This window comes from Mesoplodon densirostris, chromosome 1, assembly GCF_025265405.1.
Source record: "Mesoplodon densirostris isolate mMesDen1 chromosome 1, mMesDen1 primary haplotype, whole genome shotgun sequence".
NCBI lineage: Eukaryota > Metazoa > Chordata > Mammalia > Artiodactyla > Ziphiidae > Mesoplodon > Mesoplodon densirostris.
In genome coordinates, this window is record NC_082661.1 from 230361682 (window position 1) to 231515114 (window position 1153433).

The window sequence follows — 1153433 nt, forward strand, 5'->3', positions numbered from 1 at the left end:
ATTTACCAATTGTATTAGTCAGGATTCTTCAGAGAAACCAAACCAATAGAACATACATACATAGCTACATATAAAAGATATATCACAGGAATTTGCTTGCATGATTATGGAGGCCGAGAAGTTCCACAATCTACCAACTTCAAGCTGGAGAAACCAAGAAAGTCAGTCATATAATTCAGTCCAAGTGAAAAGCCCCTAGAATCGAAGGGGATTGCATAAGTCCTGGCCTGAGTCTGAAAGCCCGAGTACCAGGGCCTCCAATGTTCAAGAACAGGAGAAGATATATCACTCAGCTCAAGCAGAGAGAACAAATTCACCCTTCCTCCAACTTTTTGTTCTATTCAAGCCCTCAGCAGATTGGGTGATGTCCTCCCTCGTTGCTGACAGCAATCTTCTTCACTCAGTCTACCAAATGTTTATCCTTCCAGGGACACCCTCACAGACACACTCAGAAACAACATTTTACCAACTATCTAAGCATCCCTTAGTCCAATCAAGTAAAAATAAAATTAACACATAAAATTAATCATCACAGTTATGCAATAAATATTTAAGATAAATCAAAATCATTTTATTACATGCTTTCTCAGAGACTCTGTCAGGGAAAATAAATTTTCATTAAGCTGGATAATAATACTATCCACATACCTATGCCTTAAAGCCTTTATTTTACAAACATTTCCTAATCTCATAGCTGTTCCACATTAAAGAGTCTTTCTCAGCCTTCCAAATCCATCAGTCAGGATGGCTGGTGGAGTTTAAACCCTGAAGTGGTCTAACACATTTTCCTCCCCTTCGTCTGTGTATCCATGGAGAATCTATAAAATGCTAGACTTTTTCTAAGTCCTCCCACTCCACTGAATGCTCCGTTTCCACAATTCATCAATTCAACCTGGAGTTCAGCACTTCTTCCACATTGACCCTCTGTTTCTCAGATTCCGCGTCATCTGCAGGTATTCAGCAATTGCTCTATACTGTAAATTGCACAATACCTTGGGCTTAGTTAGTTGGTACAGCCACACGCTTTTGTCATCAGCCCAGCATCCCATGGTCTCATTCAATCAAAAAGTTGAAGGGTCATGGGAACTTACTATTCTACCGAACAATGAATTAGTTCAGGCAAAATAATGGCACAACTTCTGACCACACTTGGGATTAGTCATCATTCCACCAGGTTGTCCCAGTACTCCTGGGAACACTGTGTGGTAACACTCGAGTACTCTCATCTGAAATTTATGCTGCATGACGTACGATCTTACAAGCTCTTGCCACTGCTGATTACACAGAATGCAACAAGAAAAAGGTTGTCATTCTGATTTCAGCTGAAAGGTCACTTCCTCAGAGAGAATTTTCCTGACCGCACAATGTAAATTAGTCACCCACGCACTCTATCGTTCAGTCTGTTTTAATTCTCTGCACAGCACATATCGCTGAATGATATTTTTCCTGCTCATTTAAGGCTGTCTACTGTCTAGTCCCTTCTATTACAAAAAGGATCTGGTCTATCTTGTTTATTGTAATATACCCAGTGCCTGGAATAATTCTGGATGGCACAGAGGAAGCCCCCAGTATGTATATGTTAAATGAATTAAATCAAGGTGAAACAATAAAAAAAATGGCTAGGAGGCCACCTCAAGGCTACTTTTAATATAGGATGGTCAGAGAAGGTCTTTCTGGGGAGACGATTTTTGAGTTAAAAGCTATATAATGACAATTTGATAAGAGTACAGGAATTCCCTGGTGATCCAGTGGTTAGGACTCAGCATTCTCACTGCCGTGGGCCTGGGTTCAATCCCTAGTTGGGGAACTAAGATTCCGCAAGCCGTACAGTGTGGCCAAAAAAAAGAAAAAGGTTTTGATTATTACACTGGCCTGTTCATTTTTACTTTGATATGAGACTGTTCTTGTTAACAAAGGGCTTTTTAACTGTTGAAGAGTGACCCAAAACATTATGGTCTTGACCCAAGATTTCAACAGAACAGGTATAGGACTGAACTTACAGAGTGGGTTTAAAAAGAGGTAATGAGAGAAATCATTTTCAATGCCTCCCAGAACATTTTCCTTTGTAGTATTCCAGATTTTTTTTTTCCTTTGTCCCTGAAGCTCCTTCCACCATTAAGGCTTAACCACCTGAAGGGAAGTGATGGCAGATACCATCTAGAACAAAAGTCCACGTGGAAGACATGATGGGGGAAGTATCCACCAGAGTGGGGAGAATACATGCTCTTCTGATGAGCAGTGGGAAAGTCTGGGGGGAACTATGTGCACATCCCACCTGGGTTCTTCAGGGTTTCAATGCTCCTACCCTACACTCCCAAGACTTAGCCTGTTGAGGGGTTTGTTGATTATGGAGACAGAAACCAGGCCAAGAGAGACAAGCTAGAAGCCTCAGGATGGTGAATCATGCCCTAGGTAGAAAAAAGGTCCAGTGCATTACAGCTCCTATTTGGAACACATAAACAGACCACCTCACAGAGTGTCTGCTGACCTAAATCAACATGGGTGTCTGCAGCAAAGGAGGAATAAGCATGAGTTATTAGAGAGAGAGGATTGTCCTAACTATCCTCAAGTCTCCCATACTTCCCTATGCAGTGCAGAAAGGATACAGAAGTTCCACTTGCTCCCAGAGAATGTCATGAAAGCTAGCCAAGGGTCAAGATGAGGGAGCTTGCCCTTGGGCCACTAGAGAGAGAGTTGCAAGGACACTGAAGACCCCAGGTGAGACAGAGTCTGCCAGAGAGCCAGGAGGACAAGGCTGGACATGTCAGCAGTGGATGCAGCGAAGACAGAAGTCACTCCCTGCAGAGGTGAGGCCGTGGCTCAAGTGATGAGCAATAGGACAACAGAGAGAGAATGGTAACACTTGGGCAAGGAGGTCGTCCCCAAAGCTATGAAGATAAACAAGCTCCCTTTTGCACCCAGACACTATCTCGGGTATCAGGGGAAGGAAGGGAAACTCTCCAGAAGAGAAACAACTCTGGGAGGGAGTTTGGATTTTAAATTGCTTGAACATGAGTATAAATTACCTTCTGATTGTAAGCTTTAAAAAAATGATTTTCTACCATCACCAGCAATTTAAGTTGGTGCAGAGGAAGATGAAGTCAGGTATAGAAACAGAGAAGCTAAACTTGTCACACAGTGACTTTAGATTGATTCCAGTTTAACCATACTCTGTATGTACAGTGCAAGTGTCCCCTCCTAACGTTCCAGCTTGAGAAGCTCAAGCATGCTTAGTTCAACTCACAAACCTCCTCACTGGGTGCCCGAGGATTCCTTTGATCTTTACTTGTCCTGGAGGCAGAGGTATGGTGCAAATAAGAGAGTTGCTTCTTCTATGTGCTGTAGAGTCAAGGAGAGGAGACTCAGCTGGGCATTGCTTCCACACCCACAGTGGCTGTGTGATTTATGGGTAGGATACTTGAGGCCGGCAATATGAAATTCCCCAATGGCCAGGACCATGGATGGCATGACCTTGAACTTCTCAGGCAGTGATCAGGGCTCTCCAAGCCCTGTGTTCACCTCCACACCCCCCATATACTTCTCCTCTCTTCCTTAGCCTCTCCCAGTTAAACCTATTTCCCACTTTTCCTGTTGCCACTACAAAAAAGTTCTCTCTTCTCTTTTTCTAACACAGTATTAATGGCTAATAGGTAGAGTCATGATCATCCATTGAACCTAGGTCCCATAGCACCAGTTCTTTTTTTTCAGGAGCAGGAACAGTTTTTCCAGATCTCCCATTCCTGGAAGGGAAGAGAGAGCTTTGCTTCCCATGCTGGAGAAGGTCAGGCAAACATTCCCATCCCCAGAAAGACAAATGACTTCTACCAATGCCAAAAAGAAAAGATAAACCTAAGAGAGTTTGGTGAACAAGAGAGATTGACACTAGTAAAACAAGCTGGTTAACCAAGATAAAATGTGGGATCCAGAAAAACAGAGGCTCCAACACAGTAGAGAGACAAAGAGACGTCCCAGAATAAGATGAAGAGAAGTCCCAGGATGACAGCTGAGCAGCAGCTGGCCTAGAGCAACCAGTCCAGATGAGAGCAGGAGGACAGAAAGTTCTGGGAAGGGGGTCTTATCTCCAGAGGAAAAAGACAGAATTAGTAGATGATCTAATATTGTCCAAATTATGACCTTGCTCCATTGTAGTAATCAGAGAAAGGAAAAATATAGCGGTGTGTGTGTGTGTGTGTGTGTGTGTGTGTGTGTGTGTGTAAGATGGGGGCGGGGTGGGGGTGGGGAGATTGATTGAGGTAAGATCTCATTTACCCTGAAAAGAAGCCAAAAAATAATGTATAAATTTGACAAATCTAGGGAATGCAGTGTAACCACATTGTTCAAAAATATGGAGTTAAGTACTAGTAAAAACAGTTAAAAAGTTGAAAGTGGTTGCCTCTGGGGAGCAGGTCTCAGGAGAGGTAAAGGATGGGGCAGGGAGCTTCTTTTCTTCATTATTAGCTATGGTGGATTAAAGATGGTCACAAATTCTTTGACACTCTTCCCATGGAGAGGTGGAGTCTATTTCACATCCCCATGAATGAATTTGGGCTGGCCTATAACTGATTAGAAGCTTCCACTGTGGCTCATGAATCCCTGAACCAACATGTAAGAAGACCAACCACTCCCTTGAGAGGCCACATACAGCAGCCCTGAGACGGCATTAAGAGAGAAATAACCAGCTCAGCCCAGCCTTCTACCCACCCCACCAAGACACCAGATACGTGAATGAAGCTTGTCTTCAAACCGCCAGACCAGACCAGAACAGAGGACCACAACCAGTTAACACCATGTGGAACAGAAAACTCACCCAGCCAAGCTCTGCTTGAATTTCTGATGAGCAAAATCATGAGACATAATAAAATTGCAGTTGATTTAACTTATTACATATTGGAGTAGTTTGTTATACAGTGATAGATAACTAGAACTTAAGTCTTGTAGTACTAGAGTAGCTAGTCTTTAGTGCCAATTTTTTAAATGTACATGCACAATTTTCATTAAAATAGAAATTAATTTTAAATAGTTTGATCTGAATAAGGTCAATGGATTGTATTGATGTCAATGTCATGGTTTCAATACTGTGCTGTAGTTATACAAGATTTTACCACTGGGGAAGATGGAGGGAAGTGCATGTGGGGTCCCTCTCTATTATTTCTTACAACTGCATAAGACTCTACAGTAACCTAAAAATGAAAATTTTTTAAAAATAACTTGAAGAGTTGAATGTATCTTGTCACATTTATATATTTTTAACAAAAATTGTGTCATACTTTACATATTATCTACATTTTCCATTTAATACATTTTGTATTAATACCTATTTCTAAGTCAGCACTTAAAGATATAGCTTATTAATTTAAATGACCCCATAATATTGCACTATATGGATTTACTATAATTTATTTAGCTAGCACATTACTGATGGATATTTAGGTTGTTGTTCTTTCTAGAGACTATGTACTCTATCAGGTCAGAATTTTAATTTCCCTGAGTCATAAAATCAGAGGCTAGGCAACGTGGCAATATTCCCCCTACTCTAAACTGAAGGTAGTTATTTCTACCCTTCTTATGATAATTCCTTTCCTATCTTTACAACTTCCATAGGCAGTTATAGAATCATTAAGCCTTCTTCTTTTAAATCCAGGAAGTGTCCACATATATATACATAGCTAACTCAGCTTCTGGGTAGCATATTGCAACTCAAACTGCTAGATGTCAGGAAAAAACATAACAATTAAAACTCAAAATCCCATGGGCCTCCCTGGTGGCGCAAGTGGTTGAGAGTCCGCCTGCCGATGCAGGGGATACGGGTTCGTGCCCCGGTCTGGGAGGATCCCATATGCCGCGGAGCGGCTGGGCCCGTGAGCCATGGCCGCTGAGCCTGCGCGTCCGGAGCCTGCGCGTCCGGAGCCTGTGCTCCGCAACGGGGGAGGCCACAACAGTGAGAGGCCCGCATACCACAAAAAAAAAAAAAAAAAACAACTCAAAATCCCAGCCCTAAGTCACCCTGTTTGAAGGGGTTCTAGAAAAAGTGAAACCAGGGAATTCCCTGGCGGTCCAATGGTTAGGACTCTGCACTTCCACTGCAGGGGGCCCGGGTTCCATCCCTGTTCAGGGAACTAAGATCCTGCATGCCCCGAAGCGTGGCCAAAAAAAAAGAAAAAGTGAAACCAGAAAAGAACACAAATATATGAAAGAAAGAACTGATCTTGAAAACTAGGTCTCAAATCTCAATGCTTCCAATACCCATCCTCCCAAAATAATCATTTAATCTGAGTAGCATGTTTTACACTAATGATGTCATTAAGATCAAAAGAAAAAGTAAAAACGATGTTCTAGGTGGGTACAGCCATAGATTTCTGGACAAGAATAAGTCACACTGCCTTCTAAAGACTCTTGTGCTTTTAAGAAAGTGCATCTGAAGTATATTACTCATTCATTCATTCAACAAATATTTAAGTGTCTAATAGTGTGTCAGGAGCAGACAAAGTCAGCTGTGGCCCTGGAGGAGCTCATACTCTAGTGTAGGGACAAAGAATCAAATAGACAAGTATAAACTATGTGGCAGACAATAATATAAATAAATAAATAAATAAGCACATTGTAGCATGGAGGACGGCACTCAAAGCTTTTATGAAGGAAATTAACAAAATCTTAAAGTAGGAAAAGGCATCATAGGTGGGGAGAGAGAGGTCATTCCAAGAGAAGGGCAGGATGGGCAAAGTCCCAAAGCAAGGATCAAGTTGAGTGTAGCTTGCAGGCAGGGATAGTCCATGGTCAGAGATGGCTCTACAAGCAGTTATATGATGCCCAAGTAGGCACTGGAAGCACAGAGTGACATGAGAGATAGCCTATGGCCAAATCATACAGGGCTGTGTGCCTTTCTGCAGAGTTTGAAGTTTCTTCCTCCACTCAGGGCGATCCAATGAAGAAGAGCTTTGCTTAGGGTGAACATATGTTCCAGTCTGACCAAGACTATTCCAGTTGATGCTGGATGCCCCAGGGTAATTCTTAATTAATAGTGCTCCTTTTCACATTCCAATGTGTCCTGGTTAAGAATGATAACCCTAGTTATCACTCTAGGTATGATAGATCTACTTCCAATGGTACTCAGGTCACTGGAAATCTGCTTACGTGAAAAATAGCAGAAAAGGTAGGAAGGAAGGAAGGGAGGGAGGAAGGGAGGGAGGAAGGGAGGAAGGAAGGGAGGAAGGAAGGGAGGGGAAGGGAGGGAGGGAGGGAGGGAGGAGAGGAAGGAGGGAGGGAGGGAGGAAGGGAGGGAGGGAGGAAGGGAGGGAGGAAGGGAGGAAGGAAGGGAGGGGAAGGGAGGGGAAGGGAGGGAGGGAGGGAGGAGAGGAAGGAGGGAGGGAGGGAGGAAGGGAGGAAGGGGAAGGGAGGGAGGGAGGGAGGGGAAGGGAGGGACGGAGGGAGGGAGGGGAAGGGAGGAAGGGAGGGAGGAAGGGAGGGAGGGAAGGAGAGAGGGAGGGAGGGAGGAAGGGAGGGGAAGGGAGGGAGGGAGGGAGGGAGGAAGGGAGGGAGGAAGGGAGGGAGGAAGGGAGGGAGGGAAGAAGAGAGGGAGGGAGGGAGGGAGGAAGGGAGGGGAAGGGAGGGAGGGAGGGAGGAAGGGAGGGAGGAAGGGAGGAAGGAAGGGAGGGGAAGGGAGGGGAAGGGAGGGAGGGAGGGAGGAGAGGAAGGAGGGAGGGAGGGAGGAAGGGAGGAAGGGGAAGGGAGGGAGGGAGGGAGGGGAAGGGAGGGACGGAGGGAGGGAGGGGAAGGGAGGAAGGGAGGGAGGAAGGGAGGGAGGGAAGGAGAGAGGGAGGGAGGGAGGAAGGGAGGGGAAGGGAGGGAGGGAGGGAGGGAGGAAGGGAGGGAGGAAGGGAGGGAGGGAGGAAGAGAGAGAGAGAGCAAAAGAAATGAACTAGTTTCCATCCTGCAGAGAGTTTGATAAATGCTAAATTAGATAGCGGTGAAAGATCAGACGCAAAGTTTTCATCCAAGACACACAGTCGCAATTTTTATGAAGTCTTTTGCATTGGGAAACCCAAAAATATGGATTCTACAACCTTTTTCTTCACTTTCTTATTCTTTCTTTTGCAAGATTATCTTTTTTCTTGAAATGATACTTGTTGGTTTATAAAAGGAATACAGGAACATGATAACAATTATGAAAGTATAAAAGGAAAAATTAAAGTCTATCTTTCCTCCCCAACCCAGGCCCACGACTCAAACAGCACCATAGGAATTCATCAGTTTACTAAACAGGATGAACCTAATTGGGTAAAATAAAAGGAGAGGTTTTTTATTCTCCTCCTACTGCCCCTCTTAGAGTTAGCTAATTGCTAAAACAGCAAACAACTGGCCTGCAAAGCACACCTTTCATATGCAAGCCAACTAATTCCAAGCCCACACTCCACCACCACCTTTATATGGCTCTGGCACTCAGGGGCACTAACTTCTTGCCCTAATTACCCCAGAGTCAAGTGCCAAACCACTTGGGACAGCCCCTAAGCCCCAGAGCTCTCCAAAATCATTCAAACTAGGAATGACATCAGCAAGATGGCCAAACAACTCATCCCCCACTCTTAGTGCCTACTCCAACAACAATGTAGCACTCATCCTCAGACAAAAGTGCCTTTGTGGGAGCTGTGGGATTCAGTATCATAGGCCAAGGGACCCAGGAACACTCTTGCCCCACCTCCCACCACTTTGCATTGGGTAATAGGCATGTAGATCTTGGTCCCAGCTGTGGACCCTGAAGTGGCCCATGAACCAGCTCCAGCTACTCTCAGCCACAGTCTGGGAGCCCCTGGAGAACACTGCCTTAGACAGCCACCCACAGATGGGAGTCTTTGTGGAAGTCCAACTTTTCAGCAGAGAAGTGCCAGCACACCACTGAAGAAGAAAACAAACAAACAAACAAAAAACCAAGTTTGGACATATTGGAGAGGGTAAGAGGAACAGCCTGACTTTATCTGCACCACCCCTCCTGGAAAATAGCACAGCCTAAGGCCCTGAGAGCCCTCGGCTGTGACTCCTCCCACAAGGGGGTGGGGTGGGAGGGGACGGTGCAGGGAGAGGGAATGTGTGAGTGAGCACCTGGCTTCTCCAACTGTGCAGGATGCTGCCAAAGAGGCCCATTTCCTGCTCACACCAAAAGAGTACTGAATCGTGAGATGCACGACTGGGGGCAGTGGGGAGTGACAGAAAGAGAGGCAGATAAGACTCTCAGAGGGCGTGAAAGGGAAGCAGATCCTACCACCCATGTCACAGATTCCTTCAGGAAGCCCGCCCACAAGCACCTGGGGACACCTTGCCTCAGATGTCCCCAAGTGGCCCTCAGACACCCCCAGCATGCCTCACGCCACACACCTCACCCACACACGTACCTTCCACCCCATGGCCAGCTCCCTGTGCATGCTCACAACAGCAGTGAGAGTGAGCTTTGACAGATTCAAGTAGATAACATCAGAAATAAAAGAGGAGAGACTTCACTGGCGGTCCAGTGGTTAAGAATCCATGCTTCCACTGCAGGGGGCACAGGTTCGATCCCCAGTCAGGGAACTAAGATCCTGAATGCCTTGCAGTGTGGCCAAAAAACAAAAAGAAATGAAAGAGGAGACATTACAACTGATACAACAGAAATGTGAAGGATCATTACAGATGACTATGAATAATTATCTACCAACAAACTGGATAACCTAGGAGACATGAATAAATTCCTAGAAACATACAACCTACCAAGAACGAATCATGAAGAAATAGAAAATCTGAACAGATCACTACTAAGTAAGGAGCTTGAATCAATAATCAAAACCCTGCTAACAAAAGAAAGCTCAGGATCAGCTGGTTTCACTGGTGAAATTCTATCAAACATTTAAAGAATCAACACCAATTCTTCTCAAACTCTTCTAAAAAATTGAAGAGAAGGGAACACTTCCAAACTCATTTTCTGAGGCCAGCAAAACCTGATATCAAAGCCAGACAAGGACATTACAAGAAAAGAAAGCTACAGGCCAATATTCCTGATGAACATAGATGCAAAAATTTTCAACAAAATATTAGCAAAATGAATTCACTCAGGCCATGAACCAAGGAGCATTCACCATTCATCATCAGTGAGTATCCAGTTGCAATAATGCTCATCAACCTTTGGAGACTTTAATACTTTGTGGGATGACAGTAACATAATGAGAAAGCCTCATCTTCCAGCTAAGATGGGACCAGGCAGAACTATCTAGAAATTGCCCTACAAACCAAAAGAGGAGTAAGATTTGCTTCGGTGTATATTTGGACTATGAATGGGATAAAGCATTTTACCTTCTAATTGTCTTTTATTATTTTGACAGCTAAAGAGCAATATGCTTTCATGATATTAAGATGCTCTGTGTTTTTAATCACACCAGTTGTGGTTAGAAATCGTTTTCTTCTTAAAGAGGTTCTTTCCAGAGCCTCTGTCTTCCTGTTCTGTTATGGATTATTGCTTTCTAAGCCTCTATACAAGTGCCATCCTGCAATCACTTATCATTGAACTCCTGGCTTCTACTGCTTCTGGATTCTGTATCTTCCTCTTGTTTTTTTTTTTTTTTCTCCTAGTGAATATCCTTAGGTAATTTTTTCAGATGGGAGAAAAATGTCTTTCTTTTGAAAGTATTGGAAATGTCTTTATTTTTCCTTCATATTGGAATGATAATTCTGCTGTGTAATGAATTCTAGGTACAAACTCTTTTTCCCTCAAAATTTTGAAGGTATCGCTTGTGTCATCAGTATCCATAGATGTTGAAGAGACATTTGCTAACAATCAAATGTTTATTCTTTTGAAGTAAGATGTTCTTTTATTCTCTCTGGTCACAGTCGAGATTCTTCTCTTTTCCCTTGGAATTTTGAGGATTTATGGGGATATTTTCATCTGTTCGTTCATTCATTCGACAAGTTTTTACCAAACAAGTGATATAGGAGTGCAAGCAATATAGCTGGGAACAAAACAGATTAATGTTCTCTTCTGTTCTGTTTTGGTTGTTGTTGTTGTTCTTTGCTTGGAGCTCTGTGAGCCCTTGCCATCTGAAAACTAGAGTCTTAAGATTCAGGGAAATGTATTAATTATAATTTACTTGTATTTTTATTTTACTCAAGAAAGCAGGGCATAAGAGTTAAAGGAAAAGATTTCTCATTTTTTCCATCTCTTTTTCTTTTCAGTTCTAAATTCTAAGAGCTTATCTCATTTTATCCTTAAACTATCAACGTGATCTTTTTCCCCATTAATTTTATAACTCAGCTAGTCCATACATTTTGTGGGGGGCATTCTTTCTCTAATTTACGTGTATTCTTTCTTAAACTCTGCTTTCTCCTTTTATATAGCAGCCTGGTTTTGATAGACACAATATTTTCTTAAATATCTCTGAGGATAGTCTTTAGAATTTTAAAAATTATCTTCTGTCCCCTGAATTATCTGTTTTCTCCAGGACTGGTTATTGTTTCAACTTTAGTCTTCCACTGCCCATTGTTTGCTTTCCTCCTGTGTCTGGTGAGCTGTTACCTATTCATAGTTATTAATGGTGGATGCTATTAGTTAACATAGGGAACTGAGACAGTTTTTCTCTCTAGTTGTGTGGGTCCCTTTCTGCAGTGGGCTCTCCCTTGGAATCTGACAGTAGTTAAGTGGACAGTGGGGTGTTTCCAGGCAGCCAATATGGGTGAGCAGCCAAGAACACTTTCCAATATCAAATTATGAAGGACTTTTTAGTGTATTTTACTCCTAGATAACTTCTTCCTCCACCTCCTCCTCCTCATTCTTCTTCTTGTTTTGTTTCACAAGTCGACAGTTATCTTAAATTCTGTGCTACTTTTTGCTCAGAATGATCTCTCTAGGAGCCTCATGCAAGCCCATTGTTAACTAAAAGCCGTGGTTAACTTGGGCCTAAGAGTAAAGCAACTGCTCCTCACAGCCCCAATTTAGGGGGTGTAAGAATCGTACTAACAGAACCCAGTATATAATTTGCAGGTCTTGATGCAAAACAAAAATGCAAGGTCCCTTGTTTAAAAATTATTAAGAATTCCAAGACAATGTCAGAGCACTAAACCAAGCAGAGGTCTCTTCCAAGCATAGGCACTTTGCCACTGTACAGGTCACGTGCCCACTGAGACAACCCTGACTCCCCACTGGGCATTTCACCAAGTTTTTCTACCAATAAATATCCTTAAACTCTTGGCCATTGCATTTTTCTGTTTTTCCTCTGTTGTGCCTTTTCCATCAATAAAACACCTTCTGCTTTCAATCAGGAATTCTCCAGATCGTCTGGTTTGCTGCTCATGGTACTTTTCCTCACTTTCAAGTGATTTTTTTTTGGTCTTATTCTTTTGCAAAGTATATTTTCTATTATTTTGGAACTTTGAGAAGAAGAGGAATTAGTGTCCATTTGAACCAAAATCTGGTTTCTTTTAATGACAAATGTTTAAGTAATCAGAAATACGTGCGTGGTATACTGGTTTTAAAACAATCTGGTCCCCTATAATTTGTTAACCTTAGTCATAGCCACCAGAGCTTAAGTTACACACTAACATAATACATTTCTGGGGCACTTGTGAACTTCCCCTTAAAAATTTTCACATTATTTCTTACGTGAACTCATATTAAAAACAACTTTGATATCAATTAAGTTCTCAATCTTCAAAGTTAGTGGTGTTTTCCATTGCACAAACAAACATCACTTACCAGGAAAGTCAACTATTTTTAAGGTCCATTTTTCTTGAGCCAAAGGATGTGGTTTATATATAGAGAGATAAATGAACACTATAAATCTGAGGGGGGAAAGGAATTTTCTGATTTAGCTTATTATTTTTTGCTTTCTATCTTCATAAACTCTACCCCCATCAAAAGACGAAAGGTTTAAGTGATACTTTATTACCTGGTAAAGACTTTAAGTGAGAAGAGACTTTCATTTGTTTCCCTAACACCTACAGCAATTTTATTGAAATGATTTATCAGAAAGTGTTCAGAGTCCCAGAATTTCCTTTCACATGAACATATTTTTTTCTGAGAATTTTCTTTTGTGAAGGACAACTGTATTTAGCTGTTTCTAGCTGTACTTTGTCAATTAGTGAGAAATGGACTTGACTAATGAAACATGGCATGAGAACCATTATTTCAAGTCACTCCTATTTCATGACTTTTGAAACAAGCCAGTGATTTCCCAAGCTTTTTCCTTGCAACTCCAGAAATGAAAATTGACAAGGAAAACGAGACAGAACAGATCAAATTTGTTCTAGAAATAACACTATTTTCAATGGACATAGCAAGAGCCTTAAGTGCAATCTACACATCTTGATCCAACAATTGCAATTCTGGGAATCTACCCAAAAAGTTATCTGAAAAGCAAATTGTATACTAACAATGTCAATTTCCATTTTTTTCATGCTAGCAAAAAGTAATACATCTTAAGAAGGGTCTGAATATGGCTTCCCTCTAAAACAGAGACTGAGACACAGACTTGGACAGGTGGCTTATTTGAAAGGTGACTCTAGGAAACATAATATAGGAGATGGAAAATTAAGAGAGAGAAGAAAGAAAAGTCAACAAATGGTTTATTTTAAGCTCATGACATCTGTAGGTAACTAGGATCTGGTCCTGCTGGAGACCCTCTGAAGAACCTGGTATTATGCAGCTCAGAATTGGGAGACAGTGCCCCAAGCCCACAGGGTGTTGTCTCCAAGCTCTCATCTTATCTGATCCTTTAATAGATTTTCCCAACATTTTATCAGGCCGTTGCTTCCCAGTGATGTGGTCTATTGTAGTACTCATGGATCTTATGGTCATAAGCCCATGGACACACGTCCTTTACCCCCAAATTAGGTCACTTGTTCCAAGGCAATGTTATGGAGAATCCATGTCAGTAAATCAGGTACTGTAGGTCATAAGACACTACTAGTGGCAGGGAATGTAATCCCATCTTCTGCTAAACAAAACTTGATCTAGGTGAATGAATGATGAGCCTGAACTAAAATAGAGACCACAGAGAAGCACCAAAGCACTGGGGTGCCAGACAAGTAGTAAGACTTCTTGGACCACAAAACCAGACCAGCTTCTCACTGAATGCAGCAAGGTGCATGGCTGACACCACAGGGAGCAGAAGAACCATTACAGCTGGGCCCAAATTCCTCACCCACAGGATGATAAAAAACAATAAATCACTTTTAGTTTGAGCCACTAAGTTTTGGGATGACTTACTAGCAGCAAGAAGCCAGTAGCTTCTATTTTCATGCTCTTGGGAATCCTTTCTCTTAGAAGCCAGCCACCATGTAAAAAGCCAGAAGATACTCTGAGACCATCATCCTATGAGGAAGCCCACGCTGGCTAAGTCAAGGGGCTTTGTGGAAGAGCTCCGAAGCTCCCTAGACAATAGGTCTAGCTCAACCAGAATCAATCATGAAGAAGAACGAGCTATGCAATCCACAGAATCAGGAGAAATTAAAAAATAAAACAATCATTGTTGTTTTAAGCCCTTACATTTTGGTGTGGTTTGTTACATCTCAAAGGATCATTGGAACACATGGCCACTGCACTCATGGTGCACAAGCACCAACAGCGTCTGGCTGACATCCGCCAGATGCATCATTTTGTCCACCTTACTGCCTGGTGCCTTCTCTGCCATAAATGCTTCCTAGTAGACACTGTTATAAGTCCAAAGATTTTTGTGCCCACACTCATAGGTCCACCTTCTTCTTTCCCCAAATCTTTACTTCTCATGGTGTTCTCCCTCTGTATGTCTATGTGTCTGTGTCCAAACTTCCGTCTTCTTATCAGGATGCCAGTTGTTGGATTAGGGCCTAATCTAATCCAATATGGGCTCATCTTAACTCGATAACATCTGTAAAAATCTATTTCCAAATAAGGTAACACTCTGAGGTTCCTGGTGGACATGGATTTTGGAGGGACACTATTCAGCCCAGTACAGTCCCCAAAGACGAATAACTAACCAGATAGCTCTGGCCGTTTGTCCACATAGACATGCGGCTTCAGGGGCCAACATAGTAGGTATTACTACACACTTATCATGGTGTACATCATTGGATAACTGGACAATTAAAGTTTTCCCCTAGCCTGTGCCAGAGCCAAAGTGTAGTGGTAAACTTTGCTAAGAATGCTCTCTAGTTCAATGGTTTCTAAGCTCCTTTACCCACAGAATCCTCTGTTCAAATGAAGTTTTACTAGGAGTGTTCAGACAAATATAATGGATAAAAGTTTCTCTGGTAGAAGTGGAGCTAGAAGGACCAGGGTCTCCTCATCCTGGATCAGATTATGATGAAAGGAGCTTCACAGAATATTACTGGAAATCCACTTATCTACTTTTTTTAACATATGTTAACTATTTATTATTATTATTATGGGTAAGCTGGCACTTATCTACTTTTCTGTTTAGTTCAGGAAGCAATTGATAAATACCCTGAATATAGAGCAAAATAGCTACATAAGGACTAAGAGAAGAGGTAAAGGGAAGAATAAAATGAATTTATGAAGGGCTGGAGAGGAGATGGTTATGGGCACCATAAGTATCTGGGAGAGGGAAAGTCACAAAATACCAATTTGTGGCCTCCTGGTAACACCAGGGGAGAGGGTTAAAGGATGACAGGAAAAGGAAGGGCCTCCTTATACAATGATTTAGAGTGGTAGCTAGTGTTTTTATGGCCCTATGATAGACTCATAGATGAAGCTCTAGAGTTTCCTGGGTCGAGTTTGAGGCAATTAGCTACATAGTGCAGGCAAGTTTACACTAAATGTCTTAGAGATCTTCTGTTTCCCAAATACGTAGATAAACAGAAGACTTTAGTCTCCAGACTCATTAATCTAATAACTTCTGTGAGCACTCAGCATGCATACAAGGCCAAATAAAAGCATTCAATGTAAATAAATCAATATAATTTATATCTTTTGATCTCTCCAAAGAGAAATGTTTATGTGTGGAGAAAGAAATAAATAAAATGACATTTAAAGGAAGAAACATCCCTCCCCACAAACCCACAGGACATAAAAAAAGTGAGACGTAAGCCATTCTCTGTGGCTTTAGAGTCTTTACCAAAGGGGGGAATTATCTGTCAAGACGCCAAGGCCTATGAGGCAATGGGTCTCGGTTAAGTTTTTCTAGAGTCCTGCTCCCAAGAAAACACTTTAATTTGTTGTGTTAAATAGTTTAATAGTTTAACCTATTAATTCTCATATTTTAGAACTAGCTGAGTCTGATATGGGGCTAATAGCTAGTTGGGAACAATTCTGATATCAAAATGTTGCTAAGTAGTATTACAAGAATTTTGTGAGACCTGAATACAGGATATTTCGTCCAATGAACGCTGTGCCACCAACTCCACCTGTGTGACTAATTCTTTTTGGTTCAAGGGGCTGTCTTGCTCTGAGCTCCTATAATAAGATACCATAGGCTCAGTGGCTAAAAAAAAAAAAAAACACACACAATTATTTCTCGCAGTTCTGGAGCTGTGAAGTCCAAGATCAAGGCGTCCACAGACTCAGTGTCTGGTAAGAGTTGCTTCCTGGCTTGCTGACGGCCACCTTCTTGCTGTTGCCTCACATGGTGGAAAGAGAAAGGGCCATCTTCCTCTTCTTGTAAAGGCGATAATTCCATCACGGGGGCTCCACCCTCTAGGCCTCATCTAACCCTAGTTACCTCCCAAAGGCTACACCTCCAAATACCATCATATTGGGGTTAGGGCTTCAAACATAGGAATTTGGAGGGTCACACAAACATTTAGACCACAGCAGGGGCTCTTAACCTTTTGGGGATCATGCACGCCTTTGGGAGGCCAGTGAAGAATATTCTTAAATGCAGTTTTGCAATACATGGAATGTATTCCTAGGGAGACTAGAAAAGCTACAACATACATGCCTGTGTATGTGAATGCACACACACATCCTCACCCACATATATGACAGTAAACATTACTTGGAGGTAGAATTCTGGTTTAGGGGTCAACTCTGCACCCCCTAAAAAGAAAGAAACAATACAAGAATACCATTTACATTAAAATACAGAATCTTTTTTGAAAACAAATTTGTGATAAGGCAACATACGTCTTCTGTATTGACACATTAAATAATAAGATCTAGTGGCAGGACAAATAACAATCATCACTTCAAGGTAGTGATGAGTATAGGTGATATATTGAAAGATCTACCAATAACTGTAATATGACGTGAAAATATCCGTGATTTCTATTGATCACAAAATCATAGGTTTGGCTAACTACTGAGGTGTGTTGCCTATGTTCATCATTGAAGGAAATGTTTATTATCCAGTTTGAAGTGAGTGAATATAAAATTGTAGTTTTTTCCCATTCACATACTCAGCCCCCCCCCCCCAGATTCAGAACTCCTCCACAAGGTTCTCTATGATTTCAAAAGTTCTATCACTTTTCTTTAGTTTTACTTTGGGCAGAAAGACAAGGAATGGTGGCCATCTCAAAACAACACAGATAATGCATCATGAGTACTATATACTACACGAGACAGCATGATGAGTAATCCTGGTTCTAGGAGCAAAATACCTCAACTCAAATTTAAGCTCTACTACAAAACAGTGGAATGAGCTTGGGTAATAATCCAACTTCTCTGAAGTTCAGATTGTTCACCTACGATGTGAAGATTTTGTAACACTTGCTTTACCTAACACATAAGGCTGCTGTGAAAACATAAGCAAGATAATGTGTATGAAAGTACACTATAAGTTATAATGTGCTATAGAAATCTGTTATTATGATAGATATTTAAATACAGAAGCCTGAAAAGTGGTTCCAAAAGTCTTAATACATTTTTTTTAAATAGAGAGGCAAGATTTAAGACATCGACAGAAGGATCTCGAAACAAGTTGTATAAAGCTTGTCCTCTTTAGTGGTCTCTCTCTTGGGTTGTCCCTGTCAAGACTTCATCAGTATTTGTGCCAACTCCTTTTGCCCTGTGCTGAAAGCAGATGTAATTCAATTAGAGGTCTCAAAACTGATAAAATGGTCCTGAAGTGGAAAACGGGAGGAGATTACTGGCAAATGAAGAAAGATTTGCATTGAACTAACACCAAAAACGTTCTCATTTCCTCAGTGCTCACAAGGGGCAACAGGCCTGGATAAAGAAACATACCCTCAGAAACCCCTACTCTTACAGCTCCTGCTCATGGCTGTTCTAATGGAGGACATTCATATCTATCCCACCTCTGCCACCATGTCAGGGGCAACCATCCCTGGGGCATGGGCAAGAGGGCCATTGTCACCAGTATCAGAGATTCAAATTAATGGAGACAGAATGGAGAGTAGAAATTATCTGACCTCTACTGGAAAGGCAGAAAGCAGGCAGAAAGGGGGGTGGGGTTGCTTCACAGGCTACCGTGCAACTAACCAGCCAGAGCAAACTCCTAAGTGGGTCAGGCACCCTAGCGTGTCCCAAGTGCTGTTTCCAGGAGTTAAACATGCATTGGCTCAATAGCTCAATAATTCACCCAACAAATGTGTATCAAGGACTTATGTGCTAGGTACTGTGCAAGGTGCCAAGAGTAGGCACCTGGTTCTCCTAGGGTCCTGGTCTACCAGAGCATAAAGGTGCCCAAGAGTCCCTCAGTATAATTAACAAGAAAGAACAGAGAGGCCAGACACTCCATGACCAAGAGGTCCATTTCCCAAACGATGCTCTGAACTCCGGATGCAGTTGGTAAAACAAAAGAGGCAGGAGAACTAAGATTTATCGAGAACCCACTCTGCCTGGAAGTCTACTGTAGGCACTTAACGTTGATTATCTCAAGACGTCCTTAGGAAAAAGGAAGAAAACGGGTCTTTAAGTGGAGAAATGGTTTGTTTGCCAGTGAATCCTTGCCTGGCCTTGGTTTTGAATCCAAGTGTGTCTAATTCTAAAGTGCATGATCTTTTTTCAGCCCACCATGCATTGCTGACACTGGGCCGACCTTTTGACCATTCAGAATCAGTTTCCTTATCGGGACATAACAATATTGTGGATCATCTGAGAATATGTATACAAGTGCTCCGTAAACTGTAAAACACTAAGCACATGTTACTGCTGTTGTAATCACGTCCTTGTTGTTATTACCATCTTCAGAAATTTGGTACACAGTAAAACTGAACTCATCGGAAATCCTGGGCACCTAGACAATTCTACAATAAATGAGCCAAAGCAAGGAAGATAACTATGTCACAGTAATGTGGGAAATAATATATTCTTCTTTTTCCTGATAATTGCTTTATTATTTCAAGGAGATTGGGTTTCTCCTAATAAGGAAAACAATTTGCAAACTAAGTCCCACTTAATACAACATTTAGTTTCTAAGGAGTTACATAAAGCAAAAAAAAAAAGTAATAAAATTAATAATATTCCAAATGTGATAAGGAAATATCTTATTCAGCACTGAGGTGAGATGTAAGCTTTACTCAAGGGGGCAAAATTTTTCACAATTCTTGGGCAGCAGATCTGTGAAAATGGACATGCAACGTCTTCTCAACTGCAAAATTATTCTTGATTTTTTTCCCAAAAGGTTTCATTGTGCTGGTGTTCACGGAAGTGCATTTGCTTAAAATAAAATGGTTTGTTCTGTAAATGTTTTAATGCTGTTTTTTCCTGTTTACAAAAATAACACCTGCTCATACTGCGGGGGGGGGGGGGAAGATAAATGCAAATGAAAATTAAAATACCAGAGACAACCACTGTTAATTCGCTGTGTAAACTTTTCGGCCAATTTTTAAACTTTTCAATAAATTCACTACTCTATTTTGAACTCTGACTCCTCTTAGCAATCAGGCTTCTTTAGCGGATTTAGCAGCACTGACTTTCTATATATGGCAAAAACATCTTTCCTGATAAAGGGAATATGTTCCAATGACCCAACTATGCAGCAATGGATTAATAATATAAGAGATCCATGGATGTATTTTTTAAAACAGTTAAGTTACCATCCAAAACTCAGACTAAAGGAATTTTGTTGTATTAGAAAACACAGAACATATCCGAGGACCCTGGGGAGAGGCAGGGGAGGATAGAGTCAGTTAAAAGAGGTGGTTTGGGCTTCCCTGGTGGCGCAGTGGTTGGGAGTCCGCCTGCTGATTCAGGGGACACGGGTTCGTGCCCCGGTCCAGGAAGATCCCACATGCCGCGGAGCAGCTGGGCCCATGAGCCATGGCCGCTGAGCCTGTGCGTCCGGAGCCTGTGCTCCGCAATGGGAGAGGCCACAACAGTGAGAGGCCCGCATACCGGGAAAAAAAAAAAAAAAGAGGTGGTTCAATTGCCCCAGGGTGTGGTTTCCCAGGGCCTGCAGGTGGCGCTCCTGAGCTCCCACCAGCAATCTGGACCTGACTCCTCACCCCCATCCTCACTGTGGGGTTGGAGAAAGCAGTGTGGGAAAGCTATGCTCCATCCCTTCTGACCTTCCTTCTTCTCATTCTGCAAAGTAAAACTGGTATTCAAGTCTTCCTGATCCATTGATTTAAATAAAATGTGAATTCTGGGGACTGCAGAGTTCCACATTTTCTTAAAGGCCAGGGCTAAGTCTTTCACTTCAAAAAAGGAAATGACAAGATTAAATTTCCAAAGTCTGGCTGAGGTAATATTGCGGCATAAATACATTTTAATCAAAGTTAATCAGGTGAGGTGGGAAGCCATTTCGGATTCCGTGTGAGGACAGGGTAACTGGGGCAGGAAGAGACTCGGGGTGAGGACATTCATAAAGAAGACATGATATTTCCTAGGATGAACTGTTTACTTTCCACTGACTGGGAACAAATAAAGGCCAGGCTGAATTATTTTTATCATTCGGTTGCAAATACAGGTAACACCAGGCACACAACTTCAAGGATGTGTCACTGTGTGTGACACTGCTGGTCAATACACAGGACTCCCCCTTTTATTCATTCATCAAGAACCCAAGATCTGGGCTTCCCTGGTGGCGCAGTGGTTGAGAGTCCGCCTGCCGATGCAGGGGACACGGGTTCGTGCCCCGGTCCGGGAGGATCCCACATGCCGCGGAGCGGCTGGGCCCGTGAGCCATGGCTGCTGAGCCTGCACGTCCGGAGTCTGTGCTCCGCAACGGGAGAGGACACAGCAGTGAGAGGCCCGCGTACCGCAAAAAAAAAAAAAAAGAACCCAAGATCTTGGGGTTGCTGGGGATCTTTAAAAATCACCTGGGGGGGGTGGGAGGGAGGGATAAATTAGGAGGCTGGGATTAATATATACTCACTACTATGTATAAAATAGATAACCAACAAGGACCTACTGTATAGCACAGGGAACTCTACTCAATGTTATGTAATAACCTATAAGGGATAAAGAATATATAAATACACATGTATATATGTATGACTGAATCACTGTGCTGCACTCCTGAAACTTACACAATATTGTAAATCAACTAATACTTCAATAAAAAATTTTTTAAAAAACAAAAAAATTTTTAAATAAAAATGAAATAAATTAATAAAGTGGGGATTTTTAGAAAGTAAATAAAAATTTTTTTAAAGTAAAAATCACCTAGTTTTCAAAAGAAGAGAGCAAATTCCCAAAAGGTGAAATGAATTGCTAAAGACCAAATCTCTAGTTAGTAACTAGAATGAAGTTGCTGCAGTCTTGATTTTATTTTGCTTGTAGTCTCTCTGTGCTAATTTCAACGTTAAGAGCCTTTACATAGGGCCTCCCTGGTGGCGCAAGTGGTTGAGAGTCCACCTGCCGATGCAGGGGATACGGGTTCGTGCTCCGGTCTGGGAGGATCCCATATGCCGCGGAGCAGCTGGGCCCGTGAGCCATGGCCGCTGAGCCTGCGCGTCCGGAGCCTGTGCTCCGCAACGGGGGAGGCCACAGCAGTGAGAGGCCCGCATACCGCAAAAAAAAAAAAAAAAAAAAAAAAAAAAGAGCCTTTACACATACACTAAATAGGGTTTACCTACATAAGGTAGCTGACCTATATCTCTTTTTACTTGGGATATTGTTGTCATCACAGTTTCTTTAAAACAGCTGTACCATGACACTAAAGAATTAATGGTGGGGCTTCCCTGGTGGTGCAGTGGTTGAGAGTCCGCCTGCCGATGCAGGGGACACGGGTTCATGCCCCGGTCCGGGAAGATCCCACATGCCACGGAGCGGCTGGGCCCGTGAGCCATGGCCGCTGAGCCTGCGCATCTGGAGCCTGTGCTCCGCAACGGGAGAGGCTACAACAGTGAGAGCCCCACGAACTGCAAAAAAAAAAAAAAAAGAATTAATGGTGGATAGAAAAGAGTGACTTAGATGGTTAATTTTATATGTCAACTTGACTGGACTATAGGGTGCCCAGATATTTGGTCAAACATTATTCTGGGGGTTTCTGTGGGAGTTTTTTGGATAAGATTAACATTTAACTCAGTAGACTGAATGAAGTACATTGTCCTCCCTCATGTGGGTGTCCCTAGTGTGGGTGGGTCTCATTCAATCAGTTGAAGGCTTGAAAAGAACAAAAAGGCTGACCATCTCCCAATTAAGAAAAGAATTCCTGCCCGACAGCCTTTGAACTGGGACAACAGCTTTTTCCTGCCTTTAGGCTTTAATTGAAACATCAGCTCTTCCTGGGTCTCCAGCCTGCCAGCCTTCAGGCTAGAACTACACCAATGGTTCTCCTGGTTCTCACACCTTCAGACTCAGACTGGAACCTACACCATCAGCTCTCCTGGGCCTCCACCTTGTCAACGCACCCTGTAGATCTTGGGACTGTCAGCTTCCATAAACATGCGAGCCAATTCTTTATAATAAATAGAGAGAGAGAGAGAGAGAGAGAGAGAGAGAGAGAGAGAAAGGGAGGGAGGAAGGGAGGCAAGGAAGAAAGATTCTGTTTCTCTGGAGAATCCTGACTAATAAGTGAGCTTTCCTAATGTTCAGATGTTGTGTCTCTCAGGTGCCTCAAAATACACTTTCAAGGTGATTTTACAAGCTTTTGCACAGCTTCCATATAAACCATTTGGTACCACCACCATAGTTCAGATACATTAATGCACCAAGAGGCAGAATGAAAATGAACTCCCAAACATCACTGCTAAAAGGAGTACTGTACTTTTCTGGCTGTCTTACGTTGATTAGCTGGGAAATTTGGAGGTTAAGGTCCTGGACTGGTAAAATTCTATTACTAGATCAGAAGCCCTCTGGGAAAGCAGGTCAGCTTGTGGGTAGCTGGCCAAGGAAAGGGAAAAGAAAGAAAAGCCTGATTAAAAAAATAGCCTATTGGTGCCTATTGCATGCCATGCACTTTGCAATCATTCATTCATCCAGCAGATATTACTGAGCACTTTTTTATGTGCCAGACATTGTTCAAGGTGCTGGGGATAGAGCCGTGTAAACACAGACTTGTTTTCCTGCTCTCGTGGATCTTACAGTTTAGAGAAGGGAGATAGACAAGTAACAAATGTTACAGAGAAAAAGAAAGCAAAAAGAAGGGATAGGTAGTACTAGGTAGAAGGAATTATAATTTTTGAAAGTTTCAATAGGGTTGTCAGAGAAAGCATTCCTGTAGCCAAGATGATATTTGAGAACAGAGCTGAATGAAGAGGTGAGGAAACAAGTCATGTGGGGAGATATATGGAATCAGCCTGCACAAAGGGCCTGAGGCAGGTGGGTGTTTGTATGCTCAAAAAACATCAAGGAAGCCAGTAGGGCTGGAGCAGAACTAGCAAGGGAAGAGCAGTAGTAGATAAGGTCACTGAAACAGCAATTAACCAGATCACGTAGAGTCTTAGGTATCTGTGAGACAGATAGTACTAGTGGTGCAAATGAGATAACTGGAATTCAGAGTGGTTTGTAAATTGCCTGCAATAACTTAGCTAGTAAATGGTGGAGCCCAGCATAGACCCAACGTACATCTGGGTCTAACACCCTTGCTCTTTCCACTTCATTGTATTATCTCTCTCCAGACAAAGCTTACAGCCTCTCCAATTGTTTTGTGTATCCCTAGTATACTAATTGCAATAATTATTTGCCTTTTTTTTTTTACTATCCAACATATCACATATCCTTCCTATTTGGAGAGAAGTCCCCACTTGTGAGCCTCGGCTTGCCAGAGTGAAACCAAATGACCAGATATTCCTTCTCCCTAGCCCGTGGCAGTTGGGGTGAGAGCGTGGGGCCTGGCCCAACTTGATGCCCCTGCCCTAGCCTTTAAATCCTGAGGGGTAGTCCAATATGGGTCGTCTAGCAACGCTGGTGGCAAGTGTCCGTCAGTGGCAGTGGCGGCGGCAGCACCCTGACCCAAAGCGCCCACAGCAGGACCTTGGCTGGAGCGCTGACTCCTCCCATTTTACCAGCTTGGTTTCATCACTGCTAACAATTTTGCGAGCCGAAAGAGATGAAAAGGAGCATCTTTTTCAGCTCCCATTATACACTTCTTTTTTTTTTTTTTTTTTTTTTTTTTTTTTTTTTTTTTTGCGGTACGCAGGCCTCTCACTGTTGTGGCCTCTCCTGTTGCGGAGCACAGGCTCCGGACGCGCAGGCTCAGTGGCCATGGCTCACAGGCCCAGCCGCTCCACGGCATGTGGGATCTTCCCGGACCGGGGCACGAACCCGTGTCCCCTGCATCGGCAGGCGGACTCTCAACCACTGTGCCACCAGGGAAGCCCCCATTATACACTTCTGTTGGGAGAAATTATGCAAGACTTTGGACTGGAAAAAATAAGTAAGATTATTGTGTGTCCTGTTCATTGTACCTTTCCTGATTATATCTGCCCTTTACTGTTTCTGAGCTATACAACTCTATAATTTGTAGAAAGCTGAAAACAATACAAACGATTCTTGTCCACACAAATGCAAATTAGTTGTGTCAGATAGAAGCAATTGATTATTGCCTGTGGATAGATCCATATTACACGTGTTTGTTAATGTTAAAATTCATTTCAGCATTCCTTATGTTGCTGTATAAGTGTGTGGTACTTTGAATTCTCCTTTCAACAAGTTGTAACTTCTTATCAAGTTCCCCCAATAATTAATGAGTTCAATAAAATCTATGCCATGCTGCATTTATTTGTTAATTCATTTCAGCATTCCTTATCTGCCTGTGTATATGTGTGTTACTTTGAATTCTTTCAGCCTATAACATCCTACTGGTTCCCTCAACAACTGATGAGTTAAAATCTATAATGCATGTTCATCTTATATTTGTATCAGAGGCATGATTTTGCCACTTAAAAATACTATTCTCTAACAATAGTGAACAGGAAAATCACATCACTGTCCTGTCTTTAGCTCAGAGCTCTCCCCCACCCCTGACCTCCACCAACTGCACACAGCCATGTACTTCATGGGGCAGGAGACCCAGGTGCTGGTTTTAGCTCAGACCTTAACCAATTCATTAATTCATATAGCCTCCCTGGACTTCAGTTCCCTCATCTTTGAAATAAAGAGAATGGATTCAATATTTCTGAAGAGCCAACTCAGCTTTAATTCCTTCTGACTGTGTTACATACCTTTGTGTTTTCTCCCCACTATCCTTTGTGAGTTTCTCATCCCTTTACACAGGTTCTGCTGTATTTATTTCACTTTCCACCACAGCATTCCCTGTTTTCCTTCTCTTACTTTCTCAAGGCGCAATTCCCCTGCATTCAGCTTCATGCCTCCCCACATCCCTACACACACACACACACACACACACACACACACACACACACACGGATGCAGACCCCTTTATGGGAACCAAAAGACTATAACAAGCCTGTACTTATTACAGGATTACATGGTAGAAACAAGTCATTTCCACTCTGCTCTGCCCTTAAGCCCCCCCAAAGAAACTACCTCAAAACAAAAAAAAACCAAGTACTTCACTAAAAAACAAACCAGTTGAACAAACAAACCACTTTGATCTCACTGTTCAGTTTAACCCAGAGGTAGATGAATACTAGCACAAGTAATGAGCTTTTTTTTTTTTTTCTTCTCTACAGTTTCCCTTGCTTAGCTGGGTCAGGAGAATGCACATTCTAAGGATCCCTTTGTAGCAGACGACTGACTGCTCAGGCCTGAAATGGCAAAGACTCAGGAGTTCCTGATTCTTTTCCTGCATTTCACAGAACAGAACAAGAGTCCTCAAGGTCAACCACCCTCAGGGAATCTGCTCTTACAAAATGCTTTCCTGTATATTTTTCTACCAAGTTCAGTTAAGAACTCAGATGGTATCTTTTCTATCTAAAGAAAAGACCCGGGGGGGAAACCAAATTCGATTCTCCCTAGAGTCATTTCTAACATTTAATTGCAGGCCAGTGTGATGTGATGTCTAAGGTTTCTCACAGCTCATAAAATATCGGGGTGTTTGAAGGTTGGAGAAATTGTGCCAAACAAAGAAGGCGAGAGGGACTTCCAGGCCAAGGAAATGCATATGCAAAGCACAGACTCTTCAAAGACCCCAGCTTTCTTGGCAGGGGGAGTAAGTAGTTCAATGTGCCTGCAGCAAGGGGCTGTGTAGGGTGGAGGAGGGAGAAAGGAAGGAGATTATGAGGAGGTAGGTCTGCAGAGCTAAGTGAGAGCCAGACTGCAAGGGCCAAATAATCCAACAAAACATGGAGATGTGACTTAGGAAACTTCCCCTTCGAGGTACTCATTCAAACTCAGAGCGTTTCCCCACACACAACACCAAGAAGTCATTGGACCCTCATGTTTGCTGAAAAGTACAACTACGAAAAACGGAGGCCTATTTGGGAGTTGTTGCTCTTCTCCAGGCAAACATATGGGGGTGATGATCTTCCTGTCCCCACGCCCCACCCTCTCTCCAGTATTAAGAAGTCATTGAGCAACCATCAATAGAAGTAAACAAGCATAGTTGCAATTACTCCAAATACTTTATGGTACATTCATGACTCAGGAATGTGGGTCAAAGAACATGATGGTTCTTCGTCAGAGAAGTTCAAATACATATTCACTTTGATTTTGGTCTCTTGAGGGACATAGGGACAGGTGATGCTTCAGTCGCCTTGTTTCCTGGCTAGCACTGAAACAGAGCAGGACTCTGTGGGGCTCCTGGGCATGGAAGCCTTTCTGTGTCTCCCATTCCTTGTTTCCAGGGAACAGACCCCACCCCCCGCCCACTTCATGACCTTCCTTGAGTTCCAAACGGGCAGATTACAACAATTGCTAATCAGGGAAGTGAGGAGAGCAGAGACAAGGGAGGAGCAGCCAAGAAACAATAGTGCAAGGGATACACATAACACTATCTTTAAGCTCTTTACAGAACTAAAACCCCCAACAAATGGAAGATGTCAGCATTCTTCATTCCAGAGGAGACCCCCTGAGGCCAGATGAAAGGAAACAGAGCAGCTCATCAAGCGATTACCTGAGACCAGATTAAAGGAGTGCAGGCCCTGTGCACACCCTGATCTTATCAGCAACCCCGCCCTTGAACTCTTGCTATAAAACTCCTCACCAACTCCTGCCGGGTTGGGACACACAATTTTGAGAGGCACAAGCCCACTGTGTCTGGCAAAGCAATAAAGCCATTCTTTTCTACTTTACCCAAAACTCTGTCTCTGAGATTCAATTTGGCACCGGTGCACAGAGGCCACGTTTTCAGCATCAGCACTGGGCTCTCTGCTGGGGCGTGCCTCTCTGTGCCTGGTGAACTTATGAGGAGAGGATTGGTGAGAAGGACTGCCATTTTGATAAACTCACACAGTTGCCTGAATCTATGATCTCCTGCTCCAAGGTACAAGCAGCCTGGAACAAAACAAGAGAGCAGATCTGCCTTCAGTATACTCCCACCTCATTCTTGTCCTGTGTCTTCCCCACTGAGACTCACCATGTGTCTTAAGCAGCTCAGGCTGCCATAACTAAACACCATAGACTGGATGGCTTAACCTTCTCACAGTTCTGGAGGCTGGAAAGCCAAGATGAAGGTGCCAGCAGGGTCAGTGTTTGGTGAGAGTTCTCTCTCCTTGGGTTGCAGACAGCTGCCTCTGCTGCATCCTCATATGGCCTTTCTGCTGTGCTTGCCCAGAGAGAGAAATATTCTCTGTCTCTGTCTGTCTTTCTCTCTCTCTCTCTCTCCCCTCCCCCTTCTCCTTCTTATAATGGCACTAATCCCATAATGAAGGCCCCACCCTCCTGACTTTATCGAACTTTAACTGCCTCCCAGTGGCCCCATCTCCAAATACCATCACATTGGAGGTTACGGCTTTAACATATGAATGCGGGGGACAAACATGTCATCCATAACATTCTGCCCCTGGCCCCCACCCCCAAGTTCATGTCCTTCTCACATGCAAAATACCTTCATTCCATCCCAATAGGCTTGTAAGTCCTAACTCATTCCAGCATCAACTCTAAATTCCAAAGGCTCATTTAAACACCATCTAAATCAGATACAGGTGAAACTTGAGAGATGATTCGTCCTGATGCAAAATTCCTCTTCAGCTGTGAACCTATGAAAACAGACAAGTTGTGTGCTTCCAATATATAATGGTAGGACAAGCATAGGACAGAATTCCCATTCTAGGAGGGAGAAATAGGAAAAAAGGAAAGGGTGGCAGGTCCTAAGCAAGTCCAAAACCTAGCAAGGCAAACTCCATCAGATATGAAGGCTTGAGAAAAATCCTCTTTGGTTTGGTGGTCTGCCTTCAGAACCTGGGAGTGGGAGCAGCAGTCCTCATGAACTCGGAATCTAATTTGGTGTTCTTCCCTCTCCTTTAGGAAGAGCACAAGCTCACAGCCAGACAGGTCTATGTCCCTGTCTTGTAGAATCCAAGGCCAAGAGCCTTCCTTCACTCTCTCCCCTTCAGTTCAAACTGACAGTGTTTCTGCTCCTACAATCCCATAAACGTCTATCGATTGAGTGATAGTGCAGCCACACCCTTAGTGTTCTCTTCAGAACATGCTTTCTCACTTTTTTTAATATGGACAGAATGATAATTTTCCAAATCTTCAAGTGCCGGTTCCTTTTTGCTGAACCATTTCCTCTTCAGTTCCTCTCTCTCTTCTCTCATTCCTCAGTCAGAAGGAATCAAGACACTCTTTCAACCCTTTGCTTAGAAATCTCCTCAGCTAAAGTCCCAGTTTTATCGTTCATAAATTCTACCTTCCACAAAGCACTAGAACACAGTTCAGCCAAGTTCTTTGCCGCTTTATAGCAGAGATCACCTTTGCTCCAATTTCTAATCATGTGTTCTTCACTTCCGTCTGAGACGTCACCAGACCTGCCCTTAATGTCCATATTTCTAGTGTGCACTTCAAAGCTCTTCCAGCCTCTTGCCCATCACCCAGTTCCAAAGCTGCTTCCACATTTTCAGGTATTTCTTACAGCAACACCCCTTCTCAGTATCCAAATCTCTCTTAGTCTGGGTTCTCCAGAGAAGCAGAACAAATATATAAAGAGATTTATTATAAGGCACTGGCTTACACAATTATGGAGGCTGACAAGTCTCAAGATCTATGGTCAGCAAACTGGAGACCCAGGAAAGCCAATAGAGTCCAAGTCCAAAGGCAGGAGAAGACTCATGTTCCAGCTCAAAGGCAGTCATGCAGAGAGAAAGAATTCCTTCTTACTCAGCCTTTTTATTCTATTCAGGCCTTCAGTGGATCAGATGAGGCCATTCACACTGGGGAGGGCAATCTGCTTTACTCAGCCTACTGATGCAAATGTTAAGCTCATTCAGAAACATCCTCACAGACATGCTCCCAAATTATGTTTAACCAAATATCTGAGCACCCCATGGTCTGGTCACATTGACACATAAAATTAACCATTACACCAGGTCAATCTGCCTTGACCTGCTTTCCTGTTTTTTCCTCACATGTCTAACCCTAACCTCACCTGTTCACCACAATTTTCTGATTTTGTCCAATAATCAGAATCTTTCTATGAGACTGCTTGATTGCTCTAAAAATTACTACTAAGATATTGGTAAGTGCAAATGACTTAACAATTATTCTCACTACTGCATTTAACCTGTACTTTACTTAAGAAAGAAAAAAATTTTATTTTGGTAAGATACATATAGCATAAAATTTACCATTTTAACCATTTAAAAATGTACATTTCAGTAGGATTAAGTACCTCCACAATGTTGCACAACCATTACCACTATCTAGCGCCAGAATTTTTTCAACACCTCAAAAGGAAACCCCATACCCGTTAAGCAGTCACTCCCCACTCCCCCTCCCCCAGCCTCTGGCAACTGTCTCCATGGATTTGCCAATTCTCTTATTTCCTATAAATGGAATCATACACTATGTGGCATTTTGTATCCGGCTTCCTTCACCTAACTAAGGAAGAATGTTAGCCTCTTTAGCTAAGGGAAGGTGAAAAATGGAAAGCAGAATATATTTTGTGAAGTAAACATTTTGAGGTATCTTTAAAATCACACCAACTACCTATTTCGTTGTTTTACCAAGATTTGGAGAACTCATCTGTGATTCCTCTGCCCCAGACATTGTGCTTTATGTTATTAATTCCTGCTTTCCATGGAGGTTTGAGGTAGCCAGACAAAGCTGGCATCAGGACAGGGTGGCAAATGTGAGGTCACTTCAGGGGACCCTCTTCCCCCACCCATCAGGGAGGCCTTCCTTCCCTGAAAGTGACCTGGCAGGACCATGGGGTCATAAGGTCAGGCAGCCCTGAGGGGCACAAAGATGTTTGTCTCCCAACACGTTAGGTCTTGAGGAAAATAAAAAGCAAGCATGTCTCTGGCAGAAAAGTAAATTATTCATGGGCTTTATTTTAAAAGAGAGACCATATTTGTAGGGAAAGAAATGGACACCATTTCAATTCCAAAAATCACTTCCAGAAGAATAAGATTTTGAATCAAATGTGAGTCAAGGATACTCCCTTCCTAGTTCACACGACACAGCTCCAGAGATATGGAAGGACCCCAGGTTTGCTAGATGCTGGTTTCTACAGTGAGGGTAATCTGAAAGAAGGCATAGCTTTATAGGGACTGTCCTGCACAGATGGCCATCCCAGACTGCAAGCCTGCTGAAGTTTTGTGGGAAAGGAGCAGCTTGGCAGCCCTCAGTCTAAAGGGTCTGAGAATGGCAGCCAGAAGGGCAGAGGGGCCGCTTCAAAACACCCAAACCCTGGAGGCCCACTCAGGGCTTCAGCCTGGGGCACAGATTTCATATGCTGCCAACTCCTCAGCTTTATGCGATCTGACATACGTACCTGTGCTGAGGCTTTCCTTTTCCTTTTCAGCCCTTCCTTGTTGTTTTTTTTTTTTTTTTTTTTAACCAATCTCACATTTTTATTAATAACCAAACACAAAAAGTTGTAAATATTTTTAGTCTTTGTTTCTATCCTGTTACTATTAATATTTTTGCTAAGATTAAAGTCTGGATTCATCCTCAAATGCGTTCATGTTGTTTTCCTGCTTCTGTTTCAAAATATGGACCACATAGTCCTTATTTTTTTTATTCCCTGGTGACCAGTTTAGATTTAATCATATACACAGAGCTTCAGCAACTCACTAAACAAATCCATGTGTGGGTAAAAGGAATATGGCAGATTGGTCTGGGCACAAAGGCCTTTATATTTTTCTCCTTTTCAGAAGTTTCTAAAGTGTATAACTGAACACAGGACTCAGGTTAAAAATTCACAATGATTCCTTTTAAAATAAAGGCATTTGTCTTTAAACGAAGTCGTTAACCCAAAAGGATCCCTGTTTGACCCCATAGATATTTACATTCAAAAGACCTGACTACAAGGCAAGGCCAATGGCTTTTAACAAACATTCCTGAATTTATCCATGCAGTTGAACGCTCTCCCCCTCAAATAGGTAGCAATATTCCAAGGACTTTGCTATTGTTTGAAACAGCTTTGGGACTCCAGTTGGTAACTGCCTTCCTCCTCACACTGAGGGAATTACTTTGAATTTCCTGAACGATTAAAAGAAAATCTTTTTCTCATCTGTGTAAGTTTCATTTTCAGAAACAATCAAGTCATTCAATAAGGCAGATGGTAATTGACTGAATAGAACTGCTTTAGCCTAAGTAAGAAGAGACTACAATGTAATAAGACTAACTTTTTCTTTAATATGATTCCTTAATTAGTCCCAAAGGTAATTCCAAAAGAAGTTCCTAAAAGGTTTAGAATATATATTTTTATAGATTTTTTCTTTATATATATTTTATATATATAAATAAATTAATAAAGTTATTTACATTTATATCTAAATAAATATGTTTAGAATATATATTATATATATATATATACATATATATATATATATATTTTTTTTTTTTTTTTTAAGAAAAATAGGCTATCCTCACTTTGATTTTCCACAGCCATTCCATGCTATTGGTGACCAGATAAAGGGAGCTGGCTGTTCTTTAGTTTGCTACACGATACATTTTTATTTAACAATCCCATTTTTGAAGCAATCTGAAATTACTTCCTAGAACTATGCTTTACTGATCTCTCCCAAAACAAACTTAAAACATTCACATGGATATACAATCTGGAAGTCAGTGTATATGAAACAGAGCAGGACCCTGTGGGACCCTCCCATGTATAAATCCTTTCTCTGTCTCCCATTTCTTGTTTAGGAAATAGGCTTCATTCAGCCTCCTTGATCTTCCCTGAGTTCCAAAGGGCAGATTCAAACAGCTGCTAATCAGGGAAGGGAGGGGATGCAGAAACAAAGGAGGAGCAGCCAAGAAAAAATAGTGCAGCCCTGGGGCAGGGTCCTGGTTCCTCCTCAAGGGATATACACAAAATACCTTTGAGTTCTTCTGCAGGAACTAAAGTCCCTACCCAGGTGGAGGATGGTAACTTCAGGCTGAGCACAGTATGCCTGAGACACCATCCTGTTACTTTACCACGAGCCAATCAGAAGAAAGTATGCACAGAATGGAAGATAATGAAGACTTTGACACCCCCCCCCCCAAATGATTCTCCCCTTAAAAACTTACATGGTCAAACAGATTCTTCAGAGTTGGCTTTTGGACACAAGTCCACCTTCTCCCCAGTTTGCCAGCCTCCTGAATAAAGCTATGGGCTTCAAGTATGGGCTTTCAAGCCACAAGCAGCAAAACCTAAGCTTGGTAACATATATGCTATGCACAACAGATAAACATATGTTAAACATACACATGAATATTAACAAAATATTAAAATACGAAGTCTACCTACAGGAATTTATAATGTTGGTTTCAAAGTCTTGTTTCCAAAGCTAATTTCATTAGGCATGTCTATGATGGGGTTGCAAGAATGGCATGTCCTGGAATGTTAGGTGCCATACAAATTAGTTTAAACAAGTTTTCTATTTGGCCCCCATAGAGGTGTTTAATATGTGGATAAACTTGCATTTGGTTTTTTGTGTTCCTGTTGATGATGAAAGGCAGAAGGAAAACATCAAACACTGGGCACCTACTGTTCATGAAAAACTGAACACGGTACTAATTTAATTCTCTCAGCGTCTCTGAGCTAAATAGTTTATCCCCATTTATAGATAGAGAAACTGAGGTGTGGGGAATTCAAACAGCAGAACACTGGCACACCACTGGCAAGTGGGAGAAATACATTCAGAACTAGCTGACCAATGAGAAAAAAGCCAATGGCTTTTGGAAACTGAAATGCAAGTATCTTCCCACAGAGAGCCATTTTTCCCCCAAAAAAACTGATGTTAACATACCCCCCTAATCACTCTTTTCATTAATCTCAATAATTATTTTGCCATACTTTTCCCCAAAATGAAAGTGTAATTATCTCCCAATCTGGGAAAATAAAATGTTCTATGAATTTTTATCTTGTTATTTTTACAAGGAGCCTTTGGAAACCAGTTAAGCACTTGAACCAGTTAAGTGTTTGGGTGGGACATATAAAAATAAAGCAAGCTAAATAAAGAATTGTTGAAATAAATAGAATAAAGAAAAAAAATGAACCTTAGTTAAAAGATACTTGGAGACTTAACCACCTATGGAGGTAATAAGTTAAAGATTTAAATTAGGAAAAAATTAAAGAGAAGAGCCTTCAAATAAAACAAAAAGGAAGCTGAGAATCAATGTCAGGGCATTTCAATTGACCTTAGAAACATATTTTACTGGTGACTTTTTTGTTTTTAAAACTGTTTTTGATTTTTTTTTCATTTGTTAATGCTCCCAATTTTCCAGTTTATCTCCCAGTGTATTCTGCCTAGTAAAGCTTGTTCATTTTCAGCTTTTATTTTCTTGTTCAGCCCCCAATGACTGACAATTTGAAAGGAAACAAACTAAAAGAAGGCATTGGACTAAATAATGAATTGTTTTCATTATCTTGATGGATAGCAACTCAACTATAAGATAAATATAAGCTCCACAGTTTCCTAATATTTTCTGAGATTCTTATGTTATTTCTGTGAGTGTTTCATTGTCATTGCCTTCTGTCTTTACCACTGTTAAAACTAACACCACCCAAATCCTAAAAGGGGTTAAACCTAAAGTGACTGATGTTTTGATAGTGATATGGCAAAAAAAAAAAAAAGGTCTTATCCAGAATTTTTTTAACTGAATAAATTTGACAGGTAATATCCAGAAATTTAGACTTGTGAATATGTTATCTGAGGAGTTCTCAAAATCTCAAAATTACTTTCATAATTCTGGCTGTTTTGCTTTCTTTAAGTCTGCATCTGCATTTGTTTTTATGCCAGAGGGATATACAGAAACCTCTATGCATTGCTCATCTTGAGTTGACATCTTACAAAGCAGAGCTGAGTACAGAATTTTCCTTCACTTCAAAGGGCATACTACAGGGTGCAAAGAAAGAAGGGGTTGGGTCCTTCCAGCCAAATGTTGCCCTCTGGCACTCATACTCAACTCCCCGGGGATAGAAGAGGGCAAACTCTGGCCCCTTGTGGCTCTAGGTAACATTTCCCACAACCCCTGACTCATAAATATTGACATTTGGGAAAAACAAGAGCAGAGAAGAAAAAGGGGCGGGGCGGGGGGGAGCTTTACTTTTTTTTGAAGTTGTTTCAAGTTGGAATGTACATATATTTTCCGAAGCCTGATTTATATCAAAGATATCATTATGATTTTTAAATAAAATACACCTTATCTTGGTATGTTAAAAAATAGTCTTATCCATCAACTAGAGAAAATAGGAAACAAAACTTTCTACAGAGTTTTGTTTTGCTTTGTCTTGTTTTGTTTTGTTTGCCATCAGGAAAATAGTTTTAACTAACCGTACTGAGCAATTTTTTTCTAAAAAGACCCTTAACAATGTTCTCAGAGAAAATCTTTTCTGCTGAATATCACATTTTTTAATCATAGTGAATTTGGAATTCTTTATTTTCAGCATAGTCTTTTCTTTTTCCTTTTAAGTATCTGTCTCCACCCGTCTTCGCTTCAAAAAACAGAAACAATATGGTTAACTAAGACCTCCGAGAATTCTTCACAGACCCTAGTCTGTTTCCATTGTGGAACTACAGCGCAACCTGGTGGGGATTACTGCAATTAACACGGTTTACACCTGTGAAGGGCGGAAATTACAATACAAATGGAAATAAAAGAATGCCTTGTATTTAGGCTTTTAGAAAATAAACTATCAAGAAAAAGAACAGTGGAGTGGCTCTCTTAAATCATAATTGCGAGTAGAGCTTTTTATATTTTTTAATATAATATACCTTTTAAGAAAAGTTTAGTTAGGTTGCTGATGAGGGATACAAATTTTAGCCTCCATATATGTTCACAATAATCCCTATCATGACATGAAATTATATGAACAATGTTTCAAAAGCATTTAAGAGGTTAAATATCTTCAATAAGTGATAAAGGAAAGTAAACTAAATAGTTTATCAGTCTTTTGAGGATTTTTTTTCTCTTTGTGTCTCGGGTAAAATAAGCACCATCAAAATAAAAAAAGATGCATTTGTCATAAGACTTTTCCCCCTAACCTTGAAATTTTAGCTAACAAGAACTCAGTTAAGTTCATTTCCATTCTTTGAAAGGACATGTATTTTTTTTTTCCCTAAAAGAGAAGACAGTTTTATCTGCTTTTCTTTCACATCTAGCAACACCACTGATGCAGGACTTGGACAAAATGGTGATTCATAGTAACTTGTAATCTTTTATGTGTTTATGGTACTTTACACCCATTCGCTTATCTAATCCTGTCAACAACCCTATAAATTAAGGATCAGTGTCTCCATTTTACAGATTAGAAAACTGAGGTTAAGGGATATGAAATAACTTATTCAAAGTCACTCAGCTGGTGAGTGACAGAGGGACTGAACCCTTCTCCAAAGCCCATGCTCAGGGTCTGGTGGATGATCAGCCCTCAGTAAATCACTGTTGACAGTGAACAAATGCACCTGATGCAAGGATGGTAAAGTTAAGCCTGGACTGGATCCAAAGTCCTTTTACTCCACACCCAGTAATTTTTCCAGTAAAGTTTAGACATACTTTGACTTTCTCTTGCTTCTGCATGCAATTCTTCCGAGTCCGCTAAGTGCCTCCTTTGTTCCAGAAAAGAACAAAGAAGGAAAGCCAGGCAGGAGTCAACTGAGCTTCACACCTAGGCTTTTTCACCCATGAAGCACTAGCAGGGGCTCTTTACAACTTTTGTGCCATATATCCCTTTGGAAGTCTGGAACCCATTGCAAAAAAAAAATCCTTTTAAATATATTACAAGGAAAATCAACTATTTTCAAATAAAATTTTCAAAATATTTTTAAAAACTAATTTGTAACTTATGTGTTCATTTATGAATGAATTAAATGATGAGATGTAGCAGTAGATTTAATAACTACTATATTTTTAAAGTAACAATAAATATAAATGATATTTTGAGATATCTGTAACCCCTGTAATGTGATTTTAATATATCTGTGACTTCTTTTGATGAGAGAGATACTGCTAATGTTAATATGTAGCTTATATTCATAATTAAAGAAAATGCCAAATTTCAGTTTCAAGTTAATGAAAATAAGAATTTCTTTTCATCCAAGTTCATGGGCCCCTCATCCTCTTAAATTGAAAAATCAATCTGAAGTGAATTACTCATAGACAAATCTTTTCAAAAACTAAATTATAAATCATAATTTATAAAAAATTATAAAATTAATTCAAAAATGCCTACAGCAAATATATATATCATATATACATAAAATCCCTTGATTCACACACGAGATATTCACTTCAATATGAATGATGTGATATGAGGAAAGCCTCTAAAAATAAGCATGTCTAAGACCTAGGAAGATATTAAAAAATAGTCTTACCTGAGTCTTAGGACATTCATCAACAAATAAATAATTAGTTATTGATGACCTATAATAATAATTCCTTTTGACTTACCAAATACTTGCTGAGCAGTTACTATGTACCAGACAGTATTCTGGGAGTTTTAGGAAATAGGTGAAAAATGAATAATTTTACTTCATTTGTTTGTGTAGTATTTTATAATTTTCAAGACAGTTCTAAACACCTCCTTCATTCACTCAAGCCTAATTACAACACTGAGAGGTAAGCAAACAGGGTCTGGAGACATTCATTAATTCCATATTCCCACAATAAACCCCACTCCAGACACATGGTAGATACTCAATAAATGAAGACACTGCTCTGTTCTTATCCCTTAAACAAGCCCCTGAATTGGGGTTGTCAGATAAAATATAGAAAGCTCAATTAAATTTGAATTTCAGATAAACAAGAAGTAGTTTTTTAGTATAACTGCATCCCTTGCAATATTGTAACACACACCGTATGTGTTTGCTAGGACTACAATAACAAAGTAACCCAGACTAGGGGGTATAAAAACAACAGAAATGTATTTATTCACCATTCTGACGGCTAGAAGTTGGTAGAGTTGGCTCCTCCTGAGGCCTCTCTCCTTGGCTTGTAGATAGATGTCCGTCTTTTCAGTGTCCTCACGTGGTCTTCCCACTGTGTGCAGCAGTGTCCTAATCTCTTCCTATAAGGGCACCAAACATATTGGATGAGGGCCCACACTAGTGATCTCATTTTATCGTAATTGCCTTGGTAAATATCCTATCTCCAAATACTGTCACATTCTGAGAGACTGAGGACTTGAACATATGAATTTGGGAGGGGACCGAATGCAGCCCATAACACACACTAAAACATTATTTGTCTTTTATCGAAAATTCAAATTTAACTGGCCATCCTGTAGTCTTATTCACTAAATCTGGCAACCCCACCCTGGGTTTCCCCGCATGAGAACTCTCTCCACTGCAGCAACTCAGCCACGGGCAGGAATCGACCGGAAGTGTGGGGAAGTTAGGGCCCCTGTTAGCAGCCAGCAGTCAATGATGGATGTACTCTGGTGGACAAAGGTACCAGCTTCCTCTCTCTCTGGCAGACGACCCTAAACATGTTCTACAAAGCATCCCAGAGGTTCCCAGTGGGTTGGAGCCCAGCTGCCCTCCGTGGTAACCCGTCTGTGAACGTGTCCCCGCTTGGCTTCCTCTCCTTCCGTATCTCCCCTTCTCACTCCCTTTCTGCTATTCTGGGGTCGCCTCCCAAATAAACCTTCACATGTACATCCTTGTCTCAGGATCTGCGTCTGAGGGAACTCAACCTAAAACAAAATGCTCATTGAATTAAATCCTCATTTTCAGATACGAGGTTCAGGGGACACACCAGATGCTGAAGGGTGTGGAGGTGCATCGGGATGGGACTTCTTTCTCTTGCTCAGCAATGCCTCCAGTTAACAATCATGACACTCGATTCATGTACCAGGCATGGGGAGAGCCCCCTTACAGGTATCCTGGCTAATCCTTTCAACCATTCTGCATGGTAGCTATATCTCTCACATTGCAAAGGGGGGGAAATGGATGCTCAGAGAGGTCTTCTGAAGTCACACAGCTATGGCAAATGCCTTTGCCTTGAGGTGAGCTGAGACACAATATTTATCATGAAAAGATAACTAACAACTCAAGAGAGTAGGTTGAAGTGTATACTAGGTAGCTCAGAAAAGAAGTCCCATGATTCTTCTCTGAAAGAATCTGAAGAAATAAAAGCGAACTGGAAAAATTAGGGAAGTCTTCACTGGAGAGGTTGGACTTGGGGTGAGTCTTAGTGGATGTGGTGGATTCAGCGGTGGGAAGGAGGGCAGGGAACAGTTCTGGGTGAGAAGGGGGGGTGAGCACAGTGCAGAAGCAGGGCTGGGCATGTGTACGGATGACACACAGACAGGTGGCCTGAGGACAGGATATAGGAGACAAAGCCATATCACAGAGGACTAGGGATGCCAAGTAAGAAATACGGAGTGCATCTAAATACTTATCTGAAGCAAATGAAGGTTGTGAAAAGAAGAAAATTGACATGATCAAAATAAGATTTAATCAGATTCATCTGATGGTGGCTCGAAGCAGAGTTGGGTGAGTAGACACCTGAAAGTCCCTACCCATGACAATAAAGACCCAACCAGGAGTAGCAAACAGGAAGGTGTAGACAATGGTACCAAGAAGGGGTTTTCAAACCCGAGTCACTGAAGAGTCAGAGAGAAGGAAGAATGAAGAAAGCTCATTCATTGCCCCAGAGTAATGAGGGAAATGGCACCATGAACAATATACCGAAAAGCAGGATATAGGAAGATGAAGAGAATAACTCTCCCAGGGTGTTAGACTGCTCCTCTAAAAATTATACTCAAGATATTCTGAACAATCTGGAACCGTGGATCTGTTCCCACTTGCCAGAAGCAAGTAACTCAAACCTGTGGATGAGTCAGTATCTCTTCTCCACCCTCCTGATGCCACCCTGTGACCTTGCCTGTACCTAAGCCCAGAGGGATGCTATAGAGGACATTGGTTGTTTCTGCCTGCCCGACACCAGCCACCCCCTTCACCTGGTAACAGCACTCTTTCCTGTAGTGATCTCATTCCATGCAGGACAGGTGGGGCTGGCCCTGTGCCACTCCACCCCCACCAACCCCCCCACCACTCGCCCAGCTACAAAAATGGGCATATAACCCCACCTGCCAATTAGGTCACCCCAGCCCCCTTGCAGTGATTCAGGAAGAGGCATGTGGCTGAAGCCAAGACAATCCTTATCCATGAAATCCTTCTTGAGAAATAACAGGAAACCCTTCTTTCTGCTACAATGAGTCCATAGGAGGAGTTAGGTGTTGTATAATCAATTAAGGGTTAAAAATCAAAGGATGGGACTTCCCTGGTGACACAGTGGTTAAGAATCCGCCTGCCAATGCAGGGTACACGGGTTCAAGTCCTGGTCCGGGAAGATCCCACATGCCGCGGAACAACTAAGCCTGTGCACCACAGCTACTGAGCCTGTGCTCTAGAGCCCGCGAGCCACAACTACTGAAGCTCACGCCCCTAGAGCCCGTGCTCCGCAACAAGAGAAGCCACCACAATGAGAAGCCCACGCACTGCAACGAAGAGTAGCCCCCACTCGCCGCAACTAGAGAAAGCCGCGCACAGCAACAAAGACCCAACGCAGCCAAAAATTAAAAATATAAATAAAGCAATAAATTTAGTAAAAAAAAAAAAAAAATCAAAGGGTGGCACGAGGGCTAGGAAAGAGCTGGGCTAAGAAGAGAGAACCAGAGTCCTGGCAAAATCATTTGAACCCCTGGATCCAGCCATATCTGAAGTTCCCTGAACTTCTGAACTTTCCAACTACGTCATCAACAAATTTTCTTCATGTTGTTTTCTTTAAAAAAATAGAATTAGATTTCCAATCACTTGCTACCCCCCAAAAAAGTTTTTGTACAGATAATTTTATTAGCTTTTTTATTAAAATCTGTCCTGCCTGTGCCGACAGCCCCCACAATCTTAAAAATCATTTTACTAAAGTTCCTCCTTCCTTGGTCACCCGTTCCTCCCTCTCTCTGCCTCCCACACCCAGCGTATCTGATGTACTTTAAAAACATTTAAAAGTTGGCTCTAGCAGCACACCCTCCCTTATGTGGTCACTAACAAAGGAGATCTCCAAAAAGAGGAGAGCAGCAAATGACCAGGTCCAGAGGACAACTGCAGTCCTAGCCAACACCTTGATTTCAGCCCAGGGAAATCCAAGCAGAGAATCCACCATCTGACCTACTGAAATCATGAAACCGGGCAGGACTCTGTGGGGTTCCTGGGCATGGAAGCCTTTCTGTGTCCCCCATTTCTTGTTTGTAGGGAATAGGCTTCAGCCTCCATGACCTTTTCCCTGAGTTCCAAAGAGCAGGTTCAAACAGTTGCTAATCAGGGAAGGGAGAGGATGTGGAGACAAGGGAGGAGCAGTCAAGGAACAATAGTGCAGGGAACTCCCTGGCTGTCCATTGGTCAGGGCTCCACACTTCCACTGCAGGGGGCATGGGTTTGGTCCCTGGTGAAGGAACTAAAATCCCACAGGAAGGTAGGTGTGGCCAAAAAAAAAAAAAAAAAGGAACGATAGTGCAGCCTTGGGGCAGGGTCCTGGTTCCACCTCAAGGGATACATAATATTTTTCAGCTCATCTGCAGAACTAAAACCCCCAACAAATGTAAGATGTTAACTACTGGATGAAGCATTTTTCTTTCCAGAGAGAAGGTCACAGTTTGATAACCTCGAGAATCACAGAAACTCATCAGGAGACCATGTGAGGCCAGATCAAAGGAATGCAGGCCCTGCACATACCCTGATCCTTATCAGCAACCTTACCCTTGAACCAGTGCTATAAAACTCCTCACCAAATCCCCGCAGTGCTGGAACACACATTTTTGAGGGCATTAGCCCACTGTGTCCCCTGCCTTTGCCTGGCAAAGCAATAAAGCTTTTCTTTTCTAATTCACCCAAAACTCTGTCGCCGAGATTCAATTCAGCACCTGTGCAAAGAGGCCGTGTTTCAGCATCACTTATGAGATAATCAATTCAGATTGTTGTAAGCCAGTAAGTTTCTGGTAATTTGTTACCTGGCAATGGAAAACTGATACAGATTAGATGCAACAATTTGCCCTTCACCTTAGGAGGAATGTCTTGGCATGCCCTAAATGACTAGGACCTTAGAAAATACACAAAATGACGATGCAGTCTATACATCTGGAGAAAAGTCCACCCTGACTCCTGGTACAGAGCTCTTCTCCCTATGCAACACTGGCCCTGCACACTTGATCATCCACTGCAGTAAATATGATCAAAGCTCCTTCTAATTTCTTACTTGTGGCAAAAGAAAAATCTGTGTTCACTCTCAAGTACATTTAGTTTAACAGAATCAAAACAAAAACCCACACTTGGTAGAATCGTGTAAATTGCTATTGACACTATTTCAGACTTAAGAACCTTCAACCAGAAAGAAAGGTCAAAGCAAAATGGAACAGTAGCTTGGAAGATCATTGTTTCTTTTCCTTTCAGAATTTCATTATCAACAAAAACTAATATATATTGAGCATGCTATTATAAGGCGCTGTACCAGGCATAATAGAAAAAAATGAGTGTATAAAACATAGTCCTACTCTTTTTTTGGCTTCACCTCGTAGCATGTGGGATCCTAGCTCCCCAACCAGGGATCGAATCCATGCTCCCTGAAGTAGAAGTGCAGAGTCTTAACCACTGGACAACCAGGGAAGTCTCAGTCTTACCCTTTTAAAATATTGTTGATGGCTTCCCTGGTGGCGCAGTGGTTGAGAGTCTGCCTGCAGATGCAGGGGACGCGGGTTCGTGCCCCGGTCCGGGAAGATCCCACATGCCGCGGAGTGGCTGGGCCCACCTGTGAGCCATGGCCACTGAGCCTGCGCATCCGGAGCCTATGCTCCGCAACGGGAGAGGCCACAACAGTGAGAGGCCCGCGTACCGCAAACAACAACAACAACAACAACAAAAATATGGTTGAGTGTATAGAACACAATCATAGCATATATAACCAACTCTTCTTGATAGCCTATTCTAACCACTACATGAATGATACAGAATAGGGAATAATCACTGAGGACTGGAACAATCAGAAAACGTTTTTTACATAGATATAGATATAGATATCTATATACATATACATCTGAATCACTTTGCTGTACACCTGAAACTGACACATTGTAAATCAACTATATTTCAATAAAAATTTTTAAAAGAGAAAAAAAGAGTAAATGGGCAATGGCGTACAGGCTGGATAAGAGGTATCAGAGAATCATAAAAGATACTATTCCACTTGTCAACAAAAAAATTAATCAGTTGATCAAAGAAAGAAATGGAAGATTTTTCGAACCAATTTGAGGATTATAACCTGGGAATAGCCTCTCAGAAAGCTCTGAGAACTGTTCCGTCCATCAGAGGTCAAACCACAGTTATATAAGTTTTTGAGACAGAGGGCTGTACATTAAATGACATATTTTTGACAGTTTATACAATCTAGTAACTAGTGGGTCATGGGTCATCGTGGCGGTTACAAGATTAAGAAGGAAGTTTTAAGCTGAGGGTACAGGCATATTCATGAGGGGGCATGGGTGGTGTATGCATATTATGAAGGAGCTTGATCAGAGGAGAATTCAGTATAGAACTGGGGCAAAGGTTGACAGAGTCCAGGCTTGGGTCGACTGGAGTCATAAGGGTCAGAAAGGTCAGCAGCATCATTCCTTAGGTTCCAGTTAATCTGATGGTTGAGTGCTCCGGGGGTTTGAATTCTGTAAAACAGCCCAAGAATGAGCTTCAGGCTAATCTTTACTTTTGAAACAGAACTGGGAGTCTTTACAACTGTTACATTGTCTCCTGATAGGGTTATCTCCCTGGCCTGGTAATAGCTCTTTGTTTTTTACCTTCTTTTGTTCCTTAAAATCTTTAACTCCAGAGACCTATTCTTCTGCAAGGGCAAGCATTGTGGCCAGGCTTAGATCACAAACTTATGTTAAGAAAGTTCTGTCTGGTTCTCTTCCCTTGGGGACCCCCTGCCCTATTTGCTTACAGGTTCCTATTGAGCAAAAGTTAAAAAAAAAAAAAAAAGGAAAAATAAAAGTGATGAAAAAAGCTGCTAAGAGATAAATCGTAAGATCCCTAACTCTTTCTTGAAGAAAGTGTTGCCAGTTAAGACTAAAGAAATCTTTTTCTTTAAATCAGCAGTAAACTGGATTATGTGGCCTCCACAATAGATATTTTTATATATTACATATATGTAATACATAACATATAAATAAATAATATGAATGTTAGAAATATGAGTTCATATCAATAGGCTTCCATAACAAGAACATGTCTAGCTTTATAAACCATCTTTGGGGATAAACAAAAACAAAATCCTGCTAGATCTAAGAATTTGTAACTGTACATACACATACACACACACACACACACACACACATCTCCCAAGATTAAATAATCTGATTAAGAAACTATAGTCCCCCCTTAAAGCTGAAATTCTTTAAGACTGTGAGTAAAGATGACAGTGATATAGCTGATGCAATATATGATGATAGCTCTTTATTAGAGATTTTAAGGATTAACTATAATTGGAAAGAAAACTAGACCACCAAGTCTCATTTTGGTATTATATATTTTTGCATAAAATTTTAACTAGTCTTCGGTTACAAATTTTGCTCTCACTCTGCTTGGCTTCACCTCTTTTCAGAAAATATATGTCGTGTAGTTTTGGGCTCCCTGAGGATAGCTAGTATGGTCAGTTCGGTGTTGCTGTAGACTTCAGATGTGGATATTGTCACCCATTTGCTCTTTCCAAAGACAGGGCACTTATTTCAGGACACCTGTCCTATTGTATCAGCTTTAAAAAAAAAATGCTGGTGACAGTGTAGCTGAAAATTCAAATGGAAAAGGATTGGAAAGGGTCAGCATCTTTCCTTCTGCTGATTTTTTAAAACTGATTCTTGAGAAGAAGGTTTCTGTGCAGCATGACCAAGCTATGGCACCGCTGATCCCATCATTTGCAAGCCCCTTCGTTATCAGTATAGATGGTCACACAGTTCATTCAACCCATCGTGATGGGAATCAAACCTGAAGATGGCTGAAATAATTGGGTCAAATATGCAGCAGGCCAATTCACTGGTCACATAAAAATGAGGGCATATTCAAAACTCATAATGGATCATTCTCTGAAGGTAAAAAAGGAGTGATGCTAGTGAAGTATCAGCTAATTTCAGAGGGGCACTAGCAAGTAAAATGATGTAAATGATGCATTTATATAGGCGTGGAGTAAAAATAAACAATACTGTTGTTCATAGAAATGCAGGCAGATTTATGTCCCAAACATCAAATTTCCAGCTCATTTCCTCTCATAATAAAAAAGTTAGTAATGGAAGCATTGGGGAGTCAGAATATCTTAAGCTATTATTTTGAATACGTTCTGCTATGTTATGCTGGGTTGGCTTTCTTTTTCACTCTGAATCCATCCTCTGACCTTTTTTGCTGTATTCTGTGCCCTGGGAAGCTGATGTGCTTGGACTACAGCAAAAGGCTCCTTTGTCCTCTGGCTTCCAGTTGGGTTTGGCCAATAGGGGACATGAACTCAAGATCAGGGAAGGGAAGAGAACAAGGTCCAGCACTAATGGCTTCCCCTTGGTGGGGTCATCCCTCCACAGACAGTCATAGCTCTTTTTAATTTTTTTTAATTTTTAGCAATATTCCAATATTTTTACTTGAATAAACACTCCCAGGGTTGTTGCAAGTCTTTAGTTAATATCCAGAATTCTGAAAAGGTAATTTTGACAAGTTTTGCCAGTGTTTTCATTGCTTTTATGGGGTGGCCATTACTCTACCATTCAGAAGTTCACCTCCTTCTAAGACAGCGTTTTCGAAATTCATTTAAGTTGTTTTAGTACTTTGTTCATTTTTTATTTCTACCTAGTATTCCATTATATGGATATATCACAATTTGTTTATGTATCTGCCAACATATGTTTGAGTTTCTTTGTGAATATGTGTCTTCTTTGTTCTTGGATAAAATCCTAATACTTGCTGGGTCATAGTTTTATAAGGAACTAAAACACTGTTAAGTAATTTTAGAAGGAACAACTAGTTTTTCAAAGTAGTTGAATTCTTCTACACTCCATCAAATGATGTATTATGAGAGTTACGGTTGATTCACATCATCACTGTCATATCTTTGTCAATCTTTTTTTTTAATTGAAGTCTAGTTGATTTACAATGTTGTGTTAGTTTCAGGTGTCCAGCAAAGTGATTCAGTTAGATATATATATCATGTGTGTATATATATATATATATATATATATATATATATATATATATATATATATGATATGTATATATGATATATATATATACGATACATATATATACCATATATATCTCATAGCTCTTTTTAGATGACTCATTCCTTCCACACAGCCTCTCCATCTTCGTGTTCCTCTGCTGTTACTGCACCATCCCAAGTGGTTGACATGCTCCTTGACCAAACCTTTGTAAACAGTCCCTCTATTGAACACTCTTTTTTTCCCCCTTGGCCGTGCTGCAGCATTCAGGATCTTAGTTCCCCGACCAAGGATAGAATCCATGCCCCCTGCAGCGGAGGCAAGGAGTTTTAACCACTGGACCACCAGGGAAGTCCCCTACTGAACACTCTTCAAATCGCCCAACTTGACCAACCGTGAGTGACCTTGACTGAATCATATGATGGTAATCATTATTTAGAATTATTTGACAGTGTTAATTCAAAACAATTGTGTGATGATAACAAAAGGTGCGGCTGTTTCCCTTTACCTTGTGCATAGTTCCTTTGATACACCTGAGACAAGATTCGTGGAATGTACCTTCAATATTATCTCAGACCTTCCTCAAGGGTATGTGGCCTTGCTTTTATTAAAATGTCTCTGGGTCTAAGAGCAGTCTTAGGGAGGGAAAGCAAGTAACTCTGTCAGGTTGACTCAAGTCAGGCTTCCATTCACCAAATGTGTAATTTTTGGTGATACAAATCACCTGGTTCTCCAGTTTGATCTTTATTGGGAGCCAATCCCCATGGTACTTCTGTATACTTTCTTTCTATCTTTTGTTCTGGAATATCTTTTCAAGGATATTCATATAGCAAGCAGCCTTGAGAGGGAGAGATAGCCTCTCCTTCTAGGGCAAAGAGCACATTTGTTTCCCGACTAGGATGATAAAGACAATGTCTCTCTCCAGGGCAAAGGTTGACAGGTTTACTCTCAGGTCATTATAAAAGACAGGGTTTTCTAAGCTCAGAGTTGCTCGGCTGCGGTGCAAACCTCCTTCCTACACAGCATACACCTGGGTCCCTCCACCTCACCCCATAGGACTTGGGAGGCAAGAGGAACCAATGCAAACACGAAGCTCTTACTGCCTGCTGTGCTGTTAGTAGAAAAGTCTTTTGCCTCTGACCCAGATGTCTCATGTCTTGTCAGCATCCATGAAACTGTGGCAGGCTAACCTGTTAGATTGCATATAGATTGCAAATCTCAGACCCTTCACAGATATTAGCAGTCCAAGAACTCCCAGCTCAGTGACCCACCATCCTGAAGCCATGTGTTTCTATGTCAGCCACTAACTTTCTGGTCATTTGTTACGGTAGCAACAGAAAATACATCAGGCGGGAATTCCCTGGCAGTCCAGTGGTTAGGACTCCACGTACACTGCCAACGGCCCGGGTTCAATCCCTGGTTGGGGAACTTAGATCCCACAAGTCACAAGGCACAGCCAAAAAAGAAAAAGAAAAAAGAAAATACATTAGGCAAAGTATTTTTCTACTTAAGTCTTCCTTCCTGGGGTCACTGATCACAAACCCAGGGTTCCTGAGAATAAGGAGAGTTAAAAAACTTAGTTCTGGGGCACTTGCCTGATTCTTATATCCTGACTTAAGAGACCCTCCTAGGGAGGGTGTCAAGGAGGAAGGGGAAAAACAAAGACACTGCTCACCTGTTTTCCCCTCCTTTCCCAAATGAGGAAATTGGAAAAGCACAAATCATAGGATTCACACTCAAGGAGTTAAAAAAAAAAAAAGTCTAGGTCTACATCTACTAAGTAAAGCCTGGTGGGCTCCAATCAGATCTTTGCATGCACAGAATATCGCTCTATGGGGCGAGAGAGGAATCAATTCTCACTCCACCCCCAGATCTGACCCACATAAAGCCAAGTAGGACATGTGCTCATGAGTTTACACAGGGCAACTGACAGCCTAAAATACATGAGAAAAGTAAGAGGTAAAACTCAAGCTCCATAGAGAGCTCTGCTCACGTGTGAAAGAGAAAACTTCCTCCACACTGGGGCGAAATCCTCCCATGAATTCTCCTTACTTCATGTAAGTCAAGCCTTCTTTCTGTGGGGATCACCACAGTCTAGCATCTAAAGTACAATAAAGGACACAGTGATTTTTGTTTAAATCCTAAAAGAATTTGTCTCAGTATAAAAATAGTTTCCTTTCTCAGTGCACAGATCATCCTAACAGATAATGCACAGAGTCTTCTTCCTAAACAGAAATACCTTCTCTCCCAAATCTCCTGAATTATCTAGTTTTGAATCTGTTACAATTATTATGGTTTTTCACATTCCTTTTAGCCTGTAACTTGATATGCCAGAAGTATCTTAAATCAGTCTGAAAATAAAACATCAATTAAAAAAAAACTTCCTCATCAGAGTTACTGGAAAGTTCATCTACCGAGTAATAATTTATAGAAAAGGTAATTTATTATTTACTATGCGAGTTGCTTGCACCTTTCACGGGATCCTCTTCACTCCAGTGACAAAGGATAACATACACTACTAAGAATTACAGGTGGCTTAAGATACTTTATTACCTTTCTTGTGAGGTAATTGGAGATCCTGATAGTCATTAATCCAGTAATGCCAATAACACACTTTTGAAGAGGAGGGCAAATGTTCTATTTATTTAACTATTTCAGTAGTTTAAATAAAGAGCCTTTATAAAGAAAATCCAATATAAAAGTTAATGTACTGGGACTTCCCTGGTGGCACAGTGGTTGGGAATCCGCCTGCCAATGCAGGGGACACGGGTTCGGTCCCTGGTCCAGGAGGATCCCACATTCCACAGAGCGGCTAAGCCCGTGCGCCACAACTACTGAGCCTGCGCTCTAGAGCCTGCAAGCCATAACTACTGAAGCCTGCGTGCTCTAGGGCCGGCGAGCAGCAACTACTGAAGCCCGGGCACCTAGAGCCCGTGCTCCACAACAAGAGAAGCCACCGCAATGAGAAGCCCACGCACCGCAGCGAGGAGTGGCCCCCAGTTGCTGCAACTGGAGAGGGCCTGCGCACAGCAACGAAGATGCAGTGCAGCCAAAAAATAAATAAAATTTAAAAAAAAAGTTAATGTACTGAGGGAATAGACCCGAATCAAGAATGTGAAAATTAAATCTGTTAAGCAAAGAAAGCCATCAGAAGTTGTTAGGCAAAATAAATAAATAAATAATAAATTGTTAGGCAAGCCCTGGAATTGTGGGGAGCAGGATCTGAAAACAAGAAGCAAAGCCAAGGACAAAGGCTAGTGCAAGTCAGAAACGCAGGCATGAGACCCTAGGACTGCAATTTCCAAATTGTGTGCTGAGGGTCCACAGAGCACTGGAGTGGATTCAGAGGCCCCATGGATTGGATGGTTTAAATTTTTCAGAGAAACACAGAAACATCTGTCAGACATTATATGAATGTCTACAATTAGGTTGTTTGGACTTAATTACTTACTAAATGGAACTATTAGAAATTTCTTTGGCCTAAGGACACCATGAAAAAATTACTGAGATTCTAAGGGTGCCGTGAAACAATGTTGGGGAATCTCTGCCTTAGAGACAAGCTAAGGTTCAAAGGACATTGAGAGACTGCTCAGAGGAGAATCAGAAAAGCACATTAAAAGTGGAAATGACAGGGCTTCCCTGGTGGCGCAGTGGTTGAGAGTCCGCCTGCCGACGCAGGGGACACGGGTTCGTGCCCCGGTCTGGGAGGATCCCACATGCCGCGGAGCAGCTGGGCCCGTGAGCCATGGCCGCTGGGCCTGCGCGTCTGGAGCCTGTGCTCCACAACGGGAGAGGCCGCAGCAGTGAGAGGCCCGTGTACCGCAAAAAAAAAAAAAAAAAAAAAAGTGGAAACGACAGCATCTCCAGTTTCTACATAGTTAATATACATGGTGGGGCCTTTTCTTTCATGTGATCCTGGCTCTAAAGAAAAGAACTCTTGTGCCCTGTTATTCTGAATTTACTACAGGATCCCTGTAGTAAAAAATCAGTGAATCTTGCTTTTAAATCAGTAAATCTTAATAACAAAAACAAAACCGAGATTTTCAATGTTGATTTTGGGTTGGAACAACTAGAGTTCCCCAAATACTTAGTGTGGGAAAGTCTGCTGAAATTTAAATACATTCCTAGTGAAGAAATGAGGGAACTTGGGAATTCCCTGGTGGTCCAGTGGTTAGGACTCCACGCTTTCACTGCCGAGGGAATGGGTTCCATCCCTAGTCAGGGAACTAAGATCCCGCAAGCCACTTGGTGCGGCCAAAAATTAAAAAAAAAAAAAGAAAGAAAGAAAGAAAAAGAAATGAGGGAACTGTATACTGAGATTCATTTAGCAACTTTATAATAGCCCATTATAAAATTTTAAACATTTACTCTAAATTAGGGGTTGGCAGACTTTTTCTATAAAAGGCCTGATAGTAAATATTTTAAAATACTCTTTTAATTTTTCTTACAACTCTAAAAATGTAAAAGCCAAAAAGAAGTGAGTACATTTACATTGTCACCAACCAGTCTCCAGATCTCTCCACGTCTTGCAAAGCTGAAACCCTATCCCCACTGAATTAACAATTCCCCATTTCCCCTGTACACCAGTGTATATAGCAGCATTAGATACCATTAGGGGACAGGAAGGAGAGTGCTCTGGTCAAGGTCAACAGCAATGGAGGAGGATCACATCCATACCTCCTCCTCCAGGTACATACAGCTATGTTCATAGAAGCATTATTCACAATAAGAAAAAGGTGGAAACCAATGTTCACAGCAGCATTATTTGAAATAGGCAAAAGATGGAAACAATCCAACTGTCTATCGACAGATGAATGGAAAAACAAAATGTGGTTTACACATTCAATGGAATACAATTCAGCCTTAAACAAGAAGGAAATCCTGATACATGCTACAACACGGATGAACCCTGAAAATATTATGCTAAGTGAAATAAGCCAGAAAAATAAAGGACAAATATTCTATGCCTCCACTTATATAGAGTACCTAGAATAGGCAAATTCATAGAGCCGGAAAGCAGAATAGTGGTTACCAGGGACTGGGGGGAAAGGGTAATGGAGAGTTAGTGTTTAATGAGTACAGAGTTTTCAGCTGGATGATGAAAAAGTTCCAGAGATGGAAAGTGGTGATCGTTGCACAACTATGTTAATGTACTTAATGCCATTGAATTTTAACCACTTAAAATAGTCAAAATGGTAAATTTTCTGTTATGTGTATTTTACCACGATAAAAAAAGAAATGTAAAAACCATTCTTAGCTCATGGGCCATACAGAAACAGACTGTGGACCACACCTGGGTTGCAGGCCATAGCTTGCACTGAATCATCAGACCCAATAAACAAAATGAACAAAATGACATAAAATAATTTTTTAAATTACAATTTATTTTTATTTTAACATGAACATGTTAGAGTTTCACATTTAATATACTTATACATTTACCAAAACTTATAAATGCAACTACAGTATTTAACTACGAAAACATACTTGAGTCTCTTTAAGACAAGGTAGATTGTATATAAAGACATCTAGACACATAGAGATACGGTGATACACCCAGGAATCTACAGGAGAGGGAGAGATCAATAAACCATGGCATCTTCAACAAAGCTTAAAATGTAGCCTGAAGATGTGGTAGATAAAGCTGAAACTTAATGGGTGAAAATACTCAAAGTTCAAATTTGAAAGTCTGATATTATAGCTTGTACCACTTTTATCTTCTTTCCCACTCATCTGGTGCACAGTAAACAATTCTTCTTCCATTTGGGTGTAGGAGAAAAAATTACACTTTACAAAGTTAGGCATAGTGTTTAAGATCTGCTAGGACCTCTCCCCCTGCATTCTTGCAACATTTAAATCTAAAACTCACTTAACTCTTTGACTGGTTGACACAACCTCAGACTCTGAAGGCAATATATTCCTAAAGGAGAAAAGCTTGAGGCAATTTATCTAGACTTAAAGTCAGCTCTAAACAAAAAAACAAAAACAAAAAAATCACTCTAAGCAGGAAGCTTCTTTCAGATTAGGTGGAGTATATACACACATAGACACAAGACACTGTTTCAGTTATCCATTCACTGGAACAAATGCATAACAAACAACCCTAAACTCAGTGAGGTTAAAAAAAAACATTTTCATTATGCTCATGGATATTTTTAACTTTATATTTTTGGGGCAGTTTTATGCTCACAACAAAATCGACAGGAATGTACAAAGAATTCCCATATCCCCCCCACCCCCGAGAGCCCCCCCCCCACGGCCTCCCCCATTATCAGCATTATTTACCTTAATGGTACATTTTTCATCAAGGATGAATCTACACCTACACAGCATAATCACCCAAAGATCATAGCTAATCACCCAAAGTCCACAGTTTACCTTAGGGTTCACTCTTTGCTGTTGTACATTCTTGGGTTGGGACAAAATTATAATGACATACATTCATCCTTATAATATCATATAGAATATTTTCACTGCCCTAAAAATCCTCTGTGTTCTGCCTGTTCACCTTACCCCTCCCCCCATCTGGCAACCACTGATCTCTTTATTGTCTCCATAGTTTTGCCTTTTCCAGAACGTCATAGAGTTGGAATCATACAGTATGTAGTCTTTCCAGATTGGCTTCTTTCACTTAGTAATATGAATTTAAGATTCCTCCATGTCCTTTCATTGCTTGATAGCTCAATTTTTTTTAGCGCTGAATAATACTCCATTGTTTGAATGTACCACTGTTTATTAAACTGTTAACAATCTAATCTTGGTTGTTTCCAAGTTTGGGAAATTATGAACAAAGGTGCTATAAACATCCATGTGCAGAAGATTTTTTGTGTGGACATAAGGTTTCAACTATTTTTGAGTAAACAATAAGAAGTGTGATTGTTGGATCATATGGTAAGAGTGTGTTTCATTTTGTAAGAAACCATCAAACTGTCTTCCAAAGTAGCTATACCATTTCACATTCCCACCAGCAGTGTATGAGAGTTCAATCACTGGTGAAATCCTCAGCAGCATTTGGTGTTGTCAGTTTTGGATTTTGGCCATTCTAACAGGTGTGTAGCAGTATGTAATTGTTATTTTAATTTGCATTTCCCTGATGACATATGATGTGGAGGATCTTTTCATATGCTTATCTGACATCTGGATATCTTCTTAGGTGAGTTCTGTTACGGTCTTTGGCCCCTTTTTTAATCAGGTTTTTGCTTCCTTGTTGTTGAGTTCTAAGAGTTCTTTGTATATTTTGGATAGCAGTCCTTTAACAGATGTGTCTTTTCCAAATTTTTTCCCCAGTTTGTGTCTTTCTTCTAGTTCTCTTGAGCTCATGGATTCTTCAGGTCAGGAATTAGGAGAAGGCAGAGCTGGAATGGCTTCCTCTGGTCCATAAGTCTAGCACCTCATCTTGGAAGATTCAAAATGCTGATGGGTGACTCAAATGGCTGGAAGCTAGAATTGGCTTCTCCACTCACATGACAGGCACCTGGGCTGGGCTAACTGGAGGGCTGGGCTCAGCTGTGACTGTCACTCAGCATACCTTCAAGGGCCCTCCTGATGTGTCTTGGGCTTTTCACAGCTCACCAGCCTCAGACAATTAGACTTCTTACACAATGACTGAGAGTTCCAAAAGCAATTGTTCCAACAGATAAGGTGGAGTTGCATGGCCTTTTATGACCTAGCCGCTAAGGTCATATGGTGATGATGATCACTTTCACTGTACTCTATTGGTCAAATCAGTCACACCCTTCCCAGATTTAAGGGGAAGGGGTACAGAGTATATACTTTTATGGGAAGAGTAAAGAAGTTGCAGCCACATTTTAAAACCATCACAGACATATTTCCATAGAGAGATAGGGTAATACATGCCAAGGGGTTAACAGTGCCCACCTCCCAGAATCCCTCAAAGCAAATTTTGTTAACCTATTATTTTAAGTCAGACTAATCCAAACATATCCTCCATGGATGGCAAAATTTCACCTACCTATTTTCATGTGATACAGTAATAAACAGAAACTTCATTTTATCTATGTAAATTGCATCAAGAATGACTAACAGCTTGCTTTTGACCCCAGTACCATCTGCTAGTTATTTCTTATTTTTCAAACACGATCAAGCTCAGATCCACCCTCAGACTTAGGCTAAGTCATATCCTAAGAAAGAATACAGAGAACACCTAGAGCAAGTAAAGCAAGTAGATCAGGATCATGCCAACATTATGGCTACTGAAATCAGTGGCCAATCCTTCTATCAGTGATTACTAGACTTTAGGATTTCACGGACCAAGAACAATTTCAGAAATAAAACAAATGGGAGCAAATAAACTTACCAACTTTTTATTTTCCAAAATAACAACATCTAGAAAATAACTACTCTGTAACTATCATCACATTAAAAAAATAGAATGGACAATTTCAAAATAAAGCATAATCCTTTAGAATGAATAAGTTTGACCAAATAAAAACTCACTATGTATTTTTTTTCTCATTTCTCTGCTGACGTGTAGAACCTTCATCATGAATGAACCCCAGTTCACACACTGGTGTGGGAAACCACCTGTGCATCTGACATTCTGGTCCCTTCCCTCCCTTGCTTTATTCTAATAGTTCTAGAACTTTAGCTTGCTCCTAGAAACTCAATCTAAAAGACAGACAGGGACTTCCCTGGCATCCCAGTGGTTAAGAATCAGCCTGCCAATGCAGGGGACATAGGTTCGAGCCCTGGTCTGGGAAGAACCCACGTGCCGCGGAGCAACTAAGGCTGTGTGCCACAACTACCGAGCCCGCGCACCACAACTACTGAAGCCTGCGCACCTAGAGCCGGTGCTCCTCAACAAGAGAAGCCACTGCAGTGAGAAGCCCGAGCACCACAATGAAGAGAAGCCCCCGCTCACCGCAACTAGAGAAAGGTAACGTGCAGCAACGAAGACCCAACGCAGCCAAAAATAAATAAATAAATAATTAAAAAAATAAATAAAGACAAATAAGTAAATGATTATAACATATGAGTGCCATAAGGTTACGGGTCGGGGGGGCAGGGGATCAAGGAACTTTTCACAAATTATGTGAAAAAAATTTGCCCACTAGAAAGAATGGGGAAGATTATTATAGATGGCAATGACTGTGGCTGAAAGCACAGAGACAATCTATGTATGTAGTATACCCAAGGAAGACTATATTGTGTACCAAAAAAGTAAGTAGTGGATATACTTAGTTGTGGAGTAAGGGTTACTTTTCTCTTCTTTATTCTTCTATTTTTTGAAATTCAACAATGGAGTATGTGTTAATTTAATGATCAGGAAATTTTTTAAAATAACGACTTCAATTTTGTAGGTTAGCTTAGAAAGAACAAACAAAAGGCCTATTTTCCTTTAAGAAAGCAGTTTGTATTAAAAGAGGCCAAGTTTTAAAAAGGAGATGTTATCAAGCTCCAGACTTTGGCCAGGACCCTGGGGAAGACAACATTCCCTCAGTGCTTCTGTGAGAATCTTAGGCTGGGTGTATTCAATACTGCAAGCCTTCTTGTCCATATATGGTCATTAGTCAGAAATTCTCAGGTGGCAGATACTGACAGGTCCAATGCTGGAGTCAGACACCAAGGTTAGAATCCCAGCTCTACCACTAACTAGCTCAATGAGCTTTGCAAACTACTTAACCACTTGAATACGTTTTCTCACCTGTAACATGGAAAACTGCCTACCTTTGGGGATTTTTGTGTACATCAACTAATATACTGTAAAAAAAGCGTGTAGAAAATGACAGATATAGGACATATTTGTGTATCTAATTGAGAGGTACATATTTGTTTGTTCTATTGGTTTAGGAAGGCTTTAAGATACCATTTGCCATTTGTTTGTTCCGTAGGTTCAGCTAAAAGCTTTAAGCACATAAAATTTCTTTGTCAGTTGTAATGTCAACTCTCTGAAACTTAAAGTATGCGAGTTTTTAACAAGTTCCAAATGCAGTACTGCTTCTAAAATTAAGCTATCCCTAGAATGATCCTTCCGCAGAATCCCGAAATGACTAAGTGGCTCTACCCCTAGATTCTGGCAACTGACACAAAAGTAGGTGGACGTTTCCCTCTTTTTTTTTTTCCTGTCTTCTTAGTCCAGCTGACTCCCCTATCCACTCCCAGGGAGAATCGGAGATGTTTGTGCAGATAAAGGTTCAGCTCTAAGGTAATGGCCTCTTACCCAGGCTTTCTTAAAGCTGGAATATAGTCAGCAGAACAATGTAGCAGGAGTTCCTCATGTGTTCTCAAACGACCTATACAGCTTGCAGAATCCTCCTTGGCCACTGGGCCACCCGGCAGCGACTGCACAACTTACACACACCTCGGCTTCATACAACCTTGTACCCTTGGTACCCATCCCAACAGCCCCGCCCCGGAAAATGACCAATCAGAGAGTGGGAAGTGAGCCGGATGGGGCGGGCCTATCTTGGCGTTGTCCACGAATCACCAACCTCAGACAGCGGGGGCGGAAGCGGAAGCCCTGGTTTGGCCTTGGTTCCGCCTTGGGGGACTGGCCAGTGGGAACCAGTGAAGAAATCCTGCGGCTGGTGGGTTTAAGTTTTCATCTTTTATCTATCAGCGGAATCGGCCTGCGAGCGCGGGAGGGAGGGAACTTCACCGCCCAAGAAAAGAGCGAGCGGGAAGGCAGCCGCGGGGCAGAACCGAACTGAGTGCAGGGTCTCTACAGGCCGGTCCGGCTCGGCGCCGCTCCCTTCGAGGCCATGCTGCAGGCAGAGCTCCGGGCGATTCCTAGGTGAGGGCAGCGGCTCTGCCGGGGATTCCACCGCGGAAGAACTGGGTAGATGCAAGGTGAGGAAGAAAGAATGCTGCCCGCACTGCTCCCCGGTAGCACCCTGAGCCGCCGCGTTTGTGGCAGCAGCAGCAGTAGCAGCAACAGAAAGCACAGCGTGGGCCGAGGAGGCGGTTCCAGCTGGTGAAGTCGCCCCACGGCTGTTTTTCCGTAGTATGCGAGTCGACAGAACAGCCAAAGAACAGGGCTCCCCATTACCATCTCGTTCGAGCTCTTTTCCCGTGCTACTCGGAGCTGATTTATGCGGAAACATGCCTTGCACTTGTACCTGGAGGAACTGGAGACAGTGGATTCGACCTTTAGCGGTGGTCATTTATCTGGTGTCCATAGTGGTTGCGGTTCCCCTAGGCGTGTGGGAATTACAGAAACTGGAGGTAAGAGGGTCCCGCACCATCCGCCTCTACCCTTTCTTCTACCGTCCTGCCCAGCTAAGGTAGCCTGTTTTTATCCCGGATGCTCCAGACTTGATATCCTGAAAACCATGTCCTGTAATGAAGCCGTGACATAACCTGTCTGGTTTCTGGTTGTTCACGGTTTTTCAAACCATGCTACTCGTGAAGGTAGGACAGAGAAAATAAAATATATTAAGATAGCTGCTTCGGAAAGCACTGTTTTGCAAACATTCATCAATATCCTGAAAGTAAGGTAACTTTACTTCTGAAATCTGATCTGTTTAAATATTAAGACTTAACTAGATCTGCTTTCAAGACCAGGTGTTGAATTTTATTAGCATTTAACTAGCTTCCTGAATTAAAGGATTCGAGTTGGTTTAACTTTGTTTTTACTTAAGAAATTAACTCTTAACAAAGGTTTTGAAAAAAGTCCCTTGTATATTTTTTGATGTCATATTTTTATTATGACATCAGTAAAGTACTATAAGCTGAAAGACGTCAAGGTAAATATTTAACTAAGTACTTTATAAAAATTGTAATGAACTTTTAAGTTTAAAGTTCATAAAATCCAGGGAACTATTTTTACTTAGAAACAACTATTTCACAAGAGTTATGACAAGACCATGGCTATTTTAGGCCTTCTGTGTGGAAACAATCTTTATGTAATTAAATGAAATGCATTTAATATATGTTTGTTTTCTGTATGTTCACTCAGTTTTTTTTTGGTTGACTTTTCTAAACTAGCATAGTCCATATAGTTATTCTTAAGATTACTATAATATTACACCACATTAAGTATTTCTAGTTTGTTAGATATTTAGGTTACTTCCATAATTTGTCTACCAGAATTCATATATAGACATCTTAATACAAATAGGGATTTCTTACTTTGGAGTATTTCTTACTTTGAAATATAGGAACGATTTTAAAGATTAATACTATGTATAATATCAACCTAATTTAAGACTTCTCTTAGTTGTGGGTGTCAATGACAAAAAATTAAGAAAGAGATGGAAAATTTTATTCAAGTCAAACTGAGGATTATAGCCCGGGAGACAGTCTCTCAGAGAGCTCTGAGGACTGTTCTGAAGAAATAAAGGGGGAAGCCAGTATATACGTGATTTTGGCAAAGGGTGTATGTGCAATCAAGCGCACATCTCGGTAGAAGGTCACACAGGTCACGAGGAACAGACATCTAAGTTAATGGTTTTAGCGCTTTTCTAAGTATGGGAAGATGCAAGAATCCAGGTTCATAAAAAATTTCTCCTGAAAATATCTATCTGAAGACAGGTTTTCCCAGAGCACAGAGTGCCTCATCCTGATCTTGCCCCAACACACACCCCGAATTCCTTTCAGGGTGTATTATTCCTTCCAGGGTGTATAGCCTCAGTGGCTAGTGATTTGATTCTTGTAGAACTGGATGGTGGGCAACAGTCTTTATTTTACAATCCCTTCCTTTTCGGTCTTAATTTCAGCCAAAGTTTGGGAGGCATTTTGACGAGTTTGTCCCATGTGGCTAGGAATGCTCATTCCCAGGTCAGGTGAGGATTTTGTTGATAGGCCACTCAATGTGCTATTACTGGACGAGGCTCTGTTAACAATAACCAAAAGCCTCTGGGCCACCTGTCTTACTAGTCTGTTACTGTCCAGGAAACGGTTCCCTCCTCTTGTTCCCTCTTCCCATATAGAAGAAGTTACATGATTACGGTTATGGATCTTATAGAACTATATATTTGGTCAGTTGTTTCAAGTGGCCTAATCATCATTAATTTTATCTGAGTCTCAGTCACACATTTGGTAATGCAAGAAACAATAATCTTGTAAAACAGGCAGAATACAAGTAATTTAGCTAGTAACATTAATAACGTCATAAGTATTAAGCTACGAACTTCGTTAGATGTGGCCCAGTATCTTCCCCAGGTCGTCTGACCAGTCTGTTCTGCACCAATCGCTGTCTTTAAGGGGAATGATATATTGTCATTGCACATAATGCTCACCAGAGATGTCTGCACTGACAAGGCTAGTGGTGGGTCACCGTGACACCTTTCAGAATTGAAAAAGGAATGTTATCTTCTAAGGAATTATGTGGCTGGTACCAGAAGGAGAAAAAGTGATCACTATGGTTGAGCAGGTATTTCTGCCATTGAGGAGGTCTGGTTAATGCATAATGCAGATGCGTGATGCATCTAGAGGGGAGGGAGGAGGCCAAAGGGCAGAGAAAAAGTTCTATGTGTAAATATTTCTTGTCTTGCCTTAAAATGTAAATTTTTATTTCATCAGTGATGTCAATTGTACTTTTTCAGTATGGGCTTTTAAGGACAATTTTAATCTGCAATCTCGACTGCTAACATCCTGAGCCAAATTCTCATCGTGAGGGCCTCCCTGGTGGCGCAGTGGTTAAGAGTCCGCCTGCCGATGCAGGGGATACGGGTTCGTGCCCCGGTCTGGGAGGATCCCACGTGCCGCGGAGCGGCTGGGCCCGTGAGCCATGGCCGTTGGGCCTGCGCGTCCGGAGCCTGTGCTCCGCAGCGGGAGAGGCCACAACAGTGAGAGGCCCGCATACCGCAAAAAGAAAAAAAAAAAAACAAAACAAAACAAATTCTCATCGTGTATTCCCTGGACTATTCTGAACATACCAGCCAGAGTATCCAGTTAAAACATAAGTCACATTATGTGTGTCCTCTGAAAGTTTTCCAGTCACTCCTAGTCCTGGATTAAAAGCCACTATTCCTGACTATGGCACTGGAGCCCAACATGATCTGACACCACCCCCACCTCACCGCCCTCCGACTCTCTCTCCTCAGTTCCTGGGCCTCCTCCACACTTGCTTTGCTCAAATGCAGGGCGGGCTCCCTCCTTAGGGCCTTTGCATGTCATAATTTGCCTTTCTCCAGACGGTATTCTCATTCCTTTGTGTCCTTCAGGTTTTTACCTCAGTGTCACCCAGCTGCTACCCAGTTTAAAAATCGCAAGCTTCACTTCCTCAACTCTTCATATCCTCTTCCCTTCTTTATATTTTTTTAGGACTCACCACCATCTAACAGGATACATTTTTTATCTTGGGTTTTCTCCTTCTTCCCAAATATCGGATACTTAATAAATGATTATTTGAGTCCCAGTGATACGTCAGGTTGGTATTCTGTATGGTTAGAGAGAGAAACATGGCACCTACTTTCATGGAACTTGGTGGTGGAGACAAACACAACCAGTAAAAACAAATCAATAATATAAAATTATGTAAAATGCTTTGAGGAAACTAAAAAAGATCTAAAAAGCGAACAAGCAGGGCAACGTTATTACACATCTTCAAAAGACAACTCCACCAGCCTATGGAAAACTAAGTGGAAGTGGAAGAAGCTAGAAAGTTCTTCAAGGTAGTTCAGAGGTAGTGGGTGCCTGGGCTACGATGACTTATGGCCCAAGTCAGAATAGCAGAAACAGACATGGAAAAGTGAATTTTAAGTGTCGTTGGAATTGAAGAAACAGGGCTTGACACTGGATTGGATTGGGGAAGAGAGGCAGTGAGAGAAAGGGGGAAATCAAGAACCACCCTGAGTTTTATGTCTTGAACAACAAGGTAAATGGTGATGCCCATTACCAAGATGGAAACTCAATAGATAAGGACAGGTTTGAAAGCATTTGAGTTCTGTTTGGGACACTTAGTTCAGGGTATATGAGAGACATTCCGTTCACATGGGCACGTCAAATATGCTGTTGGAAATGTAAGTCTAGAGCTCAGAAATGTTTGAGCTGCAGATATAAAAATGAGTTGTCAGAACAGGGATGGTGTTGAAAGCCATAAAAATGGATGAGATTATAAAGGGGAAGAAGAAGAAGAAAAAGCAGAGGATGTGGCACCAACATCTATAGGTCACAGGGAAGAATAGGAACTTTAAAAAGCAGCAGCAGCCAGTGGGGAAGTAGGATGCCAGGAGAGGGGTGTCGTGGAAGCCAGAACAGAAGGACAAAGTAGTGAACAGTCTGCTGCTGAGCCATCCATTGCAGGGTCATTTGTGATCCTCGTCATGGTTTCTATGGAGGTATCAGGGCCAAAACTAAAGGCAGTTGTTTGAAGAATAAATGTGGAGTGAAGAAGTGGTATCAGAATATGAAGACAGGGGCTTCCCTGGTGGCGCAGTGGTTAAGAATCCACCTGCCAATGCAGGGGACACGGGTTCCAGCCCTGGTCGGGGAAGATCCCACATACCGCAGAGCAGCTAAGCCCGTGCCCCACAGCTCCTGAACCCACCTGCCACAACTCCTGAAGCCCACGCACCTAGAGCCCGTGCTCCGCAACAAGAGAAGCCACCGCAATGAGAAGCCCGCGCGCTGCAACAAAGAGTAGCCCCCGCTCACCACAACTAGAGAAAGCCTGTGCGCAGCAGCGGAGACCCAGTGCAGGCAAAAATTAATTAATTAATTAATTAATTAATTTTAAAAATATGAAGACAAGTTTTTGTTCATTTTGTTTGTTTTGAGTATTTTTTGACTCAGGAGAATGAATGGCACAGTAGATAGGAGTGTGGGTTAAGGGAGGGTCCCCCACTCCCACCCCACCCAACCATTGTGTTTTGTTTGTAAGGTGTTAGAGACACTAACCACAGCATGCCCCTAAGATAAGGTGTAATTTTCTTTAATCTTCTTAAAAGTCCTGAAGCATAGGAATTAGCCCCGTTTTACAGATATGAAAACTGAGACGGGTAAGTGGCTAAAGTGACACTATGCTAAGTACTTAATATACAGTCATTCTTGTTATTCACTGGATGAGTTTATGTCTCTAAAATGCGTAACACTGGGCCCGGCACATAATAGGTGCTCAGTAAGCCTGAATTATCACTATTGTTTTTAAAATATCATCACTATTTGTTGCAGTGGGGCAACAGTTCTGTTCTCGTGGGATAGCATTTTCGGATAGCATTTTCATTGGGATTAGCTTCACAGCTGAACACCTAAAGCAAAGTTATAATGCATCTGATCGAGCACTAGAAAAAGTAATTGACATGTTTAGGGACAGTTTCGTATGAAAAATACTTGTCTTTTAAACATCAGAATCACAATGCTCACCCTGTGAGAAGTCAGTGGGAACTAAGGTAGAAAACTAGAGGTTCGGCTAGCCCATCCCATGCCCATCGGGCATATACTTATGACTGGAGTGGCCAGGTGACCATCTGCACTACTTACACACTCTCTCTCATTTTCTTACTTGGTTGAGCATGTATAAGTGAGGTCATGTAAGTTAAATGCACACGTAAGGGACTTCCCTGGTGGTCCAGTGGTTAAGACTTTACCTTCCAATGCAGGGGGTGCAGGTTTGATCCCTGGTCGGGGAGCTAAGATCCCACGTGCCTCGGGGCCAAGAAAACAAAACATAAAACAGAAGCAGTATTGTAACAAACTCAATAAAGACTTTAAAAATGGTCCACATCAAAAAAATCTTTAAAAAAATAAAATAAAAAATAAATGCACACATGATGTCACGCTGCTCTGCATTCGTTTCACCCTGCCCTGCTGGTCCTATGTTCCAAGTAGCTACTCTGTGGAAGTGCTCCCTTCTTGCCCTCAGGACAAGTGGGCCCAGAAAGCACTCTCCTGTTTCTCTTTAACTCTCTGCTCTGAAAGCCTTTGGCTGAGTGAGTTAACTCACTCCTGGAGGCTGGTCTTTAATGGTCTTTTTCTTTCCTCTCTGCTTTCTTCAAGTTACCTTAGGAAAAAAAAATCTACACTACTTATCTCTTTCTTGTTTTGTGAGCCCAAAAAACCTTACTAATGGCTGATAAGTTTAACATTAATCATATCATTCTATCAGTGTGTCTCAAATGTGAATAATTTAGAGATAAATGTAAATTAAAATAAATGTAATAATCATATAAATAATTTGTATAGATACCTAGAGTTGACTTATTATATATAATGTCACCTAAATATGTACACACATAAAATAGGTTCAGTTCTTACGCACACAGCTTTTTAAATAGCTTAAAAATCAAAACAGTTATAAGACCAGTGATTCAAATTAGTGGCATTAATGTGGATAGGTGATGTTTTTCTGAAACTGATTCATCACTTGCAATGTAAAACTGGTACTAACTCTATGATGCAAGATTTTTAAAATTTGGAATCACTATAGTGAAATGACCCAATTCTCCAGTCACTTTTTTTGTTTGTTTGTTTTGTTTTGTTTTCTTTAACATCTTTATTGGAGTATAATTGCTTCACAATGGTGTGTTAGTTTCTGCTTTATAACAAAGTGAATCAGTTATACATATACATATATCCCCATATCTCTTCCCTCTTGCGTCTGCCTCCCTCCTACCCCTCTAGGTGGTCACAAAGCACCGAGCTGATCTCCCTGTGCTATGCGGCTGCTTCCCACTAGCTAGCTATTTTACATTTGGTAGTGTATATATGTCCATGCCACTCTCTCACTTTGTCCCAGCTTCCCCTTCCCCCTCCCCGTGTCCTCAAGTCCATTCTCTAGTAGGTCTGCATCTTTATTCCTGTCTTGCCCCTAGGTTCTTCATGACCATTTTTATTTATTTATTTTTTTAGATTCCATATATATGTGTTAGCATACGGTATTTGTTTTTCTCTTGCTGACTTTCTTCACTGTGTATGACAAGACTCTAGGTCCAACCACCTCACTACAAATAACTCAATTTCGTTTCTTTTTATGGCTGAGTAATATTCCATTGTGTATATGTGCCACATCTTCTTTATCCAGTCACTTGTTTTATGATCATTTGAAAAAGAACTTTCTTCCTTATAGCACACGGAGGACACTTGACCATCATTAGTCACAAGCACATAATTTTTCTCTCAACTCTACCACCAAGTTCTACCTTTTGGCACTAAGGCAATCATAAAAACAAATGTGGGCATTAAAAGTACTTGGCACTACTGTCCTTAATGATCACCTTATGATGAAGATCTAGAGTATATTATTATTAAGTCATCATTAAAATGAGTACTGAATTTTAAATGAAACTGAGCCAAGGAAAAATCTCTGGAAAATTATTGTTCAGACGTTCTTTTCAGAATCTTCACCTCTGCGTATTTGCTTTTGACTTGCTGCTTTGATTAATCTCCAGCATTCAGCAAGACTTTTATTTGCTTTTCAAGTTTTCCATACAGTTGAATATAGAAATTCATTGTTGTAAAAATACGTTTGTTCTCTATACTTTTGTTTTCTACTTCTTTAATCTTTGACCCTTTATGAAAAAAAATCTTGTTTAAAACAGCAAAAACTACAAGTTGTGGACTTAAGTTCCTTTTCCATTAACTGTTCAAACTCCTCAAGTACTAAAAATAAATGCCCACCTTTTTTGCTTTAAAAAGTTAGCATTTGCATTTTTTTTTAATTAAAAGGATTCACGTTCTTCAAGGCAGGAGTACAAGTTAGCATAAAATTCATTCCCGAGGGCCCCTCAGAACAGAGTTTCAGCTAAATTTGTTTTTGCCAGAAAGTGAGTGGATTACTTCAGCTCTACGTTAGGATGAGGTAATTCAAAGTATATTTTTAGAAATTGAGATTTTAGAGGTTAAAATGTTGATCAGATATTGACCTAAGAAAGAAATTAGGGACTTCCCTGGTGACCCAGTGGTTAAGAATCCGCCTGCCAATGCAGGAGACACGGGTTCGAGCCCTGGTCCGGGAAGATCCCACATGCTACAAAGCAACTAAGCCCATGTGCCACAACTACTGAGCCTGCGCTCTAGAGCCCATGAGCCGCAACTACCGAGCCAGCGCGTCACATCTGAAGCCCACGTGCCTGGAGCATCCACAACGAGAGAAGCCACTGCAATGAGAAGCCCATGCACCACAAGGAAGAGTAGCCCTTGCTCTCCGCAACTAGAGAAAGCCTGCACGCAGCAATGAAGACCCAACTCAGCCAAAAAAAAAAAAAAAAAAAAAAAAGAAATTAGATCTTTTGAAAATATAATGTCCTGAGTTGATAATGTTGTATATAAGAGGGGCAGCCTATATTAGCACAGGTTCCTTGGACAGGAGTTGTGGCAGTGCTTAGCAAATGGGAGGGTCAAAAGACATGATGCATGTAAAGAACTCAGCAAAGTTATCAGGCAAATAGTCAGCAATCAGTAAGTGTTTTACTAACTTGTTGGGTAACAGTAAAATTTGCAGAAAACATTGACTTGCAGATTTTTATCCAGACATAAAAGCAGAGGAATAAACCAGAAGAAGATTTTTAGATTTGACTTGCAGAAATTTTAAAAACTTTTGTACACCCTCAATCACAATAATCAAATATAAAAGGCAAATAACAAGTTAGGGGGAAATGACATGATGTTAACATTCTTAATGCATACAGCACTGTTACAAAAGGCCATGTGAGGAAAAATCCACCCCCTCCTTCCACAAAAGCATAAATGGGCTGTTTATTGAAGAAGTAATAAAAATAGCCACTAGTTATTTGGAAAATATTGAGCCTCGATAATAATCAAATAAAAAGTTTTAAATATAAATATTTTATTTAGCTCTTTAGTTTTAATATCAGAGAATTTATACTAACATATTCTTTGCTGATTAAGGTTGGAATACACACCAAGGCTTGGTTTATTGCTGGAATCTTTTTGCTGTTGACTATACCTATCTCGCTTTGGGTGATATTGCAGCATTTAGTGCATTATACACAACCTGAACTACAGAAACCAATAATAAGGTAAATCTTTATATGTTTTGATTCTACTAGTGTTGTGTTGGCTTATCTCCTAAGTATGATGTAAACTGTTTTAAATTTATGTTTTGCTTTCCAAATAGGATTCTTTGGATGGTACCCATATACAGTTTAGATAGTGTAAGTATGCTTCATTTTATCTCATTAACGAAGAACTTGTTTGATGATGCGAACTGTAATTAAGGTAATAAAAGTAATATTATTTGGCAGTAAGGAGTTAGGTTAATAAGTGAAAAGCTTCACTTGTTTTTAATAGTAATAGAGAAGATAAAGTATCATCATAGAAAAGGCAGATGTTTTAACATTTCAGATTAGTAGCTCTTAGTTCTTTAAAGAATGTAATACTTAAATTACATTATCATCTTTTTAATTTATTATAATACTTATTTGGACCAAGACAGAAATCTTCCCCGGTGGATTCTAATACGTGCAGTTCTTACAGATAACTGCTTTAATTTGATTAAATATAAAGAAAATATCTTTAACATCATTTTCTGTGATCGTGTCAAGAAGTTTCAGATTATATTTAAGAACTCAAGTACATAATTTAACTTCTCTCTTCATAGTCATTATTTACCCCCAACACAGATGTTTTTGTTTACCAATATCCAAGATGTTTATTGCTTTTAAAAATTCACTTCACAGATTGGTAGCCCTCGTAATGATAAAATTTAGAAAGTTTGATCTAATTATGTGAGTACCATGAATTGGAGTGGTAATTCATTTTAGCATAGTTGCAACTGTTTTTAACATCTGTGCTTCTTCATAGTGGATAGCATTGAAATATCCCAGCATTGCAATATATGTGGATACCTGCAGAGAATGTTATGAAGCTTATGTCATTTACAACTTTATGGGATTCCTTACCAATTACCTAACTAACCGGTATCCAAATCTGGTATTAATCCTTGAAGCCAAAGATCAGCAGAAACATTTCCCTCCTTTGTGTTGCTGTCCACCATGGACTATGGGAGAGTAAGTATGTTTGGTTTTAATTCGTTTATGTTTGGTTTTATTTAAGTGGGTTTAACTATCATTTCTCTGCAAAACAGTGTAAGTACTATATGCAGGACGAAAAGTATAAGACAGAGTCCGTACCCTCATGTAATTCATAGTCAAGTGTGAAGACTAAGAAAACACATTTTTATAACCCACACATATAAGGTAGTTTCTTTTACATTATTCACCCTAACTAGAAAATTTTAAGTGTTGTGGGGAAAAAACCTTAGAAATCATTTAATCAACATCCTCTTACAGTTGGGAACCAGGGTCTGCAGAGATTAACTTACTCAAGTCACGCGGTGAATTAATGGCAAAATCAGGTCTAAAACTCAAGGAGAAGGTAGTCTAGGTGGGGAAACAGCATTTGATACGAAATTAGAGCAACAAATAGCAATGTTTATTCTAGTAATCTGTAAGTTGGCCTTATTATACATTCATGTAGGACAGTAAAGGAAAATAAAGCCTAAAAGGTTAAGTTGAAACTAAGATTGCATTTACTCTATGAATTTATTTTTTGGCAGGAAACGTTTGAAGCCAGCATTTTAGAAAGATTAATTTTACAGTACTATACAAGATGCATTAGGGGTAGAAGAGTCCAGAAGGGGAAATAAATTAGGAGGTTATTACAGTAGTTCATTTGTGATATAAGCTGAAGAGGAGTGTGAAACTGGAATAGAAAGGGGAAACAATAAGAGAATGCAACTGGAGAATCAACAGGACTTGATCACTGATAGAAGGGGATGTAGGTGGAAGTTGTAAGCCAGTGTAACTGGAGTGACTTCGAGGAATCAGTGTAGATACATGGCCTAGGGTTAGCTCCATTGCCTTCCTTGCAGTACAGAATCATTTCTACAACATCACTAAATGGAGCACCTAGTATGTGCTAGTATATAGATATAATACATATAACAGATGTGGAACTTAATGGAACTTAACAGCTTGGTTAGGAATTAAATGAAGACACAAATATATAGTTACTTGTTTCAGGAAATGCTATGAAGGAAAAAGAACAGGAGTCTATGAAAGAGGGTAGTAAGGAAAAAGTAACGTAGGTTGGGGATCAGGGGAGAGATATTGTGCTCAACTCCAAGTAAAACAAGAACAAATAGGGATTTATAGCCAAAGAAATTGGGGTGGTCACTGGATGGAAAATTACTAAGGAGACATCAAGGGTAGGGGGATTCTCTCTAAACTGGCCTGACAAGAATCTTACTAAAGGCAGGCCAAGTAAACATCAAGAGTGAGGGATGAGGAGCTTGATCGCATTTCCAGGGTAATCAGATACTGGGGGTGGGGTGTGCTGGTGATGGGTGTCTTAGTAGGATTTTTTGCTCAGACTGACTTCACAGGCCAAGGACAGGGCCTAAGGATGATGCCTAGTTGAAAAGAAGGCTCAGAGGAGCCCTGTCTAAAGTTTGATCAAGGAGAGAGATTGTCAAGTGAGAAGCCATTATAGGATGTTAAGCAGAGGTCTGGTATCCAAGATTACTTGTACTCTTTGTAGACTGAACCGGACGTGGGCATAAATGCAAGCGATTGCAGTGGTCCAGTAAATATGATGATGATGATGGTTGTGGTGGTGGTAGCGGCAGCGGCAGCTTGGCTTTGAGCAGGACTCTTCTATTAATACAGAACCTGAGATGAGGCTCTAGCTGCCTCTTCAGGCTGGCTCATGACAGTTAGCAGGTGGTCAACCCCAAAGCTTTTTCAAATGATGCTATAGGTCAAAATTTCCCTTTTCTGTGCTTGTGCAATTGATTTATTCCTAACTACACAAGCAATTACATTTTTTCTTGTTAAGACTCGGTGTTGGTTTCATTTTTTTCCCTGAGACTCAGGTTCTGACAGCTGCTACCTGAATAATATCAGCAGTGCATCCATAACTGTAACCCAGGTTTTCTTTCCTTTGAAGACATTAAGCATTTACCAAATCCATGCCATTTGGGGGTATGGTTTTAGTAATATAAAACTTCTCATTCTCTTGTATATAAGTACACTTTAGGTTACCAGTCTCCTTCTGTTAGATAACTGGTGTTATATATATGATCATTACTCAGAATATTGCTGTTGAGGATAATTCAGTATAATGCTTTGGTTTTTAGATGCAAATGCCACGGCAAGTTTCTAGTCCTTAGATGTTAGAATTAAGTCTGCTTTTTGTACTCTGATTTCTGTGACATAAGCAGTGAGCACAATGAGGTTTTTTTTTTTTTTTTTTTTTTTTTTTTTTTTTTTTTTTGCGGTACGCGGACCTCTCACTGTTGTGGCCTCTCCTGCTGCGGAGCACAGACTCCGGACACGCAGGCCCAGCGGCCCCGGCTCATGGGCCCAGCCGCTCCACGGCATGTGGGATCTTCCCGGACCGGGGCACAAACCCATGTCCCCTGCATCGGCAGGCGGACTCTCAACCACTGCGCCACCAGGGAAGCCCACAATGAGTTTTCTTTTAATGAATGTTAGATTTTATGTAGGTGAGTTTGTGAGAGGAGGGGAACATTTTACCTAGTGATTTAATACTGTTATGAAACAAATGTGTTCGTGAAACAGTACTAACTCTTACTATGTATTCCCTTCCTCCCTCTTGTTTCTAAAATTTGGGTCACAGCCTACTAAATTACATTTGACACAGTTTGAAAAAATTTGCCCTCGGGTATGTACCTTGGAGTGGATATGCTAGGTCTTTAGGTTTTGTGCAACTTGGTGATAAATTGATGGCTGAAGTGGCAGTACCAAATTACTCTCCCATTAACAGTAGAAAAGATTTCTAATTGAACCACAGCCTCCCCTATATTTAGAATTACCAGGAGTTCTTTATGTTTGCCTGTCAAGAGGGTGTAAAGGATTTCCCTGGTTAGTCGTGAGGTTGAGCAACTTTTCATATGTTTATTAACCATTTGTGTTTCCTTTCTGAGGAATGATTGCTTCTGTTTCTCATTTTTTAATGGGTTGTCTGTACAGGATCTTGATATGTTTAGATACTAATTCTTTATTTAATGCATGTTAAAAATATCTTTTTCTAGTTTTTGGCCTGCTTTGGCACTTTTACTATATCTTTTGATAAATGAAAGTTGTGAATTTTTATACTGTTGAATTTATCAATCTTATTTTATAGTAAGTACTCTGCGTCTTGTTCAAAAAATTCTTCCTGACCCCAGGATTATAAAAACATTCTCCTGTGCTTTTCTTCTAAGCATTTCATATTTTTTCCATTAAAGCTTATAACAGGGACTTCCCTGATGGTCCGGTGGCTAAGACTCCGCGCTTCCACTGCAGGGGGTGCGGGTTCGATCCCTGGTTGGGGAACTAAGATCCCGCGTGCCATGCAACACGGCCAGAGGAAAAAAAACAAGACTTATAAACATATATTGATTTTTTTTTCATATGTTGTGTGAGGTAGGAATGCAGTTTCATTTTATTCCATTGGCTTCCTGACCTAGCACCATTCTCTCTCCTACCTCACTTGTCTATGTAGCCATCTCTACCGTATATAAAGGTTCCATATGTATGGGTCTATTTGTGATCTTCGTTTTTTCTGTTTTATTGGTTAACTTCTCTATCCCCGGACCAATTCCATACATAAACTACTATAGTTTATTAATAAGCCTTAAAATAGAAGGGCAGGTGCCCCACCCCTATTATCTTGGCTATTCTTGGGTTGATGCTCTTACATATACATTTTAGATTCAGCTCGTCAGGTTGTTTGAAAAGCCCTATTGGAGTTTTTTGATTGGAAGTGAATTCAATCTTCAGTTTATTGACATTTTTATGGTTTTGAGTATTCTTATCTATGAATATTGTCTACTCTACTTATTTAGCTCTGCATTTATCTTTTAATTAAGTATAGTTTTCTCATAAAAGTCTTGTAAATCTTTTGTTGACCTTATAAACATCTTATATTTTATTGCTATTATAAATGGCATCTTTTTAAAAGATTAGTTTAATTGCTGCCAGTGTGTAGAAAGGCAGTTGATTTTTGCCTATTGAGCCTATATCCAAAAATCTTGTTAAATCTGCTTATTCTGTAGATCTTAATAAGTTCTCTGTAGCCAGTCATCTTCAAAAGAAGGATTTGTTTGCTTTCTAGTCTTTATACCACACATTTCTCTTTCTTATCACTGTGTTGATGAGTACCTCTAGACTTTCTTGTATCATTCCTGGTTTTAAAGGGAGTTTTTTTTTTGCGGTACGTGGGCCTCTCACTGTTGTGGCCTCTCCCATTGCGGAGCACAGGCTCCGGACGCACAGGCTCAGTGGCCACAGCTCACGGGCCCAGCTGCTCCGCGGCATGTGGGATCTTCCCAGACCGGGTCACGAACCCGCGTCCCCTGCATCGGCAGGCGGACTCTCAACCACTGCGCCACCAGGGAAGCCCCTAAAGGGAATTCTTATAAAATTTCACATTTGGATTTAATGTTTCTAAAGGTGTTTTGTAGGCATCCTTTATTAGGTTAAAAAGCTCCTTTTTACCCCTAGTTTGTTAAGAGTTCTTAATCATGAATAAGTATTGAATTTCATCAAATGCTTTTTCTATACCTATTGAGACAATCATAATTTTTTGCTTTTAGCCTGTTAATATAGTGAATTAGATTAATGGCTTTTCCAATGTTAAAATCCCCTTGCTTTTAGAAGATAAATTTTAAGTGGTTATGATGTATCATCAGCTTTTCTACATCATAAGCTTTATAGAATTTTTACACCTTTGTTCATGAGAAAGATTGGGTTATGATTTTCCTTTCTTATACTGGCCCTGTCTGGTTTTCACATCCAAGTTTTGCTGCCTGAATAGGAGTTACTGCCTTTTATTTAGATATCACAGAAAGAGATTATATACTATACCTTGAAAGATTAGTTCTGGACTGTTCTTTGTGGGAGGACAATTATAGAACTGTTTAGGCTTCCCGTTGTTTCTGGAATAATTTTTTTTTTTAACTATAGCATTTAGGAATTAAGCAGAATAGACAAAGTTTAAAAATATATAGGTAGGGGATTTCCCTGGTGGCACAGTGGTTAAGAATCCGCCTGCCAATGCAGGGGACATGGGTTCGATCCCTAGTCCGGGAAGATCCCACATGCTGCAGAGCAACTAAGCTCATGCGCCGCAAATACTGAGCCTGTGCTCTAGAGCCCATGCGCCACAACTGTTGAGCCCACGCACCACAACTACTGAAGCCCACGCGCTCTAAGGCCCACATGCCGTAACTACTGAGATTGTGTGCTGCAACTACTGAAGACTGTGCGCCTAGAACCCATGCTCCACAACAAGAGAAGCCACCACAATGAGAAGCCCGCCTACTACAATGAAGAGTAGCCCCTGCTCACTGCAACTAGAGAAAGCCCGTGCACAGCAACAAAGACCCAACACAGCCAAAAAAATGTATAGGTAGGGATTCCCTGGTGGTCCATTGGTTATGACTCCATGCTTCCACTGCGGGACGCAGGTTCGATCCCTGGTTGGGGAACTAAGATCCCACGTGCCACATGGCACGGCCAAAAAAATAAAAATAAAATAAAATGTATAAGCATATATTAGTTTATATCTTAATCTCTTTTGAATCTGTCATTATGACTGCTTTTCCCTTTCTAATGTTACTAGTATCTCTATTTTTTCCTTGAACAATCTTGCTGGAAGTTTGCCAATTTTTAACTAGTCTTTTTAAGAACTGACTCCTGGGCTTCCCTGGTGGTGCAGTGGTTGGGAGTCCACCTGCCGATGCAGGGGATGTGGGTTCGTGCCCCGGTCCGGGAGGATCCCACATGCCGCGGAGCGGCTGGGCCCGTGAGCCATGGCCGCTGAGCCTGCGCGTCCGGAGCCTGTGCTCCGCAATGGGAGAGGCCGCAACAGTGAGAGGCCCAAGTACCACAAAAAAAAGAAAAAAAAAAGAACTGACTCCTGGTTTTGTTAATTCTCTGTATGTTTGTTTTCTATTTCATTCATTTATACTCTATTTTTACTTCATTTCTCCCATTTCCTTTAGTTTACTCTGTTCTTTTTCTGAGTCTTAGCTCATTAATTTCTAGCCTTTCTTCTTTTTCAATACTGCATTTAAAACTATACAATTCCGTTCATGTTCTGCATTCACTGAATCCCTGTTTTTGTTGGGGTATAATTGACATGCAACATTATATTAGTTTTAGTTGTCCAACATAACTTCAATATTTGTATATACAATAAATGAAATGACCACCACAATAAGTCTGTTTAACATCTATCGCCCCATGAATCCGTTTTCATATTTAACATTTTCATCATCATCCAGTTTATGGCTTTTAAATTTCTGTTTGGAGTTTTTCTTTACCCAAGTTATTTTGAAGTATTTTAAAATTTCCAAATATGAGGATTTTTTTTTTCATTTTATTTATTTGCATTGTAGTCAGAGAATGTATGAGACAGTCTCTGAACTTGGTTAAGATTTATTTCATGCCCTCTGGTACATGATCATTTTTTATAATGGTTCTCTGTGTGCTTGAAGAGAATGTGTATGCTGTATTAGTGAGTGGCTGTGTAGTGTTTATCTCCATGAGGTCAATCTTATTTTATTATGTTATTCACTTTGTCTACATTTCTGTTGATTTTGGCTACTTGTTCTATCAGTCAGTGAAAGAGACGTTGAAATTCTGCCACTGATAATTTGTCCATTTCTTTGTATACTTCTGTCAGTTTTTGCTTTATGTTTAGGTACTGTTTCTATCCAAAAGATCTTTTTTGTCTTGAAGTTACTTTGTCTGATGTTAACAGGTATCCTATCTTTCCTTTGTTTAGTATTTTCCTGGCTTACCTTTCACTATCTTTCACTTCCATCTTTTCTGTGTCCTTATGAGGTGTATAACTTTTTATTTTTAAGTTTAATGTTTTTTTAAATTCTAACCTGATACATCACTTATACAAGGTATGCTATTTATATTTTTGTGATTATTGTTATATTCATTTATACTTTTTGTGACTTTTTGATCTGTCTCACTTCTTCTAGTTTCCTTTTTTCATTGATTACACTTTTAAAATAAACTTATTTTGGAATAATTTTAAATTTACAGAAAAGTTGCAAAGACAAGACAGAGATTTCCTATTACCCTTCATCCAGCTTCCACTAATATTAACATCTTTTGTAATCCTGGTACATTTGTCAAAAGTAAGAAATAACATTGGTACAATACTATTAACTGCAGACTATTCAGATGTCCTCAGTTTTTCCACTAATGTCCTTTATCTGTTCCAGGATCCAATCCAGGCATCCAGATTGCATTTAGCCTCTTTTTAAAAATATAAACTTTCATTTAATACTTTGAAAAAGGTATAAGGAGTTTGAGAAGCTCCTTCTAATTATTTAATAAAGATTTTAATAAATAATTTTAAAGTTTTTCAATCATTTCTGGGATACAAACAAATTTAATAAATGTAATAGACAAATCTATTTATACCACCCACATTGAACAAAAGTTAATACATTACAGGTCCGTGATTCCATATTTGCAATTGTTAAAAAATGTATATATATGCACAGAAAGCCTTGAAAACCAAAAGTTTTTTCATAGCTTATCTAGTGATAAAACTTTATTTATAATCTTTGAGTATTTGTAGTTTTAATGTGACTATCTTACTGTTTATGGAGTACACTGCAGCTGTATCAATGTTGGGTTACAGGTGCTACTCCAAATCTCACTGATAGTTGATTACATTATTTTGTTGCTGTTTTTCTTATTCCATTTTCTTCCCTCACTACTAGTTTGGAAGTTATAGTTTCTATTTCTAGTCTTATTATGACTGTTGAAGCCCTATTTTAATCTTAAAAATTAGATACCAATTTTTGGATAGAATTTAAAAAAATTTTTGTGTTAATTCTTTTATAGATTTAACTGTAGTGCATCGATTTATTTGTTCCTTACTCCTCTTGCATCTCAGATCTTCTGACTTGGATCAGTTCCTTCTTTCTAAAGTATGGCCCTTGAAAGTTCATTTAGTGTCAGTGTATCAGTGGCAAATTTTCTCGGATATACTTAACCAAAAATATCCTTATTTTGCCCTCATTCTTGAACGATAGTTTTACTGGATATAATCCTTTGTTGACAGGAATTTTCTCCAAACATTGTGAAGATTTTGTTCCACCTAATTCTGGCTTCAGTTGTTACTGTTAAGCCTCTACTGTTAATCCAGTTGTCATTCCATTATAGTGACCTATCTCCAACTGCATTTTTTTTTATGAAGTTTTAAATTTTATTTATTTTTTATACAGCAGGTTCTTATTAGTTATCCATTTTATACATATTAGTGTATATATGTCAATCCCAATATCCCAATTCATCATACCACCACCGCCCACCGGCCACTTCCCCCTCTTGGTGTCCATACGTTGTCCTCTGTCTCTGTCTCTATTTCTGCTCTGCAAACTGGTTCATCTGTACCATTTTTCTAGGTTCCACATATATGCATTAATATATGATATTTGTTTTTCTCTTTCTGACTTACTTCACTCTGTATGACAGTCCCTACATCCATCCACGTCTCTACAAATGACCCAGTTTCGTTCCTTTTTATGGCTGAGTAATATTCCACTGTATATATGTATCACATCTTCTTTATCCATTCATCTGTCGATGGGCATTTAGGTTACTTCCATGTCCTGGCTATTGTTAATAGTGCTGCAGTGAACATTGGGGTGCATGTGTCTTTTTGAATTATGATTTTCTCAGGATATATGCCCAGTAATGGGATTGCTGGGTCATATGGTAATTCTATTTTTAGTTTTTTAAGGAACCTCCGCACTGTTCTCCATAGTGGCTTTATCAATTTACATTCCCATCAACAGTGCAAGAGGGTTCCCTTTTCTCCGCACCCTCTCCAGCATTTGTTGTTTGTAGATTTTCTGATGATGCCCATTCTAACTGGTGTGAGGTGATACCTCATTGTAGTTTTGATTTGCATTTCTCTAATAATTAGTGATGTTGAGCAGCTTTTCATGTGCCTCTTGGCCATCTGTATGTCTACTTCGGAGAAATGTCTACTTAGGTCTTCTGCCCATTTTTTTATTGGGTTGTTTGATTTTTTAATATTAAGCTACATGAGCTGTTTATATATTTTGGAGATTAATCTTTGGTCCATTGATTCATTTGCAAATATTTTCTCCCATTCTGAGGGTTGTCTTTTCGTCTTGTTTATGGTTTCCTTTGCTGTGCAAAAGCTTTGAAGTTTCATTAGATCCCATTTGTTTATTTTTGTTTTTATTTCCATTACTCTAGGAGGTGGGAACAGAGGAGATCTTGCTGTGATTTATGTCAAAGAGTGTTCTTCCTATGTTTTCCTCTAAGAGTTTTATACTGTCCAGTCTTACATTTAGGTCTTTAATCCATTTTGAGTTTATTATTGTGTATGGTGTTAAGGAGTGTTCTAATTTCATTCTTTTACATGTAGCTGTCCAGTTTTCCCAGCATCACTTATTGAAGAGACTGTCTTTTCTCCATTGTATATCCTTGCTTCCTTTGTCATAGATTAGTTGACCATAGATGCATGGGTTTATCTCTGGGCTTTCTGTCCTGTTCCATTGATCTATATTTCTGTTTTTGTGCCAGTACCATACTGTCTTGATTACTGTAGCTTTGTAGTATAGTCTGAAGTTAGGGAGCCTGATTCTTCCAGCTCCATTTTTTTCCCTCAAGACTGCTTTGGCTGTTCGGGATGTTTTGTGTCTCCATACAAACTTTAAGATTTGTTTTTTTTCTAGTTCTGTAAAACTGCCATTGGGAATTTGATAGGAATTGCATTGAATCCATAGATTACTTTGGGTAGTACAGTCATTTTCACAATATTGATTCTTCCAATCCAAGAACATGGTATATCTCTCCATCTGTTTGTATCACCTTTAATTTCTTTCATCAGTGTCTTATATCTGCATACAGGTCTTTTGTCTCCCTAAGTAGGTTTATTCCTAGGTATTTTATTCTTTTTGTTGCAGTGGTGAATGGGAGTGTCTCCTTAATTTCTCTTTCAGATTTTTCATCGTTAGTGTATAGGGATGCAAGAGATTTCTGTGCATTAATTCTGTATCCTGCACCTTTACCAAATTCATTGATTAGCTCTAGTAGTTTTCTGGTGGCATCTTTAGGATTCTCTATGTATAGTATCATGTCATCTGCAAACAGTGACCGTTTTACTTCTTCTTTACCAATTTGTATTCCTTTTATTTCTTTTTCTTCTCTGATTGCCATGGCTAGGACTTCCAAAGCTATGTTGAATAATAGTGGCGAGAGTGGACATCCTTGTCTTGTTCCTGATCTTAGAGGAAATGCTTTCAGTTTCTCACCATTGAGAATGATGTTTGCTGTGGGTTTGTTGTATATGGCCTTTATTATGTTGAGGTAGGCTCACTCTATGCCCACTTTCTGGAGAGTTTTTTATCATAAATGGGTGTTGAATTTTGTCAGAAGCTTTTTCTGCATCTATTGAGATGATCGTATGGTTTCTATTCTTCAATTTGTTAATATGGTGTATCACATTGATTAGTTTGCATATATTAAAGAATCCTTGCATCCCTGGGATAAATTCCACTTGATCATGGTGTATGATCCTTTTAATATATTGTTGGATTCTGTTTGCTAGTATTTTGTTGAGGATTTTTACATCTAAATTCACCAGAGATATTGGTCTGTAATTTTCTTTTTTTGTAGTATCTTTGTCTGGTTTTGGTATCAGGGTGATGGTGGCCTCATAGAATGAGTTTGGGAGTGTTCCTTCCTCTGCAATTTTTTGGAAGAGTTTGAGAAGGATGGGTGTTATCTCTTCTTTAAATGTTTGATAGAATTCACCTGTGAAGCCATCTGGTCCTGGACTTTTGTCTGTTGGAAGATTTTTAATCACAGTTTCAATTTCATTACTTGTGATTGGTCTGTTCATATTTTCTATTTCTTCCTGATTCAGTCTTGGCAGGTTATACCTTTCTAAGAATTTGTCCATTTCTTCCAGGTTTTCCATTTTATTGGCCTAGAGTTGCTTTCAGTAGTCTCTTAGGATGCGTTGTATTTCTGCAGTGTCTGTTGTGACTTCTCTTTTTGCATTTCTAATTTTAGTGATTTGAGGCCTCTCCCTCTTTTTCTTTTCTTTTTTTTTTTTTTTTTTGCTGTACGCGGGCCTCTCACTGCTGTGGCCTCTCCCGTTGCGGAGCACAGGCTCCGGACGCGCAGGCTCCGCGGCCACGGCTCGCGGGCCCAGCCGCTCCGCGGCATGTGGGATCCTCCGGGATCGGGGCACGAACCCGTGTCCCCTGCACCGGCAGGCGGACTCTCAACCACTGCGCCACCAGGGAAGCCCTCCCTCTTTTTCTTGATGAGTCTGGCTAATGGTTTATCAATTTTGTTTATCAAAGAACCAGCTTTTAGTTTTATTGATCCTTGCTATTGTTTTCTTTGTTTCTATTTCATTTATTTCTGCTCTGATCTTTATGATTTCTCTCCTTCTACTGACTTTGGGTTTTGTTTGTTCTTCTTTCTCTAGTTTCTTTAGATGTAAGTTTACATTGTTTATTTGAAATTTTTCTTCTTTCTTGAGGTAGGCTTGTATTGCTATAAACTTCCCTCTTAGAACTGCTTTTGCTGCATCCCATAGGTTTTGGATCGATGTATTTTCATTGTCATTTGTCTCTAGGTATTTTTTGATTTCCTCTTTGATTTCTTCAGTGATATCTTGGTCATTTAGTAGTATGTTGTTTAGCCTCCATGTGTTTGCATTTTTTACAGATTATTTCCTGTAATTGATATCTAGTCTCATAGTGTTGTGGTCGGAAAAGATATTTGATATGATTTCAATTTTCTTAAATTTACCAGTGCTTGATTTGTGACTGAGGATATGATCTAACCTTTGAAATGTTCCATGAGGACTTGAGAAGAAAGTGTAATCTGCTGTTTTTGGATGGAATGTCAAATATCAATTAAATCTGTCTGGTCTATTGTGTCATTTAAAGCTTGTGTTTCGTTATGATTTTTCTGTTTGGATGATCTGTACATTGGTGTAAGTGAGGTGTTAGAGTCCCCCACTATTATTGTGTTACTGTCGATATCCTCTTTTAGAGCTGTTAGCAGTTGCCTTATGTATCAAGGTGCTCCTATGTTGGGTGCATATATATTTATACTTGTTATATCTTCTTGGATTGATCCCTTGATCATTATGTAGTGTTCTTCCTTGTCTCTTGTAACATTCTTTATTTTAAAGTCTATTTTATCTGATATGAGTATTGCTACTCCAGCTTTCTTTTGATTTCCATTAGCATGGAATATCTTTTTCCATTCCCTCACTCTCAGTCTGTATGTGTCCCTAGGTCTGAAGTAGGTCTCTTATAGACAGCATATATATGGGTCTTGCTTTTGTTTCCATTCAGCAAGCCTGTGTCTTTTGGTTGGAGCATTTAATCCATTCATGTTTAAGGTAATTATCGATATGTATGTTCCTATTACCATGTTCTTAATTGTTATGGGTTTGTTTTTGTAGGTCCTTTTCTTCTCTTGTGTTTCCCACTTAGAGAAGTTCCTTTAGCATTTGTTGTAGAGCTCGTTTGGTGGTGCTGAATTCTCTTAGCTTTTGCTTGTCTGTAAAGCTTTTGATTTTTCTGTTGAATCTGAATGATATCCTTGCCGGTAGAGTAATCTTGGTTGTAGCTTCTTCCCTTTCATCACTTTAAATGTATCATGCTACTCCCTTCTGGCTTGTAGAGTTTCTGCTGAGAAATCAGCTGTTAACCTTATGGGAATTCCCTTGTATGTTATTTGTCATTTTTCCCTTGTTGCTTTCAGTAATTTTTCTCTGACTTTAATTTTTGTCAGTTTGATTAATATGTGTCTTGGCGTGTTTCTCCTTGGGTTTATCCTGCCTGGGACTCTCTGTTCTTCCTGGACTTGGGTGGCTATTTCCTTTCCCATGTTAGGGAAGTTTTCGACTATAATCTCTGCAAATATTTTCTTGGGTCCTTTCTCTCTCTCTTCTCCTTCTGGGCCCCCTATAATATGAATGTTGTTACATTTAATGTTGTCCCAGAGGTCTCTTAGGCTGTCTTCATTTTTTTCATTCTTTTTTCTTTATTCTGTTCTGTGGCAGTGAATTCCACCATTCTGTCTTCCAGGTCACTTATCTATTCTTCTGCCTCAGTTATTCTGCTATTGATTCCCTCTAGTGTATTTTTCATTTCAGTTATTGTATTGTTCATCTCTGTTTATTCTTTAATTCTTCTAGGTGTTTGTTCTTTAATTCTTCTAGGCCTTTGTGAAACATTTCTTGCATCTTCTTGATCTTTGCCTCCATTCTATTTATGAGGTCCTGTATCATCTTCACTATCATTATTCTGAATTCTTTTTCTGGAAGATTGCCTATATCTACTTCATTTAGTTGTTTTTCTGGGGTTTTATTTTGTTCCTCATCTGGTACAAAGCCCTATGCCTTTTCATCTTGAGTGTCTTTCTGTGATAGTGGTTTTTGTTCCACAGACGGCAGGATTGTAGTTCTTCTTGCTTCTGTGTCTGCCCTCTGGTGGATGAGGCTATCTAAGAGGCTTGTGCAAATTTCCTGATGGGGGGTACTGGTGGTGGGTAGAGCTGGGTGTTGCTCTGGTCGGCAGAGCTCATTAAAACTTTAATCCGCTTGGCTGTTGATGGGTTGGGCTGGGTCCCCTCCCTGAGGCGACCCAACACTGGAGCCTACCTGGCTCTTTGTTGGGGCTGATGGAGGGCTCTCGGAGGGCTCACACCAAGGAGTACATCCCAGAACTTCTGCTGCCAGTGTCCTTGTTCTCATCGTGAGCCATCCGCCCCCTGCCTCTTCAGGAGACCCTCCAACACTAGCAGGTAGGTCTGGTTCAGTCTCCTATGGAGTCACTGCTCCTTCCCCCTGGGTCCTCATGCACACAGTACTTTGTGTGTGCCCTCCCAAGAGTGGAGTCTCCGTTTCCCTAAGCCCTGTCGAAGTCCTGCAGTCAAATCCCACTAGCCTTCAAAGATTGATTCTCTAGGAATTCCTCCTCCCATTGCCAGACCCCCAGGTTGGGAAGCCTGATGTGAAGCTCAGAACCTTCACTCCATTGGGTCGACTTCTGTGGTATAAGTGTTCTCAGGTTTGTGAGTCACCCACCCATCAGTTATGGGATTTGATTTTATTGTGATTGTGCCCCTCCTACCATCTCATTGTGGTTTCTCCTTTGTCTTTGAAATGGGATAACTTTTTTGGTGAGTTCCAGTGTCTTCCTGTCGGTGATTGTTCAGCAGTTAGTTGTGATTCCAGTGCTCTTGCAAGAGAGAGTCCAACTGCATATTTTAAGACCCTCCCTGTCTTTGATGTTTTGTAGTTTCCCTACCAAGTTGTTTTTTGTTTTTAGTCCAGCTTCATTTATAGCGTACCTCAATCTGTTGATTTGTGTCTTTGATCAGTTCTGAAAAGTTCTCAGCCATAATCTTCCGATTTTGCCCTTCCTCTACTCTCCTGTAACTTTTAAGTATGTTAGACCTTCTGATTCTGTTCTATTGTTTGTAACTCTCTTTCATGTTTGTCTCTTTGTCTCAGCCTTTATTACATTATGGCCAATTTCTTCAGATACATCTTCCAGTTCATTAGTTCTCCACAGCTTTCAAAGGTATCTAATTGACTACTTAATACATTTGCATAGTCACCCTACTGGTCTCAGGTTTGATTTGACAAAATCAGCTCATAGAACACTACAGGTTTAACCCAACTTCTACTTAATTTAGCTTTGTAAAGAGTATGGGACCGGAAGCACAGTGTAGCCCAGGCATGTTCATGAAGAGGTCTTGCAACAAGCCCAAGTGCAGCTGCCACGCCCACCTCCACAGGGGCACACTTAGTTGTCAGTGGGCGTGAGCCGCTTCAGCACAGAGAAGGCTCTCAGCACATAGAACCTGATCAAGGCTCTCAGCACATAGAACCTGATCAGTTTTTTATTCAGTCCTAGTAACCCAGTGCCTCAGGGTCTGTATGTCAGGCTCATTCTTCTCAGTCTAGATGTAGTTCTTAAATTAGGGGATTTATAATACATAAACTTGATGGAGGAGTGCTAAATAAACATTTGCCCTCAGAGCATCGTTGTCTCCTAAGGAGGCTTACGCAAGGTGGTCAAATAGCCTTTTTTTTTTTTTTTTGCGGTATGTGGGCTTCTCACTGTTGTGGCCTCTCCCGCTGCGGAGCACAGGCTCCGGACGCACAGGCCCAGCGGCCATGGCTCACGGGCCCAGCCGCTCCGCGGCATGTGGGATCTTCCCAGACCAGGGCATGAACCCATTTCCCCTGCATTGGCAGGCGGACTCTCAACCACTGCGCCACCAGGGAAGCCCCCCAAATAGCCTTTTTTTGATAGTTGTTGTTTTGGGACTTTTTTGCTTTGTTTCTGTTTGTTACTCCTTGTGAATTTTCCCCTACATTAAGTGACCTCAGTGATAAAAACTGTTTTATGTAGGATCTCTGTTTTGTTCTTTCAGAGTATCTAGTCAGTGACACTCTCTGGAATTATATATATATATATATATATATATATATATATATATATATATATATATATATATAAATCCAAACTTGAAACTGAATCCTAAATGTAAATAATATTTTCTAAATATGGTTTCATATATGCAACCCTACACGTAATTTACTTGTTACTTGGTTTTTCTTCCAGAAATACACAGGGACCCACTTCCATTCTTTTTGTTCCTGTTCTGTGCTGCACTATTCAGGAATTTGAGACTGGACATAGGAAGGGAGATCTTTCCGAAGATGTAGTTGTTACACAATTTAAAAAACAGTATTTAGATAATTTGTATGCTACCATCCACATTCTTCTCCAGTAGCCATTTAGATTGACTAAATTAAAAGAATTAAATATAAATGTGGCATCATTTGTGAAAGTGATTTAATTTGGGGGCTTCGGAGAAAACTTGATACTAGTGAAATGAGTTGGTGAAATGCTAAGTTCTTTTTCTTTGGCAGAGTCTTGCTGTTCAGATGCAAACTGGGTGTATTACAATATACAGTTGTCAGACCATTCACCACCATCGTTGCTTTGTAAGTGCACAGAACTTCTATTATTATTTATTTTTCAAAAATTCTCATGCTTTTACTTAGGTGGGACAACTGAGTAGAAAAGCATGTAAAGAGCGTTACTTGTTTATAACACATCTAGTCTGGTATAAAAACACAGTATATAGAAATCCTACTATATTATAATAAATAAGGTGACCATGTATAGACAAGGAATCACCACAGGATTATTCTAAGTAATACTCTCTGGAGATTTCTGGCAAGCATTATCAAATATTCTTTTTCAAGTTATTAATGTTCACACAGCTTTATAGAAACATCTAATACGTGAAGTTAAAGTATACCACTATAGATTCATTACATGCTTTTATTTTCTAAATGAGTACTGTATTCTAAAGAAGAAAACATATTTTTCTTTTTAAAAAATTGTCAAGTCTTAGCACTTCAGGTAAAATGGGGTATCATTAAGCTACCTGGTAAAACTATTCCCTAAAAATTTAAGTACATCAAATAGTTTAAAGCAGGTAGAGTGTGTATTTTATCTGCTAGCTATACTAGCATTTTGTCTGTTAACAGAGGAAGAATGGAAAGAAAGGTGAAAGAAGCATTCAATTCTTGCTTTTTTTTTTGCATTCAATTCTTTATTCTGCTTCTGTGCTAGCAATTCTTTAGTGAGATTTGCCTTGGAATTAAAACTAATTCACTTATTTATGAAGGCATGCTTTATTTCTCTGCTGTTTAGAAATGGGATAATCAAGACAAGTTAATACTTAGATCTGGGTCATCATAAAATTTGCCTCCAAGACAAATTGGGAGAAAAAATTATAGTTGTAGTTATAGAGTTGCATTATATGTTTTTTTTTTTTTTTTTTTCTTTTTGCGGTATGCGGGCCTCTCACTGTTGTGGCCTCTCCCGTTGCGGAGCACAGGCTCCGGATGCGCAGGCCCAGCGGCCATGGCTCACGGGCCCAGCCGCTCCGCGGCATATGGGATCCTCCCAGACCGGGGCACGAACCCGTATCCCCTGCATCGGCAGGCGGACTCCCAACCACTGCGCCACCAGGGAGGCCCGCATTATATGTTTTTAACAATCTTTTTAAAATTAGGCAGCATCATTTTTTTGAATCTAATAATTACCCTTTCTAGTTCAATGTATGTGTCTTCTGGATTTCCTTCAAATTGGAGGAACAGTAATATGGTAACATTTCTAGAAAAATGTTTTTCTTTTAATTTTTGAACCACCTCTATGGCCAAAATCAAGTGACTATCTACAGGATCTTTGAAATAAACTGACTTCTAAATTTAAGCATTGCTGTCATTGCTGTATTTTAAAATGTATTTTTGATTTAGTTATTCATAAAGTTGTCTCATTTTTACCATTTTTTAGAATCTGTGAGCTGCTTGGTATATATGATGAAGGGAACTTTAGCTTTTCAAATGCTTGGACTTACTTGGTTATAATAAATAATATGTCACAGTTGGTAAGTAAATATTCATCTTAACTGTATTAAATTTAGATCTATAACTCTAAATTTTTTTAGGGAAAGTCTCTTCTGGAATAAAGCTTAATTGTAACTTTAATATTGAACTTTATCTGTAGGAAGAACTTGAAACTTTAACATATATAAAGATATAATATCTTTGTTGATTATCTGGTGACTTATACACTGACTCGTTGATTATGTTTTTTCATTTGGTCCTGGTATTCATTGCATAGTTATATGGGTATGTCATAAATAAAAGCACAGTGCTCTCCTTTAAAAAAAAGCACATATCCTAGGCATATTCAGTAAGAAGAATGTTTTATTGGTATATGACAGTACAGTGTTTGAATAAAAATGGGAGAATAAAATTCTCTCATATATTTGGAATTGAAAATTGAGAATGCCAAGTTTTTAAAAATGATGTTACAGAATCTGAAATGCTCCAAAGATATAACTATTGGATCCTTTCAACTTAAGAATGTGCACTTTATTGAAAATCTTTCATTAATGCTTTCAGCAGAATAATAGTTTAGGTGCAGTGGCATGCATCTGTGGTATTAGAAATTTATAATAAAAATCAAACGCTTGTGTATTCAAAGCTTTTCCATATGTTCATATTCCCTGGAACCGGTAATTCCACTTCTGGGAATGCCTCAAGAAATGGCCAGAAGTACTTTTACTTTCAGTTTGTATATAAAGCCTATTGTTTGTTAATTGCAAAAGCCTGGAAACGGTCCAACTAGTTAAATATACTATGTTCCTTCCATTGGCCAAAACATTAGGCAGCTATTTAATGAAATATATGGAAAAGAGCACTTTAAGTGGGAAAAATATCAGGCAACAAAATTTTATATTTAATTTATTATACCCACCTTATGTGTAGAAAGAAATGGATGATGGGACTATGAACAACTTTATACTTTACTGCTTTCATATTCTATAATAATTTAAATGAGCATTTTATAATAGGGAAAAGTAAACTTTTAGGGAAGTGTTCATTGTTATGCAACACTACGCTCATTACAACTGATTTCTAAAAATAGTTAATGTCTTGAGCATTTATCTTTAATAAGTAAATTCAGCTGGATTAACATACTGCCCTCAAGAAAAATGGTTTCCCTGATTCCTTACTTTCCAATTTCATGGTGACAGTTTTATTGAAGTGTAGTACTTATTTAATGTGTTCACTTATAAATAATATGCATACAATTAGTAGTTAGTAAGCTCAGCCCTTATACAATGAACCGTAATTTGTGTATAAAAGCCATTAACAAGCAGATAGATGTTTTTATTTTGGTTGAATGAGAGCCTTTTCTACCATTCATGGCAGTCACTTGTTCATTGTGTTCTTTGTGGGCTCCAGTAAGTGAACACTTAAAACCATTTTCAGGGAAGATGTTATACATCTCTTCTGAGAAATTTCATACTGTATACATTCATCCACAGTAAACTATAAAAGCTTGTTGTCAATCTAAAAATAGCAAAATAAAGCGTAGCAAATTTTGCCTGAAATATTACTCTGTACCAGGTCTCTGGTCTATAACTTTAATATCAATATCTCTAATACCATATTTAGTTATTCTTATTTAAGAACTTTGTTTGTTTCTAGTTTGCCATGTATTGTCTCCTCCTGTTTTATAAAGTACTGAAGGAAGAACTGAGTCCAATCCAACCTGTTGGCAAATTTCTTTGTGTAAAGCTGGTGGTTTTTGTTTCTTTTTGGTAAGTGTTGCTTTCTCTTAAATGTTCTCATTTTCTAAAGGGCAATAAAACTGTTGATTCGGAAGGATTTTTAAAAGTCTTAATATGGAAGATGAATTAAAATGTCTACTTAGCTTTCAAAAAGTTCATTCTTTTAGCCCTTCTTGGTTTCTCATAAAGAAATAATTAGATGGTCACTGTAACATTTTTAAAAAGAAAACAGTTTGAGACACTAAATGTCTCCACACTAAGGGAATCATTAAAAAAAATCATGGTCTCTTTATATAAGAGAATACAGTTTGGAAGATAAACATCATGTAGAATATTTAATGTGAGGAAATGTTCATTAGTAAAAATACTGTTTAAAACAGAGGGCAAAACTATACATGGTCCCAGTTTAGTAAAGGCGTGGGTGATAGGGGCCTAGAAACAAATACACCAAATTTAACAATATACAAATAATACAAAAAGGGGGGAAAGAAAAATCCCTGAAATCCTACCACCCAGCATGAATGATTGGCATTGTGGTCCCCGTCATTTTATATAACTCCACAGAAATACATACTATAAAAACTTGTAGAACTCAATGATATGTTTAGTATATTGCAGTCATAGTTCTTTGTAAGTACAGTGAGGATGTAATTTTGTTGTTTGGGTTTTTTGTTTTCTCCTCATATAGTATTCTGATATGTGGATAGAACTTTTTAACCAATCTCCTATTGACATTTAGGTTGTTCCTAATTTTTTTTTTACCATTACAAGCAATATTGAAGTGAATATTCTTGTATATAGATCTATGAAAGCTTATCTAACTATCTCATTTTAGCTGTTTAAATTTAACCTAGGGGCAGATCCCTATATTTGCTTGAAATGCTCAGTTTGACTCCCCATCTTGGAGTCAGACCCCTTCTGAGTTTGTCTCTAGTTCCAGGACTTGAAACAAGACTGGTTTCAAAATGTTCTTTAAAATAATCTGAGTAATCAATTGATACATGCATAAATAACATTTAAATATCTGTTCTTTATTTCATTTTAAATTCCAATTGTACAAGGTGTTAGGCATTGTCTATGTGTAGGAAGAACTTAAAAGCTAATTACTGTACACACTTTCAAAACAAAAAAAGAGTATAAACCACGTACTGAAGTTCTAAGAATACACAATCAAAATTCATGTGATGAAACTGTACTAGAATTTGTAAAACAAGTATATTTAATACAGATACACAGTGTCTTCAGGAATATGCTGTAAAGGCGGGGTGGTGGTGGTCCACAGGTTGTGCTGGGGTTTAACTTTTTAAATGGCATATTTTTAAAGCAACTGCTCATTTTATGCTTGATATAGATTTGGCGTTTACCTTTTCCTAACATATAGGCAAGCAGTAGTTATTGCTTTGTTGGTAAAAGTTGGCGTTATTTCTGAAAAGCATACATGGGAATGGCAAACAGTAGAAGCTGTGGCCACAGGACTCCAGGTAAGTAATGCTCTCTCTGAATTCAATAGAACTTTACTATTTGTTAAGCATTTTTACATGTTATCTCCTCAGCCTGACCACATGCAGGCTATGGAGCTACTGCTGTCCTCACTTCACATGTGAGGAAATGGGGGAACCCTAGAAAAATTGGTCACAGTTACTAATTTGTAGTAGAACCAGGAACAGAACCTAGATTTTGTTATTCCTACTCTATTTCACTTTCTGCATTTCTCCTCTAAGTCCTTGGACAGTGCAAGAGAATGCATTGTACTTGGCAAAGAAGTACTTGATTGAGGTAGTGCAAAATAGAGTTAAACGTTTGGCATTTTGTGGGGTTTTTTTTGAAGAGGTCAAAAATCATTATTTTGGAAAATGAAAAAAATGAATACAGTCTTGTGGGAAAAAAACAGCTGTTGGGACTTAAGTACTTTTGAAAAGAGAGAAAGATAGTGCTTTTCCTTTTTACCTGCAAAACTAGATTTAAACTCCAACATGGCTGATATTGTTGATATTGTTGTTGTAGGACTTTATTATCTGTATTGAGATGCTCCTTGCTGCTATTGCTCATCACTACACTTTCTCATATAAACCGTATGTCCAAGAAGCAGAAGAGGGCTCATGCTTTGATTCCTTTCTTGCCATGTGGGATGTTTCAGATATTAGGGATGATATTTCTGAACAAGTAAGGCATGTTGGTAAGTACCAGCCATTTAATTCATTCGAATAGGCTATTGTAGTTCTCCTATCAGGTCTGTTTAAGAGGTGAAAAGACTCTGTGTAAAGCAGTACCACAGTAAGGCTCTCCAAATTGGGAGGAGGGAGGCGGGGAGCTTATTTTTAGCATGGCAAGTTTATAGTGGTAAAAATAACCAAACTTTCGGTGAACTCAGAAACCTTTATGTTACTTTAAAGGAAGGACAGTCATGGGACATCCTAGGAAAAAGTTTTTTCCTGAGGATCAAGATCAAAATGAACACACAAGCTTGTTATCATCATCATCACAAGATGCAATTTCCGTTGCCTCTTCTGTGCCACCTTCACCCATGGGTCACTATCAAGGGTTTGGACACACTGTGACTCCCCAGACTACACCTACTACAGCTAATGTATCTGATGACATATGTAATGATACTACAGGAGAGAAAAAAGAACCTTCAGATACGTCCGTGGCCTTCTGAACAGTGTGCAGAAGCTGTGCTACTCCCATATTATTTCATTACCTGGTATCCCATTGCTCAGGATTTTGGGCTTGGGACAGGCCGTTAATGACGGAAAATTTCAACAAAACAGCGAAAACCAGGTACAACTACTGGATTCATACAACTAGGTTTTGTATATCACAAATAATCAGTCTAAAAATCCTAGACTTAGACTTGACTTCTTAACACTATAGAGTATCACATACTCAAATGGAGGAAATGACTTCTTAACACTACAGAGTATCACATACTCAAATGGAGGAAATGGCTACTAAACGTTCTTGACCTTACAGTGCTCTTTCAAGAGGAGGACGTTAAAAAAAAAAGTGCTTTCTACCACTGCTGCATGAATATAATGCTCTGGAATTAGCAGAAAGTGTAATTCAGAAATATGAATTAGTGGAACTTAATCATAATCATGTGCCATATATGCTTACCTAACAATTATTTCTCTATTTCTCAACTGGATGTCTTTCAATAAATAAGAATTTATCATTTATTTTCTGCAACTTTTTTTATCTCTCATTCTTTCAACATGGACCCTTAATGTTATAACAAAAGTTCGTGATTAGAGGCACAGCAGAAAAAAATTAAGTCCAAAAAATTAAAGGGTGGAAAATCATATACCTACAATGAAAGAGGCCTATATCTTACATTCCTACTGGGAGAAATATCTGACCTAATCTATTAATCTTAAAACAACTACTGTCTAAAAATCATATTTGCACCAATGTGAACAGATTAATAGGTTATCCAGGACTTAGAGATGAAAGGAATAAAGTGGATGGAAGAGTGGAAGAATAAATAAGAACCTTGTGATAGAAACAGAGTCTGCTTTTCCTCAGTGCTACTAAAGGTGTCAGCAAATGTAAATCACAGCTGAGTAGTCTTAATTATTTATATCAAACCACAGTCAGAAGACTTATAGATGCTCTTTGGGAGAAATTTATTACTTAGGATGGAGTTCCTCTAACTGTTAATCACAGCCCATTGGGTCTAACATTTTACACTGGAAATAAATACAGAAAGGGCCAGAGCGGTATGTTGCAAATAGCAAGGATAAGTATCATTTCTCAAAACCTACGCTTTATATATTTAAGCGCATATACATACACACACACACATACACAAACATACCTACTGGTTCACAGTAATTAGATACAAAGTTTTTATTCTGTCCGTTATTATAAACTAAACATTTCTATTGGACATAAAGTTGGGCGGTATAAGAGGCAAGGGGAATAGGCAGTGTGAAGAGAAGGTGCATCTTATTTTCTGTGTGGCTTACCTGCAGAGAGCACACAGGACATACAAGGCAGGATAATCTTCCTAATTCATCTCCCTATTTCAAGTCTTTAAAATCTGGACTAATTATTTTTTTCTTTCTGTGTATCTAAATCAAAACTTTGAAAAATACTGGTTTAGGTTTAACTCTTCCTTGAACTTAATTTATCAGCTTTAAATTTTTTCTTCGCCAAAGGCAGACCACGAAAAATGCTGCCTCCTAAGATTTTATTTTGTCCCTCTTTTACTCTTTAAATTACATTTAGTCTAGAGCTTAAATTCTTACTCAGGTTTGCATACCCAAAACACAAAAACTGAGAAGGAGGTTCAGAAGTATTTCACTATTTACAAGAAACAAGCTTGGAATTTACAGGTAACCATAAACCCTCAGTCTAAAGTGGAAGCCAACTTTTTGAAGTATCCCCACTGTAAGTTTGGATTTGAGAAAAATAGCCAAGATGCCTAAAAACTGAATATGAGACTCAACATTCCTTGTATTTATAGCTTTAGAGTACAAACTAACAGGTTTGGCAAAATTTAATCTATAGTAAGTAAAACCAAGCAATAAAAACAGTTTCCTAATTTGAAAAATGAATGACAGCCTTTTCCAGTAAGGAAGTCTGCAGCAATATTTTTCTAATAATGCTACTCTTTAATTTAGAATCTTTTAAAGACACTTTATTAGTGTCAGTTTTTAAAAAACATTTGGCCATTACAAGGACCTAAATCTTTGTACTGCATTTTATGATGACAGTCCCGCTACTCATTCAGACTAGAACTGTGTACTTCTGCTCGACTTCCACCTTTTTTCATGAGAAAACTGCTCTTCATTGCTTTACTGTGATGCTGACGTTGCTTTTGTGGTGCTGGACGTTGAGTACAAGTTCGTCTCCCATTTCCACCTGGATGGGGTTATCCAAAACAACGGCAGCTTGTTTCCAGTGGGAAGCTTCACTGGAAGTATCCAACCTAATCTCATCGTCAAGGTACATATGATACCAAAAGGGAATGGCAGTCACTTGTCCAGATTTACAGATGCATACCTATGGAAATTAAGAAATCATGAAAATTTCATCAGAGTACACAGAGCAGACTTGGATAAGTCTTTGTCTTTTTAGCTTTAGATCTAAATTTTATAAAGGAATATATTTAATCACCCAATTCAAATTAATACCAACCTGTTTTATTCACTAATATTTACCCAAGCCCATGTTTGGATATTGTTCAGAAAATTTAAGCCTGCAAAGGAAGTGGCTAAAAGTATTTTATGTATGTAAAGTAGTATATAGTTTAAGATAATTCTGAATACAACAAGAGTAATCATTTTATATTACCTTTACTTCTCTGTTAGAGGTGTTCAAATATGGCGTCATTAAGTCTAGTCTTAAGAGTTCCACTGGTTTGCTTAAAGGTATACAGGGCAGTGAGGATAGGTCCAGAAATACACGTATAGGTACCTAAAGAAAGTAGAAAATTTTCACGTTTACTCAATTCTTTTTTTGACCAAGTCTCGTTAAGTTTCCTGCTTTGTACTTCGCTCAGTATGATATAGTGCTTTTGACATCTATTACCTCATTTAATTCCCATACATCAACCTTAAGGCATAAGGACTTCCATGATTCCGTTTTACAGGAGGAATGAACAAACCAAGGTTTTAGGCTGGTTAAATAATTTTCTGTGATTTCAGTTATCTATAGATTCTTCACTTGGATGAAAGCAAAGTTTTACTTAACCAGGCAGCTCCAAAAAGTTTAAGCCAAGGATGTGCTTACGTGTGAAAGATGAACTAATAAGCAGATAGTAAAGTAAGCCCCCTACGTATGATCAAGTTCCGTTCCAAGAGCACATTTGTAAGTCCAACCAAGTTAGCCTAGGTACCCCACTAACACAATCAGCTATATAACATTGTACTGTAATAGGTTTATAATACTTCTCACACAGATAATGCATAAAAAACAAGCACAAAAAATAGAGAACATTTTTAATAGTACAGTACAGTACCTTGAAAAAATGATCCAGTAATGTCTGGGTAGCAGCTCTTTTTTTCACATCACAGATGAAACAGTAGCACTGGATTGCATTCTGAACGGCAGCTGCAACCTTCGTGGTACTGTTCTACATTCAAGTCCTGTGCCTCAAAAACTAACAGTGCCCCCCCCCCCCAAACAAAGAAGATCCCCTTGCCACTTCCTGCACTGTGAATCTCTTCGGTTCTTCAGTCTCTTCTTTCTCTTGTCTCTCTGTCCTTTCTCTGGGTCGAAGAGAATTCAGGAAATTCCCGGGCAGCTACCGTATCTCTCTCTACTCACTGCCTTGCCACTTTTACACTGTGAAGGTTGGCTCCAGCCTTGAACCGATGAAACCAGCCACGGCTGGCATTAAAAAGATGCGCCCTCTGATTCTTCGCCATGTTTCTTCTTCAAGTCTTCATAAAGGCTTCTAACTTTCTCTTGCATTAGCATTAAGCTGAGCAGGACTCGACGCTGATGCTGATCCTGCCTCCACACACTGAGAAGTTTCTTCATCTCCTCCATCACTTTTCCATGCTTCTCCTTCGATATTATTGACATACATCATCGGCACAGCAGACTTCACATGTTCCATGATCTTGTCCTTGTTCTTTAGAATCATGCTGATGGTTGAACGATTCACGTTATAAGAATGAGTGATGTCTTTTCGCCTCACTCCATTTTCAATTGTTTTCTCTTTTGTTTCCATCGTTATCGCTTGGTGCCTTCTTAACAGTACCAGTTACATCACTGCTGCTTTTACGCTTGCTTTCAGACATCTGGGCTTGAAATAAAGGTACTGTACCACTGTACTCTATACAGTACTGTAAAGTACACAAAAGCACAACCACTTGTAGAGGATGCACGCACATGACAACATACGCCAGACAAACTTGCGTGATTGGACATGCGAACGCATGTTTGCATCTTTGAAAGTTCGCAACTTGAAGGTTCTTATGTAGGGGACTTACTGTACAACATTAATTATTGAACTGTTTGAGCAAATATGCCAAATTCAACCAAACAGCTAATAGTGGATTTCATTTTAAAAATAGGTTATTTATCTAGAAGGCAGTGGTTCTCAACTCTGACTGCAAATTAAAATCACCTAAGGAGCTTTGAAAAAGTCCAACTGCTCAGGCCACACCTCAGATCCATCTGGAGTTGGGATCCACATACCAGTAGTTCTGAGAGTACAGTCAAGGTTGAGAACCACTGCTATAAACTGTTCCATCAATTTTAGTAGCAATGGAAACTTCCTACTAATAACTTTTAGTATATTCTCATTTGAAATAGAAAGGAAACTGTTTAAAAAGTGTTCTCTGTCTGCCTGCCGATGCAGGGGACACGGGTTCATGCCCCGGTCCGGGAAGATCCCACATGCCGCGGAGCGGCTGGGCCTGTGAGCCATGGCCGCTGAGCCTGCGCGTCCGGAGCCTGTGCTCCTCAACGGGAGAGGCCGCAACAGTGAGAGGCCCGCATACCGCAAAAAGAAAAAAAAAAAAAGTGTTCTCTTTCCTTTGAATAAAATATTAGAGAGCAACTGTTCATGGTGAGAAAGGACACAGATATGTCAACCTCTCCCTGGGCATCCTTGAAGGCATCCAACCTTTCCTCCACATAAAAACAGCAATTCCATGCCATTTCCAGGACTCTTGCCCTATATCCCTATTTGTATCAGTCACCAGAAGAACAGCCCTAGATTCCTGTGTCACCTCTCATCACCTGCACTCTAATCCCCACACAGCTGTACCCATCCCTCGTCATCTGTCCTCACTTGTTTCTTAACCTAGCCTACTGGCCACTCCTGTCATCTTTGCTAATTCCTTCTTAGATTTCCAATGTCGAGCTCATAACTTGGTGAGTTCTCTAGAATTTAGTTCTCAGCCCTCTTCTCTTTCTACACATCCCCAAGGTGATTGCATCCCATTATTCTGGCTTTAAATATCATCTACCAAATCTGACTGCCAAATTTACATCTCCAGGCTAGCTATTTCTCTGCATTCTTATCCAACTGCTTAATGACCCCATAAAAACGTAAGCACAACCTGATCCTCCTGTTATTTTTCCCCATATCAGTAAATGGCAACTATCCTTCCAGGCGCTTTCTCATACCCCATGTCCCATCTATCACAAAACCTACCTTTAAAATACATCAACAGTCTGACCACTTTGCACCACAATCATTGCTACCACTCTAGTCTAAGTCACTACCACCTCTCTCCTGGATTACTGCAATGACCTTATGCCTCTGCCGGCTCTCCATCGTGGTCTACTCCCAATACAGCAGCCATAGCAAGCCTTTCAAAACAAGTCACACCTTATCACTCCTCTGGTCAGTACCCTCCAGTTGTTTTCCACCCCTTTCAGAGTAAAAAGCCAAAACCTTCACCACAACCTCTACAGGAGGCTCTACAGGATCTGGCCCCCCAATACTTTTCTCACTGCATCCTTCATCCGACTCTCCCTCATGGTTTCCTGCTGTTTCTGAATACTTGTTGATCCTTTGACTTGTATATGGTTTGCTTCCTTATTTCTCTCTGGTCTCTGGTTAAATATCACTTATCCTTGAGTCCTTTCCTTAGGCAGTACCTAAATAAAATAGAATATCCCATCCCTCCAACTCCCATTCTCCTCTAGCCTTCTCACTTCTCACCATCTATCATACTAATCTTTCTACTCCTTTGTTTACTGCCCATCTCTTGTCTTTGTCGTCAATTTGAATGTTAGCTCCAGATAGGTGAAAAATATATCAACCATGAAACATAAGCTGTGAAAGAAAGGAGGATATGAGATGGGAAGCAGGGTGAAAAGATGGCAGGATTAAAATATCATAGATTCTGATGGAATCGAAGAATTGCTGATGTCAGGATCAGGAGAGAATAAGCTAGAAAGATAGGAGATGGTAGTATTTTGGGACCACACAAAGAAATAATTTAAACTTCTCTGTCTTCTGGTAAGTGTATTTTGTTTATTAAACGCTCCAGAAAAACTAAAAGTAAATAAACTCTAAAACCTTAGTCTGCTCTGAAAAAATCAGTTACTCAACAAATTTATATTTGTTTAGCAAGTATTGTTCATGGAAGATCTAACAATGCATATTCAAGAGCTTACCATCTATAGCCTTTTGATAAAAGGTTTAGATACCACTCCTTTAATTCGGTACTCAACATCCCACTTCCCAGGATGCCGCTTTGGCCTACACAGCAGATTCCACCTATTTCCAACCCCACGCCTCTTCCCTAGACATTCCATCCACTCCCACAGTTATAACTCACACATTTTATTTTGCTGCCAGCAGCTCTGCCAGCACTAAATCCTTGTTTTTCAAAGAGCAACTAACCCCTTTCCTAGGCTCCTCCATTCTGGCTCCCTGCAGCCTGACCGCCCAGATGTGAACTGCTCACACCTCTCACCTGCCAGCCCGAAGTCTCAATGTGATTAAGGGTTCATGTTTAGAACAGATGTCTCCTGGAGGCTGCTTTTTTAGACAAGGAGCACACTTTTTCATAAGACTAAACCCAGTACCCTATTTTCCATTTACAACACTGGTTCCGAGCAAAATCTATAGACTTTTGTCAGTAGGAACAAGAGAATTGCTTGGCTATACTAACCCCTAGGTTGATTTTTACCAGTAGTAAGTTCCTTGGCTACAGAAAACTGATTACCATCCCAATCCACCTAAACATAGTGACTATAGAACTACAGAAAGAGATAAGGCAGACTGTGGGCGACAGCCAAGTGGTTGAACTTCTCTTCAAAACACTTACCTGAAACTGGTTAATAAAAGGTGCTATATTAAATCCAAGAGTTCGTTCTGTTCCCTGCACAGCGCTCTCCTCCACCAGTGTCTGCGATTCCACGAGCAACCCAAACATCAGCATGTACTGGGGAAAGATCTTACCTCCAGACTGTAGCAAACACCTGGAGGAAGGAAAAATGCTTTAAAAAGCATCCTGATTCTCCACATTCTATAAGTATCAATAACTAAATCATGACTAATTGGGGAGGTACAGATTGTATATAATCTAACACACTTTAGACTGGTAGCTGGCTGGTAGCTCAGAATGGCTACCAGCCGTTACTTGAAAAGTAACCAGTCAGCTGGATGGATACAAGTTTTTACATTAAGGAAGAATCATCAATGGCTATTAAAACTAGTGGGTAAGGGGGACTTCCCTGATGGCACAGTGGATAGGACTCTGCGCTCCCAATGCAGGGGGCCAGGGTTCCATCCCTGATCAGGGAACTAGATCCCACATGCATGCCGCAACTAAGAGTTCGCATGCCACAACTAAGGAGCCTACATGCTGCAACTAAGGAGCCCTGGAGCCACAACTAAGGAGCCTGCCTGCCACAACTAAGGAGCCCACGTGCTACAACTAAGGAGCTGGCGAGCTGCAACTAAGGAGCCCACCTGCTAAAACCAAGACCCAGTGCAACCAAATAAATAAATGAATAAATTTAAAAAAATACTAGTGGGTGAGGGACTTCCCTGGTGGTCCAGTGGTTAGGACTCTGCACTTCCACTGCAGAGGGCACAGGTTCGATCCCTGATTGGCGAATTAAGATCCCGCATGCCAAGCAGTGCAGCCAAAAAAAAAAACTAGTGGGTGAAAGTTTGATTAGGAAAAGGATATTTACATAGTCTCAAAGTATCACCCCCATAAATGACTTACTTATTACAAAGGGAAAATAGCAACTTAGGGTGGAAAAACTTAATGGATACAACTTAAACTAACTGATCTAAATTCACATCAACAATATGGGATAAAGCAACACCATGTGCCTTTGTGACAAAACTTCTGTGGTATTCCTCTGTAAAATGGGTAATCTGACTCTAGTAAGAAACATGAGAAACATTCCACAAAATAAAAGGCCTGCACTTTTCAAAACTGCGAATGTCATGAAAGACTGAGGAACTCTGCGCATATACCCAGAGAAAACCATTAATTCAAAAAGACACATGCACCCCAATGTTCACTGCATCACTATTTACAACAGCCAGGTCATGGAAACAACCTAAGTGTCCATGAACAGACGAAATGAATGGATAAAGAAGATGTGGTACATATGTACAATGGAATATTACTCAGCTATAAAAAGGAACGAAATTGGGTCATTTGTAGAGACATGGATGGACCTAGAGGCTGTCATACAGAGTGAAGCAAGTCAGAATGAGAAAACAAATACCATATATTAACGCATATATGTGGAATCTAGAAAAATGGTACAGATGAACCGGTTTGCAAGGGAGAAACAGAGACACAGATGTAGAGAACAAACATATGGACACCAAGGGGGGAAAGCGGACGGGGGGGATGAATTGGGATATTGGGATTGACGTATATACACTAATATATATAATAGATAACTAATAAGAACCTGCTGTATTTAAAAAAAAAAAAAAAGACTGAGGAACTGTTCCAGAATAAAGGAGACTAAAGAAACTAAATGCAATGTGCGATCCTAGATTGAATTCTGGACCAGGAACAAAAAGGCTATAAAGGATATTACTCCAACAAATGGTGAAATCTGAGTAAGATTTTTCCCTTAGATATCAGTACTGTGTCCATGTAGATTTCCTAATTTTGTTAAGTGTGTGATGAATGTATAAATGAGTGTCCTTTTTCTTACAAAATACACACCAAGGTGTTTAGGGGTAAAAGGATACGGTATCTGGAACTTACTCTAAAGTGTTCAGAGAGAATACTAAAGCACATGTGGCAAACAGTAACAATTTGTGAATCTGGGTGTAAGGTACATGTTTGGTTCTTTGTACTATTCTCTAACTTCTCTGTAAGCTTGAAATTTTTTCAAAATAAAAAGTTAAACACTCTGAAAGGGAAAAAAAAGTGATTAAAAATCCAAACACTCTATTAAAAGTGCGAATAAAGGGCTAACAAAACCCTTTCTCCTCCTACAGTTGATCCTGGATTCACTTTGTTTCCCTGGAAATCCCAAAAAGGTGGAATGTCAGCTTGTTACCAGCAACACTGCTTATGATTTAAAAAAATTTTAAATGCCTCTTAATAGGTAGATGCATCTGGATTGAGAGAACTGTAAACTATAAATGCCTGATGGGAAGCCACACCACCTCTGGGCTTCCCTGAGTGTGGGATGACTTGTAACCACGTGTTCCTATTGCTGGGACTTGGAAGCCATGCCCCGGGGAGAAGTTCCTATGTGAGATGTAAGGCTCTTAAGCCAAGGCAGCTCCCACGCCCACATGCACAGGGCTGTTTCCACACACCTGAGCTGTGTGGGAGGCATGAGAGCGGTGGGTGGGTCACCTACTGCCATCAAGTTCGCCCCATTTACAATCAAACGTTAAATCCCTCATTTTTACTGAACATTCCAAGTCGGTTTCCACTTGAACTTCTAGGACAGGCTACTACAGACAGCTGGACTTTGTATTATCTATCGTATGTATCTTTTGTAGTAAGCTTTCAGTCTTAAAAATATTTCTAGTCAGTAAGGATCTATTTATAAAAATACAGGACTAAATGTTTGACCAATGCATATCTAAAAAAATAGTTCCTGCAAGTTTCTAAAATTGTACGCCACACAGTTTCCCTGAATAAATCACTGAAATCTTGACAAACTATAAAAACACCCCATTCCTCAAAACCACTTTGGCCCTTCTGCTCTTAAGTTAGTTTCAAATTCTTCATTCTGCTTTTACTAAACTGATTATCTCAACCATTTAAAAATGTCTAAAACCAGAACCACCACTGAATTATAACAAGACATGGTAACAAAATGTAATACAGGTCCCTTGATTAGAACCTAGACTGGGGAGAAAAAAAAAAGCAATAAAGAATATTACTAGGATAGCAGAGAAAATTTTAATACAGATTATCTACTAAATAATAGTATTTTATCAATGTTAAGTTTCCTGAGTGTGATAGTATTGTGATATGCAGAGGAAACCCTTTGTTCTCAGGAGATACATGCTAAATGTTAAAATAAGGGGGGAGGTTATGAAGCCAACAACTGTCAAATGGTTCAACAAATAAAACAGTAGCCTCGTGTTCACTGTTACTTTTCTTTCATTTTTTCTTTAAGTTTGCAATCTTTCAAAATAAAAAGCTGACAGAAAAGTTTACAATAAGTACACAGGCTGCTCTTCCTAAAGACTAGCTAATGGGGAGCCAAATGATAACCAGGTCATTTCACGAGCACAGAAGCAGCAAAGAAAGTTAGAGATGATTCCTGAGTATAATGGCATCAGTCTGACTTATAAACAAGTCATGATCCGAAACCAGGATAATCTCTCCTCACTAAATATAAGCACGTGATCATTTAAGTTGTAGTAAGTCCTTATATATATATATAGGTTAGCCCAAAAGTGGACTCCACTCTGACTCCAATGCTTTATTCATTTTCATTATTCCTTTCCTACCAACTTTTTAGCATTTTAGGTGAAGTCTGGTAGAAACTGAATCTCCACAATTAGTAAAATTACATACCTCAACAAAAACCACACAGCTGTTATCAAACTCCAAATCTATACCTTTACCACACCAGATAAAATTTTAACATCTTCCTAAATAAGTGGAGAAACTTACCCATTTTCCTCAAATGGATGAAGTTAATCCTGACAGCCCATGTTATTAAATTTTCTGAACTGAAGTTATCTGCTAATTGTGATCCATTTAAATGAAAACATCTAATTTTTCTTAAGATCACAAAGTCTCAAATGAGAGACTAGCCACAGAGCTTTACGTTGCTTGACTAATTCCCTCCACCCCCAAATAGCCACAAGAAGGTAGCGTTCTCTTAAATCAGCAAACAAAAAGCACATAGGTTAATAAAAGCCAAACTTCTAGCCATAAAGGGAGGGAGGGAGGGCAATACCATTAGGTCATTTAGGGGGTAACCAGAAATCAGGCTAAACAAGATGTCAAAAATACATCTGCTGGGCTTCCCTGGTGGCACAGTGGTTGAGAGTCTGCCTGCCGATGCAGGGGACACGGGTTCGTGCCCCGGTCTGGGAGGATCCCATATGCCACGGAGCGGCTGGGCCCGTGAGCCATGGCCGCTGAGCCTGCGCGTCCGGAGCCTGTGCTCCGCAACGGGAGAGGCCACAACAGTGAGAGGCCCGTGTACCACAAAAAATAAATAAATAAATAAAATACATCTGCTGAACCCTGGAAAGTCAGAAAAGGCTGAATCAAGTACTAACAACCATGCCAGAGATAAATACTACACAAAAGCAAGTATGCAAATTATTTTAAAAGGCCGTGTTCACACTATTTTAATCTAAAATCTTAACTCAGATCCTTCTTAACTCAATGTTACCGTTACTAACAAGAATGCTTCTTAGTCATGTGTAGATAAAACAGTAATCTCCTTGCAACTCCACTTAGCTTCACAGACACTGAGTGGTTGGTTTGTTGTCACACCACGGCAGCTGCCAGACTCCTCAGTGGACCCCTCTGCAAAGCCAAGTAATATATCTGAACCATCTGTACCCTCAGGAAAAAAAAAATATATATGTTCCAACTCAAAACTCTAACCATAAATGGCAAAAATTCTGAAGAAACTCTTCACCGTTTCCTTGGGATCCAACACAAAGTGTTTTAAAATGGGTTTAAATTAAAAAAAAAAAAAAAGCTCACCAGGCTTTTAAACTTTCTCCTGTATTTTAATCTAGTATGACTGAATAAAAGTTAATAATGAACATTTTAAAACAACGTTAGCAAAGGTAGCTGAATACTTAAGTTTGTGTAGTGGCTTCTTTTTTTCCTTGCCTTTCTTTTGGGAGGGTTGGTATCCAGTGAGACAGATGCCCTTTAGCCTTATCCTAAATACAATCTAGCCTCCCAACCCCTGAGTGCATCCTCTTTGACCCATCATGAGGCCTCCCCACTGTCAGCGGCTAAAGATAATCATAAAAGGCTTGGGTGGGAGTCGCTGCCCACCCCTGGCCCCGGAAGCCAGGGAAGCTGACACCTCCAGGAGCACCTGGTACGGGGCCTGGGCAGGAGCTCTGGCTGAAGGGCAGGAGCACTGGCTTCCACTGTGACTCAGGAGCTGTTCTGCGGGACGGGGCGAACACTCGCTAAAACAGCGATCGCGGGTGCTACCAGCATTGAGTTCCAGAGGTGCCAAACATCCTGCAACACATAGAGCAGAGTCCTACCTGAGAACTGACCCCGCCCCACCCCCTAAAAAACCGTCCCACCCAAACTGCCAACCGGACCCCTCCCTCTGCTGAGAAACACTGGAGGGGAACTGTAGGCAGCTTTACATAAGTTGTTTCCCACTAACATAACCCATCAGCCCATCAATGGATGGATAAGCAAAATGGGACATATACATACAATGGAAGATTATTCCACCTGAAAAAGGAAGGGAATTCTGACATATACTACAACAGGGATGAACCTGAAGGACATTATGCTAAGTGAAGTAAGAGTCTCACACACATACACGCACACACAAAACCAACAAATACTGCATGATTCCAGTCATATGAGGTACAGGAGTCAAACTCATAGAAGCAGAGAGTAGAATGGTGGTTGCCCGGCCCTGGTGGGGGAGGGTGGGATGAAGAGTTATTGTTTAATGGGTATAAAGTTTCAATTTTACAAGATGAAAAGAGTTCCGAGGATGGTTGGGGAAACGACTGCCCCACACTACGAAAGTATTTAATACCACTGAACTATCCACTTCAAGACGGTTAAGATGAAAAATTTTATGTGCATTTTACCACAATAAAAAAAATTAGAAAAAGAATTAAATCAAAACTAAAAATAAATAAACCATTAGGTAAACTATATACCTTTCCAAGGTGATTCTACCAAATAAGTCAAACCCCATCTGTGTCAGAAATTCGTAGGGCTGAAATGCCTTCAAAGGCATCTATCTAATCCAGTATCCCCCATTTTATAGATGAGGGAAGCTGAGGACGAGAGATATTAAATGACTTAAAAAAAATTTTACTATGTCAGGAATTCACAGACAAATCTGAGACTAGATTCAAACCCACCCTTCCAGCTCCTTGTTCTATACTCTACCTAAAGTACACCTGTTTAAAATTTTAAGAGAGTGTGTGTATGTTTCTATTTATATATGTCAGACCTCTATATCCCCATAATTTGTGATATGTACAAGATTGTTTTAAAGACTAGAAAATGGCAGTGATTTTTACTAGTTACCTCATAAGAAAAGATAAGCGTGGTTAACAAAAGAAAATGCATATAAAAGCTAAAATATAATTAACTATATAAGCAAATGTTTTTTTCCTGAACAATTTGCCTTTTGCTATTACAGTTTGGTCTGCAGTTCCACCACTGCTCCTGTACTACAAAACAACCCCTGTTCATCTACCACAAAATTTAAAGCCTATAGATTCATTTTACTTAAACTTGGGCCCCCAAATGTTAAATATTGCCATCTTTTCAGATCTGAGCAGCACAACTGAAGAACTTGGAAGCTTAGCCAGATTTGCTTTTGATTTTAAATACTAGGGTCAAGTTTGTCGCCAGTAACCTAAACTGAAGGACAAATTCCTTAGGGAGAGAACTGTACTATAAACTAGAGATTTTAGGACCTAAAAGGACGAGGACTTGTTCCCAAGCAGCACTCTGCTCTCCCAATACACCACCAGATGCATACTATACGTTTCTCATCAGTGTTTCTTATAAAGATGAAATTTGATTTTTCCTTATTTACCCTTGAATGTCCTATCTGTTCTTATAGAGCTCTAATTAATTCCCTATATTATACATAGGCAGTCCAATCCCAAAGCAGGCTCTCTTCACACCTGCAGGGCAGAGGATCCTTAAAAAAAAAAATTCAGTAATGACATGCACAGAAAGAGAAAGACAAGAAGTTACAGGTCCTGAAAAGCAATGCTTGAGGAACACACAATGACTCATTTGTGCAGTTACACCATCAAAGAACTAAAAGAACTTACATGAAGCTGAGCTCAAATAAACCAAAGGTTGTATTTTGTGTTTTACCTGGAGATTGCTGCTTTTTCCATTATTTCCTGCTGAATGAGCCCAGATGGCTCAATGACATCCAGGATAATTATACTCCACAACTTGTCTGATTTTGGCCTTTGCAACACAGCAGATTCATCTTCCACGTGTCTCAGCCAAAACTCAAGTGTTTCTTTAGGAAAGTGATTGGCTTCAGATATGAGGTCCAGAGTCATACGATGCTGGTCTTTCTCCACAGAACTGTAAGGTTTAACCTGCCCGAGCATCCCAGCAATTATAGGCAGAATAGAGAAGCCCTCAGACACATCTAACACATACAAAGGCTCAGGGATGCTCTGTTCAGAATTATTCTGTCCACTTGCACAGCTCATCTCGTTATTCTGACACTGAGTATCCATGGCCTGACCCCGTTTCTCCAGAGTCAGTGAAGACAACACTTTCTTCATTGCCATTTTAAAGCCTTCATGGTATGGGATGTTATTAAGCAAAGCAATTTCTGTAGATTCCAATACACAAGTCTGCTCCACAGCATCTGGTTTACTGGTCTGAAGATTGGCCAGGGCACTACAGAGTTCAGCCTCATTTCCTAAAGGCAGCAAGTCTTTATTCTTGGTAAAACTTTTCCCAACATCCACTTCATGTTCCGAATTGAAGACACTGATACTCTGGATTCTTAAGTAACAATCTTGACAAGACACTTCCATCATCACCTGGTCCCCAGGCTTTATCCAGTAGTCTTCATAAAACAGGAAGAAAGAAAAAAGATTGTAATTGATGAATATGAGTGTGTATAAGTCTGAGGATCACACAAACACCTCTGTCCTCCTGTCATTTTTTAAACCACGACAGGAAGGATTGCAACTATTGACTTAAAAGAATTAAGTGAATTAATCTATTCATTTCAAAAAAAAACCCAAAAAAACAAAACTAGGAAAATCCCTCCAGCTTTACATAGTGAAAAACTGAGGTTAGAAGATCCAATTGACTTACAGCATAATAGAGAGATTCAAGAGATCATTATTGGACCTTAACTATCAGTATTATAGTGCTTTTACTGTAATCACTAGGTACCATCAATGTCCCCAAATTGGAGGGTGGGGGAAGGACTACAGGGGACTTTCAATCTTTGGTAATGAAGCCAACAATAACAAAGATAGATGCAATTCAGGGATCAGCACCAAACCTCACTTTAGCTTAAAGGGACATTCTTTTCTCTAAGAGAAATTTCCAAAAGAACAAGGCAGCATTCAGTAGCACCTTGTCAGTAATATCTCCTAACTGTAAGTACTTAGATATTCTTGCATGTTTAGGAATTTGAAAATATAAGGAAGGACTAAGTCCTACAATAAAGACTGTATCAGGCTCTTATCCATGAGCTTTCACACGTCGTAAAACTTTAAAGTGTAAATGTATAATTGCAATTCCTTATTAGCCATAGAGCCAGTTGGAAATACAGTTGCTATTCTTGTGTTTACACATTTAAAATATCCTTTCCCAAAGAAGGACTTTTTTAAAAAAAAATACCATCTAAGTTACTGAAAGAGAGTTAGAATAAGCAAAATTTTAAAGTAAGTGCTATTTATTGAGTGCCAGTCACTATGGTAGGCATTTTATACCTAGTATGTCTAATAATTCCTACAACAATCCTGCAACATAGGCAGCATCCTCCCTTTTTTTTTTTTTTTTGGCCACGCCGCACAGCTTGCAGGATCTTAGTTCCCCAACCAGGGACTGAACCCAGGCCCTAGGCAGTGAAAGCGCAGAGTCCTAACCACTGGACCAACAAAGAATTCCCAGCATCATCCCACCTTTATACATCACATAACAAAAGCTCTACGAAATAACCAGCAAGGCCTGCCAGGAAGTCAGTAAGTAGCCAAGACCCAATTTCAAATCTACCTGACTCCAAAACCCACACTGGCCACAATACTATATTGATTCCATGACTTAATGACCTTGCCAAATTAGATCCTTAATTAAGAGACTTATATAGAAGTATTTATTACCTTCCAGTTTTAAAAAGGTAGAATTTTTCTATGTAATACAACTGCTGTAAACTATATTGAAACCCATAAAATTGCTAGTGAAAAATTTCTAAACAAAAAATATCTTTGATATAAGACATCCGTAAGTATGTCCATGGATTCATGAACTCTAAACTGCAAAATTCTGTACTTCTATGAGTATGCATATTTCTAGGACCTGGGGCTCCACAGATGCTATCAGATTCTGTAAGTGGTAAGAATTCCTGCACTAAAAGCAGGACTTTTCCGCTATGTTCCATAAAAAATGGACTAGCTTTTCTCTTATTTACTGATAACTAGAGTAATCAGAGCTGAAGAAATGATTTAATGATAGATATTTTTGAGTGGTATGCAGCAGAGTTGTGTTTTAGTCTTTTTTTTTTTAATATTGGAATATAGTTGATTAACAATGCTGTTAGTTTCAGGTGTACAGAAGAGAGATTCATTTATACATATACATGTATCTAGTTCTTTTTCAAATTCTTTTCCCATTTAGGTTATTACAGAGTATTGAGCAGAGTTCCCTGTGCTATACAGTAGGTCCTGTTGGTCATCTATTTTAAATACAGCAGTGTGTACATGTCAATTTTAGTCTCTCTTCTTAACCACATATATTAATTATTTAAAACTACTTTTAAAAAAGAAAAAGAAAATTCTGAAAGATTTAACCAGTCTCCCTTGACTGCAAACTTCATATTCATAGTGAATTTTCTGACACTGACTCAAATGCTTAGAGGATTAAAACAAAAAGTTTTAAAAAACAACAACAAAAATTAGACAAGATATACCTGCAAGGTCATGTACGGGGTAGACAGCCTGTTCCCAGCATGTTTCCTCACTAGGACTTGTGGATAAACTGTGTTCATCATCAAGCTGGAGCACAAACCAAACCACAATAGCATCGAGTATGCCTTCTTTAGTAACAGGGATACCAATTTTATCAGGTTTTTTAGTTGCAAGACTTTTTAATTCCTGACAAAAATGTTAAAGGAATAAGAGGATTTTAGACATTCATTATATACTTGCCCCAATATCGTATCCATTCCCATTTCTGTAAGTTCTCAGTCCTGCCCAGTGCCCTTAGGGGATCGGTATCTTGGCACACCTACAACCATTTAAGGCATGCTGGATGGGAAGCTCTGATATATGGTATATGGTAGTGAGTACCATACAGTTATTACAGACAATGAGGCAGACACATATTACTGATGTAGAAAGAAGTCCATGACATAGTGTTGAATGAGGGTAGCGAGTGGCAAAGCAATAGAGATTATTTTGTTTTAAAAAAGTGTGTGGGGCTTCCCTGGTGGCACAGTGGTTGAGAGTCCGCCTGCCGATGCAGGGGACACGGGTTCATGCCCCGGTCCGGGAAGATCCCACATGCCACGGAGTGGCTGGGCCCGTGAGCCATGGCCGCTGAGCCTGCGCGTCCAGAGCCTGTGCTCCCCAATGGGCAAGGCCACAACAGTGAGAGGCCCGCGTACCGCAAAAAAAAAGTGTGTGTGTGTGTGTGTGTGTGTGTGTGTGTGTGTGTGTGTAGGATTAGAAAAGCAAGTCTGAAAAGATGTATTTCAACTGGTGACCTGGAGAAAGAAGGGCCTAGATTTTAAAAAGGAAAAAATATACTTTTTCTTCTTCCTTTCTACTGTATTACTTGGAAATGTTAAACAGGCAGATATTATTTTCAAAATTAAAGTCTTAATAAGGTGTTTTCATGTGTGCGTGGCAAAGAAAAATTAAAATAAGAAAAGGATAGCTCTGGAATACTCAGCAGCTATGATTGTACTGTTCCCCAGCGGAAGGTTGTTACATCAGAAAAGAAATGCTTGTGAAGCTCAGCCACAGTAATCAATGCCAAAGTGTTAATTTAGTTCCACACCACCTCAAAAAACAAACAAAAAAAACTAGTAACAATTAATAGGAGAAAGCTTTCATTAAATTACAAAGATCTTAGGCTAAAATGACCCTCACAAAGTCTTCTGTATGCAGGCAAGTTTCATCTCAAAAGCTTAATGTACTTAAACATTTAGCCTTACAGGAAGATCTCCGGAGAAGGACTCGATGTAACCTTTCTCAGTTTCCTTGGGCTCTTTCTTTGTGCAGTGCACCCCTCCACCACCCACACAGACACACCAGGGTGACGGCAACTTGTCCTGGTTTGCCCAAGACTGTCTCTGGGGAACCCCTCAGTCCTGGCAAGCCAAGATGGCTGGTCACATACAGTCTAGAGAGCTGAATTACGTTTCATTTCAAGGAATACTGTTAATTTGAAATGGCAGGATGACACAGAGAAGAGTCAGAAGACCTAGGTTATAACTCCTGCCCCTACGTTCATATTTGGGGGGAATTAACGTAAGCTATAGTTTCTTCATCTGTATAGCACAGGATAATTATAACTGTATTGCAACACTGTTTTAAGAGCCACCTAAGAATACCCATGAAAGCACCAGGCACACTGTACATTCCCAAAAACCTTTGCGATTTTTTTCTCTGTATTTACAGTAAGTAAATAACTTCAGGAGGGAATTCTGGTTACCGTTTAATCATTTTCTTTACATATAGTCAGTGGAATCCCACACAAACTCATAAAATAAGACTGTCTTATGTATTAACTATTTAAAATAATGCATGAAATTTAATGCTTAAAAACAGTAACTGGGGCTTCCCTGGTGGCGCAGTGGTTAAGAATCCGCCTGCCAATGCAGGGGACACAGGTTCAAGCCCTGGTCTGGGAAGATCCCACATGTTGCGGAGCAACTAAGCCTGTGCACAACTACTAAGCCTGCGCTCTAGAGCCTGCGAGTCACAACTACTGAAGCCCGTGCACCTGGAGCCCGTGCTCCGCAACAAGAGAAGCCACCACAATGAGAAGCCCTCACACGGCAAGGAAGAGTAGCCCCCGCTCGCCACAACTAGAGAAAGCCCGCGCAGCTACGAAAACCCAACGCAGCCAAAAATAAAACCAAATAAATAAATAAATGTATATATATTAGAAAAAAAACAGTAATTGAACTTTTACTTTTACCTGAAGATTGTTGAAATCTACTGTCATAATTTCAAAGCATTCTGTCAAAGCCAAATATCCCCCAGGAACTCGACTCATCTTTTCGGTTGTATAAGGTTCAATTGTTTCTTCAGCATCTACGGAAGAATAAGCTGGACTCTGAAATTTCACACTGGTTGGCAAACAGATCCCGACAATGTCCTTAATACCCACCCTGGTAAGAGGGGGAATAAGAGAGGAAAAGGAGAAAGACGGGTTTGGTTTTTTGTGTTTTGTTTTTTTTAAGAATCAAGTAACACCATCAAATATTGAATCCAGCAAAAATAAATATAAAAATGCAATAAAGCTTCATAGAAAAAGGTTTCTTAAACACAGTTATAAACACAATCACTAACTATAAAGGAAAACAAATGATAAATAAGTGTACATTAAAATTAAGAACTCTGCTCATCAAAAGATACCCAGGAAGAAAGTAAAAAGGCAAGCCACTGAGTAGGAGAAGAGATGTGTAATACATTTTACTCAACAAAGGGCAAATATCCAAAATATAGTTTTAAATTCCCACAATAAAAGAAACACAAAAATAGGCAAAAGACTTAGACACTGTACAAAAGATCATATCCAAACGACCAATAAGCATATGAAAAGTTAGTCACCAGGGAAATGAAGTTAAAGCCATACTACACAACCACCAGAATGGGGAAAGTAAGTGTTGTAAGAATAGTTTCATGCACTATTGGTAGGAACAGAAAATTAACAAGACCACTCTGGAAGACCTTCGTAGTTCCTGCTCAGGCTGAACGTGAGTATTCTAGATTCATTCTTAATATGGGAACCTCAGAGTGTCTGACATTTGCACTTTTAGGAACACAACCAACAGAAATTCATACAGACCACCACCAAAAGAATGTTCAAGAATGTTTACAGGGGGCTTCCCTGGTGGCGCAGTGGTTGAGAATCTGCCTGCTAAAGCAGGGGACACGGGTTCGAGCCCTGGTCTGGGAGGATTCCACATGCCACGGAGCAGCTAGGCCCGTGAGCCACAACTACTGAGCCTGCGTGTCTGGAGCCTGTGCTCCGCAATGAGAGGCCCGCACACCGCGATGAAGAGTGGCCCCCACTTGCCACAGCTGGCGAAAGCCCTCGCACAGAAACGAAGACCCAACACAGCAAAAGTAAGTAAATAAATAAAACCACATTAGAGAATGGCTGAAAACACTTTAAAAAAAAGAAAGAATGTTTATAGCTGTGCTATTTCCAATACTCCCCAAACTGGATATAACCTAAATGTCCATCACCAGCAAAATGGAGGAATGCACTGTGGTGTATTCATACAACAAGGATGAACAGTAGAGTTGCCTACAAGTGAGCCTTTGGGATGATTTTTATGTTCTTCTTTTACTCATCAGTATTTCTTAAAATGTAAATATGTTACATTTAACACTATCAAGTTATCAGATGGAGGGCCTCCTTAAAAAGTCCCCAAAAACTATGGATCAATATTTTAGCAAAATAAAAAAATTCATTAATGTTCAAGAAAAAATGTAACCAAGAAACTTCTATAACTAAAAAAATTTTTCACCTGTATCACACGTGATAAATCTCAGAATCTCAAGGGTAGAAAGATCCTAAAATTTCATCCCACCCAACCAGAAAACATTATAATATCAATAGTTATTAAGAAGAGAAAAATGGGAGAAATAAAATTATTTTCACATTGGAAATTTTTACTTCACTTTCTCTAAAATCAGTCTTAACTTAGTATTTTTCTCATGAATCTATCACACATCAAAAGGATAATAAGTTGTATCAAAATTAATTTTCCACTAGAAAACTGAAAGCTGATTTTAATCCTAGAGTTGTTTTCGAAGAAAGTTTAAAAAAAGCAAAAAGAAAATTAAGACTGGAATAAACATCATGAATTTAAAGGTCAGAAAACTACACATTCTCATCTGAATAAATGTCCACTAAATAACCTCTGAAATACAGTCTACGCCTTAAAATTACTATTTTTTAATATTTACTATTTAAATAATCACTTACCTATGATGTCTTCTTATCTCTGCACATTCTACTGCCATCCCAAATATAACAGCACTTGCCGGTATAACTTTCCCATATTTTTCACAATTACCATTTTCACCTTTGGTCTAAAAATATAACAATAAAAATTATATTGTTATATTTATGTCAAAATATGTGTGTATGATGGCAAGCTATGAAAATTTATCAGAAAAAAACTCAAAAAAACAATAATTAAGATAAGCAGGACTTCCCTGGTGGCACAGTGGTTAAGAATCCGCCTGCCAATGCAGAGAACACGGGTTCGAGCCCTGGTCCAGGAAGATCCCACATGCCACAGAGCAACTAAGCCTGTGCGCCACAACTACTGAGCCTGCACTCTAGAGCCCGCAAGCCACAACTACTGAGCCTATGTGCCACAACTACTGAAGCCCGTGTGCCTAGAGCCTGTGCTCCACAACAAGAGAAGCCACCACGATGAGAAGACTGTGCACCGCAACAAAGAGTAGTCCCCACTTGCTGCCACTAGAGAAAGCCTGTGCGCAGCAATGAAGACCCAATGCAGCCGAAAATAAATAAATTAAAATAAATAACTTAAAAAAAAATAAAGTACTCATCATGGGAAAGGCAGAAGTTTATTAAAAAAAAAAAAAAGATAAGCAGGTTAAGGGTTTTTTTCCCTTTAAAAAGTTTTTTATTTTCATTGCTATATGTGTGTGTGTGTGTGTGTGTGTACATATATATATATATATATATATTTTTTTTTTTTCCAGTACAAATAGGAAGGAAGGGAGGGAGGGAGGTGGGGAGCTAGAAGTCTCTAAGTCTGCATACAACAAAAGACTATTCAGTATGACTTTAACTGAGAGGCCAAAATCACCATTACCTACTTGAAAAACAAACTGCTCTTCTTGCAACCTTTCATTAGCTATTTTAAATCCAAATCATTTTCTGTAAGTATTAAATTCTTATTAAATGTTAAAATCCTTTCATTCATAATACATATATATAAACCAAATCTACAATTTACTGGGCCACAGTAGAGGATTTCAATGCAAAATATAACTTGGCAATTATAAAAATCAGTCCTGTCCAAGCAGTAGCCTGGGTTCAACTCGTACCTTAAAACCATACCACGCCAGTTATCACTATATTCCCTTTTGATAACCTGCCAAAAAATACAAGCAGTGAAGGCTGTGAGACTGAAAGTAGCTCCCTTTCTCAACCCTTCTCAACAATTCCAGAGTCAATCCCTTCATAACGTAATCTCAATTCCTAAGAATTCTGTCCTGGAGTGTTTTTTGCCTATATACACCATTTGGGCACACAAGGATACACTGCACTATGTTATTAAATGTTTTTTCACACTGATTTCTTTCCAACAGGGCAGTATGCACCTCAAGAGTGGGAGTATCTCACACTGATTTGCAATTATGCTAGGGGCTCAATAAATTATCTACTGAATAATGAATTCTTAATCAAATGTAAGTGTTTTCATGCTGCTTACCTTTGGCTGCAAAAGTAAATGCTCCCATGCATGAATCAAACTCTCCACAATTCCTTCTCCAAATAAACCTGCATCGACAGTTTCTGTTACAACAAGGGACACTCTATAGAATGATTTTTTAAAAATATATGTAAGTAAAATATCATGCTATTTATATAAAAGATGTCAAAGCTGAGAGGAGAAAGGAAGAGTATATTATAGCAACAGTTCCTATGTAAAATTTTCTAATACATTTTGTGTTGAATATCTACCCTTGAATCTTGAGGAAGGTTCAGGCTCCTCTGTTCTCCACCGGCAGCTTCCTGGCGGGGACAGTAGTGGGAGTACACAACCTTCATTTGACCCCCTGCCTCTTGGATTATCCTTTCATTGCCTAAGTCTTAAGGAGTGGTTCATACCCATTACCTTTACCAGTCCCCCTCCTTCACCCTGAGTAACTGGACTTCTATCCCCAACACTCTATAAAGATACTCTCTATCGCCAGTGACTCCCCGACTTACCGAAATGAATACTCTTTCTCGGTTCTAATTTTCCTTGATCTGTAAATAACATTTAGTGCGGGTGAGGAGGCCTGCCCCTCAGAATCCTGCCTCTACCTCTGCTGTGCTTACCTCTACACACTGCGTGTCCCTCTCCCGGTACTTCTCTTGCTTTACCCACACCTGTCAGTTTCCACGAAAGCCTAATCCACAGAGCTCTGATCTCCTGTCCATTCTTTCTTTCTAGAATATTTCACTCAAAGACACACCAAAAACATGTCTCCCTTCTCTGAACCTCTTCACTACTTACTGCCAGTATCGTTCATTTGTGTAATTAGAAGATAAAGATATTTTCATGAATATCCCTTATCTTCCTATCTAGACTGTAGGTGCCTTGAGGACAGACACAACTTTGGTGCTTTGAAGGGCCCAAGCCAAACTACATTGACAGCTGACGCTTCCAAAGCCAAAGCTAGGATAGCCAGGGATATTAACACCAAATGTGATTAAGCCCATCAAGCTTCATCTACTCACGCATTATTTTTAAGTACAAATTTTAAATAGTTATTGACCACACAGAAGGACTAGAACACTGAAATTAACAAAGGTAAAGTAACTTGCTAAAGCGGAAGCTTCTGTATTAAATCCCTTGCCACAAATTTTTCTCAAGATCTTTACATCTCTTTTATCAAGAATATGACCTTACTATGAAAATCAATCTTATGCTAAACTATCCTATATCTGCATCTTTACAATATAAGGGTTTTAGCATTTTTGTTGGGACTAGAAATGTGAATATCTTAATTTTTTAAAAAAAATAGTGGATTATAAACACTAAAATTAGTTCATATTATAATACCTTTCAGGAATGTGTTTTGGAATTTCTATGTCAAGCGACTTCATATGTAAGAGTTTGATCCCTGCTTCCATCTCGTTTGCTGCCACTACATCACAGGCAAGTTCATACATGGTCTTGGATAACTCACAGGCATACACCAAGTGCGCTCCAGCTTTTTTAGCAAACATGCTACAAGAGGAAAAAGTGTTCCATCAAGAAAAAATAATCTACTGTAATTTTTCAAATTTTAGTGGAATTATAATGCTTAAACATGAGGTTTTCCTTTTATTTTTTAACACAACCATTATTCTGCATTTTAAAAAATGAGCTAATATTCTTGTCAAGCAATAAATCATACAATAAATCATGACATTCACCTTATTAAAACACAACTGGCATGCAGAATGCCAATAGACTTTAAACAACTAGATTCAACCAGAATGTTAATGTAAAAAATACTCTTAAAATTCATTATTTAAAATTTCAATGATAACCCCCAATTTTTCTTGGTGGTTATGTCGAGTTCTTAATTAAGTAAAAGTTATAGTGAAAAATACAATAATAATAGTTCCATGAATAATCATAACAAGATTATGAGAAATAAACTCTACTTTTAAATTCTGCTGTTAAAGTTTCCATATTTGGTACAATCCTTAATTTACATTAGTATATATGTATACATAATTAAAACACAATTCCAACAAACCTTAGTATTCCAGTTCCTGCTCCAATGTCCAACACACTTTTGGAGCCCAAACAAACCGCCTTTTGGATTGCTGCATTATAAATCGTATTCCTTCTCGTGTCATTAAGCATGATAAAGTGCCAGCGTTCCACCAACCAGTTTGCAACACGATAAAAATTCTCCTTTGCGTCACTGAAATCCGGGTTTAGCTTTACTGCTTTACGAAAATACCCGGCTGCTTCATCTCTAAAGCCCATTCTACAGTAAAAAATAACAGACAGAATATCCAACTATATACTATCAATTACAGTGCTTTGTTCGTGCCACTCATCTGGCCTGAGAACCCCTCACCAGCACCCCAAATCCTACGCAACTCAAGTGCCATCTCCTTGGGAAGCCTTCTGTGAGGACTGCAATTCTCACTCACTTCTTTCCTTTCTGAATCCCTTTTATATTTATGCATTCCAGGACACTAACAACTGACTGACTATGAATTACTACTTTACTATGGTATAGTAGAGGCTCTCCTAGCCATCCTCCATTTAAACAACTTTCTAGAACACCAGTGGTTTCTAAAAACCACTCCCTCTGTATAAGATATTAATGCCTATGGCTAAGAGGTGCCTCTTTGCTGTGCCTGCATACCTTTTCCCTCAGCAATTGAGTTGAATGGTCGGTCATCAAGAGTCAGTTGTAGGGCAGGAATAAAGATGCAGACGTAGAGAACGGACTTGAGGACACGGGGAGGGGGAAGGGTAAGCTGGGACGAAGTGAGAGAGTGGCATGGACATATATACACTACCAAACGTAAAACAGATAGCTAGTGGGAAGCAGCCGCATAGCACAGGGAGATCAGCTCAGTGCTTTGTGACCACCTAGAGGGGTGGGATAGGGAGGGTGGGAGGGAGACGCAAGAGGGAAGGGATATGGGGACATCTGTATGCATATGGCTGATTCACTTTGATGTACAACAGAAACTAACACAGTACTGTGAAGCAATTATACTCCAATAAAGATCTATTAAAAAAATAATAAAATAAATGAGACACAACAATGTAATGCACAGCACAGGGAATATAGTTAATTAATATTTTATATTAACTTTATATTGAGTATAATCTATAAAAATGCAGACTCACTATGTTGTATACCCGAAAGTAATATAATATTGTAAGTCAACTATATTTCAGTAAAAAATAAGTAAATAAGTATAAATTAAAAAAAAAAAGAGTCCATTGTATTTGCTGCCAGACCAGTTTACACCAGTTGCACTTGTTATTATTATATATTTTAATTAAATACAAAAGAAACCAAATAAATATGACTGCAAAAAGAGAGGCATTGTGTCTAAGGAAAAAAGTTAAAGGTGAGTCACCCAAAAAACTACTACTAAATTAGATGTGAGCAAATCAATAATAAAAGACAGGGGGAGAAAACTATCAAACTATCCAGAACAGTGTTAAACTATCTATGATAAAGAACTCCCTTTCCTTTTAAAATATCTAAGTATCTGTAGACCAACACATTTGTACTGCACATGATTACTTAGTGTGCAACTCCCACACCAGATTTCAGCAGCAGAGTGGTCCATGCTCTCCTCAGCAAGGGAGTTCCCTGACCACATGCTTGGATTTACAGCAATGTCAAATTGCTACATACATTTCTAACTGTTTACTCACAATTTTTACACTTCTTTGTCATTGACTGGTAATCTGTGGACCACACCAGTGTGTGGTCCACACACTGAAGGGAACTAAGCTAGTAGAACCCTTTTACACTCATACTTCTTCACAAGCACCTCTAAGCATTCTGCCCATTTTAAAGATTGAATCAGACTATTCATTTTGGGTATGGTTTAAGCAGAAAAGACATTCTGGAACCCAAACAGGGAACGGCACTCTTACAAAAGGAAACAGCAAATTTCCAGGAAGTTCCAGAGAACAGATTTACAACAAATTCCCTGGCAAGGGACCACAGTGGCTTCTCTGCCATCCTGTGAATGAGGGCTATGTCCTCTCCAACAAAGTCTGGATCTCAGCCCAGTGAGAGGAACTCTTCCATGGATGCTCCATCTCAGCCCCAGGGGCAGTGGCTATTATGTAGTATAAGATATAATATTATTACATATTATATCTGCTATTCCTATATTCTTTTCAGTTCTCTTCTTACTAGCCAATGCTTCATTACTCTGATCCCCTGTTATCATTAATAATTGTCTATATTAAACTTCCCGTGTTCGAATTAGTGTACAATTTATCCAATCTGGACTGATGCAGAATAATCCTTAACTAGTAATACTGAAACCACTACATACCTGAAGAGATGCTCCCCCATACTATTGCAAATCACTTCATCATCAGGAAACAGTTCCAAGGCTTGCTCATAGCAACCAAGTAGGTCTTGTGTTCGACTGAGTGCATCAAGTTCTTCAGCCCATCTGAAGAGCGTATACTGAAAAGTTTCCTTTACAAAAGAGAAAACAGTAAATTAGTCAGCAACATAAATGATGAAAGAGGGAATTCCCTGGCAGTCTAGTGGTTAGGACTCCGAGCTTTCACTGCTGAGGGCACGGTTCAATCCCTGGTAGGAGAACTAAGATTCCGCAAGCCGCATTGCACAGCCATTAAAAAAGAAAAAAAAGATGAAAGAATATTCAACATTGGTTGAAGATTCCACAGAAAATAAAACTTAGTTATAACTGAAAATCACCTTAAATTTAATTTAGCTTTAATAGGCCCTGTTGCTAAATAAACAAATGCGTAAACGCATAAATTTTACCACCTACATGGCAGTAACATGCAGAATTAAGACAGTTTGACCACTCTGCAAAATCTCTCCGTACTTGGCTGCCATATCATATTCTCCACCAACCTCTTTTTTGTGGGCTCCTATGTTTCAGCAGTACTTCCTTGACCATCTTCTCTTTTCTCACGCATCCCCAATGCATTAACTATCACCTATGTGTTGATGGATGCTACATCTACATCTCCAATTGAGACCCTCTCTCCTGAACCTCAGACCCATAGTTACCACTCCCTATTGGTCATCTCAACCAGGGACCCCCAGCCATCTCAAATTCAGCTCAACCCAAATATTTCCTGATCGGTGTGCAAAGAATACCAATGAACAACATAACATAAATCCTGTTCCTATCCTCAGAGAGGCCTCATAGAGAGAAATATAATATACAATTTTGAAAAAATTCAAAATGTTCTAAACTGAACCCATCGTATTCCTCTCACACAGGATATAACGTTAAGGTACCACCCAACCTCAGACTAAGAAGTCACCTTAGAATGTTACCTTAACTCCAGTACAATTAATTTGAAATCCAGCCAATTCTCTCTCATTATAGTTAAATCTGTCACCTCCTCTTCCCCACACTGTTACAACGTGGTCCTTGTAACCACTTGCTGGACTACAGGAAGAGTCTTCCCACTGTCACCCTAGCTCCAATTACACCTCCACCAAACGTTCTCCACACTGCAACCCAGTGCAAAGAGAGAAGGCTGTAGTCAGGAACACATTTTATATCATCTTCACATATTTTATACAGAAGAGTTTATACCTGAAACTGAATTTTGATAGATTTTACTAGAAAGTCAAGGAAAGGAAGAAGACTCTAGGATGTGAGGGGAAAAAACACAGATGGATCAGGGAATTTACAGCTAAGCAACTTGGTGTGGCTGAGGTGTGAGGATGGGGAGTAGAAGGAAATAAAGACTAAAGAGATAGGTCTTTCACAGAGGACCCTGCAAAGAAATAGGGGACTCTGTTCTGCAGGAAACAGAGCTAGTTACTTAACCCTACTGAACACCAGGCAAAGAAATACAAACTTTAGATAATACTTTTAATACATACTCAATATAAAAAAAGATATTTTCCCTGTTTTACGAAAGAGGAAACTAACGAACAAAGAATTGAGGAAAAAGCACTTGGACTGATCCATTATTCTACTTCTGCCTACCTAAAAGAGCAAACTGTATCTCAGCATAACACGTTTTCCTCCCTGAAGCCAGCTGATCCTGAAATTTAAATGTCTATATGCTACTGACATCTACTGGGTAGAAGTCAGGGATGCTGCTAAACATTCTACAATGCACAAGACAGTTTTCCACAACAAAGATTCCATCCAAAATATGAGTAGTACTGAGGCTGAGAAACCCTGGGTGAAATAAAGCAAAGCAGCTTCAGGCTGAAAGTTGAATGCAAAATTAAGTTAAATCACTTTTTGAAATTTAGATTCTGAAATAACGTGGAAAAAAAATGTACAGCATTTCAACAGAATAACTCACAAATAATCCAATAACTGAAATTTAAAGAATGCATCATCAAATGATTACTTTAGGCTAATTCCAAACTTAATTCAACATTCGTTCCACGTAACAGTAGCGACACGTGCAAAGGTCCTGGGGCAGGGACTTGCTACAATTAGATATAGGAGGTGGCAGAAGATCACCTGAGGCCTCATGCAATATAACCTTCGGAATTTTTAATGAAATGGAAGTTTTGAAATAGAGAAATGACATCATCTGGCTTTTATTATGAAAAGCTCGTACTGGCTGTGTTGCGGTAGGCTGCAGGAGAAAGCCTAGTTTCGAGCCTGAGCCTATTGCAAAAGTCAGAAGATGACTGAAGCTTTAATCAGTGTAGTAAAAAAGAAGGTGGTAGGAAGGGATACGATTCTGGATATATATTTCGATGGTGCAGCAGACAATATTTTCTGATACGCTGGCTGTGGTTACGAACAAAAGAAGAGTCAAGGGTGAACAGTAAACATTAATAACCACCACCAAGCACTCACAGTACCCCCCTCCAATTTATTTATGTATTCATTTATTTATACGAGAAGAACACAGGATCTGCCTGCAAGCGAGAGAAACAAGGGCACTCCTCACCTTCACATCGTCTTTCAGCTCCGGCGCCAGGCTGAGCACGAGGAGGTAGTGGGCATAGGCGGTGCCGAAGTCCTGGGAGCCCAGGCAGTGTTCTGCGCTCTGCAAGGACCGCGACACCAGCTCGTCCCGCCCGGCTGCCCTGGCGCCCCGTCCGGCGCCCCGGCGGGGCCTGCGCCGCAAGTTCGGCATGGCAGAGTCACCGGCCGAAATCTGCGCCTCTATCACTAAAGGGAAGATTCTTTGGTGAACGGAAGGCGCAAATTGTCTAGGTGATCGCACTTCCACGTGACTAACCAGAGCCCGAGAACCGGAACAGGAAGCCTATTCCCCTACGACTGCAAGAGCTCCCACCTCTGCCAGGCAGAAACCCCGCCCCCTCCCCAAGGGGCGGGTCCCACGCCGCCGGCGCACGCTTCGCGAACGGCAGTGCGCCCGACGTGGGCACGTCGCGGCCCGCCCCCTCCCGTGGGAGGGGAGGCGCGGGGCAGCCATTGCTCTTTCGCGTAGAGGATCTTTCCGAACTCTTTCTTCCCTGCTCGCGTCTCTCCCATCTCTCCGGCTGGAATCGGAGCTTTGTGTCCCTTTCTCCTGGCTTTTAGGAGTGTGTGACTTCAGCTACGAGACCTCCGTCGGCAGACTCAGTTAGCGCGAGGGACGTGGGTGTGTATGAGGAGAGACGGTCAGGCAATTGTGACGCTTAAGGCCTTTGGGTCGTGATGCACCAAATCTCAAAGTGGCGAGAGTGGAAGGAGCCCGGAGATAGCAAAAGCACCCTAAATGGAGTAGTGGAAATGCTTTCACTGGCATTTAAAAAATCATCCTCACAAGACTCGGTGAGGTGGACCTTTGGGTCATACTTATCTTACAGACCGAGAGGGACGTCCTGAGAAGTTACTTGCCCAAGATCACAGAACAGTTCGTAGCATAGGCACGGCTCAAACCCGAGTCACTGGCTCCCTGTTGAGTTTTCTTCAAACGAGCTTAGGGTTTATCTCACTGTTCGGTATATCACCACTGTATAGTGGTTACATTTTAAAAGTTTTTTTACATTCAAGTGTGGACCCTAAGGGGTAGATTGAGAACTTTTAAATGGAGGGGGTGGTGCATAGGAATTACGGCTGAAAAAAGTCTCTTTTGCCCCTGGTTTCATACATGCTGATGGTGAGTATTTTACTTAAGAAACAAAATAATAGAGCAATTTTCCGTATCAAACTGACAAACTTTGGGGGCTCCTTCACTCAAAAGTTAATCATTTATATGCCTTTTTGCCTTCTCTCTCTCTCTCTCTCTCTCTCTTTTTTTTTTTTTTTTTTTTGCAGTACGCGGGCCTCTCACTGTTGTGGCCTCTCCCGCTGCAGAGCACAGACTCTGGACGCGCAGGCTCAGCGGCCATGGCTCACGGGCCCAGTCGCTCTGCGGCATGTGGGATCTTCCCGGACCGGGGCACGAACCCGTGTCCCCTGCATGGGCAGGAGGACTCTCAACCACTGCGCCACCAGGGAAGCCCTTGCCTTCTCTTTTGACCTGATTATCTGAACCACCACCCTTCCTCTGAGCACACATGTAAATCCTAATCAGTTCTTCAAAGTCCAGATCACTAGATTGTGACTTGCTGCCATAGTCAGAAAGTTCCTCAAAGGCAGGATCGGTTCTTAACCATTTTTTAACTTTGCACCTAGCAGAGTCTGGCTCAAAGTAAGTACTCATATTTTTTAATTTTAGTGGAAACTACATCCCCCGACTCCTAGGTTTTGCACTTAGACTTTCCCAACCATTTAAGGTCCTTATTTCTTTCTCAGCCTCAATTGCTGCTTTACTAAATTTAAGATTGAGTTGTATTTATTTCACTATGTAGAGGGAAGTCATCAATAACTGATCTATAATAAGAATAGAAGAGAGTTTTAAGCCAAACTGAGAAGTATAGCCTGACAAACAGCCTCTTGGGTAGCTCTGAGGAACTGTTCCAAGGAAACATGGTTTCAGCACAGTTTTATATCTTGTCGGAACACAGAATATCAAACACGAGAGGGGTACATTCAAGGTTTCAAAAAAGACAGCATCACATACACAGTGAGTCAGTATGGCCTTGTGCCTGGGAAGGGAGCCTTGTCATCTAAGGAGTACTAGCGTTGACCATTGACGTCCCAGGAAGAGGGAGACATTTATCTCTATCTTAAAGATGGACGTGTTACTTCTGGACAAGGCACCCTTTTCTTTAATGGTTAAAGCAAATGTACAATGTATGTTTAATAGGCCACAAAACAGGCTGTTCTGGTTAGCATAAAGTTTAAGTTAAATCATGTGTAAGCAAGAATGTCTTCCCCATACCTCAGTATATGAAAACTTCCTTCATCACCTCACACAACTGAAATGCTAAGGACTTAGAGAGTCCCAGTGTGATGTGGTAGAACGTGAAAAGACTTAAAAAAAAAATACATGCATTCTAGTCCAAGCTGGGTCCTTTGTGGCCCATTTAAGAACATTTCCTTAAGAGTCATTATTTGTAAGAAGGCCTAACAAAGCTACCTTTCCTACTTTGGACACAAGATTGATATGACCATCAAATGAGATATTATATACAAAAGCATTTTATATGTAATATATACATATTTAATGCTATGTGTTGTTACTATTATCTAGAGTCATTTAAAACTTAGCTGGATTATTAAAAATTAATTAAGTCACTAACACGTTTAAGCATTTGATCAGCATCAAATGCAACTCATATCCTTTAATAGTCAAATGTAATTGGCTGGAATCTCTTTCCAGAAAGCAGAGGGAGACCTCCCAATCATTCTCTCCAGAGATTTTTGTTTGGAGAAATCACTTTAGACTTCATCATTCTGGTCACCTCTTTGAGTCCCAGCTCTGAGTTATGTGATACTTCACTTTACAGATTATCTTGTACTCCAGGGTCTGCTTTCCCATTCCACAGGGCAAGGTTTCTTTTGTCTTGTTTTGCCTTGTTTTGTTTTTTGGTCTGTTTGGTTTGTGAGATAACCAAACTACCTAAAACATTTAGACTGCATGAAACTGAAAGTGGACATATTATTACCAAGTCAACATAGGCTGAGATGGAGGGAAAACTTGACAGGAAGTGGAGAAAGGGCAGAGAAGAAATAAAAGAAGCCAACTTGGGTTGTTCATCATCTACAGTATCAACCTGTGGGCAGTGACTACTGCTAAAAAAAGTGCAAGGGATGCTTCATGTCCCTTCTGAAATACTTCAGATAACTTTGTGAGCTACTAGGCCTCACTAAGTTACATTGCAGTTATCCTAGATAGAGAAATCACAGGTTCTCTGCATTCCTGTGTAGTTTATCTATAACTCAAGACACTCTACATAGGGAAAGTCACTTGGAAAAATGGAACTGACACAAATAACATGGAACATTTGCTCACCGTAAGAAACTGAGATAGAAAACATTTTAAAAACTATTTTCTTATTACCTCATTCCTAAGACTTGGAATTACTCAGGATCATGTATATTTATTGAAAGTAACTATTTATTGCAATTACCTTTCACTTTTTTTTTTTTTTTTTGCGGTATGCGGGCCTCTCACTGCTGTGGCCTCCCCCGTTGCGGAGCACAGGCTCCGGACGCGCAGGCTCCGGACGCGCAGGCTCAGCGGCCATGGCTCACGGGCCCAGCCGCTCCGCGGCCTACGGGATCCTCCCAGACCGGGGCACGAACCCTTATCCCCTGCATCGGCAGGCGGACTCTCAACCACTTGCGCCACCAGGGAGGCCCTACCTTTCACTTTTGAAGGAACCCCGTATTTGATCACGAAGAACCCTGAAGCATGATGCAAAACAAATGCAGAATACACATTTTACTTCTTGATCCTTAGTCAAAGCTTTCTTTGAAAATATTGAAAGCATCGTTCTTTTGTTCACAATAGCCTTCCCGCTCCCCAACCAAAACTGTTATCTTTAACGGCTCTTGAGAGTCTGTTTGATTCCTTCATTTATATGCTCTTTTTTCACCCTCTTTTAGGGTCCTAAGAAAAACCTCACTGATGGAGAAAACCACTGCTGACTCAGAGGTAGGTGGTTTAATTGTGGTTGTCTTTCACCATGTTCTGGGCAGCTTGTCAACAAACCACACACATCAAACGAGGAAGCAAAACCAACTGAAGGGCTCTCAGTCAGCTTTCCAGTGTGCAAAAACTGAAGGTTAATGGGGGGAAAAGGCTCACAGGAAGTTCATTAACAAGGGATAAACAGATACAAGGTATCTTGGGTGTATACATTCTGTAGAGAGTCATATCTTTTTGTGTGATCTTGGTGGTTTTATTTTATGGTTTGGAGTCTTGTTCTCAACTTTGTTCATTTTAGGGGAGTTTTATTTATTTATTTATTTTTTTGCGGTATGCGGTCCTCTCACTGTTGTGGCCTCTCCCGTTGCGGAGCACAGGCTCTGGACGCGCAGGCTCAGCGGCCATGGCTCACGGGCCCAGCCGCTCCACGGCATGTGGGATCTTCCTGGACCAGAGCACAAACCCGCCTGCCCTGCATCGGCAGGCGGACTCTCAACTACTGCGCCACCAGGGAAGTCCTGGGGAGCTTTTAAACAATATCCACACCTAGGCCTCATTTCCAAATTGCTGATTTAATTGGCATGGGGTGGAGTCTGGGAATGAGTAATTTTAAAGAGCTCCCTGGTGAGTCTAATGTGCATGCGAGGGGTGCAGGGTATGGGGGCAGTCTTCTATAGGGGTTGTTAGGGTATTTGAAGTATTTAGGGTAGGCAGTGTAGGCATAAAGGCAATATAGGGAGTAGAGATATAATTAATGACTTAACAAGAATTATGAAGAGTCTCTCAACTAAATTCTTGTGAGTTGAAGTGATTGTTACATGATGAAGAATAGAATGTTCATCATACTGAATTACTTGTTGGAGAGAAAATTTTATAATTTAATCAACAAAACACTACAGCCATAGGCCAACTGCTTGGGTATTAAAATTTGCATTAATGCATTCTCACTGCTAAATAATCCGAGTTTCTTCAGTGTTTTCAAAGCTTTTACTATAATTGGGAATTCTGTTGTTGTTTTACATAGCCCTTTCTAACTGTCCCATGTACATTTCAAAATCTAGAACTCAAAGTTAGATATAAAACTAACAATGGCCAGACCAATGCTGAGTTCAAAATCCGAGTGTATGGGGGCCTATAATAATGTGACAGTAAAGTTCAGAGACACTGAGAGAGAAAATCCATGTATTGAGTGCTGCTCTACACCAGGCACCATGCTTGGTTCTGGAGAACCTGCCTGAATCTCCTGCTGGAAATGCCAACCAAAGTGGTGGTGCCAGGGATGGGTTCCAAGTAATCTGAATAGAGCATGTCCTAACACAACACTCAGGAAAATGCTAAAAATCAATTTGAGAGGAAAGAATCTAAACCTGGGAGTCACCTCAACCCTTTGTACTCCTCTCCCCATTCCCCATCAATCACTGCGAGTCCAGGTCCCAGCAGGAAAAAGACTCAGAGGGCTTATTAATTAAAGAGAGTTTAACCAAAGGACTCTTTACAGAGGTCAGGGAAGTTAAGGGAGTCAGCAAGGTTTGTGAGGTACCCACAGACCTGAAGAAGCAGAAGGAGAGGACTGTATTAGCAGAACCAGAAAGAGTTGTAGTTATGGAAGAGGGACCACCTAGATGGAACTACAGCCGTAAGCAGAGGAGAGAATTCCCTGACCTTTTTCTCCCCCTACCCGCCAATCTCTTACTAATGCCTCCTACTAGCAGAACCCAATCGAAAGCCGGCCAGTAAGGGATTTTGGATGATACAGTCCAGAGAGTCAGCCACCCTCCAGGGCACAGAGCTGGGCAAAGAAAGGTAGAAAATGGTGCTGTAGGGATAATAAACAGCATAATTACCAAGTTTCACCTCTTTACTTACTAAATTTTTAAAAATCTGCCTTCTCCTCTCCATGCTTATTACCACGGCCTGTGTTCATCTTTTAATCTTTCACCTTGTCTGTTATAATGGCCTTTTCATCATCCAGCCTTCAGTCATGCACCCCTTAAATTTATCTTCCTTGCTGAAGCTAGAACAATCTAAAAAGCAAATTTCCCATTCAGTGGCTCCCCAACACCTACAGCTGTGTGTTATAAACTTTCAAAAAATTATTTGTGTGGAGAATAATTCTAAATCCTAATTAAAGATTTCCCTTAGAAAAGGGGAAGCAAGAGTCATGTTGAATGTGTAAGTTTACACACTGAGGTTGTTTGGTTTAGAATGTACATTTGAAAAAAAGGCATTAAAGATCTGGGGTTCCTTAGTGGTTAAAAGCCCCAAGAATTTCTACTTATAGTGTCCTCCCTGAGCAAAATAAAATAGGTGACCCAATTAGAATTGACCTGTGTTAGTAAACAAGTTGATAAGGACACAGCCTCCACTTCTTTTGTAGCAACCTTTGGGGAACTGGACCATCAAAGTACAGTAAGTTCCCTAAACACGAACGAGTTCCATTCCAAGAGTGCGTTCGTAAGTCCAATTTGTTCGTAAGTCCAACAGAGTTAGCCTAGGGGCCCAACTAACACAATCGGCTATATAGTACTGTAATAGGTTTATAATACTTTTTTATAATACACAAATAATACATAAAAAACAAAAAGTAAAGAAAACATTTTTTCATCTTACAGTACAGTACCTTGAAAGGTACAGTAGTACAGTACAACAGCTGGAATATAGGGGCTGGCTTCGAGTGAACAGGCAAGAAGAGTCACTGACCGGAGGAGGGAGAGGAGGTGGGAGAGGGTAGAGCTGAAGGATCGTCAGCAACAGGAGACAGAGGGCAAGCTGCAATTTCACTCACGCCTGACATTGACGGCACAGTTTCTGGTTCCTTGCTGGATTCAATTCTATTTACCCTCTTGAAAAAATGATCCAGTGATGTCTGGGTAGTAGCTCTTTTTTTCTCATCATAGATAACACGGTAGCCCTGGGTTGCATTTTGAACGGCTGCTGCAAACTTCGTGTACCGTGCTATGTTTGAGTCCTGTGTCTCAAAAACTAACCGTGCCTCCTCAGATAAAGAAAATATCCGTGCCATTTCCTGCGTCCTGAATCTCTTTGGTTCTTCAGTTACTTCTTCCTCTTGTCTCTCTTCGTCCTTTCTCTGGGCCTCCAATTCCTGGCGCTTCTTAGTACCAGCTACATCACCACGGCTTTTACACTTGCTTCCGGACATCCTGGGCTTGAAATAAAGATCCTGCACTACTGTATACAGTACGGTACAGTAAAGTACACAAAAACACAACTACTTGCAGAGGACACACGTGCGTGACAATGTATGCCAGGCATGTGAACTAACTTACGTGATTGGACATGCAAATGCACGTTTGCATCTTTGAAAGTTTGCAACTCGAAAGTTCGTATGTAGGGGACTTACTGTACGGGCTTTCTTTTCAAATGGTAGAGATGAGATAAATTGACTTTAAAAAGACTAAGCCCTAGTCCCAGGCTAGGCTTGCTGGGGTTGGCCTTTTACACCCTTTGCATTGAAGGACTCTCTGTAAGACCCACTTTTAAGGAGACGCTTTAGCTCAGTGACTGTGAGATCAAATACGGGAGCCAGACTGTCTGAATTTGAATTCTGGCCCTGCCATTTAACACCTAGGTATCTGGAACAAGTTACTTAGCTTCTGTACCTGAATTTCCTTATACTTGAAATGAGGATCACACAGTACCTATCTCTTAGCTTCGTTGTAATGGTTAAGTAAGTTAATGCAGTTATGGTACCCAGAACATATTAAGCCCTCGGTGAGTTGCTGTTCTTACTCCAGCTCCCCCTGGAGCAGAACTCTGATGGCTCTCAGAGGAGCCAGGCTTCCACCCAAGAGGAGCCGTATCTCCTGCCAGTTACAGAAGCCTTACACAATGCTTGGACTTTGAGACCTCTAACTGGGGGGAAAGAAGACAAGAAGTCTTTCCTCCTCTGCTTGCTGCCTCCCAAATAAACTGACATCTGCCTTGAGAGCTGAACAATAAGTGCTTACTTCTTTTCTCCCACAGCTGAGTTAAGGAAAGGGAGCAAATACAGTGTTTTTCTTGGTACAATAGATCTTAAATTGTGGTAACAAGACCACAGAAGGTTTTTTGAACTTGGTGGAAAGCAAGTGATCACAGAAGATTCCTGTCACCTCATTTTTGTGCAAGGTACTGATTGGATGTGAAAGATCATAGAAAGCTATGTGGAAATAATAACTGAATGTCTCATCTTGTGACTCGTTTTCAGAGCAGTTGGCTTAAACTGTTCAGCACTCATGCTTTCCAAGCTAATGATACCCTCCCCAACCCCGTTACGTGTGTGATTTTGATAAACACCCAACACCTTTAGGTCAGGGAACTGTTATGCAAATGATGGGATAAAGGTTAGCTGAGCTGTTCCCCTTGAAGTAGGTGTCAGAACCAAAGCTGTGAAGCCCAGCTGGCCTTCCATGCCCTCGCCCACTCAGTGAACCCTGAGGAGCTTTGTTTAGCCCAGTTTGAAACTACTGCCCTGTAAGGTTAAGTCTAAGCTCCTTAAGTCAGTCCACGTTACATGATTTAGCTCCCACTTAACCCCTCCCTCTAGCCTCAGTCTTCAGTATTGCCTACCCGCTATCCTCATTCACATGTTTGCTAAGGCAGTTCTCCCTCCGTGTATGTAATGTGGTCCATTTTAGTTTGCTCTGCTCACTCCATATCATCGTTTCTCAGTTCAAAATTCTCCACTTCTCCAAACTGCTAGTGTAGGTAAAGCATTCTTTCTCTGACTTCCCATAGTCCCCTATCCATAACTCTGTTTTAGCATTTACCCTGTTGTATAAATGGAATGATCTGTTTATCCTCTTGACTAGAAAGTGAGTTCCTGGGCCTCAGGGAGTATGCCTTATTCATTCTTTATCTGCAGCGTTCAGAATAGCAATTAGAATTAAAGAAGTCATTAAATGTCTGATGGAACTGAGCTGCAGGCCATAGAAGGAGAACCAGAGGAAAAGGACGATGTGGGACACGTGTAGAGAACAGACTCTACAGGAGTTGAAACAATTATATGATTGGAATAGCAAGGACACGAGGAAAGGGGAGAAAATGAAGGTGATGCCAAAATGTTTAGCGTGAGCAACTAGGTACATGGTGGTGCCATTAACCAGGATAGGTAGTACAGGCCAAAAGAAAGAGGAGAAGAAAACAGATTTGAAAAGAAAGATGATGAGTAAAGTGGCTGTGTCTGAGGTGTCAATGGGACATGAAGTGAAGATATCCAGTGGGCAGATGAGTAGGTGTGTCTAGAGCTCGGGAACAAGATCTGGCCTAGAAATACATTTGGAGGTTTTAATTACGTTGGCAGGTTGAAGTTGTATGAATGATTATAATTCTCCAGGGAAAGTATACAGAAGGAGGAAATACGCAAACCAAAATGTAGACTGGGGAAAAAAAAAATGTAGACGAGAGAGAAAGCAGCAAAGCCTCTGATTGGGAGAATCTTCTGAATATTGAGAGTGGAAGAAAGCAAGATAACTGCCGAAGGTGGATCATCATCCTAAGGAATGGTTAAAACCTGAGTTGCCAGTAGGGCCAGGGTGTCTCCTAAGTGCAATCAGCATATAGAATAAATAAATATAAGACATAGGAATAAATTATGGTTTCTCCATATATTATAATTCACCTTTATGACGAGGATTTTTTTAGGACTCACTAAAAATGGGAGTTGGAAAGTTAGGATTTATTGATGCTCCTCAGGGGAGTCTATATTGAATGCATTCTGTATTGTAGGCACTGTTTTAAGTAATTTAATGTTTCACCAGCCAGCATCTCCCCTCTCTTTTTCTGGGAACTGCTTGTATTAGCTTTCACCAGGTTATGCGATATAACAAACAACTCTGAAAATTCAGTGACTTCGAAAACAAAGGACTAACGTTTGCGTATGTTACATGTAGACTACAAGTTGCTTACGGTGCTGCTTCAGGCTTTGGGAAGACTGTGGCTGTGCACCACGTGCTGTCTCATCCTGGATTCCAGGGTGAAGAAACCACTCCTACATGAGACTTGCCCAATCTCCTGGCAGAGTGGGGCAGCCAGGGAGCTGCCAGGAGATCATGGTGCCTCTTAAAGCTTCTGCACAAGTATCACATCGTATGGCTAAGCTCCCTCAGGGGAGAGGGGATATATACTCTTCCCACAAGGAAAGGAAGCTTCAGGTCACATATACGTGGAAAGTGAGGCGCCAATAATTGGGGGCAATAATACAGTTTACCACACTGTTCCTCTGTCAGCTTAAACCCTGTAGCACCTGTGGGAGACTTGCATGTTCTTTCATGTTCCCAGTCCTTTGGCCACAATTGGTTTCTTCAGGGTTAAGGACATAACCCAAACATCTTCTAACAGGAATTGAGAATGAAAGGAAAAAAAAAAGTCGAATCTCGGTAGCCAAATTGTAAGATGTAAAACATGGGAGTTATCAGTGACCGTGTTCCTCACCATATCGCAGGAAACTAAGCTGCAGTTGCAGGGAACAGAGGCAACACACAGAGTAAAGTCAAACAGGGACAGAGAGGAAGGTATTATTCTTGCTCTTCCTATGGTTTGGTTGTTCAGTCATTCCTTGGATTCTGTGAATTATGAAGTTTTCCTTTTTGTCTAAGCTAAAGTTGAATTGGTTTCTGTCATAGTGAAATCATGATTCATGCACATGTGTAACTTCATTTAATCCTAACACCAATACTTTTAAGTAGTTACTGTAATTGACATTTTATAAATGAGGCTCAGAATTAGAGATGGAAGTTCTCCCTGGTACCCTGCCTAGAAGAAATATTTTACAATAACACCCAACTGCATTATTCTACCCTGTGCTCACAAAGCAATTTTTTTTTTTTTTTTTTTTTTTTTTTTTGCGGTACGCGGGCCTCTCACTGTTGTGGCCTCTCCCGTTGCAGAGCACAGGCTCCGGAGGCACAGGCTCAGCGGCCATGGCTCACGGGCCCAGCCGCTCCGCGGCATGTGGGATCCTCCCGGACCGGGGCACGAACCCGTGTCTCCTGCATCAGCAGGCGGACTCTCAACCACTGTGCCACCAGGGAAGCCCCCAAGCAATTTTTTGACCTGGTCTCTTCCACGGGTACTAACATACTGGGAGACAGAGACCAAAAAATGGTCTGATATTGGTTATCTTGACAGAAGTAGTTTGCATTATGAAATAATTTATTGACATTATGATTTATAAATTAGTTTCTTATGTGGTTAGCATGAATCATTTCTGAGAATTAGAGGTAACTCTTTAGAGTTTAAGGATCTGAAAAGTTGAGGGTCATATTAGAGCTAAACCTTCTCAGGATCTGACCTTGCCTAGACTTGTACAACCTCTTTTGGACATCTTCTTAGCTGCACAGCTGCCATAAACTAAGATTCCTCAAGATGTCAAAGATAGAGGTTCCACCAACAATTGAATCCTGGCCACAAAACTGAACTTTCTAATGAGTTGTATCTCAGCAAACATTTAAAAAAATTATTTGGCAAAATTCCCAATGAAAAATGGGCAAACAACTGTCAGAATCAACTTTTTTTTTTTTTTTTTTTTTTTTTTTTTGCGGTACGCGGGCCTCTCACTGTTGTGGCCTCTCCCGTTGCGGAGCACAGGCTCTGGACGCGCAGGCTCAGCGGCCATGGCTCACGGGCCCAGACACTCCACAGCATGTGGGATCTTCCCAGACCGGGGCACGAACCCGTGTCCCCTGCATCGGCAGGCGGACTCTCAACCACTGCGCCACCAGGGAAGCCCAGAATCAACTTTTTTTGAACTCTGGAAATTAGCCAAAGACCTGCAGCAACCTGGCAAAAATACTTATTTAAGGAAAATAGCTGATTCTTAGTAAGTACTAATGGGATTCCAGTCCCATCCCCCTCTCCTTAGATCAGTGGTAGCTGTGAGAATAACAGCCTGCATTCCTGGTACCAGAGTGAACAATGAATTGTGATTAGTTATTTGTTCTAATCTGCCTGGTGGCTTCCTAGAATAGTGGCTTAAAGGCGTGTCTTTATTTTGCCTAACTACAAACTAGCCTAGTGCGAAATCTCCTTCCCAGGAGTATTTGTTGAAAATATTTACAGTCTAATATCTTAGGTTACTACTGCCTGTGGTGATCACTAACAGCAGGGGCAAACAGCAGACTAAACAAAAAGCTTGTGAGGAAAGGCTGGGGAATGAGTGTCCAGTAAGGGCTTACAAAGCTCTGACAAAGTCCTGAGAATGTAGAAGGCCAAATGCATGCATCGGGCTGTGTGCATGCTCAGTAGAAACCAAAAAAAACTCTGAAATTTTCACCTCCCACTGACCTTAAGGCTCTAAGAAAGCAGGAAATAAAGGCTAAGGTAGAATTGTAAGGATCCTGGCAAGTGTTGAAAGCGGGCCACTACAAACACGTATGAGCCCTCTGCAAAGACTGGAAGATTTTTTGGTTCCAGGTACAGGCATACCTCATGATATTAATTTCACTTTATTGTGCTTTGCAGATACTGCATTCTTTACAAATTGAAGGTTTGTGGGAACCCCACATCAAGCAAGTCTATCGGCACCATTTTTCCAACAGCATTTGCTTACTTCATGTCTCTGTCACATTTTAGTATTCTCACCATATTTCAAACTTTTTCATTATTATTATACTTATGGTGATCCATGACCAGTGATCTTTGACGTTACTATTGTAATTGTTTTGGGGCACCATGAACCATGCCCATATAAGACAGAGAACATAGTCAATAAATGCTGTGTGTGTTCTGACTGCTCCATCAACCAGCTGTTCCCCATCTTTCTCCTTCTCGTGCCTCCCTGTTCTCTAAGAAAAAACAATATTGAAATTAGGCCAATTAATAACCCTTTAGTAGCATCTAAGTGTTCAAGTGAAAGGAAGAGTCACATGTCTCTCACTTTAAATCAAAAACTAGAAATGATTAAGCTTAGTGAGGAAATCATGCCGGGCTGAAAGCTAGACCTCTTGCACCAACAGTTAGCCAAGTTGTGAATGCAAAGGAAAAGTTCTTGAAGGAAATTAAAAGTGCTGCTCCAGTGAGCACACGAATGATAAGAAAGCAAAACAGCCTTATTGCTAATATGGAGAAAGTTTTAGTGGATCAAACCAGCCACAGCATTCCCTTAAGCCAAAGCCTAATCCAGAGCAAAGCCATAACTCTCTTCAACTCTGTGAAGGTTGAGAGAGGTGAGGAAGCTGCAGAAGAAAAGTTTGAAGTGAGCAGAGGTTGGTTCATGAGGTTTAAAAGAGGAAGCCATCTCCATAACATAAAAGTGCAAGCTGAAGCAGCAAGTGCTGTTGTAGAAGCTATAGCAAGTTATCCTGATCTAGCTAAGATCATTAATGAAGGTGATTACACTAGACAACAGATCTTCAGTGTAGATGAAACAACCTTATATTGGAAGAAGATGCCATCTAGGACTTTCATAGCTAGATTGGAGAAGTCAATGCCTGGCTTCAAAGCTTCAAAGGACAGGCTGACTCTTGCTGGTGCCAACACAGCTGGTGACTTTAAGTTGAAGCCAATGCTCATTTACTATTCCAAAAATCCTAGGACCCTTAAGAATTATGCTAAATCTACTCTGCTTGTGCTCTATAAATGGAACAACAAAGCGTAGATGACAGCCTATCTGTTTATGACACAGGTTACTGAATAGTTTAAGCCCAACGTTGAGACCTACTGCTCAGAAAAAAAGTTTCCTTTCAAAATATTACTGTTCATCAACAATGAACCTGGTCATCCAAGAGCTCTGATGGAGATGTACAGTGAGATTAATGTTGTGCCTGCTAACACATTTATTCTGCTGTCCGTGAATCAAGGAGTAATTTCGACTTTCAAGTCTTATTATTTAAGAAATACATTTTGTAGGGTGTAGCTGCCATAGTGATTCCTCTGATGGATCTGGGCAAAGTAAATTGGAAACCTTCTGGAAGGATTCACAGTTCTAGATGCCATTAAGAACCTTTGTGATTCACAGGAAGAGGTCAAAATATCAACATTAACAGGAGTATGGAAGAACTTTATTCCAACCCTCACGGATGACTTTGAGGGGTTCAAGACTTCAGTGGAGGAAGTAACTGCAGATGGGGTGGAAATAGCAGGAGAACCAGAATCAGAAGTGGAACCTGAAGGTGTGACTGAATTGCTGCCATCTCATGATAAAACTTTAATGAATGAGGAGTTGCTCCCTAAGGACGTGCAAAGAAAGTGTTTTCTTGAAATGAAATCTACTCCAAGTGAAGATGCTCTGAACTTTGTTGAACAAAAACATAGGATTTAGAATATTACATAAACTTCGTTGACAAAGCAATAGCAGGGTTTGAGAAGATTGACTGCAATTTTGTAAGTTCTGCTGTGGGTAAAATGCTATCAAAGAGCACTGCATGCTGCAGAGAAATTGTTAGTGAAAGGAAGAGTCAGTGCGGCAAACTTCATTGTTGTCTTATTTTAAGAAATCGCGGGACTTACCTGGTGGTCCAGTGGTAAAGAATCTGCCTTCCAATGCAGGGGACACGGGTTCGATCCCTGGTCAGGGAATTTAGATCCCACATGCCGCGGGGCAACTAAGCCTGCGAGCCATAACTACAGACCCATGCACTCTGGAGCCTGCATGCCACAACTAGAGAGAGAAAACCCGCAGGCCGCAACTAGAGAGAAGCCCGCGCCACAACAAAAGATCCCGCGTGCCGCAAAAAAGATCCCACGTGCCGCAACTAAAACCTGATGCAGCAAAAAACAAATATGAAAAAAAAGAAAGAAATTGCCACAGCCACCCCAACCTTCAGCTGACCACCCTGCTGACCACTCTGATCTGTCAGCAGCCGTCAACATCAAGGCAGGACCCTCTACCAGCAAAAAGATTACAACTTGCTGAAGGCTCAGATTAAGCATTAAAGCATTAGTAATATAGTTAGCAATATAGGTTTAGCAATAAAGTTTTAAAATAAAGGTATGTACTTTGTTTTTTTAGACATAATGCTATTGCATACATAATAGACTACAGTACAGTGTAAACATGACTTTTGTATGTACTGAGAAGCCAAAAAATTTATGTGACTCACTCTATTGAGATATCTGCTTTATTGCAGTGATCTGGAACCAAACCTGCAATCTCTCCCAGGTACTCCTGTGTTTAAGGACTCTTCCCAATCATTTGCTGACCACTAAGATAATATAACAGAGACTTCAGGAGCCACATAAAACAAAGAATAGACTACAGAATTTGTCCGTTTAGAAAAGTCATTGAACAATAACAACTACAATAAGCAGCAACAACAAATCCTCGGAAATGGAGAGTTGATACAATTATTATCACCCGAAGTCCATAATTTACATTAAGATTCATTCCTGGTGTTGTACATTCTATGAGTTTTGACAAATGTATAATGACATGTAACTGCAATTACAGTATTGTACATAGTAGCCCTAAAACTCCTCTGTGCTCTGCCTATCCATCCTTTTCTCCCTCTAACCCCAGGCAACCATTCATCTTTTTACTGTCTCCATAGTTTTGCCTTTTCCAGAATGCCATATAGTTGCAATCATATAAGATATACCCTTCCCAGATTAGCTTTTTTCACTTTGTAATATGTGATAAATGTTCCTCTGTGTCTTATCATGGCTTGATAACTTCTTTTCAGTGATAATATTCCTTTTTCTGGATGTACCACAGTTTATTTATCCATTCACCTACTAAAGGGCATATTGGTTCCTCCCATGTTTTGGTAATTATGAATAAAGCTGATATAAACATCCATGTGCAGGTTTTGTGTTAACATGAGTTTTCAACTCCTTTGGCTAAATACCAAAATCGTAATTGCTAGATTGGGTGGTAAAATTATGTTTTGTTTTTCAGAAGCCACCAAATGCCTTCCAGAGTGGCTGTACTATTTTGCATCCCTGCAAGCAATGTATGAGTGTTCCTGTTGCTGCATATCCTCAACATTTGATGTAACCAAATGGTTTGAATTTTAGCTATTCTAATAGATGTATGGTGATACCTTGTTTTAATTTGCAAGTCCCTGATGAAATGTGTTATTGAGCATCTTTTCATATGACTATTTGATAACTGTATCTTCTTTAATAAGGTGTTTATTCATATTTTTAGCCCATCATTTAGTCAGGTTGTGTTATTGTTGGGTTGTAAGAGTTCTTTGTATATTTTGGATAACAGACCTTTATCAGATGTGTCTTTTACAAATACTTTCTCCCACTCTGGCTTGTCTTCTCCTTCTCTTGACAGTGTCTTTTTGCAGAGGAGAAGTTTTTAATTTTAATGAAGCCCAGGTTATCCGTTCTTTCATAGATTTTGCCTTTGGTGTTATACCTAAAAAGTCATCACCATGCCCAAGGTCATATAGATTTTTTCCAATGTTATCTTCTAGGAGTTTTATAGTTTTGCATTTTACTCTTAGGTCTGTGATATATTTTTAGTTAATTTTTGTAAAAGGTATAAGGTCTGTGTCTAGAGTCACATTTTTGCATATGAATGTGCAGTTGTTCCAACACCATTTGTGGAAAAGTCTACCTTTGCTCCATTGTGTCGCCTTTGCTTCATTGTCAGAGATCAGTTGATTATATTTATATGGGTATAATTCTGGGCCCTCTAGTCTATTCCATTGATCTACATGTCTATTCTTTTGCCAGTACCACACTGTCTTGATTACTGTAGTTTATAGTAAGTCTTAAGGTCAGCTTGTGTCAGCCTTCTGACTTTGTTCTTTTCCTTCAATATTGTGTTGGCTATTCTGGGTTTTTATCTCTCCATGTACATTTAGAAACAGTTGTGGATATCCAAAAAATAATTTCTTAAGATTATTAGGATTGCATTGAATCTATATATCAAGTTGGGAAGAACTGACATCTTGACAATATTGAGTCTTCTTATCCATGAATATGGAATATCTATTTATTTAGGTCTTTGATTTCTTTCATCAGAGATTTGTAGTTTTCTTCAACTAGATCTTGCACATATTTTGTTAGATTTATACCTAAGTATTTCATTTTGTGGGCAGGGGTGCTAATATATGTGCTATTTTTTAAAATCTCAAATTCTACTTGTTCATTGTTGGTACACAGGAAAGCCATATACTTTTGTATATTAACCTTGTATGCTGCAACTTTGCTATAATTGCTTATTAGTCCCAGAAAGGTGTTTTTGGCAGTTATTTCACACCTTTTGTATAAACAGCCATGTCATCTGTGAACAAAGACAGTTCTATTTCTTCTTGAAACTCTATACCCATTGAACAATAACACCTAATTCCACCTTCCCCCCAGCTGCTGGCAACCACCATTCTACCCTCTGCTTCTCTGAGTTTGACTACTCTAAGTACCACATGGAAGTAGAATTATATAGAATTTGATTTTTGTGACTGTCTTATTTCATTTAGCATAATATCCTCCAGGTTCATTCATGTTGTAGCATATGTCAGAATTTTCTTCCTTTTTAAGGCTGAATAATATTCTATTGTGTGTATATATTACATACAGTGTATGCATCCATTACTGGACACTTGGGTTTCTTCCATGTTTTAGCTACTGTGAATAATGCTGCTATGAACATGGTTGTACAAAACATCTCTTTGAAACGCAGCTTGCAATTCTTTTGGGTACATACCCAGAAGTGGAATTGCTGGATCTTATGGTAAATCTATTTTTAATTTTTTGAGGAACTACCATACTGTTTTCCACTGTACCATTTTACTTTCCCACCAACAGTACACAAGGGTTCCACTTTCTCCAAATCCTTGCCAATACTTTTTATTTTCTAGTTTTTTGATATTAACTATTCTACTGGATGGGAGGTGGTATCTCATTTTACTTTTAATTTGTATTTCCCTAATGATTAATGTTGTTGATCTTTTTCTCATGTGCTTATTGGCCATTTATATATCTTCTTTGGAGAAATGTCTATTCAAGTCCTTTGCTGATTTTTGAATCGAGCTGTTTTTTTTTGTTTGTTTGTTTTGTTTTTTTTTTTTTTTTTTGCAGTATGTGGGCCTCTCATTGTTGTGGTCTCTCCCGTTGCGAAGCACAGGCTCCGGACGCGCAGGCTCAGCAGCCATGGCTCACGGGCCCAGCCGCTCCGCGGCATGTGGGATCTTCCCGGACTGGGGCACGAACCCGTGTCCCCTGCATCGGCAGGCGGACTCTCAACCACTGCGCCACCAGGGAAGCCCTGTTTGGTTTTTTTGTTGATGAGTTTTAGGAGTTCTCTATACATTCTGGATATTAATCCCTTATCTGATAAATGACTTACACATATTTCTTCCATTGTGTGGGTTGCCTTTTTTACTCTGTTGATATTGTGATTATTATTACTACTTGCAGTAACATAAGTTATCCATAAGGTACATGGTGTAATGGAAAGAGCACAGTATCAGGGGACTTGATTTCAAGTCCTGTTCACATTTATTATCTCTGACTGAGGTATATAGAGTCCTGGGTTTGAATTCCAGGTCTACCACTTATTAGCAATCTGAACTCAAGAAGAATTTTGAAACTTAGTTTCCTCATATGAAAAATGGATAATATAATAAATCGTACCTTGTGTGTTCTTGTGAGATTAACAATACTATATATAAAGCACCTGGCACATAGAAAATGATTATTATTTGATATTATTTTAGTGTTTTTTTCCCCTTTGAGTTGTTTTAGTTGTATACTTTAGGAATTTAGGGAGATATTATTGTAGAGTGGTTTTTAATCCCAGTAAAAAAGAGTAAGACCACTTAGTACTGACCCAAGGAATAGAGATAAAGAATAGAAGATAGAGGCTTCCCTGGTGGTGCAGTGATTGAGAGTCTGCCTGCTAATGCAGGGGACATGGGTTCGAGCCCTGGTCTGGGAGGATCCCACATGCCGCGGAGCAACTAGGCCCGTGAGCCACAACTACCCGAGCCTGCACGTCTGGAGCCTGTGCTCCGCAACAAGAGAGGCCACGATAGTGAGAGGCCTGTGCACCGCGATGAAGAGTGGCCCCCGCTTGCCACCACTAGAGAAAGCCCTCACACAGAAACGAAGACCCAACACAGCAAAAATAAATAAATTAATTAATAAACTCCTACCCTCAACATCTTCTTAAAAAAAAAAAAAAGAATAGTGGATGGGATACAGCTTCATGGGATACCTTATCTAGTTCTTTGATAAAGGAAAAAGAGGTGGAAAAGACAGAGAAATCAATTATGTCTAATTTCAATTTCAAAAATTGCCTCCTTAGTCCAAGATGTTCAGTATCAAGCCATATGTTTGATGACATTGGCAGAAGGCAGGAGGAGAAATTCCAGAATGTTCTTTGCAGCAAATGGAAATATAAGGAGAATCATTTGATAGCAAACTCTCTATGGCATATAATAAATATATATGAACCCGAAACTTTTATTGGATATTCAAATTTGTAAATAGGCAAATTACCTTCAAGTGTAAATGTGGTATTCAAATAGTAATTTAGAAAAAATTTTAAATCAATATAAGTGGGACTTCCCTGGTCGTCTAAGGCCTCATGCCGAAACTAAGGGCCTGCATGTCACAACGAAGATCCTGCATGCCACAACTAAGATCCGGCACAGCCAAAATAAATATAAATAAATAATAAAAAAGAAAGAAAACAATATAAGTATATAAGCAGAGCTATACAATTGTCTCTCTGATAAAGATAATTAAAAGAAAGGGTAAAGCTTTGTTTGATAACACATCATGTCCATTTCTCTCCTGAAAATAATAAATACCATAAAGAATAGTATATCCCATAATAAAATTTTTAATAATATGGTTGAAACAAAGGAAATCAGGTTACATATATATATGTCAGGATTAAATCCTGTTATTTATTAATGCACTTAAAATAACAATGATAAATTCATTAAATATTACCATGCATAACATATTTTTATGAGGAATAATTACATTTTCCAAAACAAAAAAATAGTAGTGAGGACAGTGGCATTGTTTTACATTTTTAAATCTGATTAATATCTAACTTAAACAGAGATCCTCATATCTTCTCATTCTATGAGTGCAATATGTTGTTTTAGTAGAATTTTATAAAGAAAACCCAGCCTGATATAGATATGTAGCTGTAAAAGTGAGGAATATTCTAATAACATTTTTGCATAATCGAGGATATTTTTCTTTGATACAATACTCAACAGTGAATAGTTTCTTAAAGGCTAGTTACAATATGAAATCTGAAAATATTTCAATGGACTTAAAAAAAATCATCTGGCTGGAACCATTATTATTTCAGAAATAAGCATCCTGTGTAATTTGAGGTGGATAGAATAGTTATATCTGTAATATAATATTTGTCAGATTACTGTAATAAATATTTGCAGGAACAACAGTCATCTCAGTAATCATACACATCTATTTTATTCATAAAGTACTTACAAAAATAATTCTTCTGTATCAAAAAACTTACAAATGTCACAAGAGAGTTAGCTAATGGTCTACATAGTAGAGAAGGAAAAGTGTGCTAGGGAAAGCTCTAAAGAAACATTTTCCCCATTACATTTTTGATTGGTATAGTTCATGAAGAAAGCCTAGTTTTGCCTTCCGTTTTGGTGCTTTGTCTGAGAAGGAACACAAGAAACCAAGTCTTAGGAGAAAACTGCTTTCAAAATCTCAAGTGTAAGCCACAAATAGGCTCTTTTGGTAAAAGCTTCAAAGTTAAAGGGATGAGAAATACAAGAATATATTCTATAAGGTATTTCAAAAAATTCAGCAACTATAAATATATCATTTGTATACTTGAAAGTACAATTTTCATGCTTTGAATATTTTATCCTGAGAAAAGGTTTGACTATTTTGTTCCAGAAGATTCGGAAATGAAATTTACACACACATATAATATATATTATGTTTCAGGGATTATGGATATATTATGTACAACAGGAATTCTCCATATGATTAACATTCTGGACTGTCCAAACAATGTCAAACAATGAGAAACCAAACATGATCACATCTGTGTTGTAAAAAGAGCACGGAGGGCAGAGTCAAGATGGCGGACTAGGAGGACATGGAATTCACGTCTCCGCACAACTAGGGCACCTACCAGGCACCGGTGGGGGACCACGGACACCTAAGGGGATGGGAGGAACCTGCAACAACCGGGTAGGACATGGGGCATGGGGGAAGTGAAGGGGGACAAGAAGTGGAGGCGGGACGGGACTGGTGCCCCTGAGAGGTGGCTGGGGGAGGGGAAGGGATCCTGCACCCGAAGCAGGAAATTGGGGGACCACTGGGAAGGAAGAGGATCAAAAGGGAGCATGTCCAGGATTCCTCTGCCCCCTTGGGCCCCCTTCAGCCCTCACCGAAGGCCTTATCTCCAAACTCCAGAACTCCACACTCCAGAGGCCCTCCTTTGGACATGCTGCCTCTCCCCTTCCACACAGGTCCTAAACAGAGGCCCCCACCCCACGCTTGAACATTGCCCTGCCTAGGCCGAGCCCCCACGGCCTTTTCTGGCTGCCTGTGTCCTGAGCCAAGGCCCCACTCCAGGCTCAAACGTCACTCCACCACCCGCTTAGGTCCCACCCCACCCTAAACGCCACCCCTGCCCAAGTTCCACCCCTGCCTAAACTCCATCCCCATAGCTAAGGCTTTTTTTTTTTCCTTTTTTCGTCTTTCAGATTGGGGTTCTGTTTTACCCTGTTGATTCATTATTGATTCATTTATATTTTTATTTCTCCTAATAAATCTTTTATTCTAATTTTATTTTGTTTTTTATTCTTTGACGTTGTACTGCTCTTTTTTTTTTTTTTTTTTTTGGCACACCACACAGCTTCCAGGACCTTGCTTCCCAGGCCAGAGGTCAGGGCCGAGCTCCTGTGGTGGGAGCTCCAAGTCCAAACTACTGGATTAACAGGGAACCTCAGACCCCAGGGAATATTAATTGGAGTGAGGCCTCCCAGAGGTCCTCATCTCAGCACCAAGACCCAGCTCTATCCAACTGCCTGCAAACTCCAGTGCTGGATGCCTCAGGCCAAACAAGCAGTAAGACAGGAATACAGCCCCACCCATCAAAAAAAAAACATAAAATGACAAAAAAAAATGTTACAGATGAAGGAGCAAGGTAAAAACCTACAAGAACAAATAAATGAAGATGAAATAGGCAACCTATCTGAAAACTCATCGAGTAATGATAGTAAAGATGATACAAAATCTCAGACACAGAATGGAGAAAATACAAGAAACATTTAACAAGGATCTAAAAGAACTAAAGAGCAAACAAACAGTGATGAACAACACAATAAATGAAATTAAAAATACTCTAGAAGGAATCAATAGCAGAATAACTGAGGCAGAAGAGCGGATAAGTGAGCTGGAAGATAAAATGGTGGAAATAGCTGCCAGGGAGCAGAATAATGAAAAAAGAATGAAAAGAATTGAGGACAGTCTCAAAGACCTCTGGGACAACATTAAATGCACCAACATTCGAATTATAGGGCTCCCAGAAGAAGAGAAAAAGAAAGGGTCTGAGAAAATATTTGAAGAGTTTATAGTCGAAAACTTCCCTAACATGGGAAAGGAAATAGTCAATCAAGTCCAGGAAGTGCAGAGTGTCCCACAAAGGATAAACCCAAAGAGAAACATGCCGAGACACATATTAATCAAACTATCAAAAATTAAATACAAAGAAAAAATATTAAAAGCAGCAAGGGAAAAGCAACAAATAACATACAAGGGAATCCCCATAAGGTTCAGTAGAAACTCTGCAAGCCAGAAGGGATTGGCAGGACATATTTAAAGTGATGAAAAGGAAAAACCTACAATCAAGATTACTCTCCCCAGCAAGGGTCTCAATTCAGATTCGACAGAGAAATTAAAACCTTTACAGACAAGCAAAAGTTAAGAGAATTCAGTACCACCAAACCAGCCTTACAACAAATGCTAAAGGAACTTCTCTAGGCAGGAAACACAAGAGAAGGAAAAGACCTACAAAAACAACCCCAAAACAATTAAGAAATTAGTAATAGGAACATACATATTGATAATTACCTTAAATGTAAATGGATTAAATGCTCCAACCAAAAGACATAGACTGACTGAATGGATCCAAAAACAAGACCTGTATATATTGCTGTCTACAAGAGACCCACTTCAGACCTAGGGACACATACAGACTGAAAGTGAGGGAATGGAAAAAGATATTCCATGCGAACGGAAATCACAAGAAAGCTGGTGTAGCAATTCTCATATCAGACAAAATAGACTTTATTTTTTACTTATTTATTTTTTAATTCAAGACCCATTTATTCTCTAGCTCTGCCCACATGGAGATACCCTCATTGAAAAGGCATTAAATCCTTCCATTCACTTTAACACCTTGTGCTGAAAACACATGTTCCAAGGTTTCAGCTATGAGATCCACATTCTCAAAGCACTAATTCTTAAACCTCATCTAGATTTCTCCCCTTGGAGGGGGGAGATGACCCAAACACAGTGAAGAACAGCTCAGGACTCTGGGCTCTGCTATCCCAGAAGACCTTGCAGCTCCCCCGACCACCTGGCTGGAGTCAGGATTAGGACCCTGAGACGAGGGGCGCCTTCTGGGCTGCTGCCACCACAGATGGGATGCCGCTGCCTTCGGGCACCTTCCTGCTGCCACCACCACTGGCCCCCAGCTCCTGTCCTCTTCACTAGACTTGCTGTCACCTTTAGTTTCCCTGGAGTTTGGGGATTCCAAATGCTCTCTGCTCACACTTCTGTATCACTCCTGCTGCCTCAGCACTGCTGATCCACACCAAGAGGTGAAAAGCACACAGAAAGAACTGCTTTTCAGCACACCAACATTCCACACAAAAATTATAAGCCTGCAGGTTCTTTTTCATCAGAGGATATTCCCAAGGCCATGACTTCCCCCGGCTCTCCACTGCCCTTTTAAGCAGACTGGATGTGCGTGGCCACTGTGCTGTGAGTTGGGCACACCACACTCACTCCACTACTGTGCACTCTCCTGGAGCACTGAGGACGGTACCCTGGGCTCATCAGCAGGATCTGTCCTGAATCCAGTCCTAGAGTGACAGGAGCCACACCTGTAGGTCTATTCCACTGACCAGCCGCACAGGACCGAGCTGGGCCCACGGACCCTGGTCTGGATTCTGTTGGCTGATCATTCTTGCCTAGGTTCACAGGCCAACAGCCACCATCCTTCCTTTCCTGCTCATCACTGCACCAGTGGCTGACTCCTACCTGCTGCTTTCACATGCCTGGCAACCTCATGTTCCGGGGCAAGCCAAGAACTGAGACCCCAGCAGGCCCTAGTTCCCAGCAGGCAAACTCCCCATTAAGCTACTGCTGCCTAGACGTGTTCTTGAGGCTTCAGAGCCAGGAAAGTGCAGAGAGATAGCAAGCTGTGGCACCCCCAGCCCCAGACTCACGATACTCTGCGGAGGCATCAGAACCTCGCCACACACACACCCCCCCGCAGCACAAGCAACTTCTGCACCCGCCTGTCTCACAGACCTGGGTGCACCGCCAGCTACCGGAACCCAGGATGGAGGTGCAGGATGCGGGGCTCGGCTGGTGGTAGGTGCTGGGGTGGGCGGGGACCTGGGCTCCGGCCCTGAGGCCTTGCAGACCACTCCAGGCCCACCTCCATCCCCACCACCCGGAAAGTGACAAAACAGACTTTAAAATAAAGACTATTACAAGAGACAAAGAAGAACACTACATAATGATCAAGGGATCAATCCAAGAAGAAGATATAACAATAGTAAATATTTATGCACCCAACATAGGAGCACTTCAATACATAAGGCAAATACTAACAGCCATAAAAGGGGAAATCGACAGTAACACAATCATAGTAGGGGATGTTAACACCCCACTTTCACCAATGGACAGATCATCCAAACTGAAAATAAATAAGGAAACACAAGCTTTAAATGACACATTAAGCAAGATGGACTTAATTGATATTTATAGGACATTCCATCCAAAAACAACAGAAAACACTTTCTTCCCAAGTGCTCATGGAACATTTTACCGGATAGACCATATCTTGGGTCACAAATCAAGCCTTCGTACATTTAAGAAAATTGAAATCGTATCAAGTATCTTTTCCAACCACACCACTAAAAGACTAGATATCAATTACAGGAAAAAAAACTAAAAAAAAAAAAAACACATGGAGGCTAAACAATACTCTATTAAATAACAAAGAGATCACTGAAGAAATCAAAGAGGAAATTAAAAAATATCTAGAAACAAATGACAATGAAAACACGATGACCCAAAACCTATGGGATGCAGCAAAAGCAGTTCTAAGAGGGATGTTTGTAGCAATACGATCGTACCTTGAGAAACAAGAAACATCTCAAATAAACAACCTAAGCTTACACCTAAAGCAATTAGAGTAAGAAGAACAAAAAAAACCCAGAATTAGCAGAAAGAAAGAAATCATAAAGATCAGATGAGAAATAAATGAAAAAGAAATGAAGGAAACAATAGCAAAGATCAATAAAACTAAAAGCTGGTTCTTTGGGAAGATAAACAAAATTGATAAACCATTAGCCAGACTCATCAAGAAAAAAAGCGAGAAGACTCAAATCAATAAAATTAGAAATGGAAAAGGAGAAGTAACAACTGACAGTGCAGAAATACAAAGGATCATGAGAGATTACTACAAGCAGCTATATGCCAATAAAATGGACAACCTGGAAGAAAAGGACAAATTCTCAGAAAAGCACAACCTTCTGAGACTGAACCAGGAAGAAATAGAAAATATAAACAGATCAATCACAAGCACTGAAATTGAAACTTTTGATTAAAAATCTTCAAAACAAACAAAAGCCCAGGACCCGGTGGCTTCACAGGTGAATTCTATCAAACATTTAGAGAAAAGTTAACACCTATCCTTCTCAAACTCTTCCAAAATATAGCAGAGGGAGGTACACTCCCAAACTCATTCTATGAGGCCACCATCACCCTGATACCAACACCAGACAAAGATGTCACAAAAAAAGAAAACTACAGGCCAATATCACTGATGAACATAGATGCAAAAATCCTCACCAAAATACTAGCAAACAGAATCCAGCAGCACATTAAAAGGATCATACACGATGATCAAGTGGGGTTTATCCTAGGAATGCAAGGATTCTTCAGTATATGCAAATCAATCAATGTGATACACCATATTAAAAATTGAAGGCTAAAAACCATATGATCATCTCAATAGATGCAGAAAAAGCTTTCTACAAAATCAACACCCATTTATGGTAAAAACTCTCCAGAAAGTGGGCATAGAGGGAACTTACCTCAACATAATAAAGGCCATATATGACAAACCCACAGCCAACATCGTTCTCAATGGTGAGAAACTGAAACCATTGCCTCTAAGATCAGGAACAAGACAAGGTTGCCCACTCTCACCACTGTTATTCAACATAGTTGTGGAAGTTTAGCCACAGCAATCAGAGAAGAAAAAGAAATAAAAGGAATCCAAATTGGAAAAGATGTAAAGCATTCACTGTTTGCAGATGGCATGATACTATACATAGAAAACCCTAAAGATGCTACCAGAAAACTACTAGAGCTAATCAATGAATTTGGTAGGGTAGCAGGATGCAAAATTAATGCACAGAAATCTCTTGCATTCCTATACACTAATGATGAAAAATCTGAAAGGGAAATTAAGGAAACAATCCCGTTTACCACTGCAACAAAAAGAATAACATACCTAGAATAAACCTACCTAAGGAAACAAAAGACCTGTATGAATAAAACTATAAGACACTGAAGAAAGAAATTAAAGATGATACAAACAGATGGAGAGATATACCATATTCTTGGATTGGAAGAATCAAGATTGTGGAAATGACTATATTACCCAAAGCAATGTACAGATTCAATACAATCCCTATCAAACTGCCAATGGCATTTTTCACAGAACTAGAACAAAAAAGTTCACAATTTGTATCAAAATACAAAAGACCTTGAATAGCCAAAGCAATCTTGAGAAAGGAAAACAGAGCTGGAGGAATCAGGCTCCCAGACTTCAGACTATACTACAAAGCTACAGTAATCAAGGCAGTATGATACTGGCACAAAAGCAGAAACATAGATCAATGGGACAGGATAGAAAGCCCAGAGGTAAACCCACACACATATGGTCATCTCATCTTTGATAAAGGAGACAAGAGTATACAATGGAGAAAAGACACCCTCTTCAGTAAGTGGTGCTGGGAAAATTGGACAGCTACATGTAAAAGAATGAAATTAGAACACTTGCTAACACCATACACTAAAATAAACTCAAAATGGACTAAGGACCTAAATGTATGGCCAGACACTATAAAACTCTTAGAGGAAAACAGGCAGAACACTCTGACATAAATCACAGCAAGATCCTTTTTGACCCACCTCCTAGAGAAATGGAAATAAAAACAAAAATAAACAAATAGGACCTAATGAAACTTTAAAACTTTTGCACAGCAAAGGAAACCATAAGATGAAAAGAGAACCCTCAGAATGGGAGGAAATATTTGCAAATGAAGCAACTGACAAAGGATTAATCTCCAAAATATACAAATAGTTCATGAAGCTCAATAAAAAAACAAACAAGCTCATGAATCTCAATATCAATAAAACAACCCAGTCCAAAAATGGGCAGAAGACCTAAATAGACATTTCTCCAAAGAAGATATACAGATTGCCAACAAACACATGAAAGGATGCTCAACATCGCTAATCATTAGAGAAATGCAAATCAAAACTACAATGAGATGTCATCTCACACCAGTCAGAATGGCCATCATCAAAAAATCTACAAACAATAAATGCTGGAGAGGGTGTGGAGAAAAGGGGACCCTCTTGCACTGTTGGTGGGAATATAAATTGGTACAGCCACTATGGAGAACAGTAAGGAGGTTCCTTAAAAAACCAAAAATAGAACTACCATATGACCCAGCAATCCCACTACTGGGCATATACCCTGAGAAAGCCATAATTCAAAAAGAGTCATGTACCACAATGTTCATTGCAACACCATTTACAATAGCCCGGAGATGGAAGCAACCTAAGTGTCCAGATGAATGGGTAAAGAAGATGTGGCACATATATACAATGGAATATTACTCAGCCATAAAAAGAAACGAAACTGAGCTATTTGTAGTGAGGTAGATCGACCTAGAGTCTGTTATACAGAATGAAGTAAGTCAGAAAGAAAATCAAATACTATATTCTAACATATATGGAATCTGTAAAAAAATGGTTCTGATGACAGGAATAAAGACACAGATGTATAGAATGGACTTGAGGACATGGGAAGAGGGAAGGTTAAGCTGGGATGAAGTGTGAGAGTAGCACTGACATATATACACTACCAGATGTAAAATAGATAGCTAGTGGGAAGCAGCTGCATAGCACAGGGAGATTAGCTCGGTGCTTTGTGAGCACCTAGAGGGGTGGGATAGGGAGGGTGGGAGGGAGATGCAAGAGAGAGGGGTTAGGGGGGTATATGTATGCATATACCTGATTCACTTTGTTATACAGCAGAAACTAACACAATATTTTAAAACAATTATACTCCAATAAAGATGTTAAAAAAAAAAAGTGCCTGCGCTCACAGGGGCCTTCTCTCCAGTTCATAAATTTAGCCAACAGCAGAGTATCTGCAAGTGTACAAAGTAGAAATAAGGCTCCCTCCAGACAGAAAAGCCATAGTAAAAATGAAACACCATTTCTCTTGGGCCTTTTATGAGGAGGGAGACAGAGGACCCGCTGTCATCTATTCCAAATCATAGCCCTGCTCCTAAATCACTGTTGTGGGCTAGACCTATGTGAGCGGTATTATTCCAATGTGCTTCTCAACGAAATGCAACATATGCCACCATCATTACTCTAGTGTCACTTGCGGCCTCTTGGTCAAGTGAAGGTACTTCAGATGCTGCATTTCCAAGTCAGAACTGGCTTCACAGGGCCTTCCCTGGTGGCGCAGTGGTTGAGAGTCCGCCTGCCGATGCAGGAGATGCGGGTTCGTGCCTCGGTCCGGGAAGATCCCACATGCCGCAGAACGGCTGGGCCCGTGAGCCATGGCCGCTGGGCCTGCGCGTCCGGAGCCTGTGCTCCACAAGCGGAGAGGCCACAACAGTGAGAGGCCCGCGTACCACAAAAAAACCCCAAAACAAACAAACAAACAAAAACTGGCTACACAGTGTTTAGGGGACTACACAAAGGAACCGCCAAGCCCTTAATCAGAGGCGTGGCCCCCGAGGGCTTTTTACACCCAGACAGGCCTGAAAAGGGATAAATTTCATTCTTCTCACTCCATCATCCTCTCCATCTTGAGCGCTGTGCTTGACTCTCCCCAGCGCTGTCCCCAGGCCAGGTTTCTGCCACGAGCCTTGTCCCTGTGCCATTAATAATCCCCAAGGTTGCCCACACGGCAAGGGCACATTCACTGCCTTCCCTGGCTCCCTGGGGCCCACATCCCAGCTACTCTTTATTTTCTGTTTGGAGAACTGGAGGGACAGGACCTCATTTCTCGTTCTCCCTGGATGAGCCCCAAGGTCTCCAGGGCAGAGATCATCAGACTCTGGCCTGCCTCTGCCTGTTTGTGTGAATAATGGTTTATTGGCACGCAAAAAAAATTAAAAAGCACTGAGAAGGAACAGTGAGAGAATGAATCACCGAAGTCTGTGTTTTTATTTATTTATTTATTTATTTATTTATATTTTGGCTGCACCGGGTCTTAGTTGCAGAACATGGGATCTTTGTTGCAGCATGCAGGATCTTTAGTTGTGGCATGTGGACGTCTTAGTTGTGGCATGTGAATTCTTAGTTGTGGCGTGTGCACTCTTAGTTGTGGCATGCATTCATGATCTAATTCCCCAACCAGGGATCAAACCCAGGCCCCCTGTATTGGGAGAGTGGAGTCTTACCCAGTGGACCAACGGGGAAGTCACCCTATCTGATCAGTTTTAAGTATTTCTTCCATTGATGGTTCCGATGAGGCCTCCTTGAGTTCTTGGCCAGTATTTCTATAATGGTTCTCAATTCTTTTCTTGGTGGTGTATTCCCTCCTGGGCGTTAAGAGCCACTGATTCTTTGTAATTAAATTCTTCACAGCATGGGAGGCCTTGATAAAAGCTGGCTTGGAAAACCCCAGAAGGATCTGAAAAGCTCAGTCCCGTCACCTCAACTGCGCAGTTCCCCTTCTCGATGAATGTTTCATACTGTTACATTAAAGTTTAATGTCTTTCTCACACCTTTCACGGACCTTTAACACATGGATGATTTTGTAACCTCATGCATTGGTCATTTGGAAAATAGTTCGCTGAGCTCTGTGGATCTTCCAAATGTTGGCACACTTAATTACACAATATCAAAAAATGACATTTGCTGATATTGCCACCAATCTCATCAGAATTCTTTGTGTTTTGGGAAGCTGTGAAACTAACAGTGGTGGATACAGATTTTCCAAAATTCTGCTTTTTACGTGAAAGGTTGAATTTTTTTTTTTTTTTTTTTTTTTGCTGTACGCGGGCCTCTCACTGCTGTGGCCTCTCCCGTTGCGGAGCACAGGCTCCGGACACACAGGCTCTGTGGCCATGGCTCGCGGGCCCAGCCGCTCCGCGGCATGTGGGATCTTCCGGGATCGGGGCACGAACCCGTGTCCCCTGCATCGGCAGGCGGACTCTCAACCACTGCGCCACCAGGGAAGCCCTGAAAGGTTGAATTTTACTGCCAGTTATTTTCCTGGAAGTTGCAGAATTACTTAGCTTATTTTCAAAAAAAGAAAAAGAATGTCTGACAAATTTTCAAGTCAATTTTCAAGAAAACCATAGTTTATCTTCCAGTTATTCTTTCAAGGAACGATGAGGTTTCATTTTTTTAAAAAGTGGCTAGTTCAGCATGCAATTCAAAGCATCACATGTGCTTTTCCTCAAGACAACCATTGTTATTTCTGGATGCAGCAGAGGTACTTAATGTGTATTTCCCTTTTTGTCACACAGAATATTAAAAAAAAGTGTACTCAAAGGGTGAAATTTAACATAAAAGTTGATCAGTTTTATTGCTCCATTAAAGACTGCTTAAATGAAACTGGCTTTTTTTTTTTTCCTGAAGGTGTGTGGTGGTGGAGAATGCAGTAACTACTATACAGTTGGTACCACTCCCTTGATTCATGCTAAGGCACTTGCAGTTTAACCCACCATTGTTTTTGTACCATCAGTGCACATATGAGCACACTGAAAAAGTCAAATAATATCTTAGTATTATGAATACAATGTTTTTGACCTCTTGGACCCTCTGAGATATTTTTCAGGGACCACAGTTTGAGAACTGATGATCTAGAATGTGAGCTCTGTGAAAGCATTGAGTTTATTTTGTTCACTGTTATATTTTCTTTCCTTTTTAAAAAATTTATTTATTTATTTATTTTTGGCTGCGTTGGGTCTTTGTTGCTGTGCGCAGGCTTTCTCTAGTTGAGGTGAGCAGGGGCTACTCTCCTCGTGTGCGCGGGCTTCTCATTGCGGTGGTTTCTCTTGTTGCAGAGCACAGGTTCTAGGTGCATGGGCTTCAGCAGTTGTGGCTCATGGGCTCTAGAGTGCAGGCTCAGTAGTTGTGGCGCATGGGCTTAGCTGCTCTGTGACGTGGGATCTTCCTGGACCAGGGCTCGAACCCATGTCCTCTGAATTGGCAAGCGGATTGTTAACCACTGTGCCACCAGGGAAGTCCCACTATTATATTTTCAACACTGCTGTATCTAGAACAGTGCCTGACACACAGTAGATGATTAGTAAATATTTCCTAAATGTATTAATGAAGAAAGGACAGATGGGAGATTAATCCTCTGTGGAGAACAGAATAACTTAAAATGTATATATATTTTTTACTACATATAGCTCAATAATCAACCAACACTTGCCACAAAATGGTATGAAAATCTAGTTTCATTATTGCCATTTCCTCTGCTGAAGACTCTACTGACTTCTAAATTATGAGCAAAAAAGACTAAAGGACCTTTGTGAAGGAAGAAATGTAAAGTGTGCCCAAACCACAGAACAAATGCATTTTTTTTTCGTTGAAGCACAGAACTGAAATGTCGTTAGATCATCTAGCCCAATACCTTCATGTTTACAAATGAGAAAACCAAGCTGCCTGTGGGGTTAAATGATGGACCCTAAGTCATAGCTAGTGACAGGGCTAAAATATAGGCTCTTTCACATTTTCTCTTGCACATAGCAATGATGGGAATGGGAATGAGAAGCAAGAGATGAACTTTGGTGTATTTTTTATGTAGGAGGCTGGCCAAGCAAGCTCAGAGGCAAAAACTCAAACCACGCCATGGATGGAAGAGGAAAGTGAAGTTAAAAGATGGAACACCTAGGGCTTCCCTGGTGGCACAGTGGTTGAGAGTCTGCCTGCCAATGCAGGGGACACGGGTTCGAGCCCTGGTCTGGGAAGATCCCACGTGCCGCGGAGCAGCTGGCCCCGTGAGCCACGATTGCTGAGCCTGTGCGTCTGGAGCCTGTGCTCCGCAGCAGGAGAGGCCGCGATAGTGGGGGGCCCGCACACCGCGATGAGGAGTGGCCCCCGCTTGCCGCAACTAGAGAAAGCCCTCACACAGAAACGAAGACCCAACACAGCCATAAAATAAAAATAAAAAAAAAAGATGGAACACCTAAATGTACCTCTTGGTCCAGCACCTTGCTCCTCCCCCAAACAGCTCAGGCTGGAGAGATGCAAAGACTGCATGGGGAGACAAGCTAGTCCCATGGAACTGTGGAGAGGAAAAGAGTCAGCTTCTCAGAGGTAAGCAAGGAGGACCCTGGAGCTGTACCGTTTAGTAACACAGATGGGGCCAAAGATTGGAAAAGCCCCCAAAGAGAAGAACATCTATGGTATTTTTCAGCAGGGAGCTATTGGCATTTTGGATGGCATTGTCCTGCAATTGCATGATATTTACCATCCTTACCCTCGCCCACCAAACGCCAGTAAATCCCTAAGTCACTGTGACCACTAAAAATGTCCTGCACGTTTCTAAATGCCCACTTAGGGGGCTCGTATCACCCCTGAATACCATTTCCCCCTTCACCCACTGAATCAATAGCAGTCATCGCTCTAGGATGAGGGTGAACATAGCCAAGAACGCAGAGGACAACTAAGTTTCTGAATGGAATTTTAAAATCAAAGCTGAAACAGTGGACTTCCCTGGTGGCGCAGTGGTTAAGAATCCGCCTGCCAATGCAGGGGACACGCGTTCCAGCCCTGGTCTTGGAAGATCCCACATGCCGCGGAGCAACTAAGCCTGTGCACCACAACTTCTGAACCTACGCTCTAGAGCCGGTGAGCCACAACTACTGAGCCCACGTTCCACAACTACTGAAGCCCACGCACCTCGAGCCCGTGCTCCACAACAAGAGAAGCCACCACAGTGAAGCCCAAGCACTGCAATGAAGAGTAGCCCCGCGGGCTTCCCTGGTGGTGCAGTGGTTGAGAGTCCGCCTGCCGATGCAGGGGACACGGGTTCGTGCCCCGGTCTGGGAAGATCCCACATGCCGCAGAGCAGCTGGGCCCGTGAGCCATGGCCGCTGAGCCTGCGCGTCTGGAGCCTGTGCTCTGCAACGGGAGAGGCCACAACAGTGAGAGGCCCGCGTACCGCAAAAAAAAAAAGAGTAGCCCCGCTTCGCTGCAACTAGAGAAAGCCCGCACGCAGCAACAAGGACCCAACACAGCCAAATATAAATAAATATAAATTAATTAATTTATTTATTTTAAAAAAAGGCTGAAACAGTAGGCTTTTTATTATAGGGCTGGTTTCTTAAAAGTGGAAACCTTTTTTGAGTTCTAAATGAATAAGTGCTTGGAGGACTCAGGACATTTACATCATAAACCAAAGAGTAGGAGGTATGAAGTTGTCTATGGAAAGGAAACAAGAGGAAGAAAATCTAAGGGCACATGACAGGATTTAGATGCGTAAGAAAGGATCCTACCCTCTGTCCACGCTCCTCAGTCAGCTGAGAGGACAAGAAATTCCCTGTGGGAAGACAGGAAGGACTTGAGGGCAGAGAGGATCCTCACCTCGCTTCCAGCAGGCCTCACTAGGCGACTGAGACGTTGCTCCCCACCCTCCAGGATAGTGAGCATCCAGCACTTTCCTGAGCACCCCCAGCCCCCAAAGCACACAGGAGTGGATGAGAGAGGGATGGCAGAACAGGAGGGGACTTGTGTTCAGGACAAAGCTGGCAGAGGTGGGTGCCGACATGGGGCAGCAAGGGAAAGAAGCTGACAACCAGACCAGGGAATTGCCCAGCTCAGCGGACCCTGGGCCAGGGGCCTTTGAGGTCAGTACAACATGCAAATCCCCGGAAAAGAGAAGGAAAATGGAGAGGGGGAAAACCCCTGTACTGACTGAGTTTAAATCTGTAAATTGCAAGGTTTACATAAAAGGTTAAGTCTTAGGCTCTTAAGTGGAAAGGGGACTCAGCAACTAAGTATAGTAATAAGGACATAAAGAGCCCAAGAAATTCATGTTTAATACATTAATGAATATTTACCCTTCTTTAGTGAAGCCCTTTTAATTTGCAGGATGTATCTAGGTGCCAAAAAATAGCTATTCAGCTTGTTTGGAGTTAATTATTTGTGTGGCTCTGATGACTGTGTATTGGCAAACAAGTGCTCCTTTTACCTCTCTGTGATTGTAGATATCACTGAAGTAGCCCCTACCTATATAGAGGCTGCAGATTTGTTAATTTTGCCATTATCAAAGGATGAGATACTTGAACTGGAATATGTCCATTTTTTAATCAATGAAGTATTTACTCCCTATTTTGTGCAAAGTGTAATTTTAAAATTGTCACTAAGAAAACAAGCACCTAGACCTTAGGATGGTTTTCTTGAAACATCCTCCAAAGAATTACAATCCTTAAACTGAGAACCATAGTGTAAATAGAGAGAGAGAAATTCTACTTTAGGTTTGACTAAATATCTAGGAGCAAATGATTTTCTCTTTGTTCACACTCTTTTTTTTTTAAAATGCTATAGTGTCTGAGTTTCACCCCATCAGCACCACATTTTGTTTTTGTTTTTAATTAATTAATTTATTTGGCCATGTCGGGTCTTAGTGTGGCAGGCAGGATCTTCATGGTGGCGCACAGGCTTCTCTCCAGTTGTGACGTGCAGGCTCTAGAGCACGCAGGCTTAGTTGCCCCGTGGCATGTGGGATCTGATTTTCCAGACCAGGTGTCGAACCCACATCCCCTGCATTGGAGGGCAGATTCTTTTTTTTTTTTTTTTTTTTATTAGTTTCTGCTTTATAACAAAGTGAATCAGTCATACATATACATCTGTTCCCACATCCCCTCCCTCATGCATCTCCCTCCCTCCCACCCTCCCTATCCCTCCCCTCCAGGCAGTCACAAAGCACCGAGCTGATCTCCCTGTGCTCTGTGGCTGCTTCCCACTGTCTATCTAGCCTACGTTTGGTAGTGTATATATGTCCATGCCTCTCTTTCGCTTTGTCACAGCTTACCCTTCCCCCTCCCCATATCCTCAAGTCCATTCTCAAGTAGGTCTGTGTCTTTATTCCCGTTTTACCCCTAGGTTCTTCATGACATTTTTTTTTCTTATATTCCATATATATGTGTTAGCATACGGTATTTGTCTTTCTCTTTCTGACTTACTTCACTCTGTATGACAGACTCTAGGTCTATCCACCTCATTACAAATAGCTCAGTTTCGTTTCTTTTTATGGCTGAGTAATATTCCATTGTATATATGTGCCACATCTTCTTTATCCATTCATCTGATGATGGACACTTAGGTTGTTTCCAGCTCCGGGCTATTGTGAATAGAGCTGCAATGAACATTTTGGTACATGTCTCTTTTTGAATTATGGTTTTCTCAGGGTATATGCCTAGTAGTGGGATTGCTGGATCATATGGTAGTTCTATTTTTAGTTTTTTAAGGAACCTCCATACTGTTCTCCATAGTGGCTGTACCAATTCACCTTCCCACCAGCAGTGCAAGAGTGTTCCCTTTTCTCCACACCCTCTCCAGCATTTATTGTTTCTAGATTTCTTGATGATGGCCATTCTGACTGGTGTGAGATGATATCTCATTGTAGTTTTGATTTGCATTTCTCTAATGATTAATGATGTTGAGCATTCTTTCATGTGTTTGTTGGCAGTCTGTATATCTTCTTTGGAGAAATGCCTATTTAAGTCTTCTGCCCATTTTTGGATTGGGTTGTTTGTTTTTTTGCTATTGAGCTGCATGAGCTGTTTATAAATTTTGGAGATTAATCCTTTGTCAGTTGCTTCATTTGCAAATATTTTCTCCCATTCTGAGGGTTGTCTTTTTACTGAAAAGCTTTTGCACAGCAAAGGAAACCATAAACAAGACCAAAAGGAGGGCAGATTCTTAACCACTGGACTGCCAGGGAAGTCCCGAGGTTTTTTGTTGATGTCATTAACATTCAGATTTTTTAATTTGCTAGACGTATGCGGTGTACAGACTCAGCTCACCTATGGAGATGACCAAAATGGGCACTCCTAACCTACTTACACTCAATCCAAGTAATCCTAGAGCTGATTTCCTTGTTTTGATACTGGTAAGAAGCTCATGTTTTACATTAGTAATTTCTACCTGTCTCTCTCTCTCCCTAGAAAACAAAAGAATTTTAGTTTGTTCACAAAGAATGCCAAAATAGTCTGAAAAAAACGAAACCCTTAAGCTCATAAGCACATAATCAGATCTTCCTGCCTTTCATGGGGACTGTTGTTTGGTAAATTTTGCTTTATGTTCTAGAAGAACTAAGTGGTGGTGTTCTCACACAATTCTAGTTTTGCAACAAAGTCCGATAAAATGTCATGTTCTCAGCATTCAATATGTGGGTTTTTAAGGGCAGTCTCCTTGCCTTATGTCAAAACCAACTGATAAAACAAAGGAATGTGCTGAAGCCAGCCTGTTTTATTGCATACCTGACACCTTTTGTGGTTGACTTTATTGATGCATGAAAAAAATCTGCAAGCTTGGCTTTCAGGTCACTTCTGATAGTCTTGTGGTCTCTTCTGTTACTTACAAGCTTCGTATTTTGCTTTTCAGTAGTTTGTTTTACTTTTCAGTGAAAATGAGTTGGTAGCTTGAGTGGCACCTATGCTTCAGTTATGCAAAGAATAAAGAGAGATGACTTCTTAGACTTCTTAATCGTATTAATGTGTTCTCGGGGAAGATGGCTGAGGCTGAATGGAACAGAAAGGCAGTTGTGAATGTAGAATTTCTTTTTTTCTTTTGATCACTTCATTCCATAAGAAACAAGAAACCCATGAAACATAAAATTCTAAAAATTAACTTTTAAGCTCAATGTTTAAAAACCAGCTTGTAAATTAGAAACTGGATATTAGTCACCAAGCATGCCAAGCAACTTATTTCTTGCACTCGTAACTCCTTTTTTCAAACTGGTTAAAAACTGATAAGCTTGGGAAACTCTTATCAGTCATTGCAAAAAATAGCTTAACCCATCCTAATCTGGCAAGATTTAAAAGGCCTAAATTCCTTAACGTATTAGGGGATTTATTTATTTTTTCTATTCACTGTGTGCAGAATAAGAATCATTAGTGTTACGATAAATTCAGACTTAAATATCTTCCTATTCATGTGATATACTCTATGAGGGCATTTCCAGCCTATAAAATAGATCGTTGCTTAAACTGATGCTGTAAAACATTGCAGGAAGTACAGGTTAGAATTTGCACATTTGCTCTGAGTGTGTGAATTCCAAGCATGTTTGCTAATGGGAAGGAGGGGCTCTTCCATGGCTGTGTAGCTCTAGATCATGGCCACCTGGGTCTGTTTCCTAGGGACGACTGCCACTGATATTTTGGTGCATAACCTTCCTGCCTTTTCCTCTCTTCATATACATTTTTTAATTTGCAAAATTAATCCCATAGTGTACTTGCTAGTTTGTAATCTTTTTTCATTAACAGTGTCTTATTAATTTTTAAAAAAATGGTCAACCATGTCAGATAATCCACCATTTGCTATAATGTAATTTATTAAGCTACAGTTGACCCTTGAAAACACAGGTTTGAACAGTGCAGGTCCACTTATATGCAGAATGTTTTCAAACAGGAAATACTACAGTACTACCTGATCTGCTGTTTGTTGAATCCAAGGATGCAGAACCGAGGCTGTGGAGGAAATAACGGATGTGGAGGAACCACTCCTGAGGAGAGTTGACAATATATTATACTCCAATCTTCTACTGTGAGGAGGGTCAGCGACCCTAACCCCCTTAGTTATTCAAGGTCAACTCTTCTCTCCTATTGTTATACACTTAGATTATTTCCAATTTTTACCTATTGTAAATATTGTTGTGACTAGCATCCTTGAACTTAAATCTTTGGGCATATCCTAATTATTTACTATAGATAAATTCCTAAAAGTAATATTATTGGGTCAAAAGACAAATATTTTTAAATAATCACATATGGTATTACCACCCTAAGATAACCACTGCCAACAATTTGATGCATATCTTTAGTCTTTTTAAAAATGAATATGTATGTGCATGAATATACGTTTTTTTTGGGGGGGGAGTTGTTACTGTGTTATGTATAGGAGGGGATGTACTGAAGAATTTTAAGCAGAGGAATGATATGATCTGTTTTGTTTGTTTGTTTGTTTTGCCGCGCCACTCAGCTTGCAGGATCTTAGTTTCCCAACAATGGATCGAACCTGGGTCCCGGCAGTGAAAGTGCCAAGTCCTAATCACTGGACCACCAGGGAATTCCTGATTTTCATTTTAGAAGGATCACCCTGGCTGCCCCGTTAAAGATAGACTGTCAGTGAGCCAGAGCAGAGGCGGAGCCCAGGGCGGAGTCTGTTGCAGTGATCCAGGAGACAGGTCCGAGTGGCTTGCAGCAGAGGGCAGCACTGGAGGGAGTGAATGGAGGTCAGATTCTGGATATCTTTTTTGCAGGAAGGCAGACTGGATGTGCAGTACAAGAGAAAGAAAGCAGTGCAGATTAACTCCAAGTTCTGGAGGCCTGAGCAATTGGAAGGATGGCATTGACACCAAGTGACAGGGGAAAGGCTGTAGGTGGAGCAGGCTTGGCGAGAGGGAAGAACAGGAATTTCATCTGGAGAGAGTGAGTTTGAGGTGTCTAGTGGGTATCCAAGTGGAGAGGTCCAGTAGGCTGCTGAATACGACTTTGGAGTTCTGGGGTGAGTAGCTGTTGGAAATACACACTTGGGAATCATTGGCCTATAGATGATATTAAAAGCCAGGAGACTGGGTGAGATTACCAAGGGAGTGAGTACAGACCAAGAGAAGAGGAACTAGACTAGAGAGGGGGAGTAGGACAACGTGAAAGCACTTACTCTGCACTGGGCACTGTTCTGTGTGCTTTGCATAGATTACAGGGTGACTCGTTTACTCTCCAAAAAACTCAGCGAGAGGGTACCATTATTATCCCCATTTTACAGAGGAGGAATCTGAGGCATAGAAAGATTGTCAGTAAAACAATAACTGTTTCCTATTATGAACTGATGAAATAAGTTTTAACTCCCTTTTTCAATAACGCAAACTTATTTTGAAATAAATCGTGAACTTTTTCTGCACAGGCTTTACCCATCATATCTCAAAAATCTTCGCAATTATACATTTTAGTTATACTTTAAAGAATCAGCATGACTACTCTGTTCAAAGGTGCTTTTCTTTTCAGCTGACCACACATTCTAGGGTAGAGTATTGAGGAGAGACCAATAAAAAGAAAAGCTTATGTTCAAAAAGGAGAGAAGCAGAGCCATATTTAGTGGTCGATATTTCTTAAGGATATGTTTCTTGCTTGCATGTGTCTCTTCCTCAAGACTCATGCATTTTCTAATTATATTTGAAGATGGGAGAGGCAAGTTAATAAAGGGAAATGGGCATCATTCCTACCACCTCACCCTATAACATAATCAGAATATCTCAACGGGACAGTTTCCAAGGCCATCGTTACTCTTAACAGAAATGTACAAAAGACGGGGAAAGACAAAAAGCACTATGGTGGGTTAATCATTACAGAAGGCTACGAGAAAAAAAATCTTTGAAATTGTCCCCTTGGTACTCTGGAGATTCTTACATCTTGGGACAAGGATGCAGATGAATGAACTTGCAATATGCTTTTCCACCTTCTCCTCTTCTTTGGGAAAAGGGTTATTGTGAAAGGGGAGGTGGGTAGGAGAACTTGCAAAATAGATTTTCAGACAGATCAATTTTAGGAAGAAGAACAAATGGAAATTGAGGATCTGGAAATAAAATTTTCCCTGCCAACAGTGCTTCTTGGAAAATTTCTACATACTTTTGGGGGTTCCTGTAAGTCAAATTGAAGATGGTTGTCTTAATTCCAATGGGGAAGAAATAAAGAGCGAAATCTTAAAAAACCAGAAGCAGCTGCAGAGGCATTCCTCTACCGAGCCCAACATATGAGATAATGGATAAATGTGTATATTTACCTAACTACCAGAGAGCAGCACATTATTTACGCATGACCCTTAAGTAACAATATCAGGAAAAGCAGATCCAGAATGAGCTTAGAGATGTGAAAAATAGTAGAAAACCAAAAAGGGTCCTTTTAAGGTCATGTTCATAGCAAGAACAAAAACACAAAGACTCTGGGGAAAGATGATGTAATGTTAAAAAGATAACAGAGAAAGCAGAACTAACCAAAGTCCCTTTTTCTCCATTCTTATCTCAATAATTACCTTCAGATGGAAAGGGGAAACGAGTTATGGTAGGACAGAACCTAAATTCAAGAAAGGTAAGAAATAGGAGATATTTTTTAAAGTTAGTTATTTTACTGAGCTTATTTTTATGCCCAGATACATTGTATCCTGAGATATTTAGAGAACTTGTAATTGTAATCATGCAACCATGGTTAACAATCTTAGAAAATAATTTTATGAACAGAAAGTCAACTGCATTCATTAAGAATCAGAACTGTCAAACTAACCTTACATCTAGGAACTTACTACTCAACTTACAAACAAAGGTTTGTATTTTTTTTCATTTAATGTTATATTGGAGCAGTTCACCAGTATTCCTCGTTAAACATTCTACTGTACTATAATTCTAAATAGCTAAATAATGCTCAATTATATGAATATACCCTAAATTACATAACCAATCCCCCATGGTCCACTGTTTCACATTTTTAGCTTTTAAAAACCATGCTGGGGTTATGATAATTTTATGTAAAATTTTGTAAATTATTTTTTAAATTTTAGGTCAAATACCCAGAAAAGGAATAAATGAATCAAAGGGCTTCATATTTCAAAGGCCTTTTTTAGTACCAAAATTGCCTCCAGAAAGAAGTACCTATTTATATTCTCAATAACAATATATGAATGCCTATTTTTCCAACCCTTATCATTATTGGATTTTGATTGAAAAAAGTTTTCGGTGTTTTTTAAAGATTTTTTTGATGTGGACCGATTTAAAGTCTTTGTTGAATTTGTTACAGTATTGCTTCTGTATCATGTTTTGGTTTTTTTGGCCACGAGCCATGTGGGATCTTAGCTCCCTGACCCAGGACTGAACCCTCACCCCCTGCATTGGAAGGTGAAGTCTTAACCACTGGGCCACCAGGGAAGTCCCTGGGGATTTTTTAATTGTGGCAAAATATACGTAATATATAAAAATTACCACTTTCCCCATTTTTAAGTGTACCGTTCAAGTAGCACTGAGTACATTCACAATGTTGTATAACCATCATAACTATTTATTTCCAGAATTTTGTCATCATACCAAACAGAATCTTTGTACCCATTAAACAAAGAAAAACTTTAAAATAATTTTTAAAAATTTCGCCCTTCTTTTGCTATATGTTATCCAATCCCATTAGCGATACTCTTCCCCCTTCCTAAGATCTTGAAATTCTTCTGTATTAGTCAGAATAGGACAGGCTATACTGTGGTAACAATCAACTCCCAAATCTTGTGGCTTACCCAACAAGGCTTTATTTCTCACTCACGTTACATAATCTATGCCAGTCAGTGAGTATATCTGCTTCTCAGTCTCTCAGAAGTTCAGGCTAATAGAGGCCCAATCATTTCATTGCTTCGCCTTTTGGAGCAAGAGGACTTCACGGTTACTAAGGCAGGGCAAGAAAGTGCAGTAGAGCCTTGTACCAGCAATTAAATGCCTCAGGCTGGAAACAACACGTCTTGACTTGTTTCTCCAGTGTGTGCCATGGGCTACTAGGTTCCCCTCTCAGAATATAAAAGGGTATGTAACTGTTTTCTCTTCTAGCTCAGCCACATAACCAATTCCAAGTGCCCTACAATTTCCCTGAAGGTCCATTGCCTTCTAGTACCAATCTAGGTATCTACTGCTTCTTGGGTTGCAAAGAAAAAAAAAAAGATTCTGGCAACTTAAGCAAAAAGGCATTTCATTTGAAGAATGTGGGGTGCTAAAGGAAGCCTGAAGAACCAGCCTGGGAACTAGAAGCTGGGTAGCCTGCCAGGCAGCAGGTCTCTTTTGACACTCTTGGCTGGACAGATGAACTGTTTCTCCTGTCAGTGCTTTACTGGGCTCAGGAGTCAAAGTCCTGGGAAGGAGAGTCCAGTTGGCTGAGGGTAGGTCACGTGCTCAGCCTTTGGCAGCGGCAGGCCTGAGAGGCGGGGTTAACAGAAGGAGGCTCCAGGGATCTCTGGATTCCCTAGTGTGAGGCAGGCACACGCATTTTACCGAGACTCCATGCTTTGTGGGAAAATGATTACTCAGGTGGAAATCAGTGTGCTCTGGGGAAGTGGGAGTGAAGGGAAAATGCCAGTGTCCACCACTGAGAGCTAAAGCACGATCAGATTAATGGCATCAAAGCCCGTGAACCCGAGTCTGCTGAGTTGATATGTGCTGATTTGTTTTGCTATTTTCAATTATTAGATTGATTCTTTTTTTCCCCCTCTGTAACGAATAGCCCGAGGCATATACATCTAAAAAAATTATTTTCTTAGGACAAATTGCCAGATCTGGAACTGTTGCATCAAAAGATATGAGTATCTACACATGTTCATTTTTTATTTTACTGAAGTGACCATGGACTCTGAGAATATGTCCCTAGTCATGGCAGATGGGCTTTCTAGTGACAGGATAATTGCCTGCTTGAAGGTCATCCTATGGAAACCTCTCTCTGGGTCATGCCAGGGGCATCTGGGCTGCTGGGAAAAACATACTCTTTAGAGCTCTTCTCTTTCCTTCAACATTTGTTTTATATCCATTGCTATCTGGATAAAATAAACTGCAGCGTCACTGCTTAGGTCAGTTGATCCACGTTATAGGAAAGTGGGTAACATTTGCCTGAGGGACCCATAGGCACTGGAAGTGCCTGCTGATATACATCAGCAAATATAAGATGGGGCACCCAGCTCCCTTTTCTCCACGCCAGGTCTCTCCAAAAGCTGAGGGCAGGGGAAGCAGTGATTGCATGAGGACAGGGCACACCACCTGGGGAGGGTACCGCTTGTGTGCCTTGACCTACATCTTAAGCCAGGTTCTTCTAACTCCAAACTTGAAAAGATAAGAGTCCCAGATTTTTCAGAGGATTTTAACTTAAATGAGAGAGAATTGGAAAATCCCTCCCGCTTCCCTGCCCACACACTCATTCCCAATTCCCCCACCCCAGCTTCACTGGAAACACCCCTTTCTCAGCCAGACTACCAGGGTGGCTGGACCAAGCAGCAGTGAACTTTGTTTTGTAATTATCCATGTGTCAGCTTATTCCCCATGGCTCGAGCATATTAGATTGTAAACACCTTGAGATTAGGGACTGTCTGACCTTAGTATTCCCTGCAGGACTCTCCACAGTAGCTTGCCCAATCCAGGTATGCAATCAGTATTTGCTGACTGAATATCCTTAGGTAAGTGGAGTAGTTCTAGAACTTCCTTGGGGTTCCAAACTCTTCCAAGTTATGATGTCTAGGAGTGTTGGGAAAGGGAGCTCTCCCTAGAAGCAATCAGGGAACCCTGGAGGGGTTCTGAAACCCACGCTTAGTGTTTTTTTTTTCTTTCTTTGTTTTTTTTAGTTTTGGCCACACAGTATGGCTTGCAGGATCTTAGTTCCCCAACCAGGGATGGAACCCATGCCCCCTGCATTGGAAGCGTAGAGTCTTAACCACTGGACCATCAGGGAAGTCCCTCACACTTAGTGTTCTTCAGCAAAGAAGTGAGTCTGGTGCAGAAGCAGGTGGGATGGGCCCTCACTCCGTCTTCAAGGGCTGTATCTCAGCCCATGGTGCTCCAGCCACAGAGCCTTTTTCAGTTTCCTGTTCTAGTTCTTTGACAACACTTTCCCTGGGAACACTTCTTCCCTCTCCGCGTCACATCCATTTCACCTCTACCCATTAACTCCTCATCCCACAGATATCAGCTCCATTGTCAGTTCCTTAGTGACATCTCAGAATAGGCCAAATTCCCATTTAACACCTGCGCGGCTCTTCCCCAGCACTTATCAGGATTTTCAATTAATATTTACATTTGTGTTTGTAATTATCTGATACATGCTTTCTCTCTGACTGGAGACTCTTGCTCCGTGAGGGCATGGATTGTGCTGGTTTTGTTTGCTGTTTTCTTCCAGGTTCTAGCACACTGCCGGGCATATATATAATGGGAGAACAGTTACTGTTAGAGGCACAGGTAACCATTTCTCTACACCACATGGGTTTACGCTCTGCAATCCTGGGAGACACAGAGTGTATTAGGGTTCTCTAGAGAAACGTCATCAACTAACAGGAGATAATATATATTTATATCTATATATCAATAGATATCTAGATATCAACATATTGATATTGATATAGATATATATGGAGAGAAAGAGAGAGAGAGAGATTGAGATTTACTATAGGAATTGGCTCACGCAATAATTATGGAGGTTAAGAAGTCTCACAATCTGTCATTTGCAGGCTGAAGAACCAGGAAAGCTTTGGTGTAAATCCCAATCCAAGTCTGAAGCCAGAGAACAAGGAGCAGCAATGTCCAAGGGCAGAGGAAGATGGATGTCCCCGCTTAAGAAGAGAGAGGGAATTTACCCTTCCTCTGCATTTTCTATTCAGGCCCTCAGTGGATAGGATGATGCCCACCTGCACTGGTGAGGGTGATCTTTTTCACTCAGTCTACTGATTCAAATGCTCATCTCTTCTGGAAACATGCTCCTAGACACACCCAGAAATAAAGTTTACCAGCTCTCTGGGCATCCCTTAGCCCAATCAAATTGACACACAAGAGTAACCATCACACAGAGATTCTGGCTTGACCCTCAGTAGAGCTTATGCAATGTGGTGCTCTCAGAATAGAATTTCTCAAATTGCATTACCCAGATTACTAGTTCATGAACTCTTAATAGGGTTCTGTGAAGGAAAAATTTTCTTTTAAAAATATAGATGTAATGAAAATGTCAGACACACTTGGACAGCTATTTATTCTGTGATAATTTATCTTTAAGAAAACATACACTTCAAACTGCTAACATTGGTTATGTATGGGGAGGAGGTTTTTCTGCTCTCCCCTCGTTATATGTTTCTGTTATAATGTATCTGAACCTAATTCTAACTGACTCACAGCCTGAAACATATCCAAAGATAATGTTCAGTGGAATCCATATTTGACTTTATAGGTAGCAACTTTGTGACTCATCAGGGAAAGACAATATTGTATGTAGTGGAACCTACATAAAGGGAAGGTTTCATCTGAGTTAACCTCTTTTATCTAGACTGGAACCTGACCAACTTTTATTGATTCAAATCCTTAACTCATCCAGGCACTGATGAGTGCCCACCTGACAAAATGACGTGCATACTTGAATATCTCCCAGGCACCTTAAGCCTAATGAGTCTGAAACTGAAACTGATCTTGCCCATCCCAGTCACCAACACCACATGGACTCCTTATCCCATGTTTTCTTTGCAGTCAGTGTTCAGTAGAGTTCATAGCTGTCTACCTAACTTATCATGCCAGGAGCCTGGGGCCATCTTTGGCACCTTCTTCCTCATTTCTATATCCAGGTCTTTGTCAAGTCCCAGAATCTCCCTCTAAAATACATTTGGATCTATTACTCTCTGTCTCCACTGTCACTTGGAGGGTGAAGCTGTACCATTTTTTGCCCAGACAACTCCAAAAGCCTTCCCTCTGGATTCCCATTCCCTATGCAGCACCTGGAGAGAAAAGACAAACCAGATCACGATACCACCATGCTGAAACCTCTTCAAAGGCTCCCGATAGCATTAGGATACAATCCCAAATCCTATTGTTGACAAAAATAATCAATAAACAATCTATAATAGGGATAGAAAAGAGTTTCATTTGAGCCAAACTGAGGACTATAGCCCAGAAGACAGTCTCTCAGATAACTCTGAGGAACTGCTCCAGAGAAGCATGGTTTTCAGTGCAGTTTTATGCCTTGTCAGAACAAAGAACATCAAATAAATCATGGATACATTCCTTCAAGTTTTCAAGAAAAAAAAAAAAAAAAAAGACCCAAACAAACCAGATCAGCAGGAACACAGTGAGTTAGTGTGGCCTTGGCCCCTGGGAAAGGAGTCTTATCATCAAATGAGTTCCAACCTTGGTGTCCCAGAAAGGGAGGCATTGAATCTTTATTTTTAACATGGACATTCTTATCTTCTGGTCAATGCACCCTTTTCTTTAAAAATTAAAGCAGATGTACAATGTATGTCTGATAAGCCACAAACAGGCTATTTTAGCATAAAATTTGAGTTAACTCATGTATAACCCAGTAAGACTTCCCCATACCTCCCATACGTGGAAGTTTCTTTCATCACTATATATGGCCTGTGAGGCTCCACCAGATCTGACCCCTGCTGATCCACCACCACCCGCATTGTCTTGAGCTAGTTTCTCTCACTCACTGGGCTTGAGCCTCCTGACCTCCTCTTTTAGTCTCTGGAATGTACCAGACTCTTTCCCATCCCAGGAGCTCCCCTGCCTGGATTCCTCTGCTCCCACCCCCTATTTAAGGGTCACCCCCTACTGATTCTTCTGGTCACTGTTTAATGACACCTTCAATGAGGCCTTCTTAACCCCACTCCCAATTTATATGCGGACACTTCCTACTGAATATTATATGTGGTGTTTTGTGGCCGGCTTCTTTCACGTAGCATATGTTTTTAAGGTTCATCACGTTGTAGCATGCATCAGTACTCCATTCCTTTCTATTGTAGATGAATTATTCTGTTGTATGGATACACACATTTTGTTTACCCACTCATCAGCTGGTGGACATTTGGGTTGAGCCCACTTTTTGGCTATTATGAACAATGCTACCAAGAACAAGCATTTGTGTGGACATATGTTTTCATTTCTCTTGGGTATATGCCTAGGGAGTGGAGTTGCCAGCTCATATTGCTAAGTCCATGTTTAACACGTTGGGGAAGTGACAGCGGCCCCCTCTTTATGAGGAAAGGTCTAGGATTTTGCCCAGAGGGTTGCATGCCTGTCAGTGTTTGGTTGTTTTGCAAGGCCCTCACTGTTTACACCCCTCCTATTCCTGAGTGTCTTTCCCCCTTTTATTTGCCTCTTTTATTTTCTGCTCTGTAGACTCCAGCCCCCCAGCTGATTGTAGCCGGAACCAGGCTTTTCAACGGGTGAAAGTTATTTGTAAAACGTTTTGAACTCTCTGGAGGACGGCCATTAAAGTAATAATGTTTATCTGTGGGCTAGCCACTCACAGCGCTGTTTTGTAACGAAAATCTTATTGAGTAGGAGGCTTATTTAACTTGTTTCTGAGGGTTACAATCCTACAACATGCCATCCAGAGCCTCAATTACCCTACTCCGAGTTTGAACGTTTTAAAGAATCACTTTGAAGTCGCTTGGTGACATTATTAGTGAACCTATATATGTAAACATATGTTGTGAGCCTGTAAAAATGTATGTAGAGTTCCTGGTGGTGCCTGGCACATAATAATTGCTTAATAAACTGTTAGCTGCTAATTACTAAAAGTTACTCTAATGAACAATCGGTTTCTTTGAGGTAAGGATTTCAAACATTTAAAATGTCTTAACATTTTGGGGACACATTTGAGTTGTTTCAGGACACATGGAATAGTACCCTTGTTCCATCTGCCCTGACAAATTCTCCTTTGATCATCACCCCCGCCTCGCGAAAACCACAGAGAACCTGGCATTCGTTGTCAGGTGGTTATATTTAGCATAATAAAGATCGACTCTACCTACCCAGGCAAATTTAATCTGCTGAATAAAACAGAACCCTTCTGTGGTTTAGACACCTTCTCCCCTCCCCCCAAGTCGTTCAGTGTGGATACACAGAAGAGTGTAAGAGTAGCTGTCTGGCCCATAAGAAAATGCTCCCTGCCCTTAAAAAGCTTTCAGTCTAAAGCGGAGATTTACACGCATTTTACTTTAGATGGGGATCGAGAGTGGGGAAGAAACAGCCATGAGTGTGAGTCCATTCACAGCTCAGGGTCCGTCCCGGTTCCATGAGATAGTTGTCCATCGTTTTCCCCTAGCAAGCCAGACCTGAGTTAAATCGCCCGGCTGCGGGGATTTACAGATGCTCTGAAGACGCCCCTTCCTGGCCCGGGTCAAGTTCCCCGCTTCGGGGAGCCGACAGTGAGTCACCCCGAAGAAGGGCGTTAAGAAAAGGGAGGCGCCCGCGCCCGGAGGAGAGCCGCGGGGCGAAATTCTAGACCAAGGAAGCCTCGGAAGGAAGAGGAGGGGCCACTGCGCGTGGGAAGAGAAGGAAGAGGCATCTGGGGAGGAGGAAGGGAGGGAAGGGAGGGAAAGGAGAGAAGGAAGGAGAAAGGGGCGAGCGGCTAGCGCGGGAGGGGAGTGGGCGGGAGTCGCCGGGGCGGGGCGGGCTTGAGCCTCGGGGAGGGCGTGCGGCGCCGGGGCCGGGCGGGGCCGCGGCGCCCGAGTTTCGGCAGGGGCTGGCGGGATCGGAGCTCCGCCGGGATCGGAGCTCCGCCGGGATCGGAGCGCCGCATTCTCGCTCGCCCGGCGGCGCTGCTCCGCACGGCCGGGCTCACCCTCGCGGGGCATGTCCGCGCTGCTCTCGCCGCGCGCCTGGGACTGCTAGCTTCTCGGGCGCTTTCTGCGCGCGGGGCCCCGCTCCTGGCCCTGAATCCCGGCTCGCGCTGTGCTCACGGACCGCCGCCGTCATGGGGCTGCAGCCCCTGGAGTTCAGCGACTGCTACCTCGATAGCCCGTGGTTCCGGGAGAGGATCCGCGCCCACGAAGCGGAGCTGGAGAGGACCAACAAGTTCATCAAAGAGCTCATCAAGGACGGCAAGAACCTCATCGCGGCGACCAAAAGTAAGTGGGGACCCGGGCGCGGGCGGGCTGAGGCGCGGCGAGGCCGGGAAGAGCCTCTCCCGGAGGGAGACCGACCGTCCGGTGCCCGGGGCCGGCAGCCGGAGGATCAGGAGATTGATCCGGGACCCGGAGGCCCCGGGGTCGTTCCTCCGCGGCTCCCCGAGCAGCCAGGGGCGAGTCCCCTTTCCCGTCCCTGCCCTGCGCGGCGGCCGGAGCCGGGAGCCGTGCGTGCGAGCGCGCCGCCCGCCAGCCCCGCTGCCCCGTCCCGGCTCCTTGCGTTCCCCGCTGGACCCGCCCGGGGGCAGGTTCTGTTACCCCCTAGAGCTTATCACTGTCTCTCCCGAAACAGACACATAAGTTTCACGGGTCTTGTCAAGTTCTTTTGAGAGATCACGAGACTGGGGATTCTTTGAAAACCTGCTGGGTGTTGAATTGTTCAGAAGGCCCTTAAGCCGTACGCTTTCCGTGTCATTTTCGGATCGCCTGCGACAGTCTCGTCCCGGGTCCCTTACTGTGCTCAACCCGAAAGTCCACCTGGCGCTGTGCTGCCTTCCGCACATTCCTTCCCTCCTCCTGCGCCGAGGACGGTTCAAAGATTGGGGCTTGTGAGGCTGTGCAGACAGCCTGCCCTCTGGCCCCAGCGAGCACTGCCTGCAAAGAGGGAATTTCACCCCGGTTAAGCTTAATGTTTTCCTCCCCTCTCCTCCTCCATCTTTTAACTCGGAAGTGGCCACACAGGAGAACACAATTAATTAGTTGATTATCTGAAAAGAGTCTTCTTAGGAGGGAGGGGGCCTGAAATTCGTGCTGAAACACTGAGTTGGCTGGAAATGGGGAGACATTAGCTTGAGTGAGGAGGTGTGCAGCCTGACCACACGTGTAACCCATAGCCGGTTCTGAGGAAGCCTGTGAGTGCGCCCTTTTCCCTCTTAAAAAGACCTACCCATATAGCAGACTGGGAAAAAGGCCCCGTGTCATCCCCCCCCACCTTTTGCATTAAGGAAGATGAAAACATACTGAACAGACTGTCTCAGGTGCCCAGCCCAGTGCCTATTCGTTGAATGAATGAGTTGAAAGAAGTACGTCTTCATGGGTAGAATTCAGTGAGCCACGTCCCTCGACTTCTCTGGATGTTGTCCGTGGTTTCTTTTGCCTCTGTGACCTCTTTGGTGTTGCAAAACGAGGACTGGGCATCACTTTGTTTGGGACATGTGATTGGTGGGCATATTTGGTTGGTGGCTCTCCAGTGCCTTGGCATTGGGTATGTGTGTTGGGATGGAGGTGGGGGGGGGCTGTAAATAGGTAGGAGTGAGTGGAGAAAGGGGGAGGAGAGAAGAGTATGCGGTGCCTGTGTGTGTGTGTGTGTGTGTGTGTGTGTGTGCGCGCGCGCGCGCGTGTGGGTATGTGTGTGTAGTGAACAGGAGAGGGAGGACTCTCCCTCTGTAGTTTGGTCTTAACTAGCGTCACTGGGTAGGGGAGTGCCCCTTCTCTCTTACCGGCTGTAGCAGCTCCCTCTGGGACCAGGGGCATGAGGAGGGAGGCTTTGGTATGGAGAGAGGTAGATGGCAAAGCCAGTTTGGCCACTGGTAGAAAGCTATTTATGTGACTGCATATTCGCTCTTCTGCCAACAGGACACATGCCCGGTGTTCCAGCAGCAGCTAGTGCATCTGGGGGGCCAGCTGTCAGCCTTCCCCTCCAGAATGTAGACTTTCTTGAGTTTGCGAATTGGCTCCTTACTCCTTTTGATTCTTGTCCTTTACCATAGGAAACATGATTTACGCTCATCCTCTAGAGATCAACCAGAAAGTATCTCTTTTCTCGTTGTGTGTAATTAACTTAAATTCTTTTCCAGAGGAGGACAGAGATACAGCTTTAGCTCACACGCTTGTGGCAAGTTAGGGGCACCTGGCCTTTGCCCCACTTGCACCGTAAAGTTGACGTCGAGCTCCTATCAAGACTAAGAGCCCTGGACATAAGTCAGGACACCTGGGTGTAATTCGCCTTCACTGTTAGAGCCTGGCTACAGGACAGTTGGGCAGGTCATTTTTGTGTTCAGTTTTTCTTGTCCTACTTCTTGGAGGCATCAGTAAGATTCTGCAGTGTTTGGAAATGGCTTGATTAGGTCATTTGAAATTGCAGTCTAGGTCAATCGTTGGCCTAACCAGTTGAGCTTTTCTATAACATCTGAGAAAAGCTCAAGAGGTCGAGGCAGGACCTGAGACAAAGGGGGAGCTACAGAAAGGAACAATCAGCTAGGTCAGACTGATTATATTTTCAGATGTTTTGCGCGTTGTTTTGCAAGAACGGCGTTTTGTGCATTTTCAGAATTGCATGTTTAAGTGATTTCTGCTTTTAATTACCCTGTAAGATGCCTCCTCCACGCGCTAAATACATGTTGGATTTATGTAACTTTGATGTCTTGATGCTTTGGGGTTTTTTAAAAATTTCTTAGTCGTTTGGGAATGCGTAATCTCTGAAAATTATGAAAACATCCCTGCTACCAATACATTTCTAAATACAAAACTGATGACCATATTGTTACCTCCGTGTAGAATGTCTTGATGCTTTGCATAATCCACAGATATTTAAAGAAGTTGGAGGTGACTTCTGTGGGACCTGAAAGTTTATTGCTGAGTTCAATTATGTAGCGATCAGCAAATATTTAACATCTACAGTTTGTTAAATATTGGGCTTGAGACACAGAGGAAAGAAGGTAGAGGCCCTTGTCCTTGAGGTTATTGTCCTGTAGTTGAATTCAGTTCAATCTAGGGAACATGTTTGAACTGCTGCATGCCTTGTGCTAAGTTCTTGAAGAAGTGAAGGATACACAGACACACATATTAAAGGATTCAGAAGATTCAGTGGCAAGTTTTCTAACTTTGACAGAAACAAGAGTATGTTGTAGGTTAGAGTGGAAGTTTGGGAACTCATTGGTGTTTTAAGGAAGGGATAGAACCTTGTAGAACCTTGTCAGATTGGAAACAGCTGAGAAGAAACCAGGCGCCCCCCCACCCCACCGCCGTTGCCGCCACCGTGTCTGAGGAGGATGAGAAGACCAGTTTGGCTGGAATGGCGATGATTTCATTTGGGGGAGTAGAATGAGCTTCATGGAAAGGTCAGTTTCAGATTGTGGAAGCCGTAAAAGTGGGCTTGGAATGTGGGCTTTATCCTGTGGAGAATCACTGACATAATGGGAAAGAGATGGTTTAGAGGCTGTGTATGGTATCTGTCTGTGTGTAAGGTGGTTTTTGGAGATAGCAGTGGGGCTGGGGAGGGGCTGCGGGGCAGAGAGTCTGGGACCACTGATTTATGTGGTGGATTTGGAGATCATTCACTCAGCTCAGTGGAGTCTTTGTTTAAATGGTTTTATTAGCCCTTTTTCTTTTTTCACTCCTTTCCTAGAATAATCAGCGTCTTCTTTCAATACAATTTAAACTTTTGTGAGCCTTTCGTAGGATGTCTATGTAGTTGCAGATGCTTATGATTCGTAGAAATGCATAGTGTGTTTACCAGAAACAACAATAAGCTACATGTACTTTTCTCATAAATTTTACAATTAGGTGTTCTTTTTCTTTTTTAATTTATTTAATTTATTTTAATTTTTGGCTGCGTTCGGTCTTTGTTGCTGCGTGCGGGCTTTCTCTGGCTGCAGCGAGCGGGGGCTACTCTTCATTGCAGTGCTTGGGCTTCATTGCGGTGGATTCTCTTGTTGTGGAGCACGGGCTCTAGGCACATGAGCTTCAGTAGTTGTGGCTCTTGGGCTCTAGAGCTGGAGGCTCAGTAGTTGTGGTGCACAGGCTTAGTTGCTCTGCGGCATGTGGGATCTTCCCGGACCAGGGCTTGAACCCGTGTCCCCTGCATTGGCAGGCAGATTCTTAACCACTGTGCCACCAGGGAAGCCCCAATAAGGCATTCTTGAAAGAATATGTTTTGTTCTAGAGAAGGAAATATACTTTTTAAACAAATAGTCCTCACAGTTCTTAAGCACTTACATAGCTAAGTAGAAGGCTATTTAGTAAACTTATATTGCGTGTGTGTGTGTGTGTGTGTGTGTTTGTGTGTGTGTAAGCTGGAGGGGTCCTCATAAGTGAGGCTGCTCTCATCACAGACATGGAGAAGGATGTTAGTGGTGGCCAGGACTAGAACTTGAGTCTTTCAAGTCTTGGTTTTGGTACTTCTTTAGGCCTTGATGTTTTAATGATTTTTGCCTTGTTTTTCTCAGGACAACATGAAAGTTCCCTTTTGCTGTCTTTGTATTTATTGTTCCAGAAACATGGTTCACGTGGTAATTCCTTTTGGGGAAATTTCCCAGGTTGCTCTTGCATGGAAACATAGGGAGATTCAGAAGACTTAAAAGAATTTCACTTTGTAAACTTCAGCCTTGGTCTCCTTATTTGTAAAATGGGACTGTTGCATATAGCCTTGAGGATTGAACCGCATGTGCCAAAGTGTTTTTAAAACACAAGTGTGAAGCGGTTGTGTAGGCTCTATTGTTTGCCCAGCTATTATTTTTTTTCTGACAATCCAAATTTTGTTCAGGTGTCTACACTCTTTCCCAAGTGACTCACAGAAAGGTGATTAGGGATAATTCTGATTAGTCTGACCCAGAGGTTCTCAATCCTGAGCATGGCTGACCATTAGAATCATCTGGGGAGCTGTAAAAAACGTGCAGTTGGGATTGAGAAACACTGAACTCTAACAACTCAGCACAGTAAACCTATTTTCTGGGCTGGTAATTGGATAAATGAGGATGTGTCTCAGTTCTGACCAGTGAGACATGATAGGAAGTCTGCTGGAGACTTTGGGAAAGGTTTTCTTTTGTGTGAGAGGAGACTCGTAAAAAGGGTTCTTGACTCTTCTGTGATGTCTGGTTGTGTTGCCTGGAGCTGCTCCTGCCATCTTGGGACGGTGAGTGGAGCCAAGGTAAGGACCGTTGGAGCAGAGAGGTAACTGAATCTGGGTTTTTGATGCGGTCATGGAAGCCACAGATGGTTCTGTGCCTGAAGCCTACCTCTGGGTAGCTTGTTAAATGACATAAGCCAGTTTGAGTTGGGTTTTCTGCTACTTTACACCCCCTAATTTTTTTTTTTGGCTGCACCACGCAGCTTGTGGGGTCTTAGTTCCCCCACCAGGGATTGAACCCGGGTCCTCGGCAGTGAAAGTGCAGAGTCTTAACCACTGGACTTACAGGGAATTTCCAACACCCTAATTTTTTTTTTTTTTTTGCGGTCCGCGGGCCTCTCACTGTTGTGGCGTCTCCCGTTGCGGAGCACAGGCTCCGGACGCGCAGGCTCAGCGGCCATGGCTCACGGGCCCAGCTGCTCCGCAGCATGTGGGATCTTCCCGGACCGGGGCACGAACCCGTGTCCCCTGCATCGGCAGGCGGACTCTCAACCACTGCGCCACCAGGGAAGCCCCCAACACCCTAATTTTGATGGAGAGATATAATTGTAAATTTTGGGCTGATGCTTCAGTTAAGTGGAATTTAGAGAGGCATGGAAGTGAAATACTATTTAAATTACAAATATATTTTTACCCCAAACGGACAAGAAGACTTATCTATATTCTTTGCCCCAAAGAAATGACTGTGGACCCCCTACAACTCAGGGCATCACTTGGGGGTAAGTCTTCAACTCTCACTTGGGGTCTTACGAATGGGCTGGTCTCTAAAGCTAATGTAGATTTGCTGTGAAAAGATTTCCTATCTGGCTGGAACTGGGATGTGGACACAGAAGGGCTCTAAAAGCTTTCATTGCTTTACTCTCTGCAGGTGGTCCTTGTCTGCATTTAGAGTAGTTCCAATTTACGGCCCTCCACCAGCTGACCCTGTTTGTATGGAATGTTTGCTGGGTCTGTGAGTCTTCTGCTTTTCTGAGTTTTCCCGCCACGTTGCCTTTTCCCTGCCTTCCCACCTACTGGGGTTCCTTTGACCACCTCCTCTTCAGTCTGTTTTTGAGGTGGGGGGGACCAGGAGCATTGTTGACTTCTGGAAGAGGGAGAGGGCACAGGAGGAGGGCATTTTTGTGTTTTAATGTTGAACATGGCTGATGAGACAGTGTAGTAGAGAAGATAAGAGCATGCTAAGGCGCTGCCTTTCAGGCTGGAAATCTCAGTCACGTTGCTTAGCTTTTCTGTATCTATGTTGTCCAACAGAAAATGGAGATAATTCTACTGTCTACCATGTAGCAGTTGGGTTGAATGAGTGCGTACATGTAAAGCGTTTCAAATAAGCACTCAAACGTGAACAATCATGATGTTCTAAATTGCAGGTATATGTTTTAATATGCAGGCCCTTTTCTTGCCTGAAAGACGGATGCTCTGGCCCAGAGACTAGCATCTAACTTTTTAGCACTCATTACCCCTAAGAATGTATTTGTCCAAATCATCATGACCAGTGACCAAGAAGAAAGACAAAGTGGTCAAAGTCTGGTAAGGCTTTGAAAGTTTAAACGTAGCTCAGTATGCTGGAAAATCTGGCAGGTAAGTGGATGAATCAAAGCTAAATGGTATCTTGGGAAAATATGTCCCAGAATTTGTTTCTGAGTCACAAAGATCTGAGGGTGATGTGGAAGGTGTCACTAAGCATGTTGGAAATCTAGCCCAGCCGTCTGCAGCTGAGACCTGAACAGGCCTCTCCTTCAGGGGATTGCTAAGAAAGCCAGAGAGGGCGGGGAGAGCTCTGATCAAGGAATTGGGATGAGGCTGGAACCTGCAGATGCTTAAAAATTACAATGATGCCCTTAGAAGATATTCACTTTAGTGTTTAACTTGCAGGAGACCCTAACAACCTACTGGACAGTGCTTGTATTTGCTGTGGGAAATCTACAGGAGGAACACAAGGCAGCCAGAGACAGCCCAAAAGAGTTGTTACGTAATCCTATTTTCTGCAAAACGATACTCAGAGTCTCCTGGACAGATTCCCAAAGGAGCTGTTTTGAATTCTGACTCCAATAGCTATCTATCACCTTATGATTTTGTGTTTTTTGGGGAGGCAAGAATTATGAAGGAGGTAAAAATATTGGGTAGTTAGCTGGGTTGCCGTAAGTCATGCTTAAGGTGATTGCTGACTGTATGTGGCAGTGAATAGGTCAAGTGTTTACATCTGACCATAGTTAGTAACATCTGGTGTCTTTTCTCACTTTTTAAAAGTTTGATGTTAGAAACGTAGTATGAACACATTGCTTTATGGGATTCAGTATGGTCTTGCATTGCCTTTGATTCTACATCTTGTTTAGAGAACTCATTTAGTCAGGTTGGCTTTCCTTCAGGATTTGTAGGAGAGTGTTTAGAAATTTGTAGATAATAATTCTGATTAAGGGTGTCTTGGATGCTTTACTAGGTTATTTTTTTAAAAAGATTTTTTTTCCTTCGTGGCACAAATCAGTATTTTATTTTATTTTAAAATTTTATTTGTTTTGGCTGCATTGGGTCTTTGTTGCTGCGCAGGAGCTTTCTTTACTTGCAGCGAGCGGGGGCTACTCTTTGTTGTGGTGCACGGGCTTCTCATTGCAGTGGCTTCTCTTGTGGGCTCTAGGTGTGCAGGCTTCAATAGTTGTGGTGCGCAGGCTAAGTAGTTGTGGCATGTGGGCTCAGTAGTTGTGGCACGTGGACTCAGTAGTTGTGGCTCGCAGGCTCTAGAGTGCAGGCTCAGTAGTTGTGGCACAGGAGCTTATTTGCTCTGCAGCATGTGGGATCTTCCTGGACCGGGAATCAAACCCATGTCCCCTGTATTGGCAGGCGGATTCTTAACCACTGTGCCACCAAGGAAGTCCCTACTAGTTTACTTTTAATGGAATTACATTTCAGAGACAAATAGGCAATCACAAACTACAATTGAAAAATGTTATTTAAAATGTATATGTTAATGATTTTAATAATAGTAGCTAACTTTTATTTATTTTAAAATAAATTTATTTATTTATTTACTTTTGGCTGTGTTGGTTCTTCGTTGCTGTGCTCAGGCTTCCTCTATTTGTGGAGAGTGGGGGCTAGTCTTCGTTGCTGTGGGCAGCCTTCTCATTGTGGTGGCTTCTCTTATTGCGGAGCACGGGCTCTAGGCGCGCGGGCTCAGTAGTTGTGGCTCACGGGCTCTAGGCGCGCGGGCTCAGTAGTTGTGGCGCACGGACTTAGTTGCTCTGTGGCATGTGGGATCTTCCCGGACCAGGGCTCGAACCTGTGTCCCCTGCATTGGCATGTGGATTCTTAACCACTGCGCCACCAAGGAAGTTCCTGCTAACTTTTATTAAGCATTTACCGTTTGCTTTACTTTGTGGTAAATTCTATTATTTAATGTGAAGACTTCCTTATTGAGGTATGTTGTTATTTACCCCATGTTACAGATTTGGAAACTGAATTTAGAGAGGTTAGCAGCTTGTTCCAGTCACACAGTTTGTCAGTGGTGGAGCTGGAATGTAAACCCACATTTGTCTGACTCCAAAACCCTTAACCACAACAGTAAGCTGTCCCTGTAAAGAGATGTAAGTGCGTTCTTCTGTTAGGGGAAGTTATTACAATAAATCCTGGTTATCTGGCAAGTGTGTACATTTCACAGTCTGGTTAGGAGACTATTCTTGTTAGCTCAGCCCAAGGACCATGATTTAAAATTTAAGGCCACCTGGGGTGGTTACTGTAAATAAAACTGATTGTTAATTTGTGCAATAAGTGTAGATTCAGAGATTGGGTTGATTTAGGATGAATTACTAGATGCAGACGTCCACTCAAAAAAAGTATGATTTCCTTCCTTCAGTCTCTCTCCCTGTCTCTCTCTCTTTTTTTCTTTTTTAGTTCCCCAACCACAGATCAAACCCACGCCCCCTGCAGTGGAAGCATGGAGTCTTAACTGCTGAACTGCCAGGGAAGTCCCCTCTCTTCCTGTCTCTTAATCTTCATCTCTCCCCCTCTCTTAGTGTCTCTTTTACTCTCCATCCCTCATCCCACCCTTCAGAAGAGTAAATTTTAATTTTGTTTTCATATTTTAGTATTAGGCTTTTTCCTCTACAGAAAATTTGAGTTGTCTTAGAACTATAAACCAATACAAAGAATCTCATAATCATCTCTGTATTTGCCTCTCAGCTTAGAAATAACAGCTTCCTGTCTGCCTCTTCCCAATGGCACCCTTTCTAATAGAGGACCTGTCCAAGAGGTGCAACTGTGTCAGATCTGGTGTGTATTATTCCCAGACATTTTAATCCATCTGTACACATTCCGGAATCATAGATAGTATGTTTTGCATGGGTTTAGACGCTAATGGATTCATACACTATTTGTTTTTCTGCAGTTTCTTTTCTTCCCTCAAGATACTTGTGAGATTGATCCATGTGGACACAGGTAGCTCTATTTCATTGAGTTCAACCTCTTTTTCCTACAAATGGCATTTGAAAAGACTTGGTTAATTGATGGTATGTAGATGTTATATAAAGAACTTAAGATGTTTTATGATGTACCTGATTTCCATGCATTTTTGGATTGTGAAACAATATATTTAGAGGATTTATTCAATATAAAAGCCTTATAATTAATTTTATAAACTTTAAAACACTAGCTTTGACAACAGTCTATAGATAAGGAATCCATAAATTTTAAAGACATTTAATAAAAGTTCTGTTTGATATTTAATGTTATCAGCTTGGCATGGGTAATCAGAGCAAACCAGCTTAACTTTCAGGATTGGAAGAAATAAGTGGTCTGAGTCACAAAAAATTTTCAAGGGCCTTTTTGCCTCATTGTAATTAGATTTCCAGTATTAGCATATAGAGAAGAAAATGATATCTTCGTAAACACAGTGCTTGTTAAGCACTCTAGAAGCCGTCAGTCTAGTTAGGTCAGATGAACATGATTTTTAAGCAGGGATTGGTTGGTATTTTGTGATAGACTTCTATGCAAACAGCCTGTTGATTTAATTACCCTAATGTAGGAAATGTAGGAACATAATTTAAAGACTTGCCAAGGGGATGCTTTTGTAATGAGAAAGAAAGCCTTGACACCCTTCTCTTTAAACAAATAAGCAGGCACACTGAAAAAACCCCTGACACTTTACATTCTAAGGGCAGGCATCTCTCTAAGGCCCAAGATCTGCTGGGATCACTGCTGGATGCTGCTGATAGGCCTGCCTCCCTGGTCAGACCAGAATTTCCTCCCTGTGTTTCCTGAGGAAGCTGTTAATCCTGTGCCACTAGATACTTCAACGGGGAGTATGAGTTCTCCTTCTTCGATGCCCGGTTCACCGCAGGCACTGTCTGCCCTTGGGTCCCGAGGTCCCATCATCGTCTGCTAAGTGAGTCATGATGGGGTGTGTGGCTGGAGGAAAAATCAGTTTGGCTGGGAGATGTCACCTCTGGTCTGAATACTGGATATATTTAAGACTCTCTTTAAAAATTTTTTTTTTTAATCTCTGACTATAAAGTTAGTTGCTCCACTTATTAGATGACCTTGGGCAAGTTACTGAAACCCTCAGTGGCTAATTTTCTGTTTCTTTGTTAGTAGAATGGAGATACTAAGAACTCTCTCTCAAGGGGCAGTGGTATTTAATCCTCATGTTACTTACTAAAAGATCTTAGAACTCTCCCTGGCCCATGGTAGGTGCTGTAATTATCATCATTATCACCACCATCATCATCATTGTTGGAAGAGCACTATTCTGACTTCCTTTGGTTGAATTTGAGTACAGTTGTGGCTTTACCCGTAGTGACGGTAGAGATAATCTGTGAACGTGTTCTTGCCTCTCTTTGAAGCTAACAGTATTTTGAAGGTCAGGGATGGTGCAGGCCTCTCATTTATTAAACAGGAGAAACCATCTGTAGAAATCCAGCATATTACTGAAGATCTTTGCTTGAAAGTTTTGGAAACAAAGCCAAAAAAAGTACAAGGGAGCAGTGTCGTTGACGTGTTGTTACCTGTATTTGAGAATCTGGCAGATAGTACTTCTGTCCCTGTGACAGATAGTTTTGTTTTTCTTTTGTGAAATGCAGGTCAAAGGCAGCACAGCCAAAATAGTAAAGATCATGGTCTTTGAAGTTACATCTACTTACTGTGTGACCTTGGGCAACTTGATTAACTTCTTTGTGCCTGAATTTCCCTGTCTATAAAATGTGGGTGGTAATTTTATCTCCCTGAATGTTGCTAAGATTAATTTAGTTATTTGTAAAGCACTTAAAAAACCAGCCTGATCCATAGTGAGCCCTATATGTGTTTGTTAAGTCTTGGAAAAAAATTTATAAAAATCTGTTTACTATATAGTCTTCACTGTGATAATCTCATGTACAACAGTGGGGGAGACGTGTCATCCCAAGTCATTGAACTCAACCTATTGTTGAGTTGCTAGAGGATTAGCAGTGAAAAGAGACCTTTTATATATCCGTGCAGAAGTTAGAGTTCTAATGGGGAGAGACATTAATTAAGCACTGTCATTCACACCACTGAGTGAGCATGGAGAATTGGATGCTATGGCCGTAGTTAACAGGACTAACTAGTTGAGGGGGTCAAGGAAGACTTCAAGAAATTGGTAACTTCTATGGGACTTCCCTGGAGGTCCAGTGGTTAAGACTCCGGGTTTCCAGTACAGGGGGCGCGAGTTCGATCCCTGATCAGGGAACTAAGATCCTGCGTACCGCGCGGTGTGGCCAAAAAAAAAAAAAAAAAAAAAATCTGAGACCAGAAGGAAGGCTAGGAGCTTTCCACGCTGAGGGTAAGGATGCTCCAAGCACGGTGAAATGCACATGGGAGGCCGTGAAGGCCATAGCCAAAACGTGTGGATGCAGGAGCCGCACAGATGGGTCTGGGCGGGAAGAGGGGGCTACGGAGGGAGCAGGCGCAGTGTTGGGAAGGCCTGGTGAGGCCCGCCTCAGGGTCAGGGACTTCAGAATTTATTCAAAGCACAGTGGGAAGCCATGGCGACATTTTGAGCAGGGGATTGGCATCATGTGAGTCACATTTTAGAAAGGCTTCCCAGACTAAGGTTGGGAGAATGGATTTGAGGACAGCGGGCCTGGAGGGTGGGTCCTCACTCACCCAGGCCACAGACTTTGGTGGAAGAGGCAGGTTCTCCAGGAGTCAGGAGTCAGAGGCTGCGGGCTTTGGTGGGTGCTTGGGTGTAGGGGCCGAGGAAGGAGGTGCCCAAGACGGTTTCTGGGTTCCTAGCCTGGGCAGAGAGTGCTGGGCGCTGATGTAGTCCCGCCAGAGGAACGGGTTTTGTGGGAGTGCAGATGTGTTTTTGGTTTGGCCTGTGTGGAGGCGGAGGTGCTTCTGGGCTACCCAGTGGATGTGTGCGGGAGTTTGTTTCTTTTACGAGTGTGTACCGCAGAACAGGGAACAGAGCTGAAGATTCTGGAGACACAGCATAGAGATAGGAAATGATACCAGGCAACTGGATAGCAAACCAGCTGGAGAGAAAATGTAGAGGAAGAGGCAGGGTGGCTCAGGGAAGATCCTGGAGAACAGAACTTTTTTGTTTTTGGTGTGTTAGTTTCTGCTTTATAACAAAGTGAATCAGCTATACATATACATCTGTTCCCATATCCCTTCCCTCTTGCGTCTCCCTCCCTCCCATCCTCCCTATCCCACCCCTCTAGGGGGTCACAAAGCACCGAGCTGATCTCCCTGTGCAATGCGGCTGCTTCCCACTAGCTAGCTATTTCATATTTGGTAGTGTATATATGTCCATGCCGTTCTCTCACTTTGTCACAGCTTACCCTTCCCCCTCCCCATATCCTCAAGTCCATTCTCTAGTAGGTCTGTGTCTTTATTCCTGTTTTCCCCCTAGGTTCTTCATGACATTTATTTTTTTCTTAAATTCCATATATATGTGTCAGCATACGGTATTTGTCTTTCTCTTTCTGACTGACTTCACTCTGTATGACAGACTCTAGGTCCATCCACCTCATTACAAATAACTCAATTTCGTTTCTTTTTATGGCTGAGTAATATTCCATTGTATATATGTGCCACATCTTCTTTATCCATTCATCCGATGATGGACACTTAGGTTGTTTCCATGTCCTGGCTATTGTAAATAGAGCTGCAATGAACATTTTGGTACATGACTCTTTTTGAATTATGGTTTTCTCAGGGTATTTGCCCAGTAGAGAGAACAGAACTTTTAAGGGATGCGTAGAAGACGAGGTTGATAAAGAAATTTGACAGCAGTAGCCATTGAGTGGGAGGGAGGGAGGGGGTGGGAAAGCCCGGAGAGGGTTTCACAAGTTAAGGAGAAAGATTGTTTCAGAAAGTAGGAGGGAGCAGACAAGGTCATGCTACAGAGAAGTCAGGTCCCAGGAGTCCAGATGACCCTGCGTTAGCAAGACAGTGTCATTGGCACTCCTAAATATAAAATAGGTTACTAATAAGGACCTACTGTATAGCACAGGGAACTCGACTCAATACTCTGTTATGGCCTATATGGGAAAAGAATCTTAGAAAAAGAAAGACTGGATATACGTATGTATAACTGATTCACTTTGCTGTACAGCAGAAACTAACACAACATTGTAAGTCAACTGTATGCCACTGAAAATGAAAACAAAACAAAGCAACAACAAAAAGACAGTGTCATGGGCAATGAGTGGGAGATTCGTTTGTGGCTCGGCAGGGATGGGAGCCTGATGGCACAGGGTGGAGAAGGGGGTGCCGGGGAGATAAATGAGCCTGTGGTGCAGGCAGTTCTCCCAAGCTGTTGGCTCATTGGTGAGATTTGAATATGCCGATTTGTGTCCAACGGAGAGGAGGAGATGGAAGATTCAGGGAGTATTCTAGCATACACAGGGCTTCTGAATAGCATAGAAGGTGGGATTCAGATTCCAGGTGGAGGGGGGTACACATCTACTTCAGTAACAGAAGGGGTGGAAAGGATGGGTGCACACCCAGGTCCATTTGTAGCTCTGTGTCAGGACATTGAGGAAATGAGGAACCGATGGATTTATTGCGTCTGTGAGGTAGACAGCCAGGTGGTTTTCAGTAATGAATCCTGTTTTAGTTTCTCCCTTACCACATTCTTTTTCCACTTAATAAGTAATACATGACTTGTAAAAGTTTTGTCTGTTTGAATCGGGTGGGATGGAATATAGATGTTAAAAGAGAAGAAGTGGTGAGAGGTGAGTGGGGACAAAAAGTAGGAATAAAATGTCTGGAAAAACAGTCTTGGGACTTCCGTGGTGGTCCAGCGGTTAAGCCTCCACGCTTCCACTGCAGGGGGCGCAGGTTCGATCCCTGGTCAGGGAACTAGGATCCCGCATGCTGCATGGCATGCCCCCCCGCCCAAAAAACCCAACAAACAAAAAGCAGTCCTCAAGACACCAAGACATGCGTCTATTTCAGAGTTTGTTCTGCTGGCACTTCAGGTCGAATACTTTATTCAAACAGTCTTTAATCTTGGTTTTTTAAAAAAGTATTCAATGAAGATGGCTTTTTTCTTTTTCACTGAGGGACACTGCTGATGTTTCGGTTTGCTCTCAGGGGAATTGGGCTGGTTCTCTTTGGAGGTTTTCAGAGAAGAAGCTTCTCTTGGCAACATCGGAGAAGAGATTCCAGGACTTCAGGTTCAGAAGGGAAGCTATAAGAGTTACAGGTGTAGCCGTTATCAGTGATCGAAACCAGCGGTCCCCAGCCTTTTTGGCACCAGGGACCGGTTTTGTGGAAGATAATTTTTCCACGATGGGGGTGGGGATGGTTTTGGGATGACTGAAGCACATTACACTTATTGTGCACTTTATTTCTCTGATTACGTTGTAATATATAATGAAATAATTATACAACTCACCATGATGCTGACAGGAGGTGGAGCTCAGGCGGTAATGTGCGCGACGGGGAGTGGCTGTAAATACAGATGAAGCTTCACTCGCTTGCCCACTGCTCACTTCTTGCTGTGTGGCCCACTTCCTAACAGGCCACAGATCGGTACTGGTCTGCGGCCCAGGGGTTGGGGACCCCTGCACTAAACATATAATATCTTTTCTTCCTCTTCTCTACCTAACTACTTAGTTAGGTTCCAACTAGTTTAAGAAACAATTCATGGCCGTCCTCTTCCCTATAGCTCTGGATGCAGTGGCTGTGAGCACCCGGCACCTTCCAGGACGGGAAGCATGCAGACTTTCAAGTTCTTCACTGGGAGAGAGTCTAGGACTTAGCAGAGGAGTTCATAGCCTGTGTCGCTCCAGCTAGGGTTGGTGGCCTGTTCTTGTGGAAAGCAATAGGATAGGGTTCAGATTAATTCTGTTTTTTTTTTTTGATCAGATGTTGGCATAAGACATCCTGCATATCCTCATGCATTGCCTTCAGTTGCAAGTGAGAGAAACCCAACTAAAACTAGTTGAAGCAAAAAAGAGACTTTCTGGCTTGCATGAGTAAAGTCTCGGGAGTGGGGCTGCTTTGGATACACTGGCATCCAAGGGTTCAAGCGATGTCACCAGGTCTCTCTTTTTGCATTGCTAGCGTTTCCTCCAATTGGCTTGACCCCGATGGGCACTTTTTCCACAGTGGTTACTTACATCTTGCTCATTGCTCTGGGGATTCCAGAGAACAGTGACTCCTTTTCCTTAGAGCAGTTGTTCTCCATCAGATGGTTCTGTGATGTCCTGGAGACACTTTGGGTTGTCATAATTGGGAGGTGCTGCTGGCATCTAGTGGGTAGAGGCCAACGTTGCCATGTGGCTGAACACCCTACGATGCACAGGACCAGACACCGCACCCCCCCAACCCCGCAACCTCCCAAGAACGATCTAGCTCAGAGCGAATTGCACCAAGGCTGAGAAACCCTGCCTTAGACATAGAAACACCACATAGTTTATATCAGAATACTTTTGGGGGTAAAATTACGCTGGGACCACAGGCATAAACTGGTCTTGTCCTGGGTGAACCGGAACAGGTGGTTGCCCTCCCTGAAGGCCCATCAGTCCTGGGTCACTTGTTCAGCCTGGACCCATCACTGAGTGTGGCAGGTGGGATGCCTTGGCCAGCCTGAATTGCGTGCCTACCACGGGGGAGAAGCAGGTGACAAGTGATGTCTGCCTCACCGGAATGCCAAGGGGCCCAACAAGGGATGTGCAGAACATACAAAGAAGCTGTCTAGTGTGCAAGAGAAGGTGCATTTTTTTTGAAGCTTCCTCTAAGTTCTTTTTAAAAAAATTTAGTTACTATTTATTTATTTTTATTGTAGTTTTACAATGTTGTGTTTGTTTCAGGTGTACAGCAAAGTGTTTCAGTTATACATATATATCTTTTTTCTTTTTATTGGAGTACAGTTGCTTTACAATGTTGTATTTGTTTTTTTCGATTCTTTTCCCTTATAGGTTATTACAAAATATTGAGTATAGTTCCCTGTGCTATACAGTAGGTCCTTGTTGGGAACATGCATTTTAGAAAGCAGCTTTACTAGACCTGATTTTGTCCGGGCCTAGGGGCCACGTGTGGCAAAGGACTCTGAGATTAGCGAGTCAAGATAAGGAAGGCTTCTCTTTTTTCCTATTGTTTGGTTGATTCTTTTTTTTTTTTTTTTTCCGCGGTACGTGGGCCTCTCACTGTTGTGGCCTCTCCCGCTGCAGAGCACAGGCTCCGGACGCGCAGGCTCAGCGGCCATGGCTCACGGGCCAGCCGCTCTGCAGCATGTGGGATCTTCCCAGACCGGGGCACGAACCTGTGTCCCCTGCATCGGCAGGCGGACTCTCAACCACTGCGCCACCAGGGAAGCCCTGGTTGATTCATTTTAACCAAAATAGAGAAGGAGGGGAGAGATGAGAGGGTGGAAAGGAAGACTCTGGTCTGTGCAGCTCGCCTGGATACAAAATCGAGGTTGTTGATTCACTACAGTGCTTAGTGTCTGTGCCGTACAGTATTTAACCTCTGAGCTATGGAGTAGCTCAGATGCTTGTGATCATTGTGGAAAAAGCTGGAAGTAGTTAACGTTTATAACATCTTAACTTGTTAAAGTTCAAGAAAATATTTAAAAAACTAAATAGTGATTTTATGGCTTAATTTAGATTTCTGACACAGGAATGTTCCTGTTTAATTTCAGAGAAATATTGTTAAGAAAATATTAATCCTGTGAGTGTAATTCATCTGGCAGAATGGATTGAGTAATTTTATGTTCTTTTTCCTTTTAAACAAACAAAATACTTGACCAGAAATGAGAGCAGATTTAAAAAATTTCTAATTTTCTATATTCCTGGCTTCATTTTAAGTTTGAAATCAATTGAGAAATCCTATAAGCACCTAGAAGCATTGTCCAAATAAGTTTATTTTCTTCTGAAATTGTATGATAGTCCCTGGAAATGCTTTCCTTGTCTCTGTTTTATTGTGTATGCTGGATAGTATCAAAAGCAAGGATTCAAAAGTAGGTAAGTGACCTGTTTGGACTATTTCCTTTTCATTCATAGTGTAGGGGAATTGAGATGGTTAAATTAAATACTTATGATGTGAGCTCTGAAATCTTTTAGAATTGACTGCTGTGTCTTAATTGATATTGTCTAAAAGGCTTGCGAATTGACCTGGTAATGAGCAGTCCTATGTCCAGAAACCGGATGTATCACTTAACCACAGTTAAGTTTTTTGTTGTTGTTGCTATACGATGGTTCAGTGCCTTTTGGCAGCGTCTACAGGGTGTCTGTAGGACTGATTTATCTTGACAGTCATCGAACCAAAAAGGTTTTAAAAAGTGCTTCTTTGTCCAGAGAACAAAGAGGCAACTTTAGTAAAGACCTTCACATTTTGTGACTTCGAAGCTTTCATTTCCAAAGGCTTTAAAGCTGAAAGTAGAGCTTTGAGTAAACACACTTCCTCAGTTTAATGTCTGCAGGAGAGCACAGTAGAAGAGTGGAGAGGGAGTTGGGTCCATGGTGGCAGCTAGTGCATCAGTGAGCGTTTGACCTTTGGAGGGCACCTTGGAGTGAAGCCTGCTAGCATGTGTCATGGTTAATGCATGTGAACCCAAACCCAGAGTTTATATTAGGAAGAAAATTTGGAATGGAGTGGAATGCACATTCAGCTCTGTGGGCTTACGTGTGTGTGTGTGTGTGTGTGTATGTATGTGTGTATATAATCTAATCACACTTTAGATGTAACTAAACCATGTTTATTATTTAAGAAGCATCACTGGTCATTGATCACTTCTCACTTCAGAGTTGAATTGCTATTCACCACAGAGAATTACACATAGGAAGAAACGATGAAGAATTCCTAAAGGTTATGAAATCTTATGCAAAGTTCTTATAGATTGTGATCTCACATGAACTTCTGAGATAGTAAGGAGGAGACCTGGTGCATTTTCTTGGGAGTTATTTTTTATTGAATTTTAATTTACGTAAAATTAAATGCTCATTTTTTAAGTGTAAAAAAAAAAAGAAGCATCAGTGATGATTCCTTTAAACTGTAAAGTCATCTCCCAACCTATTTTTTTGTGTATGTGAATATCCATTTAATTTTTTCCCTTTTATTATTGAAATATAGTTGATTTATAATGTTTCAGGTATACAGCAATGTGATTGTTATATCACATTCTTTTCCATTATCGGTTATTACAAGATACTGAATATAGTTCCCTGTGCTATACAGTAAATCCTTGTTGTCTACCTATTTTATATATAGTAGTGTGTATCTGTTAATCTCATACTCCCAATTTATCCCACCCCCTTCCCCTTTGGTAACCATAAGCATGTTTTTGATGTCTGTGAGTCTATTTCTGTTTTGTATATAAGTTCATTTGTAACCTTTTTTTAGATTCCACATATAAGTGATATCATATGAGTATCTTTCTCTGTCTGACTTAATTCACTTAACATGATAATCTCTAGGTCCATCCTTGTTGCTGCAAATGGCATTATTTCATTCTTTCTTTATGGTTGAGTAGTATTCCATTGTATATATATACCACATCTTCTTTATCCATTCGTCTGTTGATGGACATTTAGCTTGGCTATTGTAAACAATGTGTGAATATCCATTTTTCTGTCTTGGATTTGGTTAAATGAAGGTGCATATAAAATATCTTCAATTTAAAACAGCAATGAGTAGATTACTACAATCTCAAATTAGAAGTGTTAGATTTTATTTTCATTTGCCTCATAATTTACTTATAAGTTTAGCTATTGGCAAACATTATCTGAGATGTACTAACACAAAGTTTAAGTTTCCTAGAAGTCATGATAATAGAAGTGGTTGTCGTAGAAGTAGCAGTTAATAGGGTTTTTTTTTTTTTTTAGTTAATAGGATTTAAAAATTTTTTATTATTATTTTTTTAAACCATGTAAGGGGACAAACCTTTACATTAATTAGCATTGACTTCTCACAACAGTCCTATTTGGTAATTATGCTGACAGGACACACCATTTTGCAGTTTAGGAACCTGGGTTTAGGTCGGTTAAGTTACTTGCCCAAGAGGCACTTGCCTGGAAAGCTGTGTGGCCCCCGCTTGTTTCACACTCTCTCTGAAGCCTTTAGTTTTCTAGAAGAGCATATATTATTGCCATTGATACAGTATGTATTTCACAAGCTTTGTTTGTGGTAGTATCTTGTGTAAAGCCATGGGGGAGGGTGTTATGTCTGTAGAGCGTACCTTAGGAAATTTAAAAATTTTCCATGCAGGTGATAGAAACTTCCTTTAAGCTATTAAAAGTCACAGGAAAGGAAGTCATTTTCAGATGATCTGGAATAGTGGCTGTATGATTCTACTTGTATTGCACAAAATGAAAAAGATTGCTGTTGCTTGCTTTTTAGCCAAAGCAGAATTTAAAGAGTAACGTCATTGTTAACGATCCAAAGGGCTCATTGGGTTTGAATGGTGCTGACAGCTTGTTATGCCATTTTCAGCTTCCATGTCTTGTCACTGATAGGCAAAGGCCTGTAGGATTTCTCTCTTTAAAGGAAAACACTTTCCTTTGTTTTGCGGAATGGATGCTTTGCTGTCAATACCAGTTTGGACCCTTGCTTAAATTTGCTGCTTATTTTATGTCCCCAAACTGTACTGCCGTTTAATTTTCTTCACAAATACCCATTCCCTATCTTTCTAGATGTATTTTCGTACTTTTTGCTGATGATATTCTGAATCTATTTACCGTGAAATGAATTTTCTCCTGGTTTACCCATGAGCAACTTGCCATCCAGAAGGTTAAGAATTTTGCCCCAAGTCATATGGCGAAGGCAGAGACAGTATTAATGAAGACGTTGTAGTTAGGTTTAAAATATTTCACAGTCTGTCTGATCTTGAATTTAGTAAACCTCAGTTTCCATGTAGAAGCTGGAATTTAAGTCCTGCAGTGCTGACTCCTGTGGAGCAGGAACGAATGCCCAGTCCTCCTACTCTACAGATGAGGAAGCATGCCCCACGTGTCCAGCTAGATACCTGCTTTGTCCCGTCTGTTGGTTTCATGAAGCTCATTTGGTAGTGTAGAGTCTACATTGAAGTCCTTTTTCTTATCTGTATGTTTGCAGCATTAATGAACAAGTAATGAGGAAATCCTATTTAAAGGGTGACATTTTTTTTCCCCTTTGGAAACCAACTGTTTTCATGATGCTTACATCATATTCATGTTCATTAGATCTGGAGGAGAGAAAATATGAGGTCGAAGATTGTTACAACATGCCAACAAGTGCTTCAAAGTAGGGGGCTTGGAATAAATCCAATTTTGGTCTCTCTAATAGAGTCCTTATAAAAGCTCCTGGCTTGACTTTCACTATCAAGTATTTTGCACATATTAATTATGCTTATGTGTCCTTCCATTGAGATAAGTGGTACTGTTCCCAATTCTCTGATTCATAGGTGTGCATAAACTACCTTAGTCCCAAAGGAAGCTATGATTCCACGCTAAGCTTACCCCAATAATATATGCTGTTTTTTTAACATCTTTATTGGAGTATAATTGCTTTACAATGTTGTGTTAATTTCTGCTGTATAACAAAGTGAACCAGCTATACGTATACATATACCCCCATATCCCCTCCCTCTTGCGTCTCCCTCCCACCCTCCCTATCCCACACCTCTAGGTGGTCACAAAGCACCGAGCTGATCTCCCTCTGCAATGCAGCTGCTTCCCACTAGCTATCTATTTTACATTTGGTAGTGTATTATGTCAGTGCTACTCTCTCTCTTCGTCCCAGCTTACCCTTCCCCCTCCCTGTGTCCTCAAGTCCATTCTCTATGTCTGCGTCTTTATTCCTGTCCTGCCCCTAGGTTCATCAGAACCATTTTTTTTTTTTTTAGATTCCATATATATGTGTTAGCATACTGTATTTGCAGCACTATTTACAATAGTCAGGACATGGAAGCAACCTAAGTGTCCATCAACAGATGAATGGGTAAAGAAGATGTGGCACATATATACAATGGAATATTACTCAACCATAAAAAGAAACGAAATTGAGTTATTTGTAGTGAGGTGGATGGACCTAGAGTCTGTCATACAGAGAGAAGTAAGTCAGAAAGAGAAAAACAAATACATGCTGTTTTTAATCTGAGATTCATAAGGCCGTTTGAAGCAAATCCTCAGCCCTCAACCATTTAATCATTCCCATGAGTAAGAGCACTTCCTCCTGACACCTCCTTTGAAGGTGAACTGGAGAAATTAATGAGTTGGACAGAGATGATGTGACATTGTTTTGTGGTTGGGACATCCATTTGTCTACTACGACTGGTTCTAATGAAGCCTGAACATTCCTGAAAATGTCCTGCCCCTCACCTTGCTCCTGTTCCACATTTCAGTAGATGCTCAGCCCCTTGAGGGCGGTATCTGATTTGGGTCCCCGACTAGTGCCAAGGACTGTGCCCGGCTCTCAGGTTTTGGATTCATACTTGCTGTGTAGATTCCTGTCCGGCTCCTGGCATGTTGGAAGCCCTTGAAGTGCAGAGGTTGGATGATACCAGTAAAGAAGCAGATGAGATTGTGAGAATCCAGGGCCTCTGATGGCTGCCCTGTCTCCGAGCTGCTAATGGAAGGCGGGAAGGGCCTTTTGTAAATTTGTTCTACCATCTCCCATCTCAGCTCCTCCGCAGATTCCCGCCAGGATCCTTTACATCTGATGAACACAGTCAAAATCAGACCTCTCGGGAGGTGAAAGTGGCTGGAGTCTGGTTAGAAGGTTGTTTTGGCCTGAGTTGAGTTGATAAAATTTTTAAAGCATGAAGAGAGGCCTAGGAGGAGTTTGGATGCATTTCGGACAGCATTCAAATTCTGCTCAGGGTCCCAGACTGCCTCCACATGGAAGGAAAAGCTCAAGAGTGGTTAGTAGTTTCTTTCTTTTGGCTGACTTTCTATTGTCATTCCTTAATGACTGTTTATATTTAATATGCTGCAAGTTGTATATAAGTTTTTGTTTAGCCTGTCTCTGTATAGAGATAAATAGCGTGGGTGAATTTTCGCTGTTGTACATGAGTAAAGTAGGGTGTTAATGTTTCATTTGTTTCACATCAAGCAGAATAACAGGACAAAGACAAATAAAAATAGTGATTTTGCTACACAGTCAAGTTGTACTTCTTTTATTAGATTTAATCGAACGAGGTCCCTGAAGGAATGTTAAAATCCGTTCAGAATGATAACTTCAAAACATTCCCAAGCAGTAACGATAAAACACAAGGAATCGTATTATTGATGCAAAACCAAAGCTGTGACATTAGAAGTCCTTGTTATTTTAAGAAGAACAAAATGTCATGTTTTTCCTTATTAAAATTTTTTTCTTACATAACCAGCTCTGTGATAAACTCAGTCTGGATGTTCTGTGTTCATGGCATCACTTCTCATTTTATTTCTCCTAGAAAACTGTGAGGCATTCCATCCATTGGATGCTTTGTACACGGGAAGGGACCTCGGCCATAGGAAGGGACCCCAGTACCATGTTATCGAAAAGAGAGAGGGCTCTTTTTGAAAACAGTGACATCACTGACCTTTTCTTTGGCAAGCTGCTGATAAAATATTGTAGGGAGTAACTAGCTCTGTTTTTGCTCTTGTAGACACAGTAAACAGAGACTGCCCTCTTTGGCTTCTCTTACCCTTATTATAGTGCAGGTGATAACTTTTCTCTGTCTCCTTTAGAAGATAGACTATCACTGATGAAGGTAGGTGTGTGGGTGTGTATGTAGTATGTGGTGAGTCAGCCTCTGTGGCTGTTGGCTGTGTATTTTGTCCTTGGTTTATATTATGTTTTTTTTTAGCTTAATCTAGATTTTTAATTTTCTTTTTTTTTTACATTGAAGTATAATTAACTTACAATATTGTGTTAGTTTCAGGTGTACAGCAAAGTGATTCAGTTATACATACATATCTATTTTTTTCAGATACTTTTCCCTTATAGGTTATTACAAGATACCAAGTATAGTTCCCTGTGTCATACAATAGGCCCTTTATCCCATTATGTCTTGAGGAGCAGTGTGTCAGTAACAACTGGCTGCATGTTACAGAAAAGCCAGTTGACAGATCTTGACCGTGTTGGTTGGTTGATTTTTTTTTTTTTCCCTCCCATAAGAAGTCAATAGTTGGTGGTTGCTGGCTGGTTTTCAAGGCTGAGGAGTCTATAGGTTTTGCAGCCTTTTACTCATGGTTTGCAAGATGGCCTAGCCATGACACCCCCCTTTCTAGGGGACAAGAAAGAGGAAAAAGAACAAAGGGGGGAAGGTCTGTATCAAAGGCTTTCCCAGGAATCTCCTATCAGCTCCCGCTCATAGATCATCGGCTGCAGCATTCATGTGGTTTCCCCTCGCTGCAAGGAAGTCTGGGAAGGAGTTGTTTGTAGTCCAGCCTTTGTTGCAGAGGAAGGCAAAGGAAGAGAAGATTGGAATGGCTGTTGAATGAGACAGTTTCTGCATCTGCCAGAAGGAGGTCCAAACTCTCGTGCTGAGGATCTTCATAGTGTTTCTTCATTTAACAGCACTTAATCAACAGGTCTTCACAGAGCACTGTTAATGTGAGCTGTATAGTTATTGGTCTTAGTGAGCAAGAGAGAGATGCTAATGGATAATGTGTCGTCTTATTAGGATTTACAGTTTAGTTATAGAAATATAAAGCACATGAAAGAAATGGTTCTGGGAAATTAAGCGCTGTGTTTTCTCACCAGATGATAAGAAGGAGGGACCTTGATGGATACCTGGTGTAGTTAAAAGGGCTCCATGGAGAAGGTAGAATTGACTGGGGATGGGTTGATGGGATGGATAGAGGTGTCTGGGAAAGGGGAGTAGCTTGAATACCCAGGGTTACTTAGGATGTAGTGCAGAATATTAGGGCCTATAGGAATGCTGAATGGGGCTATAAGTTCTGCCCTAAAGCAGAACCAGAGTGTTGTGGTTTTGGAGCAGGAAATAAGGAGGCAGGCTGCTTAAGGAAAAACAATCAGATCCTCCTCTGTGGGAGCAGGTAGAGCCTGGGGCCAGGGAAGCCCATGAAGTCCTGTTCCACTCACCTTGAGGACAAGGGCCATGGTCTAGGTTGGTGGCAGTGCCTTTGGGGAGGGAGCCCAAGGGAGATGAATGAATGAGGCCAAAGGAAAGTTAGCAGGACTCACTGGCTTCTTAGATTTGCTGAAAAATCTAAATTAAAGATAATATTTTCAGTTTGGCATGCTAGGAGAAAATTAGAAACCAGAACAAGAAAGTCACTGGGAGCACAGGGCAGTTTAGTTTTGAGCCAAAGGCTTTGTGCCCCAACTGGTCTTCCCAGTCTCTGCTGCTCTGTGTTCATCATCTTGATTTCCCTTTACCAGCTTCCATCCCTGTAGCACCGATAGTTTCTGTTTATTCACGGTTTCTGCTTCCTCCAAATTTTGGCTAACTCATGGGCCGCTGCTTTGAGTGTTCCCTCAGCCTCACTGTTCCTATACTGCACGTCTGAGTACTTCCATATTCATAAGTCAGCTTCCTAAGAGAATGTGGTTGGCCCAGCTAATTACCATGGTCCTTGTTTGGGGGAGAAGTTGTCTGGCTCTTGGGAGGTCACTGGCCAGCCTCTTTTTTTTTTATTTTATTATTATTGAAGTATAGTTGATTTACAATGTTGTGTTAATTTCTGCTGTACAGCAAGGTGATTCAGTTTACATACATATATATATACAGACACACACACTTCTTTTTTTTTTTTTTTTTTTTTTTTTCAGTACACGGGCCTCTCACTGTTGTGGCCTCTCCCATTGCGGAGCACAGGCTCCGGACGCGCAGGCTCAGCGGCCATGGCTCACGGGCCCAGCCACTCCACGGCATGTGGGATCTTCCCGGACCGGGGCACGAACCCGTGTCCCCTGCATCGGCAGGAGGACTCTCAACCACTGCGCCCCCTGGGAAGCCCCAACACACTTCTTTTCTTAAATATTCTTTTCCATTATGGTTTATCCTAGGATATTGATATAGTTCTCTGTGCTATACGGTAGGACCGTGTTGATCCATTCTGTATATAACAGTTTGCATCTACTAACCCCAACCTCCCACTCCATTCCTCCCCCAACCCCTTCCCCTTTGGCAATTTTTTGTTTTCTGTGTCTGTGAGTCTGTTTTGTAGATAGGTTCATTTGTGTCATAGTTTAGATTCCACATATAAGTGATATCATATGGTATTTGTCTTTCTCTTTCTGACTTACTTCACTTAGCATGATAATCTCTAGTTGCATCTATGTTGCTGCAAATGGTATTATTTTGTTCTTTTCTATGGCTGAGTAGTATTACATTGTGTATGTGTGTGTATATAAATATACGCACACACCACATCATCTTTATCCGTTCCTCTGTTGATGGACATTTAGGTTGTTTTCATGTCTTGGCTATTGTGAATAGTGCTGCTCTGAAATAGGGGTGCATGTATCTTTTTGAATTGTAGTTTTGTCCAGGTATATGCCCAGGAGTGGGATTGCTGGATCATACGGTAATTCATTTTTAGCTTTCTGAGGAACCTCCATACTGTTCTCCATAGTGGCTGCGCCAATTTACATTCCCACCAACAGTGTAGGAGTGTTCTCTCTTTTTCCACACCCTTTCCAGCATTTGTTGTTTGTAGACTTTTTAATGATGGCCCTTCTGACTAGTGTGAGGTGATACCTCATTGAAGTTTTGATTTGCATTTCTCTAATGATTAGTGATGTTGCCTATTTGGCCAGCCTTTCGATTGGCTGCTCTTGGATCTGGTGCCCCTCCCTGCCTGGCCAGTTGTAAGCTATCATATAGAACAGGTTTTCCCAAGATTGTCGCCTCACCAGGGCCTGGGAGAGGAGGAGAGGGCTGTCTGGGGGCAGGCAACGTGCAAGTATGAACCTGGTCCATGTGCCAGAGCTTGCTTGGTGTTTTACAATCATTTCTTTATCAGAGGGAGCTGTTTTCCATCTCACTCTATGCAGAATGTGGTGCAGTTACATATGAATAAACCTTTGATTAATACTTCTTTCGGTATTTATTTTTTAACAGCTTTATTGTGACATAATTCACACACCATATGATTCACCCATTTAAAATGTACAATTCAGTGGCTTTTTGTACGTTCACAGATTTGTGTAGCCATCACCCCAGCCGATTTTAGAATATTTTCATCACCCCCCAAAGAAGCCCTGTATCCCTTGGGCTAATTAAAGAAAAAAATTTTTTTTTGCTGCGCCGCATGGCATGCAGGGTCTTAGTTCCCTGACCAGGGATCGAACCTACAGTGGAAGCACAGAGTCTTAACCACCCTGATAATGGGTAACATACTTCCCACCCCGGTGCTGTTCCAAGTGAGGCCTTTCTGACCACAGTGTTTCCATTTGCATTGCTTCTCCATTCTTCCTCCCCCTTGGCCACATATCACTTATCACCTACTGTGTGTTTTTATGTATCTACTTTAATGTTTGTTTTTCTCAGAATATGAACTTTATAGAGGAAGGGGTTTTTATCCTACTGAAACTGTCTAGTACCAGATATTTGCTGAATGAATGAATTATAATCAATTTGTTATGCTTCCAGCTACCAGTTGTGCTAAGAACTCTGTACCTTATACTATCTTTATTTTATTCCTATAGAAATTGAAGCTCAGAGGTGGAATAATTTGCCTCAAGTAGGTAACTGGCAGAGAGGATTTGTGAATCAGTGTAGCTCTTTGCTGTCTGCTGAAGATGTAATGTAAGCCACATATATACTTTACATTTTGTTAGTAACTTCATTAAAAAAGTAAAAAGAAACAGGTGAAATTAATTCAAATCATAGATTTCATTAATCCAGCATAACCAAAGTATTACCATTTCAACCTAAAAATTGTAACTGGTATAAAAATTGTCTTGTGCATTTTTTTCAAACCAAATCTTTGGAAGCCTGTGTGCGTTTTGTACCAAAATGGTAAATATTCATGGAGCCCAGTCACATTTCCGGAGACCATGAGCCCCACGTGGCTAATGACTGTTGTGTTGGGAGCCCGGCTCTAAATAACATCAAATCTCATGGTCCTGCATCTGTACCTTGCTGCTTCCCAGTATTCAAGCTGCCACCCCTTTCCAGCTTGGGAAGCTAATAGCAGAATCTCCATCTGACATGTGTAGAGGCTAACCATGTATAGAAGCCTTAGTTTACATGCTCAGCTCCTTTGGTTTTCAGAAGAACTCGAGGAAGTAACTTTGTCAGGTCCCAGTTCCCGTCTAATCAGCAGAGAAATTTTACAGACGATGGTATGGAGATCTAGAGAGCTTAATAGCTTGTCTGAATTTACAAGGTTTCTATTGATACTTGGCAGGGTCAGGTATAGAATCCAGCTCACGTGAGGCTTGGGATAGTCCTTCGACATAAAGTCTGCCCCCAAGTCCATAGTTGGCCCGAGGAACTCACTGTGTCCGAGATTCCCAGAAGTTCTGTGTTGCTGGTTTCAGTCTCTGCACATTTGGACTCCTCCCATTTTTCCCCTCTTATTTTGAACACTGTACTTCCCTCCCTACCCTCATTCACTTGTTGGGTCTCTTCTTTCAGACCAGGCTCCTTCTGAGACTTTCTTATTTCTCCAAATTCTCCCCTGGACGTTCCCCGTCCTGTCCCTTTCATGATAGATAACTTCAAACAAACACATATGAATCTTTTGAGAAAAAGATTTGTTAATTTGCCGACTTGACAGTCTGAGGGCTGGTTCGGTAGTTGGCAGTATGGAACTAGGGGAAGGAAAGATTTCTCATTTGTGGCTAGTTCCCTGCCCTCCCAGTTCGAGGGGGCTCTGTGGGTGTCTTCTGGGCAGGAGGGGAGAGCCTGCAGCTGTGTGGGTGCTGGGTGGGGCTTTCAGCGGCTGAGAGCTGGCAGTTCTTGCCAGGCTTGCGGAAACTATGTGGATTGGAACAAAAGGCTGGGTGTATGAAGTTAAGAACCCTCGACTGAGAGCTGGAAAAGAGCTGCTTATGGGCAATTGTTTCTGAGAGGCAGTGTATTTGATACGTTAGGGTATCCTCTTTCTAGTATCCCGGAGTTAAATGTGTTGAAAACGGTTTATGTCTTCTCTCGGGTTTTCCCTTGTAGTAGTTTCTTCACTGACCTCAAGTGCGTTCTGTGTGTGTTTTGTGTTTGTATTGGGCTGGGGTGGGTGTGGCAGTGGCATTTAATTCAGACCACATAGTCTGCAGCATGACCTAGCAGTTCCTCTCTGATTGAAAACTTGGTATTTGGATTTATTCCGCCTTCATAGGAGAAGCAGCAGTCTTTCATGAATGGAAGGAACACTTTTGTTGGGGGGTTAGTCATTACATCACACTTTTAAGTTTATCCACTATAAAAAGGAATTGCATGGACTTCTGGAATCATATAAAAGCGAAGAGTATGAATTGGGAAATCTGTCCATTGAGAATGTGTGGGCTAGTTTGCCTTGCATAGTATTGGACTTTTCTTAAGATTTTGTGCTGATTGGTGCTAAGCAGCTTTTAAGGTGATTTTAAGAAGGCTTTTCTAGGACAAAAGAAGGAAAAAAGCTAAATGAGTTGAATTAAGTGAGTCGCCACTTGCTTCAGCCATTTGAGCAGCAGCAGTAGCAGTAGCAGCAGCATCTTTTCTTGGGTCCATTCTCTTGACTCTGGTTTTCATGCTCATGCCTAGATCAGAAGCTGCCAGATTCTCCACTATTAGAAATTCATTCCTTTTGAAATATAAACATGATACCAATTCATGTTATTGTCTTCTAACAGATTACACTCTTTAGCATTGGTATTTTTTCTTTCAACTTCATTGAGGTATACAACTGACCCTTGAGCAACACCAGTTTGAACTGCATGAGTCTACTTATACACGGATTTTTTTCCAATAAATATTTACTACAGTACTGAATGGTCTGTGGTTGGTTCTGCATCTGGAGATGCAGAATCGCCTGTGTAGAGAGCTGACTAAAGTTATATGCAGATTTTTGACTGCACGGGGGTCGGCACCCCAAACCCCTCATGCTGTTCAAGGGTCTACTGTAATGGACAAGTAAAATTGTAAGATATTTAAAGGGTGCAACGCAATGATCTGTTATATGTGTACATTATGAAAGGACCCCCCCCCCACGGCACTGATATATTTTATAAGGCTAGTTGAAGCAGATACAGAATGGTAACCCGGTAGGGGTATAGGAAAAGAAAAATGAATGTTGATGTGGTTGATGAGACAGCCCCGAAGAGGAATGATTTGTTTATTTCTTCACTAAGAGGGCTGGGGTGGGGAGCAGAGTGTATTGTTACTAATCAAAGAACAGATATCTGCTGCTCACCTATTCTCTGTTGCATTCGCCAGGAATTCTGAAGGATAACAGCAGCTTTTAACAATTGAGACAAGACATAAACTTTGACAGGACATAAGCACAAGGAAAGTAAAATCAGAGTTAACCAATTAATGATATTATAAAAAAGCAGAAGACCCATAATAAGGGTGTATAAGATTTATTGCAAGATGGATATTAAAGAACAGTGGCTCTCAACCCTCACTATGCATTACAATCAAATGTGAAACTTTTTTTTAAAAAAAAGATGCTGATGCCTTAAAAAAATAAAAGGTTGAGTGATTATATTCTACTTGCTTTGTGGTGAAGGATGGGCATTTTTGAAGAGTTGAGAATATCTGAGATGGGTCATGAATTAAGCCTTACATAGAGAGTGATTCATGACCTTTAGGGAATCTGAATCACCTAGGGTAACTCACTGAAAATGCAGTTTCCTGGTCTTCCCTCAAATTCTGTCCTGGGTCTTGGGCTACCGTTTGAGAAACCCTCTGGTAGGAGTAGAATATTGGGTCATGAGATCACTGGGTACTGAATGGGGTTGGACAGGTTTCATGGAAAGTGGAGCATGAGCAAGTGTCTGAGTAATGCATAGAATCCAGAAGAAGAGTGGCTGGGAAAGCAGAAGGTGTGTTTGGGGCATTGAGAGAGTTGGTTTCAGTGGGAGAGACATGCAAGATGAGGTTGGGAAGGTAGAGGGCCTTCAGTGCCACTTCGAGGAGCCTCGTTTTTGCATTGTTAGGCTTGGAGAGACCTGAGTTTGGAGAGCCTGGCCTGAGCCAGCCAGGTCGGTGAACACGTCCAGCGGGTAGGTGTCCTTGACACTAGGAAGTGGTGGTTATGTGGGTGGTGACTTGGGAAGTACTGTTTCATTTCATATCAGCTCCCAGGGAGTAATAAACTGGTGACACTTGAACTAAAACCCTCTAAATCTGGAATAACTTAATTCAGCAAACTTTTATTAAGTGCCTTTTATATAGCAGATATGCTGAAGGAATCTAGGTTATTTTTTAATTTTTATTTTTTTAAAGAAGATGTTGGGGGTAGGAGTTTATTAATTAATTTATTTATTTTTGCTGTGTTGGGTCTTCATTTCTGTGTGAGGGCTTTCTCTAGTTGTGGCAAGCGGGGACCACTCTTCATCGCGGTGCGCGGGCCTCTCACTATTGCGGCCTCTCGTTGCGGAGCACAGGCTCCAGACGCGCAGGCTCAGTAGTTGTGGCTTACGGGCCTAGTTGCTCTGCGGCATGTGGGATCCTCCCAGACCAGGGCTCGAACCCGTGTCCCCTGCATTAGCAGGCAGATTCTCAACCACTGCGCCACCAGGGAAGCCCCTTGGTTATTTTTTAAACGCGTTAGAGTGCTGTGTTGGTAACACGTTTATATAATTCCTGCAGACTCACCAGACCCCAGTCCATCAGACCAAGGAGAAAAATAGCAACTGTGACTTTTATTTGTGTGCCGATTCTAATGTCACGGTCAGGGCTCATTGGGAACGTCTTACTCAGGACAATTTGCAGTGTTTTTGAGGATCTTGACTTGACACATACAATTGTTTTGTGTTGGAAATATTACCAGAGGAAAGCTGGAAGACTGCTTGTTCATTGGGAGTGTTTTAAAAATATGTGCTGGGCTGTGGAACCCTTTGAGTAGCTAATAAAAGCAAGAGCTGCCTTTCTACAAAAATGCACGGAGACATGTAATCTTGCTTATAATTTTAGGGCTTTTAAATGCTCTGAAATCAGTTCATAACCCCTGTAGGTCTCATAGACTACAAGTTAATGCTTAGAGTAGAGTATGGAATAACTGTGATGTCACTTACATCTTAGGGGAGTGGGGCAGTACAGCCGTCCCAGACATTTTCTTTTCTTTCAGTTATGAGCCATAATTCATCAAGACCTATGAGTAATTCAACATCTATTTAGCAAATCGTTTTTGAATGAAGCCGGCATAAGCCACAACCCAGTGTTTCCATATCATAGTACTATAACTAAGTACACATCAGAATAGGTGTGTGTGTGGGACTTATGCCACATCCATTTTCACTCCTGACAGGCTGCACAGCAATGAGAATGTTTTGTTTTAGGTCTTCTGAAGTAACACACGAGATATGATCTAATCCAGCGATTCCCAGGATGTTTTGGGGGGTGGGGTGGGGGAATGCTAGTGCCAATCGAAAGAAGCTCCTTGAAAACAGCATCTGACGTAAACATTGTTCTGTAACTCGTGACATGTTCTCTCCTGTCTTGAAGATATATCGTACACCTGATTATATTAAAGGAAGTCTGGCAGTAAAGAAGCCTGTTTAGTGTGGTTTAAACCCATTGATTCCTAAGTTTATTTAACTAGGACCTCCCTTCTCAAACCACTCTTTAACTTCTCAAAAATAAATATTGTGAGATTTTTTTTAAAATTAATTTATTTGGCTGCGTTGAGTCTTTGTTGCTGTGCGCGGGCTTTCTCTAGTCGCGGCGAGCGGGGGCTACTCTTCGTTGCGGTGCACGGGCTTCTCACTGCGGTGGCTTCTCATGTTGAGGAGCATGGGCTCTAGGTGTGTGGGCTTCAGTAGTTGTGGCACACGGGCTCAGCACTTGTGGCTCGCAGGCTCTAAAGCGCAGGCTCAGTAGTATGGGATCTTCCCCCACGAGGGCTCGAACCCATGTCCCCTTCATTGGCAGGCGGATTCTTAACCACTGCGCCACCAGGGATGTCCAGTATTGTGAGATATTAATTAAACTTATGGTAATCAAAGTTGGCTGCGTGAAATATAAATGAAGCCTTAATGTGTGTGAGCTGCAGAATTTACTTTTTTTGTTGTTTTAACCCACATGGAAGGAATTATGTAGACACTTTGGGTGTGAACTTCATCTCCCCGCAAATCTAGTGTCAGAATTTTGAATAATATTGTGAGATGACTGAGATCTGCCTAGTGGTACCTTAAAAAAAAAACCCGTATTTGCTCCTATAAAAGAAGACAGAACATACCAAGAGGTTATCAAGAATCGTGTTGAAAATCAAATGAAAGACTTGACAGTTTTCTTCTGCTAACCTTTGGCTTTTGTTCAGCTGGAATCTTTTCTTTCCCCAGCATAAATTGCAAATTTGAGAATAATCACAATGGGGGTGGAGGACCGGGGAATAACACATTTGAATGCTCAAGGGAATGGGTCTTAAATAATAGGACCGATAAATTAGAGTGCTTTATGTATTGAAGGAGCACTGATAAACGATTATAGGATCATGAAGTGTGTTATATATGAATATACTGGGCAGTAAATTCCCCCCGAAAATGGTATAAGTCTTAAGGCATGAAAATTATAGTGTGATTAATGGATTAGTCCTTCTTAATAGTTTATTATCTATTTTAGGATGATTTTCAAACATTTAATTGATTAGATCACCTACCAAACACTGGATAAACATCTGTAATTGACTGGCCAGTACCCTAGCTGCTGAATATTCAGGAAAGGATAGGGTATGGCTCCTGCCCCTGAGAGGCTCATAATTTTGGTGGATGTAGCTTTCCCCATGCAGTTTTCCTCTGGGTTGCATATTTTTCCTCTCTGGGCCCTCTCTCCTGCAAACCCCTCCCGCCCCCTGACCCCTACTCACTATTGCTGTCTACTGTTGCTAGCCTAATTTCAGGCTGAGTGAGTCATGGAAAGGAGCATGGCAATACTTTTTTTGCCTTCTTGTGTTGTCAAACACTTCTTGATGGTTTTCAGTGTCTGGAAACATTGTAAACCTGTGGCCAAATAATCCAAAGGATTCCCTATTAACACCCGTGTAAAGACTTATCAGTGACTTACCGATTCCTTATTCCCATCACAGCAGTCTCCCTAGTTAAGAGAAGTCATTAAAGTTTTTGGATTTAATGAATTTTACTTATTAAGTTTTCTCAGGAACAAGAAACTTGAGCATATTCTCATTATGAAATTGTTCATTCCAAGAATCTCCTCTGCCAAGTTTTCCATTTTTTCCAAAACATTTTTAAGTTGAAATGGGTGATGGAAACTATAGAAACTGAAAGAATTAGATGTCACCTTGTATGGTTTTGAACTTTTATTTTTGTTCCACATTTTATAATCTTAAACTACATAGGGCTATATTCATGGAATATCAAATATGATAGGAAGACAAAGCTGAGAGAACCATTTACAGTACAGTAGCATAACTTGCTAAATTCTTCACCAGCATTCTCTGAAAAAAACTTCTCAAGCCTTTCTCCTCTTTATTTTAGGAATGGATTGTGAAAAATGTGCCATTTTCTCTTGACTTGATTTTTTTTTAGACAAATAAAGGAATGTAATATTGGAAAGAAACATCAGCCAAAAATCTAAATGCTTTTGCAATATGAGGAGAGATGATTTAACACAAGCAAGTTAAACTCAAGTACATTGCTTAGCACTCATGTCAGTGAATACTACACTGATGATTCACCCAGGTTCATCTTGGGCACTGTGTCTCATCTACATATCCTGACTGATACCCTGACATCATCCTTATTTTATCATCAGTCTTTCAGAACTTATAATTTTAATGTTTGGATGGTCCAGCTATTAATCACACTTCATATATATATTAATATATATATGTATATATACATACATATATTGTAGTGTTCTGATTGCTGGAATAGTTTTTCTTAAATCGACATGGAAATATTTCAATGCATGGTGATCTTGCCTGACGGGTTTAGTACTTTCTGCAGAACTGATACAGGAACTCCTGAAGGAATCTCTTCCATCCTGTTGTGAAGGTCAGAAAAACGCAGCAGACTGGGAGGGGAATAGCTTATCTCCAGGGTAGTAATGTCTGAAGGCTTTCAAAGTATGTTGGTTTTTCCCTCCTTCCAACTGTTTGTCTCTATTTTCTTTTTACAGCTCACAAAATATAGGGATTTTGTTGTTGTTAATGGTTGTTCTTTGTAGGTTTTTTTTTCTTTCTTTCTCCAAGTTAAAGTCCTATCTCTCCTTAGTTTGTTTCTTTATGTGGTATTTGACTTGTTCAGTTCCTGCCTGATTGCATGGTTTTGAAAGTTTTGATTTAAATACTTAAGTATTTAAAAATAAATTATGCAGTGGTGATAGCATTAGAACCCTTAAGGTACCACTAGTCTGTTTCAGTGATGAGGGAGTTTCTCACCAGTGTAGTAGTTCTGGTCTTCAGGGAAATTATTCAGTAAATGTGCTTGAAGAAGAAAGGAAAAATGAAAAAAAAAAGAAAAATGAAAAAATCATGGCCCATAATTTTAAAGTTAAGGTAAACCCCTATTTAGAAATTAAGTATACATTTTATATGTATCTAGGTTCTTATAAGTCTTTGTTCTATATTGCTTTAATCATATTACAAACATTAAAAACAAACCATGCATCAAGTCTCTTCTTTCAAATGCAAGCCACGGAGCTTCTCTTTACACAGTAAATTCCCTATTAGCTGGCATTCTGTTACGCTGGAATTTCCCTCAGTTGAGGTTCTTTCTACAGCGATGATTGATACTTGTCATGATTACCCCGAGGATCCACAAAAACCTCTCGAGTAAATTAGATTCAGTCTCGCTGTCATGTCACAAATGTATTGTCCTCTCATGGTCTGAAACTTGCTGTGTGTGATATTTTTTTCTCTTGGTTAAATGCGCCATTTGCTCACATAAGAAACCGTAGGATGCTCCTGTGGAACCTGTTTTCTTTTGTTACCCTGGTTAAAAAAAAGCAGTGGCTGGAATTAAGAACTGTGCTGAGGGAGGAAAAGACAAGGAAAAGAGGAGCCGGAAGTGCCTTCCACCTTTCCCTAACCGTGGACTGTGGAGTACAGCTTTGAGCTAAGGATGATTAAAATGGGGGGGCCTTGAAAAGTCATCCTGTGCTTTGTGCACATATACCAGATAACAAAGTCCTGACGAAAGCAGGGAAGAAAAATTATTGTGCAGCTGTCACCATGGAGATGGAGGCATACAACATCCTATTCTAACTTTATCCCAGCTCTCTGTCCACGTCGTCTTGGGGTCTCACCTGTGCCCTCTCATCAGGCATGTAATTGGGGCATTTCTCTCAGTTTTGAACTTAACTCCAAACCATAGAATCGCTGTTGCAGTAGTATTTGTCTATCACAGCCCTGAGGAATTAAGCCTGAATCACACTGTGTCATGGCTATATCTCTGTATCCTGCATTCAGTTGGTAGTCATTGGGTATCCTTAGAGTAGCCAGTGTTCTAGATGTATGTGTATAACTGAGTCATTGTGCGGTACACCTGAAACTAACACAACATTGTAAATCAACTATACTTCAATTAAAAAAAAAAGTAGCCAGTATTTATTGAGCACTTGCTTTGTAACCAGGCAATGTGCTCAACCTGGAAAGAGTAGTTTGGAGTTGGACCTGGATTCAGATTCCAACTTTGCCACATATTAGCTGTGTGACCTCGATCAAGTTGCTCAGCGTCTCTGAGCTCTGCTGTATTTTTCTGGATAGCACTTGTATTACTTTGCTGGGGCTGCCACAGCAAAGCACCATGGACTGCGTGGCTGAAGCAACATATGTTACCCTTCTCACAGTTCTGGAGGCTAGAAGTCCAGGATCAAGGTGTCTGCATGGTTTTCTCGGTGACCTCTCTCCTTGGCTTGTGGAGGCTGCCTTCTCCCTGTGTCTTCACGTCTCCTCCTCTCTGTGTGTCTGAGGACCCCAGTCGTACTGGATTAGGGCCCACCCTGAAGACCCTATGTTAACTTAATGACATTTTTAAAGACCCTATCTCCAAATAGACAGTAGTCACATTCTGGGCTACTGGGAGTTAAGACATCAATGTATGAATTTTGGGGGACACAAGTCAGCAGCCCGTAACAGCAATGAAAGTATGTGCTCAGGTATTGTATTGTTGTGAGGATTAAATGAAATAATACAGGCAAAGGCCTGGCCCAGGAGCTTAGTACCCACTCAGTGTTAACCTTCTTGCTAGAGGTGGGGTGAAATCTTGGTTTCTTTATATTCCATCCAAGTATGAACCGTAAACGTTGGTGGGGTTGTGTTTTGAATACCTAAGTGTCTCTTTTCATCTGATTCTCATCTTCTTTTTCCTCCATTCATGCAGCCAAACGGGTGATTTGCTTCATGGCTACTTGTGATCTTTCCTAGGCAGTTAGTTCTCTCTGCTTCTCCTCCCTGCCCACCTGGGCATCATTGTTTCTGCTTTTAAACCATGCTGGGCTCTTCTTTCCTTGCGTTGGCAGGTGCGCCTGAGACTTTTCCAAGGCACAGTGCTGGACTTCAGCTCCTCTCTCTCTGGATTCTTTCACTGTTTCCCCCTGGCAATAGTGTGTATTTGCCAGTGGGCACTTTTCAGATGTCATGGTGTGTGTTTTTTGGACCCTCCTCTGTTTTTCTCCCCCTCAACTTGGCTGTATTTTTTTTTTCTCACCTTATTTCTACACACTGATTGGAAGTTGAAGGCAGGGTAGGGTAGAAAGCAAAATGAGCCCAGGCTTTGGATGACTTACTGTTTTAGTTCAGACCTGCACCCCCCTGGCCTGGGCCTCATGGTGGGTGAGCTGTAATTCCTCTGAGAATGTCCTCTTGAAAGATAATTTTTTTATGTTGTTTTTTATTTTCTGAGGTTTTTATTGTGATAAAATTGGTATATAAATTTATATGTTTCAGGTGTACAGCATTATGAGTTGACGAGTGTATTCATTATAGTGATCATCACCAAAAGTCTAGTTACTACCTGTTGCCGTATAATTCACCCACTTCACCTATTTCACCCACCCCCAAATGCCTTCCCCTCCAGCAACCACCAATTTGCTCTCTATGTCTATACATTTTTGTTTGTTTGTTTAGGTTTCATGTATAAATGAAATCATGTGTTTTTGTCTTTCATCTTCTGACATTTTATTTTACTTAATACCCTCGAGATCCATCCATGGTGTCCAAAATAGCAAGATTTCATTCTTTTTTTATGGCTGAGTAGTATTCCATTGTATATATAAATCACATCTTATTTTTCCATTCATCCATTGATGGACACTTTCATCCATACACCCAGGTTGTTTCCATATCTTGGTTATCATAACTGATGCTGCTAAGAATATCAGGGTGCGTATAACTTTTTGAATTAGTGTTTTTGTATTCTTCAAATAAATACCTAGAAGCTGACTTGCTGATCATACAGTAGTTCTATTTTTGTTTTTTTGAGGAACCTCCTTACTGTTTTCCAAAGTGGCTGCAGCAATTGACAGTTGCACAACAGTGCTTGGGGGTTCCCTTTTGTCTAATCCTTGCCAACACTTGTAGTTTCTTGTCTTTTTGATAATAGCTATTCTAACAGGTGTGAGCTGGTATCTCACTGTAGTTTTTTTTGTTTTTTGTTTTATTTTGTTTTGTTTTGTTTTTTGTGGTATGCAGGCCTCTCACTGTTGTGGCCTCTTCCGTTGCGGAGCACAGGCTCCGGACGTGCAGGCTCAGCGGCCATGGCTTACGAGCCCAGCCGCTCCGTAGCATGTGGGATCCTCCCGGACCGGGGCATGAACCCGTGTCCCCTGCATCGGCAGGCAGACTCTCAACCACTGCGCCACCAGGGAAGCCCCTCACTGTAGTTTTGATTTATATTTCCCTGATGATTAGAGATGTTGAGCACCTTTTCATGTGCCTGTTGGTCATATGTATGTCTTCTTCACATGTTTGACAAGGCATTAGCAAGTGTTCATCATCCCGAGAATTCCAGATAAACACACACGAGTTTAAAATCCTAGGGTATAAATGGTCCCCAGATCATTTTACTTATTTACTTCTAGGAGAGAATACATATTTTATAAATGTCATTTAAAAAGCTTTTACAGGCGTCTTCACTATTAACTCAGAGGAGTTTCCCATAGTGTGTTCTCTCAATTTGAGAAGGGTTAGTACTAAATGCAGTTTTCCAACTGGAGCTTGGTTTCCTGAAAGCTATTCTTGGTGTAGTGGCTGAGTGCAGCTGTTCATATCTCTTAATATTTCAGTTTGAGGCATTGGGTGGGCGGAACTGATTAGAATTCCAAAAGCAATACATGCAGGTGGTTAGGGGGAACTCTTTGGGAATATACTAGGAGAGATTTTTGACAGAACCCCTACAGTCTAAAGTTAAGTGGTAATAAGAACACTTTATGTGCAAAGTACCTGAAAAAATGTCTTTTGCATTTTGCCTTAGTTTTCTTTTTTGGTTGGTGAAAGGGACACTTTTCTTTATATATTAAGAAATTCTTAAAATATGTTGTCAAGCATCTCTGGGAGTGGAAGGGAGTTGGGAGTGGCAGCCAGGGCAATGAGGGGGTCCCTGAAGTGCTCGGATTCTCATGGCTGAGCGGGGATTTAACCGTCACCGTGTCGAGCAAAAGAGCAAAGACCAAGACCACCAAGAAGGGCCCCCGGTGCACAACAACCAGTGTGTCTGCTATGTTTGACCAGTCACAGATTCATGAGTTCAAGGAGGCCTTCAGCATGATCTGTCAGAACAGAGATGGTTTCAGCGACGCGGAAGACTGCGTGGACGAATGTGAAGAACCTGACCTGGGTTTGTGTCTGTAGTGTTTAAAGTGTGTCTTTATTAGGATGAGGGTTATACATAAGGGAGATTTTGAGATCAAAGGTGTGTTTTTTCTTTTCTTTTTTTTTTTTAACTCTTTTTCCTTCTGGTTTTCTCCATGCTATAACATACTTATTATTATTATTTTATTATTATTATTATTATTATTATTATTATTATTATTGTTTTTAACTTTAAGGCTCAGCCTCTTTATTTTCTGTGACTTTATTTTGTGGGCTAGTGACCACCTGGGAGTTCGAGAGCTTGGGGTTTGTGTGTTGTGGCAGATTGCATAGCATTTGAATAATGCTTTTAGCCAGCCACTTGTGTGTGTTTTACTTCTTTCCTTGGGCTTGCGTGAAGAGGCAAAGATAAGATAGACATTTTGGCGTGGACTGAGCCACAGCAGGACTCAGCTGATGTCAGCTGCAGCCCCTGGGTCTTCTCCGTGCTCATCCTTTGCCACGGTTCCTTCCTCCTTGACGGTCCTTAACTGCCCTCCGAGTCCTAGCTTCATGGAGGCTCGGTGCAAAGCTTTCATCCCTCCTGCTGGGCAGTCCTGAGCCCTGTAGAAATAAACGGGCTCGCTTTTGGCTGCTCCACCCCCATCTGGGCCTCACGGAGGTGGCCTCTCTGCAGGGGCTGGGCTGGGCAGGTGGGAGATTTCTGGAAGAACGCAGTGCCCATTGTCTTGTGTTGCCTAAAGGCCAGTGATGGTTAAGACCATCTCAAAACTGTGATGAGGTCCTGGTCTAAACCTTGCTCTCACGTGTGCTGAGCCAGTGTATTGTAACGTGGCCTGGTCACTTGGAGAAGGATGATGATTCTCGTCAGTGCCCTTGGCTTCTCTCTCCTTTTTGTTCGCCCAGCAGGCAGGGCAGGAATATGGGAAGATCACAGGAGGACCTGGGTTTGAATTCTGGCTGTGTCACTCACTCTGTTACTACAAATAAATAACTCACATTCAGCCTTAGTTTCCTCTCCTGGAGCAGGAGGCAGGCTTCTCATTTCTCTTGCACGCATTTATGGTGTAGAAACGCCTGTGAGATGCAGCGTACCTGGATAGTGGCAGACAGTGATGACGATGGTATCTGTTAACATTGGTGGAGCCCTTGCTTTGTACCAGGTGTTGTCCTAAGATGTCACATAGCTTGTTACTTGAGCCCCACCAGAACTGCACGCCTGTTTTGCACACTAGGGCACTGAGGCCCAGAAAGGTGAATACAACACGTTGGCACTGAAGGTCAGATTTGATTCCAGGCCCTCAAAAGTTTGCTTCCGGGCTTCCCTGGTGGCGCAGTGGTTGAGAGTCCGCCTGCCGATGCAGGGGACACGGGTTTGTGCCCTGGTCCGGGAAGATCCCACATGCCGCGGGGCGGCTGGGCCTGTGAGCCATGGCCACTGAGCCTGCGCATCCGGAGCCTGTGCTCCTCAACGGGAGAGGTCACAACAGTGAGAGGCCCGCGTACCGCAAAAAAAAAAAAAAAAAAAAAAAAAGTTTGCTTCCGCTGTTGTCCAGATGTATAACCTTTTGATCACTTGGAAGACTTTTGATATTAGAAACTATAGCTACTTCTCAATTCTCGGATAACACTTCCTTGGCTGGTACATTCACCTCCTGGTAGACCCACCCGTGGGCGACAGAGACAACCCACTGATGAGAAAATCATCCTCTTGCAGCGGTGACAGATGGAGTTGAGAGGGTCGTCCCGGTTCAGTGGGAAGCATCCTTCTCCCCTCAGAGACCACGGGCAGTGCCCCCATGGGCGGCACGCAGGCTGGGAGTCATTGTTCTAGAGCTTCTGATGAGTCTCCAGACCCTTTTGCTTCCCTGGGCATTTGTCTTTAATCCGGGGTGTTCTGGGGCTCTGCCCTGCTGTGGAGGGTGTGGCTTGACAGGGAGCAGCTGCCCCTGGTCACGGGATGCGCGTTGGAGCCTGGACAGTTGCTTATCTGCTGTGAGGCTCAGATGACATGTGATTCATTCTGGTCCTGCTAAGCGTTTGGGGGACTTTTGCCAGGGCCTGGTGAAAGCTCTAGGGTAGCTCCTCTGTATGGGAGAGCAAGTCAACTCTATCCCCTAGTGGCCTCCTGAGGCTTTGGGGGAAGGTGTTTGGCTGTATTCATCACCGGCCAGTCTAGAAAAACACTGGCTGGGCTTGAACCTGGCAGCGGAAAGCCCTGTGATGCTCTCATAAGCTGTCATCATCAGTTTTCTTCTTTTGGACCTAAGTGTATATTTATGGTAAACCATTTTAAGTTGGATGTGCCAGATTGGAGTCTCAACTACATATCCGTGTCTGTTTACACACCATTAGGAAGTTGGGTTTTCTGGACTTTTGCCAGTTGAATGCAGGTTTGTGTGGCTGGATTGAATTGTCTGGCTAGGGTGTGCTGCTCCAACTTGGCCTCACGTTGAACCTATGGCTTGGAGAAGGAACCTTCCTGATCTGTGAATCACACTGGCTGGGCTTTGGGTGTCATTCGTGATTCCCAACTGTGTCTTTACTATACGCCTGGTAGGGACATTCTGCTTTTCTAAATAGTGATATGAATTGGGGGCGGTGTACTCGGCTTTTATTACTCTAACACACGTGAAGTTATACATTGGAACCCTTATTGTACCATAAATGGTACAACAATAGTACATAATGGCCTGAGTTTCTAAAAATGAGATTCTGCTTCCTATAAGTGGGGAGATATTTTGAGAAATTGGAACCCTAAAACCAGAAAGGGAGTTGCAGGTGTTTTGCCAGTGTGTGGTTACCTTTCAGCACCGTCTGCTCAGGGCACTAAACTAGATAACTTGAGAGTCAAAATAAGTCCTGCTTCCTGTCTTCAAGTTGCCTATGGCTGAGGAGGAGTTGTAAGTGAGCTTAAAAACGACATAAGTTTGTAAGAGGGAAGATCTTGTTAGAAATGTCTGTTAACATTGGCACCAAGAGGCACAAAATGCGTTGAAATAGACGGACCCATAGCCTCTGAGCCTGGCTTAGACACGATATTTTTGTGTGGATTTCTTTTTTTTTTTGCGGTACACAGGCCTCTCACTGTTGTGGCCTCTCCCGTTGTGGAGCACAGGCTCCGGACGTGCAGGCCCAGTGGCCATGGCTCACGGGGCCCAGCCGCTCCGCGGCACGTGGGATCTTCCCGGACCGGGGCACGAACCCGCGTCCCCTGCATTGGCAGGCGGACTCCCAACCACTGCGCCACCAGGGAAGCCCCTGTGTGGATTTCTTAAACACAGCGAGAGGGAAGTTGGTGTCATCTGCCCATGACAGATGTTACTGTTCTTGATGGGAAATGTTTTTCTTTTTTTTTTTTTGTCCCTCACATCACCCAGGATAGTGTAACTGTGGAATTCTGGAGAAAATTAGATATGCGTGGTGTTTACAATGTGTTACAACTCTTTGCTCTGGGCCATCACGTGCTGAGGTCTGCTGGGACCTGGGCTGCTTTCTCGAGGTTGTGTTAAAGTCAGACCTGCCTGCCAAGTGCACAAGCAGTTAACTGTACCCCCAAAACTATGCCTACTGCAGTCTCTATTGTCTCTGGGTCTGTGACAGCCCTTTTCCCCCATCTCAGTTTGGGTTCAAACCCTAGAGCAGGAAAGAGATATAGTAAGTATGCTGTTGTTCTCCTCCAGCCCTCCCAAACAGAGTGGGATGTTGCTCACCGAAATAGCATTTTCCTACCTGGGTAGAGCCTCAGGGTCTTCCTGAACATGTGGCTCCTGATCGCAATTGCCATTGGCTTAAACTTGGCACATCTTATGACCTCTGTGATCCATACCCTAGAGGCTGGAGGTGTTGTCATCTTTTGGTTGTGCTGTCATTTTAGTAAGGGTGAGCGGGGGTGGGGGTTCAGAAGATGACCAAGAACGTGTTAGCGTGATCAGGAAAGATTCGATGGTGGAAGAAGGCGGGGAGAGGATTCAGCTGGGTGGTGGGGAGGAAGCTGTCTTGTGAACAGAGGGACAGGAGAGGAGAGGAAGTACACCCCCTAACCTGGGGATGGTGAATGAATCAGTTTGGTAGATTGGGAGGGTTTCTATGGGGCAGTGGTTCTCAGTTGTAGCGTGTCAGTCACCTCTGGGCCCCACCCCCCGAGTTTCTGTTTTAGTAGGTGTGAGTCAGGGCTCGTGAATTTGCATGTCTTACTGGTTCCCAGGTGATGCTGCTGGTCCTGCTTTAGGCGGAGGTCAGGTGCTGCTGGAGGAGTCACATTCAAGTGGTGGTGGGGTGACCGGGGCAGCCGTGCTCCCCAATTCCGGGGATCACCTTTCCCACGTGTGCTCCCTTCCGGGCTGGCCCTGGGCAGAGCTCTGCCGAGGTCTGGAGCTCCAGTCTAAGGAGCTGGCCCTTGACTGTAGGTTATGAGAAGCCAGGGGAGAATTTTATCTGGATCGTGTGATTGGCATTAACTTTTTGTTAATTTGGTAACAGAGGGGGAAGCAGCCAGAGATGGTTAGACAATATGAAGGGTAGGGCTGTGTCCAGGGGGTGGGTTATTTCAGGAGTGGATTTGGGAGGAAGATCTGGAAAGAAAGAAAGAGGAAGAATACAAAGGTGACCCAACGTTTCCTTCAGCTCGGGAGCCTGGAGAACGGTGCTCACATTGACGTAAAGGGGTAATCAGAGCCCTGGCTCCTTTGGAGGGAACCTCTCAGTTATTTAGAAACTGAGTTGAAATTGCTTATCTTCTCTTCTAAGGAGATTATTATCTATCCTGTTTTCAAACTCAAGGGTCTACGTCATGTTCCATGCTTTCCAATTGTTTTTATCTTCAATATCTAAGTTTTTCATGAGCCTAAACATGTAGTCACTTGCCTCTTGGAATAATTTCCTCTTATCCTGAGGTTTAAATGGAAGACTATTGTTTAAAAAATGTCTTAGCCCTTCCAGTATAATTTTCTCTAGATATTGATACCCTTATAGTCTTGCCTTAAGTATAAGTGAAATGGTATCTTTGAAAGTCACTTGTTGGGGGGACTTCCTGGTGGCACAGTAGTGAAGACTCCGAGCTCCCAATGCAGGGGCCCCGGATTCGATCCTTGGCCAGGGAACTAGATCCCACATGCATGCTGCAACTAAGAGTTCGCATGCCACAACTAAGGAGCTGGCGAGCTGCAGGTAAGGAGCGCAGCTGCTGCAACCAAATAAATAAATAAATAAATAAATAAATAAATAAATAAAAATTCTAAAATAAAAGTCACTTACAGTTTTAGCAGTAGAGCCCTAATTACATTGGGTTGCTGTGTAGCTCTTTAACTTTTCTATGAGTTATCCATTTCTAGTTATTTGATCCTTGTGAACACACACACGTTGGTTTACATTTGGGTTTTTCCTTTTTTTTTTTTGAAAGTAATACATGTTCCAAGTTGGAGAAAATTTGGAATATAATTAATAAGAGTTTAAGAAGAAGGGAAAATCAGCTGTGAACTACCCATAAATTACGGCTTTACCGTTTTCCTTCATCTCACTCAGTCTCCCGAGGGCTGCGTGTGGATTGCGGCCGTTGTGCCAGGGTGTGGCGTTCGGTGACCCGTGTTCTCTCGCCTCTCCTCTGCCCCAGGATCTGGCTTCCCCTGTATTTTGCCTGGGGCTGCATGACTGGGGGCGACAGTAGGAAACCAGATGCCGACCTGGACAAGGAAGGGGTCTGGCAAGCAGGGGCTGGGAGTGAAGACGGCTACGCTCGGGGCTCTGAGGAATTGCTGTTCTCATCTCTGCCTCGTTCGGGTCTGTCCTCCTGGGGCTTTAGGGCCTGGGGAGGAGGAGGCTGGGGAAATCAGGCTGAAGAAACTGTGTCACAGCAGAATTCCTCTCGCCTTGTCCTCTTAGAGGGACCTGAGAAGGGGAAGTTCCTCGCCGATCACGCAGAGAGAGAAGGAAACGTTTGAGGTCGGTGACAGGCCAGCCTCAGCCCGAGGTGGCCTGAGCAGGACAGCAGCCATGGGTGGAACAGTACAGGTGTCAGTAAAGGCAGGTAGTGACAGAGCTTAAGGTGCAGCTGGGTGAGCAGATGCCCAAAGGGATGTTGCTTGAGTGGCTCCAAGAGGGGGTCCGGTGACGGGGGAGTGGACTAAGTGAGCAGCCTGGCTTTGTGCGGGGCTAAGCCCTGTCCCCTCCACCTCTCGCCTTTGGGAACTCCAGAGAAAAAGAAAGAGGAAGGGCTCAAGTCTTTATTTGGCTGTAGGAGCCATTGATCCTGCATACTTAGGGAATAACTGTGAGTGACCTTATTTAGGACCCAGAAACTATTGGGGCTTAGGTGTGGCGGCCATTTAATCTGTTGACCAAACTGGGACACTGTTAATATTTGCATTGGCTCTGGACCTGGCAAGCACAGATCACCCTAGATATCAGGGATATTCAGGTCACATATACACATAAAAAGACCTTTAGGAACTGCTTCTTATAGCTTGAGTAGCTCCTTCCCAAGGCTCTAAACTGTTTTCATACGTTGGCTTTTTTGTTCTGCCTTAAAAACAAATTAAGGATAATAGCTCTTTGTTATATTAGGACTATTTTGCTATACTAAATATTTTACCAAAAATATTGTTAATGGCTAGTTGTTTCATCTTATAAATGTACCACAGTTTTATTAATTGCATCATGTTAATCATCTAGATTCCATTCCAGCTGTTTGCCTCTATGAATGATAAGAAAAGCAGTAAGTCTTTGTGTTATGTCTCAGTATTTTCTCAGAAGTCAGATTCTTAGAAATAGAGTGACTGGATCGGATTGTATAGTTCTTGATATGTATGGCCAATTCTAGGCATTTATGGTAAATTTGAATTTCTCAGTTGAAAAAGTCTGACAGTTCAGCTGCTTGGTTTTGGAACTACTATGAAATACATGATTTTTTGAAAGTCACTAGATAATTTTTACCACTTATGACCTTGGACTACAAAGGGTAATGCAATGAAGCAACAACTTGAATAAAGAAAAGACGTTTGGGGAAGAAGGGGCTAGATAAATTAGGAGTTTGGGATTAACAGATACACGTCACTATATATAAAATAGATCAACAACAAGGATTTACTGTATGGCACAGGGAACTATGTTCAATATCTTGTAATAACCTATAATGGGAAAGAATCTGAAAAAGAATATATATATATACACACATATATACACACACACACACACACATATATATATAATAAATCACTTTGCTGTACACCTGAAACTAACACATTGTAAATGTAAATTTACATTGTAAATGAACTATATTTCAATAAAAAGTTGTTTTGGGAAAAAATTTCTATCGACAAAAATAAACATTTTTTCACATTGTAAAATAAAATAAACAATAACACTTTTATTGCTAATGCAACCTCTTTTCACATTGCCGTGGGGTGAACGTCTTAGAAAGACTGGACTATACTGAATGGAACTGCGGTGCACGTGCGGGGTGTGGGCAAAGAAACATTTGCTTGTGAAACATTTTTCCTGACTTTATTGACCGCTGGCACACCACAGTTGAAAGATCAAGTACTGGGCGTGTTGAGCTATGTGTAGTTTTCAGGAGGAACATGATTCTTTCTGTCTGTGATGACAGTTGCACAACATCATGGGGGCACCGGTGGCATTTCTCGCATGGCACGTGCATGGAAGTAGCACGTTTTCAGCAGTGGGTTCTTCCAGTGTGAGTCAGCCGTGCAGCTGACCAGTCAGCTACTAGTTATAGAATACTACTTTGTGGGAATGGTTGTCAGCAAGAAAAAAAAAACGTCTGCCTGACCTCAGGGAGAACTCAAGCTGGGAAGTCAGCTTTGAGAGAACTGTGTGTGTAGATCACGGGGTCAGATGAAGTGAAGGTGCTTTGTGGAGGTCGTGTGGTAACGGGTTCGGTCACTGCTAAAGTCTCTGAGCAGCATGCCAGCCCTGGGCCTGGGATGCACATTACTGACAGTGTTACAACTTGCTCAGAGGGGTCAGACCAGTTTGCAAACAGGAAAGAAGAAACTTCTGGAAAGTTCATGTGTCAAAACTTCCTGGTTAGTTTGAAAGCATTCCTCAGTTGTTCCTAGCTCAACCAGTCTGTAAAGATTCAAAAGACCCAGGAAGGATTTCCTTCTATTTTAAATATGAGAGACTGCAGTCCATTCCAAAATGATGAAGTGTGTGGGTGATTATGTTCTAACAGTCAGGAAAATAAAGTGTTATTGTAAGTACGACACTCAGATAATAATACATAAGCTAAAGGGGTAGAATAACTTTGAATAGTGACTTGTTTCGCTCCGAGGGCCTCTATGCATCTTGAAGCATCACTAATCTTAAAAAAAAAAAAAAAAAAATCACAGGGCTGGAGCTCTGCTTTTTTAGATTTCCCAGTTTTCTGATGATGACTTGTGTCTCATTCCTTCTGCTGAGTCTGTAATCCAGTGTTCCACTTTGCTTCTCTCTGTTCTCTGGTCCTGGATTTAACATTTATTGTTATGGCTTCCCAGTTGTTTTTGAAAGGCGACTTGACAATGTTAGGCATAAGTGGAAGCTGTATTACACCCTTCAGATTGATAGCATGTAACTTCTAGAACATGAGTATGGCCAAGGTAGTGTTTTTGATATCTTAAGCAGCTCCTTGAATTCCTTGGACATCCCTGAAATGGATGCACATGCATGGTATCCAGGACATAAATGACATGTGGTTTATGCCTTTAAAAAAAGGCATCCTGGGACTTCCCTTGTGGTGCAGTGGTTAAGAATTTGCCTGCCAACACAGGGAACATGGGTTCGATTCCTGGTCTGGGAAGATCCCACACGCCGCGGAGCAACTAAGCCCCTGCGCCACAACTACTGAAACCCACATGCGTAGAGCCTGTGCTCCTCAGCAAGAGAAGCCACCGCAATGAGAAGCCGGTGCACCACGACGAAGAGTAGCCCCCGCTTGCTGCTACTAGAGAAAAGCCTGCGTGCAGCAACGAAGACCCAACACAGCCAAAAACAAATTAAATTTAAAAAAAAGTCATCAGGGCTTCCCTGGTGGCGCATTGGTTGAGAGTCCGCCTGCTGATGCAGGGGAAACGGGTTCGTGCCCCGGTCTGGGAAGATCCCACGTGCCGCGGAGCGGCTGGGCCCGTGAGCCATGGCCGCTGAGCCTGCGCTTCCGGAGCCTGCGCTTCCGGAGCCTGTGCTCCGCAACGGGGGAGGCCACAACAGTGAGAGGCCCGCGTACCACAAAAAAAAAAAAAAAAAAAGTCATCAGGCAAGCTGCCCCCCCACCCCCATTGTCATATCTGAGCTCTTTGCTCTTAAAATGGGTACTAAGCCTGTTTGAAGGTATTTACGGAAGATGTGAATTTGGCTTTCCCTCTCATTGTCAGCGGTGACTTTGGTCAGTTATTGTGGATTTTTAGCAATCACTTCAAGTAAAGAAGATTGGACTCTGTGATTTTAATATTACAGTAGGCTTTAAAATACTTATAAAGGCTTGGCTCGTAGATGACTGTTAGCTCATATCCTTAATCCTTTAACTATGCAAACCACTCCCTATTTTCATAATTTAATCACCGAACACATTTTTTTAAGTCCCAAGTTAGTAGTGAGAAACCGAACCTTTTTTTTTTTTTTTTTTTTGCTTTACGCGGGCCTCTCACTGTTATGGCCTCTCCCGTTGCGGAGCACAGGCTCTGGACGCACAGGCTCAGCAGCCATGGCTCACGGGCCCAGCCGCTCCGCGGCATGTGGGATCTTCCCAGACCGGGACACGAACCTGTGTCGCCTTCATCGGCAGGCGGACTCTCAACCACTGCGCCACCAGGGAAGCCCGAAACCGAACATTTGAATTCCTTTTACAGGATAAACTTGTTTCTGATCTTAGGAGAATTGTGGTTTGTGTGTTCATGTTTATTGGTAAGAATTTTTCTGGGCTGGGTCCTTTAAAAACTGTCGGTTTCCAAATTTTCCATGTGCAAGGTTGTTGGTTGTTTTTTTTTTTTTTTTTTTTTGGTTAAAGATAAGGCAGAGGGAGACCCTAGGCGAAGGCACTGTGACAATTCTAAACTGCCTGAGAGTTGTCAAGTGGAACTAGCCTTAAGGCAGCTGGAGAGCCTGTAAGCCTTTTGTAAGCAGCTGCATCATATCAAATAACTGATGTGCATTAATGTTAGTACAAAAAGCAGACCGAGTAGTGTCTTTAAGTGTATTTGTTTTATGAATCTGGTAATACCAACCTTCAAGTTGTGTGACCCCTGGAGTAATTGCCCTGTGGGCATGGGAAGCGTAGCACCCTACTCAGGGATCCATAAAAAGAAACTCTGTTCCTACCCTTGGCAGGGAAAAGAAGCATCTCAAAACGTTATAGGAAGAATTTTTTCCCCTACTTTCCCATTAGCTTATTCTCCTAACCTAGATGCTGTCCCATCTGCAGGAACAGGAGGGGGAAAACATTCCATGAAACGTTTTGATTGGCGGGTTAGTAGGAAAAACACTGTAATATTTTAAAGGACAGCTGAAGATAAATGGAAACTTAAAAAAAATTCATTGGTAGATACGCTGCAGGTCATATGTACTGGACGGCACAAATTAGTTTTTGTGTTTGAGTTAATTTATAACAAGAATTACTATCTCTTTACACATAAGACCTGTTAAAGTTATTTGGGGATATGGGTGGAGGAAAGGTGGGTGCAAAAATGCATCTATATTCAGTCTCCATTTCCTTGCCCCCTACTCTGCTTTGTGTTTTGCTCTTGCTTCTCTAGTGATGTTTTCCCTCCCCACGGTCATGCTTCCGATCTCCTTGGACTCGGCGTAGTGGATGCATTTTACTTCTTACCTTCACCCCTTGGCAGCATTTGCTGTGTTAAGTCACCCCTTTGTTCTTGAAGCACTCCCTGCCCAATTCTGCAGGGCTGCTCAGTCCTTCTGCAAAAAACTTAGTCTCTTGTTCACTAGTCTTATCTCCCCAGCAAATAATGGAGGTGGAAGCTAGGAGATCGGGGTGTAACACATACATATAAGGTGCTGTAGGCCTTTAGAAGACAGGAGGGAAACTGGAGGACCGGGTGTGAATTCCTGGTAGAAGCAGCATTGAATTTTTTTTCTCTTGTTTAAGTGGCTTTTGAGATGCACTTGGCACCATGGGAACTCAATACTTGAATGAATGAAGGCAGGGTTTAAACAAACAGATTGGATCCGGAAAGAGGAGTTTCAGTGTAGGAAACAGCACGAGCAAAACAGTCAGCTGAGGGGGATGATGGAGCTTTGAAGGTGAACATGAATCATTCTCTTGGCCGGGGTAGGGGTGTGGGGGGGTGGGGCAGGAGGAGGGCAAGGCTGTGAATGCCAGCCAAGGAATTTCGGGTTGTGTTTGTAGGCGGTGGGTGGAGTGGAGGAACGGCTGGAAGCATTGGGAAGGTTAGTTCCGCAGCAGTGTGTTGCATGGGGTTAGAATGAGGACAGCCTCGTTTTGGTCTCACCTCTGGACTCTTCTCAGGCATTTTGTCCCTGGAAGGGTCCAGTCCCAGCCACTGCCTTCCTGCTGCCCCAGCTCAGTCCTCTTGTCCTTTGGTCACTTCATCTGAACCACCTGGTCCCATGACCATTGACTGTTGAACTCCTACCACCTTGCGTGCACAGCATATCAAGTAATAACAGCCTTAACTCCGCTCTCCTGATAACAGGAATACTAATGCAGTAACCTTGGGAGAAATCTTGGTACCTGATGGGAAATACAACAGCGTGTGGGTGGCGTTAACGCGAAGCCCCTGATCCCTGAGCAGGAGCAGGTCTGTGATGTAGGAAACTGCGTGAGGAGGGTGTGGGCCCTGTGAGCTGGGTGCCTTGGATGGGATTAGGAATAAGGGGCTTAGGGTGAAATCAGGGCCCAGTGTTTGCTTAAAACCCTAATTAATAGTTCCCAGGAATGAAAAACATGAGAATTGACTTTCCTCGCTTCCTCTGCAGGGCTCCTTTCCCCCATATACACAAACTAAACACACCTTCCCCCAAAACGCCATATTGACATCATAGTAGCTTTTTTTTTTTTTTCTCTAAAAGAATAAGTACTTCTAAGGTCAAGTGAAAGTATGAAGGACGCATTTTGAAAGCACTTCTTTCTGTCCAAACCTTGGTGAGCTTGGGGCAAGGATCAAGCGTGGGGTGACAAGTGCATTGGGCTGGGATCCCCTCTCTTCACCTCTGCTGGCCTCTCTCTTCCTTTGTGCACATTTGGGAATGTTCTGTGCACGTGACTTGAGCCGTGGGTAATCAGCAGGCTGCCTGCCTTATCTCAATAAGTGTTATCTATGTTAGATCTTTCTGGTGGGTGAAAATGAAAAAAAAAAGTGTCATTCTGAGATATTAGAGAATAGAGAACTGTGATTATAAGTGTTTTGGTAGATTCCTGTGACATCAGGAAACAGAGGTACTTTCTTATGCTTAAGAAAATATTCATGCTTCATTGTTATTTATAAGCTATGGAACAAGTGGAATGTCCAGAAAGTCACTCAGATGGAATAAAACTAGGACTAGGTTAGACCGTCAGTTAATATTGTGATCATAAATATGTTGCTGATGCCATAAATCCATTCAGTTCTTGTAGCAGCAGCAGCAACTTTCCTCAGCTACTGGAATTTTCACTGGCCTGCCGACCTGAGTGCAAACTGCAAGGGGGTGGTTGCTTTGGTGAGAGCATCCTTCCCTCTTAGCAGCTCCTACTGTCTTTGCGGGTGAGCCCTGGAAAAAGAGGCTCCTGGTATAAACATTATCTGCGTTCAATTTGTGGAAGTCAGTTTAACGATAATCTTAAATTCAGCTTGCTAAATTACAATCTAAGCAATATTTTGTATAGGTGTATTTCTGTGTGTGTGCTGAGTGCCACCTGGCTATGGCCTCCGCATATTTTAAGCGACAGTTTCAGAAATTCTGCTTAGCACAATATCCTAATTCTGATCTCATGCTTTAGGTAAGTGTGTCAGGTATGTGGAGGTGAACTGGGCTGCCTGGTGTCACACAGCTAGGTGGTATCAGAACTCACACCTTTTGTATTTTCACTTCCTATTCAGGGCTTTCCCCAATAAACTACATTTTTTCTCTTTAAAACAGTGATGGAAGTTGTTTAGAGTCAGAGCATTCCTGTTGGTCCAGGGAGGCAGGATCCACATGAAATGTGGGCATCTCATCAGCTCTCCTTGGTAGGGATTTATGAGGGCTCACATTTGGTGCTTTTCTATTAGCAATTAAAAAGGTGTGTTCTTAATGAACAGAGGGTTTGTTTTCTTAATCCTAGTGTCTTAGCTTGGGTTGTTATAACAGAATATCATAGGCTGAGTGGCTTAAACAACAGATATTTATTTCTCATTTCTGGAGGCTGGGAAATCCAAGATGAAGGTGCCGCCAGATTTGTTCCTGGCGACAACCCTCTTCCTGGCTTGTCCACCTTCTTGCTGTGTCCTGATACGGTGGAGAGAGAGCACACAAGCTTTGGTCTCTTCCTCTTATAAGGACACTAATCCTATCAAGGGGGCCCCACCCTCATGACCTCATCTAAACCTAATGACCTCATCTAAATCTAAATCTAATTACCTCCCCAAGGCCCTTCCTCCACATACCATCACTTTGGAGGTTAGGGCTTCGCCATATGAATTTGGGGTGCACGCAAACATTGGGTCCATAACACACAGTGATACTGTTTTTTAAATGGGCTGTCTGGTAGAAAATATGTGTTCTAGAAGAGATCCAGTGTATCAGTAATTATTATTCATACAAATATTCAGAGATTTCATGCACTGTATTTGAAAAGACTCAGAGATGACTAATAATTTGACTTTTTCTATGTGCTTGTCCAGTTATTGAGCAAATATTTACTTGAGCACATCTATGATTCAGGCCCTGTGCTGGGTTCTAGGCTGAAGGGATAAGAAAGCTGTAGCACACATTTGGTAGCCAGTATTAAAGTTGTATACAAAGAGTTATTTTCTTCCAATCTTCTTTCAAATAAATTTTATCAAGTTGCAATCTTGTCCTGTTTTTTTTTCATATGCAATATTATGAACACACATAATATATAGATAATATAATGAATACCCAAGTACTCACACCTGGCTCTGTCAGATCTTAATATTTGAAGGAAACATGTCAAAATGTTTTTTTATTGTGAGAAATAAACATTGCTGGGAATTGAAGACCCTTGTGTGTCACACCTTGTCCTCTGTGTCTCTGTCCTCTTTTAGAAGTAACCACTATTCAGGATTTGGGGTATATCATAACCGTGCATGATTTTATGCTTTTATTATACATGTATGAGTTTATGAGCAATATAAAATAATCATTTTTAAAACTATGAAAAAGATAGCAAACTGTATAAGTTTTTCTGTACCTTGAGAGAAAAAACAGCCATAAAAAATTACTTTTGAGATTCATTCATTTTGATACCTAGCTCTAGTTCTTTTTTAAAAACTGATGTATATAGTATTCCTTTGTATGATTAGTCTATGTTATATTAGCCTGTTCTCCTGTTGTCAGATATGTTTGGCATGTTTCTGAATTTTCAGTATTGTAAACAGCGCTGCTTGGACATTATTGTTTATGTCTCCTGATGTGTGTGTGTAAAATTCTCTGGGGACACATGTGAGTGTGGAGTTGCTGGGTGAAGCTTATCTCCAGCTTTACCAGATAGTGTCACATTGCTGTACACAGGAGCCAGTTTACATTCTCCTCAGAATATCTGTGATCTTGTTGAACTGCATCTTCCGCAACACTTGGTATCATCAAGCTTTGGAAGTTTTGCTCATCTGTGTAGTGTAAAGTGATACCTTACTGTTTCTAGCTTTAATGCTGCAGTTTCCTGATTGCGGTGAGGTCGACTATCCTATTACATGTCTGTTGGCCTTTCAGGCTGCTGCTTCTGTGTGCCTGTTCATAAGGTACCCCCACTTCTTTATTGATGGTGGGACTCGGGTGCAGAAAAGTGGATCGACTGTAAACTTTGATTCATGACACGTGATCATCATCGGGTTTTGTATGACCCTCTCGTTTATTCATATTTTTAATGTAATGAATCCCTGTGAACTCATCAGGGTCTGAAACATTACCAACAATTTCCATCTGCCTGTGCTTCTCCCTGCTCCATTCCTCTGCCTCCCCCCACACCCCCCATTTTTAAAAACAATATCTTGAACTTTAATCATTGCTTCTCATCTAGTCCCCCCACACCCCCCATTTTTAAAAATACTATCTTGAACTTTAATCATTGCTTCTCATCTAGTCCTGCATGTGCTCTTCACTCAGGGCCTTGTTTTTCTCATTCCCTGTTATTAGTGTGATTTATCTGGGCTGTTGCCTGGGCTTTGTCCATTCATTTTCACTGCCCTATAACATTCCCAGTGTTACTATGTTTCTATCATTTCACCTGTGACTGGGTTATTTCTAGTTTTGTTGTTATGCACCATTCTTCTATCAATGTTCATTTATATGAATCTTGCTGGCTGTGATCAGGATGGTCTCTTGAATACTATCTGGGACAGGAAATGCTGGATTAGATATTCTGATATTAACTTGGTTAGCTAATTCCAATTTTCTCCCTACAAGGTGTACCATTCATGTTCCCACAAGCAGTGAATCAGGTTGCTCTAGAGCTTCTTCTCAATTTGTAGTTCTTTTTGTGTATATAATTCTCATTGGTACACAGCTGTTGGTTTGGTGGAATTGGTAATAAGGTTTGATTTCCTTGTAACACGCCAGCTGGTCTGGAGGGAGTTGGGGAGAAACCCATAAACCTGCCTGGCTCACTGCTGGAGGCTCCCATTGTTTGTGAAAAGAACCTGATATTTGTGGGTGGCCATGTGGGCTTAGGTCATTTGCAGCATCTCTCTTCATGTGTATTTGATTCCTGCTTTTATGTTGATAATTATTTAAGATTTATTGGTTTTATAATATATCTCATAAATCTATTTAAAGTTAAAGCAGGTAGAATTGCTGCTGTTTTATAGTGTCTGCTCTGTTTTGTTCATGGTGGCTTTTTTCCTTGTGTGTTTTTTAGTTTTGGATTGTGAGCTCCTTTTCAGTTGAATTTTATCTGTGGGAGTCCTGGGAGACCTGGGTCGAAGGTGTATTAAAAATATAGAGTAGGGGTCTTCCCTGGTGGTGCAGTGGTTGAGAGTCCGCCTGCTGATGCAGGGGACATGGGTTTGTGCCCTGGTCCGGGAAGATCCCACATGCTGCGGAGCGGCTAGGCCCGTGAGCCATGGCCGCTGAGCCTGTGCGTCCAGAGCCTGTGCTCCGCAACGGGAGAGGCCACAACAGTGAGAGGCCTGTGTACCGCAAAAAAAATAAAAAATAAAAAGAATAAAGTAGGAGTTTGATTGACAAAATACTTAGCAATGTTGGGTAAACTAAAATAAACATCCTTTAATGCGTAGCTGTGATTGTGTAAAAAGTATGGAAAAATCCCTAGAATCTGACAATGAGGAAAAGACATAATTCCAGACAGTATACTAGGTATATACTGAACTTTCAGCAGAGTCAGAATCAAGATGCTTGGTGTCTTCACACCAACATGGGGAGAGAGAAGGAAGTTGTGGGCAAGGAGTTGGAGCTGGGATCTTCCTCCATATCTAGTTTGCCAGGACCATTCTATGGCTGCACCCTCAGTGAAGGGATGGACCAGAAAACGCCTGCCCGCCAACACAGTAATCTGAAGAAGTTTGTCCATCTCAGCCTGGGCTCTGGGTAGGGGATACAAGTGCTCTGGTCTCTTCCTAAAATTAGAAAGCACAGGTGTTCCCTTACCTCTTAGGGTTCACATGTATGCTACCGAAGCTTTCCAGGAATCACCAAGTCAGGGAATTAGCATAAAATCCAATACGGAGTCAGTGATGGCCCTCTGCTGAGGTGCCTCCCAAAAACAAATCTGTGGCTGTTTACACGTCTTCTCCCTTAGCAGTAAGCTTCTTGGAATGTGGACACATTCCAAGAAGCACCTGTGCACCTGTGTACATCAGTGTGCTTGTGGAATGAATGAATAAGTGAACAAGTGGAAACACGTGGGCATTTTTTTTTTTTTTTTTTTTTTTGTGGTACGCAAGCCTCTCCCTGTTGTGGCCTCTCCCGTTGTGGAGCACAGGCTCCGGATGCGCAGGCTCAGTGGCCATGGCTCACAGGCCTAGCTAGCTGCTCCGCGGCATGTGGGATCTTCCCGGACCGGGGCACGAACCCGTGTCCCCTGCATTGGCAGGCGGAAACTCAACCACTGCGCCACCAGGGAAGCCCGGCATTTTTAAACATACATAACTTTTACCCACTATGTAGATTTTCAACATGTTAAAAAAAATAAAGCTTAGAAGGAATGCTATTTTGCAGTTAATTTTTTTTTTTACAGTTTTCAAATCATTCTTCCATTCTTAGAATCATCTTCAGATCCCAGAATCAGCAGACATTTATTGAGCATCTTTGCTGTTCTGTGTGTTGTGAAGGATACAAAGACGACCGTGTGCTCTGCCCGTTAGGGAGTGACAAGCTTGAACATAAATCATTATGTGCAAAGTGCAAAATAAGTGCTATAGTAAAATTTTAACATAGTTTTGGGATAGCAGAGGTTGGCAGTGATTCATTTCACCTCAGGGATTTGTTCATTCAGTGAACATTTACTAGAGCTTCCATGTGGTCGGCACTGGGAGGATTACAAAAGTACCTAAGATTTATTGTACACTCACCCATGTATTAGGCTGCAAATATTTTATATACAGTTAATGTCTACAATGTAATTTAATTCCCACAACATCCCCTTGAAGAGGATCCTATAATTATCCTCATTTTAAAAACTTTTTATTGAAATTTAGCATATATTCAGAGAAGTCCACTTTCACACATGTACACCTGGATGGATGTTCATGAATTTTATACACCTGTGTAACCAGCACCCAGAGTAAGAACAAACTAAACATTACAGACACTCCGGAGCACCCCCTTATGCCTCCTTGACTTCCAACAGCAATTTTTTTTTTCTTTTTCTGTATTTTTCTTTTTTTAATTTATTTTTATTTATTTTTTTTGCAGTAGGCGGGCCTCTCACTGTTGTGGCCTCTCCCCTTGCGGAGCGCAGGCTCCGGACGCGCAGGCTCAGCGGCCATGGCTCACGGGCCCAGCCGCTCCGCGGCATGTGGGATCTTCCCGGACCGGGGCACGAACCCGTGTCCCCTGCATCGGCAGGCGGACTCTCAACCACTGCGCCACCAGGGAAGCCCTTTTTCTGTATTTTTAGAAATGGAATCCTGTAGTATGTATTCTTTTGGTATGTTGCTCTATTGTATGTAGTTTTGGATTGCTCATTCCCATTGTTGCCTAGTATTCCATTAGCCCGATTTTACAGATGAGGAAACAGGCTGAGATCATGCAACTAGTAACGAATGTATTACAGTGCCACTAAGCGTTTTTTTCGAAACGTGATTTTTCACGTTCTTACGGTGTTGGTGTTCTGTCCTGTAGGTATAGCATGATTCATTTAACCCCAATGAATTTATCCTTCTGATGGATATCTGGGTTGTTTCTAACATGTCATCACTGATACTTTACCATAAAAGAAAAACATCCATTTCAATATTTAAAGTACGTTTTTAAGTTTCCAGCTGCTTTGCTGTTGACGATAATCAGGTCCATATGAATGTGGCCGGTAACAAAGTATTGCTTTCCCCCGTGGCTTCTTTGCGAGGTCGCAGCTGCCAGTCAAGGGTGGCTTTTGTAGTTTCTGTACATGGTCTACTTGCCTTTTTTTTTTTTGCATTATGTGGGCCTCTCACTGTTGTGGCCTCTCCCATTGCGGAGCACAGGCTCCGGACGCACAGGCTCAGCGGCCGTGGCTCACGGACCCAGCCGCTCCGCGGCATGTGGGATCCTCCCGGACCGGGGCATGAACCCGTGTCCCCTGCATCGGCAGGCAGACTCTCAACCACTGCGCCACCCGGGAAGCCCAGTCTACTTGCCTTTTGAAAGTACCTTGTAAGTGTATGTAGTGTCCTTGCTTTTTTCCTTTTGCCCTATTTATGTTGTCTTCTTCTGACTCCCCGTTTTTCCTTGAAAATTTATTAGATCATCTCAGTTCTGCTGTAGCCCCAAATTATATTCTTTTGCCTGAGGGGTAGCTCTCCCTTTGGTCTACTGATGAGTCCTTCAGGAGGCTCTCCAGGGGTCATGAGTCTTCAGAGGACATAGAATTTTCTTTTTCTTTAATTGAAATATAGTTAATTTATAATGTTGTTAGTTTCTGGTGTACAGCAAAGTTATTCAGAGATATATATATATATATACACACACACACATATATATATACTTCTTCATATTCTTTTCTGTTATACTTTATTACAAGGTATTGAATATAATTCCCTGTGCTATATAGTTGGACCTTGTTTATCTATTTTATTTATTTATTTTAAAATTTATTTTTATATTATTTATTTATATATTTTTTTACTTATGGCTGTGTTGGGTCTTTGTGGCTCCCCGCGTGCTTTCTCTAGTTGTGGTGAGCAGGGGCTGCTCTTGTCTGTGGTGCACAGGCTTCTCATTGCAGTGGCTTTTCTTGTTGCGGAGCACGGGCTCTAGGCATGTGGGCTTCAGTAGTTGTGGCACATGGGCTCAGTAGTTGTGACTTGTGGGCTCTAGAGTGCAGGCTCAGTAGTTGTGGCGCACAGGCTTCGTTGCTCTGCGGCATGTGAGATCTTCCCGGACTAGGGCTCGAGCCCGTGTCCCCTGCATTGGCAGATGGATTCTTAACCACTGAGCCACCACGAAAATCCTCTATTTATATATAGTAGTTTGTATCTGCTAATCCCAAAGTTCTAATTTATCTCCCCCAACCCTTTCCCCTTTGGTAACTATAAGGTTGTTTTCTCTGTCTGTGAGTCTGTTTCTATTTTGTAAATAAGTTCTTTTATATCATATTTTAGGTTCCATATATAATGATATTATATGATACTTGTCTGTGTCTGATGTACTTAGTATGATAATCTCTAGGTCCATCCATGTTGCTACAAATGGCATTAGTTCATTCTTTTTTTATGGCAGAGTAACATTCCACTGTATATATATACCACATCTTCTTTATCCATTCATCTGTCAGTGGACATTTAGGTTGCTTCCAGGTCCTGGCTACTGTAAATAGTGCTGCAGTGAACATTGGGGTACATGTGTCTTGTCGAATTAGAGTTTTGTCCAGATATATGCCCAGGAGTGGAATTGTTGGATCATATGGTAACTCTATTTTTAGTTTTTTAAGACACCTCCTTACTGTTTTCCATAGTGGCTACACCAATTTACATTCCTACAAACAGTGTAGGAGGGCTCCCTTTTCTCCACATCCTCTCCAGCATTTATTATTTGTAGGTTTTTGGTGATGGCCATTCTGACCTGTGTGAGGTGATACCTCATTGGAGCTCTGATTTGCATTTCTCTACTAATTAGCAGCGTTGAACATCTTTTCATGTGCTTATTGCGTAGACATTTCTTTGTGAAACATTGTTTAGTGCTGTGATTCACAAAGGGAACTTCTGCAGTGTGAGCTCCTGGAAGGTAGGAGCTGTGTGGTAGTCACCATGGCGCCTTGCATGTAGTTGGTGCTCAATAAATGACTCATTGAGGATCTGCTGGAGCCTCAGGCTTGTATTCTTTTGATTGAACTCTATAATGTCATGATTTATGCTTTGTGGGAACACGATTAATTTTCTTAGACTCTTCAAACACAAATAGAATACCTGGAGCCGTTTATTTAAATTTTTTTCTCTGTTCTGATAGTAAAAATGAGCAATTTAGGAGTGCACTAGAAAATAAATTTATAATGGTTTTACTATAATATGAAGTTTCTTATATTTTCTCCATTCTTTGAATATTTATTGAAGCCCAACCTACTGAATGTCATGCAGTAGACATAGAAAGATGCATATAAATAATTCCCTGCCCTTGGGGAACCTAGTGGGAGAGACAGACACATATATGAATATAATACAGTGTGGTAAATAGATCAATATAGCTGTGAGTAGGTTTTGGTTTTTGAACACCGTGGAAGGGGAGACCTCAGCATAGCGGATGGAGAGCATGTCCATCCTGGGTCCTCCTGGAATAGATGACACCGGAACAGAATCTTGGGGAAAGTGCATAAATTCCTACACAGCCTTCCACCCAGGCGCTACTCCACCTCTTTTCCCCTTTATTTCTAGAGTGGGAGTACTGCCCATAGTTACAATATTCTACCCTTTCTAATGTAAAAATCTAATTTTTGTCTTTCTCCCTCACATCACCTGGCTCTTCTCTTGTGGGGTCATGCTGATTCGAGCTCTGAAATGGCTTTAGAATGTGGTTTCTGCTATTTTGTCCTCTCTTTCCTCCCATGGATGCTTTCCTGGGTTTGGAAGAAAAGGGGTGGAAATCAGTTTTGGTTGTGTTTTAAGCACCTGACCTGGAGCCTGGCACATCGTGGGTTCAAACTTCTGTTGAACGAGAATGACCCGAGTGATCTCTAACTGGTCTTCCTTCCTCTTGTCTCTTTTCCTTCCCTTTGACTCTATACAGGGTCCTCAAAATTAGTAGAACTCCCCCCTCCCCCAGCATCATTCCTCTGCTTAAAATTCTTCTGTGACTCCTTCTCATCCTCAAGATGAAAATCCAGAGTTTTAGTCCAGGTCCTTACCATTGACCCAGGCTGCATGAAGTGCACCCCTGCATACTGCACGTCAGAGCCTGCCCTGAGATCTTTGTGATTTCCTAGCCCCATGTACTCTCCTTTTTTCTGATGTGTCATTTCTGTGTCAGGTGTTAAGATCCAGCTCAGCTGTCACCACCCCTGTGAAACCTTCCCTACCTTTCCCGGAAAGAATTAGTACCCTCTGCTGTGTTCCCTGACATCTATCCAGTCAGTCCTCTTGTAGGGTTTCTGTATTACGCTACAACCCTCTGTTTCCCTCTGCATTTCCCCCATTACACTGAGGGCCAGGAATTGTGCCTGATTCTTCTTTGTCCCCTGGTCACGCCCATGTTACATGTCAGACAAATAGATCGTCCCTATAAACACACTTCCTGCTTTCCCATCTCTTTTGTTTTGCTTGCATGATTTTTAAATGATGGACACGCCCTACCATCAGCTCTGTTTAAAGGTAGTGCATTATTCAAGGGCCAGTTTCTCATGCCTTGTCTGTGAAATTTTCTGTGATTATGGCACCCCAGAATATTGGCAGCTATCTCTGAACCATCTATGTTTGTTCGCCCTTGGTTGTGGCACTTATACAACATCCTGCTATTATTTTTTTTAAACCTATACCCTTAAAAAAATGTACTTGTATATTTATTTTTGGCTGTGTGGGGTCTTCATTGCTGCGCGTGGGCTTTCTCTAGTTGTGGTGAGCGCGGGTTACTCTTCCTTGCGGTGTACAGGCTTCTCATTGTGGTGGCTTCTCTTGTTGCAGAGCACGGGCTCTAGGTGTGTGGGCTTCAGTAGTTGTGGCTTGCGGGCTCTAGAGTGTAGGCTCAGTAGTTGTGGTGCACGGGCTTAGTTGCTCCGTGGCATGTGGGATCTTCCCGGACCAGGGCTTGAACCTGCGTCCCCTGTGTAGGCAGGCAGATTCTTAACCATTGCGCCACCAGGGGAGCCCAACACCTGCTATTATTATTTGTACTTTTGTTGTGTATGGGTTATCTCTCCCTAGTTAGATTATAAACTCTGAAGTTAGAGGTCTTCTCATAGATAATTTTGAATTGTCTCTGTTGAAAAATAGAATTCCTTATTTAATATTCATTTGTTCTTTAAAAGTAGGTCTGTTAGTGACACATTCTTTTAGTTCCCTTTGAGAATGTCTATTTGCCATTCATCCCTGAAGGATACTTTTGCTGGATGTAAAATTTTCAGTTGACAGTTCTTCTGTTTCAGCACTTTAAAAATGTGCTACTTCCTTTAATCCCCATGGTTTCAGATGGGAAATTCACTGTCATTTGAATTGGTGTTCCCCTCCTGATAGTGTGTCATTTCTATCTGGCTGCATTCAAGAATTTTTGTCTTTAGTTTTCAGAAGTTTAGTTAGGATGTTATGATACTTTACCATTGACCCCAGCCTTGGCATGGATTTTTTTGGGTTTATCCTGATTCAGCAGTTTGCTCAGCTTCTTAAATCTGTATGTTTGTGACTTTTACTAAATTTGGGAAGTTTTCAGTCATCATTTCTTTGAATACTCTTCCAGCCTCACCCCATTTCTCCTCTCCTTCTGGTACTCTGATGATACAGATGTTGGATCTTTGTTTTTTTCACAGGTTCCTGAGGCTCTATTCATTTTTTTAAGCCTGTTTTCTCTCTGTTCTTCAGATTGAGTGAATTCTATTTGTTTTTTTCCTCAAGTCCATGGATTCTGTTCTCTTTCATCTCCACTCTACTATTGAGCCCATCCTGTGAATTTTTAGTTCTGTTACTCTATTTCCCAGTTATATAATATTTGGTTCTTTTTTATATCTCCTATTAATTTGCTGAGAATTTCTACTTTTTAATTTGTTTTAACAGAATTTATAATGGATTGTTGAAGCACTTTTATGACTTTTATGCTTTAAAGTCCTTATCAGGTACTTCTAACATCTCATTTTTCTCTGGGTTGGCATCAGTTGATTGGCTTTTGTCATTCAAGTTGTGGTTTTCCTGGTTCTTGGTCTGATGGGTGACTTTCCATTGTATCCATTTTGCCTGGACATACGAGGATATTCTGGGTCTCATTTAAATCTTGTATTTCAGCAGGCAGTTACCCTGTTCAGTTTTAGTACATTTGTAGGCTGTGGTTTCAATGACAGATTAATTTTCAGTGCCTTTGCAGTGTTATTTTAATCTGCTTGGTTGACCAGGTGTTGCTGGAACTCCCATTGCTCCCTGCTGGTACCGGTTGTGGGGGTGGAAGGGGTTTCTCTGGGTGGGGGCACTGGGCATCTCTTGGTGGAAGACGGTAGACTCAGGCCTCTGGGGAATAGGAGCTTCCCTGAGTGCAGTGGATCTCCCCTGCCTGTGGGGGACAGAGACCTTTTCTTGATCTGGTCACTTGTTGAAGTGAGATGTGTCTAGTGGTGCCCCATGGCTTCTCTGAGGTTTCTGGGCAGGGGAAGTGGGGAGTCTCAGGCTCAAAGAGGCTTCCTGGGCTGGGCCATGTGTCGCTGGGTTCCTTGTGTGTGGCTTCCTGTCTTAGTGCGTATGTCCTGGCTCTCCTAGTTGCTTATTACTGGTGGGGCTTCAGATAGACCCCTTTTTGTATGGTGTAGGGCTTGCCTGATGTTGCCGGAGGGACTCCTTCCGTCTGGGGTAGGAGTGAGCCTCCACGTGCTGCCTGCTGTTGTAAGGTTGGGGTTGGGACATGGTGGGCCTGGGTGGCTGCCTTCTTTGGTTGGTGGGGAGGGGGGAAATGCAGATACCCTTTGCTGTGCGATTCCTTGAGTCCTGAAGCCACAAGCTGGTTTGCTTTTTTCTTACCACCGTTTAGAGTTCTCTTTTGTTATTTCCAGCATTTTTACTAGTTAGCGGGGAGGAGCAGGGGAAATACGTCTATGCTATTTTGTCCCTAATCATTCATCTCTAAATGTGAGATTTTTAAAAGCCATTAAAAATGTCAGGAAAGTTTAGCATTGATTTTTCTGTGTTGGCCAAATCATGTCATTGAGCTGTCTTACTTTACTAGGTTAGGAAATTTGAGACCCAGTCAGGTTACTTGACTGGCTCAGGGGTCCTATTGCTAGTTCATTGCAGAATCCAGCCTTGACCTAGGTTCTTGGTGAGGAACCCAGTATGTGTTTCATTGTAGCAAATTAGGTCAGAGAGTTATCTGGAGGAGAAGAGAAGCTTGCAGTGCTGTAGTGTGGTTAGAACATTAACACACCAAAGAATTTATTCCCCAAGTGAAAAACCTATCAGAATACAAGAAGAAAAGAATCCAGTCTTATATTTTATTGACTGAGATTGAATGACAAGCTTGCTGTATATTTGTACCCATTTTAATACTAATCATTTTTGATAAAGTCTAAGATAATATTCTTCTGTTTTTACTATAAAAACATCTGAATGACCTTATAAAATGTTCCTCTTGCAAAAGAAAGTTCTGTCTATTGTTGGTAATCATTACCATTCATAGTCTACTTCAAAGAGAGTAAAGAATGTAACAAAGATTGGTGACACTGTCTAAACCAATTACTGTCATCTCTGTGGCTTTTTAACAGATAATCTCTGTGTCCTCCACAGACATTAGATACTTCTCCTAGTGTTTTCCCAGGAAGCTTTTTCCTGTATGGGAGAAATGGAGAAATCCAGATGTGCACTCTTTGGTTGTTTGTAAATTATTTTCTTTTTCTTTTTTTTTTTTGAAGTCTCCAGGGTTTTACAGAACATAGGGTCAGAGCTGAACTGATGCCCAAACTCTGTAGATCTGAGAGGGGAAGCATTTACTTCTTCCCCTAAGACTTTCCATGAGGCCCCACAAGAATGAGGTACGAAAAATAGGACTAAATACTGGCTCTGTTTAATGTCATTTGGGTAATGATGACCATAGGGGCCCATGGAATGGGTGGCACTGCCTCTCTGTCCCCTTATGTACTTGTTCTTCTCGTCCTGCTTTTGTTTTTTCTTCCTCTTCCATACTCATGGAGTCTTGCTGAAAAGATAAAATCTGATCCCTACTGAAGAAGGGAATTAAACATATTGGGCTTTGGAGAACTTTTCCCATCATTCATGATAAAACACTTGCATAGGGGCTTCCCTGGTGGTGCAGTGGTTAAGAATCTGCCTGCCAATGCAGGGGACACAGGTTTCAGCCCTGGTCTAGGAAGATCCCACATGCCGCAGAGCCACGAAGTCCGTGCGCCACAACTACTGAGCCTGTGCTCTGGTGCCCTCAAGCTGCAACTACTGAGCCCATGAGCCACAACTACTGAGCCTGCATGTCACAACTACTGAAGCCTGTGTGCCTAGAGCCCGTGCTCCACAACAAGAGAAGCCACCACAATGAGAAACCCATGCCATGCAACAAAGAGTAGCTCCTGCTCACCACAACTAGAGAAAGCCCACGTGCTGCAACAAAGACCCAATACAGCCAAAAATAAATAAATAAATTTATATTTAAAAAAACCCCACTTGCATAGGTAATCCATATGTGAAAATCAGTTGTTTAGAACTTGGAGTAAAGTTTCATGAAAAATCCTATATACTGTAATCATAAAAAAGCCATACAGTATAATGGTTAGGTTTTCAAACCTGCCTTCTCTAATCCATGATGCATGTGGTTGAGCTATGATGCTACAGGTAAGATGAGTATGAGTGTTAATAATTTACCAACTGTTGATTGGCTTAGAATCAGAAAATGTTAACATCAGACAGGACCCTTTTGGACCAGTGTTCTGACCTCCCACTCTCAGCAGTGTCTCCACGATACAAACAGTGATGATGCTTCATAATTGCCTGCAAGGAGGCAGCCCACTCTATTATAGTTGGCAAGTCCTGCTTTACCCTAAACCAAACCTGCTCCCTTTAACTTCTTCCTGTATTGGCTTTTTAGACCATGCAGGGTGAATCTAAGAATTGTTCTGATTAACGTTCCCCACAATTCAGAAACAGAAGTTACAATTCTACCTTCCTAACATCCTGTCTTAATTGATGGGGTTTTTGGAGTCATCCTGATAACATATTTTTTAGATGTTCGGTTTTGCCAATGTCCCTTTAAAATGTGGTCCAAACGAAACACAGTGCCCCAAAGTTTTCTTACTCATGCAGGGAATATTATTTCTTAAGATCTCCCACTCCTGGGCATATATCCAGAGAATACTCTAATTCAGAAAGATATATGCACCCCAGTGTTCATAGCAGCACTATTTACAATAGCCAAGACATGGAAGCAAACCAAGTGTCCATCCACAGATGAATGGATAAAGATGTGGTACATATATACAATGGAATATTGCTCAGCCATAAAAAAGAATGAAATCATACCATTTGCAGCAACATGGATGGGCCTAGAGATTATCATACTAAATGAAGTAAGTCAGACAGAGAAAGACAAATACCATATGATATTGCTTATATGTAGAATCTGAAAAAATGATACAAATGGACTTATTTACAAAACAGAGACAGACTCACAGACATAGAAAACAAACTTATAGTTACCAAAGGGGAAAGGGGGTGGGTGAGGGATAAATTAGGAGTTTGGGATTAGCAGATACAAACTGCTATATATAAAATAGATAAATAACGAGGTCCCACTATATAGCACAGGAAACTATATTCAATATCTTGTAATAAACCATAATGGAAAAGAATATGAAAAAGAATACATATATATACATGTATATGTATGTATAACTGAATCACTTTGCTGTACACCAGAAACTAATACAACATAGTAAATCAACTGTACTTCAATTTTAAAAAAATATAACTCTTCCTCTCTTAACTCCCCTTTTTCTTTTTGGTGGTTCTGCTGTTCTCTGTCACCCAGACAGGATAATTTAGTAATCTTTGATTCATTAATTTCCTTTGCTACAGTTTGTTGTAGGAAATCCAATATTATTCCCAAGTGTTCCCTGAAGAAACTGAAGCTTGCAGTGGTTACTTGCCCAGGGTCACCCAACTGGTCACCACTGACACTAGTGTGCGAGCCCCAGTCTGTCTGACACCAGAACCCATACTCCCAATCACTGTGCTATCCTATCAACAAGGAGCTTTGTGATAAGGCTTTTCCAAAGGACAACTAACCTTATTACTTTGTAAACTGTGTCAAATGTTCAGTGGTTGGGATTTCTGCTGTTTACAGTACTTATACTAGGGCCTTCCCTGATGGCGCAGTGGTTAAGAATTCGCCTGCCAATGCAGGGGACACGGATTCGAGCCCTGGTCCGCGAAGATCCCATGTGCCTCAGAGCAACTAAGCCTGTGCGCCACAACTACTGAGCCTGTGCTCTAGAGCCCACAAGCCACATCTACTGAGCCCGCGAGCCACAACTACATAAGCCCGCAAGCCTAGAGCCCGTGCTCCGCAATAAGAGAAGCCACTGCAATGAGAAGCCCTCGCACCGCAACGAAGAGTAGCCCCCCCGTCCCCAACTAGAGAAAGCCTGCGTGCAGCACCAAAGACCCAACCCAGCCAAAAATAAATAAATAAATAGATAAAATATTTAAAAAACAAACGGTACTTATACTAGCTGTCTGTTTTCTCTGGAAATGCTGCACATATGTTATCTCTTTTATGGACACAAAAGAAATTTGTCAGATTGCTATGCCAGGTTATTTGCATTTTCCCCTTTTTAGGGGGATAAGGAGTGGCAGTGGTGGGGTGCAGGTTCTTCATTTCTTTCCTCCCTACCAATATATGAAAGGGCTCATTTACCCACATACTTGCAAAGATTGAATGTCATGATTGAAAATAGTGTTGGCAATCAGGCATAAAAGGTATTATTTAAAATTTCTTTTCATTACTGGTGACATTGAATTTTGTGTGTGTGTGTTTATTCGTGGATGGATGATGCTCACCCACACTGGAGAAAGCCCTCTGCTTTGCTCAGGCTACCAACTGGAATGTAATCTCTTCTGGAAGCACTTCACAGCTCTACCTAGAAATGAGTCTTAATGCAATATCTAGGTGTCCCATGACCCAGTCAAGTTCATATGTAAAAGTAACCATTACAGGCACATTGTCTCACATCCCTGCCCATCCCAATGGTCAGCTATCGTCCACTCTTTGGTTTTGTCTTGGCTTTGACTGATTTTTTTCTGATCATAAAAGTAAGGTATGCTAAATGAAGATGATTTTGAAAATAGTGAAAATCATTGGTTACTCTTCTGGCAGGGGGCTTACCTTCCAAACTGTTCTGTGGGCACGTGCATACCTTCCTCATGCTTTCAGTGAGTTCATGAGTTGACCACGTGTCTTGTTTCTTCACACCGTGCCTCCTCCCTCTGTGAACAGGGCTAGTTTGCGGGAGGTCCCAACTTGTCTCAGGATATGCCCCGAGAGGCCTGGATTGTGTGGGTTCTGCTGTCTGGGATCTTGGTGTATATGTCGACCTTGCCCTTGAGGAAGCGTGAAGCCAAGAGACAGACCTCCCTGCCCAGCCTGACAGCTTTGCCACATTGGCTTCGTGTCCTCCTTCCTGTTGGCTGTGGGTCCTCCTTGTAGCTCCTTCAGGATGCTTTCCTTTCTTTCCCAGGGGCTTCCCACAAAACCTTTGTGGAAAATTCCTGACCTCTCCTTTACATTTCAACACCATCAAGAAAGACACTTTGATTATTTGCATGTATTTTGTAAGGGCATCGCGAGGAAGGGGTGTTGTGGCCCAGTCGTGGTGGCCTCTGTAGTTTGCATTCCCTGTGGTGAAGCAGCAGATTGTGATGGCTTAGACCTAAAGCTGGCTGCAGGCTTCAAATCCTGGCTCCACGGTTTAACACCCTGGACCCCTTTATGTCTTCTTGTGCTTGACCGTAATAGGCAGTGAGAAATGTGTGCCTCCCGGGGTGTGGTGAGGATTGAAGGAACTCATGCATGCCAAGTACCTCCTTGGAGCAGCGACCAGCATGTCGGAGGTGCTGAATAAATATTCCGTGGCTGTTGCACATACCTCAACCATGTGGGAGCCCTGGACTGGAAACGATTTTCTAGTCAGTGATGAGTGTTAACATTTCTTTATGTTGAACTTAGTTCCTTACATTAAAATGGCCTATCTCATGAACTCAGGCCCTGCTTGCTGCAGTTTTTTTCAGTGGACTGGTTTCTGCCTTTAGGGACTTTTTTGTGGAATTTTGTATGTTAACATAGAAGAATCTTTAGAAGTAATTTTGGCATTTAAAGATGTGGTTTTTTTTTAGAAAATTTATTTTTAAAAAATTGATGTATAGTCGATTTACGATGTGTTAGTTTCTGGTGTACAGCAAAGTGATTCAGTTATACATACTCTTTTTCATATTCTTTTCCATTATGGTTTATTACAAGATATTGAATATAGTTCCCTGTGCTCTACAGTAGGACCTTGTTGTTTATCTGTTTTATATATAGCAGTCTGTATCTGCTAATCTCAAACTGCTAATTAATCTCTCCTCCACCCCCTTTCCCCTTTGGTAACCATAAGTTTGTTTTCGAAGTATGTGAGTCTGTTTCTGTTTCATAAGTAAGTTCATTTGTGTCATTTTTTTTTCCAGATTTATGTAAGTGATATCATATATTTGTCTTTCTCTGTCTGACTTATTTCACTTAGTATGATAATTGGTAGGTCCATCCCATGTTGTTATAAATGGCATTATTTCATTCTTTTTTATGGCTGAGTAATATTCCATCGTATATATACACCACATCTTCTTTATCTATTCATCTGTCGATGGACATATAGGTTGCTTCCATGTCTTGGCTATTGTAAATAGTGCTGCTGTGAACATTGGGGTGCATGTATCTTTCCAACTTAGAGTTTTCTCTGGGTATATGCCCAGGAGTGAGATTGCTGGATCATATATTGCAACTCTAGTTTTAGTTTTTAGTTTTTGTTTTTGGCTGTGCTGCGTGGCTTGTGGGATTCTAGTTCCCTGACCAGGGATCAAACCCAGGCCCTCGGCAGTGGGAGTGCAGAGTCCTGACCACTGGTCTGCCAGGGAATTCCCTCATTTTTAGTTTTTTTTTTAATTTTTTTTTTTTTTTTTTTTTTTTTTGCGGTATGCGGGCCTCTCACTGTTGTGGCCTCCCCCGTTGCGGAGCACAGGCTCCGGACGCGCAGGCTCCGGACGCGCAGGCTCAGCGGCCATGGCTCACGGGCCCAGCCGCTCCGCGGCATATGGGATCCTCCCAGACCGGGGCACGAACCCGTATCCCCTGCATCGGCAGGCGGACTCTCAACCACTTGCGCCACCAGGGAGGCCCCATTTTTAGTTTTTTTAAGGAACCTCCATAGCGTTCTCCATCAGGGCTGCACCACTTTACATTCTCCCCAGCAGTGTAGGAGGGTTCCTAAGGGATGTGTTTTGTACTTGCTGGCCTTGCACTCTAGTTGTGACACATGGTGTCTGCTAACTACTTCACAGCGCTTCTCAGGGAGAATGGCTCTGCTCACAGCCTCTCTGAGGACCGTGAGACGTCCCCTCTCCTCTCCCTGAACTGGCTGATGTGACTAGGGAGGGACACTAGACAGCTCCCTCTGTCACATCCTTCTGTGGGAAAGCAATGAGCGAGGCCATTTGGAGTCTCTTGAGAATTTTACTTTGGGAACGTAGTCGGGACAAACAGTGGGAGCTGACGTTGAAAGAATGCATCTCAGCTGATGTGAAGACAATGAAAGGGCCCTCCAGGCGATGGCAAGGCTGCAGACCTTCTGAGGAAGTAGCAGTTCCGACAACAAGGACTGATATGAAATAGAAGGAACCACACAATTAGAGAAGTGAGAGAGAAGTAAACACTCAGAGAGAAGCCACGCGGCAGAGAGGGCATCCCAGGGCAGGCTGTAGTGCATGTTCTCAGGACAAGTTGTTTACTTTTTTTTTTTTTCCTGGCTCTTTGCAATTGTATTCTCGTGACTTGAGTATCCCCTGCATTCAAAGGCCCTAACTTACATAGGTCCCCGAGTACTTGTAGTCCTGTTTCCCATCTCAAGGATACTCCTCATTTTGTTCCTGATGCCTCAGTGTCTCCCCTGTGGTTTACAGTGATAAAAATTTAACTCACTTTTTGGAACCGTGTTCAACCCCCATTCTGTGTTGTGTTTTTCTGATGATGTTAATGTTTTTTTGAGTTTGTCTTCCACTGAACTCCTATGAAGTTTGGTGTCTGGACCCCATGTGCAGGATGTGACGGTGATCTCTCTCCGATGGGAGTTGTGGACTTGTGGCAGTTCTTGTGATCCTGGTTTAACTCAGGGCACAAACAGGGAGGTTTTAGCCCCTCCTAAGGGTGAGTCTTATTTGATTTAAAAATTTAAAGGAAATTAATATTGAAGTGTTTGAGAGAAATGGGAGAGTTATACAGTAACCCTTGGCTTTGGTCAGCAACCAAGTTATCTAGTCTGGGCCATGAAATGGTGTTACAGTGGCCAAAGGGTGGGAAAGCTTATATTCAGTAAACCAGATGAACACCTGACATCTAAATCCCTGCTAATATTTACTTTGGGCCTTAAGCATATGCTGTGGTTAACAAGGTGGCTTTTCTTGACATTATCCCCTGTATGTGGTTTTATTTGTTTTTCTGTCTCCCCTTTCTTCAGACATTTTGGAAAGCACTTTGTTTGCCAGGTTACTATATTCAGTACCAAAATGTTTGAGTAATATTATGTTTTGTCATTGAGCTTAAATACCTGATCCGGAAGAGGAATACTTACAAGTAGTGTTCTTCTACCGTATATTGCCTTGAACCGCAAAGTTACCCTATTTTCCTTAAAAAAAAAAAATGGTGTATTTGTTTCCTAGGGTTGACATAACAAACTACTACAGACCGGGTGGCTGAAGCAACAGAAATGTATTGTCCCATAGTTCTGGAGGTTAGAAGTCCAAGATCAAGGTGTTGGTAGAATTGGTTCGTTCTGAGGGCTGGGAGGGTAGGATCTGTCCCAGGCCTCGCTCCTTGATTGTAGATGGACATCTTCTCCCTGTGTCTCTACACCTTGTCTTCCCTGTATGCATGTTTCTGTGTCCAAATTTCCCCTTCTTTAAGGACACCAGTCATTGGATTAGCGCCCACCCTAATGACCTCACTTTAATTTGATAACCTCTGTAAAGCCCCTATCTCCAAACAAGGTCACATTCTGAGATACTGTGGGTTAGGACTCCAACACAGGAATTTTGGGGGGGCACAGTTGAACCCATACAAGAACACTACTAATTACCACTGCGCCTGTAAACCAGACTTTCTTGGTACCAAAGGCATGAAGCTTCAAAGGTGATTGCCATCCTTGGGGAAGTTTTTGTGTGTAGACCCCTCAAATCATTAGGTGGAGACCCCCTGAGTCTCATTAGTTGTTGGCATGGTTTCCAGAAATTCTTGAAAGAAGTGCCGTCATCTCTCACCTGGATCAGGGCAGGGACCTCCTCACTTGTCCTCCTGCCACTGCTCTGGTCCATCTTTAGCCTTTGCTCTCAGCACAGCAGCCAGAGCAATGCTGCCGAGGGTCAGGTCACGTCCCAGCTCCCCAGAAGCCCCCCGTCTTGCTCATAATAAAAGCTCGAGTCCTTCCGGAACTGGCCCCCGTCATCCCTGACCTTGTTTCCAATCCCAGTCTTGCTGTCCCGCCCGCACTCAGGGTCAGCCGTACCATCCTGTCCCTGTCCTGCCTCCCGGTGGCCCCCTGTGTCCGGAAAGGCTTCTCCACAGTTCCCTGGGTGGCTTGCTCCTTGCGTCCTTCAGCTTTTCCACAAATGCCAGCTTTTCTGTGAGGTCTACTCAGACCCGCACAACCTCCCCACGCATTCCCATCCCCCTAACCTTTCTTCATTTTCCTCCCTGACACTTAACAACTCCCAGCATACTGTGTCATTTGTTTATGTTTTATTATCTGTCTTATCTCAGATTACTGCCGCCCCCCGCCCCGACCTGGTATGTTACCCTCTCTCATCCATTTGTGTGATTTGTTTGTTGCTGTATCCCCTGTGCCTAGAACACTGCCTGGCCAGTAACGATAAATAAACAACACAAGTGGGTGTCAGTGTATAGAATAAGGAAGAGAATACTGAGGAGGGAACCCTGGAATTCTGGCCACTTGGGTCTCTGTAAGTATAGGAATGAGATGAAGGTGGGTGGGATGCAGGAGGGGAACACAGTGGTTTATTGATGCAGGTGTGTGTGTGTGTGTGTGTGTGTGTGTGTGTGCGCGCTTGTGTCTTTCATTTTAATAAATAAAATTGTGATGGCTTTGTTCTTTTGTGCTACTTTACTTTTCAGAAGTTACCATAAAAATTGCACGGACAGGATCGTGACCATCCCTATACCCTTCCTTGGACCCACCCGTTGTTTAACATCCTGTGGCATTTGCTCATCTCTTGCCTTCTGTATATACATGTTCCACGTGTCTTGCCTCTCGCTGGCCTGTGCGGCCTGTTCAGTCCCTATTCATTTAGCCCTAATGAAGTTTGCGTAGGGTCCTGTGCTATAAAACCTGCCCGTGTAGGAAGTAGGGGCTCTGGGTCCAGCACTTTGCGTGAGAAGGGACAGTGAGAGGTCACATCTTAGTTAGATGTGACATTCTGGTTATTTTCAGTGGCGATGGGATATCTGACACATGCTAGGCTTCTTGCCCAAAGCCACGCACCTGGAATATGGCAGAGATGGTATTTGTACCCAGGTCTGTAAGGTTATAGAGATTTTCTCCTTTTTATAAACCACAGTGTCTTTGGTTTCTCATCTGCGAAGTAGGATCAGAGACTAGATTGGCTCTAAGATTACGTTCCCTGCTAGGTCCTTTGATTTAGGCCAGGACTTGAAATCCAAATGCCTTGTGAGGCCGGGCAGATAGTTTAGATATGTGAGCCTGATGAGTGGACTACAGCAGGGAGTAGTAGGACCAGTAGTAACCAGAGGGTTTGAGAGATTCAAGTTAAAATTCTAATGAAAGGAATGATCAGAAAAGTAAGTCTCTAGGACCACCATTTTATTTTATTTTATTTTATTTATTAATTTATTTTTTTTTGCAGTACGCGGGCCTCTCACTGTTGTGGCCTCTCCTGTTGCGGAGCACAGGCTCCGGACGTGCAGGCTCAGCAGCCATGGCTCATGGGCCCAGCCGCTCCACGGCATGTGGGATCCTCCCGGACTGGGGCACGAACCCGTGTCCCCTGCATCAGCAGGCAGACTCTCAACCGCTGTGCCACCAGGGAAGCCCTAGGACCACCATTTAAAAATTAATTAATTAATTTTTATTGATATGGTTGATGTATAATATTATATAAGTTATAGGTGTACAACATAGTGATTCACAATTTTTGAAGGTTATACTCCATTTATAGTTATTATAAAATATTGGCTATATTCCCTGTTCTGTATGATAAATCTTTGTAGCTTATTTAGTTGTTTGCTTGTTTATTTATTTATAGCTTATTTTGTATATAGTAGTTTGTACCTCCTAATCCCTTATCTCTGTCTTGCCCCTCCTCCTTCCCTCTCCCCACTGGTACCCATTAATTTGATCTCTATATATGTGAGTCTGCTTCTTTTGTGTTATATTTTGTTGTATTATTTTAGATTCCATATATAAGTGATATCATACAGTATTTGTCTTTCTCTCTCAGACTTATTTCACTTAGCATAATAATATACTCCCAAGTCCATCCATGTTGTTGCAAATGGCAAAAATTTCATTCTTTTTTATGGCTGAGTAGTATTCCATTGTATATTTATTATCACATCTTCTTTATCTATTCATCTGCTGATGGACACTTAGGTTGCTTCCCTATTCTGGCAATTGTAAATAGTGCTGCTATTAACACTGAGGTGCAGGGTTTTTTTTTTTTTTTTGTAGTACGCGGGCCTGTCAGTGTTGTGGCCTTTCCCGTTGCGGAGCACAGGCTCCTGATGCGCAGACCCAGCAGCCATGGCTCATGGGCCTAGCTGCTCTGTGGCATGTGGGATCCTCCCGGACTGGGACACGAACCCATGTCCCCTGCATCAGCAGGCAGACTCTCAACCACTGCGCCACCAGGGAAGCCCCCAGGTATCTTTTTGAATTAGTGTTTTCATTTTTTTCAGATATATTACCCAGGAGCGGAATTTCTGGGTCATACGGTAGTTCTATTTTTAGCTTTTTGAGAAACCTGCATATTGTTTTCCACAGTGGATGCACCAGTTTACATTCCCACCAACAGTGTGGGAGGGTTCCCTTTTCCCCACATACGTGCCAACATTTGTTATTTGTGGTCTTTTTGATGATAGCCATTCTGACAGGTGTGAGGTGATATCTCATTGTTGTTTTAATTTGCATTTCTCTGATGATTAATGATGTTGAGCATATTTTCACATGTCCGGCCATCTGTATGTCTTCTTTGGAAGGATGTCTATTCAGTTCTTATGCCCATTTTTTAATTGGGTTGTTTGTTTTTTTTGATGTTGAGCTGCATGAGCTGCTTGTATATTTTGGAGATTAATCCTTTGTCAATTGCTTTGTTTGCAAATATTTTCTCCCATTCAGTAGGTTGTCTTTTTGTTTTGTCGATGGTTTCCTTGGTTGTGCAAAAGCTTTCAGGACTACCAGTTTTTGTTGCTCAGGTTTAGGTGTTTCTCCGGACATGTCAGCCATCCTAGTTTTCAACATGCAGTCTTGTCATTACATTGTGTGTCAGTTCTTCTTGTTTTCTCGTGTGATTAGAGAAGGTGGAGGCTGAGAGTGTGTTGTCCTGGATATTCTTTTTCATACTTCAACACTTCCCCTTACTGCACAACATGCGTGTACACACACACACACGTGTGTGTGTCCTTTGCAGCCTCTCTCTGGGCCATGCTGTCCAACTGGTAGACCATGTATACCTCACTAACCTGTACGCCTGTTACTATCATTCTGTGCCTCACCAAGTTGTCCTAAAACTGGGTTCTGTGCTAAAACCTGGATTCTAGTTAGTGCTCTCCTTGAACTAGGTGTGTGAAACTGAGCTAGTTCAAAGTTGTACTTTTATTTCCCGATGGTTCAGTGAGGGTGAGACTGTCAGTGATTTTCAGGTTGGGTCCTGCAGGGTGTGGTCTCACTGGGGAGCACTCAGTGGGAGGTGGGGACCACTTGGGCAGGGTTCTTCATCCTACCTCCACCTGAGCAGCTTTGATTATCTAGTTGTGAAATCTTGGACAAGTTGCTTGACCTGTGTATGTCAGTTTTCTCCTCTGTAAAATGGGCATAATGACAGAACCTGCCTCATAGAGTTGCGGTGATACTCAAATGAGTCAATAAATGTAAAGTGGTTAGGAGAGTACCTGACATTATCAGGTTTGGTAGGCAGCATAATGGCCCTCCAAAAGATGTCCCTTCCTTCCTAATTCCCTGGAACCTGTGAATGTTATTTTAGGTGGCAAAAGAGACTTAGCAGGTGCAATTAAAGATCTTGAGGCGGTGAGATTATCCTGGGTTATCATGGTGGACCTATTGTAATCATGGTGATCCTTAAAAGAGTACGAGAAGGAGATGTGATGACAGAAGCAGAGGTCGGAGTGATGTGAGTGGTGGCCGGGCGCCAAGAGCTGGGAACGTGGGCATCCTCCAGGAGCTGGAAAAGGCAAGGAAATGGATTCTCCCCTACATCCTCCAGAAGGAGTACAGCCCCGAGAGACCCATTTTGGACTTCTGACCTCCAGAAATATAAAATAATAAATTTGCATTGTTTTAGGCCACTCAGTTGGTGGTAGTTCCTTACAGCAGCAATAGGAAACTAATACAGATGTGTTAGCTGTTTTTTTCTGTTCTCACTGTAAATAAGATTTTTCTCTGAACAAAGGGATGTGTGGCCAAAGACAGCTTGAAAACCAGGAGGCTGGGTGATCGCCAGCCTGCACTTCTCATCTGACAGCCTGCTGTGGCAGGTCCTCTCTCTGTACACAGACCCTTGGCCAAGAAGACTGTCCGTGTTTGCTGAGTGCATGCAGTGCAGCTGAAGTCTGCAATAAGGGGTGGGGGGTGAAGGTTGAGTGGTGGTGTCTAGTGTGGACCTGCCTGTGGATTCTCTGCAGTGCCCAGGGCACCCCCTTCTTAAGTGTTCTTCATCATGAGTTGTTCACTTTGATCAACAGTTATCTGGTTGTCTGTGATGTATCATACTGGGTCTTGAGTCCAGGTTTATGCATTTGTTTTGAGGCATCTGCATCTTTGGGGACTCAGCTTGTGTTCCTTTACCCCATACATTTGTCACTTCAGGTCAATCTAGTGACTTTAGATGATGTTTATTCTCTGATTCAGAAGAACTCACTACACAGCCGCTCCGGTTGGGCTGGAATCGGAGAGTTAGGGCCAGGAGGACCTTGACCTAGCCGTCACAGAGACCGTGCCGGCCCTTGAGCTGCTCCTAGAACAGCTTGTGATGTGGCCTTCAGGCGTCCACTAGCCCAGTAATGCATTTGGGGCTTGGGAGACGTTCGCACCACTCCAAACATCTATCTAGTGAGTTATTTTCTTGCTTTTTGACTGGTACAGAGAGGCCGGAATGCTACTCTTGTACATAGCACTGCTGTCCGTTCTGTAACTCTGGAAACCACGAAGGAAAATGAGAAGCCAGTCCACAGTGCTGGAGGAATTTTGTTTCACTTCCAAGTTCCTTGGATTAACATTAGCATTATTTCCTTGGTATGAATCTGACGTGAAAGATATTAAGTTCTTAAGAGTCTGTACCCTGTTCTTCTCTAAATAACACACGGAAGAATTTGGGGACTTGTCTTGATGGGCAGGATGGGTAGCAGAGCTTCCCCTGGCAGAGTCTTTGCATGTTTGACAATCTAGTGATTTGGGTCTCACCATGCCGAGGAATGTGAGCTTCTAAGTGCAATTTTGCCTGTTTGGAAAAAGAGTTTAGAATCCAATAGGGTTGGTGAAGAATCCTGAGCTTCACATTTAGTGAGTGAGAAAGGTGCATTTCTTTGCTGTTTCATTTTTCTTTCCAAGCCCGGAATTAGCCTGCCACGTTTCCTCAGGTATACCACTTAGTGCTTTGGTGGGGCCCAAAGTTCCAGGAGAGAGTCACAACCTTATTCGCAGGGCGGGGCTTGTCACTTCAGGGGCTCTCATGTACCCAGAAGGCTGTTTAGCAGTGAAGTAGACCAACCCGATTAGAGAGGTTTCCCACCTTGCTGGTGCCTGTATGCGTCTAACAGTTCATGATCCTCACTGAAAACTGTTCATAGGCGGCTGTGCTGTAAGAAAGAATTTTCTCATTTGTCAAACCATCAAGGGTGACCAGGGGCAATTCCTGCCAGTGTCTGGAAGTTCTCTGAACCTGGATTTAAACTGTGGTTGGATCTCTCCACGTGGTGTGCTGCTTCTCAAACTCAGCAGGTCTCAAACACAACTGCTCATCTCTCAAACTACTCCTAACCCTGGGAAGAATTTTAGCGCCTGTGTTTTTCTTTCCCATTGGTCTGCAGATCAAAGACCTAAAAGTCTTACTCTGGGAGACTCTGAAGTGGCAAGTTTATCTGAAAGTGTGCAGGTCACTTCAATTCTTTTAAGTTAGCTGTGGCATTTTGTGCACACGCAGGCTTGGCGTTATCCATCAATATATGCCAGCCTTGTGTGCAGAAAGTGGAATGCTCCTGCACTGTTGGTGGGAAGGTAAGTTGATACAGCCACTATGGAGAACAGTATGGAGGTTCCTTAAAAAACTAAAACTAGAACTACCATATGACCCAGCAATCCCACTACGGGGCATATACCCTGAGAAAACCATAATTCAAAGAGACTCATGTACCACATTGTTCACTGCAGCACTATTTACAATAGCCAGGACATGGAAGCAACCTAAGTGTCCATCGACTGATGAATGGATAAAGAAGATGTGGCACATATATACAATGGAATATTACTCAGCCATAAAAAGGCACGAAAATGAGCTCTTTGTAATGAGGTGGATGAACCTAGAGTCTGTCGTACAGTGAAGTAAGAAAGAGAAAAGCGAATACTGTATGCTTAACGCACATATGTGGAATCTAAAAAAATGGTACTGATGAACCTAGTGGCAGGGCAGGAATAAAGACACAGACGTAGAGAATGGACTTGAGGACACAGTGGGGGAAGGGTAAGCTGGGACAAAGTGAGAGAGTGGCATGGACATGTATACACTACCAAATTTAAAATGGATGGTTAGTGGGAAGCTGATGCATAGCACAGGGAGATCAGCTCGGTGCTTTGTGACCACCTAGAGGGGTGGGATAGGGAGGGTGGGAAGGAGGGAGATGCAAGAGGGAGGGGATATGGGGATATATGTATACTTATAGCTGATTCACTTTGTTGTACAGCAGAAACTAACACAACGTTGTAAAGCAATTATACTGCCATAAAGATATTAAAAATAGGGCTTCCCTGGTGGCACAGTGGTTGAGGGTCCGCCCGCTGATGCAGGGGACACGGGTTCGTGCCCCAGTCCGGGAAGATCCCACATGGCGCGGAGCGGCTGGGCCCGTGAGCCATGGCCGCTGAGCCTGAGCGTCTGGAGCCTGTGCTCCGCAACGGGAGAGGCCACAATGGTGAGAGGCCCGCGTACCGCAAAAAAAAAAAAAAAGATATTAAAAAAAAAAAAATATATATATATGCCAGCCTTGAAGGTGTTTCAGGAGAGCATGTTAATTTACAGTCTTCAGGAATTAGCATGCAGGAGAGGACTGGGGGCATGGAGGCACACATATGTTAATTTTTCATTTAGAGTTCTGCATTAGAGCCATTAAGATAATAGTTGAGATCTGTGCAAGGGCCCTGGGAATAATGTTAAATCTCCTGAAAGTCAGAATGATGTGATGCAAAGGATGTTGGTAGAAGCTTGAGAAACCAAGGAGTTGATCCTTTGCCTCCAGGACATGATACCAACCGTCTAAAGAGGTCCGTGACCTTGATCAAGTCACTAATCTATCGCTGAATCTACTTAACCCATTTGTAAAATAAGGTAACATCAACACCTACCCTGCAGGCTGGTTATAAGGAATAAATGAAATAATATCTGTGAGTCCATTAGCATAGAGTAGGCACTGAATAAAGGCAGTCCTATCTAGTGGGCCCTTCACCATCTTCCCCTGGTAGAGGAGTGCTGCCAGCCTTTGTGATTTAGACTGTTTGAGTTTCATGTGTGATGATAAACCATTATCTTTTGCACAAAGCATCTTTGTGCTTTTTTTTTTTTTTTTTTTTTTTTTTTTTTTTGTGGTACACGGGCCTCTCACCGTTGTGGCCTCTCCCATCGTGGAGCACAGGCTCCAGACGCGCAGGCTCAGCGGCCATGGCTCAAGGGCCTAGCCGCTCCGCGGCATGTGGGATCTTCCCGAAACGGGGCACGAACCCGCGTCCCCTCCATCGGCAGGCGGACTGTCAACCACTGCGCCACCAGGGAAGCCCATCTTTGTGCTTTTTTAATGGACTGTACTAAATGTAGTAAACTGTCTTATGATTTTATGTTATGTTTGGAAAGGGAGAAGATATCTATAAAAGTATAAACTACATGAGAATAAATTTAAAATATACTGCATAACGGACAGGTGATAAATTTATGATTTTTAAATGGAGCTGGAGTTTGGTGTGGTCCAATTTTTAAACAATAACAATTTTGCATAAGAATTCTAATAACACCAGAAAAGTCAACAGAGAGAAAAGATTATATGCTAAAATAAAGCATGATGTAACTACAGTACCTAGCACAGAGGTAAGAGAGAAAAGCATGCTATTTACATAGGGAGAAATATATTGTATTAGCTGTGCAAACGAACCCAAATTCAGTCTACTGTTATAAACATTTTCAACTAATGAGATTAGGAATTATGAAATACGTGTTGAAAAACAGATGCATTTAAATTTTAGCTTTCTGGAGAGTATCCTGCCCTCACCATAAGAAAGCATGGGGGCTTCCCTGGTGGCGCAGTGGTTGAGAGTCCGCCTGCCGATGCAGGGGACATGGGTTCGTGCCCTGGTCTGGGAAGATCCCACATGCCGCGGAGCGGCTGGGCCCTTGAGCCATGGCTGCTGAGCCTGTGCGTCCGGAGCCTGTGCTTCTCAACGGGAGAGGCCACAACAATGAGAGGCCCACATACTGCAAAAAAAAAAAAAGAAAGCATGGTCTTTAAGATATCCTTTGACCTGGTAATTAAAAAAAAAGTAAATTTATTTATTTTTTATGTATCTGTTTTTGGCTGCATTGGGTCTTCGTTGCTGTGCTCAGGCTTTCTCTAGTTGCGGTGAGCGGGGGCTACTCTTCATTGTGGTGCACAGGCCTCTCATTGCGGTGGCTTCTCTTGTTGCGGAGCACGGGCTCTAGCCACATGGGCTTCAGTAGTTGTGACACGCGGTCTCAGTACTTGTGGCTCGTGGGCTCTAGAGCGCAGGCTCAGTAGTTGTGGCTCCGCGGCATGTGGGATCTTCCCAGACCAGGGCTCGAACCCATGTCCCCTGCATTGGCAGGTGGATTCTTAACCACTGCACCACCAGGGAAGTCCCTGATCTGGTAATTTTGGATAAAATACTCAAAGGAAACAGCTCCAGAGGGGAAAAATAGAATTTATACCAGTATTTATAGTTATATGCATATAATAAACACATTTGTATATTATTTATATATACTATATAATATTTATAAATAAATACCTATAGACATACACATATAAACACACATACACACATATATACACGTATACACACACACACACAACCAATTACATGCCCCTTTTGAGAACTGGCAGAGCAAACATTAGCAAAATGGAATAAAGTTATTAGAAATGATACTAAGCCCACACGCTTAATATTTGGAAAGAGCTGCATGAAATAAATTCAAAAAGAAAACCCCTGTGTGGTCTTTGTTTCAGAGATGCAGGGAAGCCCAAGGCTGTCGGCTGCTGTTTCAGGGACTGGATATTCTGCAGCAGAATAGATAACCTGGGGGAAATACTGACTAACTAAGGCAGTGTCAGGTGATCGGTGCTATGAAGACGATTAAGCGCTGTGGAATCGAGAAGAATTTAGGGCAGAGGGATGATGCTCTTTGGGGGATGATGGTGCGAGGGGGAGGGTTCTGTGATGGAACCAGCCAGGTGAAGGTGGGGCTGGGGACGGAGCCCTTCCAGGGGTGGGACAGCACTTTGAAGCCTGTCAGTGCCCTTCTGGAATGAGTTGGGCATGTGTGAGCCAAGAGCAAGCTATTGTGGCCAGATCGTAGGGGATAATGGTAGGTTTCCTGGATTACAACAGAATAGTTAACTTGGGAGTGACCCCGATAGCCAGGCTTTACTTTTTTTTTTTTTTTTTTTTTGCGGTACGCGGGCCTCTCACTGTTGTGGTGTCTCCCGTTGCGGAGCACAGGCTCCGGACGCGCAGGCTCAGCGGCCATGGCTCACGGGTCCAGCCGCTCCGCGGCATGTGGGATCTTCCCGGACCGGGGCACGAACCCGTGTCCCCTGCATTGGCAGGCGGACTCTCAACCACTGCGCCACCAGGGAAGCCCAAGGCTTTACTTTTTTATGGTTAAAACATTTTTATTGTTTAGTCGTGAAATTATGGTGAAAGTACAGAAGTATATGAACCAAGCGTATGTTTTAAAGAAGAAAGATAAAGCAGATATCCATAGACACACCACTAGGTTATGAACTAAAATACCTTTAATCCCCTTGTAGCTGTCTGACTGTCCCCCTTCCTTGCTTCCAGTGGTAAACATCGTGTGACTTTTGAGATAATGACTTACTTGCTGTTGTGTAAGTTTGTGACCTATATGTGCAATCCAAACACAGGGTTTAGTGTAGCTTGCTTTGAACTTTATATGAAAGAGCCATACCGTGTGTATTCTTTCATGACTTGCTTCTTTCTCTCCAAATTGTGAGGTTAACCTGAGTTGATACATAGATATATTGTTATTTTTACTTTATAACGTATGAATATAGTATAATTGAGTCATTTGTTGGTTATTGATTGGTATTTGCTTTTCCAGTGTTTGGCTATTGCTGTGGTCAGTTCTGCTCTAGAAAGTACATGTCTGTAAGTACATGTGTGCAAAAGTTTATCTTGGGAATTTACCTAGAAGGTCAATTTGGAGTTGTAGGATATCATCAAACTTACTAGAAAATGCCCAAGTACTTAAAAGGGAATTATACCAGTTTTTACCCTCGCTGGCAGTATATGAGAATTTTTGTTGCTCGACATACACCAGCTCTTGAGGTTGCCAGACTTAATTTTTGCCAATCTCGTGAATGTATTGAGGTATGTTGAGGTTTTCTTTTCCCTTTTTAATCACTAATGGGTTTTGAGCACCTTTTCATGTGGTTTTGGGCCATTTGGATTTCCTTTACTTCCTTCTGTGAAGGGCCTTTTCAGGTGTTTTGCCCCATTTTTTATTGGCCTTTCTGCCTTACCTCAGTGATTCATAGCTGTTATTTGTACCTTTGGGGTGTGTGCTTTTCTTCACTTTTTATGTCTTTAAAATTTTAATGCAGTCAAATTGTTTAAATCTTTCTATATTAGTCTATTTATTGCTTTGTAACAAATCACCCCCACCTCTAGTGGCCTAAACAGCAGCCATTTATTTATTTCAGTTTGGACTCAGCTCACTGGGCAGTATGGTTTCATCTGGACTGCTTCCTGCATGGCGGGAAGCTCTGCTTCTGAGGGTGGGATGTCTGACCGATGGGGCAATAGGTAGGGGGCCTGGGCGACATGTCTTTCATCACCCAGCAGGCTAGTGTGGGCTTGATCACGTGGACGCCAGAGGCTTCCAAGGGAGTGGAGCGTGGGCGTGCCAAGGTTCTAGAGCTAGAGGCTCTGAATTAGCACCGTGTCACTTCTACCACATTCTTTGGCCACAAGACCAGCCCAGATTCAAGGGGTGGGAAAATAGACGCTACCTTTTACCTGAGGAGCTGCAGAGTCCCATTGAAAAGAGAAGCTCTTACAAAGGAGGGGTGGAGAATTCAGACCATGCTTGCAATCCATCACATTTTACATTATGGTTTTGCTTTTCTACTCTACTCCAAGGGTAAGAAATTACAATCCTGTATCATCTTCTAAAAGGTTTCTGGTTTAGCTTTGGAAGAATGAAGTTTCAAAAACTGTGACAGTGGGGGATGTTCATAATGGGGGAAGATATGCGTGTGTCCGGGCAGGGAGTCTAGGGGAAATCTCTGTACCTTGTGCCCAGCTTTGCTGTGAACCTAAAACTACTCCAAAATAGAGTCTGTTAAGAAAAAGTAAAACATGAAACCAGACCACGACAGCAGCTGAAAGAGCTGGTGAGCATGATTAGAAAGTTTAAGAAGCTTGTCGAGGAGGGCATTGGGGAACCATTGTACTTAATGATTGGAGGTCAAGAGTTGGTTAAAGAGCTTCCCTGGTGGTGCAGTGGTTGAGAGTCCGCCTGCCGATTCAGGGGACACGGGTTTGTGCCCCGGTCCGGGAAGATCCCACATGCTGCGGAGCGGCTGGGCCCGGGAGCCATGCCTCTGGGCCTGCGTGTCCGGAGCCTGTGCTCCGCAATGGGCGAGGCCACAACAGTGAGAGGCTCGCGTACCGCAAAAAAAAAAAAAAAAAAAAAAAAGAGTTGGTTAAAAAAAAAAAGAGCATTTTCCAATGTAAAAATAATTTTTTGCTTTCATTCCTTGTCAGCTATAATACAACGACTAAAAAAGAGAAGATTGCTGCTCCTACTATCTTACCAACTTATTCAAAACAGCCCTCAGCATTCATACTGTGTGCTTCTCTTTTGTTCATATTTATTTTTTTGCGTGAATACTCTTATCAGCAATTATGGATTGTGTTTTGTTTTTTTCAACTTTTCAGTTTGCTTGACGTGAAGTTTTACTTTAACACAATCTGTCAGTATTCACTGTAGTGAGACAGGATCCATACAGGGTGCAGGAGTCGGGAAGCAGCTTCTTTGAAAGTGCTTTAGACCAGAGGCAGAATTGTACCCTGGTGAGGGCATGGGTTTTGGACAAATGGCTCTGGAATACATCAGACCTTTGCTGATGTAGTACCTGTGTGACTTTGTGCCAGTTATTTAATATCTCGGAGCTTTGGCACTCCATGGTAAAATAGAGATAATCTTTATTTTATATATCTCTCAAGAGTATTGAGTAAAGTTAAAAATACACCTATTCTCTAGCATGGTGCATGGCCCATAAAATAACTGTTAGCCTGTTGTAGAAGTAGGGTTTTCCACTATTTTCTATGACTTGACAATAAAAAGGAAAAAAAATGAGGACCTGTAGGTCTTTTGCAGAATGAGTTCTTTCTGCTACTTAAGCGTGGCCTTTGGTTTCCCTTCCCGCTGCTGTTTACTATGAACACTCTTTGAATCCTCTGGCTTTCTCTGGCCGGAGTTGGACCATCAGTTAAGGGCATCTGGCTGGCTGACTTTGAGCTTTGAGACCCTTAATATTTGAAACGCTGGCAGCCAGCTGGATCTCATCCAGCCCTGGGAGTTACTATCAGGTGTGTGTGCCCCTAATAATAGCCAGAACTTTTGCATCCGGGAAGTTCTGACCTGAGTGAGTAGAAAAAGGGAAAGTGCTTCTGGGAACAATATATATATTTCTCCCGCACCTGCTTCATCCCAGAGCATTAGCATAGAAGACAAGCTACCAGAGAGTGCCCGGGTGAGATGATGGGCCCCTTGGCTGAGGAGTTGGGTTGTGTCTCCTCACAGCTCACGTGGAGGAGAGCTCTACAGCTCTGCCATCTGAGGAGGAATCAATTCCTGCGAAGCCTTGACCTGAAACAGGGACCCAAGTAATCACTCCGTCTTTCTTTCCAGGTCTTTCGGCAGCCCAGCGGAAGTTTGCTCATTCACTCAGAGACTTCAAATTTGAGTTTATCGGCGATGCAGAGACTGATGATGAACGCTGCATAGGTGCGTAAAGACCGGGCTTTGGTTGGCTTTCCTTTGCTTTGGCCATGAAATAATCATTCCTTTCTTTTTACAGATGCTTCGTTACGTGAATTTTCTAACTTTCTGAAGAATCTGGAAGAGCAGAGAGAAATTATGGTGAGTGGTGAGGTGTAAAATAACAAGTCCATCTTTAAGTGGGGTGGAAGTCTGGGTTTAGGAGGTGGTTCTGGTAGAAGTTTTGGTGCATTTGTCCGTGGATGAATAGTGCACAGTAATGGAAAGATCCCCAGATGAGGTTTGGGGAGCCTGGATTTCTAGTTCCCCGGGGGTGCCGACCATGGTGACGATCTTGGATAAGTTGCTGGACCTCTAGACCAAGGCCCTGTGTCTTCATCTGTAAAATACTGTGTTGAAGTATATCAGTGCTTTCTAGATTTTTGTTAGCCCTGGAGCAGTTGCATTTAAATCGAGTCTCATGCAGAATCTTAATATGTTAAGAAGACAAAAGCAGAAAATCTCATGGAGAGGACAGCAGGGCACAGTTGGAGCTTGCCTCAGTCTTCTGTGGATTTCTAGGCTGTGTGGAGAGGAAGAGAGCTCGAACCTGGAAGTCTTTAAAATCCCACTTTGCCTTGAGATACATGATCACAGTAGTAGTGAACAATAGCTACCCTCTGTTGAGTGCTTTCCATGTGCCGGATGCTATGCTGAGTGCATTGAGTAGATCTTATTTAACATGAGTTTTGAGGGTATTGAATAATATTTACCCACCTTTCTTAAAACTTTGTATTTCTCTCCTGATATTCATTCAACAAAGATTTACAGCAGACTCGCCATTGGATTATGACACGCTATCTATTTTCACCAGTTTTTTCAGGTTTTAAAAAAAATGACCATCTATTTTTTCTATGTTCTCGAGAATGAGTACTACCTAGAATTATGTTGAAGTGTACCTGTATGAGGGGGTTCAGATGTGGTGGTAATAATATTGAACATGGCAGCTAAGATAATTAACCTTTACTCTGTGCCTGGTACTGGTCTAAGCTGTTTACCTACGTTTAAGTCATTTAATTCTCACATCAGCCTTATGAAATAGACTCTGTGATTGACCCCTAATTGACAAATGAGGAAATGGAGGTGCAACACCTTGCCCGAGATCGCATGGCAGCTGAGGGGTAGAGCCCGGTCAGGCCACAACCAGACACCCTGGGCCACCTGCCAGCGTGGCCAGCTTCCTAGATGTTGCTGCAATCTGGCTGGTGGCTGGTGGCTGGTGGGGATTTCTAGCTGGTAGAATTGGAGTAGGAGGAAAGCACTGATTTTTGACTTAAGCATGACAGAGACCTATGGCCTCTAAAAGCTCTAGTGTAATTCACACTGCACCCTAAATTTTGAGATGATTTGTGCCTATGGTAAATACCGAAGCGTGCACGTGAAGGTACTGTGCTCCCACTAGTTTTTTTCTGGCACAAACTGACACACGTAACCCTTATTCATGTGTTCCTATAGTCACAGATTTTTCAGCTGTTTAGAGCAGTCTAAATGTGAGAGCGGATAACGGCAGTGCCATGAAGTCACCCTTCTATTGCATGAAGTGGGTGTGGACGTGTGGGTGGTAGAAGTGTGTGTTCTTAGTTTATGTTAATCGTATCAACTTTCTGTTCTCAGTCCTCCTTGATATTTAGTTGTATTTTCCTGGGATCCTGAGCATTCAGCAAATATGTATTTGATCTCCTTTTACGTTTCAGTTACCGTTTAGAATCTGAGCACACAGCCGCAAACAAAGCGAAGTCCCTGCCCTCACGGAGGTTACATTTTGGAAAGGGGAGGTGATAAATGAACAAATATATAACACATTGTCAAGTAGCAGTAAGTGCTACAAAATGAAACTGAGGGAATTCCATGGTGGTCCAGTGGTTAGGACTCTGGGCTCTCACTGCCGAGGGCCCAAGTTCAATCCCTGATCCGGGAGCTAAGAGCCCACAAGCCGTGTGGCATGGCCAAAAAAAAGAAAAAAAATAGAAATTGAGAAGAGCAGGGAGCCAGGGCACCATTACATCTAGAGTGGCGAGGGAAGGAAGGCCTTTCCAGTGGAGAACTGTGAAGGCATCCTGGTGTCTGGGGGAAGAGAGTTTCAGGCAGTGTGGTGCTGGGGTTTAGCTCTGCAGAAACGCAGAGTGATATTCTGTAGTTGGGCCTCTGTGTCCACGGATTCTGCATCTGCAGGTCAAAACTATTTGAAAAAAATTCCAGAAAGTTCCAAAAAGCAAAACTTGAATTTACCATGTGCTGACAACTGTTTACCTAGCATTTACAATGTGTTCACAACTATTTACATAGTATTTTCATTGTACAGGCATACCTTGTTTTGTTTTTTTTAGTTTTTTAAAAATTATTTTTGGCTGTGTTGGGTCTTCATTGCTGCACGCGGGCTTTCTCTAGTTGCAGCAAGGGGGGGCTACTCTTCGTCGTGGTGCGCGGACTTCTCATTGTGGTGGCTTCTCTTGTTGTGGAGCACGGGCTCTAGGCGCATGGGCTTCAGTAGTTGTGGCTTGCGGACTCTAGAGCACAGGCTCAGTAGTTGTGGTGCATGCGCTTAGTTGCTCCGTGACATGTGGGATCTTCCCAGACCAGGGCTCGAACCCGTGTCCTCTGCATTGGCAGGCGGATTCTTAACCACTGCACCACCAGAGGACTCCCCAGCCTGAAACTTTTGCATAAGAAAAGATAGCTCCCTCAAGAAGTGTCCAGTGTGGCCCTGGAGAGTAAGTGGTAAAAAGTGAATTAAAAAATGTTATACTAAGTGCTAAACAGAAGTATAGGGTGTGGTTGCTTGGAGAGGGGAGCAGCTAAGCCTGTGCTGGTTGGGAAAGGCTTTGTGAAAGAAGGAGTATTTGAACTGGAGTTTGTGGGGCAGAGACGTGGCTTGTGGGGGGTCTTTGTATAGTTTAACAAGCTCATACCCACCAACACAGGGACAAGGAGATAAGGAAGACCTTTCAGGAGCTAAAGTGGGATGCCAGTGCTTTCTGAGCACTTTTAAAAACTCGTGTTTTCCTTAAAATTGTCACAGAGTAGCAGCATGTTAAAAGCCCACATATTGGGCTTCCCTGGTGGTGCAGTGGTTGGGAGGCCGCCTGCCGATGCAGGGGACACGGGTTTGTGCCCCGGTCCGGGAAGATCCCACATGCCGCGGAGCGGCTGGGCCTGTGAGCCACGGCTGCTGAGCCTGCGCGTCCGGAGCCTGTGCTCCGCAATGGGAGAGGCCACAACAGTGAGAAGCCCGCATACCGCAAAAAAAAAAAAAAAAAAAGCCACATGTTAAAAAAGGCATGCAGAATGATAGCTGTAAAACAGAGGTAGAAATCTTCTAAGATTGGCTCTAAGAGTTTAACAGTCTTTGTGGTCACTTAATCTTTAAAAGTGATTAGTCAGTGGCCACATGAAAATATGCTCAACGTCACTAATCATTAGAGAAATGCAAATCAAAACTACAGTGAGGTACCACCTCACACTCATCAGAATGGCCATCTTTCAGAAGTTTACAAATAACAAATGCTGGAGAGGGTGTGGAGAAAAGGAACCCTCTTGCACTGTTGGTGGGAGTGTAAGTTGGTGCTGCCACTATGGAGAACAGTCTGGAGATTCCTCAGAAAAGTAGAGTGACCATATGATCCAGCAGTCCCCCTCCTGAGCATATATCCAGGCCAAACTATAATTCAAAAAGATGCATGCACCCCTATATTCATAGCAACACTATTTACAATAGCTAAGGCATGGAAGCAACCTATCCAGATGAATGGATAAAGAAGATGTGGTATATGTATGTGTGTACACACACACACACACACACACACACACAGTGGAATATTACTCAGCCATAAAAAAGAATGAAATCATGCCATTTGCAGCAACATGGATGGAATGAGAGATTAGCATACTAAGTGAAGTAAGTCAGAAAGAGAAAGACAAATACCATATGATATCACTTATATATGGAATCTAAAATATGACATGGGAATTCCCTGGTGGTCCAGGGGTTAGTACTCTGCACTTGCACTGCAAGGGGCACAGGTTCGATCCCTTATTGGGGAACTAAGATCCTGAAAGCCATGCAAACAGAAACAGACTCATGGACAGAGAGAACAGAATTGTGGTTGCTGGGGTGGGTTGGGGTGATGGGGGAGGAATGGACTGGGAGTTTGAGATTAGCAGATGCAAACTATTATATATAGAATGGATAAACAACAAGGTCCTGCTGTAGAGCACAGGGGTCTATATTCAGTTATCCTGAGATAAACCAGTATGGAAAAGAATATAAAAAAGAATGTATATGTATGTATAACTGAATCACTTTTCTGTACAGCAGAAATCAACAAAACATTGTAAATCAACTCTACTTCAATTAAAAAAAGGTGATTAGTACTTCCCAAAGTCCTAAATTAAATGATGGTGCAGCATAATAATTAGACATTTATAATTAAGGCTGTCATTAAAATGTTAAAAAATTTCTATAATCTGTGTTTTAGAAGGCAAAGATCAATGCCCGATATTTTTTAAAAAGCTTTCCATGTCCTGAATAAATGTTAAAATGTAGGACTTAGGGCTTTAAGGTATAAAGACATGAGTCTGGAAGCTCCACATTTCGGAAGATGTGCTTGTTTGTTGGTCTTGAGCCACTGGCTGTATATGGTCACGTGCCTCCTCTCTACCTCAATAGGCTAGATACATATGCATAGTTCAGCAAACACTGTGCCAAGCACTGTGCCAAGTGCCATCGAGACAAAGGCATCGTTCCTCCCCTTGAGTGGCGGGCTGTCTGTTGGGGAGATTGCTGAAAGCGTGCATTGTGATAACAGTTATGGGGGAATTCGGGGAAGGCGCTTTGGAGACATCATTTCTGGTCTGAGGTGACACATCAGAGTTAACCAGGGAAGGAAAGATGGAGGTGAAGCCCCAGTTTCTTCCTTAAGGGAAAATGGATTGAATTTGAGAACGAAGGAGGAGGACTCTGTTTGCATGTCACTGCCCTGCCGTCCCCCACTAGTGTCCAGCTCTGTAGCTGTTAAAATGAAGTGTTGGAAAGCAGAGAGAAGGCCAGTCTAGGAAATCAGTGGTTCCCTCCATGCATGAAAGTCAAATTTCTATGAATGGATGTGCTGTGTCCTTGAAAAGGCCAATATTGCCTTTTTCAGGACAGTGTTTTCAGGCGAGTCGTTTTTCCTGATAATATTGCCAACCTAGAGGTGGGGAGCCGGGCACCGTTAGTGACCAGGATGGCTGTGTCGCTTCCATGCGTGTCCTCCAAGGAAAGTCCTGTGCGGTGTTTCCCTGCCAGAATTCCGGACATGTTCTCCCTGGCGTGGCAGGACATGCTGTACTTATCTGAGGTGGGCAGCTGTCCAGGAATTTAAGGACTTTTAAAATAGTGCTGTCGTGTTCCTGGTGTTCTTTTGAAAGCCCTTCATGTTGCATTTACTTCTCTTCATGCATCCTGTCATCCTGTCTTTCAGTTTTTGTCTGTTGCTGAAACGTGACTCTCAGTGTCTGAAGGTTCTGGCACATCAGGGCATTTGCGTGAGACCCCGCGGTGGAGGGAAGCTTAGGGGAGGAGGGGACGCCGGGAGAGAGAAGGGAGAGCTCGCTGCCTGATGGTGCACAAAAGGTGCTTCCTCCTCATCCAGAAGGGGCCGGGGGGGACTGAGCTGGCCAGCAGACATGGGGGGTGTCTTGTCCCCCAGCTGCATGCTTCTCCCCCTTGAGCAGGAAGACCCTGTGTGTACACAGACTTTTGTTTTTGATGTGGACCATTAAAAAATATCTATATATTTATTTATTATTTACTTTTGGCTGTGTTGGGTCTTTGTTGCTGCACGCCGGCTTTCCCTAGCTGTGGTGGGCTACTCTTCGTTGGGGTGTGCGGGCCACTCATTTCGGTGGCTTCCCCTGTTGCGGAGCACGGGCTCAGGCATGTGGGCCTCAGTAGTTACAGCATGCGGACTCAGTAGTTGTGGCACTTGGGCTTAGTTGCTCCGTGGCATGTGGGATCCTCCCGGACCAGGGATCGAACCCATGTCCCCTGCATTGGCAGACGGATTCCCAACCAGTGCGCCACCAGGGAAGCCCTATGTATACAGACTCTTTGGGCTTTTGAGACCTCTTTCTTTTTTTTTTTCTTCCCCATGTTTTTCCCCACAATGGATTTCTCTCTTGTGAAAACACTGGGCCAGGGAACACTTGCTGGGTGATTGGCCTTGAGCTTCTGTCCGGATAAAGAAAGCACTAGGCTTCTGAATCCTGAAGGCTTTTGTTAATACAGTAAGTCCCCTACATATGAACCGAGTTCCGTTCTGAGAGTGCATTCGTAAGTCTAACAAAGTTAGCCTAGGTACCCAGCTAATATCATTGGCTATATAGTACTGTACTGTAGTAGTAATTACAGTATTACTGTAATACTTTTCACACAAATATTGCATAAAAAACAAACACAAAAAATAAAACATTTTTAAAAATTTATTTATTTATTTATTTATGGCTGTGTTGGGTCTTCATTTCTGTGCGAGGGCTTTCTCTAGTTGCGGCAAGTGGGGGCCACTCCTCATCGCGGTGCACGGGCCTGTCACTATCGAGTCCTCTCTTGTTGCGGAGCACAGGCTCCACACGCGCAGGCTCAGTAATTGTGGCTCACGGGGCCAGCTGCTCCGCGGCATGTGGGATCTTCCCAGACCAGGGCTCGAACCCGTGTCCCCTGCATTGGCAGGCAGATTCTCAACCACCGTGCCACCAGGGAAGCCCAATAAAACATTTTTAATCTTACAGTACAGTACCTTGGAAAGTACAGTAGTACAGTACAACAGCTGGCATCCAGGGGTTAGCGTGGAGTGAACAGGCAGGAAGAGTTACTGACTGGAGGAGGGAGAGGGTAGAGCTGAAGGGTCGTCAGCAACAGGAGACGGAGGGCAAGCTGCCATTTCATTCACGCCTGACGTGGATGGAACGCACGTTCGCATCTTTGAAAGTTCGAAACTTGAAGGTTCGTATGTAGGGGACTTAACTGTAGTTTAGATGCTTCCAGACAAGACACAATGGGTGTTTCTTCAGTGCTTCTCTGATTTGCTTCACTCCTTTCTCATCATTCTTTCATTTTCTCAAGGATCTTACAGAAGCATTTGGTTAAGTGATTTCTATATCTTTTGGGGGTCTTGACACTGATTTTTGTTTCAAACTTTCTCTGACTCTTTTAAAATTTCAAAAGTCCTTCATGGTGTTATTAAAATAATATTTGTTGGTTACAGTGAACTAAATATCTTTTATCTCTGGGGAGGAATTTTTATGATATTCTTTCTTTAGTACACCCTAGGGCAGTGGTTCTCAGAGCTGCGTCCCTGGACTAGCAGCAGCAGCATCACCTGGGAACTTGCTAGAAATGCAACTTCTTGGGCGCCACCCGAGACCTACTGAATCAGGAACTCTGGGGTGGGGCCCATCAGGCTGTGTTTTAATAAGCCCTCCAGGTTATTGTGCAACCTGCTGAAAGCAGAACCACTGGCCTAGGGTGCAAGTGAAATCTCCACTGGCTTTCATCGTAGTCTTGTAGCTAGATCTGTCTGAAAGTTGGAAACACTATAAATGGCTTTTTGATGACTTTATGCTTTCCAGGATGTTAAAGTAGTCTTCAAGACCCTAAGCTTTTACTTGTCATTTCCAAAGGGTTTTGGACTATATTAGTTTATTATAAAGGAACAGGTTTCTGCTGTTCGGAATTTTAACGTGCCTTAATTTGTGTTTAACATTGCTTACGAGTTCCTATAGTGTGATGAGTATCTAAGGTATTACCTGCCATTGGAAGGATTGTGCCTTTAGTGTTATCTAATTATATGGTATATCAAACCTACTTTAATCAGTTCTTTTACAGATAAAGTGACACATTTTTTATGCAGAATTCTCTTGGCAGGCACATTCAGCTGGGAAAGAATATCCCTTGAACTTACAAAAACATTTCTCAGTTTAGTTTAAAAACTGTCAGTGTTCTAAATTTTTTTTAAACCTTTTTTTTTTTTTTGGCTGCGTGCAGCTTGTGGGATCTTAGTTCCCTGACCAGAGATCAAACCTGGGCCCACAGCAGTGAAAGCATGGAGTCCTAACTACTGGACCACCAGGGAATTTCCCCCTGTCAGTGATGGAAATTCATGAAGAACTTTTCTCCTTGGAACTGACCTTTACAACTTGACAGCACTATTTTTCTTGTAAATTCATTATAATTCAGTCAGATGCAGATGTTATTGTGAAACCTGTTCTTCAGGAATGCACCTTTTGAGAGTTGGATCTTTTTCTGACCTAGAATCCTCTGGAGGTTACAATCAAGGCTAACTCAAATCAGACTTCTGTCATGAGTGCACGTGTCACAGGCAGGAGGCCTGGGCTCCTTGCTGACCCTTTCGCTTGAGGCCTTGCCTCCTGACTCAGTGTCCTCGCCATGGGTGACTCACTGTCATCTGTGGCCTCGCAGCCTTGTCATCGTCAGATGCTCCTTCCCTACTGAAACTCACGTTTCCTGTGTTTCAGCCTCTTGGGCTTCTTCTCTGCTTCTGGGGAATCAGCTAGCTCTTGCCAGAAACTAGTCAATACTGACATGAAAGAGTGAGAGCAGGCGTGGGCTCCTGCTGTTTACCCCCCCACCTCCAACAGGGGGCACCAGAATGTAACCAGTCCGCTCAGTCAGCTCTCATCCAGAGGCCTGGTTCCCTTAGTGGGAATTAGTTCAGCTGAATCCACAGTTTCATGAGGAAAATATTTTCATTCAGATCCTGTCGTGAAATACTCAAAGGTGTGGCCTAGGCTCCTAAAACAAAATGCTGAGGGGGAACTTAGGGAAACTTAGCTTTAACCCCTTCAATGAAAAAAAAGGGGGGGCGGGAACAGGAACAGTGAGGTGGAGGGATTTGATTTACATCACAAAATAAGTTAGTGACAGAGATGAGAAGAGAATCTTTCTCCTATCTCCTGGTCCTTACCCTTAGCTCCTTGAGATTTAATACCCTCCCCTCCACCTTCGAATATGGGTGAGGTGAATGTGTATCCCCCAGGCAGCAGTCAGGAGGAAACGTGAATTTGGTGGTTAATTCTCCTGGCCTGTTTGGACAGCTGTAGCCCCTCACTACTTCAATCAACAAACCACTTAAGGACCGCTGAAGGAAGAAATTATGAACCCCGATGGTGGATGGAAGACCTGCCCTTGAGACCTTCTGGATGGGTCAAGGGAGTGCCAGTATTAGTACCTAAAGAGTGGGTGCCAGTATCTTGGAAGAAAATCCCAGATACCGTAGTGGAGCACCCCTGAAAGAAACGATGCAGCTCCAAGATTCTTGATGGCACAGAGGAAGAAATGTGTGGGGAAAACCAGATATTGGTGACTGAGCTGAAAAGTGATTTGGAAGAGTTGGACTCTGAAAAAGCTTTAGAAATATCTGAAATATACTTTGCTTATTGTCTTTTTAAAAATGTGTACACAAGAGGGATATGTGATGAAAATATATCTAACTTCCAAAAGAGCTTTTTCGGTAAATATAAAAGCTCTTAGAGTTAAGATAGTAAATGAAGATGTCATCATCAGCATTTTTTTAATAGTATGTAAAAACATAGAGTGTCTTAGTATTAGTGGCATGTTAGATTTAATGAATCACAGTACTGCAGTGGTGATGGGAATTGTCAGAGGTCCAGGGGAGGACTAGTGGCCATGATAGTGTAGTGGAAAGAATATGGATCTTGGAAGCAGCGGCAGCCATGAGGCACCCCCGAGATCTCGCACTTCAGGGAGTGGAATCGACCATTGGGCCCAGCTGCTGTAAGGTTCCATCGCTGCTTTAGTGTGAAGGCCATGGGTCCCAAGTCTGCCCCCAGCCAGTGAGTGAGCACAGCAGGGGTACTAAAGCAGGCTCATTCCTGGGGACTCTGGAGTCCTCTGACAGGCAGCCTTGGCTCGAGGAGTCCCTGATGGTCTGGTCAGACTTTTGCTAGAACCGCACTGCCGTCTAACATGCATCCACCCCACCTTCCTTCTCCCACCTTGTCTCCTTCCCCTGGGGCCAGACCTGCATTGCTTGGCTCTTCCAGCCTCCCCTGGCTCCCTCTCCCTTTTCTCTCATAGACGTTTCCCCTAATAAATTTCTTGTATTTCGAACCCTGTCTTGGTGTCTGCTTTTTAGAGGACCTGGTCTAATCCAGACATAGACTGTTCTGAAGGAGAGAGAACGTGTCCATACAGGAGACTCAACGTGGGCCTTCACGGTGACTACGGTGACTTATCACCAGCAGCAGGAAATGTTGCATTGATCCATAAATGCTGTTCTTTATACTATCTAAATTCGTGAGAGAATCCCACTTCGTTCATAAAACAAATATGTTTGAATGCCCATTATGAGCTGGGCAGGGTTCTAGCCCCTGAGGATACAGTGAGGACTTAGGCCCTCTTCCAGGATGAGGTGCTTAGCGCGTGGCTGCATAGCAGAACGAGCTATCGAGGGCCTTTCTGCCACAGGCCCTCCCTCTTCCCTCTTGGCCACTCAAGGAGCCCAGGCCTCACAGAAGCACTGGAGGGCTCGTCTCTTTGTTGTTGGTCAGAAGTGTAGGTGTTCTCTTCTGAATAGCTCTCCTTTCTACTTCTGTCTCTGTCTGTCTTGTATTTTCTTTCTTTTTAATTTTTATCGGAGTATAGTTGATTTACAATGTTGTGTTAGTTTCAGGTGTACAGCAGAGTGAATCGGTTATACATATACATATATCCACTTTTTAAAAATTCTTTTCCCATGTAGGCCATTATAGAGTATTGAATAGAGTTTGTCTCATATTTTCTTGATTCAGTAGTTTATTGCCTTCTTATTCATGAGGTTCCATTTCTACCTGTGCCCCTGAGTTAATACCATTCACCTCAGAAATTAACATTTTCTTATTTAAAGCTACAAAACCACCAAATTTCCAGTTCTCTCATGTTGCTTTTACAGCTTTCTGACAGGCTTATCTTTTACTCCGGTGGGGTTTTATTCCTTCTTATGATGTTCTGCCCAAGTATTTATTTTGTCTAAAAAATACAAGCCAGGTCTTTATGTCCCTCAGGCACAGAGGAAATGAGGCTCAAGGTTAAATATCCGCACATCCTTATTAGGTTAACTCACTCCTAATAAACCCAATAGCTTTTGCTTGAAGATTCTCGATTTTTCCTAAGTATGTTTTAAAACAACGCCAAAAACCTTTACTGGTGGGGTCTTTTTGATTTAAATAATCTGAGTAAAATTGGTACTTTTTTTCGATTAATGTCCTTCAAAACGGATGCTCCCCTCTCCCCCCGCGAACGCCAAGATATTTGTAGAAGATAGGCATTAAGCGAATCTTAAAATTTTGTGATACAATGACCTAACATCTTTTTTGAGAGCTAGGTCATGGCCAAACCTTGAGGGAATTAACTCAGAGCAGAAGTTGTCAGACCTTGAGCTCAAATCCTCTTGTTTTGTTAGGTGTCAAGCTATTCAGAGTTTAGGATTGAAAGTTGATAAAAATTCGGGAGTTTTTATTCTTGGAGTGTCTGAATGAAAGCATAAGTGTGGTAAGTGAAGTCATGAATCTGGACTATATGTCAATATTTTACAAATTATGGTTCCTAGGCTTTTCAGTGAAATTGCCTTGGTCTGAAAGAATCAGACATTCAAGGAGCCATTTCATATTAATTGGCTCCTAATTTTCAGGTGTAAACTCTGCAGAATTAATGTGCAGTCCCTCTGCACCTGTGTCCTATTTAGAGCTTTGTGTACAGGTTCATTAAGACGCTCTCCAGTTCTTGTGAGTTTGAGCTCTTAGCACTATAAAATTTAATTTCAGGGCTTCCCTGGTGGCGCAGTGGTTGAGAGTCCGCCTGCCGATGCAGGGGACACGGGTTCGTGCCCCGATCCCGGAAGATCCCACATGCCGCGGAGCGGCTGGGCCCGCGAGCCATGGCCGCGGAGCCTGTGTGTCCGGAGCCTGTGCTCCGCAACGGGAGAGGCCACAGCGGTGAGAGGCCCGCGTACAGCAAAAAAAAAAAAAAAAAAAAAAAAAAAAAAAAAAAATTTAATTTCATTTGTACATTAATTTTTTTTCTACCAGGAGGGATCAGCGTAGCCTGTGCTGTGCTTAAAAATAAAATATCATCCATCCAAAAATAAATATCATTATTTATTTTGAAGTTAAAATTGCTTCTAGCATGATATCCTCTTCTTTGTTTTACTTAGTTGTGTTAAGTAGACAGAGAGCAGGTATTATCCTTCTTTATAGTTGAGAATATGCAGGCAACAAAAGAGAATTATTTTTCCGATGGTCTAAAAATAGAACTAGTTAGGACAAAGGCCAAGTGAGAAAATGTTGGCCTTCTATTTGTCCCTGCAGCAGGGTTCTTTTAGAAAAAAACAATTGTGAAACTTTTTCATTTTTTACCAACATTAGAGCCTTTTAAAAAAAAAAGTGAGAGGACACTATTCTTCATTTAAATTTCCCTTTAAGATTTGAGCCTAGATTGATGGGGGAAGGTATAGCACAGGGAGAGACTGGTTAGATGGAGAAAAAGGTAGCAAAGGATGCATGTGGATGGGGAGTAATCTCATTAATTAAAGTGAATTGCTTTAATCAGGAGAAAAATCTTGTTTAGGAATACTGAGAAGGATAGTACTGAAATCAGTGTGACAAGATTGTTTAAGGTTCTGAAATTTAAAAATATTAATCTGGATTCTCAGTTGCATGGTCTGAACAGAAAGGGAGTTTATTAAAGAATATTAGGTAGCTTACAGTATCTTTATCAGTTTTTGGGAACCGGGAATGATGCTGAGAGTCGCACTGCAGAGCTGGTCTTGGAGAAGACAGTCACCACTGTTGCCACCAGGTGTGTAGAACAATACAGTGTGCACCAGGCAACACCACTGCCCCTGGTGGTTGTTGGTGGAACTGCTGCATCTGGAAGGAATAGTTGCTACCACCCACCAGAATCTCTGTTCACTGTTTTTTTTAAGCACTAGCTTCCAAATCAAATTCTTGAGTGGGAGCATCTGATTAGTGGAACTCTGGCCAGGTGCCAGGACCTCATGCAAGATGTCAGGGAAAGCAAGTGTCTGTGATTTTCAGCTTTTATAGTAGAAGGTGGCTTTTGCCCTATTTGGGAGGAGAATTCCTCAAACATAGGAAGGGGTTTCAACTACCAGGTAGCCAAAAGGGCAGATATACACGACCTATAATGTCTATGCCTGATTGTAAGGCAACACTATTTTCCCATGAAAAGATTAAACAAAAAGTTTTTGGATAGCTTGAACTTACACACTTCTAGGTATGCATTTATGTGTCTGCTAGATAATCAGATGTGTATTTTCATTATTTAGTTGATTAAATGTGTGTCAGTATTTAAAAATTAAATTATCAATGTATACTTCAGGAATATTTTCCCCATTTATTTCATGAAAAAGTTATTCCAACTCTTGACGACTTTGACATTAGTGTGTTTATCATGGACACATTCAGAATTTTTCAGCACAGCTTTCCTTGTGGCCACATCCGTCTGAGTTCTTTGAGATTCAGCCCCTTTTAAAATATTTTTCTGATGCTTTCATTGGCAATTTTATCTCAAGTCACAGGTACCCCCTTAGAGCACATTTGGACAGTCTTACTTAAAAAAAATTATCCCTGAGATGTATTTTTATGACTTTCTTTTTTAAAAAATTTACTTTACTGAAGTCTAGTTGATTTACAACGTTGTGTTAATTTCTGCTGTACAGCAAAGTGATTCAGTTATACATATATGTACATTCATGACTTTCTTAATGCAACTACTTAGCTTGTTTTTTTAGAGCATTTTTTATGATATTACTGACCATTTAAAAGTGTTCAGTAATATTACTGACTTATTTGAGGTCATCTCCTGAATGATAAATAAATCTCTTAAATTTATTAGCTTCCCCTTGTGTTTGTAACCCAGACCTGTTTGTGAGCTCTAAGCAGCTGAAACTAGATGTGATTGGGGCCATTTTAGGCTAAGATTCCTCAAACAATTCTTTGTTCTTCAAAATAATGGGGAGTGCACTCCTTCAGGAGAGTGTAAGAATTATTATATAGGGCTAAGTCCCTTTTTTCCTAAGGGACAAGTTTGGGAAAAATATTCCTTACGTTCAGATATGTATGAGGGTTCCTTGACATCCTTTCTCAAGGTTCTGCTTCAAGGAAAAATAAGAAATATGTCTTTGCTGAATGGTTTCTTTGCTGCTGTTCTTGACGTTGGAATTGGAAAGTCAAGTTTTCGCTTCAGTCTAATGAAATGGGAAGTCTCTGGATGGTCATGGGAGAAAATTGTGGAAATTCTCCTTTGCTCTCAGATTATGCATTCCTTTGGGGTCAAGAACACATGGAATCCAGGCTTAAAATAACGAGGGCCGTGGGGAATGGACATAATTCCTTCTGTTTCATTAGACTCGGCCTGTCCTTGTTAGTGCTGAGTGATTAGGAAGGCAGGATGTTGTGCTTCTGCTGGTTTATTCATTGTCTGACCTGGACTGAGACTTGAAAAAAATGACTAAAGATGTCCTAGGATGCAGTTCTGCCTTTGTTGCCTTTTAACTGAATATGGGTTTCTGGTCCTAAGCCCCATTCTCTTTAGAATGTATCAATATATCAGAACTTAACCTTTGATCTCAAACGTGAGGGAAATTTAAAGTACCGGCAGTGGTTTTGCGTCCCCCCCCACCCCGCCCTGGTAGAGTCTGATTCTCTTCCGGTCAGCTAGTATTGTCAAGAGATTCTCAGCTTTGGCTTAAACTGTAGGGGCAGGTAAAGATATTACCCTATCTTTTCTTTCCTTTTTAGACATTTAAGCTCTCATATCCAAATGTCTTACAAAAAGAGGTTTCAGACTCTACCAGTGGGAAAAATCTAATCCTTCAGACTGTTATATAATAAGCTTGTTCTTTTACTTTGGATTGTGAAGTTTTGATGGATTCTGTGGTTTGCCATCATACGGCAACATTGAAATGTCGTTTGCGTTTCTGCCTCTCCCAACCCATGTGGAATCCCAGAACCAGAGAGATGGGTAGGACCTCAGAGGTTTCCTTGGCCAACTTCCTCTCCGTGCAGGAATCTGTGACTCTGTCTCTGGACGCCCTGTCACTTGCTTCTACTTGTTGATATGGAAGGAGCGGTGGGTGGGGAGGTGTCACATTACCTTGCTGGGTCCATTGTAATTTGTACTGAATTCCTCTTGATGGCGAACCCAAACCTGCTCTGTAGCTTCTCCTCCTTAGACCTGGTTTTGTCCTTTTCAAGCAAATCAAAATGATTTTTCCTTCTCTCATGTGGTACCCTTTTAAATATTTGAAGACAGCTTTCATCATTTTCCCTCTAAATGTTCTCTTCCTCCCCGATCTCATTAAACACCTCTGATTTTTTTTTTTTTTTTTTTTTTGCGGTACACGGGCCTCTCACTGTTGTGGCCTCTCCCGTTGCGGAGCACAGGCTCTGGACGCGCAGGCTCAGCGGCCATGGCTCACGGGCCCAGCCGCTCTGCGGCACGTGGGATCTTCCTGGACCGGGGCACGAACCCGTGTCCCCTGCACCGGCAGGCGGACTCTCAACCACTGCACCAACAGGGAAGCCCTGATTTTTTTTTTTTTAAACCTGTTCCTTCTAAACTTTTTTAGCGTTCTCATCTCACATTCCTGCTTTGCCTCAGTTAGAGAATGTCTCTCTTAAAATATGGTGACCATACTGTCAAGATAGGTTCTAATTTTACAGGACACAGTTGTATGGTTACCTTGTTTGGATTTGAACAATATATGTAACCTATATATGTGTTCATTATCTTCTAGGACAATTTAACTACTTTAGTTCATGCTGAACTTTCAGTTAACTCAAATTTTTAGGGGCTACGGCCCCTGTTAAAGTCCACTATTAAATTCCCATGAGCTGTTGTTAAGATACCTTTTACACTTGAGCATTTGCCTTTCAAGACTGAAACCTAGTTGATGGCTTATCTCAGGGAAATTCTGTGGCACCACTTTTGAATTCTTTTTAGGTCGAGAGCTACTTGAGCTGTGATTCTCTCATGCAGCATTCAACCTTCCCTCCCAACTTTTGGTGCCTTGCAAATGTACATTTATAAAAATATACAAACGTATAAGAGTAAGAAGAACATCTTATGCTGAGATTCTCAAGATAATTCTCTCAGGCAGGGTTGAGTCAACCATGGCCCATGGGCCAAACCCACCTCACCTATTTTATAAATGAAATTTTGATGGACCACAGCTATACTCATTGATACACTATGTATGACTGCTTTTGTGTTGAAATAGCAGAGTTGAGTAGTTGGAACCTGAGGCTGTATGACTCAAAGCCTAAATTATTTACTACCTGGCCTTCTGTAGAAAAAGTTGGCTGACCCCTGTTCTAAGGTGAGACCAACTGATTCATTAACATGTTTTATGTTCATGTAGATACAAGACTATCCAAAACTCTTTCCAAGGCGCATTAGCAAGGCTTCTTATGACTTTTTTTGTGTGTGGCTGGTTCAAGTATTTTATGGGAAAAATATAGTTACATAGTCTTATATGTGTGGTGATAAAAAAATTACATTCTAAATTTGCTTTCTCTCTAAATTATTTGATTGCTTTTTAATGTGTTAGTATTTGAAAGCTCTTCTCCATACTATTACCGTAGCTGTGTCTCTTTCAAATTTGGAAACTTTCCCCACCAGAAATTGTCTTAGAGTTTTAGGTGCAGTCCCTAAAGTTGGTATGCATTTATCTCTGGGAAAGAAGAGTCATGTTTTGGCATTAGAAAACTTCCATACACTTATTACTAGCAAATATTATATAGCACTTCTGTGAACTTATAAAAGGAACTGAGATTTCATGGAGTCTCTATTTTGAGAAAAAGAAGAAAACCATCTTTGTTGTTCAATCTACATTGCCTTGCTCTGAAGCATTTACCAGCTCCTTCATGATTTTGTCCTTGAATAGAAGCCTAGGGTTCAATTGAGAAATTACATAATCAGACTTTCTTAAAGAAGGAAAAGGATAATTTTAAATAAACAATTTAAAAAAATGAAAACATTTTTTATTAAAGAATTGCATTATAATGGTGCCTGTCACAACTACTGTTTTCTTTGTTTTGGAAATAGGCTTATTGACCTGCCAGTGGTAAGGTGGAAACTCCTTATATTTTTTGTCTACACTAGAGCTAGCCCTTGGAAGTCAGACAACTATTGCATCAAACTCTCCAAGTGAAGGACAAATATAAAACTGCTCATGTGGAATCTTTGTGTCCTGGTCCTTTTGTGAAGGACAGTGTTTACTCCAGAGTATGGCGTTTCAGGGTTTGAATTTTAAAAGGTCTTCGTGTACCCATGTTGTTGATGCCCACATCTAGCCCTGACTGAGCATCTCTGGGTCCTGTTCTGATGGCCACTGGAGCCCATCGGATCTCGTCCACCTCCTCCCCTGCCTCCTGACTACTTCAGGGGCTTTAGTGATGCTGAATTGTTGGTACTTCTGTGCACTGGAAATGCTGTTTTCCCCTCTCTCATGGAGGGCCTTTCTTTTACTCTTATCTTTGGCCTGGAGAACTCCTGTACCCTGTTTCAGGCTCAGGTCTGCATTATCCCCTCAGGAAGTCTTCCCTCACCCAGGCAGCTTCCTGTTCTGACCCACACTGTGCACACCACATCATGTTACGCTGATGGGCTCTTTTTTTTTTTTTTTTTTTTTTTGCGGTATGCGGGCCTCTCACTGTTGTGGCCTCTCCCGTTGCGGAGCACAGGCTCCGGACGCTCAGGCTCACCGGCCCAGCCACTCTGCGGCATGTGGGATCTTCCCGGACTGGGGCACGACCCCGTGTCCCCTGCGTCGGCAGGCGGACTCTCAACCACTGCGCCACCAGGGAAGCCCCATTGTCTTCTTTTGATTCTGTCCTTTGTGGCCGTCCTTCTGAAGAAGGGTCATTCCCACAAATGTCCTCACCTTTTATTTATAAACCAACTCCAGTCTGGCCCTTTCTCCCTCCCCTCCATGGATATTGCTGAGATCTCTTTCATTCTTTAATTTCTCTGCAGCTCACACAGTTAAACCCCTGTCTTGCTTCATCCAGCCTCCATGGACGATCATATGTGGTTTTATTCAGGACCACTAGTAGGCTAGGTCCAGATGTGGATGCCTAGGAGATGATGCTGGTCTAAGGGAAGTGAGCTTTAAATTATTTTGAGATGTTGTGTGTCAGTTGGATCACCTTGAAAATGTACGGCAGAGCCTCTCATCTGCTTTCCCAGGTGGACCCTGGGGCATTCCATATTGTTTCGAGCCGTCAGGATTCCTGGCATGTGCTGCTGTGTCCCTGCTCTGCTCTTTGGTTTGCCCTTGTTGCAGGTCGCATGGCCTACAATAGGAAGAGGATAAAATTATCGTATTTTGAAGATGATCCCTTGCCATTGACTAGTGATGGCTCTTAATTCTGTCTGTTGCCTCAACCCTTTGACACCTAAGTAACAAATTGTCAGGGCTGGAGTGAATGAAGTCCAGTGGCCGGCCTGGGGAAGAGAGTGTAAGCAAGCTCTGGGCATCTCAAGTGTGGACAGGATCATTTTTTTGAGGATTCTGCATCTCACTGGATGAATGGTCTCTTTGGGAGAAACCCTTCCATAATGAAATACTGCAAAGGAGCCTAGGGTTAAATGAAGAATCCTTTCCTGTTGTAAGTCACTTATTTTTTTTCTGTAATTTTAAGCTTGGATTTTTGGGGGCCTTTTTTGTAACAAGAGGAATGGCACGTTGTTGTCAAGTGTTTTGAGGTTTGCTTTTCTATTCTGAATCCTTCTGGAGATGGTGAGAACACTACTACTCACCAGCATATTGTGGTTAAATGCATTCTCCTTAGGTAAATATTCCCTTCTATGTGCATTTTCAGCATGGTTTGTTGTAGATTCTTTTTTTATTTTTATTAAAAAATTTTAAATCGAAGTATAGTTGATGTACAGTATTATGTAAGTTACAGGTGTGCAATATAGTGATTCACAATTTTTTTAACGTCTTTATTGGAGTATAATTGCCTTACAATGGAGTGTTAGATTCTGTTTATAACAAAGTGCATCAGCTATACATAAACATATATCCCCATATCTCCTCCCTCTTGTGTCTCCCTCCCACCTTCCCTCTCCCACCCCTCTAGGTGGTCACAAAGCACCGAGCTGATCTCCCTGTGCTATGTGGCTGCTTCCCACTAGCTATCTATTTTACGTTTGGTAGTGTATATATGTCCATGCCACTCTCTCACTTCATCCCAGCTTATGCTTCCCCCTACCCGTGTCCTCATGTCCATTCTCTACGTCTGTGTCTTTATTCCTGTCCTGCCCCTAGGTTCTTCAGAGCCTTTTTTTTTAAAATTCCATATATGTGTGTTAGCATATGGTATTTGTTTTTCTCTTTCTGACTTACTTCACTCTGTATGACAGACTCTAGGTTCATCCACCTCACTACAAATAACTCAATTTCATTTCTTTTGATGGCTGAGTAATATTCCATTGTATATATGGACCACATCTTCTTTATCTGTTCATCTGTTGATGGACACTTAGGTTGCTTCCATTTCCTGGCTATTGTAAATAGAGCTGCAATGAACATTGTGGTACGTGACTCTTTTTGAATTATGGTTTTCTCAGGGTATATGCCCAGTAGTGGGATTGCTGGGTCATATGGTAGTTTTATTTTTAGTTTTTTAAGAAACGTCCGTACTGTTCTCCATAGTGGCTGTATCAATTCACATTCCCACCAACAGTGCAAGAGGGTTCCGTTTTCTCCACACCCTCTCTGGCATTTATTATTTATAGATTTTTTGATGATGGTCATTCTGACTGGTATGAGTTGATACCTCATTGTAGTTTTGATTTGCATTTCTCTGATGATTAGTGATGTTGAGCATCCTTTCATGTGTTTGTTGGCAATCTGTATATCTTCTTTGGAGAAATGTCTATTTAGGTCTTCTGCCCATTTTTGGATTGGGTTGTTTGTTTTTTTGATATTGAGTTGCATGAGTTACTTGTATGTTTTGGAGATTAATTCTTTGTCAGTTGCTTCATTTGAAAATATTTTCTCCCGTTCTCAGGGTTGTCTTTTTGTCTTGTTTATGCTTTCATTTGCTGTACAAAAGCTTTGAAGTTTCATTAGGTCCCATGTGTTTATTTTTGTTTTTATTTCCATTTCTCTAGGAGGTGGGTCAAAAAGGATCTTGCCGTGATTTATGTCATAGAGTGTTCTGCCTATGTTTTCCTCTAAGAGTTTGATAGTGTCTGGCCTTACATTTAGGTCTTTAATCCATTTTGAGTCTATTGAATGACTGACTGATTGATTGATTGTTTGATTGCGGTACACGGGCCTTTCACTGTAGTGGCCTCTCCTGTTGTGGAGCACAGGCTCTGGATGCGCAGGCTCAGCTGCCATGGCTCACGGGCCCAGCCGCTCCGCGGCACGCGGGATCCTCCCGGACTGGGTCACAAACCTGTGTCCTCTGCATTGGCAGGCGGACTCCCAACCACTGCGCCACAAGGGAAGCCCCATTTTGAATTTATTTTTCTGTATGGTGTTAGGGAGTGTTCTAATTTCATTCTTTTACCTGTAGCTGTCCAGTTTTCCCAGCACCACTTATTGAAGAGGCTGTCTTTTCTTCATTGTATATTCTTGCTTCCTTTATGAAAAATAAGGTGACCATATGTGCGTGGGTTTATCTCTGGCTTTCTCTCCTGTTCCATTGATCTATATTTCTGTTTTTCTGCCAGTACCATACTGTCTTGATTACTGCAGCTTTGTGTAATATAGTCTGAAGTCTGGGAGCCTGATTCCTCCAGCTCCATTTTTCTTTCTCAAGATTGCTTTGGCTATTCGGGGTCTTTTGTGTTTTCATACAAATTGTGAACATTTTTATTCTAGTTCTGTGAAAAATGCCATTGGTTGTTTGAGAGGGATTGCATTGAATCTGTAGATCGCTTTGGGTAGTATAGTCATTTTAACAATGTTGATTCTTCCAATCCAAGAACATAGTGTATCTCTCCATCTGTTTGTATCATCTTTAATTTCTTTCATCCGTGTCTTATAGTTTTCTGCATACAGGTCTTTTGTCTCCTTAGGTAGGTTTATTCCTAGATATTTTATTCTTTTTGTTGCAGTGGTAAATGGGATTGTTTCCTTAATTTCTATTTCAGATGTTTCATCTTAGTGTATAGGAATGCAAGTGATTTCTGTGCATTAATTTTGTATCCTGCTACCCTACCAAATTCATTGTTTAGCTCTAGTAGTTTTCTGGTAGCATCTTTAGGATTCTCTGTATATATTATCATGTCATCTGCAAACAGTGACAGCTTTACTTCTTCTTTTCCAATTTGGATTCCTTTTATTTCTTTTTCTTCTCTGATTGCTGTGGCTAAAACTTCGAAAATTATGTTGAATACTAAGTGGCGAGAATGGGCAACCTTGTCTTGTTCCTGATCTTAGAGGAAATGGTTTCAGTTTTTCACCATCGAGAACGATGTTGGTTGTGGGTTTGTCATATATGGCCTTTATTATGTTGAGGTAAGTTTCCTCTATACCCACTTTCTGGAGAGTTTTTATCATAAATGGATGTTGAGTTTTGTCGAAAGCTTTTTCTACATCTATTGAGGTGATCGTATGGTTTTTAGCCTTCAGTTTTTAATATGGTGTATCACATTGATTGGTTTGCATATATTGAAGAATCCTTGCATTCCTGGGATAAACCCCACTTGGTCCTGGTGTATGATCCTTTTATCGTGCTGTTGGATTCTGTTTGCCAGTATTTTGTTGAGGATTTTTGCATCTATGTTCATCAGTGCTATTGGCCTGTAGTTTTCTTTCTTTGTGACATCTTTGTTTGGAATTGGTGTCAGGGTAATGGTGGCCTTGTACAGTGAGTTAGGGAGTGTTCCTCCCTCTGCTATATTTTGGAAGAGTTTGAGAGGCATAGATGTTAGCTCTTCTCTAAATGTTTGAAAGAATTCGCCTGTGAAGCCATCTGGTCCTGGGCTTTCGTTTGTTGGAAGATTTTTATTCACAGCCTCATTTTCAGTGCTTGTGATTGATCTGTTTATATTTTCTATTTCTTCCTGGTTCAGTGTCGGAAAGTTGTGCTTTTTAAGAATTTGTCCATTTCTTCCAGGTTGTCCATTTTATTGGCAGATAGCTGCTTGTAGTAATCTCTCATGATCCTTTGTATTTCTGAAGTGTCAGTTGCTATTTCTCCTTTTTCATTTCTAAATCTATTGATTTGGGTCTTCTCCCTTTTTTTCTTGATGAGTCTGGCTAATGGATTATCAGTTTTGTTTATCTTCTCAGCTTTTAGTTTTATTGATATTTGCTATTGTTTCCTTCATTTGTTTTTCATTTATTTCTGATCTGATCTTTATGATTTCTTTCCTTCTGCTAACCTTGGGGGTTTTTTGTTCTTCTTTCTCTAATTGCTTTAGGTGTAAGGTTAGGTTGTTTATTTAAGATGTTTCTCGTTTCTTGAGGTAGGATTGTATTGCTACAGACTTCCCTCTTAGAACTGCTTTTGCTACATCCCATAGGTTTTGGGTCGTGTTTTCATTGTCATTTGTTTCTAGGTGTTTTGTCATTTCCTCTTTGATTTCTTCAGTAATCTCTTGGTTATTTAGTACTGTGTTGTTTAGCCTCCATGTGTTTGTATTTTTTGCAGATTTTTTTCCTCTAATTGATATCTAGTCTCATAGTGTTGTGGTCAGAAAAGATACTTGATATGATTTCAGTTTTCTTAAATTTACCAAGGCTTGATTTGTGCCCCAAGATATGATCTATCCTGGCGAATGTCCCATGAGCACTTGAGAAGAAAGTGTATTCTTTTGTTTTTGGATGGAATGTCCTATAAATATCAATTAAGTCCATCTTGTTTAATGTGTCATTTAAAGCTTGTGTTTCCTTATTTATTTTCATTTTGGATGATCTATCCATTGGTGAAAGTGAGGTGTTAACGTCCCCTACTATGATTGTGTTACTGTTGATTTTCCGTTTTATGGCTGTTAGCATTTGCCTTATGCGTTGAGGTGCTGCTATGTTGGGTGCATAAATATTTACACTTGTTATATCTTCTTCTTGGATTGATCCCTTCATCATTATGTAATGTCCTTCTTTGTCTCTTGTAATAGATTCACAAGTTTTAAAGGTTATACTCCATTTATAGTTATTAAAAAATATTGGCTGGGGCTTCCCTGGTGGCGCAGTGGTTGAGAGTCCGCTTGCCGATGCGGGGGATGCAGGTTCGTGCCCCAGTCTGGGAGGATCCCACATACTGTGGAGCGGCTGGGCCCGTGAGCCATGGCCACTGAACCTGCGCGTCCGGAGCCTGTGCTCCGCAACGGGACAGGCCACAACAGTGAGAGGCCTGTGTACGGCAAAAAAAAAAAAAAAAAAAAAAAAAAAAAATTGGCTGTATTCCTCATATTGTACTTTATATCCTTATACCTTATTTTGTTTTTTAATATTTATTTAAGTTATTCATTTTGGCTCATCTGGGTCTTAGTTGTGGCATGTGGATTCTTAGTTGCGGCATGTGGAATCTAGTTCCCCAGCCAAGGACTGAACCCGGGCCCCCCTGCTTTGGGAGCATAGAGCCTTAGCCACTGGACCACCAGGGAAGTCCCTGTTGTCTTTTTTTAGATTCCACATGTAAGTGATATGTAGATTCTGTCTTAAAATGAGAAGTCCCAAATGAGCCAGTATAAAAATGAGTGAGGTTGTGGGTCGAGTCTGTGTGTGGTTCCTGTCATGGTGACCTTGCCTGCTCTACGAATATTTGGATGACTGACTGTCCTGAGCTCCAGTAACTCTGCTTTGCTAGCATAGCCTAAATCCTCATGAGGAATTTTCAGTGATGAAGGGCTGTCCTGGTGCATTTAAACTTGTAGCCACAAACCTAGCCCTCTACATTATGTAGTCTGATCACTAATAATGGAATGTCATCGACTTTTAAATTTCTGAGCAGTGGGAGAAAAAAAAAACATTCAAACAGAAGTGTTCTGTTAATGAATGTGATAGACCCCTTTGTTATTTGAAGCCAACCCTCTTGCTATTTCTCTGAAGAAAGGGCTGTGTTGGGGCTAGGTTGCACATTTTCCTGGCACTTTGCCACACCTCCTCTTCCCTAAAAATATTTATGGAGATCTGGTGTGTTAATAAATTTAGAAGTGATTTAATGGTCGCATTGGCAGGGTGAGATAAAGCAGTTCAGTGTGTTGTTCATTTTGTTTCTGGGTGGGGTGGAAGAGGGAAATGAAAGACTCACTTTTTCCTTTTTGGAAACCTAATACTCTGCTCTTCTGTTATCACTCTTGTTCTCTAGGCATTAAGTGTCACCGAAACCCTGATTAAACCCTTGGAAAAATTCAGAAAAGAGCAACTTGGAGCCGTCAAGGTTTGTGTCTAATTTGAGCACACTTGTAAACAGCAAATGTAGACCCCTCTGCTGCTTGAGCGTACACTCGGTTCACATTTAGCAGCTTTGAAGGAGATGTTGGAGTCCACCATCTGTTGTTTTATGTTTCAAATGTGCTTTGTCCCCTTTGGGGGAATATGAGATTGAAAACAAAACAAAAACACCTGGACTGGATGGTAAAACCTCTCGTAATCATCTTTGACTGCACCTTTCCATGTAGAGTTTTAAAAATATCTTTAAGCAAACAACACGTTTACTCTGTGTAGAAACATCTTATCTCTGTAGGAGGGGCAATGATTTCCATTCCCGCCTCAGCTTGATGGCAGACTGCAGCATCATACTAGGGTTTAAGATTAGAAATGCTGCTACACCAGTGTGTCATTGACACTAGAAAGAGAATATTCAGTTACAGTAGGTCCTCTACATACTAACCTTCAAGTTGCAAACTTTCAAAGATGCGAACGTGTGTTCGTATGTCCAATCATGTTAAGTTAGTTGACGTGTCTGTAAGATTAGTGTACTGTAAGATTCAAAATGTTTTCTTTATTTTCTGTGTTTGTTTTTTATGTATTATTTGTGTGAAAAGTGTTACAGACCTATTACAGTACAGTACTATATAGCCAATTGTGTTAGTTGGGTACCTAGGCTAACTTTGTTGGACGTACGAACAAATTGGACTTACGAACGCACTCTTGGAATGCAACTCGTTCGTATGTATTGGGATGTATTTCCTTCAATTTAACACAAATTTACTGAGCGTCTGTTATGTGCCAACATTGTGATAGGTGCTGGGGATTCAAAGGTGAGTGAACCACAGACTCTGTTCTCAAAGCTCTGGGATGTAGCCAGGATTTCTGGGAATAGTGCAGCAACTTTGCCACTGGGAGCCTAGGATGTATTTAGCAACTTCTAACGTCTGCTAACTAATAAGCTTTGAAATTAACTCAGAGGAGCAATTTCCACCAGTCTCTCTTGAATGTTGTGCATGTACTTGAGGGAGAAAAAACAGCATTTCTGTGTTGTTGACCATTTTTGGCTTGGCCTAAGGAGAAGGGAATAACATCAGTTTTAGGTAGGGAAGAGAGGTTTTATATTTGTATTTTTTTCCCCCATGCATTGGTGATGTGAGGGTTTTTTTTTTATCTTTGTAAACAAACTATTAAAATTCTTTTCTACGAATAAACATTGTGGTCTCCATGGCCATAGCTATACAAATGGGTCCAGAGAGGGCCAGCTTTTTAGCTGCTATTTATAGACTCAGTTCTCCTTTAAGTGACCTGTTATCATATTAGACACTTCTTTTTGGCATGATATTTTACAGTTTTTAATGAAGGGCTGTGTTTTGAGGGGAGGTCAGTGGGGGTACCCCCAAGTCCTCTTCCTGGAATTGTTTGATGAGCTACAAGGAAGCTGGTTTGTGTCTGCTGGCTTTGTAGCAGGACATTGGGGTTCTGGCTTCACATCTGTGACCTTGGGCCAGTAATTGGCTTTAGTTTCTTACCTGTAAGATGACAGACTGGGGATCTGACTGCTCTGTTTTGCAGTTTTATGATTCTGTTTTCTCTGATCTTCATCGGCTGTCTTAAAGCTTGAATAATCTTGGTTCTTTCTCTTTGAACATTTCATGGCAAGTACTGTAAACATTTCTTATTTTTCTTATTTTACTTGGATGATGGTCGGGAAGAATAAGGGTTATATTATGTAAATGAAAAATGAATGTGACTTAATTAATAGATACATTTCCTTTTTATTTACCTACTGGGTTTTTAGAAATTTCTGGCCTTGAGTTTTCTACTGACTCTTTCTCCTCCCCAGATTTGCCCAGCTTCTCATGTTGTGCCTGTTCAAAGTGTGGTTGACCCTTGAACAACTCAGGCTTGAACTGTGTGGGTCCACTTATACGTGGATATTTTTCACTAGTAAATACTACAGTACTACAAGATCCATGGTTGGTTGAATCCACGGATGTGGAACCGCCTATATTGAGGACTGACTGTAAACCATACTCGGATTTTCAACTGCTCCTAGATTGGTGTCCCTAACCTCTGCATTGTTCAAGGCTTAACTAACTGTAGAGCCTAGCGTGCAAAGCAGCTTGCAAAATAAATTGCCATATTAAAAGCTTAAATTATTTTAATACTTTGTCTGTTGAGCTGTTTAATGGCCAAATTCTATCCTGAAGTCCCATTTCTTTCTTTCATTTTATTATTATTATTTTAAAACATTTACTCTCTTCCCCTCCCCTCCGCCGCACCTCATGGCATGCAGGATCTCAGTTCTCTGACCAGGGGTCGAACCGTGCCCCCTGCAGTAGAAGCACAGAGTCTTAACCACTGGACTGCCAGGGAAGTCCCCCATTTCTTTCTTCATTGTTTTTCTGGCTTCTGGTTTATGAAGGGTGTATCCTACACTCTTGTTCAGTACAGTGTGTGTGTTGGCTGTCACACCTATTGATGTTACCTGGGAGAAGCGTTTTTTTACTGGTAGTTTTGTATATTAAACAGTAGAGAAAGGTAGTTTTCTAGGTTATATAGTGACATATAAGCATCTGTCTTTTTCATTAGATTTTTAAATCTTTAAGAGAAAAACCTATGCTTATTTCTTTATTTTCTACCAGCCTCCACTCTGTCTTACTATAACATATTTAATAAATAAACCAATTCTACTGTTCTTCTATTCTATTCTAGAAGAACCAGGAAAGGGTTTATAACCTAGATATTTGATGATTTTCTCCATTTGTGCTTTCTAAACACCAAACCTATTTTGAAAAGCACACGCTCTTGTTCCAGTGGTTTATTTACTTATGTGGGATACTTAAAAATAACTTAATTCTCTTAGGTTAAAGATCTTTTTTAAAATACCATGAAGCAGTTTTCATGTGGGGAGAAAAAGACAAAAGTCTTTAAAAGTTGACCGCAGCAGAATGTTTTAGATACCCTTATCAGAATGTTTTATTTTGTCTTTCCCTTCGCCTTTTCCCCATCTGGGACGGTCCTGTCTTTCGCTTTTATATGCAAGCTCTTTCAGTTCCGTTTACTTCTTCAGTTTCCAGCATCCCAGTGACATGTTTAATTTGTGTTTTTTTTTTTTTTGCGGTATGCGGGCCTCTCACTGTTGTGGCCTCTCCCATTGCAGAGCACAGGCTCCGGACACGCAGGCTCAGCAGCCATGGCTCACGGGCCCAGCCGCTCCGCGGCATGTGGGATCTTCCCGGACCGGGGCACGAACTTGTGTCCCCTGCAGCAGCAGGCAGACTCTCAACCACTGCGCCACCAGGGAAGCCCTGTGTTTTTAACATAATCGAAACTGCTAGGTGGCTTTTGTAAACTGGATTTTTTAGGAGCCCCCAGGTCTTCTTTTCTGCTGTTTCACTTCTATTTGGATATGTTCCCTGTCAGTCATGTCTGTTTGGTTTGGACTTCAACCTCCGTCCTATAGGTTCTGCCGCATTTTCTCATGTGCCTGCCCGGTTCTTGTCTCTGTTTAAAGAGCCCCATTTCCCACTGTAGGACACAGTCGTTCTGTGCTGTGTCCCATCAGTTCAGAGTTTTCTTCACGGCCTCTCTTAGCTTTACTTCCATGGAAGCTCTTTTCCCTTCCCCAGAAGCTTGTCACTTATTCCTAAGTATCTGCATAACATTTTGTCGATAACCATTGCTCATTAAATGTCAGTTTAGCCACAGGAAACTAATACAGGCACCAGACAACATCAGAGCCAAGTGCATTGTGTACAAACTCCAAGAAATACTAGAACTTGCTAAGAGTTACAGTGGGAGAATTTAAAATTGCTTTCTCTGAAAGGGGCAGCATGCAAATATCAAACGGATACAACGAAATGATACTGATAATTTATAGAGCCTATTCAAATGCTGTTTTGCAAAGAGCTAATTACTATTTTATTGAATAGAATAAAAGGTTTAACCAGAAGGCTTAAAAAATGTTTATTTCATAAATTATACCTTAGTAGCTCAGCCATTACCAGACTCACCCCATATTTCCTTTGTATTTCTTTTCAAGACTATGCCTAACGACTAAATGTTTAATAAAAATCAACTTCCTGAGATTCTGTAAGTGACTGCAAAATGTGGGTTAAGAAGCAAATTTATTTGAATAATTTCTCAAATTATGTTTGATAGAGCAGAAAAAATGTGATTTAATCACACTTCTTTCATTTTTAGTAATAACAACCTTATCAGGCCTATCATACGGCACAGTGCGAGAGGCCTTGGGATATACAACTATGAATTAAAACACTGGTCGGCCTTTAAGAAATTGGCAAGTCTGTGTGGGTGATGTCAAAAAAAAAAAAAGGGCAATAAAAATGCACCGTGAAAAGTGCTCTAATACGAGTAAGCATCGGTGCTCTGTAGGTGTCCTATCATCTTGGCGTTGGAGCGCCAGGAAAGTCTTTCAGGAAGACCTGATTCTCCCTTGTTTGGAATCCTACTTCTGGCCCTTAAGTAGCTCTGTGATTTGGGGCAAGTTACTTAAGGCCTCTGAGCCTGTTTCCTGATCTTTAAAACGAGACTTAGGACACCGGTCTTGAAGGTTTTTGCGAGGCTTCAGTGCATTTGCTAACATATTTCTGGGGTCTAGTGCAGGGCCTGGAATATATACAGTTGCAGTTCTTTTAGGATCCCCTTTGTGACATGCTCCATATCAGCTTGCCAGAAAGAACTGCGCAGGTTTTTGTCCACTCTGTGCATGCCGGGTTCAAGCGCTGTGGCTTCTGACCCCCCCAGCCGGATGGTGCTAAGGTGATGGATGGGTGGCTTGAGAGCAGCGGCACCGGAACCAGCGGTGGCACTTTGTCAGGGTCGGTGTCGCTGCGCTATAGGCTGCTCCCTTCCCTTGTCCTCTGACCGATATCTCCTGGGGGCCTACTGGGTGTGCAGGTTGAGGCTGAATTCTTGTTGCCTTGGAGAGGCTGAAGGAGCTTAAAGGCAAAAGGGGGTGGGGGGTTGGGTAGGGCAAATGAAGTGTCAAGGAGGACTGGTGACATTGGTGCAGGAGTTGAGGGAGACGGCTGTCCCCCCACTGTAGGAGACAAGGAGTGCTTCATGGAGGAGGTGGCATTTCCACCACCTGGTTTGGGGGTAAAGGCTGAATTTCCAACACCCTGGGCTGTAGGGTGTTGGTGGACCAGGGGAGCAGAACAGGGATTGCAAAGCTCTGGTTGGCCTGGATATACAGGAAAAAGTGCTCCTTCCGAGTGTGTTGTATGTGCTGTGAATCTTGTTTCTTGTATGTGCAGCGTTACCCCCACCTTTTTATTTAAATAAAGAGGGAGAAGGAGTTGGAATCTCTAAGAAAGTATTTAAGCTCCTGTCTAGAGTAGTCAGGCCTTATTATTTACTGTTTGTAGTTTGAAAATAGGTCTTTTCATTTCCTCATCGTAGAAAATTTGTAAAATACCAAAAATATTTTAAAAAGAAAGTTACCTGGTAACTTAAAAATTTCCCCTTCTTCTAAAACAAAGCAAAACATTCTAATACCTTGCAGAAACGTGGACAGTTCACAGGTGTGTTCAGACTTTGAATTCTTTTTATGTTCTTTACTCATTTTTCCATGGAAGTGTAATGTGTGATTTGAGCAAAAACTTGCTCAGTGAAGAGTGTTTTATATGTTAGGAACGTTTACTTCTTTTCTTCCATATTAATTGTATCTTCTCCCTGCCTGTTGTTTGCCTTTTACCTTATTTATTGTGTATTTTTGATATCTAGAAGTTCTTATGGCTTCTTCCATTTCTCTTTTCCTCAGAAGTTCCTTCTCTGTTCTGAGATCTGATTGAAAATATTCTTCTTTGTCTTCATTTTTTACTTGTGACTCTTTCAGTCCATCTGGAATTAATTTTGATTTGAGACATGGTTCTCTTTTTATTTCCAGCTAGTTAACCAGTTATACCCACACCATTGGTTGAGTAATATTTTTTTATCCAGTGATTTGTGATGAAACCTTTATATATATATATATATATATATATATATATATATATATATATATATATTCTAATGTATTCAAAAACCTGATTATTTATGTTTTGTTTCTTAGGTTTATTAAGTCCCTCTACCATTTACACCATGTACATCTTATTTGACTAATTATGCTGTTTTAAGTAATAGCTCTCCTTCACTGTTATTTTTGTTTTTGTTTTTGCATGTGTGATTTTATAACATTACAAGCTGACTTCCCATGAGTCACCTTTTTTTTTTTTTTTTCTTTTTGCTGTATGCGGGCCTCTCACTGTTGTGGCCTCTCCCGTTGCGGAGCACAGGCTCCGGATGCGCAGGCCCAGCGGCCATGGCTCACGGGCCCAGCCGCTCCACGGCATATGGGATCCTCCCAGACCGGGGCACGAACCCGTATCCCCTGCATCGGCAGGCGGACTCTCAACCACTGCGCCACCAGGGAGGCCCCCCATGAGTCACCTTTAACTTGTAAATGTTTTGTTTGGCTTACTCATGTTAAAACTGAAAAAAAAATTTTTTTTTTGCCACCATTTAAAAATCACTGGGTTTTACAGCTGTTCCAGAAAAATCAGAAGACAAGGCCTGTATACTGGGCTTATGTTTCCACATGGCAGAAATCTGCAGGAGCTCTGTTATGGCTGCCTGCCTCTCTACAGTAGATGTGGGCTACGTGATTTGCCCTTGCCTCCACCTTTCCTTACTGAGTTTTCCTTCCAGCTTGACTCAGACTCACTTGAGTAATGCTGTTTCATAAAAAAGTTTTCATTGTATTAATTTGATCCTTGATAGAGCCTTTTGTCTCATACTGCTCAATTTATTATATATATATATGTATATATATACACACACACACATACATATATATGTATCCTATATTGCAGTGTTGAAGAAAAAAGGCTCCATTCTTTATTGAATGCTGCTTGAACACAATCTCTTTTAAAATTCATATTATTTAAGTGCCAAAAGTCATTTGAGTACAAAGAAACAGAATATTCTATAGTGACCTTGAGAAGAAATGCAAGGAGAAATATCTGAGTCTTAAGATTCAAAAACAAAACACAGTAGCGTTTGTATAATACCATACCAAGTACGAACAATTGTATTTCCACTCTAATTGGTGGGCGTGATGTTGTTTCTTGGCTAAATTCTTTCTTCACAGAGCCTTGATAGAACCATTTTCTTTCATTCCCAACCTAACCCACATGCTAATTTACATACCCCACTATTGCTGCGTGTGCTGGGGTGTTTTGACTGCTGACTTTAGCATCATTGCCTCCTTTGTCCCCTTCTGTGATTCAGATGAAATCAAAGGAGTAAAAATGTTTTCAGTATTCTTTGTGAAGTACTAATCTGCAAAGATAGTGAGCACGTTTAACCACATGATCTCGCTTTGCCGCGTACTTGCGGTAAATGCAGCTGCGTCACCTCCATTTCTATCTCATTTAAACCTGAGAAACTGATGCTCAGAGAATGCTGTGACCCTGGGGCAGTGTCACAGGACAATGCATGGCTGCTAGAACCTGCATCTCTGACACCTAATCCAGTGCATGCTCTGCGGGCCTCTCACTGTTGTGGCCTCTCCCTCCCATTGCGGAGCACAGGCTCCAGACGGCGCAGGCTCAGCGGCCATGGCTCACGGGCCCAGCCGCTCCGCAGCATGTGGGATCTTCCTGGACCGGGGCACGAACCCGTGTCCCCTGCATGGGCAGGCGGACTCTCAACCACTGTGCCACCAGGGAAGCCCTGAACTTTTAAAAATAGTGGAGTTTTTGAAGTAGTGGCCATATGTTGTTTTTAGTTTATTTTCTGTTAGTCATTAAAATCATTCAGGAAGTGCGTCATAATGAAAAGCAGAAAAGAGAGTAACCATGTAGTATTAATACCTTAAGCTTTTTAAAAAACAGTTGTAAATTAGATCTAGGGCATAAAGAAAAAAAGTGCTTCTGTTTCAACAGAAGTTTGACTATTCTCATACATAGGCGAACTGTAGGATCACAGAATTTTAGGATTGGATCTAAGAATGAAGTAGTAGAAAACCAAATCCCTGATCTTTTCAGTAGGAAAACTAAGGTTCTGTATTGTTAGGTGTTCCCCTCCCCCCACCCCCAAAAGATGTGCAGCTAGTTGGTAATTCTACTTGGAGTAGAAATGAAAAGAAATATCAGTTCCCGTGTCTGTCTCTTCCATCAGTATGGGGATTAATTTAGGGTCTTTAGGTGGGCTGGCAGAGCTCCCTTCCTGGCTTCTCACAACAGTTTGTAGTTCCGTGGAGTGAGAAAATGATAATAAATGTGAAGAAACATAATTTTTGTGCTTTATTTACTCCTTTTGCTTAATAGAGAAAAGATCATGCCAGAAAAGGCTGGGAGAATCCATTATTTTTGACCTAGAAAACAGAAGTTGGAAAATAGGGAAGGGAATGTTCCTTTTCAGGAGGCCTTGGAGAGTTGGTGAGAGTTTGAAGTTAATGGAAACATTTTGACAGCATGAGGACATCGCGTGTGCTCATTGGTGCTCCGAAATGTTTATGAGAAATCTACTTACTTTTGGCAAGCAGTGTTGGGGAGATACTCTGTCTTCACTGCCTTAAAAAAATTTGGTTCCTTGTGAGATAGGGAGGGTGGGAGGGAGGCTCAGGAGGGAGGGAATATGGGGATTTATGTATGCATATGGCTGATTTACTTTGTTGTACAACAGAAACTAACACAGCATTGTGAAGCAATTATACTCCAATAAAGATGTATTTAAAAAAATAAAAATGCACAGGGAACTCTATTCAGAACTCTATAATGACCTATATGGGAAAAGAATCTAAAAAAAAGAGTGGATATATGTATATGTATAACTGATTCACTTTGCTGTACACCTGAAAATAACACAGCATCGTAAATCAAGTATACTCCAATAAAAATTAGAAAAAAAAATTTTTTTAATTAAAAAAAGCTACTCTAGCAAAAGGAAAGCAAATGCTGTTTCTAGGCAGTGCCTGAGAAATGTTTGTAATGTTAACCAAAGGATCTTGGTACAAATATGTCAGTATTATTTTAGGCCTTGTTGACCTATTGCTACGTATTCTAGACAGTGTTAAAGAAATCACCCCTAAGGTTTGGGTGAGTAGATGACATTCCTGGTCAGAGGATTTTATTGTGATATTCATACTGGACAATTGGGGAAGATCTTTTAAGATATTTCCTACTGCTCCAGTGGTGATGATGATGATGATTTTTTTTAATGTAGATCAAAACTTACTCAGTTTTAAGTGAATTCCATTTCTATGCCAAAATCTGTACTGTAGCAAGTTTGCTTTTTTAAGCTTTATGTTCTTATTATGTGTTCATCTTAAAAATATATATTTTTTGAATGGAAGGACAAGTGAATGGCATTAATTCCAAACACTGATAAGTATGAAGAGTTGAAAAATAACAGGCTTGGAAAAAAGCCCATTAAAGGAAAAAAAGAAAAAATAAGTGACTCTTCAATCCTAACGCTGTCTTGATGAGTAATAAGCAGTATGGCCTGGGTGCAGATAGATTTTCCAGATAACTCCTTCACACTTCGTGGTACTTTTATTTTCGGATATTTTTCATATTTTGAGTTTCCCAATGGATTAACTATGTGTATGCCTTTTTTTCCCTTTTTAAATCACAGTTGTCTATGTTTTTCTGATTTGTAGGAAGAAAAAAAGAAGTTTGACAAAGAGACAGAAAAGAACTATAGCCTAATTGATAAACATTTGAATTTATCAGCAAAAAAGAAAGACTCACATTTACAAGAGGTATTGTTTTTATTTTTCTGTTAACTTGTTTCTAAAATTCAGTAATCAGTGCATGTCTTTTTTTAAAAAACTGTGCTTTTCTTTTGAAAACATTTCATCTAGGGTTATTAGAGGTGGAAAAAATGACCAGGTATCACCATGAAAAAAAGAGCTCTTTTGGAACAAGACGTAAAATAAGACCTCTTAGAGCGATTAATGCAGTGTGGATTCATAGTATTAAAAGTTTTGGTTCTGAGTATATTTTCACAGGAACAATCATTTTAACTAGCATAACTGAGAACAGATATATTATTTTCAGGAATAGATTCATTAATTGGCTTTCATGATTTCTTGAAGAAGTGAATTGAATAAGCTCCTACACCATTTGGCTTTTATGTGAAGGCAGCATTAATCTTAACACTGAAGATTCAGGAGTTTTCACCTTCATTGGAAAGAGAGCATCTGTTTTACTTGTGTTAATAGACTCATTTTTTTGTTTTTGGAGGGAGCTGTATGTAAGAAGAAAGGAATTTATATCTTGTCTCTCATTTTCTCTTTCTGTTTCTTAAATCCCCTGCCACTTGTTTTTCCTCACTCACACACTTGAATGGAAACTCAGTTGTTTACAGTTTGGAACATATGCTATCCTTAAACATAATGCTGTTTGCAGATGTAAGGATCTTGACTCATCCCACAAAAGTGTGATCTTTTTTCTTCCATTTGTGTATTTTTAAACACATAAGGAATCTGGCATGATGTGCCACTATAATATACACTTAGTGAAATATCAAAATGACAACATTGTAGAATAAACCTGGGTTATGTTTAAATGTCACAGATTTAGTTGCAAACTCTGTGTGTGTGTGTGTGTGTGTGTGTGTGTGTGTGTGTGTGAGTGTGTGACGGGGTTATTTTGACATTACCTACACGTCACGTTTTCTTCTGTCTCGCTAGTATTTTTTTTTTTTTTTTTTTTTTTTTTGCGGTACGCGGGCCTCTCACTGTTGTGGCCTCTCCTGTTGCGGAGCACAGGCTCCAGACGCGCAGGCTCAGCGGCCATGGCTCACGGGTCCAGCTGCTCCGCGGCATGTGGGATCTTCCCAGACCGGGGCACAAACCCGTGTCCCCTGCATCGGCAGGCGGACTCTCAACCACTGCGCCACCAGGGAAGGCCTCGCTAGTACTTTTTTTTTTTTTTTTTTTTCTTTTTGCGGTATGTGGGCCTCTCACTGTTGTGGCCTCTCCCGTTGCGGAGCACAGGCTCCGGACGCGCAGGCCCAGCGGCCATGGCTCACGGGCCCAGCCGCTCCGCGGCATATGGGATCCTCCCAGCCCGGGGCACGAACCCGTATCCCCTGCATCGGCAGGCGGACTCTTAACCACTGCGCCACCAGGGAGGCCCTCGCTAGTACTTTTGACGGACGTTTAGATGGCATTTGACGTTCTATAACAGAGAGAGGCCCTTTTGTACCATTTATTTGGTCCTCACTCCAATACTGTGGGTAGGGCTCCATTCTCTCCTCTTCCATATTATGTAGGAAACCATGCACTTGTCACATGTGCTCCCTCATCTCCTACCCTCTGTCACTTTTGAAACGACAGCTGTTGCTCTTTGAGGCTCCCTTTACGCTAGCAGTTTTCTACCTCTCTTCTCCCCTGATCTCTGTTTTCAGGTATCCTGAAGGGATTTTCATGCGCCGGGTCAGTTTCCATCTCCACCTCACTATCTAATGAGTATCACTCTACCTGTTGTTTAGGCAAAGTCTGTAAAGTCAGTCTTGGCCCTTTCGCTCTCACCCCACATCTAGACCATCAGCCTATGTCTTCTTTAGCTTCAGAATATTCTCGGAATATGGCCAGTTCTCCTGACTCCCCACCCCTGTCACCCGGGCATCTCTCGCACAGATTACTGCAAAGGCCACCCTGCTTTCACCAGGGTATCCCTACAGTTTATTCTCTATACAACAGCGGAGTGAGCCTTCGTGTTGGTCTTCTTCTCTAAATACTCCTAACAGCTCCCTCTAGAGGCCCTGGGCCCATCCCGCCTGCCCTCACACCCACATGGCTGCCTTGCTCTGGCTTGGTTCCATGCTGAGGGCCTGTGCTTTGTTCATCCTCCTACCAGCTCTGCATGCGTCACTCCTTCAAATAGTCTTCCAAAGACTCTCCACTCAGACTTCTCCTTACTAGAGACGTTTTCCAGCCACCTTCTTTAGTGTCCCCCTTACTCTCCTTTATTTTTTTTCATACTCTGACAGCCTTTTGACTCACTACACATTCCGTTGTTACATGGCTTCTTCCCATAGGCTGTAAGCTCCTTGCAGGCAGCAGCTGTGTTCTGTTCAGCACTCGGTCCTCAAGGCCTACAATAAGACTCGTCAGGCAATAGGCACTTAATAAATATTTACCCAGTGAACAAGTGTGAAGATTGTGAGCTAGGGCTTCGACAGTTTCATCATTCCCAAAGATAACTAAACTCCAGGTGGGAAATTTGAAGAGACCCTCAAGGAGAACCATTTTAGTTTCACTCAAATTACGTATTCTTGGCTGTCCTGCTCTGTTTGCTCTTTACAAACATGCAGACTCCCACCTGACCTAGCTTTCTGTTGCAAGCGTGAAGGCCATAGAAGGGGGCTGCTCTTTAATGGGAAAAAGGTTAGATTTGGGTTTTAGTTCCTTTTGGCAGTGGCTAATGCATTGCTAATCTTCAGTAAATTGAGGTGCTCAAGAGATTAATAAAGGTTGCTGAGGCTGGTACTGAACAAAGGCATAGAAACTTGTTATCTATTCTTTCTTCTTGTTTCCAATGAAAATAACATGAGGAAATGATGGCGGACACCAGGCTGGCAATTTTAGTAATTCTGTTAGTACCTTTACCTGTAACTCTGTTTATTGGGCACAGTGGCTTCTGCCTCCATCACAACCCGAAATTCTAATTAATATTTGTACTAGAACAAGAATTGGATATTCGAGAACATTCCATGACTGCTGATTTTTGAAGTATATTTTTGTTTCCTGATGCGAATTAAAAATTGGCACTTGCCATCTGTCTCTATAAGGATTAAGTCACTAGCCTAGCTCTGAGGAACTAACTGCTCCAGGGCTATAGTCCTTGTTTTGCCCCAAATCAAACTGAACTCACAGCTCGCACGTTGTGCATTTTTTTTAAGTCGACACTGAGTCATCAAATAATTATGTTTTAGTAAATATGACCAGAGAAATAGATCCTTTGAATCTCTTTGTGTGAGTGATTGACTTCCTTTATGCATATTAACAGCAGGAATGGTCAGAAATGAGATGATAATCAAATTGAAATTGTATGTTTGTTTAAAAAAAATGACTTTTGCTTGTCCAAATGTGTGTTTTCCAACACCACCAAGCAACTGACTCAACTCTGACACTACCGAGAGACGCATCAGATCCAACAGGTTAAGGGCTCAGTTGGACAAGATTGCCTCACTTCTGACTAGCAGATGCAAGCTATTATCTATAGAATGGATAAACAACAAGGTCCTACTGCATAGCACAAGGAATTATATTCAATAGCCAGTAATAAACCATAATGGAAAAGAATATGAAAAAGAATGTGTATGTATGTATAACTGAATCACATTGCTGTACACCAGAAACTAACACCTTGTAAATCAACCATAATTCAGTTTAAAAAAAAAAAAAAAAAGACTACCCCACTTCCGACGTCAGTCCCAAGTCCTGGTTGTTACCTGTGCTTCTGACTGGCTACAAATAAGAGGTTCCTGTGTCCCCTTCCTTGCTAGAGTGGCTCACAGAACTCAGAAACATTTAGTTAAGTTTAGCAGTTGATTATAACAGATAATATAGAGGATACGGATGAACAGCCAGATGAAGAGGTGCACAGGGCGGGGTCTGCAAGGGTCCCAAGTGCAGAAACCTCTGTCCTCATGGGACTGCGGTACGTCACTCTCTAGGCAAGTGGATGTGTTTCCTGTTAACCTGAAATAAATAGTCTGCTGGGTATTTCTCCAGCAAAGATGGGTTTATTCGTGATCAGCGGAGAATTGCAGTTTGAGGTCTGCAACCACGGGGAACCAAGGGCAAGTTTCTGCACGGTAGGGGAAGGAGAACACTTTCGTTGAGAGGGAAAGAGACTTGAGAGGGCTGCAGTAAAGAGTCCCTGGCTTTTCTTGGGCTGCGTCCTAGCCAGGAAAGAAGAGCCGTCTTTCTTCTTGTTGGGCTCTGCGATGGTCTGAAGCCATGTGAGCTCCCCCTGCTGGTGAGTTTTCCGTTTGTTAATTCTTTACATTACCAACCTGGAAGCTCATGAGCTCTTGTTCGAGGGTTGTTATAGAGCTTCCTCTGTAGTGCTCCCCCTTCCCGGAAATGGGTGGGTAGAGCCTAAAGTTCCAGCCCTCTAATTAATGCTCTCTTGTGGCCCTACCCTAAGTCACCTCATTAGCATAAACTCAAGTGTTCTCCAAAGGGGCTCCTTACAAATGACTAGAGACGCTTCTCTCGCTCAGGAAATTCCAAGGGTTTTAGGAGTTTTGTGCCAGGAACCTGGGACAAAGACCACATACACTTTTTCTTTTTTTTTTGTTAAGCACTGCCTCTATAAACTATTTTCTTCACTTAGTTGTTTTTTTTTTAACATCTTTATTGGAGTATAATTTCTTAACAATGGTGTGTTAGTTTCTGCTTTATAACAAATTTAATCAGTTATACATATACATATGTTCCCATATCCCCTTCCTTTTGAGTCTCCCTCCCACCCTCCCTATCCCACCCCTCCAGGCGGTCACAAAGCACCGAGCTGATCTCCCTGTGCTATGCGGCACATACTTTTTCTTACATCACATCTATAGCGATTGCCTTTTAGACTGAGTCAGGCTAAAGGACGGTGCTGCTAGGTATAATTTGGATGTCTGTGGCATTGTTGTAAATTATGGGTTAACGGCAGTCCCAGGGATTCTTGTGATTGATCACGCTGCATCTGGCACAGTGGTTCTGAACACCCAGAACATTAGGAAGCTGTGGATAGAAGCTGACCTGCCATGCCGGGGTAATTGCAGTAGCACAACCAGGCGAGAGAATCCACTAAAATTAAATTAAAAAACCACCTTGGTAAATCTGACCCTGGTGTCATTTTCTTGAAGGACGTTTCCCAGTAACAATAACATGGAAAAATCCACCCTTAACCTCCCCTATCTCCATTTTATTAAATACTCAACACACTCACATTGTTTTTCCTGGGAGTTGTGTCTGGTAACTGCTAGTGGCTGAACTCTCCATTTCTGGATATTAGAGGCATAAAAAAATCATGATTTTTATGAGTGTTAGGTAGAGATTTTCATTTTGGCTTAGTAACAAACACTCTTATTATAGTTAAACATTACTTTAATTCAAAAAGGATATGATGCCCCCCAAATTATTACCTGTTAGATAAATACTTTTTCCCCCCAAATTAAAAACTTTTTGTGGTGGTAAAATATACACAACAAAGCATGATTTTACCAAGTTCAGGCATGCAGTTCATTCAGTGTCATTAAGTACAGTCACACTGTTGTCAATAACCACCACATTCCAGCTCCAGAGCCCTTTCAACTTGAGATACTGAAACTCTGTGCCCAATAAACACTAACTCCCCAGCCCCCTTGTGCTCCCAGCTCCATGACGACCACCATCCTACTTCCTATCTCTCTGAATTTCACTGTTCCGGGTACCTTATATAAGATAAATCATACAGCATCTGTCCTTTTGTGACTGGCTCATTTCACTTAGCATAATGTCCTCAGGGTTCATGCATGTTGTAGCAGGTGCCAGAATTTCCTTGCATTCTGTGGCTGAATAATATTCCATTATCTCTGTAGACCACATTTTGTTTATGCCTTCATCTGTCGGTGGACGCTTTGGTTGCTTCTACCTTTTAGCTGTTGTGAATAATGCTGCTGTGAATGTGTGTGTGTACAAGAATCTCTTTGAGCCCCTGCTTGCAGTTCTTGTGAGTATATACCCAGAAATGGAATTGCAGGATCATATGGTCATTCTATTTTTAATTTTTTTTTTTTTTTAGAGAACTGCCATACTGTTTTCCATAGCAGCTGCATCATTTTACATTCCCACCAGCAGTGCACAAAGTTCCAGTTTCTCCACATCTTCACCAATACTTGTTATTTTTCTGTTATTTTTTTAATTTTGGTGGGGGGAGATAGGGTTTTTTGGATTATTTTCTGATATTTTTTGTTTTTTGTTTTTGATAAGTGTGAGGTGGTACCTTGTGGTTCTGATTTCTATTTCCCTAATGACAAGTGATGTTGAGCATCTTTCTCTGTGCTTAGATATGGCCTGTTTGGAGAAATGTCCAGATAAATACTTCTGGACATAAAATTAGCCGAGTTAGGAAATACAAGATGCCTTGTAAGAACAGTTGTAAGGACCAGAGGTTTCTCTGCTGTTCCTCTGTGGAGCCATCCCCTCTCTCAATTCCCTTTTCCCTAGTTAGACAAGAGAGGCTGGAACCTTTCTTTGGAATAGTCTCCTGACCATCTGGTGCCTGTTCCCTCCCAGGGGACAGGACATGATAAGGACTTAGGAGAGTGACTGCCTGCAGATGGGCTTCCAGCCCAGGCCTGTCTGCAAGAACCGAGCTCTTGAGGTGGGGTCGCCACTTCCTCACCTGCTTCCCTCACTCCTGAGAGCTGTGGCGACTGGAATTTGCTCAGCCCTCCTTCCCAGGCCACTTCATTCTTAGGCGATTTGTTAATGGAAATAATGTTTATGTAATTTGGATTCTACACGTGCGGTTCCACCTTGGGTGTCAGTTGTGGTTGGGTAGGTTTTTCATGAAGTGCCTTTTACTCTTTGATCTTCTGTCCTTCGGAGTCAGTCTCATCGCAGAGAGCAGGGGTTTGCAAACTATTTCTGCAGAGAGTCACTTAGTAAATATTTTAGACTTTTGAAGATCACGAGGTAGGTCCCTGTTGCAACTACTCAAGTCAGCCGTTGTAGCCGCAAGTCTACACAGAAGATGCATAAAGGAGTAGTCCTGGCGCTGGTCCAGTACAACTTCATTTGGAATAACAGGCAGCAGGCTATATTTGGCCCATGGACTGTAGTTTTGCAGACCTCGGGCAAAGAGTTTCGCTCCGAACCACCTCTAATTTGACTGGCCTCCATTATTTTAACATAGGCAGATATCCAAGTGGAACAGAACCGGCAACACTTTTACGAACTGTCTCTTGAATATGTGTGTAAGCTTCAGGAAATCCAAGAAAGGAAGAAGTTTGAGTTTGTGGAACCCGTAAGTATAAATAGCAAGTTGCTCTGCTAGTTGAATTTCGTGATATAATAGGAATGTGTTTCTTTGAAGATTTAATTTATGGTTGCCAGAGGCTGTGGTGCATAAACACGAAGCAAGATGTCGTAAATTGTACACAGTACACCCAGAGCCATGAAGTCAAAGAATCACTTCTAAATAGTGGTTCTCGGCCTTATTTGCACAGCAGTGTGTAATGAGTATTATTCCTTTTGCTATATGGTCTCAAGGACTCTGCAATCAGGTACAATTTGTGCCATCCTAGCTGTAACTCCACCCTTTTAAAAAGAGTCCCCATGAAAGAAATTATATTGGAATGTGAGTGAGCGTGAGATATTTATGGGATAATCTTTATTCAAGTTTGTTCTAAAGCAAGTGCATCCATCCAAGCCTTGGTGCTTTCAGCAATTATTGGTAACCAACTATTTCTAATACAATTCACAATGCTTATGCAACCTAACTTAAGAACCAGTGTATGGAACATTTGAAACTATTTTGTAAGTTACTCTGACATTTCTTTATACTTATTTTAGAAACACATGATTTTTTTGTGCTTATATAGATGCACTCTGAGAGCTTCAGTTACTTATATGTTAACATATCTACGAATATATGTATCTTCTGAATCAAAATATAAAGGTTATTTTGTACTGTGGGTTTTAGCAAAAAAACCAGAGGTACACTGAGAGTCATGATTGTCAAGATTCACTTTAATTTTAACATAGACTATATTGCATGTGATTTTAAAAAACAGCTTTATTGAGATATAATTCACATGCCATACAATTTACCCACTGTGTGTATGATGTTGAGCAACAAACCAAAAAAACCCAAGTAATGATTCATTAAAAATTAGCATTCGTGGAAGCTATGGTCCAGTGGAGTAATTGAATTGCCCTAAATTAAACAATTAGAGAAAACCTCCTTAAAGCTTTCTTTTTATGTGAAATCATAATAATGGCCTACATTTTATTTACTGAGCATTTACAGTGCTCAGTCATTGTTCAGGTTGTTGTTCTAAGTACTTTTCTGTGATCATGCATGTATTCCACACAGTACCCTACTGAGGAGATATTTTAATGATCCCGCTTAGCAAATGTAGAAATTGAAGTCGAGAAACTTCAGTAATTGGCCCCAGTTGGGAATTGACCCTTGCTGGCCACTTGACGTCAGAGTCCCAAATTCCTTACCATTACGCGGTGTGACATTCTGAAGACAGTGAATCTCAGGATTTCCTTAACCCTCACCCCAAATCACTCTTACTCTAGATTTTCTCACATGTGGGGGAGAAGCAGTGCCCTCTGATCAAGAGGGGCAGGTGGAGAGCTGGTAGGAAACTCAGGGCTTAATTACTGTCCTGCCTCTGCCCCTCTCTGCTCCAGTCACTGAGCATCCTTGTCAACAAAACAGAGAGGTTCCTCTGCACTGGATGCCCTTCGAAAGAGCATTTAGCTCTTTGATCTATATTTCATTTTCCTTATAGGTTCTATCAACCTATAGTGATAAGGTTTGAATTATAAATGAATATAGGGATTCTCTTGACTAAAAAGGACAAATGGGTGATGTAGAATTCCATTTCTCCTAAAAGCTGTCTAATGGCTCTGATATTTAAGGAGAAAATCACAAATCCTTTTATTTTTTATAGGGACCAATTAATGAATAATAGGCAGTTCGATTTAGTTGAATTCTAGTGACTTCCTTTTAATTATTGTACTTCGATGGAATCATAATGAGATGAGGCCAAATACGTGGCTTTTTCATTTATTTTTTTCACTGAGATTTTTTGGGTGCTAATGTCACCTTTTCTCCTTTGTTTTAGATGCTGTCATTTTTTCAGGGAATGTTTACTTTCTATCATCAAGGCCATGAACTTGCCAAAGACTTCAATCACTACAAAATGGAACTACAGATCAACATTCAGAATGTAAGAAAACGGAAGCTTTCTCCTAAAAAAGATGTTTGATAGGTGTAGGTTTGATTTCTTTGGTGTATGAAAAGCCTTAAACGAAGACCAGGCTGATCTGTTGGTACCGAGAAACTGAGGCTACGCTGCCACCTTCTGGTCAATTCTTGGTGTAACAAACTGTTCTCCAGCTAAGGGAGGCTCCGAATTCTGCTGCAGGCGGCTCTGTTTTTTTTTAAGAATTCATTTCCTATAATTTATTTTTCTTCCCTTATTTTCAGAAAAGTCATGAGGTATGTTTTTACAATCAGAATTTCACATAATTTGCCTTATTTTTTATTTTTCCAGTTATATAATTGACACACAACACTGTGTAAGTTTAAGGGTTACAGCTTAATGACTTCACTTATTATATTGCAAGATGATTTCCGCATAAGTTTAGTTAACATCTATCACTTCGTGTAGTTAAAAATTTTTTTTCCTTGTTGTGATAACTTTGACTATCTACTCTCTTAGCAACTTTGAAACAAGTCATGTGGCAGTGTGAATAGTTATTCTGCACTTTGTGAGGCAGTTCTAAGGATAACCTCTGTTGTGTAAGTCTTAGTCCGCTCTGTATGAAACAGACAAAACAGTCCTCCACTTTAAATTTAAGGCATTTCAATTCTAATTTAAATTTCTTCTGTTACTTGTATGTCTTATTTGATATTTATTCCCAGAGAGGCTAACAGTTCCAGTGGAATTTCTTTCCTGTGTTTTGTGCCTGCCTATTCACTAAGGTATTGGTGTTCACAGTTGCTGTTGGCCCTTTATTGTTTTCCTGGAAAATGTATGGTTTCTGTTAGGTCTTGGATAAAGAGTTTATTTGAGAACTATTAAACAGTATAATGTATGTGGTTTTGATCAGAAGGTGGTAGATGTTTTTCCTTTCAACACTTTTGTTGATTTTGGAAGTGTCCTCATTGAAAAGCTATTCAAGTTATGTTTAGTGTAATTTCAAACCTTGTTAAAAACACAGTGAGTGAGTCTTGGGACAGACTCTCAACTCATCCTGAAAGACATACAAGGAGAAGGATGGGGATCTCTGTGCTGTTTGCTACCTGACCTTCAACTTCTTATAATCTTAGAAATTGAGGACTAATGGTTTTTGTGTAGATTTTGTTTCTAAGTTATTTTGGTATAGTTCCCTACATTTGAGAATGTAGGTAATGAAATCTCTTGTGTTTTGTAATTTATGCGTCAATTCGTATTTGAAGATTCTACATTCTGTTCAGTTAAATGACTAAAAGAGTAGATTCCTCCCTACACCCTCCAAGATCAGTGATATAAGGTAACATACTTTAAAAATATGTCAAAGTGTATATGTGTAGATTAGTCCTAACTGCAACAGTGTCTCTGTAGGTAGTAGAACATTTAGTCTAATGATGCTGTGATGTATCAGAATATTTCTGAAGACAGAAGAACACAGCATTTGTAAAAAGAACATTACATAGTTTGGAAGATTAGGTTATAATCCTGATTTCCACCCCCCTCCACTAACTGTATAACTTGTGTCTGTACCTTATCTGTCAAGGGCAGGGCTGGCCTGGATGAGAACCTTCAGGCCTAACTGATCCATAATTTGTGTAAAATGAGGAGGCAGGGTCCCTTATTCAAAAATGAAGAATTTCAAGGCAGTGATGGCAGAGCATTAGATCAAGTGCGTGACCTTCTGAGCTCAGGGCTGTGGGTGACGGCATGGGCTACCTGCCTGTGAAGCCAGCCGGGCCTCAGAGTCTGGGGTGAGGTATGGGGACACATCAGCGTCTCCTGGGGGCTCCAGAGAAACTGTCCATGTACAGCTTGCTTATGTGGAAGTTCAGACCCAACCTGGCATCAGGAGCCTATAGTTACCTTAAATACACCAAAATAATTTCAGCGAGATTCAAGATTTAAATGGGAGTGAGCAATAATACTCAGGCATGAACTATTGTAAGCAACACTTGAAGACAGCCTATCATTTGAAATGGGTCAGATGGTTAATGGAATCTAACTTAGTCTATTAAGAACCTAACACACGTACTTGGTAACTTTCATTTCTCATAAAGAACTGGGCGAAGAACAAGCTACTGGTAAAAATCTTTTCCTGTGTCCTCTGGAACTTCAGGATTGTCATCAGGAAGTTGCCTGGGGTCGTCCACCTCTCTGCCTTTTGTTCTGGCTCTTTCTGAGGCTGCTCCTGCAGCTCTGCAGGTAGAGGCTCTGCCTTCCGCCTCACCTTCAGTGTTGAGGACACCTGATCCGGAAGTTGCCTGTGCTCTTTACTTTTGCTTCTAGCTCATTCTTTGCCCTTCAGAAATACCAGCACCTTTGAAACACATGCCACTCATTCTACCTCACCTGCTATATCTCAGTATTGCTGTAATTTACTACTTTCTTGGCCATTTCTCTCATTCCCTGAGGATGTCAGCTTTTAGCATATCGAAGGGAAAGTGTTGGCTGTATAAAACTACATATTACAAAAATCCCAGCTGTGTGTTACCTTTTTTTTTTTAACTGAAGTATAGTTGATTTAATGTTGTTAGTTTCAAGTGTACAGCAAAGTGATTCAGTTATACATACATATGTATATATCTATTCTTTTTCAGATTCTTTTCCATTATAGGTTATTATAAGATTATGAGTAGAGTTCCCTGTGCTACACAGTAGGTCCTTGTAGTTTATCTATTTTATATATAGTAGTGTATATATGTTAATCCCAAACTCCTAATTTATCCCTCCCCACCCCTCTCCCCTTTGGTAACCATAAGTCCATCTTCTACATCTGTGAGTCTATTTCTACTTTGTAAATAAGTTCATTTGTATTATTTTTTTAGATTCCACGTATAAGCAATATCATATGGTATTTGTCTTTCTCTGTCTGACTTCTGTGTTACTTTTTATGCTATGCGTATTTATGTATTGAAAGAAATATACCGAAATGTTGAAACCAAATCTTAGAGTTAACTATCTGTGCACTATAATGGTAGAGATAATTTTGGTCAACTTTTAGGTATTTTACTCTAGCAAAAAATGACAAAAACCATTTTATAATCAGAGAAAAGGTAAAAGTTATTTAAAAGTGAAAATAACCTATTTTTGCCCAACTGGTTTCACCTTTTCTGTTGTAAAAATGGTTAGACCTTTTTTTGAGAGAGATTCAGTCTTTTTCCATTTTCTATAATCTAGAGTAATTAATGGACAGCAAAAAAGAGCAAGATGGTTTTTTAAAAAATAGACTTTCCAGAAGAATGTAAATTACATCAAAATTAAAGGATATTAAAAAACTAATTTAAAATTTTTGTGATCTCTATCCCCAAAGGAGACTAGAATAGAATTCTTCTCAGGAAGAAGTAGAATCCTAAGAAATTTTAGGGATTCCGAAGGAGTACCCAGAAGATACTAAGAATGGTGAAGAATAAATTAAGGATATGCACAGATATTTTTGTTACAGTTTTGTGAGCAAAGTAGAACACTAAAGTGATAAACTATGTTACCAAACAACAACAACAACAACAGCAAAACGATTGGAAGTGACTGTGTAAAGTATGAACATGATTGTTTCTGAGAGATGAGTTTCTGGTCGCTTTTCATCTTGTTTATACCTCCTCTTTTTGCCTCCAGGCAGGGCTGTTTGTGCTGTCCCCCTCTCTGTTGTATAATGTTGTGAATTAGCTTTTATAATCCAAAAAAAAAAAAATTAAAAATGTACTTTCTCTTTCATTCAGATAAAATTTTAGTTTGATATTGAAGATTCTCTTTTTTCCTTTGTTAGGGAATAATTGTCACGTTTCAGTGACTTAATTGCAATTAAAATAATAATAATAATGCCACTTATATTTATTTTGTTACCATGTGCCAGGTGTTACCTATGTGCTTTTCTTTGGATTGTACACATTTAGTCTTCAAGGGTGCCCTATGATGTAGATTTTTTAATTCCTACTTCACAGATGAGGACCATGAGGAAAAAGAACTTGCTGAAGTCATACTGCTTTAAGGCCAGGGCACCGTTGGAACTTGGGCAGGCTCATTCCAGGGCCCAAGGCAGTTGCTTTCAGATTTAGTGTTGGTGTAGAAATGGGTTCACTCATGGTGTATCTGGGGTCAGTAAATATAGGAGCCGGGGAACATCCCGGCATGGCCATTTGGCATCCCTGGACCTTAACAATTTCTGGGTAACATGGGAGTCCCTTTCATGGTAGGATCTCAGATTTAGGTACCGATGGTAAACCTCAGCTCGCGTCTACCTCTCAACAGTTCTAACCGGCGTTCCCCTCACTCCCATGGAAGGTGTCCTTCGGGGGTTTAGACTTGATCACCTGTTGACCTGGCATCCGCTGCACTCCATTCCTTACTCTGTCACCTCCCCATTCATAGGGCACTTGAGGAGATGTTTGAGGACTGCCCTGAGGGGTGTGTGTTAGCACCCTACCCCTTCTTTTCTGTTTCGTGATTTTGGGAGGTTACTAAAGCAGGCTGCAGGGGGCCCACCCTGATGTTTTACAGCTGCTTCGGGAAACCCTCTTTATATTGTTAATTATCCTTTTGCTCCCTGAATGAGGTCATGGGGCCAGGATGGGAACACTTAAATGAAAAATGGCAATCTGTACTTGGAATTAGCCTTTCCATCTGCCTGTAAAGCTTTATTTCTGGGTAAAACTTAGTGTGAACAGTGCCTCCTCTCCCCGCTCTTTCTTTCCTCCTTAAATATGGGTGTGAACCTGTGCTAAGCCTGACCTGCCAGTTTTGTAAAGTACTCAGATGTGTCTGAATTCCAGCTTAGTCTCCACATTGAATCCTCCTCCCCCAGGTAGGTGATGTAATGAAATATTTAATTTATAAGACTTAAGGTTCATTGGTTTGGAAATTTGTTTATTTATCAAAGCATGCAAGGAAAGGAAATACAGCAATGTTGTTTTATAAGCATGGGAGAACGCTAGGCTATCTCGTAGGTTATTGGGAGGATTCAAGCACCGTAAACTGCTCTGTCAGGACATTCACAGTGTAAACACTCTCATGTGACCTAGGGTAACACTTAAGGTCTAACATTATTATTATGTGATGATATCTTCCTGTTCAGCCAGAAATTAGAATTGGAAATTGCTAGGTTCCAGCCGCTCTATTATTTGTGCTCAGATTTTGAGAAATGTAATTTTCACCCTCATTTGTAATTTGCCTAAAATGATACATTACAAAATGTAGCTGAACCTTCCTTTCCCTTCCCAGTGCAGAGTCACATCTGAGGAAGGAGGGTGGTGAGGGCAGGGTGTACCGCATGGAGGAGTCTGTGGCCGTGGAAGTGGGCGTGGGAAGCTGCACAGGCAGCACGTACAGAGGAGGTGGCTGGCATGTTTCGGAGATTGGTTACCTTGAGCAGATACGTTAATTGAGCAAATAAGTAAATCTGTTGAGAATAATGGGAGCCAGGTTTTTTACTGTCTGAAAAGCAATGCGCAGAATTGGAAAGGGGTGGGCTAGAAAGAAACCTGGAGTACTGGATCGGAATTAAGGGTAATGGTATGAACTCATGGGTTTTAAGATAGATAGATACAGAAGTGGTGACAGTTATATGTACATACAAATGTGTATATATATAAATGTATCCACACACATACACACATACCTACATGCATTTTCTCAGTCGGTCTTCCAGGAAGACCTAGAAGCAATAGCACCGCCTTAGCTGTGAGCACACTGTCCCTAGATCTTGGTTTCTAAATACGACCAGAGTGAAGTAAGTCAGAAAGAGAAAAACAAATGTCGTATATTAACGCATATATGTGGAATCTAGAAAAATGGTACAGATGAACCTATTTGCAGGGTAGGAATAGAAACACAGACGTAGAGAACAGGTGGGATGAATTGGGAGATTGGGATTGACATAAATACACTACCAGGTATAAAATAGATAGCTAGTGGGCACCTGCTGTATAGCACAGGGAGCTCAGCTCGGTGCCCTATGATGACCTAGATGGGTGGGCTGGGGTGGGGGAGGGAGGTCCAAGAGGGAGGGGATATGGGGATATATGTATATGTACAGCTGATTCACTTCGTTGTACAGCAGAAACTAACACACCATTGTAAAGCAATTATACTACAGTAAAAAAAAAAAATACTACCCTCCCCTATAAGGAACAATGACTCCTTTGGAGAAATGGCTGGTTCTAGGACTGGGACAGAGAAAGTAAGGTAAACCTGGGATACCTTTTTGGACCAGAGGGTAAGGGGTTACTCAGAGAATTAAGGGGGTATGTCAAGAGAAACAGGAGCCAGCTAGAAGGGGCCTCTGCTGGTCAAATCTAGGACAATTTGAGCATTAACTTAAATAATGAGAATTTGGGATACAACTCATTAAGTTAATTGTGTGTGTGTGTGTGTGTTTGTGCATGCACGCACATGTGTGCACTAGCATCTATACATATATGACATGCACATATGTGTGTATATGTGTGTGTATGTATGCATAAATATTAGATACACAGAGATAGAAAGAAGTGAGGGTTGCGGAGAATCTCAGTAAAGTGACAAAGCAGGTGAATAAAATTAGGGTATAATCAGTATTAAGATGGGGACGAGAAATCCCAGAGACATGAGAAACAGGAAGGCAGGAGAGGGAACAAGCCATTAATAAATGAGTCCCACCCTCTTTGCAGCCCTGTACATTCTTATAGTACATAAATTTAAAAAAAAGCTCTCAGCTTGTGTTTGAAATAAGCCTCTGCAGTTAAGTTTCCCCTTTACAGTGTACATTTATCAGACTCTCCATCCCCCTAAAAAATGTACTATTCTATCATTTTTCTGCGTTTAGAACTCTTGGTAATCCCTTTCATTGTAGGGAGGAGAGAGGAGGAATTTCAATAATAATTTTTCATCTTAGCTCTTCCACAATTTCACATCAGCAGTTTTTCGGTATTAATACAATTATTTTTGAGTGTAGATGGAAGAAATGTCCAGAAACTTGGTGGTGCTGACTCGTCAGGTTTGCCTGGGTATTTTCATCACTTCACCTTGCATGTCCATTTTCAATCTAGCCATTTGACAGAGATATTGACATCCCAAGTCTCCTGGGCTTCAGAAATGTGATTTGTCTTTTTAGATATCAAAGACATTATTTGTAAGTGAGATTCCCCCCTACTTCCTTCTTCTATGAAGAAACATCATTTTCAAGTGCAATTGCCATGACCTGGAAAAAATGACACCGATATTTATTAGTTTGCAAAGAAGAATTAAGTTTTTCAGATTCTGAATTCTTAGACATATTGCTGATATAATAGTAATGAGTCAGATTGATTGTTGCAAAGGAAAGACTTCCCAGATAGATGTTTTATGGCCTATTTTTTAAAAATGTATGATTTAGTAATATTGTGAGACCTGCAGGCAGGAATTCTTATGTTGAATAATAGAATTATTCTTGGTGTTAGAAAGCTTCAAAAGTAAATAACCTCTAGTAACCTTGGTTTCTATATCTCTGTTAACTACTTAACCACTAATTTTTTTTCTTTGCACAATGATCTCAACAAAGAGATACATGGGAAAGGATGGGTATATTTTGAGAAATTTATACAAAAACACTACAAATTTAATTATAGTTATCCAGAGACTTAAAAATGTACATGAAAAAGCTCCTGTGGGAACTTAAAACTTGTATGTGTTTTTTAAATCCTTTTCAGACACGGAATCGTTTTGAAGGAACAAGGTCAGAAGTGGAAGAGCTTATGAACAAGATTAGACAGAATCCCAAGGACCACAAACGAGCAAGTCAGTTCACAGCGGAAGGCTACCTGTATGTACAGGAAAAAAGTAAGAGGCTCTCCAACCGTGATGAATAACTAATTAAAAATTATTTTAAAACTCTCACTGTAATTTCATACTTTTGGAGTAATTATTCCTACCACTTTCTTGCTCTCTCCTATCCTGGAAGGCATACGTTGGGTTCTTTGGGGGAAAACACATTCCTGCTCTAGGGAGGGGACGGTGAGATTAGGAGCTCTGTGAACACCCTGCTTTCCAGCCACACACCCCCGAATTCTGTGCCACACTTTGTTAAAACTTGCTTGCAAGGGAGCGGGGATTTGGTGACAGACTGAAAGCGAGGTGGGATAGTACCTTTTTCCTCATTTCCTCTCATCCCCATCTTTATCTCACTCTCTCACACACACACACACACACACACACACACACACACTCATATACGTATGCACCCCTCTCCCCATAACCCTGTTCCTCCATGTTAAAGTCAAGAAGGACATATTTCTCTTCTTCTTTCACGTTATTTCTTTGCACATTTATTTGAGATCCTTTTTTGTTCTTGTTGAAATTATCAGGGCAATTGCATATGGCTACAAAAATATACTCCTAGATGACATGCTAACTTGTCTCACTGAATTTTCAGCATTGTTGCCATCTTAGTTGTTCTGCAGTGTGTAGAGTATCCTTATTTTGAAATTAAGTCACCCCAAGACGATTTCAGACTTCTGACAGTTTGGTATTATTTTAACAAAGCTCTTAAAGTTTACCTCTTCAACTGCAGAGCTTGATTGCTAGTCAGTAGGGGGAGGAGTATGTGAAAATGTTTCCGTATTTCCTGTTTCTCTCCCTTCCCGCCTTTGACTGTAGTTGGGGTGCTTTAGCGTTTTTGTTTGTTAAGTGGCTGATTTACAGGATTTTCAAACTGACCAATTTCATAGCAGAGAGGCTCATGGAACAGCCATGTGATACGGGTGTTCATGTTATATGCAGTCACAGAATAAGCGTTCTTTTTCCATTTGCCCTTATTTAATGTGGGCTTAGTCTTCACGGCTCATGATGAGCAGTTACTGGCATGGCAGAACTCTAAATTTTTCTAATTTTTTAATCTTTTTTTTTTCAAAAAAACTGAGAGGTAATTTATTTTTACATATTTTGGTTGAACAGTAAAAGCATGCCGTTTCTAAAGGTGCCATTAGTAACAATAGCACAGCAGCTATTGAAGTGTGTATAGAGTGAATGTTTTATTTTTAAAAGATTAAAGTATAGTTGATTTACAGTGTTGTGTTAATTTCTGCTGTATAGCAAAGTGAGTCAGTTATACATATATATATTCTTTTTCATATTCTTTTCCATTGTGGTTTATCACAGGATATTGAATATAGTTGCCTGTGCTGTACTGTAGGACCTTGTTGTTTATCCGTGCTATCTTTACTAGTTTGCATCTGTTAATCCCAAGCTCCCAATCCTTCCCTCCACCTTTACTTTTTTTTATCCTCTTAATCTCAGTTTGTTTATTTAACTTGAAAGAACTAAAAATACAGGGTAGAGACATGAGAAGGATAGACATTTTGTATTATATGTCCAAAGCGAAAAATAACAGGAAATTTTGATTTTTAGATTCATAACTGTTGCTTAACTTACTGGCTTTGAGAGAAATGGGGCTGGAATTGGACTGAAAAAAAAAACAATAGTGACAATTCTTCACTTGTTAGCAGTATGCCAGGCACTGTGCTAAACTCTTTATCCAACTTGTTTCATTTAATCCATTAAAAACCCCTATGAAGTGTACAGTGCTGTTATCACCCCATTTACCAATGAGAACATGGAAACACTGAGGAGTAAACAGTGTTTCCTGGATCATACACCTCCTCAATGCTGGAATTGTCCTAGGCTGGAGTCCGTGTTGTACCTTCTCCTGCAGTATTGCCTGAAGCTTGGATGGTGTGAAAAACCATCACTCATCTCTATGCTCAGAGCTGGCTGGGTAGGGTTGGGTGGTGTCAGGAGGGGATGGCAGCTTCATCAGTGAAGGACCTTGATATTTGGGGCCAAAGACTCTGAGGTTTGGCTTTGCCATTTCTCAGGCATTTGGTCTAAGCCTAAGACTTTTTAGATTAAAAAGACAGTAGGGCTTCCCTGGTGGTCCAGTGGTTAAGACTCTGTGCTTCCAATGCAAGGGACACGGGTTCAATCTCTGGTCGGGGAACTAAGATCCCACATGCTGCAAAAAAGCTTAGCTTTACCATTGTTAGTAAGGGCATCTACTTACAAGGTGCTTTAGTGGATTTAAAGCACTAGATGGATTTATAGACTAAATGCTTTTCTGCACTGTGATTCGACAGTTGTGTCATTTTTTAGAGGCCAGAATTGAATCCAAAACCATCACATATATTCAGTGGAATTCTGGAAACCCTCATGAGCTCTTCATACATAGAAACAAACAAGAAGCATAGTTTACAATTAAGAGATTTTCAGGTATGAGATAAGTCTAGCAAATTATTTGAAAAGTATGTCTTTAAATTACTTCCATGTTGCTGAAAACTCTTAGGACTGTCTCTACGAGCCTTCTTTCTTCCCCTTGTTTTTCCCTTGTCTGAGACCAGCTGTGTTGCTGATTTGTTTCCTTGAGCTGTGTTAGTTGCTGCTTCTTGGGTTTTTCCTCTTCAGGATTGTGTTTGGAACTCTGCATATCTGCTTCTTTATGAGGAAAAAATGTAAAGTCCTATTTCTTTTCTTTTTTTCTTTTTTAATTTAATTTTTATTTTGTTTCTTAAATTTTTATTGGAGTACAGTTGATTAACAATGTTGTGGTAGTTTCAGGTGTACAGCAAAGTGATTCAGTTATACATATATATGTATCTATTCTTTTTCAAATTATTTTCCCATTTAAGTTATTACAGAATATTGAATAGAGTTCCCTGTGCAATACAGTAGGTTCTTGTTGATTTAAAGTGATGTCTCTTGTTGAAGGGCCTCCTCCGTTTGGTTCCAGCTGGGTCAAACACTACTGCATGTATCGGAAAGCGGCCAAGAAGTTCAACATCATTCCATTCGAGCACAGATCTGGGGGAAAACTAGTAAGTCTTTGCTTTTATTTATTTATTTTTTAAAAAAATATTTATTTATTTATTTATTTATTTATTTATTATTTTTGGCTGCAACAGGTCTTAGTTGCAGCATGCAGGATCTTCAGTTGCGGCATGTGGGCTTCTTAGTTGTGGCATGCATGTGAGATCTAGTTCCCTGACCAGGGATCGAACCTGGGCCTCCTGCATTGGGAGCACAGAGTCCTACCTACTGGACCACCAGGAAAGTCCCAGGGCTTTGCTTTTATACTTCATATTCTCTGTGAGGTGGTCTTTGAGGGTATCTTTTTAATGTTGTCTATATTCACTCATGATAAATACTTTCATTTTGCTTTTAGAATGAAAATCTTTTTTTTTTTTTTAATAAAATAGGCCAGAAAATAATTCCTGTGTTTTCTGAATTGTTGGCTTGGGTTTTTACTGTCAGATTTTTTTTTTTTTTAAGGAGAAGAGTAGAATCATTTTGTGTCCCTGTTACTGGAAGATCCTACCTACAACAGACTTTCATGACTCAGTGGTTTGTCTGCTCAGGATTTACACGGGAGGCCTGCTGTGCACACATAGATTCATATAAATGAAAAGATTATATAGAGTAGATGATCTGTAACGAAGTTTACTGTTTTTCACTTAAACTTTAATGTTCTCGCTTAGACACTCCCCATTTAGCTTACTCCTCCCACAGAAGTAAAAAGCAAAGGAACTCGTGATAGCTGGAAAAGAGCAAGAAGCCCTTAGGAGCTAGCTGGGTAGGAAAGGTGATCTTTGTTTTAAAACAGAAGCTGCAGCTCCTGGCAACAATAGCAGTCAAAACAAAGCTCCTCCCACTAGTATTGAACATACCTGGTAATGCGTTTTAAGGTTAATTCATTGCTTGCTGGGTGGATGAGCATAATTTTTCTTATGTGAATACAGAATTAACCCAAGTTCACTTGTATTTACACATACTTTGCATCTTCCTGAAAAATATTTAAAGCCGCTTATAATACAAATGCATTTTTGTGATATTGAAATAGACATGGACCTAGCTGATCTCCCTGTGCTATGCGGCTGCATCCCACTAGCTATCTATTTTACGTTTGGTAGTGATAGGGAGGGTGGGAGGGAGGGAGACGCAAGAGGGAAGAGATATGGGAACATATGTATATGTATAACTGATTCACTTTGTTATAAAGCAGAAACTAACACACCATTGTAAAGCAATTATACTCCAATAAAGATGTAAAAAATAAAAATTAAAAATTTAAAAAAAAAAGAAATAGACATGGAAAATCAAGTCCATGGCAAAGAGGAGGAAGTGAGGATGTCACCCTTGGAGGGTGATGGGTTAAGGCTGAGCCTGAGGGTTTTTGTTGTTGTTGTTGTGTGGTGGTAGTGTTGTTTTAAAGATTGCAGTAATTTATGTTTGTCAAATGTAATGTGTCAGACGCATAGAAAGCAAAATTTGTTGTTAAGTGAAGCATCAAATATAATAAAAGAGCAAATTCCATGAATGAACAGCAGCAGTGCACTATTCATTCACCAAATGCCCGCAATTATTTCACATTTCAGAGGGCCACTGATACGATCAAAAGTTGTAGTAAAAAGATAAATATGGGTTAACTTCAGCATCTCTATACATTTCAGTTATAAACTGAGCATGAGGTTGGAGTGTGAGTTTCCTGTCAAGTCCCAAGACATGTCTGCTTAGTGGTGTCTTTCTGTTTTAGCTACCAAATAATAAAATATATATTTAAAAACATGGCTCTGATATTTTGAATAATTTTATGTTAGAATGCTTGTTTAATATTAGAGGTCCCCATGTTCCAGAAAATATTAAAATATTCTAGAAGTGTTTACTCAGACTCCTTACAGTTTCTTACTGGGAACCTGCTTCTGCGTTGCTTCTGCTTCCTGTTTTCCACCTCTTTTTAGTGCTCTTAAAGAGCATGATGAGGATGGTTTAGGGAGGTAAATGGTACCATATTTAAACGAAAACTCAGGAAAGATAAATTCAGAGTGATTCACTTTAGGAAACAGCAAAACCATATAGTTGGAGTGGTTCCAGCTTTAGATGCTCACAGTGGCTGATCCAGGGTCCTTAGTGTACTTTTAGGTAGATTCCTATGGAACGGAAGTTTTTATAGGTCAGAAATGGTTACATGTGGACTGGTTTATATGGTATAATGTAATGTGACATACAAACACATTATCCTTCTTTTAACAAGGGGACAGTAAGAGAATAACAAATATAGGCATGTGGAAACTGTATTGTTAATCCACCTTTTAAAATTAGCACTCATAAGGTCTGGTTTAATTTTACTGTAATCAAAGCAGGATCTTGAAAACCTTAAGAAAAGGACAGTGACAAAAAAGAATTTGAAAAAGAATAGATACATGTATATGGATAACTGAATCACTTTGCTGTACACCTGAAAGTAACACAATGTTGTTAATCAGCTATACTTCGATATAAAATAAAAAGTTAAAAAAAATGGCTACGACTCTAAATAAACTGGTTTGAAAGAGAATAAGATAGAGGAACCTAAAATCTGAACCTTGCCTCCTCCATCAAATATAGGGTGTTTAATTCTGTATATGTTTATATGGTAGTCTTTGAGAATGTTTAAAATGATTCTTTGCAGGGGGATGGAGAGGTGTTCTTTTTGAGAGAATGTACCAGAAGACATACTGACTCCATCGACAGAAGGTTTTGTTTTGATGTAGAAGCTGCTGACCGGTAAGTTATTGGCATTATTGGACTTTATGAAAAGAGTCATTTAAAAAAATGATTAAAAAAAATAGAAGTTAATTGCAACTGAGATGTCTATGGCCTGGAAGAGTGGTATCTTGTTATCTTCCCAGGCTCTGTATTCACTGTGGGCTGTTTTGTCTTGGTCACTGTGTTTAGCTGTTTAGTCTTGGCTGAAGTTTGGCATCATTTTAACTAGTGTTGTCACTGAAAAAATGACCCTGGAGCATTTCACTGTTGATCTCAGCCTTCCATGTATATACTCTGTATGTGGTGAAGGGTCATAGGCAAACTCTGTTTATTCAAAGACTAGTTCTCATTTTTTCTTGTGGTATGACTTTTAGTTATTTAGTTAGAAAAGAATCTTTGCTAGAGAGAAGGAAGTAAAAAAAAAGAAAAAGAAAAACAAAGCTTGTTTGTCAATAGTACTACCTGTCTGGCATTTATTTGTGTGTCCTGTAGCACTAAGGAAAATCATGGTACTCGTAGAATACTTCCTTTTTTAATAGCTGACACTCTGGAGGTTCCTTGCCAGCCCTGGTTTTGGTAACAAGGGTCTTTAGATAACACTGTTTCATACTTGTATAATAAAAGTTTACAATATGAGATTTTTTAAACACAAGTTCATTTTAGGTCAGGACCCAGGAATACACAAATAATTAATTCTTCTCTTCCCTCAGATGATATAACTGAGTCTATGGTGTTAGTGCAGAGGGGGAAGATCTGTGCTTTACTTTCCAATAAATGAATTGAAGACCAGGTACATAAAAATGTGCTCTTATGCACCATGATAAATATGGCCCTACAAAGAAAAGGACAGATGGCTTAATATGCATTTAGCCAAGACTGGAAAAAAATGAAAGGGAACGTCATGGTGAAAGAGGTTAAATTTCAAGCCAGTTAGGACTGGTTCAAAAACTTTAAGAAGAGATTCGGGCTGTGTAATACAACTTGAGCATAAATATGTGTGCATACACCCATTGTAAGCATTTACTGAGTTTTCTCTAAGTGCCAGTGTTCTGAATTCTTCTGTGCTTTATCTCAGTTCATCCTCAGCCCAGCTCCATCAGGTAGACATTAACCTTCTCATTTCATGGTGAGAAACTGGGGCCTAGAGAGCTGAAGTGATTCTCCTAAGGTCATGTAGCTAGTAAGTGGAAGAGCGGAGATTTGAACTCTTGCATCTGACTCTAGAACCCAAGCTCTTAACCACTGTGCTGCAGGCGTCAGAGTATAACCATGTAAGTGTGTTGTTTCCTAAATAATTGACAGAGGCGAGTCAGCAATGCTGTCTACTAGAAAATGTGTTAAATGAGATTCATCTGCTTTGTCTTGAAAGGATAATTCTAGTACTTCCACATATTAACACAATTCGTGTTATTTTTGTCCAGCCCTATATTTTCTCTAAGACCTTGATCATGCCACGTACTCTCCTTCAATCGGGATCTTTATTACGATTATAACTACTTTCCATCCCTCGTAAAGGTTGATGAGGGGTTACTACGGAGTTATTTTCCTCATGATGTCATCTTGTAAGGAGACTCTCAGAACTGGGGGAGACCTTAGAGCTGATCTAGTGTAGTGGTTTTCAAACTACTTTATAGGGATGCCTTCTTTTCAAATAAAACCTTTACATTTATGCATATGTGAAACAGAAAAAAAAAAGAGAGTTCCCTTACTAAAGTGGGGTGGGGGCCTGGATCCTTACCCTCTCAGCTTCATTCTTCTTGCAGAAATCTCTAATTTATTTCCATTGACGCTCAGAGCTGCTCTCTGGGAACTGGGTGTGGAGGGACCACTAATCTAGTCTAAGTGATTCAAGAAAGGCATCCAGAGGATCTGACGTCTAAACTGATAACTGAAGGTTTATTTGGAGTCAGCTGGGATTGAGACACATTCCAGGCAGAGTGATTAGTATAATATATGTAAAGTTCTGGAGACAAGAGAGAGCGTGGTCCACTTGAGGTCCCCCCCCCCCCCGGGGGACACTCAGCATCACTGGAGCAGAGAGCCAGGGAGGATGGGAGAGGAGGCTTGAGAAAGGGGGCAAAGGCCTGACCTTGAGGTTTTTGAGCTTAACCTATTAAATGGTTTTAAGCAGGGCACTGAGTGATAGAGTTATATTTTTCAAAACTCACTCTGGCAGAGTAGAGAAAGTTGAGAAATGGCAGGAGTGGTTGGAAGGGTTATGGATTGGTGTGGTGGAGCAGGAATGGAGCCCAGTGCATCTGTTTGAGGGAGACTTTTTTTTTTTTTCGGTACTAGGGCCTCTCACTGTTGTGGCCTCTCCCGTTGTGGAGCACAGGCTCTGGATGCACAGGCTCAGCGGCCATGGCTCACGGGCCCAGCCTCTCCGCAACATGTGGGATCTTCCTGGACCGGGCACGAACCCGCGTCCCCTGCATCGGCAGGTGGGCTCTCAACCACTGCGCCACCAGGGAAGCCCTGGAACTACTTTTAGAGTCTTCCTTATATGGTGTGTCTCCAGTTCTCTTCCGTTCATGCTTTTCTTAGTCATTTCAGTATCATTTCAGACGATTCATGTAGGACTTTGCGTCTTTCTCCTTCAGCTCCTCTCCTTCGGTCACCTGTTCTCCACCTTCCCTCAGCCATTCCCTCTGTGCTCTCTCCTTAGATCATGTCATTACAAGGACAGGCACCCCCTCTGTCATCTCAGTTGCAGGGCTTTCTCCTTCTGACACCCCCTTCTGTTCTTCACTGCTTACTCTTTTCTAGTAAGTATCCTTAGCTTACAATCGACTGGTCCTACTGTTCTCAGCCCCTCACACCCTCACTTCTTTCCTTGCCGAGTGTGAATTTCAGTCATTCGTTAAAGTCACTCTGTTCAGTACACTCAGCTCCATTGCCCTTCCCTCCCTTTACTGTACTTGTCTGCACAGCTCCACCTTAAGTAAGATTCACCTCTGCCTTCTCTCTTTCTAGAGAAATGTATTCTACCGTGTTCACTGGGATCACTTCCGATTCCTGACCGCTGGCTTCAAATCCCATTAATCCCAACCACAAACCCTTTTCCATGGTCTTAGTTCCTTCATGCTCCTAGTTGACGGATATTTCAAGTTTCCTCCTTGTCTAAGCCTCTGGCACTGCCTCCTGGTCCTGATGAAATAGAGGTAATTCGAAGAGCTCATCCACTGCCATGGATACCCACTCCATCATCAGTGCCCAGTGTCCTGTCCGTACCCACCCTGCTGTCCCTGTCACCATGGGAACTATCTGTGTTCCTGACTGAGGCCAGCCTCTCTGTCTAGCTGTTTCCGTTCCCTCTTCACCTCCCCTCTCTCCTGGTTTAGGATGTCACTCAAGCACTTCTGCCTTTCTTTCTTTTGGACACCAGCTTTGCCTTTCTACTAGATGAATCCCATCAGTGTACAAAACTGATTCTTAATTTCATCCATCTTTTAAAAAAAATACCACCACCATCACCAGTGAAAATACCCTGCCTTGACCAGTCTTCTCTTTTGTCTGCTGCCCATTTCTCTTTTCCCGTAAACAGTAGAAATTCTTCTTCTTCTTCTTTTTTTTTCCTCACAGCATTGGGTCTTTGTTGCTGTGCACGGGCTTTCTCTAGTTGTAGCGAGCGGGGGCTACTCTTCATTGTGGTGTGCAGGCTTCTCATTGCAGTGGCTTCTCTTGTTGTGGAGCACGGGCTCTAGGACCCGTGGGCTCAGTAGTTGGGGCTCATGGGCTCTAGAGTGCAGGCTCCGTAGTTGTGGTGCACGGGCTTAATGGCTCCGTGGCACCTGGGATCTTCCTGGACCAGGGATTGAACCCGTGTCCCCTGCATTGGCAGGTGGATTCTTAACCAGTGCGCCACCAAAGAAGTCCCAAAAGTTCTTCAAAAAGCTCTTATATTCAGGTCTCCCATTTCCTTCCTCTTGTGCTCCTTTGCATCCTCTTCAATCAGGCCCTTGCCGCCACCTCTCCACTGGGTTTTTCTGTTTTTGTTGTTAAGGCCATCATGATCTTGTTGTGCTACAGCCAGTGGTCAGTTCTCAGTCCTCTTGTTCTTTCCTGGCAGTAGCATCGGACATGGCCAGTCACCCTCTGCTCTGTGATACACTTGCTGCACGTGGCTCAATAATGTCACACCTGCCTGTTTTTCCTCCCACCCCATTGGCTTTTCATCTTTTTTGGACTCCTTTGCCAGTTCCTTGTTTCCCAGACCTCTTGATGTTGGAATTATCTGGAGCTCAGTCTTCAGATCTCCTCTCTGCAGCCCTAACGATCTTGTCCGGCCTCAGGACTTTCCATGCTATCCATGTGTTGGTAACTCCCCAGATTTATTATCTGTATCTGAATCTCTTCCCCGAACTCCAGGTTTGTTTTTTTTTTTTTTTTTTTTTTTTGCGGTACGCGGGCCTCTCACTGTTGTGGCCTCTCCCGTTGCGGAGCACAGGCTCCGGACGCGCAGGCTCAGCGGCCATGGCTCACGGGCCCAGCCACTCCGCGGCATGTGGGATCTTCCCAGACCGGGGCACGAACCCGTGTCCCCTGCATGGGCAGGCAGACTCTGAACCACTGCACCACCAGGGAAGCCCTGAACTCCAGGTTTTTATATCCAGCAGCCGACTCAGTTGCTTCTGGGATGTATGATAGGCATTTTGAATAGTGCAGAGGTTGGAGAGACTGAATGCTTTTTGTAAAATTTCCAGGAATTCTTGGGGGAAAGAAGATATATTCTCTTTATGGACCCAACATTTTCTATGGGTATATTAATTCAAACTTATCATATAAATACTACCATGTAAATCTTTTTTAAAATGTAATACATGCTCATTGTAAGTCTTGTTGTAAAGCTCTTTGGTTAACTTGGAAAATATCTTTATGTGTGTATCTCCTTGAGCCTTTGGGCTCATGTGACTGTAATTAAGTTGAATTACAGACTTCTGTTGTCTTTGCTTTATTTCCTGATTTCTAAACAGGGGAACATCTATTCAGGTTTGATGTTACCATCAGCCCCCCAGGTTTGATGTTTCTGGGGGCTCTTAGTTCTCTGCCACCCCCCACTGTCAATATGTTGCTGTTGGTCTCCCACTTTTGGAGCAAATTCTGGAGAGAGGGGAGTGTACTCTCTCAGCAGTCTCCACCCTGATTCTGGGGTTTTGAAGGCATTTATTCAGTGAAAAGTTGAAATGAGATAGGCTCTTCTTTTGTCTGTTTCCCTGATTCCTGGCCAAGCCGACTATTGGGGATTACAAGCAATTTATTCCTTGTTTATGAGATATGAATTCCGTGAGGGTAGGAGCCTCGTGTTAGTTCCTACAGTGCTTTATATGTGGTGGGCATTCACCAAATTTGTACTGGATTAAATGAAATTGAATTGTTGCTTAGCAGTGACAGGACTGGGATTAGATTCAATCAGGCGATGGTTAGTGAACTGTCCTTTTCTTCCGCACACACTGCAGCACTGTGAGCTCCAGTATTTGTATTCTGCTGAAAGAAAATAAACTTAACACGTTTTAGAGCATGTGGGTATTGCAGATGGGTTTCTGATGGGGTTTGTACAGAATGCCTACTGCGGACCTTCATAGATAGCAGTTTCACCATTGATTGCATATGTTCCATGTAAAGTTTTTTGTCTTCTTTCCTGGTATCAGTCTTTGCTATTTTTTATTCCTTTTGTTGGAAGAGCAGTCAGGTAACATTGTGACAATAGGCAGTACTTCCATAAACTGCAAAATGGAGCCTGGCCTTGCGTTTGATCTGTGTACATGTAAATCAAGAGCTTTCACTTAATTGTTACATGAATTCAGATCAGGTTTGATTGCATGTAACAGAAAAACTCAAAATAAGATGACTTAAACAGTGTAGAAGTTTAATTTCTTCTCTTTGTTAGGAAGTCTACAGGGGATCCAGTCATCGTTGGTATGCTGCTTGGTGTCAGACACTGCCCCCTCTTGTGCCTGGTTTACCTTCCTGGTCACCTTAGGTCCAAGATGCCAGCTCCCATTTATTATGTAGCATTGTCTGTTGTGGTAAGAATGCTTTCCAGAGGAAGTGCACACTACTTTTGCTCATATACCATTGGCCTGAGTGGAGTTGTATGGTTATACCTAGCTGCAAGGAAGCTGGGAAGTGCTGAGGCAAGGAAATGTCTGGAAACAGAAGAGAGCAATCTGTGTGCTGTTCTAATACTTGGGGAATCTCTTAGGAAGAATGCATGGGAGAAGAGCTGGGTGGGTTGATTTCCAACTAGCCGTTACTGCTTTGATTCTCAATGGTTAGGAGGGTGTGTGGTTCATTTTCCTTCCCTCAGTTCACTGAAAGTTTACTTTGACTATCTTAGTTGAGAGGCAGCATTTAGGAACACATGTGCCAAGAACACAAAATGGAAAGATAATCCAGAGAATGGGAGAAAATACTTGCAAATGATATATCCGATAAGGGACTTGTATCCAGAATATATAAAGAACTCAGAACTCAATAATAAAAAGACAAATAATCCAATTAAAATGGGCAAAAGTTCTGAATTAGGCACTTCCTCAAGAAAATATACAGGTGGTTCTAAGCACATCAAAAGACACCTAACATCATTAGCTATTAGGGAAATACAAATCTAAACCACAATGAGATATTACCCACGAGGATGACTATAATTGAAAAGCCAGATAAAAACAAGTATTGGTGAGGATGTGGAGAAATTGGAACTCTTACATACTGATGGTGGAAATTTGAAATGGTGTAGCTGTTTTGAAACACACTTGTCAGTTCTTCAAAAAGTTAAATATAAAGTTACATGACCTAGAAAATTCTGCTCCTAGCGATGTGAACAAGAGAAATGAAAACCCATGTCTGCCTAAAGACTTGCACAGGACTGTTCATAGAAGTATTATTCATAATAGCCAAAAACACAAATATCCATCAACTGATGAATAGATAGATAAATGTGCATGGCCATATGATGAAGTATGATTTGACAGTAAACATAAATGAAGAGCTCATGCATGCTGTGTTTCATTTTGAGGCAAATTACTCTCAGAGCCTGAGATTGTCTTTGCCAGTATTTTATTTAACACAGGTTCACTGTGGGAATTATAATAATTTCACAAGCCAGTAGCATATAGGATGAATAATGTCTCAATGTATACTGTCTCTAGTAGAACACGTAACATCTCTTAATAAGCTAATAAAGAAATAGCATGCTCTAAACCAATAATAGATTAATTACACTGTTGTTCCAGGCAAGGGAAGATGAAGGGAATACATTTAGTTGAGGTGTACCTTTCTACCAGTTGGCTCTTGGGAGGAGACAGCATGACCCATTGAGAGCAAAAGTGCAAAGTCCCCAGTTGCTAGGGAACGAAGGGGCCAGTGTGGATGGGCAAGATCTTCTTTGTGGGGCTGCTGCATGGCTTTTGCCACTGCTGGTAAGAGTCATCTTCACCTCAGCAGGAGCTAACGCCCCACGGTCTTCAGAGAGCTATTTAGATCAACAGAGGGTAGCCTTGCCCAGACCGGACACACTCGAGTAGACCTTACAAACTGTGTATTCAGAGTCCAAATCCCCCCTCTCCATGGTTGCTTCTTCACGTGTTCTTATTGATAAGGCTCCAGCAGCACCCTTCACTAGCTGAGTTATGGAGTGCTCTCGGCAACCTCAGATGTGGATGATGACCTCCTGACTCACAATTTCACGTTTATACCGAAACAGTAACTTTGCTCTTGAAAACAACGTCACTTTTTATTTTTATAAAATGATTTTTTCTTACAAAAACTGAAATTTATCAAAATCTTTTCAAAAAAGTTTTACAGCAAGACATAGTTATTTCATGTTCAATGTGGATGCATTTTAAAGCATAGGATATGATTGTCAGTGGCTAAGCCCTGGAAACATCCAGTCTGGTAAAAAGTGAATAAAGCAAAAAAAAAAGCAGGAAATGATGAGGAGGGCTTGGTGGAATTCAGAGAAGATTCCAAGGCAGCTGGGTGCAGAGTCCTTCTGGTACCCCAAAACTGTGTTCACCTGTCGGTGGGTGTCAAGCCAATAGATAAAACTAAGCCAAAGATCAGGAGAAGGAAGGACTTATTACCTGCAGCAAGTAAGGAGAACACCAGGGATCTTTCCCAAAGCAGTGTCTCTCCCAACTTCACTTTTAAAAACAACTTTATTTTTGTCATAAACAAGAAGATTTGAAATTACATCAAACCGCTACAACATGCTACAACGTGGATGAACCTTGAAAGCAGTTTGCTGAGTGAAACCAGCCAGTCACAAAAGACTACATATTGTATGATTCCATTTATATGAAACATCCAGAATGTTCTACACAGGCAAATCTGTGTAGACAGAAAGTAGATTAGTGGTTCCCCAGGGCTGAGGGTTTGGAGGAAAATAAAGATAACGGCTAATGGGTATGTTTTTTTTTTTTTTTTTTTTTTTTTAGGGTGTGATGAAAATGTTCTAAAATTGATTTTGGAGATGGTTGTACAGCTCTGTGACTATATTAAAAGCCGTTGAACTGTACACTCTAGGTAAATTTTATGGTGAATTGTATCTCAATAAAGCCTAAAAAAAGGAACACTGCTGCAGGTAAAGGAATGCTTACCATAACTAAAATCAGGCTTTTAAATGACTATAAACATTCACTACTTCACGCCAGTCACACTTCAAATACCATGGGCTGTGAAATGGTCACGTCACTGGTTTTAGGTTGGAGAAGAGCATTTTGTGTAGTTACTTTCCCCATGGCAAGCTGTAGTTTGTCAGGAGATGCAGCGTTCCTCCCTGAAGGGTGAAATATCCCCTGCTCCAAAAATTTTGTTATATAACTTGCTTTTCCATTTCACTGGCATGCCTGCCACATGCTACATTGTGCTGTGACCCTCACTCACTTGCTTGGTAAATAATTACCATTCTGTGAAGTTCTCCCACACATCACAGCCAGGCACCACTTAAAGAAAATGCTTCCCATTTTGCTTTCATTAATTTGACATTTCAAATATTATATTTGGTTTGATGTTGCCTAGGTCCTAGTATATTGCACTTGAAAGGATGTTGGCAAGATACTTCTTATTTTTATAATTCACCCATTTGTATTTTCATCATGATGATGGGAAGATGAAATCACCTATGTATCTGAAGCAGTATGCATTTTAGCCTGCATTTATACCAGAGACTTTATTTAGCAACATGGTAATGTATTCTTTATCACTTTAAAAGAGTGAATTAAGAACATACTGCTTCCAGAAGCTCATGCAGTTGGACTGAATAATAATGAGAATGTTTCTGTAGCACATTAGCTGGAGTAATATTTGTGAGTATTTTATAGTGCATGCCATTCAGGCAACTAAACGGCCACTGACTCTGTTTGACGCTGAGGACGGGAGAGTCAACCAGAGACTAAACGGCCTGACCTTAGGGGAACTCACAGACTGGGAGTGTTTGCAAACAAATAACAGTTTAGAGGTCTGTCTAAGGTGCTTAGGGAGCCGAGAAGCTACAGGGAATAAGGCTGGCTGGAAAAGGTTATACTAGAAAAATTTATTGTTAAAATTTAATCTTGAAGATTTGGTCACAGTTTGGAAACTCGGAGGAAAAAAGGCCCAAAGCAAAGGAATCATAGAAATCTTGGGAAAACATGTTAAGGTCATCCTTGAAGTCTGAGGTTCTCAACAGCGAGTGATTTTATGTCTGGGGACATTTTGATTGTCACAATTGGGATGGGGAGAGCAGCAGGGGTGCAGTGCAGGCTGTTGCTACTACTGTCTAGTGGGTGGAGGCCAGCAGCGCTGTTAAATGTCCAGCCCAGGACCGCCCTCCCCAGTAAAGCACCGTCTGATCCAACCTGTCAGTAGGGTTGCTGTTGAGAAGCCCTGTTTTAAAGCATTTGAAAAGACAACTCCAAGAGTTTGTGGAATTGAATAGAATTGTACTGTTTTCTTTTACGTGTTTACAGAAATGTATTTATGGGTGTACATTTCTTTTAAAAAAGTGTAATAGCATAATTTGTTGTAGTGCAGGGGATGCATAAAGCCACAATGCAAAGGGCTCTCTGTCTGGCGTTATCCTTTCGGGCGTGGTACATTATTCAGGATTTCTGCGAAGATTCCAGGGTAGAGAGAAGAGGAAAGGAAGTCATTTTAAAAGAATTTAGGTGGAATTGGTAGAAAACGGAGTGGGCAGAATTAGAAATAGCATTTCTTGTATATAGCCTTCTGTGTTTTCATAGAATGTAAGATTTTTACCCTAAGGATGGTATTGTTGATAGTGGCGTACTGAAAGCCACATTTTATTATTGGTTCCGATATTTAAATGGAAATCTGAATTGACATTCATATGAATTTATTCATGAAAATGCATGCTGAAGGACACTGGAGTGTGGATCATCAAAAAGTCTTTAGCTTTTGTAAATAAAGTCATAGGGCTTCCCTGGTGGCGCAGTGGTTGAGAGTCGGCCTGCCGATGCAAGGGACGCGGGTTCGTGCCCCGGTCCGGGAGGATCCCGCATGCCGCGGAGCGGCTGGGCCCGTGAGCCATGGCCGCTGAGCCTGCACACCCGGAGCCTGTGCTCCGCAACAGGAGAGGCTGCAACAGTGAGAGGCCCACATACCGCAAAAAAAAAAAAAAACAAAAAACAAAAACTCATAATGAACAATTGTATACAAGGGTTTGTGTGGACACACATTTTCATTTCTCTTGGATAAATACCTCTGAGTGGGATTGCTGGGTGTTTGTGTGTGTGTGTGTGACCTTTAAGAAAATTGACAATTGTCCAAAGTAGTTTAATCCTCTTACTACCAGCAGTGTATGAGAGTTCCAGCTGCTCCACCCTGTAACCAGCCTTCGATGATGTGTTTTTCATTTAAGCTAATCATGACTAGTGATGTTGATTGAGTGCTGTTCCAAATGCTTTCTGGCCAATTATATTTCTAACATTGTGAACTGTCTATTAAAGTCTTTTGCTCATTTAAAATATGTTGTTGGTCTTTTTGTTATTGAATTGTAGGAATTAAGTTCTCTGGATACTAATCCTTCATCAGCTGTATTAATTATGCATATGTTAATTTTGAGTATTTTCTCTGATCTATGTTGTGCCTATTCATTTTCTTAACAGTGCTTTGATGAGAAGAACATTCTAATTTTGATGAAGTTGAATTTATCAGTTTAAAAAAGTTTTATTGGTAGAACTCTTTGTTCTGAGAAATCTTTACCTATCCCAAGGTTGCAAAAAACATTTTCCCATGTTTCCTCCCTCCCTCCCTCCTGGGGGGCTCCTTGGTTGTGGCATGCATGTGGGATCTAGTTCCCTGGCCAGGGATCGAACCCTTGGCCCCCTGCATTGGGAGCACAGAGTCTTAACCACTGTGCCACCAGGGAAGTCCCTGAATGTTTTCTCTTTAAAAGCTTTATAATGGGTCTATGACTTGTGAAGATTTTTGGGTAGTGTGTGGTGTGATTTGTGGAGATTGTGTGTTATTTATCTTTTCCTATACAGATATCCAGTATTTCTAGCACTATTTGTTGAAAAGTTCTTTCCTGTCATTGGATTGTTTTGGCACCTTTGTCATAAAACACTTGTCTGTGTATTTGCAGGTCTAATTCTAGCTTATTCTGTTCCATTGGTTTATTTGTCCTTTTGCCAATTCCACACTATCATTAATACTGTAGCTTTATAGTAGATCTTGAAGCCAGGTGGTATGATTTCTCTGGTTTTTTTCAAAATTGTTTTGGCCATTCTAGATCCTTTGCATTTCCATATAAATTTTACAGTCAGTTTATCTGTATTATTTTAAGTATTCTGGATATGAATCCTTCATCAGCATCCTTCATCAAAAAACCTGCAGGCCAATATTTTCAATATGGAGTTTTAATAATTCATGAGTCTGAGCTTCTATTTATTTAGTCTTGAATTTCAGCATTGTTTTATAGTTTTCAATGTAGGGTCATAGATAACTTTTGTTAAATTTCCCTAAGTATTATGTTTCTGGGTGCTATTTTAAAGTGTATTATGTTTTTCATTTCATTCTCCAATATACTGTTAGTATATAAAAACGCAGTTCGTTTTTTGTCCTACACTGTTGCTGAGTTGATTTATTGCTTGTAGTTTAAGATTTTTTATTTTTTATTGTGCACAATGGTATCATGTGTGAATAAAGACAGCTTGCTTGCTTTCTTTCCAATCTGAATGCCTTTTATTTCTTTTACTTGTCTTTTTGTACTGCCAAGACCTCCAGTAATAATATGTTGAATGGAAGTGGTGATATTGGGCATCTTGCCTTATTCTCCATCTTAAGGGGAAAAGCATTGATTATTGACTGTAAAATATGATGTTAGCTGAAGATTGTAGGTGCCTTTTATATTGAGGAAGTTTTTGTCTCTTCCTAGTTTTAATCATAAGTAGATGTTGACTTTTGAAAAAAAAAAGACTTGTCAGCATCTATTGAAATGATCATTAAATATTGTTCTCAAATCTGTTAATGGGTGAATTGCAGTGAATTTTCTAAGTAAACTAACCTTGCTTTTCTGAGATAAACTCTACTTGGTAGTGATGTATTAACTTCATTGGGTATTGCTGTATTTTTTTGCTAGTATTTGGTTGAGGGTATTTGTATTTGTGTTTGTGACAGATATGGTATGTTATGCTCTTTTTTGGTAATGTCTTTGTCTGATTTTGATATCAGGGTTATGGTGGCTTCAGAGAGTTGAGAAGTTTTCCATCTGGCTCTGTTATTTCAAAGTGTCTGTGTGGTTTCTTCCTTAAGTGTTTGGGAGAATTTACCTGTGAAGCCATCTTGGTCTAGTGGGTTTTTCTGTGGGAAGTTTAAAAATTACAGATTCAATTTATTTAGTATGTAAAGTGATATCCAGATTTTCTAGTTTTGTGTGTTAGTTTTGATAAATTGGTTTTCAAGGAATTTGTTTATTTCCTCTAAGCTTTTGACTTTATTGGAATAAATTTCTTCATAATACCTCTTATTTTCAAAGAGGATCTGTAGTGGTACCTCTTTTTTAATACTTGGTACTGAAGTTTTTCATGTTTTCCTCAATAAGTCTTGCCTAGAACTTCATCAGTTTTACTATTTTTTTTTCAGATGACCCATATTGTCCATATTATATTTCACTGTTTTTTGCTTTTATTTTTATTTCCTTTGGATTTTGGTTTTCTTTTAAACATTTCTTAAGATGGAAGCATTGATTTTCCATTTTATTTGGAATGTAGACATATAAATCTATAGATTTCCTTCTAAAACAGCTTTAGCTTGCATCCCACAAATTTTGATGTATAGTGTTTTCATTGTAATTCAGCTCCAGAAAATTAAAAAAAAATATGTGATTAGGTCATAGGTGTTGAATTTTTACTCAGGTGTTATCTAGAAAGAGGATTTATTTATTGATTTATTGATTGATTGATTGATTGGCCGCATTGGGTTTTCGTTGCTGCGCTTTGGTTTTTCTCTAGTTGCGGCAAGCGGGGGCTACTCTTCATTGCCATGCACGGGCCTCTCATTGTGGTGGCTTCTCTTGTTGTGGAGCGCAGGCTATAGGCGCGCAGGCTTCAGTAGTTGTGGCTCGCGGGCTCTAGAGCGCAGGCTCAGTAGTTGTGGCGCACGGGCCCAGACCAGGGATCGAACCCGAGCCGCCTGCATTGGGAACACAGAGTCTTACCCACTGGACCACCAGGGAAGTCCCTCATGTCTTTTAATATCAAATATTTATCCATTCTGATTTTCTTCATTCTTTTCTGCAGAACTTAGTTTCTATCTTATGCTCTTTCCCTTAAGTTCCTTAGGCTAATTTAATTTGAGTATTTCTGCTGGAGAATTCTTTCATGTTTTGTCTACCTGAAAATGTATTTATTTTACCTTCATTTTTGATGGATGTAGGACTCTGGATTGATAGTTTTCTTTTTCCCCCAGCACTTCTAAGAAGTCATTTCTGTTTTCTTAAGGTTCCATTTTATTTTTTTTTCTCATGACAGGTCATCTATATTTCTTACTGTTCTCTTGTATGTCATCTCTTTCTTTTGCTGCTCTCAAGATTTTCTTTTTATGAGGTGCCTAAATGGGATTTTCTTTGTTTTACCTTGCTTGGGGTTCATTGAAGTTCTTGGATATAGGAGTTGATAATTTTTCCAGTTTCAGAAAATCTTAGCCATTATCTCCTCATATGCTTCGTTTGCCCCCTTTTCTCTTTCTTCACATTCTGGAACTCTAAATGCATTATGTTAGATCATTTGATACTGGTTTCAGTTACACCTGCAGGATTTTAAATTACAGAGGTGGCTGAGTGATGACATGTAGAGGCTAATGCCACTGGAAGAAAATTTTATTCCTTACACTTTCCAAGAGAAGAGGGCACACCATGCCACATAGGGCCATGTGGGGATACACCAGGTTTTGGTCAGGAGTCAGGAAGGAGTGAGGGGAAATCCTAGGCTAGAGCTTTTACTGGGGTTTCTGGAAGGCAGAGAAGGGCAGAAAGCATAGGATTAGCTACTCTGAGTAATATTGGTGAGCTCTAGGCTGTAGGCGTGGTTTTCAGTTGTCTGGTATCTGGCCTGGGGGTGATTTGAGGGCAGGGGAAATATTGGCTGGACATGTGAGTTAGATAAAGGGGGCAGTTGGGGATATAGACTTGGGTTTGGTTGCTTTGCATGTGGAAGGTGTGTTCCTGAACTCTTCATCACTGTTAGGTTTTTTTTCGTTTCTTGCATATCCATTTGTGTCTTTTTAATAGTTTCCATCTCTTTGCTGAAATTCTCATCAGTTTATGTGTGTCGGCCGCCTTTTGCCATGGATCCTGTAACATATTTACTGTCGTTTTTAGGTTTCAGTTCCCCTCCCCCAGCCATACCTGGGCTATTTCTGGGTCTGGTTCTCTTGACTACTTCCTCTCTTGATGTTGGCTTACATTTCTTTGCTTCTTTGCATGCCTTGTAATTTTCTGGTTGAATACCAGGGATGGTAAGAGAGCAGTAGAGACTAAGGTAAGTAATAGTCGTATCTGGTGAAGGGCATGCCCATTTTTCCATCAGGCTGCTCATGCATAGGGCTGTCAGGTCAGTTGGCGGTTGAGCTGAGATTGGGCGTTGTTGTTACTTTAGTTAGATTCTGTTAGTCACGGGCTTCCTGTGATTTGAGGATGCTGTCTGAACCCTCTCCGGAAGCTCTCCCGCCCTGCCCCTCAGTCTTAGTGGACACACCTCTTTCAGCTCTGCTCTCAGACTGCCCCTGAGCACCTGGGGAAACACTGCGGGAAGGAGTGAGAGGGTGGGTTCACATTCTCTTCGTGTCTGTGTCTTCTAAGGATTTAAACCATCACACCAGCTCATACTCTACCTTTAAAACTTTGTGAAAATCCTGTTTTCCTCATCTCTGATGGCTTCCTCTTTGTCCTGCTGCTTCACAAAGGATAAAAACAGCTGTATGTGGGCACGTGCCTTCTCTCCAAGAAAGGACTTGTTGCTTTCTGCATTTTAGTTAACTAGGGATTTTTTGCATTTTCAGTTCTCATATGGTTCTTCACTTTACTTTACTTGACCTACTTGTTGTGCCGTGCGGCATGTAGGATCTTAGTTCCCCGACCAGGGATTGCAACCCACGTCCCTGCATTGGAAGCATGGAGTCTTAACCACTGGACCACCAGGGAAGTCCCATCAGATGGTTATTTAAAATAAAACAAAACAAAACTGTGATTTTATACGTTCTCCATCTTGTTCATGTTCTTAAGGTGAGAATGATGTTGTCTTAACAACTTCTACGCAGCTGTTCTCTAATGATTAATGGGTTGAATTCACTTTTACTGGAGAAAACAGTCCTCCATGTGACTAGATCAGTGCTTACTTGCTCTATTTGAAACACCTTTTTAGTGGACAGAAGAAAGAAGTTGTTATAAAGTCTTCCCCCTTAGTAAAATCAGGTAACATGCTTTAATTATCTCAGGAAAAAATGTATGTATTTAAAAAATTTTCCAGCCACCCTTATGAGAAGCTAATTATGACTGCTACATTCCTAAAACTTTTAAAAGTGTTTTGCTTGGCTTTGGCACTTTCCCCTTAGAGTATAATTTAGTGCAGGACTTGTCATGTGCTGGGTTTTTTTTTCCCCTCTTCCTTTTCAACATTCCTCTTAGAAAAGCATTAGAATATTCCCGATTTGTTACCATCATACATTTTGGTAGCTGCTTCTTAGTTTTTTCTCTTAATTTCTCCATTTACAGTAATATCAATTGCCATCTCATAAATGTCTTGTGAATGTTTCTCTCTGCTCTTGTTGTATATTTTCTTAATATACAGGCTCATTGATCTGCCATGTAGAATCTAAGGAAAATGCATGTCTTCCACATGCTTCGAGAGCACTATAAAAAATCAAGTTGAAAGGGAATTAATAGATATGGGGTCAAACATAGAATACAGATAGATAGTAGTTTCCTAAAACTGTTTCTCACGCATCTGCCTTGGGTAGTGTCTGCTGCGTAATAGTCCATACTGTTTTGAATGAATGAATGAAACGAGATTGAGGTGCTGATTTAAGAATAAGAACCTGCTTAACCTGTTTCTTCAGATTTCAGTTCTCAACCTTGTGTTCTACAGATAATAATTTTGGTTTTTTTTTTATTAATTAATGATTTTATTTTTGCTGTGTTGGGTCTTCGTTTCTGTGCGAGGGCTTCCTCCAGTTGTGGCAAGCGGGGGCCACTCTTCATCGCAGTGCGCAGGCCTCTCACTATCGTGGCCTCTCCCGCTGCGGAGCACAGGCTCCAGACGCACAGGCTCAGTAGTTGTGGCTCATGGGCCTAGTTGCTCCGTGGCATGTGGGATCTTCCCAGCCCAGGGCTCGAACCCGTGTCCCCTGCATTAGCAGGCAGATTCTCAACCACTGTGCCACCAGGGAAGCCCCAATAATTTTGGTTTTAAGTAAGGACAGATTATCCCGGCCAGGTACTCTCTTTTGTCTGGTCCACTTTTCCTTCGTGAAGTTTATCCCATTGCCTTTGTATGCCAGGAATCCACTTTGCCTTGCTATGCATGCAGGATTATCCAGAGCTTAGCACAGTGTGTGATACACAGCCCGTATCCGATGTTAGTTTGGTCGAGATGATTATTTATTTATTTATTTTTATTTTTTTTTGCGGTATGCGGGCCTCTCACTGCTGTGGCCTCTCCCGTTGTGGAGCACAGGCTCCGGACGCACAGGCTCAGCGGCCATGGCTCACGGGCCCAGCCGCTCTGCGGCATGTGGGATCTTCCCGGACCGAGGCACGAACCCGTGTCCCCTGCAAAGGCAGGCGAACTCTCAACCACTGCGCCACCAGGGAAGCCCCTAGATGATTATTTGATGAAGGAGGAAGAGGAGGCACTGTCCTCAGCTGGACCCGTGTAACGCATTGCAGCAATATCTGCTCCAAGAACCCCAGATTAGAAGGTTCTCAATCCTGGTTCTAGCTTCTGGGGAGTTGCTAATGTTTTTCCCTTAGCTACTCCGTGAAACGAAAAAGAGATAATTGCTATTTCTTTCTTTATGTAACTGTGAATAATCCAGCACATTGTTGTAAAATTTTCTGTTCTTCACTAGCCTCGTGGTCACCATGTTGTTCTATACGTCCATTAAATCTTATTAATAAAACATGTCTTTGTTTCAAAAACTAGAGACTTTTTATGGTTTAAGGATGAGATGCTATTAACACTGTAGTTTAAAATGTATCCTTAAGTCTCAGTTTGGCTTAATGATTTCCTAGCAATTGATTATTAAAAAAGGGGAAGAAACTTGAGAAATTTAAAATGGTTGAAACGTGTTTTAGTGTGCGATGTTTTATTTAGAGGTAAGGGCTTATAGTGTGGTAGGATGGGGCCCAGCTTTCTGTAATACTGGTGACTGATCCCTTTAAGTAACATATGGCAAGTGTGAAGTGTTCCAAGGGCTCACTACAGTGTGATGAATTAATTCTCCAAACTGGAATTGTTGTGAGTTACTGTGTTATTATTTGTCAAAATGGGAACAGAAATAGAATTCTTTCATTGTAGGTGATAGATTTCTACTGAATTTCTTATCTTGCAACAGGTTGGTTTGTTTGTTCCCTGCCATATCCCTCAAAGGGCTGGGGGGCTCAAGTCTGAGGCATCACGCCTCGGAGGCAAGGAGTAGAATAATGCTTTAGTTTTTATGCCACATTGGATTTCTATCCAGTTGTAATATGGCAGTTTCATCTGAAGCCTGACAGTTGCTTTTGTCCTTACTTTACTATCTGTAATTCTAGTTCATGACTCTTCATCATTCAACACTTTTGTCTTGTCTTCCAAGTTATCAGAACCGGTCATTATTTCTCTTATCTGCTGCTCTATGTACAACTTAGTTAAGAGTATCCAACCAGGGACTTCCCTGGTGGTCCAGTGGTAAAGAATCCACCTTCCAATGCAGGGGATGTGGGTTCAATCCCTGGTTGGAGAACTAAGATCTCATATACTGCGGGGCAGCTAAGCCAGCATGCCGCAACTATTGAGCTCACGTGCCTCAATTAGGGAGAGAAAACCCACATGCCACAACTAGAGAGAGAAAACCCGCATGCCACAACTAGAGAGAAACCTGTGTGCCTCAATGATGATTCCGCGTGCCACAACTAAGACCTGATGCAGCCAAAAAAAAAAAAAAGGAAAATAAATAAATGAATACTGAAAAAAAAATCCAACCATATACTGGTAGTAAATATTATCTTCCCTCGAGTATGAATGGAAAACCTTAGGGGAAAAACAAAAAGAAACTAGAAGGCACAGGAAATTTCATCAGGTTCGGTGTCTGATTTTGAGTATCATAAGTATAGTAAGTCCTTATTTGCTACAGTTGTTTTTGGCTCTCACCGAATCCCTTAACTAGTTATTAACGTTATATTGTAAATGATCTGTCTTTTATTCTTTATTCTTGGAGTGACAGCTTTCTTCCTCATTATTTTGTTGCCCATAGTATGTAGTAGCACCTCATGACTATTTATCAGGTCCATTCATTTGTTTTTCCTTCATCTTCGTCACTCTGTCTTATCCTCTGAGTCTTCTAACAAATCTTTGCACCCACCCCTCTTCAGTCTGTTTTCCGCCCAGCAGCAGCCAGTGTTCATGGACACCTTTAATCTGATCATGTTAACCCCCTACTAAAAACTTTCAGTGACATTTAGGATAAGCAAACCCTTAGCATGGCCAAGGAGGCCCTTTGTGGTGGGACCCCGGGCTGCATCTCCAGCTTTCCATCGTGTTGCTGGTCCAGCTGGCTTGTAGGACCCGTGATGAGGCTGATCCCAGCTCCACGAAAGTGCTCTCTTTCCTCCTAGGTTCCTCTTTGGTCTAGGGGACGACTCTGGCCCTATTGCTCCTGTGTGGCTCATTTATCCTTAAAGCCTCAGATTAAATGTCGCTTCCCCAGGGATGCCTAACTTCCAGGGTTAGGCCAGGCTTTCCTTTTCTAACTCCATAGCACCTTGAAATCCTGAAGTTGCCCAGAGACTGGCAGCGGAAGTAGCTCACCAACAAGTCTAGACCACAATGATTTAGCATATTTGAAACTGAAAGCTTTTCTATGTGGACATGCATCTCCTGCTGTCCTGCTCATTTCCTCTTTTCCTTCTAGGTAGCTGGTTTCACTCATTTACACTTACCTGACTCCCTGGCAGCGCTCTGTGTACTTGTAACTGATTGATTATTTGCACTTGTTTACCTTTTGCTTTCTCTGCTAGATCGTCAGCCCTTTGTGGGCTGTATGCTGAGCCCAGTGCCCAGCAGATAGTGAGATATTTAATAATTCCTGACCCTCTGGTACAAGACCTAAAGCACAACAGATAATATTTCAATGGTTGTTGAACTGTGTTTGTAAACCCTGTGTTTGTATTCACATGACAGACGTTGCCATTTTTAACCTGGGGTCCCGTTTTTCTCTGCTGGTTTTGCCATTCCTGGATTAGAAAAGCTGTTAACTTTCTGTTATATATTTGCTGTAGCCTCTTACTGTCCATTTTATACTTTAGTTCACTTAGTTACATATCAAGTGTTTGAATCCATTCTGTACACTTTTGGGAGAGGTCTTTAGCTATTTTTTCTCCTTTACAAGAATGGAGCAGTCATGCAGACCTGAGACCCCTGTGTGTAAATATTGTTTTATCACTTAACCGATGTAAAGAAAAACATGCCTGCCATCTGAAGTTTTCCCTCACAATTTTAATTAACTCTCCTGAGCCCAGTGTGGGTTACTAAGAATAAGGGCCAAAATCTTCACGTCCCATTCGAGGCACTTCTTAAAACAGCCTGGTTTTCTGGGCATCTTGCCTCGATTCTTGCTCCAGAAGGATGCTGTGCATAGAAGAGCAAGAGGAGGTGGAATCTTGGTTGTGAGCTCTGTAGTGCCAAGGTGATGGCAAAGCCGGGCCAATGCTGAAATGTTTAGGGTAGACAGTAAAGAGCCATTTTGCTGTTCAGGAGTGGGGTTGGGGGATTACAAGTGATTTTTTTTCCCCCACAAAATTCATAGTCCGGAGAAAATGGTTGAAGACAAGAGACTATCCATTGCAGCTATAGTTACTTGGTAGTGAACTTGAAGCACATAACTTCTCAGGCTTTATAACCATCACGTGGGGAGAAAGCCTAACGCCTGTGGGTGTGAACACTGGGGGCATCGCATATTTGTATTTGGCATGATGCTTTTGGAGTACTGCACGCTTTATAGTACTTTATAAAAATTGTAGCGATTATTGAATTGCACTTGATTCTTGCTGCTTGCTTTACTAGTAAGAGATTACCCAATACTTGAAAATGAGGTGAAGTACAGTTACAGGAGTGTTAACTTTAAAAAGCATATTCAGTATCAAAGGAGACTGGATGTTTACGTTCCATTTCAACCATCTATTCTCATTTCCAGTTGTCTATGGTTTGGAGTATTCTACCTTTTCATCCCTTGCTAGAAAGGTTCATTTTTAATACTTTTGATCAAATATACAAAATCTGTTTCATTGGAGAAACCACCACAGTTTAAGAGGAATTATTCATGGCTTTTCTACCTAGGACTCCTTCCCAATATGAAGAGTTTTCTGGAAGACTCTCTAAATGTCCACATAAACTGAACTGAGAAAGATTGGCATTTGGCCCTGAGGACCAACCCAGAGCTCTAAGAAAATACAGAGGAAACACCCTAAACAGCTAACAGTGCTGTCTTCTGGGAAGTGGAATTGGGACGGGGTGAAAGATGAGTTTCTGCTTTCACTGTGCCTATGCCTGGGCAACAATAAACATGTATCTCTTTTATAAATAAAATTTAATCATTACTAGCACCCCACACCTATTAGAATGGCTACTTTCAAAAAAAAAAAAGAGAAAATTACAAGTGTTGGTGAAGATATGGAGAAATTGGAACCCTGTGCATTGTTAGTGGGAATGAGCAACATTAAAAAAAAATTACATTTGACCCCTCTTGTGAGACAAAACTATTTCTCCCTACTCACAGAACACTTCTGTACTCAGAATGGTGTGGGTTTCTCTGCACTAAGCAATTCTCCAATTCTCTGTGGAGACCAAGTGTCCTATGATTGAACTCTGTTTTGACACTAACTAGAGTTCATGAAGACCCAACAGATCAAGGGCTCAAGACTGCCCCCTACCGCTTCAGAGGCCAGTCACAAGTCCAGGTTGTCAACTGTACTTTTGGTTATAAATCAGGCATTCCCATGACCCTGTCCTTGAGTTTGATAATTTGCTAGAATGCCTCACAGAACTCTGGAAAACAGTTTACCTACTGTTGCTGATTTATTACAAAGGATATGTTAATGGCAACAGACGAAGAGATTCATGAAGAGATGTATAGGGCAAAGTATGGAGGAAGGGGCTTGGAGCTCCCATGTCTTCTCTAGGTGCTCTCCCTCCAGCATCTTCATGGGCTCACCAGCCTGCAAGCTCTCTGAACCCCAGGGATTTTTATGGAGGCTTCATTGTGCAGGAATGATTGACTAAATCGTTGGCCATTGGTGTTTGAAGTCAATTTCCAGTCCTACCCCACTCCTGGGAGGTGTATGGGTGGGGTGGACCTGAAAGTTCTAATCCTCTAATCACATGGTTTGTTCCCTTGGCAACCGGCCCTCATCCTGAGACTTTCCAGGAGCCCCCCCAGTCCCATCAGCTCATTAGTATACAAAATGACACATCATGGCGGAGATTCTAACGGTTTTAGGAGCTGTGTGCCGGGAAGTAGGGTCAGAGACCAGACATATATTTATTATGTCATGCTGGACAACTCCACTTGTGGGTATATACCCAAAAGAATTGGAAGCAGGGTTTCAAGGAGATATTTGTACACCTATGTTGATAGCAGCATTGTTTACAGTAGCCATGTGGAAACAAGCCACATGTCCATTGATGGATGAATGGATAAGCAAAATGTGGTCTCTACATACAATGGAATTCTGTTCAGCCTTAAAAAGGAAGGAAATTCGGACACACGCTATAGCATGGATGAAAATGGAGGATACTTTACTAAGTGAAATAAGCAAGTCACAAAAAAGGCAAATACTGTATGAGTCCACTTCTAAGAGTTACCTAGAGTAATCAAATTCACAGAGACGGAAGGTAGAGGGGTGGTTGTCAGGGGCTGTGAGGAGGGGAAATGGGGACTTTTTCATGGGTACAGAGTTTTAGTTTTACAAGATGAAGAGTTCTGGAGACTGGACTCAACACTGCTCAACTGTTCAGTGAAAAATGGTGAAGATGGTATATTTTATGTTCTGTGTATTTTATCAGAATTGAAAATGTAAAAGAAACAATTACCACAATGAAAAATTAGAGAGTAGAAAAAGAGGTTTGTTTTTAGCAGCCAAGGGGTAACCTGATCTCTTCCTGGTGTCTTGCAGGCCTGGAGTTTCTTTGACCATGCAGGCGTTTTCGGAAGAGGAGAGGAAGCAGTGGTTGGAAGCTCTGGGTGGAAAAGAAGCTGTAAGAATAACCAATGGTTGAGTTTTATTTCACATCCTGTAGAGTTGGCTTGTGTTCGTTTTCATGTTGTTTTTGCTTTATAATATTTGAAAAAAGTTCCCTGCTGAAACTGGTGTCTGAATTCCTCTTGGAAGTATTCGGTATTCTAGAAATTTGGCTTGATGTAGCAGGGGCACACACGAGACTGATATATCATTAGTTTTTATTTTTCTTGACTTTGCCGCTAGGATTTGCTTTGCTTGAGGAAGTCATCTGAATCCTCAATTTCTTTTTTCCTACCTGTGACAGTACTTTGGGTGATGATCACAATAAATGCTTGCAATTTGATCTCAGTGGAGATGGAACAGTAAATATGAGGCTGTGCAGGCAATATTAGAAGTGACTGCTGTACTTATTTTGCATCATTTGACAATTTATGGTTCAGCCTAATGATTCACAGTGTGCAATATTATGTAGCCGTAGTGAATGGGCCTCTGTATTCAGATTGGTTTGAGGAATAAATTAAAGGCAGTGATAGAGATCCAGAGGCACAGGAATTCAGTCAGTTTGCCACTTTATTCAAGCATTACCTTCCTCTCAGTGGACTGGTGGCATTTGGGAGCTGAGAATTGGATAGCTCATCTATTGAATGGGGGAGTTAGTGAGGATAATTGTAGAAAACACCATAGAACCAATTTCAGTCAATGCTGCTTACAGTCTTATGCCTCTGAACAAACTGCCAGTGCAGGCACCAGGTGGGCTTACCTGGAGAGCATTTGCCATTTCAGCAGGATTTAAAATAAAAAGAGGAAAGAGCATGATTTGCAAAGTGGTAGAGGGGTCATAGATACAGCTTATGAAACGGGCAAAATATATTGTTTTCTGATGGTAGTGGGGAGCACCCTGAGAGTGCAGGAAATAAGGCAAAGAGGCTGGGCAGCACCACGTGTGGCAGTCTTGATGTGGTGTTTGAGAAATGGAAGCCCAAATTACATCTTTTAAAAATAAATCCTATATAGGAGAATGTATCATTCTTGGAGGAAAAAGGCAGTGGTTGGAATTGTGTATCATTTTCTTATACTTGATCTACATTTAGCCTCCTTGGTTTTATTTCTATTTACTCTTAATTTGTCCTTGAAAATTTTAGCTGGGAGTCAGGAGTACTTCCAGCATTGACCCTTGCTGAGATCCAAAACAGGTTATCCTAATCCTCTCTAGTAAAGGCAAGGCAGTGACTGGGACTTGCGCCCCCCAGATATTCAAGAAATTCTTTGGAAAGTGAGTTTGCTTATTTGCATAGCAAAATGATCCCATGACTAAGTCATGAAGAAATAAGTCTACTGCCAAAGGCAGTGTAACCTTGAAGACGTATAAGCTCTCCTTTAGAGTAAAAAAGCCAAGTAATTAATTCGAGATATACAGACAAAGGGAAGTATGTAGAAAGAAAATAAATATTCAGCTCTGTGTTTACAAGGGGACACTTAAGGCACTGTGTATTTTTTCCAGGTGACGTATGTGCCTTGCAAATAACGGGACAGCACTAGAATTCTCAGAGGCAGCCTGGGATCATCACCTTGATATTTCAGATGTGGTTATTAAAATTATGGGCAAGAGTCATGTGTTTCTTAAGTAAACAGCAGACTTTAGAAATAGTGATGAAAAAAATGAGCTTACTGATTAGAATGCAGCCGTTCATCTGAGCATTTCAAATTTCCATGAACTTTCAGTCCTGGCCCCTTCATCTTATTTTTGCTACTTTGGCAATATCTCAGGGAGAGACAGAAGAGACCCAGAGTGCTCCTTTTTGTTACCTATCTTTGCATGATAGATGATTAACCAATGTCAGTGTATTTTTTGTACAGTCCCTAGGTGTGCCTACTAGAATCTCTTCTATTGATTTGCTAAAAATATTGTTTCCCCCTTTTGTCTTTTATTAGCTGTTCCCTAGTTTTAATAGAGCCATCATCCCAAGACCAGAAGGAAGTAAGTGCTAATTTATAAAAATGTTGTCTCCCTTTCTCATGAGTTATTTTGTTTTTATTACTGATGTCAAACTGTTGCTGGGTGCTTACTCTCTTTACCCTGTCTGTGTTAGTCCTCTAAATAGTAGATGTCTTATTCATTGAGGACCTCCTCACATTTTCCTGGACAGCTGTAACCCTCCTTGATCTTTCCCATCTCTGAGCGTTTTTCTTCCCAGTCTTTCTATACAAAACCGAAAAAATCTTTCCCTGTAATTCACTTTGGTATTTGTTTTTATAGCCACAAATGAATACATAAGAGTTTCAGTTATGCATCTGTCAGCTTCCTAAGTTGTAAACTCCTGTGGTCCCCTGTTCTCAACCCTTCTCACCTCCACCCTTAATATCCTTTATCCTTAAAGTCTCTTGAGTATGGGCTGTACAAATAGTATAGCATTGCACCTTAGAAAATAAAGCAAACAACAACCAAACACGTTCAGGTATTCTAGGACAATAATTTTCACTTGCATTGTATGCACTAGAGGAAAAGGAAGTACTCCCTAGCTGTGTACTCTTGATTTGTACTGAGATAAAGTGAAAATGTGATCAAATTTGCTGGGTTCTTTATGAATCTACTTTTAATATCTTTGGAGGAATGAAGCTACCTTTGTCAGATGTCCACAGTTTGGGAACATTGTTAAATACCCATGATTTTGAAATGATCATGATGTGCATTTCACTTAGCCTGCCACTGGGAACTGACCTGGTGCCGGGGAAGGTTGTCAGTCCCCGAAGTACCTCCTCTTCCCCTCCTTTCTTTTGCTTTTCTTTCTCTTCCCTCTTTCTCTTTTCCCCTCTTTCCTTCTCTCTTTCCTTTCTTTTCTTGTTTTAGTAGAAAAATGAAAGCATGCCTCATTTTGGAAAAGTAGTTTTGCTAGGCAGAAAGAAACACTTGCATTTTATATAAATGTTGTGAATAGTGGATCCTGAAAAAAGTAAACCACTGCCCAATTTTCCTCCTTAAAATGCTGTCCGAGCTTAGTTTTAAACCTGCAAAGTTTATGTTCATGACTTGTTCATGCTATCCCCTCTGAGAACAAAGAGTTATTTAGTATTCCTGCTCCTGAGTTCTAAATACAGAATAAAGCATTCACTTTCCCTGATTGCATTTTTGAAACAAGAATTGCCTTTTAGTAGGGTATTCCAATAGGTCAGCCTAATCATGGTTAAGTTTCCATATTAGAAAACAATATCAAATTATATTTTCAAAATCTTTGTTTGCTACATGAATCAGCTATTTTAAATTCATTATGAAAATAATAAAATATTAAACGTTTAGGGCATGGTATAAAATATGAAAAAAAATTTCAAGCTCATGGCTCAAATACCATTTTTTAAAAGTATTTAAAAATATTTTCCCCCTAGGTTAAAAAAAAAAAAAGTTTTGTGTTCTCCAGCTTGTCAAGACATTTAAGAACTTTCACTCATATATATAATTAAAAAACAAACCTGAGCTGTTGTTGGAATTTGGGCAAAATGCTAACTATTTCTAAATAGCTTCCCCTAAAGATTTGTGTCACTTTCTTTCCCACTATTTAAAATACTATATTTATTAACTTAAAACCTAGTTTAAATTACAAGTTTATTTATATATGTTGGTAATAAATGTCTTGAAATTCCAGTAAATGCTCCTCTTAGTATATGAAATTCTCATTTACATTATTTAAACAGGGAATGCGTGGCCTTTAGCTTTCTTTTTTTAAAGAGTGAAATAAACATTATATTAGATTTAAATAATTTTCTGCTCTTTTTGTAAGGAAGAAATTGTGAGTAACTAATTGTGCCTTTAATATTTTATAACTGTTTCTTTTAGGTGCACAGTTGGATAAGATGGGATTCACAATTCTTAGAAAGTGCATCAGTGCAGTTGAAACACGAGGTAACATGATTGAATCATTTTATTCATGAGAGGCTATAGGTATGTAAAATCTAAGGATCATTTCAAATGCTTACTGCATGGTTAAGTGTTGTAGAAAGAAATATATTAATGCAAAATGCACATTCTAGGCATCAGAGATTCAGTTGTTCATTTACTCTGGCAGGGTGGGGTTTTCCTTTTCATTTACATGTTTCCCCCTTGCATTGAAACAAAGTCAGGGCTAAAATGAGAATCAGTAGAAGAATCAGCAGTGTCTGGACAACCAGTCTTAATCACTTCTTGTTCATGCACTAGTAAGATATTTCCATCTTCCATTGTCTTGTTGGCTTCCAGTTTAAAAACTGGCATCATGAAGGTACCATTTACTTAGAGTAAAATTCATTGATTTTAACTGTACAAATTGATGAGTTTTGACAAATGTGTATAGTTATGTAACTACCACCACAATCATAGAATGTTTCTATGTCCCCCCCAAATTCCTTTCTGCCCCTTTGCCGTCAGTCTCCACTCCTTCCTTGACCCTTGGCAGTTCCTGAGCTGCTTTTCATCACTTTAGTTCTTTTTTTTTCTTTTTTTTGTGAGCATTTTATATGAATGGAATTATGCAGTATATTGTCTTTTGAGTCTGATGTCTTTGTTTAGCTTTTGAGATTCATCCTGTTGGGTGTAGCCTTAGCTCATTTCTTTTTATCGCTAGGTGGTATTTCATTATATGGATATACTGCACTTTGCTTATTCATCCACCTGTTGGTCATATTTAGGTTGTTTCCATTTTAAACTTCAAGAAAGATAATCCCTCCCCATTTTAGTCCCCTGACTAAAAGCTCAAAGGTTTCTTGTTTAGAGTTCCTAAGGAAAAGCAAGGCCCTGGCACTATGCAGCCATTCCAGCAGACTTTGGAGACACTAAATATTGAACTTTGCAAAACAGGCTCTTTCTGGAGGGTGGATTTCTCTTTGTTTAGAGTCTAGTGAAGTATGGATCAATTGAATATTTAATTCACTCTCATACATTGTAGATCCCAGTCCTACTTTGGATGACTTAGCGGGATGAAGCATTGCACTCACGTTTTCTGTCAAAACAAGGTCTTTGTTATAAAGCCAAGACTGCCACCTGTGAAATGAGAGTGCTGGCTAACAGATGAATACGAGCTGTTGTATGATTTGGGTATTTGCCCATGGATAATAAAAACCCAAGCCACAGAAAGCTTTTTTCCCATTCTAACAGTGGCAATTCAGGCTATGACAGAATTTCATTCATCTCAACCTGCACTGAGGTTGAGCTGACAAATTTCCTCTTTTTCCTGGTGCTTCAGAAATTTCCAAAATTGGGATGCTGTGACTGTCATATCTCTCACGTCATCATTCACGTTTCTCCTTTTCCTGAGCTTCTTAGGAGCCTTCATTGTATCACTTGCCTGCTTATTATTTTGGTAAATAAAATTCTTTTCCCAAAGGATATAATTTATACATACTTGTTTCTGCCTGACCAGATCAAAAAATCTATCTAGAATGCTTTCGGATTGGTCTGTGTAGTTGTATGGAGTGTTATGTACATTGAATGGACTATGTATAGTAGAATCTGCATGTATTGAATGCATTTTTATTATAAATATGTAAATTGTTGGATTTTCTTTACAGAAGAATGAGTCTACAGATTCTAAGTTAGATTTTCCCCATCTAAAATAGAAGACAAAACAGCATATGTTTTTCTTTTCAAATTATTTTGTTCCTAAAAGTCTTCCATTACTAAAGCCTTTTGTTTTTAATGGAGTAATAGACAAAAAATTACAGTTAAAAGACTCAACTGTCAGTTCATGTTATTCAACGTGATGAGGAACAGTGTGGAATCGCTGAGCCTTTTATCCTAAATTTAAAAGTGCTCTCAGGGACTATTGCTCTTAATGATTTTCCCCACATCACCTATCATGGCTGTTGATTTTTTTTTTTAAATGCTACAGATGTTGTTGCGTCACTTCTTTTTTTTTTTTAACATCTTTATTGTAGTATTATTGCTTTACAATGCTGTGTTAGTTTCTGCTGTATAACAAAGTGAGTCAGCTGTAAGTATACATATAACTCCATATCCCCTCCCTCTTGCGTCTCCCTCCCACCCTCCCTATCCCACCCCTCCAGGTGGTCAGAAAGCACCGAGCTGATCTGCCTGTGCTATGCGGCTGCTTCCCACTAGCTAGCTATTTTATGTTTGGTAGTGTATATATGTCCATGCCACTCTCTCACTTTGTCCCAGCCCACCCTTCCTCCTCCCCATGTCCCCAAGTCCATTTTCTACATCTGCATCCCCATTCCTGTCCTGCCCCTAGGCCCTTCACCATCCTTTCCTGTTTTTTTTTTTTTTTTTTTAGATTTCATATACATGTGTTAGCATACGGAATTTGTTTTTCTCTTTCTGACTTACTTCACTGTGTATGACAGTCTCTAGGTCCATCCACATCACTACAAATAACTCAATTTCATTTCTTTTTATGGCTGAGTAATATTCCATTGTATATATGTGCCACATCTTCTTTATCCATTCATCTGTTGATGGACACTTAGGTTGCTTACATGTCCTGGCTATTATAAATAGAGTTGCAATGAACATTTTGGTACATGACTCTTTTTGAATTATGGTTTTCTCAGGGTATACACCCAGCAGTGGGATTGCTGGGTCATATGGTAGTTCTATTTGTAGTTTTTTAAGGAACCTCCATACTGTTCTCCATAGTGGCTGTATCAATTTACATTCTCAGCAACAGTGCAGGAGGGTTGCCTTTTCTCCACACCCTCTCCAGCATTAACTGTTTGTAGATTTTTTGATGGTGGCCATTCTGACCAGTGTGAGGTGATAGCTCATTGTAGTTTGATTTACTTTCTCTAATGATTAGTGATGTTGAGGATCCTTTCATGTGTTTGTTGGCAATTTGTATATCTTCTTTAGAGAAATGTCTATTTAGGTCTTCTGCCCATTTTTGAATTGGGTTATTTGGTTTTTTGATATTGAGCTTCATGAGCTGCTTGTATATTTTAGAGATAAATCCTTTGTCAGTTGCTTCATTTGCAAATATTTCTCCCATTCTAAGGGTTGTCTTTCAGTCTTGTTTATGGTTTCCTTTGCTGTGCAAAAGCTTTTAAGTTTCATTAGGTCCCATTTGTTTATTTTTGTTTTTATTTGCATTTCTCTGGGGGGTGGGTCAGAAAGAATCTTGCTGTGATTTATGTCATAGAGTGTTCTTCCTATGTTTTCCTCTAGGAGTTTTATAGTGTCTGGCCTTACATTTAGGTCTTTAATCCACTTTGAGTTTATTTTTGGATATGGTGTTAGGAAGTGTTCTAATTACATTCTTTTACATGTAGCTGTCCAGATTTCGGAGCACCACTTATTGAAGAGGCTGTTTTTTCTCCACTGTATATTCTTGCCTCCTTTATCAAAGATAATGTTACCATATGTGCATGGGTTTATCTCTGGGCTTTCTATCCTGTTCCATTGATCCATATTTCTGTTTTTGTGCCAGTACCATAGTGTATTGATTACTGTAGCTTTGTAGTATAGTCAGAAGTCAGGGAGCCTGATTCCTTCAGCTCCTTTCTTCTTTCTCAAGATTGCTTTGGCTATTCGGGGTCTTTTGTGTTTCGATAAAAATTGTGAACTTTTTGTTCTAGTTCTGTGAAAAATGCCATTGGTAGTTTGAGAGGGATTGCATTGAATCTGTAGATTGCTTTGGGTAGTATAGTCATTTCCTCAATGTTGATTCTTCTAATCCAAAAACATGGTATATCTCTCCATCTGTTTGTATCATCTTTAATTTCTTTCATCAGTGTCTTATTGTTTTCTGCATACAGGTCTTTTGTCTCCTTAGGTAGGTTTATTCCTAGGTATTTTACTCTTTTTGTTGCAATGTAAATGGGAGTGTTTCATTAATTTCTCTTTCAGATTTTGCATCATTAGTGTATAGGATTGCAAGAGATTTCTGTGCATTAGTTTTGTATCCTACTTGACCAAATTCATTGATTAGCTCTAGTAGTTTTCTGGTAGTATATTTAGGATTCTCTATGTATAGTATCATGTCATCTGCAAACAATGAATGCTTTACATCTTTTCCAATTTGGATTCCTTTTATTTCTTTTTCTTCTCTGACTGATGTGGCTAAAATTTCTAAAACTATGTTGAATAAGAGTGGTGAGAGTGGGCAGCCTTGTCTTCTTCCTGATCTTAGAGGAAATGGTTTCAGTTTTTCACCACTGAGAAGGATGTTGGATCTGTGTTTGTCATAGATGGCCTTTATTATGTTGAGGTAGGTTCCCTCTATGCCTACTACCTGGAGAGTTTTTTTTTTTTTATCATAAATGGGTGTTGAATTTTGTCAAAAGCTTTTTCTGCATCTATTGAAATTATCATATGGTTTTTATCCTTCAATTTGTTAATATGGTGTATCACATTGATTGATATGCATATATTGAAAAATGTTTGCATTCCTGAGATAAACCCCACTTGATCCTGGTGTATGATCCTTTCAATGTGCTGTTGGATTCTGTTTGCTAGTATTTTGTTGAGGATTTTTGCATCTATATTCATCAGTGATATTGGCCTATAGTTTTCTTTCTTTGTGACATCTTTGTCTGGTGTTGTTATCAGGGTGATAGTGGCCTCGTAGAATGAGTTTGGGAGTGTTCCTCCCTCTGCTATATTTTGGAAGAGTTTGAGAAGGATAGGTGTTAGCTCTTCTGTAAATGTTTGATAGAATTGTCCTGTGAAGCCATCTGGTCCTGGGCTTTTGTTTGTAGGATGATTTTTAATCACAGTTTCAGTTTCAGTGCTTGTGATTGGTCTGTTCATATTTTCTATTTCTTCCTGGTTCAGTATCAGAAGGTTGTACTTATCTAAGAATTTGTCCATTTCTTCCAGGTTGTCCATTTTATTGGCATAGAGTTGCTTGTAATAATCTCTCATGATCCTTTGTATTTCTGCAGTGTCCGTTGTTACTTCTCCTTTTTCATTTCTAATTCTGTTAGTTTGAGTCTTTTCCCTTTTTTTCTTGATGAGTCTGGCTAATGGTTTATCCGTTTTGTTTATCTTCTCAAAGAACCAGCTTTTAGTTTTATTGATCTTTGCTATTGTTTCCTTCCTTTCTTTTTCATTTGTTTCTGATCTGATCTTTATGATTTCTTTCCTCCTGCTAACTTTGGGTTTTTTTCTCTTCTTTTTCTAATTGCTTTAGGTATAAGGTTAGATTATTTGAGATTTTTCTTGTTTCTTGAGGTAGGATTGTATTGCTATAAACTTCCTTCTTAAAACTGCTTTTGCTGCATTCCATAGGTTTTGGATCATCATGTTTTCATTGTCATTTTTTTCTAGGTATTTTTTGATTTCCTCTTTGATTTCTTCAGTGTTCTCTTGGTTATTTAGTAGTGTATTGTTTAGCCTCCAGGTATTTGTATTTTTTGCAGATTTTTTTCCTGTAATATCTAGTCTCATAGTGTTGTGGTCAGAAAAGATACTTGATACAATTTCAGTTTTCTTAAATTTCCCAAGACTTGATTTGTGACCCAAGATATGATCTGTCCTGGAGAAAGTTCCATGAGCATTTGAGAAGAAGGTGTATTCTGTTGTTTTTGGATGGAATGTCCGATAAGTATCAATTAAGTCCATCTTGTTTAATGTGTCATTTAAAGCTTGTGTTTCCTTATTTATTTTCATTTTGGATGATCTGTCCATTGGTGAAAGTGGGGTGTTAAAGTCTCCTACTATTGTTGTGTTACTGTCAGTTTCTCTTTTTATGGCTATTAGCATTTGCCTTATGTATTGAGGTGCTCCTGTGTTAGATGCATAAATATTTACAATTGTTATATCTTCTACTTAGGTTGATCCTTTGATCATTGTGTAGTGTCCTTCTTTGTCTCTTCTAATAGTCTTTATTTTAAAGTCTATTTTGTCTGATATTTGAATTGCTACCTCAGCTTTCTTTTGATTTCCATTTGCATGGAATATCTTTTTCCATCCCCTCATTTTCAGTCTGTATGTATCCCTAGGTCTGAGGTGGGTCTCTTGTAGACAGCATGTATATGGGTCTTGTTTTTGTATCCATTCAGCCAGTCTGTGTCTTTTGGTTGGAGCATTTAATCCATTTACATTTAACGTAATTATCAATATGTATGTTCCTATTACCATTTTCTTAATTGTTTTTGGTTTGTTTTGTATGTGTTTTCCTTCTCTTGTATTTCCTGCCTAGTGAAGTTCCTTTAGCATTGTTGTAAAGTTGGTTTGGTGTTGCTGAATTTTCTTAACTTTTGCTTGTCTGTAAAGGTTTTAATTTCTCTGTCAAGTCTGAATGATATCCTTGCTGTGTAGAGTAATCTTGGTTGTTGGTTTTTCCCTTTCATCACTTTAAATATGTCCTGCCACTCCCTTTTGGCTTGCAGAGATTCTGCTGAAAGATCAGCTGTTAACTTTATGAGGATTCCCTTGTATGTTATTTGTTGTTTTTCCCTTGCTGCTTTTAATATTTTTTCTTTGTATTTAATTTTTGATGGTTTGATTAATATGTGTCTTGCTGTGTTTCTCCTTGGATTTATCCTGTGTGGGCCTCTCTGTGTTTCTTGCACTTGATTGACTATTTCCTTTCCCATGTTAGGGAAGTTTTTGACTATAATCTCTTCAAATATTTTCTCAGACCCTTTCTTTTCCTCTTCTTCTTCTGGGACCCCTATCATTTGAATGTTGGTGCATTTAATGTTGTCCCAGAGGTCTCTGAGACTGTCATCAATTCTTTTCATTCTTTTTTCTTTATTGTGCTCTGCAGTAGTTATTTCCACTATTTTATCTTCCAGGTCACTTATCCATTCTTCTGCCTCAGATATTCTGCTATTGATTCCTTCTAGAGAATTTTAAATTTCATTTATAGTGCTGTTCATCATTGTTTGTTTGCTCTTTATTTCTTCTAGGTCCTTGTTAAACATTTCTTGTATTTTCTCTATTCTATTTCCAAGATTTTGGATATCTTTACTGTCATTAGTCTGAATTATATTTCAGGTAGACTGTCTATTTCCTCTTCATTTGTTTGGTTTGGTGGCTTTTTTTTTTTTTTTTTTTTTTTTTTTTTTTGCGGTATGTGGGCCTCTCACTGTTGTGGCCTCTCCCGTTGCAGAGCGCAGGCTCCGGACGCGCAGGCCCAGTGGCCATGGCCCACGGGCCCAGCCGCTCCACGGCACGTGGGATCCTCCCAGACCAGGGCACGAACCCGTGTCCCCTGCATCGGCAGGCGGACTCTCAACCACTGCGCCACCAGGGAAGCCCGGTTTGGTGGCTTTTTACCTTGCTTCTTCATCTGCATATTTCTCTGTCTTCTCATTTTGTTTAACTTACTGTGTTTGAGGTCTCCTTTCGGTAGGCTGCAGGTTCATAGTTCCCGTTGTTTTTGGTGTCTGCCCCCAGTGGGTAAGGTTGGTTCAGTGAGTTGTGTAGGCTTCCTGGTAGAGGGGACTGGTGCCTGTGTTCTGGTGGGTGGGGCTTGATCTTGTCTTTCTGGTGGGCAAGGCTGTGTTCGGTGGTGTGTTTTAGGGTGTCTGTGAACTTACTATGCTTTTAGGCAGCCTCTCTGCTAATGGGTGGGGTTGTCCTCGTGTCTTGCTAGTTGTTTTGCATGGGGTGTCCAGCACTGGAGTTTGCTGTCCATTGGGTGGAGCTGGGTCTCAGCTTTGAGACGGAGATCTCTGGGAGAGCCTTCGCCAATTGATATTATGTGTGGCCAGGAGGTCTCTGGTGGTCCAGTGTCCTGAATTCTTCTCTCCCACCTCAGAGGCTCAGGCCTGACTTCAGGCTGGAGCACCAAGACCCTGTCAGCCACACAGCTCAGAAGAAAAGGGAGAAAAAAAATAAAAATAAATATTTTTAAAAAGTAAAATTATTAAAATAAAAAAATAAAAAAGTAATAATAATAATAAAAAAGAAGAGAGCAACCAAACCAGTAAACAAATCCACCAATGATAACAAGTGCTAAAAACTATACTAAAAGAAACATAAAAATCAGAAACAAGTCAGTTGCAGACAGTTGCCCACAAAGTCTACCGCCTCAATTTTGGTATGATTCATTGTCTCTTCAGGTATTCCACAGAAGCAGGGTACGTCAAATTGATTGTGGAGATTTAATCCGCTGCTTCTGTGGCTCCTGGGAGAGATTTTCCTTTCTCTTCTTTGTTCACACAGCTCCTGGGGTTCAGGTTTGGTTTTGGCTCCACCTGTGCATGTAGGTCTCCCTCAGGCATCTGTTCCATGCCCATACAGGATGGGGTTAAAGCAGTGGCTGATTAGGGGGCTCTTGCTCACTCAGGCCAGGGGGAGGGAAGGGTATGATAGCTATAATTGGAATGCTGGCGATCTTGTGGTGGCATAGGCGGGTGTGATTTTGCAACAGCCTCAGGTGTACTGTGTGTTCTCCCAGGGAAGTTGTCCCTGGATCATGGGACCCTGGCAGTGGCGGGCTGCACAGGCTCCGGGTGCTGGGGAGTGTGGATAGAGACCTGCGCTTGCACACAGGATTCTTGGTGGCGGCAGTAGCAGCATTAGTGTTTCATGCCCGTCTGTGGTGTCTGAGCTGATAGCTGCGGCTCGCGCCTGTCTCTGGAGCTTGTTTAGGCGGTGCTCTGCCTTCTGTGGGCAAGCGGGGAAGTAGCCCCTCTCCTCGTGCACCCTGAAACAATGGTCTCTTGCCTCTTAAGCAGGTCCAGACTTTTCCCTGGACTCCCTCCCGGCCAGCCATGGTGCACTAACCCCTGCAGGCTGTGTTCACGCAGCCAACCCCAGTCCTCTCCCTGGGATCCGACCGAAGCCCGAGCCTCAGCTCCCAGCCCCGCCCGCCCCAGCGGGTGAGCAGACAAGCCTCTCGGGCTGGTGAGTGCCGGTCGGCACCGATCCTCTGTGCGGGAATCTCTCCGCTTTGCCCTCCGCACCCCTGTGGCTGCGCTCTCCTCCGCGGCTCCGAAGCTTTCCCCCTCCGCCACATGCAGTCTCCGCCTGTGAAGGGGCTTCCTAGTGTGTGGAAACCTTTCCTCCTTCACGGCTCCCTCCCAGAGGTGCAGGTCCCATCCCTATCCTTTTGTCTCTGTTTTTTCTTGTTTCTTTTGCCCTACCCAGGTACGTGGGGAGGTTCTTGCCTTTTGGGGGGTCTGAGGTCTTCTGTCAGCATTCAGTAGGCGTTCTGTAGGAGTTGTTCCACGTATAGATGTATTTTTGATGTATTTGTGGGGAGGAAGGTGATCTCTTTGTGTTCCTCCTCCGCCATCTTGAAGATGCCCCTGCATCACTTCTTTTCATCAGTCAGGATAAAGCTAGTTTATGTTCCTGTAACAGGAAACCTGAAATTCTCTGTGGCTTAAGACAACAAGACTTATTTCTCAGTCAGACGTTGGTAGGAGGGCTTTGCCCTTCACTGATATCTGGGCTTCCAGGTTCCTGGTTGCCTTGCCTGGAGAGCTTTGGACCAACAAGTGAGTACTCTGGCTTTGAAGTGAGTCATTTGCTCACAGCTGAATGGTCAGAAATGGCCACATGGCCCCACTCAACCCCAGTGAGTCTGCATAGCACGACCCTACCAGGAGCCTGGAAAGTACACAGCCAGGAATATTTGGTGGATAACATTAATGACCACTGTGTGTACTTTGTGGGTCTACATGCCTATGTCCAAAGGCATTTAATGATACCTGATTGAAGAATTATTTCTAATCACTTTTTTCAGTGTTTTAAACATGACTCTCATTGTCTGAAAACTACCATTTCGTATGTTTTGGTTAAAGCAGTTAGTGTACCTTTTACCTACCATGTTCTTTTATTTTATTTATTTATTTTTTTATAAATAAATTAAATAATTTATTTTTGGCTGAGCTGGGTCTTTGTTACTGCACACGGGCTTTCTCTAGTTGCTGCGAGCGGGGGCCTCTCTTTGTTGCGGTGCATAGGCTTCTAACTGCAGTGGCTTCTCTTGATGTGGAGCATGGGCTCTAGGTGCGCGGGCTTCAGTACTTGTGGCTTACGGGCTCTAGAGCGCAGGCTCAGTAGTTGTGGTGCACAGGCTTAGTTGCTCCGCAGCATGTGGGATCTTCCCGGACCAGGGCTTGAACCCGTGTCTCCTGCACTGGAAGGCAGATTCTTAACCACTGCGCCACCAGGGAAGCCCTTCCATGTTCTTTTAAAAATAGCATTTGGTGTTCTTATCTACTTTGTTTGTGCCATCAGTTAACTATTTGCAAAGCATCAGACAAATGTCTAAAATTTACTATAGTCTTCAGTACCCTAAGAAAAGGTAACATTTTTAGAGTACTCACATACTAATATAGATAACATATATAATATATGACACATATATAATATAATCTGTATTGACCAAATGGGACTGTTAGCATTTACTGTACTTTTGGCATCAAAGCAAACCCCATTTCACTACAGTATCAGTGTCAGTTAACAGATCATACTCTTCTTTTCCTTAGAGTTGTTTGTTCATGAAGGTAAGGCACCTTTGGGAGTCAGATCACCTGATCTTTCATCCATTTACCGAGTATTTGTCAATGATGTGAACCAGCTCTTAATGGATCCAGGCAATCTGACTACCACTGGGAAAGTATTGCTTATGTTTTCCAAGCTGAAGGACTTGCTAAAGCAGCTGTTCTCAAACATTGTTGTGCAGTGGAATCACCTGGGATCTTTAAACAACACTGCTGCCTGGCTCTCACACCCAGTCAGTCTGATTTCATCACTGTCAGGTGTGAACTAGGAAGTTGGCATTTTCAACGCTCCTGAGGTGATGCTAATACTTAGTAAAGTTTAGTCACCACTGTCTTAATGGCAGTTTCTTGTGTGTTGGAGCAATGGAATACACAGTTGTTATCTTTGAAGTGTCCTGTTACATGGGGAACTTTCAACTTCTTTTTAAAAATAACCCAACCTAAACCCAGACAAACAAAACAGAAAACTTCCCAAGAAAGTAGCACAGTGTTCTTTTCCTTCCCTCAGTAACAGGTGACGTATCATAGTTAAACCCTAGTTCTCATCTGAAGCCAGGCAACCAGTGTTTATTGAGCAATCACGTGGTGTATTGATAAATAGCCTTGCTCTAGGCCGTTGAGATACATATTAAAGGCTGGTTACATATAATGCTTGATCCATGAATGGTAGACAAAATACAGATATTTGTAATTTAAGTATACCGGGTACTAAAATTAAAGTGTTACAATTTTGCATGGATCAAGGGAATTTGAATGCATGTCAATGGATTGCTGAGTACTTGATCTTAATTGAGGGGACTGTGTTTAGGAACAGCCTTCTTTGGATTTAAAGGAGTAGAACGGTATATTTTAGCATTTAGAGAGATGTCAGCAAAGTTGTGGAAACAGAACAAGCCAGATGGAAAGGAAGCATGAAGAAACAGAGGTAAAGAAGTACTCAGGTATTTGCATTTAATTGACAATGACCTGGGTAAGTACTAGAGGGTAGCGGGTAGCAGAGTAGCAGGCTTATTAGAAAGGTAAATATAAAAACCAGTATTAGTAGCCGTATGTGGAATGACCCAGAATTCTGCCTAGGTTGGAGTATTCCATAGGGGAGGTAACTGATTGAGGATGATCGATTTGGCGCTGGGGTCGGTCAGCACGGATGTGTCCAAGTGATTGAGCAGAGGAAGATGTAGTCATCTGGAGCAGTTGGTTGTACACAGAGAATCAGAGTTCTGCAAGGAATTTCACCTTCAAGTTTTAGTTTGGGAAACAAAGGATATTGGAAACTCACGGGTCCCTGGCAGACCTGATGAAATATATTAGGATCACCAGGGTGCTTCTTGAAAATGCAGATGCCTGGGCTCAGTCATCTTTGTTGAATCAGAATCCTTGGTGGCCGGGCCTCTGCGGGGGACAGTGAGAGGTCCGATAAGAACAGACAAGTGGAGATGGGAGTTTTCTCACCTTCTACTTTTTAGGGGATAGAAGAAGCTTTCCTGAGAAAGTAGAGTTTATGAGGGCTCCAGGTCCTGGTTCCATGTAACTTTTGGGATTACAAGAGAGAGCATAGTTGATGTAGGGTGCAGCCTCCACCCTAAAAAGTGAGGTTAAGAGAAGAAATCACAAAATGTCTCAAAGTGGCCAAGTTTCAGTGCATCGGAAGTCAAGGACGGTTTGAATCTAGATGCTTGTAGGTTAATCCAAGGCAAATTCGGAAGTGTTCACTCATCTCACTGCTTCGCTTCTAGCCCCTGCTACCTACCATCTCTGCATGATGCCTAGTTTCTGATGCCCTGTGGTAGTTTCTCCCTCTGTGGGAAAAGACGCCAGTGTTCTCAAGCAGTTTATACACGCTCTCGGGCATCGTTTGTGCAGCCACTCTGATCCATGGCGCTGTCACGATGGGGTCTGCTGTTCCAGGCGCCTGCACCCCTGGAAGATGATGATGGGTCCAGTCTTTTCCTTTGCCCCTCCTGGGCCTCTGAAATACCACTGACTCCAGGCTTCCTCGAGGACCCAGCAGTCGGGCTGCCTTCTAACGTACGAGGGGGAACTGTTCTAGGTGCACATTTGCAGGGTGTCAGGAGCAAGGAGTCTTGGCAGGGAAAAGAGTGGGTGTTGAAGTGGAGGTGTTTGAAAGGATGTGCTGCATCTGGGACCTGAGAGTCATTGGGTGAGACTGGAGGAGGGGCTGGAGAGGCATGTGGGAGAGAGGGGGCACTCAAGTTCCTCTGTGGAAAGTTTACCTTTCTGTGGGTGACAAGGATTTGTAGATTTACATTCCAAAGTGGTGCAATAAGGGAGGCATTTTGGACAGTTGTAGTTTGGTAAAACTTTGTTAACCTTTCAGACCCTTAGTTTCTAAAAGACTGGAACTAGGAAGTTCATTCTCACTATCTACTCCCACCCACGTTTGTGAAGGTCAAAAGAGCTAATTTTGGTAATAGTAGATTTTACTACTCATAAATGTATCTCTTTATTTCCTCTTTCCATCCTTCCCCTGGATTGTTTTTTTTTTTTTTACAACTTTATTGGAGTAAAGTTGCTTTACAATGGTGTGTTAGTTTCTGCTGTATAACAAAGTGAATCAGTTATACATATACAGATGTCCCCATATCCCCTCCCTCTTGCGTCTCCCTCCCACCCCTCTAGGTGGTCACAAAGCACCGAGCTGATCTCCCTGTGCTGTGCGGCTGCTTCCCACTAGCTATCTACCTTACGTTTGGTAGTGTACATATGTCCATGCCTCTGTCTCGCTTTGTCCCTGGATTGTTTTCATCCCGAGATGTGCCCGTTCTTCTTTTGGCACTTCTATTGCCTGGTGTCGTTAACTGTGTCTCACATATTTATATTGTTTCTGGAACTTTGCTTTTCCCTTGGAGTAGAGAAAATGTCTTATTTATCCTTTGCTTGCCTCTTCTCATTTCTAAGTACAATGTCTTGCACACATAGTAAACACTCAATAAGCAATTGCTTTTTGCTTGAGTATCCAGAGATCTGCTGAAAATGCCACATTGGCAATATTATGTGTTCCAACAATTTGTAAAATTATTGGAAGATTAGTGAAAGAATTTATTCTTCTGTATGTGATTGGAATTAGTACTTTCAAATAACTTGCAGGATTGGTTTTCACTCCATGAATTTGTCAACATCTTTCTGAATTATGGGTAATATTTTAGACATAGATAGAAAGATACATCATGTTACATATGAAAAAAATCTCAAGGTTTCAGAGCTTGGAGAATAATTTCCTTAAGTAAAGAACTTAAGGAACTGCCTCCCATGCCCAATACCTGGTCTTTTTTTGGGAACTGGGTGACACAGCATTTTTCAGGTGCATATGTTGTAAAATGTGCAAAAACAAAGTAAGCCTCTTTTGCTTAAAAACTTCTTTAAATAGTTGTCATGATTTAAAACCATATTTGTGTGCCACTTCTGTTTATGAATTTCTCTTAAAAAATTCTTCCATATGTGGATAATTTGAATATTCACTTTAATTTCTAGAGCATGGCAATAAATTGTCGGTCTAGGCAAGCTGTCAGTTATCAAATTCAGCTTTGTAACAAGCTGTGAATTCATGGGATAGAAGTAGGAAGCCACATCTAAGATGTGACAGTCTGAATTGTCACAATTAAAAGTGAATTTCTCTTTCTTTGGAAAGCAAAGTTTTAGGTCTTTGGAAAATCGTTCTGAAGTTGGCTTGAGGATTTTTCTGATTCCAGAGCACTTCTGGAATTGTATGGGGCCTCAAGACGGTAGAAGATGATAATGTATAGTTTCAGTATTCATCTTTGTGGGAGGGAAAATGCCCAAAGTGGACTTCAACATATTTTACTATGTTTGCACATTAATCTTCAACTGCCAAGGGCCAATTATGTGCAAAATGAAGAAAATAAAGAACAGCTGTCCCCAGAAAATTTACAGCAAGTAAACTGGACCTTCTCCCTTGCTGTCTTTTTGAATCAGAATGGGTGTGAGATGTGTGTGGGTGGATACAGAGGACAGTCTTCCATGGGAGGGAGCTGAAGAGTTGTGGTGTCTGCAGAAATGCAAATGCGGAGCTGAAATACTACCTCCAGGCGTTCGGGACTGATTTTTAATTTTCTCAATTAGTAATCTTATTTGTGTTAAGAGCAAAGAAGCGTCTAAAGCTATTAGCTTCCAAATGAATGGTTGAGTGAAATTAATACGGACAGATGGTTAAATCTTCTTGCTCCTGAGTAGGTGTGTGAGGTTTTGTGTGTTTGGCTCCCATTTGGATGAGGTCTGTGGGCATTTTATTGTAAGGCTCTCTCGGCACTCTTAGCATCAGCTGGAGAACAGGGACTCAGAAGTCAGCCTTGATCAGAATCTCTTTCTCCACCTCTTAGCTCTGCAGCCATGCAAGTGAGCTGGTTAACCTCTCTGTCTTGATTTTATCATGTGTAATTCGGGATAATGGTAGCAACTTTTTCGTAGGGTGGTTGTGAGAATTAAACAGGGAGGCTTGGGCCATTGGCGTATATTGAGTGCTCAGTAAATGTGAGTTGCTTCTTTAGAAATAAATCTGTGAATTGAGGCCAGTCACAATTCAGTGGTCCCATTATTGATGCAAGGCTCTGGAAACACTAAGGGACTTTGTTTTTTAAATAGTAATTTATATAGGGAAAGAAATCACCTGAGTTCACTTTAGTCACCTAATTTTAAGTGGCTATTGTAACAAGCAGTGAAATTAACTGGCTTGCCTTTCAGCCTCCTGTCTCTCTGCCTTATGGATACTTGAGCAGTTAAATGAAGGAAGAAAAGAGACTCAGGAGGAAGAGGATGGCTTTAGATTATCTCAAGCTTTCAGAAAAAAGAGGAAAAGAAAAGAAAAAAAAAAGGGGGGGGGGGAAAGAGAGGGATTGTCCAGGGTTGCCTTTGCCTAACATCGATTTGTCCCTAATACCACAGCTGCTCTGAGGTGGAGGAGAGGCAGGTGGCAGTAGCGAGACACCAGTCGACCTTTTCTAATATTCTGATCTCTGTAGAGGAGGGATAAACAGGAGCCTTGCAAATAGCAACAGGCAACTTTTGCCTTGAGTCTGAGTCTCTTTTCTAATTTGTAAGTAAGTAAAAATTTGTAGCTACTTAAACTTGAGCTACACGAATGATGAGTTTGAAAATAAAATGTACTCTTCCCTAGCTGCCCATTTATTCCAGCTTACTGTACTACTTAATACTTCTGGGTGTGTACATGATAGGTGGACTTTACTCAGAACTTTCTGGCTGTTTCTTGAAGGAAAGATACAGGGGAGAAATGGTCAAGGTATGGTTCCTGTTCTTAAATCTAACCTTTAGTTTCAAGACAGTGAAGGTGCTGAGATTTTACTTTACTTTCATGTGAACAAGTTAGCCTGTACAGTTTCATGGATGCTGGTAGGAGACACAAGACTCCTGGATCAGAGGTGAAGGACAGTTCATTACTCTCAGTAGCCAGTGTTGTACGTTTTGTGTGGGTGCCCTGAGCCCCAGTTCCCAAGGGCACTGCAAAGAGGCTCAAATATATCTGCACACATTGGGTCGTGTTTTAGGAGAAGAATAACTCTGAACATAGGAAACGCGACTCTTTTGAAATGACTAGGAAGCATGCCTGCCGTTTGCTCTAGATGGACATTGTATTCTCCAAGGCTGCAAGCAAACCTGTTCTTTGCTTCAGAGGGAGATGCTAGCACAGATGGTGTTCACCCACCCTGGGGTGTTGCTGGCAGAGATGAGTGGGTGGAGATGACGTGAGAAGATGCTCTGTGAGCAGTTGAGGCCAGAGCGTGGCAGATCCCAGGTGCTGGGCTGCGTATTTGCCTCAGTTCTGTAGGCACTGGTGAGACAATGACAGATCTGAGCAGGGGTGTGTTCAGATCTTTGACAGGAAGTAGAGTCGATGGGGGAGGGGCATAGAAGGAAAGGTGACTGGTTGGGTTTTAGAAATAATCCAGGCGAGAGATCACGGAGGTTTAAACTTGCCATTGGCAATGCAAAGAAAGGATGCATAGGAAGAGACACTGGGCAGAAAAATAGAATCTGGTGGCCTGTTGGATGTAGGAGGTAAACGAAAGGGAAAAGGAAAAACTGACTGTTAAGGCTTCCAGCCCTGGTAGCTGAAGACATCTTTAGCCAAGACAGAGAATGCAAGAGGAACAGTAGGTTCAGGGGGTATACGGACTGGTTTTGGATATCCCAGATTCCAGGTACCTGTGACATTTCTGTCAGAAATGCAGTGAAGGCTGCCAGAGAGGTATGGGCATTATTTTTAGTAAGGCCAAGTTTGGATAGTTGGAAAACCCTTCAGGTGGATGGTGAGGTAAGAAGATAGTGGGGCAAAGGTCAGAATCTTTGGGGATCTTTGCATTTAGAGAATGAGAGGAAGAAGAAGAGTGAAGGAGACATACAACAGTCAAAGGGGTAGGAGGACAATCAAGAGAGTGTGGTGTAAGGGAATCCACAAGGGGAGATTTTTTTTTTTTTTTTTTTCTTTTTTGCGGTATGCGGGCCTCTCACTGTTGTGGCCTCCCCCGTTGCGGAGCACAGGCTCCGGATGCGCAGGCTCAGCGGCCATGGCTCACGGGCCCAGCCGCTCCACGGCATGTGGGATCCTCCCAGACCGGGGCACGAACCCGTATCCCCTGCATCGGCAGGCGGACTCTTAACCACTGCGCCACCAGGGAGGCCCCACAAGGGGAGATTTGATGGAGGATCAACAGTGTCAATGCTCTAGATAATTCAGGTATGAGGAGGACCAAGAAACAGCCAATAGAAGTCAAGAAGTCATGAAACTAGAGAATAACGAGGTTGTACTTACATGTCATTTTTACAAGAACCCTGTAAGACAGTGGTATTTCTCCGTTTTACGCAATCAGCTGAAGTGAAGAGTCATCATTTGACTTGTGTGAGTCTCAGGGCTAGGAAATGGCAGACTACAACTCAAATCCAAGACCGAGTTTTTTTTAGAGCTGGTGCTCTTAACCACAATGAACATGAGGACATGGAGATTCTCTAGGCTGATCTTCTGAAGGCGTTGGAGATGAATGAAAAAATAGAAGACACATTTTTTTTAGTGTTTTAATTTTATTGGAGTCTAGTTGATTTATAATGTTGTGTTAGTTTCAGGTATACAGCAAAGTAATTCAGTTATAAATATACATATATTCATTCTTTTTTTAGATTTTTTTCTCATATAGGTTATTACAGAATATTGAGTAGGGTTCCCTGTGCTATACAGTAGGTCCTTGTTAGTTATCTGTCATAGATAAAGTAGTGTGTGTGTTCATCCCAAGCTCCTGATTTATCCCCCTCCCCGACCCCGTTTCCCCTTTGGCAGCCATGACTTTGTTTTCAATAAATGTAAGTCTGTTTCTGTTTTGTAAATAAGTTCATTTGTATCTTTTTAAAAAAATTAGATTCCACATATGAGTAATATCATATGATATTTGCCTTTCTCTGTGTGACTTACTTCACTTAGTATAATAATCTTTAGGTCCATCCATGTTGCTGCAAATGGCATTATTTCATTCTTTTTTATGGCTGAGTAATATTCTATTGTATATATGTACCACTTCTTCTTCTTCTTTTTTTTTTTTTTTCACTTTTTTGGCCACACTGCATGGCATGTGGGATCCTTAGTTCCCCGACCAGGGATAGAACCTGTGCCCCCTGCATTGGGAGTTCAGAGTCTTAACCACTGGACTGCTAGGGAAGTCCCCGTACCACATCTTCTTTATCCATTCATCTGTTGATGGACATTTACATTGCTTCCATGTCTTGGCTATGTAAACAGTGGTGCAGTGAACAGTGGGGTGCATGTATCCTTTTGGATTATGGTTTTCTCTGGATATATGCCCAAGAATAGGATTGCTGGATCATTTGGTAGCTCCATTTTTAGTTTTTTAAGACACCTCTATAGTGTTTTCCATAGTGGCTGCACCAATTTACATTCCCACCAACAGTGCAGGAGGGTTCCCTTTTCTCCACACCCTCTCCAGCATTTATTGTTTGTAGACTTTTTGTTGATGGCCATTCTGACTGGTGTGAGGTGATATCTTATTGTAGTTTTGACTTGCATTTCTCGAATAATTAGTGACGTCGAGCATCTTTTCAGAAGACAAATGTTTAAGGAACAGAGGCGGTTTGAAACTGTAGACAATAGGAAAGGGAAGTGGGGAGGGAAGATTTGAGTATCACTCTCTGAAGTGGTCATCTCGATCTGGGATGAAGCCATTCTGAAGTTACACCTGCCCTCTTTCCAGACCAGCTCCATCATGGACCCCTGAGGGTGTACCATCAACCCAAGGAAGATGTGTCCCCTTTGCTGAGAATCTCCGCAACGCCCTGGAAAGTCTCTCAGTGGCAGACCTCATGTCAGTGTGGGACCTGCATCTGACAATGTTTAAAATTCAAATAAACAGCAGTTTACATTTTCCGAATATTTTGTGTACTCTAGTTCACCCAATCTCTACAAAACTCAGTAGGTAGTTGAGCAGATATATCTTCTTTATTAGGCTTAGGTGCATATATTAGGCTCAAGAGACAAGTTGAAAGTGGCAGAGCTGGGATTTGAATGCTGGTCTTCGATTCTTAGAATTACTCTGTGGCGATAGAAGTAAAATGAGATGAAGCGTTGGGTGACCGAGCAACTTTGTGGTGATAGGGATGCTGAATTCTGCCAGAAAGTCCAGAGGCTGTGAGATGCTTCCTTCCCCAAGCTTCACACTGTGAGGAAAGATGGAAGGGCACATTGAATGAGTCAGAGCTAGGTCTCTTAGACCTGGGACAGCTAGACATCCGACACCTGGGGAGAGTTTGGGACCCCGAGTGTTTCTAGTGAGAGAGGAAACTCCTTGTTATTTTGCAGCTTCCTCCTGCCCTTCTCTAGGCATCCTGCCTGCTGGCTTGGTGGTTGTACAAGGAATAACAGCAAGTCTAGGGGTTGTCTGGTCTGAAGCAAAAATGCTTTCCCTTGTGCTGGCTAGAAACTGGATATGAGGCCAGCCACACGGAGTACTGGGAATATACTATAGTCCATTTGGACCCTAATACAAAGGTAGCCCTTAATAAACCACACACTCTTTATATCTGAGACTTGGATTTGAGAGGACGAGACTTAGAGTCAGGCCTAGATGTGTCTGAAGAGTCCAGAAATTATCAGTACTTCCAAAGAAATTGGCTTGGACCTGGAATTGGATATTTGCCTTGTCCTTTTTTTTGGGTATTTCTCACTCCTGCTGGAATGGACATGCATGTGACGGCCAGCCGCGGGAGTGCCAAGCTGGCAGGTGTCTGAGCTCAGCCTTGGGTTGGTCTGGGTGTGAAAAGAACACGTGAATGAAATCATGAGACCCCTCCTCTAGGTGCCTGCTGCTAGGGAGGCTCTTGATCCTAGCCCAGAAATGGATTTTTATGAAAAGAGTAGGGGAAAGCCAACGTGAAAGTGGAAGCAAGACTTCACAGGAAAGGAAAATGCAGATCAGTTCCTGGCAGATAGTAGCCGTCTGTAATGCTTTTCTATCTGCCGCCCAAATAATTATCATCCAGGGGAGAAATTCCAAATGTTATTGGTGAACAGGAATTTTATACTTTCCATGAGTCATTCATATTAAATAAACTTTGACTGTCTTCCCAACATATGCTTTATTTTATGACAGTGGGCTGTAGACTACATGCCTTGGTTAGGGTGACTTTTATATGTATTTTGCGAAGGTGTTTTGATATTAATCTTGATTTTATGCTACAGTTAAAAAGATTTTCATGAGTGCTTGTTATGTAAGGCTCATGCAAATGCTTTATAAACATTATCTCCTTTAATTTTCACAACAAACCCATTCCATCATTAACCTCATGTTTCAGATAAAGAAGTTGAGACCGATTGAGTAACTTCCCAGTAACAACTGGGAGAGGGGAGAGCTGGAAGCTTCCAGAATCTCCTTAAGCTTAATTTGTAATAGTTTGTATCTTATAACCTTAACAAATTTCTATTTCCAGGATATGTTTTGGTTTTGTTGTTGTCTGTTGTTTTTTTTTTAAATGAGGGAACCAAGATCTAGAAAGGTTAAAATGTTACTCAGTATCATTTTGAGCTACTCCTCTTTGTAAAGCTATAGGTAACCTTCTAACTGTCCCAGTGCTTAGAAATGGTCTCTTACACTGCTTTTTGCAGGATTTAATACATTGTAAGTGTTAAAAATAATGCATTCTTCTTCTAAAGCGTTAGAATCCTGCAGTTTTATATAGAGAGCATCTTAAATTTATGATGTTGAATGGTAGGTCCCTTTGATGGAAGAGTGAATCATTCTTGGTTCTATGTGCTTATATTTAAAACTAATTTCATATAAACATGTGTTTTTGACAGAACCTTAAAACATTATGGATCACCCTGTATCTGGGAAGGGTATCTTTGTGTATGAACCTGTTTATTTTTATGTAACTCAGTGTAGTGGGTGGACTGGAAAGTGTTTACTATGCTTACACAGACATATGAGCATAGTGCTTATGAGGGTTAGTTATAAATGTAGGTAAGGAACGCATTACCAGGTTTTTGTAATTCACCTATGACCTGAAACAATATTCATGAGTCTCTTCATTGCTTTTCTTTGAATGGCTTTTATAGTATCTCTTTCTTTTTTTAAAAAATTGAAGTATAGTTGATTTACAATGTTGTGTTAGTTGCAGGTGTACAGCAAAGTGAGTCAGTTATATATATATGTATATATATCTTTTTCAGTTTCTTTTCCATTATAGGTTATTACAAGATATTAAATATAGTTCCCTGTGCTATACAGTAGGTCCTTGTTGATTATCTATTTTATATATTGTAGTGTGTATATGTTAATCTCAAACTCCTAATTTATCCTTTCTCCCCTCACTTTCTCATTCGGTAACCTAAAGTTTATTTTCCATGTTTCTGAGTCTATTTCTGTTTTGTAAATAAGTTAATTTGCATCATTTTTAAAGGTTCCACATATAAGCAATATCATATGATATTTGTCTTTCTCTGACTTCACTTAGTATGATAATCTCTAGGTCCATCCATGTTGCTGCAAATGGCATTATTTCATTCCTTTTTATGTCTGAGTAATATTCCATTGTGTGTGTATATGTGTGTATAACACATCTTCTTTGTCCAGTCATCTGTTGATGGACATTTAGGCTGCTTCCATGTCTTGGCTGTTGTAAATAGTGCTGCCGTGAACATTGGGATGCACGTATCTTTTCGAATTAGAGTTTTCTCCAATATATACCCAGGAGTGGGATTGCTGGATCATATGACAACTCTAGTTTTTTGAGAAACCTCCATACTGTTCTCCATAGTGGGTGCACCAATTTACATTCCCACCGATAGTGTTGGAGGGTTCCTTCTTCTCTACACCCTCTTCAGCATTTCTTATTTGTAGACTTGTGGATGATGGCCATTCTGACCGGTGTGAGGTGATGCCTCATTGTGTGTTGATTTGCATTTCTCTAATAATTAGCGATATAGCATAGCATTCTTAAGCCTTGTTGCTAGGTATTTCCTCACCAATTTTTCCTAATCATTTTACATATGATACTGTTTCCCTTTTATTTTCAAGAATCTTTCAAGATATATAAGATATAATTATCAAACATATTCAAAATTATTATACACACACATACATGCATGAATATTTGTATTTGTTCATTACATAGCCAACAGGGGAGTTTGTCTTTGCAGTGCCGGTGAGATGTGTAAACCTTTATTTGTACTAATGCATGTCCATGTTTGTATATGCACAGGTGCCTCATTAATAATGACACATTGCAGACTTTTGATGTGAATGTGAACATGAACATTAATGACCTTTCACCCCTGTTGTCAACATGCACAAATGCAAATAAACATTTCACTTCCTCTGCAAATATTGATCAAATATCTCAGTTCACACCAAGCACTTTGCTGGTTTCTAGATGAGAAGTGAATGAATGTTAGTTTATAGACCCCTGGAATCTGATCATTTATTCTGTAGAATCACACACCTGGAAAGTTTTTTGCAATCATCTTGTGCCTGTTACCATCAAAAGTGTTGATGTTCCAGTTTGAGCCTTTTTTTATACTGTTATATCTATTTTTTTTCTTTTTAAAACATTTTTAAAAAATTTCATATTGGAGTATAGTTGATTTACAATGTTGTATTATTTTTTGTAGTTATAAATAATCTTTTTTGTCTCTTCATTTTCTTTCCACATCTCTTTACTAACCAATCATCAACTTATCAATTACTGATTTAGTTTATTCAGTTTCTTTGTTAAATGTATACCATGTGCTCTCAGGCACAGAATCTGCTCCTGAAGCCAAAAATGTTCTTTCCTAAGCAAAAGACTTTCTGGCTGGGTTAGTCCCAAGTTGTTCTCTGTTTTCATTTTAATTCTCTTTTTAATTTTACCCTATGTGTTCACTTTATTCCACCTCAGTGCCTAAAATATAGTAAATCCTCAATACTTTTAATGAAATTAACAGGAAATTAAGTGTGATGTAATTTCTAGCCTGTTATCTTCTCACTTCTTTCCAACTTCTCCTTGCTTTTCTTTTATATTCTTCTTCTCCCTGTTTGCCTTTCCTGTGTGTGAGTTTTAATTACCTGTCTTCTCTATTCTGCTTCCTTAACTCCAAATGGCACTGTTTTCTTCTTACTCACCTCATTGACTTGTCAGTTGAGTCCCTCCAGCCTTTACCTCCACCTCTGTTGTTTAATGGAATTTATCAACCCTCTAAAACTTTTTTTTCCTTTTGCTTGTAATTTTTTTTTTATTGTCTCAAAGTATCTTCTTTTCTCTTTTGATTCTCCAGCCCACCTACAAGGACCTCTGGTTGCCCACTGGGGTTCCCGAGTTCCAGGCAGCTGTTTTCTGGAGCTGAATGGACCCTCTGGGTCTGGTAGCATCATTTGGGTTTGGAGAAGGAAACAGTGAGGTAGAGATGATGATGAAACCTGACTCATTCCTACTTCTCGCCCCTCTCCTCAAGGAAGATGTGGGCAGTGCTTAGTGACAGTACTGTGTGAGATTGGAGGAGGCAGGTGGTGGGAAGGAAGGCACGTTTGATTTCACCTTGGCCACTTTGCCCAGGGACAGCTGTCATCAGCTGCTTGTCAGTGAACTTGAGAGCACTTACCTTGCCTTTACTACCGATCAGAACCAATCTTATAAATTAAAGAAAAAAAAATCCTTGGGCCTATAAACACTTTGACCCGATTATAGATTTTTGTTAAAAGTTAGAAAGTATTGTGGTAATGATACCTGTCAGTAAGCTTTGATATGCCGAAAAAGTTTTAATACCTTGGATTAAAAAAAATATTTTATGGGAGTACAGTTGATTTATAATGCTGTGTTAGTTTCAGGTGTACAGCAAAGTGATTCAGTTATAAATTTAGCCACTCTTTTTTAGATTCTTTTCCCATATAGGCCATTACAGAGTATTGAGTAGAGCTCCCTGTGCTCTACAGTAGGTCCTTATTAGTTATCTATTTTATATGTGATAGTGTGTATATGTCAATCCCAATTTTCCAATTTATCCCCCTCCCCCCCACCTTACCCACTGTTAACCATAGTTTGTTTTCTACATCTGTAACTCTATTTCTGTTTTGTAGATAAGTTCATTTGTATCCTTTTTTTAGATTCCACATATAAGTGATATCATATGGTAGTTATCTTTCTCTGTTTGACTTACTTCACTCATTATGACAGTTATTAGGTCCATCCATGTTGCTGCAAATGGCATTATTTCATTCTTTTTTATGGCTGAGTAATATTCCATTGTACTTATTACTACATCTTTATCCATTTGTCTGTCAATGGACATTTAGGTTGCTTCCATGTCCTGGCTATTGTAAATAGTGCTTCATTGAACATTGGGGTGCATGTATCTTTTCAAATTATGGTTTTCTCTGGATATATGCCCAGGAGTGGGATTGCTGGATCATATGGTAGCTCTATTTTTAGTTTTTTAAGGAACCTCCATACTGTTCTCCATAATGGCTGTACCAGTTTATATTGCCACCAACAGTGTAAGAGGGTTCCCTCTTCTCCGCACCCTCTCCAGAATTTATTGTTTGTAGATTTTTTTGATGTTGGCCATTCAGATTGGTGTCAGGTGGTACCTCACTGTAGTTTTGATTTGCATTTTTCTAATAATTAGTGATGTTGAGCATCTTTTCATCTGTACGTCTTCTTTGGAGAAATGTTTATTTAGATCTGCCCATTTTTTGATTGGGTTGTTTGTTTTTCTGATATTCAGCTTCATGAGCTACTTGTATATTTTGGAGATTAATCCCTTGTCACTTGCTTCATTTGTGAATATTTTCTCCCATTCTGAGGGTTGTCTTTTCGTTTTGTTTATTAATACCTTGGATATTTAAGTTTTTAGTTCTTAAGTGTAATGTCTGGTTTGGGCCAAGTTCAATCTGTATCTGCAGTTCTAAAATAATTTCAAGTCAAATCAACCTAGCTATACCTATTCTATACTCAAGTATTCTATGCAAGGCACCATGAAAACTATTAAAAATAAACAAATGAAAAAAGCCCAAATCAAAGTTAACCTAATATCTTTCCAGGTAATATCGCTATGTATTTGGGGAGAAAAGGAAGAACACAGGTCCACAATTCTTTTTTTTCTTTAATAATTTATTTATTTTTATTTTTAATTTTTTGGCTTTGTCGGGTCTTGCTTATGTCATGCGGGCTCTCTTGTTGAGGCACGCAAGCTCAGTAGTTGTGGCGCATGAGCTTAGTTAGCTGTCGCACGGCATGTGGGATCTTAGTTCCCTGACCAGGGATCGAACCCACATCTCCTGCACTGGAAGGTGGATTCTTTACCACTGGACCACCAGGGAAGTCCCGGAGTCCACAATTCTTAATCTGAAAATTCTGAGGTGGACGTGTTTGAGCAAAGGCAATATGGGACATATACTATCCCATATTTAACGTCTTCAGATAGGTTTGGTGTGGAAACTATTTTTAACATAGTGACATATGAATATTCATGCTGAGTGGGGAAAAATACAGACCTAAATAACCGGATGTCAGGTCAGGCATTCAGATTTTTGACTTTGGCAACTGTGAATAGCAGAATGTGGGCTTGTTTTAAAATGTGATCAGGTGATAAAAGAAAATAATTATGAGTCACGTTCAGAAAAAGGGAATATCAGAGGGTGTGGAGAAAAAGGAACCCTCCTACATTGTTGGTGGGAATGTAAATTGGTACACCCACTATGGAGAACAGGATGGAGTTTCCTTAAAAAAACTAAAAATAGAGCTACCATATGATCCTGCAATCCCAGTCCCAGGCATATATCTGGAAAAGACAAAGACTCTGATTGAAAAAGATGCCTGCACCCCAAGGTTCATAGCAGCACTGTTTATAGTAACCAAGACATGGAAGCAATCTAAATGTCATCGACAGATGAATGGATAAAGAAGATGTGGTGTGTGTATATATATACACACATATATATACAATGGACTATTGCTCAGACATAAAAAAGAATGAAATAATGCCATTTACAGCAACATGGATTGACCTAGAGATTATCATACTAAATGAAGCAAGTCAGACGAAGACAAGTATCATACAATATCACTTATATGTGGAATCTAAAATATGATACAAATGAAGTTATTTACAAAAACAGAAACAGACCCATAGACATAGAAACAAACTTACGGTTACCAAAGGGGATAGTGGCGGTGGTGGGGGAGATACATTAGGAGTCTGGGATTAACAGATACACACTGCTGTATGTAAATTAGGTAAACAACAAGGACCTACTGTGGAGCATAGCGAACTATAGTCAATATCTTGTAATAACCTATAACGGAAAAGAATCTGAAAAAGAATATATATAGAGACACATATATACTCACACAGATACGTATAGCTGAATCACTTTGCCGTACAGTTGAAACTAACACAACATTGTAAATTAACTATACTTCAATAGAAAAAATGGTGAAAAAAGAATATATAAGTTCAAAACAGATAAAAATTTTAATAAAAGGGAATATCACTGTGGGTGGTGACAGAAAAGGTGGGATTTTCTTCTGATTTGAAGGTCTGGATGTGATTTCATCTTGCTCAGTGTCGACTCTTGGGCAACTAGAATCACACCCGCCATGTATTTATTTGATGAATAAGTATTTGGCAGATGAATTATTAATGAAGAGAAGGGGAAGAACTTCCCCATCAGAGGAGACTTGTGCCTGAGGAGGGGATGAATTTGATCGTCAGGGGTCTGCTCTGATTGAAGACGAATACTCTGTAATAAATGTGGGTAGGTGAGGTGGGACCCCTTATGGGGAGTTATGTGTCTGTGCCTTACATGCTTCTTCAGCTGAGGAATTGGATTGGATCTGATGACTTAATTTTTAAACGGGGATGGGAGAGACCTAAGGTAGTCAAAGTGGCTTGAAAAATAGAAAGTAGAAAAAATGATGGTGTTGAGAATGGATTATGGTTGTGTGTATGTCCCTGTAGGGATGCTCAACATGCAGGCATCAAATTTGAGGCCGTGCTGAAGAAGCAGAGATTAGCCCAAAGTGTGAAGAAAATGCAGAGATGGTGATCTGTTGCATTTGGAAAGTGACAGGAAGTCAAAGAAAATTTTCAAAATTCTATTACTTGGTGATGAGAAATGCTGATCCCTTTGGCTGAAAGGAGAAATTTGGAAGAGAAGTTGGAGACGATATATGAATCATATGGCTTGGCATATTGATTGGTTTATATTCTTCAAATCTATTTATATGATGTCTTTTGTATGTCGTGTGTGTGTTCATAGATGTAAAATTTGTCCCAAGTCCTTAGTCCAGGGCTGTTAAGGACAGTGTAACAAGAAACAGTAAATCCTACATGACTTGAGGGTATGTGGTCTAGGTGCCGTTTCCAAGCTGCTTTTATAGGAGGTTTATTTAAATTTCATGTTAAAAAAGGAAAAACTGTGTTGAGTAGCATTAGTTCCCCCTTGTACCTTTCATTATGCATTAGCAATTAACTCTCCTCTCAGGTTGATGAATTTGAACTTGATCTATTATCTGATAGTAATTACCAGCACAGAGTGATGATTATTGCTGAAGTAACATTCTTATTTCATTTCTCTTTGTATGTCAGGCACTTCTCATAGGGCACATTTGTTTGCAGAATATGACTTGCTCTTTTGGCTTCTGGCTTTGAGGCTACTATTTTAGGTTTTAAATAGAGTAGTATTGAAAAAAATCCTCTGGTATTTAAAATTCGCTGGACGTGGTCTTCTAGCCTGTAGGAGACAGAAGGAGTGGGCTCTGGCTGGTCTTTTCTCCTCCAGCAGGCTCAAGCTCTGATTTTTGTGTTTCTTGACAGTGTCTTTTTTTCTCAACTCCTGGCAGGGCGGACCTGCATTTTTCTCTGCTCTTGGAGTCAGTGTTTCCCATCATGAAGGTGCCTCTCTGCTACTTTGATTCTTGAGCCTTCTGAATAGTCTTCTGTAGGCTGAAGGGCCAGCCTTTGCTCTTGTGGTCCTTTGAGCTCTCTAGAGACAATCGAGAGAGAAGGTGTGTCTGTTTTGCTGGGGCTGCCATAATCAAGTACCACAGACTGGGTGGCTTAAGCAACAGAAGTTTATTTTCGCAGAGTTCTCAGGGCTAGAGATCCGAGGCAGGGTGTCAGCAGGGCTGGTTTCTTCTGAGGGCCCCTCTCCATGGCTTGTGGATGGCCGTCTTCTCCCTGTGTTTTCACACTGTCTTCCTTCTGTTTGCATCTGTGGCCGGATCTCTGCTTATAAGTATACCAGTCATATTGGATTAGGGCCCACCCTCATGACCTTGTTTTAACTTAACCCCTTCTTTTAAAGACCTTAGTTCCAGAAACAGTCACATTCTGAGGTACTGGGGGTTAGGACTTCAACATATGAATTTTGGGGGACACAATTCAGCAAATAACAGACAAATAGGACATTTCAGAAGCTTGAAACTGAGTAAGGAGAAAGAAATAAAAGGCAGCACAGTGAAACAGCCTCTGATCCTCATTTGGAGGCTTAGTGCTTCTCACTGGACAGTGCATGTAATGGCTCTTAAAAAAAACCCAAACAAAACAAGTTTTGCTTTACTTTTTTTTTTTTTTTTTTTTTTTTGCGGTACGCGGGCCTCTCACTGCTCTGGCCTCTCCCGTTGCGGAGCACAGGCTCCGGACGCACAGGCTCAGCAGCCATGGCTCATGGGCCCAGCCGCTCCGCGGCATGTGGGATCTTCCCAGACTGGGGCACGAACCCGTGTCCCCTGCATCGGCAGGCGGACTCTCAACCACTGCACCACCAGGGAAGCCCTGCTTTACTTTTGAGTGAGTGATTTCCATGGTCTTCAAGAATCATCCAAACAACGGTTTCTTCCTGTGTACTAATCAGCACCATATTATTTTTAAAAGGCTAAAACTTTGCAAGACAAATCTCAAGAATAAGTAAACATAAGAAACGTGAAAGGTGCCATGCATCTTTACAAATTGCATTGATATGTGCGAGTACTACTTAATCAACTTTTTTTCATAACCACTGGCTCCTTACATTTTGGCCACCTGGAACAGTGTTTTATGAGATCATCTTCCAACCGTAACTCATGAATACCAAGCTGCTAAGGCAAGTTGGTAAACACTCACTTTTGTCAAACATTGTTTTTATAGGCAACAGGAATGCTGCTAATGTGAGTTAGCAAGGACTGTGAGTGCCACTGTTTGTTGACAGCTTTTCAGATTTGACTGTCTCGTATTTGCTAACATTTCATCTCTTCCAAATAGGTATAAACGACCAAGGATTGTACAGAGTTGTGGGGGTGAGTTCAAAGGTCCAGAGACTTCTGAGTATGTTGATGGGTATGCCTCTTTTCTAATCATTTTCCATGCATTGTTTGTTTATGTCCGTTGTCTTTGCAACTCAGTGTTTCATATAATGTAACTTGGGAATCCATTCTTTTCTTCTGCTGTCTTGGAGTCCTTTTCTCCTGCGCAGAGACAGTTGGCTCAGAGAAGTCGGTTAGTGTTTGCTCAGGTCCCCCTTACTAAGGAATGGAGGAAGAAAAGAAGGCAGCTCATGGGTGAACGTCTTCTCCTGCTTGCTTCTCCCAGGGGAGTAGCAGCCAGGCCTCTGTGATTTGCGTGGCTTCCAAATTGCCCGTCCAAAGTCTTGACAGTACATTTGGTTGCACAAGACCACTGGGACTCGCTCATTTTTCTGGAGCTTCCACAACTGTCACTCAACAGCAAGGGTCTGATTCTCAGGGGTTCATTGGTATGCACAGTGGCTTGTTTGTAGTTTGCACCAGGCTGTTCTCCAGAACCATGCCTGCTCCATCTGTGCTGATAACACAGTGTTCTTTGGCATCGCAGACAAGAGGAAGCCAGAAAGTGAATTCATTTCATTACCCCAGACGTTATGTGAATGACAAAGCTCTTTTACATTACACTCTGCTGTCAGTTCGGTGCCACCTGTAAGAGGCCCTGCTCCTCCGCCCCCCATGACCCCAAAGCAGGCTGCCTCCTGCGGGGGTGAAGATAACTCATCAGGCTTGAGGACCTGTGTGTCAAACCGATCTGTCATTACGACCTTGCTAAATATTAATTTATTTGATATCTCACTTTAATTAATCAATATTAACAGTGCCCTCAGGTATTCTGTCAATGCATTTAAACCCGTCTGCATCTTAAGGCATTGTCGCAAAGACTTACTTTGAGCAAGCATACACCGAGCTGAATAAAATCAGCTGGGATGTTACGGATAGCGTTGCTTGTTTGGCTGCGTTTGAATTCAGGATTTAATAAGCAACAACTCTTTTCTTAACTTATTAACCACAGGAAAAATGCCTCGTCATGGCTTGGAGAACCTTATTAGAATACATTCGCTTTCATGAGTTGTTTTCATTTTCTGCCTCTCTGGTTTAACTTGGGTATGCAATTTTGGCAGTCAGATTTTCCTTTTTACCATTAGTGGGCTCCAGATTAAATAGACTCAGGTTGCCAGTGGTTCAGTAGCAGCTGGCAGAATTTAATGGGACGACAGCATCTGCTTTTAGTTAATTTTAAAATTAGAAACACTTCTCTCATTTCCAAGATGGTGTTATAGTGATTAGAACTGAAAGACTCTGTTGGTATCAGAAAGGGAGATTTGGCTGAAAGGCACACTTGGCAGTGAATTGGTTATAAGGACCCTAGCTTTATTTTATTATCTTCTCATTCATGTTCGAGGGCAGCTCAAACAAGCAGGTGTCCCTGTGGTCACCCTGAGGTGTTAAGCTGTCTCCAGATTTGTTCTTAAACTCATAAAAACCATATGATCATCAGCATCCCTGGACTCGGGTGGTACTTTCCTCTGCTCATGGGAAATGTCCCAGGACAGTTCTGAACTTGCAAGGTGCTTAAAATATCTAAACCCTCAAAAATTCATGACCTGGAAAACTGTTTTCACTTTCCGTGAGGCTCAGCGTAGAGAGGTCCAGGACACAAGAATGACACAACCTCATTTAAGCTGCTGGCAAAAAGAAATGCTGTGTTTTCAGTAATATCATTCTGCAATCAGAGGAAATTAGAAAATTGACACAAGGGAAAGATACTGACTTACTGTTTTCTTATAAAGTAATGCATTTAAGGGAACGGCACAGGATAAATTAATTTTACTTCATCTCTAAATAATTCCTAGTATGAATTTAAGATGGTCAATCACAAACTTCGGATTTTTATTAGCATTAATATCATTTTCTTGTTACTTTATGTTACCAACTCAAACTTCAGCTCTTAACGAAAGAGATTTATTCACTATTTCTTAATGAATTTAAGATTACCTTAAGATGTTTCTTTCCTTTCTTCCTGATTCAGCAAGTGTTCAAATTGAACTCATTTATACCTCTTCCAAAAAAAGAATTTGAGTTTCTGAATAGTTGTGTACACACTGTCCTGTAGATATTCATTTTCTACATTTCCCAACCTCTCTACATTGTTTCAAAGTTATATATGTTTAAGAGAAAAAAATTGGGTGAGTCTGCCAGATTTTTTATTTTGCTCTTTTGTACCAATCTGTTTTTTTCCCTCCAGTAGATAATTAATTCTGATAATTTTGTCCATTTGTGGTACTAGGAGTTATTTTTTAAAATTATTTATTTACTTCTAAAAACCATTTTTTTTATTTTGAAATAATCTCTAGCCTGCAGAAAAATTGCAAGTAAATAGTACAATAGACTCCCATAATACTCCTTCCCCAGATTTACCAACTTTTAACATTTTTAGGCAGTTATTTTTTTAAATTTCGATTCCTCCAGATAACGTTTATTTCAAATTTGAATTTTTTCAAAGTACTTTTTGTTTGGAATGCATTTTTCTTTGCAGAAATGAAAAGTAACCTACCTTTTTAACAATCTGAGATAAAGTTCCAAGTCGTTTTATATTTTTTGACAGGAACTTCTGTTTACTTTGGTTCTCTTTAGTGCTTGAGAGCTAATCATTTACTTTGCTATTATTTTTCCTTTATTGCCATTTTTACCTAAAATATTTTTGTATTTAAAATATTTTCAGCATTCTTTAAATACTCCTGTGTAAAAGTTTGTGGTGATTTCTAAAAGAAGGATGCATGCTTAATATCTTGCATGTTTTCTTCACTTGTGTCTCTATTGGGTGTGTTTTCACGACCTTCACGTTTAAAATTACAATAGAGAAAAATATGTCTCCCTGTTCTTCTCCTCCTTCCCCTTCCTAGTCTTCTCCTTCCCCTCCTCCATTCCTTTTTCTCCCTCCCCCTTCCTCTGCTGCCCCTTTCTTCTCTCCTCTCCGCCACACATGAAGAACTAATGGCAGCTGACCACCATTTGTACTCCTGCAGGTCAGGTAGAGGAGTGGGCAGCTGCCGTCCTCCCCTGGTGATGAGAGTTGTTTGCCTTCTTGGTCATCTTCCATCCCGGGGGCAGAAAGTGGCGGTCTGCTGGATTTTCCAGCAGCCTCCTAGCTTTCCCTTGGACCAAGTTTCTTAAGGTTCGACAAGAACATGCCTCAGTGAGCAATTCCATTCCTTCCCTTTACAGGTGTTTTTCTTTTCTTTCTTTCTTTCTTTTTTTTTTTTTTTTTTTTTTTTTTGCTCTAACAGAGGGCACACATAGTCTGGTAGAAGTTTTTTTTTTTTTTTAGAAACTTGAAGCAGTGGGGGAAGGCAGGGAGAAATAGCAGATGAGGTGTCTTTGGGTGAGTCACAGTTTTTTAGTAAGTGGGGTGAAAATGTAACAGATGAATTATCGCGATTGGTAGGTTGGAACTCAGCTGAGTTAGAATTGTCCTGTGTTCTTTTTTCTTCTGCTTCTTTGGAATGAAAGCATCAGAGCAGGGAAGGGAAGGTGCTGGGAAAATGTGGTGGTAGCTTGTGTGCGCTGGTGAATTTTCTGTTTGTTTCTAACTTTAATTTGTAAAAACAGCTGGATGATTTTATTTATTTTAAGACAGAGAACCATAGAAAACCAGAAATAAGACTAATTTAGGGGAGTTTTACTATAAACATATTACCATGTTTACTTTGTTTGTAGGACTTTTCACAAAGAGTGAGGGAAAAAGGAAACTAATGTAGCTGAAAAAGATTCTGATTTTGGATTATAAAGAATATTCTCCAAACTCATTAAATCACTGGGCGTCTTCAAGTACTTTAGACTGGGACCCAAGTCAGTGTCGAGTAGGGTGCCAGCACTTTGAGCTGGGCTGAAAGTTTCCTGTTTCAAAAAAATGACCACTGGTTATAGAATTATGAAGCATTTACCCAAATAAAAAGTCAACTATTTGTATCTCTGTTCATTAGTTTAGGTTTTAAACTAATCCACAAGGTGTAGTGTTCCTTGGCCAGAAAGGAAACAGAATTTCTACCTTATTTATAGTAGAACATATATTCTGATTGAACACTCTAAATGCATTTTTAAGTTTGAATCCCAAATAAGTTATTAACAAATTTACCTAGTCCCAGTGCATCCACAGATTGTTAAGAGCTGCTAGGGATGATTGAGTTATTTGAAAACAGTGAAAATTTAATAGAGGATTAATACCATAGACATTATGTAGTCATTGGCTTCTCGTGTGACAGCTCCTTTTTATTCCATGAATTCAAAGGATGGCTTATTTTTTCATAGAAAGACTATGGTTCTCAAAATATAGAATGATCATTTGGTCAAAAGCTGAAAATAAAATATTTCCTTTAGAAGCCTCCTGGATTTTAAAATGGTGATTTGCTGGTAGCAAGTTGATTGAAAATGTTATCTGACTTGTATGAGATTTAAATAATTGACTTAATGAGAGAGAGAATATTCAGTTACTGCAGTAATTGGTTGGCAAAGCCTTTAGAACAGAATTATTTAGTCCTAGTTATAAAGGATTGCACCTTTAATCAGGGTGCTTAATTTGATTTCTTGAATGTATCTGTGGCTTGTCTGACAAACTCAGTAACAAATGAGTTCTGAATTGTAGGAACCGATCAAAATGTAATCAGTGTCAATTGCCATTGTTGTAGTTTATTGCATATTGCTGTCAGTTGCTGTAATCAAGAGCTGTTGAAGTGCTTTGAAAAGTTTCCAGACTTTTGAGTAATCGACTTCATGTGTCTGATGTTATGGCTGTGAAATAACCATCACTTCCTGTTTTACTTTATTTTCAAAAAGTTTGAGAAATAACATTGCATTGTCACCCATCCTTTCCCATGCGGAAGCCTCAAACTTTTTAAGTGGCACGCATGACTTAACGTGGTGGTCCCATTTGGACAGGATTTTCTTTTTGAACTTTAGTTTGAAAAGGGTATACTAACAAGAAGTTTCCTTCCGTATATAGACATATACAGTGTAAGGGAGGAAAAAATACTGAAACGAGTAGTTTTTTTGGGGGGTCTTAGTTGAAACATCATTCTGGAGTGAGGGAGGAATAAGTGTTTTCCATAAATCTCTTATTTTCTCCTTTGTGTGGTTGGAGCGTAGAAACTCACTCCAGTTTCTGTTGATTGTTTGATGTCTTTCATCATAAGCCATTTACTGCTCCCTCCCATCGGTAGGTACCACTAGATATTTGAAAGGGCATTTGTAAGAAATGCATCATTAATGTACTTCTAGGACAAAGAAAACTAATTTAGAATGAATGTCAGAAGTGTTATATAGAGGCTTCTAGTAAATATTTCTTGGATGAATGTATAGATTGTAATGTTAATGTGAAAGATTACCCATGAAAGACTTTTTAAGTTTATGTGTCATTTCTGTTTTGGTTGATCATGTATTAGTCTTCAGAAACATAATATGATGAGTATAAACCTTAGAAGTGTGGGACCAGACTTACCATCCTTTTCCCCCACTGACTTCTTGTTCTTCTAATAGGAATTTTGCCATTAAGAGTACTGCCTGTTTCCCCTGTCATAGCAGTGTGATAGCAATCATGCCACCTGAAACAAGTTCAAATATATAGACACTACAAAATGCCACATGCTGTAAGCCATGGCTACTGAGTAGTACCTTATAATAATAGTAGTAGTAGTAATAATAATAGCTGTACCTGCTTTGCAGTTGTGAATATTTAAATGCTCTGTCCAGTTCTCCCCTACTCCCAGCCCAACCCTTATCCTTTTACTTCGATCTTCACTACAGATTTTCTGAAGTGCTAGAAATGTCTGATAAAAGAATATGGCTTATAATATGATAAGAAATTATATGTAATGTTTTTATACCACAGAATTCAATATTTGTGGTTTGGCTGTTTAAAAATGAGCCATTTGGTCAAGGTTTGAATTATTTTTTTCTTCCTTGCTTGCTCACCAGATGTGAAAACCTGCAATGAGGTGGACCTGGAGAATTCTATAGATTGGGAAGTGAAGACAATAACGAGTGCCCTGAAACAGTATTTGAGGTGAGCTCTTCTCGGTAGTGGGGCGGGGGAAGAGCGGACTGTTTGGATGTTTAACACACAGCAAATGCAGACTCCGAACATGCATCTCAGAAGTCAAAGCTTATGAGAAAGGAGAACGTTTATGAGGTACCTAATGATGTCCCAGGAAGTGTGGGACATATTCAGTGAACATCAGTTGATAGATAAATTGCAACAGAACAGAACTCGAATAGACTTGGGTTTTGAAATAGAGTCTCTTGTGGATGTGAGTTTTTGGAATTAAATGTTCTGAAACAGTAAGGAAAAAGGCTGTTTATTACATTCATTGAATCTTTTCTTTATGTTGTGGGCTAAAATGAAGATGTTTTAGTTTAAGTGTAAACCATGTGAACTTAAAGGCTTATAATGATGACATACAGATACAGAGTGATTTGAAAAGAAGTTTACTTGATGAGGTTTTTTTTTTTTTTAAGATCAACTTTGAGTTACATTTACTATAGGAAGTATCTAGGATGAGAGTTTGAAAAGCTTCATTTCTTTGAGCATTCACCTTTCTTGAGAAAAGAAAGGAAATGAATGATCACAAGGCTTGAGGTTAGATGAAGGACAAGTGCACTGAGTAAAGGAATGGAAAACAGTCACGACTGTAATTCTTAGGCTGTGGGTCCGCTGGGGACTTTGCTTTTTGTCTGGCAGACAAATGGCACTGCTCCCCCATCAACAGTTCTTTTTAACCTACACACAGGATTGATTTTCAGGTAAATATTATTTGGGTTCCAACAAACACATTAGAATCAACTTATATTACATATTTTGTGTTTTAAAAAATTTGTATATTTAAAAAATTTTAAATTTATACAAGCGGAGAGATGAGTATAGTGACTCCTCATGGCCCCATTATCCTGCTCTTCGGTTTTCAACATTCAACACTTCTTGTTTCATTAGTCTCTCTACTGCCACTTTTTGGAATAATACTTTAAAGATTTTCTTAAACGTATTGCTGCACTCATAAATGCTTGAGCGGGTATCTCAAAAAAGGTAAGGACTTACAAAAAAGGACGTTATAGAAAAGACAAAAAAAATATAATTATCATATCTAACAAAATGCGTATGATGCGGTACTCAATCTGTGTTCTATTTTTACAGATTTTTTTCAAAAACGTATTTTAATGTTTGTGTTAATTCCTTCAGGATTTCAACAGTGTCAGTGCATTTCATCTGGTTGATATGTTTTAAGTCGTTTTTCATTTGTGCAGTCCCCTCCCTCTACCCCGCCCCCCGGCATTTAATTTGTTGATGAACCTGAGTCATTTTTTAAAGTAGAATTTTCCACATTTTAGATATGGCTGGTGATATCCTCAGGTTTCTCTGTTATCTGTCATGTTTCCTATGAGCAAATAGTTAAATCTATAGGCTTCGTTAGATTCAGATTTTGTTTATTTATTGCAAGAATATATCATAGCAGTGCTATATTCTTCCTCTTGTGTTATTACATCAGGAGGCCTGTGTTGTCCAGTTGGCCCACTTTTTAATGAAATTAACATTTATCAGTGGGTTCAGGTGTGTGTTACCTATTTTCAAGTATTTTATTTAAAGAAGATATATTTTTTATTTTTATTATTATTATTTTTTTATATCTTTATTGGAGTATAATTGCTTTACAATGGTGTGTTACTTTCTGCTTTATAATAAAGTGAATCAGTTATACATATACACATGTTCCCATATCTCTTCCCTCTTGCATCTCCCTCCCTCCCACCCTCCCTATCGCAACCCTCTAGGTGGTCACAAAGCACCGAGCTGATCTCCCTGTGCTATGCACCTGCTTCCCACTAGCTATCTATTTTATGTTTGGTAGTGTGTATATGTCCATGCCACTCTCTCACTTTGTCACAGCTTACCCTTCCCCCTCCCCATATCCTCAAGTCCATGCTATAGTACGTCTGTGTCTTTATTCCCGTCTTACCCCTAGGTTCGTCATGACATTTTTTTTTCCTGGATTCCATATATATGTGTTAGCATACGGTATTTGTCTCTCTCTTTCTGACTTACTTCACTCTGTATGACAGACTCTAGGTCCATCCACCTCACTACAAATAACTCAATTTCGTTTCTTTTTATGGCTGAGTAATATTCCATTGTATATATGTGCCACATCTTTATCCATTCATCTGTCAATGGACAGTTAGGTTGCTTCCATGTCCTGGCTATTGTAAATAGAGCTGCAATTGAAGACAGTGGTACATGACTCTTTTTGAATTATGGTTTTCTCAGGGTATATGCCCAGTAGTGGGATTGCTGTGTCATATGGTAGTTCTATTTGTAGTTTTTTAAGGACCCTCCATACTGTTCTCCATAGTGGCTGTACCAATTCATATTCCCACCAGCAGTGCAAGAGGGTTCCCTTTTCTCCACACCCTCTCCAGCATTTATTGTTTCTAGATTTTTTTTTTTTTTTTTTTTTTTTTTTTGTGGTACGCGGGCCTCTCACTGCTGTGGCCTCTCCCGTTGTGGAGCACAGGCTCTGGACGTGCAGGCTCAGTGGCCATGGCTTACGGGCCCAGCCACTCCGCGGCATGTGGGATCTTCCCAGACCGGGGCACGAACCTGTGTCCCCTGCATCGGCAGGCGGACTCTCAACCACTGCGCCACCAGGGAAGCCCTGTTTCTAGATTTTTTGATGATGGCCATTCTGACCAGTGTGAGATGTTATCTCATTGTAGTTTTGATTTGCATTTCTCTAATGATAAATGATGTTGAGAATTCTTTCATGTGTTTGTTGGCAGTCTGTATATCTTCTTTGGAGAAATGTCTATTTAGGTCTTCTGCCCATTTTTGGATTGGGTTGTTTGTTTTTTTTTGATATTGAGCTGAATGAGCTGCTTGTAAATTTTGGAGATTAATCCTTTGTCAGTTGCTTCATTTGCAAATATTTTCTCCCATTCTGAGGGTTGTCTTTCAGTCTTGTCTATGGTTTCCTTTGTGGTGCAAAAGCTTTGAAGTTTCATTAGGTCCCATTTGTTTATTTTTGTTTTTATTTCCATTTCTCTAGGAGGTGGGTCAAAAAGGATCTTGCTGTGATTTATGTCATAGAGTGTTCTGCCTATGTTTTCCTCTAAGAGTTTGATAGTGTCTGGCCTTACATTTAAATCTTTAATCCATTTTGAGCTTATTTTTGTGTATGGTGTTAGGGAGTGTTCTAATCTCATACTTTTACATGTACCTGTCAGATTCTCCCAGCACCAGTTATTTAAGAGGCTTATTGAAGAGGCTGTCCTTTCTCCACTGTACATTCCTGCATCCTTTATCAAAGATAAGGTGACCATATGTGCGTGGGTTTATCTCTGGGCTTTCTATCCTGATCCACTGATCTATATTTCTGTTTTTGTGCCAGTACCATACTTCCTTGCTTACTGTAGCTTTGCAATATAGTCTGAAGTCAGGGAGCCTGATTCCTCCAGCTCCGTTTTTCGTTCTCCAGATTGCTTTGGCTATTCGGGGTCTTTTGTGTTTCCATACAAATTGTGAAATTTTTTGTTCTAGTTCTGTGAGAAATGCTGGTGGTAGTTTGATAGGGATTGCATTGAATCTGTAGATTGCTTTGGGTAATAGAGTCATTTTCATAGTGTTGATTCTTCCAATCCAAGAACATGGTATATCTCTCCATCTATTTGTTTCATCTTTAATTTCTTTCATCAGTGTCTTATAATTTTCTACATACAGGTCTTTTGTCTCCTTAGGTAGGTTTATTCCTAGATATTTTATTCTTTTTGTTGCAGTGGTATATGGGAGTGTTTTCTTAATTTCACTTTCAGATTTTTCATCATTAGTGTATAAGAATGCCAGAGATTTCTGTGCATTAATTTTGTATACTGCTACTTGACCAAATTCATTGATTAGCTCTAGTAGTTTTCTGGTAGCATCTTTAGAATTCTCTATGTATAGTATCATGTCATCTGCAAACAGTGACAGCTTTACTTCTTCTTTTCCGATTTGGATTCCTTTTATTTCCTTTTCTTCTCTGATTGCTGTGGCTAAAACTTCCAAAACTATGTTGAATAAGAGTGGTGAGAGTGGGCAACCTTGTCTTGTTCCTGATCTTAGTGGAAATGGTTTCAGTTTTTCACCATTGAGGACAGTGTTGGCTGTGGGTTTGTCATATATGGCCTTTATTATGTTGAGGAAAGTTCCCTATCTGCCTACTTTCTGCAAGGTTTTTATCATAAATGGGTGTTGAATTTTGTCAAAAGCTTTCTCTGCATCTATTGAGATGATCATATGGTTTTTTATCCTTAAATTTGTTAATATGGTGTATAATGTTGATTTATTTGCATATATTGAGGAATCCTTGCATTCCTAGGATGAACCCCACGTGATCATGGTGTGTGATCCTTTTAATGTGCTGTTGGATTCTGTTTGCTAGTATTTTGTTGAGGATTTTTGCATCTATGTTCATCAGTGATATTGGCCTGTAGTTTTCTTTCTTTTTGACATCTTTGTCTGGTTTTGGTATCAGGGTGTTGGTGGCTTTGTAGAATGCATTTGGGAGTGCTCCTCCCTCTGCTATATTTTGGAAGAGTTTGAGAAGGATAGGTGTTAGTTCTTATCTAAATGTTTGATAGAATTCGCCTGTGAAGCCATCTGGTCCTGGACTTTTGTTTGTTGGAAGATTTTTAATCACAGTTTCAATTTCAGTGCTTTGTGATTGGTCTGTTCATATTTTCTATTTCTTCCTGGTTCAGTCTCGGCAGGTTGTGCATTTGTAAGAATTTGTTCATTTCTTCCAGGTTGTCCATTTTATTGGCATAGAGTTGCTTGTAGTAATCTCTCATGATCCTTTGTATTTCTGCAGTGTCAGTTGTTCTCCTTTTTCATTTCTAATTCTATTGATTTGAGTCTTCTCCCTTTTTTTCTTGATGAGTCTGCCTAATGGTTTATCAAATTTTTTTTTAACTTCTCAAAGAACCAACTTTTAGTTTTACTGATCTTTGCTATTGTTTCCTTCATTTCTTTTTCATTTATTTGTGATCTTATCTTTATGATTTCTTTCCTTCTGCTAACCTTGGGTTTTTTTTGTTCTTTTTTCTCTAATAGCTTTAGGTGCAAGGTTATGTTGTTTATTTGAGATGTTTCCTATTTCTTAAGGTAGGATTGTATTGCTATAAACTTCTCTCTTATAACTGCTTTTGCTGAATGCCATAGGTTTTGGGTCATCGTGTCTCCATTGTCATTTGTTTCTAGGTATTTTTTGATTTCTTCAGTGACCACTTCATTATTAAGTAGTGTATTGTTTACCCTCCATGTTTTTGTATTTTTTACAGACCTTTTCCTGTAATTGATATCTAGTCTCATAGCATTGTGGTCAGAAAAGATAGTTGATATGATTTCAATTTTCTTAAATTTACCAAGCCTTGATTTGTGACCCAAGATATGATCTATCCTGAAGAATGTTCTATGAGCACTTGAGAAAAATGTGTATTCTGTTGTTTTTGGATGGAATGTCCTATAAATATCAATTAAGTCCATCTTGTTTAATGTATCATTTAAAGCTTGTGTTTCCTTATTTATTTGCATTTTGGATGATCTGTCCAATGGTGAAAGTTGGGTGTTAAAGTCCCCTACTATGATTGTTTTACTGTCAATTTCCCCTTTTATGGCTGTTAGTATTTGCCTTATGTATTGAGGTGCTCCTATGTTGGATGCATATATATTTACAATTGTTATATATTCTTCTTGGATTGATCCCTTGATCATTATGTAATGTCCTCTTTGTCTCTTGTAATAGTCTTTATTTTAAAGTCTGTTTTGTCTGATATTTGAATTGCTACCTCAGCTTTCTTTTCATTTCCATTTGCATGGAATATCTTTTTCCATCCCCTCACTTTCAGTCTGTTATGTGTCCCTAGGTCTGAAGTGGGTCTCTTGTAGACAGCATATATATGGGTCTTGTTTTTGTATCCCTTCAGTCAGTCTGTGTCTTTTGGTGGGAGCATTTAATCCATTTACATTTAAGGTAATTATCAATATGTATGTTCCTATTCCCATTTTCTTAATTGTTTTGGGTTTGTTATTGTAGGTCTTTTCCTTCTGTTGTGTTTCTTGCCTAGAGAAGTTCCTTTAGCATTTGTTGTAAAGCTGGTTTGGTGGTGCTGAACTCTCTCAGCTTTTGCTTGTCTGTAAAGATTTTAATTTTTCCATCAAATCTGAATGAGATCTTTGCTGGGTAGAGTAATCTTGGTTGTAGGTTTTTCTCCTTCATCACTTTAAATATGTCCTGCCACTCCCTTTTGGCTTGGAGAGTTTCTGCTGAAAAATCAGCTGTTAACCTTATGCGGATTCCCTTGTGTGTTATTTTTTGTTTTTCCTTGCTGTTTTTAATATGTTTTCTTTGTATTTAATTTTTGACAGTTTGATTAATATGTGTCTTGGTGTGTTTCTCTTCCGATTTATCCTTTGTGGGACTCTCTGTGCTTCCTGGACTTGATTAACTGTTTCCTTTCCCATATACTTTTCAACTATAATCTCTTCAAATATTTTCTCAGTCCCTTTCTTCTTCTCTTCTTCTTATGGGGCCCCTATAATTCGAAGATTGGTGCGTTTAATGTTGTCACAGAGGTCTCTGAGACTGTCCTCTGTTCTTTTCATTCTTTTTTCTTTATTCTGCTCTGCGGTAGTTATTTCCACTATTTTATCTTCCGGGTCACTTACCCATTCTTCTGCCTCAGTTATTCTGCTATTGATTCCTTCTAGAGTATTTTTTTTTTTTTTTTGTGGTATGCGGGCCTCTCACTGTTGCGGTCTCTCCCCTTGCAGAGAGAGATGCAGGCTCCGGACACGCAGGCTCAGCCACCACGGCTCACGGGCCTAGCCGCTCCGCAGCATGTGGGATCCTCCCGTACCGGGGCACGAACCCGTGTCCCCTGCATTGGCAGGCGGACTCTCAACCACTGTGCCACCAGGGAAGCCCTCTAGAGTATTTTTAATTTCATTTATTGTGTTGTTCATCATTGCTTGTTTCCTCTTTAGTTCTTCTAGGTCCTTGTTAAATGTTTCTTGCATTTTCTCTATTCTATTTCCAAGATTTTGGATCATCTTTATTATCATTATTCTGAATTCTTTTTCAGGTAGACTGCCTATTTCCTCTTAATTTGTTAGGTCTGGGGGGTTTTTATCTTGCTCCTTCATATGCTGTGTGTTTTTCTGTCTTCTCATTTTGCTTATGTTACTGTGTTTGGGGTCTCCTTTTTGCAGGCTGCAGGTTCGTAGTTCCCGTTGTTTTTGGTGTCTGTCCCCAGTGGCTAAGGTTGGTTCAGTGTTTTGTGTAGGCTTCCTGGTGTAGGGGACTAGTGCCTGTGTTCTGGTGGATGAGGCTGGATCTTGTCTTTCTGGTGGGCAGGTCCACAGCTGGTGGTGTGTTTTGGGGTTTCTGTGGCTTTATTATGATTTTAGGCAGCCTCTCTGCTAATGGGTGGGGTTGTGTTCCTGTCTTGCTAGTTGTTTGGCATAGGGTGTCCAACACTGTAGCTTGCTGGTCGTTGAGTGAAACTGGGTGCTGGTGTTGAGATGGAGATTTCTGGGAGATTTTCGCTGTTTGATATTACATGGAGCTGGGAGGTCTCTTATGGACCAGTGTCCTGAATTCTGCTCTCCCGCCTCAGAGGCACAGCACTGATGCCTGGCTGGAGAGCACCAAAATCCTTTCATCCACATGGCTCAGAATAAAAGGGAGAAAAAGTAGGTAGGTAGGTGGAAAGAACGCAAGAAAGAAAGAGAGAGAGAGAGAGGGAGGGAGGGAGGGAGGAAGGGAGGGAGGAAGGAAAAGAAAGGAAGGAAGGAAGGGAGGAAGGAAGGAAAAGATAAAATGAAATAAAGTAAGATAAAATAAAATAAACTTATTAAAATAAAAAAATAATTAGTAAAAAAATTTTTTTAATAAAAAAACAAAAACGGATGGACAGAATCCTAGGACAAATGGTGAAAGCAACGCTATACAGACAAAATAACACACAGAAGCATACACATACACACTCACAAACAGAGAAAAAGGGAAAAAATATATATATCATTGCTCCCAAAGTCCACCTCCTCAGTTTGGGATGATTCATTGACTATTCAGGTATTCCACCAATTCAGGGTACATCAAGTTGATTGTGGAGATTTAATCTGCTGCTCCTGAGGCTGCTGGGAGAGATTTCCTTTTCTCTTCTTTGTTCGCACAGCTCCTGAGGTTCAGCTTTGGATTTGGCCCTGCCTCTGTGTGTAGGTCGCATGAGGGCATATGTTCTTCGCTTAGACAGGACGGGGTTAAAGGAGCAGCTGGTTCGGGGGCTCTGGCTCCCTCAGGTTGGGGGGAGGGGGTGGTATGGTTGCGGGGCGAGCATGCGGGGTCAGAGGCCAGCGTGATGTTGCACCAGCCTGAGGCGCGCCGTGCGTTCTCCTGGGGAAGTTGTCCCGGGATCTCGGAACCCTGACAGTGGTGGTCTGCACAGGCTCTCGCGAGGGGAGTTGTGGACCTCACAGGGAGGTGTGGTCGCACACAGGCTTCTTGGTGGCTGCAGTAGCAGCCTTAGCGTCTCATGCCCGTCTCTGGGGTCCGCGTTTTTAGCCGCGGCTCACGCCTGTCTCTGGAGCTCCTTTAAGCAGCGCTCTTAATCCCCTCTCCTCGCGCACCAGGAAACAAAGAGGGAAGAAAAAGTCTCTTGCCTCTTCACAGGTCCAGACTTTTCCCCAGACTCCCTCCCGGCCAGCCGTGGTGCACTAACCCCTTCAGGCTGTGTTCACGCAGCCAACCCCAGTCCTTTCCCTGGGATCCGACCTCCGAAGTCAGAGCCTCAGCTCCCAGCCCCGCCCGCCCCAGCGGGTGAGCAGACAAGCCTCTCGGGCTGGTGAGTGCCGGTCGGCACCGATCCTCCGTGCGGGAATCTCTCCGCTTTGCCCTCCGCACCCCTGTGGCTGCGCTCTCCTCCGCGGCTCCGAAGCACCCCCACCCCCGCAGTCTCTGCCCGCGAAGGGGCTCCTAGTGTGTGGAAACCTTTCCTCCTTCACAGCTCCCTCCCACTGGTGCAGGTACCGTCCCTATCCTTTTGTCTCTGTTTATTCTTTTTTCTTTTGTCCTACCCAGGTATGTGGGGAGTTTCTTGCCTTTTGGGGGGTCTGAGGTCTTCTGTCAGCGTTCAGTAGCTGTTCTGTAGGAGTTGTTCCACGTGTAGATGAATTTCTGATGTGTCTGTGGGGAGGAAGGTGATCTCTATGTCTTACTCTTCCGCCATCTTCCTCAGCTCCCAAAGAAGATGTTTTTAGCCACTGTTTGAGATTTTTTTTCTTAACCTGTTAAGTACAGTCAGTCCTCTGTATCCACAGGTTGATCCCACCTTCACGGATTCAATCAACCGTGGGTGGTGTAGGATGTTTACGGTCCACAGTTGGTTGAATCTGTGGAAACTCAGGCCAGACTGTAGAACTTGAGCATCTGCAGATTTTGATGTCCAAAGTGGGTCGTGGAACCAATCCGGTGCTTATACTGAGGGGCGACCTTATTATTATCCCTGTCCTAGAAAGGGGTAAAATGAAGGCTAAATCAATGTGCTTGTGTTTAGTTTGCCACTGGTAGTGAGTAACTGGTTTAGATGTGGATTATGGTAATATCTTATGAGCCCCAACCCTGGGATTGGAGTGCCCACTTCCTGATGATATTGACATCTTATGTGGTTTGTTCATTGCAGTATCTCAGCATCTAAAGCTAACTCTGTCACTCAAATACGAGAGCAGAGGTTCTAAACTGGGGATGATTTTGGTACCCTCCAGCCCTACTCCAGGGCTCTTTGGCAATATTTGGAGACATTTTTGATTGGCAGGATTGCTGAAGAGGGATGCTGCTGGCATCTAATGCGTGGAGACCAGGGATGGACTGCTGAAGATCTGCAGTGTGACAGACGGCCCTCCCCTGTCCCCAGATGTGCACAATGTCAGTAGTGTTGAGGTTGAGAAAGCCTGTTTTAGACGGATGAGGGACAGAATGTGTGAAGGCTATAAAAATAAAATAAATTTCCTGTGTTAATCTGACCAGCAGAGGATGGTGCCTTGCCAGGAGGTAGCTTTAAACCCAGTTTGCTCTTTGGTAAACTTATGCCTAGTACAGTTCAAAATGATTTGGTTATTGGTTGGAAGCTAAGGGCATCCAGTTCTTTTGTAGTAAATTGCATGTGTTTTTTTTCCTGCTTCACATGATTCTTTCTTCCCTTGTTGGGGGAATTAGTTTAATAAACTAGAGGATCTTTTTCTGCAATATATACAATTTCTTTCTGGTTCTTGATACTCTCTGAAGTTAGTTCCTTCTTGTCCCTGGTCTTGTGTTACTTTTTCTGTCTTTTTTTTTTCTCTTTACATTGCTTCATCCTGTTGAATTTCACTTTTAAGCAAACATTGCCTACAGAAGAACATTAGGAGATGCTATTATTTTATAACTTCACTTCTAACAATATACACAGGCTGCCTGCAGGTGATAAAGTGATTATCATAAAATGGCAGATGCCTTGGGAGATTTGAAAGTTAGGTTGCTCCTTTTCCCCTATGTTATTTTTAGCAACCGAAGATGCAGTAATTAGGATTTAATTAATAAGTTTTCTGGTGATGCACCAAATAGGAGAAAACTGAAGTTTTTATTTACCTTCATTTTGGCTACCTGGTTACTGTCAAACAAGGGTGTTTCTTTTACCACAAGAGGTAATACAGTGTGATGGTTTGGAGCATGGGCTCTGGAGCCAGCCTGCCTGGGTCACTTAGGGCACAGTGACACGAAGCTGAATATAGCTTTTCTCACCAAAGAAGCTGTTGCCCTTGAATTCTTTTCACTGCAAATATTGGATCGGAGGTTGGAAATAGAAGAAGGGAAATAGCTAAACATTCCCATCCCCACTCCATCCCCCAACAAACACTAAACTAAAATGAGGAGCAAAGCCTCCAGGGTCTGCAAGATAGAAAAAGATGTGCAGTAGACACATGTATGACATCTCTCATTTTCTTCTTCTGACTTGAGGCAAAGTTTTTTTTTTTTTTTTTTTTTTTTAAACTAAAACGAGGGTTGGATTCCAGCCCTCTGGTTGATTTCCCATCTATTCCGACCATAATTTTGATTTCCGATATTGTGTTCATTTCAGCATTTTCCCATTGTCAGGGGAGAGATGAGCTATTTTGTGAGGTTTGTAGTAAAATGATTTTACCTGGAAGAAACTTCTAAGCCTGGAAATGAGAATGGGACTTTTGGGGAAGAAAATGCCATCTTAGTAAATATTATGCTTTATACCCCTAGACAGATCCCAGTGAGAGGTAGCTCATGTTGGGTGAGAAGCCGACAGGTATGATGACTCAATATAATGAATTTTGTATGGGGAACTTGTCATTTTTATTACTGCTTCCCCAACATTAACAATACTTAATACTTATTTTTTTATGCTGCATTGCCTGGCTAGACATACAGCATGATATAAGCAGCATGTAGAAGATACCTAGATACAAATTCATTTTTATTGGAAAAGAAATGCTCTCTGTGGGGTTTCTGAGTGTTCTCATTTTTCCCCCTTTCTTTTCGAAACCCTTTAACTTTCATTCTCTGACACATTAGCATTTTCCTTCATCGCTACTTCCTGCTTGTTCGAGTTTTGAAACAAAACCAAAGGTTTCCTTCTGATTGCCTCTTCTTTTTCTTTAGTCTGTGGTGTAATTCATTTTATTTTTCTTTTCTAAATGAGAGTGTAGGGGATGAAGGGGAGGGAGAGAGGAAATAAAAGAACAGTTTTTTCTTCACTAGTGCTTTTAAGTTTTAGTTTCGGCCTCTACAGCTGTCATTTCATGCGCATGCGCTTGCATATGTGTGTCCGTGTGTGTCCTGCAGCATCAAACACTGTATGTAAGATAAAATGGTGGCTACTAGGGGATGGTGGAGGGATAAGATTGATGGTGTATAAGGGTACAAACTTGTAAGGAGTAGTAAATAGACCCTGGAGATCTAAGGTACAGTATAATGAATGTAGACAATAATAGTACACTATAATTATGTAATGTGATAAATATTGATACATCGGTGATACCACAATATATAAATGTATCAAAATAATAGGCTGTACACCTTAAACTTATCCAATGTTCCAAGTGAAATTTATTCAATAAAAATTGTATGTAGGGAACATAATCTGTAAATATGTTTTTCCATTTTGTTAAAGTTTTATTGATGTGTAACTGATGTACAATAAACTGCATATATTTATAGTATACATTTTGATAAGTTTGATGTGTGTGTACATCTGTGAAGCCATCACCAAAATCAAGTGGCTGAACCCTCCCATCACCCCCAGAGTTTCCTCAAGCCCCTTTGAACTCCCTATCTCTCACTTTTCTCTTCTCATTCCCTCATCCCTGGGCAAACCACTGGTCTGCTTTCTGTCACTATACATTAATTTGCACTTCCTATAATTTCATATAAATGGAGTCACATAGCATGTACTTTTTAAAACCTGGGTTCTTTCACTCAGCATAATTACAGATTCACCTGTGTTGTAGCAAGGACCAATAGTTCATTCCTTCTCAATGCTAACTAGTGTTCCATTTTATGGATACACCACAAATTTCTGTTTTATCCATTTACCTGTTAATAAATATTTGGGTTGTTTGTAGCTTTTGGCTATTATAAATAAAGCTACTAAAAACCTTTGTGTACAAGTCTTTGAGTGAACATAGGCCTTCATTCCTCTTGGGTAAATCCTAAGAGTATAACGCCTGGATTGTACGATAGGCGTATGTTTAACTTTTGGGGAAACGGACAAACTTTTTTCCAGAGTGCTTGTATTTCATTACATTTCCACTGACGATGTATGAGAGTTCCATTTCCTTTACATCCTTGCCAGATCTTGATATTTCGGGTACAAGTCTTTAGATAATGTGCTTTGCAGATGTTTTCTTCCTGGCTTCCTGGCTTGTATTTTCATTCCCTTAAAAGTGCCTTGCAAAAAGCATTTAAAAATTTTGATGAAGTTGAATTTACTAGCTTTTATGGACTGTACTTTATGGATTGTGCTTTTGCCTAATCCAAAGTCACAAAGATTTTATGTTTTCTTCTAGAAGTTTTATAGTTTTAGGTTTTACACTTAGATCTATGATCTATTTTAAGTTAGTCGTTGTGTAAGATATAGAATATGGATCCAAGTTCACTTTTGAATATGGATGTCCAGTTGTTTCAGTACCATTTGTGGGAAAAACTATCTTTTCTCCACTGAATTGTCTATTGAGATGATCTTACAGTTTTTCTTTTTTAGTTTGCTGGTATGGTGAGTTGCATTGATTTTATTTTAATATTAAGGCAGTTACATTTCTGTGATAAACCCAGCTTGGTCATGATGTATTATCCTTTTATTTATCTTGTTGAGTTCCAGTTGCTAATGTTTTATTTAGAATAGTTGCATCTACATTCATGAGTAATATCGGTCTGTAGTTTTCTTATAATGTATTTAATTTTGGTACTAAGGTAAATGCTGACACCAAAGAATGAGTTAGAAAATATTCCCTCTTCTATTTAATGGAAGGATTTGCATAGAATTGGTATTATTTCTTTTTTAACTGTTTGATAGAATTTATCAGTGAGCCATTTGGGCCTAGAGCTTTCTTATTGGCAGGATTTTTAACTACAAATTCATTTTCTCTAATTGATATGGGTTACCTATTTCTCAGGTTACCTATTTCTTTTGGAGTGAGACTTAGTAGTTTGTGTCTTTTGAGACATTTGTCTATTTCATCTAAGCTGTTGAATTTGTGGGCATGAATATTTTCATAATATTTTATTTTCTTTTTAATACTTTAGAACCTGCAGTGATTCTTCAGTCACCTCTGTTATTTCTGATTGGTGATTTGTGTTTTCTGTCTTTTATTTCCTAATTATTATGGCTAGACTTACCAACTTTATTGATTATTTCAAAGAACCAGTTTTTGGATTTATTTATTTTCTGTTTTTTTTGTTTTCTGTTAAATTGATTTCTGCTCTGATCTTTGTTTCTGTTTTTCTGCTTATTTTGGGTTTAATTTACTCTTTTAGGCTGTTTAAGGTAGAAAGTTTAAGACCTTTCTTTTTTCTAATAGGTACTTAGTGGTATAAATTTACTGCCAAATACTGCTTTACCAACATCCCTTAAATTCTGATATGTTGTATTTTCATTTTTGTTTCAATTCAGAATGCTTCCTGATATTCATTTCCTTGAGGTTTTCTAGATATCTCTGTTATTGATTTCTAATTTAATTTTTACTGTAATCAGAGAAATACCCTGTATAAATTGAACCCTTTTAAATTTATGGAGATTTGTTTCATGGTCCAGAATATCTTTATCTTGATAAATGCTTCATATGCACCGGGAAAGAATGTGTCTTCTGTTGCTTTTGGATGGCATTTCATTTAGGTGATGGACATACCAGTCAGGTGAAGTTGGTTGACAGCTTTGGTCAAATCTTCTCTGTCCTAACTGATTTTGTCTACTCGTTCTATCTGTTATCGAGACAGAGAGGTATTTAAGTCTCTGGCCATATTTGTGGATTTGTCTATTTCTCCTTGCAGTTCCATCCATTTTTGCTTCCTGGATTTTGAAGATCCTGTTATTTGACCCACTAACATTTAGGATTGTTAAAAAAACAAACAACCATTTAGGATTATTGTCTTCTTGATGAATTGACCTTTTTATCAATATGAAATGACCTTCTTTATCCCTGGCATTTTTTTGGCTTTTGCATATGTTTAAAATTTTTTGTGTGTGTATCTTTGATGTCTTTTTTTTTTAAGCATTTGAAGAGGAATTTCTGGGCTACATGATTTAAACCTTTTAAAAGTTTTTATCTTTTATCTTGCCAGATTGCCCTCCAGAAGGGCTGTACAGATTGATAACTTGTCTTAGTATTCTTTAGGTGTTTATAGAGTCTGGAGATCTGGTCTTTTAAAATTTAAGATATGTATAAATGTTGATTGAACTGTAACATTCTGTTGACCACAGGATAAAAATCTACCATTTATGTAATCTGTAGAAAATTAAAATGATATGGGTGTTTTTTAAGTTGTCATCAATTTTATTTCATTTCTCTGTTGTTTCATAGGCATACATCAATATTGGATATCATATTTTTATAATAGAGATGTAAGAGAAAGGGACTGGAGGGACTTCCCTGGTGGTCCAGTGGTTAAGAGTTCACCTTCCAGTGCAGGGGGTGTGGGTTCAATACCTGGTCGGGGATCTAAGATCCCACATGCCTCATGGCCAAAACAAAAACAAAAACAAAACAAAACATAGAACAGAAACAGTATTATAACAAATTCAATAAAGACTTTAAAAATGGTCCACATCAAAAAAATCTTAAAAAAAAAGAGGACTTGATTTCTTTAAATTTGTTTAATCTTTTCCATATTTTTTTGTGGTATCTTCAGTTAATATCCTAGAGGTGATTTTCAAAATTATATGTTTATATTTGGTTGGATAGAATATTTGACTTTAAATAAATTAGTATGTGGAAGGGAGTTTTATACATGAAATTAGATGTTTATAAAGGTACTTTCCAAGATTAAATATGAAATACTATGTGCTTAAATCTGATAGAGATTTGTGGCTGCTTAAGCTTGGACAGTGCATGGTGCAGATAACACTTAATAAAGGAATCCATTTGAATGATGTATCTTTTTTGATCTGTAAAAGTATTTCCTAGGGAAGTTTTGCACATTAAGAAATGTATGACATATTTAATATCCTTTTATAAAAAATGAATGCAAAAAGAGGTGACCTATTTGTATTTGTTTGGTAATTCTAAGCTGTCCTTTTAATACAGGAGTCTTCCAGAGCCGCTGATGACCTATGAATTACACGGAGACTTCATTGTTCCAGCCAGTACGTATTACATCGAGGTGATAGAAACAGTTTTGTGATGGACAGTGTGTACAAACTTAAATTTCCACATGAAAAATTTATCTTTATGTTATTGTAATCTGTGTTAAAAATGGAAATCACTTGAGGAGGTGTTTGGTTCCCCCCCCTTTAGAAGATGAAAAAAGGGACAATTAATATATTTATTCATTCATTCATTCATTCACTCACAGACACTTATTTATCTCCTACTGTGCACTAGTCACTGGTATATAATGAATATATAGGGCCATGAAAGGATTTCTACCCCCAGGAGCCAATTCTTTAGCAAGTATTGGGGCACACACACCTCTGCCTGTACCATTATGTATGTATATAATAATGACATGAGCACAGTAGGATGGGAACACAGGAGTATTTAACTTGCAGAAGGTTGGGGAGATTAGCAGATTCGGAGAGATTCGCATGTTGGAAATGACTTCATGTAGAAAGATATTGAGATGGAAATTGCAGGCAGAAGGAATATTGTGAGCTCATGCCGGAAGCCCACACAATATTTGGTAGAGAGTGAATTCTATGTGATAAAATGTTAAATGAAAAAGGCTTATAGTTGGTAGCATTTTAATTTGTGATTAAATTTTTTGTGAGTCATACTCATTTCAAGCTTTCTTGTTTTCTGTCTCTGATACACTCTCTTACACTCTGTTATACACACTCACTTTTTCTATTTGCATTTGGTGTTAAATCATCACAGTCTTCCAAAATATTCTGGTGTTAGGTATTTAACAGTTAAGGAAAGGAAGGTGGAGACATGTTAAGTAACTTGCCAGATTTTGGAGATCTTTATTTAAAATTCAAAACCCCAGTTCCACTGGCTAAAACCTACAGTATTGGTTTTCACAGGTGCACTGACAGTAGTTGTAACTGTATTTCCATTTCCTTTTATTTTCTTCCCTTGGATGTATGCCATCGTTTAATCTGCTGAAAACTTTAGAGCGATCCCTTTGGGTCCTATGTTACTGCTGCCTGAACATTGCTTTAAATGTATCTTCTTGGGAGGTCCCTGCTCCAGCCAGCATGAAAGTTCCTAGGAGGTTGCAGAAAGAAGGAATAGTTAGACCCAGTTAGACTCTACATATACAACAGGCATTTGGAAAAGGCAAAAATATGGTTCTGTTCATTTTTGTTTTCACATGGAAGAGGATTTCTTTTTTCTTTTTAAAGGGAGTTTGTATGATCAAGGAAGTGGGGGAAAGATTTCTTGGCAAAAACTCAAGCAAATGCTTAGTTGTTTTGATTCTTCCCCGTGGCATTTTTGGCAAACCAGGGGGAAGAGAAATTAAACTCTCATTGGAGGACAGTTGTTTCATGTTTGCCTCAGAGACTGGAAAAAGCAGAAGAGTGCCAATTTTAATCTAGAATCCTTTGAGAATTGGAGAAAGATAAAGGGATTGTGGAATAGTTTTCAGTTACCACAAGTTAGTAGCATTATCTCGCCTTGTAACCGAATCCAGTGTGTTTGAAATTCTAACATCGATGTATTGTACCAGACGAAGAGGTAGGAACTTACAAGTGTTTACTAAGTCAGTGGTGGTAGGAGGTGAGTTTCAAGAGTTGTTGAGGCTACCTTTCAACACTGTGGGAGAAGACATTGTGCCAGTACGAAGCGTAGCGTCACCTCCTAGATGAGTACCTTGTGTTCTGCTTCCTGACTCTGTTGGGATCTGACGTAGAGTCTTCACAATGATTTGAATAACAAGCCTGTTCCAGAGAAACACTGTAGCTACTGTAATTATTGGCAGAAATTTGCACCCAAGTGGAGTTACGGTTGGCATGGGACCCATAGTTACCTTATTTACCGGGGAAAAGTACGTATATTAAATAGGTATAGTTTCATGGCCCACATTTCCAGTGCAGACTTTCATTTTTTATTCAGCTCTCTTGTGAGCACCCTTCTCTCAGGAAAGGGTGTAGGAGCAGGTCCTCTGATCTTTGCCTGTGTCCTTTCCAGTGTTGACTAAAAGGGTCACAGAAATCAGGTGGCCAGGATTAGTCTCTTGAATAATGTTGGAAACTTGGAATTGCAGTTAAACTATCATTTTCCATTAACGACGGCAGAGATTCCCTTGTTTTGCTGCAGTGTCTTAGCTGAGCTAACTTCTAAAATGATCAAGCATCACCCATCTCTGTTACTGCCTCTCACACCAGCATGGAAACTAAATTTTGATTCTTTTCAGTCATGTGCAGTAGTTTCAGTCTGTTCCGTGGTGTTGAGATGGTCTTTTCTCCCGTCCCTGCTGAGGGTTCTGAAGGTTTCTCCTGGGTCCCTTCATTTCTTCTCATCTGTTTCTTTCCAGTAGAGTTCCCTTGAGAACCTGTGAGTTAATTTCTGGAGTGTGTGATACAAATGTGAATTTTCTTTCTTTGTCGTCACCACAGAAGGCAAACGTCTTTTGTTTTTCATTCTTAAAAGAAATACTACTGGTCAATGGTGAATGCATTGAGAAATTAAAAAAACACTTTTTTTTTGAAAGCGTCCAAATAACCCTTTCAGCTGAGGGAACTAACTTAAAATTGCTAAAAGGAACTGGAGACCCTCTGTCTAGGAAAATCACTCCTGTGTGTCTTCTGTACACACATAATACTGCACTTCTGATCACCAAATGTGTGGGTTTTCCCCACACCATCCAATTCTGTGATGCCAGCTGCATGTCCTGCAGTTGGATTCAGGTCTGATTCTGTTTATCTGGAGTTAGCCTCTGATCCCACAAGTTAAGGACTCGTCCTACAAAACTGCCCCCCCCCCATGAAAGACACCAGTTCCAAGTCCCAGGTTATCCCTGGTACTTTTGACTAACCGGCTAGAAATCAGCTTTCTTGTAACCCCTACCTTGGACATGAGAATTTGCTAGAGTGGTCACAGAACTCAGGGAAATGCAAATGTCCATTTACCAGCTTGTGGTATAATAAAGGATATGATAAAGGATACAGATGAACAGTCAGGTACACAGGGCAAGGTCCAGAAGTGTCCTGAGTGCAGGAGTTTTTGTCCCGTGAAGTTGGGGGGTGTCACCCTCCCGGCATATAGATACGTTCACCCACTTGGAAGCTGTCCATCCCCTGTGGTAGGGGGATTTTTATGAAGGCTTCATCCTGTAGCCATGATGGATTGTTAGCTCCATTTCTTGCCCTCTCCCCTCTCCAGAGGATGGTGGGTAGATCTGAAAATTCCAAGCTTCTAACCTCTCTTGACCAGCCCCCATCTAGAAGCCCACCAAAATCACCTCATTAAAACAGAAGATGTTCTTATCAGCCCCCAAATTCCAGGGGACTTAGGAGCTTGGTGTCAGACATTCCAATCACTCAGGAAATGACAGAGCCCCTAGGAGCTCTGTATCAGAAACTAGAAATACTAGAACAAAAGACTCTCTGAGCACCCCCAAATATAAGGGTTTTAGGAGCTCAGCATCAGGAACTGGGTGCAGAGACCAGTATACGTATATTTATTATTATTTCACACCATCCATCTTGCAAGAGAATATAATGGGCTTTTAGTATAGAAATTTGTAAGATGAAAATACAGTTTGCTTGGTTTACGCAGGATTCGGAAGGTCGTGCCCAGCTGGGGAATGCTGGCAGGCATTTACCTGGATCTCTTACTGCATGATGTTTATTACCTTTGAGAATGTTGTGGTCCTTGGCGTGTGTCTCAGCCTTTCAGGCTCAGAGTCTGTGACAGATCATATTGGTAAGAATTGGATCCATGCTTCAGGGCTGGACTCATGTTAAACTTGGTTTGAGAATGACAGCTGAAGCCTGGACGCCTAATATGGCATCACACGAAGAATTTCTGTCCCCCAAACCAGAATACTTGTCTTGCTGTGTTCAGTGTGTTTTTTTCCTGTAGTCAAGGTACCTGGGAAGCAAAATCATAATCACAAAGTTCTTTAGTCACTTATGATGAAAAAGAAAACTATTACAGGATCCAAGGCACTGGCATTTGCTTAGCCAGAATGTTATATCCTTATTGGTAAACCTGCAGGGGAGACAAGACAAAATCATGTTGTCTTGGTGGGGAGGGACTCAGAAATCTGGAAATTAAAGGAATTGGATGCTTAATGACATCAAGCTATCTTAGCCTACTGTGGTCAATTTCTGGTATTAGATAGTGTCTCCCACAGAAGAACTGGGATGCTTGATGTCTGGTAATTGAAGCCCCTTGTGCTGTGGGAAGTGCTTGAATGGTTACTGCTAATGCGTTCCTGAAATTACAGTATTACTGACTGATGACGTTTAAATATCAAATTTAAGTTTCCCTGTCTGTGTGTCTTTGATAAGGTCAAGTAAGCTACACTCCTATCTTTTTCAGTCTCCATTAGCTGGCACAGCAACGTAAGCAGATAGACATTCAGTCTTGTAGATGCTGATTTGTAGTTTCACAATTAAAAATGCTTTTGCTATTACAGTAAACTCCAGTCCCTGGCATTCATCAGGAATTTAGCGTTATGATTAATTCAGCATCTCAGATTTTTAAAAAGTTACACTGTGCATTCTTTGTAATTTATATCAATTAAATTATAATGAAATGCACATAGCATAAGCAACTAAGGGTAATTTATCTTAGAAAACTTTTTGAGTACCTTAAAGTTATTATTGTAGCCACATGAAAATGCCCATTAACACAAAGCTTTAATTAATATCAAAATGAAACAAGATGGAGAAAAAGGTTTACTGTACACAAATTCTTCTTTTTGGAAGAAGAGGGAAAAAGCAGACTTGAAAAAGAATGTGTGTATGATTTCAAATGAGATGGGAGTGAGCTGGTGGGAGAGGGACTCAAAAAAGCAAGTGGAAGGTTTTGATTTCATTTTTAAAACTGATTCCAGTATTTTCCACTTAGAAATGAAGGCCCTTATCCTTAGAAGGTGGGAAGCTATTTTCCTATCTTGTGTTTCTCGATAAGTAATAAATAAAAAAATATTAAAGTTGGGTTTTCTTTGGAGGAAGATGATTATTAATGACAAGACACACACGAGTTAGAAAGTGTTTCAGTGAATTTTTCAAAAATGTTCAGTCTTTGAATGTACAAAATTCTTACTATAGGCAGTTATCCTTTTCTTCCTTTGGAATTTTTGACTGTTTTTCAGAGTCCCTGCTTTAATTTCATTTTAAAAATCAAAGCTGTGAGTTGAAAATGCTATTATATTTTCATTGCTTTCATTTTCCTCCAGCTTTGATTTAGTAAGGCATTATGTTGGTTTTAACTCCAGATTAAAAACTTGATTGTAATTTATCACCTACCTCTTTAGATAGCTGTACTTTTATTTTCGAAGACAAATGTAGTCTGTATCAAAGAGTCTTTTACATGATTTGATTGTTTGCGTTCTGCTTTATCATGTGCCTGTTCATTTCCTAGCCTTTTCCCTCCCCTCCCTTTAGCAACAATGTGTTCTGTGTTGTAAAATGTCATTCCTCCCGCTCAGACACTACTCCTGGAAGTGTAAAGTGGAGCAAACTTAACTTTACAGACATTGGGAGCAATCTAAATATTCATAAAATTGATGGTGTGCACTCCATTTAAAGACATGGAGAGATGTCCATTATATGTATATATATTTAAATTAATTAATTAATTTTATTTATTTATTTTTGGCCACGTTGGGTCTTTGTTGCTGCGCGCGGGCTTCCTCTAGTGTGGCAAGCGGGGGCTACTCTTCGTTGTGGTGCGCGGGCTTCTCGTTGCGGTGGCTTCTCTTGTGGCAGAGCACAGGCTCTAGGCATGTGGGCTCAGTAGTTGTGGTGCATGAACTAAGCTGCTCTGTGGCATGTGGGATCTTCCCGGAGAAGAGCTCGAACCCATGTCCCCTGCATTGGCAGGTGGATTCTTAACCACTGCGCCACCAGGGAAGTCCCTCCATTATATATTAAATGAAATAGGCTGTTTGAACATCTCATTACAAAAAAGGAAGGAAAACTCTGAAATGATTAAATTTAAAAGTTACTAGGGTAGCCGCTATAGAGAGCAATATGGAGTGTACTTAAGAATCTAAAAATAGAGATACCATAGGATCCAGCAATCCCACTCCTGGGCAAATATCTGGGAAAGATGAAAACTCTAATTCGAAAAGATATACGCACCCCAGTGTTCATAGCAGCACTATTTACAATAGCCAAGACATGGAAGCAGCCTAAATGTCCATCAACAGATGAATGAGTAAAGAAGATGTGTGTGTATACACACATACACACACACAATGGAATATTAGCCATAAAAAAGAATGAAATAATGCCATTTGTAGCAATGTGGATGGACCTAGAGATGATCATACTAAGTGAAGTAAGTCAGAAAGAGAAAGACAAATACAATATATCACTTATATGTGGAATCTAAAAAAATGATACAAATGAACTTATTTACAAGACAAATAGACTCACAGACATTGAACATAAACTTATGGTTACCAAAAGGGAAAGGGGAGGGGGAGATAAATTAGGCATTTGGGAGTAACAGATACACACGACTATACATAAAATAGATAAACAACAAGGACCTACTGTATAGCACAGAGAATTATATTCAATATCTTGTAATAGCATAATGAAAAAGGATCTGAAATAATTTAAAAAATTAGTAGCTTATCTTAGGTTGAGATTTACTGTGAGTAACTTTAAGGAACTTTTTGTTGAAACATAACAGAAATGTGCACAAATAATAAGTGTAAATAATAAGTGTGCAGCTTAATGAATTTGCAGAGTCAAGATAGCCATGTAATCGGCCCCCAGATCAAGAAATAGAACATTGAGGGCCTCCCTGCTGGCGCAGTGGTTGAGAGTCCGCCTGCCGATGCAGGGGATACGGGTTCGTGCCCCGGTCTGGGAGGATCCCATATGCTGCGGAGCGGCTGGGCCCGTGAGCCATGGCCGCTGAGCCTGCGCATCCGGAGCCTGTGCTCCGCAACGGGAGAGGCCACAACAGTGAGAGGCCCGCGTACGGCACAAAAAAAAAAAAAAAAAAAAAGAAATAGAACATTGAGGAATTCCCTGGTGGTCCAGTGTTTAGGACACTGTGCTTTCACAGCCGAGGGCCCGGGTTCGATCCCTGGTTGGGGAACTAAAACATAATGTACCAATGTGTCTGGCTTCTTTTGCTTATCTTGTGAGAGTCATTCCTGTTGAGTGAATCAGTGGATCGTTCGCTCTCATTGCAGTACGGTATTCCACGGTATGAATATACCACCACCCTCCTGTTCTGCTCTTGATGGGTACTTGAGTTGCTTCGGTTTTGGACTGTTACCAAGGGTGCTGCTGCCAAGAACATTCTGCTATGTGTCCTTTAGTGAATGGTCCTATGACTGACATTTTGGGGTCGTTGGGAATGTGTGTGTTCAACATTAGTAGATACTGCCTAACTGACAGCTCTCCAGAGTGGTTGTACCATTTAATTATTCCCACCTGGTTACTCTGTGACAGTTCCAGTTTCTTCGTGTCCTTGCCCAAGCTTAATATTCACTTAAAGCCCTCCTGGTGGGTGTATAGGAATCCTTTATTGTGGTTTTAATTTCTGTTTTTCTGATAACTAATGAGGTTTAGTGCTTTTTTCATACACTTATTGGTGGTATGGCTGTCCCCTTTCATGAAGTTTCTGCTCCATGCTTTTCCGTGTTTTTCTTTGGGTTCTCTCTCTCTTTTCTGATTTGTAGGAGTTCTGTGTAGTCTGATTGCTTGGTCTTTCTCAACTATATATGTTTCAGATTTTCAGTGTTTTTTTAACTGAATTTTTATTTTATCTATGTTTCCTAAAATTTTAGCAGAAGAGATATTTAATTTTTATAATGATAAGAAGGTGAAACTATTATCATTTTGAAAAAAAAATTCCCTAAGTCAAGCAGAGAAAGATAAATACTGTATCATCTCACTTATTTGTGGACTCATAAAAAAAAAATCCAAACAAAACAAAAAACCCAAGTTCATAGGTACAGAGAACAGATGGGTGGTTGACAGAGGTGGGAGGCTGGGGGTGGGCAAAGTGGGAGAAGGGGGTCACAAGGTACAGACTTCCAATTATAAGATAAATGAGAAAAAGAAAAAAAAAAGATAAATGAGTCATGAGGATGTAATGTACAGCATGATGACTATAGTTGCTAATACTGTATTGTGTATTTGAAAGTTGTTAAGAGAGTAGATCTTTTTTTATATAAATTTATTTTATTTATTTATTTTTGGCTGCATTGGGTCTTTGTTGCTACACGTGGGCTTCTCATTGCAGTGGCCTCTCCTGCTGCGGAGCACAGGCTCCAGGCGCGTGGGCTTCAGTAGTTGTGGCTCACGGGCTCTAGAGCGCAGGGTCAGCAGTTGTGGCGCACGGGCTTAGCTACTCTGTGACACGTGGGATCCTCCCGGACCAGGGTTTGAACCCGTGTCCCCTGCATTGGCAGGCGGACCCCTAACCACTGTGCCACCAGGGAAGTCCCAAGAGAGTAGACCTTAAAAATTCTCATCACAAGAAAAAAAATTTGGTAACTTATTGCGGTGATCATTTTGCAGTGTATCCAAATATTGAATCACTATGTTGTACACCTGAAACTAATATAATGTTACATGTCAATTGCACCTCAGTTATAAAAACCAAACAGAAAAGCCCCACCAAATTCCCTGTTCTTGATCTGCTTTACCTTTCTTTCCCCTTCCCTTCCCTTCCTCCTGTTTTGAACCATTGGTCTGAAATCCCACCCTCCCCGTCCTCTTCAGCACTTCACTCTTTAACCTCCTTTTTTGTAAAAATTGGTAAACTTAGCCACAGCCCCCTTCTCTGTCTTTCGATTCCCCAGTCTCCCCTAACTCTGGATAGCACTAGCTCCCCAGTCTTTGCAGGTTTCTTCTCACTTGACTTTCTGATGACACTGAAGCTCCCTGGTCCTCTTGTCTCGTCCTCCTCCTGTGCTTTGCTTAGCTCCCTGCTGGCATCTCCCCTGTACGTCTTTGGAGCTCTTTTCCCCACCGCATCCTCTGTCAGCCTCTGAAGTACTCGGGCAGCCTTGGCCACGTGCTGGAGGTCACGCCCTTTGGAGAGCGTGGCTGGCCTTCAGCTCTAAAGCGTCTTCCCCTTCCCAGATACCTGCTAGAATACCAGCCCCTGAATGTCACTTTCTCCATCACTTCACCATCATCTTCCTCCTCAAACCCGCTTCGCCTCCTGGGTTCCTGTCTGTCAGCAGAACTGACTGTACTGCCCGGTAACCAGGACGTGAAACGTCGGTCATCTTTGCCTCTTTCCTTTGACCCGTAGCTGGTCTGAGGCTAAATCCTGTCAGTTCCACCTCTTCCATAGTAGCTCTGACATAAGAGGAACACAAACATCAACAGTGACATGAACAGCATCAGCAATGACTGCTAACAGTGGTCCAGTGCCTCTGAATGCCAGGTACTGGGGCTAAGTGCTTTACAGATGCCACCTCACAGAATCTCAAGGGGCCTTCTGAGATAGTGCTATTCACTTCATTTTGCAGGTGAGGACCCTGAGGCCCAGCGAGGTTAGGTAACTTATTCAAGGCCACTTAGCTGTCACTTGGAAGCGGTGATTCCACCATCTGACTGCAAACTATACTTCTTCTTTTTTTTTTTTTTTTTTGTGGTACTCGGGCCTCTCACTGTTGTGGCCTCTCCTGTTGGGGACCACAGTCTCCGGACGCACAGGCTCAGCGGCCATGGCTCTCGGGCCCAGCCACTCCGCGGCACATGGGATCTTCCTGGACCGGGCACGAACCCGTGTCCCCTGCATCAGCAGGCGGACTCTCAACCACTGCGCCACCAGGGAAGCCCCAAACTATACTTCTTTGCTCTATTTCCTTATTTGTAGTTTGATCCCTTTCCCCACCCCAATCCCCGCCCCTTCCTGCCTCAATACTTCTTGACCACATAGCGGTTCCCTCTTAGTTTGCTCTTTTCCCCCAGTCTAATTCATCCTCTAAAAATGTCAGGTATGTCTCCCCCCCCAATTTAACTCTCCTCATTTCCCTTCCTTGCTTTACTTTCAGTGGCTAATTTATAAGCAACCAGTAAAGACAAGTTCTCTTTGTTTTTTAAACTAATTTTTATTGGAGTATAGTTGATGTACAGTGTTGTGTTAGTTTCTGCTGTACAGCAAAGTGAATCATTTATACATATATCTACTCTTTTTTAGATTCTTTTCCCATGTAGGTCATTACAGAGTATTGAGTAGAGTTCCCTGTGCTATACAGCAGGTCCTTATTAGTGATCTATTTTATATACAGTAGTGTGTATATGTCAATCCTGATCTCCCAATTTATCCCTCCCCTGCTTCCCCCTTGGTAACCATAAGTTTGTTTTCTACATCTGTGACTCTATTTCTGTTTTGTAAATAAGTTCATTTGTACCATTTTTTTTTAGATTCCACCTATAAGCGACATCCTATATTTGTCTTTCTCTGTCTGACTTACTTCACTCAGTATGACAATCTCTAGGTCCATCCATGTTGCTGCACATGGTATTATTTTGTTCTTTTTTATGGCTGAGTAATATTGGTCTTTATGGACCAAAGTTTGGCTCTGGCCACCTTTATGTACGCTTAAGGAGCTGTTCTCTGAATAGGCTGTGTATTTTCTCACACTGTTTGCTGAATCCAGAATGTACCCCACACCCCTCAGTTCCACCTTCCGTGAAACCTCTCCTGTTCTTCAAGCCCTAACTCAAACGTTCTCCCTTAGGCGAAAACTTCCTGAGCATCCCTGCCAGCTCTCTGTGCACTTCCATAGCGATTTGTAACCTTCCTTCCTGCTGTGGTAAACCGAGCACCTAGTTCTTATCGGTCACTTCTTTGACACCCCTGACAACTCTAGCATAATTCTCAATAATAAGCATTTTATCAATTTGTCCCATAATATTCTATCGACACAGTAAAGGGAATTTGGGCACATTGTTAGTAAGAGCCATGGATGATCACTGATACCAAAGTCTAAGGGACAAAGGTAATATATTCAATATTTGTTTGCTAGAGCTGCTGTGACAAAGTACCACAAACCAGATGGCTTAAAACAGCAGAAATTTATTCTCTCACAGTTCTAGAGGTGAGGTCCCAAATCAGGGTGTCAGCAGAGACATGCTTCCTTGGAAGGCTCTAGGGAAGGAGCCTTGCCCCATCCACCTTCTGGTGTTTCCTGGCAATCCTTGGCATTCCTTGGCTTGTAGGTGCATCTCTTCAATCTCTGTCTCCATTGATACATGATACTCTCCCGTATGTCTGCCTTCACGTGGCCATCTTCCCTCTATGTCTTTGTTTTCTTATAAGGATACCAGTCATTGGATTAAAGGACCACCCTACCCCACTGTGGTCTCATTTTAACTAATGATATCTATGGTGACCTTATTCCAAATAAGCGCCGTCAAGTATGTCTCATTATTCTAATGTTTTGACATCTGGGGCTTGACTGACCCTGGGGAGACTTGCCCTTCCTGGGGCTAACCAATTCCTAGAGATATTTAACCTGAGCACACTTTCCCTGTGCAAACTAACCCATCCAGAGCCCATTTTCCTTCCCTGACCCCATTTTTCAGGTTCTAACACTCCAGACCAATATTCTTCTGCCTTAACTGCCTCAGAGCCAGGTACCAGGTAACCAGGAACAGTCTCTATACCCCTGAGCCTGCTGAAAAAATTCACACCAACCCATCTTAAGCCTGCTTACCCTGCCTTGCCTGTTCCTTCATGTGGATGCTGCAATAAACCCTCTTGCCCACATTTTCCTTTTGCTCATTGCCTCCTGACCTCCCCGGTGCTTCCCCATGTGGCCCTGCATGGCATGCCATGCCTCCTGTTTCTAGGGATCTGTGAGGATAAGCGTCTTCGTTCCTGAGAGTTGTTTCCATGTCTGCATGTCTTACCACACCTGATAAAAACAAATCCCTGGTACATTTAAAAATAGTCACATCCTGAGATACCGGGGTGGAGGAGGGTTTGCAGTTTCAGCATATCATTTTGGGGGATAAAGTTTAACCCATAAAAGGGAGGAACCTAATCCTGATATTTTATTTGCATTCCAATGTGGGGCAGTGACCCAGTGACTAGCCTCATCAGGTAAGCGAGGAGCAGATTTGAGGTGCAGCATGCCAGGGAGAGAATCCATAGTCACCCTCTGTTCTTAAATATCAGCATAGGGAAAGGCACTAATTGCAGCCCCGCTGAAATTACATCATAGGGGAGGCATAGAAGATTCATAATAGGGAGAAAGATAGATAGATGGATTTTCTTTTCCTTTGAAAAGTGGCAAAATACATGTAAATTATCTGCTTGAAGATTTAATGGATGAGCTATTGTGATTGTTTTTAGGAATATATTTGATTCTGAGTTCTCTGCTAACCATTTTTTTCTTTTTCTTTTCTTTCTTCTTCTTTTTTTTTTTTCTTAAAAGAAAGCGGCAGCCCAGAATCTCGTGTTAACGCTATCCATTTCTTGGTACACAAACTGCCGGAGAAAAATAAAGAAATGTTGGATATTTTGGTGAAACACTTAACTAAGTAAGCCTCTTTTTCTTCCTAACTTGCTTTATTTTGCTCTGGGCACCGTGCGGTGGTGTCGGATATGTAACACTTGGAGCTGGGGCTGTTTACACAATACCAGGGACCACACCTGTGAGGGCAGGCTGGACACTTGCCTTATTGTGTGTGTTTTGGACAAGAGTGATGAAATATGATGCTTTCATGAAGTCCTATAATTATTTGCTTAACGTCACTGCCAGCAACTCAGGGTTTGATTTGAAGTAAGAAAAGAGAATCTTATACATTTCCCTGCATACAGATTCTGGAAATGTGATTATAAGCCTGTTAGCAAATTTAGCTTGATTTCACACCTACCTAACTCTGAATCTGAACATGTCCTTCAAGTTTGTTTAATCCAATAATACGTAGTTATTTCATAGGATCCAGTTTACTCCTTTCACTCCCCCTTTACAAAGCAAGCAAAATCTAATAATTCAGTGGAAAAATTAGCTCTTTCTTCGTATATAAAGGACTCCTAGATCACTGTAATTGTAAAATTTTAGAGGTGAGAGGAAGCTGAGGAATGCTATGTTTTACAACCCATATCTCACATGAAAAAGAAACTGAAGGCCAGAGGATATTATGAGTTTCCAAGGGTCCTACTGCTAGTAAAGCTGTTCATTCATTTGGTCAGCAAATATTGGTTGAATGCCTTCTTAAGGTGCTAGCTGGTACAAAGATACATAGTTGAACAAGATAGACAGAGTCCCTACTTTCATGAAGTCCCTTCTTTCTGATATGGAAAAGATAATAAACATTAAAAATAAAAATATAAAATAATTTCAGGTGATAAATGATAAAAAGACGAAGTAGAGTGAGGGGTAAAGAATATATGTTGGGTATTGGACTATAAAGTGGGTTGTTATGGAACTTCGTTTCTGAGGATGAGACCTTTTGAAATGAGACCCGAATTAGGTTGCAGGGCTGCTGAGAACAGTTGTCCAGGTTGTTCACTGCACAATGGTACTGGGCCAGAGGGATGAGTGTGGGTGTTCTGATCAAGCTCTGTGTGCTTGTGAAGGTGATTCTTACAAAGGTGCCATGTAGTCTAGTAGTGCCTGGAAACGAGGGTATAATGACCTGGGGAAAGAAGCAGTGTTCTCAGTAGACAGGAGCAGTCAATGAAGGCATTCAGAGACACAAGCTTAGCATATACATAGAATTATTAAGAAAGATGCTGTGGTTAAGCAGAGCATCAAAGAAAGGGAAGTAGGAAGGTAGGCAGGGACCCCATCACATGGGGCCTTGCCAGATGCGGTGATCTCAGTGGCAGACACTGAGGACAGTTGAGTCTGGCTCCTTGTTTTTAGGGAAATACAGAGTTGCAAAATACTCTACATGCCACAGTTATTGCCCCTTCTTTTAACCAGAGACCTTTCTTCCCCTCCTCATGTTATTAGTGTTTCAAATCACTCCAAGCAGAACCTCATGACCGTGGCAAATTTAGGAGTGGTGTTTGGACCAACTCTGATGAGGCCACAGGAAGAAACTGTTGCTGCCATCATGGATTTGAAGTTTCAGAATATTGTCGTGGAAATTTTAATTGAAAACCATGAAAAGGTAAAAGTGCTTTTTTTTTTTTTTTTTTCCAGAAGGGAATTCCTGTTTTGGGCTCGTCCCTGTGTGAGGTACAACTGTCCTCTTAGATTTTCCTTCTCTCTCTTTTTATTTAATGATTTTATTATCATGATGGTGAGCCTGGTTCTGAGAAGTCCTCATGGAGCTTCTGTCTTTGGATGGAGTTCCACAAATCTGAAGCTTACCTGGTCTTCTGTTATCTCACTGGTTTAAGGAAGCAACGTTTAATCCAGATGCAAACGAATGTCCGCTCTGTTATTGTGGACTGTTTATGTTTTTTGTTGCCTTTGTTTCTATCCTTGGATGTCTCACTGAAATTCTGTTTACTGTAACACAGGGAAAACATTTTTTGTCAATCTGTATCACACTCTCCCCAGAAAAACACACACAACTATCCCTCTCCCTGCAATTGTGCTAACAATTTCAGGGGATTCACAGCATCCTCAAACCCGGGGCCTCCAGGTTGAGAACCTCTGGTTTAAAATGAATACTCTCTTAGGTAACATATCCTGTTGTTTGTTTCTCTGTATTCAAGGGAATACATGATTTTTCAAAATACAATAGACTCTTTCAAGAACTTTTAGATTTCCCCCCCCCCTTTATTCTGTTCATATAGATCAGGACCTTGCTAATAACTTTCCTCACTTTTAAGATAGGGAATTGGAAAACTGTTAAAATGCTTGGTCAACCACTTTAATTGTTCATAAATTTTCTAAAATATTGAGATTGCGTTATATGCCAAGCATGTATTAGGTTCCGGGAGGTGAAGATGAACATTACAGTCCCTGATGGAAAGCGGGTCACGATCTAGGGGATTGAGCCCTGTTTCGGGATTTGTGGCCCACAGCACACATCCCTGTCTGACATTATGCAACTGACTTATTTTTCTAGTTGTTATCTATTTCTTTCTTCTAGATCTTTGAGGACAAAGATCTTTTTGCACATTTAGAATAATACCTGGTATTCCTTAGGCGCTTGGTTAGTATTTATTTGGTGAATTAATGGATTCAGTGAAATTTCTGGGGGTCAGGGGAGTGGGAAAGAGACAGATGAAGAGAGGTGTAGTCCTTTTGCACAAGTATTGCGAGAACATTTCTTGGATTCTTGTTGCATTTGCTGTTGGCTAGAGCAATTCTAGCTGGTGCAAATATCGGTTCCCACTGAAAAGCTAGGCTTGAAACCTGGTTAGAGATTTGCTTTATCAATATGGTAAAAGTAGCTTGTTTTGTGGGTGTCAGACCAATGTGGGGTTTTTGGTTTTGTTTTTTGGTAGCTAGTGGTGCATTTATGCCTCCTTTTATGGCCCCGTCAAACTGTCATTAATGTGTACGGTGAACTATCCAGACAGCTTCAGGGCACGATGGCTACTATTCATTCTGAGAAAAAGAAATAATTAGACTATAAGCTTCGAGACAATGCTTAGGAGCGCTACTATCATTAGATTAAACCCCAATTAAGAGAACTTTTATCCAATTTATTTGTGAAAATACTGGTTCTGGGTCTTGCTCTTGGATAAAAGGCTCTCCATCTAATGCTGTAGCTTCCTATTTTCTTCTCTTATTTGAAGCTGGGAAGATAAGTACACGATTTTTTTCTGCTGGGAAATAGAGAGGGCTGCTTTCACCTCGTTAACCAATCTTACAGGAATTCCAAGTGGCATTGGCGAGCCAATTATAATAAACAGCAGATGGAACTGGACCCACTCTCGGAGATGGAGCTTTATAGAATGAAGTAGAGGGTTTTCAGTTCTCCTTCTCTCCCTTTCGGTGGCCAGGCTAGATAGTGCTGTGAATGCACAACCAATACTGATTGCAGTCCTGAGGTTTCCTACCAAGAGGAGGTGAGATATTGACTTCCAGATTCTTCATTGAGTGTGTGAGTTTAGCTTTGGAAGCAGAGGGTTGCTTGGGGCTGGGTAGGGGCAGTTAGCTTGGATTAGTGAACATTTTTGAGAACTTAATATCCCTATTACCTCTTTGCTCCCCCCTTCGATTTCATCCTTGTCCACTTTCACTCCCACTCCCAGCTCATTGCTCCTGCTCAAGGGGTCTTCACTTCGGAGTCCAGGCTCTGCTATGAGGAAGAGTATTTCTGCTAACGAGGGTGATTGCGTAGAAACACTTTGTAGGGATGTCTGGCCCCAGCTGAGCCATACGTTTCCTTGACAACTGATCCACATACACCACCCAAAGGAGCTGATGTTTGACTTGAATGTAGTGAGGGAGAGATACGGCTCCTCTTAATGTTTGAGAACAAAGAGAAAAAGAGAGAGGGAGGAAGGAGAGCAAACGTTAAAAAGAATACTTTTGTGAGGAAGGAAAAAAAATTATAATTAAAAAAAAGGAGGCCTTCCCTGGTGGTGCAGTGGTTGGGAGTCTGCCTGCCGCTGCAGGGGACACGGGTTCGTGCCCCGGTCTGAGAAGATCCCACATGCCGCGGAGCAGCTGGGCCCGGGAGCCATGGCCGCAGAGCCTGCGCGTCCGGAGCCTGTGCTCCGCAACGGGAGAGGCCACAACAGTGAGGGGTCCGCATACCGCAAAAATAAATAAATAAATAAAATAAAAATTAAAAAAGGAGGGGAAACTAGCAATGAAATGAAATGGCCTAGGTGGTGTCGATGAAGGAGAAGGAATTGGGGGGTTGGTAATGACAGTAGAAGGAAAATGTTTTCTTTTCCTCAGTTACTTATTTTTCTTCCCTAGGAATGTGAAGAATGTTAACTCTGACTAGGAAAGTCACTAAGTCAGAAAAGGAAACTTTCAACATATAATTAAAGCAAGAAAGCTCCAGATTAATTTTGGAGTTAGAAAAAGACCCTTGGTTAATCTGCTTTGGAGATCACATTTTATCCAAGCCTCTTTGTTGTTTTCATAAAATCCATATGTACTTTATAGGAAACTTAATCCATATGTTTTGGCTTCATTTCCACTCAGTACATTAAGATGTTGTTTTAAAAGAAGTGTTCGCGGGCCAAAAAAATTATCAAGGTCTTTCTTCCCTTGCAAACCAGAAAATTGCATTTCCCAGGTGGAAAGGGTACTGTGAAATTCCCAAGGATTTTCACATTGGAGTTGTGCCTCAGAATGTGTGAGTTCTGCATATGTTTTGTTCTTAAAGTATACAGTTGTCCCTTGGTATCTGGGGGGGATTGGTTCCAGGACCCCCTACGGGTACCAAAATCCATGGATGCTCAAGTCCTTTATATAAAATGGCAGAGTATTTACATATAACCTATGCACATTCTCCCATATACTTTGTCATCTCTAGATTACTTATAATACCTGATACAATGTAAATGCTATGTAAGTAGTTGCCAGCGTGCAGCAAATGCAAGTTCTGCTTTTTGGAACTTTCTGGAACCTTTTTTTCCAAATATTTTCGATCTGCTATTGATTACATCCGCTAATGGGGAACCCACGGAGGACAGACTGTACTTGTTATGGATTAATTCAGTACATCTGTCATGAGTGCCTGTTCTGAATCAGACATGGTGTGAGATTTGGGAGAAGTGAAGACAGTCCTTTAGGGAAAAGAAGAAATGGTGGAGAGTAAGCGCTCTCAGACAGATAGAGAGAAAGCTGCCGAGACTTCCAAGGAGAGATTATGTCCAACTGTGGGGAATCTGGAAAGTTTCCTGAAGAGGTGATTTGAGTAGGTTTTAGAATGGAGTCTGAACAGGTGGAGGTGTTTTTAAGGGGACACTTCAGGTGTGGGGCATCATGTCATCAGAGAAACAGAGCAGGTGTGTGTTCTGGGAACACGAGGCTCCTGTTGGCACAGGGGCGAGTGGTACGAGATGAGATTGGAAGGAGATCTGGGCCAGGTGTGGGGAGTTTCAGACGGCCACCTTAGGGCTTTGGATCTAATTTTAGAGGTATCAGGGCCTCTCGTGGTTTTTAAGATTAAGCCTCTCGTGCTTAATCTGGCAGCAGGGTTGGCAGTAGAAAGGAGAGGAATAAAAGACCAGGTGAGAGGTCCCATGGCATGGTCGTGAGAATGGTGAGTTACAGGTGGAGGGCATCAGTTTGTGAGGCGGGATAGACACAATCCAGGTACTGGATTTGTATCTCAGAAGAAGGTGTTATAAATGATGCTGACTATTTCATCCTGGGAGAATATTGGTGTTATTAATGGAAGGAGGGAAAAAATGGGTTTGGGGCAGAAGATGAGTTCCGTTGATAACATGCAGCATTTTAGTTGTTGTCTGGCTATCCGGCAAGATAAGCCCAGCAGACCGTTGGAGATGTGGGGCTCAACCTGGGGAGAGAATTTAGTGGGAGCGAGTGTACCATATGGCGTAAAGACATGAGATAGACGTGAGAAAGAATGCCTTGGTGCGTCCGTGATATACGGTGTTTATCTCATATGACCTGTGTGTGTGTAATGCCCATTGCGTATATATATGTAATGGTATCCTTATATGTGTACAGAATTCATATGACATATCTTATCCCTTTATGCATATGAGAAAAACCGAAGGGTAAAAGATCCCGTGCTCCCGGCCACACAGCTAGTGAGTGGCGACGCCTGGGTTTACACTAAGGATTGTTCGACCCCAAAGCCTTTGCTTTTCATTACTCAGGGAAGAGAAGAACAATGTCTTGGAGAAGTAATGAGATTTTACTCTTAGTGATAAAAGAGGAGCCCGAAGAAGCCCAGACGGGTTCAGGGTCAGGGTGGTCAACGGGCGTTGTCAGCGATGCCCGTTGCTGTTAGGAGATGGACAAGTATGAAGACTGGTGGAAGGCGTGTTCTCTCCAAGAGTGAGATGGTCTGTTGAGAGCAACCTGTAAGGCCTTAAACGTGTGAGTGTTCAGGAATGGATGATAAGAAGTCTGGACCTACTTCCAGTTTTTCCCATGTGACAGAAGAACAGATGGGAGGAAGAGTCAGAGCAGACGTGACAGGGAAAGGAAGGATGATGGAGGACCCGCACACCTGCCTTGTCCACGGCTTGCTCATTATTCTCATATTCTGATCACCTGTTAGCTGACAGCTGGGGTGGGGGGGCTGTCTTCAGAGGAACTTTGTTAAACAGGCATGTAAAGAACCCTGTCGAGTTACAGGATCTGTTTAAATTGAGCCTCTTCTGCTATTTTATACATTTTTAATGTCATAAAAGAAATAGATATTTATAATGTGACTCAGCCTTTTCTCTGCCCTGTCCCTCAGGGCCCTTGAAGATTCAGAAGAGGCTCTGAGAATCATCAAAACAAACAAACAAACAAAAACGTAGCAGGGTGGTTCTCGTTTCATATCTGCCTTGTTTTATGTTAATGTTTAAACTGGCAGTTTATATAAAGTAGGGTACATAATGTCACTCTCAACCAAATCACTTTACAAAATACATACCATAATATAGTTATAATCCAGGTTATATTTATCTTGTTAAGGATTTTCGTTGGATTTTCAGTGTGATGGGTTGCTCTCATGGTCACTGATTCTCTGAGGGTCAGTAGGTTATGAAGTTTTTTTTTTTTTCCTAGTATTAGCCTTTATGTAGTACAGTTTCTGTGGACCACAAGGTGCTAAGAGTTTGTTTACAATAAAACTTTTCCGGGCTTCCCTGGTGGCGCAGTGGTTGAGAGTCCGCCTGCCGATGCAGGGGACGTGGGTTCGTGCCCCGGTCCGGGAGGATCCCACATGCCGCGGAGCGGCTGGGCCCGTGAGCCATGGCCGCTGAGCCTGCGCGTCCGGAGCCTGTACTCCGCAATGGGAGAGGCCACAACAGTGACAGGCCTGTGTACCGCAAAAACAAACAAAACTTTTCCTTGGTGAGGCTTCCTATAAGTTTGCTAAAAGAAGCATGTTCACCTTTGAAGTGAGCTCTGTGTCAGTCTGTCTCGTTTTTCCTGGTGAGAAAACAGAGGCCGTTCGGGATGGTCATGCTTTGTTGGAAAAGGCTGACCACGTTCTTGTTCACGAGTTTCTTCAGTAGATTGTGCTTTATCCATCTTTGTCACATAGGTTGCAGAGTTCTTGAATAGGCTGTGTCCTCCAGTCATAGAGGAACCTAGAAACAGTAAAGGTGAGAAGGACATATACATTTCCCCTCAGGTGTCCAGTGTAATCCCCAGAATATTAAATGACATGCACATGGGCAAGGGTATCCAGTGGTGCAGTGCATCACTTTTGTTAACCTTGGGACTGACTTTCTGACCTGCATCCTCCTGTCTTTGCCAAAAGTTAGAAGAATGTGTCTCTGCTCCCAGGTTCATGGTGGGATGGATTCCCTGTTTAGGCCCCACCTGCCCTCCACGTGTGGTCTGTTTCTGGGTACAGGGCAGCCCGTTCCTCCATTCCTGAAGCTTCAGGAACCACACCCAACCTGGCTGTCTCCTGCGGGTTGATCTCTGCCATCCTTTAACGCCAGCGAGGCCCAAGTGAGTAGCACGCAAACCATTTTTCACTGAACGTGAGGAACCTTCCAGTCTTAGGGCATGCTTGTCATTTAATGGGGAAAAGAATTCTTTTTAAAAAGAATCCAGCGTGAACTGCATCTTGATTGAGCTTTGCTGGCCCTGGGTTGCTAGGCAGCAGCAGTTTTCATGCGCCAGGAAAAGAAATGTCTTAAGCACCAGCAACAACAATAAAACTCCAAAGTTTCTAAAAGTTGGTGTCTGCCTGAGTCATGACCACTCAGCCTAGAGGTCAAATCCTGCAGCAAGAATATCTGACAAATTTTCAAAGTTTTTTTTTTTTTCTTTTCCCCTTGCAATTTTCATAAATGTCCTCCTTGGCACAGCCATGAAAATGTACTTTACTGTTACATTTTTTTTTTTCTCTTCTCAGCAGGGTTGTGCGTTTTCTGGTGTGTTTAGAAAGAAGCTTGAAAAGCACAGAAAACTTTGTCTTTCTCCTTCCTTTAAGGAGAGTTGGAAAATAATAATGACATTGTCTTCTGCCCTTTTCGTTTAGCTCCGGCATGGGATGTCTCTGCTGTGTGCTGTGCTGTAGCTCTGGAGATGGTAGATAATATTCTACCATGGGACTAGAGTGGTTTGATACAAGCAAATTCTGTAACATTTTCATGTCCAGTAGAGACAAGGCACTGAGACTGTCTCAGGAAGATCGAAGAGCTACGGTATAGAAAGCGGGGTGGGGAGGTTTATTCTCTGTTGCCTAAGAAAGCATACTCGGTCCAAGTGAGCAGAACTTGCTGGAGGTGAGTTTTTGATTCAGCAGAAGGCAGAACTCCATAATATTTGTAATAATGAGACTGTGTTCATAGTAGAGATGGGTCTGAGGAGTTGGAGGAAAGCTGGCAGATGGCTGAGGTTTGGCCTACTCTGAAAGCCTCGGCCAGAGACCTTGGAGACGCAGAGCTGCAAAGACAGGTCCTCCGAGCTTGTCTCAGCGCTTGGCACTTGACACTGAATCAGTGTTGGTACAATTCAGAATGGTGAGGAGGAATCAATTTTATGTTGTTTATATTCCCAGCAATACCCAGAGTCCTTGGAAGGGAAAATAAGGATGTAAGCGTGAGGGGTGGGCGTGGTGTGGTGTGTGTGGGTGGGCCCTAGAGAAGCAATCTTGACTTTCCTTAGAGGACATCAGGGTGTGGGGTGCTTATGGGCTTGGTTTTTGCATGGACAAAGTGCCCCACCCCTTTTTTTTTTTTTTTTTTTGCGGTACGCGGGCCTCTCACTGTTGTGGCCTCTCCCGTTGCGGAGCACAGCTCTGGACGCGCAGGCTCAGCGGCCATGGCTCACGGGCCCAGCCGCTCCGCGGCATGTGGGATCTTCCCGGACCAGGGCACGAACCCGTGTCCCCTGCATCGGCAGGTGGACTCTCAACCACTGCACCTCCAGGGAAGCCCCAAAGCGCCCCCTTTTAACTCGTCTTTGTCAAATAAAGAAACCGGCTTTCAGAGCTGTCTCTTCCATATCTCTCAAGACAAAGTTGAGAACAGTAATCATTTCAGTAGCCAGCAGAGGGATGATTATGTGCTGGTACCTGGGCTCCGCTCCTCATATGACATTTTATTGAAATAATCTGCAGACAGTATCACAGAATGTAGCAGAGCCAGCTCGAAAGTAGAATTCCTTGGGTTGGAATCTCAGCTCCACCAAGGTGTGTGACTTTGGTGACCCGGGCCCCCCACTTAACCTCATCACCAGATTCCTCATCTGTGAAAGAGGAAAAGCTAAAGTACCCATCCAGCAGAGACCTGTGGTGAGGATGAGGTGAGCTGTTTTACAGACGAGGCAAACGAGGCTCAGTGAATTGCTCAAGTGGCCAGGCTGGGGTTTGAACTCCGTCTGTCTGCCTCCAAAGCCTACTCCTGACATCTACACTGTAGCTGTCCAATAATGTGTGTGTAAATATGCACATTTCATATGAAACAACTGTAATGACTTATTTGTGTTTTTCAAAAGACTTTGTATTATTTAGAACAGTTTTAGATTTATAACAGAATTGAGAGGAAGGTACAAAGATTTCCAGTGCCACCCCCTTCACCCCCGTGCGTGCAGAGCCTCCTCCATGTGTTACAGCTGAGGGACCCACCCTGGCACGTCATCACCAGAGTTTATTTAGGGTTCGCTCTTGGTGTTGTACCTCCTTGGGTTAGGCCAAATGCGTTATGACACGTATTCATCATGATCTTCAGCGTGTTTTCAGGGTTCTGAGAATCCTGTGCTCAGTCTGTTCATCTCCTCCCACCCATGCCCTCTCTACCCGCCAGCCTGGCCATCACTGATCTTTTTACTGTCTTTACAGTGTTGCCTTTTCCAGCTGTCATATAGTTGGACTCATACAGTGTGAGCGTTTTCAGATTGGCTTCTTTCACTGAGTACTGTGCATCTAAGGTTCCCCCACGTCTTTTCATGCCTTGGTAGCTCATTTCTTTTCAACGCTGACTTTTTTGTATTTTGAGAGAACCAGGATGACTGTTATGTACATGACTGTTACACCCAGTGGGTGAGGACGGGAAAGCAAACTCCTCCCACCTGGCCTTCTTCCCGCCGCCCAGGTGGCTTCCCTATGACATACAGCCCACTTCTGAGATGCGTTCTTTCTAGGCTCGGCAGGCAGGGTCAAGGCCTCTCAGCCTCACCATTGATGAAAGCTCTAGCTAAGCCCTAGTGATCCTCCTCATCTTCATCACCATCAGCATCATTAATATAGGATGACAGTCTGTCTGATACTTATCAAGTGCTCACACTGTATTCTACATCATGATCTCGTCTAGTACCTGCTCAACGACTCTGTGTGTCTAACGTCTCAGGTAGACGTTATCATCCCTATTTTACAATTTGGGAAATGGGGCTTAGGGTGAAATTCGCCCACGGTCACACAGCTGGGAAATGGCGACGCTGGCATTGGAACCCAGGACTGTCTGGCTCAGGGGTTGGAGCTGTCAAGCCTTCCACTCTACTGCTGCTCCTTCCATTCTAAATGGCTTTCAGTGTAAGGCTTTGTGTTCGGGGTCACTGTCTAATGGGCAGGGCTGCAATATTCTGATGCTCAGGAACAGCAGATCTGGAATATATGTAGATTGAACTGCATCACTAAAAACAATATTTTGATGTCTCACATATATTTTCAGATATCTAAAATTACACCAAATAGTATAAGTGGGAAAACATAAATATGGAATATCAGTTCAATAATATGTAAAGAACTGATTTTTCAAAACTATAAACCAGAGTATTGAGAATAAGCTACACGTTTTTAGCAAAACCTTTAGAATTAAAAATGATAAGTTTGTATTATATAGTATGTGTATTGTTGAAGCCTATACCATGGTAATAGAGCCATTTGCATCAGACTAGGATACTTGCAGAGAAAAGGTTTTTTTTCTCCTTCTTTCTCCTGGAAAAATCTCCTGCTGCTTTGTAGACAGGGCTGGGAAAAGGGTATTTTTCTAGACTGTCCCCCTCATCTGCAGTGTCCTGTAAGTCATTTAGTACAGATATGTCCTAGCGGACAGCCCAGCCCCCAGCTGCTTGCTGTGGAGGTAGACCCCTCCAGCACGTTTGTGTGACTTGGTGCCGCTCTGCTGATGTAGGCCAGCTGGATGCAGAAGAGCAGACACGCTGGAATCTGGGCTGAGTGAGATTCTGTCTTCTAGAGATTTGGAGTTGGGATGTGGGGAAACGCAGCCCATTACTGTGAGGTGGCTTTTGGGCTTGGGGCTGAAGAACCCTGGGGATGGGTCCAGTACCAAGTGGAGGAAGGCAGTGCTCTGGGAAGGATCGGGAAGCTGATCACAAGACGGATGCAGAGGCGAGAAGTGGAGACTTTTTGGTTGACTCTTGATGGCCTCAAGCTCCTCATTCAGGCAAGTGTTGAGTTCCAGCTCTTTCTGCTTTCTGCTACTCCTTTTGATAAATCCCTGTTTAATTATGTCAGCTTGGTAACGTTTTGGTTGCAACCAAGTCGTCTTTGGATAGTGTGAGAAAATACACAGGGGAGGGTTCCTGCCAGTTTGATAAATTCATAGATAGTTTATTCATTAGCTTTGATTTTGGCTCAGTTTATGTTTCAGTGACTTCAGGTAGCCCCTGTATGTCCTTGAGGTCAGCTGCTCCTTGCATCCAGTCCTTATGAAAACAGAGCAAGTGGGTCTGGTCGATGCAGTTTTAGGTAGAAACTGGTACTTTGAGGTCACCCAAATCTTAACTTGTCGGTCGGTTCCCATAATTATATGATTAGACCTTCTTTAACTTTCTTCTTCAGTTTTCTCCTCTTGGACCAAGGTTGAAACTGGAAATGGCTTTCTTCTCAATTCTTATATCATTTCTTTTTTTGCCAGGTAATTGTTTTCCTAATGCTTGGTCTCCAGTATTGTACCCCCCACTGTGTTCTTATACATCTCCTGGCAGGATGGTCCTCTGGTCTGCTGTTCAGTCAGTCAGTTGACATTTTAAAGTCCACTCATGCATCCAACATCCTTTTCCTCTATCAAGAGCAGTAGTTTTGGAGCCTTACTACATTAAGACCCACTTTGAAAATTTAAAGAAAGCTTTGGGTCCTATTCCCAGAAAGCAGTATAGTATATATACACAAAAAATATATATATATAATTTTAGGAATTTTGGGGACTCCCAGGTCAAGAACCTAGAACCATAGGGAAACCAAGAGCTACAGGATGATCCATGAGGAGTTAGGGTCCAGAGCATTTCTGCAGGCTCGACTTTTCTTGTCTTTTGCTGGTGACTTATTTTCCACACTTCTGCTCAGGAACTGGGCGGGGGTCAGGTAAGGATTCATACATTATTTTTTTTAATATCTTTATTGGAGTGTGATTGCTTTACAATGTTGCGTTAGTTTCTGCTCTATAACAAAGTGAATCAGCTATATGTATCCATATATCCCCACATCCACATCCTATCCCACCCCTCTAGGTGGTCACAAAGCACCGAGCTGCTCTCCCTGTGCTTTGCAGCAGGTTCCCACTAGCCATCCATTTTACATTTGGTCGTGTATATATGTCAGTGCTACTCTCACTTCACCCCAGAGGATGCATACTTTATTTCGTATGTTCCCCACTTGGGGCCAGCCACCAAGGAAGCCTTTCATGGAAGTATTGATTGCTTGGCTGGGCCATAGACAGTAGGAGTCCCCACTGAAAGGGCATTGTGCTTAAATAGCAAAGGGCAGCCCCTTTGTGTTATTTTGAGATGTGCTGGTGTTCAGACTTCTGCCACAGCGGGCAGAGGGTGGAAATCAGCTTGGGGGCAGATTGAAGAAGGCCCCTCTGTCCAGCTCAGGTCTTCCTACAGCAGCCTCGTTAGCCCATTTGAATGCTTTTGCATTTCCCTGAAGTTAAACCCGTTTTGAAGCCCCACTGCTGCCTTTAGTCAGTGATAATTGACCATGTGGTAGTGTCTCAGCTCCTGCGTCTTTAGTATAGCAAACACTGAGGTCCTATGCAACTGGTTAATGAATATTCAACTGCTAATGAATATTAGGGAGACGTCCTACCCAACTGCCTTTAGAATGGCAAACACTGACGTCCTACCCAACTGCCAAATGGCTACACGAAGGGTTGACGGTCTTAGCTCATGGACCCTGGGGTGTAATTGTCCTCTTTCTCCTAGACTTCCATTCATCCTCTGATTTCCACTGGAGCTAAAAGTCAGAGTGGGTACAGGGACTGCTTGATGAAGCAGGCTGCCACTGAGGGTCCTCCAAATCGAGGTCTTCCCGTTAAGTCTAGTGCCTGCCTCCTTGGGCATGTCCGGGGTCCTCAAGATCACCCCTGTGTCCCGGGATTTGCTGGAAGGACTCATGGGACTCAGCGTGTGGTTGTACTCACAGCTTAGGTTTATCACCGTGGTGTAGTGAGGACATGCCAAGGAGAAGATGACGACACAGCTGGGGTCTGGAGGAATCACTGGAATTTTCCTTATGCTCTCACCTCCTCAGAGGGGTCACACACAGCGGACTCTTCCCCCAGCACCGAAAATGCAGCCACAAGCGTATAACGTGTCTGTTCAGGGAAGCGCCTTAGAGACTCGGTGCCTGTCGGGAGATAGTCATATCGGCATCCTTTGCTGAGCGGGTACTGAATTCCAGACTCCCAGAAGGAAAGCCGGTTTTCCGCATCACACCAGCGCATGCATTTAGGTGGATACGGTTGAGGCACAGTGGGCCCTCCTAAGCATTTTGGGAATGTTTTATATCCGTTTAGAGAACTGTTGATCAGCCAAGTTCCCAGACGTCAACCCAGGGACCAGCTTTGCAAGCAGGGTTTTCTAAGGATGGCCTTCCTAGGCCTGCCTGTTTCCTCTTTTCTGTACACCGGGCATCTTTTACCTGCCACGGTGAGGAGCTTGAGGGGCAGCGGTGAGGGTGAGTTCCTATTTCTCCTGCAAGGATGTTCTCTGTCATTGGGATTCAGAGCCCTTCCTCTTTTGCTTTGGAAGCACCTTCCTTATTCTAGCAGGGAAGTGCCCATTGTCAGCACTGTTGAAAAGTGCGGGGTGAGTTTTGCCGAGGAGCATGGGAATCGAGAAGGATGCGGTCCGTCCAGGTTAAGTGCATTTCAAGCCATGCCGCCTTACGTCACTGGATTAATTTGGCACAGGATGAAACATCCCTCAAAAGCCTTCCTTGTTTTAACTGTCCACTTGGTTGATTTCTCCTTAAGGGTGACTCCAAAGGGCAGGAATCAGTTTATTTATTTTTTATTTATTTTTATTTTTTTTATTAGTTTCTGCTTTATAACAAAGTGAATCAGTTATACATATACATATGTTCCCACATCCCTTCCCTCATGCATCTCCCTCCCTCCCACCCTCCCCATCCCACCCCTCCAGGCGGTCACAAAGCACCGAGCTGATCTCCCTGTACTCTGCGGCTGCTTCCCACTAGCTATCTACCTTACGTTTGGTAGGGTATATATGTCCATGCCTCTCTTTTGCTTTGTCACAGCTTACCCTTCCCCCTCCCCATATCCTCAAGTCCATTCTCAAGTAGGTCTGTGTCTTTATTCCCGTTTTACCCCTAGGTTCTTCATGACATTTTTTTTAATTCCATATATATGTGTTAGCATATGGTATTTGTCTTTCTCTTTCTGACTTACTTCACTCTGTATGACAGACTCGAGGTCTATCCACCTCATTACAAATAGCTCAGGAATATTACTCAGCCATAAAAAGGAACAAAACTGAGCTATTTGTAATGAGGTGGATAGACCTCGAGTCTGTCATACAGAGTGAAGTAAGGAATCAGTTTTGTCAGCTTTGTTTCTGTTTTCACCCTTAAGCTCTGTTGAGTGTGTCTTTGGGGCCCCACGTTCTCCCAAGGATCAAGGTGCTATCATGTCTGTCCTGCCCCCTCCCTCTTGCATCTGGTCAAAACCCACCTCCTTGTCTCAGCCTGGGCATCGTGGTATCTGGGTGACACCGACCCTCCTCAGATCCGCTCCTTCTTCTATTTAATCTTCTGGAATTTTCTCCAAAAAAACCTTTTTGTTACAAAATTTGAAGAAGTCCCTGCAGCCTTTAGTCCGTATTCCTTAGGTGAGCTTTCCATACAGTATTAACACCGTCTTCCTCCTCCCACGAGCTTTCTCAAGGTCATTATTTCTTTTCATGCAGATATTTGAAAAATTATTACCTAACTCGCCTTTTTTTTTTGGGGGGGCGGATATCTTAATGATATCCATACTAAAAGTACCCCCTAATCCAGAGTGATTTAGGGGGAGGGTTGGTTTTTTTACTTCAGTCCTCACCTGACCAAGTAGTGGTGAATTCTGTTGATCTTGATGCAGAAGTGTGTGTTTGTTGTTACACTAACATACAAGTATCTGGAATTCTAGAGTAGAGTAAAACCTAATCACGTGAAGCTTCCTAAAGATACGTATATACAGTACATAGCCTGGAATCTGCTTCAAAATAATCTGGGTGATGTGGATGAACTAAAATTGGTCATTGGTTAGTGACTGATGTAGGTAGGTGATGTGGACATAGGAGTTCGTTATAGTATTATTTTTACTTGTATATATATGTCTGAAATGATTGATGATAAAAGTTAAATGATCTGATATTTGGTGCTGGCATCATTTCTTTTACACAGTTCATTATTCGTTCAACAAACATTTTAAAAGCTGCTCCTTGCCTTGTAGTATATGGACAGGGACAAAAGATTTAAAAAAAAAAAAAAAAAAAAAAAAAAAAAAAAAGCTCTTGCTTTCCAGAAGTCCAGCATTTAGCGAGAAAGACAACAGTGAAACTAACTCTGACACAGCCGAAGTCTAGTTCCCTGGCCTCAAGATAATGTGTTTGAGTTTGGACCTCTGAGAAGCTAGTCGCTTTCTTTGTCCAAAGCCAGGTTAAGACCATTTCTACACTGGAAAGACTTCATGTACTAGGCATCCCTTGGTGAATCACCTTAGTTGTTTCTTCAGAACATGTTTACCCCTTCCATTCGCAGCAGTGAGCAAGGCCTGCAGGGGATAGAGTGGGTGTAATTATGAAATGCAAGGTTCCTTTTCCTTAGCAGACTAGAATGTTCGGAAGAGGCTTGGCTCTAAGGGCTTCCTGAGCCCTGGTGCCCCAGACTGGCTAGCTCTAGTTCAGACCAGGAGTCAACCAGCTAATGCCAAGAGGGTAGGAAGCATGGGTTTGTCTGCAGTTTACAGATTCAGGCAAGAAACTGAAGCTTGGGGAGTTGATATTAACCAACCCAAGGTTACACAGCTTGCTTTATTCATTTACAGCCTGCCTCGTGCCAAAAAGGATTTCAGGCCATGAAGCCACACAGTTAAAAAATTCCTTGTGGTCCCTCTAACCATCCCAAGAAAAACAAGGCCGTATTTTTTTTTTCTTTTTGAGCTTAAATGATGCATAGTGTTTCAGTCAATATTACTGCATGGATAGCTCCAAATTTAAATTGCACAAAAGTGCTTATGTATGTCTCTGTTGGAATGTGTGGGAGTCATAAAGGAAATCTCTGTATTTGATTTCATAAAGTCATGAGCGTTCTATAGTCACTTGAGCCACACATGCCAGCGCCTGGTTGTGTGCATGAGAAAGTTCTTATTCATCACTGCACAGCTGGTGTGTTGTTTGTCATCATTATTCCTTATTCTTAATTACCAAAAGTGCACATGGGCTACAGACTGGAGATGGTGCCAAACCAGACCTCTAAAGTGGTTGAATTAATAGGTTTGGAGGAAGATTTATAATCCTTTGTAAATGATAGTAATTCTGTGTTATGTTCATAGAAAGAAACAGTGCACATCAGAAACTCACTCAAAATCTGGATCGTAATCTCAAGTATATTATTATTCTCTATATCTACCTCCTGTTCCCTTTTGTTTGTTGCTGAATCAACTTTGCTCTTTTTGTGTGTATTGAAAATGGAATTTATTTATAGGCTGTGCTTTTTTTTTTTTTTGTGGTACGTGGGCCTCTCACTGTTGTGGCCTCTCCCGTTGCGGAGCACAGGCTCCGGGCGCGCAGGCTCAGCGGCCATGGCTCATGGGCCCAGCTGCTCCGTGGCATGTGGGATCTTCCCGGACCGGGGCATGACCCCGTGTCCCCTGCATCAGCAGGCGGACTCTCAACCACTGCACCACCAGGGAAGCCCTTTTTTTTTTAAGGTAATTTTTTTCCCCCCTACATCAGCAGAAAGTAAAAGTGGAGACATTCTTTTCCAGGGAAGGCTTCAAACGCTTGGTTTCTCTGGAATGTCATTTCTCTTTAGGTGGAAATGAGGGAAATGACCACTAAGAGGATTAGTCATCATTTTCAAAATTTAATGAAGGAATTAAGTCATTTGTGATTAATGTGCTAATAAGCTCAGAGTCCTCTGTACTTATGGATAGATTGATGTAGAAAGGTCCTTGGAGTGATAATTGTTTCATGTGTATAATCATTTTATTCCATGGTTCCTGCAGGATTGTTTCCTACAATGCCCAGGGCCACAAACACATCCACAGTTGAACTTTTTTGGAAGTCTGCTGTGGCTTTAGCCCAATTCCACGTAACTTAAAATTCTTTTGATTTTATTATTCAGATGAATCCAACTTATTGTAAATTGTTTATAGTTCTCCATTCTTGGCAGCTTTCCTGTTCATTACTCTAGGTGAGCAATTCTGAACCAGTTTTTATGCTTTGTACCCCTTTGAATTTGAGAATTTGAAAGGTAACAATCCCACTTTCTGAAAAAATCCAAATGCATATATGCCATTTGCATATGACTTTAGGGCATATACTAACACTGAAGAGACCTCAGTTTAGGAACCCCTGCTCTAGGTGAAATTAACTTGGGTGATATTGAAATAATGTAATAAAAACATGTGGCCCATTAATACAATGTGCAGAGTGGGGGAAGTGAAGTTTATCAAGTTATAGGTTTCCACATGTGATGGTTTATTACTTTTTACTTATGGTTTATTACTTTTTACTTATTTACTTTTTACTGGTAAATACTTATATATTTACCAGTATTATTTATCGTCCATTTATTATCTCAGACACATGCTTTCTGATGGCATAAAGGTAAAGACAGATCTTTAAGAATAAAGACAGATCTCAAAATGTTGCAATATAAACCAAAAATAGGTTTAAAAAGGGAGAAAACCCTTTGGTATCAGCCAAATGGAGGAAAAGGCCTAGAGACCACCAAATGGAGTTTTCCAAAAATTGGGCTGGGCCAACTCTGTTTTACTCCTAACTTGACCTTCCACAGACGCGGTATGGGGCAGCCACACATGCAATCCTCAGACACGTCCTCGTGGAGGGAGGTGGAGGGAGACGGTCTGGGCAGCTTCGGGTAAAGATGTGCAATTTCCACAGAGGTTGAAGCTCCTCCTGGCCACCCAGCAATTCTACTAGAGTAAGTGGGGCGTGACAGATCACACTCTGTCTCCGAGACACTCCAGGGTCAGTGATCTACAGCAGTAAACAGAAGGTCAGAAAGAAGACGAAAAGAGCTTCTGCAAGAGAGGAAGACAGGGAACATGAATGCTGAGAGTAGGAGAGGAGTGCCATTTGCCACCTTGAAAACTTTCAGCATGAGCAGCTAGAAGTCATCCTCTCTTATGTGGTCCATCTTCTGCTGGGAGATCGATGAGGAAGTGTTTGATAACCTGGCCACCTAAGACTGATGCTCCTGGTGGGGGCTGAAGGGCCAGGCCCTCTGGAGGAATCGTGTGTAGCCCAGGCAGGGGGAGTGAACACAGATATGGGCATTTTGGCAAAACCGTAGAGATGAGGTCAGAGACTATACTGCATACAGGCCCTGGCTGAGTCCTTGTTCTCCCCATAACCATTGGTTAGGGATGGAATTGTATCATCTCAAAATTCATATGTCGAAGTGCTAGCCTCCAGTGTGACTCTATTTGGAGATGAGGTCTTTAAGGAGGTAATTTACATTAAAGGATGTCAAAAGGATGGGGCCCTAATCTAATAGGGCTGCTGTCCTCATAAGAAGAGGAAGACACACCCAGGATGTGCATGTGCCGAGGAAAGGCTATGTGAGGACATAGTGAGAAGGAGCCACATACAGGCAAGCCAAGGAGACAGGTCTTGGAAGAAACCAGCCCTGCTGGCACCTTGATCTTGGGCTTCCAGCCTCCAGAACTGTGAGAAATAGATTTCTGTTGTTCAAGCCACCTAGCTGTGGTGTTCTGCTGTGGCAACCCTAGCAGATGAATCCGCTATTCTCTCAGGCTGCAGAACCCTGGGCAGGCAAAACTGTAGTGCATGGAAGAAGGAAACAGACCTCCAAAACATGGGAAGAGATTCAAGGAGATGTCACCCGGAGTGTAGTGGTGTGAATAGAAAGTGTTCACAAAGCTACCCATTTAAAACATTAGTATAATTGAAATCAACCCAAAATATCCAGTGTGGAGTCTATGTGAATATATTGCAGCAGAAGGGGAAACAATGTAAACTGTAGATGAAGAATCTATTTCGGAAGAAATACTGATCTAAGGAAGAGGAGAAGTGAACTTACTAAAATTTATCTCTCTGGGAGAACTAAATATTCAGTAAAATGGGAGTTCAGAAATAAAGTGATGAGAATTTTTTTAAAGGTGCATGCTGAGCTAAGAAAACAGACTGATAACTCCAGTGACATTTCAAAACAAATGAACAAATTAAAAATGGAAATGAATAGAATCAAAAATTAAAGAAACAAGTGATCATCATCGATGAAACAGTCCCATTCAATGAAAGGAGAGAGACAGATGGAAGAAGTCAGAGAAAACAGGAGACACGGAGGGTGAAGATGACCCAGTGCAAGAAGGATGTGGTCCCGGGGATACAGAACCAAGTACATAGACACAAATAATTTTAATGGTAAAAATAAGAGGTTTTTTTTCTGAATCAAAGTGAGACCTTAATCTGATCAAAGTATTCACTGAATTGCAGGAAACATCAATTCTGAATTTTAAGTTATTCAGAATTATTCATATAGAGACAGAGTGTGGTTTAGTTATTGGATTTTTGAGGAAAAGTCAAAATTCCACTGGGAGGACACATCTGGTTGCCTCATATTTTTCTACAGCAACTTGAAAAATAATAAAGCAGTGTTTATAAGTCTTGAGTATCTCTTTTTGGCCACAATGAAAAATCGGACATTTCAGAAGGCAGAAAAAAAATGCAGACCACTTTTTCTGATCCATATCACTCTAAATCCAGAAAAATTTTAACAGTAATAATTATAGAAGCAAAAAAAGTCTCTGTTCATTTGGAAATTTAAAAACTTTCATGATTTGTGGATCAAAATAGAAATTTAAAAAAATTGTCCAATACCTAGAAATATATTATGAAAACAGCACATTAAAACTTGGAGGATAGGGCAAAAATTATGTTCTGAGGGAAATTTATAACCTTAAATAACTAAGACAGAAAGAATGAAATAAGTTAAACTTCCACTCACCCACTTCCCCTAAATTTGAAGAAAATAATAAATATAAAAAATGAAATGAATTAGAAAAGAAAAATGGTGGCTTTTATAAATACCTCCTACATTTTTGAGGGATTATGGAGTATAAAATAGATAAACCATGGGCTAGGTTAGTCAAGAAAAAAAGGGTGGGAGAGATGGCTTGGGAGAAACAAGAAAAAAAGGGTGGGAGAAACAAATGTGGAAATGATCACAGATGCACAGTGTATAGAATTTTGAAACTCTGAATGAAATTAGTGAACTAATAATGAAAGAAACGGAGACATTTTTCAAAGAGTTACCATCTATTCCCTAAGAAGCACCAGGCTTAGATATTGTCACAGGTGAATGCATTTAAACTTGGAAGAAACAGTTAAATCTGTTGGTATTTGAACTGGTCCACAGCATAGTGAAGGAAAACTTCAAATTATTTTTGTGATGCCAGTAGGGCACTAACAAAGCCTGTCAAAGATAAAGTTGTAGATCAATTTTACTTATGAATATTTATGCAGAGATCTTAAATAATACACTAGCAAATAACAGCAGCACTTTAAAGAGTATAATATTTCAATCTAAGTTGAGTTCATCCCTGAAATACAAGGGCAGCTCAGTGTTAGGAGATACGTTAATATAATACTGTCAAAGGAGAAAATCTTTCAGCAGATGCCTAAATCACTTGACAAAATGTACATAATTCCTAATAAAATAACAAAGTAGAAATTGTGGATACTTCCTTAAAATGATTTAAAATGTGTATTTTAACCCTTAAGATAGTATTTTTGTTTAATTATTGAAATGCTTTAGATGTTGAAGTTCTGACTTGATTCATTGTTACTGATTAACTATTGTCCTAGGATTACTAAACAAGAAAAGAGGGGGGAAAAAAAGGGGCGGTGTGAAAACTGGAAGGGGAAAATGTTGCATTATTTACAGATTGGATTGTGTACATGGATAACCCAAGAGAACAGATTGAAGCACTCTTAGGTATACTAAAATGATTCATCGCGATGAAGGACTAAAAGTAGTTACCCAAATCGATAGCTTCCTTATATACAAGAATCAGAAAATACAGTGGGAGAATAGGCCGTATTATTGGTGTCATTTGAAAAGATACATTACCCAAGTGTAAGCCTAAATCAAGAAAAGATAAATCCCCCAAGTGTAAGCCTAAATCAAGAGGTGATAGAACACCTACTTGATGAAAATTGTAAAGTTCCACTAAGAAACGTGAGAGGAAATAAGTTGACTTATATGTGGCTGATGAGAGTGTGAGTTCATTCAGCCTTTCTGAGATGGTTTGGCAGCATCCAGCAAAGATTAAAATGCACTCCTGCTGTGAAGGTAACCTCTCTGCTACAAAATACTCTACAGGAACTTCCCTGGCGGTCCAGGGGTTAAGACTCTGCACTTCTACTACAGGGGGCGTGGGTTCGATCCCTGGTCGGGGAATTAGGATCCCGCATGCTGTGTGCTGCAGCCAACAAAACAAAGCACACACACACACACACACATTTTTTTTTTAAATACAGATATTCTCAAAATTTTGCAAAAATGTAGAACATTTTCACTGCCACGTGTATCTCTCAGTAAAAAAATAGAAACAGATAGCCTTCAATGGTGGGGAAGGTTAAATAAATTATGTGATGACCATAAGAAGAAACATATGGTAGCCCATTCAAAGAACGAGGTAGATTTGTAAATGCTGATACTGGTTGTGGTGGACACTCTAAGGTGACTCAATCATCCAGGCCCTTGAGCACTGGTGGGACCTGCTTGATTCTAACCAGTAGGACCCAAGGTGATGGGATTCTTTCCCAAGATTGTTTGGTTATGTAAGACTCCATTGGAGCAGACTGGGGATAGATCCCCCCGCTGGCCTGAAAGAAGCAAATAGCCATGCTGTGAATTACTTTCAGAGAGGACCACATGGCAGGAAACTGCAGGTGACCTCCAGCCCGTTGTCAGCAAGAAGTCAGGACTTCAGTCCTCCAACTGCAAGGAAATGAATTCTGCCAGTGACCCAAATGAGCTTGGAAGCAGATTCATCCCTAGTGGAGCCTCTCTAATGCAGGCTCGCGGACACCTTGATAACAGCCTTGTGAGCTGAGGACCTGAGCAGAGGCCCCAGTTAAGATGTGTCTGGGCTCTTGACACCTGGAAACTTTGAGATAATTGATAGCTTTGTTATACATAACAAGAATTAGAAAACACAATAATAGTAAATATATTGTTTTCAGCCTGTGAGTTTGTGGTCATTTGTTACACAGCAATAGTAAATGAATACACTGAAATTGAATGATCTCCAAGACACTGGCATCCTTTCTCACTGTGAATTAAATTAAAAAATCACTTGCTATTTACTGATCCAGTTTCCCTTTCATACCCTCATGCACTGCACTCCAGTCATCCTGGCCTCTTTGGTATTCTGGAACATGCAAGGTACATTTCTACCCTAGGGCCTTTGCATTTGTTCATTTATTTCCAATGTCTAGAATGTTGCATGTCACATAGCAGGCATTCAGTTAATATTTGAATGGATAATTCAAAATTGGCGATCTGGTGGTTAAGACTCCATACTTCCAATGCAGGGGACGTGAGTTCGATCCCTGGTTGGGGAACTAAGGTACCACACGCCACATGGCATGGCTAAAAATATTAAAAAATAATTGAAGTGACGCGCCGTATCTCTGTTGTGGTCCTTTGTGTGTTAAAATACATAAATAGAAATTATACATGCATGCAGGCATATGCATAGGTAACTTTTAAAGTTTTCTTAGCAAAAAAATCTAAAAAAAATAGAAAAACTACTGACACAACGATTACCTTGGTGGGGAGGAGGGGACTTAGTATATTTCCAGTATTCTTTGTGTGTCAGTATCATCATCAACAGTGTTAGCAGGGTGGGGAGATTATGGCTTATTTGTAGTTTTCCTTTTAGACTTAAAAAATAATAAGCCATCTACCAGACACTTAAATTTATATTACAAAATAAACACACTAGTTCTGTATCTCAATGTAAAAATATCTGTCAGTTTGACTGATCTATTGGATAAAACTGGAAATTGCTGGAGAGATCAGGTTTCAGTTCGAAGAAACTTTAAAAATGCATCTGAATCTTTTTTGAGTTCCTTCCATTCTTCCATGTCCTTCCTTTGTAATAAATGAAGCCCCTGTGTGGCCATCTTGTCCTCAGATGACAAAGACTTGAAGCAGTCCTGGGAGAAATAGTGGTATTTCTGATCTATTTAGCACGTTATATTTATTGTGAAGTGATTATATCTTGAAGTTACTTTGGGATGGTTATATTGCTCATATCATAGCTGGTTCTGCACATGATACCACATGAAACAGGAAATAAATGTGTCTCTTGGTGGCCTGTCAAAGAGGGCCACAAATTCTTTCTCACTTCTCCCATCGAGACTGGAGAATCAGTGTCTCCTTCTCTTAAATCTTGACGGACCCTGAGATTGCTTTGGTCATTAGACTACGGCAGAAGTGGCTCAGAGCTATGGCTTGAAGAGACTGACCCCTTCCTTGCTCTTGGATACTGCTTCTGGGGGAAGCCAGCCACCATGGAGGAAGTCCAACCATCCTGAGAATGGCAAGCCATGAGGAGGCCCTGGCTCACCATGGGCAGAGGCTGCGTAGCAGAGAGGGAGAAATGCCCAGCCAGCCCCAGCTGCTCCAACCTGCCCATCCCAGGCATCATCCCAGACTCCAGTGGACCAAACTGAGGAACCCCACTGACAACCAAAACTGAGGTTTCAGACTTAGGGCCTATTCATGTCCCAGCCGTGTCCAGCCATTAGCCAGACCCCATGAGGCTGATCGGGCCTGCTGGGCCATGTCCAGATTCCTGGGCCTGAGAATGAGGAGTGTAATTCAACAGAGGTGGTTGGAAACCATTCAGCTCTGGAGAGGTCTGTTTTGTGGTGTTATGTGGTATCCCACTATTTTGGTGAAAATAAATTTTGGTTTAATGAGTCCCTTTCCCTGTTGCCTTCCAGAGGAGTGTGCTTTTAGGTGAAAAAGGGAATATTAAAAATCTTTTTAATTAATTTTTACTGCAGTATAGTTGCTTTACAGTGTTGTGTTAGATTCTGCTGTACAGCAAAGAGAATCAGTTATACGTATAAATATATCCCCTCTTTTTTAGATTTCCTTCCCATTTAGGTCACCACAGAACACTGAGTAGAGTTCCTTGTGCTATATAGCAGGTTCTCATTAGTTATCTATTTGATACATATTAGTGTGTATATGTCAGTCCCACTCTCCCAATTCATCCCATCCCCCATCCCCCTTCCCCCTTGGTATTCATAAGTTTGTTCTCTACATCTGTGTCTCTCTTTCTGCTTTGCAAGAAAGTTCATCTGTACCATTTTTTTTAGATTCCACATACAAGCGATATTATATGATATTGGTTTTTCTCTTTCTGACTTACTTCACTCTGCACGACAGTCGCTAGTTCTATCCATGACTCTGCAAATGGCACTATTTCGTTCCTCCTTATGGCTGAGTAATATTCCATTGTATACATGTACCACATCTTCTTTATCTATTCATCTGTCGATGGGAATTTAGGTTGCTTCCATGACCAGGCTATTGTAAATAGTGCTGCAATAAACGCTGGGATGCATGTGTCCTTTTTTTCTTTTTAACATCTTTATTGGAGTATAATTGCTTTACAATGGTATGTTAGTTTCTGCTTTATAACAAAGTGAATCAGCTATATGTATACATATATCCCCATATCCCCTCCCTCTTGTGTCTCCCTCCCACCCTCCCTATCCCACCCCTCTAGGTGAACACAAAGCACCGAGCTGATCTTCCTGTGCTCTGCGGCTGCTTCCCACTAGCTATCTGTTTTACATCTGGTAGTGTATATATGTCCATGCCACTCTCTGACTTCGTCCCAGCTTACCCGTCCCCCTCCCCGTGTCCTGAAGTCCATTCTCTGCGCCTGCGTCTTTATTCCTGTCCTGCCCTTAGGTTCTTCAGAACCATTTTTTTTTTTTAGATTCTATATATATGTGTTAGCATATGGTATTTGTTTTTCTCTTTGTTGCTTTCTTCACTCTGTATGACAGACTCTAGGTCCATCCACCTCACTACAAATAACTCAGTTTCATTTCTTTTTATGGCTGAGTAGTATTCCATTGTATATATGTGCCACATCTTCTTTATCCATTCATCCGTCGATGGACAGTTAGGTTGCTTCCATGTCCTGGCTATTGTAAATAGAGCTGCAATGAACATTGTGGTATGTGACTCTTTTTGAATTATGGTTTTCTCAGGGTATATGCCCAGTAGTGGGATTGCTGGGTCATACAGTAGTTCTATTTTTAGTTTTTTAAGGAACCTCCATACTGTTCTCCATAGTGGCTATATCAATTTACATTCCCACCAACAGTGCAAGAGGGTTCCCTTTTCTCCACACCCTCTCCAGCATTTATTCTTTGTAGATTTTTTGATGATGGCCATTCTGACTGGTATGAGATGATATCTCATTGTAGTTTTGATTTGCATTTCTCTCATGATTAGTGATGTTGAGCATCCTTTCATGTGTTTGTTGGCAATCTGTATATCTTCTTTGGAGAAATGTCTATTTAGGTCTTCTGCCCATTTTTGGATTGTGTTGTTTGTTTTTTTGATATTGAGATTCATGAGCTTGTTTGTTTTTTTGATATTGAGCTTCATGAGCTATTTGTATATTTTGGAGATTAATCCTTTGTCAGTTGCTTCGTTTGCAAATATTTTCTCCCATCTGAGGGTTGTCTTTCAGTCTTGTTTATGGTTTACTTTGTGGTGCAAAAGCTTTGAAGTTTCATTAGATCCCATTTGTTTATTTTTGTTCTTATTACCATTTCTCTAGGAGGTGAGTCAAAAAGGATCTTGCTGTGATTTATGTCATAGAGTGTTCTGCCTATGTTTTCCTCTAAGAGTTTGATAGTTTCTGGCCTTACATTTAGGTCTTTAATCCATTTTGAGTTCATTTTTGTGTATGGTGTTAGGGAGTGTTCTAATTTTATTCTTTTATATGTAGCTCTCCAGTTTTCCCAGCACCACTTATTGAACAGGCTGTCTTTTCTCCAATGTATATTCTTGTCTTCTTTTTTTTTTTTTTTTTTTGTGGTACGCGGGCCTCTCACTGTTGTGGCCTCTCCCATTGTGGAGCACAGGCTCCGGACACGCAGGCTCAGCAGCCATGGCTCACAGGCCCAGCCGCTCTGCGGCATGTGGGATCTTCCCGGACCGGGGCACGAACCCGTGTCCCCTGCATTGGCAGGCGGACTCTCAACCGCTGCGCCACCAGGGAAGCCCTCTTGTCTTCTTTATCAAAGATAAGGTGACCATATGTGTGTGGGTTTATCTTTGGGCTTTCTGTTCTGTTCCACTGATCTATATTTCTGTTTTTGTGCCAGTACCATACTGTCTTGATTACTGTAGCTTTGTAGTATAGTCTGAAGTCAGGGAGCCTGATTCTTCCATCTCCATTTTTCTTTCTCAAGATTGCTTTGGCTATTTGGGATCTTTTGTGTTTCCATACAAATTGTGAAGTTTTTTGTTCCAGTTCTGTGAAAATTGCCATTGGTAGTTTGATAGGGATTGCATTAAATCTGTAGATTTCTTTGGATAGTATAGTAATTTTCACAATGTTGATTCTTCCAATCCAAGAACATGGTATATCTCTCCATCTCTTTGTATCATCTTTAATTTCTTTCATCAGTGTCTTATAGTTTTCTGCATACAGGTCTTTTGTCTCCTTAGGTAGGTTTATTCCTAGGTATTTTATTCTTTTTGTTGCAATGGTAAATGGGAGTGTTTCGTTAATTTCTCTTTCAGATTTGTCATCATTCATGTATAGGAATGCCAGAGATTTCTGTGCATTAATTTTGTATCCTGCTACTTGACCAAATTCATTGATTGCCTCTAGTAATTTTCTGGTAACATCTTTAGGATTCTTTGTATATACTATCATGTCATCTGCAAACAGTGACAGTTTTACGTCTTCTTTTCTGATCTGGATTCCTTTAATTTCTTAATCTTCTCTGATTGCTGTGGCTAAAACTTCCAAAACTGTGGTTGAATTATAGTGGTGAGAGTGAGCAACCTTATCTTGTTCCTGATCTTAGAGGAAATGGTTTCAGTTTTTCAGCATTGAGAATGATGTTGGCTGTGGGTTTGTCATCTATGGCATTTGTTATGTTGAAGTAAGTTCTCTCTATGCCTACTTTCTGGAGTTATTATCATAAATGGGTATTGAATTTTGTCAAAAGCTTTTTCTGCATCTATTGAGATGATCATATGGTTTTTCTCCTTCAATTTGTTAATATGGTGTATCACATTGATTGATTTGCATATATTGAAGAATCCTTGCATTCCTGGGATAAACCCCACTTGATCATGGTGTATGATCCTTTTAATGTGCTGTTGGATTCTGTTTGCTAGTATTTTGTTGAGGATTTTTGCATCTATGTTCATCAGTGATATTGGCCTGTAGTTTTCTTTCTTTGTGACACCTTTGTCTGGTTTTGGTGTCAGGGTGATGGTGGCCTTGTAGAATGCATTTGGGAGTGTTCCTCCCTCTGCTATACTTTGGAAGAGTTTGAGAAGGATAGGTGTTAGCTCTTCTCTAAATGTTTCATAGAATTCTCCTGTGAAGCCATCTGGTCCTGGGCTTTTGTTTTTTGGAAGATTTTTATTCACAGTCTCAATTTTAGTGCTTGTGATTGGCCTGTTTATATTGTCTGTTTCTTCCTGGTTCAGTCTCAGAAGGTTGTGCTTTTCTAGTAATTTGTCTTTTCTTCCAGGTTGTCCATTTTATTGGCATAAAGTTGCTTGTAGTAATCTCTCATGATCCTTTGCATTTCTGCACTGTCAGTTGTTATTTCTCCTTGTTTATTTCTAATTCTGTTGCTTTGAGTCTTCTCCCTTTTTTTTTTTGATGAGTCTCACTAATGGTGTATCAGTTTTATCTTCTCAAAGAACCAGCTTTTAGTTTTATTGATATTTGCTATTGTTTTCTTCATTTCTTTTTCCCTTATTTCTGATCTGATCTTTATGATTTCTTTCCTCATGCTAACTTTGGGAATTTTTTTTTGTTGTTATTCTTCTTTCTCTAATTGCTTTAGGTGTAAGGTTAGGTTGTTTATTTGAGTTGTTTCTTGTTTCTTGAGGTAGGATTGTATTGCTATAAACTTCCCTCTTAGAACTGCTTTTGCTGAATCCCATAGGTTTTGGGCCATCGTGTTTTAATTGTCAGTTGTTTCTAGGTATTTTTTATATCCTCTTTGATTTTGTCAGTAATCTCTTGGTTATTTAGTAGTGTATTGTTTAGCCTCCATATGTTTGTATTTTATAGAGATGTTTTCCTGTAATTGATATATAGTCTCATAGCATTCTGGTTGGAAAAGATACTTGATACGGTTTTAATTTTCTTAAATTTACCAAGGCTTGATTTATGACCCAAGATATGATCTATCCTGGAGGATGTTCCATGAGCACTTGAGAAGAAAGTGTATTCTGTTGTTTTTGGATGGAATGTCCTATAAATATCAATTAAGTCCGTCTTGTGTAATGTATCATTTAAAGCTTGTGTTTCCTTATTTATTTTTATTTGGAATGATCTGCCCATTGGTGAAAGTGGGGTGTTAAAGTTCCCTACTATGATTGTGTTACTGTCGATTATCCCTTTTATGACTGTTAGCATTTGCCTTATGTACTGAGGTGCTCCTATTTTGTTTTTATTTTTTTATTTTTATTTTTTTGCTTTATAACAAATTTAATCAGTTATACATATACATATGTTTCCATATCCCCTCCCTTTTGCATCTCCCTCCCACCCTCCCTATCCCACCCGGTGCTCCTATTTTGGGTGCATAAATATTTACAATTGTTATATCTTCTTGGATTGATCCCTTGATCATTAAATAGTGTCCTTTTTTGTCTCTTTTAATAGTCTTTATTTTAAATTCTGTTTTGCTCAATATGAGTATTGCTATTCCAGCATTCTTTTGCTTTCCATGTGCATGAAATATCTTTTTCCATCCCCTCACTTTCAGTTTGTATGTGTCCCTAGGTCTGAAGTGGGTCTCTTGTAGACAGCATATACATGGGTTTTGTTTTTGGATCCATTCAGCCAGTCTATGTCTTTTGGTTGGAGCATTTAATTCATTTACATTTAAGGTAATTATTGATATGTATGTTCCTATTACTATTTTCTTTATTGTTTTGGGGTTGTTTTTGTAGGTCTTTTCCATCTCTTGTGTTTCCTGCCTAGAGAAGTTCCTTTAGCATTTGTTGTAAAACTGGTTTGGTGGTACTGAATTCTCTTAACTTTTGCTTGTCTGTAAAGGTTTTAATTTCTCTGTCTAATCTGAATGAGAACCTTGCTGGGTAGAGTAATCTGGATTGTAGGTTTTTCCTTTCATCACTTTAAATATGTCCTGCCACTCCCTTCTGGCTTGCGGAGTGTCTGCTGAAAGATCAGCTGTTAACCTTATGGGGATTCCCTTGTGTGTTATTTGTTGTTTTCCCTTGCTGCTGTTAATATTTCTTCGTTGTATTTAATTTTTGATAGTTTGATTAATATGTGTCTTGGCGTGTTTCTCCTTGGATTTATCCTGTATCAGACTCTTTGCGCTTCCTCGACTTGATTGACTATTTACTTTGCCATATTAGGGAAGTTTTCAAGTATAATCTGTTCAAATATTTTCTCAGTCCCTTTCTTTTTCTCTTCTTCTTCTGGGATCCCTATCATTCAAATGTCGGTGAGTTTAATGTTGTCCCAGAGGTCTCTAAGACTGTCCTCAATTCTTTTCATTCTTTTTTCTTTATTCTGCTCTGCAGTAGTTATTTCCACTATTTTATTTTCCTGGTCACTTATCCATTCTTCTGCCTCAGTTATTCTGCTATTGAATCCTTCTAGAGAATTTTTAATTTCATTTATTATCTTGTTCATCATTGTTTGTTCTTTAGTTCTTCTCGGTCCTTGTTAAACTTTTCTTGTATTTTCTCCATTCTTTTCCACGATTTTGGATCATCTTTACTATCATTACTCTGAATTCTTTTCCAGGTAGACTGCGTATTTCCTCTTCATTTGTTTGGTCTGCTGGGTTTTTACCTTGCTTCTTCATCTGTTGTGTGTTTCTCTGTCTTCCCATTTTGCTTAACATACTGTGTTTGGGATCTCCTTTTTGCAGCCTACAGGTTCCTGTTGTTTTTGGTGTCTGCCCCCAGTGGGTGAGGTTGGTTCAGTGGGTTGTGTACGGTTCCTGATGGAGCAGACTAGTGCTTGTGTTCTCATGGATGAGGCTGGATGTTGTCTTTCTGGTGGGCAGGACTGTGTCCGGTGGCTTGTTTTGGGGTGTCTGTCACCGTATTATGATTTTAAGCAGCCTCTCTGCTAACGTGTGGGGTTGTGTTCCTGTCTTGCTAGTTGTTTGGCATAGGGTATCCAGCACTGTAGCTTGCTGGTTGTTGAGTGGAGCTGGTTCTTAGCATTGAGATGGAGATCTCTGGGAGAGCTTTCGCCGTTTGATATTACATGGAGCTGGGAGGTCTCTTGTGGACCAGTGTCCTGAACTTGGCTCTCTCACCTCAGAGGCACAGGCCTGACACCCAGCCAGAGCAACAAGACCCTGTCAGCCACACGACTCAGAAGAAACGGGAGAAAAAAGAAAGAAAGAATAAAATAAAATTTAAAAAGTTGTTAAAATAAAACATACACACACACACCCACAAAAGGAGAAAAAGGAAAAAAATATATAAAAATAGGAAGAGAGCAACCAAACCAATAAACAGCTCTACCAATGATAATAAACTCTAACTACTAAGCTAAGATAAAAATAAAACCAGAAACAAATTAGATGCAGAAAGCAAAGCCCAAGTCTACAGTTGCTCCCAAAGTCCACCACCTCAATTTTGGGATGATTCGTTGTCTATTCAGGCATTCCAGAGATGCAGCCTACATCAAGTTGACTGTGGAGAGTTAATATGCTGCTCCTGAGGCTGCTGTGAGAAATTTCCCTTTCTGTTCTTTGTTTGCACAGCTCCTGGGATTCAGCTTTGGATTGGCCCTACCTTTGTGTGTAGTTTGCCTGAGGGTGTCTGTTCCTCCCACAGACAGGACGGGGCTAAAGGAGCAGCTGATTAGGGGCCTCTGGCTCACTTAGGCCGGGGGAGGGAGGCGTAGGGAATGCAGGTGAGCTTGGGCAGCAGAGGCCGGCATGATGTTGCACCAGCCTGAGGCGTGCAGTGTGTTCTCCCGGGGAAGTTGTCCCTGTCTCATGGGACCCTGGCAGGGGCGGGCTGCACAGGCTCCTGGGAGGGGAGGTGTGGATAGTGACCTGTGCTTGCACACAGGCTTCTTGGTGGTTGCAGTAGCAGCCTTAGCATCTCACGCCCGTCTCTGGTGTCTGGGCTGATAGCCAGGCTCACGCCCGTCTCTAGAGCTCGTTTAGGTGGTGCTCTGAATCCCCTCTCCTCGTGCACTGCAGAACAATGGTCTCTTGCCTCTTCGGCAGGTCCAGACTCTTTCCCGGGCTCCCTCCTGGCTAGCTGTGGCACACTAGCCCCTTCAGGCTGTGGTCACGCAGCCAACCCCAGTCCTCTCCCTGGGGTCTGACCTCTGAAGCCCGAGCCTCAGCTCCCAGCCCCTGTCCGCCCCGGTGAGTGAGCAGACAAGCCTCAAGCCTCTCGGGCTGGTGAGTGCTGGTCGGCACCGATCCTCTGTGCGGGAATCTCTCCGCATTGCCCTCCGCACCCCTGTGGCTGCACTCTCCTCCATGGCTCCAAAGCTTCCCCCCTCTGCCACCCGCAGTCTCCACCCGCGAAGGGGCTTCTTAGTGTGTGGAAACTTTTCCTCCTTCACAGCTCCCTCCCACTGGTGCGGGTCCCATCCCTATTCTTTTGTCTCTGTTTTTTCTTTTTTCTTTTGCCCTATCCAGGTACGTGGGGAGTTTCTTGTCTTTTGGGAGGTCTGAGGTCTTCTGCCAGTGTTCAGTAGGTGTTCTGTAGGAGTTGTTCCACGTGTAGAAGTATTTCTGATGTATTTGTGGGGAGGAAGGTGATCTCCACGTCTTACATGCGCCATCTTGGAGGTCTCCACATGCATCTTTTTAAATTATAGTTTTCTCTGGGTATATGTCCAGGAGCAGAATTGCTGGATCATACAGTAGCTCTATTTTTAGTTTTTTGAGAAACCTCCATGCTTTTCTCCTTAGTGGCTGTACCAATTTACATTCCCACCAGCAGTGTAGGAGGGCTCTGAAAAGGGAATATTTTTAAAGGTTATGTATTTACAGAACAAATGTTATATGCATCTTTCATACAATAAAAGTTGTAAAGATGAAAATACAGTGCAGGTTCTGCAGGTCATCAATTATCTTCTCATAGTATTCTCCCCATATTGACAGCAATTTTAGAGCTCTCACTACCTGGTTAAGATTTCCACCTTCCCTGCCCTCCTCTCTCTCCCATCCTTTCCCCACACACTGACTTGACTTCTCAGTGGAACTCTCAGGTCTTCTTGGGAATAGTACTCAGTAGGACTATAGCACCTGTATAGTCTTTTTGTGTGTGTCTGCATATTTTTGCATACTGTGATATAGGAAAATCAGGTTAAAATGCCAATAGGTGCTGTGGCCCTTAGGAAACTTCTAGGAGGCTATTATGCTCTTGGACATGTCTGTGGAAGAATTATAAAGTTAGTATTTCTGGGGGCCAAATAAGGATGACTTTATGATGAACACATTTATGAAATTATAACAGTTTACAAAGCCTTTTCATGTACTTGTTAATATATGGTATGTTCTTTTTTGGGAAAGAGAAAACCAGGTTAAGAGGAATATTAAGATGAGATTACTCCCTGAACAGTCCAGGTCCCTGCTTTGACATGTTAATAACTGTGCACTGCCAATGAAATCAGAACCCTGAATGTGGCTGACTTGGAGTCGGGAATGAAGGGAGTTCAAGTTCCGGCATGGCACAGGCTGTGTTTATCAGGGATTCGGAAAGGTTGCTCTGTCAGCAGAAAAGGGTGACAGGGCACCTTGACATGCTGGCTTCTGTATTGAGAAGAGTGAGTCAGTTGTCTCACATAGCTTGGTGAGTGAGAATGTCTTTGGGGCATGGGCCTGTATTTTGTCACCCGTAGATGCACGGGTCAGCTATTCAAGCCCTGCGTGTAGTATTTGAACCTCTTTTGGAATGCCCCTATTCTTACCTTTAAAATTTTGGTGACACGGAACTCAGTATCTCCCAAGTTGACCTGCCCAGCAATTGTGCAAGTTCACCAGTCCAGAAAGTTGTTTCCCCTCATATTCAGCTGACATGTGCCTTTTTATAATCTCAACCCATTAGCCCCAGTTTAACCTCTGGGCCAAGTACAAGGTGAATCCCTCTTCCACATGAGAGTGTTTTTAGAATCTGAGGATTGGTACAGCACCCGTTGGATTTCTTTCGGGGTCCTTCACTTGTACGACTTTGTTTTGAGTTTCCTACCTTCCTGGGTGCATTCTTTGATGTGGTTTATAATAAGAAATATATATTTGGTCTTTGTCCATGGTGCCTGGCTCCCAGCTCCCAGAACCCTTGGAGTTTCCTGAGCGATAAGGGCACTAGGCACATCTTTGTTATATTTCGCTTCTCATTTCTCGCCCTCAGTTCCTGAAGTCCCTTCAGGGCCATAAAGATGAAATGGGTGTCTTCCTATTTATGACAAGCCCCTTTGCACCACGACTGGGCTTATGTTAATTAGATGACTTTTGGAAAGCACCTAAGGGTGGGGGCAGATTGCCAGAGAATCAACCATGAATAAAGGATTGGAATGTTCATTCCCACCCCCGGATTTGGGGGGAGCAAAGAGGGGCTGGGGGTTGAATCAATCATCAGTGGCCAGTGTTTTTTTTTTTTTTTTTTCTTTTTTGCGGTACGCGGGCCTCTCACTGCTGTGGCCTCTCCCATTGCAGAGCACAGGCTCCGGATGCACAGGCTCAGCGGCCATGGCTCACGGGCCCAGCCGCTCCATGGCATGTGGGATCTTCCCGGACCGGGGCACGAACCCATGTCCCCTGCATTGGTAGGCGGGCTCTCAACCACTGCGCCACCAGGGAAGCCCCATCAGTTTAATCAATCATGCCTTTATATTGAAGCCCCCATAAAAACTTGAGAGGAGGGGATTCAGAGAGCTTCCAGGTTGGGGAACCAGAAGGCTTCTGCATGCTACCTTGCAGGCCCGAAACTCCACCAGGACAGAAGCTCCTTTGGGACCTCGCCCTGTGCATCTCTCTGTATCTCTCTATCTGGCTGTTGATTCGTGCTCTTTAATATCCTTTGTCATAAATTGCTGATCTAGTGAGTATGTGGATTTTCTGAGTTCTCTGAGCCACTCTAGCAAATTAATTGAACCCAAGGAGAGGGGGTCGTGGGAACCTCTGATTTATAGCCCGTCTATCAGAAGCACAGTTAACAACCTGGACTTGTGAATGGCATCTGAAGTAGGAGTTAGTTTTGTTGGACTCAGCTTTTAACCTGTGGCATCTGATCCTGGCTGCAGGTAGATAGGGTCAGAATTGTGTTGAATTGTAGGACACCTGGTAGGTGTCAGAGAATTGCTTGTTGGTGTGGGGAAACCCTCACTGCACGTTGGAATTGGTAACTAGAATCTTTTTTTTTTTTTTTTCCGATATGCGGGCCTCTCACTGTTGTGGCCTCTCCCATTGTGGAGCACAGGCTCCGGACACGCAGGCTCAGCGGCCATGGCTCACGGACCCAGCCACTCCGTGGCATGTAGGATCCTCCCGGACCGGGGCACGAACCCATGTCCCCTGCATCGGCAGGCGGACCCCCAACCACTGCGCCACCAGGGAAGCCTGGTGACTAGAATCTTTACACCCCACTGGGGACAATTCTGTTTCTCAGTGACTTACTGCAGAACGGGATATAATGCCTTCGCCTGGTCCAGTCAGTAAGGAGTGCGGATGGGATGAGCATCCTCCTTGTTCTAGGTGTACTCTGTGTCATTTAATCCTGTCTGTGACATTGTAAGCTTGCCAGCCATGACCTGTGGTGGCCTCAGCCTGGTGTTACTGTCCATGCTGGTCTTTTCCTGGTGGCTGCTGAAGTAGATGGTCCCCTTAACTGTACCTGTGTGACTGCTTTTTAGACATGTAGGTACTGCTCGATAGTTTTTCCCTTTAGATCCTGTCTTGCTGGTTGGTTTGTTTTCAAACTGCTGAAGGCTGCTTGGGCACACTTCTTGCTCAGGAAATTATTTGGTATCTCTCCTGACTTTGTGTCTTCTGTCGATGAAGACCAAACCACGGGTGACAAATATTGAACTAGAGCTCTGAGGCATACCACTAGAAATGTTGCTGTACACCTGAAGCTAATACAACTTTGTGAATCAACTATACTCCAATATAACATTAAAAAATCATTTAAAAAGTGAATTCAAAAAAAACAGGGGAAAAAAAAGAATGCAGATGTACAGAAAGTTGATCTGTTTCCCAGCCCGAAAGCCCTGGACTGAAGGAAATTAATTGGCAGGTTCCTAGTTCACCTGTGTAGTTCTGGTTATCCTTTCTGATTTTCCAGTTGGTCACCATTCTTTTATCAATAGAAATCAATCCAGAGCCTAATTTGGAATCTCTGTTTGTCAGAAGATTTCCCTCAGCTGAGGGAAATCCCTGGCCCCATTCACATGTACCATTTTTTGGTTGCAGAATTAAGATTAAATTTTTGAAAATATCTTTGGCCCTTTGAGCGGGCTTTCCTTTCAGGCCCTAAAGTGGTGAAAGCATCCTTAACCTTATGCAGAATATTTTGAAGTCTGCTTTCATGAAACCTAAGTCTGGTATCTGAATAAGGGATAATGCTGTTTCTCAGAGCAAATGTGTGGCTTAATTCCTGAACTTTTTTTAGTTTTTGACATTATGTCTATTGTGGTTATTAATAAAACTTCACAGAGGTCTGTGATTTGGTCTTGGTCGGATGGATATGGTTTCTAACGATGTTTACCCTTTTATTCTGCCATGAAGATGGAGGGAGGATGCTGTAATGAAGTGTGGGAAGAATCTAGTGATTGAAAGGTACGTTGGCTTGTGTCGATAACATGGTGTTTGAGTTGCTAGAAGTCATCTGGTCTGGTACAGCTTGATCAGGACACTGAAGCCTGCGAAGGTTGTTATTCTCCAAAGTCACAGTGCAGTGGTGACAATCAAATAGCAAGTACTTAACAATATTTGTCAAATAAATAAGCAAGGGCATTACTTAACTTTATGGCCTTGGGGCTATTAGTAATATGATTATGCATAGGTTATTTAATCTCTCCAAGCATCTGTTTCCTCATCTTTGTCATTGAAATCAAAATAGCAACCGTGTAGGATTGTTGATACCAATTTATATACTACCCTTTCTTTTTCAGAATTTTCCTTTGAAAAAGTTCAGGCCCATAGGAAGGTTGCAACAACAATACAATAAACATTTGTATACTCTATACGATATAATTATTATTGCTACTGTTGTTGAACCATTTGAGACTAAGTTCCCTTACATCATGACCTTTCATTTCTAAATTCTTCAGCACGTGTCTTCTAAAAACGAGGACAAGTTCAGGACATTTGGCACGTATACTGTGTGGCAGAGGTCCCCAACCTTTTTACTAGGCACCGGTTTCGTGGAAGACAGTGTTTCCACGGACGGGGGGGGGTGCGGCGGTGGGTGGTGGTGATGATTCAGGCATAATGCGAGTGATGGGGAGCGACGGGGCAGATGAAGCCTCCCGCCCGCTGCTAACCTCCTGCCGTGCGGCCCCCTTCCTAACAGGCCGCGGCCTGGTGGTTGGTGACCCCTGCTATGTTGAATATATTGCAACTCTAAGTGTGACTGTAGTCCAACATGTTGACACAAATTGGGAATTTGTTGGAAATGAGAAGTTGAGGCCCCAACCCCTGGCCTGCTAAATCAGAATCTGTGCTTGGGACTTCCCTGGCAGGCCAGTGGCTAAGACCCTGCACTTTCACTGCAGGGGGGTGGTGGTGGAGTCGATCCCTGGTCCAGGAACTAAGATCCCACATGCTGTGTAGCGTGGCCAAAAAGAAAAAAAAAAAAAAGTGGAATCTGCACTTTCACAGGACCTCCAAGTGACTTATGTATGCCTCAATGTTTGAGAAACAGTAGTGTAACAGGTAATCCATATTCGTGCTTAACCAGTCGTCAGATGATACCTATTATAGAAGAATGCCCCCAATGCAGGATCCAATCCAATATCATGCATTGTATTTAATAATTGTCATGTCTTTCTAGTCTCCATTCATTTGGAACTAGTTTCTTAGTCTTTTTGTTATTCGCGATACTGGTACTTTTTTAAAGAGTAGGGGCCAGTGGTTTTGCAAAATCTTCTGTAATTTGACGCTTTTCTTCAGGATTAGATTCTGCTTATGTATTTCAAGGTGGTAGATAAATGATGTTGATTCTTCAAAGTCTATCACCTGCAAAGTCTTGAATGGCTGGGGGCTGGAATCATCTGGAGGCTCTGTACTCACATCCAGTGACGGGGCTGGGGTGACCAGAGGCGGGGCTCCTCTGGGACTCTTAAGCAGAGTCAGGCACACCAGCCTCTTCCGGTAGTTTGGGCTTCCTCGAAGAGTGTGGCAGCCTCAGGGCTCTGAGTGAGGGTGACAGCCAACAAGGCAGAGACTGGAGGGCCTTTTGTGATTTAGCATCAGAAGCCATGGAGCATCACTGATGCATATGCTATTGATTGATTCAGGCGGGAGCATGCCCAGATTCAAGGGGAGGAGACAAAGACAGTGCTTCTTGCTGGGAAGAATGTCAAGGAATTTGTAGCCGTGTTTTAAAACTGCTACGGGTGGTGGCTGCCAGATTTCTCAATTGTAAATGCACTGATCTCTTTGTAATTGCTGGTAATTGGTCCATTAGGAGATTCCCGGAGATTTAAGAATCCATCCCCCAGCAGATTTTTACCCTTTAATCTTAGCATTCGTTGATGGCTCCTCCACATTTATATGTTTAAGTTTCATAAAAATCTTAAACATGCTCATCTCCCAGTAAATAAACATACACGTAATGATAACAGTGTTGGAATCTTTTTTTTTTTTTTTTTTTTTTGTGGTACGCGGGCCTCTCACTGCCGTGGCCTCTCCCGTTGCGGAGCACAGGCTCTGGATGCGCAGGCTCAGTGGCCATGGCTCACAGGCCCAGCTGCTCCGCGGCATGTGGGATCTTCCTGGACCGGGGCACAAACCCATGTCCCCTGCATCGGCAGGCGGACTCTAAACCACTGCGCCACCAGGGAAGCCCCAGTGTTGGAATCTTGACAACTTTTGTGGCAAGGATAAGCGTGCATGACCCAATTTGACAGGTGCTAAACATTTCATGCTGATGTTAAGTGCCAAACACTTGATAATTAGAATATCAACAGCAAAACATGAAGGGATGCTGCTCTCCTCCGTGTGTGTGGTTCTCTGGCTGGTTTATCCTGACTGTTCTCTGTCCTTCCAATTAAAGGAATACACTTAACACATCATTGCACTTTTCCTCATGATTGGAAGCCTTTGTGTCAAAGCTGGTCCTAGGCGAAGTGTGATCAGTTGAGGGAAATCTTCCTTTTTTGGCACTTCAAACACAGCTGCAAATGACGGAGGGTGAGTGAGTTCCAAACTGAGGTGGAATCCAAGAATCTAAGCATTCACCTTTTGAGATGTTCCTTGTAAGGTGCAGGAACGCGGTACAGTTGATGCTTTCATCATATTTAAGACTTATGAAAATAAATCGTACACACTGAAGGAAAGGCTGGTGTCGGCCTTCAGTACGTGTGACCTTCACATAACCTTGAGCTGGCAGGCATGAGGGTCTGTCTAAACATTGGGCTGTTTGGAATGTTCTTAAAATTATGCACGACTATCTTCTAAACCCCTAATTAGAAACGTTTCAATTTGGGGGTAAAATCTAGCTGAGTCCTAATGCGTTTAGAAATCGAATCATGCCCAAAGCTTATTCCTAACAGATGCATATAGCAGAGGTCACCTCTCACGTGTAACTAGGGACTGCATACTGGTAAATTCTAGGAACCTGGACTCCAGATACAGTTGTCCTGATGGACTGACTTCTTTAAAATGAGACAGATGTTGCACGGGAAGAAAAAACTCTGAAAAATAGTAATCAACATTTTAACTGAAATGTCTCTGCGTGTGGGATGATGGGTAGTTTTCTTTTTTTTTTTTTTTTTTTTTGGCGGTACGCGGGCCTCTCACTGTTGTGGCCTCTCCCGTTGCGGAGCACAGGCTCCGGACGCGCAGGCTCAGTGGCCATGGCTCACGGGCCCCGCCGCTCTGCGGCATGTGGGATCTTCCCGGACCGGGGCACGAACCTGTGTCCCCTGCATCGGCAGGCGGACTCTCAACCACTGCACCACCAGGGAAGCCCCAGTTTTCATTTTTAAAGAGGTTTTTTTTTTTGGTGTTTATCAGGATTTCTGCAAGGAATGTAATATGTATTAGTTATCACTTTTGTAACATGGATAAATTATAATTTGAAAGACATTTATTATTAAAAAGTGAAAACCAGACTAGACCCATAAATTTTAGGAGCAGTGATTAAATATGAAGGCTGAAACCACACCCCACCCCTCCCCATGCAGCTTCTCATAAAATCCCAGCATTGACCACCTTCAAAACATGGTTTTGCTTTAGGCATTTTATTGTTCTGATCGCTAAAATGGGAAAAAAAAAAGAAACAAAAAACGTGTTGCATTCTCTCTTAAATATGTAGGCCATGCCTGGGGGCGTACATACTTGGAAAAAGATTTCAGATGATTCTGATAAATATAATCATATACATGTCTTCAGGAGATGTTTTCTTCACTGATCAAAATTCACACATTTCCTTTTGTAGAATTAATAGGTCCAGGGCTTATTTTTCTTTCCAGGGAAATGGTCATTCCTGCCTACCCAAATAACTAGGGGTCATGGCTTATATGCCAAAGGAAAAAAAACGTCATTTACCTTGAAAATTTCATAAGATGATGAGTCAGTTTTAAATGTGTTTACTCATATTCAGTTTAAAGATTCACAAGGAACATTGAGGGAGAGTCCTGCTTTTGTCATGGCCAGAGCTAGCCCTGGCTGGGGGAGGCCTCTTTTTGCGGACCTCCAGGCCTTTGGGGACTGCAGATGCTAGGCTTCCTGTGTTCTGACCCTCTGTGCCGCCGTTAGGACCACACGTTTCTAAGGCAGGCTTGAGTCCTGGAAAGACGAAGGGTGGCAAAGAGAGAAAAAAAAAAAGAACTTTGGAAGAAGTTGTACACCTAAACTGAAAGAGGAGGAAAAGAAAAACAAAGGAATATCATGGATGGAGTGTGCCTCGTCGTTGACATGGAGTATGTTTCTTTAATGTTATTCTAGATTTCTATCGCAGAAGTGTAAACTTTTTGTTTGCGTGTGAGTGAGGACACATTGATCGGGGGAAAACATTCTAGCTGAGCACTGGCTCTTCATTCAGTTAAGAATATTTGTAGATGTTTGTGTGACGAAAATCAGGTTCCAGCTGTGTTTGAGAAAGTGTTTTCTTCTGACTTCAGAAAGTGTATGCTTGCGTTTCCCAAATGTTTGCAGGTACAAATTGATAAAAACCGCACCTGGAGTGTTTTTAAAGGTTTGTAAACCAAAAAACAACAATTTATAACTGGGAAAATATGTGTTTGCACCATGAATGTAAGAGTGATGCAACTGACTTAATTAGGAGAGGTTCATCTCATGAACTGATTGGGGAGAAAGTTACTCCGGGAGCATACGCGAATTTCTTTAATACCACTTGGTTCCAGTATGTTATCAAAGTTATTATTATTATTACTGTTATTATTACCGCTTTTGGTCTTTGTTGAACATTAGGAAGACCAGGACACTGATGTTGTATCCACAGTTTATGTCACTGAAAATGCCCATGGTTTGGGGTGGGTAGTTCGGAGCTACATTCCACTTTATAAAGTCTTGTTGATCAAGGTTATCATTTACTGAAAGCTTGAAGTCAAGACCCAAAGTCAGTTATGTATTCCTCTATTTAGTGCACAGAGAACTGCAGAAATCACTATGCATATCCCATTAGGACTTGGGAAGGGGTCGGAAAATGTCTCCAGAAATTAAAGTTGGAAACTTAGAAAGAAAGAGAAAAACAGGAATTCTACCAATTGATAAATTGGTTGTAAACCAAATTTGGTTTCTTTTTTTTTTTTTTTTTTTTTTTTACTTTTGTTTGTAAACCAAAATTGAAGTTCTTCAAAAAGCTCATGGCGGGCTTCCCTGATGGTGCAGTGGTTAAGAATCCACCTGCCGATGCAGGGGATCCAGGTCCGATCCCTGGTCTGGGAAGATCCCACATGCCACGGAGCAACTAAGCCCCTGCGCCACAACTACTGAGCCTGTGCTCTAGAGCCCGTGATCCACAACAAGAGAAGCCACCGCAATGAGAAGCCCTCACACCGCAACGAAGAATAGCGCCCCCTCGCCGCAACTACAGAAAGCCCGCGCGCAGCGACGAAGACCCAACGCAGCCAAAAATAAATTAAAAAAAAAAAAAAAAAAAAGAAGCTCATGGTAAGTCAGGGCCGCTGTCAAGCCGGAGCCTGTGGGATGGATGCCCATTGGGCTGGCTGTCTCTCCTGCCCGCTTCCTCCCTCTCATTCTTCCTGGCTGCCTTTCTCCCTCTCCCCTGTGATATAATGGAAATGGTTTCATGCTGACAGGTGTCAGCAGGGCTCCGAACAAGACCCTGTAACATGCTCCTATGTCAGCCTCCCAGCTCTGTGTTGAGGCTTGTGTCCGATAATGCATGTGAGAGCACTTAGAGGAATTTCAGCTACTGAGCAAAAACCTCCCCCAATGAGGAAGTACATGCATAGAGGACAGTCTGTTGCAGAGAAAGGGCTGGTGCCAACAAGATGGGAGATAGCAGTGGACGTTGAGGCCTTGGTCTGGGAGCAAAGCCTGGGTCTGCCGCTAGTGGTGGTGTGAATATGAGCGAATCTTTAGCCACAGGGCCTCCGTTTGTTCCCCTGTGAAATACAGGGGCGGCTGAAGTTATAACTTAGGAGCCTTTTCAGCGCTGAGATTCTGAGCTTGGATGAACCAGAACAAACATGAAGCCTTAGACTATTTCCAGCGTCTAGCCTGCACCCAACTGTTATCTCACTGTCAGTCGCTATTGTTACTTCTAGTTAAAGGTTTCTATAAAAGACCCACATTTAGTCATGGGGTAGTGCTGGTTCAAGGACAGACAGCTGGAAAGGTGTCAGAGCTTTCAGTGGACTGTTCCCACCAGAGCTAAACTCTGAGGTTATGCTGTAGATGGATGGTTCAGGCTACCTTGGAGGCAACTTAAGAGTCCTACAGCCCCAACGTAACGAGTATTTGTCTAAACACACTAGAGACTCCAAAGCTGAAAGAAATATGTGGCCATTTCGTATTTATGTATTTTATTTTATTTTTTATGGTCATGTAATTTTATTTAAAACATTATTTTTAGTTTTATTCAATTTGTAAAGGTGACCCTCCATGTACAGTTATTACAAAATACTGGCTATATTCCCCGTGTAGTACAACATATCTCTATAGCTCATTTGATACCCAGTAGTTTGTACCTCTTAATCCTCTACCCCTGGATTGTCCTTCCCCTCTTCCCTCTCCCCACTGGAAACCACTAGTTTGTTCTCTGTGTCTGTGAGTCTGTGTCCTTTTTGTTCTATTCCTTAGTTTGTTGTATTTTTAATTTTTTTAATTTTTTAACTTTATTGGAATATAGTTGATTTACAATGTTGAGTTAGTTTCAGGTGTACAGCAACATCGTTATGTATTTTAGAAAGAGATTGGATATTTTATTTTTCCCTCCTTACCATGTTAAAGGTTTACTAAGGGGAGTATGCGTTAATTTCCAACTGTCTTCTGGCTGTACCTCTGTTATGGGTCACATAGTTATGAGAGATATGACATCACCAAAGAGGACATAATATAAATGGGGCTTAATACGAGTGGGTAACATTGGAGGCAGGCGGGCATGGTGACCAAGACATGCACGCTGGAATCAGGAAATCTGGATTCAATCTTTGTAAGTCAAGTACTTGGCATAATGTCCGCCATACTGCAAGTACCCAATACTTGCAACTGTCATTGTTCAAGATGACAGGAATATACAAACATATTAGTAATCTTCTTATCACAAGAAACACCACTGAACTCTTCTGGAGAAACAGCTTTTTAGAAAAGAATGACCTCATTCCCCTTAATTTCCTTTACCCATAGTATTTATTAATTCAGCTGAACCAAATGCTGTAGGTTTGAGTTGGTTACTAAAGTGAAATTTGCAGAGCCCATTCTTGTTCCCTATTCTCTGCAAAGTATTTCCAGCAGAGGTGGACCGGTCATTTCCACACGTGGCCCCTGGTAGCAGAGCGTGATGAAAGGACTTGGGGAGGTGTTTATATGTATGGCTGTGTCCCGTGGGCATAAACATCCAGTTGTTGTGTGTAAGGAATCTGTGACTCTGAGCAATAGTGCCAGACTTTGTTTGTGCTAGCACTCTTCAGAGACCTGAATAAGCGCTTCCTTACCTGACACACCTACGTGTGGAGTTTTGTTTTTGTCATTGGATTGTCTGGTTTGAGTTTTTCTTATGTTGTAAATACGTAGTTGGAGTGAAGAAATTTTCTACCCTGAAAAAAATAAGTTTTGAGTAGACTTGATCTATCCCTTAAGATAATTTCATCTTTTGCCCTAGAACAAAGGTGACATGATGTACGGAAGTTAAGAGAGTCACACGATTTTGGAAAGAGACCTGGGCGGTAGGGGAATTTGCATCCATGCCATAGTTCTAGAATTGGAAAATCAGTGTTATATTTAAAGAAGACACACATTGGCTATGCAGAACAAGATCAGCTAACTTTTAACTTCTAGAGTCAGATTGCCAAGAAAGAAGACAAAATTTTAAAGTAAATAATTCACTGTTTCCTCCTCTTCTGAATTTAAAGAGTATCTTTTAAAATCATTTCTGATGTTTCAGAGACAACCATGAGAGCATAGCTTTGTATCAATAGCTTTAAAAAAAAAAGAATTGAGAACTGAGGTTGATGCATTGGCAGACAAGGTAATGCATTCTTGAATCATCTAGAACATAGCACAATGATGGTGAGTCTATAATCTCCAGATTTACTCTTTCTAAACAGATATGGAACAGTATAATTGGTGATTTTTCCCCTAAGAATTAAATTTTGTTTGTTTTTTAAACTGGCAGCGGGGGCTTTGGAATCAGAGTTGTGAGTTAAGATACCAACTGTGCCATATTCAAACTGTGGAGACTTGGGCTGATTGTTTAATCTTTGAGCTTTTATCATTTTAAACTGTGAAGAGCAATACGTACCTCAAAGGTTCTTGAGGATATTGAAGTGCTTCAGAGAAAGCCTACCACCTAGTAGGTGTTTATTAAGTAATGAATGATAGAGAAAGTAATTTAAATCTCAAATTTCAGTGCTGAAATGTGGAAGTAAATACACAAAACAACTGTGTGATTCTAGGTGACTTTGGAATTTTGAAAAGAGGCTCTGTTTATTGCTTCCCTTTAGTCCATTTCTTGATGAGTTTTTCCGGAAACACTTTTGATTAACTAAACACTGAATTTGAGGAATTCAAGACCTCAAGAAATTAATGACCTCTCAAAACAGTGGTTTAGTAGAGTAATAAGGGTCTGCATCCATTTTTATTATCACTATTTACTGGATGTGATCATATTTACAAATAGAATATCTACCATTTACTTCTGGTTACTATGTACCAAGTGCTGTACCAAATACTTTATGAATGTCTCATTTAATCCCAGTAATAATTTGAGACAGAAGTATTATGCTCTCACTATATAAATGAGAAGATGAGATACACTCTTTTAATAATATGTCTAAGCCTCCATTGCTGGGAAGACTTAAAAGCCAGGATAGTACCTTTTCAAGTTAGCATCTGTGCTTTGGAACCACCTAATTTGATGATAGGTAAGCTCTTCGAAATGCTAATACACATAGAATTTTTTGAGGGAATGGTTGGTCTTTAGAAGCTTTGAAACATTTCATGCCTGATTAGGACTTGGGAAGATCCAAGGAATTGATTGCATATGTCCAGTGCCACTTTTTTTGAAATAATTTTTCTGGTGTTTCAATTTAGATTTTGGTCCATCCAAGACAAGTACAGAATGCTGTGGAATGTCTGTCTAAATGGGTATTTCTCAGCCTTGACTATACAAAAGAATCATCTGGGGAGCTTTAAAATACAAACCACAGAAAAACAAAACAACCCTCCCACAAAGCCCAGTCCCCATTCCTAGATATTCTCCCCCCTCCAGTTTTATTGAGATATAATTGACATATAACATTGTATTAGTTGAAGGTGTACAACATAACGATTTGATATGGGTATATATTGTGAAAAATTACCCCAATAAATTTAGTTACCATCCATCATCACCTCACATAGTTACAATTTTTTTTCTTGTGATGAGAAGTTTTAAGATGTATTATCTTAACAACTTTCAAGTATATAATATAGTGCTGGTAACTGTGTTCACCATGCTGGATGTTACATCCCCAGAACCTATTTATCATATAACTGGAAGAAGTTTGTACTTTTTGGCCACCTTCATCCATCCCCAGAGCTGCCTCTGGTAACCACCAGTCTTCAGTCTGTTCTTTGTTTCTATGAGTTTTTTTTTCTTTTTTAAGATTCCACATATAAGTGAGATCATAAAGTGTTGTCCTTCTCTGTCTGACTTATTTCACTGAGGTTCAAGGTTCATGCATGCTGTTGCATGTAGCAGGACTTTCTTCTTTTTGATGGCTCAGTAATAGTCCTAGATACTCTGATGTAAACTGAATGATGTCATAACTCTTCTGGAGACTTCTGGAGGCCCAGCTCTGGGATGTCTCAGATCAGCCCCCCAGGAACATTGGAGTCACACTCTTGGGTCCCGGTTTGCTTGGTATTCTGGCTCTGCAGACTGGGGCTGCTCTCACAACCTTACTACCCTCACCCTCACCCTGTGTGGTGGTGGAGGAGAGTGGGGCAGGGAGGGGAAACCATTGTCAGCATTCGCATCATTCCGGTCAGTGCGATCTTCCAGGAAGGGCTGCTCGGAAGGTTGTCAGCTATCCAGTGCCGGTTCTTGGGATATAACCTTTCCACTGTTTTGTTTATACTTTGGGATATTGGCTCTGTGTTGTTTGGTTTCCAGTTCGAGTAACATTCCAGAGCCATGTGCCATGTTTATAAGGATAGAACATAAGTCAATGAGCTACTCCCAGTGTTGGTCACACACAGGTGCTAGTTTCTTTGGATGGGATCAAGTTTTCCCACCTTTTCTTCTCTCCTTCACCATGGTCATCCTCTTCACAACCTAACTTCTCTCCTGTTCTCTCTACTTCACAACCTTCCTTAATTTGAACAATGAGAGAGGGTAGTAAGTCCAGATGTGGATGATAGTCTAGACAGCAGAGGATTTTTTTTTAACATCTTTATTGGAGTGTAACTGCTTTACAATGGTGTGTTAGTTTCTGCTGTATAACAAAGTGAATCAACTATACATAGACATATATCCCCATATCTCCTCCCTCTTGCGTCTCCCTCCCACCCTCCCTATCCCACCCCTCTAGGTGGTCACAAAGCACCGAGCTGATCTCCCTGTGCTATGTGGCTGCTTCCCACTAGCTATCTATTTTACATTTGGTAGTGTATATATGTCCATGCCACTCTCTCACTTTGTCACAGCTTACCCTTCCCCCTCCCTGTGTCCTCAGGTCCATTCTCTAGTAGGGACAGCAGAGGATTTTGGGCAGATGAGTAGTTTGCTGTTTGCCAGACTGCCCTATTGGAGCACAAAGTCTGTGGAAATACGGTATTAGCAGGTTACCAGTTGGAGCACAAAATTAACTTTTCACTAGCAAATATTTGTCCACAGTAATTTAAACCATTTTTTATTCAGTTTACACATGAGGGGGCAGTATGGTACTTATAAAGCAAATGCTCTGTTGAAATTGTTTATTTCTGTTGGTATATAATAGTTTTTAGGTGAGAACTTTTAGACTGAATATAATTCTGACACGTTTGTTAGCTATTAAATGTGATACATATATGCGATACGCTCACTCATATACACAGGTCATGTGCCTGTTTTTATTCAAATATATAAATAATAATCTTGTAATAGTGGGGCTTTCACACAGTGCCTTTTATTGTGAGTTTTATATTTACGGTTTGTTTAATGCTAGCTGGCTTTCTTCGAGCATCTACCTTTAGAACATCAGCCCTCTGGAGATACAGTGTCAGGGTGATGTCTAAATATTTTATGTTATGACTTCATTGAGGGCTGAAGGGACTCCAGTGTTGTTGGGGACAGGAAGCTTCTGAACTCAGGTCTTGGCAGCTGTGAAAATTTTATTATAAATCACCTCTGTATGATATGCTTCCCTTTATGGCACAGTTTGCTTTTCTCAAGAGAAAAAAAAATTGCTAAGCAAAGAAGCAGCACATTTTAATTAATGTTGTTATTGCTGATAGATGAATGACACTGTAGATAATCAAGGTTCTGATACTCTAGATTTCATAAATGGAAGGTAAATATTTAAGAGAAGTTGGAAGGTATTAAACAAATTGGTGAAATCTACAAAGCATTTTCTGAAAAATGCTCATGGGAATCCGAAAGGTAATTTCGTAAAGCACAGGCTATTTTTAAATGTGTAAAAAATATTTGCGGTCATATGTTTCTGTTTATGTAGTTTGAAAAAAAAAATGAGACTAGCATTTTGGCATAAATATAACTCTGTGTGAAATTGAATGGGATATTTGTTTTTAATGTTTTATCCCGATTACTTCCTTTGTGGATGAAGAGCTGTGGTATTGTCTACATCTGGTGAAAATAGTTATACTTGTTTAGTTTGGGCATGAATCTATTTTGAAATATAATGATTTGATGCTGCTTTTACTTAATTTTAATGAGAAATTTTATTTTGAAATCTCTGTTAAAAAATAAAGACTTATGACTGAATACCCAAAATTTGAAGGCATGGATTTTTGGCTCCAGCAGTCCCTTTTGGATGAACTCCAAATGTTTGGTACTGGTATACTGTTGCAAAACCCAGGTTTCTGTTCATGGAAAACAATTAATGTCCTTCATGTTTTGATGGCAGATTTTTAGGACCCTGCCTGATGCCACACTGCCTGAGCCAGTCACCCTGTCAGCATCACCCCCAAATGCTCCACCAAGGCAATCGAAGAGACAAGGCCAGAGGACTAAGAGACCCGTGGCTGTATATAATCTTTGTCTTGAACTGGAAGATGGTAAGATGTTAATTACATGTTTCTTCTTGATAGTCTGTTGAGAATATGGCAAAGCCTATGTCCCCAGGGCGGGCCATGGTTTTCCATCCTTTGGATTTTAACTTCTTTTCCCCTTAAGATTATGATTTTTGAGATTAACAGGGAGGGTAAATCTTTCCTTGTCAGGGAGAGAATGCACGTTTCAGTTTTGTGTTTGTCTTTGTTATTCACGGTTCTTTTTTTACTTTGAAAAGACAGCTAAAATTTCTTTTTGGGGAAACTTATGTGACCTCCTGTGAGGTTACATAACCCTGAGACAAATGGAAGAGGAACTAAAATGAAAGTAGATCTTTCATGAGAGGAGGAGATTGGAGTCTGATGTTAAATGCATTGAGATCAAAGGCACGGGTCCCTGTGGCGCTGGGGTCTGTGCTTCTGCACCGTCCGGTTTTCTGACTGTCTTGTAAGGCAGGTGTCTCATCCTGTGGTGGGGTGGCAAATTGACCACGGTCGAGGGCTAGGCTGAGTGGACCGAGCTGCAGTGGGACTCTGACCAGTGGAAGTCCTTACTTTCCGTTCAAGCCACCCTGTTCCAACTCTCTGTGGTCATGTGGCCACCTTGTCTCAGTATTGCCAGATTGTCTCATTTTTACCAGAGCCTAGAAATTGGAATTTTAACCACTGATCCCTACAAAACAAGGCTGTGAGCCATGGTGAGACCCCAGTTGCTGATTTGTAATCACGTAGTTATTGGCGTGGAGAATAAGATCGAAACTACCAAGGTTCTATTGGTTTGGAGGTGTGAGGTGATTGTCAGAGGGAAGGAGGAAATGAAGATAGAAACATACAATACCTCCATCATAAGCAGCTGTATAATGAAATGTCACATAGCTAATATCCAAAGACCCATGCAAGCAGGTGACACCTGTCTTTAATAACTCTCAGGGGATCTGTACACAAGGATTCAGAATGCCTCCTGTAGTGTGTGTGTGTGTGTGTGTGTGTGAATAAACACTTATATATTACACACACACACACACACACACACACACACACACGTTAGTTTTACAATCAGATCCTCATTTTCCAGAGAAAGGGCATGATTTATTAAAGTCAACCTGTACTTTCAGAGCTTCCTTTTAGACCTTAGTTTCAGCTTCTGAGCCCAGCCAACTTCTTATTCTCTCTCTCCTTTCTCATGTTCACTCTCTCGAGTTGCTAATAAGGAGTAAAGCTGACTGGTTTGAATTGAGCCTTGTCTTATATCTCACTTGTCCTCTGGTGGAAGTGTTAAAAAATTAGTGAACAAGGCAAATGTTGGAAAGTAGGAGGGGAACAAAATCAGGGCGATGTAAAACAATACCTACTTGGGCTCATCGGCCCTTGAGCAAAACTGAATTGATTCTATTTCATAAAGGAAATGACCAAAGAGGGAATCACATCTACTTTGGCGGGTATTTTTAGGAATTGAATCAGAATATCCAGTCATGTGTACATAGTTTACTAACCTTTTGATCATTGGGTTGCTGAATGATTATTATTAATGGGTAAGAAGCTGCTGAAGTGGTATTTAGCACATCTTTTATGGAAATACTCAAAATGGTGTACAATCATAGCTTTCCTAATTTTTAGGCCATATAAAAATTATTTAAAACTCTTTAATTATAAGGGAAAAAAGAAGATGGACAAATATTTAATTCCTATAGTCTGTTTTTACGTTCACCATCTATATGATGTCTTATTCTACATTTTGTCTTTTTATAACTTTACACTGATCCTTCTGGATTGCAGCCTTTGATTTTTCTGGAAGTTGTTAAAATCAGAAAAGCCCATGATTTTGGTCATGGAGTGATTTTGTTTTATCTTACAGGTCATAAGATAAAGCAATTAAAACCTGTTATTTATCCTCTCCCCTCCCCCACCTATTATTTGTAGCTAAGCTTTAGTGAAACTCAAGTTGTGTGAAAAAGAATTGTTTCAGGGAGAACAAAGTGGGATCCATATTTTGCATATTCTAAAAAAAGAAATAAATGAAGAGGTTGTGAAAATGCTTTTGAAAGGAAGCATACAGGGGAAGGATATTAAAAGGCTATGTTATTATTACTTAGCACATTGAAAACTCTACCCTTTCAAAAAAAAAAAAAAAAAAACTCTTCTTATCACCAAGACTTAAATGTTTTTCAGTAGCCCGAGTCATCTAATTGTCAACTCTATTAGAAATTTTCAAAAGTTTAATCTTTTTATGTATTTTTTTCTTATTGATGGTAGTTGAGTCACTTCCCATGTTTATCTAGTTTTGGTTAAGGTATGCATTATTAGCCAACTTTGGTTGATGATTTTTCCAAATTTTTTAGTTTCTTATGAGTCCGATAGAAGGTTTAAATGTAAGTATGTTTCCACCTTTACCCTACCCCCATTTATTCACTGTAGTACAAGTTAAATTTGACTTAATAAAATCCAGGACAAATTATTTTTGTTTAAAGTTAGGTAGATTATTTGCCAAGATTCAAGGAACTAGTTTGGATGACTGGAGATTTTCCTCAGCTGTATGATTTGGTCACAGATTTGGTATTTGAGTGAAGTGGTTTTGTGGTATGTTATTTCTTCTTCTGCATTGAGTAAGGTATGAAACCATGCGATGGACCCAACAGGCAACCCTGGAAAACACTCAGAATTGGTTTCAGTTCAGCATTAGGCAGATCAGAAAGTCGTTATTAGCAGTCAGCAAACCTGTTAGCATTAGCTGAAGTAGGATAGACCTAGAAGTGGAGAATCCTAGCTTAGCTGGTGTGAAATGGGAGAGACACCCTCTGCTGTTAGACATCTTTTTTATTATGTTTTTTTAACCCCGCCCCCCAAGTTTAATTAAAGACACTTAGTATCTTTACTTTAACAAAGGCTTTAATTGGCATTGGCACATTTAGCCATACTGCATACACAATGCTCATTTATTTTCCTTTTTAACATGTGATTTAATGGTATTAAACTTGTTATTTGCAGAAGACTTTAAAATTCTAGTTACTTGCTTAAAGATCTCTGTTGATGATTAAGATGAACTGAAATGGATATATTATCTAGCTAGATTTCTTTAAATAGAGCAGCTGTTAATTTTTTTCCGCAATTCTTTTTATTATTTTGTAGAAGCCCTATCGTTCATTTTCATATAGGATTTAATAGTCTCACAAACCTCAAAGCTGAGTAGATTTGGCTACATCAATTGTTGGGAAATAGCAAAATATGAGGTAGGCTGCTAAGTGCTAAAAAGAAGATGAAAAAATCAAAGGCTTCCTTTTATTTCGTTCTCAGGTTATCTTTGTGTTATTTCCTTAGACGTGGTAGTAAAGTAACTCTAAAAAAGTTTAGTGTGTGTTGTGTTTTTGTTTATACCTGCCCACTCCAAATTTATGTCCTTCCTACCTCTTTTTTTTAATTATATAAATTTCAGGTGTACAGCATTATAATTTGACATCTGTATACACTACACACTGATCACCACCACAGGTCTAGTTATCATCCATCACCATACACTTGACCCTGTTTAGCCCTTTCATCCACTCCCCAACTCTCTTCCTCTCTGGTAACCACTAATCTATTCTCTGTATCTATGTGTTTGTTTTATTTTGTTCATTTGTTTTTTAAGATTTCAGATGTGAGTGAAATCATATGGTTTTTGTCTTTCTCTCTCTGACTTACTTCATATAGCAAAATACCTCCAATGTCCATCTATGCTGTCACAAATATCAAGATTTCATTCTTTGTCATGGCTGAGTTGCATACATACATATGCAATATGTATGGTACACATATATATAATTCATCTATTGATGGACACTTACGTTGTTTCCATATCTTGACTATTGTAAATAATGCTGCAATGAAAATTGGGGTTCATGTGTCTCTTCGAATTAATATTTTTGTGTTCTTTGGATAAATACCCAGAAGAGGAATAGCTGGGTCATATGATAGTTCTCCTCTTAACTCTTTGAGGAACCTCCACACTGTTTTCCCTAGTGGCTGCACCAAGTTACATTTCCAGAAATGGTGTACTAGGGTTCCCTTTTCTCCACATCCTCTCCAGCATTTGTTATTTATTGTCTTTGTTAATAGCCATTCCAACAGGTATGAGGTGATAGCTCATTGTGGTTTTGATTTGCATTTTCCTAACAATGGATGATATTGAACACCTTTTCATGAGTCTTTTGGCCATCTCTGTGTGTTCTTTTGGAAAACGTCTGTTCACATCCTCTGACCATTTTTCAGTTGGGTTGTTTTATTTATTTATTTTTGCTTTTGTTGTTAAGTTGTATGAGTTCTTTATATATTTTGATATTTTTAGATATTAATGCCTTATTGGATATGTGATTTGCTAATATCATCTCCCATTCAGTAGGTTGCCTTTTCATTTGGTTGATGGTTTCCTTCACTGTGCAGAAGCTTTTTAGTTTGATGTAGTCTCATTTGTTTATTTTTCCTTTTGTTTCCCTTGCCTTTGAAGTCAGATCCACAAAAACATAGCCAAGACCGATGTCAATTATGTTACCACCTCTGTTTTCTTCTAGAAATTTTATGGTTTCAGCTCTTACATTCAAGTGTTTAATCCATTTTGAGTTGATTTTTGTGTGTGGTGTAAGTTAGTGGTCTAGTTTCATTCTTTTGCATGTTGCTGTCCAGTTTTCCCAATGCTGTTTATTGAAGAGACTGTCATTTCTCGATTGTATGTTATTTGCTCCTTTGTCATAATTTAATTGTCCATGTATGTGAAGGTTTATTTCTGGACTCTCATTCTGTTCTATTGATCTGTGTGTCTGTTTTTGTTCCAGTACCACACTGTTTAGATTACTATAGCTTTGTAGTATAGTTGGAAGACAAGGAGTATAATACCTCCAGCTTTGTTGTTCTTTCTCAAGATTGTTTGGGCCATTTGGGGTCTTTTGTGGTTCCATACAATTTTTAGAGTTATTTGTTCTGCTTCTGTGAAATATGCCATTGGCATTTTGATAGGGATTTCATTGAATCTGTAAAGAGCATGGATATTTTAGCAATATAAATTCTTCTAATCCATGAGCATGGAATATCTTTCCATATATTTGTGTTTTCTTCAGTTTCTTTCCAGTGCCTTATAATTTTCAGTTTACAGGTCTTTCACCTCCTTGGTTAAATTGACTTCCAGGTATCTTGTTCTTTTTGTTGCAATTATAAATGTGATTGTTTTCTTAGTTTCTGTTTATGGTAGTTTGCTATTAGTGTATATAAATGCCACATATTTCTGTATATTGATTTTGTATCCTGCAACTTTAATGAATTCATTTATTCTAACTGTTTTTTTGATGGAGGCTTTAGGGTTTTCTCTATAAGGTATCATGTCATCTGTGGATAGTGACAGTTTTACTTCTTCCTTTCTGGTTTGGATGTCTTTTATTTCTTTTTCTTACCTAATTGTTGTGGCTAGGACTTTCAGTACTATGTTGAATAAAAGTAAGGTGAGAGTGGGCATCCTTGTCTTTTTCCTGATCTTACAGGACAAGCTTTTAGCTTTTCACTGTTAGGATATGATGTTAGCTGTGGGTTTGTCATATATGGCCTCAATTATGTAAAGGTACATGCCCTCTATACCGACTTTGTTGAGAGTTTTGCATTTTTGAAATGCTTTTTTGGCATCTGTTGAGATGATCATATGGTTTTTATCCTTAATTTTGTTGATGTGCTGTATCATGTTGATTGATTTATGGATGTTGAACCAATCTTACATCCCTGGAATAAATCCCACTTGATCATGATGTAAGATCCTCTTAATGTATTTAATGTATCATTGGATTTCATTTACTAATATTTTGTTGAGAATTTTTTTCATCTATGTTCATCAAGGATATTGGCTTGTAATTTTCTTTTTTTGTGGTGTTCTTGTTTGGTTTTGGCATCAGGGTAATGTTGGCTTCATAAAATGTGTTTGGAAGATTTCTCTCCTCTTCAGTTTTTTTGGAAGAGTTTGAGAAGGATAGGTATTAAATCTTTGAGTGTTTTGTAGAATTCACCAGTGAAGCCATCTGCCTGGGCTTTTGTTTGTTGGGAGATTTTTGGATTTCTGTTTCAACCTCCTTACTAGTAATTGGTCTATTCAGATTTTCTATTTCTTCATGATTCAGTTGAAGATTCTGTGTTTCTAGAAGTTGATGCACTTCTTCTAGGTTGTCCAATTTGTTAGCTTGTAATTGTCTGTAGTAGTTTCTTATGATTCTTTGTATTTCTCTGGTTGTTACTTCCCGTCTTTGATCTCTGATTTTATTTAGGTGAGCCCTCCTTTTTCCCTTGGCAGTCTAGCTAATGGCTTGTCAATTTTGTGTTTTCAAAGAACCAGATCGTACTTTCATTGATCTTTTCTATTGTTTTTATAATCTCTTTCATTTATTTCCACTCTTGATTATTTCCTTCCTTCTACTAATTTTGGACTACTTTGTTCTTCTTTTTTCAGTTCCTTTAGGTATGAAGTTACTTGGAGTTTTTCTTGTTTCTTGAGGTAGGCCTGTATTGCTATGAACTTTCTTTGCTCCATCTTGTTGATTTTGGCATGTTGTATTTCTGTTTTTATTTATCTCTTGGTATTTTCTTATTTCTCCTTTGGTTTCTTCAGTGAGCCATTGGTTGCTCAGTAGCATGTTGGCTTATCTCCATGTTTTTGTGGTTTTTCCTTTTGTTTCCTGTGATTGATTTCTACTTTCATACCATTGTGGTTGGAGAAAATGCTTGATTTGATTTGAGTCTTCCTGAGACTTGTCTAGTGACCTAACATGTAATCTGTCTTGGAGAATGTTCCATATGCACTTGAAAAGAGTGTGCATTCTGCTTTTGGATGGAATATTCTGTATTTGTATATATCTATTAAGTCCATTTGGTCTGATGTGTTGTTTAAATTCAGTGTTTCCATATTGATTTTCTGCCTGGATGATCTATCCATTGATATAAGTGAGGTGTTAAAGTCCCGCACTGTTATTGTATTGCCTTTAATATCTCTTTATGTCCATTAATATTTGCTTTCCTATATCTTTGTGCTCCTCTGCTGGGTACATATACATTTATAAATCTTATATCTTCTTTCTGGATTGACCCCTTTATCATTGTGTAATGCCCTTCTTTGTCTTTTATTACAGTCTTTCTTTTAAAATCCATTTTGTCTGATATGAGTGTAGTTTCTCCAGCTTTCTTTCATTTCCATTTGCATGGAATGTCTTTTTAAGTCCCTTTACTTTGAGTCTCTGTGTACCCTTTCTTCTGAAGTGAGTATCTCTCCATTCAGCCGTTCTGCCTTTGATGGGCAAATTTAGTCTATTTACATTTAAAGTAATTATTAACAGGTATGTACTTATTGCCATTATGTTAATTGTTTCCTGGCTGTTTTTGTAGTTCTTCTCTGTTCCTTTCTTCTCTTTCTTGCTTCCTTTGTGTCTTGGCGGGTTTTTGCGTGCATGTGCGCACATGTGTGTGTGTTATGCTTACATTCCTTCATCATTTTCTTTTGTGTGTTTAATATAGGTTTTATTCCTTGTGGTTTCATTGAGGTTTACATATAACATCTTATGTAAATAGTAGCCCATTTTAAATTGGTAACCTCTTAAAGCTTTGGCATGTGTCCAAATTTATCTTTTTACTCCCCCATCACATTTTATACCTTTGATGACACATTTTACATCTCATTTTGTGCATCTTTTAACTAATTATTTTAATTTTAGTTATGTTTACTACTTTTGTCTTTTAACCTTCATGTTTGTATTTTAAGTGGTTTCACTACCTGTATTATATATTTACCTTTTCCAGTGATGTTTTTACTTTTATGTGTTTTCTCATTATTAATTAGTGCCATTTCTTTTCAGCTTAAAGAAGTCACTTTAGCATTTCTTGTAGGGCTGGTTTAGTGGTGATAAACTCCTTTAGCTTTAGCTTATCTGGGAAACTCTTAATCTCTCCTTCAATTCTGAATGATAACTTTGTGGGTACAGAATTCTTGGTTGGAAGTTTTTTCTTTCAGCACTTTGAATATGTTGTGTCACTCCCTTCTGGACTGTAAAGTTTCTGCTAAAAAATTTGCTGACAGCCTTATGGGGTTTTTCTTGTATGTAACAAGTTGTTTTTCTTTTGCTACTTTTAGGATTGTCTCTTTATCCTTAACTTTTACCATTTTAATTATAATATGTCTTGGTGTGTGTCTTTTTGGTTTCATCTTGCTTGGAACTCTTTGGGATTCCTGGACCTGGATGTCTCTTTCCTTCCACAGATTAGGGAAGTTTACAGCCACTATTTCTTCAAATAAGTTTTCTGGCCCTTTCTCTCCCTCTTCTCCTTCTGGGACCCCTGTAATATAAATATTATTCTTCTTGATGTTGTCTCAAAGGTCCCTTAAGGTATCTTCACTTAATTTTTGTTTTCTTTTTGCTGCTCTGTCTGGGTGAGTCCTATTGTTTTCTCTTCCAGCTTGCTCATTCATCCTCCTGCCTCATTTAGTCTGCTGGTGAGCCCCTGTAGTGTATTTTTCAGTTCAGTTACAACTTCTGTTCAGTACTTGCTTATATTTTCTGTCTCTTTGTTGAAGTTCTCACTGTGTTCATCTATTCTTCTCCCAAGTTCAATGAGTACCTTTATGACTATTAATTTGAACTCTGTGACAGGTAGATAGCTTATCTTTGTTTCATTTTGTTCCTTTTCTTAGGCTTTGTCTTTTTGTTTTGTTGGAACATATTCCCTTGTCTCCTCATTTTGCCTCATTTTGTGTTTGTTTCTATGTATTAGGTAAATCAGCTATCTCTCCCAGAATTGAAGGAATGGCCTTATTTAGGAGATGCCTTGTGGGGCTCAGAAGTGCATTCCTGACTGGCCACCAGAGCCAGGCATTCAGGGAGTATCCCCTATGTGGGCTGCATGTGCCCTCTTGTGGTGGGAACGTGGCTGCTGGTGCAGTGTCTGGAGGACGGGGCTGGGTCCCGGACCCTTAGTACCTTTTTATATAAAGAGAGACTGTTGTGTTTGTCCCCATATACAAGGAAAGATCATGAGGCTGTATGAGGTATATTCTTTGCTATTTTCTCTTCAAGGCAGAAGAAACATTTTAAAAGAAGGTTTGGTGAGTGAGAAGAAGATTATCATCTGAATTTTGACTAAGCTCTCCCATTCTTCCTTTATGCTGGCTCTAATTTTAAACACAACTAGACATTCACAGGACTAGTTTTATTTGTATCTTCTTTGGTAATTAGGTATTCTTTGCCTGTCTTCTTTTGTACTTGGTATAGCAGTTTGTTTATTTAGACAACAGAAAAGATATGACTTATAAAGAGTTGAAAACAATCATCTTGCAAGCCAATTGGCAGGATTTAATATTATTTTAGGGTAGTTCTTACTTGGGTATCGTTAGGTTGGCACTTTCCCACTTGGATCCCGGATGTGCTAACTGGAGCACATTTTGTTGAACATGTATTATTGTAGTCCTACAGTGTGGTAGAGAACATGACGAGGATGCAGAGCTTTATAAGCAAAAAAGTGAAAATACAACTGTCGAAGGGGAGATGGATTAACAATAAAGCAGGACCATTTTCCTCCTTTCTTAAAGGAAGAACCTATCCTGATATGCATCCATCTGTAAAATCAGGGTGGGACAAATCTGTCTTGTAGGAGTCAAGAAGGCCATGGTAAAAGTCTGGTTAAGTAATTTAAGCTTAGGTTGATGTGGGCTTGAGTCAGCACTAGGAATTGAAAATAAAATGGATATCTGGTAGAAATGTTAAAGCAAGTTGTTGGGACTTCTCCACTGACCAGGTGTGGAGGATGAAGGCAGCTAATTAACACAGATGTCATCAGCCACATTGTAGGCTCATAGGTAAATCTTTTCCTTGTGTTTATGTCTTAGTTTTGTCCTGAGGCTTTTTTAAAATATATATCTTTAGACCATCTTTCCATCAAAAGGAAGAAATCATCTCATCTTGTTAGGGTCTTCAATACATATTGTTATATGTAACTTGTTTAGAAAATAGGTTTGGTATAAATACTGTATGTGGAAAGCCAGTGGACAGAGAAATGTTAAGTAATGACTGAAATGTTATGTCTTCTTAGAGAAAGATTAGTCTCATGATTATGAACAATGTAGAGCTCAGTTTTCTCCTACTTTACCTTACAGACTTATATCCATTCAGTCACAGGCTTATGTAAAGAATGGGCGGCCCCCACCATACTCAAAGATGTTTATTTCTGTAGAAGTCAAGGAGGGAGAGCTGAGAGTCACGGCAACTATGCACTCTCTAATCTCAGTTCCCAAGAGAGTATCTTTAGAGGGGTAGATTGGGCATTTGGGATTGACATGTACACACGGCTATATTTAAAATAGATAACCAAGAAGGACCTACTGTATATCACAGACAACTCTGCTCAACATTCTGTAATAACCTAAATGGGGAAAGAATTTGAAAAAGAATAGATACATGTATCACTTTGCTGTATACCTGAAACTAACATAACATTGTTAATCAACTGTGCTCCAATAAAAAAAAATTAAAAAAGAAGAAATGACCTTCATGAAAGCATGTTTTCGTAAGTGAATTGTTACTACCCTGTCCTCCCTCAAATTATATCAGGACACTTATGTGAGAGAGTAACCACTGGAAAACCATTGTTGATGTGGATTTTCAGAGACCTTCTGCAGCTATTGACATTTCCTTGTAGACATATCTGATTAGCTTGCAGAGGTTAATAATCAACCCAAGTAACTGGCTGCAAACAGATCTTTGTCTTATGCTTGGTAATCTTCTCTCGAATCTTACCATTTTTTTGCATGAGGCTTCATGGGTAGATTCTGGATAATAACTTTCCAAAGGCCGAGCCATCTTACCACCTCCTCTGAGCAAAGTCATGATTCCTTGGCATGGAATTACTGTGTTGTGAAGTTAAATCTAAGACCGGGCTTGAATCCAGTGACAGGCTCTGTTGACAGATTATTTCTCACTTTTACCGTGATGAGATCAATGGGTTGGAAAAGGCAGCCAGAAATGTCAGGGCTGTGATTGAGTTGTGACCTGCCCATAGATCATGCCCACTGCTTCCCCTGCACCGGCATCTCCCCAGACGCTTCCTCGAAGCTCAGCCCCCCTAATGTTAGTGACAAAGCACGAGGCACCTTCTTATATGACTTCCTCTATAATCTTAACTATGCTTCTGTGTGGGATGAACATTACCCCCTCTCTCTGGAGGGGGAAGAAAAAGAAGTCTTATTTAACGCCTTAAAAAAGTTCATGGCAGGTAACTAGAATAGAAGAGAGAAAAATTCTTTAAAGCTTGTCTCCCTGTGGTGTGGGTTTTTTCTTCTCTTCTAATAGCTTTTATTTTAATTTCTAGTTCTGAATTCAAGCAGCTGTCACTCTCTTTATAGCCCTCTTTGAAACACTTACAATGTAGGAGGTAGCCGGGCTGTCTAAGAAACATCTCTTCAAACCAACTGAAGTATTGTTTATCCTGAATGAAATAGAATTTTTAAGGCTGTCAGGAGTGACTGATTTGAAACGTTTCCTTTGGTAGCTAGGAAGATGAGGAGAAATCTTGAAGGGGAAGGTATTATCTCAGTGTGGCCAATTCCAAGCAATTGTTATTACTCAGAAAACTCTTATGGACCATAATAAAAAATTACCAGGAGATAAGAGTGCTGTCTACAATTAATATAACCAAACAGACCTGTGGCCAGTTTATTTGTACTTAATCCTTCCCAGCTGTTGAGGAAAAAGAAATGATGTGAGATTGAGTCAACTGTGGAGGCTACTCCTGTAACTAGTTGTCTCTCCTTGCCTTTTATGAACTCTGGGTCACAACTTTGCAGCCTGGTTCCTTCTAAATGCTCATTCTGCTTGGCATGGCATTCTTATGTGTCTTCTAGGCAGTATTTAGAAGGAGTCCAATGTCAACCTTGGGTGGAAAAAAAATCTTCAAGCCTATTACAGTGAATCATACGGCTGACATTTTGCACGTACTAATATTTGTTCTCTGAACTCAGCAACATGAGTCTTTGAGCTTGAATTGTGATGATGGCTGTGGTTTTCTTTTTCTCTTTGGGTCAGAATAGAAATGGTCACTCTTTAAGTCTCTGGTTATTATCTTAGTTATTTTAGAGGTGGGCTCTTTTTCTTAAAAATTTTAACAATTAATGTGAGAACAGGATACAAAATTTGGAGGGTAATAATAGTGCACAGTTACAGATACCATACTATATGCCAGCTACTGTTGTTAGCAGTATTTGTTAAACTTAGGTAATCCTCATAACAATCCTATCGGTAGTATTATTATCTGTATTTTATAATTGGGGAAACTGAGGCTCAGAGAAGGTCAGTAGCTCACCTGAGTCTCCCGGCTAGTGAGTGACAAAGCCAGGATTAACCAGTCCCATTCCAGAGAATGGGCTCCTTACCACTCTGCTCAAGTGCAAACCCAAGTGCCTCAGCAAATGGTCTTCTCTTCTCTGGAGTTTTCCATGGCCAGTCTTTTTTTTTTTTTTTTTTTTTTTTTTTTTTGCAGTATGCGGGCCTCTCACTGTTGTGGCCTCTCCCATTGCGGAGCACAGGCTCCGGACACGCAGGCTCAGCGGCCATGGCTCATGGGCCCAGCCGCTCCACGGCATGTGGGATCTTCCTGGACCGGGGCACGATCCCATGTCCCCTGCATCGGCAGGTGGACTCTCAACCACTGCGCCACCAGGGAAGCCCTCCATGCCAGTCTTTTCAGAGATGTCATGTGCCTTTCAAACAATGCATTGATTTATTCTTTTTTAACTTTAAGAGTGATTCTTAGTTTTTCCATTAAAAGCAGTGGCTAGTTTTGTTGTAAAGGAATCAGAGTGATGGTTTTGATGAAGGAGATGAAGGAGAAGAAAGGGCCAGAGATGAGGATGGATTTAAACCTGGGACACAACACACTGTAACAAAAATGGGTCCTCTAAGAGAAAGGGGTCGCTCATTTTTATGGGCCAGGAGAAGGAAAAGCAATCATTTTATTTCAGTATTATATTTATTTTATCGTGATGTATATACCCATTTACCTAAATGAACAAATATCTGGTCTTACGTTAGTTGCGGTAAGGTAAAAGTCTCCATTCAATCCCATCAGCTCAGTCCCTACAAACCAAATCTGTAACCACTGCTATTAATAGGTTGAGCCATGTCAGAGGGCCAGCTCTCAGTTCCAAAGTTATCTAATATTGGCAATTTCAAATGTTTTTTCATTTACATGTCATTTCAACCTATAGTTTCTTAAATCCTTTCAAAGTTAAAATTCCAAATCGGATTGCTGGCCATTGTTATTAGGAGGGTCGTCGTATCACATGAAACTGCTCTGCTGTTTGTCTATGTCAAAACTGATTGAATAGCAGCAGTTTGACTTGGTTCAATCTATAGTTTCTTATTTTTCCTTCTAGAATCCTTCATGTACATATAAGCAGAGATGAATATAGATTTTTATATATCCCCTGTGTGCTCAAAAGCTAGTTGTGCACCATATTTTTAAAAACTTTATATCTTTTATTGTTTTCATATCAATACAAAGAGAGTGCCCTCTCCTTTTTCACTGCTGTATAGTATTCTGTATGTTCTGTTCTGTGGGTGTGCTCCTAAAGGCCTTGTTCTACAGCCAAACACAAGCAGATGGTACAGGTCCTCAGTAATCACACACAGGCTTCTAGCCTTCCAAGGATCACAGAAATGTGTCCACAGAAATAATACACATGGTGTGATTTTGAATGACTCAAGTAAGTTATAAAACAGAATTTCAGAATAGCCTCACTTCTAAAGGGAAAACTATGTGCATAAATGTATAAGCATAGAAATAAATCTGGAAGAATATTAATCAGTTATGACAGTGGTTTTCCTTAGGAAGTGAATGATGATTTTCTTCTTTAAATGTATCTGTATTTCTTTTTCCTTGTTATATACGTGTACATATATACACATATAAATACACATACACACACATGCATCCTGCATACAAGTATGTGTATTTAAGTTACAACTGTTTCAGCCTAAAACTGATGCAAGTTGTGCTTGTTATTGGGCATGTTGGGTATAAGTTGAAGATTTTGAAGTACAAAGAATGAAGCAGAGCCCAAGAAAAGAAGCATATGGAGTCCCGCTAGCATGAGTTGACCTAGAGAAATTTCACTGGCAGTACAATGAGAATGGGAGCTGTCGCTGCTTAGTGTTTTCCTGTTGGATTTAATGCATCTTTCACCTTCTACCTGGGCTGCTCTCAAAGTCACATTGTCCTAGCATTTTGGGGATCACTATCACTGGAAATACTTAGGCCACAAAGAGTTTTATTGAATGGTAGAATTATTTGTGGTTACATTTGGATTTAACCTAACCTGGATTTGAATCCCTATTCTCTTCTTACTGTCTTATATGACCTAGGCAAATTCCCCTTTGAAGCCTCATGAGTTTGGGTCAGTAAACTTCCACATGGCTTTTGCCAAGAACAAATGAGTTAATGGCTATAAACCACCCAATATTTAGTGAATACTCAATTTTAGCTTAGATTTTCCTGAGGGCCTGATGTGTAAGATAGAGGGCTTCAAATATATTTTCCTATGTGGTATACTTTCCAAGAAAATGTACTTCATCTTTTGTTTTTGGTTATTTTTGTCCAGCTGAATAAGTTTATTGGTTGCTACCTTAAACTGGCAATGGATAATAATTTACATTGTTCAGGTGAAAAGAATGATGTGATGGGGGAGGGGGATAGGTAAGTAGGTAGGAGTCCAACAACCCTCCTTTCTCAGCTGGACTGCAGTGTGTTCTGAGCACACTGCTCTAAATTTCCTGAGCTGTCAAAATGTCAGCCTTCCTCAGAAGTTTATGCAAGACAGCTTGATTCAGTATCTGATTACTTTTTGGTTCCTAAGGATAATCGTAGATGGTGGTTATATTTTTTGTTTATATAGGCAGAAATCTCAGTCTGTAAATAGTGCCTCTGGACTGTGATTATGATATAAAAATGCTCTCTGCTTTACAGAGTAAAGCAATTTGCTTTGACTTCTATTGACATTGCAGCTGAACTGGCCTTATTCACTTGGTAATTGAATTGCTACAGCCTTCCATTGACCTTGTAAGAAAGTAGCAGAGGTGGTTCCTGGAGTTGTAACCTAATGCCTGTTAGCTGCTGCTGTAATGTTATAATGGGGTCTGTGTTTTATGTCATGTGATTAGAATACAGGTGATTTCCTCATCAGCGTTTCCTAGCATACACTTTTGGCACGTCTTAGCCATTCGGTAGCTTTTCAGGCAGGCGTTATGCTTAATTTTTAATATCTTCAGACAGTAGAAATAAAATCTGCTTTATAATTGTATGGCAATTTCATTACATCTTTTCATGCCTTACTGTGACAGTTTAACTTATAGTTTAGGAGTTGACTTCTCTCTTATTCAGTTTTCTGGGGGGGATGCATATCTATGTGTGCTTTTGTTTTTTGGACTTTGGGGACTGGGGGTGGGAGGTTATTTCATTGAGAGTCACATTTCCCTTTCCTAGATATGATTTCAGATAAAGAAATTATATTACCCAAGGGAATTATTCTTAGCTAGCCACTGACTGTCATTAACCTGCATGTTATTTAGCTTTATCATGGTTCCCATTATGGTTTGTCTCGTTTGATGAGGCCAAATGAAATGAGAGGAACTGGGATATCTTGCCCTACCGCCCCCAGCATGACATTGCTTTAACTTGCAGCAGAGCTGAGAATTGGGGTCAGTGGGACTTTAGGAACCTTTCCTTCCACTTGGCAATTATAACTGGTCTCTCAGTGCACCTTTCACTGCTGAGAAATACAATTAGCGTTCTTTCCTTAATGGGCAGTTGGCAGGGTTAATTTCTTACACCCCCCCTCCCCTTTGTTTCCCTAATGGAAGATTTTCTGACCAAAGAATCTAAACTGTTTTCTCTTAATAGTCATTTACTACCTACTGCTCTGTGGACAGCAAAGAAGAATTCCCTTTGAATGGGAGGGTTGGATTTGGTTTTTTTAAAGAAAGATACCCAATTACATTAGCAATTTTAAAAGTTCAATTTTAAAGTCAAACGTTGAGTCTCCTAACCTATCTTTATTATTCTCATTAAAGAAAGGAATTGCCTGTGTGTGTGTGTGTGTGTGTGTGTGTGTACGTACAAACTAATGTACAAGATAATATGATATAACTCTTTTGGCTTATGTTTTTAGAAGGATAAGAATAAATATCTGGCCTGAAAAATATATCAGCTTGCTTTTTGTCTCGCTTTGGATTCCTGTTTTTTTGGGGGGGGACTTCTTTTTCTCTCTGTAGACCTTATCTGTATAATACCACCATTGCTAGTACCTCAGAATGCAAGTTCTCTCAATTCCTTGGCCATTTTAGTTGAAGTAGACTAGCATATGGAAAGCTATGAAGGCAGTGCTGGGTTTTCTTTGGCTGGTTAGGTGTTCATGGGGTTTGGGATCTGATCCTGACCCTTCTCAGCCATGCTGCTCACAGACTTTTCTGTTGTGAGTCATTCCGTGTGTATACTGCAGCTTCTAGTTCGAGAAGCTCATAGGACTCCATGAGGTTCTGGGTGAGTATCTAAGTATGCTATGAAGAAACAGGCCTGTTCACTTTTTTGTTTTTTTTTTACTAGCCAAAGAGTGGGCTACTTGGACAAAACTAGTCTTAGATAATCCAGCTAGGCAGGACAGGCTGTCTTTGTATGTTGTTGGAATGTAGCCTTTTCCTGTTTTCCTGGGTCTCAATAAATTTGGGTATCTGGTCACACTGGTATCTGCAGGCCAGTAAATATGGGGATGCTAGCGCTAAGGACCAGATGCAAGAACAAAACACTGGACAGAACTGTAATCCTCCCTTTGGAGCAGTAGTGAGGGATAAGCTGTTGTGCAAATCATGCTCCTTTACTTAGCATTGGAACCCTTGAATGTTTAATTGACTAGAACAGTCTCACCCAGTAATTTGAAAGCAAGAAGACATTACGATGTACTTCTAAGACTTAGGTAGGAAGAGTGAGGCTATGGAGGACTCAAGTGTTCTTGAGTGTCCTTGTTAAAAAGTAGAATGCTCTCCTAGATGGGTTAGTGTTCCAATGCAGTATGACAGTTCTATGATGTCTCATTTCTCATGAGTTAAGTAGTATACTTTGACTTGTATTAACTGCATTTCAGGGACCAGCACCGCTTAGTCCATGCTCCTCTTCCTGTACACAGGGTCATTAAAGAATGGATGGTAGCTATGTCCTTTGATCTCTATCAACCTTAAACTGCCACTGTTGGCACCCATCCCATCTGTTATGTTGGCCTTATGAACATTGGTGGGGGAATGTTTTCCTTCTACTGCTTCATATGTTGAAGCGTCTCACCAGCTCCTAGACAGACTTAGCTTTATTTATAGAGGTCACTTCCATATTTATTGTTCAGCATCAGGTTTTATATACAACGTCAAGTCCAATTGCATATTGAGCAGGGGGAGGGAAAACATAAATTTTGGTTTATTCTAATGTACACTAGTCAGTGCAGCATTAGAAACTAGTTTTTGACATGATGAAATATAGCAATTCTGACTTTATTTTAGCAGAGTAGCAGTTACGTCAGAGTGTCTTTGAAATGAGTTTGGGAGTACTGTCCTTGATGGTAGGCACCCTTCTCCTTTTCAGTATGCTGTGTGTCCTGGGTGACCTTAGGAAGAAAGACCACTATGCCTCGAAGGAGATTTTATTGATGTCATAATATCTGCCACATGATGGAAACTAGGGCAGCCTAAATATTTTCTGCTTAGTTCAAAGGTTATATTTTGAACAGGCTTATATAAGTTAGAAAACAAACAAAACTCTCCTCTTCCTGTGGCATTTCATCAGCCTCTTCCCATTTCAGCCTCTTCCCACCACTTTCATTCCCACAGCTATTAGTCTGTCTACGACTGTGACTTGTACTCAGACATGTTCTCCTTGAGGATAGCCTTTCTCAGTTCCCTACATGCTGTGTCCTCTTCAGCTTCAGACATTAAGCCTCAATTTTTGGTGCTTGAGTCTTCCTTGGGTGTAGCATCATGAGAACAGACTCACCAAGTGGGCGAAGAAGAAACTGAAATACTCTAAGCAAGACATTATTGGTTATTATTGGGCAGCCCTGTTTAAAAGATAGAAAATGCAGAATGACAGGAGGCTAATTATAGTGCAGAATGACAGAAGAATGAATCCAGGCACAAGGGGAGGAGGGGGCTAAGGTAAATGTCACCACATCAGCTTTTTTGCCCCCTGCTGGGGAAAGAATCTACCTAGTTTTGCCTGAAGCCACCCTCAAAAGTAAACTAGGTCATGTTTAGCCTTGAGATTTATTTCTTTGTACTTAGGTAGTGAGTTTTTATACGTCTGGTCACATTTTCTAGTCGATTTTCACTGTGATTTTGGAGATTTTTTCCCCTAGAAAGTGTTAATACCAATCGATAATAAAAATAATAGTTAAGAATATTAGCTTTTCACTTTATGGAATAGCCTGTGTACACTAATTATAGTATACAAGTAATCCCTGTTGAGTGAGCACACTAAAATATAAAAGAAATCAAATATATTTTAGTAAATTCTAGTTTTGAGAGTTTTCCCTCACTACATGTAATGTGAATATTTAAACAGTCATGATGACCCTTTGACTGTCAGTATTTAGGGAAATTGTCTGTTTAAATATGGCATAGAAAGTGTTCTGAATCTTGTTTCCTAATCAATATTTTAGAGCTATAAAGTTTTCTTTGGTACTGTTGTGCCATGTTTCACAAATTTTGGCATGAAATGTCTTTATCGTCGAGTTCTAAATCTTTCTTAATTTCCATTATGATTTTCTTTTTAACCATATTTAGCTTACCAGCATATTGAAATGGTAAAATCTATCCTTTCGTTTATTAAGTTCTAAATATTTTGTAATTTTGGTCTGAGAAGAGAGGATGTGTAATATCCATCCTTCAAAACATTTCCTTAAGAATTCTTCGGCGGTCCAGTGGTTAAGACTCTGCACTTTCACTGCTGAGGGCCCAGGTTTGAGCCCTGATCGGGGAACTAAGATCTCACAAGCCTCATGGTGTGGCCAAAAAATAAAATAAAATAAAATCCTTAAAAAAACATTTGTTTTGAAGAATATTTATCCTCTGTTATTTCAAGGTGTGTGTGTCTCTAAAAAAATAGAGTAGCTTTGTATTGTTGATTACAGATATTTCTCTCTCTCCCTGCCTGATATAGCACTGTCTGAGAGGAGTGTGTTAAAGTCTCCAATAATGATAGTTGATTTTTCTGTTTTTCCTTACAGTTTTATATATTGCTTGAGGCTGTATCATTAGGTGCTTATCTTCTTGCTCCATCATCTTGTCCTTTTATCAGTATAAAATGACCCTCTTTATCTCTCATGTAGTTTATTAAGATCATTGTGTACTTTGATTTATATTTGCCTAGTATAGCTTGATTTTTTTGAATTTCCAGCCTTGCTTTGTCTTTTTGTTGTAAGCATGTTTCTCGTAGTCAACATATTATTGAATTTGGAAGATATATTTGGAGAATCACTGTCTTTTAATTGATGAGTTTAATCCATTTATGTATGTTATGATTACCATTATGTTAGGATTTCTGTCATTTTATAATTTTTATTTAATAATGAATTTTGATACCTTTTTGTTTTCTTTCCTCCTTTCTCTTTACAAAAGCAAATGTTCTGCTGTTTCTGATAATGTATATCCTGTTTTTGTTTCTAAGGTGGTTGCCTTATTTTGAGATTTATAAGCTTATTTATCTGTTGGCTTCTTAAACTCAACTATGTTTCTGCCTCCATCTCTAATAAGATAAATATCCAATGGACTCTCATTTCCTTTTTGGGCTACCCACCCCTCACTATATTGATATTTTCTAGATTCTAGGTTCTGGATCATTTTGGTTATTTTTTCCCCCTTTTCTTTTGTCCTAGAGTTTTTAGAAGACAATGATAGATATTGAAAATCTCATATTGCTTCTTTTATTTAAATACTTGAAAACTGTGTTTTGGGAGTGTTATCATTATAGTTCTTTATGTGGCAAACCTTGGGTGTTTTTAAAGTCTAATATGTTTATTACACCCTCACATTTGATAGGCAGTTTGGCAGTTTGAATATACAGTTCTGTGCTCAAAATTCTTGTCCTTCAATACTTTAAAAATGTTACTTCAATATTGTTCTGAATTCAGTTTTGCTGTTGAGAACTCTGATGTCACTCTGGGTCTTTTTAAAAAATATGGTCTGTTCTTTCTGTCAGGATGCTTTTTATTTTTTTTCTTTGTATTTGATATTCTCAAAGTTTGCAATACAGTATCTTGGGTGCAGTGTTTTCTTTATTTGTCTGTTTGGTACTCTGAGTCCTTTAGATTGAGGTCTTTGAAATTCTTTAATTGTGAGGAATTGGTCATTATTTCTTTAAATATTTCTTCCTCTCAATATACTTCTTTTTCTGGGACCTGAATGTTGGCAATTTCACTTCTCTTTTGGGTTACAAATCTCTAAATTGCTGAATTTCTGTTGTTGTTGAGTTTACTATCCTAGTTTTCTTTATGTTCTTAGAAACTGTAGGTATAAGTCCCTCGGGAAGGAGGATTGTGTGTGTGTACCTGTCGTCGGGATGACTTAGAGCCTCCTTCTCTTCCTTCTTTCGTCTACTCCCTCTCCGGCTCTTGACCACTGTGCTCACCAGGTTGAACCAGGTGCTTTGGTTCAGAACCAGCTATTATTCCTGTACGTAACTCTCAGCCCGGGGAGGGGAGTGGGTGGGCTTATCAAATCTACTTTCCAGGCAAGTGGGAAACTTGGTCACAGATTTTGGGCCTCCATTTAGTGTGGAGTGTCTCCCAACCCCTAGTTCCACATGGGGAGGACCTGGTTCTACCCCTGAACCATGCCTGGTGTATTGTAGGTATATTGACCTAAGGATACCACAGAATTTAAATGTCTGTTGGTTCTGCTGGTTTGGATGAGTCCTGGAGCTGGTAGACTTTGGCTTGTACTCCCGCTGACTTCTGAAACTATTTCCTTTCTGTTTCTGTTTCACAGAGATGTGAAACAAGTTTTCAAGTGCAAATTTATTTTAAAAGTCATTTCATTGCTGTTGTTGTTGGGCATATGTGAGAGGAGAGGTGGGTTTCCATTTAAAATTTCATTGCCATCTTGACTGGAAATTTCCTGATTGGCCTTTACTGTAAAAGTGTTACTGTGTTGTTACAAGTGCAGTTACTTTGTTCTGCACTTATAACAATAAATCTTTCTTTGATCCTAGTGACTAGCTAGTTGATATTTAGAAGAATCTAAGATTATTCTGACGGGAAGCATATTTCTGTGCCAGTGGAACCACAGAGAGAGTCTGCTGTTGTCTTCTATTTAGCCAAATATGTAACTGCGGAGTTTGTCAGAAGTTTAACTAATTCATTAGATCTTCTTCTCTTCTCTTCTCTTCCCTTCTCTTCTCTTCTCTCTTTCTTTTCTTTTTTTTTTTTTTTCCTTTTTCTTTATTCTCTTCTGTCCCCTTTCTTTTTCTTTCTTTCTTCTAATTCATAAGCCAGGATATTTGAGAGAGGGGAGCATGGACCAGCCTTATGAGTGGAGACAGTTCATCTCTGATGAATAACAGAAACCTCCTATGGTTTCAGCTCATACTCAAACATTCTAGGCTGAGTAGAAAACAGCAGGTAATGGATTCAAAGGGAACCATCTCTGACGTCTTAACAGTTAGGAAGTTTATTTGAGAGATGGACAAAGAAGAAATGAATGAAATGGGAGGGAAAACTCTGAGCCTCGTTCCCTCCAACAGCGGTTCTGTTTAAGTGAAATGAGCAGAAGGTGAGTGGAGAGAAGCACTTATCATCAGAACAAGTTCAACTATCTAGAGTAAAAGTTGATCAGCATATTAAAATATAGGAGATAGGGCTTCCCTGGTGGTGCAGTGGTTAAGTCTCCCTGCCCATGCAGGGGACATGGGTTCAAGCCCTCATCTGGGAAGATCCCACATGCCACAGAGCAACTAGGCCCGTGTGCCACAACTACTGAGCCTGCGCGCCTAGAGCCCGTGCTCCGCAACAAGAGAAGCCACCACAGTGAGAAGCCCGTGCACCGCAATGAAAAGTAGCCCCTGCTCGCCACAACTAGAGAGAAGCCTGTGCACGGCAACGGAGACCCAGTGCAGCCATAAATAAATAAATAGATAGATAGATAGATAGATAGATAGATAAACATCCTGTGTATTGTTAACTGCGGTAGAATTATCAAGTTCTTTTTCCCTCTTCCTGCTCAGTTTTCTGCCAGTCATTGAAGATCGCTTTAGTCTTTTCATGAAAACAAAACACATGTGCATGTACTCAGGGTCATAAAGAAATCAGACTAAATAGTGAAATCCAGTAGCTGACATGAAAGGCATGTCCTTGTGAATACTTTTCTGGTCCCTTTTTTATGTGAATCTATGTCTGGGCCGGAAACCTAAATACTTATAAGATAACACTTCTCTCTGTTTACCGTAGTAGCAGCAATAACCACCACCACCACCGTCAGTAAGGAGAAGGCTGCTCCTTACACTGAAGTTCCTCCAGGGTTCTCTTCCATTTCTATATCTTCTCCTTGGCCCTCTCCATCCAGTGCTATGACTTCAACTCAACCCACATGCCTCTCAATAAAATCATCCCAGATCTCTCTCCAGGGCTCTGGGGCTGTATAACCAGCTCTCCTTTGGACATCTTCCCCTCGATCTCTTACCCCCTTGAACCCAACATGTCTACAGCTGGTCTTATTATCTCCCACATGCAACTTGCTTCTTGTTTTTCATGCCCTATTTCAATGGATAATTCTACATTCACCCGGTTACCTAAAGCAAGAACTTGAGGGTCATGGTAGGTTCCTCTTTCACCCTTCACCACCATTCACAGAGGTCCGATGACTGTAATACTTGAATATCTCTTGAATCTGTATCACTTCCTTGTTTAAGTCCTGCAATAATGCCTGTAGCACAAATCCAGACGCCTTAGTGAGATATAAAACTTGACACCCTACCACCTTCTGCTGTGTTGGCTTTACCTGACTGTCTTCTGCACCTTTGGGTTAGAGGCTGATTCTTCACCTTTGTAACTTGGCATCTGCAGTGTGCCTTAGTATATAAGTAGAACCTCAGTAAATTGATGAAAGAGGGTGAGAGATGTTTGTGGCTTGAAAGGAGAGAGGACGATTATCAGAAGCTACATGCAGATTTTCTAACAGTACTTTGAGATTTGTAGATTTGTTTCCTTCTTAATTCCTAGAGGCACTGGCTTTTCAATTTCATGATCTTTTCTGTGGCAGTGAGTCCACAGCCAGTATTTTCTGAAGCCTCCTGATTTGCCTGGCACTGCATTATGTTCTCTAAGGATTACCAAGATGAGACATGGTCTCCACCCTCAAAAGATGCATAACGGGGCTTCCCTGTTGGCGCAGTGGTTGAGAGTCCGCCTGCCAATGCAGGGGACATGGGTTCGTGCCCCAGTCCGGGAAGATCACACATGCCGCGGAGCGGCTAGGCCCGTGAGCCATGGCCACTGAGCCTGTGCATCCGGAGCCTGTGCTCCGCAACAGGAGAGGCCACAACAGTGAGAGGCCCGCGTACTGCAAAAAAATTTTAAAAAATTAAAAAAAAAGATGCATAACGGAGGTGGGGAGCTAAAATCAGGTCATGAAAGCATTGACAGTGTAATGTAAACTTGACTTCTGCTTGCCTGCCGTCGTCAGAAAGGAGAACAAGCAGAAAAGGTGGTTGGCAAGAGATTATGGAGGAGGTGGGAATTAAGCTGGGTGTTGTGAGGAAGTCATTGTCTCTTCTAGATGTGGTAGTTGTATTCTAGTGAGTTTCTCATCTTGGAGTCTGTTCATCACAAAAGCCCTTCAGCACCACTTTTGTTCGTGTACTCGGATCAACCCTGTTACTCGCAGGTGATGAGTCTGGAGATGCCTGTTGAAGGGTAGCACCTAGGGAAAGAGGTTGTGTGACTCTGGAGAAATGAAAGGTGAAAAATGACGAGGGTGTCGGACTGTAGTTCTCAAGTACAAATTAGTTTCATAGGATTTAAAATCTTTATTCCTGATATTGTCAAACATAGAATTTTTTAAAGCTTTATTATTTTCCTACTAGTTAAAAGGAAGTCATTTAATTTTGGTCAACTAAAATTTTAGACTATTTAACCTTTACGTGCCTGATATTAGTGTTTCCTCAAATGCAGTGATTCTCAAGTAGATAAGCTCATTCCTGAACAGTGAGAGAGAGGAATTTTGTGCACGTGGAAAGCAGGCTGAGAGATCTCTTCATGTGATCACTTTGTGTAAACCTATGCCCTTGTATCAATATTCTTGTCACCTGAGGGCTCAGATTGCCGCTGTTTGGCAGGAAGGAAGGGAGAAATTCTCTTACTAGCACGTGATTTAATATGTTGAGTGACAGTTTGTGCTGTGTCAGTCTGCTTAGGGACAGGATTGGAGGGGGTGGTGATGAGCTAGTGTATATGGTTGTGAGAACCTTTCAGGTATCTTTTGAAAGGAACCTTAGACCCTTGGGCTCCACTTCCCCAAAGCAGCTTCTCATTGACACGTTTCTCCTTGTAGGAGTGAGTCAGGGAATAGCTGGGCCCAGACTCTCACTTGCTGCTTTGCTGTGTCAGGCCCTGCCCCAGAGACAGGGCCTGCAGCCCAGAGAGCAGAGGGCCAACATCCAGTCTCCTGCAGCCAGGAAGCTGCTAGCATGTGACCCACTCTGGAGGTTATCTTGTCCTGCTGAAGAGCTGGTCATATTTTGCAACTTCTAGCCAAGCCCTCAATTGGCAGCTGTCATGCAGGTAAACGTTCAGGAGTTTACGTTAGACTCTGTGCTGGGGTTACATAGGAGACCTTCTTAGTTTTGAAGGGAGTTGTTGCCCAGGATGACTGAACAACACACAGAAGGGTCCTGGAAGGCTGGAGCTCCCGGTCTCATTTACAGGAAGAACTGGATGGATTGAGCTATCCAGGCACAGGGGGAGAGGCAGCCTTTGTTTCAAAGTGGACTGTATCCCAGGACGAAAATCACTCCAAAGGAAATCATAGAGATCTATCCGTGGGTTTGGGTTCATTTGCCTGAAAATGAGCCCTTCTTTTTGGGGCTGAATTCTTCCAGTTAGCTAAATACGTTTGTGGTGAAAGGCAGTAGAAAAAGGAACTTTGCTGAAAGAGGAAGCATATGGTCTTCTGGGCTGTGTGTTTGTGAATGGAGAGAGAGCAAGGCTTTGTGGAGCCACTTTGCCCAGGGAGAAGACCTCCTCACAGAGATCACATTCACCTCTCACCCCATTGTTTCTCTCTCCCTGACCATGCACTTAGGAAAGAAAAAGCTCAGAAAACTCCCTCACCGCAGTCTTCTGCACAGGATCATGCATCCCCCTAGCTGCTTCTATAAGGGGTCCCTTCTTCCAGCCATCACCACCCCCTCTCATTCCTCCTGGCCTGAATTCTGCTTTTCCAGATCTCCACTTCTAAGATTCTTTTAGCCTTAGTTGTAAGCTAGGTCAGAGTTAAGTAAGAATTATTTTATACAGTCAATTTTCAAGATTAGTATCTTGGGAGCTAGCTTCATCAGAGCCCAGGATTGCTCTTGTGCTCCATGATTAGCAGAATTGAAATCCATCTAAGATGGTTTTCCGAGGGCACGTTCCTCGCTGTTCCTGGTGTTCATACATCCTCTATTTCCGGGACTTGGGACTGAGGAAATATGAAGGTTTAATCAGCTGGAAGCTGTTTGTGGCTGGGGTGTGACCCTCTCCATTGTGTGTCATCTGCCATGGCAGTTTGTTGAGCAACTCTTGTGACCCAGCATTTATAAAATCAAGGCCAAGCCAGTGCTGTCTTAATAGAAAGTTTCTGCCCCAGAGCAGTTACAACTTAATGGGGACTGTGACTTTGGCTGAAGGGTCCAAGCTTCAGTGCGGGCTGTTCAGATGTGTTGATGGCAGCTGGAGACCAGTCGAGGGACACGGCTGCTCTTCTGAGCTTTTCTACCTTCTGCATTTCCCACCCAAGCCCATCATGTGTACAGATGATACAAACGCATTTCACAGAATGGTCCTTCGTGAACGAATAAATCATGCAATCTGTTTAAGAAATGCATTTTCATTTGGGTTTAAAGTCATCCCCTACAGTCACTGCAGGGGTCTGGTTCTTGTAGAACATCCTCCCTAATGTTCACTGGGAAATGGAAGTTTCTCTGTGTCCGGGATTTAATAAATTGGGCTATTAAATTGTAATCCAAGACACCAGCTCAGAAGATAAGGTCCCTTTCAAGTTGTTGAATTTGTTATGACTGGGTGGTGATTGGCAGTGGCTTAAAGGGCCATCATGTGACTAGAAAATTAGAGGCTGGACCCTGCAGGACTGGTGCACTGCTCTGGATTGTTTTCGAGGTTATCACTGATTTATGACTGTGCTCCTTAGAGACCAGGAAGTCATTGTGGCCGCCATTAAGGCTTTCATCTTCCGTTTGATCTGATTTTGATTATTGTTTTTTCTTGTGGGGAAAACACTCCTCACTTTGTATTACCTATAATTTATTTTAAGCATCTTTGGTTAAAATTAAAAACAGAAGAAAACACACCAAAATCCCTAAAGCCAGGGCACCAAAATACTCTCAGGCTGCATTGTAAATGTAATTTTGGATATAATTTGATTGACTAATCAAGTGATACCATGTAGTTATTAGTGGAGTTTTTTTTTTCTCCTCTGAGTATTTGAAAGTTGATGGCTTTTTCTCCTCCCCAGGTGACCGTCCCAATCTTCCTAAGGAGGACACTCCTCCCAGCAGCCTGGACTCATTTTCCTCCCCATCTCCCATGGCTGCCGCTGCCCATGGGCCCCCTGGACCAGACAAAAACCACCTTCTTGCAGATGGGGGTACCTTTGGGGACTGGGCATCCACTGCGTAAGTAGCCGTGCTTTTCTGTTTGGTGCTGAGGGAAGCAGGGCCCTGAAATGAAAGTGGCTCTTCATTTTGAAGTTTATGTGGCAGGTCGATACTGAAGCCGTTAGATCTCAAGACCTTTGTTCTCTAATTAGTGGGGCTGCCAAAAGGAGAAGGGTCCATAAAACAAGGCCTTTCTTTAATAGGGTGTCTGTGTTCCCAGTATGGAAGGGGTGGGCAGGTGCTATTTCAAATCTGTTTTAAGTTCAATTCATGGCAGTTTGGGGTTGCACAAAGGAAGTTTGTTATTGTCCTGCTTGGGATGTTTTCTCACTAGTTATTGCAAACTTTTAGAAAGATGCAAATGCATGCATTGTGATCAGTGGGCTTTCAAGGCTTTCTACTGGATGATATCTTAGTTATATGAATTTTTGCAAGCTTTATGCTAGTGTCCTGCTCTGTTTACTCCATAGCACCCTGCATAATTGACAATTGATGGATGAAATACCTGATCTTAGTTTCTCAGTTTGGTTGAGTGCCAACCATGAACAGATCAGCTCAGGTGTATTAGGACAAATAATACCAATACAAACAAAATACCATGGACCTGGTTTGACTACATGAGGGTTTGTCTTTCTCTCCTTCCTGAGGCTGTGGAGTAAATGCAGGGTGGTGGTGGTGCGGAGCATCAGATTTCAAACAGATGCTCAGAAAAGGGAAAAAAAAAAAAACTCTGCTAATAATTACATGACATTACTTGGTTAGTCAATCAAATGACATCCAAAAATACATCTATAATTCAGCCTGAGAGTATTTGGGTGTCCTGTCTTTAAAGTTAAAAAAAAAAAGTTTTCAAAAACTCAGAGTTGCTTAAAATAAGTCATAGATAATGATGTCATTCTACTGGGCCTTCTTGGGACTTTAAATGGAATTGGAGAGTGTTTCTCACATCACTTGGCTTTTTATAGTTACTGCTGGATTCACATGAACTCATTATGAACTTATTAAGTATTACGAGAGGCTGGGAGAAGTTTGGTATGCTAAAATTTGGGGGTGACCTGAAGACTTTGAAAATCTAACCGAAAATCCAAGTGGAACTCAACATATGGATACGCGTTCTCCAGATGAGAATTTTTTTCCCCTCAAAATTGTCCTATATGTATATTTAAATGCTGAAGACTGTGTATTGTGGGTTTAAACCACAGAGTACTCAAACAGGCCTATCATTTTTACTATTCTTTTTTCAAAATAAAAATACTCTTTCACTTTTGTGCCACAAGCAACAGTGACAGTGGTAACATAGGAACCCAGCCTCTGCAATGCTGGGCACTGTAGCAGTGGAATTTGGGGTATGTGTGTGTGCGCACGTGTGTGTTTTAAAGCACAAGCCAGGTCTCTAATTATTCCTGTCAGTAAGTGTCTGTCACAGTCAGTGGAGAGCATTCTAGTCAGTGCTTCTTATTCCACAGTGGTTCTGTGGAGAAGTGACATTCCAAGCCACGATGCAGGCAGTGCTCAGCTCACAGCACGTCCATGGCTGAAACATGAAGAGCTTGATATTTTTGGTCATAAATCAGATGAGGAGTGAATCCCCCCAGCTTCCTATTCATACACATTTTAAAATGTCATGGAAAGCGCTCCAACCTTTGAGAGGCCCGAAAGGGAGGGGCAAAAGAAGTAGTTGAAAGAAGTCTGGAAAGGAGATTTTTGTTATAATGGAGACTTCCTGCTACTTGAAGAGCTTGATTTTTTGTTTTCTGGGCACTGGATAAAACGCATCTCTCTCTTACATATATATAATAGAATTCCTGTGTATCTCTTAAAGGACTTACTTGTAAGCATATCTCAGTGCAGATTTCTCATGAAGTCGGGAGCGCATCTCACACTGGAGGACAATGAGGACCCCCTGCAGGGCTTGTGCAGCCCAAGGCGCTGGGCCCACACCATAGTGACGCTTAGGATTGGGGAGAGCCTGAAAATGCGTATTTCTAACGTTTTCCGATGAAGTTTGGCAAACCCTGACATAGACTCCTGTCCTCCCCTCCCCCGCATGGTTCTAGGCATGTGCTGATGTAAACAGCTTCTCTGAGGAGTGTAGTTAGGAGAAGTGACAGTGCTTCCTTCTTTTTTCTTTCCTTTTGTCTCCTTTCCCCTCTCCCCTCCCCTCCTCTCCCCTCTCCCCTCCCCCCTCCCTCCCCTCCCTTCATCTCCTCTCCCCTCCCCTCCCTCCCTCTCTCCCTCCTCCCCTCCCCTCCCTTCATCTCCTCTCCCCTCCCCTCCCTCCCTCCTCCCCTCCCCTCCCTTCATCTCCTCTCCCCTCCCCTCCCTCCCTCCCTCCCTCCTCCCCTCCCCTCCCTTCATCTCCTCTCCCCTCCCCTCCCTCCCTCCCTCCCTCCTCCCCTCCCCTCCCTTCATCTCCTCTACCCTCCCCTCCCTCCCCTCCCCTCCCCTCCCTCCCCTCCCTCCCTCCCTCCTCCCCTCCCCTCCCCTCCCCCCCTCATCTCCTCTACCCTCCCCTCCCTCCCCTCCCCTCCCCTCCCCCCCTCATCTCCTCTACCCTCCCCTCCCTCCCCTCCCCTCCCCCCCCTCATCTCCTCTACCCTCCCCCCTCATCTCCTCTACCCTCCCCTCCCTCCCCTCCCTCCCCTCCCCTCCCTTCATCTCCTCTACCCTCCCCTCCCTCCCCTCCCCTCCCTTCATCTCCCCTCCCTCCCCTCCCCTTCCCCTCCCTCCCTCCCCTCCCCTCCCCTCTTCTCTCTTCCTAGGATTGTGTATTTGTTGTCTTCAAGCAGCCCTTGGCTGCCCCCTGCAAACTTTGATTCCCTCTGCCTGAAATGTCTCCCTTCCTTTCTGCTGAAGACAATCTTGACCTGTCTTGAGGATCTAATTTAGTTTTCACTTTCAGGTAGCCTTCTCTAGGGCTCTAGTCTACTGGAGGGTTTGGACTAATCCCTTCCTCTGTCTATACCCAATACGTGATGTTAGAAAACGATCCCCTTCTAGTACTAGTTAGTACTTACCTTTTATTGTTATTTGATAGTAGTATATGTGTGCATCTATCTAGGTATCTATATCAGTGTCTCCATCTGCCTGCCTGCTTATCTATCAATCTTATTCAGTTTGGGCTGCTATCACCAAAATACTTTGATTGAGTGGCTTATGAAGAGCAGGAATTTATTTCCCACAGTTTTGGAGGCTGGATGTCCAAGGTCAGGGTGTCAGCCTGGCTGGGTTGAACTGGGAGGCTGCTTCCAGTATACAGGCTACTCACTTCTCATGTATCCTCACATGATGGAGAGCAGAGAGAGGAAGCAGGCTCTCTCATGGATCTTAGAAGGACACTAATCCCATTCATGCGGATTCCACTCTCACTGCACCCTAATTTTCTCCCAAAGGCCCTACCTCCTAACACCATCCCATGGGTGGGGGCAGGGTTTCAACATGCAAATTTGGGGGGTCACAAACATTAGACGCATAACACTATCCAATCTTTCCCTCACTCCAAGATCGATCATAAAATTATTTTTTAATAGATTTAATTAATTAATTAATTTATGGCTGCGTTGGGTCTTCGTTGCTGCACACAGGCTTTCTCTAGTTGCAGCGAGCGGGGGCTACTCTTTGTCGTGGTGCATGGGCTTCTCATTAAGGTGGCTTCTCTTGTTGTGGAGCACGGGCTTTAGGCACATGGGCTTCAGTAGTTATGGCCCGTGGGCTCAGTAGTTGTGGCACGTGGGCTTCAGCAGTTGTGGTTCACGGGCTCTAGAGCACAGGCTCAGTGGTTGTGGCACATGAGCTTAGTTGCTCCATGGCATTTGGGATCTTCCTGGACCAGGGCTTGAACCTGTGTCCCCTGCATTGGCAGGCGGATTCTTAACCACTGTGCCACCAGGGAAGCCCTCGATCATAAAATTCTTGACGACAAAATTGGGTCTCATACTCTTTGAACTTTTTAGTGATATTGACATAGTTATTAATAAATATTTTATTACCCATTTACATTATTATGCATTTATAAAAATGCTTTTCTTTTGGAAGTCTTATTTCTTTCTGTGTATCATTGAATGTCTCTTAGGCAATTTAAAACTCTTTGGGAATTTCACAGAATTAATCTCACCGTTTTCTCTTTATAGCGTTTTTCTTTATTTCCTTAGCACTTATAAATTTAGTTTTCATTGTGTGTACTTTATCTTTTTGTTTCTTTTTTTTTAAACCATCATCTCTGTATACCAGCTGTACAGTATTGATTATAGTAGGATCTGGGTAAATCTGATTAAGAGCCCTTTTAATAAAACCGAAGTTGCTGTGTAGTCATTAAAACTCTTCTCAGAGCCTTAAAAAGGAGGCACTGCCTGGACTGCTTGGTTTTAATCCAGAGTGGTGACTCTCTGTTCCAAAACTTACACTTGCCTTATCTTCGGTCCTGAAAAATGAAGCCCAAATGTATGTAGATCACATAGGACCCCAGTAGCTCTATTGTACAGAAATGCCATGACCCCAGCTACCAGAAGGCAAATTTATGCAGGAAAACCTACAGCAGCTGATATTCTGTTATAGGCAGTGTGTAAATACAGCTGTAGTCTCTGACAGGTAGAAAACAATCCAGCAGAATCGGATTTCTTGGGTTTCTGCTGATGTTTATGACTTGTGGGTATTATTCGTTGCAGTCAATCAATCTGTAGCTATTCCTTACCTGTACACTCAAGCAAGGTGATGGGTGACTTCATTGCCAGTAAAGAATTGCTAGCTCAGTCTCCTTGGAGGACATTACATCATAGGTCAAGGTATTTCAAATGTTCCAAAGTCATTTTTTCCCCAATAAAGTAGTTTTCTCTTCATTTTTAAATGATGGAGCAGGTCCTTGATAAGTAATTCTTTTAGGTTTTCTACCACAAAAGAAAATCTCTTGTAAGTAGTTACCAGGCCTTGTTATCTGCTTCCTCTACAGATTTCAAATGAAAAGGAGCACCTCCTGCTAGCACGTGTCCATAGTCAAGATGGCAACAGCATCTTAGAATAGTTCTTTGTAGCTGGGAATGTTGGTACCCTGAGATGTCACTCAGTTTGTGCTCTGGCAGGCTGGGAGGGCAATAGATCCTTCTCTCCCACCCAGTGAGAGGCTTGGCTTGGTTTGGTCTATCCTGAATGTGAAGGTGTTCCTAACATGTCTCTCCCCGATGCTGCCCTGAGCCTCTGTTGTGCATCAGAGATACCTGCCTCCTCAGGCTTGGTGCTAGTTGGTTAAAGTCATTAGGCGGTAAGCTCCCATGCCCACTTACAGCCTTGTGCATGTCCTCTGTAGATTTTGTGTGTGCTCACTGGTGATCACTTTTATTCTTGTCTATGAAATAATAACTTGCTTCCTTTAAACTGGGCAAACGGATAGAGGTTTCCCATAGACAGCTACTTGGCATTTGAGATGACTTGGTTCCATGATTGCTTTTCAGGGAGTTGATGAATTTTGCTGGGAGATAGCAAAGTACCCCTTAAACTGGCTTTGTGTCTGTGACAACAAACCATGAGTGATTTGTCTGAAGTTCAGAAAAATAATCACCTTTAACAATTTTTAACAGGTTTTGGTGAAATTGGGGGCACACTTAGACATTATAAGGTAGCAGCCATAGGCAAACCTTGTCTTCATCTCTTCCCTTCGTCTCTCTTTCTTTCTGTTCTCTCTCTCCTCCACCTCTTCAGGGAGGGCTTCCTCAACCCCATTGCTACTTGACTTTACTGCTCCCAACCCTGCCAGGGCAGTCAGTTCACCCTAGAAGTTGATGTCTTAAATTTTGATTGTTTCAAAAGAAAATAGGGAATTTAACTTTTAAAAGTTTTTTCTCTCTCTCTCTCTTATTTTTTTTGGGGGGGTGCATATCTGCTTTTTTGCTAACTTGACTAAGATGAGCACATATGGCTTTTGTAAAAAGGGGAGAAAAGTTACGTATATTTAAAAAGAGATCAGGAGACGGTGGTATTTAACCCCCCAAAGTGAATTGCCCATCATAGGCATTTCCAGCATCTTTATTGGCTAGTTAGGACATCATATCCTAATAAGGGGAGCACCTTTTCTTCTCTGCTTACCTGTAGGTGGACCCTGGTTACAGAAAGTGGTGGGTTCCGTTGACCGGCGTCTCTAGTAGAGCGGGTGCCTACATGTGGTGCTGGGTGCTGTGAGGAGTGGATTGGAAGCCAGTCTCCCGTACCTAAGTGAGCGGCCAAGTCCCTGGTGGGTTCAGAAAGATGGAGGTCTAAGATAGCTCGTAGGGAAGCACAGGGTGGATGAGCAGAGGCAGACCGCCTTGCCGTGAGCCCCGGCAGCCTTGTGACTTCTGCCCAGAGGTTAGCCCCATCTGGACCTGCTGGGGGCCGGGGACTTAGAGAGGGCAGAAGCTTCTGCGTCGGCAGTGGTTGGTGGTGAGAGGCTGCAGAGAAGGCTTGATGTGGTAGATCCTCTCTTGCATTTCTCAGAATCAAAGACTGTGGAGTGGGCTTCCCTGGTGGCGCAGTGGTTGGGAATCCGCCTGCCGATGCAGGGGACACGGGTTCGTGCCCCGGTCTGGGAAGATCCCACATGCCGCGGAGCGGCTGGGCCCGTGATCCATGGCCGCTGAGCCTGCGCGTCCGGAGCCTGTGCTCCGCAGCGGGAGAGGCCACAGCGGTGAGAGGCCCGCGTACCGCAAAAAAAAAAAAAAAAAAAAAAAGTCTGTGGAGCGTTAACTCTCGGGGGCCACAGACTGTGTCGTAGCTGCTTTACCACTGTGTCATGTTGATCCCCACCTCAGACCCAGTGAGGTAGACCTATGTTCATTTTTAAAGACAGAGAAATGGAGGCACAAGGAAGGTCAGAAATGTGCCCCAAGCCACATGACTAGGAAGAGGCAGAGAAAGGTGATGACCCTGATCTGTCTGCCCTCGTGATCTGTGGTTCCCTTGGACTTGTTTTACTGTCGGTATGGAAAGTCTGGTGGCATATGGGAACGTCGTTCAATTGTAGTTTTCCCCCAAGTCTGAGACCCAGTGAGCTAACAGCGGCTGTCAGCTGGCCACTGCCCTTGTTTTGAAGGGGGAGCGCTGACCCTGTGTTAAGACAGGTTGCTGTGGTTTATAGTTATCTATGGGGAATACACCCTTGAATCTGAATTGCGGCACATTCACCATCCAACACCTTCGGCGGAGATTTGTGGAGGAAGGCATCCTCCCCTGCAGCAGAGCTGGGAGACTTGGAAATTGGATATTTTGCAACAGAGCAGCATCCATAATATTTTTATGAGTAACGTGATATCCGGTAAAGCTCTTGAAGCTACTCTCGGGGCCCCTATGCTTGGCCATCGACCCTCAGTCTATTCCCACTCATTGGGGTGGTGGTGGTGGGTAACTTTTGTCCCGTATATCTTCTTCAATCTTCTCTCCAACTCAGTATAGAAATTACGTCGTCCCAACTGACCGCCTAGCATCCTCACAGCCTTCCATACATGTCCCTTGTATCTTGCTAGGGTATTTTTGGTATTTGTATTGCGTACTTGGCACTTGCATGTGGCCTGATTCACCTCTTCCTTTGCTGGGCTCTAACTACAGGTTCTGGAATTCAGAGATTTTAGTTTCAAGCCAAATAGTTGGTCATTCATCTAACTGTAAAGCCCCGTCATGAAAAGCTGACTTTCCAAATTAAAGACACTCGTCTGAATTTTTGGAGTAGCTGCTCTACTGCTTAAGATTCAAACAAACAAAAACAAACAAACAAACAAACATTAAGTCTTCTCATTAGTCTTGTTTTGTTTTTGCTTCTCTTTTTGTTTCATTGGTTTTTGCTATTGTAATGTATCATTTGCTGTGCATGGACTGGTTGGCTGGGTCTCAGTATTGAAATGCAGGCAGGGGCCTTGTGAGCTTTCTGTGAGTTGGAAGACCGCGGTGTAGACTGGTAAAGCACTGATTTTAGAGTCAAACAAGCCTGGCTTTGCATTCTTCTCTGCCACTTAAAACCTTGGAGGCCTTATATAATTACTTCAGCAAACCAAGGCTTAGCAAGATTATCTGCAAAGGGGGAGTAACAGCACCCAGCCCTCTGGATTGTTGTGAGGTTTCAAGGTACCACATGTAATAAAACCCAGTCACGGCTCCTCTGGGAGCCCTAGGCGGCCCCCTGCTTGCATTTTCCTTTCCTCCGAGAGCTTAATTTAATATTCTTAGTTGAACTTGACCCAACTTCCTGGTTCATCAGTTATGTAATCTCCCCACTAAATGGCTTAGGGAAAATAGGCTCTCTAGTCCTGGAGAAGCCTTTAGTGTTGACCTGAAGTTGCGTTGTTTCCAGCATTTACAGTAGTTATACCAGGAGAACCCGGGGCTCCTGCCATTGCCTCGCTGTGTAGAAACCTCCTCTGTAGAAGCTTTGGAGAATAGGGCCCTTGGGTAGCTCATGACCAAGGCATAGGGTTCCCAGCGGGACCCAGCCAGCTCTCTAAACTGTTCTGAACAGTATGGGAAGCTCACCCATCATGACAGGTAACCCGTAAAACAGCTTGGTAAGTAACCAGAGGATTTTCTTAGCAGAGTAGTGCTGTACCCCTTTTGAGCTGTGCTTGGGAGCCCCTGTTTTATATGTTCCACCCTCATGTTGGCTGTCTTCCACATACGAACTGAGCTTGTGGAAATATTCCCGTCAGTTGCCCTGCAGGACCACAGTGCTGAGACCTCTCTACAGCCCCATAATTCTCTGAAACGCAGCTGCAGCTCCTTTTCTGTTCGGCTAGCAAGCTAAAGCTCAAGCCTCGTCCCTGATTCCACAGTGATCATCTGGAAGGAAGAGAAGTGCAATTCAAGGAGCACTTTGAAGGAAAGATCAGTCAGAGGTGTAACTCTCAGTTCTCTCATAGCAAAGCCCGAGAAAATGATCAGCCTGGGGGTGAACTTCGTAAGATATGGGCTGACTAGGTAGTGGTGTCCTTTCTTGTCAAGGAGGGAAACCCCCCCCCCCCCGCAGACCCAGCCTCCTGGGGGGTGAAGACTGAGTGTTCAGTGTGGTTGTATCCAGCCTCAAAAGGTTCTGTCTTATCTGTGTTGGAGAGATTTCCTTCCGTGCCTTTCCTCCTCTTCCCGCCCACTTCCCTCCTTTTTCTCAAGGGGGACCGAGTTCTTGCTTTTACGTGCTGGCTTGATCTATTGGCTGTCTGCCTCCTGCATGGGAGGTGATCTTGAGCAATTAGTCAGGAGAGCTTCTGCTGCAGGAAAGCCCTGGGTGCTTGCAGATCGGCTTTTGGCACACACAGGAGTCCCCACGCTGCAAAGCCAGTGAGGATGGAGGAAGGCGAGTGGGCTTCTCGAGCCCAAGGGAGTTTACTAACATCATTATCTTCACCTCCTCCAACTCTCCACTACGAAATGGATTCGCATCTGGTCCATCTCATCCAGGGGTGAGCAAACTGTGGCCCACCACTGCCTGTTTTTTTTAATAAATAAAGTTTTATTGCAACACAGCCACCCAGTCATTTACATTGTGTCTGTGACTGCTTTCGTGCTGCTATGATAGCAGGGTTAAGGAGTTACAAGACCTACAGCCTGCAGACCCTGAAGTATTTATCGTCTGGCTTTTTGCAGAAAAAGTTTGCTGACCTCGATCTAATCTATAAACAAAACTGATCTTTCTGGAAAAGCCCACACTCCTTAAAAACCAGTTTCAACAGTTGTGGTTAATGGCTGTGTTTTAGATGGGCGGTCCAAGTGATTTTTAAACGTAGCTCTTAGGAATCCTTTCATGTCATTGAACTAACCAAAATTTTCCTTATGGCTTTTGGATGCCTTCAAGTGTGTGATCATAATTTCAAAAGGTTTTTTAGTGCTTCCGTGATTGAAAAATTTATTGGGGGTTATTCTTTTTACAACCTGTTGTTAAATTTTTTTTTTTTTATTTTGAAATAGTTTTAGATTTACAGAAAATTTCCAAAGATAGTATAGAGAGTTCCCATAGACCCTTCACCCGGCTTCTACTACTAACATCTTACACCGAACCATGGTACTTTGGTTAAAACCAGGAAATTCACATTGGTGCGATACTATTACATACAAACTTTATTTCTGTTTCACTCATTGTTTCACTCATGTCCTTTTGTTCCAGGATTCAGTCTTGGATCATATGCAATCATACTGCACTTAGCAACTTTTTTCCCCCAATGGTGACATTTACTTAATATTTATAGTTTTTTCCCTTTGACAGAGTTCGTTGTCTTTTGGTAAAGAAAATGATTCATTGGTGAAGATGTAAGCTTGCAAAGCAGAGGCGATAGACCTAATGTTCATAAGAAGGGCTTCACCTGTTGAGTGCTCACTGTTCTCCAGCCACTGCTGGGTGCTTTATACCTGTCGTCTTTCTTACATCTTACTGCCACCCAGCCTGTTAACACGTACTTTCATTTTAGCTAAGGAAGCTGAGACCGGGGAGATTGTTCCTCCCCCGCATTTCAGTTGTGGCTGACCCTCAGCCAAGGCTGATAAGGCCAGCTCTGCCCCAGGCTCTGAGAGTGGGACGTGTCCTCCCCTCGCTCTCCCTTCCCCTCCTGCCTCATTTTTTTTTTTTTTTTTTTTTGCTGTACGCGGGCCTCTCACTGTTGCGGCCTCTCCCGTTGCGGAGCACAGGCTCCGGACGCGCAGGCCCAGCGGCCATGGCTCACGGGCCCAGCCGCTCCGCGGCACGTGGGATCTTCCCAGACCGGGGCACGAACCCGTGTCCCCTGCATCGGCAGGCGGACTCTCCACCACTGCGTCACCAGGGAAGCCCTACTCCTTTTTTTTTTTTTAAACAAAAAAAGGAACAAGCTGAGGGAGATTAGGAAACTGCAAACGGGCCCACTGCCAAGGCTGTCTTTGGAACCCAGGGTCTGTGTAGAGTGGCGGCGTTTCATGCAGTTGTAACCGGTGTGATTAAAATCCTTCCGTCACCCTGCCTGTGAGCATCTGCCTCAGTGGGCCTGTGCCCTGAGTGCCTCTGACCCTCCTGTCTCTCCATTCAGCTCCTTGTGTCCCACTCCAGCCGCTCGCTCGGAGGGACTTGAGGCTGTGAGCTCCGTGCGGTCTTGTCAAAACGGGGCTTTGACCCGGCATTGACCTTGAGTAAGTCGCCGTCACCTTTCTGCTCTCGGCTTCTCATGTGTCACGTGGAACGGTAGCATAGCTGGGAACGAGTGAATTAACGCGTGCCGGTTGTTTCCCCCTCTCGGGCACTTAAAGAAGAACGGTGGCGTTGATTTGAACAGAGATTTCCCATAATATACCGATCGACACTATTTCCTTCTGTCTTTATTAGCATTTTCAAACACTTTTGCCCAGGACAGCTGTCCAAGACTTATGCTGTACGTTGTTTCCCAGCCTGGAATGAAAGATCATTTCACTGATGTGTTAGCTTCTGCTCGAGACCTTGCAAATGAGGTTTTAAAATCTTTCCTTCCGGTGCAAACTTCTGATTTGATGCCGACATCATAAAAGCCATCCGCAAATATCTTGGTATTTGGGGGATTTCATCATTTCAGAGAAGCAGTCATTTCTTTTCCTGATATGTATCCTCCCTCAAATGCTAAATTAGGCTCTGTGCTCCCAGAGCCTGGAATCGGGCACTTGTATTACCAGCACTGCCCAGAGCCTGACCTGCCTTTGCTTTGCAAGAAATGTTTGTTAGAGGCAGACGTTCTCTGGTGACTGGTGCAGCCGTTGTCGAATTTTAACAGTGAAGGCCCTAAGTCCCCTCCCCCTTTTCTGAAATGTTTGTGCTTTTCTGCTGCCAAAAGGTTTTTTTTTAATATGCATGGCGCGTGGAGTCTGGTATTGGAGACGATCGGGTCACAGTTTGAATCCCAAGCAGCATATACCTCTGATTTGTTACATTTTCAGAAAAATGAACTCTGTAAAGTGTACACATACACAGAAATGGTCATAATTTCATGTTATTGAGGGTTTATTCCTCCCCATCGTGAAAGCTACACGGTCTTTCCCTGACGTGCAGACCTGTTTTCCCAAGGCAAGAGTGCTGATCCTCCTTAGTGGAGAGAATTCGCTAGTTACCTTCACAAATGTGTGTTCCACTCCCCAGCCCCTCTACCTGCCCCGCCCCCAGGAAGGAGACTTCCCATTGCCTTAGGAATACCAGGTAGCCTTCCACGGTCAGAAAGTTTTCGAGGTCGAGTTTCTGAGTTAGCAGGAGGAAATCTCTGTGCTTTTAGTGAAACCCTCCTGTTCCCATTTCTTCCTTTTCTTTGAGAAGGAGACATTTCTCCTCAAAGGGAGATTGGCTCTTTTGCCCCGAAGACAGAGAGGAGTCATGACGCTTTCAGTTTAGTGTGTGAAATTGGGAAGAGAGCAGAGAAACATATTCATATTTCTCTGTAATTTATTTCTGTTTTGGTAAATGTGGTTTCTGAACTTTTCAGGAAGAGTAGACTTCTGCCTGCATTTTTGCAAACCACAGCTTGGCTTTCAGGAAACATGGCACTTTAGGTGCTTTTTTATAATTGCTCAGCAGCTCATTATTCAATAAAATCGGTGGTTTGTGATCATGCCAGTCTTGCTCATCAAAAATCCATAGTTAAAGGGGCAGGAGGAAGAAGGAATTAAATAGTTGTTGTTGTTGTTGTTGTTTTAAATGCTTAAATGTGGGAAGTGGTAGGAGAGAACACTTGAAATATTCCATGTGTTCTAGCAGGCAATGGGCTTTTTAATTCTTAGATCACCTACCAGTTCTGATCTTTAACCCAAAGACTTTCTTAGCCAGGGTTCTCCTCTGAACCACAGAATACAAAAAATGACCTGGGTATTTTCTCAGTGCTCCCAAGGATGCTGTCAAGAACTGTGACATCTGAAATTTGACTCTGCTTTGCAGGGTCCCTCATTGACCTCCCATGATTCCAAGGATGCTGGCAGAAGACACTGGGCTCCTGGTCAGAGTCAAAGGACTGTACTAATCACAGCCATAGCAGTCCTCAGAGTATTAATCCGAGTCCCAGTTTCCACAGGGTGATGCCCCGTGGCCCAGATAACACCTGCCTGTGGAGTGTTAGCAAGAGAGAAACCCAGAGCTCAGGAAGATCAGATCTTTTATGACGGACAGTAAAGCCTGCTCTTCACGCCAGGGGAAGACACAACTTGATCTTCCAAGGCTCTGTGCTCTAAAAACATCCTTGAAAAGATAATCCAGCCTTTGCTCACTAGAAGTGCAGAAACACTAGAGACCCATATTGCATTGTCTCCCAACACGTGGGTCACTAGAACAGTTCTAGACATGCAGGAGAGGTGTTAATTCATTATGTACATGGACGCCTTAGGGTGCCTTCTCTTCGGAGGCCCAGGCTGAGAAAAACTGCCAGACCTTTGCTCTGGGCTGCCGTTTCCCAAATGCCTAGGGTTCCTCTAAAAGGTTTTAAGTCAAAGAAGAGAAAGACAATGTCAGAAATTCTCCTTTCAAAGGAATACTTTACTGCTTTTTGAGAAAATTTTAAGTATTATCTTTTAAAGAATTAAATAGTTAAAAAATATTTTTTGATCCTTATTACCAAAAAACAAAACAAAACCCAAATTCTGGAAAGTAGGAGGTGGTTTATATAAAGAAACTCATGTTTACAATTTCTTGCCTTCCAAAAAAAAAAAAAATGTTGGCAGGTTGCTTTTGGAGATACCTGTGAAACATCGTCTGGCCTCTGCTGGCTGAGGCGAGAATTCAGGTCTTAGGTCTTGAGTGTATTTAACCGCTTCCTGCCTCATCCGCACTCCTCCCCAGTGAAGAAGCCCATGGAAATTTTCTTGTATCCTCATGGCTACTTGGCTCCATCTCCCGAACTTTGTTTTGCTGGGCAGGTCTCCTCTTTCACAGGCCTTAGTTCTCCACGTGACTTATGATACCTCCTCCCCATATTAGAGGCGAATATGAATAGTCCAGTCTGCAAAGTTCATGCCCACAGGGAAGTCCCGAGCGGAGGCTTCTGAGATACTGTGGGGAAACCCAGGGACCTCAATACAGAAATTTAGGTCGAAGTGAGAAGCCTGAAAAGACTCTCTTGGTTAACCAGTGAGTGTGGGATCACATAGCACATCTGTGTGTTGACAGAAAACAGAAAAATCACAGAGAACAAACCAAGAAGCAAGAAAGGCTCATGTTGCGAGCTTGACTCTGGACAAGGATGGGTGACTCTGAGTTCCTGTTTTGGGACAGGGTGGAGAAAGCCAAGCGAAGGATAGGCCCTTACCTTCTGCACCTGCTATTCCAGCAATGCTTTCACTTGCCAGAAGGAGTATTTTCCCTTTACGAAAAAACAAAACAAAACATCTCTTTTTATTTTATTTTATTTTTTAAATTTTCTTTGCGGTATGCGGGCCTTTCACTGTTGTGGCCTCTCCCGTTGTGGAGCACAGGCTCCGGACGCACAGGCTCAGCGGCCATGGCTCACGGGCCCAGCCGTTCTGCAGCACGTGGGATCTTCCCAGACGGGGGCTCGAACCCATGTCCCCTGCATCGGCAGGTGGACTCTCAACCACTGCGCCACCAGGGAAGCCCAACATTTCTTTTTAAAAGAAAGATGTGAGGATGAAGCAGATCATAGCTGTAAAATTTATGACCTTTACTTTTAAAGAGCCTTATAAATACACACACTGTTACCTCATCTTCATCCCGTAGCTGTCCTCCCTCTCAGCAGATAGATGGCCATCGTTTCATCACTTGACTATTTATGACCAGGAAGGGTTGGTTCGGGTGGGGTAACACACCTCATCCTCCACCACCACCAGCACCCACCAGCGCCTTGAGTAATTGCTGGGAGATAACATGGCAGTTGTTTGGCTAACTATGGTCTTAAATTCTCTGTCAGCTCTTCACTCACGCCATCCTCTCCCTTCCTGATTAGTAAGGACCCATTAAAGTTTCATTTTCTGCTGAAGAATGGAGTGACTTTTGCTGTTGGTGATACACATCACCTTGAGATTTCTAGGTGTCTTTGCTTGGTGTGAAGTAGGTTTTATGACTTCCAAATGAATGGCTGGATAGGGGGATTGTAAATAAGTTGTTCAGAGAATAATGTTTTTAAAATGTTCCTCCTTCCCCCCGCTTTTCTGATCAGAGTAAAGGCAACCTTCTGTGTACTAAATATCTATCAAGTCAGTAGTGCAATATTTCATGGGCCTGGTGTATAATACTCAGTTGTAGTGCTAGCACATGGGAACTGGCTGCTCAGATGTGGCTTGAAGACTTCCTGTGCCAAGCCCTCTGCCCGGCTTTGTGAATCTACACAGTTACCCACCTGCTCTCAACCCAGAGGCGAGAGAAATGTCTGAAACCAACACAGAGCAACTCAGGCTGATCGGCCCTCCCGTTTACTGGTGTGATGGGCCTTCAGAGAAGGTCTGTGACTTCGAAAGCCCACAGGAAAAGAACTGGGGGGACAGCTGGAGCTGAGCCGGGGGGGAGGGGACAGATCGGAGCCAGCAGAGGAGCGGAAGAGCCTGAGTGGGGAGGAGGGGAAGTCAGGGGAACAGAGCTGTGGGCTGAGCAGCCAGGCTGCCGGGGCAGGTGGGAGAGCACACCTGTTCCTGGGGAGGCACAGGGGGTGGACCGGGTGTTACCCGGGTGGCTGAATGTGGCTGATGGAACTGGCCGAACGGGAGGCCTGGGGCTAGGGGCTTGGCTAGGACACCTCCGCCGTGACACCGGCATGAGCAGTGAGAATGGGGTCGTCTCCTGTTCATGACGAGAGTGTAGAGAAAAGGAACAGCCTGGGAGCTTTTTGCAGTAAAAATGGACAGGACGTGGTGTTAGTTCTGCTTTAGAAGAAGAATCAAAGATAACGCTCAGTAATATGGAAGGACACGGAAGCTGCTTGTAGAAACTGGTTTTAGCCAAAGAGGGTGAATTTGAGGTGAGGGGCATCTGGGTATAGCAGCATTGAATACATATGTGTTGAAAATGTACTTGAGTAAAACGAGAAGCTTTCAGCACTGTGCTTTTAAAGCAAGCTTCGTAGACCATAGTCACAAGCCTCCAGTTTTGAGATCATTGAAGAATAATTTATTCGGATCAACACGTATTTATCAAACCCTCCACGTTTAGAGGCCTCTCCATGAGCCTGTTTACTGACCCTTTTACATTAACTTATTTTCAAAATTGGCAACTATTAGGGAATGTTAAGGTCACCAAAGATTTACTGTTCATTGGTTTCTCCCTTAAATGCTAGTCTTTGGTCCACTCTACAGGAATCTTGATTCCCAGTGGCATTCTGTTCTGAGTTGCCACATGTATATGACCAGATGAAAGAGCTTTATTTTTATTTTTTTATTGGAGTGTAGTTGCTTTACAATATTCTGTTAGTTTCTACTGTACAGCAAAATGAATCAGCTATACATATACATATATCCCCTCTTTTTTGGATTTCCTTCTCATTTAGGTCACCACAGAGCATTGAGTTGAGTTCCCTGTGCTATACAGTAGGTTCTCATTAGTTATCTATTTTATGCATAGTATCAATGGTGTATATACGTCAGTCCCAGTCTCCCAGTTCACCCCATCCCCGCTTGGTATCCATACCTTTCTTCTCCATGTCTGTGTCTCTATTTCTGCTTTGTAAATAAGATCGTCTATACCAATTTTTTCAGATTCCACATATATGCCTTAATATACGATATTTGTTTTTCTCTTTCTGACTTACTTCACTATGTATGACAGTCTCTGGGTCCATCCACGTCTCTACAAGTGACCCAATTTTGTTCCTTTTTATGGCTGGGTAATATTCCATTGTATATATGTACCACATCTTCTTTATCCATTCCTCTGTTGATGGACATTTATGTTGCTTCCATGTTCTGGCTGTTATAAATAGTGCTGCAGTGAACATTGGGGTGCATGTGTCTTTTTGAATTATGGTTTTCTCTGGGTATATGCCCAGTAGTGGGATTGCTGGGTCATATGGTAGTTTTATTTTTAGTTTTCTAAGGAATCTCTGTACTGTTCTCCATAATGGCTGTACCAATTTAGACATTAAAAGGCCACTGTTGAATATTTAGAGCTACAGGTCATGGGCTTGACTGTAGATTCTTGTGACTTTCCTTATGAGCAGAAAACATGAATACCTCAAAAGTCCAAGCAACTAGTTTTGGCCGTTGGATTCTGGTGTTGTAATTAGTGCACCAGTATGGCGCTAGGTTGGCTCCACAAACCTGAAGAAGTACAATGAGGCATCTCTAGTTTTGGGGTGTGGCTCTTGGGGCTACAGACCTGGGAGGAGATGGAGAAGACTCGGTCCCTTTCAGTCATCAGGAGAGAGAAAGGAACTATCACCCTAGCCATTGAGGAATGGGGTGTCATGTATTTGGTGTTCCGTGGCCTTTATACTATTAATCCTGTTCTTCAAACTTCCACACTTAGCCCAAGCCAGGCCCGATCATCCACGGTCCAGTGGCTTAACCTTCAGTCACCAGCCACACCAAGCTACAACCCAGCTGTTACACCTCCTTCACCCAAGCTGTCGTCTTTCCCCCTCTCTCTTCCTGCCACCGTAGTGGACAAGCCACCTGAAAGGTACGTGGTTTGGAGTGTGATGTAGAACGTGAGGGCGGCACACAGAGGGGCTTGACCAACCTGAGCAAGTTCTTGTGCTCCCTGCATGGAAAAAGCTTCCGGTCTCCTGGACTTTGTGGACAACATTTACAGCCTTGCCTTAGACTTACAGGTTCAAGAGCAAGTACGTTCTTAGAGATTTGCCTTACATGAGACCTGCTTGAACCTACTCTTTTTGGTGCTGGTTGTGCCTTTCTGAAACCACGTATTTTGGAAGAACTTTTTATGCATGCATAGAAAGCACATGGTCTGTTTTAAAGGAAGGCAAATGGGGCACTGGAAACTGTAATTAACACAGCTCTTTAATGGGCCAGTGGTGCAGAGGCCAGGGGTGCTGCCCCTTAGCAAAGCCCTTCCTCCGGGACAGCAGGCTGAGGCTCTTTTCCCCATCCGTGGCTTCCCCTGCTCCGGTGAGGTGGGATGCTTCCTTCCGCCTCGGTGTGCATCTGGCTGACAGCCTGCTTTCCATCCTTCCCTACTGGGTCCTTTTCCCACAAGAACACACAGGATGTTTTGACAAGTGTTGAGAAGCCCAGCCTGATGCATCTTTTGGGGGGCGAGACCCAGCTGAGAGCAATGAGCCCCGTCCAGGGTGGCGTGAAAGCAGAGTGTCCCTGTAGACAGATGGGTGTCCGAGGTGCGTGGCTGGAGCCACTGAGCGTCCGGGTGCCTCTGCCCTGCACTGCCTCGCCTTTGGTCTCACGACACCGGTGCTTTTTCTTAATAGATAAGCCGAAATGCCTCAGAAATAAATGTGCCCTGTGGTTCTAATAACGGTGAACGAGAGGGCAGGGCATCCCACTGAGCGGAGAGGAGAAGTAGGTGAAGAGGTTCAGGGGAAGCTTCTCAGAGGGGCTCCCTAAGGAAAGACTGGGGTTGGAAACACCTCATTTACTTGACAGTCAGGTGCTCTGGTTTGCCCGAGGTTCCCTTTCCCGCTAATTTCCTTTTTGGAAGGAGCTGCCACGCTGGTGACATAGAAATGAGATTTGGGCAATGTGGGCGGGGGAAAGGTGAGGTTTCTCACGTTTCACTTGGTGCCTTGCGTGTTCCCTCTTCAGCGTCATCAATCGGAAGGCCCGGGCCGTGTACCCGTGTGAAGCAGAACACAGCTCGGAATTGTCTTTTGACATAGGAGCGATTTTTGAGGATGGTAAGTGCTAGTGGGAGCTTTGTGGGAGGCTGTCTTCTGCCGGCGCAGAGGGTCTACAGCCCAGAGCAGACAGGCGGTCCCTGGCTGTGGGTTTGTCGGGAGCAGAAGTCTGTCCCTGGATGCTTTGGACGGGCGAGAGCCTGCCCACGTGGCTCCCAGGAACCGAACGTCAGGGGGCTGTGGGTGCCCACTTCCGCTTTAATCTTGGTTATTCAACTCTTGTAACTCTTGAGGGTCTTCGTTCGGGATATCTTTCTCCTGATGTAGAGAAGCCGGTGCCACTTGGAGTCAAGAACTGTTTGTGATTTGCATCCCCTGTTTTCCTCCCGCAGCGCCCCCACCCTAGCCTCCTGAATGCTTCAGGTTCACCAGCTCTGAGCTACAGACAAGTGCTTTGTCGACCAATTTTGGTTTATCGTTCCCTTACCGTTCTTAGGCTTTACATGAGTTTTGCTTGTTTGAGTAGTGCATGAATCTCTAGAGACGGGTATTGATTTTTGCATACTGAAAACAGGGTATAGATTTTTGTTTGCATGTTTAATAGTCACACATAAGCATCGAGGAGCTCTGCCCGGCTTCAGATTTCACAAATCCCTCCCATCGTTCAGTGTACATCTCTTCCCTCCCCCTTGATTTCTTCCTTCCCAGTCCTCCTCATTATGAACTTCATTGGTTGCTATGGAAACAGTGATGTTGTGTGGGGGCGGAGCTGCCCAAAAGGGTTCTGGAGAGGCAGCGGGAACCTTTGATGCTTGGAATGGAATGGTTGATTAGCCAGAATGTTTGGAATATATGGAGTCTATCAACACAACGCCTGGTGCTATATTGTCAGTAATGCGGCATGTGCTGATGATTGTTTTTGAGAAAGCAAGTTGCCTCATTTAGAGTAGATTTCTATATCTGTGTGATACGTACTCTGGAGAGCCAGAGACTCCTGATAGTGTCAGAAAACAAACAACAGCAAAAAACCCCACGTATGACAGAATCATACTTCGTGGAGAAATTTTGCTCTTGGGGTAGAAGCAAGATCAGCCCTCTGTCACCATCACATACATGCATGCGGTTTTGGCAGGAGAGTCAGTTAGCTGCCCTCCTGCAAGCCTGTCGTGTATGGGCACCCGTATGGCAGAAGGGAAAGTGGGGAGCCCTGAAACCCACCATTTAAGGAATGAGGATGCATCTTGACGCTGTGTGGTTGATTAGATTTGTTCGGGGCCTCCAAACACAGTATTGCTCATGTGATACTTACCTTGGTGGAAGGTGAATGCCCTTGGCTGCAAGTAACAGATAGAGCTGCTTAAAGCAGTCACGAAAGCGGATTCGCTCACGCAGTAAGAAGTCTGCATGTGGGGAGCTCCAGGGGCTGGTTAATCAACTTCTCAAAGATGTCACCCAAGACCGCAGTGTTTCCATCTCTGCTTATGGACGGGGGCCCCTGGCTGGTTCCCCAGTGCGGGTGGGATGGCTGTCCCAGTTCCAGGCCTCATGGCCACACTCAACCCTAGCAGAGGGTTGTGTTCTTGTTTGAAGCATGAGGAAACTTTTTCAGAACATCCTTCCTAGGTGACCTGCCCTCACGTCTCAGTAGCAAGAATAAGGTCATGTGCTCCCCTTAAACTCATTGCCAGCCAGGACTGCAGATCAGTCAGCACCACACTGGGTCCAGGGGCTTCTCCTCTGGGCACGCGGACATGGGAACGGGGGTCAGGACCCCAATCAAATCCGGTTCTGCCAACTTGGATATTGGGAAAGGCCGATAGATGTCTGACGCGGGACACTGAAGTTCTGCACTTTTAAAGTCCCTTGGTGACTTGCAGGAGACATCCTAAGAAAAATAGTGTGTGCGTAGGGGTGTGTGTGTGTGTGTGTGTGTGTCTCTCTCTCTCTCTGTATAAACTCATATCCGTGTATACACACACATATCTCAGTGTGTTTTGGGAACAGGAGACTGATGGACAACAGGAAGCCATCAACTCTGCACTTACTTTGCCTGAGGTCAGTTGGCTTTTCCACTTTCTCTGTGACCCTGGACACGTTCCTTAAGTTCTCTCTGCATCAGCCTCTCCATCCTAATCCACAAGGATGTCCACATGTGTGGTGATGTGTCAGGGCAGCATTTTGTGCCACGTGTGCAGCACAGACATTGTGGAGGATGTTGCCAACCTTGGAGCCTCACTTGGCGCTCCGTACACCTGGCTTCGTTTTGAGCCAAGGCACATACCACTCAGATTCCGGGCGCTGGTGTCCTCAGGTCCTCCCCCAGGCTAGCTGCTCTAGAGACGCTTGTTGATGTGTTGACACCTTCCCCGTACAGGAGCACGTGCACGTCTCATTTGATGTGAGCTCCTTGCCTTGCAGCCCCTGCATCCCACTCCTGTTGCCAAAGATACGCACGGGGACCAAGATCGGAAGCCACATCCCCAAACTTACTGTTTCTTAGGGTGGTTCTTAAAGGTCACAGAAAATGGAAGACCCTTAAGCAGAGTTTATTCTTTTCTGTGTGTTTGTACCTTCGTCTTCTGTGCCTAGTTGATCTCTTAGCAGAGATTTGATAACTAGTTAGAAGTGTTTGCTCAGAGCACGTCTAGCGATGCCTTTCCTTGAACGGCTGCGGCTCTTCCCTTCCGATGACGGACGCAGGCCGGGCCAGAGCAGCAGCTCCCCTGGCCTCAGCTCCCGTTGCTCCAGGTGGCCACTGTTTATAACTCAGCCACTGGAGTGTTGCTGGGAACATGTCCTTCCTGCAGACCAGGGATACTTAGCATCGCTGAAATGCCTGGGCCGCATTGTCAGTAGTCAACGCGGGTGTGAACATATACAACAGTAGGAAATCCTGACCCAGAGTGTGGAAGGGAAAGGGATCTTTAGGAATCACCTTGCCCCATAACTGTTCCTTGCTCTTCGCTCTTACCGTGTGGGCCTGGACTTGAGTTTAAATTCTAAGCTGAAGATTCATTTCTATAGTAGACGCACGAATGCTTAGCCGTTGTTCTGGGGCAGTGCCTCCCATATCCTCCAGGGGGCGCCGTGTGTAAGGTCTCAGGGCAGCTCATGTGCGTGTGACAGCCAGAGGCCAGTGCCCTTTTCTCTGGGCCTGGGGAACCTCAGAAATACGTTACCTTGGCGACCAGTCAGTTCTGCTCTCTTTCCCGATAGGTAGCCCTGCAGCTGCCGGACCCACCAGTCCAAGCAGGGAGTGGTCTTCCTCCCCAGAGCTGCCCGGCATTAGGATTTCCAAGGTCTGGCTCTCTCTGGGCAGGGAGGCTGGCTGCCTTGTTTGCCAGACTTTGTTCATTTCTAACCTGGAGACAGGATCTGTCCATTGTTTGGGGGGCAGGTGTGGCCCAGATTCATCTTTAAAAGCTGCTGGTGATTCATTTTAAAGTCCTCAGATATATAAAGAGCAATCCTTGGAAGACAGCTTGCCATTATCTTAGAAAGTTGACCCTCTTATAGACCCCACAAGCTAACAGTTGTGTTCTTGTACATATCCCTAACATGAGGGAATCTTAGAAACTCATTTTAAGTAAAACAAATTAAGTGCAAGAAGCCTCTATAGCGTGTGATTCTGGTTCAACTCACAAATAAACAAAATAAGTAGTATATTATATAGGGATATAAATGTATGTGCTGAACCTGTGTTTGAACCATCGCTGGGTAATACAGTGAGAAACACAGCATTGAAGCTGCCGATCCCCTTGGAGCAGGGGGAGGGTGTGAGGGGGAGGGCAGGACACAGGAATGAGCCCAGGACGGAGGCGTCCATGTCGGCTGCAGTTCTTGAGTTGAGTGTGGGTTCCTGCTATTTGTTGTATAATGATGATTTAGATACTTGTCATTCATATTATTTACATTATGCTAAAAAATACCCCAAGCTGAGACCAGATTCTGTTCTGGAGAAAGCTTCTCACAAAGTATTCTTGTCCCTAGCTCAGTGTCCTCGTTATGGGATGGTAAATCAGGAGGCCATGGAGAGACCACCGTGAGATACCACCGTACAACCTATTAGGGTGGTCGTTATCAAAAATATAGAAAATAACGAGTGTTGGTGAGGATGTGAAGAAATTGGTACCCCTGTGCATGGCCGGTGGGAATGTAAAATGGTGCAGCTGCTGTGGAAAATAGTAGGGCAGGTCCTCAGAAATTAATCATAGAATTACCATGTAGTCCAGTAATTCCTCTTCTGGATACATAGCCCAAAGAGTTGAAAGCAGAGACTCAAACATATTTGTACACCCATGTGCATAACTGCATTATTCACAATAGCCAAAAGGTAGAAACAGCCCAAATGTCCGCTGACAGACGAATGGGTAAACAAAATGTGGTCTATACATATAATAGTGTATTCAGCCATAAAAGGGATGAAATTCTGACACATGCTGCAACATGGATGAACCTTGAAGACATTATGCTAAGTGAGATAACCCAGCCACCAAAGGACACATACTGTATGTTTCCACTGATATGAAATATCTGTAGTAGGCGTGCTCATGAAGACAGAGGATAGAATAAAGGTTACCAGGAGCTTGGGGAAGGGTACTGGGGAGTGAGTGTTTAATGGGGACAGAACTTCAGTTTGGGAAGATGGAGAAGCTCCGGAAACAGATGGTGGTGATGGTTATACAGCAGTGTGAGTGTACTTAGCGCCACTGAACTGGACACTTAGAAATGGTTACCGTGGGGGCTTCCCCGGTGGTGCAGTGGTTGAGAATCCTCCTGCCAATGCAGGGGACGTGGGTTCGTGCCCTAGTCCGGGAAGATCCCACATGCCGCGGAGCGGCTGGGCCCGTGAGCCATGGCCGCTGAGTCTGCGTGTCCAGAGCCTGTGCTCCACAACGGGAGAGGCCACAACAGTGAGAGGCCCATGTACCGCAATAAGTAGATAGATAGATAGATAGATAGATAGATAGATAGATAGATAAATAAATAGTTACAGTGGTTACGTATATACATATATATGTTACATGTATTTTACCACAAGTAGAAAAGATGATGATGGCAGGGAGTACTGGTGTGACTGTCATCACATACCCGTCAGGTTGTTAAGGATGTGAGCCTCGCCCGGGGCCAGCACAGCTCGTTAGTGGCAGGACAGGCTCTATGGCATAGGCGGTAGCTGGCACATAGTTAGCACTCCCCAGTGTGTGCCAAGTGAGTGCTGTACTGTTTGCCGTGCGTCCTGGGAGTCTTCAGTGAGCAGCCTCTTGGTGTGGGGCGTGGAGCTACCGACCTGCCCTGTCCCCACGGGAGATTGTGGCCAGGTGGCAGGCCAGCATGCGGGAACGAGCGGGGATGGTCCTCATTCCCGTCCCGTGGTCACTACAGTGTTTGAGGAAAGGATCTACTCGGCCCCCAGACCCCCACCCCGCATTGCACGACCCCGGGTGCCTTTCCCTTAGAATCCAGCCCTTTTCCCCAGCGGGGGCTGTGCTCCGACGGCATGGCCAGCGTGGGATTAACTGAGAGCCCTTAAAAACCCTGCTGTGAGGAACGATGTTGGGGTAAAAGTCAGGGTGCGAAGAAAGGGGTGCCACCAGGTCACCTGGAGGGCACATCTCTGGTTCATTTGTTTATTCATCCTTTCAGCAAATCATCCTGGTCAAGCACTGTGCTGGGGAACGCAGGTCGTCTTCTGTTAGAGCCTAGACTAGGAGGGAGAGTCCAGTGTGTGTGTGTGTGTGTGTGTGTGTGTGTGTGTGTGTGTGTGTGTGTCACACACACACACACACACCCCAACTCCCAGGGAATGAGCAGGGGCACATCTGCCGGCTCTGACCTGGTCTGGAGCGTTGGGAATGGTCTCGGAGGGAGGGGATACCTCAGCTGGTATCTGAAGGGCAAGGAGGGTTGTCCAGGCGTAAGCAGGGAGGAAAGCAGAGGACCAGCCATGCGGAGGTCAGACTGTGGGCGGCTGCACAAGAGTGGGTTAGGAACCCCGTCTGCCGAGTTGCCATCAGCATTGAAAAATAATAGAAAAGAGTGCGTCACACATAGTGAGGAGGTCCTGTTCCGTGAAGCGTTTGTGTATCGGGCACGTGGACATGAGTGCCGGGTTTCAGCTACACAGTCAACCATCTTCTGATGGGCTGCAGTCACGGCTGCCTTGCTCGGCCAGCTCCCGACTTGGTCTGCTGATCCAGCCCGCACCTCCCCCCTTTCTTCTACACGCACGGCTGCCATCTGCTCCTGGCTGTGGCCGAGGCCTGAGTCGGGGTTTGCCCACAGCTGGGGGGTTACTGGATGTTTCTAAACCCTGGTGATGAATGTTTGGACCCTGTGCCCTTTGCTATCCAGCCTGCGGTCACTGTCCTGTGTGTCCGTCATGGCTCTTTGTGGAACGTGGAGTGTGCTGGGCACTGTGCCCAGCTGTGGAAGGTCTCGCCCTGCCCTCAGCAGTTCCCCGTCCAGGTGGCAGTCAGACAGGTGCCCAGATGATGCCGGTGAGGCCTGGCAAGTGCCGAGAATGGCCGAGGAAGACTCCCCAGAGGACAGGGTATCTGGGGTCTCTGACAAGGAAGAATTCCCCGGTGAAGAAGTGGGGAAAGGCATGTCGGCAGATGGCGGCGCTGCAGGTACAGAGGTCTGGAGGCTCAGCCGGGGGCTTTCTCTGGATGACTCACTGTGGGTGACCCGCATGATGTGCTTGTGGGCGAGTGACTGGTGGCTCGGGAGGTGGCGGGGCCAGGTGCCCGTGCAAGCTTGGGTTTGTTCCTACAGACAGTGGATGTTAGGCAGGGCAGTGCCGTGTCCAGCCGTGTGTTCTGGAAAGTTCGTTGAGCTCCTTTGTGCACTGTGGATTGGGAAGAACCTGACCGGAAGCTGGGGGGACCGGTTAGGAGGCTGTGGTGTGAAGACAGGTGAAGGCTGGGGTGACCAGGGGGGCACCTATAAATAACTCTTGTGCAGATTTGTAACCACACATGCCAGGAATGGCCCCCGTTTCGGTGTTGGTTGAGCCTTTAAGACCCACAGCGGTGCGGTGAGTTCCCAGGCGGAAAGTACCCGGGAGCATTTTGGTAAAAAGGATTTCTCTTCCTTTTCAGTGCAAACCTCAAGAGAACCTGGCTGGCTGGAAGGGACTTTGAATGGCAAGAGGGGCCTGATCCCACAGAATTACGTCAAGCTGCTGTAGCAACTGGCCCGTGAGGGCCCCACCACAGACCCTGGCCCCCAGGACCTGCCCGTGGGGTGTGAGCACCGACCTCCCCCCGGGTGAACCCATGGCCACCTGGACACACGGCAATGGCAGATCACAGACTGGCACTCCGGGGTGGGGGGGTGTGGAATACTGCTAGACGTTGGGGGAGAGGGGATGCACGGCACAGACCTGCGTAGGGCTGTGGGGATCTGTGCAGCGGGAGAAGGGTGTCCAGGTTAACAGGATGGACTTTGCATTTTCAAGCCTTGGGCCTCGTGAGTGTTAATTTTCCCGTCTGCAGAGCGAGAGGGAGGACAGCCTTCTGCCGGCCCGCCTGCCCCACGGGCGGCCACCCCACCGGACACCCCACCCCCGCGCACCTGAAAGGGAACTGCGTTTGCAGGATGTGCCCTTAACTCTGGTATCATGGAGGGGCTGCCGCGGGCGGGCGGTGCATTGGTCTAAACCCAGAGGGCAGCGCACAGAGGCTCCTTGCCGTATGGACAGCTGCCCCGGGGACCCCACACTCACTGGACTTAGGGCACCAGCGGACTCACAACAGGCTTTCTCCTCCGGGCTGCTCACCTGTGTGCTGTTTCCCCAACCGTCACCTTTCAGCCCCGAGCTCTCTGTACATGAAATAAAATATAATTTACTGTTGGATCTGTGTCCTCACGTGGGGAAGGGACTGTGGCATTCACTCACGCTTTAACATTTCACGATCTGGCAGTCGGTGGACGGGCACGCACTGTCCCCTGGTGTTGGCACGTGTGCGCTCACAGGTAGGATGGGTCACCCAGGAGCCTTGCTGCTTCAGAGCGGGGCGTGTTTCTGCGGGCAGCGGTCTTCTGTGACAGGTGAGATCCTGGCGGGCCCCCTCCACTGCCTTAGCTGGCCTCTCCCGCGTGTCCTGCAGGAACCCGGGCCAGGATGGGGCTGGGGCGCTGCCCCCCAGGGCTTTGTGTGTGAGGCCCGCCCTCCCGATGACCTTCAGTGTACAGCCCTGTCCCCACCCCACACTCCCTATGTTTTCCAGGCCTTGACGCTCACGTCTCCATCTGGATTTAAGCCGGGCTGCAGCGCGTCGGGTCAGGCATTCAGACCATTCCTGGAGGAACCTCAGCCACGCCTCTGCAGTGGATGCTTTGTTGTTTGTCTTGTCAGTCTCCGACTCCCGGACACAGGCTAAACTGACCTCTCCGGTAAGGGGGAGCTTCTCTGTCCCCTGACCTGGAGTCCCTGGAATGTGGAGCTCATTTCTAGGGGCCTCAGGATTGTGAAGCCAGCCTTGCCCCAGGGCCCACTCTGGAGGCCCGGCATGTCTGTCTTCCCCATGGGAGGCTCCTCGGCCTGTCACAGTTCTCCCCTAAGATTGTCACAGGAAGGATGTGTCTGTCGCCTCTTCCCCAGGTGAGATGATTCCAGAGCGCTGGTTATCACTTTGGAACTCGCCCCCCCTGGACCATGTAAGGTGTCAAGTTTGGGGGAGGTGTGCAGAGGGGAACAGGCCCATTGAAAAGTATCCACGTTCTACCTAAAAGTAAGGACAATCTCAGTGCAGCATAATTTAAGATACTGGATTCCAGGCCCAGTGGAGGGTTTTGGGGCTGCTGAAGAGTCCAGGGCCCCATGACAGTGGCCGGACCTAAGGCCAAGGGCCAGCCTGGCCAGGGGCTGGGGATGGCATCGTCCCCCGTGTCCCCCGTGTTTCTGAGTTATCACTTCCTGCCCCTGCCCGCTGCTTAGGGATGTAGAAGAAAAACTTGGCCTGGGCAAACTCTCCCATTTTTGTGGGAAAATACAAAACTCATGGGCAGTTACAGTGAGTGGGCTCAGGTGAGCCCTGGGAGTGATTTCCTGGCTGTGTTCTTAATTGGTGTATATCCATGAGGCAGGAAAAACATGACCCACCACACTGGGGCTTGATTTCTTTGCCCGCTTGAGGAAGACTTCGCTCATTCACCGTGAGGTGCACCCAACCTGCTGTTGCCACCAAACTGTTGTTCACTCCCAAAGTGCGTTTATCACCACTTCCTCGGTCAAGGAAACGGCTGTGAGGTCTGGCTACCTGTGCGGTTTGGGGCAAATTAAGTTGACTCTGTGATTCTGTTCCTGCTTTCTAAAAAGAAAACGGTACTCAGAGGTTTGGGGTTGAAGTGCCTGAATACAAGTAGCGTGCCCAGTACAGAGTACGTGCTCAGTTAGCACCGCTAGTCCCCGTGCTGTTACTGCTCTGAGTGTCACTTGCCTCTTTGTCGCTGGGGCACCTGTGTTCTGTAGGATGACAGTGTGGCAAGGGTGAAGCCTCCGGACAGCGCTGGCTGCAAGGGCTCCCCCAGCCCCAGCCCTGCCAACCCCTCCTGTGGTTGTTTCAGGAAGAACGGGGTCACGCCAGAGGGGAGCCAGGGGTGTCTTCCTCTGTAAGTAGGACCAGTGTGGCTAGGTTGGCCACAGCCCCCAGCTGGGGAGCCTCCCTCTGGGCCTGGCCCAGAGCGTACTTAGTGACCGGATCAGGAAGTGGTCCCTTAACTGGCAGATCATCTTCATTTCCCCAGAGGAGAAATGGGGGAATGGGGGGATAGGTTTTTCTGTGTTTTTGCTGCACGGGTGCGGCCAATCCCCTGAGCATCTGTTGAAGGCTGGCTGAGCAATGGCCCGGCCTCCCTCACGGCTCAGGCCTCGCAGCCCCGCCTCGTTCAGCACCAGCTGCTTAGACCAGGTTTCCGCCTGTGTTCATTCAGCGGAGGCACACGATGGGGGCGTGGAGTTTAGGCAAAAGAGGGCGCTCAGATTTTGTTTCTTACTTGCGGTGGGGCTTGCATTTTTTTTTTTTTTTTTTTTTTTTTTTGCGGTACGCGGGATTCTCACTGCTGTGGCCTCTCCCGTTGTGGAGCACAGGCTCCGGACGCGCAGGCTCAGCGGCCATGGCTCACGGGCCCAGCCGCTCTGCGGCATGTGGGATCTTCCCAGACCGGGGCACGAACCCGCGTCCCCTGCATCGGCAGGCGGACTTGCAACCACTGCGCCACCAGGGAAGCCCGGGGCTTGCATTTGATGGTGTCACCCCAAGGCTGCCCCTGGTGGTCTCTGTGCCTGGAAAGGAGATGCCAGGTGAGATCAGAGCCAAGTGGCCTAGGGGGCGCTGTAACCCCCCTTTCTTTGTAGTTTCTTTGTAGAAACCTCTGTAGCTGGGAGTCTGGGTGGGGAAAGCAATGGATTGTCCGTACCGGTGGTGGGCATTCAACTCATTCTTTCTTTACGGGGACTGACTGAGCCAGGGGAAATTATCTGATTTTAACGGAGGCTCTCGAGCAGAGAGCTTTGTTTAGATTCAGTAAGCCAGCCATGGTCCTTCTGCTCTACCATATTGCCACTGGGAGCCGGTAGGGGGCAATGGCTGTTATGAGTTGAATTGTGCACCACTTTCCAAAATTCATATGTTGAAGTCCTAACTTCAGTATCTCACAATGTGACCTCATTTGGCAGTAGGATCATGGCAGATGTAATTAGTTCAGATGAGGTCAGTAGGGTTGGGCTCTAATCCAATATGATTGGTGGCCTTGTGAAAACGGGAAATTTGGACACGGAAACAAGCACAGAGGGAAGGCAGTGTGAAGACACACGGAGAAAATGGCCACGTACAAGCCAAGGAGAGAAGCCAGATACAGATGCTTTCCTCATGGCCTTGGAAGGAGCCAAGCCTGATGACCTCTTGATCTCAGACTTCTAGCCTCCCAAACTGGGAGACGAGACATTTCTGTTGATTTTAAGTGCCTCCCCCTGCTCCCCGCCCTGCCCTCAGTTTGTAGTTCCTTGTTACAACATTTCTAGGAAACAAATACAGTGGCTAAAGTACGTGTTTTGTGTTAAAAAACAACCTATTTTGAAATTCTATTTTCACTGTTTTATACCTTGGTGACCTTGGACGAGTTCACTTCACCCCTTTATGCATCAGTTTTCTTCTGTGAAATGGAGAGTGGTACCCACTTCACTGGGAGGTTGGGACAAATGATGATATTAAGTGCCTCAAGGGTACCTGGCAAGAAATGCGGTTTAGTAACCGGGGAAGATGGGAGAGGGTAGCCGCAGGGTACCATGTTGGGGGGTGGGGTTAGTCTCTGCCCCCCTTTTCATCTCCTAGCTATGCCTGGTTCCCTCCAGCATACCTTCTCCAAGGCCACGCCTTGCTCTTTCCCTCTGCCCTATATCGTTCGCCCTTTCTCTGCCTTCCCAAGGGCACACGCTGCCTCCTTCATCTTGACCTTGTCTCCGTTCCCCATTCGCTTTCGTGCTGGGCCCCTTCTCACTGGTTCTCCCCTTAAGACTCTCACAGCCAGGTTTGGTGGCTCCTTCCTCAGCCAGAGTTCTGCGTGACTTTTTGAATCTTCCCGAGCTACCCGACTTTCTTTCCTCCCTCCTCTGGGAGGGAAGTTATTTATTCCAGGAGAGTGTCCTCAAACAGCTTGCCGGCTCCTAGCTCTGCAAATATCTTCTCTGATGCTTGTCAGCACTCTTTTTCCTTGACTGGCCTGGGTGGTACCTTATTGCTCCCCTATTTGGGTAACCCGGCACATTCTCTTAATGCTTTAATGTCTGGCTAAGAGTATCTCAGTCTGCTGGGTGGAGTGCCTTGGAGAATTCTTTCCTATCAGAATATCAACTTGCCTGGAAAGTAGACTTTTGATTTTTGCCCAAAGAGAGACCACACTTTGGATGGGCAGTAAGTGCACGGGATTCCTTTAGGCTGCTCGGTACCACGTGTCAGTGTCTGAAGTTTTCCTTCCTTGGAGGGTTTAGCGCCTGCAGGTGGAGCATCTCAGAGTGGGCGGAACACAATCCGACTCAGCTCGAGTCAGTTTTCACAAGAACCATGACCCTCTCTGGACCAGGCTGGACCAGGGCATGAAGATCCAAAGAAATGGCTTTTTCAGACGATGGAAAACTTGGAAATCACTGTCTTGGCAACATAAATCCTATGAAAAAAATACCTAAATTGTGCGTGATCCCAAATTTCACCCCTCTCCGGATCCATGCCCTTGTGTGGAGCCTTGCCATGCCAGGTCTGGGCTTGACCTTTTAACTTGCTTTGGCCAAAGGGACGGAAACAAACTTGATACCATCAGAAGCTTGAAAAGTGCTAACCCTTTCTATTGTCTTAAGAGCCTTGCTTCTACCATGAAAATATGTCCAGGCTAGCCTGCTAGGAAGAGGAGAGGCCACATGGAGCAAAATCAGCTGAGACCAGTTGGCTGCATGACCAGTCCAACCCAGCCAAGCCTGGCCCAGATCAGCAGAACTCCCCCCGCCAGCTAACTCATGAGAATCATAAATGGTGGCTGATTTAAACCCCTCGGTGATGGGGTGGTTTGCAGGTAAGTACATGCTGTTCTGCTCCATCTTTCACCTTCCTTTGGATCCAGGCTCAGTCTATGCTGAACGTTAAGATCATATCTTACTCTTCTCTTAGCCAATGTTGTTTGGGAAGCCGCTGTTTTATTTCCAAGAAAACTGCTGCACCAGCAATCGCATGACTTGGAATTAAAGTGCCAGAGATACATGTAATCAAATCATTTTAGTCTGGATACATTTGCCGTTTATCAAAAAGTATGTTGGAGCTGACTTTAACATAAAGGAACATTGTTTTCTTTTTGCTTGAGGGACATTGGTCATACAGAAGCAAACAAACCCCTAATTATATATGCATCGTTATGCATAATTTTTTCTGCTTTGGCATACAGTGGCTGGCTGGCTCAGTGGCAGAGACTTAGTTCTTAGCTAATGATTCCTAAATGTGCAGCTGGATCCTTTGGGCCCGAGAGCACTTTCAGTCTTAGAAATGCAGTCACACTTGACCCAAGAACGAGCCTGCTCTATTCAGAAAGGGCACCTACTTTAGCCAAGGGTGCACAACGCTGGGGCCTCCACCCTGCCCCCCCCCCCACTGCTGGCCACAGCTGATTCACAGCCCACGATGGCTTTTGTTTAAAGTTAGGGGCTCTCTGCGACAAACTGTGCTCCCCAATAGGTCAGATTGCATAAATTTTAAGATATAAAATTACCTTCATTTTCAATTAAGCCTTTCCAAATTTGTGCACAAAAGTTTGTTAAATAGTTGTTTTTTCCCTGTGCTGTGTTTCACAGCTATGTTGTGTTCCAGAAATATATCAACTGTGTTAAAGCAAGGTTGTGGTTAACTCTCAAATAGTCTTCTAGTTCGACCAACCACCAGTTAAAGGACGCATTAACAATGTACCTGAATTTCTCTTGTGGGAAGTACATGTTTTCTAGTTTTGAGATGAACTCATAATTGCTGACGGCTCTTTTGTGGTTCGTATTAATGGGTGACGTCAGGGGAGCAGCCTGTAAGGAATGTGAGAAGCATCACAGCTGGTGGGAATGGAGTCTCTTGATAGTCCAAGAGGACCTGGGGTGAGAGCAAGACTCCACTGTGTGGAGGAAGACCTGGGCATGAGACAGGGCATCTGTCTCCTCAGGTGAGTCTCGAAGTCTATAAAATGAATGAGCTTCCGTGTGGTTGTGAAGAGAAATGACGCAATGTACCTATAGCATTTAGTGGCTACATCAGTAGTCGTGATTGTTATAAAATTGTTATGGGGTATTTCAGTGAACCAAATATCAGCAGTAAGAAACAGGACATCTAACCAGTCCCAAAAGAGGATAATTCATATGTGGATTACACAGGGCTTTCTAACACGGGGGAAAAAATGGTGACTCCATCTTGGATGTAAGCAGAAGGGCATATACTCCAGGTTTAAAAGGGCACAAAATCCACGTGTTCCTACGGACGTTCAAATGAACCGTTTCCAAAACAACAAGTGATTAAAGTAAAGGATTTATTGTAATCTGCTTACAGTCCTTTGCAAAGACAGACATATGTTTTTGCATAAAGATATAAATTGCTTCATTTTAAACTAATTTAGTGTCTTTTTTAATTATATGAAGAAGTTTTGGTGAATTATGAATTGTACCAAACCAAGATTTTTAAGAGCAATATGGTACAAAAATAAGAGCAGACAATTTGGACTGGGACAGGCATTCAACAGTGGATTTAGAATATGGCTTTGCTGTTTAATCAAGCAAAGTTACCTGGAGACACACAAAGAGCCAGTAACTTCAACTTCGTGAATACAAAAAGCAGATGCAGACCGTCTCCATCCCAAACCTGGTTACGTCAAGATTCCGATTTCATAAAAAGTAAGTCTGAGCTAAAAGCTGCTCTTGTGAAGCCATTTCTTTTCTAGAAACTCCCAGTCTGCATGTTGTGTATTTATCACCTTCCAAGTGTGGCTTTCATATTGCTGTGCATGTAAGTTGACTGTATTTAAAGATCTGCGTAAAAATTAAATTCTTGAAACTGCAAATTATGTAAGAGAAACTCCTCCCTCTGAGTGCAGCTTTCACAGGTTTCCCCTTGCATAAGGCAGGTGTCTCCTGAAAGACATGGTAATGTTGCCTGCATGGTGAACCCTGGAGAAAAGTGTTGATCCCAGCGCTGACATCTCCCGGCCTTGGGCTTCTCCAGCTACAGCTTTTAGGTTTTGGAAAAGAATACGATTTCACTGAGTACCTGATGATTATCATCACTTTTAAAAGATTAATTTTGGCCTCTATTCAAAGTATTTAGTGCAATCATATTGTTAAGTTTCCCCAAAGATATATATGTTTGTGATTTGGGGCAAGAGAAAAAGCCATAAATTGCATCAGTGCCAAACAGATTAGTGAATTAAGAGTTTTAGTGCCACTGTCTTGCTTATATGATCTGTAGGTTTTTTTTTTTCCAAAACAGTTTACATATAAAATTCATTTTTAAAACCTACCTTTTAAAAATCTAAAAACCCTCTAATTATCGTGCAGTCTCCTCGCCGTTCTGACTGAACCGTGCCGTGCCCACACACACCTTCCCAGTGCCTCCTGCCATGACCTCTGTGTTCCCATGACCAGTGCCAGGAGTGCAACAACCCCTTCTGAGACCAGAAGTGAACATTTCACCTTTTGCAGACGTAGCGTAGCGCGTGCATGGAATTCTTTTCCCCCCCAAGGAGAAAATTCGATTTTCTAAAATGGGATGAGGATACGCTCTCTGAGCCATCGCATTTCCAGTCTCTCTCTCCCCTAAAGCTGATTCTGCTTCTTGAGGAAAATGGAAAACAGGCAGCTTTCCTAGAGCTGCTGCACTCCCCGGACATCCTCTCAGGGAGGGTGTCATCGAATGACGCCTTCAAGGAGCTGCAGACACCACAGCACGCCGTCCCCAGTGGAAGGAGGATGCAGCCGAAGCCGGAAAACGTGCTCAAGTCCCACGAACACCCCAAGCGGGAGACCAAGGACAAAACGAAAGTACAGAAGAAGTAGAAAGGCTTAAAGACAACCGAAGAGGTTTAAGTGTGGTTATTTACAACAGAGACTGTAAAATGGTAAATTAGATATGAAGCTAAAAAAGGCACAGCTTTCCCTTTCTTAAATACACTGTAAACGGTTCATGATGCATGCAGAACGTTTCACTTTACAAAAAAAAAAAAAATTTTTTTTTAACCTTGTTGGTTTAGACAAAGATAGTACTTAAATAGTCTCCAGCAAAATAGAATTCTTTCAAAAATACTTTCCCATTCATCCTATTAACCATTAAAGTTTTTTTTGTATGTGTCTCATTTACAAAAGTTCCTTATACCTTATTTTAGGTCCTTCACAATTTATACATACAGTAATGTACAGCACAGCAAAAGACTGCAAAAATTATTGGTAAAGCCAACACAATAGATACTAGAAATTGAAACCAAGGCATTTGTCTGAACATCTTATCCGTTCTAATTAAATAATAAATGGAGGCTAGAGGGTGTGGATACCAGTGATGCAGAAAGACGTGGGCGAAGCAGTGCCCCCCGAGGGGGTCGCTAGTTCACTCCACGTGCTCCGTTATTACACAACAGGAATCTGTATATATTTTTTTGTGGTTTTTGTTTTTTTTAAATAACGAAAGAATATTAATGCCCCATATTGACTATACGCTTTATGTGCAAACCAAGGGTGAGCTTGAAAAAGTTCGTTAGTCCTTGAACCCTTTTAAAACAAGCGAACGATCCCAGAAACTACATGGCATAGTTAAAACTTCCATCTGTTAAAATATCAAAATCAGAGAGTTATTGACTAGATATGGCTTTTCATCCAGAGGAACAGGAACGTGTTTCTAAATGCTGGGGGCTGGAGAGGAAAGAACCTTTCAGACTCTGCAGGTCTCACCAAATCCACGTCACCCTGCCCGCCTGCTTCCCAACCCTTGACATGAGTTTCAACTTGAGCAACTGCTGAACAAGTGGGAATCAACCATCACGTGTCAAAAATATGATTTTCTTGGGTCCTTCGTGGGTGTGTAGTCACACGGGGAAACTTAAGGCAAAGTTCTTCTGGTGAGATGGCTCCCGTCACTTCCTGTGAAAGTAAAGGGTCTTAGCGTTCCCGGACTCCACCTTCGGCAGCTGGTCGCTGATGATCTCCACCAGCATCGCGGGGAACTCCACTTTCAGGGCCTGGGACTCCCGGAACGTATAGAAGCAGAATTCCAGCAAGTCGCTCACCAGCTGCAACAGACACACAGAGGGGCTGTGACATCAAGGCCTGATTCCCACCCTGTCTCCGGGCCCCTCTGAGTCCTGACTCTGGCGTAAGCTCAGAGCAACATTCACAAATCCCACCGTGTCTACGAAGCTGCTTAATTAACATGACTAAGTCATCCGTCCTGGGGGAGGAAGAAAGATGCTCAACGTCCGCTGCATGTGATAGGTCTTTTGTGCAAAACAGATTCACACAGGAGCTGTGTCGTTGTTGAGTCTTAAATATATCAGCAGCAACGGGGCCAGTAACAGAGTTCATAGTGGCAGGGTCACTGAACTGCTCTCATCCGATTCTCATTTATAAATGTGTGACTTGGGTGGGGCAAGCACCTGCGTGTAGCTTTGGGTCCTGGCGCTGGGCCTTCCCCAGCTTGTAAGGGCAGGTGCTGTGCCCCCTCGAGGCCTGGCTGGGCCCTGCCAATGGAGCTGGGGCCGCAGGGGGAGCCAGACTTCCACCGGCAGCCCCCCCGGCCTCATCTTGCCCGTGTCCTCCTTCCTTCAGGCTCCCAGTCCTGAGCTGGGGGCTGGGGCTGAGACTTCTCAGCCCCATTCCCAGCTTTATTAAGATATAACTGACATACAACGTTGTGTGAGTTTAAGGTGTAAAGGGGTAGTAGATTTGATACACTTATAATATTGCAAAATGATGAACACCGCTATCAAGGTACGTAACTACCATATCTTTTTTGTGATGAAAACTTTTAAGATCTACTCACTTAGTAGCTTTTGTGTATATAGTACAGCATTATTACTATAGTCACCATGCTGTACAGTAGATCACCAGAACTTATTCCTCTTAATAACTAGAAGTTTATACTCTTTGGCCAACATCTCCTCATTTCCCCCACCTTCTGGTAACCAGCATTCTACTCTGTCTCTATTAGTTTGCTTTTTTAGATTCCACATATAAGCGAGATCATATAGTAAGAGTTTTCTCTGACTTATCTCACTTAGCATAATGTTCTCTAGGTCCATCCATGTTGTTGCAAATGGTGGGGTTTCCTTCATTCTCATGTCTGAGTCGTATTCTGTTATGTGTGTGTATGCATGGCTATGGATGAAGATGATACATAATATCATCCTTATCTAATATTGTCTTTATCCATTCATCCATTCTCAGCCACTTGGAGAACATGAAAACATCAAGGAAGACATCTCTGTTTTTCCACCTGTCCAGCCACTTTCCCTGCTCTGTGACCCGAGGACCTTTCCTATCCTCCTGGACCTGAACTACTCCCAATTCTGTAAGGTAAAAGAAAAACAAACTCACAAATGCAGTATAGCATGACTGGGTGCTGTTCTCTTTACTAGGAATATACTTTCAAATCGGAAAGTACACATTCTAATTTTTCTTTAGTTAATTCTGTACCCTATCATGGGAAATATGACTTTTGGTCATTTCCCACTGTATTAAAGCAGACAACGTTAGCATTACATGTCATAACGGTCATCTTAATAAAGTGTTTTTCACTTTATTAAGTGAAAATCTGTACCTTTCCCTCAGGATTAAAAAAAACCCAAAACAATTAGCAGGCTTAAATTGAGCCACATAGTAAACAACTGTGTGGTGAAGGCCTTTGATACAAACCAGGAATCCAGAAAAAATCACTGGGAGATATACCTGGTGCTTCTGTTTGTGCCTGAATATGCCCTCAGTCTGTAGACTGATATCTTCCTTGGTAGGTCCAAGGACTGACTTTTCTGTACCCACAGGAAGTTGGGGCCAAATAAGCTGGGAGACAGCACAAGGCACCATCTGCTGTGGGCTTGTTCAGACACACTTGTGCTTGCTTAGTGAATGATACACCTCAGTTTCCCCATCTGTAGAATGGGGGCCATGAGAGTATCTGCTGCAGAGGGGTGCAGCAGAGGCTGAATCAGTGAACTGGCATGGAGTAAGTGCTGAACAGATGCCAATTCTCAATCATCCACTCCCTCTCCCCAAACTCCTTCAACCGTCACTTCTCTCTGCAAACTGGGACACAGCTTGCAAGACCTGCTCTGGGTCATCTTTGTGTAACTGGTCCTCAGGCCTTCCTCCTATAAAATGTGGGATGGGGGAACTTTGTGTTTGGCCTTTCCTGGAAAGACAGTCTTGAAATAGACTTGGGGTGGCAAGTTTCTTCATTGTTTCCGGTGGTGGGCCAGTGCCTGCGAGAGCTAAAAGCCACACTGGGTCCTGCTCTCCAGATGTGGTACCACAAACGAGTCTCGCTGTGGACCGCGGGTCACGCCCTTCAGTGGCACCAACCAAGGGCACTCGGGGGCACTCGGGACCTAGTTTAAGTTCATCCTGATCTCTGCCGCTGCCCCCGAGGTCCCTCTGGGTGGCCCCCTTCAAGGCTGTGAAGGAGGATGTTTTTCCTTTTAAATTTTAACCCAAGGGTTGACATCCGAGTTTCTAGGCCCTATTAACCCCCCATAGGACAGCTCTGCTTGGCAGCCACAGCCTGCACGTCTCCGGGGCTGGGACCGGCTCACATCCAGAGATAAAGGCTCCTGGTGCTCAGAGCATCGGAGGTGCGGGGCTGGAGTGAGGAGGAAGGTCATGGTGACAAGGTGGCCTTGGCATACGACCCGAGGTGGGTGGAGCTGGGCCGTGTGGCACTCAGGGAGCAAGTGTGGGGTCGCTCAGGGGGTTCAGAGCAGCAGGAAGCTTGTGAGGTGGAGCCTGTTGGCTGACATCCCTGACACATTACCTGCAGGGCCAGGGCCACCGAAGGGTTTATGCTTGTAAACAGGAGAAAGCACTGCCTGCAGATTCCTATATACAGCGAGAGGTTAGGAGCCGAGTGAATCAGCCCGTGAGCCCGAGGCAGTGTGCAGTGGAGCACCTCTGTGAGCCTGGAAATGGGGACGGGTCCCCTGCCCCATCTTTAACACCCACACGAGTATTGCCTAGGAGATGCTGGGGAACTAGACCAGATGGAGAGAGACCAGGGCCAGGGGCTCGGCTCTTTTTCCTGGCAGGGTGGCTGGGGGTTAGGTGTCCCAGACGCTACTCACAGACCCTGCATATGAAGTGGGGGCTGGCATTTCCCGCCCATCTCTGGTCCACGTTCCATGGACTGGGAAAGCAGCTCATTTCCTGTCATGAGCTATACCCAGGGCTTCTGTTCATAAGATGTCAGCTGCTGAGGGATGGGGGGGGCTCTCCTGGAAGGCCAGGGCTGGGCCTCTGACCCTGTGAACACCTGGAGAGGGGACCCCCCCCATTACCACTAACTGGCCAAAATGCCTGGGGGCCCCAGCAGCTACCAGAAGGCACTGGCTGTCTCACAAGCCTGCCTGCCCTAGGAGGGCTGCAAACCTCTGAAGATCCCAACCCAGCAGGGCCTGAGCCAACGGCTGCAGTTGCCGGGGTCAGGGATCATCTGAGAATCGAAGCCAGGGACCCCCGGCCACTGGGCGAGGAGGACAAGGGCCACTCTGGGCCAGGCTGCAGGACCTGCCTGCTGACCCACAGTGCATTGCCAGTGCACCGGGCCCTAGTGGATGTCTGAGTTGGCCTGTTGCTGAGGTTGGTACGAGGGCACCACCCCTCCTGGAGAAAACAAGGCACACGTAGGGTGACGCTGCAGGTGGTCAGAGCATGAGGCGGTGGGGACTAGGTCCTGAGAGCTGGGAAGTCACATACCGTTGGGTCGGCAGAGATGTTGACCCATCAGAACAGATACCGGTTCCTGAGCCAAACCGCTGTGTCACAGCGAAGTGTCTAATGGTCACGTTACATGCGTGTGTCTCCTGGGTGTCAGCCTGATGCAAGGCAGGCGGCACCTCTGCCAGAGCCTGGAGGACCAGGAAACATGGGGACAACCAGGTATGATGCATGTGCCCTCACCAGGCGCCATCCTGTCCTTTGCCCCAGGTACAGAGAGGGTTGGGTGGGGGCAGGCAGGCCCCACGGTCACAGCCTGGAAGGTTAATACTAGGCTAGAAGGAGAGTCAAGAGCCCTAATTATAATCAGTAATAAGAGTCCATATTATTAGGAATCAAAGAAAGTCCTGTGTTGACTTTTCATTCTGTACACAGTGCATCTGTTGGGATCACAGACGTCTAGCTGGACGCTCAGCATGATTTATCCAGAGCCCGGTGTCAGGGCCACAGCTGTTAGGGTGACAGAGGAGCCTGACAAGGTCACAGGGTGACTGGTGGCACTTTGCTTGTTCGACACTGAAGCTGTCAGGCTCGGTCAGTGCCTATTCCCCACTCTCTCCACCGAGTCATCGCCTGTGGCAGGCCAGTAGCTGGGCCCTGCTCCCACCATGAGCTGCAGTCTCTTGGAGGGAGGGGCACGCAGGGAGGGTTCGGCACTGCTGTTCCAAGGTTACACAACCGGTGAGCAGTGACGGAGCCACTGAATGATGATAGCCTCTCTGGGTAGGGTCCCACGGGTTTTCAACAGCAAGCCCATGTCTCATAAGTTAGCTGCTGACTCCAGAACTTCCACCTCATGAGGATGGAGCTTTTGCTTGAATTGAGCATTGAGAGGTTTGAAGCTTTATTTGCAAAGATCAGAATTTTAGCCAGATATATTGATAGCATTAGGGGCAAAAGACACACAGCTTCAACTCTAAATACTGTAACAGGAATAGACAGAAACAGCTAGCAACTGTTTACCCCAGGTGTTCTAGCAATAGCCTTCTGAATGCCGGAAAGTGATGCACAGTGATTATACAAGGAGTCTGGGCTTCACTGAAAACCCGCAACCTCCACCCAGTGCAGGCTAGTGTGGAAGATACTGGCATGTGCACAGATTGGGGCCCCGTGGCCATGCAGGACTGCTTCTCTCTGGCTGGTGATGTCTCAGCAAAATGTGATGGTAACAACACCCCCTCAACTTAGTAGCATTTGTTTCTACACCCAGAAGAAAATGTACCTTTAACAACAAGGTTAGACTATTTGCTCGTGGATTCCCTTTGAAAACCCAGGCCCTGCAGTGAGGCTACCCCGCTGAGTGCTCCTGGCAGGCTCTACTAGAGGCTGAGTTTAGGAGAGTCCTGAAGGCCTCCTAGAGGCAACTGAGAGAAGAAGTATCAGCAAGAGACCATCAAAGCGTACTGTCAGCATCATGACAGCATGATGCTGACAATCCCCCCTTGTCAACAAAGAATTCGTCATCCATCCATGAACAAAAGCACCTTTGTGGAGCTCTGGGATCCGGTCCCACGTGCAAAGGGACCTGGGGAGGAGTCTTGCCCATCTGTGCATCTGGTAATAGGCAGACAGACTTTGGCGTGGACTATGAAACCAGTGGAACAGTGAACCTCTCCCAACCCCTCTTGCCATGGTCAGGAAAATACCTGGAGACTGCTGACCTGAGCAGATACCGACTGACAAGGGAGAAATTGCAGAAAATCAGCCTTCCCAAGGGGAGACTCCTGCACACCACTGGAGCAATCAAATTAAATGAGTTTGGAAGTAGTGGAGAGAAAAGAACTTTACCAGCGCTGTACCAACCCCTGGCGACACTGCACGGGGCCAAATTATCAGGTGGCAGCAACCTCTCCCACAGGAGAAAAGAAGAGTGGTGAGGGAGTGCTTGGCTACCCTCGTGTTGCAGGATACAGCTGGAGAAACCCGTGGCACCCAGAGTACTGAGGTGGGACTTCCATGACTGGGAGGAGGAGATTGAGAAAGAGACAGATAAGAATATCCAAGGGCATTAAAGGGACACACCCATTAAGGTCTACCCTGAGCCTCTGGGGATCTCCCTAGAAGGTCCACAGGGACCCCCCCCAATCCCTTGGTGCTAAACTCATACCTCCCCCCACTCTGCAGCTGGCATCTTGTGCACACTCCTGAGTGTGGTGGCAAGAGTGAGCGCCAGGAGACAGGAAGTGTGCTCAGAAAACAGGCCAGGATCTGTGGGCTACAGAGAAACCGCAGACTTGAGCTACAGTGGTGCCACTTTCTGGAAAACGAAAAGAGGTATCTAGTAGCCAGCCTGGGGAGTTGTAAGAACCAGAAAAGACATAAAAGCTGAAGAATTCTGCCACAACGAGAAGCAAAAAGGAGTGGAACAGATGTATCCATACAAAGACAGAAAAACCCCAGATAATAAGAGCACCAATGAACAGACCATCCCATCTGAAGGCAACTAGCAATAACTGAAGACAGTGTCTGCCATTTCAAGTGCAAAAAAAAAAAAGCAATGCAAAACTACAAGGAATATGAAAAATCAAGAAAACATGTCATCACCAAAAGATAATAATTCTCTAATAACTGAGCTCAAAGGCATGGACTTCTGCAACCTAGCTAAATTCAAGAATTGCTGTTTTGCACAAACTCAGTGAGCTACAAGAAACCTGAGAAAGACAATTCAACAAAATCATGAAAAAATACAGGCTCAAAATGAGTAATTTACCAAAGAAACACAAATCATAAAAAAGAACCAAGCAGAAATTCTGCAGCTGAGGAGCTCATGGAATGAAGTGAAGAATGCTACAGAGAGCATCTGCAGCAAAGCAGAGCAAAGGAAGAAAGAATAAGTGAGTCAGAAGATCTCAAAATACGCACATTAAAGGAGAACAAAGAAAAAAGAATGAAAAAGAGTGAAGAAAGCCTAGGTGATCTAAGGGATTCCATCAAAAACCCTAACATTAGAAAAATCAGGGTTTCAGAAGGAGAAGAGAGGGATATGGGGCAGAAAATTTATTTAAAGAAGTAGCCAAGAACTTCCCAAACCTGGGGAGAAAAATGGACATCCAAGTTCACAAGGTTAATAGTTCACTCTGTTTTCTCAATGCAAAGAGACTTACTCTAAAACACGTTATAATGAAACTGTCATACATCAAAAATAAATAATTCTAAAAATAGCCAGGGGAAAAAAAGATTGCAACCTACAAAGGAATTTCCATTAGGCTATCAGAAGCTTTCCCAACAGAAACCCTACAGGCCAGGAGAGAGTAGAATCACATATTCAAAGTTGTTGAAAGAAAAAAAGTGCCAGCCAAAAACTATCTGGCAAAATTATCTTTCAAATACATAGGAGAAAAAGACTTTCCAAAACAGACAAGAGCTGAGGGTGTTCATTACCACTAGACGCCCCTTGAAAGAAATGCTGAAAGGAGTACTTCAAGCTGAAATGAATATATGCTAATCAGTGACATGAAAATATGTGAGTATATAAGACACTGGTAAGGGTAAATATACAGTCAGACTTGGAAAATCCTAATTCTGTAATAGGATGGTACATTAACCACTTAACTATACTATAAAGGTCAAAGTAAAAGAGTATCAAAAATAATTATAGTGACTATAATTTGTTAAATACATAATATAAAAAAGTTAGATAATGACATCAAAAATATAAAAGGGGGTAGCCTGTGTAGACAACTGAAGTTAGGTTGCTATGAGCTTAAAATGGACTGTTTTATCTATGCAATGTCTTATGTAAGCCTCGTGGTAACCACAAACCAAAAAACCTAGAGTATATGCACAAGAGATAAAGAAAAGGGAAACAGGCATACCAAAATGGAAAATGCCAATTTACAAAAGGTAGGCAGAAAAAGAGGACAAAGAAACAATGAAAATACAAAGCAACCAGAAAACAATGAACCGGATGGCATTACTAAGCCCTTACATGCCAATAACAACTCTAAATGTACATGGACTGAATTCACCATCGAAAGATGCAGAGTGGCTGGATGGATAAAATATCAAGACCCAACTATATGCTACCTACAAGAGATTCACTTCAGCTTTAGGACACACATAGGCTCAGAGTGAAAGAATGGGAAAAGATGTTCCATGCAAGTAGAATCGAAAAGAAAGTGGGAGTAACTATATTTATTACAGACAAAATAGACTTTAAGCCAAAAATGGTAACAAGCATCAAAGAAAGTCAATATATAATGATAAAGGGGTACATTCATCAAGAAAACAAGTGTGTGTGTGTGTGTGTGTGTGTACACACACACACCATCAGAGCACCTAAATATATTCAGCAAATACTAACATATCTGGTGGGGGAAATATATGACAATCCAATAATAGTAAAGGACTTAAGCACCCTACTTTCAGCAATGAACAGATCGTCCAGACAGAAAATCAATAAGGAGAGACGGGACTTGAACCATATACTAGGCCAAGTAGACCTAACAGACATTAAGAGAACATTCCATCCAACAGAAGCAGAATATACACTCATCTCTGGTGCACATGGAACATTCTCCAGGATTGACCATGTGGAAGAACACAAGATAAGTCTCGGCAATTTAAGAAGAATGAAACTATACCAAGTATCTTTTCTGGCCATAATGGTATGAAGCTAGAGTTCAACAAGAGGAAAGCTGGAAAATCTACAAATATGTAGAAATTAAACAACACACTCCTGGATAACAAACTGGTCAAAGTAGAAATTTTAAAAATATCTCAAAACAAATAAAAATGGAAACACAACATACCAAAATCCATGGGATGCTGTAAAAGCAGTTCTGAGAGGTGGTTTATGGTGATAAATGCATACATTAAGAAAATAGAGAGATCTCAAATAAATAACCTAAATTTATACTTCAAGGAACCAGGAGAAAAAAGGGACAAACTATATCCAAAGTTAGCAGAAGGAAGGAAATGACAACGATCAGAATGGAAATAGATGAAATAGAGACCAGAAAAACAATAGGGAAAAAAATCAATGAAACTAAGAGTTGGTTTTTTGAAAAGATAAATGAAACTGCCAAACCTTTAAGTAGACTAAGAAAAAAAGAAGACTCAAATAAAATCAGAAATGAAAGAGGAGACATTACAACTGATACTACAGAAATACAAAAGATCATAAGAGACTACTAAGAACAATAATACACTAACGAGTTGGGTAACCTGGAAGAGATGGATAAACTCCTAGATTCTCCTAGAAGCACACAACCTGCTCAGACTGAATCAGGAAGAAACAGAAAATCTGAACTAACCAATAACTGGTAAGGAGACTGAATCAGTAATCAAAAAATCTCCAAATATAGAAAACCCTGGACCAGTTGGCTTCACTGGCAAATTCTACCAAATATTTGGAGAAGAATTAATGTCAATCTTCCTCAAACTTGTCCTAAAAACTGAAGAAGAAGGAATACTTACAAACTCATTTTACCAGGCCAGCATTACTCTGACACCAAAGCCAAAGAAAAGAAAACTATAAGCCAATATATCTGATGAATATAGATGCAAAAATTCTCAACAAAAGAGTAGAAAACGAAATGCAACATTACAGTAAAAGGATTATACACCATGACCAAGTGGGATTTATCCCTGGGATGCAAGAATGGTTCAACATACACAAATAAATAAATACACTACATTAACAGAATTAAAAATAAAAATTATATAATCATCTCAATAAATGCAGAAAAAGCATCTGACAAAATACAACATCCTTGCATGATAAAAACCCTCAACAAATAGGGTATTGAGGGAACATACCTCAATGTAAAAAAGGCCATATACGACAAATTCAGGGCTAACATTATACTCAATGGAGAAAGACTGAAAGCTTTTCTTCATTTAATATCAGGAACAAGACAAGGGTGCCCACTCTCACCCCTCTTAATCAATATAGTACTGGAAATCCTAGTTAGAACAATTAGTAAAGAAAAAGAAATAAAAGGCATCCAAATCAGAAAAGAAGAAGTAAAATTACCTCTGTTTGCAGATGATATGATATTATATACAGAAAATCCTAAATACAAAGCCCCCAAATTGTTGGAACTAATTAACAAGTTCAATAAAGTTGCAGAGGTCAAAATCACATACATAAGTCAGTTGCATTTCTATATATTAACAATGAAACATATGAAAAAGAAATAAAGCTATCCCATTCACAATAGCTTCACAACAATAAAATACTTAGTAATAAATTTAACCAAAGAAGTGAAAGATCTTTACAATGAAAACTACAAGACCATGATGAAAGAAGTTGAAGAAGACAAAAACAAATGGAAAGACATCCCATGGTCATGAATCAAAGGACAATATTGTTAAAATGTCCATACTACTCAAAGCCATGTACAGATTCAACACAATCTCTATCAAAATTCCAATGGCATTTTTCACAGAAGTAGAAAAAACAACCCTAAAACTTGTATGGAACCACAAAAGACTTCAAATAGCCAAAGCAATCTTGAGAAAGAAGAAGAGTCAGAGACATCACTCTTCCTGATTTCAAACTTTTCTACAAGACCATAGTAATTAAAACAGTAAGGTACTGGCAAATAAATAGATACATAGAGTTATGGACCAGAAAGAGAGCCCAGAAATACACCTCTGAATTTTTGATCAACTAACATTTGACAAGGGAGCCCAGAACACTCAATGGGGAAAGCATAGTCTCTTCAACAAATGGTGTTGGGAAAACTGGATAACTACATGCAGAAGACTAAAACTGGACCCCTATCTTACACCACTCACAAAAATGAACTCAAAATGGATTAAAGACTTAAATGTAAGACCTGATACCATAAAAATCATAGAAGAAAATATAAGAAAGAAGTTCCTTGACATTGGTCTTGGCCATGATTTTTTAGACATGACACCAAAGTTCAACAAGTATGACTATATCAAGCTAAAAAGCTTCTGTAGAGCAAAAGAATCAAAAAAATGAAAAGGCAAATGACAGGAGACAGTATCTTCAAACCATATATCAGATAAGGGATTAATATCCAAAATATATTAAAAACTCATATAACTCAATAATAAACAATTTGATTAAACAATGGGCAGAGGGACTGAATAGACATTTTTCCAAAGAAGACATCCAAATTGCCAACAGGTACATGAAAAGGACGCTCCACATCATTAACCAGGGAGGTGTAAATCAAAAGCACAATGAAATATCAACTCACTGATATCAGATGATGACACCTGTTAGAATGGCTATCACCAAGAAGACAAGAGATATGTGCTAGTGAGGATGTGAAGAAAAGGGGACCCTTGTGCACTGTTGTTGGTGGGAATGCAAAGTGGTTTGGCCACTCTGGAAAAACAGTATGGAGGTTCCTCAAAACATTAGAACTAACCTATGATCCAGCAACTCCACTCCTGGGTATATAGCTGAAGGAAAGGAAAACAGGATATCAAAGAGATATGTGCACTCTCATATTTACTGCAGCATTATTCACAACAGCCAAGATATGGAAACAACCTAAGTGTCAGCGGATGAATGGATGAAGATATGATACACACACACACACACACACACACTATTTTTCAGCCATGAGAAAGGAGTAAATTCTGCTATTTGCAACAACACTGATGGACTGTGAGGGCATTATGCTAAGTGAGATAAGTCAGACAGAGACAAATATTCTATGATCTAATTTATATGTAGAATCTATAAAAGCCAAACGCTTAAAAACTGAGAGTAGAAGAATGGTTACCAGGGGAATGGGGGACTTAGGGAGATGTTGTTTGAAGGTACAAACTTGCAACCAGTAGATAAATAAGTCCTAGAGATCTAATGCACACCACAGTGACAACAATACTGTTTTATAAAGTTGCTAACAGACTAGGTCTTAATTGTTCCTACCACAAAAAAGAAATGATAATTACGTGACATGATAGGTGTTAGCTAATGCTATGGTGGTAATCATTTTGCAATATATAAATGTATCAAAGCAATATGCTGGACATCTTAAACTTACACACTGTTATGTCAATTATATCTCAATAAAAAAGGGTATCTGAATCCAACAACACATAAAAAAGATCACACACCACAACCAAGTGGGATTCATCCCAGGTTCACAAGGATGGTTCAACATATGCAAATCAATCAATGTGATATGTCATATCAACAAAAGAAAAGACTAAAACCACATGATCATCTCAAAAGATGCAGAAAATGCATTTGACAAAATTCAACATCCATTCATGATAAAAACTCTTACCAAAGTGGGTATAGAGGGAACATATCTCAAGATAATAAAAGTTATTTATGACAAACCCACAGCCAATGTAATACTCAATGGTGAAAAGCTGAAAGCCTTCATGCTAAAATCTGAGAACAAGTCAAGGATGCCCACTCTCACCTCTTCTATTCAACATAGTACTGGAAGTCCTACCCATAGCAATCAGACAAGAAGAAGAAATAAAAGGTATCCAAATTGGAAGGGAAGAGGTAAAGTTGTCATTATATGCAGATGATATGATACTATATATAGAAAACCCTGAAGACTCCACACAAAGACTACTAGAACTGATAAACGAATTCAGCAAGGTAGCAGGATACAAAATTAACATTCAGAAACTGGTTGAATTTCTTTACACGAATAATGAAATATCAGAAAGGGAATGTAAAAAAAAAAAATCCCATTTAAAATCGCACCTCCCAAAATAAAATACTTAGGAATAAACCTGACCAAGGAGGTGAAAGACTTATACTCTGAGAACTATAAAAACACAGATAAAGAAAACTGAAGATGATTCAAAGAAATGGAAAGATATCCCATCCTCTTGGATTGGAAGACTTAATATTGTTAAAATGGCCATACTACCCAAAGCAATCTAGAGATTTAATGTGATCCCTATCAAATTACCCATGACATTTTTCACAGAACTAGAACAAATAATCCTAAAATTCATATGGAACCATAAGAGATCCTGAATTGCCAAAGCAATCCTGAAGAAAAAGAAGAAAGCAGGAGGCATAACCTTCCCAGACTTCAGACAATACTAAAAAGCTTCAGTAATTAAAACAGCTTGGTATTGGCACAAAAACAGACTTAGGGATCAACAGAACAGAACAGAGAGCCAGAAATAAACCCACACACCTATGGTCAATTAATTTTTGACAAAGGAGGCAAGAATATACAATGGGAAAAGGTCTCTTCAGCAAGTGGTGTTGGGAAAGTTGGACAGCCGCATGTAAACTGATGAAGTTAGAACACATCTTCTCACCATACACAAAAATAAACTCAAAATGGCTTAAAGACAAACACAGGACACCATAAATCTCCTAGAAGAGATCATAGGCAAAACATTCTCTGACATAAACCATACCAATGTTTTCTTGGGTCAGTCTCCCAAGGCAATAGAAATGAAAACAAAAATAAACAAATGGGACCTAATCAAACTTACAAGCTTTTTGCACAGCAAAGGAAACCATAAACAAAATGAAAAGACAGCCTACAGGCTGATGCAGCCAACAAGGGTTTAATTTCCAAAATATACAAACAGCTCATACAACTCCACAACAAAAAAACAAACAGCCCAACTGAAACATGGGTAGAAGAACTAAACAGACATTTCTCCAAAGAAGAAATATAGATAGCCAATAGGCACATGATAAGATGCTCAACATCGCTAATTATTAGAGAAATGCAAATCAGAGAACTACAGTGAGGTACCACCTTAAATGTGTCAGAATGGCCATCATTAAAAAGTCTACAAATAACAAATGCTGGCGATGGTGTGGAGAAAAGAGAACCCTCCTACACTGTTGGTGGGAATGTAAGCTGGTGCAGCCACTGTGGAAAACAGCATGGAGGTTCCTCAGAAAACTAAAAATAGAATTACCATATGATCCAGCAATCCCACTCCTGGGCATATATCCAGACGAAACTATAATTCAAAAAGATACATGCACCCCTATGTTCATAGCAGCACTATTCACAATAGCCAAGACATGGAAACCACCTAAATGTCCATCGACAGATGAATGGATAAAGAAGACGTGATGTATACATACACAATGGAATACTACTCAGCCATAAAAAAGAATGGGATAATGCCACTTGCAGCAACATGGAAGCAATTCGAGATTATCACACTAAATGAAGTAGGTCAGAAAGAGAAAGACAAGACAGATACCATATGATATCACTTATATGTGGGATCTAAAACATGACACAAATGAACCTATGTCTGAAACAGAATCATGGACATAGAGAACAGACTGATGGTTGCCAAAGGGGAGGGGGTTGGGGTTAGCAGATGTAAGCTTTTATATATAGAATGGATAAACAACAAGGTCCTACTGTATAGCACAGGGAACTATATTCAGTATCCTGTGATAGGACTTCCCTGGTGGTGCAGTGGTTAAGAATCCACCTGACAATGCAGGGGACACAGGTTTGAGCCCTGATCCGGGAAGATCCCACATGCTGAGGAGCAACTAAGCCCGTGCGCCACAACTACTGAGCCTATGCTCTACAGCCCGTGCGCCACAACTACTGAGCCTGCGCTCTAGAGCCCACGAACCACAACTACTGAAGCCCACATGCCTAGAGCCTGTGCTCTGCAACAAGAGAAGCCACCGCAATGAGAAGCCTGTGCACCGCAACGAAGAGCAGCCCCCACTCGCCGCAACTAGAGAAAGCCTGTGCGCAGCAACGAAAACCCAACACAGCCAAAAATAAATAAATAATTTAATTAAAAAACTATCCTATGATAAACCATAATGGAAGAGAATATTAGAAGAATGTGTATATATGTATAACTGAATCACTCTGCTATATAGCAGTAATTAACACAACATTGTAAATCAACTATACTTCAATAAAAAAAAAGGTGCCATCAGAAAAATACCTAAAAAGATTGGATTTTAAACACTCAACAAAAGGGTTATTTTTGGCCAAAAGCTTGGCTATGAGTATGCTCAGTGTATCAGCTAAATTCTTGGCCTACAGGAGGCATTTGGGGAACTTAGCAGGGTGTTACGGGGCTCTGAGCTACCACCGGCAACAGCAAAGCTGTCATCTGGAAGGGGTATCTTTTGTTGATTCCTTATTTTAAAAAACTGCTGTCCTCTGCCAAGGGCCAGCCCGCATGGAGGCAGGCATCTGGATTCAAGTGTGTCCCTGAAGCAGGAGACACGCCTCGATGGGGTTGCTTGCTCATGTGAGCTCTGCCTGCAAATTCTAGGCAAGCACACTCCCTGCAAGGGTGACTCCAGGCCAAAATGGGCACCTCTGGCTCTGCTTCCAGAGGCCCAGGTGCCTGATGACGGCAGGGATGTCCCCTGTGGCCTCAAAGGGCTGGTCCCTGAGTCTAGGCTGGTACGGCTGGAGCCACACCAGGTGCCCAGGAATGGGCTGGCGGCCTGGATGGGAAGCAGGCTGCTCAACATCTCATGAAAAGCCAAGGGCATTTCTGAACACTCACCCCTGCTTCCCATCCATCAGCATCTGACTGTTATCCGAGGTTACATTTTAATTCGTTCGTCATCACCATTTTTATAATAAATTCAACACCAGTCACTGATCTCTGGTCAGTGATGAATATTCAATCTTCAAAATACGTTGTTTGGATGCTGTGCTAAGCAAGATGGATTCAATTTCCTTCTGATTATTATTTTTTGGTACTTAAATCTATTTAATTTCCACTCTGTTTAAGTTTCCTTGTATTACAAGCCTCGTTCTAGATCGCGGCTCCGCCTTCTTGTGAATAAGGTCTGTTGTACATGTGAAAAACACAAAGAAAAATGACACAATGCAAAAGCAGAAAGTAGAGCTTAAAGATAAAGGGATAATTAGAACATTGCTGAACAAAGGAAATCTAATGAAAGGGTTATGTGTGAAATGCATTGGCACATTACTGTATATAGAAGTATGAACTTTTGCGACTTTTTTTTTCAGTATTTTCTAGATCCTTCTTGCAAATGTACGCTACACGGAACAATGTAAAAACCTAAACCAATTCGTATTTATAAGTTACCAACTTTACTGTCTGGTTACATCAAGATTAAGCAGTTAAATCCTTATTTCTGTCTCTGAAAGAAAAGGAACACTGAGTAACAAGGGGAGACGCCACTGGCTAAGGACCGAAGGCCTCTTCTGATCCAAGCAGGGACACTACAGTAGAGGCCAAGGTGGCTGAATTTATTCCTTTGATCCTACGATGCCACTGAATGAATCAGGGGTTGGCAAAGTCTGGCCTCCAGGGCAAATCTGACCTAATAATGGTGTTTGTAAGTCTTTTCATTTTGTTTTTTATACTTTTAAGTGGTTGCAAAAAAATCTAAAGAATATTTTGTGACAGATGAAAATTATATGAAAAACTTTTACTGGAACCCAGCCATGCTCATTCATTTAGATATTATCTGTGGCTGCTTTCAGGCTACAGTGACAGAGCTGAGTAGCTGTGGCAAAGACCATGGGACCCACAAGGCCTACAGCATTTACTACCTGGTCCTTTATGGAAACAGTGTGCTGGCCCTGGATTGGAAGGCATGCCAGGGATTCAGTAACAGCCTTGGGAGAACAAGTTTGGGTTGTTTGCTAAAATAAATAAAGCAAGTATAAGATGTTTCCTGATTTTAGAAATATTAAATGTGGGCAAAAAAAAAGTGTATGAATCAAGTGATATGGTGGTGGCCAGATCTGGTGTTCCAAATATTACACAGATTCTTCAAGGCTTTAAGAAATGCTTTAGAGGGCTTCCCTGGTGGTGCAGTGGTTAAGAATCCACCTGCCAATGCAAGGGACACAGATTCGAGCCCTGGTCCGGGAAGATCCCACATGCCTCGGAGCAACTAAGCCCGTGCACCACAACTACTGAGCCTGTGCTCTAGAGCCCACGAGTCACAACTACTGAGGCCGCATGCCACAACTACTGAAGCCAGCATGCCTAGAGACTGTGCTCCACAACAAGAGAAGCCACTGCAATGAGAAGCCCGTGCACCACAACGAAGACCCAACGCAACGAAAAATAAATAAATAAAATTAAAAAAAAAAAAACGCTTTAGAAAGAATCCTTGTCCATAAAGGGGTTGAACTAGGGAACCGAAAACATTGCCCAGCTTAAAGGATCCAGAATTTGTCATTTAAATGGAGAGCTCCCATCACTCATGGCTTCCATTTTTGGCCTTTGAACCTACAGTCACTGCGGGTCACACACATTTACAGTTGATTCCCATTGTTCGCGGTAGTTATGTTCTATAAAGTCATTGCCAAGAGTGAGTCAGCGAATACAGAACCTTTGCTCCTAGGGATATAGAAGGTTAGGTTCCCACGAGCTACTGGTCACAACATTTTCATCAAACATCAAACAAGCGATTTGTTTCATCAAACAAGTGATACATAACCTTGTTTTACGTGTGTTTCTGTTTAAAGACACCTTATTCCCATGTGTGTTGCTGATTCCTTCACACTGAACTCACGGCCAACAGCATTATTATAACTCATGCCCGAACGAAGCTTATTTTCTCCATAAGTCACATCACAGCCTCCTTGCACTGAAAAGCACAAGACACTGTGTGAGCAGTACACCTGGGGACAATTTTAAACAGCAAAATCGCCAACAAAAATGCAAAAAAAGGGCTTCCCTGGTGGCGCAGTGGTTGAGAGTCCGCCTGCTGATGCAGGGGACACAGGTTTGTGCCCTGGTCCGGGAAGATCCCACATGCCGCGGAGCAGCTGGGCCCGTGAGCCATGGCCGCTGAGCCTGTGCGTCCGGAGCCTGTGCTGTGCACCGGGAGAGGCCACAACAGTGAGAGGCCCGCGTACCGCAAAAAAAAAAAAAGAAAGAAAGAAAAAAAAAAGTGACACTAAATAGTCCACCAAAAGGACACTTATTTACTGTACTGTGAAACCATATACAATTTCTAGTCCCATTAACCATGACAGTGATAAATAAAATCAATCCACTGGCATCTTCTCAGCCTTTTCAATCTCAGTCATTTAAAATGATTTTAGTTTTAAGGTTCCTTTACAGTGCGTGGGTGTCTCCTGTTCCCTTCCGTCCTCACGCCCTGCTCCAATGAAGCTTTCTGCCTCTCCTACCCCTGCATCTCCCACAGACACATGTGCACGGTGCGCTGCAGGCTGCAAACTGCTCTTCACACTCAGCATCTCCTCTGATCAACATGATCTTAAAAAGATTACATTATGCCCGGGACAGGCTGCACTGTTTGTGGGGCTCCGTGCCAAATGAAACCTTGGGGCCCCTTGTTCAAAGCCTGCTAAGAATTTCAAGATGGTGACGGCAGACCATTAAGCCAAGAGGGGGGCCCTTTTCTGTGCGGGGCCCCCGAAGGGGCAGCTAAGCTACCAGGAGCCACAGGGCTGACCAGGTGCAGGGCTGGCTCTGCACTGCCATCCTCCACAGGGGCTTCTCTCACCCTCTGCCCCTGCCTTCTGGGCCCGCCTCGCTCACGAACCAGGGAAAATGCACGTAATCACTCCCTGCCTTAATTCTTTTCTCTATAAAATGGGTAAAAAGACATGCGTAAATATTACTATTATTCCCTTTTTATAGAGAAAGGAATTAAGATGAGGTGATGAAGTGTAAATAGGAGTATTTACTCATCCTTCCTTCGTGGAGATACTGGAAGGCTTTAATGCTAGGACTTAGGAAGAAAGGCACTAGGTAAATCCCAGGCATTATATAGTTATTTTAATTGTAAGAAGAGGGATTTAGGCTGCCTAAGAGCGGGGGATGTATAGACACAGGTGTTAGACAATGAGATCGTTTTCCAAAATCTTCCCTAGACAGTTTTCAGATTGGGAAGATTCCTGTACGTCAGATGTGATTTTCTATGAGCATGGCTTCCTGGACCCTCAGTGGATCTTTCTATCTGATGCTTTTTTTTTCCAGAAAGCTCACCCTATGGTATCATAAATCTCACGGGGTCAGGTGGAAATGGAATGCACCATTCCCTTGACCTCCCTGAAAAAGGCAAGGTCCAAGTTTCTCCCCAGCATCCTTATGGGACTTTCTTTTCTTAGAGATTTTCAAAACTAGCTGTGAACAACAGCACATGTTCTGTGGGTATACTTATGAAACTTATGAGATGAATAACGAAGCCAAAGGAGTGGCTATCATAAGAAAAAAATGCTTCTTCCCCTCTCTTTAAATAAATTGGGATCAGACATAATCTTTAATTCTGCCAGTTAAGGATGAAAAGGAACAAACTACTGTCTGTTATCATTGTAAGTTCCTAAGAGAAAGATTTTTGACACCAAGACAAAAACGCATGGAATGGGAGAAAATATTTGCAAACCATATATTGGACAAGGGGTTAAAATCCAGAATATATAAAGAATCAACTCAACAAAAAAAACACCAATTTTTAAAAATGGGCAAAGAAACTGGACAATTCTCCAAAGAAGACATACAAATGGCCAATAGACACATTGAACGATGTTCTGTATCACTGATCATTAGGGAAATGCAAACCAATACCACAATGAGATACTACTTTAAAACCTGTTAGGATGGCCACTATCAAAAATAACCCCAGCAAATAACAGGTGTTGGTGAGACTGTAACCCTTGTGCCCTGTTAGTGGGAAGGTAAAAATAACTGGAGAAGTTTGGTGGTTCCTCAAAAAATTTAACAAAGAATTATCATGTGACCCAGGAATTCTATTTCTAGGAATATACCCCCCCAAATTGAAAGTAGGGTCTCAAAGAGATATCTGCACACCCATGTCCACAGCAACATTATTCACAATAGCCAAGAAGTAAAGCAAGCCAAGTGTCTGTTGGCAGATGAATGGGTAAACAAAATGTAGTCTATACATATAGTGGATTATGATTTACCTTGAAATGGAAGGAAATTCTGACATAGGCTACAACATGGATGGCAATGGAGGATATCATACTAAGTGAAATAGGTCAGTCTCAAAAGACAAATACTGTATGAGTCCACAGAGATGAGGCACCTAGAACAGTCAGATTCAGAGACAGGAAGCAGAATGGGGGCTGTTCTGGTGCAGGGAGGGGAAGCGGGAGTTAATAGGTATAGAGTTTCAGTTCTGCAAGATGAAGAGTTCTGGAAATTAGTTGCACAGCAATGTGAATGTACTTAACACTACTGAACTGTACAGTTAGAAATGGTTAAAGTAGTAAATTTTGTGTATTTTACCACAATTTAAAAAAATAAAAAGGAATGACGAGCTCCTGTTTTGAAGTTTGTTTCCTCATTTCTCTAAAGTCAAATACAACTGCATCTTAGAATGTGGCCGGGTGATTGCTCAGCAGTTGGTAAGCATTGTCTTAAAGAGTCTAAACATTAGCCACTGAAAATATCTAAACGTTTTAAATCAACCTTTGCCAAGGAGGTAAGGAGATAACCCAGGTTTTGCATTAAGTCAGCTGCAGAAAGCCATGAGCAAACACAAAAGACCAAAGGAGATAAAGTTCTGTGGCTGCAAGTGGAAATCAACTGTCCTTGTAATTACGGTGTGATGTGAAGGTGATGGGTGAGAAAGGACTCAGGACCAACATTACTGATAAAATCATGACCTGAAACACAAGACCAGCTCTGAAGCATCATGGCTGCCTTTGATGCTGAAATCTCATATCTGTATCTATAGCTCTTCAATGCCAAACACTCACATCCATCCATCCATTCACCTACCCATCTATCTACTACCTGCCTATCTATCTATCTATCTATCATTTATCTATAAATGGTACATATACATGCATTAATATATAGTACATTGTATATGTATATAATATATAATAAAGCTTTCACTAATTCAGAACTACTCATACATGGCTCTAGGTCCATAGCAAAGTTTGTTCGGGGGTTATTTATAAAGATAGAGTTTGCTAAGCTACTGTGATTTCTTCACTGTATCTAAACACATAAACACAACACTTGGCAAGTTCACTCAACCACATTCAAAATGCTCCGTTTACATACCTGCCATCACATCACAGAAAGGCTTATAGTTCTGTTTTATTAAAGGAGTTTTACTAAAGGGCTTTACCAGACAACACCTTGACCTTTTTAAAGCTTCCTGCAGCCCCTGCTGGCTTTGTAGCTTCCGATAGTTACTGGAAAGCTAGGTGAATCAATCAGCTATTCCTCACAAAAACCTCCTCGTTGCTATGGCTACTGAAGAGTTTTCAGACTGTCTGTGAACTGACCTGTCTGCAGCCTCTGCCCCAGCGTTTGCACAGGGGGGACACACACTTTCCTGGCTTGTCCCCCGTGTCCCGCTTTTTTGCCTTCTTATCTCACCTCAGCGGCAGCTCCTGCCCAGACTCTCTGCAGGCGCCTTCCTGGTTTTGGTCCCCTGGTGGTCCTCTTCCTCTGGGCTCGGTTCTGTCCACCGTAGGGCCACACTGGTGTCCAGGCAGTTCTGTCGACCCCTGGGCTTCCGTGACCACCACGCGCTGTACCTCCTCAGGTAGTATCAGCACTTTGCTTCCTCATCCTCATGTCCATGGAGCCCTGAGCTCGCCTGACATTTCCCCTGGGACTCCTCAGGGCACCTCAAGTCAGTACATCCAAAACACACTTATCTTCTCCACTCACAAAGCTCCTCCCCTGCATCCCCTCGCCCAGTGCTGGTGACACTCCATCCACTAACCTACGTCCGAATCCTGGGGGTCGTCTTAGATCCGCTCCCTCCTCTCTCTCAACCTCTCCGTCCTATCCACCACCAAGGACCATCCATTCCACCACCTGATTAGCCCCCAGCCCCCATCTCTCACCTGGACCACTGCACCAGCATCCTAACCGGCCTTCTGCTCCTCTTCTAATAGACTCTCTAGATTACTGTCAATACGACTGTCTGCCCTACCCAAGATGATGGCAACTGGCCACATGGGGCTGCTTGAGCACTCGAAATGTGGCTAGTGTGATAGGGGAGCTCCATTTTCAATTTAACTAAATGTACGTGTCAAGAGCCACACATGGCCAGCGGTTACCACACTGGAAGGAGCGGCGCTAGACTCTACAGATGTGCTCAAAATCGCTCAATAGCTCCCTCAACATGGTTTACAGGTCCTTTCATTGTCTCCATCCTTATTTTTCTCCATTCCTTGGATACAATGAAATTCTCCATTTCTCAAAATCACCATGCACCCTTCTCCTTTGGCACAGTAACTCCTTTGGTTTCGGTGAGCTTCCCTCTGTCTGTCTGGTCAACTCCTACTTTGCCTTTGGGGCTTCCGTCATCTGCTGCCCCGGCCCACCTCCACCCACTTCACCTTCCGGATACCCGCCCCCACCCCGCCGCCCCGCCCATGGGCTTTTCAGTCCACCTCGAGCACCCAGCACGCTGCATTCTAATTCCCAGTTTACCTGTCTACTCTATTCCCCCATCAGACCGCACACTCGGGAGGGCAGGGGCCGAGTCTCCTTGGCTGCTGTTGTTTCCTTAGCACCAGCACAGTGCCTGGCCCGGTGCTGTCTGCCCGCCCCGGGCTCTTTGACACTGTCTTTCACAATGATTTTTTGGATGTGACACCAAACGCACAAGTGACAAAGGCAAAGCTCAATGAGTACGATTACATCAAGCAACAGCCTCCTGGGGCATCTACAGGGGAGCCTGGAGAAACACAGCTGTGATCGGCAACACAACTGAGCAGCAGTAACCTTAACCATGAACATGGTGAACAAAGGGGGTACAACAGGCAAGGACACCCTTTGTATCTACAGGCAGTTGCATCTTCCCGCTGGGCTTTGTGGCCCCAGCTACCAGCACATGAAACACACCAATCCTGGAACTGCCTAGACCTTTTCACACCACACCCAGTCATCCTTTCCCTATTTATCCACAATGCTGAAAAAACAGAACATTCGGACCTATTTTTTCCCCCATTGTCCCCCATTTTTAAATATATTTGATGCATTTTTTCAGTTATGCAGACATAAAAAAATTTTTTTACATGAAAATAAGCATTCATTGGCATAATTCACCCATGGCAATGCAGTCTGAACTCTGCTGTACCCTTGAAGTGAGAAATTTGTAGAGGCAAATGCAAAAATAGGGCTGCAGAGAGAGATGCCGTGAACCATTAATACCTGTCCCATTGGTTTCACCAACTAGACAAAGAGTAAGATCTGCCTGGTCAATTACTCGATTAATTTGAAATCTTTACCTATGAAGATTTCTTTTCCCTGACGAGTGGGCCTTTGCCCCTCCCTCGTGCTCTGGAAGATAAGGCTTTGCTCACTTCACGGACTCTGGCAATAAGCACATCTGCCTTTATTTAGAATCTTTCTTAGTCATGGTCTCGTCAAAGAAGAAGGCCGTGTAATACCGCTAACAATCATATCACAGGGGCAAGGGTTTTCATTCACCAACATCCATCTTTCCTGATGGTGACCTCACAGCAATCTGCCCTTGTCTCCATCACCGAACACCTTCCATCCCATCTGTGAATCTGAAAGTGTCTCAAGTACACCCAACACATTTTAGCAACACCAGCCTCCCCTGGTAAGTGGCAGGACACGTAGAGCACAGGGACCGGAAGTGCCTCAGAAAGGCTTCTATACTGACCTCGGTCTATGTGATTCGCGACTAGGTGACTGCCCCACCCTATAGAATGGCCTTTCCTGCTCATGTCCCTGCTTGGTCTTGCCAACTTTACACTGTCACCCCCTTGAAGGCTCTGCCATGTGCTTGTCTGAGTGTCTCTGGGCTGAAAGTAAACTAAAACTACCTGATGGATGATGCTGGTTGGTGGTGCAGAGACAGGGTTTGGGGAAACTCAAACACAGTCTTGGAAAAGGGGAAGCGGAGGGTCGGATATTTATTCGGTGCCTGTTACCTTGTAGATTCCTCAGTACCTGTGTTATTTCATGTGCTTCTAAAAATTCCCTACAAGATGGGTAGGAAATTATTATTATTATTATTCCCATCATAATAATAATAATTATTATTCCCATTTTACAGCTGAAAAACGGAGGGCCAAAAATTTAGGCCAAGTGCCCAAGTTTACTGAGACATGTTGGTGGAGCAGCAGAGGCCATGCTCTCCCTGCTGTCTCCAGTGGTCACAATTCTGTGGCAGACTCCTACGTGGGCCTTGGAACTTTCCTCGAGGAGATACTGACTGTAATGATGTGCCACAGAATCAGACGTGAAAGCAGCAGACAGCCCAAATGGTGGATCCACCCAACCTGGGGGCTGGCATGCTTCAGCGTGCGGGAAGAAACAGATCTGCATCGCTCTGAAAACCACCTCGAGCGTGGTCATGACGGAAACTGCCACTATCACCGCCCGATGCGAAAGCACCCACTCGTTAAATGAGCAATGGGGATCTCAAAATAATTTGTTCAGAGATCCAGCTGCTTGCAGTGATGTCTCTTTTGTTGATGATCGTGAAACTGAAACCTAATGCCCTCTCCACGGAAAGCAGGGAGTCTCCCAGTGTGCACTCAGGGAGGTACTGTATCACCAGATGTTCTGCTCCCATCTCGTCTGCATCCCCCTCGCAGAAGGGAAGCTCGGCTCCGAGAGCCTGGCTGGAGGAGAGCCACCTGGGCTGTGCAGCCTTCCCTGTGCAACCATAGAAAGCGATCACTCAGCAACGGGACCCTCTGGTCATGCCGAGGGACTTGCTGGTACCTGCCCAGGCAATGGGTAGGTTCTTAGCTGCGTTTAATGATCATCGGCAGAGAGGAAAGCCTCCCCGCCAAAGACGGCTCAGCTTATGGCAAGGCAGACCCAACATTTGGTTTTGGGAACTGCTGAATGTGCATGACATTTTAATATAATACCAGGTTCACTGCCTTCAAGATGTAACCCCATGCCTCACAAAAACAACACATTCCAGAAGACGCCAGGAAAGATCCAAATGAGTCTGGAGAGCCAGAGACCAGTGCAGCTATTTTCAATATACTCATTTTCTGATCTCCAGAGATGCAGCCCAGCCTGAAACCCAGCAGCTAGGATCAGCCTGAAGCCCTCTTGCAACACGTGGGTGGTATGGAGAGTGCCAGTCAGTTAAGAGGGCTCCAAGCTGCCACTGGCTACCTAACGACCTTGAGAAATCACTCCCTGGACCTCTGTCTCTCCTTCTACGAAAGAAAGATTCTCTGAGATGCCCCTACCCCGCCACTGGAAGCCTTCCATGACCCCTGCCCAGCACAGCTGGCTCCTAGACCTTCTCGACAAGCCTTTCCAGCAACTCAGAATAAATATCAGTGAGCCCATGACTCATGGTGTGCTCATCTCTACAGAGCTCCCGGCCCACCACCCTGTATAGTGCCGTCTGGTGGTCCTGAGCAGGCAGAAAGCCCCCCGTGGCCAGGTTTGGGTCTCTCCCGCTAGTGCCCTGCCTGGTGCTTTTAGACACTAATGTATTTGTTGAATGAGATGAACCTCTTCCTCTGTCAGAGCAAGTGGGATTCCTAAGGACGGGAATGGGAATGATGAGAATAATACCCGGCCTGTAGCGGGTTTTTAGAACTGCATGAAATAACACAGGTACTGAGGCATCCAAACAGATGTTCACCCCTCAGCTTCCCCTTTTGAATGGGACGAACCTCTTCCTCCGTCAGGGTGAGTGGGATTCCTAAGGACGGGCATTCTGTTCCCACTTGCACCTCTGGTCCTAGAACATGGTAGGGGTTCACAGTCAGATGAATGAATGAACATGCGGGTGCTCTCAGAGGTCCCACTGCCCCTAGTTACCTTCTGCCTTGCATTACACTCTAGCTGTCTCTCTAGAATCTAAGCAATCTGAGGCTTGGGTTGGCGTCCCATGTTTATTTTGTATCCTCTGCAGTCTCGTCAATTTTGCCAGGCATGAGGCACTCTGTAGGCTAGTGTGTACGTGGAAATAAAGTCAATTACAACAGTATAACCTTGAAACTAGTTAACAGAGAAAGGGCAATTTTTTTGCCTCTAAGAAACACTAATATCCATTCATGTTTACCAGCTGTTCTACACGCTGATAGTAACATAAATAGTCCTTGATCTCCATGAATGAGTAGAAGTTACCAATGAATTCATTAGAAATGTGCCTCTTACACTCACAGGAAATTAACTACCATTCATAGTAATACCTAGAAAGTGACTAGTCATTCTCTATTCTCTCTAGAAGAATAAGGAATCTATATGCTTTACATATAACACCCATTTACAATGCAAAAATACACCTATCCTGAGAAGCCTGGCCACAGCTGCTTTCTTTGAATCTTTTTTTGGGGGAAGATTGATGTTTGGAGGGCTTGTGATTCATTAAAGTTGCTGACCAGTTCAAATACTTAACTGCCAACCTGTTCTTTCAGAGAATGTTCCTTCCACTCACCTTGGCACTGCTCCGCCAACCCATGTGTGCACCAAGTGGGAGCAAACCACACATCACGAGAGCTGTGTACACGTGTCCCCAGATCTATGGATGTGTGTCCTGAGGGCTGGCGTACTATGCACGCTATTTAAGCAGAACTTTGATTTACATGCACAGGGTTTTTGTTTGTGTGACCCTTAGGAACACACGCTCTTTTTCCACAAGGTGACCAGAACGAGGCTCTGAGTACACAGCCAGTCCTTCTGTAGCTCTTTGTTCCCTGGAAAAATATTCTACAAATGTTGACTCTCTTATTTACTCTAATGAATAAGCTGTAGGCAGTCTCAAGTCTGAGTAAGCGTGAATGTTAGAAAGGTCCCTCTAGACTTACAATGCATTTTTCAATGTTCTGTCTGGGATGGGAATATAAATAGAGCATTCACGATGCTTCTGTTAGGCTACTTCTAAGGGCAAACATTTTTGATTGTTTAAAATAAAGGTTTTAGAATTAAAGTGATTCCAGTGATTCCCAAAAGAATGTTCTCCTTCTAGCCAAAGTGGAGTAAGGTGGATTGGATTTACCCTTCCACCAGGAATAACTAAAAATACTCAGAAAAAAAATACATGAAGAAAAGGTTTTTGAGACACTATATATCAGTCAATGAAGGACAATGATCTCTAGAAGAAAATGGAAGAGAAAAGCTTTGTGACATTGGCTTAGACAAGGATTTCCTAGCTACAGCCAAAAACATAATTCATAAAAGAAAAAATAATCAATTGGACTTTATTAGAATTCAAAATCCCTGCTCTGCAAAAGACACTGTTAAGAGAATGAAACGATAAACCACGGCCTGGGAGAAAATACTTGCAAATCATATATCTTATAAAGGAATTGTATCTAGAATATATAAAGGAGTCTCAAAACTCAACAATCTAATTACAAATGAACAATCCAGTTTTTAAAAATGAGCAAAAGAGGTGAACAGATACTTCAGCAAAGATGGTGAATAAGCACAAGAAAAGAGCATTCATCATGAGGGAAATGCAAACTAAAACCACAGGGAGACATCGCCACACAGCTATTAGAATGGCTAAAACTAAAAAGACTAATGATACTGAGTGTTAGCAAGGATGTGGGACAATCTGAACTCACACACACTTCTCGAGGGAATGCACACTTGTCCAGTGACTTTGGAAGACCGTTTGGCGATCTCGTAAACAACGAAAACATACCTACCATATGACCCAGTCTTCCGCTGCTAGCTATTGACTCAAGAAAAAGAAAGCAATGTCCACACAAAGACGTATCCATGACGTTCAGTGCAACTTTATCTGTTAGTAGCGCCCAATCTGGAAACAACCCAAATGTCCATCAATAGGTGATAGGACTGCTGAACTGTGAAATATCTTTATGATGGGACGCTAGTCAGCAATAAGTAGAAATGAAGTACTGATATATGGCAACAGAGTGGATGAATCCCCAAATAATTACGCCAAGTGAAGGATGCCAGCTACCAAAGACTATCTACTGCCTAATTCCATGTATATGGGACACTAGCGTATATAACCTAATCTACATTGCCAGAAAGCAATATGGAAAGCACCTGGGAAGTAGTAGGTAGCAGGAAAGGTTATGGATGAACAACAAGGTCCTGCTGTAGAGCACAGGGAACTCTATTCACTATCCTGTGATAAGCCATCATGGAAAAGAATATGAAAAAGAATATATATATTTGTATAACTGAATCACTTTGCTGTACAGCAGAAATTAACGCAACATTGTAAATCACCTATACTTCAATTTAAAAAAAGGCGCAAGGAAACTTCTGGAGTGATGGATGTGTTTGCTGTCTTGATTGCGATGATAGTTTCATGGGTGTAGACACGTGTCAAACTTCTCAAATGGTTTGTGCTAAGTATGTTTGGTTTATTTTGTATCAATTATATCATAATAGAAAAAATACTAAAAAGACATTGATTTGCCTTGGGGGATTTTGCAGCGAGTCATCATTTATGATTTAGCCATTTGGCAACTGTTCATTGAGTTCCTATCTTGTGCCCAGCACTGTGCTGCACTAAAAACAAGCCAGCAGAGGACGGTTTGACACCTTGACCCCTGGTGCAGCCTCCGAGGGTTTCCACTGTCCTACTGTGCTTAAGGCACGGAGATCCCGAAAGGCTGTGGATAAACAAGTTTTAACTTCTACTGTCAGTCTCATGAAATGTAAATTGCTTCAAAATGTATCATCTCTCTTCACATGCTGTGATAACACTTACACACTCATTTTGAAACTGCGCTTGCGCCTGCCCAATCATTTGCACAAATAACAGAATTCATCAAGAAAGAATCACACCTGCTGTTCCTCCTCCCCCACCCCAGCTCCACTAAGAAGGACTTTCAAGAGAACCAACAGGAGCAAGTAACTGTGCTCCTTGTTCTCAGGTCGATGATCCTGCACCCCCGTCTAGCTTCCTTTACTTCCTCTTGTGAGGGTTGTGGATAGCACCATTTGCTGTGTTCCCCAAAGTCCTGTAGACCATCATTTCTTATCCCTGAGATTTTCTATTAAACCATGCTTTTAGGCCACTAATAATTAGCAAAACTATCTAACGCTCTATTCACCTTGAGGAAATTTGAATCCTCTTGTATGAAACATTCAGAGAAAGCAAAGGCCAACGTGATACGCACAGGGTCTTCAGTGTAAAAACCCTGGAAAGTGACATTCTTTTATCAACCAACCCACAAGGCCATACCATTCCACCGGCATAAACAAACCTCTAAAGGCTGAACCATTATTTCAGTAGTAATACCATTATAATATTGGTCATCAAGCCTGTCAACATTGTCCTTAACACTACAGAAGTACTTGAAAAGGGGTTTCTTACCCAAATTACATGGGCTGAAATTGGGCAATACATTTTCCAGAAGAAAGTAGGAAAACCTTCCAAATATAAAAAAGCTAAATTAGCATGACCGCGTATAACTTTTTTTGAGCCAGAACTAGAGAAACTGCTTGCAAAATGAAACGAGAAGCATATTTTAAGTGACATAACAAACCGAGTTATCCAAGTCAGTATTCTGTAGAAACTGCTAACCACCACTACATCTGTAATTGAATAAATTAGAAACCAGCTCAGAATTTACTTTCCATATTTACACAAGCCAAGAAAGGTGACTCCTACGAAGAATACTGAATATAAGATTCAAAATTTGGCAACAAATGAGATGATCCCAGCTGGCCCTGGACCACTAATAATGTTTTTGAAAGATTGGGTTATTAGATTAACAGTTGTAGAAGAGGGCCTCTATTTATGCAATGTGAAAGCAAACATTTTTATTCACCGAACAGTTCCTAAACTGCAAGCAGAAATGGGAAACTTGATCTGACCCCTGTAGCAAATCTGAGGGCCTTCCCTGGCCCAGAGCTCAGGATTTGCCATCATGGTGCACATTTCTCTTACACTCTGCTCAGGAGGGAAAAGAGCCACACCTTTTCCTTCACATGAAGTTTGTTTCAAAGGTATCCTGAAGAAACACTTCTTTCCTCATCAGTTTTCAACTCTTGCTCCCTCCCGTGGATAATTTACCCCTATTCTTCCCAAAGCCTCGAGAGCTTTCTCAGCTCTCCAGTTGCTTTGGGTCCGTAGTGTGTGACTGTGGATCCTTCATTTAACAGGCGCCGAGAGGCTCTACTTACATCATGCATGGAGTCCAGAAGCTTGGTCAGTTGGTAGAACCTCTGCCAGCTCTGCCCGGAATTGTTGGGACACTTCGTCACCATCTTCCTCAGTTCTTTGATGTAATTTGTCCTCATTTCTTCAAACGCAGCCTGGCTTTTGAGGCCATCCTTTGGAACTGTGTTGAAGGAATACCGACATGTAAGTTCCCAAGTTGGAAAACAGCTTTAGCATCCTCATAGTTAAATGGCTTAGACTACGTTGAGTCATGAGGCTCACACTTTGAGATTGATACTGAATCTCAATGATTCCATTTATGAATAAACATGGCAGCTAGATGACGGTTAACCTTTGTACACACACATATACAAAAGAATAATGATAACTGGTTTACTGGGTGTATGTTATAAGGCGCTTTGTTTATATTAGCTTGCTTAATCTTGACATCAGTCTTACGACACAATCATTATGTGATTCTCATTTGACAGATGTGGAAGCTGAAGACTGGAGGTTTAATCACTTGCACGAGGACACAATAAATACATGGTAGAGGAAGGGTATAAACCTAAGTCTGTCTGCTTCCAAAGCCTGTCTCTTAACCACAGTGCTATACTGTCTTGTGGCCTGTCATCAAAGTTTTTATGAATCTCAACTTGCCAATACCTCAGACGTAGGAAAATATACTTTGATTTTCCAGGACAACTGGAAGAACCACAGACAATCTAAGCTGGGGCTGGAATTAGAAAGCAACACTTCATATTCCAGTTCCAATGTCAAAGACACTGGGGGAAACCTGCCATCTACCAGGGGGAAGACAGTGTGTGGCAAAGAAGCACTTCCCATCCTCTTTGTTCCAAGATCACGTGACCACCGAGGCACTGTCATGTGACTGCCCAGACAACCTGCTGGCAGGTCTGTGCACTGGTTTGTGTGTGTGACAGGTCACACAACAGTGGTCTGCGTACAAGGCAAGATCAAAAACTTTTGAAGAGAAGAAACCACATTCATCGTTATCTTTGATAAGATAGAAAATTAAGGGTTATGTTTTCTTCTTTCCTTGTATGGAGTGGCTGGCTTTCCTAATGAAACAAAAAACATCTCACTAAAAATAATACTTTGAAATTCAGCACCTGGAAGGATATGAGTGTTTCTGTGACCTGAAAGGAGATGTTCTTTCCCAGGACACACGTGAACACACTTTATGGACAAGGGGTGCACCAGGGTCTGTGTTCTGTGAGGAGATGTAGGGTAGAGTGTAAGCTACGGGTGTCCCCTTTGAAAATCTACTTACATGTTTGCTTTGGTTCACTACAGCCAGTAGGTACTTATGCTTATGCTTTAACTCTGAAAAATCAAATCACTTAGAACCTTCCTTTTTGGATGATGAAGATAATAAAAATTCACCTTGTGATACAGAGTCTGAAATTGCTCTTACTTTCACTTCTTAAGTGCACATCCCATTTGCTAATTTACAATAACTGGTATAAATAATAACTTACTTAGGCCATCAGCTCTTTAGAATGGCTAAATATGTTTTTGAGTGTTACGTGTAACCCTGGGAGCCGGAATACCACTGTTTCCAAATAAACCCTGTTGTCCTGTATAAAGATACAGATTATCTGGCAAATTAACTTCCCATATGATGCTAATAATCTTCTCCTTGAGTTTAATTGTTGAGGCGTTTGATTTGTCGTTTATCTAAGTCTATTTTTTGTGGGGAAAAAATAAATCCCTAATGGCCACTGCACAAATTCCTGAGGCTGCCGCAATATCAGTTGTGGTTCAAAATATTTGACATTCACGTTCAGAATTAAATATCATCCATTATGTAACAGTTTATTTTTCTTTGCAATTAAACTCTTGTTGTAAAAGTATAAAAAACGTAAAGAAAGGTGGTAATAACCAGGACGTTAATAGTGAAACTACAGATCCACTTTCTACCAAAACTTTAATGTTAACCCAAAACGTTCCAAAGGAAACTGAAAGTTTGCAAGTAAGTGCCTACACTGCCCACCCACAGATAAACATTTATTTTTTTAAGTTTCAAAATGTTACGGAGTAAACCTTTAGCTTTTCTGTATAGATACTTATGGATGTCATACCTTAAAAAATTACCTAAAATTAGAATGGAGTGAATACATTGCACAACTATATTTCAATGTCATTTGGTATAGCTACTAAGGTTAACCAAAAGCCTTCGTATTTCTGATACCTGTGTTATCAAAATTCTCAAGATTATGAACAACTTGTATCAAATATTACTTGTATTTTACTGCTGTGACTGAAATATATTGTACCATTTTCCCAGCCAGATATTTTAGAAGTTGAAACAAACCCACAAAAAAAGAGAACTTAGGCAAAACCTCAAATTTTGGAGGTCTGCCCAGATTTTCTGAATTTACTTATTAAATGCAGCAGGGCTCCTGGAAATCATCCAAAATCTATGGGCTGGAGAAGACCAAAGAGGCAACTGGGTGGGAAGATGGTCTGCTTTCCTCTGTGAGCAAAAAGAACATGATCTTCTCTTGATGTCATTGCTTAAAAACTTTCCTGATACACTGGACATCAGGTGTGTAATTTAAGCTTCTAAATAAGAAGAAAAATTTTCATACGTTCTATCACAGATTTGCAAAATAGGCTTGCAGCAAAATAAGCTGCAGTTTAAGCTGCAGTAAAATTCTTTACTTCTGCTATCCTGCTTTTTGATTTTGCTTTTTCTGCATCTACAAAAATCAGCCTTGAATGTACTGAGCGACTTGGAAGCTAATACATTAATTCAGGGAGCTTCAAAGTGATATCAGAATTGATTACAGGCTGACTGATTAAATGGATGTAAAAGGAAGACACAAATTACAATGAGTGGTCAAAGTTTATAAAGGATTAGTATCACACACATTTTAGAAAAAAATTAAATTCTATCACTCATCTGATAGAATTTTTTTTTTTTTACTTTTTTCTAAGAGTAATGATTAGTGACATAGCTTGGAAAGGGGAATAAAATCACTGTCTCTGAATTTCAAGAGTACATTTCCAGGGAATCCCCTGGCAGTCCAGTGGTTAGGATTCCGTACTTCCATTGCTAAGGGCGTGGGTTCAATCCCTGGTTGGGGAACTAAGAGTGTATTTCCAAGGTTATATTCCAGAAAGGATAAACGGGGAACCTCAGAAACCTTGAGGAACACTGGGGCAGGGAGCAAAGCCTGGTTCTACTGACCCTGAGGACGAGGGGCTGCAAACACAAGCTCCTGGATGTGGGCTGAGTGTACAGGGAGGAATGGAGGGACCGCTGGGGCCCGCGGTAAACTGGGGAGAGCATGGGCTGCCCTGCACAACTGAAGTCAGTGAAAATCAAACCAGACAAAAGGCCAAAAGCCACCTGAAAAGCCTTGCCGGCCAAGTGAAACACAGCTGGGAAGTGCTGACCCCGCCTCCCTCCCACAGCCTGCTCTCCCTGCTGCCCTCACCTGCCAGGGCCTGCTTTCCACTTCCCGCTTGGGGAAGAGCGGAATCGCTGCGAGGGAAGGCCACGGCCCTGGGTGTGAGTCCTAGCTCCCCAAGGAGGCTGTACAAGTCACACCTGCATGCCTCCGTCTTGCCCATGTTACCCGTCTTGCAGTGTTAAATTAGACCACAGACAAAGACTCTTTGGAAACGGAGAGGTGCTAAATGTAGGTGGAGCAGGTACTGACCCACATCATCCGCATCTACCACTGCCTGCCCGCTTCCTGTTCTACCGTCTCAGGCTTCAGGCTTCCCCAGACCCAATCCTTCCTTGTTGGAAACACCAGCTCTTCTTATCCACTCCATCCTCAATGCTTGGCTGTTGATGCCACTTCCTTCCACGTGACTCTACGGAAAACCGCCCCTCCTCCCAAGCTGCTGATTCCTGGACCAAGGGGAGGGCCGGGTGCCTCCTGGATGCTCTTTTCAGCTTCCAGGTGGTCGCTCAACAAACTCTCCTCCTTTTGAAGCCCTCGCCGCTCACCCCGGCGTCCTCGGCGTTCAGGACGTTTCTCCGTTTCCTCAGTGGCCCACAGCGCTTGGCTCTGGGGTTTCCTCTCCACCCTGTGTCCTGCCATCCTTCCCGGTCTCACCCTCATCTGACGGGAGCTTCCTCAAATTCCTTCCCCTCTGTTTGAAAAGGCCCGGGCCACTGTCTGTGGAAGAAGTGCTCAGCATCCTTGCCAAGGCTGATCCTGCCCTCCCTCATCTCTTCTGGCACCATCTGCCATCGACTTCTCTCCTCTCCTGCTTGGGTCCAGGCACCTAAAAAAGCTTCTCATCAATCTGCAAGTCCCTGGCTGTCTGGCACCTGCCTGAGGCCCAATGGTCAACCCCACTAGGCTTCTGTCCGCATTCTCAGCTTTCTCTGGAAGCGATGCCATTCATTAGTCATGCCGCTGGGGAAACCTTGCACTCTTGGCACCTTCCCAGGTCCCCCACCTCCCTGACAGCTCTGTTCCTGTCCCTCAGCCGCTGCAATCCACCTTTCCAGCAGCTCAATGGCTCTTTCTTCTTCTTTCTGTGTCTCGGCACCCCACTCGCCACTGGACTTTCATTTTCTACAAGGATAATGTCAAGTTTATATCTTGATACCCCAACCTGTCTTCTGAGCTCGAGTCCCCCAGTGTCCCCCTCTTTCAGCCTCTCTGTGAGAGGCTACCTCTGACAATTAGCCCATCTGAAAGAGAAGCCATTTTATGCTCCACAGCATCTGCTCCAGGTCCTGACATGAACGCATTTCTCTTCATGGTATCACTGCTATCTTAGTCACTTCTCTGCACTCAAAACCTAGGTCACTTCCGACCCAGACTATCTTTATTTCCCCTTCTTGTCAGCAGCCAAGGTCAACTCTGCAGTGTGTCTTGAATGCGTTTGGTGGTGTCATCATAGCATCCACCATTATTTTCCAGGCTGTTATTTCAACAGCCTCACAGCAGGTCTCTAGGCTTCTAGTCTGGCTCAAGTCTCTGTCTGGCTTGGCCTCTCGCCCTCCCTGTCCCATTCCCTCTCATCCAGTTTATTGTCAGATACATGTTCATAAAGCCACGAAGGATCCCTTTGGTCATGTCACCCTACTGCTCAGAGCCTTTGGTACCACACTCCCCTGCTCGCCTCATAGACACCAGTCGTCTTCAACAGGTGGGAATCTTTCGGCCCAATCTGCATCCCAACCTAATTCCCCACTTCTCCCCAATCCAATACCACCTGATGTGTCTTGAAAACTTTAGTGGATACAGAAATGAGATAAAAAAATTAAAACATTAACAGGCAAAACAGTTCCCGAGAACGAAGTGCTGTTGCATGGGTCTGCTTCCCACCCTGCCATGCTCACTCATGCTGTTCCCCAGCAGGAAGGCCAGCTCAGATTCAACCCCTCACCCTGGCAAAGCTCTCTGAGTTGCAGCTTCACCATGAATCCCTCCCTGATACCCAGAACTGAGCATACGCTTCTCTTCTCTGAGCCCCCAGAGAAGAGCCCCCTCTTTATCTCTATCGCGGTAGATAACCACTTTCCACAATGTAGTAGAACTACCTTGGGATTTATCTTACGGTAAAACTCCCTGAGGGTGGAGACTGTGCCTCATTCATCCCAGTAGTTCCTGAATTGCCCAGTCCCACCGTACACATAACAGACACTTAACAAATCAGATGGATGAAGGAATCAAGGCAGATGCTCTACCCAAAGCTTCATACTCTGCAAGTAATTTATTTCATCTGACACGAAAGCCCTCCGCCCACCTCCTCCTATTTTTTTTTTTTTCATATCGACTACCTAACCCTATAAACAGGCAACTCTCCTAAAGGGGAGATGATGTGACAATGTAGGAAAAGGGCCAGGTGGGTGTCAGTTTACTTGTGCTTAGGAGCAGCAACACTTTCATTACGGTGTACTCCTCAAAGGTGAGCTGCAGCCGGACAAACTGAAGGCTGATCTGGTGCATCCCCTGGCAAAGCTCATACATGGCAGACTGGTGCATCTTCTCTCTGCAAAGGAAAAGCAAAGATGTCTGAGAATGCAACGTCCATAATCAGACCCAGACTGGCGGCCCAAGGCAGCCTGATGAGAGATCTGAGTCAGATCTCTCATTTGCTTTTGGCTTCAATATGGAGCAGAAGTCAGCTGCCTTGCATGGTGACTGGTAAACTGCTTATAGACCAACCCTGTCAGGCTGTTGACTCGTCCATTGGGAGAATGTGTCAGAAGCACCAAAACCAACCTTTCTCAAAGTGTGCCATGATTTCATTTGACATCAAGAGTGACAACAAGTGATGGTGGCATGTGTGATCGTGAGATTGTCCACCAAGCAGAGAAGCTGCTGTGATGTGGGGGGAAGCCTGGAGACGCCTATTCCTCTTCAGCCAGAGATCCCAAGCGCTTACTATTTGGAAGGGCTGTGTTCGATGCTATGGATGCAGGACAGCGATGAATAGTCTTATTTCCACATGGACCCCTTTATAGAGGTTGTGAAACATGTCCGTTAACTCTTTGCAGCAGCACATTTAAAAAGGGAAATCAGACAACATTTTAAAAGATTCCTCAAATGGAATCTCTCCAGTACAGGAAGAAAGTGATATGGGAGTTTGTGTGATACATACACGTGTCCATTTAAACAACCAACCAAGCTACTTTCTCTGCCAAATCCAAGTGTTTCCATAAAAATCCTCATGATTTTACGACAGAAGTCATTATTTTCTCTTTTCGTGAGAAGGAAGTAAGGCATCATTTAGTTGTTGAGATGTTTTTCCTCAAAGTAATAAATCTTTTGGGAGGCCCTGGATAAGTACTCTGTTATGATGACCAGAATGAAATTAGTAGAAAAGAGTTTACTAGTGAGAAATGGGAAAGGACTTGACAAAGGCTATAGACACAGAAAAGGAGGTCACGATGGCTGATCTATTTCTATGAGTGACTGAACCAGGTGGGTGTCTGTGGTAAAGCAACCCTGCGATACCTCTTCCGGATGCACTCTTGGGTTCAAATGGCAAAATCTCTTTTATCTCAAGACTGAAAGACATTTGTAAAAAACCCATAATGGAACACATAGCATTTTGCTTGGTATTATTGCTATATGTCTCTCTCTTCCCATAACAGGTTAAGAGATATTTTTATCATTTTTTAAATTTATTTTTTATTGAAGTATAGTTGATTTATAATGTTGTGTTAATTTCTGATGTACAGCAAAGTGATTCAGTTATACATATATAAGAATTCTTTTTTATATTCTTTTCCATTATGGTTTATCACAGGATATTGAATATAGTTCCCTGTGCTATACAGCAGGACCTTGTTGTTTATCCATCCTATGTATAACAGTTTGCATCTACTAACCCCAAACTCCCAGTCTATCCATCTCCACCCCTCTCCCCCTTGGCAACCACAAGTCTGTTCTCTACGTCTGTGAGTCTGTTTCTGTTTTGTAGATACGTTCATTTGTGTTGTATTTTAGATTCCACATATAAGTGATATCACATGGTATGTGTCTTTCCGGGAGCTATTTTTAATTAAGGAAATATTTTTAAAACACACACACATACAATCACAAACACACACCTACAGAAACATAGCAGGAGCCTATGGATCTACCATGCAGAATTAAGAATAAATGCTAATATTTTTGCCATATTTGCTTCAGACCTTTATAAAATAAACACGGCCGAGTTAAGGCCCCCTCTGTCTCCCTCCCTGTCCCCATTCATCTTCCTCATTGAAGAAGCGAACCACTCACTTTGGGAGATTATTATTTCCTGTCAGATGTGTATACTTTACACACACGTATGTATTCATAAAAACAGCACACAGTACCGCTTGGTTTTATGTAAATTTGAAATTAGATATGCATATCCTTCTGCAACTTATTTTTATTCAACGTTGTGATTCTGCAACGTATCCATTTTCATACAGGTAACTCTAAACAAGGACATTTTCCCTGCTGCGAGTTTCATTGGTTTGAACACATCACAGTTTACTAATCCATTCCACTCCGGATGGACACTTGGGTTTGTTTCCGCTTTACGAGTATTACAGATGATGCCCAAGGGACATCCCTGGGCACTTCTCTAAAATACAGGACAAAAACAGAACTGCTGAGTCATAGATGTGTGCACATCTGCTGCTTTCATTCCAACCAGTAAGAGACGATATGTCCTTTTATTCCACACATGCCATGAATACTTGTCATTAACCAATTTGAATTTTTTTTTTTCGCCATCTGATGGGGGTTGAAAGGGTTATCCCACTGTTGCTTTTATTTGCATTGCCATTATCACCAGCAGGCTGAAACATTTCTTCAAATGTTTTCTGACCATTTGGGTTTCTTCTTTGAAGACTTGTCTCTTCATACCTTTATCCATTTTATTTAAAGCTTTTTCCCCCTCCTATCACTAATACCATCTTTATTCATAATATGTTTTTGCCTTAAAAATTTTGTCTGATGATCTTTCCTTAGTCCCTCCCTCCCTTTCTTCCTTCTTGTCTCTTTCTTTTGCTGACTCTTTAGAATTTGCCCAGAATGCCCTTTTAAAAAATCCCTTGTTTACAAAGTTCCCACATAATTATATATCACACATGTATCTTTTAAACAGCAAAAAGCTGGATTAAAAGAATCTGAGAGTCTTTGTATTACAGTAGCTCAGTTTAGTCTGTTTTCATTTATCACGATTACTAATATATTTGGATATTTTTTCCACCATTCTAACTTTCTCCCCCCCCTTTCCTTCTACTTTCCTTCCTTTTATTACATGGATCCAGCTTACAAAATAAAAAAAAAAAACAAACTTCTTTGCTCCTCTATTGGGATTTAGAATATATACATTCTATTTTTACTCTTAAAATAATTATCAAGTTATGAACTTGCATACTTAAAAATCTAAAGTTAGTCAATAGCTTTTCCGTGAGAAACTGAAAAGATGTAGAGTACTTTATCTTTGGTCTACTGCTTCCCATCTTGCATCTGATTCCTCTTTAGGATTTAAATTTCAACTTGTTTTCAGATCACCCCTGAAGTCAGTCTATCTCTCTCTCACAGCCACATCCCATGTCTGTTTAGAGTTACAAACATATTTCTCTCATCACCATTGCTTTTTGCACTCCACTCCGTACTACTGGGTTCAACTGGGTTCTTGGTTTGTTTTAACTCAAATGATCATCGGTCTCCAAGAAACATTTTATTCTCCCCATGATACCAGCAACAACAACAAAAGCTAACATTTGTACAGTGCTTTATAATTTAAGAACTTCCATACAGCTGGTCCCTACATCTCTGCAAAGTAGGAATTTGTGTTAATTCTCAGTTTTACATATGATAAGCCTGGATTTAAGCTATCGGGGTACCCACTCATATACATATTTATAATTCTTTCAGCAGCGGTCAGTTGATGAATGTTCAAATCTTTCAGTCTTGATATGTCTGAAAATGTCTTTATTTCTCCTTTATTCTTGAATGATAGTTTTAACACGTTATAGATTTCTAGTGTGACAGGTAATTTCCCTCAGTACTTTGAAGATAATATTCCATTACACCTGGGACTTTACTACTGCTTTTGGGAAATTTCTTGTTAGTCTAATTGTCATTCTTTTACAGGTAGTGAATTTGCATCTTCTCTTTGGTAGCTTAAAAAATTTTTCCTCTGTTTATTTTTGATGTCTGCAGTTTCAGTATGAAGGACGGAGGTGCAGACTGATTTTTATTTCTCTTGCTCAGGACTCAATGTCCTTATTTGACTTGAAGATGCAGGTATTTCTTAAGTTCTGAAATGGTCTTAGATATTGTTTCTTCAAACATCATCCCCACCCCATTCCTGCTATTTTTCCTTTTTGAACGCCTGTTAGCAGTGTGTTGGACCGTCTCATTGTCTTCCACATTTACCTCCCTTTTATATTTTCTTTTTATCTGTCTGTACTGCATTCTAGATAGTTTTCTCAGATCTATTTTCTAATAATTTTTTTTTTCCTTTTCTGTGGCTAATCTGTTTAATGCCTCCAGTGTTTTCATTTGGATGATTTTAGTGCCTGGGTGCCTAGAAATGCTCTATTTGGTTCTTTCTCAAACTCTTCTGTTATCTTCCATGACAGACTTCTTACTTTATGGTTACTACATCCCCTTCCTCTAAATTATACCTTACCTATTCTATCTCTAAATACTTTTAACATGTTTATAGTTTCTTTCAAATGTTTTAAATTCATTTGGGGGGGATGCTCATATGCCCATCTAACATGCATTATTTTGGTATATATGGTTTTCTAGGTGAATCCCAGGGGCGCTGTCTTGTGGAAGGGACTCTACAGGAAGTTTCAGCACTTATAACTATCAGGGTACAAGCATTTCACTGGTTCTGCCAGTTTTGATGCTAATTTCTCAGCTTAAATGCTTTTTGCGAGACTGCGTTGTTTAAATTTTAGACTCCACACTTGATGTGGTGCAGGCTTGTATTTCTTATTTCTTTCAGCTTCCTTGCTATGTCCCTGGACTGGCTGGCTTGCTGGGTTTTACTGTCCTTGTTGGTAGACAGTGAAATCTTTGCAGAGCCTGGTTTTTTGCAGGGGACTCCATTTCGTGCCCTGGTCTTGCTGGAGTCTACATTCTTGCAGTCCTGTTCCTATTTGTGTTCTAATGCATGTCCCTAAGCCATCTTTCTACATCCAATAGTCTGTGGGCCACGTGTAGCTTTAACTCCAAGTTAAACCACTCTAGCTGTGAATTCCCTGTTCTTAGACCTGTTTTTTTTTTCTTTTCTTTTGAATTTGGTTATATAATTAAGACTTTTTTTAATGCAAAATTTCTATGTGTTCAGAGGGGGGAAAAGGCTCAGTTCACTACCACCATTCTAATTGCAAACTATAAGCCTCTTAAAGGCAGGATCCATGTCTGACTGACCTTTGTGAATGTCAAATAGAGTCTGATAGGCAAGTGCCATGTGTCAGTATTTGCTCAAAAGTGTTTCATGAATGAATGAGAGAGAAGGAAAGCCAAAAGGAAAGAGGACGAGTGAAAACAACAAAATGAACTGCAGACACACAGATGTGCAAACGAGGATGATGATTAGAGAAAGGGAATACTGAAAACTTACAGAAAGTAAGATCAAATGGCTAATGAAACAGATACTGGTATTTGTGAAGTTCTCAAAAAGTTTCTCATACTACCAAATGTAAAACCATTAACTAGTGGGAAGCAGCCACATAGCACAGGGAGATCAGCTCAGTGCTTTGGGACCACCTAGAGGGGTGGGATAGGGAGGGTGGGAGGGAGGGAGATGCAAGAGGGAAGAGATATTGGGAGATATGTATATGTATAGCTGATTCACTTTGTTATAAAGCAGAAACTAACACACCACTGTAAAGCAATCATACTCCAATAAAGATATTAAAAAACGTTTTTTAAATAAAAATTTTAAAAAAGGGAGAGATTTCGATTGTAAACTTGGTGAAGTGGCTTGCAAATCTGGACACCTGTGGAATATAACACAACACGCATTTGAAGCTGTGCGGTTTAGGAAGTGCACTCCTAAGCATTTGACCCCTTCAGCTCCCTTGTGCTGGAGGCAGAACAGGCATCCTTGGCTTTGCCACAGCAGGGCATAGGGATGCACGGCCCATTGGCCCCTCAGCGTGCTGGCTTTGGGAGCCTAGCATCGTGTCACTTCTGAGATCCAGGCTTATCATGTGTGAAGCGGGGAATTAACACGAATTCCTACTTTGCAGAGATGTAGGGACCAGCTGTACGGGAGTTCTTAAATTATAAAGCACGGTACAAATGTTAGCATTTGTTGTTGTTGCTGATATCATGGGGAGAATAAAATGCTTCTTGGAGACCAATGATCATTTTGGTTAAAACAAACCAAGAAATAATCAAATTCTTCTTTTTGTCTGTTTTTTGTTTTTTAAATAATTTCTTAGAACCTACTCATGATTGCGTTTTTTGTTTGTTTGTTTTTGTAGTATGAGGGCCTCTCACTGTTGTGGCCTCTCCCGTTGCAGAGCACAGGCTCCGGACGCGCAGGCTCAGTGGCCATGGCTCACGGGCCTAGCCGCTCCGCGGCATGTGGAATCTTCCCGGACCAGGGCACTAACCCGTGTCCCCTGCATCGGCAGGCGGACTCTCAACCACTGTGCCACCAGGGAAGCCCGATTGTGTTTTAATAAATTGCTGTTAGGCACACTGAAACCTTTGGAGGAAAGGTAGTGCATTTTAATTAATTAATTAATTAGCTGCGATGGGTCTTCATTGCTGCGCGCTGGCTTTCTCTAGTTGCGGCGAGCAGGGGCTACTCTTAGTTGCAATGTGCGGGATTCTCATTGTGGTGGCTTCTGTTTGTTGAGGAGCACTGGCTCTAGGCACACAGGCTTCAGTAGTTGTGGCACACAGACTCAGTAGCTGTGGCTCGCGGGCTCTAGAGTGCAGGCTCAGTAGTTTTGGCACATGAGCATAGCTGCTCTGTGGCATGTGGGATCTTCCCGGACCAGGGATCAAACCAGTGTCCCCTGTGTTGGCAGGCGGATTCTTAACCACTGCACCACCAGGGAAGTCCCTAATCAAATTCTTAAAATGACTTTTCAGGAAAATAAGACTGTGTTCTTGCTGTTATTTCTATAGGCAGGATGGTAAATAAATCAGGAGAGAAACTGGAGAGGACGCAGATTTTCAGCAAGGCAGACGTGACTTGCCCAGAGTAGAACATGAGAATGAAATGCCTCTGTGTCAAACTGTTTCTGTTATCAGATGTGTTAGCAAAACATCCACACACAGATTAAAGGTTACTAAAGAGAGACCTCAGGTTCCGCTTGAAAAGATTATAAGGTTAATGTGTAACAACACACCTAAAAATAAAAAGCACTTTTTTTTCACTTCAGTAGGAACAGCATCTCTTTAACTCTTTCTTGAGGTATTATTACCTGAATAACCTCTATGGTTTTCAGAGCTATTACTTATGGAATGCCTACCATGCCCAAAGTTAAATTTCCTCTTGCTAGTTCTCATAATGCCTTGTGCAGAATCATTCTCATGTTCATGACAAGAAAATAATTTAGGTATATGATGTAGCCATGGACCGAAACCCAGGTTTTTTACTTCAAAACTCATGCCTTTTCCTCTCTCCAGGCTGCTGGCTCAATCATTTATAGCTCTTTCCTCCAGAGTATCTCTTTACAGCTATAAAGAGATATTTGGAACCTCAGATGTTTTGCTATTACATTCACTCATTTGTTTATTTTTTGCTCACCATTATGCAGTAAGAAGTTGTGTTTTTCAAATTCCACTGCTGCTTCCACTGCATGAAACTGAGTTCTCTAAATGAAGAGTACTGTGTCCTCAATATAGCTTAAAATTTCAAGAAAATAGGCCCTCTTAAAAACACATTTTAGTTCACATCATTTTTGCACAATTAGATTAAATGCACAGGAATGTATATCCAAAGAAGTTGAAATAAGGACAATCTTGTTGGCATGATACTGTGATTAATTCTGCAACAATACTTCATAGAAATACTCTTTGCTACATGGTTTTATTCATTTAATAATCTTACCTCATTTTGAGTAAAAAAAATGTAAAAATACCTTGGTATTCCCAAGATTACCTTGGGAAAGAGATGAAATTTGTATAATGCTTCTAGAAAGTAAAAGTAAACACAAAATTCACTCTTAACAGTGGGCTAATATGAAGGCAGTAGGATTTTTTTTTTTTTTTTTTTTTTTTTTTTTTTGCGGTACACAGGCCTCTCACTGCTGTGGCCTCTCCCGTTGCGGAGCACAGGCTCTGGATGCGCAGGCTCAGCGGCCATGGCTCACGGGCCTAGCTGCTCCGCAGCATGTGGGATCTTCCCGGACCGGGGCACGAACCCGTGTCCCCTGAATCGGCAGGTGGACTCTCAACCACTGCACCACCAGGGAAGCCCTAGTAGGAGATTTTTGAGATAGGAAATATCCCTGTATTAAAGCAAACATCAGACCTGAAAAACTGACAGTCATCAGTCTCTACTTCTGTGGACATGTCATCGATTTATAAACATCATCTCATTTGCAGGAACAGCATAAACTCTCCTTTTAAATAAATAAACACAACAACAAAATGGTCATAGAGATCCAATTCCAAAGACCTTGGGTTAAAATCCATGAAAACGATAGTTCTAAAATATTTCCAAAGACATTCTTCAAAAAAAAGAAAAAAGAATGAAAGAAACATTTCAATAAATAAACACAACAACAAAATGGTCATAGAGATCCAATTCCAAAGACCTTGGGTTAAAATCCATGAAAACGACAGTTCTAAAATATTTCCAAAGACATTCTTCAAAAAAAAGAAAAAAGAATGAAAGAAACATTTCAATAGTTTCGTCATTTTCTTAAGCTAGCAAACCAATTGTATTCATAGCTACAACTTCAGCTGGTCCTCTCTTAGGACGTATTACACTAAACTGCAATCATATGATCATTTAGAAATAGTTTTAAAATATTAAATTAAAATAATCTAATGTCTCTAAACCTGATTCACCTGGAATAAAAGTGAATAATCAAAGAATTAGAAAATACTTTTTTCCCTGGTTTTTGAGAGAATTCAGGGTTGGAATTTATTCCTCATAATAAGAGTGAGAATTAGAAAAAGGCCCATTAAAATCAGAGTGGGAAGGGCATTCACAATTTAAATGATTTGTATGCTAGTTGCCTGCTTTTGACTTAGTAGCTAAACAATCTGAACAACTTGAGTATCTACAGGACCCATAGGCTCTTGCCATTATTATATGTTAACAGTGTTGCCCTATTTCACATTATGAGAATAGTCCACTGAACCTATTGGCCAATGGCTGTCAGAAGGAACACTCCTGTTTCAGTTTTCAAGTACTGGCTTACCAAAACACTACTAAAAATGTATTTGAAAAAAGTCTTAGTTATTCAGTTTTCTGGAGGTCCATATTGGAGGTAGCTGACTTAGGAAATTATTGCCCCAAACTAAATACATTCCTAGAATCATATTCATGTTCTACTCTGATAGAAATAGACATTTGATAAGCCCAAACCACAACACATTCCAGGTTATGGGCACCATAGGACTCAGGAGCTCTAAGCATTAGCCTGAACACCTACAGGGACACCTCATGCTCTGGCCGTCTACAAGGAGAATGCAAGCTAACTTCAACTTAAAGAATCTCTGCAAGAATTGAAAGCAGGCTCTTGAAGAGATATTTATACACTCATGTTCATCATAGCACTATTAAAAATATCCAGAAGGTGGAAGCAATCCAATGTTCATTGATAGATGAACAATAAAGTGTGGCATATACCTATGATGGAATATTATTTAGCCTTAAAAAGGAAGGATATTCTAACACATGCTACAACATGGATGAACCTTGATGACGTTACGCAAAGTGAAATAAGGCAGTCACAGAAAGACAGATACTGTATGAGTCCATTTATCTGAGATACCTAGAGTCATCAAATTCATAAAGACAGGAAGTAGAATGGTTATTACCAGGGGTTGGGAGTAGGAGGGAATGGGCACTTGTTTACATAACAATGTGAATGTATTTAACACTATTGCACTATACAGTTAAAAATGGTTAAGATGATAAATTGTATGTTATAAGTATTTTATTGCAATTAAAAAATTTTAAATCAAAAAACAGAAAATATTTCCAAATTATATGACAAATAAAGGGTTAATGTCCAAAATATATAAACAGCTCATATAACTCAATATCAGAAAAACAAACAACTCAATTAAAAAATGGGCAGAAGACCTGAATAGACATTTTTTCAAAGGAGGCCATCAGGCCATCATGGCTATAAAGGTACATGAAAAGATGCTCAACGTTGTTAATCATCAGAGAAATGCAAATTAAAACCACAATGTGCTAACACCTCACAGCTGTCAGAATGGCTATCATCAAAAAGACCACAAATAGGGCTTCCCTGGTGGCGCAGTGGTTGAGAGTCCGCCTGCCGATGCAGGGGACACGGGTTCATGCCCCAGTCCAGGAAGATCCCACATGCTGCGGAACAGCTAGGCCCGTGAGCCATGGCCACTGAGCCTGCGCATCCGGAGCCTGTGCTCCACAATGGGAGAGGCCACAACAGTGAGAGGCCACAAAAAAAAAAAAAAAGACCACAAATAACAAATGTTGGTGAGGATATGGAGAAATGGGAACCCTGGTACACTGTTGGTGGTAATGTAAATTGGTGCAACCACTGTGGAAAAAAGTATGGAGGTTTCTCAAAAAAGCTAAAACTAGAACTACCACATGACCTGGCAATTCCACTCCAGAGTATATATCTGAAGAAAATGAAAACACTAATTTGAAAATATACATGAACCCCAATGCTCACAGAAGCACTATTTACAATAGTCAAGATATGGAAGCGGGCTTCCCTGGTGGCGCAGTGGTTGAGAGTCCGCCTGCCGATGCAGGGGACATGGGTTCGTGCCCCGGTCCGGGAAGATCCCACATGCCGTGGAGCGGCTCGGTCCGTGAGCCATGGCTGCTGAGCCTGCGTGTCCGGAGCCTGTGCTCCGCAACGGGAGAGGCCACAACAGTAGGAGGCCCGCATACCGCAAAAAAAAAAAAAAAAAAGATATGGAAGCAACCTAAGTGTTCATCAACAGAAGAATGGATAAAGAAGATGTGATACACACACACACACACACACACACACACACACACACGCAATGGAATACTACTCAGCCATAAAAAAGAATGAAGTTTTGACATTTGCAACAACATGGATGGACTTGGAGGGTATTATGCTTAGTGAAATACATCAGAGAAAGACAAAATACTATATGATATCACTTATATGTGGAATCTAAAAAATAAAACACACTAGTGAATATAACAAAAAAGAAACAGACTCACAGACATAGGGAACAAACTAGTGGTTACCAGTGGGGAGAGGGAAGGGGGGAGGGGCATGATAGGAGTAGGGAAGTAATAGGAACAAACTACTATGTATAAAATTGGTAAAAGATACAAGAATGTATTGTACAACAGGGAATATAGCCAATATTTTATAATAATTATAAATGGAGTATAACCTTTAAAAATTGTGAATCACTGTGCTGTATGCCTGAAACTTATAGAACATTGTAATCAATTATACCTCAGCAAGAAAGGAATCTTTGCAACCCATAATCCTACCTGCTATACTTTGATAGAGATTAGAAACTAAGATTTGTGTTTAATTATGTAACTTCTCTTTGGGTTTAGGCTTTTCATTCATTCTTCTTCTTTTATAATATATAAATTATCTTCTTCCTCCTCTGTTTTTACTACTTGCCTTTTGCCTTTTTTGTGTTTTGATGCATTTTTAGTCTTACTGTGTCAGTGTTTTTATTGCAAGCTGTACTAAATGCTTTTTGAAAGCAGGAAGAGTGAAAATTATTTAATAAACCATAGTTTTAAACATCAGTCAGAAACAGCTCCTTAAAGGCCTGTCTTCTGTAGTTTTGGTATCCTAAGGGGGAAGGGAAAACAGAACTACCTTTATCACTCCTTTCTCTTTCCAAGAACTCACATTTAATAGATGAAATCCTTTCACACTGGCTGATTTCATAAATGCCAAAGCATAAGAGGTTCCTAACCCTTCTACCTATGGGAGCCTATGGAAGGTACAGTGACATTTAAAAACTTAAGCTCCTTTAGCAATACTGCACCAAACTGTACCTTTGTCACCCAAACACCTTTTAGGTGTGTAAGACATCACTTTACTTAGTAAGGAACTAGAAAAATAAACCTTTGAAATATTTCACTTTATCCCTTGAATCCAAGGGCTATCCTATTGCTTAATCAAATAACAGGCAACTCTCATCACCCGGAAAGTCTGTGTCCTTCGTCTGGATACTAAGGTGCATATCTTTCTATGACTGATTCTTACACAGTGCATAGGTCCAAAGTTACATGAGTACTAAATAAATACCTGATAGCTATAGAGAACAGGGAAATCCAACAAATTTCACAGACTTTGCTCTTCAAATATAGATATAAACAAAGAGAATCAGTGCTCATTCAGGGCTGAACTCCTTGAAATCTCTGGAATCTCAAGAAGAAACCTCTTAATAAACCTGTTTGCTAACATGTTATTACTTCCATCAATTGCCCCAGGTGTAGGGGTGTGTGTGTGTGTGTGTGTTATACAATGCTGGAATGCGTGCAGTAACAGTGTCAATCTCACAACAGAGAATTAAATAATTTGAGTGGTGTGGTGCACGCAGATAATCACAGCAGATCTGCAGGACCAGACCTTACATATGATACTGCAAGCTACATTTTTATGTATGAATAAATCTAACATCTTGTTACATGGTCAGTGTAACAGATGGTCCCTGTCTGAAGCTTGTTATTTTCCTAAAAACAGCATGCAGAAACAGTCCTTTTTTTTCAAATCTTAATTAGAATAAAAATGACCTCAATTTGAGCATTCAAATTATGCCAGTTTATGGTTTTTATTTTTTATTTTGCATAGTCTTACTAGATTTTTCCTGAACGGACAAACAAGATATATCTGTAGGAGGACCATTTTGCTAGTTGCAGTTTAGATGTCTGTTCATTTTTGTAGTATTTACATCATTTATTAACAGGCAGAGCAGAACTCAGCTGCTTAAGAATCACTGCAGAATGTTGTTTGTGGTTTGCTTTACTGGACAGATGAGCCAGAGGGAGTGGTATCCCAATGATCTTCATAACATTCATGTATTCTCTATTAATTTTACATCGGCAAGTCCAGTAATAGTTAAAAGCTAGTTCAGTGTTTTGTTTGTTACCTTAATTGATGTTCCAGAAGGGATATGTTTCATAGAACTTCCGTGGACTTAAGCATCACAATTTCTGCTGACTTTAATGGATGTTACACAGACCAAAAGAATATGTGACAATTGAAAAATCTAGAAGCAGCCTGGTTAAACAGCAACCATAATTTACCACGGATGGTCCTAGAAATCTAGAAATTTTTTATCTTCACCATACATTTTATCTATAGTTTTTGATAAAACAGTCCTTTGTACCTTACTTTTTAAAATACTCATAGAGTCAGCACAGTTTCTTTTGGGTACAGGACACATGTTTTTGGTAGAGTAAAGAAACATGCAGCCATAACCCACTGTAAAAAGTTCAGATTTTAGAGCAAGTTAAATTGGGGGTATCTGTGATAAATCACATGACAAAAATGTTTTGGCTTGACCAAAGGTTTAATCTTTGTATTCACTGCACTGTGAATTTCCACAGGCCAGTTAAGATATAATGCATTTTAAAAAGTCCTACTAAATAGCAGAGGGAACTATAACCAATCTCTTGGGATAAGCCATACTGGAAAAGGATATAAAAAAGAATGTATATATGTATAACTGAGTCACTTTGCTGTACAGCAGAAATTAACACAACATTGTAACTCAACTATACTTCAATAAAATATAAAAATAAATGATAAAAAGTGATTTCTAAGCAACTTTTCATGACACTACCCAATGTGTCATGGGGGACACACCTGTTTCTGAGATGTGTGACTAAATACCTCACACTAGAATAAAGTAAGGAACCCAGCCAACTGCAGAATGTTTACCAGAATAATGGCTCACCGTCTATTATCTATACCATGAGTGGGAGCCTTTTGCACGTGCAAACAGGTGAACACTACTGGTACTGCATGCCTACTGACAGCAGCCACTCTAGCAGGGGAACAGAGCCTGGCCTGATTATTCCCTGGACATGTTAAGACCTAGTGAACCAAATGTTTTGATTCTTGGCTTTGGTAAGGAAGCTTATATATGTCCTTGACAAAGGAACAGGCTCTAGTTCTTGACTGGATAAACTGACTTACTTACTCCAAGTAAAAACTAGGAAGTCAAACCTCGCTGAAAATAGTATTCTAGGATTTGAATCCAAGCAGCTTGGTCTCAGAGCCTGGACTCAACTGTTATATTCAGGTTAAAACACCCAACAGCATGCTCGGAACCTTATGAGACTTAATCCGTGCTAACCATGTTTACCAGGGGGGAAACAGGGGAGGGATAAACTGGGAGACTGGGATTGACATATACACACTACTATGTATAAAACAGATAGCTAATAAGGACCTACTGTATAGCACAGGGAACTCTACTCAATACTCTGTAATGACCTACATGGGAAAAGAATCTAAAAAAGAGTGAAGATATATGATTCACTTTGCTGTAAAGCAGAAACTAACACCACAACATTGTAAATCAACTATACTCCAACAAAAATTTTTTTTAAATAGTCATCACTAGAATCTCTCTACACACAGAAAGGATACAAAAGAACAATATTCTCTTGTGAAAATTTTTTTTAAATTATCAAGCCTTATTTTCGTAGGGTGTAGACTTTAATAGCAAATTTCTGTAAATTTAACAGTATGCAGACTGCAGATGGCTCAACAGAAGACAGAAAACCTACCGTGAGCTACTGCTTCAAACAGAGGCATTTTGGGTATATATCAATACTTAAAGACATTGCTCAATTTCAATAAATTAATGAATTTATTAATGAATTAATGAACTAAATGACCATAGTTTCCTTGTTAAAAGGGGTCATAAAAAGGTCAAATTCCTACTTGATAACTACTGAATTTCAAGAATATGAACAAAGTAAATTGCTGAATTTAGAAGTGTGGCTAGACTATTGTTTGGGTAAAGGGTGATAGCAAATCACCTTTTCCTAGTATGATAAAAGCTTTGTATTCAACTGCAAGTTGTGGAGTCGTTTTCTTCCTGAGGCAAAAGTCACATTCTTCTAGCAACCAGAACCTGCCATAGGTTATAAAGAAGGACACTCTGATGAAGCCTGGATGTGCAGCTGTGCTTCCAAGGCAACAGCTGAGCGGCTCACTCACGCAGAGGTGGCCTTAGCAGTGTGTGTGTGCTAGGATGGGGATGCAGATGTGGAAGGTGGGAAGCAACTGGATCACAGATGCCTTCTTCTACCCTGAGAGTCTTGCTTTGGGAGAAGAAAACAGCTAAACCTCCAGCGACTGTTATTATAGACCCTCTTCAATTCATTAATCAAACGGGGACCTAGAAAACATTTTCAGGTGCCATAATTCTGGGTGAAAGGTAGTTTCTGCTGTTTGACTCATTGTAAAAGCTGATAAATCCATCTACCTAAATTTATTTATTTATAAATTAACTTATTTTTAAATTGAAGTATAGTGGATTTACAGTGTTATTTTCAGGTGTACAGTAAAGTGATTCAGTTATACATATACATGTATCTATTCTTTTTCAGATTCTTTTCCCATATAGGTTATTACAGAATACTGACTAGAGTTCCCTGTGCTGTACAGTAGAGGTCCTTGTTGATTATCATTTTTACATATAGTAGTGTGTACTGTTGCTCCCAAATTCCTAATTTATCCCTCCTCCCTCACCTTTCCCCACCTTTCCCGTTTGGTAACCATTAATTTGCTTTCTATGTCTGTCTCTTTCTGTTTCGTAAATAAGTTCATTTGTATCATTTTTTCAGATTCCACAGACAAGCGATATCATATGGTATTTGTCTTTCTCTGTCTGGCTGACTTCACTTAGTATGATAATCTCTAGGTCCATCCATGTTGCTGCAAATAGCATCATTTATTTGCCTAAATAAAAAACTAAAGATGATGTTCAACTCGATTAATTTATCAGAGATTAGCCACGTGCCCTTTCTTATTACCGATTCCGAACATCTGTCACAAAGCAGATGTTGTTCAGGACACTGTGAACACCTACATCATTCATGACGGGGTGGGCTCAGTATCACCCCCCCAGGCCACCACACCAGTAGCATAAATGTCAACACCGGGACACACTACACACGCACACGGAATGACATGAACACAATGCTTATTCAAAGGGTAGCCTCAACAGTTCTCTTTTTTTTTAATCTGCTTGTAGAAAACTGCTAGTCAAGCCTGCTGATGAGCACAGCTGACATTTTCTAACCTTCTCTTCTACTCAGAAATTCTGTGAACTTCTGAACTTCCTCTAATTGGAACGAAGTGGCCATGGAGTCTCTCTTTAAGGACAAGCAAACGATTCTTTGGGTTTCTGTGTTTATCGCCTAGAAGCAAAGAGAGTTAAGGCTCACATTTCACGAGTGTTAGTTCCCTGGGGTCTCTGGAGCAGGCAGGACCCCGGTCCCCAGCCGGGCACCGGCTCTGGCACCTTGAAGAGAGAGGTGGATGCCACAAAAGCCCCCTCGCTGTGTGCTCAACACCAAGAACTGGGGGTGCGGTTGCAGGTGTGGGCAGCCAGCTGGAGTCAATGTTCTCTGCCACAAGGACAGAGACCAGCAGTCGGGGAAAATAGAAAATACAATAAAAATTTGAAAAGTGAAGTCATCCCTTCAAGTAACATCTGGAACAGGAATTTCAATGATTTCAAGAGCAAAACTGGTGGAGCCTGTGAGAAACAGTTTTCCATGTAGGGTGGCCACCCCAAAGAGAAGAGCACCAGGGTCACAGTAAAGCAAAGAAGCAAGTTTGTGTCGTCCGTTTCCTTCCCCCGGAAAAGCGTAGAAAAGCCTTAATGCACTTAATTTCAGTATAAGACATTCGGAGGTCATGCTTTTATTCAATAAATGCGATATTTGGTGATAAGGTCTCAGTCTACATGAGAGACAGTGATGGGAGAAAAGAGGAAGTGGGGGAGGGGAGAAAGACAGAGAATGGGGAGGAAGGGGAAGGGCCAAGCAGAAGTGGAGGGAGGGATGGGATGGGATGGGATGGGATGGGATGGCATGGGATGAGATGGGATGGGATGAGATGAGATGGGATGGGATGAGATGGGATGGGATGGGATGGGATGGGATGGGATGAGATGAGATGGGATGGGATGAGATGGGATGGGATGGCATGGGATGGGATGGGATGAGATGAGATGGCAGGGGATGGGATGGGATGGGATGAGATGGCATGGGATGGGATGAGATGAGATGGCATGGGATGGGATGGGATGAGATGGCATGGGATGAGATGGGATGGGATGGCATGGGATGAGATGGGATGGGATGAGATGAGATGGGATGGGATGAGATGGGATGGGATGGGATGGGATGGGATGGGATGAGATGAGATGGGATGGGATGAGATGGGATGGGATGGCATGGGATGGGATGGGATGAGATGAGATGGGATGGGATGAGATGGGATGGGATGGCATGGGATGGGATGAGATGAGATGGCATGGGATGGGATGGGATGAGATGGCATGGGATGAGATGGGATGGGATGGGATGGGATGGGATGAGATGGGATGGGATGGGATGGGATGGGATGGGATGGCAGGGGATGGGATGGGATGGGATGAGATGGCATGGGATGGGATGAGATGAGATGGCATGGGATGGGATGGGATGAGATGGCATGGGATGAGATGGGATGGGATGGCATGGGATGAGATGGGATGGGATGAGATGAGATGGGATGGGATGAGATGGGATGGGATGGGATGGGATGGGATGGGATGAGATGAGATGGGATGGGATGAGATGGGATGGGATGGCATGGGATGGGATGGGATGAGATGAGATGGCAGGGGATGGGATGGGATGGGATGAGATGGCATGGGATGGGATGAGATGAGATGGCATGGGATGGGATGGGATGAGATGGCATGGGATGAGATGGGATGGGATGGGATGGGATGGGATGAGATGGGATGGGATGGGATGGGATGGGATGGGATGGGATAAGATGGGATGGGATGAGATGGCACGGAATGGGATGGGATGGCATGGGATGGGATGGCATGGTATGGTATGGGATGGGATGGGATGAGATGGGATGGGATGAGATGAGATGGCATGGGGTGGCATGGGATGGGATGGGATGGGATGGGATGTGACGGGAGAGAGATGAAAAGGATGGTCATAGGGGGAAGGAGGAGAGGGAAGGCAGAAACCACCAGAAGGAAGGGCAGAAAGAAAGAGCCCCATCCACTCTGGAGGGTGAGCCTGCAGTGCTTCAGGTCCTGTGGTTCCATCACTTCAACTCTGCACTCAGAGACTGATCACCTTTCCTGCTCTGGATGGTTTCTCATGTCTGGACTGCACACACCACCTCTGTACTCTGTCCGGCCTGATTCTAACCCTCCTTTAGAGGCTGGCACAGCCTTCAAAGCTAGATGGTTCTGCCAGCAGCTTTCCTTGAGGAGTTGTTTTGTCCTTACACTCCTGGAGCACCCATCTTAGGAAAAACTCCTCTGTCATTTATTATTCCCACTTAATCTCTCAAAATGCTATTCATGTGTCTCCGTCTTTTTTCCCCCAAAACAAGTAACTTTTTATTGAAGTAGAGTTGATTTACAACGTTTTATTAGCTTCAGGTGTACAGCAAAGTGATTCAGTTATACATACATATCTATTCTTTTTCAGGTTCTTTTCCACTATAGGTTATTACCAGATATTGAATATAGTTCCCTGTGCTATACAGTAGGACACTGTTGATCTATTTTATATATAGTAGTGTGTATCTGTTAATCCCAAACTCTTAATTTATCCCTCTCCCCTTTCTCCTTTGATAACCATAAGTTTGTTTTCTATGTCTGTGAGTCTATTTTTGTTTTGTAAGTAAGTTCATTTGTATTCATTTTTTCATATTCCACGTATAAGTGACATCATATGATATTTGTCTTTCTCTGTCTGACTGACTTCACTTAGTATGATAATCTCTAGGTCCATCCATGTTGCTGAAAATGACATGATTTCATTCTTTTTTATGGCTTAGTTCCACATCTTCTTTATCCATTCATCTGTCAATGGACATTTAGGTTGTTTCCATGTCTTGGCTATTGTAATAGTGCTGCTATGAACATAGAGGTGCATGTATCTTTTCAAATCATGTTTTTGTCTGGACATATGCCCAGGAGTGGGATTGCAGGATCATATGGTAGCTCTAGTTTTAGTTTTCTTTTAAGGTAAATTATTTTTAATTTTATTAATTGTTACCAATTGATACATTGTTCTGAAAAACAGAGAGAAATTAGCACTTAGCAAATAGCTCAAACATAAGTCAAGAAAATATTAGACCGAGATAGATTTGAACTCTGACTTTCAAAAAGGTCTTCCAAAACTGTTTATCTCCTTTTACTTATTTCAAACAATCAACATTAAGTATTTCATTGAGCATCTATTAGTATGCCTGGCATAATGCTAAATACTTTAAGAAAAAATATAAGAAGCATATCACATTGTCCTTGTCTTTAGTAGTTTATAATCTAGCTATTTGTGATTATAAAGACACATTTAAAAAATTCTGGGACCTAACACCTTTAAGTAAAATCAACTTTGAAAGTAATCACTCTGGAAGGTTTATGATTATTTCAAAAAATCCTAAAACATTTTTGCATCTTCTCCTTTGGGATCGCCTTTGGAGTCATCATACAAATCATTTAAGAAAGGCAGACTCATTACTTTAATTTTTTTTTTTTTTTTTGCGGTGCATGGGCCTCTCACTGTTGTGGCCTCTCCCGCTGCGGAGCACAGGCTCCGGACGTGCAGGCTCAGCGGCCATGGCTCACAGGCCCAGCCGCTCCAGGGCATGTGGGATCTTCCCAGACCAGGGCTCGAACCTGTGTCCCCTGCATCAGCAGGCGGACTCTCCACCACTGCGCCACCAGGGAAGCCCCAGACTCATTACTCTAATTTTAGTTTAGAATGCTGCTCCATCCTCCTTCTGTACCTAGTTTAGACACCTGAATTAATCACTGGGTTTGTTGCTCACCAACTTCTGGTTATTCTAAAATCTCAAATTCACTCTAAAGACAAGTTTCACTATTCTTGATGCCCTACAAAAGCACGTCCTGCAGCATTACCGGACAGTAAGTACCTAGAGGACGAGAAGCCTTTCTCATCAGCTTGGCATCTCCCCCCAGCATCCTGCTGCGAGCTTAAGCACAGCAAGAATGCAATCCGCATCCTATGTTGAACTGACAGCACGTTAGCTGTTCAGCAGCTGGAGACATCAGGGTGGGCTGTGGATAGAGGCGAGGAAGGGTTCCAGATGGGGCTTGAGGGGGATTTCTTTCCATTCTGCTATTTCTTTTTTTTTTTTTTCTTTTTGCGGTATGTGGGCCTCTCACTGTTGTGGCCTCTCCCGTTGCGGAGCACAGGCTCCGGACGCGCAGGCTCAGCGGCCATGGCTCACGGGCCCAGCTGCTCCGCGGCATGTGGGATCCTCCCAGACCGGGGCACGAACCCATATCCCCTGCATCGGCAGGCGGACTCTCAACCACTGCGCCACCAGGGAGGCCCCATTCTGCTATCTCAGTGCTTTCTTTCATTACTCCTTAGGCAGCTGGCTCTGACGCTGGAGGACAGAAAGGTCGCCCGAGGCTGGCAGCAGGCTCTCCCAACACTCTCATCTAGCCCTGGCTCTAAGCCAGGGTTTGGTGTGTGTGCTCAGACCACTTCCCCAGCTTCCGTGTTTGCCAGAAGCCAGAGGCAAAAATCCCCCTTCCGGGGCCAGCTCCCCTGCAACCGCCCTGATGTGGTAGGGCTCCAATCCACAGCGCCCGCCTTATGTACCTGACCCCCAGCTTGTAGGCCTCTCTGGCCTATTTTTGAATAGCCCATCTGGTTGCAACTCTGGGCTCCAGTGCGAAGGGATAGTTGAGGAGATCCACAAACCCTCTTTTGCCTCAGTTGGGCATGTGGAACCCCAGGGACTGCACCATCACGTGTGCTTTCAGCCCTGTAGCCCGTGGGCCTTCCTTCATGAGTCTCATTGTCTTCAGGCTGGCCCAGGGCCCACATCGGCAGTTCACGCCAACGACTGAAGCCCTTGCCTTCACCAGCTTCCAGCACATTCTGCAGGTGTTACACCATGCATGTCTCTCTCTGGGCCTATGCACACGGTGGCTGCCACGGGTTTCCCGGATTCTTTTAAGACTTCCACAGCCCACGCAGCTTCTTCAGCATGTTCAAAGTACTCTGCAATCCAGAAGTCCACATGTTTCCTGGCAAAAACCTCTAGCTGTAGTCAAAAAAGTTTTTAAATTCTAGCTTCATCCTTGTGGTGTTTGTACAACGATGTCTGGCAGATCCCCCCTGCGACCAAAGCATCACCTCTGTCGGCTGCTTCTCTGATAAGGTCACAGGCAGCGGCGTTTACAGCTTCCCACTGGCTTTCCACATTGTCCTCACTGGCAGAAAAGGTGAAAGTCCGCATGACATTCGATCCCGTTCTCAAGAATTCCACGTGAAGCTGACGAACTGCATTTGGATGTTCTACTACGGCTTCTGGAGTCCAGAGCCCGGCCTTCATGTAGCCCCTATTCTCCAGAGTTATGCGAAAGCTGCCGTCTCCAAGCACACCCTCCCTGCTATCCAGAGGCTCTAAAATGCCCTTCTTGGCTCCGGGGCCATCACGCTGCGGCTGTTGTGGGCACTGGGCGGTAGGGAGCACACAGGGCCGGGAGCCCACCCCTCCTATTTTTAGTTTTTTCAGGAACCTCTATTCTGTTCTCTACGGTGGCTGCCCCGATTTACATCCCAACCAACAGGGTAGGAGGGCTCCCTATTCTCCACATGTGTCTACATCTCAATTCACCAACCACATGACAAAATTCTGGAGAACGGAAACTGTGACTATCACTGTGGTTCCCTTACAATGGCCACCACAGAGCCTTGCACACTGCAGACATTCTCAATACTTCCTCCCGACTAGCAAAACACCAGTCGTTCATTTTTTTGGCTAAATGATAAGAGTAAAGAGATTTACTTTTCACTTTAGGGGAAGTGACCCGGATAGTCTTTGTAATATTGTTCTCCTCCTTTTTCTTTTCTTTTGGCTGCACCTCACGGCTTGTGGGATCTTAGTTCCATGACCAGGGATTGAACCTGCGTCCCCTGCAGTGGGAGCGTGGCGTCCTAACCACTGGACCACCAGGGAAGTCCCTCCCCCTCCTTCTTCTTAATCGACTTCACGCTAACCACAAGTTCTCACAGCTATAAGTTATGTGACTGGTAAAGCAGAACTACAGAATCATAAACTGTAAGGGGCTGGAAGGGACCTCTGAGACCCTTCCTTCTCCACTACTTTGTAGACGAGAGGAGACACGTGATGCAATGAAAACAGCAGGAGCTTTCAGGGAAGACCTGGGCTCACACGTGAGGTTCACCTCTCCACCGCTATGTGATCGTGGATAATCCACTGAACTGCTGTCTGCCTCAGGCAGCTGCATCATTTATAAAACAGTGATCATCGTACCTGCCTTAAAAGGTGATTGTCTATAAACGAGCGGCTCATATAAAAGCATCAAGTAGAGCTAATGGCACATGGCAGATGCCATAAGTATCCGGCTACTAGACGCAGAGCCCTTTAAGCACAGAGACGATGTTCTACTCGGCTTTGATTCTCTGGTGTAGGAAATGTAGATAATTAAATGAGGAAATAGAGATCTGGACCTTGAGTGAAGCTTCCCGAAAGCCAAGCAGAATCAGAGTCTGTGTTGGGTTTTAAACATCACCTAGACAAGTGGTTCTCCAGACGTGGTCTGAGGATGCGGGGGTGTCCCCAGGACCCTTTCCAGGATTCCGAGAGGTTCTTTCTCCAACTATACATCTGCGTGAGGCTGAATCTTTTTCCTACACTTTGGCCAAACAACCAGTCACAACTGGCTGGATGTAAGAAGCAGATAAGAGTGCGACTGTCTTCATTTAAGTCAGATTGAAGGAATTGCAAAAAAGGCAAAACAATGCCACTCTTCTAAATTTTTTTTTGTTTTGAAAATAAGTTATTTTTCATAAAATGTTTATGCTATTATGTTTGTGTCTTGCTATTTATATAATATGTAATAGGTTAATTTTATTTTAAAATGAATCAATAAATCAATATTTTTAAAAATTTGTTTTAATTTCTGATATGAGTAAATACCAATAGCCATAACTTACATAAACGAAAGCTCTTTGGGATCCTTGATGATTTTAAGAGCATAAAGGGGGTCCTGAGAACAAAAAGTTTGTGAACTGCTGATCTCATCCAATTCCCTCATTCTGCAGAAGGGAGACAAGGGTCTAGTGAAGTTAACTCATTCACTTGACAACACTGAGGGACTTATCAGCAAGGTTAGGGACTGAGCCCCTGGTCTTCAACAGTGGAGCTCGTAAATATTGTTGTGATATCAGAGAGGAAGGAAACAGATTTGGAGGACTAAGTCACACTCTGAACCAAAGTTCCAGTTTTTCTAAGAATATTTTATTTTCCATTTGTGTTCTTTATACATTGGGCATATTCTCACCCATTTTAGAGAGTAACTCTTATGAAAGATGATACATGATTGGTCAGTAAAGTTTCCAAATACATACAGTCTCTGAAACCACCCAATGAAACCAATATTAGCGTCAAAGGTCCACTACGCCTAACTGCCTGAAAAATCAAGTTCCATGGTCAAGGTATAAGCCTTGATGTAGTTGAAAAATTCTGAGTTTTGGACTGAGAGACACTGGGGCTCAAAACGTTGAGCCTCTGTCACCTCATCTTTGAAAGAGGGGTAATAAATTCCCATGTCACAGAGCTGTGAAGATGAAATAGGATAATGTGTGGGAGATGGCGTACAGCATGATGCCTTTCACCAGCTTTCAGCATCAGCCCATAATCCTTCAAATAACCCCTGTAAACTACTTGATTATTAATTCCTTTTGCACTCTAGTATCCATGTAAAAGGCATGTTACGGACTGAATGTTCATCTCCTCCCACCCCCATATGTTGATGCTCTAACCCCCAATGTGATGGTATCAGTAGGTGGGGCTTTGCGGAGGCATTTAGGGTCATGAGGGTGGAGCCCCCATGACAGGATTAGTGCCCTTCCAAGAAGCAGGAGAGACACTAGAGCTGACTCTCTCCACCATGTGAGGCCAGTGAGAAGGCAGCCTTCTCTCTGCAAGCCAGGGAAAAAGCCTTCAGCAGAACCTGACCATGCTGGCATCCTGATCTTGGGCTTCTAGCCTCTAGCACTATGAGAAATAAGGGTCTGCTGTTTAAACCACCCCATCTATGGGGTTTTGTTACAGCAGCCTGAGGTGCCTAATACAGAGAGGGACACCATGACTGTAGCAGAACGGGAGTTAGGAGTTTATAAACTACTCATTCCACTGATTCTATTGAGGCAGTGTCTATTTCAAGGTGGATGGGCATAGAAGATGGGTTCAGCTAGACAAAGCTTGCAACACCCATCACTGTGTACGTTGACTGGGGCGACATTCCTGCTACAGTGCTAATGACCCAGATATACAGATGAGTTTTAAATAAGGAGGTGAAGGGTCTCCACATATGACCTTCTTTTTCTGGTTTCTCTCCCTTCTCCACTTGTTTCTTTCAGAAAAGTATCAATCTCAGAACTTAAGAAAAATTAAATAACCACTTCAGAGCGTGCCCAAAACACAACCTTATTAAATTAGCTTAGGGTTTCATCAGTGGAAGTGAGGGATATAAAACCAAAATCATCTCCCATGTGTGATACAATAAAAATGGATAATCATGTGACCTAGTTTGGGTTCTAGAAGTATCTAAAGACACAAGTTCAGAAAATACTTTATATATCAAGACACAGCAGGTGTGTTCTTCTCCTTCAATCCAGAGGGGCACTGTCAAAGCTACCATCTCTGGAGCTTCCCTGGTGGTGCAGTGGTTAAGAATCCACCTGCCAATGCAGGGGACACGGGTTTGAGCCCTGGTCCGGGAAGATCCCACATGCCGCGGAGCAACTAAGCCTATGCACCACAACTACTGAGCCTGCACTCTACAACCCACAAGCCACAACTACTGAGCCTGCGAGTCACAGCTACTGAAGCCCACGCGCCTAGAGCCTGTGCTCCGCAACAAGAGAAGCCACTGCAATGAGAAACCCACACACCGCAATGAAGAGTAGCCCCTGCTCGCCGCAACTAGAGAAAGCCCATGCACAGCAACAAAGACCCAACACAGCCAAAAAAAAAAAAAAAAAAAAAGCTACCATCTTTGTGTCTTATGACCTGTGTCAAGGGGGGAAGCCTGGAGCCCTCCTTAGTGTGTTAGTTGGTTAATCCATTCCTTGCCACCTGCCCCATCTTGCAATATAATCACTGCATCAAAACTAATTTTTCTCTATCAGTTTTTCAATAAAGAAATATACTCCAGTGAGTTTATTTTGTATTGAAGAGTATTTTTACCTGAAGAGACCAAAGTCCTTGAGCACATTAACTGAACTAAAGAACAACATGCTAATATTAGCCACACTAAGCCTTTTAAACATAACATATGATCTTAAACTGGTTTTGACTTTTACTCGAAATGAAAAATAGCTCCCTCTAGTTAGCCAGAGTAAAGCTGGGACATATTTCTTGCATCACCACTACTCTGTGATTCCAATATAGTTATAAATAGCTTAAATAGTTCATTCCATTTGCAGTCTCCTATTTGTTTTGCTTTAATTTCATACTATACTGGCAATTATCCAGCTTCATTAACTAATTAGGAAATTTCTCAAGTACACTACAAGAAACGTCACGCAAGAAATATTAACCTACAGCAGTGCTCTTGAAGTCAACCTTGAAAGGGAAATCCTTTTCATCAAGTTTACATGCCAAGCCCTAAAAGCACTGTAAGGTCAACCCACATCAAAAATCTTGTTTCTGACCCTTGTACTGGAAAGAAGACTCATTACCAACCCCCAAAATCATCACTGAGTGCCAATTATGTAGAAAGCATTTTGCAAGACATTAAGGAAAAATTTTTAAATACTTCCTGAATTCTAGGAGTTTACAGTATATCTGGAGTAAAAATGTATGTGTAAAAATACACGCACACACACACACAGAGTAAAACATAGAAAGTACCAAAGGACTGATATAGAAAAAATTGACACAGATAAAAACAGTTTTGGCGGAACAAGTCACTATTGACTTTGATGGTAAGAGAAGTGATTGGAGAGGAAGCATCCTTTGGGTTGGGCTTGGGGGAGGGGAAAGGAAAATGTTAGGAGCAAAGGCACAGCAGTGGAAAGACAGGACAAAAGGAAGAGGAAGGTTAATTTGGTTGGCAGAGTTTTTGTGGGGAAATAATGCTGAAAATAGCATTTTAAAATTAATTAGCTCTATTTTATATACAGTAGTGTGTATATGTCAATCCCAATCTCCTAATTTATCCCTCCCCTTTCTCTCCCTGTTAAGCATAACTAATTAGAACCTACTGTATAGCACAGGGAACTCTACTCAGTACTCTGTAATGGCCTATATGGGAAAAGAACCTAAGAAAGAGTGGACATATGTATATGTAGAACTGATTCACTTTGCTGTACCCCTGAAACTAACACAACATTGTAAATCAACTATACTCCAGTAAAAATTTTAAAGAAACAGAAAAAAATAAAATTAATTAGTTCATCAAGTACTTACTAATGCCAGACAGTATCCTAGGTGCTGGCCATGCAAAGGTGTACCACACAGGCCAGCTTCCTCCCCTCCCTGAGCCTACGTTATGGGGTCAGGGGACCTGCTACAGAGAAAATAAACATGTGATATGATGGGAGGGATTGGGTAAGGTGGTCAGGGAGGGTATAGACCCTAGGTCTGATGGTCGGGCAAAATCTGTCCGAATAGGAATACTCTGAGCTGAGACAAGGTGAGAATGCATCATCCTCCTTCACAGAGCAAACAGCAAGTGTGAAGGGCCTGAGTCAGGAACGACCTTAGATCCTTCAAAGCACCAAAAGGTCATCAGTGGGGCTAACCAAGGGTGCTAGCAAATCCTCTGAGAGAATTACTTCAAACCGCCCCTTACTATTTTCAATGCCACTTTTTTGTGGTCCTATATGAGGATGATGGTATATCACCTGAGTCATATTCTCTGGGGATACGGCAGGTGGGATTTCTTCATGATGCTGCCTTCACTTTTCCCATGACACCCCCTACCTGCCACTAGAGCGGGAGCCCCATGCTTTGTTCACCGTTGAATTCCTGGTGCCTAGAACAGTGCTTGGTGTATTTAAGTTGCTCAAGAAATATCTGTCGAATGAACACACTGAGTGAACATCACTTATCTCCTCCTCCCCAGAGTGGTCCAAAATGAGAGGCGTGGATGGGGAAAAACAATACAGGACAAGAAGTGAGTGAGAACATCTACCTGCGATTCTAGCTTTAAATTAAGACTGCTCTCCTTAGCGTACTCATTTTTCTCAGGGAAGGGAGGTCCCTGGCCCTTGCACACTCCTCTCAGGAACTTCTCTTTTTTTAACTGGAGTAGGGTTGATTTACAATGGTGTGTTAGTTTCTGCTGTACAGCAAAGGGATTCAGTTATACATATATTTCTATTTTTTTCATATTCTTTTCCATTACAGTTTCATATTCTTATCCATTACGGGATATTGAATATAATTCCCTGTGATGAACTTTTCTTGATGTGAGCAGCTTGCCCATTCCTTCAAGAACTTCCCTCCCCAGGCTTCCCTGGTGGCGCAGTGGTTGAGAGTCCGCCTGCCGATGCAGGGGACACGGGTTCGTGCTCTGGTCTGGGAAGATCCCACATGCCGCGGAGCAGCTGGGCCCGTGAGCCATGGCCGCTGAGCCTGCGCGTCTGGAGCCTGTGCTCCGCAATGGGAGAGGCCACAGCAGTGAGAGGCCTGTGTACCGCAAAAAAAAAAAAAAAAAAAAAGGTAAAAAAAAAAGAACTTCTCTCCCCTCACCTCCTCTGCTGACATATCTGGAAGTAACTTTTAACTCCAAACTCTACTTCTCACCATCATGCTAGGTTGATAAAGGGGAAGAAATATTGTTGAAAAAAGAAGAAAAAGGGGGACTTCCCTGGTGGTCCAGTGGTAAAGAATCCACCTTTCAAAGCAGGGGACGCGGGTTTGATCTCTGGTTGGGGAACTAAGATCCCACATGCCGTGGGGCAACTAAGCCCACACGCCTCAACTAGAGAGCCTGCGTGCCACAACTAAGACCCGACACAGCCAAAAATAATTAAAAAAAAAAAAAAAACCAAGATAATCTTTAGGAAAAAAAAAGAAGAAGCAAAAGAAACGCCTCCTGTTTTGGGACTGTACCTACATTTTCTCTGCCCTCATATATAACTAATTATTTCTTGTTTGTCACTTACGAAACCTCCTCAGACCCCACTGCACCCTCTCCTGCAGTTCCCTCTGCCTGGCCTCCTTCAGGTGGCAAGTGTCCTTTATACCTAGTTTTGTGCAAAAGAAAGATAGTTCCATTCTGCGATGCTCCTGTCCCTTGCAGACAAGGAATGACCATTCTCTATTTGTGACATTGTTTTTCTTTATTCAGGAGTCTCAAACTCAACCATCTACAGGGGCCGGGCATGGATGACGAAGGGCACAAGGGCAGGGGCTGTGGGAAGTGTGATGAGACAGACAGCTCGTGCACCGTCTAAAGGAGGGGCTCTGAGTCCTGCCCAGCAAGCCAAGTGTTCAGCCCCTTCTGCTAAACACCTTGGCCCTCCAGCTGCTGGTACAGGGCCTGGGGTGTTGGAGGGTCCAGTGGAGACAGAAAGAGGGCTTCTTTTCTTTTCTAGTTTTACTCCCTTAAATTGACCCAGAAGTAAACAACAAAGCAAAACAATGGAAACTTCAGAAGGCTGCTGATTTTTCAGTGGCAGGAAAAGAGGTGTAGGGGTATGTGTGCATGTGTGTGTGAGAGACAGAGAGAGACAGACAGACACAGAAAAAAAGAGAGAGGAGAGGAGGAAGGAAAGAGAGGGGGCGGGAGGTGGGGGGAAGGAAGTGAGATAGTAGGGAGGGGAGAGGGAAAGGGAGGCGGTCAGAGACCAGAAACACAGCAACTACACAGTTCAGTGTCCCCGTGAGCGGAGGGAAGCAAGAAATCCTATCTGAAAGCAGCAGCAAGGGAACAGAGGAGGGAAAGAGTGGCTGGGGACAGATGGGGGAAAGCAGATGGAGCCGGTGCAGGGGAGGCTGAACCAGGCTCATCCCACCCTCTGGCTCTCTCATCAGCACCTCTGCCCCTTGTCCTAACCCTGCTGGAGACAAGGGTCCAGGCACAGAAGTCATCTCCTGTGGCTCAGGAATATCAACCAGCCCCCTCGGGAGGCGAGGGCGGGGCGTGCCAACCCCTGGGTCCCTGTGGGGACACTCTGATCCCTGCCTGAGCAGAAGGGACATGGCCTGGAACACACAGCACGAGTGAGCCAAGACTACTGGAACTTTAGGACCTTCGGTGCAGAGGGACCTTAAGGAGACTGTCCTGTTGGCAGACTGGCCTTGGGAAGAGCCACTCACTAAGGACGGCTGGGCTATGGCGGCACAGTGGTCCCCAGTGGGGACACAACAGGGACGGGCATGGCTCCACGGAAACATGGCCTGAAATGACTGATAACTAAGTCCTATGGTTTTCTACTGGTGCTGCCAGCACTGAGCAAAGAGGGCAGTGTGGGCTGAGCTCACCTCCCCTCACTAAGGGGCTGGGCAAACACTGCCCTCCCCGGAGTCGCACTCAGCACTCACCCAAGGGACTCAGAAAGTGGCACTATGACTTCAACTCTCTCTGAACTGAAATAATCCAAGGTTCAGAACTGCAAAGACAGTGAAAGATCATCGAAAATACATTTTTTAATTGGGCTCTGACTTGGAACAATATAAACATGCTTTTAAATATACTTTTAATTCTATATTACTCAGCCATTAAAAAGAATGAAATAATGCAATATGCAGCAACACCGATGGACCTAGAAATGATCATACTAAGTGAAGTAAGTCGGACAGAGAAAGACAAATACCATATGATATCATTTATATGTGAAATCTAAAATACTACACAAATGAACCTTTCTACGAGGCAGAAACAGACTCACAGACATAGAGAACAGACTGGTGGTTGCCCAGGGGGAGGTTGGATGGGGAAGGGAAGGATTGGGAGTTTGGGATTAGCAGACGCAAACTATTATACATAGGATGGATAAACCACAAGGTCCTACTGTAGAGCACAGGGCACTATATTCAATATCCTGTGATAAACTATAATGGAAAAGAATATGAAAAAGAATATATATATATATATTATGCATAACTGAGTCACTGCTGTATAGCAGAAATTAACACAACATTGTAAATCAACTATACGTCAATAAAATTAATAATATATATATGCTTTTAATTCTAAAATATTGGCTGACACTTAAAAGAGCGTAATACTGAACCTTCATTACAGAAATTAAAAAAAAAATTGAAGAAATTTCATTTCAGGCTTAAATGGGAGTTTGAATACGTATATTGAAATTGATAAGACATTTGAATACTTGCAGTGATCTGGAGCCATATATGATAAGCTGTTTCAAGGTGAAATTGAATAATGAATCATTTAATACATATTTGAAAAGTTTTAAGTTTATAATAAGAAAAGTTCTATTCTGATTTAAAGTATTAACTCATATCTTCACCCCAATGTTTAATAAAAAAAACTTAGAAAGAATGTTTTCCTTAATTATTCTCTACTTCGCATCTTTCCTCCAACTCTAATGAAGCCAGTACACAGGATAAGATCTGAAGGATAAGATCTTTGGGAACTTTCAGATCCATTTCAAAGCTGAAGGCAAACACACATGACCAACTATTCAAGTTTTCTTCACCATTTTAAATATAGCAACGTCTCTGTTGGTGAAAACGCTTCCCTGCATCACACTTCTTGATCATAAGCTTCACCCTCATAACTAGTGATGATAACCTAGAAAACCCCTTCTAGACTGATTAATAGGTTGTTTGGTTCATTTGCTCAATAATTCATTTATTCACCAAATATTTATGGAGTACCTGCTATGCCCTGGACACAATGCCACGGGCTGGAAATTAAAAAATGATTAAGACAGAGTCTGTGATTTCAAGGAGGAGGTGCCAGTCAAACAAGGGAAGGATACAGATGTTTAAAAAGATCTGCCAGTGCGGGTGAGAGGGGGTCCAAGACAGTTGAGGGTGGGTGGGAAAACAAAGGAGGGTCTCACCAATGCATTCTATCCTCAGCTGAACAGCATGCATTACTCCCTTGCACAAAATGCCAGACAGTTTCCTTCCCTTTGGCAAAGGGTCTGAGGTACAGGCACCGGCTGAGGGACATAGGGGGACAGGTTCAGAAGACACACTCTTATCAGATATATGATATGTATATTTCTCCCATTCTGTGGGTTGTCATTTCACTCTCTTGATAGTGTCCTTTGATGTACTTTTAATTTAAAAGTTTAATTTAAAAATTTAATTTAAAAGTCATTTCATCAAGAGAGTGAAATGACAACCCACAGAATGGGAGAAATATACATATCATATATCTGGTAAGAGTTTACCATCCAGAATACATAAAGAACTCCTACAGCTCAGGAACAAAAGACAAACAACCTAATTAAAAATGGGCAAAGGACTTGAATGGACATTTCTCCAAAGAAGATATACAAATGGCCAAAAAGTCTATGAAAAGATGCACAACATCAGTAGTCATTAGGGAAGTGTACATCACAACCACACTGACAGTACTTCACACCTACTATGAGATAAGTCAGGCAGAAAAAGACAAATACTGTATGATATCACTTATATGTGGAATCTAAAAGAGCCAAGCTTGAGAAAACAGAGAATAGAATGGTGGCTGCCGGGGGATGGGGGAAGAGGAGGGATGTTACTTCAGGGGACAAAGTTGCAACCAGTAGACAAGTAAGTCCTGGAGATCTAATGCATCGTACAGTGACTATAGACAGCAATACCATATTATAATAAACAAACTGGCCAAAAGACAAGAGCTTAGTTATTCCCACCCAGAAAAAGAAATGAGAATTATGTAATGCGACAGGGGTGCTAACTACTGCTGCAACGGCAATCATATTATATATAAATGTGTCAAATAACATGTTGTATACCTTAAATTTACACAGTGTTATATGACAAATATATTTCAAGAAGAACAAACCAAAAAACCCCCCAATACTTCATACCCACTAGTATAGCTATTTAAAAAAGCAAAAAAACAGGGCTTCCCTGGTGGCGCAGTGGTTGAGAGTCTGCCTGCCGATGCAGGGGACGCGGGTTCGTGCTCCGGTCAGGGAGGATGCCACATGCCGCGGAGCGGCTGGGCCCATGAGCCATGGCCGCTGAGCCTGCGCGTCCGGAGCCTGTGCTCCGCAACGGGAGAGGCCACAACAGTGAGAGGCCCGCATACCACAAAAAAAAAAAAAAAAAAGCAAAAAACAAAACCAAAAACCCAGAAAATGAGTGTTAGCAAGGATGTGGTGAAATTGGAACTCTTGCTGCTCTTTTTAATTTGTACACTGAGGGTGGGAATGTAAAATTGTGCAACTGCTGAGGAAAACAGTTCAGTGGTTCCTCAAAAGCTACATGTAGAATAACCATATGCCCCAGCAGTTCCACTGCTAGGTGTATACCCAAAAGCAATGAAATCAGGACTCAAACAGATACTCATATGCAAATGTTTATAGCAGCGTTAACCGTGATAGCCAAAGGCAGGAACGACCCACATATCCGTGAATGGATAAACAAAAGGTGATCCATTCTCTTTAATTGGTAAAAATAAGTACGGTACTTATATTCTATAAAGTTGTAGTAGACACTGATCATAACATTTTCATCAGTTGATCTATACATAATCTTGTTTTATGTGTATTTCTGTTTAAAGACACCTTATTAACATATATTCTTTTTTTTTTTTTTTTTTGCGGTATGCGGGCCTCTCACTGTTGTGGCCTCCCCCGTCGCGGAGCACAGGCTCCGGACGCGCAGGCTCCGGACGCGCAGGCTCAGCGGCCATGGCTCACGGGCCCAGCCGCTCCGCGGCATATGGGATCCTCCCAGACCGGGGCACGAACCCGTATCCCCTGCATCGGCAGGCGGACTCTCAACCACTTGCGCCACCAGGGAGGCCCTTAACATATATTCTTGATTCATTAACTTTGAACTCACAGCCAACAGCACTGTCACTCATGCCTGAAAGAAGCTTGTGTAACACCTGTATTTTTTCCCTAAGGCACATCAAAGCCTTCTTGCACTTAGGAACACTAGACAGCACTCTGGCACTCTGCTTGTGGGTCACTTTAAACAGTGAAATCACCAGCAAAAAGCACAACAATGCGAAAAACATGGCACTAAATAGACCATGGAAAAGACACTTGTTTACACTATGAGAGCTGAAACAAGAAGGCAGAGTCTCAGCTGAAATGTACATGCTGTGTACCTCAAATTTACGGCCTGTGCTGCAAATACTGACTTTGAGGTTACAAATAAATGTGCCAGAAGGTCAATGCACGACTACAGACTCTGCAAACAACGAGGTCAATTCTATACATACGTACAATGGAATATTATTCAGCCATGAAATGAAATTCTGATACATGCTACAATAAAGATGAACCTTGAAAACATTATGCTAAGTGAAATAAGTCAGACAAAAAATGGACACATATTATATGGTTCCATTTATATGAAATATCTAGAATAGGCAAATTCATAGACCAGAGGTTATCAGGGCTTTGGGGGAGAGGAGGATGTCGAGTTACTGCTTAACTGGTCCAGAGTTTCTGTTTGGGATGATGAAGAAAGTACTGGAGATGGACAGTGATGATGGTGGCGCAACGATGTCAGTGCAATTAATGCTACTGATTGTGCACTAAAAACGGTTAAAGTGAAAAATTTTATATTACATGTATTTTATTACAAAGAATCAACAGATTCACTGAATAAGGTTAAATGAATCTTCTATTAAAACAAAATCTAAAGGAGACACTCTGGATGGCACCAACAGAGATTCGTATTTACCCACATGTCCTCTTAAAACAAAGAACCTCCTTACTATGCTTTCTTTTCTTTTCTTTTTTTTTTGGCCACACTGAGCAGCTTGCAGGATCTCTCAGTTCCCTGACCAGGGGTCGAACCCAGGCCCCCGGCAGTGGAAGTGCAGAGTCCTAACCGCTGGATGTACCGCCAGGGAATCCAAATATGTTTTCCTTTTGGTTTATAGACCATTTTTAAAAACAGTCTTACTATTTAATAATATCAGCTGATTACTCAGGAAAACAAGTAAATTAAAATGTGCCTGTCAGTTGTTTGGCCTCACTTCATGCTTCTGAAGCATGAAGAAAATTTATGCACTAGTAGAATTATTTGTTCTGACTAATTGCCCAAAGAATGGTCACCCCAAGAACCAACAACTGATGCTCCTAGTTTATCTTGGACTAAAACTGCCTCCGAGGTCCACTGTATTTGGGGGAAGTGATACTCTCAGGGCAACTACCACTGGTACAATTTAGGTATTTTGGCACTACATGTCCACTTTGAATCTTTCACGTACCTTTTCTCTCTTTTATCACGAATTTATTTTTCATCTGCTTCCTTCCCTATTGAAAAACCCCTATTTTCATATCTTGAGAGACAGCCATCTGTTAGATTATGGCTGTGGTTACTATCATCATTCAAATGTTCCTTTTTAATTTATCTATTTCTTGACCCAACAATTACAAAGAAGCATGGCTGGATATAAACATGCACGAAATGTGCTAATGTAGAATGCAAACAATATTAAAATGTAAACTTCACATAGGGAGGAATTCATGGCCAAAGAAAAATCTAGTACTATTCTTTCAATCTTTTTAAAATGCATCATAAACCTAAAAATGTTTCACTACAGAATAACAGTTTGGCTTCTCTTATAATCACAAAGAAGGGTAATTATGATTGTCATGAAAACACACTGAGCAGATGTATACTATTAACAAAAGAATCATTATATGACTGTGCTCAAAAACTGGCACTTTATACATTCACATTTCCTAGAAATTAGACAGTCTTCCCAACTGGAGTAGATACCAAAAGAGATTGTTTTCTATTAATTGTGGCTTTGTACCAATCAAGTTTTGGGAGCCAATTGGATCATCATTCTTTGGGACAATTCCCACATACTATCATGTGAGATGTCTATACACTGATCTATATATACTCAGACATGTGCATTATAATTTCATAAAAAAGTAATTTTTAAGTTCTCAAATGACAGCTTTTTAACTCTTAAAAAACGTATCAGTGGATTCTTTCACAAAGGTACATCTGTTTAGAAATCATAAAAAAGCATAGCAAATAACTCTTCAGTTTATTTTATGAAGGCTAATTAATAGGTACTTACTCATTAAAGACTAGGTCTGGTGCGAAATAGAGAAATTGGCTGTTTGTATGTTTGTACGATCTCCAGCTCAAGGCAAATGATGACAGACACATCCAAGAATACTGGATGAGGGTAATTTGGTCCTCGAGAGGCAGGTTTTTAAATCCTGAAGAAGAGAACAATTCATCACAGAAATACACTTAGCATTTAAGTACATTCCAGGAGGAAGCTTCGTAAGTCAACCCCAAACTGCCCCCTTACTCTCATTGACTCAAATCAATTCCACAGTTATTTACGGAGCACCTATCATGGACCTGGTCCTGTTCAACATTTCATGCTAAATTCACCTTAAATTGTCAATGAGGGTAAACTGCCAGGGCAAAAAAAAACTAAGATGTTCTGGGAGTTTCACTGTGGACGGTGGTCTACAACCCTTAGTTAGACTGAAAGAATTTGTATTCACCTGGACCACTTGCTTCATCCTACTCACAATGAATAACTTCAAAATAAAAGATAATTTAATGACGTCAACTCTTGCCTATCTGCAATACTGGTGGAAGATTTTACTTTACATGAGTTTGCAGTGATTGAAAAAGTCTTATTCCGTGCTTCCCCTAGGCTGGGATAATGCCAGACTTCAACAGACTTCTGAGGCAGAATAAGCATCCTTGACGCTGTCCTGCCTTACCCACAGTCTTCCTTTCTGGGCCTCAGGCCCTTCTTTTGTTTCTTTTCTCACCCTCTGTACTCCCAGGGGCACCAGGGTATTCTTCTGTTTGTACATAGTTCCACCTGGGCAACCTCCCCTTCAAAGAGTCAGTCATCAGAGCTTTCCCCAGTCTTTTGTCTTACGGCTGCTGGCTGACCACAGGGCATCTATGAAACTGCTTTGGATGAATGAACTGGGACAATGTGATCACAATTCTGAGCAATGCTTCTGTAGATTAATAGCGGCCTTATTAATAAAATGCTACAGCATAAAACTGACTACAGTAGGAATTTCAAGGACAAATTAAAGGGTTATGGAGGTAAGATATTTTCAGAGAGACTCTTTCAGAGGCCCCTATAGCTTACCTGAGAGGTCTTTTTTTTTTAATTAATTTTTATTGGAGTATCATTGATTTATAATGTTGTGTTGGTTTCTGCTGTATAGCAAAGTGAATCAGTTATACATATACATATATCCACTCTTTTTTATTTATTTATTTTTTTTCTTTGGTACATGAGCCTCTCACTGCTGTGGCCTCTCCCGTTGCAGAGCACAGCCTCCGGACACGCAGGCTCAGCGGCCATGGCTCACGGGCCCAGCCGCTCCGCGGCACGTGGGATCCTCCAGGACTGGGGCACGAACCCATGTCCCCTGCATCAGCAGGCGGACTCTCAACCACTGCGCCACCAGGGAGGCCCTCCATTCTTTTTTAGATTCTTTTCCCATATAGGCCATTACAGAGTATTGAGTAGAGTTCCCTGTGCTATACAGCAGGTCCTTATTAGTTATCTATTTTATATATAGTAGTGTATATATATCTTGATTTACCTGGTCTAGGGCTTAGAGTAGCCCTGGCTACGAGCTGCTAATAATGGGCTCAATTCTTGCTTTGACGACTAGAATGTGTTTTGCCTTATTAATATTACTGGAATGAAACTTTCCATTTCAATCCTCAACATAAGAAATGGGTATGTTCTATTAACAGAACCCTTAACTCTAACTGCTCAAGAGAAATGAGCACATTCACCAGATCTTTCTTCTACACACTTAATTCATTTGACATCGAGTAAAAAACTGGGTGTCGGGATCGAACAGAAAGCAAACTCAATCGCACTGCTGCATACGGTACGCTCTGTTGCCCTGACGTGCCTAGTTCAGGACGCAGACCCTGAAACGCGAGGCCATCCTACCTGGAATTACCTTCGCCCACTTCACGACTTGGATCATCTGTTTGCCTGCTAAGCGGTTTAGGGTGGAGAGCAGATTTTCGGCTGTATCTGGTTTGGAGTTGTCATAGCCTGCATACACAATCTCGGGTTCGATGGTTTCAAGGACCATGGAAGGGGAAGGTGTGAGCGCTCGGGAAATTGTGGAGAGTTGAGGAACCAGTGCTGAGTTGACGGAGGGCTCTTGTGCGGGAGCGATGTATGTAGTTCCTTCCTCTGGGCTCTGTGGGGGGGGAGGTGGAGGCTGCTGTGACTGTTCCTCGTGAATCCCTTTTAACTTCCCCAACTTCTTGGACTTTCGAGCTGTAAAAAAAAAAAAAAAAAAAAAAAAAAAAAATATATATATATATATATATATATATATATATATATATATATATATATATATATATAAACAGGGAAAATTAAGATTATGTTTGGCATGATAAATACCACATAAAGCACAACACTTCTGTATGTTATATACAAATATTGTTAAGAGTAAATCTTAAGAGTTTGCATTACAAGAAAAAAAATTCTATTTCTTTCATTTTGTATCCACATGAGATGCCGAACGGTCACTAATCTGATTGGGATAATCATTTCATATCGCATGTAAGTCAAATCATTATGCTGTACACTTTAGTACAGTGCTGTAGGTCGATTATTATCTCAGGAAAACTGGAATTAAATAAATAAATCAGTAAGTGGCACCACACCAAAAAAAAAGGAATTAAAAAAAGCTTATGTTTGGCATACCTCACATGAGGTAAATTGCAAGCAAATATTGACTTATATTGATTAAAGCGTACTTTTCCTCTAAGGATGTCTTGTTATACTAGTAGGAACAGCCCCTTTTCAGTATTTTTCTGATACCAGACACTGTCCTAAATGCTTTTTATAAATTAACCACTTTAACAATTTTATGACTAGGTACTATTATGATTCTCATTTTATAAAGAGGAAGCAGACCAGAAGGGTCAAGAAATCTGTCCAAGACTACACAGCTAGTATATGTAAAACAGAGTTAAGAGCTCAGAGGAAGGATACATTATTTCAGATGCTAATAAGTTACATATGCCTCAACTAAATCTTATATAAGCCAATAAGTCCCACCTATTACCCACCAAAGAGCTGGTAACAAGGGGTAGACTCGCCTGATCGAGCTTGTTGTCTTAGTGCTGTCTTTGCTCCCTCTAACTAGCTTTCTCTGGCCCTTTACTTATTCCTCTTTGGTGCTTCTCTACCACTTACTCTTCCTGCTGTGGTCCATGTGCAACCACTTGCTTACTCAGAGTAGTTATTTTGTGCAGATGCTGTTAGACCGACTGATGTCTCCGGCTATACTGTGAACTGCTGAGGCATAAAGATTGGGTGTTCCTCTTCTTTTACAGCCCCCACGGCACCTTGGTAAATGCTATGCCTACACAAAGTGACTTACAAATTTCCACTGAATGAATGGGAGCTAATCAACCCCAAAGAAAGGCAACAGAAGGGAAGAAATGAAATATCTGGATGATTCCAAATTGGGGCATTAACCAGTAAACCTACAGGAATTAATGCTATTAAAAAATTCAGGTGTGAGTTATACCATTACACAATCCTTAAAAATCTCTCCTACTCTATATTTTTACTATAAATAAACAATTCACAGGTCATATAGCCTATAACTAAAAGATATCACAATACGGTACAGGAATACCACTTTAGAATTTTAGTAGAATGTATTACAAGTGACCATATTCTGATTTACCCAGAATAGTCCTGGTTTATGCTTGTTTCCCAGCATGCTTATTAGTAAGTGCCCTGTTTACTCCTAAAAGTACCACACTTTGGACAATAAATAGTATGTTCATCATAAAACCAAAGAATCAGTATTAACTTTAATAGCAACTGTTTTTAACCAAATTTTATTGAAGTATAGTTGATTTACAATGTTGTATTAATTTCTGCTGTACAGCAGTGACTCAGTTATACATATATATATATATATTTTTCAGATTCTTTTCCATTATGGTTTATCACAGGATACTGAATATAATTCCCTGTGCTATACAGTAGGACCTTGTTGTTTATCCATCCTATATATTAGTCTGCATCTGCGAATCCCAAACTCCCAATCCATCCCTTCCCCATCCCCCCTCCCCCTCGGCAACCACAAGTCTGTTCTCTGTGTCTGTGAGTCTGTTTCTGTTTCATAGACAGGTTCATTTGTGTCGCATTTTAGATTCTACATATAAGTGATGTCATATGGTATTTGTCTTTCTCTTTCTGACTTACGTTGTTTAGTATGATAATCTCTAGGTCCATCCATGTTGCTGCAAATGGCATTATTTCATTTGTTTTTATGGCTGAGTAATATTCCATTGTATATATGTACCACATCTTTATCTATTCATCTATCGATGGACATTTAGGTTGTTTCTATGTCTTGGCTACTGTAAATAGTGTAACAGTAACTGCTTTTCATTCACATCTCTCTTGAGGGTTCTTACAATAGATATGGGGAAAGAAAGACTGGGGAGGTGGGAGAGAGAATTGGGAGGTAGATGTGAGGATTGGGGGATGGATGGCAGGTGGGTGGGGTTAATGGGGAGATGGATAGATAATGGGGAAGATGGGTGAATGAATGAATGGATAAAGGATAGAGAAAGCTCAGATGTGCCAAACTGAACTTAGAGCTATGGTAATAATTTACTTTGCAATTGTAAGATTTTCCATTTTATTGAGGAATTTATTTTAAAATTCTTGAAGTACCAGACACCTTCAACTTAGCTCTAACATGTGTGAGAAACTTACAGGATACGAATTTAACACAGAGTAGGGCTATGCCACACCAATTAATTTGATTTTCAAAATAACCATTCATGTTTGTAAGTATGGCCATTAATATTACATTTACCACTTGCATCACAGAAACACTGATTCAGATAAGACAAGCCACTATCCAACAACAGACATACCTGCCACACATTCATAAAATACTGGAATTGGGCTAAAGAGATGAACAAGATATAATTCCTATCTTTAAGAAGTTTGAAATTAGCAAAACAATTAAAAATTTTCAATTATTTCAGATCATTTCATTTCTCATGGACTGTCTCCTTCAATGAAAGAGGCAGAAAAACCTGAGTTTTATAACTGTCTGAATGAAAAGCAGATGTATCCTATTCATGTAGTATGCTAATGGGGAGTGGCTGACAAAGTACTGCTCAGCAGTGCTGGGCATACAGTAGGGGACCAAGATGCTTCTGATGAATGAGTGAACGAACCAAAGAAAAAAATAATCACTAAATGCCTGAAAAACTAGGCAAAACAGAGAAGGAGAAGAAAAGAATCAAACATGCAGATAATCCCCAACGCTGGTCAATGGATGACTGTATCTCTAAGAGTTTGAGAAGATCCTCGATAGCACAGATTAGTCATTTGGGGAATCAGATACTTGGAACTAACTGCCTCTGTGTCACATAAACTTATCTCTAAGCCTCAACTGATTCATCCGAAAAATGAGAATGACAGTGTTTCCCTCTCCTATCTCACAGAGGGCTCAACAGGTAAGAAACTAAAAACAATGTTGAAAATTATTATTAACATCTGAAATAGTGATTTAATGCTACTTCCATTCTTTCACATAATTTTGCAGATATTAAAATTATTCCAGTTCATTAAAATGTCCTTATCCTCTATTAGACTACATCTGATGATAACCATCATTTGATTGATGAGAAATAGACAAGGGTGATATTCTCAAATTTTATTAAAAATGATATTTGCTTGCAAGTTAATTATAAAATTCATACTTGTTTTAGGCCTTTGATCTGTAATGCTGTGTCTATTCTCATGGCTGATTTAAGGCCAATGCTATGAAATATCATGAAGAAGAATGCTTAATATTTTCTCTAGCATTGATACACAAGGCTGTGGCCTGTAGCACAACCGATTGAGCAGATTATCAATATTATGTTTAGCATTTCCGTTACATTTAATTTTATGTTGTAATTTTATGAATATATGAGGGACACTTGGAATTGAGTATTTATTTAGAGTTCCTTAAATAGTTCAAGAAAATAAATATTTTCAGTGCGCAGATTCTTCAGCCAAGTGTATTCATCCTGCATCTTTTTCTAAAAGAGTACAGTTACATAACAATCATATTACCCAAAGTAGCCCTTCTAAAATGCTTGAAAATTTTATACTCTTTCTAACACATGCCGCCTTCTAAAATTAAAGCCCCTGAAAGTTGCTAATGTCTTATGTGCTCTTATAACATCACTTTCCATGACCCTTATGGGTACTCAATAAATGTTTGTTGACACTTCATTTTCAAACTGTAATACATTTTAACAAACTACTACATATGTGAATTATTAATTTACTTCTGTGTAGGAAATGTAGGCAAGTTTGACATTTTAGGATAAAATTTCTGAATTGTTATTATTCCTTTTCAAAATTTCTACTGTGTAATGATCCACCTGCAGAGTTATTACTCTGAAAATGCCACAACTAAAATAATACTAAGCTCAATTTATGGAGCACTTATGTGCCAAGCACAGTTCAAAACAATTTCTAGTGGTCTTAAGCCTTCCGATGCTCACCATGACCCTACGATTAGGCAATGTTATTTCCATTTTACAGATGCACAGAGACAGGAAGTACTTCTTCAAGGTTGCAGGGCTGGTAAACACCAGGGCTAGTTTTTGAACTGGGCCATGGCTCAGAGCCCACACTCTTAACCTCTGTGTTATGCAGTCTCTCTTTTAATCCTTTTCTCTTTATCTAATTTGTTTTTTAATACTTTAAGATTAGCACCAGCTTCAAATCCAAGTGTATAATTAAGATGTGTGCTAATTACACAGGAAAATCTCTGGCCAAAGATGCTTAATGAGCATGTTTCCATTATCCAAAGCATCCGTGAACATAAATTAGGGGTCTTATCACTACCTACCACCTTAGTAAATTAACATGGAGCTAATGGCCTTTGGGCTTGGGAACTCATGTTCCCATGTGGCCCAGACACAATTCACTTCTCACCCCAGCCACAGTTGCAGGGTGTGTGTGTGTGTATGTGTGTGTGGTGTGTATTAATATGAGTGTGAATGTCTCCCAGCCCCACGTGAGCCTAGAGGAATTTCACTTGTTCTACCTGGATGTTATAGTAACAGTATATGCTTAGCAGCTGCCCCCAGGTGCCAAGTCCTTAATTACTAGCAGCATCTTAGCAGTCACTTTCTCCCGGCACTGTCGGGGGACAGACGCTATAGATTCCCCATGAATTGTTCCCCCAGGAGCTGTGCAATGGGAAGGCCCTGCTTCCTATCCAGAATGATAAGCTGGACAGCAAGCAGGAAGCGTCTGGGGGGACACTATAAAAATTGTGAAAAATTCCCAATGGGGTCTCAAGATTCCAAAAGTCCCTGAAACATGGCCCAACTTGCTTTTTGGTTTGCTCTGTCCCCTGAGGCCGACTTGGTCTGCTACATACCCTGTGGACAAACTGCCAGTGTGGCAGAATGACGGCCGGCTAGGAATGACACACACCGCTTCTGCATCCCCCAGTAAAATGATGAGATGCATGGGATTCTCCTGGTACTTTCTCAACTGTGTTCAAATTACACATTCTTTAGACTTGGAGATGGGTCATTGGGACAACGTCTTTTTTTTTTTTTCCATCTGGAGTAGAATAAAAGACTGATGGGGGGCTTCCCTGGTGGCGCAGTGGTTGAGAGTCCGCCTGCCGATGCAGGGGACGCGGGTTCGTGCCCTGGTCGGGGAAGATCCCACATGCCGCGGAGCGGCTAGGCCCGGGAGCCATGGCCGCTGAGCCTGCACGTCTGGAGTCTGTGCTCCGCAGCTGGAGAGGCCACAACAGTGAGAGGCCCGGGTACCGCAAAGAAAAAAAACAAAAAAACAAAAAAACAACCCAGAGGACAATAACAGCATCCACCCCATCCTCTTTCTTTCACAGACCATGTCTCTTGCCACTCTCCTCCTAATCATGCTCTCCTATTTTCCTCATCCCCTTTATCTGCACGACTTCTCCCCTTCTCCTGCCAGAGGAGGAAGACACCGAGAGTTAGCGGAACAACCAAGTATTTCTGTGTCATGAGATCAAAGGAAGGAATGCCACCTTCCTACAGATTTAACTGGTTTTGCAGCAAAACTTCTCTCATTTTTACTAATAGGAAAAAGAACATCTACGGTTCTCAAAGCCATACACACTAATAGAATTGGGGTGAGGATCAGGGGCACATTGCTTTATGAATAAATAATTAGCCTCTCAATTGATAATAAGCAAGTGGCATTGCAACTGTTTAATAAATCTCCTTGAGTGGTTATAGAACTTGAATACTGGGTGTCTTTAAAAGTATCCCTAAACATTCTCATGTTAATATACATAATTTAACAAATGAACAGGCATTATTGATTTTATTAGTACAAAAACCACGCTAAGGCAAACTCAGACCCAACCTTGGACCACTTTAAGACATTCCACACGACACACACACACACATATACCCACACACATGCACGTAACTGTGTGAGGTGATGAGCACGTTAATTAGCGTGACTGTGGTAATTATTACATAGGCATATTGATATCACAATACCACATTGTTCATATTAAATATGTATCATTTTTTGTCAATCATAACCTCAATAAATCTGGGGGGGAAAAGACATTCCAGGTTAGTGGATCTCTACAGATTACATTTTTTTTTTTTTTTTTTTTTTTTTTTTTGCGGTACGTGGGCCTCTCACTGTTGTGGCCTCTCCCGTTGCGGAGCACAGGCTCTGGACGCACAGGCTCAGCGGCCATGGCTCATGGGCCCAGCCGCTCCGCGGCATGTGGGATCCTCCCGGAACGGGGCACGAACCCGTGTCCCCTGCATCGGCAGGCAGACTCTCAACCACTGTGCCACCAGGGAAGCCCCAGATTACATTTTAATGTGTGTATAGAGATAACCATAGATATCTCTATAGCTATAACAAACATAATTTTGTTGCTGTTGTTATAGAATACATTTGAATAGCAAGTAACTAATATTCACCCATTGTGTAGAAAGTGCCCTGGTTTTGTGAGCAGTGCAATGCTGATTAAGATGATCTGAGCCCAGACAAGAGCTTACAACCTCGCGGAAGTTGGATCAATACATAAGAAAGCAATTAGGGTTATAAAACAGGCTATGACAAGTTTGGGGTCAGTGTTCCTGACTCTGTATGTGGTGAGTGAACAATGGAAGGGAGACGTTAGTTTATCTTTCTATGAGCGCCTCCACTTTCCTGTATCCCTCCATGTTAATTCCCACTGTGCCCTGGTTTGCTTTTGGTGTGATTCAAATGACACTGAGGGCCCACGTGGAGCGGTCACTTCCCTGTGTGGGCATCCACCCAATGTTAAGCACCACTGACCCCCCACCACCCCACCCCGAGACGAGAGTCCCTCAGACCAGAAGCTAAATCTGAACAGAGACTCAAGGGAATCTGAGGGAGATAGAATAGGGGTCTACTGATTCTGCAGAGACAGTGACAAGGTTCTGGAAGACACCCCCCAGTGACATATTCTGATACCTTCCCTGCTGGAGACTGGGATTCAGAAAGAGGCAAAGCCAGCAGCTGCCTAGGAGCTACTTCTTGGGCTAGATGGCTGATTAACATGATTGTTTTTATGGCATTTATATTTTTCTATAATTAGATTCTTTTTTTCTCCTCTAATACTTAGCAACATTTTCTCCTCCCTTTTTTTCTTTTACTGCCAGTCAGACTCAGGAATGTCTGTACATGGGAGGATGTGTCAGGGGGAGGGTTCCATCTCTGGCCAGAGTTTTAAAGGTCAGGCAGTATGTCTTCGAGGTCTGGCCAGGCTGGGACTGCGTTAAACTAAGTAAGAAACTCAGAAGAAGAGGAAACAATGTCTTGAGAAATGGCCTCTTGGTTATAGCCTCTGGGTAATGGAGAAAGTTTCCAGTGCTTTCTTCTGTTGAAACCTTTGCTGGTTTAAACAAGAGAGAATGCCACTGGACTGAGTGGCAGTGGGCTGAGCCACTGTAATTCCAGAACTCCTTTGGACATCACTTCTAAAGAACTGAGGGCAGTGGTGGGGCAAGGGCGGCAGCCAGCACCCCATGGCCAGGTGGGGTGGACAGTCGGTTTACTACACGGAACACCCCCTACCTGGGCCTTGCCACTGTTGGGCTGATATACACCTCCAGGGAGTATCAGAAGGGACCAACAAAATGACGAACGCTCCATCCCCAAAGCTTTGGACCAAAAATGTTTATGGGGGAAAAAAAATAAGTGAAAAATGACAGGGATTGAGTTATTCTAGAGTAGAAAGTGAGGGATATGAGAAACCAAATAGCAATTTCAAAAACTTGACAAGCCTTTGCCAAATCACAGTGAGCATCTATTTTCTATTTCTACTGAGATCAAGATAAGATCTAAAGGGTTTAAAGGGCAGAAGCAGGGATTTAGATGAGACATTAGGAGAATTTCCTGCAAGTTTTCTGGAATGTGTTATGGAGAGAGCCTGGAATGCATGACCGCCAAGAACATGTAATATTCTTTTCTAAAAACTCTAAAGTAATAGGTAGGCAGGTTCCCTGCTTGCCTGAGTGCAATTCTGCCGTGCAGAAGGATGATGAAATGAGTTATCGAGACCCAGTAGCCCTACAAGGGAAGGAAATACGACCTCCAATGTACATTCCAGCCTTCCATGTGTCTGAGTGGAACTTCTCTGGCTCATATTTGTCTCAAAAACAGGAATAAATCCCTTACACTTGTAAGTGTGGTAAGAGATAATTTTAGAAATATTTTTCCAAAATATACTCCAAGGGCAAATACTGTGATCACTGAATGCAGGCTTGGGAGAACATCCACTGCCATGGAAGAAACTCCTAAAGTTCTATATGCTCCCTTTTACCCTACCCCCAGCGTTCACATGCCCCCCCCCTTTTTTTTTTCAGTTTTACCACTTAAGGTACAGAACTCAGGTCTGTACTGAAAATGGGCTCTGTGGTTTCTCCTAATCCTGAGATTACCTAATTTTTTTTAAAGTGGGGAAAACAGTTCATAGTAAAGGCTATCATTAATTGAGAATCTGTATGTCCAGCATGATAGCATCTTTTAAAAATGTTATCCTACTTAGGTCCTCATAAGTGCCCTGTGGGTAGGTACTACTGTTAGCACCACTGTACACAGGGGTAAAGTGGTTTGTACGGGGTCACAAGGATGGTCTGTAGTTAGGAGAAAGTGAGTTTTTGTCAGGGCACAGAAAAAGAGAACAGAGAAACCCCATCACAGGTGCAGAGTGCATCAAATCAGGTCAAAGGGGTATGAAAAGGACCCAGAGCCCTACTGACTTTTCTAGATTATCAGCGAGGTTGCCATTGGATCACCTCTAGTAACAAGACCAGCAGCCTTTTTTAATGGGAGACACAGAACAACCGGTACCAATACACAGGATGCTTTCTCTCCTAATTCCCTGGGCAGGACAGTCAACCCCTGTGTACTCCGGGGCTGTTGCTGTAGCAGATGAGACAGACAGTCTTTTTGCTTTTGCTCCTTGTTTTGACACCTTAACTCTGATGGCAGGAGAAATAAAAGGAGGCAGAAATCAAACCAGTCTGTACTAAAAAACAGGACTTATTGGGGGAAGAATTTACTCCTTCTGATTAAAAATCAAGTTCTTATGTTCAAGAATATTGAAATGGTTAGTAGAGATGGATTAATCAATGTACGAACCCAAATGTCATCTTTTATAAGTATTAATTCAGCTAAACTTCATGTTTGATCTTATTTTATTTCTGCATCATCAATAAAGCAGAATTCTTAGGGGAAAAAAAATAAGGTTCTTAAGCTCCATTGCAACTGATAGCTGAGTTCTGAGTTTGAATAAATATATTTTTAAAATCAAATGAGCATTCTTTAGAAAATACAGATAATATATTTGCTTTTGTAGATTCGTATTCTTTGGGAATAATGATGCTGTGCTCAAGACTGATGTGTGCGTGAATGTAAAACAAAACACAAGCAAATAAGCAAAAAGAAGACAGAAAAGCTCCTTCTAGTTTTACAATCTACTTAAAATAAGAAAAAGAGCACTATGATAGCTGTAGCTGTCCAGCAAAAGGTCCTTCTCTCAGTTAAAAAGTTAATTCTTTAATAGCTGCAAGAGCTGCCTTCTTGGCATATGTTTGAGCAGAGAACTTATTACATAAAGTATGATCTCACTGGGTATGCAAGGTAAATAGTCTCATTAAGAATATTTTATGAAGAAACATGACTGTTCTGACAAGGTCAAGCGGTGAATAAGGTATGATAAAGAGGCAAAAGGCAGTGACCTGGAAATAGATTATGGCACCCAGCTTAATTTACTGTGTCTCTCCCAGTCCTGGCGTGATTTTCCATAGGCTCAGGCCAAAAAGAGCTGGTCAGATGTTAGAGCACACGCTGGGCAGAAAACCCAGAAGAATGGTCCTGAGCAGACCTCCTCACACTGGCAAGTCAGCTAAGCAGGATCTACCTTAAGAAATATTATGTATAGAAAAATAAGAGTTTACCCAACAGATGTATGATGAGGGTATTTACACTGGGTAATGCCATTTTCCTTTACAAAAATTTCAACCAAAGACTTCTTTCATAAGTTCTCAAAGAACATACAAAATGTAACACATTCCTGTTTGTCTGCACATTATTTTTTACATATGTTTCAATTATCCTCTTAGCATTTGTTGCTACTTCACTGCAATGGTTTCCTCAGCTTGGTCCCTTTAACTGTAGCCTTACAATTGACCTTACAATTTGGAAGTGTCTGAGAATTCTAAAGCAACCAAGGAATTTGCCTAAATTCAATTTCAGAAATTTTTAAATGATTAGTATTCGTGTACATAAGACATAAAAACCATGCAGTGAAAAGAAAAAATATACAGATATAGAAGTTTTATCTCCAGTACCAATTTTCTTCAAATTATTTCATCTCCCTTAGCTCAACATTCTTCCTATAAAATAATTACTTAGAGCCACAGTATAATTATTCTTTCAAAAGCTTTTATTTAACAGCATTTTCTATATACAATCACCTTAATTTTAATCAAATTTTAAGTAATGCTTTACTTTATTTAGCTGAAAAGTAAACCAACGAGGTTTTAGTTGAGACTACCAATGTTGAGATTATAACTGAATGATTAAAAATGATTAAAACTGCTTCGGAAGAAAAAGTACTGGTGAAGCAGAAAACCAGATGTAAAATAATAATCCCATGAATGGATACAAAGACATTTTTCACAATTTTTCACAACTGGTATTACACAGAAAATATTGCATATTTCTAAATACTATCACTCTAGTATTAAGAACATTTTACTAATGCAAGACAAAGCTGGCCAGCAGGGCTCCCCTGGTGGCGCAGTGGTTGAGAGTCCGCCTGCCGATGCAGGGGACACGGGTTCGTGCCCCGGTCTGGGAAGATCCCACATACCGCGGAGCAGCTGGGCCCGTGAGCCATGGCCGCTGAGCCTGCACGCCCAGAGCCCGTGCTCCGCAATGGGAGAGGCCACAACAGTGAGAGGCCCGCATACCGGAAAAAAAAAAAAAAAAAGCTGGCCAGCAGAATTTGAAAAAAAGCCTCATGTTAGAAGCTAATGCTAATATAAAAAAGCATGAATAGAATGAGGACATGTTAATGAGTTAACAGGCTCCCACTTAAGTTGGGGGCAAAAATTAAATAGGCCTGAGGAAAAAGAAAACAAATGTCAATGTTGATAGCTTTTATGCATTTTCAATAAATATTACTCCACATTTTATTCCACTGACATCATCAGAATGCGTCGAAATTAAGAATTAATAGTAGCCAATGGACTTGAAAAAAAATTATTTTTCTAGGCTGGGATCGCTTCAGGATACAGGCTGAGCCAAACTAAATGGCCTTTTTTGAATAAGTGATTCTCTTGCATTCGCTTCTCGTGTTTTCATTCCAGCCTCTCTTTGCACACAGGGTTCGTGCTGGAACATCTTGAGGCCCTTTGATGATGTCTGGTGTTGGCAGGTACAGGTCCCTGCTGGAGAGGACGCCTCTCAGCTGCCTGGTGGCGAGCGGAGCCATGCCAGGGTAGGGCCGACGCCCAGGTCTGACCTCTCAGCTCTGTTGAGAAGACAGACTGCTCTTTTTTCCTTTGGTATTCTGCCACAGTGTAAATTCCAAAGCTTTTGGTGACTCTCTCAAACCTAGCTCAGCACAGCAGGCTGAACAAAAGCATCTTTAAAAGAATATGCTTTCCATTTAGGTTGCAAAGGATGCTTCAAATTTATAGCACTTAGCTGCATTAAAAAAAAAAAAGTCCAAGGAAGAATTTAAGAAAGTTGTGAAGACGATGCTAACTCGTTAAAAAGAAACTTTTAGAAGAAAGAAACGTTAAATGTCCTTTTATTTTCAGTGATTCCTTATCGTCTGTATTTGTCTTTCACATATGAGACTGAACCACAGACCTGGATGGAAACGAGTTGGCCCTTCTCCATCAAAGCGGGAAGATGAGCTATCTTCTGGAGAGGATTTAAGTAGTTCAAGAAGGATAGATAACTGGGCCATTTCTGCAAGTTTTTCTTTGGGGTCGCAATTCACATTTAACTCATTTAAGTCACTATTTTTAAAGTAACGCCACATTTACAATAAAGAGATTAAACAAAAACAGTTATTTATTTCTTCTCACATATGGTTCTCCATTGTCCTATTAAAATTCTGCTTCTGTTCCAAAGATAGGTTTCCCTTCATTTAAAACTAAGTCTGCTAGCATGTTGTGATGTCAGCGCTCCTATACGTAGCTCTGAAGAACAGACACTGCCATTGATGATGGATTTCACTGATGGCTTTGCTAGCGTTAGAAAAGCCTTGTCTGGGGTCACAGGGTGGCCTACGGCTGTCATCCCAGAGCAGATGCCTTGACCAGGAGTCAGTTCTTCACTGCTGACTTGGGTGAAGGCCAATCTCATGCTATGATTTTCAAATGGATGATGTGGTCCTAAGTCACATACCAGGTAAAACACAATTTTTAACCCCCATAATAATTTTTAACTTCTGTAATTGAAGGGGATGACACAAGCCTCTAAGCTTCCTTTTAGAAAATTTCTACCCTTTAATGGCATTTTCTTTGGGTCCCCAGTTAGAATTAGAAATTCTCTTAGATTCAAATAGTTTCCCTTTATAGATATGACCACAGAGAATAAAGATCAAGAGACCACACCCAATATAATGAAACACTCTATATTCATTTGTTTCATTTCTGGATTCTTGTGCTTAGAACTTATTTAAGCTTTCTACTGTATGGCACACAGTAGGTGTTATGTAAGTGCTTACTGACCAAAGGGAAAGAGTACAACTAAATGAATGAATGTTTTGCTGACCTTCTATAACTGGTTCCATTTCTTTTTCTTTTTTTTTTTTTTTTTTTTTTTTTTTTTTTTGCGGTATGCGGGCCTCTCACTGTTGTGGACTCTCCCTTTGCGGAGCACAGGCTCCGGACACGCAGGCTCAGCGGCCATGGCTCACGGGCCCAGCTGCTCCGCAGCATGTGGGATCTTCCCAGACCGGGGCACGAAACCATGTCCCCTGCATCGGCAGGCGGACTCTCAACCACTGCGCCACCAGGGAAGCCCTGGTTCCATTTCTTAATGTGATGACTACAGCCACCATTCTCTAACAAAGCCTTTAAGGGAAACACAGAGGATGTTAAGTTTCACCTCCAACCCCAGTGAGCTAGGCTAGTTTCCTAGAGGAAACAATTCCAGCCAAGGGTCAACCGAGCCTTAGGCAGATGACAGAGGCAGGTCAGGCATCCTCCAAAAAGCAGCACCCCAAGTACAGCAGTGGGGGGCAGGTAGCCTGCCACTTCTAACCTTGAGAGAGTTTAAAGAGAGATGAACAGGGAGAAGCCAAAAAGAAGGGTTTTTCCTCTTCAGCTTCGTGGAAGAACCACACTCTGGAAACAGAATCCAGAAAAGGGTCACTCTGCATCCCTAATCTTAGGGCCCAATTAGTATCTCTGAATCAGGTACGTCAGCATGGGTTTCTTTTTATGACTGGAATTACGGGAAATGTACTTGCCCTTGACCCTGACCCATCCTTGGGGAATGGGCGGGGATGCAGAGAAAAGCTGTGATCTTCTCCTGCCTCAAATGACCATCATCAATTCAGCATTCTGATACTCAACTTGTGAACGCCCTAACAGAACTTCCTAGAATCGGAAGGGGCATCACAAAACAGCAAGTTTGATCTCATTTTAAACAGAGGGAGATAAAGTTCCAGAGGGTGAACCGGCTTGCTCAAGATTCCAGACAGTAGAGGTGGGAGACTCTCAGCTCCATCATTTCAAGTTCAGTGGCCTGTTTAGCAGTGCCAGCACCAGAGCTTTCATAGAGGAAGACCTTAAAGAAACATGTGAAAACACATGTACTCAATGCGACAGTTATTCATGTTTATTTTATAGTAGGTTGGAAGGCATTTGATGAAAATTATGAGGGAAAGGCTATGACCCTCTCCCCAGGCCATCTGATAGCCACTTCAATATCTGTTTAGTGTGGCATAAACACATGCTATCAACATGGAATTCCAGTTTTCTCTCAAAAATAGTTTCTTCAGGATTATCATGAGAAGCAACCAAAGTTGGATAACAAAGTTTTCCAGGACTCGTGATGATAAGCTGGTTAGTATACTGACAATATATGACTGTAAGTGGTCTTATCTGTGTAGACAGACATTTACGTTTTGGTAATGACATACCAGAGAATAGTCCTTGATAAATGACCCAATCATTGCCATGTATTGTCCCAGTTATAAATTTCAAGAAGACATTTGAATACCTGACTATCAAAGTCCTGTGATTTGAATTCAATCCATTACAACACGTAGAATATCAGAAATGAATTGAAGCCTCTGAAGGCAGGTACCTACAGGGGCATAAACATGCAGTTTTCCTAAGTACCAATCAGTATTTAGAGGAATAGCTCTTACAGACCCTACAACTGCCCTCACCATTTTGCTTTCATGGAACAAGCACATAGCATAAACTAGTATCTCCTGGGAGTCAATCTTTTGTAACATTTTGTATTCATCAGTGTGGTCAAGAAATCACTTACATGGATTATTTTCAACATTTTCAACTGTAATAGTCCATGCCCTTTTTTTTTTTTTTTTTTTTGACTAGTTCATATGCTTAAAAAAACAAATTTTTAATCTTTTACTTTCAGGGAACCACTATCAACCAACGTCTTATGGGGAAGACATATGGTATATGACAAAAAATGGGGAAGAGACTAGAAATTTAGGGAAAAAACTCTAAGATATAAGATATACTATCCAGCTACTTGGATAACTCGTAAGGACCACATACGATTATATATACTCTCAACTCTTTGTCCATAATACATTTAAATTTACTTATTTCCCAAAGTATAAATCATTACTAAAAGCTATATCTATCTTAAGGGATTAATAAAAGCAACAGGATATAATTGAGATGTTCAGCTAATAAAGGACTGAAAAAATGAAGAAAAGCACAGGGCCAGAGATTATGAAAATGAAGATTACCTCACTACTTCTCTAACTGTGGTCCAAGGATGGTCTTCCTTAGAATCACCTGGGAGCTTTTTCAAGATGCAGAATCTTGGGCCATCCCAGATCTGCATGTCAGCATATCTACAAGTGGAGGCTGGGACTCTTCATTTTTAAAAATTCCCATGTGACTATTTTTCTGCATTTGGAAAATGAGAACTACCAACCTAAAGGTTCTGAATAAGATTATGGAATGAGGGAAAAACAGAGAGAATCTGGAAGAAAGGTTCTTTAAAATAAAGATAGGAAGGCAGGAAGGGAGGGAGGGAGGGATAGACCGGGATAAAAACATGGCCTATACCAGGGTTTCTCAACCTCCTCACTATTGATACTTTAGGCCAGATAATTCTTTGTTGTTGGGTTCTGTCCTGTGAAAATGTAGAATATTTAGCAGCAGCCCAGGCCGTCTAATCCCTAGGTGCCAGTAGCATCCTCCTACAAGTTGTGAAAACCAAAAATATTTTCAGACTTTGCCAAATATCCCCCCCAACCCTGGGGAGTATAATTGCCCCTGGTTGAAAACCACTGGTCTACACTAAGGAAACTGATAAAAACAAGAACAGGAAGCTAGGAAGATAATTAAATCCCTAGACTACATATTGATAAAAAACAGTCAAATGAGAGCTGAGATGAGAAGCATGCTAATCCATTATGCTCCACAAGTTAGTTTCCTTGTTAGCAGAAGTCATAAACTGGAAAGTGAACTAAGGATAATTTCAAAACTTCATTTTCATCTTTCACAACTTGGCATATTTCACACAAAAATTTGTATTTCTGATATCATGAAAAGAAATCTTAAAATCTCGCCATAGCTGTCTGTTTTCCCCCATGGCAAAAGTGGCTGGAGCTGAGATCAGGCCATCTCCTTTGGATGGAGCACTGAAGTTTTCCCCTTATGCTTTATAGATAGGTAAATTCCACACAAAATTCCTGATATAGGTCATCGGGGTTGTAAAAGATAAGAGCGCATCCATATAGTTAAGATTTACATTTAGTTTTGTAGAAATCCAAATTTTATTTTCACTGCCACACTTTTTAACTACAAATGTAATTTATGGGGGAGATTGGTTCAAGATGGCTGAGTAAAAGGACGAGTGCTCATTCCCTCTTGTGAGAGCACCAGAATCACAACTAACTGCTGAGCAATCATTGACAGGAAGACACTGGAACTCATCAAAAAAGATACCCCACATCCAAAAACAAAGGAGAAGCTGCAATGAGACGGTAGGAGGGGCACAATCACAAAATCAAATCCCATAAATTCTGGGTGGGTGACTCACAAGCTGGAGAACACTTATACCACAGAAGTCCACCCACTGGAGTGAAAGTTCTGAGCCCCATGTCAGGCTTCCCAATCTGGGGGTCTGGCGATGGGAGGAGGAATTCCCAGAGAATCACACTTCTAAGGCTGGTGGGATTTGATTGCAGGACTTTGACAGGGCTGGGGGAAACGGAGACTCCACTCTTGGAGGGCACACACAAAGCAGTGTGCACATCAGGACCCAGGGGGAAGAAGCAGTGATACCACAGGAGACTGAACCAGACCTACCTGCTAGTGTTGGAGGGTCCCTGCAGAGGCAGGGGATGGCTGTGTCTCACCGCGGGGACAAGGACACTGGCAGCAGAGATTGTGGGAAGTACTCCTTGGCACCAGAACTCTCAGAGTCCGCCATTAGCCCCACCAAAGAGCCTGTAGCCTCCAGTGCTGGGTCACCTCAGGCCACATAATCAACAGGGAGGGAGCCCAGCCCCACCCATCAGCAGACAAGAGAATTAAAGTTTTGTTGAGCTCTGCTCACCAGAGCAACAGCCAGCTCTACCCACCACCAGTCGCTCTCATCAGGAAGCTAGCACAAGCCTCTTAGATAGCCTCATCCACCAGAAGGCAGACAGCAGAAGCAAGAACTACAATTCTGCAGCCTGTGGAAGGAAAACCACATTCATAGAAAGATAGACAAAATGAAAAGGCAGATGGTTATGTATCAGATCAGGGAACAAGATAAAACCCTAGAAAAACAATGAAATGAAGTAGAGATAGGCAACCTTCTAGAAAAAGAATTCAGAATAATGATAGTGAAGATGATCCAGGACCTTGGAAAAGGAATGGAGGCAAAGATCGAGAAGATACAAGAAATGTTTAACAAAGACCTAGAGAATTAAAGAACAAACACATAGAAGAATTAAAGAACAAACAAACAGAATGAACAATACAATAACTGAAATGAAAAATATACTAGAGGGAATCAATAGCAGAAGAACTGAGGCAGAAGAACAGATAAGTGACCTGGAAGACAGAACGGTGGAATTCACTGCCGTGGAACAGAGTGAAGAAAAAAGAATGAAAAGAAATGAAGACAGACCAAGAGACCTGTGGGACAACATTAAACTCACCAACATTCGCATTATATGGGTTCCAGTAGGAGAAGAGAGAAAGAAAGGACCCGACAAAATATCTGAAGAGATTATAGTCAAAAACGTCCCTAACATGGGAAAGGAAATAGCCACCCAAGTCCAGGAAGCGCAGAGAGTCCCAGGCAGGATAAACCCAAGGAGAAACATGCTAAGACACATAGTAAGCAAACTGACAAAAATTAAAGACAAAGAAAAATTATTAAAAGCAACAAGGGAAAAACAACAAATAACATACAAGGGAACTCCCATAAGGTTAACAGCTGATTTCTTAACAGAAACTCTACAAGCCAGAAGGGAGTGGTACGATATATTTAAAGTGATGAAAGGGAAGGTCCTACAACCAGGATTACTCTACCCAGCAAGGAGATCATTCAAATTCGACGGAGAAATCAAAAGCTTTACAGACAAGCAAAAGCTAAGAGAATTCAGCACCACCAAACCAGCTCTATAACAAATGCTAAAGGAACTTCTCTAAGTGGGAAACACAAGAAAAGAAAAGGACCTACAAAAATAAACTCAAAACAATTAAGTAAATGGTAATAGGGACATACACACTGATAATTACCTTAAATGTGAATGGATTAAATGCTCCAACCAAAAGACACAGGCTCGCTGAATGGATACAAAAACGAGACCCATAAATATGCTGTCTACAAAAGACCCACGTCAGACCTAGGAACACATACAGACTGAAAGTGAGAGGATGGAAAAAGATATTCCATGCAAATGGAAATCAAAAGAAAGCTGGAGTAGCAATACTCATATCAGATAAAATAGACTTTAAAATAAAGAATGTTACAAGAGACAAGGAAGGACACTACATAATGATCAAGGGATCAAGCTAAGAAGAAGATATAACAATTATAAATATATATGTACCAAACATAGGAGCACCACAATATATAAGGCATATGCTCACAGCTATAAAAGAGGAAGTCAACAGTAACACAATAATAGTGGGGGACTTTAAGACCTCACTTACACCAATGGACAGCTCATCCAGACAGAAAATTAATAAGGAAACACAAGCTTTACATGACACAATAGAGCAGATAGATTCAATTGATGTTTATAGGACACTCCATCTGAAAACAACAGATTACACTTTCTTCTCAAGTGCACATGTAATATTCTCCAGGATAGATCACACCTTGGGACACAAATCAAGCCTTAGGAAATTTAAGAATACTGAAATCATATGAAGCATCTTTTCTGACCACATCGCTATGAGATTAGAATTCAATTAATGGAAAAAAACATAAAAATCACAAACACATGGAGGCTAAACAATACGTTACTAAATAACCAAGAGATCACTGAGGAAATCAAGAGGAAATCAAAAAATACCTAGAGACAAATGACAACGAAAACATGACGATCCAAAACCTAGGGGATGCAGCAAAGGAGTTCTAAGAGGGAAGTTTATAGCAATACCATGCTACCTCAAGAAAAATTGCAAATAAACAATCTAAACTTAGACCTAAAAGGAACTAGAGAAGGAAGAACAAGCAAAACCCAAAGTTAGTAGAAGGAAAGAAATCATAAAAATCAGAGCAGAAATAAATGAAATAGAAACAAACAAACCAATAGCAAAGATCAATAAAACTAAAAGCTGGTTCTTTGAGAAGATAAACAACATTAATAAAGCTTTAGCCAGACTCATCAAGAAAAGGAGGGAGAGGACTCAAATCAATAAAATTAGAAATGAAAAAGGAGAAGTAACAACTGACACTGCAGAAATACAAAGGATCATGAGAGATTACTACAAGCAACTCTATGCCAATAAAATGGACAACCTGGAAGAAATGGACAAATTCTTAGAAAGGTATAAGCTTCCAAGAATGAACCAGGAAGAAACAGAAAAGATGGACAGACCAATCACAAGTAATGACATTGAAACTGTGATTAAAAATCTTCAAAACAAACAAAAGTCCAGGACCAGATGGCTTCACAGGTGAATTCTATCAAACATTTAGAGAAGAGCTAACACCCTTCCTTCTCAAAATCTTCCAAAAAATTGCAGAGGAAGGAACACTCCCAAACTCATTCTACAAGGCCAACTTCACCCTGATAAAAAACCAGACGAAGATGCTACAAAAAAGAAAATTACAGACCAATATCACCAATACTGATGAATACAGATGCAAAAATCCTCAACAAAATACTAGCAAACAGAATCCAACAACATATTAAAAAGATCATACACCATGATCAAGTGGGATTTATCCCAGGGATGCAAGGATTCTTCAATATACACAAATCAATCAATGTGAGACACCATATTAATAAACTGAAGAATAAAAACCATATGATCATCTCAATAGATGCAGAAAAAGCTTTTAACAAAATTCAACACCGATTTATGATAAAAACTCTCCAGAAAGTGGGCACAGAGGCAACCTACCCCAACATAATAAAGGCCATAAATGACAAACCCAGAGCAAACATCATTCTCAGTGGTGAAAAAAATGAAAGCATTTCCTCTAAGATCAGGAACAAGACAAGGATGTCCACTCTCACCAGTATTATGCACATAGTTTTGGAAGTGCTAGCCACAGCAATCAGAGAAGAAAAAGAAATGAAAGGAATACAAATCGGAAAGGAAGTAAAACTGTCACTGTTTGCTGATGACATGGTACTATACACAGATAATCCTAAAGATGAGACCAGAAAACTACTAGAGCTAATTGATGAATTTGGTAAAGTTGCAGGATACAAAATTAATGCACAGAAATCTCTTGCATTCCTATACAATAACAATGAAATATCAGAAAGAGAAATTAAGGAAACAATCCCAGTCACCACTGCAACAAAAAGAATAAAATACCTAGGAATAAACCTACTTAAGGAGGTAAAAGACCTGTACTCAGAAAACTATAAGACACTGATGAAAGAAATTAAAGATGATACAAACAGATGGAGAGATATACCATGTTCTTGGATTGGAAGAAACAATATCATGAAAATGACTAAACTAACCAACACAATCTACAGATTCAATGCAATGTCTATCAAATTACCAATGGCACTTTTTACAGAACTAGAACAAAAAATCTTAAAATTTGTATGGAGACACAAAAGACCCCAGATAGCTAAAGCAATTTGAGGGAAAAAAGCAGAGCTGGAGGAATCAGACACCCTGACTTCAGACTGTACTACAAAGCTACAGTAATCAAGACAATATGGTACTGGCACAAAAACAGAAATATAGATCAATGGAACAGGATAGAAAGCCCAGAGATAAACCCATGCACCTATGGTCAGCTAATCTATCACAAAGGAGGCAAGGATATACAATGGAGAAAAGACAGTCTCTTCAATAAGCGGTGCTGGGAAAACTGGACAGCTACATGTAAAAGAATGAAATTAGAACACTCCCTAACACCATACACAAAAATAAACTCAACATGTATAAAAGACCTAAATGTAAGACCGTACACTATAAAACTCTTAGAGGAAAACAGAGGAAGAATACTTTTTGAAATAAATCACAGCAAGATCTTTTTTGACCCACCTCCCAGGGTAATGGAAATTAGAACAAAAATAAACAAATGGGACCTAATGAAACTTAAAAGCTTTTGCACAGCAAAGGAAACTATAAACAAGATGAAAAGACAACCCTCAGAATGGGAGAAAATATTTGCAAATGAGTTAGGACAAAGGATTAATCTCCAAAATATATAAACAGTTCACGCAGGTCAATATTAAAAAAACAAACAACCTAATCCAAAAATGGGCAGAAGACCTAAATATACATTTCTCCAAAGAAGACATATAGATGGCCAAGAAGCACATGAAAAGCTGCTCAACATCACTAATTATTTATTAGAGAAATGCAAATCCAAACTACAATGAGGTATCACCTCACACCGGTTAGAATGGCCATCATCAGAAAATCTAGAAGCAACAAATGCTGGAGAGGGTGTGGAGAAAAGGGAACCCTCTTGCACTGTTGGTAGGAATGTAAATTGATACAGCCACTATGGAGAACAGTATGGAGCTTCCTTAAAAATCTAAAAACAGAATTACCACATGACCCAGCAATCCCACTACTGGGCATATACCCAGAGAAAACAATAATTCAAAAAGACACATGCAGGCTTCCCTGGTGGCTCAGTGGTTGAGAGTCCACCTGCTGATGCAGGGGATATGGGTTCGTGCCCCAGTCCGGGAAGATCCCATATGCCGCAGAGCGGCTGGGCCCGTGAGCCATGGCCGCTGAGCCTGCGCATCCAGAGCCTGTGCTCCGCAAAGGGAGAGGCCACAACAGTGAGAGGCCTGCGTACTGCAAACAAAAACAAACAAACAAAACAAAACAAAAAAGAGACATGCACCCCAGTGTTCACTGTAGCACTATTTACAATAGCCAGGTCATGGAAGCAACCTAAATGCCCGTCGACGAATGGATAAAGAAGATGTGGTACATATATACAATGGAATACTACTCAGCCATAAAAAGGAGTGAAACTGGGTCATTTGCAGAGACGTGGATGGACCTAGAGAATGTCATACAGAGTGAAGTAAGCCAGAAAGAGAAAAACAAATATCGTATATTAATGCATGTATGTGGAGTCTAGAAAAATGGTACAGATGAACCAGTTTGCAAGGCAGAAATAAAGACACAGATGCAGAGACCAAACCTATGGACACCAAGTGGGGGAAAGGGGGGGCAGGATGAATTGGGAGAGTGGGATTGACAATATATACACTAATATGTACAAAATAGATAACTAATAAGAACCTGCTGCATAAAAAATTAAAATTAATTTTTTAAAAAAAGTCATGATCATGGAGTCACAGAGCAACATTAAGTTCTGAAAAATGCTCATGAATAAAAAAATGTAATTTACAAGCAACGCAGCCACAGCATGCTAGAGAGGTTCCCGCAGCCTGGTGTAATCACAACCACGGGTTTACAATGCACAAGCCATGGCCAAGTGTCCTACCACACCCAAAGGGTGTGTCCACTGACTGACACGTATGTTATTACACTCATAAAAGAACATGAGTAACAGCTGACCGATTTCGATATTCTTATATTAAATTCAAGCTGGGCTTTCTCCAAAAGGTTTCCTTACTAACCATCCATTAAAAAGAATATTTGTTCCTGGGATGAAACGCACCCCCCCCCCCCCGCCCAAAATAATCTTCCTTCAGCTGTGTGGCTGGCACTGTTCCCCATGGTCAAATTCCTGCTGACACCACCTAGAGGGAAAAAGGTCCACACCCCCAAGTTTACAGCCTGTTTCTCATCTTCAGAAGTTGCACCTTTTCCCCTATACCAGGAATGGAAGCCTTGCGTCCAGTCAACTTTAGTGCAGAATTAATCATGACTAGTCTAAAGGGATTTCCAGGTATGACCTGCATAGAGTGACTTCAATCATGAGTGTAGTTTCACACCATTCAGTTATATAGGAACTCGGCTTTCTCATGAATGAAGGTCTTCTAAATCCTCCCTAGTAGCACTGTCTTTTTTTTAGCTGATAGGCTTCTTTATTTCCCAGAAATGGGGCTTCAAGACTGTCTTTGTGCTTATGGCCATGAACACAGCATTGCTTATTTCCACTTCACTGAACAGGCCACTTGAACATGGATGGAGAGTTTCTGTCAATTTTGGTGAAGACAGGTTCTTCTCTCTTCTGAAATCAGCACTTCTCACTGACTTTGACTTTTACGCGGATTCCACTGATTTAGTTAATAATCTTTGGAATTTACTCCACTAAAGCTCCTCAATCAAAACTTCATCTTAACCTACTCTTCTTGGGTTTGCCTCACTCCTTTGTTTTCTCTTCTTTCCATTCCCTGTTACCCTTGTCTTTTTTTTTTTTTTTTACACTTATTTTGGAGGCTGTTCCTCCAGTTTCATTCCTCCAGTCCTTTTACTCTAGGTCAACTCATACTAGCTTCTCTTGACTTTGAATTTAATGCATCACTACAAACTATCTGATCAGGGCTAGAACTCCCACCTTAACAGCAACAACAGCTGTCCTCAAATGTTATCCCCACCATGTTTGCAACAAAAATTGTGGTTAAATAAGCATAATCAAGAAAACACTTAAAAATTCTCATCAAGGAAAGGAGAGATAAGCAAAACTTTTTCTTATCATTTAAGAAGTTGCCAAATTATGCTATACAAGTCAATATGAGATCAGGACTTACATGTTCCTTGGAAACCACACCTTTCTGGTGCAGGGTTGAAAAATAATACTTGTACTAGAACATTCTTAAAATACCATCCTTGGAATCTTTGTTACAGTTATGGGATTGGTTTTAAAATGAAGTCCATTGTGACTTTAATAACTATATAACCAAACTTAGAGTCTTTTGCTAAATTCAGCTTAGTAATGTATGAACAAGGTTTGACTTCCTATTCATTCATTTATTCCATAAGCATTTATTAAGCATCTATGTGCTAAGTGCTCTGGATATGAAGGCAAAAGGATAAAACTCTGTTCCTGAGAAAGTCAAAGACTATTTGGCAAGAAAAACTTATAAACAAGTAAGTACAATAAAATCTGTGAAATGCTACAATAGAGGCTTTGGAAGCACAGAGGAGGTACTAATGAACTTGACCTAAGGAAGTCATAAAAAAGCTTTACAGGAGAAGAAGTCTTAATAAATTATATACATACAGAACATCTCAGAACTGTGTAAAAGACTGATCTGTGAAGGGTACAATTTATGTAGAGTTGGAGGTGATGAATTTTTTGAGGTTGGTCTGAAATGGGTAATAGGGATTTATTAGCATAGGGGAGGGATATGTGGGCCATTTAAAAACTGTGTGGACAAAGGCACAACCAGAATGTTGTGAAGAAGTAATCAGAATGAATTTTCCAAAAGGAAGGGAAGTGTCAAGGAGTAAGGAGAGATGGGGATGAGGTAGGTGAGCATGTCGAGGAACAAAATCAGGAAGGCATCCAAAACTTCCAGAGCGGTAGGCATCTATCCAGAAAAGACAAAAACTCTAATTCAAAAAGATACATGCACCCCAATGTTCGTATCACTACTATGTACAATAGCCAAGACATGGAAGCAACCTAAGTGTCTATCAACAGATGAATGGATAAAGACGTGGTATATATACACAATGGAATATTACTGTCATAAAAAGAATGAAATAATGCCATTTGCAGCAACATGGGTGGACCCACAGATTATCATACTCAGTGATAAGTATGTCAGATAGAGAAAGGCAAATATTATATGATATCACTTATATGTGGAATCTAACAAATAATATGAACAAATGTATATGCAAAACAGAAACAGACTCACAGACATAGAAAACAAACTTCTGGTTACCAAAGGGAAAAGGGCAGAGGGAGGAATAAATTAGGAGTATAGGATTAACAGGTACACGCTACTATATATAAAATAGACAGCAAGGATTTACTGTATAGCACAGGGAACTATATTCAGTATCGTATAATAACCTGTAATGGGAAAGAATCTGAAAAAAAATATGTATAACTGAATCACTTCCCTATACACCTGAAACTAACCCAATACTGTAAATCAACTATACTTCAATAAAAATAAAAAATTCCAGGGTTTTGTTGGACACAGACTATTTCATAGGTGATGGGCAAAATAATGGTCTCCTGAGGACGTTCACCTCCTAATCCCCAGAACCTGTGAATGTGTTACCTTACAGGGCAAAAGGGACTCTGCAGGCTTGACTAAATTTAGGATTTTAAGATAAAGTAATTATCCTGAACTGTTCACGTGGGCCCAATATAATCACAAGGGTCCTTGTAAGTGGAAGATGGAGGCATGATAGGCAGAGAAGAGGATGTGACAACTGAAGCAAAGTCAGAAGGCATTTAATCTGGCTTTGAAGATGGAAGGGGGCTAGGAGCCAAGAGATGCAGGCAGCCTCCAGAAGCTGGGAAAGGAAATGAATTCTCTCCTTGAGCCTCCACCAAGGAACACTGCCTGCCTACACATTGATTTTAACTCAGTGAGATCCACGTTGGACTTCTGACACCCAGAAGTGGAAGATCATAAATGTGTGTTGTTTTAAGCTTGTGTTGCTTTGTTATAGCAGCAAGAGGAAACTCATACACACAGGTACATAGGTGCCTCCTTCTTAGCCTTCCTATGTCTGGTGCAAATGAGAGGCCTTTGCTGTGCCTGAAGAAGGGAGCCTTGTCACTCAAACCACCAAGGGGGACTTGGCAGAAACTGTCCCATAGCCGTGAACCAAAAGGAAGAGTCAGGGGTAGAGAAGTCGCTGACCATGCGGAGGGCACAGCTGGGCAGGTGGCAGGACCAATCACACAGGATGATGTCCAGAAGTGGCTCAGAACCCTACAAGGGGCTGGGGAGCAGGCAGAGGCAGAAAGGGGTGTGTGGGGGGTTGAGAGCAAACCAGCATTGTGTCCATTGTTTTAGGATGAGTCACAGGATCCCGTTTATTTTGAATTTCAAATAGCCCTAGGAGAGGCTTCAGATTTTGTTTTTTAAAGAAAATAAATCAAACATTTTGAGAAAGACTGACCTACTGGCTATGAAAGCCTGTTTGGGAACAGGGCAGTTAGTGAGCCTTAGAGTAAATAAATCAAGTAAAGCTAAGCTTTTTTCACTTTTATTTTGAATCTGTTTTCGACTCCAGAGTATTTTAATAAAATCTTTTATATCATATTTAAAGCCTGATAAGAACTTTTCTTTAACCATAAAACAGCTGGAAAGCCAACAATAGTGTCACCGCTAATATTATCTGAAAACGTTTACTGATGTGGCCCAAACCGACTCTACTGAGTCACGATGGAGAAGTGGGTCAAGAGGTTATTTACTGGGAAGAACAAACAGTGTGCACCGAACAGACTCGCTTGAGGGCTTGGAGGATGCCAGGCACACAGATGTTTCCTTCTAACTCACATAAGCACGAGAGGAGACCACCATGGTGGGGCCTGGGAACTGCGAATGTGGGCACAAGATGCAACCCCGGCTCCCTTCTCTCTGCTCCTGACTCTCTCCAGAGGGTACAAATGTCTACACACGTCCAGCGTGTGTCCAGGGGGCACATGAGCAGAAGCGAGGTGACACTGAGGGTGGCATTTCTACATTTGTTTCTTCTCTTGTAACAGATCACAAACCTCGCCAAGGGCCCCTCTTTTCCCTCTCCATTTCCTTCTTAGGATTATTCCCACCTTCTCTCTCTTCTCCTCCTCGTGTCTCCCCAGTACAGAACGTCAGGGTCACTGTTTCAGGACCTGTCCTCTCTGGGGATAAGGAACCTACCTTCACCTTTGAGTTCTGAACGCTCTGCCCCAGAGATGTGTAGCATTTAAATGTACAGCTTGGGCCTCCCTGGTGGCGCAAGTGGTGGAGAGTCCGCCTGCCGATGCAGGGGATACGGGTTCGTGCCCCGGTCCGGGAAGATCCCATAGGCCGCGGGGCGGCTGGGCCTGTGAGCCATGGCCGCTGAGCCTGCGCGTCCGGAGCCTGTGCTCCGCAGCGGGGGAGGCCACAACAGTGAGAGGCCCGCGTGCCGCAAAAAAAAAAAAAAAAAAAAAAAAAATGTACAGCTTATTCAATATACTTGAAAGTTTTAGTAAGGCACAAAACTAGTACGGTCAATGGACTAAAAGCTAACATGGCCCTTTATAAGGCTATGTTAAGGCTGGCAAGAAAAATGCAAATACATTAACTTAAAATATTTTTAGGGGACGTCACCTGGTGAAGAAATATTTACCAGATGGTGATTACTGATTCACTTGAGAAAAATAAAAATAACATTAAATAGAGAGAGAAAAAAAAAAAAACTAAAGGGCTTTAAAAAAAACCAATGAAACGTTTTTCTTATCCTAAGAAAAATGCTGCCAATGTTATAGCAAGCCCTGGAACAGTGGTTCTCTGCTCTGATGAAGTGATGTACAATGTCTAGAGTTTTATAAAATCAAGATGCTGCCCGTGGTCCATCCAGATTTACAACATGAGAGTCTCTAGGTGCACGGCATGGGTGAGTGTGTTTAAAACAAACACTTGAAGTGCTGGAGAGGGCGTGGAGAAAAGGGAACCCTCCTGCACTGCTGGTGGGAATGTAAATTGATACAGCCACTATGGAAAACAGTATGGAGGTTCCTCAAAAAATTAAACATAGAGTTGCCATATGATCCAGCAATCCCACTCCTGGGCATATATCTGGACAAAACTATAATTCAAAAAATACATTTACCTCTATGTTCATAGCAGCACTATTTATAATAGCCAGGACATGGAAGCAACCTAAGTGTCCATCAACAGATGAGTGGATAAAGAAAATGTGGTGTGTGTATGTGCATATACACACACACACACACACACACACACACATATATACATATACATATATATACACATACACACACATACTTACATACAATGAAAGAAATGGCCATAAAAGAATGAAATGCCATTTTTAGCAATATGGATGGACCTAGAGATTATCATACTAAGTGAAATAAGTCAGAAAAAAGAAAGACAAATACCATATGATATCACTTATATGTGGAATCTAAAATATGGCACAATGGACATATATACTCTACCAAATGTAAAATAGATAGCTAGTGGGAAGCAGCCACATGGCACAGGGAGATCAGCTCAGTGCTTTGTGACCACCTAGAGGGGTGGGATAGGGAGGGTGGGAGGGAGGGAGATGCAAGAGGGAGGGGATATGGGAACATATGTATATGTATAACTGATTCACTTTGTTATAAAGCAGAAACTAACACACCATTGTAAAGCAATTATACTCCAATAAAGATGTTAAAAATAAATAAATAAATAAAAAGAAAAAATAAATAAAATTTTAAAATATGGCACAAATGAACTTATCCATGAAACATAAACAGACTCACAGACATAGAGAACAGACTTGTGGTTGCCTAGGCGGGGTGGGGTGGGGTGGGGGAGGGATGGATTGGGAGCTTGGGATTAGCAGATGTAAACTATTATACATAGCATGGATAAACAACAAGGTCCTACTGTATAGCACAGGGGACTATATTCAATATCCTGTGATAAACCATAATGGAAAAGAACATGAAAAATAATGTATACATAACTGAATCACTTTGCTGTACACCAGAAACTCACACAACACTGTAAATCAACTCTACTTCAATGAAAAACATTTTTTAAATAAAAATAGAACAAAGACTTGACAGATGAGTTGGAGAGGCAGCAAGAACTGAGAACCATCGCCCCACTGGACTGCTGATTACACAGTCCTCCCCATTCCCGTCATTCATCATTCTCACGTGGTGTAACCTTCAGAGCTTGGCTTAAAATTTCTAATCTGACTCAACTTTACCTAAAAACATGAGTATTTCAGAATGGAAAAGTGTTTTTGCTCTATGGGATTTAAGATTTTGCTTTAAAAAAAAGTAAAAACGGACCTAATTAACCTATGCAAAGGTTTCTAAGTAATTCACATGAAACGCCTGTCATTTATATGGCAAATGAAGATGTAACTGTCTGCATTTTCACTGGTGAATTAGTCTAATTTTAGGATGAAGAACAGCTTGGTTTGAAGACTGATAGATTAAGAAAACTGTATGTTGAAAGAAATCTTCGATTATTTAAAAATTGTTTAAATTGTTCATAAGGGTGTCTCTCAGTTTCTCTGGTGATGCTGAAGTGAGTTCTGAAGAGTTTCCAGGGGAGACAGCCATGTGCTGGGGCAGGTCCCAAACTGAAGGGAGATGTCAGCAGGTCGGCTGCTAGCAAGTGGCCCCGCGAATCCCGGACTGTCTTCACAGACATTTCTTAGCATCTGTTAGCAGAGCTCCCAGAGAGACAGACAAGGTATGCATTCTGAAGGGACCAACCAGAGAGCTACCTCAGTCGTCCTCAGGCTAGAAACGACTTAAAAGTCTCTAAGGTGGCCGGAAAGCTTTCAAGTTGTATTCAATTTTTTGGTGAGAACAGGAAGGGCTGATTTTCATAGTCCGAGTTCAGAGTGCCAACATCAAATGAAGAATGCTGTTGACTGATGGATGCTGACATCTGAGTGGAGGGGATCTGCAGGCAGGGATGAGTGTGGCTCTTCTGAAGGATTTCATGATGCAGAGCTGCTCCTTTCCAGACTAGGTCCCAAGCAAGTGTCAGTACGTGCCATAGGACCATTTGATGGGACCGATGCACAAAAAACACAACCGGGACGAACACCCCCCATATATGGAGGGACGGGGTTAGAGAATGGCATCCTGACATGCCACCATCTTGTGCGAGAGACACAAGTCAGGAAGTTGACACGGCTCTAAAGCAAGGAGAAAGCTCTAGGGATGTGTCCCATTGTCAACACTGAGGTTACACTTAAGTACATCATTGTAAATTTCGAATGCTTATCTGGCCCATAATAAATGTCTTCTTTCTTAGAGATGAGCCCTTTGAAAACAAGGCCAGTGCCTGGCTTCTCCTGGCTACAGTGGCAACATTGTGGGGGACACTTGGAATTTAGAAGGAGTGCAATGGATATTTGCTGAATGAAGAATCCATGGATGGATTCATCAGAGATGCACTTTTTAAATACTGTGATCCTCCCCTCTACAAACCAGATTAATCTAAATACAGAAAATAATTATACGGTAACAGAGTAACTGCTTAGCGTCATCACTGTTGAAACATATTTTACGTTATTATGCTCTCAAAACAAATACCGCACAAAACAGACACTTGGAGGAATACAGAACAATTACATCTTGGAGTTTCTTGTTTTCATGACCTAACTCAGCAACTAGCTTTACATTGTTGTTGACAGATCTTCTTTTCAAAATAATGAAGCAGCACATTTGGAAGAAACCGTTTTTACTGGCTCTGCTAGTTCAGCTTTGAAGAGCCTCTTCATCAAAATGTAAATCATTATTTTTTAGTCAGCAAATGTCTTGACTCTTCTTCCATCTTCATTCCCCCAATGTATTACAGAGAACTTTTACTCTCCTTTATTAATCACTGTAATGAGTATGCATTTTAAAACTTGATAAATCAATAAAAATATTTTAAAAATCTGTTAGAATTGGGTTAGCTGTTAAAAGGTATGTTATCTGTCCCAGAAAAATCATCATCAATGATACTAAATATCATACTTATTTATTCCTGAAGACTGAAGTTCTGTTTTATTTTTTTTTAATTTATTTGATTGGAATATAGATGATTTACAATGTGGTATTAATCTCTACTGTACAGCAAAGCTATTTAGCTATATATATATACTTTCTTTTTCATTTTCTTTTCCATTATGGTTTATCACAGGATATGAAGGGCTGTTTTCTAAGACAGTTGAATGACTTTCTGTACCTTTCAGAGGTGAGAACAGAGACTTTACTGTTACCTAAAGAGGTCCCTCCCCCCTTTTTATAATCACACGATTTTACTATGAAGCGGGGAGAAGAGAATATTTATCAGAGAGCCAACCAGCAGCAGATCACTAGTCTGTAGATTTTTCAAATGAAAGAAAAAAGACTAAGTTATATTCCTTAGTGTGCATACCTGTTAACTGAAAGTAAATGAAATCAATGATTATAACTGAGAAATCAGAGTCTGAGGTAGATGATACCTACAGAATAGGCAGGGACTTCACGTAGAGTGATGGATCAGCTCTTTCTAAGATGACTGAGTGCAGAAAACCTATGAGGCTTGGTTTTAAGTGGTTTGTTCTTCCTTCCATACTATCTCCACATACCTCACCCCTACTCTTCCAGGAGCCCAGAGTGCACCCGTAATCCTAGTGTCTGGCATTTAGGGAGAGAGAACGATTCAGGTTTAGAGAGGTGTTCTATAAGAGAATGTCCACCTTACACATTAACAGGTGGTTTAAAACAAAAAACAATTAAGATTTGCTTTTTTAATGCTTTTTGTGTTTTGTTCTGGTTTGTGTGTTTTCAAAGTAGCCATCTCAAAAACTCTTGAACTCCAAAATAAAGCCTTAGCAGTTCTGTTCCAAGAGGCATGGAAAGCTATTATTTTGTTTTGTCCATCAGCTTTTTAAAAATGGATACTTTTTTACTTATAAATATATAGATAACTTAGAATGTGTGAATAAAAATCAGGCTGTTGGAAAAATTGCTATGACTTAAGAGATGCTCCACAATTAAGAGATGACTGTAATGGTTACTAGTTTGTACTGCATCTACTACACTCTGATCACTATCTACACTTACAGCTCCTTTCTGAAAAACAGGGTCACAAAAGGTTTCTTGTCACAGGTTGTCATGCTTTGTACCACAGGGACCTATAATTGGCCATGCCAGGCTGAGTAAGGTAGGGGTAGCAGAGGCAAAGCCAGCTGTTTGTCTATGTCTCAGCCCAATCAGAAGCTCTGTTCTGGATGGTGACCAGCCAATTGGCCGGGACCTTCTTTGGGGAAGTTTGAATATAAGACACTCAGGGGACAATGCTGACAGAGAGAGAGAAGGCAGTAAGTAGAAACAAGTGCAGTGGGAAAACAAACAAACAAACAAACCCCAAAGCAACAAGGTAGGGAGGAGAGAGCTTGGTAGAAAGAAGCTGACAAAAAGAGAAAAATATCAAAAAGTCCTAGAAATTAAAAACCTATTGTGTCTTAAATGACATCCTAGTATTTTCCAAAGAGAAAATGTGAAACTAGCAATATTTTTATAATAAAACCCCATCATCTGCGGTAACCCAAAAGAGTATAACAACAATATAAAGCGCCATGAACAAAACGAAAGCAAAACAAAATCCCCAAGATTTTACCAGAGAGTTAGAAAAAGAATCGTGTATTACAGAAAATATCGGTGAGTGTGTGGAACTGCAGGGCTGCTGTAGACCAGTCTAAAGAGACCTGTATATCTGAGACGCTTCTTAGGAAGGACAGTTCTGACTCAGGCCTATTGAGACCACAAATGCAAGATCTCAAAGGTGGAAATGTTAAGCTCCAGGCCCACTGGCCCCTCAAGTATGACTGGGATGATGACCTACCAGGACAGACTGCAAATGCAAAAGGAAATGGAAGCGAAAATGGGCATCTGTATACCCAGCAGAAGGTTTCCAACATCCCTGGGTTTTGTATTTAAAAAGACCCAAGATAAGCAGCCTACTTGGGTAAGCTCACTGAGGCTCAAGTGCGGCCTATGGATATGTATATTCTTGGGAGGGAAGAACTTTTGCATCCAACGCCTGTATTGCTTCTGTTCTAAGACGTTATCAGTCACGAAATAAGACACCAATTTTTCCCCCCTTTTTCTTAGCTTGGATGTTTTTCCTTTTTTTTAATTTTTATTTTATATTGGAATATAATTGCTTTACAATGTTGTATTAGTTTCAGGTGTGCAGCAAAGTGATTTAGTTATACATAAATCTATTCTTTCTCAGATTCCAATTTAACTAGAGTTTTGAAGGAAACTAATACAAATTAAACGTACATATTGGTTGCAAATTATAATCACAACAGTCAAAAATCTGAAAGGAAAGAAATTCCTTAGAGTTGAAGAAATATAGTAAATCTTGAAATGCTGCCTGCTTCAGGGCCGACCCCCAACTCTCCTTCTGAACAAATTGTATTACTATGACAATGAATATGGCTTAACTTATACATGAAGATTCAAAAACCACACTTTCACTGATTTATAGAAATGTGTTATTTTCCCCTCCACTTTCCTGCTCAGAAGTCCCGCTGAAATTCTTATTGTCTACAAGCAAGAGGAATGGAAAGGGGAAAAAAAAACCCTAAGGAATGGTATTTCTTCCTAAAACTTGGTACACCTGGACTTTCTAAACTTCTACAGACTACTGCATATCATGCCTCAGGAGACCCTTAAAGATATAAAAATTGTTTTTCTTATTGGATTTCAGATATTACACCTCCTCTCTCACTGGCATTGATCCTGTAATTTCTCTCCCCAGACCTGTGCTGCATGTGAATTTTACAGGTGCCCGACCATACAAGCTAGTTGGAGCAAGTTGCTGGCAGGGAAAGCCAATTCTCCTCAAGTAAAAAGATCTCTCTCTGGCCTCTCCAGGTCGGTCATACTTCTGTCATTCTTTGGTCTCTGGGTCTTTTGTTTTTCACTTAACTTCTCCATTTCAGTTTTTAAAGCATTTCCCAGCAGGAGACTTATTGATGTCTCTAGGTCTTTTTTTTTTTTTTCCCCTTCTCTCTCCTTTTTTCCTCCTTCCTGTTTGGCTTTCTGTATATATCTAATTCTTTACCTCTTCTGCTCAGTAGCACGATTAATCTTGTTTCCCTTCTTTTTAGTTCAAAATTGTGAATGCTATTTTCTTTAAATTTGATTACAGAACATGTTCATTAGGATTGATAAACTAGGAAAGAGGGAAGAAAAACCTTATCCGTCACCTTCACAAACACAAATGTTTTTGGTATTCTTCCATTTCCTCCTAGTCTTCTGACTCATGCAAATCTTTTCCTATAGAGCTGTAATCATGGAATAAGGAACCTAAAGCGTTTTGCATACTCATTTTTCTTTATTACTTTTGTGCAGAAAGTATTCTATGTTGTTATGAATGTTCCTAGCCGTAATTTTATTGGCTGATTAATATTGCATTATGTGGATGAATTTTAACTTAAATATTTTTCTTGTTTTGGTTCCATTCTTATCAGGAATATAAGAAAATCCATTTCTTTGAATGGTTCCCAGCATTAATCTCCTGTCTCCCTACCTTTTTCACCTAGTTGCCTGCCTTCCAGTCTGCAAAAAAGCAACCATGTGAGGTCTGCTGTTGCGACTGCTTCCTGTGTCTGAGATTCTTTTCTCTTTTCACAGGACACGTTCCATTCCAGGAGGAAAAGGTGGACCCGAGATGGCCACCCTTTAAAGGCTCACCTGAGTAAAAGTGATGGCTGGGATTAGGGAACACTGCAGATAGTCATGGAAGTCAACTGAAACCAGAGTTAGGACTATCCTATGGTTTGTGAAATTTCCATTTTTAAAGCCACAGGAAGCAAGATTTGAATATTTTAGAATCTTCATTAAAGGAATGTGAAAGTAGACTTCAGCATATAAGATGAAAAATGAATCAGCGGGGTGGCTTGGAAAAGAGGAAAGACAACTGTATTAGAATCTTTAAGTTGCATTTCTCAAGTCTCTGATGATATCATCTTGGCTTCCAAGTTCCTCATCTGTGAGTGGGAGGAGTGGGAGAGAAAAACCTCTAAGATCCTATGTTCGATGGCCAGAGTACAGTCGAGCTAGAAACACCCCAAAGGACTCATTCTTTTTTTTTTTTTTGCGGTACGCGGGCCTCTCACTGTTGCGGCCTCTCCTGTTGCGGAGCACAGGCTCCGGATGCGCAGGCTCAGCGGCCATGGCTCACGGGCCCAGCCGCTCCGCGACATGTGGGATCCTCCCAGACCGGGGCATGAACCCGTGTCCCCTGCATCAGCTGGCGGACTCTCAACCACTGCGCCACCAGGGAAGCCCAGGACTCATTCTTGATATGAGGGCCACATAGCCTTGACGCTGTGCTTTGTATTTTAGGAGCAGCTCTAAAAGACACACATAGATCATCCTCTTTAGATCACTGGCAGTAAAAGCAAAGTGATGAATTCCTTTGGAGGAGGCTATGAAAAGCAGTAAATTCTCATGTAAATAAAACCACACCTCTTTGAGATCTATTATTAGGGGCTATAGCAGAGTGGTGGGCTCAGCCTGGGGCCAAAGAACTGTTATTTTCCTTTTAATTTCTCTGTTGACATTCTCACATCTTCTGCTCTATTTTACTTTGCATGCGCCCTAAAGCTCAGCAGGATTTTAAAGAAAAGGACAGCACCTGTAGGAAGAGGAAGGGAGTGGATCCAGAGAAAAGGGAAGAGGCACATTTTATGGCTTTGGTTTCTGATAAACATAAACCTCCTCATTCTTCTTCCTTCCACTTTCTAAGGGAGAGGCTAGTTTGGGGACATGGTTAGGATTACATGGTAACCAGCTGACAGGATAGGAAAAAAAATATTCTAAAGTATTCTGATTTCCTGATGTCTTTACAAGGCAGATGACTAATTTTGCTCCCAGAGTCATGACCATGCACTAACAGAAAATATCTTTCACGTACGGGGTTGCATCTGCTGTATCCCCCAAGAAAGGTAGCAGGATAGAAGGGCGAAGAAAAAGAGACAACAGACCTGCTTTGCTAGGAAAACAGGGGTGAGGTTGGGACATGTATAAAAAGGTTTTAATTGAATTCACATGTTTCATTTAAAAAACTGCTTCACATTAAAAGGTTAAACTTCATATTATCTCTTTTAATATAATAAAATTGCTTGCATTTCTTTTTGCCCAAATTGAAACGGAAAATGAGGCTTCAAAATAAATTATAAAAGAAAAATGGCAATGTATGTTACCGCAACTGGATACTTAGTAAAAGTTAATTACTTAATCCAGGAACCAGAAGTAGTTAAAGTATACCTTGAACCTGAAGAAAACGCTACTTTAAAAAATATTAATTTCTACTCTGCCCATGTTTTTTAACATCTTTATTGGAGTATAATTGCTTTACAATGGTGTGTTAGTTTCTGCTTTATAACAAAGTGAATCAGTTATACATATACACATATCCCCATATCTCTTCTCTCTTGCGTCTCCCTCCCTCCCACCCTCCCTATCCCAACCCTCTAGGTGGTCACAAAGCACCGAGCTGATCTCCCTGTGCTATGGGGCTGCTTCCCACTAGCTATCTATTTTACGTTTGGTAGTGTATATATGTCCATGCCGCTCTCTCACTTTGTCCCAGCTTACCCTTTCCCCTCCCCGTATCCTCAAGTCCATTCTCTAGTAGGTCTGCATCTTTATTCCTGTCCTGCCCCTAGGTTCTTCATGACCATTTTTTCCCCCTAGAATCCATATATATGTGTTAGCATACGGTATTCGTTTTTCTCTTTCTGACTTACTTCACTCTGTATGACAGATTCTAGGTCCCTCTGTATGACAGATTCTAGGTCCATCCACCTCACTACAAATAACTCAATTTCGTTTCTTTTTATGGCTGAGTCATATTCCATTGTATTTATGTGCCACATCTTCTTTAACCATTCATCTGTCGATGGACACTTAGGTTGTTTCCATGTCCTGGCTATTGTAAACAGAGCTGCAATGAACATTTTGGTACATGCTTTTTTTTGAATTCTGGTTTTCTCAGGGTATATGCCCAGTAGTGGGATTGCTGGGTTTTATTGGTAGTTCTACTTTTAGTTTTTTAAGGAACCTCCATACTGTTCTCCATAGTGGCTGTATCAATTTACATTCCCACCAACGATGCAAGAGGGTTCCCTTTTCTCCACACCCTCTCCAGCATTTATTGTTTGTAGATTTTTGGATGATGGCCATTCTGACTGGTGTGCCTACCTGCCCATTTTTGACTCACCGCTTTCCATGACCTCAAGATTCAAGGTAAGCTTTTTCTCTAGTAAAATGTTTTACCGAAATCCATAAAACCTATCCGGCATACCCAGAAATCAGCAACAAAGTATGTGGATTCTGTATCATGTACTACTGTGCCAAGCCTCACTTACAGACCATCACAGACACAAGAAAGAAACCTGGTACCACAGCTGCCGTTAATAGATAATCTGGGCTATTTTTAAAATGTCAGTCTATAAACAGTGGACCCATTTCATACAGAAGAGTGATGCTGGGCGTGTTCTTTGGTTCCAGGAACAGAGATCTCAGTTCTGGCTCTGCCACTCCCTGGCGCTGTGGCCTTGGGCCAGTTCTTTAACCTCTCTGGGCCTCCATGAACTCACGTTGAAAATGGACAGGTTAACAGTATGTATCACATGGTGTTATGTGATGTTTAAAAGACATGACACATATATAGAGGGCTTAGCTGAATTCTCAGAACACAGAACCCTTGAAAATGCCAGTTAATCATGCATTCACTCAACAAACAACTAGTGAACACCTACTTTGTGCCAGGCACTGTTCTAGTCACCGGAGATAAAGCAACGAACAAAAGAGACCAAAATTCCTCCCCTGATGGAATGTATATTCCAGCAGCAAATATCTCACAGTTAAATAGCGCTTACAATTATTTACTCTTATTGCTAAACCAGTGAGTCTCAATGCCACCCAGGGCATACTTAGTAACGTTTAGAAACATTGTTTTTTAAATTTGTTTAATTTATTTATTTTTGGCTGTGTTGGGTCTTCACTGCTGCGTGGGCTTTCTCTAGTTGCAGTGAGCGGGGGCTACTCTTTGGTGTGGTGTCTGGGCGTCTCATTGTGGTGGGTTCTCTTGTTGCGGAGCATGGGCTCTAGGTGCGTGGACTTCAGTAGTTGTGGCACGTGGGCTCAGTAGTTGTGGCTCATGGGCTCTAGAGCACAGGCTCAGTGGTGCATGGGCTTAGTTGCTCCGCGGCATGTGGGATCTTCCCGGCCCAGGGCTTGAACCTGTGTCCCCTGCACTGGCAGGAGGACTCTTAACCACTGTGCCACCAGGGAAGCCTAGAAACATTTTTGGTTGTCACACTGGGGGCCAAGGGACAGCTACTGGCATCTAATAGGTAGAGACAAGGGATGCTGATTAACATCCTACAACACACAGGACGGCCCCACAGCAAAGACCTATCTGGCCCCAAATGTCAACAGTGCAGAGGTTGAGAAACTCTGTTCTGAAGGTTATGTATGGACTCAGTTAATCCTTAACACAACCCTATGAGGTAGGAACTATAAGTATGGCTACTTCATTAGTATTTTATAGTAACCAATAGTAAGGATATTTTATAAAGTGTGATCATATAGTATTTATAGTAATATTTACATAGTATATGTAAATATATAAGATTTATAAAGATATACAAAAATTGCACAGAGATACTTTAAAATATACCTCAGCAGTGTGTGTGTTTAAATTCAGATGGTAGATTTTACAAAACTGATTCAGAGTTCTTTTTATGACCAACGGCTATACCACTGTGCCATTTGGATTTTAAATTGTTCATCTCACCCGATCCTCGCTCACATGCTTCAGAAGGTGCTCTTTTGTGCCACATCTGCGCTGATTTGCACGTTAGAACAAGGAAGCAGTGTGGCACATCAGAAACTCCAGACCCGGGGTCCAGAGAACCAGATCTAGCTTCAGCGTCTCACTGGCTGTGGCATCTTGGGGCAAAAGCAGCTTAACTTTTCTGGGCAACTGAGATTCACCATCACCAACATGTGGGGCAATCATGTCCCTCAGGTCATGTGTGCTATGGAATCTGCAGTGAGAGTTTCCACCACCCACCACACCACCACCGTGTACTGAGACAGGTACTGACTTTTTTTCACTGTACCCTGATGCATTTACTCTTCTCCAGAGCCTAGGAGGTAGGCACAAGTTGAAGGAAACAGGGGCATGGAAAGGTGGTAACCTGCCTCTGAGGTTACAAGTTCAGGAAGTGGCAGAACAAGGGTTCTCACCCAGGCAGTGTGGCTCCAGAGCCCACCCTCTGGACCAGCATGGGCTGCTCTGGCTGAGTTCAAGGCACCCAGGATGCTCTCATAGGAGCAGTTCCACGTGGCCACAGCTCATCCTCCTCTTGATTCCCAAGAGCTGCTCTGTTCTGCACGCAGCCATGTTCCTCCCTAGTCCCGACTAGTCAGGCAGTTGGTGCTTTTATCAAAGCAAAGAGTGAAATCTCTTTGTGTTTCTTTTTTGAATTACTCTATTTCTTTTAAATAGGTAACTTGTGTACACAATACACGCATTAATCCAATATGAAGTTCAAAGGCGCAGAAGAATATACAGTGACAATTAATTTTCCTTCCTATGCTTGTCTCCCAGCTACCCAGTCCTTTCTACTGAGACCACCACCATGACTAGTTTCTTGCATATCGTTCCAGAAATGCTCTATACAATATATATTCTTTTCTGAAAGCAGATATACAACTTGTGGTATACGAAACGTACTATTTTGCAACCTGATTTTTTTCACTAAACAATATTTTGGAAATCAGTCTGTATAGAGCTCCCTTTATCCTTATTAGTGTCTGAAGAGTATTCTATAATTTATTTCATCAGTTCTGAACAGATAAATATTTAATGTGTGTCTGATATTTAACAAGGCTACAGTGAACATCTTATGCATATATCATTTCTTACATTGCCAGAATATACTTAGGATAAATTCCTAAAAGAGGAATTGGTGAGTCAAAGGCCTTGTGCCTTTTAACATTTTATTGAAATAGCTGAAATGCTCTCCATAGAGGTTATATCAATTTCTACTTCCACCTAAAATGCAGGAGATCAACACTGGGTTTCACTTTTATTTCTATACTCATCAAACAATGTATCATAAAAATGTTTTATCTTTGCCATTTGCAAGAAACTATATCTCATATTTTAAATTTGCATTTCTCTTATTAGGATTAGATTGATATTCTTTTCATGTGTTTCAAGAGCCAACTGTATTTCTTTTATTATTCTTTTCCCTATGAATATTTTGTTCACATTTCTATTCTTTTCATTCTCATTTTTCTAATGAGTTGGTTTCTTTTTCTTATGGAATTAGAGAAGCACTTTATGTGAGAAATAAACCCTTTGTCTATAAGCTGCAAGTATTTTCCCCCAGTTTTTTATTATTTGCCTTTGCAGTAATATTTGATTTGTAAGTAGTATTGATTTCCTCCAATCTTTTCTCTTACAGCTTCTGGGTTTATTTAATACTCAAAAAGTATGAAATACTCCACTTGCAGAATATAAAAATATCCATGTTTTCCTTTAGTACTTCTGTGTTATGTTTCGAAGTTTAGATCATTGAAAGAGCAGAATTTAGTTTGGAGGATCATAAGAGTTTGGATTCAACTTTCTTGTTTTCCAGATGGCTTCGCAGTTGTCACAATAATTTCTATTGAATAACCTATCCCTTCCCCACTGATTTGAAATGCCAACTTGGTTACAGACAAAATTCTCATATTATTTGAATCTATTTCTTGACTTTCTGTTGATCTGACAATCGATAAACAAATACACAGACCGTTTTAATTACTGTAGCTGTGTCATATGCTTTAATGTGTGGCAGAGCTAGCTGTCCTCAGTATTTATCTCTTCCAGAATTTTTCTGGCTGTTCTTTAGGAACTTAGAATCACCAAGTGGTATTTCTGTTGGGCTTGTGTTATATTCATAAAATAACTCAGAGAAAACTGATACCTTCAAGACGTTGAATCTTCCCACCCAGGGACATTGTATACTTTTGTGTTTGGTTCAAGTCTTTACCTGCTCCACTCTTTTGGTGAGCTCCTGTAACATTTTTAAAGTTTTGTTTTTTGGGGTTTTTTTTGCTTTTTTTTTTCATATAGGTCTTCCTTTATTACATTTACTCCTAGAGTCAGGAATATATTCCTATCTGGTTAATGTTATCACTTATAGGTCTTATTTCTAAACAGACACAGTAATAAAAACTGCTAGCTATAGTTTTATATAAAATATCATCCATTTTTGCTTTGGTTATGCACCCAGTTCTTGAAACCTTAGCAAACTCAAGAGTTGAAAACTTCACTAGGACCACAGCCGCATAGCAGACTTGTTTTCAACGCCTTCTTCTAAGAAATATTTTTCTCCTCAAATGTTTTAGCATAAATGTAGAACTTACTAGAGTTTTAGAAATCTTTGCTTCATGTTAGCTTCATCTTCAATTTTGGGAGTATAGAGCCTAGTGGTGTTATATCCATCTTAACAACTCTTACTGAACTGAAACCACAAAACTTACCTCCTAAATTCATTCCAGCTTGAAGACACTTCTGAAGTCTGCAGGCAGGACAATTCTTCCGTCGAATCTTATCAATTATGCAATCATTTCTTCCAGCACATAAATAGTTGTGTTGCCCTGAATAAAATAATAAAGAATAGTTGTTACAATAAAGCCTATTATATTAATATAAAGTACTAATATGTACAATCAGGTAATGAAACATCCTCTATCCTGCCTTGAAATCTCTTCTTCAAAAACGTAGAAGGGAAACATGATTTGCGAATAATATAGCTACAGAAATGGTCAGTTTAACAGAGCTGAGACTTTAGGTTACAGATGATAAGCTTAATGTTTATTTCCAATAGGTTCCCACAGAAGTAAAGCTGCACTCCTCACTGTTTGAATTTCTTGGCATGCACCCTTTCAGGAGATGGTGCACATTTCATTCAGCCATCACCCAGCACCAATCTAAACAAAGGCCCCGCTGCAGGGTTTTTTTTTTTTTTTAATTTATTTTATTGAAGTATAGTTGATTTGCAATGTTGTGTTCATTTCAGTTGTACAGCAAAGTGATTCAGGTATACATACATATACATTCCTTTTCATATTCTTTTCCATGATGGTGTATCCCAGGATATTCAATAGAGTTCCCTGTGCTGTACAGTAGGACCTTGTTGTTTATCCATCCTCTATATAATAGATTGCATCTGCTCACCCCAACCTCCCAACTGCTGTAGCTGTTTAAGCTCCTCTGCCTATCCACATTTACACATGTCATTTCAACCGGAAGACTTGCAAATTACACAACTAGAAATGCAGAATGATTTCATTTTGCAAGCCAAACTGGCACCAAAATAAGTCAGATGCGGAATATGCTTGGGGAGCGGCATCTACTGGCAAAATGCAAAACTGTACCCTAGCTCTATTATTCATTTATGTATTCCAATAAATATAAAATATTTACTGAACCTCCACTAGGGACCAGGCAGTATTAGACACACTGCGGAAACAGCAGTGAATAAGACAGACCAAAGTTCCTGTTCTCGTGACCCTACCATGAGGGGGAGACAGTCAACAGACAAGGTAAGTAGGTAAAACGTACAAGTGCTGGACAGTACTAGACGCTCGGGAGAAAAACGAAGGGAAGGGCACAGGACATGGTGGAGGTGAGGAGGGTGTTGATATCTTAGGAAGAAGGCAGGGGAAGCCTCGCTGGAAGGCGACTTTACAATCAAGCTCTGAAGAAAAGGAAGGCGCTAACTATGTGGACATCTTGGGGAGAAAACAGAGTAGAGCAGAGGGAAAAGCAAGTGAGGGAGGGCAGGGGTGGGGAGGAAACCTGGCACGTTTAAGGAACAGCCAAGGATGAAAGGTGGAAAGAACGAGTGAACAGTGAGAGGAGAGGAGGAGAAAGAGCCAGCGTGCCTCAGATCATGTAAGGCCTCATAGACCATGTTCAAGACTTTGAGTAGATGGGAGACCATGGGCCTAGAGGGCTTTTAGCTGAAAAGCCACTTGATGTGACTTAAGTTTCACAGGAAGGCTCTGGCCACTGTATAGAAAACTGACTGCAGTGGACCGAGGACAGAAGCAGGGGGACTGGGGTAGCAGGCTGTCCCTAGAATCCAGGGGAAGATGACGGTGGGTTGGTGATGAAAAGCGGTCAGGTTCTAGAGGCATTCTGAAGGCAGAGCTGCTAGAATTTGCTGACAGATCTGAGAAAAAGGGGAGCTAAAGAGGCATTAAGATGCTTGGGTGGAACAATTAGAAAAATGGAACTGCTGTAAATTAAAATGAGGAAGACAGTAGGAGCACATGGCTTACGGGGAATTACCCTGGCTCAGTATCGGACATGCTAACTTTGAGACACTTGAGGTGTATCTAAAGGGAAGTGCCTGCGGGTTGGTTAGACACACAGGTCTGGAGTTCGGGAGAGGTCTGTGCTGGAGATGTAATCAGCTTGTGGTCATTATTTTAAGCCGTGAGACTGGATGGGATCACGGAAACTGGAAAGGGAAGAGGTCTGAGGACTGAGTCATGGGGTCATTGAAAACATGCAGAAGAGCAGAGGGTGTCTCACTGATGACTGTAAAACAGGGAACAGGCTCTAGAGCCCTCCCTTCAGCCTAGTACCATCACACTCCCTTCGTTGAGAATTACTAAGTAAATTACAGCAAATACTCAAAAAAAATAATGTGTACTGCCCAATGGTATTAAAATAATTTAATCTATAGCTCATTCTCAGTAACATTATGGTAAATATTAGTAATGATGATCACAATAAAACAACAGTAATAGAACAGGGAAATCTATCAAAGTGAAGAAATGAAACTCCACCATTATAATAATCTAATGACTTCTTAAAAAATGGAAGGCTCTTAGTGAATATAAGTAGGTGTAGGTAATTACACAAAGGCAATCGATACCCACGGTAAAGACTATAACCAATTAATATAACATTTCATGTTGCTGCACAACATCTTAAGAAGTTACCGCTTTAAAAATAAAACTTCAAGGCCCTATTATAGCACTATTTTATTTAAGCCTTACAACAACCTATGACACAGGTAAGGTGATTATTATTGCTATTCTTCACAAGAAGAAACTCATGTTAGAACTGGTAAAGTAACTTCCCCAAAGGGTGGAATTGGAAGCAGAATTCAGTAAGTCTGACAATGTTGCTGGGTCTTAAGGCCAGAGGCTTGTGTAAACATCAATTTGTAATATAATTTACTGGTGGTCCAACAGGATGCTGAAACTGCTTTTTGGAAACAACAAGCAAAGGAACATTCTTTGAATAAGGCATACTCTATCACCCAGTATTTGCACTGGCAACCAGCATTATGTGTCTTCTATCATGGTGTGAAATTAAATACAAAACCAAAGATTTCATCTATAATTCACACTGAATTGAATAAAATTTAACGTCTAAAGAAATAACTAAATGTAACTTTAATTGGTTTCAATTCAACAATTATTTATTGGGAACCTACTATGTGTGCAAGGCCACAAAACATTTGCATCACGGGTTGGGGTGGTCTATGGTTCTTTCCATTTCTGGTAATCTACAATAAAATGTGACAGCCTCTTAGTTGTAGGCATACAAGAATGTATAAGAAATGGTCACTGTCTAATGCACACACTAGAAAACTTTCTTTTCTGGGTGTTCAAAAACAGACTTCTGAAAGCTGGGATTGTTTTATGAGGATTTCTCTTTAGTGAGCACCTTTTAAAAATTCAAGTTACTATAACAGCTGCAAAAAATGTCCTTCTAGGTACAATATATGAAATAGTATACCTGGTTTCTATCAGCCAGAGTGGTTGCAGCCACTGATTCATCTTCCACAAGCAGGATGGAGAGTTTAAGGGACAGCTGTGGGCATGTGTTACTAGTTTTCAGACAATTATCTGTCACTTATATTTTTAATTGTGTAAACATTAAAGACTTGAACTGCACCTACACAAACAGGTAATGTGTGTCCCATCTCTTAATCTATGTTGAAAAACAAACCACCACCAAAAAACCGCAGTGAAAACAAGAGAATGCATTTAGAAGACTTTAAAAACTTTTGATCATGTCCTTTTTTAAATACTGTGCTCTCCTAGTGTAAAAATAGCTAATTCAGAATAAGTCATACCCCAGGCTTTTGAGGGTAAGTAATTTTCTACTATAACATTAATAACTATGTTAATAGGGCAGACAACCAGAATGCTGGGGACCAGACAGTGGAGGCTCTGAATGACAAGCTGGTGATGAGACTCTTGCTTATGGGATGTGAAGTCCAGGGCTGTATTTTAGAAACATTAATCTGAAGGTCATGTCCTAAGTAGGTAGAATGGAAGTAGGGAACACTACTAACAATCTACTTGGAAGTTCTCAGAGACGGCCTCTTTGCAAGTTAATAGTTATATATTAGTCAGAACATATAGCCACCAGAATAATCCTGTGGGTAAAAAAAAAAAAAATATCAGTGGTAAAGGAAACAAAGATTTATTTCTCATTCCACTTATATGTCCATTTGGGGAAGACTACCAGTTCTAGTAGTGGCAGAATAGCTTGAATCAGATAAGCCTCCTACAAAAAACAATTATAAACTGTCCACAAAAGGGGGGAAAATATTTGAAGGCACTGGGGAGAAACCAAAAGAAAGGAGAGGCTGGAGGAAAACTGACTCTTGAAAAAAGAGAACCACCCTAGACATGATTCATGTTTGAAGGGCTCTTTTTCCTGCGGGCCTCAGACTCTTACGCCCTTCAGTGGAGGCTGGATGGAAATCCTGCAACATCTTCAGTCCTACTGGCCTGAGAAGACAGAGAACAGACTGTGGGACTTTTAGGACAGCTAAAAACTGAAGAAGGATAGATATTCTGGAAAGTAGGGGTGGACATATTAACTCCCCTCAAATTTTTGGCTGACCTGTGAACTGAGCATGAGACTCTGAAGAGTGAGACTCCAGGGGTGAAACAATTTAAGGCTTGAAAGACGCTGAGCAGGTATTACAGCTATTACTAATCACAGGGAGACAGAGTTTGAATCCCACTAAATCAGAAGGACTCAATCAATACCTCTGGCTTTCCACTGAAATTGTAGAGGGTCCCTGTCTTTGGAGCAAATACTGTATCCCAGGATTAAGGCATTCACCTTAGGGTTAAAGGCACAACCAAAACAAACCTACCCTAAAAAAGCATACAGCAAAGGCCCCATAAGTTCAAAGTGATTTGTCAGTCATTTAATTGACTATAGAACAAAACTCAATATTCTTCAGAAATATATAACAGAATCTGGAGTCTCCAGGATGTCTAGAATACAATAATAATTACTAGGAAAATGCAAACCAGTCAATAGAAAAAGTCACTAGCAACAGACTCACAAATGACCCAGAGGTTGAAATTACCAGATAAAGATTTTTAAATAGATATGTTAGACTATACAAGAAAATATGAATAAAAGGGTTAAAGAAATGGAGACTCTCAGAAGAGATTTGGAAACGATAAAAAACAAACACAAATGGAAATCAAAGAACTACAAAATAATATCTAAGATATTTTTGGTTGAAATTAACAATATATTGGACACTAACAAAAAAATCAGTGAAATTAAAGAAAGAGATATAAAAACTAAAGCACAAAGAGAAAACATTAAAAGATAAGAGGAGGGCTTCCCTGGTGGCACAGTGGTTGAGAATCTGCCTGCCAATGCAGGGGACACAGGTTCAAGCCCTGGTTTGGGAAGATCCCACATGCCGTGGAGCAGCTAGGCCCGTGAGCCACAATAACTGAGCCTGTGCGTCTGAAGCCTGTGCTCCACAACGAGAGGCCACGATAGTGAGGCCCATGCACTGCGATGAAGAGTGGCCCCCGCTTGCCCCAACTAGAGAAAGCCCTCGCACAGAAAAGAAGACCCAACACAGCCATAAATAAATTAAATAAATAAATAAATAAATAAAATTAAAAAAAAAAGATAAAAGGAAAAGGCATCAGGGGCCTATGGGACAACATTAAGTAATTTAACGTATGTGTAGCTGGAGTCCCAGAAGGAGAGAGATAATAGGTCAGAAAAATATATATAAAAATTTCCAAATTTGAGTTAAACAACATCCTACAAATTTAGAAAGCTTAGCAAATGCCCCAAGAGATAAATACAAAGAAAATCACTATGGCACAACACAGTTCAATTGCTGGAAAAAAAATATAAAGATTCTTAAAAGCATCCAGAACACCAATGACAAAATTATATCGCATTAAGGGGAACAAGGATGAGAGTAATAAGTGAGGCCAGAAGACAAAATATAATATATTTAAACTCAGAATAACCAATGGAAACATTTCTCAAAGTGAAGGTAAAATAAAGACATTTTTGGATAAACTAAAGCTAAAAGAATTTGTTGCTAGTAGAATCACATTATAAGAAATAAAAAAGGAAGTCCTTTATGCTGAAGGAAAATGATACCAGAGAGAAATATGGATGTACATGAAAGAAAAGAACTAGAAATGATGAACAGAGAGTAAAATTTTAAAGAAAGTTTCTTTCTTTTCTTAAATTCTTCAAAAGTCAAATTACTATTTAAAGCAAAATAAAAAATGTATTATGGGATTTATAAAAAAATAAAATGTATATAAGTAAAATACCTAAAAACATAGCACAAAGGATAGGAAGAGATATAAATGGAATTTTACTGCTATAAATTTCTTACATTACACTTGAAATGGTATAAATTATTCAGGGTAGACTATGGTAAGTTAAGAGTACATTCTGGGCCTCCCTGGTGGCGCAGTGGTTAAGAGTCCGCCTGCTGATGCAGGGGATACGGGTTCGTGCCCCGGTCTGGGAGGATCCCATATGCCGCGGAGCGGCTGGGCCCGTGAGCCATGGCCGCTGGGCCTGCGCATCCAGAGCCTGTGCTCCGCAACGGGAGAGGCCACAACAGTGAGAGGCCCGCATACCGCAAAAAGAAAAAAAAAAAAAAAAAAAAAGAGTACATTCTGTAAACCCTCAAGCAATGGTTCTCAAAGTATGGTCCCTTGCCGAGCAGCATCAGCATCACCTAAGAATTTAACAGAAATTTAAATCCACAGGCTTAATTCTAGACCTACTATCAGAAACTTTGGAGCAGGGCCTAGAAATCTGTGTTTTATATAACCCTTCAGGTGATTCTGTTGTACAATAATGTTTGAGAAATACTACCATGAAGCAACCACTAGAATAATAACACTAAGTGTAGCTCAAGGGACAATAAAGATATAAAATAGCATAGTAAAAAAATATTCAACCTAGAAAGGAGAGAAAAGGGAAAATGGGGGAACAAATACAAGAGGAAACAAAAAGAAAACAAACATCAAGATAAGAGATAAAAATTCAAGTACAGCAATATTTACACTAAATATAAATGGTCTAAACACTCCAGTTAAAAGTCAAAGATGGCAGACTGGATTTCAAAAAGGCAAGACCCAAGTGTCTGTTATGATGCATTTTAAATATAAAGGCACAGACAGGGTGGAGGTTAAAGATGGAAAAATATATGCAATAAAAAAATGTAAGCATAAGAAAGATGATGTGGCTACATTAAAGCCAGATAAAGTAGACTTCAAGAGAAAAACTATCACAAAAGATAAAGACTATCACTTCATAATTATTAAATTAGGATATAACAGCCCTAAATATCAGTGCACCTAATAGTAGAGCTTCAAAATTCATTAACTAAAAATTAGTCAGAACTAAGGGGAAAAATGCAAATCCAAAATCATAGTTGGAGACTTAAAAACCCCTCTCTCAGCAACTGATAGAACAATCACTATCTAGAAAATTAGTGAGGATATAGAAGATTTTAACAATATTAGCAAAAACCTTGACCTAATTAACATTTAGGTCACACAACTGCACAATACACATGTTCTTTTCAGGTGCACATGAAATATTCACTGAGACAGACTGTATCCTGAGCTATAATACAAATCTAAAATTCTAAATAAAAGAATTGAAATAATGTACAATATGTTTTCTGACCACAAAGGAACTAAATGAGAAATTAATAACATAATGATACCTAAAAAAGCCCCGTATTTGAAAATTAAGCAACATACTTCAAAAATTTTATGGGTCAGTGAAGAAATCAACAAGGGAAATTACTGAAGGTTTCAAACTGAATGATAATGAAAACTCAACATATCAAAATTTGTTGGATACATCTAAAGCAGTACTTTTAGAATTTTTAGCTTTATCTACTTCAATTAGAAAAGAAGAAAGGTTTAAAATTGATGATCAAAGATTCTACCTTAAGAAGCTAGAAAAAATAAAAACTAAACCCAAAGCAAATGGAAGGAGTGAAATAAGAGTGAATGAAATAAAATGAAAAAGAAAAAAGCAACAGAGAAAAATCAACAAAGCTAAAAGTTGGGTTTTGGTACATATTAATGAGGCAACGGCAGAGAGTCTGGGAATGCCATTCCACGTGTTGTCACCCTGAGCCCCAGTCTGATGGGGCAGCCACCATAGTGAGTATTGTGAGTCTCACGGCAGAGCAGCTATAGAATCTGACTTAGGAAATCTTCCGCTCCAGCCCAGAGTGGGCAACTCATTCTTCATTGTTCAGATATAGTCCAGTGACCCACACCCAACTGCAAGGGAGGATGGAATTGTCATCTTACCTTGTGCCCAGAAGACAAAGAGCTGGAAGTATATGGGGAACCTCCCTGAAGACTACCTCCATGAAGGGGAAATGAGAACACAAAATTCAGCCTCCATAGTACTTCCTCTCAGAAATATTAAAATATTTACATTATTGCTTTTTTAAGGACAAATTAATTTTAATGAATGAAGTTGAGGCCGCTTTCCATAAATAGCTAAATTTTTCAAAACATTATTGAGAAGCTACCAGTACCTAATACATTTTTTTTAAGAAAAAAAAAATCTATGGGCTATTTTAATAAAAAATGTAATCCAGTGACCATTCCACCCTTAAGTCCCCAAACCCACAACCTACTTTCTCAATGTCAGTACACTAATATGCATACATACTCAAGAATCTGTACAAAAAATTAGAAACTAAATAATTTAAAACCTTATTGGGTACATGCAAATATCCCACAATTTTCAAATTGATTGTATTTCCTCATCAAAATATACAGAAAGTTCTGTCTAGTTAGCTGGTAGCAAGCACTGTGATAGATACTCCAAAGAAGAAAATGCACAATTCCACAACATGGAGAGAAATAAAAGCTTAAAATAAATGGGATATGACTTAAAGATTCCAAAATATTCCTTTGAAATAAAACTTTTGTACAAAACGGCTGAGCATCCATCTGTAGGCACTAAGGCACTCCACTAGAAACACTATGGAGAATTAGTCTACAAGCTAATTGAGAAAGTAGAGATATGGTACAAACAGCATCCTGCTTGACACAGAGCTGCTACTATATGTATGAAACTCAGGACTTACATGTTCATACAGAATGCTGTCTACAGACACAAACCTGCAGTAATGAATGTTCACACAAGACCTACTGGCTCCTAAGTAACGGGTTCACTAAAGACCCATACACGCAAATCATTTCTGCCCCATCTCCAGCACCACACCTTTTAGATCCCCGCCTCTACCCACACACCAATTAAGAAAAAGAGCTCTGAGGATTTGCAAAGAAGCAGCAGAAAGGCAGAAACAGCTTCAACCAAGGTCAGAATCCCAGGCAGGATGTTTGTACCTTCTTGGTGTCCTAAAGTACTAAATACTTCTCCCCTGTAAGGTCCGAATCACCCTTCATGTAAGTTGGTTAGGCTGCCTTAAATCAAAACTCTTACAGAGTCATTCAGATGTAAAAGCATCTTGTTCAAGAATGAAAATCTGTCCAGCAGGGCTCAGGGAACTCTAGTCACTCATCCATCTGTGTATACTAGTTCAACGCATCTCCTGCCTGAGGTAGTGGTTGCTTTTTGGAGAAAAGGAAGTCTTTCTAGAAAATAGAAAGCTGCTGAGGTTAAAGTAAACTTGGATGGGGCACCAGGAGGATTAGTTAGTACATGTATAAGATTAATGTACAGAGAAACCACGAGTACTCAGATCAAAAGGGAAATGCCTATAGACTTAAAAAAACCAAAGCCAAAACCAACCAAAGTTGAGCTCAAAAATAAAAAAACAAATCAAAAGTATCATTTTTTCCAACTATGATATTGCTTTTAACTCTCAAATACTTCAGTGTTTAAAGTTAGTTTCATTCTTTAAAAAGTTACGGAACCCAATACAAATTATCTTTTAAAACTGTCAATTACTTTGAAATCAAGAACCAACTTTGTGTTATACTCAGGCTGGTCCCAAATGAGAAAATACAGATTGGGTGACATATGGATCTTGCCTCAAAGCATCAATAATGCTAGAATGGAAAAGGTGGAAACGTGGAAGGCGGTAGGGAGAAGACCGTAAGAAGGGCACGATTTTGTAACCAGATACACCTGGGCTCCAATCCTACCTCAGTCAACAGGGAACTGTGAGATTCTCAGCCAAGTTGCTTAATGGTTCTGAGCCTCAGCTTTCTGATCTATGAAATGGACACAGTAATGCCTACTTTATATAATATATATAAACAAGAAGCACAGAGCCTGGCCTGAGGAACTCAAAAGAAAAAAAAAAGGTGATAGTTATCACCCATCATTCATTTGGTTAGGTCTTAAAAAAAAAAAAGTATGAGAAAATCCAAAGAACAAACACAGTCAACTCTTAAATACAAGTGAGTAAAGATTTTCCTGTGGGAGCAACTATGACTACTGAATTAAGAAGGCTTCTAGATGAAAAGGGTCTACTTGAGACACGACAAATACTACTCAGCTCTGATCTCATCTTCAAGCCTTAACTTTTTCTGAAGGCTGACAAGGATGTGAGAATGGTGAACTATATCCTTAAGGTAAACACAGGACAAAAAGCCAGGATTCTCCGATCTGTTTGCAACTCAGCTAAGAATTCTAGAGCAGTGTCCAAGACTGTAAGAGTCGTGTAAGATGCTGGCAAGTTATAACTCCCCTGCATTATTGTTCCTCATCTCCCCTGTCTGTTTTCTGTTACACCTTAATATCCAAACTCTTAAAAGTCGGTAGGCACACATGTTCAGTGGCAGAAGGAAAGGTGAATCCGGGAGACTGAATTCCATTCTGTCAGATGGGGGTAGCAGATACTTAGGGGCAAGCAGATTGAGGACCAAAGACCCTTGCAAAGAAGCAAAAGAGGTTCTGGGATTAATTGACTGATTTTATTGAAGTAGACTCGATTTACAATGTTGTGTTAGTTTCAGGTGTACAGCAAAGCGATTCATTTATACATACATATATAAAACTATTTTTTTCAGATTCTTTTCCGTTATAGGTTATTACAATATTGGGTATAGTTCCCTGTGCTATACAGTAGGTCCTTGTTGGTTATCTATTTTATAGATAGTCGTGTGTATATGTTAATCCCAAACTCCTAATTTATTCCTCCCCCAACCCCTTTCCCCTTTGGTAACCATAAGTTGGTTTTATGTTTGTGATTTAAAATGAGTTCCCAGACCATGATTTAATTCCATTCAGCAAAGATGTCTAAAGCAAGATATAAAGAGGCAGAATACGGTCCATTCCTTCTAAGACCTTAATGTGCTGAAGGCTGGGGAAATTTAAATGATTAAGAGAAATCACATGGGACTCTTGTGAGTTTAAAGGCGGAAGTGATTATATCTGAATGGGGAGATGCACAAGGCCTGAGGGAGGAAGCATCTGACGTAAGCCTTGAAGAGTGCTGTGGCTTTGAAACATGGAGAGGACAGGCATACAGGCACCCCAAGCCAAGGACGGGCACAGGGAAAGGCAGAGACACAGTTCCATGTGCAGTGAGCAACTGGTCTGGTGGGTGGAAGCCCAGGAAGGCAGGGGTGCAGAGAAGGAGCAAGCAGCTTCTACGCACTCTGGTGACCAGAGGATGTGCAGGGGCTGCCAGTGCCACGTGGGCTCCTGAGCCCTCTCTTCCCTTCTGGTTTCAGACCCACACAGGCCTGTACCTATGGAACGCCCCACCTGCACGCCTGACACTTCAAACCAAGCTTAACATCCCCACCACACACACAGCCTCCTCTATTCCTCGTCCTTAAAGCTACAACCAGGAGTCACAACTAGAAGCCCCTGGTCTTCCCTGATTTACACCCCAACCCCAGACATCCTCTATATCAACTGATCACAAGATCCTGATGATCTTTCCCAAAGTTTCTCTTGAATCCTCTCCATGGTCACCAGTACCTTCTCCCCTTATTTCAGGCTCTCTAGGTTAAACTTCTAAATTTGGAAGTTTGAACTCTTGCTTACTATTCGTATGACCTCAGACAAGTGACTCAACCTTTCTGTCCATCAGTTTTCTCCTTTGTTAAATGGGAATTACCCAGATGCCTATCGTGAGTGCCTATCATGAATTACCTCATGAGTTCCCCCTGGAGATTAATACATCACACACGGCGCTGGAACAGTCGCTGGCCTCCAGTAAGGATCCAATGAATGGTAGTTGTTATCACTGTAGTATTGCCACTGTCACATGTGACTGCTGTTATCACACATTACTGCATATTATCTTATCTCAATGGACTTGTAATGAGTCTACCTGCCTCGACTATTTCCCCATTTCTAAATCAAAGGAGTCTTAAACTTCAAAAGCTTTCTAAAAAAATTAACTCTCACACAGACCTCAACTTGTGAAAACAGGAAAAGAAGAGCTACTCTGGTTGAAACAAATGTAAGAGAGCTTCCCGGGGCTGCCCTCCACTTTGTACCCGTCAGTGGTCCAGGAGGTACCCACTGGACCCCTAGGGCTCCTCTGAGCCCCCATCTTCCATACAGCCTGCACAGTGATCCTTCTGAATCATAAATCTGATTAGCGCATGCTTCTGATGAGAGGCCTTCTAGGGCCCTTCACTACTTCAACTCTCAAGTTCAAACTCTTACCCACCTTATTCAAAGTGACACCGGGCCTCTGGACACAAGGAGGGGAGATGGGAAGGTGGGCAGAGCTCAGTGATGCTCTTAGCAAAACTTACTGCCATTTCGGGAAAAGTAAGCAAAGCTTGGATCAGAGGCATTTGATACAGTAGCATTGGATCGTTACTTTCACTGGTGATTTTACTCTTGGTGTTTTATTATTACTATTGGGATGAAAGACACTATATTTTGAGGCATATCTTAACAAATGGAAAAACTCAGAAGATGGGTCGCTCTGTGTATCTGTATCCCTGTTCACATGTACAGACATGTAGGTTGGTCCTGAATCACGAACACCATCTTTAGAGACATCCTAAGGCTGCAGACGGGTCGTGCAGCCTGCAGGCAGGCCCCTGCCTGGCTGACCCACGTGGGTGTTCAGCCCTACTTTAGGGCAGCACCTGTGGCACATGTTCCCCCATCAGCTCTTTTCCTGACCTCAGAAAGGAGTCCTATTCCTGCTCTTCTCTGACTCCCCTGATCTCATATCCAGCGCTGTCTGTGGATACGCACACTCTTTCAAGTCCCCAGCAATGTTCTGTGCCTCTAACTACATCACCTGGAAATACTCTATCTCCTTTTCTTCCACGTGGGAGCTAAGGTAAGGATGACTCACAATCCAAGATCGCCCCCTTTTATCAGTAAAATACTCAAGTTCTCAGGTCAGATTAGATATGGAAAGGACCAGGTTCTAGAAGCCCCAAAACCATCATAAACACCTACAAATACCTTTTAGAATCTACAAGACAGAGGCACGGAGAAAGAGGTGGTTGAACTTGATCCTATGAGCAGGCACTTCACCAGGCAGGAAATTTAAGTGATTTTAGACTGAACAGAATGCCCCAAATTCCATGTGTTGAAAAAAGTGACTTCTCATCACACCGAATATTGACATTTGGCCCTACCCAGCACCCCAGATCCCTTCCCATGCCCCCAGAGAAGCTGTGCCTGGGGCCTCAGATCAGGTACCCCAGAGGGGACCACTTCCGTCCCCGCCCCCAGCCTGATGTCTCCTTCCAGGCGGCGGCAGCTGCACGGATGCCACACGTCAGGCCCCTCTCCATCTCCTTTACTCACTGCCTTGACTAGTAAGTCTGAGAAGAAGATCTGACTTGCTTGCCTCAGCACCATTCTCCTCCTCATGGGGGAGGGCTCCCTCAGGGAGCAGGTGCAGCGTCCAGTGGTGGGGGCCTGCCCTGGTCCAGCACTGCCTGTCCTCGTATCTAATTTTTTTTTTTTTTTGTAGGCAGGTTAGAAAGTAATTTTGCTCCATTTATTTATGCTCGTTCAGTCCCCCAAACCTTTCGCACAATGTTATTGGATAAAAACTGCAGGAATATCACACAAATTATAAACTCAAGGTGTGTAAATGTTTTTTTGGGGTTTTTTGGGGGTTTTTTTGTTCTTTTTTGGCAGCGTTGGGTCTTCGCCACTGCACGCGAGCCCCCTCCAGTTGTGGGGAGCGGGGGCCACTCTCCACCGCAGTGCGCGGGCCTCTCACCACGGTGCCCCCCCCCCCCCGCTGCGGAGCACAGGCTCTAGGCACGCAGGCTTCAGTAGTTGTGGCACGCAGGCTCAGTAGTTGTGGCTCGCAGGCTCCAGAGCACAGGCTCAGTAGTTGCGGCACACAGGCCTAGTTGCTCTGCGGCACGTGGGATCCTCCCAGACCAGGGCTCAAACCTGTGTCCCCTGCACTGGCAGGCAGACTCCCACCCACTGCACCACCAGGGAAGCCATGGAGTAGGCCCCTCCCCCTGCCTTTTTTGCTCTTACCATTAAATCATATCCTTCAACTTATTTAACAACAAGAACAAAAACGTTGATACTTTATCTTCCACCCACCACTTTGTTTTATTTCTCCATTTGCTCAGAATCCAGGTGGAGAAAGGACCCCAGAGACAGGTCCTGAGACCCAGACCTCAACAACAGGGACAGATACCCAGTGGGCTTCCAAGTGCAAATCCTGCAACCAGGATCCTATGGTCCCCTCCACCCACCTCCCTGGAATCTTGCTTCAGGATCCCTGACTCCCCAGATCTGCAGCTTCTTAAAAGGCAGGGAACCCAGAGGATGTGGTTGCTGTGGAAATCCAACTCTTAGGGTGCAAATCTCTTGATGACGGTTAAGGCAGATTTTAAACCCTCCTCCATTGTTGTTTTTGTTTCCCTTTTAAAAAACAATCCGTCAATGACATTTCACGAAAGAATCTTATTTTCCTTTAAAACCTTATTTTCATGCTTACTGTGCTACGTGAAATGTAATTTTCTTTTTCACACCTTGAAGCTACAGGAGAATTTAACTCAAAGGGACAGAAACATGAAACAGTTGAATATTCATCACTCTCTGAATGATATATTGCTCAATAATTTGTTATACGCCCAAAGCCTTTGGCCAAACCCGATGGTTTTGTTGTTGCCGTTCCTTAAAACATGGGAACTCGGCATGTTAGCAACAAACTAAACTTTTTAAGAGTCTTTTTCACTTAACTATCCCTGATGGATGCTCTAGAATAACCAGATCTTACGTACAATGTGGTTTCCTTTTTTTCAAAAATCTCATTCAATTTCAGCCTCAGAAAGGCAATTTCATCAAATTCCTTTTAAAATTAACTTCTTGCTTAAATCTCTTTTTCATGTTTAGAGGTCTATTTGTTGTCCTGCTGGAGGATTTTTTTTTTTTTTTTTTAAAGCAGTTGACAACTGCCCAGCAACAGCAGCCTGGGCTTGCAGTCACTATTTCGGGCTACATCACATGGCACTTACATAACCTTGTTTAACTGCTCTTGAACTGGTTTGAACAACCTGGGAAACAGATTAGGGCGGTCCCAGCAAATTCCCGCACTGCAGATTCTGATGGGCGAGTTCCCAACCCCCCTCTCTACATCTTATACTGCTGCCTGGTGAGTGAGAGGGTGTCCAAAAGGACTGGTTACTCATTGCTCGAGCCAGCTAAAACATCTGACAATTAACTGCCTCTGTTCAGTTAAAACCAGTCCCGTCTGCCCATAATAAACCAATGAACAATGATCTCCTGCTGCTGAACTTTATGAGTGAGCCTGGATTAACAGGCTTTAAAATGCCAGAGTGGGAGGGGGGGAAACTCACTTGAGAAGTAGTAAGTGGTGCCTCTGCCATCACCTTTAAACACAGATCTTTTGAAATTATGATTTTGGGATTCTAAGATTTTAATTTAGAAGGCAGATTGGACTTATTTTTTCCCTGTGGTGTTTTAAGAGTTCTTCCCATGTGGGTAAGCACAGAATTCCAGGATAAACATTCTTCTCAGTGTGAAAGGTGTTAGTTTTTAAAAATATATATAACTTCTAATTATCATGAGTTAAATTTTAGGCCTGCTGCATATTTTAGTGAAAGATAATCAAAGAAAATACTATACGGCAAAAGCCAAGTGCTATAAGCTTTTAACCTGGAGAAACATGTATTATGATGTGTAATAAGAAAAGACAAGTTATCGCCATGGAACAAGGGACATTTTTTCAGGAGGCATGACTTACATCCTACACATTGAATAGTAAGAATTTAACCTAGTTGTACTTGAGTATGCAAAAACATCTGTTATCTAGATAAACTAATAAGTTATTCAGGGTAATGGGCAAGGAACTAACAAACATTTGTTGAATTCCTATTATGTGACAGGTGATTTCCCAATCATATAATTTAATCCTTAATTTAAAAATCCTATCTGGGGGTGGGGGGCTGTGAGATTGGTCATATTATCCCCATTTTGTCAATAAAGACACAGAGAGGTTAAATCATGTGACTAGATTGGCTGGGATTTGTACTTGGAACTCTTTTATTACAGCACTTGCTCTTTCTATGGCTTCATACATATCAGAAGTATCCTTAAGATAGTTCTACCTAGAGGGTAATATGGAACAGAAACAGAATCTTTGCAGTGAAAAATATTTAGGCTGCCATATAATGGATAAGTCTCACATGGAAACATCACTAACCACTGTGGCAGGTGGAAGAGGAAACTGCATGAATATAGGTGTACCCAGAAATCCAAGCCTCAACTGAAATATGCATAGGATGACAAACATACATACTAACTAATCCACCTCTTTCTGCCTGATCCAAAGGTACCTCTAAACCCTAGACCTCGAAGCAGACATGTGCACAGGCCTGCAGAATTGAAAACTCCTGTGTGCTGGGTTCTTCACGATCAGATTTCATTCATTCTTGCCCAACCGGTGAATCTCCCAAGATCTCTAAAGTAGAAATGAGATCTGGGCAGACAGAAGGGACTCTGGTTTAGCCACTCTGGCCCCAAACTATTTGTTAAGATTTGAAGGTCTCAACACAGCTCAGTGGGTCATTAGGTGCCATCTCAGGGATAGCCCGGTTTCTAAACACCCTTAGAGCTTGAAACCCAAATGAAACCCAGATGAGCACCTTACTGGTGATAGAGCACAACTGTATCATAAACTTCTATCAGCAATCTCAATTTTTGCAAGAAAAGAAATTATGACACCATTTGATATCAGTTTGTTTTGCTCATATGCACATACACACACATCAAATTAGAGTAGGTTTGGGTATATAATGATATAGTGCATGCACATGGTACAGAATTCAAGAAGTGCTAGGGGTCATATGGTGAAAAGGTCCTCCGTCCCTCCCCTGTCCTCTAGGCACCTGTTCCCTTCCCCAGAGGCTAACACTGTTATCAATGACTCTGTATCCTTCCAGAGATTTTCTAGGACACATGTTTTTTTAACCACAGTAAATCTGTTCTGTTTGTTAAGTTAGGCATTATTAATTCAATGTCTGCTTGCTCTTTTATTAATTAATTCAATAAATAATTATTGGGTGGCTATTACATGCCTGTCATTGTCATCAGCACAGGGGTGGAGAGAGCAATGAGATCTCTGTCCACAGGGGACTCATACATGGTCCAATGTGGGAGAGGGGGTCCTAAGCACATCAAACCCTGAGGCCAGAACAGCACATGGACAGAGGTCTACAGGCACACAGAAGAGGAAGTGATGATCTTTGCTATACTGTGCTGCATAGCCTGGACTTGAATCTTTAGGTGATGGGGAAGCCTGTCCAGGTCTAGTTTGTGTTTGAGGAAGCTCACACTGATGGCTCAGTGGAAAATATCCTGAAGAAAGGGCAAAGGGACTGGTTAAGCCCAGGTTTCCAACGACTCTTTCAGAAGATGGTGGTTAGGAGATACAATTTTCAATTACCATCCTCATCTCTGTTGTTCCCTAGCCCCAAATGTGTTTTTTCCACATCTCAATTGCTTCAACATCTACTCATTAGCCAAGAGAGAACAACTGAAGCCATCTTAAATGATTTCTTTCCGGACCTTCAGGCAAATATTCCACACCTTTCTGGTTTTCTAACTCAAAGTTATTGACTTCTGCCTCCTGCATCCTGTCATTGTCTCAAAGAAACAAGATAATATGAATGCTTGAGATAAAAATGGCAGCCTTGGAGTTACTACTTAGCTTACCAAAGCAGAATAGATATTTTCTTTTTTAATATTCTAAATTGGCCAGTCCCCTTTTATCCAATTATTCCCAGTAGAAATGACTTACAACTTTAGTATGTGAACCAAAATTCTTGTGCTTATGAGGAAAAAGTGGTGTAAGACATAAGTCTGCATACACTAGAACTTTGTCTAAGTTTATTTTACCACTTGGAGGTAAAGATTAGAATCAGATGAGAGAGGGGAGAGAAACTGTGGGAAATTGTTCTGTGAAATAAGACAAGCTGTTGGCCGAGAAATAAGAAAGGCAGGGCTGGATGACAGACCAGATCGTAAGTGTGGGGAGCAACCATGAAAATATGACAGACAGCATGAGATAGAATTGAAAAGGACCAACGTTTGTTGAGAATCTATTATGGCCTAAGCTACTAGGCTGGGAAAATTATACTCTTCTCATACTTAATGTTGACAATAACCTTTTAAATAGATAATATTATCCTCCTGCCCTGGACAAGAAAATAAGTTAAGCAGCTGTCTATGGTGCTTCATGTGGCCAGTGGTGATACCAGGATTTGATTCACTTGGCAAGTCACGCAGAGCAATCCTGAAATCTCAACACGTGCAAAAATATCTCATTTTGCTTTCTGAGAAAGCTTTGTACTTACATGTTTTAACTTTGAACATTTCCTCATTGGAATAAATTGCTTAAAATGAAAGAATTTCCCATTTAGAGAACAGCTTATCCTTAATCACAGCCAAAATTCAGGACAAGAAAAGTTCCTAATGTAGTAATGGGGTTTGGCATTCAGACACATGTGGGGTTACATCCAGACTCTGTCACTAATCAGCTGTGTAACCCTGAGCAAGCCATTCAGGCTTGTATTTTCTCATCCATAAAGTGAGAGTAACAAAACTTATCTCCCAGGGGATTATCAAGAAGAAATGTGGTAGCATATTTTAAAAGCCTAGCCCCGTGCGTGAACAAACCTTCCGGTCTTCCTCAAGGTCATTCCCTTAGTGATGGAGATTGGGAAGTAGAGGTGCTGCTCCTGGAGCACAACTGCTGGGTCTCAGCTGGTTTCCCACATCCAGACTGTGAGAGCCGGGGTTAGCCAGCCTCCTGAAGCTTTAGTCTCCCCATCTGTAAAATGGGGCAGTAATGGTGCCTCTCCCCTAGGGCTGTATCTAGCTCTGTCCAGGACAACCTTGACTTTGAGCAGGAAGGATCCAGTCCCTCTACTCCAAATTGGGATCTCTGAGTTAAGCCACTTTTCTACTAATTATGCTTGTATTTCATATTCCCTTTGTTACCTTGGCTTGTGCTTCGTTCCCCTGTGTCCCACTGCCTGCCTGGTACCCCCAATTCTTACAGCCCACATTCTTACAACTTTGGCTCCCTCTGAAGTCCAGCCCAAGACTGGGACTCTGACACTTGCCTTTCTCGACAGTCTACCTGTCTCTGTTTGCACCCAAACGGATGTCCTGCCCAGACCACAGGAGCTTCTGCGCTCTGCCTTCTGGACTCTTTTCTCATGACACCTGTGTCCATGCTCCATCACTGTCCCACCTTGGTGAGCAGGCCTGGTTTCATAGCCCAGGACATTCCACTCTGCCCCATTATTACCTTAGTTAATTTCCGAAGACATATGTACTTTCTCTAATTCCTGTCACCATTTCTCTTACACAGAAGAGATAAGACACATACTGAAATACATAATAACATTTAGTTCAACTGCAATTGTACTGTGCCGTTTTTTTGTCTCTCAGAAAACAAGGGCTTGTCATGAGGAACGTACCGAAATGGCTTGACTCAGTCATTAAAAAAGTGTATAGATTTACAAGCTGATGGCCTATCGCTGCCGTCACTTGTAAATGAGAGAGATGCATTCATTTTAGTGGCCTATGTCACTGGAAACCACCAGCTGACTTTTAGCTCAGAGACTCTAAATGGGCCTGGGATGGTTGTTCCAGCCCTCATCTGTCTGGGCCTTCCCCTGCTCGTCCAGGACTCCCATCTCTAGGTTTCCTCAAGCCTTAGGCCTGGGTTGACCCTGCTTAAAACCAGAAGTTCCTGAAACATTCCAGCCCTTCCCTACTCCTACTTCCCAATCCACGATGCTGGCCTCCTGAGTTTGCTCCAAGCTGCACCACCACATCATGTTCTCTCTCTGGACAAGAGTTTTCCAGGCCTAAGTTTCCCTACTGGGCCTCAGGTCCTAAGACAGCAAGGCCTCTCTGTTCCACATCCTCTTCTGCTTGGAGGGTCTGGTGGTCAGCTTCTAGAGGACAGTCTCTTTTTGCTAGCAGAGAATGAAGGTGGGCACACAGAGGCCTGCTTTGGTGGGACGCCTGACTAACTCTGACTTTCTAAGATCCTCCGCAGCAGGGTCTGGACCTAAACCTAGTGCATTACAACAAGGTAATTTGCCTCCCCACTGGTCAGTGCCCTCTGCATAGTCCCAACGCGAGAAAAAGAACTGGGGTTTGAGGCAAGGTTGGGCCTTGGCTGTGGCCCCCCATCCGAGCTGCTTTCCCCGTCACCTGACTGCCATGGCCGCTGCACCCTTACTGGTCCCCATCATTTACCCCTGTATCCCATAATGTGGCTTAAGCTCTACAAACCATGGGTAAAACTCCAACATGCCGACCGTCTACATGGATTCTTCTTCTTAAGCCCTGCCCATCTGCTCACAATCTCTGAGGCGTCATGCCAGCCATTCGCCTGGACTGAGCCTGGGTACTGCCACATTCCCCTGACTTTCGACCTTACTCCTATCTGTCCTAAGATGTGTTATAAGCACAGCACCATGCCATGAGGATGAAGAAACCCTGATCTATAGCAAGGACAAAGCAATCATGATGTGGTTTTTAAGCCTTTTCTATCACAAGTACCAACAAATAATTACTTTAATATGTTCAGCCTTTTCATATATAAGTTCCTGTGCAATGTTTGTAAATCACTACCATGCTTGGTCATCCTGATCCAGTTATAGCCTTTCTAAATCCCTTCTCTTAGCTGTAGAAGGTGGAGATGGGATTAGATGATCTCCATTGTCTCTGTCCCTCTATCTCTTTGCCTCTAAGGTCCTGAAAAGAAGAACTGTTGAGGGAAACATATAAAGTCAGCATTAGAATGAATAGGCAGTAAATAGGGCAATGGAGTTTTACCCTGTGGCCCGTGTAAATACACAGTGTAGCTGGCAAAGCTGACTAAGAGCAAAGTGCTAAAGGCAGGACAGGGAGCTATAATCGGTGTCCTTATCCCACATAAGAGTCTTAGAATTGCAAATGAGTTAAAAGAATTCAAAAGCAGTCACTATGGCCTTTGATGAAAAAGGCAGTCAATGATAAGGGAAATTACTTTTTTTTGAAAATAACTTCTAAGGAAAGTACTCCAGGAGATAAAAAACAAAGAAAAACAAGATTGTGGATATACATGTATAGATATCTATTCATACATATATTTTAGGTAACTGCAACAGGGTTGAAAGTTAAAAAGGGATCACACTACAATCTTGAAGCTCTGTTCTAAAAAAAAATATCTAAAATTGTATTAGGTATTCCATGATTAAAAGAAAATTGCAGAAATGGAAGGTTCACTCCCCTTTTCTTCCCTGCTCACTGCAGTCCTAGAAGTTTTTAAGGAGGCTATTTATTTATGTATTTATATACACATAGATGTGTTTTAGTGTGTTTATCTTACGTTCCAATTACAAAATTGATAAGAAGTGTTGGGGAAAAGTCTAGAAGTAATATTTTAAGTCAAAGAAAAAATGAGAGATTATTATACTTGATAAGCTGTGGCTTCGCTGGAAGAATATTAAAGGAAGAGGTACTGTGGTTAACACCTTAGATCAAGTTCTGTGAGATAATGTGCCTCTATGAAGCAGGATGGCGATAAACAAAATACAGCTTGTAGGCCAAAAATAGCCTAGTTTTTCCCAGTTCTGAATTCTACCTATCAAAATAAGGTGGGGGCTTCCCTGGTGGTGCAGTGGTTGAGAGTCCGTCTGCCAATGCAGGGGACGCAGGTTCGTGCCCCGGTCCGGGAAGATCCCACATGCCGCGGAGCGGCTGGGCCCGTGAGCCATGGCCACTGAGCCTGCGTGTCCGGAGCCTGTGCTCCGCAACGGGAGAGGCCACAACAGTGAGAGGCCCGCGTACTGCAAAAAAAAAAAAAAAAAGGTGGATAGCATTCACCAGATACCAGCAATGCAAATGTAGCTGGACTGATTCAATCTTCTGGGGAATTGGTTTTATTATCCATAATAAGAATCAACCATTATAAAAACATGGAATTTGTATAAATGTTTATGCAAAGGAGGCTTTGGTCATTACCATCAGCCCATTCTTCTTCCTTTTCTAGAGACTAAGGTCAGAACACTTTCACGTGCTCTCTATACATGCCCGACTAACCCTCCACTTTGCCCGAAAACTTCAATGACCTTGGACAGATATACCTCCTCTTTCTGAAACACCCTCGCACTTAATTTCAACATCAAGGATCCAGCTGACATTGGCTGAGAATTATTATGAGTCAGGCCCCATAGCACCGCATTATCTTAACTAAGATCTGCAAGAATACCAAACACTATTAAACTTACTTCCACTTCATGCTGTTCTTATTGTCCTTATTGGTAATTATCACTTTCTTCCCTACATGAAGGTTGGCTGTTTGTGCATCACTTCTTCACATCTGTAACAGAACGCCTTCAAGGAGGGAGCATGTCTTATGTGTCAATAGAGCCCCATGGTGCCTTGTACATGGTAGGTATTAAATATACATGGCTTGGGCGGTTACACCCTTACTCTCAGAAGTCACGTGCTATCCTCTTGTTTAGCAAGAGGCTAATACCTGGGGCAGGAATGCCCTGTCCTCTCAGCTGATGCACCAACGCCATGCTGTGAACTACCATTTCCTCCTAAACCTTGCAATGCCCAGACTGGCAGAGTAGTAGGAGTTAATGTTTAAAACCCTGCCCCAGAGGAGTCGTTAGTTATTGTATCACCAAGGCAACTACACACAGGGGGCCAAGAAAATACCTGGAAGTAAATAAGAAGTTCATCTGAATGAAATAAAAATAAATTGTTAAGTACATTTCAACTATTTTTGGTGGTCTGCAACAAAATGAAAAAAATAAGATTCTCATTTAACCAAAGTTTAATCCTATGATACAAAATGATTTGTGATAAAATAAAAGTATTTTCTAATTGCTTGGTTTCAGCCTCTGTCCCTTTATAAGCACCTACTGTGTGACCGGCACCACATGTATTGAGCACACAATGGTTTTAAGAAAAAATATCTACTCACAAGGAGTTCATGGAACTACATACAATGATGATTAATGTATAAAAAGTGCTATGAACCTCACACCTGTTAGAATGGCTATCATCAAAAAGACAAGAGATAACCAGTGTTGGTGAGGAGGTAGAGAAAAGGGGACCCCTGCGCTCTGTTGGTGGGATTGTAAATTAGTGCAGGCCCTATGGAAAACAGTGTGGAGGTTCCTCAAGAAATTAAAATAGAAGTACCATACGATTAGCAATTCCACTCTCAGGTATTTATCCAAAGGAAATGAAATCATGATCTTGAAGAAATATCTGTACTCCTATGTTCATTGCAGCATTATTCAGAAGCCGAGATATGGAAACAACCTAAGTGTTGACTGATGAATGAAAATGTGAGACGCACGCACACAGGAATATTACTCAGCCTTAAAAACAGGAGGGCTTCCCTGGTGGCGCAGTGGTGAAGAATCCGCCTGCCAATGCAGGGGACACAGGTTCGAGCCCTGGTCCTGGAAGATCCCACATGCCGCAGAGCAACTAAGCCCGTGAGCCACAACTACTGAAGTCCATGTGCCTAGAGCCCGTGCTCCGCAACAAGAGAAGCCACTGCAGTGAGAAGCACACGCACTGCAATGAAGACCCAACACAGCCAAAACTAAATTTTTTAAAAAAGAAGGAAATCCCACCATTTTCAACAACATAGATGAACCTAGCATGCTTTGCATCATTCGAAGTGAAGTAAATTAGAGAAAGACAAATACTGCATCTTATCACTTACACGTGGAATTAAAAAAAAAAAAAGTCAAACTCATAGAAACAGAGAGTAGAATGATAGTTGCCAGGGGCTAGGAGGTGGGAGAAATAAGGAGGGGCTGGTAAAAGAGTACAAAGTTTCAGTTATAAAATGAATAAGGTCTGAGGATTTAATCTAATATATATATAATATATAATATGATTATAGTTGATAATACTGTATTATATAAATGAAATTTGCTGAGAGTAGAACCTAAGTGTTCTCATCGAAAAGAAAATAATTCTTAAAAGGGTTAGTATACGAGGTGATACAGGTGTCGATTAACTCAATGGTGGGAATCCTTTCATAATGTATATGTCTGTCAAATCATCATGTTGTACATTTTATTTTTTTAACTTTTCATTATAGATTGGAGTACAGTTGATAAACAATGTGTTAGTTTCAAGTGTACAACAAAGGGATTCAATTACACATATACATGTGTCTATTCTTTTTCAAATTCTTTAAATATATTACAAATTCATTTGTCAGCTATACCTCAATGAAGCTGAAAAAAAAGTGTTAAAGGGTCTTAGAGGTGGAAGAGCTTAATGAGAGAAGGAGGGGAGACAGCAAGTGGGGATCAGGGAGCCTTGATGAAGAGGTGATCTTTTACCTGGACCTTAAAGGAGAAATGCAGTTTCTCCAGGCTGGGAAGGGAGAGGATGATGCTTTCTTTCAGACAAAGATCATACCTCCCTAGATAGGATCACAGGTGCGTCAACACAGTCCAACAGCACACATAGCGCCCTCTACACAGGACTCGGAACAAATTAGTAAAGTAACTGAATGGTGAAATTCAATGACGTCATGGAATTAACTTTAAAATCAGTACAATAAAGATACCCCAAAATATGAGTATATGAAGACAATCATATTGCCGAACCCAAAGGAAAACAGAACTCATCATTGACACGCTTCTCAAGTCCAAGGAATGTCAAACAAAAGGTAAGAAACTGAACCCCTAAACTGATGGCATTCCTGTGTAGGTTTTCAGTTACATGATAATTGACTAAAGAATCAGTTTTCCACTTTAATATTTATAGTACTCTGAACTGAATATGTTTCTCTCATATGAAATTAAAGTTGAGTGTTATTATGCAGCAGTTCCAAAGGATATGGTCTTTCACACGTACTCAACCTTTAAGTCAACACAACCTAATAGTTTAAGAAGACATTACACTTCAGACAGCCATTCTGCCTAAAAACACTCTAAATCATTTAAATTGAATTTGATTAAAGTTAAAATAAAATCTTCTTGAATAGGGCATGAAAGGGTCTCAGAACTTTTGCAAATCAGATCCTTGTAATCTGACTCTGTTTCACCCAGTAAGACCGTAGAATGAATATGCTATGAAGCTACAGTCATTGTGACTGTGGAATATTTTTCAACTCACATAGCCCTCTTGCTCTTGAACTCTAAGAAGGCAGGGGGACATGGTACAAATGGTTCTCCTTGAAGCGTGAAGAGTAGGTACTACCTTCAATTGTTGAATTGCAAGTTTTGTTTCTTATAGAAGAAAGTAGAGGTTTTTTGGTCTGTTTATTTTAGAAAATTATATCATTTTACAGCTGGAGGGAAACAGTTCACTCCAACCTATGGCTTATCCAAGGTCACAGAGATAACAGAGAGATGCTGGACTTTATCTTTTTTTTTTTGTTAACTCAGTTCCTCCATTTATTTAACTGCATTGAGTCTCAATTTCCTCACCAGTAAAATAAAGATAACAATGCTAATTTCAAAGGGTTGCTATGATATAATGCATGTATATGCCTGACATCCTAGACTTTAAATCAAGAGACCTGGGTTTGAAATCAAATTCAATTAGTTACTAGCTATTTGACTTAAAACACGTTACTTTACTCGTTATGGGTCAGTTTCTTCATCTGTACAACTGTAAATATATAATCTACCTTGCAATTGTAAAGGACAGAAAAAAAGCATATTTAAGGTGTCAAGTCTAGTGCTAAGCAGAATAGGTTTGCAAACAGTGCAGCTATTAATATGGATCATAAAGTCGAGGCTGGAACCCACCAAGATCTCCTAGCTTCAGTCCACCATACTGTCTGGGCTGTTTTTATTCTGCTCTCCTTTTGAGAAGTTAAAACAAAAAAAAAAACCCCAAAACCAAAAAACAACAAGGTAATATAATCTTGTACCCACTTCCTACATGGTGAGTTGTTTTTTCAACCCCAGAAACGAAATAAAACAAGAAAGTGTCCCAGATGACAGTTTAGGTCAAAATGATGCATTTGGCTTTATGACTCTTTAGCATGTCAGGTGACAAGTGAAAATTACCTACAACTAAGGAATCAAAGACTCTACAAAGAGCTACCTGAACAGCACCTAGGGAAGGTGCGGCCCAGCAAGTTGCCATGAGGCTGCGGCCAGAAGATGACTTGAGCAAGGCGGCAGTGGACTGCAGGCCCCGGCCCACGAAGACAGCAGCTGCCACAGCTGCTACTCAAGGAGCGCTAACTGCTGTCATGTGGGAACGCAGGGGCAGCGATGCCAAACCGCCCACTGCTTCGAGACAGGCTGGGTGTCCAGATTTTATATGAAATCTCCTGATTTTTAAATGCTGGCAACTCATTCAAAAATTCAAACAACAAAATCGTATAGGCCAAACAAAACACCTCAGCAGGGTGGATTTCAACCGGACTCTAGGCAACCCTTGAAAGGACAGGTGCACCAGGGGTGAAGGCGGGGGTTACCTGTCCCCGGATGGGAGCTCAGAGCTGGGAGCAAATTCTCCACTGAAGCACTGCTGGGCAGGAACCTGGCCTTCTGTATTTGGATTTTTACATTGTTATGCCTGAGAATTCATAGTAAACCCTGGAAACTGGTATTAGGGTAGATAATATAAACCCTGTTCAGGGTATGATAAGGGAAAACAGGGCATCTAGAACATAGGCACGTCCCTGAATTTCGTTACCCTCATGTCCTTGGGATTCTCGGCTATATGACTCTGGCGTTTCATTGAGTACTGGGAAAAGCTTTCAAATTAGAGTACTGGGAAAAGCATTCAAATCGACTCTCAGTTCTCTGGAAAACCATTCCAGTTCACTAGCTGCAAATGTTATTAAATGCCCTTGAGGCGTTTCTCCCTGAACTGCTGTGTGCTGGTGGTGACTGTGCTTGGCAAGCTTCAGGAAGCTGGGCTGGGCCTTCCTTGTTAGGAAGCAAATGCTGTGGATAAACAATACGGAGAAGGTGGGGGTAATTTATTAACTCCAATCCCAGCAATGCCACACAGGACCCAAGTTATGCATTTGTAACCTCAGGCTCAGTATAGCTATTGAATTTGTGCTTCCTTCAATCCACCCTGGTAAGTAACACAGGGGATCAAAAACACCAGAACATCAAGGCAAAAAGGCTTCCTCGTTCTCTGTCCTGTTCGAGAAGGGGTATGATTAACCCAACTGGGCTCTGGGCACTGCAAAGATCTAGAGCGGGGGTAGACAGGTTTTCTGCGACAGGGCAAATTGTAAATATTTCAGGTTTTGTGGGACGTACAGTTTCTGTGACAACTGCTCTACTATGCCACTGTAGTGTGAAAGCAACCACAGAAGATATGTAAAGGAAGGAACATGACTGTGGTTCCCATCAAACTTTATTTATGGACATCAAAATGTGAATTTCATGTATTTCTTATGTATCACAAAATATGATTTTTCTTTCGATTACCCCCCACCCCAATCCATTCTTAGCTCAAAGAGCATACAAAACCCATCAGTGAGCCGGATCTTCCTTTGATCTAGAGAAATAATCAAACAAGAGGAAACAGCATTTCCAGGTCAATTACCATAAACCATTTAACTATGATGACAACCCTATGAAATATTCTTTTTTATAGAATTTTTTATTTATTTAATTTATTTATCTTTGGCTGCATTGGGTCTTTGTTGCTGCGCGCGGGCTTTCTCTAGTTGCAGTGAGCGGTGGCTGCTCTTCATTGCGGAGCATGGGCTTCTCACTGCGGTGGCTTCTCTTGTTGCAGAGCACAGGCTATAGGCGCATGGGCTTCAGTGGTTGTGGTGCATAGGCTCCGTAGTTGTGGCTCAAGGGCTCCAGAGTGCAGACTCAGTAGTTGTGGTGCACAGGCTTAGCTGCTCCGTGGCATGTGGGATCTTCCCAGACCAGGGCTCAAGCCCGTGTCCCTTGCACTGGCAGGCAGAATCTTAACCACTGCACCACCAGGGAAGTTTGGAGCAGTCAAGTAACTTGCTTAAATGTATGCAGACAGGATTTGAACCCAAACACACTGGCTGTGGGATCCATGCTACATGCTGAGGGCCACATATGCACACAGTGGTTCTCAACCCTGGTCGGGCAACCTTACTGGAGAATTTTCAAAAATATAGATACCTGGGCTTCCCTGGTGGTGCAGTGGTTGAGAGTCCGCCTGCCGATGCAGGGGACATGGGTTTGTGCCCCGGTCCGGGAAGATCCCACATGCCGCCGAGCAGCTGGGCCCGTGAGCATGGCCGCTGAGCCTGCGCGTCCGGAGCCTGTGCTCCGCAACGGGAGAGGCCACAACAGTGAGAGGCCCGCGTACCGCAAAAAAAAAAAAAAAAAAAAAGAAATAGATACCTGGATTCCCCCAATTTACTAAATCAGAATCACTGGACAGGGGACCCAGACATATCGATGTTTAAAAAAAAAAAAGTTTTCCCGTAGTGTTTCTGGAGTACAAAGAGGATACTATATGCCTAGACCCTTGTTTTGTGAGACCAAGTATTATTAGACATGGTACTACTGATAAAGAGCTTATATATCTTGAATGTACATCACCCTGCTATTTGGACCTGTTACTTAGTTCATGTTCTTAATCACAGACAAGTTCTTTAAAGACATCCAATCACAGATCAGGCTCATAACACGCTAAGTCCCAGATGGTGGCTGGAGTCTTATTACCAAAGCCATATTGCTGAAAACTACAGCCATGGAGCTGGGGATGAGCCAAAGTTGAACTAAAACTGGATTCTTAAGCCATATGAAGGGCAAAAAGTAGCAAGATGGCTAGAAAAGGCAATACAAATCATGTTAGAATGTTAAATAATACATTTAAACAGAATAATCATAGATAAACAGGCCTGACTGGGGTCAAAGCATTTATCTGCATGACTGCCAAGGGTTCCCAGTGGTCAGAATTCCCTCTTTGGGCTCTGGAAAGAATTTAAGTCTCTGGCTCAGAAAAAAACTCACCATATGAAGTTCTTAGGATCTCCCTTGCTAGATTTAACCCAATGGAAACCACACAGAAAAAGCAGTCTGCCCAGGGAATATGCTTCTACCTCAGAAGAAAAATACAGATAGCTCCTAGGACATGCACAGGAAAAATCACTCATGGCCCACAGAGTCCAACCTGGTACTGTACACCTCAGAGATTTTCATCCTGGGGTCAGGGCCAGCCATGGCTTCCTGAACTTCCCCTTGTCAGAGGCCATTCATGCAATGGATTCTTTGCAACACATGTGAATGATGTGACTGTCTCTACTGAAGCCTTCCTGGGGTAGATCCACTCTCCTACTGTGATTTTACACTTCCAGTGGACTTTCTGCCTCCTTCCATCTTTTCTTTTTGATGACCTGTGCTGATAAGCTTGCCACTGTCTCTGCTGACATTAGCCAGTTGTTCCTTCCGTCTGTCTACTTATAAGTCTCTGATACCAAATGTGGACTCAGGGTTCTGGGACTGAGAGGAGTCTAAACTTCTTCACTTTCTCAGTGGAATTGAGTGCTTGCTGCTTATCAAGTGCTCAAGAAGCTAAGAGCTATAAACAGACATGGAGAAGAACTATATACCTAAAGGGGCAGACAGAACCCCCATGTAATGAACTATAGCCCTTGTAATGAACATCTGTTGCCACCAGCAAGAAACTTCAACAATGGCACCTCTGAAAATAAAGGACAAGGTAAACCTCTTAAAACCAAGGCAAATCTACTGCAGCTACATGTCTTTACTTGCTGGGAGGTTTAGTCATTCAGATAAATAGTCTTATTGTCTTGTTTTAATTTTCTAAGGGGTACCTTGTAACTTCAGAAGAATGGTACAAAAGAAAAAGTTACCAATATTTGATCTTAACTTCTTAAGACACTAGAAGCCCAATGTCTGGAGTTAAGGCTGTGAATGTGCTATAAGCTTAAGTACAAAAACAAAGTAAATATCACAGTTACAATTAATAAGTGCTACAATAATGAGAAAAAATGGAAATAAGAGATGTTAATGATAAGAATGCATGGGAACCATTGGAAATTATGCATACATGCATGCATATATATATATATATATATATATATATATATATATATATAATGGCAAAAACAAAATAATACCTTGAGAGTGTGGTTCAAAGAGCCTCTTCAGGCAAAAAACACATTAGAGTTGAACAGTCCATTATACAAAAGCAGGATTCTGCAGAATCATAGGAAATGCTTTTTTTTCCCTTAATTTTTGAATTTTATTTATTTTTTATACAGCAGGTTCTTATTAGTTATCTATTTTATACATATTAGTGTATATATGCCAATCCCAATCTGTTCAAAGGGATTCAAAAGGCTACAGGATATGATCACATATTCTCTCATAGGTAACAAGAGTTCATGTCAGTCTATAGTGGTTTTATTGCTCTATTTTGGTTAAAATGTTGGTGTATTTCTCTTCCCTTATTTTTCAAGAACGCATTTTAAAAAATATAAATAGTTTTTCTCTCACCTATTTTAAGTGTACTACTCAATGCTTATTTGTTAATTTATAGACTTGAGCAACCACATTCTAGATTTAAAACATTCCCATCACCTCAAAAAGGTGCCTTATGCTCATTTGCAGTCAATTCTCATCTCTTCTACCCCAATCAATCACTAACATTTCCTCTCTCTTTAGAACTGTCTTTCTAAGGCAGTATAATGGAATCATATAGTAGATGGTACTTTGCTTTTTTTTCCTTAACATCTTTATTGGAGTATAATTGCTTTACAATGTTGTGTTAGTTTCTGCTGTATAACAAAGTGAATCAGCTATACGTATACACATATCCCCATATCCCCTCCCTCTTGCGTTTCTCTCCCACCCTCCCTATCCCACCCCTCTAGGTAGTCACAAAGCACTGAGCTGATCTCCCTGTGCTATGCGGCTGCTTCCTACAAGCTATCTATCTTACATTTGGTAGTGTATATATGTCCATGCCACTCTCTCACTTTGTTCCAGATTACACTTCCCCCTCCCTGTGTCCTCAAGTCCATTCTCTACGTCTGCATCTTTATTCCTGTCCTGCCCCTAGGTTCTTCAGAACCACTTTTTTTTTTTTTTAGATTCCATATATATGTGTTAGCATATGGTATTTGTTTTTCTCTTTCTGACTTACTTCACTCTGTATGACAGACTCTAGGTCCATCCACCTCACTACAAATAACTCAATTTTGTTTCTTTTATGGCTGAGTAATATTCCAATGTATATATGTGCCACATCTTCTTTACCCATTCATCTGTCCGTGGACACTTAGGTTGCTTCCATGTCCTGGCTACTGTAAATAGTGTTGCAATGAACATTGTGGTACATGACTCTGTTTGAATTATCGTTTTCTCAGGGTATATGCCCAGTAGTGGGATTGCTGGGTCATACGGTAGTTCTATTTTTAGATTTTTAAGGAACCTCCGTACTGTTCTCCATAGTGGCTATATCAATTTACATTCCCACCAACAGTGCAAGAGGGTTCCCTTTTCTCCACACCCTCTCCAGCATTTATTCTTTGTAGATTTTCTGATGATGGCCATTCTGACCAGTGTGAGGTAATTCCGCATTGTAGTTTTGATTTGCATTTCTCTAATGATTAGTGATGTTGAGCATCCTTTCCTGTGTTTGTTGGCAATCTGTATATCTTCTTTGGAGAAATGTCTATTTAGGTCTTCTGTGCATTTTTGGATTGGGTTGTTTTTTTGATACTGAGCTGCAAAAGCTGCTTGTATATTTTGGTGATGAATCCTTTGTCTGTTGCTTCATTAGCAAATATTTTCTCCCATTCTGAGGGTTGTCTTTTCATCTTAAGGTTTCCTTTGTTATGCAAAAGTTTTAAGTTTCATTAGGTCCAATTTGTTTATTTTTGTATTTATTTCCATTTTTCTAGGAGGTGGGTCAAAAGGGATCTTGCTGTGATGTATGTCATAAAGTGTTCTGCCTATGTTTTCCTCTAAGAGTTTTATAGTGTCTGGCCTTAAATTTAGGTCTTTAATTCATTTTGAGTTTATTTTTGTGTATGGTGTTAGGGAGTGTTCTAATTTCATTCTTTTACATGTAGCCGTCCAGGCTGCAGGTTCGTAGTTCCCATTATTTTTGCTGTCTGCCCCCAGTGGGTAAGGTTGGATCAGTGGGTTCTGTAGTCTTCCTGGTGGAGGGAACTGGTGCCTGTGTTCTGGTGGATGAGGCTGGATCTTGTCTTTCTGGTGGGCAGGACCACATCCGGTGGTGTGTTCTGGGGTGTCTGTGAACTTATAGTATGATTTTAGGCAGCGTCTCTGCTAATGGGTGGGGTTGTGTTCCTGTCTTGCTAGTTGTTTGGCATGGGGTGTCCAGCACCAGAGGTTGCTGGTCACTGAGTGAAGCTTGGTGTTAGTGTTGAGTCGGCGATCTCTGGGAGAGCCCCTGTCAATCAACTGATATTATGTGGGGCTGGGAAGTCTCTGGTGGTCCAACGTCCTGAACTCGGCTCTCCCACCTCAGAGGCACAGGCCTGACACCTGGCTGGAGCACCCAAGACCCTGTCAGCCACACGGCTGGAGGATGGGCAAGTCAGAAAGGAATCAGGTTTCCGGCTCTTGGATGGTGCCGACTCGGGATTGTGTACTTTGCTTTTGATGTTTTTCACTTAGCACAGCGCTTTTGAGGTTCATCTGTGCAGCATGCAACAGTAGTTAATTCCTTTTTGCTGCTAAACAGTATTCTATTATGTGGATATACCACATTGTGTGTTCCTTCACCAACTGATTAACACTGGATGCTTTCCATGTTGTTGCTGTATTGAATAATGCTCAAACTAACATTGGTATATAAATCTTTGTGTGGGCACAAATTTTTCATTTTTCTTGGGTAGAAACCTAGGAGTAGAATTTCTCGGTATTAAGGTAAATTTATGTTTATTTTTTTTAAGAAACTGACAAACTGCTTTTCAAACTGGCTCCACCATTTTACATTTCCACTACCAATGTACGAGAGTTCTAGTTTTTCCACGTCCTCACTAACACTTAATGTCATCTGTTTTATTTTGTATTTTGATTGTAACCATTCAGCGGGTATGAAGTGAAACCTCACTATGACTTTAACTTGCATTTCCTTAATGATTAATGACATTGAACATCTCTCCATGGAACTGTTAGCCATCCATGCATCTTCTTCGGTGTATGCCCATTCAAAAATTTTGTTCATTTTTAAAAGAGTTGTTTGTCATCTTATTATTTGGTTCATAATTATACTTTGACATTATTTGCCCTTTTCATTCTCATTCTTTTATGAGTATACAATTGAGTTTTTCAGAGACTAGAAGAAATACCTACAATTATCTGAAAAGGCTCTTAAATTCTCTTCCTTTTTTCAACTATATATCTGGGTGAGGCCACAGTGCCTTCATATACCGCAAACAAAACGATACAAAAATCCAACTGTCTTCCAGTAAATCAGATATTAAAATTTGCAAAAATATAAATCAATGCTATCCTTCTATTTTTTCAGAAAAGTTATTTTTCATAAAAATATGTAATGAAATTTAATATGTAATGGGTTTTTACTGTTATTCTGGAAGGAATTAATAAATATTTTTAAATGTCTGTTTTAATTTCTTTTTCTAAACTTTTATTTTATATTTGAGTACAGTTGATTTACAATGTTGTATTAGTTTCAGGCGTACAGCAAAGTGATTCAGTTATACATGTATTATTCTTTTTCAAATTCTTTTCCCATTTAGGTTATTAAAGAATACTGAGCAGAGTCCCCTGTGCTATACAATAGGTCCTTGTTGGTTATCTATTTGAAATAAAATAGTGTGTATATATCAATCCCAAACTTCCAATTCATCTCCACCCCCCCCAACCTTTTCCCTTTGGTAAGTCTGCTTTCTAAGTCTGTGTGAGTCTGGTTGTTTTGTAAATAAGTTCATTTGTACCATTTTTTTTAGATTCCACATATAAGTGATATCATATGATATCTGTCTTTCTCTGACTTACTTCACTTAGTATGATAACCTCCAGGTCCTTCCATGTTGCTGCAAATGGCATTATTTCATTCATAAAATGTCTGTTTTAATTTCTAACATGAAAACTATAGATAGCTGTAACTTAGAGACGCAAAAGCTCTTCAACATTTTTAAGTGTATCAAAGAATCCTGCACCCAAAAGACCTGAGAACCACTGAGGTCGAAAAACCATAAGTTAAGGAAATACTGGAGTGACTTGTGATTCGAGAGGCTACCAGAAAGTATTTTCATATGCCAATGTAAAGCAAACAAAATCTATAATCAAAGGAGAATTTCCTCATGGAATCCAGATGCAGGTGCAACAGACAAGAAAGTGGCACAAACCTGGAAAGGGTGAGTGCTGTCCTGGACAGGAGCTGGTCATAAGGATCTCTGCTCCTCACTTGGACTGGGGTGGGTGGGGTGTGAGGCAGGGGCGTGGGGAGGGAGCATTGTGTTGATGTAAAAAATACACGGAGTGGACTCTGGTTAATCCCAGGTTTTTAACATCTGCTTCTTTACATCAGATTCAACTAACATTTTTGAAGGCGCTGAGGGCTTTGACATCACATGCTGAGGAGAGGAATAAAGAAGCTAGCAAACAGGAGAATACATACAAAGAATATCTGGAGTGAGCCCAAATTTCTGATGAGATTACTGTTGAAACCTGGTAATGTAATGTTGGTCCCATCTACCTCTTGGGACACTGCTGTCAGAAGACAGTGGTTGAGGAGTTTGAAAGGTAAATTGTAAGCCTTTAGTGTTATGTGAACCTACCCGTCATATTTTTTTGGAATACATCTGCTAAATCTCAAACAAAATTTCCAAACAGTGTAGTAACACTATACAGTCATATGATGCAGACATACAACTCACAGAGTAAGTCTTTCTCAATCACTGTACTGTATTCTCAGACATCCTGGAGTTCTAAGGGGACTGTCTGTTTAATTGGTGGTCACCTTATGTTGTGAAGTATTACCAATGAAAAAGAAAATGGATGATAAAAATTGGAAGAGGAAATTAGATAAGCTTCTTCAAAACTAATTGATGAAAGTTTTAAAAAGCATTGTTCCTACTGATTGAGACTAGAACAAAACAAAACCTCCAATAACTACAGATTTAAATCAAAGGTAAAGCATATCTTTATTACACTGTAAAGCCAGTTTAGAAATAGTACTATAATCTTAATACTCTAATATGAAATAATTATAGTAACGTAACTTGTAGATTTGTGTGTATGTGGAAGTTTATGTATGTGGATTAAATGAATTAATATAAGATATAAAGAGCTAGAACCATGTCTGGCAACCACTAAACTTACTTGATTACTCAGTCACTAATTAAGTAGGCAATCAGTAAGCGTTAGCTATTATTATGGTTGTTATTGATAGAAAAGAAAACTAATGGATACCAATAGGATTTTCATTTGTTTAATCTGTGCAACACTGTGATTATACTGTCTTGAAATGAAATGAAACATCATTGGAATTAGGATATATGTTAGGAAGAGCCACAAAACACCATCTAAAGTGACAGATTTTCTATTATTTACAGTTATGAGGAATGAGGAGAGCACGAACCATTAAAATTCCCCAAGAGATTCCTATTTCTTAGGAGGGTGCCAGGTGCTAAGTACACAAAAGCCTGTTGATTTATTCAATGAACCCAAAGCCCACTTTAGCCCACAATATTTGCCTGAAAGAAATTCACTCTGGTTATCCAGTGCTCCTATGAAGCTGGATGAATTCCTATTACCTTAAATAGCAACTCTACTCTCTGTCTCTAAAAGGGACAATAATTCTTAAAGTTTTTAACGATGATAGTTGAAAGAGAAGCAATATACCTAGTAGTGTAGACACTGATTTATAGACCACTGAATGACTGAAAATTTTCAGTGTACTTCGTCTCCATGGCACATAGTAGCCTTTAGGAGATTAAGAAAACATCATAAAAGCAACGCAATTTAAAATGCAGGTCATACATTCTGTTTGAGATTCCTTAGTTAATTCAGATAATTTTATAGCTTGCCATTTGAAATGTTCACTAGAAAGGAGCAGAGAAGGTAGAAGGTTTGGCATTTGTTTTGCCACAATTTAATAAAATAAGTGTTTACTGATCACATACTGTGTGTCTACCAGCTTCTTAGATGCTACAGGAATACAAAGACATTTCAGACAGCATTTTATGCCCTTGAAGTTCATGGAATACATTGGATGTGTCAAGATCTATATACAGTCATCGTTCGGTACCCACAGGGGATTGGTTCCAGGACTCCCTGCAAATACCAAACTCCACAGATGCTCAGCTCTCATATAAAATGGGCCGACTGTACATAAAACGTGTGGGAGGGAAAGAAAAAGAAGGTGTGTGAGGAGAAGGAAAAAGCTATCGGGGTAAAAACGTATGGTACATTAATATGGGCATCTGGGTCAAAGGGAACAAAGAAGGTGAACTAGAATTCTTTAGAAAGACTTTAGAAAGAATATTAAAAAGGGAGTAGAAAGCGAATACCTAGAGAAGTCAAAGGTATTCGGGTTCCAGCCCCACTTTTCAACCTGACCATCCACTCCACCCTACACCAACTCTCCCCTGCGGCAGTATTACAGAGCTGTGCATTCAGCTGCTAACAGTCCTTACATCCCCGTACAATTTCCACTCATTCTCTCTCTGGAGTCTCAAGGCATCCCCACTTCCTGCTTCTATGGCTTCCCTGCTTCTATAACCCTTATTATTCTCCAAGACTCAGCTTAAGCCCCATAAGGAAGCCCCCTCCTCTGGTCCTCATTAAACTCTCCCATGTATTGTTAGTGTTGTTTTCACACTTATGTTTTAATTCTCCAACTAGACCATAAAACTGCTTGAGCACATGGCTGCGTGTTACACAAATCTGTATACTCCCCACAGTGCCTGGCAGGCCTTCAATAAGTATTTGGTATTTGATTAAGGTAGAATCCGATTTAGGAGCAAAGTCAGACTGTTACTGAGCTATGATCAGTTCTTATTAAAGGAAGGCACAAAGGAATCAGCATTGGAGAAATACCAGCTGAGCAGTGGTACGCTTAGTTTAGGGACAGGGCAGGGTCTGCCGAGTGATGGAGAATAAATACCTGAATAAATGGAGGAGGGAGAGCAGCGATATTTTGAAGGAAGAGTAATGAAGATTTGGAGCCTGATTTTACAGAAAGAGCAAAGGCAAGAGATGAATCCAAATGACTTCAAGGTTATAAGCCTTAGAGACTGAAGTAATAATGGCGTTATCATTAATAGTAACGTGGAAGTTGGAAGGAACCGCCACGTTAGCAGGAAGGCTCACAAGTTAAAACTTCATCTGATATATATGCTTAAGCATCTGTAAAATATAGGCATCGGAAGATTCTACAGGCAGATGAACTTAAAGAACATGACTGGGAACTGAAGCTGGGGAGAGGAATATGTTGATTTGGGAGATGTTTACAAACATATGCTGACTGGATTTACCAAAGGGATTAAGTGAAAAAAGGAAAAGACCAGAGAGTCAGAGCCTCAAGTTAGGTGGGAAGGGTATGAATTGCAGAAAGAATGGACCAAAAAAAAAAAAAAAAAAAGTGGAGGAAAAAGAGGAAACTAACACAGACAACCTGAGAGCGTCCACTCTCAAGAAGAAGCAGGTTATTTTGCAATCAATGTAGTGAGCTGTACAGTCAGGAATTTTATGATGAAGGAACACAATGAATTTTAGTTTAAAGGTTTTGTAAGAGACTATCTATATACACACATGCTTATATTAGTCCAAATGGAATGTATTATACTATTTCATGGTTCGACATTCAGGGCACAATGATTTTATCTATTTCCACCCTTTAGCCCTAACACACAGGAAAGCTCAGAGCAAGCAGTGAATAAATAAATGGTTACATAAACAGGTAAAATGTTTCTCTCCCCTTAGAAACAGTGAGATAGCATCCCATCGTGGATTACAGAGACGTGGAGAATGAGGCTCTCTCTCAACTCGAAGGTGAGCCCTGTGTTTACATTCTACAGCTGGAGAGCATTGTAAGCGTTTTCACATTTTATGGATTTCAACATATTCTACACTTCAAGCCATAATGTGGCATGTGGGAAACTATTTGGGCTTTGGAGGTGAACAAAATGGGTTAGACTCCCAGCTCTGCCATTTATTTTAAAATCCTGAAGCTTCTGGAAGTAACCACTTCAATGTCCTCATTTAAAAACGGTAATAACAATATTTAACAGGATTGTTAAGAGGAGTTAAAGAGACAGTATATGTGAGAGGGCCTGACGAAAGCAAGGAAATTTGTTTATCTTCCCTCTTATTTTGGGAAGGTTACCTTCAGAAAAAAACTCCTACAGTTGAGATTCCAGCATATCATATCCATTTTAATCAAGTATTTCCTCTTTCTGCTGAGTCAAGGCAAAACTGATGAACAAAGAGGAACCTATCACTAGGAATTAAATATTAAGGAATTATAACTTAAGTAAGAATGTCATGTGTAAAACTGGGATCTTAAATCTTCATTGGGAAGACAAGAAGCTATGATGATATATAGCATATTGTTGATAAAACATCGATTATTTTTCTCTCCCCTGAAGGGCTCCTCTTCTAACTGGAATCTAATCTTAACCCCCTACCCAAGCTGACACAAGATTCTAGAAAATCCTGTCACCAAATCTGTAGGGTTCTGGTGGACAACAGGAAACACACTGAGGCTTGACCACAGACAGAAACGTTCTGCTGAATGATCAATAAAACAACAGTATATAAAAATGCTGTGTGAGTTTCTAGAACAATTTATTCATCTACATATTTGAAAATATGAGTTAATATTTGCAAATCAAATTCATTATGAAACCACATCAAATCATGCCTCAAAAGATAGATATAAAAATGCAAATTCCCTCACCTCCAGAACTTTGTTTTCAAAAGTTTATATATAATAATTTTATGAATTCTGTAGGAGTTTTAATCTTTTTCTCTGCTGAAACTGACACAAATATTCATTTAGAAAATATTCATTCCCATCAGCTCCTAATGAATTACATATAATTTGTGAATATTAAAACTTGACTAATTTTGAAATAATCTTTTGAAAAGCAAATTTCAATATCACCTCTATACTACTAATAGATTCACTCAGTTCCAGAAAAATGCCACTTAAAAAACATGAAAAACATTTTTATTAACAAAAACCAACCTCCTGAGGAAATGAAGTGAATGCAAAGAATTTAACAGCAGACTCATCTGGAAGATTATAAACCTAATATTTTTATACTCTTACTTAAGCTGAACTCAGACATCTGGCATTCTACTCTATTACTCATTGGGTCATTTTACCTCTTTCAAAAAGGATGTTTATGACTTACTAATAAATGTCCTAGCTTTATAAAGAAGTTTATTGAAGAGTAGATATTTTCAGATGTTTGCTATCTATAATGTAAAATAGATTAATAAAATTTAGATAAAATGTCTTTATGCTTTCTCCTAAGATATGTCTAATAAAAAATAATACATAGTTAACTTTCCTACGGTGTCTACCACAGAATAGTTACTGAAAGCTTTACATACATGAATATTAACTTCAGGTTCTAGTTTTATACATGCCATTCTTGTTTAAGTTATCATTCCCTGCAAATTTCACTAAGAGCTTATTCAATATCAGGCATTCTGCTCCATTCCGGGCCTTGGGTTTAATTGAGATAAAATTTATTGTGTAATTCAATAAATTTGGATAAATATATACACTCCCCAAATCAAGATACAGAATATTTTCATTATCTCATAAAATTCCCCTGTGCCCTCTTCCAGCCAATCCCCACCTACCACTGTACAGTCACTATTCTGATTTCAATCACCATAGTTGGGTTTTTGCCTTTTCTGAACTTCATACAAATGGAACTTCACAGTAAGTATTCTTTTGTGTCTGACTTCCTTTACTCAGCCTAAAATTTTAAGATTCACCCATGTTGTTGTATGTATCACTAGTTCATTCTTTTTCACTGCTGAGTAGTATTCCACTATATGAACATATGTAGTCTATTATGTTATGAATAAAAGATGCTATGAATATTTATGGAACACATTTGTGTTCCACTGCAGTGTTATTATTTTCCCTTTTGTTATTAATAAATATTATGTGGGGAGGTATTTTGAGACAAGGCAAATACAGTCAGCCCTCCATACCCACAGGCTCTATACTCATGGATTCAACCAGCCATCGATCAAAAATATTAGTGGAAAAAAATTTTCAGAAAGTTCCAAAAAAGCAAAACTTGTATTTGCTATATGTTGGCAACTATTTACATAGCATTTACATTGAATTTACAACTCTTTGTATTGTGTTAGGTATTCTAAGTAATCTAGAGATGATTTAAGGCATATGGGAGAATGTACACAGGTATATGCAAATACTAAGCCATTTTATGTAAGGGACTTGAACATGCACAGATTTTGGTATCTGTAGGAGGTCCTGGAACCAACCCCCTGCAGATGCTGATGGACAACTGTATCCTGCTTTTTATACTTTCACCCAGTAATTTAGCATCCATTAATCATCCTTACTTTCAATAATTATTACTGCAGTGTTGGCTAAGTGGTGGTTCCCCATTTCTCTCCTTTCTTCTACATTTATTAATGGAACTGTACTGTATGGAAGAATTATTCATTTCCCCTAATTTATATATCAGTTGTGTATGGAATATGGATATTTTATTTATGCTACGGGTTATAACCCACTACTATCAGTCATCTTGTTGCACAAGTCCCTGATTTGCCACTGAGAGCTCCTTCAAGTTGGCTCTTGTGTGCTTTTGACATGTCCCCATCATTTGTTTTTTTTTTGAAGACATCCTTATTTTTTAGTGCCGCTAGATGTTCCAGGATCATCTTGTGTGTTTCTGGCCCCAGCCCTAAATTCAATCATTTCTCCAAAGGTTCTGACCCTTCTGTGGGAGAATGGTATTTATTAGAATCAAGACCTGGATGTTAGGTGTGCTTATTGCTACTGGTATCACTGCTTCTGGGTCTTCTCAGGAGACAGAACAAGAAAGTGTATATATGTATGTAAAAAAAGACATATATATTCATATATCTGTAAGCAGATTAAAAATCATGAGTTCATACTATTTCCTATTCTAATCCATCAGTATAGGGTTCATTCCATATTTGTAACCAATTTCATTAGTTTCTGGTTTATCCTTCCAGTACAAATATGCAGATACATTTATATTAAATCTTATATTTTCATCTTTCTCAAATGAACAGTAGCGTTACATAGATGCACTTTTGTACTCTGCTTTTTTCCACTCAACAAAATGTCCTCCATTTCAATTATGGGATCTTTCTCAATCTTTCATAAAGTTGTATAGTACTCCATTGCATGGATGCACCATGGCTGATTTAGCCTCTCTCCTATGTATGGACATTTAGGTTATTTCCAACATTTTGCAATAACAAGCAAAGTTGCAATTAATTTTTACATTAAAAAAATTTTACCTTTAAAAATATATATATATATATATCTTATATAAACAAGCCCTTTGTCAGATATATAAGATATATGTTATAAATATTTTCTTCAGTTTCTATTTCCTTTGCATTTTTTAATGGTATTTTTTGATGAACAGAGGTCAAAATTTTGATGAGGCCCCAATTTTTTATGAAAAGATGGTGAAGCAGAAGAAGGCTTTAAAAAATCTGAGGAGTTACAGAAATCTAAATACCTATTTTTAAAAAATGGGTCAGGGCTTCCCTGGTGGTGCAGTGGTTGAGAGTCCGCCTGCCGATGCAGGGGACACGGGTTCATACCCCGGTCTGGGAGGATCCCATATGCCGCGGAGCGGCTGGGCCCGTGAGCCATGTCCGCTGAGCCTGTGCGTCCGGAGCCTGTGCTCTGCAACGGGAGAGTCCACAACAGCGAGAGGCCCGCATACCGCAAAAAACAAAAAAAAAAAACAAAAAAAACCAACCAAACAAAAAAAAAAAAGGGTCAACTATACAAACTGTAAATATACAGTTTAAGAAACCTCATATTCAAGCCTATACAATAACAGCATTCATAGAAACAGAATCTTTCCACTGCAGCCAGACTGCTGGCAGAAGAGAAAGGCAAGGACATAGTCCAAACCTCTGCATGATACCAATAAAAGAGTTGGGAGGCAAAGAAGGAATGAACAATTACAGTGAAAGATCTGAGCACTAAGAAACATGTGGTCCAGACTCCATGAAAAAGACTGCTGACGAAGAGACAAGGTCTAGGCTAAGAAGCCACCTCTTAGCGTTTTGCTGAGAGTAGACCAAAGTAAGTGAGATTAGAGACTAGTGTACACGCCAGTTCTGGGAATGGAAGGGATCCCAAGAGCTGATTCTAAAGAAACAAATGCTATCTGGACTGTGGCTCCCCTAGCAGAATGGGATGTGGTCTGGTTAGAGAGTACTGACCTTGTCAGCTCATAGATGCACATTATGACAAGTCACAGAAACTCCTATGGCACCCAGGTCTCCCAGCTCTATGACCCACTACAGCAAAGAGAAAGACACCAAAGTGAAACTCACCAGGGTGTGACCCCTAGCCAAAGATTCCAATTTAAACAGTTAGAAGAGCAACTAGAGACGATCATACTAAATGAAGTAAGTCAGAAAGAGAAAGACAAATACCACATGATATTACTTATATGTGGAATCTCAAATATGACACAAATAAACCTGTCTCTGAAACGGAAACAGAATCAAGGACATGGAGAACAGACTGGTGGTTGCCAAGGGGGAGCGAGGTAGGGAAGGGATGGAGTGGGAGGTTGGGGTTAGCAGATGTAAGCTTTTATATATAGAATGGATAAACAACAAGGTCCTCCTGTATAGCACAGGGAACTATATTCAGTATCCTATGATAAACCATAAGGGACAAGAATATATATAAAAAAGAATGTATATATGTACAACTGAATCACTTTGCCACACAGAAGAAATTAACACAACATTGTAAATCAACTATACGTCAATTAAAAAAAGTAAACAGAAGAAAGTTGACTTTTTCATAAGCTGCTTGAAATTACAGACCTTGTAGTGGTCACTACTGTTACCCACTTAAAACCCATTTCCACCTTCTCCCTTCCCAAAAGGTCTCTAAACATGCCCCCTTTTCCACCCCTTCCCACACAGATGATGTACTTCAAGGGAGCTAATGCCCATCTCAGCCCCAGGAAAGTTCTTAATCCTACAGTTAACACCAATCCCTATGTCAATAATTGTTCACCAAGGAGCGTGCAACTCTAAGGCCAAAGGATTGCTGAGGACTTCCAGAAGAACAAAGCACTCATTATTTTTTTTTTTTAAATGAGAATTCTCTCTCTTCTCCATAACAGAAATGAGAAAGCACAGAGCTCCAGCTGCTTCTGGGGGCAAAACAGGCACTTAGAGGGAAGAACAGAGAGAGGAAAATAACCTGGATCCTGATACTGTTACTCTCCTCTATTTGCCAATTCCTGATACCTGCCTTCCCTGTGAATTTGCAAGTATGTGAGCCAGTAATATTCTCTACTATTGAAGTCTGCTTGTGTTGTATTTTTGAAAATTAATTATAGCCAAAAGCATCCTAAATGATAGAATATACTACTTAACAACCAATACCTTTGTCTTAGCTAAGTAATTTCTTCCTGCATTTCATTTAAGCTTGCCTGCTCAGTCCTAACCATGCAGTAGGATGGAACAGTAGAAAGCACAAGTTCAAGCTCCAAAGTAAAAATGGCAGAATATAATTATGCTTAGTCCTAAATTCAACAGACCATGTGGTTCCTAGTATCACATTAATGTTTAGCAACAGCTAAAGAATGAGAAAGATGTGCTCAGCAAATTTTCAAAATTTAAATATCAGTTACTGAAAATAAGCTCTTGCAATATAAACTCAAAATAAATTCTAAGATGTGAAATTCATAAATGGACATGGTAGTGGTCTTACACCCTAACAAATAAGACAGGCTTTTATTTTAAGTACCATCTAAAAGGTCTAAGAACCTATGTGTCAAGGTAATTTTCACCCCTTGGTGAGAACGCCAATTCCTAGACAAATTAATCATCTCAAGCAGTATTCAGTTAGAAGCACAGTGCTCTGAAGTTATGACTGGAAGTACCATGTTCTAAGAAACATAATTCTCTACTGCAAGTAAAGACCTAGATTCTAGGCCCAGGTACACAACTAATAATCATTTTGCACAACTAATTAAAACTTCCTGAATTCAGCCTTTTTGCTCTATAAGACAAAAAGTAAACAATACTTGCTACAACGACTGATAATCATTCACTGTGAGGATAAAATAACCTACCGATAAATCATTTGAAATAAATGGCCCATATTTACTAAATAATTATAAGGTTGACCATCACCCACAAGCAATCCGGCAAAAGCAATCTCCACATGCAAGTTTGGCTTCTGTCATATACAGTCAAGAGTGTCTTATTCTGGACTTCCCTGGTGGCACAGTGGTTAAGAATCTGCCTGCCAATGCAGGGGACACAGGTTTGAGTCCTGGTCTGGGAAGATGCCACATGCCACGGAGCAACTAAGTCTGGGCGCCACAACTACTGAGCCTGTGCTGTAGAGCCCGTCAGTCACACCTACGGAGCCCGTGCGCCACAGCTACTGAGGCCCACATGCCTAGAGCACGTGCTCTCCAACAAAGAGAAGCCACCTCAATGAGAAGCCCATGCACCGCAATGAAGAGAAGCCCCTGCTCACCTCAACTAGAGAAAGCCTGTGCGCAGCAACGAAGACCCAACACACCCAAAAATAAATACATAAAATAAATTATTTTTTTCAAAAGTGTCTTATTCTGCCTACCGAAAACATTGTACCAATGATCAATATAATAAAAATAATATTTGATGACTTTTAAAACAAATTGTACAGGTCTGCTCTACAAGAAAATGTTTTCACAGGATATTTGGGCTAAACTACATGGGCTGTTTTATGATATGATGCAAATATTTACAAAAGGACTTCCTTCCAAAGAGTACAATATGGAATGGAGAAAAGAGTAACTGTACAGTGGAGAAGCCTGATAAACACTGCCTTAGCCTGGTGAACAAGGTTACCGTCAACAGTGCCATGTGGTCGTGGCGAGGTGGCCTGGTGTCATGCCTCAGGCTCCAAGGTGGGAGAGATGAGTTCAGGACAGTGGACCACAAGAGACCTCCTGGCCCCAGGTAATATCAATCTGTGAGACCTCTCCCAGACATCTCCAACTCAACGCTAAGACCCAGCTCCACCCAATGGCCAGCAAGCTCCAGTGCTGGACTCCCCATGCCAAACAACTAGCAAGATAGGAACACAACACCTCCCATTAGCAGAGGGGCTGCCTAAAATCATAAAAGGTTCACAGACAGCTCAAAACACACCACTGGACGTGGCCCTGCCCACCAGAAAGAAAAGATCCAGCCCCACCCACCAGAAAATAGGCACCAGTCCCCTCCACCAGGAAGCCTACACAACACACCGAACCAACCTTACTCACTGGGGGCAGATACCAAAAACAAGGGGAACTACAAACCTGAAGCCTGTGAAAAGGAGACCCCAAACACAATAAGTTAAATAAAATGAGAAGACAGAGAAATATGAAGCAGATGAAGGAGCAAGGTAAAAACCCACCAGACCAAACAAATGAAGAGGAAATAGGCAGTCAACCTGAAAAAGAACTTAGAATAATGATAGTAAAGATGATCCAGGGGCCTCCCTGGTGGCGCAAGTGGTTAAGAGTCCGCCTGCCGATGCAGGGGATACGGGTTCGTGCCCCGGTCTGGGAGGATCCCATATGCCGCGGAGCGGCTGGGCCCGTGAGCCATGGCCGCTGGGCCTGCGCGTCCGGAGCCTGTGCTCCGCAACGGGAGAGGCCACAACAGTGAGAGGCCCACATACCGCAAAAAGAAAAAAAAAAAAAAAAAAAAGATGATCCAAAATCTTGCAAACTGAATGGAGAAAATACAAGAAATGTTTAACAAGGACCTAGAAGAACTAAAGAGCAAAGAGACAATGATGAACAACACAATAAATGAAATTAAAAATTCTCTAGAAGGAATCAATAGCAGAATAACTGAGGCAGAAGAACAGTTAAGTGACCTGGAACATAAAACAGTGGAAATAACTACCACAGAGCAGAATAAAGAAAAAAGAAGTAAAAGAATTGACGACAGTCTCAGAGACCTCTGGGACAACATTAAACACACCAACATTTGAATTATAGGGGTCCCAGAGAAGAAGAGAAAAAGAAAGGGACTGAGAAAATATGTGAAGAGATTATAGTTGAAAACTTCCCAGCATGGGAAAAGAAATAGTCAATCAAGAAGAGGAAGCACAGAGAGTCCAAGACAGGATAAATCCAAGGAAAAACATGCCAAGACACATATTAATCAAACTATCAAAAATTAAATACAAAGAAAAAATATTAAAAGCAGCAAGGGAATAGCAACAAATAACTTACAAGGGAATCCCCATAAAGTTAACAGCTGATCTTTCAGCAGAAACTCTGCAAGCCAAAAGGGGGTGGGAGGACATATTTAAAGTAATGAAAGGGAAAAACCTACAACCAAGATTACTCTACCCAGCAAGGATCTCATTCAGATTCAACAGAGAAATTAAAACCTTTACAGACAAGCAAAAGCTAAGAGAAATCGGCACCACCAAGCTAGCTTTACAACAAATGCTAAAGGAACTTCTCTAGGCAGGAAGCACAAGTGAAGGGAAAGACCTACAATAACAAACCCAAAACAACTAAGAAAATGATAATAGGAACATACATATCAATAATTACCTTAAATATAAATGGATTAAATGCTCCAACCAAAAGACATAGGCTTGCTGAATGGATATAAAAACAAGACCTGTATATATGCTGTCTACAAGAGACCCACTTCAGACCTAGGGAAAAATACAGACTGAAAGTGAGGGGATGGAAAAAGATATTCCATGCAAATGGAAATCAAAGGAAAGCTGAGGTAGCAATTCGAATATTAGACAAAGTAAAATTTAAAATAAACACTATTATAAGAGACAAAGAAGGACACTACATAATGATCAAGGGATCAATCCAAGAAGAAGGTATAACAATTGTAACTATTTATGCACCCAACATAGGAGCACCACAATACATAAGGCAAATGCTAACAGCCATAAAAGGGGGAATTGACAGTAACGCAATCACAGTAGGGGACTTTAACACCCCACTTTCACCAATGGACAGATCATCCAAAATGAAAATAAATAAGGAAACACAAGCTTTAAATGATACATTAAACAAGATGGACTTAACTGATACTTATAGGACATTCCATCCAAAAACAACAGAATACAATTTCTTCTCAACTGCTCATGGAACATTCTCAAGGATAGATCATATCTTGGGTCACAAATCAAGCCTTGGTAAAGTTAAGAAAATTGAAATTGTATCTAGTATCCTTTCGGACCACAATGGTATGAGACTAGATATCAATTACAGGAAAAAAAAAAACTGTAAGAAATACAAACACCTGGAGGCTAAACAATACATTACTAAATAACCAAGAGATCACTGAAGAAGTCAAAGAGGAAATTTAAAAAATACCTAGAAACAAATGACAACGAAAACACGACAACCCAAAACGTATGGGATGCAGCAAAAGCAGTTCTAAGAGGGAAGTTTAGAGCAATACAATCCTACCTCAAGAAAGAAGAAACATTTCAAGTAAACAACCTAGCCTTACACCTAAAGCAATTAGAGAAAGAAGAACAAAAGAAACCCAAAGTTAGCAGAAGGAAAGAAATCATAAAGATCAGATCAGAAATAAATGAAAAAGAAATGAAGGAAATAATAGCAAAGATCAATAAAACTAAAAGCTGGTTCTTTGAGAAGATAAACAAAGTTGATAAACCATTAGCCAGACTCAACAAGAAGAAAAGGGAAAAGACTCAAAGCAACAGAATTAGAAATGAAAAAGGAGAAGTAACAACTGACACTGATGAAATACAAAGGATCATGAGAGATTACTACAAGCAACTATATGCCAATAAAATGGACAACTTGGAAGAAATGGACACATGTTTAGAAAAGCACAACCTTCTGAGACTGAACCAGGAAGAAATAAAAAATATAAACAAACCAGTCACAAGCACTGAAATTCAAACTGTGATTAAATATCTTCCAACAAACAAAGCCCAGGACCAGAAGGCATCACAGGCGAATTCTATCAAACATTTAGAGAAGAGCTAACACCTATCCTTCTCAAACTCTTCCCAAGTTAGCAGAGGGGGGAACACTCCCAAACTCATTCTACGAGGTCACCATGACCCTGATACCAAAACCAGACAAAGAAGTCAGAAAGAAGGAAAACTACAGGCCAGTATCACTGATGAACATAGATGCAAAAATCCACAACAAAATACTAGCAAACAGAATCCAACTGCACATTAAAAAGGATCATACAGCATGATCAAGTGGGGTTATCCCAGGAATGCAAGGATTCTTCAATATATGCAAATCAATCAATGTGATATACCATATTAACAAATTGAAGGATAAAAACCATATGATAATCTCAATAGATGCAGAAAAAACTTTCAACAAAATTCAACACCTATTCATGATAAAAACCCTCCAGAAAGTAGGCGTAGAGGGAACATAACTCAACATAATACAGGCCATATATGACAAACCCATAGCCAACATCATCCTCAATGGTGAAAAACTGAAACCATTTCCACTAAGATCAGGAACAAGACAAGGTTGCCCACTCTCACCACTGTTATTCAACATAGTTTTGGAAGCTTTAGCCACAGCAGTCAGAGAAGTAAAATAAATAAAAGGAATCCAAATTGGAAAAGAAGAAGTAAAGCTGTCACTGTTTGCAGATGACAATGATACTATACACAGAGAATCCTAAAGATGCTACCAGAAAATAACTAGAGCTAATCAATGAATTTGGTAAAGTAGCAGGATACAAAATTAATACACTGAACTCTCTTGCATTCCTATATATTAATGATGCAAAATCTGCAGGAGAAATTCAGGAAACACTCCCGTTTACCACTGCAACAAAAAGAATAAAATACCTAGGAATAAACCTACCTAAGGAGACAAAAGACCTGTATGCAGAAAACTGTAAGACACTGACAAAGGAAATTAAGGATCATACAAACAGATGGAGAGATATACCATGTTTTTGGATTGGAAGAATCAACATTGTGAAAATGACTATATTACCCAAAGGAACCTACAGATTCAATGAAATCCCTATCAAACTACCAATGGCATTTTTCACAGAACTAGAACAAAAAATTTCACAGTTTGTATGGAAACACAAAAGACCCCAAATAGCCAAAGCAATCTTGTGAAAGAAAAACGGAGCTGGTGGAATCAGGTGCCTGGACTTCAGACTATACTACAAAGCTACAGTAATCAAGACAGTATGGTGCTGGCGCAAAAACAGAAATATAAATCAATGGAACAGGATTGAAAGCCCAGAGATAAACCCACACACATATGGTCACCTTATGTTTGATAAAGGAGGCAAGAATATACACTGGAGAAAAGACAGCCTGTTAAATAAGTGGTGCCTGGAAAACTGGACTGCTACATGTAAAAGAAAGAAATTAGAACACTCCCTAACACCACACACAAAAATAAAATCAAAATGGACTAAAGACCTAAATGTAAGGCCAGACACTATAAAACTCTTAGAGGAAAACATAGGCAGAACACTCTATGACATAAATCACAGCAAGATCCTTTCTGACCCACCGCCTAGAGAAATGGAAATAAAAACAAAAACAAACAAATGGGACCTAATGAAACTTCAAAGCTTTTGCACAGCAAAGGAAACCATAAGACAAAAAGACAACCCTCCGAATGGGAGAAAATATTTGCAAAAGAAGCAACTGACAAAGGATTAATGTCTAAAATATACAAGCAGCTTTTGCAGCTCAATATCAAAAAGACTAACAACCCAATCCAAAAATGGGCAGAAGACCTAAACAGACATTTCTCCAAAGAAGATATACAGATTGCTAACAAACACATGAAAGAAGGTCAACATCACTAATCATTAGATAAATGCAAACCAAAACTACAATGACGTATGACCTCACACCGGTCAGAATGGCCATCATCAAAAAATCTACAAACAGTAAATGCTGGAGAGGGTGTGGAGAAAAGGGAACACTCTTGTACTGTTGGTGGGAATGTAAATTGATACAGCCACTATGGAGAACAGTATGGAGGTTCCTCAAAAAAGTAAAAATAGAACTACCATACAACCCAGCAATCCCACTACTGGGCATATACTGTGAGAAAAATCATAATTCAAAAAGATACATGTACCACAATGTTCACTGTAGCGCTATGTACAATAGCCAGGACATGGAAGCAACCTAAGTGTCCATGGACAGATGAATGGATAAAGAAGATGTGGCACATATATACAATGGAATATTACTCAGCCATAAAAGGAAAGGAAATTGAGTTATTTGTAGTGAGGTGGATGGACCTAGAGTCTGTCATACAGAGTGAAGTAAGTCAGAAAGAGAAAAACAAATACTGTATGCTAACACATATATATGGAATCTAAGAAAAAAAAAAAGGTTCTGAAGAACCTAGGGGCAGGACAGGGATAAAGATGCAGACATAGAGAATGGACTTGAGGACACGGGGAGGGGGAAGGGTAAGCTGGGACGAAGTGAGAGAGTGGCATGGACATATATACACTACCAAATGTAAAACAGATAGCTAGTGGGAAGCAGCCACATAGCACAGGGAGATCAGCCCGGTGTTTTGTGACCAGCTAGAGGGGTGGGATAGGGAGGGTGGGAGGGAGATGCAAGAGAGAGGGGATATGGGGATATATGTATACATATAGCTGATTCACTTTGTTATACAGCAGAAACTAACACCACATTGTAAAGCAATTATACTCCAATAATGATGTTAAAAAAATATTTACAAGACCTTTGGTATGGTTAATAAATCACATTTAGAAGTATAACTCCTAGCCTTAAGATCCTAGTTACATGCTGTTTAGGACATTAAAATTTGTGGAGCTTGTTTAGTTCCTGATTTCAACAATTATAAAAAGACATTTATGATATGATACTAAAGAAATTTTCAATGATTATTCTTTTAGTGATAATTACACTTAACATTTTAGGTAACTATTAAATTTTAGTTTTACGTTAAAAAGAGTCCTGTCTCTTTAAGATGCAAATTGAAGAACATATGGATGCCAGGGCATGCTTTAAAATAATCCAGTGAGGCAGAAAAGGGGATATACTGATAACTGTTGAAACTGACAGTTTAGTATACTATTTTATCGACCTTTGTATATTTAAAAAATTCTCCATATTAAAGTTAAAAAACACTTATTTTAACATATGAGGAATTAAAGCAGGATGGTTCAACGGATTTTTTTTTTTCTGTTTTTTGAGGTACGCGGGCCTCTCACTGCTGTGGTCTCTCCCGCTGTGGAGCACAGGCTCCAGATGCGCGGGCTCAGCAGCCATGGCTCACGGGCCCAGCCGCTCCGCGGCATGCAGGATCTTCCTGGACCGGGACATGAACCCGTGTCCCCTGCATCGGCAGGTGGACTCTCAACAACTGCGCCACCAGGGAAGCCCTCATTTTTTTTAAAGATACAACAAAACCATCTTGAAATCTGATTTTATTTTTTTCACTTTTAACTGCTTGATTGAGGTATAATTTATATCCATATAATTCACCCACTGTAAGTGCACAGTTCATTGATTTTTAGTTAGTTTATACAGTTGTACAACCATCAGAACAATGACTGAATTTTAAACCAGGAGAGCTTTTTTTTTTTTTTTTTTTTTTTGCTTGCGGAGTATTTTTTATTTTTTGTTGTTGGGAAACAAAGTTATACTTAAACGATGGTTAGCATAATAGCCTATCTTCCTCTTCTTGAAATACCAGTATCTTAAAAAAACAGTATTTATCAGCAACTAGATTCTGAGACTACAGCTATCTTTTTTTCTCCATCTTTATTGACATATTTCCTCCTTGCCAAGTTATGAGGAAGAAATACACATTCTTCCCTTTTCCCATATAACTTCTCTGTTGGCAGATAGCCACAGCCAGCAGCAGTGGGCAAACACGAGATCTGAATCGACCCTTCTGTGCTTCTAAGGCTAGACCAGGGCAGCTCTGGGGAAGGTTCCCACCCCCGATATCTCAGGTCCCCTTGGGAAGAGCAGAACATAATTTATCTTTCCCACTTCTCAGGAAATGGGAAAAAACTGAATACACTAAAGTAGGCCTGACTAGAACTGTACCATTACTTCTCCACCATCATTCCCACCCAGGCTGTAGAGGATGCGGTAAATTATCACCCAGCAAACAATGGCTTCTAACATCTGTCCCTACATAAACACTTCTGTGTTACTTTAGTGTCTGCTCTAGGAATTGGCATTTGTGCTCTCATTTTCAAATCTCCAGTCTCAACCGAAAAAGAATGGTTGATTTGTCTAATAAAATCCTATAGGCTTTTCATATAGGTGAAAAGATAGCTTAGTATTAGAACGATTCACTTTGGATATATACTGTTAATATACACAACTAACAATGGACATCCCTTAAATTAAAAATAAAACCTCAGAAAACTTTTATTTGAAGGTTTAGGGATACCATAAATAAAATATATAACATTTTACAATCAGTAATAATGCTTATATTTCATTGTTTTGAGCTTTTAAGAAAATAAATGATTTGGGGGAAGTGTGGTATATAGCTGGACACTTGTGGTCACAATTATAATGCATCATACATACAGTAACCATACCATTTATTATCCAACTACTTCTGTGTGTGAAAGGAGATGCTATAAAAAATTACACCAGGATAACAGGCATAATCCAAAACTATTCCAGGCAAACTGGGACACATGATCACCCTAGTTATAAGCAATTCAACATAAAAACATTTAAGATTAATGCGATTTAGCTATAGTTCCCAATTCTTTGTGGGCTGTAATGAAGTCTCCGAAAGTTATTCTCAAGTTTCTACCTTTGGAAAGCTTTAGCCATCTGTAGGGAGATGCTAAAAGGATCTCTTTTTTAATCCTATCCCTTGACTCTGATATTCTACATTTGTACCATTAACATCCTTGTCTTTATATCTGTAATATATATATCACTGAATTATGAACTTTAATGAACATTATTGAATATAGTAAATTATAATTTATCAAATGAGAATTATGGTGACCACCCAATTGTAAAATTCTGAAAATAACGTCCAATTCTAGGGAGAATATTTTCACTTCCCAATTGGATAATTTGTTTAAGAAATATTGCCAAAACCCACCAGGACTATAAAATACCAACAACGATTTTGAGACGCAGAGTGTACAGCTATAGAAATTCGAAATAGAAAAAGAATGAACTTGGAGGTGTTCTCCGTATTTATCTCATTTGGATAGTCCTAGAATTTGAATAACATTTCAATTTCTTTTAAGGTCGCCTCACTTTAAAAATGTAGTAATTAAAATTCTCAGCAGCACTTATTATGTACATGAACGTTAAAACACAAATCCAACTGAAAAATTAAAAACAGCTGGAATTTATAAACCAGAAGTCTTTTCCACTTTGGTAAAGAAATTATAATGAAGTGTGACACAGTTTTATGAACTTATTAGTCCAACTAAATGAATTTACATTATGCAGCACTTCAATAACTTTGTAAGTTGGAGCACTGCCCACAAACAAAATGGGAACATTTTTCTTGCTACTTTTTATGCAGAAGTCAAAATGATTTACATTTAAAAATTCAATTACGGAAGAAAATACACAGCATTAAAAAATCAAGTTAAGAATTCTAATGCATAAAGTTGATACATTTTACAGAGTAGATTAGTGTGCTATGTTTCTTTTGTGAAGCTAAAATTGTTTATAATGGGTGAGTAATAGCAATGTGAACTTCCCTGTTAAGAAACAAGCAATATACATGTTAAAACTATTTCCAAATGAATGTCCAAAACTATTAGTATCATTCATTTAAATACTCTGAGAGTAAGATGATACCAGCTTAAATATGGGTTCTGACAGTTTATTCCATCTATACAAGATATCACAAGGAGGAATTTAGACACAGTCTGAGGATCCCAAATGAGAAACCTCAATGTAACTTTTTGACTAATATTTAGAACAAGCCATCTGAGGACACCATCAAATATATTTCCCTTTCTCTAACTGATCACTATAATTACTGCCAGCATTATTTTATATTTGTGCTTAAAATTACAACTCTATTTGCAAAAGTATCAACGTTCAGGCATCCGCTCTTGCTATGTTCAGTATATGGGTCTAGAGGAGAGAGAGGCCACTGTTATTCACTTAAAAAGCCCCTCAGCAGGAAAGACTACGCAGTTACAGATGGGAATGACACTCGGATTTATCTTTGATATCTGTTTCCCAAAGCCAAAACAATGTTCCCCTTCAGCTGAATTTTACCACTGGACCAATCCTCTAAGTCAAAAACAAGTTGAGGTTCTTAATGTCATCCGTAAGAATGTGAGAAATTTGAGCAAATCCCTGTGACTAACTCCAGCAACAAAAAAAAATCATTTTGCCAGACAAAGGAGAGGTCAGAGAAACCAACACAGAAGTGGAACTGAAGGAAGCTATCAAAAGTGTGAGAACAATTTAAAGATAGTAATAGATAAAACTGCATCAAAAGATCATCATGAAATGCTGAATGCCAGAGCACTGCAGAGACCCAGTTCAAAAGATAACAAGCGTCCATTTTTTTCCCCATAGTTAATTTTTTAAATATTGCATTTTCCAAGATCTAAGACAAACATTCAAAAACTACCCACGTTTTTGAGGAGACTCTCATGTCTCGGTTTCCAGCTCATTCATTCATTCCCCTACAATGCACTAGGTACTGCATTACTTGCAGGAATAAAAGAGGAAAACAGACGCATCCCTACTCTTCGGGATCCAGTGGGAAAACAGAAACAGGCCACTTTAAGACCTGTGATGGGGCAAGCTCAGGTGTGACAGGACACACAGGAGTCAAGGAAGCCTCCCGGGGCAGCCACCTCTCATCTGAGGACAGAATCCCTAGGAGGAACCAGCTGGCACAGATCAGAGAGAGGATGAAAGGGAGAACAAACAGAAAAAAACACGTGCACAGAGGCCTCGCGGTGGGATGGGCAACTAGACATACACACACAGGGGAGGGATGGATGCTTTCATAAGCCAAGGGCAGCTAAGGAATAGATTCTGGGGCATGAGCAGAAAGTGATGCAGTTAGAGAAGGAGGTAGGTTCCAAAGCTCGTGTATAATGCTGAGGAATTCTTTTTTTATTATTTTTTGGGGGAGGCGGGTTCTCACGAAAGTTTTTAATAAAAACTCTATTTGGGGCTTCCCTGGTGGCGCAGTGGTTGAGAATCTGCCTGCCAATGCAAGGGACACGGGTTCGAGCCCTGGTCTGGGAAGATCCCACATGCCGCGGAGCAACTAGCCCCGTGAGCCACAAATACTGAGCCTGCGCGTTTGGAGCCTGTGCTCCACAACGAGAGGCCGCGATAGTGAGAGGCCCGTGCACCGCGATGAGGAGTGGCCCCCACTTGCCACAACTAGAGAAAGCCCTCACACAGAAACGAAAAGCCAACACAGCCATAAATAAATAAATAAATAAATAAATAAAAACTCTATTTGCCAAATATTTGTCATAGAGAACAACAGTACAATTAATGATCTGATTTTATGCACATTTACTATAATTTGTTTGGTCAAGGAACTTTTTACTAAGCCCCTTCACAATTTTTCTTTTTTTGTGTGTGTGATACGCAGGCCTCTCATTGTTGTGGCCTCTCCCGTTGCGGAGCATGGGCTCCGGACGCACAGGCTCAGCGGCCGTGGCTCACGGGCCCAGCCGCTCCGCGGCATGTGGGATCCTCCCGGACCGGGGCACGAACCTGTGTCCCCTGCATCGGCAGGCGGACTCTCAACCACTGCGCCACCAGGGAAGCCCCCACCTTCACAACTTTGATATGAACTAGGAAGTTCTGCCACATTGAAAATATTCTCAGAGAACAGCAAGCAAGCTATGACAATGTCAAACTAATCATGAACCAGAAAGACGCTTTGTTTCTGCTATGCAGGGATTTTATGATGCTCCTGAACAGTCTCATATCCCTTGGGAGGGAGAAAAATAAAAATGTAACAATCCCAGAATATGCAGTATGCAGGAAAAAAACACAGCCCTGCATTATCAAGGGGCCACAGCTTGATCTGTTGTGCATAGCAGTCTTCTGGTTTATATTATGCAGTGACACAAAATCCTACATACTCAGTCTAAGAAAAACAGGGTGAGGAAACCCTACCCTGGATACAGAATCAAATCCTGCGAGACCTGCTGGAATTCGATAATAAATATTTACAGATCTTACTAATTCAATAATCAATTTGAAACATTTGGATAAAGCCAACATTGCCAGCTGTTTCCCAACAAGGTGGCTAGGGAAGCCAAGTAGCACTGAGGAAGCCCCAGCGAAGAGCTGACATTTCAGCAAATTCGAAGGGGCATGCTAGATGACCCAGAAAATGCCATTCCTGCAAACCCAAGAACAGACGTCTCCACGTCACAGGGAGTATTCTGGCATCTGAAAAGCACATAGGTGCAACTGGCCTCCTCTGCTCTTACAACGCTGAGGAATTCTGAGGAGCCTTGCAAAGCCAAGCCACGTAGATGAGTGAATGCTAGAGAGGCTCCTTTGTTCTCCCCGTCATCTCTCCCCAGTGCCCCCGCTCCCAGCTCAGGGAATGAAACTAGTGCTTCTGCCACATTATTCAATGTAATGGACTTTTCAACTAAGGCCAGGCTCTCAGACTGGCAACACAGTTCATGACATTTGGGACCTTCAGGCCTTCTGCAAGGCACGGCGTCTTCAGTTCAGCCCTGGGTCCCACCTTTTCCTTTACCTGGCTGCTAACACACTCCTTACCTACCCACCTCTGAGGGCATCTGAGTCCGCCTCCGGGTTAGACTATTGGCAGCAGGGCCAGAAGTGAACAGAAAGTGTCAAGAGTCTGCTGCGATCTCTAAGTGTCTGATATGCGAAAAGTACCATGACAACTGCACAGATGCAGAGGACGTGCGACTGCTTAGTTGTCAGGAAGTGCCGCTCATGTCTTGAGGAGTTAACGTTCATCGTAAAAAATATATTTTTATCGAGCACATTATGCTAGGTGAAATCAGCCAGTCACAAAAGGACAAATACTGTCCGAATCCACTTACAGGAGGCACCTACAGTAGTCAAATGTCTAGAAACAGAAAGCAGAATTGTGGTTGCCAGGGGTTACGGGGAGGGGGATGGGGAGTTAGTAATTCACGGGCAGAGTTTCGGTTGAGAAAGATGAAAAGAATTCAAGAGATGCAAGGTGGGGCAGCAGGGACTGTACAACAATGTGAACAGACTTAATGCTGCTGAACTGTAAGCTTAAAATGGTTAAGATGGTACATTTTATGTTATGTGTATTTTACCACAATTAAAAAAAAGTAACAGTGATATATACTTACCGAAGTAGCACAAAGTAAAAAGTGTGGTAGTACCAGTCACTGGCGGGGATGGAGGAAGGGTCCTCAAATACATTCCAGGTGGAAATGTGAATTACTTCAACCTTTTGGAAAGCAACACGGCAACATTTCTTTCTTTCTTCCTTTTTCTATTTTTTTTTAAATTTATTTTTGGCTGCGTTGCACCTTCGTTGTTGTGCACGGGCTTCCTCTAGTTGCGGCAAGCGGGGGCTACTCTTCGTTGCAGAGCATGGGCTCTAGGCGCACGGGCTTCAGTAGTTGTGGCACGTGGGCTCAGTAGCTGTGGCGCACAGGCTTAGTTGCTCCGCGTCATGTGGGATCTTCCCAGAACAGGGCTCGAACCCATGTCCCCTGCATTGGCAGGTGGATTCTTAACCACTGTGCCACGGGGGAAGTCCCTGGCAACATTTCTTAAAATTTAAAATCCTCACTTGATTCAGAAATCTTAGTCTGGAAGCCTATCAAATACTAAAAAAAATATAAGGACATATGTAGGAAAAATCTTCCGGGAAGCGTTCTCCCTCCATGTGGGAAGAGTTCAGAGCACATATACTTTTTGTATTCCTGAGTGCCCTGCATTTACTGGAGAGTAAAGCAAACATCACAACATCGACTGACTCTCATCTAATTCCCTGCTATGCTCAAAGCATAAATGTTTTCTCTTCCTCATTCTTTTCTTCTAAAATTTTACAGAAAATATATTCTTTATAAGCAGGAGAAAAGACTACTTATTAAAAAGCTGGTAAACCAATGCAATTTTGTCATCAAATCAACTTTTTTAGGATGAGAAGTTTAAAAGTCTATTACAAAGTAAAGAGAAATAGTGCGAACATGTAAGAAGCTGAGGAATGAGAGTGAGTGAATCACATTAAGCTTCGACCACTTAATTTTCCAAAATATTTTGCCAAATCAAAAATTTTATGTCTACTCAATGAGACTAACTTAAGGCAAAAATGAAATACTATTAAAATGATCCTGATAAAAGTAGGAACATTAATTAGTTGCAAGAAGGTTACCATTAGAGGTAGAATAATTTCTCTGAATTGTTTCTTTTTTTTTTTTAAATAAAATAGGTAGTTGGCTCTTTCTTTCTATACAGGCTTTTTTTTTTTTTTTTTTTAACTCTGGGAAAAATGGTCCCATGATAAATAAGAGTCTCCTCAAGTATCACGAATCAGCTGATGACTATTACAAAAAACAACTCAGAGCAAAGTTAATTTTACTTCATTTCACTGCCTCCATGATTAGTTTTATAAAGGATTTCCAGTATCCACTTAGTATCCTGAGTTCTGTATGAGACCAGACCTGTTCTCCCTGGATTTCCAAGGGCCCCATGCACCTCCTTACACACTCAGGAATAATGTATACCAACCAAAGACTCACTGATCATTTCTATCATTTCCATGTCAACAAATACAGACGTCCACAGAGCGGGCTTTCTTTAAATGGGGTCCACTTGAACAATTCAGAGCAGTCATCGTGACTAGTTCCCTACTGTCCTAAATGTGCCCCCACCCCCGAAATCTACAATGACGTATTCATAATTGAAAACGTGAAGCCATCCTGATTTCTTACGACGGTGCAGAGCGTTGGGAAGTCTTGGAAAGCAAATCATCTGTTGATTTTAACTGTGTGCCAAGTGTGACGTCGGTACCTGTTTATTGAAGAAGAGGGCTGTATGCTTACTGCTATCATTTCTGCAACAGGAAAGTCTCCTGTGGTTACATCCTTTACAACAGGCACTATGGACCAAATTATTAAAATGGGTTGGTTTGCGGGACAGTCACAGACGTACGAGAATGAGTTTGTATCACAGTAAATTCTTGCTCATATGTACAGAGGGTCAGCCGTGTGGACCAGTGGAGCCGGCAAGACCACCACCTTGAAAGGTGTCCCTGAACCATGTATTGACTCCCGTGATTTAAGAGGCCAGTGACACAAACAGCATCCTCAGTAAATGGTGCTCTCTTAATCTCAGTTTACGTACTTGCTTCTAAATGGTCAGCTATAGGTTCTGGGATGAGAGGAATGGGCATCTCAGGTATTTTCAGGGAAAATCACTAGATGTTTAAGAAAGTATTTTGGGACAATGTAAATCAACTCCAATTTAAATACTTTAACTAAGGGGCATTCTCTCTTTCCACTTTTCTCCAATATACCATGCTCCCAGAGTTAGCTACTTTGTCAGGGAACAGTACTGGCTTTGGAGTCAGATGCAGGTTTGAGTCTCAGCTTCCTCACTGGTTAGCTGTGCCACCTGCTGAAGCCGAAGCTGCTCAATGGCAAGTGTTTAGCAGTGTGAAGACGCGTACAAACACACGCTGTTATTATCGCAATGGTACACGAAGAAATGGAGGTGACCTTCCCTGTATATTCCTTCTCAGGAGCAAAGCCCCCAGGATCTTAACTTTGGCTGCCAATGTTTTCTGGTTTCTGGCGATCTGGTCTTGAAGGGAGAGAAACTGCCTAATATTTTTATCAATTTATTGCATTCCCTTCTTTTTCTTCCATAAGTTTTTTAAAGGATACCTCCCTATTAGACCTATGTGGGCAGAATTTTAGTAAAATTTTGTTTCAAGTTAGGATTTAAATTACTCCTTTTAGAAACATGATCGTTTAGGACTTTTGATCTGCGCCCATACCTAATATCATGCAGAGAATCTCTTCTACAAAATAGTATTATAGTTTTTAATGTCATCCATCACCCAATTTGATAATAAAACAGAGCTATTTTAACAACTGGAAAAGCTGCTCGCCCTTGGTCTACATTCAATTTCAGTGGTATTTATTCTCACCAGGATTCAAAGCAGCCCCTTTCCTGGTTTCAAATACACATTTTGTATTTAACATGTGTGTAGGGGGTTTTGGAATCAGACATATAAAATTACTGTGCCTCTGACATCTATACACGGTTTCATCAAGTAACCACTTAGGGAGTTCTGCCTACTCTGTGGGATGTGTCCAGTCTGACAAGTAATAAGAGTACTGTGAATAGCTATCATTTCTGTATGATAGCTATTCACAGCATGATACAGAAGCTATCATTCCTGTAACGTCTACAACGTGCCAGAAAATCGGCATATACCACAGTCACCAAAACATAACGATACCCAAGGTATTTCCCCATCTCCATTTTACAGCGAGGAATCAGGAAGAAGCTGGTAAATTGCCCAGGCCTCGGGGCCAGTAGGGCAACACGGTGAAATCAGACAAAGTCTGGAGTCAGGAAAACCTGCCTGCCATTCCTACCTCTGTCCTTCACTGTGTGACTGTGGACAAATGGCTTGATTCCTCTAATTAATTTTCTCATCAAAACAGAAGTATACTACTTCACACCTACAAAAACTGTACAGAAATAAAACGAGAGACTGTCCACTGCAGTCCTAGCTCACAGTCACATTTAATAAATGTTCACCATGATGAATACTAGAGACAGTGACATTGGACTTTGAACACAGGTCTCTAAGGTTATGATTCCAGCCATAACAAGGTACATCTACACTGAATCTGGAAAACGACACACCATCATCTAGTTTCAGTTACAATTAAAATTAAGAAAAAGCAAATGTTACAAACCAAGACATATAAAGACAAAGTATAATCGTGGTTGACAGGGGCTGGGGGAGGGGAGCATGGGGAGTGATTGTTTAATGGATACAGAATTTCAGTTTTACAAGATGAAAAGAGTTATAAGGATAAGAGGTGGTGATGGCTGCACAACCATGTCAATGTATTTGACACCACTGAACTGTACATTTAAAAATGGCAAGATGTACATTTCATAGCATGTGTGTTTTACCACAATAAAGAACAAAACCAAAAATAAACACTAAGCTTTATGAGACTGAAGCTGGAAATACGGTATTTGCTGGAAATTTTGTATGAGGAAATGGAATTAAGACATTTTAAATATAACAGAATTATTTTATTATAGGATCTTAGTAGAATCTTAAACAGTGGGAAGAATATTTATCCTATGATTTACCTGTATAGTATAAATACATAAATAAACAAGTCATTGCCTGGGGTTAATTTCCATCTGATTTCTAAATTAGTCATTTAATAACAATGAGTGGGTACCTGCAATGTGTTCTAGAAACCTAAAGGTAACAAAATGGTTGGCATCCCCTCATATGATGAGATGAAAGAAGGTGGAGGGCCCTTTCCGTGATTCTAGATGCAGCAATTTCTATTTTAAAGTAGCTGGTCTGTGGTAGGCAGCATGGCTGCAACACAGGTACACACCTCGCTGCATAACGACATTTCTTTTGGCAACTGTTTTTCCCAAAACAAATCACATAGAACGTATAGCAGAATTATGTCATAGTGTAATTACTAAAGGAAAAACTATTTACATGTGAAAAATGTGTACTAATGCCTCAACTTAAATCTTATTAAACATATTTCAGTACCTGTAAAAATATTTAATGAGTTGATTTTTTAAAAATCTCTATTGAAAGCACCATAGTCACAAGTATCTGAAATGACATTCTTCTTGTAATCCAGCTAGCAACTGATGACCTTCAAAAGATCATAGTCAGATACGTTGAGTACAGTTAATTTTAAAATGTTAAAGGGAAAGCTGATTGAAGGAATTTTAGACCTAAAAACACTTACATAATTATTTCCCCATCTATTCTCTTTTAAAAACAGTGATTTTTATTAACATCTATTGAATACTCTTTTTAGATTACTATTCTTTTTTAAGTTGTAATTTCAGATCATATTGGAGAGCAAAAAAAGAAAAAGCAGAATTAGTACTTATGTAATGGTGAGTTATGGTAAAGACAAGAGAGACAGCCTACTCTGTTTTCTTACATAAATGAAAAACACGCTTTTATGTTATACTTCTAACATTCTCTCCTCACTATAGGAAAGACAATTTTGCTTGGCTTTTCAAGTAATTTAAAAATCGCTTTTATTTTCAGGCTTGTTTTACAAAGGATGTGTTAATGGCTCAATAGAGGTTAATTTTCACTACTAAAATAATTTCGTTTTTTTGTTTCTATCCCCTCCCTGTGGGTCATGACTATAAATTACAACTTAGTCTATTAAAGGAAATAGCTATCAGTACCTGAAAACACCAATTTTCTGCCTAGTAAATTGAGTTCAACAGTGAGAAACTTTGTAAAACGGGAAATCTTTCCTGGTTCCACTTGATTTTTGCACAATTTGCACTGCTGCAGTAAAAAAGACAAGGTTAATTCCTAAGTCTCGATATGATTATTTTTGCTTTACAGGTAATTTTTAAGATACAGTAGAGGAGTTTTTAAAGAGGTGCACTACTTAGAATCAATTAAAGTAAGGTATCTGGGATTCCCATGCCTTTCTGTTAATGGGAATGGACTGTAGCACACACTTAGGGTCTAGTACATAGTAAGTATCCAACAGATGCTGGCTGAATTGAAGGAATGTGCCTGGTTTCTACACAGTGGGTCTACACTGTGGGCCCACATACGGCATTTTCCTTTCTATTTTCAATGACTATTTTGTCTGACATCAGCTCTGGCCCTGTTGGTTCCTTGCCTCTTCATTGCCTTCTTAGCGCCTGATCCTAGCTTGATTCTCCAAGTTCTGGACCTAGTGCTTCATGTTTCACTGACATCTGACCTTAGTCACGATCTCAGCTCTGTTCTGTGAAATGCTAGTTAAATTAGGTGTAGGTCAGCTATTTCAGTATTTGGGAGATGTCACAGAAATATTTTGAATTTTGAGTATCACCAATGACAGCAACTAAAAGTCTTCAAATACATCTTAATCTTCATCAGATATGTCAGAAGCACATTTATTTTTAAATATTGAAAGGAAAGGTTTCTTGAAGGACCTTTTAAATCTATTATCATTTAATAATGACATTTCAATAACAGTTTCTCCACTATTCTCCTTTAAAAACAGTGATTTTTACTTAAGATTTCTAATTAATGGCTACTAATACTCTTCATTCCTATTCTTTTTCTGAATGCAACTTCAGTTCATATTGAATAGTAAAAAACAGAACAATTAGTACCTATGTAATGCTAGCAACATCAAATTGCTGAGCCTGGTTCAACTGGGGAAATGCTATGGTACAGGCCAGATGAAAAACAATCAACCTAGACTAATTCTGCACTGGTTTTCCAATTAAGTCATTCAACACAAGTGGGAGGGCAAGAGAATGCAGCATGTTTTAGAAATCCTGGTACAGTTAATTAAAAAAAGAAGAAGAAAGTGAAAAGTAGTTGTGATCTCCCAAATTGTTTAAGATGTAGAAAGAGTATGAAAACTGTCTCTGTTCTTTTTATGATTCTATATTCAGGAAGATTAAATTTAAATCCTGATCTTAAATATATACAAAGGTTTCCCCACTGTGGCCCTTGGGTGTAATCCTCATGAACAATGTGGACTCGCCTAAACCTTCCTAAACAAGAAAGTCAAACCTCTAAGTCTTGCCTAAATTGAGATACTCTTTTCTATAATTTTTACTGTTTTTTTTTTCCTTCAAGGCAAATATTTAGCACATACAGAAAGTAGCTAGAATTTAAATATTCTACATTTTATTGAGAACCATGAATTATTGACTCAATTACTTCCTAACAAGGGGAATATTCATTTTTAAACGTACCATTTGTAAAGTAACCCTTTATTATTTCTAAAGCAGTTTCAACATACATGTACTAATTTTTATCCTCCTAACTCTGAGAGATGGGTAGGGCAGATACTTTTAAGATTTATTTTCTTACAGAAGAGAAAACAGAACTTCCATTATTTGCTCAAAGTCTCAGAGCGGGCAGTGTCATTCTGGACCCAAGGCCAGGTTGTCTGACCCCAAGGCCAAATCTCTCTCTACTCACGCTATACCTCAACATAAAGATGACTCTGGAATCTGTGCTGGTGATGCTTTATTATACAGCTTCTTACTGGAGCACTCTCACAGTAAGTGCTTAAACTGCTGGATAATATTCAAAGAGCCTTTCACTAAGACATTAAGTGGTCAGTATGGCTTCTAAGAGGATGGTGTGAACCTCCAAACTCTAGCCTTGGTTCTTCCTTCCAAATTGACGAAGAAAATAAAATAAAAGGAGGGATTAGGAGAGAGGAGGAGGTATTTGTGTGCCCCCACCACTCCCCGCCAAATTATATACTTTTGATTCCTCTGAAACAAATATAATTGTATGAGTCTGGACTCATCTATAGTGCTATGTGTAAGGGTGAATTTCTATTAAACTTCCTAAAAACCTCATCCCATCTATTGCTCAGCTTATTTGCTACAAGTGACTTTTCAATTCTTGTTCACAGTTATGATGCCTCTCTACATTTTGATTCTTTAATCTTTTGTTTTATTTCATTTGCTTTATTTTGTCGCTTTACCATTAGAAAAGTAAACAGAACCTTTTTGCAAAGCTGCATTAGGTTGTCAAAGACCAGTGATTTAATGGAGCCTTTAGTCTTATACCTGTAAGGAGAAAATACATTTGTCACTCCTCCTTAGGGATCATGTTTTGCTTTGTGAGGTGGAAGAGTTCACTGTTAATTAGCAACACAGCATAGACAGGAAGATGATGCTTTTGTAAATGTAATGTTACAGTCAACAAATTCCAAGCGCTGGCATTGATGAAAGAGCTTCAATTAGGGCCAACCTGAGGGCAAATGGAAACAAGCTCCATTGCTTGAGACGGGTGAGCTTCATTCCTTGGTGTCAATCTGCTCTTATCTAGAGGTGGATTTGGTCTCTGATACTGGAGGGAGGTGTGTGAGTGTGAGACAGAGAATGTGAGCATGTGCACAGATGCTTTCATGATCATTTCAAGTGGTTTTGGAGTCTTCTTGCTGAGGTTCAAGGTTTTCCCCTCTCCTCAGAACACCAATCACTGGATGACAGGGTGAAGTGGAGCAAGCTCTAAGTGTGTGGGGGCCTCCCTGGTGGCACAGTGGTTGAGAGTCCGCCTGCCGATGCAGGGGACACGGGTTCGTGCCCCGGTCCGGGAAGATCCCACATGCTGCGGAGCAGCTGGGCCCGTGAGCCATGGCCGCTGAACCTATGCATCCGGAGCCTGTGCTCCGCAACGGGAGAGGCCACAACAGTGAGAGGCCCACGTACCGCAAAAAAAAAAAAAAAAAAAAAAAAAAAAACTGTGTGTGTGCTTATGTGTGTATGTGTTACAGGTATCTGCTTATCTCTACAGAAATCATCGTCAGCCTTTCTCTCTTTCTGATCTAAGAGGTCAGGATGGGCAGTGAATGAAGATACCAAGGAAAAAGGGTAAAAGAAAAAAATCACTACATTGGATATGTCTGTCTTTAAAGAGCAAAAAATTACGGCGGGCTTCCCTGGTGGCGCAGTGGTTGAGAATCCGCCTGCCGATGCAGGGGACATGGGTTCGTGCCCTGGTCTGGGAAGATCCCACATGCCGTGGAGCGGCTAGGCCCGTGAGCCATGGCCGCTGAGCCTGTGCGTCCGGAGCGCCTGTGCTCCGCAACGGGAGAGGCCACAACAGTGAGAGGCCCGCGTACCGCAAAAAAAAAAAAAAAAAAGTGTGTGTGTGCTTATGTGTGTATGTGTTACAGGTATCTGCTTATCTCTACAGAAATCATCGTCAGCCTTTCTCTCTTTCTGATCTAAGAGGTCAGGATGGGCAGTGAATGAAGATACCAAGGAAAAAGGGTAAAAGAAAAAAATCACTACACTGGATATGTCTGTCTTTAAAGAGCAAAAAATTACGGCAAAAATTTTGGAGACTTGAAACATGCGCTTTTTTTTTTGCTATACAATTTTTTTGAAGCTTGAAGACGTTAAGCTAAGAGAAATAAGCTGGACACAAAAGGACAAATATTGTATGATTCCATTTATATGAGATACCTAGAATAGTCAAATTTATAGAGATAAAAAGTAGAATGATAGTTCCCAAAGGCTGGGAGAAGTGGTATTGGGGAGTTCTTGTATGGAGTTTGGGAAGGTAAGAAAATTCTGGAGATGGATGGTGGTGATAGTTGCAGAATAATGTACTTAATGCCATTGAACTGTACCCTTAAAAATGGTTAAAATGGTAAAAAAAAAAAATTAGCTTCATGTTGTGGTTTCCTACGGTGTCATGATCTGCTAACATCATTTAGTACCTCTAACATGGGCAGTAATGATGACACGTCTCCCCAACGATCCACCATGCCCTGCGGGGCTGTTTCATTGGTGCTGTGGGCCCAGCACCTTCACCAGGCTTTCAATTTCATTTCATAATTTCCCATGTTCTGCACCAAACAGCCAAAGCAGCCACTGACATCTGTTGCCTACAACTAAGCCGATCTGCCAAACTACCTTATATCTAGTTACACACTTCTTTTATTTTAAAATGTGCCAGAAAATATATCCAGGTTAAAAAAAAAGGTACTTTTTCAGAATTTAGTCTCTGCTTTTTCATAGAGACTGCTTTATCGCTTTGGGTGACCCAATCTCAAGTTTTGTTTTGTTTTTTAATATTTATTTATTTATTTATTTATTTAGCTGCATCAGGTCTTAGTTGTGGCATGCGGGATCTTTCATTGTGGTGCATGGACTTCTCTCTCGTTGTGGCGCATGGGTTCCAGAGCGCGTGGCCTCTGTAGCTGCAGCACGCGGGCTTAGTTGCCCCGCGGCATGTGGGATCTTAGTTCCCCGACCAGGGATTGAACCCGCGTACCCTGCCTTGGAAGGCAGATTCTCAACCACTGGACCACCAGGGAAGTCCCTCTCAACAGTTTTTAAATTCCTCTCATCCTCTCCATTCTCAAAGGGTTTCCTCCCAAGTCTCCATCAGAATCTCCATCATCCCCCAGAACTAATCCACCATCAGGTCTTGCCCGTTCTTCCTTCTCACTCCTCAAATCAGGCCTTCTGTTCAGTTGCACCAATTCCATCCTGAGTCAGGCCCTTTCTACCTTCCATCATCCGCAATCCCATCCCAGTCGTCTTCTCTTCCGCTAGGTGGTACTGCCATGCGCCACTGCGCAGACACCAAGGGACAATGCTGCCTATACCCCTGTGTTGATTGTTTTCCTCAAAAAACACTCGCTGTGTTTAAGAAGCGATGAGATTTCTCACTGCAAAATGAGGGCCTTTGTTTGGCCCCAGTGTCTTTGTTCAGTCGCCTCCTCCACCTCTGGGCGTGGACCAGCCCCTCACCGAACGGGGCCTGCTCAACTGAGCAGACTCAGGTTCAAGCCCCCATCTTGCCATCCCTCCACCACCCGCCTCCACCTTAATGCCTAAATGCCTCCTTATCCTCCCTATCTTCCAGGGCTCTGTTTCTGGCACTGACTGCAATCAATTTAGCAATTTTCATTTCCGGCGTCAAATCATTCTCAAGGGGACAGAATCACGTAAGCGGTACAATCCTAACGACATCATGGGCGCAAGTTCTGGGAGGGCAGCCCTGCGTCCTCTGGCTCTCGGGTCTGTTTCTGAGCTGCCAGGCCTCAGGGCTGAAGAGTTGGGGGCTTTCAGCTTTGGAGGAGGAAGGTCCTGCTCGCAATGCTTCTCTGAGCCTGAGAGGCTCTGTCTAATTTTTATCACACATAGGAAATGAAACACAGGAAGATAAAAAACTTCCATCGAACCTTAGATTAATATCAAGATGTTAAAGATGTACTTTAGGATGGTAATGGTAATTTTTAAAAATAGGGAGTTCATTCCTTAAGGAAAAAATAGAGACTACCCAATTTCTTATCCATTAGGGCAACAGAAATTCAAATGAGAGCTTCAACTTGGAATGGCCAGGAGTTAATTATTTAGAGTATAGCGGGAAAACTGTTAAATTGCAATGGGCTCTTCATACGTGTTCTCAAGCCAGGGATGTTGCCCTACTTTTTGAGGGGTAAAAATAGTTGGGATCTGATATAACTCTGTGAGAGGCAGTAGAGTGTATGTGCTGAATACACAGAGTCAGAATGCCTGGACTTCCCGGGTTCAAATCCCCGCCCCGCCACTTCCTTCGAGCTGGGTGACCTTGGACTGACTAACTCAACTCTTACATGCCTCAGATGACTGATTGCTAACATGAGGACAGATAATAATTGAATAATCGGACCTATTTCATAGGATTATCATGAGGATTAAAATGATAAAACACAATAAAGTTCTTAGGATAATGTGCACAAAATAAGTACTCAAATGTTGATTGCTATTGCTATTAATTTTAAGAGTGGAAGGATCATACCATAAAGCCTTGTTAAAGAAAAGTAGTCAGTTTTCCTGGTCACAACAATTGCTTAGAGGGTTCAGGTTTAAACATATTGCCTTGCAAAACTCAACAAAACTTTCAGCTTTAAGGCGGCAGTTATGAGGAAAAAATGAGATAAAACATGGAGTACTTGGCATAGTGCCTGCCTGGCATGGAGTAACTGCTCCATAAATAACAGCGATGATTATAGGAGAAGGTGCTTGACAGAATACAGCATGTTTCTCACACTGCTCCTTAAGATAAACCAAACAATCCCATTAATACCAATGGGAGAGTTACTTTTTTAAATTTCAGGTTATAATTCACATGAAAAGAATAGGCACATTACAACCAAAGCAGCTCATGAAAATTTTCTTCTAAACAGGCAATTCCCTAATCTAGTGTTAAGAACATCGTACATCAGGTGACTCACCACTGTCTGTGGGCTGGGGCCTAGAAAGCCAAGTAGGTGGCTGGTGTCTGCCAAGGCCAAAGGGCATATTTCTCTATACCATCCTCTTTCCTGGCTTTATGTTCTCTTTCTTGCTCTCGTCTTGCCTTTGTCCTGTTTTTCATTTCACTTATGAGAAATTTCATTTTACCTCATGGAAAGCTGTGAGTTGCTTTGGATTCCTTTCTGGAACAAGATGGGCTGCAAACAGAGCCACAGACACGGGGAATACCTGAAAATTACTTACTGTGCTTCTAATTTATACTTTTCAAATTTGCTATGTGAAGTGCACCTTCGTTTAAAATTTTAAGCAACAAGAAGCTCTCTTTGGAAGACACTAATTTACTTTTGGCCTACATGTCCCTACTCCAAATCATTTTCTAATAAATCACTTCAACATAGTTTTGACCTCAGAGAAACAGTGATAGGAACAAGGGGGGAACCCCATACATATATTTAAATAGTTATTGATCAACAAATGTGACTTGAGCATCTGCTACATGTGTGACATTATCTCTGCCTGGTTAGCAAATCAAATTTCCTCGCTACCATGTTTGGTTGTGGGCTATGGACTGGCTAAGATTAAAAGAAAATCAAGATTAATGATTAATAAAGAGCAAAAACTGGGATTGAAAGTTCCACAGATGCAATAATGTCTGAAGTTCATCTAAACTTGGAAGAACCAGAGACCAAGTAACTAAGACTTTTCTGTGTACAACTCGGAGGAGAGAGAGAGAAAAATTATTCACACATGTGTAACACACACACACACATACACACATATATACATACACACAATGTCCTAGATTTATGCTTTCTAAGGTTCTAACCTTGGCTTATTCCTTGTCTCTCTAAATACCCCTTTCTTGGGCAAATGCATCTACTTTCATGGATGATGATTCTAAAATAGTTATTTTCGATCTTTCCCTATTCCCCAAGCTTTAGAATCACACATCCAACTTCCCGTTAGGCACATCTGAATGCTCTATGGACATTTCAAACTCATTGTCCTAAAAGGAATTTCATTCCAACCCCCTTTATCCTGGCAGTGCTTATTTTCCAGAGCACCTATCAACTTTTCATGTTACACAAATAACTCATTTAATATGTTTAATCTCTCCACCACCTCTCACTAGAATGTAATCTCCACCATGGCAAGGATCTTTGTATGTTTTGTTCACTTTCTTCATCCAGGAAGTCCCTAGGTATGCCAAGAATAGTGTCTGCCATTTAGTGGATACTGAATATGTTTGGTCAATGCATGACCTTTGCCTCCCATGCCCCCAAAGCTGCTCCCACTCCAGGGTCCCCAGTCTCAGCAAAAGGCACCAGCAGCCGAGCCTGTGGAAACATCCCAGATCTTTGCTTCCTTACCTCCAATACAGACCCACCAATGTTACTTCCCAGATAGTCTTGTTAGCTGTCCCCTCCTCTTTATCCCTAACAGTGCTGGTCTAGTTCTATCTCTGGTCATCTCTCACCGAAATGACTTAGAAGAGCCATCGGAACTATCTCTCTTTAAATAAGCATACCTCCCTACAGCCAGATATTAAATGCGAAACTGAGCTTACCATTATGCTGTATGAAAACATTCAGAGGTTCTGTTTTGCCCAAGGATAAATTCAGGGCCCTCCTTAGAGTCCAGGACCTGGACCCAATCTGCACGTCAGCCTCCACTTCTATCTCCTTGCATCTCACACGTCCATAGAGGTAACACGAAATTGCTTTTGGTGCCCTGTGCAGACAGCCTGCCCTTACTCCCCCTCAGCATTGCCAATCCTAATCTTTCAAGATTCAGTCTGGGGGTCAATTCTTTAAGAAGCTTCCTTGACCTTCCTGATTGGCCTAAATGTCATGGCTCTGTATGTTCCCATGGCAACCAACTGAAGGGATATAAAAAAATCTGGGCAAACATTTGCAATTAACACAAAAGCCTTGGGTTTATATAAGGAGGAAAGGAGTGTTCATAAAAATCCTAGATATGATCTACTGGGTAGGTATTTATTTAAGCACTTATAGGAAGTAGTTGGAAAGAATCAGGTTACCTCGTTTCTAATTTTTGGTAAAGGGGAAAAAAGACTTAATCTTTAAAGTGTTTTGTGAGAAAACTGTAAGCCAGAAGAGTCCCTGGTTTCCTGTCTCTGACTCAGCAGTTTTGTAGGAGGGACGATGCCCTCTGATGTACATTAGCTTCCTGTACGTGGCACACAGGGACACGGAGGGCTGCATCACACACACCGTGACCTGAAGACATCTAATAAGCAGGTGTTATTTCCTTGTTTTATCATTTCCTTAATTTCACATTGCCAATTACAAGGGGATAGCTATATTTCAATTACTATGTAAGATAGTACTATGTAAGATACTATGATAGATACTATGTAAGACCATCCTGATCTAGTTTGTGTCCATTCAATTTAAATGCTCTGTTTTGCGGCATGATTGCACCGTCCATCATCCAGCCCCCCAGACCTCACACTTACTCACACTCTTGCCTGCTGGGCCCTCTTGCTCAAGAGCACACACAGCATTGACGGGGACAACATGAGCCCATGACATGGTGAGACACACTTTCCTCTGGACCTGTTCGGTTTACTCATTCAGTTTAGAAAAGCGAAGAAAATTAACTATTATTCAACCATTACACGTCCTTAAAAACATTTTCCCCCATAGGATAATCAGTCTATGAACTGCAAGACTTCTCACCTATATGCAGCGAAGTACACGTGAAAGGAATGAGGTGCATGTATCCAGGTTTGGGTACCTTAAACGCTGCATATTTGAGGACTCCTGAGATTAATCTACAGTTAGACCTTTTAAAGCCGTTTCATTTCAGGAAATAGATTTATAAGTCTCTTACTTAAGGGAAATGTCTGAGTGTCAAAATAGACATCATATGATTTGGCTGGCCATACCAAGATATGGACTCTTTAGCCTAACGGGTCTGCTTACAAAAATATAAATCCAGCTGACTTTACATTATAGTGAACTCTCTTCTTTCACAGCCCTGTACCTCTTCAGTGATTTGTGGTGGCTGTGTCTTCCAGATACTGCTGTATACTGAGTAGCCAGAAAGGAAATTAGGTTATAAAATAGCCTGCTGAATGTAGTCAGCTCTGTTCACTGAGGGATCACAAAGTAAAATACACACAAGATGAAACCAATGGGAATTTACAGTTGGAAAGAGACTGAGATAGTAAAAACTCAGACTAGAATTAGAAGTTGCAGATTAGACATCAAAAGACCTGCGTAAATTCTTGGGCCAGTTTCGTTGCTAATTTACTGGTTTGAGGGGGAAGTCATTAACCTGGAATGCTCTTATGCCACATAGGTACATTGATATGTACATTCAAACATTTATTTAGTGGCTACTAAATACCTGCGTTGTTGCTAGGTTCTAGAGATAAGACCCTGTCCTGCCCTAAAAACATCGAACAGGGGAGCTAAAAGTCCAGTTGGCATCTCTCAATATTTTCTCTACTGTGCAACTCCCAAAGGTAGGTGCCAGAGTCAGTTATGAAGGTTCGTTACAGGAATCAATCTTGGTGGTTCAGTCCACGGTGGAAAATGTGGAAAAGTCCCTCAAGGAAATGTCGACAGGCCTTCTACCGCGCACCCCTGACACCGACATCCTTTCAAACTTTGAGAACTGCTAGTCTAGAAGGATCTTACAACCTCAAAGGGCAGTTCTATGGGCAAAATAATGTACTACGGGAAAAATGAAGATGTAATGAAGAAAAAATGAAGACCTAACAGTAGAATGTTACCGAATCATTTACATGATCTCTGTGTACAGACGTGGCCAAAGAACTTCAGCAGTTGTTCCTAAAGTCAAGGTCTAATTTTTTGTTGTTGTTGTTTTTTGCGGTACGCGGGCCTCTCACTGTTGTGGCCTCTCCCGTTGCAGAGCACAGGCTCTGGACACACAGGCCCAGCGGCCATGGCTCACGGGCCCAGCCGCTCTGCGGCATGTGGGATCTTCCTGGACTGGGGCACGAACCCGTGTCCCCTGCATCAGCAGGCGGACTTTCAACCACTGCGCCACCAGGGAAGCCCAAGGTCTAATATTTTGATGCCACTTTACGATTTATAAAATCTGCAAAGACATTTTGCTTTCACGTAATTTTTCATAGCAACAGGTAAGGCAATACTACCATTTCCATTTATATATAAAGAACTGACGCCCAAGTAAGTTAAATAACTTGCCATAATCTTACACCTAGTGAGTGGCAGAGCTGGAAATTAAACCAAGTCTTCTGACCCTAAAGCCAGTCCACTTTCCACCACTAGGGAGAAGCCAACTTAAAATATATATATGTGTATGTGTGCATGTGCGTGTGCATATAGGCTTATCCTTTTTTTTAAGACAGAAGGTCCTGACAAACCTTCAAGGCAAATAAGCAATTCAAATTTAAAAATAAAACGATAAGGTTCCATTGTAAGATACAGTAATACGGCTCTAAACTGACATTATTGACAAAAAAGATATTCTGGATGAGACGTCTAAGTGTTTTTATATTAAATGTTTAAGCAGAAGAAATAAGCACATCTATACACCCCATTAGACAGGACACAGAGAACATAATATACACTTAAAACAAATGATGTGCAGTCTCCCTATGTAGTCATCACTACCCTATCAGACCAAGCATTGGAGTGGGGTGCTCTAGGGCCTAAAAGCCTGAAGCCAACAAGCTTGAAGCTCAGACTGCTGTGATTTTTCCCCCTGTCCTCTCTCTAGTGGTCATTTCCAGTTCTCCCTGATGTTGTTAGTTCCTTTCAATTTTAAAGGACTCCCCTACCTGCAGCTGCTTCGAAGCCTCTGTATACGTAGTCCAAGGAGGAGCTTAAGGTTAAAACCACAAAACCACCTTAGTAAATATTCAAATATAAAAACACACATACATGTTTGTATATGTGTGTGTGTGTGTACACACACAGTGACACACACGCAGAGACACACACTAAGGGTACCACACTGTCTTCTCAATGTTTACATCACTGTCCTCATTATCACCAAGCAGGCATAAACAATGACATACAGAGCACGATTTTCATGAACTTGAGAATTATGGAAAATGGAAAGAACAGATTATGAGATTTAGGTTTAGGAGGCCTTAGGTTGGGTCTAGGTTTGGAGTCATAAGACTTTAATATGGGTCTAAGTCTGGCCTTATGATTCCAAATAGATTAATTGGGTCTGATCCCAAATTTCTTCATCTGTAAAAGGGGAATAAAAATAACATCCAGGGCCTCCCTGGTGGCGCAGTGGTTGAGAGTCCGCCTGCCGATGCAGGGGATACGGGTTCGTGCCCCGGTCTGGGAGGATCCCATATGCCGCGGAGCGGCTGGGCCCGTGAGCCATGGCCGCTGGGCCTGCGCATCCGGAGCCTGTGCTCCGCAACGGGGGAGGCCACAACAGTGAGAGGCCCGCATACAGCAAAAAGAAAAAAAATAAATAAATTTTAAAAATAAATAAATAAATTAAAAAAATAACATCCATATACCATAATTTTGTGAAATTAGTGCCCTTAATGACATAAAATATTTTTAAAATAATTTCTTATTAAATCAAAAAGTGCTGATACAGAGATAGTCCTATTTCTTTCACACATACACACATGATAAAACAGTAAGCAAATACAAATTACAAAACAAAAACAAGTCATTACTCTCATGAAGTTTATATTTAAAATTTATAGCCTTGTTTCACACAGGTGGGTGCTAAAATTCTAATTCCCAAATAAATAGGAAATAAGCTATATTAATAAAAGTCTTAAAAGGCACTTGTTAAGGTTCATTTTCCATTACTGATCAGCTTTTCAATGAAAGAAAAAGACGTACAGACATTTAGGCTTTTCCATGTTTATATGTACCTCAGTTGCAAAAACAATTCTTTCCTTAGCTACTTCCAGAGAAACTACTTAAAACAACAAAAACATCTAGAAAACCGTTTTTTGCAGAGAAGGGCAGATTTTATAAAGAGCCATAACATGGGTTCTGATGTGAATGCTGACCCATAGGTAGGGCAACACAGAGGCACCCTCTCTAAATGTCCTTCTCTCACTGCTTTATTTTTACTTATCACCTTTGTTCACCAATTAGTGAGCTTAGGAGGGGAGCCCTGATGTTGGAAGGTATAAAGCAGCATTAGAAGATGCCAGAAGTATATCTTACCTACTTATCTTCTACTGAGTCAATCATAGAGTTAAGGAAAGAAAGAAGAAGGTGGCGGGGAAGACAATCTTAAAAAATTAAATTGATTTCAGTACTATACATACTTCTTTCTCACATTTTCTGGAAATCAGCCTTCTGGTAACAGGACCCACCTTTTTCTCCGGGAAATGCTCATTCCCACAGTTGGTCTAGGTTGTTCAGGTTGGCCGACTCCAGCCAGGACCAGCCTATCAGATCACTGCTCCCCCCACCCAGCCACGGTGATTGGTCTGGAGGGGGCCAACGTGAGTAAAGTTCAGTCTATGGAGATTCAATTGGGGGCTTTTATAACAACCCCTGAGAACAGAAAACCTCTTTTCTTCTCACGAGAGAAACCGCATGAGAACAGAGCCAGAACAAAGTCAAGCGATGGAGAGAATGAGATTGAATGCGAATGACCTGGCTTAAGACCATGGCTTGCCCAAAGCCATGCCCACATGAGGACTTTCCAGTTATGTGGGCCAACGAATTTCCATTGGTGCTGAAGCCAGTTTGTGTTGAATTTTCTGTCACCTGTAACCAAGAGCTCATACCCCGAGAAAGAAACATGGAACTCCTATTACCAATTCAATGCTGGGTTTGGGGACTATTAAATAATTAGTAGTGTAAATAATGTAAAATCATGTACTATCAATTAAATAATGCAGAATCAACCTCAGAAGCACAGAAATAACTACTTGGTCAGCTTTTTTTTATCCCAGAACTAAGGACATTTCCTTGTGGTCCTCAGCAAAACAAACATTCAAGTCATTTATGCTTAAGTCTCTGAAACACCAATTCATCTCTCAGAAAAATGTCCTGAGAAATACACTTGCAGGAATCTTAATGCTGAACTCCTTAGTGAGAATAAGTGTCAATTACACAACACTTCTCCTGATAGCAAAAAATTCTACACTTTGACCAGTCATAGTAGTCAACATTAATAAAACCATCAGGCCTAAGTCTGATGCTAATTAATTGCTTGGAAGTGAAGTTGGAGAAAGGCAGAAACAAACGAAAAGACCATTTCTCCTTAGGAAGTACAATTACCTGAACAGAAGCAAAAGCTAGACTACATAAACTTAAAGAATCTCAGTCCAATTTTTCATTTAATGTACTGGTTTGGAAACTTTCAGTAGGAATGAAGGTAGGACTCAAATGGGGACCTGGAATCTCAAGCAGCTGTTAAATGACATTATTCTGTAAGGAACACAACTTAAATTACACACATGATCCTGATATCAATGTCTTAACTTGCCACAAACACATATATTTATACAGAAACATAGACAAGGCAGACGTGCTGTAAAAAAAAACGTTCTTTCTGATCACGCAAGTTAAATTTATGGTGACACAGAATGATTTTGATAAGTCTAAGTGAAAAAAAAAAAAACTGAGGCAAAACAACAACCAAAACAACCAGTCTTTCTGACTGGTTGCTCTTAATCCACAATTTAGAATTTTGGCCATTAACTATTGCTCGGTGGAGAATCTCCAAGTGGTTTTTACACAAGGCATTATTACTATTTATCACTGACAGATAACGTCCAAAACTAAGGACAGATTACATCCAAAACTAAGGACATTTCTGAATTATTTCCCAATAATGCTATCGAGTTAACCTTGCAAGTAAACTACACACCAGGAAAGAAAATGTGTAAAAGGAACACCCACATGAACATTTACCTTCCACTGCTCTTTTGAAGAACACTTTGCAGCTGCCACAGGTCACTACACCATAGTGACATCCTGAAGCCTCATCCCCACACACCAAACATATTTTGGAAGGTCTTGAGGATCCAGTGGAAACACTTCGTAAAGTAGAGCTGGGGAAAGAAATCAAGATTTAAATAACTACAGTGTAGTGGCACATTTGACATGCTGTACAGCTTAGCTCAGTATCTGTCAATCATCTTGGTTCTATCAATGAATTCAATATGGTCCCATCCTGACTGACTTAGGAAATGAAGGCAAAATCCTATGAGGGGAGTAATTGTATCAAGAATTCTCTATAGCAAAGCCTCTTCTCAGTACTAAGAAGTCAAAAATAATCCCATATAAACTTTTCTCTTCCTTTTCCTGTTTCTGAGAACGTTTACCAAAAAATACTATTTGCATTCTAGGTGAAGAGGGAGGAGAGAAATCTTGAGCCAGGTCATCACGGAACTATTTCTGGCATCAAAGGGCTATTACAATACTTCTCAACTCTCTCTTTTTTTTTTTTTTTCCTTTTTTGTGGTACGCAGGCCTCTCACTGTTGTGGCCTCTCCCATTGCGGAGCACAGGCTCTGGACGCACAGGCTCAGCAGCCATGGCTCACGGGCCCAGCTGCTCCACGGCACGCAGGATCCTCCCAGACCGGGGCACAAACTCGTGTCCCCTGCATCGGCAGGCGGACTCTCAACCACTGCGCCACCAGGGAAGCCCTACTTCTCAACTCTCTTCACTCGGACTCAGATTATATCTCAATTTATGCCAGATAAAGAACTCTCCCCTCTCCAAAACAATCCACAAATTAAAATTAAAATAATTCTTGTCTCTTTTGCCAGCAATTTTACTCCTCCAAGCTCCTGCATTTTCTCCCATGTTACCTTACATAGGTATGTTCAAATTGCTTCATTTTGCTTACTAATTTAAAGGGGGCACAGTCAATACTAAAAACAAGCCATATATGGTAACTATCTCAGGTACCTTTCATGGTAAGAAACTGAAGGGTGCAGTTTTTAGGGACACATTTAACCTTTTAAGCAACAATCTACATGAATACTTTTTAAGGAGACTTTTCTCAAGCTATATTACATATCCCCGTGCCGGTTTATGGCGCAATCTGAACAAAATTGTTTTAAATTCTAATAAGGTCTCATAATTCAGTGACCGATGTGTGCCAAGCAGGCAAAGAATTCAATTTTTTTTTCATTCCTAGCCCACATGTACTTATTGAATATCTACCCACAGGTCCTGTGCAAGGTACTGAGGAAATAAATATAGACTGCTCAGTCCCTGTCCTCAAAGTTGGTGGAGACATGCAGCATTATGGTATGTGGTTAGGTGTGGGGTAATATGGCGGCACATTGTAGGCTCAGCCTTCCATACTGGGAAAGCTAGGAATATACCAGTCAGCAGCCTTCCCCAAAGGTGACAGCTGAGCTGAGTTTTGAAGCACGACTAGATGGTAGCCAGACAAAGACAGGCGCAGAGCAAACAGAATGTGCAACGCGAGCTGGAATGTAAGAGAAATTCGAGCTGAACGTGTTCAGAAAACATTGGGTAGATTTTTTGTATGTCAGCACCATCACCTTGTTGTCCTAGCTTTTGTCTCCATGTAAAACAGCAGGAACATAAAAACTCAAAGAAAACATATGAAAAGGCTAGAATGGTTATGTTATGGTGATGATTTCCCTGTTTTTTAAATTAGCTAAATGTGATACTACTGTCTTCATGATTTTTTTTAATTGATTTTATATGTTTTAACTACACTCTCAACAAAAACAGATGAAGGAACAAACTATGCAGCTGCTCAGAGCACTGCAGCATGACTGACTTTCTAGAAAAATGACTTCTTAAATCAAAGGCTGAAACAATGTTCTCCAAAGTTGTTTCTCCTTCTGAGAAAAGTGCTCTTTATTATTTTTATTAGCGTCCTTTGACTTCTTTATGGCATTCAAAACATTCCATTTCAGCCCCAGTAACTTCTTCGGCATACTGGCCAGTAAAACTCAATCCATACTGACTCTCTTATGCTTCACAGGAAAATACCATGATTGCATAAACAATTAGAATACAACTTAAAAACCATCATTAACATGTAAGTGCTTTTTTACAACTGCAAGCATACATGGGATTTGTATTTAACATTTTTGTGAGCCTTGGTCTTGGTCCTCAAACTGAAGAGTCTCTTAACTTTGGTCTTTGGAACTCTCCTCTTCTTCTATCCAAGCACACTTTCCTTGGCTCAGTCAATGGCAACTGCTATGGGCTGAATCGTGTCCTTCTCCCCACTTCCAATTCCAATGTTGAAGTCCTAGCCCCTAGGACATCAGAGGGTGGCCTTTTTTTAAAAACTGAAGTACAGTTGATTTACAATGCTGTGTTAATTTCTGTTGTACAGCAAAGTGACTCAGTTATATATATATATATATGCACACACACATTCTTTTTTATATTCTTTTCCATTACGGTTTATCCCAGGATATTGAATACAGCTCCCTGTGCTATTCAGTAGGACCCTGTTGTCCGACCATTCCATATATAATAGTTTGCATCTACTAACCCCAGACTCCCAGTCCATCCCTCCCCACCTCCACCTCCCCCTTGGCAACCACGAGTTTGTTCTCTATGTCTGCAAGTCTGTTTCTGCTTCATAGATAGGTTCATTTGTGTCATATTATAGATGCCACATATAAGTGATATCATGTGGTATCTGTCTTTCTCTTTCTGACTTACTTCACTTACTATGATAATCTCTAGTTGCATCCATGTTGCTGCAAATGGCATTAATTCATTCTTTTTTTATGGCTGAGTAGTATTCCATTGTGGATATGTACCACATCTTCTTCATCCACTCATCTGTCAATGGACATTTTGGCTGTTTCCATGTCTTGGCTGTTGTGAATAGTACTGCTATGAACATAGGGGGTGTATCTATCTTTTTGAATTATAGTTTTGTCCGGATGTGCCCAGGAGTAGGATCGCTGGATCATACGGTAATTTTATTTTTAGTTTTCCATCAGAGTGTAATCTTCCTTGGAAATATGGTCATAGCAGATATGATTAGTTAAGATGAGGTCATTTTGGAGAAGGGTCATCCCTAATCCAATATGATTGGGGTTCTTATTAAAAAGAGGAAATTAGGACACCGACACACACACAGAGAGAATGCTGTGTGAAGATGAAGAGAGTGATACTCGTACAAGTCAAGGAATGCCAAAGACGGCCAAGAAACCACCAGAAGCTAGGAGAGAGGGATGGAACAGATTCTCCCTCACAGCCTTCAGAAGGAACTAACTCAGCTGACACGTTAAACTTGGCCAAGCCTACAGAACCATGAAACAATATATTTCTGTTGCCAAAGCCACCCATTTGTGGTACTTTGTTAGGCAGCCCTAGCTGACCAATACGGCAACTTGGACTCATCCCTGACTCTTCCTTCTCTCTAGTTTCATTCTCGATCTGTTCAATTCTATTTACTTTACCCTCAAAAAACATCCAGATTCTGATCACTTCCCACACCTCCTCTGGGACCACTCTAGTCCAAGCCATCAACACCTCTTCCCAGGATGTGTGGAAGCTTGCTCGCTCATCTTCCTGTTTCTCCTTGCCCGCCACTTCCTTCCCCTGTAGCCAGAACGGTCCTTATTCATTCATTTGCTGAAAACCATCCAAGGGCTTTCCCTCATGCTCAGAGGAAAAGCCAAAGTCAACCTATGACCACAGGGCCCCAATGTGGCCCCTGAGACTTTACTAACCTTTCTCTCTTGCTGGCTACCCTTCAGCAACACTGGCATCCTTGCCAGACCTCAAACACACCAGGCGTGCTCCCACCTCGGGGCCTCTGCACGTGCTGCCCCCTGTTCACCCAGATATCTACACAACCCCACCCCCCCACCTCCCTTCAGGGTGTCATCCAAATGTCACTTTCTCAGCCAGGCCTTTTCTGTCCCCTCTACTGAAAACACCCTTTCTTCCAAACCCCCTCTCCCTTCTGCTTTATTTTCCTCCCTAGCGCATGTCACCAGCAAACAAGCTGTGTATTTTCCTTCTTTAGTCTGTTTATTGTTTGCTTCATCCACACAAGAAGGTAAACTCAACGGGGGCCTGGATTTGCTTCTGTGTTATTTGCCACTATGTCCCCAGGGCATGGCATAGTCCCTGGTATGTATGAGGCTCCCGATCAACACTTGGGATAAATGAGTGATCTCAGATGACTGGCCTTTTCATCAGTTTTGAACTCCTACTGCATTCCTTACATATAAGAATGTGATTGGTTTTTAACTTTCTTGAGAGTGAAAAGTATGTAGTGGAACCGAATGCAGAGAAGTCAAAGTGAAAGCATAGCATCAAAAAGATGCATTGTGAAATCCCAATTAAAACAGTAATTTGGGGCTTCCCTGGTGGCGCAGTGGTTGAAAGTCCGCCTGCCGATGCAGGGGACGCGGGTTCGTGCCCCGGTCCAGGAAGATCCCACATGCCACGGAGCGGCTGGGCCCCATGAGCCATGGCCGCTGAGCCTGCGCCTCCGGAGCCTGTGCTCCGCAACGGGAGAGGCCACAACAGTGAGAGGCCCGCGTACCGCCAAAAAAAAAAAAAAAAAAAAACTAATTTGGCTCAATGACAAAATTAAAGCAAAGGTGGATTATTTTTCCTTCTTGTTCACTAACATTTCTCAATGGCAAGGGAGCACACTTGCCTCTATGTGTCTCTCAGCAGGCCTCTGCTTCTTTGGTTTCTGTAACAGTGGACTGAGCTCAGTCTCTAGTTCTCAGGCTCTTTCTCACTGTCTTAATCACCAATGTAGATTTTCTTTGGCGCTCTACCTTTGGCCATCTTTTTGTCTCATTTCTACACTTTATCCCTTAACGACCTTATCCACTCTCCCAGCTCAAACAGCTCTCCTGGTGAATGACTTCCCAAATCTTTATATCCAGCTCCAACCTCTCCCCAGTGTTCCAATTTCACGTGTTCACTTCATTTACATAACTTCCCAGCCTCTACAGTCTACTGGCTTCTGGAAGGTATGGTACTGCCATCTGCTAGGCACCCAGGTTCAAACCTTCACCATCACATCTAGTCAGTTACCAAGTTCTGCTTGTCCAGGCTTGACTGTCTCCCATCACTTCTCTTCACACTGTTGGGGACCCTGGTTCAGACCCTTGTCACTTCCTCAGGGCTCTTCCCCAACCCTCCAGTTCATTCTACAGTGGCTGACAAATGGCGTCTCCTGTTATACAGTTCTGATTCTAGTACTTCCCGGTTCAGAAATCTCCCATCATCCCTACACAGTACCATCATAAATGATAACGCTCCTGTCCCTCTTCCTTCATGCCTACCCCCGCAGGCCCTTTCATGCTTGTGCTCACCCCACTGCAACATCCCTGTTGAGGTGCTGTGGGTACCACCATCTGTACACCTACTCCCTCTCTGACTCCTGGGAAGCCTGTCCATCCTTCAAGGGCCCCTGATGTTCTCCCGGCAGGATGCACCCCTCTCCTTTCTCCTGATTCACTTTCGTGAATTCCTGATTTGCTCACCCCCCTCCCCCAGTGCTCATCACTTCTGCCCTGACATTCGTGATTTGTGCACTTATCCTAATCCCTTGAGGGCAAAGACCTTGTCCTCTGCCTCTCTGTGCTCTCTGCTGCCATTAGTGTGGTGCTGAGACTATTTATTGAATGAATGAAATCACAACCTTAATCTCATCATAGCAGAATATAAATTTCCAAAAGGCAATTTTAAAGAAGATAAATGAATGAGGCCAAGGTTATAGGTTCAATTCCTATATGGTTCATTTAGCTTTGCACAGAGGGGAAAAAAACATCCGGGGAGACAGACTATCCTCAAAAGCTCAGCGAGCTATCCCACAAGCGTCTGCATTAGTAACCAAGAAGACAGGCCACAAGGTGTGGACGGGTCAGGAAAACTCCCGTCTCCACTGACACCCTTTCATGTGATTACCTCTGAAACTGAAAGATGGGACACGGTTGGAAGGGTATATGTCTGGTTTCAGGAAATACATTATTACATTTTATAAGCAGGGAGAGGGAGGAGAGGAAAAGGAGGAGAAGGGAGCAGATCTTGAACTCACTTCTTAGATTCTGGGTTATATCAAAACACAAAGCTTATTGAGTGATTTTTGGATATAAGAATTCACCTTTATAGTATGTATAATCCATTAACATCTTATAACATCTAAGCATCTTCATGGGATGTGAGTCCCAAACACGCAGGGGTAAAGACAGGCACAGGGGCTCAGTAAGGAAGCCTGGTTCCGGTTCTAGCTCAGCCACTAACTGGTAAAACCTTAACAAAATCACCTCTCCTCTTTGGGCTGTAATTCTCACCATAAGAATGTTGAACAGATCATCTTTAAGATCCTTTTCAAGATATCCCTTTAAGATAAATATGGGCACAAAAGATAAATGGAACACCCTGTCATGATCAAGCTTTATTTGAAGTGGATTTCAAGCTCAAGTTAAAGACAGCACCTTATACACAGTAAATAGCCATTGTTTGATCTAGATCAAGCATAAAAACATCTACATGTAAAAACTTATTCTTTCTAGAACAGCTAAACCTAGGGCAATTAAAATCTTTCTTGCATCTACATGATTGTGTCTTTGCTGATTTTGCTTAAAAATTCTGCATAAATGTATGCATTCAAATGGTATTCTACCCACTAAAAACCATTTTAACAGCGACAAGTTGGGAAAAACTACCCAAACTCGTCATTTTTGGTCTTGGTAATCAAAGAAATATTATGCACAGAAAAAATTTTATAATCAACAAAGGTAGTTCATAGGGTTTTAGACAAATGTTAAAATACTATATAAAGCAGAAATGAGTGAGCATTGTATTTCCACTTGTAAAGACAAGTGTCTCTCTTCAGGAAACACAAGGAAGGTGCAACTATTTTCAGTACCAAATAGAATAGTTCTAATGACTCAGTGAACAGCTAAAGAGATTAATCAAAGGTTCATGCTGATTTGGGTGACAATTGGAAGGGGATATCCTAACCAATCATCAAAAACACTTACTGGGCAATCTTTTTCCAGGAAACGGTTGGATGCTTAGGGAGAAGTAATAAGAAGCTGTGTGAGAAAAAGGGATTTCTACCGACTGAACTGGAAAATCCGGCTGAGAATCTATAATGCACCATGTTGTTCCCGGAATTACTGTTATTTCCCCATCTTTATAACAATTACATAACAACACCACAGTGATTGATCCACTATTCAGTGACCAGAAATTCTTCACATGACAAGGAGTTTGTCCCATTTCTCAAGCTCACTCAACATCAATTAAGCAAACCTGCCCTTTGTACTTTCACTTAATCAGAGATGCTTCTACCATCATCACCAGCTACTGAAAAGTTGAATCTTTCCACATGCAATCAATTCAAGCAGTCATTCAGTGATCTAGAGCAGAGTGAGAGTTTGGAGGACTATGCAAACAATACTTCAGGAAACATCCTTCTATCTGAACATGCTGGTGTTTTAAATCCTTCATTAATTAAGCTATTCATTGGAAGCCTGCTATGCCCCCACCCCCCTTTTCTAGGCACTCAGATGAGTAAGCAAAAGTCCCTATTCTCATGGAGTTTCTACTATAGTAGGAGAGAACAACAATACAGAAGTAAGGAAATAAATTCAGACAGTGGTAAGTGCTTTGAAGAAAATGACAGAGACCGAGATTGGCTGGGGCAGTGGATGGTTAGGATTCTTTAGAAAGGTAGCCTGGGAAGGCATCTCTGGCGAGACTGAAAGGACAAAGTAGCCAGCCATGTGAAGATGCCAACAAAGGGAAGAGCAAGTGCAAAGTCCCCGAGGCAGGAATGAACATGACACGTTCCATAGATGGAAACGAGGGCAAATGAGTAGCTGAAAGGAGGCAGGAGAGACGGGAGGAGGTAGGATGTGTGGGCCAAGAGGAGACTACATGGGTCTCGAGGGCTGTGGTGATGACTCAGGATGCCAGTTTAAGTGCCATCACGAGTGATGTGAATATTGAGATGTTTTAAGCAGAAGGGTAATACAATCTGCATGACATTTAAAAATCTGACTTTGGCTGTTGCCTGGAGAATGGACTACAGGAGTGGGTGATGTTGGAAGTGGGGAGACCAGCCACGTGGGCTCCGGCAATTATCTAGGCAGGAGATGACAGAGCTTGGATTTAGGTTAAAGTAGTGAAGACAGTGAGAAATGGCCTTTTTCGCTTTTTAAGTAGATAGTACCCACTGGACTTGCAGAAAAATTGTACGGTGGTGCTATTTATATTTTCATAGTGTAATGAAGAGCAGTTTGGCAGTTCAGGGGAGTTTGTTTTGGACCCGACAGTGGTAAAACAGCATTAGTACGGTATGTCCCTATTTTTGTAAATAATACAATAGCAATAATATTAAATGATAGTCTATCCATAGGAAAAACTGGGAGCAAACATATATCAGTCTTATTTAACCTTTCTGGGCCCACTCTGTCATCTGTTAAGGACTGATAACAAAAGTCCTACCTTACAGGGTTCTTACAGATTAAATTGGTCAATGCATACATACATACAGATAGATAGATAGATAGATACAGATATATTTTAAAGGAATCCAATTTTTATTGTAACACAGTTATCAAAATATTTTTTTCTTTTCCATTAAGGTTTATCACAGGATATTGAACATGGTTCCCTGTGCTATACAGTAGGACCGTGCTGTTTATTTTACATATAGTAGCTTGCATCTGCTAATCCCAAACTCCTAATTCATCCCTCCCCCACCCCCTTTCCCCTTTGGTAACCATATGTTTGTTCTCTGTGTCTGTGAGTCTATTTCTGTTTTGTAAAAAAGTTCATTTGTGACATATTTTAGATTCCACATATACATGATATATGGTATTTGTCTTTCTCTTTCTGACTTACTTCACTTAGTATGATAATCTCTAGGTCCATCCATGTTGCTGCAAATTGCATTATTTCATTCTTTCTTATGGCTGAATTACTCAATATATTTAAGAGCACATACAACAGTGTCTGACACATATTCAGTGCTATTTAAATTCTGACCATTATGAATCAGTATTATTGTTGGATCTACAACTCTTTATTTTTTATACTCATTTATTAATTTATTTATTTTTGGCTGCGTTGGGTCTTCCTTGCTGTGCACGGGCTTTTCTCTAGTTGCGGTGACCCAGGGCTACTCTTCATTGCGGTGTGTAGGTTTCTCATTGCGGTGGCTTCTCTTGCTGTGGAGCACAGGCTCTAGGCGGGCAGGCTTCAGTAGTTGCAGCACACGTACTCAGTAGTTGTGGCTCATGGGCTCTAGAGCGCAGGCTCAGTAGTTGTGACGCATGGGCTTACTTGCTCCGTGGCATGTGGGATCTTCCTGGACCAGGGCTCGAACCCGTGTCCCCTGCATTGGCAGGCAGATTCTTAACCACTGTGCCACCAGGGAAGTCCCTACAACTCTTAATAGTGACTGGCATAGTAGTAGAACTACAGATAATTCTACTTTTCTACAGCATATTTTTCTGTACTGCTTTAAATTTATATAAGCATGTATAACACTGGTTAGCAGCAGAAAAAAAGGTTTTTAAAAATATAGTATAAGAGAGTGGTACAGCAACAGCCATATTGTTTATTTACTGTTTAGGCAATGTTCTGTGTGAATATGGATTTGAGAATCTCTTTTAAGAATTCTGGTTCCTCTGGTGACTGTAGCATGTAGGTTGGGAACAGCCACATTAGATCATTAGGATAAACAATCACTGAGATTCAAATATATACTTTTATATAAAGAACACTAAATTTAAGAAACCTAAGAGTTTTGAGAACACTCAATATACAAAAACTACATTTCAAAAACAAATCACCTTTGACTACTAGTTTACTAAAATCCTTACCTTCATTCACATATAAATTTGGCAAAAAACCCCTTTTGCTGACTATTTCCTTTTTGAGTCAATTTTTAACACAAGATATCTCATTTTAGTTTTCCCACTATTTAGGGGGAATATTTGGGAGTGATTCTTGTGGTATATTTTCTTTGGTGGTATTATTATCTTTGATGATAAGTGAATCATTAATGTTTGGGGGGATGATTTACCACTAAATAAAATTCCTCCTCTTAAGCCACAATTCATAATGCACCACAGACAGGAATTAAATAATTGGTACACATCTTTCAATCTCAGATGTATGAATAAAATTATAGATGAAGCTACCTGACACAGAAACTTCAAGGATATAACTACCTTGGAAGATAAAAATTAAAGCCCCCAAATGGCTGAATAGTCTTTTCCAATTTACCTTTTTGTTTGTTTGTTTGTTTTTACAATAGTTTATACGATTAGTAATATTTATTAGAGTGGCTCTGTTTAATAAGTATTTTTCTATACTTTGAATTTCATTTAAGTGAATGCAATTTTCCCATAAAAGACTTATAATCAACAGAGCATAGCTTCAGCACAGCAGGAACGTATCCTGACAGAGATCTAGAAGGAAAAAAAGGTAGGAATATTTTGGATCACATGCTAAGCCTAGCCTAGGATGTGTAAAATTTCACTTTAAAAATAAAGATCTATGCTAGAAGGACATTCAAGTAACTTTTTCTCCTTCAATTATGGCTAGACAAATTCCCACTTGATGAAAATATGCAAAATCTATTTTTTTGGAAAATAGGCAAAATTATTTAACTCTAGATGAAAATGTATTTTCTAATAAAACAAAGTGTCAAATGTAATTACTGGCCACTGTACTGTTAATGAATCATTTTAATCAAGTGACTTCCACACCAGCTGTGTGGAAGTCCTTCTGAGAACACAAAGGTAACAAATGACTTCTACTCTCAATAAGTTTATAATTGAGCAGGGTAGGTAAGACATGCAGATTGGTAAATATTAAAGTCACTGTGTGACAGGAGTCATCCATGGCTAAAAATAAAGAATTCATAGAATCCAATAACTTGCAGTTGGGTTGAAGGAAAGCTTCATGAAGAAATGGGGCAAGGTGAAAATGAGCTGGACCAAGAAAAACGTCCAGACAGGGACAAATGCACTGGGATCCAGAACTCAATGAGTTATACACTGACAAGCATGGAAAAAGGCCCAAATCATGAGTCTCTAACACCAGATTCAGTGGTTAGAGATGATTCCAGGACAGTGAGTTGAAACATCTGGTAGACAGCTGAAAAGGTGACATGGAAAATGAAGCGAGGTACAAAGATCTACCATGTTAGAGGACACAAGGTGACTGAGGACAACTGTTCATATGTACAATACGGATAATGACAACGAAAGGTCTGATGGACTGAAAGAAAACTAAGGACCACTGAACAGGGGAAGCAGGAGAAACAGGTTCAACAAGAGAAAGTCTGGAATATCACTTAAGAGGTAGGTCACTCTTAAAGAGCAAGGACTCTTGATTTTATTCTTAGAACAATGAATAAGCTCACCCGGGCAAAAGGTGAAAGGAGGAGAAAAGAAGGTCACCGATGGAAATCTACAGAAAACTCACATTTCTGGTTAGGCAGGGAAAGAACTTGCTAACAAACCCGAGGAAGAAAGACAAAAGAGTCGGGAAGGCAAGATGATGCAGAGTCTTGGAATCAACGGGAGGCGATCAGGAATGGGGGACCAACAGTGTCATGCCACCAAGAGAGCAAGACCCAAGGTGAACCACTGGGCTGTGGTCACTGTTGATACTGTTGACTTTAGCGATATTGTTTTTTCTGCATATATAAGATGCATATATAAGCCATATCAAAGTGAAAGGCGCTCCCCATCTTCTCTATTAAGAAGTTTCCATATTCAGGGAAGTTGTCTTTGTCATAAAACCACTACCTGGTAATCTGAGCACAGGCAAAGTCTCTAAAAAAGATCTAACATCAAATCATCTCCAGAAACATTTACTGAGCACACATATGCCAATCAGTGGTTGCTACAATGACCAAATATATGTGCTAAAAAAAATGCCTCTGCATTTTATTTTACCTCTGTAATCACTGGCATGTGTGAGTGTTAGTTATTTAGAATCCCCTTGGAAGGAATCATAAACTTATCACACGATCTGTTGGACAGTACTTTATAAAGTATGTTGGAAGGAGACTACCTCTAAATACTTGCTTGAGTGTATAAATTATGTTTTAAGAAGATTACCACAAAATGCTTGCTTGAGTGTTTTTAATTACAGTGACTTTGCTTTTGAAACATACTATAAACAGAAACAGACTCACAGACTTTGAAAACTTATAGTTACCGAAGGGGAAAGGTGTGGCGGAGGGATACATTAGGAGTTTGGGATTAACATATACACATTCCTGTATATAAAATAGACAGTCAACAAGGACCTACTGTATAATACAGGGAATTCTGCTCAATATTCTGTAACAATCTATATGGGAAAAGAATCTGAAAAAGAATGGATATATGTATATGTACAACGGAATCACTTTTCTGTACACCTGAAATTAACACATTATAAATCAACTACATTCCAATATAAAATAAAAATTAAATTAAAGAATAAATAAAAATTATGAAAAAAAGAAACATACTATCAATATTAAACATGATTTAACATTTTCCCCTGAACATTAACTATCCTTATGTTAAGATGCAGACTTAGATACTGATACAGATGGCCTGAGATTCTGAGCAGTAATGGACACTGGACCTGCTGTGGATCCTGAACCTGAGTTATTTAGAAAATTACTGATTTCCGCATGTTTTTTATTTATCACATTTTAAAGAAGTTGATGGAAAACATGCTTCATCATGGCCTTTCTGAGCAACAGAATATGGCTTCTTTCTATAAATTTAATTAATGAGTCCAAACTCCAAACTGCTTTTTCCGAGTTGTTTTTCTTAAATTCTAGAAATAATGATTTTCATTGCCACTGATATGGCCCTCTGATTTGCCAACTCAACTCAATTCAGTTATGACCGCTGCTATGCAAGACTCGTATGTAAGATCACAGAGGCTGGGGCTTCCCTGGTGGCGCAGTGGTTGAGAGTCCGCCTGCCGATGCAGGGGACATGGGTTCATGCCCCGGTCCAGGAGGATCCCACATGCCGCGGAGCGGCTGGGCCCATAAGCCATGGCCGCTGATCCTACGTGTCCGGAGCCTGTGCTCCACAACGGGAGAGGCCACAACAGTGAGATGCCCGCGTACCACAAAAAAAAAAAAAAAATCACAGAGATTTTGCAACTGGCACCCTCTATCCTACCTGCCTTATACCAAGTTTTTTTCACGTGGGATAAAGGGGTAGCCTTCATTATTTCAAAAATTTACATGTGATAGGTTTAGAGAGGCTCATTCCCAAATCTATAAATTAATGACAATGTCTTAGAACATTTGCTGACATGGCACCATGCCACACTGACTTCAAATCTACTCAATATCTGATTTTGAGCAGTTACCACCCTTGAAATATTAAAAACAGCATCATTTTTAAATTTAATGTTTATTTTATGTTGGAGTATAGTTGATTTACAATGTTGTGTTAGCTTCATGTGTACAGAAAGCGATTCAGTTGTACATATACATATATCCATTCCTTTTCAGATATTTTTCCCATATAGGTTATTACAGAATATTGAGTAGAGTTCCCTGTGTTATACAGTAGGTCTCTGTTGATTATCTATTTTGTATACAGTCGTGTGTATATGTTAATCCCAGTCGCTTAATTTATGCCCCCCTTTCCCCTTTGGTAACCTAAGTTTGAAAAACAGCCTCTTAATATGACATCAAAAGTCCTAAGGAATGCTTATATTAATTGGATCAAATAAATTCATTCTTTATCATCTCAGTTTCTGAATAATCAATGAGGTATCACCACTTTAGAGTTAGGGAAAAAAATTGAAAAAAAATCCCAAATAATCAACTTATTTTCTTAGAGTTAATTCTATAATTGTGAAATAACATCACTGCGTTCAGATCAGCTTAATACTCTGAAATGATCTTTCAGTAAAGGTATAAGGAATCTATCAGAAAAAAATCTTTTCCATTCACACTTCAGTTTCTAACAGGTCAAAAGAATATTCCTTTTCAAAACACTAATGCATTTTTCTAGTTACGAGGGTTTTCTTCACGGGAGCCTACAGTCTAACCACACACGAAAAGAGCCACCTTCTCCTCATTCTGCTTGAAGGCAGGATGACTCAAGGCTGGCTCCTGTCGGCGGGCATCACTACAGGAGTGGTTTGGTCAGAGCTGCAAAATGCTACTCAGGGAAATGACCAGCCTCACTGGTAAGCTCCGAAAAGAAGGCATATGTATGCACAGACACCTAAAGAGGAACACATGTGTACCCTCGAACATGCAAGAATCTTCTGCAGTATTCTTCTGCTCTGCAGGTATTCTTCATAAGAACTCCCTCGGAAGAAAATGGCAGAGGCTTTAAGGAGGAGCCAGCATAGGGCACTAGTCAGTAGACTTGGATGACTGAGTCTGCAAGGAAATTCAGAGGCGCCTTTTCGACCCCACCCCCCTACCCTTCAGGACTGAGGGATCAATGCTGTACTGTTCCATCAAGAGCCGCCTACGCTTGCCTTTAAGTTCCCTACAGAGCTGCCTTTTAAACTTCTCCTGCTTAAGCACAGTCTGTAGGATTAAGCCTACATATGAAATTGCTGTTCAACTGTTTTTGACCTGCAAAATCAGGCATTTCTTATGGTTCCATTTAACACATTTCTGGACACTGGCTTCAATGATAAAACCAGGGTCTATCACAGGACAGTATTTCCAAATCGATAAAATCATCATCTACTATTATGTGGGTAATAGCATTCTACTAAGTATGACGGTCTCAGGTCTTCAAGGTAACACACTGAAGTACTGAGGTGAACTTAGATATTGCTGATCCCACCCCCAGACCGCTGAGTTCCTTTCCATTACCATGTTCTCTAGCAATTTTGGCTCTTACTTTAAAAACTGTTCATTTTTTCTGATCGATTTAATTACTTTTACTTTTCAGTGAAATGCTAGTTTAAAAAAATTAATAAACAAAACTGTGTGCTCATTTTCTGACTTGACATGAACAGAACAATGACAGAATCCTGTGTACCTTCTTTGGGTCTTTATTATTCCTAGGGTTTGACACTTCGGGCTGTTTCTCTGATTGCCTCCCTCCAAAAATACTTGACACCCAAGGTTTCACAAAGGCTGGGTTTTGGCAAGCAAAGACTGTCTGCACCCATGTGCTGACCCAGTGTGGCTCCATGCGGCCAACTCAGAGGTACATAAAAATGCAGGAGTTATTTCACAAGCTATCATCTTGTCCAGGTATCTTGTACCCTACTTTACTCTTTTTTTTTTTTTTTTTTTTTTTTTGCGGTACACGGACCTCTCACTGTTGTGGCCTCTCCCGTTGCGGAGCACAGGCTCCGGACGTGCAGGCTCAGCGGCCATGGCTCAAGGGCCCAGCCGCTCCGCGGCATGTGGGATCTTCCCGGACCGGGGCACGAACCCGTGTCCCCTGCATCAGCATGCGGACTCTCAACCACTGCGCCACCAGGGAAGCCCCCTACGTTACTCTTAAGGAAAAAAAATCAAGACAAAAACTATCTACCAAATACTCTGCTTCCTCCTCCTCCTCTTCCCATCTCTGTCCCCACCTTCCTTGTGCCCCAACCCCACTATCACACATATTTTGGCTTTGAGAAAAAAGCTACCACTATTATTAGAGGTGTGGGTATATTTGGTTCTTGTAGAGAAGACATTAAAAGTATTTAAATATTTCATTTAAATTGAAGGGACCATTTAGGTATTTGCCAGTAGTGGACCCACCTTTTTTCTAGCTAGCTCACATATACCTTCTTCCTCACCGTGTCTCTGTAACCAAGGAATAGGGATAGTTACCTCCACATCTCTCTCCAAACCTAGAGGTCCTGTGCTATGAGCAATAAGCAGGTGTTGCAAAAACTGTTTTGTCCCTCTTTTCACTTACTTGACACCATTACTGAGTACCTAGCATATGCCAGGCATTGTCCTAAGTCTTGACCAGCTACAAAAATACACTAAAATCCCTGTAATTTGGAGATCATATTCTTGGGCTCAGATGGGGGTGGAGGGGCAAGGGGACTGGATAAATCCCTACTGGAAAGTAAAGGAATATTGATATATGTATTAACTTCTGAAACTATTAAAAATTATTTTCCTCACTCATAAAAGGTATCAAGCCTGCTTAAAAGAGTTCTTCCTCATGGGCTCCCCTGGTGGCGCAGTGGTTGAGAGTCGGCCTGCCGATGCAGGGGACACGGGTTCGTGCCCCGGTCCGGGAAGATCCCACATGCCGCGGAGCGGCTGGGCCCGTGAGCCATGGCCGCTGAGCCTGCGCGTCCGGAACCTGTGCTCCGCAGCGGGAGAGGCCACAACAATGAGAAGGGCCGCATACCGCAAAAAAAAAAAAAAAGAGTTCTTCCTCAAAGCAGGAAAAACCAAAATGAAAGGTCTAGATTCAGTTAACTCAGTGTAACTTCTTGTAAATGAGATGACAGTCATGAGATTCAAGAAAGTACCCCCGAGAGTACTGAATCAGGATTTAAATACATACTTTCATGGTTTATTCCTGGTGTGTGTGTGTGTGTGTGTGTGTGTGTGAGAGAGAGAGAGAGAGAGAGAGAGAGAGAGAGAGAATGCCCTTGGAATTTAAGTAAATATGCTAGTCTTTTCTTGCTTTCAGTGAGATGTGGTAGTCCTTCCAATAAAAGGTACTCATGTTTTTACAACTTGCGTTAATACTCCATTTAATTATCTTCCAAGGTTGTGAAAATCTGTACTTATGAAAAGTCAATTGTTAACTTGTACCAAAATAACTTTTATCATTTTCCTGACATTCTTAAAAGCAATCACAGAAGCTTTCCTCAAAAGTTTAAAAACTCAAGTTAGGTTTTTGCCTTTGGAATGGATCTGAGAAAAGATGAAAAACATTTTAAAAACAAGGCAAATGGCATAGATATCAAAGCAAATATGACATTGTTTAGTGGTCAGAAGTAGTTCCACTAGAACTTGTGAAAAAAGAAAAAGATTTCAGGATGCCTATAAATAGTGATGAAAGATGCTGAAGTTGAGGAAGGGCGTTCCTTCAGTTTTAACAGCAACAAGGCAAGAAGCAGTGGATAAGTAACTTAGATCCATCTTGCTTCAAAAATCTTTCCCTGCCACTACTGTTGCCAGAGAAGAAACAGACGAATGGCCATCTGATACTACCCTGATACCCACCACCAAAGATCTGAGGGAACCTGGCCTTTCTCTTTTATTATATGGAATTACCTAATATTAGATCTACTAAACCTCCTATGTTTAATCTCAGTGCCATAGAACTAGGACTGTTAGATGTCCCGACTTGAGTTCAAGGACACTGCATATACCCTCTATCAAAATTGTACCATAATCACCTGTTTGCAATAAAAATTTAAAAATCTGCATCAATATTCCCTTTCTAGTGTTTGAAATCTGTATATACTATATATACTCTTTGGAAGAGATTAATATAAAATATTTTCAAACAGAGGGAACATAATACAGATGCATATACATACAAGGATGTGTATCTGGGTAAATTCTACCTGATTTAAAGAATATGGTCACCAACATTTTTTTTTAATACAGTAAAATAACGTTCAGGAATCAAGATAGCATCTTGGCCTTTTCTCCTCTTAATTTAATAAAACTTATCCAAACTGATAATATAATTTTTAAGGGCCCAGAAAAGAAGGAGTTGGCTCCAGGGGTGCTGTGATCCCAGAAGGGTGGGTCACAGGGACAGCAGGCAACTTTTTTTTTTTTTTAAGATTTTAGCATTTTTTATTTTTAATTTTTATTTATTTTTTTGGCCACGCCGCGCAGCATGCGGGACCTTCCCCCATCAGGGATCAAACCCAAGCCCTCTGCAGTGGGAGCACGGAGTCCTGACCACTGTACCGCCAGGGAATTCCAGCAGGCAACTTTCAAGAGCCAGTGTGGACACCTGAGAAGGGACACAGCTGGGACAAGAAGGTGGTCAGGAAGCAGGAAGAGAAGGCCGAGAAGGCACACCGGGAAAAGGGGTGTCTGCTAGAGCCAGTGGGTGCAGAGATGCCCAAAGCTGGGACAAGGAAAGTTTCCAAGTCAGGGAGGCCACTGGAAACCAGCCAACAGAATCATAGCCATCTGTGCAGCAGAGTCAGATACGAGGTGGCTAGCCCAGGCCAGGTCAAGCTGGCGGTCACATGTACATCACAGTGTTGGGGCAGATAAACCTTGTGGTGTCAAAGTTTGCCTTGTCCTGGGAGTCTCCCCAGCTTGCCTGGGGGCACTAGAGCCCTGCTTGCCCTGGCAGCCCAGACCACGTCACAAGCAGCAACAGGCCAGCAAGTTCAGTAGGCAGTAGGAAGCTGGTGCATGGGGAAAAAAGGGAAGTTGATGCAGGTGAGAAAGAAAGGAGAGAAAAACAAACCTTTTAAAAAAACCCAGGTAGTCAGAAGCAGCATAAAATTTCTGAGTATGCTGAGTGTTTTAAGGGAAATGCTGTTAAGAACAGATGGTGTTCAGAGACACAAGTGGTAAATAATTTACTGGAGTCCTAGGAGGGTGGGTATCTACAAGTTTAGTCAGGAATGTTACCTAGACGTGGCCTGTACTTCCAAGGAAGAAACAGGAAAATAATGGTAGAAATCAAATTGAGATCAAGGGAAACGTAATTCTGAGGTATGTATCCAAGTTCACTGTTTATCGTCTGCGTAGAGAAGGCTATTTGCTAATTGAAATAATTAGAGCCACACTAAATGGAAAGGTCATTATAAAGTGATAAGCGTAAGAAGTTAAGGATAGGAAAAAGGATGTTAGGATAGAAGAATGTTCCACCGCATGTTTGTAGAATAAGAATATAATTTGTGGAGGTCTTAAATTAAGCTAAAAAGTTTTGTTCATTTTTATTTCCAAAATTTAAGTTATAGAAGCACATAGGAGTTTATGAAGAATTAAGTTTGCTGGGCCTCCCTGGTGGCGCAGTGGTTGAGAGTCCGCCTGCCGATGCAGGGGACACGGGTTCGTGCCCCGATCCCGGAGGATCCCACATGCCGCGGAGCGGCTGGGCCCGCGAGCCATGGCCGCGGGGCCTGTGTGTCCGGAGCCTGTGCTCCGCAACGGGAGAGGCCACAGCAGTGAGAGGCCCGCGTACAGCAAAAAAAAAAAAAAAAAAAAAAAAAGAATTAAGTTTGCTATAAAGTAGATTATGCTAACCTTGTTATAAACCATATGCAAAATATAAAATATAATGAAAATAATTACCATATGCCATTCATACAACTAACAGAAGAAAATCTGGATGTTCCAAGAGTCAACAGACCCCAAGCAACTCTGAACAAATTTCTAGTTCAATTTATAATTCCTGAAATAGGGAAAAATATTTCAACATAGGCTTATTTAAATAAACACATTATATATGAAGAATATAAAATGTGATCGTAATAAATAAGGGATAATTTCATTTGTGAAATTTCATAGTACTACTTGATTATTATTCATAAACTTCTTTTTCCTTAAAACAAGAATTAAAACCATTCTAAAACATACAGAGTGTAGTGAACTCAATGGAAAATTTTCACCTCACTCAGAACCTTAGAATCCTTACCGTGAACATCTGATGAGAGCCTTAATGTGTCTGACCTGAGAATACGGAGCGGGGGCAGGGGGGTACATGTAGGACGGGGACACTACTGGAGTGAGGTGCTATTTTGTTGATGATTTCCTATTAACTACTGGAATTCTGCGTACAAATTAGTAACTGCAGGCTCTGATTAACTTGGATCTATTTAACTGTGAGTTTTGGGAGTGTTTTTTAAATGCCCACAACTCTGACGTAATGGGTCTTATAATGTGCATTTTATAGATCCTGAAGTTGACCCAGAATCTAGGGATGAAGGACCAAAGATAAGAGAGTTTACTCTTATTACTCACAGTTGCATAAAGTTTAAAGACCTAGTATGAGCACTAAACAAATAATGGCATCACAGTAATATAGGAATAGGGATTTCCTCTTCTTAATGATATGTACAGTCCCAGCAAACATTACCCAAAACCAGAAAAGGACTACAGTCCGGTAACAACAGTTACATATGGTATTTTTTAGCAAGTGGGACCAGATGAAACATGAGTACAGACACTCTCCCTTTCCCACAATTAGTAACAGGCTAATTCCCGAGACACACATGTCAATCATTCTCAAGGGTACCACAATTTCCTATTATTTGTTCAAGAGAAACTGAGGTAATACTGCACAGAGGTACTGTATTTCTTCTACACTATGAAATGATTTACTGCTGAGTTACAACATTAATACCATAAGCCAGTGATAAATTTCTCTTTTATAAACAGTTTCAAGAATACTGACAGCTGTTTTTAACTCTAGTTAAAATAACTAATTGCATGTGTTTGTACATTATTTCAAGCAAGATTAAGGCAGATGATAATTTACTGTGTTGAGTGACTTGATAATACCACTTAATAGATTTGTTTCATTTGATCTTTAGAAGCAAATGTTCAATTTCTAAAAGGTATGAAAATATTCATAAATAATTTTTTGGACTGTTCTTTAATAATCAAACATTTGGGAACTAGATTTATAGTAGCAACTTAAAGATCAGCATTCACCTCACTTTTTGATAAATATTAGCATAAAATCCTACAAAATGGAATATTTTCATACATAAAAGCATAAATTCCAGCTCTTAAAGAATTTTAGTGTTACGTTGTAATATTAAGCAAGATAATGAGTACCCAAAGAAGACATTTAAAGACTATTAAAACAATACGAATCATCGCTGTACAGAAAATAATGTGCACTGGAATCCTCACAGCTATTGGTCATCCTCATAGGCATATGAAGTACCACATGATTTTAAATATTATAATAAAGTATCTAAGTGCCTAAAAATTAATCTACGTCAAACTGGATGGAAAGCAGAACACTAAATAAACACGACCTTTAACTCCTTTTCTTCCTATTATTGGAAGTGCCGTAGCTATTGAGAATATGCATTTTACACCAGACTTATGGAAAGAGGAAACAACACAGTCTAAAGACATGATGCAATGTAAAACCAAAATATAAGCAAAGCCCTGCCCTACGTCTTCCAGCTCAAAGTATCACCCAGAGAGGGTTCAGAGTATTTATAAAAAAGCAATGCATATGCTGACAACCTTACATACAAACATAAAATGAACCTATTTTCCTTGATGTAGGGTTAACTAAGAATTTAACCTGAATCACATCAAGCATCGCCTCCATTCCTTGCCACACTATGTAAAAGCAAAACTTTTAGCTGGCTTCAAACTGACAAAAATATCTTATTTTCACCTTAAAATAATCTGTTTACATCAGGAAAAATGAAAACTTAGCAACAGGAGATAAGCGTATCCTTTAACAGAATTTCACTGAGTTCCTATGGGAGAATGAGTCTAGTTTTCAACAACTGTTCAAAGAAATTTTAAAGCTTAATGTATCCTCACAATTTTCCTGAAGTGCACTTTTTGCTAATTACTATAACTAGAGTTAATATGGTCTTACTTCCCTGGAGAAATAAAAATGTGTTCTGCAATTTTTCAGTTTATAAATACAGTTACCTCTTCACCTAGAAGGGTTAACAGGGAAAGAAAGTTATGAGCAATACCAAAAAGAATGTCAATTACAGCAAAGAAAAATTCAGTGTACTTAGAAATGCCAAGAATGGGACAGGGCTTTCAGGCTATCAAGAAAGAGAATTAAGTCTATTTCAGAGCATATACATGTACGTGATATTTTTCTCTGATAAACCCAAAATAAGGTAAGAGAAACAGATTCATATGCATTAATTCCCCTTTTATGCTAATTTGGGGTGTTCTAATGTGTTTGAGAGAAGGGGTGGACGCTAGTTGGGGAAAACACTGAGCAGAAAGAGAAACAATCCCAGGCCACCTGTCCTCCTTGGGCCAGAGCTGTAGGTACCTCTGGGAGCCATTTCCTTGGGAACTCCACTAAGCCTCTGACACTCCCTTTATCTCCCATTGGCACTTCATTCTTTCCTGCTCCCCGGCTCTCTAAATTCAAGCTGTCATGGCTTTGACATTCCCTCTGTGCTTTTATCCCTTTGTATAATGACAATCCCCAAAGCAGAGGAGACAGACTATGACACTAGCTAGTTAATCCCATGGGGGAAAAAAGTGGGTAAAAGATGAGAAAAATCATTTTTAATTTTCCTCTATAAAACAAGTGCCCCTGATGATATGAAAATGCAGGGGAAACTGCTGAACTATAGTTAATTACAGTTAATTGAAACAAAAGTTTCAATTCAGTCAAACACTGTTGTGCACATCCTATGATTCTATATGTTATCATAATGACTCTGTGTTCTTTCCTAATTAAAAAAAGGAACACTTTATGTACATTTATATACTTTCAATCATTACCAGATATTTTTATTTACATTTTCTCCTTCATGATTAAGAAAATTCAACTGCAAAACATTCAGATACTCATGTATTTTAAAGCTTCAAAAATCAGTGTTTTCTCAGCTATTTCCTATACTTTGTGCTTTCTCAATTTAAGTGCCAACCTTTACCCTAGATTTCACTGCTTCTTTCTGCCTTATGTCTTATGAAAAGATCTGGTTAAAGAGCAACATTCTCTGAATTTTCATTTTCTATGCTTCTTACACCTCTCAATTCAGTCTGACAAATATTCAGCAAGCATCTATGCTATGCAGGGCATCATGCTAAATGTTTTGGAAGATGGAAAGATGATTCCTGTCCTTTCAAGGAACTAATAGAGAAGCAAAATATGTGTAAAGATAGTCATATGTAATATTCATAAAGGCTATATCATTTATAGAAATTGTATCACAGAAACAAAATAGGAAGAGATTAATTCACTTTAGAGGCAGTAATACCTGAGGTGGGCCTTGAAGTACCGGTAAGATTTTAACACCTATACGTTTTCATTAACTTATCTGAATATCTTTTAGATTATTTGTTTACTACATGGTAGGCTCAGACAATAATTAAAAACAGAAGCATTTTATGTAATAGGAATATTAGAAGAAAATGTATTCAAAATGAATACTGCAGGCAAGTCTAATATATATTACAGTATAAGAGTTTGTGCAATAGGGATAAAAGTAGAGAAGTCAAATAGGCTATTCCTTCCACAAACATTCACAAAACAGGTTAACAGAATACAGAGAGGATGCTGACAAAGTCCTTGCTGGGAAGGAGCAAGGAAACAAAGAAGAAAGAAAGTCCCAAATCAAACTCTGTGTGTGTGTATGTGTACCTGTGCACGTGAGCGAATGGGTATAGATAACCAAAGGGACAGAAATACCAGGAAATTGCCTAAAACTCATTTGGCAAGAGTAATCTGAAGAATTCCAGGAGTGGTGACAAGGGAAGGAAAATAAAAGTCAAGGAAAGACAGGGGTAGGTGAAAAGACAGAGTAGCAGGGAAGGAATACAAGGTGGACATAAGGGAAAGATGGCAGTAATAGGAAGAGTAGAATTTGCAAGACTGAGAAGAGAAACAAAGAGGGTGGTCTGGAAGGATGAGAGTTGAAGGACTCTGTAGGGAATGTAAGGAAAAGAAAACAACAAAGATGTGAGAGACAGCGTTAGAAGGAAAAGGAAGGAAACAGGGCTGAGAAAAAATCACACCTAGCAAACTGCAAGAAAAAATTATTTTAAATATTCTATGTGCTCCAAGTGCAAACATGTAGCACGTGAAAGAAGTAAGCGATCAGAATAATTGGGTCATTTTTATCATTTACCTTTAAAAGATAAGAAGGAGCATGTGAAGGAAGAAGATAACTGTTAAGAAAAGTAAATAAAAATTAAAATAACCTTGCTTAAGAGTATGGTCAGGTAAGCCAATTTTAGTCATTACGTACAACTGAAAGGACCAGAAAAATATAAGCACCATAGATAGGTCAGTCTTACTTCTACACCAATAACATTACAAAATTAAGGCTCTTCAAAATATTAAACTTTTAAACAAATGATACCAGGTTTATAGCACTTAGGATTAATCAGTAGAGTCTCCTTCATGTCAAGGGATATTTTTGTAAAGAACCCATCAATAAGGGAAACACAAAAGTGACCATGACCCCAAGAACCCAGGGTGTTCTTCCCCCATTGTGACTGCTGCTGACAAGCATATTAGGATTCGTCAGAGAATATCAAGAAAAATTTAAAGCATTAACAACCTTAAATTCAGATGACTGTTATTTTTCAGTTGAACTATTCAATACATACCTAGTCACATTCAGCTCCTTATCTACCTCTTTTTGTAACGCAAGGCAAAAGTACTTAAAATTTCTCTCCATTTTCAAAATATAGAAGAAACATGCTAAAAATTATGCCATCTATAACAATAAAAACCCAGCAACGTATAATTCAATTCTTGGTTAATTCATAACTGCTGCTAGGACAACAAATAACTTAGTTCATTAATTCATATTTGATTACAACAGTTTCTGGTAAATCATCATTCAGTTTTTAACAGTAGTCAGAACAGAAATTCAAAAGCACACAAACCCCTTCAGGCCACAGACAAGACAACAGAGGGTGAGGACGGTTACCAGCCCATCTCTACCTACGTGAGTAATTACGACTTCCAAGGTGTTCCCATACCAATTCAATTCACTTTAAGAAATATTTTATTGATCTTCTACAGCATGAGAAACAATGTTGTACAAAAGAATGGGACAATGCAGTAGTTCAGGGATGGGGTGCGAAAGGAGCCCCAAGGAGGGCTGAGCGTGGACATACCTCTCTCTACTGATACTTATTCCTCCGGGTTCTTCTCTGCATACACACGTGTCCCCAAGAAGCCTGACGACTCCTTGAGAGTACAGGCTGACTTTCTCGTCTTTGACTGCCCAGACAAATATCTTAATCCTCAATACATGTTTGCTGACATAAATGCATGAAGGAGTGAAGCGAGGGATCATGAACAGGTCTGAGTCTTCATAGCTAGCTCATGGCAGGATCAAGCCCAGGTCCTGCCCAGTGATCTTTCCTTTTACCTAGAGGAATACTAGATGTGTTTCTTTTTGTAACAAATCAGGTAGGTGGATCAGTACATTTAGGTTATTTCCATAAGGATTCCTGCTAGTCCAGCTTGCTGTCAAGAATCTTACTGTGACAGCCTTCTGACCAGCTAGAAAGGTGAGAGGAACCATGACTGTCTGTCTTGTGAGCCAAGCTTTATTTGATACTGATATACAGAGCTCCAATGAGCACTTGCTGCCATCAGATGGCACACTGGCCCACGGCAGTGTGATCCCAGGCCACTGCCCAAACCTTCCGACCTTCAAGGGGAAGAGGAAGGAAACTAACACGTGCTGAACATAAAAGCACTGAGGGGTTAGAGTCTTTGCGTGCATTCTTTTCTTTAATTCTACAGTAAGTCTTCTTGCTATAGATAATTGTTCTCACTTTATAGACGAAAAACTCAGGCCCAGAAAAAGCGAAATATAGCTACCCTTGGTTACAGAGCGAGTATCTGGAAGAGGCAGACTTGAACCCGGGTGAGTAAGAGCTGGAAGCCAATGCTCTCTTGACATCTCTCTGGATTGTACAACACAGAGGTCATTTCCAAAGCCCAGATCTCTTGAGCAATAGCAGCTCTGAGAGCCCCACTCTAGGACCGCCAAGGGTTTACTTCATAGGAAGAAAGTGAACTGAGGATGTCAGAAGAGACCAGGGCCCAGGATGTTTTCTGCTCCAAGAAGGAAGTGATTTCCCCCTTGTTGCAACCTTTTTCATGGAATGAATTCATTAAAAAATGCTCAGGGCTCTCTAATCTGTAACTTGTATCACAGAAGACAAAGAAAAACTGACTCTCCCTGAAGGATGAGGCTGAAGTTGTACAGATTCTAGGGGTGCCAATGAGAGAGGCAACATGTCCAATTTACAGAGAAGTCAAGAGAGGAAGTGCAGTTCATCTTCTGAAATTAAAAACTCCCTCCGGATGGCCACATCCTGCAGCTGCTTTCTGTCCTTTACATGTGACGAAAGGACGAGGTATCACAGTCACATATAAACTTCAGTCACAGTCAAATACAGAGGACCTTAAGAAGTCTGCTGCTTTCTCATATAATTTCTATCAATCTATTTCACACGTGTGGTATGCTGTAAAATACATTTATCTTTCATCGAATTTATTCTAGAGGAACATATTCCCATGTTATTTCTATTCAAAGAATGATTTTACAGTGTGTGTTTAAAAAATGATTAAAATTAATGAAATTTTATACATCATTTACTGTATAATTAACATGACTAGGAAAGTTGGGAAGCAATGAGTTAAATAATGATAATTGGAAAAAAAATTTTAAATGTATTTTATTGAAGTATAGTTGACTTACAATGTTGTGTTAATTTCTGCCATACAGCAAAATGATTCAGTTTTATATATATATATATATATATATATATATATATATATATATATATATATATATATTCTTTGTCATATTCTTTTCCATTATGGTTTATCACAGGATATTGAATATAGTTCCCTGTGCTATACAACAGGACCTTGTTGTTTATCCATCCTATATATAATAGTTTGCATGGGAAGTTTTTACTTTACCTAAAGTGACACTGCAGGACAAGCCTGGGTGTGTGTGGCACAAATAATTCTGCTATTTAAATTTCTGCTAGCAGTTCAAACTCTATGAAAGATCACAATAAACAGGAATACAATTTTCTTGGGATATGCTGAACTGTTAGGATATTATAACATTAGGAAGACGGTTGATAATAGTTCCAGAGCAAACTAGGCATCACGTTAAAAAACACAACTACTGTGAATGGCTTTTAAGTCTGTCTGTCTTCTTGAGGACTTCCATTCAACTGCTAACGGATGTATAGGCCAGTAAAAATCAGGCTGTACAAAGCTGAGAAAAATTACCTGATTATATGAATCAACTGTTTAGATTCTACAGCAATAGAAATTCTCTGTGATTCACTTCTACAAATAACCACATGACCTTCACAATGACCATATGGTCACTGAAAAAAAAGATAAAGTTCAGTCAAATCTATTATTTCATGAAGGAAACTAGCCTGAACAGTCATTCTTGGGCTCATTCAACAAATGTGGATGAAGGAGAGAGGTAGCTCTTTCCTGAATAAATCTGAGAGATGACCACAGGTCATTCAACTAAGATAAGGAAATCATGCGTCAAGTACAAAGATGTTTTCTCAATAGTGCATACAGCCTTTTCTAGGGATGAGATGAAATGAGGGCTAAAGAAATCTATGTCCAAGCATAAGAGCATTTTAATAAATTCAACCTCTTATTTTACAGATAGCCACATAAATCCACCAATTGAGCTCGGTTACAGCAAAAATCACCTAATATAATTTCCACCCATTATTACTTTACAATCATGTACAAAGGGAGTCATGATTCTTTTCTGAATGGGAAAGTCGTTAGAGAAACAAGTGCTCTAAACTCTCCTGCCCACAACCACATTCTTATTCTGCATCTGTGTTTCCTGCTCGCTTAAGGCAGAATGCTAATTCCACCTAATTTAAATGAGAGCCCCACATAATGTAGCACTCTCATTTTATTTAAACAAAAACTAGAGATAAGGCCAAGTCAGGGATGGCCCACAACACTGCTCAAGCCAGCTTTCCATTATTTAACAGAATTATTAGCTATGCATGGTAACCATGGTTATTTTTTTTCTCTAATGTTTCTGAATTCCGATCAGAGCTGTTACTACTGTTTCTAACTTTGTACCCTTTTTTGCAAGCTTTCACAAGCCCCTTATTAAAGCACTGGGAAGGCTTCCTATCTGATACTCTGCCAGGCACTGTCCTTTTGGACACAATGCATTCAGGTTATTAGCTTGATGGGCATCATTCAGCAAGCTGTCTTACAATTTCACTGATCATCATCTAGTAAGACTGAATTGCTGCCTTGTCCATGGCTTTTAGATTTATATAATTAACCAAAATTAGCTTGATGTTTAAAACACAATGCCAGCCTACTCATTTATTTTTGGAAGAACACTTTAGTGAACACAACGAGTGGGCTGATTTGGAATTGCCAACTTAAACTCTCAAAGTTTTCCTATAAAATTACTATACTTAAAAAATTCAAATTCTATTAAGGCAAATACCATTAAAAGAAAACTATGTGATAAAATAATCAGGTACCATATTATTTGCATTTCAGTCCACTATTATATTCAACTAAGTTCCAGGTAAAATATTTCACACAGTTCCTTGGGTGTGCGCTGTAAATATTAGTTGTACATAATAACTCCTGGAAAAGTGTATAATGGTTTTGGTTACATAGCCCATAAAAACATAGCATGCACCTGAATGACATGTATACACTCGGTCATTCAGAAGTTCTTAATGTCAGACAAAAAATTTAAGTGCCAACCAGATGTTAAACATTCTAATACCTGGTCAATAATACCTTGGGGAAGAGCATGAGTTTTTTCTAAAACACTTTTGCTTCCTGATACCAAATTTATCTTCATAACTGATCCATAAAACATATTTAATTGCCTATATTTTCCATAAAGGGATTGAAGAGCAGAAAACCAAAATGATTTCCATAAAATGAAACTGTCTGTAAATAGCATGAAGAAAGGCTGAAATTAAAATCTGGTTCTCCTGGCTATTTCTCATTACACTAAAGCCAGTAGTATGTACTTTAGAAATTTGCCAAACCTTAGTTGGAATAATGTGAGACAAATTCAAATTTCTCTCTAGCTCAAGTTCTTTATATGGAAGTTGGTGACAATAATACCTACCTGATAAGCATCTAGTAATACCTGAATATCTTATTAATTATGTGACCAGCATGAAGCATAACTGATATAAAATAGATGCTTTGTAAATGGTAGTTCACGCATAATTCTTTTAGATCTAAATTTATTCAGCCAATGTTAATTGAGCACTCTTAAGTGCCAGGCATTGTTCTAAGGCACTGCCCACATGGAGCCATCATTCTAGTAGGACGAATCAGAAAGATGCTGGCTTGTAGCATAAATGCCAACAAGCGGCCCCTCAGTCAACTTGGCCTCACCACTCCATTCAGCACAGGGTTCCTGGGTACCAGCCAACTGCTCCAGAGCATACAGAAGGTTGGGAGATTTGAATCCTGCCTGGCTGCTTTACTTTTTCTCTCTTGTTCTTCCTGTCTGCTCCTTTCTTCTCTTCCTACTCTGCCTTTCAGTCTCAACCATCTATGATTTAAACTATGGCGCTTCAAACTGTGCCAAACACAGGGGTTCAGCCAGGAAGGTGGCTGGGAGTAGGGATGGGGGTGGCTGGCGGGAACAGGTCTCTCTGCCCTGCCTAAATCAGAGCTTATGTCTCTATTTTATCTGTTTCATGCTTTCTACTTAACATACTAGACTCCCAGTGCAAGATTCTGGTATGAATAAATAACTTTCCCACTGAAGGAATGAATGTTTGGGAAAAAGAAAAAGGCACCGATTTAAAATATGTCTTATTCTTTAGCAAGTTGATGCACAGAAAAAAAGAAATGAGGGTGGGATAGGGTTCTAGCACACTACAAGAAACGTACAGGGCATAAAAGCCAAATGGAATAATGGCTCTTGTCTGAATCCTGGTTTGAGTAAGTCAGCTGTATTAACTGTTAATTTTGTTATGCATTACTACAATAGTATGCTATGTGGCAAAACAGGCTTTTTAAGAGCTGAGTAGTGAAATACTTAGACATGAAAAGCCATAGTGTCTGTAATTTTACTTTTAATACTTACAACCAAAAAAAGGTGTTACAAACATGACAGTCGACAACTGTTAAACCCTGGTGATGAGTATGCACTGTATGCTTCTCTTGACTTTCTGTACATTTGATATATTTCACTAAAAAGGTTTTAAAATATACGGTATATGCAATGCCTATTGGCATTTACTGGTCCTTAGCATGCCTTAACCCTCCTTCAAAAACACAAGTTCAAAGTTAAAACTATACACGGGTTGTTAGTTTTGTACATAAAAGTTATATAATCCAATTAAAGCCTATTTTTAAAATATCAAAATGACTCACTAACCACTATAAAGAATAGATGGTTTACAAATGACATATAATCATTACCACGTAATGGGTCTCTAACTATGCTCTGATTTTTTTTATTAATTAATTTATTTATTTTTGCTGTGTTGGGTCTTTGTTTCTGTGCGAGGGCTTTCTCTAGTTGTGGCAAGTGGGGGCCACTCTTCATCGCAGTGCGCGGGCCTCTCACTATCGCGGCCTCTCTTGTTGCGGAGCACAGGCTCCAGATGCGCAGGCTCAGTAGTTGTGGCTCACAGGCCTAGTTGCTCCGCGGCATATGGTATCCTCCCAGCCCAGGGCTCGAACCCGTGTCCCCTGCATTAGCAGGCAGATTCTCAACCACTGTGCCACCAGGGAAGCCCCTGATTTTTTTTTATTATATGGATAAACTTAATGGCAAATATATACTTATGAAGGCTCTAAGACCCTCAGACAACCAGGTGAGGTAGGCAGCCCCAACGAGCCCGGGCTCCTGGCACTCAACCCTTGTATAATCCCCTCCCCTCTGAGTGTCGGGATGGACCTAGAGACATATTTCTAACAATCAGAATACAGCAAGAGCAATGAGACATCACTTTGGAGATTGGATTATAAAAGACTGGGACTTCTACACTCCCTCTCCTCGTTGGGTCCTTCCTTTCTTGCTTGCTGTCTCTGATAAAGTGGGCCACCATGCTGCAAGTAAGCTGCTCTTGAGAGATTCCCACATGGCCTCAGAACAATAGCTTATGAGAACTGCGGCCCCCAGTTCAAAAGCCTGCAAAGGAGTGGATCCTGCCAACCACCATCTAAGTGTGCTTAGATGTAGATCCTTCCCTAGCCAAGCCTTGAGAAAGCTGTAGCCTGTTAGACCCTGTGTTAGTTTGTTAGGGCTGCCGTTACAAAGAACCACAGGTTGGGTGGCTTAAACAACACTGCATTTGCTCACAGTTCTGGAGGCTAGGAGAACATGATCAAGGTGAATGGATAAATGAGATGCGGTACATATATACAATGGAATATTACTCGGCCATAAAAAAGGAATGAAATTGGGTCATTTGTAGAGACGTGGATGGACCTAGAGACTTCATACAGAGTGAAGTATGTCAGAAAGAGAAAAACAAATATCATATATTAACGCATGTATGTGGAACCTAGAAAAATGGTACAGATGAATCTGTTTGCAGGGCAGAAATAGAGACACATGTAGAGAACAAACATATGGACAACAAGGGGGGAAAGAGGGGGTTGGATGAACTGGGAGATTGGGATTGACATATATACATACGTTACTATGTAAAAAATAGATAACTAATGAGAACCTGCTGTATAGCACAGGAAACCCTACTCAATGCTCTGTGGTGACCTAAATGGGAAGGAAACAAAAAAGAGGGGATATATGTATGCATATAACTGATTCACTTCGTTGCACAGCAGAAACTAACACAACACTGTAAAGCAACTATAACCCAATTTTTTAAAAAAAAAGGTGTGAGTAGGTTTGGTTTTGCCTGAGGCCTCTCCTTGGCTTGCAGATGGCGGCCTTCTCTCTGTATCTTCACATGGTCTTTCTCTTTCTGCAAACACGTTTGTGTCCCAATTTCCTCCCCTTCATCAGTCATACTGGATTAGAACCCACCCTAATTGCTTCATTTTAACTTAATTACTTCTTTAAAACCTTAGCTCCAAATATAGTCACATTCTGAGGTACTAAGGGTTAGGGCTTCTACATATGAATTTTTGGTGGGACACAATTCAGCCTATAAAAGACCCTGAAGTGGGCTTCCCTGGTGGCGCAGTGGTTGAGAGTCTGCCTGCCGATGCAGGGGACACGGAGTCGTGCCCCGGTCGGGGAGGATCCCACGTGCCGCGGAGCGGCTGGGCCCGTGAGCCATGGCCGCTGAGCCTGCACGTCCGGAGCCTGTGCTCCGCAACGGGAGAGGCCACAACAGTGAGAGGCCCGTGTACCGCAAAAAAAAAAAAAAAAAAAAAAAAAAAAAGCCCTAAAGCAAAAGACCTCACTAAGTCACTCTTAGATTCCTGAGCTACAGAAAACGTGAGATAAATGTTTCAAGCCACCAGGTTTTGGAGTAATTTGATATGTGGTAACAGATAATCAATATATTAGGTAAAACAGTTATTACCATTCACCATCTGGGTCCAGTGAAAAACAACTTCATTAAAACTTTTCATATGAACTTAAACGTAACAAACTCAATTTTTTTATTCCATATTTCCTGGTTTTGAAGGTATGTATACTTGAAATGACTAATGTCCTTTGAAATGACTAATGTCCTTTGAATGCAAAAACTACTGTCATGCACAAATCTGGAGCATATCCATCTGGTAAACACCAATTCCAGATTCAAATTCCTCTCCAACAGGTTCAAGTTTGTTGTTACTTCTGGTACTTCCTTAAATCATCAAAATGCAATATTCTGAAAAGTTTGAGGTTCATCAGTTTCCAGAGAGGAGGGTCATCTTCTATGCGCTGTCTTTGTAAAATATTTTCAATTTTAGATTTATAATAACCCATGAGAATGAGCACTACAATGAGTTTTATCATCTATAATATTTATTTCCTTTCATTCCATTTTGTATAAAAAACTGCCTTCAACGCTTGTCCACTTACAAACCATACCCAGTAAATTAGCAATTTTATTGCAAGATGGTACAAATAACACATCAGCTTTTCACACTGACATCTACTCTTTATTCTATTTGTTAATGAAAATGATCAACATTAATTAAAGGCCAAGAAAACACACTCTCTTCAATTTCAGTTTTAGGTTCCCCCTGCTAATTGTAAACCTGTAACTAGATTATGACTTAGAATTTTTTTCCTAATAATTTCAAGATGGTCTTTACTCATTTAAACTTTTATGCCAGGAATTTCTAGTTTGCTACAAGGAAAAATTCTGGATCACATCCTGAATTTAGCCTTTTGACTTAGAATTTTCCAAAAATGCCTCTCTGCTTATGTTTTAGGAGATAACATCTATCTTAGAGGACTGCTTTGTACACTACTTTTTATATGTATTATTTTTATTGATCTTACTTTGGGGGTCTGAAAAGCATTTATCTCTTTTCCTGTGACTATCAATATTTCAGTAGGCTACTGAACATTAAACAATGAAATCCAATTCTTGTCTACAGGCATTACCTACTATTCAGTTCTCACCTGTATTTACATACAGGGAAGTGATTCTGCTTGCCTTCTTTTCTTCTTTGACCTTACAACTCTATGAACAGTGGTATTTAGTTACTTTTTCTTTAATTTCTTAAAATGTTTTCAAAACATCAAGTTTACCATTGAGGAAACACTCAGTAGCATTGCCATTCTCAGCTTTACTCTGTAGCATTTAATCCTATGTATCTCTTTATTTTATTTGGAGTAGCCTCAATTTTCTTTAATATACCTTCCTATTACCTTCCTATTTTTTTAAGTCTTTCTTCTTTTGGTCTTTATTATGCTCTATCACCATTATTTCTGGATATCATATATAGCGTAGAAAGGGTAAACTTACTTGATTCATATAAAGTCAGCTGTCACCCTGATATTCTCTAAGAAACTTTACTCTGGTTCTAGATTTATCTCTCATAGTTTCTTAACTGAAATCCTGTCTGGCATGTATTAACGCCCAGTAAATATCTGTTGCTTTATATAATCATACTTTAAGAAGACAGGTATGTAGATATAAAGTGCCATGTTAATATTGCTAAAACTCGTATTATAATACACAACACATTTTAGAAAGATCTAAAGTAGAAAATTCTAGTATTTTTGACATTTTGCTATACTGATTTGAAAATTGGAAAGTAAAGACCCACATATAAAAACATACTAGTTCCCCCTTCCCTGTCCTACCATGGTTGCAGTCCAAAGTAATCCACTCCAGGTTGGTGCCCAGGGTATGAGGTTTCCCTCAGATTGTGGTTTGAATGAGGGTGAGGGATCAGAATATAGGGAATTTTAATAAGAGCTTTTGAAACTCAAACAGCTGAGTTCTTGACCATCTGCCCAACTGTGGCGCTCACAGGTCTTTGGACTAGTCAGGGCTATTATCAGACTCCAGGCAACATAACATAATTCTGATATGATAGGTTAAAGTCTATAAAAAATAGGATCTGACATTTAACCTCTTACAATGTATCTATTTTTATATACTCTGTTCAACAAGCAATTCAAAGTATACTCATTGCCTTCTAGACACCAGGGCTGTGATAGGTAAAGGGGATACAGAGATGATGTTGAGTAATAGCTGTCCAGAACACTAAAATATATATTGATTTAGAGCCTTTGAAAGAATGCATGATATGAAACAAGGGTAACAGTTAACTTCACAGTTAGAAGACCCTGAAAAATCTCAAAATAAGAACGTCTGGAACTTCCCTGGTGGTGCAGTGGTTAAGAATCCGCCTGCCAATGCAGGGTTCAAGCCCTAGTCTGGGAAGATCCCACATGCTGTGGAGCAACTAAGCCTGTGTGCCACAATTATTGAGCCTGCACTCTAGAGCCCGTGAGCCACAACTACTGAGCCCATGTGCCACAACTACTGAAGCCCACGTGCCTAGAGCCCACGCTCCACAACAAGAGAAGCCACCACAATGAGAAGCCTGCACACCGCAACGAAGAGTAGCCCCCACTCGCTGCAACTAGAGAAAGCCCATGGCTAGCAACAAAGACCCAACGCAGCCATAAGTAAAACAAAAAACAAAAAAGAACATCTGCACTCATGGCAAGCATTTTTCCACTGTTTGTTTAACTTCAAATTATAATAAGTAAAATTTTACACCCTTTTCCAACAAATACAATGCATAACATATATAATAAATATATTCATATATAATATGGATAATATCAGGACACGGGCCATAGAGAAGATCCAACTAGATATAAACATTTCTCCAAAAAAGCTGAGTCAATTTATAACCATTTATTTAGAAGATCAAATTCCTCACTTGGGTATGTTCAAGGAACTAATATTATTATGGTCGCCCTCAGACCAAACTCGGTATCAGAATTCACTGCAAAGAAGGGTATCTCATCGGACCCTGCTGGAAACATTCTGAAAATTTAGAGACAGAGATTGCTCAGAGACTCCCAGACACTGACTCTGCTAGGGGTGCTAAGGCTGGTGTTGTTCCCTCCTCCAATTGCTGATCAGAAATACCTTAATAACAATATATATTCACCAAACGTTTTAAGTTTTTTTCTTATAATCACAACTGGCATTGCTCTTCACACTGAAAAATCTGCCTTCCCTGTGAGTGCTTTCTGTGTCTGTCCTAAACCATACGGAGTCTGGTCTATCTGCTCTTTCAAGAACTGATCCAGTGAAATTGCAGGGGGTTACCAGCACCAGCTCTGGGGGCAAAGAGAGTTAGGTTCACACAGCAGCGTGCCACTAGCCACGTGTGATCATGAGTTAGATACACGCTGCCTCCAAACCACAGTTTCTTCACCCAGAAAATGGGGACAGTACCTGCTTTAGTTTTTTTTTTTAATTTTGTTGGAGTACAGTTGATTTACAATGTTGTGATAGTTTCAGGTGTACAGCAAAGTGATTCAGTTATACATATACATATATTCATTCTTTTTTAGATGCTTTTCTCATATAGGTTATCACAGAATATTGAGTAGAGTTCCCTGTACCATACAGTAGGTCCTTGTTGGTTATCTATCTTATATACAGTAGTGTGTGTGTGCTCATCCCAAGCTCCTGAGAGTTTTGAGGACTGACTGCCGCAACAAACACCCAGCACAGGACTAGGGACTAGGTCAGTACTCTATTAATCTCCAATTACATGTCCTAAATTTGGACAAGTCCTGCCTGGTAGTGCCATCCTTTATTTTAATGAATTCCAAGTGATTTCAGCTATATTATACATACAACTCTGTGTTTTCCATATACATACAACCTGTGCATAGCTATTTTTGACAGTACTGTATTTAAATTGTCTGGAAATATTTTAAGCATATTATTAGCCACTCCTTACACAAAACAGCCCTTTATCTTGTTTTCTACTGTAATTTAATGCAAGTACCTCAATTGTGGGTAATCTGAATTTTAATCTAATACTATAGCACATGTACCTTCAACCTAGTTCAAGAATTCCTTTTAGAGTTCCTCACTGATATAAAAATATGTTGCTCTGTAATACTGTTAATCAAGTAACAGTGAAATAAGCATTCTCAGACTATTTAATTACTGACAAAATATGATATATTCAAAAATCTATTTAAATATAGTCATTAGAAAACAAAAAACTATAAAAGAGAGGGAAAAGATCACTAAATTCTACCTGATTTTAGATATTCCACGAAATGAAAGTTTCTCTTTGAATTATGTTGTAAGATCATCTTTTCTGGAACCCAGTATTTTTTAAATGTTGATATAATCAAAAAAAAACTGGAGAAAAAAGTATAGGAAAACCAAATGAATTGAGAAGTACATTTAAGTATGAAAATAAGCACTGTCCCCCCAATATCCAAAAGCCACAGCCCTAACTGAAAACTGTCGCAATGAGTACCTAATTCTCTCCATCCTCATGCTAATGCCCTGTATGTACCCTCTACTCCAGGAACTACATGTACAGACTTTTCTGGTATGTCTAGTCTCTGAACCATTATCCATATCATCCCCTCCATCAGAATGCCATCTTTGCTAGTCCTGCCATCTTTGCTCATTAAAAATCCTGCCCGTCTTGTAAGGCCATGCCTAGAGGCCAGCACCTGCATAGACCAAGGTGGATGGGCTCTCTCTTCCTTCCACCCTCGCTGTTGGCACTACCCTGAATTCGTCTGAAACCCGTCTACCCTCTTCTATTTGAACCTAAGCTCAATAAGGACAAGATATAGTCTTCTTGACTAATTCATCTTCACTTCACCACAGCCCCTGGCAAAGGACCTGCACGAAGCATCAGTAGAGGCATTCTGAAGGGGTTTTAACAGTGGCAGGTGATGCTGTCCTGCCTTCCCAGGCCAGTTGATCATCTCCACACAACTTAGAACACACAGACCAGAGCCTGATAGGAGTTGGAAAAGGTGCATTTTTAACTGCAGAATCAACCCATTTCATCCAGAAATACAGCAAGTACAGAAAACATAGGACAATTTTGTTCAAGTCAACACTTCGTTTGAAACATAGAGATCCTTAATAGCAGCTGGGGGGCGGGGGCAAGAATGGAGGGCTAGGCGGACCTAGGATGAGCTTAGAAAGGTCGCAAAACATCTTGCTGGACTCACATCCTCCTTAAATCCATTATCAAAACAAACACCTATTATTTTAACAGATTATTTTGAAGAATGGAAAAGTAATATTTTTACTGTCAACTGACTTATCTGTGCTACAGCATCATTTAAAATGCTACCACATTTCTGGGAACTGACCCAAAAAGGCAGTATTCCTTAAGATTTATAAAAGAATCTAGATTGAAAAAAAAAAAAACAGAAACAAGTATTATTTTATTTTGTCCCATTATATTCAATAGTAAAAGAGAACACTGTCTAATTAGGATCTTTTGTTTTCTTTCTTCACACCGAGATATTATACTTATCAGAAACACATAACCATTGAAACCAAATGAATTCATTCTTAAGAAAACTGGATTGTTCTTTAATAATTCATTGTCTTTATGACTTCAATCTGCTCAGTAATGATCTGACCAATTAAAAAAGCATATGTGCCTGTAACATAAAAGGAACATATGAAAAGTTTCTAACAGCATAAACAGAAGGCAGTCTGAATCAGATATTTCATTTTATGCATAGAAACAGCTGACCAGTAGAATGAATGTTTTTATAGGTTGCTACTGTTCTAAATAACCTAAGCATTACATCAAGTATACATAAAAGATAACCTCACAGAACTTGGAATTTTGGGTTTGCTTGTATCTGGTGAAGTTCTGGCTGTCATACTGTACTATAGTTTTGCAAAATGTTACAATTGAGGGAAAGTGGATGAAGGTCAGTCAGGATCTTTTTTTTTTTTTTTTGAAGTATACTTGATTTATAATATTATATTAGTTTCCGGTGTACACTATTGTGATTCAGTATTTTTACAGATTATACTCCATTAAAAGTTATTATAAGATAGCAGGTGTAATTCCTTGTGCTATACAATATATCTTTGGTGCTTATCCATTTCATGCATAGCAGTTTGTATCTCTTAATCCCATACCCCTGATTGGCCCCTCCTCCCTTCCTTCTCCTATTTGGTAACCATTAATTTGTTTTCTATATCTGTAAGTCTTCTTCTGTTTTGCATATAATTTTGTTTATATTATTTTTTAGATTCCACATACAAGTGATATCATACAGTATTTGTCTTTCTCTGTCTGACTTATTTCACTAAGCATAATATTCTCTTGGTCCATTCACACTGCTGCAAATGGCAGAATTTCATTCCTTTTAGGGCTAATATTCCATTGTATATGTTTACACTACATTTTCTTTATCCATTCACCTGTTTATGTGCACTTGGTTTGCTTCCATATCCTGATTATTGTAAATAGTGCTGCTATGAACATTGGGGTGCATGAATCTTTTTGAATTAGTGTTTTTGCTTTTTCCAGATATATACCCAGGAGTGAATTGCTGGATCATATGGTAGTTCTATTTTTAGTTTTTTGAGGAGCCTCCATACTGTTTCCCACAGTGGCTGCACCAATTTACATTTCCACCAAATGTGTACAAGGGTTCCCTTTTCTCCACATCCTCGCCAACATTTGTTATTCGTAGACTTTTTGATGATAGCCATTCTGACAGGTGTGAGGTGATATCCAGTTGTTTTATTTGTATTTCTCTAATGATTAGCAAAGTTGAACATCTTTTCATGTGCCTGTTGGCCATCTGTATGTCTTCTTTGGAAAAAGTCTATTCAGATCTTCTTTCCTTTTTTTGACTGGGTTGTTTGTTTTTTTGATATTAACTTGTATGAGCTGTTTATATATTTTGGAAATTAATCCCTTGTTGGTCATAACATTTGCAAATGTCTTCTGCCATTCTGTACGTAAGTTCCCTTTTCATTTTGTCAATGATTTACTTTGCTGTGCAAAAGCTTTTAAGTTTAATTAGGTCCCATTTGTTTATTTTTGCTTTTATTACTTCTGCCTTAGGAGACAGATCCAAGAAAAACATTGCTACGATTTATGTCAAATAAGTGTTCTGCCTATGTTCTCTTTTAGGAATTTTAAGGTTTCAGGTCTTACATTTAGGTCTTTAATCCATTTTGAATTTATTTTTGTATATGGTATTAGAAAATGTTCTAATTTCATTATTTTCCATGTAGCTGTCCAGTTTTCCCAGCATCACTTATTGAAGAGACTGTCTTTCCTCCATTGTATATTCTTGCCTCCTCTGTCAAAGATTAATTGACCATAGGTGTGTAGGTTTATTTCTGGGCTCTCTATTCTGTTCCACTGATCTATGTGTCTGGTTCTGTGCCAGTACCATGCTGTTTTTTTGTTTTTGTTTTTTTTCTTTCTCTAGCAATTTATTACTTCACTGGCTCACTGCCCTTGACAATTAGGAGAAGATCTATAGACATGTCCCCTTAATAACTGGCAATTAATTGGAGATCAGATGCCAAAAAGTACAGTAGGTTTTTTTTTAACATCTTTATTGGAGTATAATTGCTTTACAATGGTATGTTAGTTTCTGCTGTATAACAAAGTGAATCAGCTATATGAATTGATTACTATAGCTTTGTAGTATAGTCTGAAGTCTAGGAGCATGATACCTCCAGCTTTGTTCTTTTTTCCCAGGATTTCTTTGGCAATTCAGGGTCTTTTGTGGCTCCATATGAATTTTAGGATTATTTATTCTAGTTCTATGAAAAATGTCATGGGTATTTTAACAGGGATTGCATTAAATCTCTAGACTACTTTGGGTAGTATGGCCATTTTAACAATATTCATTCTTCCAATCCACAGCATGGGATATCTTTCCATTTCTTTGTATCATCTTCAATTTCCTTCATCAATATTTTATAGTTTTTGGAGTACAGGTCTTTCACCTCCTTGGTTAAGTTTATTCCTAGGTATTTTATTCTTTTTGATGAGACTTTAAACAGCATTTTTTTACCTTTCTCTTTCTAATATTTCATTATTAGTGTATAGAAAAGCAACAGATTTCTGTATATTAACCTCTTATCCTGCAACTTTGCTGAATTCATTTATTAGTTCTAATAATTTTGGGGTAGAAACTTTAGTGTTTTCTATATAAAGTATCATGCCATCTGCAAATAGTGATAGTTTTATTTATTTCCTTCTAATTTGAATGCCTTTTATTTATTTTTCTTGTCTGGTTGCTGTGGTTAGGACTTGCAATATTATGTTAAATTGAAGTGGCACGAGTGGGCACAGGAGGAAAGGCTTCTAGCTTTTCACCGTTGAGTATGATGTTAGCTGTGGGTTTGTCATAAACAAGCTTTATTACGTTGAGATATGTTCACTCTTTACCCACTTTGCTGAGAGTTTTTACCATGAATGGATGTTGAATTTTGTCAAATGCTTTTTCAGCATCTACTGAGATGATCATGTGATTTTTATCCTTCCTTTTGTAAATGTGAAGTATCACAATACTTGATTTGCAAATGTTGAATCAGTCTTGTGTCCCTAGAATAAATTCAATTTGATCATGTTGTACGATCCTTTTTATATATTGTTGGATTTGGTTTGCTAATATTTTGTTGAGGATTTTTGCATCTATATTCATCAAAGACATTGGCCTGTAATTTTCTTTTTTTTGTAGTGTCTGTATCTGGTTCTGGTATCAGGGTGACGGTGGCCTCACAGAATGAATTTGGGAGTGTTCTGTCCTGTACAATGTTTTGGAAGAGTTTGAGAAGGATGGGTATTAGTTCTTCTCTATATGTTTGGTAGAAAAGATCTTTATGAATTCTTACAACTACATGTGAATCAGTAATTATCTCCATAAAAACTTCAATTGAAAATAATTTTTAAAAATTCCAAATACAAAAAATTTAAGTGATATTAAAATGATTATAACCAGGCTTGTACTTCCTAGTATATAAATAAGGAAGACATTTTCTTTATTTTACAATATAAGAGCAGATAATACTTGGACAAATTTATTTAGACATGTGCTATCTGATACAGTAGCCACTGGCCATAATTAACACAAAATAAAATGTAAAAATCAATTGCTCAGTAGCACTAGCCACTCTTCAAGTGATCAACAGCCATGTTGCTATCATGGCACAGAATGACCACGTCCATGCATCAAGACAGAAAGGTCTACTGGGCAGCACCGTCAGACAATCAAATAAAATTATTAAAAATAAAAAATGACTTATGAATGAATGAATCAATGAATAAATGACTTGGCTAACGAACAAACCTATTAAAACATACATTTCCACATTTCATGCAATGAAGACTTATAGTTGCCAAGTTATCTTTAAATATCTTTTATCCCTAATCATTATCCATTATCTTTAATTGTTGAATATCTCAACTCAAACCAATTAACAAAAACATCTGTGCCAATCTGAAAAAGAGTCCATCTAGTTTCTAATTCAAAAAAATAATAAACATCAAAATATGTAGATAATTCATAGCATTCAAAATAACCTGAGAATTCTTGAAAATATACCTATACATATATTAAAAAGTCACACACTATATATACACCAAAATGGCTGAAATTAAAAAGGTAATACTAAGTGTTGGTGAGAATGTAAAGAAAAAGGAACTCTCGGATGTTGGAGGGAGTGTAAAATGCTGTAAGTACCTTAGGAAAATGTCTGGTGGTTACTTCTAAGACTAACACACATCTGCCCTATCATCCAACAATTTCCCTACAACATATTTATCCAAAAAGATAAAACATGTCCACAGAAAGACTTGTATTAGAACATTCATAGAAGCTTCATTCTAAATAGCCAGAAACTGGAAACAGCCTGGATGTCTATCAACAGAAGAGATAAACTGTTGGTGTATTCAGACAATGGCACACCACATAACAATAAAAAAGAATCATTTTTTACACAACATGAATACAACTCAAAAACATTAGGATAACTGGACCAAGAACATACTATTACAATATATGACTCCATTGATATGAAGTTCTAGAAGACGCAATGCTTACCCACGGTAAAACAAAACAAAGCAAAACAAAACACAGAACAGTGAACATCTCTGGAAGAGGATAAGGGGAAAGAATGACTGGGGTGATGCATATTGCTTGTTCTTTTAGAATTTACAGGTTTTCTTTTTAGCCAAAATAAAGAACTAGAATAAAAGAAGAACAAATTAACTGCTAATTTAGTTTCCTTTTTATCAGCAAAGACATAGCTAATTTAAAAATCACTAATAGCGACTTGAAATACTGCTATGTGACGAGATGATCAAATGGTTTATGTGGATGTCTTAGAACAGATAGCAAACATCAAAGATCTGTGGATCTACTCTTCCTTGTGTGTCTCCTTGTGTGTCTCTCCTCATCCACTGTTAGATGGCACTTAGACTGATCAGAGTTCAACAAGGCACAAACACTTCAGTGACTCTGCTGCCGAGAAATTACAAATGCTACTGCACATATGTTATGTTTCCCATAACATAAGGGCTTTCGTATTTAGAATTAATCCATAATGAATAAGCAATCTGTATATAATTCTCTAAGTAATTTACAATTTCTTGTAGTTCTGGGGTGGTCAATAAAATGATAAAATCAAAATGTTCTCATTTGCAAGAGTGAAAAAAGTGCAAAATATGTGTGGTATCATTGGCATAATTTAAAATTTGGGTAGATATACACTGAAAAGGGAAATATGACGTCATTAATTTTCCATTTAATCAATCTGGATTTTTGCTTAATTTTTCTCAAGTTTTGTCCTAGACCAAATATCCTTGGGCTCTGGGATGAAATAAAGTTTTTTTCCTCCACCCCCCTCAATATAAAAAACCAACAAGGACCTACTGCACGCACAGGGAACTCTGCTCAGTATTCCGTAATAACCTAAGTGGGAAAAGAATTTGAAAAAGAATAGATACACGTATATGTATAACTGAATCACTTTGCTGTACACCTGAAACTAACACAACATTGTTAATCAACTATGCTCCCATATAAAATAAAAATTTTAAAAAAAACGCAGTCTTTTTTTTAAAGCCAGCTAGGAGAGACAGTGGCCATAGTTAAAGAGGCTGGCAGAGGCTGAAGGAGCAGCTTTTCCCAGCAGAGCTGGATAGAGTGCCACCTGCTGTGCCCCACTCCCAGGCCTGGGCTCACAGGGATGGGTGGTGAGGGGCACACCACTGGATTGCAGAACTGTGCAGCATCCACCTGATCCTTTTGTCAAGTATCAATATCTCATTCTTTCTTTAAAAAAGTTACAACTTCCAAGACTCCCCTGGAAATCTCCAAAATTAAGAAAAGGCCATTTGGGGGAACTTTAGGACAATCTTCATCTATAATTGTACATGAGCAGGTATGCCTCAGAGCTAGGAAAAAGCTGGGGCTTGCAGGCAGTTAACTAGATTTGGGGATGTGGAACTAACGAAATGTTACTACTATGAAAACAGGTGAAGGTTCTTTTAGGAATATGAATATTTTATAAAAATTCATAGAAGTTATAGATTCAATATGTGTGCTGGCTATTCTAGATGCTTTTATTTTACATGCCAAGTAAGCAGCTGCTCCCAGAGTTCTCAGAAAAGACAGACTTGCAGGAGCTAAAGGGTCATGGAAGGGGTTCTGAGGATTGACTAATGAAAGGACAAAAGTTGAATCTATTTTAACATGAAATAAGCCCATGAGAGCCATCTGGCCCACAATGTACGCCATACCACTGCCTTGTATTTGCGCAGCACTTTACAGTTTCAGACGTGTTTCATAAACTGAGTTATTCTTCTGCCGCCCATCATGGACTGTTCTAGGCAATCTCACCTGCATTCTCCCCCAGAAGGGGACATCAATTAAGTAACTGCCCAAGGAAGCAAGAGGTAGAATAGAGGCTTAGATGTAGAGGTTTTTCCTGGATTCTAATGCATTTGAATTAGAGTGTTCTTCCTTCTGTTATATATTAAGTTACTCTTGGTGGCACTTTGGGACTTCGGGAAGGAAGATGACTTCTCTCACTGATTTTTAGGATAGACACCTGGGCTCTTCAGCTTTTCTGTCTGCCAGAGTTGGAACTGTAGGGACAAGATGCTGCAGGTATCAGGGAGTCTAGATCACAAAGAAAACTGGGGGAATCATGGATGGGCCTCATCCAATCAGCTGAAATCCTGAATACAATAAAAGACTGACCTCTCCTGAGCAAGAATTCTGCCAGCCTTCAGGCTTAAACTGCAAACCTCAGCTCTGCCTGAGTCTTCAGCCTGACAGCCTGGGGATTTGAATGACAACATCGCTCTTCCCTGGGTCACCAGCCTGAGGGCTCACCTTGCAGATTTTGGACTTGACAGCCTCCATAATTATACAAGCCAATCCTTAAAATCAATCAATCCATCGATCAATCTCTCTCTACACACACACACACACACACACACACACACACACACTCTACTGGGTCTGTTTCTCTGGAAAACCCTAATACATATAGTTTTTTCCTTCTGCTGTAACATGTGAAAATACATGTAAACATCATAAAATCTTACCTCATATACATGAATACGTATCTTCTAAGATTAAGAATATTCCCCAACATAACCATAATTCCATCATCACACCTAAGAAAACTGGCTTTAATTCAATAGTATCTAACATATAGTCAATATTACAATTGTCCCAGCTGTCCTCAAACTGTCTTTTGTACTTTGTTTCGATAAGGATCCAATCAAGGGCTATTCACTGCATTTGGAAAAATCCATCTTTTTTTTAGGAAACAGACTTTGTAAATGGGGTCCACATTCTGGTGACCTAGGATAAGCTGTTGTTTGCAAGAATTCTACATAACGTGATGCTGGGTATTCTTTATTGTGTCACATCAGGAGGCATGTAATATATCAGGTTATCCCATCTCTGATGATAGTCAGTAGCAATTTTAAACAAAAAAATTAATACCAAGTATACTCCCCTTCTAGTCCAGATTCTAATTATTCACCAAATACTTTTAAGGAGCTGGCATTTCAAACAACCTACAGAAACCATGGGCCATGATCCCACGCTTAAGATATGGGTAAAGAAGCTGCAAAAGAATGTGTGTGTATGTGTGTGTGTATATGCATACCTCAATTGCTTTACTGTATACCTGAAACTAACACAACATTGTAAATCAACTACACTCCAATAAATTTTTTTTAAAAAATCTGCAGACTTTAACGTAAAAACATGCTAACAATGGAATTGGTTTTAATGAAGTAAATAGCAAGATAATTCACCTCAAAGGACTTACTTATTCAAACAACTGTTGGAGAAGAACCAGGAGTGGTGCCAGTCTGTCACCCTCTTCTCACTCTATGAAAATCAGATTCTTGTCACTTCCCTTTCTTTAGTTTTGTGTACCTTCCTTACTTTGTTTGTTTTTTGTTGTTTGGAATTTTTCAAAAAGCTCAAGAACAACTTTATATTCCAAATCCCTGGGGAAACAAAATTCCTAGATGAAGTCTACTGAAAAAGAGAATCTACTAAAATCTATAGTGGAAACTAAAACCCAACCGTGTCTTTTTTAGGATGTTAACGGGTTTGTTGTTTGTTTTTCACTTTCTAAAAATAACAACGTGACTTTCATACTCTGATGTAAGTAAAATGAATTTCTATATTTCACCTTCCTTTCCACTCATACTTGAAAGTCCAGAAGAAATACAGGAAAAGTACTAATCCAAATAGAAAATGGAATGACTATTAAATGAAAACTTCTGGGACATAAGCATCTCGATTTTAGTGAACTAAAGAAAATATTATTTTAACTGAAGATGTACACCAAGGCTCTGCTGACCCAGGTATATTTTGTCATCACTTTCTACACAGCTTCACCACACATGTGTTTCACTTATAAAAATTTAAATATGAACTTGAAATACAAGTGCCAAGATGGATTTTGAATCAGCGGTGCTCTTCGTGTCTGTCCTTCCCTCTTGCTGGAGGTTACAGGGCAATGATGGAAACAGTACCTAGAGTTCTTGTACCAGGAGGCCTCTCTCCTTATTCACTCTTAACCTTTCACAGTAAGTCAATGAAATATTTGCACTTGCAATTCTTGAGGGAGTATATTTATTTTAATAAATAAAGTCATCCATAAATGGTTCCACAATTGGGGGAAGGGAAGGATTTAATATACTTTCCAAAAAGAGAGAAAATCTCCTAGACATAAAAAAGAAAAATTGAGAGAAAAGAGAACACATCTGATCATTTCCAAAGGGATAAAATCAAGGAGAGGTAAGTAGAAAAATTTCCTTAATGCCATTACCTATATACATTTAATGGTTACGATGAAACAAATTGTGATCAATTTGTACAAAATTCTTACACCTCTCTTTTGAGACTCATCATACCCCTTGGTTACAGAGTATTCTGCATATTTTACAGCTCGATTAAACTTCCTTGAAATCAGGGACACTGCTGTATTCTTTTTTTCTTTTTTCTTTTTTTTTGGGCGGGGGCTGTGTTTGGTTTTCGTTGCTGTGCACAGGCTTTCTCTACTTGCGGCGAGCGGGGGTTACTCTTCGTGCCGTGTGCAGGCTTATTGTGGTGGCTTCTCTTGTTGCGGAGCATGGGCTCTAGGCACACAGGCTTCAGTAGCTGTGGCTCGCTGGCTCTAGAGCGCAGGCTCAATAGTTGTGGCTCACGGGCTTTGCTGCACCGCGGCATGTGGGATCTTCCCAGATCAGGGCTCGAACCCATGTCCCCTGCATTGGCAGGCGGATTCTTAACCACTGTGCCACCAGGGAAGTCCCATGTTGTATTCATTTTTGAATCCACCCCCTACTGTACCTTCTCCAACTGGTTAAGTGAATTTTCAAATAAATAGATTTATCATTCTTATATCTGAGGACAAGTCTATTATGAGTATTCCCTCCAACACATGCTGAACTTTAAATACTAAATTACTATTAACTGGACACATTTTTTGCTGCCTTGGGAAATCATAACTGTTTATTTTTATAACATAATGATTCTGAAATATGACAGAATACAAAGCAGTTTGCATTCTCTTGTGGGAAAACAACATAACTCATTTTCAATGTTTCTCATTCTTTCAGTTGTGGACTAGGAAGGATAGTATTAAATGTTTAAGCCTCCCCGCCCCCCAAATAAGGAAACACATTAATATAAGAAGTTTCTATTTTCCAGTAAGTTCTAACAGATGGTTTCCAAACACATACCATAGATTTAAATACATAATTTCACCCTATAAATATGCTGTAAAACATTAAAAATAGATTATGGCACATATGCCTTATGGGGCAAATGAAATGATAAGAGCAATTCTGCAGTGGAAAGACTCAAAGTTACGAGATAATACTTGTTTACAACTATGTGTCCCTTTCACCAGAATTTGTGGATTAAATGACAGCTTTTGACATAGTTATATCCCAAGCATAGTATAAGAGGGAAGGTTTTCCTTTTAACAAATATTTTTGTGACAGTTTAGGGTTTTTAAATTTAAATTTTTTTATATTTATACCTCACTAATAAGAAACCACATTATATTTAAACACTAGGAGAGTTTGTTGCTGTATTACATTATATTAAGTAAAAAAATAAAACAAGCTAAAACTTGGCAAAGAGAAATGACAACTATCTGAAGGAATTTTCCTACTTAAGATGGTTTTCTCTGTTAAATTCTCACTTGCAGCAGTCATTTTTGACAATTTCAGATCTTACTTATGATTGCAGTTAAAATATATTGTCTACTACAAAGTGAAAACAAAATAACAAGTGAAGAAATCAATCAGTTATTCTGTATTATATTTCTATCCTACTTTATAATTTTCAACATAACTATCTGAAGTTTTAACTTACAGACTAACATGAGGATGAAATGAGATTGGTAGGCAACATTTGACAAATGAGATTCAGATTACGTGAGATCTGTGTATAAGAAAGAACTACTCAAATATCTTTTACATGAAAATCACATAAATGAATAAAAGAAGGTGTGGTACATATATCCAATGAAATATTACTCAGCCATAAAAAAGAATGAAATACGGGGCTTCCCTGGTGGTGCAGTGGTTGAGAATCTGCCTGCCAATGCAGGAGACATGGGTTCGAGCCCTGGTCCGGGAAGATCCCACATGCTGCGGAGAAGCTGGGCCCGTGAGCCACAACTACTGAGCCTGCGTGTCTGGAGCCTGTGCCCCTCAACAAGAAGAGGCTGCAACAGTGAAAGGCTCACGCACCGCAATGAAGAGTGGCCCCTGCTCGCCGCAACTAGAGAAAGCCCTCGCACAGAAATGAAGACCCAACACAGCCAAAAATAAATAAATTAATTTTTAAAAAAAGAATGAAATAATGCCATTTGCAGCTACATGGATGGACCTACAGATTATCATACTAAATAAGTCAGAGAGAGAATGACAAATACCATACGATATCTCTCATATGTGGAATCTAAAATACGACACAAATGAACTTAGCTGCAAAAAAGAAACAGGCTCATAGGCATAGAGAAAAGGCTTGTGGTTGCCAAGGAGGTTGGGCAGGGGAAGAATGGATTGGAAGTTTGGGAGTAGCAGATGAAAACTACTATATAGAGAGTGAATAAACAATAAGTTCCTATTATATAGCACAGGGAACTATATTCAATATCCCGTGATAAACCACAAGGGAAAAGAATATGAAAAAGAATATATATATATTATTATATTATATATATTAATATATAGAATATATATTATATAGAATATATATTATATAGAATATAATATATAATATATATTATAATATAGAATTATAATATATAATAATATATAATATATATTATAATATAGAATTATAATATATAATTATATATAATATATATTATATATTATATAATATATAATATATTATATATTATATTTATTAATATATATATTATATATATATAGTATATATATAACTGAATCACTTGGTTGTATACCAGAAGCTAACACAACATTGTACATCTACTATACCTCAATTTAAGAAAAAGATGTCGTGTCTACTGGGTATTTCCAAGATGAAACGAGTTTTGGAGATGGATGGTGGTGACGGTAGCACACTGCGAATGTATTTAATACCCCTGGACTGTACACACAAAGATGTTTAAGATGGGAAATTTTATGTTTGGGTACTTTACCACAATAAAAAAAATTGGGGAAAAAGGTATAGTGTTTTCATAAGCAGGAATAGAGTTCTGAAATCTTAATATCATCCCTCTTAATCTACAAACGACCTTGGAAGATCATGGGAATTGTCCAAGTTCACAGGTAGCCATGTGGTATGTGAATTTAAATCATTTGACTCCTTATTTACCTCTTATCACAGTAATTATAAAACTCATACAATGTGTTAAGTGGTCATCTAGATGACACTCCCTGACCATCAATGCAAGTTTAATGAGCAATAAATGAGCAAGCAGAGAGATAACAGATTTTGCTTGGTGGGGTGACAGGCGGGGTGGAGGAGAAAATTATAAAAAGAGATCACAGGGTTTACAAAAATACTGTCCTTGCCTCTAAGAACTATAAATAAATGTGATATGATTATTTAACTGCAACGGTTTTACGGGAAATCCGAACAAACTTTTTGGCCAAATATAACAAAAAAGTTTTGAGCTACCTCCTAAAATACTTGTGTAGATTTATGCTGGAATTTCATTATTTCATTCCCAAATATTTTAATCTCTCCTCTTGCATAAATCTTCAATTCCTCTTGCTACTTTGTACTTGTTTCATCAAACTTGCCTAGCAAAACTCTAACCCTGCTTTAATCCAAGTCTCCACCCACCAACTCCACACCTGCATCCATGCCTCTGACCATGGCTAGATAAAACTCCACTCAGAAGATGGGTCTCATTTTAATCTCAAGATCGACAAATGCATGTGAACCTTTAGTGCTGCCTACCAATCACCTGGGCGGCAGAGAGCAGTTCCCTAGTCTACTCACCCTCATGTGCAACTAGATAGCTATTCATACCTTCCCTTTTAACTGAGAAGACATAGGCACATTGGAAGAGACCTCTTGTAGATGTCCACCAGCACATCTGCCCGCCTGCACCCATGGACTCTGCATTCCCTTGTGTTTCTATGGATGCCCCAAGGATGCATCTAACTAATGCAGAGTGTCCCCCGGTGTGTCAGCTCGCCACTTTCTCGTGCCTGCTCAGAAATGATGCTCCACGTCAATCTGCTCCTTTTGGTTCACTGCCATTAGCATACCAGCATGCTATCTTTTTTTTTTTTTTAAAGAAAGAAAAACACTTTGACTCCATTTCCCCAGCCAGCTACCACCAATTTCTCTGTTGGCCTTCACAGCAAAACTAAGGAGAAAATCCCCACGATCCCGGTCTCTAATTTCTCTCCTCCCATAGTCTTGTGAACCCAGTCTCTGAACACAGTCAGTCACAGCAGAACTGCTCTCATCATGGTCACCAATGACCCTCACATTCCAAGTCTACTGGACGATTCTCAGCTCCCACCTTATCTGACATATAACCTGCAGCATCAGACATGTCTGATCACCCTCTCCATCTTGAAACACGCACTTCACTTGCTTTCCCAACACCATGCCCTTTATTTCCCTTCTGACGCTGGGGCTATATATAGCTCAGGCTCCTTCACCAGCTCCTCGTCTTTCCAATCTGTTGGGTTGCTCTTGACCTTTTCTCTTCTCCATCCTCTTGGTAACCTCATCCATCTCTATTCTCAGGACTCTCAGATTTCTATCTCCAAACCCAATCTCTCCCCTGATCCTTAAATCCAACTGCCCACTCAGCATACCTGCTTAAATACCTAACAGATACCCCAACCTTAACAACTCCATAAAAAAAAATACTTCTTCCTTCTAAATCTGTGGCAGCCTTCCCCACCTCAATCGATCGTAACTCCATTCTTCCGGTGGTTGCAGCACAAGCCTTGGAGTCACCATCTTCTCTCCTGCACCCCACGTCAACAAATCCAATCAACTCTACCATCAAAACAGATCCAGAATTTGGTGACTTCCAACCATCTCCATCACTACCACCGTGTCCAGGTGATCATTCAATGAATTACGGCAATAGTGTCCTAACAGGTTTCCACACCTTTGCCCTTGTCCCCTAGAATCAGCAACAGCTAGAGTCATCCTGTGACACCTGAAACAAGTGTCATTCATTTGTTCAGAAGTTTCTAATATTTTCCTACCTTGCCTGAATAACAGCCCAAGTCCTACTAATGACTAACAAGAGCCTTCATGATAAGGCCCCTCACTTAGTCTGTACCAGCCAAGTTGGCTTCCATGATGATTCTGGAATGTGCCAAGTCACTCCTGCCCAGGGCTTTTGCACCTGCCTGGAGTACTCTTCCCCTGAGGCTGCATAACTGTCTCCTTTACCTCCTTTGGAAAGTTGCTCAAATGTCAACTTCTAGGTAAGGCTGCTACTGATCACACTCTCTAAAGCAGTACATCTGCACACATGTGCGCACACACTCAGCAAACCCTAGATTTTTTTTTTTGCTTTAATTTTTGATAATACTTATCACCTTTAATTTTTTTGGATAGTACTTATCACCTTTAATTTTTCATTTTGCTTGTTCCTTCTCAGTGTATTGAGACAGCTTTCAGTTGGTCATGAAAGCTAATTCTTAAATCTTCAGGAATTTGGCCAGTTGGTTGATATACGACAGCTACTATTAAAAGTTACTTTCTATAAACTTACAACTAATTAATTGTATTTAAAAAGGTAATAAATACTCAAAACTCATCATTTTCTAATTATTTTACTACCATTTCCTCTATGTTCTTTAGGTGGAAGTATTGCATAACTGCAGGCTACTTTAGCACCTTTTCCCAACTGACATTCAGTAACATCACATTTGCTGCTTGCAATCAGCTATGGTGGGAGTATTTACACCACAGAAATCAACAAACACTAAAAATCAGGCCTTTCTTCACCCGCAGAGAGCCAGCTGTTAAACACCTAGTACAGTGCCTGGAACACAGTAGGCACTAAAATACTGAAGGGATGAGAGAAAGAATTTCCCTGAAAGTCACTTGCAAAAGTATAAAGAAGAAGAAAGAAATCACAAAACTATAATGTACTTTCATTTGACAAGTCGTATACAGTTTTATATGTACTCTATTAAATAATGTCCCATTAATTCATATAAATGTCTCATAAAACAATGATTCAACTTAGCTACAGCTGGCATTTTTCCAGACTTTTAAAATTAATACATTCTTGCCTCAGAGTTTTGTTTAGTTTGCATTTCAGCAAATTTATAAAGCCTTTTTTCCTGAAAAAAGAAAGCATATGTTTTTAAAGATATGTAACAATTCAGAAAAAATTTTTTTTACTGTCGGAATGATTCACCTTTGAGCTACTGGAAGCTGTAAGCACAGACAATAAATGCATCATTAACTCAGAACAAATAAAACTAACACTTTTCAAAGGCAAAAAATAGTAAATGGTCCTTTCAATTACTTATTTAAATGACCCAGGACTCTCTTTTATTACCAACTGCAAGAAATAAGCCATACCAAAATAAGATAAAATATGATGGATTATTTACCAGGGAAAGGAAACATTTCAGTCTTTAGAAAGTCCTTGGGCTACAGTCCAATAACATTTATCTTGTGAGTAGTAAGCAGATTTATTACGATCCATTAAAACAAACCGTATAAAACATGATCACTTTTGTGTGTGTGTGTGTGTGGTACATGGGCCTCTCACTGTTGTGGCCTCTCCCGTTGCAGAGCACAGGCTCCGGCCGCGCAGGCTCAGCGGCCATAGTTCACGGGCCCAGCCGCTCCGCGGCATGTGGGATCTTCCCGTACCGGGACACGAACCCGTGTCCCCTGCATCAGCAGGCGGACTCTTAACCACTGCGCCACCAGGGAAGCCCCAAAACATGATCATTTTTAACGTACTTAGTCCTGAAGAACTTCTAATCTGCAACAGGTCCATTTCACTCAGGGCAAGCTTTGAAATACAAAAATATTTTTAAACCATCCAACTTGTTATATTTGTGAGAAAATTGACCTGGTGGACAACAATAATAAGGGAGACACAAGAGGGAAGAGATATGGGAACATATGTACATGTATAACTGATTCACTTGGTTATAAAGCAGAAACTAACACACCATCGTAAAGCAATTATACTCCAATAAAGATGTAAAAAAAAAAAATACACTTGGGTATGGTCCCTACTAGATTTTGTATTGATTAAAAAAACTTTAAATTCACGTTTTGTAAATTAAAAAGAACAAAACGCTGTTATTGTAAATCTAGCTAAAAGTTAAAATCCTTTTAAATCTGAGGACAAACCCTGGGGAAAATTGTTATTGGCCCCGTTTTCTAAATGAAAGAAAAGTGAACTTAAATGGCTTAGCCAGGACTACACAGTTAGTAAGGTGCGAAAATGGGGCTCCGTGTTGGCCCTGAATTCTTTGCTCTTTCTATTATGCTATGCCGAGTTTTCAGCTGTTCTTCATATTCCAGTTTTTAAAGTTTATATGCTTTGAGCTTACCTACCGAAGCCTGGCCTTCCCCTTCTCCTGTGTATTCTGTCTCGCAAAATGGTAAACATACCCCCAGGCAAAGCAATTTTCTTGCTAAGCTCAATGGCAAAAACTCAGATCCTGAAATCCTATGGCAAGCCTTTCTTGCTAGCACACACTTGCAGGTTTTATGGAAATGGCTGATACATCTTTTCTAGGAGGTGATGGAAGGGTCTCATTTACAGAAGCTGCAAATACGGCAACTTCTATTTGAAAGAGGTGTATTTTGTCATAAGAGCAGGTGCATGGCATCGCAGTTCCAAACCTGGCTCAGGAACCAAACTCTCCTAAGAGCAACTACGAGTGGATTCAGTTAAAAGCAACAACTGAAGGACCATGAGGGGAAAAGATCTTCAAAAGTAATCTGATCACACAGTTTGAGGTGGAAAGGAAAGAGCAAGTGTGCCATGAGGGAGACTGAAGCACCCACCTTGCTACCACGCGTCACCAGAAATCAACAAACAACACAGTTTCAGATGCAAGTGCCCTGTTTTTAGCACGGTATTACACTTGGCCATTTTTTAGTTCTGTGAAAAATATTATCATTCTTCCAGATAGATAACCATGCTTCAAATATAAGACCTCTTTACATTTAAGAGCTTTCTTTAGTATCAGTCACGGAAAAGGTGTTGTGAGTTTACTATGTACATAGTTATATATATTTTTTCCCATAAATGGCCTAATTGGTATAAAACAATATTTTACATCTATATTTACAATGGACACAGTAATGACACTTCAGTACCTAAAAGCCTTCATTCAATACGGTATTTTAATAAAACACTATAAGACTACCTGCCTGTCCACATATTTTAAACATGATCTTGATGTTATCAATAATCACTTGCAAACAGTTTTGTAATTTCCTAGAAAGGATAGTTCATTTTAGAAGTAAATAATGTTCACATTGGTTTTGAAGTGAAAACTAAGTTTCTGACTTCCTAATAATCCAGAAGATTCTAAAAGAAAAATTAAAATCCAAAGTCTTCCATTACCACTCATTTGTAAAAACAATTACAAATTATATACCTGTTTCTGATACCAAAATAAATTACAATATTCTCATAACTAAGGAAACATACATCCAATAATGACACAGAATCTTCAGTGAACACAGTAAACAATTTGAGTGTTTTATACAATGAAAATGATGTAAAATCTCTATTATGTAAAATTCTAACACTGAAAACAGTATTCTCCAAATATTATAATAGTAAATGACAATTATGTACTTTTAATGTGGAAAACTCTTGATTATCTATAACTTAGACAAGTGAAAGTTTTAAATAACCAATGTTTTGACAGGATCAAAGTTGCTATGAGAATTTATTTTTACAAAATGGCTTTGGCAGTATGTCATGGGACCAGAATAGTTAGGGCCAGCACTTGATTCCCTCCTACATCACGGCTCACTCTTCAGTCACTTTGATGAGCCAGTTACTCACAAAGCCCAACAGGGTCTTCCCAGGGTTGGCTGTGCCCAGTCACGGCCATATTTACTCCGTGGCAAACCATGGCCGTTCTGGGTGGTTCGGAGCTGACATGGTGCCCGAGCCCACCTGTCATGCAAAATGACCTCCAGTGTCACCTCTGAGCTACCACGTTTGGGTGTTAGTATTCCCGACTATCCAACACCTAAATACAACTTGAGCAAGATAAAAATAAACTCTTCTGGAAAACTCTGAACCCCTTACTATCTAACCAGTAAGTAATGTTTCTTCACAACGATGCTAAAAGTTTTAGGCTGCAAGATCCCACAACACCTTCTGAGTATTTTCTCTTGGTGTAGCTTCTTATAGGGATCTTTTGCTTTCATATGAAAATTAATGCTGATAGTAATGTAAGTTGTACTACATTTATAAAGACAGTTTTATGACATATACTTTCAGAAATCCTCGCTCCTTCATCTGACAAGCCCCCTTTTATGAATTCATCTTAAAGTGTCAGAATTCAGGTAGAGATTTAAGTACAAATGTGCACTTTCCACGAGTTATATGAGGAAAAAACCAAATGTGAACTTGAATGGTCAAAAAGAGAATACTTAAGCACATTATGATACAGGATAAAGGCTACAATAGGCTTTTTCAAGCATTAAAAATATTTTCCATATTGAAAATGCTTATGATGTGCTAACGGAAAAAAGAAGGTGATTGTAATATAAAACACGATCACAATTATATTCAATATATGTGACTCAGTGCACACAAAACACACACACACAGGGCTTCCCTGGTGGCGCAGTGGTTGAGAGTCCACCTGCTGATGCAGGGGACGTGGGTTCGTGCCCTGGTCTGGGAAGATCCCACATGCCGCGGAGCGGCTGGGCCCGTGAGCCATGGCCGCTGAGCCTGCTCGTCCGGAGCCTATGCTCCGCAACGGGAGAGGCCACAACAGTGAGAGGCCCGCATACCGCAAAAAAAAACACACACACACACACACAGAGAAGACTGGAAGGAATCTGTGAAATATTTATAGTGGTTGTTTCTGGTGTGGCTGAATAATATTGGTTTGCTTGATCTTTATTTATATATATAATGAGGGAGTTATTTACAACAATTTTTAAAAACTATATTTATAAATTTATAGTGAACTTCTGTTATGTGTATTTCCTCTTTAAATGGGGATATTATTTACCTTCTGGGAACTACAACCCATGTAAATGTAGCTTTAATTTGTTGTACACAAATTTCTGTAAGGCACTGACTTAATAACACAAGTGCCAAATTCTTATGAAATATGAGAGAAAAATATGATCTTGCACATTTTTACACAAAGGATAGAATGGAGAAATTGGCATAAGTTAACATATAAATTGTTAATTAGAATTTTTGAGAAATAAAAATCAATAGGTATTTCTGAAATTCTCTCTTTTCGATTTAAGAAGGAAAATTTTATAATTAGCCAAAATTATGCTTAGAATTACATGGGTTTTTTAATTTACTGATGTGACTCCAATTTGACATTATATTTATACTTCATGTTACTTTAGGAAAATGTGCAATTTGGGGCCCAACACCCCACTTAAAAATCAAATGTTCTCTACTAGTATTTTTAAAAGTAATATCATACTCTTATGAACACTTAGGAATTTACTGACCTAAGATATTCGAAATTCAATACATATATTAGAAAGATTTTCATAGAAGATAGTTATCTGAATGGAAAAAAGAGTACTTCAAAATTTTCCAGTTATAAAAACTGAAACAGTATCATCTTATTAGCTTTCTTCATAACTGCAGCAGCCCAACCAAATATAACTAAACCAGGTTGCTTTGTACCTATTTTGAGTAACTCATAAAAAGTTTACAAGCTACATGAAAGAAAATATAACTGGTGTGGTTATAATAAAGTTGAAGAGAGGGAGCATGGGGATTTAAAGATGATAAACATAGAAACAAGCCAAAAAAAAATCATCTCAAAGAGGAAGGTATTTAGTTTTAATTTGCCTTGAAATATACATCACAAATCATTTCAGCATTATTTTAAATATATGAACAAATGAAGGAGAAGTGTTATGGTAATAAATGGGAACTGATGGATCTACAGTCAAAGTAAAAAAAAACCCTGAAACTATGTCTATCTCATATTTTAAAAAAGTCTTCAATCCCAAGGTTTTTCTAAATGTGATATAATTTTTAAATGTCTGCATTTGTTTCCAATTCACAAATTACTCATTTCCAACCTCTACATAGTTCTAACAAAAACAAACATAAATCTCAGGGAGAACGACAACCAGCTGGTGAGACCAGCATCTATGTAACAATCCCTTTATCCTCCTATATGCTCCATTATTAACCAGAGAAGACAGCATAACTCTGAGAAGGATTAGCTATCTTTAATTGATAGCTATGTGCCTTAAGTACTAGAGAAGTCTCTCTTTTTAAAAACTGTTACAGGCTGGTAAATTATAGAAATAAAGACACGGCAAAATATCTGTGACAAAAGCCAAAGAGTATTTCAGAAGTTAACATGGGTATGAGAGAGAAAACCAGTATCACACTTCAGGATCAATGATTACAATGACTTAGTGATCAATGACAATGATTACAGATTACTGGATCATTTGTATAAGCATACATTTACCAAAATGATTCTCTAAAACAAGCATCACAAGGTCTGCTGCTGTGACAAAGCAAGGAGAATGGGGGGAGGGGTGTGCATCCCTGGGGAGGGGGTACCATAATGAATACATTTCTTCACACCCAAATCTCTCAGCTCTGCTACCAAACAGCTTTGTAACCTTGAGCAAGACATCTTGCATCTTGGTATCCTTATCTGTGAATGATGTCCTTCCTATATTACTACATACTGTGAGTCATCAAAATTACAGGAGGCGGGAGAAAAATAAGCAGAGTGAAGTTGCAAAGCAGCCTCTGTGTGCATGTGTCTTAACGTCTCTCTTTTCTCTCTCTACTACATTGTCCCTATTGTTTGCCTTCTCTATAATAGCAGAGATGTTACAACACGTAAGTGTGCTATAGATCCCTGAGAAAGACATGACTGGACTTATGGCTAGCAGGAAGTTGTGACATGTAAAGTGCAGTAACTCTGCATGAAATATGGGTATTCTCTCTCACGGTAGTACAGGGGGCTGTTTCACACAGGTGCTTGTCATCCACCAAGTGTGCTACAGCATAAAAGGGGTAAGATCAAATCAGATCTAAACAACCGATAATTTATTCACCAGGGAGAGAGAAACCAGAATTTCCCTGCTGCCATTAAGTAAGCAACGCAGTAGCAAATTGTTTCCCCAATGACTGTCAACAAAACTAAATACTTCCCCTACCCGTGTAATAATCAGAGCAAGCAACTGATCTCCTTGAATATAGTCAAAAATAGATCCTTGGGCTTCCCTGGTGGCGCAGTGGTTGAGAGTCCGCCTGCCGATGCAGGGGACACGGGTTCGTGCCCCAGTCTGGCAAGATCCCACATGCCGCAGAGAGGCTGGGCCCATGAGCCATGAGCCTGCGCGTCCGGAGCCTGTGCTCCGCAATGGGAGAGGCCACAACAGTGAGAGGCCCGCGTACCACAAAAAAGGAAAAAAAAAAAAAAGTAGATACTTAAAATATAAGATATCTAAGATCTTGTTCTGTCTGTTAAGTAGGAGATATAATTACATGTGTGTGTGCTACATTAGCTGCATTTGTCCAGATTCTGTAAGTTTTGGCTTTACTTTCTTTTGTTCCATGAAACATAACACTATTAACAAGTTTATGGATGAATTAAGTTTGATCCCCCAAAATACACTACTCTCTAATTTACAGTTAAGGTTAGATGTAAACTCCAACCAGCAAGATCACTGGACCCAGACTGTGATAAGAACTGTAGATGTTTCATTTCTAAAATATGTATTTTTCAAAGCATCTTTATAAGTCTTATGTAAAGCTCAAGCTTGCCAGTGTTAGGATTCCGAAATAAAAAAGTTCTTTAGGGAAAAGAACTAAAGAGAAGTTTACACATAGCTAAAATTGGTCCAGGCAAAGGTTTTATTATTATCCATTACTTTTACTGTCTTAACATGCAAGCTGTCAATCTCTGACAGACTTGAGCTTCTCAGGTTTTTTTCTTTAGGGCTTGAAGGATTTTGACACCAACTGTTTATGTAACACACAGGTTTAAACAATACATTTAGAACAAGGACTGATAAACAACTTCTGTGACAGTGAAGCTTCACCACCACTAACAATGTTTACCTTTCATGAAGGGAGCTTGTGCCACACTGCTAAGAAATCCCACTCTCTAATGCTTACAACTAAATGTAAATATTTTAAAATTTATTCTAAAAGAATATCTGCTTCAGGGACTTCCCTGGTGGTGCAGTGGTTAAGAATCCGCCTGCCAATGCAGGGGACGTGGGTTCAAGCCCTGGTCCGGGAAGAGCCTACACACCACGGAGCAACTAAGCCTGTGCACCACAACTACTGAGCCTGAGCCCTAGAGCCCGTGAGCCACAACTACTGAAGCCCACGCCCATGCTCCGCAACAAGAGAAGCCACCGCAATGAGAAGCCCATGCACCGCAACAAAGAGTAGCCCCCGCTCGCTGCAACTAGAGAAAGCCCGTACGCAGCAACGAAGACCCAACACAGCCAAAAATAAATAAACAAATAAATAAATCAATTAAAAAGAAAAAGAATATCTGCTTTGTAAATCAATACAAAGGCAAAAATGATCAGAAGATATAAAAGCTCAGTAATACTACCAAGAATACATTATATTTATAAAATATAACTTAAATGGGTCTAAAATCCTATTTTAAATACTTCTTTACAGATACACCATGTGAGATAAGTCTATAGTTGAGTAAGAATTATTTTTGTCTGATAATCCCAGTTCTAGACTTTCAGGCCTACATAAGGAGAGGCTACATAATGGGAAGAAATTAAAATTAAACTGGCAAAAGATGACAGTGGGGTTAGGGCAGTGATCTTCAACAATCAGAGTCGCTCAAAAGGAACACAAATAAAAATACCAAATTCCCTCAATTCTAAGTCATGATGAATGGTAAGATGCAACATTCATTTATCTGGAAAGAAACCTATACAACATGTTTTTGCTGATTTTAAGAAACATCTCAACTTCTGGAAGTTCAAAAGGGGATGGGAGAAAAAGTACATTTGAAAAATTAAGGATACGGAGCTAACTTAGTTGAGAATATGTGAATCTTCAAATTCAAAGTCAACCATGTAGAGCCCCAATCTAAAAAAAGAAAAAAACACTCTAATCATGGCCATTCCTATGTATTCTTCAAGCTCACCCCAGGGGTCCCTTAGAGGATCCTGGGGATACTGCTGTGGCAAAAACATGTCTACCATTTGGGGCACCTCTACACACACTATAACGATGGTTTCCGGAACGCCTACTCTTCCTCCTAGTCAGCGATCAGCTGATGCATCAGTCAGCGCACTGGAGCTCCCAAGGTCCCTTCCTGTGACATCCTCCTGATGATTTTACCGAAGTGAGGAGAAAGAGTTATGGGGCGAGAGTGGCTATGCTTGGTCAATGGGACAAGGTGGGTGTGCTCTGTTACAGAAGTCAAATGAAACCTGTTGTTTTGTTGGACATCTTAGTATTATCTCTTGGTAATGGAATGAAATTGTATGGTCTCATCCAGACTTAACTTGCTGGACTTCGCTTTGTTCTCTCCGTTTCCTCACATATACACTCTTACCTGCTGGCAGCTACACAGCTTAGCCAGACAGACGCATGGGAGCCCACCCATTACCGGCAAAGTATTTTCACAGCCCAAGCCCCTACAGCCTCTTCCTTCCTGTGGGGGGATTTCGGTCTCTGCGGCTGTGCTTTCTTGCCTCAATCCCATGCCCCAGCTTATCCTTTTTTCAGAGGCAACAGTGGGGCCCATCGACTATGGGTATTTACTTCAACGCTGGCTTCCTGCCAGGGCTCTGCCACTTGTAGCCAGGGCTGCATTGGCTGTGGAAAGGACTGGAGGGATGAGGGAAGAAGTGGCCGCGGCTGCAGCAGGAACAAATTGTCCCACTTCCCTTTTTTGCCTTTAACAACGTAAGCCTGCACAGGGCAGCGGCAAGTGGCAGATGGAAGGTTGCTGCGCCCACTGTAAAAGGGGGGAGGCGAAATTAAAGGAAGAGGCATCAGTGTGGGGAGGAAGGTGTGGCTAAGGGAAACAGAAGCATCCCTGGGGCACAAAACACACCTCCCCACCTGAACCCTATGCAGATTCTCCTTCTTGCAAGGTGGACACATATACCCAAAGGGAGAAAAGGTACGAAGCCAACGCCATGCCTTGAAAGTAGGTCCTAGCATCTTCCTCCGTCATCTTCTGCCACAGAAACAGAAACAATGACCAATTTTGAACAATGTAAAGGGAACGAGAGTAGACCACCCCCTCCCCCAAAAAAGAGAGTGAATAAAAGAAATAAGCCTTCTCCCCAGTAAAAGCAAACAAGCTTTTTGTTCTCAATTTTCAGGAGTTCTCCACCCAGTCAATCCGGATTCTTAAATTTGTATCCTTTAGTCTAAACAGTAAAAAGAGTGTTGTTAACACAGAACTATATTCAATTCTTAATTAACAAAGGGAAGAAACTAACAACAGGTTCACTATCACCAAAGAGCCAGGCCCTGGGCTGGCTCCAAGTATTTATCCAAGGCCTCATGATTCATAAATGGTGGAGTGCAAATTCTAACCCTGGGTTTTCTGATTCCACATGAATTCTCAGTTATTTCAGAATCTAACTGTAGCGCACAACCTCAACCAGTCTCCGACCGAGCTTCTGCAAGATTTCTTTTTTTTTTTTTTAATGGTACGCAGGCCTCTCACTGTTGTGGCCTCTCCCGTTGCGGAGCACAGGCTCCGGACGAGCAGGCTCAGCGGCCATGGCTCACGGGCCCAGCCGCTCCGCGGCATGTGGGATCTTCCCGGACCGGGGCACGAACCCGTGTCCCCTGCATCGGCAGGTGGACTCTCAACCACTGCACCACCAGGGAAGCCCTCTGCCAGATTTCTTGATGATACGACCCATTTTTCTGTTCTTCCCTGCCATCCTCTACACCTGTAGAAATTGTAAACCTCTAAATTCGTGAGACACTATATACAACAGGATGATAGGATAAAGGTCTAAATTGTGAACACCTTCAGGGGCCTGGTGACCAGTCACACAAATTGGGTCACTGGGCTGAAGAATGACACTCCAGGGTGTATAGAACCTTTGATGAGTGGAGGGGCACCAGCCCCATGTCCCCTCAACATCCACGGCCACAGGTCTACAGAACCCTTCCATTGCAAGAACTCTTACATGTCATATATTTACCCCTTTCTCTTTTTTCACACTTCTTTCTTTTCTGTTCTGCCGCCCCACTGATGTAATATGATTCAGTCTTAGCACTGTACTACAGAAAATGAATATATCAATATATATGTATACAAACACATGTGCATACAGATGTATATACATACACGTGTGTATGTTCTATATCAGCTATTTTTCAATGCACTTAAGCCCCAACTCCTAAGTTTATAAGAATCATCTAAAATGGGACATCTTCATTTTCCAAGTTACTAAAAGAACAAGGAGGAGGTCTTTCATTGACACTGCTTACAGATTCTACACTTTTTTGGTTCTTTCTTCTAAAACTTCAAGTCCTTTTCTTCCACAATACCAATTTGATATAACAAGAGATTTCTCTGTTAGATGGCAATCCTTTTAAGTAAAAAAGAAGGTAGAAAGACAACTTCCATTTGCTGAACACCCTCCTTGTACCAGGTGGCACACTAGTAGATTTACATATACAACTGCCTCAAGCAACTCTGGGAGAAACTACAAAAGTTTCTAGGACCTTCTACATTTTACAGGTAAGGAAACAGAGGTTGAGAAAGCTTAAGGAACTTGCCCAAGGTGGTGGAGACTGGGGTTGAATTCTGACAAATTCTAAACTCAACAATTCATTCAAATAAAACTACTGAGTGATTCTTCTATGAATTTGCATCTGTTAACCAGCAAAAGTTTTATTTAACTGTTAGTAAAACTTGAAACCTAAGTCACAGATTGGTGTTGAATGGCTTTTCACTCTGTGATCACCTACGACTACCTTTACATACCTGGCCATTGATCACCTCTTACCTATTTTTGACTATCCAAGGAGACTGTGGTTCCAACAATGTAAATATTTCTACAATACTGATTTGAGGGCAAGTTTAAAAACTGGGTGATTGAGTTGAAAATTCAACTGTGACTTTCAAAGGTTAACCTCTCAGTAGCTAGAAAACATTTTGGTGTTAATGGAAGTGGAAAAAATTAGTATGTCTCTGAGCACCTACATGTGCCTTTCGTCTTCATGAAACTCCGCAAATACTAGCTCATTAATCCTAGTGAAAGGCCCACAATATGCATTAAGGTCAGATTCATTCTCAATAGGCATTTATAAACTAGACAAGTTGTGGTTTCGAAATTTATGAGGTCTTTAGCTCAGAAACATTATGAAATACAGCCTTATATTCACAACTGGCCCATCTAAATCCTGATAAAATAACAAGCTTCATTGACTTATAACCCAGTGTTTCACAGAGATTCCACTGGGCTATCCCTCGCCTCTGATCTCATGGCATCCCAGAAAATAACTCCCGTGTCACAAGCAGAGGTGACCCAACTTAGACACCCAATAACTCTTCATTGCATATAATCTTTTTGTGCCTTGTTAATAGTATTTTTCTTCCTCTGATTCTGGCAATTAAAGATTGAAGAATAAGCCACACACTTTTTTTCCTTTTTAAACTCCAGCCTTTAGGTATACGTGCACCCTCATGATAGTGATAAATACCCAGACACTCCTATTCTCCTTTTTGACTTTATTTTCAAACGTTCACTCATAGTATATAAATGAGATAACATATATTCTCCAAAACTGGTCAACAGAAGTAGATCTAACCTTTGGCATTCATAAGGTTTGTCAAAAGGTGCAAAGGAAAAAAAAAATAGGTCATTCTGCTACAGAAAAAGTTATACCTAGAAGTCTCTGGAATTTTTTTCTTACAAGAAAAAAGATGGGTTAAAAACAACAACAAATGACTGTCAAAAAAGATTGTCCCAAACATGGAAAGAATCAGTTGAATAGGGTTTAAAATCTCTTCAGCCAACTACACACATCAACATAAGGGGGCAGCATAGAGGTGACGGCATCTTTCAAGTGGAAACAAGACATTTAAGGTCCAAAGTTAGCACAGGAACTCTACTCAATGCTCTGTGGTGGCTTAAATGGGAAGGAAATCCAAAAACGAGGGGATATATGTATGCACGTAGCTGATTCACTTCACTGTACAGTAGAAACTAGCACAACACTGTAAAGCAGCTATACCCCAATTAAAAAAAAAAAAGGGTCCAAGGTAACTCTCATTCAAAAACTAAATACATGACAATTAGAAAACATTTCACTCTCAAAGGTATGTTCAGGATGAATGTTACATAAACGACATTTCTACAAGGTTTCTAAGCAATAGTTTAAACCTAAGTTAAGCAAAAATTCTACGAATCCAATGAAAAATTGCTTTTATCATAAATATACAGAGATACACTTTGATGTCAGAAACAAAAGAAAGTAGGTTCTTAATAGAAGAGGAGTAGTGAGCTGCAAAGAGATATAATAATATCTCTATATTAGATATAGTAACGATATTAGATATAGTAACATCTATATTTTAGATATAATTGCACCTATATTTTAGATATAAAAATATCTATATATGTTGATCTTCCATATCCAGGTGAACAAAGGGTGTGAGAATATGAAACACGACATTTCACAGAGGACATCTGACCTTGTCACATATAAAATACTATCTTTTATTACTAAGTAATAAGCTCAACTGTCAACTCTCTCCTTGGGGCTCAGCCATTCTTCCTCATAGCTCCATTTCATGAGGTTAGAGAGCTGGGGTAAAAATACCTGCTTTCACACATTAGTTGTTTAAAAAAAAAAAAAAACCTGAAAGCTTGATGATTTATAAGAGTATCAGAGAAAATTTAGGAGAATTGTTCTATGAACTTTGGGTTAGAAAGGACTTTCCAAATCTGTTACTAAAACCAGGAATCATAAAGGTTGACAGCTATTAATACTTCAGGAAGAAAAAAACACTTTAAAAATATTGACAATTTACAATCTTGAGAATAGTATAAATGCAACATATTGTGATAATTAAATTACAAGCTCTTTCAAATCAGGTTGAACAAGAAATCCAAAAGGTTAAAAACTATAAAAAGAAATAAATGTCATGGTGATGATTACACATGTCTATGAACATACTAAAAAACACTGAAGTGTACACTTTAAAACGGTAAATTGTATGATATGGATATTAGACCTCAACAAAACTCAAGAGGAAGGGAAGAAGGAAGGAAAGAAAGAAAGAAGGAAGGAAGGGAGGGATAGAGAGAGGGAGGGGGAGGGGGAAAGATATTCTATAAATCTATGCAAGTAGGTAATCATGGCAAGAAAAAACTGCAAATAAAAATAATCTTTTTTTTTTTTTTTGCCCAGGATTCCAATATTTATAACACTTACTGCCACTGGTAAAGTAAATCAATTCAATCTTTTAAGAGACCATTTAAAAAATGCTTTACTATTTAAACTATTATAACCTTTGAAGCAGAATTCCACTGGATTCCATTCTTTTTTCTTAACACAGGCGATAGCTATATGAATATACACACCTTCCCATTTATCAAGTTTGGAAGACTATACACAAATATTTGTTAGCAGTAGTTATCGCTGAGAGGTTTGTTTGCTTTGTTGATTTTTGTCAAAATGTCCTGTATTAAAATGGTTAGCAGGCTGTCCTCAGTATGCTAATGTCTGTGGCATTCTACCTGAGTCAAAACATCACATGTCTACAGCAAGATGAGGGTAATGTTGCCATTGGACCTTATAGCCTTGCTTCTCACATGGGGCTGCCGGTATCCCAAAATGAAACATTATAGAGATAGTCATGGCACACGATGGTGTGTCTTCATGGGACATCAATTTTATTCTATTTTAGAGAAAGTTTTAATTCTTTTCCAAATTAAGGTTTTTTTGCATGTGGGTTTTTTTTTTTAGGGTTTTCTTCTTGGCATTTTGTTTTTGTCTTGTTTTCTGTACATAAGTGTACAACTGAAATCGACAGAAATTTACTTTTCTGTATTACTTAATTTTGTGTCTTTTTTTTTTTTTTTTGCAGTACGCGGGCCTCTCACTGTTGTGGCCTCTCCCGTTGCGGAGCACAGGCTCCGGACGCGCAGGCTCAGCGGCCATGGCTCACGGGCCCAGCCGCTCCGCGGCATGTGGGATCTTCCCAGACCGGGGCACGAACTCGTGTCCCCTGCATCAGCAGGTGGACTCTCAACCACTGTGCCACCAGGGAAGCCCTGTGTCTTTTTTCATAAAAAATAAACCTCAGGGTTAAAAAAAAAACATTATATGCTATAGACAACCACAAAAGTTGGCATTTTGTATCATCAGTGGATATCTGATATCTGGTCTCCTGTCTTAGTAAAATAACTCTGATTTTAGGCTGGGCGCACTGTTGCCTACCCAAAAGACTAGACTTTCCAGTCTCCTCTGCAGCTGGATTGTGACCATGTGACTAAGCTGTAGCCAATGAGATACAAGCCGAACTATTCATGAAACTTCTAGAACGTCTCTTTAAAAATCTCCCTAGAGGGCTTCCCTGGTGGTGCAGTGGTTGAGAGTCCGCCTGCCGAGGCAGGGGACATGGGTTCGTGCCCCGGTCCAGGAAGATCCCACGTGCTGCGGAGTGGCTGGGCCCGTTAGCCATGGCCACTGAGCCTGCGCGTCCGGAGCCTGTGCTCCTCAACGGGAGAGGCCACAACAGTGAGAGGCCCACGTACCACAAAACAAAAAAAAAATCTCCCTAGAGACAGAATGGAGAGTTGGGAGGACCATGAGTCTCTGATGAGTAAGTAGCACCACCGTGATCACTCCCGACAGCCACATCCTAGATTCTTTTACATGAAAGAACCTTTTTTTTTTTTTCAAAGATTTTTTTGATGTGTACCATTTTTAAAGTCTTTATTGAATTTGTTACAATATTGCTTCTGTTTTATGTTTTGTTTTTTTTGGCCGCGAGGCACGTAGGATCTTAGCTCCCCGACCAGGGAGAGAACCGTCACCCCCTGCATTATTGGAAGGTGAAGTCTTAACCACTAGACCGCCAGGGAAGTCCTGAAAGAAGCCTTATTTAAACCACTGTTTTTGTGTGTGTACCTAAACCTAACCCCAGGTGATATAAAATCAGGACAAGCAAGGCAGTATTAGTGTAAAAGTTGTTTCAAAGTGAAACAGGTATATTTTTGCTACAGGAACAGACTGTGCCCGGGACCCTGCCCACTGGAGCACTCCTAGTCCAAAGGAATCAAAAAGCTGGAAGTAGCGATTTCAAAACTGGTCCTAAGATGCCCACACAGCTAACTTTCTTTGAAACTAGCTTTGAAAAACTGACTAAAAACCAGTGTTTGGCTTCTATTTTTTATTGTACACTTTAAAAATCAAAATAATTTAAAATATATTTTCCGCTGAGACTATGTCTTGATAATTAGAAAACAGAAATTGTGAAGTGGAAACAAGAAAGAATACACAGAATAGAAAGCTGTATTTGCAAAACTTGGAAGTCATGAAATGCCGTAATTGGCCTGAGCACAATGATGCCATACAAGCCTTCAGGAAAATGATGAAGAATATTAGGAACATTTATGGCTACAATGAGAGAGGTCTTTTGATTTAGAAAAAGCACAAAGCACATAAAAAATGTGCTTAAAGCATCCTTCAAGGATAGTAACAGAATGGACCTAAAGGGAGAATAGCATAAAATAGAAACTTTAGAAGCTTTGGCACTGATGTGACCATAATTTGTTTTAGATGACAAAGAACAGGGGCAACCAACCTAAAAGGGGGAAGAAGCGCCCTTGGTTATCAAATAGATAATTGTAAAACAGTCTTGGACTGGTGTATTCGTTGGCTAGGGCTGCCATAACAAATACCATGAACTGGGCTGGCTTAAACAACAGAATTTTACTGTCTCACAGTTCTGGAGGATAGAAGTCCAAGACCAAGGTTTTCTCAGGGTTGGCTCCTTCCCAGGGCTGCGGAAGGGAATGGGTCCCAGCCTCTGCCCTGGCTGCTGGTGGTTTACTCGTCATCTTTGGCATTCTTGGCTTTTGCTGCCTCACTTCAAGTTCCGCCTCCATCCTCACATGTTCTCCTTTGAGTGTCCGTGTCCTAATTTCCCCATTGTATAAGGACACCAGTCATACTGGATTAGGGGCCCACCCTGCTCCATTTTAACAAATGACATCTGTGGTGACTATTTCCATGTCAAGTCACATTCTGAGGCACTGAGGGGTTAAGGCTTTCAACATGTGGGTTTTGGCAGGACACAACGTGACCCATAACAACTGGTAAGACACTAAGGTCCATCTGATGCGTTCCCAGGACAGCTGGACGAAAGCAAGCCGGTGCTAACAACTGTGCCATTTTGAAACACGTTAATGTACAAAGTACTTGAAACATGTTCATGTGAAACACGTTAATGTACAAAGTACTTGATCACGAAATAACTAAAGTAACTAACTAATAAACAGATGTTTAGCTAAATAAAAGCTCTGAGTGACTAGACTAGAGAAGCATATGTGGAGCTGAGCACAGATGGGGCCACGTCTGAAACAGGCAGGACCACAGGAGTGATCGCCCACAGGGGAGCCACTACTCAGCCTCAACACCACAGCAGTCATTGACTCATCCACCGAGGACCCAGCTTCTCTCAGGTACCTCGGCACGCTCAGCAAGTTACCTTAAGTTGAAAAAATTTATTAAAAGCGTTAGAATTGCTTGAATACTCATCATTTTAGAAAAACTTGAAAAGAAGAATGACTTTGAAAGGCCGCTTTACTCACTACATAGCTGTAACCCCCAGAATGTTCTACTCAGTTTTCAAACTCAGCATTGGAAAGCATCTTGGCTCTACAGTATCTAAAAAGTCATAAAAAAATTTTCATAACCAGAAATGCTCCTTCTGAGGATTTACCCTAAGGAAATCATAAATAGCGAAGAAAGTGTATGCACAAAAATGTTCACTGCAGTGTTATTTATAACACTGAAAACATAATGGACAGGGCTTCCCTGGTGGCGCAGTGGTTGAGGGTCCGCCTGCCGATGGCAGGGGACACGGGTTCGTGCCCAGGTCTGGGAGGATCCCACATGCCACGGACTGGCTGGGCCCGCGAGCCATGGCCGCTGAGCCTGCGCGTCCGGAGCCTGTGCTCCGCAACGGGAGAGGCCACAGCAGTGAGAGGCCTGAGTACCGCAAAAACAAAACAAAACAAACAAAAAAACATAATGGACAATTGTCTGAGACAGAGGAATGGTTAGCAAAGTATAGTACAGCCCAGATACTATACTCTGCAACTATGACTGGGTAAACTAACATACAAGGGCATCGTATGTCCCTCCGTTGCCTCAGAGCCAGAGGCACATGTTGCTGGCAGACAGTGGGACTCCCTTATGTCTTCTGGAAGCCTGCACTCCTCAGTGGGATTGGACCAAGTGTTCCCATGGGTGGGAATGGAAGAGAGGACCACGCCTTTGAGAGCTGTGAGGTGACAGCTGCATAGGAGAGACCTATGCAAGCCAGGGCAGGCCTCTGGGAGTAGGTGGCCTGCTAGAAGAAATGGTAGTTTTATGGGTCTATTCAGGCAGAGCTCCAAGATCCAGAGGGTGAAGACCTGACAGGATTCCCATGCCCAGTGCAGATGTAGATCAGTTGTTTAAGGAGCATGGTGGCTTGGATGACAGGCATATTAGTGGTGAGGGCATAAGGACTCCTAAGTGGGGGACCTCCACAGTGCTACGCAAGACTCCACGCACACACCACAGGATCTCTGCCAGGACATGGGAGGAGAAAGCTACAGGTGACAAACAGTGTCCCTCTCCCTAACCTGTCAGAGCAGAGTCTACAAAATTTAGAAGAAATTACGTATAAGTCTCTTGCATACCCTAGATTTTAGATTAAGAATCCTATGTGTTACTCAACCATTAAGATGGTGTGAAAACAATTATGCCAAAAAGAGTTTGTAATATGCTATGGGAAAAAAGGCAGAATAAAAAAAAAAGGTGAAAGTCTGATGACATATACGTATTATTGTTTTTTGAAAGCACATAGGAAAAAAGCCTGTGAGGAAACATATCAAAATGACAACAGCTGCTGTTTCCTCTTTTTCAGCAGCCTGGGAAAAGGGTATATTATTTCTCTTTTTTCTATAATATGGTTATATTACTTTTAAAATGGAAAAACAGTTCAAGATAAACACACGGGATTAGTATATTCTTTCCTTTCAAACCTAAATGTTCAGTTCACCTGGCATTCTGCCGATTATTTTTTAAGATCGCTAACTTTCACAATATCTCCTGATGACGTAGAAGTTATAATTTAGTGGTTGGTTTGCTAGATTGGTTAAGTGGTTGGTTAAGCAACACACTGTAAAGCAGAAACATTAAGAAGAAAGATCTTTTAATTCAGGCTTTATATGAACTTTCAAATATATTTAAGAATTTAGGATTTCCTACTGATAACAAGTCTAAACATAATTTATCAATTTTTATAAAGCATGTAATTTGGTCAGAAAGGCTTTGGTTTCAGTACTTGGTAAATGTTTATGTTTACTACCTTTTAACAACTAAAAGGAAAATCAATGTTAAAAATGCTCCTTCAGGGCTTCCCTGGTGGCGCAGTGGTTGAGAGTCCGCCTGCCAATGCAGGGGACACGGGTTCGTGCCCCGATCCAGGAAGATCCCACATGCCGCAGAGCGGCTGGGCCCGTGAGCCATGGCCGCTGAGCCTGCGTGTCCGGAGCCTGTGCTCCGCAACGGGAGAGGCCACAATAGTGAGAGGCCCGCGTACCGCAAAAAAAAAAAAAAAAAAAAAAAATGCTCCTTCAGACAAGAAATATATGGTATATATCCAAAACTAAGCTAACATTTCAGGCAAAAATATCAGTATTTTCACTAGTACACTTACAGTGTAATGGTTTCAGTACACAAAGTGGGAATTCACCTTTTGCTTTTTGTTTTTGGAGGGAGTGGAGCCAATGGAAGCGTGTCTCCCTTTTCAAATTCTGGAAAACATCACTGTGGTTTAATGCTTACAGAGACAGAAGACCTGGATGTGTATCCTGGATGTCTCATCAGCTTTGTGACCAGGTATACATTTTCTAAAGTTTACACATCTCATTTTCTTCTCATCTGTAGGATTAGGATCATATAAGAACTTCATTCAGATACTGTGCTTCATTCAGATACTGTGAATTAATTAAATACAGTATCTCTATCAAATTAAATACAGGATCTTTATATGTAAAGTACATGGGCACAAAGTGAGCACCAATATGACTCCACTGTTATTGTTATGTTTAGGAACAGGACTTGCTCTCAAAGAGGAAACCTTCCCTTCATTATGGGGAACAGCAAAAGTACTACGCAACTCACAAAAGTCACTTTCCCTTTAGAAATTCAGGTTGTTTCTTCCAGTATCAGTAACTACCTTAAAAGGAAACATGCTAAATTATAAACTCCTGTTGACTCTACTACAATATTCAATATCCAATTAATTAAGGAAGGAATTTTAAATGACAAATTAAGCACATCCTCTGCTCTGTAAGTTAAGGCATCTGGTATACCAAAAGTCTTAAGTTCAGATAATGTGGTTATAGACTAAAAATCAAAAACAGAATACCTGAGAGCTAAATGTAATATGATTTTTAAATTATGTTTTTAAGAAAATAATATTTCAGTGTTTGTATTTTTAAGTAGTGTAGATGATGGAATCTTGTCTATACATTTTCCTTTGCTCATGGTATGAAAGCTTTCTCATGATTTATCTAGGACTGGCTTATTCATGTCAAAATCAGGGGTCAAAACTCAAATGGTTACAGGACTTAGGTAAAATAAAGGAGGAAAGGTGTCAGATTGGGACAGGGCAAGCCCGTTGTTGAATGACACCCAACCCTTCGTCTTAGCAAGAAGGAGCAACAGGGTACAGTGGCAAATGCAGTGACCTAGCAACATGTGTCCCCTGGAAAGAAGCCAGTTGCCCTGGACAAGGTAGAATTCAAATCTAGTAGCGCCAGACAGTCTGGTCTCCGCCGTCCGCCATCCCCCATTCCCGCTGTGAAGGACCAGAAATAACTCGATTTTAAAGAGTTAGGGACTAATTTAATTTTTAAAAGGTAGAGGCAAAACAAAACACTTTGCAGGGCCAAATATGGCAATGGTGCCAGTTTTGTGACCTCTGTCATAAGTGTTCCCAATCACCTGAAACATTTTCAGTACCATCCCTTTTGGAGTGTATGAAATAGAAAAATATATATATTTTTTAAATTTAAAAATTGCATTATATAGGTACACATCCCTTTTAATATAAACATTTATTTTTTAAGTCTGGGAAAAGTAACTGAAAACTAGAATAACAACTCACATATCTGTAATCTAAATACCCCCAAACATCGTCTATGTACCAGTCAAAAGCCAACCAAGCAGCAAAAGGGCTTCTGGGCAGAAAACACTGTTGTCACCCTTTCATGCAGTGGATTTACATGGAAACCTTGGGTACTCCCCTTCTAATTTTTCTTACTCTGGTTTTACATGTTTTGTCATCAGCCTAGGAGGAACGGGGTTGCTGCAGACAGTCCCACTGATAACAATAGACTTGATGTTAAAGACCCCAAGATGACAGGAAGAGCCTCAGAGAGTGATAGCTACCAGCTGTCAAAGTCAGAGCCTGAGATCTTTGGTGAAGGGTCACGTTGCCCAGTATGACCCACAAAGCTCAAAGTTCTGCAAGGTATTTTACCAAAGGGCCCTGAAGGCTTTTCTACACAGCACAATAGTTCAGACTAGTGCTACAAATAACATACTGCATACACTCACACACACACAGCCCTGGGTTCTTAGGACACAGGCGCAGACTGGACAGCATTACATTTCTAGAAAGGTATGTGTTTAATTCAACAAACATTTATAGGAAATCTATCATGTGCAAAGTCCTGGGCCATTATAAACACTGGATAAGAATTATTTTACGAGCTGATGTTTCATTATAGGTTAGACTACATCTCTGAAGGGCCTCGCAAATTCAACATAGGCGTGTGCTTTTCTCCTAAGGGGTTAAACACTCAAGCTTTCCAGAAAATCAGATTTGAACCTGTAAGAGTTCCTAATGGTAGAGATAAGGGGTTTTGTTTTGTTTTAAATCAGAATCATGACTACAGATAACAGGTTACTTAAAAAAAAAAAAAACCTTTCTGAGGTTTAAGGATTTTAGCTATCAATGAGTGGATCAAAAACAAGTTTGCTCCAATAAGCAGTCACTCAAATCAACTTTGCCCTGTAACTATGATCAAAACTTTTCTGTACATTGGCCAGATTTTAATACCAACTCTGCCACTGCTGATGGCACGTTCTGATGAGATCAGGAGGAGGTGCTAGCCTTTCCCTCTTAGCTGACAGTGTCAAGGAAATAAGCAGCAGCAATTAACCTTCCGCCCAGTGCACCCCAAGTACTGTAGCAATCAGACAGGCCTGGCTTTGTCTTGCTGAACATATTTTGAGTTAGCATTTAAGAACCGATGCAGTCCATTTTGCTGTCATTAGGTTGTGGTTATTTATTTGTCTAAGATATACAATTTCCAAGCCTGCAGAAAACAAGAGCCATTGAACATGCTGAGTAAGTAGAACATTTCTAAGTGACTTTTTAAATAAATTATTTCTAAGTCTTCACTACTCAATATTATCTATTAGTATTCTGTTTCATTTAAAAAATTTGGGTCTTTTTATTTTTTTACCCAAAGATTTAGATTTCAAATAAATTGAAAAAGGTGAGGAAAGCCTGTATGTCCTGTATCAGTTAGTATAACCCCAAGTTTGGCTTTTAGAAGCCTAAGAACAAAGGTTATAGTGTATACCAAATAAAGCTTGTCCTAAAGAGTCAAGCCCTGTGACATATTTAAGGAGCCATTAAAAGGGCAATAAAGAAGACTGCGGTTCAAATTAGGAAAAAGGGGAATTTTCTTGTTTTTAATTGAAGTATAGTTGATTTACAATAGTTTCAGGTATAAAGCGAAGTGATTCAGTTTTCTATATATATATATATTTTTTCAGATTATTTTCCATTATAGGTTATTACAGGATATTGAATATCCCTGTGCTATGCAGTAAATCCTTGTTGCTTATCTATATTATGTAGTTTGGATCTGTCGATCCCTTCCCCCTAATTTAACCCTACCCCCATCCCTTTTCCCTTTGGTAACCATAAGTTTGTTTTCTACGTCTGTGAATCTGTTTCTGTTTTATATATAGGTTCATTTGTATTATTTTTTATATTCTATATACAAGTGATAAAATACAATATTTGTCTTTCTCTGACTTACTTCACTTAGTATGATAATCTCTAGGTCCATCCATCTTGCTGCAAATTGCAATATTTCATTCTTTTTTATGGCTGAGTAATATTCCATTGTGTATATATATACCATGTCTTCTTAAACCAATCATCTGTTGAGGGACACTTGGGTTGTTTCCCTGTCTTGGCTATTGTAAACAGTGCTGCTGTGAATACTGGGGGGCATGTATCTTTTCAAATTAGAATTTTCATCTTTTCCAAATATTTGCCTAGAAGTGGGATTGCTGGGTCATATGGTAGTTTTGTTTTTAGCTTTGTAAGGAACCTCCATACTGTTCTCCACAGTAGCTGTACCAATTTACGTTCCCACCAACAGTGTAGGAGGGTTCTCTTTTCAAGAGAAGAAGTTTCAATGAAACAGGAATCACAGCCGAGAAAGTGAAAGAAGAGAAACCCTTATAAGGAAAGCTATTATACCATTTCGTTAATGTCATGGCTACCTAAAAACACCAACTAGCAAGAGACTGAAAGATTAAAAGCACATTAGAAATTTCTCCATTAGGGTTCCATACATGTACTGTGATGGGTATCAAGTGGCAGAAAGTAAAACAACTCTGAGAATACACCTGTATTTCATACCTGATGAGGCCCCTGGGTGCTTATCCGTAATAAGCTCCTTATGAGCTAAGCTGTGCTTTCACTATAATCCTTCCCCACATATCCGAACCTGCTGCAGGATTTTTTTAAACTGCTATTAGCAGTGACTAGAACTTCTAATCCTCTGCTATACCTTTATTATTAACACATACAATTAACATGCTGTAGCATTAAAGAACTGTGAAAAACCGTATCTTACTCCAAAATCTCACCATTTAACAAAGAATAACAGTACAATTTTCACAGAAATACTGTTTCTGTTTTGTCTGTATTTTTTTTTTACTGTAAATTACTTTAGCTATAAGGTTAACTGACATCTTTTAAAAGCTCTGAGAAAACTTCAAAGAACTTGGAATGAATCCATTACTAATGCAACTACTTCAGATACAAAGTAATCTTTCTTGAGTTTACTAAAGACAAGGACAGATTTTTAGCCCATTCCTGGAACATAAAATAAAGCCCAATTAGGAGATTAATATGGTAGTCTGATACAGAATGGAGTTTATCTGACTCCATGGTAATTATTAAATCAAGTATCACAGCTCTTTCCCTAATCAGACTTAGGAAAGATTCCTAAGCAGCCCAAACTCTGGAAACTGTAAAGCAGACATACATCCACCACCCCAATACCGACAGGATCTGAGGCCAAACAAATGGCGGTCTACCCCTTACTGTCATAGCCAAGTGCTTATCCCCTCCCCCACCTCTCTTGGGTTCCCTCAGTCCTTATTATTTTATCTCAAGTTCAGTTATTTCGCCTTTATCATTGTCTGTGTCATTGAATGAGAAGTGCTAAGGAATCAAAGAGTTTAAACCCTTTACTTCAGACCAAACTCAGCCTGTCTGAATCTCTCTGATTCAACCGCCAATGCAGGAGGGAGGCATCCTGGGGCTGCTTCTCCCCACCGACACCCACCCTGTCTAGCATGCTTTTGGTCACCAGGATTTTACCAGGTTTGTTCTTTTTAATTCTCAACTTTTGGGATGGAGCGGAAGGGAATGAAGCCTCAATTTCTCATTGTGTTTGTAGATAATTTCAACCAAAGCGTACAGAAACTAGGACTAAAACTTCCTATAGATGAGAAAATTCCCCCAAAGAAGCACTTTAAAGATACCTCTGAGAAAAGTTAAAGTCAGATGAGGGAGCAGGAGTCACTGAGTGATATAAACCCACACACACACACGAACACACACTCAAAAAACTAAAAAGCAAAAGAAACGGTAATAATTAAGTGCCAGTCTTCCCCTTTGGAGATCAGGACACTCAGAATTGGGGGGTTCAATTATGACCTCTCCATAGAAAGACAGGTTGCAGAGTGGGACCTGGTTCAGCTACAGAATTATAAGGCTGGTTGCATTCTTGTTTGCTGAGCCTCAGGAATGATAAGCAAGACTAAAGTTGTTGACAATCCCTGATATAGCTTTAAATCGGTTGCTGAATGCCAACTAAGGCATAAGCTTTATCTAGAGAAAGGACAATAGACCCATGTTTTACTTAAAACTTCACAAAGAATAGTTCTAAAGCCCTTATTCTTTTGCCTAGGATTGACTTTACTCCAACAAGGAAAAGAAACTTCCATCTAATTTCTCTCTTAAAGTAACAGAAATAGCTCCTTGCAGGTCGATATCTTCAGAAATATCAATAACGAGTTTTTAAACTTCCTGAAACAATACTCAAATACATCCCTTATATTAAGCTCAATTAAAATACTAGAACTATAGGTAATACAGTGCAACTTTGGTATTGTAAGCAATGACAACCATAATGACTCAAGAAATCTAAACAACACAGAGGTGGTGGTGCTGGAAAAAGCCTGGGCTTTCAAGCCAGACACCAGGATTGGAGGTCAAACTCCACTGGGAGCTCTGTAAACCTGGCAAGTGACTTGACCTCTGTAATTCATGACATGGAGATACCCTCTGTCCCCATGAGACAACATACCTACAGCACTGAGCGCAGCACTCGGCACTGCATCAGCACTTGGTATATGTTAGATGCTCTCAGCTGAGAGCCCGCATCTGTGCACCTTCAAAGCCCGAGTCTTTCCACTGCTTCTCTGTTGTTAGTCTGAGGTCAGCATTGCTACTATTGCTCCACACACTCATTAACATTATTAAGAGGTTTAGAAATTCTAAAACCAGATGATGCAATTTGAATTCTCTTGAGGAAGAACTGGGATAATACACACGATCAAGATTTGCTTCTCTGCTGGGTTTGCATCGGACTCTGAGTAGAAAACAGGACAATTTACCCAATAAACTATCTGATTCTTTAACATTATTCCAGGCCATAGAGGGTTAGCAATTCTGCCATAAACTGGCAGAAAGTAAACCTGTCCACTGATTAGCAAAGGATTAAAGATGAACAAATTCGAATTGGTTTTCAGATGCACCAAACTTAAAGATGGAGAAAAGTTGGTCTTTTCAGAGCATGTGCCAATGGAGGATTTCCTTTTAATTTTAATTGTTCTTCCCAAAACGTTTAAACATTCAGTGAAATAATCTCAGACTGCTTTGCTTTGTTCTTTGCTTTCAAATACTGTAAATGGCTGGATTCCAGATAGAGTAGTTATCCTCAAATGCCTTCCAACGAGGCCTGCCAGATTCTGTGGCTCAGAAGTAATTTAAAAGCAGAAATGTGTAACAAATGAGACCTAATGGAAAACAGTGGATGCTTTATAGTTAGAAAGATCACTTTTTTTTCCTCCAGCGAGAAACAGACAATACATATACACGCACATAAGAATGCATACACACTCAGACATGTAAACAAGACAAAAAACGAGTTGACATGTGTTTGATTTCTCTTCACTGTAGACACTAATTGGCAAGAATAAAATGTATATATATACATTGTTCTGTTTTTCAATGGAAAATGAAATTCATGATGCAACTATTAACCAAGCTCAACAATAACACAAGTCAAAACAGAATACTTAGGATAATACAAACTTTATCTCATGGTTTTCTTTGGGGAGGAGAGGGTATAATGCTTTAAAGTTTACAAACCGGTTTCTTATATAAGACAAACTTTCTCTATACAATGAAATAACTTTTAAATAATGACTTGTTCAAAAGAAGAAATGCCCATCTAGTTAGTGAGATTTCCATTACTAGTATTCAAGCAGAGGCTGGGATGTTCCAAAGGTAACTCATGTACTGGGTAAAGGTTAATTAAACCTGGAAACCACTACACTGTGTTCTTCCTGGATTTGTTCATTCATTCATCCCTTCAAATATTTTCTCTTTTGAATTTATTGTAGTTGACTTACAAATATGACATTAGTTTTGGGTATACAACATAGTGATGTGATATCTTTATAGATTACACAAAGTGACTGTAAAATATATAGACACAAAGTTATAAAATATTGACCCTATTCCCTGTGCTGTACATTACATCCCCGTGAGTTATTTATTTTATAACTGGTAGTGTGTACCTCTTTATCCCCTTCACCTATTTCCCCCAATCCCCCCTTCCCCACCCGTAACCACTCATTTGTTCTCTGTATCTGTGAGTTTGTTTCTGTTTTGTTATATTTGTTTGTTTGTTTCATGAAATGCTCACTAAATGCCAGGTAAATTACTACACACTTTACACACAGCAGAGCAAAGGACAGACCCAGTCTCTCCCTTCCTGGAGCTCAGAGTCCAGTAGGAAAGATGAAATACAAGGATTTATAAACAACATAAGGGCCATGAGAATGTTAATGAGAGACCTAGGCCTGGGGCAGGGAAAGACTTCTCTAGCAAAGCCATCTGAAGGGCAAATCGAAGTTAACTGCCCAAGAGGAGAGAGAAGAGTTCTCCAGGCAGGGAAAATTGTGAGTGAGAAGTGAAGGACAGTCAGGATGGCTGAAATGCAGGGGGCGGGGGCGAAGCCTGGAAAGGAAGGCAGGAAGTGACCTTGATGGACACAATGAAAATGTTTGGATTTTATCCCAAGAGCAAGGGAAACTATGGAGAGATCTTAAACGGTGATGGGATGATTAGAATCAGGAAGGAACTGTGGGCAATACTGTGTCACGGCAAGAACCGCAGCAGGAAAACCAGATCTGAGGCTGTTACCAAAGCCCAGATGGGAAATGATGGTTCTGTGGTCCAAGCAACTTCAAGGATGATGAAGAGTGAACAGATTCAAAGATGTCTGGTTGTTACATGTGACAGGACCAGATGTGTAGCTGAGGGAGAGGGCAGGGCCGAAGGAAATGCACAAGATTCCAGGGTAGACAACTGGGTAGATGAAGGTGCCTTCACGGATGTGAGCCCTGGAGGCACAGCAGGTTGGAAGGAGGAAGGGAAGACAGTAGGCTGAGTCCGAGGCACTTTCCAGGGAACTGGATACGGGGGTCTAGAGCCCCGTGAAACTTGTGGGATAGAGATGAGGATCTGTCATTTGTGAGCGCACAGACCTGCAGGGTCCAGCATGGTAGCCCCGATCCACAAGTGCCTGTGGAGCACCTGGGGTGGGGCCAGGCCAAACTGAGATGTGCTGGATATAAAATGCGTGCCAGGTTTCTGAGAAATCGATATGAAAAAGGAATGTAGGGTGTCATTAATCATTTTTATGTTGGTGATATGGTGAAGTGAAAATATTTTTGACATATCCGTTTCAACAAAATATATTATTAATATGGATTTCTTCTGTTTCTTTTCACTTTGATGATGTGGCTACCAGAAAATGTAAAATTACGTGTGAGGTTCACATTGTGACTTATGTTATATTTCTACGGGCAGCGCTGACAGAGGGTAACAGGTTTGAAAAAGTGAAGAAGAGCATGAGTGAGAGTGTGGTCTCTCATGAAGCTGCAGGTTTCAACACTCGCGGGATGGGGGTGATGAGGAGGACTGGGCTGGGAAAACTGGATAATGTGGTGCCACAAGAGACCAGGAACGCACAGGCTCGGAACGGCAGAGAGGGGAGAACAGGGTCTGCTGGGCAGTCAGATAAGAAAAAGGACTGAAAAGCATGTTCAAGCTAGAACACAGGTAGAAGAAAAAATTGTTCCTAAAATACTAATTTATTTAAAAAATTATAAAAAAGTAATTACTGTAGTTACTTTTCCTACATTTTAAGTCTTTTAACTAATAGTTTCTGAGCACCTCTTATGTCCCAGGTGATCTTCTAGGTGCTGAGGATATAAATCCTTGATTTAGATACAATCCTTGCCTTCACGGGGTGTACAGAATAGTCAGTGAATCAGACGTAAATCCCGTAGTGTGAGTGCTGCTCTGGGCGGACGGGGTGTGTTGTAACATCAGGTTTGTGGCCGATACATCTGGCAGGGGAATGTAGCATAGATCCCCAACCAAGAGGCTAGGTCTACCCAGGCAGAGTGTGGCTTGAGGGCTGGCTGCTCTGTCTTGATTTTTTTTCATCTGTGCAATAGGCCCAACGAGTGACCTAACTCATGAATTAATTGTGAGCATTAAACAATTAATAAGTGTAAAGGGCTTAATGGTGCAGTTTATAAGGCTTACAACTGTCAACAACAGTGCCATAACTATTAGTTAAATGAATGAAAGCAAATTTTCCAAATTCAGGAAATTTATTCATGTACAGGCTCAAACTTGTATTTTTACCATTCAAAGAAAACTCTCTTATCCTTGTCTGCCTTCTTGTTTCGTGCAGAATGGATGTAACTGTATCTTCCCTGGGTCATCATTATAGACTCTAATTTTTGCACTTGATTGTAAATGCAGTGATACCATCGGGACTTAATGAGGTCTGTAGGGTCGTTTGCCTGGATAACAGATTGCTCCCTATTTGCTGTGCTAAGTGCTTGTATGGGGTTTTAACGTCCTGTCTTACCACTTTCAATATGCTTGCTCTCATCCTCTCATTTGCTGCTTCTAATATATGATAATCCAAGAAACCTGATACTTGTTTATTGGCCTTATCAAAAGGGCATGGAATATCGTGCAGAGATTTTGGTATACCTCATTTTAACTACTAGAATGACTTTTCTCCCTTCATCCTTCTGACTTGTCAACCATCTTCACGCCCTAAGGTTAACTTGTTACCTGATTTTTGCTGCATTCAAAGCAGTATTACCAAGCAAAAGGAAAATAACTCGAAAGAAAACAGAACAGCTGAACGTGTACTAAGTTAATTTATCCACTTAATTACATAGACATGGCAATAACTCTGAAAGTCCCGGAGTGGATGCTTCCTTACTAACCTAGACCCTGACTTGGATAAAACAATGAATCCAGAATATGGCACCTTTTGCAGTAGAAAATTCCATTACATACTATGCAAAATAAGCCATCATATTTCTGGTATTAAAAAAGAAAAGTGTTCTCTCTCACAAGAGCCTTTCCTTTTCACCGATTATTTTGTTTGGCTGTCTCTACAGTTTTTTTCTGGTTTCATTATGTCTTTCTTGCACTGTAACTTGAATCTGAGCTATAGCAACTTTCCAGGGACAGCTCACGATTTTGCCTGTTGGAAAGGTTGTTAAGGTCAGCTAGAAAACAAGCCGAAAAAAACATAAATTAAACTCAGAAAAGGAAAAGCCTATGACAAATGTCTATCATCTTCTTTAGGGTAGCCCCATAAGGAAGGGTTCCTGCAAAAAAAAAAGGATCACAAATGCTTCCTGGTCTAAAAGCTGAGCAAACCTCTTTAATGAGAATTATCTCCCTTCTATGAGGGCCATGTTGGTTGCTTGGGAAAACAGTTCATTATGACCGCTTCCTTAGTGTTTATAACACATTTGATTTTTTGTTGTCGATGTTAATGTATGACATGCAATATCCCAGTTAATTTCATGACTTCCAATTCCCATTAGACAATTTCTCATTATTTGCTAAATTTGAGTCCCCAGAAAAGTGTAAAAGAAAGGCTGATAGTGTATATTGTTGGTATCAAATAACACAACAGTGTACTGCTCTCAAGGCAATGTTATGAGACTGAGGGAAAACGTTTAGAAGAAGAAGAAAAGATGTATAAACATAAAATTGAAGAAATATGCAAACAAGGGTCCTATTACAGAAGTGGCAAAATAAACCAAGCGGCCCCAAATTACAATATGGTTGTCTTTCCTGAAAGACAAGTACCTTATTATAAATAAAACCAAGAACCACTTACTTGTTGCTTAGAATGTGAGCAAGTATTGTGCCAGATGCTCTACGTTCATTGTCTCCTTAATCCTCACTAACTCTATAAGCCATGAAATCAGGCATTATGCCCATTTTATAGAGGAGAATATTGAGGCCAGGAAAGATTAAGCTGCCCAAGAAACACAACTGCAAAGTACAAAAGGTCTGTTTGACTCCGAAGTTAGTGTCCTCATATGCTGACCCTTTTGAAATCATCTGGACCCCGCCTTGCACTGCCGAATATGGTCATTTCCAAGAAATTTCAGGTGGTGGGATTGAGACTCCACATTCATATCCATAACATATGAGTAAGACTTAATTACTATATATTTGGATAGAAAAGACCAACTACACACCCTTTACTTAACTTTTCAAATAACTAGCACTAACACGTTAATGGAAAAACTCAGAGGTTTAGAAGTATCTCTAAAAGACTGTTTTTTTTTAAATTCTTAAATTTCCAAATTATACCCTTGTTCAGGCCATGCTATTTTCTCAGATTATTGGATTAGTCTCCTAAATAAACCCCTCATTTTTATTTATGTAGCCACCATACTCAAATTCAAAACACAAATTCAAAACTGCCTCTCCTCTGTCCTCTAGACAATGTCTGACAAGAAGAACAGCTCATTTTTTTTTTTTAGATTCCATATATATGTGATAGCATATGGTGTTTGTTTTTCTCTTTCTGACTTACTTCACTCTGTATGACAGACTCTAGGTCCATCCACCTCACTAAAAATGACTCAGTTTTGTTTCTTTTTATGGCTGAGTAATATTCCATTGTATATATGTGCCACATCTTCTGTATCCATTCATCTGTCGATGGACACTTAGGTTGCTTCCATGTCTTGGCTATTATAAATAGTGCTGCAATGAACATTTTGGTATATGACTCTTTTTGAATTATGGTTTTCTCAGGGTATATGCCCAGTAGTGGGATGGCTGGGTCGTATGGTGGTTCTATTTGTAGTTTTTTAAGGAACCTCCATACTGTTCTCCATAGTGGCTGTATCAATTTGCATTCCCACCAACAGTGTAGGAGGGTTCCCTTCTCTCCGCACCCTCTCCAGCATTTATTGTTTGTAGATTTTTTGATGATGGCCATTCTGACTGGTGTGAGATGATATCTCATTAGAACAGCTCATTTTAAACTTAAACCCACACTTAAACACACTGCTATCTCCTTGGCATGGGATATAGAGACCTCAGAGACTGGCACTCATCACTCACCTGTCTTAGAGTGGCTGTGAGCTCAAGGGCAAGAAAAAAAGCTTTATTAGTTCAATAAATGTTTATTGACATGAATTAAATTAGCAGCCTTAAACCTGGCACAAAATATTCTTCTATCATTCTAGTGTTCTTTTTCTTGTCTTATTCCTTTGTTCCCATCCTGAGATAAAGAAACCATGTATATACATCTCTAAATGCCAGAGTAGCTGGTGTGTTACAGTAGGTGCTCAATTAAAAAAAATTAGTTATAAATATAACAATCTTACCAGACGCATGTTTTTATGTTTTGATTTTTTTCCCTGAACATTTAAAAAGTGCTGCATAGGATATCCAAGACTTCTGTTTCAACAGCAATTTCATATTCTGGGCCAACTTGTCTTTTTTAGCAGGTTACCTTTGCCTGTTTCTTCTCACTGGCCAGGAACATCTACCACTTCCCCTGTCAGTGGATGCCTGTCCCTCCCCTTTCTCAGCCTTGGCACAATGACAAGAACCCCGTATGGGCCCCACTGGTTAGTGACAAGCTTGCAAGGCTTTCAGCCACCTGAGGGCAGGACAGCATCTTGTTCCCGGGACAGCTGGCAGGTGATCAAGTGTTGAGTAAATGAGTGAACAAAAGCAAATAAATTGACTCATGGTGACCAACTCTGAGTCCAGGTTTCCTCAGTCATAAAAGGGTGATGAACGCTGCCTATAAGGTGACATTAGATATTGTTGGTGATGTGACTGCCTCAAGGGAGGCATTCTCAAAATTCAGCCTCTGTTCTTTGTTTTAATTGAGATATAACTGACATAACATTGTATTCGCTTGTGTGTAACAGAATCACTTGATGTATGTATATACTGCAAAACGTATATAGTTAAAAAATATTAACTATAGTCACCAAGCTGTACGTTACATCCCCAGGATTTGTAATTGGATGTTTGTACCTTTTGACCACCTTTGCCCATTCTGCCCAAACCCCATCTCTGGTAACCAACAGTCTATTCTCTGCATCTACATCGGTCTCCATTCTGATTTTAAAGCCTCAGCAGATCAAGTACCGTAAGATGTAGTTCCTCAGTGTCCTAAACTCAGGACACTAAACCCACAAGGGTGAATAATCTGTGGTTGAAAAAGAAAGGAATTCTGGAATCTTATTAAATAGCCAATGGAACAATAAGTTATTTATTCTTCCTGCCTTGCTGGAGGGAGGAGGGCTGATGGAGAGATCAGACCTGTTCCTTAAACCTTGAGAATGGATTTTGCAATCCTGGGACAACAGTGCCCTACCCACTTCCCAGCAATAAAACACGTGAACATATTTTTCTGGATTTCTCTCTGGGTTTCTGGATGTTATCTTGAGAAAAGATGATGCGTGGGGTGATACTTATGGGGTATTACTTTATACATTTTTTGAGATCACTCAAGAGTATTTGACTTCTCTTATCTCTGTTAACTAAAATCATAAATCTTAACTCTACACAGAACTATGATGATATATATCCTTGTTCATCTGGCCAAAATGCTGCTTAGCATCTCTGAGATTCTATTCAGCCAGGGTTGCCATGACATGGTGACTCGTGTAAGCTGATACCCAGATGGAACTGAAAGACCCCATCCCAATATCACACTGCAGACTGTCCCCTCCTGCATCCACAGGCCATCAGGGAAGGATGACAGACTGTGGCCCTTGATTTCTATTTATCTTATTCCTAAAAGCAATCAGCAGCTAGCTTCCTCCACCATGAACCCAGTAGTGAACAAACTACAGCTTTTTCCTGTTTTAAAACTCCTATCTTACTAAATGTTTTTGAAACGCCAAGCAAGTATGGATATATAACTAATGTGAATGCTAAACGCAAAGCAAACCCCTGAAAAATAAAGATTCTTATATAAATGTGGTTTAAAAATGGAGAGCAGCTAACAAGTCACTTAACAAATTTTCTGAAATAACATAAAATATAAAGTCGAACAATGAATGAATAAATATTAATGAGAACCCCACAGATGACAAACCAGGTCTTAACACTGAAAAAAAAAAACTCTTTAAAGACGGTTTGCATAGATCACAGGTAGAAAAAAGGGAAGTACTCACTGTAGGGCAACGTATCCATTTTTACAAAACCAGAAAGATTTTTTTCTGACTAAATAAGTAGACAATCTCAAAATGCTCCCAAGTTATAATTAAACCAGATAGTGTACTTTAATATATATTTATATCCTGCTTTATTCCAAAAAAAAAAATGTAAGGAGGCTTACAATAAAAATGCTAGTTAAGGGGCTTCCCTGGTGGCACAGTGGTTGACAGTCCGCCTGCCAATGCAGGGGACACGGGTTCGTGCCCTGGTCTGGGAAGATCCCACATGCCACGGAGCAGCTGGGCCCGTGAGCCATGGCCAGAGCCTGTGCTCCGCAACGGGAGAGGCCGCACCAGTGAGAGGCCCGCGTACTGCCAAAAAAAAAAAAAAAAAAAAAAAGCTAGTTAAATTAATTCCAAAACCCTGGTAAAATACACAACTGAAGCACCAATATATTCTTATTAATACAAATTTACCTTAATTTTAAATTACAGAACTCTATTAGAGTCAAAGCTAAATTTATAGTTTGCCAAAACCACCATAAGAAACAACTTGTTTAATAACAGAGGATTGTTTAAATATACCAACATAAGATAATTATAGATACATCTTCCATATACATGTATATATACACATATATATATCCATGTATTCTAGAATATATAACAACACTGGAAAATTTTTATGAGATACAGTAAATGCAAGTAGTAATGAAAAGACAGTCTGCAGAAAAGTTTTCTACAAAGAATGTGTTTTATTTTTATAAAGTAGAAAACTATACTTTTAAGAGAATCTAGGAAAACGGTACAGAGATGAACTTATTTGCAAAGCAGAAACAGAGACAGAGATGTAGAGAACAAACGTATGGATACCAAAGGGGGAAAGGAGGGGTGGGATGAATTGGGAGATTGGGATTGACATATATACTATGTCAATTGTATATATATATATATATATATATATATATATATATATATATATATATATATATATATATATATCAATTCACTATTGATACTATGTATAAAATAGATAACTAATGAGAACCTGCACAGGGAACTCTATTCAATGCTCTGTGGTGACCTAAATGGGAAGGAAATCCAAAAAAGAGGGGATATATGTATACATACAGTTGATTCACTTTGCTGTACAGCAGAAACTTACACAACATTGTAAAGCAACAATACCCCAATAAATTTTTTTTAAAAAAGAGAAAAATGCATATTGTTCCTATAATTATATTCCTATAGGAAAAGACCATTGCTGCTACTCAAAACAACAGACTTCCTATAGATGAGTAATAGTAGAGGATCTATTATCACTCTTCTTGCTGACTTAACATGTTTTATTAAGATTTTATTGTTTTATAGGACAGAGTTTCACCCTAGGCCAACCCACGTACTGTAAATGAGGAACCATATCCTAGTAATGTTTCACACTATATAAAAGGGGTTCAACTAAATGGCTTCTTTCACTTAGGAATCAAAACCTCTTTTACTACCCCCTAAAATTAATATTACACAGCACGAAAAATTATTACACAATTCGTAAGTTATAAGTTACACATCTGGACATGTAAAAATTATTTTAAACCTACCCAACCTTGCAAATATCTACTCACCCAATGAAGAGAAGTAACTGAAAAAAGAAAAAATGAACTACATTTTCAGAAGAATTGTATTATAAAATATATTATTCTCAAGGATAAATGGCTATAAAGGCATATTTGTTTTTCAAGCCTGTGCTGGCTATTTTAAAATTTAAAAATCCTGATATAAAACAATGATAGAAAGCTAATAGTGATAGTAAAACACAGATTTTTTTCCAATGCTACGGGTGTACAAAGCATCTCCAAAAGAAATATAGTTCATGAAGTTATTTTTATGAAAAATACTATAAAACTGCCCATATTCAATTACGAATGATACAGGTTCACCTCAATCAAGGATGGTTTCACTCTAGAAGTATAAAATTAAACGAATCTGTTGTAGCTAGGAGAAACATGAAAGAAGAACAAAAACATTACACTCCAAATTAGCAACGGAAATGAAGAAGTGATCTGATGACTTTTATACTGAGTTTATGCTATATTTAAAAAAAATTCCTCGATCACATAACTAATCTCACTAATTAATTCAATGAAAGGGGGCAATCAAATAACAGTTTTTAATGCAACTGAGCAAAATTAAACTACCACCTATTTCAATAATCAAGAGTTTAAAATGAGCTGTTCTTATTGTCAGACAATGTCTAGATATCAATGTTCTGCATATAGTAAGGATTCTTCTCACGGTTCCTGCACCCTCCACAATTTAGCAGTAAAATATCAAACACCAAAACTTCTCAAGATGAGGTCCACAGACCTCTTGGGGTAAGTGAGGTGTGCCAGAGATTAGACGTCCCAAGAAAACCTACAGCATGTCACCTTAGGATTTTTTACTTTAGGAGTAGCATGCTTTCAAACAAAAGCATCTCAGACGAAAGCCCCAACATGCTGATAGGTCCTACATTCATCACAGTGCTTCTGTCTCGTGATCCTTGTTTATTCTTTCTTTTGCCCAGAATACTTTACTCAACTTCCACCCCCATTCTTTTCCAGATCAACAACTGTTGAACTTCAACCCTGGTGTAATAGCCAGATGAAAGCTTTCCTGCATTTCCCAGGCAGTGCCCCATTTGGGGCAGTACTCCCGAGGCACCTGGGGACAAGACTGCAGCACACTTCCAAAGGCAGCAGCATCCCTCGCCAGGGGAAAGGCAGGGGCCCTTTCTGCTCCTTCAGTCAGCTGTTGTGAGCATATCACTGGCAAACAACAAATGTGGTACAAACTGCTCTAAAGCTTGGACATCCACCAAGATCACCGGGAGGAGAGACAAGCTACCTACCAATAAAACAAACGATAAGAATAACACTTTGAATAAAGAGGTTTCTCGTCAGAAATCTGAAGAGGAAAAGTAAAGTTTTGGCTTTGGAGATCAAATCCTGGTCCTGCTACCCAGCCCGGACCAAATTAGTTAACCTTTCTGAGCCTGAATGTCCTTGTTTTTGAAATGGGGACGGGGCGAATTCCCATCACATTGGGTTAGAGTGTGTATTACATGACTCACGTGCATGAGGTTCTTAGCACTGAACCCGACCTAAGCTGGTGTTTCCCGAGTGCCACTAAAATCACATAATGTTCACATGCAAACCTCAGACACACAGAATAAACCTCTCATCATGCAAGTTAATAGCATGAAAAGGGACAAATTTTAAAGTATTTTATACATTATATTTATCAAACAATGGAAACCACTGTTGCTATAACGAAAATATGCTCTCTGTATATTTGAGAAAATTTTATCCAAAGTACTTAAAATACTGATGAAAATAAAAGCTCTTGTAAATATACAAATGATTTTGCTAATTTAATGGAATCATTAAATTGTGTGTACTGTTTTTATATGTATATTATGTTATTTTGAAGAAAACTATATGAACATACAAATAGCAAATTCTCATTTAAAGATAGACATCTGTGAAACAGACATTCAGGGTTAAAAAAAATGGAGTATTTTTTCAGTAGTTTTATCCATAAAGGTTGTAGATCTAGGCTGTAGCTTATTGAGCCACAATTTCCAATGTGTAAATATATTGGGGGCGTAACATAAATCTATCCACTCTTAATTGGAATTTGCTAAAAAAGATACTTAGGATCCATATAGCACTACGAGTACTATGATATTATGTCACAAACAAAAAGACCACTTCTTCAAGTAGCCTTATGTATATGGCACATATCACAATAACAGACACATTTATAAAAATTCTGACACGGTAGCATATGTGTGTATATGTAAAAATAAAGTCTTGTTACCTGAATAAAATTTTACTTTCCCACAACTCTCTGGTCATAACTTTATAACGCTGGTCAAATCTTTATTTGTAAATCTTTTTTTTTTTTTTCGGTACGCGGGCCTCTCACTGCTGTGGCCTCTCCCGTTGGGAGCACAGGCTCCGGACGTGCAGGCTCAGCGGCCATGGCTCACGGGCCCAGCTGCTCCGCGGCAGGTGGTACCCTCCCGGACCGGGGCACAAACCCGTGTCCCCTGCATCGGCAGGCGGACTCTCAACCACTGCGCCACCAATCTCCTCTATAGTGAGAGAACTGAATTCTAAGGTACATTTCTAAATGACTAGACTATAAGTATTTTTTTTTTTTTTCTTTTTGCGGTATGCGGGCCTCTCACTGCTGTGGCCTCTCCCGTTGCGGAGCACAGGCTCCGGATGCGCAGGCCCAGCGGCCATGGCTCACGGGCCCAGCCGCTCCGCGGCATATGGGATCCTCCCAGACCGGGGCACGAACCCGTATCCCCTGCATCGGCAGGCGGACTCTCAACCACTGCGCCACCAGGGAGGCCCTATAAGTATTTTTTATATGGTAGCTGTAACATGGAAGGCTCCCCCAAGTCAGAACTTTATCAAAGTTAAGCAAATATGCATATACTGCTCCAAATATAAAGCACTTTTGTGATATCTAAAAAATTTTATTTCTTACTAAAAGAATATAGGAAAATGCTAACATGACAAACTTTTATGAGGAAACTTCCATCAAAGGCTCTTTTTTATTTAACATTAATTATCTCTGCTAAATTATAGCATATTGATTGTTCATTTTTCTCTGTTTATAAATCCCCACTATATCTTTTCAATTGTCATTTAAAAAGAAAATGGAATAGAGATGCAAACCACTCTAGTTCCTGGCATGTTAAAATTCAAAGTAAGGCAAAGCCTATGAAGGTGAGGAGTGGGTCAAAAAAGGGATAAATACACTGAGATCAGAAATTTTTACTACTCAGTTAATAGAGCATTATTATAAGAGAAAACCACAAACAAGTATCCTTAAATTGTGAAAATGTACTGAAAGTATTCTCTTTCAAAAGGGCCATATTTATTCAACTATGTGTTTCCAATACAAGGTAAACCCCTTATTAAAATGACATGCCTCAGTTCTTTGTTTCCTAAATTTAAATTACACGAAACTGCTTAATCACTGAGGTTTCTAAAAGTAGTAGGTCCTAGAATCTCAAGAAAACAAAAATGCTTCCATTTTCAAGATACTTATAGCTGTGCTTATCCTAATCCATTAGAGTACTTGGCCAGTAAGTTAATATTTAATTGGCAATTTCCTTTAAACAGGATAATAGCATACCAATAACAGTATTTCCAAAATCCAAGTTTGGCCTAGAAAAAGGGGAAAGCAGCTACAAAAACACTACATAGATAATATAAAATAAGCTAAACCACAACTCACGAAAAAGACAGACTGCAATAAATTAAAAAAATTCTAAAATGCTACACGTGATTCACTTGCTAGGTCACAAAACATACCTATTTTCAAGCATCATTCCTTTGGATCATCGTGCCAGAAGAGAGTTGCATAAAGGAAGGAGTCAGGCTAGAATGAAATGATAAATGAATTGCTTTTGCTAATCTGTAATTTTGGACCAACTTCCTTACACAGTTCTCTCTCTTTATTAATTTTCTTTTCTGGACCATTCAACTTGGATGTCATCCAAAAAGATGATAAGCCAGTGCTCTCGGAGCAACTTCACTCAACATCTGACTAAATGTGTTGAGTTCTCTGCCTTGTCCTCACTGTAGCTATTAAAAAAAAAAAGCTAATAATTTAAACACCTCATAGCTGGAATTTATTGCACCACATGGTTCTTACACATTCCCGATAGAAGTTAGAATTTTTATCGCCTATAATTCTCACATCCTCTTGGGTGACATATAAGATCTGTACCTCCCTCCGCAAACAAAAGGATTCTAGTTACCTTCAGTTTCACCACTCAAAATTGGCAAATACAGCTAAAAAATTAGACGAGAAACAAATGAGTACCAATAAATTTTATAGGTGTGAAATAAATTAGTCATCACTACAGCTTTTCACAGCTGTTCAAGATCCACAGTTTAATTTTTTTTTAAAGAGGAAATGGTGGTATATTGGTGGAGGTGTGGGAATCTAAGAGTCAGTACCCATTTTCCCACGTTTTTTGGGTCCCAACCCTTTGAGAAACAGCTGTGTACCCATTCCTCTCCCATAGGTAACATATACACAGAATGTTAGATACAATTTCAAGAATTAAAATGTTAAAAATGGCAGTAGCATGTATATGGGGAGCTAAATCTTTACACACAATTAATTGGATTATCCTGTGTAACTGGTTACGGGGGCGGGAGACAGGTGAGCACTCAGGATGAGCAAGGCAGGTACGTGTGGATGAGAAGCTAATGCCCAGTGGTAGAGCAGAGCCTCTGGCTTTGCTTTCTTCACGTCTAAGTGGGAAGTAAAGGTAGCCAAATAAAGTGGAAGGAAGTTAGTGATAAGAAGAAATGGAATGTTTCTCAGGCAGCCTGTTCAAGCACAAAAATGGAGAAGGGATATCACAAGTCATTCTTGGCAATACAAAGCCATTTCTCATCTCCCCCTGCTTCACGCTTCGTTCTCATTTTGCTTATTTAGCATCAAGCACCACAGAGAAGTTTATAAAAATAGAACTAATTATATAATTGACACTATTAATTTATATACACACATAAGTATACGGTACATATGTTTTTTTCCACATAACAGTATGTGCTTTCTTCTTTAAACAAAACCGAAAATAAGCTTCAACTGAAACTGGATCATAGTAACGTAGGCCAAGGTCCATATACTATGTAACTGCAGTAAGTATGCTCGTTAATTTCTTACTGTATGCTCTGGGTATTAAAGGATCTTATTGTGAAGCTCATAGGAAAGGCAAACAACTCAGCCAAAAGCATCACAAAAACTCCACTGTAATTAGAAGTATATTTTCTTTGGTAACAAATGTACTTTTCCCTAGAGAACTTTATTCTTTTTTAATTTATAAGCATCTGACATATTAACTAAAGATTAATCATCCCTGTTTGGTTTTAGGATGTGTTTGGGTTATAAACAGAATCACAGTTTTGAGTCACTGCTTGTTAGAATATTCTCAGATTCTGGAATATTCCAATTCACAGAGTAACTGACTGGGTTTATGAAAGAGAATTTTAAAAAACTCTAATGCTATATGCCAGGTATTTCAATAGGAGATTTCATATAAGTTCTCACTTTAATATAATCATATAATGCTAACATCTTTTATAACACAGTATTAAATACAGACTGACAAGAAATTATATTTTAGACCCACGAAGTCTGGGGCTCCCAGGACAATGGAGTGTATGACTTGGGCCATGGTTGTCACCCTCATAGACAGCCTCCTAGGATGTCACTCAATCCCTGTTGTGGCATCAGCACCCCAGGATTGTAAATATCTATATATATGTCTTGCTCCCTCACTGGCCTGTAAGCTCCTAGAAGGCAGAAAGCATACATTAACTATGGTACATTCTGGCACCCGCTAATAAGCCTCTGATGAATTTTGAAAAAATGAAGTGCTTGTTTACAGATAACCTAACAGAAGTTGGGAAATTAAAGAATGCAAGGATAATATAAATCAAGAATGAATTTTACACACCGGTTAGAATGAGCATCATCAGAAAATCTACAAACAACAGAAGCTGGAGAGGGTGTGGAGAAAAGGGAACCCTCTTGCACTGCTGGTGGGAATGTAAATTGATACAGCCACTATGGAGAACAGTATGGAGGAAGATTTTAAGGAATCTTCCTTAAAAAACTAAAAATAGAATTACCATATGACCCAGAAATCCCACTACTAGGCATATACCCAGAGAAAACCATAATTCAAAAAGACACATGCACCTCAATGTTCATTGCAGCACTATTTACAATAGCCAGGTCATGGAAGCAACCTAAATGCCCATCGACGGACGAATGGATAAAGAGGATGTGGTACATATATACAATGGAATATTACTCAGCCATTAAAAGGAACTAAATTGGGTCATTTGTAGAGACGTGGATGGACCTAGAGACTGCCATACAGAGTGAAGTAAGTCAAAGAAGAAAACAAGTATCATATATTAACGCATATACGTGGAATCTAGAAAAATGGTACAGATGAACCAGTTTGCAAGGCAGAAATAGAGACACAGATGTAGAGAACAAATGTATGGACACCAAGGGGGAAAAGCGGTGGGGTGGTGGCGGTGGGATAAACTGGGAGATTGGGATTGACATATATACAATAATATGTATAAAATAGATAAGTAATGAGAACCTGCTGTATAAATAAATAAAATTTAAAAAAATTTTAAATAAAATAGCATGACAAAGTAAAAAAAAACACAAAGCATTTGTTAAAATAAAGGTTTATCAACTCTTAAAAAAAAGAATGAATTTTAAATGAAAAGAAAGAATCTCTAAATTGATAGCCCACATCAGTTACACAGGATCAATTTCAACATCAGTTTCCTCCATAACAGAAAGTACTAAACCATTAGTCACTGTGAAGAAAAATCCCCACACTATGATATTCTTTTCTTTCTTAAATGTAATATAATTCAACGTTCTGCCAATGACTCAGTAATTATTGTGAACATCGGTTATTATACAGAACTCTAGAGGCAGCTGTAAGTATAGACGGCATAAGCCAAGGAATGGGAGGACCACACTGAAACTTGTCCCAGCAGTAGCTCTGCAAGCTGGTGCCCTTCCAGGCCTGCGACATTGTCTTTTTCCAGCCTCCTCAAATACGATTCAATTAACGGAAAATCATGGGCTCTAGTTTAATCTCAGCTTGGACACCTAACGTCTGAATCTCGGACAAGTTCAATCTCTGGTCCACCATCTTTTCAACTGTTAAGTTTTTGGTAACACCATCCACCCAGGGCCGTTGCAGAGCTCAAGTGAACACACACACCGCCCTCCTCCATTCTTACGAGGTGCACCTTACCTTCAAGGTTACTGAGGTACAGGTGACCATATTTTCTAAACCCAAAATTGGGGGACAAAACCAAACAACTAGACTAATATTTAAAAGAGAGATTTCCTGGAAAATTCAGGGCACAGAGCATTCCCCAAGACTGCAAGCTGTCTGCACTGCTTCTTTTCATTAAAAGTCCTTCTGAGTCTTTATCTCCACGTTGGCCATTCTTTTTTTTTTTCCACTCACTGATAATTTCTTATATATTCACCCCTGCTTTCATAAAAGTTTCAGTATATCAGGCATTATGCTCTGAGACTACAGAAGGGAAGATACGGGCACTGTTCTCATTGCTATGGAATTTACAATCTAGACTCTCGAGGGAGAAAGAGGTATTTTTTTAATTGAAGTATAGTTGATTTATTGAAGTATAGTTGATTTATAGTATTACTATAGTACTATATAATATACTATAGTATATTATTTCAGATGTACCACACAGTGATTTAGTACTTGTATAGACTATACTCCATTTAAAGTTATTATAAAATAATGGCTAGGGCTTCCCTGGTGGTGCAGTGGTTGAGAGTCCGCCTGCCGATGCAGGGGACATGGGTTCGTGCCCCAGTCCAGGAAGATCCCACATGCCGCGGAGTGGCTGGGCCCGTGAGCCATGGCCGCTGAGCCTGCGCGTCCGGAGCCTGTGCTCCGCAACGGGAGAGGCCACAACAGTGAGAGGCCCGCGTACCGCAAAAAAAAAAAAAAAAAAAAAAAAAAAATTACAAATTGGGATAACTGCTATGAAGTACAAGAGAGAGCATCACATCCTAGGAAAACCAGATGTGGCAGAGGGGAGGGCTGAGGAGCCAGGGAGGCCGGGAAGGGTCTCGGAGGGACGGACGCTTCAGCAGAGGACTGACGGAGACCCTCTCGGTCCCTGCAGCAAGGCTTCCACGGTGCGTCTCTTTACTACCTGTTCCTCTATTTCTTTCTGCAGCTTTTCAATTCTCCCCAGGGTCCCTCTCCCTTCCCAAACCACACCAGTAGGATACGGTGGAGAGGCAGCCAGACTCTGAATCAGGAGACCCCACTCCGCCTCTCCTCTGTAAAGCTGACAGAGGTGCTTCCCCTGCCTGGGCTCCAACTGTACAATGGGGAGGACAGGTGCCCTGAGCGCCTTATACAGAGATCCTGGGAATAAGACTGTGTGTGAGCGACAGACGCCAGAGGTCCTGGGGACTCCAGGGCTACTTAACTGTGTGAACTTGTATTTATTACCACATCTTCCCTTCTGGTCTTTAGTGGTCTCTTCACTGCTGTTAGCTTTCTCTGAATGAACAGACATTTTAGATATTCCCAAGTCAACCTCCGCCAGGATTTTGACCCATCACAACACAACACACCTTCCTTCCATTTTTCAGTCACTTGTTCACTTAACAGACCTTTAAAATATGTTTGTTGGGCCTCCCTGGTGGCGCAGTGGTTGAGAGTCCGCCTGCCGATGAAGGGGACGCGGGTTCGTGCCCCGGTCCGGGAGGATCCCACATGCCGCGGAGCGGCTGGGCCTGTGAGCCATGGCCGCTGAGCCTGCGCGTCCGGAGCCTGTGCTCTGCAACGGGAGAGGCCACAGCAGTGAGAGGCCCGTGTACCGCAAAAAAAAAAAAAAAACCGGCTCTAAAATACCCATCTGTTCGGTTCCCTTGCCCAGCGGCCTTTATTTGCGCCGTGGATCCTTTTCGCAGTCTGGTAAAGTCTCTGGACTCCTTCTCAGAATAATGTGTATTTTTTGGTAGTGTATAACTAGATGACATAGAAAATAAAAAGATTGACAGTTATCAAAATATTTTTAAGTGTGATATAGTAATGTACTGCTTATTATTCTATGAAATAACAAGTTCTAGTGTGGGTCTAATAAATACTGTAATTTTAAAGTAGTGATGAGCTTAAATATTTTGAGCTATCTACAACAACTATAATGTGATATGAAAATATCTGTGATTTCTACCAGTGGCAAAGTCACAGTCTGTCAATACTATTATGGCTTATTGCCTGCGTTCATAATTAAGGGAAATGTTCAATTTCAGTTAGCTATTAGTGAAAATGAAAGTGTAATTATTTCCCTCAACGAAGCTCATGAACTCTTGGAAATTCTAGCCACTGATGCCACTGGGACCCTTGACAACTGCCACAACAAAGTTCACCAATTTATAAGATGGCCACAGGAGTTTCGAAGCATTTCAATACATGACCAAAAAAGTTGTCCTTAATATCAATAGCAAAATCTAAAGGTCAAACCAAAAAAAAAAAAAAGCCAGAAAATTCTACTTTTCATGAATTCAAAGTTTTATTTCCCAACTTGCACCAATCTTAATTTTCCAAATCTTTCTATAAATCTCTAAACAAAATTTCAAGAAATATGGAATTTTAAAAAAACTTAGTGTGCTGAAAACCTATTGGGATAAATGTAGTTTGGCTTCCAAATCAAAGAAAAAGGACACATAGCAGGTGTATCCACACACAAGGATGTTAAACATGATGAAGTAGGAGGCATGTGTTTCCATGCCTTTTCCCAAATCTCCTCCCCTGGACACACTTTCCCACTGTTTGCGCCTTTCCCCAAGATTTTTGTAACACATGGCTTGACTTCACTATCATCTTGTACAACTCTACCAAGGTACCTCATGTAGAGAGACCTCAAAATAGCCCCAAATTTATTCCTTGTAGATACAGAGACCACAGATTCTGAATCCAAAATAAGCAGACATGGCTTGATGGGGGGATAACTAGACAAAATACTTGCTATCAGAAGGCTCCTGGAAAACCCATAAGGAACAATTCAATGCACACAGAGGGAAGTTTTTCCTCCTCCTAAAGATAAGGTTGACCTTCCTGTACTATAATTGGCATATTTGCCTGCTCTACACGCTGTACAGTGAGTATGTCTTTCACCAATTATGTGATAGTCTTTCGCCAACTGGGAATTTTTGAAGTAATTTCAGCTACTTCCTTTTTCATACACTTGTTTTTTAGAAGCATTAAGATATTCTAGAAGATATACTAGAAGAGAAAAAAGTTACTGGCACTAAAATTCATTTAGAAATTTCAAGACAGAATTCCTAATTCAGGAAAATCTAAATTGAATTAAAACCAAAGGAATGTCTCTATTCTTTCTCATCAGTTCACAAGCCTCCTTACCTATGAAAGGCAAAGATAAGACCTATCAAATCTTTAAAAAATTCTGATTTCCTCTCTCCCATACTTAAATCCAGAGTGATTACACTCCACCCTGAATATAAAAAACTAAACTTACAATAACAACAATAAAAACCTCTTCAAGAACTATAATAGAAATGAATTATCTAGCAATCCCACTACTGGGCATATACCCAGAGAAAACCATAATTCAAAAAGACACATGCACCCCAGTGTTCATTGCAGCACTTTTTACAATAGCCAGGACACGGAAGCAACCTAAATGCCCATCGACAGACTAATGGATAAAGAAGATGTGATACATGTATAAAATGGAATATTACTCAGCCATAAAAAGGAACGAAATTGGGTCATTTGTAGAGATGTGGATGGATCTAGAGACTGTCATACAGAGTGAAGTAAGTCAGAAAGAGAAAAACAAATATCGTATATTAACGCATATACGTGGAACCTAGAAAAATGGTACAGATGAACCAGTTTGCAAGGCAGAAATTGAGGCACAGATGTAGAGGACAAACATGTGGACCCCAAGGGGGGAAAGCGGCTGGGGGTGGTGGTGGTGGTGTGATGAATTGGGAGATTGGGATTGACATGTATACACTGATGTGTATAAAAATGGATAACTAAGAAGAACCTGCTGTATAAAAAAAAAAGAAACAAATTTTCTAGAACATCAAATCAGTGAAATGACCTTCTGTTAGTTATGTTCAGATTTTATTAATAAAACAATAGCTAGATGTACAATTACACTGGCAACATGATTTCAATGCCAATCTACAAAAAAATACCTTCACTCTTATGTTTTATGTATGGTGACTTAGTTTCTATAAGGCTATGAAGTAAAAAAAAAAAAACAGCCCTTATAACATTCAGAAAGTATGTTACATTCTATGAACCCAGTCTTGAGTTTTGTTACCTCCAAGGTTATTCTTTTTTTTTGCAGTACGCAGGCCTCTCACTGTTGTGGCCTCTCCCGCTGTGGAGCACAGGCTCCGGATGCGCAGGCCCAGCGACCATGGCTCACGGGCCCAGCCGCTCTGCGGCATGTGGGATCTTCCCGGACCAGGGCATGAACCCACGTCCCCTGCATCGGCAGGCGGACTCTCAACCACTGCACCACCAGGGAAGGCCAAGGTTATTCATTTTAAAAAGTACATATCACTTGAAAAGTGCAAAAAGGTTCCAGTACCTCTACATTTGAGAGTCACTGTCCAAAAACAACAACAAAACATATATATATAATAAAATGGATTTGTCATGAGACTTTGCTATATTTCAAAAGCTACCTGAAAATTAAGAGGTGGTTTTCAATGAACACAACTGTTTGAGCTGATATGGCAACCCAAATTTTAGACCATAAACTTTCAATATACTATAATTGTTCTGTTAGTCTAGATCATATTACATAAATACTATATAATGTTAAGTCAACAATGTCATCATTTAACTGAACCTATAATATATTAAAAAGTTTAAAGGCACTCTCAAAGTGAAAAAAAAGTCTATTAAAATTCAGCTTGGGTTTAATATGAAAAGTGTTAATGCTCCAAAAGAAATCTAGCTAAGCAATCATGTACACATAGATATTAGCGTGAAACTTAAGACAAGTTGCTGGATTGAATGATGAGACCATTAGCTTGAGCTCTTCAGTTCATTAGCTTAACCACAATCCCAACCTAATATCCATAAAGGCACAAAGGCAATTGTAATATACCTTCTAAGTGTACAGAAGGACACAGATTTTTCATTATCCACATCACGAAGGATTTACGTTCAACATTACTTTAGTGACAGTAAAGAGAAAACTAGAAAAGTCTTAGAGGAAGAAGCTAACTTTTTAAAAAACATTAAAAACCTGTTTTTCTTATGTTCAATGCCACATACTGAAAAACAGAAATACATTCCTCTTTAAAAAAAAACAAAAAAAACCAACAACAAACTGCAGATTACCCAGTATGCAACCACCCAAAGACACACCAAAGCAACTCCCATTTTTTGCCCACAAACCTTCCCTCCTGCTGTATTTCCTCTGCCATCTACCCGGATGCCCAAATCGGGTCCCAGGTATCATCCTGAACTCACCCTTCTCCCTCCCCAAACCCTCGCCATCACTCACTCACCAAGCTCTGTCAATTCCACTTAAGTGTCCCCCAGATCCGTCACTTCTCCTGACGCCCCTGCTGGGGGAGTGGCCACACCTCTCCCCAGGTGAGGCCAGTCACCTGTCCTCTCCCTCTTCTCCACCCTCCTTCAGTCACCACCACCCCTGCTCAGGCTCTGGCAGGGTCTCTCACCTCTGAGCCTCTGCGCACTTCCCGTTTCCCCTTAAAGTCGCTTACTGTGGCGGGGAGGAAGAGCTCTAACTTCTCTGGCTGGGATGTGCTTTTAATATTAACAGGGCATTTCAACTGAATCACTACCTCCTCAAAGAAGACAACCCAGGGAAGGGAGCAGAACCCTGAGCCATGCAGTAGCACTTTCAAGGGCAGTGGTTATTTTTAGCTCCCCCATGCCCCCACCCCGTCTCTGCTATTGTTATTACATCGTTACTCTTACATCATCATTATGTTTGATAACAATAATAAGTAACCAACAGTGGCATGTTTTTATTATTTGTGAAATTAATATGGGACTTTAAGATACACAATCACAAAGTTAATCCTTCCCTGGTCCCAGTTACACAGAGGGCAATGGGAATCCTATACATTCTATCAGTATATGATGGCTCATTGGGAATCCTATACATTCTATCAGTATATGATGACTCATTAAATGGGGGTGAGGGAAGCAGCAGCAGAAAGAGATCTGAAGACTGGATGGGAAGGAGAGCATGAGTGAAAGAAAAGACAGGACAACATAAAAGGCACACATGACCACCTAGGAGGTATATCCACGAGGAGACTCCAGAAAGAGGTCATCTCAATTCATACCTGCTCCACTCTGTCCAGCGTGATTTCCCCAAAGACGCAGCCCTGTGGAGACAGCTTTTTTCCACTATATTGGGGATATTTTCCCAGTTCTAACTTTCCTTCTCTGCCTTTTCTCAGCTTGTTACACTCAGCGCCTCTCTGGGTCTACTCCTCTTCTACAGCTTGCTGTCATTAACTGCTTTCCGTAAAAATGGAGTCAGCACTTTAGAATTCTTTGCAAGTCATGGGACTGGTCACACTTGGCAATTACCTGTTAGCCAGGGGAAAAAATTAGTTCCCTTAATAGAGTTTACGCAAAAATGATCCAGAATGGATTGCAAAGGCAAGTATCGAAATGGTGATTCCATACATGGCATTGCATTCGTGAGTTTAGGTGGTTTTAAAGTGTTGGCTATAAATGGATAAAATCTAGAGCTCTCTTGAAATTTTGTTTAAGGTGCCAGTGACATTAATTAAAAAGTTAGAATGCAATTTCACACTGCCATATAGAAGCCATCTTCTAATGCTCTTCATTTGCATTCAACCCCCCACATTTCATGACTACAGCATTTGCCTATAGAAATTTAAATGCCCCAAATGGCAGCATTATCAGAAACGTACACTTGACTTGAAGCATGAAAAATTAGAGCCGGACTAAAAAAAAAAAAAAAAAAAATCAACGAGCAGAACTTAAGGGGTAACAGATCTGAAAACTGACAAGTATTTCTTAAGCAGGAGTATAATCACCATGCTCACCATTTCTCTTAAATCCTTCAGTCTCTCTAAATGTTAAAGCATAATCTGCTATTTGTCTACCGCAAATGGATTGTGCCTACTTTAATGTCAGCATAGAAATTCTTATCCAGAGACACTTATTTCCTCCCTTGGCAGGATCTTAATGAGGAGAACACTACAAAACAAGCACAATAATGTCACAGGAGGAAAGGCGCGGTGAGCTACACTGCAAAAAGCAACAAGACTTGCTTCCGAGCTCAGGATTAGCTATGCTGGCTGTCAGTCTCTCCAGGCGCCACATAGAGTCACACAGAATCAGACGCGGTTGATGGCACGGAAGGGTTGGAACCAAGCACAGCCTCTTTAGAAGCAGTAACTTTCTAAATCAGTCACGGCCTGCTTTCCTGTAGACCGAGATGGTACGGCCAGCCCATCCGCAGGGAGGCATGCGCTTTGAAGTGTTTTGCTAGCAGTGGTGATGGATGGGAAGATCTGTCCCATGGGAATGGATGGCCAGGAACAGGTGCAAGACAACTGTCCAGACTCAGCCTTGCAGTCCGACCACAGAACAAAGTATAGTGCCTTCTCCTTATGCAAGGAAACCTGGACCCCACGAACTCCAGGACTGACCTGGTCAAACAGGCTACCAGAGGCACAAAAACCGACCCGAGAGTTCGGAAGACAGCGTTTCTGTCTACTCAATACTTCTGTTCTTGTGGTGCAAAATGCACCTCACTGCAAACTAATAATTTAACAGTCAAAAAAAAAAAAGAACAGAAAACTTTACTAAGCAATGAAAAGGCAGCTACTCAATATACTTTGCTCGAGCTTTTCTTATGAAGGTAATCCTCAAAGTGGTATGGTTAGAAGAATACAAGAATTAGCCTTCCTACGTAGCTTTGTTTCAACATGTATGTATGTGAGTAAGCCTACATGTGAAAGAAACAGATGTTTCCTTCATTACTTTTAATTCTTATAATCATGTGGGAGAAAGGAGAGCTGGTAAAAACTTCTCTGGACCTTTCTGGAGAAGAAACTAGGTAAATGCCCAAGGACCCATTGGTTTGACTACTTTATAATTCTACTAACCTTCTAAATACACAGAGACAAAAGAGGCTCCCAAAGACACTATTACAGCACAGAATTAAACAGGCATATCCTAATAGAAAGTGAAAATTTTATACCAATAATCTTGTGTATAAACAGTCCCTTTAAATGTAGTCTCTAATTCACCAGAGAGGAAAAGAAATGGAGGAAAAAACATTCAAAAGCACCAAGAACTTTGGAGGGATGCCAAACATATTTACACTGAACATTTTTCTCAAAATTTTGTTAAAATGAAAACATGATCTAACTTAATCCTCACTCACCTGAGAGACAGGTTCTATGATGGACAAACTAAAGATTAGACACATTAAATAAGGTCGTTGCTCATGGTCATAAGCTAGTGAGTTAGAGCACCCAAACAGGACAAGACTAAAAGGACAAGGTGGAGAAAGTCAACTTTTCAACTTTTTCCATGAAAATCATTACTTCTATGCCCTTAATTTTTCATTTATTCATTCTGCACACATCCTACTATTGTTGCTGACCTGGACAGAAAAGAAATAAGGGGTGAATGCTGCTCATGTACCAAAAATTCATGGTCACAATTTTAAAAGACGATGTCTAAAACTGGAAGCAAATACACCTGCATGATGATTTAGCAAATGAAGAAGACTAGTTTTTCAACCATAAGGCATTTAAATTAAGATCTGTTCTCTGATAAAACATTTAATATCATATTCCACCTTAAAAGGTGTTGTATGGATAAAGAAACCAAAGCAGAAAAATGTGTCATTCTCTGAAAATCTCCTAAGTGAATTAACGATAATGGCAGAAATAGAATTCTAGATATTACATTATGATCTCATCTTTTTAAAATATGCATATGTTAGAGTCCCTTAATTTATATGTCCTGTTAATACATTCTTCAAACAAAAGCCCTGGCCTTGACCACTTCTTCTCAGTGATTCTATTCATATCCTTTAAAATGATGTGAGTGGTAATCTCAGCATTCCTCAAAGCCAAACATATGTAGTCAAACACTAAAGAAAATTTCTTAACATGTAAGAAAATAATTTAACTCAAGGTTTGAAAAAAAATTTCCTATTGGCAATTAGAAATACAATGTATTTATAAGCAATCTAATTCATAGTAGCTTATTTTAAATAATATATTTTATAATATTATATATTATACATATATATTATTTTATATCATACATATTTAACAATATTATTAAAAATGGTTTGTTACCAAACTTTGAAGTTTGTTACTTCAAAGTCAGTAACACAAACTCAGATACTGACTAGATCAATTCCAAAGAAAAAGTTATTAAGTTATAGCATAAACTGAAGTGATAATAGCTAAGATTAAATATTCCAATCCTTCCACTGATGTCTGAGTATGCTTCAGATAGTTTAACCCCTTTAAAGAAGTTTTTCATCCTAATTAGTTAAAAAAAATCAGGAGTATAACATTCTCCTACTATTAGAGGAATTTATATACCACTTGTAATTGAAAGATTTTCCAGCAGTATCTGATTATGTCTGAATATATATATATATATATACACACACACACACTTATTATATGATTTGGAAAAAGTATCCAAAGAAGGTAGATGTCTTTCATAAGACATCAGAATAAACCAGCACGTTACATAAGTTTCCAATTTCTGAGGAAATTAAACACTATTTCTTCTTCCATAAAACAATGCTGTACTCGAGTTCCTCGTGAAGCAACTTTATTCTGCCCAAATCCACCTTCTCATGCAGTCCTGCACAACCTTACCAGCTGACATCTACCGCCCTCTCTACATCACTGGACTCTCATTCACCTTGTTTATAACCAGCTTTTCCGTATCATGCTTTCCATTCTTATTATCCAGGCATATACATGCTTCCCCTGAGCATCGTACCTTAGATACCCAACAAAAATTTGCTGACAAACTGAAAGATAACATTTTTTAAATGTTAAAATTGAAGTTAATGGTAGTCATACACACAATCTAACTTAAACTCCATTAGTACTCACAGTGTATCTATGGAACCGTCATTGATATCCCCATTTTGAAGACAAGGAATCCCAGAATCGGAGCATTTTAATAAATTATGCCCAGGATAAAAATTTCAGTAACAGAACCAGGATTGAAATGCAGGGTCTGGGCTCAAAGTCTTATGGCATGGTGCTCTGAGGCTGCCGCTCAAGATATGAAATGGTATCCCCCTCCTAGAAGGGTTAATATGCACTGGAACTCTTCAAAATTACCCAATACCCTAATCTGTTAGCCTTTTTTCTCATATTCTCATGATGCATGACATCAAATGACAAAGGGTTATTGTAAATAAAAGAAAAAGGATTCTAAAATCAGTAGGAACTAAGGAGATAAGAAAAATGCCTTCAAATTATACAACTTTACAAAATTATACACCTATACTCTATGACTGTAAATTAAATAGTCCCTACATTAGAATATCATGTTCTCATTATTCACAAATTCCTGTCCATAAAAAAGGCAAAATAATCACAGAAAGTTATCTAGACTCTTCATGTTAGAACAAACATCTAAGATCATCTAATTCTACTGATTATTTCACAGATGAGGAAACTGGGCCCAGAACGATTCAACAGCCTCAAGGCCATATTGTTATTAATAAAGTCCAAGATAAGAAATGGGCCCCCTAAATATAATACCAGCCTAATTGCTGTGTCCACTGGTTAAACTATAATTACACTATGCTGGTATAATTATATACCGTGTTTCTAGAGGAACACTGAAAATAAGAATTATTAATTACATATGTCAATACCTAAAAGATCCTTACACTTTAGTGTAACAACCTAAATTTTCATATGAGAAAGCTGAGGCACAAATAAACCAATACATTTTGCCCAAAATTTAAATTTATTCTTAATCAGTTCAATGAAACTTCTCCCTCAAACAATGAAAAATATATTAGGGTATAAAGAAAATTCATCACAGTAACTGAGAGCATCTTTGTAGAAGCAGTCTCCCTATCTCTTCTTACTCATCTATACTTTCTTAGATCTTCCACATGTTCTAAAAAGACTGTCATAAAGCCTATCTGATTATCAACATAATATCCTCTACTGTGAGTTGTATCTGGAAACAAGACAAATATCCTTCAATTACAACCCAGTGAAATTTCCCTTTTTTAAGAAACGATTAATGAACAATTTTACATTTGGTAGTGTATATATGTCCATGCCACTCTCTCACTTTGCCCCAGCTTACCTTTCCCCCTCCTGTGTCCTCAAGTCCATTCTCTACGTCTGCATCTTTATTCCTGTCCTGGCCCTAGGTTCTTCAGAAACATTTTTTTTTTTTTAGATTCCATATATATATGTGTTAGCATACAGTATCTGTTTTTCTCTTTCTGACTTACTTCACTCTGTATGACAGACTCTAGGACCATCCACCTCACTACAAATAGTTCAATTTCATTTCTTTTTATAGCTAATACTCCATTGTATATATGTGCCACATCTTCTTTAACCATTCATCTGTCGATGGACACTTAGGTTGCTTCCATGTCCTGGCTATTGTAAATAGTGCTGCAATGAACACTGTGATACATGACTCTTTTTGAATTATGGTTTTCTCAGGGTATATGCCCAGTAGTGTGATTGCTGGGTCGTGTGGTAGTTCTATTTTTACCAAATGTAAAATAGATAGCTAGTGGGAAGCAGCCTCATAGCACAGGGAGATCAGCTCGGTGCTTTGTGACCCCCTAGAGGGGTGGGATAGGGACGGTGGAGGGAGACGCAAGAGAGAGGGGATAGGGGGATATATGGATACATACAGCTGATTCAATTTGTTATACAGCAGAAATTAACACACCATTGTAAAGCAATTATACTCCAGTAAAGATGTTAAAAAAAGGAAAAAAAGTTATTTCTACCATGTAATAATCTAATAAATCAAGAAGTCAAGATTAAAAATAGTGAACGAAATGAGAAAGTAAACGTGTTGATGTGTCTATCATATAAAATATTTTTAATGTCAGTGAAGTAGGCAAGGATAGTACGTTCAACCTTAGCTTGATTTTTTAAAAAACTAATCGCAACATATGTTTAATTTTTACTTGGTTCTAGAAGCTTCTATGAGTAAAAATCAATAAAACTGCAAAACTAAGATTTTGACAAGATGTCATTTATATCAAAAAAGTATCTCCTTTCTGGCATCTTGATTTTAATATCATAGCAAATAACCCTTTCAAAAATACACTTCCAAGCTTTTTCTTATATTAAAAACAAAGTTTCAAAAGGAACACACCCTGTAGTTGAAAGGCAGAACTCCCCACCCTTCACTTCCCTCCACCTCTTTTCAATTCAGCTGCGGCCACACAAATTCCAACACAAGGGAAGGCAACTTGGTAATGTCAGAAATACAGCAGGCCCATGAAAACGAGAATCGAAAACCAAATACACTCTAGGACAACAAGAAGTAAAGCCAGGATGACAAAGAGAAGTAGGAAAACACGGGGGCAGAATCCGTTTCTAAAGCAGCATGGTATTCAGCAGCGCTCTGCCTTCAACTCAGCTCACCCTGCTCCACTCGAGTTCTTTTCATGTGTCATCAGAGGACATTATTCTTTTCAAAGTGAAGAGCAGTGAAGGGATTCTAGTTATTTCATGAGACATCTACCCGAGGTTAAGAGGAGGAAGGCAGGAAAACAAAAATGCATTGTCTGGGAATTTCTTTCCCCCCAACCACAACGACTGTTTTTCTATCTTCCGATAGATGAAACTCTTCAGTATAGAAGGGGAAAGTAAATAAGAGGAAGAACTGTAATTCTTGAGCCTGTGCCAGTTTACAGTATTTAAAAAAAAGAATCTGCGCCACAGCTTGGCGGCTGGCCATATTTACAGTAAGCTATCTAGTGTTTTGCCCAACGGGAAGAACAAAGGACTCTGTGTAGTGTTGCTGGGTCTGTGTGTTTCAAATATTGTGGAGAGAAGGAATGTAACCCCACATGCAATAGACCCTTTCCTTTTTACAGCTCTCTCTCCTCAATGACTCTCAAATTATAGTCACAAGAGTCTCCAAAAGGGCAAGAGAAAGGCTACTGGGCTAAGAGTTTTAGCTTAAACTTTAAATAACCATGTATTTTACTTGCCAAGATAGCATATCTATTCATTTAGATTGAACTTTAAAAATTTCCAAAGCTTACGAGCACGTGATATTTAACAATATAGGGGGACTCTGCCTTCTGAGAACAGCTAAACCTGAAACAAGAAGCTTCTTCGGGAGTTTTAATATCTCTTCTTTCCATTATGTTGTGACACATTTTTAGCCAACAAAATGGACTGAATGACACGAGGAAAATTATATTAGGGACCCGACGACGATTTTAATAGAGCGCATTCCTACTTTGTTTCCAGAAGTAACTCAAAATTTAAAGTGACAGTTTTATGACCAGGATATTAAAATCAACCACTACAAAAACTCTTTTCCCCCAAAGTGACACTTCTTTTGAAACTATGCCCAGATACAATGTAAATGAAAATGAAGTATACTGCAATTTTTATTTCTTTATCTATACCTAAGGTTACATATTCGCTTCGGCCGAAAAAGAAGTTTATCTTAAATATCAATGTGACGGACAACACACCTCTGATTTAACTTTTAGTTTCCTCATTGACATTCTGTTCTAAGGGGAGAAGGATGACCAAAGAAAGGTGAATAAGTATAATAGATGGACTATTAGTGAAAACTGCTGAAGAGAAAACATAAAGAAGGAATGGGGGGTTACGATTTGGTGGAGCAGGAAGAAGAAGGTGCGGTTTTAGGGAAGGTGTCTGGGAAGGTGTATCTGGAGTTGTACAAGGGAACCAGCCTCTGGGTATCACCAGCACACGACGGGGTTTCCTAAGGAATCAACAAGTCGTCTCAACGACTGTGAAGCTCTCCCCAAAGAACGGGGGCAGACAGCAAAGCGACTTTTCTTTAAACACAGATGCTGTTCCCCAAATGAGAAAAGGAGCTCATGTGGGCACAGGAGGAATGTGAAAAAAAGAGAGAAAAAGAAAGCGGATGAACAAGGGAGAAGCAAAGCCATGGACAGCGGGGAATGATGTGAAGAGAAAAGGTTTTCAGGCAGTGGCCTAAACATTAATAATAATTAGCAGAACAGCTGGACATGAAACATTTGGAAAGAGAGTTTGTAAACTATTGAAGCCTGGAAGAGGCTTCTCAGGAGAGTTTGAGTAGCTACATGGAGGAATCACCAAGATACTTCTACAGCAGGGTAGTTTACTGAGATTTTATTTTTGTTCTGTTTCCAGTGTTTTGTTTTGTTTTGTTTTGTTTTGTTTTGTTTCCTTGTGGGGACAGATGGGGGAAGGAACTTCTCTGGGATCCAGGCAGTCGGGCCTCCCAATGCCCAGGAAAATAACAGGACCCGAGAAATAAATGGGTGTGTGGTGCAAATACAGACTGTGCCAGCATGTCCTGGAAATCTTCATGCCACCTTCAAGGGGTTACATGGATTTGGACAACAGACACACCAGATACATGAGGGGAAAGTACAGACTGACAGCCAGAGGGACCTCCTCAAATGTTCTACTCTGTGTATAACCTCTGGGTCTTTCACATCAGCCATGGAGGAAGTTAGAGGAATAATAATGAGTATGACTAGGAAGATTCAATTTCCTTCCAATCTGGTTGCTTAGGGGCTCTTGAGAAAGAAAAAAGTAACTGAAAGGCAACAATAAGAAGACATTCATACCCATCAGAGTAGCAAAAACTTTAAGCTCATTAATAGCAGTGTTGGCAAAAATGTGAAACCAGGAGGACCCTCATACACTGCTAGTAGGACTATAAATTGTAAAAGAACTTGGCAATGACTAGAATAAAATGAAGACAGGCATACTCCATGCACCGTCAATTTCATTTACAGGAGTAGACCCAGAAAAATGGTTGCATCTCTGCACAAAGAAACACATAAAAGTATTCACTGCACCATGGTTTGCAATAAAGAAAAATTACAAAGAATTTTCATCAAAAGGAAATGAAAGAAACAAATTATGTTCATATAATAGGATATTAAAGAGCAATGAAAATGAATTCATGGAATCAACCTGCACCAGCAAAACAAGGGAGGGACGGAGGGAGGAAAAAGGAAAAAGGAAAAGATGAACAAACAATGCAAGTTACAAAAGAATACATAGTATGCTATACTATAAAGAGTAAAAGCTGGAAAACCCACTAGAGGGAGAGTAAGCAACTAATGAAAAAGGATTGGGAACTAAAATTTACCTCATAATTTAATTACGTGTCTAAATTTAACTGTACAGAAAATCCAGATACCTCTTTTGGAATATGCATATTATTATTCTTATATAGCTTTTATTTAGAAATTTGATTTAAGGATGTAAATCAAGTATTCTTTATGCCAGAAGTTCTCAGATAGAGGTGGCCAGGAATTCACCAGGGGATCCAGGCAGGGATATACAGCCTCCCCACTTCCAGGGAGGAAAGGATTTGATCTCTGGTGTGCAAATGGGTAGAGCAGAACCTTCTAGCATAAAAGCAACATGGGCAGGGAGCTCACCCTCCCCGCCAGAGCCAGGCTGTTTCTGCTTTGGGAAATGAGGTCCTGGAAAAGTACCAGTAAGGCACCAGCGGAGTTTCTAGGTGCAATTTTCAAACAGGTCTAAGAAACCATCCCTTTGTAACAACTATCTGAGCTTCTGTTCAGAAACAAGAGTTGACAAGAGATGACAGGCCAATTCTGAAGTAAAAGAAAAACAAAAGTTTATAGTACTCTCCCGTATTATCTACTAAACAAGCATCTTCAACTTTCTCTGGCTGCCTGGGATACAGAGAATGATGAGATGCAGTGAAGGGTTCAAAGAATAATTTGAAAATCTATTTCAAAAGCTTGAAGATATTGAGAAGCTGGAGAACATTAAGCCTGGCCTCTGTACTTACTTTTCCTCACAGGTGCTCATTTACTAAGTCCCTATTTTAGTATGACTACACTTTAATGCCAACTAATCCTCTACTTTCACCTAATTCGGAAAACTAAAATTGAGGATTATATGAAAAAGTTCATAAGAATAGATTTAGATGATTTTAATTTTAATTATTCAAAAAGGTGCATGGGAAATTTAGATTTTTTTAAAAACGTAGTGATTTAGGGTAAATATAGCGCCAGTGGTACTCTGCACGCACATAAACTTTTTTCCTTTGTTTTTATTGAGATATAATTCATATAACATGTTTTTCAAGTGTACAATTCAGTGATTTTTAGTATATTCACAAAGTTGTGCAACCACTGTCTCTAATTCCAAAATATTTTTATCATCCCCCCAAAAACTCTGTACACTTGAGAGTCACCTCCCACACTTCCACCCCTCCCCACACTCCATCTCCAGCCCCTGACAACCACTCAACTATGTTCTATGTCTACGGAACTGACGACTCTGAACACTTCAAATAAATGGAATCAGACAATATGTGGTCTTTTGGGTCTACTTTCTTTCACTTGTCATAATGATTTTAAGTTTCATATATGTTGTAGCACGTATCAGTACTTAATTCCTTTTTATGACCCTAAAATATTCCACTGTATCGCTATACCACATGTGTTTATTCATTTGTCAGCTGGTGGACTTTTTGGCTATTATGAAATAACACATCTATGAACATTCGTCTGCAAGTTTTTGTGTGAACATAAGTATTTCCAGTTTTCTTGGAATTGCTGGGTCATATGGTAATTCTACGTTTAAGCTTTTAAGGGTTGCCAGACTTTCCCAAAGCAGTTGCACCATTTTCCATTCCTACCAGCAATGCACGAAAGTTCCAATTTCACCACATCCTCACCAACACTTGTTATTCTCTGTTTAATGACAGCCATATTAGTGGGCATGAAGTGGTAGTTCACTGCAACCTTGATTTGCATTTCCCTAATTACTAATAATACTGAGCATCTTTCAGCACAAAGACTTTTAGAAAAATAGTTTTTCCATATAGCTTATATTGATCTAACTAGTGCTACAACAATAACGAATGAGTTTAACTCTTGTATAATATTTTTCTTACATAATTAGACCTAACAGATTTACACAGTCAATGAGTATTTATTTTGTGAACAAGGAAACTGCTAGAAGATCATCAAAAAGTAAATCTTGGGACTTCCCTCATGGTCCAGTGGTTAAGAATCAGCCTTCCAATGCAGGAGACACAGGTTCGATCCCTGGTTGGGGAACTAGGATCCCACATGCCACAGGGCAACTAAGCCCATGCTCCACAACTACTGAGCCCATGTGCTCTAGAGCCCATGTGCCACAACTAGAGAGGAGCCTGCGCAGTGCAATGAAGAGCCCACGCGCCGCAACGAAAGATTCCACATGCTGCAACTAAGACCTGACGCAGCCAAATAAAAAAAATTTTTTTAAATAAAGTAAATCTTTAAAACGTACATACGCCGATATAAGATTTTATACATCTATATAGTTATGAAATTTTATACATTTATATGCTTATAATATGCATATATTTTGTCCTTCTTTAGCCAAAATGGTTGATCAAAGGAACATTAGCATAAGCATAAAGTTTGGGAAAAGCAGTTCAATATCTTATAGCAAAGTAGTAAATGGTGGTAAGTAGCTAGCCCAGTTGTTCAAATGCCATTTATTATTTCTCTAAAAAAATATGATTCTAAGTAATCACTAAAAGTTTCATTACTTGTTACAGTTTTCAAATTGCTTTAATCTCACTTCTGTGACCTTTCTATGTGCTAGACCAAAATAAAACATTAATAAACTATATTCAGAAACACTTCAGTATTAATTCAAGTACTAGAAGGTACACTTTCTCTTTTGACAAAATACATTACTGCCCACACTCATGACATTTAAGACCTCTGTACAATAAAAGTTAGGATTGAGACTGATGTTTAAAACATGGAAAATTCAATCAAAATGTTTCGATTTTTCAAAACCTAAAATAAGTCAAAAGCTCAAAGTACTGCTGATAGCAACGGTTAACTCATTCAAGCTATGATCTTTAACTCATTCAGGATATGCTCACTTGATCATTTAGTAAATGATGCCATAATTTTTTCCGCTGCAAGTACCAAAACCATTTGGTGACCCTGTTAATATTTTATGTATGTGTATATATTCAGATGTTCTGGTCTAACCACTAATTCCCCCCAATATATTCTGTATTTCCAGCCTCAATATGTTTGTTCATATAAGTTTCCCTGTCTGGAATTTTCCTTTCTCCAGTCTTCTTTTTCTACACCACTGCCATCTAACCACATCCAATACAAGCCCATAATTTATACAAAGCTGTTGGTTTAACTATTCCCTCCACTGAACAGTTACACCAAATATCAGTGGGGGCAATTAAATTCACGGATAGGTAAAAGGAGCTGGATTTTGAAGAACCAAGGATGACTCCTAGGTTTCTCATTTATTTGACTATGTAGGTCACATCCCCTTCTCCATAAACATGTCATGAAGGTAGGAGTCAACTCAAAGAGGACAGCCTCCAAAACAGAAGGTACAAAAATAGTTGCCTGGGCTTCCCTGGTGGCGCAGTGGTTGGGAGTCTGCCTGCCGATGCGGGGGACACGGGTTCGTGCCCCGGTCCGGGAGGATCCCACATGCCGCGGAGCGGCTGGGCCCGTGAGCCATGGCTGCTGAGCCTGTACTCCGCAACGGGAGAGGCCACAACATTGAGAGGCCCACGTACCGCAAAAAAAAAAAAAAGTTGCCTTTCTAGGATCTCTAAATGAATTCATTATTATGTATTCATTCATTTATTCAGCCTTTATTCCACCTCTTCCTAAGTGGACCCTAACCTAGTGCTAAGGATAAAAATAGGAAGATGGTCCATGCATTTAATAAATATCTAATATTAATTAAGCACTTACTATCTAACAGTTGCTCCACATCTGCACTGTTACAGACATATCTTGGGAGATACTGTGGGTTCAGTTCCAGGCCACCTCAATAAGTGAGTCACATGAATTTTTTTGGTGTCCCAGCGCATATAAAAGTTATATTTACACTATATTTTAGTCTATTAACTATGCAATAACATTATGTTTCAAAAATATACATATCTTAATTTAAAACTATTTTATGGCTTAAAAATGCTAAACATCATCTGAGCCTTCAGCAAGTCATAATCTTTTTGGTGGTGGAGAATCTTGCCTTGATGTTGGTGGCTGCTGACTGAACAGGATAATGGCTCTGCTGAAGGCTGGGGCTGCTGTGGATTTCTTAAAATAAGACAACAATGAAGTTTGCCACATCGACTGACTCTTCCTTTCACAAACGATTTCTCTGTAGCATGCAATGCTATTTGATAGCATTTTACCCACAGTAGAACTTCTTTCAAAACTGGAGTCAATCCAACATAAATTATGTCTGCTATATTTCAATTAAAAAGTGGAATCAATCCTTTCAAACCTTCCCACTGTTCAATCAACTAAGTTTATGTAATATTCTAAATCCTTTGTTGTCATTTCAACAATCTTCACGGCATCTTCACCAGGAGTAGATTCCATCTCAAGAAACCACTTTCTTTACTCATCCATAAGAGGCAACTCCTTATCTATTCTAATTCTGGTTCTCTTGCTATTTCCACCACATCTGCAGTTTCTTCCTCAACTGAAGTCTTGAACTCCTCCTGAAAGTCATGCATGAGGGCTAGAATCAACTTCTTCCAAACTCCTGTTAATGTTGACATTCTGACCTCTTCCCATGAATCACAAACATTCTTAATGGCATCTAGAATGGTGAACTGTTTCCAGAAGGTTTTCAATTGACTTTACCCAGATCCATCAAAGGAATCATTATCTATGGCAGCTACAGCCTTACGAAATGGACCACTTAATAAGTAAGAGTTGAAAGTCAAAATTGCTCCTTGATCCATGGGTTGCAGAATAAGTGTGTTAGCAGACATGGAAACATTAATCTCACCTTACATCTCCCCTCCATCAGAGCTCTTGGGTGACCACGTGCATTGTCAATGAGCAGTAATATGGTAAAAGGAATTTTTTTCCTGAGCATTAGGTCTTGAGAGTGGACTTAATATATTCAGTAAACCATGCTATAAATAGATGTGCTGTCATCCAGGCTTTGTTTTTCTATTTATAGAGCAAAAGCAAAATAGATTTAGCATAATTCTTAAGAGCCCTAGGATTTTCGGAATGGTCAATGAGCACTGGCTTCAACTTAAAGTCACCAGCTGCATTAGCCCCTATCATGAGTCAATATGTATTTTGAGGCTTTGAAGCCAGGCACTGACTTCTCCTCTCTAGCTATGAAAGTCCTAGATGGCACCTTCTTCCAACAGGAGGCTGTTTCATCTCCACTGAAAATCTGTTGTTTAGTGTAGCCACCTTCATTACTTATCTTAGCTAGATCTTCTGGATAACTTGCTGCGGCTTCTACATCAGCACTTCTGCTTCATCTTGAACTTTTATATTATAGAAATGCCTCCTTTCCTTAAACCTCATGAACTAGCCTCTGCTAGCTTCAAACTTTTCTTCTGCAGCTTCCTCACCTCTCTCAGCCTTCAGAAAATTGAAGAGTGTTAGGACCTTGCTTTGAAGTAGGCTTTGGTTTAAGGGAATATTGTGGCTGGTCTGATCTTCTATCCAAACCATTAAAACTTCCCTCATATCAGTAATAAGGCTGTTTCACATTCTTATCATTTGTGTGCTCACTGGAGTAGCATTTTTAACTTCCTTCGAGAACATTTCCCTTACATGCACAACTTGGCTGTATGGCCCAAGAGGTCTAGCTTTTGGCCTGTCTTGGCTTTTAACATGCCTGCCTCACTAAGCTTAATCACTTCTAGCTTTATTTATTTATTTATTTATTTTATGGTAGGCGGCCCTTCTCACTGTTGTGGCCTCTCCTGCCATGGAGCACAGGCTCCGGGCGAGCAGGCTCAGCGGCCATGGCTCACGGGCCCAGCTGCTCCGCGGCATGTGGGATCTTCCCAGACCGGGGCACGAACCTGTGTCCCCTGCATCGGCAGGTGGACTCTCAACCACTGCGCCACCAGGGAAGCCCTCTAGCTTTTGATTTAAAGTGAGAGACGTGACTCTTCCTTTCACTTGAACGCTAAGAGGCCACTGCAGGATTATTAATTGGCCTAAATGCAATATTGTTGTGTCTCAGGGAATAGGGAGGCCTGAGAAGGGGAGAGATGGGGGAATGGCCAGTTGGTGGAGATTTATTGATTAAGTTCACCATCTTATATGGGTGTGGTTCATGATGCCCCAAAATAATAATAATATCAATAGTAACATCAAAGATCACTGATCACGGGCTTCCCTGGTGGCACAGTGGTTGAGAGTCTGCCTGCCGATGCAGGGGACACGGGTTCGTGCCCCGGTCTGGGAAGATCCCACATGCCGCGGAGCGGCTGGGCCCATGAGCGATGGCCGCTGAGCCTGTGCGTCCGGAGCCTGTGCTCCGCAACGGGAGAGGCCACAACAGTGAGAGGCCCGCGTACCGCAAAAAAAAAAACAAAAAAAAAAAAACAAAGATCACTGATCACAAATCACCACAACAAATATAATAATGAAAAAGTTTGAAATATTGTGAGAATTATCAAGATGTGACCTAGAAACATGAAGTGAGGAAATGCTGTTGGAAAAATGGTGCCAGAAGACTTGCTCGATGCGGGGTTGCCACAAACCTTCAATCTGTAAAAAAACACAGTATCTGTGAAGTGCAGTAAAATGAGATATGTCTATATTTTTAATCTTCACAAAAGACCCTACTATTTTATTCACTGCATAGAAACAACAGCCTCTAGAAGTGAAGTTGTCCAAACTCACAAAACTAACCAGTACTCAAGCCAAGATCAAAAGACAAATCTGGAGGGAAAAAAAAAAAAAACGACAAATTTTTCCAACTCCAACGTCACCCAATCTCAATATCTGAGGCAGCTCAATCAGTGAGAAATGTATTAAGGTATAAAAATACATATTACATAGATGCAATCATTATGTATTTTATAGCATATAAAACTAATGTCTATAATTTCCATGACATTATACATTAAATAGGCTACTCTAGTTTTCTTATTCTAAATTATAACGTAATTTCTTTTATAAAATATTTTATAAAATTTTTCATAAATCTTTTGTAAAATTATAAAAATAGGCTATGAATGGCAGTAATTGGTTTAGTAGAGTTTTAAAACCATAATCTATTTATAGGTTCTAACCTCTTATTGTCAATCAAGAGATCTGTTTTGGAGAAAAGAGTAAAGTAAGAGTCTGTAAGTAATATTAAAAGAAAGATGTAGTTAGGATCTTATAAGTAAAGTAGGACTACACATAAAGCAGTGAAACAGTATTACTCCTTCTCTCCCAAAAAAAAAAAAGACCTGCTCCCCACCCATTCCTTAAAAAAAATGTAAATGGTTAAAGTCTCAATTTCCTCAGAGGTAATATTTTCAAATCCAGTGTGTCACCACAAGATGAAGATCATTTACCCAAAGTGTAAATAAGAAGGCCTAAAAATTAGATAATAAGCAAATACTCAGAATATTCTCAAAATTAATCTGCGACAAGAGTTAGGAGAGTCACAACTTGATTATTTTAATGTATGATAACGTGTAGGGTAGCATGAAATATCGTCATGCTGCATGTTTCATTATATTGTATAAAACGTGGCTATAATAATATGAACTAAAGTAGCAATTTTCAATGATTTTCCAGCGTTTTCCTTTCTGAGCTGAGAAAACCAAGCCTTAGGCAATCAGAGTGGAGATAAATCTACTGTATTAAGAGGCATTTTACCTTCATGTAAATCAAGACAATGTAGTTATAATTTTGTTATGCTCCAGTGTACAGTAGCCGAAAAATCTAGTAGATCTTTGTTACCTTTAGGATAATTTCATACTTGAGCCTTTGGTTAACAATTATGGGTTTTCTATATTTTGTGTGTCTGAAATTAAACATGACAGCTTTGTCACAATTTTTTGAAGTTTTATAAATGTTAAACAACAGCTGTTTGACTAGGGATTTACCATACCAAAATGTAAACAAACATCACCGGTGCAAAGGGTCTAAGTTTACAACTTTAACACCATAATCCAAGGACACAGTTTGATTTCCCCGGCTCTATAAATAAGCACCTTTTAAAGCTGGATGACAGCAATAAGGAACTACACACTTAGTAAATGATAGGGGGTTTTGTTGTCTTTTAAGAACCACGATTCATTGGCAATTTCTGGGAAGGAAAAGCAATACACGTTATGTAGACTACACTTGGCATCTACTGTTCTACATATTCAAAATAGAATTCAAATGATCACGTATGATAAACAATGCATATTTCCTATCATCCAAAATATTGAGACTATAAAAACAAATAATTTCTACCTGTAATAATAGAAGCTAAAATTTTTCACATCAGTATGTGATCACTTGCTAGTAATTTTCTTATTCTTATATATATATGTTCATATACAGTATACATCTTTTTATTTAAAAGCACATTGGATTCTCTTTGTCAGTAAGGAAGTATCATGAGAATATTGTCGTGTTCCTAAATCAACATTTTTTTCTAAATGTTACTGACAAATAAAGACATACCGTATGGCCCCATCAACTGAATGATTTTTTTTTTATCCAAATGGTTTACATAAAACTTACTAATATTTTGCACTTCAACACCACGTGGTTTTGAACTTACTCCTCAAGCCTAAAATTCAGTACACATTCTGAACAAACAAGAAACTATATTTGCTAAATGTAATTCCCCCAACTGTATACAACATGTTTTTCTTATTCTATTTGGTGAAAACTACAGATTTTCCCTATGGTTTTGTCAATTCTGCAGCCAAAATGTTCTGTTATCTGTTCTTCATAAGACGCCATGTAAATGGAGAACTGTGAATTAATTTAATAAAACATTTAATGGCATGGTACTGCTTCTTTTCAAAGTCATTTGTAAAAATACTGGGAACTAGGCAGATTGGTAACCACTCTGCAATCACAGGTCTTAGAGTAACTGCAAAGGAAGACCCAAAGGCCATCAGGGCAAAGTCTGTACACCCCTGTTCCTGGAGGAATGATCTCCCAGGACGACATGATCTTGAGGGTAGAAAGGAGAACCTATATCTTCCCGTGTCTGTTTTATCAAAGTGGAGGATCATGCCTCTGTTTGTCCATGGGCCCGGCAGAGGTTAGCAGGTCTCTAAGCACTAATATGACTTGGATTCAGGGAGCTGCACTGGAACCACGGAGACCCTCCTATAGGACAGCAACACTCAGATGGCCAAAGACAGGACCCGAGAAAGAAGCTACCACCGAAATGAAAGAACAAATCCCCAGGAAAACAGATTTATCACATCACCGTTACATAATAGGAAGAAACCGTATGCATCAGGCGGCTTGTGCTAAAACGCTTAGTGATCTCATTCTTACCATAACAAATTATCTGCCAGCAAAGATCTTCAAGGTCGAACCCTGGCAACAATTAAAAAATAATGAAAAGCATTCATCCCAAAGGCAGAGTTAGAATGTTTTAGTTTGAAGCCATGTGCTGTATACTTTATTAGCTATAACTTGTTTAATTATTCATTGCAACTCTGCTTATATTCCATACAGAAACCTCAGGTTGCTCAGATTTCTATCTGAAATCCTAGGGTTGTTTTTTTTTTTTTTGCCTTATTCAAGGGCAAATGCCTTAAGAGACCAAAATGTCTCTCCCCGATTTTCAGTGGAACACAAAGATGTATTTGTTTAGAATAAAATACTAAATTAAAGCCAGAAAGAGACAGATGGAAAAAGAGAGGGGAAGGAAGGGAGAGAAAAAGAGAAAGGCAAGACAGACAGATGCACTATTTTATCTTGGCAAATCATGCAAACCTCTGTGGCCAGACTTTCCACGGGGGTCCCCCTGCTGCACCTCAGCTGCACACGCCCCTCCCGTCCCACCTGCCTTCTCCACGAACCTGTGCTGTTCTCAGGGGCCTCAAAGGCTGACCGAAGCATCGCTAGGCACTTTCCAAAAGCCTCCACGTGGTTTCCCATCAGTGATGCCACCTCTATCTCCTTGAGCTGCTTCCAGGCACATTTTGCCTCTAAAGACAGAGCTACTGTCATCAGTTTAATCATCTGCCTTTTTCCGATACACAGGTGAGCCAAAGGAGCTCTCTGCCGGAGGAGCAGACAGGGTACAAGAGGAACCAGGGAGGCGGGCAGTTCTGCTCTGGGATGTCAACGTGACTGGTGTCTGCACATCTGAAACCAGCATGATGAGCATCTGCGAATAAGTCCCCGTCACTCACATGGCATCGAGGCCCCCGGCTCCTCTCTCCACAGCTCTGAACATGAGCGTCCAAAAAAGAAAATTCAACTCTAACGCCAAAATTCACAGGGCCACTCCCTTGTGTGGGCACAGGTCTGAGCCACAGATGAGTCTTAAATGGGTGACATTCTGGACAAATGGCACACCTCGGCTTTCCTTCCCATACAAACGAAAGCCTTAATAAGTAACCTGATGGTAACGTTTCCTAAAAATGACCAACAGGACTATATATACTTAATCAACCTCACGTGCGGGGATGTAAAAGGGAGCTAGATTTGGAGTCAAACTGAGTAAATTGTCGGCAACAGACTTGGACAATCAAAATATCTTTTACCTTGGAGGGATCACAGTGATTCGTTTCACTCCCTCATTTTAGAGGCCAGGGGAAGAAACCCTTATGCCAAGAAGAATGAAGCAGCTTGTTGAGCATAACAAAGTCAGACAAGGGCAGACTCAGCAGCAGACCCCAGGCTCCCTTAATACTGGGTCTGTAGCATCTCTATGACACTACAAATTGCTGGAATTCAAGAACTCCCTGTGGTCCATTTCAAAAGAAAAGACTATAGAATGTTAACTTCTTTTTATTCTATTGTTCTTTAGAGCTTTGTCTTGTTCCTAAATCAATGACAAAAAATGTAGTTCTGTTCTACATGCCAATTTCCGGGGTTTTGTCTTGGCCTGTCTGCCATGGCACTTCTGCACATAGGTGAGTGTGTGTGTGGGGTGGGGGTCCTTCTACCTGCCTGTCTAGTCTACCCTCCTTTTTCTTTAGCAACACAACCCCTGTTACATGCAGAGCAGCAGTTCCCAGCTAAGAAACTACATAACCCAACCTCTGCTTCAGCTACAGATGGCAGAGACCTAGCTCTGGACAATGAAATATAAGCAGCAGAAGCTGCCAGTGGGAGCTCCCAGGAAAGCTCTTTAAAAGGGAGCAGATTTGACTGGTTTGTGCCTTTTGTTCCTTGCCTTTTACCTTCTTCATTCCTAGGAGGATCCTGGAGGTGTGGCAGCCACTTTGTCACCATGAGACAACCAGCATGAGGATGAAAGCAGGACAACCAAAAGGAGGGCTGAACAGAAAGTCAGAAAGATCCTCAGATCTGATTATGTTGTAAGGCTCCCTACCCTTCCCTGGGCAGTCTAGATAGGAGAAAAAGAGACCTCTGTTTGATTAAGCCACTGTGGCTTGAGTTTTCAGTTGCTCACAGCTGAAATTATTCCTTATTTATATATCAGGTGTCAATAGATGTCACCATGAACAAGAAAAAAATCACAATTGTACATTTTCAATTGTATAGTTCAAAAAAATTTTTACGGTCACACGTTTAGACACACCACTGACTGAATGCTCACTTACTGGAACTAACACATGGTAACACTGCTCTGTAGAGGAGGGCAGGATGGCACTTGGAAGAGCTATCAATGTGTCCCACTGTAAAGAAAAAAACAAAGTCACCTGAATGCATAAAGTGCTAAAAATGATTGCATCTTGAGAAAAGTTGAGGTAAGCTGGGTCCGTAACTTGGAGTAATTTCTAAGAATTGAACAGCGACAGCAACATCTCCTATATGAACTGGGGATATGCTGTTTTCTCAAAAGGATGTTTTTACTCTAAATAGCTGATTTCTCAATGTCTAAATTCTGCAATTTAGTGCAAGCAGTATTTTACAGGTGGTGCAAAGAACATCCAGGCAACTGGTTACCCACATCCTATGAACTACTTTGTAGCCAGAAACACAATCAGAATATGAACACACCCCTAAAAATCCTGCCACCCACACTGCATTTCTGGTAAGTCATTTTCTATGTCCAGACTCCTTCCTGAGACTACCCAAGAATTCTCAGCTGCTACCACCTCTGCCTCTGCCAGACGCATTCATTTTTATTCTTGTCTCATTTGCAAATTCTAATAAGCTGAAAGGAGAAAACGGCTTCAGAAAATAACTTATATGCTACAGTAGTTTCCTTTACTTTTTCTCAGAATATTAGGCAAGTAAATAAAAGTCCCATACATTAGGACAAAATGATAAAGTACTGCAAGGCTGCATCAGCCTTAGATAGACACTCTTCTAAAGTTTAAATTACACCCATTTTACTCCTCAAAATGTGTATTTGTATCACATCACAACTTCACATAAAAACATATCTAGCGTCAGCCCCAATTTCAACATATAAAACCAGATAGAAAATGACAAAATGCCTAGCTACGAGTAGGAGAACATTAAACAGTCATTTATTTGGAACTAAATAAACCTATTTCTTAACAATGCATGTCATTTAGTCGCTGTCTTGCCCAAATACTTTTTAGAAGGACTAGTAGGGATAGCTGAAAACTGAGATGCATTCTGTAGTCACAGGGCTTGTAGGACACTCGGATGAGAAAGTGGAGTTTCTCTGGCTCTCCTGAAGCTCCGCCATCCTCAGGCAGGGGACTTGGGTGGCATATAACCCTGGCAAGTGAGTTGGAAAGGGACATGTGAACTCACAGGCATTGCCTTTGCAGGCACCCTACAGCATGCTGGCTTACATGAGAAAGCTTTGCTTGGCTAAGATCATGACTAAGCTATGTTACAGGTCAATACTTTAAAAACATATGTTATATCTCAACTGATTCAATGTTCAATTTCCAGGTCTCGCTTTCATCTAAGATTTCCACTTTTATCTACCAAAGCATTACACTTGGTTCTTCCTAAGATTCAAGGAAAGCCTCTCCCGGCCACACCCTCACCCCCAGGTCTTTGAAGCCATCCAACTTGCAATTAACAGCAGTGAGGGGCCTGGCCAGATCCTTCAGAAAGGGCAGAGCCCCAGGTGAAAAAGAGCTCACTGCAGAGAGAACCTCGTCCACCCGTATATGAAAATAAAGATGGCAGGGCTGTGCCATGATTCTACAGTGTGCAGCTACAGTGGCTCACCTGCAGGGTTCAAAAGATGGGCGTTTCCATTGTAAGTGCACTATTTTCAGGATATTAATTTGGTAAATGTACCTGTAGAGTATATTTGAAAAATATACTGTTCCTGTAGTTTTAGAAGTCTTCTTGCCCTTTGCTTTTTTTTCTTTCTCCATTTATCTCTTTAGTTTTACTTTTGTGAAATTGAGGCTTTCCTCTCTTCCCAATTACAGGAAAAATCCCGCGTTTTCCAGTTTAACTTATAATAAGACAATCTTTGTAGATAAGAATTAAAAAACTCAACTGTACAAAAAAGTACACTCTTTGGACTGACAGGTACATATCTTGTATCCTCTATGCGTCTTATAGTGATTACAATGAGATAATCAAGTCTTAGGTGTACATTATTTCATTTAAATATACAGAAGACATGCTATTGGTTACTAACTATAACAGAGCTTTAAGAACAAAAATACTTAAAGGATAAAGGATACTGCTGAGGCTAAAAACCTATATTCACAAACCATTTTTCATATTTAAAATGCAATAAGAAATTTAAATGCCAAGCAATGTAATCATATTATTGAAAAAATTTCACTTGCACGTGATATGTCATCAGGGAAATGCAAATTAAAACAATGAGATAAACTACACAACTATTAGAAAGGCCAAAATCCAAAACACTGACAACACCAAATGCTGGCAAGGATGTGGAGCAACAGGAACTCTCATTCATTGCTGGTGGGAAAGCAAAAGGGCACAGCAACTCTGGAAGACAGTCTGGCGGTTTCTTACAAAACTAAACTCCTCTAAGCACGTGATCCAGCAATCACGCTTTTTAATATTCACCCAAATGAGTTGAAAACTTATATCCACAGAAAAAGCTGCACAAGAATGTTTACAGCAGCTTTATTCATAATTGCCAAAACTTGGAAGCAACCAAGATGTCCTTCAGTAGGTGAATAAATAGTGGTATATCCAGACAAGAATAATATCCAGCACTAAAAAGAAATGAGCTCTCAAGCCATGGAAAGACATGGAGGAAGCTTAGGAATGCATACTATTAAGTGAAAGAAGCCAGTCTGAAAAGGCAACATACTGTATGATTCCAACTATGACATTCTGGGAAAGGTGAAACTATGGAAACAGGAAAAAGATCATTGGTTGCTGGGGGCTGATGGGGGCGGGTTGATAGTAGTGGGACAAAGAGGATTTTTAGGGCAGTGAAAATACTCTGTACAATACTATGATGATCCATACCCATCATTATAACTCTGTCCAAACTCACAGATTATACAACAACAAGAGGGAACCCTAATGTAAACTACCAACTTTGGGTGATAATGATGTCAGTGTAGGTTCCTCCTTGGTAACCAATGTACCACTCTGGTGGGGGATTGTCGATAATAGGGAAAACTATGCATGTAAAGAAGAAGAGGGTATGTGGGAAATCTCTGCACCTTCCTTTTAGTTTTGCTGTGAACCTAAAATGGCTCTTTTAAGAAGTCTTTAAAAGTTCACCTGTAACCCAATGCCCCAATTTTTAAAATCATCACCTTTTACATATGCCAAATTATGAACATGTAATGCAATAGTTCCTATTGTTTGTGGCTATACAGGACTGTGATACAAGTATAAAATATGTGCTAGGAAAGGGCACACCAGTTGAGTAGTAACATCCGGGAAAGAAGAAAGGAAATGTGAGTAGGAGCCCTTCAATTACACATTCCTTAAAAAAAAAAAAAAAAAGGAATAGCAGTAAATATGCAAAACGTTGACAATTAAATTGGAGGGAAAATTTTGTTTGTGTGTTCTCTAGTGTCTTCAGTATGGAAAAAAATCTTGGGGTGAAACTGTAACATTCTCAGGTGAAAACAAGACCCAGTGGGATCTGAGGTTAAGTAAGAAGTGTCAGACTATAAGAAGAATTCAAAAGTTTGGGGAGAGAGGCAGGCAGGGTATTTAGAAGGGTCAAAGAGTAAGGCCAGAATCACCTGAAAAGAGGACAAGGTAGGATTGTCTGGGGAGACAGTACACTACAGGCACTGTGTGAATGGAAAACACAACAAGGTCCCATTCAAGCAGATGCTGTTTACTTGGTGATGTGTGACCCCAGAATTCAGTACTGTATATATCACCTTACTATGAACCAAATAGGAAGAAGCCTGACTTGCTCCATAAAACTAAACCTTAAATACAGAGGAAACCACTAAAGTACTGTTAGGAACAACAATCTTGAACTAAGATTTTGACAGCACACACAAAAAAATTGTTATAAAAGACATGCTTCCCTATAAAAGTAAAAAATTATGCCTGCTCGTAATACAACTTTTAAGAGCGAAGTCAGGAATTTATTTTATCTGGTACACACAGTAATTTGCTCTAAAGCTTTATGAAACAGCTAAAATAATGTTACGGCCAGAAACCAATTGTTGTTAAAATGCATTCAGTTAAAATGGAAAATATAGGGAAATAAAACACTGTAATTGTCTCTCAGCCCACGCTGTATATTATGCTGCTAAATTATATAGTATTATATTTTCTACATTTTAATAAGCTTTCCCATAGAGGAACTGATAACACAAGGAAATCATTCTCTGCTTTTGTTTCTAAAGACCTAAATAATATCCCACACGTATTTATAAACCAAACAGGGCCTCTCATTAGATCCCAAGGCTTACGAAATCTATTTCTCAAAACCACGATATGTAACAATACATGAAATAGCTAACATAAATCGTTTTCTGTTCTACTTCTTACTGTGATTCACAGTTGGGGAGTTATACATTTAAAGTGAGCTATAATAATATGTAAGAAAAAAATCAAGCTTTTCTTAATTTTAGAAAATCTTTTAATAGTGTGTTGTATAATTCGTACAAATATTGTCTTTGGCCTTGATAATATTTTATTTAAACATGTCCATCCACTGAATTGTTGGTACAAGTAAAGCAGAGACTTCTCCCCAAAGAGATAAGAGAATTTCATGGCCCTGATCCAAATTTAGCAGGATGTTGACAAACCATATACTAATAAGTATTATGTCCAGTACTTAAATATAAAAGGTCAAATGTCTCCTTTAGCCTATGTGAGAATTTTAAAAATAATAAATCATCATAATTAATAAAATGGTAGAAAACCTTGGGGGAAGTATAAGAAATTCACACATTAAGACAGTGAATAATTTTCTAAATACAAAGTTAATCATAATACCAGGTTCTTGGTTTAAACAGAGAGTACTAAACTTGCAATTTGGGGCAATATTTCTAAGGCCTAAAAAGTATCTGGTTAGCCAAATATACTGAATTCACACAGCTTTCAAGATCTGGACAAGTAAGATGCGCTTACCAAATATTAACAGAGAAAGTTCAATCAGAAGAGACAGGCTTTGGTAGAAGTTTCAAAGAAGCCAATTTATAACTCTTTTCAGGTCATATTATCAATTCAGATTTTCTATGAACACCTTAAAGTGTGAAACAGGAAAGACAGTACCGTGCTTACCCCCTTTTAAGGTTCAGACTTCAGTGAACTCATTCTAGGGAACTAATGTGTTTCTGAAATGTTTGCTATCAGCGAGCTTTACATTGTGTTTTTCCTGTTGACTTCTAGAGCAGCTGGCAGGAGTCTCTCTTCCAGGATTTACAACACACTGTAACTTCCTGGTCCCCTCATGCTCACTGAGGGCAGGCATGCCTGGCCAGTGTCCCCAGAATCTAGCCCAGCACCTGCTTATGACTCTATGGGTATGTATGACACACAGAAGACAGGGCTGACAAAACTGAGAAGGCAGGTCAAGGAAAACAAAAGCTGACCTTAAAACATGTTTTTTTTTTTTAAAGAACCTCAAACACTGACCACATCTAAAACACTATAAAATTTTATTATGGTAAAGTAGAAGTATTTTACTAAAATAAAATACCATAAAAGAAGGTGCCTTCTGAGACACACTGAAGAGGGAAGATACATTCTGTGTGCCTCCTCACCCTTTAACGTAATTTAAGGCTTTACCTTAATTTCAAGGTGAATGGTACTATCGCCATAGCATCTTCAGTGGTTATTTATTTTAAATACAGCAGTGTGTACACGTCCATCCCAAACTCCGGTTATTTATTTTAAATACAGCAGTGTGTACACGTCCATCCCAAACTCCGGTTATTTACTTTAAACACAGCCGTGTGTACACGTCCATCCCAAACTCCGGTTATTTATTTTAAACACAGCCGTGTGTACACGTCCATCCCAAACTCCCTAGCTATCCCTCCCCATCAGGTAGCCATAAGTTCGTTTTCTAAGTCTGTGTTTAAAAAGATATCTTTCAATACATAGACATTCAGGTGCTAGTAAAAGGACCACCACCAATATTTATTGTTTCTATTTGAGTTTCCTGTAAGTGGAATATCCCTGAAGCTGCAATAAATGCTGAAGTTCTCTGTTTCTTTTTTTAATATGGAGAAGTTAGACAACATTAAGTTTCCCAGCAATTCACAAATTAATTTTCCTGTCTCAGCTTCATCAGAGAAGTTATGAGGAAAAATGAAATAAATGTGAAAGCACATGACATTGTTTCAGTAGAGAAATAAGTACAGTCATATCTCAATTATTCAACATTATTCAAATATGTGGGAACCTTATCTTGAATCAGTGTTTCTTAACGATGGGGGGACATGAGGATCACCTGTGAAGCTGTGTGAATGCACATATACCCCGGCTCTCCTTCCCAGCGAATCTAATTCAAAGGGTTGTGCCCTGGAATCTGCAGTTTTGAAAGTTTCACAGGTGATTCTGATACAGCCCTGGTTGATGGTGAGCTGTCACAGGCTCAAATGCCTCGGAAGCTGGGTGGGTCATCTAAACTAGAAGGGGCAGTGGTGGGGACGGTGACAAAATGGGGAAGACACCCCCTACTTAGCACCAGCTCCCTGGGAACTTGCAGCTGCAAGCCTGGTATTACCAGGGCTTCCGTTTCGCTAAAGAGAAGAAAGATTCAGTTGAATGAGAAAATCTCTTGGGTTTTAAATGCTGAAAACATGCCAATGATCGCACTGAGGCCCTGGCAGTCTTTTCCCAGGTTTCGAAGATCAACAGTGTTGCATAAGTTTTGCCCCTCAGCCGGAGCGCTCTGGAGGTATGTCATGGAGCGGGGAGGGGCAGGGGATTGGTAAAACACAACCACAGTATTTTGCAGCTCTTCCCATTAAGTGATGGGGTCTATTTCCCCACGCCTCGAGTCTGGCTGGTCTTGTGACTTATTTTGACCATCAGAACACAGCAAAATGACACTGTGTGTGTTCCAGAGCTGGGGCTTCAAGGGGCCTGGTAGCCTTCCCCTTCCCTCTCTTCGAGCACTCCTGCTGCCAGATGAGGAAGCCTAGGACAGGTTACAGGATAATGAGACCCCCCTGGGGAGAAGGGCCTGCCTCCTATCCAGTACCAAGGGCGCCCACACACAGGCGAGGTCATCTTAAGCTCTCCAGCCCCAGTCAGACAAGGCATCAGATGACCACAGCCGCCTGAGTGGGCCCAGCTAATACCAGACAACTGCCCAGCCAAGCCCACCCAAAATGCAGAATCGTGAGCAAATAGCTATTGCTTTAGCCACGAAACTTGGGGAGGTTGACTCAGCAGAAATAGAAAACTGATACAGAAGCTGTACTGAAAGCAGAGGGCTGCCATAATAAAACTGCATAATAAAAGCTCATAATCAAAACTGGAAACATGTGGAGTCAGTTTTCAGGCTGGGTGGTAGACAGAAGCCGGGGAAATAATAAAGAGGTGATTAACAATGGGAAAAGCAGTGGCCCATTGTGGCAAAATAGCCGACCGCACCTTTGCCTGCCATAAAGTGGGAGATAAAAATGTACCTAACGACCTTGTTGATTTGGCCAAGAAGATCTCTAGAAAGAATGCTGAAAATATAATTTGGTTTCCTCAAGCTGATAAAGGCACAGGGGGGAAAAAAAAGAACAGCTAAATAAGGAATTGTTCAGTTTGCAAGCAGAATGTAGGGGAAAAAGAGAGAGCTAGGATTTGGTGGGTTGAAAATAAACCTCTCTCTCATCCTCAAAGTTTTCAATGTGATAGATAACCAGCGTGACTCTGTGTGTGTGTGTGTGCGCGCGCGTGCCATGTGCGCACGTGCACTGGCGGGGCATGAGGGGTCCAGGGTGTAATACTTAAAAACAAACAAGATACTTAAATGTATACACGTGTGTGTGTGTAGATGCAATGTTTTTCTACAACTTATTGAAAATATTGCTTTACATTAAAATAAGTGTGAATGTACTATGTATAGATTCTAGATTGGCATTAATTTTTTAAGATAAAATGTAAGGCTTCAAAAATTTTTATTCTTGTGGCTGGTGGTTTGGGATATACACCTAAACCCTCTGGGATGGGCATTCCTCTTCCACCACATGAGGGGTGCTGGGTGGACAAGGGGGGCACGGAAGGGTGATAAGCCACCCAGGTGAGACCTCACTTCCCAAGTTTTGGAAACTTGGCATCAGTTAAAGGTCCCACCAAGGTGAGGAGCATACGGCAACAGGAAGCCATGGGATGAGAACTGTGCCACAAGCATTATCCCCACCCTCAAAGATCTGTTTCTCAAAATAAAAGGACGGAAGCAAATGGCAGAAAAGTTAAGAAAAGCAGACCTCCGTGATTAAGGCAGAGGACCCCAAATCTACATGCCAAAAGCGCTCCTGCTGGGGCTTCCCTGGTGACGCAGTGGTTGGGAATCCGCCTGCCGATGCAGAGGACGCGGGTTCGTGCCCCGCTCCGGGAGGATCCCGCATGCCGTGGAGCAGGTGGGCCCGTGAGCCATGGCCGCTGAGCCTGCGCGTCCGGAGCCTGTGCTCCGCAACGGGAGAGGCCACAACAGTGAGAGGCCTACGTACCGCAAAAACAAACAAACAAACAAAAAGCGCTCCTGCACAGTGACGGTCAGGCTCTTAGAGCGTGTTTGTTCTCACAGTGGGGAATACTGAAGCACACTCAGTTAAATTTTCCAGACTCACGACAAAAGGAGAAAGGTATTTAGGATGAGCTAGACAAGATTATAGCCCCCAAACAGGAAGCAGCAACAGCAATCTGAGGTCATTTATCTTGATGGCAGAGTACACTAAATGTATCAGTTGGTACTCAGGGCATCGTGTTTTGGCATAACAGTTTTATCTATTCAACTAAAATGACTGACCATGTGCCACGCTAGGTGTCCATCGCAATGTTAATCTTGCCTTCAGAGGACTTACGAGGAGGCCAAGTGACAATCGTACAAGGATAAGGCAACTTACCCTCAGGAAAGCAACGAAGCTCCCAAGGAGCTGAAAATAAACCATAGTTTGATCATTCATCAAGGAAAGGTTTTTGCTCAGTGCAATCTATTTAAGAAGACAGGAAAACGGGCAATTTATTTTCGACAGTCTTCTATTTCAAATGTCTAAAACAAAACAGTGTTGAATTTTAAGCAAACTCTCAGCTCTCTGGAACAATCTCAACGCCAAACTTGTACTGAACATATCATATGCAATATTTCACGATACGTCACATAAATATAAAGCAGCACATAAAATAAATTACATATATAAACAGAGACTAAAACTTCATATGTTAGTACTTATGAGTAATGAAACTTGAAATGCTTATGTTTTCCCTGGGGCAGAGTTTCTTCATTTTATCCGTTAAGAGTTCAAGGCAATTTGAGAAAAATTTATATCCAGCCATTCTGTATACATCTAAATTACCCTCAAGTTGTATAACGAAGCACCTCTCACTAACAAAGACTTGAGAAAAATAATTGAAGCCTTACTTGAATTTAATTGCAAAAAATAGTAAAGAGATTATTTTCCTTCCATAGTTAACTAAGTGGGTGGAAAGTTTCATTAAACTATAAAAAAACAAACACAACTTTCATACCATGAACTTGGTATTTTTCAACCTAAATAATATAGGGACAAACATCTAAGTCCCTGGAAACAGGTTCCCATAAAACTACCTCCTTAGAAAACACTGTAGGTACTAAATGATATTTTTAATTCATTTAGAAATCACACCATAGCTCATCTGAATGTATTCCATGAAGTAAAATTTATTTTTGATTAGCTGAAAACTTAGTATACTCTAATAAACTTTGAATAATTTTAAAGCAATTTTTAGTCTTTTCATTAACTTTCTAAACTTTTCCTTATAACATAAGTACCTTACAAAAGGGATGGCATTCTCTCTAAGCCTTACTTCTGCATATAAAGGACAGCTCAATTTATAGAAGTTGGTGGTATTTTTCTTCCCTGTTAGACATCTAAGAACCCTTCTTTTTGAGGGATTCAAAAGTTTTAAGTATTAAATATAGACTACCATTTACAAATGTCCTCTGGAAGTTCCAGTGTCAAAACTTCCCACATGAACCCTATTGAGATTTACGGTTTGAACAGCTACTTTAGTATTTTACCTCATGGATTATATACCGTGTTACAAAGTCCTACTTTTTACTGAACATCCCTCCCAGAAGCCATGATGGGAAACACCAGAGAGGGCCAGCCTCCCCCCACACCCCTCAGTCCTTGACTGGCTGTCCTGACCACCAGGCTGGGCCCTACATCCCAGAGGGGCAGGGTGGCCCCATTCCTGACCCTGGGGAGCCATGACCTTTCATCATGATCCCTTTCCAGGCAGCACTGTGCAGTGCAAATATGAATAGTCCTGGATCCAGAGTCCTGGGTTCTCATCCTGGCTCTGCCATCTAAGAACTATGTCGCTTGGGCCCGTCAGATGACCTCTGTACCGTGGTTACACAGAGCCACAATATCAGAGGGGCTATCAAGACATATTATCACACTTGTAGCCATATTATGTAATCTTTTGCATCATGTCAGCTGAGACCAGAACCCAAGGTATAAGTATATTCCAAATCCATAAAGGAGAAAGACTCAGTGAGCAAGGAATCGTGCTGGGGAGAGAGCTGGAACTCCCGATTCATTCATTCAGAAATATTTACTGAATGCTCCATATGTAACAGCCATCAATCTGTAAATATGGATAATCTCTGCTCCCATGGAATTTACATTCTATTAGGGAAACAAGCAGTTAAGAAATTCACAATAGGGCCTCCCTGGTGGCGCAAGTGGTTGAGAGTCCGCCTGCCGATGCAGGGGATACGGGTTCGTGCCCCGGTCTGGGAGGATCCCATATGCCGCGGAGCGGCTGGGCCCGTGAGCCATGGCCGCTGAGCCTGCGCGTCCGGAGCCTGTGCTCCGCAACGGGAGAGGCCACAACAGTGAGAGGCCCGCGTACCGCAAAAAAAAAAAAAAAAAAAAAAAAAAAAAAAAAAAAAAAGAAATTCACAATAATTACCAACAGTGGTGGGATGTGTGTGTGTGTGTGTGTGTGTGTTTGGATGAGGGTGAGGAACTTGGAGTAGGTTTGGGGAAGGCCCTTTATGAAGGGGCGTGTTGAGCCATAGTCTGAGAAGAGGTGAAGCAGCCACAGGAGAGACAGAGGAAGAACATTCTAGGAAGAGAGAACAAATGTATGTTTAGGATGGCACCAACAAAACTCTTTATAAACCACCTCCTGCTTATCTCTGCAGGGTCATTCCTGCCACACTGCCCAACTCAAACTCTACGCTTGTCTTCCATTCAGAACCACTTTCAAGCCCTTAAAACAGCCCGCCTTCTCTTGCTCCGGCCTTTGTGTAACTGTCCTGGTATGACTACTTATACACAGAATACATATAAGATTATTCTGTGTTATATATAGTGAACATTCGCCATACTTGTAAGAGCTTCATGATTGTGGTAAAATGCCACCATCATCTTCCACTGAATGCCATGCCATCATTTCCCATATGATTATTCACTGGCTTTTTAATATCTAACATTGTATTTTCAAGTGTGGAAGTATCCAAAATGGGGCATGGATGTCAGGCTACATGCAGGCATTTCATCTTATCCCAGAGCAGTGGCCAGTGTTACATGTATAGTCGTACGTTTCATGAACAGTAGACAGACACAAATACCTTCTGGGCTTTGAATTCTTCACGATAAACTGCCAGGCTAAATTACGTTTCAGTAATTATTTTGAGCTAGGAATAACTGGAGAGAGGAGAAAGAGAAGCTAATCAAAACGAAGCTGTTAATAACAAAACCAGCTATTTAATAAGGAAAACATCATCAGTAATCTATATTATAGCAGATGATATATGAACATGAAATATCTCACCAGGATATTGTTTGTTATATTCAAATCAATAAGCTGGTATTGACTGGGCTTCAGGTTTTGTGATAGACATAAAATTCACATTAAGTATCTGGGAGTGAAAAGTGCCTCAGAGACTAATAGAGAGGCCCTAGACTCACTGGACATCTCTTGATTACAACTTGCTAAATTTTCAGTTAGAAAGTTTCTTCAATATTTATATTATTTTTGTGTATGGACACACATAAAATTGCTATGTAAGTCTTTGAGGTTAGGAGCTATATCAACATCCCTGTACCTATTTGGCAAATGATAGGTATTCAATAAATATTTATTTTATGATTTAATAAATGCTTCCAATTTATTTGTTTAAAGGTTTTTAAGATTGAAACATACAGACAATGGAAAACAAAACAGGCTTATGAGGCTTTCCTGACATGGAAATAAGTCCAAAATTTACTAGTAAATTAAAAATGGTAGTTGCAGACAAACAAGTAACTAACTGGTAAACACGCTGAAAAATCTCTGAGAGGATGTAGTGCCAAATAGTGGCTCTTTTGATTTTGAGCGTATTTTTTTTTTTTGGTAGTAGGGAACAATAGGAAACTTTCTACTCTATGTAATCCTGCATTATTTCATACATATACTTGTATGTATGAATATATACACATATAAACATATGTACATATTTTAAAACATGTATTCTATAATAAAGCACTTTAAATGTTTTTTAATTACTTGAGGGATCCAAATGAAAAGATGAATATTACTCAAATAGTTTAATCACAAAATTGAAATAAAAAAAGAAAAGCAAGAAAAAAAAATAAAAGAGTCTATAGTATGAAATCCTTATACTCCCTCTCATATTACAAAACTTCAGCTGCATATTTCAATAAATTACTACTTTAGATCCAAATAAGATACTGGATGCTGAAAAGGAAAAAGAAAGAGGTCTCTCTATTCCACCAGCTCTTTATACTTTGTTATGGTTTGCTTTCCATTTACTGGGCAATAATATCATTATTACAGACTAATCCCTCCTGGCTTTAAAAGGAAATCTTCCATTAGAAAGTAGTCAAGTGTTGAAAGGAAGGTGATCAGGCCCAAAGGAAAATAGAAATTTAGGGAGATGTTCTATTTTCTAATGACTGGGAGGAAAATATCTACTGCTGGCAGATTTCAATACCTGCCCTCTCTATACAGTGTTACTCAATTTTATTTCAGAATATTCTTTACAGATTACTCTCACTCCTCAAGAAACACATTTTTTATAGAGAGCCAGGTGCTGGTGGAAACATGAGGCCATGAAATTAAGACAACCTTTTTACTAGACTAGATTTGATCACAGTAATTTGCAAACATAACTGTTCTAAATAATACAGAGTGAAAAATAAGTACCAGTGTAGAAGTTCAAGATTCTAAAAATGAGCATGTTGCATGCTTCCTCTGATAACTAGTTTCTTTATGTTTTAGAGGAAGGTATATTTTCTGAGGTCTCTTCAAATGCCAAAAAATTTTATGTTCTCTTTTATATACTTTCTATTTTAAATGTATCGGGGGAACTGTTTAGCGCGAGGAGGCCAGTGATAATTTGTTAAATGTATGAAGTTTCACATTCTACAACAAACTTTACATATTTATGTGTCTACTCTTTTTGGTAAGTGTTATCCTCATTTCTTGGATGGACATTCAAGAGTGAAAGTAGTTATATTTTGCTCAGGCTTAGAGAGCTGGGTCAGATTTTAAACTCAATATATCTGATTTCCAAAATCTGTGCTTCTGATGCTTTCTACTTACAATTATTTTGTAAAGTATAAATTCATGTCTAATTTGTCTTCATTTTATAGCTCAGGCTTAAAAACCTGGTACACCTGCATAAAATAACAGAAAACGCGAGTTTATTAAAATTTATATAAATCAGTGAATCAGAAATGATTCACGGGTTATTTACATTAGATATTTTTCTTTCGCATATGATTCTAAAGATTTTAAAAATTAAATTCTCCTGAATAAACTTTAAATATGTTATATGGAACTTTATTCTCAAAAAAGGAATGAGAACCTATTCATTAAATGAGGTACACTAGTATTTAACAGTCAACATTTTGTTATTGGCCAAAGATCATCTCAAGGCTCCCAGAGCCTTTGTTTTGTTTTTCGTTTGGTGCGAGGAGGTCTGCGGGGCGAAGTATCTGCGCAAAAATGCAAACAGAACATATTTCAGATCTCTTACCACAGCGTAAGTATGATGCTAGCATAATGCTCAGTTAATTTCAGGGAATCATTTTCTAACACTTATGATCTAGCAACTCATCTAGAAATTCAAATTCGAACTAATATATGTGGATCTTGATGAATTATTTGGAAGGAAAATGATAAAATGATTTTAAAACATAATATCAAAGCATAAAAAAATAATAAAAGAAGAAGGAAATGTACTTAGGGGCATATTTTCAGTAATGATGAAAGTCTATGTAACGTTTTTCATTTACATTCACAATCTATTTGTAATATTTGCTTCTCAGAATGTTACCTGAAGGAAAAAATTATAATCAAATTTACCTGACTTAAAATAACCAGAAGTAAAAGCATATATTTAGCAGAATCTTCTAGGCTTATAAAACTAAAATGCATGTGAGAAATTAAATGGTTCCAACTTCACAGATTGGATTTTTTAGCAAATTATTTCAGTATACAAAGTCAGTGGACTGTTAAGTTCCCAATATTTTATATTCTTGAAGATTAATTTCTAATAAGATAGTAATGTTTTAGAAATTGTCTTCTCCTCATATATAATAACATCCAAACCCAGAACAGACTTATTTTGCTTAAAGAAAATTCAGTACATGGAAATAACAAATCATATCCATGAAAATTTGACATGCAATATGCCTTTGACAGAGAGATACAATATTCTCGCCAAAAGGCTATATGAAGGGCACCATATACAGCCATCACCCTTCTCTCTCCAACTCTCAAGAGAGAAAATACGTTGCAAATCTTTCAACCACACACATGTGCAGCACACAAATCCGTCTCATATTCTCCAACTGGGAGTAGGCAAGAGACACTAGGCTCAAGATGGATCTGTCAACCACCAGAATCATCATCTCTTCCTACAGACACATTCATAACAGAGGCGCAAAGACCTCACCCACTTCTCCCTGGTGAGGGACTTATGGTTTTTATTGAAGTATAAAGACTTAAAATATTATATTGGTTTCAGATGTACAACAGTGATTTGATATTTTTACCCATTACAAAATGATCACCACAATAAGTCTGGTTTATCATCTGTCACCATACAAAGTTATTACAATATTATTGACTCTATTCCCTATGCTGTACATTATATCTTTGTGACTTATTTTACAGCTGAGAGTTTGTACCTCTTAATCCTCTTTACCATTTCACCCACACCCCTACCCCTCTCCCCTCCGATAACCACTGGTTTGTTCTCTGTATCTACAATTCTGTTTCTGTTTTGTTATGTTTGTTCATTTTTTTTCAGATTCCACATATAAGTGAAATCATACAGTATTTATTTTTCTCTGACTTATTTCACTTAGCATAGTACCCTCTAGGTCCATCCATGTTGTCACAAGTGGCCAGATTCCATTCTTTTTTATGGCTGAGAAATATGCCATTGTAAGTATATACCACATCATCTTTAGAGGGATTTCACTTTGGGAAGTTACCAAGTTTAACAAAACTGCACGGCAACAAAATATTGACTAGTTCTTGAACCAGTGATAACTGGATTTTACCTACACGAAGAGAAATCTGCCTATTTCCAGCAAAGTTTGAATGCTCTGTATTAATAAAAATTTGAGAGATCTTTGGAATTACAAAACATTTTACAAATGCAAGGTCTCTAATGGGAAATTAGAGAAGGTGTTTAAAGGGAAGTTCCTGCTTCATACAAGGGCAGGCAACAAGGTACCTGTGTGCACATCTGCCCACGTAACAGCTGCCCGACAGGTGCCGAGTCCCCCAGTGGCTCTTGCCACTCTTCTCCAGTTCAGAGGTTTCCAACATTCAAATGCAAAGCACAGTAAGATAAAAGTGAGCAAGAGAGACACAGCACTGTCCTCATGTGGGCATACATTCTAGAAGGGAAGATAGTTAAACAAGTAATACAAAATGACAAAGGAGTAGTACTAGTAGTACTAATAATCACAATACTGATAATGTATATGCTTGATAGAAAAGTATGAAGATCGGTGAGAACACATAGAGGGAGAATTTAAGACCACAGAGCTTGAACACCTTCTCGATGGAGAAATGGCAAGCTGAGCCCTGAAGTCCTAAGAGGTAGGACACACACGTGGGGCAAGACAGCTGTGGGGTTGGGAGGCATGCAGGGAAAACTACCCACAGGTGAGAGGAGCTACTGTTGGAACACTTGGAAGAAATTCAGCACAGAGAGAGCTGTGCTGTGAGAGAGAGGTAAGAGAGGAGAAAAAGGGCTCGTCGGGGTCTTAGAGGCCGTATTAAAAAGTTTGGCCTTCTTATCCTAATGGCAAGAAGAAGCCACCAAAAGGTTGAACTAAAGATCCTGACTGATAGGATCTTAAATACTGACATTCAGGACTTTTCAAATATTAAACTCTAAAAATGTTAAAATAAGACAACTCATTATTATACAAAATAATTGTTAACAAAAAACTTTTTTATTCGATTTCTTGACCACCAGGTTGTGTGATCTGGAAAACACAAAACATACAAATCTCAGTGTTGAAATCTGACAGTTGACAATTTTCAGGAAGATGTGAAGTTGCAAAATTATTGGACTTACATGTTTTAGTCTAAGAAAATGTAATACCAAGTAGTTAAAAATATGTATCTTACTAATGGCAACCATTTGCAGAGTTAACACTGACATAAGTGCCAGGCACTGTGCTAAGGACTCTGTGTGTATTATTCACTTATTCTTCACAACCCCCTCCCCAATGAATTAAGTAGATTCTCACAAATGGAGAAACTGAGGCTTACAGAAATTAGTAACTTTCCCAAGGTCACAGTACTAATAGCCATCCAGAACCAGAATGCAAATGCAAGTCAGTGCAATTTCAATTCCCGCCACTACACAGGAATCAAAGTCAGAGATGTCTGTTAGGAAGACGATAATCTGTAACCTAGGGGAAATACAGCCTATTAGCAACAACAACAAAGACCCTGTTACACGCAGCGTTCCCTTGATTATATTTTATTCAACTAAAGAAAGTCTTCAAATCAGAGTCTACGGCCATAAACTGCATGGGGGGGTCATAAAAAATATCTCTTTTCATATAGTTTCCCATATTAAAATGATTTTATCATGCCTCCCAAACATATAATTAGTTTTGATTGAATGGTTTACTTTTGTGAAATTGTATTGATCCATTCATTAAACAGCTTATTCTTCAAAGAAAACAGTGTTAAAGTCTGCATAAATTACCACTGACAGACAGGATTTCACCAGACTGCCAAGCATGCCAAATATCTTCTTTCATCATTCTAGAATATGATTTGCAAGCATATGCACATAATGAATCCAAATGAATGTAAATCACTCAAATCTAACAGAGGTCCCACTTCATTAGGAATACATCCTTCTAAAGAAATTAGTTCACCGTCCCATTTCTACATTCGTTAGCAGCTCTTTTAACCATTTTAGTATTACTGTAGTATTAAAAAGTGCCACTCTTCTTTCTATGAAAGATCAGTATCCTTGCCCCATCACTGTTTACTACTAGAATAGTGTTCAATTTAGAATATTAACACTAATCCTAGAGTATTTTCTTCTAAACAATTTATATTAACAAATTGATATGAAGAAAATTCCAACAACTTGGTGAAAGGCCCTCAGTAATGCCTTCCTGAAAATTAAAAAGCAACAATTTTTAGATTAAAAAAAAAAACCTTAAAAGAATCCTCCCTCCCACCTCCTTCCTTCTGCTATTGTGCTGAGCAGGAGGCAAGCCAACATGTGGTCAAATTAATATCCTTAGCAAAAAAATAAGAAGGTTCCTTTATTAGCTGTCACATATGAACTAGCAGAGACCCAACACCTGCAAGACCATTTTTTAAGTTTTAATCTAAACAGGGAAAGGGGAGGGTGGCGGGGTGTAACATGTCATCACAGATAGGCCAAGCAGGCCTCAGTGAATTCGCGTAAATGATCAAAATTAATACTTCTATTAATCACTGCTGGTTATTGGGTGGTTGCAAGAATGGAAACTAGATTTCCACCCTCTATTTTAATGTAACTATAGAGGTAGGTTCTGAAAACTCAAGAGAACTTACTTGTAGGATTTTCAGCAGAGTTTTATCTTGCCTCTCCAATCACGTTTTATACTCCTGGAAGGCTGATATCATACTATATTTCTTTATACTCCATAGCATTAAACTCAGTAATTTATACTCTGTATAAATAATCAAATCATCCATTAAAACTTTACAATGTTCAAAGAAGAATATTTTTTTAAAAATGCTAGATAGTATCTTTGCTTATAAAAGGGCAGCTGTTACTATTTACAATAGCCAAGACATGGAAGCAACCTAAATGTCCATTGACAGATGAATGGATAAAGAATATGTGGTACATGGGCTTCCCTGGTGGCACAGTGGTTAAGAATCCACCTGCCAACGCAGAAGACACAGGTTCAAGCCCTGGTCCGGGAAGATCCCACATGCCACGGAGCAACTAAGCCTGTGCACCACAACTACTGAGCCTGCATTCTAGAGTCCGCAAGCCACAACTACTGAACCCACGTGCCACAACTACTGAAGCTCATGTGCCTAGAGCCCATGATCTGCAACAAGAGAAGCCATTGCAATGAGAAGCCTGTGCACCGCAAAGAAGAGTAGCCCCTGCTCGCCCCAACTAGAGAAAAGCCTGCGCACAGCAACAAAGACCCAACACAGCCAAAAATAAAAAATGTAAATAAATAAATAAATTTATTTTTAAAAAAAAGAATATGTGGTACATATATACAATGGAATACTACTCAGTCACAAAAAAGAATGAAATAATGACATCTGCAGTAACATGGATGGACCTAGAGATTATCATATTAAGTGAAGTAAGTCATAAAGAGAAAGTAATACCATATGATATCACTTATATGTAGAATCTAAAATATGATACAAATGAACTTATTTACAAAACAGAAATGGACTCACAGACATAGAAAGCAAATCTACGGTTACCAAAGGGGAATGGGGGTGGGGGAGGGATAAATTATGAGCATGGGATTAGCAGATACAAACTACTATATGTAAAACTGATAAACAACAAGGTCCTACTGTATAACACAGGTAACTATACTCAACATCCTATAATAAACCATAAAGAAAAAGAATACACATATATGTGTGTGTGTGTGTATAAAAAACCGAATCACTTTGCTGTACTCCAGAAACTAACACAACATTGTAAATCAACTCTACTTCAATAAAAAAATAAAAAAAAAAATAAAAGGGGGCTTGCCTGGTGGCGCAGTGGTTGAGAATCTGCCTGCTAATGCAGGGGACACAGGTTTGAGCCCTGGTCTGGGAGGATCCCACATGCCACGGAGCAACTAGGCCCATGAGCCACAACTACTGAGCCTGCACGTCTGGAGCCTGTGCTCTGCAACAAGAGAGGCCGCAACAGTGAGAGGCCCGCGATACTGAGAGGCCCGCGCACTGCAATGAAGAGTGGTCCCCACTTGCCACAACTAGAGAAAGCCCTTGCACAGAAACGAAGACCCAACGCAGCAAAAATAAATAAATTAATTAATAAACTCCTACCCCCAACATCTTAAAAAAATAAAAAATAAAAAATAAATAAAAGGGCAGCTGTTTTAATTATTTAACTTTCTGATTATAAAAACAATAGACTAATTATAGATAACAGAGAATTTTAAAAGTGTTAAGAAAAATGAAATCCCTCATAATATCACCACCCAGAGAAACAGTGTATTTCATCTATGAATCTGTTTCATCCATGAATACATCTAAGAATGTATATTTTACATACATGGATACATGAAAAGCTCATGCTGTATACACTGTTTTATACTTTGCTTTTTCACTCAGTAATTTTCTATTCTTGAAAGTTGTTAGAAAATATTTAAAATATTTATAGCTCTAAAGTCCCAAATAATAGGAATGTACCAAACTTTGTTCCCTAATTCCCCTATTAGTTGCTGTTTTCTTGGTCTTCTAATACCACAATAAATCACTGTGAACGTTTGTCCACATTTCTCATTTTTCCCTAAGGATAGTTTCCTAGAAGTGGGGATACTGGGTCAAAGGATAAACAAAACAAGGCTCTTAACACATTGCCAACTGCTTTCCAGAAAAGACATCCCAGTCTGTAATCTCATGAGAAGCATATGTATATCTCTCGCTTCAAAAAACATAACTTATTTTAAAATTTTTATCAAAATGGAAAGCAAGCAATAGATTCTTAGTGTCTTAATTTATATTTCCTTGATAGTGAGATAAAACATCTTTTCATATGTTTATTAGCCATTTATATTTTCTCTTTCTGCACAAAAATTGTTAGTGTTTTTCCTTATTATGAGCCATGAACTGTTCAGAACTGTGAACTATTCAGAGCCTAATTTCAATAACCCACAGGGTAGCTGTGCATTCCCTAGTATTTATCCGCTAGTCTTAGCCCTTGTTTTTATTGCCACAACATTGTTTTTGTCAAAACTTGTAAACCTAGACTCCAGCATTCGGATGGAACATTTCTCCAGTAAGTATATTTTAACTGTTATTTTCACCTTATTTTTATCTTCCAAAGAATTATCTAAAAAATACCCCTAATTATTAAGTCAAGAAGTCAATTTCTAGGTTAGTATTTTGTAAATTGAGATCATAAAATGTTGAAACTAAAATGTATTATCAAAATAGAAATTTTATATTTAAACTTCATATAAAGATATGTGATTATCTAGGTGGTCCTTTTAACTATCATAGCTTAAATAAGGTTCATGGTAAAATGTCCCAAGGAAAGTAACTTACTTAGTCCTAAATTCTGTTGTTGTTTTTTTTTTTAAATGAGCTATAATTGACATATACCGTATATTAGTTTCAGGATACATTGTGAAACAATCACCACAACAAATCTAGTTAACATCCATTACCTTACATAGTTACAAAATTTTTTTCCTTGTGATGAGAACTTTTAAGATCTACTCTATAAGCAACTTTCAAATATGCAATACAGTGTTATTAACTGTAGTAACTATGCTGTCCATCCTCAGAACTTACTTATTTTATAACTGCAAGTTTGCACCTTTTGACCTCCTTCACCCATTTCTCCTACTCCCACCCTCCTAAATTCTGTTTTTACCAGTGATTTCCTTAGGACTTTAAGGAAAATATACTTTCTCTTTAGTAAAAATTCCCCTCTATATAATAGCGGGTTTAAGAATGACCCTATAATCAATCACATGAGAAGCATGTTATCAGTCTAAATGACATAATGTCAATAAGGCCCTTTAAACCATCCTGTATTTTAAAAAACTTGTACATAAATTCCAAAACTAGCATTTCACATGTTTTCTATAAAAACCATGAAGTAAAAGTCACATCAAAATTTAGATACCTTTAAAGGGTTACTTCATTTTTAACATAAAGGAAACAAAAACTCTTTAAAGAACAATGCATGTTTATTCATTTCTCAATCTATCGGTTGTCCAGTTCAAAAATCATGTCAGAAGTTTTTTATACAACTCAATACTACTCAGCCATAAAAAAAATGAACTTTTGTCATTTGCAGCAACATGGGTGGACTTGGAAGGCATTATTCTAAGCAAGTCAGAGAAAGGAAAATACTGTATCACTTATAAGTGGAATCTAAGAAATACAACAAACCAGTAAATATTACAAAAAAGAACCAAACTCTCATATATATGGAACAAACTAGTGGTTACCAATGGGTGGGGGGCAATATAGAAGATTGGGAGTAGGACCTACAACCTACTGGGTATAAGCTGGACTCAAGGATGTATTGTAGAACACTGGGAAAATAGGCAATATTTTATAATAACAGTAAATGGAAAATAACCTTTAAAAATTGTATTAAATTTTTTTAGTTTTAAAAATAAAATGAATAAAAATTTTAAAAATCATGTCAGAAGTTTTAGAAAATATGCTAATAATCTTATATGTGTAAACTTCCTGCTATTATGAAATATAAGTAGTGACCAAATTGCTTCCGGAACGAAGCTCACCTCAAACCAGCTGGCTGCTTCTCACCCATGCTATTCCAAATCAGGTGACCTGTGCTTCCAGTAAATGAAAGTGCTTAAACGATCTATTAATAAAGTTTACAATAAAAGCCCATTCTTAAAACCAGGACACAGAGGAGACACCAAGAAGCCAGACCATCCTCCACAAGAAAACAAATCAGATTCTCTCACATCCTCAGTTCACAGGATCTCCCCCCTTAAAGGAGCAGTAACAGGAGTCTATGGGCTTCAAATTTAGAGAGACTCAATTTAGGGAACTCTTAACACCACACTGTAGTTAAACTGCAGAAGCTTAAATCAAAGTTTAAAGTACAGAAATAAAATGAAAATACAAACTAGTGCCTTGTGACCTTACCTACATGGCTGGGGACCTTTCACTATCTCTCAAAGAAGCAGGGTCTCTCAAAGAAATGATTTTTCTTACCTATCTGTGAGTTAATGTGACCATCTTAGACTCGGGGGAAAAACGTGACTCCAAGCAGTGAGTACTTCTAGGCTGGTCATCCAGATTTCTTTCTCACCCATAATAATGGAGGTTGTGCTTCTATCATTTATGTGCCCAGAGAGCACAACAGGGTCACACACCATTTGGCCAGGAGCAGTGACGAGGTGTGCTTTGCAGGTTGCTGCCAGAGTTCCCAGACATACAAAACACATAGCCACCCAAGCCACAAACCAAGGCAGGTAAGGAAGCCTCGGATATTATAATAATAATAATATTATTATGTTGAATAATCTTCAACATTCCAGCTCTCAATTCAACGTCACCTTAACACAATCTGGGGGCCCAAAGTGCAGTTTCTTATTACGTCCCAACTACATTCTCTTCGTTTGGGCAAGAAGAGCTCAATGCCACTCCTTTCAGCTGGTCACAGCAGACTTCTCTTTTCAACAGCCCAAACAAGGAATCAAAGAACCTCTTTAGTTCTGGGTCCAAAATAGCTCTGTTTGGGGGCTGGGTTACCAGTAGCAAATCCTCCTGGCTTCTGATCATGTTTTGTTGTGGTGTTTATTGGGGGGGGGAGGAAATTCAAGTACAGAAAAGTAAAAGCAAGAATATCAACATGTAACAAAACGCTCACAGACCTACCTCCTAGATTTTTAAGATGTTATAGCATTCATGAAATCCACCTCAGATCCTTTTCAAATATATAATGAAAATATTACAGATAAGAGTGATGTCTCTGTGTGTCCCTCCTTCCCCAGGGCCAAGCAGTAATGAAAGGTTCGTTGCTATCTTTGTCCCATATGTTTATACTTCATTATATACACACATATATGAACAATAAATGGACACATTTATTGCTTTAAATTTTTTATGCAAATGGCATCATCATGATATGTACTGCTCTACAATCTGCTTCTGCTTTTTCCTTTTAAAAAAAAAACCCTCAACACAATGCCACTGAGACCCATCCTCCAACCTTCTGGACAGTGTAGCCCTACTTAGGTTGTCTTCGGACAACAGCACATCACAAGACACTTATGGATGGTACCACCTGCATCGAGATCCAGGACAAGCTCCAAGGTTAACTATTACAGTGTGGTGTTAAGAGTTCCCTGAATTGAGTCTCTCTATAAATTTGAAGCTCATAAACTCCTGTTACTGCTCCATTCAAGAGGGAGATCCTGTGAACTGAGGATGTGAGAGAATCTGATTTGTTATCTTGTGGAGGATGGTCTGGCTTCTTGGCGTCTCCTCTGTCTGTGTCCTGGTTTTAAGAATGGGCTTTTATTGTAAACTTTATTAATAGATCGTTTAAGCACTTTCATTTACTGGAAGCACAGGTCACCTGATTTGGAATAGCATGGGTGAGAAGCAGCCAGCTGGTTTGAGGTGAGCTTCGTTCCGGAAGCAATTTGGTCACTACTTATATTTCATAATAGCAGGAAGTTTACACATATAAGATTATTAGCATATTTTCTAAAACTTCTGACATGATTTTTAAAATTTTTATTCATTTTATTTTTAAAATTAAAAAAATTTAATTTTTAAAGGTTACTTTCCATTTACTGTTATTATAAACAAGAGGCAAGGTGAGGGGAAAGAGACTATTTATTCCTGCAACACTGAAGGCTAATGTCTGCCTCTTCTGCAGGCACACAGTAAGAATCCCTGGCTCTTGATCTTTGACTCCGCATCTCCCCAGGTAGGAATTTGAGAAGCCACTCATTCCAAGGCACAAAGTCATACAATTCTACCACTGCTTGTTTTAATTAAGCAGATAGGGTCGATAAGAAAAGGGTTTTTAGAGTCTGTGAGTATGGGGTTATCAGCCCAGCTCTGCATTTACTGTGGGATGCAGATCACAAAGGCTACTCAGCCTGGTAAAAGCATCCGTCTCTCACCAGCAAAGCAGGTGTGGCACTCCTGTCTCCTAGGGTCGCCACGGAGACTCATGCTGGGAAAGCACATGGCAACTGAGACTGGCCCATGGGCAACACTGAAGGCAGGGTTGACTGATGCTGTGTATCCACCAATGGGATAACTTCTTCTCTGTGGGGACAGGTGGGTGCAGTGACGCCATTCTTACTGTTAAGAAAGCAATGAATCCCTTATATTGAATCACTTGTTTTCTTGGGGCTGACTTCTTCCTAAAAGTGTAGTTCAAATGAGTTAAGTTTCAGAAGACTGAATCTGTGTTAGAATATATAAGTGAAGTAAAAAAAAAGATCAAGCTGGACTTCTAACTAGTCTCTTGGCTAAGGAGTCACAGTTTGAGGATTCAGATTCAGCCCTTCAATGATAAGATGCAGGCAGTGTCTATCGGTAATTTAACTTGGAGAGGCAGAAACAAGAGAAGTAGAGAAAGACAGTAAAAAAAAAAAAGTTCCTTCCTTAGAAAGGAAAAACAGGTTCCTCTGAGAGCCTTACAATGGCAGTACCAACTGTAGCCTCGAAAACTCAATTGCCAGTGCTTTCCAGTCTTAGGAGCATTCTTTTATAGTTTCTAAAAATGAGTAATTTTTGTCTTTGAATCTGCGACCAAGCTCCCCTCCCTGACCCAGGCCACCCACTGTGAATATAAGCATTGTATTTAGGCATCGTGCCCAAAGGGCTACTGACTACCCCTATCATACGTCAGGTGACCAATTATGTGGAGAGAAGAGAGCCCAAATTTATATCATGTGCGCTTTTCCTGTCTGTGTTGCCTTATGTTCACTTCCCACAAAGTTTAAGATAATAATCTAAATCTACACTGACAACTGGAATCATCAAAAGTAGACATCTCCTCTATTTCATCTTCCCACACTCACATTTTATTTTCACAAATATTTGAACCTCAAAACCAAATCAGAAATAAACACAACCCTGACTTCCGTGCTTTATCTTGTGTTTACTGAAGAAACTTCTAAATAGCTATGTAGCTGTTGCTCTTGGTAAGTCAGTGAGTAACTGTTTTATGTTCTTAGCTCCTTAAATACGGTAGGAAATTATTCCTATTGCTGTGAAGATTATTTTAAAGGATGGTGGTGGCAACGGGACATTTTCTAGAGTAAACACATTTCTGAAAAATAAATTATTTTATCAACCACTACGTGAAAAGTTTTGAGACTTAAAACAGAAGTAGAGAAGAAAGCACATATCGGAAAATATCTTTAGGAATGTTAAGAAGGGCAAGGTTTCTTGGGTAAGGCATGTAAAGCACAAACCTTAAGAAAAAAAATGAAATTTTACATCAAAATGTAAAATATTTGTATGAAAATGAGCACAGGCCATAGACTAGGAGATCATATTTTCAACTCATATAACCAAAGGTTTAACGTACAGATGAATTGCTTTTATAAATCAATAAACAGAAGATGAGTCAAAAGAAATCTGGGGCGGCTTCCCTGGTGGCGCAGTGGTTAAGAATCCGCCTGCCAATGCAGGGGACAAAGGTTGGAGCCCTGGTCTGGGAAGATCCCACATGCCGCGGAGCAACTAAGCCCGCACACCACAACTACTGAGCCTGCACTCTAGAGCCTGCGAGCCACAACTACTGAGCCCACGTGCCACAACTACTGAAGCCCACGCACCTAGAGCCCGTGCTCTGCAACAAGAGAAGCCACCGCAATGAGAAGCCCTCACACCACAACGAAGAGTAGCCCCCACCCACCGCAACTAGGGAAAGCCCGCGTGCAGCAACGATGACCAATCGCAGCCAAAAATAAACAAATTAAATAATTTTTTTAAAAAAAGAAATCTGGGCAAACAGGACATGAATAGCAATTTAAGAGGAAACCCACTCTGATAAACCTAGGCGAATATGTCAACCTCACTAGTAATGAGGAGATTCACATTTAAACTACAAATGAGACACTGTTTCCTACTAGCAATACAAAGTGTCAGCAAGGAAGTGAGGAAACCAGTACCGTACACACAATGTAAATCAGCACAAATACACTGCCCCCGCATCATGTAAAACTTGCAAAAAGATACATACATTCTCCATTACCCAGGAATTCTACTTCTGGTTATATATCCTACAGAAATCTCTGCTCATGTGTGTAAGGAGAGAGTTACAAAATTGGTCTTTGCAGCACTATTTTTATTAGCAATAACACCGGAAACAACCTCAGTGCCCAGAAATAAAGAACCAGATAAGCCACAGAATACATAAAGTAATGAAAGTGGAATGAACTAGATCTGAATGCATCATCACATATGGAGCTCAAAAATTGTTAGATATTTTGCAAGGGTGAGATTCCATTTCTGTAAAATTATTAAATATATGCATATATATATACATGTGTAGAATAAAAACATGGACAGAATATATATGACATTCTTGACTTCAACTGTCTCTGCAGATACAGAGAGGAAGGGGGGAAGGGATTCAAATAGGACTTGAACTTCAGCTGTGATATTTTACCTCTAATAATTTAAAGAAAGATCTGAAACAAATGACAAATGAACGTGTGTTAGCTCTGAGTGGCAAAATATGGATATTATTATTGTCTTTGACAATTTTTAAAATAAAGAAAGGAACAAATAAGGCATCATGTGTAAATTCCTAACCCCTGTTTAGCTGATTTGGCCTCTATTTGGTTCAACTGATTCGGCTTCCTGGAAGGTAACTGTAATCTACCTTGACTGTTGCCTAGCTTAAGTAATTCTACGCTGAACTTTATGCCCCTTTGGAAAACTACACCCCAAAATTACCAGTAGGTCAAACTTAAATACATTAAGGTCTTTTGGAAGATAATTTGTCATATATACTGATGTTAAGGAAACTTATGTAGCAATTAATTTTCCTGTAATTTATCTCATAAAAAATTAGTTTTTACTACAAAGAAATACTACTTCACAGTAACAGCTGACTAACTATAAATACGTATCTAGATAAGTCACTACATAAAGGTCATCAGACCCTTGGTGAATATAGCATCTAATCAGCAGAACAATTCCAAACCATGACACTATTAACAATACAAGTGGTTTTTAAAAAATAAGAATTTCATACTTATACATAAAAGTCAATCTTTAAAATATTTTTCAACTGATTAGCCTACCAAAAAAACTCTACGAGGCTTCCAAAGTTTCCAATGATCACCCAATCCCAATTATAAATAAAACTTTTCCTGTTCATTCACATTTAACTTTTCTTCGTATCATTAAGCTAAAGGATCACTACAGGAGAAAAGCACAACTTTACAAAAACAGAAATGAAAAGAAAAATCAAAAATTTAAGGAAAAAAAAATGTCATGAAGAACCTAGGGGTAAAACAGGAATAAAGACACAGACCTACTTGAGAATGCACTTGAGGATATGGGGAGGGGGAAGGGTAAGCTGTGACAAAGCGAGAGAGTGGCATGGACATATATACACTACCAAACGCAAGGTAGATAGATAGTGGGAAGCAGCCGCATAGCACAGGGAGATCAGCTCAGTGCTTTGTGACCGCCCGGAGGGGTGGGATAGGGAGGGTGGGAGGGAGGGAGACGCAAGAGGGAAGGGATATGGGAACAGATGTATATGTATAACTGATTCACTTTGTTATAAAGCAGAAACTAACACACCGTTGTGAAGCAGAACCGTTCTTACACAAAGGAATTGAAGGGGTCAGATTTCAGGTCTGATAAAACTGGGACCCCATGGTGGAATAATAGGAAAGATCATTAAGGTAAAGAGAAATGTGAGGATAATGGATTTTTTATGCAATGTTTTTATTCTGCCCTAATAGCTCTTAAGTTCCTTTATTAGCTTAGGAAATAAGCTGTTACAAAAAACTTGCATTATTCATCGTGCTTGCTTATTCAGACAATTATAAACATAACAGTTTAATTCACTCTCAAGTAGTTTTAATGGCTGTTACGACAAATGGGCCTACAACCTTAAAGAATCTGGAAGCAGGTAAAACCTGCAAGAAACAGAGCAACATTCAGATGGGCGGGCGTGTGCAGGGCCCGCCCACCTCTCTCCCTCCCACAACCACCCGGTCTTCTAGGGCTGGTGTGGAGAGCGAGAGGCAAACACACCCAGAAAGCACAGATCATAAGGAAGCAAAATGCCCATCAGCCCGGAATCCTTCACTTCTCTGTGAAAATGATAGTACCGTCTGGAGGCAGAGATGATCTTGTTCTCATATGTTTGAGATTTATTATACTCTCAAGATCATTACTGGTGCTCTTTTAATAATTTTTTGCTGGAGAAATAATATTCTCATCATAGAAAATTTGATTACAAAAAAGAAAAATTAACGAAACAGAAATCCTACTATTCAGTGACAAACGCTTCTGATTTTGAGACTTTTCCTTCCACTGAGAATGAAATATACACATTGATGTCCACTGGGAATGAAATATACACATACATAAATGTGCACAAATTCTGTAAATACAGTTGCATATATAATATTAAATGAAAAACATTAGATTTTAATGATTTTTCAAGTTATTAAATTTTCTCCATAGACATGACTGCATATATTACATGATAGTAATAAAAATAAATTTACCATGATTTGGCTAATTCCCAATTCATTGGGGAAAAAGCTATTTAAATTTTTATAAGTTACGCTAAAACAAACATCAATATACGCTAATCTCTGTCCACATGTATAATAATTTCCTGATGAAACAGTCCAAGAAACTGGACCTTCTGAGGTATAAAACGGCAATGATAATCAATAATAATAACAATAAAGCAAACATACTTATGTAGGGCTTACATGGGCCAAGTACATTTCTAAGCACTTTACATATATGAACTCAATGAGCCCTTATAACAATTCCATTTGATAAATTCTATGATTATCTCCATTTTACAGATGGGAAAACCAAGGTTAAGTAACTTGCTCGAGATTGCACAGCTAGTAAGTGGTGAAGCTGAGATTCACGCAAGGCCTTCTGGCTGGAGAGTTCCTGCTGTGGAATCACATCACACTGCTTCTGATGGCACCTGCCGCCATATCCCTTCTTTCTCTTTATACTTGCTTCCTGTGGACATCCTTCACAGTGGAATCCATCTATCCATCATTTGGCCTCCTCTCTGAAAACTTGACAGGTGAAAAATGCTATCTAACTGTTGCTTTCTTTTCCATCTCTCTACTTACTAGCATGACGAAACAGTTTAGAAGTTCACGCACTCCCTCTGTATTGACTTTTCTATGAGCTGTCTCTTCATGTTCTTTGTCTGTTTTTTCCCACCCCTACTGGAAGTCTCCATGGTCTTATTGAATTGTATTAGCTCCTAATATAGAGATAATTAACCTAATCATCATTTCCCATCTTTTGTCTTAATTTTATTTGGCACATAGGCATTTTATTTGGCGCATAGAATTTTTATATAATCAAAATGCTCAGTTTATGTGTGTGTGTGTTTCCTTCCACTGCTTCAGTCTTTTTTTAAATTACGTTACATTTATGATCAACATGTGAACCTTGGAAATGACTCTAAGTCCACAATTGAGATCTGCTCAGAATAACAAGAATCAAGGCTGAATAGGCATATAAACCGGTTTATCTAAATTTATATTTATAAATGACAATTATGAGGAACTGAAAGTCATATAAAATACTTTTTGGTGGGTGGTGGGGCGAAATGGGTGAAGGGGTCAAAAGTTACATATTTTCAGTTATAAAGGTTATGATATATATAGATATCAAAACATAAACCTGAAAAATATGTTATACCAATTACACCTCAATAAAAGTATGTATAATAACATTATTTGTTCAACATGTTTTGTGAAATATGTTCTCAGCTAATAAATAAGACCCACATACAAACAGTGAAAACCAAAGCACATTTTAATAAAACCATGCCCTCCTTAAAAAACATTAATTTACAGGATTAATAGGGATTCCTGCACCAACATTATTGTATTTTTCAGTATAATGAATGATACCCATAAATCACAGTCTCTCCTTTTGAGACTTGAAACCTAAAATCAAACAAAATCAAACAAAACACACTGCTCTAGTCTTATAAAGTACTTCTCTCTCCAGGATTCAGATAGGTGTTCAAATGCTTTTTCTCGATTGACATTCTCTTTCAGAGAAACTGGAAATTATCTGGTGTATGGTGCTGGCATTAAATCTTCAGCAGAGTGAAATCGTAAAGACTTGATACTATGGATGGTTTTACATAACATGTTTTTATCCTCATGTAGTTTTTAGACTAGACAGCAACATATGCTGATTTATTACAGCCGAATTACTCAATCTGAGGAAAAGTCATAATCTAAGACACTTCTATTCTGGTTACAGCTACATCAAAAAAACTCTCAAACATGAAAATTATTCTTACCTTTAAAACCTCGCAGAGTAAAAGCTGTCATGGGCCTTCTCCGGACAATAAGTCTAGCCCAATGTTTAACAGTGATATAAAGTCAGCAGATTTTCATAGCTGATCTAAATCCCTAACAGGATTTCTTCTTGTTTTATTCTATTGTCCAAAGAAGACAGCAACTATATATTTGGTATCATCAACTGAACGGTTCTCCAATTTGAACAGCATTATTCTAGTTAGTGATTTCAACTGTGTAGAGGAAGAGGGGGGATTGTGGCATTTTTACTGATTTCTCAGGCTCTCCTTTATATCAGAGTACCATACAACAGGGCATGATCAGTTGTGAGCCGTGTGCCAAGTAATTTGTTAATAATAATGAAATTGATGTTTGTGAATTATTTACTTTTAAAATAGAAACACACAACAGGTCCATGATTCTTCCTACAATAAAGCCACTCACTCGTTTGCATCCTAATATTTTCACAGACGGGAAAGAGATGGACGTTAAAACCATCACAGTACACCACCATGCAGCCTGTCTGATCTATGCTACAGCCCATAATAAGTAACTCTAAGAGAATAATATTTTTATGCCGAGTATTGATTTTTATGAATACCACAAAAACAAAAAGCTCATGGTGCTATTTGCTTTGCTGCCCACACACACATACCCACACAATGCTTTTTAAATCAAATCTGCCATGGAGTATGTGATATATGTGAATATTAATCTTCATTTGTATTGCTCTAAGAAAGCGTTGAGAATCACTAATCTAAACTATCTTCATAATAATCTCTATTTTTGGAATTCAGAGAAGAATAGAGTTCTCAATTAAGGATCTCATGAGGGCACAGAGAATTGGAAGGATTTCCTCGCTCTAAAATAATGTTAGTTTTGTGGTTGAATTTATTAAATCTACACTGCTAATTCTTTTCACAATGGAATCTCTTAGGTCATACTTTCACATGAGCAATTATTTATGCTTGTAGTTCCTATTGTTCCTATTCCTCGATTTCATTTCTAATTGAAACTATTAATAACAATCAACAATAATGGTAAGAGCTAGGATTTCCATTGAGCACTCACTGTATGCCAGCCCTTTACTCAGACTGGTTCAGATAAATTTCCCATAGCCACAGGAGGTAAGGACTATTATTGTCACTCTTTTAAAGACGTGGAAACTCACTGTTAGACAGGGTAGGTGACTTGCCCAGGGTCATACACCAAGTAAGTGGAGGTATGACCTCAAAGTTGGCCTTCCTATCCACCACCATTCTCCTATTTATTCACTTCTTACATTTTCTCCCATTTACCAAGTTAACTCTGGCTTCTGATTATATTTTTCCTAAATGATGCTATCTCTACCTGTCAATACCTGCAAGCTTATTGAGCCTCATCTTTTTCAACTTGTCAGAAATCAACTAATCAGATCAACTGATATCTCTGGCCTGTTTATATGGGCCACTCCACATTCTCTATTTCATGGGATTCTTTCGCCTAGATAGCCATCTTGCATAAATATTTACCGCGTAAGATGATGTGACCAAATGTATAACCTAGCACTACTGTTGGACACACGATTCAAACTGCATTTTCAACTACACATGTCCTATTGGTAGCTGATCACTTCGGTCCTCTTTCTGTAGTTATGTAATCATATTTTAACAATGAACAAGCAGAGTGGTTCTTAACCCGCAGTCCATGAGTTCATGAAATGATCCCTGAGTCTTCTGAAGCCACATGCAAAATTATATGCATAAGTATGCATGTATACTGAATTGGTGAACAGGCGTATGATCATTTTATTAGTAATCCTCCCACACTAAGAAAATATCATTTTTACCAAGAATGGCAGAGGCTCTCGATGAATAAGCCAAAGAAAATACAATATAAGGCACTTCTTAGGTGCTCCTAGATGGGCAATGATAACTATTTCTGGATGGCCTAGGGCCACATTTATTAATGGGGTCAATTTAATGAACCTTTTAGAGTTACATTAATCCCAATTTTCCCTCTGTATCAGAAAGTGGGATTGAATCTGCAGTGTACTGTTTTTGGAGCACATCCTGGTTACTGCTAAATTTTCCTATCATCAAATCATCTATAGGGCTTCCCTGGTGGCGCAGTGGTTGAGAGTCCACCTGCCGATGCAGGGGACACGGGTTCGGGCCCCGGTCCAAGAGGATCCCACATGCCGCAGAGCGGCTGGGCCCATGAGCCATGGCCACTGAACCTGTGCGTCCGGAGCCTGTGCTCCGCAACGGGAGAGGCCACAACAGTGAGAGGCCCGCGTACCAAGAGGAAAAAAAAAAAAAATCATCTATAAATGTACTTCACAAAAGAGACCATCAGATCTTCTCTCCCTCTAAAAAACATTGCATTGGCCTTTCCCAATCATCATTTTTCTATCCTGCACAAGTTTTCAACATTACCAGATAGTTCACTTCAATACTAGTAAAACCTCATTAATGATAATGCTTAGAGAATCAAGCATTGTGCTTAACATTTCTATTTCAATAAGAGACCATTAATAACTGACAATATGATCAGCTTTTGAAACTATTGCTATAGAGTACAGTTTTGTTTGTCCAAAACACTCTGGAGACCCATCCTGCTGTGTTCTTAGTCCAAAGTGAGGCCCAACACTCACCCCCCACCTGCATACACGTACACACACACCATCACCATCTGTACTCAAGGCTGGACAGCAGACCCCAGCCAGGCCAATCAGAATCTATCAAGAAAGAGGCTGTTCCTTCCACCAGGGTCAGTAACTAATGAAAATACAAGCCCACGGTGATACTGGCCACTGCTCCCCAAAACAAAGTCGAATGAAAAGAGGAAAGCTCCAACAGATGGAGAGACAAAGAAATTCACAACATCACTATTTGAAACCTGGGATCTAGCCAAGCCTGAGGTTTACCCCTTGAACTTCTCCCATTTTGTGAGCCAAGAGATTCCGTTTTGTTTAAGTTAGTATGAGATGGCTTCCTGTGCTGTTTCCAAACCAAGAGTTCTGACCGATCACATAAAATTTGCTGGTGACCACCATGTAATTTTATTAATGAAATGAATATTTTCAAAGTGTTCCTTCCCCCATGCTCTGGAAACATTACTTGGTACCTCCAGAAGAAGACTCACCACAACCTACTTTGCAATGGGATCTTGGCTGGATCTAGACTGGGTGTTCTGAAGGATGAGGAAGTTCCCATTCTTATTGTGACCATACATACACCCAGGACTCTGCCCGGACAGAATCAAGTGCTTCATAAAGGCCTGCTGAGTGGGAATCAGTCCTGAACACAGCCTGTGTGCGACGTGGTACAGGTCAGTGCATGGCTCGGGGTGATACAGTCCCCCACCTCCTCTCTGCTTAGAGGGGCTCCCACACTGGGCCTTCAGGGCACCCCTGAATCTTACTGTGTGCCAAATTTCATCAATGCAAGGTACCCCCGTTTTTGTTAGGATTAGGTGCTATTTTCATTGTGATAAAATATATACAACATTACATTTACTATTTTAGCCATTTTTAAGTGTATTAAGTACATTCACATTGTTGAGCAACCATCACCACCATCCACGTCCAGAACTTTTGCCAAGTAAGTGTTTTTTTCTAATACATTTATTCTTTTTGAGATTCTTTTCCTTTATAGGTTACTACAAGATACTGAATAGAGTTCCCCGTGCTATGCAGTAGGTCCTTGTTGGTTATCTATTTTATATACAGTAGTGTGTAGCTGTTAATCCCAAACTCTTAATTTATCCCTCCCTGCCCCCCCCCTTTCCCCTTTGGTAACCATAAGTTTGTTTTCTATGTCTGTGAGTCTATTTCTGTTCTGTAAATAAGTTCATTTGTATCTTTTTTAGATTCCACATATAAGTGATATATTTGTCTTTCTCTGTCTGACTTACTTCACTTATAGATTATCATACTAAGTCCATCCATGTTGCTGCAAATGGCATTATTTCATTCTTTTTTATGGCTGAGTAATATTCCATTATATATATATATGTATATATACGTGTGTGTATACACACACACACATACACACACGCCCCATCTTCTTTATCCATTCATCTGTCGATGGACATTTAGGTTGCTTCCATGTCTTGGCTATTGTAAATGGTGCTGCAGTGAACACTGGGGTGCATGTATTTTTTTGAAATAGAGTTTTCTGCAGATATATGCCCAGGAGTGGGATTGCTGGATCATATGGTAATTCTATTTTTAGTTTTCTGAGGAACCTTCATACTGCTCTCCATAGTAGCTGCACCAACTTAAATTCCCACCAGGAGAGTAGGAGTGTTCCTTTTTCTCCACACACTCTCCAGGATTTATTATTTGTAGACTTCCAAGTAAGTGCTTTTAATGTGCACTGTTGTTATAGATTCCATGGTGTTCAGTAAACAGAATTGGTATTTCATTTAGTTACTTATAGGTAGCAGTGAATATGCCTTTTTTAAAAACCTCCATGTTTTCTGTCTTGCATAGTCTCTCTTGGGCTAAGGACCAGGGAAGGGCACCCCCTTTTAAAGCCAAGCAGCTGAAATATCAACACTGTCTAAGAATAGTATGACAAGCAAACTTTTATCATTCTTCATTGATTAAAAGCCTTAAATAACTCGGGGTTAGTGTGCTCTGCATCAGTTACATGTCTGGGTCTGGAGGAGACTGACTGTAGGGACTCTGACTCAGTCATGGAAATGTAGTCATTTTCCATATTAAATAAAACATTGATTTCTTAACATTTGTTTTATGTCTACTTTCCTTAAAACCCTCATAATACCAAATTTGATAATTTCTGCTAGAGTAGAATTGGCAAGAATCAAAATTCTTAAAAAAGCATATTTCATCAGTGTTATGAAATCGTAGAGGCTAGACCACGTTCAACACTTAGATTTCTATTCTTTACTTCTTCCATCCTCGGGTACTGGTGACAAATTAATCTTCAAAAAAATGCACAGTTCATGCAATTATACCCTCTTATAAAAATCTTTGGCTTGTAAATGAACATTAGTTCAAAAATAGGGGATTCCTGCCGACGGACATTTAAGAATCACCCATGGAGCTAAACGTTTCAGAAGTCATGTAAATATAAGAGCGATCTGCTTTAGATTTTCATCATGAAAATGTTGCTGTGTTTGTAACTCCTCTTTCCCCTACTCCAGGCCTCTGTCAATTTCTTCAGTTCCCTAAAAAACAGTACTTAGGAGGGGAAAGTGCTGTTTTCACCTGAATCATAGCAACCAAGTCCAAAATACAGGGTATATGTCAACAAAATTATCATATTTCTGCCACATACAGAAACTCAAATGCTTCCAGAGGTCTCAAAGGAATACTTCACATGTACACTTACCTCGACTGGGTCTGAAAATGACAGAGAGATGGAGAAAAAAATATTTTGTATTGTACGACCAGAAATTCTTCAGTCATACCTTCAAGTTTCCAAGACAAAAAGCTTCTCTGAACACAATTTCCATTTCAAAAAATACAGTGAAAATCCGAACTGGAGTAAATAAAAGAATATTTGCTCCCATCACATCCCTACACTCCCAAACTCTGCACTTGAACTCTCATCTCAAACTTATCAGAAAAGTATTTTTTTAAGTAAATACAAACTCTACCATGTGACGGAGGAAAATCAGCACAATTCCACTTTAGGAAAGAGCCCTGTGATTTCAAACACCAGTTACTTGAGCACAAAATAAATGGACTTCCCAACGAGCTGAGATTCTTCCGTTCCTTTATATCTTTGTATGCAAATCAGAATTCCATATGTCACTATTTCTAATTGATTTACATAATCTTTCACCGGTTTGCTTTCCAACTTTGTTAAACCAGGAGTTGGTTCTTCCTGTTTCCATTTCCCTGGGGGCGTTTTTTCCATAGTCTAATAAAAAGTATTCTATTTTGGTATCGAAATGATCGGGTTTTACCTTCATCCAAATAACAAAACTATTCTGCTCCTTTTCTCTTAAGAGTCATAATTATGCAGAAATTTTCTCCTTGTTACTATAAAACTCTGCATTTTTCTTCCCTAAGGGCTCTTTGGCAATCTACTTTTTGTGGGGCTGTTAACACACATGGCTTGGGAGGAGAGTGGGAAAGAAACAGGCTTTGGGCCAGATAATCTGGTCTTCAATGACTTCTTCCCATAAACTCTAATATTTATCCCTTGTTCACCATTCCAACCACTCAGCCTGAATTACCAATATGATAGCCTCTCCGTTGCTTTTTAAAATTTGTTTCTGTCACTATTTTCTGTCTCCCTTACCAGATGCACCTCTCTATCCTTTTTGGTCATTCCTAGGTTTAAAGAAAATTATTTCAAGGGGACAGTCTCAGTTTGGGAAGGTGAAAACTTCGGGAGATGGATGATGGTGAGAGTTGCACAGCAACGTGAATGTACTCGGTGCCACTGAACTGTACAGTTAAATATGGTTAAAATAGTAAGTTTTCTATTATGTAACCTTTAGCACAATAAAAAAAATTTTTTTTAATGTTTATGAGCACTATATTAAAAGTACAAAGCGGGCTTCCCTGGCGGCGCAGTGGTTGAGTCCGCCTGCCGATGCAGGGGACCCAGGTTCGTGTCCCGGTCCGGGAAGATCCCACATGCCGCGGAGTGGCTGGGCCCGTGAGCCATGGCCGCTGAGCCTGCGCATCCGGAGCCTGTGCTCCGCAACGGGAGAGGCCGCAACAGTGAGAAAAAAAAAAAAAAAAAAAAGTACGAAGCACTTCTTTTTTGCATTCACAGATTTCTAGAGTCTAGTTTTCCCCAACCACCACTAAACCCCTCCAAGCAGGCCTAGTCTGCCCCGTGCCCACACACATGACCTGTGCTTTTACTTCTTCCTATGACACCTCTCTACTCCTCCCCAGAGACCGCCAATCTTCAAACTTCAACTGAAATCTCACCTCCTGGATGAGGCTCTCCTTCACTATTCTAGCCCACAGAAGACTCCTCCTTTTCTCATCTTTGGTAACAGACCAAACACGTAATTAGGGAACAACCAAAAGGAGGGCTATATAAACTCATGTGAGTCCTCTCTCCCAGCTAGATGGGAATACAGGCAAGACACTTGGTTTGCTTCATATTCATTTGGTATCTTCACCCACATTAAGAACACAGTAGGTACTAAATAATTCGAGAGTTGCCTGGTATTTTTCCTGCTGCCAACACAGAATTTTTAAAAGCTATTTCTCTCTTAGTTCTAGGTCTTCTATCAAAAAGCTTATCTTAAAATACACTGATAGCAGAACTCAGAAAGATGAAAACCACCCATTAAGAATGGGCCAAAGAGAGGACTGCCCTGGCAGTCCAGTGGTTAAGACCCCATGTTTCCACTGTGGGGGCACGGGTTCGATCCCTGGTTGGGGAACTGGGATCCTACATGCCATGTGGCAAGACAAAAACAAAAAAAAAAAAGAAGAAGAAGAAAGGGGAAACATCCTTTTAAAATGGGCAAAAGAGTTAACAGGCATGAAAAGAAGGCATATGGATGGCAAGTAGCACCTGAAAAGATGTACAGTATCATGTAAGCATTAGAAAAATAGCAATTTAAACCGCAGTAAGTTATCAGTACTGTTATCATGCCTAAAATTAAGAAGACTGACTCTCCCAAGTGTTGGCAAGGTTGTAATGGAACCAGAACTCACACACTGCTGGTGGGAATGTAACAGAGTACAATCACTTTGGTGGAAAACAGTTCATACTTTCTTAAAAATTAAACCTACATCTATTGATACTATATGGCCTAGCCATTTTACTTGTAGGTATTTACTGATGGAAAAAGGCAGTAAACATCCCTACAGAGATTTGCATGTGAATATGTACAGTAGCTTTACCTGTTAACAGCCCAAACTGGAAACAACCTAAATGTCCATCAACAGGTGAATGGATGGACAAACAATCGTGTGGCCATAGATGGAATATCACTCAGCACTAAACAGAAACTAACTACGGGTGCCTGCCATACCACCAATGAATCTCAAATGCACTATGCTAAATGAAAGGACCAAGAGTCAAAAGACTGTATAAAGTATGATTCCATTTATATGACAATCTAGAAAAAACAAAACTACAGGGATGGGGAACACATAAATGGCCACCATGGTTTGACAGTAAGGAGAGGGGCTGAACTGGAAAGGGGCAACACAAGGGCATTTCAGTACGTGATAGAACTGCTCTGTATCTTGAGTGGGCAGTGGTTACCTGATTCTGCATTTGGCAAAACTCACAGAACTGTACGCCAAAAAGAGAACATTTCACTGTTTATAAATTAAAATTAAATAAATGACCTCATAATGAAGACTAAGAATGTCACCATAGAGCCTGGAATACACCCTTACCAACTCCTCTATGATGCTGCGATTAGAAAAAATAAGAAGAGCATCTGTTGCTTATGTTGTGAAAGTCCTTAAAAAATGTGCTGATAGAGGTCACAAGAATTTTTGCTAAACCCAGTAGAACTCTCACTATTATTTAACAATAATTTTATCAGTCTTACCCAACCACCAACACTTATGTCATCACCCCAAGTCCCCCTTCTAACCAAGGCACTCAGTCCATCAAGATTTACTGAACATCCACAGCGTACCTGGCACTGTTTTAGGTAGGGTGAATGCACTGGTAAACAGGACAGCTAAGGTCCCTGCTCTCAGGAAGCTGACATTCTAATTAGGGAAGTGAAGTAAATTTCTGATAATTTCTGACAGGTGTGTGCTATGACGACAACAAAAGAGGATGGTGTGTTAGAGGAGGGGGGTGTCATCACTTTAAATAGAATGGTCAGGGAAGGCCTCTTTGAGAGGGTGACCTCTGAGCTAATCCTGAGTGACAAGGGACAGGAAACCAAAATCTGAAGGCAGAGCCGTCTTGCCAGAGGGACCAGCAAGCAGAGGCCCCCAGAAGGAAGGGGGCTTGGCTGTCTGAGCCCCAGAAAGATCAGTGTGGGAAACGAGCAAGGAGGAAACATAGTAAGTCAAGTCCTCAGGGGCCTGGTAACTCAGTGCTTTACAGACCCTAAGTTACTTTACTTCAGGCTGCTTGCAATGAGATGCGGCCAGAGGGCTTTAGATCAGCCACCCAATCTGATGTACGCTTGTTAAAAGACCCATGTGCTTATTCCAGGACATTCAGCTTTCGTCTTCTCTAGCTCACGTGTTTGTTTCTTCATCTACCTTAGCTCTGTGGCCTTAGGTGAATCTCTTTTACAGGCTTAAGTCTCAGTTTCCAGGTCTATAAAACGGTGACACCAGCTACCAGCAACTGCCTCCACCTACGGGTTCGAGCTGGCAGTTAAATATCTGACCGTAGGCTATAACTCCAGTCTCACGTCTGCCCTCGTCTTCCTGGGACACGGCCCCCAGCAAGCATCTTCCCTCCCTGTGACGTTTTCAACCTCTATCTCAGCACAGGTCCACTGCCCTCTTTGGACCTTACCCATCCAACAAAATCCTTTCTCCAGTCCTGCTGTGTCTTTCTGCCAACGTCTCTCCCTTTGACCCCTCTCCCTTTACCATCAAACAGGCACCTCCCAAGCGTAAGCACTGTCCCCACACCCACAGGTTTCTCTTCTTCATTGCTAACTTATTCCTCAGTCAATCACAGACTGAGTCCCATTCCCACCACTCTACCGAATTCCTTCCTGAAAAGCCACCAGCTCCAACTATTCGGCCTAATTCCTGGCCTCCTCAGCCCTCCCATCGGGTTTTGAGCCCCCCTCGCCCACTGGAAGGAAAGCTGTGTCACTAACTACTTTGAGACCGGAAGAGGCATACAGTCTCTCTCAGCCTCAGTTTCAGTATCTGTGCCCGTAGAGGGCTGGATTTATAGACAGCCTGAGGGCCCTTCTAATTTGGAAATTCCAAGGCAACGTTATTCCTCCCTTGGCATCCAGGAGTCCACACTATCCTGACTGTCAGAACAACTCCTGTGTCCTTTACTAGCATGTGTTGCTCATCTCCTACAGGGGTTCTTTTCCTCCAAACTCCCAGAGAAGGCACTGTAGACGACACTTGAGTCATGTATACCTTCTCTCCTTGGCTAGCACCCACGCTGCCCCCTCCACTGCCATGTCTGTGAAGAGGCCTCCCATACTCCCACACCAGCATTTCCACCTCTCTGGAACGTAAAACTCAGGCAACCAAGATAAATCATCACTTCTTCTCGACCTCTCCATTTCTCTTAGTTGCTCACCCCACTCCATGATGGTCAAGCTGACAACCTGTGAGTTTTCACTGATTTTCCACATCCTTTCCACTCAAATATCCACTCCTCTAATGCCCTTCCTTAGTGATTTAGTCCTAAAGCCATTAGGCCAGACACAGCACGGCAGAGCTCCACACGGGGGGGTAGGGTGTGGATGGCTATGGTGGCCCATGGGGACACAGCAAGCCCCCCCATGCAGAGAGTCAGAGTCCCAGCAGAGGGGGAGGGGGCATCCATGTGCTCACCTGGCCTAGTGCCGGGTCTCAGAACCCAGCAGCCGGGAGTCAGCGCCCGAGTGGTGGAGGAGGGCATCCAGTGGGGGTGTGGCCCTGTGACCCAGGATGCAGAGTTAGACTCCAGTCACAGAGAGGAGGGTGTCTGCAGGCATGGGGGGCACTCCTTGCAGAAAGGGCTGGCTCCAGGACTGGGACAGGAAAAGTACAAGATGGGCCTAAAGCAAGGAAGCGCTCAGAGAAATGATGAGAACATGGCAAAAGGTCACGGAAACCAGCTGGAATGGGCTCCCAATTGTTTGAGGAACAGTTTGAACCTCAAAAATAAGGGCACTAACAGGCTATAACTCACTGCAGAAAAGAAGAAACAATGATGCCATAAAGATATCGATAATTTAATGAATAAGCAAAGTGCGATGAAGATTGGGATGTTTGTACAACTTCAAAGTACCACTCCCCCAAGGAGCTCCTAATTGCAAAGGGAAAAGAGTAACTTGACCATGGAGAAGCCTGGCAGATGGCACCTGGATAAAATGCTGCAGATGAACTGTAAAGACACAAAGGGAAATGGCTTGGCACGTGGTAGGAAGCTAGGAGGAAGGATGCTGCATCCCTTCTGTGAGATGCCTGACAAGGGGGCGGTACCCAAATCAAATCATGAGGAAACAGAGGACAAACCTAAATCAGGGACTTTCTACTGAAGTGCTGGCCTTTACTGCTCTAAAGTATTATAAAGTCAAGAAATCCAGAAAAGAGTAAGGAACTGTCCCAGACTGAAGGAGACTAAAGAGTCATGACAGTTAAAAAGCACAAAACACAATTCTGCACTGGGGTGCTTTCACTATGAAAGACATTATAGGCGCAGTTGGCAAAACCAGAATCAAGATGTCAGTAACTTAATGTTATTTTCTGTATTTTGACAGCTGTATTGTGTACATGTGTCCTTGTTTATCATTCTTTGTAATGGTTCCCCCGTGTTTTTCCTAAGTCTGTTATTATTTCAAAATAAAAATTTTATATAAAAATCAACTACTACAAAGTCTTCTTCTGTAATATGTCATATCTGCCCCTTTTTTCCATTACCCCCGACATCCTTGCTCCAGAGATTCCAGTTTCCATCCTCCTGCACCGTTGCAATAACTTCTTAACAAGGCCCTTTACGCTCCAATCCACCCTACAACCGCTGCCTAATTAAGGTTTTACCCAAGTGTACTTCAGCTCAGGCTGCTTGCCTGCTCCAACATTTCAGGAACTCCTCATTACCTGCCAAATTAAGTGCAAACTTCTTAGTGTGACTTCCAAGTTCCACTGGCTTCTAGCTCCAACTAAGCTCTTCCAGGCCCTCTTTCCCCCAATTCCCCATACCACAGCCAGCCATACGGCTGGACCACACTCAGTGTTTTCTGCCTGTCAGGGGTTTGCCCACATAACTCCTTCCGCCAGGAAGTGCCCCTCGATCCCCAGCAAACTTTTCAAGACTAAGGATAAATACCAACTGTGATCACCATACCCCCATCTCCTCATTTTCCAAGACTCGCCCACACCCTTCCCCGTTGGAACACCCAAAGTCGATTTTGCCCATTACAAACCTTATTTCTTTGTGTTTTAGGTCACAATTTTGGGATATTTTTTCGACAGCTCCTAATATATAAGGTGAGGATACATGCCAATGAAGTGGTCAGCACTGATAACGTTAAGTCATGGCCAGAGCTGCGAATTCAGAGGGCCAGTTATTAGCTCACACTCTCTCCCCAGGGTATTAACTTTGTTAAGTATTCAAGTTACTTTTTGTTTGTCCTCTTTTCCTTCCTGGGCTAGAGTGTTCTATGTCTTGCATAAAATATAAGCAATTTCTACCTCTTTTCTCCATAGAAATTTTGGCCTTGGCCATACCACTAACAATCATAAATCCAGAGGTTTTCAGAGCATCAGTTAAGTAACACGTGCTTATAAAAAATTACATTTTAACTTCATCATTACCTTACTATACCAAGAAAATAAAACTCTTAAAAATGAAAACAAAGCCTATACTTGACAAGTTTAAAACCAGAAATTCTAAAATTTAAGAGGACACTATCCATTTAACACACTTATATTTCCTGGATTTTCACTAATAAATTTTGCAATGCAGTCCACAAAAATATACAACTTAATGGCTACATTTAAATGGATCCAATAAATCAATTTTTTTCTCTCAATTTGAATTTGGTAAATGAAAGAAAACGATAAATTATTTAGCAGCAGAGCTGAAATCTTATCAGTAGATGAGTTGTATGAAACTACAGCAACAGTTGAAAGCCTGGGAAAATAAGTATTATTTTGGAGAAAAAAAAAAGGACATCAGGGGAAGTGAAGTATTACTCCTAAATTACTGGTGATCAATATAACATCTTCTCTTACTGTAAACATTACAAGGATAGAAAAGGTCAGACACACCCAGAATTTCAATACTGCAAAAGGCATCAAATCCATAAATGATAAATCTCCAGGTCCTAGTTTCACCATGTCACTGGTATGTATGAGAACTGCCTTAAGTTAAATAATTTGAGTTTATTTAACTGAAACCAGGGCTTTTATCTCCACTTTATTTTTAAAGTATGAAATAAACAGTTCTAAATATACTAACACTTCAGACGATAAAAGGCAGACATACTGACATATAAATCAAGGATACTTGTGAGGTGAAAAGCAAAATGTATAGAAGAGCAGTACATACTGATTTGTTTATTAAAAAGGAATAGGGTTTTTTTTTCAATAAAATTATTACCACTTTTACCAGAAATACCATAAATAATGAAGGTGAATGAATCATCAGAAGCAGCAAGTCTCCTTTTAAATATTTATAAAATTACTATTTAGAACATTAACCTGGAGAAATTCTAGGCACACTAGCCATTTCAAAATCAAAATATTATGAGACAAATAAGAAAAAGAAAGTTCCATGTTTTCATTTCCAAATGACCTAAGTAATTCTGTAATGGATTTATTAGGGTAAGCACCAATAACCAGTCAACCTCTCCCCTCCAAAACCCATTATTCTTTCATGCTTTGCATTACATGAAGTTACTTCTATCTCAGCGGTTTATTTACAAAGCTTACTAACAGACATGGCCAACTTTGTAACAAACTCCTTGAATTCTGAAGGTTTTGGCTTATTATGGAAGATGGGTTTCGAAAAACTACAGGGACCACTGAAAAATTTTGAAAGCAACTGTAGGTTATCACTAAATTGTTTCCTCCTACCATGGAAAAAAAGTTCAGCATATATGAAGATAAATTCCTGATTACTTGTCTTGAGAACTACCAGAATGTGCCCTTTGAAACAGTGAACTTTATATTCGAAAAGTCTAAGCCAATGGTAGCACTGTGTTACAATGCTATCGAAGTGACTAGGACCATCGCCATAAACACCCAATGTTATGTCAACAGAAAAACCCTGTTTCCAGAAGGAATAGTGTACATTCAAAAGAACAAGAAACTCATAGTGTAAGTGTCAAGTTTTAAGAAAGGAAAGATTTGATTAAAAGAAAAAACACCTGCCACTTCTCCAAGCAAAATGACAGGTCACCCCTACTCACCCTTACTTTTAAAAGGTAAATGGTCATGACATTTTTCTATCCTGACTACCCTTGCAACTACAGAGCTGGACCTGTAAGATAAACTTGAAACCAGACTAGCAAATATGTTAAGGGATACTTCTATTTTTATTCTTAACATACACGACTCCAAGGAAACTACACAGCCGCTCAGTCGCGCTGTTGGCAGACCTCGGAGAGCATCTAGGTCAACTCAGTTTTCTTTCAAATGAAGAAACTGGGGCCGAGAGAAGTTGCCACTCGCTCAAGGTCACAGCTTTGTTTGTGTCCAAGCGGACAGGGGAACTCCCATTTGCATGACCCAACTAGGTCCAGTGTCCACCGCAGAGTTTTACATCCAGCTTTCGTCATCATGTACAGTGTGGCCCTCAGATAACCCACTCACTGGAAATTATAACAGGCGTGCCTCTGGTCACCGCTCTTGTAGGACATCCACAGGCTGAAACAGACACACACTCCGTGCCCATCACTCGCTTCTATCAGCTTGACAAGTTCACCTGGATAAGAATCATTTTCCTTATCTGCCTGGGGCACCCCTTCCTCAGCATAACATTCAGTAAAGCTAACACAAAGTAATATCCTCTTTCTGCATTAACCTCCAAAGGGTGTACACGATAGAAAAGACCAGCAGTTCTCAACTTCTGGGTCTCAGGATGCCTTTCCACTCTTAAAATGTATTGAGGACAAGAGGTTTTGTTTATCTGCATTTCTATCTACTGATATCTACCCTATTAGAAATGAAAACGAATATTTCTTTTAAATCATTTAAAAGAAGTCATTACACATTAACATAAAAGTGCATAGGTGAAAAAAATAACTATTTCCCAGAACAAAAAACTTTAGTGAAAAGAGCAGCACTGTTTTACATTTTTGCAAGTCTATTGTCTCGCTTAATAGAAGACAGCTGGATTCTCCTATCGACTTCTGTGGTCAATGTGTGGTGATGTGTTCTGGTTCAAGTATATGAAGAAAACCTGGCTTCACAATGATACATTGTTGGAAAAAGGAGGAGCGTTTTAATGGTCATTTCAGATCATTGCAGATACGAGTCTTTAACACAACACTGAAAATGGACAGTCAGTGGTTTCCTAATGCTTAGTTGCCACATGGAATCTGAAACTCTTATCAGTGAACTTTTCACACACTATTACATTAAAACCGTTGGTCTATCTTCCATTTTGAATGGCTTTTACCAATGCACAATTTTTGAGTTTGTGGACCTCCCTGAAAAGGTCTCAGGAACCCCAAACCATACTTTGGCATCTACTTTAAAACAGTTTAGAGTTGAACCTAAAGATAAAGGATATTATGAAACTTAGAAGCAGTTACGCACTGCCTGGATCCTTTACAATCTTTAATTCATTAATCCAACATTCCCTGGAATGGGGTATCATCATTATAAATTATGAAATAGGCAAAAGGTTGGATTTGGTCCAAAAGACACAAAAGAAGAGGCCAATAATGAAGCTTGGATGAGATTAAATTAAATATTGTAACATGTAGACTGAAATCCAGAAAAAAATCTAAGTTTACTCTGAGAATGATCAAAACAAATACATTTGGATAATATTCACCAGGAAAAGCTGTAAAGAATTAGTAATCTAAAAGAGACTTTGAATAACATTAAAGCTTTGACATTACAGTTTTTGGAAAACTTATATTAACTAGCACAATAACGGTATATATGTCAACAAAAGGAATCCCCTCTGACTATATTAACAAGCTCATTAAGAATTTTGGAATGCTCAAGAAGAGACACCAGACAACACTCCAGGTTCCCACAAAGGCAGAGTAGGCTCAAGGTCACTGATTTATACGAATATGTACGGCTATGGGTCCCCAGACCACCAGGAGGGGCTTCATGAGTTGAGTGTGAAAAAGACAATTAAAACAGTAGAAATAGGATACAGAACAAACAAAAGAGAATTACTGATTTTAGCTAGTATCACTCTAGTATTTCTACCAGAAATATCATTACCCAAAGCAATAGCCTTCAAAAGTAAAAGAGCATAAATAGAAATGTAGTAGCAAATGTAGGGTGTCTAACCATAAAAAAATAATCATAAGAATTTATCAATAAATATTTCCTTACACTATGCATATTTCTTTAAAAGATTTTGTGGACTTTCACATAATTCAGAAAAGAGAACACTAAAAGAAATGGAAACTAAAGGTTATGAAAACAATTGCATTAAATGCTAAGAGCAATCAATGAACTGTATATAATACTCTATGATGCATACCGTGTACCAGATGATAGTGAAAGTGCTTCTCATAAATTAACTCAATTGTCTTGACTACCCTTGAGATGGGTACTACCGAATTCCCTTTTTACAGATGAGAAGACTAAAGTCCAGAAAGGTGAAGGGATGTGCACAGGGTCACAAAGCAGTTAAGGCGCAAGGTTGGGGATTTCAACCAGGGCAGCCATGCTCTTAACTACCAGGCTGTCCCCCCTCTGAATAACCCACTACAAACATCACTTACAAAAATATCTACATCGTGTGCAAAATGTCCTTCTCTGAAAGTAAAACAAAGCACTAGCAGTGGAACACCTGCTGAGCTTGGTTCTGACGAAAACCATGCCACCTCAGCATTTGTGTAAAGAGTTTAGAATTTAGGAGAGAGAGGCAGCATTAGGATAGGATTGACTAGTCATGCTACTGAGAACTGTAACAATGTGTAAGTTTCCTTTATGGAATGTGTGCTTCTATAAAAGCAAGAGGAGCGAGGTATGAGTCGATGATGATGCAAATAACGCACAAATGAAAGTTTTTCCTTTCGCTTCGGTAAAAAACCGAAGGAGAAAGAGTAAGGAATACACGTCAACCTTACATCTTGTTAATGGGAATGGCCATTTTTCCCACCAAATAAGTTTTTAAGGAAAACGGCCACATCTTCTTAGATGCCCGTGTGAACTATATCCAGGAAATCTATTCTTTATATGTTCAATACAGGGATCATTGACCACAACCATGTAATAAACACAGTACTGAATCAAAGTCCAATGCAAGTATTCATTGCATAACTTAGAACCACCCTTCAGAGTCATATCTAAAACCTCTTCCTTGTTTTTTCTAAATATATACAATATGCTATCTGCATGAAGGAAAGCCAAGAGGTACTTTACAGTAAGTAAAGTATGTCTTGCAGATCTTAAAAGTTATAAATATACCAGTTCAAAACTGCAGTGACATACTTCACTTCCAATGAGTAAGAAAGCAAGACGGGCCACTTAGTAATTTTAGATGTGCTGAGTCTTTTAAAAGCCCTCCAGAGTTAAGGAAATGATTTATTTGTACTGAAAACCACAACTTGCATACGATTAACCAATCTAGAAAAAGACGAAGAGGGTGGGGAGCGTGTGGGTAACAGATTTGGGGTTTCATTTCATTTTTCACAACCAATGAAGTGGTTAATAAAGAAAATTAAAGGGAAAAAAAAAGACTATGACCACAAAGAGACCAATTTAAAGCAATTTTAGTGAACCCGTACACAGCTAAAGAAAAAAGAAAAAAAAATCCAGCACTAGTCTGCTAAAGTAAATATAGTAACAGGCAATAGGAAACAAACTTCTCCTAAACACCTACAACAGGCAATGCAGAGGGGGAAAAACACCGAAATACACTCCTCCAAAATCAACACAAATATTTTCTAAGAGATTCACAGAATTTTTGGTTTCTCTATTTCAAAAGAAGTAGTAACATACCAACAAGCAAAGGGGGAAGCGCTAAATGACCATGCTGAAAACAAAAATCAAACGTGTTTAAATTTCTTAACTGTAAAGATAGTGCTAACCTTCAGCATTTTATAAAGCCATTTTCAAAAGAGGAGAAAAAGGTCCACTTACCTTGATACATTTTCTGGAATGTACTCTAGGACCGGATATCCATCACTTCTAGATGACAGGTCACCGTGTGATTTCCACGACTCCACTAAAGTATTGATGGGAGGAAAGGAGCTCAAGTGTTGGAAAGATTGGTCTCTAGCTGATCGTGATAAAGATATTGTACCTTGAGCACCAATCCTGTAGTGAAAGGACTGTCCACCTGAATTCACACCAACAATGGCAGATGAAGGGATGCTGGCCTCCGGGTAATAGCTCCCATCATCCGGTTCTTGTTTTATCCCCATTGGGAAGCCACTGCCTTCACAGTTACCATCGAAGCCGGGCACAGGTGGTCCTAAAATTCCTGATAGAGAATAATAGTCTTTATCATCCATAAAGGAAAAATATGAGCCATCCATGAATGGAAAGGGGTTGACGGCTGGATTCCCTTTAAAAGAGGCGCCCGAACACGAATGCTTGGTTGATTCTTGTTTTATCGGTACTGAGAATGGGGAATCAGAATTTATTTTGCTATTTCCTCCTAGACACGAGCTGCTAAAAACTCCATCTGGCTCCGGCTTTATGTACTGGATGATGTTAAGCTGGCCAGTCACACCATTGGAGACTGCAGTCTCTGCCTCCTCAGTCTTAGGAAAGGGAAGCTCTTGAGCACATTTCTCGTGTGTGTCTGGACTAGGAACCGCATCCCGGGCTGCACTGGATCCAGCCGGGGTGCCCGAAGCAGTGTAGCTGAAGGCGTGGCTTCCGGGGCTACAGATAGATCCCACGGTACTAGCAGTTGGGCTGGACAGTGTGGATCTGTTATTTGTGTTGGAAGGGCTGGAACCAGAGCACCTTGAGTGGTTGATATTTGCCGGGCTGGATACACAGGATCGCAGAATGACGTTACTAGGACTGGAGACGGGAGATTTTACACTGCAGTGACTCGGGGGGCTGGAAATGGGGGACTTCATGCTACTCAACGGACTGGAGAGAGGAGAGCCCACGTTGCTGGCGTGGGCTGGGCTGTGTGACCTGGAACCCCGATTCTCCACATTAGGGGAGCACGGCAGAGGAGTGCCCTGGGCGATGGGGCTGTGCACTGTGAAACTGCCAAAGCTAGCCGAGGTGGAGGACACACAGCTGATGCCGGCAGGGCTGCAACCCGAAGATGACATATTCAGAGGGCTGCAAACAGAAGGGCTCTTCTCGTGACACAGGATGGGGCTCTTCACCATGGCGCGCGTGACCCCGCCGTTCTCGGGGCTCCCCGAGTCAGCCATGAAGGACCTCAAGGGTCTGCTCACACTCCCCAGAGTGGACGGACGGTGGCCATTTTCTTTATAAAATTTCACCATCTGTTCGACATGTGGATAGATCTTTGCTGGACTCGCGCTTCCTTGTGGGTTCTGCTGATCATACGCGTAGTCGGCCTCTCTTACGGAATCCATGTATAAGCCCATGGACTCGGCCACGGTTGCCGAAAGTTCCTTAGATTCCAGCTCGGTTTTAATATCAGATGGTAAAATCCCAGACCGATTATTGTCTTGCTGAAGGCAAGGGAGTAGTTCCTGTTTTTCTTTGCTGCTTCCTTGAGTACTGTTGTTTGGAATAGCACCGGAAACACAGCTTATGTTGACGACCTCCATGTACTTATTCTCATCGGTCCGCTCTGTAGGTCCCGAGGAAGAATGCTCCGCACCCTGAGAAGCTTGACCCCACCGTCTTTCCATATCTAGACCTTCAGGGAGACTGTGGTAGCCTTTGGTTTCCATAGCTAACAAATAAATTTATATTAAAAAACCAAATTAGAGTTCTTGATAGCAAGATTACTCTAAAAGACATTCTGAAATTGCATGGAATGATCTCTAAATATGTATTCTACTTATTATAAGCAATACTTCTAGTTATATTAAAATTATTACCTTCTTAGGTGCTGATACAACAGTCTTGACTGTAATTTGGAAGTCAGAATATAAGAAGCAATAAAACTATTTTGCATGTAAATAAAACTAACGTCTTTGCTCTAATACAGCCTTTAGAGTTTGCAAAGAATATTTACCAATAAATCATCTTTGCTATAATACAGCCTTTAGAGTTTGCAAAAGAGTATTTACAAATGTTAACTTATTTAATATGCAAAGTAATCCTGGGGACTCACAGGCAGGCAAGGAGGAAACTGAGGGCTTAGTGAAGAGGGCAACTCGCCCAAGGTCAAAGGCATAATAAGTGACAAAGTCAGGTTTAAAACTAAATCTTCTAACTCCAAAGCTTTTGGAGTCTTTCCAGCATATGGAAGCTGCTTTCCATATCTAATATGTGGCTTTATTAAAAACAACAAGGAAATGCAATTAATGTTACCATTTCCCAATATAAGGTCATCAAGTAAATGATCACAGGCAAAATAACTTAAGAATTACTTGCAAAACAATAAGATTTTCTTAAAATGGATTAGTGATGAAGATAATTTAATATCAATTCTATAAAGTGAAGAGTCTCATATCCTGATTAATTAAGCTGGTCCATAACAGAGAGGCTGTATGACAACTTGAGAATATCAGGACTCCAGTCTGTATTTCAGTCCTGGCAAGGACTCTGACATGCAGCCTGACCTAGCAGTACTTCTGCTAAAACGACTCCCAACAGACAGCCAGTTTCAGTCTCAACAGTTAATGGAGGAAGTTTGAGATGGGCCCTGACAATTTATGTGTTCATTCATTCAACAAATATTTACCCAGTATGTGCTACATCCTGGGCCTACAAGTAGTCACTGAATCTATAGTGATAAACAAAACAGGCCCAGTCCCCATCCTCAGGGAGCCCACAGGATTGTTTTACATATACCATCTTACTCACTGGCTCTCTCTATAAATTTATTTCATAGATAGAATAATGATAATAGCCTATATTTATATAATTCTTATGCATTATATCATTCAATGCCATATTACAAGCCTTTCACATATATTAACTTATTTACCCTTATAAACAACCCTACAAGACTGGCAAAAGTATTATCCCAAATGATACAACTGGGGAAACTGAGGCAGGGGCCACACAGCAGAGCTGAAATTTGATCCCAGGTGTCTACACCAAGCTATCTCAACCTTGGCCCTATTTGGGACCTGATAATTCTTTGTTGAGATCTGTCCTACGCATCATAAGATGTCCAGCAGTCTCCCTGACCCCTACCCACTAGATGCCAGTAGCACTTCTCCTCCCCCGTTGTGACAGCCCAGACTGCCTCCAGACCTTGACAAATGTCTCTGGGGCTGGTGGGTGCAAAATCACCCCTGGTTTGAGAACCACCACTCTAAAGAAACATATCTCAAAGAAAATTAACTCACTCTTAATAAAACTTCATTTGTGCATTTTGATGCATAAAACTCTTAAAATCTTTAAGTATGCATTTTTCAAATCCTTTCAGGTGTGTAAACATTCTCTGACCCAAATAAAGGTCCTGATCTAAAAGATGCAGTTTCTGAAGTTCTGAATACAAATATTACTTTAGGCCTCTCAGTCCTCTCCCCACCAACTTCTGCCACTCACAATCTCCATCTGCCCTATGTTCCCCTCATTACAAAGAGACTAGGACGCCTTTTTGCTCCAGAAATTATATTAATTATCATGGAAAAATAATGTAATGACTCTACTAAATAAACTGGCATCAGATATTGCAGGGCTCACTGACAAAATTTAATACCCAAATTGTCCAAGTATCATAATTACCTCTTACTTTTCTGTACTCTACACTAGACTTTAAGTTCCCAGAAGGCACTTTATCAATTTTACCACTGCATCCCAAGACGACAGCATAATGCAAATTTAAAAAGATAAACTATTATAACATAATCAATACTCAGTAACTTGTGAATATTAAAATCTCCCAATTATGCAGTGTGCTTTTACTTAAGGAACATTTTTCTATAAATTCCTAATTACAAATCAAATCACAAAACAGTGGAAAATAAGTCAAATTACGAAGTTTGAGGACGTAATCTAGTAATTCCAGCTGAAAAAAATTAGTGTGGATGAAAGCTAAGTGAAAGTTGAAAAAAGAAAAAAAAGAAAAATATATATATATATATATAGTGAAATGGGACCAAAACAGCTAATACTGGCCTTTTCTACCTTACTGAAAAACCATTTAATAGTAGCCATGGGTTGAAAATACCAGTAAATATTATGTGCTGCTTCTACTTCTACCTGAGAATATTCTGTCTTCCCCATAGCAAACTTGAACAGATGTATATCTAAGGTATAGATGTTTCAGGTCCAAGTTCATTAAACACCACAAGAAACATGTCTACTCCTGTTCAAAACTGAACACCACTGTGTATCATTCCCCCACCCCCAACCCTGTCCCTAAACCCACATTCTCTGTCTTGGTGAACTGCGCCACCCTCTACCCACATGCCCAGAAGTCACCCTTGCCTTGGCACCCTTACCAAAGGTCTCCACAGGCTCACCCCTCCTCACTCCCACACCTACAGTATCGCTCCTTGCCCACCCCCCCAGGCAAGAGAACCACCTGCCCTGGGTCTGAAGGGCCATCCTCATCCAGACCCCTCTCCAAAAATTCATCCTCCAAATTGTCTTTTGGAAAGCATGATCACTCACTGCCTTTTTTGCAGTTTCACAGTGGAAATTTGCATGCTAAAACTCCAGGGAAGTTCCACGGTACAGAAATCTGTTTCCTTTTTAATCCAGAGTCCTCTAAATAATTTGGTCACTGCACCTTTTTTTCACAGAACACATACTAGCAGGCTGAGGGACACTTTTCATCACTCTGCCTCAAAGCAGGAGCCACGGATACATAAGGCTATGTGAAGATTTGAAGAGAATCTCTACTGGAGCTGACGGGCAAGAACCATCTTAAAGCAATCTACAAGGAAGCACCTTGTCAGCTAACATCATGCAGGTGATCATAACTTTCCAAGTCCTGCCTGGCTAGCCTTGAACTCTCTTGACAATAACATAAACCAGCCTGCATTTCACCACACTACTGACAGGTCTATCATTAGAGAATTTGCAAAAGGTTTTGCTGAAATCTATTACATTAGCTTTGTTTAAGGTATTCTCATCTACCAACCTAATGCACCTCTCAACAAAGAAAATAGAGTAAAGGCTGGTAACAAACACAAAAGAATGGAGGACGTCAGCATGCTTCCACTGCAAATATTTTTAAAGACTGGGTTTTTAAAAGAATATGATTATTGAAGTATTTTATGCTGAATTCTCCCAATTATCTTAATTAAGATAACAAATGGATCAGTTAGGTAATTATTTCCTACAGTGTCCAGGAAATCCAGGCTGTCTTTTTAAAACCAGTATAAGGACCATGGCTTGAACAGAATTTCCTGAACTTACTAGTGAATACTCAAAATATTAGTTGATGAATATGATCCTCATAGAACTTAATATCCAGATGGTAAAGGGAAAGTTTTGTTACTAAAGTATAAGATGAAACAGATACCAGTATACAAATCTAGCTTATATAAAATCAGATTTGTCTCCCTTACAAATGGAAACTGTTAACAGAGACTCCCTTGAGACAAAGACAAAAACCATGAAGACCCCTTAATTTTCATGCAAACGGCCTCCCCCTCCCCCCCAAAATAAAGGAACTTTCACATAAGGAATGTAAGGAAAAGCACTGATAGTTCTACCTTAAGTCATATATATGCTCGTAAACACTATTTTGCAAAGGAAAACCCTGACTTTAAAATTTTATATTTTACAGACTGTGTTAAATTGCTGTTTTCCACAAGGAAGTAGTTTTTTTTTTTCAGGAATATTAACAAGGAATCTTGCGAATTTATATTTTATCTGAAAACACTTTCACTTTTACTACCCCCCAAACATAGTTCCCTTCAAATGCATCATTTTCTATAGTTATTTGACTATAATGACATCTTAAAGACAGAACCTTAAGAATTTCATAATTTGCACCAGTTGCATAGTTGTAAAAGTTCACTGTTTGTAACTATTTTGCTGTCTTCCCACCTACATAACTATTACTATGTTCCTCTTTTTTTACAGATGAGGTAAATGATAGAAATCAGCCCAAGGTCACCTAAGGGAGCCGGAGAACCAGTTAGAACTGAACACATCTGATTTCTATTCACTCACCTAATTCACTGAGCCACCTGATCTTTCTAAAAGCCCCGAACTAAACTATTTCTTCCTTAAAGGAAAAAACTCCCCTTCAGATTATTTTTAAAAACTTCTCTCCTCAAGCATTTCCATGATAGCGTGCTATGAAGTCAAATATAAAATTAATACTTCCCAGAACTTCACAGATGGAGAACGCTGTTATCATTACTATGTAAATATGATCAATAACAGCACTTAGAGACATGGCAATTCAAATGTTAAAGGGCAATTACTGCATTTGAAATTAAGTGGTTTCAAAAACTTGCCTGCTATCAAGTTTTCCTACTTGAAAACTTGTTATAATAAATAGTTAAAACTGTTGGTGCCATAAACCATTAAGATTTAAACCTGGCCTTTTAAAATTCATTAGGAAAAGCTGTGCACCTAAATTCAGTAGCAGGGTACTGATGCCACCAAAAGAAGCCTCATCCCTTCTAGGATGCCTTTAGAATTCCAACTGATGCCACAGAAAGCATAATCTCTTTCAGGAGTTTCGTGAATACTAAGGAACGGGAAATGCACGAATTTCCAGAGCCCCTTTCATACAGGATCTATCAGGATCTGATATCTCCTTCAACTGCCCTTTTACCGCTACACCTCCGGCTGAGATTTGGGTGCTTCCGCAATTGATAGAGGAAAGAAATATTATTCAAACGTCCTTTAAAAACTGTACAAGGAAAACGATCCGAAATTCATCTTTGGGTAAAGGGAAGGGTGGTAGATCTCCCACTGCCAAAGCCGGTTGAAAGCTGCTCGTTAGAGGGCATTTATCCAAAGTGGCCAAACTTTCCCAAAATAGTCCTCTGGCGGTCAAAGGGGAGAAAAAGTGGAAAACCAAAACAAAACAACAAGCACACAGCACCCTACTGACTGCCTCCGGATTACGCAGCCACTTCTCCCTGCAAAGTGCACGCTCCCGCGCCGCGGCCGCACGCCGACCCGGGCAAGCGGCGCCCAGCCGCGCACCCGTACACACCTGCCTCGGCCGGGGTCCGTCTCACGGCGTCTACCTGTTGCAGCGCTCGCCAACGCCACGACACTCCTGCTGCGGAGCCCCCCTAAATCCAACCACATCCAGGCCAGCGAGTGCCGCTCTCCCTGCAGCGGGAGAGTCCGAGGCAGCAACGCTCTTGCACCCAGGTGACTGCACGCGTTTCCTCCGAGCGGCCTGAAGTTGGCTTACGTCTTCCCAGTCCAATGACACCCCGGGCGCGGAGGGGCGGAGAGGAGGGGGCACGGGTAGGGCCAGAGCGGGCGAAGTAGGGAGGGAGAGAGCTCGAGAGGGCGGGCAAAAGCCCGGAGGGGGAGTGGGCCAGCTCCAGGGCCGGCCCTTTTAAAAGCCGGTCACATGTCCAGATAAAAAGTTCAGGTTGCTATCCCGCCTCCCTGGGCCTTTCCCATTGGCCCGGAGGGAAGCAAGTCTCCAAGCTGCACGGGTCAGGCGGGCTTCTCATTGGACAACTCCAGCTGTCAGTCACCAGGAGGGCGACATGACTGATACAAAGTTGCTGCGACACAGCCTGGACTCGGCAGCTCCCTTAAAGCCGCAGAAGCGGTGGCCGCTTGGGGTGCAGGGCAGCGGCTACGCCACTAGGTACCCTCCACTCGCGGCCCCCCGCCCCCATCGCTCGACTGCCCCAAAGTTGCTCACGCCCACCTGGTTCTCCTCCTGGCTAAACCCAGTATGTCTGGAAAGACGTGAAAAGTCTGGTGACGCGGAAGAAGTCGGTTTTTCCGAAAGCCAGTCAAGGTGCCGTCCCCTGTCGCTCTCCACCTGCAGCTCCAGGTGAGCGGCAGCCCTGGCCCAGGCGCCGCCCACCGCGTCCGCGCTCAGGGGACGACTCTCAGTGGGCTTCTTCAGACCCCCGAGGTTCCGCTCCCCGCCCCTCCCGTCTGTCTGCCGAGTTACCTCTCAGACGAGAAGCCGCAGCGTCCGCTGCCAGCGAGCAAGAGGATCACGTTCCCACTCGATTTGAATTTCCTTGCTTTAACCGTGCCGGAAAAGCGAGTGATTTCACTGCAGCCAAAACCCTTTAAACACAGCTTCTCTCCCACCTCCCCCACCCCCCAAAAAAGTGCCAGGCTCAAGAGCTGCTGCACTCCTTCCTTATAATTTTGTTGCTGTATTTATTACTTTCGTATTGGATTTTTCCACTAGTTCAATTTGAAAGAAAGCTTACCATCTAGGAGAGTCACTTCTTTATAATGGGGGGGTGCACATAATTGGGAGAAACAAACGGGAGTGGGGAAGGAAACAAACTGTCTTCTAAGGATCAAGTGTCTGCAAGAAGAAATTTCGGTTTCCCTCCAATCGCCTCCACCTCGATTCTCCTCCCGCCCACCCAAACGCTGAAGCTACTAAGCGAAAGGATGGGCTTCTTAACTTTGATTTCTAAGGACTTTGAGGCTCCGCATATGAGGCTCCGTTTTAGATTCCCGGCTGGCCCAGAGTCAGCACCAGTGACGTACACACCTAAATCTGGTCCCCCGGCCCTTGGCGACCCGCAGCCCGGCGGCGGCAGCTGTGCAGCCTCCCACCTCACCCTTGCCCCGCACCAGCCAAACTCGGAAGGGGGGAGGGAGTTAGCCCTGTGCTCAAAGGCCCCTCCTCTCCTTACAGTTAATTAAGCTTTAGGATTCAGACCCCTAACCCAGGAAAACTCGAACTCTCCGCCGCTCCAGGTAGGAAACTCCCTGGCTGCGGGAGAGACGGCGGCGGCGCAAGAGAGCTGGTCCCAACCCCCGACTCTGGTGCTCAGCAGTCCCCCGCGCTGAGCGGCCCCCTGCGCACCAGCAGCCGGGAGTCCCCGCAAGTGTCCCAACTTTCCCGCGGGGCCCCAGGTCATGCGCGCTCTCCTGGCCAAACGAGCAGCCGGGCATCGATCGCACCCAAGGCCGAGCGCGGGCGGCCGTCAGGAGCGAAGGGAGTCCCGGACCTAGCGCCCGCGCACGAGAGGAGACAGCGGCTCCGCCTGCGCCGCCGAATTATTCATTATTAAAGGAATGGACGTGTCTCTTTTACCAAGTTTTTACCTCCTTTACGGAGGGTTGGTCTTGCCCTGGATCTCAGCTTTTTGCAGAATCTAGGTTAGAATCTTGCAGGGAGAGCCGCCGCGATTGCTCGCCCGCCGCCCAGCACCCGCGCCCGGAGGCGGCCCGGCGGGCACCTCGTCTCCTGCCCGCAGCCCACCTCGGTTCGCCAACCCGCGCCCTCTGCGCGGACCATGCCTTCCCCGGGGCCGCCCTGTGCTCCGCGCACCCCCCCCCCCCCCGCCGCTGTCAGCGCAAAGTGACTGTCGCCGCACTCACCTTTTCTAGGACATGGTGGGGAGGCTGGGGCACGGGGGGTGGGTGGGGGCAACCAACTCCCGCCGCCGCCGCTACTGCCGCCACCAGCAAGTCCAATATTAGCAGATCGGCGGTAAGGATGGAGAGGAAGAGAATCCCGGCAGTCGCACTACTGACGGTGGGTAGAGCAATAGAGCAGTAGTGTCGTTACCCGGCAGGAGGAGGCGAGGCGGCGGCGCCAAATCGCGCAGAGCGGGACGCGGGCGCCCGCCCGCCCCCAGCAGCTGGCGGCCGGGCCTCAGGCGGGCCCCTCTCCCGGGGCTGCTGGGTCTCCTGGGCGGTGACGGCGGCGGCCCTGGGAGCCGGGAAGTCCGGCGGGATGACCCCAAGCCGGCCGCCCCGCAACGGGCTCTCCGCGCCCCCTCCCCAGGCCTGGGGTGGCCGGTGACAGCTCGGGCGGCTGTGTGTGTGTGTGTTAAGGGGGCGGCTGCAGGGGGAGCCCGCTGCGCCGCGGCCCCCTCGCCGGGTCACACCCTCACCAGCGGGAGGAGGCAGCAAAGCATCCAGCCACCAGCTGGTGGGAAAGGGGGCCGGGGGCTCCCGTGGCCGCCCTCCCACCCTGGCCACTGGCTGCGAGAGGCCGAGAGCAAACGGAACCCCAATGCACGTCACCCCACACCCCTCCCCACGGCTCCCCAAAGTCCAGCCCTGACCTCGCGCCCCGGCCTCAGGTGCAGTTCCCAGCCGCGGGGGGAGACGCGGGCTAGGGACCACGCGCGGGGGGCAGCAGGGAAAAGTTTCTTTTCCTGCTCCCCAGCTGCCCACCGGGCGAGGCTGCTCCTCTCCCCCCTCTCTCGGGATCGCAGCGCCTGTGCCCCACCCCCACCGTGGGGGGGGCGGCGAGGAAGGACAGGGTGTCTGCGTGCGGGGGAGAATGGCGAGGAGAGGCGAGCGCCACCGGTCCCCTCGCTCTGACAGCGACTCGGACGCCGCCGCCGCCCGCTCGGCCGAGCGAGCGGAGGAAGGGGCCGAGCGCCAGGACCCCTTCCACTCTGCTCGCCGAGCGCCGCGCGCGCCCCCGCGCCGCCCCGCGCGCCCCCGAGCCCTCCCGCCGCCCGGGCAGACACCTACGCAAACGCGAAAGTGAAAGGGGGGCGACCAAGCTGAGAGGGCGGCCGGCGGCTCACGGGAGCGCGGCGGGGGGCGGAGGATGGAGCTGTGACCCGCGGTCCCGGGATTCTCCAGCTCCGGCTGCCCTGAGGAGCCGCCTGTGCCTCCTGGCTCCGGAGTCTCCAGAAGTCCCACGTCCTCCACCCCCCACCCCGCCCCCCCCGCGCCACACAGATCACCCCCATGAGAGCAAATGTGTGCGCGTGTGTGTGCGTGTTCACGAGCACTCACGTGTGGGAGAGATACGCTTCCGCCCCAGACTCTTCTACCTCACCGTTACACTTACCCTTAGCAGAAGATTTGGGGTGGGCGGGGGCATGCATTGTCAATATCACTACCACTTACAGGCTCCCCTGCTTCTGGTCCTTTAGGACTCAATTAAACCCCAGGAACTGACCACATACGCCCCTTTCCCGGCTACACACTTCTTTTCCTACAGGCTTTACTGACCCCTTCCCCCTGCCCTTTGATGGGTTCTTTCCCGTTTTCTTCCTAAATAGCTGTGAAAGTTGTTAATCCCTTCCCACTGTGTTAAACACGGAGCTGCCCTGCTAACACAATCACTATGTCTCTTCAACCACAATCCCACTGTCCGAGTCTCGAGCTATCCATTGCGTCGTCACCCATACAGTGCTGGCACTACCCTGTTCTTGCATGGCTCAAGGTGGCATCTGGCCTGTAGCAAAAGAACATTTTGCCTGTTTCCTTATGGGTAGGGAAGGTGAAGTTCTTAAGGTATTATGTTTTAGGTGAAATCAAGAAAACAATAATTAAATGATACATTTTTAAAATTAACAATAAATATTCAATGAACTTTAAAAAGCACCTCCATGTAGAAGTGTATTGACTGCAAAAACTGAATTTTGAACTGCATCAAAAATAGGATGGATGGACACTGATGGATTGATATAATGGTCAGAAGGATGAGCAGTTATGTGATTAAAGCATGTATATTGTACAATACTAGTGGTAGAATCTAGGTGGTGGTTTTTTGTATGTTTGCAATTTTTCATAATGAAATGTTAGAGAAAAAAACCCTCTTTAAGGTAACTTTTGTAATGTAAATTCCGTTTACAAAATCGATAAATTAGGCATTTGATCATTCTTTTCCCCTTTACAAAACGATTGTCCTTAAACTTTTTTTACCTAGGTACTCCACCACTATTTTAATCAGTAATTTCTATTACAAACATCTTGTCAGGGATCAGACTCTGTTGTAAAGCGGGGTTATAACTGCAATATTTTAGAAATCTAGAAGATTTCTTCCTGCGTTTTTCTCTTGTCCAATTTCAAATTTTAATCTTCCATGCTTTAAAACAGTTTCGTATTATAAAACTAAGATGGAGTTTTTAAGCATTTATATATATTCTTTTGAAACTTTTTCACACCAAAATAGCTTGTGGGGAGGTCCATATGCCCATGTATATCAGCTTCTCTTATCCTTCGACAGAGATGTTAGGGGATCTTGCCATTACTAACAGACAAAACTTTATTTTTGGAAATCTGAGTATTTGGGTATTTGCCCAAACTTTTGAACGATTAAGTTTCCGTCTTCTCTTCATTTTCTTTTGCTGGCTGTAAGAGGTGGTCTTGTGCCACCCTAAAAGGAAAACAGCTCCAAGATAAGATCTGTGGCTCCCTCATCTGAAGAAAAGGTGGCACTGGTTTTGCTGGGAATCACCCCACAAGTAATGTCTCTGAGAGACTCCATCAAAGATGGAGATGCAGGTTTTTCTGGTTGTTCAGAATATTCTTTGTTCCAATGCTCACTAATAAAGAGCCCTATCAACTTTAAAAATGTACGCCTAGAAATGTCATTACTTGCTGTTTTTTAAGCTCTTAACAAACTTTTTTCTTTTCATCCTTTTAGATGTATTTTTTCTTTGCAAAAGGGTAGAAATGTTTTTAAGAAAAATAAAAATTAAGAAAGGAAAAGCACAGAAAAGGACATTAATTTCATCTCCAAATAGTTGGAGACTATTTACATCTGCCAAATAGTCTCAAAGCTTGAAGCAGCATAAGATCTGTCTGTCCCTTTTGACAATTGTTCACCCTCCTTGCACAGTCGCTGTACCTCAGGACACCTCCCTCCCTCATCCCATTAGTGTCAAACTCCCTGAGGTTTGCTACCATAAAGTGCACGACTCTGCGTTTGCAATTTACATGTGTGACGTCACATCCTCTATTATATAACTTCAGATACAAAGCTTAATATCATCTAAGTTTGTGTTGGAAAAAATCCTCCCTTGCTCTTTATTTCAGCTTTAGCAGAACCACCCCTTAGTTCTCTGATCCAAATCCCACTTCTTCAAACAGCTGACACTGGGGGGAGAAAAAAAAGGCATGGAGTCGTTTAAGCCGAGAAATTTTAAGCAACCCCCCCAAATTGAATATACTTTGAAATGTATTAAATACCACTCCTTTATATCTTTATTTACTGATAGGAAAGTAAAGCCCATTAAGTATCATATAATTTAATTGTATTCAATAATTTTAAGAAGTTAAAGACTAAGCATTTGGTCATAGTTAACTTCATTAATAAGCCTAGTCATGCTGGCACTTTTTTTTTTTTTCCTGTCTGTTACCAGCTGTTGGAAAGAGTTGAGAAAGAGAGAGTCAGAGAGAGAAAGGAGGGGGGTGTTGGAGAGAAAAGATGAATAGGAGAATAATATAAGATAGAACTTCTTTGTTTGTTGCAAAACACATGTTACAGTTTATAAACATTGCAAGCAAATAAGAAATTGTGGACCAGAAGAGAAATACAAAACATATCAGAGTTTTTGTTAATATCCAAAATAGACCAAATTCAATTTTCTGGACTACTTGGAATATTTTATTAGCTTTGCTTACTCATTAATTTCCATATTTGTTTACCAAACTATTTATTCAGCTGTCTACCTTAATTTCATTTGTAGTCATTTTAAACAGAAAACACACAAACCTCATACATTTCTATGACCAGATTTTGAGATGACAGAGAACCAAACAGCACATGCATCACAATTAGTATGCCATATTATTAGAAGCAAATCAGATTTCACTGTGCCTACACTGATGTTCTAAATTTAGAAATAATGTACAGTAGTTGAAAAGGGGGGAGGGGTAGGAACTCAGAGCAGTGTATTTTAATAAAAATAAAGATATTTGCAATTATTCTTTCCTTCTCTCCTCTTTTTCTTGGTTTAGTGCAGGAAATTCATCACCTTTAAATAACTGTGCTAATCTTATATAAATAACTGCATGGTTTGTGGGCTCATTAGAATTATGCATCAAGGCTGTTTCTCTGATATTATGTGCAATAACAACCGCAGAAAAGTGAAACAATCCAGTGGGTCAGGTGTGGGAAATAAGAGTCTTTGTCGAACTTGATGAAAAACTCATTTAGAATTTCTCATTAGGACTTCACAGGAGCAGTTATCTTTTCAGTAGTTGGTGCTATATTTTTAGCAGCATTTTAACAGCTGTCAGTAACAACTAAGACAACATTCTGATCAACACTTTAAAAAAAATTCTAACAAAGATGATTGCAAAGAAACAAAATGCTTCAGGGTTTAAATGTTTAGCTCTGAAAGCAAAAACAAAAAAGATATTTTCTTGTGACGTAAAATGTTAACAATGCATCAAGGGCAGGCAAAAAGGTATCCACATAAAATGAGGCCAAGTGAATTCTTAAGTTTTCATTTTCTGATGCCTAGGTACACATAATAAAGGTTAATTTATTCTTGAAAGGTGTGTTCAATGTCAGAAACAGAAACCTCAGAATAAGATAATGTGCACTGGATCTTGTCATATATTTGCAAGTAGGTCAGGAATAGCCATGTGGGCACCCGAAAGGAATAAAATTTTCTCCCTAACATTAGAGTTTATAAAGGGGGTTATCACATGTCAGATATATGACACTGGAAATAGCAGACAGAAAAAATGTAAGAGGCTTCATGACAGATGTCATCTTTATTCCTAAAGATAGAGGTAAATTTGCTGTGGGTAATGCATTACAAAGCAAACTAAAACTAATCTCTTCAAGTGTCAAATTTCCCTTTCATCTGCAGTCTCCCCAAACTGAGTGATTTTTGTTCTAAGAGAAGTAATGGTATATTATTAAAGCAGCCTACTGAATCATCCTATCCAGAGGTCATCTGCTCATTTCGAGGACCTAATCCAAATTTTGAGTTTGTCCCAACTAAGGCAGCTGAGTATTTCCCACTTCATCTAGCTGGCATGGTGGGGAATGAATGCATTCTTAGATCAAATGATATTTTTATTATATTGCATTTGTTTTTTTTCCCGAATCCTTGTGGGGGCACCGATCTACTAGCTCTTTCAATATGAAGCCTTTTTAACTGCTTGGTAGGACTTCGTTCAACAGACATGTGAAATTTTCATAAAAATTGAGGTAGATATCCTTTCTTCTTTCCCAGCACAAACCCCTGTCAGATGCAAATCTTTTGGGGTTGATATTTTTTCACAGAGTATTATATGGTTTTCTTAGTGCATACATTTTTGACATTAAATATCCATATGTAACAATGAAACACGTATCAACACCTTCTATATGGAAGGTATAAGCCACATCAATTATTAATATTTAAACCACAATCTATTTGGAAGTGCTTAGTGCTAATTATAGCTAGACTTTAATATTTTATCAAAACAAGTAGAAATTTAAGCTAGTTCATTACTTTAAAAAAAAAGCTTTTTAATGACCTTCACTATGAATGTCCTTTAAGTAGAAGCTAAGTAGACCTACAATGCCACTATATGACAGTACGGATTGCTTGCTTGTATAAAGGACCAAGTAAGCACCTAAGTAAAGTCTTGGGATTCTTCTAATACACATATACATGTAACTTTTAAGTTGTTGTTTTGATTTAATACAAAAGCACATATTTTCACAATAATTATATATCTCAAAAGAAAAAATTCCAGGAAAATTCTTTTTATAACTACATCAATTCAATATATACTATTACCCTATTCATTTATAAATTACATTGCTTTTATTCCAATTTGAATATGGCATGAACTGAAGCTTTGTTTGAAAATACATATTTTTAAATTACCTTTATTTGTAAAAAAAAGATTATTATTGTAATTCAATAAAAATTGCCAAGGAACAAAATGCAATATCATATACACATATTTTTTACCCATTCTATGTTATTTCCATGGCATCATATGATTAAAATACTAGAATACAATTACTAATACTTTAACAAACTATGGATCCAATAGCTAAATCAAGATTATTAATCATAGCAAGTATACTCACTGAGAAATTCAAGCAAACACTAACTTCTACAGATAATTCAAAAAGCCCAAGGTAAAGAAGAAGCCCCAAGGTTCAATCTCCTTGAATGAAAAGTCTAATCAGTAACTTTCAGCCTAGAGCTGTATTTCACTACCCCTTTTAACACAGAACCAGGAAATCAAACAGTACAGTAAAATCAGCTTGCATGGCTTTGAATCCTGGATCCATCACCTACTAACCATATGACCCAGGGCAAATTACTTAATCTTTCTAAATTTAGGTTTCCTCACTTGTAACATGAGACAGTTGATACCACAACAGGATATGTACTTAACACAGTACCTGGATCTGGTAAGTGCTCTCCAAAAGTGTTAGATATCTACCTCCAAAGATGTGTCATAGAAAATCGAGACTGATTCATTTGAGGATTCAAGATCTTGCCTCCAATTCAGAGGGGTTTTGAGATCCCTCAAGAATCAGAGCTTTGCCTGAGGTCTTCAAGCACTTCAGACTTCTAAGAATCCTCTTCCCTAGAGCAGTGATTCTCAAATTTTATTGTCCATCTGAATCACTTGGAGAGCCTTTTAAAAGCTTACTTGGCTCCACTCTTAGAGTTTCCCATTCAGTAGGCATGGGGTGAGACCTAAGAATTTGTAATTCTAACAAGTTCCCAGGTGGATGTTGAGGCTGCTGCTCTAGGGACTACTCTTTGAGAACCACTCCCCTAGAGTATAGAACAAGAAGCAGCTGCCCCCAGGCTGCTCACTTTTCAAGGTTTAAGTTATTGCTGGCAGCTGCTGATTTGGGGTAGGTGAGAGGGAGGAATAAGAAGCACAAAGTAAGAGACTGAAGAAAGGAAGTGTCAGGTAGTGATAAAGCAGGGTGGGGCTTCACAATCACATAATCATTGGAATCATGAGGCTGGCTAACTGCTGCTGAGTGAGGACTCTCTCTCCACAGCCCTCAGACTATATGTTGATTTTTCATGACCTCTGGATTCTTCCCTTGAATCAGTATTCGGGAAGTACTTTACCACTTTCAGGCTTTTATAGTATCTGTTGGTTTATTATTGTATTATCTTAAGGCACTAACTTTGGTTTATTTGGGGAGTGCGGGGGTGGTGGTGGTGAGAACTGGTAAACCACATTCCTTCAATTACCTTTGCACATAGTTCACTGTGGCCAAGTCCAGATCACTTTTCTCCCTGTATCCTGAGTGTGTCATGAAGATGAACCCATTACTCTTGAGTTAGATTTTAACTGATGCCTTATATTTTCAGGTTTCCTCAAATCAGAAGGGAATGTTAGGTCAATTGGATGTGATAAGCTTTTGACAAAGCCATGGTGGTCGTTCCTAGTTTTTAACCAACTATTATGTGAGGAGATTTCCAATATTTTTCTCAGGAGTTCAGGCCTCCTGTTTACTTCTATAACAAGTTCATTGCTTTATTAAGAAATGATGTTGACATTGTAAGATTTAACTTCCTTAAGAAGTTGAAAAAATGCAATTCAATCAAGATAGATGAAACCCCTGTATGTAGAGAGATGGACCTGAAGAATAATCAAGGAAAGCCAGCAGAAAGAAAATAACACTGTATTCCTAGTGTTACTTAAATCAAATGACCTGGCATGAGCGAGATTAGAAAGGGAAGAGTAGAACACAGTACTTGTGAGGAAACTTGGTGTTGTACTTCGCAGTAGACCCTTATTGGAGCATTATGTCATCCAAAGGTTGTGGAAACTGTTCAGAAAGACAGACATCATTAACAGTTTTTGAAAGTAAGAAATATGTGAAAAAATTAAAGTAATTAGATTCCCTTAACCTTGTAAGCAGTGACATCATACAAAACTAATCATAACAAGTCAGGTAGCCCATTGAGTTCATTTTATTTTTTGCTACTGTGAAAATCACTTACAGTTTTTGACTGCATCTTTTAAAATATTGTTATATATTTAATTATAATATTATAAAACATAACATTTCAAAGTTTATAAATGTTTCATAAAATATTTCAAGCACACCAAAAAATAATCAGGTTTCCACATAGTCACCACCCTCGTATTATGAGGTTGGAACATTTTGTCATATTTGCTGCAGAAGTATAAAATCTTGCATGGGAGTGATACATTCTTATTTCTTGATAGAGGTTACTGATGGAGAGGGAGGGAGACAAAAAGTATAGGGTGTAGTTTTTATCAGCTGGGAATTTTGCTTCCATTGTTAAAAACTCTGAGTATTGCATCCTCTGCCCCAGATCTTAAGAAGAGGGAATTAGTTCTTAATATATCCAAACAACACTCAAAGTTGGGCTGGTAGATAATCCCAGCTCATGGTTTCCATTGAGGGCAGGGATTTAAAAGTCAAACTATTCTCTCTAAGATCCTCAAGAATGAAGATGACTTCAGGGCCATGAGAACTGCCAACCTAGGAAACTACACATCCTTGGAAAGGAGCAATTCAAGTTCAGTTCATTTCAATAGTATTACTTTTTGCGTCACTTTCCAATCATCTTTCTTCCTAGCCCAATTAATTCTAATAGTCTTTTATCCAATGAAATTCAGGGCTGATATAAATCATTGCATGCTGATCTTAAATCATTACCAGAACTATTCTGACTGGTTGGCCCATGTTGTATGAATTGTCAAGTATTTTGACTCTAATCCTAGAGGAAAGTGTTCAGTCCAATTCGGACAGGTGTCTTAGTCTGTTGGGGCTCCTATAACAAAATACCACAGACTGGGTAGTTTATAAACAGCAGAAATTTATATCTCACAATTCTGGAAGCTGAATGTTCAAGATCAGGTGCCAGTGTGGTTGAGTGAGGACTCTCTTCTGGAGAACAGACTTCTTTTTTTTTTAATGTTGGAGCATAGTTGATTAACAATGTTGTGTTAGTTTCAGGTGTGTAGCAAAGTGGTTAAGTTATATATATACATCAACAATGGTTTTACAGTGGTTACTCTCTCACATAAGTGTCCTGATACAATTTGAGGGAGGACGGTGTAGTAAGAATTCACTTACGAAAACATGTTTCCATGAAGGTCATTTCGTTTTTTTTTTTTTTTTTTTATATTGGAGCACAGTTGATTAAAAATGTTGTGCTAGTTTCAGGTATACAGTAAAGTGATTCAGTTATACATATACATGTATCTATTCTTTTTCAAATTCTTTCCCCATTTAGGTTATTAGAGAATATTGAGCAGCATTCCCTGTGCTATACAGTAGGTCTTTCTTGGTTATCTATTTTAAATATAGTAGTGTGTACATGTCATTCTCAAACTCCCAATCTCTCCAGCCCCCCCCTTCCCTTTCCCCTGGTAACCATAAGTTCATTCTCTAAGTCTGTGAGTCTGTTTCTGTTTTGTAAATAAGTTCGTTTGTATCATTTTTTTAAGATTCCACATATATAAATATCATATGATATTTGTCTTTCTCTGTCTGATTTACTTCACTTAGGATGATAATCTCCAAGTCCATCCATGTCACTGCAAATGGCATTGTTTCATTCTTTTTAATGGCTGAGTAATACTCCATTGTATATATGTACCACATCTTCTTTATCCATTCATCTGTTGATGGACATTTAGGTTGCTTCCATGTCTTGGCTATTGTAAACAGCTCTGCAAGGAACATTAGGGTGCATGTATCCTTTTGAACTATGTTTTTGTCCAGATACGTGCCTAGGAGTGGGATTGCTTGATCATATAGCAGCTGTATTTTTAGTTTTTTAAGGAACCTCCATACGGTTCTCCATAGTAGCTGTACCAATTAGCATTCCCACCAACACTGTAGGAGGGTTCCCTCTTCTTCACACCCTCTCCAACATTTATCATCTGTAGATTTTTTGATGATGGCCATTCTGACTAGTGTGAGGTGATATCTCATTGTAGTTTTGATTTGTATTTCTCTAATAATTAGCAATGCTGAGCATCTTTTCATGTGCCTCTTGGCCATTTGTATATCTTCTTTGGAGAAATGTCTATTTAGGTCTTCTGCCCATGTTTTTTATTGGGTTGGGTTTTTTTTTATATTGAGCCACGTGAGCTGTTTGTAAATTTTGGAGATTAATCCCTTGTTGGTCACATCATTTGCAAATATTTTCTCCCTTTCTGTGGGTTGGCTTTTCATTTTGCTTATGGTTTTCTTTGCTGTTGGAGCACAGACCTCTCGTTGTATCCTCACATGGTGGAAGGGACCAGGGAGCTCTGTGGAGACTTTTTTAAAAGGGCACTAATCCATTCATGAGGGCTCTGCCCTCATGGCCTAATCACCTCTGAAAGCCCCCCTCCTAATGCCATCACATTGGGGATTAAGGTTTCAGCATACGAATTTGGGAGGACAGGAAGATTCAGACCATAATGACAGGGCTTAAGAATTCAACATTTAACCACTATTTGGCTCATGTTATTTGACAATATACTGACCTTTAACCTAGAAATAATCTTCAGGTATTTCATATATTCTGATGTATTTGTCAGGTATAGATGAACCACCTATACAAAGGCACCCCCCAAAATATAGTGGCTCAAATAAGAAAGAAGTTTAATTCTATCTTACATGAAACTGAGAAAAATGAATGTGATTCAGGGTAGATAGGTGGTTCTGCTGTGTGGGGTCTTCAGGACCCCTTGTCTCTTCCTGCTCCCCAATTCCATAGAGTGTTGTCCTCATCTGTATGGTGGAGGCTGTGTCACCAGCATCACATCCACAGTTTTCTATTAAAAACAAAAACTTTGACCAAGTAATTTGCATGCATCACTTTTGTTTACATCTCATTACCAGGGCAGTTTTCAAGAAAGGTTGACTGGCCATGTGCCCCCCTCTAAAACTGGAGTTCTACTAAAAGGAAAAAGGGGTAAATTAATACATGGGACAAGGAACAGTCTTTGTCAAGTGATGACCAGCTCCTCTGAGCAGAGCAGAAAATGGGACAGGCTTAAACTATGGCACAAAGACCTAAGGTTATGGTTAAGGAGGGGTGCAAGAAATGATGGGTGGGATCAGGGGCTGGGATGTAGGTACTGGGATCAGCTTTTACACTCTCAAAATCAAGGGGGTCCATCTTTTGCAATAAACCAAAATATTGGAATCTGGTAACTAAATATTCTAGTGAAGATGGGTTCATCTTTCACTGAGCCACAAAGTAAGTTTGCAGAACAAGATAGATCCAATTAATGATTCTTTTAAATGCAGAGAAATATATACCATACAAACCAATCACCCCCCAAATCATTGAAATATAACAGGAATTTTAGCTATGTGAGATAAATAGGCAGAGTTTGAAATGCAAGTAACACTATTCCGTGGAAAGCCCAAAAAAAGGCTCAGATTTTAATGCTCAGATTTTATTTAAAAAATGCCTGATACAGAGAGAAAGCTAGCATGTGGCCCTCAGCATGTACGTTAGCACAGGGGGAATGCACAGGAGATCACAGTCTCCTTTAGCCTGCCTGCCAGAACCCCACAGAACAAGGTGAAGGGCAGGACTGATGTTCAGCTGGTCAATACCAGGACAGCTGGACCCTGCTCACAGCCCTAGTTCCTTCTGATTGGCTGATATCCAGGCCTGACTGATCAGGGTTACAATACAGGTCATTAAATACTATGAGTGTTACCCCTGCTTTCAGGGGCTATTCAAAATTTTCTTGATAGGTGTTCAGACCACATAGGGCCAAGGAAGAAGGATTCTTAAGAAAGGAAGCAGTAGTTTCTTCTCCTTCAGTCTGCAGTAACTCTGCATATGGAATAGATAAAATGGAGAAGGAAAAAGATAACACCCAGATTGATTGACTTCTCTTTAAGTGTGAAGGGTCTGCAGAAAACATACTTTTTGCCACTTTGGTTCATACGCTATTCCGAATTTACTGGTCTTCCTGGAATTTTGATGAAGAATTTCTGATTTCCCTTATGTTCCAGATGCTATATATCTAATGTATTTACAGATTACAAAATATTGAGACAGATTACAAAGGAAGTTGTGAACTTCCTACTCTGGAGGAAGTAGGACTTCCTCTGATGTGGAATGGCAAAGGCAGGGGCCTGTAAGCAGGGTGATGGAGTAAGGTATCTATCGGTTTGTGCAGTCTTTTAAATAATTACTTTGAGAAGAGGAAATGAGATCAGGGAAAAAGAAAGTTCCAATATAGCCTGATGAATCAGTGGGTGATAAAGTACATTGGAACTTTGACATCCAGCCTTTTACATTTTCTTTTGAAAAGTTGCCTCTAAGTCATAAACCAGGTATCACATAAAAGGGGAAATCCAACAGTGTTTGTCTTTAAGAGTGACAATAAAGAATAAAGGTTAGGGCCTCCCTGGTGGCGCAAGTGGTTGAGAGTCCGCCTGCCGATGCAGGGGATACGGGTTCGTGCCCCGGTCTGGGAGGATCCCATATGCCGCGGAGCGGCTGGGCCCGTGAGCCATGGCCGCTGAGCCTGCGCGTCCGGAGCCTGCGCGTCCGGAGCCTGTGCTCTGCAACGGGGGAGGCCACAACAGTGAGAGGCCCGCATACCGAAAAAAAAAAAAAAAAAGAATAAAGGTTAAAAGCATAGACTCTGGAGCCAGACTTAGCCTGGGTTTGGATCCCAGCTCTGCCTCTGAGTAGCTGTGGGACTATGGGTAAATTAAGTAAACTCTGGGCCTCTGGTTCATCACTTATAAAGTAAGATAATACAACTTACCTCATAGGTTATTATGGAGGTTAATAACCTGTACTATGACTGGCTTATAGTAAATAATGAACATTAGCTATGATAGTTTTACACACCCTTAATCCTAAACCATATACTCTTACTTGTTCTTCGATCCATAGTCTTTCCTGCTCTCCATGCTTGGCTTCTGACCTTATTGGATCACTTCTTTTTTGGTATTTTCCTTACTGGGCTATTTGATATTTAGGACTAACTGCCTGACTTCCTCCCACTAACTTTCAGGAACACGTTTGTCTAATATTTCAAGCTTCCCATAGCAAAACATGCTACACTTGTGGCACGTAACCTAGTGTCCATGTCATAAACTTGACTTTGACCCTTACATAAAATTCATTGGGTGTTTTTCTACTTGAAGAAATAAATTCCCTTAAATGGTGTGGAAGAGACAGTGCTATGGGTTTCTCAAATTCACTTTCATTTGTCTCTTTCTGAGAAGACAGGAAGGCTAAATATCTCAGCCTCCCTTGCACTTAGGTTGGGTATGTATGACTGGGTCTACATCCTGATATATTGGCGAAGTGACATGCTCCACTGGTTTTAAAACCCCTTGAATGCTTGTCTCAGCTCTCACGTCCCTTACCATGAATGCCTGGGAGGCCTCAAGTTTGGGATGGCAACATCACAGAATGGAAGGAGACTAGATCCCTGAGTCACCTTGTGGAAGAGAGCTATGAAGGAGAGTTGCCTGAACAGCATTGGACTGTGATGTAAGTGATAAATAAATCTTTATTGTGTGCACTCCATGAGATTCGGGTACATTGCTCTGATTAACTCAGATGGCGCAGAATAGGAATATTTGTACAGAATATGAGCCTAGAGTGAACAGTATTATAGTGAAGTTTGAATGTATTTATATCCTAATGTTTCCTATATTCAAGATTACCAAATTCATTATGGAGTTTAGGTAGCTGAGCAGAATGTTGTAGAGAAAAGAATATGGATTGGAATCTCACTGAACCAGATTCAGATTCTGTCTCAAACAGTTATTACCTTGATTTTAATGTGTTCTTTCTCTGAAATCCCAATAATACTTTCTTTCTAGTAGTGCTACAGGGTTAGTCACCTAAAACCTATTAGGTAACTGTCTTCCATCCCTATACCCTTTTCAATACTCCAATATTTCCAATCCAGTGTTTAATTTCTGTGATTCTCCATTCTAAACTGATTTTCATAAATTTGACTTTATAGGAGCAGTAAAAGGTAACAATTGGGTCCAGAGAAATTATCTATATCCTCAATGTATGTCCAAATAAAAGAAAATCACTACAAGGTTTTATGTGTCGAAAATAGTGCTTAGCAGAGAACAATTTTCCCTTTATTTAGTGCATTATTCAGAAAGTTCCCAAGTTGGAGAAAGCTTATACCATGCACCATAGCACAATTTTGAAGATATTGTATTTAACTAAAATGGGAATTTCTGAAATGATTACTATAGAATTTATCTTTCCAACCTCAAATAACATTTTTGACCCATGTAATATTTATGAGTTAATTTTCCTTTTCCCCATCTCACCTTAACAATCAGAAGAATAGTCTCCATTTCAAATTACTGAGGGTGGACCATTGGCAGAATTTACACCAGCAAAGACAGAGATAAGTAGTAACCACCGACTTTTCAACCTGTTTACACACACACAAAGCCACTTGCACACACAATATAAACACAGACTTCAAAGGTACACCTGGAAGAGCTGCCATTGTTACTTGCTGTTTAATATTTAAACAAACTTTAGAATTTATGGCATTTACTTGGTGGCTTTTTAAATTAAAAAAAAAGCCAACGCATAACTCATTAACTTAAAAAACAAATATGGCAAATTTTCACATTAGGCACCCTAGAAAAGAGAGTTAACAATTCAACAGGCATTTCATTGGAAGTTTACAGAATTTGATCCTACATTGCACAGTAATGTCTTTAAAAGATCAATATTGCAATAAACTAAGCTCTCTGTGGTGCAGCTTGCCTTTTATAACATTAGTAAGCTTTTCCTTTCAATTATCAAATAGATGTCCCTGAAAATGGATAGACTAACGATGTGCTCTCTCGGGCTTCTTCGCCTTTCTGATCTTAGCTCACAATTTCTTCTTTTCTTTTCTCTTTCTTCTCACCATCCCTCTAATTTCCCTCAAAGCTCTACCCCAAGACCTCTACTTCCTCACCACCTCTCCCCTAACATGGAGTTACATTTTACAAAGAATTTGGTTCTAAAGTCAATGATCGAGGTGAAAAATCATACTAAAAAAATTTCTTAATTCACTCTGAAAGTACCATATACATGGTCCTTTTTATGCACACTCGAAGCTGCTATAGCATCCAACTCAGCCAGTTTTTCCTCCAGCGTCAGAACAGATTGCTGTTTTCTCAGTTAAACACCTGATGAAGTAGTTGGCTTGCATTTAGGGACCGTGTTGTACAAAAAAAAAATGTATCTTTAAACACTTGAATCACACTCAGTATGGTGAGATGCTCATACTCTGAGAGCGATTCAGGAACTGAGACCCACTGAAGGAACATCAGATTCACATCTCCCTTCCTGCGTTCTTCTGGGGCATATGCTCTAGTGGAACGTGGGACAGAATCACCCACACTATTTACATTCTTCTCTTTCTCTCTTTCTCTTTCTGGCAGAGTAAGTAGAGTTGAGTATGGATGAGAACTTTATATGTATTAGGGAAAAATTCTATTCAAAACTACAACTTTTTCTGAGAAGGGCACCTCGTGTTAAAGGAAATCTCAGGGTCTCTGTTGCTCTTGTGTGTCACAGTGAGGATTGGGGCCCCTTTCAATTTAATGGAGGGAACTGTCTCATGGGTTGTGGACATACAAAGATGGGGGAGACTTGGAGTCCGGGATCTGGAGGCTGGAGAGAGCTGACTTGCTCTCTGTATCATGGTTTTTCAACCTTGGCTCTATTGACATTTTTGGATCAGATAGTTTGTTGTGGGGTGGGGGTGGGGGTGGGGGGAATTTCCCATGCACTGTAGGATGCTTAGGAGCATCTTTATCTTCAACGCACTAGGTGTCTATAGTAACCCCCCTTCCACCAAGTTGTAGAAACCAAAAATGTCTCCAGACATTACCAAATCATCCATGAGGAGCAAAATCACCCTTGACTGAGAAATGTTGCTCTACATAATAGAATGGAAAGAGTTTGAAGTCTTGTGGAGAAGAAGTGAAAATGAAACATGGGGTGGGAATAGAAGCAGCTTTCTAGACAGTGCAAGACTGGGCACTCTATGAGGTGAACTGGCCCCTGAAAAGTTCTTAGTCGTGGGATGGCTGAAGGCTTTTAAAAAATAGATATGTCTAAAATCCCATTTGAAGCTATTTTCTGTTATATGAACACCCTTCCATTTCCCCAAACATTCAATAAGATTTACTGTGAAAACAAACACCATGTGAGAGCAGTTAGCTTGTAGCCCTCAAGGACAAGATTGAGTTCCTTAGCTGGGCTGACAAGGTGTGGAATAGGGACAGCTCACGTGGAAAGATTACTTAATTCAGAGGAAAAGACATCTTAGAATCAAGGTAAGCATTTTCAACATGGATTGTGCAAAAATCTTTGGATTTCCACAAGGAGTGGATTGTGGGTTTGAACCACTCTCATCTGGATCTGAAGGAGCCAGGGCCTCTCAGTGGTGCCATTGGTGGTACTCTAAAGGTGTGTGACCTGTGTGTTCCACATGCCACACAGAGGCACCACCAACTCTGGCAAGGGTTAGTGTGGGAGATAAAGATACTATTCTCCTCTCCTGTGTCTCTCAGGGGATTCGGATTAGAATCCGGGGGCTCCAGAAATGGAACGTGATTGCTTCTCCTTGTGAGGACGGTCTTTACTATGTTATGTAAATCTGCCCCAGAACACTGCTAATTCCTCTTCTCCCTCACGCTTAAAATCTCACAGTCTGTTTTGCTTCTCCACCTAACTTGCTCCTCGATCACCCTTGTCACGATGTCCAATACATTTTTTTCTAAACAATTATTTTTCACTCTTTTAAACTTACATTTACTATTTTTTCTTAGTATATTTACAGAGTTGTGCAACCATTACCACCATCTAATTCCAGAATACTTCATCACCCCAAAAAGAAACTCCATACCCATTAGCAATCACTCCCCATTCTTGCTTCTCCTTAGCCTCAGGCAAGCATGAATCAATCTTCTGTCTCTATGAATTTATCTATTCTAGACAGTTCATAAAAATGGAATCATTCAGTATGTGGCCTTTTCTGTCTGACTTCTTCCACTTAGTATAACTTTTAAGATTCATCGATGCTGTAGCATGTATCAGTATTCTTTTTATGGCTGAATAATATTCCATACAGATATACCGCATTTTGTTTATCCACTCATCACTTGAGAAACATTTGGTTTGTTTCCACTTTTTGGCTATTATGAATAATGCTGTTATGAACATTTGCATACAGGTTTTCTGTATGGGCATATGTTTTCAATTTGGGGAGGCATATACATTAAGAGTAGAATTGCTGGATCATATGGTAACTCTGTGTAACCTTTTGGGAAATTGCCAGACCTTGAAACAATTTTTTTTTTTTTGTGGTACGTGGGCCTCTCACTGTTGTGGTCTCTCCCGTTGCGGAGCACAAGCTCCGGACGCGCAGGCTCAGCGGCCATGGCTCACGGGCCTAGCCACTCCGCGGCATGTGGGATCTTCCCGGACCAGGGCACGAACCCGCATGCCCTGCATCGGCAGGTGGACTCTCAACCACTGTGCCACCAGGGAAGCCCCTAAACAATTTTTGATGTAGCTCTTTGTCACCTTCCCAAGGCTACCTGACTACTTGGGTACAGATTTGGAAGGGTTCCACTGCTCTTACCCCCTCCCCTTTTAGCATCAGGTCCATCTCGCCATATATAAACTGTTTCCCCCCAATATACCGCTCTTTATTACTTCCATGCTATTCTAGTCTCAAGCTGCTCCTCCCTATATAGAAAAGGAGGAGCAGCTTGAGACTTCATGGCCATATCTTTAGGTATTAATTTGATTTATTCTATCTTACTTCAACATATCAATTAACAATACTATTTCTTTTTTTTTAAACATCTGTATTGCAGGATAATCGCTCTACAATGGTGTGTTAGTTTCTGCTTTATAACAAAGTGAATCAGCTATACATATACATATATTCCCATATCTGCTCCCTCTTGTGTCTCCCTCCCACCCTCCCTATCCCACCCCTCTAGGTGGTCACAAAGCACCGAGCTGATCTCCCTGTGCTATGCGGCTGCTTCCCACTAGCTATCAATTTTACATCTGGTAGTGTATATATGTCCATGCCACTCTCTCACTTCATCCCAGCTTACCCTTCCCCCTCCCCGTGTCCTCAAGTCCATTCTCTACATCTGCATCTTTATTCCTGTCCTGCCCCTAGGTTCTTCAGAATCTTTTTTTTTTCTTAGATTCCGTATATATGTGTTAGCATACAGTATTTGTTTTTCTCTTTCTGGCTTACTTCACTCTGTATGACAGACTCTAGGTCCATCCACTTCACTACAAATAACTCAATTTTGTTTCTTTTATGGCTGAGTAATATTCCATTGTATATATGTGTCACATCTTCTTTATCCATTCATCTGTCCATGGACACTTAGGTTGCTTCCATGTCCCGGCTATTGTAAATAGAGCTGCAATGAACATTGTGGTACATGACTATTTTTGAAATATGGTTTTCTCAGGGTATATGCCTAGTAGTGGGATTGCTGGGTTGTATGATAGTTCTATTTTTAGTTTTATAAGGAACCTCCATACTGTTCCCCAGAGTGGCTGTATCAATGTACATTCCCACCAACAGTGCAAGAGGATTCCCTTTTCTCCACACCCTCTCCAGCATTTATTGTTTGTAGATTTTTTGATGATGGCCATTCTGACCAGTGTGAGGTGATATCTCATTGTAGTTTTGATTTGCATTTCTCTAATGATTAGTGATGTTGAGCATCCTTTCATTTATTTGTTGGCAATCTGTATATCTTCTTTGGAGAAATGTCTATTTAGGTCTTCTGCCCATTTTTGGATTGGGTTTTTTTTTTTTGATATTGAGATGCATGAGCTGCTTGTAAATTTTGGAGATTAATCCTTTGTCAGTTGCTTCATTTGCAAATATTTTCTCCCATTCTGAGGGTTGTCTTTTGGTCTTGTTTATGTTTTCCTTTGCTGTGCAAAAGCTTTTAATTTTCATTAGGTCCCATTTGTTTATTTTTGTTTTTATTTCCATTTCTCTAGGAGGTGGGTCAAAAAGGACCTGCTGTGATTTATGTCATAGAGTGTTCTGCCTATGTTTTCCTCTAAGAGTTTGATAGTGTCTGGCCTTACATTTAAGTCTTTAATCCATTTCGAGTTTATTTTTGTGTATGGTGTTAGGGAGTGTTCTAATTTCATTCTTTTACATGTAGCTGTCCAGTTTTCCCAGCACCAATTATTGAAGCCAGCACCACTTATTGAAGAGGCTGTCTTTTCTACATTATATACTCTTGCCTCCTTTATCAAATGTAAGGTGACCATATGTGCAGGGGTTTATCTCTGGGCTTTCTATGATGTTCCATTGATCAATATTTCTGTTTTTGTGCAGTACCACACTGTCTTGATTACTGTAGCTTGTAGTATAGTCTGAAGACCGGGAGCCTGATTCCTCCAGCTCCGTTTTTCTTTCACGAGATTGCTTTGGCTATTCAGGGTTTCATGTTTCCATACAAATTGTGAAATTTTTGTTCTAGTTCTATGAAAAATGCCATTGGTAGTTTGATAGGGATTGTATTGAATCTGTAGTTTGCTTTGGGTAGTATAGTAATTTTCACAGTGTTGATTCTTCTGATCCAAGAACATGGTATATCTCTCTGTTTGTACCCTCTTTAGTTCCTTTCATCATTGTCTTATAGTTTTCTCCAACAGGTCTTTTCTCTCCTTAGGTAGGTTTATTCCTAGGTATTTTATTCTTTTTGTTGCAATGGTAAATGGGAGTGTTTTCTTAATTTCCCTTTCAGATTTTTCATCATGAGTGTATCTGAATGCAAGAGATTTCTGTGCATTAATTTTGTATCCTGCTACTTTACCAAATTCATTGATTAGCTTTAGTAATTTTATGGTAGCCTCTTTAGGATTCTCTATGTATAGTATCTTGTTATCTGCAAACAGTGACAGCTTTACTTCTTCTTTTCTGATTTGGATTCCTTTTATTTATTTTTCTTCTCTGATTGCTGTGGCAAAAACTTCCAAAACTATGTTGAATAATAGTAGTGAGAATGGACGACCTTGTCTTGTTCCTGATCTTACTAGAAATGGTTTCAGTTTTCACCATCGAGAATGATGTTGGCTGTGGGTTTGTCATATATGGCCTTTATTATGTTGAGGTAAGTTCCCTCTCTGCTTACTTTCTGGAGGGTTTTTATAACAAATCGGTGTTGAATTTTGTCAAAACTTTTTCTGCATCTATTGAGATGATCATGTGGTTTTTCAATTTCTTTCAATTTCTTAATATGGTTTATCACATTGATTGAAGATTTTTATTCATAGTCAGTCTCCATTTCAATGCTTGTGATGGGTCTGTTTATATTTTCTGTTTCTTCCTGGTTCAGTCTTGGAAGGTTGTGCTTTTCTAAGAATGTGCCATTTCTTCCAAGGTGTCCATTTTATTGGCATATAGTTGCTTGTAGTAATCTCTCATGATCCTTTGTATTTCTGCAGTGTCAGTTGTTATTTCTCCTTTTTCATTTCTAATGCTAATGACTTGAGTCTTCTTCCTTTTTTTCTTGATGAGTCTGGCTAATGGTTTATCAATGTTGTTTATCTTCTCAAAGAAACAGCTTTTAGTTTTATTGATTTTTGCTATTGTTTCCTTCATTTCTCTGTCATTTATTTCTGATCAGACTTTTATGATTTCTTTCCTTCTGCTTACTTTGGGGTTTTTTGTTCTTTCTCTAATTGCTTTAGATGTAAGGTTAGGTAGTTTATTTGAGATGTTTATTGTTTGCTGAGGTAGGATTGTATTGCAATAAACTTCCCTCTTAGAACTGCTTTTGCTGCATCCCATAGGTTTTGAGTTGTCATGTTTTCATTGTCATTTGTTTCTAGATATTTTTTGATTTCTTCATTGATCTGTTGGTTATTAAGTAGTGTATTGTTTAGCCTCCATGTGTTGTATTTCTTACAGATTTTTTCCTGTAATTGATATCTAGTCTCATAGCATTGTGGTTGGACAAGATACTTGATACAATTTCAATTTTCTTAACTTTACCAAGGCTTGATTTGTGACACAAGGTATGATCTATCCTGGAGAATGTTCCAAGAGCACTTGAGAAGAAAGTTTACTCTGTTGTTTTTGGTTGGAATGTCCTATAAATATTAATAACATCCATCTTGTTTAATGTATCATTTAAAGCTTGTGTTTCCTTTTTTATTTTCAGTTTGGATAATCTGTCTATTGGTGAAAGTGGGGTGTTAAAGTTCCATACTATGATTGTGTTACTGTCTATTTCCCCTTTTATGACTGTTAGCATTTGCCTTATGTATTGTGGTGCTCCTATGTTGGGTGCATAAATATTTACAATTCTTATATCTTCTTCTTGGATTGATCCCTTGATCATGATGTAGTGTCCTTCTTTATCTCTTGTAATAGTCTTTATTTTACAGTCTATTTTATGTGATATGAAAATTGTTACTCCAGCTTTCTTTTGATTTCCATTTGCATGGAATATCTTTTTCCATCCCCTCACTTTCAGTCTGTATGTGTCCCTAGGTCTGAAGTGGGTGTTTTGTAGAAAGCATATATACGGGTCTTGTTTCTATATCCATTCAGCTAGTCTATGCCTTTTGGTTGGAGCATTTAATCCATTTACATTTAAGGTAAGTATTGATATGTATATTCCTATTATCATTTACTTCATTGTTTTGGGTTTGTTATTGTAGATGTTTTTCTTCTCTTGTGTTTCCTGCCTAGAGAAGTTCCTTTAGCATTTGTTGTAAAGCTGGTTTGGTGGTTCTGAATTCTCTTAGTTTTGCTTGTCTGTAAAGGTTTTAATTTCTCCATCGAATCTGAATGAGATCCTTGCTGGGTAGAGTAATCTTGGTTGTAGGATTTTCCCTTTCATCACTTTAAATATGTCCTGCCACTTTCATCTCGCTTGCAGAGTTTCTGCTGAAAGATCAGCTGTTAAAATTATGGGGATTCCCTTGTATGTTATTTGTGTTTTTTCCCTTGCTGTTTTTAATACTTTTTCTTTGTGTTTCATTTTTGATAGTTTGATTAATATGTGTCTTGGCGTGCTTCTCTTTGGATTTATCCTGTATGGGACTCTCTGCACTTCCTGGACTTGATTAACTCTTTCCTTTCCCATGGTAGGGAAGTTTTCAACTATAATCTCTTCAAATAGTTTCTCAGTCCCTTTTTTTTATCTCTTCTTCTTCTGGGACCCCTATAATTTGAATGTTGGTGCATTTAATGTTGTCCCAGAGGTCTCTGAGACTGTCCTCAATTCTTTCCATTCTTTTTTCTTTATTCTGCTCTGTGGTAGTTATTTCCACTATTTTATCTTCCACGTCACTTATATGTTTTTCTGCCTCAGTTATTCTGCTATTGATTCCTTCTAGAGAATTTTTAATTTCATTTATTGTGTTGTTCATCATTGTTTGTTTGCTCTTTAGTTCTTCCAGGTCCTTGGTAAATGTTTCTTGGATTTTCTCCATTCTATTTCCAAGATTTTGGATCAACTTTACTATCATTACTCTGAATTCTTTTTCAGGTAGACTGCCTCTTCCCTCTTCATTTGTTTGGTCTCATGGGTTTTTACCTTGCTTCATCTGCTGTGTTTCTCTATCTTCTCATTTTCCTTAAATTACTGTGTTTGGGGTCTCCTTTTCTCAGGCTGCAGGTTTGTAGTTCCCGTTTTTTTCTGGTGTCTGCCTCCCGTGGGTAAGGTTGGTTCAGTGGGTTGTTTAGGCTTCCTGGTGGAGGGGTCTAGTACCTGTGTTCTGGTGAATGAGGCTGGATCTTGTCTTTTTGGTGGGCAGGACCACGTCCAGTGGTGTGTTTTGGGGTGTCTGTGACCTTATTATGATTTTAGGTAGCCTCTCTGCCAATGAATGGTATTGTGTTTCTGTCTTGCTAGTTCTTTGGCATAAGGTGTCCAGCACTTTAGCTTTCTGGTGGTTGAGTGGAGTTGGGTCTTTGCATTGAGATGGAGATCTCTGGGAGAGCTTTTGCCATTTGTTATTACGTGGAGCTGGGAGGTCTCTGATGAACCATGTCCTGAACTTGGCCCTCCCAGTTCAGAAGCACAGGCCTGATACCCAGCTGGACCACCCTGACCCTGTCATCCACTCGGCAGTACCACAGGAGCCAGTTCAAATGCTCTCTTCTCTACAAATCACTTCTTGAGAGTCAAAATACTAGAGATGAGTTTTGACCAGGGTAGCACTGGATCTGAACTGTGCTTTGGGGAAATTACTCCGACATGGGTATGGAATCACGTGCGGCAACAGGAGCAGTGGCTGTCACCAGGCCACTGGGGGCTGCCATGGGCACATGTGGAGTAGGACTGGGCACTATTTCTAATAGTAAGAAACTTTGAACTCATAGAATTTTATCTATACCTCTTTAGTGGCATTTATCATTTTTCATTCACAGCTATTTGCATACATAATATCTTTACTCCTAGACTCCTTGAAAATAGGAACAATGTCCTAACATAATTGGTTCATCACCACTGTTACAGAATTGATTTTTTTTTCTATTTTTCCCCACAAAGAATTTAAGGTGGCTTAGAAGGACACAAAATATTGGCTAATGATTTAAATAAGAAGAAAATGAGAAAAAAATGAGAGATATAATTGATACTTAAGAATAGTAGGTTATCACAAAATGCTTGCCAAAAAAATCAATTTTCTTTTTTTTTAAGACTTGCCAGTGAGTTCAACCTTAGGCACAAACTGTATTTCCTTCTTTACTCAAAACTCTCTCCCAGTGGTGATGTCCATGCTTCATCCTCCTTCTTTACTCCCTATTTCCTGCCCCCACCCCCCAGTCCCACCAAATCCAGCCATGCTTTATTATGTGGTCCATTAGAAATTGCCATCTTTTTCCACCAGCTGACCTTCCTGACCACAGTGCTGGTTCTAGGCATGGGTAATTATTTCAAGCCAAGCCAAACAGAATCCTTCTCTTGGGGTTTTGGAGTTGGAGCAAGAGGTAAGTCTTTTCTCTATGGCTGGGAAGCCAGGAATTTGCTGAATCACCACAATCCCTGGGTAGAAAAAGCTGATTTTCAAGAGAAGAAATTGAAACCAGCCTCCAGAAAGAATCAGAGGTCAGAAACAGAGAGATAGTTCACATACTATCAGAATTCTGATAGTATTTGAACCCCTGGTTCTTGTTTCTGAGACACCCCTCCTCAAAGCTTCCCTCATCCCCTGCCTTCTAAAGCATATTCATTAGATCGTTTTTTGCTTTTTATTGGAAAGAGTCCAAACACTTGAGTCTGACAATCCAGCATTTTCAGCACCCAGTCAGCCTTATCTTGCTTCTAAATTCTCAGTTGAGAGCTGCCTTCTCCCAGATGCCAGGCTCTTTCTTTCCTCTGTGGTTTTCTTACAGTTATTTCCTTACCTTGAATGACCTCTTGCTTCCTCACTCTGCAATACTAATTCAGACCTTTCTTCAAGGTCCATTTCAAGATCTATCTCCTCCATTAAAACCCTTCTTGATTGATCTTTTCCTTCTCTGAACTACTGTAGCCCTTATTTCCCCAGCTTTTGCCATGTTGTCTGAACATATTTATTTCCCTGCCTTGGTTTGTTCTCTTTCATGTTTTCTGTGTCAGAAGACTGTTGGGTTGGTTTATTATTTATACATTTAACTGCTATTAAGAAATGGTATCTTCCCCTCCATTAGTTAGCCCCTTGATTTGTTTGGGTATGACAGCGTGGGGCAAGGATTGAGGAAGAATTGAACTGATCTACATAAAAATGAGAGCCAAATATGAGGCTCTAGCAAGCAATTCAGAAAAGAAGAAATGAGAGGCAGAGAGGGGAGACTGGGAGAAGATGGGGTTAGCAGTGAAGAGAAGGTGCATAGTCCAACCTCAGTTAAACAACCTCAGTTGCTCAGGAAATTAAACTCATAAAATGCTTGGAGAGCATGTATATTTTATGGAAATTGGTGAAGGGATAGGGTTTTGGGTGTAGATTGTCAAGGGTGGGGGGAACAGAAGGAACACACATGGATGCAAGTGCTATAGACAAAGTGATCATGAAAGGTAGAAGCCCCTGGGGACTTGCAGAAAGCAGGAGAAGGCTTTTGAAATTCAACCAGGTCTGGATCTGGGGGTTCGAGCCAAAGGGCAGAAGGTTCCAGCCAACGTCTGCATTATGAGCATTAATTAATTTAGTGTTAGATACATTAGTCTTGCCTCCCACATTGGTAAGTTTCATGATGTAGGGACCATGCTGTCTTCTGCCTTAGAAGCTATCACACTTTATCAGGTTCAGAGTAATTGTTTCCACATCCTTGTCTCTTCACTTTCCAATGCTTCCTCTATATCAATGTTAGGCTAATAACTCATAAGTTTGCTTTTATCATGTCAGTTTCCTGGTCTAAGAAAAAAAGGAGAAGTCAGAGAAGGAGGAGGAAAAGAGGACGATAGTCTATAATTGGTCTCTGCACCCATGTTAAACTCCTCTGCTGGTGATCAAACACCTCCACTATCTGGCCTCATCTGATTTACCCAAACTCACCTTATCTTACCCAACACGATTCTCTTTTCCAGGAATGTTGAGTTCTCCCTGTCTACTCACATCACATGGGGATCTCATCTCAGTTGTGATTTGTTTTGTTTTGTTTTTAATGCTACTGTTCTCACCTACAACACTTTCCACATTCCTCTCTACCTACTAAATCCTACCTGTCCTCAATATCCAGCACAATACACAGTTCCTCTAGAAAACCTATTATGACTCTCAATCAATTTCCAATTATTGTTCTTCTCAAAACTTTAATTGCATTGATAGTTTAGACCATGCCACATAGCAATGATTATTGCTCTAGTGATCTTAAGATGGTTAATCTACTCATAAGCACCTTATGGATTGAAAGAGTGATTATAATTTTTATACAATGGGTGCTTAGTACTTATTAAGTTTTTAAGGAGTCCCTCCCCTGACTGGATTAACAAAAGGCGGCAGTTTTATTTGATTTCCTATTCTTCCCGCAGTGCCAGAATATTGTCTGGAAAATAGGAGGTACCCAATGAATATTTGTTTAATGGATGAATGAATATCAGTCTGCCAAACTTTAAGGCTCCCAGTAAGGAAGACCAGTCTTTTTACTTTGTCTTTCTCACCTAATGTTTAAAGCCTTTTTATAATTCTTTTGAATCTAATAACTGTACTTCCTTTGTTGGATTTCTCAGCCTTTTAGATAATTTCAAATGCTGCTACCTAGTTCCTTTACTATGGCATCCATCATTCTGAAAGCACCGCACTTACTTCAAATCACGTTTGTGCCAAATTTAATCTATTTATACTGAAAGAGAAAACAGGATCTGCATATGTAATGCCTACTCCTTCACTTCCATGCTCCCTTGGGTGTATCACAATATTGAAAAAGTGGGACTTGGGCATATATATGGTAAAAAAGAATCTCTCTAAAGACATATCATTCATAAAGACATCATTTTCATAAATGGAAAAGTCAATATTGTAAAGATATCAATTATCCCCAAAGTAATATAATATATTAAAATGTTATGCAATTCCAATAAAAATCCAAACAGAGAATTTTATTTGGTGGAAGTTAACAGGTTGAGTCTAAAATTCACTTGGTATAAAATGTTGAGAATAGCCAAGATAATTTTAAAGAAGAACAAAGGAAAGGGACTTGATTTTTAGTCCAGGGATAGACAAATAGACTGAACAGAACAGAGAGCCCAACACACACACACACACACACACACACACACACACACACACACACAGAAGCGGCATTACAAATTAGTGTGAATATCAGTTTGGAAAAAAATGATGTTGGGACAATTGATTGACCATATGAAAAAGAAGTATATTCACTAAATCAAAATTGAAATAAATTCCAGGGGGATGAACAGGTCATATATAAAAAGCAAAAGCTGCAATACTTTCAAGAAAAACACTTTTAAGACTTGAGGTAGGGAAAATTTTTCTAAATAAAACAGATAATGCATAGGCCATGAAGGAAAGAAGATAAATAAATTTGACTGCATTAAAGTTTGAGGCTTCTTTATAGAAAAGACAAAATTAAAAGGAAAGTCATAGACTGGGAGAAAATATTTCAAACCATATATCTGACAAAAAATGGTACAGGAATGTACATTTTTTAAGCTCAATTAGGGAAAGACCAGGAATTCAATGGAAAAAAATAGGCAAAGAGATGAATAGGCAATTAGAGAAAAAAATGGCCATTTAATTTCAATTCTACTAGTATTCAGAGAAATGCAACATCTAATAAAATTGACAATGTACATATCCTATTTTATTGTAATTTTTCTGTTAGGCATATATATATATGTATATGCTCTTGTATGTGTGAACAAGTAGGTATATACAAAGACTCAGTGAAATTATAATTATAAAAAATTGGATAAAAACCCAAATTCTCATTAATAGGAGGATAAATAAGTATATTGTGGTATTTTCCCAAAATCAGTTAATATAAACAAATTAGGGCTACATGAGTTTACATGAATAAACCTCAAAAACATAATTTGAAGGGAAAAAAGCAAATTGTAGAATATGTATAACACAATACCATTTACCTAAAGTTTAAAAACACACAAAATGATATTTTGTATTATTCCAAGACATATGTGGTATAGTATAGTGGACTGGGTTCCCCATACAGCAGTTTCTGAGATAGAGATTATGCGGCAGGAGGCTCTTTTGGGAGTGCCTTTGGGAACATCTCTTTTGGAAAGGAAGTGAAGAATTCAGAAATGGGCAGAGGGAGAGTTTGGGTCATGATGGGGTCTTAACAATGGCTTCAGTCAACCCTTCTGAAAGCTTGTGACGCTAGGATTGCTCTTCAGAATTATCCTGAGTTGGGGTGAGGGTCCTGGCCTTTACACACCTGCAATGACGAGTCACTGGATATGGGAAAGGTGTGTGACCTTGAGGGAGGCAGTTGCCCTCAGCCTCTGTGTAGTCATTAGGAACATTCACATGAATATTCTGATATTCTTCTCCCAGACATATGATAACCTTATACTTCCCCACATCCTTTGAGTTAGGTATGTAATGTGCTTTGTCCAATGGAATGTGAGCAGAAGTTGTATGTGTTGCTTCTGGGTGGAAATGTTTAATAGTGCATATATGATTCTCCAAATTCCCTTCCCCTTGTGAATGTCACTGCGATCTGTGACATTCCAGATCTATGGGGCCCCTTCTACTTACATGCCTGATTGAAGACAATGTGGAGCAGTGCACTCAGCCATCCTGTGATTGACATTAGGCATGAATGAAAAATAAACACTATGTGTTTAAAATCAATAATACATTAGGTTCCCTTTGGTCACTGCACCACAGTAACCTAGGTATCTTGACTGACGCTATCTCTTGATTTCAAATACCACTTTTGCCATCTTTGATCTCTCCTCTTCTTGCCACATATATTTACTTAATAGTTTTCCTTGTTTCCTAGATCAGGGTTTCAGAAAATGAAAATGTTCTGCAGAAAACTAGTTATGTGAGCTGCTCTCTAAAATCATGGTTTTTATGGTCAACTAGGTAAGAAACCACACACTTTATCACTCTCTCAGGGACTCATAATTGCTCATTAGCATATTACATTTCCAAAACAGTCTTTCCATAAAGAAACCTGCTTTAACTAATTTTAATCTTCCATTTCACAAACTCATTTGACTATGGAACCCTAAAAATAAAATCTATCAACATCTGAGCACATTTTTGGAAACTATGCCCTAAGCAATCTTCCCTCTTTCCATTCCAAATTAAACACATCCAGAGGGTCTACTGGGAAATGAAGAGAATGGAGCTGGGATTTATGTACAATGGGTTCAAGAGCTAAAAGCCTTTCTACAAGCATAAAATTTCAATAGGACTGACTTATAAAGCAAAAGCAAAACATTCATTTGGCTTCAAAATCAATCAACACATAGATCAGATATACGGAGTAGGCAGCACAAATATGTACAGGATACGCAGTCCTTAATCACGTAAGGCTGGCAATATGTTTGCAAAATAATATGCAGACATATAGAAAGCAGAACAATATAAGTATGTAATCACTGTCAAATGAGTGGGTATAGACAGAACCTTGAGGAAGTCTAAGATCAGAGAATGAGTGAGGGCCAGACTTAGTGTCTACATTCCATGTATTGGATCCAAGAATCAAGGATTCACTGAGTCATGGAAAACTCAATCTTTGATAGTATTCTGAATCTCTTACCTGAATTGTGATATCAAAGAACCGAAACCTTAGGCACAAACAATCAGAGGATTAGCATTTCTGTATATTTCCAGCATGGTGTCAGAAAACAAAAGAATACTTGCCAGTTTTCCAATCTGGCAAAGTTCAAAAAAATGTCTGCCTGCCTGCCTACCTTATGACGTAGCAAACGATAGCACTGCTTGTTGGCTGAGAAAATGGTCCACTCAGAATGAGGAGGCAGGGCAGACGGCTGCCTGTGCTTTTACGATTTTTTTTTCTTACTGAATATAGAGGAGTTAAGGAATTACTTCTTTTGAAGGAAAATTCCATATTTTAATAAATTAAAGTGGTTGACAACCTGGAATGGATGGAGCAGAATGTTACATAATTTCTAACCTCCTCTTCTTCCCTTTTATGTGTTCTGAATGAAAAGGAAACTATTTTAGCAGACAGGAAGAAAAAACAAAAACTTTAAAAGAAACACCGAACTACCAAAGTCTTGCTTTTGCCTACATACATAAGAGTTCGAGATAGGATTAAAATTCACAGTGTAATGTTTTAGAGACTCAGAATCCAGATATTTTGAGAGTCGATGGCTCAGCAAAAACACAAATTACTTTTAGACCCAATCTATTATTTATTATTTCAGTGTATAAAAAATGCACCCAATGCATCTTTGGGATGAGGAGTTCAAAGTCATTGTGATTGTTTAGTTGGCTTATCTCTGGCATATGGAAATCTGCATATTTTATGTTGACCTGAATTTGTGTTCTATACGAGATTGTCATGTCATAAAAACAAAAAGTTAATTTTCAAGAATAAAATTTACAGTGTCATCATAAATATATTCATTACTTTTAAGTTACATATCAAATGATATTCTATCAATGAGGGGTTTTCATTATATTATGAGGGGTGGCTAATGAGGTTTGGAGTGGGCATTATTTTGACCACTATAGTTGATAACTCTTATTGCCTTCAAGCCAGAATAAAAAATCCTCCACAGAATTAAAAGTGTGAACTCCATTATTTGTAAATTGAAGTAATTACTGTCTTTAGTGGGGTTACCTGTGCTTCGATTAACTTATCATTTCTAACACTTCCCTTTTTCCTCTCCAATGTTCCTCTAGACCCCAACCCACAATTTCCAAAAGTCTTTGGTCTGCGTAGTAGATGCAGCTTTCCAATTTGAAAAAAACAGCAAGTGGTTATGCTAAGCTCAAAAGTTTCCCATAGCACTTTCATTGGAGATTAGTAACAATTCTTAGAAAGTTCTCATTTTGATTCTGAGACTCTTCTTTCTAAAAACACTTATAATGATGAAAAATCATGTTTCTTATGTTAAAAATTAATGTTAAGTGCTACATTTAATTGAAAATATTACTTTGAAATCAATGTCTTGCTTTATTTCTGAAAATATACTATAAAAGTAGATAAGGAAAATTAAACTGTCTTGATGCCTCCCTACGGAAATATTTAAATCCTGAGTCTGGGTTTTTTTCCTATTTGATTTTTCATTGTCTCTTTCTTGTATAATATTTCATATCTGACAGGATGCAACTATTTTCAAATACAGTAAAAGTAATCAAAGTTTAGCTATGTAATAAATATAGTTTGTTGTTCTCTTTACTAAAGGTGAAAGAGTTTAATACATTTATAAATTCATAAATCAGCAGCCAGTTTGGCAAACTTCTTATATTAAATGAGATGGCATTTAATTATTAAGACAACTAGGCAATGAGTGAGATGCTAATTAAAACCCCAGTAACAGCTACTCTCCATTCCGAACTTATAATTCAGTGTCCATCAAAGGAGTCAAATATAGGTCATCATATCTTCTAACATCTGAATATCTAGGAAGGAAATCTGACTGTTCAATCTAACGTCATTAGATCTAAATCTGGCTATAAAGAATAAACATATAAAACAACTGACCAAACAAATAAACTAAAAAACTCCATAGAGTGAGATTTCAAAAATGACAAGGATATAAGACAAGATACTTAGAAAAGTATATTTCACATTTTTGTGCAAAAAGTGAAAGCAGTGCAGCATTTTCAAATTGGTAAATAGACATTTATGTTGTTGTATCACCAGTTCAACATCTCTGCATGGCATAAATAGGATGAATAAAGCTATATGGCACAGAAAAAGATTCTTTAAAATTGAGTTCCAGTTTTATCTTGCTCATCACATGAATGTGAATGAAAATAATTCAGAAGCTTAATCTGAACAAACTACTTATCGTGGAGCACTTAATGAAATACTGCTTTCAAACAGCATTTAGGATATAAACTCCAGAATGAAGAATCAGAGATCCCATTACCTGGTACAATGAAGTGTTTTTGAAGCTACTTTAATTCTTTCAATCTCTAGTTGATAAAGATGGTTGAACTACCTTCCAGGAGGAGGCTGGGTGAGTTCCCATGAGGCTGTCTACCCAGAAATTTCTAGGACCAAAATTTGCATCATATCAGACACTGCTGCTGCTTTATCTGTCCTGTCTTCAGGAAAGCACAAAGCAATCCCACATGTTTTTGGGAAATGCCCAAGTGCCCAGAGTCTGAGGAAATGGGAATTTAAAGGATCTTGCACATTTTCTCTAAGATTTCAACTCTGTGTTGTGTTTATAAAATAGAACTTGTAGGAGTGAAGAATTTATTAGTCAGGTTCACCTGATTAATTCAAGTAACCCTAAGGTAGTAGGATCATTTACATTTATTGAATTAGCTCTTCAAACACTTTTTTGGTGAAGCCAAACACTATGCTGGCCACTTACTGTTGTCTCCCTGTACTATTGTTTCTATCCCCCATATCTCTGCATCTATGCTTTCAGCAATGTGCTTTGCAGGTCTGTTCATCAAGAGGTAGAGTCCAAATTCCCATCCCTTTAATTGGCCCTCACCTAGTCGAATGTGGCAGAAGCGATGGTGTGCTAGTGCCCAGCCTAGGACTTAAGAAACTTTGCAGGCTTTTCTCTTTTGGGACTACTTCCTCCATCTGGTAAGCAAGCCATGACTATATAGCTAGGGAGACCTCGAGGACCAGAGCTGTCAGCCCAGTTCTCCCTGCTGAGGCCCAGACAGGTGAGAGAGCCCAGCCAAGATCAAGACCCGACCTGAGGCTTCAGACCTGACCGGAAGCTGATCTACAGCTGATCACAGACACATGAAGGAAGGAGCCCAGCTGAGCTCAGCCTAAATCACCATAAGAAAAAGAAACGGCCAGCTGGTACAAATACGTTGTAAATTGATGACACCCCATTGTCCTCAATTAGTGGTGCGACACCTGAGAACTGAGTCAATACATTCAAGACATAAACACATGAAGCCACATCTCTATATGGACTGTTATCTTTTTTTTGTGTGTGTGTGTGTGGTACGCGGGCCTCTCACTGTTGTGGCCTCTCCCAGTGCGGAGCACAGGCTCCGGACACGCAGGCTCAGCGGCCATGGCTCTCGGGCCCAGCCGCTCCACAGCATGTGGGATCTTCCCGGACCGAGACATGAACCCGTGTCCCCTGCATCGGCAGGCAGACTCTGAACCACTGTGCCACCAGGGAAGCCCTGGACTGTTACCTTTAAACTATCTTTGACATTGTGTTTTGCAAAGCCATACACAAATCAGATTGATACACTGACTTTCAGTAACTTTTAAAAATTGTTTACCATATAAAACACATTTATATTTATATTTTATATTTTCTTCCATTGTGTAGAACTATTAAAAAAGTGTTCTTGCTTGATTAATTAGCATGTTCCCTACATTAAAGTTGAAAACCAAAAAAAAAAAAAAAAGGAAAAACCATAAAAGATGAACTCAACAAACCCCACATACTGAAAACCAAACAAAAAGGCCACGTATGTGTACGTAACATTGTGAAAGGTCATCCATTCTCCCGTATCGGGACATTTCAGATCCGTCAAGGATCATTCTATCAAAGCGGAGATATAAAGTCCTCTCCCCACCACCATGCCAAAACTTTCACATTACTATAATTTTATTTCAGCCATTATAGATCAATGTCCAAATTCATCAAGAGCCACAGAGCAGGCAAATGATAGAATTTTAAAGTTAGAATGAACTTCAGAGGTTCCTGAGTGTGGTGTAAAAAAGTAATCGTATATGAAAAATCCTATTCTATTCCTGGTTGTGCCACATAGGCCTTCTTTTAATCAATAGTTTTTGATCAGTAAAATGAGAGTTTCAGTATACATGACTTCTTTGTGTGTAGGGCAGTTAAAACAATTCCTCTCTGAATTCTAAAGGATGGTGAAGAAGAGTTGAATTGCTGAGGGTTCTTGAGAGGATAAGTGGGGAAATAGAGAGAGGGCAGATGTCACTAGATGGATAAAAGAAGCCTAATGGGGGAATTTGGGGAAGTTTCTTTGATATAGCATGTGCGTTTCCCCATAAATCTTGCCAGTACTTTCAGGATGGACCTAGAGATTGTCATACTGAGTGAAGTAAGTCAGAGAAAGAGAGATACTGTATGATATCGCTTATATAAGAATCTAAAAAAAAAAGATACAAATGAACTTATTTACAAAACAGAAACAGACTCACAGAGAACGAACTTATTGCCGGGGGGGGGATGGTGGGGGAAGGGATAGTTAGGGAGTTTGTGATTGACATGTACACACAACTATATTTAAAATGGATAACAAACAAGGACCTACTGTATATCACAGGGAACTCTGTTCACTATTATGTAACAACATAAATGGGAAAAGAATTTGAAAAAGAATCGATACATGTATACGTATAACTGAATCACTTTGTTGTACACCTGAAACTTAACACAGCATTGTTAATCAACTATACACCAATATAAAATAAAAAGTTAAAAAAATAAAATAAAAAAAGAGGAAAAACACAGTAAAAAAATATTGAGGCAGGTTGGGAAAGGGTAGTGAACAGACTGAGAAGTATAACCAAGTGTTATCTAGGGGCTCTAACATATACTAGAAGTGAAGAAAGAAGCTGCCCCCCAAAGCCCAGCCATGTTTGGCTTATGTAAGATTCCCTGCACGTTTAAAAATCTCTGGCTGTAAAGGCTGTCCCTGCTTCACAGCATTTATACTAAACAACAGTTCTCTTTATTCTAAATTCTCTAACTCAGAATTTTTGATGAGCCATTTGGGACCTGGTTAATGTAGATCTCTGTTCTATATACAAAGGATTTGTCACGGAAGTAAATGGCACAAACAAGATCATACAAATGACACTCAAAGTGCTTGAAAGAGCAATTTTCAAATATCCTAAATACTTTAGGAACACAATCTAATCAATTGTCCTCCATAAAACACGTTAAAGTCATGACTGGTGATCTAAAAGGATGTCTCTATATGTTTTTTCTAATTTTGTAGAATAATAGGAAGACATTGTCTTTTTAATGTGTGAGTTACTACAAGATTTAGAGAAATTGGTTAATAATTTGGCAGGCTGATTAGATGAATTAGTAAACTAACCCAAGCTGTTGTGTACATATGTAAGTCCTCTGAGATGGGAATTTTTAATTGATTCCTCAAGGGTTCTTGTTAAATGGCAAGATGGCTGCTTGGCTGTTCAAGCAAATTTAAAAAAAAGAAAAAAAAAAAGGAGTCAGTTAAGTTTCCTACCAGTGGGGACATCACAGCCATGGAACATCAAAGTTCCAGTTGAAACTCAAGGCTGGTTAGTTTCATTTGCTCTCCTCCTGTTCACCTCCCAACTCCTACATCCCCAATGCCATTAATCAGTAATGGCAGGTCCCTCTTGTCAGCTACTCTTGCCCATACTCGAATCTCCTCCAGTTCATTTTTCCTTATCTTCTGCCCCCGTCTTCCACTAGTTCTTTGTGCATCATTCTGTCATGTTCTCATTTCCCCTATGAAGCTCTGAACACATCAAAGTTTAATGTAATGGAGTAGGGTGGAGAGGGGATGGGATGTGATCTTCCTGAGATGGGTTCAAATCCTGCTACTCTGTTTAGTAACTGTGCAGCCTCAGGAAATTTACCCAGCCACAGTCCCTGTATCCTCACTTGTAATCTGAGGGTACTGATAGCTAACTTGCATGGCTGCTGTGGGAATTCAGGATGATATAGATAAAGCTCCCAGAACTTAACACACAATTAGTAGCTTGAAGGATTTTCTCTGCATGTTCCCTTTTACTGAAACCCGTATTGACTCCTAGTGACACTGCTTCCCCTACAACACTCTAGGTGTTGCTCCTGTATTTTGGCTTCTTGAAAAGGACTCAGCCTTATCCTGTCTCCCTGCAGCTTCATCTTGGCAATTTTGGGTAGTTTTCATTGAACTCTCCTTTGAAGGACATTCGGCCCACTTGGACCTCTTGGTTCCCAACAATAAAAAATTTATATAATTATCCTTTTATTTGATCCTCACAAGAAAGCTGGGTGGCAGGGAGAGCCAACATTATCTTGATGAAATATACAGGTTCTTTTCAGTGTTACCTCTGGGGCATTTCTTCTCAGTCTTCAGGATCTTGGAAACTTGGTTCACGGTTTCTCTGTTCCCTCCAACATCTTCCCTCCAGCTGTCATCTTAAGTGACTTTATGATATATACTGATGAGTCCTCTAACAGCCTGCCCTCATACTGACAATCACCTCCATTCTACTTTACCAACCCCCTTTACAGAAACACACTTTGGACCTTTTAATCACTTGGAACTGCTCCTCTGAAAATCTGAATTTTGAAATGACTCTCTCTGCGCATAACCTTGTATTCTTTCTCTTCTCAAACTCTTTGACTCCCAAAGAACATGCTCTTCTGCCTCATCACACACTCCTGCTTCTCAAATCCTTCCTAGTCTTTCAGTCTATTAATGTCCTCCCACTTCATTTCCCCCATAACCAGCCTGAATTTCAAGCATGTGCTCATTCATTCCTTCATTCGATTGTTCCTTTGTGCATTCATTCCACATTTATTAAGTATATTTTGTCTGTCAGGCACTGTGGTAGGACTTGTAAGAGACCATTATCCTAGCCCTGAAATGACTCAAGGTAGACTGGCCAGCCTTCTTCATCACTCTTGGATTCCTTACCCCCTTTTCTTTCCTTTGTTTCCACCTGGCAAAATATCTGTTTTATTTATGTATTTGTTCTTGTTCTTAGACCTTCTGGCTCCAGTCATGGCTGGAGAATGATTTATCTCTTTATGACTCCTTGCCTGAACTGGGTCTTCAGTGCAAATCTAATTCCTCATGTACAAGACAGTCTTGTTTCTCTGCAGCTACCTTTCCAGAACTTAACTCTCTTCTCAAGCCTTTACCTGAATGGTCTCTTACTGTATGTTCTAGCCTGATTTCACTGAGAAAACAAAGGCTATCACTTATGAACTACCTCAATATCCCTCACTCTTCATCTATGCTTTATTCATATTTTTTTAAAGAAAAAGATGAAACAAGATATGATGGAATATGAACAATGCTCTTCTCCCTAGGTACTTTGGTCCCATCTCCTCTGGCTTCCACCTTGATTCCTTAACTTATGTGCTCTTTCAATCTTCCATTCCTCCTCCTCCAAAAGATGGAGGAGATGTACCCTCAGCCTACAAGCATACTAAACAAGCTTTAAGTTTGCCTGTTAGTCAGGCTTCCACCACAAAATTCCATTAAATTCCATTCCATCTTTCCTCATTGCCCTCACTTACCAATCTCTCCTTCACTCTGGGTAGTGTGCCATCTGCTTCCCAAACTAATGAAGTTGCTTGAACATCTAATTGCCAACACCCCAGTGGCCCTTCAGGCCTCTCATTACTGGAAATGATTGACCATGTCTTGTGATTATTCTGACCCAGTCTACCCTCTGGCCAGAACTTGATAAGAAGGAGCTCTGGCAAAAATCCTGGACCATTTTTGTCTTCTTCCTGTCCTGATCCTTCACCTCCCTGGTTCTGCATTTACTTGATGTTTGACTTCTTGCTCCATCTTTGATCTCCAGTCAGCATGTATCACTCGAATCTTATGACAGATTTGCATTGTCTGGCAAATCTTCAGAACATGCCCACAAAGTCTGATACAGTTCCAGACCCTGTAGTCTCACTTGATGGCTCGTTAGCGTACCTGGTTTCCCTGCTGGCTCTGGTCTGAACTCTTCTGAGTGGGCGGGAGTCTTAAAGCCTCTCTTCCCCTGTTTTTCATGATACTCTCCTCTCTTGATGCTTTTTATACTCTTCTAACCACTCTTTCAAGTATCCTGTGAAATCTCTTCTTCCTTTTCATCTCACTCTATACATATTTCTTGGCAGATTTCATCCACTCCCATGGTTAACCATCATCTCTATGTTGCCAACTCCCAAATTTATAATTCCAATTCTGAATTTTTTTCTGAGTTCTGCATATGTAATGCAAACGACACACTGGATAGCTTCTCAAATTTGGACTTCAAATTCAACATATTTAAAAGCAAATTCATCATCTTTTTCTTCTAGCCTGTTATCTCCTCTCGTGTTCCCCATGTTAGCTAATATTACTTTAATGTCTACACCTAACAGCTACTTGAACTTTATGCTTTTGAAATGCCTCCTCTGGTTGGTCTCTTGTATCTGTTTTTGGGTCAGTTTCTTCTGCTGCAGCCTAGATCAGCTCTTGCAATATCTCTTGTGTGGATTTTTCCGATAGCCTGGTAACTGGTTTCCCTCTCATATCTGCTTCCCTTTCCAAGTTATTTTCCACTCTGCATTAGAGTTTATCTTCTAATGGAGAGTTTTGTTTATACCACTCTGCAGCTTTAAAACCTTTTCTAGATTCTCCTGCCTATATGGTAAAGGCTACCCTCTAGCTTGGCACACAAGGTCGTTCATAATCTGACCCTTTCCTTTAATTTTGGTCTCAATGCTCACATGTTTGCCTGTGTTCTATTCTGTGCTCCATTTGTGTTAGACAACTTTTGTTCCTACAACTGAACCCAAGATTTCACATGTGAAGCTCTGTGTATGCTTCCTCTTCCATCCAAGGTGACTTTGCTTTCCTTCCTTCCAACTTAAACCTTAATTCAATGCCATTCTCTGATATAGTGATTTCTGAATAACCTTTCCTAAAGCTTTCTGTTGTGCCCTCACAGCACTTATTTCTCTCCTCCAAATGCTGACTCAGGGACCCAGGCTCCTTCTTTTGGTGGCTCTTCCATCTCCTGGGGCTCAGAATGTTCCACTAGATTTCTGCATCTGGTTAGAAGATGAGGGAGCAAAGTGGAGGATCACATATACGAGGGTTTTATGGCATACATCACTGCTGTTGACAAGCCAGTGGCCAGAACTCAGGCACATGGCTGCAGTTGATTGCAATTGAGGCTGAAAATAGTCATCCTACTGTGCCCAGGAGGAAAAGGGAAATGGCTTGGCGAACCACTAGTGAATGTCTTTCCACACAGGCACGTGGGAGATGATTAGTATATACATACATTTGTAAGGTGAATGAATCAACTTAATTATTACAGAATGGACATTCCCTGAGGTAAGTCTATATCAATGTTCCTGCCTTTCAAATTCCTTATTGGCTTCCAACATTGTAATTCAAGAAAAATAAACATTACACCGTATGACCAGTTATACCCCTGGTCCAGAAATTGATTTTACTGCTTAACCAAATATTTTCATTAATAATATTTATGATATATAACTCTTAACATTATAAAATTTCAGAGGAGACCATAGTCCTAAGAACATTAACAGTGTAATGAAGAGAATCTAATGTTTATTCCACACAACAATTTACAGATCACTGAAAATTACCTTATGAAATTGCCACACTTCAAGGTTATTAATTTCAGAATCTGTCTTTTTTTTTTTTCTCTTGGTACGTGGGCCTGTCACTGTTGTGGCCTCTCCCGTTGTGGAGCACAGGCTCCAGACGCACAGGCTCAGCGGCCATGGCTCACGGGCCCAGCCACTCTGCGGCATGTGGGATCTTCCCAGACCGGGGCATGAACCCGTGTCCCCTGCATCGGCAGGCGGAGTCTCAACCACTGTGCCACCAGGGAAGCCCCAGAATCCTTCTCTTTAACGATGTGTTTGGGAATGGCAGACCCTGTGCAAAGTGTGGTCTTACTGTGTGCAGTAGAAGGAGCCTTGGGGGACTTGAGGTCCGACTGTACTGCTTCCTGGCTGGGTATGACTGATAAGTCAATTTGGCATAAATGTCTTCATCTTTAAAATGATGGGCTTTTTTATTTTTTTAACATCTTTAATGGAGTATAATTGCTTTACAATGGTGTGTTAGTTTCTGCTTTATAACAAAGTGAACCAGCTATACATGTATATCTATCCCCATATCTCTTCCCTCTTGCATCTTCCTCCCACCCTCACTATCCCACCCCTCTAGGTGGGCACAGGACCAAGCTGATCTCCCTGTGCTACACAGCTGCTTCCCACTAGCTATCAATTTTACATTTGGTTGTATATATAAGTCCAGGCCACACTATTACTTCATCCCAGCTTACCCTTCCCCCTCCCTGTGTCCTCAAGTTCATTCTCTACATCTGCATCTTTATTCTTGTCCTGCCCCTAGGTTCTTCAGAATCTTTTTTTTTTATATTCCATACATATGTGTTAGCATACAGTATTTGTTTTTCTCTTTCTGACTTACTTCACTCTGTATGACAGACTCTAGGTCGATCCACCTCACTACAAATAACTCAATTTTGTTTCTTTTATGGCTGAGTAATATTCCATTGTATATATGTGCCACATCTTCTTTATCCATTCATCTGTCCATGGACACTTAGGTTGCTTCCATGTCCTGGCTATTGTAAATAGAGCTGCAACGAACATTGTGGTACGTGACTATTTTTGACTTATGGTTTTTTCAGGGTATATGGCCAGTAGTACAATTGCTGGGTCGTATGGTAGTTGTATTTTTAGTTTTATAAGGGGCCTCCATACTGTTCTCCATAGTGGCAGTATCAAATTAAATTCCCACCAACAGTGCAAGAGGGTTCCCTTTTCTCCACACCCTCTTCAGCATTTATCGTTTGCAGATTTTTTGATGATGGCCATTCTGACCGATGTGAGGTCATACCTCATTGTAGTTTTCATTTGCATTTCTCTAATGATTAGTGATGTTGAGCACCCTTTCATGTGTTTGTTGGCCATCTGTATAGCTTCTTGGAGAAATGTCTATTTAGGTCTTCTGCCCATTTTTGGATTGGGTTTTTTGTTTTTTTGATATTGAGCTGCATGAGCTGCTTGTAAATTTTGGAGATTAATCCTTTGTCAGTTGCTTCATTTGCAAATATTTTCTCCCATTCTGATGGTTGCCTTTTCGTCTTGGTTATGGTTTCCTTTGCTGTGCAAAAGCTTTTAAGTTTCATTAGGTCCCATGTGTTTGTTTTTGTTTTTATTTCCATTTCTCTAGAACGTGGGTCAAAAAGGATCTTGCTGTGACTTATGTCACAGAGTGTTCTGCCTATGTTTTCCTCTAAGAGTTTGATAGTGTCTGGCCTTACATTTAGGTCTTTAATCCATTTTGAGTTTATTTTTGTGTATGGTGTTAGGGAGTGTTCTAATTTCATTCTTTTACATGTAGCATTCCAGTTTTCCAAGCACCACTTATTGAAGCCAGCACAACTTATTGAAGAGTCTGTCTTTTCTACATTGTATATTTGTCTCCTTTATCAAAGATACGGTGAGTACATATGCGCGGGTTTATCTCTGGGTTTTCTATCCTGTTCCATTGATCTATATTTCTGTTTTTGTGCCAGTACCATACTGTCTTGATTATTGTAGCTTTGTAGTATAGTCTGAAGACCAGGAGCCTGATTCCTCCAGCTCCGTTTTTCTTTCCCAGGATTGCTTTGGCTATTCGGGGTTTTTAGTGTTTCCATACAAATTGTGAAATTTTTTGTTATGGTTCTGTAAAAAATGCCATTGGTAGTTTGAGAAGGATTCAACTGAATGTGTAGATTGCTTTGGGTAGTAGAGTCATTTTCACAATGTTGATTCTTCCAATCCAATAACATGGTATATCTCTCTATCTGTTTGTATCCTCTTTACTTTCTTTAATCAGTGTCTTATAGTTTTCTGCATACAGGTCTTTTATCTCCTTAGGTAGGTTTATTCCTAGGTATTTTATTCTTTTTGTTGCAATGGTAAATGGGAGGGTTTCCTTAATTTCTCTTTCAGATTTTTCATCATTAGTGTATAAGAATGCAACAGATTTCTGTGCATTAATTTTGTATCCTGCTACTTTACCAAATTCATTGATTAGCTCTTGTAGTTTTCTGGTAGCCTCTTTAGGATTCTCCAGGTATAGCATCATGTCATCTGCAAACAGTGACAGCTTTACTTCTTCTTTTCCAATTTGGATTCCTTTTATTTCTTTTCCTTCTCTGATTGCTGTGGTTAAAACTCCCCAAACTATGTTGAATAATAGTGGCGAGAGTGGATGACCTTGTCTTGTTCCTGATCTTACTAGAAATGGTTTCAGTTTTTCACCATCAAGGACGTTGTTGGCTGTGGGTTTGTCATATATGTCCTTTATTATGTTGAGGTAAGTTTCCTCTCTGTCTACTTTCTGGAAGGTTTTTTTTTTTTATATCATAACTGGGTGTTTAATTTTATAGAAAGCTTTTTCTGCATCTATTGAGATTATCATATGAGTTTTCTTCAAGTTGTTAATATGGTTTATCACATTGATTGATTTGAATATATTCAAGAATCCTTGCACACCTGGGATAAAGCCTAGTTGGTCATGATGTATGATCTTTTTAAGTGCTGTTGGATTCTGTTTGCTAGTATTTTGTTGAGGATTTTTGCATCTATGTTCATCTGTGATACTGGCCTGTAGTTTTCTTTCTTTGTGACATCTTTGTCTGGTTTTGGTATCAGGGTGATAGTGGCCTTGAAGAATGAGTTTGGGAGTGTTCCTCCCTCTGCTATATTTTGGAAGTGTTTGAGAAGGATGGGTGTTAGCTCTTCTCTAAATATTTGATAGAATTCGCCTATGAAGCCATCTGGTCCTGGGCTTTTGTTTGTTGGAAGATTTTAAATCACAGTTTCAATTTCAGTGCTTGTGATTGGTCTGCTTATATTTTCTATTTCTTCCTGGTTCAGTCTCTGAACATTGTGCTTTTCTATGAATTTGTCCATTTTTTCCAGGTTGTCCATTTTACTGGCATATATTGCCTGTAGTAATCTCTCATGATCCTTTCTTTTTCTGCAGTGTCAGTTGTTATTTCCTCATTTTTTGTTTCTAATTCTATGGAATTGAGTCTTCTCCCTTTTTTTCTTGATCAGTCAGGCTAATGGTTTATCAATTTTGTTTATCTTCTCAAAGAACCATCTTTTAGTTTTATTGATCTTTGCTATTGTTTCCTTCATTTCTTTTTCATTTATTTCTGATCTGATCTTTATGATTACTTTCTTTGTGCTAACTTTGGGGTTTTATTGTTCTTCTTTCTCTAATTGCTTTAGGTGTAAGTTTAGGTTGTTTATTTCAGATATTTCTTGTTTCTTGAGATAAGATTGTATTGCTATAAACTTCCCTCTTAGAACTGTTTTTGCTGCATCCCATAGGTTTTGGGTTATCGTGTTTCCATTGTCATTTATTTCCAGGTATTTTTTGATTTCCTCTTTGATTTCTTCGGTGATCTCTTGGTTATTAAGTATTGTTTAGCTTCCATGTGTTTCTACCTTTTACAGATTTTGTCCTGAAATTGATATCTAGGTTCATAGTATTGTGGTTGGAAAAGATACTTGATATTATTTCAATTTTCTTAAATTTACCAAGGCTTGATTTGTGACCTAAGATATGATCTATCCTGGAGAATGTTCCAAGAGCACATGAGAAGAAAGTTTATTCTGTTGTTTTTGGATGGAATGTCCTATAAATATAATTATGTCCATCTTGTGTAATGTATCATTTAAAGCATGTGTTTCCTTATTTATTTTCATTTTGGATGATCTGTCCATTGATGAATGTGGGGTGTTACATTCCCCTACTATGATTGTGTTACTGTCGATTTCCTCTCTTATGACTGTTAGCATTTGCCTTATGTACTGAGGTGCTCCTATGTTGGGTGCATAAATATTTACAATTCTTATATCTTCTTCTTGGATTGATTCCTTGATCATGATGTAGTGTCCTTCTTTGTCTCTTGTATTAGTCTTTACTTTTAAGTCTATTTTGTCTGATATGAAACTTGTTACCCCAGCTTTCTTTTGATTTCCATTTGCATGGAATATCTGTTTCCATCCCCTCACTTTCAGTCTGTAGGTGTCCCTAGGTCTGAAATGGGTGTTTTGTAGACAGCATATATACAGGTCTTGTTTCTGTATCCATTCAGCCAGTCTATGTCTTTTGGTAGGAGCATTTAATCCATTTACATTTAAGGTAAGTATCGATATGTAAGTTCCTATTACCATTTACTTCATTGTTTTGGGTTTGTTATTTCAGGTTTTTTTCTTCTCTTCTGTTTCCTGCCTAGAGAAGTTCCTTTAGCATTTGTTGTAAAGCTGGTTTGGTGGTGCTGAACTCTTTCAGCTTTTCCTTGTCTGTAAAGGTTTTACTTTCTTCGTCGAACCTGAATCAGATCCTTGCTGGGTAGAGTAATCTTGGTTGTAGGTTTTTCTCCTTCATCACTTAAAATATGTCCTGCCAGTCCCTTCTGGCTTGCAGAGTTTCTGCTGAAAGATCAGCTATTAAACTTATGGGGTTTCCCTTTTATGTTATTTGTTGTTTTTCCGTCGCTGCTTTTAATATTTTTTCTTTGTGTTTAAGTTTTGATAGTTTGATTAATATGTGTCTTGGCGTGTTTCTCCATGGGTTTATCCTGTATGGCACTGTCTGTACTTCCTGGACTTAACTATTTCCCTCCCCATATTAGGAAAGTTTTCTACTATAATCTCTTCAAATATTTTCTCAGTCCCTTTCTTTTTCTCTTCTTCTGAGACCCGTATAATTTGAATGTTGGTGTGTTAAATGTTGTCCCAGAGGTCTCTGAGACTGTCCTCATTTCTTTTCATTCAATTTTCCTTATTCTGCTCTGCAGTAGTTATTTCCACTATTTTATCTTCCAGGTCACTTATGTGTTCTTCTGCCTCAGTTATTCTTCTATTGATCCCTTCCAGAGAATTTTTAATTTCCGTTATTGTCTTGTTCATCCTAGTTTGTTTGCTCTTTAGTTCTTCTAGGTCATTGTTAATCATTTCTTGTATTTTCTCCATTCTATTTCCATGATTTTGGATAATCTTTTCTGATTACTCTGAATATTTTTTCAGGTAGACTGCCTATTCCCTCTTCATTTGTTTGGTCTGGTGGGTTTTTACCTTGCTGCCTTATCTGCTGTGTGTTCCTCTGTCTTCTCATTTTGCTTAACTTACTGTGTTTGGGGTCTCCTATTCTCAGGCTGTAGGTTTGTAGTTCCTGTTGATTTTGGTGTCTGCCTCCAGTGGGTAAGGTTGGTTCAGTGGGTTGTTAGGCTTCCTGGTGGAGGGAACTGGTGCCTGTGTTGTGGTGGATGAAGCTGGATATTTTCTTTCTCATGGCCATGTCTGTGTCTGGTGGTGTGTTTTGGGGTGTCTGTGACCTTATTATTATTTTAGGCAGCCTCTTTGCTAATGAGTGGGGTTGTGTTCCTGTCTTGCTTGTTGTTTGTCATAGGGTGTGTAGCACTGTAGGTTGCTGGTCGTTGAGTGGAGCTGAATCTTAGCATTGAGATGGAGATCTCTGGGAGAGCTTTTGCCAGTTGATATTACATGGAGCTGGGAGGTCTCTGGTGGACCAATGTCCTGAACTCAGCTCTCCCATCTTAGAGACACAGGCCTGACACCTGGCCAGAACACCAAAACCCTGTCAGGCACATGACTCAGAAGAAAGGGGAGCAAAAAAGAAAGAAAGAAAGAAAACAATAAATGAAAGTCATTAAAATAATAATTATTATTATTGAAAATAAAATAATTAAAAAGTAATAAAAAAGAAAAAAGGGGCTTCCCTGGTGGCACAATGGTTGAGAGTCTGCCTGCCGATACAGGGGACATGGGTTCGTGCCCTGGTCTGGGAAGATCCCACATGCCGCAGAGTGGCTGGGCCCATGAGCCATGGCGGCTGAGCCTGCTCGTCCGGAACCTGTGTTCCACAGCGGGAGAGGCCACAACAGTGAGAGGCCCACGTACCACAAAAAAAAAAAAAAAAAAGAAAGAAAGAAGAGAGCAACGAAACCAAACAACAAATCTACCAATGATAACAAGGCCTAAAAACTATACTAAAAAAAGAAAAAAAAAAAAACAAAAAAAGAAAAATGGACAGACAGATCCCTAGGACACATGGTAAAAGCAAAGCTATACAGACAAAGTCACACAAAGAAGCACACACATACACATTCACAAAAATAGAAAAAAGACAAATATATATATATCTATGTATAAAAAAAAGGAAGAGAGCAACCAAATGAATAAACAAATCTACAAATGAGAATAAACTCTAAATACTAAACTAAGATAAACATAAAACCAAAACAAATTAGATGCAGAAAGCAAACCCCAAGTCTACCGTTGCTCCCAAAGTCCACCGCCTCAATTTTGGGCTGATTCGTTGTCTATTCAGGTATTCCACAGATGTAGGGTACATCAAGTTGACTGTGGAGATTTAATCCACTGCTCCTGAGGCTACTGGGAGAGATTTCCCTTTTTCTTCTTTGTTTGCACAACTCCTGGGGTTCAGGTTTGGATTGGTCATGCCTCTGTGTGTAGGTCATCTGAGGGCATCTGTTCCCACCCAGACAGGATGGGGTTCAAGGAGCAACTGATTCGGGGGCTCTGGCTCACTCAGGCGAGGGGGAGGGAGGGGTACAGAGGGTGGGGCAAGCCTGCGGCAGCAGAGACCAGTGTGATGTTGCACCAGCCTGAGGCGTGCCGTGCATTCTCCCGGGGAAGTTGTCCCTGGGCCATGGGACCCTGGCATTGGTGGGCTGCACAGGCTCCTGGGAGGGGAGGTGTGGATAGTGACCTGTGCTTGCTCACAGGCTTCTTGGTGGTGGCAGCAGCAGCCTTAGCATCTCATGCCTGTCTCTGGGGTCTGCACTTATAGCCGTTGTTCGTGCCCATCTCTGTGGAGCTCGTTTAGGTGGTGCTCTGAATCCCCTCTACTCGCACACCCTGAAACAATGGTCTCTTGCCTCTTAAGCAGTTCCAGAATCTTTCCCAGACTCCCTCCTGGCTAGCTGTGGTTCACTAGCCCCCTTCAGGCTGTGTTCACGCCGCCAACCCTAGTCCTCTCGGATCTGACCTCCGAAGCCTGAGCCTCAGCTCCCAGCACCGCCCACACCGGCGGGTGAGCAGACAAGCCTCTTGGGCTGGTGAGTGCTGGTCGGCGCCGATCCTCTCTGCGGGAATCTCTCCGCATTGCCCTCCACATCCCTGTGGCTGCGCTCTCCTCCATGGCTCCGAAGCTTCCCCCCTCCGCCACCCGCAGTCTCCGCCCGCGAAGGGGCTTCTAGTGTGTGGAAACTTTTCCTTCTTCACGGCTCTCTCCCACTGGTGCAGGTCCCGTCCCTACCCTTTTGTCTCTGTTTATTCTTTTTTCTTTTGCCTTACCCAGGTACGTGGGGAGTTTCTTGCCTTTTGGGAAGTCTGAGGTCTTCTGCCAGCGTTCAGTAGGTGTTCTGTAGGAGTTGTTCCACATGTAGATGTATTTCTGATGTATTTGTGGGGAGGAAGGTGATCTCCGTGTCTTACTCCTCTGCCATCTTGAAGGTCTCCCCAGAACGATGGGTTTTTAATGGATAATCTTTTAGGTTTCTTGTAACTTTAACATTCACTTGTAGAGTCTGTTTGAAAGTGCTGGTTAATAAGAGATAGGGTGGTTAATAGACTAATAGAATGGCAGTCAATGGAGAGTTTACTATTTAAGTTAATTGTTAAATAAAATTGTGTTTGGGGGCTTCCCTGGTGGCGCTGTGGTTGGGAGTCCGCCTGCCAATGCAGGGGACACGGGTTCGTGCCCCGGTCCGGGAAGATCCCACATGCCACGGAGCGGCTTGGCCTGTGAGCCATGGCCGCTGAGCCTGCGCGTCTGGAGCCTGTGCTCTGCAGTGGGAGAGGCCACAACGGTGAGGGGCAGGCGTACCACAAAAAAAAAAAAAAAATTGTGTTTGGTGTTAGAAATGTAGTAATCATCCTTAAAAGCAAGGGGAAAGTACTATGTAAAATTATGTAAGGTCCGCTTTATTGCTATACGTATAATCAGACTGCAGCACTACAATTATTGGGCCATGGGCCAGGCCTGTTCCTCTCTCCAGTGCTCATGCAACATCACATACCTGCCAGGCTGCTAAATGGTCTACCACTGAGAGTAACCAATGGCTTTCGTTATCTTGATAGTATCATATCTTAAGATGATATTATTGAAGCTGAAATAACTGCTTAGTGGCAAAGTGTGATTTGGAATGGTTTGCCAAGAATTTGTTCAAGGACCATGTAAATAGGATTAGCACCCAAGAAAATGCATCCATTCTTGGTGTGGTGTAGGTTGTTCTAACCTACCCCATAGCTTAGATGTTTTCCTACCATCCTATCCAGTGTTAGGAAATGTAATGGCTTTAATTTCTTTTTTGCTTCTGATAACACTCATGAAATAATAAAAGATTTTACATTGTTCCAGAAATTTATGCCAGTGAAGTCAATAGTGTAGATCAGTTATTACAATGTCTCTGTAGTGGTCTTGAAAATATAATGACAGAAACACTCTCAGACATAGAGAACAGACTTGTGGTTGCCAAGGGGGAGGGGGAGCAGGGGAGGGTTGGACCGGGAGTTTGGGGTTAGCAGATGCAAACTATTATACATAGGATGGATAAACCACAAAGTCCTACTGTATAGCATAGGGAACTATATTCATTATCCTGTAATAAACTGTAATGGAAGAAAAAAAAAAAGAAAATGTAACGAGACTTGGCCTGAACACCTATGATCCAGAACCTAATCTGCCACTCATTAGGTGTGCCATGGTGGTCAGATCTTTTAAGCCTCCTGTTCCTGACTTATTATTTATGACATGGGAATAGTATATTCATTTATTTATTGAGCATCTGCTATGTGCTTAGCACTCTCTTGGGACTGGGGAAATAGTGGAAAACAAAATAAATTCCCACTTGTGTTGAGCTTACATTCAAGTACAGAAAGACAGATAGAAACCAGTGCTGCTGGGGAGGGAGATACTGTTTTATTTGGAGAGTGAAGGAAGGGTTCTGAATAGGTGACATTTAAGTGAAACTTAGAAGAAGTGAGGGAGAAAGCCATGTGTCTGTCAGGGCAAAGTGTGTTTCAGGAAGAAGGGAGGGCACCTATAAGAAGCCTGAGAAGAAACTAGTTTTTTGTTTTCACCTTCATTATAGGGCTGCTATGAGGATCAAGTGAAATAATATATGTGATCTGTATATTATTATGTATTATAGTCATCTTCACTGCTGTTGTAGTTAGTATTTGTATAGCTTATTGTTGCAAAATGAAGTTTTATGTTTCATTAAAAGAGAAATTCTCTGACAGAAAACTTAAAGGACCTGTAGAAACTGCCATAATCTTGAGGTTCATAGTGAAAACACACTTTACCTTCAAAGAATTTGTGAACTACTAGAAGAAATCTGTGGGAAAAAAAGCAGAATATAAGAGGAAATAAGGCAAGGCAAGGGTTAGGTTGATGTCAGCAGTCTGGTGAATCATCTCTGAAATCTGAGAATTCAACGATTCTTGCAACATTGAGATTGATTTCTCTGCTAAGGGATCCTTCTCTCTACATCATTTCCCTCTTTTCCTCTCCTTCTCTTTCCTTTCTTTCTTGTTTATCCTGCCTCTTGCACACAAATTTTGAGGTGGTTCACAAGGAGAACACAAACAATAAATAGCGGTTAAGAAAGAGGAACTTACAGCATCACATGAGTATAATTAAGAACACATTTCTTAATGTTCAATTAACACTATTATAGGTATTTTCATGACAAGTTAAGCAGCAGGCACATTTTATAATTTTCTCAGATAAACAAGAGTGCAGAGAAGTTGCCTCCTTGCTTCTGCTTCTCTAATGTTGGGGAACAGTTGTCTTGAGTACAGAAACACCCTCAACACCTATTTTTTTCTATATGTACATGAACAAATGTTCAAAGTACTTTGTGATGTGAGACAGGGTATTACAGACATATAAACAAATAACTTGGGAAACAAAAAAACAGAACTGAAAGAATGTTTATCAAGACACACAATGAGAGAGAAATGCTATAGGGAGATGACTTAGCATTAGTTGAAATACCCATTCCTGGGGTAAGTCACATAGTATTTAGTCATGCCTGTTTATAATACTACCATCATGCATTTTAAATATCATTGAAAATTATAAATATATTCCCAAGCTTTTACACTAACCCACGCCATGATCTGAAAAGCAGAACCTCTTTTGTAATTATTTGTAGACAATAAGTTCTATATCCTTTCATTGACTCATTTACTTAGTCATCTTAGGTTCAACATTTACTATGCTTTCCACGTACCTGCTGTATAACTTGAGGTCATGGTTTTATTCTGCCTGGGAAAAGAAGCAATTTCTGGAGGTATAGAACACTGGGCTTTTAATTGCTTTAGTTGGCAAAGAGAAAAGCATTTCTGCCTGAGTTCTCCCAGGTCTCTTTTCTCAAGTTTATGCCAAATGATACTCCCATCCCCCGTGAAATCACTCCAGGGAGATTCAGGATTGTTAAACTTGAGGACACGGGGAGGGGGAAGGGTAAACTGGGACTAAGTGAGAGAGTGGCATGGACATATATACACTACCGAATGTAAAATAGATAGCTAGTGGGAAGCAGCCGCATAGCACAGGGAGATCAGCTGGGTGCTTTGTGACTGCCTAGAGGGGTGGGATAGGGAGGGTGGGAGGGAGATGCAAGAGGGAGAGGATATGAGGATATATGTATACATATAGCTGATTCACTTTGTTATAAAGCAGAAACTAACACACCTTTGTAAAGCAATTATACTCCAATAAAGATGTTAAAAAACAAATTTAAATGTGCTTAAGGCAAACCTGGAGTGCTCGATACAAGGATAGAGATCCTGATTCAGCATGTCTGGGGTGCTGCCCACAATCTGTGTTTTCCATAAGGACTCAGGTGCCTCAGATGGTCTGTGGACCACACTGTGAGAAACACTGTTTAAACAAATTTACTCAAAGGTAAAGAAGTCTTTAAAGGAACTGAATGTTGTAATGAGAGACAAGTGGCTGGCAGGTGATTCTGCTTGAGCAGAAGGCAGGGAGTCCTGTGACACTGGCCAGGGCAAGAGAAAGGATCTTAACATAAAATTTTTATAAAATAAAATTATGAGTAAATCTGGTTAGATGGAGCTATGGTGGGTATCAGAAAAATGCACATCGGTCAATTAGAATTAGAAAAGCATTGAAGGAAAAGGGAGGATTTTTCCCAGGAAGATATGGGTCCCAAAGGAGGAACAATTCCTAAACAGCTATTCCAGTTACTATAGCTATACAACAAACTACCCCCAAACTTTATTACCTAACCAAAAAACAAACAGCCCAATTAAAAAATGGGCAGAAGACTTAAAGAGACATTTTTTTTCAAAGAAGACACACACATGGCCAACAGGCACTTGAAAAGATGCTCAACATCGTTAATTATTAGAGAAATGCAAATGAAAACTACAGTGAGGTATCACATCACACTGTAAGAATGGCCGTCATTAAAAAATCTACCAATAACAAATGCTGAGAGGGTGTGGAGGAAAGGTAACCCTCATAATTGTTGGTAGTAATGTAAATTGGTGCAGCCACTATGGAAAACAGTATGGAGGTTCCTCAAAAAATTAAAAATAGAGTTACCATAGGATCTGGCAATCCCACTCCTGGGCGTATATCCAGAGAAAACTATAATTCGAAAAGATGCATGCACCCCTATGTTCATAGCAGCGCTATTTACAATAACCAAGACATGGAGACAACCTAGATGTCCACTGACAGATGAATGGATAAAAAAGATGTGAGATATATATATATATATATATATATATATATATATATATATATGGAATGGAATACTACTCAGCCATAAAAAAGAATAAAGTAATGCTATTTGCAGCAACATGGATGGACCTAGAGAGTAAAAAACTAAGTGAAGTCAGAGAAAGACAAATACCATATCATATCACTTATATGTGGAATCTAAAATATGACACAAATGAACTTATCTATGAAAGAGAGACAAACTCACAGACATAGAGGACAGACTTGTGGTTGCCAAGGGGGCAGGAGGATGGGGGAGGGATGGCTTGGGAGTTTGGGATTAGCAGCTGTAAACTATTATATATAGAGTGGACAAACAACAAAGTCCTACTGTATAGCACAGGGAATTATATTCAATATCCTGTGATAAACCATAATGAAAAGAATATGGAAAAGAATGTATATATATGTATAACTGAATCACTTTGCTGTACAGCAGAAATTAACACAATGTAAATCACTATACTTCAATTAAATAAAAATTTTTTTAAAGTCAGTGTTTAAAACAGCATCCATTTTATTATGCTCATGGATTAGGAATTTGGATAGGGCACATGGGGGCCAGCTAGTCTCTGCTGTAGGGCATCTGGCACTTCAAGTGGCAAAACTCAAAGGCTAGGGGTAACTCAATGGATGGGCCTGGAATTATCAGCAGGCTCTTTCACTCTTGTGTCTGGCATCTGGACTGCACTGATTGGAAGATCAGGGCTGACAATTGGAGCTTCCACACATGGCCTGTCCATGTAGCTTGGCTTCCTTGCAATATGGTGACCTCAGCATATTTGGACTTCTTACACAGTGGCTCAGAGCTCCAAGCATGACTGTTCCAATAAACAAGGTGGAAGTTGCATCATCATATGATTATGGCCCAGCCTCAGAAGGCACACAGTGTCACTTATGCCAAACTCTACTGGTTGAAGCAGTCACAATCCCACCCAGATTCAAGGAGAGAATGAAACTCCTACAAGGTAGTGACAAAGTCATATGGTAAAAAGAGCACACGGCATGAGGAATATTGATGTACCATCTTTGGCAAATAAAATCTGTTGGGATCTAGGTAGTTGGGTGGCTGGAGGAATAGGAACAAAATAGATAAATCAATAGTAGTAAGTGTTTTCAATGCAATACCACATAGTAGTGAAACCAGTGAACTACAGTACACACATTAACGTGGATGAAGCTTAGAAACACTGTCTTTAAAAGTGAAAGTTCCAGAATATTTACAGTATGCTACCATTTTTACCAAGTTAAAAATAGTTAAAAATATGTAACACATTTTTCTTGTTTAGGTTTACCTACATATGTGATATGACCCTAAAGAAAAAGCAAGCCAGTGAGAAAAAGGAAAGGAAACTTTGAAAGAGTGGTGATTTCTGGGGAGTTCTGGGTGTTGAGATGAAGGAATGGAGCAGAATATACAGGGGAATTTCTAGGTTCCAATGCTGCTCTACTTTTAAGGGGGGGATGGATGTTTATCCCACCCTCTACTCATTTATTGCTATTTTGTCCATGCTGACTGAGTGATTAGTTTACTTGTTCATTCAACAAATATATCTATATATTGAGAGCCTTGTATGTGTCTGGCATGTATGAGGCAGTGAGAATAGAAGGATGAATAAGGTACTCGTGGGTCCCACCTTTTCAGAAGGGGTTTATTGTGAACAAGTACACAGTGGAGGAAACAAACAAACAGGGAATGACGTAGAGTGAGATAAGTCCTCCAATAGGAGACCAGAAACCGTGAGTGGCACATGACCCAGACTTGAAGTCAAGAGAGATCTCTGTAAGTAGAAAACATCTCCACAGAGATCTGAAAGATGAATAGAAAGCAGGAAGAGCATGTACTCTTGGAGGGTTTGTATTACTGAATGAACTTGGAAGACAAAGCAGGAAGTAGCCAGAGGTAAGCTTAGATAGTTAAATAGGGTCTAGCTCCTGAAAGGCATTGGAAACTCTTTGCATTCATAGGGACTCTTGGTTGCAAGGGCCTGGAGCACATCTCAACCAACCCAAGTGAGAAGATGATTTTTATCATAAATACACTGTACCATCTACAGAGCCCAAGGACACGGGAGGGTCTCATTTACAGGGACATCCGAAACCAGGAATGCAAATGCCATGAGCTATCTCTTGTGCTGTTCATCTTGGTGTACCACCTTTCTCTCTGCTGATACCTCTGCTTCTGAAAGTCACATAATAGAAAACATGACCACTGACTCCCTCAGTCCAGGTCCTAAAATCCAGGGGAAGAAACCTATCAACTGTGGCTGGAGTAATAACACAGCTCTCTTGGAAGTCATGTAGAAAGATGGGAACAATTGCTCTAGAAAGGATCCTCCAATGTCCACGTCTCTCTGTTAAGGATGGTACTTTTTCCCTAAAAGTAATAGAGTTTTAATAGGATGACAATATAACCTGATCTGCATATTAGAAAGATGAATTTGTCCAGAGTTTGGAGAATAGTCTGGAGTGATGGTGATAAGGTCACAGAGAGAAAGATGAGTTGGAAGCTTGCTGCAGGGGAGAAAGAATGTGTTGTGAGGCACTGAAGACTTGGTAAATTTCTGTTTATTTTCCACTAGACTTGAGTGTTTCAGACGGTGTCATTAGAACAATTTTCTGAAAAGTCTAGCATCCAAGGAGGGGTGGGAAATATCTTTGTAACCAATAAAATCGCCTTCTCTAGGAAAGTAATAAGGTCCCTTCCTTGTCTTGATTCCTGCAGAACAAATAGAATTATCAGAGATGTTTTGAGGCCTCTTTAATGTCTGCATTCATCCTTTTCGTTTTATTTTCACTGCCACAGTCAGCGGGTAGGTCCAGGTTTGGGAACCCCCACTTTTAGAAAAAAATATAAAAAGTTATAAACACAAAATTAGAAGTGGAAGTAATTTTTATTTAGACTGCGATAAGGAATCAGAGCTGACAAATACCACAAACATTACGAAATCCATTAAAAAATGAAACAATTTTATTAATTTCCTGCTTGATATACCTCAACACATTTTCCCCCCTGAATCATGTATTTTTTGGCTACATAATTGTTGATTATCACTTTATAAGCTAAGGATTATGGAACATTTTCTATAGAGAGACTAGATAGATAAGTCTTTTCTCCAACTTGGTGGATTGAAATTAAAAAAAAATATTAATAGTTTAAAATTTTCTTTTGTCATCACAGATCATTATTGGTAATGTCACATAAATTGTTCTCAATTGTAAATTGTTCTCAAATTTATGAAAGAAACTGTCAATTTTTTTTCCACAAATGATTTGCTTTAGACTTTCTGTGAGGTGGGGCTAAAGGTTTGTGTTATATAAACCTAGGAATTTTGATAAATCCCACTTTGTACAGCTCTGATTTAAAAAGAAACAAAGTATTGTGTGTTTATAATTATAATACAGTTAAACAGTTATAATGCTTATGCTGCATTGTTGAATAAATTCCCTACAGGAGAGAACATCTATTTTGATTAGTTACCAATGAGAATCAAATCATCCACTTCTAACTTTACACATCTGATGGTTAGAAGAATTTTCTACAGACCGGTTCTGGCTGCATATATTTCAAATTTGTTTCTCTTCCATCCCTTACACCTTTGAGGCCTGAGGGCCTTGGGGGATGTTATAATACAATTTGTGGTTCTCTTCCTTCCTGTAGAGTTGGCACTCGGGCATGGAGTATTTCTGAAACTGTTTCTGCACAAGGAAAGACGCTAATAACTTAAAAATACAGGGAAGTGAATGAAAACCATACCTCACTAAACCCAAACTAAATTTTTCTTCCATTCAAATTCCCCCTAGTCTCATTCCCCAAATGCCCACAATCTCTCTAGAGTACAAGAGAAAAGTGACAAGGAAGGAAAGTATGGGTGTGTCATGGACTGAATGTTTGTGTCCCTCCAAAATTCCTGTGCTGGAACCCTAAACCGGATTGTGATGGTGTCAGGAGGTGGGGCTCATGGGAGGAAATTAGTGTTAGATTACGGCATGAAGGTGGTGACCTTATGATCAGATTAATTTGTGTCCTTATAAGAAGAGGAAGATCTCTCTCTGTCTCTCTCTCTCTGTCTCTTTCTCTCTCTCTCCACCTGAGCACACAGGAAGGGCGCCATGAGTGCATAGTGTCTCAAAGAACCTTCTCCAAGCCAGGAAGAGGGCTCTCACCAGACCTTACCATGCTGGCACCCTGATCTCAGACTTCCAGCCTCCAGAACTGTGAGAAAATAGATATCTGTTGTTGAAGCCCCTCAATCTATAGTATTTTGCTATGGAAGCCCAAACTGACTAATAGCTAGAAAGAGACAGTAGTCTTCATCAATTAATACCTTATTTTTGAGAAGTTGACAACACCACATGATTATGCAAAGCTATTGCTATCTTCACATCATTTCTGAGGCCCTGGATGAGGCTCATGCAAGGAAGGGACCAAAAATGAAGCTTCATTAGCTTCATGGTAAATTCATCTCTGGCCACAACCCTAATTCTAGCCCTTAATACTTAATGCTCAAATCATTGCATTAACCTTCCAGTGAATTTCTCTGGATCAAGTCTCCCCTCTCAACCAGCTTGCATAACCACTGCAAGAGCAATACTCTTTCCCAGACACCGCTTTCACCATGACCTTTTCTGCTGAAAGCCACTGGACACCTATAAAGCCTAAATCCCTTAGTCTGAGGTTCAAGGTCTCTACAATCTGGCTGTAATTTTTGTTTACAAATTTTTATTCTGTGTTTTCCTACACAATGGGAAAAACAAATGAACAATTATTAGCGGTCTACTTAGTTATAGGCTTTCCCCCAAATGTTAATATTTTAAAGTCTTGTAACAATCTTGCATGATTTACAAATGAGAGAGCAGAGTTCAGAGACAGCAGCTAGGATTGGAGGTGGATCTGTCTGGCTTCAGTTCTCCTGCTCTTTCTATTGTACAACGTGCTACTGGCTTAGTCCTTCACCCTCAGTGTGAATTTAGATGTGGTTAAAGCCTCCATTTAAATCTCATTCTCTGGGGAAATCTTTTCCAGTTTACTGCCTCCTCTATGGCCCTTCCCTACTCTGAACTGCCACAGTATTTGGTATCTTTATTATTCAGTGGGCATGCATTCTACTTGGCCTTGTATTTTTAACTTATTTCACTCTTATGTATCCCAACTCTAACTTGGTTGTAAGCCCTTTAGAGGAAGAGAGAATGATTTGATGAATGAATTGATGCTGTTGTGTATAAATTGCTAACACCTGGCAAGGCTCCCTACACCATTTAATCTATCATTTTAGAACGAGTATGTTTTTTTGTTAGTGGGACCCCAAGATTAAGGTAAAATAAAGGGCAAGAGCCAGCCACACTGCCTCTTGTTGTTTCTCTATCCCATTATTAGATTATTAGGGCAGGGAGAGTTGCCACTGGGGTTTGGTGTTAGATTCTTCTCAGAAGTACAGCTGCTGGTTGACGAGACCTCAGAGAATATTAAAACAGCATGAGCACCAGTTGGCATTAGCTGACACAAGGATGTTATTCCCTAAAGCACCAGTCTCAGGGGTGACCGACATACCCATCAGCTTTCACAATCATGAGAGAACACAAAAGAACTTGGTTTCCTGGGGATTCTGAGCACTTTGAAGAAGGAGTTGAAATTTCCTGAATCACCCTGACATGTCCAACGTTCTCTAGTAGAGTTATAAGTTTACCTTTCTATCATATTTACTGTTAGTCTTTATTTTTCATAAGGGGTACTAAATTCAATTCTTAAGTTTTACTTCCTATTTTCAACTTTCTTTTATTACAGAACATCTGAAATATATACAAAAAGGAGAGAGACTAATATAACGAAACACCATGTAATCATCACAAAGCTTCTAAAATTAACATTCCATGGTCAATCGTGTTTCATTTTTCTGTTAGTTCTGGATTATTTTGAAGCAAATCCCAGAAATATATTATTTCAGCCTATACTTCTTTAAAAAATATGACAGGGCTTCCCTGGTGGTGCAGTGGTTGAGAGTCCGCCTGCCGATGCAGGGGACACGGGTTTGTGCCCTGGTCCGGGAAGATCCCACATGCCACGGAGCGGCTGGGCCCATGAGCCATGGCCGCTGAGCCTGCGCATCTGGAGCCTGTGCTCCTCAATGGGAGAGGCCACAAGAGTGAGAGACCCGCAAAAAAACAAAAAACAAAGTAAGCCTTTGACAAAAGAAGCTTAATATGGGAAAATTTAGTGATAACACTTTTAATATGACAAATTTTAAAAAAATTATGACATTTGAGTTATATTTATTTATTTAATTTTCCAAAAAATAATTATGCAAAATATCTCTTTCATCTAAAAACCTTGAATGTACAAATCCTGAGTAATGTCAAAGAAGACAAATATTCATCTTGTTTATCCTATTCATATACTGTAAGCTAGCTAGTAGGAGTAAGTAAAATATCCAATAGTAATAAATATGGATCCAGTGTCTTAGCTGGAAAACACTTTCAACTCTGTTTACCTAATTCATGTTCTACTAGTTCAGTTCCTTAGCAACACATCTGTGGAATTTGACTCCAGAATGGTTCCTGGGTCACTGAGATTTCCCCAAGTGCAATCTCTGAACTTTGGATCCGATTAGAACAACCGAGTCATATATAATGGGGAAGACTATGTTGATATCAGAAGTGACATTTCTTCCCCCAACACCTCTCTCTCTCTCTCTTTTTTTTTTTTTGTGGTACGTGGGCCTCTCACTCTTGTGGCCTCTCCCATTGTGGAGCACAGGTTCTGGATGTGCAGGCCCAGCGGCCTTGGCTCACGGGCTCAGCCGCTCCGCGGCATGTGGGATCTTCCTGGACCGGGGCACTAACCCGTGTCCCCTGCATCAGCAGGCGGACTCTCAACCACTGCACCACCAGGGAAGCCCTCCATCACCTCTCTCTTGATGTCAATTTTCCTCTCATCACTTAAGAGACTGAAGGCTCCTCACAAACTTGGAATGCACGGCAGATGAAGAAAGTAAAACAGACAGTTGAAAAGACATTTAAAGAACCTATAATGAAACATTCAATTTCTTTATCTTTTTAGTTTATGATGTCTCATTGTCTCTTAGAAAGGATTCATGCTCTCCTCCTGGTTGCTATGATGAGCCAGATGTGGAACTTTTCATTTTCCTGGATTGTATACACTTCAGCTGTCATCTCTAGTGAATGTCAGCTTACAAGACAGCTCCGTTCAGGCTTTTTCTTATTTTTAATTTTTGTAATAGTAAGAAAAAATGACTGATATGAAGAGAGCACTGGATTTCTAAACCCCACTGAGGGGAGATCCTCTGCAGAGGGGTAAGTGATGAGGGAACTAGAAGTGCTAGGCTGGGAGAAGGTGTAGGATCTTCTCTGAATCTGAGAAGGGGGGCAAGCTGGTGGTTTGGGAGTGTGAAGAGTAGTAGAAATCTCTGCATTCTTTCCTCCCTCTTGTGCCCCTAAGGAGGTAGGACCATAGGTGTTGGGCTTCCATTCTCAGCAACCCCTCACCACCACCACATCTCAGCTCTGGAGCCACCATGTGGTTTGAGCAACGAGCAGCCTACCCGACATGATGACCAGCATAGGCTAAAAGAACAGTGGACGTCTCCAAACATTCTCAGCCAAGTGAGACTTCCATGATCTACACTGAACCTGAATGAAAGGGGGTGATGGAGCCCCACTAATAACCACAACTGATTTTCCTACAGCCTATTGGTTAGATTAAATAATATTCAGAAAAATAACAAATGTGGCATTTCTTAAACTTGAGATGTGGAGTAAAACTGATGACAGCTGCATTTTATACTTTGCCTAATTCTTTAATTTACGAATCCTCATAAGTATTAAGGAAACTTTCTTTCAATGGGATTATAATGTTCATGAGTTTGAAGGTTCTTTTGGGTCATACGTTATGAACTGAATTGCATTCCCCCCACTGTAAAAAAGAATCATAGATTTAAGCCTCAAAGCCCCCAATGTAATGGTATTTGGAAATAGGGCCTTTAAAGAGATAAAGTTAAATGAGGTCATAAGGGTGGGGCCCTAATCCAATATGACAGATGTCCTCATAAAAGAGAGAGAGATCCCAGCAGTGTGTACACAGAGGAAAGGCCGTGTGAGGGCCACAGCATGAAGGCAGCCATCTACAATCCAAGGAGAGAGGCCTCAGGAGAAACCCACCCTGCCATGACCTCTGTCTCAGGCTTCCAGCCTCCAGAACCGTGAGAAAATAAATCTCTGTTGTTTAAGCCACCCAGTCTGTGATATTTGTTATGGCAGCCCCAGCAAACTATATGCCATAGTTAATACTTTGCTGTAGAGGTCTTTATTCTCAGAGAAAATCTACACTATGGTACTCTAGTAGAAATTCTCCAACTGTGTGGAGTTGATTTATTCTCTATTGGTTAAAATGATTCACTTTCTGAAAAGAATGTCACAAAGAGATACTGGGATGCCATTGACCAAACACACAGAAAGAGGTTGCTGCTCAAAGAGGGACTAAAAATAATGGGGGGAGTAAGCATATATGCAGGACGGGGAGGCTCTATCACTGCAAGTTAAAACAGGAAATACTTTCCCAAGAGACTGTGGTGATGCGAGCATCACATTAACTTTTGTTAATATGGAGGTGCTGAATCCATGCTAGTTAACCAGGGAGACTATATTACATTATAAACATTACTTTCTTACTGCCATATTTGCCTGTTTGCTGCCATTAGAATTCTGCTTAAAATCTTTGAAGACTGAGAGTCAATCTGCTTCTGATTTTCTAGGCCTCTAAAATTGCTAGTTAAATTTCATATGTGCTGTCAAAAAAAAAAGAAGGGAGAGAAGACAGGAAAGATACAAAGACAAGGAATACACTCTGCTAAACTGCAAGTACCTAGAAGTCAGGGTTATATCATTGTCTCCTTGAGATCATCAAACACTGTAATTTGCACATGGTGGGCATTTATGAGTGGTTTATTGAATTGCCTCTCCGAGACACAGAAAAGCACACAGCTAATACGACTGTAGAATAAAGATGAAATTTTGCATATGCCATGTGAAATCAATTTTATCACTTTATAATTATACATTATATAGGAGTAAAAATATGTAAGTAAGTTTTAGCTGGGCTAATCTACTGACAAAAATGTAGGCATTTCTGAATTTCTAGATATTTCCAAATATCTATGGTATTAAATATTGTGAAGAACTAATGAATCGATTATCCCAATTGGTCACTTTTTACTTGGTTCACTTTTTTTCAGCTTTATTGAGATGCAATCAACAAATCAAATTGTAAGACAGTTAAAGTATACAGTGTGAAGATTTTATATATATATGCATATACATATATATGTACATATGTGTGTGTATATATATATATATATATATGCACACACACACATTGTAAAAGGAGTTCTCCCACAGAGCTAATTAACATATCCATCACCTCACTTATTTACTTTTTTCTTGGTTTACCTTTTTCATAAATATTTCATATCAAAAAATTTCTCCTTGTTTAAGAACAAATAGTAGTGAAGATTAATAGTGTCTAAGTTTCCTAAATATATCATTCTGGTAATGTGACCATTTGATTTACAGTTTGTCATAAATTAGTATATATCATTATAATAATAGTATATATCATATATTAACATGAAAAGCAAACCATTATTTTTTTTCTGGGTCTGGTAGGCTCTCTTTTAAATTTTTAAAAAAAATTTTTATACAATTTTTAACGGTTACTTTCAATTTACAGTTATTACAAAATATTGGCTCTATTCCCCATGTTGTACAATACATCCTTGAGCCTATCTCACCCCCAATAGATTGTACTTCTGACTCCTCCACCTCTATATTACCCCGCCCTCGACACTGGTAACCACTACCAGAAGTCAGTGAGAATTGAACAAAAGTACACAGTTCTATGTCTGTCGTAAAACCAAACACACAGTAAATTTCCCTCCCTCAATCTATCATGTCACCTCTCTGCCACATACTACAAAGTATACACCATGTTTTAAGGTACAATTGGAACTCAGGGGAGGGAGAGAAGGACCTGGTGGAATATGGGAGTGACGTTACCGTTGCTGCAGTACAAGCCCAGTGTGTGTGTGTGTGTGTGTGTGTGTGTGTGTGTGTGTGTGTGTGTTGGTTGAATTTTAGATATGCTCTCTGCAAGCTCAGCAACCCAATCATGATAACAGCAATAACATCAGAAAGCATTTACTTAGTGTAGACAAAACATAATCTTGTGCTAGGAGGTTTAATTCATTATGTTTAATCCTATCAGAATCTCAGGGCAAAAACAAAGTCTAGCCTGATTTCTACCTAGAGGAAAAAGTCTAGTAGTGGGGACTTTCTTAACCAAATGATGTAAGAAATGCTGGAGTGGAACTGTCACCCTGCCAATGTCATGTATCAATTTAACCAGTACCTAAAACGGTGGTCAGAAAACTGGGCATTGGCTCTAAATGTGCCAGGAAAAGAAGGTACTGGGCACTCAAGACAGCAGGAACCAACTTTGAAAAGAATCTGGGCACAATACAGCACAACACGAGCCTCAGAGTTTACCAGAGCCCTGGTACATTTCTCTTTCTCTCTGAAAAAGGAAAACAAAAACAAACATCCCACTGACATGGTGCTTAGTTTTTACTGAGCCCTTTCTATCAGCTGTTGGACTAGGTATTATCTTTGTAACAGGCCCCTCCAGACATTCTAGTTTATAGGATTGTTGGTGAGTGTAAATTTCATGTTCTATTCTAGAAAATCTCAATTAAGGTTTTTATAAATTGGGTGGTCTTATTCAAAAGGCTACTGAATTTTATATTAAAAAAATCAATATTATATTTAAACTAAATTTGAGATATTTATTATATTTATATACAGCTAGTTTATTTTCATTTTGTAATTTGCACAAGCTCTGAAGGATAGTAAATTTTGGCTCCCAATCAACTCTCTCATTTTTAAGACAGGAAGTAAAATGAGATGATTATTTGCCTTTGGAGGAAAAAAGGAAGTCTTTGCCATGATTATATCTGCGAATTACTGGTTTTCTAAATCCCACAGAAATAGCAGCATCCAGTTTTAAACTGTTAAATAATATAAGGACACCCTAAATCATGAATTGCTTTTAAGAGAGAATGTAATCTATGACATAATTAAAACCAATAATTTTATTATTGTCTATTAGAGAAAAGTCCACCTCCCTCTTAACGTTCAACGTGAACAAGTCTGAACATTTTTTTTTTTTTTTTTTTTTTTTTTTTTAGCGTTACGCGGGCCTCTCACTGTTGTGGCCTCTCCCGTTGCAGAGCACAGGCTCTGGACACGCAGGCTCAGCAGCCATGGCTCACGGGCCCAGCCACTCCGCGGCATGTGGGATCCTCCTGGACCAGGGCACGAACCCGTGTCCCCTGCATCGGCAGGCGGACTCTCAACCACTGCGCCACCAGGGAAGCCCTGAACATTTTTTATGTGAAACTTATTTTTACGTGAAGCCATAAAGTCCCAAACACAAGTATGGCGAAAGACTAAAGAGAGAAGTAATGGAGATTTTGGTTTCTTCTGCATGTGAGGTGAGCATATCTACTTGTCCTAGACTGAAGTAGCGTGGTGCAGTCACCCCCAGTTTGTAAAATGTCTCTTTTTCTTGGAAGAGCTGGTTTTAGGGCACTTGTCCCTTTAAGGGGTTGCAGCTTCAGTTAATGGCATGGGTGTGATTTTACCCACAGGAAGCTCCGTTTTTTAATCTCTCTCCTTTGTCTCTGAGTGTCTTTCTTATTCCTGGAAGGCTGCCTGGAAAGAAGGGCATTGTAGGAACCCCAGCAGCCTGGACTTCCACAGTTCTGTTTCATGAAGAAGGTCAAGGTCATTTACATTTTGGCTGTAAAATGGAAAAGCTGACCTCCAAACCAAGAGGAAGCACCAGCTTTACAATTTGTCCAGGAAACTCTAATCTTAATATTTCAAAGATGTACATGCTTGATAACCTTTTTTTTTTTTTTTTGCGGTACGCGCGCCTCTCACGGTTGTGGCCTCTCCTATTGCGGAGCACAGGCTCCGGACGCACAGGCTCCGGACGCGCAGGCTCAGCGGCCATGGCTCACGGGCCCAGCCGCTCCACGGCATGTGGGATCTTCCCGGACTGGGGCACAAACCCGTGTCCCCTGCACCGGCAGGCGGCCTCTCAACCACTGCGCCACCAGGGAAGCCCTTGATAACCTTTTAAACATCAACTAGGTCGAGGAGTATGTTCTGTGGTGACTACTTTGCATAGTTCTACAATGTAACGTACTTTGAAAATTACGGAATCAATGGAAAGAAAAGACTAGAATCATTTGAGTAGAATTGGATACTACACCTCAGAAATCAAAACTCATTTTGGTGAGCAGTGGAAGGTAAACCTGACACATATGACCTAATTTACCTAATAAAGTCTTAAACATGCAGCTAGACTATTAGTTAAAATAAACTTTCACATAAGTAGAGTAACTTAGGAACACTCTAAATATCGGTGTTTTTGGCTTAGCCTGTTGCCTCTGCAATTTACTTGCTACTCCAACTGTACGTGCTGGAGAACGTATAAATTATGTTATGGCTTTTTCCTGGGGAAACCAAGTCATCTTCTGAGTCATGACATGACTCCGATGAAATTGGTCCAATAGTTTCAAGCCACAGAGCACTTTCTCTGTTATACATAGTCATGGTTCATTTATTGCGGAGATTCCCAAACACCTTTGGTCGTGACCTACTCCAAATCGCCTAACCTGCACAGAAGACTGGAATCAATGGAGAGGATACTCATAGCCGTAGGGCTGGGGCAGCAGCTTCCCCAGCCTCCTTCCCACGTGCCTGAGAACGAAGAGCCTTCCCATCCTGTACACTTACAGTCCACCTCTAGGCACATCAGTTGATCTATTTAGAGCTAATTTACTGACTCATCTGCACAGTCCAGATACCTATCACCTACAGTCAGTCATCACATGTTGAGTTGAACGGGACCTAAGAAAACCTTTGGAGTGACCATTCAATTCACAGATAAGACGACCTAGGAAGAAAGCATCAGCGTGATAGAGTGGGGAAGGGAGGGATTTTGGAAGCAGAACTAGGTCTTAATCTTGGGGTTTCTGTTTAGTATGTCTGTGATCTTAGCCAGGCTACTAAACCACTTGAAGTGTCATCTGCAAAACAGGAATAATTATACTTACCTTGCTATAATATTTTAAGATTAGAAACAACGCATGTGTGCCACACACCACATACCTAGCATGGTGTGTGGCACATAATTAATTGCTAATTTGCTAAGTGACTTTCCCAGTTTATAGAGCAAGAGAGAAAGCCTGAATTAAAATTCTAGACCTAGCTCCCAGCTCAGTGCATTGTTCATACATTGTGCTGTCTTGGATATTTCAAAATATTTTGACCTCTTATGTTAAGGATGAATATTTGTGTTCCCCCCACCAAATTCATATTCTGAAAACTTAACCCCCAAAGTGATGGTTTTAGAGGTGGGGCCTTTAGGAGGTAATTAGGTTTAGGTGAAGTCATGAGGGTGGAGCCCCTGTGATGAAATTAGTGTCCTTACAAGAGGAAGAAGAGATCGGAGTCCTCTTCATCATGTGAAGGAGCAGTGAGAAGGCAGCCATCTGCAAAACCAGGAAGAAGGCCCTCACCAGACACCAAATGGGCTGGTACCTTGATCTTGGACTTCTCAGCCTCCAGAACTGTGAAAAATAGATGTCTGTTGTTTAAGTCACCCAGTCAATGGTGTTCTGTTATACTAGCCTGAGTTGGCTAATACATTTTACTTCTACATACTTGAGTTTCCTGATGGTGTTGTCGCTCACCAATTTAGTGGTTATCAACTCCCACTTTATTGTAGAAAGTAAACCCGAGGGAAAAGAGATCTTTTGGTAAGAATCCCCAAAGCAACCAATATTTGGAGAGCACTTACAGTTTTCAGAGACTTAGAGCCTCTGAATAACCTTGAGGAATTGCAACCATCCATGTTTTTGCCACCCTTGATATATAGATGAGGCAGCCTCAGTCAAAGAAGCTAAGGATGGCCAAGGCTTACCACCCCTGCATAACAAATAGAGACTGTCCCCAGTCTTGTATTTCCACTGCTCTAAGTGTTTCACTGCTGGATTTTGCAGATGACTCTAGATGAAGATGCTGATGGTTCAGACACCTAACTCTACACAGCGGATCAGGATGTAAGTGATTAGAGAAGCAGGAATAAGACACACAATGGTGGTGAAGGCAGTTATGATGGAGGCATGATAGAAGCAGGCACAGGAGGAAACTGTAGGGCAGGAAGCTAAGAAATGCATGAGCTGAAGTCTTCTCCAGACGTTTTCAAGACATCCAGGTTAATTGTAATTTGCTAAAAAGAATTCTGTGATTTGAGGCCTCTGCAAAGTGGCAAGCTGCCACCTAATAGTATCACAGCCTGCCTTAGACACAGACTAAGTTTTTCTAGTGTTTTGATAAGATGAAAGAGTATTTTACCAAGTATTACTTAGTTCTTCATTAAACTAAAAAGTTGAAGTGATGGATCAAAAAAAAGTTGAAATGATCAAGTTCAACAAATATTAGTGATATTTGTGATAATCTGAATTGATATAGGCCAAAATCATTGGGAGAACTGAATTATCACATAAAGTTGCTAAGTTTATTTACCTTGTTTTGAAGACAGAGGAGGTATAAAAATTTAAGGGATTAAGATTAATATCAAAAACGATTACAGAAACGAATCCACATATATTTAGTTTTGTGGGGCCTAAGAAAACATAGGCTGAATTTACTGAAATAGATGTGCTGTTAAAAATAGAGGACTGATCCAGTGAAATCTGCCTTCAACTCCTTCTCCCTTTGGCAAATCACTTATTCTTTTCAGATGAATTTTTCTCATTTATGAAAGATTGCACTAGCCTTTGGCTTAGCATTTCATTTTAAACTTACTTAATAGAATGACCTAGGTACTAAATGGTAAACATAATTTCAATTTATTGGACATGTTATATATATATATCAGATATTCTGCTGGACTCTACCTGTGCACGTGTGTATTATCTGTAATCTACACTACAGCCAGGCAAAGTGAGTAGTATAAGTCTCATTTCATATGAGGGGGAACTCTCAGGCTCAGTTCATTTGATGATTGGATTAGATTAGAATCCAGCCTTGTCTGCTTGTAAATCCTATGCTACTTCTTCACCATATACATTCTGATATATAGGGGTGTACAGATGTTTGATGTTCAAGCCAATGTAAATATACAGTACGACTCACTCATTTATTCTACAAATATTGACTGAAATTTTATTATGTTCCAGGTACTGTGATAAGAGTTGAGTTTACACTGAGGAACACAACCAACAAGTGGTCCCTACCCTCTTGGGGTTTTACCATTCTGTAGAGGAGTTTGGTGCTAACTATTCTAGTAAGGAGAAAAACACAAATGATTGTTCGTGATAGGTGCTATTTCAGGTCTCTACATGCTTACTTTAAGAAAAGAAAAAATTATAATTATGAAAAATAAGACTATAATGCAGCCCTTTTGATTCTTGCATTTTATCTCTAGAGGTTGAAAAGAAATTTCTCATGGAGATATTCTTTCAGCCCCTTCTTCAAAAGATAGAGAATAAGTCATTCCACCCCAGGGAAACATATACACTGATATGTCCTTCTGAATACCCACCATAGGTAGTCTCCCTAACTCTGCTCCCTGAGACAGGGTCTTTGACTACATCTAGAAAGAAAAATAATTGAGAATGTTTCCATTTTTGCAAAGAAGTCACTTAAAAAATACTAATAGCATGAGAGGCACAGGTACACAATTTCCAGGAATTGACTTTTTTTTTTTTTTGCTTAACATTGTTATTACTTAGCAGAGAATTAAACAGCCCTGAGTATTTATTTACTTTGGGAAATGTGTACTAATTAAGGGTAAGATCTATGTATCTAATTAATAATTAAAATTTATGGTCCCCCCAATAGGTTTTCTTTTATTTCAAAATAAAATTTAGCAGACTCTACTATTCATTGTCTTAGGTACAGACTAATGAGATTTGTGGTCTCTATAATCTGTCTTGATCTCAATCTGTCTGTCAACCTCTCTGCCCTATTCATGCTGAATTTGGCCAAATCTTGAACGTAATAGTTACTGCAGTTTCTCCCCATTCATTACTAACACCAACCTGGCTTTGATGCACCTGTTTCTATTTTAAATGAATCTCAAAGTGGAAGATAATCATGTCCAATTTCCACTCATCCTGAGAGTGAAAATCTTTCAGTCAAGTGGAGAACTTCACTGTGGAATTTTCAGTTTCCTTTATTTTTTCATTATAGTGTATTGTTTACTATTTTATTATTATTTTAAAATTTTTTTAACATCTTTATTGGAGTATAATTGCTTTACAATGGTGTGTTAGTTTCTGCTTTATAACAAAGTGAATCAGTTATACATATACATATGTTCCCCTATCTCTTCCCTCTTGCATCTCCTTCCCTCCCACCCTCCCTATCCCACCCCTCTAGGTGGTCACAAAGCACCGAGCTGATCTCCCTGTGCTATGCGGCTGCTTCCCACTAGCTATCTATTTCATACTTGGTAGTGTATATATGGCCATGCCACTCTCTCACTTTGTCACAACTTACCCTTCCCCCTCTCCATATCCTCAAGTCCATTCTCTAGTAGGTCTGTGTCTATTCCCATCTTAGCCCTAGGTTCTTCATGACCTTTTTTTTTTCTTAGATTCCATATATATGTGTTAGCATATGGTATGTGTTTTTCTCTTTCTGACTTACTTCACTCTGTATGACAGAATCTAGGTCCATCCACCTCACTACAAATAACTCAATTTCTTTTCTTTTTATGGCTGAGTAATATTCCATTGTATCTATGTGCCACATCTTCCTTATCCATTCATCTGATGATGGACACTTAGGTTGCTTCCATGTCCTGGCTATTGTAAATAGAGCTGCAATGAACATTTTGGTACATGCTTCTTTTTGAATTATGGTTTTCTCAGGGTATATGCCCAGTAGTGGGATTGCTTGGTCATATGGTAGTTCTATTTGTAGTTTTTTAAGGAAGCTCCATACTGTTCTCCATAGAGGCTGTATCAATTCACATTCCCACCAGCAATGCAAGAGTGTTGCCTTTTCTCCACACCCTCTCCAGCATTTATTATTTCTAGATTTCTTGATGATGGCCATTCTGACTGGTGTGAGATGATATCTCATTGTAGTTTTGATTTGCATTTCTCTAATGATTAATGATATTGAGCATTCTTTCATGTGTTTGTTGGCACTCTGTATATCTTCTTTGGAGAAATGTCTATTTAGGTCTTCTGTCCATTTTTGGATTGGGTTGTTTGTTTTTTTGTTATTGAGCTGCATGAGCTGCTTGTAAATTTTGGAGATTGATCCTTTGTCAGTTGCGTCATTTGCAAATATTTTCTCCCATTCTGAGGGTTGTCTTTTGGTCTTGTTTATGGTTTCCTTTGCTGTGCTAAAGATTTTACGTTTCATTAGGTCCCATTTATTTATTTTTGTTTTTATTTCCATTTTCTAGGAGGTGGGTCAAAAAGGATCTTGCTCTGGCATTCCTGTACACTAATGATGAAAAATCTGAAAGTGAAATTAAGAAAACACTCCCATTTACTGGAGCAATAAAAAGAATAAAGTATCTAGGAATAAACCTACCTAAGGATACAAAAGACCTGTATGCAGAAAATTATAAGACACTGATGAAAGAAATTAAAGATGATACAAATAGATGGAGAGATGTACCATGTTCTTGGATTGGAAGAATCAACATTGTGAAAATGAATCTACTACTCAAAGCAATCTATAGATTCAATGCAATCCCTATCAAACTACCACTGGCATTTTTCACAGAACTAGAACAAAATTTTCACAATTTGTATGGAAACACAAAAGACCCTGAATAGCCAAAGCAACCTTGAGAATGAAAAATGGAGCAGGAGGAATCAGGCTCCCTGACTTCAGACTATACTATGAAGCTACAGTAATCAAGACAGTATGGTACTGGCACAAAAACAGAAATATAGATCAATGGAACAGGATAGAAAGCCCAGAGATAAAACCATGCACATATGGTCACCTTATCTTTGATAAAGGAGGCAAGAATATACAGTGGAGGAAAGACAGCCTCTTCAATAAGTGGTGCTTGGAAAAACTGGACAGGTACATGTAAAAGTATGAGATTAGAACACTCCCTAACACCATATACAAAAATAAACTCAAAATGGATTAAAGACCTAAATGTAAGTCCAGAAACTATCAAACTCTTAGAGGAAAACGTAGGCAGAACACTCTATGACATAAATCAGTTTCCTTTAAATGGGGCTTAGTCTAAGTAGACTTGCCCAGATGTGCCTGAAAGATAGTGTCAAAAGGAAAAGATCAAAATAAAGACACTAATGAAGCGAAGAAGAGCTGCCTATTGTTCTTGACTCTTAGATCCTTTCTTTAAAATCAAATGCTTGCCTGACAAGGATTCAAGTGCTTGCCTTTCTTGACAAAGGCTAACTCAATGTATTGACATAGGAAGCCTCACATTCAGACTGTGCTAAAGGGAAAGGTCATTTAAATAAAACTTTCAATAGCCCAAATTCCTGACTTGTAGGTTGGAGGTTATTATGCCAACTTTCTCCAAGCATGAGAAGTGACTTTGGAGTGTAGTGACAATTGTCATTACATTAAAATAGGGGACTCACTCTGTGTGTATTTCCAGGATGGAGAGTTAGTTCCTCCTTCCTTTCTTCCCATGTAGGCAGAGAAGAAAGTCCTCCTCCCAAACATCCCTGACTTCAAAGGAAATGTTATATTCCTGTCTCCTCCTAGTGTGAGGACAGGAGTGGAATTAGAGAATTTAGGCAGACAAGCTCTCTCCTTTCTAGAAAAAAAAATAGGCAATATATAGAAATAGGTATATATATATAACATATATAGAAACTTCTCTAGATTTCTATATGTGGATTGCTATAGAAATCTTATCTACATGTTTATATATAGAAACGTATAAGAAACATATAGAGAAACGTATCCCAAAACATATGTATATATTTTGAAATTTTGGAAAAATATGGCAGCAATCCAATTTTCATTGTAGAGGAAAGAATGCTTAACTCTGAGTTAGAAAACCTGGATATCTCCTAGTCAGAGGACCTTGAGAAACACAAGAAATCTCTAAATCCAGATTAGTTTCCTCATTGGTACACTAACGGCTGTCCTACTTACCAGATTATTGTGAGCATGAAATAAAGTAATATATGTGAAAGTGATTGAAAGACTGTGATGCCCTATGCAATGGTCAGGTATTAAGTATGACACCTGCTTTTACTTGCCTGCACTGGTCACCATCTTAGGTTATGTGCCTTAAGGCCATGTGAGGAGCTCTACAAAATTTATATTGGAAGCCAAAGGAAAATGTGATTTGATCTATAAAAATATTTGTTTTGTCTATAACATTTGGATCTAAAGAGCAAAAAAAAAAGAAGAATGTTTTCAAATGAAGTAGAAAAAAAATGGTTAGCATGATGCCCTAGTCAAGGGAGTAATTACATATTTCAAGGTGAGAAGTGCAAGTCGCAGGAGATGACTATTCACTGGTGCCAGGACAGCTGTGGGCTTAATCTCAGCAGCCCAGCCAACTGGTATCAGCTCTGCTGTTACTCATCACCTCCTCCTCCCTCTGCTGTTCTGTGAAAGCCATGGAGATTCTTGGCATGTACCTGCAGCAAACTGGAGTTCGGATCTTCTCTTATCAATATATTGGCAAACTGAAATAATTTCAATTAAATTGAACACTGAAGCAGAGTAATTTAATTGATCTGCACAGATATGGGTTCACTCCCTAAACATCAGGATCAGTACCAATTTTCATGCCTGTGTTGGTGCACACTACACTCGATTCACTAGTAAACATACAAGTGTATCCTGGAATAACCATCATGCTTTCAGTGTGTTTGGCTTTGCTCTGAACCATTCGCCTTAGTTTGCTTTTTTTCCTTTTTTGGCCAAAGACACCCACGTGTGTTTGCTGGCACTTCTATGTTTCTATAATCAGTCTGCACAAGTGTGCACAGCCTGCAGGCTACACTCATCCCTGATGTTTCCCAGTTTCACACAGACACCATCTACAAAGGCAGGTTCCATGGAATTTATTCAAGGCTTAGTTCAGAATGGCCACGCCCCACTGGCCCTCTTAGGTTCTCCTCTGCAAACATGGATGCTGGTTGGTGCTATGTTTACATGCTGATGTGTTTGCTAAAATTCTGGAGGTTATGTTTTCTCAACCATGGTTTCTGGGTTTTATACTATGTGTATGTTTAGGGCTTGGAGTAGAGAAGAATTACTGGTATTTTTATAGTTCTGAACTACTTCCTTCAAAATCCAATTGCCTATTAATATTACTCAGGCACTATGTATCCTAGCTTGTTGCATTCTCTGTTCTAAATATTTTGATATCTCTTGTCTGAAAGGAGGTAGTTAAAACATTTCTGTAATAGGTAAGTGTACAGAGATCATGAGAATAAATTTGTGACATTTTCTTGCCAAATGAGTACCAAGATGTGGCAGATTAAAAGTTTAATTGTGATTGAATGGAGTCATTTTAAAATTAGCAGAACAGCAGCAAGTTATAAAATTATGGTAGCATTTTGGCACATGTTCTGGTATTCATATATTCACAAGTCTACCTTTCACTTGCTGAAATGGCAAATGGTGACTATACCTATGATATATTAATCATTTTTATGTTTCCTGGAACCATAAATTCAGGTTCAAGTATGCTTGGTTAAGTCTTACATCTTGGGGAGAAATAATTTATATTTTCAAAAATTCCCAGGTCAGAAATTTTACAAAACATTTACAAAATGAATCTCTCTCTATTTCATCTGTGATTAAAATGCAGTGGAAATTTTCAGAAAGGTTACATTCTACCTTAATGTTCATGGGTAGAATTTCTGGAATGCTGGTGCATTCCTTAAGAAGTATTTCTTACAAACACATTTAACATGTATACATTTAGAAGAATTTTGCTTAGCGGCAGTATCTGATATTAAGAGAAAAAATATTCATAGCTGTGAAAAAAATCTACCTTGGTACAATATTTGCATTCTTGAAAATTTGCATATTTCCAAGAAATGTAATATTTCTAGAAATGCAATATTTTCGTGTTGACTTAATAGTAATCTCAGAAATATATTTTCATACAGAGTTATCTTTCAAACAACATATCAGTCACTGTTTGGAATGTGATAAACCTCTTTTCCATTGCACATTTCACTTCCAAAAGTCTGCAGTGAATATGAAGTGCTTTTGTTTTGAGAAAACGTATTTAATTGTATAAATCTGATAAAATTTCAAGAAATCACTAACACAAGATTAGCTAGATAAATCAGTGCAATCTCATACAATGAATTAATATCCATCCATTAAAACGCATAAGATAATATCGATGACATGAGAAAATACAAATAATATATGATAAAGGCCTATTGCAAAATTTTAAAAAATAAATTTTGAAAGAAAACAACGTATGGATAGAGAAAAATGCACAGTGAAATATTAACTGTGGTTGTCTTTGTGTGGTAGGTATGTGGATGCTTTTGTTCTTTATGAAACTTTTCCACATTTTCCAAATTTCTCTGAGAATTGTATACTATTTCATAAGCAGGAAATACATATACTTTAAAATTAGGGTGTAGTGCTTCTATAGATCTTTTAAAATTCTATGTTTAACGGGCATGACACGGAGAGTACATGAGATCTTTGTATAGGGATCAGAGCAAGCAAATGGACAGAAATGTAAAACAAGACATCGCATTTGGTGAATGGCAGGTAGATCTATTGAGCTGAAGAGATAGGGCCAGAGAATAGAAGAGCTCTAAACCAAGCTAAGAAATGTAGACTCTCTACAGGGTGACCATGAACACTGGTTTACCTGAGAGCCCCATTGTAGTCCTACTGTAGGAGCATAATTATTAATAACATCCCCTTTTATTATCAAAATTGTCTGGGTTTGGATGATAAATTATGTGGTCATCTTATGTAACTACTGGGAAGGCTTATATACCACTGAAGGCTTATTACTGGGAAACTGACACAATCGGATTTACATTTTGGAAAGAGATTCTTGGCTGCACTGTGAAAATGAATTTGGCGGGGGCGGTGTGCAGGAGTGTGGGCGGGTAGATCAACTAGGATACAATTGCAAAGATAATGCGAACTAAGTTGTAAGGTTAGGGTGGAAAGAAAATTCATATGGAAGAGCAGGTTTAGACATTCATATAAGAGATATTTAAAGTAGAGGTTTTTATTTTTTAATGTCATTTGTAGGAAGTTCTAGAGCAGCACTGTCTGATAGAACTTTCTGCTTTGATAAAAATGTTCTGTATTTGTGCTGTCCACTATGGTACCCACTAGCCACATGTGGGTAGTGACAACTTGAAATTGAGTTTTAAATAATATTAAATTTTAACTAATGTAAAATTGAATTTGAATAGCTCCACATCTCAGAGTTTCTATTCTGGACAAAGTACCTCTAGATTTTTTTCTCTAAACTCTGAGAGAAAGATCTGGCCTGGAGTTGTAGCTTTGTTAGGGATCAGTTAGGTATAGGTCTTGTCAATGCATTTGGCCAGCAGAGCTTGCATATTGAGAAAAGAAAAGGGTACCATCTTTAAGAGACTGGCAGTGAAGATAAGCCTGCAAAGGGTCTGGGGAGACTCAGGAGAGGGCGTTGATTTGGTAGTCAAAGAAATTGAGAGTGCCAAGAAGGGAACGATTAACCATAATCAGAGATCTTATGCTATAGGACATTCAAGTAAAATGGAGACATTTTGGAAGGATTGAAGTTAGGAGATTTTAGACGTAGGGAGACATTTGGAGGTTAACTGAAGAGTCTAGGTCTCATAGAATTGACTGGCATCTGAATTAGGATAATGCTGTTGAAACTCCACCCTCAAAGATAGTACACAGGGAGAGAGTTCAGAAATAAAAGCAGTGGCATTTGACACCTAATTCAATGAGCTGGGAGTCAAGGGGGTGGGATTCAGAACTGGCTAAGAGGAGATATTGTTAGTAAAAAGGCAAAGTTATGCTTTCTTCTGAAACAGAAGCTGTAGTTTCTGTAAAAGTTGAAACATGAAAACTCAGCTGCATTCCACCCTCTACCCCTATGCCCCAATTCTTAAGGAATTGTACAGCATATTTCTTGATGCAGCTACTTTCATAAGAACTGATGGCTTGTGCCAGTCAGGAAGGAAACCTGTTTCATGAGTGCAGGGAATTGCTTTTGCTTTTTTTTTTTCCTTCTTTGATATATCAGACAAGAACCTGGAGGTTTGTTTACAGTTTCAGTAGGGCCACTGCAGCAAGGGCCCACAGATGAAAGAAAGGTGGAATCCAAGAAAGGCAGACAGAATCAAAACATGCTCTCCCCATCCCATCACCAAATAAAAAAAAAAAATAAGTATTGAAGAAAAACCCAAAAGTTTAATTTAGGACTGGAAAGATGCATATAACTCTGTGTTCATCTGTAAATTGCTTTTAGGGGGGCAACATGATGTGTTGGAGTAAACAATTGAACAGGTTGTCCAACCAGTAGACTTGGGTTCTAATGCTTAATTAACTCTATGACCACAGCCTGTACACCATTTAAGTCTTCTGGGTAACAGTTACTCATTAAACTAGATTAGTGTTCAAGTTTATGTTTTTCAACTTCAAAATTCTATCAGTGTAAAGAAAAGTCAGTGTAAAAAATTATATCTAATGTGCTAAAATAAATCTGGATGCATGAAACCGTGCTAAATTTTGTTTACCAGTGTCACAAAATTTCATGCACTGCTTCAATGGATACGCTTTAAATAACTTTCATTGGGCCTCCCTGGTGGCGCAAGTGGTTGAGAGTCCGCCTGCCGATGCAGGGGATACGGGTTCGTGCCCCGGTCTGGGAGGATCCCATATGCCGCGGAGCGGCTGGGCCCGTGAACCATGGCCGCTGAGCCTGCGCGTCCGGAGCCTGCGCGTCCGGAGCCTGTGCTCCGCAGCGGGGGAGGCCACAACAGTGAGAGGCCCGCATACTGCAAAAAAAAAAAAAAAAAAAAAAAAAAAAAATAACTTTCATGGTTGTGTTGGCTCTCCATGTAGAAATCAGTGTTAAAATAGACAGCACATAGGTAAAGTGAGTTTTGAAAAGTTAACAAAATATAAAATACATAAGGAGTTATTTTCAAATTAGAAAAAGACAAATAATCTAGGCTGAGAACCTATATGAAAAGTTTCAGTTTAAAGAAACTGCTGAAGGCTTCTTAATGGTGCCTGGAGGGACAGACAGTGGTGGGTTAAAGAACACAATATTTTTCATGTTTTGTTTCAATATTTTTTAAAAGAAATGAAGAAAGGAATGAAGAAAGAAGGAAAGAAAAGAATAAAAGGAAGGAAGGAAGGGAAATGAAGGAAAGAAAGGAGGAAGAAAGTAAGAAAGGAAGGGAGAGATAGAGAAAGAAAGAAAGAAAGAAAAAAAGAGAAAGAAAGAAAGAAAGAAAGAAAGGAGAAAATGAAATTGGTTGTTTATTGTTGCAAGAAAAGTTTATGTGGTAGAACATAACTAGAATGTCAGTCCTTAATCTTCCCGTAACTGTGTGGCCTTGGGCAAGTAATTACATCTCTGGGCCCCCATTTCCTTGTTGGTAAAATGAGGGGTTGGGGTCAGAACCTTTTAAAAGTTCCTTCCAACTCTATACTGTTACAACATTGACACTGTAACTCACGTGGCCCAGGACTGTTGATTTGTGCAGTTCAGAAAAGAGCAAAATGTAGTATTAGGAAAAAAGTCATCTATATATTTATTTCATTTTCATGCATATATTCAGTTGCAGGAAACTCTTTTTAGCTGACTGAGGTGGGGAAAAAAGCAGTCTTAGCAGTTAATAATCCCCATTATTCCAGCTAAGATGGGGAGTAGCTAGAATCATTAAATCTGCCCAGGGGAAGAGTCCTGAGGATTCACTTCTATTCTCTCTGCCACCCCCTCCCCAACATCATCAATCCTAGGAAGATGTGCTCATCTCTACTGAAAAAAAGATAAGGAAAAGCCTCCATTAGAGAGAAGGAATGGGGGGAGAGCTCAAAAATATCTTGGGACACTGGACCTGTTGACATTCATGTATTTTCTGCAATTACTAAGTGTTTAACAAAGATTTATTATAATTAGCCTCTTTGCACTCATGTAGTTTGGTTATGCTTTTGAAGCACTGAGGCTACTCTGCAATAACATGAAAAATATCTTAAAATTATCTTTCTTTTTGGAGCAGGGTTGATCAAGAAATTCACTGTCAGAACCTTTAGGCTTAGTGAAGCGCTATCTGCGATTCTGAAATTAGGACTGTCCGACATGTTTGAGATTTCCAGAAATCATTTAAGTTTGGACTGCCCTTAAAGACAGAGTGAGGGTAACAGGAGTTCACTCTGCTTCGTTTCCCAGGGTGCACATTACTTCTTTGTCTCATGTAAACACAGCTAAAATGATAGAGTGTGATGACTCCGCTTAGAATTGTTGTATGTTTTTCTTTTATTATAGAGATTGGTAAAACCCTTTAAGTGATACAAGGGGCCAGAAGAAAAGCAATGCTTTATTTTAATATTAAATCTTGTGGGACCTTAAATATCAGGTTTCAGGAAAAAGGGGTTGTTGTTTGTGTTGTAATGTTCTTGACCTTTGGGTGTTAGACCCAGTTCACTCGTAACTGCTCTTTATCCTTCTTGCATCTTGATTGGTGAGGTTATAGTATAGAACTTTCCCTTTATTGGCACAGAAACATTTCAGCATCTCTGACTACTTGGCACCATGGCTATTCAGTATAGGCATTTCTGTGAAATCAGTGAAACAATCCATTATCCACATTTTCTGACTACTTAATTCCTTACTGACATTTATTCCTTTACTAAAAGAACTTTTGTAAATGTCACTGGAAAGCAAATGATCGTACTCAGTCCTCATCCTCAAGGACCACTGTTTCATTTGGTCTTGGCTGACCGACTCTTCCCTCTTGAAATGTTCCTTCTCTGATATGTCCAACATCATTACTCTGGTTCTTCCTAATTAATTTTTGTTGTCAGTTTCTTTCCAGTTTCCTTCCTCTTCAACCTTGTCAACTTTCTCTTGCCCTATTTTTCTGGAATGTGAGCTCTTTCATATGGATTCACCTACCATTTCTAGTCTGATAACTCAAAGTTGAAATCTCTTGCTCTGAATTGTTCTCAGAGTTTCACTCTTGAGTCTCCAGTTGCTTCTTCCATATTTAGTGCTAAGTGAAGTTAACTGTGTTTCCAATGAGATAACTGCATTGAAAAGTTACTAGTAGCTTGTTAGCTGTGTAGGCAGAAACTCACTGTGGAGCAGCTCTTTACTTTCTTAAGTTATACAAATATAAGCCTAATATTTAATCTTATGGTGGTTCTGAATGATAGCAAAGATATCTACATCAGAGGTGTCAGGTGCTCTATTCAAGAAGATAAAAATACTCTCTGGTCTCAATATGGATACAACAGATAAGATTTCATGACAAGAAATTTGCAAATTCAGAATAGATAAGTACCTTTAAAACCACAACTTCTTAAAACAGATGCAAGAAAATAAAGCCTGAATAGTTCCATTTTAAAAAATGGAATCCCTCTGTTAAAATCTTCTCAGAAAGAAATATCCAGGCCCAGCCAATGCTCTGGATATTTAAGGAGGAAATATTACCAGTGGCCAATTACCAGGCCATTACAAAAAAAAGGATCAAGAAGAGGTTGATGTCTTTCATGAACATACAAGAAAAAATCCCAAACACAGTATTAGCGAAGAGAATTCCACACTATGTTGAGAGGATGATATTTCACCAGGGTTGCAAATTTGGCCCGTGGGAGGGTCAAATTCTACCTTCAGTATGCTCATTTCTTGCCTGAGGGCTTTTCTGGAGCTGCAGAAGACCCTCTGTCTCTATTCATGGAGATCATAGATACCAGAGAATTAACACTTTCCAGGAATGGTCTTCAACAAATGATTGATTGGTGGGGAAGGCTAGTTTATAAATATTCCAATTCTCTCATTCCTTAAGTGGGATAAGTCTAAGACATGTGTCCACACCATTTCCTAGAGTTTCTTGGTCAGCGTGAGCTCTAGTCACTGACCACAGCTACAGGCTTGATAACCCACCTTGTTGGCTTCCTTTCCTTCCCTGTCTCATTTCTCCACTCTCCTTTCAGAATTTTCTTCAACTCTCTAATTATACTTGCAAAGAAATCCTTGTCTCAGACCTGCTTCTGGGGGAACCCAAGCTAAGACAATAACCAAGTTAGATTATTTCAAGAATGAAAAGTAGTTTTAACATTCAAAAATCAGTTCGTTTAATCCATTACTTTCACAGAATTAAGGAGAAAAAATATCATAGCATTAACTCAATAGATACAGTAAAAGTCTTTTCTAAAAACGAATACTTCTTTATGGTAATTTTTTTTTTAACAAACTAGGAATAGAAGGGAATTCCTCAGGCTGACAAATAGTATGTACAAACTCTTATAGGAAATATAATACTGAGTCATGAAATATTGAAATTTATTTCCTTAAGATAGGAGACAAAGATATTTGCTAAGACTACTTCTATTCAACATTGCACTAGAGGTCCTAGACAGCGAAATAAGGCAAAAAAAAAAATAAGGCTTGACAATAAAGAAACAACTGTCATTATTCACAGACAAAATAATTGTTGCTGTAGAAAATCCAGAAGAATGTGCACATAAATTACTGGAATTTAATGTGAAGCTTGCAAAATCATTAACTCTAAATCGAGTTAATGTAAAAATAAATTTCATTTCTATATACTAGCAACAAATAATTTCTAGCAACAAATAATTTAAAAATAAAATTAAAAAGCACAATACCATGGACAATGGCATCAAAAGCCACAAATACTTGGAAATACATCTAACCAGTCACAAAGAAAGAAAACTACAGGCCAATGATGAATATAGATGCAAAAATCCTCAACAAAATACTAGCAAACAGAATGCAGCAGCACATTAAAAGGATCATACAGCACGATCAAGTGGGATTTATCCCAGGAATGCAAGGATTCTTCAAAATATGCAAGTCAATCAATGTGATAAACTATATTAAGAAACTGAAGGAGGAAAACAATATGATCATCTCAATAGATGCAAAAAAAGCTTTTGACAAAATTCAACACCAACTTATGACAAAAACCCTACAGAAAGTAGGCATAGAGGGAACTTTCCTAAACATAATAAAGGACATGACAAACCCACAGCAAGCATCATACTCAATGGTGAAAACTGAAACCAATTCCTCTAAGCTCAGGAACAAGACAAGGTTGTCCACTCTCACCACTATTATTCAACATAGTTTTGGAAGTTTTAGCCACAGCAATCACAGAAGAAAAAGAAATAAAAGGAATCCAAGTCGGAAAAGAAGAAGTAAAGCTGTCATTGTTTGCAGATGACATGACACTAGACATAGAGAACGCTAAAGATGCTACCAGAAAACTACTAGAGCTAATCAATGAATTTGGTAAAGTAGCAGGATACAAAATTAATGCACAGAAATCTCTTGCATTCAGATACACTCATGATGAAAAATCTGAAAGGGAAATTAAGAAAACACTCCCATTTACAATTGCAACAAAAAGAATAAAATACCTAGGAATAAACCTACCTAGGGAGAAAAAAGACCTGTATGCAGAAAACAATAAGACACTGATGAAAGAAATTAAAATGATAAAAAGAGATGGAGAGATATACCATGTTCTTGGATTGGAAGAATCAACATTGTGAAAATGACTCTACTACCCAAAGCAATATACAGATTCAATGCAATCCCTATCAAACTACCAATGGCATTTTTCACAGAGCTAGAACAAAAAATTTCACAATTTGTATGGAAACACAAAAGACCCTGAATAGCCAAAGCAATCCTGAGAAAGGAAAACAGAGCTGGAGGAATCAGGCTCCGGTCTTCAGACTAAACTACAAATCTACAGTAATCAAGACAGTATGATACTGGCACAAAAACAGAAATATAGATCAATGGAACAGGATAGAAAGCTCAGAGATAAACCCATGCACATATGGTCACCTTATTTTTGATAAAGGAGGCAAGAATATACACTGGAGAAAGGACAGCCTCTTCAATAAGTGGTGCTGGGAAAACTGGACTGCTACATGTAAAAGAATGAAATTAGAACACTCTGTAACACCATACAAAAAAATAAACTCAAAATGGATTAAAAACCTAAATGTAAGGCCAGACACTATCAAACTCTTAGAGGAAAACATAGGCAGAACACTCTGTGACATAAATCACAGCAAGATCTTTTTGACCCACCTCCTAGAGAAATGGAAATAAAAACAAAAATAAACAAATGGGACCTAATGAAAATTAAAAGCTTTTACACAGCAAAGGAAAACATGAAGAAGACGAAAAGGCAACCATCAGAATGGGAGAAAATATTTGCAAATGAAGCAACTGACAAAGGATTTTAATCTCCAAAATTTACAAGCAGCTCATGCAGCTCAGTATCAAAGAACCCAATCCAAAAATGGGCAGAAGATCTAAATAGACATTTCTCCAAAGAAGCTATACAGATTGCCAACCAGCACATGACAGGATGCTCAACATCACTAATCATCAGAGAAATGCAAATCAAAACTACGATGAGGTATCACCTCACATCGTTCAGAATGGCCATCATTAAAAAGTCTACAAACAATAAATGCTTGAGAGGATGTGGAGAAAAGGGAACCCTCTTGCACTCTTGTTGGCAATGTAAATTGATACAGCCACTATGGAGAACAATATGGAGGTTCCTTAAAAAACTTAAAATAGAACTATCATACAATGCAGTAATCCCACTATTGGGCATACACCCTGAGAAAACCATAATTCAAAAAGTCATGTATCACAATATTCATTGCAGCTCTATTTACAATAGCCAGGACATGGAAGCAACCTAAGTGTCCATCGACAGATGAATGGATAAAGAAGATGTGGCACATATATACAACAGAATATTACCCAGTCATAAAAAGAAATGAAATTGAGTTATTTGTAGCGATGTGGTTGGACCTAGAGACTGTCATATAGAGTGAAGTAAGTCAGAAAGAGCAAAACAAATACCGTATGCTAATACATATATATGGAGTCTAAAAAATAATGGTTCTGAAGAGCCTAGGGGCAGGACAGGAATAAAGATGCAGCCGTAGAGAATGGACTTGAGGACACAGGGAAAGGGAAGGGTAAGCTGGGATGAAGTGAGAGAGTGGCATGGACATATATACACTACCAAATGTAAAATAGATAGCTAGTGGGAAGCAGCTGCATAGCACAGGGAGATCAGCTCGGTGCTTTGTGACCACCTAGAGGGGTGGGATAGGGAGGATGGGAGGGAGACTCTAGAGGGAGGAGATATGGGGATACATGTATATGTATAGCTGATTCACTTTTTTATAAAGCAGAAATTAACACACCATTGTAAAGCAATTATACTCTAATAAAGTTGTTTAAAAAATCAAACCAAAGATGAGGAAAATCTCTACATGAAACTATATATAAGACATTCCTGACATAAGGTAAAGAACTAAATAAATGGAGAGATTTTCCATGTTTATTAAACGGAAGACTCAATATTGTAAAGATGCCAATCCTTTACAAATTGATGTGTAGATATAACGCAAGTGCAATGCAATACCAATCAAAAAGTAAAAAAACCAAAAAGCTTTCTTTTTGTCCTGAACAATGTGAGAAGTTGATTTTCTATTTATGTGGAAATGTAAACGGTCAAGGATAACCAGGATAGTCTTAAAAGAAGTATGTAGGACTTACGTGATCAGGTATCAAGACTTACTACAAAGCTACAGTAATTAAAATAGGTATCGATGCAATGATAGATTAAAAAGTAAGGAACAGAATAAAATATCCAAAGCTTACCACAAATATAAGGTAACCTGATTTATATTCAAGGTGCTCCTTGTGGGCGCCGGGGGGAGGGAAAGCAGAGCAGAGATGGGGAAGAAAATCGTTTTCACAAATGATCCAAGACTGATGGATATCCAAATGGAAAAAAAGTAAATATTTATCCTTACCTACTTACTATTGATGGAGGAAAAAAAAGCATGAATAGTTCTATTCAAGGAATGCAATCTAACTTAAGACCCCTCCAGAAAGAAATACCCAGGCCCAGTGAATGCTCCAGATATTTAAGGAAGAAATACTACCTATAGCCAATTTCTGCCACTACAAAATAAAGAATCAACATGCTAAACTTACTTATGAACAAAAGGTAAAAATCCCAAACTCCATATTAGACATGAGAACGCCACAATACATCAACCATAGAAAGCATAATACCACACACCCCAAAATCCCAAATAGTTTGTAAACCTAAATGAGAAAGGTAATCTGATAAAGCTCCTAGAGTATAACATAGAGAATATTTTAATGACTAAGATGTTCTTTTTTTAAAAAAAAAATTTACTTATTTGGTTGTGTCCTGTCTTAGTTTCAGCACACAGGATCTTAGTTGTGGCATGCGGGCTTCTCTCTAGTTGTTGTACACGGGCTCAGTAGTTGCAGCAAGCAGCTCTCTAGTTGTGTGGTGCACGGGCTCTAGAGTGCGTGGGCTTAGTTGCTCCACGGCATGTGGGATCTTAGTTCCCCCACCAGGAATTGAACCTGCATCCCCTGAATTGGAAGGCGGATTCTTATCCACTGAACCACCAGGGAAGTCCCCTAGATTTTCTTAAGTAGGTAAAGCTTCCCCCATCCCACCGCCCCCAGCTTTACTGAGATATAATCGGCATTATAACATTGTGTAAATTTAAGGTGTTGAATTGACACACTTATGTATTGCAATATGATTACCACAGTAGCATTAGCTGAAGCCTCCATCACTTCACATAATTACCATTTCTTGTTTGTGTTAACAATATTCAAGATTTACTCTTTTAGCAACTTTCAAGTATATAATACAGTTTAATTAAGTATAATCACCACACTGTTCATTACATCCCCCGAAGTTATTCATCTTGTACTTGGAGGTTTGTACCCTTTGACCTCTGTTCCATTTCCTCCAGCCCCCAGTCCCTGGTAACCACCACTCTACTCTCTGTCTGTATGAGCTTCTGTTTGTGGATAGCTGTCTAAGTGTTTTTCTTTGTAAGGGGACAGAAGGTGGTGTCTTCTTGTGTTGCCATTTTGGTTGACAAAGTTTCCTTAAATAGGACCTAAAGAGCTTTAACCATAAAAGAATAGCTTGATAAATTAAACTGTATTAAAACGAAGACTTTTATTTACTAAAAGATATCCTTGGGAGAGTGAACACTTATTGTTAAATTATACACTTTAACATAAAAATCATGAAGAATGCTATAGAAAACATGCATGTTCCCATGACCCAGCTTAAGAATAAACCTTTATTGGATATATTACATATATATCCTCTGTGTCTCCCATTTACCATTCTCCAATCTAATTACTCTCGCTCCCTTCCCATCCCCTGGAGTCAACCACTCTTCTGAATGTTGTGTTCATCTTTTCCTTGCAGGTCTGTATAATTTTAGAAGACACGGATGTCCAAATAAAACGTATTATTAATACTTTATTAGCTAGGGTCCCAGCAGGAAAGTGATGGCACACTCCGTAGGGTAAATGGGAGAGAGTTTATAAAGAGACTTTGCAGAGGTGTGATTGAGTATGGGAAGCCTGAAAGGAGAAGTACTACTCTGGTACTAGTGGCTTTGGTGTTCTATTACCATCCCTATGTTTCAAGAGCTAAGAAAATATACTCAAAGAAAAAATATGTTGAGAGTAAGGCTGCCTGGCAGAAGCCTAGCCCTTTGGCAAGGCAGGCTGCCGACCAGGAGAACTTGTAGGGAGGGAGCCAAGAGAATGGACTCCTCTGATCTCACATTTCTGCTTCCTGATGCTCCTTACTGGCAGAACCCAGCTGGAATCTATAATGCAGGGGGCCCAAGGATGCAGAAGACGGACAGAGGGAAGTCAGCCTCCCAGGGCACAAAGAAGTGCAGAGGAAGGGGAGTGCAGATGGGTGCAGGTGAGCTGCACTCCCCCGCCAAATAGTCAACATTCATGCTGTTATGCATATCATACCCTTGTGATAAATTTATCATGCTTTCTGTATGTCCTTTAGCCACTTGCTTTTCTTTCTAGTTGTCTAGACCTTGTTATGAACTTAGTGTTTTTCAAAAATATTTTATTTATTTTGGCTGTGCCAGGTCTTAGTTGCGGGATGCAGGATCTTCACTGCAGCATGTGGGATCTTTAGCTGTGGCATGTGGGATACTTAGTTGCAGCACGCAGACTCTTAGTTGCGGCATGTGGATTCTCAGTAGTGGCATGCATGTGGGATCTAGTTCCCCGACCAGGGATCAAACCCAGGCCCCCTGCCTTGGGAGTGTGAAGTCTAACCCACTGGACCATCAGGGAAGTCTCTGAATTTAGTATTTTTACTAATATACATTTTTTATTTTGTTTATTTATTTATTTGAAGTATTGATATATATATATATATATATATATATATATATATATATCTTCTTTTTCAGGTCACTACAAGATATTGAATATAGATATTGAATATAGTTCCCTGTGCTAAACAGTAAGACCTTGTTGTTTATTTTATATGCAATAGTGTGAATATCTGTTAATCCAAAATTCCTAATTTATCCTCCCCCCCACCTTTCTGCTTTGGTAACCATAAGTTTGTTTTCTATGTCTGTGAGTCTGGTTCTGTTTTGTAAATAAGTTCATTTGTATAACTTTTTTTAGATTCCACATATAAGTGATATCATATGACATTTGTCTTTTCTCTGTCTGACTTCACTTAGTATGGTAATCTCTAGGTCCATCCATGTTGCTGCAAATGGCATTATTTCATTCTTTTTTATGGCTGAGTAATATTCCGTTGTGTATATATACCACATCTTCTTTATCCATTCATCTGTTCATGGACATTTAGGTTGCTTCAATGTCTTGGCTACTGTTATTTCCTTTTGAAACAAATATTGATTCAAGAGGCACATTCTGCTCTCCATGGTCTAGTCTCTGTTAAAGTTTGTAGTTGCAAACAACAGAACCCACTTGCACTATTTTAAACATAATAAGAAATTTATAAAATAATAAATTTTATGTCATAGATTTTCTGTGATGTCCAGAGAGTCAAGCTTGGTGGCCTTTCACTCAGAAACAAGCTCCAAATTGCAGTATTGCCCAACTTCACTCTATACAGGCTCTGAAGTTTGTAAGGGACACTAGAACTGGGACCACTGTCACTGAAGCCAATGAAGGCTATCTCTTTCTGCCCTGCCAGCATCAATTTAACACTACACTCTTTCATTCACTCCACCTTCTCCACATTTGTCTTGTGTGAGGTGAATTGGCGAGGCCCAGGTCCTGAACCCATACTCTACCTTTGAGGGAAGTTGGGAAAACAATTTCTAGCTTCTACTTTGGGGAGGGGAAAACTCTTCAACATATGAAGGGTGCTCAAAAGTTCTGGGACAGCTATGGAAATATGAGAAATGTCCATCCATCCCCCTACCAGCCATCACTTTCACAATAATTCCTGTCTCAATACTTTGTATTGTTGTATATAACAAAAGGACTTCAGGTCCCAGGTGCAACTGTATAAATATGGTCCCTCTTCTGAGAGGCCTTGCTTTGCATGAAGCACCTGGACTACTCGGTACCTTTTTGTCTCTGAGTTACTTTAGTACTAATTAGTGGTACCATTCAATGAGCCATTGATTTTGCCCTTTAAATGATATTTATGATTTTGTTAAAATAGTCTGAAATGACATTTTGTTGTTGGCCATGTATTTTATTATTTGGTCTTATCTCTCCATTAAAGTTTTAGGGATCCTTGGGGAGGATGATAATCTTTTTCTTTTCATGGGAACTAGCATATTGCTAGGAGCATAGGAAGTGCAAAGTAAATACTTGCTTTTTGATTGTTTTATGGTTTGAGCTTTGAGGGATAGAGATCATAGTCAAGTAGTTTTTAATATGTTCATGTGCATTCTGCTGTCCAGATCAGGATACAAAGTAGAGTACACAAACCCAATTCCTAGTTCCCCAGTAGTATACTTATTGTTCATTAATACATTTTTGAGTTTTCTTCCTCTCCTAGATTGTATAGAGGTTAGAAATGGGAAATAATGTGGTATTTATAAAAGTCCAGAAGGGAAATGAAATTTGGATAATACAGTGTTTATTTTTTAATACAAATTTAACAATATAACAAGCAAGACCTTTTTGGGTGGAGAGAATGTACATTGAGTAAGAAATATGAAGTTGGGTAAGTAGGATATATCAAAGACCTTTTATAGTAAGAATCTATTAGTAGCTCTCTCTGGAATTCCTAAAATATAGTCTTCAGAATAAATAATCAACTGACAAACAAATCTCTGAGATGCTTGAGCCAATAGGCACAGAAATAAGGTAAAGGAATGATATGCTTGTGCTTGTGTTGACTCTTCCCTTGTGATGTGACTTACCTCCAGTTGATGTGGGTGTGCTGCTGAATATTTGCCTTTGAAAACCATACATAGAGAGATGAGGCAGCATGTCAAGCCCCAGACAAGCCTCCTGAAATCCATGCCATGAACCCATACTTGCACAATTAGAATACTGTTGAGGCACTCAGGAAAAAATGCTAATAAAACATATGGAAATCTTGGCAAAGTATAGGACCATAGGCTTGATATAAGTCTGGGAAGAACAAAATCATATCCCAGCTTGCAGAGAGGAAGCAAGGTAGCCAGGTAATCATTTTGATTGACAAAGGAGATCTAAAATCCATCATACTTTTTTGTTACCTAGGCAGTGTGGAGATCCAATAGATCCAATGATCATGAGTAGAAAATGGAATCAATCAAAAGTTCAGGGTTCTCCCAGGTTCACTGGCAGATAAGATGTCTGTGTGTCTTTGTGTGTGTGTGTATAAATATACATATACATACATGCAGTCACCCTCTGTATCTGTGGGTTTTGCATCTGAATCTGCAGATTCTGAAACCATGATATGGACTGTTGAGTACACTACACGATTTTGTTTGAGGGACTTGAACCTCTGTGGATTTTGTTATTCACTGAGGTCCTGGAACCAATCCCTCCCGAATACTGAGGGACGACTGCATATATTAAGACTCCAGCGTAACATGAGGTTTTTCAAGTCTTCTGATCTGTCTTATCAGCATGTATTAAGCACTTATTAGGTGTAGAAGAGTGGTATAAGTGATATTAAAGAAGAGGTGCTAGCTCTGCTCTGAAGTTGGAAGAGAACTGTGCATTACTGTAATAAAAGTTCCACTGTGTCAGTGACTGTTTTTTGCTGTGTTTCCAGCACCTAGAACAGTGCCTGGTGCTTCAAGAAATAAGCAGTAAGTAAATGAATAAACTATTTCTTGAATAGGTTCATCATTTCCTCTTGCAAGTGGTATTTAACTTAAAGTAGGCAAGTCAGACAGCAAGACTTTGCTAGTGAATGAATATTCTTACGGAAACATGAGGCATTGAGACTAGGCAGGTGTGAAGAATGTATGGCCATAGCAGGCTCACATGGATGCTGTTTGCTAACCTGAAGGATGGCAAGCAAAAACAGAGTGAGCAGAAGAGCTGTAAAGATCCCAGAAGGTAAAATGTAGTATGAGTCAGTATAAGTCTGGAATTCCAAGTGATAATAGGAAGAATACCTTTACTTGCATGAGTTACACGTATCACTATTTATGAATAATGGTAACGGGCAGAGTATGGTTTTGAATGGTGGAGTTGCAAATAGCTGAGGGCTCTTCAAATAGGGCTACAGCTGCCAACCATAGAAGATCCTTTATGTGTGTATGGTGTGGAGAGAACAGTTGGTCAGGCAAAGGTTTTTTCAGCCACACCTGTTCGTTCAGATAACAATTGTCATGAGCAGTGTTATCTCTAAATATAAAGATAAATACATATTTTATATATCTATAACTATCGCACAACTTGTAAGTTAGGTGAAAGATCAGTTGATTTTTTTCTATTAAAAGAAGAATACAATCTATTATAAATACTGGGTAGAAACTGGCAAATCTAACTTAGGTAGAAGGATCTCGAATTTGAGATGATTCTTTCAGAGTCATTAGCATGGTTTCATTTATGAGTACAATACTGGTAGAACCTTGTTATGAAATGACTCAAATCACATCTTCTGAAGTACAACAACCACGTAAAGTCTGAAACAATGCAATCGGCCCATTAATCATGCACTCACTCAATAATGCATTCACTCGCTCAATCAACCAATGCATATCAAGTGCTTCTTTAAACTGGAGGGATTATGGGTGATACAAAAAAGAATAATTCATAAACTTTGTCCATAATTACCCTAAGAAAACTAGTTCTATCTTGTGAGATTGGTACTCTAAAAGAATTCTTTTAGTTTTTTGGTGGCAATATTGATATCTATTATGAAATATTTTCACCCTAGATTTTTTGAGAAACATCTATGGTACCCTCAAAATAGTTTTTAGAACATCTATTGGATTTTAAACAAAAATAAAATGAAAGGTCGGGAATTAGTGTCAGTGTACTATTTGGATAAAAAACCTGATTATGTGCTTTCATAAAAATTATGATTTTTAAAAATGTGTAGCTACAGGGTGAAAACATTTAGAACTGCCTGTCTCTCAACCCAGACTTAATCCAGGCTATTAACTATGATTAAAATTCAAGATACTTAATTATTATGATTTAGGATATGTCTACACCCTCTAAAGAATGCTTAAGTGGAGTATGTTTTTCTGGTTAAAGTCAGAGAAGAGGTAAAGTTTCCCTGTTGTGAGATTTTCTTCCTATATCAGAAATTATAATTTAGAAATTAATTAATTAATTAATTAATTTTATTTTTAATTGAAGTGTAGTTGATTTACAATGTTGTGTTAGTTTCAGGTGTATAGCAAAGTGATTCAGTTATACATATATATCTTTTTTCAAAAATTTTTTTCAGATTCTTTTCCCTTATGGGTTGTTACAAAATACTGAGTACAGTTCCCTGTGCTATACAGTAGGTCCTTGTTGGTTACCTATTTTATATATAGTAGTGTGTTTATGTTAATCCCAAACTCCTAATTTATCCCTCTCCCCACTTCCCCCTTTGGTAACCATAAGTTTGTTTTCTATGTCTGTGGGTCTACTTCTGTTTTGTACATATGTGCAAATCAAAACTACACTGAAGTATCACCTCACACTGGTGAGAATGGCCATCATCAAAAAGTCTACAAATAATAAATGCTGGAAAGGGTGTGGAGAAAAGGGAACCCTCCTACACTGTTGGTGGGAATGTAAATTGGTACAGCCACTATGGAGAACAGTATGGAAGTTCTTTATAAAACTAAAAATAGAGCTACTATATGATCCTGCAATCCCACTCCTGGGCATATATCCAGAGAAAACCATAATTCAAAAAGATACATGCACCCCAATGTTTATTACATCACTATTTACAGTAGCCAAGATATGGAAGCAACCTAAGTGTCCATCGACAGATGAATGGATAAAGAAAATGTGGTATATTTATACAATGGAATATTAGCCATAAAAAAGAATGAAATAATGCCATTTGCAGCAACATGGATGGACCTAGAGATTATCATACTGAGTGAAGTAAGTCAGAGAAAGACAAATACCATATGATATCAATTACATGTGGAATCTAAAAAAATGATACATAGAAATTATTTTAAACAAATTAAATTATTTCTTTTCCAACTCTAGAAGGTGGGAATGTCAGTTATCCATTGCTGCATAACAGAATCATCCCAAAACTTTGTGACTGAAAATAATAATCATTTTACTTGCTTACAGTTTTCTAGGTCAGCTGGGTGACTCTCCTATTCTGAGACAGCTTTGTACATCTCAGCTGGCAGCTCTCCTGGGGATGCATGCTCTAGGACAGTTTCACTTGCATATCTGTCAGCTGGAAGGTTGGTAGTCTAGAGCCTTTCAGCAGGGATGGCTCATTTTTGTGTCACATGGTCTCACCAGTAGGCTAACCTGGTCTTCTTCACATGGTGGCAGAAAGTTCCCCGGAAGCAAGAGAGGGCAAGGCCCAAAGTACAAGCCTTTTCCAAATCTTTGCTCACATCGTGTTTGCTGGTGGTCTTTTGAACAAACCAAGTAAGAACAAAAAACAAAAACCCAAACAACCCAAGATCCAAGGAATAGAGTAAAGATTTTCCCACTTATTGTGAGGAACAGAAAAATCACACTGTACAGGGATGTTCTTACAGAAATGGGAGGAAGTTGTATCCATTTACTTGTAATCTAACATAGAGTATTCTACAATAAAAAGCTTCACTCTCCTCTGTCAAACATAATATGTAAATGTTAAATAATCTATAGATTGATTCAGGTTCTTGAACTGAAGAAAAAGTAAGCAAATATTATCAATCTAGGAGCTGTTATTTTAAAAAAAGAATGTTTAATTATAATTCAAGATTAAGAAACATACCTCATCAAGAAAAAAAACAATAAAACATTTAAAAATTAATTTGAGTGGAATCACCAGGGCAAGTTGATTAGGATAAAGAAACCTAAATTCTACTAACACAAAATTGTAAATCAAATATACTTCAGTTTAAAAAAATGATAAAAAGAAAGAACAGTTAAACTCTACCTTAGCCTTAAGGCTAAGCCCTTTCAGCCCCACTAACCAGGACACTCACTATCTTTTAGTTGGTGTAATGCAGACAGGTCTCCATTGTTTTTTCTTTTCTCTGCTTATTCTCTTTGTTCCACTCTCTATGGGCTATGCTTTCATCCACACTCATTACATTATGATCATTCCCAATCTAAATCCCCAGATTTGACCTGTCTCTTGGGTGACAGACCTATTTAATTAATTGACTCCTTGATTATTTCTAGAAGACTATCCCTACAGGCATTGCGAACTCAGCATGTCCAAATCTGCACTTATTGCCTTCTGCCCAAATCTCTTTCTCCTACTGCAGTCTCTAACTTAGTGAGTGGTAATGCCAAAATTCATTCCATGTCCAACCAAAGCATGGAGAATTAGCTCAGGCTCTTCCTCCCCTCCCATCATTGCCTCCTTCTTATCAATCAACAGGTCAGTGGTTTTTGCCCCTTTAATATTTCTGGATTTCACCTCCTCCAGTTCTACTGCATCTGTCTCATTAAGACTCCTCAGCTCATCTCTCTGCTTTTAAGTTTTTCCCAAACCCTCCAATCCATCTAGAGCAATTGCTTTAAGACATGAACCTCATCGTATCATTCTAAAGATTCCATCAAAAAAATCCTCATGACCTACAGGATATGATCCACTTCCTTATCCTGGCATACAAATCTTTTCAGGATCTGACCCTTCTGCTCCATCACAGGAAACCTCTTTCTTTCTTTTTTTTTTTTTAACATAGTTATTGGAGTATAGTTGCTTTACAATGTTGTGTTAGTTTCTGCTGTATAACAAAGTGAATCAGCTATACGTATACATATATCCCCATATCCCCTCCCTCTTGAGCCTCCCTCCCACCCTCCCTATCCCACCCCTCTAGGGCATCACAAAGCACCGAGCTGATCTCCCTGTGCTATGCGGCTGCTTCCCACTAGCTATCTATTTTACATTCGGTAGTGTATATATGTCCATGCTACTCTCTCACTTCATCTCAGCTTAACCTTCCCCCTCCCTGTGTCCTCAAGTCTATTCTCTACGTTGGCATCTTTATTCCTGTCCTGCCCCTAGGTTCATCAGAACCAGTTATTTATTTATTTTTTAGATTCCATATATATATGTGTTAGCATACGGTATTTGTTTTTCTCTGACATACTTCACTCTGTATGACAGAATCTAGGTCCATCCACCTCACTACAAATAACTCAATTTCATTTCTTTTTATGGCTGAGTAATATTCCATTGTATATATGTGCCACATATTCTTTATCCATTCATCTGTCGATGGAGATTCCTTTAAAAACTAAAAATAGAACTACCATATGACCCAGCAATCCCACTATCTGGCATATACCCTGAGAAAACCATAATTCAAAAAGAGTCATGTACCACAATGTTCATGCAGCTCTGTTTACAATAGAAACCACTTTCTTGAATTAATCATCACATCTCTCACTTCTCTGTCCAAACTGATCCCCTGTCTTTATTATTCTTCCTGATCCCTTTTCTTCTCTACCTGATTAACTCTTACTCATTCTTTAGGAATTCAAAGGCCATGTTCCTTGGGAAGTATTCATAAGTGAACACCAGGCTTGGATGGGTAGTCCATTGCTTTCCCTTAGAGTACACAACTATCATCAATCATATCTCATAATTTTTAATTGGTGATTTAATTAGGTCATCTCTGTTATTGATTTCTGTGATGTTAGCAAATTAACCCAGTCCCTGACACAAAGTAAGTTCTCAGAACTTGAATGATTACTAAGATTGAATGTATGGAGTTAAATGAATGAGTGAGTGGATGAAGGATGTGAGAGCAGTATAATTAGGTTAGGCTGGCTATATCTCCATCCAACACACTCATATTGAGAAGTAATTTAGGTAAGCCTGGGTATTGGAAGGAATGCACCTGGAGTTTAAGACTCAGTTCAGGATAAGAGTGGGGTCAGGTTAAGAATGGGAACAGCTCTGCTTCTGAAAATTTATGGATCATTTATTTATTAATTACTTTGTAATTATTAAAAATTTACCTCAATACAATTGAAGGGATTCATTTTCTTTATTATTTGTTGCTAAATGGTAATCTCTGGATTCTCTCTAAACTCTGATCATCTTTGACCCTTGATATCACTGCTTATTTTTCTAGAGAATTCAAACTAGTTTTAATATTTGCCTAATTGAAGCAAATTAGGAATGTAAATTTAATGTAAATAATTATGTTTTTCAGAACCCAATTTAAATCATTTTGGAATATTTGTTGTTTTGGATTATTCAGATCAATGCTTCTAGCATCGAACCATAGATAATGGAATTGAAGATGATTAGTAAATTGAACCTGATTCTTTGCATTTATAAGCAGTTGGGTGGTAGCAATCGATTTTCCTTGACTCTCATTTTGGAATATTCTGCTTTGAAGGAGAGATTGTTCTATAAATGGAATTCTTTTGATTTTCATCTTTATGTTACATTAAAAGGGGTGTTAAGAAGATAGTTCTATCATTGGTGTACATGTGTGTATAAAAGTGGTCTTATACTAATTTAAGAATACCTACTCAGTGTAAAAAAGAGCTAGATCATTAACTTTTTCTCCTACTATCTTTCTTTCCCAGACACAATGGACTCCTAGTCAACTTCCTCATTCTTTCTAGCAGCGTATCATTCACCTTGAACCACTAACTGTTTCATTTTCCCCTTTATGTTCAGGAAATTATTTTTCCTTCTATTTCATAAGAAAGTGAAGCTATTATACCAAACGCTTTGAATTTCCAGCCATGAAATTGATAAGCTTGTCAGCAAATATACCCTTTCTTGTCTTTCTTTTCCCTCTCACAAACCAGGAGGAGTTCAACCTCTCTAAGGCCTGACTTGGCATCTTTGTCTACTATCCCATCAGCATTTAAACACACTCAAGACTGCCCCATTTTCCAGCCTCACATTCCAGCCCAGTCTTTGCACTCTCTGTCTCTCTTGCTCCAGAGCCAAATTTCTTGAAAGCGTTGTATATCTTCATTGTCTCCATTTCCTTCCTCTTGACCCACTTCCTACAACTCATTTCCTTCTGGATTCTGACCCATCTCTCTACGTAAACTTGTCAAGTTTATGACTGGATTTGTCTCTAAATCCAGTGGACATGTTGAAATTTTAATTTTATTGTCTTGAACGTTCAACACTGCTAACCATCCCCTGTCAGCAGAATAAGTAGATTAAGTACATGCTTGAAGTTCTTTCCCAATGAAGGAAACATTGAAGAAATTTAGCCTCACTGAACTTACCTAAATTCTTCCGCCAGAGAAATTTAGAAAGAAGACATTTTAAGTTCAATACATGTGTTGAATCATGCTTTATGAATGGATAAATATATTACATATAAGGATTTAATTTTAACATGCATATATAAATATATATTTAAGTTTTAATTTCCTATTGGAGACAGAATACTACAATCTTTTAATGTCTCTAAAAGCCTTAATCCAGCTCCTGGAACTCTCTTTGATTACTTCTGTCATACCACCAACTCCCAGCTTCTTAGGAACATCTCTGATTGCTGTCACTTCCTCTGCAGGGACTTTATTTTTTAATTTAACTTTATTGTTTTTTCTTTTTTTAACATCTTTATTGGAGCATAATTGCTTTACAATGGTGTTGTAATTGTACAATGTAATTGCTTTACAAGTTTCTGCTGTATAACAAAGTGAATCAGCTATACGTATACATAAATCCCTATATCCTCTCCCTCTTGCATCTCCCTCTCACCCTCCCTATCCCACCTCTCTAGGTGGACACAAAGCACCAAGCTGATCTCCCCATGTGATGTGGCAGCTTCCCACTAGCTATCTATTTTACATCTGGTAGTGTATATAGGTCCCTGCCACTCTCTCACTTCGTCCTGGCTTCCCCTGCCCCCACCCCATGTCCTCAAGTCTATTCCTCTGAAGGGACTTTAAATGCTGGTGTTCTTTGAGGTTTTGTCCTGACCCCTCTTCTCTAACTCTGGTCACACTCTCTGGATGAGCATCCACTTCTAGGCTTCAGTTTTGTTTCTGTTGGCCATCCATGCCTCCCATATCTACACCTGGAGGTTAGACCTCTTTCCTGAATTCTTTATCAGTATACTCAACCAGCCATTAGTATACTCAACTGGAAGCCACTGCTCGGATAGATATCCTGGAGATGATTCAAGATAAATGTGCCCCCAAATTATTTCAATATAGCTCTCTACAACTCTCCCCTCTCCTCTCAGTTCTCATTCTTTTAGTGAATGACACGAAAGTCCAAACTGGAAACCCAGGATGCCGACCTCACTCCTCCTACGCCTTCATTGTCACAACCAACCAATCAGGAAGTCCTAGGATTCTGCTTCCTTTTATGCCTTGATTATGCTCATGTCTCACCCTAGCCCCTAACACACTGTTCCAGACCACCAGCATTTCTCCTCCAAATTACAACAGTAATTTTCTTATCAGTCCTCTCCTCCAGTCTATTCTCCAGTTTAGAACCAGAGTGATTTTTTTAAAGCAATATGATCCCATTTCTCCTTGTTTAAAATCAGTACTTTTAAGATGACTTAAAAACCCTCCAGACAATGTTATCTCCAAACAATGGAACATTATTCAGCTCTTAAAAGAAATCAGCTACCAAGCCATGAAAAGACATGGGAGAACCTTGCATTTTTAGCATATTACTAAGTGAAAGAAAGCAGTCTGAAAGGGCTACATACTGGATGATTTCAACTACATGACATTATGGAAAAGGCAAAACTATGGAGACAAGAGAAGATCAGTGGTTGTCAGGGGTTAGGGAGGAGGCAGGGATGAACAGGCAGAGCACAGAGGATTTTTAGGGCAGTGAAACTATAATGGCGGATACATGTCATTATACATCTGTTAAAATCCATAAAAATATAACAACAAAAGTGAACCTTAATAGAAAATTTGGGAGATAATGTAGGTTCATTGACTGTAACAAATCTACCCCTCTGGTTCAGGATGTTGACAGTGGGGTAGGCCTTGTATGTGTGAGAACAGGGGTATATGGGAATACTATACTTTCTGCTTAATTTTGTAGTGAACCTAAAACTGCTTTAAAAAATAAAATGTATTTTAAACAAATGAAAAAACACAACCCTCCATGGTCTGGCTTTTCTATACCTCTTTAAAATAATATTTTCTTCATTCTACCCTTGCTCTCTCTCTCTCTCTCTCTCTCTCTCTGTGTGTGTGTGTGTGTGTGTGTGTGTTTTAATATGGAACTTTGTTTCTTTGAACTAGCCATGCTCTTTTTATCTCTGAGCCTTTGCCTATCTTTCCTGATTTTCCTTCTTCACTTGTTGTCTTCTTGTCATCCTCTATCACTTATCATACTTCACTGTTATTGCATTTTCACTTGTCTGTCTTCTCTGCCAGACTCTAAGTTCTGAATCTATCTTACTCTTGTATCTACAATGTTGGGCGTATAAAACACTAAATAAATGAATGGGTGATATATGGCTGGAACAGTTTTCCCTCATTCTTACTTAGATCAACCTTGGTTTTGTTTTCAATTGTTCTGAGCTCTTTATAAGAAAGCACTCTAAAAACATAATAATCACAGGCCTAGATCGCCAGATTTAATAAGGACAAAAAAAGTATAAGACTCTCAGATAAATTTGAATTTCAGGCAAATAATGGATTGTATTTTAACATTAAGTATGTCCCCAGATATGTAATATTTTTATAATATTTAATTTAATATCTATATAATATTTGGGGACATTTATATTAAAAGTCTATTCATTGTCTGGAATTCAAATTTAAGAGCTTCCTGTATTTCATCTGACTATCCCTCTCAGGCTCCAAGAACTGTTTCCTGGTTACTGGAATCATTTATTTACACACGGATAATAGCATTGGATAACTGCCTCCATATTGAGTTCTCTTCAGTAAATTTCTACTGAGGACTCCCCCTTTCTCTTTTTATTTTTCAGTGCTTTCAACAGAGCATTTCTATCTCTGCCATGGAGAACATTTTTGCCATTTACTAGGAGGAAAAAGTTTTACCTATAAGCTATTGTGCTATCTTTTGAAATGTGTTATTGACATGTCATTCACATACCATAATTCACCCATTTAAAGTGTACAATTTAGTATATTCACAGAGTTGTGCAACTGTCACCATAATCTAATTTTAGAACGTTGTCATCATCTCCCAAAAGAAACATTGTACCTATTAACAGTCACTCTCTATCTATCATCCGCTCCCAGCCTTAGGCAATCACTAATCTACTTTCTGTCTCTCTGGATTTGGAAATTTTAACTAAATCAGATCATACAATACTTGGTCTTTTGTGACTGGCCTCTTTCCCTTAGCAAAATATTTTCAAGGTCCATCCATGTTGTAGCATGTATCATACTTCATTCCTTTTTATCACTGAATATTATTCCATTGTGTGGGTATATCACATTTTGTTTATCCATTCATCAGTTGATAGACATTTGGGTTATTTCACTGTCTTTTGTAAGAATAACATTCCAAAATTGAGTTTTTGTCAATTTTTTTGTTTACTGTCTATGGTCAAGTTTTAGGGAAAAAGCAGAGAATATATTCTGCTTGTTTTAAAAGTTGAAGGATTTTACTTTGCTTTAGAAATTTCAGTGGATTCCTTGATCTATCTTGTTTTTAATCTAATCTTTTCTTTTTACATTGGAATTGTTTAAGTTAACACAAGAGGTATATTGGATGATGCAATAAGCAACTGCAGATTTTGTCAAGCTGTACATGACGTCTCAGAAACTTCAAAGTTGAGAATTCATGATGTAACAGGTCTGTCTGATGCGATATTTTCCATGACTACAGAGAATGTTATAGACTAGAGCATCTGGAATTGGTCATAGTCTTTAACTGGCACAGATGTGTGAAACTGTGGTGTGAGGTTGGAGTTTTTATGTTCTGTATTGTTTTTATGAAATGTATATTCTGATCTGATCTGTGGATGATTGCACCCAGGATGGTAAATCAAAATATAAAACCAAAACATATCAAGACAATAAGAAATATTTGAGTCTTCACAGGTACAGAAATGCCATTTTAAAAACAAATAATTTCTTAGAGAACGTGAGTACACGAGAGTCAACACTGATAACTGAACTCTACAAGAATCTTAGTTATGCCATGGGGAGTCACATGGCTATGTTTACATTAACCCGAAATAATGGAAGATTTGTAAAATTAAATATAAACTTGCTGTGCTTATGTCAACAATGCGTGGCTTCCTTCCTTTTTTACTTCCTCTCTCCCTCCCCCCCTTCCTTCTTCCCTTTCTTTCTTTTTCTTTCCTTCCTTTCTTAATGATTTCCCCAAAATCACTTGGGTAGAATGAATATTTGGAAATTGCTTAAAGGAACCATAATACTTTGGGCATTTTTACATAAATATTGATGAATACAAAGTAGTGATTTTCAAACTGCTTAGTGTACAACTTCCAATAGATTAAGACACCATTCAAGCTTTATAAAGAGTTGACAGCCTAGCAGTCTTTTTTTTAACATCTTGTCATTTTGAAACAATTATGGTATGTACTTTTAAAACTTAAAGTGAATATATATTTATCTTATTTTGAGATTTGCTCACTTCCCTTGAAATAATTATATATTACCTAGGGCATCACAAAACACTTCTTTTTACACATGTACCTTGTTCATACCTGTCTTTTTAAATATCCTTAAAGTTGGTGCTCAGAGACTAAGTGTACAAGAAGCATAATAGATCACTATGGTCCAATAAACTGAGTATTTGCTCTTTGACTTTCAATCAGGACTCATTGCATACTCATTTTCTGGAATTCTATATGTTAACATTTTAGTGAATTGAAGATTCCATCTTTTATGTACCACTAAGAAAGAAGAAAAAGGCTAATTAATTGTAATAAATTGTAAGATGTATCCTGATTTCAGAGGTGTAACCATGAGGAAAAATATCCATTCTAAAATTAATGAAAAGTAGTAGCACTTTGGAAGTATACAAATATACTCAAAAGGCAACTGCACACTAAACTATATAAGGCAGTGGTCAATTTCATTTAGTTAGAAATTAATTGAGCACTTAAAATATGTTTAGCTCTGGGCTCAATAACTGGGCTGGAACCATCTAATTATCTAGAAGTTTCTGTTTCGTAACTGTCTTCTGTATGCACCACCTTATACCAGTTGAAATAGGTGGAGTAGGTAGCTGCCCACAAAGTGTGGGTTAAAGTTTTCTGGGAAAGTCTTTATCCTTATTTACTTACCCTTATTCTCTTCCTGATGCCAGGAAACCTCCTGTAAGCCTTTTCTTACTTTGGCCTTATGTCCTTTGAACATGTGGCTATTTCTGGAAGGATGCATTGAGCATTTTAATCATTAACTCTCCAGTAAGGAATCCTTTGACCATTGATTACACTTTCCCAATGGGATGGTCCTCTATCATAATTGATGAGGAGTCAGAGCTTCAGAGAGCTCATGTAACTTGCCAGGACTGCACAGCACGTAGCTAGTTTAACTGGGCTTTCGTCTCTGTGTTATTTACTGGGTCTGACAGCCTTTCATGAACACCTCAAATATACAAAAATGAAGTCTCTGATCCATCTGAGATTTTGAAAGGTAAGGGGATAAAGAGACAAGTGGAGAAGTGAGGTATTGCTTGAGAGGATCAGCCTTGAGTGAGGATGGTGGGTGGGGGGTGGGAAGGGTGGCTTGGGCAGTGAGAATGCAAAGGTTTCTGAAAGGGAAAGTGGAAGGATGCCAGAAATAAACCTGTCATTTCACAATTTTCCCCTGTGCTTGTTCCAGAATTGCTGATTCCTAGAACTGAGATTGTCTACCTCATACATTTGTTAGGTTTACTTCAATTCAATATTTTACTGTGGTTCCTCAGGAAGACTTTAGGACTCACTTAGGAACCCTGGCAAAAGTCTTGTCTTGAACCTATAGCTGAAATTATTGCATTTTTAATCCAATATTGAATGCATTTTTTTCTGACCAGTATTTAAGACTTTGGGGGTTCCTTTTATTTACTCTTTCTATGACTGGGATAGGAAAACAACTGGGAAACTCTAGGGTGCAAGCATTTGAACCTGTATCTGCATGGCTGAATCTTAATGGCAGTTCATAAAGTTCATGGAAAGATAAGAGATACTAATATCATTTTTTCTTAACATGGATAATATTTGTTGTCTCTTTGTCTCTCAATAACATTGAAGAGTAAGCTATAGCTTTTTATAGGAACACAAGGATGACATACTACATTTGTGCAGTAGAGCCTTGATAGGCAAAATGATATTGTTGTAAACCCTCACGCTTAATCATCAGAGTAAACTAACCAGAGTTCCTCGTTGGAAGATGTAAGTGGAAAATAACAGAGCTGTGTTGAAATGCATTAATTCATTCCACAAATATTTATAGAGCTCCTACTGTATATCACTGTATATGCACTTTTCAAGGATATGGATATACAGCAGTGCACTAACCAGACAAGTCTTCTGTCTTTATTCTAGTAGAAGAACAGACAAGTGTAGTAAGAACAATTAAGTCCTTGTGGTCTATCACAGATACAGTAGTCTTCACATATGCTCTTCCCTTTGCTCCAAAAACTTCTCACCCAGACTTTTACTAACTCCCACTTACCCTTTATGTCTCCATTTAGACAGCCGTTCCTCTGGAAGATTTCCCTGACCCTCCAAGTTCAACATGTGTGCCCTTCCCATGTACTCTCATGGAACCTTGCATTATTCATTTTTTTTTAGCTCTTAAACTACATTGTTTCCTTTGTATGTTTTTTTTCTCCACCAGATTATAAACTCGGAGACAATAAGAACTATGAACTTTTTTGTTTATCTTTGCACCCTCAGCAACTTGCATGGTGTTTGGCACAGGATGGGAACTATTATTTTCTCAGTGAATAAACGGTCTAATAAAATGTCTCATTCTTGAACGTTAGTCACTTACAGAATAAAATTCAAAATCATATTTCCTCAGATTATTAGACGGTTGGTGTGGAAGAATCCAGCAAGGATGTGAGATCCCAGTTTACCAAGAGTTGAATGCTTTGAGTTCCTAGTCAATGTTTTGATATGGTGGGATGACTGATAAGATTTTAAAATGTTCTCACAGTGTGTGTGTGCGTGTGTATGTTTGAAGATGTTAACTCTGATTTGCCGTGTCTTCCTATGTGAAACTCCAAAGTATATTTCGTATCTCAACACCTGTAAATACATAGTATAACAGCATCAAGGAATAACATGGCATAAAATAAGATAATAATCATGGTGATAGTAACATACACTTATGTAATCTTATTATGTGCCGGACAATGTCATAAGCACTTCATGCATACTTACTTATTTTATATACCCACATCCCTATGAGGAAACTGAGGCCCAGGTAGGTTAAATAACTTGATTATATAGTGACTAAATAGTGGAAGCGGGTGTAAACTCCAAAGCTTGGCTCTAGAGTTCATATTCTACATTTGACTCCTTCAATTTGAAGAAAAAAGTCTATTGATTTAAAAAAAAAACCAAAACAAAATAAAAAGAATAAAACAGCTAAAGTAGTACCACTTGAATTGGACCAAGCCATTCTCTTGATGTATGAAAACTGATATATTAAAAAACTACCACTGATGTCTATTATTTTTTTGTCAAGGGAATTAATCGCTTATTAGACAGATGGAAGAGTTCAGCTGAGAGGGAAGGCGCTAAAGTATGTAGCCTGTGTGAGAGAAAGGGCAAGCTTGGTGCACAGTGATATGCCAAAAATACCTGCAAAAATATGTCAGAAAGATAGCAGGCCGGTGACTAGCATCCAAAAGTCCACATGACTGGGGCCAACATGGGGAATGAAGAGAAGATAGTGAATAGAAATATGACAGGTGAACAAAATCCTTTTCTCTTTTAAAAGATGTCTTGTGCAATGAAATAGAAGAGATGACTCACAGTGCTGTAATTAGATAGGTAGAACATTGTAAATCACAGATTATTGGTAGAGTAAAACATTTAAATGACTTAACCAATTAATATCCAATAATATTTTTGAGAAAAATATATTTTTTGATGACCACCCATTTGATGAACACTCTACAGAACCAAGTTGATTTATGAATAACCTGTAAATGTTGAAGGTTTTTCTATATTCCAAGGCTAGATCAGGTAGTGGGAAAAAGGAAGGGATATTTGTATATGCCTTTGGAGGATCTTAGAAACAAATATGGATGATGAATTAAAATTGACATAGGCAATATGGTTTTTAACATAAGGATAAATTTTTTATTGAGAAATTCTAGAACAGAATACAGACACTTCTTTTGCTATAGTATGATATATGCTTTTCTGAAAAACCTCATGTTTGGCAAAATCATCTCTAAAAAATAACAAACGTTAATGGAAAGATAGAATTGGGGCAGGTCATTCCAAACCTGTACATCTTTATAACTAGTATGTTAAAAAAAATATCAGTCCTAATTACTAACAATAATTCAGTTAAAAGGACATGCAATAGTCGTTAAAAATAATACTACAGTAACTTTTAGATTTCACCTCTGGGGGGGAAAATGGTAAAGGTAGCTGGATAGAAGTGAATGTAAGAGAGGGTTGAAGCGTCTGAATTATGGAAATAAGGGAAGAGAGATATGTTGCAAGTAGAGGAATAGTTTCAGACTCGGTACAAAATGCATAAAGGGAGGAAAATCTCCCACCAAGCACTTCCAAGACAGTGCTCGTTTCATTGGGTATAGTACTGGCTCCGTTTGCACTCTGCTACAGTGAGCTGTGTTACTGTATTGTGTTCAGCTGCTTTTACACGATGACACAAAACATTAAGGGGCTGGGAAAATTTGTATATAAGCCAAGGGGACTTTTGTGTAGAAGCTACAACATTGTAGAGAATCTATTATTTGTAACTTAGTTTCTATTATCTATCTATCTATCTATCTATCTAATCTATCTATCCTATCTATCTATCATCTATCATCATCCATCCATCCACCAGTCCACACACTCAACTATCCAGCTATCCATCTATCCATCCATTCATCTATCTACCTACCTACTTACTTACTTAGCATGAAGGATTGAGGATTTTCTTAGAATGAATATTTCTCTCTCAGTGCCCACAAAACTGGGACCTCCCTCCCACCTCCACTGCATCTTAGAAAACTCCCATTTGGATATTTTACTGCTTGAATCTGTTCCTAATGTCTGTGACTCTTTGTCTCTATTGTTGAATTTGAAGGTCAGAAATCAGAAATATATTTTGATCCTAATGTATTCAAAACAGATATTTTTTTATTCAAAAACTAAAACATCTCCACATACTCCTGCTTACAATAAAATTAGTCTCTAAAATTAAAAAAACCTTAAGAATACAGAAAATCTGAAATATATATTTATCCTATGAAATTAAAGTAAACACAGGCAATTTTCTCCTATGTATTGAACTAAATTGCTGTTAATGCTTTTTCAGTTCTATTTTTGTACCAAATGACTGGGTTATATGAATTTTTATTGCATGCTGCTTCCTTTGCATTGGGAAAAATCATTTTGAGTGAAGACTTACTTCTCTCAATATAGGTTATATTTCTGACGACTTGGCAGGTGAAAGAAAATGACAGTAATATTATTGCTTGTGTTTAGCTCTGAGCTTATTTAACATGTGTAGCTGAAATAATTAAAATGAAAAGAATGCTCTTTTTATTTAATGAATTAATGGAATGGGCATCCAGAAGTTGCACTGCAAAAGTTCAACTGAAGCTGCTTAAACCTTCTTCCATAAATCAACTGAGTTGGTTCAGTAAGTTCACAGACAATAAGGTAATAATGTCTTCCTTTGCCTTGCTTTTATCTTCTGCATTCAAGTTACATGCACAACCTCGTTTGATATACAACTTTAGTTTTAAGTTTATATGAGAGATGCAACATAATTTTATTCTAAATATGAACTTGACAATATGGATTCAAATTTGATTCACTGATGTGCAACCTTGCGTGTGGTATCTGAAACCAGAAATTGTCAAATGGTATATCAAAAAGGTAAATTAGCATTTGCTCAGCGCAACCTGACATGACAGATGGGTAGGAGGAGTGCTGTTATCCCTGAGAAGAGACTAAATATATTATAATTTGGATGTATATACAAACTGGATAAAGCTTTTCAGAAAAGAATTTTCTAGGCAAAATCTACTTTCCATACTCAAAATAATTAGTTAAACCCCCTCCAGCACTTGCTTCTTTCTCTGCTTCTATGAATTGCTTTGCAAAGCATCCATGCATGAAAATTACTTTATCGAATTTGTGTTTGTTAAGCACATACTAATTTCAAGACACTACGCTGGGCTCTGTAGAATACATTGGTAGAACATTTCCATGATAATAATATTAGCAGTAGTAATACTAAAAATCAATCATGCTGATAATTGCTAATACTTGTTGAGCACTTATGTGTCAGGAACCTTTCTAAGTGCTTTACATATATCCTAATTTTCACACACAGATACACATGCAAACACAGAGATATACACAGAATCCTACAGATACACATAACACCCAGTCAAGTAACAATACATGACAAGTGAGTGATGTGGGCAATATTTGTTTTTGCAGATCAGAAGAAGCTTAACACTAAAAGGGTCACATGAAGAAGGGGGCTGAGCTTGGACCTGAAATGAGCCAGAGTTGAATAGACTGCACGGGGAGAAGAAGGCATTTGGGGGCAGGGGGTTGGGAAGAAGCTCTGTGAGCAAAATCTTAGAAGTGGGAAACTGAAGTCTGGATGCAGGAACAAAATTCGCATTAGGAAGAAAGTAATGGTAGAGAAGGTGGGGTTAATGTCAAGAGTAAGACTCTTGAGTGCAAAGCTGAGGGGTTTAGATTTGATGCTATGTAAGTCATGGAGATCCACTAAAATTTTCGGATAAGGGGAGTGATTTGAAAGGAACAATTTCAAAAGATTAATATGGTGAGAGTGCAAGTTGGGTTGAATGGAGGAAAAATAGAGACTAATGAGGAGACGGCATTTGTCTAGGAACTGACATAAAGTAGTGATCATAGGAAAGGAATTTCATTTGCTATCAGAGGTGAGGAAAGAGGAGGGAATGATGACTCTGATCTTCATGGTCTGGATGACAGTCAGGATGAAGACCTGGTTATGGAGGTAGGTGATGATCCAGGCTCTACAGATGTTAGAACGGAGGCAGCAGTGAGATGTCTATGCACGGAGTGTTGTAGAACATGATCAGAAACATGGGAGAAGCTCCGTTTGAGGAGTCATCAGTCTAGGGCTGAGAGATACATGGGAGAGATGGACAAATTCTGTTTTCAAGAGATAGAGAGTGAGAAGTGTGGAAGGCTAAGGAGAAAACCTGACTAATGCTGCAGGCAGAAGAAAAACCAAAGAGAGAATAGAATAAGGAATGGTCAGAGAGGCAGGATTGAAACAAAGGTGGCACAGGCTATGGGAAGGCAGGGAGGAGAGGAACTCAACAAGGAAGGCATGTTCAATAATACCGGATGCTGCTTCCAATGCATAGAGAAAAGGGCCTGAGTAAAGATGAGTGAATTATAATTATGAAGTCACTTGACATCTGAGAATACACCTTTAGTGAACTGGAGCATTAATACATTATTTTAGACTTTATATAAATTATATATATATATATATATATATATATATATCATATATATATATATTTAATCTTTATTTATATCGGAGCAGAGTTTATTAACAATGTTGTGTTAGTTTCAGGTGTACAGCTAAGTGATTCAGTTATACATACACATGTATCTATTCTTTTTCAAATTGTTTTACTGATCACAGCAAGTTACTTTTTTTGTTGGTCACCTGCATTCTGATAACTTCTAAGTAGGCTAGGTTGCCTAGAAAAAAACATCATGTATGTCTTCAGGCTTTCAACAGTGACAATATAGGCAACAAATAAAGGAGCAGGACAGGGCACTCTTGTGGTTTCTTTATATTATCAAATTAGAGAAACAAAATGATGTGAGAGGCTGAGATTATTTAATAATCTGCTTGAATCTGCTTCCTATGGGAGCCAGAGAGTATATGGAGTCTGGTGTCAAACCACATATTCAGTTTTTGAGGAGAGTCTTCCTGTTCAAGAGGCTTTTAGCTTTTGTTTGTTTATGTTCTTGAAACTTTTTAAAGGGAAATATGAAAAAAAAAAAAAAAGGGAAATATGGCTTGCTTATGACTCAGGATGATGACAGATTTAAAAGCATTAAGGTTTTTCTATATACTAATAATTACATTCAAAGGGATTAAAATTAATTAAAATTTACTTTTAATTAAAATTAAAAGTACCAGCATTGCCCAGAAAACAAAAATAGAATGTCCTTAGGAGATAGAGGTTTAATTTCTGTGATGTTGGTGATGAACTCACAGGCCTAATACGGTATTAGAGAGTGGCCAAATGTGGTTATTTACATTTAAATTAATATTTGATTTATATTAAAACTAATTACAGCTACAAGCTCAGTTCCTCAATCACACTAGCCAAATTTCAAGCATTTAGTGGCCAGTGCAGATAAAGATCATTTCCATCAGCACAGTAAGTTCTACTAGACAACACTGGTATAAGATACAAAACTATCCAAAGCACAGCCCGGTATCATAACCAGATGTGGAGAGTGATATATAGACAATAATTTCATTTTAAAGGATACAAAGGATACAACAATATTTCAAGACTACATTTGTGTTTGTTAAATCTGGTTACAATGGGACTTGTTTGCTTCACGGTCTTGGGTTAAATTTTCTTCTGTAGTATAAGTAGGTTTTGTGAATAGCGACAAGCTGTTTTCCAAACAACTGTGAATAGGAGTGAGCGGTAGAAGAAACAATGAAAGGAGATGTTAGCAGAAGCTTAGAGCATGAAATTCTTGGGATGGGGCAGGGGATTGCCATGTCTGTGTTTGTTCCTCCAGCAGACTTCTGCCTGTCCCATACCTATCAATAGTTCCTCTCCATTTCTAGTACCATCACACCGCTGAGCTACTCTGTAAAATGGACTGAAACTGAATCTGTGTCTGTAGGAGCCCCAGGCTAGGCCTAGCGCATTTTACAGAGTAGCTCAGCGGTGTGTAGTGGTCCTGGGGGTAGGAAGGGACTAGGCACGGGACAGGAAGAAGTGGGGATTGGAGACAGAAGAAGAGGGATACCACCCATTTCCAAGCACAGATCTTCTGTTGGGTAGCAAAGGGTGAAGGAGCCCAGAGTGGAAGGAGATCGTGACACAAAGCCACAGGCAGCATAGGTAAATTCTGCACTCCGTGGCAGCATAAGACCGCAGAGGATGATCACAGAGACACAGGCACTTAGCGAGTTACAAAATCACAACCTAAATAGACTTTACTGAAGAGGAGGCTATATGGTTGGGGACATGAGGCATGGATGTTACATTAAGTCATCACATCAGATTTAAAAATGCAGCTTTCTGGCAACAGCTCTCTTGAAAGCTGAGCCTGAAATGGGACATTGGGCCTAGGCAGTTTATTTGAGAGGTGATCTCAGGGAGCTGGAGAGAGGAAGGAAGGAGTATCATATGGGGAAGTGGAAGACGTGAGGGGACATTATTATGGTCACGGCTGTGATCAAGGGTACTCTATTCAGGGCAACCTCCCCAATTCTCCTTCTGGGGGACAAGAAGCTGTTTGCTGTGCACCACTGCTTGAGGGTTGTTTCAGGGGTCCTTACTCCCTGAAATTCCTGGGCTGCACTTTCAGCTGGCCCAGCAGTGTTCCCAGAACTTGGGACAGAGTGCAGGAAGATCAGAGCTACCCTGGAGATAAGATGTTGTCAGTGCATTGTGAGTCTGAGACACACCCCACTTGTGGCTGAAATCAGAGGGGGGCCCAGAGCACGTGACACAGGGCACAGAGGCATCGGATACAGCTGCCCTTTACTTAGAATAACCGTTACCTGTCAAACCTTGTGCTAAGACAAAGCATTTACATTTTCTCATTTAGCAACACAGCCCCCTGTGAAGTGGGTGTTATGTGTCTGCATTTTATAGAAGAAGAGAGGTTAAGTAACTTACTCAAGAAATCAAATATATCACATGCCTAAGATCAACAGCTCACAAAGAATTCTTCCCCTGGCCTCATCGCCCTAATCCCTAGCTCCACTATATTTCACCCTTCCTTGATGGCTCTAAATTTTGCCTTCTCTGTCTTCTTACTATTATTTTTTGTAATTACCACGCCCCCAACTCCTCCCCCCATTTGCTCTTTGTAGTGTAGCATTCTTCAAGTTTTGGCAAACATGTACCTGAAACCATCATCACCATCATAATCAATATACAGAACAATTCTATCACCTTCAAAATCCCCCCATGACCCTTTGTAGTAAGGCCCTCTCCCCATTTCCAGCTTCTTGTAACCACTGATTTATTTTGTTTCCCTATACTGTTGCCTTGGCAAGAATGTTATATAAATGGAATCATCTCATTTATAGCCTTTTGAGGCTGGATTCTTTTGCTTAAAATAATGCATCTGAGAATCTCCCAAGTTGTGAGTATCAATAGTTTACTCCGTTCAATTACTGAGTAGTATTCCATTGTGTGGCTGGACCATAGTTTGTTTATCCATTCCCTAGTCGAGGGACATTTGGATTGTTTCCAGTTTTTGTTGATTACAAAGAAAGCTGCTATAAGCATTTGCATAGAGGTATTTATGTAAACAAAGTTTTTTATTTCACTTAGGTAAAAACCTAGGAGTCAGATTACTGAATCTTATTGTAAGTGCATGTTCAACTTTTTAAGAAATTGCCAAACTGTTTGAGAAACTGACTTTTCAAAAAATTTTACATTCTCACCATTAATTGCTCCACATTCTCACCGGAGCTTATTTAAAAAAATTTTTTTTAGCTGTCCTAATAGGTATTTAGTTGAATATCACTGTGGCTTTAATGCATTTCCCTGGTGACATATGATGTTAAACATCTTTTCATATATTTACTTGCAATCTGTATATCTTCTTCAGTGAAGTACCTGTTCAAGTCTTTTGCTCATTTATTTTCATTGAGTTGTTTACTTTCTTACTATTGAATTTTTAGAGATGTTTTAATGTTATGTATACATGGATTTTTAAAATCAGATGTGTGTCCTGCAAATATTTCTCCTAATATATGGCTAGCCTTTTCATTCTCTTAATATTGCCTTTTGAAGAGCAGTTCTTAATTTTTATGGAATCCAATTTTTTTTTTCTTTTCTTCTTTCATGGTTTGTGCTTTTGGTGTCATGCCTAAGAAATCTTTGGCTAACTCCAGGTCACAAAGATTTTCTCCTGTTTTCTTCTAAAACTTTTATGATTTTAGGTTCTACATGTAGGCACATGAGTAATTTTGAGTTAATTTTTCTATAGGGTACAAGGTATAGATCAAGATACTTAAAAAATGAAAAGCTAACTAATTGTTCCAGCCCACTTGTTGAAAAGATGATTCTTTCACCATTGAATGTCTTTTACACCTTTATCAAAAATCAATTGACCATATGTATGTGGGTCTGTTTCAGGACTTTCTATTGTGTTCCATTGATCTACGTCTCTTTGTTTCTCCAATACCACAGTGTCTTGATTACTGTAGCTTTATAGAAAGTCTGGAAATAAGTTAGTGTTATTCATCTTTCTTCTTCTTTTTTAAGATTTATCTTTGCTATTTTATTGATAGTTTATTTTGCCTTTTCAAACAAAAATTAGAATCAGCTTGATGATTTCCTAAAAACAATTCTGCTGGATTTTGACTGGAATTCTGCTGAATCTATAGATCATTTTGAGGGAAAACTGACATCTTAACAATACTGCCCTTATTTTAGTACTAATTAGTCATCACATAGAGGGACTGAATGTAAGCAGCATATTGAAAGGAGGACATGTTTATTAAAGTGTGACTGCTAAATAGTTAGGAAATTGTGAACACTTCTGTTTCCCAAGTTTACGTATGATATAAATATCAACAAAGTAATACAACCTTGTATTATTGGCTAAGAGAAGGAAATGGTGTGTGTTGATTGGGAGAGAACAGTGATATTTGCATCTTGCTATAGGCCCTCTAACTTCCTTAGTATCCCTTCCTTGGTGACCGAAATATCTGCATCTGCTAAGTATAAATTATATATCATACATATTTAAGGAATCCAGTAAGTTGTTAAAAAAATCATTACTTCTTAAAATATATTTTAAAAGTGAAATACTTCCTACTTGTAAAACCAAGAATTGGGGCTCTTATAGGAAGTAAATCTAGTTATTATTTTTTAAAATGCAAAATAGGTAAATAGAGAGATGATCTTTAATGCAGGTCTCTGGCATTGAATATTTCAGTATTTCTTGAATATGTATGTTTTTCAGCGGCAATTCTATCTAACTGCTGGAATTTTCTGAAGGTCTATGCATAGTTTTTAACTGATAATTGCAAAAAGCATAAATCTTTCAAACACAGAAGGAGTGGATTTCTTCCACATTGGTAACTTAGAATTTTGTCATCTTTACCTCTGGCCATCAGGCTCCTTCCTGTTATTCATGCCCAAAATTCAACTTTCAAACCTCTGCTACTTGCCAGCTTAGTGTTTTAACCTTCCCCAGCCTATTGCTGGCTTCTTGGCAGAATGTCAAACCTGTCCAGGCAGGACGTCAGACCAGTCCAGATTAAACTAGCTTGACTGAAGAAACAAGCCAGTGCAAAGCAGCAAGATCCTCGTTAATTTTAATTAACAGTTCCAAACAGAGTTGCATAACAAGGTCATTCTCCCTAAATGAATTATTAGAGATAATAGAAGAAGTCAACTTCCCCAAGCAGTATTTTTAAACCCCAGGAGTTGGCAAAAACTGTCCCAGAGAATATTTGTCTTTCCAAGGCAGTCCACTCATAAGTTTGAATTAGACTTCCCTGAAGTCATGGTCTGTACCTGTTTTATTTTCCCCTTTCCCTAAGATTCAAGTGACTTAGTTCAAATGACAAAGTTCAAAGCTTTTCAGGGAATGCTATGCAGTGATATTTCCTCACCTGGAAAAAAACAATGATTAGAAAAATCTAAACAGTTTGGAACCATAAGGAAAATAATTTTTCCGTATAAATTGAGAATATCTGATATCTTCCAGAGAGCACAAAACAATGTCCTCTCTAGATGTTCAGTTGCTTATCTGCTTTATTGACTCTTTTGTTTATTAAAAATTAACTGGGTACATTTTTTGTAAATTAGGGCCTTTGTTTTTTTCACTTATTTTGTATTTTGCTTACTTATGCGTGATATTTTAATCTTCCCCCAAAACAAAAAATACTGTTACTATGAAAAAGCTTTAATTTATGATGGAATGTACAGAGAATAAGTATTTTCCTAAGCACTTGGAATCCCAATTTTGTTGAAATACTGTCTAAACATCCAAATAAAATTATCAATAAAAAAATGCTAAAAAATTTAACTTGGACATGTGAATATAAATATCATAGTAGATTGACAGTTTCTCAAACTTCTCTATAAACTGTCAGAAAGTACTTATAAATCCTAATCATTTATCCGAATAACTATAAATATGCATGAACACTATTGGCTTCTTTGTAATCTGATACCCTAGTGAAGAGATAAAAGTATTTAGCTTAAAATTTATCTAAGAAACTCAGATTTGGAGTTACTATAACAATTCTTGTGAAAAAATCAAAACACTGCCAAAAGCAGCTGAAACTGCTGACCTAGCAGCCTGAATCTGGAAGAGGCATGCACGAAAAGCCGTAGGGGTTGAACTACACATATGGTATTGGATTACCATCAATCTGGAGAAACAGGCCATCAGCAAATTGAGAAAAGAATCTCTTAATGCAGTGATTTGTTAAGGCTTTGAGTTTTCATCCTCACTCTTCCTTTCTGATTTGTCTTCTTGTGTTTGCCTTATTGTCATGTAGGGATAAATGGTTTTCATAATGAATGGATTCCCCATGCAAATGCTTATACACATGTTCTCACCAATAACCTGTCAAATTTCAAACTGACACTGACATATATGTGTATTTCTCTATATCTGTAGTTACAGATATAGCTATATATCTATAATATTAAATATATAAAATATATGTATATTTCTATGTATTACATATATTATATATATATAATATATATATATATATATATTTTTTTTTGGTTGGCCAAAAGTTCATTTGGGTTTGCTATATATACATATACATATCAGGCAAATTTTTCTTTTTTAAATTCATTTTTAACTTATTAAATTCTTTGCTCAAGGTAAATTATAATAGTGTGTTAACTGTGAGGAGATGATGTATAGGCTTAAGATATAGTTTGGTGATCATGGTTGTTTCAGCGTGTCAGTTGCTTGACAAGCACATGAGTAGACAAGTTGATTGTTTTGCCTCTGGCCTTCTGACTTCACTGGAAGCAACTTTCTGGGTGAGCTTTTGAGACATATGGATATATAAAGATGTGAGGAGAAAAGAACAGTTTGTTACTCTGATTTTGGCATAAGATGACTTAGAGAGGAGAAAAGAAGCTACATTCTATTAAGAACAAAATAACCCAATGGTTGATTAACGATTTTAAAAAATAAAACTAAACTAAACTAACAAATAAATCTGTCTCAACACATTAAAAAATCAATTCAGTCAAAGTGAGTTCAGTTTGTAGCTCTACCAAAAGTTTCACTTACATGTGGTATATATGATAATATGTATCCATTCTCTAAACTATCAAAGTATCCAATATTTACATATTATATCCCTTATCGTATTATGTTGAAACACACCATTTTTATGCTTATTTCCCCCATCAGACCCTTGAGAACAGGATGTTCCTTCTGGTGTTTCTGCTGATTAGCTCAGTCCTCAGAGCACTGCAGGAAGACCTTGCAGGACTGGCTGGTTGGTGAGCAAGGTGGCAAGTAGCATGAGCAGAGGGTTGTGGGAAGTGGCTGAGAAAGGACACGTTTCTATCATAAGCCGCAATCCTCTAGAGGTCTGGGAAATGCCAATGGCTACTCTTCCAGGAGGGCTTTCATACAAATACTGGAAATGAAGTTCTTTACTGTAATTGTCTATGGTTCTAATTCCCAATTCTTCTAGACCTATGAATCTCTGAACATATTATGCAAATTTACTGTGAATGTAATTCCCCCTTATTTTTCATTTATTTCTTCTGTCTTTAAAAATGTGAAAGCTTCAGGGGGGGTCCATATAAATTCTATCAATCTTCTATTTGATAATATGCCACTACTAAGTGAGTATAAATTCTTCCTTGCAAGCTGAGTAAACAGAAAAACCACCCAAACTTATGAAAACTCATTGAAGTCCAGAGAGAAAATGAGAAAGAGAAGAAGAGAAAGAGAGGGCAAAGGAGGGGAGAGAGGGGGGAGGAGAGAGAGAGGGAGAATACAAATATGGATGTGAGCATCATCATGGAAAAGGAAAACAGTCTAACAACCTATGATCTGGAAGTATCACATGCATACAGAAAACTTAACTATTTAATTAATAGATAAAATGGAATCAGTAGAAGCAAAATGATGAAAATGGAACTGATGTAGTAAAAGATAAATATATTCAGCCTTAATTCAGAAATTAAGACCAGGAAATTATGGGGGACATAGATGACCAAGAGATTAACCTATATAAAATGGAATTTCTATAAATAGAAAACTAGAAAGGATGGATCAAAAGCAATGGTCAAAGGAAAAAAGGAAAACTCCATTATGGCAAAAGGATGATCTCAGCCTCAAAAGCTAGAATGTGTTTTGAAGTACATTACAGGTCAGTTTTGTGAAAACAGACCACACCTAGACATATTCTTATGCAATCTTTAAAAACCCAGGATCACATAAAGATCAGGAAAAAACACACAGAGAAAAAAAAGGTTAACATAGATTTCACCAAGTTCCCTACAAAGGACATTGATTCTCTTAATTCCTTTGCTATTAAATGTTAGAATATAAAGGAATAGAGAGGTTAAATGTCAAGATTATGGAGGGGCTGGGACCTGACTGCCTGGTTTCAAATCCTAGCTTTGCTGAATATTAGTTATTTGAGCTTGGTCAAAGCCCTTATCCTCTTTGTGCTTCATTTTCATCAATAATACAAAAGATAAGAAATACACATTCTTATGGTCATCTTTAGGATTAAGTGAATTAGTATATTTAAAGTATTTAGAAGAGTACCTGAGACATAGTAAGCAAAATGTATGTTCTTTTTCTTCCACTTCCATCCCCCACCTTCTCTCTCTACCCTCCCCCTTCACTCCTCATGGTTGCTGTTTTTATTACACAGCTTTGAAAGAATTTTATACCCAGTCAAGTTATCAATGTGTGAAGGCAACAGAAGGTCATTCTTTGATACATATGGATTAAAAATATGCTATCCAGGCAATATCAAAAAATAATTTGAAAACCTGAGTCACAACAATACAAACTGTGTCAAAGATCAGATGGGAAATAGTGGCTGCAAAGGGCCATTAGTCCAAATTATTGGTAAAAATTACTAGACTAATTTATTAGGCTAATAATTTTTAAAGTACCACATGAGTTACAAAATTTGGCTTCCCTTTAAATACATAGCTTCTGTTGTATAGGGCATTAAAGAAGGAAAAATACAGGATTCATATCTTAAATTAAATTACAATCTAGAAATTGCAGAGTATTTGAAAGCAAAGGCACAAAGCATTTTAGTTTTCATCAGTGGTAGTTAACAAATGATTACTTTGCCCTTAACTCTTATGGTTACTTTAATGTAATTTTATGACTGTCTTTGGAAACCTTAAGGTAGTTACTTAAGGAATAAGTATAGATTTTGTTCTTTCCAAATTAAAGATTATAAACAATAGCAAAAAAACCAAACTTCTATTCAGGAAAAGTAAATAGGGGAAAATCAGCAAGCAAATATTTTAAAAGAACAAAAAGAAAATATATATTGATAGAAACATGACCAAGAATTAGTAAGATTACTAAACATATATTAGTTAAATATCTCAATGAAAGAGCAAATCCATTGGTATGCTATTTATAATTTCCTCACCCAAAACAAATATATGGAAATATTGGCAAATAAATGCAAGGCAAATACAAGCCAAAAGAAAGTGATATTAATATGACATAAAGTAATTTAAAGCAAAGCCATTAAATGCTATATGGAGGGTCATTTTAACCAAAAGATAGTAAAATTAGTAACAACGATAAAACATTCAAAAATCCTCATGCCTGGAATAATATTGTATCAGTAATACAGAAGGTGAAAGCTTTTTAAATTCAAAGTAGTTTTAGCAAAATTTAGTTACTGTGAGAGATTTTAATTACCATGATAGATCAATTAGACAAATAAATTATTAAGAACATAAGTACTTTATCTCAGTATCATTAGAAATAAAATAAAGATAAGATACCTTTTTCTAGCTATCAAGTGATCAAATATGTTTTGAAAATATACACACAATGGCCAATGTTAACCAGTGTTTGTTGAGATAGACCTTCTTGTGGTTGATGGATGTGTATTTTGATACAATTTACAAGGAAAAACAACTTGGTCATATCCTTCTAGAGCCTTGGAAAAACTCATATTCTTTGTCAGAATATTTTCAACCCTTGGAGACAGATTGGAGAAAGATTTATATTTGTGCACATTAAATGTGGAATTTTTTGAATAGAAAAACAATGTAAATAAAGTATTTATTAGCAGAGGAATGGTTAGATAAATTATTTTTGCCATACATTATAATATTATACTTGAAAATATCTGTAATAATATTTTTGAAGAATATAGATTGACATTAGGGAAAGGAAAAATAACAATAATATTTATTACTATTATAAAAGGAAAATTATTTTAAAATTCAATAAACAGCACGGTTCTATTTTTGGTTAAAAAATAGAAGTGTATAGAACAATGTCTAAAAATAAATGACTAAATGTTAACAGTGCTTATATCTGGGTGGTGTGACAGGTAATTTTTCACGTTCCTTTTTGCTGATTTTCAAAAAAAATTTTAGATAAGAAAGAACAAGGAGAGACTTGCTAAACAAATGTGTAGAATAGAATGCTTTGAAAAATACCTTTTCTGAATTATTCTCTTGTTTTTTAATATTAAATAAATATTATTTATTATATTATTTATTGAATATAATAGCTACACACAAATACATTTCTCTATTGTCTTCCTTCCCCAAGACCTATAAAACACTGAGTGTGACTGAAAACATAGGAATATCAGCCAATTAATCATGTTTCTCTAGCATACTAATAAATTTTAGTATTTATATAGAATTCTATACATCAGGAAACATTTTCACAATCATTACCTTATTTAACGTTCACAACGTTTCTCTGAAAAAGGTGACACTATGATCTCCAATCTACAGGTGAGGAGACTGAGACTCAGAAAGATGCAAGTTACTTACCTAAGGACACAGATAAAATCCTGAGCTCTTTCCCGCACTCCATCTGCACTGCTGATGCAGATATTTCAAGTCCTCTTGAGTTTTTATGAGGATGCTGGTATCACATGTTATTACTATTGTGTAGATATATCTAAAAAAGATGGAGAAACTTTTTACTCCCAGGAGTTACAGATTATAAAAAGCTAAATTAATGACTCAAAATTGTGATTCCCAAGAAAAATTCATATGCATTTTGTTTTACTTTTCATTGGGCTACCAGTTTTGAGGCACATGGAACCAACCTATGACTGTAAATTTACACCTGTGATCTTGCTCTTTTTAAGACAATTTTTTTTACAATAGTTTTAGATTCACAGCAAAATAGAGAAGTAGGTACAGCACCTATTATCTTAATGTCTCTCTACAAGCCACAAGTCACACTGGACGTTTTGCCCTTTTGTGACTGAATTTAACATTCACTTTATTTGGGACTTTGGGCTACATGTAAAACTCAGCCGGGCATTAATGGAAGAGCCACTGGGTATTGAAAGTGAGAATATTCAGCATTTTGTCTGGGCTAGAAGTCAATCAGAATGCAATCATTCATTAAGACTCCTGCAAGCAATAGCCACTGTGCTCTGCCAACATTCATCAAGTTAAGGGCCAGGAAATATGAGCGCCAGGGCAGATATCTGAAAGAGACAGCACAAAAGTCAGCTCCTCTCAATTACAACGTGGCAGTGGCCTTCTTCCTCCAAACTACATTCTCAGAAGGGAATCTGAGAGGCAATTCAGACCTTTTTCATTGGGTTCATTCTCAACAGGAATATCCTATTGAATATCCAAGAAACAAACCAGGATACTTATTTTCTTGTTCTTGATTTTCCCAAGAATGGTTGGAACACAGTGCCGGTGGCTTGCTGACTCAAGAAATCAAACAAGCAAGAATGAAGATGAGGGACTTCCCTGGTTGCCCAGTGGTTAAGACTGCGTTCCCAATGCAGGGGGCACAGGTTCGATCCCTGGTCAGGGAACTAAGATCCCATGCGGCGTGGCCAAAAAAACAAACAAACAAAAAATGAGCTAAAAGAATGAAGATGAGCCGTGAATACTGGAGTCACGTTGAGAGAGGATATTGAAGTGGGAACGCTCAACAGCTTTTTAGGAAGACAGTTGAAATCTTAGTTCTACCTTGTGCTAACTATGCATTCTTAGGCAAGTTCTTTATTTTTTCTGAATTTAAGGTTACTTATCTGTAAGCTATCTACTCCATAGGGTTATTACAAGAAATAAACAAAAAATGTAAAGTATTTGAAAAAAAGTGCACAGTAAGTGGTAGCTATTATGACAAGGGCAAAAGATCATTGAGGTTTAGAATATTCTCTTTCATCTGAAATTGGGATGTGGCTAGCTATGTTTTAAGAGTCAGATAAAGAGTTAAAACTCTGAAAGCAAATGGTAGTGATCAAGAACTGAAATAAGTCTGAGGAACTCCTTAGAGAATCCTCAGTTCCCGTGGGTCTCACCAGGAAACAAGAGTGATGTATGCTTCTCACATAAGCCTAAAAAGATGTTTGAAGCTCACCTGTCAGCATGGAGACATCCAGAACAATTACTGAAAACAAAGGGAGCTTTTACAAGTCCAAGATGTTTTGACAGCAGAGGAAATGACTAGAAGCAGACTTGAGTTTTTGGAATGCTCACTCATCTCCATAGTTTCTGTGGGGTGCACACGAATGCCTATGTTATGAGGTGGATGAATTATATAAACTCAACTGCTTAATTTTCCCTACAAGTACATGTAAACTTGATGTAGTTACCTGTAGATTAAAATGATATAATGATGACGTGAAATCTATTGTTCACATGGTAACATGCTTTGTATCTGTTCACAGTGTAATTTACCACGTGTCAGTTCATGGCCCTGCATCATTCCTGGAACAGTCACGTAGCCGTGTGAATTCTAGTTGAGCTCATGGTCTGTTTCTACCTCTGCGTGTGAGGAAAGCCCACAGTACAAGTCATAATCGGAGTTTCCTCTTTCACGCAGAAGCCTATGGCATGCAAGCCTGTAATTCTGGAATGCATGACTCCATGGATGTGGAATTCGAGTCTTGCTTCAAGGGTTGGGCTCAGTGTTACTGTACGGCACATGGCCACAGCGTTGCTGGGCAACAGGGTTTGTTTTCCTGCTGCTGGGATTCCCACTTCTGCTTCCCTAGACGCTTGTTACATACTTGATCTGTGTGGTGTGTTCTAATTCTGTTTAGGAGGGTGGCTGCCAGCAACCCAAGCATGCAAGGGGGACTTTGGTTATATAATATCTGTCTCTTCTGTTATAAGGTTAAAGAATAATTTAAATCATTCACTATAAAGATGAGCTATACGGATGTGATTGTAACAGTCTTGCTTGCTGCCACCTGTTCAAAAATCTCCAACCAGTGGCCCCTGTCCCACTCTTCTGAGGGTGTCCTAAGTTTTCATCTCTGAGGAGTCCATGTAAAAGTAGCTGAGAGAGGATAAAGAAATGACGTATGTATCAACAGGGATGGTTTACTGGAAACGTATTTCACACTAGTCTGACAGAGGAAGTTGATTACTAACTCATCATGGATGGGACAACTTTCTTTAGGACATTGGTCATCTCAGCCCCAAATACACAAATCTAGACCTATGTTCACGCCCTGTCCTGTGGGGAATTGAAGCTATTTCCACATGATGAGATTAGCAGTGGCTGTGGTTGGAGACAAAAATACTTAGAACCTTATTCTACCTAAGAAAAGTGCTATCACATAAACAGAAGATTTAAAATTGCTGCTGTTTTGAAAGTACTGTAAGTGTTTTGTTCTACCCTCAGATTGCTATGCTTGTATAGCAACACTGCAGGAGGTGCCTTTCCACTTCTTTACTCCCTTCTACACTTTCCCAACCTTCTTTTTAGTGCTTAAAATTTTTTTTTTATTAATAAATTTTAGTATGCCAGGAGTAATGAAATTTTTACTTGCTTATGTATTATAAATGAAGAATATAACAAATTTAAAATTGTTAAGGACAACCAGATGCCAATTAAAGGGAGAAATGTAAAGGGAGAAATGTAAAGCAGAATTTCCCTGTCTTATGAAATGTAGTCTGCTAGATGGGTGTGTTGAAAAATATTTGACAACTGGCTTTGGGAGTAGGTGGAATCTTTAAAAAAATTTTTTTTAATTGAACTATAGTTGATTTACAATATTATGTTAGTTTCAGGTGTACAGATTCAGATTCTTTTCCATTGTAGTTATTATGAGATATTGAATATAGTTCTCTGTGTTATACAGTACATTCTTGTTGTTTTTCTATTTTATATGTAGGGGTGTGTATCTGTTAATCCCATACTCCTAATTTATCCCTCCTTCCCTTTCCCCTTTGGTAACCATAAGTTTGTTTTCTATGTCTGTGAATCTGTTTCTCTTTTGTAAATAAGTTGATTTGTATTATTTTTTTAGATTCCACATAAAAGCAATATCATATAATATTTGTCTTTCTCTGACTTACTTCACTTAGTATGATAATCTCTAAGCCCATCCACGTTGCTGAAAGTGGCATTATTTCATTCTTTTTTATGGCTGAGTAGTATTCCATTGTATATATATTCCACATCTTCTTTATCCATTCATCTGTTGATGGACACTTAGGTTGTGTCCATGTCTTGGTTATTGTGAATAGTACCACTATGAACAATGGGGTGCATGTATCTTTTTGAATTAGGGTTTTTGTCTTTTCTGGATATATGCCCCGGAGTGGGATTGCTAGATCATATGGTAACTCTATTTTTAGTTTTTTGAGGAACCGCCATACTGTTTTCCATAGTGGTTGCACCATTTTACATTCCTACCAAGAGTATAGGAGGGGTCTCTTTTCTCTGCACCTTCTCCAGCATTTATTATTTGTAGACTTTTTGATGATGGCCATTCTGACTGGTATGAGGTGATACCTTATTTTAGTTTTGATTTGCATTTCTCTAATAATTAGCATCTTTTCATGTGCTTCTTGGCCATCTGTATGTCTTCTTTGGAGAAATGTCTATTTATGTCTTCTGCCCATTTTTTTGATTGGGTTGTTTGTTTGATAGAGTTGTATGAGCTGTTTGTATATTTTGGAAATTAAGCCCTTGTCCACTGCAGCATTTGCAAATATTTTCTCCCAGTCTGTAGGTTGTCTTTTCATTTTGTTTGTGGTTTCCTTTGCTGTGCAAAGGCTTATGAGTTTGATTAGGTCCCATTTGTTTATTTTTGCTTTTATTTATTTTGCCTTGGGAGACTGATCTAAAAAAATATTACTATAATTTACGTCTGAGAATGTTTTCCTATGTTGTCTTCTAGGAATTTTATGTTGTCATGTCTTATATCTAAGTCTTAAAGCCATTTTGAGTTTATTTTTGTGTATGGTGTGAGGGTGTGTTCTAACTTCATTGATTTACATGAGATTGTCCAGCTTTCCCAACACCACTTGCCTTTTCTCCATTATATATTCTTTCTTCCTTTGTCAAAGATTAATTGATCATAGGTGTGTGAGTTTATTTCCAAGCTCTGCATTCTTGTCCATTGATCTGTATGTCTGTTTTTGTGCCAATACCATGCTGTTTTGATTACTGTAGTTTTGCAGTATTGTCTGAAGTCCGGGAGGGTTATGCCTCCAACTTTGTTCTTTTCCCTCAGGATTGCTTTGGTAATTCTGGGTCTTTTGTGGTTCCATATAAATTTTAGGATTATTTGATCTAATTCTGTGAAAAAGGTCATGGGTAATTTGATGGGGATTGCATTAAATCTGTAGTTTGTTTTGGTAGTATGACTATCTTAACAATATTAATTCTTCCAATCCAAGAGCATGGGCTATCTTTCCATTTCTTTGAATTATCTTCAACTTCCTTTATCAGTGTTTTATAGTTTCCAACGTATAGGTCTTTCACCTCCTAGGTTAGGTTTATTCCTGGATATTTTATTTTTTGATGCAATTTTGAATGGGTTTTTTTTAACTTTTTCTGATATTTCATTGTTAGTGTAAAGAACTGTAACAGATTCCTGTATATTGATCTTGTATCCTGCTACCTTGCTGAATTCATTTATTAGTTCTAATAGCTTTTGTGTGGAGTCTTTCAGGTTTTCTATATAGAGTATCATGTCATCTGCATACAATGACAATTTTACCTCTTCCCTTCCAATTTGAATAGAGTAGGTGAAGTCTTGACTTGTAGTCTTTGATGATTTCCATGGTGTAAATACTCCCTCCGTGGCTGATTTCAAGTTTCCATCTCACTGTCACTGAACACAGAGCTGGGAAGAAAGGCGTACAGCTGGATCTCTGTACAAGCTAACTTCAAAACACCATGGCTGCTAGATATTAATAGGATTTCAGGAAGAAAGTATTCATAGTTTAAAAAAATTGGGGAACACTGAGTGAAGTTAAACATATGTGAGAAATTTTACAACATTTAAAATATTAATTTGCATTTTGAAATTCTAAGACATTCTTTATAATTTATTTGACACCTATCCACATCTAGTGGGACACTAGTGCTCCAGTAAACACAATTTAGAAAATGTATAAATTAAAGCTTTAATTTTTGTGTTGTTAATCTCTTAAACTTTGTAATTCTTATAAGTGACAAAAGGAATATCAACTCAAATTAATAAAGCACCAATAGAAATATAAAGTTAAGTTCTCTCTTTTAATTCCACTTTCCTGAATTAATCAGTAAGGGCTTGAGGTATGTCAATTCATACCTTTAACATATAAACATATACAAAATAGATCTACATATGTAATAGAATATAACTGACATATAACATTATATTATTTTCAGGTGTACAGTGTAACAATTCCATACTTGTATATATTTCAAAATGATCACCACAATAAACCTAGTTAACATCCATCACTACACATGGTTACAGTTTTTTTTCTTGTAACGAGAAATTTTAAGATCTCTCTTTGCAACCTTCAAATAAGCATCATCTTTTCCAAAAAACCACATTATTCTGCCACTTAAAAATATTTTAACCTTCATATTGTAAACAAAACAGAATTAGCAAACCACAGAGAACAAGTATGGGGCTTAGTACAGTGGTTCTCAAACTTTAACATGCATCCTTAAACCTGGAGGGACTGCCAAAGCACAGATTGCTCAATCCCATCTTGAGAGTTTCTGATTCAGTCTTCAATTTTAATCTCTGAGGAGTCTGTGTAAAAGTAGCTGAGAGAAGATAAAGGAATGCATATGTGCCAGCAAGGATGCTGTTTATTGGAAACATATTTCAAACTAGTCTGACAGAGGAAGGTGCACTAGGGTCTGAAAATTTGTATTTCTAACAAGTTCCCAGGTTATGCTGATGCTATCTGGGATCACATTTGGAGAACCTTAAGCTTAGTGAATTGTTTATAAGATGAACACCTTATAACCACAATGCAGGTGAAAAATAGAACTTTGCTGCCATAGCCCACTCTAACAAGAATTCCTGTCTCCCTTCCATGGTAACCACTATTCTGACTCCTAGGGTAATCACTTCCTTGTGTTGCTCTGTTTTTTTTTTCCTTATGAAATACATTTTATTGAACAAATTGAGATCATCCTGTACACACTGTACATGCCATAACATGGTATATTCCCATGTCAGTCAAATACTAATCTATATATATTTTTATATTAGTGTACTTTATTTTTAGAGGAGTTTTAGGTTCATGTCAAAATTGAGTGGAAAGTACAAGAGTTGCCTTATAAATCCTGCCCCTGCCTCCCTCCCCAAGCCCCTAACTCAGTCACTATCTACACTCCTCACCAGAATGGTACGTTTGTTACCAAGGATGAACCTACACTGACACATCATTGTCACTCAAAGTCCATAGTTTATATTAGGGTTCACTCTTTGTGTTGTACCTTCTATGGGTTGGGACAAGTTTATAATGACATGTACACACCATTAGAGTATCATAAAGAATAGTTTCACTGCCCTAAAAGTCTCTCCTTCCCCCTTAACCACCTGGCAATGACCAATCTTTTTACTGTCTCCATAGTTTGCCTTTTCCAGAATATCATATAGCTGGAATCATGCAGTATGTAGCCTCTTCAGACTGTTATTCTGGATAACAGTCCTTTATCAGATGTGTCTTTTGAAAACATTTTTTTCCACTTTGTGGCTTGCCTTTTCATTCTCTTGACAGTCTTCTACTGAGTAGAAGCTTTTTAGTTTGTCCGAAGTCCAGCTTATCAATTATTTATTTCATAGATCATGCTTTTGGTGTTGTACCTAAAAAGGCATTGCCCTACCCAAGGTCATCTAGGTTTTTTCCTTATGCTTTTTTCTTAGAGTTTTACAGTTTTGCCTTTTACATTTAGGTCTATGATCTATTTTGAGTTCATTTTTGTGAGGTGTGCAAGGTCTGTGTTTAGATTTATTTTTTTTTATATGTGGATGTCCAGTTAGTCCAGCATTATCTGTTGAAAAGGCATTATCTTTGCTCCATTTTATTGTGTTTGCTCCTTTGTCAAAGAGCAGTTGACTATATTTATGTGGGGCTATTTCTGGGCTCACTATTCTGTTTCATTGATCTGTTCTTTTCCCAATACCACACTGTCTTTATTACTGTAGCTTGAAGTTAGGTAGTGTCAGTCTTTTGCCTTTGCTTTTCCCTTTCCATAATGAGTTGTCTATTATGAGTATTTTTCCTCTCAATATAAACTCTAGAATTCTTTTGTTGATATCCATTAAATAACTTTCTGTGATTTTAATTGGAATTGCATTAAATCTAGAGGTTAAATTGAGAATAACTGATATCTCGAAAAACATTGAGTCTTCCTATCCATGAACATGGAATATCTCCTCATTTATTTAGTTCCTCTTTAATATCTTCATCAGGATTTTGCAGTTTTCCTCATATGGATCTAATACATGTTTTTTTGGAATTATACATAAGTACTTCATTTTGTGGGATGGTAATTTAAGTGGCACTGTATTTTTAATTCCAAATTCCACTTGTTCATTGCTGGTATATAGAAAAGTGATTGACTGTTGTGTATGAACTTTGTATCCTCCAAACTTACTATACTCATCTGATTGGATCCAGGAGTTTTCTGTAAATATATATATATATATATATATATATATATATATATATATATAAAAAATATATATAATTTCCTTTTCTTGTTGCATAAGCCAGGAATTGTAGTATGATATTGAAAAGCAGTAGTCAAAGGGGAAAAACTTGCCTTTTTCCTAATCTTAGTGAGAAAGCTTCAAGTTTCTCACCATTAGCTGTAATTTTTTAATAGATATTCTTTATCAAGTTGAGGAATTCTCCTCTATCCCTGGTTTTCTGAGAAATTTTATCATGAATGGGTGTTGGATTTAATCAAATGATTTTCCTCTATCTATTGATATGATCATGTGATTTTGCTTCTTTACTCTGTTGATGTGGTGATTTAAATTAATTTATTTTCAAATGTTGAACCAGCCTTTCATCCCTGGGATAAGTCTCACTTTATCCCATACGTATAATTTTATTCCACTTTGTCATGGTGTATAATTCTTTTTATACATTGTTGGATTTGATTTGCTAATATTTTGTTAAGGATTTTTGCATGTATGTACAAAAAAGATATCTCATGAGAGTTTTCTTTTCTTGGAATGTCTTTATTTGTTTTGGTATCAAGGTAATTTTGGCCCCATAGAGTGAGTTAGGAAGTATTCCCTCTGCTTCAATCAGCCAATTAAGTTTCTGGTGAGAGCTCTCTCCCTAACTTGTAAATGGCCAACTTCTCAGTGTGTGCTTATATGGTCTTTCCTCAGTGCATGCATGCAGATTTAGAGAGAGAGAGGGAGAGGGGTAGCTATCTTCCTCTTCTAAGGCCATTAATGCTATCAGATTAGGACCCCTACCTTTATGATCTCATTTAATCTTAATTAACTCCTCAAACCTCTGTCTCCAAATACAGTCACATTGGACATTAGGGCTGCAACATATGAATTTTACAGGGATACAATTCAGTCCAAGGTAACCTCACTACTTCCTTCTCCAATGCCCTTACTTTTTTATGTAGATCCAAGTCTCTGAATTATACCATTTTTCTTCTCTCTGAAGAGCTTCTTTTAACTTTTTTTTTTTTTTTTTTTTTTTTTGCAAGGCACATCTACTGGCAACAAATTTTCTAAATACTTGTTTGAGAAAGTCTTTATTTCTCTTTCACTTTAAAAACTAATTTCACAGGAAAGATCATTTCACAGAAGGAAAATTTCTAGGTTGGTGTTTTTTCCTCTCAAAACTTTAAATATTTCATTTCACTCTCATTTTGCTTGCATGGTTTCTGAGGAGGGTCAGATGTAATTCTTATCTTTTCTCCTTTATAAGTCAGTTGTGCTTTCTTCTTTTTTCAAAATTTTTCTTTATCATTGATTTTCTGTAGGTTGAATATGATACGCCTAGATGAAGTTTTCTTTGCATTTATCCTGCCTGTTATCTGAGTTTCTTGAATCTGTGTGTTGGTGTCTGACATCATCAATTGCAGGAAACTCTCTGTCATTATTTTTTCAAGTTTTGCTTCTGTTCCTTTCTCCCTTTCTTCTCTAGTCGTCCAAATATACATGTGTTACACATGTTGCAGCTGTCCCACAATTCTTGGATATCCTATTCTCTTTTGTTTTTCAGTCTTTTTTCTCTTTGCTTTTCAGTTTTAAAAGTTTATATTATCATATGCTCAAGCTTGGAGATTTTTTCCTTAGCCATGTTCAGTCTAGTAATGAGCTCATTAAAGACATTCTCCATTTATGTTACTGTGTTTTTAAATTCTAGCATTTCTTTTTGGAGTCTTTTGTAGGATGTCCACCTCTCTGCTTACATTATCTATTTGTTATTGCATGTTGTGTACTCTCCTAATTAAAACCCTTAGCATATTCATCATAGTTTAAAAAAATTACTGGTCTGAAGATTCCAACATTCCTGCCATATCTGACCTGGCTCTGGTGCTTGTTCAATCTCATAAACTGTGCTTTTCACTTTTTAGTATGCTTTGTAAGTTTTTCTTGAAATTTGGTCAGGATGTACAGAGTAAAAAGAACTATGATAAATAGCCTTTACTGATGTAGTTCTAAGGTGTGTGGGGAGAAACCTTCTGTAGTCTTATGATTAGGTCTCAATCTTTTGGTGAGTCTATGCCCTTGGAATGTAAATTTCACTGGGGCTTCTCAGTTGTTTTTCCTCCTTTAGGTGGGACAGGATAGCTAGATGGGGCTGGAGTTGGGTATTTAGGTTCTGATAAAATTCCAGCAGGTTATGCTTGGGTAAAATAGTTTCTCCTGAGGGCAGACCTTGTTAAGAAGAAAAGAATGCTCTGGCATATTTCGAGATTGTTACATTTACCCTCCTCATGCTGGGAGCACAGGGAGGATTTTTCTCTGATATTTACTGAGGACCTTGTAGAGCTCCTGAAAATGACATCCATGAACGTGTGGAAGACACCCATGATTGGGCTCTCCTGCAGTTTTTAACTCTCAGAGTTGTCCACACTGAGTCTCCAGCAATATGTCATTTACACTTCAGGTTTTCCTACCCCAGCACTGGTTTCTCTGGACTTTTCTGCTTGTGGGTTTCTGCTCCAGTAAGTTGTGATTCTCTGTATCTGCCTATCTGTCTATTCAGTTTTGGGGGCAGCAGTTTGCCCTGTGACCTCACTTATCCAGTGGATCCGAGAAGAGTTGTTGATTTTTCAGTTTGCTAAGCTTTTTACTTGTTTTTAGGATGGAGTGGTTACTCCTAAGCTCCTTATGTGCTGATCTGGAAACTGGGATTCTGCTTTGTGTTTTTAATCACCCAAGTATGAATCCATAGATGCTACTTGACCAAGCTTGCTTTTTTTTTTTGCCAATATGATTTGTCTTTTAAATCTGAAGAATGTGTTTTGTTGAAGAACCCTGGCCATTTCACCTGCAGAATTTTCATAATCTGGATCTTGTTGATTTCATAATGCTGGTACAGTTCAACACAGTCATTTGCCATCTAATTGAAAAATAACAGTCATTTTCCTTCAAATTGGCAGCTGGCTCCAGAGGCTTGATCAGACCCATATCCAATAACTTTGGCAAGAATATTAGTGGTTTTGAGTTTCTTCAGCAGGAGGCACATAAAGTCTGGCTTTTGTTTTATTTTTAAATCAGTTTTATAGTGGTATAATTTATATACAATAACATTTGTGAATTACATTTAAAATGTAATATTTGATGGGTTTTGATAAATATGTACAGTCAAGAAACTGTCACAATACTGGTATTGAACATTTCCATCACTCCAAAATTTCCCTCTACCTCTTTGTAGTCAAACTCCTCTGCCCATCCTGAAAACTATCTCCTGAAAACCATTAATCTTTCCATCACTATAGCTTTACCTTGTCTATACTTTCAATAAATGGACTCATACACTATGTAGTCTTTTGTGTCTTATGCTTTCACATTACATGAAGCTTTGAGATTCATCTCAGCTTCTGTGTGGATCAGCAATTTAATCTTTTATTATTACAAAGCAGTTTTCCATTGTATGGGTTTGTCACAATTTGTTAATCCATTTACCAGTTGATAGATATTTGAGTTATTTCCATTTTGGGGCTATTATGAATGAAACTGTGATGAATATATCTGTCCCTCAAATAAGTTCATGCAAACAGCAACCCAACTCCTCTCCTCTGAGCATGCAGTCCCAACCTGAATCTGCCAGTTTTGATTCACTTAGCAGTGCTTTCAAGCAGCTGCTCTTTGTATTATATCCAGAGTTTGTGGTTGTTTTCTGGTTTGTTATGAATCTAGTTTCCTAGTTCCTAAAGTATTTGTTCTCATAATGTTGATATTCTTATTTTATTATTTAATTTTCATTTATAATTGTATTTGTTTAACTATATATTATTTCATAAAAAGACAACTCCCACATTTACTATTTAATTACCCATGGGTATAGTTTATATTGGAAAAGCAGGATAAATGCTTAATTCTGTCTTTATTTATCCAGTTTTCAAGATAAAGAAGTAGCTTCCAGTCATCCTCAGAAGGTGACTAAAAAGTTTTTAAAAATATATAATTATGATCAATAACTAATAATCTTGCAAAACAGAAAGCACAAGGCTGGTGAATTCTACCAAACATTTAAGAAAGAAACCTTACCATTTCTCTAAAATCTCTTTTGTATGATTGAAGCAGAGAATATTCATCCTAACATTGTATGAGGACAGCATTACCCTAATACCTAAACCAGGCAAAGACATTACAAGAAAATGTAAGACATTTTCTTTACAGACAAAAGTCTCTCATGAACAAACACACACAAATCAACAAAATATTAGCAAATAAAATCAAACAATATATAAAGAGAATTATACACCACAACCAAGTGAGATTTATCTCAGGGTTACAAGGCTGGTTCAAAATTTGAAAATCAATTTGTGTAATCCATCACATCAACAGGGTAAAGAAGAAAAAAACTCACATGATTATAGCAACATATACAGAAAATGCATTTGACAAAATCCAACACTTATTCATGATAAAAACTCAGCAAACTAGGAATAGAGGAGAATTTCCTTAACTTGATAAAGGATATCTACAAAAACCCTACAGTTAATGATGAGAAACTTGAAGCTTTCTCACTAAGATCAGGAACAAGACAAGGATGTCCTCTCTTACTACTCCTTTTCAACAATGTAGTGTGACTACTAGCTAATGCAATAAGACAAGAAAAGAAAAATGTCATTATGAAATTATGTATTTAAACATATTTGTTGAGTTTTAATTCATTGCAATTCTCATTGTTATTAAATTTCAAAATTTCTATGTTTGGATAGTGGACTCCTTTTTGAATTGGCTCCTGAATTTTCTGATATAACCTTAACTATTTTTAATAGTTCTATGCCATCTACTATGTTGAGGTATTACATGCCTATTTTGTTCATTTCCTTTCCCAGACCAGAATCAGTTATGTCTCCAGGAAATACTTCTCCTCTCTGCTTTTATTGAGAAATAGTATTTCAAGATCACAATCTGGGCTGTAATGGTGCTCACTGCTACTGGATTGATCATTGTTTCTAGACCTTTTCAATGGACACCTAGGGCACACACACACACTGGACACCTAGGGCACACACACACACTCTCACTCTCTCTCTCTCTTTAAAAATACCTCATGTGTTCTTAATGATATTTCCAATTGAAATTCAGAATGACAGGGTTTTTATTTAACCTGTTTGGTATTACACTGCTATGTCCTTTCTTACATTCTGAGAAAACTGCAAAGTCATAAGAAATATTACAAGTAAAATATCCCAAAATTACTCATTTGTTTTACTATACATATATTAGTTTTATAACAATACTGATATTACTACCACTAATTGTGATTACTGAAAATAGTTAAAAATAATTCTAAAAAAAATTTTTTTTAATGTTATCCCATTCTCTCTCTTTCTAGTTATAATACATCTACATGTGAGATTCCATCATGTCTGTTTCAATCTTTATTTAGAATTAGTCCTGTACATATTTATATATTTACGTCTTGCCACCAATCTTTATGTAAATATCTCTTTGTTCATTTTGGTTGCTTTAAGCTACTTTTCTAGTAGATTACTTAAGAAAGACTCATGGGAACTGTATTCCCTGAATTCTTGCTTATTGATAACAACTATGTTCTATTTTTAAAGATCCGTTTCACTGGATAGAAAATACTTGGTTCACATTTTCTTTCCTTAATACATTAAATATATTACTTTATTTTCTTCCTGCATAAAGATATGATGTCAAAAAGTCTGATGACAGCATACTTTTATACCTCTTAAAAGTCATGTGTTTTCTTCTCCTGAACATCAAAGACTTTTTATTTCCCTTTACATTCTAATAATTTCACTAGCATGCCTTTGTGTTTGTTGTTCTGAGTCTATATACTCAAGTACACATTATGTTCTTCCAATATATACTTTCAAAAACAGCTTTTAGTATTATTTTAGGAAAGTTTTCATAAACTTTTAGTTTTGTTATATTGATTTCCTCTGTTAGGATGCTTAATATATTGGATCTTGTTTTTTCTTTTGCCTGTCTTTAATTATGTCACTATCTGAATTTCTTTTATTTCTTTTCTTGTTTCCTTTAGATTTAAAAAATTCTTTTCCCTTTAATTATTTTTAAAGACAATATTTGTTGTGGTTATTTACTCTGGTTTTTCTTCTAGAGAGTCTTGATTTCTAAAATGATTTTATCTCTTTCTTCTAATTCTTGAATTCTGTTATCTCAGTTTTGGATTTTTATAATTTTGAGTTATACTGTTTGTCATATTTTATATATTTTTTAATGTCTTTTAGCTTGTTTTGACATAATACTTTATAATTTTCTTCTGTCTTTTGAATACATCTTTCTGGTATGTTTTTATTGTCTGTAGACATGTCATTCTGGCTCTTATTCTTTTTTTCTGTAGTAATTTTGTGGGGATTTGATTTCAATACTTTTATGTTGATCACTTTAATATGATATTAGTTCCTCTGAATTTTTAGGAGCTTGATTCATATAGTTTTCAGCCTTTACAAAATGTCCTTTTCTGTTTGTTTATGTGTGGTGTAAAAATATGGTATACTGCTTTCTAGATTTCCGGGCTTTATTCACTTTGCCCAATTTTATTTGACTCTTTTCTTTCCTTTGTCATTCTATCCCAGTCCTGCTCATTTTTCATTTTGCTTCCATAAGTTTTTCCTCCTCGCATGACCATGTCCTACAAAGGAGTCCTGCTAATTCAGCTTCAAGGGTTCATAGGGACTAGACTGCTGCAAACTCTTTAGACCTTACTGTGGCTCTTTGCACTTATACACTAGTATAGGGTGCAAAATGCTTCTGAGAAGTAGCTATTGTTCTGCTAAAGTTCAAACTGACTATTTTGTATTATCCTATTCTTAGGTGAGTCAGGTGTACTCTTGATTCCCTCCACTTTCTCTCATAGCAATGTCAATAACGTTTTGATCTTGTGGCTATTGGTGGTTTGTCTCTGTTTGTATTTGGGGGTACATGGTTTTACCTTGTTACCAATTTTTATTGTAAATATTGTGTTTTGGTTCTCTATTTACTTTGACTGTTTTTATGTGAGAATTTAGAAAGATCTAAAAGCTGTACCTTGGCCATCAGCTTGCCAAAATTCACATTTTTTTCCTTCTTAAAAGATAATGGCTATTTTCCAGGTCATTGCATATAGATCTAGTACATTCTTTTTATAAGCTGAATAATGTTGTTTTAAAATGCAATTTATTCAGCAATTTTCTTTTATAATAAGCTCTGTCATATATATTGAAAATATCGTCTCCCAGTCTATTTTTTAATTTTGACAAAAAGTTTTAATTTTTATGTACTCAAATCTGTTGATAATTCTTTTATGGTTTCTGGACTTCACAATGTTCTTAAATTATCTGAGGTTCTCAAAGTTACACAAATATCTCTTAAATATTCTATTACAATACTTATTTTTTTGACACTTAGTTTTAAAATTGTATGATTTATTTTTTTGTGTGGTATCAAATATAGTATACTTTTATTTTTCTGGATGGGTAGTAATTGAATAAAGTACACTTTATCCAATATATTGTAAAATCATATTTATTATATTTAAAATTCATGTGTACTTGGTTTAGTTTCTAGACTCAATATTCTCCTATTTGTCTATTCCTGTGCCAACATATTCTATTAAGATTATAGTAACTTGATAGTAATACATTTTATCTAGTAGGACAAGCATCCCTTAAGTTTAATTTTCAATTTAATGTTATTGTCAATTTTTCATATTTGCCTTTGTGAATGAAATAGAAAATATAATTTTTACTTTACTAAAAATCCTTTATTGTAATTTAATAGGAAATACATTACATATATATATTAATTTGGGGAACACTGATATTTGAATGAAATTATCTTTGTATCTAAGATAGCTATCCTTCCAAAGTTATTCAGGTCTCAATTTTGTGATTGTTATATATATATAAACAGACATAGATTTAAAATTTTTTTTGTTGATGTCTACGGAATTTTTAAAATAGTTTTTATGAGCTTGGTCACACAAAAAATTTACTTTCCAAAAAGTACAGGTTTTTCAGAGCATGTTCTTTGAATATGATCAAATAAAGATAGAAAGCAACAATAAAAAGTTGTCCAGGAGAGTTTTCATATACTGCTGGTGAAGGTATAAGGTGGTGTATCAATTTTGAAAACTGTTTGACAAATTAAAGCTGAACATTGAATATATACATACCCAGAAATTTCACAGCTAAGTAGAGGCCCTGTGTACAGATGTATACCAAAACACAGGAGTGTACATAGTAGTACTGTTTATACTAGCCCCAAACTGGAAACAGCCCAGATACTCTTCAGTTGTAGATTACATAAATAAATTCTGGTATCTTCAATCAATAGAGTACTATATAGCAATGAGAAAGAACAAACCACTGTTACATGGGAAAAGATAGATGAGTTTCATAAAGAAAATATTAAATAAAAGAAACTAGAGAAGAAAAAGTATATACTATATAATGTCATTTATATAAAGTTAAAAAATGGGCAAAACTCATTTATGGAAGTTGGGATAGTGGTGTCCTTGGGGACATAGCAACTGAGGGGGAACATGAGGATCACTGCAGAAATGATGATGTTCTGTGCTGATCCCTTTGTGAAAAAGTTATTTAAGTCGTACATTTATGATTTATGCACCCTTTTGTATGTATGTTACACTCTAGTAACAAATACACTTAAGGGTGTGTCCAAGCTATATTGTTAACTGTATTTTATTTCCTGAACAAACAAGCAAAAAGCCACTCCCAAATCCACACAACCAAAAACATATATCTATTTTAGTACACAAATAAACATTTTTCTTCAGATGGAAGAGACGGTTTTTGTTGTTGTTCAGCCATTATTTTTTACGGCAGTTTTAATCAAAAGAAGTTTTGAAAAATGGCTCTGGTAGAATTACAATGTTGAGAAAAGATGAATCTTAATGCAGAGGAAGGAAGTGTCTGGTCCTGCCTGCTTCATTTAAAGCTATCTGGCTGTCCCAATGCCATGGCAGCAGCATCTCCAAGAGCAGAATATCCAATGACCTTGCACGGTTTAAGGTTTTAAACCTGAAGTGCTTACTCTAAATCCATCTCACTGTGCTCCCCAATTTCCTGCAAATCCTAGTGCTTCTGACCCCGTGGTTCTTCTCACAGTCAGGGCTTTACACACCTCTTGTACCTCTTACTTTTTTTTTGACCCAAATTATACCCTCCTAATCATGCTGCCCATGGTCCCCTGATTAAAGAGATGCCTGACTCTCAGCATCTGCACCTTGGTGTAGCCTCTCTCACCATTTTTCCAGTGCCTCTAGATTGTTCTTGGTCCTGAAAAAGGGTTCTGGACTGAGGGTATAGATTTTTTTTAAAAAACTTCATTTTAAAATTCAGACTTACAGAAGAGCTACCAAAATAGTAGAAAGAATTCCTGTATTTTCTTCTTCCAGATTCCCTATTTAACATTTGGCCACATTTGCTTTTTCATTCTCTCTTTCTGTATTCTCATTATTTGTGGTAGGTTGTTCTATAAAGTCAGCACAAACACTGAATTAGCAAGTACTGACCTCCCAGTGGAAAAACAGGCTCCCCTGAGCCTCTGCTCATAACATTCCATAAACTGATCAATACCAAACCTTGTTTAATGTACGTGTCTATCTAAGGATACTTTTAAAAATATATATCATTGATTCATTCACATTGAATTCACAGACAATAGCACTGTAACCCATGCCTGAATGGAGCTTATCTAACATATGGCTTTTCTCCATAAAGTATATCACAGCTGTCTTGCACTTAGGAACAACAAACAACACTTCAGCTCTATCATGGGGGCCTTTTAAGCAGCAAAATCACCAACAAAATGCACAAAAATGCAAACACTGTGGCACTAAATTGACTGTGAAAAAGGACACTTATTTGCAACCTGAGAGCTGAAACAAGAAGGCAAAGCATCACTTGGTCACTCTCCCCTGGGAAGTGTGTGTTGGGTGATGCAAATTTTTCACTGCTCTGAACATGTCTGTGAATGACTGCAAAAGCACAACAAGTATTGATTTTGTGGATACAGATAATTTTAATGAGTAAAAAATTTGCAAGTATGAAGCCCATGAATAATGAGGATCAACTATATGTATGTATACATGGATATATGTAGAGATACATGCACACACACATATTTCTGAACTGTTTGAAAGTTGCACATACGATACTCCTTTAGTCCTAGATATTTTAGTGTGTATTTACTAAAAACAAGGACGTTATCTTATACAACCACATTACAGTGATCGCAACCAAGAAATTAACCTTGATAAAGTATTGCTATTGCAGCTACAAATTTTATTTGTATTTCACCAATTATTTCACTAATGTCCATTATATTTCAGGATGTAATCTAGAATTACATGTTGCATTTAGCTGTCATATCTCTTTAGTGTCCTTTAATCTGTAAGAGTTCCTTAGTCTTCATTTGCCTTTCATCAATGCTGCGGTTTGGGTGGTATCAGGGTAAGGAAGTAACCAGGAGAAAATTGTGAAAGATGTAAATGAAGGGGCATGAGAGAATATTCTTCATTAACCACTGCTGGGTTCTCGTGATGATAACTCATAGGAAATGTATCAATGGGAAGCAAGAACTAATGTTTTGCTGCCTACTATACTAGTACAATTTCATTCTTTCTGAATTAATTCCATCTTTATGCAAATGAGGGCAGGCACTGAGGGTCAGAGAAGAGTTAAGCATTTATGGAAGGTCACATAACTAGCAGTGGTGGGATTAGAACTCAAACCAGTTTAATAAGGCACTAAAAAGCAATGCTCTTTTAAATATACATCCTAATATTACTAAGATGGCATCTGATGAAACATCAAATAATCTCAAGTACTACATAATTGTTATACTGCCTTTATTTTTCTCATCTTCTATCTTCAAAACAAAAAACAACCCCCCCCCCAAAACAAAACCTGCAGGAACAATATAAGAAAAACAGAGTGGGCTTTAACAAAACAATTGTAAATCCAAATAGAATCACTAAAAACTTTCCATCAGGAGGTGGCTCAGAGGCAATCTCATTATCATTTTTCCCAGCAGCATCTCCCATGAGGATGCATTTAATTTTATTGTTAAACTTGACTTTTAAGATTTGTAAAAAGCAGTACTTACAAAGTTTTTAGACGAGTCTCCCTTAAGGTAGGAGATACATAGATTTGATTAGTCTGTGTTCTCAGGTGTATTGGAAAGGGATGGATCTTGGGAGTTAAGTTTTAATTTAGGGACTGTAATTCCAATCCAGGAAAAGTCTGTCTGCTTAACTAGAATGCTTGTTCTTGTCCCAGTGGTCAGGTGAATACCCTGCAGGGTCAAATTGCTTTGTAAAAGCTGAAACCAACAGCATGTGAGAGTACCAGGTGGTATGTGGGATGTTGGTGACATCTGAACATCTACATGAGAGACAAGCATGAATCGTTTCCCTGATTTTTCTGCCTTTGTTTGGAATCATATAATCAGAAACAGAAATGGAGGGAATATAAGAAATCATTTCGTCTAACCTCTAATTTGGGGAATTTTTTCCTATTAAAATGATTTTTTTTAAAAAAGCTAACATTCAGTGAATGCTGATGTGTTGGATTTTACTCTAGGTGTGTTTCATTGCTTAGGCCTCACAATTCTCTGAGGTGGGTATTATTCTTCACAGTTTATAGATGGTGAAACTGAGGCCCAGTAACTTGTCCTAGGTCACACAACTAAGAAGCAATAGATTGAAGCCTGAAGTCAGGGCTAACCAAAAAGTTTGTGCTCCTTTCATCCCATCACTGATTTCCTGGGTATAATATTTCCATCTTCTCTGAGGGACTTGCTGTTATGCTAATAGTTATTAATGACTGTGACTGGTCTAAGAAAAATTGTGAATTAGGTGAAATCTGCTCTTGGTATCTCCTGAGTCATCATCTTAAACAACCATTTTACAAGGCTGGCTCATATGCCTTCTTCGCCCAGTGTCTTTGAAGATTCTTTTTTCCCTTTTCTACCACTCTGATTTTCTCAGATCCAAAGGTGTCACCTAGATAGTCAGATAAATTAATACTTGTGAATGTGAAAATGGGAAATTACTTGATAAGTATCTTACAGAACATATGCACTTTTCTTTCTAAGACAGAGTTAATATGGTGTCAAATTCATTGAGGTGAGATTTTCAGGCCAATCTATAGAAAGTGGTATGGGATCAAGTCTGTTAGTGAAGTAGAGAGAAGCACGTCTGTGAAAATGGATTATTAATGCTCAGCTCTTCTATGTTATCTGTTTCATAACTCCTGATAGGTTAACAACATAGGTACAGGAAATAAAAATGGTACATCAGGGGATGTAAAGGAAGCTTGAGTTCTGAGTTCATACAAACAGGTTATTATTATGACATTACACACAGAGAAGTTTAAGAATGCTTTCCTAAAAGGTTTTCATTATCTTTTTGCACTGAGATTTATAAATAATATAAAAGGTAGTCGCAGAAATAACAGAATCTGAATAAAGTAGTCATGATAGCGTCAAATGTATGTTGAAATCAACTAGCGATCTCTAAATCCACAGCATTTCACTTATTTCATTGTGCAGAAGAGTTTCAGATGGCTGGAGAGTTTTAGAATGCCCTCACTCTACGAAATGGAAACATGGAGAAGTTTTTGTTCCAATCATAATGTCTGCAGATTATTGTACGTCAAAGGAAAATTCACATCTGAAATCGATGTGTTTAACATCTGCAGAAGGAGGAAAAAAAGGAAGTTCTGACCAATTTATTACAAAGCTCTAGATATGATTAATCTATCCATGTATAGAAATATGGAAACTTAGGAAATGAAATGGGAAATCACTGTTATCAAATATATTTTATGGTCAGTAATTTCAAAGAAAAAAACATATATATAGAAATATACATGTGCATAAATGTTTCTATTATCTAATTCAAATTAGGTGATAAAATAATGATAGAAAGCAGGGGAGTTAACTAGCTCTAAGGCAGGAGAGTGAAGATAAACTTCCGTCCTTGCAAAGGAAAGGGAAACAGCTTCTGATCCTCCATACTTAGGGAAATCTTGTTAAATATCACCTTACTAAATTCCAGAAGCTATGATGATCTGCGTCAGTAAAGAAACTGTGATTGGGGCTACCATCTTGTTAAGGTTGCAGTGGTTCAACCTCATCTGCCAGGATCCATCTGGTGTTTGCGAGGGTCTAGATGAGGTGATAGAGAGATGACGCACTGCCAATGCATCCTTCAGTTCTTTGATGGTGATGGATATCTCTGAAATTCTTCATAAGAGGTGGCCTTTTGTCTGACTTACTGACTTTGAATATTTCTGTTTATTTACCTTAGCCAGGGGATGCAAATTTCAGGGACTGCTGCCATAATACCTCTCACTCCAACAATGTGAGCAGCTATGTATGTATTATATATTTAGAACCTGTGGAAATTACCAAAGGGTAGGCTCAAGGACCTACTGGACCCACTATCAGATGATCCTGGCCTATAACTGCATTGATTACCTGGCTTCCATAAGCTCTCATTCAAATTGGAGGAGTGAAATGCTATTCTGATTCTTCTGGGAAAGTCTGGGTATTATTTATTCCCCAGTGGTCTTCTTCCTGGGAAATGACTTCAGGTTTCTTTGGAGCAAGAAAGAAGGAATATTTACTATATATACCTGAGTGGTATTGGTGCGTCATTCTTCAAAGGGATCTAACATCTCCTTCAAACAATATTATAGATGTAAAGTGGGAAACTAGGTGGAAGGTGGTGATTTTCCACTATAGTACTGACATCAGCCTTCTGCTCACCAGATTTCAATTTCTGTGTATACACAAACCAAACAAAACCTTAGTCAGCTGTTCTTATATCTCAACTCTGCAGACATCACCATCACCAGAGATCTCTGTGTACTCAGCATACTAAATATCTCTTTGGTTTTGATGCCATGATGTTAATTCCATACACCTTGACTCTGATGGTTAGGAGTTTCCCACAGGCTTCTGCCATTCTGGAGTTCAGTGCTATGGTAGAGTACAGTCACCACCAAGCTTCTCAAAAATTCCAGTGTTCCCTTAACTACAAAACATTCATCTCTGAGGTCAACTCAAGGATGGACAAACAGACAAGAGCACAGAAATAGATACATGTTGGGGAATTTGGTATAAATCAGTAGGCAATCAGTGAGGAAAGGATTTAATAAATGGAACTGTAAACATTGGTTCCGCTTAAGGAGAAAATAATTATATACCTGGATTATATCCCTATCTCACACCATACAAAAATAAATTCCAGATAGAGATATCTTAAAAATGAAGAGCAAACCAAAAACAAGAAAACCAAACAATAACTTCATGATCTTACGGTAGGAAAAGACTTCTTAAATAAGAACACAATAAAACAAAAAAAAAAGGTACTAACTATAATGGAAATATTGATAAATATGACAACTTAACATTAAAAACTCTAATCCAAAAGCCAACCCACAAATTTGGAGAAGATATTTACAATATTTTAGCACAGAGTTATATCCAGAATATTCCAAGGTCATCTGCCAATAGGTAAGAAAAAAGATCTAGTGATATAAATAATATGAATAATAAATTCATAGAAGATGTAATCCACATGGCAAATTATAATGAAAATTAAAGCCGTAATGAATTACTATTTTGTACCATCAGACTTCCACAACTAAATATCTCAAGAATTGGAGAGAGTATAGGGTAGTAATAGTTTATATGGCTAGGAGTAAAGTATTTAGTGAAGCTGAATGTGTTCATATCCTACAATGCAGCAGTTTCATTTCCAGGATGATTATAATTGGAACCACACAGAAAACGTCTTCCTCCCTAGCTTGTCATGATATTCAAAAGTCCTGCAAACAGGTACTTGCCTTCAGATTAAGTTACTGTTTATGAAAGGTCACAGTTGAAAGGCAAATATCTTTCATTGGAGGAATAAACTAACCAGCAACATGGATTATTTTATCACCTTAACTTTTCTCTTTGACAAGAGTACTAAGGGAGGAGCCGTGGGAAGGACAAGAACAATGTCTTAAAAGTGAAAAATACTATTGAGAGGGGATTCAAGGAAATGGAAATAGGCACATTGTCACCTTTTCCTCCTTGTCCAGTTTTGATTCAGCTCCATCTTTTCAGTTAAACCTCTACTGGGTTTAATGAAGCCTTTGGTCATGTGGGAACATTAGCAGAGAACACTCATGAGGGGCTTCTTTCCCAGTGAGTTCAGTGAGACCTTGGAGATCTACATGGGGGCAATGGAATAAGGATTGTAACATGAGAGACACTGGGATATTGCTGGATTGATAAGCATTGTGGATCAAGGTTATAGGAGGAAGGTAATCTTGGCTATATTTCATGAATGTGACTGGTTTCCCTGGTCTCCAATGGAGAATTGGCTGAGTTCCCAGCCCTGAACTTGTGGGAGTGAGAGAAAGGGAAGCTCCCACTGGTTTCCTAGTAGGGGTCTATAGCCCATGATAAGGGACACTTGTACTCTCAACTCTTTGGGGGACATGTTGTCTCTTAGAGTAATCCAACAACCATGAGTCCCAGTGAGCAGTCAACAGCAAGAATCCAAATATACAAAATAATAACAACAATAATATTTTAGTGGATCCGAAAACCTAAGAAGAGATATGTGAAAAACAGATCATGTCCCCAGTGAATTAGACCTCCTGAAACAAGCAGATGGGTGCTCCCATCAAGATGGCAGAATAGAAGGATGTGGAGCTCACCTCCTCCCACAAACACATAGAAAATACATCTATATGTGGAACAACTCTCACAGAATACCTACTGAATGCTGGCAGATGATCAAAATTTCAAGAAAGATCTCCACATAACCAGGTAGAACAAATGAAATAGGCAGATGACAACATGAACAAAAAAATAATAAACATTCTTGAAGAAATTAAAGTTGAACTTTAATTGTATATTTGTACAAAAAGAAATCTAAATGCAGTACATAAACCAAAAATATAAATTTCAAACTAAGTAAATCAGCAGATAGGATATCTGTTGCAGTGATAATATAGTAACTAGGATTAATTTACCCTCTCATAGGGCCTTCCCTGGAAGCTCAATGGTTAAGAATCTGCCTGCCAATGCAGTGGACACGAGTTTGAGCCCTGGTCTGGGAAGATCCCACATGCTGTGGAGCAACTAAGCCCGTGCACCACAACTACTGAGCCTGTGTGCCACACTACTGTGTGCCTAGAGACCGTGTTCCACAAAAAGAGAAGCCACTGCAATGAGAAGCCTGCGTACTGCAAAGAAGACCCAATGCAGCCAAAAATAAAATGAATAAAATAAATAAATAAATAAATAAATAAATAAATAAATAAATAAAATGTACCCTCTCATAGTAAACAACCAGAAAACAGAATAAAATAGATCAAAGTTTTCTGATTGTGGGCAACAGGCTATGGCAAATAGTGATTCCAGGGAGAAAGCAAACAAAATTGGTGAGCCCTACAATCACACTGATTTGCTGCCTGCAGGCATTTTTCAGATGACCATACAAGCAGGTCCTTCAAAGCAGTACACAGTAATTTCATTGAGTTGAGGAGACATAGATCAGAATTTAAAGAGGTCAAGGCAGCAAAAAATTTGGGGCTGAGTACCAGAGAAGAGAGAACAATGAAGAGAAGAGCTCCAGAAATTTGCATAAGAGTCCCCTTGACTCTGTTGAGAACTCACACAGATTTGGAAGACATGTGAGTTCTGACTAGCCAGACTGGAGTGTCCTGTTGAATTCTCAAGGCATTCAGTGAAATCCTAGAACAGTCATGCCTTAGTATTAGAACAAATGTATCTCCAGCATAAAAGCTATTCTAGATCCATCCTAAGAATGTTTAAAAATAATCTTTTGGAGGACTAAGTATGCCAATAAAATAGCAATTTAACTGCAAATCCAGAACGAAGTCTAGCACTCTTTAAAGGAAGAAAACATAATCCAGTATTTAATAATGTAAATTTCACAACATTCAGTATCCAACAAAATTGCTAGATGTGATGAGGCAAAAACACAGAGAAAAAGCTTTGAAAATGACAGGGATGGTGGAACTATAAGACACAAACTTTAAAACAGCTGTAGAATTTAAAGGAAAGCATGAATATAATGAGAAGAGAAATAGAAGATATAAAAATGACAAATGGTACTTCTAAAAGTGGAAAATACAATATCTGAAATGGAAAATTTACTGCTTGGGACTAATAGCAGTGTAAATTCTGTAGAAGAAAATATATGTGATAGAAACAATTCAAAGTAGAGCAGAAAGAGAAAAGAGATTAAAAAACTGAACAAAGCAGAAATTAGTGAAATATAAAATGAACAAATAAAAAAGTAATGCCAACAGCTAGATCTTTGAGAAGATCAGCAAAATTGATAAACTAACTAGATAAATCAAGTAAAAAAGAGACAAAACACAAATTGCCAACATCTCAAATGAAAGAGAGGAAATTACTGCAGATTCTACAAACATTGAAAGGGTAATAAGAGATTATGATTATGAAATTTAGTCTAAGCAAAATAGATAACCTGAATTCCCTATACTTATTAAAGAAATTGAAGTCACTCTAATTGAATTATGCCCACTCCTTGTACTCCCCAAAATCCAGGTATAGGTGGTTTCACTGCTTAACTTGATCAAATCCTTAAAGAAGAAATAATACCAATGTTATACAAACACTTACAGAAAATAGAGAGGCAGGAACACTTCCCAACTTGTTTTATGAGTCCAGCATTATTACGATACCAAAGTTGATGAGACATTACAAGGAAAAAAAAAAAGCTACAGACCAATATCCCTTATGAACCGAAGTATAAAAATCCTTAAAAATACATCAGCAAATAACTCAAAAAATATAGAAAAAGGATAATATATCATTATCAAATACATTTATTCCCAGGAATGCAAAGTTGCTTTAATATTTAAAAATCAACAACTATATTTTCCAATATTAATGTACTAAACACAATAAGCCACATGATTATATTAATAGAGGAAAAAAGTTGGCAAAGTTTAATCCCCATTCATGATAACTCTCTCAACAAATAGTATGTAATTTCCTCACTCAGATAAAGGGCATCTACAAATGAGTAGATAATATGAAGGAGAGTATCGTCACTGTTCAGATGCAAATTAATGGCTTTGAAGGCCAGTTGGAAGGAATATTTCAAAACATACAGTGAAAATATAAAGAGTTGGAAATCAAAAGGAAAAGGAAAGAAGTCTTGTATAATGGATTCAGAACACCTATTATAAAAAGCAGAGAAAAGGGAACCCTCCTACACTGTTGGTGGGAATGTAAATGGTACAGCCACTATGGAGAAAAGTATGAAGGTTCCTTAAAAAACTAAAAATAGAACTATCATATGACCCAGCAATCCCATTCCTGGGCATATACTAAGAGAAAACCATAATTCGAAAAGATACATGCACCCCAATGTTTACTGCAGCACTATTTACAACAACCAGGACATGGAAGCAACCTAAATGTCCATCGACAGAGGAATGGATAAAGAAGATGTGGTACACATATACAATGGAATATTACTCAGCCATAAAAATTACAAAATAATGCCATTTATAGCAACACAGATGGACATAGAGATTGTTATACTGAGTGAAGTAAGTCAGACACAGAAAGACAAATGTCATATGATATCACTTATATGTGCAATCTAAAAGAAAAGGTGCAAATGAACTTATTTACGAAACAGAGTAGAGTTACAGATGTAGAAAACAAACTTATGGTTACCATGGGATAAGGGGAGGGGGAGGTATAATTTGGGAGATTTGGATTGACATATACACAATACTGTATATAAAATAAATAACTAATAAGACCTGCTGTATAGCACAGGAACTCTACTCAATACTCTGTAATGGCCTATATGGGAAAAGAATCTAAAAAAAAAAAAAAAAAAAAAACCAAGTGTGGTTATATGTATAACTGATTCACTTTTCTGTACACATGAAAGTAACAAAACATTGTAAATCAACTATATGCTGATAAAATATTTTTTTAAAATAGGCATTTTAGAAGTATATGCAACAGATAGAAGCAATAATTGAACAAATAATACAAGAATTTTGGGGAATTCCCTGGCAGTCCAGTGGTTAGGACTCTGTGCTTTCTGCTGAGGGCCTGGGTTCAATTCCTGCTCAGGGAACTAAGATCCCATAAGCTGTGTAGCATGGCCAAAAAAAAAAAAAATTTTCCCCCCTAAGTTGAAGATTTGAATGACATATTGAGGAAAAAAGACACACATATAGGCAAATCTTTATAAAATTATTGAAACCTAAGCATTAAGATAATATGTTACAGATTTTCAAATGAAAGAAAAATTTTTTTACAAAGGAAAATGAATTAGAGTATCATTAATCATCTATCTCCAACACCAGAAGGCAGAAAATGTTAATATCTATAGACTGAAGTAAGGAAAGAGTTGTAACTCAAGAGTCCTTTGTCCAACCCAAATATCATTCATGGCTAGGGAGGAAGAAAACTTTGAAGATGTCCAGTAAACCATAAAACTTTACACATATACATCACATATAAGGATTCTGAAAAAAAGTAAAAAATTGAAGAGAGACATTGAAGTTGGGGATGATGAGGAAATTAAACAGCAGTGAGCATAAAACACTGTTATGTATACATTATAGATATCTAAGTGGATCCACTAGCTGGAATTCTGCAAAGTAAATCTAAGTAATAATCTAGAACTAAAAATACTCAATTATCTCAGCAAAACTGGAAGTTAAAAAAAGAATCTCAGCTTAACAGTGTGGAGAAGAAGTACAGGGGAAATTAAATTTGATAAGAAATGGTGGTTATCTTATTTTTGAATAATATTAGAGAAATATAGATCTGATAATGAACACACGGAAAATTCATCATTAATATGATAGAATAATCTGGCAGAATTTTGAAGTTAACAAGGTGGAAAATGGAAAGAACAAGTAGTAGATAAATATAAAAAATAATAAAGAACAGTGTAAAGTAAATAGTAAAATGAATGAAATGTGTAACAGTATTATACATAGATATGAATAAGTTTAATTTATTTATTATATTTTTTCAATAAATACACTATAAAACAGGTGATTAATAATGATTGGGAATTAGATAAGAAGATCTTAAAATGTTTCTAGAAAAATAAATATCTAGGATTTGTCAACAAAAATACAAATAAGAAAAATAGCGATAGTGGATTTGCCTTATCAGAAATAAGAACATACTATAAAGACAGTGTAAGCAAAGCAATATTTTGTTGGTATATGCATAGACATATAGATCTGAAAATAGAATCCAGATATGTTATATTATATATGAAGATTTATTATATAACAAAAGTGATAACTTACATTGATGAGAAATAAATGGATTATTTAATGAAGGACAATGGCTATAGTCTGGGGAAGGTGAATTGGATCTTTCTTGTCAACTTATACATAATTATACCTCAAATGAATTAAAGGCTAAAAAGTAACCAATAAAATAATAACTACCCTAAAAAAAATCTAGACGTGCAAAGGGGCAGGAAAATGAGACATAATTAAGAGAGGAAACAGTAAATAGAGGCCAACCTACAGATGATTCAGATGCTGGAGTTAGCAGATAAGGACTTAAAACTGTTTTGAGTATGTTACAAAATATAGAGAAAAGATAAAAAGGTAGAAATTTTAACAGAGAATTAAAGATTGCAAAAAATTAAGTGGAACATTCTAGAACTAAGAAATACAATACTTGAAATTAAGAAGTCGTTTGATTGGATTAGTCATAGGCTGGACACAGTTAAACTCAAGAGATAGGCCAAAAGAATTATGGGAAAATAACATGGAAAGAAAGAGACTAGAGTGTAACAGACATGTGGAATCCATTCAAATGACCTTGTATCCATGTAATTATAGTCTCAGAGGGAAGAGCATTGGACAGAACAATATTGACAGCTAATGGTGAATAATTTTTTAAAAAATTGATGAAAGACACCAACGTACAGGTTAAAGGAGCTTAGTGAAGCCTAAGCAGAATAAATACAAAGAAAGTCACAACTAGGAACAACATATTCAAACCACTAAAAAAACAAAAGGAATGGGAAAACAATCATAAAATCAGCTGGGCAGGTATAAATTGCTTTTAAAAGAGGAAAAACAAAACTGAAGGCCAAGTTTTCAACAGTATTATAGAAATCACAAAACAATAAAATGACATTTTTTTAAGTGCTAAAAGAAAAAATTGCCCATTGGAATTCCATATTCTGTTAAAACACCCTTCAAAAATGAAGCACGTACTCAGTGGTGAAAAGCTGAAAGCTTTTCCTCTAAGATCAGCAACAAGAAAGGGATGCCCCCTCTCATCACCTTTATTCAACATAGTACTGAAAATCCTAGCCAGAGAAATTTAGTAAGAAAAGAAATAAAATTCATCCAAATCAGAAAGGAAGAAACAAAACTGTCACTATTTGCTGATGACATATGATGTACAGAAAATTCTAAAGACTCCACGAAAAATCTGTTAGAACCAATAAATAAATTCAGCAAAATTTCAGTATACAAATCAATATAAAAATCTATAAATCCAAATCTATTCTCTATACTAATAACAAACAGAAGTTAACATTGTTAAAACGTCCATATTACCCAATCTACAGATTCAATGCAATCCCTATCAAAATTCTAAAGGCATCTCTCACAGAAATAGAACAAACAATCCTAAAATTCATATGGAACCACAAAAGACCAGGAATAGCCAAAGCAATCTTGAGAAAGGAGAAAGCTGGAGGCAAACTATATTACAAAGCTATAGTAATCAAAACAGAATGATATTGGCATAAAAGCAGACATAGATCAGTGGAACAGAATAGAGAGTCAAGAAATAGACCCACACATATATGGTCAATTAATTTACAACAAAAGAGCCAAGAATATATCAGAGTCACCCCTTATTTGCAGTTTTGCTTTCCCAAGTTTCAGTTATCCACCATCAACCATGGGGTGAAAATATTAAACAGAAAATCCCAGAAACCAAAAATTCAGAAGTTTTAAATTGCACTTCGTTCTGAGTAGCATAATGAAATCTTTCACCATCTTGTCTAGGATGTGAGTCATCCCTTTGTCCAGCGTATCAACAGTGTATATGCTACCTGCCTGTTAGTTACTTAGTAGCTGTATTGTTTGTAAGATCTACTGTGGTGGTAATGCAGTGCTTGTGCTCAAGTAGTCCTTATTTTACTTAATAGTAACCGCAAAGTGCAAGAGTAATGATGCTTGCAATTTGAATATTCTCTTACTGTGCCTAATTTATAAATTAAACTTTATTATAGATATGCATATATAGGAAAAAACATGGTGTATACAGACATACCTCATTTTATTGTGCTTTGTGGATACTGTGTTTTTTATAAATTGAAGGTTTGTGGCAACCCTGTCAGATGATGGTTAGAAGTTTTTAGAAATAAAGTATTTTTTAATTAAGGTAAATATATAGTGTTTTTTTAGACTTATTATTATTGCATACCTAAGAGACTACAGTATAGTGTAAACATAACTTCTGTATGTACTGAAGAACCAAAAAAGCATGTATGACTCTCTTTATTGTGATATTCACTTTATTGTAGTGGTGTGGAAATGAACCTGTAATATCTCTGAGGTATGCCAGTACAGGGTTTGGTACTATCCATGGTTTCAGGTATCCACTGGGGATCTTCAACTGTATGCCCTGCAGATAAGGGAGGAATTACTGTATAGTGAGGAAAGGACAGTGTCTTCAATAAATTGTGCTGGGTAAACTGGACAGCCATATGCAAAGGAATAAAACTGGAATACTAACCTACACTATAAACAAAAATTAGCTCAAAATGTGTTAACGACTTGAGCTTAAGACCCGAAACAATACAACTAAAAGAAAACATAGATAGGCTGGAAGCTCCTTGATTTTTGTCTTAGTGGTGATTTTTTTGGACTTGACAAAAAAGGCAAAGGCATAAAAGTAAAAACAAACAAGTGGGACTATATCAAACTAAAAAGCTTGGGCACAGCAAAGGAAACCATCAACAATATGAAAAGGCAACCTATGGAATGGGAGAAAATGTTTGCAAATCATATATCTGATAAAATATAGCCAAAGTATATAAAGAACTCAAACAATTTAATCACAAAAAACCAAACAATTAAAATTAAAAATGGGCAGAGGATCTAAATAGACATCTTTCTAAAGGAGACATACAGAGGCCAACAGGAACATGAAAGTATGCTCAATGTCACTAATCATCAGGGGAATGCAAATCAAAACCAGAATGAGATTCCATCTCACACTTGTTAGAATTATTATTTTTAAAAAGAGAAGAAATAACAAGTGTTGGAGAGGGTGTGGAGAAAAGGGAACACTTGTACATTGTTGGTGGGAATGTAAATTGATATAGCCACTATGGAGAACAGTATGGAGGTGCCTCACAAAATTAAAAATAGAATTATCATATGATCCAGAAATTCCACTTCTGAGAATATATCAAAAAGAAATAAAAATACTAAATCAAAAAGATATCTTCACCCCCATTACAGCATTATTTATAATAGCCAAGACATAGAAGCAAACTAAGTATCTATTGATAGATGAATGAATAAAGAAGTTGTAGTATTTATATTATACTGGAATATTATTCAGCCATAAAAAGAAGGAAATCTTGTCATTTGTGATGACATAAATGGACCTTGAGGGCATTATGCCAAGAGAAATAAGTCAGAAAGTCAGACAGAGAAGGACAAATACTGTATGATCTCACTTATATGTGGAATCTAAAAACAAACAGACAAACAAACTAAACTCATAGATACAAAGGACAGATTGATGGCTCAAAATGGGTGTGGTCAAAATGGGTTAAGGTGGTTAAAAGGTACAAACTTTCAGGTAAAAAATAATAAGTCATGGTGACTTAATGTACAGCACGAAAACTAGAGTTAAAAATCCCATTTTGTATGTATGAAAGTTGCTAAGACAGTAAATTTTAAATGTTGTCATCACAAGAAAAAACTCGTAAGTATGGGTGATTATGGGTGGTAACTAGACTTACTGTAGTAATTATTTTGCAATAGATACAAATATTGAATAATTACATTGGACACCTGAAACTAATATAATATATATGTCACTTATACCTCAATTTTTTTTTTTTTTTTTTTTTTTTTTTTTTTTGCGGTATGCGGGCCTCTCACTGTTGTGGCCTCTCCCATTGCGGAGCACAGGCTCCGGAGGCACAGGCTCAGCGGCCATGTCTCATGGGCCCAGCCGCTCCGTGGCATGTGGGATCTTCCCGGACCGGGGCACGAACCCGTGTCTCCTGCATTGGCAGGCGGACTCTCAACCACTGCGCCACCAGGGAAGCCCTATACCTCAATTTTAAAAAAAGAAGTAAAATTAAAATATTCTCAGACAAAAAAAGCTGAGGAAATCTGTTGCTGGTATACATTAAAAAATAGTAAATGAAGTCATTTATGTTGAGTAAAAGCAATCTCATAGAGAAAACAGAATACATCTTAAGGTAATCCCAGATGGCAGCAAAGAACTGAAAGATAGATAAAGAGCACTAGAAAGGTAAATGTGTTGATGAATATAAAAGAATATTAACTGTTTAAGACCAAAGTAATAATGTCTTGTGGTGTTAATAGCTCATCTAGAAATATCACAATAATAGCACAAAAGATGGGAGGGTTAAATGTTTTTACATTTCTTCAGTGTTCTTGTACAATTTGGGAAATGCTAAAAGTATCAATTTAAGTAAGACTATAATAAGTTAAGCATCCATATTTTAACTCTAGGGTAACCATTAAAAGAAAAAATATAAAATGTTCTAACAACAATACTGAAGTTAGGTAAAGTAGATAAAAATAGAATTTCTTAAAGTACTTGATTAATACAAAACAAGGCAGGAAAAGAGAAATAAAGGAAAGAAAAACAGGCGGGATAAATAGAATAAATAGAAAACAAATAGGAAAATAACAGACTTAAATTAACAATAAGAAAAATTACATGAAATGTAAATGGTCAAAAAACTCCAATGAGAAGACAAAGATTATTAGACTGTATTTAAGAAAACAAGACTCAATTGTATCCTATTTACAAGAGACAAAATATAAGAACATAGATAGGCAGAAGTTGAAAGAATAGAGAAATATATAACATGACACACTAACTCACAGAACCTAGGGTGACTATATCCATATCAGAAAATTTAGACTTTAAGGCAAAAAGCATATTTCATAATAAAAAAGAAAATATAATTTTAAAATTGTATGCAGATAGTAACATAGTTTTAAGTTGTATTAATCAAAAATTGGCAGGAAATGGAAGAAGAAACAGACAAATTCACAGAGTTTAAGATAAGACAAGCAGAAAAAAATAATAAAGATATATAAAATTTGAAAAATCAACCTGACATAACCAACTTGACATAACTGACATAAGAAAGAATACACGAACTTTCCAAGTGGTCATGGAACATTGAATAAAAGATAGAGTATGCTGAGCTATAAAAAATTTCTTAAGAAATATCAAAGGATTGAAAACACAACAGAGTATGTTCTCTTGTCATATTGGAAGTAAGCTATAAATCAGTAGAAGAAATATAGCTAGAAAATCTCCCAAAATAGGAAATTTCAAATTTCAAAGCAGTACATTTCAATATAACTCATTGAGCCAGATGGGAAAACCCAGTTGAAATGATAAAATATTTTGAACTGAATAATAATGAAAATATAACATATTGAAACATATACAGCACAGATAAAGCAGTATTTAAAGGGAAAACTTTAGCTTTAAATGTATATACTAGAAGAAGAAATGATGACAATCTATGATCAAAGCTTTTATTTCAAGGGGCTAGAAAAAGAACTGCAAATTAAACACAAAGGAAGTGAGAAGAAGCATATGTGAATAGAAAAAGAAAAAGAAATAAAGTGGAAAGCAAAGGTACAGTCAAGAATATTGACAAAGCCGAAAGTTGTACGATGATTAATGTATCAACTGGACTGGACTACAGGGTACGCAGATATTTGGGTCAACATTATTCTGGGTGTGTCTGTGAGGGATGTTTTTGGATGAGATTAACATTTGAACCAGTAGGCTAAATAAAGCAGATTGTCTTCCCGAAGTGGGCGAGCCTTTAATTTTGTAAAGGCCTTAATAGAACACAAAGGCTGAATAATACAGTATTCCTTCTCTCTCTGACAGTCTTCAAGCTGGGACATCCTGCCTTCACACCTGGACTCAGACTGGAACTAATATCATCAGTTCTCCTGCTTCTTAGGCATTTGGACTCAGACTGGAAAGAGATCATCAGTTCTCTTTGGTCTCCAGATTGCTGACTGCAGATATTGGGACTTATCTGCTCCATAATCATGTGAGCCATTTCCTATTGATTCTGTTTCTCTGGAGAACCCTGATTAGATTTTGGTACCAGGAATGGTTCTTCTTAGGATGCCTCAGCGTCTGTAATCCTGTAAGCCAATTCCTTATAATAAATCTCTTTATTTACATCCCTTATTGGTTCTGCATTTATGGAGAGCCCTGGTGAAGACAAGTTGAATATTTGAATATTTCAATAAAATTTTACTAACAATTAGAAAGATTGATCAAGAAATAAAAGAGAAATAAAACAATTATTACTAAAAATAAAATTTTTGTCATCACATATTTATGATATATGAAATTAAATTAAGAATATAATAAAGCTTATTTTGCACAACACTAAGTTTAAAACTTTAAAGAGAAAAATATCTTGAAAAATGTAATTCATCAAAACTAACATAAGGGGCCTCCCTGGTGGCGCAGTGGTTGAGAGTCCGCCTGCCGATGCAGGGGATACGGGTTCGTGCCCCGGTCTGGGAGGATCCCATATGCCGCAGAGCGGCTGGGCCCGTGAGCCATGGCCGCTGGGCCTGCGCGTCCGGAGCCTGTGCTCCGCAACGGGAGAGGCCACAAGAGTGAGAGGCCCGCATACCGCAAAAAGAAAAAAAAAAAAAAAACAAAACTAACATAAGAAGTAATAGAACCATACCAAAGTTTTTTATCTGTTAAAATAAATTGAATTCTTCCCACAAAGAAAACTCTAGGAAGAGATGTCCTCACTGGCAAATTCTCCCAAACATTTAAAGGAAAAAAAATCAACCAAACAAACTTTTTCAGAGACTCCAGAAAGAGAATTTACTTCTTGTTTTAAGAGACCAACATAATCCCAACACCAAAACCTGAAAATAATGTTAAAAGGAGGTAAAATTAGAGGCTTATATCTCGTATGAAAATAGATGTTAATTTTTAAACATAAGATTAGCAAACTGAATCCAGTAAATGTGAAAAGGATAATAAATCATGACTGAGTAAGGTTTATCCAAGGAATGCAAGGTCAGTTGAACATTAAAAAATCAAACAATAAAAAAATCAATTTAATTTATAACATTAACAGAATGAGAAAAAAATGTAATCTCAATACATATAGGAAAAGCATTTGATAAAATTCAATCTATATTCATAAGAAGAACTTACAGGAAACTGTACTCACAGGAAACTGAGAGTACAAAGGAGCATCCTTGACCTGGTAAAGAGCATATATAAAAAATGTACAGCTAAGTCCATAATTAGTATTAAATATTGAATGTTTCCCCCCCTTCTTGAGTTTGGGAAGAAGAAAAGATTTCCACTATCACCATTTCTACTCAACATTATTCTGGAGGTCATATCCAGGACAAAAGAGCAAGAGAAAGAAGTTGAAGTGCAAATACTAGAAAAAAAGAAGTAAAAATGTTTTTTTTTAAAAGATGACATGAATATATAATAGGAAATCCAAAAGAATCTACAAATTGGTTTATTTATTAATTAATTTATTTAACATGTTTATTGGAATATAATTGCTTTACAATGGTGTGTTAGTTTCTGCTTTATAAGAAAGTGAATCAGCTATACATATATCACCATATCTCCTCCCTCTTGCATCTCCCTCCCACCCTCCCTATCCCACCCCTCTAGGTGGTCACAAAGCACCGAGCTGATCTCCCTGTGCTATGTGGCTGCTTCCCACTAGCTATCTGTTTTACATTTGGTGTGTATATATATCCATGCCACTCTCTCACTTCGTCCCAACTTACCCTTTCCCCCTCCCCATGTCCTCAAGCCCATTCTCTACATCTGCATCTTTATTCCTTTATATGCATTCCATACATATGTGTTAGCATACGGTATTTGTTTTTCTCTTTCTGACTTACTTCACTCTGTATGACAGACTCTAGGTCCATCCACCTCACTACAAATAACTCAGTTTTTTTTGTTTTTATGGCTGAGTAATATTCCATTGTATATATGTTCCACATCTTCTTTATCCATTCATCTGTCAATGGACACTTAGGTTGCTTCCATGTCCTGGCTATTGTAAATAGAGCTGCAATGAACATTGTGGTACATGACTCTTTTTGAATTACGGTTTTCTCAGGGTATATGGCCAGTAGTGTGATTGCTGGGTCGTATGGTAGTTCTATTTGATGTTTTTTAAGGAACCTCCATACTGTTCTCCATAGTGGCTGTATCAATTTACATTCCCACTGACAGTGCAAGAGTGTTCCCTTTTCTCCACACCCTCTCCAGCATTTATTGTTTGTAGATTTTTTGAGGATGGCCATTCTGACTGGTGTGAGGTGATACCTCATTGTAGTTTTGATTTGAATTTCTCTAATGATTAGTGATGTTGAGCATCCTTTCATATGTTTGCCAGCAATGTGTATATCTTTGGAGAAATGTCTGTTTAGGTCTTCTGCCCATTTTTGGATTGGGTTGTTTGTTTTTAGGATACTGAGCTGCATGAGCTGCTTATAAATTTTGGAGATTAATCCTTTGTCAGTTCCTTCATTTGCAAATACAAACTGTCATATTTAATATTTGAATTTAGGAAGGTCTTTGGATACAATATAAAATTATTTTTTATTATAAAATAAATATAAACATATTTTTATTTCTTATATATTCTAGAAATAAATAATAAACATTTAGTATCAAAAATTATACAAATTTCTAGGAATAAGCTAGCATTGTCAAATATGTACAAGAGTTCTACATTGGAAATTTAAAAATATTTTTAAAGAAATTAAGGATGATCTAAATAACTGGAATAACACAGCATTTTCATGAAATGGAAGGCTTATGTCTTTAATGTCAATTGTTGGAGGAGATCAAGATGGCAGAGGTGGAGGATGCAGAAATCACCTACCCCCACAAACATGTCAAAAGTATATCTACATGTGGAACAATTCTCACTGAAAACTGCAGACTGGTAGAAAGATTCCTGTACAACCAAGGTTGTAAGAAAGATCCACATCGAATTAGGTAGGAAGTGAAGAGAATTGATCAGGTTGGGACCTGTGCCTCAGGGATAGAACTCAGAGATAAAGGGAGATTACGTGGGCAGAGATCTTTGCTGGGGAGTGAGCAGTTCGAGAGACATATGGGCACCCCAATCCTGGGGTCCAAGATAGGAAAGATGAGCCCACTTGGCTGCTGGAAGGCTGTTGAGACTAACAGAGGGGCTGTTGGAAGACTGGGCTCCATTCAGCAGGAGTGCGTGTGCCCTTGCTTGCTCCTGAGGCAGGATGGAGAGGGTGTAATGAAACTCTGAGGGTGGTTGACTGGTTTTCCACAAGTGCCCTGGTGTGTGTCCCAGCCCGAGCTGAGTGAACACTCCAGCCCCTTTTTCTTCACATTGAAGCTCCACCCTGGAGCAAGGGCTGCCATGACTGAGGAAAGATCTCAGCTGTGAGACACAGAGGCATCTGAGCAGTGCGGGGGCAACCATTACCAGCACTTGCACAGGGAGTGCATCAGAAAACATCCCAAAGTCTGTCTCTAGCCAAACTGCTGAAGCCTGCATCCCATCACATGCCAAGAGCCCATACAGGCACCTTTTACTCCAGCACTGCTCCCCTCTGGGGCAAGGGTGCTGGTGCTTGGATGGAGAGAGCTCACACTTAAAGCAAAAAAAGACAGCATAGTTCTGACCCTCAGGGCTTCTGCTCTAACTGCTTGAGACCTACACCCATCCCCATAGGGTGGTGACAGCCACTGAGCAGAGGGGAAGCCCTGCCTCACATCTGGCTACTGACATAGCTCCTACTTCTTCATCCCCACTTCTTACCAAGGTGATAGCTGCCAGCACACATTGAGGTAAGAAGTGACTTGTGTTCATGTCAAATTCAGCTCTCCCACTAAAGACAGTGGGCACATGCAAACTGTATAGAGATGCTCCCACATAAGGAGACTATTTCAAGACTGCAATAAATCATTATTTCACCTAATTTTATAGAGACAGAGATAGTTAAGCAAAATGAGAAGATGAAGGAATTGGTCTCAATTGAAAGACAAGAGAAAACCCATGAAAAAACAACCAATGAAACAGAAACAATTTACCAGGTAAAGAATTAGTAATAAGAATGCTAACTGAATTAGGGAAAAGAATAAATGAACACAGTGAGAATTTTAACAAGACTAGAAAATATAAAAAAAGAAATAGTCTATTCCAGAACTGAAGAATACAATAACTGAAATGAAAAACACATTAGAAAGAATTAACAGCAGACTAGGTGATACAGCAGAATGCATAAGTGATCTGGAAGACAGAATAATGAAAATCATCCAATCAGAACCACAGAAGAAAACAAATTTAAAAAAATGAAAACAGTTTAAGAGATCTGTGGGAAAACATTAAACATACCAACATTTACATTATAGCTGTCCAAGAAGGAGAAGAGAGAGAAAGGGTTGAAAACTCTACCTGATGAAATTATGGCTGAAAACTTCCCAAAGCTGAAGAAGGACACAGAAACCCAGGTACAGGAATCACAGAGGGTCTCAAACAAGATGAATACAAACAGACCCACATGAAAACATATAATTAAAATGGCTAAAGTTAAACATAAGGAGAGGATTCTAAAGGCAGCAAAAGAAAAAGAGAGTCAGTTACAAGGAAACCCCCATAAGGCTATCAGCTGATGTTTTTTCAGAGCTAAGACACATACTGACTGAAAGTGAGGGGATGGAAAAAGACATTTCATGCAAACAGAAACAACAAGAAAGCAAGAGTAGCAATACCTATATGAGACAAAATAGACTTTAAGATAAATCACTAAAGAAGGACAAAGAAGGGTGTTATATAATGATAAAGGGATAAATACCAGAAGAAGATATTATACTTATTAACATATATGAACTCAATACAGGAGCACCTAAATACATAAATCAAATATTAACAGAAATAAAGGGAGAATTGATAATAATACAATAAGAGTAGGGGATTTTAACACCCAACTTCCATCAATGGACAAATCAGCCAGACAGAAAATCAACAAGAAAACAGTGGTCTTAAATGACACAATAGGCCAGTTGGACTTAACAGGCATCTACAGGACATTACACCCACAAACAGCAAAATACACATGCTTTTCAAGTAAGCATGGGACTCCAGGATAGATTACATTCTAGGCCACAAAACAAGTCTTGACAAGTTTAAGAGGACAGAAATTATATCAATTATTTTTTTCCAAACACAATGGTATGAAACTAGAAATTAATTTTAAAAAAATGGGAAAAGTGCAAACATGTGGAGACTAAACAACATGCTCCTAAAAAACCCAATATCTAAACAATGAAATCAAAGAGAAATCAGAAAATACCCCGAGGCAAATGAAAATGGAAACACAACTTTCCAAAATCTATGGGATGCAGCAAAACCAATTCTAAGAGGGAAGTTTATAGCAATATAGGCCAACCTAAAGAAACAAGATCTATCTCAAATAAACAACCTAACCTACCCACTATACAAATTAGAAAAAGAAGAACAAACAAAGCTCAAAGCCAGCAGAAGGAAGGAAATAATAAAGATCAGTGAGGAAATAAATAAAATAGAGGCCAGAAAAAAAGAAAAAAAAAACCAATAGTAAAGTTCAACGGGGCTTCCCTGGTGGCGCAGTGGTTGAGAGTCCACCTGCCGATGCTGGGGACATGGGTTTGTGCCCTGGTCTGGGAGATCCCACATGCTGCAGAGCAGCTGGGCCCATGAGCCATGGCCGCTGAGCCTGCGTGTCCAGAGCCTGTGCTCCACAACGGGAGAGGCCACAACAGGGAGAGGCCTGCATACCACAAAAAAAAAAAAAAAAAAAAAAGTTCAATGAAACCAAGGGCTGTTTTTTTTTTTTTTTTTTTTTTTTTTTTTGCGGTACGCGGGCTTCTCACTGTTGTGGCCTCTCCCATTGCGGAGCACAGGCTCCGGACGTGCAGGCTCAGTGGCCATGGCTCACACACCCAGCCGCTCCGCGGCATGTGGGATCTTCCCAGACCAGGGCACGAACCCGTGTCCCCTGCATCGGCAGGCGGACTCTCAACCACTGCGCCACCAGGGAAGCCCAAGGGCTGTTTTTTGAAAAGATAAAATTAATAAACCTTTAACCAGGTTAATCAAGAAGAAAAGAGAGATGAGCAAAATAAATGAAAGAGTAGAAATAGCAACCAGTATCACAGAAATACAAAAACTCAGAAGAGAATACTACAAACAGTTAAATGGCAAAAAATTGGACAACCTGCATTAAATGGACAAATTTCTAGAAACATGCCAACTTCCAAGACTGAATGAGGAAGAAGTAAGCAATCTTAACAGACTGATCACTAGTAGTGAAACTGAATTTGTAATTAAAAAACTCACAGCAAACAAAAGTCCAGGACTGGTCATCTTCACAGGGGAATTCTACCAAATATATAAAAAAGAGTTAATACTTATCCTCAAACTATTCCAGAAAGTTTAAGAGGATTGGAAGGCCCCAAATTTATTCTTCAAGGCCCCCATTACCCTGATACCTGAACTAGACAAAGAAAGTACAAAAAATGAATATTATAACACCATTGTAAAGCAATTATACTCCAGTAAAGATGTTAAAATTTTTAAAAATGAATATTACAGGTCAATGATGAATATAGATGCAAAAATCCTCAAAAAATATTACCAAACCAAATTCAACAATATATAAAAAGGACGATACACCATGATCAAGTGTGATTTATTCCAGAGATGCAAGGATGGTTCAACATTCACAAATCAATCAATGTGGTACATCACATTAACAAAAGGAAGGATAAAAATCACATGATCATCTCAATAAATGTAGAAAAAGCAATTAACAAAATTCAACATCCATTCACAAAAAAACTCTCAGCAAAGTGGGTACAGAGGGAGCATATCTCAACATAATAAAGGTGTTTTATAACAAACACAGCTATCATGATGCTCAATGGTGAAAAACTGAAAGCTTTTCCTCTAACATCAGGAATAAGACAAAGATGCCAACTCTCCCCACTTCCATTTAACATAGTATTAGAAGTCCTAGCCTTAGCAATCAGACTAGAAAAAGACATAAAAAGCATCCCAATTGGAAGGAGAGGAGTAAAATTGTCACTATTTGCAGATCACATGATACTATATGTAGAAAATTGTGAAGTCTCCATCAAAAAACTATTAGAACAAATGACCTCAGCAAAGTTGCAGGATAAAAGGTTAGTACACAGAAATACGTTGCTTTTGTATACAATAATAATGAACTATTGGTAAGAGAAAGCAAGAAAACAATGCTGCTTAAAATTGTTTCAAAAATAGTAAAATACCTAGGGATAAACTTAACTAAGGAGGTGAAAGACAAATCCTATGAAAACTATAAAACAATGATGATGGAACTTGAAAATGATACAAAGAAATGGAAAGATGTTTCATTTTCTTGGATTGGAAGAATTAATATTGTTAAAATGTCCATACTACCAAAAGCAATCTGCAGATTTAATCCAATCCCAGTGAAAATACCCATGACACTTTTTTTTAGAACAAATAATCCTAAAATTGGTATGGACCTATTAAATACCCCAAAATGCCAAAGAAATCTTGAGAAAAAAGAACAAAGATGGAGGTATCACATTCCCTGACTTCAGACTACTATATACTACAGAGCTATAGTCATCAAAACAATATGGTGCTGGCAAAAAAGTGACACACAGAATAAAGGAACAAAACAGAGAGCCCAGAAATAAGCTCACACAGCTATGGTCAACTACTCTATGACAAACAAGGCAAAAATATACGATGGAGAAAAGACGGTCTCTTCAACAATTGGTGCTGGGAAAACTTTACAGCTACACGTAAAACAATGAGATTAGAACATTTCCTCACATCATATGCAAAAATAAATTTAGAATAGATTAAAGACCTAAATTTAAGAATTGAAACCATAAAATACCAAGAAGAAAATATAGGTAGAAGACTCTTTGACATACATCATAACAAGATATATATTTTTTGATCTGTCTTCCAAGGTAAAAGAAATAAGTAAAAGCAAAAACAAAGAAATGGGACCTAATTAAACTTAAAAGGTTTTTCACAACAACTGAAACAATCAACAAAGCAAAAAGACAACTTACTGAATGGGAGAAAATATCTGCAAATGATATGGATGATAAAGGGTTAATATCCAAAATATATAAATAACTCATACAATTCATTATCAAAAAAAAAGAAACAACCTGACTAAAAATTGGGCAGAAGACCTGAATAGCAAATTTTCCAAAGAAGATATACAGATGGCTAACAGGCAAATGAAAAGATGTCCAACATCATTAGAGAAATGCAAATCAAAACCACAATGAGATACCACCTCATATCTGTCAGAATGGCTATCATAAAATTCTACAAATAACAAATGTTGCCCAGGATGTGGAGAAAAGGGAACAGTTGTACACCATAGGTGCAAATGTAGATTAGTGCAGCCACTATGGAAAACAGTATGGAGGTTCCTCAAAAAACTAAAAATATCAACAGAACTACCATATAATCTAGCAATGCCACTCCTGGGCACTGATGAAAATGAAAACTCTAATTACAAAAGATACATGCACCCCAATCTTCATTGTGATATTATTTATCAGAAGATATGAAAGAAACCTAAGTGTCCATCAAAAGATGAATGGATAAAGAAGATGTGAGATTTATATATATATATATATATATATATATATATATATATATATATATATATATATATAAACACACACACACACACACACAGAAAATGGAATATTACTCAGCCATAAACATTAAATGAAATTCTGCCATTTGCAACAAGGTGGAGGGACCCATAGAGTATTATGCTTGGTGAAATAAGTCAGACAGAGAAAGACAAACACTCTATTTTATCACTTATACATGTAACTTAAAAAATAAAAGAAACAAATGTATGTAACAAACAGCAACAGACTCACAGATATAGTGAACAAACTAGTGGTTATCCATGGGGAGAGGAAAGTTGGGAGGGGTAAGATAGGTGTATGAGATTATGGGATACCAGCTACTATGTATAAAGAAATAAGCAACAAGGATATACTGTTCAGCACAGGGAAATTTAGCCATTGTTTTATAATAATGTTATATGGAGTATAATCTATAAAAACATTGAATCACTTTGTTGTACAGCTCAAATATAATATTGTAAATCAACTATACTTCAAATTAAAAAAATGTCAATTGTCCCCAGCTAGTCAAGGTAATTTTTAAGAAATAAAACAAAGTTTAAGAACTTATGCGCTACTAGATATCAGGACACTAAAAAGGTACAGTAACTAAAGGTGTGGTATTGCTCCAAGGACAGAAAGTTAAAAACTACAGAATGAAGAAAAATTCTACCCCTATATGATCACCTGATTTAGTACAAGGGTTCCACTGCATTTCAGGGGGAAAAGGATGGTCTTTTCAATAAATGATGGTGGAATAATTAGATATCTCTATGGAAAAAATAAACTTTGATCCCTAACAAAAAATTGTGTTCAGAGTGGATCAAAGCTCTAAATATGAATGGTAAAATAACAAAGCTTCTGGTAGAAAGCAGGAGAATTTCCTCATTATCTTGGGGCATGCAGTTTTCTTAAACAGAATACAAAAAAAGCACTAACTATAAAATAAAAGATTGGGAAATTGAACTTCATTAAAATTAAGAACTTCTGTTTTTCAAAATACACCATTGAAAGAGTGAAAAGGGAAGCCACACATTGGGAGAAGATATTCATATTACATACATCCAGCAAAGGCATGAAACCAGAATATACAAAGAGGCTTACTGGTCATTAATTAAAAGACAAATAATCTCTTTCCAAAATGGACAAAAGATTTGAATAGGCACTTCATAAAACTAGCTTCATAAAAACCAACAAAGGCATGGAATAAAGCTCAACATCATTACTCATCAAGGAAACACAAATTAAAACCAAATGAGAGGACACGGGAGAATATGGCGGAAGAGTAAGACACGATCACCTTCCTCCCCACAAATACATCAGAAATACATCTACACGTGGAACAACTCCTACAGAACAGCTACTGAACGCTGACAGAAGACCTCAGACCCCCCAAAAGGCAAGAAACTCCCCACGTACCTGGGTAGGGCAAAAGAAAAAAAGAATAAACAGAGACAAAAGGATAGGGACGGGACCTGCACCAGTGGGAGGGAGCCGTGAAGGAGGAAAGGTTTCCACACACTCGGAAGGCCCTTCGTGGGCGGAGACTGCGGGTGGCAGAGCAGGGAAGCTTCGGAGCCGCGGAGGAGAGCGCAGCCACAGGGGTGCAGAGGGCAAAGCAGAGAGATTCCCGCACAGAGGATCGGTGCCGACCGGCACTCACCAGCCCGAGAGGCTTGTCTGCTCGGCCGCCGGGGCAGGCGGGGCTGGGAGCTGAGGCTCGGGCTTCAGTCGGAGCGCAGGGAGAGGACTGGGATTGGCGGCGTGAACACAGCCTGAAGGGGTTAGTGCACCACGGCTGGCCGGGATGGAGTCTGGGGAAGAGTCTGGAGCAGCCGAAGAGGCAAGAGGCTTTTTCTTCCCTCTTTGTTTCCTGGTGCGCGAGGAGAGGGGATTAAGAGCGCCACTTAGAGGAGCTCCAGAGACGGGCGTGAGATGCTAAGGCTGCTGCTGCTGCCACCAAGAAGCCTGTGTGCGAGCACAGGTCAGTAGCCACACCTCCCCTCCCGGGAGCCTGTGCAGCCCGCCCCTGCCAGGGTCCCGTGATCAAGGGACAACATCCCCGGTAGAACTCACTGCACGCCACAGGCTAGTGCAAAGTCACACCGGCCTCTGCCGCTGCAGGCTTGCCCGGAATTCTGTACCCTCCCTCCCCCTGGCCTGAGTGAGCCAGAGCCCCCAAATCAGCTACTGCTTTAACCCCGTCCTGTCTGGGTGAAGAACAGATGCCCTCAGGTGAACTACATGCAGAGGCAGGGCCAAATCCAAAGCTGAACCACAGAGGCTGTGCGAACAAAGAAGAGAAAGGGAAATTTCTCCCAGCAGCTTCAGAAGTAGCGGATTAGTGCTCCACAATCAGCTTGATGTACCCTGCATCTGTGGAATACCTGAATAGACAACGAATCATCCCAAATTGAGGGGGTGGACTTTGGGAGCAAGATATATAATTTTTTCCCCTTTTCCTCTTTTTGTGAGTGTATATGTGTATGCTTCTGTGGGAGATTTTGTCCATAAAGCTTTGCTTTCACCATTTGTCCTAGGGTTCTGACTGCCCGTTTTTTTTTTTTACTTAAAAAAATTTTTTTACCTAATAATTATTTTTTATTTTAATGACTTTATTTTATTTTATCCTCTTTCTTTCTTTCTTTCTTTCTTTCCTTCCATTTTTTCTCCTTTTTATTCTGAGTCGTGTGGAGGACAGGCTCTCGGTGCTCCAGCCAGGCATCAGGGCAGTGCCACTGAGGTGGGATAGCCAACTTCAGAACACTGGTCCATAAGAGACGTCCTAGCTCCATGTAATATGAAATGGCGAAAATCTCCCAGAGATCTCCATCTCAAAACAAAGACCCAGCTTCACTCAATGACCAGCAAGCTACAGTGCTGAACACACTATGCCAAACAACTAGCAAGACAGGAACACAACCCCACCCATTAGCAAAGAGGCTGCCTAAAATCATAATAAGGCCACAGACACCACAAAACACACCACCAGACGTGGACCTGCCCACCAGAAAGACAAGATCCAGCCTCATCCACCAGAACACAGGTACTAGTCCCCTCCACCAGGAAACCTACACAACCCACTGAACCAACTTTAGACACTGGGGACAGACACCAAAATCAACGGGAACCTGCAGACTGTGAGAAGGAGACCCCAAACACAGTAAGATAAGCAAAATGAAAAGACAGAAAAATGCACAGCAGATGAAGGAGCAAGGTAAAAACCCACCAGACCTAACAAATGAAGAGGAAATAGGCAGTCTACCTGAAAAAGAATTCAGAATAATGATAGTAAAGAAGATCTAAAATCCTGGAAACAGAATAGAGAAAATGCAAGAAACATTTAACAAGGGCCTAGAAGAACTAAAGAACAAACACACAATGATGAACAACAAAACAAATGAAATTAAAAATACTCTAGAGGGATCAATAGCAGAATAACTGAGGCAGAAGAATGGATAAGTGACCTGGAAGATAAAATAGTTGAAATAAATATTGCAGAGCAGAATAAAGAAAAAAGAATGAAAAGAACTGAGGACAGTCACAGAGACTTCTGGGACAACATTAAATGCACCAACATTCGAATTATAGGGGTCCCAGAAGAAGAAAAGAAAAAGAAAGGGACTGAGAAAATATTTGAAGAGATTATGGTTGAAAACTTCCCTAATATGGGAAAGGAAATAGTTAATCAAGTCCAAGAGGCACAGAGAGTCCCATACAGGATAAATCCAAGGAGAAACATGCCAAGACACATATTAATCAAGCTACCAAAATTAACTACAAAGAAAAAATATTAAAAGCAACAAGGGAAAAACAACAGATAACAAACAAGGGAATACCCATAAGGTTAACAGCTGATCTTTCAGCAGAAAATCTGCAAGCCAGAAGGGACTGGCAGGACATATTTAAAGTGATGAAGGAGAAAAACCTACAACCAAGATTACTCTACCCAGCAAGGATCTCATTCAGATTTGATGGAGAAATTAAAAACTTTTCAGACAAGCAAATGCTGAGAGAGCTCAGCACCACCAAACCAGCTTTACAACAAATGCTAAAGAAACTTCTCTAGGCCAGAAACACAAGAGAAGGAAAAGACCTACAATAACAAACCCAAAACAATTAGGAAAATGGGAATAGGAACATACATATCGATAATTACCTTAAATGTAAATGGATTAAATGCTCCCACCAAAAGACACAGACTGGCTGAATGGATACAAAAACAAGACCCATATATATGCTGTCTACAAGAGACCCACTTCAGACCTAGGGACACCTACAGAATGAAAGTGAAGGGATGGAAAAAGATATTCCATGCAAATGGAAATCAGAAGAAAGCTGGAGTAGCAATTCTCATATCAGACAAAATAAACTTTAAAATAAAGACTATTCCAAGAGACAAAGAAGGACACTACATAATGATCAAGGGATTGATCCAAGAAGAAGATATAACAATTGTAAATATTTATGCACCCAACATAGGAGCACCACAATACATAAGGCAAATAGTAACAGCCATAAAAGGGGAAATCAACAGTAACACAATCATAGTAGGGGACATAAACACCCCACTTTCACCAATGGACAGGTCATCCAAAATGAAAATAAATAAGGAAACACAAGCTTTAAATGATACATTAAACAAGATGGACTTAATTGATATTTATAGGACATTCCAACCAAAAACAACACAATACACATTTTTCTCAAGTGCTCATAGAACATTCTCCAGGATAGATCATATCTAGGGTCACAAATCTAGCCTTGCTAAATTTAAGAAAATTGAAATTGTATCAAGTATCTTTTCCAACCACAATGCTATGAGACTAGATATCAATTACAGGAAAAGATCTGTAAAAAATACAAACACATGGAGGCTAAACAATACACTACTTAATAACGAAGTGATCACTGAAGAAATCAAAGAGGAAATCAAAAAAATACCTAGAAACAACTGAGAATGGAGACACGATGACCGAAAACCTATGGGATGAAGCAAAAGCAGTTCTAAGAGGGAAGTTGATAGCAATACAATCCTAACTTAAGAAACGGTAAACATCTCAGGTTGTTTAGGAAACAACCTAAACTTGCAACTAAAGCAATTAGAGAAAGAAGAACAAAAAACTCCCAAAGTTAGCAGAAGGAAAGAAATCATAAAGATGAGATTAGAAATAAATGAAAATGAAGGAAACAATAGCAAAGATCAATAAAACTAAAAGCTGGTTCTTTGAGAAGATAAACAAAATTGATAAACCATTAGCCAGACTCATCAAGAAAAAAAGGGAGAAGACTCAAATCAATAGAATTAGAAATGAAAAAGGAGAAGTAACCACTGACACTGCAGAAATACAAAAGATCATGAGAGATTACTACAAGCAACTCTATGCCAATAAAATGGACAACCTGGAAGAAATGGACAAATTCTTAGAAAAGCACAACCTGCCAAAACTGAACCAGGAAGAAATAGAAAGTATGAACAGACAAATCACAAGCACTGAAATTGAAACTGTGATTTAAAATATTCCAACAAACAAAAGCCCAGGACCAGATGGCTTCACAGGTGAATTCTATCAAACATTTAGAGAAGAGCTAACATCTATCCTTCTCAAACTCTTCCGAAATATAGCAGAGGGAGGAACACTCCCAAACTCATTCTATGTGGCCACCATCACCCTGATACGAACACCAGACAAAGATGTCACAAGGAAAGAGAACTACAGGCCAATATCACTCATTAACATAGATGCAAAAATCCTCAACAAAATACTAGCAAACAAAATCCAGGAGCACATTAAAAGGATCATACACCATGACCAAGTGGGGTTTATTCCAGGAATGCAAGGATTCTTCAGTATATGCAAAACAATCAACGTGATACACCATATTAACAATTTGAAGGAGAAAAACCATATGATCATCTCAATAGATACCAAGAAAGATTTTGACAAAATTCAACACCCATTTATGATAAAAACCCAGCAGAAAGTAGGCATAGAAGGAAATTTCCTCAACATTATAAAGCCCATATATGACAAACCCACAGCCAACATCGTCCTCTATGGTGAAAAACTGAAACCATTACCACTAAGATCAGGAACAAGACAAGGTTGCCCACTCTCACCACTCTTATTCAACATAGTTTTGGTAGTTCTAGCCACAGCAATCAGAGAAGAAAAAGGAATCCAAATCAGAAAGAAGAAGTAAGCTGTCAGTGTTCACAGATGACATGATACTATACATAGAGAATTCTGAAGATGCTACCAGAAAACTACTAGAGCTAATCAATGAATTTGGTAAAGTAACAGGGTACAAAATTAATGCACAGAAATCTCTGGCACTCCTATACACTAATGATGAAAAAACTGAAAGTGAAATCAAGAAAACACTCCCATTTACCATTGCAACAAAAATAATAAAATATCTAGGAATAAACCTACCTAAGGAGACAAAAGACCTGTATGCAGAAAATTATAAGACACTGATGAAGAAATTAAAGATGATACAAATAGATGGAGAGATGTACCATGTTCTTGGATTGGAAGAATCAACATTGTGAAAATGACTCTACTACCCAAAGCAATCTACAAATTCAATGCAATACCTATGAAATTACGACTGGCATTTTCCACAGAAGTAGAAGAAAAAGTTTCACAATTTGTATGGAAAGACAAAAGCCCTGAATAGACAAAGCAATCTTGAGAAAGAAAAAAGGAGCTGCAGGAATCAGGCTCCCTGACTTCGGATTATACTACAAAGCTACAGTAATCAAGACAGTATGGTACAAAAACAGAAAGATAGATCAATGGAACAGGATAGAAAACCCAGAGATAAACCCATGCACCTATGGTCACCTTATCTTTGATAAAGGAGACAGGAATGTACAGTGGAGAAAGGACAGCCTCTTCAATAAGTGGTGCTGGGAAAACTGGACAGGTATATGTAAAAGTATGAGATTAGATCATTCCCTAACACCACACACAAAAATAAGCTCAAAATGGATGAAAGACCTAAATGTAAGGCCAGACACTGTCAAACTCTTAGAGGAAAACATAGGCAGAACACTCTATGACATAAATCACAGCAAGATCCTTTTTGACCCACCTCCTAGAGAAATGGAAATAAAACCAAAAATGAACAAATGGGACCTAATGAAACTTCAAAGCTTTTGCACAGCAAAGGAAACCATAAACAAGACCCAAAGACAACCCTCAGAATGGGAGAAAATATTTGCAAATGAAGCAACTGACAAAGGATTAATCTCCAAAATTTATAAGCAGCTCATGCAGCTCAATAACAAAAAAACAAACAACTCTATCCAAAAATGGGCAGAAGACCTAAATACACATTTCTCCAAAGAAGATATACAGACTGCCAACAAACACATGAAAGAATGCTCAACATCATTAATCATTAGAGAAATGCAAATCAAAACTACAATGAGATATCATCTCACACCGGTCAGAATGGCCATCATCAAAAAATCTAGAAATAATAAATGCTGGAGAGGGTGTGGAGAAAAGGGAACACTCTTGCACTGCTGGTGGGAATGTGAATTGGTACAGCCACTATGGAGAACAGTATGGAGGTTCCTTAATAAACTACAAATAGAACTACCATATGACCCAGCAATCCCACTACTGAGCATATACCGTGAGAAAACCATAATCCAAAAAGAGTCATGTTCCAAAATGTTTATTGCAGCTCTATTTACAATAGCCAGGACATGGAAACAACCTAAGTGTCCATCATCGGATGAATGGATAAAGAAGATGTGGCACATATATACAATGGAATATTACTCAGACAGAAAAAGAAATGAAATTGAGCTATTTGTAATGAAGTGGATAGACCTAGAGTCTGTCATACAGAGTGAAGTAAGTCAGAAAGAGAAAGACAAATGCCGTATGCTAACACATATATATGGAATTTAAGAAAAAAATGTCATGAAGAACCTAGGGGTAAGACAGGAATAAAGACACAGACCTACTAGAGAATGGACTTGAGCATATGGGGAGGGGGAAGGGTAAGCTGTGACAAAGTGAGAGAGATGCATAGACCTATATACACTACCAAACGTAAGGTGGATAGCTAGTGGGAAGCAGCCGCATAGCACAGGGAGATCAGCTTGGTGCTTTGTGACCACCTGAAGGGGTGGGATAGGGAGGATGGGAGAGAGGGAGACGCACGAGGGAAGAGATATGGAAACATATGTATATGTATAACTGATTCACTTTGTTATAAAGCAGAAACTGACACACCATTGTAAAGCAATTATACTCCAATAAAGTTGTAAAAAAAAAAAGATTGCCAATCAGTGCCACATATGGACTAGAATATGGGACAAGTGGAACTCACATGTTTTCTTTGTGAGAGTGTAAATTAGTATAACCTCTTTGGAAAACTCTTTTGCAGTATATAAACCTGTATACCCTTGGCCCAGTAGTTCTTATCAGAGTATATATCCAGGAGAAATGATTGTGTATATCTACCAAAAGACACATAAAATAATGTGTCTTTTAACAGCTTTATTCATAATAGCCTCAAAATGAAAAGATGTAAATTTTCAAATAAATTGTAGAACATTCATATATAAAAAGCATTGAAAAGATAGAACTACTTCTACCCCAACAATATAATTGAATCTGATACGTGTAACATTGAGTAAAAAAGTAGAAAATAATGAGATTGCTCTATATAAACTATTTACATGAAATTCAAGATCAAAATTAATCTGAGGTGATAGAAGTCAGAGCAGTGATTTTGGGAATGGCGTGAGGTAGCAGTGTGTATTGTTGGCAAAAGGGTACATGGAATCATTCTGGGATGCTGTTAATATTTTGTATCTTGATCTGGAAGGTATATGCTTATGCAAAAATTCGTCCAGCTGTACACATAAGATTTGTGCACTTTACTATATATATGTTATATCTCAATCTATGTGTTAAAAAAAGTAAACAGGAATTCTCAGAAAAACTAATCAAAATGGCCAACAAAGGGAAACATGCTCAAATTTAGAAATAAGGAAATGCATGTTGAAGTAACAATGAACAACACTTTAGACATTACTTTAGACTGCCAAAAAATTAAAAAGCATGTAGCACATTGCTGGTAGAAATGTGAATTATTACAATAGCTTGGAATGCAATCTGGCAAGATCTATTAAAACTAAAAACATGTACTTTTGACCAAAGATATCAGATCTGAGAATCTCTTTCAGAGGAATTAAAAACTCTGGTTCCTAATTGATATTTATAAAAGTTGCAACATTGTTTATGTAAAGGGTAAAGATGGAAACAAAGTTAATGTGCAAATAGAGTTACTGATTTCAAAAATTTTGATACATACATGTCATGCTATAGTAAACAATAAATAAATAGGGTTAATTAGAGCTATATAAGTTGGCTTGGAGGGATATGAGTGAGAAACAGAAGATATAGAGACATGGATATATTTTTATTACATATTGGTGGAAAATGAGAACAATTCATATACACATATATTTATATGAAATTGTATGTCTATGCATAATTGCACATGTCTGTGTGTTATAAGAATACGGGAAAAAATGAAACAATATAGTAGCATTTTAATCATGGATAAGTTGGTGAGATGGTGATGGGGGTTTGGAGATGTTGACTAGGAAGGTAAGTAAAACAAAAAAAAGAGTGCACAAAAAATTCCCATTGTATGTTGATAGGACTATATTTATGCATTTATGTCAAAATATGTATACATGTATATATATATAAAAAGAAATTAAAAACTGGCATTTATTTATAAAAGTTACCAATAATTAAACCCATAATTATTTCACTTGATACATCATAAGTATTTTTACTTATTTAGTAAATCTATTGTCATCATTGTCAGGTTATACAATTACATATTTTTTCTTTTATTTGTAGACATTTTTTGGTATCTCTGTAGTCTTTATGTTCTTACCTTTAAATTGCTTCATATTTCCTTCCAGATAATATATCATATTTACTCATTTTCTGAATGCTGAATCATTCATATTTTAAAAATCACGAATATATTAACCTTCTTGCCATAACCATTTTTGTCCATATAATATTTTTGTCTTAAAAAATTATTTCATTAGTTTAAATTCCTGGGAATGTGGTTATTGGGTCAAAGGTTAGGAGCATTTTTATGGCTCTTGGAACATGCTGCCAGATTTTATCCTCAAAGAAGGAAAAAATGGATACTAATACCAGAAATTCATGTCCCCGATTTTTCAAATTTTCCCTTTTAAAATTTTTAACTCAATAGATGTGAAAGTCTTACTTTATTGCTTTAGAGATAAAGATTGATTTTTTTCAATGTTGAGATAATCTTATAATTCTATTTTTGTTGATGCCTTTGAAATACATTTCCCACTGGGCTTTGGTATTGCTCTTTATAAATTGACATTTAAAATGTATTTTAGTATTTTGAGAGCATATGGGAATTTTATGAGTAATAAAAGGATTTGTTTTGTGTGAATGGAGTCTTGCCTGGACACTCAGAGTTAGGGACATAATGAGGACACTGGACATTGAAAGGAAGAAGGGAAGTATGCAAGAAAGGTGGCGTATGCAATAGTTGAGTAGCTGTGTTTGAAGACGATTATTATGTAATGCATTGCCCTTTGCTTATCTAGTGTTCAACAATCCTGTAGGACTCAGTTTAAATATTGCTTCTCCAAGGAGGCTGCCTAGATATTTCTACACTTAAACTTCCATGCTTACGTAGCACCTAGGAATATCCCTGTTAACTTCATTCAACATCCTGTTTTATAACATTTGGGTTACTTGTTTGTCTCCTCATAGAACTTTAGAGCTGTGAAGACTGAAACAGTCATCTAGGGTAGCTAGCATGTAGTAGGCAGTCAAAAAATAATGAATGAAGCAATTTATCTCAGACAGGAGTATTTAGTATTGTTGATAATTAAGTCATTTTGCAGGAATGAACATGCTTGTTCCTTTAACACCTAAGAAAATTATAAATCTGAGAGGAATCTCAAGTGAAACACCCATATAGACAGATAAATATATATATATATTTTCAATGAGGGGGTTTTTATACCTTGCTATAATAGTCCATTCCAATGTGTAACCAGTGAAATAGTATGAGTGATTTGTAATAAGGTCTGTTACAATTGACCACGTGATTCTACAGGAAAATTATATAAAGTAATTTATCATTTCATAAAGTGATATATGTGTTTAAGTAGTTTGTTTTCCATATTTTAATGGCTTTCAGGCTTATATCTACTATGACTCTATATCTGATATCCTGGTCCCTAACCAAAAATTTATGAATAGAATATTGTCACTAAGAGATAGCACCTAAACACATTGACTCTATCACCACAGAAGGGATACTGACTGTTTACACATAGGACCTGTAACAAAAACAATAGTAAGAGCTAACGTTTACCTTGTATATACATATATTATATGCCAGGCATTGTTCTAAATGCTTTACTTTTAAATGCATTTAGTTTTCACAAAACCCTAAGAGGTGTTATAATTACATGTTGGCACTCCAAGATACGCTGCTGTGAACCTAGTTCAGCAAGGATACCCAGCCACATGGAGCTTAAGTGATTACAGTCACATAGTCAGTGTACCAGGAGGGCCAAGGCTTGGTCTCAGACTTCCTGAGTAGTATGATTTAGGTCTACTTTCCTTCTACTGATCATTTCCAGAAGTTTGGATTTTACTTTAAGTTTTAAACAGAAAAGGAAGAGCTAACATAATGTTGCAAACTTTTTTCTTATTTCAAGTCAGGGGATTAAAAAGCAGTATCTTTTCTTAGAAAACGGCAACATCCAAAAAAAAGAAAGAAAGAAAGAAAAAAAAGGAGCAAAACCAACAAAAAGCAATGAATAATAACAACAACAATAATGATCCTACAGAACATCTATTAATCACTTGCTATTAGCCAGATACTGTGCCAACTTTTCCATGGATTATCCTGTTAAATCCTCACACAATCTCACAAAGTAAGTACCATTATTTTCATTTTTGTCTTTATCCTTACACAGGAGAAAGTATATTTTATTGAAAAAATAAGTACAGAGGCCATGACTTTGGAATAAAGCTTAGTCTTTTAAATTGAATAAACTTTAGCTTTTTGAAAATGAATATTGTATGTGTGTGTATATTTTTGGCTTGCTTGTTTGATTTTTGGTAAAATGTGAAACGAATCCATGGTATGATGATATAATAATGGATACCTGTCATAACACATGTGACCAAACCCATAGAGTATATAAGACCAAGAGTAAACCCTAAAGTAAACTATAGATTCTGGGTGATTATGATGAGTCAATGTATGTTCATCAACGGTAACAAGTGTACCACTCTGTAGGGGATGTTGATAATGGGAGAGGTTATGCATGTGTGGGGACAGAGAATATATGGGAAATATCTATACCTTCCATGCAATTTTGCTGTGAACCTAAAGCTGCTCTAAAATAATTACAGTCTTAAAACACAAAACCAAACCAAAAATCCTTAACCATGGACCAGTGTTTGCTAGTCTTGCCTGATGCTATATTGCTCCCCTACCAAAAAACAGAAAAACTTTAGCAGCTATTTGGAAAACTGAAGCAAAAGATGACTGCAGGTTCCAGAAGAAGAAATGTTCACTTGACATCCTGAAATACAATTTAAAGCCTTGCTGTATAGTTAAGATATTCTGGGTATAGCAGCAGCCAAAAGACCCACTTGGCAGTGAGTAAATCCATGTAGCTCTTTTAGAGCAAAGACATCAGTAACCCATTGAGCAAAGAGACAGAGTCATGAGAAATGATTTGTTCTAAAATGGTATCTAGAGCTACAAAAATAGGACAGTCCTCCCGTGCATCTGCCCATGTGGCAAGACTGTTAGTCTCCCTCTGAGATTTTTAACCTTATCCATATATATGGCAAACAACTCCATTAGTAGAGTTATCTGTGAATGCAAACTACAACAATACATTATATATGTGCACTAACATATTTGCTGAATTTTAAAGTATGCAGCAATATGAGAGTTGGAGTGAGGCTGTTGTTTATAACGTATATCATGAAATGAAGAACAGATGATCTAAGAATGAACATTTGTTGGAATGATCTCTCTGGGCTTAAATATTTATTTTACTTCCTCCACCCCCTCCCTTTTTGACAAAGTACTATGTTTTCCAAAATCTACAATATGAAACCATGGAAAGTTTATGATAAAATCACCTCAAATTGCTACCATAAATTATTACCTCCTACATAGTCTCTTTTTCTGCAATGTGCAGTTAATCAAGGAAGCAACTTATTCATTCTAATTAAAAAGCTGGTTTTCAGAGTTTTAGGTGTGAGAGGGGGTTCTTGATTTCTGGGGAAGAAAATACATGGTTGTCCTATAATATGTACTGTATTTTCACTTCCATCTTCTGGGTTTTGTATATGATCCCAAGGAAGGGACACCCCTTGTCCTATTCTTCAGGGCAAGTGGGAATCCATCACTATAGAAGTTCAAGGTTTGGAAGACAGTCTTGAAGGAAACGATGTCTTGATAGGTAGTTTACACAGTAGATATTTGGGAGACACACAAGAGTTGGCGAAGATCAAAATGTAGAGCTCATTAGAGAGAATGAAGATTTATTTTCTCTGTTAACTCCCGCAGGGCATGGTGAGAATCTCATTGCTTATTTCCTAGGTTTTTTACTTGTTCTGATAAATTATTTCACCCAAAGCTCATTTATCCTTGTGGTGCAATGACTCATCTGTTTATTCATCCATTGACCATTCATCCTTCTATCCAGCCATCCATCCAACCATCTCCTAACCAACTAATACATCAATACATATGTATTGAGCACCTGCCATATACAGTGTAAGTCTTGGAAATTCAAAAATGAATGAAACGATGATCTCTGCCTTTGAAAAACTCCCAGGTCAATATAGTCACGCAATAACATTTGCTTCACTCCTTGAATTATTTTTCTAAAACCGGATAATGTCAAGACTTTTCAAGGGATCTATCTTGCTATCAGAATAAAACTAATCAGTGTGCAATTTGAAATCTTTTCTGAATTCATCCTTAATTACTCTTGTAGCCTCACTGTGTACCACGTTCCTTCTCAAGGCCCACACTTTGGCCCAGGCACCTACTTTCTGCTCCTTATACTTCTGGTCCTTGTACTTTCCTGTTTCCTTAACTTTATTCACATTGTTCCATTAGTCCTGAATGGGATTTTTCCAATCCCAGGGTGCAGCTCAAATTCTTCCTCCTTCAGGAAATTATTCTACTTTTTACAATCCAACATTATATTGTACTTCTACTGAGGGTACTGTTCCCTGAGCACAGCACGTTCTCCTGTGTGTGCAATCCTTTGCACAAATTATTTTCTTTTCCTGAATGGCATACTTTTCCCTTTTCTACTTGTTAACCTCTTGATCTTCTTTCAGGTTCCAATTTTGATGTTACCTCCTTCAAAAAATCTTCTTGGTCCCTAAAGATTGGGTCAGGTATCTCCCATGTGTTCCCATAGTGTCTCGTATTTCCCCTAGCAAATCACAGTAGGTACCTTGTCATGTTGACATGCAATAGGTACCAGCAATAGGTATTCAGTGCATGTTTGTTTAGTTGAGAATATTGAGTTGAGGCACCACAATTTCCCTCAGGAAATGTACAAGCTGGAAATTGACAGTAATGTTTTACCACGTGGCCAAACAGCATGTGAGAACTGGAGGGAAGCAGGTGAGCATTGAGACTAAATATTCCCACCCCAATATGCATACACTAAAATTTCTTATACAACTTGATTTGAAGCATAGTTTTCATAGGGTAAGAATAACAGTTCTCTGTCTAAAATACTGCAGGTATGAATTCAAAGAGCCAAATCACTAAGAGCTGTAAAACCGATTACATGTAGGTAGTTCTTTTTTGATTTCATTTGTCCTTGAGGAGTGAGTGTCTTTCCTTGCATCTCAAGAGATCATTAAAGTCTAGGTTAATCAATAGAATTCTTCCTTAGTAGTTGTGCAAACAGTGAGCATGGCCCTGGGGACAGGGTCATTTCTGCAGTGTATTCAGGTTCCAGAAGTTACTGTTAAAGGAACCCAAGGGAGTCAACATCAGCAGGTCAGGCTCTCTGGAAGTCACCTGTTGTGGAGATCTGTACAGAGTATATCTGATTCACAAACCAGAATAAACAAACCTGAGGGTTCTTCATAATGTGTGTATGTGTGGGGGAGGGGTATTATTACTACTCAGGATGTGGTAATTAGGGTCACATTGGATTTGGTTCATTGGATTTTTAAGGTAATGCAACCAAATTTTATAATCACAGTTTGGGGAAGATTGGGGGCTTCTGAGTTGTATATCATTAATTAAGCCATACCAATTTCCCCTCTTCTTTTCCAAATAATCCATACTATTCACATTTAAAAAGTGAACTCATATAAACCTATGGAGCATAGGACCTTAAAAAATTACAGGTTGATTTCTCTTTCTCCAATCAGTTCTTCACTGTAGGAATTGTTTGTTTGAATCTTAAAAATCTTCAAAGGGAAAGATTCCATAACTTCTTTTCGTAACTAGTTCTTTTGTCTTCCTTGAAGTAATTTCTTTTACTTCTGTAATCATCCTCCCCACAGCAATTTAAAATCCTGTTTTCTTTTTGTGGTCTTGACTTCAAATGACAGCATTCCTTAGTGTGCTAGGATAAATGAAGCAAACTTTCAATTATCTGTGCTAATGGGGTGGGCAACTGAGGAAGAGCACAAATAAATGAAATTTAGCATAGTCTCCAAACCTCATTTTTGCTATTAGTTTTGACATTTTCTCCAACTAAAGTTTCGAAGGGTCTACTAAAAAGCAACATGCTTATTTGAATTTCATTCCTTTTCTTTTTCATTTGCTTATTCTCTGGTGGAGGTGATAATGATCACTGAGGTCCCCAAAAGAGAGGGAGACAGTGGGAGATAGAGGAGTCAGGGATGTGGATAAATTGGAGGCTACATTCATGCATTTGTATAAGCTTTAGGTTTCTGGCTTACCAATCTGCTTTCTCCAATTGCTCTATAACTTCATTTCATTGTAAGTCATGAAATCATTGTGCATGCATGTCATTTTGGATGGGAAAAATGTGCACTTGAACAATATTCTGCATTGAGCATTGGTAATGTATCCAGTCTGAGCTCAAAATCCATGAACTACATAACAATTAGGTGCTACTAAGGAAACTGAACTTGGCATTTTGTAAAAATGGGACAATAAAATAATAATTGCTCCTTAGTAATTAAAAATGCAGCCAATTAAAGGCATGTACATTTCCATAAATGGAAGAACCTTACATTTTGCATTTCCTGACTGATAGGATTAAACTTCCAAAGAAAGTGTGAATTAATGCAAATGTTAACATGGCATCTCCTAAATCCTTTTCTACTTTTACCACCATGAACAGAATATAGAAAAGCAAAAATACATAATGAGAGGCCAGTCTCTGCTTGTTTTGTCATTTATCCAAGAAATACCAAGCATGCTTAGAAACTGTAGAGGGAAAGGGGAGGGGAGGGATAAATTGGGAGATTGGAATTGACATATACACACTACTATTTATAAAATAGATCACTAATAGGGACTACTGTATAGCACAGGGAACCCTATTCAATACTCTGTAATGACCTGTATGGGAAAGAATCTAAAAAAGAGTGGGTTTATGTATATGTATAACTGAATCACTTTGCTGTGCACCTGAAACTAACACAACATTGTAAATCAACTACACTCCAATTAAAAAAGAAGAAGAAACTGTGGAAAATTTAGCAAGATTTCAGGTAGCAAACATCTACAGAGATTATATCTATATCATCTATACGTATATATCTATATCATCGATATTTAGATCTATATAGTGAGACGTAATTTCATATGGCATATCCATGTAGTTCAGAATCCCTGATAGGAAACTCCTGACTGGCTTTCTCTTTTCAGAGGCTGTCATACTCAGTGGTCCCATTCCTTAAGTGAGAGCTTCCTCTTTATTATGTACAGCAGCCTTTCTAGGATGGCTGCCTGGTTGTCCTATGTCCCCAGCAAAGGGTTTGTTTCCTTCTTTGTTCCTCTGCTTGTTCCCTTTCTAGTGGAATCTGGGTTCTATGATGGCAGTCCATTTTCTTTAGACATCTCTTCTTTCCAACTGGACCCCTCACTCATCGCCCTGGGCTGGGGAAGTGCAGGTCTCTACAGGGCTGCCTTTGTATGCCTATGACCCTGTAAGGTCAGACATGTTGCAAAAAATATCATCCAAATTGAACTTTGAACCCCACGATGCTAGGTTTATGGCTCTAACTATGGCTGTGTTGACTGTAAACTATTTAGGACATTAGAACATTGGAGTCCGGATTGATGCTTATTTGCCAGATTTTCTATGGAGATGGGTATAAGAAATAGCATGCTAGAGGATTTCTACTTTTCTCTGATTTATATGTTTGACACTGCTTAATAAACATTCCTGTGTATTTCTTCTCATCTTTACCTGCTCATTTATTGAATATCTCACTGACATTAAATATTTTCTAACCAACAATTGCAAAAGCTTATGCTTATTTTTATGAAGATTCATTTAAGATACAATTTCCAGAAGTGTTTTGCATTGTAAAAGCTGGAGTCATCTGTCAAAAATAAATGCCTACCTACTCAACCAAAGATACAGAAAAACACAGTGTTTGAAAAATGAGTTTCCATAGAACACAAGTTACAATGACCCATAAAACACAGTTCTTTGCATGCCGTCACATGCGAAATCTTCATTCAGTTTCAAATGACTTTTGAATAGTTTCTGCAGCTCATCCTCTCCTGACAATAAATGTATTTAAAATTTTATTTCTCACTGTTGAAAAATCAGTTGAGAAATTCAAGGTTTTATGGTTCAGCCATGTTGGGAGGACTCACTGCTAAAAGTAATCATGGTTCAGGCCTGGTGGTTCCTGGTTTCACTCCTTTGTAAGGTGCTGAGGGGCGTGTACCCACCAGAGTTCCCAAGCTTGCAGCCAATCAGAGCAGGACCTCTGGTTGTACTCTCCTCTTAAGATGTCAACTTGTGGTCAGAGATGACTCAGTCTAGGTGATGAGAGGTGGGCAAGCGCAGCCTGGAACCTCAGGGTTCAACTCCCATCTTCTTTTTCACTGACACAACACTGCATTTTATGGTTTGTTTTTAAATCTCACGATTGACTTCAGAGGAAGTCTTTTGTCAGTGTCCAGAAGGTTTTTTGAGTTTTGAAAATTATATTGTTTTAATTTTTTAAAATCTGAGCAAGCCATTTTCAACATCTCAGGAGCATTTCTAACTTGCTACCATAGCATAGTCCTCTATGCTTTAAGATAGAGCCCACGTTCCCTGATTTCCTCTCTCAGAGTCTTCCCAAGGGGGTTTTGTAAGCTCCACAAACCCCTTCTGGTTATTTCCTATGTGGACTGTTCGGGGAACCTATTTGGTTTCACCAAATTCTTTTTCTCAGGGCTTCCCATCCAAAGGAGGCTTGTCCGAGGTTGGGTTCTCCAGAAGTGGATGTTGAGTCAGAGATTGGAGTGAAGGATGTATATGAGGGGTCGACACCTGTGGAAGGAAGTAGGTTTGGCAGAGGGTGAAGTTGAATTGAAATGTTGGCCAGACATCCCATGGGAGCTCTGAAGTTTCTATATTCCATCAGAGTTGTCCCTCAGGGAGCTGACATGGCCAAGCCTTTCTATCATTGCTGCAATCAGTCCTTGGGTTTGCTCCACCCCTGGAAGGTCATGGTCTTGGTTGAGGAGGGTCTCTGCCACTGCGGCAAACCTTGAAGAAGCTGGCAACTAGGGGTCCTTTGCTGACAGCATTCCCAGCAGCTGGGACAACAGTTTCTCTCTTGAAGGGGATTTGGGCATCACATCTCCATGTCCACTGCAAGTCTTTTTGCTACTCTGGGTCTCAGGACATGCCACAAGTATCTCACACTTCCTCTAGGTAGATATGTGAACAGGAATAATGGGCCCAATTATTCCTTTTGTTTTGGTGGGGGGAAGCAGGAGGGGGTTCTCTTGTACCTTGCAGGATATTTAGCAGCATCCTTGGTGTCCATCCACTAGATGCCAGTAGCAGTCACCCCCTTCCTCAAGTTGTGACAACCCAAAATGCCTCCAGACATTGCCAGGTGTCCTTTGGGGACAAAATTTTTCCTGATTGCGAACCACTGTGTTACGTGGGCAAAAGGAAAAAGTATACTTTTGATTTCATAATTTAAATCAGCTGATACACTTAAGCAGAAAGAAGAAAAAAACATCTTTTGATAATATGAAGAAACGTTCATTCATAATTATTGTGCCAAAAGAATGACTGCTAAAGTAGTGAGGGAAAAAAGAAATCTGTGCTGTAGGGTGGAGATTACTAGGCATTAAATAACTTTGCATGTGAATAGAATGTTAAGGTTTTCTTTTTTCCCAAGTGTTCTGTAAATTTGCTAGGGTACTTTTTTCTCCTTTTTTTCTCTTTTACTTAAAGATGTGAGATTACAGATTTCACCTTTTCCCTTGCTTCTCCAATCTGGCTTTGGTACATCATGTCACCTGGGGAAGTTGTATTCTTGGTGAGGTTATTGGGTGGAGTTGGTTTCTGACTAAATAGTTTGGTTAGTTGTAACTGAAGGTAAAAGAGAAAAAGAAAACTCAAGAAATTGAAATAAGACATTTTTATTTCTTGCTTTTTCCTCATCTCCAGATGTGGATGACTTCAATTTATGTCATTTTAACAATTGATCTAAAACTGATGTTGATTTCTTATAAATTTTTCAAAGTTGCTCCAGGAGAACCGTTGATATTTTCTCCTTGTCAAGTGTAGAAGAATGAAGTATGAGAACACAGGGACTTTGACACAACATAATGCTGGACATAAAGTTTCTGTGAAAGTTTTCTTCATGACTGCTGAGGAACAGATGATTAACAGGACAGAATGTTTTAGGTATGTTTCAAATAATGGCATGAACTTGATCCTGAGATATTCTCCCAAAAGGGAAGGCACAAGATTTCCTCTGAATGGAAAATTCATATTTGAAATGTCTGCATGAAATATATAAGCTCCAACATTTCCATTTCGAAGCAAGAGAAAGATTGAGGAGAAAGGAAAATGAGTTAAGTAAAATAACTACAAAGAATTTTGATTTGGTAGAGAAAAAATAGACTGTAATTTTAGAAAACATAAAGAGATTAGTGGTGAATTCTGAAACCTTATGTATTTATAGATATTTAAAATTGCTTTTCAATGTGTCCCTTTACAATTGTTGGCAGGTACTTCTCTCCATTAGTGATTTGTGATTCTTTCTCAGAATTATCAAATTGCATTAAATCGACAGGTTTTATGAATTGTGTTCAGTGCCATGGATGTAAGACTAATACAAAACACCTGCTCAAATTCTTGAGCCTAAAGTATTGCCAGAGTAGTGATTGTTCAAGAGATTCGAAGCTTATAACAAATCTCTTTGAAGTGTTCTCTGAGAATGCACTGTAAGATCGCTCTGTACCTTTTTGACTCATTTCACTCATTTTGCCCACCCCCCAACTCTCCTCACCTCTGGCAACCACCAATATGTTCTCTGTGTAGATGAGTTTGTTTTCTTTTCTTTCTTTCTTTTTTAGATTCCACATATAAGTGAGATCATATGGTATTTGTCTTTCTCTGACTTATTTCACTTAACATAATACCTTAGAGGTCCATCCATGGCAAATATCCAGATTTCATTATTTTTATGGCTGTATAATATTCCATTGTGTGTGTGTGTGTGTGTGTGTTTGTGTGTGTACTATATATATCTCACAATTTATCTATTGCTCTGTCCATGGGCACTTAAGTTGTTTCCATATCTTGGCTTTTATAAACAATGTTGCAATGAACATGGGTATGCCTGAATCTTTTCAAGTTAGTATTTTCATTTTCTTCAGATAAATACTCAGATTTGGAATTGTTGGATGGTGTAGTGGTTCTACTTTTAATTTTTTGAGGAACCTCCATACCATTTTCCACAGGAGCTGCACCAGTTTGCATTCTCACCAACATTGCACAGGGCTCTCTTTCTCCACATCTTTGCCCACATTTGTTACTTCTTGTCTTTTTGATGATCGCCATTCTAACAAGTGTGAGGTGACATGCACAGCATGGTGACTATAGTAAATAATGCTGTGTTGCATATTTGAAAGTTGCAAAGAGATTAAAGCTTGAGAGTTCTCATCACAAGAAAAAAATTCTATAACTTTGAATGATGACATGTTAACTAGACTTATTGCGGTGACCATTTTGCAATATATACAGATATCAAGTCATTATTTTGTACATCTGAAGTGAACATGTCGATTATAACTTAATTTGAAAATAATTAAAAAATCACTCTGAATATCAAAACGTTTTCATTGCTTCAATGTGACCCTGTTTGTTATAGCTGAAACAGTACAAGTCACATACATTCTTATTCATGGAGAAAGCAGGCAGCTGCCCATAGAGTCTGATTGGATTGGTCCAGAAAAAGGGATCCAGACTACACATCTCCCCAGGCAGGGAACAACATGTCCCAGTGCTTCACAATGCTTTGCTGGACATGCTTTTATGGGGGGATTAGTTTGTGTCCCAGCTTGGTGGCCATACCCCTTGCAAAGTTACTACAAACACTGCTTGCTTAGTTACTGTTATGTAAGAGTTTGATAATCTTTTTTAGATTAGAAAGCATCCATGGTCTGATAAAAAGGTTGGTACTCCACAGAGATTTATGTAAAATTAGAACATTATTGACTTAGAGCAATAAACATAAATTCTGCCCTCTCCATGGATGGCTTGGTAAGGATAGGAATCTGAGCAAGAGGAATTGGTTGGATGATCCAATCAACCAGTAACCTCCAGCCACCATGGCCTGATTCTGCCGTGCTGGTCCCCTTCTCAGGACAGCTCTGGTGACATCCCTCAACTCTTTTCCAGCAGAAGCCTTGTAGAACGAGACACTGAAAGTGCATTCGGGCCTGGTGAAAACTTTTTAAAAATGTGCTTCCCAGAGAGGAAAATATGTTTTGTAAGATATTTGTAACAATATTTACAAATATTTACAAATCTTGTATTAATAACATTGTCAGATGTCATTCCACTTTTTCTTTGGAATATGCTTTCTTAAAATATCCGAGTTATGTTGATTATATTTTGATTATATTTTGAGTTCCTCTGAACCTCTTCAGTCTCCTGCATTGTGTCATTCTTAAGGCCATTCTATTTTAACATTTTCTTTAACATTTATTTTAATGTATAAAAAAGCACACATATTCTAAATGTTTTTCTCAGTGAGTTTTCACAAACTGAAAACACCCAATGGAAACAACACTGGATCAAGAACATAATTTTTTCAATACCTAGGAAAACCCCTTACCCTCCCTCTTGCCCCCTTCCAATCTCTAACTATTCACCTAAGGGTAAACACTATCCTGACTTCTGTAGCATAGAATAGGTATGTTGAGGCCAGGATAGTTTGCTTCATCAGAATTTTGTTTCTAGGTTGTGGTGCTGATTTCAACCCTGCTGTTGCCCCACATCCTGCATGTAGGTAGGACACTACCTGAGGAAAGTCCACGCCAACTGAACTGCTCCAACAGTGTGATATGCTCTGGGCAATGATACAGGTAGAGGGAGGGAGCATGGGAGGAAATGGGCATCATGGGAGAAGGACCTAGAAAAAGTGAGATGGGCAGAGGTCAAAGAAAAAGTCCATGTCCTCACATCTGTGCTTAGGAAAAGTTCTAGGGATCAGAGTTCTCATTTCTCTTTGCAACTTTCCTCTTGAGACCTCTGTATGATTCTCATTGTTGACTTTGCCATTTGTGCTTGTAGAAAAAGATCAAGTGTTGCTTTTAGTACAAAATCACTTGGTAAGTATTAAAGACAAAAATACTGAGATTTATAAGAACATTGCGCTTACACGAGTATTTTATTTTAGGGCATTTCCAGGGAATGTCTTTCTCAGGGCTGGATAGGACTCATATTTTCGATTCACCAGCAGCATATTAGTTACCAACAAGAGGTACCAAGATCAGTCAAAGTATAGGATTGCATCATTAGTGAGAGGGTGGAGGGTGAGTAGAAATTGATTGCTTCAGGTGTGGATTCTTAGTGAGCAGTAAGAACTACTGGGGGGGAAAAACAAAACAAAACACTGAATAACTTCCAGAAACACTCATCAGCTCTCACCTGCTAAGGGCTGAGGCAGTTCTTATATTTCTTTCTTTCCCTCTTTAAGGAACATCAGGTGTGAGTGCCCTTTACTAAATATGGGAGTAGGAAGTAGCAGTGTGACTTATCCAACTTCAGCCTAGGCTGAGAGCAGCACCTTTTCTTAACCCCAGCATGATTCTGGGAAGGGCCACATCCTAGGAGAGCATGGCTCAAGGAATCTCCTTAATAGCTCAGATACTTCCCCTCTCTTCTATTTGAAACGGACCTCACCCTTGCAAATGCAACAATGTTTCAGCTGTTAGAACATGTGACTTATTAAGGCAACTTCAGGGAGTTATTTTCTCTTCTGTCTGATCTACTTTTATAGGGTTCCCTGTGTTCTTCCCAGGAAAGCTAGGGCTTGGACTGGAGCCAGGAGAGATGCAGAGCTAGGCAAGGCTGGAGGCTCACTACTCCCCTTCCTCCACACATGCAAGAGAACAGCCATACCTGCCAGTTGGAAGGGGGTTTGTATATCCTGTGAAGTCTTGGTGGTCAGTAGGCTGGGAATAAAAAAAACCCTGTTAGATCTGGGACTTTCCCCTCAGGTTCATTCTGAGCCCTGGGAATCTCACTGAGCCCCACATAAAAATAACGTTCTGAAGTCCATCCGTATTTACAGCTTGCTTTCTGTCATGCTTTCTTCTCTAGTCTCAGTTCTCTTTGCTGTCTCAATTTTGATCTCTAGGTCATTTTTTCCCCATTTGTGTCCCTACCCAAATTCCTTTCTTATGCCCAGTAGGTTTCTTTTGACTTCTGCTCTGACTCTCTTCACCTGGTATTCAATTTACCTCCCACTTTGTGAAGCTGGGTCTACCAAGGTAAAAACTCTGACAAATCCTTGTTTCTATGTCCTAGTTATGCCCAAGAGGGACAGATCAAGTTGTGGTTTAGTGCAGGACTCTCCCTCTGCCTTTCCACCCCTCCTCGCCGCTTTCTTTTTCCATCTGTGCCAATTTATTCATTTATAATGAGAAATACAAATGCCAAGTTTATTGCAGTGCTTGTTTTGTTAGATTGGCTTAATTTTTTCCCTGTAGGTGAAAGAAAACTTGCTTAGCAAACATGGAATCAGACATAGCGTAGTCGATTATTATTTGACTGTTTAAGTTATGCATCTCCGAAACAGGAAAGTACTTTCCACTTGGGTCATGTGCTTGTGCTTGGGAATGCTTCCGTCATGTTGGATGGTACTGCTGTTATGCGTGGTGGAGCTTGGGGATCCTCCTTTTCCAGGCCCCAAGGCAGGCAGTTTACATGGCTAAAACTTTGGCTTTGAAAGTGCTTCTACCTTCTCAGCATCTCCTTTTCTGCTTTCTTTTTCTGCTTTTTAATGATACATTTCTACACTTCTCTCTTTTTTCTTCTTCCTCCTGTCTTTTGTTTCCTTCCCTGGAAAGAACTCTCTCTTGCTGCACATCCTCTGCCTTACTGTGCACTCCTGGCAATGCACCTCCACCTCTGTCCCCCTGGTCTCTGCTTCTATTCATTTGCCACAGAAAACCAGATTATCACTGGTGACTAAAGACAGATAGCCACAGCATCTATATTTCTTTACATTTCTTGGAAATAGGAAAGTGCAATCACCATTCATTTTTTACTTTTTTTTTTTTTTTTTTTTTGCGGTACCCGGGCCTCTCACTGTTGTGGCCTCTCCCGTTGCGGAGCACAGGCTCCGGACACGCAGGCTCAGCGGCCATGGCTCACGGGCCCAGCTGCTCTGCGGCATGTGGGATCCTCCCGGATCGGGGCACAAACCTGCGTCCCCTGCATCGGCAGGCAGACTCTCAACCACTGTACCACCAGGGAAGCCCACCATTCATTCTTAATTTCTCTAGCTTCAGCAATGTGGCAGGTACATCAAAGGCTTTTGGAAAACCTCAACTAATTGTTACCGATGGTAGTGACCCATAAAAATACCACTTTGGAGCTTTTGATGCATTATTATTTTTAGTGAGTGTTACATAATAATGTTTACTTTAAAAAAATTTATTGTTTATTTATCTTACCAAGGTTGGGGTGTGGTGGGAGAGGCACATCTTAGGATCTGTTCTTAATTAGTTTCTTTAGGACTTGCTCTTAACAGCATTTATCTGTGTTTTGTTTTTTCCTGAGTAAATGGGTAAGTAAGTGGGGGAGATCTCAAACTTGATGGGAAAATGAACCCAAGAAGAATTAAAGATGAGTAATGATATCATTCTTTTTTGCTTTTAGTGGTCCAATCCCACATGTTCATTAACTAAAATGAAGGTGCTATAAATGAATGAAAGGTAGACTATTTCTAAAGAAAACCTTTGTCTTCATTTTTTAACAATGTGAATGAACTCCAATTAGCTGTTTACAACATGTTGCCAAGTAGGACTCCTACCAAAACTGTTTTAATGAACAACAAAGGCTCATTTGTAAGTAGTCATTTTCCCCCCAATGACATTATGAAGGTATGTTTTTGGTTGGTTGATCATTCCCTCTGAAACCTGGCTTATATGGATTTACTCAGATCCTTGCTACTTACTCAAAGTATGTTTATTTGTTGATAAGCATAAGTATCAGCAGGGAGTTGATAGAAATGCCGACTCTCAGGGCCCCATCCCAGAGCAACTGGGATGCTTTTAACAAGATCCCCAGGTGATCAGCTATCTCCCGCATGGTATAACATTGATTGTTCTCAATTAATGTGTCAATTTTATCGCTATCAACTTCAACTGGTCTACCCAACCGTGGAGCATCGTCCAGCGAGAAATCTCCAGCACAAAACTTTGGAAACCACTTTTGACATGTTCAATCAGTCACAACACCTTCTCCGTACACTGCACAAATCTCTTTTTGCATTTCAGTTGTGTTTTTACCTTGCTGGAAATAATAAAGCATAATATGTCAAAAATGTAGTTTTTCTTCCATCTTCAATGTTAAAATGGCTACACAAAAATTCACCAACTTTGATGTTTTTTTAAAATGCATGTTGATATGACAGCTGTCACATACAGTCTAATGCAATTGTTTCAAATGACAACTAAGTGCTACTAGAGCCATCTTACAGAAAAAACTGAATGAACCTTTTGGCCAACCCAATATTAAATTTCACTTATATTTATAGACTAAATTTTACTGTTTTGATTTTAATTAAAATTGTATTATCTAATAACTTATTTCATGGGCTTGCATTATCTACTTCAGAGAAAAATATCTATTAAAAGCTGGAGTCATACCCAGTTCCTCTTTCAGTCTATTTAGCATAGATAGGCTTTGTCTACAGGATTCTATTTGAGGCAGGGTTTGACATCTTGGCATTTCCTTTTCTCTGGAGTATTGTAGTCTTTCCTCTAATTGTGTATTGGACAATTTCCTTCAGCCCTCAGTAGCAATCTATATATCATGTTTATTCCCTGAATCAAGAACCTAGAGGGGTGGGATAGAGAGGGTGGGAGGGAGACACAAGAGGGAGGAGATATGGGGATATATGTATATGTATAATTGATTCACTTTGTTATAAAGCAGAAACTAACACACAATTGTAAAGCAAGTATACTCCAATAAAGATGTTAAAAAAAAAAGGAACTCCCAACAAACTTAGAGAAATCTCCTGATATATGTTCAATGGACAATATTTGGAACCTACTTGATAAGGTACAAATTTCTTAATACTCTAAAACACATTCAAAGGTAAGTTTCAGCTTTTGGTTCAAATAGGAGTGGATGTGCAGAGTCTCAGGGCAAAACTCTACTTATCATGGTATACACGTTGCATTTCTTACATCTACTTTGTCTTTTATCTTTGTGCTTTAAACAACAGCTCTAAGTGGTCCAAACATGTGCAAGCCAAAAACGATAAGGCAAAATAAAAATAGTATAAGTCACATTTGCTTGATATCACTTTAAAAGGAAACTTGATTGATCAATCTGGGAATCCATATTTTCTCTTTAAACAAGGATAATACTATAGCTATCTGGAATGCATCCTTTATCCTACTTATTTATAAATACTCCCTGTGGTAAAAAAAAAAGTTAAAGATTGTCACTTTATTAAAAAAACCCACTTTTTAGACATTAATTTATTTGCAGATGAATCTCAGATTATTGTAAAACTAGAATATAAACTCTCTGAAGGCAGTATTTTTGTGTGTTTTTTCCACAGTTGTATCTTCTAGCACCTAGGACAGTGCTCCTGCAGATGGTGTATGATAAATATACTTGCTGACAGAATGAAAAAATAAATTAAAAGATTAAAAAATGAAGAATGTAAAGACTCTTCAGAATTAAACCATTTAGATTCATTTCTTATTGGTAGCATTTTGCCAAAAGTGTCTTTGAGTAATAAGAGTCTCCCTGGAGACAAGATCTTATCTAAAACAACTAAATAATGGAAGCCAAAGATAATTGTGATTCTTAAAAGAACTATGTAGGAATAGTCCCAACAATATACCCAGTTTACCTACAGCTCATCTATTTCATGGTTTTTATCTATGATGGTATCACAGCTGAAGTGCTTTTCTCTTAAAGCGCCTCCTTTTCCCATTCTTTGATCTGACCCCATCACTTGACTTCTGGTAACAAAACTGTTCAGAGGAATTTTCTTTCCACTTCACTCCCATCACCTTCCTGGCCTTGATATGGAGCCAATTTTTTCTTTTAACCTTGACTTTGAAGGCCTTCTCTCTACATGGTTGGCTGGAGGCATGGCTCTCTGCTAAATTTATCTGATAGGCTCATAACCCCCAGTTTATCTCCCTTTTCCTTATGGAAGAACATACTCTATGTTGATGGTAGGGTGGGTAGAGAGGTAGATAGGGAATGCCTGAGTTATATTTTCCCTTTTGGGCAAGTTTTGTGGTCAGAATTCACTTCTGTTCTCTCCCATTTCACCTCTATGTCCTATAAAAAGGCCCCCCAAGAAAGTTGGCCTTCCCACACACCTGGTGAGTTCCAAAGCTTTTCAAAAGGGCTCATTATTTTTAAAATGTATTTTGTAATTCTAAAAGGAAAAAGGAAGCTCTGTTGTTTTCTACTTAGTTTTACTTCTAAAAATGTGATGAGCAATTCCACACGTCTTGTGGACTGGCCTAGGAAACTTAATTTTTACTGGGAAATACATTATATTAAAAAAACATGATTTGTTAATGAACTTTCACAAACTGGGAACTGTAATATACAGTAAAGTATGTTTATAATATAAAATCATAAAAGTTTTTGAAAGAATTGGAACAAAGGCTAACAATTCCTTAAGCCATTGTAAAAGCAACCAATTATTTGTCCAACTGTTAGTAAAAACAATTTGTAGGCTTTATCATAAGAGGTACATTCACAAGCAAAGTATGTGGAACCAACATAGTAAAGAGGCCAAGAGGTGTGGACTCTCTAGTCAGAATCCCAGTTCTGCTACTTACATGTTCTTTGAGATCAGCCGGTTACCTTTCCTGTTGATGTCCCAGTTTTCTCATCTGTAATGAGACATAATAATATAACTTATTTAAAGAATTATTGTAAGGATTAAATAAAATACTACATGTGAAATGTAAGTGCAGTGATTATCATGCTTAAGTGCTGAATAAATAGCAGTTCTAATTGTCTTATACATGTCAATACTTTATACGTTTATCCATTTGAAAATTCGGCTGCCTTTGAATGAATCTAAAAATTAATGTCATGTTAAGACATGCTGAGAGTTTTACATCATGTGCTCTGTGAAAACATAGTATGAGAGCGGGCTGATTAGCCTGAAAGGGAGCTTAGCCCACCCTAGCATCCACATCTCATGCAGTTGGTCCTCTTCCATTTGATGTCAGGTGCAAATGATGGCCCTGGAAAGGAAGCCAGGTGCTTATGTTGGCAATAGTATTGGCAAATTTGAAGATGCACTGACACGTTCCTTATGAGAGCTAGAGGTCTACTTGTTATATTTGTTACCCCTTAACAATGCAGGTTGCTAATATCACTCTTATTTTACAAATAAATAAAATTCAGGTTAAATACTCCATAATGTATGGCTATACTACATCAGTGGTGGATCAAATATGACAACTCAAACATTTTTGTTCATGTTACAGAGGCAGATTCCAATGAGGACAGATAAGAGCTTCAAGGCACAGAACTGGGTGAGACATAATTCGGGCATATATTGCTGTTTGAGCCAGGCATATAATAAGAGGGTGCAACCAAAAGAAGGAATCACACTGTTTTTTTTTTAACAGTGAGAATTTAACATGAAGAATTGTTAATTAATGACTGAAGAATTGACAAGGCTAAAAAGACAACCTGAAGGTATCTCCAAGGTAACAAGGTTGATAGGAGGGAGCAGCTATCAACTGCGGGGCTGAGAGAGGCTGAGAACATAAAGGGAGGGGCTGGGGTTATTACAATTTAAAAGCTTAGAGGAGGGGCCTGGTGTTTGGATGATGAGAGGAGGGTCCCTGTGGACCTGGGATCTGAATTCCTAAAGAGAGGACACCGGCTACTGCTGGTGTCTCTGACTGGGCATGATGAAGTTGGAGAAAACTGCAAACTGGATTTGACAGCTGTTCCTGGGATTAACTGCCAGGGTGAAGAAGAAGCATTGCTGATTGGTGCTGTCAGGAACAGAAAGCCCTCAGAGAGTGAACAGGAAGCAGCAGCCCCTTTCCCCTCCTCCAGCCTTGCAGTCTCCCTCTAACAGCCCTATCGGAAGTGTCTAACAGAGCCAGCCAGCAAAACAGAAATGCAACTCACAGAGTCCTTGTCTCAGCATCACAAAGTAGAGAATAGAAGGATGGGTTTCAAGCTGAGACACCACCATAACATAATATCTAGCCCAAAGAGGGTCTATAGGGTAGTGACTGAAGTTGGAGGAACAAGGCAGAATCAGTGGTTCCATGAGATCTGTCTGTCCTTCCTAGGGCAAATGGGGTACCACCAGATAGGACAGCCAGGAAGACTACTTGGGGGGGTGGAAGCATGAAACAGTCTTGGGGGCATGTCCCTGGAACTTAATGTTTTGGCTGCTGGTCTTATGGCAGGAATGCCACAGCCTGCTAAGTGTTAAGCTGAAGCTGTTGCAATTATTGTTGTCCTTGTCAAAATGACTTGGAAGCTGAGGAGGGTCTGAGGCTTTAAGTGAGGGTCATCAGTGACTACTGTGGTGGTGAAGGAGCCAAGGTGGGGAAAGGGGGCTGAGAACCCAAGTTGGTGCTTATAATATTCCATAGAGACAGAAGCCAAGACTCCCAGAGGCAGACAGGGAATTCTTGTCTTAGTTTGCAGCAAGTTATTTGTGAGAGAGAGAGAGAGAGAAAGGGAAAGAGGGCTTTTTAGTACTGTGTATATTGACTAAGAGAGAGTAAGCAGTCCCCAGGACACTGTAGAATTTGATGATGGAAAACTCCCACTCATTCAAATCTCCCAAGACCGCTGGTCAATCAGAGAGTCCATGGTGGGGGATGATGTGGCCCCGGAGCAAGTTAGTTCTTCACTGCCGAGAGCTGGCGTTCCTGGAGCTCTACAATCTGACCCTCACTCACTTCTCTAGGGCTTCCCATTCCCATTCCCTGCCAACATTATAAATCACCCTGGAACACTGCAGATAATACTGGTGCTGGATCCCTCCCAGCCCAATTAAATGAGATTATCTGGAGATGGGGCAGGGGCACTGGTATTTTCTAAAACCTCCCCATGATATTCCAATGTCAGCCAAAGTTGTGAACCATGTGTTATGAGAATCCAATGCCCCAACTAATCTGGTCTATTTTTCAACTCAATTTAATTCAATTCAAAATTTTAGATATATACTGTGTACTTAACAATATGCTTGGTACTGGAGATACAAATGAGAGAAGATAAATATCTTATGATTCAATAGGAGAGACCAAGACATACACATATATGATTTAACCTGGTAAATATTATTATATTATGGATAATTAGCTATTGAGAAGGATGGTAATTAATTCTACCTGGGGATGTCTGAAGAGAAAAGATGGGAAAAACTTCCCAGCACAAATGAAAATATGCAGCTAGAGTGTAGAAGATTAGTCTACATTGAGTTGATTCTTGGAGGATGAATAGACTTTTAACAAAGAGCCTGAAGCATGGGGGAGCATGCTATGTTCAGTCACGATGAATAGTTTATACAACTAGAAAATTAATTGAATTGGTTGAAGCTAGAGATGAGACAGAAAAGGAACCACACTGTAAAGGTTTTTTTTTGTGTGTGGTATGCGGGTCTCTCACTGTTGTGGCCTCTCCCATTGTGGAGTACAGGCTCCGGACGCGCAAGCTCAGCGGCCATGGCTAACAGGCCCAGCCGCTCCGCGGCAAGTGGGATCTTCCCAGACCAAGGCACGAACCCGTGTCCCCTGCATCAGCAGGCAGACTCTCAACCACTGCGCCACCAGGGAAGCCCTGCAAAGGGTTTTGAATTCCATGTCACTTGAACATCCATGAGAATCCAAGCACTAGGCTAGATTCTCAAGGTACAAAAATGAATAAAAGTCAGTACCTAATTTTAAGATGCTCTCAGTTATATGCATGAGTCAGATACAAAGTTGTGTAGGGAAGCAGTGCAGGCAGAGAGAACTACATGGGCAAAAACACAGTGGCTTGACAATGCCTGTGATTTCAGGACTGTTAAATGTGTGATAGGGATGGATGGAGATAAATCTTAAAAGGCAAATTGAGGCTTCCCTGGTGGTGCAGTGGTTGAGAGTCTGCCTGCTGATGCAGGGGATACGGGTTCGTGCCCCGGTCCGGGAGGATCCCACATGCTGCCGAGCGGCTGGGCCCGTGAGCCATGGCCACTGAGCCTGCGCGTCCAGAGCCTGTGCTCTGCAACGGGAGAGGCCACAACAGTGAGAGGCCCACATACCGAAAAAAAAAAAAAAAAAAAAAGGCAAATTGAAATGAGATTGGAAGAGCATTGTGTACTGTATGAGTCTGGATTTTATGCTATAATTAACAAGGGACTATGAGGATTTTAAACCATATCTGATTTAAAACTAATCATTTTGGCGGTATTATATAAATTTTGACTTGATAGAAAGGTGGAAAGAGAGACTGGAGAACAAAAGACCAGGTAAGGACTATTAAAGTGGTCTAGGCAAGAGGTTTTCTGATCTAAGGCAGCTAGGTTTTGTCATTAATGGGTATTGTATTTTATGGGGTTTGGGAAGACAGGGAAGGAGAATGTTTTCCTTTGCATACTTTTGGGGGCGAGGAAAGAGGATACCTTGTGTCTGAGGTATCTGGGTTATCCAGGTGGAGCAGTGGACAAAAATATGCCTCTAGAGCTAGATTAATCTAGATTGGAAATGGCTACATGGTGCCAGCTGCTTGTAAGGGATAGATGATGCCAAGTAAACAACCAGACATGAATGGACTCTTGGGGAAAATCAACATGTAGAGACAAACAAAAGAAGGGAGCAGAAGGAGACTAGGAAAATTAGGAGGAAATCAGGAGGGATGAATATTTCAGAGATCTAGAGTCTCTCTAGATATTAAGGGGAAGATCATTTCAAGAGGAATGGATTAGGCAACAGTGTCAAATACTGAAAAGAAGTCAAAGAGGATAAAAAATATGAGAAAAAACCCATCTAGACCAAATTCCATGGACACAGGGACCATATATGTCTTTGATACATATTAGGTGCTTAACAATGTTTGTGGAAAAAATGAACAGATTTACATTCTGGATTCACCTTAAGGGCCATTACTGTTACTGTTCTCCAATTTTCTCTTGCTTGTATATAAGATTAAGTATATTTCAAAATATAACCCATATTAAATATGAATATTTCTCTGGTTTTCAAAGAAAGGAGACAGAAATAATCTAAAAGGAACATAACTATGTTTTTCTAGTTAAAAATGGGCATTATTTTGCATGAAAAATATTTTTCTCCTCATTTTCAAATGATATATTATGCATTAAACAATGGAAGATGAAATAGCACATATTTAATTTCCTATGTCATTAGAAGTATGTTCCTTTTGACCTTTACAAGTTAAATTCAAAAGTTAATTCAATTTTCTGACTAAAGACTATTAAGGTTCTGAAGCAAGGATTTAGGTTGGATTCAGAAAGATTTTAATGAGTTGGAAGTGAGTCAAAAAACATTCACTACTCATTTTCAGAACTGCTCCTACTTTATCATGACTTTCTCCCTAACGTTTTCATAGTTTGTCCTTTATCAAAATTAAATCCCATTAGCTGATCAACTATTATATTAATTTGAAGGTAGCCAAATGTCTTTCAAGGGGCCTAAAAATAATTTATATATTATTTTAAAACTATATCACTTGAAAGGAATCTGACTTAACTTTTTTCAGTAAAGAATCTTCAAAACTGCTGTAAACCTAAATATGATTTTTAAATCATATTTGTACTCTTCTAATTTTCCATGTGATATTCACATTCAATAGGATGATGTTGTTTTATATTCTCTTTGAAGGAGAAGCTTATGAAGGTATTTAATAGATTATGTGAAATTTTAGTTGGTTACTGTAAACTAATTCAGAAAAGATTCTGTTTTTGAACATTACGTATACACGTATACTACCCATTATAGATTAGTAGGGAATGTAGATGACATCATTTTATTAGTGGTTTGAGCTACTGTCTTAGGTTAGTTTCTCCAGAAACAGGCTCAGAGAAGAGGATTTGTGGCCAAGTGATTTATTAAGGAGGTACTTCTAGGAGAAGCTAGCAAGAGAGTGGGAAGCTGGGCAGGGAAGGGGACAGGCCAAGCAAGGGTGGGATTTCAGACAATGTCTTTCTTTGCCTCAGCTTGAGCCCAAAGGAGAGCTCTGGAGCATTCGGTACACCTCTGAGTGCCTTACCCTGGGCAAAAACTAGGACTGTCTAGTTTTGTATCAGCTAGACATTCGCTAAGGTCTGTGGTGAGGGTGGGAGAAGACCCGAAGGTAAGGGAAATACATTCCCAGAACTTTCTTCTACTTTGTTTGCGCAAAGCAGTGCTTCCAGTAGCCTGAGGACAGGCCTTTGAGGAGAGTCTGGGACACTGGTCATTGGAATCAAAAGAGGTAGGTGTAGGGGATGAGGGTTAGGGAAGGGGTAAGAAATTATAGAAGGGATATGAAGGAATCTCAGTGGAGCAAAAACAATATGTTTTATATAGTCAAAACCTAATTTGCCTGAAGATATTACAATTTCCAAATTCCTCTAATTTCACTTTAGTTCCTGATTCGAAAGTCCATACCAACAAGGTTTTGTGTAACTACTTATAGGGCATTTGTTGCTTGGTTGCTGAGTTAAAAATGTCCTCTTTTCTTTATAGACAAAACCAGGTAGAAATGCATTTAGAGACATACTAGCTGGCTAGAAGGAACTGTTCTTTATTGCTCCATTTTTATTTTGAGAGGCTCTTTTCCTGTCCTAACACAAACTTTTCTATGTGACATGCTTCCATAGTAGAAATAGGTACGTGATTCACCAAGATAACTTCCATATCACATTTGACAAGTGACCATTTTTTCTTATTCAACAGAGTTTTTCCAGGTCCACAAGAAGTTTGTTTTGCTTTTGTTATGGGCAGAAACTTTTCTTATCTTAGCTTGGCTAAGATATTTTTTGGTCCAAGGATAAAGAAGCCATATAAAAGTATATGGTAATGTTTTAACTCAAAAGCACTTTGCGAAAATCTCTAAGTCATTAGTTTCTCTTTATTAAGAGTGTGAGAAGTTAGTTGGTACAAAAGTTCTTTCTTGGTTTGCAGTAACTGCTGAGAAGATTAAGAAAAGTATTGATAGTTTAAAAGATGTGCTAGCTTTGCTTTTGCAAAAAGAGTGATATTCTGAGCTCCAGTGTCCTCTGAAAAAATTTAAATTTTGGTGGGAGATAATATGACAGAGATCTTAAGACTGTAACTAGTATTTGTTGTGGATTCAAATATTTCATTATTGCATTGACAAACCACAGACAATAGGCAATCCAGGTCAGAGGTCAGAGTTTACCCCCTGCTTTCCCTTTTGTTGAGGACTGAGAGAGGAAGATGTTTTCAAACTGGGGGTGAGAGGATAATCCAGTCCCTGTTACTTCATCTTGGCTGCAAGTGGAAATTGAAACCTTGTTTTCTGTAAGTGGATTTGATGTTTAAAAACAGCCCAGGGCTTCCCTGGTGGCGCAGTGGTTGAGAGTCCGTCTGCCGATGCAGGGGACACGGGTTCGTGCCCCGGTCTGGGAGGATCCCACATGCCGCGGAGTGGCTGGGCCTGTGAGCCATGGCCGCTGAGCCTGTGCATCCGGAGCCTGTGCTCCGCAACGGGAGAGGCCACAACAGTGAGAGGCCCGCGTACCGAAAAAAACAAAAACAAAACAAAACAAACAAAAAAACAGCCCAAAGAGGGACTCCAACCAAGATGGCAGAGTAGTAGGACATGGAACTCACCTCCTCCTATGAATACATCAAAGATACATCTACAAATGGAACAGTTCTTGCAGAACACATACTGAACACCAGCAGAAGACCTCAGACACCTGAAAGGGCAAGAAAGGTCTCCAGGTAACCAGGTAGGACAATAGGAAAAAAAAATAAAGAGGAAGCGGTATGGGACCTGTGCCCCTGGAAGGGAGTTGATAAAGAAGAAAGGTTTATACACCTGGGAAGCCCCCTCACTGGTGGGAAGATCAGCCAGGACAGAAAAGGAGCTTCAGATCATCAGGGGAGAGTCCAACAACTGGTTTGTGACAGGCAGAACAGAGAAAGAACTGCACACACTGTCGGTGCCACTGCCCTGAGTCCCCCAGCCTGAGACGTACATCTGCTGGTATGGGTGGGGGCTGGGTGCTGGAAATTGGGTTTCAAAGGACAGACCCAGGGAGAAAACTGATTTTGGCTGTGTGGAGACAGCCTGAAGGAGTTGGAGTGCAGTACTGCCGCTTTGGGAGAATGACCCCAGCCGCCACCTTGGCCAGTTTCCGTGTGGGCAGGCTTTGTAAATTCAGCGCCTGTGAGAAATCTGAATGGACAATGGGTGCTCCTGCAGCTGGGACAGGTCTGACCTTAGCAGCTGTGGGCTTTGTGGGCCTGTGCATATGGGGGCTGGGCCGGGTCAGGGTCTGAGCTACCTCCCAGTTCCCACAGCAGGCCCAGGTGCATGACTACTGCAGTCCTGGGACCTGACATCAGCGGATCTACCCTGGTGGCCTTGTGAAAACAACACCTAAGGGATGCCAGGTCTTACTGCTGGGATTCCCAAGGTCGAGACAGAGCCAAGGGCAGTGCCAACAACAGTGAATTTTGTGAGCCTGCACAAAAGGTGACAGGTGACAAAACAGAGTACACTCAACAGTGAACAGCTCTGACAGAGGAATACTCAGTGGCTCCTCTCCCAGTGTGATGCACCCACTTCACACCAAAGATCAGAAACACAGCTCAGAAATGGACCTTTGGGCTTCTATTCCAACAACTAGGGAGCAGACCCTGCCCTGACAGGGCTGTGACAACGAAAGAGCACCACAACACCAGTTGCACCTTCTATCAAGGGGAAAATGGCCAGCATACACTGAGGAAAGAGGTAACAGGCATCCATACTAAAAACAGCCCTTGTACCAAAAATATTAAACCCAAGCAGGCTACACGGGGACAATACCACATAAAAATAGCCCCCAAGACCACAGTAGAGAATTGTTTCTCCTAAACTCATAGAGCCAGAGAACTATAAGTAAAATGAAGAAGCAGAGGAACCACTCACAATTAAAAGATCAAGAGAATTCCCCTGAAAGAGCAAACAATGAAACAGACCTCTTCAATCTAATAGCGAGTTCAAAAAGGAGATAAAGAAAATACTGAAGAAATTAAGAAAGGTGATCGACAGAAACACAGATTACTGTAAAAAAGAACTAGAATCTATAAAGAGGGACGAAGAAAAACTAGAAAATGTATTTGCAGAGATGAAAGCTGAACTAAAGGCAATGAATAGCAGAATGAATAACACAGAACAAAGAATAAGTGATCTGGAAGATATGATAATGGAAATCACCCAATCCAAAACAGCAGATAGAAAGCCAAATGAAAACAAAAAGCAATATCAGAGACCTATGGGGTAATATAAAGTGTGCTAATCTATGCATCATAGGGATTCCAGAAGGAGAAGAAAGAGAAAGGGGGATTGAAAATGTATTTGAAGAAATTATGGCTGAAAACTTCCCAAACCAAAAGAAGGAAACAGATTTCCAGGTACAGGAAGAACAGAGGGTCCCAAACAAGATAAACACAAACAGACTTACACCAAGACATATTATAATAAAAATGGCAATAAAAGCAGCAAGAGAAAAACAAAGAGTTAATTACAAGGGAACCCCCATAAGGTTATCAGCTGATTTCTCTACAAAAATGTTTCAGGCCATAAGGGAGTGGCAAGATATGTTCAAAGCCCTGAAAGGGAAAAACCTGCAATCTAGGATACTCTAGCCAGCAAGATTTAGAATAGAAGGAGAGATAATGAATTTCTCAGACAAGCAAAGACTAAAAGAATACAGCACTACTAAGCCTATCCTAAAGTAAATATTGAAAGGTCTTCTCTAACTAGAGAAAAACAAGTAAGACTGTATAAGAAATAGAAAATCACAATTGGAAAGTAAATCACATAAATATGCCAGTACACAGATTAAAAAAAATCAAAAATTTCTGTGAAAGTGATGATAGGCACAATGAAGAGAAAAAGGATGAACATGAAGATGTAAAATAGGACATCAAAATAATAAAATGTGGGGGAGGAGAAAGAAAATATAGATTCTCTTTCTAGAATGTGTTCGAGCCTATATGACTACCAGTCTAAAGCAAGTAGATATAGGAAGGGGTTTATATACTTGAAAAATAAGGTAACCACAAATCAAAAACACAAAATAGACTCACAAAAACCAAAAAGAAGAGAACATAAGCATAATACAAAAGAAAATCTTTAAGCCACAAAAGGAAAAAGAAAAAGAAAGGGACAAAGGATGACCACTCTCATGACTTCTATTCAACATAGTATTGGAAGTGTTGGCCACAACAATCTGACAACAAAAAGAAATAAAAGTATTCAAATTGGTAGGAAAGAGGTTGCATACAGAAATCAGTTGCATTTCTTTACACTAACAATGAAATATTAGAAAAATGAAGACAAACAAAAATGTCCTTTTTTAAAATCACATCAAAAAAGATAAAATACTTGGGAATAAACTTCATCAAGGAGGTGAAAAACATATGCTGAGAACTATAAAGTATTCATAACAGAAATTGAATATGATTCCAAAAATGGAAAGATATCTCATGCTCTTGGACTGGAAGAATTAATATTGTTAAAATGTCCATACTACCCAGAGCAATCTACAGATTTAATGCAATACCTATCAAAATACCCATGACATTTTTCACAGAACTAGAATAAATAATCCTAAAATTTATATGAAAGCATAAAAGACCCAGAATTGGGCTTCCGTGGTGGCACAGTGGTTGAGAGTCCGCCTGCTGATGCAGGGGACACGGGTTCATGCCCCGGTTCAGGAAGATCCCACATGCCGCGGAGCAGCTAGGCCTGTGAGCCATGGCCACTGAGCCTGTGCGTCCGGAGCCTGTGCTCCACAACGGGAGAGGCCACAACAGTGAGAGGCCCACATACCACAAAAAAAATAAAATAAAAATAAAGACCCAGAATTGCCAAAGCAATTCTGAGAAAAAGAACAAAGCAGGAGGCATAAATCTCCCAGACCTCAGATAATACTACAAAGCTACAGTAATCAAAACAGCATGGTATTGGCACAAAACAGAAATACGGATGAATGGAACAGAATAGAGAGCCCAGAAATAAACCCACACACCTATGGAAAAATAATCTTTGACAAAGAGGCAAAAATATACAATGAGGAAAAGACAATCTATTGAGCAATTTGTGTTGGGAAAGCTGGACAGCTGCATGTAAATCAATGAAACTAGAACAACACACCCACACACCGTACACAAAAATAAACTCAAAATGGCTTAAAGACTTATAAATATAAGACAAATCACCATAAAACTCCTAGAAGAGAACATAGGAAAAATATTCTCTGACATAAATCATACCAATGTTTTCTTAGGTCAATCTCCCAAGGCAATAAAAATAAAATAAAGAATAAACAAATAAGACCTAACCAAACTTATAAGATTTTGCACAGTGAAAGGAACCATAAACAAGACAAAAAGACAACCTACAGACTGGGGGAGAAAAATTTGCAAATGATGCAACTGACAAGGGATTAATTCCCAAAATGTTAATCATTATCTACCTATCTCAGAGAGCTAATAAAATTTAATACCAAAAACAAAAATTAAAAAAAATTAAAAATGGGCAGAAGGCCTAAAGAGACATTTCTCCAAAGAAGAAATACAGATGGCCAACAGGCACATGAAAAGATGCTTATCATCACTAATTATTAGAGAAATGCAAATCAAAACAACAATGAGCTACCACCTCACACCAGTCATAATGGCCATCATTAAAAAGCCTACAAATAATAAATGCTGGAGAGGGTGTGGAGAAAAGAGAACCCTCTTACACTGTTGGTGGGAATGTAAATTCGTGCAGCCACTATGGAAGACAGCATGGAGGTTCCTCAAAAACTATAAGTAGAGCTGTCATATGATTCAGTAATCCCACTCCTGGACATATACCCAAACAAAACTATAATTCAAAAAGATAATGCACCCCTATGTTCATAGCAGCACTATTTACAATAGACATGACATGGAAACAAATGTCCATCGACAGATGAATGGATAAAGAAGATATGGTATGTATATATATATATATATATATATATATATATATACATACATACACAATGGAATATTAGTCATAAAAAAGAATGAAATAATGCCATTTGCAGTAACATGGATGGACCTAGAGAGTAATATTATTATTATTACTTAAGCGAAGTAAGTCGGAAAGAGAAAGACAAATAACATATGATATCACTTAAGTGTGGAATCTAAAATACAACACATATGAACATATCTATAAAATGAAAACAGACTCACAGATATAGAGAATGGAGTTGTGGTTGTCAAGGGGGAGGGTAAGTGGGGTAGGGAAGGATTGGGAGTTTAGGATTAGCAGATGCAAACTATTATATATAGGATGGATAAACAACAAGTTTCTACTGTATAGCACAAGGAACTATATAATACCCTGTGATAAACCATAATGGAAAAGAATATGAAAAACAATATATATATGTAATAACTGAGTCACTTTGCTGTACAGCAGAAATTAAACACAACATTGTACATCAAGTATACTTCAATAAAATTTAAAAACAAACAAAAAAGCAAAGGAAAAAGAAAAACCCAGGCAATCCATTTTGGAGATACGAAGTCATTTCCATCACTGAAAGGACTGGTCATTTCTCCTGCCTTTTATTACATAAAACAAACCTAAAATCAGGCCTGATTTACCTCTTAGGGTAATTGTACAATCTGTCTGTCATCCTTCCCTTCCCCCACCCTCACTCCTTCTCATAGTTTTCCAGTGTGAGAAGGAGGGAAACGAAGGAGGTAAAATGGATTCATTTCTTCTCCCAAACACATGACCTTGTCTTAGCTTCTAAGAGGACTTTTCTGGTTTGTTTTGTGCAGGTAGTTTAAGCACTTACTTGAAGAAATAAGGTTTTCTTCTTGCTGGTTTATTATTTTTTCCTCATCCTCAAATGTTAGTAAAAATGACTCTAAAAAACACTCAAACTCATACCCTTCCTATTGCCAAAAATGTAGGTGCAGAGTAAGGTATACAGGGATAGGGCAGAATGGAGACGATTGCAAAGAAGCAGAGAGAAAAAGTCCCAGATATTTGAAATGAGTGGTTTAGCTACACTGGAACAAGTCACTTAACTTCAAATTTGTTATCAGTTAAGGTGAAAGAAAGCATATTTGATTTCTCTCTTCCTTTGCCATCAATCTCAGATCACTTTGACCCAGAAGAATGGGACACAAGCTGAAAGGAACTTAGCTTAGTTTATCCCTACCAATTCGGATCTTTTCTTTCTAAATTCCAATCAGAAATCACAAATTTCAGAGAACGACATTCCGTGTGAAATTAAACACTGGAAAAATGAGATCCAAAAGTGATGTAACAACTGAAGTATGTATGGAGTAATGGAAATGGACTTAGATACCATGCCCTGCCCTGCCCCTGGACCACTGTATTTATTAATATTGTGCTTTCAGTGTGGAGTGAAAATGGTGTTAGAGGTGACAGCAGCTAGTCTGTCCTCTGAAACCACGGTGGGTAGGAAACCAGGCTGAGGTGACCATCCCTTTCCTCCCCTCTTCTGTCTCACTCTTCATTCCTTTTGATCTCAGCATCTTCTCATTTCTTTGTGGTATTTTGATGGGATATGCTTTGGGTCCCACAATATCTACATCTGTGGCCAAATTGCAGTTTGAGGGCAAATCACTGTCCCTTTTAAGCATCCATTTTCATCACTGGAAAGCAAGGAGGCTGGTCCTTGTCTTCCTTGCCTCATAAGAATTTAAGGAGGAAGAAGAAGAAAGTGTGCATAGAATGTCCTAGACATCCAGGGAAAAGGTACTGCATACCACAGGTTAACTGCCTATCTCATGGGGATGTTATAAAACTAAGTGAGATCATATGTGAAATATTTTGAGTTCCATGAACACAAGCAGCATATGCATTTGAACTGCTATGATTTATGTTCTATGTAGCTATGGCAGTATTTTACTTAATATGTATATTCATTTCTTTATTAATTCTGTAGCAGACTCCACACAGGCAGTGATTCAACAGTGTAAAAAAGAGACTGTGTTTAAAAAAATTCCCAAGGAAATATACAGTCATCCAATAAATGTTGAAGGTCCTGTCTATGTACCACCACCAGGTTGTCTATTGTGATTTATATTTCCCTTCCAGTGAGGAATGAGGTGGGAGCGATGGTAATGAAGGGAGAGAGCAAAGAGAGGATAAGGTCAGAGAGGTTTATATTCAAGTGATTCCAGGTCTCCTAATGCTCAGCATGCTGAAAGAGCCTCCAAGCATTAAGACACTGAAATCTCTCTTTGAGAATGACTGGCCAGTGGAATGGACTTGAATTTCTCTGTTTGCTACAGGATAAAAAGCTTTTATAAAAACCATATTTTCATGGACATCTATTTTGAGAAACATTGATCATCCAGATCAACGCCCTCCATGGCTCATTTGCATTCCAAAGCACCATGGAAAAATGTTTGTTTATTGCATGTTTAAAGTTTACTGTAATTAGTATATTACTTTTGGACAGCCTAACAGAAAACAACACAGACTAATTTGATCAACAAAATATTTGGGGGTGGGGGGGTGGGAGGCCGGGCGACCCACATAATCTAAGAAAGAGCTAAACCAGCAGACTTTGAGAATGGTAGGAATATCTGCTTCTGCCATTTGAAAAGCAGGAATTCAGTGCTCTCTCCTTTGATTGGGGCCATCGCCCAAATCAGTGTCTGTGTTCTGCTCAAGATTCAACTCCTTGTGAGAGGGTAAAATTGAATTAGTTTGGATCTGGTGCCCATCTTGGTGGTGGTGGTTGTGAAGGGGTTCAGGGCATTGGCAGCCCCACCAAAAAACATGGACCTTTCCCCAAAGAAAAAAGAGGTTGGTGGACCAAACCCAAAGAAATCTACTACTTCAAAACTCTACTATAAATTTTGGAGATTAATCCTTTGTCAGTTGCTTCATTCGCAAATATTTTCTCCCATTCTGAGGGTTGTCTTTTGGTCTTGTTTATGGTTTCCTTTGCTGTGCAAAAGCTTTTAAGTTTCATCAGGTCTCATTTATTTATTTTTGTTTTTATTTCCATTTGTCTAGGAGGTGGGTATAAAAACAAAAATAAACAAATGGGACCTAATGAAACTTCAAAGCTTTTGCACAGCAAAGGAAACCATAAACAAGACCCAAAGACAACCCTCAGAATGGGAGAAAATATTTGTAAATGAAGCAACTGACAAAGGATTAATCTTCAAAATTTATAAGCAGCTCATGCAGCTCAATAGCAAAAAAACAAACAACCCAATCCAAAAATGAGCAGAAGACTTAAATACGCATTTCTCCAAAGAAGATATACAGACTGCCAACAAACACATGAAAGAATGCTCAACATCATTAATCATTAGAGAAATGCAAATCAAAACTACAATGAGATATCATCTCACACCAGTCAGAATGGCCATCATCAAGAAATCTAGAAACAATAAATGCTGGAGAGGGTGTGGAGAAAAGGGAACACTCTTGCACTGCTGGTGGGAATGTGAATTGGTACAGCCACTATGGAGAACAGTATGGAGGTTCCTTAAAAAACTACAAATAGAACTACCATATGACCCAGCAATCCCACTACTAGGCATACACCCTGAGAAAACCATAATTCAAAAAGAGACATGTACCAAAATGTTCATTGCAGCTCTATTCACAATAGCCCAGAGATGGAAACAAACTAAGTGTCCATCATCGGATGAATGGATAAAGATGTGACACATATATACAATAGAATATTACTCAGCCATAAAAAGAAATGAAACTGAGCTATTTATAATGAGGTGGGTAGACCTAGAGTCCGTCATACAGAGTGAATTAAGTCAGAAAGAGAAAGACAAATACCGTATGCTAACACATATATATGGAATTTAAGGGAAAAAATGTCATGAAGAACCTAGGGGTAAAATAGGAATAAAGACACAGACCTACTAGAGAATGGACTTGAGGATATGGGGAGGGGGAAGGGTAAGCTGTGACAAAGCGAAAGAGAGGCATGGACATATATACAGTACCAAACGTAAGGTAGATAGCTAGTGGGAAGCAGCCGCATAGCACAGGGAGATCAGCGCGGTGCTTTGTGACCGCCTGAAGGGGTGGGATAGGGAGGGTGGGAGGGAGGGAGACGCAAGAGGGAAGGGATGGGGGAACAGATGTATATGTATGACTGATTCACTTTGTTATAAAGCAGAAACTAAAAAAAAAAGAAACTCTACTATATATTAAGTTGATTTCTGAATATAGGTGGTTGGTATATTTTATTTTATTTTTATTTTTTTTGTGTGGTTTGACATGTTTTCTTTTTTAAAATTTTTATTGAAATATAGCTGATTTACAATGTTGTGTTAGTTGAAGGTGTACAGCAAAGTGATTCAGTTATACATATGTATATGAATATACACACTGTTATTTATAAAATAGATAACTAATAAGGACCTACTGTATAGCATAGGGAACTCTACTCAATACTCTGTAATGGCCTATATGGGAAAAGAATCTAAAAAAGAGTGGGTATATGTATATGTATAACAGATTCATGTTGGTGGTAGGTACATTTTATAGTGTATTGGACTCCTGACAACTTTTATGATATGGTTGTATACATCTTAAACTTACGTAAAGATATAATGGGGTGAAGTGGTCTGCATATCTGGGTTGGCTTTCGTATGGCCACTAGTTAGCAGTATATACTGGGCAGCAACCTTAATCTCTCAGGGTCTCAGTTTCCAGAGTTAAAAATGAGGTGATTTATAGATCTATCATTTTATCCATTTATTTTTGCTTTTGTCATCAATCAAAATTATTAATTATATGCCTCAGTATATAGTACTCCATCACATTCTTCTAAGCAAGGTGCCTTTCTGGTTTTAGTTAATTTTTTACTTTATCCTTAATCACCATTCTTTTCACTCCATACACAACCAATTTAATACTTTCTTTTTTTGTTTTTTTTTTTTGTTTTTTTTGCGGTACACGGGCCTCTCACTGTTGTGGCCTCTCCCATTGTGAGCACAGGCTCCGGACGCACAGGCTCAGCGGCCATGGCTCATGGGCCTAGCCACTCCGTGGCATGTGGGATCTTCCCAGACCGGGGCACGAACGCATGTCCCCTGCATCGGCAGGCAGACTCTCAACCACTGCGCCACCAGGGAAGCCCCAAATTAATACTTTCAATACATGTTCTAATATATGTAAAATATATAGTATTTTCAGTATGTATTTGTGTATGTTACATATACAAATTCATTATATATATATTTAAGCTATTTGTAAATAGTATTAGCTGTTTGTACTAGTATAACTAACTAGCTACTAATCTCATTCTGTTTTTTTAAATTGTTTTCATACAACATCATGTTTTTAAGGGCTATCCACATTGGCCCATGTATATCTAATACATTTTTTCCAACTGCTTTGTAGCATTTCATTATACGCACCACTATTAATGTAGTTATCTAGTGATAAATATATAAAGCAGTGCCAAATCCCACCAACACTACCAAATTGCTTGCTTGTACATGTATTTTGTAGGACTTTCAAGAGTTTCTTTAAGATATTCCTGTTATAGTGAGGTTAAGATATGAAATTTATAATTTCACTAAGTACAGTAAAACTACTTTCCAGAAAGATCTTATACTTACTGCTTCTATCTGCTTGGCACAAAAGTTCTTATTTGTCTATATTCTCTTCAAAACTTCTAAATACACAGACATATAGAAATATCAATGTACATTTATATACATGTTTATATTTATGTATTTTTTGTCCCTGATCACCAAGATATTCACCTATACTTTCTTCTATTTGCTTTATGCTTAAACTTTCATATTCAAGTCTTCAGTCCATTTGAAATAAATCTTTTTTTTTCATTTTGTCTTTCTCCATGTAAACTAATTTTTTTCAAAAGCATCTTCTAAATAAGCCATCTTTTATTTTTTCTCACTTATTTTTGGTGTCAACATTATAGTATAGCAAATCACATATAAATATTGGCCTACTTCAAGCACTCTGTTTTGTTCCATTGATCAGTCTGTTTGTTTTTGTACCTACATCACACTGCTTCAAATTATTGTAGCTTGTGGCATGACTTAATATCTGAGAGGTTAAGTCCCTGATCTTTGTTTTCCTTTTTTCCAAAACTGATCTAATGGCCAACTAGCTATTCATATGGAAAGAAAGAAAAATATGACCTATTATACAAAAATAAACTCCAGACAAATAAGGGCTTAGAAATAATAATTTTTAAAAACTTGGCTAGATATCTATGAGAATAAATGCAGAACAGATGGATTACTGAGATCTTCCTAGCAAAACTGGAAATCCAGAGGCTATAAAACAGGAGATAGAAATAATTGACTATGTAGAAATTAAAAAATTTTTAGAAATAATTGACTATGTAGAAATTTAAAACTTTTATAAGGCAAAACATTCCATAAAATATCAATAGGCAATGACAGAAAAAGAAAAACACATTTGTAACTCAGATGAGAAAGTATCAATTTCTATGTTATTCAAAGATAAACAACTCAATTGAAAATGGATATAAAATATGAATAGATAATTCAGAAAATGACAATTTACATAGCCAACAAATGTGAACAGAAGTACACATTCAAAAGAAGACAGAGAAATCCACATTAAAGAAACAATGAAATATACTTCATACTTATTGGACAAGGATATAGAGGAAAGGGTAGTATGATACATATTGGTGGTGGGAATGTTAAGATGTATAGAATTTGGGGAAAGAAATATGGCAATATCTATGGAAGCTAAAAGAACATCTTCTCTTGGTCGACTAATATTTGACAAAGGAGCCAAGAATATCCAATGGAGATAAGGCAGTCTTCAATAAACCGTTCTGGGAAAATTGCATATTTGCATGTAAAAGAATGAAACTTGACCCCTATCATACATCACTCACAGAAATTAAATCAGAGTCAATTAAAGACTTAAACGTAAGATCTGAAACCATGGAACTATTAGAAGAGAACACAGGAAAAAATTCTCCTTGACACAGTCTTGGTAGTGAATTTTTGGAAAACACAATAAAAAATAAACAAGTAGGACTACATCAAACTAAAAAGATTTTGCACAGAAAAAGAAATCAATAAAGTGAAAATACAACCTGAAGAATGGGAAAAAAGTATTTGCAAACCATATATCTGATAAGGGGTTAATATCCAGAATATATAAAGAACTCATATAACTTAATAGCAAAAAATTCCCCAAGTAATCCAATTAAAAAATGAGCAAAGACTCTGAATAGACATTTTTCCAAAGAAGATATATGAATGGCCAATAAGTACCTGAAAAGATTTTCAGCATCACTAGTCATTAGTTACAGTCATTAATACAGTGAGTATCACTTCATGAGTATCACTTCATGTCTGTTAGAGTGACTATTATCAAAATGACAAGAGATAGCAACTGTTGGGTGGAAGTAGAGAAAAGGGAACCCTGTGCATTGTTGGTGGGATTGTAAATTGGCACAGCCTCCTTGTAAAATAATATAGAGGATCCTAAAAAATTAAAAATAGTATCATGTGATACAGCAATTTTACTTCTGAGGAAATATAAAAGAAGAAAGACTACAAGTCAGAAAAATATCTGTACCTCTGTGTTCATAGAAGCATTACAAGTATTTACAACAGCCAAGACATGACAACAACCTATCTGTTGATGGATGATTAGATAAAGAACTTGTGGTATATACATACAATGGAATATTATTCAGCCATTAAAAAGAGAAAATTCTATCATTTGTGACAATGTGGATGGACCTCGAAGACATTATGCTAAAAGACAGAGAGACAAATACTGTATGATCTCACTTTTATGTGGAATCTAACAAACAAACAATCCTGAAACTCAAAAACACCAAACTCAAAAAAAAAGAGATCAGATCTGTGTTTACCAGAAGCAGGGGTTGGGGTTAGGGGGAATTGAAGGTGGTCAAAAGGTATAAACTTCCAGATATAAGATAAACAAGTACTAAGGATATAACATTCAACATGATGACTATAGCTAACACTGCTGTTATGATGTATAGGAAAGTTGTTAAGAGAGTAGAACTCTCAGAGTTCTCATCACAAGGAGAATCTTTTTCTTTTCTTCTATTATATCTATATGAGATGATGGATGTTCACTAAACCTATTGTGGTAATCATTTTACATTATGTGTCAATCAAACCATCATGCTGTACATTTTAAACTTAAATAGTGATGTCAATTATTTCTCAGTAAAACTGGAAAAAATAGATATTCTCTTCTACTCAGTGCTTCTATTCCCAGAATCTCTATTATAGAAATAAAAGTATAAACATTGCCCACAAAAATAAAAGTACAAATTTGTATGAACCTACAAATTACAAGGGCATTTACTGAAGCACTGTTTATACTGACCAAAAACTAGAAGTAAAGAATATGACTAATGAGATGAATATAACTGAATTATGGTTCAAACTCTATATAATATTCTACATCCATGCGAATTAGAACAATACATGTGTAGGATATGTGGTTATGGAGAAAAATAGAATGTTAGTATGGAATTGAGGATGACAGGGGAGAAAAGATATCCATGATATGATATCACCTATATAAAATTATATATATATATCTATGCATAAGTAATACAACAATGAATGATTACAAAATGTTAAAGGTGGTTATCATATGGTAGTGAAATTCCAAATATCTTTACATTTTTATGTATTGTTCTAATTGTTTTTATATTGAATATGTTTATTTATATAATCAGAAAAAATAAAAAAGATCTTTTCATTGTGGGAAGAAATTTATAAAAATGCCAAATACAAAATAAAACTGACAACTATTTATGAAGCTTTATTTTTCCATGTAATATTAGAAAAAGTTTGTCAGGTTTACAAAAAAATTCCTACTGACATCTTTATTAGCATTGAATTGAATTAAGGAAAAATTCCTTGCAGATTTGATATCTTTATTACGTTACATTGTATTTTATATTTATTTAGTTCTGCTCATCTTTTAATCCTTAAAAGAGTTTAAACTTTTCCTCTGTAAAGGTCTTTTCCATCTTGTATTAGGATAATACCTAAATGCATTATTGTTTTTAGAGCTATTGCAAATGTTTTCTTGTTTTCTATTTTATTTTGAGGTATAGAAGAATCTTTTTCACTTTTATAATTGATCTTCATCTTGTAATTGTGCTGAATTATTTATTAGTTCCTGTGGTGTTTTTATGTTTATTTTATGTTCATGTTTATTTTTTAAAATTAAAACCAACATAAAAGTTACTATCCTCTGAGACCAAGGGGTTAATATCTATGATATAAAAATAGCTCATACAACTCAATATCAAAAAAATAAAACAACCCAATTAAAAAATGGGTAGAAGACCTAAATAGACATTTTTCCAAAGAAGACATACAGACGGCCAATAGGCACATGAAAAGATGCTCAACATTGCTAATTATTAGAGAAATACGAGTCAAAAACCACAATGAGGTACAAGCTCACACTAATCAGAATGGCTATCATCAAAAAAATCTACAAATTGGGGCTTCCCTGGTGGTGCAGTGGTTGAGAGTCTGCCTGCCGATGCAGGGGACACGGGTTCATGCCCCGGTCCGGGAGGATCCCACATACCGCGGAGCAGCTGGGCCCATGAGCCATGGCCACTGGGCCTGCGCGTCAGGACCCTGTGCTCCACAATGGGAGGGGCCACGGGAGTGAGAGGCCCACATACCACCCCCCCCAAAAAAATCTACAAATAATAAAGCCTGGAGAGGGTGTGGAGAAAAGGGAAGCCTCCCTCACTGTTGGTGGGAATGTAAATTGATACAGCCACTCTTGAGAATAGTATGGAGGTTCCTTAAAAAACTAAAAATAGAGACACCATATGATCCAGCAACCCCACTCCTGAGCATATATCTGGAAATGTTGAAAACTCTAATTTGGAAAGACACATGCACCCCTATGCTCATAGCAGCACTATTTACAATAGCCAAGACATAGAAACAATCCAAGTGCCCATCAACAGATGGTTAAGAAGATGTGAGATCTATCTATCATGTATCTATCTATCTATCTATCTATCTATTTATCTATATCTATATATAATGGAATATTTCTCAGCCATAAAAAAGAATGAAATATTGCCATTTACAGTAACATGGATGGACCTAGAGAATATTATACTAAGTGAAGTAAGTCAAAGACACATACTATCTAATATCACTTATATAAGGAATCTAAAAAGTAGTACAAATGAATCTATATACAAAACAGAAACAGACTCACAGATATATTTAGAAAAAAAAACTTACAGTTACCAAAAGGTAAAGGGACAGGAAAGGGATAAATTAGGAGTATGGGACTAACAGATAGAAACTACTATACATAAAATAGACATGTGACAAGAATTTACTATATAGCATACAGATCTATATTGAATATTTGGTACTAACCTATAAGGAAAAATAATCTGAAAAAAAATAGATAACTGAATCACTTTGCTGTATACCTGAAACTAACACAATGTTGTAAGTCAACTATACTTAAATAAAAAAAAAATATATATATATATAAATTTACTATCTTAACCATTTTTAAGTGCACAGTTCAGTGATATTAAATACATCTATATTACTCTTGAAACCATCACCATAATCCATCTCCAGAACTCTGTTCATCTTGTAAAACTGGAACTTTGTACCCATTAAACAGTAACTCCCCATTCCTTCCCATTTCTCACCCTAGCAACCACCATTCTACTTTCTGTCTCTCTCAATTTGCTGCTATAGGTACCTCATATAGGTGGAATCATACAGTAGCTGTCTTTCTGTGGTTAGCTTATTTAACTTATCATAATGTACTCAAGAGTTTTCCATGTTGTGGCATGTGTCAGAATTTACTTCCTTTATTCTGAGGCTGAATAATATTCCATCATATGTATATACCATATTTTGTTTATCCATTCATCCATGGATGAACATTTGGCTTGCTTCAACCTCTTGACTACTGAGAACAATGTTGCTATGAGCATGGGTATACAAATCTCTTTGAGACCCTGCTTTCAATTCTTTTGGGTACTTACCCAGAAGGCAAATTCCTGGATCCACATGCTAATTCTGTTTTTAATTTTTTTGAAACGACTATACTCTTTTCTGTAGCAGCTGTACCATTTTATATTCCTGTCAACAGTGTATGAGGGTTCTAATTTCTTCACATCCTTGCCAACAACTTTTTTTTTAACAGTAGCCCTCCTAATAGGTGTGAGGTAGCATCTCACTGTGGTTTTGATCGGCATTTTGCTAATGATTAGTAATGTTAGGCATGATTTCATGTGCTTATTGACCATTTGTATATCTTCTTCTGAGAAATGTCTATTCAAGCTCTTTGTACATTTGAATTGGGTTGTTTGCTTTTATGTTGTTGAGTTTTAGAAATTCTCTATATATTCTGGATAATAATCCATTGTCAGATATATGATTTGCATATATTTTCTCCCAGTCTGTAGGTTGCCTTTTTACTCTGTTGATAGTATCTTTTGATGCACAATAGTTTGAATATTCATGATGCTCAGTTTGTCAATTGCTCTTTTGTTGCCTGTGCCTTTGGTGTCATATCTGAGAAATGTTTTGACAAATGTCATTAAGCTTTTGTCCTATGTGTTCTTCTAAAAGTGTTAGTTTTAGTTCTTATGTTTAGGGCTTTGATCCATTTTGAATTAATTTCTGTATGTGATATTAGGTAAGGAACAAACTTCATTCTTTTGCATGTGGATAGAGTTTATTTTAACGTAGCTTATCATATCATTTGAAAATAATGACAGTTTTCTTTTTTCCTTTCTAATTCCTACAACCCTTTTTTCCTTTTCTTACTGTATTCACCAGGTTTACCAGATACCATATTAAGGAGAATCAAAGTGAGCATCTTTACCTTGTTCTAAAACTTAAGTGGATGTATCTAAAATTACTCTGTTAAGAATGAGATTTACTGTAGGTTTTTGGTATATTGTCTTTTTCAAATTAAGGAAGTTTTCTTCTATTCTTGGTTTATGAGATTAAAATATGGTGTGTCAAATTCTACCAAACACTTTTTTGGCATCTATTGAGCTACCACAATTGTTTTTCTTTTAGTACATCACTTAACTTAAACCAAAATCATTATTTATAATTATTAATTATATTACTCATTAATTATTATACTCCCTGCCTCTGCTCACTTTTTTCTTATTGCCTGTAAGAGTTTCTGAGATGGTTTTAGTAAAATATTCAGCTGTAGTTATTGACTGATCTTTATTCCTAGATAGTACTTTTATCAATTTTTGTTTTATATAATGTGGAGCTATATTCTTTGTTTTATTTATACCCTTGACCAATTGTTTTTTTACATCACACATAATGTTCCCCTTAGTCTTTAATGAAAATTTTAGGTCTTGAGTTCCATTTTGTCTGATATTAAAATCTCTATTCCAGCTTACACCTTTCTTAAAAACATAAAACATTATAGAATAGCTTTAGATTTATAGAGTTATTGTGAAGATAGTACAGAGAGTTCTCATATACCAGTTTCCCCTATTATTAACATTTTACAGTTGTATAGTATGTTTCTCACAATTTACGGACTAATACTGATACATTATTATTAAAGAACATTCATGCTTCATTCTGATTTCCTCTGCTTTTTTCCTAATGTCCTCTTCTTGGATCAAGGATCTCATCCAGAGTTTAGTCATCATGTCTCCTTAGGCTCTTCTTGGTTGTGTCAGTTTCTTAGTCTTTCCTTGTTTTGATAACCTTGATAGTTTTGAGAATTTCTGGTCAGGTATTACATAGAGCATCTCTCAATTGGGATTTATCTGATGTTTTCTCATGATTAGACTTCAGTAATGTGTTTCTGAGAGGAAGACACAGAGGTAAAGTGCTATTCTCATCACATCATACCAAGAGTACATTCTATCAATATGACTTATCGATGTTGATATTAACATTGATCACCTGCCTTGAAGTAGTGTTTGTTAAGCTTCTCCACTGCAAAATTACTCTTTTCTTCTCTCCCTTTCAATACTGCACAGACCACACTTAAGGAATAGAGAGTTAAGTTCCACTTCCTTAAGGATGGAATATCAACATAAATTATTTGGAGTTCTTTCACATGGGAGACTTATCTATCCTCCCTATTTATTTATTCAGTTATTTATTTATATTGGTATGGACTCAAAGATATTTATACTTTGTGTTACAATCCAATACTACTTTATTTTGTTATTAAAATTGCTCTAATTCTGGCCATTGGGAGCCCTTTCAGTTGGCTCCTCTATCTCTTTAATGTATCCTATCAATACAGGTTTTTTAAAAAAGCATTTTCTTAATTTCTAGAGCTAAAAGATATTTCAGGCTCATCATGTATATCTCTTGATCCAGTCCTAGAATCAGCCATTTCTCCAAGGAAATCTGGTTCCTCTTATTGGGAGAATGGTATTATAAAATAAGATGTTGGTGCTAGGTGTTCTTGTTGCTAATGGGTGTCATTGATTCTAGGCCCTCTCAGTGGAAAGAGCAAGGAAATATCTGTGTATTTCTATGTTACCTCTGCATCTAGATTAAGCTAAACATGAGCTCACATTGATGTCTCCCTAGAATTCTCCCCTTGCTTATCTAACATCTCACTCTAGCAGTGAAAAAACCTGGCTCCCACCATTTGCCATTCTTTGTCTTGCCTTATAAACTGTAGAATCAGTTTGTATATTCTCTATGAAACAGCTTAGTGAGATTTGAATTAGGATTGCACTAACTCTATAGGTCAAGTTGTGAAGAACTGACATCTTAATAATATTTAGTCTTCAAATCCATGACCACAGAATATCTGCCCTCTCCCAGTTTTTAGGTCTTCTTTGATTTTATTTATCAGTAGTTTTGTATTTTATAGCTTTCCCTATATGTCTTATACATATTTTGTTAGATTTATACCTTAGTATTTCAGTTTGCTAGGTGCTATGGTAATTTTTTTTTAATTCCAAATTCCAATTGTTCATTGCAAGTATATAGGAAGGTACTGTATTAACCATGTATCCTGCAACTTTGCTATACTCTCATTAGTTTGAGGAGATTTTTCTTGTTGTTGATTTTTGGGATTTTATGTATACACAATCATGTCATCTGTGAATAGGGACAATTTCATTGCTTCAGTTTCAATCTATATGACTTTTTATTCCTTATTTTATTACTCTAGCTAGGAGCCCCAGGACAATGTCGAATAGGAGTGGGAGAGAGGACATCCTTGCTTTGTTTCTTATCTCAAGAGGAAAGCATCCAATTTCCCACCATTAAGTGTGATGTTAGCTGTAGGTTTTTAATAGATATTCTTTATCAAATTGAGGAATTTCCTGCTATTATCACTTTGCTGAAAGTTTTTCATCATGTATCAAATTTTTATCAAATTGGATTTTGTCAAATGATTTTTCTGTATCCATTGATATGATCATATACTGCTCTTCTTTAATCTATTGATGTGATAGATTACACTGATTTATTTTTAAATGTGTATGCCTGGAATAAATACCATTTGGTTGTGGTGTGTAATTTTTGTATACATTGTTGGATTCAATTTGGTAATATTTCGTTAAGGATTTTTGAATCTCTCTTTCTGAAAGATACTGGTCTGTTGTCCCTTCCTTCCTCCCTCCCTTCCTCCCTCCCTTCCTTCCTTCCTTCTCTGTATCTGATTTTGGTAGTAGTATAATGGTGGTTTCAAAAAATGAGTTAGGAAGTATTCCCTCTGCTCTTATCTTCTGGAAGAGACTGTGGATAATTGATATCCTTTTTTACTTAAATGTTTGGTAAAATTCACCAGTGAAACCATCTGGACCAGGTATTTTATGTTTGGGTAGGTTATTAAATATCAAATATATATAATATATATAGGACTATTCAGGCTATCTATTTCTCCTCATGTGGCTTTTGGTCATTTGTGCCTTTGAAAGAATTGGTCCATTTCATCTAAATCATCAAGTTTGTGGGCATAGAGTTACCCCTAATTTTTTATTATCCTTTCAATGGCTATGGGATCAATAATGATAATCCCTCTTTCATTTTTGTTATTGGTAATTTGTGCCTTCACCCTTTTTCTTGGTTAGTCTGGCTAGAGGTTTATTAATTTCATTGAACTTTTTGAAGAACCAGCTTTTGGTTTCATTGATTTTCTCTACTGTTATCTTGTTTTCAATGTCATAGAGTCCTGCTCCACTTTTATAATTTCTTTTCTTCTGCTTGCTTTAGGCTTAAATGTTCTTTCCCCATTTTTCTATGGTGGAAGCTTAGGTTATTGATTAAAATTTTTTCTTCATTTGTAAAAATATATGCATTTAATGCTATCAGTTTCCCTCTAAGCACTGCTTTACTGCATTCCACAAATCTTTATAAAAGTTTTCATTTTCATTTAGTGCAAAACATTTTTAAAAATCACTGAGAATTTTTAAAACCAATGTGCTATTTTAAAGAGTGTTTTTAAATTTTCATACTTTTGGAGATATTTCAGATATCTTTCTTTGATTGATTTTTAGTTTGTGGTCTGAGAACATCCTGTATATGATTTCTAATTTTTAAAATTTCTTAAGGTGTATTTTATAGCCAGAATGTGGTTTAGCATAGTGAGTGTTTCATGTGAGCTTGAGAGGAATATGTTAACTGGTGTTGTGGGACAGAGTGAATAGAAACATCAGTTAGATCAAGTTGATTGATAGTGCTGTTCAAGTCAACTACATCTTTGTTGATTTTCTGCCTGTGTGATCTATCATTTATTGAGAGGGAGGTGCTGAGCTCTCCAAATATAATTGTGCATTGTCTATTTCTCCTTTCAGTTCTATCAGTTTTTCATCTCACATAATTTATTTTGTATTTAGGTACATATGTGTTTAGGAGTGTTATGTCTTTTGGAATATTAATCCTTTTCTATTATGTAATTCTGCTCTTTATCTCTGATAAGTTTCCCTGTTTTGACGTCTAGTTTGTCTGAAATTAATACAGCTACTGCAGCTTTCTATTAGTTTTTTTCTCGGTTTGCTTTTAATTTAATTGTATTTTTATATTTAAATTATGCTTCTTGTAGACAACATGCAGTTAGGTCTTTTTTTTTTTTAATCTATGCTGATGGTCTATGTCATTTAATTAGCATATTTAGACCATGCATATTTAAAGTGATTTTTAATACATTTGGGTTAATATAAACTATGCTTTTGTAACTGTTTTACATTTGTTGCCAGAACCTTCTTTTTTTTTCCTTTTCATGTTTTAATTGAGCACCTTATATGATTCCTTTTTATCTCTTTTCAATGTATACGTTATATTTCTTTTAAAAATTTAGTGGTTGCCTAGAATTTATAATATACATTTTAAACTATTCTAAATCTATCTTCAAATAACACTATTTTGCTTCATGTGTAATGCAGGTATCTTAGAGTATTTCTATTCCTCTTTGTTGTCTTTCTGTGACTTTTTTTGGTGCTCATTCATTTCACTTATATATATATGCTGTAATCACCCAACACATTGTTACTATTATTACTTTAAATAGCTTTCAGGTTAATAATAATAAAAAAAATCTTATTTTACCTTTATTTCTTCCCTGATGATCTTTATTTATATAAATCCAGGTTTCTTTCTGCTTGAAGAAAATCTTTTAACATTTCTTACAGGGAAGTTTTGCTGGCAATAAATTCCTTCAATCTTTATTTGAGCAACTCTTGATGAATATAGAATCTTAGGTTGATGGGTTTTTTTTTAAACACGTTAGATACTCTTTTCCAAACTCTTCTTGCTTATATGGTTTCTGATAAGAAATCTGCTGTAGTTCTTATCCTTACTGCTCCATAGACAACATGTTTTTTTTAAGCTGGCTTTAAGAGTTTTTCTCTATTTTTATTTTTCTGTACTTGAATATGATATATGTAGATGTATTTTAAATCTTTTTGGTATTTTTTCTGCTCTTCATTCTCTGAGCATCATAGATCTGTGGTTTGGTGACTGTCATTAATTTTGGAACATCCTCAGCCATTATTACTTCAAATAGTCCTTTTACTTTGTTTTCTCTTTGTTCTCTCTCTGGTTCTTCAATTCTGTTAAAAATTTTCCAATGTTCTTGGATATTTTCTTTTTTTTAATATTCATCTTTCTCTTTGAATTTCAGTTTGTGAAGTTTCTATTGGCATATATTCAAGCTCACTGGTTGTTGGCTGTGTCCAGTCTGCTTATGGGTAGACTTCAGTGGACCCATCAGAGGCATTCTTCATTTCTGTTACAGTGTTTTTGATGTCTACCATTTACTTTTGATTTTTTCTGAGCGTTTCTGTCTCTCAACAGGTGTTATCCACCTGTTGTTGCATGTTGCCTACCTTTTCCATAGGAGCCCTTCACATATAATCATGGATATTTTAAATTCCCTTTCAGATAATTCCAAAATCTGTGTCATATCTGTCTTGTTCTAATGATTGCTTCTCTCTTTGGACTGTATTTTTTCTTGATTTTTGGTATGCTTTGTAATTTTTTTGTTGAAAGCTGGACATGTTGTAATCATTTATAGAAACTGAGGTAAAAAGTCCTCCAGTTTAAGAATATGTGTTCATCTGGCTAGAAGTTGGGCTTTATTTAATGTCTTCTTTAACTACAGGTGCCAGAGACTAAAAATCCCTCTATATATTGTTTTTTGTCTCTTTAAAAAAATTTTTTTTGAACACATTTATCTATATATTTATTTATTTATTTTGACTGCACCACAAGGCATGCAGGATCTTAGTTCCCTGACCAGGGATCGAACCCGTGCCCCCTGCAGGGGAAGTGTGGAGTCCTAACCACTGGACTGCCAGGGAATTCCTGTTTGCCTCTTTTCTTGAATTCTGGTTTCCCTGAGTATTCCTTCTTAGAAAGAGTCTGTTTTTTTTTAGCTGTTATTTACTGTTATGATACTGGAACCCTATTGGTATAGTCATAAGGTACAGGGAGGAGGGAGTGTTCTATAATACTCCAGGTAAGTCTTAGTCTTTCAGTGACCCAGTGTCTTTGGTTTGTGACCTTCACAAGCATTTCTTCTTGTATAGTTCCCCCACTCCCCTTAGGGGAGACAGGAAGACTGGAGGGGACTGGAGTGAGAGGAACATCCTTCCCCCTACAACTATTGCACAGGCTGTGGTAAAGAATTTCTCCCTGGAAAGTAGTCCTTTATTTTAAATAGAGAAATCTCCAGGCATATTTACCAAAGATTACTCTTCCACTCCCCTCAGAGCCACAGCGGATTTTTCTTGGATCTTTACCTTGAGAACCTGGTGGGGCTCCTGGAAATAAAGACCATGTGGCACTATACTTCTTCATTCTTTAACTAGTACATACTCATGTTCCAGAAATTGATCAAAGTTGCCACTTAGGTGTTCCTACCAGTTTGTGGCTTGCATGGCTTCTGTTCCAGATGAGAAGATCTTGCCTGTGACCCTCTGGGTTTGCCCAGCTTTCTAGATTTTGAAATGGCAATTTGCCCTGAAAACTCAGTTCTCTGATTTGTTCAAGAAAGGTTATTGATTTTCTGTTCGTTCAGCTTTCTTTTGTTGTTAGGACAGGACTTTGTGTATTAGAGCTGAAACAAAGTTCAGCTTACATCTTATTTGAGGCATTCCTCCCCACCCATTTTATTGTTTTCAGCTTTTCTATATTCTCCTACTCATAGCATGCCTCCTATGTTGGAAGCCTTGCTGGATTTTGTCTTTTTAGTGCAATCTAAATGTCTTATTTCATTCTGTGAATTTTAAATTTACATTTATTGTAGTTACTGCTAAAATATATGTTCTTTCATGTTCTTTTGTATTTTTTGTTTGCTACTTTTTTGCTTCCTTTCCTGTCTTCTATCTGTTGCATTTTATTGACTTTAAAGTTATACTTTTATTTTTTGAGAGAATCCTCCTAAACTGTTAGGGCTCATACCTAAATTTATTTTCCTTATTCATTCTAAAGTTTCTGTATTCTATCTTCCTCCTGAACTAAATGAGTACTTCAGCCCACCTACAACTACTCTGGTTTATTATTACCAACACACTATGCTCCCTCTCTTAATATTGTAGGTTGGTATTTCTCCAGGTTTAAATTCAGGTGAGAGAGGCACCAACCATGCTACTGGTCATTTTATCAGGTACTGAAAAATTTTGCTCTAACATTTGGTGGGTCAAAGCTCCAATTGCTACACCATGTATCACTTGGTAGGGGCAGCAATGATGCACTTTGCCTATTTTGAATGAGAATCATAAAATTTGTCTGCAGAAATTGACCTTAGAGAACATTTAGTATAGTAGTCCCTATTTAGTAGATAAAGAGTCATTTTCTTATGGCTCTCTAAGCAGGTTGTTCCCACCATGATGCCCATGTTGTAGAAAGGGAATATAGTTAATTATAAGGCTTAGCTACTCTACACAGTATATTTCATGTCACTCCCATCTCTAATAAGTTTCCAGAAAATTTCAGATAAAAGGCAAGTATCACTTCAATGTAATAAGGGATACCTGATTTAGTCTAATTTCATGCTTTTCAGAGAAATAAACATAGAACTAGGTGGTTTAGGTGACTATGGTCCAGCTCACGTATCGTGTTAGAAGAAGAGCCAAGGCTGGATCTTGGGTTCTGACACCTGTTTCAGTGTCCAGTCCCTGGAACCGTAATGGCTCCTATTTAGATTCTATTTTGTATAGGAGAGTAGGAGGAAATAGCTACATTTGAGTACATGAGAATTCCATATCACAATACGATGCTGTGTTAGAAGGAGAAAGTAATTTTCATTATAAGCCATTCCTTTCCATTGTTCAAAGTCTTCTGAAATAATCTATTTTAGATTTAAATTATCCATGTTTGAAAAATGCATGGTCAACACCCAGATGTAATTTTACTTGAAAAATTTGGGCAGACTCTTTTGAGATGCATCAGATTAGTGGAAACTTAAAGAAGAAAAGAATTAGTAAAAACTCACTTCTTCTTAGCTTTTATTTAACACTCAACTGTTGAATTGTTAACTTTCTTTAAATTCTTCATTTGGAAGAAAATCATAAAATAATTGGATAATTAAAAATTTTAGGGCACTTAATTCTTAATTAATTGAAAATACCAATAAACATCATGACCTTATTTTTCTTGTTTTTAAAAGAAAAAATGGCACTAGCTAAAACAAATATTAATACATACAATAACAGAACCACACACAGAAACTTGTATTTATGTAGATTGCTTGAAAACTTTAAAGTCAGGGGTTTTCAAATATAAGGTCCTTTACGAAATAAAACACAAATTCAATATTTCTTCCTACTGATACTTCATTTTTCTTGCTGAATATTTAGTTAGGCATTTTTTGCTTTGATTGAAAGGAATAGAGAACTGTTCTAACAACCCAAGCAATGGAGGCTTTTTGGGAGAATGCATGAGGTCTGGAACTAGGAGAGGAAACCCACTGAAAACTGAACTGCTCTCTCTTGATCTCACTCATGGAGTTTTAGCTTCTCTCTGGGTGTCCTTTTTGGCTCTTTTCTTCCTTCTAGCAGATTCTTTTGTTTATTTAAATCTTTTGCTCCCTCCTGACTTCATTGTGTCATTGCAGTCTCTCTGGCCTCCCTATATGTCATGAATATTCACCTCCACCTTACCCTTGGGGAACAGAAAACATCCACCCACAGGTCACAGTGATGTCCACTTGATGCACCTGGTTTCATATAGGTGCAGTGAGGTCATTTAGTACCAGCTATGACTGCAGAGTTCCTAGCACAAATATGTACTTATGTACATATTTAACCAGGAATGACAAATGGATACATATACATTACCAAGTTCATGTTGTCATCATAAATAATAGTTACTGGGGACCTCACTGGATAACCCCAAGATATCAAAAGTGATAGTATATATAGGGTACAACTGTCTAAGATAGTTTCCCAAGGTATTTATTATGAATCTCTTAGCTGGATATTATATAGTATTTTTCTGTAATCCAGACACATTGCATGAATCTCAACATATACAGTTGCTACACATCACCATATCCAAGGCATTTCTATATACAATTTCACTGGGGTGAGTGAGGGGGTGGGGTAGAGAATACATAGATTTCTTTTTTTAAAGAGGAAAAAGGAAATGAAATTGTCAAGTATTTGATTTGATCAATATATATATATATATACAAAGGTAGAAATATTTGGTGGGTATTATCAGATTACCATTGAAGCCAGGGGTACCTCCACTGACTATTTTTAGCAGATTTTTCCTTGGGATATCCTCCTCTTTCCTAACTATTTTCAGTTGCCTAGATTTGAATCCCTAGGAAGAGGCAGCCTGAACACTGAACTTATCCCTGGTACAATTATGACCTTTCACTGCAATTCATGTATCATGCAGTTCCAAACAGGCTGTAGAAAATGAAAAAAATGCTATCTAAAAGCTGGTTCTTTGAAAACATAAAAAAATTGATAAACCTTTAGCCAGGCTCATCAAGAAAAAAAGAGAGAGGGCCCAAATCAATAAAATTACAAATGAAAAAGAAGTTACAATTTACACCACAGAAATACAAAGGATCATAAGAGACTACTACAAGCAACTATGCCAACAAAACGTACAACCTAGAAGAAATGGAAAAATTCTTAGAAAGGTACAATCTCCCAAGAATGAACCAAGAAGAAATAGAAAATATGAACAGACCAATTATAGATAATGAAATTGAACCTGTGATTTAGAAGTTTCCAACAAACAAAAGTCCAGGAGCAGATGGCTTCACAGGTGAATTCAATCAAACATTTAGAGAAGAATTAACACCTATCTTTCTGAAACTATTCCAAAAAATTGCAGATGAAGGAACACTTCCAAACTCATTCTATGAGGCTACAATTACCCTGATACCAAAACCAGACAAAGGTACTACAAAAAAAGAAAATTACAGGCCAATATCACTGATGAACATAGATGCAAAAATCCCCAACAAAATACTAACAAACTGAATGCAACATATTATACACAATACAACACATTAAAAGGATTGTACACCATGATCAAGTGGGATTTATCTGTGGATGCAAGGATTTTTTCAATAGCCACAAATCAATCAGTGTGATATACTACATTAACAAATTGAAGAATAAAAACCATATGATAATCTCAACAGATACAGAAAAAGGTTTTGATAAAACTCAACATTCATTTATGATAAAAACTCTCCAAAAAGTGAGAATAGAGGGAACTTACATCACCATAATAAAGGCCATATATGACAAAGCCACAGCTAACATCATACTCAATGGTGAAAAGCAGAAATCATTTCCTCTAAGATCAGGAACAAGACTAGGATGTCCATCTCTCATCACTTTTATTCAACATAGTTTTGGAAGTCGTAGCCACAGGAATCAGAGAAGAAAAAGAAATAAAAGAGATCCAAATTGGAAAAGAAGAAGTAAAGCTGTCACTGTTTGCAGATGACATGATACTATTCATAGAAAATCCTAAAGAAGTTACCAGAAAACTACTAGAGCTCATCAATGAAATAGGTAAAGTTGCAGGATACAAAATTAATACACAGAAATCTCTTGCATTTCTATACACTAACGATGGAAGATTAGAAAGAGAAATTAAGGAAGCAATCCCATCTACCACCACATCAAAAAGAATAAAATACCTAAGGAGGCAAACCTACCAAAAGAAGCAAAAGACCTGTACTCTGAAAACTATAAGACACTGATGAAATAATTAAAGATGACACAGATGGAAAGATATTTTTTGTTCTTGGATTGAAAGAATCAATATTGTCAAAATGACTATATTACTCAAGGCAATCTACAGATTCAATGCAATCCCTATCAAATTACCCATGGCATTTTTCACAAAACATGAGCAAAAAATTTTTTAAATTTGCATGAAAGCATGAAAGACTCTGAATAGATAAAACAAGCTTGAGAAAGAAAAACAGAGCTGGAGGAATCAGGCTCCCTGACTTCAGACTACACTACAAAGCTACAGCAATCAAAATAGTATGATACTGGCACAAATATAGAAATATAGATCAATGGAACAGGATAGAAAGCCTAGAAATAAACCCATGCACCTATGGTTAATTAGTCTATGACAAAGGAGGCAAGAATATACAATGGAGAAAAGACAGTCTCTTCAATAAGTGGTTCTGGGAAAACTGTACAGCTATATATAAAAGAATGAAAGTAGAACATTCTCTAATACCATGTGCAAAAATAAACTCAAAATGGATTAAAGACCTAAATGTAAGACCGGATAATATAAACTCCTAGAGGAAAACATAGGCAGGACACTCTTTGACATAAATGGTAACAATATCTTTTTGGATCTATCTCCTAAAGTAATGGAAATAAGAACAACAACAACAACAAAAAAAACAAATGGGAACTAATTAAACTTAAAAGGTTTTGCAAGACAAAGTAAACCATAAACAAACAAACAAAAAGACAACCTACAGAATGGGAGAAAGTATTTGCAAACAATACAACAGACAAGAGGTTAATCTCCAAAATATACAAGCAGCTCTTACAGCTCAGTATCAGAAAAACAAACAACCCAATCAAAAAATGGACAGAAGACAAATGGACATTTCTCCAAAGAAGACTTACAGGTGGCCAACACACACATGAAAAGATGCTCAACATCACTAATTATTAGAGAAATGCAAATCAAAATTACAATGAGGTATCACCTCACACCAGTCAAAATGGCCATCATCAAAAAGTCTACAAAGAATAAATGGGAGAGGGTGTGGAGAAAAGGGAACCCTCCTACACTGATGGTGGGAATGTAAATTGGTACGGCCACTATGGAGAACAGCATGGAGGTTCCTTAAAAACTAAAAATAGAGCTACCATATGATCCCACAATCCCACTCCTGGACATATATCTGGAAAAAACCATAATTCAAAAAGGTACATACACCCCAATATTCACTGCAACACTGTTTACAATAGCCAAGACATGGAAGCAACCTAAATGTCCATGGAAAGATGAATGGATAAAGAAGATGTGATATATATTTACACACACATACATATATATACAATGGAATGTTACTCAGCCATAAAAAAAGAATGAAATAATGCCATTTACAGGAATATGGATGGACCTAGAGATTATCATACTAACTGAAATAAGCCAGACAGAAAAAGACAAATATCATATGATATCGCTTATATGTGGTATCTAAAAAAAAAAGTTATCAGTACAAATGAACTTCTTTACAAAACAGAAAGAGACTCATAGGTATAAAAAACATACTTATGGTTACCAAAGTGGAAAGGGGTGTGGGGGTAGGGATAAGTTAGAAGGTTGGGATTAAAAAATACACACTGCTATAAAAACCATATGATCATCTCAATAGATGCAGAAAAAGCTTTCAACAAAATTTAACACACATTTATGATAAAAACTCTCCAGAAAGTGGGCATAGAAGGAACCTACTGAAACATAATAAAGGCCATATCTGACAAACCCACAGAAAACATTATACTCAATTGTGAAAAACTGAAAGCATTTCCTCTAAGATCAGGAAAAATATTGTGTCCACTCTCGCCACTATTATTCAACATAGTTTTGGAAGTCCTAGCCACCACAATAAGACAAAAAAAAAAAAAAAAAAAAAAACAGAAATAAAAGGAATCCAAATTGGAAAAGAAGTAAAACTGTCCCTGTTTGCAGATGACATGATACTATTCATAGAAAATCCTAAAGATGCCACCAGAAAGCTACTAGAGCTAATCAATGAATTTAGTAAAGTTTCAGGATACAAAATTAATACACAGAAATCTCTCTTAAAAAAATAAATTTATTTATTTATTTTTGGCTGTGTTGGGTCTTCCTTGCAGTGCATGGGCTTCTCACTGTGGTGGATTCTCTTTGTTGTAGAGCATGGGCTCTAGGTGTGAGGGCTTCAGTAGTTGTGGCACGCAGGCTCAGAAGTTGTGGCTTGTGGGTTTTAGAGCATAGGCTCAGTAGTTGTGGTGCATGGGCTTATTGCTCCAAGCATGTGAGATCTTCCTGCACCAGGGCTTGAACCCATGTCCCCTGCATTGACAGGAGGATTCTTAACCTTTGTGTTACTCAAGAAGTCGCCACAGAAATCTCTTGCATTCCTATATACTAACAGTGAAAGGGCAGAAAGAGAAATTGAGGAAACAATCCCATTTATCATTTCAACAAAAAGAATAAAATACCTAAGAATAAACCTACGTAAGGAGGCAAAAGACCTGTAATCAGAAAACTGTAGAAGAACCTTGAGAAGATGGCGGAAGAGTAAGAAGCAGAAATCAACTTCCTCCCCACAGATACATGAGAAACACATCTACATGTGGAACAGCTCCTACAGAACACCTACTGAACGCTGGCAGAAGGCCTCAGACCTCCCAAAAGGCAAGAAACTCCCCATGTACCTGGGTAGGGCAAAAGAAAAAAAGAAAAAACAGAGACAAAAGAAGAGGGACGGAACCTGCACCAGTGGGAGGGAGCTGTGAAGGAGGAAAGGTTTCCACACACTAGGAGCCCCTTCACGGGTGGAGACTGTGGGTGGTGGAGGGGAAGCTTTGGAGCCGTGGAGGAGAGCTCAGCCACAGGGGTGCGGAGGGCAAAGCGGAGAGATTCCCGCACAGAGGATCGGTGCCGACCGGCACTCACCATCCCGAGAGGCTTGTCTGCTCACCTGCAGGGGCAGGTGGGGGCTGGGAGCTGAGGCTCCGGGTTCAGAGGTCAGATCCCAGGGAGAGGACTGGGGTTGGTGGCGTGAACACAGCCTGAAGAGGTTAACGCCACGGCTAGCCGGGAGGGAGTCCGGGAGAAAGTCTGGAGCTGCCTAAAAGGCAAAAGACTTTTTCTTGCCTCTTTGTTTCTTGGTGCGAGAGGAAAGGGGATTAAGAGTACTGCTTAAAGGAGCTCCAGAGACGGGCACGAACCACGGCTATCAGCGTGGACCCCAGAGACGGGCATGGAAGGTTAAGGCTGCTGCTGCCGCCACCAAGAAGCCTGTGTGCGAGCACAGGTCACGATCCACACCTCCCCTCCCAGGAGCCTGTGCAGCCCACCACTGCCAGGGTCCCGTGATCCAGGGACAACTTCCCCGCGAGAATGCACGGTGCTCCTCAGGCTGCTGCAATATCACGCCAGCCTCTGCCACCACAGGCTCACCTGGCATCTGTACCCCTCCCTCCCCCTGGCCTGAGTGAGCCAGAGCCCCCAAATCAGCTGCTCCTTTAATCCGGTCCTGTCTGAGTGAAGAACAGATGCCCTCAGGCGACCTACACCCAGAGGCGGGACCAAATCCAAAGCTGAACCCCAGGAGCTGTGCAAACAAAGAGGAGAAAGGGAAATTTCTCCCAGCAGCCTCAGGAGCAGTGGATTAAAGCTCCACAATCAACTTGATGTACCCTGAAACTGTGGAATACGTGAATAGACAACAAATCATCCCAATTTGCGGAGGTGGACTTTGGCAACAAAGATATATATATTTTTTCCCCTTTTTCTCTTTTTGTGAGTGTGTATGTGCAAGCTTCTGTGTGTGATTTTGTCTGTATAGCTTTGCTTTTACCATTTGTCCTAGGGTTCTGTCCGTCTGTTTTTTTTAATTAAAAATTGTTTTTCATAATAATTATTTTTTATTTTAATAACTTTCATTTCATTTCATTTCATTTCATCTTCTTTCCTTCTTTCCTTCTTTCTTTCTTTCCTTTCTTTTCTTTCTTTTCTTTCTTCTCCCTTTTATTCTGAGCTCTGCGGATGAAAGACTCTTGGTTCTCCAGCCAGGCATCAGGGCTCTGCTTCTGAGGTGGGAGAGCCAACTTCAGGACACTGGTCCACAAGAGACCCCCCAGCTCCACGTAATAGCAAATGGCAAAAATCTCCCGGAGATCTCCACCTCAATGCCAAGACCCAGCTTCACTCAATGAACAACAAGCTACAGTGCTGAACACACTATGCCAAACAACTAGCAAGACAGTAACACAACCACATCCGTTAGCAGAGAGGCTGTCTAAAGTCATAATAAGGCCACAGACACCCCAAAACATACCACCAGACATGGACCTGTGCACCAGAAAGACAAGATCCAGCCTCATTCACCAGAACACAGACACTAGTCCCCTCCACCAGGAAGCCAACACAACCCACTGAACCAACCTTAGCTGCTGGGGACAGACACCAAAAACAATGGGAACTACAAACCTGCAGCCTGCATAAAGGAGACCCCAAACACAGTAAGTTAAGCAAAATGAGAAGACAGAAAAACACACAGCAGATGAAGGAGCAAGGTAAAAACCCAGCAGACCTAACAAATGAAGAGGAAATAGGCAGTCCACCTGAAAAAAAAATCAGAATAATGATAGTAAAGATGATCCAAAATCTTGGAAATAGAATAGAGAAAATACAAGAAACATTTAACAAGGACCTAGAAGAACTAAAGAACAAACAGACAGTGATGAACAACACAATAAATGAAATTAAAAATTCTCTAGAAGGGATCAATAGCAGAATAACTGAGGCAGAAGAACAGTTAAATGACCTGGAAGATAAAATAGTGGAAATAACGACTGCAGAGCAGAATAAAGAAAAAAGAATGTAAAGAACTGAGGACAGTCAAAGAGACCTCTGGGACAACATTAAATGCACCAACATTCGAATTATAGGGGTCCAGGAAGAAGAAGAGAAAAAGAAAGGGACTGAGAAAATATTTGAAGAGATTATGGTTGAAAACTTCCCTAATATGGGAAAGGAAAGAGTTAATCAAGTCCAGGAAGCACAGAGAGTCCCATACAGGATAAATCCTAGGAGAAACACAGCAAGACACATATTAATCAAACTATCGAAAATTAAATACAAAGAAAACATATTAAAAGCAGCAAGGGAAAAACAACAAATAACACAGAAGGAAATCCCCAGAAGGTTAACAACTGATCTTTCAGCAGAAACTCTGTAAGCCAGAAGGGTGTGGCAGGACATATTTAAACTGATGAAGGAGAAAAACTTACAACCAAGATTACTCTAACCAGCAAGGATCTCATTCAGATTTGATGGAGAAATTAAAACCTTTACAGACAAGCAAAAGCTGAGAGAGTTCAGCACCACCAAACCAGCTTTATAACAAATGCTAAAGGAACTTCTCTAGGCAGGAAACACAAGAGAAGGAAAAGACCTACAATAACAAACCCAAAACAATTAAGAAAATGGGAATAGGAACATACATATCAATAATTACCTTAAAAGTAAATGGATTAAATGCTCCCACCAAAAGACATAGACTTGCTGAATGGATACAAAAACAAGACCTGTATATATGCTGTCTACAAGAGACCCACTTCAGACCTAGGAACACATACAGACTGAAAGTGAAGGGATGGAAAAAGATATTCCATGCAAATGGAAATCTAAAGAAAGCTGGAGTAGCAATTCTCATATCAGACAAAATAGACTTTAAAATAAAGACTATTCCAAGAGACAAAGAAGGACACTACATAATAATCAAGGGATCAATCCAAGAAGAAGATATAACAATTGTAAATATTTATGCACCCAACATAGGAGCACAACAATACATATGGCAAATACTAACAGCCGTAAAAGGGGAAATCGACCATAACACAATCATAGTAGGGGACTTTAACACCCCACTTTCACCAATGGACAGATCATCCAAAATGAATATAAATAAGGAAACACAAGCTTTAAATGATACATTAAAGAAGATGGACTTAATTTATATTTATAGGACATTCCATCCAAAAACAACAGAATACACATTCTTCTCAAGTGCTCTTGGAACATGCTGCAGGAGAGATCATATCTTGGGTCACAAATCAAACCTCAACAAATTTAAGAAAACTGAAATCATATCAAGTATGTTTTCTGACCACAACGCTATGAGACTAGATATCAATTACAGGAAAAAGTCTGTAAAAAATACAAACACATGGAGGTTAAACAATACACTACTTTATAACCAAGAGATCACTGAAGAAATCAAAGAGGAAGTCAAAAAATACCTAGAAACAAATGGCAATGAAAACACGACAACCTAAAACCTATGGGATGCAGCAAAAGCAGTTTTAAGAAGGAAGTTTATAGGAATACAATCCTACCTTAAGAAACAAGAAACTTCTCAAATAAACAATCTAACCTTACACCTAAAGCAATTAGAGAAAAAGAACAAAAAAAACCCAAAGTTAGCAGAAGGAAAGAAATCATAAAGATCAAATCAGAAATAAATGAAAAAGAAATGTAGGAAATGATAGCAAAGATCAATAAAACTAAGAGCTGGTTCCTTGAGAAGATAAACAGAATTGATAAACCATTAGCCAGACTTATCAAGAAAAAAAGGGAGAAGACCCAAATCAATAGAGTTAGAAATGAAAAAAGAGAAGTAACAACTGGCACTGCAGAAATACAAAGGATCAGGAGAGATTACTACAAGCAACTCTATGCCAATAAAATGGACAACCTGGAAGAAATGGACAAATTCTTACAAATGCACAACCTTCTGAGACTGAACCAGGAAGAAATAGAAAATGTGAACAGACCAATCACAAGAGTGAAACTGAAACTGTGATTAAAAATCTGCCAACAAACAAAAGTCCAGGACCAGATGGCTTCACAGGCAAATTCTAGCAAACATTTAGAGAAGAGCTAACACCTATCCTTCTCAAACTCTTGCAAAATATAGCAGAGGGAGGAACACTCCCAAACTCATTCTACGAGGCCACCATCACCTTGATACCAAAACCAGACAAGGATGTCACAAAGAAAGAAAACTACAGGCCAATATCACTGATGAACATAGATGCAAAAATCCTCAACAAGATACTAGCAAACAGAATCCAACAGCACATAAAAAGGATCATACACCATGATCAAGTGGGGTTTATCCCAGGAATGCAAGGATTCTTCAATATACACAAATCAATCAAAGTGATACATCATATTAACAAATTGAAGAAGAAAAACCATATGATAATCTCCATCGATGCAGAGAAAGCTTTCAACAAAATTCAACACCCATTTATGATAAAAACCCTGCAGAAAGTAGGCATAGAGGGAACTTTCCTCAACATAATAAAGGCCATATATGACAAACCCACAGCCAATATTGTCCTCAATGGTGAAAAACTGAAACCATTTCCACTAAGATCAGGAACAAGACAAGGCTGCCCACTCTCACCACTATTATGCAACATAGTTTTGGAAGTTTTAGCTACAGCAAACAGAGAAGATAAAGAAATAAAAGGAATCCAAATCAGAAAAGAAGTAAAACTGTCACTGTTTGCAGATGACATGATACTATACATAGAGAATCCTAAAGATGCTACCAGAAAACTACTAGAGCTAATTAATGAATTTGGTAAAGTAGCAGGATACAAAATTAATGCACAGAAATCTCTTGCATTCTTATACACTAATGAAAAATCAGAAAGTGAAATTAATAAAACACTCCCATTTACCAGTGCAACAAAAAGAATAAAATATCTAGGAATAAACCTACCTAAGGAGACAGAAGACCTGTTTGCAGAAAATTATAAGACACTGATGAAAGAAATTAAAGATGATACAAATAGATGGAGAGATATACCATGTTCTTGGATTGGAAGAATCAATATTGTGAAAATGTCTATACTTCCCAAAGCAATCTACAGATTCAATGCAATCCTTATCAAGTTACCACTGGCGTTTTTCACAGAACTAGAACCAAAAATTTCACAATTTGTATGGAAGCAAAAAAGACCGTGAATAGCCAAAGCAATCTTGAGAAAGATAAATGGAGCTGGAGGAATCAGGCTCCCTGACTTCACAGTATAGTACAAGGCTACAGTAATCAAGACAGTATGGTACTGGCACAAAGACAGAAATATAGATCAATGGAACAGGATAGAAAGTCCAGAGATAAACCCACGCTCATATGGTCACCTAATCTATGACAAAGGAGGCAAGAATATACAGTGGAGGAAAGACAGCCTCTTCAATAAGTGGTGCTGGGAAAACTGGACAGCTCCATGTAAAAGAATGAAATTACAACACTTCCTAACACCATACACAAAAATAAACTCAAAATGGATTAAAGACCTAAATGTAAGGCCAGACACTCTAAAACTCTTAGAGGAAAACATAGGCAGAACAATGTCTGACATAAATCACAGCAACATCTTTTTTGACCCACCTCCTAGAGTAATGAAAATTAAAGCAAAGATAAACAAATGGGACCTAATGAAACTTACAAGCTTTTGCACAGCAAACGAGACCATAAACAAGACATAAAGACAACCCTAAGAATGGGAGAAAATATTTGCAAACCAAACAAGTGACAAAGGATTAATCTCCAAAATATACAAGCAGCTCATACAGCTCAGTATCAAAAAAATAAACGACCCAATAAAAAAATGGGCAGAAGACAAATGGACTTTTCTCCAAAGAAGACATATAGATGACCAACAAACACATGAAATGATGTTCAACATCACTAATTATTAGAGCAATGCAAATTAAAACTATAATGAGGTATCACCTCACACTGGTCAGAGGGGCCATCATCAAAAAATCTATAAAGAATAAATGCTGGAGAGGGTGTGGAGAAAAGGGAACACTCACACACTGTTGGTGGGAATGTAAGTTGATACAGCCACTATGGAGAACAGTATGGTAGTTCCTTAAAAAACTAAAAAGAGAATTACCATATGATCCAGCAATTCCACTACTGGGTACATACACAGAGAAAACCATAATTCGAAAAAACACATGCATCCCAATGTTCATAGCAGCACTATTTACAATAGCCAGGAGATGGAAGCAACCTAAATGTCCAATGACAGAGGAATGGATAAAGAAGATGTGGTACATATATTCAATATAATATTACTCAGCCATAAAAAAGAATGAAATTGGGTCATTTGTAGAGACACGGATGTACCTAGAGAGTGTCATACAGAGTGAAGTAAGTCAGAAAGAGAAAAACAAATACTGTATAATAACACATATATGTGGAATCTAGAAAAATGGTATAGGTGATCTTCGTTGCAAAGCAGAAATAGAGACAGAGTCGTAGAGAACAAGTGTATGGATACCAAGGGGGAATAGGGGGTGATGGGAGGGATTGGGAGACTGGGATTGACACATATATAGTATTGATACTATGTATAAAATGGACAACTGATGGGAACATGCTGTATCGCACAGGGAACTCATCTATTGCACTGTGGTAACCTAAATGGGAGGGAAGTCCAAAAGGGAAGGGATATCTGTATGTGTATGGCTGATACATTTTGTTGTACAGTGGAGGCTAACACAACATTGTGTAGCAACCATACTCCAATAAAAATTAATTAAAAACAAAACAAAACAAAAAACCCACCAAAAACAACAAATACACACTACTATATATAAAATAGACAAACAACAAGATGTACTGTATAGCACAGGGAACTATACTCAATATTTGAATAATCTATAAGGGAAAAGAATCTGAAATATATATATAATTGAACCACTGTGCTGTATACCTGAAACTAACACAATATTATAAATCAACTATACTTCAATCAAAAAAAAATTTTTTTTAAAAAGGAGGTCTGCCTCCATCACTCTGTGCTTTCAAAGGCCCAAAACTGCAGGAGAAGTAGGACAAGTAGAAAGATACAGCAAGAGGCCAAGCTCCCTCTGGAGCAGGGGCATCTATGGATGGAGGGCTGGAGGTCAGGGATCCAGACCATCAAGTCCCACTCTACTTGCTTTCAAGTTCCTGCAGCTTGCCTGATTAACCAAGTGGTTCATGTGAAAACCATAATAGTCTGGTTTGAAAAAGCTCCATTAAAGTGTTGATTTTGTATTTATGTGAATGCATCTGGTATTTGTAAATCTGCAACAGCACAGGCTCTGGCTGGAGCACATTTCTACAGCAGGAAGATTCATTGTGGTGTAATGGAATAAAACCCTGGAACAAGCATCAAAGCATCAGAACCTGGATTTGTCCTCATGAGCTGTTTGACCTTGGGCCCTTACGGGACTGAATTCTTCATCTGAAAAATGCAGGTGCTTTTCTTTTAAACAGTGGAACACCCACCCCACTTTTGTTTCAAATGAAATTGTAAATAGAAACCTAATGTACACAAGATTTAAAGCTGAGTGGGGATGCTCACTAAGCTTTCTCTTCACTCCTATAACAGTCCCTGAACCGCCTCTGCAGAGCCCTAGAACTCAGAAAACTGTCTGATATGGTCAGATTATCTCAGTGGTTCCTGGGCTCAGCTCCCAAAGATTCTGGTTCAGAACCATTGGGGGCAGTGCCTAGGAATCTGAATTTTTTATGTCTCTCCCTCACCAAGTGACCCTGATGTGGGTCGGGATTTCCGAGGGTCTCTCGGTCTGTTGTTTCAGCTTTGTGAAATTTCACTTGGCTCATCTGCAACTATAAATATTAAAATAGTATCCTACCCCAAAGGGTTTTTTTTTTTTTTGGTGAGAATCTGATGAGATAATGTGTACAAAATTATGATTTTTAAAATGATATCTGTTGAAAGATGATTTAAATACCTGACAGACTATAGACTACTATACTCTACTAAAAATAGCTTCACATAAAAATGTAATCCAGATAGTGTAAGAAGGAGGCTTTAATTCCAAAACTTCTATATGAAGATCTTCTAGAAAGAACAACTCTATTTGGGTGGTGTTTTTTTCTGTTAATAACAACAAAAAAGTGACAAATATGTAATCTGATTGATTAAAGCAATATAGTTCTTAAAAGAATAGTACTTCTTTTTACAAGTGTTCTTTTAGAAATTTCTATGTAACAGGGGGATATAAAGGAGATTTTATCTATTAAATTGATGCTCATTTCAAACAGATCTTCAATTTGACAAGAGGTCGAGGGTCTATGGCTAATTTTCCACTTCATATAAAGAACATTCTTTTCTTTGGATGAAAACAGACTTGTGCATATTTGAAGAAGTTCAGCTCTGGGATGTATTATGTTCAGTTTGATACTCAAAACACTTGCTCATTTCAAAGTCTTTGGAACTGTATTCCCTCATTCATAAAACAAGCAACCAGGGAAATCCCTAGTGGTCCAGTGGTTAAGACTCCCCGCTTCCACTGCCAGGGGCTCAGGTTCATTCCTGGTGGGGGAACTAAGCTCCCACATGCCTCACAGCCAAAAACTAGTAACCAGAATATCTCTAGGTCCCTCAACCTAAGCATAAGCTTTTGCAGTTTGTAAACAGCACTCTGGAGGGGATAAGTTACCTCAAAACATCTGGATAAGAAGGCAAGGTTATTGTTTGTCTTACAGTGTTCAACTTTATTTTTGCAGCAGCTGATATTTCTGATGATTCTGTAGAATTTCCTCATTTAACAGTCACTATTAATTAGCCTACAACCGGAAGATACGCTAAGCCTTAGTTCGACCCAGGCTCCTCTCAGACCTACTGAAGAGTAGCATTGGGATGACTGACATTTTAACCGTGGGTGTTTCCGAAGCAAAATACAGCATACCTTGCTGCAATATATATAGAGTACCACTTGCTGCGAGAGAAATCTGAACTTTCATCACATCATCGTGACAAGTTTCTCTTTCCAACGATTTCAACTGAATCTTTACAAAATATAGGCTTTCTTACGGTTTTATAGCCATGAAGAATTTAATATTTTAAAAAGTATACAAAGAAGTCAGGTCATATTATTATATATCCTCAAATAGAATCAAATGAAAATCCTTTCATGAATTTAGTCAATATGCCTGGCGTTCCTGAGCACACACTGCTTTACACACATGCAAGTGTGTATTTCTGTACAGCTCCCCACCGACATCACGTGATAGGCGCCAAGGGCTCAGTTATTCCTTCTCAACTCCAGAATTTCTTTGTAGACGAAGGAGAAAAACATTTCAAGGGAGTAAAATAGAAAAATGTGGAGTATAAAAAGCTGCTGTTGAAAGAATTTATTATAAATCGATAGCCCTCTTTAAGACCTGGTGTATGGGAAAAAGGCTGATGGAGAACTTTCAGTCAATATTTTTAAAAAGTTGCCTTGGATGTCTTCTACGTTTCCTCCTTCAGCCTGGACATCTTCCTTGCACCTGTGTTTTCTCTTACAACTGGCTTAGAAAATGTTTTCCTTTGGTTGTGTGACAGCTGGTAAGCTTAACTTTTACCACATTAAGTTCTTCTGAACTCATGTTTTGATTATGCCACTAATCTGAATCTGGTACAGATATGTACCATGGGCCCTCTGCTGAGTTTTGGGGGCCTAATCAATACTAAATCATGATAAAATGTCCCATTCATGTATCTCATATACGTTGTCACAGGAATCATAAAGAAAACCTTCAATCTGAAATTTTGAAATATTAGTTTTTATAACTGACTATCTTAGGGATGATATTAGTGAAAACAAGCTCACTCAAGCCAGCATGAATAAAGGGGTTGTCTCATGACCTTTCACTGGGAGCTAGAAAGTCAGATTTTTCCCTCCTTTCCCCTCATCTTGTCACTATGGATGTAGTGTCTTCAGCTAGTGTCTCTGGCTGTCATTTCCCAGAAGAATCTGATTGGCTCAGGTATCACGTAATCGAGTCACCTTTCCTAGAGCTGGGGGTTGGCGAGGAACACGGTGTAAGAAGAGGTATGGGAACTGGGCAGCAGTGAGAATATTTCTGGTAAATGACTACTGCTACTTTTTTTGTTAATGTACTTCCAAGGTCAAAGCATTTTAAAAACTAGATTAGTTCACTTCAGGTATCATTTTTGTTGGTATCAGTGCCTCCTCTGTGGCCCCAGCTCCCACGGACCATCATGGTCCCAGCTTCCTCTCTTCTCCAGCCCCTGGCTGTCATAAGGTCTCCCGCCCTTTGTCTTTTCAGCTTAGGGGTAGAAGTTGTTTCCTGCTATTACAAATCAAGTTGACCTCACTGTCTGCACCTCCTCTGATTCTCATCTCCCACCTCACCTGTGTAACCAGTCCTTGTTGTTAAATCCCTTTGGGTTTAAATACTTAACACTGGCTTCTGTTTTCCTGTTTGGACCAAGATTGATACAGATTGATAGATTGCTATCAGTTAAGACAGTGTTTGGGCAAAGTGTGTTATGATAGTATAGAGCTAATTCCATACTATGTAATTTTCTATACAATGTATAGAAATATGTAAACTATATATAGAAATTCTATACTATGGACTTTTATATTAATAATTGACTATTTTTTAGAGCCGTTTTAGGTTTACAGAAAAACTAGGCAGACAGTACAGAATTCCTTATATATTCCCTCCCACTCCCAGGTACCAGGTCTCTGTTATTAACAGTTTGCATTAATGTGATACATTTGATAAGACTGTGAACAAATAGTGATACATTATTATTAACTAAAGTCCATAGTTAACATTAGGGTTCACCCTTTGTATTATACATTCTATGTGTTTTGATAAATACATAATGATATGTATCCACAAATATAGTATCATCGAGAACAGTTTTGCTGCTTTAAAAATCCTCTCTGGGGCTTCCTTGGTGGCGCAGTGGTTGAGAGTCTGCCTGCCGATGCAGGGTTCACGGGTTCATGCCCCAGTCAGGGAAGATCCCACATGCCATGGAGCGGCTGGACCCGTGAGCCATGGCCCCGGAGCCTGTGCTCTGCAATGGGAGGGGCCACAACAGTAAGAGGCCCGCGTACCGCAAAAAATAAATAAGTAAAATCCTCTCTATTCCACTTATTTATCCTTCACTCCTTCCTCCATTCTCCCTCCTCCTAGCAGCTCCTGGTCTTTCACTATCTTTATAATTTGCCTTTTCAGAGTGTCATATAGTTGGAATTGTACAGCCTTTTCAGATTGGCTTCTTTTACTTAGTAATATGCATTTAAGTTTCCTCCATATATTTTCGTAGCTTGATAGCTAAATTTTTTTATTGCTGAATAACGTTCCCTTATATGGATATACCACAGTTTATCTGTTTTCATATTGAAGGACATCTTGTTTGCTTTCAAGTTTGGGCACTTATAAAATAAAGCTCCTATAAACACTTGTGTGCAGGCTTTTGTGTGGATGTAAATTTTCGACTCACTTGGGTATCCAATCACTGGATCATGTGGTAAGACTGTGTTTAGTTTTGTAAGAAACTGTCGGACTATCTTCCAAAGTTGCTGTCCATTTTGCCCTCCCAGCAGTGATGAATGAGAGCTCCTCTGGCTCTACATCCTTGCCAGCATTTCAGTGTTTTGGATTTTAGCCATGTTAACAGCATTTTTTTCCTGCTATTGATGATAACCCAATCTTTTTCTTTTCTGGTAAACAAAGATTAAATCAGTGGCTGAATCATGACTATTGGTAAGATGTGTTGTCAATCATAATTATTTCTTAAGGACTTACCTGTTTTTAAAAACTTGTTATGTATTTGCTTCTTTTGGTTCCCATTGCTATTTTTGGTCACTGTTATTCTTGTATTTTATTTCTTAATTGGCAATAAAACCAGAAATCAAGGATGGTATGTGTGTGTGTGTGTGCATTTGCTTGTGTGTTGTGGTGTGCACCTACAAATCCACACACAAGACAGGAGAACAAAAGATATTTCCTTTATTTTCTATGAGCACTATCCAGATCCATGCTTTCTTTGTTGGATATGTAGATGAATCAGCCTAAATCATTATTTACTACAGTAGTCTGTAACTCACAAAAGAGGAACAAGATTGTGCTTTTTGGTTATTTTGGAAAGTGTTCCAGGACTTCACCTATTTTTGTAACCTCTTTCATGTCCATTTCCAATGCTGCAACCTCAGTTCAAGCCTCAGTGTCACTTGGTTCACTCCAATAATCAGCTGAATGGCATTCCTGCCTGCACACTCTCATTCATTCACTCCACGAATACAGTACAAGGTTATGACAAACCTACCATGTGTGAACATTATGCTAATCAGCAGTGACACACAGATCAGTGAGATATGGTCTCTGTTATCAACAATATCATATTGTAATATTATATCACCATATAATAGGAGAGAAAATTAGGTAATGGCCTGATCAAAACAGAATTTGGTAGCTCAGAATAGAGATATCACACAATAACCACATAATTGCTTGTGAATACTCCCAGGTAGTTAGTTTTGGATGGAAGACTGGTTACTATGCCAATAACTCCAGCAAAAAATAGTAAGGACCTTGACCAACTCATAGGCAAAGCCTTTAAGGTCATCTGGGAATTTAGCCTCAGAAAGCACAGAACAGATCATGGCAGTTCAAAAATCCTTCAGTGGATTGGCATTTGCTTTTAAACTAAAATCAAATGCCTTAACTTGGAAATTAAGGGCATTCATGTCCAGATCTTTGCCTCTCTTTTCAACCCTGTCATATTTTACTTCTGCAAACATATTGTACATACTAGTCAAACTAGGCTATTCACTGTCCCCCACACAGACCCCCATGTCCTTCTCTATTCATGCCATTCTGACTGTAATACTCCCTCCTCATCTCTACCTGTCAAAAATCTTACCTACTCTTCCAGTTCAAATAACAGTATATTCGTAAATATATTGGGATCTCTCCAAACACATTCAGTCTCCTGATTTCTTTGGTCCTTATACCACATATACTTTTCTCTTTATATTTTACCAGAATGTGATTCTTTGCATAATTTGCATACTTCTCTAGTGTTCTTTAATAGATTAGAGGTTTCTTGAGTGTTTTTCCCCATAAAGGATATAGCACAGGGCTGTGACCATACCATGCTCTCAAGAAATATTTGTTGAATGAATGAAAGCATGAATTCACCCTCTCTGTGAATGTCAGTTGAGTCTTCAGATGTGCAGTTTGAGAAGCTGTAACTCTTAGGGAAGCATAAATCTCACTGTCTTTCCAACCAAAAGGTCCAGATTTAACTGAGTAATAAAAAACCTACTCTCTCTGTTCTACAGAAAGAAGCAAGTTGCTGTTTAGAACATTGCTTGTTCTTCTCACAAGTTTCCATTGAGGCAGTATATAACACTCTATAAATATCCTGTATCCAGACCCACAATATAGCTACAGCTGTTTTCCCCTCTGGCTCTGACAGTTCTCCCCTGTGTCTAGAAATTTAGGGGACTGTGCAGAGGCAAGTTAGAAGTCTTCCCTGTAAAGGGGAAAGCAAAGAGGGCTCCATGTCCTGGGGCCTCCGTGGCAAGGAAACACCAAACATGTGGAGTCACCACATGGAAATGGCAAAACCAGACCCACACACATGTCCATGATCACGCAACCCACAGAACTGTTCCCTGTGGTATCTAAAAACACGAGTTGCTATTGAACAGTCTATGTGCCTGGCAAAACGCTAGGCACTTTTACATCTATGATTACTTTGAAATAAACAGGCTACCAAATTTGTCAGCAAGGAGATGGTTTGATGAGAGTAGCTTTGGGGAGAGGTGGTCAGTGTACAGCTGAGTACAGAGAAGGCGACCTTGCCGAGAAATTTATATTTGAAGCAGAAGGTAATAGGAGACCTTGAAGTGGGAAAGAAAACTAATACAAGCAGTGCTTTAGGAAATTTGCACAGCAGTGTTTCCCCCAGTCCAGGGAGGTTGACATGAGAGGTGGACCTTAGCAAAGAGGTCTTGTGTTTGCGATGAGCTCAGAAGTTGCCCTTTGATCCCCAGCACTGTGTTCTCTGGAGCATGTTATAGCCCTGCTGTGTCTGACTTTTTCTGGTGTGTGCTCTGCCCTTTTAGTTTGGAGGTCCACTCAGCTCTGAAGGTGGGGATGAAGGTGTCAGAAGCACAGATGTGGCAGTTGACCCATGAGAGGGAATATGTTCAAATGGGAGATTCAGGACTCAAGGACTAGAACTTGGGGAGGGAAAGAGAGAAAGGAGTCAGTGAAGGACCAGAGAGCTTTGTAACAAGATCTTGAGATGAACACTGAATCAGGCTACTAATACCTACAAAACCAAGTAAGTTTTAAGAACAAAGGAATGTTCTTTGGTACAGACGGCAGTGAGCCTGTTAAACATTTAGGAAACCTGGTTAAAATTAATTGCTGCCTCATCTCTGTTCATCCTGTACAGCTACTATTTTGGGGGGATCAGATATATAATTGGCACCATGACCTTCTTTACACATATTACCTATTTAAGTGATTAGAGCAGGTTTATGAAGTAAATATTATCCACATCATTATTTATGGATTGATTGCAGATGAGGAAACTAAACTCAGAAAGGTGAAATAAACTGTTTGAGTTTACACGGCCAGTAGAGCTGGGATTAAAACTCAGGTCTGTTTGCATCCAAAGTCTGAGTTTTTAGAACCAGTATTCATTTATGGCACTTGAGTTTTTGTCTGTGGGTCTCCCTCCATTTTTCTACAACTTCTTTGATCTTCACCACCTCATGCACATGATAAGAGTATAATGCAGATTAAATGAACAAGTGAGAGAGAAGTGGAATGAAAAAGAACAGGCTGTTAGAACAGATGATAGAGAAGTAACTGGTGCCTTGTGAAGTCAGATTGCAAAGGAATTACATCTGACCTAAGGCAGGTTTTCTATTCCCTCTCCTGGGTGATTTGTAGGCATTTCCAGATTCCAATTTCTATTATCTGACTGGGCTAAGAATTATTGTGCAGCTACCCCATGACCATAATTGTTAAGTGTAAGATTCTAAACCTAGAATAATTTTTGACTCACTGGCCCTCACCAATTCTTGAATATGCTGTTTAACAAAACTTTTATTTGCATAGAGTTTTCTATAGTTTCTAAATGCTTTATGGGCTGATCTTGGTAGAGAAAATTCAAGGACTGTTGAGTGAAATGGAAGTATTTTTGCTCATTCTGAATATAAATTAGAATTTCCTCTAGTCATCTGAAAAAGAGACTACCTACAGACAAAAGATAGAGTGGAGAAGGACTGCAGATTCTTGGGTAAATATGATCTGCAAAAGAGCCAATTGTCCCCTATTTACAGATACTCCTGTGTAAATTAGACAGTTGGATTTTCCCCTAGGTGAGTGAATATTGGGTGATATTTAAAATTGGGGTGGTGGATTGCCTTTTTATTTAAAAAAGTGTGTACCATAGAAGTTTGTATTTGAATGAAGCACAGAGATCATTGAATTCACATTGGCTCTCACAGATGAGAAAACTGAGATTAGCTAACCGGCCTTAAAATCACAAAAGTAAGAAGGTGGGGAGTACACCAAGACTCTTGCTCTATCCTATTTTCTGGTTACCATGGCAAACTGCCACCGAACAACTTTGTACTCACTCATTTTAACTCCATGGAAACAAAATTCTGAGCTTTTCAAATATTTCTAACCTTGGGTCCTAAAATTTATTTTGGGATATTAATCCCAGCACCCACTTCTTTTTTTTTTTTTTTTTTTTTTTTTTTTTGCGGTACGTGGGCCTCTCACTGTTGTGGCCTCTCCCGTTGCAGAGCACAGGCTCCGGACGTGCGGGCTCAGCGGCCATGGCTCACGGGTCCAGCCGCTCCGCGGCATGTGGGATTTTCCCGGACCGGGGCACGAACCTGTGTCCCCTGCATCAGCAGGCGGACTCTCAACCACTGCGCCACCAGGGAAGTCCCCACCAGCACCCACTTTTTGATGCATATATAATACAATAATTAGGAGGATAAAGAACATGGTTTTAAGAGCCACGTTAATTCAGGGACTTAAGAAATGTTTACTGAACTCCCATTATGTGCCAAGCACTGGGCTAGAACCACATGACTCAATGGTGAGCACGACATGGGCCCTCAACTCCAGGAACTTCAAGGATAGTAAAATTGGTTTCTTGTCCTGCCATTTAGGAGCTTGACCTTGGGTTAGTTACCTAACCTCTTGGAGTTTCAATTTCCTTATTGTACAATGGGATAATATTTCATAGAGTTATTGTATAAAGGTATGCATGAAAATCCTAATATGCAGGAGCTCAGTAAACAGAGCTATTATCAGCAGCTTCATTTTATAAGCACGAAAACTATGGTCCAGGAAGGCTGAGCTACGTGCTGAAGGTCACACAGCTGTGGGCAATCTGATTCATCCACAGACCCTGATTTGTCTGGCTGGGGCTTTCTGAGCATGCTCAAGGACACACCCTTCGCTTACATTTTGTTGAATAATATCTTGTGCAACAATTGCTTTCTGTGGTATTTTGTACATTGCAATCTCTTTGAATGTGGAAGCAGACGACAATAACAAAAATGATCTAGCAGGTGTTTAGGGGGATAAAAACTCTCAACCTGAATTTTTCATCTCTTATAATGAAAGAAACCTCAGAGGCCATTTAATTCATCTTCCCCATTTGGTCATTCAAATAACGTCTTTCTATGCACTGGCTTTCTTAAAAGATGTATGGTGTTTTCTTTGTTTGTTTGTTTTGCGGTACGTGGGTCTCTCACTGTTGTGGCCTCACCCATTGCGGAGCACAGGCTCCAGACGCGCAGACTCAGCAGCCATGGCTCACGGGCCCAGCCGCTCCACGGCATGTGGGATCTTCCCGGACCGGGGCACGAACCTGTGTCCCCTGCATCGGCAGGCGGACTCTCAACCACTGTGCCACCAGGGAAGCCTGGTGTTAATTTTAAAGGGTGCTTATTAATTATCAGATAATCATCATATCAAAGCACACTCAGGGTGATAGAGCTCCCCATTTTAGAAAATCATGCATTATAGAGCCAATTTAAATAGTGTGTCCTCTTCAGACTAGCATGGTAGGTTTGCTTCTGTGTAAAGTAAAGGAAGGTGAAGAGGTGCCCATTCAGTAATATTCAAGTACTTTCAGAAATATTTAAATTTAAGGGCAAACAAAATTTTAATAAGTAGTCATACTTTCTGTTGTCCTCTACCAAATTTCATTTTAAGAAAAAAAAATTGTTACCTCTTTCAGGACTGAGTTTTAGTGCACTCACTCTGGACCAAGGCTAGGAAGAGTTATCCTCATGGTCATAATTCCACCTCTCCAGCTCTTGATCCGCCATCTCTTCCCCAGGGTTTCTACTGCTTCCACATCACTGGGAGCTTGTTACAAATGTAGGTTCCTAGGGCTGATCCAGACCAACTGAATCTGATCTTCTGGGGGAGGTGCAGGGTGGGTTTGAGAGAATCCACAATTTAAACAAGCTCTCCAGGTGAATTTCCCCCATAATAAAGTTTGAGAACAACTTCAGGTGTGTCTGTTTATTGTCTCACTGTGGTACCTGTTTTAAAAACAGTGGTTCTCAAAACTGGTTGCCTGTAAGATCCACCTGGGAAGCCTTGAAAAAATACTGATGCCAAAGCCACACCCCTAGTGATCCTGAAATAATTGGCTTGGGATGGAGCCCAGCCGTCAGTATTTTCTCCAAGGAATTTTCACTTGTAGTCAGAGTTGAGAACCATGGTAGTATTTCTGGGCCCCCCATCTGAGGCTCTCACATGCCGCCCCCCACTCCCAGCACTGTGCCCTCTTCCATCACTTTCCAATTTGCTGCTTCCTTTACTTGCCTTGTACACCCCTCATTCCTGACAGATCACAGACCATTTGGCCAATGAAAAAGGAAACTGTGAACACGAAAAAGATGAAGTCACCCAGTATTTAGCATCTGTATTGCCTGCTTGTAACCTCCAGGAAGGTTGTGTTCTAGACACTGTCTTATAATTCGAATGATGCCCTTTGCACCTGGCTCTGTGATTCTGATTATGGAGGTGACACACCTTAAAAATAAAACCAAAGAAAAGGAATGATTGATCCTATTGCTGCTGATGTTTCCATTTGCTATTATGACATGGGGAAGGGTGTTGGGACACATATCAATGGACCATATGTTATATTTCCTGTAACCTTTGGAGACTCAGGTTGAAGACAAAGGTTGGTCCATTTCCTTCATTCCATGGCATGTGGAGATTTACTTCCTCTTCTGGATGTTAGTGATCATTGTTTCACTCATTATCTTCATTTACAAATGTTTATTGGATGCAGGCACTACCATGATGAGAATGATCTATAACCATATGCAACGATATGGATGATTCTTCCTAACATAATGTTGAACAGAAGAATCAGACACAAAAGCAAATGTACTGTATGATTTATGTAAAGTAAAAGCAAACACAAAATCAATCTATGCTGTTATAAGCCAGGATTATAATCACCCACCAGGATGTATTCACCAGAAGGGGCACAATGGGGGCCTTCTGGGGAGTAAGTCATGTTCTATTTCTTAATCTGGGTGCTACAGTGTGTTTGATTTGTGATAATTTATTGAGCTTTTAAGCTATGATTTGGACATGTTTTTGTAACTATTTTATATTCCAATAAAAGCTTAAAAACAATGTAAAGAAGAAATATTTAATTTCATGGACACTGCAAGACACTGGAGATTCAGTGGTAATTAAGTCAGGTACCCTGCCCTCCTAGTATTTGCCGTCATGTAGGGAATGCAGGAAAGTGAGAGCAAACACAATTTACAAGATTTCTGGGAGAAAAATGACAGCTAAGGGATTTGAAGTGTGAATAGGAGTTGGCTAATATAAGTGGTGAGAGAAGGGAGGGTGTTCACAGTAGCAGGAACAGCATGAACATGGCTCAGAGGATGCACGAGCATGGCGGGAGGGAGGAACGGAATGATTTGGCAGGATGGGAGTATGGTGAGTGAGGGGCAAGTGATGCAGGATGAGACTATACAGATAAGCTGGGGGGCCAGGTCAGAAAGATCTTTATAAACCATGTCAGGAATTGGACTATATTTTATGCTGAGGTCACTGAAAATCAACGAAGGGGACATGGCAGAGTCCTGATGGGACTTAGTTTAAAAAAAAATTACTGTCACTGAAGGACAAGGAACAGATTAAAGCAGGCAAGTCTGTAGGCTCGGATGCCTGTAATCAAGGCAAGAGATATTGGAGCTCTAGCTATGATGGTGGTTGGGGGCGGCATGGAAATGTGGATTGAGAGGCATTTAGGAGGCAAACTTGCCAAGATTCGGTGCTAGATTGGAAAGAAGGAGAGGTCAAGACTGAACAGCCAGATAGATGGCAAAGGCTGGCGGGAAGAGAGTAAAACTATTCTTAATTCTTTAAGAACTCTCTCTTAAAACTCTCTTGTGTTTTCCTTCTCTGCCTCCAGTCCTCCCTAAGAGCAAGGGCTATTTCAAAACAACCGCATTAACGGTGAAATGAAAAGAAGCTGTTAGATCCACTCATGGGGCAGCTTGAGGCAAGTCTCTTAACCACGAGCTTTCTTAGCTTCTTTCCCTGTAAAATGATGACAACTAACAAGCCCCACCTACTCACAGGGAAGTCTGAGAAGGAATTTGAAGTGGAATCCTAATTGTCATCACACTACCTAGAGGCAAGGAGTTACTATTTCATCCGATTAGGTCTTGAGAGCCTTTCCCAGTAGTTTCTTCCACAGTTCTTGGTAGATGATATCAAATGTCTGTGTTCTAACTTCACATTCATATGATATCTGTGGATAAAGGAGTGGAATCGTACCCTCCTTCATTTTTAACTTTGAGATGGATCTTTCTGCCCCTGTGTTGGCCATGTTGGCGATTTGGTTCATCCTGTGTTCCCGACAAATTGCTCCTGAAACAGGTGTCCCTCATAGATCTGCTGTCAGCTTCTTTTAGTTCTATAAGTGGCACCACCATCCCACAGGCTGTATGTGCAGCCTGGGGCTGCAGCCGGGAAATGACTGGAGAACCTCTACCTCCTAGACTGAAAGACAAAATCACTGCTCTCAGGTTGCCTACCTTCTGCTCACCAGTGAAGAAAATCATAGGTGTCACTTTATGATTACTCCCACATTTTATTGGTTGTATGTCTAAGAAGATACATGAAAATCCTTCTTTTAACATGTAGGTTTGAAAATTGCTCTAGTATGAAGGGTTGGGTTTATGTCTAATCATGTTTTATTCACAATTTAAACCATAAATTACAAAGTTAGAGATTACTTGTATGGCTGACTAAAGTTTCCAAGTGTTGTTCAGTGTATAGTATTTTTGAGGGGAGAATCTGACTTAACTACATATCCTCCCTAGATTCTGAAGTAATTCTGGAATCATTATTTACCACTATGAAAGTTCATTATTTTTAATATTAGGCGAAACATGGACAACTATTTCATATAAATATTAGTCACGAGCATCAATTCATATAGTTCTGTCCAAGATACAATAAATAACTTGATAGCTGTTGAATACATAGTAGTACATGGTATTAGAAAACAGTTAATCTGACTGAAGAATTTACTACACGTTTAATTTACTTGCAGTATCTGTGTATCCAGCTGCCTTCCTAAGTATTGAACTTACACAATGATTTTTAAGCCCAGGGATTCCAGATATAGTTTAGGCTATCTTCTTTCTTACATCTCTCTTCCAGTGCACTTATTCTTTCCCTACCTGTTCTTTAATTCATCCATTTAAGGTTTTCATTGCACGGATTATTTAGTATTTTTGTTTAATTGTTTTTCAAATCTGCCTGTCTTGTCTTTGTTACTTTTAACGTTGAAAACCACTCAGGTTGCTTTTTACATGTAACTCTTAGGTTGCAAATTATGCTGTTTGTTGAGATTCTTTTCTGTGATCGTTTGTTCCCTTCTGTTTGTAATTTTTGACTGTGACTGCCTCTTCCAGGCAAACTCCACCACATGCCCTGGCCAAGGGACTCAACATTCAGTGGGACCCAGTTTCCCCAAGGCAGACTCTCTCGTACATTCCTATCTTCAGGTCTGCCTTCTCCTCGACTTCCAGAAATGCCTGCTACCACCGATTTCTGAACGACGGTACTATTGAGCTGTATCCTTCTATTTGCATTTCATCCATAGAGCTGTGGATAAGAAAAAGCCGTATTTGAAAGCTTTCGTTAAGAACGCTTTAAAACACTATCATAAAGAGCATTGATGATGGATATTAATTAAGCACACATGTATTTATTATATATTAGGTGCCAGGCCCCTTCTGATTATTGGAGGCACAGAGCTGAGCAGAGCTTTTTAGTTAGGAGATGGACAAGCAAACAATTATTATATGATCTGATAAACAGCATTATAGAATCATGACAAAGTGTTCTGGCAGAACAGGTGATAATAATTACAGCAACCATTGATGGATACTTTGTGCCAGGCACTGTGCTAAAGATTTAATTTTGATAATAACCCTGAGAGGCAGCTGACAGTGATAGACACATGTTTTTGTTTTTAAAGATTTTTTTTAATGTGCACCAATTTTAAAGTGTTTATTGAATTTGTTACAGTATTGCTTCTGTTTTGGTTTTTTGGCCACTAGGCATGTGGGATCTCAGCTCCCCAATCAAGGACTGAACCTGCACCCCCTGCATTGGAAGGTGAAGTCTTAACCACTGGACTGCCAGGGAAGACACCTGTTAATATGCTTGTTTCACAAATGAGAAAACAGGATTCATCACATGAGCAGGAGTTATACCCATAGTAAGTGGCAGAACTGGGTTTTTCAAGCATATCTGTGACTCTGAACCCCTCCTTGTTAGGAGAAATTGGGAGGACTTCACAGAGGAGTTCACAGCTGAGCTGGGTCTAGGGTGGGTGGACGGTAGCCAGTCAGGGATGTTCTTGGGAGAGAGAAGATGTCATCAAAGCATTCAGAGGATCCAGGAGTGGGGAGCTGATTGCTGCAATGGGGACATAGAGACTGTGGAAGCACAGTGGGTAAGGGGTAGAGGATGAGTCTGGAAAGGTAGAATGGGGACCGGTCCTGAGAATGTCACAGCCACCACTATCTCTGCTACTGGTCAGCTCCAGCACATCCTCAGGATTGGAGAGAAGTAAAGGGGTTGAGGATGGGATGGAGGTGAGGAGTAAAGTAAAAAACTGATGTGTATTTCAATAAGGAAAATATAAAGTTAAGATACTGGCATTGTGTATGAATTCCCTGCTCCTGTTTGCCACGTGTATAATAGTACCATAGAGCTACTGTCAAAGAAGCCGGCTGCACCTACCATTCTGATGCCGTGCTTGCCCTGTAAAAGTGTATTGCCTCACTGCACCATCCTTCCCTCACTGCAAAGCATCTGTTTCATTTTATCGCTGGGCTCCACCTCAAATGTTTCAACCAGTAATTTTTTTTTTTTTAACGATTTGCTGCGGTTGAACTTTGCAAGTTAGAAAAAAAAAATCCCCCTCCCTTAGCTGTGCTCTGGAGAGTATATGCTCTGTTCAAGGACTTCAGACAATCAAGCTAAGAACACAATAATAATAACTGGTGATGTTTAGAGGAGCACCAGTGATCTAGGGTTTTTTGTCCTTTGGTTGGCATATGCCACCCAGGTGGAAACATCTCCCTATAAGGCACATCACTCAGGGAATGTGCTGTGTTTGGGGGCTTTTTCAATGCCATACAGACAGTTTTTCCAATTTGTATGACAAATAAGGTTTTGAGGCATTTTTCTGCATTCACAGAGAGGTTCCTCTGCTTTACTATTGTATATAGTAGAGAAAGTGTAGACATAAAGAGCTGTTACTTACTGTGGTGCCTTGTTGGTATAGACATTTCCCTCTCAGGTACGTGCACAGTGATCACATAGAGGTGCTCTGAGTGATCTGAGCACACTACTTCATTCGAAATCCCAATTAAGGTGTCTTGCAGCTATCACAGGTTTAGTTGAACTTGTGTTCTTGGCTTGTGCTCACCGTCAACCGTTCTTTTTATTTCAGTGCCAGATAATCACTAAATTCTTGTATTTATTTCCATTTTGCCAATTAGCTTAAGTTGTTCGCTCAAATTTATATGTCCTGGTTCTTCTAAGTTCTTGCCAATTACTTTGGAACTTCGAACACTTAACTGTGCTTGCTCTGGGGTACTAGCAATGAAACAGTAATTAACTGAGATATTTGCCTCTTTTCCTTAAAAGCTAGAGAATAGGATTATGCTCCAATAAACAGGCTTAAAGCAACGTGATGGTACCTCTTCTGATAACAAGTTTTTAATCATCATTTACATGTAATTTTTTTTTGCATTAGTTAAACACTACAGAAATGAAAACAAACCAAATTAGGGTTTGTCAGATTTAATAAAGTGCTCACAGATCAAATCTGGCTTGGCTCAGCAATGCTCTACAATTCACATGATGCTTTAAATGAATCATAAAATGCTAATCAAGCAGAAATCTTGACCAAATCCAAGTAAATTTGATTCAGTTCTGCAATAGATATGAAGCAAATGGAATTTTCTTTTCTAATTACATTTTTAATCTTTTAAAAATACATTTATGGTTATTGAGGAACAGACAGAAATAGTTTTTAAAATACTTTAAAATTAATCTCTTCCATCACCTTCAACCTTTTGGTCATTGTCCTGTGGAGAAAAGTGAAACGAGGATTAAATGATCTCAAATGTTGTCTCAATATTTAAGCTGAATTTCAGACACACTGGGGGACAATCAATAGATAAGCAACTTTTGCTGAATCTCTACTAATGCATCTAGATAAGGATGCTAAGGATCTGAAATGTGTGTGTATCAAAATATATATATACGCACACACCCATTGTGATTTTATAACCTGCTTAATATGGATCTAGGACTTTAGAAGCATAAAATCCAGAGATGATGTGAGAGGATTATTTTGTGCTGTGTGACCTTCAGATACTTGGTTTGGGACAAAGACTGAGATGGAGATGAGTGAGATACAAGTTGGGAAGTTCTGAAAGTGACACAAAGGAAGAGATGCTCTAGCTAAACAAAGGTGTAGTGGAGTCAGTGGGAGCTGCAACTCCTTACTCCTTCACTACTTGAAAGTCTCCAACTCAGCTTACTGGGAGATCATTTTTTTAAGTGTCAATATATAGTCAATTAGGAAAAATAAAAACATTTAGTTAAAATATTACATAACCATTTTTTTCTAGATATTTTGTGGGTTTCATAAAATCAGAGATTCTTTTGATGCATTTAACAACTTTCTCCAACTAAGTTCAATGCCATCTGTTCTGTAGCAGGAGATGTCACTGTCCACTGCCAACATCCTTTAGTTACAGCTTCTTTCTTTCAGAATCTGGGTCTCAGGGCAATGGGAATTTTTGGCAACCAGAGAAGGAAAAGTAGTTTGTTTTAGATTTCCCTATCCCCAAAGAATTTCACTTCTTCCCTTTGTGAAACCTCTCCATGTGGCTTATAATTTGCCATTGTCTTTTAAGATCCAAGTATCTATTTCCTATGAAGTTTATTACATCTCTGAAAGTAAAATACAACCATTCTTATATGGACATGTCTTGACGAGACAGAAAGATTTTAACTTCATTTATATCAAAACTTAAGCTCTTCCTTAGAAGGCTAGTGGTTCAGTAGGACATCTGTATCTTTGTTTTTCTTCAGACGTTTCCAATTTCCCCCTCGACCTCTGAATGAGTATGACAAAAATCAGTCTCCCACTCCATCTTAATATAATGTAGAATCAAGTGTATCATCAGATGCTCATTTCTAATAGAGAGCTCATTCTTGGCGCATCCCAAACTAAGCCCCAAATCTCCAAACTTCAGCCCACATGCCCCACGACCCTCCCCTCTGCAACCTGCTCTTCCTTCCATATTCCTAGCATCATTTGATGGCCACACCATCCTTCTAGGTATTTAATACTCAATACAAAAATCTTGGTGCAATCCCAACCCCACTTTGAACCATCCCATCCTGGTCTACTTTATTCCTCTTACCATGTTGTACTTTTTCTTTTTCTCACAGCACTTACCATTCTAATACACTATTTGATTTACTCATTTGTAGTGTGTATCATCTATTGTCTGTCTCTGCAGATTAGAATATAAGATTCTTAAAGGCACGAGGACAAGGATCTTTGACCTAAGGGCCTAAAATAGTGCTCCATAGATGACACTCAAGAAATATTTGTGAATAAGTGATAAAATAAGCTATGAACAAATTCCATAAGAGATTCTTGAGTTAACTATTTTTATTTCCTAGATGTAGCTAAAAGTACCCAATATCAAGGAATCTCTTGCTGATTATCCAATTTGGAAGAGTTCCAGAATTGCTGGGATCTGGCTTTCAAAGTAATAGTGAGCTGGGTTAAGTTGGTTTCTAGAGATATCCTGAAAGTGAAATGAATTTTAAAGACTGGAAGAATGATCTCTAATCTTATTGATACCAAATCTTTGATAGATCTTTTGTATGTAACATTTTTAGAACTGAAGGGTGTAGGCAAAGACATTCACTATACTCTTGAGAAAAATCCAGTTTTTATTTTGCTGTTCTTGTAATTCAGCATGATTCCTTTATTCAAAGAGCCTAGCTTTAATCCTGACAACACTCTCGCTAAATTTAGATGATTAAATTTTTTCTGCTTAAACTTACTCAACCTAGCTATAGGAACTAGGATTAGATAGTTTTGTACTTATTTCTGTCCTCAAGCAAGAAAATACATTTACTTAGTTTTCTTTCAAAAATTTCTCAGAATATGGGTAAAAAGCAATAATAAGAAAAAAAATTCATAAGATATTTCATTTTATTCTCAGATAATTAAGATAAAAGGCTACTGTTTAGAAGATAAATTGTATAGGTAATTTGTAAGATGTAAAAGTTGAATTTTATAGTGGAGTTATTACTATTTTATTTTTTCCAGAAGGACTGGCTTTTATTTAATGTATTTGATTAAAATATCTGAATCCTAGATACTTAGCTTTGAGAAATATCAATTTGGGCCTCCCTGGTGGCGCAAGTGGTTGAGAGTCCGCCTGCCGATGCAGGGGATACGGGTTCGTGCCCCGGTCTGGGAGGATCCCATATGCCGCGGAGCGGCTGGGCCCGTGAGCCATGGCCGCTGAGCCTGCGCGTCCGGAGCCTGTGCTCCGCAACGGGGGAGGCCACAACAGTGAGAGGCCCGCATACCGCAAAAAAAAAAAAAAAAAAAAGAAATATCAATTTGATGGAACTTTGACTAGGAGACATCAAGTGATTTATCCAAAGATTCCCCATCACATGGCTAGTTAATGGCAGAGCCAGCAGTAGAACCCAGGAGTGAGGATGGCCAGGGAAGAATTTTATCCCAATATATATATAGTTTGCCTGGCACATTTCTTTCCTTCTTAATTTCAGTTTAATTTTATTATTGCTGTTATCATTGAAATATAAATTCTCTTGTATTTAAGACCAAAAGGTAACCAAGAAACCAGGCTAGTGTGGAATGGCATACATTCTGCCCTGGGGCATAAACTTGTATTTTTGGCACCTAAGCAATGCTTTTATATATGTAATATGTGATATATGATTTTCTGCATCTTCAAAATTTTTAAATAATTTTTACATATACTATTTTACAATAAAAACTTAATTTTAGAAAATATTAGTAAAGAAAAATATTCATCATACATAATAATAAATAAAATAAATATAACATACAATAAATATACTTATATAGACAAAAGTAGATTCTATATTTATTTTTCTCTTTAAGGAGTAAATTATGTCATGTTTAGAATGTCATTTGTTACTTTTGATGTTTAGAAAAAAAAGTATACTAAAATAAGCTTTACGAATACTCGTCCTTTCTTTTTCTGATTCTTTTCGTGAAAAGAGTCCTTACCTTAATATATCCTCTTGCTCTTCATATATTGAAAACCAAACCTTTCAAGAATTACATATATGTAACAGTTTATTGTATTTCTTTTTCCATCTGTGGTTAAATTTCTCTTTTCATCTCTGGTAGTTACACTTGACTTACCCAGTCAGGCTCCACCTTTCTTGATAGTGTCTGTACAATCAAAGGACAGTAGGCGTTTAAACTATATTTAGGTTCTCTGGTGGTTTTCATTTTAATTTTCCAGAAGCTGAATTTTGAGCTTAAATTAGCTGGCTACCTTGGAACCTGACCTTCTACTTGCACTTGGCTGAGGAGAGAATTCTTATTATTGAGAGATAATTCCTACCAGGCAGCAATTTGTATCCAAGAATTATCATGTTTTAAATGCCCTTAGTAGAAGCATTTAGCAGTGTTGATCTATTTGGATACGTCAGGAAGAGAAAACAGAAATTTGTAAATTATTATGAGATATAGAGTCTACAGATTGGTCGGAGGAAAGAAAAAAGACCAAAAGAGGAAGGAATTGATATTCTGGATAAGACAGTGTGGGATAACCTGGAGGTACAGTAGGAAGGGAGAAAAATGCACTAAACTGACAAGGTGTCCTGCTCCCTCTTGAAAGGAATGTGATTTGGGGTAAAATAGCCTTGGATGGAAAGTAAGTGGAATTCAAGCCCATTAGCCCAGGAGCACCTCATTGATGAGTCCAGCGGACATGGAGAGGAGAGATGGCAGTTTATCTGGAATCGAGTTGACCTTGGCTCCAGAACTTGGTGGGTGCTAACTACAAGGACATTCCTTAAAAAGGGAATTTCTTGCATCCAGAATTTGTCTTGAGGAGGAGTCAGGATATGATATATATGGAATATGAGGAAACCTGGGAATCTATTCAGCCTGAACAGAGGAGCAAACATAAATTAAGATCCCTGGAGGGACGTAACCCCAGAGGTTGTAGGAGATGTAAATTGAATTGGATATGTTAGGTAATCCCTGGACTTATCCTGTTTAGACATAGTCTATGTAGTGAGTATTAAAACATGTTCATGGTGGCATCATATTTGTTAATACTCTGTCTATGGTCAGTCCTTCCTGCTCTGTTCCTCTTCTCTTCACAAGGTTCTGCTAGATTCTTTGGAGGAGGGGCTATGTACTATCCATTGTTTTATACCCTGACCATACCACTGACAATTGCAGCCCTGCTCCCACCCATGATCCAGCATTCCCAAACTCTCTACCCTGCCCTATTTTGGTCCCCTTGGATTTATCATGATCTTGTATGCTATATAATTCACCTATATATTATGTTTGTTATTGTCTGTCTCCTCTTCCTAGAATGTAAGTCCCATGAGGATGGATTGTTGTCTCTTCTCTTCATTGTTTTTTATTTTTCCCCCAAAGGCCTAGAAAAGTGCCTGGGGGTTAAGAAGTATTGAGTAACTGAGTGTTGTCTAAATTGTTGGGTCCCTTGTTAAATATCTTGGTTGGTGGCACATATCTTATGTTTATGCTATTCTCCTTCCCTTGTCAGTAGAGTTGCAAAGCCAGATATTTAAATCAACACAGTCTCTCTTGTTTTTCTATGAGTTGGGAGCAATTACAATAGGCATTGGCCTGGGACTTCCCTGGTGGCGCAGTGGTTAAGAATCCACTTGCCAATTCAGGGGACACAGGTTCGAGCTCTGATCTGGGAAGATCCCACATGCTGCAGAGCAATTAAGCCCCTGCGCCACAACTACTGAGACCATGTGTCACAACTACTGAAGCCCAAACAGGTAGAGCCCGTCCTCCACAACAAGAGAAACCACAGCAATAAGAAGCCCACACACCACAGTGAAGAGTAGCCCCCGCTCACCACAACTAGAGAAAGCCCACGTGCAGCAACAAAGACCCAACGCAGCCATAAATAAATAAATTTATTTAGTTAAAAAAGAAAAATAGGCATTGGCCTGAAAGGAGAGAAAGAACATCAATTAAGGTGGGACTGACCTTGGGACCTGGAAAGATAGAAGCACAATGTAGAGACCTTTCTGCTCTAGTCTGTTCTGACTCAAAGAGGCCCAGGATTTCCCTCAGTGTCTTAAACTCATACTTAGGAGACCTTGGATCTAGATCTGTTCTGTCACTAATATACTATATGACATTGAACAAGTCACTGTCTTAGTTTCATTGTCTATAACATGGGGATAATAAGAGTTTGCCTTTTTTGTTTCACTGTTTTTCAAGATAACCCTGTACAAAAAATGTTAAAATAGTTTGAAAAGTTTAAGATGCTCTATATTTATAAACACATTATTATTATCATTATTATTGAAGGTTTTTTAAAAAATACTTTCCCTAAGATATCATATATCTATGTGTAGAATAAGATTTAAAAGCATAATATATAATTTTTAGGTGATACTATTTACTTAATATCTGTATCAGATACTTCTGGGTTTAGAATACCAATCATTTTTATAAAGCATGATTTTTCTTGGTATCTTCTTCACTCAGATAAGAACATACGTTACTCTGTTGGCAATGAGAAAATGAAGTTTGGCTATCTGTGATCACTGCTTTGGGCTGGGAAAATAGTGGACTTGAAGTGTGGTTTGTACAGAGGGTCAGTGAGGAAGACTGAGGCAGGTCGTGAGGACTGACAAGGACTGAGTGTGTCCGGAAGAAGCCCATCAGGTGCTTGGGCCATAAAATGAGGCCAGGAGGGACACAGTGTTCCTGATGACAGTAGTAAATCTGTTTCAAATAAAGTGAATTATTTGGTTAAACTTTCCTATGTTCTGTCAGATCTTTGGCACTGAGAACCAACGCAATATAGAAATTAGCTCACCCAGAGGCCGGAGGACAGAAAGACTCAAAGTACAGACTGTTGCATCAAAATTGTGTTTAGAAACACAAAGCTCTCATGAAATATTTGGTGTGTTGTTTTTTAGAACTTTCTAGTTTGAACAGAATTACCACTTCTTATATTACTCCTCTTTTAGTATACGTTTGGGACAAAGTACTTACCTGATGAAATATATATATTCAGGTCTCTGACAAATCTATGCTCTTTTAATTTTTTATTAAAATTATACAAGGAAAATTGCTTAGCATCCCAAGGGAGCATTGACTGTACTGATTCTCATGGATATTTCATTAAAAAAAAAATTTACGTGGACTCTTTTCTCCTCCCGTTTCTCCAGTGAAGATTGTTTCAAATAAAGCTGTCTGATATAGAAAGACATGGTTGCTAGGGAGCCAGAGTCACGATGGCTGATGTTACTAGGGAGGATAAAGAGGTGAGTCCCTGATTATAGAAGAGAACTATATTTCATTCTCCTTGAAAGTGAGTCTTCTTTATATACAGATGACAAGCTCACTAACTCAGTAGGAATAAGACTTCAGAAAGAAATACGAAATTTTAATATGTTTCCTCAGTAAATATGTTTAATATGTTTCCTCAGTAAACATATTAAAATATGAAATTTTAATATGTTTCCTTTAGTAAATCTAAAGCTATTTCTTCAGGATGAATAGGGTTTATGTCCACCTAGATCTTATTCTATGGTGGAAATGCTTTTGGCAAATCCCACGTGGTGCAAATCTTTTGGCAAACTCTCTAAGACCTTGCACCTGGATGGAATGAAGAACCTCTTCCATCTTCACATTTGGTTAAGTACAGGCCAATAAACATTTATTGAGATCTGCTATGTGCTAGGCATTTCACTAGGGACTTTTAACACATTTTGTCATTTAATCCTATAATCCTGATGCAAGGTACTGTCATTTCAATAAACATTAGGAAATATTCTTTGTCTGTGGAAAAGGTGGGATTTGAATACTGTTCAGTGTCACTAAATTCTTTCTTTTAAAATGTCTCCTGCTGGGGAAGAATAAATACATAAATATATCAATTCCATGTAAACCACATCACCTATACTTTTTCTATTAGTTTTACCAATATTTTAAAAAAATCCATATGTGGGAAAGTTTAATGGAAGACTTTCAGGAGATTATTCTGGCTTTTGAAAACAAAACATGGTAAACACTGCTTCATTTTACCATTAGATAGTTTAACTGGTGCCTTGTTGTCTGGGCTCCCTGTAGGATGTTAATGTCCATACAATTGAACTCAACTGGAAGAAAAAACACTTACTGAGTAGATTCCTTGTATACAGTACAGTGCGAGGATGGGTAAGACTGTCACTATGAAGCTTTCACTGTAATGCTGTGAGGATATTACCAGATGGTAAAAGGAAAGCATTTTGAGTAGAAGTCTTAAATGCTCCTTCAATAGTTGAGATTGACAAACAGTCAATCCTATCAAAGATATGTTGCTCTCCAACTTTAGATACCTTCAACACTCTAGAACACTTTTGTGGAGTTACAAGGCCAAAGCCAAAGAGTGTCTGCAACTTCTGAGATGATGGAATTTTCATCGTCACTAGTATCTACTTACAGAGATTGAATAAGGGCATATGAGGTCAACAGACACCCTTTAACAAAGGTTGTGTTTGGGTTTGCACATGAACAAGGCATGAGCCAAGCTGAAGAATGGAATGGGCACCCTATTAGCCTGAGAAGCCACATCTTGTAGCCCAGAATATCTTTTAGAAAGCAAAAGTGGATTAAAAAAAGACAGCAATGTGCTGAGAGAGCAAGCTGTGTGAACTGAGTGGGATTTATGGAGGTAATTATTGTGTCTGGGTCTTTAAAAATGCTGGAAAATTTTATGATCACCACCAGGCACTTGTAGCCTGGTCAGTGGAGATAGAAGAGAAAGGTTATTTAATGCTTCTCAATATGAATTTATTGCCCATGGGAATTAGGATTGAGAGGCTTTTCCATGTAGTGCTTTTTCTTATGCTATAATATTGTTTTAAGGAGTTAAAAGAAAAAAGAAAGGTCTCTTTCTCTGAAATGCCTATTTGTTGTTTCTTATTAGGGGCAGGACATTTGATTAGATGGACTAGAGCATGTACAGCAAATGCCACCCTACATGAATAGAGGTTGCTAAGAAACATAGTGTTTGGGGATTACTAGCTTAATGGTTACCTACAAATTTAACACTGCCAATCTCTCATTTCACAGGGGGCGTGGGCAAACCTTTAAATGACTCCAATTTTAGAGATTGTGATGCTGTGCATTAGACATCAGCCTTTGCAGCAGACCTGAGCCTTGAACATAGACCGAGATAAGAGATTTATGTGAAAGACAAGACTTGTTTCTAAAACCGCTGTCTCCTCATAAAACATGACAATCAAGTAGAGCTGTATGAGTTTGAAACATAGGAAGAGGAGGATGTATTCCTCCACACACTTTGTGATTTTATCTATAAGCCAGCTTTCCAGGAAAAACCTTATGAACAGTTGTAGTAAAGATGACGTATCTATGCAAGTTGTTAAGGGAAATAGCAGTGTTAAAATAATCTGTAAGACTGCATTGTTCATCAGTGAGCCAGTTGGTTTTGAAGGATTTGATTGAGCCCCTAAGTCAAAATGGCCAAAGTATTTGTGTAAATTACCTATGTTGATATATCTAGGGATTATAAGTATATGTACAATTCACAGAGCATTCAGAAATTAGTAGGATGCCTTGGATGTGGTCTAATGTTGGCCTCCCTATAATACAGAAAAAGATACATTCAATTTACTCCTAAGATATCTACTGAGTTACATCAGGCATTGCAGATGTGACTATGGATTAGATATGGGGAAAACAATCTTACTAGTAAATGAAGATTTGCTAAATCCAACATTGCTATTGTGACAGATTGTGCCACACAAAATAGGTATTATTTGACCTTGGTTGTCATGTCAGCCATCATTGCCTATTTTAGAAGATATTGGTCTATCATAGCAAAGACCCAAGAGACCTGCACATTTTTAGGTTATAATCATAAGAAATTTTAAAAAATTGTTTCATAAACACTAAAAATCTTTGTTCTTCAGACATACACAAATGACTGCTACTACATGTCTTCTTTTTTTCCTCTTTTAACAGGCAGTGGCTACAATTGATTCAGCACTACTTTACCAGAATAAGCAAAGGTCTATTTGCCTTGCATGATATTAAATTAAATCAGTCTGAGAGATAAACAACTTAAATTTTAATGCTTCACATTCAAGAGTGCATCTGTGCTAATATTTAAATAACACGATACATCTATCTTTCAGACTCAGATTCCATGTCTTTGTCTTCTTTGGTTTTAGGCTTTTGTTGAAAGCTCTAAATTTATTTAATCTTCCTCTTTTCCAGAAAGGTGAGAGTATTGCTGTAAATCTTGTTCAACTAAAAAAATTGTGCAAATCTTACTTCAGATTCATCCACTGAGTTATTTATTTTACCAGGTTAGATCAAGACTTAGTCACAAAGGCAAATAATATAAAGCAATATTACCTGTAACATTCTTTTAGTATATTTGATAGAAGTATAGAATGACCACCTCATCAAATAAGTGCCTGTAAAGAAATTTGTTCATGTCATTCCTCACTGATTTGAATTACTTCATTCCCTAAATCACTGAAGATGAAGCAATCCTTCTAGGATTTCTATACAAATGTAGGTAGTTCTTTTTCAGTTTTCATACATCAGATGAACCAGTGGAGGGTAAATACATTTTCCTTTCAATTTTTTCCCTCCTTTATATTGGAATATATTGTTACCGAACTGCCTCCATCTTTATGAAGGTATATATACATAAATGCTCTCTTTACACACACACACACACACACACACACACACACACACACATATACTCACTTTGCCTCATGAGAAGAGATAGGGTGATAAAAAAAATTCAAGACCCTAACACTATTCTTTCCATTAACTTGGGTAAGTTTCTAAACCTCAAAGAACTTCAGTTTCTTTATTTGCAAAGTGGAGTTAATCATACCCACCTTTTTGGGGTTTTATGAAGATTAAATGAATATGCAAAACAGACAGATCCTGACAAATTACGGGCAATAAAAAAGTATCTCTTTTCTTCTTATTGCTAATTGTTGAATACGTTAGCAGGGCAAAGCAAGCCATTCTTACTTTTTTTCCACTAAGATCCAGGAGACATGATAAGACTATACTTTACTTTTCACAATGTATAAAGCTGCCAATCAGAAGACGTAGGATTTAGTACTAGGAGATAATTTAGTACTAGGAGATAAACAATAATGGTATTGTTTCATGTGTTTTCTTAGAAGGAACTGAAATATACTCATTTGAAATTTTATTAACCATGGAAACGATGTTATAATTTGTCAAATTATTTCAATGAATGAAGTTTTGAAATTTTGTGTTTTTTTGGAAAAGCTTGTATACAGCCCAAACCCTTTTTTTCACCATGAAATTCAGTTCACAGTTATGCCGAAGGATTCCTGATAAGTTTTAACACACCACAACTCTCAGATGTAGTAGTTTACATCTAACCTTTTAAAAGTTCTGTAAGTTTTAGGCATTTGTGTAGATAGTATCCAGTGATGGCCACTACCAGTTTCTTCCTTCTCTGCTCATGTATGCTGCCCCTCATGTCAAGAGATGGAGCCTAATTTCCATCCCCTTGAGTCTGGGCTGGTCTTAGTGACTAGTGTGACCAATAAAATGGGTCAGGAGTGATGCTCTGCAGCCTCTGAGCCTAGGCTATAAGAAGTTTCATATCTTCTTGGATGATCTTTTGGGATGTTTCCTCTCAGAATCAATCTGACATGCTGTTAGAAGTCCAAGACACATGGAGAAGACTTGTAGCAGCTCCAGCTTAGCCCCAGATGTTAACCATTATTAGTGACCAGCCATGAGAATGAGCCATCTTGGACATCTAGCTTAGTGAAGGATTCATATGACTCTAGTCCAAGTAGCCATTGGACTGCAACCACATAAAAAAGCCCAAGTTAGAACCAATCAACCTATAGAACCATAAGAGAAAATAATAGATTGTTGTTTTAAGCCACCAAGTTCTGGGTAGTTTGTTATATAACAAAAATATAGATAACCAGAGCAGCATTATAAGCAAAAACATGGTACTCAAACAAACATGTTCATATAAAGATGGGGTATCTGTTATGTTAAACCTCAAAATATTAAGCAATTTGTGCCCTTAATAAGGCCTAAATCCTGTTTTTGATTTCAGTGTAATGAGGCTTCAAGAAATACAGTGAGTGTATGGTGTTAGATTTGAGGGGGAGAATTGAAATATAGCATTTTGGAGCTTGGAGCTTCATATGCATCCATCCATTCATTTAATATTGATTATGCAAAGCAATATGCCAGGTGCTGTGGGGGATAAAGGCATGAGTCAGAAAGCTGTACCAATATTAGCATTTTGGAAGGCCCTCCCTTTTCCCTCCGAAGACAATAAACCACAGTGTTCAAGTTTCCTGCTGGGTTTTCATTTGGTGTTCTCTCCAGTTTTCTTTCTTCCATTCTTTTGGCCATTTTTTTTTCAGGTTGTTTGTTTTTTTCAGTGTTTGGAAAGTGTAAAAAGAAAAAAATAAACCCTTAATTTGAAGGAAAAATAGTTACTTACATAAGGACATGGTAATCTTCAAAAAAACAAACTAGTAATACTAGTAAGAAATCTAGAATTTTGGTGAAGATTTTTATTTTTATTTTTGGCTCCAATTTCTATTGACCCCATAAGATTACTTTTCTTTCAGTGTGATTTAAGTTCATGATCTGGTATAAATGACAGGATGGATAATAGAATTCTTATGTAGCCCAGATGCTTGAAATGTGATAAACCAACTATTAATTGCTTTCAAGTATTGTGACTTTATGAAGAACATGGGCTTTGAAGAGAGAAAACCTGGACTCTTTGTAAATCTGACAGTTACTATTTTTTTACTTCAGGTAATTTTGAAAACACTCTAAGCCTAAGTTTCATTATCTATAAAGTGAGTATAAAAATGGTCTTGATATCCAAAGGCTATTGTGAGTATTAGCTGCAGTTATGCACATAAAGTACTTGAAAGGGCTCTACTACATAGTAAGAGAACCAGCATTTTTTCTGAGATCATGATCACGGGAATTACATTTTCTAGGGTGTAAAAGATAGTGATGCTGGGCTTCCCTGGTGGCGCAGTGGTTGGGAGTCCGCCTGCCGATGCGGGGGACGCGGGTTCGTCCCCCGGTCCGGGAGGATCCCGCATGCCGTGGAGCGGCTGGGCCCGTGGGCCATGGCCGCTGGGCCTGCGCGTCCGGAGCCTGTGCTCCACAACGGGAGAGGCCATAGTAGTGAGAAGCCCGCGTACTGCACAAAAACAAAACAAAACAAAAGATAGTGATGCTGAGGGTTCAATGTGATTTTATTTAGGTTCCACAGTCAATGGGGCAATTAAAAATTACCTAGATCTATTTACTTTTTACAAGTGGTTTTAAATTTTTAAAGGGTCATTTAAAAAGCAGTGCAAGCTTTCTTTAAATGAAATCCCACCTAGGTGGATCATTTGTTTGGTTGAAATGGGTGGGGGACCAGTTTCACTTTCTGCAGTGGTTCTCTTATGACAAAAACCTAATGGTTTAACAAAGTCCACTTTAAAAACTACTGCACTAGGCTATTTTTCCTATGTTTGCAGCTCTATTTCTTTCTAGTCCTGCTTTGCCATGTGTTGTAATCCCTCAAAAGTCTATATTATCCTAAATGTCCTATGTCATTTCTTGCCTCCCTACAGGGGTTACAGCTTCTCACTCTGCCTGGCTAGTCCTAATCTGTACTTTTGGTATTCAAGATCAGCCTCTTTGCACCAGCTTGGAGGTGAAAGGATGTAAGGGGAATATATATTAAGGAAAAAAACCCCCTTAAAATGCATTAATTTGCTATTGCAAATGTTTTATCCCAATTACAAAATGAAATCAAATATGTTTCACCCTAATTGCTCAAGCCAACTGAGCTACATTTTCCTCCCATAGTTTTAAGTTTTATAATTTGGGATTTCTCCAAATACATTCTAGGGAAGTTGGTGAAGGCAGCTGGTGAACACAGATGTTATTTCATTAACATATTTAGCCAAATCTTGATAAATCCTAATATACATTTCCTTAAACCAAGAAGTTCCTTTCCTTGAGTTCCTTTTCTGACTTCCAGAAATTTTCAGGGATGTTGACCTATATTCATGAAATTTTCCTGGTTTTAGTTCTTTTTATAGAGCCCACAGTTAAGTCCAGTCCAAACTCCACCGAACTTAGAGTTGCTACCGGCTTCTTGTGCCCCTCAAGGCTTTGCCTCTGCTGTCACTGATGAGGCTGGGTGTCCCTTATATTTGGCATAGGGTGTCTTAGAGCCTGCTCTTGAACCTGTAAAGTGTGAATAAAAGCATCTCTTATGTGTTCCAACACAGGGAGGAACTAAATATTTGCTTCAACAAATAAGTGCTTGAGTAGCTGGTGACAGCTCTTTTAATTAAACAAAAATCAAATTATAAGAATAAAATATGCTTATTTTAAAATGTGAAACAATAGTGGTGCATGTAGGTAAAAAAGGGGAACCCAATTTTTTGTTCATTTTGTTCAAGTCTTCTGTATATTTCTACTTTTTTGTTTGTTTCTATATCATATATTTATTTTTTTTATCAGCGCTCTTAGGAGGAAAGAAGAGAGAATGAGGCAGAGGCAGTACTTGGGAAGATAATGGATGAAAATATACCAACTTTGTTTTGATTAGCATTGTATGATATATGTTTATCCATGCTTTCATTTTCAACCTTTCTGTTTTTTCTGTTATGTTGTATCTCTTATAATTAATAAACAGTTGGAATTTTAAAAAAGTAGTCTAAATTTTTTTATTCTAGTCCTCTGACTAGAATATGTAGTGCATTTAGTGTAATTACTAACATTTCAAATTGTCCTGTGTTTTCTCTCCTTTCTTGCTTTTTTAGAATTGATTATTTTTTTATCATTCTCTTCTCCTACTTTGGAAGTTGTATACTGTATTATGTTTCCTTTCTTTTAGTGGTTTCCCTAGAAAGTATAATGTGAATAATTAACACATCAAATTCTAATGTCAAACAAAACCTTTACCTTTCTCCTACAAAATACAAATCTTTAAAACCTTTAATTCCATTTACTCTCCTTTTGATTTGTATTACTTTGCTAGGAAATTTAATTACATCATTTTTTATACTCCACAATACATTCTTACTATTATTATTATTATTATTATTATTATTTATTTTTATTTTTTTGCAGTACGCTGGCCTCTCACTGCTGGGGCCCCTCCCATTGCGGAGACAGGCCCCGGACACGCAGGCTCAGTGGCCATGGCTCACGGGCCCAGCTGCTCCACGGCATGTGGGATCTTCCTGGACCGGGGCACAAACCTGTGTCCCCTGCATCGGCAGGTGGACTCTCAACCACTGCGCCACCAGGGAAGCCCCATTGTTACTATTATTGATTTTATATAATCAAAGCTCACTTGGAGTTACACGAACACCTGCTGGTTTCTTTGCTATTTATTCTTTCTTGTATCTTGATCCCAAGTGTATCCATTTGGGATCACTTTCCATATATATGAGGAATATCCTCTAGAATTTTATGAGTGAAGGTCTGCTAGTGACAAATTTTCTCAGTTTTTGTTTATAAGAAAAATGCAATTATTTTTAAATGCATATTTTAAAAATGATATTTTCCCTGGATATAGAATTCTAGATTGACAGTCACTTGTTTTCAGACCATTGAATGTATCATTCCACTGGCTTTGGTCTTAACGAAACTGTTGAGAAATGAGATATCAGTCTGTTGCTTTATTGAAAGATTCCCCCCACCGTCCCGGCTTCTTTTAACACCATCTCTTTGTCTTTGGTGTTGTGCCGCTTTATTATAATGTGAAATTTCTTCTGATGGGGATGTATTAGGCTTCTTAAACTTGTGGATTGATGTCTCATCATTTCTGGCATATTTTCGGCCATTATCTTCCCAAATATTTTACCTGTCTCATTCTCGCTTTCCTTCCTTCTGAAGCTTTGATAGAAAATATGTTAACATGCTAACTCTATCCTCAATCTCTCTTAAATTTCCTTTCATTTTCCCCCCACTTCTTTATTTCTTAGTATTACATTGTAGATATTTTTTTTCTGACCTATCTTCCAGTTCTTAATTTTTTTCTTCAGCTGTGTTTAATTTGCTCACAAACATATCAATTGAGTTCCTAAATTTAAGTAAATGATTTTTTATTTCTAAAGTATCTCTTTTATTCTTTTTTAGGTCTGTGGGTCACTTTTTATAGTGCCCACTGATAAGTTAATTCTTCTCTTTATTAGGCATTTTATAATTTAGAGATATTTATTCAAATATCTGAACTCTCATTCTGTTTTGGTTTTTTTGTTGTTGTTCTTCTTATAATGCTTGATTTGATGTGTACATAGTAAGTTTTTTTTTTTTTTTTTTTGCGGTATGTGGGCCTCTCACTGTTGTGGCCTCTCCCATTGCGGAGCACAGGCTCCGGATGCGCAGACCCAGCGGCCATGGCTCACGGGCCCAGCCGCTCCGCGGCATATGGGATCCTCCCAGACTGGGGCACGAACCCGTATCCCCTGCATCGGCAGGCGGACTCTTAACCACTGTGCCACCAGGGAGGCCCCTCATAGTAAGTTTTAATCCTAAGTTGCTTATTTTCTTTGGGAAATTATTTATGGGAATTTTTGAGTCCCTGGGTGAATATGAATTTCTCTAAATATCTGGAGAGTATTTTTGTTTGTTTCTGCCATACACTTGAATGAATTATGTCTGGGACAACTGCAAACTAAACTTATGGTCTGAAGTCTTTTGGACCACACAAATGATATGGATTTGAGCTACAAATCTATACAAAACTTGTTTAAGATTATGACTTCTCAGGGAAAATGTATCCTCTTTGCTCTCTTTAATACCAAGGCAAATTTTCTTGTAGCCTCCTGGAGGTGGGGAGGGAGGGATGAGATTACTTCTGATTCACTCTCATTGAGCATGTGGCCACCTGAAGTCCTGGATAATTGGTTGGCAAAAGTCTCTTATAGACTTTCTAACTTGGGGTAACCTTGTGCTTTGTTCTCAATCCCATGACTCTCTGAGGCTGCAAAAATGAAATTCAAGTTTCTGGGTTTAGAAAATGCCCTCATGGCAAAAGCAGCTTAGTCCTCTCCTTACTCCTTGGATTCTCTTTTCCACTTAGCTTTTGATTGGCAGTCATTTACTACTTTGTTATATCATAAATATTTTTAACCTGACATTTTTATATTTAATCCAGTATTTTTAGTTGTTTTTGGAAAGATAATCGATCCATCCAAATTCCTAGCCACCATAATATCTGAAGCAGAAATCCCCATTTTTGTCTATACAAATCACGGCTGTCACTCAATCATACGGAGACTTGTCACATTTCTTACTTTGTTATTAATAATTATTGGGTTGTATAACATTTTATTTGTATATGCCATCATTCCAACTATATTATAAACTCCCTAAAACAACTTTGCTGTGATCTGCATGGCACCTGAACAGGGTTAACATAACTGGTGCCCAGAATATACTGGCTGATTGAAAGACTAGGGTACAATTTCTTCATTCAAGGAATATTCTGTTTTTTATTTATCAGTATGGCACCACTGATCCACTGGCAGTAAGTCATGCTCTTTAAGTTCTTTTCTCCATCAGTACTGATTAATTTGTACTGATCTTTCTCTACTCTCTGGGCAGGAACATTTGTCCCCAGGGGCTTGCATTCATAAGACAGAGGAGATTAGGGAATAGCATGCAGACTTCTTGCAAGTGTGTGAGAGAGATGTTTAGTTTTCTTTCAATATCTACTTCTACTTTTCTCCTGTTACAGTAGGGTTTTTAGCTAGATACATGGCTTCCTAGAATAATAGAATATATTAGCCAGCTTCCTTTGTAGAGAAGCATGAAATATAGCTATGTTCTGGTCAAAGGGACATAAGGAGAAATACCCTGTGGCAGCTTCTAGGACCCTTCCATGTGAGACAACTGGCATGGATACAGTAAGCTTTCTTATCTCTTTCCCTTAAAATGCTGCTTAGGATATATATGATGGCTGTAATTCTGCCTCAGTCCATGAGTGAAGACCATGCCCAGAGGATGGCAGAGTGGAAAGTTAGAAAGAACTTGGGTCCCTGTGGACTGTGTGAAACAGGGCTGCCCTACTGCCTCTCTGGATTGTTTGCCTCTTTTTACCTGAGAGACAAATAAACTTCTTACTTATTTAAGCCAGTATTATTTTAGGTTTCTGTTGTTCACATCTGAACATGATCTTCACTAATCTAGTGAGTAAATACTTAATTCCAGAAACTATGTATTCAGGGATTTGTTTATAAATATCTGGGATCCATGACATAACATCTAGTCACACCAATTAATGGCTTTTGTCAATCCTTAGAGGTGGGATTGGATGGTAAATAGCATAACCTAAATATATAAAATCTGTTTTATGTGTTTAAGTTAAAGGCATAGTGAACTCTACAGCTTTCAGTATGTTTTGAGTTTTATTATTCTATAATATCTATTCCAGGGCTTAGAATTGGTTAGCTTTCCAACTCATTACAATGTAGACAGGAGAGCAAAATCCTACTATTGATTCCAAAAAAAAGAAAACCCCAAAATGATAGCTAAAGGCAAATTCACTTATGGATAAAGAGGCAAAAGTCCGAAGTAAAATAATATCAAATTGAAGCAGTAACCATACTTCATAACCAAGAAGGTTTATTTCCAGGTTTGCAACTATTGTTCAACATTAGGAAAGTTACCAGTGTGATTCATTCTATCAATAAATTAAAAGTGTGTGTATGAAGGAGATCACTCAATAGATATGGAAAAATTCCTACTCTTGATAAAATCTCTTAGCAATATAGAAATAAAGAGAAAATCCTTTAACCAAACATAGTGTACTTATAAAAGACCTTAAGCACAAACTTTACTTAATAGTAAAATACTGGAAGTATCCACATTAGAGCCAAGCACAAAGCAAGAACATTCACTACAACTGGTAGTACTCCACATTAGATGAGAAATCCTGTTTAATTCAATAAATTTAAAAAAATTATATTATGTAGAGATCATATAAGGTTGGCCTTTTATCATACTGTTTATATTATACTATATATCAGGGGTCCCCAAACCCTGGGTCATGGACTGGTACTGGTCCGTGGCCTGTTTGGAACCAGGCCACACAGCAGGAGGTGAGTGGTGGGCAAGTGAGCGAAGCTTCATCTGTATTTACAGCCGCTCCCCATCACTCGCATTACCGCCTGAGCTCCTGCCTCAGTGGTGGCATTAGATTCTCATAGGAGCGCAAACCCTACTGTGAACTGTGCATGCGAGGGATCTAGGTTGTGTGCTCCGTATGAGAATCTAATGCCTGATGATCTGAGGTGGAGCTGAGGCTGTGATGCTGGCGCTGGGAGCAGCTGCAAATACAGATTATCATTAGCAGAGAGGTTTGACTGCACAGAGACCATAATAAATCAATTGCTTGCAGACTCATATCAAAACCCTATCAGTGAGTGGCAAGTGAGAGTTAAGTTGCATCTGGTGGCAGGCTTTATAGTGGCAAGTGAGTTGATGTACTTCAATTGTACAACTGCATCTGGTGGCAGGTTTTAAGTCAGAATGCAACACTTATTTTAATCTGCACATGGCCCACCATTATTTAACTTACCACTTCCATCCGTGCCTCTTTCCTGCACTGTGCACTTGTCTCAGTCACAGTTTTGGTAAGCCCACAAGCTAACTGTAGCCAAAATGAGTAAAAAACAAATGTCGCTGGAGAGCTTCTTGGAAAAGTGGGAAAGACACAATGATGAGACAGCAGAAGACTCTAAGACTGCCAACAGAAAGAAAGCTGCATTTAAAGGAAAATACCAAGAGTGCTACTTAAATTATGGGTTCATTGCAACAGGTGATTCACATTCTCCAAGACGCTTTGTACAGTATGTGGCAACTGGCTATCCAATGAAGCCATGAAACCTTCAAAACTGCTTCGCCACATGGAGACCAAGCACCCTGCATTAAAACACAGACCTTTGGAGTTTTTCAAAAGAAAACAACGTGAACACGAAGAGCAGAGGCAATTACTGAAGGCCACCACTTACTTCATCAAATATGTCTGTACTGAGAGCATCATTCTTAGTGGCTAACCGCATTGCTAAAGCTAAGAAGCCCTTTACTATTTGTGAAGAGTTGATCCTTCCTGCTGCTAAGGACGTTTGTTGTGAACTTTTAGGAGGGGCTGCAGTTCAAAAGGTGGCACGTGTTCCTCTTTCGTCTAGCACCATAACTAGACAAATTGATGAAATAGCAGAGGATATTAAGGCACAATTTTTATAGAGGATTAATGAGTCCCTGTGATACACAATCCAGGTTGATGAGTCTACCAATGTTGACAACAAGGCAATAATGCTTGTTTTTGCGCGATATATTTTTCAGGAGGATGTGCACGAGGATAAGTTATGTGCACTTTTGTTGCCAGCCAACACCACAGCTGCAGAACTATTCAAGTCTTTGAATGATTACACATCAGGAAAACTGAATTGGTTATTTTGTGTCGGTATATTACAGTCAGAGAGGCTGCCATGACTGGACGGCTTTCTGGTCTCACTACTCGGGTCAAAGAGGTCGCATCTGAATGTGTCTATGCACTATGTCATCCATAGAGAAATGCTGGCTAGCCAAAAAATGTCACCTGAACTCAACAACATTTTGCAGGATGTAATTAAAATTATCAACCATATTAAAGTACACGCCCTTAACTCATGTCTGTTCATGCAGCTCTGTGAGGAGATGGACGCAGAGCACACGTCTTCTCTTACACACAGAGTGAGATGGCTTTCTAAAGGTAGATCACTGGCCAGAGTTTTTGAGTCATGAGAGACGCTCCAGAGTTTTCTTTTAGAAAAACAGTCACCACTGGCACCACATTTCAGTGACACAGAATGGGTTGCAAAACTTGCTTACTTGTGTGACATATTCAACCTGCTCAATGAACTCAATCTGTCACTTCAGGGGAGAACAACAACTGTGTTCAAGTCAGCGGATAAAGTACCTGCATTCAAAGCAAAACTGGAATTATGGGGGCGACGAGTGAACATTGGGATTTTTGACATGTTTCAAACATTAGCAGAGATTTTGAAAGAGACTGAGCCAGGGCCTTCTTTCTCCCAGATGGTGCATGATCACCTATCTCAGCTTTCAAGAGAGTTTGAGCATTGCTTCCCAACCACAAAAGACCCCCAAACTGGGAAGGAATGTATCCACAACCCATTTGTGAATAACCCAGCTGAATAGACTTTGTCTGTGCAAGAAGTGGATCAACTGCCTGAGATCGCAAATGACAGTGGCCTTAAAAGTATGTTTGAGACAGCTTCAAATCTTCCAACATTCTGGATTAAAGTCGAGGCAGAATATCCTGAGATTGCCACAAAAGCACTGAAAAGCCTGCTTGCATTTCCAACATCCTATCTTTGTGAAGCAGGGTTTTCTGCAGTGACAGCAACCAAAACACTATTACGGAGTAGACTGGATATAAGCAACATGCTTTGTATATCACTGTCTCCCATCACCCCCAGATGGGACCATCTAGTTGCAGGAAAACAAGCTCAGGTCTCCTACTGATTCTGCACTATGGTGAGTTGTATAATTATTTCATTATATATTACAATATAATAATAATAGAAATAAAGTGCATAATAAATGTAATGCGCTTGAATCATCCTGAAACCAACCCCCTAGATCTGTGGAAAAATTGTCTTCCACGAAACCA

The 1153433-nt window shown here is 40.1% G+C and overlaps 4 protein-coding genes, 1 long non-coding RNA gene and 1 pseudogene across 9 annotated transcripts; 3 read left to right on the forward strand and 3 right to left on the reverse strand.

Annotated features, from left to right (window-relative positions):
- The first annotated feature begins 56532 nt into the window (after positions 1 to 56532).
- TMEM184C (transmembrane protein 184C) lies at positions 56533 to 89292 on the forward strand. Its single transcript, XM_060116118.1, has 10 exons — positions 56533 to 57215; positions 65781 to 65911; positions 66010 to 66046; positions 66696 to 66901; positions 82887 to 82961; positions 84325 to 84418; positions 86031 to 86143; positions 87495 to 87594; positions 88118 to 88289; positions 88507 to 89292. The coding sequence occupies exons 1-10, from the start codon at positions 56997 to 56999 to the stop codon at positions 88770 to 88772; spliced, it is 1413 nt and encodes a 470-aa protein (XP_059972101.1). The 5' UTR covers positions 56533 to 56996; the 3' UTR covers positions 88773 to 89292.
- Positions 87464 to 118834, reverse strand: PRMT9 (protein arginine methyltransferase 9). The gene is made up of 12 exons (XM_060116108.1): positions 118499 to 118834; positions 115915 to 116063; positions 113622 to 113858; positions 112937 to 113104; positions 111599 to 111701; positions 110113 to 110219; positions 108091 to 108283; positions 105854 to 106037; positions 103060 to 103777; positions 95857 to 96010; positions 91412 to 91534; positions 87464 to 91120 (listed from the first exon to the last, which is right to left on the reverse strand). The coding sequence occupies exons 1-12, from the start codon at positions 118685 to 118687 to the stop codon at positions 90905 to 90907; spliced, it is 2541 nt and encodes an 846-aa protein (XP_059972091.1). The 5' UTR covers positions 118688 to 118834; the 3' UTR covers positions 87464 to 90904.
- Positions 118835 to 118975: 141 nt separating this feature from the next.
- Positions 118976 to 139627, forward strand: LOC132487481 (uncharacterized). Of its 4 annotated transcripts, none has more exons than XR_009531645.1 (4): positions 118976 to 119659; positions 119818 to 120193; positions 122497 to 122545; positions 139385 to 139627. It is a non-coding gene; the product is annotated as an uncharacterized LOC132487481 (long non-coding RNA). The 4 variants fall into 4 exon arrangements; XR_009531643.1 differs by lacking the exon at positions 139385 to 139627 and adding an exon at positions 134373 to 134602; XR_009531644.1 differs by lacking the exon at positions 139385 to 139627 and adding an exon at positions 131000 to 131352.
- A 27760-nt stretch (positions 139628 to 167387) lies between these two features.
- On the forward strand, positions 167388 to 503748 carry ARHGAP10 (Rho GTPase activating protein 10). 2 transcript variants are annotated; one of them, XM_060116129.1, is made up of 23 exons: positions 167388 to 167803; positions 253339 to 253434; positions 253508 to 253569; positions 277819 to 277890; positions 287554 to 287655; positions 294800 to 294910; positions 296745 to 296849; positions 304517 to 304646; positions 307566 to 307672; positions 310303 to 310397; positions 333244 to 333325; positions 335242 to 335287; positions 337139 to 337204; positions 366464 to 366538; positions 372475 to 372562; positions 388388 to 388446; positions 400848 to 400953; positions 402375 to 402534; positions 450137 to 450287; positions 477080 to 477239; positions 494605 to 494757; positions 495858 to 495949; positions 502993 to 503748. In XM_060116129.1, the coding sequence occupies exons 1-23, from the start codon at positions 167650 to 167652 to the stop codon at positions 503079 to 503081; spliced, it is 2361 nt and encodes a 786-aa protein (XP_059972112.1). In that variant the 5' UTR covers positions 167388 to 167649; the 3' UTR covers positions 503082 to 503748. The 2 variants fall into 2 exon arrangements, with proteins under 2 accessions (XP_059972112.1, XP_059972120.1); XM_060116137.1 differs by lacking the exon at positions 366464 to 366538.
- An 8718-nt stretch (positions 503749 to 512466) lies between these two features.
- Positions 512467 to 881092, reverse strand: NR3C2 (nuclear receptor subfamily 3 group C member 2). The gene is made up of 9 exons (XM_060095191.1): positions 881011 to 881092; positions 873900 to 875655; positions 704244 to 704383; positions 626955 to 627071; positions 585279 to 585617; positions 583401 to 583545; positions 548162 to 548292; positions 542325 to 542482; positions 512467 to 512683 (listed from the first exon to the last, which is right to left on the reverse strand). The coding sequence occupies exons 2-9, from the start codon at positions 875651 to 875653 to the stop codon at positions 512528 to 512530; spliced, it is 2940 nt and encodes a 979-aa protein (XP_059951174.1). The 5' UTR covers positions 875654 to 875655; positions 881011 to 881092; the 3' UTR covers positions 512467 to 512527.
- On the reverse strand, positions 568569 to 570464 carry LOC132483623 (S-methylmethionine--homocysteine S-methyltransferase BHMT2-like; annotated as a pseudogene).
- Positions 881093 to 1153433: the final 272341 nt, after the last annotated feature.

Excerpts from the sequence above, each read along its gene's own strand:
- PRMT9 (XM_060116108.1), bottom strand. The coding sequence starts at position 118,687 with ATGCCGAACTTGCGGCGCAGGCCCCGCCGGGGCGCCGGACGGGGCGCC. Across the intron at positions 111,702-112,936 it reads CCAAAACACATTCCTGAAAG|AGTGTCCCTTGTTGTAACAG; the intron begins GTATTATAATAT and ends ATCATTCTATAG. Across the intron at positions 91,535-95,856 it reads CTTTTATTAACCAGTTTCAG|GTACCTATACGTGTATTTCT; the intron begins GTAAGTGTTTTG and ends TACTTTCTTTAG.
- NR3C2 (XM_060095191.1), bottom strand. The coding sequence starts at position 875,653 with ATGGAAACCAAAGGCTACCACAGTCTCCCTGAAGGTCTAGATATGGAA. Across the intron at positions 627,072-704,243 it reads CTTCAAAAGAGCAGTGGAAG|GGCAACACAACTATTTATGT; the intron begins GTAAATGTTCAT and ends TATTTTATTCAG. Across the intron at positions 512,684-542,324 it reads TTCTGGACTCCATGCATGAT|CTGGTGAGCGACTTGCTGGA; the intron begins GTAAGTAGAGCC and ends TGTCTGTTGCAG.
- ARHGAP10 (XM_060116129.1), top strand. The coding sequence starts at position 167,650 with ATGGGGCTGCAGCCCCTGGAGTTCAGCGACTGCTACCTCGATAGCCCG. Across the intron at positions 310,398-333,243 it reads GATGTAGAAGCTGCTGACCG|GCCTGGAGTTTCTTTGACCA; the intron begins GTAAGTTATTGG and ends GGTGTCTTGCAG. Across the intron at positions 400,954-402,374 it reads TTGGTGAAACACTTAACTAA|TGTTTCAAATCACTCCAAGC; the intron begins GTAAGCCTCTTT and ends TCATGTTATTAG.
- TMEM184C (XM_060116118.1), top strand. The coding sequence starts at position 56,997 with ATGCGAGTCGACAGAACAGCCAAAGAACAGGGCTCCCCATTACCATCT. Across the intron at positions 65,912-66,009 it reads CTACAGAAACCAATAATAAG|GATTCTTTGGATGGTACCCA; the intron begins GTAAATCTTTAT and ends CTTTCCAAATAG. Across the intron at positions 86,144-87,494 it reads GTGGTTTTTGTTTCTTTTTG|GCAAGCAGTAGTTATTGCTT; the intron begins GTAAGTGTTGCT and ends CCTAACATATAG.